Here is a 988,458-nt window from a genome sequence, read left to right as displayed (position 1 = left end):
ATGTGAAAATCGCAGGCACTTAAATCCCTTTAGTCAACACGTCCTATTCAGATATCAATGACACCACCTTTGTCTTGAAGATTGCTGAGCTATGGGGGCGTGGCCACGAGGCGAGCGATGCAGCAGTGAAGCTCGGGGGCTCTGTGGCATGCCAACTGAAATCCTGATAAAATATGCGTTTGCGGCACGAATGGGACCACGTTGCCCCCCAAATGAGTGCCAGGGCCGAGTGAGGGCAATACGGACGTGGGTTCTCCTGTGCCGAGAGGTGGCCGCACATGCCTCTGTCCGGAGCGTAGCAGTGGGCCTGTGTGCCGCCTGTGATGTACACGTGACCGTACACGTGTCACGTGACGTGACATTCTAAATAAACATAAGCACGGAGCCCGCCTGAGGCAGTTCCGGCTCTAACTCGACAGCAGTGTGTCTGTGTCTTCTTACTTGTGCGCATTAGCAGCTGTGTCACTACGTGTGGGCCTGCCCTCATTAATTCCTCACACATCACACCACCCAGCCGACTATCACAGTGAGGCCCCTGCCAGCTCCCAAAGGCGGGGAGAGGAGGAAAAGCACCCCGTGAGGAGATACACGGAGCCGGCGCACGCACTGATGGTGCGGAGATAGCGGCCTCCAGAGTAGATTGGGTGCAGATACGCGTCGGGCCCTGCAGGGGGACCAGTGGGCCGCAGCAAGCAAGCTTTGGAGGTGGCTTCCGAGCGGGGGGCCCTGCCTGGGGATCCTAGACGTGGAGGACAAAACAGGGTACGCTGCCGAAACACACCGGCATTGGCATAGTGTTCCAGTTGGTGTAATTGACTGGCAGATTAACGTCGACACAGGGGAGCTGGGGTGAGGCTCCAGGCTAACACATGTGGATTGCCGAGGTTATAGCCAGCAACTAAGACCCATCCTGTGCATTTAGGGTCTGTTGGCCTGCAGCCCTAGGGGCATTAACTCATGGCTGGTGAAGTGAGCTGGCCAGGACATAGAACAGAACGGGGGCCCATCCAGTGCATTTAGGATCGGTTACCTGGCTGCCCTCAGGACATTGCGCCAAGGTAGGTGGAGTGTGGGTGCAAGTGAGGAGCAACACGTTCGGGGAGTGGAGTGCTCTTTGGGGGACCGGCAGTGAGCCTCGGTAGACCTGGACAGGCAGAGGAGAGGCAAGGGGAGTCCCAGGCCACATCAATGGTGAAAGGGCAGAAGAAGATGGAGCAGTTTGAGGGAGCACGACCCAAGCAGGGGAAGCACCTAGGAGACGTGGCAAGCGACCAAGAGGAGATATCGGACACCTCGAAGGGGGTATTGGACACCTCGGAGGGGATTGCCATGGAAAGCATCCTGTTGGCAATAAAAGAATCAAGTGTCCCTGGAGGGAAAGATCCAAGAAGTTGGAGTAGGTGTGACCCTGATAAGAGCAGGCATGAGGCCGATGACTGAATGGGTGACACAAGGGGAGCAAAGAGAGATGATGAGGATGCTCTGACCCTATTGAAGAATAAGGTAAAGGGCCTGGTGGGGGGCGACCAGGACATTCAAGGAGAGGGCTGAAGATGCAGATGGCGGCTCTAGGAGGTATAGCATCCGCCTGACCAGGATACCACAGGGTCGGACTGGGACAAGAAATGGGGCCGGGCACCAAAAGAAAAACTGGCCCACCCCTTGCCTCAGAAAAGTGGCCCTCAGGCCATCATCTGCGAATCCTGTCAATCCACGACTACAGGAAATGCTATTTATGGAGGGTTAATGGTGTTTGTTGCATGTTATGGTTTGTGTAAACGCTTCAGAAAGTGATAACATTCCTTTTGTTCTTTTTTTGAAGAAACATCATCATCACTTAGATACTGTATTTATTTTGCAGAACCAGACTCAAGGCATGTCTACTAGTTGCCACCAGTCATGAAAAAAAGAGTTGCATTTCATAAGCACTAGCCAAATTAGGACACAGGAAAGTACCTTGCCAGTTGTATTTATGCTCAAATATTACATTGCAACACAACTCATAAAATAACATAACTGTGCACGCTTCCAGTTCTGTGACAGGGTCCACTGATCTGAGGCACAGGAGTGGCATAGACCAACCATCCCCACTGTGGCTTTGGGACCTGCAAGTCGATGCTTATACAGGGCTCCACAACCACAGCAGGGAAGGAGTGTTAGGGTAACAATGGTTGGATAGGAAGGGGGAAGAAGGAACCCCAGAATGAGGTTTAGAGAGAGGTTATGGATAGGTTGGGGATGTTAGGGTAAGGTTTTGACCACTGCGCACGCTTCCAGCATGCTGGTACACGAAAACAAACACACGTCCCTGCTTCTGACTCTACTCACACATACAATATCAATATAGCAGTATACAAAGGCACAGCAACATAATAACACACATGAGGTAGTGCAGCACTTAACTTAGGTTAGTTGTCACCCATTGTCCCTTGTTGTCTCATGCGATTTTGTTGTGCTAGGATGTGTTGTAGCAGCTGTTCAAATGCTGCAAGAATGCTACAATTAGTACACATCAAACACTGCTGCATGTTGCCATTCATGTGCATGTGGACATGCAGGGGATTTAGTGAGGCCGTACGTGGCTACTAAATATTCACAGTAGGGGCCGAATGTGGCTCTGGTAAGTGGTAACATGTTAGTTAGGGCATGCTGAAGTAAGCAGTTTCTAACGCCTTAGGAAGGCGTTCCGAATTGTGTCCGCGGCTAGCGAGCCCCCATCCAATGATTTATGGTGCTGCGCGTGGGTAGGAAGCGCCGATTACTGGAAAAACGGATGTACATTTTATAAACAGACTGGCCTGTGCTTTTGAGGGGCCAGTAGGGCTAGAGGAAGAGTACATGTAGGGTGTGACTGACTGACTGGCACAACTGTCCGGACTAGTCCACTACACACATCCTGGAGACACTGGCCTGTTTCTAAATGGCCTCCCGCTAGGCCAGTCGTCACTGCATTAGGCAAAGGACAGCTGTCTCAAACGGTGCCATTCAGGGGTCATGAACCTGCTGCGGGAGCATTTGGGGTGTTTTTCTGCCACGGGAAGGGGCGGACAGATGGCAAGTTGTGTCCATCATTTGGGGGTGCAAGGTGGCTGTGCACTCAGGATTCACACCAACTTCAGTGAATTCTCACCCACACAAACCTTTCAAACTTCAAAGGCACTTGGACACATTATCAAACATACATATTAGGACAAATATAAAAAAAAAAAATAACCACACAGAAAGAAACTACCAGACTCATGTTTCTAACCCATGTAATACATCTCCAGCTTTCTCCTTACTTATATACCCCATGGGATATGCTCTGCTGCCCTAGGTCTTCCTAAATTCTGCAGACAGCCCACGCAAGAAATAAGCACACCCTACCTCCCCCTTCTCTCTAGATCACTGGTCTTCAAACTGGGGGCCCGAAGGATTTCCAGGGGGCCCAGTAGACTCCTTGAAAAAGGATTAAGAAGACTGTTTTTAATACCAATTTAGGAAAATCTGCTTATATTTTAAAGATCCTGGGGGTGGGGGGGGGTGGACATTCTTTGGGCCCTCTAGGGGGACAAACCCATAAACCCCTAGTGGGGGGGCAAAACTATTTTCACTTATGAGTGTGGGGGGCTTCCAGGCTAGCCAGTGCGGGCTGTTAGCACCAGGAGAGTACATGTGCTTGAAACTCCCTGGCACAGTATGTAGCAGATAAAAGATGTGCCTTCATTGACTTCAGGCCCATACATGAATTGAGAAGGCAAATAGCTCCAGTTTGCAATTGGTGCTCTAGTTCCTCAAGTCAGTACTTAAGTGCCTGCAAATCGTTCTAGCCCTTTACTCCCAAATAGCCTGCAGTGAAATGCACCCCTAACCCCCACATGTTGGTGAGGGGCAGCCGATTTCCTCAAAAAGGTTGGTGCTCGGCCTGGTTCATTTGAATTGTAATTCAGTGGAGACACACAGTAACAGGCGTTTGTGTGACAGCAACATCTAGGTAACCGCCCTGAATTTAATTAATTACCATAAAAATAAGATAATAAAGATGAATTACTGTTTCTAATACTACCTCCTTTCAAGTACAAATCAATAAAACGTTATTTAAATTGCAATGATGTTGGAGAGGGGGATAGCAGTATGGGAGAGCAACGTGAGGCGGGGGCGTATTCTGGTGGTTAGCCCTGGGCAATATGGTCTAGAAACTGTCCTGGAAACAATGGCACAGCTTTTACCAGAATATTTGTTGTGGGCCTATGGGCGTGGTATGAAAAGGTTTCGCTAGCACTCCGTAGCTAATGAAATAGCTTAGGTAGTAGAGTGAGAGTGCATGCTGGCTGCAACGATCTGTGTGGAACCTGCACGTGGCCATTTCAATGCACCACTACCAAGCGCCTAAAGTGTTTATTTGGGCATTTTCTAATGTGCCACCTATGTCGGCAGGAACTTCATGGGCAGTGAGCGAGCAGTGGCTAGTAGTATCATAGCGATTAGCGAGCAGGTTAGTGTGGGCCCGTTTTCTTAAAGTGTGCCACTTCTTTGGCCAATGTGAGAAGTTACTTAGCTATCACCATCACCATGCGGCTAGTAGTTTTGACCACTTACTGAATAAATATTCTTTAAAATTCACAATTTGCATCACATTTTATTAAAAAAAAACTCCACCTTGGGTACTACTCAAATGGTCTGTCACAGAAGGAATGAATTGCAATTTGCAACTGTGGGTCACTTCTTTGGTGCGGAAACAATTTTATGCCCCAATGACAGTCCGACCCTGATCTTGCAGTGCCAAAGCTATGCAAACGTCAAGAAAACACACATGGATGACTCTCCTCCTGCAAAACGGCCAAATACCTCGGATTGTGGTGGCATCTCCAGCAGAGACTGCTGAAGTTCACGAGGGTTTAGTGCCTTAGTGGGCAACATTGTTTGTGCACGGTTGTGGTTATTCACTACCCAGTACTTACCACAGTAATTGTCCTCCATCCTGAATGACTATCTGTGTGGAACTTGTTTCATGTGGCCATTTAAATGCACCATTACCAAGTGCCTAGAGTAGTAGCCGATAGCCCATTCAGTTTTGGTGCACAAAGCATTTATTTGGCCATTTTCTAATGTGCAACCTATGTCGGCAGGTGGGCACTACATGGACAGTGAGCGAGCAGTGGCTAGTAGTAGTGAATAGCGAGCAGGCTAGTGTGGGCCCAGTTTTCTTCTCAAAGTGTGCCACTTTTTCGGCCAATGTGAAGTTACTTCACCACGCGGCTAGTAGTTATGACCACTTACTGAATAAATAAAATGCACAATTTGCATCACATTTTATGAAAAAACTACTCAAATGGTCTGTCGCAAAAGGAATGAATTGCCATTTGCAACTGTAGGCCACTTATTTGGTGCCGAAACAATTGTATGCCCCAGTGACAGTCCGACCCTGATCTCGCAGTGCTAACGCTATGCAAATGTCAAGAAAACACACATGCATGACATTGTACAACATAGTACAGCTACACTGGCACAGTGGCACCCCCCCCCCTCTCCTCCTCCAAAATGGCCAAATACCTCAGATTGTGGAATCTCCGAGCAGAGACTGCTGCACGTGCAGGGGGATAGTGTGGGCAACATTTATTGTGCACAGTCTGTTGTCACTCACTACCCAGTACTTACCACAGTTATTGTCCTCCATCCTGACGGTTGACCTCCTCTCCAACTCATCCTCTGCGGGCTGGGCTTGGGTCAGGCACAGGCTACCTGCCAGTGCCTGGGTGTTGGGGAGAATTCTCTGTTTAGGCTGAATTTCCTAACCTAGTGAGTCCCCCAGCAGCTTTGCTGGATTTTTGGGGTTTATTTTTTTCTCCTGCCAAGAGTGAGACTCGTTTACCCTCACTCTTGGGCATGATTTGAGTGTGTTTCTTTGACTCTAGATGTGTTTAATGGGCTATGGGGTCTTTTACTCCATTGGGCTTCATGTGTTTTTGTGATGTGTGTTACACAGCACACTCAGTGCAGTAACACAGGGGTGTCATAGTGACTCCCCAGTATAGACTCCATACCCTGGGACTGATTACTGTCTCCCAGGGCCTGTAAAGTCACCATTGACTTTACTAGTCTTAAATTCTGAACAGAACCAGTACAAACCATCATATTGTGGACGTACTGGCTGGGGCAATTCAATTGCCCCGGGGTCTGTTAGTCGAGGGGGCACGTCTCCATCCCCCCTGATCGAGTTTTGGCTGGTGGCAGTGGATACTACTTTTTATATTCAACCGCAAATATTTCTCTATGGGATTTTCCCATTGTTCGAGGCCACTATCTTTATTTATTTAATTACGATAGCCTCGAACATACCGCCGGTTTATTTATTTAATATTAATTCTCCGGTTGGTATTTTTTGCCAAAACACGGTTCTAAAATGGCGTTTGTGTTCTCTTCTGTGACTCCAACCCAAGTCGAGCCCTTTGTTCCACTTTTTGGCGGGCTTCTCCACAGAAGCCCTCCAAAGTGGTGCCACTCTGTCTGGGGTACTTAGGAGGGGTAGAGGGGGATTTAGGCACCCTGGACTGAGTTGCCTAGGCAACTCAAGTCGCACTCCGTCCTGATTGGCCCCAGTGGTGAGCCGGCCGGCTTTCCACTTAGCATGTTTGAGTGACAGCTAGGCTGAGTGAATGGGGGTTTTCTGCATAAAAATCAGGGCTTTGGGGACTGGAACTTCAGAAGTCGCCACAGGACCTAAGAATCCGACGAGGGAGAAGCTGAGCCGACCTGCCATGACGACACCACCGGTGGAGCCCTGCTGGATCGTCTCACCACTTTTCCCAACGACAGAAGAGATCTCCCGCCGGAGAGTCTTCTTCCTTTGACTGGTGGGGATAACCAGTTTCACAGTCTTTTCGCCTTCCCGACGTATCTCGTGGCCGCCTTGCCTGTGCCAAGCACCCCGGCAACCGGGATACCACGTTTTACCACAACCGCGAATTAAAGGGTAATACCTTTAACCGGAAAACTCCGCAGCTGGTTTCTTCCCTGGCAGTGCAATGACCTTCATCTTTCCTCCAAGTCGAGATCTTCTCTTCCCCTGGACGACGATGAGACTTGCACCCGCTGCCAGGAACAACTGCCACCGCTGGAGGATCCTTCCCACTTAAGGTACCGTGTCCCGCCTGGCTTCCCTTGCCACCGACTGTACAGGGTAGATTTAGCCCCTGGCTTTCGAACCTGGGTTAGCCTGGGACACCCTGGCTAAACTTTTCTGAGCCTCTCTAAACCCTTTTCGAACTCTCTGCAAGACTTTCTAAGCCTAGGGTAACTGTGTAATCTTGGGCGCTTTTGTGCTCTGCTCTCTCTAAGAGTGGGCCCAGCCTATGGACTTTGGCTCACGAGTGACTTTTGCTCTTCTGCCTTGCTAATAGTGTTCCTAAAGCTTAGAGTGGTGTACCTTCCCATATTCTGTCTTTTTCCCTCCCTTCTTCATGAACTTGTTGGAGTGCCATCTATAGTTAAGCACTCACCTCTGTATGAAAATAAGTGGTGTTAACTAAGACTTATCTGATAAGGAATAAGGGTTGTATATATTATAATAGTAACTGTGTTTAGAGTGTTTTACAATAAGAGTGCTGGAGTGTTTCAAATAGTGTGTTTTTAAATAAATAATTATATACTTTGATACCAAAGCTCTGGTCAGTGTTTGCTTGTATTATTGTGTCCGAGTGCCTATTGTGTATACTTTGCATACTGCCTAACTCTTCTTGAGAGAGGTCTGACTGCTCAGCCACAGCTACCAGGTAAATCTGGGTGGTACAGACTGCCACCAAGTGGGTTTACTGCTAACACCTGTAGTCCTAAATCTTTTGCAGTGTTCCCAAAGGGAACTGTACAGGTTTCTGCCTAACACTGGGTGAAGGGCACTTCTGCTTCAGCAGCCAGGCAGCTCGGCAGTCAGCCCTTCGCTCAACACAGCCAGGCAGCACCGGCAAGCACACCTGTTTTTCCTTTGGCCAGAGCAGAGAGTGGTCTGGTCCACCTCCTGCTCCAAGAGTCCTTGTGTTCTGCTGTGCTGCCTGCCTCGTGCTGGAGTGTGCGAGTAGTGGCCACAGACCCAGGCTCACACCACCATGCGCATGTCCCCCCAGGCCAGTCCATCGACACAAACTGATACGGACACAACAGGCTGTCACAACACCACAACGAGGCCCGACCTCTGCGGGCCGCACCCCTGGCCCCCAGGCTCCAGAACAATTGCACTTGCAAAGTTGCAAGTAACTTGCAAATGCAATGGATGAAACGACTCAAGTATGTTGTTAAGATTTGCGGGCCGGCTGCCTTGGTGGCCCTTCGGACTGGCGCCAGCCACGCCTCGCCGGCGGGTGGGATGCTTGGCTCAGGGGCACTGTGGGACAGCACGGCGGGACAGCACGGCCTATTGTGATGCATTAATCAAAGGCAACTGAGGCAAGCAAAGGAATTTACATTAAAGTAACGTAATTTACAAAAATATTGTTCTAACCCTAAAAAAACAGCCCATGGTGGTGGGGTGTTATGAAACCGGCCCCCAGGACCTCCAAGTCATTGGGCCTGTGGCCGAATGCCTGATAGCTCCCTGGGGTACCAGAGGGAGAACAAGGCCAAAACATGGAGCTGTTTTGGAGAGGCTTTTACTGGCGGTCATTAAGCTGAAACGGCTATCGCAACTATTTACAGTGGAAACGACGGGCTCCCGCGCCCGACGAAGGAGGGCCCCTCGGCGGGGGCCCCCCTTAGTGCCGACTGCCTCACGAGGCATCGTGGCTCGAGGATCCATGGGGGAGGGGGGGTGAGCCACGCATCGCACCCCCTGGAGGAGGGTGGAGGGGCAGGTGACGTCATCACCTCGCGCGCCCCCTGGGCTTAAATACCCTGGGAAAGGTCGCTGGGTCTCTCTTGCCGGCTCTCGCCTACGTTGCTGGCGTCCCAGCTCCGGTTCGTGTGGTTTGTTCCTGCTCCGGTTTTATGTGAAGGAGTTCGAGGTTCGCGTAAGGAAGGAGCCGCGGTTCGAGTCGGGCAGGAGAGTCGCAGTGCGGATAAGGAAACAGGAGGTACAGAATGTGGAAGGCCAGTTTTTTATAGCTCAAAGGGTTATAGGTAGAATAAATGCTTAACTGTGGGGCCCGAGGGGGTTATTAGAATAGAACACTGTCGGAGTCGGCAAGTTAGGCAGCTGGTGCTGGAGGGGTTTAAAAGGAATGCAGAGAGGGGGAACGACTGTGCGTGCGGCCGCCGCGGCGCACAGAGGCAGGTACAGGCCCAAATAGTGAGGGGGCGGGCTGGTACATTGTGTTAGCTGCCGGTTGGCAACGCAGAAGAGTACGGGGACGGGGGCCTGCAGCACGTGGGTCGAAGTGGAAACGATTTCTCGGGACCCACCATAGATTTATCGGGTCGCGTCGCCGTAGGTAGGTTAGGGGGGGGTTGGGCACCATGCATTTGTGTGTAAAAAAAAAAAAAAAAAAAAAAAAAAAAAAAACATATTTTGCATCAGGAAACAGGCAATCCGGAATTTGGCAAAGGTTCTGTTGCAGTACAGCAGTCCCCCTCTGTCGAATAAAGAAGCAGGTTTTGTGGTTTGCTTGCTGGTAAGTGCTGGGAGAGGGTTTCGCTAGGATACAATGGCAAAATGGAGGGGCACAATTTATCTGTATGCAGGGGTTTGCTACAGTTTTAGGTGGTGGGTCGTTTGTTGAATGATCGAGGGGGTGGCGGTGCCACGCTGATAAATATGAATTGTACGGTGTGTGGTTGCCCACGGTAGCCGGTGGGCCACATGGGCTAAAACGTTAGTAGGGAATATCTGTGGTTGGTGCCATTACATCTGTTTACGGAGGGAGTTTGGAAGGAAATGGTTTGGCGCCAATTTTTCGATGGGGCAGCAAGTTTATTGTCGGTTATTAAGTCACTTCCGAGGGCAGGGAGGACTGTTCGTTTGGTACAACTGACATGGGATGGAGATTGTTCTTTGGGTACAGCTGGCCTGGGATTGATAGTAATAGATTTGGTATGATCAAAAGTAAATACAGCGTGCGCCCTGGGATGGTCGCCGACCGCGTGGGCTTGTTTCTCCGTGGGACTGTGGAGTTAGAAATTGCATGCGTTAGAAATTGCATGCGTACGCAAAACAACCCACGTACTCGGGCTGGCGGCGTTTAACGTTGTTTTTTATGCTGCACATTTACTGTCCTAGCCCAGCATGTTTTGTTTTTCGCTGCGAGAAATTATGTCTGCTTGGATTAAATTAAAAGGTGTGGCTTCCACGTTTGGTGGTGTGCGCGGCTGCTGGGCTATTACTACCATGCTGGGGATGACCGCGGTTCAACCATTGTAGCATCATGTATTCACCCACAGGTGGGGACATGTTTGTGATCGTGTTTCAGGAGTACAACTTTGCATTGAGTTTGGGTCGAACCGCGCTTGGCGCAGTAATGTATGGTATAAATCGATTTACTGGGTATTAAGCGGATCGGTATGAGGCACCATGCATCCTACCGTGTCTGCTGGCCGCGGTGCTGTCCTCCGAGGTACGGACACACTGGGGGCTAGTGCAAAAAAAAAAAAAAAAAAATTCTGCGCCGGCTTTGTTTGTTTGGTAGGCATGCCCTGCTTCTTGGAAACACACGTTATGTGGTGCGTAGGTGGCCGCACGTTGCATTTGGTGAACCGTGTTTTTTCGTTGTTTTGGGGGGCAGCATGGGCAGCAGTGTTAAAATGCTATGGTGTTGTTGTCTCCTCGTGCCACGCGATTGTTTTTTGGTGGCCCAAAGCGATGTTAACTGCTTTGTGCGCAGCACGGCCTATATACCGGGTAATAAATGGGGGTGGGGGGTTCTTGTTCCAGGAGAAGGGCCGTGCGAGCTCGTGGAGGAAAGTCGAGGTCGCATAGTGGAATTTCGAATTCAGGTTCGGTTCGATTTGGGCAGCGAAGGCGTAATAGTGTTCGTAGCCGTGCGAGGTGGGCATGTGGGCGGCCTAGGCAGGAAAGGGACAAGGGGGCGTGTGGCTCGATACGATGGGTGGGCAAGGGGAGCGCCCTCGCCAACAGTCACCGTTAAGGAGACGGCGGCAGTGGCATCAGGTAGCATGCAAGGGGCTTGGCAGAGGAAAGAGGGCCACAGTTTGGGAATGGGGCAGGGAGGCAACGCAATGAATGGGCAAGGATAGGGATTCGGTATGCAACCGTGGGATCGGGGGCGCGGGAGCTGCCTGGGTACGGGAGTTAGCTAGTGGGCCTGCACTCACGAGGGGAAAGGTTTACTATGCCTACGATTGCATCTGTAGCGGTGGGGCATTGGGATGAGGTATGGGAGGCGGCACGCAGGGTTAAACGATAGGGGGCGGCCGATGTCGCGGGAAGGCAAGGAGCGGCAGGTTTGTGGGGCTTTGGAGGAACGGGGGCATGCAGGAGCGACAACATGTGCTGGAGGTTCGGCCCAACTGGGGCCCGCGGGAGCCCGTTGGCTCCTGTGGATTTTCAAGGGAAGTGTAATTTTCAAGTGCCCTGATCTGTCTGCGCCGAAGGAAGTGGGTCGTAAATAGCAGCCCCGCTGTTATCTGGGGAATGTGAGCTATTTATAAAAATCGCATGCACTTTGCACCCTGTACTTAGAAAGGAGCCATGCACGGCGCTCGCGCTTAATTTCTGGTTGGTATGTGCCCGGATGTGCCTCGGTTTTGTCACAGTGGCACGTCCTTCGGGAACGTCTTATCTCCTCACGCAACTCTGAAGCTCTCTAGACGGCGAAGCCTAAATGATATGGCTAGCAAAAAAAAAAAAAAAAAAAAAAAAAAAAAAAAACTGGGGAGAACAGAAACGGCAACATTTCCCGGCCTTAAAGTGCCTTGCCTGCCATGCACGTAAAGTGTAAGTTAAAAAACGACAGGAAGACTTTGAAGTTTGGAAACCCATTGGTTTAGAAAGTGGCATTTGCATGTGTAAATAGTGACGGCCTGGACTCAGGCAGCAGATGGTAGAATGTAAAAATGCCGCATGTTTTGAATACTTGTGAGGGGTCCCAGCTGGAAGTCATATTTTAAATAGTGGGTTACAAGTTGTCTGAACCAGCAGAGGGGCCAAACAAGGAAGGGGCAAAGGAGAGCAGTTGCATGCCACAGGTCGTGTTTAAGAAAGTTATGTAAACATGTGGGGGGGGTGCAACATTAGGACCGCTCTGGTGGGTGGGGGCGGGGTTTAACGGTGGGATCGCTCAAGGGGGAACAGGGGTGTGGGCAATACTTGAGGTGCGCCGGTTTAGAGTTTTTCTGGAAGGTAGTGGTTTTTCCTGCTTCATGGGCGGGGAAGGGGCTTCAGGCGGTCGTCAATTTACTGGTGTTTAAGTGTGGGGAAATGTTTTGTTGTTGGCATCGTTTGGTTTTGCTCCACTGGGGGTGAACTAATATGTGCAGTTGGGTGGGTTACACAAAGTCAATTGCTTTCATGATTTGCGTGGGCGGTCACTAGGAGGCAGTGAGGGTAGGGCGCGCAAGCCTGATCCCCCTCTCTCTCTGGTAGGAGAGGGGTGATCGGGCGGGCGAGGGAAGGGGGCAAAGGGAGGGGGTCGCTAGGTGGGGCAGAGTACGCGCACATTTACAGGGGGTTGCTAGGAAGGGGGTGTGGACGATGGTAGAGGGTACACGGGAGGAGTGATGGAAGAATTGGCAGGTCTTTCAGCACACGGAAGGGACAACATAAAGGCCTGGAGAACGGGGTTTGGGGAAATGTTTTGTTGTTGGCATCGTTTGGTTTTGCTCCACTGGGGGTGAACTAATATGTGCAGTTGGGTGGGCTACACGAAGTCAATTGCTTCCATGATTAGCGTGGGCGGTCACTAGGAGGCAGTGAGGGTAGGGCGCGCAAGCCTGATCCCCCTCTCTCTTTGGTAGGAGAGGGGTGATCGGGCGGGCGAGGGAAGGGGGCAAAGGGAGGGGGTCGCTAGGTGGGGCAGAGTACGCGCACATTTACAGGGGGTTGCTAGGAAGGGGGTGTGGACGATGGTAGAGGGCACACGGGAGGAGGGATGGAAGAATTGGCAGGTCTTTCAGCACACTGAAGGGACAACACATAGCCCTGGAGCACGGGGTTTGGGGGAAGCAACGACAGCTTGTCGTCTCGCTCACCGTGTTTCTTTCATCCTTCAGGGCCCACCTGACAGCTTACGTACCACGCAGGGAGAGGGAGCCGGCGGCGAGCCCCCTAGTTAGGGTTAGGAAGACAGGTCCGCCACGTTTCATCTTCTGAGGATGGACCGGGAGAAGAGGGGAGACGAGCAGTCAGCAGCAGAAGCTAGGGTCGAGATCGGTCGTTTGCCGCACCCGCTTGAGATAAGGAATGCAGAGGACTGGGCAAGATTTGAAGTGTTGGCCAAGACCGAAGGGTGGGAAACTGCGGTGGCCAGGATGGGGGGCCCACAGCCAGACGGCCGAGCAACCAGCTCCCGGGCTGCAGCCGCCTCCTCCTACTCGGGCTCGTCATTTCCTACAGGGAACAAGGTTAACGAGGTGAGTCTTACAGCCAACAAATACGAGGAGCGTGGAAACGCAAGGTCGAGCGAACGGTTTGGGGCACCAACGCCAAGGGGCGGCGGCATACCGGAGGGCGTGTTCCGAGGGCAGGACACCCTGCAGTCATGTGGGAGCAGAGGGCAGGCCGGAGAAAGGGTGAGGCCTGATGAAAACCTGCAGAACTGGTTGGCGGCGTTCAGAGTCATGGAGCAGACAATAATGGTGAAGGATCACGAACAGGGGCCAGCCCTTCAACACTACAGAGAATACGTGGTGGAGGAACACAGAAAGTGGGGGGGCATGTTTTGGCTGAGGAACGACCTAAGGTTTAGGAAAAGCATGGAGAGCGACCCCGGCTTGCGATCGGAGCACAAGCAGGTGGGGGATTAGTGGCTAGGAGAAGGGGGGTCAATCCGGACTGTCAATCGAAGGGGCAGCCTCAAGGGAGGACACGGCACGAACAATCGAAAGTATGGGGTCTACATGGACAATTCTCTTTTAAGGGGCACAAGGGCTCAGCCGGAACCCAATCTTATCAGCAATCATTTCTGACGGGAATGTAGACAACAATAATGGTCAGAAAATAAAATGATTTTACAAAAGTGCATTACTTATCGTTGTGGGCATGGTTCGTCAAACTGAAAAAATTCCTAATCAGCAGGGGCCCTGGATGGGTTTCGATTAGTTCAAAAACTACGGGTTGCTTCGGGGTGTACAGAGTTCATTTATCCGAAGTGGGGGTAAGGTTGATCGAGTACAACCTAAAAGATGCTCTGCAGGGAATGGGCTGCTATTGAACAGCGGTGGGGGGGGGCAGGGGTGAGTGTCGATTAGGGTTTTGCAAAGGAAGGAAGCCTTTAGAGGCTCGAAACGCTCCCTCCCTCCTAAATTTGGGAGGGGGGGGGTCCAGTTATGGAATGGAACGGTCAAGGGAAGACCTCTTTCGGCACGCCGCTGCCAGGTCAGTTGGCCCCCCTGCAGGGGATCCCAGGTAAGCTGCAAACAGCCAGGAGGAGCTCCAGCGGGGAAAGGCTTCAACACAAGTCATCACGCCACCGGTTCAGCCGGAGGGCCTGTGCGCCTGTTGCGGACAGAGTGAAAGAGATGGAAGGCGCATTGATAGTTTAACTGGGGATTCCTGAACTAAGGCGACCAGGTGTATGAGGGGGAACTCACTGCGGCCGGTGGCCCACTGTGAGTCGTGGCGGTGACACCGGTCGCAGCGACTGGTCTCTGGCAGACAAGCCCAGCGGATGTTACCTGGTGTTCCCGTTAGAAAGTACTGGCGGATACCACAAGGGGAACTGCACAGCCATCAGTTTATTAAGAACGGCGCCCAGGAGTATTAGACTCAGGGGAGGCCCACGTGAATGGGGAGGGTTAGGGGGCTTGGAAGACCTTTCCAACTCCAAAAGTGGGTGGGGGAAATGGGAAATGCATCGTTGGAAACTGAAAATTGGAAAGTGAAGTGCATTGTTGGAAACTGAAAATTGGAAAGGAACAATGAAGTCAGCAACGGGGGGGGGTGAAAATGAAAACCTGGCACTGGGAACGGGGCTCCGGCAAGTACGTTGGTAACTGTGGGGAAGGGGGGCCCCAGAGAAGGGGGCCCTTTGTGATTGGCAGCTTAAGGAGATCGAAAAGAAACTTGGGGGAGGGGGGGCCTTGGAGTGCGGGGGTAGGGGCCAGGAGGAGCAGGGGGGTTAGTTGGGATGGACCCCTCCTTAGCGATAGGCCGGGGAAGAGGATGGGGATAAGAAGGATGCTGGGCTCTGGGGGATAGGTAGCGCTTGACGGAGGGGGTTCTCTAGAACAGGAGGGCGCGCTGGGGGCCGGGGGGGATGGGTCTAAGGCGGCAGGGAGAGATAGGGCGGATCGGGGTCTCGTTTGAGGGGGGGAGAGGGGCTCCCTGGTAGGAGGTCCGAAAAGGAAGGAGGAAGACCTGTTTGGGGAGAGAAAGTTAACCGGGATCAATAAGCCAACCTGGGGAAACGGGAAGAGGGAATCCAGGGGAAAGGTAGCAAAAGTAAAATGAGACCGGGACGCATCCTTTTGAAGGAGCCTAAGCGGAATTGGAAATGTAATGGAAAGTAAAGCACGGACTAGCAATCGCACTGAAATAGCGTTGGGGAAAGAAAATGAAAAGAAATTGCAAAATAAAATGAAAAGAAATTGCAAAGTAAAATGAAAAGAAATTGCAAAATAAAGAAATGAAATGGCCAAAGGGTAGAGAGGGACTGCTGAGGAAGGGACTGGGCGCCCGCGTCTGGTCCCCCAGGGACCAGAAGGGGCGGGGGGGGATAGTTGCTTGCTCTCAGTGCAGAAAATCCTGAGCGTGAACGGAACACCTGTAAGATAACTCCTGACTTTATGTGTAATAAAGTTTGCTGTGGCAATTTTTCCTCCCACTCATCCTACTGGTCTTTGCCTATCCTTTGGGTGGACGGGGGTGGGTTGCTGGGGGAGGAGGGTAGATTGGTAGGAGTGAGAGACGAATGCGGTATGATAACGGGGGGGGGCCTGGGGAGCAACAATGGCTGCCACCGTGCCGCCCCACTGAGGGTGTCGGCGCTACGACGGGCTCCCGCGCCCGACGAAGGAGGGCCCCTCGGCGGGGGCCCCCCTTAGTGCCGACTGCCTCACGAGGCATCGTGGCTCGAGGATCCATGGGGGAGGGGGGGTGAGCCACGCATCGCACCCCCTGGAGGAGGGTGGAGGGGCAGGTGACGTCATCACCTCACGCGCCCCCTGGGCTTAAATACCCTGGGAAAGGTCGCTGGGTCTCTCTTGCCGGCTCTCGCCTACGTTGCCCTCCCGCCCTCCCCTTTTCAAGGTTGTACTGATGTATGATGTTTTCTCTTGCAGACAAGCCCAGCGGATGTTACCTGGTGTTCCCGTTAGAAAGTACTGGCGGATACCACAAGGGGAACTGCACAGCCATCAGTTTATTAAGAACGGCGCCCAGGAGTATTAGACTCAGGGGAGGCCCACGTGAATGGGGAGGGTTAGGGGGCTTGGAAGACCTTTCCAACTCCAAAAGTGGGTGGGGGAAATGGGAAATGCATCGTTGGAAACTGAAAATTGGAAAGTGAAGTGCATTGTTGGAAACTGAAAATTGGAAAGGAACAATGAAGTCAGCAACGGGGGGGGGGTGAAAATGAAAACTTGGCACTGGGAACGGGGCTCCGGCAAGTACGTTGGTAACTGTGGGGAAGGGGGGCCCCAGAGAAGGGGGCCCTTTGTGATTGGCAGCTTAAGGAGATCGAAAAGAAACTTGGGGGAGGGGGGGCCTTGGAGTGCGGGGGTAGGGGCCAGGAGGAGCAGGGGGGTTAGTTGGGATGGACCCCTCCTTAGCGATATGCCGGGGAAGAGGATGGGGATAAGAAGGATGCTGGGCTCTGGGGGATAGGTAGCGCTTGACGGAGGGGGTTCTCTAGAACAGGAGGGCGCGCTGGGGGCCGGGGGGGATGGGTCTAAGGCGGCAGGGAGAGATAGGGCGGATCGGGGTCTCGTTTGAGGGGGGGAGAGGGGCTCCCTGGTAGGAGGTCCGAAAAGGAAGGAGGAAGACCTGTTTGGGGAGAGAAAGTTAACCGGGATCAATAAGCCAACCTGGGGAAACGGGAAGAGGGAATCCAGGGGAAAGGTAGCAAAAGTAAAATGAGACCGGGACGCATCCTTTTGAAGGAGCCTAAGCGGAATTGGAAATGTAATGGAAAGTAAAGCACGGACTAGCAATCGCACTGAAATAGCGTTGGGGAAAGAAAATGAAAAGAAATTGCAAAATAAAATGAAAAGAAATTGCAAAGTAAAATGAAAAGAAATTGCAAAATAAAGAAATGAAATGGCCAAAGGGTAGAGAGGGACTGCTGAGGAAGGGACTGGGCGCCCGCGTCTGGTCCCCCAGGGACCAGAAGGGGCGGGGGGGGATAGTTGCTTGCTCTCAGTGCAGAAAATCCTGAGCGTGAACGGAACACCTGTAAGATAACTCCTGACTTTATGTGTAATAAAGTTTGCTGTGGCAATTTTTCCTCCCACTCATCCTACTGGTCTTTGCCTATCCTTTGGGTGGACGGGGGTGGGTTGCTGGGGGAGGAGGGTAGATTGGTAGGAGTGAGAGACGAATGCGGTATGATAACGGGGGGGGCCTGGGGAGCAACAATGGCTGCCACCGTGCCGCCCCACTGAGGGTGTCGGCGCTAAGGCGGACAGGGTGCCAGGGAGGGCTGCACCGCCGGGAGCCCCTCTGCGTGCGATTGTGGCAAAATTCCTGAATTTTAGGGACAGAGATGCCATTATACATGAGGCGAGACGCCGGGGAAATTTTTTGAGAAACAGCGCGAAAATCCTCATATTACCAGCCTTCATGCAGGAAGTCCAGAAACAAAGGAGATCCTTTAACGCTGTCAAGAAGAAACAGACTAATATGCGCTATATGATGTTCTTTCCTATGAAATTAAAAGTGCTATCAGATGGAAAATCCTTTGTTTTTCTGACGGGGAAAAGAGCATGCTGTGGTCTCTTTACATGCAATGGGGGTAGGTGAAAGGATGGCAGGGGGGTGGGCGGTAAGTTGTGTCTGTGTGGTGGGTGGGTACTGGCCGGCTGATGGATTAGCTGCAGATCTGGAGGGATGTGGTACTGTAGAGGTGGTAGGCGAGGGGTCCTGTGCAGAGAGGGACAATCTGGAAGTTGATAGCAGGGACTTCCTGTCAACCGGGCCATGGGTGGATGGTAAGGAGGACTGATGTAGGAGAGGAGAAGAGAAGCATTTTTGGTGTAGGAGGTGTGTGAGAGAGAGAGTGGGGGGTTTGAAGGGGAGAGGGGATGAGGCGATGGTTATGGAGAGAGCAAGTCGTGCCATGTTGAGAGAAGGGAAGGTGGTGGCAGGGAGATGTCTTGAGACGGAGGGTGAGTGGATATTGTGTGTTTGTGTGTGTGTGGGGGGGATGGACATAGCTGGTGAATAGCAAATGTGGTTTGGCTCAGGGGCAGTTGGGGGGGTTGTGAGCAGGTTGTGTCTGCTGAGGGCACGCCGGGTATTGGTGAGAGGTGCGGAGATATGAGGTGGGGGCAGGGTAGGTTCGGAATGGAGGGGTTGGAGGGTGTGTGTGTCGAAGGGGTGATGGGGTTAGTGGAGCAATTGAGGTTTAAGGGGTGGGTCGGCGGGGGCTCCGGCAGAGGTGTGGGGGGATGTGTGTCTAAGTTGTCAAGGTAGTTTGCAGGTTGTGTTTGGAGCACCAGAGTGCTCCTCCGGCTTGGGGATTCGACGTAGCGCAGTGGGCGGCGGCATTGGGGTGATGGTCATTCTCAGCGTATCACCTGGTGGAGGTGTTGTGCGAGGGCGGAACGGGGGTGGGAGGGTGTGAGCAGAGGATTGGTAGAGCGGGATGGTTTGTGATGGGCAAGATGGCTCCTCGGGCTTGAGGGACAGATGCAGAGTGGTGAGAGCGTGAAGGAAGTAGGGCGTCCGAGTGGGATATTTCTGGGGGTGGGGCTAGCGAGCAGTGGTGGTATGTGGTTGGAGTTTGCGAATGAAGGTGCTAGAAAGGTGGTGGTGGGAAGGGGACAGAGCTGATTTGCTTGCCAGTGTGCTTCTTGTGTTTGTTGGTTGGGAAGTGTTAGTGGAAAGGCTGTGTGCAGGATAGCTGTTTTGAGTAGCTGTGTAGTTGCTGGGTGAGCGTTGAGGGCGCAAGAGGTGGTCTTGGTTTTTGCTCTGTTTTTGTAACGTTAGAATTGGCAGTGATGTGGTGGAGCATTGTGTTAGGTGGGGTTGATTGAGCCTAGGTGGGTCGCTGCAGGTAGGGTGCACTGTGGTCAGGGGTATTGTGGTAGGGTGAGTTGCTCAAGTCAAGTAAATGTAGTAATTGCTAGATAATTAGATTTGGGACAGTGGTATCTGCATTGGTACCTAGATTTGAGACACCTGAAAAGAGGGAGGAAGTGCCTAAAGTGAGGGGATCAGAGTGAGTGCAACAGCACCTAGGTTTGAGATAGTGAAATGGGGAAAATAATGAATGTTGCAAAGCCTAGATTAGAGAGGCCTACCGTTGAGAATGTAGCAACACCTGGATATGAGACACTTAATTTGGGGTACAGTAGTGAAAGCTACACCACCTAGATAAGACACTTAGAGCAGAGGCAGAGGTGTGAATGCAACAACACCTCGATTTGAGACATCTAGAGTGGGGGCACGGTAGAAGGTGCAACACCTGAATTTTGGACAACTAAGTAGGGACACAGTAATAGATTCAAAAACAACTTGATATTAAGGTGCCTAAAATGGGGGCAAATTAGTTAATGCAGCAACACCTAGAATTCTGACACCTGGATAGTGAGAGAAACACCAAAAATGGGGGAGGAGGGGGCACAGTAGTAAATGCAATACCTAGATTTGAGATACCTAAATGGTAAATGCAACAATACCTAGATTTGAGGTGCCTAAAATCGGGGCACAGTAGTTAATGCAATACCACCTAGATTTGAGATGCCTACGATGGGGGCACAGTAGTTCATGCAACAACCCCTAGATAGGAGATGTCTGGATAGCGAGAGAAACACCCAAACCGGGGGCACAGACGTTACTGCAACGACACCTAGAAATGTGATACCTGGATAGCGAGAGAAACACCTAAAGTGGCGGCACAGTAGTTAGTGCAACAACAGCTAGATTTGAGATGCCTAAACTGGGGGCACAGTAGTAAATGCAACACCACCTAGATTTGTGATACCTGGATAGCGAGGGGAACACCTAAAATGGGGCACAGTAGTTAATGCAACACCTAGATTTAAGATACCCAAAATCAGGGTAGCATCAGTGTGTGTTCCTTCTCTCGGTGCACTTACCAGGTCAGTTGATGCTGGTTGATGGTTGCAGGTTCCCAGGCTAACAAGGGCCAATACAGTCTTGATCTGTTTCTGTTGGAGCCGTCCTTTGCCTTGTGGTACTTTGCCGCAGGGCTGCACAGGCAAGGGGCTGCCTTGTATGGTTGCTCAATTAGGGGCGGGGGGATGGGAGGCAGGTGGGTGGAACGAGGAGGCACGGAGAAGGAGAGGGGAAATGGGGCACTGACCGCGCGCTAGGCGCTGAGGGTGATAACAAGGCCAAAATGGATTTAAACAGCCCCAGGGGGATACAGATCACTTGGAGAGGTAAACACTCACCTGCTGCACCGGGTCACAAAGTGGCCTATAGGCAGAGATCGCGGTGGTAATGCCCTTGCTGTTTGCTGGTCTTTCCTGTCCAATCAGGGTGGAGGGATGGCCGGCGGGCGGGTGGGTGGAATGAGGAAGCACAGAGAAGGAGAGGGAAGATGAGGCATTGAGCACGCGCTAGGCACTGAAGGAAATTACACAGCCAAAATGGGTTTAAACAGGGTGGGGGAAGATAGGATGGGGATGTTCTTTGGGGGGGTTCATTGTTGGCTGGACCCCAGTTGGGACAGGTCAGGGACATCTCACCCGATAAGATCAAAGTCTTCTGACTCGCTTCATGGAGTAGTTCAGGACATAGAGCTGGTAGAATTATGGTGGGGATCCCATGGTGAGGAACACAGTTACTCTTGTTACTCCATGGTGCATGGTATCTACTGTAAGGATTGAATGGTATCAAGAATAGACAGACAACTGATCACAGTTCAAGGGTGATTATTAAACTGTATAGGTAGGTAGGTAATGCCTAATCTAAATTTAAGATGGGAGCAAGCTACGACCATCAAATCAAAATAAGGCAGTCCTAGTGGCGTCTTGTCAAATACAAGGGCCTATACTAAGAAAAACCTATTGCCTATCCTTATGCTAAATACAAAAGAGTGTGGAGAGGTGTGGGATAGGATTCACAGGAAAGAAAGAAGTGTTCATAAATAATGAGTCAGGATGCACTAATCGTGGTCTCCCTTCCCCACGTTTTAAGCAGGGGAAAAGTCGTTCCCAGCACGAGACGACAGTTCCGTTCTCAGCAATCAGGACCGTCGATGGCCAAGTCTCTTTCTCTTGAAAAAAGTCACTTGCCTTTGAGGACCCAATGTTTTCAAAATAACAACAAAAAGTTCCTTTCAAAGGTACATTGGGTGATGGCTTTTTCACCCTTGCATCCCCCTCTTCCGGGCTTAGGACCACAACCAGTTCTTTCTATATCAGGACCTTCAGTGGTTGACTTTCTTGCTTTCGAGAGCCTGATAGGTTCAAATATGATGAATAAAAAATACTTTTCGGATTACACTTGATGTGATGGTTCTTCACCTCTGGGTCACCCTCTTGTGTGTGCAGACCCCTCTTGAATATCAGCCTCCCTCCCATCTGGTTCACTCTGGTTTACATTCACAATGATTTCTCGCTTGCTTTCATAGGTCGTTGGGGCGATGGCTTCTCACCCCTGTATCCCCCTCTTCCGGATGCAGATCCTTCTCAACTGTTTGCCTCCCTCGGTCGGGTTTACAACGGCTTTCAACACAATTTCTCCTTTCTGATGTTCACAAATCTTAATGTCTTAAACAGTTCACTGTGGACAACCCTCTGCCGGGTTCACTTGTCAACATACTGTTCTTTTCAACTTCTTTCGTTGTACGATTCATTTCCCTTAGCTTCACGATCATCTGTCGGCCAAAGACTTTAAACTGTACAAAGGATTTTACTAGACCCCTGTAGGATCACTTTGACCCTCTTCTCGCCTGTCCGAAGGCATTCTGGTAACAGTAGTTTCAACAATCAGGTAATTGCCCAGAGTTTCTCAAGCGAGCACCCACGTGGTGCCTGGATCACCTGCAGCTGTCTTTCCTCCTTTCACATTAACAGTTCTTTATGCTTTTCGGAATCAGCCGTTTGCTACTTCTTTTCAACACAGCTCGGTTTCCTTATCAGTTCTCCCCTCGACTCACCGGCTGAGATGAACCGCTTGGCTTTCTTCATATCAGAGTCAAGGCCCGTACTCCGGTAGCAGGTGTCTCCCCTGGTCCTGCTTATCAGCGTAGGCACGCTCCATGTTCCGTTGACATCTGCTGCAACACACTTGGGCTATTGTTTACGGTCTTACGATTCTTTCTGCCTGGTAGGAAAGGGTAAGGTCGCTTCTCTCCTTGTCAACCTTTTGAGTCTTGCCGCCTTTCTCCTCCCCTTGAACTGCTGTGTCTGCATAGCGGTCTCGTCGTGCAGTCTGCCTTGCTCATATTGTGCTCTCGTTGTCCACCTTTTATCCCTGTTGGGAAGGGAAAGGGCGGTCAGGTGTGTGTTATTATCGTCAATTGGCTGACTTTGCCTGACCCTGGTGTTGGGACATATCATGTAAACGGCTCTGGTGTTTGTCCGTCGTCTTTCGCGATGTGCAAAACTGTGTGTCAGACAAGGGGGGCAGGAGGGTAAAGTGTTTGCATATCCTGTATGGTAGGGTGGGGAAAAGGTGTTGCGAGAAGGGGGATACTGTGTCTCACCCGTCAGTGTCCTACTTCCACTCCCAAAGACCCCCCCCATCTAGGGGATCCTCCCTCAGTAGTCCATCCCCAACGACTGGATCCAATAGCGATGACCATGTCCTGGCCACCTGGATGACAGATCCCCAGGGACTAGTATGTGAGACACCTTCAGGACACCTTCAGGTGTCTCACAGTACTCCCAATTAGAGTATTTGTTGGGAGGGGGCACGTGGGTAGGTTTTTTAATACGGAGTACCTGTGACGGATATTATGAGATCATGCGCCATTGGTTACAAAACACAAATGGTTGAGAAGGCACCCACCAATACCACAGTAGCGAATGAAAGTGGAGGCATTGGAGGCGGCACCCTTTAGAGAAGCAGTGTAAGAGGAAATAGTTTGGTTTTTCAAGGTCAAAGAGGGGTCTGTGGAGGATGTGGGGGTGATGTGGGATGCCTTCAAGGTAACACTGAGGGGGCATGTATATCTAGGGGGGGTGGGAATATGCAGGACCCTCACTGAATCCTTGAAGCAGGCAGAGCAGAACGTTAAACGCCTAGAAGCAGAACAAATTGGGGGAATCGAGTAGGGGAGGAACTAGCTGGGGAGTCACAGAGGGATCCATATTTGCAGGAGACGCACCTCAGATAGGACAGGGAATGTTACACTATACGAATACACAGGGAGGGTGATAAGGCGGGACGCCTACTAGCACAGTAAATTAGGAGGGAGTTGCCCAGAACCACCATTATGCAGATCTAGGATTCTGGTGACATTGCAGGAGGAGAATAGGGCGTTTCAAGAGTACTATCAGTCTCTGTACATTAGTGAGTGCTGATATGTGGAAGAGGAGGCAACTGTTGTGCTGCACGGAGTGTGGCTGCTGTTATTGTTGGGGAGCAGAACGAGGGGCTTGATGCATCCCTAGATGATGGGGAAATGTTAGCGACCATACTCTCCATGTAGAGGAATAAGTCCACAGGGATCGATGGCTTTCCCGTGGAATTTTACCACACCTACACAGAGCTGATTTCTCTCCAACTGAAAAAGGTGTTTGATGCAGCATTTGAGAAAGGGCTCTTTCCAGAATCCATGAGGGAAGCACTCATTACGGTAATATTGAAAAGGGAAAAAGATCCATGTTAATGCATTTCTTAAATACCGGTGTCCATGTTAAATGTGGACGCAAAGATACTGGGCAAGATCTTAGCGAACAGGTTGTCCCGCGCCTGATACATCCGTACCAATGTGGGTTTGTGGGGGGCAGGAATACCTCCATGAACCAGAGAAAGCTGCACTATGTAATGGAGTATGCACGCATGGAAAAGGGGGAGAGGGCTTTATTGTCTTTAGATGCAGTCAAGGCCTTTGACTCAGTGGAGTGGTCATGGTTATTCAAGCTCCTGGAGGCGTTTGATCTGGGCCCTAAAATCCGGTGATGGATCCAATGGATATATAAAGACCCCATGGCCAGGGTGAGCAAGGGAGGGTGGGTTTCCCACTGATGGGTGCTGGAGAGGGGACGAGGCAGGGTTGCTTGGTATCGCCACTCCTCTTTTCTATGGCGTTGGGGCCATTAGCCTGTTATTTCCGGAAGTGTATGTCGGATTCAGGGAATTCGACACAGCATCTCACTTTATGCAGATGATGCTCTATTGTAGATGGCCAACCCTCTGGTAAATGTACCGATCTTGTTGGAAGTGCAAGGGTAGTATCCAAAGCTATCATGATTCCTTCTAAACATGGACAAGTCTGTTCTGTTCCCTCTGGCATCCCTTAGGAGGATAGAGGGAAGGGATCTCCCAGATTGGGGCATTAAGTGGGACTAAGTCCTTTCGCTACCTGGGTGTGTAGATCTTCCATGAGAGAGAGGAAACATTTGAATACAACATGGGAAGTGTATTAACGGGCGTGGGAGATGCAATTGACTTTTGGAAGGCCTTGCGGATATCCCTGATGGCAAGGGTGGCCTTGTACAGTATCGTGATCCTTCCCAGATTATTATTTTGTTAACATTCCGTACCTAATTAAAAAAAAGTCTTTAAGATGTTGGACAGTAAAATAGGGGAGTTGCTGTGGGGTAATGGGAAACAGAAGGTGTCCTTGGGGTTGCTCCGTAGGCCCCATCGGGACAGAGGTTTGTCCCTTCCGGACTACGAGTTATATTTTATGGCAGCATAGTTGAAGGCGGTCGGATGATGGGACGATTAGGAGGAGGGGGAAGTGAGGTTGTTGCTGGGAACTCTCCCGACACATCGACAGAGAATCACGTTGCTATGGGAGCCTATAGGATCACTGGGGTGGGAAAAAATATCTGCGGTTCAGAAGCCATTATGGAACAGATACAAACCTAATTCTCAGGGTAGGATGTTATATAGTCTTGAACTCTCCATAGGGTTTGATGGCAAATTATGGGAGTTGGTGAAAAATATAGGTTTCTCCAGGCTACAGAGTGAAGGGTGCCGCACACTGGGAGATTTTTTCAAAGGGGATCGATTGCTCATGTTTGAGCAATGGAGGGAGAAATTTGTGATGCACAGGAGATCCTTCCTATTGTATGCATGGGTGATGAAGAAGATAGCGGCTATGTGGGAGGGGATCCTGGAGGAGCCAGACACACATCTGTAGTTACATGTTCTAACACTGGAAGGGAGCAGAGGGGCCATCACACATTTATATGGGGGTCTTCAAGAGGGAAAATTGAGATTGGCTCTGAAGGTCAAGGGGAAGTGGGAGAGGGATATAGGGAAGGCGATAACGGAAGGCACATGGATTAGGACTTAGGAACAAGTAAAAAATATCTAGAAATGCATGGTACCGGCTGAGCCAATATTACCTTTTACATAAGGTCTATATGACTCCATCGAGGTTGCATGCCTTTCGTCCTATATCCCTCCTACCTTTTTTATCTAAGCCTCGAGTGCCTTGTTTAATCACAAATTTCAACATTTGTGCCGGATCTTTCTCTTCTTCCCCCCACTCAGTCTGGTTTTAGTCCCCGCCATTCGACCGAAACAGCCTTGACTTGCGTACTTAAATCTCTCCTCTCAGCTCGTTATTCAAAACACTTTTCTGTTCTCATTCTTCTTGACCTATCGGCTGCCTTCGACACAGTGGATCATTCTTTGCTTCTGGACTCTCTCCTCTTTAGGTTTGTGTGGGTCTGTCCTATCCTGGTTTTCATCCTACCTATCTTTTCGTACTTTTGCTGTCTCCTGGGGCGGCAACACCTCTTCTTCCTTTTCCCTTGATCATGGTGTTCTTCAAGGGTCAGTCCTTGGTCCTTTTCTATTTTCTTTATACACTTCATTCCTTGCCCCTATTATTTCTTCCTTTGGAGTATCACACCACTTCTATGCTGATGATACTCAGCTTTTTCTTTCCTTCTCATTTTTTTACACCAGGCATCATCACACTCTTTCCTCCTGCCGATTAAATCCTGGATGACCTCCCACTTTCTTACTTTAAATGTTGGAAAGACTGAAGTCTTATTCTTTCCCGCCAACAATCTCCCTTCTCCGTCTCTACCTTGTTCTATTTCCTTTCATCCCTCTAGTCTTTCCATTTCACTCACTGCCCGTAATCTTGGTCTTCACTTTGACTTTAATCTTTCCTTCGCTCATCACATTTCCCTCACATTGCACACCTGTTGATTTCATCTTTACAAAATACGCAAATGCACCCATTTCTCCCCTTTCATGCTACAAAGCTTCTTGTTACCTTGCTAGTCTTCTCTCGACTCTTTTACTGCTTTGTCCTATTCTTTGGTCTTCCCTGCTCACGTCTTGCTCCTCTTAAATGAATCTATCACTCTTCTATTCATTCACTTTGCCTCCTCTCTTATCAGGATTCAATCTCTTCTTCTCTTGCTTCACTTGGATGGCTGTCCTTTTACTCTCAGCTCAAATATAATTTTCTTTGTCTAGTTTACAAATCTCTCTATGGTCTTGCCCCTGACTATCTTGCATCTCTCCTTTCATTCTATACTCCTTCTCGTACTCTCCGCTGGTCTTTTTAGACTTAATATTCCCCGTCCCCCTTGTGCTCAATCTCGCTTTTGCTGTTTCCAGCTTCTTGCTCCTCTCCACTGGAACCTTCTTCCTCTCTTTGTTCTATTACTTCCTATCCTCTGTTTCATTCCTCTTTAAAAACCTGTCTGCATCACTCATCTGATTGATACTGGCCGACTCTGAACACTGTTTTACATTTCTGATTTTAAAGTACCGTTGACTGTCCTATGTAAAGCACTTTGTTAAAGGCGCTATATAAAGTATAATAAAAACCAAAAAAAAATACAAATAGCGGGGCCCCTCGCACTGGTCCTAGATGTGGAGAAAACTTGGCAGGCTTTTGGCATATGGTGTGGGGTTGTGCAGTGATTGCGGCACTCTGGGATACAGTGATGGAAAAGAACCATGCGCTGGTGCGAGGGACATTTGGGTGTACGCTGAATATTTGGTTGCTAGGACTGTTACTAGGGAAGAAGAAGAGGGACATAACCTACTGGGGAAGAAGAGGAGGGACAGAACCAAGAGAAAAATGGTGCAGCTTTTATTAAAACTAGCCAAATAGCACATCACAATATCCTGGAAACGCCCCATGGAACCAGAGGTGCAAGCATGGATCAGAGATGTACAGAGGTGGGGATTTGCAGAGATGTCTGTACTGAGAACACAGATGAAGCGGAGGGGGCAGGGATGTATTGGGTACAAATGCTTAATGACCTGACATCAACACCGGACCTAAAGCTGCCTTGATCAAATCGAGACAGGATGTTGAGACTGAAGAACTTGGAGAGGTTGGAACGTGGGACTCATGGGAGCTTGGAAGAGGGAGTTCAGAGGGCAGAGGGAGGGGTGCTGGGGAATATGGTTTAGCATCCATGCTGGGATATGCATCAAAAAGTTGGAGTAGTGCCCCGTCTATTATTGATGGTACAGGCAATTTCAAGAACACGGATAAGATAGAGGGAGAGACTGGACCCGGGACTGGTGAGACTGTGAAAGCGAAACTCATGCTGGTAATGAATGTTTCTGTAACTGTTCTATTGCACCATGAAAATAATAAAACAGATCATTTTTAAAATAAAAGATTGCTGAGGTATGAGCATTTCCCATGGAACAGATGGTGGGGGTGTGTGACTTTAAAAGGATACTGGATATTAATAAAGACCGCACAAGCGAGTCTTTGCAGTCTCCTACTAAAACTGCCTGTGCTATTTTCGAATCAATGTAAAACCTAGAGTTGGTGGACGTATATTACATATTCCACACTAATTTCTGAGATTACACATTATGAGTCAGTACTAGCAACAGGTTCTGTAGAGACATCATAATTTCATCAATTGTTAAAAATAAATTATCCTGTAGGTCGCTGTTCCGATTCGCTTAATGTGCTTTGCACCCTGAAGTAAACTGCACGGATAACGGGAGTGTGTGGCTGGCTGATATACCCCACAGCAGATGTTGTGGGGAAGCGAGAGTTGTGCTGCTGCATACTGGGACATTTTGTGCTCTCTCCCCACCTGTCGCCTCCCCCTGGCGTGATGCAGTTTCTTGCAATGCAAATATCTCAGAAACTGTGCTCCATAGGGCCTCGAAACTTAGTTTTCAAGGTCCCATAGGGAACTTCGGTTTTGTTCCTCATGTCAAGACCGGTCCTTCCACAACCACATTGAGGTTTCGCCGATTTCAGGCAACCATCTCATGTGTGAAGGTGCTGAAATCCAGGGAAAGGAGTGGGGTGTCCAAATGTCATGTAGCCAGTAATGCCCGCAGGGCCCTTGCAGGTAACTATGCAAAGTTTGGTGCAGATTTGGTGAAACAGTGTGGAATTGTGTAAGGAACAACACTTCTCCAAGCCACACATTTTGACTTTTATTTATATAGATACTAGCTTAAGCACCCGGCTTTGCCCGGAAGGTCCATTCTCAATTTTTCTTTCATATTCCACCCAAAAAGATGAACAAATATTGTTTTCCATAAAGGAAAAACACAATAAATGTTAAATTAACTAATTAATTGAACACTAAATTTTCATTTATCTCAGATTTAAATTCACATGAATATCATATTTGTATGCTTACTCTGATTATTTACAGTGTTAGCAGGGGTGGACCATTTTCGTTGCTAAACACACTGCAAATAATCAGAATAAGCATATAAATATGATATACATGTGAGAATTTAAATCGGAGGTAAATAAAAATGTGGTGTTCAATTAGTAAAATTAACATGTATCGAGTTTATTGCAAAAAATATTTGTTAAAAAACACAAGACCAGTTTAGCACAGACAGCGCAATGATGAGCACTTTCTACAAATAACCTCTAGATGGTGTGCAGAACATCAGAATACATAATGTCGAAAAACAAAGAAATTAATTATCTCGGTACGGGACGACCCATCAAGCTATAAATAGTTGCATCAATTCGGCAATGAAATAAAGAATATTCCATGCAAAATTCATAATAATGATAATGATAATTTGGCATTTATATAGCGCTACAAACCCTCAGGTATCTGAGCGCTGCTTATTATTACCCACAGTGTGTGCAGCTCATTTATTGACCTCGGAAGAATGAAAGGCTGAGTTTGGCCCCGCCGGGATTCAAACCTGCGTTAGCAATCTCTGCACGGATGTCAAAGCGAGCGCTCTACTCGCTGTGCACTTGACCGGCTGACGCCATACCTCACCGTTCATGAGGAGTTGCGTTCCCAAAAATCAATGCCATATACAAATCCACAAACAATCACGACTTATATAGATTACATGTGCAGATGTGGTTAATATCTACTTCACTCCTAACTGGAATGTGTCGGAGATCCGGCCCAAAGCATACTCTGACCACTCACCTATTAACATAAGTATTAGGGAGCTTAATTAACAATGTATCCAGTGGAGGTTCAAACCAGTGGCATTACAAGACATTGTGTTTGCATCCAATATATACATATATTATAAAATCGTTTTTTGACTTGAACACCGTTTCAGTGTTCAATTCAGTGAACTCAACAAGCATTCACGACATATTAAGGGCATCACCAGGTCTAAAGAATTTGGACTCTTGTGGACTATTGGGAATGACAAATGCGAACAAAGAACAACGTAAATATGACCTCTAATACTCTGAAAACCGTAGCGAGGCATGCCTTATAGATATCAAAACTCTCGATAGATTCTGCTCAACCACCAACAGGGGACTGACATTCATTGCAGCACCTATTGGTGCTAGACGGTATAGTGAAGGAGATAGACCAGGGAGGACCTTGGCAAAAGATAGAGGAGTTGGTTACATCTTACAAGTGGTTAATAAGGCAGAAAATACTGTACACGTGTATTGAAATTAACAGTTTTTCAAGAATAATATTCAGATCTGTACAAAGTGACATACACTCCGTTCAGGAAATGCATACGTTATTTCATGAACCCTCGATCACTCAATTACCTTATACTACTGTGTGCAACTAGAACTATGAATCTCAGACAAACCGATGCAAGACATAGATCTGCCTTCTGGGAAAGCCCTGTGCTCACACGGTTTGAACGCTGACATTTAATAATACAAAACAATTCTGGGTTCTTGTCAGATTAAAGTAGAGGAGGAATCGATGGAGGGAAGATGCTTCCGTCATCAATGTGCAAGGCCATCATTACACTATTAAAACCAGCTAAACCTACAAACAACTGCAGTTCCTACAGACCTCTCTTCTTGATCAACATAGATAACCTATTGGCAAAAATATTTTCCAATATATTAATGCAGTATGTGAGGGATATTATCCATCCAGCTCAATCTTGCTTTATCCCTGGCCGTTCAACCTCCCTAAAGCTCTGAAGAGCATTCGATATGTCACAGATCTATACCAAGGTGCATGCAGTAGCTGCCACGCTTGCTGCTCAGAAAGTCTTCGATTCCATTTCTGGCACTTCCCTTTTGACGTGCAGTTTAAATGTGGCTTTTGCCATCTCTTTATTTCATCCTCAAAATCCTGTATGTGGCCCCTTTAGCTAGAATTTACATTAATGCAATCATGTCTTCATCAATAACAATTATAAAATGCACGTTGGGGGATGTCCCTTATTCCCACTCCTGTTCACCATTGTAATTGAAGCCCTGGCAGACTTAGATTAAATCGTGGACATAGGGACATTCGACTAACAGGTCCACTGGAAATAATATCAATATGACGATGACACTATATTGTTTGTGAGGAACCTGCAAGAAAATCTTGAACCTATAATGCTAGCTATAACCAGGTATGGTGATCACTTTGACTTAAGCTTCAACCGATCCAAATCAGAACTTTTTTCTCTAACAGATGTCACTGTGCCTATGTGTAAATATGATTTTATGTAAATCTCCTAAACCTATAAAGTATCCTGGCATGAAAATATCCTAATACAGGATATCGTATATAAATACCTTGGGCGACTATCATTCACAAGTATCTGGGCTACATCGTTGAACATGCCTCCCCTTAGCCATAGCTGGGTAAATATTCCTCATTAAAATGGTTATCCCACCAAAACGATTCAATTTCTTCCACAACATACCAATCTGATGAGGGCACATTAAAAAAAAAATAACTTGACTAATAGATCTAAATATCTACGACATGCCGGTGCAGCATGCTTGAAATGGGCAGATTGCACAAAACCATACAAATGTGGGGGCTTCATGGCTCCAAACTATAATAATTAGTGGCATAGGCACAGCATGCATCATTTTGGTTTATGAATGTCATCTCCCCCCACCTAAACAATTTGAAATCGTCAGCTGCCAGGCATAACCTTTGTTCTTTGGTGGTTACATCTTGATAGTCAGATGCTTGCCCCTTTGATCCTGTTAAAGCAACTCTGGAGGCATGTGGAAAATGTACTGCATTTTGATTCAGGGCAGCCGTGCAATGTGGATATTCCTCTAACTGCTCAGCATTACCGCGACCTGCAATGGGGCGGTCTGCAAAATATAGTCAAGAGTTCAATACACTAGAACATTTGTATTCCAATGGTCAACTCTACAAGTATCAGATATTGTGTCGGACACACAAAATAAGCCACAGCTACTATTGTAATACTACAGGCTACTTGCAGCATTCCAAGCCATATGGCCTTCATTCCTGATAGACCCACCTGCAGATCCATGCTTTGCATTTATAGTTCACTCTGGGGGGTGCCGTAGGATTATATCATCTCTGTCTAGGTGGTTTAAGAATCAGATACACCCCCCCCCCCCACCACCGAGACCAGCAAAGGCTTGAATAAAGTGGCCCAGAGACCTAGCTGAAGATATAATGGAGGATAGCGGGTTGAGCATGTGCAAATTAACTCGAGAAGTTTCCCTTGGCTCGAGATTTAGACTCATCTATTTTAAGATACCTATAAGATGGCACTTCAACCCTGGCCAGAATACAAATGTGTTTTCAAAATTGTTGAGGGCAGTTGACAAGAGGTGTCCAGCACAGGAAGCAAGATGATTATGTCCTTATGTTCTGGATTTGTCCTCAACGGAGTTCTAAACGGATGGTTGTTTTACCCCTAAGTCTATTACTGGCTTGCACATTCCCCTTACACCTTCCAGTTGTCTATTCAGAGAATTTGTGAAATCGCCAAAACAAACGCAGGTTTCTCAACCTGGGGCTCTGACCTGCTAAGAGATGCATACTTTGCAAGTGGTCCCAACAGAGTTATCCAAATAAAGACTCTTGGGCGAGATTAAACTTGGGCCAACAACAAGAATACGTGTTTTTAAAAAATATTGTTCTTTGGTTTCGACATATAAATTCGATAATTAAAATAAAACAATGGTTCTAAGACAATCATATCAAATCATGTTATAATAGTATTAACTGTACCAATAATAACCTTACATCATAAAAAACACATAACATGCAAACAAATTCAAATCAGCTAAATACAATATCATAGTACTTCAGCCCTTTTAAAAAATATCTCCCAAATATAAAAAGTTGCGGTAAGTACATTTTCACCAGAGAAAGTTGCTGCCGAAATTGATCAGACCCAACACTCAAGTTTATGAATAAAAGCGCTAAAACCAGGAACATAGTTAGAGAGAAGAATTAGACACCTATTTAGGACATGCCGGATGTTTTCAAGATCAGAGTTTCAAAGCCTACAGAGTCTAACAACAGGGGGAATGCCCTTCCATACTCCCAAGATTTCTTGGGTGGGTAGCCGATTTACCCAAATTCGTAAAATGAAATCTCAAATATTTGTATTCTTACATTTCATAAATTAGTGAAAAGGATGAGGGGAATGGATTCCTTGTTTCACATAATCTCCAAATTTAATTTGGATGCCAGATGGTGTATAAATCGGCTCCCATCCCAATATTGTGCTTTATGTTTTAATTTACTCATAGCAACAGCTAACATGATCAGTTAATCCCCTTTAAAATCAATTAAATTATAAAAACAAAAAATCCCAGACGTCAATTTCAAATAGTTTAACATAAGATTGCTTCCCCTGCAGCCATCTGGGCAAAATATTGTAACAAACTCACGATTAGTATCCACATCCAGCAGTTTTCAATAAAATATCCCTCTTTTTAGTTTCCAGGAAGTTCAAAGTGAAGTTAAGCCCAATTCAAAGTTAATAATTTATATAGGAAGACATTGAGGGAGTCCTACAAAAATATGTCCATATATTTCCTTCCAGCTCATACAACCGTGACAATTCTCTCTCCAAATAAGGCTCCAAACCATACAGCACCTTTGGAACAATACAACCATTATACAGTTTGATCAGCCCAGCTACAGAGTAACCTCCTCTATTGGGAGACAGAGCTCTGCCTGTTCAGAGCGTTTGCCAGCCCATTCTCCACCCCTGCCAGATGAGCTGCAGAGGCCGATATGTCATTCTCTAGCATCCAGAACCATAGCTGCAGGGCCTCCCTGCAAAGGGGTAGTGACCTCATGCCACCTGCTTGTTCAGCTAGTGCATGGTCACTGTGTTGTCCGTTAATACCTGGACATGCTTCCCCTGCAGAGCAGGTGCTAAAGCAATTGGTGCAAGTATGAAAACTCGCAGCTCCAGCAGATTGATGTGGCAATGTTTCTCCTCCTGGGACCAATGGCCGTTGATCTGCAGCGAGCCGTAATGGGCTCCTGAGGCCCATCAGCGAGGAGTCTGCGACCACCTGTTTTCCTCACCATGGCACCCAGAAGAGTTCTCCAGCCAACATGTTTGGTCTGTCGATCCACCAAATCGGGTTGTTCGCCACCGACCTTGACAGCTGGACCACATCTGACATCTGGCCATAATATTGCGACCACTGGCTCCTGAGAAGCCATTGAAGGGATCTCATGTGGAGGCATGCCTGTGGCACCAGGGAAATACAGGATGCCAGGAGGTCCAGTAGAAGTACACCCATGCCGGTAGGGTGTCCAGTTAAAGGATCGAATACAAAAGGTTTGAATGTAAAAGGTGAGATTCAATAGGATCGAAAACAAAAAGGTTCACATTTTTTTTTTAAATTATATATTTTTTGGGGGTTTCCATATAGGTAAAATAAAGTGGTTTTTACCACAAAAACGGTGGTTGGGGGGGTGGGGGGTTGGAGGCCCAAAAAAAAAAAAAAAAAAAAAAAAAAAAAACGTCGAACCTTTTGTTTTCGGTCCTTTTGATTCGAACCTTTTGATTCGAACCTTTGACCTACAACCTGCCGGTAGACTGCTCAAAGTCTGTAAAAGACGGACCATCTGTGCCACATTGGTCACTCTCTCCAAGGGAGGAAAGGCCTTCCTTTCCCGGTTGTCTAAGACTACTGCGATGAACTGGCGCTTCTGTGCTGGTGATGTCTGGGAATTCTTCAAATTCAGGGAGAAACCCAACTCATGCAGTAGTGAACAGGTGTTCCGACGACCGTGCTCGGATCAGCCAATCTTCCAAGTACAGAAAAACAAAGGTGCCGGCTCTCCTGAGGTGGGCTGCTACTACCGTCATCAGCTTGGTAAAGACCCTGGGATCGAAGGTCAAGCCGAAAGGGAGCAATTTGAATTGGTAATATGCATTCCCGATGACTAACCTCAGGAACCATCTGTGCTTCCTGTGGATTGACACGTGAAAATGGGCATCCTGAAGGTCTAGGGACACCAGCCAGTCTAGATGCTGCAGAGCATGGAGAATTTCCTTCAATGCCAACATCCTGAATTTGTCCTTCCTCAGCAACTTTTTCAATTCTCTGAGGTCCAGGATGGGGCCGAGGCCTCTCCCTTTCTTGGGAACTATGAAGTATTGGCAGTACCAACCTGAGCCTTTCTTGTTGGTTGAAACTGCCTCCACTGCTCCCTTCAACAGAGGGGCTTGCAGTACTTCCAGCATCTCCCACTCTGACAGTTGTGGAGGGGGTGGCGGTCTCTCCGGGGGTCTTCTCACAAATGGGAGGCAGTAGGCCCACTTGATCAGTTGGAGGGCCAGGCGTTGGAAGTGATCTCTCACCATTTAGCCAAGATTTGGAGATTTTCCCCTCCCAACTGGCAATATAAGTTGAGACCTCAAAGAGGCTTCTGGGGCACTTTGGAAGTCAATACTGCCAATGATGTCGACTGCCTCGCTCCTTCCCTGCCTCTACCTGCCCATGGGCCGTGTCACCCTTGCTTGGCTTGGGGCGCTTCCCCCATTCCGGGAAAGGTGGAGTATATCCTGTACCCCCTTCCTCTGGATCCGTAAGAGTAAGTTCGGCATGTGGGCGGCTGCTGCACTGCCAGTCTCAATAACTTCCCTGTGATCTCAGAGCCCTCAAATGTCTTTAGGGGCTTATTGGCCTTGAGGCCAAAAAGATGCTCCCCATCTAAAGCTATATCTAGCAATTTAGCTTGAACATTTGGGGAAAACCCTGAGCACCCCCCCCCCACCCCAAGAAATGCAGACCTGCGCAAGACCGTGGAGGTGCCCATAGCATGACTCATGCAGTCTGCGCATCCATACCTGCTTGGAGCACTCAGCCACGATGTCCAGGAAACTTTGACTTCCCCCTTCAGTGAGGTGGTCAGCTGCTTCTGAAATAGTACTCCGGAGGAAGTGGGGAAACTTGGAGAAGGCACATAAGGCATTTGCTGCCTTAAGGGCCTTACTCCCCAAGGTTAAGATCTTTTTTGCCAAGGCGTCAGCTTTCTTTGATGCCGGTCGGTGAGAAGGTCCGACGTTGAAGGGCTGGACGTGACAGTCACGGCATGCATCACTAACCCCTCTGGGTTTGGTTGGGATGTCAAAAACGGCAAGTCACCTCTCGCCGGCTTATCTTTTTTTTGAGAGTTCACGGAGGGGCTTGGTCCTAGGGTGTCATCCAACTGTTTGAGTAGGAGGCAGTTCTCTTTCAGGGTTTCCCTCGATGGCTTTGTTTGTGCCGGATGGACCAGACGCAGTTGGAGGCAGATGGGCCAGCAGCGTCAAGGCTGAAGCCATACAAGCCGAGGCCCTCTCAAAGACTTAGAGCATTTCACTCCTTCCCAGACGCACCTTTCGCAGGGCACGACTTATTCCCATCTTCCGACGTCCGGAATAGTTTCTGCTTTTCTTCTTGTGCAACTACGATGAGGGGTGCGATTCGCTACGAGAGTGCAAATGCTTCATTGATTTTTTTATGGCGATGTCCCTTAATGTTATTTGGGTGTCGAATCTTCGTTATCATGCTCCGATGAGCGAGGGAGCAATTTCAGAGAATTTAGACAGTCGTCTGCCGAGCACCAGTTTAGCGGAGCGTTTGCGCATCGCTTTCAGGTTCATCGAACGGCAGAAACCACATTGCTCCATGTCATGCCCTATTCCAAGATGCCACAAACATAGTGTGCAGGTTGGTGAGAGACATTTGGAGGTGCAGTCTTTGCAACATTTGAACTCAGATGGTTTAGGCCCTGACATACTGACGCAGTAACTAGATGAGATCAAAAACGAGCGTGTTCCAAATAGCATGCTGAGAGCATGGAAAAAAGGAACTGAGAAATGGGGGCGTAGTCCATCCTTTTATACAACACCAGACGCCACGTCCGATCAAGGAACGGCACGGCCATATACAAGAGTCGTTGATTATGATATTGCACTGCACTACGCCCTGTCGAATGAATTTCCAAGCAGCTGATGCTGGATAGCCATCTATCAAGATGAGGAATTATGTGGGATGCAATCCATTGAAAATATTTTACCTCACAGTTCCACGAGTGGCTGCATTTTGAGATCAGGATATAGTTGAGCTTTCTTAAACCATAAAAACAGGCAGCAATTTTGAAACAAATTATCAAGGATGGTTCAGGCAAGCCTTCTTTCTCTTATTTAGTGATTGTCATCGATTCTTAAGTGACTCGCAGCTTTTCCTATTGTCTTCTTGAGACTAAGTAGGTTGCAACGCAGGATCCAGCCCGCCTGTGTGAATGTTCAAAAACCAGGCTGCAGCTTCAAATGTAGAGAATTGGTGTTTCATATTGCAGCGGGAGAAGATCATTTTTTTTTAAACCATGTTTATTTTTGGTTCGAAAGCATACAAGCGATTACAACATAGCATTTGACAACATTAAACTCTTATGCTCTACATTTTACTTATGTTCATGTCTTACGGATCGTTAGAGTTTGCATTACCTCAAAACATTTCCCAATTCTCTCCCTCCCTCCTCCCCCCTCCCCTGCTCACCCACTTCTTTTTAACCTCTCAACCTCTATAAGATCCTCTCCCCCCCAACTGTAAGTATTATTTTACATTTCAGATTCTAGACTTTTAAAGTTTTCTTCTCCCTCTTAACATTACCATCTCATTGTCTTTGTTTTTGGGGGGGAGTTCAAGTTACATGTGTGTTTCGGAGCAAACAGGGTTTGAAGAAATAGGCTTCTCTGTCCCGTACATGTTCATGAAATGGATTCCATGTAGTTAATAATCTTAGGTATTTACCAGTGCTGATGGCGCATATCTTCCCCATAGCCATCATCCCCCAGATCTTAAACCACCAGCATGCTGAGATTGGGCCCTCTTTGTTTTTCAAATTTTGTGCAAGAGTCATTCTGACTGCTGACAGTAGATGGGTGATCAGTTTGGCCGTCGCTCCTGACATTGCGTATTTCCCTTCTATAGGGACTCCTAAGAGAATTGTCTTCGGAGATCTCGGCAGATCCACCCCTGAAATGTCTTATGTAGCTTAATATTTCCTTCCAGTAGGCAACTGCTTTAGGACACGTCCACCACATGTGGAACAGGTCTCCCTTCTCACCACAGTTCCTCCAACAGTTTGGTGAGTAAGACTTTGTAATTTTGTGAATGCGGTTCGGGGACATATACCATCTGAGGCACAATTTGTACGCAGATTCCTTTATTGTGGTGCATCTGGAGGTGCTGTGTGCACGTGCCCATATTTGGTACCATTCCTCCTCCGTTAGTGACTCTTGCATATCTCTTTCCCAATTCATTTTGTATGCAAGATGATCGGTTGGCTGGTCGGTAGAGAGGAGTTTGTAGAGTCTAGAGACCCCCTTCGTCGTGTTGCCTTGTTGAAGCAACAGTTCTAGGCCTGATGGCGTTCTCGTGCCTGCCTTCTTCACCATTGGGTGGGTAATCCAGTGCCCAATTTGCGCATTTCTATAGCGTTCTTTTTCCCCTATATTGAATTTCAACTGGCAATCTGTGAAGAGTAGTGGAGCGCCGTCTTTGTACATGTCTTTCAGATGCGTCGTTTCTGCCCCTGACCAGCCCACCCAATATCCTCGCTGGAGACCCGGTGTGAAATCTGGGTTGCCCATCAGTGGCGTATATGGGCCCATTGCGGACGGAATGAGTTTCTTTTTCCGGGCTTTGTCCCAACTTAGTAGAGACCATTTTGTCATTTCCAGTAAGGCTTCTCTGTTGTTTCGGTTTTCTTTTCTCAGGCTCAGGAGGGCTATTAAGGGGACCGATGAAGCTATTTGTTCGATTCTGCACCATCCTTTATGATCCTCCGGTTTCACCCAACTCAGCATTGGTGCTAATTGTGCAGCCAAAATGTATCTGTCCATTTCTTGAACTCCCAGACCGCCCAGGACAGGGGAGCGCATTAGGATTTGTTTCTGGATTCCATATGAATTTGAATACCGCGTCTTGCAGCTCTCGGATCTTGGCTGGTGGTATTGGCACTGGCAGTGAGCTTACTACATAGAGGAGGCGGGGGAGAATGGTCATTTTGACCGCTGTGAGGCAGGCGAACCATGACAGCTCCTGGGAGTCCCATCTGCGCATGTCTTCCTGTAGCTGTTTCCACAGCAGCATTATGTTTGTCTGATATAGTTTGTGTGGATCACTGGCAAGGTGAATTCCTAAATATTCCAGTTTTCTTTCAACCCAGCACATCGGGAATGATCTCGCCAATGTCTCGATATCTTCTCTCCTTGCCGTTATGTTCATAGCTTTTGATTTGGAGAAGTTTATGGAGAACCCTGAGACCTGTCTGAATTCCTCCAACTGGGCCATAGCTCTGAGCATTGTATTTTTTGGGTCTCCCATGAAGAGCATAATGTCATCCGCATATAGGGCTATTTTGTGGGTTTCCTAACCTATTGTAACTCCCTTGATACTGACGTCCTAGTGGAACGGCATTGCACATGGTTCCATTGCCATTTCAAAAATTAGAGGGGATAGAGGGCAGCCCTGTCATGTGCCCCTTCCAATCTCCACGAATTCTGTGCTCTGACCATTGATCCTGAAGCTTGTCGATGGATGCTGGTAGTTGGCGAGCACCATTTTCGTAAATTCTGGACCGCAACCAAACCGCTCCAAAATCAAACTCGGATAGCCCCAGTCCATGCTGTCGAAGGCCCGGGTGGCATCCAGAGCCGCTACAGCAAATGGTTGTTGTGTATGTCGCCCAGCATCTATGACGTCTACTGCCCTTCTGATGTTGTCTTGTGTGCGTCTATCTGCGATGAACCCTGCTTGGTCATCCCGTATTATGTTTGGTAGGATTTCCATTAGGCGAGTTGCTAAAATTTTAGTGTAGATTCTTACATCTGTGTTCAGCAGTGCTAAAGGCCTATAGTTTGCACAGTTTTTGGGATCTTTGCCTGGCTTTAGAGGTAGCATAGTTAAGGACCTTCCCCTCTTCTCGAATTGTATTGAATAGTTTTGACAATGGACCTAGCAATTGTGTACGGAATGTCTGGTAGTAGCCATTGCCAAAACCATCTGGGCATGGAGTCTTATTTGCTGGTAGTGCTGTGATAGCGTCGCTGATTTCTTGGTCCGTAATTCGTTTCCCAAGATTGGTTTTGGTCTTTCTCTGCAATTTGGGGCAGCCGGAGAGAGTTGATATAGGTGAGTTGATGTTCTGAGTCTAAATTTTCCCTCTTTAATAGTTCCACGTAAAATTGTTTCATTATTTCCTTTTTATCACGCTCTGCTGTGTGGGGTTTCCCATGGGAGTCATTTAGCTGCACTATGTAATTCTGGGTTTTTTGTTTTCTCAGTTTTGCTGTCAGGAATCGATTAGCCTTGCCCCCATGTATATAGTAGGATTGTTTTGTTTTTAGCAGTGACTGGGCCACCCGATCCGCCGTATGATTCTCCAGTTGAGAGCTGATTTTCCATAGTGCTCTTAAGGTTTTCCTTGAGCCCCGAGCCTTGTGTTGGGCTTCTGCAGCTGGCACCTCTTTTTGTAGTTGGTTTGTCACTAGTGCTCTTTCGCGGTGGTATGCCGCTGCTTGTGACATGAATTCTCCACTGATCACCGACTTTCCTGCGTCCCATATTACCGCCCCCCCCCGCCCCCAGGCCGTTTCCCCGTTATCATTTTCTTTAAAGTAGTTGTTGATGGCAGTCTCCATATGGGCTCTTAGTGCAATGTCTTTTAGGAGGATTTCGTTTAATCTCCAAGGTGGTTTAACCCTGTTCCCTTCCACCCCCCAGTCCACACCCACCATCACTGGTGCATGGTCTGAGTGATATTCCACTCCAATTTTTACTTCCGTTATTTGCGGCACTAATGATGTGGATACTAGGATCATATCTATCCTGGAGTAACCGAGGTGAACAGCTGAGTAGTGGGTGTACTCTCTCCGGTCTCCATGGAAGAATTGCCAGGTTTCAATCACTTCTAATTCCCTGTAAAACCGGCCCAGGGCTTGTCTGTTTTTCTGATCAGTGGTTGTTGGGGGAAGTGTCTTATCCAGCATCGGGTCCATAACGCAGTTGTAGTCCCCACCAACTATCAGTTGACCCTCACACCAGCTGCCAAGTCTGCCCAGCAAATCTGTTATGAACACATCTTGGCGGCTGTTTGGAGCGTAAATTGCTATGATTGTGTACAATTTCCCTTTTATCAGCCCTTTGAGCCCCAAGTATATGCCCTCTTTGTCTTTGCGAGTTTGTCGTTTTTTTTAAAGTCTAGGGCCCTCCCAATTAGTATAGCCACACCTCTTTCTCACCGCTTGAAGCAAAATATTGTTGAGGGAAGTACCGACTGGTCATGCACTTTTCGTCTTTGGGGAGGAGATGTGTCTCCTGCAGGAGCCCAATCACCGTCTGCATTGATTTCAGCCTATATAGTATCGCCCGTCGTTTTATTGGTGAGTTCAGGCCCTGTACGTTCAGAGATATGACTCTTGACTCAGCCATTTTGGTATAGGAGAGGTTGCGCTGTTACAAGCTGGGATTGAGCTGCACCCGTGCCTTCCACGTTTACATTTTGGTACCCTAGGGCTCGGAGTTTGTGCTGTTGCTGTAGTTCTTGATTCGTGTTGCTCTTCTTGCCGCCTTCCAGTTCTCCCTCTCTGCTCCCACTTTCTGGGTATGCTGTTCTTTCTCCTCCGTGTAGTTTTTGTATGTTTCGGTGTGTTGTAGGCCTCCATCATTGTTCTGTTGCTGTTCGTTCCCTGGTTAGCTGTTTCTCCGAGCACCCTTCCGCATCTTGTCATCCCTGGCTCCGTTGCTGGATTTTGGGCTTCTGTTTTTTTTGGTTTATGCTTTTTCTCAATTGACCATTCCCATGGTTTACTCGCAGTGTCTAAGTAATTAGGATGTGTTCGGGCAATCGGTCGTTCCTGGACTACTTCTAGCTGCAGGATTGCACAGCCCTCCTCACATGTAGTAATCTTCTGCTGTTTGCCCTCCCACATAAATGAGAGGCCGAAGGGGTGAGTCCATCTATATCGTATCTGTTTTGCTTGTAGTACCTTTGTAATTGGCTGCATCATTCTTCTTTTGCAGAGCTTGATGAGTGCCAGGTCTTGTTATAGTTCAATGTGGGAGCTATTGATTGTGAGGACATTGTGGAATCTTGCTGCTCTCTGTATTTCTTCTGACAATAGGACGTTACTGCTATTAGAACATCTCTGGGTCTTGCTCCAGGGTCATTCTGTTTTTGGCCTACTCTATGTATACGATCAAAGCCGATTTGGTCTGATTGAGTTTCCGGCAGAAGACTACTGAAGCACAGTTGCATTTCATCTTTAAGGTCACAGTCCTGGATCATTTCGGGGAGGCCTATGACCCTGGTGTTGGATCTTCTTGAGCGGTTGTCAAGGTCTTCTGCTTGTAGTTCTAAGTTGGTTGTGGCCCTGGCCAGCTGTTCCAGGAGGACACTGTTCTGGTTAGATTCTTCTGCCACAGTTGATAAGCCATTTTTGACTATATCTACTCTGTTTCCCAGGTCCATCATTTCTCTGCTTACTTCCTGAGGGAAGATTTCATTTCTTTTTTCATCTGTTCCAGCTGGTTGTGGAACGAGTTTGAGAATCGGGCTTCCATCCCCTTCAGACAGTTCAGGAGTTCCTCTTTATCTGATGACATTGTGGGTGGTAGTGTTTCTACTGTACGTTCAACCGGTAGAGGGGGTGACAGACTCTCCTCTCATTGGCTCTGACCCCAGCACTTTTCAATTTGGCCCACTTGAGTTTTGGCTTGGATTCTTGGTTTTGACTGTCCAGTTCTTCCTCTGACCACTGGCATCAGCGCTGTTCCGTCGGGAGCAGTCAATGCTACTCGGAAGCCGAGGGGATGACTCCTTGAATCCAAGTGTTCGCTTCCTTCACCGCTTAGAGGACATAGGACCGTAACGTGCTTCCTGGTTATTCTTGTGGTCTTTTATTGCGTTCTCTGGGTCGGAGTGCCTCAGGGTCACATTTGCTTACGGGTCTTGTAGTGTTGTAACCCGTGCTGTCTGCATGTCAGAATTCTGTGCGGGACTGCCACGTAGCAGATGCCAAGTTTATCTTATTATTAAGCCTGTGAAGGTAACAGAGGGAGTTTTCAACCCAGCTCACCCATCACATGTGTAGATAGCAATCCATGTAGGGGGGATACCCTCCAACTGTGCGTACAGACCGAGACCGCTCGCACCCAGTCGATGACAGAAGCAGAGCCCCCACACTAGGGCCCACCCCTGGGTCGGATTGCGATGTTGCCTGCAAGACGTGTGGGTAGAAGGGACCAGCCCGCACCTCAAGGCCACTGCGCCCAGTGACTACTGCTCCTTAGGAGGCAATCAGCCTGCTTGACCCTGTTCCTCACGCTGAAGGTCTGAGAATTAGAATGCCGACCCTGACTTAGAGGCACAGTTTCAGTGATTCTATGTGGATGTGTGGTTGGACCACATCAGTCGCCGGGACGCAGCTAAACCCTCGCTGAGCACGTCTTACCCATTGTCCTTGATGTTGCGTCGCTGCTGGAATTCACCTCCACGGGATCCCCGCCGACCGCTAGCGCTCGACAGGTCCGCCTGGAGCGCCAGAAGTTCAGGAGGGGGGGTTGCGGCAGGGAGAAGATCATTTTTAAAGGGCAACCCCAGATATGTATTGATGTGGCACTGCTGAAGCCAGGAGACCATCTGCTTCATCAGTAAATTAATTTGCACATTAGAACGAGGTCTCTCCTTCACCAAACATCGCTGGCACTAGGAATACCTGTGTTACACAGCTACCTCCACTATCATAGGGCAATGTTACATGAAGTTGATCGCTGTTGCAGTGGTGTGCGCCGCCAGTTTACACTCATTGTGATCTTGCATAGGTCTTGCCCCATCTTTCATAGATTCTAGTCCCCAGTGATTACAAACTCTTACTAGATGTGTGCCACTCACTGCGTGGGAAATAGGGCAAACACCACTCCAAGCAATCAATGAACATGGAACTCGAACTGGGAAACCGAGACTCTGCCACAAAGGTCAACACCTGGAAATTACAGAGCACCATGGATGAGGTGGGCGGACAGCAATCACAGCTGTACTGGGCCCAGAGTCCAATTCCAAGCAACTAGAAAGCCGCAATGCTCCTTTCAATGTCACACTCCGACCACAGGCACCATCTGACAAGTGTCCATCAACTCCCTAACCGGGATCTGGCCCTCCTCACCAAAAGGAGCTGGTAATTGGGATTCACTCTTCTTTATGCAGCTACTTTAAGTGTTAAGAGTAGCAGTTTGAAAATGTTTGCAGCGCCTTAGTCAAACATCAGCATTAAGGCACTTGTCTATTCATAACTCCCAACCATTCATTGTTGCCTGGTTTACCTTTGTAGCAGTGAACCAGATGCTGCACTCATCACTGGCACCAGTCCTTAGCGATTGTGCCCTTTCCCTGAATGCTCCAGAAGAGCTGAGTAACATCACCTGGCTCAGAGGCAATGTGACTACAGCCTCTGCTCCAAGCAATCAATGACATGAAGGGATTCCAACACAGGTAGCTGGTCCCCTTGCCAAAACTCTATGCAGGGATTAAAGAGGAATAGTTCACTAGATCTTTGGAGGGGGATCGGCAGTCACAGTCAAAATAGTCTTGCAGCATTCTAATCAGAGCACTGACTTAACTGCATGGTACCGTTTAGTGTTGCATTCAAACCACAGGCACCATCTTCGAGATGGAGCAAGAGCTCTCAAACTCTTCCCTTAATTCTTCTGCCATAAGTGTCCTCATCTCCCTGCACAGGGTCTTTAGGAGAAGAGGGATATTCGTTTGAATCCGGTTTTTTCTATATTCCAACTAGCTTTATGCATCATTTTCTGGACAGCTTCCTGTGAGCTCCAGGAGTTCAGCTCTATATTAGATCCTGGTGAGGCCACAGTTAATTGTTTTTAATTAGTTTTAACAGTTTCGGCAGTAACACTAGTCTGTTCTGCAAAGTGGGATACAAATTCACCCATAATGCAACTTTTTTGCTACACTTTCATTCCCAGTATTTTCTTTTTTTAACAAAATAAAATGTTGGTATTGATTTTATTGCATTAACAATAGTGTAAAAAACAAGGGGGTCCTGAGAGTCCCTCTGCCGGACATTAGTCCCGGTTACGAGAGCCTTACCCAGAGTCTTTAGTTCCCCATTTTTCACAGAGGAGAAATATCCAAAACATATCTGCCCAGTACCGAAATGCTACACAATTCTCCTCTGAACAAGCGTACCAACAGCAACCCCACTCACCCTACGTTACTAGGGTAATCCAGACATGGAACCCTTGCTCACTGCTCTTAGGGAAGCACAGCTCCACCTCACTGACAAGGCCCAACCAGGCCGAAACACGTGTCTGGGGTTGCTGTTACTCTTGTTCAGAAGAGAATTGCTTGGCATTTCGGTGCTGGACTGCCCTTGGGCAGGACAAAGACTGATATGTAGTGGACATTTCTGTGAAAGCATGGTGAGCTAAAGACTCTGGTTGAGACTCTAACCCGGGATATATGCTGCCAGAGAGATACTCCCAGGACCCCTCCCCCTTGTTTCTGCATTAACAATAGTGTTATATTAAATTTCACTATTATTTTTTGTATTCATTATATAAAAGTGATTAAACTATTTGAATATAAACAATTTTTTAGTCATTGAAATATGACATCTGATTTTATTGCAGTTTCGGTTTTAAAATATTCAATGCAGAACACATTTTAAATTGTTTTGGAGCATTTTATGTTTTATTATTTATTTTGCAAGTTCATTACCTCCACGTCCACTCTTCCTCGTCCCAGCACTTATCAATGAGGTGTCCCACCTCCATTCAGGAACCCTCTTTCCATTTTTTATTCCTCAGACCCTGCCGCCTCCACCTCCCGCCACTGGGAATAACAGCCCGCTTTCCCCAAGACCCAACAGTTTTGTTTTCCTCTACTTCCCTCTCCTCCCCCTCTCCCCCTCGGCATAGCCGGTAAGGGGAGCAGGGATTTGTTGGTGCTCCCACCGCATTGAGGGTACATTGCGGGGCAGGGACCTGCTCAGTTTGGCAGATGTTTTCAGGGGGTGGGGGGTGCCACATCCGGGGGTGGCGGTCGAGGTTGCCCGCCCCTGTCGGGGGGAGGGAGAGTGGGGCTTGGTCTGTGGGGATTCACAGAGCGGCTCGTCCATCTGATCTGCATAGCCCGGGGTGGTCCTCACCCCGGGCGGAAGCAGGAACGGGGGGCAGGCTCTATGCTGTGATTGTGTGCACCTGGTCTCCCGGGCTTGGTTTGGTTGCATAGAAACCAGGGTTTTTTCCCCTGCTGCAGGGTTATTGTGTGCAGGGGGCTCGAGTTGACTCTGTTGCTTCCTCCTCTGTGGCTGCTCCTCTCTGCTTGCCGGTCAACTTGTGGTTGTTGGCGCTGTGCGCCATGGGAAAGCACTCCTCCAAATCTAGTCATGTGGAGCCCCGCTCTCCTTCACCTTCCTCTTGTTCCCCTCCTAAGCAGAGGGGGTGTAGAGTGCCTGAGGACCGGCTCCTGCGTGTTTTTCAGAGAGTCCTGCAGGAGGAGGGGATTCAGCCGCATCGTGGAAGGGGGTGTCCCCTTCCTCCTCCTCGGACGGCTCTTCCTACAGCCTGGGTGATTTCCCCGAGGTCTGCTGAATTCAAGGACAAGTACCTGGACAAGGAAGCCACAGCGGATGTTCTTCAGGTGTCCCTTTATATTGGGTTTCCGGACTAAGCCCCCCGTCTTGTCTGGCTGGTGGGTTTCGGCCACCTCCACTGCAGTTTAAACGCAGTCTCAAGAAGGGTCTGCCGCTTCACTCAGAAATGATGACTGAGATTTTGAGAGAGTGGGTTGATGCAGACAAGTCAGCGGTCCCCAGGTTTCTTGCCAAGCTGTATCCCTTGCAGGGGGAGGAGGTGGCTCTGCCACAGGTGGTTCTGCTGGATGACATCAGCCCCACCCCACAGATCGAAAGTGGATGCCTCCTTGAGGAAGGCTTATGGTGGGGCTCATCTGGCTTTAAGGGCTGATACTTATGCATCATACACGGCGGAAGCTGCTCTTGGGAGTCTGCAGTCCGCCCTGATGGTGGCAGGAGAGGGTTCGGATCCCGCACCCCTTCTGCAGGTCAAGTCTCAGATGGAGTTTTTGTCGAACTTGGCGTATGATGGTGTGAAGGCAGCTGCCATTTCTATGGGTTCCATCGTGGGGGGACATTGACACGTTCTCACCAGATTGGAAGACGGACGCCCGTAAGAAGTCTGCTGCCATGAAAGTTCCCTTTGAACGACAGATGCTGTTTGGTGATTCTCTGGAGGACAAGCTCCATAAGGCCTTCTAGGCAGACCAATATGCTGGCCAGCTGCATAGAAAGTCTGCCCTTGCTGGAAGGGGTATGGCGGGGTCGGCTGCCCATCCCCAGCGGGCTTGCCCCCACCCTCGGGGTCGGGCTCGGTCTGTGCAGAAGTGGCCCTCTGGTCAGGTACCCCCCTCCCCCACCAGCAGAAGTCCTGACGATGGGCCTGCTGTCGGGGACCACCCGACATTCTTTTGGAAGCATTGGCCCGGCTCTCTGGGGATGCCTGGCCCAATCGTCTGGTGAGAAGGGGGTATAGGTTGGAATTGGTCTCCCCTCCTGTCCCGTCTGGTCCGGACGCCTCTGCCCAGGTGCCCCATCAAGGGGTTGGAAATGCAGCGGACAGTCCGGGAGATTCTTTACAAGAGGGTCCTTTGGCGGGTGTCTCACTCGGAGAGAAGACTGGGGGTTTACTCCATTGTCTTCCTAGTTCCCAAGCCTTCGGGGTCTTTCCGTCTGATTATAGACCTCAAGGTCTTGAACCGGCACATTCCGACTCGGAGGTTCAAAATGGAGTGTCTTCAGCAGGTCATTCCTCTGGTGAAGGTCTCAGATTTCATGGTTTCCCTGGATCTTCAGGATGCCTGCCTGCACATTCCTATTTGGTCTGCCCATCAGACGTTTCTCAGGTTTGCGGTGGGCAAGGATCATTTCCAGTTCCGGACCTTGCCTTTCGGTCTGAAGTCAGTTCCACGAGTCTTCATCAAGGTTGTGGGGTCAGTCGTCGCCGCTCTGCATCTCCGGGGGAGTCCGGTATTTCCGTACCTCGATGACTAGCTCCTGAAGGCTCGATCGAGGGTTCTTCTGCTGCAAAAACTGGAGGCTGCTTCTGCTCTGCTGACCTCCCTGGGGTTTCGCATAAATTGGAAGAAGTCCAATCTACAGCCCTCACAGGATCTTCAGTTCATTGGGGCCAGGTTATGGACTGCTGGGGGGACGTGTTCTTCGTCCCCTTGTCAGAGCTCATACGCTGCAGGATTGCCTGGTGCATCTTCTGGCTTGGGAGTCACCCCCGGCCAGGGACTTTCTTCTGGCTCAGGGGTACATAGCAGCATGAGTTTTCCCTGTTCCCTGGGCGAGGCTTCACCTGCATCCCCTGTTGCTCCATATCCAAAGGTTCTGGAAGGAGTCGTCTCTGTACGTTGAGGCTCCTATCCCTGTGGGTCCCTCCCTCAGAGTCCAGCTTCGTAGGTGGTTGCACCTGCCCAATCTGTTGGGGTTACGGCTTTGTCCGCCCTCTCAGATCATTGTTACCACAGACGCTAGCCTGGTGGTGTGGTGGCTCTGGGTTGGGAGCGGCAGGAGAAGTGGTCCCAGGGGGACGCGGCCAGGTCCTCCAACTGGAGGGAACTCTTGGCAGCCTTCAAGACTCTGGAGTCCTTTTGCCCGGTCTTAGTGGGGAAGGCTGTTCTCCTCTGCTCGGGCAATACTGCCACTGTGGCTTGTATCAACCGCCAGGGGAGCTCTCGGTCTTTGGGGTCTCTTGCTCTTCTCCTCTGTACTTGGGCAGAGTCTAATCGTCTGTCGCGGTCTGATTAGTCACATCAGGGGCCGGAACAATGTGGTGGCGGATCGCCTCAGCCGTGTGTTCCCCTCTGGGGAGTGGGTCCTGTGGGAGGTGGTCTTTCGGAGGGTCTGCAGGGTTTGGGGACTCCTTGGGTGGACTAGTTTGCCTCTCCCCTGTCTGCGAAGGTCTCCTGTTTTTTCTCCCGGTTCCCCTCTCTGGGGGGGTGGAGGCTGTGACCTCCCTGTGGCCGCCGGGGCTCCTATATGCCTTTTTGCCCCTCCCTCTAATTCAGAAGGTGTTGCTACGCATTTGGGACTCGCGGGTGGTGGTGATCTTTGTTGCTCCACTGTGGCCTCAGGTGCTGGTTTGCCCATCTCCTGGACTTGGCTGTGTCCCCCATGTTGCCTCTCGCTGGGAGTCTGGATCGGGTGGTGGGCCCCTTAGGGGTGGAGGGTCCCAAGAACTTGGTCTGCGGGGCTTGGAAACTGAAAGGGCATGCCTAGTTTCTGGGGGGCTCTTTGACAAGGTGGTTTCTACATTCAGAGGGACCGGTGTTCTTCTGCCTTGAGGGACAATGAGAGGCACTGGGGACACTTTGCGTCCTGGTGTCGGAGTCATGGCGGTTCCTCCTCCTTGGGTTCTGGGGCTCCAGTTTCTTCAGGATGGGTTTCACTTGGGTCTGTGTCTCCACCCTGAGGGCTAAGTGGGCTGCGATTCGCGCCTTTGTGGTCCGGATGTGGGTGGTCACTCCTTGGTGGGTCACCTTCTTCAGGGTTTTTCTCTTACTCGGCCTATCCTTGTTTCAGGGTTGCCCTCCTGGGATCTCCCACTGGTCCTTCGGGCTCTGCCGTCTCCCCTTTTTGAGCTTTTGTCTGAAGTTTCCCTTCGGGTCCTCACGTTGAAAGTGTTTTTTCTGGTGGCTATCACTTCAGCCGGGCGGTTGGAGGAGCTTGGTGCCCTCTCCTGTGAGACACCCTACCTGGTTGTTTCCCCCGATGCGTTGCTTATTAAGTGCCACCCGGCCTTTCTTCCCAAGGGGGTTTCTAAGTTTCATCTTGCCCAGGAGATTGTTCTAACTTTTTCCCCCCTCTCCCTCCTCTCCGGAGGAAGTTCGTTGGGCTACTCTTGATGTGAGGTGGGTGGTCCTGCTCTATTTGGAACGCACAAGGGCTTTTCGTACCTCCCCTAGCCCCTTTGTTACCTATGGGGGGGCCGTCCCCGGGCAGAAGGCGCCTGTGCCCACCGTCAGCCTTTGGCTCCGGGATGCTATTGCTTTGGCCTACTCTTCTGTGGAGTCTCCCCTTCCGTCTGGTGTGCAGGGCAGGTCCACGAGGCGGATGACTGCGTCCTGGGTTGAGGCTTGCAATGTCCCTATCCAGGACATTTGCCGCTCCGCCAACGGATCTGATCCACACACTTTCACTAAACATTACCGTTTGAATCTGCACCGCCGGGAGCCGGGTGATTTTGGGGCAGGTGTGTTGAGTGTGGCACTCTTGTGATATACCTTGTTACTACTGTCTGGATTTGTGCATTTCAATAAATTGGTGTTGGTCTGGTTGCATTGTCCATTTGCCTTTTGGTGTTTTTCTTTGCGCTTGGCCCATTCTCTCTGGAGTTGGCACACCTCATTGACAAGTGATGGGACGAGGAAGAGAAGGCCTAGATTACTGGTAAATAATGTGAGCATTGTCATTTCTTTATCCATTAACACATTATCACGATTGGTCACTTCATACACATTTCGTCATTGCACACACCATAGGACAAGTGAAAGGGGGCACATCATAGCCAGAAATCTGACTGAAAAGCGGGATCTGAGGGTGCCAACGAAAGGGGTGTGAAGAAAGGGGGGAAACATGGCCTAAACCCTCCCTTCAAGAATTTGGCCTAACCCAAACAGGTAGACCAGAGAGCCTCATATGTCCAAAGTAAAGATCCAGAGACCTTACGGGCACGCCCAGATATCAAGCATGTGGGAAAGGAAAGAGACCAAAGCATCTTATCCCCAGTTGGAGAGTCTGATTGGAGTTGCATAATGGAGTGCCCTCTGACTAGGCAAATCCTTGATTGAAGGGCCTTGACCAACTGAGCTTTGCAGAAAAAAACAAAGGCAAAAAATTATCACCTCTTGACACCTTAGGTAGATTCCCAAATGGACACGCACCTTTTAAAACTTTTCCCCATGGTCATACAATGAAAAATATCTGCATGACGCAGAAAATACCTGTAGACATGTGTTCTCCAGTCCCTACGATCAGGTGAAAATAACAATGACTGTTAGGAGTCGCGCAGTGAAGGTGCAGCGAGTGTGATGCACATGCATGATAGCACCTTACCTTCTTTTGTTTGATTAGTGTGCTGCTCCACATCACACTCTGGTCCCATCCCCATGGGACAAACTGCCCATAAGTAAGGAGGAAAAGGGACAGGAAGGAGGAGTAAGCTGAATATTCGAGAAGCAATTGCAGAAATACATGGAAAAAGAAAAAACATCTTTATTGAAGTGAAGAACTCACTAGAAATAACGGATACGAAATTCGTGTGGATACATTTGGTTGATGGAAACCAGCTAAGGATCTAAAGGGATAAAGGCAGAAAATTCAAGTGAGCTAGTTAAAACCTTTTCACCATGTGTCTCCCCACACCCCAGTGCCAAGGCCTTTTTTGGTGATTTTGGTATTTCGCCATTCAATGCCTTCTAACGTTTTCTGTTTCATTATCCCCTTAAGTGCCAAGGACGAGACAGCAACATTATTTTTTATTCGGTACAAAATAAGTACACGAAGAAAACACGTTTTGCTTTTATATTTATTTGGCAAAGCAGCACTGTATGCACTGTTCAACAGCAGGGACATAGCTTACACAGGCATGTTTATACAGGACACCAGCAGTGTATGAGAAGACTGAACAAAAAACATGAACAACTGTGTCAGTTATGTCTGTTTTGAACAGCAAATCTTGCAATAACATAATTACCACCCTTCATGTTTTTTAAAACTTTTATGTGCACAAATACAAGGTTGTGTAAATGTAGCAAAGCAGCCAATTGTATTCACTAGATGCTATTTAATGATACCACTTCAAAATAATGCACGCGGAAGCTCATCTCTAGTTTCTTAGTAGCATCTAGCAGACATCTGGATCTAGAGAACCTGACATTGTGCAAGGAGTGCATGAGCAAATTTAACCACACAGATTCTGAACTGTTAATTTAAAATATCCACAAATAAAAACAGAATCGGTCAGATTCCCCTTAGATGAAAGGCATGTTAACAAAACTATGTCAAATTATGCTTCGATACATTCGCTATCGAATTAGCAGGTTGAGCTTCGAGAAACTTATACAGCACAACACGGGTTTCCATGCCGATCATAACGGTACAACAATGTCCAAAAAAACTGCAATGCGGTTGGTTGTCAAAAAGCCTTGAGACAGTAGATGAGCATCCAACTTTAATACTTTGTTTGGATCAAACTGATGCAGCGTTTATAGTTCATCCCTGTAAAAGAAAATACAAAGGGCAGTTAGAAGAGCTTCCCAATCGATCAAATTTACATATTCAAAAGTGAACTACTGCAATATACAGATTTCATTCTACCAAGTAAACGCAGAAAGACCAGATATCCTGTTCAAAGATGTCACTTTAATGCTAGATTCCATTATGCCCAATTTTCACAGCAGTGCCAGATTCTGTGTTGCCCCATAAGACCGACAGTGCCAGATCCCCTCGCTCCAAGTTACAGATATAAGGTTAAATGTAACTATGCACAATAAGGCTACATGTAATTATCACAATTACCACTGTGCCCCAGGTTGGCTTCAACAGTAAACCTAAGACCATAGTGGATGGCTGCTATGGAATTAAACATGCTCTCACAGGCACCCCCCAGGCCAAGGCACATCAGCACTTTCACTGTCCCTGGGGTCCCTCAAAGCACATATATTTATTTAGCTTGCAGCCATTTCCAGGCGAGGGCTGGAGTAGCCTGTGCTCACCTGGCCCTGTCCACCTCTGTAGGAGAAGTGCAGACATGCTGGTGCATGGCTACCCTATTCCCCAGGCTCTGCCTGTTTCCTCAGTCTTGCTGCCGTAAAACTGCAGTTCCACAGAGATGGGCGAGTCAAGGGTATTATAGAGTGAGGCAGTGGGAATAAAGCATTGTGTCCCAGCTGTCCCTCTGCTCCACCCAACTCCATGGTTTTTATAGACTATGGCCTAGGATGTAGACGCAGCATGGGGACAGCTGGGATGCCTTGCTTCTCTGCTTGTGGTATGCGCCCCTGCCCAGACTTGGTGCATAAGGGGTAAGAGACAAATAAATTGCTGTACTGAAGTCACCCACTCTGGGAGGCTTCTCCTTCGCACTGCATACATCCTGTTGCGACATGGGCAGTGTAACAAAAAACTGGGTATATGGGATGTATCATGCAATGGAAATGTACACAACAGTGCATTTTCTAATTCATGTCACATCATCTCTAGCTCTGTTCTATTGTGACTGAATCAAAACCAAGAAAAAATATAGAAAGCACATTAAGTGATGTCCGTCACACCCAATAATAACACCTTCAAGCTCCAAACAATGGCACTTGAATGAAATTGTGCACTAAATCCACATAGTAGGGCTACACAGCTCATGTAAGGGCTCATTAGCAACATGGGCTGATGAGGCCCAAGTGCCCAGGTCAAGGGGAGAGATTTAGTCGGCGGAGCCAGTGGGCTCCAAGTTGGACCAGTTTTAAGCGCTGGAAGGTGCCCAATCACCTTTGCTTTAAGAAAAACAGATTGAGGTTACCAGGTAGCCTGAACAGGGCCGTATTTAGTGGAACAGGCAACGCAGATCGACACTAAAAGAATGCTTGACAAATCAAAGCAACTAAAAGAGAACGAATCCAAACGGTGATAAAACAGCCAGTGGCTAACAAAAACCAGAGCTGGTGGAATTGGCAAGCCCACCCACAAGACAATAATACTTGCCCAGCAGTCTGCAACCAAGGAATTCGGACGTGCTCAGTGGATTGACAGAAACCAGATGCCGTTTCCAATAGTTGAGCCAAAGTGTGAATGACAAGAGGAGTTAAGTATGTGATGTGCTCCTGTAAGGCTTTGAATTGGTTATGATAGAGTGCCCTTCGCAGGTGGTGGTAACATTGGCCTGATGATACACCCATCACAGCAGGCCAAATACTATCTGCATCTGTGAGTCAAGTACAGTCCAGAAGGACCCGGCTTCACCAAGAGACTGGAGGGGGCTTTGGATCCCAGGCCGGTGATTGGTAAGGGATCGTTGTCGTAGGTCTTGGGAAAGGACCCCCAGAGAAACAGAGGAGATGCTTTTAGTTTTGTTGTGTACTTGGGTCTGGGGAACAAGATGACAATGAACAGTGTGAACTTCATAGAAAGAGATCAGGAGACTCCATCGTGTCCAGGAACAACTGCAACTGTGTAATTTTTCATCCACAGTGAAACTTGCTTAAACAGGGACCAGGGTAAAAAAAAAAAAACTGTTAGGCTGACAATGTGCACTAACGAGTATTCCCTGCTCTTTATTGTTTTTTCCCTCCCTGTGTTTACAGAGACATTTCCTACCTTGGTTTTCATGTTTTGTGCCGACCGTCATGCATAGCACAATAACACGTTTTATCTTTAATATGTATTGCCTTGAGTCCTCGTCGTACCCTTCACCGTCACGCTACATCAATACACATAGGCCAGTAATCCTGGCAACATATTTAGTTCACCCTTTCGAAACAGCTCAAAAGGAGGAAACACAAGTCTACTTCATAACACATGTTCCTTTCTGGAAGCACACAGTTAAAAACCAGAGAAAACCTGAACGTCAGCCCATATATAAAATTGTGAACTACTGGTATCTTGAAAACGGGAAACTTTGATTGGGTCTTTCCTCGACGTACTAATAACAGTAGGAGAACCCTCAGTAAAGAGTACTGAAGGCCAGCACAGTGACATCCAAACGTATAAGGGATAAATACCAGTGAAAAAATAAGTGGCGTTACATTTCACAAAACACATGACAAATCTCCAAAACGTTTGAGAGCAGGTACCAGTATAAGGTTTTTTGCCCAGTCTTATGACAGCCATGCATTCTTTGTCTGTGGAAGGAAGTGTAAAAAAGATGGGCACCATCAAAAGTTCCAGTTTGAGAGGAAACCTGTAACGTTATCCACCAACATTCATATCAACCAGACTAATCTGCTGTACCTTATGGTATCGGAAGTGTTTAGCTGAACTGCAAGAAAAGCATTGATTTAATGTGTTTTTTCCGAGACTATTCGATTTGCATTCACCAGTGACATCTTCTGTATTAAGACACAGAGTAAATGCATTTCTTGATTTTACTTGTTGCAAATATATATCTTTAGTTGCAGTGCATCAAGAAAACTAATCATATCCACAATGTTACATTTGGACGAAGCTCCAATCATGATTCCCTGACCGCAGCCTGCTAAGATGCTCTGCTTTTACATTCTTTAGATCTGATAGATGTGGAGCCAAAAAGGGAAACCTTGTGGAGCAGTGTTCATTTGACAAGCCTTCCCGATTGCTTCAGGAGAATTGAAAGATCATCCAGCGGTTTCCTGATTTTATATAAACTGAAAGTTACATCCATTTGAACCAAAACAGACCCCCCCCTCTAGTCAAGGTGGTAAAGCATGGGGGCGCTCACCCATTACACCGACTCAGATAGGTTTATGCGGGAGAGAAACTCTGGGTAAATAAAGTACTCGAACAAAGACTCTCCTGTGGTCCTCTCAGTGATGCATTCATGACCACTATGTCTTAATGAGTAATGCGTCAAACACTTGACTCAGCCTTCAGTGCCTTCTCCCTCAAAGATCAACCAAGATGATATCCATTTCCACAAAGCCTGCTGGTTTGACCCAAACAAGAAGGGTGTCAAACAATCACTACAAACAAGAGGTCAGGTTATATAGTTGTGTTGTTGTGTCCAAGTCTTGAAAGTAACGTTGGGAAATCCAGGGGAGTATTTTTTTCAGGCGATCATTACTTTGCCTTCTGGTACTTGTAGATCCCCATGTAGGATTGGGAAAAACAAGGCTACAATCCAATCATTCTTCTTTGCTTAATATATTTGCCAGGTTGGTAAAATGAGATCCGTATTTTTAAAGTAATCTCTATAAAACAGAATTATTCTTGCCCTTCAAAGCCATAAAACACACATTTGTTATTACATGGAGTTAAGATCATCTGTGGTCAAGAGTTCCAGGCGAGCAAACTGGGAAAACATCCCAGCTTCCTCTTAACTAAAGAATGTGATCCTAGAAAAATCATGTCATCTCAATGCGTCTTCCAAAATTGGGATGCCAGGTATTAGTTTGGTGGAGTGGGGAGGCAAGATGGCAAGTATAGATCTTGTGGTGTGGCGAGGCAGAATGTATTTGCTGGCTCCACAACCTCTAGCGTCATGGAGGCGGCTGCCAGCAGACTACAAAGTGAAACTTGACAGAATAGGAGAGTGGTATCAACAGTGCACCAAAAGATGTTATTTTGTATATTTTGTACCGTATGTTTTGACCAGAATCATAGTGTAGATGTGCTCTACAATGGTTGGAAAACTGAAATGCTTTACATGCATGAGGATGGCAGTTCTGTGGATTTATGACTGGGGATTCCTTTATCTTCCTATACTATAAAATAAATGGGCTTTGCTCCAGAGTTAGAACAGCTTGATCCATTCCTATTCCTGCATGCTAAACTGTTTTTATTCCGAGGAGTGTCTAAGTTTTAATCTACATTTATACAGTGCTTTAAACCCAGCTCTCAGTGCCCGAGCTTCACTCTTTGCGAGTACCAACACGTCTCATCCGACAGTGACAGTACTCAGTCTGTGTAATGTGCCACAGTCCAGTATCCAAAATGGCATGTGCACTGCCAGATCATATTAGGAGACACGTCAGCCAACGTAGTCAGCTGCATTCTCTGAGCCCATCGGCCCTCCCATACCGCCACATGTTCAGAAGATGGAGGGAGAGGCTGGCATCCTATGTGCTCGCTATGTCAAACGAATGACTTGGCCTTTGCTGCTGGGAGTCCCTTTCCTGTGCCCATCATTCCAAGAGCCATGGCTTCAACCTAGTTTTTGTTGCTCCAACTTCAAAACAAAAAGAGGAAAGCAGGATGACACGTGCACTGCACCCTTCCAAGCTGTTGCAGGTTTGGGTGGGAGCATGCACAATTTCCATCAAGGTTTGTGGAGGACTGAAGCCAGTTCGGCAGTTGATCAAAATTCGATATGAACAGAATTTTACATGAATAGGAATTTGTTCCGATTGGCCTATTAAAAGGCTGCCAACTCTTGAGGGTCAGCTGTGTTTGCAGGCCCATTACACAGCTAATGTTACTTTCACATTGTACTAACTCTTTATTTAGAAGGTTCCTGTTCTGCCAAGGCCAGACAGTGGATGTTAACGTCCAACATGAAGAGTGGATTAAAAGGTTCCACTATACTAACTGTAGTGCACTTGTGTTGTGCTAAAAGACACATGCTCCACCACCTTGGTTTAAGCATGTGTTTGTTGCCATGCAGATGAAGATAAAGTTAATTTTAATAGATTTTCTCTGTATTGGCAAGTGCAGATTAATTTTAAAATGCGGATAATGCGCATCTTCCACACCCTTATCGGCGGGACTTTCAGCAGGAGGGACAGAGTATGTGGTACTGGCTTGGGGTCCTTTGGCTCAGGATGCTCGGCATAGGGTGGTACTTCCACTGGCCTTGGAGGAGGCAGCATTTCCATTGGCTTTGGAGGTTCCGGTGGCATTGGAAAAACGTCCCAAAAGAGGTCCTTAAAGTAGGTTGTCATCGGGCCTGAGTGCAACAGGTTTTGGAAAGAGCAGACAAATGCCTCTTCTGAAGACAGCCTTGGCTGTGGAGTTGGAACTGGTCTGCCAAACAGTTTTTGCCTCCACAACTCTGTGGACACTGGTTGCCATAAAGGTCTCGCCACACCCCCCAAACACAGATCAACGTACTGTAACAGTGCCAAAGTAGGGAGAAAAGATTGTTGTGGTAGGGCCATTCTCTGATTCCAATCCAAAGGATCTTTCTCTAAGGATGCAGACAGCAGTAACTTGGGCCTGGCATCCGCATCTGATCCAGCTGAAGGGACAGACAAAATGGCACAGATCGTGGACACTGGAGAGGCATCCTTTTGAGATGTGTGTGGTAATGTGCGTCACAGATTTGGCAGAAGCCATGGTGGTTTGCCTGTTATTTTAGGAGGCTTCAATGGTTTCTGAGCCCTTTTTGAGGGATCCTCAGCAGAGCCGATAGGTGTGGACCTTGGATAAGCCTCAAACTGGCTGGTACAATATTATGCCCCTTTATGGGGCACCTCAGAAAATAATCTGGTCTCATCAGCCTTGGAGTGGGGATCCCCAGCCTTGCTGATAGATTTTTTAGCCCCTATTTGGGGAACCTCAGGGTGACCTGGTAGCTTTAGCCCCCAAAGGAGGAACCTAGGAGAGAACTCCGGCATCCAGTTTAGACCAAAAGTGGGGCACCTCAGGACAAGCCGTAGTGATGCTAGAGTCAGGACGACTCCTTCATGAACTGGATGATGCCGGGAAGGAGTCACCCAGATGGGGTGCTCTGAAAAGGAAAGTACTCACCAGGCAATTTCTTTTTTCCTCGATAAATTCCCTTAAGGGAAACGGAATGCCATGGAAGACCTCCTCCCACCTGATAAGCCTTCCTTTGAGTGCCCAGACTGAGAGGGAGTCGCAGTAGAAGCAGACAACCAATGATGGTCTGGGCCTAGCCACTCAAGGCAAGGATTGTGAGGGTCTGTTGCCAGGAAATGACATCCGCAGCAGATGCACGAGGCAAAACCCTGACGCTCTGTCATAGGAAAGAAAACTACATGCTGAGTCCAGGCAGGAAGACAAATTGAAGGATAAAAAGCAGGGTAAGACTAAACAGCAGCGAAGCCAAGTGCATCCGATCCCGAACGCACAGCGAGAAGGACTGAAGGGCGATGTGCTGGGCTCAGGGAGGCAGAGCCAGAGCCATGCGTGAGCTGGCCCCATGTAAAAATAAAAAAGGACACTTTTTTGGATGCAACCAAATAGTGCTGTGGTTCTGTCCCGAAGGAGGGAATATCGGACAAGTATAGAGGAAAGGGGACGGGACATAGGAGTACAATGGGCACAATCTCACAAAGAGCATAAGTGAAAGCCCTACTAAGAGAAGAAGCAAGACAGTAAACAAAAACAAAGAAATACACCAAAAGATTAGCAAATTGAAAAGGTTAGGGGGAAAACCCTAGTAAGAGGGAAAAGATCAAACAGTTTAAATCATTTTTTATTATTTTTGTACATCCAGTTGGCCAAAATGTTCCTATGTGGCGTGGGTTTTCAAATACATTTGTGTTAGGAAATAAGTAGGGTTTGCTATTTTATTCCTGTCGATCATTTATCCAACAGGTTTTTTCCTGACACTCACATGACCTCATCAGACACATCCTGCCTGAACAAATACTCCATACACTCTCAAACGACCACCACCACCTCAGGTCCCTCCCCCATATCAGGCAATTGTCCGACTCTTCTGGCCTCCAGACTGAGCCCTACAATCCACTTTCTAAAGTTTTAAAATGTGTGCACATTAGGGTTTACATCAAAAATAGACTTGGACCGAAGTCTTTTTACTATATGTATTCTTGATATAATAGTGTACATAGGCTAACCTGCACACATCTATAAGCTTTAAAATGAAGTTGCTAGGTATATGGGGCACATTTAAGCACTCAGTAATTTTAAGCTTTTTTTTTAGAATATCTATGAATTCACAAACATTGCTCTACTCATCAGGATAACCTGCTCAAGTGAAAACACAACAGCCCAAATAAGTGTCAATAGGTGTGTGTGTGTGTGATCGGCAACAGAAGGGAGTGAGGGAAAGACACCTCAGGGCGATAGGCAAGGAAAATAGGGCAAATTAGAGACAGCCAACGCGGACATTTGGGACAATAAATTTGGCAATATTAACTGAAGGATGATGCTGTATGCGGACATGCTACTAGCAAGGCCACACCCTGACATTCCATTTCCCCTGTGCTTAAATGAGACTTCTGGATAATTCTCAGGATACAGGGTCAACTGGACCAATTTAGTGCTAGTGCCAATTTCCAGCATAGCTGATGGTGCTGCCCTTACAAGATGGAATTGCCAAATGGGGAGTGACCAGTTCAAATACTTCTGCTGCATCATCTTTTTGGTAATCTTGGCAAACATGTTGTGCATCAACATGTCCCACCTCATCAAAGATTTGGAGACAGATGTTAAAAGATTGTCTAGTCTGCAGCTTTTCTTATGGCCCAAGATCAGCACTCTACTGCCAATGTTTCTATGTGTTTGGAATAATCTGACATTCCAATGCACAGGCGAAGATGTTGAAATTCAATGACAAGGCTAGGACGTTTCTTTGGGGTGAAGGCTGAAAACCACAGATCACTGCCCAGACTGAAAGTGACAGAGAAGGGTAGGCTTTGGAATACTTAGCAAGATATCACACGGCATATATATGTTCAAGCAGTGCTGCTATTGGTGTAGGGGTGATTAGAGCTGTGAAGTGGAGATCCTCAATGGGGGAAGCTAGAAAAGGCACCAATGCCGACTCGGCACTGCAGTTGTTCCTCTGAGCTAAACTGATTCTCGACAAAGCCCCCCTTTCGGAAACAATCGGCAAAGATAAAGCTTCTTTTGGCAAAGTGGTGAATATTGGCTTGCTAGATAATGCTACAATCGGTCTGAATGAGAACCTGATAATTGACAATAAACCTCTATTGTGCAGAGACTGGATATGCAGGGGCCTTCTTTACATTGATACGCTGAGTGACATGTGTGGGGCCAGACCCTTCAGAGATTTGTGCCTAATGGGACTAGACCCTTTAGAGATTTGTGCCCAAGTTACAGTGTAGCACACTTGGAACACAAGAAATGAACAAGTTACTTACCCCAGATAACGTTCTTTCGACTGGATGTTCCTCCCATGTATTCCTCATCTTTGATATTCAATATCTCCAGCTTAGCTGCTTCGAAAAAAATATAAAAATGGCAGCACCCGTTGGCTTCAGTTCTGTTTTTCTGACAGTAGAAATACCTGCATAACCACGGGAATGACCGTACGCAGCCTTGAATGAACGAAAGCTATAATAGCATGGGAAATTCTACTGTGGGTTAGGTTAGGAGGGCGATGATTAATACGTGGGAGGAAAATCGTCGAAAGAACGTTACCAGGGGTAAGTAATGGATTGTGTCCTTCCACGTATTCCTCATCTTTGATAGACTCCCAAAGCAGTGTTGGATTTGGTGGAGGGTGTAAGAATTTCAGTTTCTTATAGGTTTTCATGAACCAAATGCAGGACTGCTTTTCCAAAGCTCGCATCCTGACCGAGGGAAGACTCTAGGCAGTAATGTTTTGTGAACAATGTTGCTGCCTCACAAATACTTTTTATCGGTACACCCCTTTGCAGGGCTGTAGAGGTAGCCATGCCTGTGGTGGAATGGGATCTTAACCTTTCAGGAGGATCCTTGCTTGCCAGTCTAACACTCAGAAATAGCCAGAATGATCCACCTGGATAAGGTCTGTTTCGTAACAGCCTGACCCAGTTTGTGGCCCATATATGCAATGAAAAGCTGATTATCAATGCAAAGTTTTGACAGCCTAGATATATAAAAGCTCAAAGCTCTGCGAGAGTCCAACCTGTGTAATCTCTTCTCCTCCTTGCCAGGATGAGGTGGGGGATAGAAAGAAGGTAAAACTATTTTCTGTCCCATATGTGAAAGTCAGAAATGATCTTGGGTAACCATGAAGGCTTAACCCTCAGAACAATCCTATCCTTATGGAAGACGGTAAAGGGTGGCTCACTCACTCTACGGGCTGAAGTTGGGGCTACCAAGGGAGGGTTTTAAAGATTAACAACCTTAAAGGACATGAGGGTAGAGGTTCAAAGGGTGCACACTGTAAGGGATTTCAATCAGGCACACACCCAGTTCTCGTCTAGCATTTAGTGCACGATGAAACCCTTATTCATTTTGGTCTACAAGTTCAATATTCTGAATGATATACCACTCATATCACACCCGTCTCAAAATACCCCCCACGGCACACTGAACCAGGAATCAGGCCAGCTTGCAAAGGTAAATATTTATTTAATATTCAAATCACACAAGTTTTATATATATATATATATATAGCAGCAATCACCCAACGGTGACAATACAATTCAAAATATAAGTGTCAAGCAATTGAATTCACTTAAAATGATGCAGCATAGAAAGCACAGGAAAAAAAAACAGTTTTGGTTTGTGAACAGATAGCGTTTAGGTTAATATTCCCCCTGCACAGTTTTGTTTAAATACAAATGAGCAATCCTACACAAAGGTGAGTAATCAACAGGTATTCAGGAATGAAAAACGATGTCTAGAGTAAGATGCAATCTTCCCTCCCCAAACAAGAGAGAGAACCGTTTTTTGGAAAATGACACTTTTAAACTGAGAGATGAAAATGGCTTTGTAAAATACTGCAAAAGGGTGAAAAAATGCTTAAATGGAGAAAAATTCTAAGGAAAGCAACACTAAACGGGTCCTAAAACACATGAGCTATAATATAACCAACAGTACACAATTAGATCAGGAGGGAATGGAAGCACTTTGAAATGGGGAAAAGACACGTGTAAACGTTTGAACTTTGCAAATTCTCAGCAAACTTTTACTATGCGGTATTGGAGAAAAACGGGTCAAATACACTGTTCCACAAAGCGTTTTAGTTGTGGATGTAGCTAAAGGTCCCAGGTATCAGTGAGTTGAAATTTCGTTTCTACCTTTAAAACTGAAGCTATGGAGGTTTTAGTGAGAGGTGTTTTTGCAAAATAGGAGCGAAAATGGAACAGGAATTTGGTGTTAAAAATGACAGATAGTCATTAATATAGTATAATAAAACCTATAAAAAAAGGAGGATGAATCAGTTATTCACGGCCACTCATAACTCTTCATGTGTGATACTCTAGATTCCGTTCTGGGATTTACTTTAGTTATTCAAAATCACTAAGGAGTTATGGTTTTGTAACACAGAATCCTTCTTGCGCTGATTTTTCTCATCTAACAATACAAGGGTTCTGAATTTAAACATGGGAAAGGTTGAGATTGGGATAATACAATGCAGATATACTATGGGTCACTGTTCTTCCTATTCATACTTACAGTCCTCTGTAATTAAATTGGACCGTAAGCTCTGGTGATTGGGTCAGACCAGGTCTACCGGCAGCAGGGCACCTCTGCAGGGATTGGATCAGCGGCGCAGTTCTGGTCAATTTTGGACTCTGCCTCAGACTGGATTTGGATGAGCCCTTCTGGTCACCGGACACGGCAGATTACAGGATGCAAGTTCAGCGGACAAGCCTTAATGGTGGCAAGCCAAGCAGAATCATTCTTTTAAGTTTTGGATGTTTTGAAATTGGATCTAGCCAGCAAGAGTTCAGCAATGCTACAGTTTAGAGTGTGCAAGGGAATCTGGATCTTCAAAGCAGTCTGGAGTCAGCTTAAAGATGAGTTCTGGAACCAGGTGCTGCGCAGAAATCTGGATGGGTTCTGGAAGCAGTGTGTGCTATGTGTTGTGAAGTTCCTATATTTATACTATCAAATGCCATCCCCAGGTTTATGGTGTGGGTGGAATTTCAAAACACGCCCCCACGGCTATCATCTTTATGATGCGATTTAGGAACTCTCACATTGATTTTGGCCACAATTAACTTTCCCATAAATACACATTTTTACAATTATGCCCTCTACTAAAATCAAACACATGCATTATATTTTTTATGGTTTATCCTGGCATCCAATTCCCATCTCGTGAGAGCTGTCTTTCTCATTTCATGGGATTTCATCAATTTTAATGATAATTGTTTGGATTAAAAATGTCTAATTCGGTACACCTCTGGGCGCTTATCAGTGGATCATGTACATACAATCTTAGGCTTGCAACATTAATAGTTCTGCTACCATAAGGAATTTTTTCGTAACTTTGGTTCCTTAAGTGGTACAGATTTCATCAATGTCTTAAAAGCAAAAGCCTAAAATTAGGTTAACATCTACCAATCTTCAGACTTATCCTTCTTGAGGTTGCACAGTTAGAGTTGCAAACTTAATCACACATACAGATTTAAACACCAAGTTGTTCAGAGTTTTTTTTCTTTTTCTCCTTTCAACAAACAGCTGTCAGATCCCTTTGATCAGGGTGGGGTGTAGAGGGAAGCATCCTGTCCATCCCCTTCATGGTGAGCCAAGCTCCCCTGTAGATATCAGTTGGGCAGCTTGCCATTGTTCTTGTCTCAGCCAGAGACGAATGTCTGAGGCTCTCTGTTTTCATTATGCGGGAACCATTAGGCTGCCATTAGCCTTCCTGCAGCAATTTAGCATCAAGCTGAAATGTGGACCTTTCCCAGGCTGGGCTGTCATATCAGAATTAAATAGTTGATTAGCTCCAGACTGGGTTCCTTTAAATGAAAGTCTTTTCATTTCACATATAAAATATAAGCACAGTTTATAAGGGATTTGGACATTTTAAAAGAATTAGCCCTTCACAAACATGCTTTAAATAGGCAGATTTTGCAATTTTAATCAGGAAAAACACTTAAACTGGGTTTGACAGCTAATTTTCTGATGCAGCTGTCAGTTAGTGAGGCCTGGATTCCTCTGACTGGACTGGAGAATCAACGATTTCAGCAACTTTTCATTTCAATAGCTGACTGGGGAAATGACTGAATTTAGCGCCAAAACAGCACTTTGAAGGTTGCCATTGATTAGGAATCTCTATTTAAGGGCATTTTCTGATTTTAGCCCACTTCTGTGGCCTTGATTCATGTATCTGGTAACAGCACTCACTGGCATTCTCCTGCAGGGAGTTCTGTTTTGACATCAGCTTTACCTGTGTGTGGCAAGGTGGTGCAGCCTCTGTGATTTCTGAACCATGCGCAGTTTTGCAGATTTGGCACGCACGGGGGTTATCGACTCAATGTTTGGCAGATTCTTTCCCCCATTGGCAAAGAGATGTAGTGTGGAGCATTGGCATGGGTTGAAATATCCCACAAGATGGGGGGACACATTGGTGAGCCCCTTTAGAAATTGTGTCCCCAGTGGAATTTTGAAATATGAACACTCCTCTGACAAGCACTTAAAGATGGACAGCGCCGCCAAATGGCTTTTAATGGTACCAATCTGAAGCCCCAGATTAGCTTAAGATAGTAGAAAGGATAAAACATCTGTTTTTTTTCGCAGAAAAGGATCTACATTCCAACGGCACAAATACTTTTTGCTTTCGGCCAGAAGATCAGGAACAATCTCCATTACGTCCTCTGGGAGGTCGCAATCCTTGTATCTCAGCCTCTCAGAAACCAAGTGTGAAGGTGGAGTGTCTTGACCTCTGGATGGAGAACCAGAGGGAGAAGGTCCCCTCTTTGTGGAAGACACATAAGTTCTGGGTACCACGTCCTCCTGGCCCAATCCGGGGCAATTAGGATCATGTGTTTCCCAAACTTTCTCAACCTCCTGATCACTTGAGGAATGACGGGGACGTGTACAGGAGTGGAAATTACCAGTCCACCACAAAGGCGTATCCTAGAGCTACGCTTGGGGGAAATTCCCTGGAGCAGTACAGTTCGCACTTCCAGTTGACACTGGTCGCAAACAGATCCACTTGAGGGGTTCCCCAAAGGGTGAAGATCTCTTGAAGGGCTTCTTGAACTAGTTCCTACTCATGGGAGACTGTTCTGCCTGCTCAGAGCATCTGCTGTTGTGTTCTCCCCTTTGGCTAGGTGAACTGCAGATAGCGAGATTCCTTCTTGACTTGCCCAGTACCAGAGCTGCATTGCCCCTCTGCACAGTAGTAGTGTCCCTACACCTCCTCTTGTTGAGGTAGTACATGGCCACTGTATTGTCCGTCATTATCAGGACATTCTTTCCACGCAGAGAGGGCAAGAAGGCCTTCAGCACTAGTTTGCTTGCCGTCGGCTCCAAAAGATTGATATGCAGTTTGGACTCTGATGGAGACCAACAGCTGACTGTCAGATCATTGGTGTGGGCTCCCCACCTCACGAGTGAGACATCCATCCCTTCGGTTATCTCCGGCCATGGTTGCCAAAAAGGTTCTCCGTTCAGAATGTTGTTATTGCAGGCCCACCACAGAAGATCCTGTACAACCCTGCTTGGAACCTGAAGTAGGTCCGAATTCTTTCCGGAGAACTGGGACCATTGAGTTCTGCAAGCCCATTCATGGGATCATAGGCGGGCCTCTGGCACCAGAAAAATGCAGGATGCCATGAGGCCGAGCAACCTAAAAAAAAAAACTAAAAAAAAAATAAAAAAACGAAGGCCGGGAGACGTTGGGCACTCTGAAATCTGTAGAAGGTCTTCAGCCCTTACCTCGGGTGGCACGTTCTTTCCCAAGGATGTATCCAGTACAGTTCCAATGAACTGGGGCTTTTGAGAAGGTGTCATATGGGACTTCTTGTAATTGAAGGAGAAGCCCAGTCTGTGAAGAGAGTGGCAGGGGACGTTGAGATGATCCAGGACTTGTTTGGGAGAAGGTGCCCTGATCACAAACCGTTCAGATAGGGGTAGACGTGAACCCCCCACCCCCTCCTCCTGAGACTCGCTGCCAACTCTGCCATCAGTTTGGTGAAAACCCTCAGGCGGTGGTTAGCCCGACTGGCATAACTCGAAATTGATAATGGGAAATCGACAACTGCGAACCTTCAGCATTTTCTGTGCTTGGGATGGATTGGCACATGAAAATAAGCATCCTGAAGGTCCAATGATACCATCCAGTCCTGGAGTAGGAGGGCATGAAGGATCTGAGAAAGAGTGACCATCTTGAACTTCTCCTTCCTGAGGAACTTGTTCTAGTATCTCAAGTCCAAGATGGTTCTCAGTCCCCCATCCTTCTTGGGTATTAGAAAATAAGGGGAATGCCATCTATTGTTCCTCTCTGCTACATGCACTGGTTCTATAGCGCCTTTCTCTAGCAGGGTTAAACTTTCCTGCACAAGGAGTGGATCTGGAATCCTCAAAGAGAGGCTCCCCCGGTGGAATGCTCTGAGGTCTCTGTATGAAAGGAAGTCAGTACCCATGAGCTAAGGTTTCCAATGCCCAAGCATCCAAAGTAATGACTCGCCATTATTTTAGATGCCGAGACAGTCTGCCCCCCACTGGTGAGTTGTGACTCAAGACCTCAGAGAGGTTTTGAGGCGGCTGATGCAGTGGCAGATGGTAAAGATGCCCCTGCTTGAGCCGACTTCACACCTCTCCCTCATCCACTGTTAGGAAAGATTTCATAATTGTATGTAATCTTCCCTCCATATGTACACCCCCAAACTTTTTGCTGCTGTTTAGACACCATTGACTGACTTTGCCAGAGAAGCAGCCTTCAGCTGCACTCCCTCTGGGCTTTCGCTCACTTTTTAAGGGGAAACTGACATGCCCTTAAGACAGTCAGTTGTGGGAGACTTTGTTTCTCTTAGTCCTTTTCCCGTGTTGCAACTTTTGTGCAACATATCAAGCGTGCAATGTATTTTACCATACAGCACACTTGGGTCTATGATCACTTCCCAAGGCCCTAGATACTCTCGCTGGACTTTTTATGAACTGTGCTGGACAGGACTGGCGGCAGCTATCTTTTCCCATTATTTTTAACCCTTTCCTGCCATGTTAACCACGTTTGGCACGGATAGGTGGCCTGGCTCCAAAATGGCCATACCACAAGGTTCTTCGTCCTGTCCTTTGGCCATCTTGCCCCTTCAACTTCCCCAGGTCGAGTCGCCCCGGGTCAGTCCTTATTTGTTCATGCACTTTCCCGCGAAACCCAATGCTTTCGCGGGCTTCTGCATGCCTTGTGTGTGCCTCTCCAGGATGTGGGCTGGAACGTCTGAGTCCAATACACATCCTGGGTGCCAGAGAGTCTGGAGTGCCATGAATGACTAGGACCACCGTGGTCCGTGATTGGTCCACGTATGGAGTGTGTGTTTGTGAGCAGATCTCCCATTGGGTCCTCTCCATTTTGGCGTGAAAGGAACTTTGGATAAGAGGAGGCCAAAAACACGCCTACCATGTCGATCTCCTGAGTTCTCACTGAACAAAGGATGGGATCCAAGTATCCTGCAACTACGAAGCTGAGGAACCGCTGGTGACCCGCTGGAAGGTTTGGCACCCTGAGCCCACTGTCGTCCCGTGGGAGCCCTCTGCATCTGGTTGTCCTAGAAGGTCTGCAAAGACGCTTCAACCCATTGGAATAGTGGGACCAACTATTCTCGGCACCTTCATCAAACCTTGCAAGTAAGCGTTCTCGGAAGTGTCCCTGGACCAACCAGTGGGCTGACCAGCTTAACCAGTTGCTTTGCTCTGTCACCGCAGCCGTTTCAAGGAGGCCCTCGAAACTTGGTGTACTGTTAGCTTTGCATCCCCGGCACCCTCACACCGAATTTGGTACACTTGGCATTCCCAGGTCTGAAGTGAGACTAGTGCGCCAGGACCGGAGTGAACGCGGTTACCGTGTTGCCCTGCCGCGGCAACGTCTTTTGCAAGTACGCTGCATTTGTGACTCTCTTGCCCCCAAAGCCTGCTGCAGTGAAACTGGGTCGATTCATCCAACCGGAGCGGAGAAATCGCCACTGTCCCGTTTGGGAATCATCGCTGTATCTCAGGAACTGAAAGCCGCAGAGACGTCCTTTTTGTTGTGTTCGAACCTGCAACCCGAGTGGACTGAACGGGCGAAGTTTGGGTGTGAGTGTGCCTGGGACCGGTGATACTTCCAACACTAACCGGTGGCCCCTGGTGCCAAGGGCCCCTTTTATGCACAAGTGGCCCCTGGGGGCCCCTCTCCTTTCCACTGCTAGTGCGAACTAGAGACTCCATCCCACTCTCTGGAACTGACTCTGCCTTCAAGTGGAGGTCCTCCCTGAATAGTGGGAACTTGTTCTGCATCGCCTCATCCACCTTCCCGAGCTGCTAGAGACCCCTGAAGAGACCCTATTTTGCCCATTGGAACAATTGCGTGCGCTTGCATTGCATGTACTATTGGGCACAAGGCTCCTCTCTTCTTAGGGCTTGGTCTGCCTCTTAGTTAGGTGCATTGTCGATGTCGAAAGGGGCCTAAAGACTATCTGCACTGCCCGTTTCCTTCCCGTCTAGGTTGTCGACATATTTCGTGCATTTAACCCTTTGGTCCCCAATGGTCTTGTATATACATTGCATTGATAGTGTTGTGTTGGTTTACTTAGTGTTACTGTGATTCTTTTGCTATGATCTATGTTACAAAGGCCTCGTAATAAATGTGTCTATATTTTTGATATAACACCTGTCTGAAGTAATTTGTAAGTGTCCTTGCTTTGCGTGCTCATTGAGGTCCTTCAGTCACCCTCACCCCTCCCGAGACTTAGTCTGGACCGCCTGCCATAGCTACCCTGATTGGTCTGGGTTGTCCAGAGGTTACCCTGTTCCAAGAAACTAGGCTGGCCTGCTGAACCTCTGCCCCTCCAGGTCAGAGTTCAGAAATCCATCTTAACATCCACCATGAGGGAACCTTTTGCCTCTTTGACCAGCCACTCCCCTCGCTCTTCCTACTGAGGAGTAGTAGCAAAAAGAACTACCCCTGCGAGGCTGTCCAATAGGGCAAAAATGCTGAGGCTTTCTAATAGCGGCACCTAAAGATTTGACTGCCGCCTTTAAGGTCTGCAACTTCTCAAGGCTCTCGTCAGCCTTGTTGCCAAAAAAGATGAGACCCGTCAAAGGGCATGTTGAGGAGTCTGGATTACACAACCGGTGCAAAGCCGGACTTCCTCAACCACGCAAATCTGCGTATAACGGTGATAGAAGCCATGGCCCTGCTGATGCAGTCAGCAGAATCCAGACCTGACTGAAGAGGCTCACATGGCTTCTTTGCCGTCTCCAATTATAGCTAAGAACCAGTCTCTTTCATCCCCCTTGGGAATGTGGTCTGCCACCATGGAAATGCAGTCCCATAGAGCGAATGTACATTTTGCAAGGGCACAAGTGGAGTTGGCAGTTTAAGCACCATACTCCCTGCAGAAAATACCTTCCTTGCCTATCAATCTACTCTTTTGTTGTCCCTATCTGGAGGGATGGTAGGGTAAGCTGCTTGCTTAGAAGTTGCTTTAGCTGCCTGTACCACCAGACTATCTGGAGTGGGGTGTTTTGACAAGTAGCATGGGTCACTACTGGCAGGGTGGTATTTTTTGGTCAAATTTGTATTCACAGCTGAATTGGTTTCTGGCGTTTCCCAATTCCCTGCCATCCTCATTTGCAAAGCAATGTGAAAAGGTAATATAGGATCTGACTGAAGACCCTTATTCAGGATGTCTGTCATATCATCCTGTTCAAATGGTAACGGAGGCCTACTCCACCCCATGTACTCTACTACCTTGGACATGAGCGGTCTATATGACCCATTAGCATGCTCCCCTGCCTCTGGTCTTCCAAACTCTAGCCTAGGTGAGGTGTCCACCCCACTGGCCGTCTGCAGGTTGTCATAAAGGTCTTTCAACCTTGATTCCTCAGCGATAAAACTTTCTGGTACATTTGGCGTACCAAACTGGTAGCCAAATGGTGCCTCCTTATCTGAGGGTCCATTCTCCTCATATATTGAGTATATTAAGGTAAGGGACTTAAAATAGTCCTTCCTTGGTAAAGACAAGTGTTTTCAGGCATCAAGGGTTTAATGAATAATGGATTTGACCCTGGAAGAGCCGTCAAAACTTTTTTCACAGGTGCCATAGGTTTTGATGGGGAACTCGGCGTCGATGGCCTCGACGTATGCTTTTGGCTCGACAGATCCTTCGATGACACGTCATTGGATCGTGGCCTCAACGTCTCCCGATGAGGATCAGGCCTTCGTCCCGGGCTCGAGGGCGTGTGAGATTTTGATCGAGCCCTTTCCTTCCAGGCTTCTTTGGAAGGCGCGGTGGCAGCATGGTTTGGAGGCTTTTGTTTTTCAAATATTTTTAGCATCTATGCTCTGAAAGTCTCCCATGCAGCCGGAGTGGCTTTCTTTGTGGGGCAAGATAGCCCCTCAGGGGAAGCATCCGACGAAGTCGAAGAAGGCAACCTACGGTGCCTCTTCTTGGACTTCTTCGAAGATGAGTGGTGGGAGCCACTTCGATGACGAGTGGTGAGAGCCACGCCTCTATCTCCACCTTTTAACTTTCTTCCTCCGAGGAGAGTCACCTCCCGACTCTTTGGTTGGGGTAGATGATTTGTGGTTTCAACATACCGTCAATTTCCCCTTTCGGTCCTTCAAGGCCTTTCCCGTCATCGACTGGCACTTGGAGTAGTCCAAGGTGTTATGCTCCACCGCGAGTCACCATAAACATACAATGTGGATCGTTCAATGACATTTTCGACCCACAATCTCAACACTTCTTGAACCCGGTCTTCGTAGTAGTCGGCGTCGACAAAGAAGACATACTCTATTTCTGCAAGTGTTCGTTATGAAGTAAAGAAGCAAGCCGTATTTCTCGAAATGATAGCATTCGCGGAAAAACAGAACTGTAGCCAACGGGCGATGTGCGTACTATATATGCCTTCAATGCCATCATCCTCGAGAAAGAAGCCTGCAAGGGACATCGAGTCGACGCACAGCGCCCTCTGCCAAAAATGTTGTCTGAAGCAGCTAAAGCTGGAGATATCGAATATCAAAGATGAGGAATATGTAGGAGGACACAATCCATTCGAAACAACCCCAGATGGCGGGTCTCTTTGGGAATGTTATCAGCAGTGAGTGTCTTGTACCCAGGGTGTCCATCACCTACAAGTCCCACAGAGGTGCTGGACAGGAGAAAGCCAAAAGAGATGCTATACTGGGAAAGAGATCTGCACAAAGTTGAAGTGCATATGTGTGCTAAAGAAAGAAAACTGTAGAATGTACTGGACTCAGATTAGGCCCAGAGTATGACACTTCCAACTGGAGATGTGATTGCACAGAAGCAGGCTATGAATATATGTGTTTGCATGCAGTCAATAAGCCGTGGAGGGAAGTGCTGACAAGGACAGAATTGGTCACGGATAAAACTTTGCAGCCTTTCAGCCTCCTAATTTTAGGAGACATTAGACGATGACCAGCAACGAGAGGTCAATGCATCAAGTGGGTTGCTGGAGCACTCTGCATAACCAAAGTCCTCATTGCTAGATTCTAGATGTGGTGGGGCTAAAGTTACAGGCTTAACATTGGGAAGTAACTTTTAATGTAAGGGGCCTGATGGCCGAATTTGAGTGGATCCCAAAGCATTTCTTTGAGCTGTGCGAGGGTTAAAGACATATGCTGAGATACTATTCCTCAACCCCTTAACATTGGGGATGCTCTTGGTCTGCGACCATGAGTGTACCCCATCTACCCATAACCCTGGTAATATAGCCTCTTGATTTGTATTATTACACTACAATATTAGAACTGGCATAATGCTTTACTGTGGGGAAATGTACTTGGTATTTGCAATATTAGATTCTACATTGTTAAAATGGTCCAGTTTGGTCGATTCATTATCGGTCCACTGTTTTAAAAACCAGTGACAACCCCCCTCCTTTTTTTTTAACTTTTAGGTGGGTCCCTCTCCAACCCCCCACTTCCCCATCCTTCAACTCAACACCTTACTACCTCCATATATGATCACCATGATCAAATAGTGGCAATAAAGAATTGACTAGACAGAGCTCTATTTAATGGTGGAATACTGCTTAATGTCCAAACTATGAATTGCATTGGTTTTAAGTTCTTGTTACCCAATTTGTCTCTTGAGAGCTATGTTGCTTTTAGATCATTGCATGTGAAACGTCCATTAATTTTGGAGTTTTAATTTCAAGGACTGCATAGTTCAAGGGGAGGAAACACAACGTTTGGCCTGGGGGCCAACTACAATGTTGTGCCTCAAGTTGCAGTGGGTGCGCCAATCTCCCAAATGTAGAAAATTGATACTGGTACATTGAAGGTCATAATGAAGAGCTGCATAAACCTTCAGGAAGGACATGAATAACTGCTCTTTAAAGAACATATTGGCAATTGCTCCACTCAAATCTACTTCTCTGCCTACACAGCACCTCATCCCCATACGCATTCCAGCTTCCTCTGCTAACTTCGCACCTTATTTGTAACACCCTAGTTTATTCTCCTATATACGGTGCTCAGTTTTATAGATAGGTTTGATGCTTTATAAATCCCATTAAGATTGTACATTGGGTAGAAAGTGACATTGCTTTCCTTTTTTATTCAGAGGACTTTTTGGAATATATCGGATTGTTTTTGTTGATTCTTGCTCCTCCTGTTGTCTAGGGGAACACATTTGGTAATATGGAAAAACTGGGATTTGAGTAGAGTTTCCCATTTTCACAATTTTCAATTTTCCACCCAAACACATCTCCAATTCCATCCTTAGGGTTTAACCCATGTACAGAAGTGGGAAAGCCAGAGGATTTGTCGGTAGAGCTGAGCCAGATGCTGGTTTTCACTCTGAGCCAAGCGGGCAAAGGACCCATATCTGGCCTCCCCACAACAAAAAACATACTCGGCAACCTGCTTCTCCATCCCCAATACGAGACCCATACCTGGTGGCTCGCCTCCCCCCCATTATGCCTCTATAAATGATTAATATAATTATTTATGGTGCAACACTACTGCTTAATAAGCAATATGAGTGATGCTTTCTCTAATGCACACAGAGCTAAATCAATGCTGGGTGATCCCACTTTTGGTAGTCACGGAAAATAGAACATCACACTTTTATAATGAGAAGCCAGGCGTTGAGCCTTAGTTTTTCCATGTTCCACAGATCTCCTTTGATCTTTACTCTGTTTCATAACAAACATAAAACACTTTCTGTAGTTGTTCCTCAAAGGCTGAACTAGTACTTTGAACAGTTTGCAAGCCAGATATATTGAACAATGAATCTGGCTTTCAAAGCGCCAATTCAAGTGATAACCTGACAACTATAATATATATTAATCTTAATAGAAACAGGCATGAAACTGCATCACTTCAGAAAAAAGAAAAGGGTCAAACCAGCCCCACTAACTGGTTGTGCACTTGCTGGTTAGGCAATAAACTCAGGTGTCATTTTCCCTGCGACTCCCTTAAAATAATATTATACATATACACACACACATATATACACACACCCCTTCTTCCCTTGCCCCAAACTCACCCCCCCTTTACTTCCCATAACCGTCATTGCACATTTCCTTGCCGCTCAGCAAGGGGAGAGCAAGCACCCTTGTTTGGTTCTCTATTACAACTCACTCGGGTCAGAGGGCCACCGGTTGGTGAGTATTCATGTGGCTGCACCTTTGTACGCTGCCTTCATGGCCTAGGTTGTCTCTCCAAAGTTAATTCTGCACAGTATGTCAAACAGGTAATGCAAATGAACATTTTCTAACCTTTGTCCATGTTAAAGCTCAGTGCAAGTTCAGTTTGCAGTGTCAGAAAATGTTCAATAAGGATCTGGAGTGGCCCAAGCGAGATCTACCTTTTATGAAGCTCTTAAGGATTCTAATCGGGCATCACACACCAGACCAGGACTCTTGCCCCTAGCCTAGGATGCAGCGCACAATTAAAACACTTAACTTCTTAGAATTCGGATTGATCTGGCACCCAACTCGTCTCACACACCCTTTTACAAATAACCCGGGTCACAATGGACCATGAACCAGGCCGGTGGGTGGTAATGACATGCATTACTTACTATAAAAGCATTTCTGATGCTTAGATTCACATGCTGTGCATATAGTCCGACATCCAGTAGTAACCGCAGATTATTGCCTCTCGTCTTTCGTCGACATGGGCGTGCCTGTAACACTATCCCTACGTGACGTGTAGTGTACCCAAAATCCCTCAGGCGTCAAGGTCCCTCCGATTGTATTTTTTCTGCCGTGAGGGAGCCTATGACTATCGTGAGTGAGTACAGAAAAAAGAGAAAGTAGTAAGACATCTTAAGTGCCTTTCATGCGAGCGGGGAGTAAGGGTGGGCGCATGTGAATCCAAGCAGATACAATCATCAGAAATGCTTTTACGGTAAGTAATGCATGTCTTCTGATGCTGCGTAGACTAGCGAGCAGTACCGGAGTTGGAGGTGGGTTGTGAGAAGGAACAGTAGTGAAAAGATGTCTTAGTACTGCTTGTCCCACCTGAGAATCAGACCTAGAATGAGTGTCTAGGCAATAGTGTTTTGTAAAGGTCTGTACAGAACTCCAGGTTGCCGCTTTGCAAATGGATTCTAGGGGAACATTTGCAATGAATGCTATGGAAGCCCCAGTGCCCCAAGTAGATTGTGCTCTAGGCTTGAAGGGGAGTTCTCTCTAAGCAAGAGTGTAACAGCGTGTGATGCATTTAACTATCCACTTAGAGAATGCTGATTAAGAGACAGGATCCCCTTCTCTACTAGCTGCCACTGAAATGAAAAATTGGTTTGTCTTTCTCATTGGTTTAGTTCTGTCCGCGTAAAACATGATTGCCCTATGCACATCTAATGTGTGTAGGCTTCTCTCGGCCATGGTAGTAGGGTTCTGGAAGAAAGTAGGCAATTCTATTGATTGGTTTACATGGAACTTGGAAATAAATGTAGGCACAAAACGAGGGCGAGTGCGCAGAATCACCTTATCTCTGTGAACTGTAACAAAAAGGTCTAGAACTGAAAGGGCATGTAGTTAACTAACCCTTCTTATAGAATTGATAGCCACTAGGAAGCCTGTATTATAGGTAAGATCTTTGAGACTTGCCTTATGCATAGGCTCAAATGGAGACCCCATAAGTCTGGTTAATACCACATCCATGTCCCATCCGGGAGCTGGGTTTAAAATGGGGGTTCGTGGGGGGGGTGTGAATCCTCTTGATCCCTTCTATGAAAGCCTTAATAACTGGTATCTTCCACCATGACACTTTCTGTTGACATAGTGTAGGCTGAGAGAGCAGCTAAGTGGACCTTAAGGGAATTAAAACCAGGCCCGAGTCAAGCAAGTGAGTCAGGTACAGTACAATGCGAGTAGGAGAGCAGTTAATGGGATTGATGCCCTTGGTATTGCACCAGATAAAGCATTTCCATTTACTGGAATAGCAATATCGGGTGTTCGGTTTTCTCGCTTCCTTAAGTATGTCCATACATCTCTGAGGGAGTTTTAGATGTCTGAACTCTATGCCCTTAGGAGCCAGGCCGCTAGGTTCAATGTTTGCAGGCATGGGTGAAGTGTCTCCTCTTTGTCCCGAGACAACATGTTGTACAGGCAAGGTGGTTTCACTGGGGGGTATAGAGACATCTCCATCAGATGAGCGAACCATGGTTGGGGGGCTCACAATATCATGGTGACTGGTTTCTGGTGTATCTTGTGCACTATCTTGTAGGGGAGTCGGGGGCGGGGGGGGGAGACAGGGGGCAGCGTAAACAAATTTCCCTGACCATGTGATCCAAAGTCTGTTCCCCTTGGAGCGGTTCTGTGGGTACCTGGAGGAGTAGTCTTGGCATTGAGCATTCTCCAGAGTTGCGAACAAGTCGATCTCTGGGAAGCCCCATTCTGCAAAAATGTTGGAGACTATGTTTTTGTGTAATCACCATTCGAACTCCATTGGTAGTGGGAAATCTCTGCCGAGTACATCTGCCAGAAGACTGAGTTCCCCTGGAACATGTTGTGATAACAGGAACATGTTCATGGAATATGGAATTTGGCCTTACAAGGACAAAACCTAAATGGAGTCCTCTCCATAGCTGAGGAAATAAATAGTGACGAAAAGACCCTCGGGAACAAAGAGGAAAGGGAAAGGCATTCTTAGAAAAGGAAATATCCACCCCGACCCCGCTCTAACTACTGTGTAGGCCGGCCACAAGGTCCGGCCATGTGGTCGGCAGCACCGACCGGAACACTGTCGAGGATCCTTGGAACCGTCTTCGGCAGAAATCTGGAAACAGCCGTCGATGGAAGGGACGGTAGGATCATATTCAATAACTTTAATAATATACGACCAAAGGTAGAGGATAATAGCAATGTCTCTGGATGAGCATCGCTTAAGGCAACCAGTATACTGGGTGGAAAAAAACAATCTGAGGGACCTAGACGCGTGAGGGATTTTGGGTACACTACACGTCATGAAGGGATAGTGTTACAGGCATGCCCATGTCGATGTCCCCTTTCGATTCTCGAAAGACAAGATGCAATACTCTGTGGTTACCACTGGATGTCGGACTATAATGCTCCCTCATACTCCTATTAATTGAATTCTGAGTGGATAGAAATGAGCAGCAAGGAGTCCGGTATACTATGCAGCAATTAAAATCCAACCTTCTGCCACGAAATGGGAGGTAAAACTGGATTTTAAAACCTTTGCAATTGCATAAAATAGCACTCGGAATTCTGGGAAAGAATTTGGATAACTACAAAAAATGTTTCATTTTACAGCACAACTCAATCTTGACCATCTAATTATTGGATCGCATGGTTACTCTGATTTAACTAATATTTCCTCTCCCAGGTTATTTCACCTGTAGGTCTTCATTGGTTTTCATCTAATATCTTCTAACTGGAATGTTTTGATGGCTTATCTTATGCTACTTGGTGGAATTATATATGCTACATTGGGTTGCGCCACTTCTCTAATTGACGTATGTAAATATAATCAAAAGTGGAGTCCACTGATCGAATATCTTAATGCCTCCTCAGCAGTGTCTTTAATTTGTTGCCTCGGTTTGTTTTGTCTGTTTTTCCTTCTCCTCTTGTGTCTTGTATTGTCCTGTCTGTTTTTTTGTTCTTTTGTGTTTTTGTAATCCTTTCAGATATATATTTCTCATATATTGCCTCATTGACTTCTGATGTTAGAGTTTTGCAAGGAATTTTTAGTGCTTCTCTACATTTATTGTAACCTTGATACACTATGTTGTGCCTATTAATTGTTAACTCAACTTAAATCTATATCTTGGACTATTGGTTAACAAGTATTATAATGGTTAATTGTTGATAATTATATCCTGTATTTTTCCATTCCAAAGCCTAATAAAAACTGCTAAACAAAAAAAGTGCAGCCAAATCGCACATAGAAATTGCATTTGCTAATTTACACCGGTTTAAATGTCAAAACGGTTTGAAAAAACGGGTGAAAGACAGAATAAAAATGCAGTTTTTATGCTGAATGACAGATACACATTGCAGGGATAATATGTAAGTGAAAGAGTGACTCTAAATGGATGACTGGATGAGATTTTCAATGGAAAAGGAAATTCGGTTTTAAAAATAAAAGCAGTCAGAGAAAAATCGGTTTAAAAAGGAAAGGACAAGTTTTACAGAAACTATATTTTAGTGGCTAGAAAAGAGACGCCGCCCGCAACACAGGTTACTTTGCAAGTGCCATCCCTTTGCGCCGTGTGGCTCTTTATGTGGGAATTAATTTGTTTAATCAAAATTGTACAAAGGACTTACACAAGACAGAAATGAGTGGAAAAATGGCGCTAACACAGGACAGTATGAACAGAGGATTCGGATAGTTTTAAGGATTTTTGCTAAGGCAGTTAAGGGATTTCTATGCGGTGGAATCTAATACAAGGTACAGAGCAAGGGAGGCAGTTTGTGGTTGCTGGTGCTTTGTGGTTGTTGGGGGGAAATACTCACAACGAGCACTTGAATGGGGTTTATTGGACAGCGCACCAGGTTTCTGACAGCAAGGCAATAGCTGCTCAATGGTCACAGCGGCAAGCTCTCCCAGAAGAAAACAGCTGAGCAAAGCTCTGGTCACGGCACCGCAGCGGGATAAGAGTGGGTGGCAGGGCAAGCAGGCAGCACTGGATATCCCAATGAGAATTCAGCCACCTTTCCCCTTTCTCCAGTTATTGGGATTTTTTAGTGGGTTTTTTTCTGGATGAATGGTCCCGCCTGGACAGGGTCAGCTATGCTCTGGCCGGGCAGTGGAATCTGGAATCTTGCAGAGTGAAGATGGAATATCCGGATGCGCAGGAGCATGACAATTCAGAAGAGTGTCTCTTGTCTCTCTGAGTCTCCCCCTTTCATAAGGCGGGTGACATCACAGGATTTACCATGGGGACAGGCCTTTGGCTTGACATGCCTCTAACAACTGGATTGGTCAGAGTTTACTGTAACCACCTTCCCGTTAACCGGTTGGGCTTGAAGGACATGACATCAATTTTATGGGTGTGAGCTTAAATTGGCCATGTCCCTCCCACAGTCATTTTTACCAAGAATCAGTTATGACATAAATTGCACATTTTTACAGTTGTGGCATTTTTGAAAATGACAAAGGCAAATGACACATTTCATACAGAGCATGGCATTCCGACTCCCAAGTCTGCACTTTGTCATTTCACCCTCCTAATAATCTTTCGCACTTTTCAGTGGGAAATATTTTGCCTAAAATTCGACAATTTTATATATGTGTACCTACTATCACAGAGCATGTTTGCATAAAATTTTAAAGTTGCACCAAGTATACTTTTACCACGATTTACATTTGTCTGCCGTTTGCGTCTCCTACATGCTGGGGAAAGCCACAATATCTTGTTTTAATGCCACAAAAATTATATTTAAAAATTGTTAAACTTTTGCATTCCTGCGTTTCCCAGTTGCAGAAATAAAAGTCTTAAAGTTTATTAATTCAGAACAGTCTTTTGCCCTAAATGGCCAGCATTGTCTTCCAAATAAGGGCATTTTTTTCTTCAACCCAGAGCCAACTGTCAGGCACTAGCCCCGTATGCCATGTATTTGTCTTTGAATCTCCTCCGTTAAAGTTGAGGGGGAAGTGCTGCTTAAAAATTCACACCTACATGTCCCAGATATCCATTGTACCGGCTGGAGCACTGCCACAGAGTCTGATGAGGGCATGAAATTCTTCACCCCTACCTATTTATAGGCCCCAGATGCTCGTACACTTGGGGGAAGGTAGATCCTGTAGTCAGTCCTTTGAAGCCATGGCCTAAAATCCTGTTCTGCCCTGAACCAGAAAGCAAGACTGATGGCATTAAACATCCTATATATGTTTTAACTCAAACCCCTATCACATTTCTATGCAAGGACAGGGCCTTCATTCAACATTTCACTTTTAAACAGATCTTTTCTTGTTAGTAAAAAAAACACCAATTTACAAAGGGTTCATTTTTCCTTTGCTGTCACTTCAAATGCAGTTGATTAAGCAGATGGCTCAGGAATACAACGGGCCAGGCTTGTGTAAGATGACCACTGTGGTTTCAAGTTTATGGAAAGCTTTCTTAAGTAAATTGATCAGTTACAGGGTTTTACATCTCTGAAGAAATGTCATAATCCGCCAAGCTCTGGCTCAAGCATTTCTTGTTTTTTAACATAGTCTTGGTAGGTAAGTGTCCCGAAGAAAGGAAAATACCTCACCTCCAACGAAGCCCTCATCAACATAAAAGGTTTCTGTAAAATTTAGAGAAAGTGAAATTGACGGCAGAATGTGTCACACTAGTTCCCGTTTAGGGTGCCTGACCACATGGATGATGTTACTCTACACACCCTTGAGGCAATAAGACAATGACTTTTGAGCCCCACCCTACATTCTGCTCTTCTTAATCCTTAACAGAGCAAATTCTGCTTTTCTACTCCAAGTAACATTTGTGTCCTTCAATCCAACCCCAGACCTCTCGCCTCAGCGTTTTGCCAGGAGTACAGATCTAAATTTAGTAATTTCAGTGATTTCTCAAGTTCCATTAGGTCTGCCTAATGCTTTTATTTTATAGTTTCAAAGGCGATATGGGAGATAAACAGGCATTTCCACACCACGTGACTATCCTCTACAGACCCCACATTCCCCTCCAGAAAGTGTTTCAAGTCTATATGGGCAGTGTTTTTTGAACTCCCGATAGTTTAGCACGAAGGCACTGAACTGCCAGGATCTTGGTGTCTTTGTTATTGTTCCATGTGCAACGCTGATCTCTACAGGTACATGATCAGAGATCATGCTTTAGCCGAGGTGTGTGGATGGGCACATGCTCGAGATTGCTCGTTTCCGCCAGGAAAATATTTGTGTGACAAAGTCTTATGGGCTGGAGACCTGAAGGTATAGCACATCACAGTGGGATTTTGCAGTTTCGAGATGTTAAAGTCTTTGATCCTCATGAACCCAAGCAGCCTTTCCCTGTGGTCCCTGACCTGGCCAAGGCTACGCCTATTTAAATAGTGCTCTGGCGCAATGTTAAAGTTCCCATCTATCAGAATTCTGTTTGAGGATCTGTGCAAATCAAGTCAGCCACTCCAATCAGAACCAAGCCCAGCTCCTGACTGGGGAGCTATACATTTTTAGCCTGCAAGATGTCCACCTTAATGTCCACTCGCCTTCCTTGTCTCTGGTCACCAGCAGTACCCTACAGTGCACCCTCTTACGGAACAGAATGCTTTATACTCTGGATCTAATGTTATAGTATCCGATATTCTTGACCCACCAAGACTGTATGCAATTTACAGGTGTCTCAGAAGTGTCCTGGAGTACCCCAATAGCCAAGTTTGCTTTTTTTCCATGGAATTTCGTATGGCAATATACTCGGAATCTAACTCACTTAGCAATTACAGCAAAAGCAAAATGTGTAAAAGCCTAAACTATCTAACAATCTACTACTATGCTGGAGCATAAAAGCTCACAAACAGAAAGTATCCAAATGAAATCCACCCCCCTCTTTCTCCACATATCTACTTTTATGGTAACATCAGTGGGGCATTTTAATAAAAGTATACAGCACAAAAGAATAAACTGCAGGACTGCTATGCATACAGTGGTTAGAAGGGTAAGATGTCTCTCCAGGGCCTACCCTGGTATTTTCAAGGCCCTTTGCAGCAAGTCATGCACCGCGTCCGCCTCCACTAATTTGCAAATCTATTGCTCTTATTAGAAAATACATCAAAGAAAATAGCAGAAGTGTCATTACCCTTTTATATACTACATCACCAGCAGTGACATTAGAAACGTATTCTATTTCTAAATAGGAAGACCAAGAACTTTGTAGTGTGCAACTCTATATTTTAGCAAAGATTGTGAGGATTTTCTTTTATTTGTACTATTAAAAGCTGACAACTTAACCACTTTTAGAGACTCCCAATTTTGACAGATCAGACCCATTCAACGAGCTTAAACATCTGCAGAGGGTCAGGCACTTTGGCTATGTGGTGAAACCAGGATTCGGGCTCAGTCTGCGATTTAAGTACTTGAAGCCTAAACCTGCAGGTAGGGACCAGTGAGTGGGGAAGGGAAAGATTTTTGGGGTCATGCACTGAAGACCTTACCCTTCCAAACCTGTAAAATACTTTTAGTTCAAGATTGTGGGGGCAAGTCACGCAATGATTCCTACAGCATGTTGATTATTCGGGCAATAGGGTCACTCTTCCATATTTTTTGGAACCCCATACATATTCAAGTTATATTGTCTCATCTTGGCCTCCAAGTAAGCAGTTTTCAAAGAAGCGTTCACTTTCAGGAAATTGTAGGTTTTGTAAAGACCGGTTTCATCCAGACAGTGGATTCTCCTCTCCGGCATATCAAGTCTTCCGTTAAGGGATAGGAGGAATATTTCACCTCTCCCATTTCTGCGATGAGCCGAGTCTGCATATCAAAGATTTAATTCAAGTTACGCTCCAGGGAAGTCATTTCACCAAAATGCCAGGGGTAGCGGAAGTGACATCACACGACCCTGGACCCCCTGATGACATCACATTAAGGGATGTCATTTGACCCCACCCCGAAGTGATATTGTGGGAAGCGATGGAATACGATCTTTCACCCGTTGACAAAACAGGAAGTGGCATCACAAAGCATTGGACACTACGAAAAATATGGTTACGATATCACTATAATGTGATGTACATTTCATACACGAATGGATCGCCATATGTATCAAGATCAGTGTGTATAGGTCCATATTACCAAATTACTGTGAATGCAAGCAGATGTCCATGACCAAATGATGTGTTATTATATAGCACTTCTGTTTAATCGGTTTATATAGAAAAAATATATACCCAATATCAGCCAACCTGAGTTGGTACTCATTTATCGACCTCAGAAGGGTGAAAGGCTGAGTTGAGGCGTTTAGGAACAGACTAAAATCAGTGACTCACCCCCTGAAGTGTGCCTGAAATAAACATTTAATGAGTCTAGCAATTATTGTATAGAAATCCAAGAAAGACACATTATTTGGTATTCCTATTTTTTCTTATTTAGGGTCAGTGCTGAAAATGTTCGACTTGTGGCACTCCTGTTATTTTTCTTTAAGGGGCCTGAACAAGAAAGCAGCCACTCCAAAAGTAAAAAGTCATGTGGTGCTGGCCACAGTCCAGGAGCTTGCACTACCATTCGTTTTTTAGAGGTCGCAAGGGGGACCCCTAAATGACATCCTTGCGACGATCAGTGGCATCCAGCCTAGAGTCTTCTTATTGGTCCTTTTTCTCTTTTTAAGGGTGGCTAGAGGGACTTCCCATTTGGAGGATGCCATGCTTAGGCCAGTTGTCCAAGTTTAAAGCAGTGACGGGCCAAGCAGGGGTGCACCCTTCAGGCAGCCATCTCAGAGCCAGGTTACAGTATCAGCAAGTTTCATTTTTAATCTTAGTGGAGTTATCTGCAAGGATGAACGCAAAGATTCAAGAACAGCTTCAAGAGAGGTAGAAGAGTTTCCTGACTCTTCACTTGGGGTAGACCTTCTCACTTACACAAGCTAACCATCTCTGGCACCGGGTTTACGTTGTCTCCCATAGACACACCGCTCTCTCATTATTAGTTTTCATCGAACACCCAACCCTAGCACTTAACTCATTCTGGCTTCTTGACTCGGCTCAAGATCTTTAGTGGTGCATTCAGTGACTGGGTGTTCCAGGTTTTTTGCCAACCGGCACACCAACCCAATCATCCATCTAAAGGGCACAAGCATTTGCCTGCGACCTCACTGCTGGCCAGTTACATGTAGACCTTTAGCATTGGCATCTGTCCTTCCGATACCAATATGAAGAGCCAGCTCTCTTTTTAAATTACCTAATCTGCCTCCTTGCCGATCTGGCTCTGGGCTGCATCACTACTCCCAATTTTATTGCCCAGTTGTCGTCAGCCTCAAGGGTGTCATCCTTTGTAAAAGGGGTGTTGGCTGGGGGAGAGGGGGTCTGGGATTTCTTTGGGCATAAGCACCCTATATGCAGAGAACATCTTCACATGCCCAGCTAAAGTATGCCATGAACATTTTCACATGCCAAGTCTCATTGTTATGTTCCAATGAACATCAATCACATAAGTAGACCAGTTTGTGTAATGCATACTGCTTGCTACCACAGTTTTGCTGCTCAACTGCATTCTAAATAAAAACTCAGCCATACACATTTTTTCAAATGAGGGAGGATTACTGCAGGAACACTTGCTGGTTGCACCCAAATGTCTGGAGAGCTGCAGGTATGTGTGCTTGGTTATATGGGATAAACTCTTTTCCTTAGCAGAAAATAATGTTTTACGTTTTGCTGTACACAAGTAATCTGCATATGAATTAACGTAATTCAGAATTATAAAATTCAAAAGGCTACAAAAGCTAGTATTTCCGACACAAAACTGCTCTTCTCAAAATCACTAGTGAGAAGGAACAGTAATGCAACAGCTCACAAAGCATGGAAGTCTTATTCTTCAGTCCTTGCGTTTTTACCACATCATTTTGTATCATTATACATTACTTGTAAGTTTTGCACATTATAAATGCAGGGATACAAGTACCAGACAAAATAAAAAGGAGCCAGGAGCACCCAAGTATTTAACTCATGATAGGGGACAACTTACAATTCCTGTAAACTGCTGTTTCAGTTATTTTACTTTTAGGATATAAAGGTTCAGCCTAGAAGAAAAATAATGCAACTATAGGCCAATTGTGCTGCTGGACATTCCTTCGAAGATTTTTGCTTCTCTGTTGTTGAAAGACTTAGTTGGCTGGGTGGCACGTTCGGGCAGATTGGACCTGTTGCAGACTGGCTTCCATAAGGGGGTAGAAACGAAAGCAAACATCTTTCTGCTGGGTTTGTTGAAAAGGGAGACATGGAGAAGTCAAGACAGGTATATGCTGCTTTCATTGATTTCTCCATGGAATTCGACAGTGCAAACTCCGGAACTGGTGATGCCCGGAAGCCATTTTGAATATGATTGTAGCCCTCCATTCAGATACGTCCATTAGGTGCACTGAATGCCCAGGGCATGTTGTCAGGTGCAACAGAGTCTACCAGAGGTTTAAAGCAGGGATGCACGCTGGCCCCACTCTTGTTCACTCTTTACTTCAGACATCAGCGAAATTTGTGAGAACATCTGCAGCTTGTCTCCTCGTCTTTTAACACTGAAACTAGACTGTTTTATGCTGACGATTTGGTATTATTTCACTATAAACCAATTGGGCTCCAGCGTAAAATGGATGCGCTGGTATTTTATGGTAGGCAAAATAACCTCACCATACATTTGAAGAAGTCAAAGATCCTGATCCTTCAACCAGGTATGAAACAAAAATATAAAACCGTTCGCTGGTATCGGAATGGAGAGGCTTTAGAGAAAATCCTGGCCTTTGTTTACCTGAGAACTAAATTGTAGGGATTGCAGAGTAGTCCAGAATTGCAGAACCATTTGGCCTTTAAGGATAGAATGTTGGCAGCGCAGGCTTCTGCGATTAATAGAAGATTGCGCCTTTTTTCACCAACACCTGTGCTAGAATTTGATAAATTAAAGGTTGTACCCTCTATAGTTGGCGGGGAAAATCAGGGGCTTCCACTCTCAACACACTGGGAAGTGATAGAGAGCCTCTTTTGGAGGAAAGTTCTGCAACTTCCAAATGGAGTGCCAATGGCAGTGATCCATTACGAATTGGGTCTACCTTCTATTAATTTCTATATCCTCTAAAAATCTTGCACTATTAAGAAGTATCTGGCGTGAAGAGGAGGGATCAATCTGATGGGAACTGAAGGTACTTCTATATTCAAAAACATGGCCCTGTTTCAACAAATCAGAGCAAGAATGTAACATTTTCCTGAAGGATAGTGGCATCTCTAAGGATACGATTCTGAATTCCCTCTAAAAACAAAAGAAAGTTGAAAGAAAGGGACTAGGTCTATAGGATAGAAAGAGTAAGATCGTATAAAAGGTTTAAAGAACTGTTGATTGACGTAAGGCCTCTGGGGGTGCTACCAACATACTTAAGCAGGTCACCTAGACCTACATGGCGTAGATTAGCTATGCGGTTGCAGCTCAATTTACTGCCTGGAAATGAAATTGTGGGCGTTAAAGCTTGGACACCTAGGGATTCAGGGACTTCTCGCCATTGTTTGGAGCGGGACAAAGGTGAGACCTTACAACACCTTTTGATATACTGTAGGGTTCTGAATGGTCACCATTACTTTGACCATTTGCTAGAAAATTATACTGTTGGCGGAGCAGGAATAGTGTGGCAACGGGTTATGAGTTTTTTATGGACAAAATCACTGGTTGACAGCAGAAATGCACTTTTTTAAAGACATTTTAAATTTAACATAATTGACTGATATATGATTCATACTTGGTGTGATTTAATTATTGATTTAATATGAAATCTATTGCGATGTTATTGTAAATGTATGTGTTTTTATGATGCATTTGTTGAAGGTAAAAAGAAATTAACCATATAACAAATTTAAAAAAAATCGAAAATCAATTAGCATTATTTTGTATGTGTAAGGTTTACTATGATAAACTAATACACAATAAAAAAATAAATTATAACATGATGAAATGTGGACCTGCCATTGTTTGACAAAGGCATGCAGTTTAGTTTCAATGGGGCAAAGATTGAAGCGCCAACTGGGGGGCTTTGAAAAGCATATGTGCCATTCAATTATCAAACAAGAACTCTTACCAGGAGCTATACACGTTTAGAGAATACAGTTTCAGTCAAATGACAGACATTACTGAATTAGCTGTTTTTAACAGCCAAGTCACAAATGCGCAGCTTGAAATAAAGAGACTGCAACCAAATAATGTTGACAGCAGGACAGATGATGTAGGAGCAGGTCTGGGACATCTTGGGCTAGGGCAAGTTTACCATGCCTTTGTCAACACATAAGCTCACCCCCCACCCCAAGCTATTTGTCCGAGCCACCCTTGGGGGTGTCTGCATCAGTGCCCAGCTCGATCTTGCCTTTACATTGTCCCCATGCATTGCCACTCTCCTATTCCTTACATGCCCGGACTCCCAAAGCCCCAATTAGCTTCTCTGCCTGCTCTCTGGTCTTGGCAATGTTGTAGATCTGAATCACATTGGTCCACTATGCTCTCACCCACACCTTCCTAGTCATTGTGCATAGCCTGCGGTTCTGGAGGCACGCTCTATGCGTTTGTGAAGTGTGACAAAAGGCTCATCCACTGAAAGTGCACGAAGCTTGCGTAACCTTTTGATATACGTTATGGCAATGAGGGAAGGCTACCTTGTATGTGATTTCTTTAGGAGTAGCCTTGTGCATTGGTTCAAATGGAGGGGGCGGCATCAGCTTATCATGGACCCTAATTAAATCCCAACTGGGTGGGGTGAGTTATGAGAAAGGTATGTAAATAACCAGGTTACTCACCGTAGTTTCAACCTTACTCCTAGTCCATAATCCCCTTTCCTCCATACTTATGGGACATCTCTCCGTCCTGTGGGACGGGACCGGAGCACTTTGTAAAAAGAATCCAATTTTCTTTTTCAAAAATGTGTCCTTCCTCTCTTTTTTTGCGTGGGGCCCGGCACGCGGCCGTAACCCCACCCACCTTGGCTCTGCCCCGCGCATCGCCCATCAGTCCTTTATCGCCAGGTCAGAGACCTATTAGTAATAACAGAGGAACCTTATTAGAGGGGACGGCGGGTGGGCAAATGGAGGAAAGGGGACTATGGACTAGGAGTAAGGTGGTCACTGTGGTGAGTAACCTGGTTATACTCCTACGTCCCGTCCCCTTTCCTCCATACTTCTGGGAGATTCCCAAGCACTCCTAACAGGAACTATGGGTGGATGGAAATACCCCTTAGTGAAAAAGGTTCTTTAGCACAGCCTGACCAAACTGAGCATCAGCTCTTGAGCTCATGTCAAGACAATAATGCTTACAAAAAGCAGGTAGGAGGCACAAGTAGCTGCCCTAGTAATGGACTCCCAGGGGACATATTTCTGAAAAGCAACCGCGGCTGCCTTGCCCAGCACCAGGTGTGCATGAATACCCTTAGGAGGTTTCAGCCCTTGGACGGTGAAAGACTCCGTAATGCAGGCGGCGATCCACCAAGAAATAGTCGCCTTAGATGCCTGCTTACCCCGAGGGTTACCAAAAGTCACAAACAGTTGAGAAGAACTCCTAAGCTCGGAAGTTCTGTCCAGATAGAACTTAAGAGCCCTTCTGTCATCGAGACAATGCAGAACCTTTTCTGCCTCTGAGGTAGGGTTCGGAAAAAAGACCGGTAGGGAGATAAACTGATTCAGATGGAATTCAGTTACCACCTTCGGCAGGAAAGCAGGATTCGTCCATAGGACTACCTTATCCTTGTGAAAGACCAAAAAGGGATGCTCCACCGACAAGGCCTGGAGCTCACTCACCTGCCTCGCTGACGTAACGGCGACTAAAAATGACACTTTCCAGGATAGGTACTTGAGGTCCACCGTGACCATTGGTTCAAAAGGCTTATGGCACAACCCCGTCAGGACTACATTTAGATCCCACGGCGGGTGCGGACTAGGAATTGGAGGGTAGAGGTGTGTCAAGCCTGCAAAATGCCTCTTAACCACTGGATTACACATAGATTAAGAACTTTGGTGTTTAGAAAAATAAGCGGAGACCGCTGAAAGGTAAGTTCTGCATGACAGAACGTGAACACCCAACTCTGCTAGGAAGGATACAAAGGACAGCACTGTGTCAATCGTAGCCTCCCTTGGGTCCAACTGTTTTTTCAAACACCAATGACAGAACCTGATCCATTTACCTCCGTATTGGGACCTAGTCAAGGGTTTCCTGGCTGCCTGGATAATACGCATGTTATCCGCAGACAAGTTGAGATGTTCTAAAGACTTGAACTCAGGCACCATGCCGCCAAGCTGAGCGATTGTGGGGAGGGGTGCCAAATTTGCTATTCCCCCTGATGAAGAAGATCGGGGTCACTGGTAACCTGATTGGCGGATACACTGACAGGTGTTGAAGTTCTGAGAACCAAAACCTGGCTGGCCACCACAGGGCTATGAGTAGAAGGGAACAGTTCACAGAGTTCTTCAGCTTCCAAATTGCTTGATGGACTAGAGGCAGAGGCGGGAAGGCGTAAGCTCTCATGTTGTGCAATGGAATCTTAAGAGCATCTCCCAGAGAGGAGGCGCCCAGCCCCCCTCTGGAGGCATACTGAGGAAGCTTCTTGTTTACCGCCGTAGCCCCAACGCAAGAAAATCCATGAGAGGACCTCCGCCTTCAACTCCCACTCGTAGCTGACCACTGTCCGCTGGCTAAGGGCATCCGCTGTGACATTCAGCTGGCCCGGGATGTGCACTGCAAGCAGCCTAACACCATGAAGCACAGCCCACTCCCAAATCTGGATCGACAGGTCCACGAGAGGGGGAGACTTGGTTCCCCTTTGCTTGTTGATGTAATACATCGACACCACATTGTCCGTGCGTATGCGGACCACCTTGTTGGCTATAATCGGTCTGAACGCCCTGAGCGCTAGGAAGATCGCCAGAAGCTCTAAATGATTTATGTGGAGGAGCTTGTCCTGAGGAGACCAGAGATCCGAGACCTGAAGAGGATCCAATGTCGCACCCCACCCCAGGAGGGAGGAGTCCGTCGTGATCGTCACCGTAGAGGCTGGGTCCTGAAACTCCACACCCACCGACAGGTTGCTGAGAGATGACCACCATTCCAGGTCCACTGTCATGGAAGCAGGAATCATTATCAGCTTGGAATCCGGGTCCACAGCCCGACGCCAAGAACTCCAAAGAGCCATCTGAGTCCGCCTCATCTTGAGACGAGCAAGAGGAAGAGCCAACACGCACGAGGCCATGAGGCCCAGAAGCCTCTGGAACCACCAGGCAGCCATGCTCTCCAAATGCGCAAACATCTGACACGTGGCTAACAGATCTGCCATCCTGTCCACGGTCAGGTACACTCTGCAGTCGATCGTGTTCCAGTGAAAACCCAGGAAAATCAACTCCTGCGAGACCGCCATGGAAGATTTCCACCAGTTCACCGACAGCCCAAGATGGAACAGGAGCTGAAGGAGAGATTGAAGATTGTCCACTGCTTTCAACAGACAAGGGCTGCGTAAGAGCCAGTCGTCCAAATACGGATACACATGGATACCCTGCAGACGAAGATAGGCCGCATTCAACGACATCTTCGTGAAGACAAGCGGTGCCGAGCTGAGGCCAAAAGGAAGCACTCGAAACTGGAAGTGCTCCTCTCCCAAAGAGAAATGGAGATATTACCTGTGTGGTGTCCAAATCAGAATATGCATGTATGCATCCTGAAGATCCACCACACTGAGCCAATAGCCCATCTGAAAGGAGGACCGTACCTGGCTGGGTGTGATAATCTTGAATTTCTCTTGGTCTAGGAAAAGATTGAACTGGGAAAGGTCTAGGATGGTGCGCAGGCCAGCCTGGTTGGGTTTGTGCACCGTAAACAGCCGGGAGTAGAAGCCTTTCCCTAGTTCCCCGAGGGAAGTTTCTGAACCTCGGCTTTGAGGGAGGGCGAGCCCAACAGCTGAAAAGGAGGGTTGAAGGGTGGGGTAAGCGGGTAGGGGTAAGCGGAAGCCCGCCCGAGCGACTGACAAGACCCATCTGTCTTCGGTGATGGTCTGCCACGCCTCCCAATGAGTCGCCGCAAGAGCAGGAACGGTGAGAAACAGCCTTCACCGATAAGGCCTCGTAGGGCCTCTCAGAAATGTTGGTAGCTTTAGCCTCTGTACGAGGGACCTCGGACCCAGGTCCGGTAATAGCCTTATCCGCGCGGGCCTCGAACATCCGTTCGGTGACAACAAGCCCAACCAAGGCCTCGGGGCGCACCCCGGTCTTATTCTTGAGGGAATAAGATAGAGATGCCTCAGAGTGAGCTCCGGTACCCCACGACTCAGAACTGGGTCTACAAACAGCCCCCACAGAAGGGGCCTCGGAGTGTGCTCAGGTATCCACAGGCCCCGTACGGAGACCCTTGTAGAAAACTCTGGTACAATTATTAAGCCCAACGGGCACCTCAGGGCAATCCCCGGTGACAGAGTGATCAACGCTCCTCGCAGCCCGGGAGGAACCTGGAAAGGTATCCTCCGGCAGGGGTGCTATGAAATGTAAAGAACTTACCGGGTGTTTCTTCTTTTCGTCAATGAACGCCTGAAAATGCGAGGGAAGAGTTAGTCGGAACACCTCCTCCCACCGCTACAACCGACGTTGAAGTGCCCGGACCGAAAGAGAGTCGCAGTAAAAACAGGAGTCCCAACAGTAATCCGGACCCAAACCCTCTAAACAAAGAAGATGGGGATCCGCCCTCGCAAAGCGTCGGTGACACAATGAACAATCTGGAAAGTCTAGTTTGAACGACAGACTAGTATACGATCGCTAGCGAGAGCCAGAGAGGAAAAAAGGGAAGAAAATCTTCTGAGGCTGCAAGTGCGTCCAGTTCCGAACGAGCAGAGAAAAGGACTGATGGGCGATGCAGAGCCAAGGTGGGCGGGGTTACGGCCGCATGCCGGGCCCCGCGCAAGAAAGAGAGGAAGGACACATTTTTTGAAAACATTTTTTTGGATGCTTTTTACAAAGTGCTCCGGTCCCGTCCCACAGGACGGAGAGATGTCCCAGAAGTATGGAGGAAAGGGAATGGGACGTAGGAGTATGTGCTTTACTCCTTGAATGAAAGCCTGGACCACTGGCATTTTCCACCATGAACCATTTTGATGCAGTGGTGTAAGGCAGCTAAGTGTAATTTTAACAGGCTCTATGCTGAGCACAATTCAGGGAGGTAAAGCAGCTAAGTCGCAATGTGTGCAGATGAACAATAGGATTGATCGGTTTCATTGTACACCAAATTATGAACTGCTTCCATTTATTTTTTACCATTTAACCTTTATTAAGCACTTTTCCCAGTGCACCAACAACCAGTACATTATACATCGATTTTATACAGAAAAGACGACATCAAGGGTGGGAATGACATGGTCCCATCTCTACTAAATTCTTCTACTTTGTTCCAGTAGTACTCGTGAATCATAACCGAAAATAAACATGAGGTAAGTGCCTAGTATTGAAGATTGAAAAATGAAACTAAAAATAAACAGAATGGTGCAAAAGAACAAGTTACTTACCAACTGGCAGCGTTCTTTCGACTGGATGTTCCTCCAACATATGAGTAATACGTTGGCGGACACAATCCATTCGAAATAATCAATTATGATACATGCAGAAACTTATACAAGTGCAACTTTTAGTGAGTTCTGGTGGCGTCTGCTCGCGGTTTAAGTCGCATTCCGTAACTTTTATCAGTGAAAATGATGCCATCTCATGGGATTTATGATGGATATTGGGGCCATCGTGCTCGCTTACATATGTGATTAATGGGGACCAGTCAGCTAGGAACTGTGGCATCTGTTCCCGCATTCCTTCATCAATTTTGCTCATGGCGGCTACATACCAAACTCATGCCCACCATTCCCTAATATTCACCAGTGTTTTTCTATCATCAATCTTGCCGCAACCAAGAAATGAGTAACCAAACAAGAGCTACTGGCTCCTAGTGTGTAGTGGCCCTGGGAGTCTTCGTTGCCCAATAGTAACACCAAGGGGTCAAGTTCAAGCTAAAATCCACAAATCACCTTGATTTGGGGGACCACTTTCTTCCAGAACCTTTCGATTTGGGGGCACACCCACCACATATGAATGAAGAACCAGGGGACGTCCCACACCGCCAGCATTGGGGGGAGTTGTGGATTCATTCTGTGCAACCGTTGTGGGGTCAAGTACCACTGACCCAGTATTTTAAAACAGTTTTCTTTGAGTTGGACCGCCTAAGATGCCTTACCCACCCATGTCCAAATATTGTACCATGTTATCTCATCTATGGGCCTACCCACTTCTTCCTCCCATCTAGACATGTACCCATGTGGGGCTTTAAATCTACTGGAGTTCAACACCTTATATAGGGATGCAAGTTTTGCTGATGTGGGGTCATCTATGAATAGGATCGTCAAAGAGGGTGGTGTCTGGCTTCCCCTTGGTTTTGCATGAGATTAGGATACCCAATATCGCAGCTGGATATATCTGTATCGATCCACGTCGTTTACCAGAAAAGCCTGTTTGCATTGGTCAAACGTGAGCGGGAGGTTATCCCGAAACAAATGCCTAAGTCTGTTCAGACCACCTAAGGAGATGCCCCTTACATACACATAATCCCGGTGGAACTCGCCATTTCCCCATATCCCTGTCATAGGCGAGGGGAAGGTAGTTGTAGCATATCGCTGTGCAGCTTTGTCGCAGTACTCCAGAGTGGTGCTTGTTGGGAGCCCTCGCCCTCCCATTCTTCTTACTCTCACGGAGAACTAGCACCAGCGATGTATGGGGGATCCCAGGGCCTCCTGTTCTATGGCGACCCAAAGCTTTGGGTCATTCTCCATGGCCTGACTCTAGGACGGGCGCGATTTGGCCATACGAATCTAAAAATGTGTCTGCAGGAGATCCAGATTGGAAATGCTTGAAATGTGTATGTAATCTTGGCAATAGTCTCATCTTAATTGCTGTTATTCTGCCCAACAAGGAGATTTCAGAGGCTCCCCATTCTCACTAATGGGAGGCCCACGAGAATGTAAAGTTGGATTTCAGACGCTCCACCATCTCGCGTTATTCCGTTATATTGAGGATTGTTGATTTCGTGTAATGAATCTTGAAGCCAGAGACCCCCCGAAATCTGTCTAGAAAGATATGAGGTAAAGATTTTAGGGAGTACCGCATGTAGAAAAGGAGGTTGTCGGCAAAGAGCGCCAGTTTAAGGTGGTTGCCTGCCACTTCCGCCCGAGAATATCCCTAGGGAAGCACACTAAACAGGCCAAGGGGTCCATTGCTAGGGCGAGGAGGAAGGGGGGACAAATGACACCCTTGCCAGGTCCCCCTTCGCAAGTTCAAGTTCGAAAGGATCCCATTTACCTTGATCCGGGTAGAGGGGAGGACAAAATTAGCCAACACAAGTTTACTGAAACGCGGACCAAACCTTCTAAGTAACTTAGATAAGTAACCCCAATCTACGCAATCAAACGCTTTCTCAGTGTCGACTGAGAGGAGAGCTAGCGACCGTTTATGCGCTCACCCAGGCCGCCACCGTCCGGCGAATGTTGTCAAACGCTTGCCACCCAGGATCAAAGCCTGTCTGGTCTGCCACCACTACTCCAGGGAGCACCACCGCTAAGCGTGTAGCTAGTACTTTTAAGATTGCTATTGTTCAGAAAGAGGAACATAATGTGGGGTTTTTCCCAGGTTTATTGAGCAGTGTTAGTGTTGATTCGACATTGATGGTGTAATAGACCCAGTCTCCATGAAGGAATTGAACACTTTTGGGGAGAGAGAACTTCTGAGAATTTCTTATAAAACGCGGCCATGAAGCCATCTGGCCCCGGAGCTATGTTTCTGGGGAGGGCGCAAAAAGCTTGTGCAACCTCCTCTACTGTTATGGGTGTTTCTAATGTCCGCCTGTGTGCTTCGGATATTTGGGGGAGGGGGAACTCAAGCAGAAATGCGTCCTGCTGTGGGCCGTTAAGAGGTTCTGCTGCAAATAATTCTGTATAGTACTGTGTGTCGGTTTTAGCCGGTTCATCGTGTAGCTGGTCTTGGGTGTTCTTCAGCCCCCCGACTGTAGGGCTGTTTCTCTGGGCTTATAAGCCAACACATGTGACGCCTTATTCGAGGTGCTGTAATAAAAAAAGTTTAGTCCTACGCAGCTTATGGGAGATGTCATCTGCCCATAACGCTTTTAGTTCCGCCCTTGCCACCTGCAACTGCCTGTACGTTCTCCTCACTCCGTCCACCTTGTATTCAGCTTCCCAATCCTGGACTGTCCCCTCTGCTCGAACCTGTTGGGCTGTAAGGATCTTTTTCAGAGCGGACGCTAAGCTGATCAGTTCTCCCCTCAGCCAGTGGGCCCGTCCTATCAACCACCCCCTCCAAAACCACGTTAAAATTATCTCCCAAAACAAGTTCTCCCCTTTTAAATTGCAAAATATGCGGGAATAGGTGAGTGTAGAACTGATCTTGGTGTTGATTAGGGCCATATACTGACACAAAGGCGAAATCTCTGCCCGCAAATCTTAAAGTGAACCCAATGTATCTGCCTAGGGGATCCTTTAGTATCTTCCCCTGTTCAAATTGAAGAGGGCCAGCTATAAGGATTGCAACCCCTCCTTTTTTCTAAGTGGAGGAAGCAACGTATTGGTGGGGAACCAACAGGATCTTAGCTGTGACCAGTCTCGCTGTGTCAGCTTTCAGATCTACTAGCTTAGCCAACATGCTTTTCCTTTCCCCTCAGTGAATTCAGCTCCTGAACATTCAGTGACACAATCTCCACATCAGCCATCTCTACCTATCAATATGTACCTATCAATATGTCTGCAGCCTCTAGCCATTGTTCAGAACCCCTCACTGCACTTGCCCTCCCCGATTAGGACCCCTTGCCTGAGCGCACTTTAGGTAGGAACACAGGGCGAGTCCGCAGGACCACCTTATTATCCCTGTGGAAAGTGGTATAGGGTTCTGAGGACACGAGCGCCTGGATCTCGCTGACTCTGAGAGTGGAGGCGAGTTCCACTAGCAAAGCTGTCTTAATGGTGACCAGCCTGATGTCCACAGACACCATTGGCTCGAATGGGTTATGTGCCAAGGCACCCAACACCATATTGAGGTCCGTCATAGGGTGTGGCTTCTTGATGGGCGGGTACAGCCTGGAAAAGACCGCCAGATGTTTCTTAACTATCGGGTTGGAAGAGGAGAAGACTTCCTCCTCTGAGTTTCTGTAGGCCCCTATGGCTGCCAGATAGGTGCGACGTGTCCAGCCGCACACCTGAGTGCGTGAGGTGTGTCGAGAAGGAGAGCACATCGTCCAGCGTGCACGCAAGGGGGTAGAGCCCATCCAGTGACACAACCTGGTCCATTTACTCTTATATTGGTTCCTGGTAGCCTTGCTCCTGGCGCCCTGAATGATCTCCAGGTTAGTCTGTGATAGGCTCAGGTGCTTGAGGGTGAGCTGCTCAGGAGCCACGCTGCGAGGGTGAACCTCTGAGGTGCGGGGTGGAGGACCCTGCTCCCCTTCTGAGACAGGAGATGTGCTGGACCCAACTGAAGGTGAAGGGTGGTCTGCCTGTGAGGCTGAGCAATTCGGAGAACCACGGTCTCGCCGGCCACCAAGGAGCTATCAAGATGATGCTGAGGTGACTAGCTTCCTTTATCTTGCGGAGTACACTAGGGATCAGGGGTGTGGGAGGACAGGCACGGGCTGCCATGCCCTCCCATTGAATCTGCAATGCGTCGCCCAGGGAGCCGGGGCCCAGCCCCTGCACAGACGCAAACTGATGGCACTTCCTGTTCTTCCAGGAGGCAAATGGATCCACCTGACCTGAGGGTGGCCCCATGTGTTGAAGACAACCTGCAGAACCTGGATGTTCAATTGCCATCTGTAATTGTCTGCTCCCAGTCTGCTGAGCCTGTCCACTTCCAAGTTGGCCTCCCCCGGGAGATGGACGGCCGTGAGGTAGATGTTTTCCAGGGCCCATTACCATAGATACTGACCGCTATGTTCAACAGCAGAGGGGAACTGGTTCCCCCCCCGCTTGTTGACATAGTACATGCTGGTGGAGTTGTCGGTCTGGATAAGGACGGTCCTGCCCCCAATGAGCGGAAGGAAGGCTCCGAGGACTAGCCAAATGGCCCTGAGCTACAGCCAGTTGATATGCGACTCCTGCTCCTGCCGGGCCCAGACTCGTGGATGTGGTTGTCCAGAGTGGCTCCCCAGCCCTCTAGGGAGGAGTCCTTAGTGATGGTTACCTGCGGGGACGGATGTCAGAAGGGCTTGCCCGTCCGAGATTGCAGTCCCTAGACCACCACCACGTGGGGTCCGAGTGGAGAGAAGGCTTGGGAGCCCTTCTCCTGATTCCATGAGGCTGCAAAGTGCAGCTGTAACCTCCTCATCCGGAGTCTCATGTGTGGCACGGCCAGGAGGACCACTGCCATGATACCCAGCAAGTGTTGGTACCACCAAGATGAGGTCACTGCTCTGGTAAGGAAGTGCGTAGTGGCCCTCTTGATGGCCAAAATCTTGTCCTTGATGGAAAGACCTTTTCAGAGCTCGAATCCCAAATGAGGCCCAGGAAGGTGAGGCTCTGTGGGGGCTGCAGCAGAGACTTCTTGAGGTTGATAGTAAACCCCAGGTCGTGGAGTGTGCTCATAAACGCGGAGGAAGTGTGGGTAACCCCCCTCCAGGGCTCTCGCCCTGAAGAGCCAGTCTTCCAGGTACAGGTAGACATGGTGGTAGACAAGTCTGGTAAATACCCTGGGGGCCGAGTTGAGGCCAAAGGGTAGCACCTTGTACTGGAAATGACAGCCTATGATCCTGAAGCGTAGGAAGGAGCGATGTGGCTGCCAAACCGGGACATGTAGGTAGGCGCCCTTCAGATCCAGGGAGCACATCCAGTCTTCCCTTGTCTAGTGTCTCTGCAATGAGTGCCGGCGTAACCATCTTGAATTTCTGAAGAGGTAGGGAGAGCCGAGGGTGGATAGGTCCAACAACTCTCAGGCCAGCCAGGTTCTTCTTTTGTATGGCGAAAATCCTGGAATAGAAGCCTGATCCTCTGTGGGAGGCTGGTACTTCCACTGCCTGGCTCTCGACGAGCGACCGGATCTCCACCAACAGAGTTGCCGTCCCAATCTGCGGAAGTAGAGGGGAGGAGGGAGGAGAGAGAGGTATCGGTAGGCGGTACCCCGTGGATACTACAGAGGATCCAGGGGTCCTAAAAGATCTGGCACCAGAAATGCACGTCAGAGGCAAGCCTGCACCCACTGGAGACACGTGGACCCGAAGGGACGCATCATGCTTTTTTTCCTTCCGAGCCTGCTGCTGAGGAGTGGGGCTGGAAGAAGCCTGTGCTCCCCCAAGCCCCCTTTTGTTGCTTGCGCCGGTGCGGACTCCGCGAGCGATCAGGTTGTCTTGACCTCCATTCCTGGAATCCCCGGAACCCGCCCAACGATCGCCCCTTGTCGGAGCATTGATCCGACTGGGTGTACGCCTTGGGCGTGACCTTCGTCAGGATAAAGACTTCGCAGTTTGCATGTTATTTTGATCTAATTCCTCATCAGTGGCAGAGTGAAAGAGGTCACTACCCTCGAACGGAAAGTCCAATATGCGATCCTGGACATCAGGGTTAAAGTAAGTAGCCCGAAGCCAGGCCGTCCTCAAGTCCGTAACGTTGCATATGGCACTGCCAGAGGTATCGATGTGGGCCACGGTGGACGCCATGATGTCCTGCGCTACCAGCCTGGCTTCTCCCAGACCCACCTTGAACCGTGCCTGGCTCTGCACCGGAAGTTCCAGAAGGAAGTCTGCTATCGCCCGCCAAAGCCTCTGGTTAGCGGCTGCCAGCATGGCATCAGAGTTGGCCTGACGCAGGCGCACAGAGGCGTTGGCGTACAGTTTCTTCCCGTATGCCTCCAAGATCATCTCCTCCTTTCGTAGCAGCGCTGAGGGCGACTGAGGCTTAGAGTAGAGTGATGCTGCAGTGATCACCGAAGAATGCAGCTGGGGGTGTGCCGACAGCAAGAGTGTATCCCCCTCCATCCGTCTATACTTGGCATTGATGCGCTGATTAACAGGTTGGGCCGAGTGTGGCTTGAGCAACCCTTTCTTGGCCAGAGTCACAACGTCCTTCTGCATCGGGATACCAGTCTTGGTAGGGGGTCTTAGGGTGAGGACTTGGGATGTTCTACCTCTGGTTGAGGAAGGCCCAAATATTCTGCCAAACCTGCAAGCCTGTCGTGGAAGGGCTTCGCTGATGATGGCCTGTCAGGGTGGTCCTCCCTGTCTGTGTCCACATGAGTGTCCAGCTGGTCCGGAGCGGGTGGAGGAGTGCTAGGCGCCGTGGGCTGCAGTGTGGGGGCCGGGGCCGTAGGCTGTTGTGGAACCACCTGAACTGTAGGGGGAGCCGGAATCAAAGGGAGTGGCAGGGGCTGCGCTGGGGCCAGTAGCCAGAGCCATGGGAGGAATGAATATGGGCGTGGGTGGGGTGACCGGAGGGAGCAAGTCCCTGACTGCATCCCGCCAGGATGGCCCCCATCTGGGGTGGTCGCATCAGCACCAGGAACCTTTTGTAATCCGGTCTTCGGATGTTGAAGAGGTAGAAGGAGATATTGACGGAGTGGCTGGAGGCCGCTGGGGCTGGAGCGCACTCTGCCTAAGTTGCAGGGGGAACCTGCCCTGCGCTGCTGATGGATAAACTGTAGGCCACGTACATGGTTGACACCAGTCCCACCTTGCAACTCTTTCACCCACCTGCTCTGTTCCTATGAGTGGCATCAGACGAGTGGCCATGTGGTCTGGCACAGTGGCCATTTTGTTGAGCTGCGTGCCACATGCCGATGTCGTGGTGCATGGCCCTCTGGGCCCGGCCTCCTCCAAGGCTCCTGGTGGTGGAGCGAGAGGCCTTCCCTGTACCCTAGGCCTAGGAGGCGTACTGCCCTCAGCGGTGTCGCTGGTAGTGCTGCGTGTCCCTCTGGTGTAGATCCGGTGAAAGAACCTTGCGGTCCCTCAGCACTGTGTCCAGAAGGATCTGAAAACCCCTCGGCCGTGAGGCCGGTAGCTAGACTAGCCTCAGTGTGTGTGCTGGTACCAGAACCCGAGAGGTTTCTCCTGCTCGGGCGATTCCTCGGGAAGGAGTTGCCCTTACGGGGTGTGATGTAACCTCTTTAGGCCTCGATCTCTGACGAAGTTCTTCAAGTCCTCTGGAGGTGACCTTTCGAAGAGCTCCCTCCACCTAGCTAGCCTGTTCTTCAGTGCGCGTGGAGTCAATGCGTTGCATGCTGTACAACGTTCCCAGTCGTGGTCGGGGGCCAAGGCAGCAGAGGCAAAGAGCATGGGGGTTGGATGTAGGAAAGAGCCCCTCGCATGCTGGACACCTGCTGAACTCGACATGCGCCGGGGAGGAGCGTGACACCACAGGACCAAGTACCTGAATGACAAAGACAAAAAGAAGAATTCGGGGAAGAGCGCATGGTATTACATGGCAGGGCCAAACCCAGGAGCACTGGTGAAATCGGCCCTTTCCCGTATAAATGGGCACTGAAGTGTGGCTCTGATGTGCGGAGTCAGGGTAGCGCATGCTCCCAGGGCCGCACCCCTGTGCGCCTCTAAATTTAAAGGGGGAGAAGATTTGTATGGGGAAAAAGGTTAGTCTCCCGTCCGTATGAAAGGACACCCATGTAGTATAGAGGAAAGGGGACGGGACGTAAGAGTATGGCGATTTATCTGCAGATGTGTCAGAAAGTTGTGAACTAGATGCAGCTTCATTGACCAGTAATAACACTCTGGTCTTACCCACATTGAAACAATGAGTATTAGTGTTCTGCTCTCCCGTCGAAGTTTTTTAATTCTGTGAAACAGAGGAGAAAAGAAGTCAAGCACGCATGCAAAAATCCCAGAACAGTTCAGTACATACACACTAGGATGGCGAGAGGCCCATTTTGTGAGTAACTGGCTGGGAATTACTTACCCATGGTAACGTTCTTTCGACTGGATGTTCCTCCCACGTATTCCTCATCTTTGATATTCCCATATCCAGCTTGCTGCTTCAGAATTTACTTTCTAGTAGACGGTGCTGCGCGTCGACGTCTGTCGAGTTGATGTCCCTCGGAGGCTTCTGTATCTATAACATCATCACGGGTAGAAGTAGTCATGCAGCAGCGTCCGTTGCCCAGTCTCGTTTGGAAGTGTTAGGCAGTGTCCAGGATGAGACGGTTACAACCCTTGAGAGAGCGCAGACAGCAATTACAAGGGAAGTTTTACTGAGGAGGAAGGATGGGAGGGGCACTAAGGAATAGGTGGGAGGAACATCCAGTCGAAAGAACGTTACCATGGGTAAGTAACTTGTTCTTCGAATGGATTGTGTGCTCCCACATATTCCTCATCTTTGATTGACTCCCAAAGCACTAATGTATATAGGAGGAGGGAGTAAAAATGTATTCTTTAAGTATGCACAGAATGCAATGCTGCCTTACCGAATTTAGTTTCTTGGCTAGTGGAGGAATCCAACCTACAGAACCTTGTAAAGATGTGTGCAGACAACCATGTGGCAGCTGCACGGATGTCTTTTACTGGAACTCCCCTTTGAAGAACTGACCAAGCTGCGATACCCCTGGTTGAATGAGCCCTCAGATGCTCCGAAGGATCTTTACATGCCAATTTGTAACATTCTGCTATAGTTTGAATAATGCATCTAGAAATGGTTTGCTTGGTGATGGCTAGGCCCAGTTTATGACCTGTGTATCTCAAACAATTGGTCAGTTTGCCTTAGTTTTGCTAGTCTGCTAATATAGAAACTCAAAGCACGCTTTGGGTCAAGTCTGTGCAGCCTTTATTCCTCTTTCCATGGCTGAAGGTAAAGCATGGTTATTTTTTGGGTGACATGAAATTCCGAAACAACCTTTGGGAGGAAATTAGGCTTCACTTGCCGAACAACTTTATCTTTACGAAAGACAGTGTGAGGAGGTTTGCAGGATAAGGTCTGCAACTCACTCACCCCCCGGGCGAAAGTTATTGCCACCAAAAAGACAGTTTTGAAGGTACGAAATCTCAACGGGCATGAATGCAGGGGTTCGAGAGGAGTACCCATTAGAAATGTTAAGACTACATTTAGGTCCCACTGAGGAACTTGAAAAGGAGTTGGGGGTAAACATTGGTCAAACCCTTCAAGAATTGAATTACAAAGGGCATTTTAAAGTTTGAGGGTTCCTCAGCTGTGCGCTTGAAGATGGACAGCGCTGCTAGGTAACCCTTAATTGTGCGGACCTGGAGCCCTAGATGTTCTAAGTGCAAAAGGAAAGACAACACCATAGGTGTATTACATGAAAAAGGGTCAATATTCTTGCCCCTACACCAGCTGCAGAACTTGTTCCAGCGGCAGCAGTATAAGGATTTGGTTGCTGGTCTTCTGGCCGAAAGCAACACCTCCATTACGTCATCCGGGAGATCCCAATCTTTGTACCTCAGCCTTTCAGAAACCATGCGTGAAGGCTGAGAGTCTGAATATCCGGATGGAGAACCTGACCTTCCCTCTCACAAGAGTAGATCCTCTCTTTGTGGGAGACGAATCGGAGGACAGTCCGGGTACCACATTCTCCTGGCCCAATCTGGCCAGTTAGGATAAGGGTTTTCCTGAACCTCCCCAACCTCCTTATTACATGAGGAATGACAGGGACTGGAGGAAACGCGTAGGAGTGGAAATTCTGAGTCCACCACAAACGCGTCCCCTCAAGCTCCTCTCTGGGGAAATTCCCTGGAGCAGTACAGCTCCCACTTCCTGTTGGCATTCGTTACGAACAGATCCACTTGTGGGGTTCCCCAAAGGGCGAACATCTCTTGAAGGACTTCCTGAGCTAGTTCCCACTCGTGGGAGACTGTACTCTGCCTGCTCAGAGCGTCCATCATGTTCTTTTCTCCGGCTAGGCGCACTGCCGATAGAGCGATTCCTTCTTGTATTGCCCAAAACCAGAGCTGCATTGCCTCTTTGCACAGTGGTAGTGAACCTACACCAGCTCTTGTTGAGGTAGTACATGGCCACCATATTCTCCGTCATTATCAGGAATTTTCTTTCCCCGTACAGATAGCAGGAAAGCCTTCAGCTCTAATCCGATTGCTCCCTGCTCTAAAAGGTTGATATGTAGTTTGGACTCCGATGGAGACCAACGGCCGCTGATGGTCAAATCGCTGGTACGAGCCCACTCTCTCATGAGTGAGGCGTCTATCACTACTGTTATCTCCGGCCATGGTTGTCAAAAAGGTTCTCCTTTCAAAATGTTTTCCCGATAAGCCCACCCCTGAAGATCCAGTGAGACTGTTCGGAATTTGAAGGAGATCTGACATTTTTCCGGAGAACTGTGACCACTGGGTCTTGAGAGCCCACTGGAGAGATCTCATTCTCAGACGGGCCTGATGCACTAAAAAGATGCAGGATACCATTAGCCCGAGCAACCTCAGAAAATAGAAGGCTGGAAGATATTGGGCATTTTGGAATTTCATCACCATTTGAAGAATGTTTTGAGCCCCCCTCATCTGGTGGCAAGGCTTTTCCCAGGGATGTGTCCAGGACTGCTCCGATAAACTGGAGTCTTTGTGATGGCATCATTTGGGACTTCTTGAAGTGGAGGGAGAAGCCCAGCCTGTGGAGGGAGTGGCAAACAGTTTAGATGATCCAGAGCTTGTTCTGGGAAACTCGCTGTGATCAATCATCTAGGTAGGGGTAGACGTGAACCCCCCCTCTCCTGAGACTCACTGCCACAACCGCCATTAGCTTGGTGAAAACCCTCCTGCGGAGGTTAGCCCATATGGCAGAACCCAAAACTGATAGTGAGAGCTGCCAATGGCGAGCCTCAGATACTTTCTGTGCTTGAGATGTATTGGCACATGAAAGTAAGCATCCTGAAGGTCCAGAGATGAAAACCAATCCTGAAGTTGGAGGGCCTGAAGGATTTGAGAAAGTGTAACCATCTTGAACTTGTCTTTCCTGAGGAATTTGTTCAATTCTCGCAAGTCCAATATGGGTCTCATTCCTCCATCCATTTTCGGAATTAGAAAATATGGGGAGTACCAACCCTTGCTCCTCTCCACTGCAGGTACCGGGTTCTATAGCACCTTTCTCTAGCAGGTCCAGAATCTCCTGCACCAGGAGCCGGTCTGGAAACATCAAAGAGTTGTTCCTGGTGGATGACTGAGGCGTACGTAGGAAAGGTAGGCCGTAACCCTGGGCAACTGTTTCCAATGCCCAAGCATCTAAAGTAATAGCTTGCCATTCTGTCAGATGTTGAGTTAACCCGCCTCCTACTGAGGTTTTGTGATGTAAGACCTCAGAGAGGTTTTGGAGCCGCTGACGCAGATGCTGAGGGTAAAGCAGCAACTGCTGTTGTGGTCTTAAAACCTTCACCCCGTCCACCACGGGGGAAACTGCTCTGGACTCATTGAGCTAGTTGTCCTCTGCCTTTTCCGAATGTGGAATACCACCAAAAGGACCTAGCCCTCCAGGGCGCACCTGTGGGGCGGTTCGGAGTTTGTTTTACCGCAGCTCCAAGGGATTTGGCCACCGCATTGGATGCTTGCAACTTTTGTGCAACAGGTGCCGCCAAAGGGCATATTCAGAAGTCTGGACTGTACGTCAGGAGCAAATCCAGACTTCCGCAACCATGCAAATCTGCAGATTGTCGTACTAGCCGCCATGGCTTTGCTGAAGCTGTCAGCAGAGCTGAGACCGGTCTGAAGGGACTAGCACATAGCGTCCTTTCCCTCCTTGATAATGTTCAAGAAACCGTCTCTCTCCTCCCCTTCAGGGAGATGGTCAGCCGCCAATGAAGCACACTCCCAAAGTGTGTGGCTAAATCTTGCCAGCGTGCATGTGGCTTTAGCAGACTTTAGGACCATGCTACATGCCGAGAAAACATTCTTGGCCATGGCATCAAACTTTATCATTACAATCCTGCAATATCGGGGCGTAGATGGAGCCAATGAAGAGGCCATCTCGAAGAATTTTACAGCAAAAAACTGATAGTTCTTCAATTTTTTCACAGAACCAATCATTACGTTCCCGAAGCTCATGAAGCGTGGAAAAACTGAACTGAGCAACAGACGCTGCGCGCGACTACTTATACCTGTGATGTCATCGAGACAGAGGTCTCCAAGTGGGACATCGACTCGACAGATGACACGCAGCGCCCTCTACTGGAAAAAGAAAATCTGAAGCAGCAAGCTGGATATGGGAATATCAAAGATAAGTGATGCATGGGAGGACATAATCCATTTGAAAAGTCTATTACTGGATGACTCCATGCTTTGAACATCTGTTGGAGGAGGTTTGTGTTGAGTTCCCATGGTGTTTCCTGAACCAATAGGCTGTCTGCAAGGCAATTGTGCACAAATGGCACGTGCTGTGCCTGTATCTAGATGTAGATTGATCTCCTTATATCTGCTGGTTAAGAAGCGACAACGCTAGAGTGCGTTCCATCCTGTTTATGTAAAACACGGCTGTCGTGTTGAGGAAACTTATGCCTGTAAAAATCAATCTTTGCTGAAATGCTAGCTGGGTTGACCATATAACTTGTGCCCAGTGCGCCTGGCGTTGTGTACCCACTGGGCTTGTGATGCATCTGTGGTAATGGTCACTTACACAAGCAAGTTCACAAAAGGCCTAACACGTTTGTGCCCGTCCACCACTTCAATGCTTTTACCACCTCTTGAGCCACTACCACTAGTTTGTCCCATTAGCCTGATGCGTGTGACCATTGGTTCTTGAGCCATTGTTGTGCATGGTCCCTATTCAAGAATCATGCAAATGGTGTGAGGAACATGCATTATGCCATCATCCCTGGTAGTCTGATTACCTTCCGTAAAGTTACTGAACGACTGGTTTTAGAACAAGGGAGTTACACCTGAAGAGCTATTACCCTTTCCTCAGAGGGATAAGACATTGCTCTCCTTGTATTCAGGATGATTTCTAAGAACTAACTGGAATGGCTTGAAACAAGACTGGATTTCCGTTAATTGATTGAGAAGCCCAGCTGGTCAATGAGATTGTGTTAGGGGAACACTCAAAAATGTCAATGTGGCGCTTGCCCCTGTTTTGAGCCATTAATCTAGGAAAGGGTAGACCGGGAAAGATTTGATGGCGCAAATGTGCTGCTACTATTGCTAGTACTTTACAATACACACGGTTCTGACCCAATCTGCTGTGTCTAATGCATTCTTGTTGAGCGTGCTTGCAGTCGGTTTTCCCTTCTGTTTTGCGCCACAAGGACAGTTGGGTCTGGAATGCAAACACTATTTGCAGCTCATGTAAGCATTTCCCTGCTCTCTTTCTTGGGCGGATGTTCTGAGGTTGCTCCTTTTTCTAGTCATCGTAACAAGGGAATATGGAGCTGGCTGACCTTAGATATAGAGTGGGACAAATGGTGATTTCTTTTTTTTTTTTTCCAAGTTAACCATTAAGGCTTTTGTAGCTGCTCTCTTAACAGGGAGGGTGGCAAGTGCTTCTGAGCGATTGCATTAAATGAATACGATACACCAGTTTGTGTTCAATTGAAGATGTCTTTGATGAACTACATCCTCATCGGAATCCAGTGCCTTCATTCCAAACCTGACTGCTTCAGTTGGGGAAGTAGTTACTGCAGGTTCAGGAGGGTTCCTGGGGCGATTCCCCATGTCCTCATTTGTGGGGATCTAATCTTGATCCTCTAGATGCTAATCAAGAGGGGTCTTCAAGAGGCTACATCTGTAGTTTTTGTGATTTACTCGACCCAGCACCTGCAATAGGTGTTTTTTTTTCATCTACAAAGCATGCACTCGCTGTCCTCTAATGTTACGTACAGCACTGTCTGTAAGAGACTGTATCCAAATAGGGCAAAGTGCCCCTTTCATGAATATTCCTGATAAACCAAAGACACACCCAGAAATCAGATTCTGTGATGGTGTTCAAGGAAAATCTTTGCAGGTACTAGAGATTGTTTGCTCAATGTCAATCGATGAATTGATTTTAAATGAAATTTTGAATGATATTGGTCTGCAAACGTGCTTGTGTGCACGTTCAAGGAAAGATATTTTGATGGCAAAGCCAGCCACATAAAGCAGAAAATGCCTAATCATTCTTCCAAATACCTTTGTGCACATGAAGTACATTTCAAACTAAAAAGGCATCCAAAAGACTGCACACTGCACCTGGCATCCTGTATATGTAAATTATACCCAAACATGAATGGTATAAAAACAAATTTTAAAAAACATTCTACATACTCCAAGCTCGTTATGGTGAGGACCTCAAACTCCATGTACTATCTGAAATGCATGCATACTGGAAAAAAGATGCTCGCACCAATGATAACAGCACAGTTCAACCTGTCCTCCATTTTGGAACAGTTGATGGTTTTCTTAAGTTAAAATTGTAAAAAAGAATTGTCAGCAAAAGCTGCGCGAATGTTGAAAATATTGCCTTCTTTTTCTTAAACAATTCATAGGCGATTTAAAATATATTTCTGCTCATGCCTACCAATTGCAACACAAGGCTTAGTAAAATGATCATTTAAAAAATCCTTACATTTTCAGAAAAAAACTGTTCGGGGAAAAGCACAAAGGTCAATTAAATAAATGTTAATCATAGATTGAGGTCAGATAATTGGCGGCCTTCACTAAGACAAGTGCCTTTGTAATTTTAAGTCTCAATCATGGGTATCATCCTAAACAATGAAAAGCTGCACCTACGGATGGATTTGAAGGACACTTACTCAAAATGAAATTGTAACGTTAAAAAACGAATTTACAAATACTTGTATTATAGTCAATTCAGTGTGACAAGCCACCACTATGGAAGTTCACAAATTAGGATAAAAGGATGGCATAGAAGCGCTGTAGATGTGCAAGTATGAGAGAACTTACGGTAAAAAATGTAATATGCCTCTTCAAGAGTTACTTAGCCTTATGAAAAACTGTGTGGCTCGTAAGAAAGGAGCCTGAATTTCGCCCGCCACACTACTGTTGTTGAAAGCGAACATGTTGACAAATCTCATTGCTCGTAGCAGCCATTTTATCAACTTTAGCCAGAGTTTGATATTTTCGCAGCCACTTTGCATTGATGGGGTAGTTTTAGACTGGTAACGTCGGAAGCGGCTGTGTGAACGTTGTGTTGTGCTACAGTGTGGCTTGACGTTGGGTGCTTTCCTCTAATTCCAGGGAAAGTAGGTTGGTGTTCGAGGTGCAGGAGTCGGCAGCTTCCTGTGTCTCGGAGAGTGGGAATGGCATATTATCTAGAAAGCATTGGGGAGTATAAAGTAGGACGACTGACGAATGATGTGTCTATTTGTACGGCTGAGTTGGTGGCGATTGCATTGGTGATTGATAGGGTGTGTGAGTTGGGGTATGAGAAAGTGGTGGTGTTCTCGGATTCATTGAGTGGGTTGCAGGCGATTGTGGCAGGGGATGGTGATAGGAAGGATGTGATTTTGGACATTAGGATGAAGATTGATCGGTGTTTGCGCGGGGGTATGGATTTGGAGTTGGCGTGGGTTCCCAGTGACAGTGGCATTTTGGTAAATGAGTTGGTGGATCTGGCGGCGGGTGAGGGTATGAGGAGGGTTGCGGTTGATGTGAGGTTGCCTTTGAGTGTGGATGAGGTGAAGGCTGTGATGGTGAGACAGGTCCTGGATGAGTGGCAGGAGAGGTGGGTGAGTGGGGTGAAGGGCAGGTGGATGTTCGGTGTTCGTGGTGAAGGTGGATGCAGGGAGTTCAGAATGGAGGAGGGGGAGGAGGTGATGCTGAATCGGTTGAGGATAGGTCATGTGGAGCTGAATGACTATTTCGAATAGGGAAGCGTGAATCAAGGGACTGTGCGGTGTGTGGGGTGCCTGAAACGGTGGGACATTTTTTGATTAGGTGTGAGAGACATGTTGCAGAGAGAATTGATGAGGGTTTGGTTGACTGCGTTGGGTGTGGCTGAGCTGAGCGGGAGGGCTTTGCTGGGAGGTGATGGGGAGAGAGGCAGGAGGAGGGGTAGTGTGATGTTGGATTTTGTGAGGCAGACGGGGAGGTGGGAGGAGTTGCGAGTTTAAATGGAGCTAAATAATAATTAGTGGTTACGGTGCACATCATCCTATAGGATGGGGAAGCGCCTGCGTGGGTCCGCCCACGCCTCTGATAATTAAGAAGAAGTCGGCAGCTTCTTTTCTGTGTGGCACCCCTGCCCGAGTGTTTGCTGCGTGAGGGTGTCCTGGGGGGCCAGAAGCAACAGAAGCCTGCTGCTGGCTGTGGAGACACAGCTCTGAAGAGTTGCTGCTTTGCTGTCCTGGAGCAGGGCGCCTAGCCGTAAGCCTTGTAGTTAAGCAGTCCAATCAGTGCATTCAGATTTAACGCGAGGGCTTACTGCCTTCCTGTCCTTGCTGGACACGCGACTCGTGTCTCGCAAGGTGGGGAGTTTTGGACCCGAGTGAAGGCTGAAAACGCTTGTGGGCCCGGTGCGTGGTGCTCCAGCCGATCGGATTCTCGGCTACCTCTGTGAGCCCTAGGGTGTACTGCCTGTGTTTCAGCAGGGCTGAGAAGAGCAGTCCGTGCACGCCTGCCACGGTTGGCAGAAAAACTTTACAGTAAAACACTCTGCCCCGTTTCCTCTGTCTCCTCTGGGATGCTAATAATATCAAAACATATAAAACCTTTAGTGCACGGTTTCCGAGGGCAGCCCATTGCACTTTCAATCATATTGTGGAGTGATTCCAGTGTGTTCCAACTCTCTTCTGTGCTGAGGAGGGGAGGAGAGTGGGGACCCCAGGGAGTGGAGCGGATATCAGCCGCACACTTCTGACTAACGTCTAGTTGGTGGCTGAATATTGTTCCTAGCTGGGGTTCTTTACACATGGAAATATCATTGCAGTTTAGTTCGGAGTTCTGTACATTGAAGTGCAGTGACTGCGGGCGCAGAGCCTTTGAGACGCACTGTCTCTCTCTGGAATTAGTTAAGCTGCATTTTGTGTTTTAGTGAACTTTTCAGTTCTGTGCTCTGCAGTGCAGCGACTGCGGGAGTAGGGCATTTGAGCGGCACTCTCTCTCTTTCTCTCGAACCAGACAAACTGCATCTTGCGTTACAGCGGATTTATTGTGTTTCAAAGTGCGGTGACTGTGGGCCTAGTGCCTATGAGCCGCACTACCTCTCTGGAAGTACTAGTTAAGCTGCATTTTGGACGCAAGTGCATTGATGGTTAAAACCTCTTTCTGTGCTGGAACGAAATAGTTTTTGTGCAAAGATTATGCCGGGTGGTGACCGCAGGAATTGCCCTCGAACCATCCAAACAATATTAACTACTTTCGATAGAGGGGACCTGCAAGTAGACACGGTTATTGTTAAGGACAATGTTTTATTAATGACAATAGGGACAGCGTTTAAGATCAATTATTATTGCCACACTTCGTTTGATTTGCATCTGTTTTCCTTTTACGCCTTGTGTTACTCGCATTGGAATTATGCCGGCCTTCAGGAGTGGCTTTGGTGTAAGTGAGAAAAATAACACGAAGGAGTGGTACCATACTTCTGATAAATTATTTAATACAAGGGTTAAAGTGGGCTTTACTCCAGAGCTATTGCTAGGTCCTTTACCTTTATTTACAAGCCAATCTGGGCTTATGAAGACCCCCATCTCTGAAGAGGGGGCACAGAAGAGGACCGAGGGTGAGCCACTGGAAACAGTGGTTACTGTAGCTAGCGGGGAGATGCCTGAAAACATACAGGGGGACGGGGGGTCTTGTACTGATACTTTGCCTACAGATAATATGGACTTCGAAATCCCTGAGAATGTTCCTATTGATAAGGGTATACTGGAGCGGATTGATGAGTGCCTACAAGAAAACCACTCTAACATTTGCACCATGAATGAGGAAAGTGGTTATATTCCACGCATCCACACCTCAGCAAGTTGTTCGATTAAGGGACAAGACGGGAGCCGGAGGTTCTATATGCTATAAAAACCTGTCTGGTGTTGGAGGCACTGGCAGTTTCTTCAATGACATAGGGGCTCCCAAGGTGGCTTCCTTATCTGGACTCTCTAATGTATTCGTTTTCGGTGTGTCCATTGAAGAATCTATGCCCAAATCTAAACCCCTGTGCTTGCTGAACCGGAGGGTGGGGTGGGGGGGGGTCTAAGGACCAATATGGCCCTTGGCCTGGGACTAAAACAAGGGATATTCACACAAAACTTCCCGGGAGCAATATCAGGCAAGCTGTTTAAGAGGAGTCATTCCATGAAGTTGCGAATGCAACAAGGGATCTACTTAGGGGTACTGTTGAGCTAGACATGCTTTCTATTTTCGATGTACCTATTTCAGTAAGGAAAAACATGTGTTCATATGAGGGGAGGGTGATTGAAGGTAGCTACAATGGTACAAGGAGAGGTGGGAGGCAGAGTGGTGACTGGGCCGAAATGAATCTGCAAAAACATCTACTCGAGGGATACAGGGAATATGGGCAAGTTATGCCCGATGTACCTGTCCACTGAGGGACCAAGGAATGTTGGACCTATGCAATGGGGGTAGTGGGATGAGGGAGGGGCGAGGTGGAGTAACGCCCCCCCCAGAAGGGACACATGATAAAGCTAGCTGCCCCTGTTGCTACCACTGTAACTATGGCTTCCAATTCTAGGGAGGGACGACATATACAGAATTTGGTTGAATGCACTAAAGACACTAATGCGATGGGGGTCTGTGAGTTAATATCTCCCCTTCTATCAAACCTGCATATTAGCCTGAATTTGGCTTTGAGGACTCTTGGAGACAGGCAGAAAAATGTGGGGGTGATTCTGGCGGGCCAACAGACAGCATTTAACAAATTACTGGTACGCATGGCGTTTTTGGAGGGTTTTGCAAAGGGGATGATTCCAGCTAATAAGCCATCTATGGAAAAGCAAATGCTAGATGATCACAATCAGACTGTTGAATTTGAATGCCAAGATCTCAATGATATTTGACGTTCTTTCTTCTAGGGATAGTGCCACTCATAATTGGGGACCCTAGAGGGGACCAGGAAAATAATTCAGAGATTACCCAGGAACAGATATTAGGGAGACAGGCTATTACTCCTGATAGTCCAGAGGCAGATTTGGCGATTGAAGAAACACCCTTACCAACTGATAATGGTATGGAATTAGATACACTGAGCAAATCACCACAGAGAGGGAAGAAGTGTAAGAAGACCAAACATGTCAAAAAAACTAAGAACATGCCTTCAGCTAAGTTTAAGGGGAGGAACTCAAACCTTAAAGCTCTTCGACAATTATCAGAGCGAGACAACTAAAGCGTACAGTCCCTGTGAATCATCATGTGATGGTAGAGGTGGTGAGGAGAGGATGGCATCTCAGGCTGTGCCACAAAAAGGGCCAGGGTTGTGCAGAGAGGTGACTGTGGAGGGTCCAAGTACCTCCTCTGGAGCATACTCGGGAGTAACAGGGGAGGGTTCTTTCGAACGCCCACAAACAAAGCAGACTAAGATGACTGCTTTTGGCAAGATTATTAGTACGACACATGCTCGGATATCAATTGGTCCACAGTCGATAAAGTAATCCCTCCACTAACGAAGAGGGACATTTACCTATTGAGATGGAGTTGAGCTGCCCCAATGATCAACCTAGGAGTCTTATTCCTCCAAAATATAGACCAGTGGTGGAAATATGTTCTATGCTACCCTGGGTTCTCAAGATCAGCACAAGGTTACTGAACTCTTGGATGGGGGATCTACCAGCACCAGTGGAAAAATTGTTGGCTGGGTGAATAAATAATAAGTTACTCGCCGTAGTGACTAACGTACTCTTAGTCCAAAGTCCCCTTTCCTCCATACTGCATGGGGCGTCCCTTCCAAGGGACGGGAGACAACCTTTTTCACGAGAAAAAAACCTTCCCCTTTAAATTTAGGGATGCGGCCCAGGGAGCATGCGCTGCCCTGGCTGCGGCACCACACCTCAGTCCCCATTGACACATCTACAATAGATTTAACATTGATTATTAACACCAGTATTATTAGGGGGGAGGCTGGTGGGACATATGTAGGAAAGGGCACTATGCACTAAGAGTATATAAGTCACTACGGTGGGTAACTTATAATTACTCTTACGTCCCGTCCCCTTTCCTCCAGACTGCATGGGCGATTACAACTGAATGTAGTACAAAAAAGAAGGTGGGCGAGGCGCGCACTCCGGTCCTGGCCAATTAAACCTGTTGCAAAAAGTAAGTAGCTGGGTCACATCCCAAAACGGACACATTCACAGGGTTAGACCCCTTCTGCTGCAAATCAGGTACTCAGTATTAACAGGGTTAGGTCCCTCGGCTGCAGTTCTGTGATCTGTAGTTGTTCTCCTCCTAGCGCTTTCTTATCTCAAATAACCATCAGGGAGGCTGTTAAGCAGGTGTGTCTTATTAGACTCAAAGGATTCTGGTAGCTGTAGTGAAAAACTTTGTTTCTGTTCAGGTGACCAGCAACCGACACCCCTCCAAAGCACAAGACCTTTCCAAATTTGGGGAGGGGAGAGAACCATCTATATGATTCTCCAAAGTAGGGCACAGTCACCCCGTGGCGCTGCCTCTGGAGCCCGGGACTCCCATAACATTCAGTACAAAAAAGAAGGTGGGTGAGGCGCGCACTCCCGGTCCTGGTCAATTAAACCTGTTGCAAAAAGTAAGTAGCTGGGTCACATCCCAAAACGGACACATATTCACAAGGTTAGATCCCTTCTGCTGCAAATCAGGTACTCAGTATTAACAGGGTTAGATCCCTCGGCTGCAGTTCTGTGATCTGTAGTTGTTCTCCTCCTAGTGCTTTCTTATCTCAGCCTCCCTGATGATTATTTGAGATAAGAAAGCGCTAGGAGAACTACAGACCACAGAACTGCAGCCGAGGGATCTAACCCTGTTAATACGGAGTACCTGATTTGCAGCAGAAGGGATCTAACCCTGTGAATATTTGTCCGTTTTGGGATGTGACCCAGTTACTTACTTTTTGCAACAGGTTTAATTGACCAAGACCGGGAGTGCGTGCCTCACCTACCTTCTTTTTTGTACAACTGAATGTAGCCCTAGGGTGGAGAGGAGATCCTCCTTATGCAAATAGGTTCCTGAGAACCGCCTGTCCGAAAGCCACGTCAGATCTAGAGCCAGCATACAAACAGTAATCGTTGCAGAAAGCCAAGGGATTGGCCCAAGTGGCCGCCCTGCTTATGACTTGCCAAGGGACATGGCGCTGGAATGCGATGGCCGTTGCCTTAAGCCCAGACTGCGTGGGCATGCATGTTGACCGGAAGCAGCTTGTGCTGGCCCTCGTATGCTTCTTTGATGGCAGAGACCATCCAGCGGGATATGGAGGCCTTGGAAGCCTGATAAACTGGTCTTGAGCCTCCGAAGGTGACAAACAGGGCATCCGATTGGCAGAAGCCCTTGGTCCTGTCCAAGTAGAACTTTAGGGCACGCCTGACATCGAGGCAGTGCAGCACTCTGTGCTTCGTCCTTAGGATTGGCAAAGAACGTAGGATGGACTATTTCTTCGTTCAAGTGGAAAGCAGACGGCACCTTGGGCAGAAATGCTGCGTGTGTACGCAGGACTGCTTTGCCCCTGTGAAAGGTCTTATATGGTTCTGAGGCGACCAGTGCCTGGATTTCGCAGACTCTACGAGCCGAGGTGAGGCCGACCAATAAGGCCGTCCTGATGGTGACCAGCCTGATGTCCGCGGATGCCATTGGTTCAAATGGTTTGTGCGCCAGGGCCCAATACTATGTTAAGGTCCCACGTGGGGTGTGGCCTCTTGATGAGCGGGTAGAGCCTTGCGAGCACTAGCAAATGTTTCTTGATGATGGGATTGGAGGGGGAGAAGATCCCCCCCTCCTCAGAGTTCCTGTAAGCCCAATGGCTGCGAGGTATGTACGACAGGTGTCCACCTGGACCCCCGAGTGGGCACGGTGCGCCGAGAAGGAGAGCACGTCGTCCAAAGTACATGCCAGGGGATCGATTTCCTTGGAGTCTGGCCAGTGGCAGAACCTGGTCCATTTGCTTTTATACTGGGCCATGGTAGCCTTGCTCCTTGCGCCCTGTATGATTTCCAGATTAGCCTGGGAGAGGCTGAGGTGCTGCAGCGTTACCTGCTCATGTACCACACTGAGGGCTAGTTTCTGAGGCGCTGGGTGGATGACCCTGCCTACCTGCTGCGCCAGAAGATGTGCTGGGCCCGTCGGTAGGTGAATCAGAGGTATCTCCGAGAAGCTGAGCAGCTCCGGAAACCATGGCCTGGCCGGCCACCATGGAGCTATTAGAATGATGTTGAGTTGGCGAGACTCCTTGATCTTGCAAATCACTCTGAATCAGCAGTGTGGGCGGGAAGGCGTAAGCCTTCATGCCGTTCCACTGAAGCCAAAAAGCATTGCTCATGGCCCCCGGGACACTGTACCTGCCAGGAGGCAAACTAAGGGAACTTCTTGTTGTGCCAGGTGGCAAAGAGATCCACCTGGGGATGACCCCATCTGTTGAAGATCTCTTGAATAACAAGGTTGTTTAACTGCCACTCGTAATTGTCTGCTCCCAACCTGCTGAGCCTGTCCGCCTCCAGGTTGGATTCCCCCGGTAGGTGGACTGCCGTGAGGTGGATGTCGTTTTCCAGGGCCCACTCCCACATGCTGATTGCCAGTCTGCACAGAGGAGGGGGATCTGGTGCCTCCCTGCTTGTTGACATAGTACATGCTGGTCGAGTTGTCTGTCTGGATGAAGACAACCTTGCCCCTGAGAAGTGACAGCAATGCTCTGAGCACTAGTCAGACGGCGTTCAGACCCAGCCAATTAATGTGGTATTCCTGCTCCTGTCGAGTCCAGGTGCTGTGGACCGAGAGATCGTCCAGTGTGGCTCCCCAGCCCTCGAGAGAAGAGTCTGTGGTGATGATGGCCTGCGGGAAGGGCAGCCGAAAGTGCTTGCCCGTCCGAAGGTTGCAGTCCCTGGACCACCATGTGAGGTCCGGGTGGAGAGATGGAGGAACGCTAATCATCTCGGATTGAGAGCCCCGCTCCTGATTCCATGAGGCTGTGAAGTGCAGCTGAATAATCCTCATCCTCAATCTCGTGTGTGGAACGGCTAATAGGACCGCCGCCACGAGACCCAAGAGATGCTGGTACCACCAAACCAAGGTCACCTCTCTGCTGATGAAGTGGGTGGTTGCCCTCTATTGTCCTCCTACGGAAATACCTTCTTGTAGCACGTGTCCCAGATGAGGCCCAAGAATGTCAGTCTGCGTGGGCTGCAGCTGCGACTTCTTGAGATTGAGCGAGAAGCCCAGATTGTGCAGTGTTTTAATAAGGGCATGGGAAGAGTGACGAACCGCTCCCGGAGATGTAGCCCTGACGAGCCCGTCGTCGAGGTATGGGTAGATGTGGAGGCTCTGCCCTCTGAGTAGGGCAGCCACTGTATTCATGAGCCTGGTAAAGACCCTCGGGGCCGAATTGAGGACAAAAGGAAGGACTTTGTACTGAAAATGGTAGCCCATGATCCTGAAACGTAGGAAGGAACGATGGAGCAGCCAAATCGGGACGTGTAGGTATGCGTCCTTCAGATCCAGGGAGCACATCCAGTCTCCCTTGCACAATGTCTCAGCTATAAAAGCTGGCGTAACCATCTTGAATTTCTGAAGGGGTAAGGAGAGGTTGAGGGTGGAAAGGTCCAGCACAACTTTCAGGCCCGCATGGTGGTTCTTCTGAATGGCGAAAATCCTGGAGTAAAAGCCCAAGCCTCACTGGGAGGCTGGGACTTCCTCCACTGCCTGCCTCTCTACGAGCGACCGGATCTCCGCCAGAAGACTTGCTGTCCCAACTTGCAGGAGGGGAGGAGGGAGGAGGGATGAGAGATGAGAGGCTGGGGTAGGGAGGCAGTACGCCGTGGAGACTACAGAGAGGATCCAGGGTTCCGTGAAGTTCTGGTGCCAAAAATGTGCGTGGAGAGCGAACCTGCCCCTCACTGGAGACACGTGGACCCTAAGGGGTGCGTCATGCCTTCTTTCCCTCGGAGGCTGTCGCAGAGGAGGGGGACTGGAACTGGAAAAAGCCCTTACCCCCTCACCCCTCCTTTTTGTTGCTTGCGCTGGTTTCGAGATGGCAAGCGGTTTGGCTGCCTGGATCTCCGTTCCTGGAAGCCACGGAACCCTCCATGTGTACGCCCCCTGTCAGAGCGCTGCTGTGACTGGGCGTACGACTTGGGCGTGGCATGGTTTTTGTCAAGATGGATACAGATTTGGCAGTTTGTGAGCTGTTTTTCTTCTTGTCCAGCTACTCGTCCGTGGTGGAGTGGAAGAGGTCCCTCCCCCCCTCGAACCGCCGGTACTATCTAATATGCGTTCCTGGACGTCAGGGTTGAATTTCGTCGCCCAAAGCCAGGTTGTCCTTCTCATGTCCGTAGCAATACAGATGGCCCCGCCATAGGTGTCAATATGGGCCACAGTGCATTCCATGAGGTCCTGCGCCACCAGCCTGGCCTCAGCGAGCCCCACCTTAAGTCTGTGATTTTCCGCCATAACCTTTGGTTAGCGGCTGCCAGCATGGCATCTGTGTTGGCCTGAGGAAGATGCAAGGACGCGTTGGAATAGAGTTTCTTGCTGTTTGCCTCCAAGATCTTGTCCTCCTTGCCTAGTAGCGCCACAGAGGAGGTGGTTGAGGCTTGGAGTATAGTGATGCTGCAGCGATCACCGAGGAGTGTGGCTGAGGATGGGCCAAGAACAAGAGTGTAACCCCCTCCATCTGCCTGTACTTGGCGTCCAGGCTTCGATTGACCGGCTGGGCCGAGTGGGGCTTAAGCAAGCCCTTCTTGGCCAGGGAGACTACATCGGTCTTCAGAGGAATCCCTGTCTTGGCAGAGGGGCGTCGCATGAGGGCTTCAGCCAGAACCCCCTGTGCCGGCTGCTCGACCTCAGGCTGGGGTAGGCCCAGGTATTCAGCCAGCCCAGCAAGACGTTCGTGGAAGGCCCTGGCTAAGGATGGCATGTCCGGATCCTCCTCCTCGTCGTCCATGTCCTGCAGATCAGGAGGATCCTGTGGAGATGGAGTAGTTGTTGGAGCCGGAGGCTGGAGCACAGGGACCGCAGTCGGGGGCTGAGGAGACGCAGAAGCTGGTACGGAACTGCCCGAGTTGGCTGGTGAGCCGGGACCAGCGGCTGCACCAGGGCCGGGGGCGCCCGTGGAGGTGCTTGTGGTGCCGCTAGAATAGTCGAGAGGACTTCCCTGATGGCGTCCTTGAGAATAACCCCCATATTAGGTGACTTCACGAGGCCGAGGAACCTCTCGAAAAAGACACCTCTTCACTGGCCGTAGAGGTGGCAGGGGATACTGACGGGAGCTGCTGGAGTCGCTGCATACCCTGCCCATACGGACGCAGTGGGAAGCTGCCCTGCGCATAAGAGGGATAGGCTGTAGGCCACGTACCTGGTTGAGGCCAGTCCCACCTTGACACCCGTTCTTTGCCGAATTCCTGGAATGGCGTTGGACGGGTGCCTACGTCTGATGCTCGGCCATTTTGTCAAGCTCCCTGCCAAGTGCCTGCAACGTGTTGCTCGGCTCCCTGGGCCCAGCCTCCTTCAAGACTCTTGCGTGGGGATCACGAGGCCTACCCTGCTCCTCGGGTCTACGCCCGGTAGGCGTGACACCCTAGACCCGGTGGTCGGTAGAACTGCATTTAGGCGCCCCCTCGGACGTACCGCGGGTACTAACGCGTAGCCCCTCAGCCATATTGCTGGTACAAGGGCGAAGCCCCTCGGATGACAATCTGGTACGAGAAACTTCCGGTCCCTCAACACTACCACCAGGAGGATCCAAGGATCCCTCGGCCCAAAGGCCGGTAGCTGCAGCAGCCTCGGTGCACATGCTGGTATAAGGACCTGACTGGTCCCTCCCGCACGGGAGTTCTTGAGAAGGAGTCTCCTTTGAGGGGTGCGATGAATAGCGGCCCTACCTTGGGCTTAGCTCAATGTTTCACAAAGTTCTTGAGATCCTCTGCAGGCGAGTTCTGTAAGAGCTTCCGCCACCTGGCTAGTCTGTTCTTCAGCGCTTTCAAGGACAGCGAGCCACACACTGTACAAGCTTCCCAACCGTGGTCTGGCCCAAGGCAAGGTAGGCAGAGGGCGTGGGGGTCTGAAGTTGGGAAGAGCCTGTTGCAGGATGGACACATGGTGAAGCCTGTGGAAATTGACATGCGCTGGGGAGGCGCGTGACGCCTGTGGACCGAGTACCTTAATGATAAAATGACAAGACAAAGAGAAGAAGTATCTGTGGGTGGAATTACATGGCCGAAGCCATATACAGGAGCGCTGGTGAATTCAGCCCGTTCCTGTCGATGCCGAAAGGGGACTGAGGTGTGGCGCCAGAGGGCAGGCCGCACCTCTGCACGCCTCTAAATTTAAAGGGGATGAAGGTTTTTTTCTGGTGAAAAAGGTTCCGTCTCCCGTCCCTTGGTAGGGATGCAGTATGGAGGAAAGGGGACGGGACGCAAGGGTACAATAATTCTGCTAAAGGGACTAGGTTGAACAGGACCAATTTACTGAAAATGTTTTTAAAAGATTCAGTTGTTGAGAACTAACTTCGGATGACATTGATGCAATTTCTTTGCCCATTGTGGACAACTGCCGAATGGTTATTTCCATTCAGAAATAGCTGCAAGTATGGTGTGCGGCTAGGGGAAAAACTTGACTTGAGCTGGTGGTATTGCAAAACACAGCTGAAGCAAAAAAAATAAAAAATCTTGCATATAAGGAACCTGTTATCATAACAGCAGATGTAGCTTAGAAGTCTACACCTATACCACCTGGAGACTCAAGAACTGCATTGTCTTTTTTTTACGAATCTCCTGGGTAAAGGTCAGGATTGGTCTTGGATTCAGTCTGGCCTTAAGACTCTAGAGAGCATTAGACAAGCTCCGGGACATGCATGACACTAGTGAGATCCAAGTGATTTCGTGGAATTTATTTGGAGGTGCTAACATGTTTAAGTTCATGGTGAATCCACCTGGAAACAGACTTGCACAAATGTATATGTTCTAAGAAACAATGCTTTTGGACAACCCTTACTGGAAGGCTTTCATACTATTTCTTGTCCTGCAGTAAGGGGTATAGGGTGCGGGAGACCTAGAGGGGCATGAACAGTAGCCATTGATCGCAACAGGAGTTTAAAATGAGAAATAATATGCAGTAACAAAAGGCTTTTGGCAATCAAGTTGGATCTGGGGCCAGGTCTTCAGCCCATCTTGTTATTGCATCTTTACTGAACCCTATCGGGGTTCTGTTTAGAAACATCAAAGAGGGCTTGGGTGATATCCTTTGTGCTTGGCATGACAGGGGCTGTGGCAAACGCATCAGTTTGTTTCTTTATTTATTTATAATGCGCACCAGACCCGAGTGTATTAGGGCGCAGGAGAAAAAGAAGAGGATTGTTCAGCTTGGGTTACATTGCTGTAGGTTGCAATACACAATAATAACAAACAGTACTCTTAAATATCATACAAATGAACAAATAGTAACAGAAGACATCAAACTACAGTTATGTACAAAAGTAATGGACAGTAGTATAAACCGTGCAGTGAAAGGTCAGATATCATGCTCCTTGATCCATTGGATGAGGTGAGATCTAAAACGTGGATAAGGCATGTCTTCTCTTAACGAAGGTGGGAGTGAGTTCCAGTTTTGGGCAGCTTTGACCGGGAAACTACTGCCACCAGTCTTCGTGTGTTTGAATCTAGGCACTTGAAGTAAGTTAGCAGTGGCTGTCCTCGAGGGGCGGTTGGTGGATTGTCTCTGGAATCTGGACGTGAGGTACTGGGGGGCGAACATATGTAAACATTTATGAGTTAGGGAGGCTGATTTGAGGAAAATGTTATCTTTAGTGGAAAGCCAGTTATTGGATCTTCTGAAGTCAGAAATGTGTGTTTTCTTGGGAATGTTAAGGGCTGCTCTCAAGGCATTATTTTGTAAGATCTGGATTTTGTTGGTAATGTATTTGTTGCAGCCTACGTATAGGGCATTGCAATAATCCAGTTTCGATAATACCAGCGCTCTTGCTAAGGTAATACAGTTATTAGGTGTAAGGAATGGCTTCGCTGCTCTGATTAACTTACATGTGTAAACAGTAGCCGAGGCTATGGAGTTCACTTGTTTTTTTAAGCTAAGAGTGGAGTCTAAGTAGAAACTAAGCGTTTTCACTTCCTTGGCTACTGGGATGTTATTATCTATGATGAGTTAGAGTATGAATGGCATAATTTGTTAATATTTGCTGTAGTGCCCAAAATCAGGAGTTCTGTTTTGTCATCATTCAGGCATAGTCCATGAGAGGCCATCCATGCCTGGATGATGAGGTAAACTCTGTTCACGAAGGCCAAATCCTTATCATCTCCCGTCAACGGGATGAGGATCTGTGTATCATCCGCATAATTGGTGTAGGTGATACCCAGGCCATCTAGATCATCAAAAAGGGGCTTCGTAAAGATATTGTACAGAGTAGGTGAAACACATGAGCCCTGAGGCACACCGCAGGTGATAGGGATAGGGTCCGCGGCTGCTGAAGGTGCAAAGACCCTCATGGTTCTATTGTCTAGAAAGGATTGAATCCAGCATATGACTTCTTGTGAAAAGTGGGTGGCCGAATCCAGGTGGTGGCATAGGGTCTTGTGGTCGACCAAGTCAAACGCCGCTGATTGGTCGAGCAGCAGTAGTTGGGAGGAGATTTGAATTCTTTTTGTGCAGAAGGAACCTTGTGGAATAATATTGGGGCTACCCCCTCTTATCTTCATTCGAACACTAAATGAGGTATCCGTTGGGATCTCTTTCTGGAGGATTGGGTTATGGCCTTGTTGGATCACTCCGCAGCTTCACTCTCTACTAGATACACCTGGTACAGAGGGGAACGAGTTGGAGGATTGATTTCTTCTACATTTCTAATGGCATTAGGAACAGCTGTAGTTATTTGAAGCACATCTCTACTGAATTGGGTGACCATATACCTTTCCCTTTCATGGACTATTCCTACCTTCCAAATTAGACCGACTCAGTAGGGTTATCTACCAGTAAAAAAAGGGACGATAGTTATTTGGAATAGACAAGCTATCCTTAAATTCAACCACTTGTCATCCTCTTATGAATCTGACTCCCCGTTCTTTTCCGAGATGCATGAGTGAAGGTATTGAGGATTCGTATTCCAACATAATTTTGGCTTTTATCTATAAAATCAGGCGCCAATGTACCCCAGCTAGTGCTAGATCTGGAGGCTATTTAGGTGATGATAGAAATCTAATAATCCAAGATTCGCAAACATAGCAAACTTGCTGCTCTGAAAAGGCAGTCTTTGACTGCATCTGATTATGTGGCTGGTAAATATAAACTTTATCAAAGACACAAGAACTTCGTCAAATCATTGAAGATGGATGCATTTCACAGGTTACACCAGACTATGCTGGAAAATCTCGGTAAGGGGAAAGATGGACAATTTTGGTCTACTGTCAATAGGACCCTTAAAGATACTAAGGGGGGGTACGGACTGTCCCATAGAATCTGACACTTGGGTGGAATATTACACAAATAAATATGCCCTACCGGCAAACTTTAGTGGCACTGGAGGAGTTGACCTGGGACACCTGTTGAAGGCAGATGTACTTTGGACAGAGATGACCTTGCTTGGGCCATAGGCTGTCTTAAGCCGTCCCGTGCCCTGGGACCGGACGCCATACCTCCCTTTGTCCTTAAAGAGGCACCTGATCTATGGGCTGAGCTCTTGAAGCCTATGTTTGACCATATTTATCGGTCCCATCCTATTCCTGCCTCCTGGGTGCAATCCACCATCGTACCCATTTACAAAAAGGGAGATATACTAGACCTCAACAACTATAGACCTATAGCGTTGATTGATGCTATGGGTAAGGTCTTCTCCATCCTTCTAAGGGACCTCAATCGAGTGGTTAAAGGCAACAATCTCCCGAGCCAGTTTCAGGTGAGGTTTAGGGAAGAAATGGGTACCTCACTCAATGCAACCATTCTGGCCCATCTTAGACACTATGTTCATCATACACAAGTGGGGGATGTCTTCCTAGCATCACTGGACATGTCTAGTGCTTTAGATGGTGTCATGTGGTCTAGGCTCTGGCAGAAATTGCTCGATATGAACATTCCTCGCAAGCTGGTTCAACTTATTGCACTATTACATATGCATACCACTATATGTCTTACAAGGTGGGGTCCCTATCACCAGATCAATACAATCACTGGGGTCAAACAGGGCTGCATTGGCCCCTACACTTTTCAACTTGTATGTGTGCGATGTGGAGACTCTGTGGCAGGGTCCTTTCATTGTGCCTGCTAAGTTGGAGAGTATTAGGTTGGAGTGGATGGCTTTGGCAGAAGATTTTATACTGTTCGACAGAACTCCACAAGGCTTGAGAAGGAAAATGCAGTTCTTTAAATATGCTCTGGACAACAATCTCTTGGCTAATGGGTCCAAATCAAAGGTCCTGGTGCTCTCCGGAGGAACCAAGATGCAGCTTTGTGTATGGACAATGGGGCCGGAAAATGTGGAACAAGTCAAGGCCGTTATTTACCTAGGCTATTATCTCACAAATAGGGCGAGCATTGATTTTTGAAAAAGCTTTCCATTTGACAAAGCAAAAAAACTAGTAGTACAACTTAAGTTGCTGAAGCACAGAGTCTGTACATTTTCATTGCTCCACTTGAGGCGTTATCTAGCAAATTGCGAACCGACCATCTTGTATGGCCTTGACCCATCTCTCCAGGACATGGGACATACGCTGAACACCATGCAAGTGAAGCTATGGAAGGAGGTGTTAGGTCTCTCGATGGCTATCCCGAACGCAATCATAAGACACAAGCTGTGCCTGGTTTCCCTAAAGGCCAGGCATGCCTGGAAGCAGCTTTCTGTCTCCAGAAAAATAATTGATCCCCAAAAAATTCTCTTTACGAGAATCTCCACTCAGCCATGCATGCATGCAGTATCTGTTCCTTCTTTTCAAGAATTTGGAGCACGGATGAGATCTGTACTGATATCTAATGGGGGCCACTGAGAAAGATCTTGTGCAGCACCCGGGGATTGTCAAGAAGATTCCGTTTAGGACTGACTGGGTGGAGACTGCAGATTGTATTGCCTCCTATTCAACCTATGGGGAGTACTCTCAATTCTTTCATGCAAGAGTGTATACCATTATATCTCCAACTATTTCCTTGTGGCGAATATGCGCACGACATACATGCGCTTCAGGCTAAACCAATTTCCTATCTAGGAGAGGATTAATAATAATAATAATAATTAGGCAATTATATAGCGCTACGAACCCCCAGGTATCTGAGCGCTGCTTATTATTACCCACGGTGGTGCTCATTTATCGACCTCGGAAGGATGAAAGGCTGAGTTTGGCCTCGCCGGGATTCGAACCTGCGTTAGTAGGCTCTGCACGGATGACAAAGCGAGCGCTCTACTCGCTGTGCCACTTGACCATAAAGTACTGGAGGGACTCCTCACTTATGCTCATCAACAACTCACTTAACTACAACAGTAGGTTTTGTGGGGTTGGGGACTCTCCCGAAACTTTGAAACACTTGGTTACCGTGTGCTCTTCCTTTGATGAAAAACGACTAACGTGCTTTAAGGATAACATTGTTAGTAATTCTGAAGTATCCAAGAATCCTCTTTAGTGCAGATGTATGTGGGGCACTAGCATTTCTTTTGCTTTAGCCTTACATTTTTTTTTACTTTCGTCACATCAGAACTGGATAAGAAAAATCTAAAATTTACATGACAATTACGCTGTACGTTGGTACTTAGAAAACTGAATTCAGAATTTTTCTTTTGTTTTTTTCTTTTATTCATTCTGAATTCTTTTTATAGCTTTTATGTGTAAATATTGTTTTTATGTTTCTTTTCATCTATGTTGTGTAAGGTTTTTGTAAACCGTGAATGCAAAAAAAAAAAAAAAAAAACCCAAACAAAAATAAACAAACCTCGTGTTTTGGCCTGTCGTGAAATGACATCTCCTGGTCCCGCTGTAGGGCTAGTACAAAGTTGTCAAGGAAGATGACCCTTCTTGAATACTAAAGTGTAGGGTGCAAGTGATTGTCTGATGGCAACATCTGTACAAAGTGCAAATGCTCAATAAACATGATCCGATAACAGCTCCAATTAAAGTTCAGTTCTAAAACACATCTAAAAAGGGTAAGATTCCCTTCTTTGCTTATGAATAAAGTGAAAGTGCTTGTCTGATAACAGCATCTATGCAAAATCCAAGTGTTGAGTGGGTATAATCAAATTGCTGCAATTTGAGCTCAATTTGAAACATCTAAAAAAGATAACATTCATAATGCTCATAAATGATAATCATTCATTATGGCTGCATAAAGTCAAGAGATTTTAGTTAGCTTAACTGCCCCTGTGCTAATACTGAACCTTATGGCTCAAAACTTTCAAGGGCTTTACATTAAAAGGTGGGGCAGGGGACAAAATACAGGACAACGGGTAGGTTCACAGGATGCCTTGGTCAGAATCTTGGTGTTACTAAAAGTATGGATAATCTAGCCATTATGCGATAAACTTCAAGATGGGGGGACAACTCCCAAGCGTCTATGCTTAAGCTTGTGGTCCTAAATCTGCAGAGAGGGCCAATATATATTTTTTTCTGATTAGCAAAGCTACATATGTGGACACAGCAAAAATCACCAGATTGTGATTTGTGGACTTGCATAGAAGGAACGACCTTGAGATGACGTACAGAGCAATTTCGTCGAACCGGCTCCAAATATTGTGCCTTCACTCATCTATACAATGGGCAGCAGAAGAGAAAATGTGTGATTTATTCTTTGCTCACTAAGCAGGGTAGGCACATATCAGACACTTCACTGCCAAGACAATTGAAGTGTGGACACATGTAGTGTGAGTGTGCCTAGGCAGAATCTGATGTAAAGTGATCATTTAATGCAATGCATAGGAAGGAGAAATTATATCCAGGTAACCTTTGTACCCAAAATTCGATTTCATGTTCTAATATGCAGCCGTTACATTCCATGTGACTAGTAAAAAGTTGACTTGGTGTGTGAGTTTATATTGTGAGGATTATACCAGAGATCTTCAAGGTTCAAGGAGTTCAACACAGACTTGACATGTCTACACAACCTTAAGTTAGGCTTGCCACTTTGCAACAAAAGATTTGACATCACATCCCTGTTTTGCCCATGTGTGGGGAGGTCCACTGCCAAAGCCAAAAGGCAGACAGGACTAAAGGCGATTCCAACTACAGTTTTCTTCTGGTTTACCTCTAAACGCATTTATATTTGGTGTGCATTGAGATAGGCACACAGACTTTTTAAGGAATGTATTCTCAAGTATTGCTGGCCTAAAGCTATTAGAATGTCACCAGATTTCTGCACTGAACATTGCACAGGCTCTAGGCTGCATTTTGTATCAGCAGCCTCACATATTTGGTGCCAAAATATCCCTGGTACACTCGTATACAGCCCAGTGAAATCTAGTTTTCCCATGTAGCATCTCCTTGTTATTCAACAGGGGGTGTAGCGCCAGTATATGCCTGCTTTATCCAGAATTCAAACAAGCTGGTCTTTCTCAGGAACAGTGTTCAGGAAGAAAAAGCCAAAGCACTGTTGGACTAAAAAGGTCAGCACATTAACTCAGGGGGAAGCAGCCAAGAGTGCTGGGTTCATGCCTCATCACAAGGTTTTATTTGAATAATTTAAAAAGTTAAAAACCAAGGGTTATTTTTTTACTCCACTTGATCTTTGAAATGAACGTTAATACAGTGGTAGCCTAAATAATTTCCCAAGAGCAAACTGCATCAGATATACACTCGTTTAAATTGTATTTGTCTGGTCAATTCACTGGTTCAGCCCACAAAGTAATGATCAATAAACAAGTATTCTACTGTAGGTATTTAAAAACTGCTGCACCTGTATGGACAGGGGGCTGTTGGCCTATGGGAACTAGAGATAGTAAGAGTTAGTCTGAATTCCAAAATTTCAAATATGTCCCCAGTTCGATCCCTTGTATAGGACCAAAGATGATAGGTGACTCATGTTTGGGATGCAATCTGCCTTCCCTAGCACAGACTTTTGAGGCAGACTGACTCTTATGGTTCACTCAAATCCTGTATGTTGCTATAATAGAATTACAACCTAAATCTGTGCCCTCCCTTAATTTGCATTTCAAGTGGGGACAAATGTTGACCAGGAGCCTTAGCAACCTCTGTAAAAGAAGGTGGAGGTAGAAGCAGTGACCACAGTAACATTATTATAATTGCAGTATTTATTGAGTGCAGACCTACCTTCGAGAAGCAATGGAGCGCTTTACAGAGATATACAACAATATAGATACATGAGTAAAACACAGAGGCATGCCTCATTGCCAGAGCATTGGTGGACCAGAGGTTAGAACACTTACTCTGGAAGCAAGCAGCACCAGAAACTATGCATTCAATCTCCACCAATTAACCATTATAATCGTTTCCTGCCGTTATTTCAATTAACATATTTTCAGGCATCGATTGGCTAAGAAATCCTGAATACATTCACACACGCAACCCCCTAAAATAAATAAATTACATGATAGAAATGAGTCTTGCACGCCACCTGAGGATTGTAAACGAGATACAATAAGTGCTACATTATTTAAGATGAAATAGAAAGTCCCCTTTAATTAATTTGTGTCACACTTCAGCATATGGACTGCAATATGGTTCATGCAACACTTGCAATTCCCCCTCGAACACCCAGGAAGACAGTGCAAGCCACTATCACTAAAATTTAGCTAGCTGCTGCTCACCTTTGCCTTCCCCGCACTGAGGCCTGCATTAGAATTTCAAGGAAATGCAATTGTTTAAAAACTATATCAGCAGCAACGTCTGTACTAGAAAAGCCGTTTTCTAAGACAGGTGATGTAAATAGGCCTTGTGCATAGACTTAAAAAGGGGCCCATTAACGTTGACAAGGCAAGAGGGATTGGGGGGAGTCTCTGAGGGTGGCTCACCAGTCAAAATGAGTTGCAGGCTAAAGCCATCAAAATACATTTTATAGATGTCATTCAAGGCCGGTGGTTTAGGGTGTGGGGGGTAGGGGTGTGTGTACATCGGCAGGGTCAAGGACTTGGGACCATAAATTGAAATTAAGGCTCTGGTGGGTGGACTCCTTGACCTTTAGGCTTTGCATATACACTGTCAGATTTAGAGGTCTGTGTGGTTAAGAGGTTTAGCAATGTCAGGTTATGAGGCTGCACGTTACCTTTCACTCTAGTCGGCAGGTCTGGCCTGCAAGGAAAGTTACTGTGTGGTGCTTGATAGAAGTACAGAAGGTGCTTTAACGACAATTTGGTGAAGTTGCTGCTATTTAAATAATTGTCCTGTATTGCTATCATCGGATTATGTTGGAACAGACACGAACTGGAGAAAAAGTGTACAGAAACGACCCTGAAGAGTTTATCAAGCGTGCTCCACTTGGATCCAGTGTCTCTGGAAGCAAGGTGGCAAAGGATTTGCATTTTCTGATGTAGTGAAAGGACCCACCTCTGTAGTTCCCGAGCAAGAAAATACATCTTCAGGAACATTCAGTACCCATTTGTCTTCCATCCGAAATGATGTGCGTGGGTTACGATCAGGATTCTCACTAGTGCCAGATTGTCAAGAGTCTGTTGGAGATTCTCACGACAGCTGTCTGGAGCTTATTCCTGCCAGTGTCAGATAATGCATTGTGAGGCGCCTAGTTTTTCTCGTTGACATGAGTAAATAGCTGTTCCCGTGAGGGAGTCCCCAATGACTTTGTTGGCCTCTGGTGGTATATTTATCTGACTTTTCTCAGATGATGAGCAATTTGACTAAGTGCATGGAGCTGAGACATGGCCAACTATTAGGTACATTAACTGAAAGTGTTGCGTTTCAAGAGGACAGTTTTGGTAATATAGTAATTTAAGGTTATTTTTCTGTGGCAAACATGCAAGCTCGTTCAGTAGATGTGGCACAATCTGAAATAATGCCAACACTTAATAGTCATGTCAGATTGCTCTAAACTAATACTTTCCTTTTTTGCATACCAAGAAGCACCAGAAGTACATTCCCGTTCAGATAGGGACATTTTTCACTACATTATGGTGCAGAAACGCATTAATCTCGTGAACGCAGGTGAATGGGTGCTTGACTCTCTCTAAGTTGAATGTTGGGTGGAGATGGCGTTGTAAACTGGATTCTACAACCATCCAGAATATTCAATACCCATTTGTTTCCTGCGATTCCAAGAAGTGATTTGAGAGACTTCCACCCACTTAGCAAGTTACCTTTTGGAGAGGTCTGAGGGCTTACGTGCCTGCACATACACATGCTTTGATGGGTGGGTAGAGCCAACCGGCAAGAAACTGCCTCAGATCAGTAGGATGATTTTCCATACTGCTCCTTTTGTTGCAAGCCCACCAATTTGAGCATTTCAGTTTTCATGAGCATCACTTTCTCCTCATCATGGGCGACAAAAATAGATGACCCTGAAACAGTGAAGACCAAGGCATTGTAAAACAAATAGATAAGAAAGGGGCAGCATTGTTGCAGTGAAAACAATACTGCTGTTAATTTAAGGCTGCTAGACGTTACTACTATCCAATCATGCAGTGTACTGACTGCCAAGCCCTCAGTTTATTTTTTCGTGATAACGGACAGAAAGAATAAGATGCATAAATACTAATTATGTCCTCAATTCTGCGTTGAGCAAAGAAAGGCAGTTTTTGAATATTACTGAACATCACTATGATGGAGAAATACGATTACAAGTAAATGATCCTCCTCCAAATGTGATTACATAACATCCACAAGCTGTTAAATGGACAAGCACGCATATCCTTACTGCAGGAAGAAGGGAAGGCAGTACTGAATGGAGGCTGTGCTCCTAAAGGTCTTATCAAATTAAGTTCCCTAGGAATGATTGTCGTACTTCGGCTTCTTCGTTCATATCAGTGTCTAGTCAGCAGGGACTGGCAATGTCTGGAGATATTTCAAAGGTGCCTGTTTGCAGATTACAGCCATAGGAAAATTTCTAAGCAGTGCAGCTCTAGCCGATTTACCACAAGTATAATGAATAGGCCTGCACAAGAGAATCCAGCTAAAGAAACTGTTGAAGCCAGTACACTTGGCGTTGAAAATAACTGCTTAGATTTCCTGGCCTTAGTCTTCTTTCCAATTGTTTTAATTTTCAATATCATTTAAACAAACCTAGAAACTAACAAAATGCAAAATAACGAATTAAGTCGTTCCTCCACTTAACATTACAACTGCAAAAATAAACAAACGGGAGAAGAAACCCAACTTACAAATAAATAAAAGGAAAGGCATGACACACAGGGAAGACAGACCAACAAAGCATACGGTCCTGATGATTGCTCTCCCCCATCAAACGTCGAACCACAGTGTGTTCAATCCATTCAGTAAGAATCCACTGCTCAGTATGCCTGCTGCCAGGTCAAATAACCCATCATTAAATAGGTGGCCATGAAAAATACCAATAACTGGCTCTAGTACCCATCCAGTACAGTTAAGCCTGAATGCACCAGAGAAGAGGCCAGACTACACTGCTTGGGGAGGAAGTTGAGATTAACACTCGAATGCTTCACCAAAAAGGGCCACCATTTTCTTGCATAGGAATACACATCTTCACGTAACATACAAGTCCATTCCCCTACCGCTCCACCCCATTTTATAGGTGTACCACATCTTTTGAATTCAGCCCTAAGCAGTGTCTCCAACATCCTTGGAATAGAAGATCCACCATCTTCCTCAGTTAGTTCAAACAAGCTGGAGCGGAAACTCTCCAATGCATGTTTGTAACTCAACAGTTCAGACCAATAAATCTGTACAATAGGACAACTCTACCACATGTGACAAATGTCAAAACCCCTCCACTTCCCCTAGTACACAACGGAGAAACTCCCCTACACATCTTGGACAAATGCTACAGATTAATTTTAAAGCTCAATGTCATGGCGTCAGTGGACATATTGCCATGACATGTTAAATGACAAATTGTGGCCCATAATTTAGCCTTGAGTTCACCCCAGATAATATCCACTGATCACCTCAAGCTTTAGCTTCTCCCCAAATCACAGTTATAACTACTCTTCAATTTTGAGATTATCCCCTTTCTGGACTGGATGGCATTTAACTCCTCCTCCAAGGGCGTGGGATCCCTGCTAACTGCCCCCCTCCATTTAGGGTGAAGCACTGTCCTCATCATACAGAGGTAGTGAACAATCCTAAACATCTCATTCCATTACATAAACACTTCCTCATATGGTTTAAACTTTCCCTGCACTAAGAGAAGACACATCCTCTCAGAGCAGCCTCTGCCCAGTTTTGATAAGACTGTATTCCCAGTTTAACTAAATCTATGAGGCTACCCCACACCAAGCTCAAGGGGGAAGGCCGCATAGGGTAGGAATCGATTGACATATCCTGCCTTGCAAAGACCCCGGATGACCACAAATGGGTGAGTCAGAAAAATACACGGCACATACCTATGTGTCAGCCAAAAGAGATTCCCAACATTTGTGGGATGGATTGCACAATTTACCCAGAAAACTTCAGTATGTACTAAAATCATCTCTCAAGATGATTTGTGCCAAAAACACCCTCAATTGGGCAGCCTTATAATATCCAAACTAGTCCTTGAGTATAAAATCAATTTTTGCCCTAATTAACTATCTCAAATTATCTCTCAGAAGAATGTCTCTGGGACTGTGACAGGGAGCATTAAACAGTAAGAGAAGCCTCGGTAGGAGATTAATTTTTTTAACTGTGTTCATTCCAGCCACGAAACGCAACCTTCCCAGCATGTTAGTTGAGATCTGTCCATAATTTGAGTTATGTAACATATTGAGATCCCTAGGAATCTCGATTCCCAAATAACTTAGATTTCCGTTCCACTTTGCATTCCATAGGTCTCAATGGCAAGATCTTCGTCCCCTTGAATCTTCCCTACTATAAAAACGAAGGATATAGTTTAATTTGTTTTAAGCCCCACAACAGTCCCATACTACCTTAGCTCCTCCATTACCGGGAAATATCAGTGTCAGCCAAATACAGAGGGATGTCATCAGCCGAATGTGTCATTTTAAACTCAATCTCCTCATATGATATTCCCCTATTACTATGTTGATGCAACATGCACGCCATAAACTCCATTACCGGAACAAACAGAAGAGGTGACAGCAGCATTCCTGCTGGGTCCCTAGAAATAGCTGAACATCCTCTGACAGGACTCTGCAACCTGGCCACATGGCGATCAAAGTGATGCCACCCAAGCCCTGAAACGGTGTTCCACCCCCAACATTTCCAATATGGTCTCTAAAAAAAATAAAAAATAAAAAATCACAACAGTGGAATGCTTTTTCGCCGTCAAAAGTAATGAGATAGGCTTCATCCCCTTTCCTTTGTCAAATTTATTAGATCAAGGGTCTTTTGGATATTGTCTTCTCCCTGCCATTCTTGATTGACAAAACCCTGCCTTTTCACTGTGATTCAGATTGGGCAACAATGTATCTAGATTATTTCCCCAGGACCTTAACCACAGTTTTATATCAATATTTAGAATATCAAACAATGAGCGCTGGAGTTAAACAGTTTATCGAGCACCAGCTCCAAATCAATCTAAAAAGGTTTTTAAAATTGAAGCATGTAGCCACAGAGTTGTTCGGGGCTGGAGATATTGGAACATGTGTTTAATATGGCTATGCTCAGGAAAAAGCATTATTTTGGAGACCTTTGTGCGTGGGATAAACAGAGGAAGGGGGGAACAAATGTGTTCATAAGTGTGGGGATGGATATGTGGCAAATGTGTTATATTCTTAATGAGGAATGGGTGCTTCTCATTGCTTGGGGTGCAAGAGGGAGCGTAGTGTAAACTGGTGGTTTGACCCTAGTAATGGAGGGCACAGAGTCAGGGTTGAATGTTGATAAGGTATTTGTGGAACATATTTGTGAGTTATATTGTTTATGGGTACGGAAGGAGAGAGGTGCTGTGGGGTTGGTGGGATGGAAAGGAGTCGGGATTTTCTTTCGTTAGTGCACTTTTTGCCTCCATTTGTTAAAGTCGGACATTGAGGTTGTCTGCCTTTTTATATATGCACGAGTTTAGATGAGATTTCTGAATCAAAATGGGATATTTTCACTGAATCTGTATACAAAAACTCACAAATGGTAGATTTGTTGGAATTTCGTACAGCTGAACACTTTGAACAAATATACCACAAAGTACCATTGTAGGGAACAAGAGGAGCAGGGGTGTCCCCCGCACAATTTTTAGTTACAATTGCATTAGCGGTTGCGGGGATGTCCCCTGCTCCATCATAAATAAAGTAATTTAAAAAAGCCCCTGCAGCACCAGTTCCCATGCACGCAGGTGAAGGGAACCGGTGTCGAAGAGGGATGGAGGACTCAATGGAACACAGTAATGTGTGCCGCCAAAGTTAAGTAAGGGGGTGCGGGTTAAAGTTCAGCGGGTGAAAAAAACAAGTAATTGTTTGTTCAAATGACTTGTTTTTCTCTCCCTCTGGCATTTCTGGTTCGGTTAAATCATGGACAACCTATTTTTGCCTTACACTGGTGGTATCTTGGGAGGCCTGTCGATAAAGGGGCCTATTTATGATTTATTTAAACTTTGGGCTGACCTTTGTTACTATGCTGGGACTGATTCTGTTATCTGTTCTGGAAATAGGGCTGTCAAGACCAGTACAGACTGCTCAAATAGCAAGATATGTATTGTCTCCCTCTAACCCTAAAGATGACCTTGCTTGCATCATCGATCGCAGGTCTTCCAGCAGGGGTTCCCTGCCAGTTTTGACCCCCCCATCAACATGGTATCTACTTCCTCTAAAAAGAGCTATACCGCATTGAATGAGCAAATGGAGAAATTAATTATTGTAATGTTTTTTTCTATGGATTCTTCTGCAGATTCCTCATCTGATAGAGATTCCCTCAAGTTCTGCAAAACCTTCGATGGGGCATAGTGGACCATGATCCGGCCGTCGATCCGCCTTGCTCAGCATCTGGTAGTCTGCTCCGGACGCGAAGTCTGACGTTGAATAAATACCCTGTCACTACGCCTCACATCTCAGTTTCCCCCCTCACCCCGAGCACACCACGCTGCACAGGAAAACAGAACAAACAGGCCAATGAACCCTTAAAATGAAATAACTATAGATCTCCGGCGGAGTAACAATTGCTACGAACACTACAAAGTCAAGAAGGAAAAATCTTTTTTTTCCTTTTTTAAAGAAACCTGTGGCAGGCAAGACAGAAAACTGACACAGAGGACCATCGCCAAGCCAACGTGAAGCAGAAGATGCGCACCAACCAATGACATTCTGAGCGGGGGTGGATGGGAGAGGAGGAATCTGCGGGAGAAGAATCCATAGAAAGAACATTACAGTAAGTAATTTCTCCTTCAATTGATTGCTTTTTTTCCTGCAGATTCCTCCTCTGATAGACTCCCAAAGCAGTAGATGAAGGAAAGTTATACTAAGAAATGTTGCAGCACTGCCCTGCCAAAACGCCCATCAGCTGTATGAGCCACATCCAGACTATAGCGTTTAGCAAAAGTATGAAGGGACGACCATGTTGCAGCACTACATCTCCCGAACAGGGAGTCCCCTCTGTAAAGCTGCTGAGGTTGAGACTCCCCATGTCAAATGGGTCCCGATGCCTGCTGGTAATGCTCAGAAGGGTGTGGAGGAGGGCAGAAGACTGGAAGGTCGATGGCTTGAGACAGGTGAAATTGAGACAACCTTGGGGAGGAAGCCAGGCCTTACCCAGAATGAAGATTTCTCCTGGAAACCCCCCCACCCCCGTCATGAAGGGTGGCTTACAGCACAAGGCCTGCAGTTCACTCACCCACCTAGCGGATGTAATAACCACCAAAAAGGCTAAAGAGAGTAAAGAGAGAAGCCTTAAGGGACAACAGTGCATAGGCTCAAAGGAAGCCACCATCAGAAATGTCAGTACCAGATTATGGTCCCAATACGGGACAACAAGGAGTTGGTGGGAACATATTTACGAAGACTTTGAGGAATGGTGCCATTACCGGGATCGTAAAAAATTAGCCTTGATCCAGGTACCTTTTTGACACAGACAAGGCTGCCAAATATCCTTTGACTGTGGTGTCCTGAAGGCCTGCTGGGCCAGTGACAGAAGGAACTCCATCACTGTAGTGATGGGGTCAATCTTGCGTTCCAAGCACCACGCCTAAAATCTTCTCCATCTGCATGCGTACAAAGATCTTGTAGACAGTCTGCGAGCAGCCAGCAACACCTCAAGTACTTCCTCAGAGAGGTCCCAGTTGTAACGCTCACCTGATTCCCACAGAGACGCTGACCCGAACTGGACTGCTACCGTTTCTTTTATCGTGAGGCGCAGGGCCCGGAAGATGCTCTGGACGGGGCCTCCGAATTTGGATTGCCTGGCTTGTAGAGTAAATTTTTCTTTTCCTGCTTACAGGTGCCGAGATGCTGCCGGCGACACAGCCGCTGTCGCGCGTGAAGAGGCACGTAAGTGGAAGAAATCTGGCCGCTTTAGAGCGGGCACCTCTAATGACTGTCTTTTTCTGTTTTTCAGGTGCCGAGATACTGCCGGCGTCGTGGCCGCGGTGGAGTTCGGCGAGGCCACGGGTGGGTAAGGCAAGGCGGCGTGGCTGCGAGCGTTTGAGAGCGCTGCTAATCTTGTGCCTTTCCTTTGCAGGATCGTCGGAGGTAGGATTGCTGAGGCCGGATTCCGGTAAGTATAATTTCTAATGCTCGCCTTCTCTTTTCTTGTCTGTTTGCAGGTGTTCCGGGTGCTGGCGGGCGTGTCTTGAGCCAGGATGCAGGAGCCGACTCGGTGAGCGTCCAGCTGCTGATGCAGAATAACGCAAAGCACGTGTATTCCATCGGGCGTGGTTTAAATAGCAGAGAAGTGCTTCAGGTGTGTGTTCTTCCACCGGCCCAACCCAGGTAAGAAAAGACTGAAGTCCTTTATGAGCCTGGCGCCAAAGGCGCCAGGACACGGTCCAAAGGGCCCCTGTAGGGGTCTGCTGGGTCCGGAGATGTGGAAGAAGGGTCTGCTTCCGGGGGCGCTGGGCCAGTCCTGGCTCCTCGGGAGTAGTGCTCATGACACCAGTCCTCATATCTCGTCCTCTCAAGAGCCACGCATGTAGGTTGAGGGTTTCCAAGGTCGGGTGGAGTATCTGACCTTCCGACTGGGTTAGGAGATCTGGCCGCTGGTGAGGTGGAAGAGGTCAGAGTACCATGCTCTCCTCACCCAGTCCGGGGCGATCAAGATCATGGTCGCTCGAAAGCTCTTAAACCTCTGGAGAGGGAAGCTCCAATCCACTAGAAACGTGTCCTCCTAGTGCACCACTCGCTGGGAATTCCAGCAAGCAAAACTGTTTGCATTTCCTGTTCTGTGGGGAACAGATCCTCTGTTGGTGTACGCCAGAGAGCGAAGACATCCTCTATGACTTCCTCGCACACTTTCCACTCGTGTTCTGCCTGCTCAGACCATCCAAGTTGTTCTCTGTGCCCACCAGAAAAACCACCAAGACTGAGATTCGGTTCTCCAACAACCAGAACCAAAGCATCATCGCCTCCGTAAAGAGGGGGCGGGAGTGCACACCACCTTGCCACTGTGTTGTCTGTCAGAGGGAGGACACGTTTCCCCTGCAGAAACGGGGCTAATGCTTTCCTAGCAAGCCCGATAGCTCGCAACACCAGCATGTTGATGTGCCACCTGGCTTCCGTTGCTGACCAGAGGCCACTCACCTGCAAATCCTCGCAGTGAGCACCCCAACCCTTCAGAGACGCATCAGTGACCACTCAGGTCTGAGGCCAAGGAGGCCAGAAGAGTTCTCCCACCAGGAGACTATTGCGGTCTGCACACCCGGACAGGTCACTGGCCACTGATGCGGATACCCTGAGGAGATCAGAGAGAGTGCTGAGGTAACGAGACCACTGATCCCTCAGGCTCCATTTCAGATATCTCATGTGCAATCTGGCCTCTGGCACTAAAAAAATGCAGGAGGCCATGAGACCTAGCAGGCAGAGGAAGGAAGCCGCTGGTGGAGTGGCATGGTTGTGTAACAAATCAACCATTTGTGTCAAGCTGACTACTCTCTCCACGCCTTCCCCACACGGGATTCTAGGACTGATCTGATGAACTGGAGCCTTTGGATTGGTGTCATGTGGGACTTCTTTAAATTTAGGGAGAAGCCCAGCTTGATCAGCAGCAAGCAGGTGTTCTCTAAAGGGGACAGGACCTGCACTGCAGACTTCCGTCAGACAGCCAGTCGTCAAGATATGGAAAAACGTGGACTCCGGATCTCCTGAGGTGAGCTGCAACTACCGCCATGAACTTGGTGAAGACCCTTGGGAAGCCTTGCGTATCCCCTATGGTGAACCTTAGGAATTTCCTGTGCTTTCGATGGTTTGGCACATGGAAATAAGCGTCCTTTAGGTCTATTGACACCAGCCAGTCCTGCAGTTCGAAAGTACAGAGAATCTCTCTCGCCATCACCATCCTGAATTTGTCTTCCCTCAAGAACTTGTTCAAGGCCCCGAGGTCCAGAATGGGACTGAGGCCTTCTTCCTTCTTGGGTCCCAGGAAATACCAGGAATACCAACCCAATCCCCTCTGCTCGGGAGGTACCTCTTCCACTGCACCCTTCAACAACAGGGCTCTCAGTTCTTCCTGGAGCTCCTGTACCGGTTGGATTGGGGGTGGGTGTGGTCTATCAGGTGGTTTTCTTACAAATGGCAGACAACCCGACTGAATGAGCTGAAGAGCCCAGGCATCGGAAGTAATTCCCTGCCACTGGACGAAATGCTCAGCCAACCGTCATCCAACCGGTGCATTGAGAGGGGAAAATCCAACCGTCCTCCAACCGGTGCATTGAGACGGGAAAATCAAAGCGGCTTCGGAGGCTGGGTCGCCGCCGCTCCCTGTTGGCCTCTAAAAGCCCTGCAGCCCCTTCCACAGCGGAAGAAATTCTTCTGCCTTTGCCTGACCAGTGGGAGCTGCACTCTCCAGCCATAAGGCGCATACCACCTGTAGCCTTGTGCCCTAGAGGTGAAGCTGAAGGCATGTTTGGCCAGCTGCACAGCTAGGCCTAAGGGCTTCAAAAAATGTAAGGAATCCAAAAATCACTGCTACGGGATCGTCAGCTAACTGGGCGAATAGAAGATCGCCCTCGAAGGGCATGTCCAGAAGTTTAACCTGGACACTAGGCGAAAAACCAGATGTTTTTAAAAAGGCCCGTCTTCTTAGTGTTATCGCTCACGCCATAGGTCGGCCAACAGAGTCAGCGATGTCCAGGCCTGTTCGCAGCGACTGTCTGGCCACCTCTTTCCCATCCTCCACTAGCTGTAGAAAGCCCTCACGCATTTCTCATTCTGGGACATACTGCGCAGCATTTTCAACTGCTGTCCATAGACCAAAGGAGTACTTGGCAAAATAGCTTGCCAGATTTGTAGCTTTTAGGGCCATATGGCCTGAAGTAAATGCTTTGCTTACTAAGGCATCAACTTATTTATCTCTCGGTCGGGAGGTAGAGTGTGCGTGGAAGATGCAGACCTGCACATGACAGAAGCAGCCTGCGTAACAAGCCCCTCCGGGAAAGGATGAGAGGAGCGACATGAAGGGTCTCCTCTAACCAGCCTCTATTAATCAGAAATGGTGGAGGTGACGGGAGGAATGGAACAAGGGTGTTGCCACATAATGGTTAAAGGATCGGCAATGGCAGGGTTTAAAGGCATATCGCGTTCTGTGGTGAGGTCGTCATCTAAAATGTCACTAAGGTCATAACCTTGTATGGGCGCCACTGATGAATGCAATCCATGGGTGTCAATAAGCCTTTCCACTAAAGCCCTGAATTTAGAAGTATTTTGAACATAAGGCTGGTATTGGTGAAATTCGAGGTTCATGGAGAGATGTCCAGACAGCTGGCGTCATGGAGGCCATGGGCTAGTTGCAAAAGCTGATTTTCATCATCAAAATAATCTACCCCTCCTGAACCTAAGTAAATAGGGTCGACATCCCCCTGATCATCCGCGTCATTACCGCCGAAGATACATGCCATAGTATCGAAAAAAATCAGACCAGGGTTGTGGGGTGTGTAGGAAAGATTTAATCAATGTGTAATTTTCCCTCCATTTGTGGACCCACCCCCCCCCCCCCCCAAACTTTTTGCTTTTATTTGGCTATCATATCCTGACTTTTGCCAGTGGAGCACAACCTTCAGCTGCACTGCCCTGGGCTTTTGCTTCAGACTGTTAGTACTGGGAAACTATGTTTCCCTTAGTATTCGACTATGTTGCCATTTCTTGGCAACTTAACAGTGCACAATGTACCTTCCATGCGCTGGGGTCCTTTTTGTTTTATGGCACTAGACACCCTCTAAGGATTTTTTGGTGACTGTACGAGTGTGCCTGGGACGAACTGGTGGCAGCAGTTACTTTTTTTTATAAGTGTTTTACTACTTTTTACTGAATCGCATCGCGTTTACCGTGTTTGGTTCAAGACTGTGGCCAGGTCCGGAAATAGCTGAGCCACAAAGTCTTTTGTTCTGTCCAATGGCCATTTTGTCCCTTGCCTTCACCCAGGTCGAGTAACCCGGTTTTCCTTATTTGGGCATGCAGTCTACTGTGACAACTGATCTTTCGCTGGCTTCTGCCAGTCACGTGTGTGTGCCCAGGAAGCTGTTTGGGACGGTCTGGTCCCAATCCACACTACTGGTGGCAGGATGGCTGGTGTGCCGGAATGACTGGGACCACCGTGGACTGCGATTGGTCCACGACTGGGATGCCTGCATGATAGCAGATCTTGCATTGGAAGACTATTTTCGCGAGAAGCTAAACTTGGATAAGAGCAGGGGCTCTGCATCCCTTCCAGGTTGATCACCCGAGCGCTCTCCTAACTACAGAAGGAGCCAAGTATCCTGCAACGAAGAAACAGACTTGTGGAACTGCCAGAGACGCTTTGGAAGGTTTGGCACCTTTCACACTGCTGTCCCGTCTAACCCCTTTTTTCTTCATTGATCAAGAAGGCCTGCTAAGGCGCTTCACCCCTTTGGAGTAGTGGTAACTACTGCTCTCAGCACCCACTGCTGACCCACCGAATGAGCCCCCATGGAAGTGTTCCTGGGCCAGCCAGTGAACTGTCCAGTGCTATCTCGGGGTATCCCTCAGAATCGCTGCCATCTCGAGTTGAAACCAGAGACTTGGGACATGGCTTCCTTGTGTTCCCCTGCCCTCTCTTGGCAAATTTTGCAGGCCTAGCTCCTCTAGGTCCCGAATTAGGAGAGTGCATAATGCTGCACGCATCTGTGATTCCCGCTTCACTACCTGGTGGTGACAGTCGCTGTATGTGCCTTGCAGTTCTGCTCTCCTGTGCCCTGAAGCCTGCTGCACTGGAATTTTCTTTGTAACTCCTTTGGAAGCTGAGAAAAGGCAACTGTACTGTCACAGACTATCGTTCTATCCAGCAGCCGCTGAGAGCCAGAGCGCCGCTAAACTGCAGGACTCGAACCTACTAGCGACCTCGACGAAACTGGCAAAATTTGGTCCGGACTGTGCTGAGGGTCAGTGAGTACTTGCATCAATTATCGGTGGTCCCCTGGCCCAATCAATCTCTTTTACGCATGAATATCCCAAAAGAGGTATTCGCTTTTGGCTGGGTTAGCCTGCACTCCCTAGCGATGCAACAAGTTACTTACCTGTAACTGTTGTTCTCCAGCATGGGTCTGGCATAGATTCACATGCTCATGAATATTCCCCGTCGTCGGGCTGGGAATCCTCGGTAAAGAAAAAATCCGTATCAGTTTCGTTTCTGATCTGTCTTTCTTAGTAGTAACCAATCACTGATCTCTGGGTCATACTGCCCCCAGCCAATATCTACCCTCTCCCTAAACCCCTCCCCTGGCAGCCACCCTCAGATTTGGTAGCACATAAAGTGGCAGTATGACCAAGTGAAGAGCCGCAGAGGGGAAGGAGGGATGGTTTGCATGCGATTCCATGGCAGACCCATGCTAGAGAAAAGTTACAGGTAAGTAACTTGTTCCTTCTCCAGCATGGGGTCTGGCATGGATTCACATGCTCATGAATATAAGAATACATAGCAGTATACACATGCACAACCACGGGAGGCGGCAACAGGCTCAACATTAAGCAATACAACAACTCAACATTAAGCATCTCTTACCTACTCACCAGGCTCACCTTAGCGAACAGGTTGCGCAGCACTGCTTGGCCGACCCTGGACTCCTCCCTGGAGTCCCGATCGACGCAGTAGAATCTTGTGAAGGTGTGCGTCGACCTCCACGTAGCAGCCCTGCAGATGTCCAGCAGGGGCACACCAGACAGGAACGCCGTGGTAGCAGCGATCGCTCTGGTCGAATGGGTTCTCGGACGGCTGGGCAGCGGTCGGTTTGCCAACCGGTGACAGTGCATGATGCAGCCGGAGAGCCATCTGGAAATGGAAACCTTCGAGAGAGCCTTCCCTTGATTCACAGGTCCAAAGTTCACAAACAGCTGTGATGTCTTCCGAAAACTTTTTGTGCGGTCCACGTAGAACTTCAGCGCTCTAGCTACGTCCAGCGAGTGCAGAGTCCTCTCGGCCTGCGACGGGAAGAAAACTGGCAACACCAAGGGCTCGTTGAGGTGGAAGTCCGACTGCACCTTGGGCATAAAAGAGGGGTGCGTCCACAGCACCACCCTCGTTTCGTGAAAAGTCATTGCAAGATAGGGCCTGGATCTCTCCCACTCGTCGTGCGGAGGTGATGGCCACAAGAAATGCTCTCTTCCACGACAGGAACTTCAACGGCGCCGAATGCATAGGCTCGAATGGGCCCCCCCCCATGAGCCTGGTCAGCACCACTTTGAGCTCCCACGCCGGGGCAGGGGCCTTCACCGGTGGGAACAATCGGAATAGTCCCTTCATAAATTCCTTCACCAGGCGATGAGACCACAAGGACGCCCGTCCTGTAGTTCTGGTGTATCGGGAGATGGCAGCCAGATGTATCTTGATGGAGGCGTGAGCCAGTCCAGCTTTGGCAAGCGACAGTAGGTACGGCAATACTTGAGGGGCCGTAATCCGCAGAGGGTTAATCTTCTGTGCACGGCAGCAGACAGAGAACCTCTTCCACTTAGGTCCATAGCATTTGAGAGTTGAGGACGCCCTTGCATTTGCAAAAACCTCTCTGCCGTCAGCCGGGATATCGTATCCTCCAAGCTCTAGTGCTGCAGGAGCCAAGCCTGCAAGTTCAGCGACTCTGGGTCGTGATGAAGAATGGCGCCTCCTTCTCTGGAGAGAAGATCCGCGTCCGTCGCCAGCTTGACTGGTGGGGACGCTGACAAGTCCAGAAGGTCCGGGAACCAGATCGGTCTCGGCCACGCCGGTGCGACAAGGATCATCCTGCACCTGGACCTCTTGAGCTGGTTGATGAGACGGAGCGGCAACGGAGGAAACGCGTACAGGAACAGGCCGTCCCAAGGGAACGAGAAAGCATCGCCCATGCTCCTTGGCTGTGTGAACCTGCTGGCGAACCTCTGGCACTTGGAGTTTGTCGCTGTCGCGAACAGGTCGATCTGGGGTTTGGCCCATCGTTGAAAGAGCCGAGCCACCTGGTCCTGGCGTAGTTCCCACTCGTGGCACGAGCGCAGCTCCCTGCTAAGTGAGTCGGCGATGGTGTTTTTTATTCCTGCCAGGTGGAAAGGAACCAGAAACATCCCCTGGGCGACAGCCAGGTGCCACAGATCCTGGGCCTCCTTGGACAGGGCTGGGGATCTGGTGCCTCCCTGCTTCCGGATGTAGAACATCGTGGTGGTGTTGTCGGTGAAGATCCTCACCACTTTGTCTTTGAGGGACGGAAGGAACGATTTGAGTGCCCAGAACACGGCTCGTAGCTCCAGGATGTTGATGTGGAGAGACCTCTCCTCCAGGAGCCAGAGGCCTCTTGCGTGGAGATCTCCAGTGTGGGCCCCCCCAACTCCTCCAGGGAGGCGTCCGTCGTCACCGTCTGATACGCCGAGGTCTGAAAGTCTGTGCCTGCCGTGAGGTGCGCACGGGTAACCCACCATAGAATCGCCCGACGGAACTCCTCGTCGAGCGGGATCCTGTCTTCGAAGCTGCCCGCCGCTTGAATCCAGCGGGCGTCGAGGAACTCTTGTAGCGGACGCATCCGAAGTCTGCAAAGGGGCACAAGGTAGATGCATGAGGACATCATCCCAAGGAGGGACTTGATGACCTTTCTTCGGACGAGATGCCAATCGCTTCACTGTATCCAGCTTTGCTCCCAGAAACAGTGCCACTTGCGACAGAACCAGGTGGGATTTGGGGTAGTTGATGGCGAATCCCAGTTTCGTAAGCAGGTGTATGGTCCTCGCTGTAGTTCGACGGCGAGTTCTCTTGACCTTGCACGGATTAGCCAGTCGTCCAGGTAGAGGTAGACGTGGATCCCTTGCAGGCGCAGCCACTGGTGCGAGGCACTTGGTGAACACCCTGGGTGCCGACTTTAATCCGAACGGCAGGGCTCTGAACTGGTAGTGACACCCCTGGACTACGAATCTGAGGAACTTTGTGTTGTGTTCTTTTAGAATGGGGATGTGGAAGTAAGCATCCTCCAGGTCCAACGACAATAGGAAGTCTCCCTCCTCCAGCTGTCCCAGCACGTGCTGGAGGGTGACCATCCTGAATTTCTGCGCCTTGATGTACTTGTTTAAGCGACGCAGGTCCAGGATGGGGTGCCAACCGCCTGTCTTGTTCTGACAATGAAGTACCTTGAGTATACTCCGGAGCCCCGGAGCCTCTTGGGGACAAGCTCGATGGCACCCTTCTTAAGCATCGCCCTTACCTCCAACAGCAGTTGAGGGACGCGATTCTCCTTCCTGGCCACGGGAGGAATGCGAGGACACTTCTTTTGAAATTCTAGCGAGTGTCCGCGGGCCAGGGCATCCAGCACCCAACGGTCGGTGGAGATGGACTCCCACATGCTGACGAACTTCGTCAGCCGGCCTCCCACCGGGGTGCTTCGGAGGGGGCCCCGACACTACGGCTGGTTCAGTCCTGCTTGGAAGAGGCCTTGCCGCCTTGGCCTCCTTGACGACGGCGGCGAGACCCTCTTTGCTTGCCGCGACCTCTGTAGGCCTCCTGGGACGAGGAGCGGGCCACCTGGCGGTACATAGAAGAGCCACCGCTGGATCCCTTGGAGGCTCCCTGTCTGCCTCCGGAGCTCCGAAAGGGCTGCCATTGCTGAAGGACTCCTAGGGCCCGGGCTGTCTCTGTGTCGGTCTTGATGGCCTGGAGGTACTCATCCACCGTCTTCCCAAACAGGCTGCTGCCGTCGAACGGCATATCCAACACTCTGGTCTGGACGTCCTGGTGAAAGTCTGCCGCCTTGAGCCATCCTCGTCGTCGAAGGCAAGCCCCGTGGCCCAGCTGGCGAAATCCGGTATCGGCAATGTCCGTTGCCACCGTTATGGCGTGATCCGACGCCACATCACCTTCCTGCAGAATCTGTAGGGCCTCCGCCCTCTTGTCGTCCGGTAGGAAGTCTAGCAGGGGAGCTATCTTGAACCAAAGCTCCCTGACGTAACGGGCCACAATCGCTAAGGCATTGGCCGCCTTAATCGTCGTTGCCGCCGACGAGATGACTCGTCGTCCCATGGTGTCCAACTTCTTGCCCTCGATGTCTGGCGGGGAAGTGGAAGTTGAAGCCTCCACACCCACCGCTTTCTTCTTGGCCACTGCCGAGACAACCGAGTCCGGCGTAGGCTGGGCCCGGAGGCACAAGGGGGCGGCGTCGGGGACCCAGTACTTTTTCTCGTACCTGTCCCTTTTGGCAGGTGTCGTGGAAGGGCAGCCAGCCCTTCGTCCCAGATTTTGTCGAGCAACGGTACCGCGAGGACCGTCTTTCTCTTGGCCTCCTGTCGTTGGTAAAGAAAGCCTTCCTTTTTCTGTTCCTCAGGGCAGAGCTGGAAGAGCTCGGATGCCCTGGCTATAATGGTGTGGAAAGAGCCAATTTCGTGGGGCGGAGAGGCCTGGGGGAGGTGGTGGAGGGGTGATGAAGGAATGTCCGTTGCATCATCGCCACCGTCGTCGTCCATCCCCATCGCTGTATCATCCCGAGGGTCCGGCGAGGGGGATGAGGGGTCCACAGGCCTTGTGGGCACAAAGGGCGGTGCTGGGTGGACTCTCCTCCGCTTGTTCGGGGGGCTTCCCGACAGTCCTGGTTCTGGATCCTCCCGTCGGGGTCCGTGGTAACCTCGTCCTTATCTCAGTACATAAGGACTGGATCACCAAAAAAATGGCCGCCGAGCTATCCTGGTGCTCGGGCAATGGCTGCGACGGGCGGGATGGCTGCTCCACTGGGCCCTCATCGTCGCCATCGTAGCTATCTTCGATCACATCAGCAGGATCCTTCCCCTGGGATCGAACCTTCTCGAACCTCTCGTTGAGGCCTTTCACGGTTTCCACCAGATCCTCCTCAGAGTCTGAATCTGAGTCCGTAATGGCCACCGCCCCCCCCCCCTCCTTTTTCCACCGGGGACTTCACGGGGGTCTTAACGATAGGCTGGAAAGAGGATTCCCTCCGCGGTGGCAGGGAAACTCTGGGCCCCGAGGCCACCTCCACTGGCATAGTCTCTGCCGGCTTCGCCAGGGCCGCTGCGACAACCTCGATAGAGGCCTTTGCCGGTTGAATCAAGGCCCTCACCACCTTAGGTGCGTCCTGGGCCTTTGCTTTGGGGGGAGGGTCATCGCCTCGCTCCCCCTCGGCTCCCTTCGAGATTGATAGGGCCTCTCCAGAAGCTTCCCCGGGTTCTCGGACTTCCTCTTCCCCGAACCAGAGTGCTGGCTCGTGGTTGATCGTGCCGGGGAAGTCACGCCCTGCTTGGCAGCCCAAGAGCCCGACCTTTCGGCGCTCCCGGTGCCTGCGGACTCGCTGTGCTTGGCCTTCTGTTGGGCCCCCGTCGCCGGGGCGCCCTCGCAGGACTTACAAGACCGCTCAGACTTTTTCTTCGCCTTCTCACCTGCTGTGCCCTTCACCAGCCAGGCGGCGAGGCAGGAACGACGATCTTGCTTGGTCCGTTCCGACAGGTTCTTGCAGAACGCACAGTCTTTCTCCATGTGCGTCTTGTCCTCATGAAGGCAGTAGAGACATCTCGAATGCTCGTCCTCCTTGAAAACATTTTGCAATCCGCATCCCGGGCAGCTCCTGAACAGCTTGGATCCGGGAGTCGAGCTTCCCTTGTCCTGGGCCATGTCCGTAGAGGTAGGCCTCAGATCTTCCGGAATCCTCCAAGAAGCGTAACTCGACGAAAACTTCACCCTTGAGGGGCGTAGAAGAATTCCGAAACGGGTCCCCGTTATCGGAAGTAGAAACGGTGGAGGCTCGATTAAACTGAAAAAATTAGAAGATCTCCTGAAAAAGCGCAAAAACGGAGTAAAAGCTCGAGAGCTAAAGCACGAGGACTCCCAACACTTGAACGTGCGGTAAAAATCTGAGGATGGCTGCCAGGGGAGGGGCTTAGGGAGAGGGCAGTCATTGGCTGGGGGCAGTATGACCCAGAGATCAGTGATTGGTTACTACTAAGAAAGACAGATCAGAAACGACACTGATACTGATTTTTTCTTTACCGAGGATTCCCAGCCTGACGACGGGGAATATATTCATGAGCATATGAATCCATGCCAGACCCCATGCTGGAGAACAGAAGACATCATTCAACTTCTCCAATAGAGGATTGATATCCTTCTCCGCACATCAGAATCATTTTCATCTATATTGTGGTCTAGTGAAACGAATGTGAGCAGTCGGAAGTACACACAAGTTCTCCTGTGAAAGGTGAAGATTACCATATACACGTAGGGACACAGCCAGTTTGCCAAAACCAGAGCCATCCTGCAAATCTTAAATCCCTTGCTGCAGTTCAGCTTGTGACCCACTTTTGGAAGAGGGAGGGTGGATGATATAAAAACTGAAGGTCCTACTCGAAAAGGTATGCATCTCCCATAGAGTCCTCCCCAGACTGTACCACAAACCGCAGAGGGGGCATTTCCTGTTGGTCTGGGTTGACAAAGAGCGCTATCAAGGGAAAACCCCAGATGGACTATTTGATCAGTCATACCCAGTGGAGGCTCCGACTCTGGTGCATACTTGAGCCTGCTGGGAGCATCTACAGTTACATTTTCTCCAGCCTGGTGAGTGGCTGCAAGATAAATATGCTGTTGCCAACTCCAGCACCACGACACCTGGGCCAGCCTACACACAGGGCTCTTGTTCTGCCTTGGTCGTCAATGTAAAAGCATTGCATAGAATGGTTTAGTATTTAGAACCCTGCTCCGAAGAGAATCCTTGATTGCCTTCAATTGCAAATAATTTTTATGCTTCTGCATACCCTCTGGACTCTGATATGTCTGTACTTGCAGATGGGCCGATAGTGGCCACATTAACAGAAGAGCTGCAGCAATGGGTATTGCGAGCCTGAGACGCTTGTGCAAACTGGACGCCCCACAAAAGGTTGGGCACATGGGTCCACTAAGAGATCTTGTTTGAGCTGTGAGGGAATGGAAATGAGCAGATGTCCTGCTTCCAGCTGCAGCCAGATGCAATTGGGTGTTCAACCTTGCATAATGGGACTACCAGGATGCAAGAAGCCCTCAAATACATCAGAGCTGTAACCCTTGTGGACTGCAAGAACATATATGCCAACTCCTAAATGGCTTGCTGTCTCCCCTAATTAGGGAAGACTGTGCTCTGAGCTATATCCCATTGAAGGCCTTTAACTAAGAGTGAAAATTTGTGTTTTCTTGAAGTTCACAGAGAATCCAAAGAAATGCACAGGATCTAGTGTCCTCTGGAGGAAGGAGGGGGTCTCTCCTGGGGAAGTTCCCCCGAATTAGCCACTCATTCAAGTAGAAGTATATAAGATGTCCCCCTCCCTGAGATGGGCAGCGACCACTGACATAACACTTGTGAAAATCGGAACAACTATGCCGAGACCAAATGGGAGAAATCTGTACTAGTAACGGGAGGTCAACATTGGAAATCAGAAGAACTACCCGTCAGGCTGCGAGATGGCAAGTGCATCAAGGCACCCTGAAGGTCAACGGCATAGAGTATGAGTTATCACATTTTTTTGGGGGAGATAAATAATTTAAATCTGACAGGTCAAGGATTGCTCGAAGCTCTGCATCTTTCCTTCTTTAGAAATGCAAAGAGACTCAAATAGAAAAACCCTTATTTCTCTGTGATGGAAGGTACAACCGCAATTGTCCTCAAACAGAGGTTTGTCTATCTCTGCTAGAAGATTTAATTAAAGTTGTTGCAGATTGAGGAGGGGCAGAAAAGAGGGGAGTTGCAGGGGAAGTGGGAGTCTGAAACTTCTTCAAAGAATGTCCACATTTCTGAAGACATTCCCTCATATTCTCGAGGGAAAAAAAGGAGACCCTGTCTAAGGTGTTCCTGGTGAACCAAACCATCCATTATGTTTGTTGGCAGAAGCCTGTGCATGGCAGATGGTCTTTCGAGTGCTGCTTTTTTCTGATCTGAAGAAGGGGGAGAGAATTGCCCTTTCGGTAACTTATGCTGATAAGACTGGAAACCTGTGAATCCGGAAAGGTCATCATGCAGTCAAAATGCCCATAGTTGTCAGAGTATTTTTCTTTTTCTTGAGATGTTATTAATCAGTGGAATGTAAGAGCTGCAGCCCATCAAAAAGAAGGGATAATCTTGTGCTGTGCCTCGAAAGAGATTCATACCCTTAAGCCATACTGAGCATTGTATATATATATTTAACCATACACACATGCCCCTGGATGCAGTGGCACTGACCAGCATGTCTATTAGCAGGTGCCTTCTCTCTCCCACACATGAAAGAAAATAATTTTGTTTTTTAGCAGAGAAGATGAGAAATCTGCATTTTTATTTCCATAGACATAGGTTACAGGCCTGTAGAGGTGTCCAGTCATTTATTCGAATACAAAAGTTTCCAAAGGCAAACTTTTGAATTTTTTTGTTTGAACTGCCATTCTTTCGAATGAGTTTGTTTGAAAAAAAATTTGAAAGTTTGCCTTTCGAAACTTGGGCTTTGGTTGGGGAGTGGGAGGGTGGTGAGGGGGTTTGGGGGAACCCCCCCCCCCAATATACACCAAAACCTTGAAACGTTAAATACAGCTGTCCAGTGCTGAAATTACAGCACTGGAAAGCTCCATCTAACGTTTCAACGTTACCAACAATAAAAAAAGCATTGAAATGCTACTTTTAACATGTAAAAGTGCATTTCAATTGAAACCAATCCATGACTATTGTCGACGGATTGGTTTCGAAAGAAATGCACTTTGCATGTTAAACATAGCATGTCGCAGCTTTTGTTTTCGAAACTTCTTTCGGAACTATGACTATAAACCCCTCTAGAATTGCATTTATATTCGCCTTTGAGATGGAGGGAACTGTTGGAATAAGATATTTTCCCCAAACGCATCCAGCAGAGTTTCCACCATACCTGCCTGGATGGAAGAAGCTGCAGGGGAAGACCCTGATTATAATGGATGTTGTAAAGCCACCAAAACCACAGAACACTCTGCTGCAAGACGAGAGGACAAGCAGTCTCATTAGGCAGAATTTTGTACGCTATTTTCTGTTGGTGGGAAGAAATAAAGGAGGGCCTCTGATAGACTGCAAGCCTCTATGAGGAAATCTGGTTGAATCGGCAGACCTGTTCTGGATTGATTTGGGAAGATCATTCAGGATTGATTTGGGAAGATCATTCAGAGGACCACAGATTCAATTGAGAGGGCAATGTAACTTGCATGGAAAGCCTTTGCTGAAGACTATACTTTATCAAAAGTCTTCAGTAATGTTGTCTGCCACAGTGGCTGGGAGGACAGTCCATACCTCCCCCCCCTCCACAAGGAAGTAGCTTGAGAAGATGCATTGTCCTCGTTGCAGCTTTGGTACTTTTTACACTGAATTTTTCGCCAATCAGATGATCCAGGTGTTGCAAGAAGGCTTGATGGGGAGGATGTTTGGTAGAGAAAAAGAACTTGATTCTTGACAATTTTGAACACCCAACTTCCCCTGGTGATGGTCTGATCTGGTAACCAGATTAAAAATAGCTTGTGCATGATTTGGTGCTGAAACGTTGGGGGGACAGAAGGGGACCCAACTGCATTTGAAGGAGGGGGGGGATCTAGGTTTTTCTGCTGCTGGTTAACATGCCTTTTTACTCATTACATTCTTGTAATTATGACAATTTTTAGCTTTCCATGTGCATTATTTACAGACCACTTAGGAGCAGAGAGAAATCAGAATAGATTTTTATCCGTCTGGATGAAATTAAAGGCCATGGAGAAGCCGCCGAAACCAGAATTTTTCTCTGAGGTGTGCGCATGGAGTCTTTCAGAAACAATTAGCACAGTGATGTATGGAATGGTTTCTTTCTGTTCAACTTCTGCAGTGTTTTGCATCTGTAGATGCTCATGGAAGAAACTGAGCCATTATGCATGGTTGCCAGACATTTGGTCGAAAACATTTGGTCGAAAAAATGGTTGAATATTTTTTTTTTTGTTGGGGGGGGTCCCCCCTCAACCCCTGTTTTTGGTGTTAAAACAACTTTTTTTTTACCTACTTTTACCTATACTAGAGCAAAAAAAATATATACTTTAAAAAAAAAAAAAAAAGACTTTTTTTTCGACCAAATTGATTCGACCAATTTGTCATTCGATCAAATATATTCGACCGTTTGACTGGACACCATTATGCATGTGTATTTTTCGGGCATTTTTCACAGTTCTTGTGCTGCATTTATCATCAAGATGCATACATGTGGTGTCTTCAGACATTGTGTAGGAGAAGGTTTTCCACAAATGTCTAATATGTCTGTTAAGTCATTTTGTTGAAACGGAGGAGCAGGTCTGCACCATCCCAAAACTTGCACTAGTTTGCCCATCATGTGCCTGTATGAGCTATTAGTGTGATCTGCAGGATCTGGCTTCGCAAATTGCAGCTCAGGAGATTGTAAAGACAGGAGGGGGGCGTCTGTACCCCTGCTCTCTATATGGTAGAGAGGCGGCACAGAGCACCCCAGCCAAGATTCCCTATTGTTGGTAGCAATGGACAAGCAATCAGGGCCTAGCTTCCCAGGAGGTGATAGTACAGTGTAGTCCCCAAGCACCCACAAAGGAATATCTGCACACTGTATTAGTAAAAACAGTCTTTATATAATTAAGTTCACGGTTATGTACAATAGCACGATAACTCGCTTTGTACTTGGTTTATCTACAATGGCAAATCTATACAGTTCTACGTGGTACCACAATTACTATTCTATCTCTTTAAAGTGCATCAATTGTACTGTTAAATGTCACACAAATCAGTTTGTAAAGGAAACCAACAAAAGATGTAAGAGGAAAGCAGTTGGTTAGAACAATTGTCAGAATACTGGCCCCTACCACTAGAGACAGTTCTGTGTGGAGATCCCCCCCACCTCGGCAACCTGTAGAATGAAGATATATCACAAGCCCAGTCCATATATTGTTCACAAGAGTCTTTTCAATAGTTCCGCAACCCCAAAGTACCTGGTGTTGTAAAGTTCCTCGTCGGGAAATCGATGGCCCTTCTTGAGTGCACTCCCTTTAAGGCAGGTGCCATGGGTCGAACGTCCGGCGATGAACAGGGGGAACTATGTCGGTGAAGTGGCAGCTTCGTGCCTAGCGGTGCTCGTCGACGACTGAGCGTAGACCTCCTGCAAGGAAGAGGCGTGCGGGGCACCTCGATATCGATAGTTCAGAACCGCAAAGAGTTTGAAGAACTGTGGCCCAGCAAGGGCGTCAAGTCGTCTGGCGTCTGTGCTGTTTAGGTGGCGGGAAACCCACCAGCGGATGCTCCTCGGCCCATCAACGGCCTCGACTTTCTCCAGCGGGACAAAGTGGTCAACGGTGCAGACCAGAACGTCCTTGGATCAAACGTTCTTAGTCAACGGGAGCACTGCAGCTCCGGTCGTCGACGGGGATGGACAACAGTCCGGGTGCTTCTCTTTGGCATTCCGCGGCAGTCCCCGTCTCCGGTCGGCAGCCTTTCGTAGGTCTGTCTACCAGGGAGCTTTGGCAAAGATCAGCTGGTGCACGATGGTCCCTCATAGCTCTGGGAGAGGTCTCCTCATCAGGTCCTCTCTTGGATCAGTTCTTGGAGACACAACCGCTTTCAGATCGGCAAAGTAGAGCAACAGCAATTCTCTTCCAGCAGAGCTTCAAGGTCAAGCTTCAGTTTCAACTCCAGTTTATCTTCAGCTTCTGAACGATTTCTAGCAGTGAGAGGCCCCCAGATATACTAATTTATCTCCCATTCATTATGCTGGGTCACACTCAGGCAACCAATCACTCAGCAGGGCATTCAGAAGTCAGTAAGCCAATCAGGCTCACAGTCCATTCAGGCCATTCTTCTCCATCCAGACACTCATAACACAGAATGTGGATTCGGACAAGTACCACGCCATTCAACACTACACACTGCATACATACCAGTTTCGGGCAGGGCTGTCTCAGTCATTGTGTCAAACACCCGAAACCAGACATCCACAACAAGAAGTGTATATTCGTCACACACATGACAAAAATAATCAGGATGAGAGATCCTACAGGCGAAAGTGGTTCTGTATGTGTATATTTATTTCAAAATGACAGAACATTTTTGGTGATTTGACAGTTACTTTACAGTACTTTCGATAAGCACGAAAGTTTGAAACAAACGTACAAGAGTGATTGTAAATAGTGGTAACACAGGTAAGTGTCGACCTCAGAGATATTGAGGTCAAAACACCACATGGAGGCACATTCCCAAGACAGGTGAGGTAGGATGGACCTACTATTGAGGGAAGGTGCGCCTGGACTGAAAGTGGTCCCAGGTGTAGTTCACACAAGGTGTACACAACAGTTTTTACAAAACATACACGGGAGGGGGATGGTACAGTTGTGACACGGGGGATCGACACAGGTGTGTTTCGGCCAAAATAGAGCTCGATTGGAGCCCGTCTATGTGCTGGCCTTCGTCAGGATGGACACCAATTGCGGTGTGGTCCGTGGAATCTGTTGATTAAAAGAAGCTGTAAGGATCTCAGGAGATGATTGATTCACGAAAGTAATTAATACTGGCTGAGTGATGCCGTAATGATACATCACGTGATGTATCAATAAACAGCTTACCTGCTGCTGAAATAGCAGTGGGATGCTGTGGACAATCCTCAAGGAGTTACTGGATTGCTAGTGCGATATGGACTTAGAGTGGGCCGAAGTTTCCTGAAGGCCGACATCTCTCACGGTCACGCAAACTGGAAAAGGCCAGGGTGGGTCCCATATCTGAGAGGAAACCAGGGTGGATCATGAGACATGATCCAGTAGGGTGATGGTGGTCTATTTTTGGTGGATTCTATGGTGGTGCGGGAATCCTGTCTGGGGTCTATAACTCCCGTTACCCGTGGTGGTAATCCACGAGTGCCCGTAGAGTGAGGAGATAGTGCTGATATATCTACGTGGAACATGGCACGTTGTTTTGGTGTGGGCTGTGGAGGTTTCCATGGAGGTAAGTTGAGTGAAGTGGCCCCACGGGTTGATGTGACTCCAGGTCAGGTAAAGCGCTATGGTGCACAAATCACAAGTGGAGAAATACTGCGGCTGTGCAGCGCGGTGCGGATTGCATGGTTGCGCAAGGTGTAAGTGGTGACGCACAGGTAGGGCAGTGCTTTCCATAGTTTATTGTTGTCCATGGTTCTCGTGGGCTAGAAGCATCCGGGATGCAATGATGCGGCCCTTTGCTTCGTGCAACGTTAACTGGTGCGGGCACATATGATGAAGTAAATGCAGGCGGCGCGTGCAAAAGCTTGTGGTGGAGGAGGGCTAGTTACCAGGCTGAAGTGGTGCCTTAAAGGCTGAGTGCAGGACTTAACAGAGCCCTTGAGTGCAGAGGTAGGCTCAGTGAAAGTGCCCGATATGGTTAGAAGTCTAATGAAAAGACACGATCGTTATGAAACATGTGTGAAAGTCTACAAAGGTGGTGGTCCCTATGTGGACAAAACTTACCGCAGTGCGTCTGATGCTTCTGTTCGCGCGGGGTCCTCAGCTCGCAATGCTTGCTATGGGAGGTAGACCTACTTCGTTCCCAGAGGCTGACACTCAGCCAATGGGGGAACGTGGTAGGTTTGAGAGGCGAGCGTTATGGCCAAATACTTCATGCTCGGTATGCCAGCCAATAGTGCGTCAGTTATTGGGCGGGGGAGACGAGAGGAGTGATCTAAAGAGTATGGACTACTCGTCCAGCCAGCATAATGGGAATGGTAGTCCCATACTAGTAGATGCCTTCTACAGAGCCATGTCGAACAATTTCACAAAGCATGGACATAATCTAAAAAGCCCTTCGGCGAGCACGAGGGTGCGCAGAAGCATGGGGTGGTAAGTAAGTAGTGAAGTGCCTGAATCTATTAAAACACATGGAACCTCCCACCAGTTGTAGGACATTTCAGCTGTGGACGTTGTGTCGCATGTCGTTACACCACCAACAGCAAAACCTTCATCCACAAGGATTTCATTTGGAAGATGAATAATCACACCAACTGCGAGAGCAGATTTGAAGTCTACGCCATTAAGTGCCCGTGTGACATGGTGTACATCGGTAAGAACATCAGACCTGTGAAACAGAGGATCAACGAACATAGGTCCTGTAGCAAAAACCAAGTGCAAGACAAACCTCTGGTCGAACACTTCAACAAGAAAGGACATACTCACAAACAATTCTCCTGGACTGTGCTACAACAGTTACAACCACAACGACGCGGAGGAGACATCAATTTGGCCCTCACTAAACTGGAACAAAAGTGGGTGCATAAACTGGACTCCGTACGCAACGGTTTAAACATAACCGTGGAATGGAAACATTTTTGAGAGGCACCTGCGTCCCAAAATTGTCATCCCCAACTCTGCAATCCTTTTTGAAAAGGGTGGTCCCTATGACCCATCGACTTGGCAAGGACACCAGGTATCCAACCACTGGCATCCCCTCGAGTGTGACCAACACCCAAGTTTCTCCCCGCAATGCTGAGTCATTTAGTCCTGGGGCTTTTAGCACTTTCAGACCTGTACAATGCCATCATGTAATAGAGGCCAGCCACAACTGTGTAAATGCATTGTTCTCCGGCTTCACCGGCCAGGTTTTATCTGTAGTGACTGACCAGATACACTCATTGGTGCTTTATGACCACTCCATCACCATGTGGCTCCAACTGTGCATTGATCAATAGGTTTGCCTCAGTATGCAAATGCTAAGTATACCTGTACAAAGCCATCTATCAACAAACATTGCGTGCGCCATGTGTGATTTTACCAATTGAAAAAGTATGTGTAAATAGAACTTGCTTCATCACCTTAGTTCTACATTGCTACCATGAGACCTATACCGCATGTGTTTTCTGCCACACCTTTTTAAAAATGTATGGGCTAATAGAACTGGCTTCATCACTAAATATTTCTGCTTTGTTAACATGTGGCTGAAACTGTGCATTGATCAGTAGTTGTGCCTCTTTTTGTACCTGTACGATGCCACCACCATTGCTGGCACCATGTGTCACGTCTGCCACACCAACCGAAAATGCTTTGGCCAAATGGACCTTGCCAGTGCCACACTGATTGTAACCTTTTTTCCAATGATGCATTTTTATACTTTTGACACACATACTCACCTTCTCTGACCACTCCACTCATGTGTTTTAATAGATTCAGGCACTTCACTACATACTTACCACCCCATGCTTCCACGCGCCGAAGGGCTATTTAGATTATGTCAATGCTTTGTGAAATTGTTCGACATGGCTCTGTAGAAGGCATCTACTAGTATGGGGCTACCATTCCCATGATGCCTGGCTGGACGAGTAGTCCATACTCTTTAGACCACTCCTCTTGTCTCCCCCGCCCAATAACTGACGCACTATTGGCTGGCATACCGACCATGAAGTGTTTGGCCCCAAGGCTCGCCTCTCAAGCCTACCACGTTCCCCCCATTGGCTGAGTGTCAGCCTCTGGGAACGCTTATAGACACGGAAGTAGGTCTACCTCCCATAGCAAGCACTGCGAGCTGAGGACCCCGCGCGAACAGAAGCACTGGACGCACTGCGGTAAGTTTAGTCCACATAGGGACCACCACATTTGTAGCTTTTAAGTATGTTGCATTGCCTGTATCTAGGAGCGACTTTCACGCACATTTCATAGCGATTGCGTCTTTCCATTAGACATCTAACCATATCAGGCACTTTCACTGAGCCTACCTCTGCACTCAAGGGCTCTGTTAAGTCCTGCACTCAGCCTTTAAGGCACCACTGCAGCCTGGTAACTAGCCCTCCTCCACCACGAGCTTTTGCACGCGCCGCCTGCATTTACTTCATCATACGTGCCCACACCAGTTAACGTTGCACGAAGCAAAGGATTGCATCCCGGATGCTTCTAGCCCACGAGAACCATGGACAACAATAAACTATGGACAGCACTGCTCTACCTGTGCGTCACCACTCTCACCTTGCGCAACCATGCAATCCGCACCGCGATGCACAGCCGCAGTATTTCTCCACTTGTGATTTGTACACCATAGCGCTTTACCAGACCTGGAGTCACATCAACCCGTGGGGCCACTTCAGTCAACTTACCTCCATGGAAACCTCCACAGCCCACACCAAAACAACGTGCCATGTTCCACGTAGACATATCAGCACTATCTCCTCACTCTACGGACACTCATGGATTACCACCATGGATAACGGGGGTTATAGACCGCAGACCGGATTCCCGCACCACCATAGAATCCACCAAAAATACATCACCATCACCCTACTGGATCATGTCTCATGATCCACCCTTGTTTCCCCTCAGATATGGGACCCACCCTGGCCTTTTCCAGTTTGCGGGACCCTGAGAGATGTCGGCCTTCAGGAAACTTCGGCCCACTCTAAGTGCATATCGCACTAGCAATCCAGTAACTCCATGAGGATTGTCCACAGCATCCCACTGCTATTTCAGCAGCAGGTAAGCTGTTTATTGATACACCACGTGATGTATCATTACGGCATCACTCAGCCAGTATTAAGTACCATCGTGAATCAATCAATTATCTCCTGAGATCCTTACAGCTTCTTTTAATCAACAGATTCCACGGACCACACTGCAAATGGTGTCCATCCAGACGAAGGCCAGCACATAGACAGGCTCCAATCAAGCCCTATTTTGGCTGAAACACACCTGTGTCGATCCCCCGTGACACAACTGTACCATCCCCCCCTCGTGTATGTTTTGTAAAAACTGTTGTGCACACCTTTTGTGAACTACACCTGGGACCACTTTCAGTCCCAGGCGCACCTTCCCTCAATAGTGGGTCCATCCTACCTCATCTGTCTTGGGAATGTGCCTCCATGTGGTGTTTTGACCTCAATATCTCGGAGGTCGACACTTAACTGTGTTACCACTATTTAGAATCACTCGTCAGTTTGTTTCAAACTTTTGTGCTTATCGAAAGTACTGTAAAGTAACTGTCAAATCACCAAAAATGTTCTGTGTCATTTTGAAATATTTGAAATAAATATACACATACAGAACCACACTGTCGCTTGTAGGATCTCTCATCCTGATTATTTTTGTCATATTTATACATGAACCCACCTGGGTAAATCAGGACTCTGCCAGGTGCCCTATTTTTATATTTTATTCGTCACACACTCCATTCACCCAGGTCCCTCCCTGAGGTGTACCCACAAAATACGGTTGTTGGGAAGGCTCCAGCCAGTTTGGTCGGCACTTCCCCCACACTACCATATATGGAACTTCCACCCAACAGCCAGTCAGGGGGCAGGGACAGTCAGGGCTTTCTGGGTCTTTGGGAAGATCAAGGTAACAGGCGAAGGAAGGCAAGAGGCCACAGGAGCCAATTTTCTCCATCAGGAAACTACAGATTCCAATGACAGGGCCTGGACATCCCAAAATGGAGGACGCTCAGGGCACCTGTCAATTCAGCACAGAGCTGCCACCAGCCCGTACCCTGCTCTGTGGGCCACCCACAGGTGCCCAAAAACATACACTAGGGGCACAGGGTTGTACCCCCACCCATGGGTGCCATAAGGGTATCCCATGGGTCTGTACACCAAACCAAAAGAGCTGCACCACCAGGAGTCCCACATGATCTCCTGCGTGGAAAACACGACAGAACACACGATAAAAAGCAGTAAAGGACAATGATACGGAGGCCCTGTCCCTCCGATGCATTTCCAGCATCACAGAGATGCATCTACACAACTGGCTGATTGTAGATTTTCATACAGGTCTTTAAGCCTAGATTCTTCTGAAATAAATAAATCTGGCACATTTGAGGTGCCACATTGAGGGCCAAAAGGCACTGGATCATTGGCAGATGGTTCATCTTCTCCATAAATTGAAGAGATTTGAAGAAATATTTTTGTGGCAGAGGCTTATAAGATTTCTCTTGTGTTGTCGTCACTGGCTCCAAAAAAAGACTTTGAGGCCAATGGCGTTGATGTCTTCGACTTCGGTGTCGATGGCTTCGATATGGGTGTTGAAGGTTCTGTTGTGGAGTGTGTTGATGGAACCGATTTTGCTGTCGTTGAAGTTGACTTTGACAAAGCCCTCGAAGGGCTGGACTCTCGACTTGTCGAGGTCCTCCACACCATTTCATTCTTTTGAGGCATCTAATGCTCTCAATGATCATCAGGCTTGCATCCCAGACTTCGAGGATGACCAGGGTTTTGCCTTAGACTTACCTTTGTCGTCTTTTTGCAGAGCGACTGGGACATGGTCTTTCTTCTGTTCCTTCGAGGGAGTAGGGGCTTCTCTCTCTCTCTCTCCCTCGCGAAGATTTTCATCATTTCCCTCCGAAACTCTCGCTGGGGAGTCGGACTTTGTTGGACATTCTCTCAGGTGAGGCATCAGGGTAGAAGGAGACCTATGACGTCTTTTCTTCGACTTCTACGAGGAAGTTGAAGAATGATGCGAACAACTTCTCGATCGAGATTTCTTTGATCTTTATGGACAAGGAGAATCTCTCAAAACATTACAAGTGTGTTTTTTTTGTTGGAAAAGGGGATTTAGGAATTCTACCCACCGCCAATGTACATCTATGTTCTCTCAGAGCCTCGTCAGTCGTCGCCTGACTGGAATTACACTCCTATGATGCTCCGCACCGAGGCACCAGAGGCAGTGATGGACATCTTCCACCCACGATCCTGACATTTCTCAAAACCCAGACATGATGATTTCTTAAAAGAACCAAAGCGCGCCGTAATTTCTCGAAGCAAAAGCTGCGTCAGAAAAACTGAACTGAAGCCAACGGGCGCGGCACGTGCTACATATACTGCAGATGTCATTGACAGTCGGACGGTGGCCCTCGAGCTACCACACACTGCCCGCTGTTGGGAATTATTTTTTTGAAGCAGCTGGAAGGATTTCATCTAAAGATGAGGAATACATGGGAGGATACAATCCATTCAAAATAGCCTTTATGCATGTGTATTTTTTTGGGCATTTTTCAGAGTTCTTGTGCTGCGTGTATTTATCATCAAGATGCATAAACGTGGTGTGTTCAGACATTGTGTAGCAGAAGGTTTTCCTCAAACGTAATGCATTGTTTGAACCCAGACATCTCTGCTATACAATTCGGTTTTGTTACTAATGGGACCTATTCATTTTCAAGTTTAGTCATGTTTTGGTTGCTTTCAACATACTTTACACTTGTGAAGGCAAATCATCTTTATTCCTACAATTTAATTTACACTCCAAGTATAAAAAACAGTATGTAAAATAATCCCACCTTAAAACCTTATCTAGGGCTTAGAGCAGTAGGCAGTGTCTAGTGTAAAATGTGTCTGCCAGCAGTGTACATAAAGGGCAAGCCTGCCCCCACTGGAGACTTGTGGATCTGGATGAGCCAGTCACAACTTCTCCTCTGAGGCTGGGCTGAAGCAGAGGAGGGTGACTTGGAAAAACCCTTGTTAGCCACCTTTTGCTGTTTGCGCCTATGCTCGCTAGGGGACCCGTCTTGTTGTCTGGACAGTCTCCTGGAAGCCCCTAAAGCCTCAGAAGGACCGACCTTTGTCCGAACGCTGGTGTGTTTGGCTGTAGGTTTTCGGTGTGGACTTACTAAGAATATGCAAAGATTTACCTTTCTGGGAGCTATTCCTTTTCTTATCAAGTTCCTCATCAGTTATTGAACGGAATAGGTCGCCCACCACTCGAAAGGCAGGTCTAATATGTGCTCCTGCACGTCTGGGTTGAATTTTGTCGCTTTGAGCCAAGCCAACCTCCTCATGTCCGTGGCAATATAAATGGCTCGGCCTGATGTGTCAATGTGGGCCACTGTGGACTCCATTATATCTTGTGCCACGATTTTGGCCTATGCCAGCCCAGCCTTGAAGCAAGCCTGTGTAGGGAGCTCAGGGAGGAAATCTGCAATTCCGCATAACAGTTTCTGGTTAACAGCCACCAACTGTCCGCGTTGGCCCGGTGCAGGTGGAGAGTGGTGTTAAAGTACATTTTCTTCCCGAATGCCCCCAAGAGCCTTTGCTGCTTGCCCAGGTGTGCAGAGGCCGAAGCCACCAAGGAGGATTGTGGCTTAGAGTAGAGTGATGCTGCCACTTTCACAGAGGAGTGCGGTTGGGGGGGTCCCCTTCCGTTTGCCTGTACTTGGCATCGGGCTGGGTAGAGTGTGGCTTGAGCCAACCTTTTTTGGCTAATGCTTCGACATCCTTTTGAAGTGGAATTCCAGTAGTGTAAGAACTTCAGCCAGTACCCCACGCCTTCGGTTGCTCCACCTGTGGCTGCGGGATTCCTAAGTACTCAGTGTTAGAGAGAATTCTCTGTTAAGGCTAATTTCACAAACCTATCGAGTCCCCCAGCAGCTTTTCTGGATTTTTGGGGTTTATTTTTTTTTCTCCTGCTAAGAGTGAGACTCTTTCTCCCACTCTTAAGCATGATTTCAGTATGTCCTTTGACTGTGAATGTGTTTTATGGGCTATGGGGTCTTTTACTCCATAGGGCTTCATGTGTTTTTGGTATGTGTGTTACACAGCATCCTCAGTGCAGTAACACAGGGGTGTCATAGTGACCCCCAAACATAGACTCCATACCCTGGGACTGACTACTGTCTCCCAGGGCATGCAAAGTCACCATTGGCTTTACTAGTCTGAAATTGTGAACAGAAGCAGTACAAACCATCATATTGTGGAAGTACTGGTAGGGGTAATTCGATTGCCCCTGGATCTGTTTTCCAAAGGGGCACTGTCCAGTCCCCCTTGTCGAGTTATTGGCTGGTGGCAGCGGATACCACGTGAAATGTTCCACTGGAATATTTCCTATGGGATTTTCCCATTCATTTTAAACGCACCACTTTTTGGTGCAATGTTAAAGATACCACCGGGTTATTTATTTAATATTTATTCCCCGGTTGGGTCTTTTTGCCAGGACTCGGTTTTAAAATGGCTTTGTGTTCGCCTCTGAAACTCTAACCCAAGTCGAGCCCTTTGTTCCACTTTTTGGCAGGCTTCTCCACAGAAGCCCTCCAAATGGTGCCACTCTGTCTGGGGTCTACAGGATGTTATGTTATAACATTTCTATAGCGCTAAAGCCCTAAGGCATCCAATCGCTCCTTCACAAGCAGAAAAAATAAAAAATAAGTTCAGTGAAGATAACCGAAGATGGATTTAAGTGAACAGTTCTGTTTTTAGGAGCTTCCGAAACGCCAGATGATTGCTTTCTGCTCTGAGCGCCTGTGGTAGGTTGTTCCAAGCCTTAGCCACGAGCACCAGGAAAGAACGTCCATTTCCACGGGCTCTCTTTCCTAGCCACCTGCAGACAGAGTGGATGTAGAGCGAAGGTTTCTTGCAGGTTGGTAAACCGAAATGTTCTCCTTTAAATAGTTTGGGGCTGTCCCATAGATGCACTTATGACACAGTGTTAGTGTTTTAAAGGAAATCCTGGCTGATATCGGAAGCCAGTGTAGCTCCCTTCTGGCAACGGAGGTGGGTTCATGCCTTTTCATGCTGTAGATTATACGCACGGAGGCATTTTGAATTTTCTGCAGTCTATGAACGTCTTCTCTACTGGCCCCCCTTTTCCCCCCCAAAAGAGCGTTACAGTAGTCAAGACGTGGTAAAATCACGGCTCTGACTAACTTTGCTCGATTGTTTTTTGAGATTAGAGGGGCGACTTGCCTCAATACTCGCAAATGATATTGAGTGTTTTTTTCAATAGCATCTACATGTGCACCTGCGTCCAGGGAGGCCTCCATGTACGCACCTAGTGTCTTCACCTTGTCAACTACTTTGATGTGGCTGTCATCAACCAAGAAACCAGAGAAAACCGGGGCTAAAGTCTCTCTCGATTTCTTGGACCCATAAATCATGAGTTCCGTCTTTCCTGCATTTAGGCATAGCCAGTTTGTGGTCATCCAATCTTTTATCACTCTGTATACTTCATTTAATTTAAATTTGTCTGCTTGGTGGTCTCCTGATAGTTCCATTGACAGCTGGAAATTGTCGGCGTAGTTTGTAAAGAAATAGCCCAGCTTCTCCAGTTCTTTACAGAGAGGGACGATATAGATATTAAAAAGCAGAGGCGACAAACATGCTCCCTGCGGGACACCACATAAGATGGTCTCTACTTCCCAGAACGCCTCTCCCCAATGTACCCTGGATCTTCTACTCTCCAAAAAGGATCTGACCCAGTTTACGGTCTCGGGAAGCCAAGCCACCTGTGTCAAGCAGTCTGTGTAGTAAGATCTTGTGATCCAAAAGACCAAAAGCTGCACTGAGATCTAGTAATATTAATAAGCCCGGTCTACATAAAGACAGCATATGGGTCTGAAGATCAACCAGAGCGCACTCTGTGCCATGGCAACGGTGAAAACCTGATTGTCTCTCATGCAACCTGCTAGTATTTTCAATGTGAGATTGAAGTTGCGTTGTGGCGACCTTATCCACCAGTTTTAAGAAAAAAAGGGTGTTTGTAATAGGTTGATAGTTAATGGCATCTTTAGGGTCTAAGCCGGCTTTCTTTAGAAGGGGGGTGACTGCCACGGTTTTGATGGCTTGTGGAACAGTGCAATGCCTAAAGGAGGCATTTACAAAAATGGTGCAAAGATGCTCTGATGGTCAAATAATTTTAGACGGAATGAGGTCCCCTGGACAACTAGTCGGATTCATGGCTCTCATGGTATTTTCAACCTCAGTGACTGTAATTTCTGGAAATTTAAAACCAGTATGGGTTGATTGAAACTCCTCCTTTTTCGATTCCATATGATTGATCATATGATTTGGTTGTACCTCCTTTACAACAGATGAATTTATATCTATGGTTTGGTTTTGTAGTTGTCTCCGAATATTATCTTGGGCTCATATCAGTTTATCAGAGAAGGCTTTCTGTGTTCTAACACAGTCCTCTTTAGTGGGTGTAATTGAATGGTTTAAAACTTCTGGTTTCTCCCAGGACCTGAAGAGCGAAAGAGTTCCTTAGTGTCATTTTTAGCTGAATCAATTTGATCGTTATAATAGGTCCGCTTGGCTTCCATGATTGTTTCTTTGTATGCTTTCGCATGTACTTTCCAAGTGGCTCTATTATTCGAGTTTTGGTCTTTAAGCCAAGCACGCTCTGCATATCGCTTGGTGGCCTTTAGTTTAGTCAGCTCTGGAGTGAACCATTTTTGTTGATGGATAGATTTCCTCGTGGTTTTAGGCTTCATAGGAGCCACATCGTCCAGTAGGATACACATTTGGGTACTATATTTCTCCACACGTAGATCCGGATGATCTGCATCACTCGTAGATTGCATAAGGGAGGTCAAGCATTCTGTTAATTTATCTGTAGTGAGTCCCTTTTAATTCCTGTGCATAATTATTCGCAGGGGTTCGTGTTTGGGTTTATTTGGAAGTGGGAGCAGTATTTGGCTTGCGACAAACAAGTGGTCAGACCATATGCATGGTGCAGTGGTAATTTTAGATAAAGCAATGTTATAGCTCGCCATCCAGCCCAGTATGTTGCCCTTAACATGTGTCGGGTCGTTACTATGCACCAGAATGTTATTTTTTATGAGCGTCTTTTCCAACTCCTTGGCTTTTTTATCTTTAATATTTCCTTTCCACAAATTCAAGTCTCCAACTAAGTGTTGAGAGCGTTGATAAGTTGTTCATTAAAGTTGTGTGTAGCTCCTGGTTGTCTGTATACAGTTATTACGTGTACACTAAAATTAGGGTTAGGGATACATTTGGTATGTAAAATATCACAATCTTCACAGTCAATTTTAGTTTCATACATTTTCAGATCCTCTTTGCATATGACTGCCACACCCCCCCCCTTGTCCATCTTTGCAGCGTTTACCAAAGAACGTATAGCCTGGTGGAGTGACCTGTTCTATAGTTGGTCCGTGTGCCTCGGACAACCAGGTTTCAGTTATACACATGATGTCAATGTTGTTATCATTGATATAATCCCGAACATCTAGGGTGTGTTTAACTAAAGACCTGGTGTTTGGAAGCGTTAGGTTCAACGTGGGTGCATTCTGAGATGAGGGAGGTGCGTTGATGGGCAGTGGGAGCTGGCTGGTTATCGTGTCTAGCTTATCACTTCCCCTGGCAGTTTATTACAATGCGAGTCTTTTCAATGACCCTATTTTGCAATTCTTGTTTATTTAATGAGTGTGGAAGCATGGCATCTATGTCTTTGCTGCCTGGGGCCGTGGCTACCTCTATGGCAAGTATAGTATTTAGTGAGGATTTGAAGTTCGTGGGTGATGAACTTTCACTAGCCTTTCTAGGACTTAGCTTCACTTCTGTATTTAGCGTTGCTGGGGATAAGTGTTAGTCCAGTCTATGTTCTAGTGCCATAGTACGGGCCAAGGACCTACCTCTGGCTTCTTCAATGGCGGCTAACGCCGCCCGAATGCCCATCTCCTGATTTGGGAAGGCAGTTGTGCACAAAACCGCCACACCCGCACTGCTCGCCACGGACCGCCACAGACAGGCTTGTCACGTGCGCGCCGGCGCGTTCGCGCCTGGGGGCGGGTTAAGTGTGGGATCGAACTACAATACTGCAGGGGATTGTTGTAACAAAGGATAAATGTGTTCCGGGAAACGAACTCCAAAATCGAACCGCACAATATTCTACTTTGCTTAAGCTCCTACGACTGGAAAACAAACGGTCCCTTCACGCAATCGCAAATTCACAATTAAGAAGGTACAATTCTAAAATGTATAAAACAAACAATTCTTAACCTGTTTTAAAATACAAATTCTAACGCTAGTGCCGTTTGGCAATTCTGTAGGTGTCTATCTCTGGATAGAGCACTTCACAGGAGTTTATATGACCGCCACAGACTGGCTTGTCATGTGCGCGCCGGCGCGTTCGCGCCTGGGGGCGGGTTAAGTGTGGGATCGAACTACAATACCGCAGGGGATTGTAGTATCAAAGGATAAATGCGTTCGGGGAAACTAACTCCGAAATCGAACCGCACAATATTCTACTTTGTTTAGGCTCCTAGGACTGGAAAACAAACTGTCCCTTCACGCAATTGCAAATTCACAATTAAGACGGTACAATTCTAAAATGTATAAAACAAACAATTCTTAACCGGTTTTAAAATACAAATTCTAGTGCTGTTTGGCAATTCTGTAGGTGTCTATCCTGTATGGGAGGGGGACTAGGCACCCTGGACTGAGTTGCCTTGGCAACTCAAGTCGCACTCTTGTGTGATTGGCCCAGTGGTGAACCGCCCGGCTCACCACTTAGCATGTTTGAGTGACTGCTAGGCTGATGAATGGGGGTATTTCTGTATAAAAGCAGGGCTTTGGGGACTGGAACTTCAGAAGTCGCCACAGGACCTAAAGTATCCGAAGAGGGGAGAAGCTGAGCCATCTACAACGACGACACCACCGGTGGAGCCCTGCTGTACGAAACTCACCACTTCCTCGACGACAGAGGAGATCTTCTTCCAGGAGAGTCTTCTTCCCTTGCAGCTGGTGGGACCAACCAGTTCGCCTTTTTCGCCTTCCTGGATTGTCTCATGGTCGAATCGCCCGTGCCAAGCACCCTGGCGGCCGGATAGCCACGCTTCACCACTACCGCGAATAAAAGGGTCGTACCTTTTAATCGGGAAACTCCGCGGCTGGTTTCTTCCCTGGAAGTGCAACGATCTCCAGCTTTCCTCCTCGTCAAGATAATCTCTTCCTCTGGTTGAAACCACGACTTGCATCCGCTGCCAGGAACAACTGCCACTGCTGGAGCTTTCTCACCATTTCAGGTACTGTGTCCCGCCTGGTCTCCCTTGCAACAGATTGTCCAAGGTGTCCCGTAAATCCTTGACTTTCTAACTGGGGTGACCTCAGACCTGCTAACTTTGCCTTTCTGAACTGAGCCAACCTCTTGACTTCTCTGCAAAGACTACGAGTGCATTTCCACTGTGTGATCTTGGGCACATTCCACCTTGCTCTCTCCAAGAGTGGGCCTGGCCTATGAACTTTTTGCTCTACAGTAGACCCTGCCTTTCTTGACTTGCTGTGGTTTCTTAAAAGTGTTGGTACTGTGTTATTTTCCTACTCTGCCCTTTCTCTCCCTTTTTAAACGAATTATTGGAGTGCCATCTACGGTTACGCGCTCACCTCTGTTTTGCTAAATAAGTGGTGTCTTAACCTAGACTTGTCGAATAATTAATTAGGGAGGTGTATATACTTATAGTGACCGTGTTTGAACTTGCTTGATATATTAGTGCCAGTGTATTTTCGTAAGTGTGTTTTTAAATAATTATATACTTTTAATACCAAAGCTCTGGTCAGTGGTTGCTTGTTCTACTGTACTTTTAGCCCTATTGTGTATACTCTATATACTGCCTAACTCTTCTTGAGAAAAGTCTGTCTGCTCAGCCACAGCTACCAGGTAAATCTGGGAGGTGCAGACTAATACCAATTAGGTTTATTGCTTACTCCTGTAGTCTTAAACTTTTTGCAGTGGTCCCAAAGGGAACTGCACAGGTTTCTGCCCAACACTCAGCCAGACCCGCCAGTCGCTCATGAAAAGCTTTGGCTGATGATGGGGTGTCCAAGTCTTCCTCCTCACCTGTGTACACTGTTGTGTCCGGGGGAGCCAGAGAGTGCTGGGCGCAGGCAGCTGTGGTGTGCTGATCATCAGCGGCAGAGGCTGCTGAGGGGGCAGAGCTTGAGCTGCCGTGATTGGTACAGGTATGACTGGTATGGGAGCCATGGGCTGAGCTGGACCCAGGTGCGGTACCGCTGTGGGTGCTTGCGGCTGTACCGGAGGGAGCATGTACCTGATTATGCCCCAGAGGAAGCTGATCTCATGAAGGTGAGGAACTTCTCGAAGAATCTGTCTTCACCATCCGGTGGTGTGCCTGATGAGATGGGCATTGGAGTAGGGCCCTGAGGCTGCTGTGTCCTGGCCGTGCCCTATCTCACTAAATTGGGCGATGTGTATCTGCCCTGCAAAAAGGAGTGATAGTATGCGTACCAGGTGATGGGATTCGTCAAATCCCACCTGGAAGCAGGCTCCTCTGCCTGATCTCCGAAGGTAAAGGGCACCTGGTGAGACGCCATTTTGTCTGGCCCAGCGGCCATTTTGTTTTGCTCTGCGCCAAGGGCCTGAGTTGTGGCACTTGCTGAGCTGGGACCGGTCTCCACCAGTACGCTGAGCGGTGGTGGTTGCGACCTTCCTTGCACCTCAAGTCGAGGCCTAGTGCTGCGTGCAGGTGCCCCCTCAGACATGGGTCCGGAATTATGGGGTAGCCCCTCCGGTTAGGACCCGGTAATAGAGCGTTGCGGCCCCTCAACGGTAGCACCGGTAGGATCTTGCAACCCCTCGTCCTGGGGGCTGTTAACTGGAGCAGCCTCGGTATTCCTGCTGATTTTAGGACCTGAGAGGTCCCTCCCGCTAGGGTGCCTCCCAGGAACGGAGGCACCATTGCGGGGTGCGGTGGAGAAAAGGGCACCTACCTTATGCCTGGTTTCCATTTCACAAATGCTTTAAGGTCCTCTGGAGGAGATCTTCTGAAGAGCTTCAGCACCCTTGCTAGTCGATTCTGAAGCACGCACGGAGTCAAGGAGTCGCACGCGGTACAGCCGTCCCATCCGTGGTCTGAGCCAAGGCACTGGAGGCAGAGGGCGTGGGACGTTGGGAAGGGACACTCACAGGCTGGACACCTGCTGAACCCAACCGTCGGCATGCGCCGGGTAGGAACGTGGCGCCAGAGGACAGGGCAGTACCTAACAATTGGAATAGAAAAAAGACATGATTATTTCTCTGGGGAAGAGTGCGTGGAATTACAATGCTGGAGGCCTAACCCAGGAGCGCTGGTGAATGCGGTCTGTTCCAGTCCACGCGGAAAAGAGGACTGGGGAGTGGTGCCGGAGGGCAGAGTCAAGGGAGCGCATGCTCCCAGGGCTGCAGCCCCACATGCATCTAAATTTAATAGGGGGAAGAGGATTCTTCTGGTGAAAAAGGTTTCGGCTTCTGTCCCTAGCGAGGGAGCGAGGGACCGCCATACAGTATGGAGGAAAGGGGAAGGGATGTAGGAGTAGGTTTTCCACAAATGTAATACATTGTTTGAACCCAGACATCTTTGCTACACAATTTGGCTTTGTTACTAATGGGTCCTATTCATTTTCAAGTTCAGTCATGTTTTGGTTGCGTGTAACATACTTCACACTTGTGGTGGCAAATCATTTTCATTCCTACCATTTAATTTACACTCCAAGTATAAAAACAGTATTTTAAAATAATCCCACCTTAAAACCTTATCTGGGTGTGAGAGCAGCAGGCAGTGTCTAGTGTAAACATCTATTCAAACCTAACTTGCAGTCAGTATGGTACTTCTAAACCGTCAGTAGCAGCATAACCCTTGCTCAAGGGCAAATTATTGTCCCAACGCCAATAACAGGGGCCACAGCCACTTTCAAATATTGAAGACTACAATTCAAATATTCAAAACCTGACTCTCCAGCCAGTGCAAGCATTGTTCCAAAACACAAGAATGAAATGGTTACATTTCTAATTGAAATAAAAAAAAACTCTGAAAAACATGTCCCTGTAATGGTAATCCAGATAGGTATTTAACTTTGTTATGCAAGGCTTCATGCATGGTTCCTCCAACTTCTAAGTCCCTGTGGTTATTACCTCAGTCGATATTCAGATTACCGACCTCTGAAGGATATAAAGCAAACTGTGCCCAGCCAACATTTGAGCATGAGACTTGATACAGAATTTAGCATTGAACCCTTACCTCTAAACACTATTGCATCATAACGTTGGCACATCATTTAGTAGAACTAGTTCTGGGAATTCTGATATCGAACCTCAAAACACACATTACAAGTCAAGTTTGATTTATTGTGCTAGTGGCTTGGAAGTGAACTAGCTATAGAGCGGCTGGGAATTGGTATTGAAATAATGTTTTGTTCTAAGATTGAACTCCTAGTTGTGGTTTACTGAATTCCTAATTTGCAGAGCTTTTCCAACTTCAATTAGCAGCTACTCCATATACGTAGGCCATAAATGTTATATTAGTTCTATTTGTGAGGTTCTTGCACTGCCGAGAGAATTAACTTTTCCTTTTCTATATGGGTGGTGCTCCCACAGCTGTGGCACTGCTGTATTGCTAAAACATATGCTGGGCATTTTCCTTGCGACAGGAATTTGGACTGCTGAGGCTTATCCAGTTTCCATTCTAGGCGAGTATAGCTTGATTTGTTTAGACCCTTCATTTACCTCTTCAGTGTGGGGATGCTTGCCCTACTTCATCCCATGCAGTTCCTCATCTATGCAAGTACAAATTATACTGCTGTGACGTGCAACTTATCTGGTCTACGTGTGGTTGCATTGTTGGGACCCACAACATTGATGTTCCATGGGAGGAAAGCATGATCCGATATCCACGACATACCTTTTCGATATTAAGTCTTCTGGAGTGCACACTCCACTCCTATTTTGTACCAGTTTTAGATGAGGGGAGCTTCTACTGCAGAGGCGCATTCTTAATCTGCTCTCTGTGGGAGTCTTCTACCCTTGCATTACCTTGCACTGATCCACTGTCCGTTTTACATGATAAATGCTTGCATTGGAGTTGCCCTGGTTCGCTTTTTTTCTGTTTGTGGTGGGAGGAGCCTACACAGCTCCTACTCAAGCTGACCTGCTCTGTGCGAACAAAGCTTTAAAAAGCTTATGCTGTTTTTTTACTATTTCTTTACATGCAAGTGAAGCACAGTGTTAATGCTCATCTGTGAGGTGGGATAGCTAAGGGGCAACGCATTTGTCTTGGAAGCAAGACAACGCAGCGCAACACAGGTTAGAATCCGATCCAGTGCTTAGAAACTAGTCTCTGGTATTAAGCGCGGTATAAAAGAACAATTATAATTCCATTTGTGAGAGGGCGTTTGTACTACTGCACCCTGTGCTTTATCTGTTAATTGCGAGAGAAACCCGCTTTTCTGTCGCGATGCAGCCAGCTGCTGCATAATGATTTTTGTACTCGTCAGCTGGATGACACATAATTTTTACTCTTTAAGGATGAATCTTTTTACTCTTGAAAGAACAAGTTACTTTCTTAGCTGGTAACTTTCTTTTGATGAGATGGTCCGACGACGGATTCCATATATATGACAGGTAATGTCCACAGCTGTGCTGCTTCGGAAAATCTTGGGCGTCTGCGTCCTGCGTCGTTGACATCGATGCGCCGTTGCCGAGGACCTCCTCCGACGGCCGACGTCACCCGATGTGATAAGTAGGACGCACGACGCCCATAGCCTCAGTTATAGTTTTTTCCCAGAACGTGTGCCACCAGTTTTTTAGCCAGTCAGACACACAAGGCTTTGCGGAACGCAAGCTGCAATCGCAAAAGAAATTCTGCAGCGGGGAAGGCAGCGAGGGAGCGATATGGAATACGTTGTCGAACCATCCCATCGAAAGAACGTTACCAGGTAAGAAAGTAACTTGTTTTTCGAGGGGACTGGGTCCTCCGACGTATTCCATATCTATGACAGACTCCCAAAGCAGTACCAAGCAAGGAGGTGGGAAAGAATTTAGAATACAAATTTAGCATGCCCAATCAAATTGCGGCCTTGCCAAAGGCCAGATCTTGCCCTCTGATGGAATCGAGGGAGTAGTGACGTACAAAAGTATGTACTGAAGCCCAGGTGGCTGCATCACAGATGTGACGAATAGGAACTCCCCTCTGCAGGGCAGTAGACGCAGCCACTCCCCTGGTAGAATGGGCCCGCAAGCCAGATGGAGTCCTTACCCGCCAAGCAGTAACACTCGGAGGTAGCTAAAATAATATGAGACAAAGTCTGTTTCGTCACAGCTTGTCCCAAACGCTTTCCAGCGTAACCAATGAAAAGTTGATCGTCCACTCTGACCCAGGACATGCGCGAAATATAAAAGCTCAACGCTCTCCTAGGATCAAGCCTATGGAGCCTCTCCTCTTCCTTACCAGGATGTGGAGGAGGATAGAAGGCCGGAAGAACAACCTTCTGGCTCAAATGAAATTCCGAAACCACCTTCGGAAGAAAAGAAGGACGAACTCTAAGGACAACCCTGTCCTTCTGAAACACAGTGAAGGGTGGCTTAACTGAAAGTGCCTGTAACTCACTCACTCTGCGAGCGGAAGTAACCGCAACCAAAAACACAGTTTTCAGAGTCAACAGCCTCAAAGGGCAAGAATGTAAAGGCTCAAATAGAGCACCCATAAGAAACTTAAGAACAAGGTTCAAATCCCAACCTGGCACCAAAAAAGGTGACGGAGGGAACACATTAGTGAGCCCTTTCAAAAACTGCGAAATTAAAGGAATCTTAAAATAGGAACACTCTTCAGACGAGCGCTTAAATATGGACAGCGCCGCCAGGTAACCTTTAATGGTCCCCACTTGCAAGCCCCTGTGGGCCAAAGAAAGCAAAAAAGACAGAACCATGGGAATGTCACATTCAAAAGGATCCACATTCTGAACTCTGCACCAGTCGCAGAACTTTCTCCAACGGCAACAGTACAGAGACTTAGTTGCCGGCTGCCTGGCCGAGAGCAACACCTCCATCACGTCAGAAGCCAAGCGTGAAGATTGAAGGATCTGACCTCTGGATAGAGAACCTGACCCCCCTCCCGTGAGAGCAGATCGTCTTGGTAGAGAAGACGACGTGGAGGGTAGATGGACAAGTCTAGAAGGTCCGGGTTCCACGTCCTCCAGGCCCACGCCGGAGCAATGAGGATCATCTGGGAACCAAACCTCCTTAACCTCACCAGCACTTGCGGGATGACGGGGACTGGAGGAAACACGTACAGCAGTGGGAATGACCACTCCACCACGAACGCGTCTCCTAAGGCTCCTTTTGGAGGAAATTCCCGTGAGCAAAACCTTTCGCACTTCCGGTTGACACTGGAGGCGAAGAGATCCACTTGAGGGGTCCCCCAAAGGGCGAAGATCTCCAGGAGAATCTCCTGAGCCAGCTCCCACTCGTGAGAGATCGAGCTCTGCCTGCTCAGAGCGTCCGCCGTCTCGTTGTCGTCTCCGGCCAGATGAACAGCCGAGATCGAAACTTCCTGCTGGATGGCCCAGAATTCGAGCTGCATCGCCTCCCTGCACAGCGGAAGTGACCCTGCCCCCCCCTTTTGTTGAGGTAGTGCATGGCCACCGTGTTGTCCGTTAGAATCAGGACACACTTTCCGCACACAGCCGGCAGAAAAGCCTTCAGGGCTAGTCTGACGGCCCTCAGCTACAACAGATTGATATGGGGCCTGAACTCCGACTGAGACCAACGACCGCTGACTGTCAACTCGAAGGCATGAGCTCCCCATCCCGTGAGGGATGCGTCCGTCACGATCGTCACCTCCGGCCAGGGCAGCCAAAATGGGGCCCCCTTCATCAGATTGCCCCCGACGGCCCACCACATAAGGTCCCGGGCCACCGAGGGCGGCACCTGAACAGGTTCCGACAGCCTGCCAGAGGACTGAGACCACTGGAGCTTGAGTGCCCACTGCAAAGATCTCATCCGCAGGCGAGCCTCTGGAACCAGAAGAATGCAGGATGCCATGAGGCCGAGCAATCTCAAGAACTCGAACGCCGGGAGCGTCTGGGCAAGTTGAAACTTGTGCACCAGCTGCTGAATGTGAAGAGCCCTCACCTGGGGAGGAAAACACAGCCCCAGTGATGTGTCGACCACTGCTCTGATGTACTGGAGCCGCTGTGTTGGCGTCAAATGGGACTTCTTTAAATTGAGGGAGAAGCCCAGCTTGTGAAGGGAGTGGCAGGTGATGGACAGATGATCCAGGACTTGCTCGGGAAACTTCCCCCTGATCAACCAATCGTCCAGGTAGAGGTAGACGTGAATCCTCCCTTTCCTGAGATGCGCTGCCACCACCACCATGAACTTGGTGAAAACCCTCGGGCGGAGGTCAATCCGAACGGCAGGACCCGAAACTGAAAGTGCGAGTCGCCAACCGCGAACCTCAGGTACTTCTTGTGCTTGGGATGGATCGGCACATGGAAGTAAGCATCCTTGAGGTCGAGAGACACCAACCAGTCCTGAAGTTGAAGGGCCTGGAGAACTTGAGAAAGAGTCACCATCTGGAACTTGTCCTTCCTGAGGAGTTTGTTCAAACCGCGCAAGTCCATGATGGGTCTCTTTGAAATCAAAAAATAAGGGGAATACCATCCCTTGTTTCTCTCCGCTACAGGCACCAGTTCTATGGTGCCTTTCTCCAGCAGGGCTTGAATTTCCTGCGCAAGGAGTGGATCCGGACACTTCAAAGAGGTTCCCTGGTGGATTGTCGTGAGGCCTCTGCCGAAAAGGAAGACAGTAGCCGAGGGTTATGATCTCCAGAACCCACACATCCAAAGTAATGGCTTGCCACTCTACAAGATGCTGCGCCAGCCTTCCCCCAACCGGCGAACCATGGGACCTGGCCTCATGACTGAGTGGTAGCGGCTGCGGCGTTGCCCGAGGGTAAAGAGGCAACTGCCCGAGCGGCCTTGGCACCTCAAGTACCTTTAGTTCCACCTCTGGCACTCTTACGATGGCCTCTTTGACTGCTAGCTCCCCTCGCTTTACTGAAGGACGAGTAATAGCGAAAGGAACCTCCCCTCCATTGCTGTCCCCTAGGACGAAAAGGCGGAGGTTGGCGAACTGCAGTGCCCAACGACTTCGCTGCAGCTTTGGAGGTCTGCAACCTCTCAAGGCTCTCGTCAGCCTTGCTGCCAAAAAGGTGTTCACCGTCAAAGGGCATGTTGAGGAGTCGGGAATGCACATCAGGAGCGAACCCAGACTTCCGCAACCACGCAAACCTGCGCATTACGGTGCTCGCTGCCATGGACCGGCAGACACAATCCGCCAAGTCCAAACCCGACTGAACGGCCTCACACATGGCATCCTTACCATCCTGAACCATAGCAAGGAAACCATCCCGTTCGTCCCCTTCGAGAACATGTTCAGCCTCTAATGCAACACAGTTCCACAGAGTGTGTATGAAACCAGACAAGGCACATATGGAGTTGGCCGCCTGAAGCGCCATACCCCCGGAAGAAAACACTTTCTTCGCCCAGCCGTCAAAACGTTTGTCGTCCCTATCCGGAGGGATGGTAGGATACGACGCCTGCTTTGCCGGGGCCGTAGCCGCCTGCACCACCAAACTCTCCGGAGTGGGGTGCCTAGACAAGTAGCAGGGGTCGCTACTGGCTGGACGGTATTTTCGCGACAAAGACTTGCCCACTGCCGGGAGACTCTCCGGAGCAGTCCAAGCCGCCGCCACCCTTCTCTGCAGAGCCATATGAAAAGGCAAAACCGGGTCAGTGGGGGGACCGAGATCAAGGATGTCCGCGAGATCATCCTGAACGAACTCCTCTGGGGGAGCTGACCAACCCAAGTACTCGGTGACCCGAGACATAAGGCGCCAATATGAAGAATCGGCATGAGTGCCAGGCGCCGGCCTACAAAACTCCACCTCCGGAGAGGTGCCCAGTCCACTGGCATCATGCAACGACTGCCGCAGATCATCAAACTGGCTATGGCCCGAGATAAGGTCATCTGGAACCGTAACCGGAACCAAGCCGACATCAGAGCCTTCATCACCCTCTGAAATGTACTCCAGGCGGGGAGAGGAAGACCTCTGGGGACCAAAGCAGTGCCTGGCCTTAGCCAGAGCCTTTCTAGGGGCAAACCCTGTGCCACAGGACCCCTCCGACACCACTGCCTTGAAAGGCGTCGAGGGCGCCGAACGAATCGGCGCCAGCGTCAACAGAAAAGGCGTTGACGTCAGCTGCAGCGTCGGCGGCGTCGACACAGTCCTCGAAGCCGGAGCTCTGAGCGTGTCTCTACAACCTAGGCGCCGACGGCGTCGACGACCCCCTCAGAGGCGGAGCCTCGAGAGAAATCCTCGACGACCTCGGCGCCACAGGCGTCGACGTCTTCTTCGAAGACAGCACAGGATCACACGGTCTCGAGCGCGTCGAGGACCGGGACCTGGCACGGGCATGGCGAGAATGGCTACCCTTGTCCGAGCAGGACCTCTCCCGCGAGCCGTGCCGACTACCCGAGCCCGAAGGCGTACGGGCGGTGTCTCTCGACCGGTGCCGACCGACCCCACTCGGAGGCGCGGGCGGACCGGTGCCCTGCGATTCAAGAATCGCTAGCATTTGCTTCCCGAAGGAAGCCCATTTCTCCGGTGTCGCTTGCATGGAGGGATAAGCGACCCGCCGACGGGCTGAGTCCTCGGAAGAGGACGGGGAAGGCGGCCTATGCCGGCGCTTCCGGGAATGCCTCGAAGAGGTGGAGGAGTGGCGAGACCGACTCCTGGAAGGAGACCCACTGGACTTCCGACGATGACGCGGAGAGTCACCCCTCGAGTCATCCGTCGAAAGCCCCGCAGACCTTGACTTCCGGGGCTTAGACACCCGGCCTACCGATAGCTTCTTCTTGCATTCCCGCAAGGCCTTTGCCGTGAGCGACTGGCAGTCGACACAGTCGTCCGCATCATGGGCCTCCCCGAGGCATCAGAGGCAGGCGTTGTGCGAGTCCGTGACCGACATCTTGGACCCACAGTCCCCGCAGTTCTTGAAGCCCGGACGCGGGGTTGAAGATGAGAAAGACATTGCCACGAACAGGTCTGCACAGCAAACCGAACAGGTTCAATGAACCGAGAATTGAAAACAGCAAACTCCAACGAGTCGAAGCGTACCGAGATTCACGAAGCGAACACGTTTGCGGAAAAAACAGAACTGAGGCTATGGCGTCATGCGTCCTACTTACCACATCGGGTGACGTCGGCCGTCGGAGGAGGTCCTCGGGGCGGCGCATCGACGTCGACGACGCAGGACGCAGACGCCAAAGATTTTCCGAAGCAGCACAGCTGTGGACATTACCTGTCATAGATATGGAATACGTCGGAGGACCCAATCCCCTCGAATCACATTTACTCTCAAAGTTTAAAAATATGAAGTTCAAAACTCCCACTTCAAATTCTTAACTGGAGCACTGTGGCTGAAGATTGGTGTCAACTGTCTTACAGGCTGATACTTTTAAGACAAACCTGACGCTCTGAGGCCGGTGCTGGTACTGAAATGGATGACTATATGGGGGATGAATGCTCATCTGATACTTGCTTTGGCCTTCGTGCCGGTAAACTCTTCAATGTGCGATTTTAATGAGGGCATTTCCTGTAAATGGAAGAACTAAAATCTTCTGTTACAAATCAATCTTCAAACCCATTAACCTGGCTCATGATGGTCTCCTCGTGGTGCATCCATAGCAGTAACCAAGACTGTTAACTCAGGGACATCCTTAGAAGTGCCGATAAGCTGGTTTGATACCAGGCACCCCCTCTTCTGATCCTGTAGTTAAGCAACACAGCTCTGAACTGATTGCCATTGTTTGCGGTCATAGCTACCCAACAAATCAGAAGAGCTGATGGCTCTCAGTGATGGAGGCAGTCATGCGCTTCTTCATACATTGGGCATGGATATTTCTCATTTCTCTTTCTGGAGGAGAAGACAAGGGATGATGAACCTTAATGGTAACGCTTCCACGTGGAAACTACCACTACAGTCAGCTGGAAGTTCCCCATCAGGAAGCGATGGACCATACTGGGTACTATGCACTACTTTGCCTGCCTTTCTCTATGCAACACTGATGCAGGTGTCCATGATTGGCTCCAACATGCCTGGCACCAAATAAATCAGATGTGGATACTTGGGGTGAATAGTTAGGAAATAATGGAATCCCCAGATCGAAAAGGATAGCTGAAATATTTTGTTTTATTGATACACTCTTGGTGAATTCTGAAAAGATAAACAGGTTCTCTGTAAGTGATATCGAGTATGGTGTTTTGAGTGAGTAGACCCCCCCCCCCCACCCCCCACTCGGAAGATCACTGATCTGCAGAAGTGCAAGGATACAGAGAAGTCTTGGGCATCAGCACAGAGATGGTGTTTGTTGGGGCTCTGTCCTTTGGACTGATAGAGGATTGTGATCTCTTTGGTGAAAAGATCTGGCTCCAAGCCTCCTTTTGGTCTCTTTTCAGTGTGATTTTCCAGCCCTCTTATGGCTCCCTATGAGGCTCTTTGGTATCACCAGGTATGCATATAAGTATTTTTCCTCGACAGTCTTCTGCGTCAAAATAGAGGCTATGCACACCACAGACTTTGACATTGGTCTTAACTTTAGAGAGCTTCCTCCACAGCACACATGACACCACAGTTACTTTTGACACTGATGATTGACGCTTGATGTAAACATTGAATGGTGATACCACTAGTGCTCCGGAACACGCTTGGGTGTATGAATGCTTTTATTAATGAATTGCTCTGCTTTTTGTGGTGGCCCCTTTGAAGGAAATCCATAACGTTAAAAGGCATGAAAAGCTGCCCGTCTGATCCCTTCTCTATTCTTAAAATGCCTACAAGGCAGATATTGTCAAATATGGCACTGCAATGATGTGGGAATCGAGCAGACACTAACAGCATGATGATTATCCTTTTCAGAGTTATTGTCACACAACACTTTTTTCAAAAGTGCAGGCATTTGACACACGAAAAAGGTGAGGGGCACCAGAAAAGTAAGAAATCCTCATGAAAACTTTAACCCCACTAGATGTTCAGTGAACGGGACAACGAGAAATTGAAATTTAGAAATGTAAAATAGTTGTGAAAAACTAGAGCTGTGTCCAGAGATAGTTGCTTATAGAATGGAATCCTGTACGATGGGATACCAAAGGATGCTGGCAGCCTTAATCTACCAATTATTTTCACCTTAACACTGCGATTGGTTTCTCATCTTTTTTTATAATGCTGCACAGTTAGATTTTGTGTGAGGTAGAAGCAGTCTAAAAAGGTCTCTTTATGGAGGTACTTTTGTTTAAAAAAACATGTACATTAAAAACCAGATAGTAAGCTGTGGTTCTAAATTAATATTATACAAGAAAATGGATATTTATGCATGCAATTCAGCACACAGGGTTTTCAATGAAAATGTATGTCGAGATCCCACACATAGGCAGAGTTATCCAACAATTCATGAATATGCATGAAGATACCCATATGGAGGAGGAGCCCAATGTTTCTGCATGAAGCTTGGAGCCGTGTCACAGAACTGAAGCATTCCAACAGATGTATAGTGGATTAATTTCTTCTAGGTGGATTTCAGCCATCGGCATTTGCAGGCACCAAATGGGCAAAAGGTTTTTCAAATGGATTCTGCATAGGATTACTGCACTGGATGGCTGTGAATGCCTAGGTGAGGTGTCCCATGGTTCCAAATTTTAGAGGCCCTAACTGTTTGTAGACTGTTTAGCAGAAATGTCAGACGTCCAAGATAGAGACCGATGATGTAATCAAGTCTGAAGAGCACTAGGCCGATGACTGTCATGGTTTATGTGGCAATAGCCGCATGGCATGATGGGCCCATCTGATACGAAAAAAGCACCTTCTAACTATGGCTTTAACTGGGGATTGAGTGGGAGTAAGAATGCAATGTGGGATAGAAATGTTATTAGAGTTTGTATCCGCAAGGGGGCGGGGGCAGGATCCCATTTCTTTAGGCCTAGAAATGTTCGATTATACAGTGGATTGTTTTGGCACTGCACTTAATATGTTCCAATTAATATGGTTTGGTTTAAATGGTTTATCGACAATCCAAGAGTCTAAGTGAGAGACAAGTACCAGGCCTGGTTCAATTGGGAGTGGAGTACGCTTATAGAGCAGCATCTTCTGCGCAATTGTAGGAGCTGCTTATTTCCAAGGGTGGGGCCATGCATAGCTTGGAAAACAGTGGTGAGAGGCTGGATTATGGAGCTTCTCCACAGGTGATGTTGGGATAGAGTGCAGAAGAATGCCATTCAGTGCAGCCTTTTAGTTTGATGTCCCCAGGTGTTGGTAGAATGATTTTATGGTTCATAGCATCAAAGCAGTAGATCTAGAAATGCATGTGCATAGTGTGTTCGAGCCTGTATTTTAAGTATGTCCCATATAGAAGAGTGATGATCCGTTTTCCAATTGGTCTAAATCAGAATTGTGACTCGCGTATGATGTTGGTTTCTATATCCACTTTCTAGGGATATTTTCAGTGAAGAGTATGTAGGATACGGGTCAGTAACTTGCAGATTCATCATAGTTAGCTGTGGTGGTCTTAAAGTAGCGGCCACATAGCATTACATGGTTTTAAAGGATCAGGGGACAACACCCTCGATTCATTATTTGGAAAGTGGCTCAAAGCCAGAGTGGCGAGCCCATGTTTGATTATGGTTTTGTAGTTATTAGGGGGCCTGGGTGGTTGGGTGATCCAGTTGAGTTGCTGGAGTTGATAACATGTAGGAAGATCTAAATGTTGATTGGTGCTGGTTCAGTTACTTGGGTGGTTATTAGTTATAGCATCTTATGCTAGGGGTGGGGGATGGACTGGAACACTACAATGGAATTTGAAAACCAAGGGAAATAAACCTTATCGTCAAAAGTTGTGTGTAATACAGCACAGGAGATGAAACCAGGTCAAATAAAGGAACGATCGGCTAGCATTACACATTTATTGTATGCTACCACGTGTCCGTTTAGCAGCTTTTTAAAATAAATTCATTTTTAAGCTTGATTAGGCTTTTGTCAATTTCCTTTTATAGGAATCCTAGCTCTTCCTCTATATTTCTCAAAACCCTTCCCAAAAAACGAAAGGGGGAAGAAACATGGGGTGTGGTGGCAGTAGAAAAAATAGTTCGAGAAAAACTAAGGGCCCATCATTTACTTACAAAATCCACCCCTCATGACATAGGTCTTCCCCTAGTGCTTCCTAAGCAACAGACGTCAAGAATGAAGTCTCAGACACAAACAGGCCACTGGCAGCTAAGCACCTCAGGCAACATTTGCCACCGTTCTGACTCTTAAAGATGTCAGACTATCCCTGTGGCAACCTCGCTGGACCACCGACCTCAGAATCATTCATAACTCCTACTACACTTGACCTCCCTATTCACCCAAGGCATCTCCCATACTCATAGTTTATGTCCGCTTCATTTGTGTGACAGAAGAGTTAAATTCATGAAGCTAGGCATTCCTAGGTAACCATACTGCACTAGAAGAGCACTAAGGGTTCCTAACTATGCATCAGGGCAGTTCCTTCTTGGGTCTACTGAAATTGCAGAATCCATCCAAGGTAAGCAGGCCACCAGTCTCACTAAGATGTCGGCTGCCCCACCAGCAGTGTGACACTTTGTTGTCTCTGCTATTTCTGCTGACTGTTGCCCAATCATTAATTGGGTCCCCTAGTGGGTTCAGAGCATCGCAGTGGGGGGGCGAGGGAGGACTGGAATGTGGGGGTGAGCGGCCTGGTTGCTATGGTAGCCTCTGCACAAACCTACCTGTTTCCTTGCCACAGGCTCCAAAACCTCCAGCGCCACCGCCCCCACCAAGTCATCCTCTGGGAGCTCAATTCCTCTCCATCCGTATTCAAAGCCTCAAGCGTTCATGCACCACCAAACACAGGCTGGTGCTTCAAATATCAGGCTTGATCAGAAACATGATTGCCCTCTTGGTGACATCCTAAAACAGCAATAGGTAAAGGAGTGGGAACTACATATCAAGTGCTGCAGACACACAGAGAAATAATCGAAATTCTGGTTACCTTTTTGCTTCACCTCCACAATTCAATGACAGTGGGACTTTCACACTCAGAAAAGTGCAGGCCCTCTTAGGTGGAGCAGTCTGGACCACCACAAAGTAGTGACTACCTGAGCCCGGTTGTATTGTTTAAAGTATAATGGTTGTCTACAAAGAGCATGAAAAGCAGCTAGTGTGTGTTCAGAGAATCTTGCACCAATGAATGAAAATAATTAACTCAGGCTCAACTGTCATATTGCACGAAAAGATTGGTGCAGCCTGGCTGCTTAAAGTGAAAAGTGTCTGTCTGGGTCTATAATTTGTGTTCTCGTATAGCACTTGATGACGGATTCTACCATTTCTAAGTGCTTTAATAACAGGAGTGACTACCCAATTTAACTGTGCAGAGCGTATTGATATCAGAAAATAACTATAGCACCCCCTTTGTCAGCTGGTTTTAAAGTTAAAGTGCAGTCATCTGCGATATCTCCGATTAGTTGACAGATGTTTCCTGATGAGATGCATTACTTACTGTAAAAACATTTCATTATGTTATCTGCTTAGACTCACATGATGTCCATATAGTCTGACATACAGTGGTCATCGCAGAGTATAGCATCTCGTCTTTCGAGAAACGAAAGGGGATGTCGACATGGGCGTGCCTGTAACACTATCCCCAGCATGACGTGTAGTGAACCCAAAATCCCTCGCGCGTCAAGGTCCCTGCGATTGTATTTTGTTTCCTGCCGTGAGGGAGCCTATGAATACTGTGAGTGAGTACAGAAAAGAGAGAAAGTAGTAAGACGTCTATGTTCCTTCCATCCGAGCGGGGAGGAAGGATGGGCGCATGTGAATCTAAGCAGATTCAATCATCAGAAATGCTTTTACGGTAAGTAATGCATGTCTTCTGATGCTTGTTAATATGCTTAGAATCACATGCTGGGCATAGATTAGCAAGTAGTACCCGGGGTTGGAGGTGGGATGCGAGAAGGAACAGTAGAGAAAAGATGTCTTAGTACTGCTTGTCCCGCCTGAGAATCAGACCTAGAATGAGTGTGTAGTGTTTTGTAAAGGTGTGTACAGAACTCCAGAACTTTGCAAATGGACTCTAGGGGAACATTTGCAATGAATGCTATGGAAGCCCCAGTGCCTCGAGTAGAATGTGCTCAAGGTTTGAAGGGCAGTTCTCTCTTAGCAAGAGTGTAACTGAGTGTGATGCATTTGACAATCCATTTAGAGATAGTAGATTTGGAGACAGCGTCTCCCTCTCTACCTGCTGCCACTGAAACGAAAAACTGATTTGTCTTTTAGTGGTCGAGTTCTTTCCATGTAAAACATGACTTCCCTGCGTACATCCAGTGTGTGCAGGCTTCTTTCTCCCATTTTTGAGGGGTTCTGAAAGAACGCTGGTAGTTCTATGGATTGGTTCACATGGAACTTCGAAATGAATTTAGGCACAAACCTAGGGTGAGTGGGCAGAACCACCTTATCGTTGTGAACTGTTACAAAAGCGGTCTGGGACAGAGCACTTGTAGTTCACTTACTCCTAATGGAAGTAATGGCTATTAAAAAGACAGTCTTGTAGGTGAGATCTTTAAGACTTGCTTTATGCATGGGATCGAAGGGATAACCCGTACGTCTTGTTAACACCATGTTTTTGTCCCATCGGGGAGCTGGGTTAGAAATGGGAGGGAGAATTCTCTTTACTCCCGCCATAAAAGCCTTAATAACTAGTATCTTCCACCACAAAACCTTTTATTGTGATGTAGTGTAGACTAAAAGAGCAGCTTAGGGAACTTTTAGCGAGTTAAAGACTATGCATGAGTCAAGTAAATGAGTCAGGTACAAAACGATATGAGTGGGAGAGCAGTCAATGGATTGATGCTCATAAAGTTGCACCGGATAACAAAACGTTTCCACTTGCTGGAATAGCAATAGTGTGTGTTAGGTTTCTTGCTTTCCCGAGTATGTCCATACACCTTTGAGGGAGTTGTAGGTGCCCAAACTCTGACCTCAGGAGCTAAGTTCAATGTTTGCGGGTATGGATGAAGTGTCTCCCCCTTGTCTTGCAACATGTTGTATGGGCAAGGTAGTTTCATCGGAGGAGATGGGGACATCTCCATCAGATGAGCGAACCCGGGTTGGTGGGGCCACCAATATCATGTGACTGGATCTTCTTGATTAGGGGAGTCGAGGGAAAGTGTAAACAAATTTCCCTGACCATGCTATCAAGAGTCCGTACCCCTTGGAACGGTTCTGGGGGTACCAGGAGGCGTAATCTTGGCAATGAGCGTTCTCCAGAGTTGCAAACAAGTCGATCTCTGGAAAAACCCATTCTGCGAAAACGTTGGAGACAATGTTTTTGTGTAATCGCCATTCGTACTCCATGGGTAGTGGGAACTCTCTGCTGAGTATGTCTGCCAGAAGATTGAGTTCCCTTGGAACTTGTTGTGACAACAGAACATGTGTTTGAAAGCGCCCTTCCAAATGTTCTGGGACAGCCTGGACAGCCCTGGAGAGTGAGTGCCCCCGTTTGTTCAGATAGTACATGGCCGTGGTGCTGTCTGTGAGGATCAGGACCGTCTTTGCCTGCAGTTGTGTCTGGAAAGCTTTCAGCGCTTTGAATACTGCTAATAGTTCCAACAGGTTTATGTGGTTGGATGCTATGTCTGACGACCAAACTCTGTGCGCTGTCTGTTGAAGCAGGTGAGCTCCCCACCCTGTGAGGGATGAGTCTGTAGATAGAATGGCCTCCACTGCAGGGTGGTGAAGGATTTCCCCATAAAGAGGTTTTCCCTCGACCACCACCATAGTGAGAGAACCAGGGCTGGCGAGAAACACTAAATCGTCCCATTGTCCGCTGGCCCGACACCACTGGCTATTGAGCCACTCCTGCATTGGACGCATGCGCAAGCACGCATGTGCAACCAAATACATGCATGACGCCATCATTCCCAACAGTCTTAAGCTTTGCGTACTGTTACCCCTCGACAGGCTACATATTGAGGAATTTGAAACAGCATATTTTAGACCCTCTCATTGGAGGGGAAGACAAGGCCGTCCTTTGTTCGAATTAGAGTCCGTAGGAACTGTTTGAACTGGCTGGGATCTAGGATGGATTTCTTCTCTGAATAGAAGATTTATAGTCTTTTGGGTATTTGACTGACAGGTTTCGTAGTAATACCCTGTTATGAGCCAGTCGTCGAGGTAAGGATAAACTGGAATGGATTGTCTGCGCAGGTGTGCTGCTGCCACTGCCAGTACCTTTTGTAAATACCCTTGGTGCAGAAGCTATGCCGAAGGGTAGTACTTTGAACTGATGGTGCTTGTCTTGAATCATAAATCTGAGGTATTTTCTGTGCACCGGCCAACATTGAAATATGAAAGTATGCATCTTTCATGTCCAATGTTGCCATGTAATCTCCCGGTGTGAGCAGGTGAATTACTCCTTCCAAAGTGACCATACAAAACTTTTGGGGCTTGACAAATTTGTTCGCTGGGCGCAGATCTAACACAGGGCGCATAGTGAGATCCTTTTTGGGTACAAGGAAGTACGCTGAATAAATAACCTTGTTTACCTGTAGAAGATGTACAGCCTCTATGGCGCCCTTTTCCTGCAGGGTTTCAACTTCTTGTAGCAGGATTCGCAGATGTTCTGGCGCCAGGCGTCTTGCTTGTGGCGGTCTGAACTGTGGCGTCCGGCAAAACTCTATACAGTACCCGTGGGAGACGGTCTTTAGCACCCACTGGTCTGTAGTTATTCCCTCCCATGCTCGAAGAAACGAGGTTAGCCTGTCCCCAACCGTGGATGCATTGGCGGGGACCCGGAACTGCACGTCATTTCTGGCTTGAGGCCGGGGAGCCTCGAGGGGTAGGGTTTTGGCCCCTTCCTTTACCGCGTCGTTGCCCCCTTGTGGGGATGGGGTATTGTAGCTGCTGGTTCCTTGGGGAGAGGACCAGTTATTCCCCGAGCTGTATTGATTTTGAGAGAATGGTTGCCCACGAAAGGAACGTCTATTCCCACCACCCTTTCTTTGTAAAGGTCTCTGGGTGATCTGATCCAGAGTTTTAAGGGGGTCATGCTCCTTTTTTGCCATTTCGAGGGCTTCAGCCACTGCCTTTCTGAATAAATTAGTATCCTCCACTGGTTTATTTATAAGTCAAGCTTGTGTTTCTGGCTTGAAACCAGAGTTTCTTAGCCATGTGTGCCTTTTCAGGAGGATACCTTGAGCCAAAGACCTTCCGGCCGTTTCTGCTGCATTCAAAGTATTTTAAGCATACTTTGGTTAACTTGCCTGCCCTCTGTCGCTGTTGAAAGCAGATGGGCTCGCAGTGGCTCAGGAACTTCATGAAGGCCTTCCTCTAGCTTGGCCCATTGCACAACAGCATAGCTTGCTAACAACGTTGCATTGTTGGCGATGCGAGTGGAGTAGGCCACTGCCTCAGTGATCCTTTCCCCAAAGCGTTAAGTCTTTTACATTCCTTGTCAGGGGTTGCCTCCCCAGTGGACAATGGAACTCCTGCTCTTTTTCTGGTAGTTGCAACAACCAATGAATCTGGAATAGGATGACCCCTGATGTAGAGGAGGTTTCCGACCCGGACGGTCGGTGGGCAAGGCCAAAGCTTTCAGCATGCCCGTTGGCGCAATGGACCGTTTCGACTGTTTAGTCGAAGACGTCCCTGGGGTTGTGTCCTTAGTGTGGGGAACCTGTGCGCCTGTGTCGCCGGGGTGTACATTTCCCATAGCAGGACCTAGGTCTTGCCTAGCGGGGCTGTGGACAGATGACGCGGAGCGAGAGTGCTTCGCCGAGGTCAATCGCCTCTGAATCGGCTAGTTTGTCACTCAACCCCTCGTCACACTAGGCCGTTGTGGCAGCGGGAGAATTAGACCCTGCCTGCGACATTCCGTAGGCCGCCCACTGCTTAACACAACGCTACTTCAAGGTTTTCGGGCGCAGGAGCTTGCAAGCCGCACAAACCGACTCGTTGTGAGTGAGGGGTAAACACTAGTTACACTTACTGTGCTGATCTTTTCAAGGGAATTTGGCCCTGCAAACAGGACAAAACCTAAATGGAGTCCTCTCCATAGCGGAGGAAATAAACTGACGAATAGAAACAGGGAACAAAGTGGAAAGGGAAAGGCATTCTCAGAAAGGGAAATGTCCACCCCGACCCCACTCTCCCTACTGTGTAGGCCAGCCAGTAGGCCCGGCAACGTGGTTGGCAGTGCCGACCGGGCTCCATCCGTCGAAGATCCGTGGACCGTCTTCGGCGGGGAACTGGAACAGCCGTCTATTGAAGGGACAGTAGGGTAATATCAATAACCTTAATATTTATTACGACCTAAGGTCGAAGAGAACAAAAGCAATTTCTCTGGACGAGCTCCGCATAAGGCGGACAGTATGCTGGGCAGAAAAAAACAATGAGGGACCTCGACGCACAAGTGATTTTGGGTACACTACACGTCACGTTAGGGATAGCGTTACAGGCACGCCCATGTCGACGTCCCCTTTCGATTCACGAAAGACAATATGCAATACTCTGCGGTGACCACTGGATGTTGGACTATATGCACAGCATGTGATTCTAAACAGATTAACGATCATCAAATTATATTTCGAGGTCTTATTGAAGTCAATCTCCTTCATGTTAGTCAGTTAGGCGGCCATCTTGAATAATGCTGCAAATCTATTCCAAAGAGATCCAATGAGACCTGAGGGCGCTGTGGCAGCACATCACAAGGTACACATTTTTTACCCTTTCCTGGCCATAATGTTATGCTTTTACAGCAATTAGTACAACAGAGTAAATGTGAATAATACACAGGTTACTTTCTGTATTAATGCAGGACAGAGACTCCATGAATCATTTACCAAGCTTCTCATCTAACGCAACAGTTGAATAGTTGTTAAAGCCAGAAGAGGTAAGCCTCTTTGCAATTTGATGCATACCAATACACTTTGTAAATTGCCAATATTTAGCACAGACTTCTTGCGCTTTATCTCATCTCTGGGGATGAGGTACGTGGTGCCATTCCTTCACATAAGAATTTGTCAGGAATATCCACTTATACCGACTGAGAAGTCAAGGTATGTTCTGAAGTGTGTGTGTCCAAAAACATTTTGGGCTATGTATAACCTACACGTGGTTGTGGTCTTAACACTGATTGAAAATTCTCTGCAGGCAAAGTACAAGGTAGTTCTTAAAATAACCAGTATGGAGGTAACAGATTTTCATACAACCGTAGTTTTAGACCCTTTTCAGCGACACTGAAAGTGGATCTCTAGGAGCGAACACTGGCCATCTCCCATGTAAGAGGTTGGAACCCAGTTGGACTAGAATACATTATAATTGAAGGAAGATACTCCATTGGATCAACTAATCCAGAGCTACACCAGGTGAATGAGTGACCGGTGGGCCATGATAGTATATCAGCAATGAAAGTAGCCTGTATGAATTAACATACTCTATACTAATAGAGCCTATCCTTTATCTTGAAGGTGTAGATTGCCATGAAGGCTCTAGAAAGGAAGACCATGAATGTTTGCTGCCAAAGAAGGGATTGAAGTCCCGAAACGCACAGATCTATATTTTGAAATTTCCAATTAAAAAAGTTTCTTTGCACTGAATTACTTTGTTCTTTTTGAATGTTTTGCATTACACAAATGTTTTGAAATTTGAAAAAAGTGTATATTCCTGTGGTTACAATCATTTTCTTAAAAAACAATCTACGAAAAACTGTTTGAATATAAAAGTGTTTAAAAACACTAAACTTGAGTTTTGTTTGTTATACAATACTTGGTGTGTAGGGGACGCAAGTGCTCCATAGCCAGTGGACACCAGTTTCTTTACTATAAACAGACTTCGTACCAGGCCTCTCAAATGAGAGGAGTACATTTAGGACGTTGTCTGACATGACCCACTCCTTGTGCCTCAGTCTCTAAGCAGCCAAACATGAAGGTTCAGGTTGCTGAGTTTCGGATGGAGGACCAGTTCCTCCCACTAGGCGAGCAGGTTCACCCTCTTTGAAGGGCACCAGGGAGTGCAGATGGCCATGTCCAGCAACTCTGAGTGCAACATTCTCCGCGCCCAGTCTGGAGTGATTACAATCAGCGTAGACCCAAACAGGGTCTCCTGAGAACTAGTGGTCTTACAGGGAACTGACAGGAATGCATAATAGACATTGAACATGCAACAGTCAAAGCGTCCCCTGGAGCTCCCTGCTGAGGACATTCTGTGGAGTGGAACAAACCACACTTCCTGTTCACACTGGTAGCAAAGGGATCCACCTGAGGAGTTCCCCCATTGGGGGTAAAGAAATCTCCAGGACTACCTGGCAGCTCTCGGAGGCCGAAGACTGTCTGCTTAAGTCATCCGTTGTGACATTCTCCTCGCCGGCAAGGTGAGCCGCCATTGGACACGTCGTTCTCTAGAGCCCAAAACCACAGCATCACTGCTTTTCTGCATAGCAACAAAGACCCCACACCACCTCACGTGTTGAAGTAGTGCATGGCCACTGTTGTCCAATAGGACCAGCAGTGTCTTGCATTTCACAGAGGGAAAGAAGGCAACCAGGGGCAGCCTGATTGCTGTCAACTCCTGCAAGTTGATGTGCTCCCGACACTCCAGACCGCACACCGTTAAGATCCAACAGATGAGCACCCAAACTTTTCAGAGATGCATCAGTGACTACTGATACCTGAGGCCAGGGTTGCTGAAGTAACGCGCCCTTTAACAATTAGTCTTACAAGGACACCCATGCAAGCTATCAAAAAACATGGCTTGACACCTGCAGAAGATCAGACATGTTTCCCTAAAAAGGAGACAAAGATTGCCCACGCTATCTAAGGAGGCGAGCAACACAGGAGCCACTGAGTAGATCACATGCGCAGCCAGACATCCAGAACCACCAGAATGCAGGGGCCCATGAGACCCAGTAAGCATATGAAGGCTGATGCGGGATTTTGTCTCTGGGATTGGTGGACTTGAACCATTCAAGAGATGTTCGCCACTCGATCCTGGGGCGCAAAAGCTCTGCCCAGGAATGCCCTGGTAACATCTGGGTGACTGGGACATGAAAACTCAGACTTTTCCAAGTTCCAAAAAAAGCCCAAGCTGTGCAAAAGGCTGCATTTGCGAACACAACTGGTCTGGAGAGAGCATGGATGAGCCAGTCATCTAGGTAGGGGAAGACATGAATGCCCCCTCTCCTGAGGCAACTCGCCAGCAGATTTGTGAAAACTGTGGTTGCCAAAAAACAAAATTAACAAAACCACAGAATGGCAGTGATGTTGGTGCACTACGAATCTACAGTACTTTTCTCTGCTTCACATTGGCATGTGGAAATAGGCATCCTGAACATCCAGTGATATGAACCAGTCCTGCAGGTCCAGGGCTTGCTTGAGCTGAGCCAGAGTGACCATCTTGTATAGGTCTATGCAAAGTTATAGCCTCAGAGTTCTCTAACCAAGCCTGCACCAGAAAATAGACCAAGTGCTAACCTCTTCCCTGATCTGCACAGAGGACCAATTTGATCGAGCCATCGTAAGGTGGTGATGGATTTCCTCCAAGGAATCCAGAGGTGAAGGGTGTTGAATTAAAATGTAGACCGTAACTCTTGAATAACCTGCAAGGCCCAAGCATCGGACATGGTGCAAAACCATTCTGAGATGAACAGGCAAATTCTCCATCCCACTAGAGAACGTTCCTTCACAGGTGGCTTTGCCCTTTGGGGTAGCAGAGGGAACTGTGAAGGAGGCCATGCCAACTCTGGGCACCTCTTCCTGTACCGCTAGGGAAACAGCAAGACTGTTCCTTACCTGGGTCAGCCGGACCTCTCCCAACAGGGGCATAGGAGGCCAAGGGTTTAAAACCCATGACCTCTACTGAGTGTTGCTGATGGTTGTTGAAGAGTCATGTATAAAGGATTGACACCTCTGTAAAGACTCATCCGCTTTCGATCCAATGAGTTTATGTCTGTGAAAGGGCATATCCCGGCGCTTCAGCTGAACATCTTGTGCAGGTCTGCATGTGCTAACCTAGGAATGGCGTCTGCCCACCATACCAGTAGCCATTGCACTCCCCACACACACAGCCGTGTCCAGTACCGATTGAAGGATTTGGCAAGAAGCCTCTCTACCATCGTGGACAATGCTCAGTCCTCACCCTCTCCATGGAACTTCTCTGCAAAGTCTTTCCTCTTCTTGGCTTTAGGGTTCCACCATTCCAACAGGGAAGGGGGTTCTCCTTCTTGGTCAAAGACCCAACCCACCTTCAACATAAATGTCGAAAGGGGAAGAGGAGCATATTTGAGGGCTGCCTTGTCGTCAAAGCAGATATTGGTGCCAACGCGCGAAGCCTGGCAGCACCAGGAAGGGTCTTTGCGCCCATAGGCACGCAGTGGTGGTGGTCTCCAAAGTAGTGCCTGCTGGCTTTTTAAGCGCTTTGGGACCCAATGTTGCCTCAGAGGCCACCAGTGCCTTGGTGAAGAGGTTCAGCATTTTCATCATAAAGGCCTCCAAGAACTCCTGGGTGGAAGGCTGGGTCCGAAACATTACCAGCTCAGGGAGTGCTCCTCTTAACAGATGAAGAATGGTGCAGAGGGGAACTGCTCGGTGAGCAGGCGCTCATGTTGCGTTTCTTATTCTTCTCTTTGCGGGCCGAAGACGCCCTGTGGACTCGATCACTTAAATTCACTGGTTCCCTGTGAAAATAGGTAGAAAAGTTTGCTGACTGCTCTGGCAGGGAGTTCGGGTGCATGGAATGGCATGACCTGCAGACCTGGGTATCATGATCCACCCAGAGGCAGTATAAACATAACCTGACTGTCGGATACTGATAAAGGTCGGCTGCAATTCACAAAGGACTTAAAACCTTAGTGAGGTTGGGCATGAGGATACTTCCTGGCAACAGAGCCTGCCCAGCCTGTGTTTGGAGCAATTGCTGGCTAATTCATCGGTGCGGTCCTTGGTGACAATCAACTCCCTCCTAAGGGCATTGGCTTCTTGCCGGGCGGAGTGCACCTCGGCCCGTAATTCTCCCAGTAACTGGGCTAGTTGGTCAGTCTCTGATGTTTCCATGACGCCCAGGTGGATGTTTTAATTGAGGCTTCGCGTTCTGTTACGCTCACCTGGTATCCACGGGGGAGCCACGATACTGGATGGAGGTCTAAGCGCTATCCCGGACCCCTCTCTGCTTGGTTATGTGTCAGACGTTGGGTAGCGCCTAGGACAGGAGAATGGAGGGTTAAGATACTGGTTCTGTGATGGGTGGACTCCCACCTCCCTCTGGTACAAATGCCCTCCCCTGGGGTTATTGCTCACCTTAGGTTTTTGTGCGTTGAACTCTGTCCTGCGTCTCTGTGCAGGGCCGCGTGGTTGGTGCGGGCGTTCCGTGGACCTAGTTGCTTCACTGGTCCGTGTGCCCTTATGTCAGGTCCAGACCGGCTGTGACTCCGACTCTGCTTGCTATCTTCCAGGTGAGTTATGTCTTTTCCGTCTTTATTCCGTCTCTTTCTTTCCTTCCGTTTTCTGTGTCTTCTCGGCGTCTTGCTCCACTACACTGTTCCCTAACAATGTCTTTTGTTTTCACAGGGATGGTTGGGATCTTGGAGTTGCCGAGCCAATGGCGAAGACCATGGGGAGTTATTGATGCATGGAGCGCCGCGCTTTTTATTGGCGTTAATTGCTAACCTGTGTTCTCTTCTCTTCTTTGTACAGGTTGCGATGATGTTCCAGAGTGATGAGCGATCGAAGCGCTGCTTGCCCACGTAAGTGCTTTGTTAATGCTGACCTTGTTCCTTCTCCCTTGCAGGTTGCGATGAAACCCGGAGATGGGCGAGGTAAGCGAAGCGCAGGATGGATTCAAGGCTGGTTACTTCACAGGTAAGTGTTCTTGCTCCCTAATGCTGTTCTTGTTCTTCCATGTTATTAATGGAATCCGGATCTAGGGCTTCAGGATCGGGCCGCCGGAGAAGCAGATTAGCAGGAGCTGGACACGGTGAGAGTTACGCTGCAGGAGTGCAGAATAACGCAAAGCGTGTTCTGCTGTTTGGGTGAGGTTTAAATAGCCCAGGCCAAGTAGTTCCAGGCCCAGCCACACCCAAAACACTAGACCGCATGGCTTGGTTCTAAAGAACTGAGTTGTGTAATAGACATCCATGTTGGATTAAGGTCCAAAACTGGTATTACTTTATTCCTGATAATGAGCGTGGCGCCAAAGGCGCCAGGACCGACTCCTTGTACGTTTCTGATGGAGTTTTAAGGCCCTAGGCGTCAGTGTGAAGGGCTTTAGCCCCACTGCTGCCAGGGGGCTGTTATACCCGAGGGGGTCAGGGGCATGGATCGTGACACAAATGTTTCGCTCTGGGAAGGGGGCAAACGTAGAATTCCCAGGCATTTGGTGTCAACTCGACACCCCCTCCCCCGAGTGAAGGAAGGGTGTTAAGAAGGAATTTGAGTACCTAATGCTGTAGACTTCCCACCCCACCACGGTTGGTAAAGTTATTAGCACCCTGGGGCAGCCTTTGTACCTTCTCTACCCCCATAAAAAAGCATCAGGTAAGGCTGTGTCATCCCCACTACACAGCACAGCCTTGGAAACATGCTGCGGTGGGGAATGCCATGTAAACTAACTGCATGTGGCGGCATGTGCAGGGCTGTCACATGCATCCAGCAGCCTAGACAGGGATGAATAGGCTGCCTGGCCTTGGTTTCTGTGGGAGAAAGCAGACAGGGGAGTGGAACCGGGGACGGGGGCAGCAGCCAATGAGACAGGAAAGGGGGTCAGAGGGTGCAGGCACCAAGGACCATCTGATCAGCCCAGGTGGTCAGGAGCTGAGGATTTCCAAGCAAATACAGGCAAATAGTGCCACCGTCAATTCGTTTTTTATAAGTGTGAACATTTTTCCTGCTGTGATAGGGATCGAGTGTGAAAGGTTAGCTTGCATAACTACCAGAGTATCAAAATATTTTAGGGGTAACGTTGGTAGCAATGATATTTTTTGGTTAACACCATATATTGAGTGCTATGGCAGCTGCGGTTGGCTCTCAGGCTGCATCCTCGCAGAAATGACTGCACAAGTTAGATCTAGTAGATGAGCATCAATCCCTTGCACCTGTAATGTAAAGTAGTATTGTATAGTGACTTTGGCAAATTTGGTGGTCTCGCTGCATGTGGCATTGTGAGAAATGTGGGAAGGGGCTTGCTAGGAGGCCAGGAATATGCGAAACCAATGGTGTTCATGGGTAACCAGAACCTGAGTATCAACATGGTTCTATGGGTTTGGAGTAACCCTTGCAAATGTGGCTGTACTCTTCTCCCTTATATCAGTGCCAGCCCACATCCCAAACGCACATAACCCTCCAGTAGCCCGCCAAATGGTTATTTCCCAGGCACTGGAAGTCCATCTAAGGATTTTCTTGGCCTCACAGGCCAAGAAGGCAGCTAAAAGACAAGATGGACAAAGGACACGCGAAAAACCTTATGGCATGGCCATGTTTGGTCACTAGCCACAGTTAGTAGCCAAACGCAGTAAGGCTAAAAGGAACAAGTTACAGGTAACTGTTGTTCTCCAGCATGGGTCTGGCATGGATTCACATGCTCATGAATATTCCCCGTCGTCAGGCTGGGAATCCTCTGTAAAGAAGAAAATCAGTATCACTTTTGTTTCTGATCCGTCTTTCTTAGTAGTAACCAATCACTGGTCTCTGGGCCATGCTGCCCCCAGCCAATGACTGCCCTCTCCCTAAGCCGCGCCTCTGGCAGTCATCTTCAGATTTGTTAGCACGTAAAGTGGCAGTATGACCAAGTGAAGAGCCGCAGAGGGTTAGGGGGGAGGGTTCGCATGTGAATCCATGCCAAACCCATGCTGGAAAACAACAGTTACAGGTAAGTAACTTGTTCCTTCTCCAGCATGGGGTCTGGCATGGATTCACATGCTCATGAATATAAGAATACATAGTAGTACACACATGCACAACCATGGGAGGTGGCAAAAGGCTCAACATTAAGCATTACATAAACTCAACATTAAGCAACTCTTACCTCCCCACCAGGCCCACCTTCAAGCGAACAGGTTGCGCAGCACTGCTTGGCCGACTCTGGACTCCTCCCTGGAATCCCGCTCGACACAGTAGAATCTCGTGAAGGTGTGCGTCGACCTCCACGTAGCAGCCCTGCAGATGTCCAGCAGGGGCATACCAGACAAGAATGCCATAGTAGCAGCGATCGCTCTGGTCGAATGGGTTTTCGGACGGCCGGGCAGCGGTTGGTTTGCCAACCAGTGACAGTGCATGATGTAGCCGGAGAGCCATCTGGAAATGGAAGCCTTCGAGAGGGCCTTCCCCTGGTTCACAGGTCCAAAGTTCACAAACAGCTGTGATGTCTTCCGAAAACTCTTCGTTCGGTCAACATAGAACTTAAGCGCTCTAGCTACATCCAGCGAGTACAAAGTCCTCTCGGCCGTCGACGAAGGCGACGGGAAGAAAACTGGTAACACCAAGGGCTCGTTAAGATGGAAATCCGACGGCACCTTGGGAATGAAGGAGGGGTGCGTCCTCAGCACCACCCTCATATCGTGAAAAGTCAAGTATGGGGGCTTGCATGATAGGGCCTGAATCTCTCCCACGCGTCGTGCGGAGGTGATGGCCACCAGGAATGCGGTCTTCCACGACAGGAACTTCAAAGGAGCCGAAAGCAACGGCTCGAATGGCGGCCCCATGAGCCTTGTCAGCACCACATTGAGCTCCCACGCTGGGGCTGGAACCTTCACCGGCGGGAACGATCGGAACAGTCCTTTCATAAATTCCTTCACCAGCCGATGAGACCACAAGGACGGCCGTCCTGTAGTTCTGGTGTATCGGGAGATCGCTGCCAGATGTATCTTGATGGAAGCGTGAGCTAGTCCAGCCTTGGCCAGCGACAGTAGGTATGGTAGCACTTGAGGTGCCGTAATCCGTAGAGGGTTGATCTTCTGTGCACGGCACCAGACAGAGAACCTCTTCCACTTATGTCCGTAGCACTTGAGAGTTGAGGACGCCCTGGCCTTTGCAAGAACCTCTCTGCAATCAGCCGGGATATCGTACCCTGCAAACTCTAGTGCTGCATGAGCAAAGCCTGCAAGTTCAGTGACTCCGGGTCGTGATGAAGGATGGCGCCTCCTTCTCTGGAAAGAAGATCTGCATCTGTCGGCAGCTTGACCGGTGTGGACGCTGACAAGTCCAGAAGGTACGGGAACCAGATCTGCCTTGGCCACGCCGGTGCGACGAGGATCTCTTGCACTGGGACCACTTGAGCTGGTTGATGAGTCGGAGCAGCAAAGGCAACGGAGGTAACGCATATAGGAACAGGCCGCCCCAGGGGAACGAGAAGGCATCGCCCATGCTACTCGGCTGGGGAAACCTGCTGGAGAACCGCTGACATTTGGAGTTAGTCACTGTTGCAAACAGGTCGATCTGGGGTTTGCCCCATCGCTGAAAGTCGATCCACTTGATCCTGGCGTAGTTCCCACTCATGGCACGAGCGCAGCGCTCTGCTGAGTGAGTCGGCAATGGTGTTTTTTATCCCTGCCAGATGAAACGGCACTAGAAACATCCCTTGGGCAATGGCCCAATGCCACAGATCCTGGGCTTCCTTGGATAGGGCAGGGGATCTGGTTCCGCCCTGCTTCTGAATGTAGAACATTGTGGTGGTGTTATCAGTGAAGATCCTCACCACCTTGCCCTTGAGGGACGGGAGAAAGGACCTGAGGACCCAGAACACTGCACGGAGCTCCAGGATGTTGAAGTGGAGCGGCTTCTCCTCCGGGAGCCAGAGGCCACTCGCGTGAAGCTCTCCGGTGTGCGCTCCCCCCACCCCTCCAGGGAGGTATCCGTCGTCACTGTTACCTGGTGGGCCGGGGTCTGAAAGGCTGGCCCTGCCGCCAGATTAGCGTGGGTGCCCCACCACCGGATCGCTCGTCGTAAGGTCTCGTTGAGGGATGCTGTCCTCAAAGCTGCCCGTCGCTTGAATCCAGCGGGCGTCGAGGAACTCCTGTAGAGGGCGCATCCAAAGCCTGCTCAGGCGCACAAGATATATGCAAGAAGACATCATCCCAAGGAGGGACTTGATGGACCTCACCCTGGCCACCTCCGTAGCCAGCAAACGCTGCACCTTGCCCAGGATGGCCTTTGTCCTTTCCTTCGACGGCGAGGCCAGACGCGCCACTGTGTCGAGCTTGGCTCCCAGAAACAGTGCGACTTGCGAGGGGACCAGGTGGGATTTTGGGAAGTTGGAGAACCCCAGGTCCGTGAGCAGCTGGACGGTCTTCGCTCTGTGTTCTACGGCGAGCTCTCTTGTCCCTGCACGGATGAGCCAATCCTCCAGGTAGGGGTAGACGTGGATCCCCTGCAGGCACAGCCGTGCACCCACTGGTGCGAGGCACTTGGTGAAAACCCTGGGTGCCGACTTCAATCCGAACGGGAGGGCCTTGAACTGGTAGTGCCTTCCTTGGACCACGAACCTGAGGAACTTCGGTGTCCTTTTAGAATGGGGATGTGGAAGTATGCATCCTCCAAACGCGACAACAGGAAATCGCCCTCCTCCAGCTGTCCCAGCATGTGCTGGAGGGTGACCATCCGGAACATCGGTGCTTTGATGTACTTGTTCAGTCGCCGCAGGTCTAGGATGGGCCGCCATCCTCCTGTCTTCTTTTTCACGAGGAAGTACCTTGAGTAAACTCCGGAGCCTCTTCGGGACAAGCTCGATGGCACCTTTGAGCATCGCCCTTACCTCGAGTAGTAGTTGAGGGATGTGGTTTTCCTTCCTGGCCACGGGAGGAATGCGGGGGCACATTTTTAGAAACTCGAGGGCGTGCCCCTGGGCCAGGGCGTCCAGCACCCAACGGTCGGTGGATATGGACTCCCACATGCGGACGAACTTCGCCAGCCGGCCTCCCACCGGGGTGCTTCGGTGGGGACCCAACACCATGGTCGGTTCAGTCTTGCTTGGAGGACGCCTTGCCACCATGGCCTCCCTGGCGATGACGGGGGAATTCATCCGACTTGCCTCGTCGCCTGTAGGCTTCTTGCGATGAGGAGCGGGCCGCCTGGCGGTAAGTAGAGGAGCCACCGCTGAATCCCTTGGAGGCAGCTTGTGTAACGCTCACCTGATTCCCGCAGAGGCGCCGGTCTTGACTGGGTGAATGCCGTATCTTCAAAGGTGATGTGTAACACACGGTTGGCTCTTTGGGCTGGACCTCTGTGCACTGTATGTCTGACTCGAAGAGTAAGATGTCTGCAGATAGAAAATATGGGATTAATGAACTGGGGTTATTGGGTGCCTCTCTCCTCTTCCCTTTCTCTTCTCCTGTAGAACCCCAAAGGTTAACGCCCTCACCTTAGGTAAGTGAACGCCAAGCTCTCCATCTGCCTCGGGGCAGGGTGCCGTAACCAGTTTCTTCACTGGATAAGGGTGCAGGCCTCTTGACCTCAGAGGACTGCTGTCCGTCGTTAACTGCACGAACGGTAAGTTCTGGGCACTTCAAATGTCTTAAAAGTCTTTTGTAATGCTATCTCTTGTTTTGCAGGGTTCCGGCGATGGCGGATGGCGGGCTGATGAGAGTTGAGGATCGAACCCGCGTGAGGAATAGAAGCGCCTGGAAGCACGTAAGTAAGCGCTTGTAGCCTGCTTCACGTTGCGCACTAACTGTCCCTTTTATCTTGCAGGTACAAGTTCGGAGCTTTAGAGAAGCTGAAGGGTGCTGGAATACCCACTGGATTCGGCGTGGGAAGGAGTAATGGCACGTGAGTAATAAAGTTGCCCAAGGTCCTTAAACGCACCTTCTTTTGTCTTTCAGATGCGGGATGCAGCGCCGAAGGCCTCCGGAGCGTACGAAGAGCTGGTAAGCTTTTGTCTTTCAGATGCCGGAATGCAGCGCGAGGCGTTGGTGACAGCCGATGGACCAGGTAAGAGATGCGCTGCCACTGAAGACCGTAGTGCTAACCTGTTCTTTCTTTGTCTTTACAGGTGCTGCTGAAGACTGGATTCAGGATGGTAAGCCTTTGTTCCCTTAGGCCCAGGATCAGAAGCAGAAGACACGATGAGCGTTCTTCTGCAGAGAATGCAGAATAACGCAAAGCAAGATTCATCCATCGGGTGTGGTTTAAATAGCCTCCTGTAGTGCTTAGGTGTCTCCTTCCACAGCCACGCCTAGGTAAGAAAAGAGTTCCTGCTTTCCAGAAGAGTTCCAGTGTTCTGAACCTAGGGAGTGGCTCCTGCCCCACCCAACAGGAAAAGTAGTCCCAAACAGAAGAGGATCAGGGGTTCAACTGGCAGGTAAGTAAGCAGCATGGTCTGCTGCAGGTAAGTCCACCCAAGCATTATGAGCCCGGCGCTTCCAGCGCTGGGACTGGGCATCTTTATGAGCCTGGTGCCACTGGCGCCAGGACAGGGTCCAAAAGGTCCCAATTGGGACTGGCTGGCACTCGGAACCGGGGTTATGGGTCTGCTTCCATGGGAGTCGGGCAAGTCCTGATCTTTTGGAAGCAGAGATCATGACAGCTTGCTTGCCTCCGGAATTCCGATAGGACGGCCGTCGTTGCTGGAGAACTCCTAGGGCCTGAGCCGTCTCCGTGCCCGCCTTGATGGCTTGGAGGGACTCATCCACTGTTTTCCCAAACAGGTTGTTCGCGTCGAAGGGCATGTCCAACACCTTGGTTTGTACGTCCTGGCGGAAATCCGTCACCTTGAGCCACCCTCGCCGTCTAAGGCAAATTCTGTTGCCTAGTTGGCGGAAACCAGTGTCGGCAATGTCCGTTGCCACCGTAATGCGTGGTCCGACACCACCTCACCTTCCTGCAAGATCTCCAGGGCCTCAGCCATCTTGTCGTCCGGTAGGAATTCCCTGTCGTAGCGGGCCACGATCACAAGGGCGTTGGCCGCCTTAATCGTTTTTGCCGCCGACGAGATAACTCGTCGTCCAATCGCATCCAGCTTCTTTCCTTTGCCGTCCAGAGGGGAAGTTGACGTTGAGGCCGATGCCCCCCGCTTTCTTCTTGGCCGCCGCTGAGACAACCGAGTCAGGGGTCGGTTGCGCCCTAAGGCAAAGGGGGGGGGGGGGGTCGCGTCGGGGAACCGGTACTACTTCTCCTACCGATCCCTCTTAGCAGGCGTCGTAGAGGGGTTCTTGAGAAGGGCGAGTCCCTAGTCCAAGATGTCATCCAGCAGAGGCACGGCGAGGACTGTCTTCCTCTTGGCCTCGCACCGTTGGTAAAGGAACCCCTTCTTCTCTTCGGGGCAGAGCTGGAAAAGCTTGGATGCCCTGGCAATCATGGCGTGAAAGGACCCAATCTCGACAGGCGGGGAGGCCCGAGTCGGAGGCAATGGGAGATCTGTCCCGTCGTCACCGCCGTCGCCATCCGTGCCCGTCGTGGCCGTGTCCTTTCCCGTGTCATCACCAGGGACGGGGGCAAAGGTTGAGCAGGCCGAGAGGGCTGAAAAGGCGGGGCTGGATGGGTCCATCTCCTCTTGCTTGGGGGACTTCCCGACGGGCCTGGTTCCGGCTCCTCTGTCGGGCCTGGCTCCGGCGTCGGTGGTAGGGGCAATCTCGTCCTTCTCAGTACATAAGGATTGTATTGCCAACAAAATGGCCGTCGAGTTGTCCTGCGGCTCCGGAAGCGACGGGCGCGACGGTTGACTTGGAACCTCGCCGGAGCTGCCGTCGCGCTCGTCGTCGGGATCCTTCCCGTGGGACCGGGCCTCCTCAACGCCCTCGTCGAGGCCCTCCAAGACTTCAACCAGCTCCTCCTCGGAGGCTGTGTCCGTATCCACGATGGCCACCGCCCCCCCCCTTCTTTTTCCACCGGGGTCTTCACAGGGGTCTTCTTGATGGGCCTGAAAGAGGCTTCCCTCGGCGGTGGCAGGGAAACTGAGCCCCCGAGGTCGCCTCCACTGATGTAGCCTCCACAGGCTGCGTCAGGGCCACCGCGACTTCCTCGATCGAGGCCTTAGCCGGGTGAGTCAAGGCCTTCACCACCTTCTGTGGGCCTGTGGCCTTCACCTTGGGGGGGTCGGGAGGGGAGGGTCACCGCCTCGCTCCCCATCGCCTAGATCCTTCGAGCCCGACCGGGGCCTCTCCAGAAGCTTCGCCGGGTTCTCGGCTTTCCTCTTCCCGAGCCAGAGCGTTGGCTCGTGGTTGATGGCGCCAGAGGGGATGCACCCTGCCTGGCAGCTGAGGAGCCCGAGCATTCGGCGCTCCCGGTGCCGCCGGTGCTTTGCCTTCTGTTGGGCCCCCTTCACCAGGGCGCCCTCACAGGACTTGGAAGACCGCTCGGACTTCTTCTCACCCGACGGGCTCTTTCCTTCCAGCCAGTTGGAGAGGCGAAGATGTCGATCCTTCATGGTCCGCTCCGACATGTTCCCGTAAAACGCACAGTCCTTCTCCACTTGTGTTTTGTCCTCATGAAGGCAGTAGAGGCATTCCGAATGCTCGTCCTCCATGAACACATTCTGTAGCTGGCATCTAGGACAAACCCTGAACAGCTTTCCGGGCGTCCAGCTTCCTTTCTCCGGGGCCATGTCCGGGTAGGCCTCAGAAACATCTAGACTCCTCCAAGAAGCCTAACTCGATGAAAACTTCACCCTTGAGGGGCATAGAAAAATCCAAAACGGGTCCCCGTTGATCAGATGGAGAAACGGTGGAGCTTGAGGCTCTGTTCAACGGAAAAATGAGAATCTCTTTGAAAAAAGCGTGAAAACGCAGCAAAGCTAGAGAGCTAAAGCATGAGGACTCCCAACACTTGAACGTGCAGTAAAAATCTGAAGATGGCTGCCAGAGGCGGGGCTTAGGGAGAGGGCAGTCATTGGCTGGGGGCAGTATGGCCCAGAGACCAGTGATTGGTTACTACTAAGAAAGAGATCAGAAACGAAACGGATACTAATTTCTTCTTTACCGAGGATTCCCAGCCTGACGATGGGGAATATTCATGAGCATGTCAATCCATGCCAGTCCCCATGCTGGAGAATTAAAAGCACAATAAAAATTGCAAAAATGTCATTGCTGCCACCAGCTTGTCCATTTAGCACACGTAGAGTAACCAAACATCCTCTGAGTGTTAGTCTAGGTCAAAAACAAAAGTGTACCCCGTAGTACTACATTTTTTAAGATGCATTGTACAATAAATCACAAGTGACTTAAAGTGGTAACAAAGTAACTAGACTAAGGGAAAGTATGTTTCCCAGTACTGACACAGCCTGAAGGACATGTCAGTTTCCCTATAACATATGAGCAAAAGACAGTGTAGTGAAGCTTAAGGGCACAAGATAAGTGGGATGCGGTTGTGAAGTCAAAGCAATCATTGGACCTAGTCAAACTGACCCACCTCTCTCATTACATATCCATGGTTGCCCACGGTAGTACGGTATTCATGTCCCGTTATGTTAGCTAGCCATCCTGAAAAACTCCTTAACTACAACATTATCCCCCCCTGCCAGCCCTCCCCGGTCAGGCTTTTAGCCTATCAGCCATGGTCAGCATTCACCTCACTTACACAAGTTTAACCAGCCTCTTCTAGATAGTATTGTGAAACCGACCTTGTGTCACTGCCTGACAGAACTGAAGATTAGCATGTACCACTTCCAGACAGCGATGCCACCAACCAACCCCAATACAATTTTCTCTCTGCATACACTTCTCGAACTCTAACCAAGCACACCATAGCTCTATGGCACACCGGGTGCCCACGCTTCACTGCACTGAAACAAAAAACCACACAGCCTCGCACAACAGCACATGACGTCTACCAACCGTGGAGTACACTTTAGCTCAGCGAGCTGTGTAGGTCGAGCTGGGGCTGCCAGCAGCACCTCGCTGCTCCCTTGTGCTTTCTTCCCTCCCAGCCCTACTGTCTCACCCTGCCCTCTTGCTTTTCGGATCCGCCGGAGCGCCGGGGACCACTACGGTGGCGATGGTGCACAGTGTGGATGTCATTTAACGTAACATCTATGAATCACCACTCTGTGATCCCAGGCCTTTCTCCCACTATCTAGGAATTCTCAATTCCAGGTGCGTTTTCTCATTGTATACCATTCTGTGAAACCTAGGCCTTTCTCCCACTACCAAGGAATTCTCAAATCTAGGTGTGTTTTTTCATTGTATACCATTCTGTGAAACCTAGGCCTTTTCTCCCACTCTCAAAGAGGTAAGGAAAACCTGCTAACCCAACTCTATAACCTCAACTTTCTGCATACATTTCCCAAACGGAACCTAACCCAACTACTTCTCTGCACACCAACCTGCACATACATCACAACATTGCAACAACAAACCAACACATAACCCGGCACAACATCACTCGAAACCCGCACTTAAGCTCAGCTAACGGTGCAAATGGAACGGAAGCTGCCAACAGGACATAACTCCCTTTCCTATTCTCACTACACCCTACTAACCCCACCAGCCCCCCCACCCCCTTTTCCGCTCCCTCCTTTTCAGATCCACCGGAGTGCCTCGGGACCACTGCAGTGATGAAGAGTGCATGGCACAAATACCTTAAACATTAAATGCGTTATCCTGAGGGGAGTGCCCAAGGTCTGATACAAACAGTATTCTGCCTCTGTATTAGTCCTAGATCTGTCGGTGTCAGGAGGCTTGTGGTAGCCCTAAAGAGGTGAGCTTTGTCATAGCTCAATTATTATTGACGTGGTAACTAATGGGCTGAGGTTGCTGTGTGTGGGATGCATGTGCTGTGTAAGGTGGTAGGAGAGTTTAGGCGAGAGCCTGGGCAAGAGGGGAGTAGACATACAAGGGCTATGTGTAGTGGGAAGAATTAATCTGTTGGGCTCCACCTGCGAGTAAAATTGGGTACCCTCTTGGGTGATGTTTAGGATGGTCTGTTGGAGGTTAGTGGCAATATTCGTTTCATAATATTAAGAAGTCCAATTTAAAAAGTCCCAATAATCAATAGTCCTTTATCCGCAATTACGTTTGTGTTATGTTCATTGAATTTAGGGTTGAGTAGGTATATGTTGGTTGAGGTTTTAGTGCTGATCGAATATAAGTGATCGCTGAATAGCTTGGTTTTCATTTGTTTTCCAATGGTCTGGTTCTCTTCTGTGCGTAGGTACTGGGCAGAATTCTAGAGCTTGGTGGAGAATATAGACCCCCTTCTCACCCACCACTCCATCCCGGTGCAGTTTTCGGATTGAAGCTTGGGTCACCGTCTGGATCAGTTTGCTGATAGATTTGCAAAAGACAAACTATGTAGAAACTGCTTCAAATGAGGATAAAAATCCCAACCATACCCTTCTTAGAAGGATAGTGGGCACTATAAATAAGGTGATGAATAGGCTTGTATTACCTGGGCTCAAACATTCAGAATTCACAACAGATGTTTTGCCTTCGTGTAGCAGGCCACAAGAAGGCAACCACTGATTGCAAACAAGATCACAGTTTATGCATAGATCACAGTTTAATGTTGGAGTTATTTGTATGGTGCACCTAACAAACCAAATCGTATCTGGGTCCAGATTGGATCTGAATACACAAGCGAAACACTGCGAGAAAAGAATATTTACCCCAGATTCCAGAGTGTAACCTAATAAGGTCTGACACTGCTGTTGCAGGTAGAAGCTGCATTTACTGAACATGTGGGCAAGGATTACACAGCGGCAGCTTCCAGACCTGCACTGTATCTAATGCATTCTGGATCCTCTCCTTTATCCCAGACACCTAGAAGCTTATGGTGTTTTGTAGAAAGAGGAGTCTTTCACTGGCTAAAGCTTCCCAAAGGGCATAGTGATTACCTATCATTTAAAAAAAAACAAATGAAGATCATCCTCAAAGCCATTACATGCATAGAGAATGCAGTGCAATACGTAGATATCCTCGTAGTCAGTACGAATAAAGCCAACATGTGGCAGACCTTCACGTATTAAGATCAACACATCCAAAATGCAGGCAGGTCAGGAGAGTCTTTCTGGGCTGAAGATGCCAGCAGAATGGAAAAACAAAAATTGCAAGAGATTGGAAAACTGCACCTTCCTGACATCACTTAGGTTACTAGTAATGTGAAGGTGCAGATCCAGCGTTCGAAAGGGGGCACAAGTACAAACTACAAAGTATTTTAGCGAGGCATTAGTCACAGCCATGTTGGCACTAGTATCAGTGTAACCAAAAAAGGGCTGGTCATCTTTCCTGCTACTCCTCATTTGAGACATAGTAGCCAAGGGCACACACAGGGTCCAGCCAATGCTTTCTAAAAGGGTGGAGGGGGAAAATAAAAAAAAGACGACACACATTAAGATGCATCTTCTGAGAGGTAAAATGAATACAACCTTGGGCAGGAAGGGCCGTCTCACGGTCAAGCCACCTTCTCCTTGGAGAATACCAAGCACTAAGGTTTAACAGATGAAGCCTTGAGCTCACTTCCTTGTCTTGCAGAAGTGATGGCCACCAGGAAAGAACAAATTAACTACCTCTAGGTAATGTTCGTTCTGATGGATGTTCCTCCCTTGGATTCCTCATCTTTGATATGTACCTTCAGCGCAGTCACTCTTCAGAAACTTTCTGCTGTGAGGGGATGTAGTGCATCTCCTAGTCTGTTCCTCCCAATGCTTCTACATGCCAGATATGACGTTGGGCCAATATATATGAGGTGTGCACCCATTGTTCTTAGTATCGCCCTTTTTCCATAGCACTCTGATGCTGAGGGACTGCAGAAGCAAGATGAACTAGCCATCTACCAAGCAGGGTAGGTTGGGAGGGAGAAGAGGAATCAGTGGGAGAACATCAATCAGAAAGAGCATTATCTAGGGACAAGTAGGGTGTTCTTCTAATGGATTCTTCCTCCACAGATTCCTCATCTTTGAAAGACTCATAGCAGTACAACGACCTGGAAGAGGGGTGAGAGCAGGTCACCAACTTCTGAACACTCTGAAGAACTGCTCTCCCAAAACGAGCACCCTGACCAGACGGAATCCAGGCAGTAATGCTAAGCAAACTTTTTCAGAGATCTCCCTAGCTGCCTGGCAAATGTACAGAAAAGGGAACTCCACGTTGCAGAAAAGAGGGGGCAAGCAGTCCTCTTGTGGAATAAGCCCCCAAGATTCTCAGGCACATTCTTACAAGCCAGATCATAGCATTCCGAGATTCAGAGGAAGATGTACCTTGACAGGTGGTGTTTGGTCACAGCCATGCCAGCACGGTAACCAGCATAACCAACAAAAAGCTATCTTTCCTGTATTCCCTTGTCCAAGAGACCTAGTAGCTGAGGGGCCCGCAGTGGCTCCAGCCAATGGAAACGTTCATTTGCCTTAGAAAGATGAGGTGGAGGAAAAATACAGGAAGATGGATCTTTTAAGAGATGGAAGCAAGGACTGCCTATCTCTTAGTCACTTTTTTTTGTAAAAAACAAATCGTTTTAATAGACGACTCGATGACTCTTTGAGCCCACTCACCTGTCCAGCAAACGTGATGGCATCCAGGAAAATCAAGTTACGGGTGAGTAATCTTAATGGATAAGACTGCAGGGAAACAAAGGGAGCATCCAGGAAGAAATTTCAACACTAAATAAAAGTTCCTATCCGGAACAAACTGGTGTGGGGGGAGGGAGGGGGACCGATTAAACAATCCCTGCAGAAATAGCAGAACTGTGGAGATCGTGCAAAACAAGCCCCGTTTCAGGGTTCGCTTGAAAACCGAAATGGCTGCAAAACAAGCCCTTCACAAGGCAGATCTGTAAGCCCATTGAGGCCAAAGAAATCAGAAAAATCTAAAACGGAAGATGCAGAATAGGTAAATGGATCCAGATCCCTCTCCAGCACCAACTGAAAACCTAGGACTCCTGCAGGCATGGATCGATTTGGTGGCAAGTTTTCGAGCCGAAATTAGCATGTCCAATACAGCCCATGATAAACCCCACTTCTAATACCTCAACCTTTTTAACAGCCAGGCATGAAGGTTCAGGCTGCCGAGATTTGGATGGAGAACTTGTCCCTCCAATTGGGAGAGGAGGTGCTCTATGTGGAAGGCGCAAGGCAGGGTATATGGACATGTCAAGCAATTCCACATACCACGTTATCCAGGCTAAGGCCGGAGCAGTCAATCGTGGACCTGAAAAGGAATAGTCTGCTGCGAACCAGTGGTATGACCAGGATCTGAGGGAATTCCCTGCAACAGATCCACCTGCACATTTTGTTCACACTGGAAGAGAAGACGCCAACCTGAGGAGTGCCCCATCAGGAGAACACTTCCAGAAATTCCTGAGAAGCGACCCCACTCGTGGAGGCGGAAGTCTGTCAGCTCAAGGTATCCACAATGACGTTCTCCCTGCTGGCTAGATGAGCCGACAAATGTTCTCCAGAGCCCAGAACCACAGTCTCATTGCTTCTCTGCATAGAGCCAAGGAGCCCACATGTCCGCCTTTCCAGAGTTAGTGCATTGCGACTGTTGTCTGTTGGGATAAGCAGTCTAACCCTTTACCAAAAAAAGGAAGGCGACCAAGGACATGGACCATCTTGGAGATGTTCGCCACTCGATCCTCAGGCGGGAAGGCTCTGCCCAGAGTGTCCAAGACTGCTCCAATGAAACAGAGAAATTGTGATGGCAAAACGTGAGACTTGTTGAAGTTCAGGGAGAATCCCAAGCTGTGCAACAAGCTGCATGTTTGGCGTAAATGTACTAGCACATTGTCTGGTGAGCACGCTCAGACAAGGCAATGGACCCTTTCGCTAGAAGCTGGCAAACCTTAAATTGGATGGCGTTTGGAAGCAAGCACTAGTTGGCCATGGGATGGCCTGGAGGGCATTCAGCAAAAGGGAGGTAGTATACCTGATGAACGGCTTCTAAGTCCCATACCTCTAAGTGGTAAGTATGCATTGCCTCCCACAGGGTTAGGAGTGGTAGTAGTCTGATTCAAAGGGGCTTTGCTCCAGGTGGTGCTAAGGGCACAGCAGAGGCCATAAATCCACTTCAAAGCACCACTGCCCTGACCCCTATTTGGACAGTACTGCACTTACTTGCCAGAGGGCGCATTGCCTCTGCCCTTGTGGGCGTAGGAAGTGAAGGGTGGAATCCTGCTACCGCTGCCTGTGTGGGTGGTGTGGTTGCAGGCGGTTTCTGGTGGACCGCTACGCCCAGAGACTTTAAAGTCACCTTAAAAGCCTGGAACCTCTAGAGGGACTAATTTGCCCGTGTCCCGAATAGATTGGTGCCATCAAGCGGTGTGTCCACAAATTTGGCTTGGCAGTCTGGGGTGAATTCCGAGGTCCTCAGCACCTCAACACTTTTCCAGTGGCCAGCGTCCTAGCCACACAGTTAGCAGTATCTAGAGCGGACTGGAGGATCTGACATTAAGCCGCCTTGCCATCCTATACTACGGCCTCAAAACCTTGGATTAAGGCGCTATATAAAACAACAAATACAAATACCTTCCCTCATGTATCTTGCAGGGATGTGTTTGGCTGCCTCAAATTGCAGAGCAAATATCAAAAGAAAATGTGGCTGAGACACAGGAGGTGTTCAAAGAACTCAGGCCTAGGTTGCCGGAGCCAAAAACCTTTCGCCAACAGGCATCCAGTCAGTTTCATGCTCTTCCAGTCTGGGGGCAAAGAGGGGAAGGATTTCGACTTCAGGTTAGCCGTGGCTGCCTATACAACTGAACTCACTGGAGAGGCATGAGAAGACAGGAATAGTGGATCAGAAGGGGACACCCTGCACTTCTTTGTCAGAACCCAATCTACAGTTGTGATCGAGTCCGGTTTCTACCATAACTCCAAAACATATGCCTCCAGCTCCTGTCAGTGGATGTGTTCCCAAGCTCCTGTTGGGGACCAGATGTGCTCACAATGAGGTGATCGCCCCAGCTTTGGAGGCATAACTAGGGTTGCCAAAGAAATGCCTCCCAACATGTCTTGCACAAGACACAGGAGTGAGACCTGAACAGGTCCGAAATGTCACACTGGAACAGACAGCATTGACTTCAAAGTAGCTACTGGAGTGACCTCATGTGTAACCAGGCCTCCATCACCACCAAGATACACAAGGCCAAGGAGACGCAAAGAGGTTGAGGTCGGAACTAGCTTCTGGGGCTGAAAGACCAGGATCTGAAGGACTGGAAGCGGAAAGCTCTGCCCAGGCGGGTGTTTAATACGGCTCAATGAACAAGAGGGACTGGAATGGCGAGAGGAGGGATTTCTTAAAGTACAGGACGCTCCTCAAACTGTTCAACAGGTTGCATGTGCGGTACTGATGTGTCGACACCATGTCCAGGGTCTATGCTCAAATGAGCCAATCTTCCAGGATGTGGACGTTGTGAATCTTTTCCCTTCCAAAATGAGACCCCCACCATCCCCAGCAGTTTGGCAAAGATCCTGCATGCAGAGAAAAGAATGGCAACATTTGGAATGAATAGTGTGCGTTTCCAAACACAAACCTCTGATATTTATTAATTTATTTCTATTTGCACAAAACAAGGAGCCCGGAGGCATGGGAGCGTTCACAGGACAGAAAAAAGGTACCCAGCAGACTATGTTTAAGATGAACTGACAGACAGAAGTAGATGTCTTGGCGGTGGAGGCACATCAATCAGTCGTGCAGTTCAAGGACATGAAGGATCTGGGCAAAAGAAGAAAAGAGGCAGTAACCCTGTGTCACATCCTGTAAGACCCACATGTCAGTAGTGCAACGGCACCACAACCAACAGGGACAGGCCCTCCCACCCACTGCAGTCAAAAGGACAAAGTCCAGTTCACAGTAGCTTGGCACTGAGGGCTGCTGCAAAGACAGTAGAGGCAACAAAAAGCCTCTTCTCTGGTACCCCTGCCTCTACCATGGCAGGGAGGACAGCTACGTGGTGCATGGTTGAGTGCACCTGATCCCTGCCACAGAGGGGAAAGGTGGGAAAAGGCCAAAAAGAATCACTCGGACCAGAGACAGTTTAAGGATTTGGCTGTGGCCTTGGAATTTCTCTAAAGATTGGTCAGCCTTAGACCAGACTAGGTTATTCACATCAAAGGGCATTTCCAAAAGCTTCGACTGGACATCAGGTGTGAAACCAAACTTCCTCATTCATGAGTATTTCTTCAGGACGCAGCTGATGCCCACAGCACATGCCAAGCAATCAGACATGTCTAGGCCAGACTAACATCAGGCACACATACCATTTCCCACTGCTCACCAGAGTTCAAACTCTCCATATCTTGCAAAGAACACACTAGTTACCAAATGTGTACTTGGCTAGGCTGAAAGTAGCATCACCAGACCACAAAGCCAGACTGCTTGACGAAAGACCTTGCAGTCCATGGTGTTCCTCTACCAGCCTATGAGCATGTAGGGAAAAGTCATGGACTTCAAACACTATAGCAGTCTGCACCACCAAACTCTTCATTGATGGATGGGTTAGAGGAAGCCTGAATGCAAAGGGGCGATGCTTCTTTGGAAGGTCCCGGTCAAACACAGGGATCAAAGCTGGCTTTTCCCAAGCAGTTAACACAAGGACTGTCACTAATGGGATAACGATAAAAAAATCTCACATGGAGCATCCTCGTCCAAGATGTCTGTAATGTTGTACTGGACCTACGGCCTACTGGGGTCTCCAACACTTCACTATTGTCTTTTGGAAAGAAACAGGATGCCTACCAAGAACTGGTATAGGAGGAATGTCCATCTCTGGGGACATAGCTAAGCCACTGGCGGCCTGCAGATCTGTGGCCATATCCACCAAATTCTCCTCTTCACCATAGAACTTCTCAGGAAAGTCCTCCACTCCACCTGAGTAATGAGGTTCCAAACCAAAAGCCGATAGGATACTCTTACTCAAAGAATAGACAACTGGGGACATACTCCTGCATAGAACGGGACAGAAAAGGGGCCCTGCACAAATGCCTCAGTGTCAGAGGGCAGGCCTGCGCTCCAAAGTGCAACCTCTGTCAGCTATGTCAAACACAGCGTTCCTTGTCCAAGAGGTTAGGCATCTGCTGCCTGAAAATCTCCCACTGTTCTGGTGTAGAAGATTGCATGGGAAATAGTACCTGAAAAGTAGGAGAGGAGTCCTCTGAGCTATCCCTAGAGTGGGCATGAGACTTGTTCCTCAAAAAAGCTAAGAAAACTGGTGCCAAGCTGAGTCGCTTAGGAATAGGGAACGCTTTTTTTTTTTTCTTGTCCATGCAGACTGGAGAAAGTTCTCCCACAGGCTCTTACACCGCAGCCTTTGACTTCGCACCTGTGGACTTGGAAGGTGCTATCTTATCACGCGTGTGGCAGTAGGTGACTAGCTTGGCACAGTACGTAACCATTCCAGAAGATTCCCGAGTTTGCAGAACGGAGGTGAAAGGGGCATAGAGATTCTATATATACGGACTCAAATGTCCTGCTTGGGCACACAGCACCAGGGCAGAGTCGCACTGCACCACCTAGTTGGTGAAAGTAATCTGTTGGAGACAGGAATCCATAATAAGAAACTGGATTCGGTAGTACAGGCCAGGAATAAAATAGTGTGAGTGGAATCCTTGACCACATTCCTTTCAGGATGAATATTATTGCTCCCAGAAAAAGAGGACACTTCTTGGAGATACTCTAGTGATGTTTAAGGTCTTGGAGGTGAGGTAGGATGGTAAGCAGGAAGCACTAGGGCAGACTATTCTGAAAATATCTAGAATCTATTGGTCTAGAGTCAGGCACTCCCATTGGTGAAGAAATGGCATGTCTTCCTGCTACGGGGCTAGGTGTCCCTTAATAACAGGAACCAATGGAGTTTGAATACCCTACAAAACTGAAGATAGATTTCTTTGGTTATTGAGTAGAAGAAACCAGTTAAAAATCAGACATTTTAAAAAAAAAGAGCTTGGGAACGTGAAAGGGTTGTCATGAAAGGCCTGGAAGGATGATACCCTGATCTGGGTTGTGAAGAAGTAGAAATTGAACTTTATGACTTTGAAGCATTACATAGTCCATAAACTGGTCAAACATGTCATCAAAAGGGAGATTGAGGGCTTTCTCCTGTATGTCTTGATGAAGAGAAGTAGTGTTAGGGTATGCATACAACCTAAAACAGACTGCATCTTCTATCGCTCTGGTTTCTGTGTCCATGATGTCTTTATTGACCAGTCTTTCCTGACATGCTGCCTCTTTTCCTCCCAAAACCCCAATAGGCAAATTCCTCAGCCACTTCTGGAGGAAAGTATTCCACAAATTTGTCAAGATTCCACCAATTACGAATATTCAAGACTGCCAGAACAGTGGAGGCATTGATTTGGCTTCACCTTAGTCCGGCTTTCAAATATGCTTTTTTACCCTAAATAAGCTTTTATTCTCAGGCTTCGGAACCTTTATCCAATGCAGAAGCCAGCGATTGGCCCTCTGTGTCTAATGCAGCAGAACTACGGAAACTAAACTAGAAGACTCCCCTTAACAAAAATGGTTCTGCCAGAGTGCTTTATATTTAATTTGTAGGGATTCAGAATGGGGGTTACACCAAAATCTATTAATCAAAAATAGGGTTTTAGCCCGATGTCAATGGAGCCATAAAACATTTTTATTTATAAACAGCTGCCTCTGGTTACTTAATTTATAAGGAGCTCCAAAGCTTACCCTTGGAAATGGTTTCATTGTATAATATAACAAGAGACACAGCAGCTTCCTAGTCTCATCAGTGTCTTCATTAGTCTTCCTGGGGGCTCTGAAAAAAGGAACTATCGACAGGAGCCTATCGGAGCATGCTGAGTATTTAGCTTGGTTCCATATTTCAACCACCAAAACTTGAAGGTAGAGTCTGACCAACATTATATTCAACACAGTGTTGATTATGTTTTTCGCCATTCCGAAGTAATGCAAATCTCCTTTAACCACACTAGTTCACAGGGCCCGCAGCTTTATTTTTTTAAAAAAAGTCTCAGAACCTGAACATTTAGGAGTACTAAATAAATAACTAGTCTGGAGGTACAGTAAATTGATTACTTGGATTAGAATCTTCTGAATCCATTAACTGATTAATAAGGACAGATTCCTTTGAACAAGCAACCTCATCTGGCACTGGTGGGCTCTTTTGCAGCTTCAAAGGGACCTTTGCTAGCAGTGCAAAGTCCACTTTGTCTTTCCTGCGTTTTCGTTCGGCCAGTACTAATTCGAGACCACTGGTACTAAGTAGGAGTATCAGGGCCTAGGGGGTGGTACTAAGCTCAACCAACCCATGTGAAGACGGCTCAATTACTGAAGCTTTCTTCAGCGAGGCAGGTGGATTTAGCAAAGGCATGATCAACCCTGCCATTACTATGTGAGCCTGTTACGTGTTTGTACGAGGCTCAAGTGCTTTTTCTCTGTACCAACATGACCTTATTGGAATTGAAAAGGTTGTCTGCACGGATTACTTTCCCAAAAGGTGGTACTTGTGTTTTTACCACTAGGAAACACTGGCACTTCACACCAAGGGTTACCACGAAGAATAAGTTCCCTGGCAGAATGCTCCGAGTGGCCATGTGTAGACCCCGAACAGTGGGTGTGCGTTCTTTACATTGGTACTGAGTGGTGATGCTGGATCACATACATAATCAGACACTGATGATCTCTTTTACCCACAACGGCTAGTGTGTTCTATTTAATGAAGTCCCCCACTGCTTACAGCAGTGGTTCCAACCCTGAGAAAGGAGGAGACGGATGCCTTGGGTGACAACACAGCAATCAGAGCGTGGTTGCCATGGTACTGGAAATGTGTGGCGATAGTCCAATGTCAATAAGTGTTTCTTACATAGGATGCATTGCTTGAATCTGTTGATGTATGTCATAGGGAGACCTGGGCTAAACGTTTATAAAAATGTAAATCGAAAAAGTGGGGTGGGAAAAACACAAATTCAAGGGCGTGCCAAAATGAGTAACACCTAAAAAAGGAGGCACCACCGAGCAACAGCTAACCCAGCCCATCTTCTGAATGGAAAATACAGGCATTTGGTTGACATACTAGGAGCACACAGCTTTGCCTAACAACCTAAACTTTCTTAAAGTGACAGCATCCTTTTCAGGCCCCTTTTCCGACTTCCTGCCTTCAGATGCAGGCTGTCCTAACCAGCTGGGAAGGAGGGAGAGCATGATGGCAGAAATATATCTGAGCGCACCCTCTGCAATTTTGCTGCTGTACTTCAGCTTCCACATGTAACAGGTGACAACATACAATGGAAAACTGCAGTGAGGTATGTCTGGCTTGTACCGCTTGCGGTCTGGCAGTTGTGCTGGTAGAGCATGGCATTGAAGGATTTCAGGTGGGTCTCAGGGTATTGCTGTTATATAGAGGCACAGTTATCTGCCAACAGAGATGCTAGTGTTGGCACCCCCTGGTTTGCAATTACATTGCTAACTGTGCCTCAACAACCCTATGCATCGCTCTCTGTACAGGAGCTATTAACATTGGGTAGAATTAAAAAGCAGAGCCTCTCCCGGAGCAGTTCTTGTGTGCCAGCACTCCTAATGGAAAGGAGCTTAGACTGCTCTCAGCTGGAAGGTATCTTCCACTATGCACGCATTAAGACTCAACATGCAGGGAGGACGAGAAGTCTCATATCTGGGAGGGATTTGGACAGGGAAGCATATGATCTTGCATCTTACTGGAAAATGCAGACAAGCCAACAGTCAATCGGAATAAAGCATTGCGGTATTGACTGCTGACAGAATTCAAAAGTTCATTCATACCTGCGGACTAGCTTATCCAACTACATCCGAGCAGGAGTTCACTACTGGAAACCTGAAAGGCATGTCGGCTGTCCAACATGCTGCATCTCTGTCCATTGGTCTAAACAATAATTGCTGGTCATCAAGTACCAGTCACAATGCCTTTTTTCAAAGTGATATACTGCATTCCTTCATTTAGGACATCGAGATTCACATAGTCATACCGGCCACCTGTCCTCTTGTGGCAGGCACAAAATATAGCAATCTGCTGACATGCTGGCCACACCAATGTCAGTCAACTAACTTATACTTGTGGTTGTACAACTGTTGAGATGACAGGGCTATGTCCAGTAAAAAGTAAAATATGTGCCCTTAATTTGACATGCTGCTCTAACCGATACTTTTTTTGGCAGCTGACCAATGGATTTGTTTCCACAGGCACTTGTGAACCATCGGTCAATCCTCTGACAAACCCATCTCCTCCACTGGAGGACAGACCCGGCAACTTTAGGTATAGTTATTTGGCAAGCTAGTGAGCTTACCTGTTTGTCCATTTAAGAATCCTCTCTTCCTCTCTTCATAGACTCACATCTGTGGAGGAGGGTCAGGTGAATAAATACCAATCGCTGTTCATTCTTAGGATCAGAATTTAGAAGTAAATGTCGATTTAAGACTACCAGATGGGATTCAAGGGGGCAGCTGACTTCACTGCTTAGACATTACTGAACATCCAAGTTGTGGTCTGAGGGTACACCTTTAATTAGTGGTGCAAAGGTCAAGGTGACAATGATTACTAGAAGATCCACCTAACCACAATGAAATTCTTCATTCTTACACGTTTACACCATCCTATTTGAACCCTTTTATAATTACTTGCCACATCCAATAAAGAAAACAACCTGCATATAGGTTTTTCTAAAGATGTTCACAAATCATTAATAAAAAATGCTAAAACTGAAGAACTGGCTCTTGTTATTGTAGTTCTTGTGAAAAAGAACACATATTGCAGATTAGTCTACCTATTGTTGAAGTATAGAGTGAAACAGTTGTAAAGTGGCTCACCAACCTGCCACAAAAACACACCGGAAAGCAATTTAAATCTTTCCATCTTATTACTGCATCGTAGGCATGTCAATTACACAGTGGTTTCTAATACAGAAGATGTATTAGAACAACTGACCAGGCTATTTAAATAACAGTATGCACCAGATGGCTCAATGTTGCCAAACTAACGTGCAAGCCTTTTGATCAGTCTACAATTCTATATTTTACAGCCTACATTTATGATCTTGTACAGTGGTTTTGTGTTGCGCTAAACAATTATATGGTAGAGGATGAAAACTGAATATACGATGCAATAAAGACACACGAAAAGGTAAGCAGCATGCAAAAGAATATTTTTAGTAATTTTAATAAAAACATGCAAGGTTAGCACAACTTCCCATGCCATGGAAGCTTAATTTAACATAATGGTATGCTGTAGAAAGATGCAGCCAAAGCAGCCCTTGCAGTCCATCTGCTAAAATCTACACCCTTTCACCTTTTCCATATTTAGAAGAAAGAGTGGAATAGAAAATCACTTCCACCTGGACCATTGTTTCTCTTTGTCGGTTAAAGGCACGTAGATCACCCCCATCAAAGGTTTCATTTTGACTCCACCATCTTCAAGCTTGTCATACTGTTCCAACATTTGGTTACCACCAGCAGGACCAACTGGTAGTATTAATCTTCCACCAGGTTTCAACTGATCGATGAGCTAGAAAAAGAGACAACATACGGACAACATTTTAAAACAATGTTGACTAGGAGGGCAAGCAGTGCTTTCTAAATACACGATTCTAGATAAGATCTGGCTTGGAAAGAATCTGTATATTCATTGTATATAGCCTGTGTACGACGAACAAATCACAGACCAGGTTTATTTTCCATGTTGGAGGAATTGATATATAATAAAGCACCTACTTTACTACTTGGAGCCAATCTGCTTTGGGGACCTTTGTTATCTGTGTCACAACACAGCTCAAGGCACCAAGAAAACCAACTAACATTGACAATTTTGGTTCCTCATTGACCCCAATAAATTAGCTATGCCACAGTCTAATTGACTAATGCATTGAATAATGAATCCTTTAAGCAAGTTGCATGTAAATCTGCTAGTGTTACTCAATTCTAACTGACAGTAAAAATGTTTCTCATTTGCCCCCCTTCAACTGTCATGAATGTCCTTTCCAGTGTGGAAAAGGCTTGATGCGCCTTCCTCAAACTTCACATGCATTGATACAGGCAAACTTTTTAAAAAATGTACTAAAATGCTTAATAAGCTACCAAGAGTCTTTGTCAAATATACAGGTACCATCAATGTTGGCAGCTATTGCCATGTCCACTGCAAGCAGAGGGGCATTAGGCTAAGTTTGGATAGTGGCATCCACAGCAGGTCTTGGACCTGGATGCTTCTTTAAATCACAAACAATGTGAGACTGGCTGACAGCAAAATATGAGAAAGGAGAAGCAGGTGAAAGAGTTCTGAAGTCTTTCCCATCATTTAAAAAATAAATAATAGGATGCTTATTATCGATGGTTCTTCATTGGACGGTTAGGGTTTGTTCCCACCCAAACTCCTGATCCTTTTGTCTTCACAACGGAAGGGAGTAGTTTCTTACCTGTAACTCCATTTCTCCAGCGTTGGTATCTTTCATGGAGTCACATGCTTAGAGTATTCCCCGTCGTCAGACTGGGAACCCCCGGTACACATATATAGTAGTTTCCTATAGGAAAAAACTTCCGGACACTTGTGTGTCCTATCCACATCTACGTCCTCTCTGGGGCCGTTCACGCATGCCCCGTAGGACGTAGCGGTATAAAAGGCCCGCCCCCGCGGGTCCCGTCAGATTTCGGCCCCTCCAAAGTAGAAAGGGGAACCTGCTTATGCACATATCTTGCACATTGCATTCCGGGGAGGCTGGTGGGCGCATGTGAATCCATGAAAGATACCAACGCTGGAGAAATGGAGTTACAGGTAAGAAACTACTCCCTTCTCCAGCATTGGATCTTTCATGGATTCACATGCTTAGAATAGATTGTATAGCAGTATCCTAAAAGAAGGAGGTGAGAATGCAATGTAACATACCCTACAAAAAACACCCCAAAACTTAATATCTATATATATATATATATAGATATATATATATATATATATATATATATAGGCACGTAGGCAGCAACATATTTTCCGATATATACATATTCATAATACATATTGCTCAAAACAGGCACACTAATGAACCAGAATAGGCAAGGCAAACGACAAAGCTTAACCGTTTTTGGCTTACCTCATTGAAACAGATGGCGCAGGACTGCCCTTCCCATCTCTACCTCATCCGCGTGCTGCCTTTCCAGGCAGTAGTGGCGTGTAAACGTGTGTGGGACAGACCATGCAGCCGCCTGGCAGATGTCTGTCAGAGGAATTCCTGCCCATAGAGCCGCGGAGGAGGCTGCCGATCTCGTGGAATGGGCTCTAGGGCGTCCTTGTAGGGGTCTCCCAGCCTTGGAGTGACTAAAAGTAATTGCCAAAGAGACCCAACGAGCCAGGCCTTGCTTGGAGATTGCCCTTCCTCTCGCCGACGGACTGTAGGCAATGAACAACTGTCTGGTAGTTCGGATATCTTGCGTCCTTTGCAGGTAAAATTTTAACGCCCTTTTGACGTCCAGAGTATGAAGGGCTTTTTCCGCCGCCGACGACGAGGACGCAAAGAAAGTAGGAAGGACCAGGGTCGAGTGCTTGTGATAGACTGTCGGTACTTTCGGGATGAAAGTAGGGTTAGTTGATAAAATTACTTTGTCCTTAAAGAATCTCATATATGGAGGATCTATGACCAATGCCTGTAATTCCGACATTCTTCTAGCCGATGTAATGGCAATTAAGAAAGCCAGTTTCCAAGATAGGAACTGCATGGATGAAGAGGACATTGGCTCAAATGGAGGCTTCATTAAGGCAGCCAACACCACATTTAAACTCCACGAAGGTGGGAACCGTTTCGTAGGGGGGAAAGTTCTAAAGAGACCCCTCATGAAATGTTTCACCAGTCTGTCACTGAATAATGGTGAAGACTGCCTCCTCATCGTAAACCTTGAAATGGCCGCCAAGTGCACTTTGATGGACGACGATGACAGCCCACTCTCAGCTAGGTGAAGAAGATACGGAAGAATTTGTTCAGGGGTTACTTCTAAAGGCTGAATTTCGTGCTGTGTTTGACACCACGTACAGAACCTTTGCCACTTGCATATGTATGATTTGTTAGTCGAAGGGGCCCTAGCCGCCTGCAGAATTCTCCGGCAATCCGAGACTTTCAAGCTGCCGAACTCTGAAAAGTCAGGAGCCATGCTGTTAAGTTGAGGCTGTCCGGATTGTGGTGCCACACCGTTCCCTTGTCCCTGGACAGAAGGTTTGGCAGTTTCTGGAGAGTTATAGGCTGTTCCAACGACAGATGTAGGAGGTCGGAAAACCATGGTTGTCTCGACCAATACGGTGCCACTAGGATGACCCGGCATTTGTACCTGCGAATCCCCTGGATTGTCCTCCGTATAAGGGGGAGTGGAGGGAAAGCGTACAGGAACTTGTCCGTCCAAGGAAACGAGAACGCTTCCCCCAGGGATCCTTTTTGAGGCCATCTGCTCGCGAACTGTTCGCATTTCTTGTTTTCTTTCGTTGCGAAGAGGTCGATTAATGGGGTCCCCCACCTTTCGAAGATTATTTGTAGCTGACCGGTGTCCAGCTCCCACTCGTGTATTTGAGCCATTGTCCTGCTCAGGGAATCCGCTTGCACATTCTTCACACCCGGGAGATGGTAAGCCACTAAGGATATGTTGTGTTTCAACGCCCAGTGCCAGATCTTTTGAGCTTCCGCCGAAAGAGTCCTGGATCTGGTGCCGTCTTGCTTTATCAAGTAGAACATGGCTGTCGTGTTGTCTGTCAGCACTCTTACTTTTGATCCTTTGATATGTGGAAGGAATGATTTCAAGGCCCATCTCACTGCTCTCAGTTCCAGTACGTTGATGTGTAGGTGCGATTCGGTCGAAGACCATCTGCCCTGGGTTTGATGATCGTTCATGTGTGCTCCCCAACGTGTCAGGGAGGCGTCCGTGAAGATGGTGTTCTGAAATGCCGGCTCTTGTAGAGGAACCCCTCTGTCCAGGTTGTGAAAGATTTTCCACCATTGGAGGGATCTGATGACACCCTCGTCGTCGACGGTTATCCTGTCTGACCACCGGCCCGTGGCCTGCTTCCATCTGTCCGACAGGAACTCCTGTAGAGGCCTCATGAACAATCGGCAGTTTGCTGCTAGGTGGATGCATGAAGCCATGGAACCCAGGATTGCCACATATTTTCTCACGGAAAACGTGCTCTGTAGGCGAAGTCGACTCGTCAGTTGTTCGATCTTCAGTATTCTGTCTAGGGACGGTTTCACTATTCCCGAGTGGGTTTCGAATTGAGCTCCCAAGAATTTCAAGCTCCTTGAGGGCTTAAGAGAAGACTTTTTGAAGTTCACTGCGAACCCCAGTCGTTGCAGAAGCTGTAAGGTGGCTTGTACGCTGTCGTTGGTCGACGCTGGGGAGGATCCCCTCACAAGCCAGTCGTCGAGGTACGGGTATACATGATGCCCTCCCTTTCGCAGCCAGGCTGCCACAGGTGCCAAACATTTTGTAAACGTTCTTGGGGAGGACTTTAGACCAAATGGGAGCACTGCAAATTGGTAGTGTGACTGACCTACCATGAACCTCAGAAACCTCCTGTGTTTTTGACACACCGGAATGTGGAAGAACACGTCCTGTAGATCCAGTGACGCCAAAAAATCGTCCCTTTGGACGGATCCGATCACCTCCTGCAGTGTAAGCATTTTGAATTTTTGACTCTGTAGGGTCTTGTTGAGGTCTCGCAGATCGAGAATAGGGCGCCATTTTCCGTTTGGTTTCTTTACCACAAAACACTGAGTATACCCTTAGGCCTTTCTGCGATGCAGGGACTAATTCGATGGCGCCTTTCTGTAACATGAGTGTTACTTCCTGCCGCAAGATGTTTAGATGTGGCTGGGATAGGTGTATTGGTGGACATTTTGGAGGTTTGCATTTGAACAGTAGGGAATGTCCGTACCTCACAGTGTCGAAAACCCACAGATCTGTAGTGATGGTCTCCCATTCCTCGATGCAGCTTGACACTCTTCCTCCCAGAACGGTACGCTTCCCGTCATTGTTGGTCTTTCTGTTTGCTCGTCGACGACGAATAAGTTGGTCGTCTCTTGGAAGACTGGAAGTTTCTGCGCCGGTTTGAGGTCTGAGAGGCGCGTCTATATCCTTGAGAAGGATACGCTGATCTACCAAAACATCTATCCCTGGTTGCTGAGAATCTTGAGTTTCCAGATGCTCCTCTAAAGGGACGAAAAGAACGAAAGGGCTTACCGCTCTGGAGAGAACCCAACGAGCGTGCTGTATCTGAGTCCTCCTTCATGCCCTTCAAGGCCTCGTCCACCTTTTCTCCGAAAAGAAGATCACCTTCGAAGGGCATGTCCAAAACTTTATACTGTACTTCGGGTCTGAAGTTGGTGCACTTAAGCCAAGCCTGGCGTCTTAGAACAACTCCGTTATTTATTTGTTTAAAACCCGAATCTACCAGGTCCACCGCTATGTTAATAGCATGATTAGATGCTTCTTCGCCTTCTCGAACCAGGGACATAGCCGTTCTTCTATGTTCTTCCGGGAGGTGGTCCAGAATAGGTGCCAGTCGGTGCCCCATCTCCCTGTCATATCTGGCCACAATCGCCAGGGAGTTAGCTGCTTTCACCGTTGAGGCCCCCACAGAAAGAACCTTCTTACCAAACACGTCTTGGCGCCTCGCCTCATTATCTGGAGGGGTAGAGCATTTATGTTGGGCCTTTGCTTTTCTCGTCGCCGCCAACGACGACACCACCGAGTCCGGTGTAGGCTGAGACGAAAGACACTTAGGTGTAGAGTCTGGTACCTTAAATTTCTTTTCAATGCGGCCTTTGACAGCAGGCTCAGAAAATGGGTGACGCATGGTTTGAACACCTTCTTTCCAGACATGGTCTAAAATGGGTATTGAGAATATTGAGCGTCTACTCTTGCCCATATGGTCAAAAAGAAAACAGTCCTTTTTCTCCTCCTGTTGGACCAGGCCAAACTCCTTGCACGCTTTTTCCATCATGGAATGAAAGGCACCTATATCGTCCGGTGGTGACGGGTGAGTGGGACTCTTCGGTGTTTCCATTTCCACATCCGACACCCAGGATGGATCCCTAGATGGTGAGAGGGATATATCTGACGCTGACCCGTGGTCAGATAGGGAGTCCGAAAGCTCACCTTCCTCCTGGACTGCTGGAATAGTTGGAACCCCAGTCGGGCGGTGTGAAGGGCCGGGCTCGTCGACGGTATAGGTGGTAGCCTTTCGTCCAGCGATTTTAGCAGCGAGTGCAAGAAGGACAGTACCTCCATGGACAGGGTCGCCTGAGAGCTTGGAGGTTGAGTAAACACCTGAGAGCAGGTTGCTCCTGATGGAAACCTGGCTCGTAGACCGAGGTCCTCCGGGCTCACAATTCTGAAGCCGTCGTCTTCTTTCGAGGCAATTGACGCTGCCTGTTCCTGTAGCAATGTGTCAGGCAGCCCCATATCGAATACTTCTGGTCTCCAGGCCCGAACTTCCGTCGACGAGGACATCGTCGCCGAGGTCGTCGCTGGGTTGATGACCGGTGAAATCGACTGCGTCAGAGGCAGTGAGGACACCGACTGGTTCGTCGTCGTCGACGTTGGGCCTGCAGGTGGTTTAGGCGATCCCGCCTTCACAGCGCTCTCCCTGCGTTTATCCAACTCTCTACTCGTGGCTGATCTGTGTTGATCGCCCGAGGAGGATTTAGGCCTTTCTTTTCCTTTCTTCGACAAAGTTGGCGACGATGTCTTTCTTGAAGAGTCTTTAGAAGAGTCCTTAGAAGAGTGACTTCGTGGAACGTCCTTTTCCACAGGTCGTGACTTCTTAGCCAGAGGTTCCGACGAAGTTGGGCGTCGAGGGGCTCCTGATGTTTTCGCAGAGGCCACGCTGCGCACAGAACCCACTTCTGACTGAGGGTACGCTCCCGCACCGTCATTTAACCAGGATACCAGCCGTCGATTTCGATCCTTCAAGGTTTTCTGGGAGAAACCTTTACATATTTCGCACTGGTCCGCCGAGTGGTGAGGGTGGAGGCAATAAATACAGTCTAAATGGCCATCCCCCTTGTAAACCTTCTTCAATCCGCACGTGGCACACGGGCAAAAGAGAGGTTTTCCCAACATTCCGAAAAAAATTAACAAACTCACAGGAGTTCGACAATTCGAAAAATCTAGCAGTAGAGACTACGCGAGGAGATCCCACTATCTTTGGAGACGGTTGAAATCTGACGGGACCCGCGGGGCGGGGCTTTTATACCGCTACGTCCTACGGGGCATGCGTGAACGGCCCCAGAGAGGACGTAGATGTGGATAGGACACACAAGTGTCGGAAGTTTTTTCCTATAGGAAACGACTATATATGTGTACCGAGGGTTCCCAGTCTGACGACGGGGAATATTCTAAGCATGTGAATCCATGAAAGTTCCAATGCTGGAGAATTACAGCAATACATTCGGGATATGAATGTTTTCATGATCAACCTGTATGTACTGATTTGATGACTATGGGGTTTACAAGACCCTCCTCTGTTTATCAACCTCCCCAGAGCTTCTCTAAAGAATCTTACTTTTTGAGAAAAAAGGTTTTAAAAGAAATGGAAAACCTAGAAAGCAGTACAAAAATATGGTACAATAAACAAGCCTGTATCACATCACAAACAGCTCTTTAGGAGAAACAGTATTGCAGATAATTCAGTGAGCAAATAACTCAGGTAAGCACAGGTGGGAAAACAATGTGCTATCTATCCCTATCGGAGGACACCCTATCCCTAAGATGGGTGCCTAACTACGTAGCACGTGGTGTAACACCTATCTAATAGGGATAAAGAGGAAACTGTCTCATCTCACCAATTGTATGGAAAAAACCTGAGTTCATGGATGTTTTAAATCATCATAAAAGAGCAATGGCGGCACACACAACTCCTAAATTGCTGAAGTTAACAAGGCTGGCTATTAGATCATTGCCAGAACAGCTAGTTCGCTTGCATGGACTTCAAATAAATGTGCGATTTTCATCCTTTGTTTATTCACCCTGGGGCATCTCATAAGCCACATGCGGGAGTTGTGGTTTCCATATCTAAAATGTACCCATCTAGCTGGGACACTATAAAAAAACTCACGTGATGTGAGTTGTGCACTAAGATCTCATTCTATTGTGGTGTATCCCTCCTGATTAGTGGGGATATCTAAATGGTCATGGGACCCCCCTCCCCCCATGTCCTGAAAGGTCGACCGGTTTCGATGGTAAAGGAAATTCAAACCATCTTCTTCAGAACCAAAGGTTTTCTTCCGTAATGAGTCTTCCAGGATTGCCTGAATAATAAAGGCAAAGAAATGACAGGCTGCTCAGTCTCCTGCATGGGAGCAAAACAAATGCAAGAGACCAGGGAGTAGGTCAACCCGATTCTCATCCAAGTGCAATGGCAAAAAGTGCCAATAATGAGTAACACATTGTTTGTATATATGAGTTTAATCATAAGTGTGTGGCATTCAAAATATGCATGGCACTAGTTAAGTGGCAGTGTGCTGGTTCTAACACCCCAGGGCAGGAAAAAGTGGAGGTGAAATGGTAATGCTTGAATCCATGTGTGTCTCAAAGAAAACACCTTGTGGATGTGACTGTCTGGCATGCATCCCAGTGACAGCTAGTGAAGCGTGCTTGGGGTATTTCAACAAAAAACCAACCTGTATGTACGGTATGTACAATCTAGGAAAGCTAAGCGCTGGTGCATAAATATCATCTCGTCTCTGGCAATGTTCTGCTGTAAAGGTAACCAGCAAAAGACAACAGTAGGTGAAAGTCTGGAAACCGCAGGTGGCGGCCCGAGGCGCGGTGTATCATGCACTCTAGTGCACACCGGTATGGCATAGACTATTGTGCAGGGCCGGGCTTACCTCGGAGATTGGCAAAGTACCAGGCGAGCCGTCTTCTGGAAGAGAAAGTATCTTCTCAACCAGCGCGGTTTCCGAGGAATGAATGCTTCCTAATTGCGTCACTGAATGAGCGGGGCAATTGGAAGTGGGCACTGTGACGTGCCGAAATGAAGTGAAAAAAGAGCAGCCATTGCGAACTGTGCAAAAGATGTAGGGAACCATGGAACTGGGGGGGCGGACGCAGAGGAGGAGGGTTGGTGAAGGGGGGGTGGGGGGAGGGACTGAAAATTGTAAATTCATAAAAATTAAATTTATAAAAATTAATAAAAAATTCTTTGACTTGCTCCCTGAACTGCGAACACTTATCGCACTGGGTGAATAAATGTTGGTATGTCGTAATATTTATGGAGGTTTCAAACGGCAATCAAATATTTTGAAGTAATAGGCATGAGAGTGCCTCATACTACTGATATTCGATTATTGTATAGTGATCTGTTGGATGGCTGCAGTTTTGAGACATGCTGCCACTGAGCCACATGAGGTGGCTTCATGCAGGGACGAAGGGACCTTGCTAGCATCGAGGTTCGCATGATGAGGTTGGGTGGTATTCGATTGTTGTATAGTGATCCGTTAGATGGCTGCAGTTTTGAAACATGCTGCCACTGAGCACATGAGGTGCCTTCATGCAGAAATGGAGGGACCTCACTAGCAGGGCGGTGCGCATGATGTGGTGAGGTGTATAGGGCCAAAAATGTACTGGTCAATGCGTCTGAGTGGTCCAATCTAGACACCAGTGAAAAGCCTATATGTAGGGTCTTGGGTACCACTACGACAGCAGCTTAATAGTGGGTGTGGTATGCATGAAAACCAAAAGGTTGGCAAATGTTTCAGCATCTCATGACTGCCAATTCTTGCCATTGGATAGATTCATTAAGTCCTTTGTGGCAAGTGTCCAACTGAAAAATCCACTTCTGTTCAAGTCTAAACAGAATGTGGTGAAAATTGCCACCTCGTATGGGCGGCTTGATATTTTCTAGAATGGTGCATTGAAAGGTTTCTGCTATTTGTCCCTCACCTAGAAAATGTGGAACAAAGAGTGCAGATATTGTCCCTGTTCTGATACAGGATCGGTGTTCAATCATGCGTGTCTTGACTGTTCATACTGTCATCCCTATATATTTCAACTCGCATGGGCATGACTGGAACTATCTCCTGCCTAACATGCACGCTTGAGCTACCCCACAACTCTATGCTTACCGATCCTTGCACCACTTTGTTGCCTTCTTGTGTGCCCAATGCTCTTCAACATCACTGCTTCCTAGAACACTTTTTAACCTTGTCCACCCTCGCCTGCTCTCTTACTGCACCAGATTTACCACGTGCCTAACAGGCCACCGTGCCAGCCCTATTGGCCTATTCCATCCACACCGAGTGCCTACGCACCCTAGTGATACTTTTGTCTCATTGCGTGTTCATTACATATTCTGTTTGTCAGTATTGAGAGGATTGCCCTTTACCGCCATTGCATATACTCTGTTTGCTAGTATTAAGAGGCTGCCCCTACCGCCATTGCTTTTTTCTGTATCCACTAATACTTAAACGACTGCATAACCACTACTACTTAATGCAACATACCCACCCCTTGCCGAATCTTACAGCCAATGTAAATGCACGAATCCTGACCCGCACCATCATGCTGCCTAAGGTCTCACCTACTCATCTGAGAATGCGCCTTACCATCCTTAATCAGCTTATCTCCTCTGCGGTGATTGCTTTGATCCACACCATCATCCTCATATCAACCACCTCTACCAACCCCTCTTGTATTCGGATAGAACATCTCCATCTTCCCTTTGAGCACTCCCCCCTCCCTCACAATGGCCGTACAAGGGCCTCTCCATGCATCCACAGAATCTGTTCCCTCACTGTCTTATCCATTCAATCAAGCTATTAGACTCACCAGACTCCGGATCCGCACCCTACCTAGGCAATTGATATGCACTCCTATACCCACCACGATTAGGAATCTCAGACTGGGCACCCGCTCATCTTTCAACCCCACCACCCACCACATTCTCCCCTCCGCACCAAAATCAATGCCACCCTCTCCACACAGCATTTCTTCCACCAAGGCCACACCCACCCTTGCTAGGCATCCTACCATCCTAACCAAAGCTACGCCTTCCATGCCACCAATAAAGAAAAACCCTCAAACACCACATTTCAAATGTGCTCTACTCAAAGTTTGCTTGCTTCCTGCTCATATTTTGGAAATAAACCATCTATCCAGCCACGACCTTGACCTACTTGCCATCACCGAAACATGGCTACATGAGGCATCTGGTCCTGCCGTAGCTCTTGCCCTACCACCGGGCTACACCATCCTCAGACAAGATAGATCATCTAGAAAAGGAGGTGGAGTAGCTCTCATCTCCAAAGATACCCTGTCCATTAGGCTCAACACCCGCCCCTGGGAAGGGAACTCGGACATCCTATCTGTTAAACTTTCGCTCTCCCCTAACAGCACCATTAACATCCACATTATGTACCGGCCCCCAGGCTTCCCTTCAAACTTCTAGGGACTCCTCATCCATCTGCTCAGCGACAATATTAAAAAGTCTTCTAAAACACTACTTGGCGACCTAAATCTAGGTTTCAACGACCCAAAAGATAAAGCTGCCGCTACACTCGCTAAAGAACTCAAGGACCTAGGATTCACACAACAAGTCACTAGCTCTACCCACTCCAAAGGCTGCACCCTAGACTGGGTTGCAGACCACAATTGTGCCTCTACCATCACCTCTAATCTTGCTGATCCATAGAGTGACCACAATTGTATCCAATTCACTATTCCTACAACCCCCACTACCAAAACTCTCACACATAACTTCTCACTTGGGCAGGAGGGGGTAACAAAAAAAAAAACTCAATACGGACAACTGCCAACCTTATCTGGACATCCCAGGCCTATCACCCCCCTTCTCCAATGACCCTAACATTCTAGCTGACATATATAAGGACACACTCACCAAAGCCGTAAACTCCATAGCACCACTTGAATGCAAGAAAGAAATGCCTCTGCCCATTAATTCGTGGTTCACGGAAGAGCTACAGGCCCTACGTACCAACAAACGAAAGGCTCTCAAAAACAGTCATACCAACCCAAGTAACTACCACGGAGAGCTTCAACCTGATCGCCCTCCAGTATAAAGATGCCATCATCAAAGCCAAATCCAACTCATTCAATGCTCGAATCTCCAACGCCAACGCCCAATCCAAGAAAATCTTCACCATCTTTAATGAACTCATCGCACCTCCTACCAGCCCAGATGAGATAATCAAAGACTAAGCCTGCTGCGCAAGTATACAATCCGCAATGCTTAATAAAATTGACCTCCCAAAAAACAAAAAAACAAAAAAACAAAATCCAAAAAAATACAGGACCACTACAAAGACTTACCTCACCAACACTTGCCCCCACATACTCTCCCTACTCCGAGGCATCCTCACCACACCCTTGATTCTCCTCCAGAGACATCACGGAACCAGAAGTCATATACCTCCTCAAGCACCTTAAACCATCCATGTGCAAAGGAGATATATGCCCACCTAAGATCATTAAGGACTGTGCCAATGACCTAGCCCATCGCCTCCATTAACTCCTCATTTAAAACTGGCGTTGTTCCCGCTAGTCTCAAAGAAGCATGGGTACGCCCCCTTCTGAAAAAACCCACACTAGACCCTAGTCAGCCCAATAACTACCGGCCCATAACCGCTGTCCTCTTCCTACTCAAAATTCTGGATAAGGCAGCACATAGCCAGATCCAACAATTCCTTGAAACAAACTATCTTGCGAAAAAGACAATCTGGCTTCCGCAAAGGGCATGGCACTGAAACTGCCTTTGTGGACTTAAAAAAAAAAATCATAGACAAAGGCAAGCCCGCCCTCCTTCTCCTGCACCTCTCTGCTGCCTTCGATCTTGTAGATCACAAGACCCTCACTTCCCACCTCACCCAAGCAGGCAAATTCTCTAAACAAGTAGCCTTGTGGATTACTACTTTCCTAGAGGGTAGAGTAATGAAGGTATTCTCCAACAAAGCCACTACCATCCACTGTTGAGTCCCCCAGGGTTCATGTACAGCTCAGGCATTGTACAACCTGTTTACGAAGCCCCTCTTCGACAAGCTTGATGCACTTGGCATAGCGTATACTAACTACGCTGATGACACTCAAGTACTCCTAGTACTATCCGGATCCTACAATCAAGATGCTGAGGCATTACACCAAATCTACACCACAATCCAAGCCTGGATGGCGCCCAATGGCCTCTGCCTCAATGAGGACAAGACAGACTGAGATCCTTATTCTTGGTCAAAAGGCCAAACTAGACTCCCTCTATTCTAATTTCAATATAGACAACTCCATCATTCCAGTCTCCTCCTCTACAAATGCTAGGGGTCTACATTGAAGCTACCTTATCAATGACTAGGCAGGTCAGTGCCATTGCTTCGACCTCAGCGCATAGCATGAAGCTCATCAACGCAATAAAACCCTACCTCTCTAAGCCCAATTGTCGCTCAATAGCTAGAGCAACTATTGGTGCCAAGCTTGACTATTGCAATGGCCTCCTAGCTGGGACCTCTATGAAAAACTTAGAGTCCAACTAACCCAAAACAATGCCCTAAGAGCAGCACTGAGTATCCACAGAAGGGACCACATTTCCCAGGCCAGACAGGCAGCTCATTTGTTTGTTTGTTTGTTTGTTTAGTATTTATTATGCGCACCGGACCCTGGGGTATAAGGGCGCAGAAAGTAAGAATATGTACAGCTTAGAGCATAAGTTACAGGTTACAGTTACAAGTTACAGAGAATACCAGTTACAGGTGCAAGTTTACAATACAAGTTTACAATCGTATGGTGCAGATGCTGTGTAGCAAACAGGCGTAAGCATTATCGTAGGTTCAATTAGCAGTTACTGTCGTTAGCCAGTTGATTACAATTTGCCTGAATTTGGAAAAAGAGCATTCTAGCCTTGCGGTAGTGGGTAATTCGTTCCACAATTGAGCAGCATTGACTGGGAAGCTAGCTCCGCCTATGGTGGTCAGTTTAAAGCGTGGTACTTGTAGGCGATTGGTGTAGGCAAGTCTGGTTTGTCTTGTGGGGTGTGATCTAGTGAACCTGTCCTTTAGGTATTGAGGGGCTTTGTTATGTAGAGATTTGTGTGTGAGAGATGCAGTTTTGAGTCTGATTTTCTCATGGGTGGAGAGCCATTTGTGTTTCCTTCTTATTGCTGTAATGTGTTCTCTCCTGGGGATGTTCAATGCCGCTCGGAGGGCCTTATTTTGCTGTATCTGGATTTTGTTGATGATGGATTTAGTGGCTCCTATGTATAGTGCGTTACAATAATCTAGTTTAGAGATGATAAGGGCTCTGGCTAGTGTTAGACAACTGTGCTGAGAAAGGAATTGTTTCCCTGCTCTAATGAGCTTACATGTGTAGGCTGTTGAGGAAGCTAGGGAGTTTACCTGTTTGGAGAAAGATAAGGTAGAATCAAGGTAGATCCCTAATGTTTTAACTTCTTTGGCAACTTGTATGCAGTTCCCATCTATGGTGAAGGAAGAGTAATTTGTACTTAGTTTATTGATGAGGGGTGCGGTGCCTAGGATAAGAAGCTCAGTTTTATCATCGTTCAGGCATAGGCCATGGGTTGCCATCCATGCCTGAACGATACTGTATATTTTGTTCACCATAGCTAGATCTTTTTCATTGGCTCCCTGTCAAAGACCGCATTACTTTTAAAATCCTCAGCATCACACACAAATGCCTCACCCACACTGCCCCTTCATACCTATCAGAAAACATATCTAGAACCAGATCTACACGCCCACAAGATCCTGCTACTCTAATCAACTCTACACCCCACACATCAATAGGGTCAAAGCAGGTGTGATCTGCTTCCCTTACTTAGCACCCAAACTCTGGAATTCACTCCCCACAGCTCCCAGAGCAGAGAACTCCCTTCCTGCATTCCCAAAATACTTAAAAACCTCCCTCTTCAACTAACACCCACCCTCCATCCTGCCTCTACTGCTCCTCTTTCACCTTCCTCCCCCTAACCAGAACCCATCTGTACTATATTTAATTTTCTGATTCACTGTACAAAAATGTAAAAATGTATTAACCCTGCAATTAAGTTTTTCGCTCTCTTTTTTTGCACGCTCTACAAATATGAATAAATAATAAATTACGCCCTTACTATTACAATTTGTAAAATGGTTTTGTACCCAGGGTATGTGCCAACCAATAGCGATGGTTGTGGTTCTTGTGGTCTGGGCACACAGAGCATTGACCGCAGGGTGAATGCCCTGTAGGTGGGTTGATGTTCCATAGTGTAGGCTGAGTCAGATGGAAGGGGCGATTGGCTGGAGGAAGAGTTTTGAACAGATTGTCTCCAACATTCTGCTGCCTTTTCAAAGAAAACTGAGGTACTGGTAAGGGACATTTTCCAGTATTGAGGATGGGCCATAGTTTTTTTATTTCTTTTTTGATTTTGTTCATTAGAGGCAAATAGCTGAAAACATCCGTAAGACCCGTAATGTCTGCAGTTTTTTTTATGCTGCTCAAGAATGGCTGCCCTGGGGATATTCCGAGCCCTTCTGTACGTTTGTTTCACAATCCTGGACGGATACCCTTGTGAGGTGAGCTGTTCTTTAAGTGGTTTGGCCTGGGACGTGTAGTCAGTGGTTTCAGTACACAGCCTCCAATATCGGAGAATCTGTCCGAATGGAAGGTTTTCCTTCAGGGTCTGCGGATAGAATAGCACAAGAGAAAATATAGGACTGTCGTTTTTTTATAAACCTTGGATATAAGACTGCCATTGGATGCCGAGATGGCCAAGTCTAAAAAGTGTGTTTTTTCTGCCCATCTCTAGTGTGAATTTGAGATAGGGGTTCTGGTTAATCCACCCATGGAAAGCAATCAGATTGTCTCTGGAACCTCTAAAAATCATGAAGTTATCGGCGATATATAGACGCCAGGTAAGCAGGTGTCCACAGAAAGGATTGATGTGTGGGTAAATGTAGGTATGTTCAAAGAAGTCAACATACAAATTGGCAGGGCTGGGTGCAAATGTCGAAACTTGTTGATAATAGGTATGATCAAACAAGAAGAAATTCTTAGTCAAAGCTATTTCAGCCAAATGGGCTATAAAGTAAGACTGTACTCCATGGAGGTCTATTCCAGAGTCTAGCAGACATTGCATCATGCTGAATGTGTCTTGTTGCAGAATTTTGGTATACAGTGACTATCTATTGTGACCAACAAGTCTTTTTCAGGGTCAAACTCTAAGTCATTCAGTAAGACGAGCATGGCGGTTGAATCCTTGACATAGGACTTCATCTTTGGAATTTCGTGCTTAATAAAAAAAAAAATCCACATATTGAGAGAGTGGTTTAAGGAAGGAATAGATTGCAGAGACAATTGGACGTCCAGGAGGAGGCGAAATGCCCGTGTGGATTTTGAGCAATGCATACATGACCAGTGTATGCAGATGTGTAGGTCTCAAACAGGAGGCTTCTCTGGGGCTGATATAGCCTTCTGCCTCTGCTTCTTCAATTATGGGTACAATGAGTGACTAAATTGGGCGTGGGGGTCGATGGGCAGGACATGGTAGCTTGTGTCACTAAGCAGTGTTTCTACCATTTTGTTGTACTCTGTGGTGTCTTGGATGAGAATGGCCACGCCTTTATCTGCAGGCTTTATGGTAATTTCAATGTTGTTGGCCAGGCCTGTGAGAGCTGCCAGCTGGCTCTTGGTGCAGTTATGAATTAATGAAATGTTTTTCTCCAGCTCAGCGATCTTTTTGAGCAGGGCTTGCTCAAATGTGGTTGATTCAGCTGATTTGGAGCAGAAAGGAGGAAGGCATTGAGAAGGAAGGCGAAGTCCTGTCACATCCTATTCTTTGTATTGTTTCCAAAAAATTGCTTCAGACGAATCTCGCGCAAGAGTTGTGTGCATTCGACTCTAGTCTGAAAGGGATTGTATCTTGCAGTAGGAATGAACGATAGGCCCTTTTGTAATATTTATTTTTCAGCTTGTGCGAGTATATGTTTTGACTGATTAACAAACAAGGAGGGGAGGGATCCAGCCTAACCCCCTGTTGCGGGTGACCACTTGTATTTGTTGCCGATTGTGCCACAGTGGTTGCCTCTGTCCTCTCCCACGCTGGCCTAAAAACAAACAAGAAACTTAAAAAGCCTTAGAACTCTAGGCAATAATTGCGACATTGTCATTAAAAGTACTAATGAAGGCAGGGCATATTAAGGAACAAGTTAATTACCTGTAACTGTTGTGCTCCAGCATGGGTCTGGCATGGATTCACATGAATAATCCCCGTCAGGCTGGGAATCCTCGGTAAAGAAAAAAATCATTTCTGAACTGTCTTTCTACTAATAACCAATCACTGGTCTCTGGGTCATACTGCCCCCAGCCAATGACTGCCCTCTACCCAAGCCCCTCCTCTGGCAGCCATCTTCAGATTTGGTAGCACGTAAAGTGGCAGTAGGACCAAGAGAAGAGCCGCAGAGGGGTAGGTGGGAGGGTTTGCATGTGAATCCATGCCAGACCCATGCTGGAGAAGAACAGTTACAGGTAAGTAACTTGTTCCTTCTCCTGCATGGGGTCTGGCATGGATTCACATGCTCATGAATAGAAGAATACATAGCAGTACACACATGCACAACCACGGGAGGTGGCAAACGGCTCAACATTAAGCATTACATAAACTCAACATTAAGCAACACTTACCTCCTCACCAGGCCCACCTTCAGGCGAACAGGTTGCACAGCACTGCTTGGCCGACTCTGGACTCCTCCCTGGAATCCCAGTCGACGCAGTAGAATCTCGTGAAGGTGTGCGTCGACCTCCACGTAGCAGCCCTGCAGATGTCCAGCAGGGGCACACCAGACAAGAACGCCGTAGTAGCAGTGATCGCTCTGGTCGAATGGGCTCTCGGACGGCCGGGCAACGGTCGGTTGGCCAACCGATGACAGTGCATGATGCAGCCAGAGAGCCATCTGGAAATGGAAGCCTTCAAGAGAGCCTTTCCTTGGTTCACAGGTCCAAAGTTCACAAAAAGCTGTGATGTCTTCCGAAAACTCTTTGTTCGGTTCACGTAGAACTTAAGCGCTCTAGCTACATCCAGCGAGTGCAAAGTCCTCCCGGCCGGTGATGAAGGCGACAGAAAGAAAACTGGCAACACCAAGGGCTCGTTAAGATGGAAGTCTGACGGCACCTTGGGCATGAAAGAGGGGTGCGTCCTGAGCACCACCCTTTTATCGTGAAAAGTCAAGTATGGAGGCTTGCAGGATAGGGCCTGAATCTCTCCCACACGTTGTGCGGGGGTGATGGCCACAAGGAACGCTGTCTTCCACGACAGGAACTTGAACAGAGCCGAATGCAAAGGCTCGAATGGCGGTCCTATGAGCCTGGTCAGCACCACGTTGAGCTCCCACGTCAGGGCTGGAGCCTTCACCGGCGGGAACGATCGGAACAGTCCTTTCATAAATTCCTTCACCAGTCGATGAGATCACAAGGACGGCCGTCCTGTAGTTCTGCTGTATCGGGAGATCGCTGCCAGATGTATCTTGATGGAAGCGTGAGCTAGTCCAGCCTTGGCCAGCGACAGTAGGTATGGTAGCACTTGAGGTGCCGTAATCTGTAGAGGGTTAATGTTCTGTGAACAGCACCAGACAGAGAACCTCTTCCACTTCTGTCCATAGCACTTGAGAGTTGAGGATGCCCTGGCCTTTGCAATAACCTCTCTGCAGTCTGCCGGGATATTGTACCCTCCAAACTCTAGTGCTGCAGGAGCCAGGCCTGCAAGTTCAGCAACTCCGGGTCATGATGAAAAATGGCGCCTCCTTCTCTGGAGAGAAGATCCGCGTCCGTCAGCAGCTTGACTGGTGGGGACGCTGACAAGTCCAGAAGGTCCGGGAACCAGATCTGTCTCGGCCACGCCGGTGCGACGAGGATCATCCTGCACCGGGACCTCTTGAGTTGTTTGATGAGACGGAGCAGCAACAGCAACGGAGGGAACGCGTACAGGATCAGGCCGTCCCAGGGGACGAGCAAGCATCTCCCATGCTCCTCGGCTGGGGAAACCTGCTGGCGAACCTCTGGCACTTGGAGTTCGTCGCTGTCGCGAACAGGTCGATCTGGGGTTTGCCCCAACGTCGGAAGAGCAGATCCACCTGATCCTGGCGTAGTTCCCACTCGTGGCACGAGCGTAGATCCCTGCTGAGTGAGTCGGCAATGGTGTTTTTTATTCCTGCCAGGTGGAAGGGAACCAAAAACATCCCCTGGGTGACGGCCCAGTGCCACAGATCCTGTGCCTCCTTGGACAGGGCTGGGGATCTGGTGCCTCCCTGCTTCCGGATGTAGAACATTGTGTTGGAGTTGTTAGTGAAAATCCTCACCACCTTGCCCTTGAGGGATGGGAGGAACGATCTGAGCGCCCAGAACACGGCCCAGAGCTCCAGGATGTTGATGTGAAGAGACTTCTTCTCTGGGAGCCAAAGGCCTCTTGCGTGGAGATCTCCAGTGTGAGAACCCCATCCCTCCAGGGAGGCGTCCGTCGTCACCGTCTCCTGATACCCTGGGGTCTGACGGAGAGTTCTCTTGTCCTTGCACGGATGAGCCAGTCGTCCAGGTAGGGGTAGACGTGGATCCCCTGCAGGCGCAGCCGCGCCACCACTGGTGCTAGACACTTGGTAAACACCCTGGGTGCCGACTTCAATCCGAATGGCAGAGCTCTGGCAGTGACATCCCTGGACTACAAATCTGAGGAACCTTCGGTGTCCTTTTCGAATGGGGATGTGGAAGGAACAAGTTACTTACCTGTAACTGTTGTTCTCCAGCATGGGTCTGGCATGGATTCACATGATCATGAATATTCCCCGTCGTCAGGCTGAGAATCCTCGGTAAAGAAAAATCAGTATCAGTTTTGTTTCTGATCTGTCTTTCGTAGTAGCAACCAATCACTGATCTCTGCGTCATACTGACCACAGCCAATGACTGCCATCTCCCTAAGCCCCGCCTCGGCAGCCATCTTCAGATTTGGTAGCACGTGAAGTGGCAGTATGACCAAGTGAAGAGCCGCAGAGGGGTAGGCGGGAGGGTTCGCATGTGAATCCATGCCAGACCCATGCTGGAGAACAACAGTTACAGGTAAGTAACTTGTTCCTTCTCCAGAATGGGGTCTGGCATGGATTCACATGCTCATGAATAAAAGAATACATAGCAGTACACACATGCACAACCACGGGAGGTGGCAAAGGCTCAACATTAAGCATTACATCCAAAACTCAACATTAAGCATTTCTTACCTCCTCACCAGGCTCACCTTAGGCGAACAGGTTGCGCAGCACTGCTTGGCCGACCCTGGACTCCTCCCTGGAATCCCGATCGACGCAGTAGAATTTAGTGAAGCTGTGCGTCGACCTTCACGTAGCAGCCCTGCAGATGTCCAGCAAGGGCACAGCAGATAGGAACGCCGTGGTAGCTGCGATCGCTCTGGTGGAATGGGCTCTCGGACGGCCTGGCAGCGGTCGGTTTGTCAACCGATGACAGTACATGATACAGCCGGAGAGCCATCTGGAAATGGAAGCCTTCGAGAGAGCCTTCCCCTGATTGACAGGTCCAAAGTTCACAAAAAGTTGTGATGTCTTCCGAAAACTTCGAGCGTTCCACGTAGAACTTCAGCGTTCTAGCCACATCCAGCGAGTGCAAAGTCCTTTCAGCCGGCGACGAAGGCGACGGGAAGAAAAAGGCAACACCAAGGGTTTGTTGAGGTGGAAGTCCGACGGCACCTTGGGCATGAAGGAGGGGTGCGTCCTGAGCACTACCCTCGTGTCGTGAAAAGTCAAGTACGGGGGCTTGCAGGAAAGGGCCTGGATCTCTCCCACCCGTCGTGCGGAGGTGATGGCCACAAGAAACGCTGTTTTCCACGACAAGAACTTCAACGGAGCTGAGTGCAGAGGCTCGAACGGAGGTCCCATGAGCTTGGTCAGCACCGCGTTGAGCTCCCACGCCGGGGCCGGTGCCTTCACCGGCGGGAACGATCTGAACAGTCCCTTCATGAATTCTTTCACCAGACGATGAGAGCACAAAAGACGTCCGTCCCGTGGTTCTGGTGTATCGGGAGATCGCAGCAAGATGAATCTTGATCGAAGCGTGAGCCAGTCCAGCCTTGGCCAGTGTCAGCAGGTAGGGCAGTACTTGAGGAGCCGTAATCCGTAGAGGGTTAATCTTCTGTGCGTGGCACCAGACGGAGAACCTCTTCCATTTGTGTCCATAGCATTTAAGAGTTGAGGACGCCCTGGCCTTTGCAAGAACCTCTCTGCAGTCGGCCGGTATGTCGTAACCTCCAAACTAACGCTGCAGGAGCCAGGCCTGCAAGTTCAGCGACTTCGGGTCGTGATGGAGGATGGCGCCTCCTTCCCTGGAGAGAAGATCCGCGTCCACTGGCAGCTTGATTGACGGGGGCGCTGACAAGTCCAGAAGGTACGTGAACCATATCTGCCTCGGCCACGCACGTGCGACGAGGATCATCCTGCACCGTGACCTCTTGAGCTGGTTGATGAGCCGGATCAGCAGCGGCAATGGAGGGAACGCATATAGGAACAGGCCCTCCCAGGGGAACAAGAAGGCATCGCCCATGCTCCTCGGCTGGGGAAACCTGCTGGCGAACCTCCGGTACTTGGAGTTCGTCGCTGTCGCGAACAGATCGTCTGGGGTGTGCCCCACTGTCGGAAGAGGCGGTCCACTAGATCCTGTCGTAGTGCCCACTCGTGGCACGAGCGCAGCTCTCTGCTGAGCGAGTCGGCGATGGTTTTTATCCCTGCCAGATGAAACGGCACCAGAAACATCCCTTGGGCAATGGCCCAATGCCACAGATCCTGAGCCTCCTTGGACAGGGCTGGGGATCTGGTACCGCCCTGCTTCCTGATGTAGAACATGGTGGTGGTGTTGTTGGTGAAGATCCTCACCACCTTGCCCTTGAGGGACAGAAGAAAGGACCTGAGGGCCCAAAACACTGCACGGAGTTCCAGGACGTTGACATGGAGGGACTTCTCCGTCGGCAGCCAAAGGCCCCTCGCGTGCAGATTTTCGGTATGCGCTCCCCACCCTTCCAGGGAGGCATCCGTGGTCACTGTCTTCTGGTGCCCGGGGTCTGGAAGTCCATGCCTGCCGTCAGATGCGCACGGGTGCCCCACCACCGGATCGCTCGTCGGAAGCTCTCGTCGAGTGTGATCCTTTCCTCGAAGCTGCCAGTTGTCTGGATCCAGCGAGCGTCCAGGAACTCCTGCAACGGGCGCATCCGAAGTCTGCACAGGCGGATGAGATAAATGCACGAAGACATCATTCCGAGGAGGGATTTGATGGACCTCACCCTGGCCGCGTCCGCAACCAGCATCCGCTGCACCTTGCCCAAGATGGCCCTCGTCCTGTCCTCCGACGGAGAGGCCAGAAGCGCCACTGTGTCGAGTTTCGCTCCCAGAAACAGCGTGTCTTGCGTAGGCACCAGGTGGGACTTGGCGTAGTTTATGGAGAATCCCAGGTCCGTGAGTAGTTGGACGGTCCTCGCCGTGTGCTCCGCGGCGAGCTCCTTTGTCTTTGCCCGGATGAGCCAGTCGTCCAGGTAGGGGTAGACGTGGATCCCCTCCAGGCGCAGCCGCGCCGCCACCGGTGCGAGGCACTTGGTGAACACCCTGGGTGCCGACCTCAATCCGAAGGGAAGGGCTCTGAACTGGTAGTGACGCCCTTGGACCACGAATCTGAGAAACTTTCGGTGTCCCTTTAGGATGGGGATATGGAAGTAGGCATCCACCAAATCCAACGACGACAGGAAATCGCCCTCCTCCAGTTGACCCAGGACGTGCTGGAGGGTGACCATCCGGAACTTCTGTGCCTTGATGAATTTGTTCAGTCGTCGTAGGTCCATGATGGGACGCCATCCTCCCGCCTTCTTCTTCACGAGGAAGTATCTTGAGTAAACTCCGGAGCCCCGAAGCCTCTTTGGGACGAGCTCGATGGTGCCTTTCTTGAGCATCGCCTTTACCTCCAAGAGAAGTTGAGGGACGTGATGTTCCTTCCTTGCCACGGTGGGGGGGGACGCACGGGCACTTCTATAGCAACTCGAGCGTGTGACCCTGGGCCAGGGCGTCCAGCACCCAACGGTCGTTGAGATGGACTCCCACACGCTGACGAAGTTCGCCAGCCGGCCTCCCACCGGGGTGCTTCGGTGGGGGCGCGACCCCACGGCCGGTTCAGTCCTGCTTCGACGAGGCTTTGCCGCCTTGTCCTCCTTGGCGACGACGGCGGGGTCCGCCCGACTTGCCTCGTCCCCTGTAGGCTTCCTGTGACGACGAACGGGCCGCTTGACAATAGGTGAAAAATCCACCGCCGGAACCTTTAGAGGCACCCTGCTTGCCTCCGCCGCTCCGAAAGGGCGGCCTTCGTTGCTGGAGAACACCAAGAGCCCGGGCCGTCTCCGTCTTGATGGCTTGTAGGGAATCGTCCACTGTTTTCCCCAAACAGGTTGCTCCCGTCGAACGGCATGTCCAAGACTCTGCACATCCTGTCAGAAGTCAGTTGCCTTGAGCCATCCACGCCATCTAAGGTACACGCCATTGCCCAACTGGCGAAATCCAGTGTCAGCGATGTCCGTCGCTATCGTAATGGCGTGGTCCGACGCCACTTCTCCTTCCTGCAAGATCTCTAGGGCCTCCGCCCTCTTGTCTTATGGTAGGAAATCCAGCAGGGGGGTGATTTTGTACCACAACTCCCTGTTATAGCAGGCTACGATAGCCAAGGCGTTAGCAGCCTTAACCGTCGTCGCTGCCGATGAGATGACTCTGCGTCCCATCGTGTCCAACTTCTTTCCCTCGCCGTCCGGCGGGGAGGTTGAGGTAGAGGCCGAGGAACCCCCCCACTTTCTTCCTGGCCGCTGCGGAGACGACCGAGTCCGGGGTCGGCTGTGCCCGAAGGCACAAGGGGGCCGCGTCCGGGACCCGGTACTTCTTCTCGTACCGATCCCTTCTCGCAGGCGTTGTGGATGGGTTCTTGAGGAGGGCGAGACCCTGATTCCAGATATCGTCCAGTAGAGGTACAGCGAGGACCGTCTTCCTCTTGGTCTCGCGCCGTTGATAAAGGAAACCTTCCTTCTCTTCCGGGCAGAGCTGGAAAAGCTCGGATGCCCTGGCGATCATGGCATGAAACGATCCAATCTCGTCGGGCGGGGAAGCTCGGGGAGGAGGTGACGACGGGAGATCCTCGTCATAAACCTCGTCGTCTGTGCTCGTCGCGGCCGTGTCAGTCCCCGTATCATCCCCACGGGTCGTGGACGGGGAGGAGGGCTGAGCAGGGCGCGATGGTTGAAAAGGTGGAGGAGGATGAATCCTTCTTCTCTTAGGAGGAGGGCTCCCAGAAGGGCCTGGCTCCGGGTCCCCCGTCGGGAGAGGTTCCTCCGTTGGTGGTAATGGCAATCCCGTCCTCATCTCCGAGCAGAAGGACTGTATAGCCAACAAAATGGCCGCCGAGTTTTCTTGCGGCACTGGTTGAGGGAGCCCCGTCGGCACCCTCGACGTTCTCGTCGTCTCCTACGTCGGGGTCCCTCCCGACGGGCTGGTCTTCTTCCACACCAACGCCGTGGCTTAAGACTTCGATCAGCTCCTCCTCAGAGGTTGAGGCCGAATCCACGACGACCTCCTGCCCCCCTTTTTCTTCTCCGTCGGAGGTTTCACGGGGGTCCTGTCGATGGGCATGAAAGAGGACTCCCTCCGCGGTGGCAGGGAGACCCTGGGCCCCGAGGTCGCCACCACTGGTGTAGCCTCCTCAGGCTGAGCCAGGGCCACCGCGACTGTCTCGATAGAGGCCTTGGCCGGATGGATTAAGGCTTTCACCACCTTAGGTGCGCTCACCGCCTTCCCCTTGGGGGGAGGGTCACCGCCTCGCACCCCCTCCGATGGGGCCTTCGAGCTCGACCGGGGTCTCTCCAGGAGCTTCGCCGGGTGCTCGGCCTTCCTCTTACCCGAGCCAGAGCGTTGGCTCGTGGTTGATGGCGCCGGGGAGGATTCGCCCTGCCTGGCGCCCGTAGAGCCCGACCGTTCGGCATTCCCGGTGCCAGCGGACTCGTGGTGCTTGGCCTTCTGTTGGACCCCCGTCTCCGGGGCGCCCTCAAAGGTCTTAGAAGACCGCTCAGACTTCTTCTCGCCTGACAGGCTCTTCCCTTCCAGCCAGTTGGCGAGATGCAGATGGCGGTCCTTCATGATCCGCTCCGACATATTGCCGCAAAACGCACAGTCCTTCTCCACCTGCGTCTTGTCCTCATGCAGGCAGTAGAGGCAAAGGGAGTGTTCGTCCTCCTTAAAGACATTCTGAAGCTGGCATCCAGGGCAGACCCTGAACAGCTTTCCGGGCGTCAACCTTCCCTTCTCCTGGGCCATGATCGAGATGGGCCTGAGAAACTTCTGGAGTCCCCCAAAAGCGTGGCTCGACGAAATCTTCACCCTTGAGGGGCGTAGAAGAATCCGACACGGGTCCCCGTTGATCGGATAAAGAAACGGTGGAGCTTGAGGCTCTTTTGACCGAAAAAGAGAACATTTTCCTAAGAAAAAGCGCGAAAAAAGCACTAAAGCTCGAGAGCAATAGCACGAGGATCCCAACACTTGAACGTGCGGTAAAAATCTAAAGATGGCTGCCAGAGGCGGGGCTTAGGGAGATGGCAGTCATTGGCTGTGGTCAGTATGACGCAGAGATCAGTGATTGGTTACTACTACGAAAGACAGATCAAAAAACGAAACTGATACTGATTTTTCTTTACCGAGGATTCCCAGCCTGACGACGGGGAATATTCATGAGAATGTGAATCCATGCCAGACCCCATGCTGGAGAAGTAAGCATCCTCCAGGTCCAACGACATTAGGAAGTCACCCTCCTCCAGCTGTCCCAGCACGTGCTGGAGGGTGACCATCCTGAACTTCTGTGCCTTGATGAACTTGTTTAGCCGACATAGGTCCAGGATGGGGCGCCAGCCGCCTGTCTTCTTTCTGAGGAGGAAGTACCTTGAGTATACTCTGGAGCCCCAGAGCCTCTTGGGGATGAGCTCAATGGCACCTTTCTTGAGCATCGCCCTTACCTCCAACAGCAGTTGAGGGACACGATTCTCCTTCCTGGCCACGGGAGGAATGCAGGGAAACTTCTTCAGGAATTCTAGCAAGTGGCCGCAGGCCAGGGTATCCAGCACCCAACGGTCGGTGGAGAGGGACTCCCACACGCTGACGAACTTAGTCAGCCGGCCTCCCACCGGGGTGCTTCGGTGGGGGCACGACGCTACAGCCGGTTCAGTCTTGTTTGGAAGTGGCCTTGCCGCCTTGGCCTCCTTGACGACGGCAGCAAGATCCTCCTTGTTTGCCGCAACCTCTGTAGGCCTCCTGGGACAAGGAGTGGGCCGCCTGGCGGTACGTAGAGCCACCACTGGATCCCTTGGAGGCCCCTTGTCTGCCTCCGGTGCTCCGAAAGGGCTGTCGTTGTAGGACTCCCAGGGCTCAGCCCGTTTCAGTGTCGGTCTTGATGGCCTGGAGCGACTCATCTACCACCTTTCCAAACAGGTTGTTGCCGTAGAACGGCATGTCCAACACCCTGGTCTGAACGTCTTGACGGAAGTCTGTCGCCTTGAGCCATCCTAGGCGTCGAAGGCAAACACTGTTGCCTAACTGGCGAAATCCGTTGTCGGCAATGTCCGTTGCCACCGTTATGGCATGGTCCGACGCCACCTCACCTTCCTGCAGAATCTCCAGGGCCTCTGCCCTCTTGTCATCTGGTAGGACGTCTAGCAGGGGAGCTATCTCGTACCAAAGCTCCCTGTCTTAACGGGCCACAATCGCTAAGGCGTTGGCCGCCTTAACTGTCATTGCTGCCGACGAGATGACCCGTCGCCCCAGGGTGTCCAATTTCTTTCCCTCGCCGTCCGGTGGGGAAGTAGAGGTTGAAGTCGCCGCACCCGCCGCTTTCTTTTTGGCCGCTGCTGAGACTACCGAATCCGGCGTAGGCTGGGCCCTGAGGCACAAGGGGCTGACGTCGGGGACCCGGTACTTCTTCTCGTACCGGTCCCTCTTGGCGGGCATCTTGGAACGGTTCTTCAGGACAAGTCCCTCGTCCCAGATATCGTCGAGTAACGGTACCGTGAGGACCGTCTTTCTCTTGGCCTCCCGCCTTTGGTAGAGGAAGCCTTCGTTCTTCTGTTCCTCCGGGCAGAGCTGGAAGAGCTCGGATGCCTTGGCGATCATGGCGTGGAAAGAGCCAATTTCGTCGGGAGGAGAAGCCTGAAGGGGTGGTGATGGAAGGTCCGTCCCGTCGTCACCACCGTCGTCGTCATCGCTGTATCTGTCGCCGTGTCATCTTGGGGGTCTGGCGAGGGGGATGAGGGCTCCACAGGCCTTGTGGGCACGAAGGGCGGGGCGGACTCTCCTCCGCTTGTTCGGAGGAGTTCACGACGGTCCCGGTTCTGGATCCTCCGCCAGGGGTCGTGGTAATCTCGTCCTTATCTCGGTGCATAAGGATTGGATTGCCAACAAAATGGCCACAGAGCTGTCCTGAGGCTCGGGCAATGGCTGCGACGGCTGGATGGCTGCTCCTCCACTGGGCCTTCGTTGTCGCCCTCGTTGCTTTCTTTGATCACATCAGCAGGATCTCTCCCATGGGATCGTACCTCCTCGAACCTCTCGTTGAGGCCCTTCACGGCTTCCACCAGCTCCTCTTCAGAGGCTGAATTGAATCCGTGTCCGTAATGGCCACTGGGCCCCCCCCTCTTTTTCCAATGGGGTCTTGTCGATGGGCTGGAAAGAGGATTCCCTCTGCGGTGGCAGGGAAACTCTGGGCTCCGAGGTCACCTCCATTGGTGTAGTCTCTGCCGGCTTCACCAGGGCCGCTGCGACTCCCTCGATAGAGGCCTTCGCCGGTAGGATCAGGGCACTCACCACCTTAGGTTTGTCCTGGGCCTTCACCTTGGGGGGGGAGGGGGGGAGGGTCACCGCCTCGCTCCCCCTCGGCTCCCTTCGAGTTCGACTGGGGCCTCTCCAGAAGCTTACCCGGGTTGTCGGATTTCCTCTTCCCCGAACCAAGAGCGGTGGCTCGTGGTTGATGGTGCCGGGGAAGGCGCGCCCTGCCTGGCAGCCGAAGAGCCCGACCATTCGGCACTCCCGGTGCCCGCAGACTCACGGTGCTTAGCCTTCTGTTGGGCCCCTGTCGCCAGGGCGCCCTCACAGGACTTCAAAGACCGTTCTGACCTTTTCTTCTTCTCACCTGCTTGGCCCTTCTCCAGCCAGCTGGCGAGGCGGGTACGACGATCTCTCATGGTCCGTTCCGATAGGTTTTTGCAGAACTCACAGTCTTTCTCCATGTGCGTCTTGTCCTCATGAAGGCAGTAGAGACATCTCGAATGCTCGTCCTCCTTGAAAACATTCTGTAAGCCGCATCCAGAGCAGTTACTGAACAGCTTGGATCCGGGCGTCGAGCTTCCCTTGTCCTGGGCCATGTCCAAGGTAGGCCTCGGATCTTCTGGAATCCTCCAAAAAGCGTAACTTGACAAACACTTCACCCTTGAGGGGCGTAGAAAATTCCGAAATGGGTCCCCGTTGATCGGAACTAGAACGGTGGAGCTTGAGGCCCGATTTAACCAAAAAATGAGAAAATCTCTTTGAAAAAAGCGCGAAAACGCAGTAAAAGCTCAAGAGCTATAGCACGAGGACTCCCAACACTTGAACGTGCAGTAAAAATCTGAAGATGGCTGCCAGAGGAGGGGCTTACGTAGAAGGCAGTCATTGGCTGGGGCAGTATGACCCAGAGACCAGTGATTGGTTATTAGTAGAAAGACAGTTCAGAAACGAAACTGAAACTGATTTTTTCTTTACCGAGGATTCCCAGCCTGACGGGGAATATTCATGAGCATGTGAATCCATGCCAGACCCAATGCTAGAGAAACAGGAATACTAGAGACTATCAAATTGCTGTTTAAAGCACATAGGAAGTTAAGAAACTTTGTGATGATCCAAGGCAACTTTCTACTTCGATTAAAGATAAAGTCACTAAGGCCTTAGAAGGATGAATTTGTCAACCGGAGCAGATGTGCTCATTCAAGTGAAACAGTCCATCCCTACTTTCTACACTGCCCAAAATTCACAAGGCACCGAAAGATCCACCAGGTTTGTTTTATGGTGGGCGGTATATCCTTGGTACTTGAACCGCTTTTCTAAACATGCTGATCATTTTCTGATACCTTTAGTCCAGAAAATTGAGTTTTATGTCAAGGACTCCACTGCTGTCATCCATGCAATAGAACATTATCCTTTCAATGTCTCCCATTGCATCTTAATCAAATAAGGCATTGGCTCCTTGTACACCAGCATCCGCCACCAATTAGCAGCTCTGGATAGTATCAGCACACAAAACCCTGAGGCATTAAGGCAGCAGTTACAGAAAGTGCATAGTACAGTTTGTCAAGTGCAAGAACCCACATATTGGTTACATACAGAATTGGTGTGTGTGTGTACAGAGTGGGAAACCTCACCCCATGTTAAGGGGGCTACTTAAGTTGTGCAAACAAGCATAAGTCAGGCATAGTTGCAGTATTAATGTCAACTAAGGTGGCAGCTGCAATGTGAGCATCAGTAAGCAGTATAGGATTTGCACGTTGAGGCAAACCGAAGCAGTGCGACATGACAAACGCTGGATTATAATAATCACAAAAAAAATCACAGTGGAGTGTGTAGCGCTTGAAGGCAATCATGGAAACTAGTAAACGGTGGTTAAGACAATAGTAACTGAAGAAATGGAAATAGCTGTAAAAGAATAGACCTGAAGACAAAGGCTTGCGAGTCCATGCCAGGAGCAGATGAGCTACTTAAATAGAACTCGAACTAGTGCCAAGGATTATACAGGAGTAGAAAAAGATAACTAGAAGTCAACTTTACAACAGTCTTGGTGAATGCTGCAATCTAGCGCAGTTTGCAGCGAGCGCCACATGACCCCGGGGCAGCAGGCTGGAGATGAATAAGGAGAAGGAACAAGTTACTTACCTGTAACTGTTGTTCTCTGGCATGGATTCACATGCTCATGAATTTTCCCAGTCAGGCCGGGAATCCTCGTTATAGAAAAAAAATCAGTATCAGTTTTGTTTCTGATCGGTCTTTCTTAGTAGTAACCAATCACTGGTCTCTGGGTCATACTGCCCCCAGCCAATGACTGCCCTCTCCCTAAGCCCCGCCTCTGGCAGCCATCTTCAGATTTGGTAGCACGTAAAGTGGCAGTATGACCAAGCGAAAAGCCGCAGAGGGGTAGGCGGGAGGGTTCGCATGTGAATCCATGCCAGACCCATGCTGGAGAACAACAGTTACAGGTAAGTAACTTGTTCCTTCTCCAGCATGGGATCTGGCATGGATTCACATGCTCATGAATAAGGGAATACATACGGGAGGTGGCAACAGGCTTAACATTAAACAATACAACAACTCAACATTAAGCATCTCTTACGCCCTCACCAGGCTCACCTAAGGCGAACAGGTTGCGCAGCATTTCTTGGCCGACCCTGGACTCCTCCCTGGAGTCCCGATCGACGCAGTAGAATCTTGTGAAGGTGTGCGTCGACCTCCACGTCGCAGCCCTGCAGATGTCCAGCAGGGGCACACCCGACAGGAACGCCGTGGTAGCAGCGATCACTCTGGTCGAACGGGCTCTCGGACGGCCTGGCAGCGGTCGGTTTGCCAACCGTTGACAGTGCATGATGCAGCCGGAGAGCCATCTGGAAATGGAAGTCTTCGAGAGAGCCTTCCCTTGATTCACAGTCCCAAAGTTCACAAACAGCTGTGACGTCTTCGAAAACTCTTTGTGCGGTCCACGTAAAACTTCAGCGCTCTAGCTACATCCAGCGAGTGCAAAGTCCTCTCGGCCGGCGACGAAGGTGACAGGAAGAAAACTGGCAACACCAAGGGCTCGTTGAGGTGGAAGTCCGACGGCACCTTGGGCATAATGGAGGAGTGCGTCCTCAGCACCACCCTCGTGTCATGAAAAGTCAAGTTGGAGGCTTGCAAGATAGGGCCTGGATCTCTCCCACTCGCCGTGCGGAGGGGATGGCCACGAGGAAAGCTGTCTTCCATGACATGAACTTCAAAGGCGCCGAATGCATAGGCTCGAATGGGGCCCCCATGAGCCTGGTCAGCACCAGATTAAGCTCCCACGCCGGGGCAGGAGCCTTCACCGGCGGGAGTGATCAGAATAGTCCCTTCATGAATTCTTTCACCAGGCTATGAGACCACAAGGACGCCCGTCACGTAGTCCTGGTATATCGGGAGATTGCAGCCAGATGTATTTTGATGGAGGCGTGAGCCAGTCCAGTTTTGGCCAGCGACAGTAGGTACGGCAGTACTTGAGGGGCCGTAATCCGCAGAGGGTTAATCTTCTGTGCACGGCACCAGACAGAGAACCTCTTCCATTTATGTCCGTAGCACTTGAGAGTTGAGGACGCCCTGGCCTTTGCAAGAACCTCTCTGCAGTCGGCCGGGATGTCGTACCCTCCAAACTCTAGCGCTGTAGGAGCCAGGCCTGCAAGTTCAGCGACTCCGGGTTGTGGTGAAGAATGACACCTCCTTCTCTGGAGAGAAGGTCTGCGTCCGTCGGCAGCTTGACTGGTGTGGACGTTGACAAGTCCAAAAGGTCCGGGAACCAGATCTGTCTCGGCCACGCCGGTGCGACGAGGATCATCCTGCACCGGGACCTCTTGAGCTGGTTGATGAGCCGGAGCAGCAACGGCAGCAGAGGGAACGCATAAAGAAATAGGCCGTCCCAGAGGACCGAGAAAGCATCGCCCATGCTCCTCGGCTGGGGGATCCTGCTGGCGAACCTCCGGCACTTGGAATTCGTCGCCGTCGCGAAGAGATCGATTTGGGGTTCGCCCCATCGTCGGAAGAGTCGATCCACTTGATCCTGGCGTAGTTCCCACTCGTGGCACGAGCGCAGTTCCCTGCTGAGTGAGTCGGCGATCGTTTTTATTCCTGCCAGATGAAGAGGCACCAGAAACATCCGTTGGGCGACGGCCCAATGCCACAGATCCTGGGCTTCCTTGGATAGGGCCGGGGACCTGGTTCCGCCCTGTTTCCGGATGTAGAACATTGTGGTGGTGTTGTCGGTGAAGATCCTCACCACCTTGCCCTTGAGGGACAGAAGAAAGGACCCGAGGGCCCAGAACACTGCGTGCTCCAAGATGTTGATGTGGAGTGACTTCTCCTCCGGGAGCCAAAGGCCTCTCGCGTGAAGATCTCCGGAGTGCGCTCTCCAACATTCCAGGGAGGCGTCCGTCGCAACCTGGTGAGCTGGGGTCTGAAAGTCCGTGCCCGCCGACAGATGGGAGCGGGTACCCCACCACCGGATCGCCTGACGGAACGTCTCGTTGAGAGGGATCCTGTCTTTGAAGCTGCCCGTCGACTAGACCCAGCGGGCATCGAGGAAGTCTTGTAAGGGGCGCATCCGAAGCCTGCAAAGGCGCACCAGATAAATGCAGGAGGGCATCATCCCGAGGAGGGACTTGATGGATCTTACCCTGGCCGTGGCCGTGGCCAGCAGACGCTGCACCTTGCCCAGAATGGTCCTGGTCCTTTCCTCCGACGGCGAGGCCAGCCGCGCCACTGTGTCGAGCTTGGCTCCCAGAAACAGGGCGACTTGCGACGGAACCAGGTGGGATTTTGGAAAGTTGATGGAGAATCCCAGGTCCGTGAGCAGCTGGACAGTCTTCGCAGTGTGCTCCACTGCGAGCTCCCTTGTCCTTGCCCGGATGAGCCAATCGTCCAGGTAGGGGTAGACGTGGATCCCCTGTAGGCGCAGCCGCGCCACCACCGGTGCGAGGCACTTGGTGAACACCCTGGGTGCCGACTTCAATCCGAACGGGAGGGCCTTGAACTGGTAGTGCCGCCCTTGGACCACGAACCTGAGGAACTTTCGGTGTCTTTTTAGAATGGGGCTGTGGAAGTACACATCCTCCAAGTCCAAGGCGACAGGAAATCACCCTCCTCCAGCTGTCCCAGCATGTGCTGGAGGGTGACCATAAGGAACTTCTGTGCCTTGATGTACTTGTTCAGTCGTCGCAGGTCCAGGATGGGGTGCCATCCTCCTGCCTTCTTTTTTACGAGGAAGTACCTTGAGTAAACTCCGGAGCCCCGAAGCCTCTTTGGGACGAGCTTGATGGCACCCTTCTTGAGCCTCGCCCTTACTTCCAACAGTAGTTGAGGGACGTGATTTTCCTTCCTGGCCACCGGTGGAACGCGAGGGCACTTCTTCTTAAACTCGAGGGCGTGCCCTTGGGCCAGGGCGTCCAGCACCCAACGGTCGGTGGAGATTGACTCCCACTCGCTGACGAACCTCGCCAGCCGGCCTCCTACCGGGGTGCTTCGGCGGGGGCCCGACCCCACGGTCGGTTCAATCCTGTTTGGAGGCCGCCTTGCCTCCTTGACCTCCCTGTCGACGACGACGGGCACCACCTGACTTGCCGCGACACATGTAGGCTTCCTGGGATGAAGATCTTGCCGCTTGGCGGTACGTGCAGGAGCCACTGCCGGATCCCTTGGAGGCACCTTGTCTGCCTCCGGAGCTCCGAAAGGACGGCCGTCGTTGTTGGAGCACTCCCAGTGCCCGGGCAGTCTCTGTGTCTGTCTTGATGGCCTGAAGGGACTCATCAACCGCCTTCCCAAAGAGGTTGTTCCCGTCGAAGGGAATGTCCAAAACCTTGGTTTGTACGTCCTGGTGGAAATCCGTGGCCTTGAGCCATCCTCGTCGTCTCAAGCAAACGCTGTTGCCCAACTGACAGGAACCGGTGTCGGCGATGTACGTTGCCACCGTGATGGTGTGGTCCAAAGCAATCTCACCTTCCTGTAGGATTTCAAGGGCCTCAGCCCTTTTGGCGTCCGGAAGGAAGTACAACAGAGGGGCGATTTTGAACCACAACTCCCTGTCGTAGCGGGCTACGATAGCCAGGGCGTTGGCCGCCTTGATAGTCGTCGCTGTGGATGAGATGATCCGTCGTCCCATCGTGTCCAGCTTCCTGCCCTCGCCGTCCGGCGGGGAAGTTGATGTCGAGGCTGATGCCCCCCTAGCTTTCTTCTTTGACGCCGCTAAGATGACCGAATCCGAGGTAGGTTGCGCCCGAAGGCACAAGGGGGCAGCGTCGGGGACCCGGTACTTCTTCTCGTACCGGTCCCTCTTTGCTGGCGCCATGGCAGGGTTCTTGAGGAGGGCGAGCCCCTCATCCCAGATGTCATCAAGAAGCGGTACGGCGAGGACCATCTTCCTTTTAACCTTGCGCCGTTGGTAAACAAACCCTTCCTTCTCTTCTGGGCAGAGCTGGAAGAGCTCGGATGCCCTGGAAATCATGGCATGAAAGAATCCAATCTCGTCGGGCGGGGACACCCGAGCAGGGGGAGACGGGGGACACGTCCCGTCGTCGCCTCTGTCGTCATCTGTACCTGTCGTAGCCGTGTCCATGCCTGAATCCTCCCCGTGGGTTGTAGACCGGGGGGAAGGCAGAGCCGGTGGGGGAGGTGGTGTAGGATGCGTCGTCCTCTTATGCGGTGGACTTTCCGAAGGTCCTGGCTCCGGTTCCCCCGTCGGGTCTGGCTCAGGTACCTCCGTCGGGGGCAGGGGCAACCTTGTCCTTATCTCCGAGCATAAGGACTGAATCGCTGACAAAATGGCCGCCGAAGTGTCCAGCGGCGCCGGAAACGACAGGCGCGAGGGCTCTTGAGGAGCCTCGTCGGCGACACCGTCGCTCTCGTCGGGATCCCTCCCAATGGGCTGGGCCTCTTCCACGACTTCGATGAGCTCTTCAGAGGTCGTGTCCCTATCCACGATGGCCACCAGCCCCTCCCCCACCTTTCCAAACGAGGATTTATTTCGTGGGGATCTTCTCAATGGGCCTGAAAGAAGACTCCCTCAGCGGTGGCAGGGAGACTCTGGGTCCCGAGGTCGCCTCCACCGGTGTAGCCTCCACAGGCTGAGCCAGGGCCGCGGCGACATCCTCAATCGAGGTCTTAGGGGGAATTAAGGCCATCGTCACCTTCTGTACGCCTGGGGCCTTCACCTTGGGGGGAGGGTCCGAGCCTCGCTCCCCCTCTGCCGGAATCTTCAAGATCGACCAGGGTCTCTCCAGAAGCTTCGGCGGGTTCTCATATTTCCTCTTACCCGAGCCAGAGCGTTGGCTCGTGGTTGATGGCGCCAGGGAGGATGCGCCCTGCCTGGCAGCCAAGGAGCCCGACCGATCGGCGCTCCCAGTGCCCGCGGACTCGGGGTGCTTGGCCTTTTGTTGGGCCCGTCACCGGGGCGCCCTCACAGGACTTAGAAGACCGCTCTGACTTCTTTTTCTTCTTCTCGCCTGACGGGCTCTTCCTTTCCAGCCAGTTGGCGAGACGGAGGTGGCGATCCTTCATGGTCCGCTCCGACATGTTCCCACAAAACGCACAGTCCTTCTCCGTGTGCGTCTTGTCCTCATGGAGACAGCAGAGGCATAACGAATGCTCGTCCTCCTTGAAAACATTCTGAAGCTGGCATCCAGGGCAGGTCCTGAACAGCTTCCCGGGTGTTGAGCTTCCTTTCTCCTGGGCCATGTCTGGGGTAGGCCTCGGAACTTCTGGAATCCTCCAAAAGCGTAACTCGATGCAATCTTCACCCTTGAGGGGCGTAGAAAACTCCGAAACAGATCCCTGTTGATCATGTAGAAAGGGTGGAGCTTGAGGCTCTATTTAACCCAAAAATGAGAAAAATCTCCTGAAAAAGCGCGAAAACGCAGCAAAAGCTCGAGAGCTACAGCACGAGGACTCCTAACACTTGAATGTGTGGCAAAAATCTGAGGATGGCTGCCAGAGGCTGGGCTTAGGGAGAGGGCAGTCATTGGCTGGGGGCAGTATCACCCAGAGCCAAGTGATTGGATAGTACTAAGAAAGACAGATCAGAAACGAAACTGATACTGATTTTTTTCTATACCGAGGATTCCCGGCCTGACGACGGGGAATATTCATGCGCATGTGAATCCATGCCAGACCACATGCTGGAGAAAGGCACATTAAAGTAAGCATCATGAAGATTGAGAGACACCATCTAGGCCTGGAGGATCTGCAAAAGAGTGACGATCCTGAATTTGTCCTTCCTCAAGAAAAGCGCCTAAGGCCAGAGATGGGTCATAGTCCTCCATCTTTCTTGGGGACCAGGAAAGAGGTGGCGTACCAGCCCTGGGTCTGTTCCATTTGAGGTACCCGCTCAATGGACCCTTTCGCCAACAGGGAAATAATCTCCTGTAGAAGGAGAGGATTTGGATCCGGAAGAGAGTTTGCTCGGGGCACCATCTAGAGGTCTTTGCAGGAATGGGATAGAGTACCCGTGGGCCACTGTCTGTAGTGCCCATGCATCTGAAGTAATGAGATGCCATTCTTGCAGATGCTGTTTCGGCCTGCCTCACACTGGGGTCCAGTGAGCAAACTGCTCAGAGGTTTTGGGGGTTGTGGCTGCTGCTGACGGTAAAGACGAGGTTGATGCCTCAACAGTTTTTCCTCCACAACCTCTAGGGGCACGTGTGAACCTTCTTTATCCTTGCTTCCAACTTGTCCGGCCTCTTCCATTTGACTCAAGGAGGGGTACTAGTGAAATGATCGCCCTCTGCAGCTTTGCGAAGGTGGGTGTTGCTGCGGCTGATGGATGGCTGCCCAAAGAATTTGCTGCAGCCTTTGAAGCCTGTAGTTTCTCCAAGCTTTCACCTGCCTTGGCACCAAATAAGTTGGATTCATCGAAGAGCAAATATAAAAGCCTTGATTGGACATCGGGGTGAAGCTAGATTTACGTATCCAGCCAAAAAGTATGATTACTGTATTAGACCCCATGCATCTAGCCCTGACTAAAGGGGTTTACAGGAAGCCTCTTTTTGATAATTATGTTATTACAACTTTCTTAAAACTCCTTCAAGAATGTTTTCTGCAGCTTGTGCAACCACATGCCATAATGTGCATGTATATTTCACTAGTGCACAAGATGCATTAATGGCTTTTAACGCCATGTTGGCTGCTAACGGAGAAATTACTTACCATAATGTTCTTTCTATGGATTCTTGACCTGCAGATTCTTCATCTGATCGATATCCCATCCAGCTTCGGGCACATTTTTGACAGTGGGTGTAGTGGACCTTGACTCGGCCGATCCTTGATCCGTCTTGCTCGGTGCTCGATCGTCAGGTCCGGACATGACATCAGACGTCCTATATAAACTCAGTCTCTATGCCCCATACCTCAGTTTCCGCCGTTTTTTCCCCCCAGAGCTCGCCATGCTGCATAGGAAAACAGATAACAGGCTAATAAGCCCACAAGAAGCTGCAATAACATGCTTCCAATGGAAGGAAGTGCCTTGTGTAAGACACCACAATCCGTAGCGCCAGAAAAGATATATTTTTCTCCCCAAAAAATAAACATGCGGCATAAAAGACGTCAAAGAACCATCACCAAGTCACAACCCAAGAGAAGAACAAGTTACTTTCTTACCTGGTAACGTTCCTTCGATGGGATGGTCCGACGACGTATTCCATATCTATGACATGTAATCACCACAGCTATGCTGCTTCGGAAACTTTTGTCTGCGTCCTGCGTCGATGCGCCGTCGTCAAGGACCTCCTCCGACGTCATCCGATGTGATAAGTAGGACGCACGACGCCCGTAGCCTCAGTTGTAGTTTTTTCCCCCAGAATGTGTGACACTAGCCAACTGCCAGTCAGACACAAAGCCTTGCTGCGGAACGTAAGCTGCAATCGCAAAGAAATTCTGCAGCGGGGAAGGCAGGGCGGGAGCGATATGGAATACGTCGTCGGACCATCCCATCGAAAGAACGTTACCAGGTAAGAAAGTAACTTGTTCTTCGAGGGGATTGGGTCCTCCGACGTATTCCATATCTATGACAAACTCCCAAAGCAGTACCAGAGCAAGGAGGAGGGAAAGAATTTAGAATCAAAATTTAGAATAGCCAATCAAATAGCAGAGCAAAGGACCGCCTTGCCAAAGGCCAGATCCTGTGCTCGGATGGAATCAAGGGAATAGTGACGTACAAATGTATGTACTGAAGCCCAGATGGCTGCATCACAGATGTTGCGAATACGAACACCCCTCTGCAGGGCAGTAGATGCAGCCATACCCCTGGTAGAATGGGCCCGCAAGCCAGCCGGTGGGTCCTTACTCGCCAAGCGGTAGCACTCCGAGATGGCCAAAATAATCCAGCGAGAAAGTCTGTTTCGTCACAGCTTGCCCTAAACGCTTTCCAGCGTAACCAATAAAGAGTTGATCGTCCACTCTGACCCGGGACATGCGTGAAACATAAAAGCTTAAAGCTCTCCTAGGATCAAGCCTATGGAGCCTCTCCTCTTCCTTACCAGGATGCGGAGGAGGATAGAATGCCGGAAGAACAGCCTTCTGGGCCAAATTAAATTCCGTCACTACCTTCGGAAGAAAAGAAGGACGAACTCTAAGGACAACCCTGTCCTTGTGAAATACAGTGAAGGGTGGCTTAACTGAAAGTGCCTGTAACTCACTCACTCTGCGAGCGGAAGTAACCGCAACCAAAAACACAGTTTTCAGAGTCAACAGCCTCAAAGGGCAAGAATGTAAAGGCTCAAATAGAGCACCCATAAGAAACTTAAGAACAAGGTTCAAATCCCAACCTGGCACCAAAAAAGGTGACGGAGGGAACACATTAGTGAGCCCTTTCAAAAACTGCGAAATTAAAGGAATCTTAAAATAGGAACACTCGTCAGACGAGCGCTTAAATATGGACAGCGCCGCCAGGTAACCTTTAATGGTACCCACTTGTAAGCCCCTGTGGGCCAAAGAAAGTAAAAAGGACAGAACCATGGGGATGTCACATGCAAAAGGATCCACATTCTGAACTCGGCACCAGTCGCAGAACTTACGCCAACGGCACAGAGACTTTGTTGCTGGCCTTCGGGCCGAAAGCAACACCTCCATCACGTCTTCAGGGAGGTCCCAATCCTTATACCTCAACCTTTCAGAAGCCAAGCTTGAAGGTTGCGGGATCTGACCTCTGGATGGAGAACCTGACCCCCCCCTCCCGTGAGAGCAGATCGTCTCGGTAGGGAAGACGACGCAGAGGGCAGATGGACAAGTCGAGAAGGTCCGGGTACCACGTCCTCCGAGCCCACGCCGGAGCAATGAGGATCATCCGGGAACCGAACTTCCGTAACCTCCGCAGCACTTGCGGGATGACGGGGACTGGAGGAAACGCGTACAGCAGCGGGAACAACCACTCCACCACGAATGCGTCTCCTAAGGCTCCTTTTGGAGGAAATTCCCTCGAGCAAAACCTTTCGCACTTCCGGTTGACACTGGAGGCGAAGAGATCCACTTGAGGGGTCCCCCAAAGGGCAAAGATCTCCAGGAGAATCCCCTCAGCCAACTCCCACTCGTGAGAGATCGTGCTCTGCCTGCTCAGAGCGTCCGCCGTCACGTTTTCGTCTCCGGCCAGATGAACTGGCGAGATCGAAACTACCTGCTGGATGGCCCAGAACTCGAGCTGCATCGTCTACCTGCACAGAGGAAGTGACCCTGCCCCCCCCTTTTTGTTGAGGTAGTGCATGGCCACTGTGTTGTCCGTCAGGATCAGGACACTCTTTCCTCGCACAGTCGGCAGAAAAGCCTTCAGGGCTAGCCTGACGGCCCTCAGCTCCAACAGATTGATATGGAGTCTGGACTCCGACGGAGACAAACGACCGCTGACTGTCAGCCCGGTGGCATGAGCTCCCCAACCCGTGAGGGATGCATCCGTCACGATCGTCACCTCCGGCCAGGGAAGCCAAAAAGGAGCCCCCTTCATCAAGTTGCCTTCGACGGCCCACCACAGAAGGTCCCGGGCGACCGAGGGCGGCACCTGAACCGGGTCCGACATCCTGCCGGAGGACTGCGACCATTGCGTCTTGAGCGCCCACTGCAAAGATCTCATCCGCAGGCGAGCCTCTGGCACCAGAAGAATGCAGGATGCCATGAGGCAGAGCAGCCTCAAGAACTCTAACGCTGGGAGCGTCTGGGCATGCTGAAACTTGTGCACCATCTGCTGAATGTGAAGAGCCCTGACCTGGGGAGGAAAACACTGCCCCAGGGAAGTGTCGAGCACTGCTCCGATGTACTGGAGCCGCTGTGTTGGCGTCAAATGGGACTTCTTTAAATTGAGGGAGAAGCCCAGCCTGTGAAGGGAGTGGCAGGTGACAGACAGATGATCCAGGACTTGCTCGGGAGAGCTCCCCCTGATCAACCAATCGTCCAGGTAGGGGTAGACATGAATCCCCCCTTGCCTGAGGTGCGCTGCCACCACCACCATGAGCTTGGTGAAAACCCTCGGGCGGAGGTCAATCCGAACGGCAGGACCCGAAACTGAAAGTGCGAGTCGCCAACCGCGAACCTCAGGTACTTCTTGTGCTTGGGATGGATCGGCACATGGAAGTAAGCATCCTTGAGGTCGAGTGACACCAACCAGTGCTGAAGCTGAAGGGCCTGGAGGACTTGAGAGAGAGTAACCATCTTGAACTTGTCCTTCCTGAACTTGTCCTTCCTGAGGAGTTTGTTCAAACCGCGCAAGTCCATGATGGGTCTCAATCCCCCGTCTTTCTTCGAAATCAAAAAATAAGGGGAATACCATCCCTTGTTCCTCTCCGCTACAGGCACCAGTTCTATGGCGCCTTTCTCCAGCAGGGCTTGAATTTCCTGCGCAAGGAGCGGATCCGGACTCTGCAAAGAGAGGTTCCCCGGTGGATTGTCGCGAGGCCTGTGCCGAAAGGGAAGACAGTAGCCGTGGGTTATGATCTCCAGAACCCACACATTTGAAGTAATGGCTTGCCACTCTACAAGATGCTGAGCCAGCCTTCCCCCAACCGGCGAACCATGGGACATGGCCTCATGACTGAGTGGGAGCGGCTGCGGCGTTACCTGAGGGCAAAGAGGCAACTGCCCAAGCGGCCTTGGCACCGCGGGTACCCTGTCGTCCACCTCTGGTACCCCTGCGTTGGCCTCTTTGACTGCCAGCTCCTCTCGCTTTACTGAAGGACGAGTAATAGCGAAAGGAACCACCCCTCCACTGCTGTCCCCTAGGACGAAAAGGCAGAGGTTGGCGAACTGCAGCACCCAAAGACTTTGCTGCAGCTTTCAAGGTCTGCAACCTCTCAAGGCTCTCGTCAGCCTTGCTGCCAAAAAGGTGTTCACCGTCAAAGGGCATGTTGAGGAGCCGAGACTGCACATCAGGAGCAAACCCCGACTTCCACAACCACGCAAACCTGTGTATCACGGTGCTCGCCGCCATGGACCTACTGATGCATTCAGCTAAGTCCAAACCCGACTGAACGGACTCACAGATGGCATCCTTACCATCCTGGACCATAGCAAGGAAACCATCCCGTTCGTCCCCTTCGGGAATATGTTCAGCCGCTAACGCAACACAGTTCCACAGAGTGTGTGTGAAACGAGACAAGGCACAAATGGAGTTGGCTGCCTGAAGCGCCATACCACCAGAAGAAAACACTTTCTTCGCCCAGCCATCAAAACGTTTGTCGTCCCTATCAGGAGGGATGGTAGGGTACGACGCCTGCTTTGCCGGGGCCGTCTGCACCACCAAACTCTCCGGAGTAGGGTGCCTGGTCAAGTAGCAGGGGTCGCTACTGGCTGGACGGTATTTTCGCGACAAGGATCTGCCCACTGCCGGGAGACTCTCCGGAGCAGTCCAAGCCGCCGCCACCATTCTCTGTAAAGCCATATGGAACAGCAGTACCGGATCAGTTGGGGGACCAACATCAAGGATGTCCGTCAGATCATCCTGCACAAACTCCCCTGGGGGAGCAGACCATCCCAAGTACTCAGAAACCCTAGCCATAAGGCGCCGGTACGAGGAATCGGCATGAGAGCCAGGCTCAGGCCTACAAAACTCCACCTCCGGAGAGGTGTCCAGTCCACTGGCATCATGCAGTGACTGTCTCAAATCGTCAAACTGACTATGGCCCGAGACAATTTCATCTGGAACCTGACTAGGAACCAGGCCATCAGAATCCTCATCCGCCTCTGAAATATAGTCCAGGTGGCGAAAAGAAGGCACCTGAGAGTGCTTGCTCTTAACCAGAGCCTTCCTAGGGGGTTCTCCCGTGCCACGGGGTACCTCCGACACGAAAGGCGTCAAGCGAATCAGCGCCGACGTCGAGAGAACCGGCATCGGTGCCGAGAGGATCGGCGTCGACGTCAGATGCAGCGCCTCCAGCATCGGCGGCGACGACGACACAGCCCTCGAAGCCGGAGCCCCGAGCATGTCCCTCGACGACCTGAGCGTCGACGGCTTCGACGACTTCCTCGGAGCCGGAGCCTCGAGAAAGCCTGTCGACGCCCTCGACGCCTCAGACGTCGATGTCTTCCTCGAAGACCTCACAGGTGCATGCGGTCTCGAACGCGCCGAGGACCGGGACCTGGAACGGGTACGTCGAGAACGAGTCTCCTTGTCCGAATGGGACCTCTCCCGTGACTCGTGCCGACCACTCTTGCGAGCGGTGTCTCTCGACCCCTCACGACCGACCCCACTCAGGGGCGCGGACGGCTTAGTACCCTGCGACTCAAGAATCGCCAGCATTTTCTTCCAGAAGGAAGCCCATTCCTCCGGCGTCGCACGGCTGGTGGGGTAAGCGACGTGCCGGGCAGAGTCCTCCGAAGAGGACCTGGAAGACGACCGGTGTCGGTGCTTCCGAGAACGCCTCGAAGAGGCTGAGGAGTGGCGAGACCGACTCCTAGAAGGAGACCCATGAGACTTCCGACGATGACGCGGAGAGTCACCCCTCGAATCATCCGTCGAAAGCCCCGCAGACTTCGACTTCCTGGGCTTGGACACCCGACCTACCGACAACTTCTTCTTACGTTCGCGTAAGGCTTTGGACGTGAGCGACTGGCAGTCGATACAGTCATCCGTGTCGTGGGCGTCCCCGAGGCACCAGAGGCAGGCGTCGTGCGAGTCCGTCACCGACATCTTGGACCCACACTCCCCGCACTTCTTGAAACCCGGACGTGGGGTCGAAGACGAAGTAGAAGACATCTTCACACAAAGGATTTTCACAAAACGAACAGGTTCGAAGAACCGAGAAGAACAGTACTCTAAAGAGTCGAGGCGTGAACCGAGAATCACGAAGCAACACGTTCGCGGAAAAAACGGAACTGAGGCTACGGGCATCGTGCGTCCTACTTATCACATCGGATGACGTCGGAGGAGGTCCTCGACGACGGCGCATCGACGTCATCGACGCAGGACGCAGACGACGAAAAAAGTTTCCGAAGCAGCACAGCTGTGGTGATTACATGTCATAGATATGGAATACGTCGGAGGACCCAATCCCCTCGAAGATGCTCTCCAACCATCGAGGGGAGACTAGTAATCTGCTGGAGAGGAATCCATAGAAAGAACATTACGGTAAGTAACTTCTCCTTCAATAGATTGCCTCTGTACCGCAGTTTCCTCATCTCAGACTCCCAAAGCAGCAGGGAAAGAAGGCGGGCAGAAAGTTAAACTAACAGATTTTGCAGCACCGCCCTGCCAAAATGTGCATCAGCAACTCGGGCAACATCTAGATTATAGTGTTTAGTAAAGGTCTGAAGAGAGGACCATATTGCTGTACGACAAATATCCTTAAGAGAGACCTCCACACATCCCCTTTGTAAGGCAGTGGACGCAGAGATTCCTCTAGTCTAATGCGCCCCGATGCCCGACGGCTGTTCCCGGCCTGCAGACTGGTAACGCTCTGCTATACAGAAGATGATCCAACAGGATAACGTCTGTTTTATCATTGTCGCCAGACCTTTACGGGCTAAAGAGAAAGCCAAGAAGAGTTGGTCAGCTTTTCTGAATTCAGCCATCCCTACGATGTAGAAGTTTAGGGCCCTCTTAGGATCTATCCGATGGAAACGCTCCTCTTCCTTAGAAGGGTGTGGTGGTGGATAGAAGACTGGAAGGTCCATGGACTGACAGATGAAATTCAGAGACCACTTTTGGGAGAAATCCAGGTCTTACCTTGAGCAAGACTTTCTCCTGAAAAAACCACAGGAAAGGCTGTTTGCAACATAAGGCTTACAATTAACTAACCTGTCTAGCTGATGTTACTGCCACTAGAAAGGCTTTTTTTAGAGAGAGGCGTCGCAAAGAGTAAGCGTGCATGGGCTCAAAATGAGCCACCATCAGAAGGATCAAAACCAGATTCAGGGCCCAATCCTGGACAACAAAGGGAGTTGGTGGAAACTTTTTTACAAGGCCCTTCAGGAATTGTGCCATCACCGGGATCGTAAAATAGGAATCTTGATCCGGGGACCTCTTAAACACAGACAAGGCAGTCAAATATCCTTTGACTCTGGTGACCTGAAGGCTTGCTAAGGCCAGTGACCGAAGGAAAGCCATCATTGCAGTGGTGGGGTAAGAGGGGATCAATTTTGTGTTCCCTGCACCACGCCTCAAATGTTATCCACCTTCATGCTTACAAAGCTGTTACATGGTCTACGTGCAGCTAGCAACACCGAGCACCTCCTCCGAGAGGTCCCAGTGATCCTCTCAAGAGCCATGCATGTAGATTGAGGGACTCCAGGCTTGGGTGACGCATCTGGCAATCCAACTGGGTGAGGAGGCAATCGAAGAGAGGGCAGATGGTTAGATCCAGAACGTCAGAGCACAACGTCCTCCTCGGTCAGTCCGGGGGCAATAAGGATCATGGTCGCTCGAAACCTCTCGAGCCTCCTGAGAACCCAATGGATGATGGGAATCGGAGGCAAGTCGTAGTGGAGAGGGAAGGACCATTCCACCAGAAACGTGTCCCCTAGCACATCCTTCGCTGGGAATTCCCTCGACCAAAACTGTCTGCACTTCCTGTTGGACTCTGTGGCAAACAGGTCCACCATTGGGGTACCCAAGTGGGAGAAGACCTCCTTTATGACTTTCTGGCACACTTCCCACTTGCGTGAGACCGTGCACTGCCTGCGCAGAGCACCCGACAAACTGTTCTGTCCCCACCAGATGAACTGCTGAGGCCAAGATCCAGCTCTCCAATAGCAGAACCCCAGTTGCATTGCGTATGTGCAGAGGGGGAGAGAAGGGCACCCCACCTTGCTTGTTTACATAGTGCATGGCCACCGTGCTGTCCGTCAGAATTAGGACATGCTTCCCCTCCAGAGCCGGAGCAAACGCCCTCAGGGCTAACCTGGTGGCTCGCAAATCCAGCCTTTTGATGTGCCACCTGGCTTCTGTTGTTACCAAAGGCCACTCACCAGCAAGTCCTGTCAGTGAGCGCCCCCAACCCTTCAGAGACGCATCTGTGACCTCTATAGCCTCAGGCCTGAGTGGCCAGAAGGGTTCACCCGCCATGATAGTGCTGCGGTTGTCCACCAGAGGAGGTCGCTGACCACACGTATTGACACCTGGAAGGGATCCCAGAGAGCTCTGAGGTGCTATGGCCACTGGCTTCTTAGGAGCCACTGCAGGGATCTCATGCGCAGCCTGGCCTCTGGTACTAGAAAAATACAGGAGGCCATGAGACCTAAGAGGCGGAGGAAAGACGACGCTGGTAGAGTGGCGTTGGGGGGGGGGGGGATTTGGGGTGGAGAGGCATTACCTATCCAGGTGTCTAGGACTGCTCTTATGAACTGGACCCTTTGGACTGGTGTCATATGGGACTTCAACTTCAGTGAGAAGCCCAGCCTGTGCAGTAGCAGACAGGTGTCCTCTGGGTGGGACAAAACCTGCCCCGCCAACTTGCATCAGAACAGCCATTCGTCCAGGTACGGGAATACGTGGACCCCAGATCTCTGGAGGTGAGCTGCAACTATCGCCATGAGCCTGAAGACCCTTGGAGCAGAGATCAGCCCAAAGGGAAGCAATTTGAACTGATAATGCTTGTCCCCTATGAGGTACCTCAGGAACTTCCTGTGCTTACGATGAACCGGCAAAATGAAATAAGTGTCCTGCAGATCTATAGACACCATCCAGTCCTGAAACTCGAGAGCATGGAGAATTTCTCTCAACATCACCATCATGAACTAGTCCTTCCTCAGGAACTTGTTCAAGGCCCAGAGGTCCAGAATGGGACAGAGAACTCTCTGCTTGGGTACCAGGAAATACCAATCTGATCCTCTCTGCTCGGGATGTACCTTTTCCACGGCACCCTTCAAAAACAGGGCTTGCAGCTCTTCCTGGAGCTCCTGTCCTGGTTGGATTGTAGGTGGTGGGTATCTGTCCGGTGGTTTTCTTAAGAAGGGGGGACAATAACCCCACTGAACGAGCTGTAGGGCCCAGGCATCTGAAGTAATTCCCGGCCACTGGGGCCAATGCTCCATCAACCGTCCGCCAACCGGTATGCTGTGGGAGGGGAAATCAAAGGTTTAGGAGGCTGGGTCGCCCGTGACGCTGCTTGTTGCCCCTTAGAAGCCCCCCCCCTGACCCTTCCGGCACGTGAGACACGCTTCTGCCCTTGCCTGGCCGGTGGGAGCTGCGTTTTCCTACCCTAAGGCGTATAGTGCCCATAGCCTCCAGTTATCTTGCAGCATTTCTTGATGCCTTAAATTTCTCTAAGGATTCATCAGTCTTTTGACCAAACAGGAAATTGCTCTCAAAGGACACGTCCAGTAATCTGCTGTGGACATTAGGCAAAAAGCCTAAAGACTTTAAACAGGCCTGCCTCCTCAGCATTATGGCGGATGCCGTTGAACAACCCATGCAGTCAGCGATGTCCAGGCACATTTTCTCTTTGAGGCCCATTCTCAGCGACTGCCTGGCCACCTCTTTCCCCATCCTCCACCAGCTGTGAGAAGCCATCATGCATTTCCCCCTCAGGGATGTACTGCGCAGTATTCTCCACTGCTGTCCAGAGACCGAAAGGAATATTTTGCAAAACCGCTAGCCACCTTTGTGGCCTTGAGAGCCATGCTGCCTGATGTGAAAATCTTCTTTGCCATGGCATCAATTTTCTTTGCTTCTCTGTCAGGCAGTAGATTCTAATTTGAAGAAGCGGACCTGGTGGAGACTGTAGCAGATTGTACAGGCCGGCTAGAGGGAGACACTTCGTTCCTCTCTGAGGAAAGGAACGAAAGGTCCCCCTCTAGCCGGCCTATACTTCCCCAGTCATGGTGGTGGTGACCGGGGGAATGGAACAGTGATGCTGCCACTAAGAGGCCACAGGATCATTAATCGCGGGTTTAGGGGCATATTGTGCTCTGTAACCGGACGTTCGTCCAGAATATCTGAGGTCGTACCCTGGCAGTGCAGGGGACTGCAAACCAAAGTGTCAATGACTCTTGCCTCCGAGGCCTGCTGTGTGAGGGGGGGGTCACCCGTGCCTGCAGCAGCATGCAAACATGTAGAGCATGGAGGTTTTGAAAACCTTCCACTCTTGCAGAGTGGTAGTCCCAGCCGACAGCTTATCTCCTTCCGTCGAGGAATCGTGAGTCCCGATAATTGCAGTGGTGCCTCTTCTTGCAGGACGAGGAACAAAGGCTCCTTGAGTGGGACCGTTTCTTTCGCGGATGTTCTTTTGGGGGGTTATGCCACTTGGTCTGATCCTCCGAGGACCGTACCATCGACCGCGCCAGAGATTTTGAGGGCGGTCGGTCTAGAGCGATCTTTGCAGCCCAATGGCGCAAACATTTCAGTTGAATTTTGGCGCATGACGAACACCCCTCCGTATCATGATCCATGCCGAGGCACTAGAGGAATAACTCATGCGGGTTGGTAATGAACATCTTGGCGTGACAGTCGGTACACTGCTTGAATCCCAAAACCCTGGCAACTGACATCTCGAGTTGAGGAAAAGAAAAATTATAGGATTTCTGACAAACAGCGCTGAATAAGTTAAAGACTCGATTGTGTTCCCAAGCAGCATGACAAGCACATGGAAAATAGTAAATGAGGTATGGGGTGTAGTAACAGTTTATGTAAGTATCTACTCCCGCCTGATCCGACGTTATCCGTCCCAAAGGACCGATTCACTGAGTTTAGCAACCTGAAATTGCACTCTCTTCAAGTTGAACGTTCCAGGAGTGTGTGGGTGCACTAACAGAGTGCGAGTGCCGCTGGAACATCCATAACGCTGCCTCATAGTCAGGACATGTGCCGGCAAGCGAATTCCAGAGATGGCGGCGGCGACCGCAGTGAGACGGTAGCTGCGAACGCAGTGCTCTGGGACCAGAGCGCTGTTCCAGTAAATACACGTGGAGGCAGTAGAGGCGAGCGGTGACAGCCTCCGGGCTTGGAAGTGCCAGAGGCACGTGACGGCAGCAGTGACCGTGATGATCTGGGACTGGAGCGCAGCTTCAGTAAAAACACAGGGAGGCAGCAGAGGTGAGAGGAGACGACCTTGGAGCTTGTGGGGGGCCTGGTGACAGTCGCCTAGTACAGGCCCCGTGCTGGGCTCGCTGTGTCCTGCTGGGTATGGGGACGGACACCAGTGCCTCCCCTTCTCCTGAGAGCTTGGCGGCCTTGACGCTGTAGCACTGTGTAAGAGTGCCTCTCGTTACCCACCCCTTTGTTATTACCAGAGCCAATGCCCAGGAGAGGGCAAGCAGGGCACAGGATGAAGCAGCAGCTGTTACGGGGTTTAAAGAATTGACTGCGACTGTTGAAATACATAAAAAAGAAGCCATTGCCCCTATGTGTGGACAATGAGCCAACTTATTAGCCATTCCTGATAAGGCACCAGTAAAACAAGACCAAGGAACAGCCTACAGACCCCCGGGCGACCTGCAGGAGAGAATTCATGGCGTAGGTTCTGCGGACCAGATACCTCCTAAAGTTGCCAAGCTGAAGGCAACTCAAACAATGTTAGACAACTATGTCAGAAACCCGCTGCTGGTTTCTGAAGGAGAGATGGCGACACCACGCACAAAGGAAGGGGATACCAGAGAGATGCATGACCAGGTGATGCAAGCCATAGCAGATCTCAAGGCAACTTAAGGCAACCAAATTGAAACAAAATAGATCTGGGGTCGCTGCGTCAAGATGTCATGCGCCTGGCAGAGCGCACCATGAGCCTGGAGGGTCAATACACAGAGAATACCAAAAAACTTTGTGAGACGCAGGCCGATGTTCATATTATGCAACAGGTTGATCTACTGGAAACCAGAGTAGAGGAAGCGGAGGGCAGAGCGCGAAGAAACAATGTTCGCATAGTGGGCCTGCCTGAAGGAGAGGAAGGAGATGACCCTACAACATACGTTGAGAATGTTTCTACACTAAATGGGGGCTGTAACCGGTCGCAAGGCTTCACAATAGAAAGGGCGCATACAGACCTTACCAGGCGTCCTCCCCTAGGCCTATAAATCGATAAGGTCCTGAACTATAAAGATAGGGAGAAGATTCTTTCTTACTCCAGACAGGGGGGAACTTTGCACAGAGCTTCAACGGAACTGGCGATCTATCCTGACTACACCTTCCAGGTGCAGAAGAACAGGGCAAAATTCTAAGCGGCAAAGGCGAGACTGCGGACAGCTGGACTAAAATATATGCTGATCTACGCTGCGCGCCTTAAGGTTCTGTACAAAAATCACGCCCTGTTCTTTAAACTCCCAGAGGAAGCACAGGCCTGGATGGATAGGAAGAATCTGTGCCTTGACGGAGCAGTGAAGAGGTCTGGCCAAAGCAGAGGAGGCCCACTGAATGGTCTGAAAACAAAGCATAGGTGGAGTCTCGTTATCAGTAGCACCTGCTCTGCTTCTGTGGTTAGTTATTGTATGCTGGCAGGATACCCCAGGACAACAGGGTCACTGACTCTGCGGTCCCTTACACTGAAACCAGATCTTTTTTCTTTTTCTCCTTTTCAAAGAGGGTGGGATGGCTTGTGCTGTGGACTACTCCGCAGACTCATGGGGCAAGTATGTGCTCAGAGTGGCTGCTACCACGCCCATGAGACCCCTTTCTAAGGGCACTTGTGTGCCCACTTGCTGTGCATGGACCTCTGGTGTGGACTCAAGAGGCGGAAACGAGAAGGGAGTAGTTTCTGATCTGCAACTCCATTTCTCCAGCGGTGGTATCTTTCATGGATTCACATGCTGTGAATATTTCCCTGTCGTCAGGCTGGGAAACCTCGGTAACTAACTTCGCGTTTTCCTATGGAAAACTTCAACAATTTAGTGTCCTATAAACGTTTATTTGGGGTGCTTTAGGCCACACCAATAGGACGTCCGATATAAATAACCCCACCCCCATGGCTTTCCTTCAGATTTTAACCTCCAAAGTAGAGGGAACCCGAACCCAGGTTTGCCTGCAGGGAGGGGCAGGCGGGCGCATGTGAATCCATGAAAGATACCAACGCTGGAGAAGATAATGCATTACTTACCGTAAAAGCATTTCATGGTTGTATCTGCTTAGATTCACATGCTGTGCATATGGTCTGACAGCCAGTGGTAACCGCAGAGTATTGAATCTTGTCTTTCGGGAATCGAAAGGGGTCGTCGACATGGGCGTGCCTGTAACACTATCCCTATGTGACGTGTAGTGTACCCAAGATCCCTCACGCGTCGAGGTCCCTCCGATTGTATTTTTTCTGCCGAGAGGGAGCCTTATGACTATCGTGAGTGAGTAAAGATAAGAGAGAAAGTGCTAAGACGTCTATGTTCCTTCCATTAGAGAGGGGAGGAAGGGTGAGTGCATGTGAATCTAGCAGATACAACCATCAGAAATGCTTTCACAGTGAATAATGCATATCTTCTGATGTTTGTTAATCTGCTTAGAATCACATGCTGTGCATAGACTAGCGAGCAGTACCCGGAGTTGGAGGTGGGTTGTGAGAAGGAACAGTAGTGAAAAGATGTCTTAGTATTGCCTGTCCCACCTGAGAATCAGACCTAAAAGGAGTATCTAGGCAATAGTGTTTTGTAAAGGTGTGTACAGAACTCCAGGTTGCTGCTTTGCAAATGGACTCAAGGGGAACATTTGCAATGAATGCTATGGACGCCCCAGAGCCTCGAGCACAATGTGCTCTAGGCTTGAGCCCTCTTTTAGCAAGACTGTAGCGGAGTGTGATGCATTTGACAATCCATCTAGAGATAGTGGATTTGGAGACCGTGTCCTCTTCCTGCCGCCACTGAAACGAAAAACTGATTTGTTTTTCTTAGTGGTCGAGTTCTTTCCATGTAGAACAGGACAGCTCTGCGTACATCCAGCGTGTGCACAGTTCTTTCTCCCAGGCTTGAAGGATTTAGGCGCAAACCTAGGGTGAGTGCACAGAACCACCTGTTACAAAGGGATCTAGGATAGAGAGCGCTTGTAGTTCACTTATTCTCCTAAAGGAGGTAATTGCTATTAAAAAAGCAATCTTATAGGTGAGGTCTTTAAGACTTGCTTTGTGCATGGGCTCGAAAGGAGTCCCCATAAGCCTAGTCAACACCACATTTAGGTCCCATCCGGGAGCCGGGTTAGAAATGGGAGGGTGAATTCTTTTCACTCCCTCCATGAAAGCTTTAATAACTGGTATCTTCCACCATGACACTTTCTGTTGTGATGTAGTATAGGCTGAAAGTGCAGCTAAGTTCACCTTTATGGAGTTAAAGACCAGGCCTGAGTCAAGTAGATGCTTTGGGTACAAAACAATGTGTGTGGGAGAGCAATTAATCGGGTTAATGCTCTTTGAGTTGCACCAGATAAACTGTTTCCATTTACTGGAATAGCAATACCCGTTTGGTTTTCTTGCCTCCCTGAGAATGTCCATACATCTCTGAGGGAGCTGCAGGTGCCCAAACTATGACCTTAGAAGCCAGGCCGCTAAGTTCAATGTCTGTGGGCATGGGTGAAGCGTCTCCCCTCTGTCGGCAAGGCAGTTTAACTGGAGGAGATGGGGACATCACCATCAGATGAGCGAACCAGGGTTGGCGGCCCACATGGGGGTCACCAGTATCATCGTGACTAGTTCCTGGTGGTGCATCTTGTGCACAATCCTGTTGAGAAGGGGAGTCGGGGAAAAAGCATAGACAAATTTCCCTGGCCATTTTATCCAGAGTTCGTTCCCCTTGAACGGTTCTGAGGGTACCTGGAGGCGTAATCTTGGCATTGAGAGTTCTCCAGAGTTGCGAACAAATCGATCCCTGGGAAGCCCCATTCTGCAAAAGCATTGGAGACGATCGCCATTCGTACTCCATGCGCAACGGGAAGTCTCTGCGGAGTACGTCTGCCAGAAGATTGAGTTCCCCTGGAAACAGGAATGTGATAACAGGAACATGTGCGTTTGAGAGCCCCCTTCTAAATGTTCTGGGACAGTTTGGACAGCCCTGGAGAGTGAGTGCCCCCTTGTTTGTTCAGATAGTACATGGCTCTGGTGCTGTCTGTGAGGATTAGGATCGTCTTCCCCTGCAATTGTGTCTGGAAAGCGTTTAGTGCTTTCAACAGTTCCAACAGGTTTATGCGGTTGGATGCCATGTCGGGCGACCAAACTCTGTGCGCTGTTTGTTGAAGCAGGTGAGCTCCCCACCCTGTAAGAGATGCGTCTGTGGTTAGAGTGGCTTCCACTGCGGGGGTGGTGAAGGATTTCCCCTTCAAGAGGTTGTCCCTCGACCACCACTGCAGCGAGAGAACGAGGTCCGACGAGACCACCGCTAGATCGTCCCATTGTCCTGACACCACTGGCTGTTGAGCCACTCTTGCATTGGGCGCATGCGCGGGCAACATCCAAGTAGATACATGATGCCATCATTCCTAGCAGTCGCATAGCCTTTCGTACCATCAACTCTCGACTGACTACATACTGAGGGATTTGAAACATGTTTTGAACCTTCGCGTTGGAGGGGAAGACGAGGCTGTCCTTTGTTCGAATTAGAACCCCTAGGAACTGTTTGACCGGACTCTGGTCTAGGCTAGATTTTTTCTCGTTGATAGAGAATCCCAGACTGAATAAAAGATCTGTCTTTTCCGTATTTGACAGACCTGTTTCGTAAGAGTCCCCTGTTATGAGCCAGTCATCGAGGTAAGGATAAACCAGGATGGATTGCCTGCGCAGATGTGCTGCTGCCACTGCTAGTACCTTTGTAAATACCTTTGGTGCAGATGCTATGCCGAAGGGTAGTACCCTGAACTGATAATGCTCGTCTTGTATCATAAATCTGAGGTATTTTCTGTGCGCTGGCAACATTGAAATATGAAAGTATGCATCTTTCATGTCCAGTGTTGCCATGTAATCCCCCTGAGATAGCAGAGTAATTACTTCCTGCATAGTGATCATGCAGAACTTGTGGCTTTACAAATTTGTTTGCTGGGCGCAGATCTAAAACAGGGCGGATGGTTAGATCCTTTTTGAATACAAGGAAGTACACTGAATAAATACCTTATTTTACCTGTGCCAGAGGTACGATTTCTATGGATCCTTTCTCCTGTAGTGTCTCAACTTCCTGAAGAAATATGCAAAGATGGTCTGGTGTCGGTAGTCTTGCTCATGGAGGTCTGAATGTTGGGGACCTGTTGAACTCTATACAGTACCCATGGGCTACGGTCTTTAGCACACACTGGTCTGTAGTTATGCCCTCCCATGCCTGAAGGAATGATGTTGGCCCGCCGCTGATCGGGGAGGCATGGGAAGGGACCCGAATCTTTGGGTAATTTTGAACCTGAGGCCGGGGAGTGTCTAGGGGTAGAGACCCAGCCCCTTACTTTGCCATAACGCTGACCCCTTTGGGGATAAGGGGTGGTGTATCCGTTGTTTCTTTGTGGATAGTTCAAATTGTTTCCCGAGGAGTATTGTTGAGGGAAGCTTTGGCCACGAAAAAGCCGTTCGGACCCAGATCCTCGTTTTATAGAGGGCCTTTGTGTAATTTAGTCTAGTGTTTTCAGGGTGTCATGCTTCTTTTTTGCGGTCTCAAGGGCCTCATCGACCGCCTTCCCAAACAGGTTGGATTCTTCCACAGGTTTATTTATAAGTGACGCTTGCGTCTATAGCTTGAATCCAGAGTTCCGTAGCCACGCATGTCTCTTCACGGGTGTACCCTGAACCAGGGACCGACCAGCCGTTTCAGCAGAATCCAAAGTGTTCTTAAGTATGCTTTGGTTCACCTGTCTGCCCTCAAGTGACAGAGGTGAGGAGACGAATATGTGGAGGTTCAGGAACCTCCTGTATGCCTTCCTGCATTGAGGCCCACTGGGCATCAGCGTAGCTGGCCAACAAGGTTGTGTTGTTGGCAGTACATGTTGAAAACGCTGCTGCGACCGTGATCCTCTTCCCAAGGGCATAGAGTAGTTTCCCCTTCCTTATCGGAGGGTGCCTCGCCAGTTGACAAAGGAACCCCTGCCCTCTTTCTTCTAGTAGTCACCACCAGAGAGTCTGGGGTGGAGTGACCTCTGATATACAGAGGGTCTGAGGGAGAAGGACGAAAGAGTTTCTATTCTTGGGTTAACAACTCTTGTGAGAGCAGGTGTTAAGGAGAGTGCCAGACGTTAATTGAATTGAGGAGAGGAATAGCCTGGCTGGCGGCTTCTCCTTGAGGATGTCCTCCACGAAGTCCGCTTCAGGGACAGCTTCATCTGTAGCAATCTTAAAGTGATCAGCTGCTTTATGCAACATTATGTTGAAAGTCAATTGATCATCCACTGGCGAGGGTTGTTTAGTGGGGGAGAACTGGGGAGAATCCAGAGACAAGGCACCAGGATCTTGCGGATCTGGAGACTGCCATGGTTGAGGGTCACCCACATTGGGGTTATCTTCTCAGCCATCTATGTGATCGTGCATGTCCTCAGGGTTGATGAATTCCTCATCCTGATTGTTTGCAGTAATGTCTTCTTCAGTTAGTTCCTAGTTGTGTATGTCCTCTTCCAAAGAGGGGTCAAAAAGCCTTGGAAATTTTGCTTTGGGGTCCACAGGGCTCTCATCCCGTGGCCTCCTAGGTGTGGGTTGTGCTGAACGGGAAACAAACCTGTCCAGTCTTTCCATGCAGTTTTGAAATTTCTCTCTAGTCCAAACCGAAGACCTATAATGGTCTAGAGGTGGAAAATGGTCCTGAATACGCTCATCTGTTGAAAAGTCGAGATTTTAGTCTCCACGTTGAAGACAGCCCTTTTTCGCTCCTCAGAGAACTCCTCCTGAGGGACCGACAGAGGTGTGACGTCTGTGTCTCTCTTTCGACTTATGGGTGGGTTCCGGTACTCCACTTAGGCCATCCTTGGATCTCAGCAGATCCTTGGCCTTCTCTGTAGGCCTTGGAGCATCCCTGGGCTGCCGTTTCTGAGAATCAGTAGAAACAATCCTGGCTAAGCTGTCGGCGACGTCCTCCGCAGTCGGGAGGCACGTAGCTTCAGCCTGCGATTACGAGGTAGTCTTTCGGCAGAGCCGGGGTGCTGTCTTCGGTGGAACCGGAATCCTATCATCGCCGGACACCTTCTTGTGATGCGTTTCGACGGTACCTGGTATATTAGGGGTAGCGCCCTTTGTTTTCGATGGTCCGGTCGCTAGGCGCATATGCGGCTGTGGGGCGGGCTGCCGATACTGACGGTCGGCGGATGCCGCCGGAACTTCCAGTGTACCCGTTGGCGCTGAAGTCTTCTTCGACCTGGCCAAAGATTGACTTTCGGTTGTGTGTTAGTGCCGTGTACATGTTAGTCTTTGTCGCCGGGGTGTGTCTTCCCCATAGCAGTGCCTAGCGGGGCCGGGGACAGATGATGCGGAACGCAAGCGTTCCGTCCAACGGTCAACAACCTCCGGTTCGGAGGTTTGAGCGTCAATCTTGCCGTCATGACATTCGGTGGCAGCGGTAGAAAACTCGGCCTTCGACATACCGTAGGCTGCCCACCGCTTGACTCTACTCTTAGGACGGAAGAGCTTACAAGCCGCGCATCCTTCCTCCTTGTGATCGAGGGGCAAGCACCGGTTACACCATCTGTGCTCATCTTTCCAAGGATATTTGCTCTTACAAATAGGGCAAAACCTAAATGGAGTCCTCTCCATAGCCGAGGACGATTAGAGTGACGAAGATCAAAGGGAAAGGCATGCTCAGATTATAAGAAAAATGTCCACCCTGACCCCACTCTCCCTACTGTATAGGCCAGCGGAAGGCCCGGTCACGTGGTCAGCAGCACCGACTGGATCACCATCCGTCGAAGTTCTTTCCCAGTTAGCCTGTAGCACTCTGAAGTAGCCAGTATGATCCAATGAAGAGTTGGTCATGGTGTTGCAACTTTGCCATCCTTGAAATATAAAAGCTTGGAGGTCGCCTGGGAGCTCCTTGCCAGGATGAGATGGAGGATAGAAGGAAATCCCACACAATTTCCGGTAGAAATTATGGTTTGACCTGAAGGACAACCTTATCCGAGTAAAAAGTGGTAAACAGAGGTTTACAGGATAATGCCTGGAACTCACTCAACCTGCAAAATGTGTTTTTAAGTAAGAAGCCTAAAAGGGCAGGAATGGAGCGGCTCGAAGGGAGCCCACGTCAAAAATGTTAAAACCAAGTTAAGGTCCCAAGTTGGTATTTGGAATGGTGTAGGAGGAAACATTTGCGAGTCCTTTTAGAAATGGAATTAGGTGTATTTTGAAGTAGGATGCCTATTTCAAGGTGCGCTTGAATATGAAAAGCACTGCTAGATAACCCTTGATTGTTCCAATCTGGAGCCCCAGATTTTCCAGATGTAGAAAAGAGAACACTGTAGGTGTATCGCATTGAAAAGGGTCCACATAATTTCCCTACACCACCTGCAGAACTTGTTCCAACGGCACCTGTATAAGGATTTTGTTGCTGGCCTTCGGGCCAAAAGCAGAATCTCCATTAAGTCATCCGGGAGTTCCCAATCCTTGTCCCACAGCTTCTCAGAAACCATGCGTAAAGGCTGAGTGTCTTGACCTCTGGATGGAGAACCTGACCCTCTCGCGAGAGAAGGTTCTCCCTTTGTAGAAGATGTATTGGAGAGCAGATGGACATGCCCAGAAGGTCCAGGTACCAGGTCCTCCTGGCCCAATCCAGGGAAATTAGGATAATGGATTTCCCGAACTTTCTCAACCCCCTGATCACATGAGGAAATATGGGGACTGGAGGAAATGTGTACAGGAGTGGAAACTCCCAGTCTACTACTAACGCTTCTCTTAGAGCTCTTCTTGGGGGGAAATTCACTGGAGCAGAACAGTTCACACTTCCGGTTGACACTGGTCGCGAACAGACCCACTAGGTGGGCTCCCGAAAAGGCTTCTATTCCTCATTGGTAGAGGAAGAGGACAGGCCGTACAAAGGGGGCAAAGAAAATTCCCTTGCGGTGTACGAGGAATGGGTGCTAAATCAGCCCCAGCAGTGGCATCTTTACCTTCAGCCGCTGCTGCAGCCACCTCTGAGCCACTCTGAGGCCTTGACCCACTAGACTCTGGTGGGAGGTAGAATCGCTCAGCATCTGAACGAATGGCAGGGCATTACTTCAAATGCTTTGGCACTGGAAACAGTAGCTCAAGGTTACTGCCTTCCTTTTCTAAAAAGGCCTCAGGATCATTCACCGGGAACCAGCTCTGTCAAAATTCCAGATCCGCTCCTTGTGCAGGAAATCTTAACCCTGCTAGAGAAAGGTGCATTAGAACAGGTACCTGTAGCGGAAAAGAACAAGGGTTGGTATTCCCCTTATTTTCTGATTCCCAAGAAGGACAGAGGATTGAGACCCATCAGGATTTAAGAAACTTGAACAAGTTCCTCAGGAAGGACAAGTTCAAGATGGTTACCCTTTCTCAGATCCTTCAGGCTCTCCAACTCCAAGATTGGTTGGTATCATTGGCCCTTCAGGATGCTTACTTTCATGTGCCAATCCATCTCAAGCACAGAAAGTACCCGAGGTTCGTGGTTCTCATTATCAGTTTCGAGTTCTGCCATTCAACTGCCCTCTGCCCGAAGGTTTTCACCAAACTGATGGCGGTAGTGGCAGCAAGTCTCAGGAGAGGGGGATTCACGTCTACCCCTACCTGGACGACTGGTTGATCAGGGCTCGTTCACCTGAGCAAGCTCAGGAACATCTCAGTATAGACTGTCACTCCCTCCACAGACTGGGCTTCTCAGTCAATTTCAAGAAGTCCCATATGATACAAATGGGAGACTCCAGTTCATCAGAGCAGTCTTGGATACTTCCCTCTGGGAAAGCCTCGCCTCCCGAGGTGAGGGCTCAACACATTCAGCAGATGGTAGTAAAATTCCAGAATGCCCAACATCTTGCCTTAGCTTTTTTGAGGTTGCTCGGTCTCATGGTGTCCTGAATTTTCCTGGTGCCAGAGGCCAGATTGAGAATGAGATCCCTTCAATAGGCTCTCAGAACTCAGTGGTCCCAATTTTTACTGTAGTGCGGACGCCTCACACAAGGGGTTGGGAAGCCCACACCAACAAACTGACAATCAGCAGTCGTTGGTCTCCATCCGAGTCCAAACTACACATCAACCCTTTAGAGCTGAGGGCAATCAGACTAGCTCTGAAGGCCTTTCTGCCCTCTATATGGGGAAGGAATGTCCTGATAATGACGGACAACACAGTGGCCATGCACTACATCAACAAGAGAGGAGGCGTAGGGTCATTACACTCTGCAGAGATGCAATGCAGATCTGGTTCTGGGCAATACAAGAAAGAATCTCTTGTGATGCTGGAAATGCATTGGAGGGACAGGGCGTCCATGTCCTTGTCCTGTAGTCCTTTAATAATCATGTGTGTCTGTTATTTTCTGTGCAGACCACCATGTGGGACTCCTGGCAGTGCAGCCCTTCCTATTTTTGGTTTGGTGGCAGACCCTTTGGATACCCTTATGGCACACATGGGTGGGGGTACAACCCTGTGTCCCTAGTGTATATTTTTGGGCACCTGTGTGTGGCCCACAGAGCGGGGTATGGGCTGGTGGCAGCTCAATGCTCAATTTGACAGGTGATAGAGTATCCTCCATCTTGGGATGCCCAGGCCCCGTCATTGGAATCAGTTGATTCCTGATAGGAAACAAGATGGCCCCTGTGGCCTCTTGATTTCTATTGCCTGTTAACTTGTTTTCCCAAAGTCCTGGGAAGCCCCGATTCTGTCCCTTCCCCTGACTGGCTGTTGGGTGTAAGTTCCATAAATGGTATTGTGGGGAAGTCCAGGTTAGCCTGGCTGGAGCCTTCCCAGTGACTGTATGTTGTGGGAACACCCTTGGGGTGGGACCTGGGTGAATGGAGTGTGTGACAAATATGCACTTCATCTTATGGGTGTCTGGTTTCAGGTATGTAACACAATGAATGAGACAGCCTTGCACGAAACTGGTTTGAATGCAGTGTGGAGTGCTGAATGGCTAGGTGCTTGTCCCAAGTGTCTGGAAGGAGAAGAATGGCCTGAATGCACAGTGAGCCGATTGGCAGCCGGCCTGGATGAATGCCCTTCTGAATGATTGGTTGCTCGAGTGTGACCCAGCAGAGTGAATGTGAGACCAAACAGTATATCTGGGGACCTCTCACTGATGGAACTTGTTCAGAAGCTGAAGACAATACTTGATGCTTACTCTCAAAGCCGCGCCGGAAGAAGGTGAAACGCTGTTCCCTTACATGCAATCTGAATGCTGCTGTGCCTTTAAATACTGATCCACGAGAAGACCTGGCTAGGAGACCTCTTCCCGAGCTATGAGGGACCATCGTGCACCAGCTGATCTTTGCCAAGGCTCCCTGGTAGTTAGACCCTCGAAAGGCTGTCAACCGGAGAAGGGGACCTCCACGGAATCGGAAGTGAAGCGCCCGGACATCGAAGTCCATCAACGTGAACGACCGCCGACGACGACCGGAGCCGCAGTGCTCCATTGCCTAATACATTTGATCAACGGACTCCCTTGCTCATCACCGTCAATTGCTCTCGTCCTGCCAGAAAAAGTCAAGGTCGTCGACGAGCAAGGAGAATCCGCCGGTGGGTTTCCCGCCACCCAAAGACCTCAGAGACATCAAAGAAGATCCGGAGGCCAGCGTGGTTGAGTCCCATTCGCTGACGCTGGCGACCCGACACCCTTGCTGGGCCAAACTTCATTGCCTCTTCTCGGCAGCAAACTATCGTTGTCAAGGTGCACTGCATGCCTCATCTTGCAGTACATTTTTGACCGATTGAGCACCGCAAGGACCGAAGCTGCTGCCCCAACATCTGTGGTCCCCCTTCTCTTCGTGGGAGCTCTACGATCCGTGGCTCCTGCCTTAAAGGGAGTCACTCAAGAAGGATACATCGACGACCCGTCATCGAACTTTGCTAAACCAAATACATTGGGGTGGTAGACCATTTATAAAAGAAGATAAGGCTCTTATAAGCAATATATGGACTGGGCTTGTGTTCTGTCTTTAATTTACAGGTTGCCCAGGTGGGATCTACGTGATCTGACCGCAACTGACTTTCCCGCGGCTGAAAAAAGCTTTGTACATTTCCCATGCGAACACACATTCAAAACCCCTACATACCCACACCCACACCACACCCACCACCCACAACAAACAAAGCCTACTTACCTTTTCTTCAGGCTGTATCCCTGCGACGCCTGTTTCTTTTCACTTCTGTGATCGGGAACCGGCGCTGCAGGTTTTTTTTTTTTTTGGGAGCTGCAGGGGTTTCCCCTGCAACCCTTGCTCATACTATGTGGTATAGTGAGCAGGGTGTTGCGGGGGACACCCCCGCAGCCCCTGTTTTTTTTAATTTTTCCCCTCAGGTGTGCTGCCCGATCACTATACCACACAGTATAGTGAGCGGGATCTTGCGGGGGACACCCCTCCAGTCTTTTTTTATACTTACCTACACTGCTACCAAAGGTTCAGTTCGAACCTTTGGTAGTAGCATTTTTTTGACTTTTTGTATGGTCTGACTTTTTTTTTTTTCTTTTCAGTCCGATAGTACAATTCCGCCCATCTGGGGGGATCCTCACACAGAATGGTCTCCAAGTAACAGGAGTCCGTATTCGGCCATTGCTTGATTTAACTTTCCTCCTAAGTCTATTGTTGGTTCACTATATTAATTGATTTGTATGCCATTTAAACCGGTCTACAGTTAATGCATTTTAATGGAATCAATAGCCTGAGCACAAAATGTGTTATTGTGATTGTATATAATTGAAACCTTACTTATATAAAGAACTGTGTTATCGCTAACAGTGTGTGGACATTTCTTTGTGGGGGCTTGGGAACTACACGGTACTTAAGAACCAGCCTGCATCACCTCCTGAGAACTAAGCCTTGATTGCTCGTCCATTGCTACCAACAATAGAGAATCTTGGCTGGGGGGCTCTGGGCTTCTACTCTGCCATATAGAGGGCAGGAGTACAGATAACTCCCCTCTAGTCTTTACATTGCTCCGTCGGCAGTTCATCTAGCCGGTGAGCAGAACACAGCGGCGGGCGCTCTGGCCAGGCAGAGCAGTCTCCCACGAGTGGAAACTAGCTCAGGAAAGTCCTTCAAGAGATCTTCACCGTTTGGGGAACCCCTCAAGTGGATCTGTTCGTGACCAGTGCCAACCGGAAGTGCAATCAGTACTGTTCAAGGGAATTTCCTCCAAGAGGAGCTCTAGGGGACGCGTTCGTAGTGGACTGGGAATTTCCACTCCTGTACACATTTCCTCCAGTCCCCGTGATTCCTCATGTAATTAGGAGGTTGACAAAGTTCAGGAAAACCATGATCATAATTGCTCCGGATTGGGCCAGGACGGCGCGGTACCCAGACCTTCTGGACATGTCCATCTGCCCTCCAATACGCCTTCCACAAAGAGAGAATCTTCTCTCGCAAGAGGAAAGTTGGGTTCTCCATCCAGAGGTCAAGACACTCAGCCTTCACGCATGTTTTCTGAGAGGCAGAGATAAGTATTGGGACCTCCGGATGACGTAATGGAGATTTTGCTTTTGGCCAGATGGCCAGCAACCAAATCTGTGTAGCTGTGTCGTTGGAATAAATTCAGTAAATGGTGCAAGGGCGAGAATGTGGACCCTTTTCAAGGAGGCACTCCTATGGTGCTTTCTTTTTTGATGCATCTGGCCAATCCGGGGCTCCAGATTGGAACAATAAAGGGATACCAGGCGGCGCTTTCCATCTTTAAGCGCTTCTCTGAGGAGGTTTCTTATTTCAAGATACCATTAATTCGCCAATTTCAGAAGGGACTCTCACTAACGTGTACCCTCCAGTACCATTTCATGTCCCTGCTTTGGATTTAAACCTTGTGTTAGTTTCTAACATGTATACCCTTTGAGCATTTACATTCCTGCCCGTTAAGGCTCCTAACACTGAAAACTTCTCTTCTTGTAGCACTAACATCAGCTCACAGGGTAAGTGAGTTGCAGGCTCTTTCATGCACACCTTAAACCATCATTCTTGCCGAAAGTAGTTTGACACATTTGTCGCAAAAAATAACACTCCCAACTTTCTACCCTCCTCGTCATTTGGGCAAAGAGGAAGAGAGGTTGCATAGACAAGACCCAAAGAGGGCTGAGAGTTTTTACATGAGTTTCGCCATGATGACCAACCTTTTGTGGGTTATATCGGTCCTAAATTTGGGCTATAAACAAACTATATCCCAGTGGATTACACTGGCTATTGGAGAGAGTTAGACTTGCTGGAAAGGACCCGCCGGAAGGGCTACAAGCTTATTCCACGAGGGGCATAGCAACTTCTGCGGCTCTTCAAAGGGGTGTTCCCGTAATTGACATTTGCTCAGCTGCAACTTGGCCGTCAATTCATAACTTTGTTAAGCATTACTGCTTAGACTCCTCTTCGTCTCAAGAAGGCCTTTTTGCCAAAGCAGTCCTTCATTCCATTGATGATAAATCTAAATAGTACTCCCTCCTCCAAATTGTCACTGCTTTGGGAGTCTATCAAAGATGAGGAATAATTGGGAGGACACAATCCATTCGAAGAACAAGTTACTTACCAACTGGTAATGTTCTTTCAAATGGATGTTCCTCCTACGTATTCCTCATCGCCCCTCCCAGCCTACCCCTCCGTACAATTTACATGAAGTACACTCTGCGTTTCCTAAGAGCTTGCAGTCTGGGGTATGCCTGGTTAGTTCCTCGAGTTATGGAAGGAAAAAACAGAACTGAAGCCAACGGGCGCGGCACAAGCTACTTATACTACGGGTGACGTCGACACGCCACAATGTAATTTGTGCGTAAAGTGCAATTTGTTACACTTTCTTGCCTGTTACCTAGCCGTGCGCAGCTGCCTTGGTGTGTCTGAAGACTGATTGTAAGCACAAGGCAGCTCTGCACAGACCGGCAACTGAAAGGCATCAGAAGCTTGCAAATTGAACCACACTCTGCGATAGGAAGTCTGCACGCACGCTCCAAACTACAATTCCCAAGGGGATTGTAGTCCGGAAGGGTTTTTCCCTTGAAACCCGGCGCGACCGCGCTGGCACGGACGAATTGGGGCCAGTCTGCAGCAGTCCGCGGCAGAACGTCTATCCCTAAGACCTTGCGCTCCCAATCAGTTTCCGTGTCTCTGGCCACCGTTGGAACATACCCAAAATAAATACTGTATAAGATAAGACCTGTAACTTGGGAAGTGTTACAGCTTCTGGTTAAACACCAGAAACAGGCAACAGGACCACACAGGGAGAGGGGTGGGGGGGTCTAGACGGGACCTATTAAGGAAAGAACACTCGAAGTCACCCATAGTAAGACTCTTGGAACAAGGGAACAGACAGGGACCCAGGAGGATATGTGCACAAAGCTAGGATCACAGCCGATAGACCACAGGGTTCTTACCACACCAGCTACCTCTGATAAGAAAGACATCACAGAAAAGACCAACCAACAACATCAAGTCCTAAGGCCCCTAAAAGTATGCAAACTGAACACTTGGTCTCTCAGTAAGCACTCAGAGAATATCCATGATTTTATCATGGAGGAAAAGCTTGATATGCTTTTCCTGACAGAAACCTGGGTCAAGGAGCCAAATTGACCTGTGTGCAACAAAGCGTTCCCAGAAGGATATACTATCTACCATCAGAACAGGGATAAAGGGACAGGAGGCGGGGTTGCCATAATAGCAAGAGAGACGGTTCACTTTTTTAAAGCCTCATTGTCTTGCACAGGCTGCAAAACTCTCCACCTCAAATATTCCCCAACCCCTAGATATATAGACCTCCCTCCTTTATTTCAGACTTCAGCTGCGAGATCACCCAGTAGCTTAATGTACTGAAATCCACTAACTCTCTTCAATCCTGGTCGGCGATCTTAATAGGTGGTGTAGAAACCCTCTTGACAAAGAACCAATAAGCCTTGAAGTCATTAAAATAATATTGACTACTTAATCCAGAACAACGAACCTACTACAATGAAAAGTAATCAGTTGGACTGGGTTGTAACACAGAATCTTACCATCCAGAATATAATAACCCAGCCATGCATCTGGTCCGACCACTTCAAAGTTAGGTTTGAAATTTATCTGCAAGATGCACCCAAACACAAACACAGTCCCCACATCAGGACTCAGAGTAGACATGTTAAAGGCATAGGCCCTCAACAATTAGAACCCTGCCTTTGCCAAATAGCAGTGTGCTTCCAAACTGGGGACTCTTGAAAGCAATTGTTGAAGCACTACTCGAATCACATAATGGAAATGTTGGAACAACATGCCACTCTTAAATCCAAAATAGTTAGAAAAACTAATAACCATCAGAGCTGGTTCAATAGTACACTGAGAAAGGACAGTTGGAAAGAATCTGTCAAAAAGATCCCTCACCAGAGACTAAAGAACAATGGAACCAGGCTAACTCCAAATACAGAAAGGGCATTAGAAACGCTAAAGCGGAAACACTACTACGAGCTGATCGAAGCTGCACCCAACTCGGCAAGTAAGCTCTTCGAGATCTTCAATTCGTATCAGAAACGTAAATCCCTGTTCCCCACCCCCCTATACTCCTACGCAGGAGGACTGTGAAAAAGGCCTTCGCAGACAAAACACAAAAAGCCAGAGAGGCCATCATCCAGTCTAGAGAAACCACTAAAGAGCTTCAGCTCCCTAACGCGGCTAAATTACAACCATATAAGTCAGACAACTTTAACTTTCAACCCATCTCGGAAGTCGAGGTGGTGAAGGTGCTAGCTAAAATGAAACCGTCCTCCTGTGCCAAAAATGTAATTCCTCCCAAAATAATTGTGGAAAACAAGGAACTGTCTGCCCCAGTGCTATCTAAGATAATTAACACCTCTTTCCATGATTGCATGATTCCCCTAGCCATAAAGACGGTGACCATCACGCCATTGCTAAAAAAAAACGGGTCTGGATCCTAAAGATCCCAGTAACATGTGCCCAATCACCAACACCAATTTTATCCGGAAAATGGACAAAATTGCTACAGAACAACTGCAGACACATGTGGAAGCCAATAACATTCTGCACGAGCAGCAGTCGGGTTTCCGCGCTGCTCACAGCACGGAAACCGCAATGTTAGCTCTTCAATCACAAATGCTCTCCATAGTGGACATGGGTAAGACAGGGATACTAATGCTTCTGGACCCAAGTGCTGCTTTTAATCTTGTCAATCACACACTGCTACAGCAGGTACTGGAGAAAACAGCAGGATGCTCTAAAGTGGCCCTGGCCTGGTTGGCATCTTTTCTCACAGATCGAGTAGCAAGAGTACACTGGGAAGAGAAGTTCTCAACCCCAAACCCTATAAGCACAGGGGTACCACAGGGAGCTAGTTTATCCCCTCTCCTTTTCCACCTCCTCATGAAATATCTATGTGTACTTCTAGAATCCATCGGCGTACATTTTACTAACTACGCCGATGATACACAGTGTTCGAACTGGAGGGTGACTACCAATCAGATAAGGAAAAGATCATGACCTTATACAACCCGAATGATAAATGGATGGAAGACAACTGGATGTGCTTGAATAGCAAAAACATCGAGCTAATGATTTTTGGCTCGAGCCAAGCGAGGATAAGCTCTGAACAGAATACGAGGAGTTTGTGGTCAAAGACTCATGTATTAAGGTAGTCTTCCACGTAAAAACACTTGGGATGATGATGGAGTCCACCTCGGGCTCAGAAGCCCAGACAAACTACTTCTACATATGGGGCTTGTCTGTGTGAGTCTACCTGTCGGCCGCAATGAAGTAGTCGTCCTCGCCCGTGGCCATGGTGTATGTGCCTGTATGCGGGTGCAGGGCTCTGGGTGAGGTCTTCTGGCGACGAGGTGGTAGAGTCATGTGATGGCTAGGATTGGCCCCCTGGGGGGGCAGTATGATCACCCATAGGTTGGTTTAGAGGAGAAATACAATTTTAAAGTGAAACTTTTCTCTTTTACCAAGGATTCTTAGCCTGACAGGGAATATTCATGAGTATGTGAATCCATGGCAGATCCCCAAGCTGGAGCAGGTAAGGATTCGGAGGCCCTGGACAATAACTGGAGGGGCGCGAACGCAGCACTCTAATAATCACACTGCTAAAAGGAAACCGTGGTGAAACCTGAATAGAAAGGTCCTTATCTGCCAACATCAAGGGCTGCCTCCACTCAGTCCAACCAAACATCATTCCGAGGTTCGGACAGATGAGCTGTGAAAGGACTAGACAAAAGGAATATGGACATGTACAACTGAGCAGACTTTTACAGCACATCTTCACTAACAGAATTCCCTCTATACTGAAGCTTGTTGTGATACATGTACAATCACCTCAGAAAATAAACTTGGTATTAATTGAACAAAGCACGTGGCAAGAGAGGCATCTAGCAATCTGTACAACATTCAACTCTCAGCCTTTCTACAACGCATGTTATAAAACGAGTAAGCAAATGTCAACCCTTCAAAATAAATCATGCTTCTCACAAATTGGTAAAGTGTGTTTAACACAATTGACCATGCAGTCTTGCTTCCCTTGGATCTACTACAACTTTTTAATTAACAAACAACCGTTTTTATTTGTGTTTATGAAACAAAAACGTGTTGGTTTTGTCAAAGTTAAAAAGTCTCGAAGACTACTCAAATAGGTTGACAATGTACTGCACAGACTAAGTGACCGATTTCCCAAATCACAGAGCCAACAACACATTAGTATTGATGTTCTAATCTTAAGTTATCAAGTGTAATTATGTGTAAGATTCTATAGAAAACATGTTCTCACAGTACTGGCAAATCATTGCAATAACTGCATGTATTTTTAACAATCACATTAAAAAAGGCTTACAAATAATTCCTCGCTAGGACATACCCACCCCTGTCTAAATGTGTTCCTTTTGAAGACATTTGCAACATTCCAGCAGAAACACCACATAGTCACAATTGAATGCTTACTGCTTGAGGGACAACTGGAGCCGCAGCACCTACATGAATAGCATCATAGGGAGCTTCTTCAGAATATCCAAGTCTTCCATCTCCCACTAAAAGTTTAAAAAAGGAATATACAAGTTAAATAACTGAAAATGTTTTTACTTGTATTTATCTAGACAAAATGTGCATACATACAGTAGCAATATGAATTGTTCACAAAAGACAACAAAATGTCCCTACAGGCACATGCTGTACCATAGAAAGCTATGGCAAGGTTTTCATTTTGTAAGGAAAGTGTGTTTTTGGCACATTTAAAACACATCATTTTCAACTCTGTGCTACCACAGTTCCATAGAAGAGATCTTCCATTGTTGCTTCTAAATTTGGCATCTGGTAACCAAACTCCAACAACCGTTCTACATTTGTTTGAACTAGGGCATGTCTTATTCGTAACTCCCTTTTCACAGTTTGTGTTGTGGAAAGAAACCTAGGGAAGCGAATTATACCCTGGAACTGAACATTATCCATTTGTAACGTTTTTGTTGGACTTAACCTTTTCCTTTGAACATTTGTGCACTTTCAATGCCAGAGACAATACACTTAGCACCTTATAGTTACTTTTAGAGTGTGAGGGCTAGGATAGGATTTCGTACATAGGACATTTTGATGTGGACATCTTGACGCAAAACAGACCCTTAGATTTGGTGTTTCCATATCATTCATGTCATTCATCGGCTGTAATTTCATCCCCAGTCATTTTAACGTGCACATTCTATCGAAAATGCTAATTTTTTTTTATTTGTGGTAGGTGCGACCCCCCCACACTTATTTTTGCTATTGCCTACCCGCCCGAACCATTATCTGCCCTTTCGCACCCCCCTAAAAAATTTGATGAGCACATTTGATGGAATGTGCATGTTAAAATGCCTGGGGATGAACATGTAGGCGATGAAAGGACGTTGTACCGTTTTGGTTGAGTTGGGAAAAACCTTTGACAGTACGGATAGTGAGCCATTTTTCAACCCTTTCAAGTTTGTAGCAATCACTATGAACCCTCTGCAAGTGTCTCATTCCTGGCTCCTCACACTGATTAGAGTGAACTTGCCAGCATTAGCAACCTTGAGTTGATCATTCCATAGAGTTAGAAAATTAGGTCTGTAACTGAAGTGGCTATTTTCCCAAGGTTTTAGAGACTTGGGGGAGAATGGCAATTGGCCTGTAGTTCAAAATATTTGCAGAGTATGATTTTATTTAAGATTAAGTATCACAATATGTTTCAAACATGAAGGAAAAATCCTTCACTGAGTGGCGTTGATAATATTTCATATCCCAGAAGAAAGCAATCTGGTAATTCCTCAATTATCAAGCTGGTGATGGGGAGGAATGGAGATTTTGGGTCTAATAATTTTGATCAATTCATCAACATCCAGAAGGGCCACCAAAGAAAAGAACAAGTTACTCTCTTACCTGGTAACTTTCTTTCGATGTGATGGTCCAACGACATATTCCATAACTATGACAGGTTATCACCACAGCTGTGCTGCTTCGGAAAATTTTCGGCGTCTGCGTTGATACGCTGTCCTCGAGGGCCTCCGTCTAGCCGACGTCACCGGATGTTATAAGTAGGACGCACAACGCCCGTAGCCTCAGTTGTAGTTTTTTCTCAGAACGTGTGGCACCAATCTTCTGCCAGTATGACCACAGAAAGCCTTGCGGAAACGTAAGCTGCAATCGCATAAGAAATTCTGTAGCGGGGTAGGTAGGGAGGGAGCGATATGGAATATGTCGTCGGGCCATCCCATCGAAAGAACGTTACCAGGTAAGAGTAACTTGTTCTTCGACGGGATTGGGACCTCCAACGTATTCCATATCTATGACAGACTCCCAAAGCAGTACCAACATATGGAGGAGGGAAAATAATTTATAATATAGAAATTTAGAATGCCCAATCAAATTGCAGAGTAAAGGACCGCCTTGCCAAAGGCCAGATCCTGCCCATGGAAAGAATCTAAGGAGTAGTGTCTTACAAACGTATGGACCGAAGCCCAAGTGGCTGCTTCACAGATGTTACAATAGGAACACCCCTCTGCAGGGCAGTAGAGGCATGTATATAGAAAAATGCCACAAAAACAGCTACCCGCCTACAGACGTGCTAGGTGTCTAGTTGCAGAAAGTGCTACCTATCATGTCGATTGATTAATAGCGACAAAACCAATAGAGATATACATCTTTCAATTTATAAATACAAAACACTCAAAAAAGATTTATATTAAAAAGGACAAAAAATGCATTGTTTATACAAAACATCACAAAAAAAATGTACAGTGAAAGTCAATATTTTCAACCAAAAACAATGTCTTTGAACTTAACACAATCATCGTGTAGTGATGGTATTGTGAGGTTAGTAAGGATGTGAGGTGAACATCTTGTTATTTCATGAAACCTCAAGTTACAAATGACTTGTCCTTGACTCTGTCATCAAAAAGTGTGTTTCTGGGTCTTAGCAATGTTTGTTAAACGGAAAAACACTCTGTAGCCAGTTTGAAAATGCTATAAGATGTGTGCTGGACCCGTCTTCAGGACTTTGTATGGAAATACCCGAAAGTGAATGTCAAAGATAGTTCATTGGTTTGTGCCCTTCACATATGGCAATCTAAAAAACAAAACGAAAAAACTGTGTTGGTAACATAATAAAAAGATCCAATCAGAGTGTGGTGTCTCTACTGGTGTGCACATGCAACAGTTTTCACTAACCTTTCAATTACTTGATTGACGTGTGTGGCCTCAAATGAAGTATAAATATGGACGAAATTCAATTGTCCAAACTGTAAATCTTCACAATTATTAAAGCTGGAACAAAAAGATTCAATAAACTTTAAAAAATGAATTGTATACAATGTAATCAATCGTCTATTGCATCTTGACAGAAAATCTCTGTTCGTTGTATACCAGAATGTTTGTTACATCTTGGCAGAGAAAATCTCCATTTGTCATATGAGAGCCTCCAAACGAGGGAGATCTCTGCTTTTTTTATTGGGACCTTGGGACATCTTGATTTTGACCAGGATGTATGTTATATAAAGTAGCACATCTACTGTTCTGAAATTGATGTAACAATTATATTCAAAAACATCTACTCCATATTATTTTGAAATAAATAGGTATCTTTCAAAGAAAGCAAAGTGTGCTTTCATTAGCTTCAGCAAGCCGCGGGTGTGTTAACGCATGCCTTGTCCACTAGTGCCAAAAGGTAGTGCTGTTCCGATCTGTCTATGTAAGTGTTAGAATTTAAAAATTAATTAATTAAGTGGCCAATGATTCTCATAAAAGCCCATCTATAAATGTTTACGGGCGCAGTGTTACATTTAATTACCTTCGTGAACTGTTGGTAATTGAAACTTTCACAATCCGATGCTGTTTTTTCATTAGGATCTCGTCCTGTGGCTGCCTGATGTTGTCACACTCGCGTGTGAGAAAACTAAACCTGCACCACGCAAGGGGTCTATTTCAATGCGTCCGCCATCTTGAAATACAAAATGGGGGGCGCAACCAAAGAGGGAAGGCCCAGTGTGCTGGGAAAACCTTGGTGTTAGCCTGACTTAGTGTGTCTGCCATATTGGAATAGGCAGGCACAGCCAATGGGGATGGCTTATTCCAGACACATGGAAGCAAAGAGAAAGATCTTGTTGTCGTCTATGGTTTATAAATATATAAAACCTGTTTGTTGCAGGGTTGAATGGACCTGCATAATAGAAAAATACTAGCATAAGGAAATGCATTTTTATCAATAAAATATTGTTCAATCACCTATTTTCAATAAAGTGGCAGAGAATTTCGCCGAGAGAATCGAAAACTTCCGTGCGAGTATCAATTGTGCATTTTTTGGGGCTGGACAAATAATGGCCAAATTTGCATCTTTTATGAATAGCCCTCCTGTCCTTTGATATTTAAACGATGTAATAAACTAAAACAGCAAGGGGCTGTAGTGTTATAGCATAAAGAGTAATTGATGGTTTACTTATGCAAAAACACACTCCATTCAATTCCACTATTGAGACCAGCTTGGACAGTGTTCAAGTTGTAAATCCATTTTTGTTCGAGCTGTCTCAACTTGCGATCTCGATCTCCTCCTCGCGGATGGATTGGAACTGTTTGAATGATGACCCATTCAATGTCTTCAGCAGTGTGTTTTGCTTTGGCAAAGTGGGCTACTAATGGTTTGTCAGGCACTAGATTTTTAACACATGAACGATGCTCACAGATTCTCTGCTTTATAGGTCTCTTTGTCTTGCCAACATATGTTAGCCCGCATGGGCATGTGATGACATAAATTGCCCATGGTGTATTGCAATTGGTGAAGCCTTTTAAATGCCAACATAAGCCTTTTAAGTTGACGGTTTTCACATTCTTTGTCAGACGGCACACTGAACTATTGTCACATTTAAATTGGCCACTCACTGGTGGCAAATGCCAAAGTGTTGTTTTTTGCGAAACAGGAGGTGTTTGACACTTTATAAGTGTGTACCAATTTGTCGCATAAGTAACCATACGCTTAAACGCAAAACGCGGTTTTGGCAAAGTGAAGTCTTCAGTTTGAATCAGAGGCCAGTTTTTCAGAATACAGCGGCGGAGGTCATTACTAATGGGGGGAAAAGTGGAAATGCATGTGATTTTGTCCTCTTGTACTCTGCACCGTTTTTCCAAACATTGGTCTCTGTTGGTATTGCGTGCCCTTTTCGATGCACGTCGGATGATATGTGGTGGGTATCCCCGTTTTTTAATCTTTGTGATAAATTATTGCTGTGAACATCAAATTCTTCCTTGGTTGAACAATTACGCCCAATGCGTAAAAATTGGCCAAACGGAAGGTTTTCACGCAATGATTGTGGATGGAAGCTTTTGAATGACAGCAAAGTATTTTTGTCCGTCGGCTTCTATATAGAGTAGTGTTTAATGTGCCTAAAGGTGTTCTGAATCTCTAGATCTAAAAAAGCTATTTTAGATTCATTGTGATCTTTATGCGTGGATCTTGTAGATTTAACCACACAAGCAATTCTGCCAAACTTGTTTCACTCCCATGCCATAAAAGAAACACATCTATATAACGATACCAGGCTTTAATTTTTGATTTGAAGGGATTGTTTTCATGGTACACAGATTTTAGTTCTAAGTTGTCCATGAATAAATTCGCTAAATCGGGAACAAAGGTCACACCCATGCTAGTTCCGTGTAGCTGTTGGTGAATTGTGTCTTCCACCATGAAGTAATTATTGACCAATGCTATTCGGATGCATTCACATGTGAACTCTGAGGGGACCGTTAGGTCTTCTCTGGTTTCAAGATACGCGTGGATAACTTGAATGCATTGCAATTGAGGGATGCTGGTGTATAGCGATTCTACATCCAATGTGACTAAAATAATCATTTGAATCAGTGACAAGATTGTTAGTGATTTTGATCATACTAGTGGTGTCTTGGACATCAACCTCATTTTTAATACAAAAGGTCTAAGAAATGAGTCGGTGTAAATTGACAATGGTTCAAGTAACGAACCAATTGCAGCTACAATAGGGCGACCCAGTGGTTTGCTAGCGTCTTTACGTATTTTCGGCAAACAGTACAGAGCTAGAATAGTGGGATGGCTTGTTGTAAGGAAGGCTTTTTCATCCTCATCTATCCAGCCTTCATGTAATGCGTGGGACAGAGGACTATTGATTTCATCCTGTATGGTATTGGTGGGATTGCCCGGGAGCTGTCTGTAAAATTTAGTGTTTGCCAATTGCTTATGGACTTCATTTTTGTATTATTGGGTGTCCCATAAAACCACACCCCCGCCTTTATCCGCAGGTTTGATAACGAACAAATCGTTATTTTCTAAATCAATGAGAGCTGATTTTTCTTCCTTCGATAGATTGTTGATACATCGATTTTTTTTGATGATGAGTGTCTTCATCTCTCGAAGTACTTCATCATCAAAACTTACAATTTCAGGTGAAATCATCAATGTCTATGGTGTGAAGGAGGATGGTGGTTTGAGGCCTGTAGCACTAGCTGTCTTATGGACTATGGAATCTTTGTCACGAAAAAAGTATTTTAGTCTTACAATGCGAAAAAAGTTACGCATCTCAATTTCAGTTTGGAAAAAATCAGCGCCGTTTGGCACAAACGACAAGCCTTTACACTTAAAAGGCTAATTTCAATCGGAGTCAAAATGTGTTGATTTAAATTGAAAATTGGAATCCAACATTGGAGTCACCAAGTTTGGGGAGGTGGTTGCCACTGGCGGGTGCGCATCCTATGATTGCCCAGTTGTCGCAACTTACCTCTTCTGCCCCGTTCTTGAAAAAACTGACCTTGTGAAGAATTGCCTCCTCCGTTACTGGGGGCATTTTTCACAGAGCCTGAATCACTGCTGTTGCTGGAGTTTGAAAATGAGACACATTTTTTGTATTGTCTTGGCCAATTCGGGCATCGTGATGGGCCTTGGTTGGCATTCATTCATTGATAAAATCCGGGAACTAGATATGGATAAGTGATCTCTTCCTTGTAATCTTTTTTTAATTTCCATTTTTTTTGTCTATGGTGAATGTTTTAAATTTCACCATTTCCTCTTGTAATTTGTCAAGCAGTGTTTTAGTCTCTGGAATAATAGATTCATCTATAATCTTTTTTTCTAGGATGGCTAAGTCTTTCTTTTGTTGTTTTGCCTCCTCTTCTGCCGTGGGTATAACTAGAATGACCCAGTCCCTTGAGAGCATTTGTTGCCCACCCCACTGAAACCAGCCACGAACTTCGGGTCATCTAAGAAACCCTGAGGAATATTTTTGACCTGGGGCACTCTCGGATAACTCCCGCCTTTAGATATTCAACCATGAGTTGACCATGGGACTCTGTTCTAATAAGATTCTTTTCCTTTTGTGTTAACAGGTCTAAATCATTGGCGGTAGAGGCAGCCATACCCCTAGTAGAATGGGCCCATAAGCCTACCGGAGGGTCCTTACCCACCAAGCGGTAAAATTCAGAAATTGCCAAGATAATCCATCTAGACAAAGTCCGCTTAGTAACAGCTTGTCCCAAACGCCTTCCAGCGTAAGCAATAAAGAGCTGATTGTCCACTCTGACCCAGGACATGCGTGAAATGTAGAAACTTAAAGCTCTCCTAGGATCCAACCTATGGAGCCTCTCCTCTTCCTTACCAGGATGCGGAACTAATGCCAGAAGAATGACCTTCTGGCTTAAATGAAATTTAGCTACAACTTTCGGAAGAAACGAAGGACGGACTCGAAGGACAACCCTGTCCTTATGAAACACTGAAGGATGGCTTAACAGAAAGTGCCTGCAACTCACTCACTCTGCGAGCGGAAGTAACCGCACTAAAAGAACAAGTTACTTCTTACCTTGTAACGTTCTTTCGACGGGATGTTCCTCCGACGTATTCCTCATCTTAGATATCTCCTTCCAGCTCTGCTGGCCTCGGGAAATTTTTTCTTTAGAGGGCGCTGCGCGTCGACGTCCTCCGAGTCGATGTCCTTCGACAGCCGCCGTATCGACGTCATCCTGCCTATAAAGGCCGCGCGCAGCGTCCGTTGCTCAGTTCCGTTTTTTAGCCCACAATAATACTTTCTGGACTAACTAATCACCCTGAAGGAGCGTAAGCTGCAACAAGGGAAATAGAACTGCGGGGATGGATGGGAGGGTCGATGAGGATGAGGAATACGTCGGAGGAACATCCCGTCGAAAGAACGTTACAAGGTAAGAAGTAACTTGTTCTTCGAAGGGATTGTGTCCTCCGACGCATTCCTCATCTTAGATAGGCTCCCATAGCAGTATTCTATTATCGGAGGAGGGAGTACTGACTTCACGCTGTCTTCTATTGATGAATAGAATGCAGTACAGCCCTTCCAAACCTAGTCTCTTGACTGGAGGAGGAATCCAGATTGTAAAAGCGTGTAAAGGTATGGACAGACGACCATGTAGCGGCCGCACATATGTCTTTAACCGGCACGCCTCTTTTGAGGGCCGATGAAGCTGCAATACCTCTGGTCGAGTGAGCCCTAAGGTTTTGAGGGGGCTCCTTCCCTGCCAGTTTATAACATTCCAGAATGGCTAGAATGATCCATCTGGAAATGGTCTGCTTAGTTATTGGTAACCCCAGCTTGTGACCTGTGTAACCTACAAACAGCTGGTCTGCCTGTCTTATCCTGGCTAGTCTACCAATGTAAAAACTTAAAGCCCTCCTAGGGTCTAGCCTGTGTAACCTCTCTTCCTCTTTCCCCGGGTGAGGAGGAGGATAGAAAGATGGTAGGGTAATCTTCTGAGTGATATGGAATTCAGAAACCACCTTTGGGAGGAAATTAGGCTTCACTTGCAGGACAACTTTGTCTTTGTGAAATATAGTATGAGGGGGTTTACAAGAAAGAGCTTGTAATTCGCTCACCCTTCTAGCAGATGTAAGTGCTATTAATAAAACAGTTTTTAAGGGTAAGGAATCTTAACGAACAAGAATGGAGAGGTTCGAAAGGTGTACCCATCAGGAAAGTTAGTACTAAGTTTAAATCCCATAGGGGAACTTGGAATGGTCTTGGGGGATAAACATTGGTTAACCCTTTTAGAAACTGTATTACCAAGGGTAATTTGAAATAGGATGGTTCTTCCGCAGTACGCTTAAAGATGGATAGCGCTGCGAGATAGCCCTTAAATGGTGCCAACTTGAAGGCCTGAATTTGCCAAATATAGTAGGAAGGACAAAACCATTGGTGTACCACATGAAAAAGGGTCGATATTCTGTTCGCTACACCAGCTGCAAAATCTGTTCCAACGGCAGCGGTATAAAGACTTTGTTGCTGGCCTCCTTGCCGAAAGCAACACCTCCATAACATCATCAGGGAGGTCCCAATCCTTGTACCTCAGCCTTTCAGAAGCCAAGCGTGAAGGTTGAGGGTTTTGATGTCTGGATGGAGAACCTGACCTTCTGTGAGAGTAGGTTCTCTCTGAGTGGAAGTCGTATTGGAGGGCAGATGGACAAGTCTAGAAGGTCCAGGTACCACGTTCTCCTGGCCCAATCCGGGGCAATTAGGATCATGGTTCGCCGGAATCTTCTCAACCTCCTGATCATTTGAGGAATGACAGGGACCGGTGGGAACGCGTACAGAAGCGGAAACTCCCAGTCCACTATGAACGCGTCTCCCAGTGCTCCTCTCGGGGGAAATTCCCTTGAGCAGAACAGGTCGCATTTCCTGTTTAGGCTGGTGGCGAACAGATCTACCTGAGGGGTTCCCCAAAGGGCGAAGATCTCTTGAAGGACTTCCTGAGCTAGCTCCCACTAGTGGGAGACTGTGTTCTGCCTGCTCAGAGCATCCGCTGTCAAGTTCTTCTCTCCGGCTAGGTGAACTGCCGATAGAGAGATTCCTTCTTGGATTGCCCAAAACCAGAGCTGCATCGCCTCTCTGCACAGGGGTAGTGATCCTACGCCTCCTCTTTTGTTGAGGTAATGCATGGCCACCGTGTTGTCCGTCATTATCAGGACGTTCTTCCCTTGTACAGCTGGCAGGAACACCTTCACCGCAAGTCTGATGGCTCTCAGCTCTAACAGGTTGATGTGTAGTCTGGATTCCGATGGAGACCAACGACCGCTGATGGTCAAGTCGTTGCCGTGGGCTCCCCACCCCGTGAGTGAGGCATCCGTGACTACTGTTATCTCCGGCCAGGGTTGCCAAAACTGTTCTCCTTTCAGAATGTTCTCCTGACAGGCCCACCACTGAAGGTCTCGAGCCACCCTGCCGGGAACCTGAAGAAGATCGGTCATTCTCCCTGAGAATTGTGACCACTGAGTCCTCAGTGCCCATTGGAGGGATCTCATTCTCAGGCGAGCCTCTGGCACTAGGAAAATGCAGGATGCCATGAGGCTGGGAGAAGTTGGGCATGCTGGAACTTGGTAACCATCTGTAGAATATCTTGAGCCCTCACCTCTGGTGGCGAGGCTTTTCCCAGAGAAGTATCCAGGATCGCTCCTATGAACTGGAGTCTCTGCGATGGTATCATTTGTGACTTCTTTAAATTGAGGGAGAAGCCCAGTCTGTGAAGGAAGTGGCACACGTGATTTAGCTGGATCTGAGCTTGTTCCGGAGAAACAGCCCTGATCAACCAATGGTCCAGGTAGGGGTAGACGTGAATCCCTTCCCTCCTTAGACTTGCAGCCACTACCGACATTAACTTGGTGAAGACCCTCGGGGCGGAGGTCAGCCCAAATGGCAGCACTCAAAATTGATATTGACAGTTGCCAATTGCGAACCTCAGGTATTTCCTGTGTTTGAGATGGATAGGCACATGGAAATAAGCGTCCTGAAGGTCCAGAGATATCAACCAGTCCTGGAACTGAAGGGCCTGGAGGATCTGAGAAAGAGTGACCATCTTGAATTTGTCTTTTCTGAGGAATTTGTTCAATTCTCGCAAGTCCAAGATGGGTCTCATTCCTCCGTCTTTCTTTGGTAATGAGAAAGTAAGGGGAGTACCAGCCCTTGTTCCTCTCCGCTACAGGTACCGGTTCTATGGCACCTTTCTCTAGCAGGTCCCAAATTTCCTGCAAGAGGAGCGGATCTGGAGCTTTTTGAGAGCTGATCCCCGGTGGATGACTCTGAGGTATACGTAGGAAAGGCAGGCAGTAACCTTGGGCAACTGTTTCCAATGCCCAAGCATCCGACATGATAGCCTGCCATACCGTCAGATGTTGAGTCAACCTGCCTCCTACAGGTGTCCTGTGATGGAAGTCCTCAGAGTGGTTTTGGGGTGGCTGATGCAGATGCCGATGGTAAAGAGGCACCTGCTGTTGCTGCGGCTTTTGAATATCTACCCCGTCTACCTCGGGTAGTCCTTCTTTGACCCCTTTGAGCCGGTCATCCTCTACCTCTTCCGAATGCGGAGTAGAAGCGAAAGGACTTGCCCCTCGCAGAGGTTCCTGTGGGACGAAAAGGAGTCTGACGGATTGCAGCTCCTAGGGATTCTGCTGCTGCTTTTGAAGTTTGCAGTTTCTCTAAACTGTCATCCGCCTTTTTCCCGAACAAAGAAGAGCCATCGAATGGCATGTTCAAGAGCCTGGCTTGCACATCTGGGGCAAAACCCAACTTTCTCAACCAAGCAAATCTCCTGGTTGATGTACTTGCCGCCATTGCTCTGCTGATACTGTCAGCCGAATCAATGCCCGTCTGGAGGGATTCGCACATAGCGTCTTTACCGTCCTGTATAATATTCAGGAGCGCATCCCTTTCTTCTCCCTCCGGGATGCAGTCAGCCGCTGTAGAAGCACACTCCCAAAGTGTATGGCTGAACCTAGCAAGGGTGCAAGTAGCATTAACAGATTTTAACGCCATGCTACATGCTGAAAAGACTTTCTTTGCCATAGCATCATATTTTTTATCGTCCCTGTCCTGTGGGACGGTAGGATAAGCCGTCTTGACATCGGTAGAGGATGCTGCCTGTACCACCAGACTTTCTGGGGATGGGTGTTTAGACAAAAACTCTGGGTCTGTAGAAGATACCCTGTACTTTGTAGACAGTTTATTTACTGCTGGTACTACATCTGGGGTTTCCCAGTTTGTCATGATCTTTCTCTGAAGAGCTTTATGAAAAGGCACCACAGGATCCTCCTGTGGGCCTTTGTCAAGAATATCCGTGAGGTCATCTTGTTGGAAAGATTGTGAAGGTGCAGACCACCCCATGAACTCTGTAATCCTGGCCATTAAGGCTCTGTAGGGGGTTTCAGCATGCTCCCCCGGGTCTGGCTTAGCAAACTCCACCTCAGGGGAAGTGTCTAACCCACTTGCCTCATGTAAAGAATCATGAAGATCCTTTAATCTGCGCTCTTCAGAGGAAAATTCCTCTCTAACTGGGGTTACAGGTCCCTGTAACTCAAATGTGTCTTCCTGTTCAGACAAATCACCCTCTTCTAAAATTGAGGATATAGTTCTCAATTGTTCTGAACTCATAAAGGGAGTAAATCCCATTTCCAAGGCAGAGGGTGCCGAACTTGTCATTATTGGCCTCGAAAACGTCGATGTCGTCGACGCCGAAGGCTTCGAGCGTGGCGTCGAAAACAGAGGCGGAGGCCTCGAAAACCTCGACAGAATTGGAATTCTACTCGACAATATCGAAGCCATCGACGTCAAGGGCCTGGGGATAGTCACTGGATGTGTGGTAACCGTGACATTTCTTGGCGTCGACGCCGGTGTCGAAGCCGGCGTCAAGTCGACAGACCCGTGTGTCGAAGGTCCCCTCGACAACGGCGTCGAAGACATCGACGGAACCTTCGAGGAAGGTTTGGAGGTCATAGTCCTGCTCGAGGGTTCGAGACGCGCTCGAGAGGTTTCTTTCACCGGGTACTGCGACTCGCGGCGTTTTTGACCTTCAGGTCTTTCGACCAGAGCATCGCTCTCGGCAGTCTTCGAGGGGGTCGAGGCCGCTTTCTCGAAGACGCTCATCATATTTTTTCGGAATTCCTCCCATTCAGCCCGGGAACTATGTTTCGTGGGGCAAGGGATTCTTTTTGGCGAAACAGAGGAAGAGGAAGACTGAGAAGGGGATCTTCGACGTCTCCTCTTCGAGTGCTTCGATCTCGAGGAGTGATGAGACCCACTCCGAGACCTGGAGCGCGAATGGTGACGAGGAGACGAATGTCTCGACTTCATCGACGAAGAAGAAGCTTTAAAAGTCTTACCTTTCTCCAGCTTCCCCCTACGCTCCTTCAGGGCCTTAGCTGTCATGGACATACAGTCCTCGCACTCCGAACAATGGTGTTCAGCTCCCAAACAGCACAGACAAATTCTGTGAGGATCGGTCAACGACATCTTTTTCCCACAATCTCGACATTTCTTGAAGCCGGATCGAGGAGTTGTCGGTTCCGACGAGGAAGCCATCGAGTACGGATCGAATAACTCTAGGTAAATAGGATTAATCTGACTAAGAACTGAGCAACGGTATTCCGAGGCACTGAGTAAGCGCGGAAAAATGGAACTGAGCAACGGACGCTGCGCGCGGCCTTTATAGGCAGGATGACGTTGATACAGCGGCTGTCGAAGGACATCGACTCGGAGGACGTCGACGCGCAGCGCCCTCTAGAGAAAAAAAATTTCCTAGGCCAGCAGAGCTGGAAGGAGATATCTAAGATGAGGAATACGTCGGAGGACACAATCCCTTCGAAATACAGTTTTAAGGGTTAACAGTCTTAAAGGACAGGAATTTAAAGGCTCAAATGGAGCACCGATTAGGAATTTTAGAACAAGGTTCAAATCCCAACCGGACACCTGGAAAGGTGACGGTGGAAACACATTAGTGAGCCCTTTCAGAAACTGAGAAATTAAAAGGAATTTTGAAATGAGAACACTCCTCGCTTAAATATGGACAGCACCGCCAGGTAACCTTTAATGGTACCCACTTGCAGGCCCTTGTGCGCTAAAGAAAGCAAAAAAGGCAGACCCACAGGAATGTCGCATGAAAAAGGATCCACATTCTTAACCCTGCACCAGTCGCAGAACTTGCTCCAAAGGCAACGGTACAGAGACTTTGTTGCAGGCCGTCTGGCTGAAAGCAACACCTCCCGATTACGTCTTCAGGGAAGTCCCAATCCTTATACCTCAACCTTTCAGAAGCCAAGCGTAAAGGTCTAGGGATCTGACCTCTGGATGGAGAACCGGACCCCCCCCCCCTCCTGTGAGAGCAGATCGTCTCGGTAGGGAAGACGACGTGGAGGGCAGATGGACCAGTCGAGAAGATCCGGGTACCATGTTCTGCGGGCCCATGCCAGAGCAATGAGGATCAAACCCGGGAACCGAACCTCCGTAGCCTACGCAGCACTTGCAGGATGACGGGGACTGGAGGAAACGCGTACAGCAGTTGGAAGGACCACTCCACCACAAACGCATCCCCTATGGCTCCTCTTGGAGGAAATTACCGCGAGCAGAACCTTTCGCACTTCCGGTTGACACTGGAGGCGAAAAGATCCACTTGTGGGGTCCCCCACAGGGCAAAGATCTCCAGGAGAATCTCCTGAGCCAGCTCCCACTCGTGAGAGATCGCGCTCTGCCTGCTCAGAGCGTCCGCCGTCTAGTTTTCGTCTCCGGCCAGATGAACTGCTTAGATTGGAATTTCCTGCTGGATGGCCCAGAACCAGAGCTGCATCGCCTCCCTGCACAGAGGAAGTGACCCAACCCCCCCTTTTTGTTAAGATAGTGCATGGCCACTGTGTTGTCTGTCAGAATCAGGACATTATTTCCTCGCACAGTCGGCAGAGAAGCCTTCAGGGCAAGCCTGATGGTCCTCAGCTCCAACAGATTGATATGGAGTCTGGACTCCGACGGAGACCAACGACCACTGACTGTCAACTCGTTGGCATGAGCTCCCCATCCCCCGAGGGATGCGTCTGTCACGATAGTCAACTCCGGCCAGGGTAGCCAAAATGGAGCCCCCCCCCTCATCAGATTGCCTTCGACGGCCCACCACAGAAGGTCCTGGGCGAATGAGGGCGGCACCTGAACGGGGTCCGACATCCTGCCGGAGGACTGACCACTGCATCTTGAGAGCCCATTGCAGAGATTTCATCCGCAACCTGGCCTCTGGCACCAGAAGAATGCAGGATGCCATGAGGCCGAGCAACCTCAAGAACTCGAACGCAGGGACACTCTGGGCATGTTGAAACTTGTGCACCATCTGCTGAATGTGATGAGCCCTCACCTGGGGAGGGAAAAACTGCCCCAGGGATGTGTCGAGCACTGCTCCGATGTGCTGGAGCCGCTGTGTTGGCGTCAAGTGGGACTTTTTAAGTTGAGGCAGAAGCCCAGCTTGTGAAGGGAGTGGCAGGTGACCGACAGATGATCCAGGACTTGCTCGGGAGAGCGCACCCTGTTCAACCAATCATCCAGGTAGGGGTAGACGTGAATCCCCCCTTTCTTGAGATACGCTACCACCACCATGAGTTTGGTGAAAATCCTCGGGGCGGAGTTCAATCCGAACAGCAGGACCCGAAACTGAAAGTGCGAGTCACCAACCGTAAAGCTAAGGTGCTTCTTGTGCTTGGGATGGATCGGCACATGAAAGTAAGCGTCCTTGAGGTCGAGAGACACCAACCAGTCCTGAAGTTGAAGGGCCTGGAGGACTTGAGACCATCTTGAACTTGTCCTTCCTGAGGAGCTGGTTCAAAGCACACAAGTCCATGATGGGTCTCAATCCTCCGTCTTTCCTCGAAATCAAAAAATAAGGGGAATACCATTCCTTGTTCCTCTCCGCTACAGGCACCAGTTCCATGGCACCTTTCTCCAGCAGGGATTGTATTTCCTGCGAAAGGAGCGGATCCGGACTCTTCAAAGAGATTCCCTGGTGGATTGTCGCGAGGCCTCTGCCGGAAAGGAAGACAGTAGCCGTGGGCTATGATCTCCAGAACCCACACATCTGAAGTAATGGCACGCCATTCTACAAGATGCTGCGCCAGCCTTCCCCCAACGGGCGAACCATGGGACCTGGCCTCATGACTGAGCTGAAGCGGCTGCGGCATTGCCTGAGGGTAAAAAGGCAACTGCCTGAGCGGCCCTGGTACCTCGAGTACCTGGTTTACCACCTCTGGTACTCCTACGGCCCCTTTGACTTGCAGCCCCTCTTGATCTACCAAAGGAACCTCCCCTCCACTGCTGTTCCCTAGGACGAAAAGGCAGAAGGTTGGCGAAATGCAGCGCTCAATGACTTTGCTGCAGCTTTGGAGGTCTGCAACCTCTCAAGGCTCTCGTCAGCCTTGCTGTCAAAAAGATGTTCCCCATCAAAGGGCATGTTGAGAAGCCGGCTTTGCACATCAGGAGCAAACCCCGACTTCCGCAACCACGCAAATCTGCGTATTACGGTACTCACCGCCATGGACTGGCTGACGTAATCTGCCATGTCCAGACCCGACCGAACCGATTCACACATGGCATCCTTGCCATCCTGAAAAACAGCAAGAAAGCGATCCCCGTTCCTCCCCTTCGGGAATACGTTCAGCCGCCAAAGAGACAATTCCACAGAGTATGAGTGAAACGTGCTAAGGCACAGACGGAGTTGGCTGCCTGTAAAGCCATACCCCCTGAAGGAAACACTTTCTTCACCCCAGCCATCAAAATGTTTGTTGTCCCCATCAGGAGGGATGGTAGGGTACGACGCCTGTTTTGCCGGTGCCGTAGCAGCCTGCACCACCATACTTTCCGGAGTAGGGTGCATAGTCAAGTAGCTTGGGTCGCTACTGGCTGGACGGTATTTCTTCAGCAAAGACTTGCTCACTGCCAGGAGACTCTCCGGAGCAGTCCAAGCCGCTGCCAACCTTCACTGCAAGGCCATATGAAATGGCAGTAACGGGTCAGTTGGTGGACCTTGGTCAAGGATATCCGTCAGGTCATCCTGCAGAAAATCCACTGGTGGTGCAGACCACCCCAAGTATTCCGTGACCCTCGTCATAAGGCGCCGGTACGAGGACTCTGCGTGGGTGCCAGGCTCAGGCCTACCGAACTCCACCTCCAGAGAGGTGTCCAGACTACTGGCGTCATGCAACGACTGACGCAGGTCTTCCATCTGGCTATGACCAGAGAGAATCTCGTCTGGTACCATATCAGGAACCAAACCACCTTACTCATACCCTTCTTCCACCTCAGAAATATAATCCATAGGCTGGAATGGGGGCATAGAAAAAGGGACAAAGACATTTTTAGACTTCGCCAGAGCCTTTTTCTAGGGGTTCCACCATGCCACGGGGTACCTCCAACAAAGCAGCCTCGATGGAATCGGCGTCGAGCATGGCGCCGACGGCTTCGACACAGTCCTCAAGGGCAGAGCCCCGAGCATGTCCTTCGACAGCCTGGGCGCCGATGGCTTCTTCAGAGGCGGAGCCTCGAGAGAGTCCCTCGATGACCTTGGTGCCGAAGGCGTTGATGTCTCCTTCGAAGACCTCACAGGCTCATATGGTCTTGAGGGTGTCGAGGACCGGGAGCGGGCATGTCTAGAGCGAACCACCTTGTCCGATCGAGACCTTGGAGGTGCTCGATGATCGCGCTGACCGCCCAAAGGTGTGCGAGTGGTGGCTCTAGCACGGTCATGCCGGCGTCTTTCGACAGCGCGGACGGAGCAGAGCCCTGTAACTGAAAAATCGCCATCATCTCCTGATGAAATGAATCCCATTCCGCAGGAGTGGAATGCTTGTTGGGACAACCAACCCGCCGACGGGCGGAGTCCTCAGACTAGGACGGGGAAGGTGACCGGTGACAGCGCTTCCGCAAGTGCCTCGAAGCAGCAGGGGAAGGGTGGGACCCACTCCGGGACCGAGACCCCCCCCGGACTTACGCCGATGATGCAGAGAGTCGTCCCTCGGATCGTCAGTCGAAAGCCCAGTGGATTTCGACTTCCAGGGCTTGGCCACCTTACCGACAGAAAGCTTCTTCTTAAGCTCCCGCAAGGCTTCCGAAGTTAACGACTGGCAAACGTCACAATCGTCCGTGGCGTGGTCCTCACCGAGGCACCAGAGGCAGGCATCCTGCAGGTCCGTCAGCGACATCTTAGAACCGCAGTCCCGACACTTCTTGAAACCCGGCCACGGGGTAGACGATGAAGACATCAGGGAAATCTTCCCAAACTAATAGGTTCGAAGAACCGAAAGAACAGAACTCAGATGAACCGAGGCGCGCCGAATCTCCGAAGCGAACACGTTCGCGGAAAAAAACAGAACTGAGGCTACGGGCGTCGTGCGTCCTACTTATAACATCCGGTGACGTCGGCTCGATGGAGGCCCTCGTGGACAGCGTATCGATGTCGACGCAGAAAATGTTCCGAAGCAGCACAGCTGTGGAGATTACCTGTCATAGATATGGAATACGTCGGAGGACCCAATCCCCTCGAAATATGAATATAGGAACCATATCCTAATGTCTAAATATAAAGCAGGGTGCTCCTGCTCAGAGGGCGAGGGGTTTATATTGGCAGTTTTAATGCAAAAGGCTGTGATCATGCTATTACACAGCTCAGACATGGGTGAAATTGTTTTGGCTAGGGCGGGGAGGGGGTTTAAAAAGTTTGTTTCAACATCTTTCTCCTCCGAAAGATTTATTTTGCATGCAGTAGTAAAACTGATAAGAGGAAATGTGATCCTTGGTCACCGATATTGGTAGCTCTTCATTGAGTGCCAAAGACAGCCCACTTCCTGGGAGGAAAAGCTCAAGATCTTGTATGACCAACCTGGCAGCAATGAAGATTGAAGATGCCACAGCATTATTTTGCACCAGTGCTCTGGAAAACCTTCCTACTTTATTGCCCATACGTCCTACAATGTCAAACTTCCACAAAGAATTGAAGACCTTACTATTCAGGAAACAGTGGTAATGCTCCCACCTCAAGATTTTATGGTTTAAGGAATGTTTAGCTATTTGTGCTTCAGTATATTGCTCATTTGATTGTTTAATTCATGTTGATTTATCAAACATGATGTTCCATTTTTATATTCATTTTAGTAAAATTTTAATTTGTTATTGTCAATTAAATGTTATTCAGATGGGGGCGTGGTCTGACTCGAGACCAAGCTTTGTGGCATGACAAGATTCCTGCAGAGCTCTGAACTTGCTGAGCCATGGGGAACATTATGAATTGTTGCTTATCAATATACAAGGGTTGGAAGCCGGGGAGGTGCCGATAATCAGATGTTTTATCCTCCGTTATTCCCAGACCTGAAGAGGTCTGCGATGCCAAGATGGCAGATGCAGTGAGCCTCGGAGGCCCGATCCACGGCAGTCAGGGACAGAACTTTCAGGGACCTTGCTGCAAGCCCATCTCAGTCCAATCTGAGCCCGGGGCTGGTGGTGTCCTGCTCTGGTGGCCCCAGAGGCTTCAGGGCTGCCAGTGATCTTCAGGAGGGTGAGAGGGTCTAGCTGCTCGGTGGAGAACTCTGAGCTCCATCGACCGGTGGGTGTGAGGGGGGTCTGGTGAGGCATTTGCGCAGCAGTGGAACAGCGCAGCCCCTCCCTCATCGCTGGCACTCTTCTCCTGCAGCGCCGGGTCTGGCGAGTGAACCCAGGTGGGCCCCACCCCACCTCCTGTGACCCTCACGCATGCCCCCCTCAAGATTCAAAAGGCATGCGCATAGCAGTTAGCCTGGGGGTCGGCGGGCTCTGTGCCGGGCCACTGGCGTGGACATCCATTGAAGGAGCACCCCGGCAAGGGGGAGCGAGTCTGCCAGGCAGCGGGGCAGTATTAGCCCCACTCCTAAACGACTGGGCAAGCCCCCCTAAACAGGCTGAAGCCTCCATTTCGCTACAGCTCCCCTACTGCACAAGGGTGCTGCGGCCAATCCTGTGGCCACAGGCCCACATAGCCTGGATGGTTCTCTGGCACACAGCATTTGACATCAAAGGTGGATAGTAATTAGGGGCTGACCGAGAAGCTGGAGGGCGAGGAGTCTTCATTGCCCGCCCTGTCCCGTGACCCATTTGCAGTCAGTTCAGCCTGTCCAGCATGTGTCACTAGAGGGGCAAGGTATAACGACCACTCACAGCTCTCAGTGGAGGTTCTTGGGCTCAAGAGCGTTCACTGGACTTCTGGCTTGCCCTCCTTGCTGGCGCACTTAACCCTTGAGGCACGCAGCGATACTCCCCATGATGAGTCCATCCAAAGCAGGGGCAGAGTGGGGCCATCCTCAATCAAGGCTCTGCCTCAAGCCTCTAGAACGACCCCCCTGATAGCCTGCCGCCCCAAACCAGAGCCAGATTGGGCCAAGAGGACAAAGCTCCAGCTAGCAAAGGGGACATTCAGCGATGAACCTCCCTTCAGCAGGATATGCAGGCATCCAAGCAGGAAATTAAAAAGTCCATTAAGGACCTTGGGCACGCCTCCCAAATGAACGAACAGTGCACTTACGGACCTCAAGTCCACCTTCTATGAACACTCGTATGCCCAGGGATAACTAGAAAAGCGTCTTCTGGACCTGAAGGCCAAGTACCACCATACGGAAGACAAGATGGAGGACACAGAATAGATCTAGGAGAAATAATATACGTGTATATATGGGATCCCCATTGCAGTCGCCAATCTGTATTTAGAGTAATATGTTAAGGCTCTTTTTGGCTCCATTCTGGATGACTGAGGCGGCGGCCATCACGTTGGCTAGTACCCATAGGGTCTTCTCCAATTTCCAATAACATAAGGGTTGGCTCCAGAAGTGCTGACAAGGGTCCATTACTTTAAATCAAAGGAGCTCATCCTACGAAATCCAAAAGCTTAGTTGCATCTCAGCTTCAGAGGATCCTCAATCCAGTTATTTCAAGATCTATCCCCCCTCTACCAGCTGGCTACAGGACAAATGGATCCAATATAGATGAGGGTTCCCCTTTCAAATCATTTTCTCTGTAGATGGGACTAAACACAAATTGTCCTCCTTGGTGACTCCAGTGACCACTCTGAAAAATTCGAATTTCTAGATCCATCTACCGGAAGCTACAGAAGTTGGACCTGCACCAAGAGTGGTCAGTAGTGAGGTCCAGACGAAACAGGCGACGGCTGGAGGGACCTCACTTGACTGCCATGATGGAAGCATCAACTCGGCGGACCCCACCTGAGATATTGGGCTCTAGCAATGCAGAGTAAAAAAGTTCTAGACAAGCTTTGGTCTCTGTCCCAATGTTTAGTACTGCTATGATGGCCCTCTGGATTGGGCAGATATTGTTTTGTCAGTAATGTTTATTAGTTTGCGAGAGCAGCAGGCACACTTAACCATTAATAGGCATGGTTTTCCTTTTTATAACTTCGATTTATCGACTTTTATTTTTGCTTTGCTTGTTTTTGGTTACCAGCTGGGCTCCATTTAGGCCAGGCATTTTCTGGGAAGACCATGCTAGCTATGACTTGGGATTTGGGGTTGGAAGATGTGGGCTTCAAAAGGGGCGGGTCTGGGGTCTCATCAGCAGCGGTCAAGCTCTTCTTCGGTCTCTCTCGAATAGTCCTTCTCCTGCACAGCATGCCCCTCCCAACTTCATCTCCCTGTACGTTCACGGTCTCAACTCTCCTATGAAAAGTAACAGCATACTGACAAAACGGACACAGCTAGGGGCAGATATAGCCTTGCTCCAGGAGACCCATCTCCTTGCAAAGGATTACCCACGTCTCCGATCCAATGTTTCCCCACCATTTTTGTTGCCTCTTCAATGGACAAAAAGGGGGGAGAAGGGTAGTGATTACAGTCAGCAAGACTGTAGTTTTCTTTAGGTTGGGGGTGCTACCGGAACCTGGGGGTAGGTCTATAGGCATTACTATGGAGTGTGATGGGAGGATCCCCACAGTGTTCTCGATATATGGCCCAAATCAGCATCAGAATCATTTTTATACAGATCTGTTCCCTAGAGTGGGCCCTTTTCAGAGAGGGGATCTTGTTTTGCGCGGACTGGAATGTAACATTGGATGATACTCTAGATAGATCGAGGGGCAGTACACGCTGGATAGATCAGGTTGGTCCTCTTCCCTTTCCTAAGCCATGGCAGATTTGCCATTAGTGGATGCATTCAGACACCTTCAACCAAAAGCAAGAGACTACACATTTCTTTTGCAAGTATACCAAAGATGAGAGGCTAAATTATTTTCTGGTGACATATTCCCTCTTGCCAAAAGTCTTAAACTCAGTGATTCAGCTGGCTGTGGTCTCAGACCATTCTCCAGTCTGGGTGCCAATTTGATCGGCTCCCAACAGCCCCACAAACCATTTAGATGGCAGTCAAATTACTCCTTTGTCAGAGATCCAATTTCTCATGCCGCAATCTCAGACATTTCCCAATATTTTGCTGAAAATTGTACAGAGGAAATGTCTGGGAGTTCTTTAAACTTACAATTATAAGAGAACTCAAATCAAGCCTCGCAGCGGAAGAGGGCATTAGCACTTCAAGAGGACATTGAGGGGAGAATTTCCACATTAGAGACTCAGTACAAGTAACAGCCTTGCAGAAGTGTGTACAGGCAGCTACAAGCTGTCAGGGCGGAACTGAAAGCACTCTGCAAATCTAAAATTTCCCACCAAATTCCCCAAACCAACCACCATTATTTCAGCACCTCTATTAGAGAGCTTTGCGTCAATTAGCATTCAAAGCCCACCGAACCCGAAACACAATTCGGTCACTCAGGGATGGTGAAGAGGTGATTCATATGTCAGAGGCTTGTAAACTCTACACTCTCAATTCAACGGGGAACCGCTCCACACTGAAGATCTGGTTTCAGATGTTCAACATGCCTTCTTATGGGAGGTAGCCCTCCCATCGATCCCCGTGCTGGAGTTAGAGGCTAGAAGCCCTGTAAGCTACAGAAGCAGTCTCATTGGTCATAAACGGCCTGTCTGTGAATAAGGCAGAGGAGCCCAGATGGCTTTTCAGCAGTGTTTAATAAGTACTTCATCTCTCCTATGGTCCCACAATTAGTCACATTGGTAAACAGCTTTCTGGGTTCGGGTGCAGTTAAGCCATCTATGGGAGAATCCAGTCGGTCTACTACTGAAGCCAGGCAAGGATGCCTCCTTGTGCACCTCATACAGACCCATTGCCGTACTCAATCATGGCACCCTGATTTATTTGAAAATACTGGCGAATAGGCTAGTCTGAGACCAGCCTTTACTTATTCATAGAGACCAGACAGGGTTTATCCCGGGAAGACTGACCCATGACAACATCTGCAGGGCCATTGACGTTATAGATTGGGCTCATAGACACTGCACTGGCCATGCAGTCGGTCAATGCAGAGAAAGCCTTTGACCGGGTCGACTAGCCGTACACTCAGAAGGTGCTGATTAGCTTTGGGCCAAGTTTCATTAAAGGGTTTTGGCCACCCCACAACGAGAATAAAAGTGAATGGTAAACTGTCTGACTTGACTCCCCTGACCCGAGGCACCCGTCAGGGCTGCCCCCTTTCTCTACTTTTATTTTCACTGGCCATCGAGCCATTGCATCGCAGATCCATTCCAATGAACTCATTAGGGGTTTAAGTATCGGCCCACTGCAACATAAATTGGCCCTGTATGAAGACTACCTCCTGATTTTATGCATAACTCATCCAGGACACTGCCACATATTGTTTCTGTATTAGAAGTGTTCCGTAGGGTCACTGGTTTTAAAATACATGCGTAATCCCATTCTCATCGCTCAAAGCTCAATTTGACTTCCAATGGAGCCATGATTCCCTTAAATACTTGGGGATGATTTTTTTCTTTATTCATTGAGCATTTGTTAGGTGCCTATACAACAAAATGGTGTTTCCAGGCACCACAAGACACAGTGGGGAGGGAACAAGGGGGGTAAGTATGAATGGGAAAATACAGTAAATATACAATCATGGTGCAACTAGGCCTTGTGACATTCGGACGTACAAGTGCAGTGCAGGGGATTGAAGGGGGGAGCAAGGTATGGGCAAGAGCCCGGAAGAGAAGTGTCAAGAGGTGCCAGGAGAGGAGGCCACTAGCTAAGTGGTAGGGTGGAGTAATGCCAAGGTGGGATGCACAGCCGCCAGGTACAGGGCCAACAAAGGCAGTGTTGAAGGGGAGACTGGGGGGAGGGTGCTGATGTAGACTAGGAAGAGGCCTGGTAACCTATGGGATTCATGAAGGACCAGGTTGCCAGTCTGCGCGGCAGTAGGATGATTAGCGGGGAAGCGAACGAGGTAAGCTCAAGTCTGAGAGGGGCGGGAGGCTACTCCAAAGAGGCACCAGCCAAGGAGAGAGACCTGCCCAAACTCTCTGCTTGATGAAGCTTTTGACAAGTAGAGAATTAGAGGAGCAGAGGGCTCTAGCGGGGGGGAGTATTTAGGGAGAGAAAGTTGGAGCTAGGGTGGTCCCAGGCCACAGAAAGCCTTGTGGATGATGCAGAGGGTCTTGAATTTGATCCTTGCGGCCACTGGGAGTCAGTGGATAGTTTTTAAGGGCTGAGTGATACCGACCCTGGGCTCAAGGCCAAGGATAAGTCGAGCAGCCCTATTCTGGATTAGCTGAAGGGGGTGTGGGGTAGAGAGGAAAGGGGGAGTTTTAGTAAGAATCTGTTGAAGTAGTCCAGTCTAGAGAGGACCAGAGCTCTGAAAACATTGAGCTTCTTGGGAAAGGTCAGGAAAGGGAGAATGCCTCCAAGGAGGTGAAGCTAGAAGTGGGCTTTCATGGGAAGGTCCAAGATATGAGGGTTGAAGCAGAGAGGGGAGTTACAGATGACCCCAAGGAGGGTGGTCAGAAGGTAGGAGGGAAACATGGCACAGTAGTCCCAATAAGAAGGATCTCTGTCTTACTTGCATTAGGACAGATTGTTAACCGCACACCATGCCTGGATAGCAGTCAGGCATGATAAAAGAGGAAGAGGACATAGTAGGAGGAAGTTTGAAGGAAAGCTGTGTGTCATCATCATAACACTGAAAATTAGGATAGGAGGAGGAGATCAGGTGAACAAGAGGGGCGAGATAGATATTGAAGAGCCACAGATAGAGAGTGAGGCAGGGGAGGAGAAAGGGCCCAGTTGCAACTGGCTAGGGAGATTAGTGAGGAAATTAAAAGTTACTCACCGGAGTGACTAACATACTCATAGTCCACAGTCCCCTTTCCTCCATTCTGTATGGGCGTCCCTCGCTAGAGACGGGAAAGGAACCTTTTTCAACAGAAAAAAATAGACTTTCCCTTTAAATGTAGCTGGGCACGGGAGCATGCAATCCCTTGACCCCCCCACCAACCAGAGCCACACGTCAGTCCCCTTTGACGAGTCGGTGTATTAAACCGCTTATGGATGCTGACATTTTGTTTTGGGGGGTGGGGAGGAGGATGGTGGGACGTATTAATGAAAGGGGACTATGGACTAGGAGAATGTTAGTCACTCATATTACTCGTACGTCCCGTCCCCTTTCCTCCATCCTGCCCTCCATTGACGATTACCACAGATTGAAGCCCTGGAGAGGAGTTTTGTTGTCAGGTTTAGGCAAAGATTTCGAAGCACAGCCAGGCCAAAGGCAGTAATGCTTGCAGAAGGCTGATGGGGTGACCCATGTGGCCGCCCTAATTGCTTGTCACAGTACAGGTCTCTGGTAAGCGACCGCATTTGCCTTGTCCCTGACAGAGTGAGCGTTTATGTTTTTTAGAAACCCCTTACGCTGCACCTTGTATGCTTCTTGAATCGCTGAGACCATCCATCTGGCTATTGAAGCCTTGGACGCCTATCCACCTGGTGTCAACCCGCCAAAGCTGACAAACAGGGTGTCCGACATGCAGAAATCCTTGGCCCTATCCAGGTAGAATTTCAATGCTCTTCTGATGTCAAGACAGTGAAGCACTTTCTCTGCCTCGTCTGTGGGATTAAGAAAGAAAGTGGGAAGCATGATCTCATCGAGGTGGAATGGCGAGACCACCTTTGGGAGAAAGGAAGGAGAGCGAAGCAATACCTTGTCTCAATAGAATGCAGTGTATGGCTCTGTAACTAGTGGAGCCGGATCTCTCTAATTCTGCGTGCCGAGGTGAGGCCCACTCGAAGGGCTGTCTTTGTGACCAATTTGAAATCTATGTCAACCATGGGCTCAAAAGGTTTGCGCGTAAGGATGCCGAGGACTATATTGAAGTCCCAGACTCTGCGCGGGTGCCCGACAGGCAGGTACATCTTTGTCAGTCCCAACAGATGTATTTTCGCCACTGGATTGGAAGGAGAGAAATCATTCCTGTCCGAGTTTCTGTAGGCGCCAATGGCTGCCAGGTAGGTCTGACATGTGTCTATCTGGTGGATCCCCAACCTTGCTAGGTGGGCTGAGAATGATAACACCTGGTCTACAGTGCATGATGGGGGATCCACTCCTGCCTCACTGGCCCAGAAACAGAATGTGGTCCATTTGCTTTTGTACTGACTGCACGTAGTAAGGCATCTGCAGGAGGTTGTGGCTCCTTGTCAGCCACTTTGGCGTGGTTATGATTAATTGCAGTTGACGAGCTGCTCTGATTTTGCAAATTATCTTGTGAAGGAGGCGGGAGAGGGGTTACCTGGGGGTGCCAGAGGAAATGCATTAGCACACATTCTGTCCCACTGCATCTGCAGTGCATCCACCATTGAGCCTTGGGCTCGCCCCCCCCCCCAGGACGCAAACTGTTGACATGTGCGATGGTACTCCGTCATGAACAGGTCTATGTGAGGGTGGCCCCACCTGTTGAAAATGTCCAGAAGGACCTTCTTGCTCAACTGCCACACATAATTGCCGGAATCCAGCCTGCTGAGTCGGTCTGCCTCTAGGTGAAATTGCCTGGGGAGATGGACTGCTGAGATCCATATGTTCTGCGTGATGGCCCACTCCCATATGTTGATGGCAAGCTTGCACAGATGGGGAGACCTGGTGCCCCTGTTTGTTGAGGTAGTACATGTAAGTGGAGTTGGGTGTATGCAGATCGAACTGCCCTTGACCATAAAAGGAAAGCCTTGAGTGCTAGCCAGATGGCCATCATCTCCAACCAGTTGATATTCTGTTGTTCCTCTTTGGACCAAAGACCATGCACCACGTGGCTGCCAGAGCGACTCCCCACCCTTGGAGGTAGTAGTCTGTTGTAATCGTATATTCTGGCTTGGGCTGTCTGAACAGTCTGCTTACATGGAGGTTAGTTTCCTGCCTCCACCATTCGAGATCCTAGCAGTGGTGTGCCGGTATCATAACTGCTGCGGTTTCAGCCCCAGTTTCTTGGCTCCATGAGGCTGAAAAATTCATCTGCAGCCTCATTTTGAGCCTAGTTTGAGGAACCGCCAGGGGAGACACGCCCATAATACGTAACAGGTGCGGATACCACATGCCGTGGTTACCGCTCTGCTGATGAAGTATCCCACTGCCACCTTGATTGCCGCTACTTTTTCCCCTTGTGGGGAATATCCTCTGCGTATCCAACAAGAGTCCTAAGAACACTAGTGTTTGAGTAAGCTGAAGTTGTGACTTCTGGAAGTTGATTGAGAACACCAGATCGTATAGTGTGTGCATGAGTTTGCCGGTTGTGTTCCTGGCCTGCACTGGTGATTGAACTCCGACTAGCCAGTCATTGAGGTATGGATATACTTGGTGGCCCTCTGCCCTGAGCAGCACAGCCACCGCATTCATGAGCCTTGTGAAGACACACAGGAACTAACGATGATGCCGCCAAATCGGGATGTGCAAGTAAGCGTCCTTCAGATCCAGGGAGCACACCCAGTCTCCTCTATCAGAGCTGGCATAACCATTTTGAACTTCTGCAAGGGCAGGTACAGGTTTAAGAAGGATAGATCTAAGACCACTTGCTGGTCTGCCTGGTTCTTCTTTTGAATAGCAAGGATGTGAGAATAAAAAAAAACAACCTTTGTTGCAGGATTGAGACCATCTAGCTCACAATAAGTGAGCGTATCTCCGCTAGGAGTGATGGTGTACCGATTTGGGACAGGGGACTTGACAGCGAGGGGGAGGGATGGAATGGGAAGACAGAAGCCCTGAGAAACTGCTGATACCACACACGAGTCCGCAAACAGTCTGCCAGGGCTAACTGTGGAGGGCTAACTGTGGAGGGCTAACCTGCCTCCCACTGGGGAGCTAGCTGTGGATCTGAAGCGACCAGTAATGGATTCTTTGCCTCAGAGGCTTGGGAGGGGTGGGGGGGCAGGAAGAACCCTTTATGGGATTTGTGTTTCCGCCGATGCCGACTGGGAGATGGGTCTGGTTGCCTGGTTCTGCGGTCCTGGAAACCCCCAAACCTTCGACCCCTATATATAGGAGCCTACCCTGCCCAAAGCTTTTGGCTGCTGGCTTCGTAAGAATGGCCAGTGATTTGGCGGTCTGGGAGCTGCTTTTGTTTTTGTCCAGCTCCTCGTCTGTGGCCGAGTGAAACAAGTTACCTCCTTCAAAAGGAAGATCCAAATTTCTTTCCGGGACATCTGGATTGAATCTGGTGGCTCTAAGCCAGGCCAGTCAGTCTCATCTATGTTGCCACATATATAGCTCTACCTGTCGAATCAATGTGTGCGACTGTGGCTTCCATAAGGTCTTGTGCCACTATCCTGGCCTCCGCCAACCCGGCCTTACATGAGGCTTGCGTGTGGGATGGCAGTTCCAGGAGCAAGTCAGCGATTTCGTGCCAGAGACTTTGATTTGCTGCGACCAATATGGCGTCGCCATTGGCCTGCCTGCGGTAAAGGCCAGCGTTGGAGCACACCTTCTTGCCATAGGCCTCTAGGACCTTGTCCTTGCTCAACAGCGCTGATGTGGATCTGTTGGCCGAGGATGCCTGGAGGTTGTCATACATAGACGCGGCTGATATGAGAGATGATGGGGGCTGAGAGTGCACGGACAAGAGTAGCACGTCACCCTCCACTTGCCTATACTTGGCATCAAGCTTTTGGTTGATTGGTTGTGCGGAGTGTGGCTTGGTCCATCCCTTTCTATCCAGGGTCTCCACGTCCTTCTGCAGTGGTATACCAGATCTAGTGTTTGTGCGGATGGTGAGGACCTCCGCCAAGACCCCTGCTTCCGGCGGCTCCTTCCTGGGCTGGGGCATGCCCAGGTACTTAGCCTTGCCGACAATCCTGATGTGACACGCTCTCGAAGGCTTGTCTGTGTACAGTTGCACCCCAGTGTCTGGAGGGCGTGCAGGGTAAACTGGCTGTGTGCTACCGGACAGAGCAGTGGCTACTGGAGGCAGAGGCAATGTAGTGCCAACCGGCGTGGTCAGTGGCGGAATCGGTTGAGGGAACGATGCGCTGACGCTTGGAGCCTGTGACTGTGCTGGCGCTGGCTACAGCGGGAACATGGGAGGGATCATGTCCTGGATGATACCTTTAAGCAATCCACACAGGCTGTTTGAGCGTGTTCCTGCACAGGCACCGGTGTAGGCGTAGTCACGTATACTTGTTGTCTGCCCGCACTGTGCCTGTCGTATGTGTAAGAAGTCTTTGTGTAACGCATTTTCCCCACTGTGGTCGGCTAGGTGGTGCACCATGTGGCCTGTGGCACGGATACTTGAGGCCATTCCACCCTGGCGGTGGTTTCCCTCCTTTGTGATTCGCTGGATTGGCGTGCTTCTACTCTGGGCACCATTTTGACCGCATGGGCCACCATTTTGTCCAGCCCTGCTCCACATGCTTCCGTGGTTGTACTGTGCCTGGTTTCGGCCTGTTGGCATGGACCCACAGGCATGGCCCCCCTCAGGCGCAGGTCTGGTAAGATGTTGGCTTACGGCAATGAAGCCGGTAGTGCAATTTGCGCTGCGTATAGGCGCCCTCTCAGGCCTAAGCATGGCAATGGAGCAATGCCCCTCAGGACATGTAACAGTGTTTACGCTGCATGGCTCCTTGGCGACGAAACCGGGAGGATCTTTAGATCCCTCAGCAGTTAGGCCAGTAGCTACCTGAGCCTTAGTACCCTTCTCGCCTGTAACAGCCTGATTGGCCCCTGCCGCTTGCGGGCTTCCCTGGGAAGGAGCCGCCATTGCCCTGTGCTTTAGAAAATACTTTACTTGCCTTCTTGGTTTTCCTTCTCACATACTCCCTTATATGGTCTGGTGGAGACCTGGCAAACCGCTCCCTCTACCGCACTAGCCGATGCTTCAGGGATCAGTGAGAAAGCACGTTGCATGTTGAGCAACCGTCCCATCCATGATCCGAGGTAGAGTGCATGCAGGTTCGATGTGGGAAACTAATCGTAGCAAGACTGACACCTGCTGAAGCTCCCCATGGCCAACATGCGCCAGGGACGGGTGGGGCACACGTGGATGGTGTCCTGTAAGAATGAGAAGCAAGACTAAAAAAGGTTTGATGCAGAAAAAAAGAGGACTGGAGTGTGGTGGTTGGGTCAAGAGAGTGCATGCTCCTGGGGAAGCGTCCATGCACGCAGCTAAATTTAAATGGAAAGACAATTGGTGAAAAAGGTTCAGTTGCCGTCCCTAGCGAGGGACGCCCATACAGGATGGAAAAAAGGGGATGGGACGTAGGAGTAAGGGGTCAGCCAATCCAGTGCCTTTTAGGAGGAAGGATAGAATGGTTGACCGCGTCAAAGGCTGAGGAGAGATTGAGGAGAATGAGATTGGCAGGAGAGTTGGAAATCAAGATTTGCGGGCATGTCTTGACAAGAGTTCAGGAGAGCAGTTTCCGTGCCTCTGGCTGCCCAGAATACAGATTGATGGTCGTGGAGACAACCAGCAAGTTCAGTATGAAGGATCAGTTGGGGAGGACCAACTTCTCCCAAGAGTTTACCTAAGAAGGGGGTGGTGGAGCAAAGTTAACCATCGTAGTGACTACCTTACACAGTCCCTTTCCTCCATACTTTTGGGAATTTCCGTCCTATGAGACGGGAGCACTTTTTGAAGCATCAAAAAAAAAATATTTGTCCTTTTATTTTTACGCGGAGCCACTCCACGTGGCTGTAGCCCTGCCTTCGTGAGCCCCGCCCAGCGCATCGTTCTTCAGTACTTTATCGGCAAAGTCGAAGTACAAATTAGCAAACAGAGTAATGTTCTTAGAGGGGAAGGCTAGCGTCGTATGGAGGAAAGGGGACTATGGACTAGGAGTAGTGTAGTCACTACAGTGAGTAATCTTTGTTTTACTCCTACGTCCCATCCCCTTTCCTCCATTCTTTTGGGAGATTCCCAAGCATTGACCTATGAAAGAACAAGGTACTTACCAACTGGTAAGGTTCTTTCGATTGGATGTTCCTCCAACGTATTCCACATCTTTGACATGTAATGTCCACAACTGTGCACTTGGGAAAACTTTCGGCAGAGGGCGACCTGCGTCGATGGCGTCGGATGGATGTCCCTCGAAGGCCTCCGTCGAGGGCGACGTCACCGGATGTTATAAATAGGACGCACGGCGGCTGTAGCCTCAGTTTATGTTTTTTCCCTCACAACGTGTGGCACCAATCCAATGCCTGAAGGACTGCACATAGCCTTTTGTAAATGTAAGCTGCAATCGCACAGGAAATTCTCCAGAGGGGCAGGCTGGGAGGGCGATGTGGATACGTTGGAGGAACATCCAATCGAAAGAACGTTACCAGTTGGGAAGTAACTTGTTCTTCGAATGGATGGTGTCCAACGTATTCCACATCTTTGACAGACTCTCAAAGCAGTACCAGAAAATGGAGGAGGGAAAAGAATTTAGAGTACCCAATCAGATGGCGGAATATAGAACCGCCTTACCAAAGGCCATATCTTGACCATGGATCGTATCCAGGGAATAATGTTGAACAAAGGTGTGGATTGAAGCCCATGTGGCTGCATCACAAATATTCCTAATAGGAACCCCCCATTGTAGGGCTGTGTAAGTAGCCACGCCCATAGTGGAATGAGCTTGCAACCCTTCAGGAGGTTCCTTATCCGCCAATCGGTAGCATTCAGTAATAGTGAGGATAATCCACCTGGACAAGGTCTGCTTGGTAATAGCCTGGCCCAAACGTTGTCCATCATATCCCACAAAGAGTTGATCTTCCACTCTGACTCTGGACATCCTAGAAATATAAAAGCTCAGGGCTCTTCTAGGATCCATCCTATGGAGTCGCTCCTGTTCATTACCAGAATGAGGAGGAGGATAGAAAGGAATAACCACCTTCTGGCTCAAATAAAATTCAGACACTATCTTAGGTAGAAAGGAAGGCCGTATTGTGAAGATACTGGTGGGGGGTGCCTGTACTTCCGCTTCTATATGGTAGAGGAGAGGCACAGAGGACTCCAGCCAAGATTCTCAAGCGGTAGCAATGGACGAGCAATCAAGGCCTAGCTTCTCAGAAGGTGATGCAGGCTGGTTCTTAAGTACAGTGTAGTCCCCGAACCCCCACAAAGGAATGTCCACAAACTATTACTGAAAACACAGTCTTTATATAATTAATATTCAAAGGTATGTACACAATCACAATAACGCACTTTTGTACTCGGAAATCAACAATGATAACTATATACAATTCTAAAGTGGTACCACCAATGTTATCAAACCTCATTAAAGTGCATCAACTGTACGGTTAAAATGTCACACAGATCAATAACGAGGAAACCAGCAATAGATGGGAAGGAACGTAAGATGGTTGAAACAATAGGCAGAATGCTGGCCTAGACCGATACACAGTTCTGTGTGGAGATCCCCCCCCCCCCACCTGGGCAACCTGTAAAATAAAGATATATAGCACAAGCCCAGTCCATATATTGTTCAATAGCCTTATTCCCTCCTATTAAGGTTTTTCCCCCTCTCCCCCAATATACCTGGTGGAGTAGAGTTCTTCGAAGACGCGTGGAAGGATCCTTCTTGAGTGACTCCATTTAAAGCAGGAGCCACGGATCGTTGAGAGGCGTCGAAGATGGTGAACTTGTCGTCGACGGCGGCGATGAGAAGTTCAAGGGTGCTGAGACCCAGATGTCGATCCAGGCGGTGCTCGTCAGCAACGTCCTGCGAGGATGAGTTGTGCGGGGCACCTCGGCGATAGTTCGTTCAGGACCGCAAAGAGTTTCAGAAGAGCTGTGGCCCAATCGAGGGCGTCAAGTCGTCGAAGTCTTTGTGGCCTTCAGGTGGCAGGAAACCCACCGGCGGATTCTCCTCGGCGCGTTGGTCGTCCTTGACTTTCCCCGGCGGGACAAAGCAGTAGACGATGCGGACAAGTGAGTCCTTGGATTCAAATGTTCTTAGGCAAAGGAGCGTGCGGCTCCGGTCGTCAGCGGCACAGAGTCAAGTGGTCCCCACGGCTGGGCAACACAACTTCGACGGGCCTCCAGCAGTTACACAAACCTGCAAACCCTGGTCGACGGCAATGGACTTCGACAGCGGCGAAGTCCGGGGGCTTTGTTTCGTTCTCCTCAGCGGTAAGGGTATCCCACGGGCCTGTTCACCAAACCAAAAGAGAGCTGCACCGCCAGGAGTCCTACACTGCGCGGAAAACATGACAGAACACACGATAAAAAGGCAGTAAAGGACAAGGATACGGAGGCCCTGTCCCTCCGATGCATTTCCAGCATCACACGTACCCTCAGTACAACCCTGTCCTTGTAGAACACAGTAAAGGGTGGCTTAGATGAAAGTGCCTGCAATTCACTCACCGTGCGAGCATAAGTAACCGCAACCAAGAACACTGTCTTGAAGGACAATAATCTCAAAGAACAAGAGTGCACAGGTTCAAACGGAGCACCCATTAGAAATTTCAAAACCAAATTCAAATCCCAAACCGGCACCTGGAAAGGGGACGGCGGGAACACATTAGTCAGTCCTTTAAGAAACTGAGAAATCAAAAGGAATTTTAAAGTAAGAACATTCTTCATACGAGTGCTTATATATAGACAGCACCGCCAGGTAACCCTTAATGGTACCAACTCGAAGGCCCCTGTGGGGCAAAGAAAGCAAGAAAGACAAAACCATAGGAATTGAGCACTGAAAAGTATCAACATCCTGTTCTCTGCACCAATCGCAAAACTTACACCAACGGCAATGGTACAGGGATTTTGTTGCTGGCATTCTGGCCTAAAGCAACACCTGCATCACATCATCCGGGAGGTTCCAATCCTTATATCTCAACCTTTCAGATGCCAAGCGTGAAGGTTGAGAGTCCTGACCTCTGGATGGAGAACCCGACTCCCCTCTCGCGAGAGCAGATCCTCTCAGTAGGGAAGACGGAGTGGAGGGCAGATGGACATTTCTAGAAGGTCCGGGTGCCACACTCTCCTGGCCCAATCCGGAGCAATGAGGATCATGTGAGATTCAAACCTCCGTAACAGATGAGGAATGACGGGGACTGGAGGAAACACAAAGCAGTGGGAATGACCAATCCGCTAGGAATGCGTCTCCTAAGGCTCTTCTCAGAGGAAATTCCCTCGAGCAGAATCGCTCGCACTTCCGGTTGGCACTGGTGGCGAAAAGATCCACTTGCAGGGTTCCCCAAAGGGCGAAGATCTCCAGAAGTACTTCCTGAGCCAACTCCCACTTGAAATTCCCTGCTGGATGGCCCAGAACCAGAGCTGCATTGTCTCGCTGCACAACAGGAGTGACCCTACAACCCCTTTTTTGTTGAAGTAATGCATGGCCACTGTGTTGTCCATCATGACACTCTTCCCCCACACAGACGGCAGAAAAGCCAACGTAGTCAACGCCGACTGTGAGCCCTTACCAGGTTTCTGCTGTCTCGCTGGAGACGAGGACCGAGACCTGGAAGCACATCTCTTACGACTATCCTCAGCCTTGTCCGAACGGGACCTCGAAGGTTCCTAATAAGTGTTGCGTTGAGGACCCGAGTCCGAAGGTGTGCGAGCCACCGTACGAGACCGTTCCTTGCTGGCTTCATCAGAAGGCGCGGATGAAACTGTGCACTGCGATTGAAAAATCACTAACATTTGCTCCCTAAAGGCAGCGCATTCCTTCAGAGTCAAGGACTTAGTCGGGCAAGCCATATTCCTCGTGGTACCATCCTCTGAGGAGGATGGGGTAGGCGACCGGTGACAGCGCTTCCTAGAATGCCGAGACGAGAAAGAATGGCGGGAACCACTCTGGTACTGAGAACCCCCCGGGACTCCTCCCAACGTGTAGAGTCACCCTTCAAATCGTCGGTGGACATCCCCATGGACTTGGAAATCCCCATAAATACTGGACCGACTGGGTTTCGAACCCCTACCTACCTGAAGCTTCCCCTTACGCTCAGGCAAGGCATTAGCAGTTAGTGACTGGCATTTGGAACAGTAGTTGGTGTCGCGACTCTCACCCAAGCACTACAAACAAATGCGATGTGGGTCGCTAATTGACATTTTCGACTTGCAATCCCGGCAAGTCTTGAAGCCAGACCGCGTAGTCGGAGGGGTGGAAGAAGAAGACATTCACAAGGAATACACGAGGCGCACCGAGTCTCTGAAGCAAACATGTTTGTGGAAAAAACGGAACTGAGGCTACGAGCGCCCAGCGTCCTATTTATAACATCCGTTAACGTCGCCCTCGACGGAGATGTTCCAGGGACATCGACCCGACGCCATCGACGTAGGACGTCCTCTGCCGAAAAAGTTTCTGAAGTGCATAGCTGTGGACATTACATGTCAAAGATGTGGAATACGTTGGTGGACACAATTCATTCGAATGGGAGGATGGAAACAGTTTTCAGAGAAATGTTTTTGAGCCAGCTGACGCTGGCCAAACTGGGCATCACCCCGGGAACTGAGATCAAGGAAATCGTGCTTACAGAAAGCCGACGGTGAAGACCAGGTAACTGCTTTGACAATCGTCTCCCATGGCACATATTTTTGAAAAGCAACAGCCGCTGCTTCCCTCGCACTAGATGTGCGGGGATGCCTTTCGGAGCTTGCAGGCCTTGTACTGTAGACGTTTGGGCGATGCACAAAGCAACCCAACGCGAGAAGGAAGCCTTGGAGGCAGGGGTTCCTTTTGGAATCCAAAAGGTAACAGTTTAGAAGTGCCACTGAAGTAGCTTGTTCTCTGTAGGTAAATCTTCAGCGCCCTCCTATTGCCCAAGTTATGGAGGACTCTTTCTGCATCTCATGCCAGGTTTGGAAAGAAGACCGGCGAGGAAATAGTTTGCTTAATATGGCTCTCTGAAACAATCTTTGGAAGGAAGGAGGTGTGTGGAGCAACACCTTGTCCTTACGAAAAACCAAGAAAGGATACTCGGAGGGCTTGCAGCTCACTTATTTTTCTGGCTGATGTAACTGCTGTCAAGAAGGCCAGTTTCCAGGTGAGGAACTGGAGTTCTACAGTGGCCAGTGGTTCAAAGGGTTTGTGACAGAGCGGTAAGGACCACATTGAGATCCCATTTAGGCTAAGGTGGCTTGACCGGAGGAAAAAGATGAAAACGCCCAGCAAAAGGTCTCTTTATGACCAGGTTTGTCGTGAAAGAGCAATTATCTGTGCTAAGGTAGGCCCCCCAAAGGCAGACAAATAAGTACTCCATGACAAAATGTGGATGGCCTTTGGCCACTAGATGTGAAATGAATAACAGGATAGTCAAAAGAAGCCGGACAAAGATCAAGCTGTCTGACAAGGCACCAGTGAAAGAAACAAAGCCATTTGCTTTTGCACTGGGCCTTGTTGAAGCCTGCCCGAATTATACGCATATTGTCTTCTGAGAGACTAATCTGGGCTAAAGATTTGAACTCAGGAACCATACTGCGAAGCTGAAGGATTGTGGGGAGGGATGCCACACTTGATTGTGCTGGTGCAGAAGATTGGTGACCTTCAGCAACCTGATCCAATTGCGTATGGACAGGTGCTGAAATTCCGAGAACCAGAACCTGGCTGGCCACCAAAGAGTTATGAGCAGCAGAGTGCAATTGTTTGTTTATTTATATAGCACACCAAACCTGGGGGTATCTGGGCGTGTTACGGGTTTACATAGTAGTTTAGAACAGGTTGTAAAATAGAACAGATACATGATATTATTTACATAGCATTATTGAGAGTATTACATTACACTGAGAATTTAAAAAGTTGCTTTACAGATATAGACAAACAGGCAGAATAATATAAATATGAACACAGATGGCAGAGTAGTACATGGTTATATACCAAGAAAAAAGAGCAACATTTGTCTTTTTTCTAAAGCTGTAGTAAGAGGGGTCCGATTTTAAGGCTACAGGCAAGGAGTTCCACAGCCGAGCATCCATAACAGGAAAGCTACTTCCCCCTACTTTAAGCTTGTACCTGGGGACCTTAAGGCAGTTTGAGTGCAATGTTCTGGTAGGATGTTTTTCCTATGTATTTTTAGAGAATGTATCCACCAGGTATTTATGGGCCGAGTTGGAGAGACATTTGTGGGCGAGGGTTAATGATTTGAAGTTGATTCTATCCTTGACTGATAGCCATTTAGTGTTACGTCTGGCATCAGATGTGCTGCATTCTAGGAATACTTAACGCAGTTCTTAGAGCATTATTTTGCAGTATTTGCAGTTTATTAACATTGTGTTTGCTTGACCCTAGATAAGACAATGCATTACTTACCGTAAAAGCATTTCTGATGGTTGTATCTGCTTAGATTCACATGCTGTGCATAGGTCCGACATCCATTGGTCACTGCGGAGTATTGCATTTTGTTTTTCGTAGTCGAAAAGGGGACGTCGACAAGGTGTGTCTGTAACACTATCCCTATAGTGACGTGCGTTGTACCCACAATCCCTCACGCATCAAGGTCCCTCTGTTTGTATTTTTTCTGCCCTGAGGGAGCCTTCTATACGCGAGTACAGAAAAGAGAGATGTAGAAAGATGTCTATGTTCCTTCCATCCCAGCGGGGAGGAAGGATGGGCGCATGTGAATCTAAGCAGATAGAACCATCAGAAATGCTTTTACGGTAAGTAATGCATTGTCTTCTGGTGTTTGTTAATCTGCTTAGAATCACATGCTGTGCATATACTAGCGAGCAGTACCCGGAGTTGGCGGTGGGTTATGAGAAGGAACAGTAGAGAAAAGATGTCTTAATACTGCCTGTCCCACCTGGGAGTCAGATCTAGAGTGTGCATCTAGACAGTGTTTTGTAAAGGTGTGCACAGAACTCAAGGTAGCCGCTTTGCAGATGGACTCAAGGGGAACATTTGCAATGAATGCTATGGATGCCCCAGTGCCTCGAGTAGAATGTGCTCTTGGCTTGAAGGGTAGTTCTCCCTTAGCAAGAGTGTAACAGAGTGATGCATTGAACAATCCATCTAGATATAGCGGACTTTGAGACTGCATCTCCTTCTCTTCCTGCTGCCACCGAGACAAAGAACTGATTAGTCTTTCGTGGCCTGGTTCTTTCCATGTAGAACATGACAGCTCTGCGTACATCCAGTGTATGCAGACTTTTTTCTCCCAAGTTGGAAGGGTTTTGAAAGAACGTTGGTAGTTCTATTGACTGGTTTACATGGAATTTCGAGATGAATTTCAGTGCAAACCTTGGATGTGTGCGCAGAACCACCTTATCCTTGTGAACTGTTACGAAGGGGTCTAGAACAGAAAGAGCCTGTAGTTCACTTACTCTCCTAATGGAGGTGATAGCTATTAGAAAAGCAGTCTTAAGAGTGAGGTCCTTAAGAGTTGCCTTGTGCATGGGTTCAAGTGGCGAGCCCATGAGTCTGGTAAGTACCACATTTAAGTCCCATCCGGGAGCTGGGTTAGCTATCGGAGGGTGTATTCTCTTTACCCCCTCCATGAAGGCCGTGATAACTGGGATCTTCCACCACAACACTAAGTTGGGAAGTGGTGTATGCAGAAAGTGCCGCCAGGTGGACTTTAATGGAATTGAACACTAGACCTGAATCCAATAAATGGGTCAGATACAGAACAATTTGTGTGGGAGCAGTCAACCGGGTTGATGCTCTTTCCTCTACACCAGATGACAAATCTTCTCCACTTGCTAGAATAGCAGTGGCGAGTATTAGGTTTTCTGGCTTCCCTGAGGATGTCCATACATCTCTGCAGGAGTTGTAAATGTCCAAATTCTATGATCTCAGGCTGCTAAGTTCATGGTCTGAGGGCATGGATGCAGTGTCCTGCCCTTGTCCTGTGATAGCATGTGTGGGCAGGGAAGTTTCACTGGGGGAGATGGAGACATCTCCATCAAGTGAGTAAACCATGGCTGCCGGGCCCACATAAGGGCCACTAGTATCATGGTGACTTGTTCCTGGTGCATCTTGTGCACAACCTTGTTGAGAAGGGGAGTTGGGGGGAAAAGCGTAAACAAATTTCCCTGACCATTGAATCGACAGACCGTTCCCCTTGGACTGGTTCTGGGGGTACCTGGAGGAGTAACTTTGGCATTGTGAGTTCTCCAGAGTTGCGAACAGGTCTATTTCGGGGAATCCCCATTGCGTGAAGACGTCTAAGACGATGTCTTTGTGCAATCGCCATTCGTACTCTTCGGGCATGGGGAAGTCTCTGCTGAGTTCGTCTGCTAGCAGATTGAGTTCCCCTGGTACGTGTTGTGACAGTAGGAACATGTTGTGTCCGAGAGCCCACTTCCATATATTCTGGGACAGCTTGGACAGTCCTGGAGAGTGGTGCCCCCCTGCTTGTTGATGTAGTACATGGCTGTGGTGCTGTCTGTAAGGACCATCACTGTCTTCCGTTGTAGGTGTTCTTGGAAGGCTTTTAGTGCTTTGAACACCGCCAGTAGCTCCAGTAAGTTCATGGGCTTGGATGCTACGCTCGGAGTCCACACTCCGTGAGCAGTCTGATGGGATAGGTGAACCCCCCATCCTGTGAGGGATGCGTCCGTGGTTAGAGTGGCCTCCACCGCGGGTGTGGCAAAAGGTTTCCCTATTATCAGGTTTTCCTTTCTCCACCACTGTAGCAAGAGAACCAAGGCTTGCAAGACCACCACTAGATCGTCCCATTGTCCGCTGGCCTGACACCACTGGCTGTTGAGCCACACTTGCATTGGGCGCATGCGCAGGCGCGAATGAGGTACCAAATAAATACACAACGTCATCAATCCTAGCAAGCGCATCGCTTTGCGCACCGTCACCTCTCGACCCGCCACATATTGGGGGATCTGAAACAGCATGTTTTGGACCCTCTCGTTGGAGGGGAAGACGAGGCCATCCTTTGTTCGAATTAGAGCCCCTAGGAATTGTTTGACTTGGCTGGGGTCTAAGCTGGACTTCTTCTCGTTGATGGACAAGCCCAGTTGGAACAAGCGGTCTACAGTCTTTTGGGTGTTTGAGAAGCATGTCTCGTAAGAATCCCCCGTTATGAGCCAGTCGTCGAGGTAAGGGTATACTGGGATGGATAACCTGCGCAGATGGGCCGCTGCCACTGCCAGTACTTTTGTGAATACCCTTGGTGCAGATGCTATGCCGAAGGGTAGCACTCTGAACTGGTAGTGTTTGCCCTCTATCATGAACCGGAGGTATTTTCTGTGCGCTGGCAACATTAAAATATGAAAGTATGCATCTTTCATGTCCAGTGTTGTCATGTAATCTCCCTGTGCTAGCAGTGGGATCACTTCCTGTAAGGTCACCATACGAAACATTTGGGGTTTGACAAACTTGTTCGCTGGGCGCAGATCTAATACAGGGCGCATGGTTAGATCCTTTTTGGGTACAAGGAAGTACACTGAATAAATACCTTCCGTTACCTGAGATAGAGCCACGACCTCTATGGCTCCTTTTTCCAGCAGTTGGTCCACTTCTTGAAGGATGGTGAGGTGTTCTGGTGTCATGCGGCGTCCCCTCGGGGGTCTGTATGTTGGGGAACTGTTGAACTCTATACAGTAGCCGCGGGCTACGGTGGAAAGTACCCAGTGGTCTGATGTTATTCCCTCCCATGCTGGAAGAAAGGATGTTAACCGGCCCCCGACCGGCGTTGGATGGGAGGGGACGCGAATATTCGCGTCACTTGGTGGTGTTGGTGGCTTGGGAGCCTCTGGGGGTGGAACCCCGGCCTCTCCCTTTGCCGCATCGTTGACCCCTCTTATTGTACTGGCCACTATTTCCTTGGTAGTTGCTGGTTTTGTTGCTGGCGTTGGCCACGAAAAAAGCACTTATTACCAAATCCCCGCCTGTTAGGGGGTTTAGAAATTTGGTTTAAGGTCTTTGTGTCAAATTCTTTCTTTTACGTTCTCCAACGCGTCATCCACTGCTTTGCCAAAGAGGTTGGACTCCTCTATGGGCTTATTAATAAGGGACGCTTGTGTTTCTGCCTTAAACCCGGAATTGCGAAGCCAGACGTGACGCTTCAGCAAAATTCCTTGTACCAAAGTGCGGCCAGCCGTCTCTGCTGCATCGAGGGTATTCTTGACGATGCTTTGGTTGATCAGAGAGCCCTGGTTAACTGTAGCCAGCAAACGAGTTCTTAGGGGTTCGGGAGCTTCTTCAATGTCCTGTTTAAGCTTTCCCCATTGAGCATCAGCGTAGCTTGCCAATAGTGTGTTATTATTGGCAATTCTGGTAGAGAATGTTGCAGAGGTGGCGATTCTCTTGGCTAGGGCATAACGCTTCTTCCCCTCTATCTGGGTGTGCCTCGCTGGTAGATAGTGGGACTCCAGCCCTTTTCCTGGTGTTGGTCACGACCAGGGAGTCCGGGATTGAGTGACCCTTAATATATAATGGGTCTGATCGAGAGGGAGAGAACAGTTTCTCAATCCTCGGATTGACCCCTCTCACCAGTGCAGGAGTGGACAGAGAAGGGGTAATACGTCTCTTAACTGAGGCGAGGATGGGGATAATTTGGCTAGTGGGGGGTTTTTCCTTGATAATCCTCTCCACAAAATCGGTATCTGGGGTGACCTCCCCAGTTTCAATTTCAAAATGTGCTGCTGCCTTCTTCAGCAGTGCATTGAAGGTGGGTTGATCATCAACAGGCGAAGGGTTCCTGACTGGTGTAGTTTCAGTAGACCTGATGACTATACTGCTACTGCCTGTGTCTGTAGACCTAGCTGGTGACTGCCAGAGATTTGGGTCGCCTTCGCCTGTGTCCTCCTGGAATCCCTCCTCATCTAGGTTAGTGTCCTCGTGAAAACCTTCCTCTTCTTGTTGGTCTTCAACATAGGTGAACTCATCTTCCTCCTGGAAGAGGGTGTCTTCCTCAGTGAGGTCGTATGTATATATCCTCCTGTATGGGGTTATAAAACTTCTGGTATTTAGCCCTTGGACTCTCCAGGGATGCCTCCCTTGGTCTCTTGGGTGCCCTGTCTTCTGGGATGGACATGAACCTGTCTAGTTTATCCATACAGGTCTGGAACCTTTCAAGGGTCCACTGAGGTCGGCCAGGACGGTCTGGGAATGAAAAAGGAGTTTCTTCCTCCTGTAGCTGTCTGGTTCTGTCCCATAACGTCGAAGAAAGTGAGCCTTCGCCTTCTGAGTAGCCTTCTCGCTGACTAGGGCCTTTCGTCGGCGTCGGGAACTGGCCTGATCTGTTTTCCGGCGCTTTCAGCGTATCTTTGGCCTTGTGCGCGGTTTTTGGCGTCTCACTCGCCGTACGTCTCTGCCCGCCCTTAGATGCTATGCACGCGAGGCTGTCGGCGATCATTCTCTCTTCCGAGGGATCGGTCGCCGTCGCGCTATGTAACGTCGAGTCCTTGCTCGTCTAGTCCTTGCTGGCAACGTGAGCGCTCTTACGATGCGCGTCGCCGGAGGTTTTGGTGTTAGCGCCCTTATCTTTAGAATGCCCAGTTGCCAGTCGCGGAGGTGGGGAGGGCTGACGACCCTTACGGTCGGCGGAAGACGCCGGTGGGCCCGGTGCCCCCGTTGGCGCTATGGCTGCCTTCGTCTTTGACGAATGCGTGCCGGGGGGTATGTGCTTTGGTGTTTTTCCGTGTGCGTCCTTGTCACCGGGGTGTTCATCCCCATAAACCGGGCGTGAGCCGGGCTCGTCAGGGCCGGGGACGGACGAGGAGCGTGAACGCTCCTTTGAGAGGTCTACAACCTCCGTTACGGAGGCCGTGTAGTCACTGTCCTCATCACATTCGGCGGCAGCGGGCGAGGAATCAGGCCTAGGCATGGCGTAGGCCGCCCACCTTTTGACCCTGCGGTCTTTTAGAGTTTTGGGCTTTAGTAATTTACAGGCCGCACAACCGTCCTCCTGGTGATCGAGGGGTAAGCAACGGTTGCACCGTTTGTGCTTATCCTTCCAGGCATATTTACCCTTGCAAAGCGGGCAAAACCTAAATGGCGTCCTCTCCATAGCTGAGGGCAAGAAGTGTGACTACGACCTCGAAAGAGAGGGAGGGGAAAGAGAAAGGCATTCTTAAAGAGAAAGAAAGAGCACACAACCCCACTCTCCCTACTGTGTATGGCCGGCGAGGCCAGGCCACGTGTTCGGCAGCGCCGAAGGATCCCCTCCGCTCGTCCTTCCATCGAAGATCTTGCTCGGCGGAGAAACAGCTCTGCGTCGAGGGAGGGATCTACGTTATTGATCTTAATAACAAACGACCAAAGGTCGAAGAAACTATTTGGCAATGTCTCTCGGGGAGCTCTGCATAAAGGCGACCAGTAGCTGGGTGGAAAAAAACAATCTGAGGGACCTCGACGCGTGAGGGATTGTGGGTACAACGCACGTCACTATAGGGATAGTGTTACAGACATGCCTTGTTGACGTCCCCTTTTCGACTACGAAAAACAAAATGCAATGCTGGCAGTGACCACTGGATGTCGGACCTATGCACAGCATGTGATTCTAAGCAGATTAACAAACATCAGAAAGTGCATTACAATAGTCTAATTTCGAGAGAAATATTGCTCTTGCCAAGGTAGTACAACTTTCTGTAGAAAGAAACGGTTTACAAGCATGGATTAATTTACAAACACGAGCTGCAGCTGAGGCGGTAGCATTGACTTGTCCGTTCAAGTTCAATGCTGAGTCAAGGTAACAACCCATGGTTTTTACCTCCTTAGATACTTTCATATGTATCCCGTCAATATTGAATTAATTAAACTGGTTGTTTAATTTATTCAGTCTTACTGACGAGCCAATGAGAAGGAGCTCTGTCTTTTCGTCGTTAAGACAGAGGCCTGAGTGGCCATGCACGCTTGCATAGTGAAATACATTTTATTCAACATGCTAGAGTCAATGTCAATCATCTGAGATGGGACGAGAATTGAGTGTCATCTGCCTATAGTGTAGGCGACACCTAGATTGTCAGGTCATCAAAAAAGAGGCTTGGTGAAAATATTGTACATCGTGGGACACACACACAAGCCCTGTGGTACTCCACAGGTTATGGGTGCAGGCTCCGATGATGCAGTGGGTGAAAACACTCATGGAGCAATTATCCAGGAAGGATTGAATCCAGGCAGTAGCATCAGAGGTAAAGTGGGCAGCCGATGTCAAATGATTACAGAGCACTTTATGATCCACTAAATCAAAAGTGGCGCACAGGTCCAGTAAGAGGAGGATGGCCAGGTTCCCTTTATCTTTTAGCTCATACATTTCAAGTTAATAAGAGCAGATTCTGTGCCGTTTTTAGGTCTAAAGCCTGACTGTTTACCAGAAGATTGTTAGCCTCAAGGTAGGCCTGAATCTGTAGGTAGGCCGCCTTGTCTAGGATTTTCAAGATAATTGGGACAGTTGTTCTAGGTCTATAATTGGTAGGAATGTTAGGGTGACTTTTTTTTTTTAAAAGAGGGAGGCCCCATGCGTCCTTTAAGGTTGGTCAGGAATGGTACACAAGTCAAATGAGGAGTTGATTAATGTAGTGATGAATGGGGCTAGGTCTCTAGCTGCCTCTTTGATTACTGTTGCTGGGCATGTGTCCCCCTGGCATCTGGATGGTTTAAGGGAGGCTATTATGTCCTCCACTTGGTGGATAGAAACCCGAGCAAATTTAAACAGATTGCATGGTTTTATGGGAGTCATCTCCGACTCCTGCAACGGTGGGTCAATAGAGAAGTTTAGTTTTTTAACTTCAATTTTTTCTTGCAGAAGAGGTATTTTATTGGAAAGCATAGTTTGAATATTTGTGCTCCAAGTCTTGTCCTTGATGCAAGTATCAGTTGGAGGAGTTGGGGATTCTAGTTGTCTTAGAATGACAGTTTTTTTTGTGCTTGAGGTAGCTTTGTTAATTCTGTCATACATGTCTTTAATATGGAGGATCTCAGATTTATATCTTGTGGCGATTTTGGGGAGATTATCCTTGTTCAATACCGTGGGATTGTTTTTCCATAGGGATTCTGCACTCATTACGTATGGCTTTAAAATTCGAGGTGAACCAGGAGTTGAGGTGAGTTCGTGGTTTACCTTTGCACATTTTTAGAGGTTCTATTTCATCAATGGCTTGATTAAGCGTTGTATAAATCGACTAGAGCTGCTTGGTCTGAACTGATGGATGTAAGATTAGGGATAGGATGGAGTAACGGTAGTACGTTTTCCACTGTTATATTGCACTTGTTTCTACTGAGTGCTGGTGGCGCCAGAAGGTTCGTCAGATTAGGTTGCAGGCTGTCTTGTAGTGTGAAGGATATAAGGTGATGATCAGTCCAGGCACATGGTTCGTTAGAAGTTTGTGTAGTCTCACAATTGAGGTCAGCCACACAGTCTAAGGTTCTTCCTTTTCTTCCTTTAGTATGTGTGGGCGTGTTAATCCTATGAGTGAAGCCTAGTTCTGAAATGGTGTTCGAGAGAGCAGAGGCATTTGCGTCATTCAAATCGTTGCAGACAGATTAAAGTCTCCTAATACTATAATTTGAGAGCTAGGCTTCGTGTTTGTGTTCAAGTAGAGAAGTGGTATCTTCCTCAAACGTTGACATGGGGCAAGGTGGTCTGTATGTAAGGTGCATAGTTATAGTTTGTGATGATGTGAGTGGAAGTTTGACTGTCAAGAGTTCTCCTGAAGGCAATGGAGGATGTGTCGAGACCCTAAGTCCCAATTTAGTCTTGGCAATGAAGGCAATGCTCCCTCCTCTAGATGTTTCTCCATCTAGCCTTAGTATGACGTAATTTTCTGGTATAGCAAGTGAGAGAGTATGTCCTGCTGCATGATGCCAAGTCTCCATTATAGATAGAAGTCTAATTGGTTTGAGATAATAAGGTCGGCAATGTCTAGTGCATGAGATACCATAGATCTGGCATTAATAAGTGCACCTTTAATGTGTGGAGAGTTATTATTGGGTAGGTTAGGAGAATGGAGTGAGGTTTTCTGACCGGTTGGGTTGTTAACATGGTTTGGTTTGTGTTTAAATCTCTTCTTAGATGAGGTTTGAGTATTTCGTTTGTCACTCTGATTAGGAGACTGTAGGTAGATCTTATTCAGTCTAGATCCAAGCCTATCATTTCTGAAGTTAATAGGAGCAGGGTTGGATGGGCGTAGGCCTAGAGGCATATCGTTGAATCCATTGGGCTGGAGTTAATGAGCAGGTTGGACTGGAGATTATACTACCAATGGGAGTTAGATTATCAGTAACTGGATGTAGTGATGCCAAGACTTTTGTTGGTAGTTCTAGGTAGTGGTACAGTCCTGGTAGCAGAAAGCATGACCATAGTGCTGTTGGGTATGTCTAAGAAAATGTGTGGAGTTGAAGGTGTGTAGAGCTAGAGAAAGTATGCTGATGGAGGGGATTAATACCAGTATGCTTATAATAGTTATAGTGAGGAAGTGCATGACTTGGAATACCGGTGTGATGCACATGTATGTAGGAGGCTCAGTTAGTAGGTGGAGATGGACAGGCATGCGTTTAGATCGGGACACTCAAATTGGATTTAGTGATTCATCATGGGCAGTGGTGGTCATTGATAAATAATTGTGGCAGGTTACAGCTTGATGTTTTCTACAGGCAGTAACCGTGACTAGCAAGCAAGGATGGCAAGAAGCGTAATTGACATACCATAAGGGCTACATTAGTAGTTTGCACATGGGATTGGTAAAGTACGAATTGCGCATAACATAGGGCAACAGTATTGGCTAGCGCACAAGGGAATGGCAGGATGCGAGTTGCCCATAGCACAGGGTCAACGTAGGCATTAGTAATCAGCCAATGGCAAAATGCGAGTGCCAGCAGTAGTAACTAGGAAAATTAGAAACTGGAAAAATGAAATAAAGACAACAGTAGTAACTGGCACATGGGATTGGCAAAATGTGGATTGAGCAAAGCATAACGGATAGAGCCGTTGTTAGCAATTGTGCATGGTAGAATGCAAATGTCATAGTGGTAACAAGGAAAATTAGTGACTGGCAAAATATCATACGTGCAACAGTAGTAATCAACATATGGAACTGTTGGCACTCCCGAGTTTCCAAAGCAATTGATCTATGGCAGAGGAGGGAAGGTATATATGCTAGCATGTTGTCCCATGGAATCTCAAGCGCATTCCTCAAGGATCACTGGAGGCACAGCACGGAAGCTTTCTGTGGGCGGGCGGCGCAAACAGGTCCGCTTTCTGAGTGCCCCACTGCGAGAAGAGCTGGACAAGAAAGTTCTCTTTGAGCTCACACTCGTGGTTCGCTAGACTGGTGGCTGAGTGAATCTTCTGCAATATTGTTCTGCTACGGAATGTGCATGGTCTGTAGACAGATATTTTTCTGCACTGCCCATTCCCAAATCTGGATGGCCAGATTGACAAGTGTTGGAGCTCTGGCACCTCCCCGTTTGTTCACATAAAACATAGCCGCCGAATTGTCTGAAGGCCGAAAAGCTTTCAACGCCAGAAACACTGCCAAGAGCTTGAGGTAAATGATACGAAACATACTGTCCTGAGGTGTCCATAGGTCGAAAACCTCCAGATGATTCAACGTAGCTCCCCAGCTCAGAAGGGATGAGTGTCGTTATTGTGACTTGCAGTGAAGCCTCCTGAAAGGAGGCTCGCACTGAAAGGTTGACAGGAGTTTACCACCAACGGAGATCCGCCAGCATAGATGAAGGGATTGCTATCATTTGCAGAAGCTAGATACCAATTGCTCTGCAACGTTAGATGTGTGCACCTCATCTTTAGCCTCCCCAGAGAAAGAGCCATAACACAGGAGGCCCAGAAGCCTTTGAAACCACCAGGCTGACCTGTGGGATGAGCTGATTACAGTTCCTAATCTTGTCCTCCGTTAGAAAGATTTTGGCTTCGATGGTATCGCAGCAAAAACCTAGGAAAATCAGGTTCTGAAACCGCCAGACGGCTTTCGCCAGTTTACGGACAGTCCACTTCGGAACAGTAGTTGAAGGGACTGAAGATTGTTTGCTGCAGTCGGTGGACAGTGACTTCAAAGCAGCCAGTCTAAATATGAATAGACGTGGATTACCTGAAGCCTGAGGAACGCTGCAATGACCGCAATCATCATCGTAAAGACCCATGGTGTTGAACCAAGACCATGTTCTATCCCTTCGGAGAAGCTAAAGAAATGCTGAGGCCATATTAGGATATGCATGCCAGCATCCTAGAGATATACCATGCTGAGCCAGTCACCTTTCCGAAGAGAGGACCTGATCTGGTTGGGCGGGATCATCTTTAATTTCTCTTGGGGAAGGGAAATGTTGAAGTTGGATAGGTCTAGGATAGTGCAGGCAGCCTGGTTGGGTTTGGACACTGAACAGATGGGGGAAAAAATCCTTCCCCTCGTTCGGATGGGACAAGTGACACCACCCTGAGGTCCAAGAGGTTCTGCACCTCCGCCCTGAGAGAAGGAGACTTTGTCTGTTGTAAAGGGGGATGAGAAGGTGGGATATCTGGAAGGGGTAGCCCAAATCCTGATCTGGCGATGGACCAAAACCCACTGGTCATCTGTTATGGACCTCCATGACTCCAGATTAGAAAATTCTTCCTCACACTGGAGACTCATGGACCGATGAGAACTTTGTAGATTTATCGGAGGCAAGGGCGCCTGTAGCTAAAGAGAAGGCCAAGAACTGGAAAAAATAAGGTCGCCTTGAGTCTGTCTGCGCCGAGGCCCACTGGAGGAACAGTCTGACTGGCGTGTTCTTCGTCGTCAGACCCTCTGAATCCCGAAAAGGATCTTGATCAGGATTCCAATTTCTGAGTATAGTTTTTAGATGGAGCAGGTTTTGCCAAAACAGACAAAGACTTGGCTGTTACCGTACTCGCTTTTGTTTTAAGTTTCTCATCAGTGGAGGAATGGAAACGCTCTTTTCTCTCAAAAGGAGGGTCAAGCACCTTTTCTTGGCACTCCCTTGAAAACTTCATAGTGTGGAGCCAAGCCTGGTGGGAAACATTAACCCTGATAATAAGGCCCCAGGCTGAAGTGTCCACGTGATGGGCTGGAGCCTCGAGCAGATCCTGATCAGACACCCTGGCATTAGACAGGCCCTCTTTAAAGTCATCCAGCTTGTCTTGAGGTATACAGTCTTGGAATTCTGAAAATTCCTTCAATAGCTTGAGGTTGGCTGCCGCAAGGATGATCTCAGGATTTACTGGACGTTGTTGAAGCCATGCATTTACAAAGATGTTTTTCCAGATACTGTCAAGGACCTTGCCCTCTTCAGACAATACCTGTGAGGCAGTGGTGGAGGAGGAAGGCTTAGATTGAAGCGTAGCTGCCTTCACTACTGTAGAGGAAGGAAGTGGACAGGAGGCTAAAGGAATGTCTTCCGATGACAGTAGCTTATAGTGAGCATCAATTTGTTTGTTAATTTGATGCCAACTATGGGGTAGCTCCAAAAAATGTTAAGCTTCAGCGAGCACGTCTTTTTGAAGATGCAGACCTGAGCGCTCTCGTGACTTTAAGGTCAGGGCTCCCGAAAGAGCACCCTCCTGCAGGGCTGAAGGATCCGCAGTGGATTATCTCTAGCAAAGCCATCCAATTCAACACCCTGCCAGGAAACACTCTGATGGAAAGGGCAGGTCGTCATTATCTTCGTCCGTCTACCCCTTGTCCCTTTTTGGAACTAACTGAAGACTGTTCCGAAGACGTGGTTTATCAGGCCCCTATAGTTCAGATGGCTGCACAACAGGAGTTGGTAGCACCAGAGAAAGTGGGGGCAACAGAGGCAGGGGAGGCACTGGAGGCGGCCCTACTGGAAGTGGAGGAGGCAATTCTGCAGCGGGCAGAGGATCGAGAGGCTTAGTGCACATATGCTTGAAGAGATCCCTAACATACGCCTTCATCGGCTCAGGGTGCAAAAGAGCCTGGTATTTGCCAGAGAATGCATCCTCTGGGGAAGGCCTAAGCTGAGGAGTGGGTAATGGCTGATCCAACGGACCGTATCCCACGACTCCATTGAGGTAGGCTGCCACCATGGTCTGCCCCTGGTTGGATCGACAAAATGCAGAGGAGCAGACGCTGGGGAAGCGGCACTTTTTGCAGAAGAGGAAATCTCGAGCGCCAGTCTATTGCCGGTCTAAAAGGATTTCAGCTATCCAGGCCATGCAATGTAAAGGGCAGCTTGGCCCCCATCCCAGGTCCTCTGGACACAGTCGTTGATTTGGAGGTACCCAACAAAATGGGCGCCTCTGACCGCGTAGGTTGGGCCACCATTTTGTCACTCTTTGTGGAAATCTGCATCACAGGCATATGTGAGGCCATTGTTACTAGAGGAATTATAGGAGCTTTTGAGTCAATTTTAGCCCTTTCTCAGGGAACCATTCCAGAGCCGGTACTGGAAGACTCTTGCCCACCTTTTCTGCCCCCTCAGCAGGAAGTTGTGGTGTTCAGCCCCTTCGAGGGGAACTTCAGACAGATGCCCAGTGTGAAGACTGCAAGAATGGGGGCCCTCAGTTCTGCTGGTTTTCTTCTTAGCTCCTATTTGGGGATCCTCAAGAGCGAGCCTGGTACTTTAAAGCCCTTTCCAAGGAACCTCGAGAAGAATTTCAGTAAGTTTAGCTGCTGACTTGGGATGCTTGAGTCACCACGGTAGAATTTGCCCTGGAACGGGGATCCTCGGGGGTGACTCCCAGTTACCCTTAGTCCCTTGATGGGGAACCTCGGAGGCTACTCAGGTATGCAGTTTAGATCACTTTCGGGATACCTCAGGGCGACCCTGGTAAGGCGTGAGCTGTTAAGGCCCCTCCCGGCACCGGACGACGCCGAGAAGGAGTCACCGTGCCAGGGTGCCCTAGGAAGTAAGGAACTTACCGGACGATTCCTCTTCTCGATGATTAACTGTTGAAGGCGAGCGACGGTAACCACTGGAACACGGCCTATCACCTGACGAGCCTACCTTTTAGTGCCTGAACGGATAGTGAGTCCCAGTAGAGACATGAATCCCACCAATATTCCGGGCCTAAACACACCAGACAAAAAATGAGGACGCGTCATCGCGAAGCGACACTGGGAAGAACAGTAGGTCACAAAGCCATGATGCTCCGGCACAGACCGATGAAGATACAGCGGAAACGGAGCAGGAAGATTCGAAGGACAAGATGGGAAAAACAAAAATTCCCATGATGCACGTGTGTTCGACTTTGACGAGAAAAGGACTGAAGGGGGATGCACCGGGCGGGACTACAGCCACACGTGGTGTCCACGCGTACAAATAAAAAGGACAACAAATGTTTTTTGATGCTTCAAAATGTGCTCCGGTCCCATAGGACGGAATGTCCCAAAATTATGGAGGAAAGGGGATGGGACGTAGGAGTAAGGGCAATAGTTAGCTGGGCAGGATGGGTCAGCAGATGGCTTGCTTTTTTTTTTTTTTTAGGAGTGGAGTGCTTGAGGGAAAGAGCCCTCATCTTAATAGTGTCCACTCGCTCTCATTTCATAATATCCCTCCTCTCTGCAAACAGCTTAAGGACGATCTGGCGAGATGGTTCCACCAGGGGATTTCATGGCTGGGGAAAATTACAGCAGTGAAAATGTCCTTTTTGCACAGAATATTCTATGTGATGCAGGCTTTTCCCCATGGTAGCCCAAGGAAGATTCTGCAGGAATTGCACGCCCATGTCTTTAAGTTCATTTGGATCAATAGACCCCCCAGGACTTACCGGAGTACTATGCTAGCGGCCAAGATCAATGGGTGGCTAAGGGTTCTGAACCTGGAAAGTTATTCCGCAGCCCAGCTCGCATCTTTCCTTAATTACGCTTCCTCGAGTGATCGCAAGCATTGGGTGGGGATTGAGGGAAGGGGACTAGGAGCACAAATGCATGAATGGTGCTGGATGCCCCATAAAGACAGGTGCTATCTGTAACGCTCACCTGATTCCCGCAGAGGCGCCGGTCTTGACTGGACGAATACCGTATCTTCAAAGGTGATGTGTAACACACGGTTGGCTCTTTGGGCTGGACCTCTGTGCACTGTATGTCTGACTCGAAGAGTAAGATGTCTGCAGATAGAAAATATGGGATTAATGAACTGGGTTATTGGGTGTCTCTTCTTCCCTTTCTCTTCTCCTGTAGAACCCCAAAGGTTAACGCTCTCACCTTAGGTAAGTGAACGCCGTGCTCTCCATCTGCCTCGGGGCAGGGTGCCGTAACCAGTTTCTTCACTGGATAAGGGTGCAGGCCTCTTGACTTCAGAGGACTGCTGTCCGTCGTTTACTGCACGAACGGTAAGTTCCGAGCATTTCAAATGTCTTTAAAAGTCTTTTGTAATGATGTCTCTTGTTTTGCAGGGTTCCGGCGATGGCGGATGACGGGCCGAAGTGAGTTGAGGATGGAACCCGTGTGAGGAATAGAAGCGCCTGGAAGCACGTAAGTAAGCGCTTGTTGCCTGCTTCACGATGCGCACTAACTGTCCTTTTATCTTGCAGGTACAAGTTCGGAGCTGCTGAAGGGTGCCGGAATACCCACTGGGTTCGGCGTGGGAAGGAGTAATGGCACGTGAGTATTAAAGTTACCCAATGTCTTTAAACGCACCTTCTTTTGTTTTTCAGATGCGGGATGCAGCGCGAGGCGTTGGTGACAGCCAATGGACCAGGTAAGAGATGCGCTGTCACTGAAGACCGTAGTGCTAACCTGTTCTTTCTTGTCTTTATAGGTGTTGCTGAAGATTGGATTCAGGATGGTAAACCTTTTTCCCTTAGGCCCAGGATCAGATGCAGAAGACACGATGAGCGTTCTGCTGCAGAGGATGCAGAATAACGCAAAGCAAGATTCATCCATCTGGTGTGGTTTAAATAGCCTCCTGTAGTGCTTAGGTGTCTCCTTCCACAGCCTCGCCTAGAAGAAAAAGAGTTCCTGCTTTCCAGAAGAGTTCCAGTGTTCTGAACCTAGGGAGTGGCTCCTGCCCCACCCAACAGGAAAAGTAGTCCCAAACAGAAGAGGATCAGAGGCTCAACTGGCAGGTAAGTAAGCAGCATGGTCTGCTGCAGGTAAGTCCACCCAAGCATTAGGAGCCCAGCGCTTCCAGCGCTGGGCCTGGGCATATTTATGAGCCTGGTGCCACTGGCGCCAGGACAGGGTCCAAAAGGTCCCAATTGGGACTGATTGGCACTCGGAACCTGGGTTATGGGTCTGCTTCCAAGGGAGTTGGGTAAGTCCTGACCTTTTGGAAGCAGAGATCATGACAGCACCCCCCCTCAAGGCCCCTCCCAAACCGGGCTTCTCCGGGGGTTTGGGCTTGTCAGGAAATGTTCGGTGAAATCTTTTGATTAGACGAGGAGCGTGGACATATTCTGCAGGTTCCCAGGATCTTTCTTGGGGGCCGTACCCTTTCCAGTCAATTAGGTAAAATAGTTTAGATTTGGAGATCTTGGAGTCCAGAATGCTTTTGACTTCAAACTCGAGTTCTCCATCGACTAGGATAGGTTTGGGAGATTTAGTTAGTCGGGTTTGAGGTTGCACGGGTTTTAATAGAGAGACGTGGAAGACCGGATGTATCTTCATGTGAGGGGGCAAGTCCAACTTGACCGCTACTGGGTTTACTATGGTAGTGATGGAATAGGGACCAAGGTACCTTGGGTTGAATGTGCGTGGTCCTTTTAGAGGTAGATATTTGGTGGATAACCAGACTTGATCTCCTACTTGATATTGGGGGGCTTCCTTCCGATGTTGATCTGCTCCTTTCTTGTATTGTTCCTTATCCCCTTGAAGGTGAGAAACGGCTTCCTTAAAGGCTTGGGTGATTGTAGAATGCAGGTAGTCTACTGCTGGTGTTCCAAGATCTTGGAGTGGATCCAACTCCGAGGTTCGAGGGTGACTGCCGTATAAAAGAATAAAACAGGGTTTTCCCAGTTCCCGAGTGGACAGAGTTATTGTAGGCATATTCGGCTATCCAAAGGATATCTTTCCAAGTTTTTTCAGTTTGTTGCAGCATGCAGCGTAAATACTGTTCCAGAGTTTGATTGGTCCTCTCGGTTTGTCCGTCGGTTTGAGGGTGGTGACTGGTCGATAGTCTCACATCAATTTGAGCCGACCGACAGCAACTTCGCCAAAAATGAGAAATAAATCGACTACCTCGATCCGAAATTAGAACTGAAGGAAAACCGTGCAGTCGGACGATGTTTGAGAAATTCTCGGGCCAGAGTTCCTGCTGTTGGCAAGCCTTTGAGTGGAATGAAATGTGCCATCTTGGAGAATAAGTCCACGATTACTAGGATCGTATTGTATCCGGAGCATGGAGGTAGATCGGTGATGAAGTCCATAGAAAGCGTATGCCAAGGACGAGGTGGGATGTCAATAGGGCGTAAGAGGCCGGCTGGTTTTTCCTTTTGACTCTTGTTTTGGGCGCATACTCCACAGGACATTATAAAGTCTCTGATATCTTTTTTCCAAGACGGCCACCAGAAGTAGCGCTTGATCTTTTCTGAGGTTTTGGCCATACCGGGATGTCCTTCCATTAAAGAATCGTGATAACAAGAGATTACCTTTTTCTGTAAATCTGTGCTGGGCAGGTATAATCGTTCTTGGAAATACAATAAGTTGTCCTTCACTGCAAAGTCCTTTCCCTGCAGATGCCAATTCTGTATGTCTGCTGGAGTTACAAGTTGCCTGGCTTTATCCTTAACTTCCTCTATGGATTGTGTGGCGATTACACCCAGAATTCTTTGTTCGGGAATGAAAGGTACAGGTTTAGGGTTGATCAAGTGTTCTTCCACTCCCATCCGAGAAAGGGCATCAGCTTTACCGTTTTTTGTACCAGGTCGATAGGCAATTATGAAGTCAAACTCGGCAAAGAATAGTGCCCAACGGAGTTGTCTAGAGGATTGGGCTTTTGCGGTTTTCAAATATTGCAGGTTTCAGTGATCCGTAATCACAGTAACGGTGTGTTGGGCCCCCAGAAGATAATGCCGCCAAGCCTTAAAGGCAGACTTGATAGCCAGAAGTTCCTTATCAGTAATTGTGTAATTGATTTCAGGAAGCAAGAATTTGCGGGACCAAAATGCCACGGGATGCAACTGATTGGTTACTGGTTCCTTTTGTGATAGAACTGCCCCCATGGCAAGGCTCGAAGCATCAGTTTCAACGATGTAGGGGAGTTCGGGGCGAGGGTGTTTTAAAATTGGTGCAGAGATAAATTTAGTCTTCAAATTCTGGAAAGCTTGTTCCGCCTCGGTAGACCATTCAAAACGTTTGTTTTTCTTTAACAAGGCGGTGATGGGCTGGACTATTCGGGAGAATTCGGGGATAAACCTGCGGTAAAAGTTAGCGAAGCCTAACATGCTTTGAACACCTTTCACGGAGGATGGTGATGGCCATTTGAGAATTGCATCGACCTTCTTTGAATCCATACGCACTCCGCTAGGTGATAATATGAATCCCAAGAATTCAACTTCAGTCACGTTGAAAACACATTTTTCCAACTTAGCGAAAAGTTGGTGTTGACGCAATCTCTCGAGGACCATTTTCACGTGCTTCCGATGTTCAGATTCCGATGAAGAATAAACGAGGATGTCGTCAATGTAAACAACAACACACACATCTATGAGCTCTCTGAGGACATCGTTCATAAAATATTGAAAGGCGGCCGGGGCATTGCAAAGTCCGAAGGGCATGACCTGATATTCAAATAGCCCATACTTGGTGCGGAAGGCCGTCTTCCATTCATCGCCCTCTTTTACTCGTACCGAGTGGTAGGCTCCTCTAAGATCCAGCTTTGTATATATGCATGCTTTTCTGACTTGGTCCAGGAGTTCAGGGATCAAAGGTAACGGATATCTATTCTTAACGGTGATCTGGTTCAGGGCGCGATAATCTATACAAGTTCTAAGGTCCCCTTCCTTTTTTGGAACGAAGAACAAAGCTGAAGAAGCAGGGGACTTGGAAGGACGAATAAACCCATTCGCTAGGTATTGATCCAGGTATTGTCGGAGGTGAAGGTTCTCAGGCTCGGTGAGGGCATAAATTCTACTACAAGGAGGAGTAGATCCAGGTATCAGGTCTATCTGGCAGTCATAAGACCTATGAGGAGGTAGAGAGTTAGCCTGATCCTTCCGGAAAACATCTTGGAATTCTAGGTATTCGGGAGGTAACCAGGGAGTCTCCGAAGAAATTGCTGCCAGTGCAACACCAGGTGGAGGGTGACAAGTAGAGACACATTCTGGAAACTGAACCGTTCTTGCTCGCCAATCGATCTGAGGATTGTGTTTCTCTAACCAAGGTATTCCTAGAATAATCTGGAACTGAGGGGCCTTGATCACATCGAACACAATCTTCTCATGGTGTCCATCTTGACTTACTAGCGTCACTTCTTGAGTGGTATGCGTTACTGGTCCGGAGGCTATCTCCGTACCATCCACCGTAGTAATGACGTCCTTTACAGCCTTGGGACAAAGAGTTAGATTCATCCTCAAAACCATTTCATGATCCACATAATTGCCGATGGCACCGCTGTCGACGTAAGCTTCAATCGCATGTAATCGATCCGGATGATCAGGGCTAATGAGGACCATAGGTATCACGAAATGTGAGGTCACGGAACTGGTTTTAACGCTCGGCAAGAGGACCTCTATTCTTGTCGGGCGAGGTCGTTTCCCTGCTCAGAGTTTGTGACCTTGGTAACTGCAGCTCCTACTGCCTTCTTGGCTGGTTTCACCGGACAGTCTCGAAAAAAGTGCCCTGAGTTTCCGCAATAGAGGCATAATTACAACCGTTTTCTCCTTTCCCGCTCCTTTTGTGTTAGTGGTCCTTTCAGGCCCCCTATTTGCATGGGTTCCCCGGAGTCTACTCCTTTGGAAGGAGTTGGTGGTTTGGAAAATACTCGAGCATCAAACTTGGAACGATCGGCCTTCTTGTTCTGCAGTCTGTGATCTATTTGAACGACTAAGTCTATATAGTGCGAACAGTCTTGCGGGGGATTCACTACTTGGGCTAACACATCTTTGAGCTCTCCACTTAGACCTCTATAAAACAGCGTAATCCTTTTGTCCTCAGGCCATTGAGTTTCCACTATCAGTCTGTTGAAAGACGCAATATAAGCCAAAAGGTCTTGATTACCCTGTCGCAACGAAAGAAGCTCATTGTCCAAGGCCTGCCCCTGTGAATGTCTTGCGAACAGTTTTTCCATACTGAGCTGAAAAGCTTGAAAATCATGGAGAACCGGATCATCTTGATTAACTAGAGGGATCGACCAGTCTGCCGCATTGCCACTAAGGTACGAAAGCACGAAAGCTACTTTAGCTTGATCAGTTGGAAAGGCTGCTGGCCGGCATAAGAAATGCAACCGGCACTGATTAATAAATACTGCAAACCTCTTTGGGTCACCAGAAAATCGTTCGGGCGGAGCCAGAGGTACATTCCCAGGTAGGTTGATCTGCACTGGATTCATAGAGGATGTTGAAGGAAGATTTGCCCCTGATGCGGGTAACGGGGTCTGTCCGGCTTGTGACTGTAGCAATTGTCTAGCGAGATCGTCTGTTCGCTCCTTGGAAATAATCAGTTCCCTTCTTAGAGCATTCGTTTCCTGACGGGCTGCATGCACTTCTGCTCTTAGTTCCCCAAGTAACTGGGCTAGCTGGTCGGTATCCGAGGTTTCCATAGCGCCTGGGCGGGAGTTTTGCGGTAGGCTTTGCGTTCTGTAACGCTCACCTGATTCCCGCAGAGGCGCCGGTCTTGACTGGGCGAATACCGTATCTTCAAAGGTGATGTGTAACACACGGTTGGCTCTTTGGGCTGGACCTCTGTGCACTGTATGTCTGACTCGAAGAGTAAGATGTCTGCAGATAGAAAATATGGGATTAATGAACTGGGTTATTGGGTGTCTCTCTCTTCTTCCCTTTCTCTTCTCCTGTAGAACCCCAAAGGTTAACCCTCTCACCTTAGGTAAGTGAACGCCGTGCTCTCCATCTGCCTCGGGGCAGGGTGCCGTAACCAGTTTCTTCACTGGATAAGGGTGCAGGCCTCTTGACTTCAGAGGACTGCTGTCCGTCGTTTACTGCACAAACGGTAAGTTCTGAGCATTTCAAATGTCTTTAAAAGTCTTTTGTAATGATGTCTCTTGTTTTGCAGGGTTCCGGCGATGGCGGATGACGGGCCGAAGTGAGTTGAGGATGGAACCCGTTTGAGGAATAGAAGCGCTGGAAGCACGTAAGTAAGCGCTTGTTGCCTGCTTCACGATGCGCACTAACTGTCCTTTTATCTTGCAGGTACAAGTTCAGAGCTGCTGAAGGGTGCCGGAATACCCACTGGGTTCGGCATGGGAAGGAGTAATGGCACGTGAGTATTAAAGTTACCCAATGTCTTTAAACGCACCTTCTTTTGTCTTTCAGATGCGGGATGCAGCGCGAGGCGTTGGTGACAGCCAATGGACCAGGTAAGAGATGCGCTGTCACTGAAGACCGTAGTGCTAACCTGTTCTTTCTTGTCTTTATAGGTGTTGCTGAAGACTGGATTCAGGATGGTAAGCCTTTTCCCTTAGGCCCAGGATCAGATGCAGAAGACACGATGAGCGTTCTGCTGCAGAGGATGCAGAATAACGCAAAGCAAGATTCATCCATCGGGTGTGGTTTAAATAGCCTCCTGTAGTGCTTAGGTGTCTCCTTCCACAGCCTCGCCTAGAAGAAAAAGAGTTCCTGCTTTCCAGAAGAGTTCCAGTGTTCTGAACGTAGGGAGTGGCTCCAGCCCCACCCAACAGGAAAAGTAGTCCCAAACAGAAGAGGATCAGAGGCTCAACTGGCAGGTAAGTAAGCAGCATGGTCTGCTGCAGGTAAGTCCACCCAAGCATTATGAGCCCGGCGCTTCCAGCGCTGGGCCTGGGCATATTTATGAGCCTGGTGCCACTGGCGCCAGGACAGGGTCCAAAAGGTCCCAATTGGGACTGATTGGCACTCGGAACCTGGGTTATGGGTCTGCTTCCAAGGGAGTTGGGTAAGTCCTGACCTTTTGGAAGCAGAGATCATGACACTATCCCAGTTCAGTACTGCCTGCTACCGAGGCCTCCTTAATAGGGCAAATAGAAGATAGGTTTCCTCATGACCCTCCCCACTTACCCTGTTAATTCAGAACCACACCTTCCTGCCAGGCCTTCACCAGTGCTCCTCTTCCACAATGGTCAGCAGTGTGTGGAGGGGTTGAAGAGGGCAGGCTAGCTATTCATAAATGGGCAGTTGCTCTCCTTCCAGGATCGCAAACAGTCCTTTTTCCTCCCAGTTAAAACTAAGTATGCTTACATACAGTTGAGGCATTGGCTCGCTAGGCCCAAAATGCTGATGGGTGGGCACAGGGAGACCACCAAATTTGAATATCTTTCGTGGTGAGACCCACCCCTATTTCCTGTCTGTATGGGATTCTCAATGAGAAACGCTTTGGACCCCAGCACAACTATGTGGATAGATGGGATGCAGATATTGCCAGGAATAGAGAGGATCTGGCATGGTTTAACATCTAAACTAGAATCATCAAGATGTGTTAAGGAACAAGTTAGTTACCTGTAACTGTTGTTCTCCAGCATGGGTCTGGCATGGATTCACATGCTCATGAATATTCCCCGTCGTCAGGCTGGGAATCCTCGGTAAAGAAAAAACCAGTATCAGTTTCGTTTCTGATCTGTCTTTCGTAGTAATAACCAATCACTGGTCTCTGCGTCATACTGACCACAGCCAATGACTGCCCTCTACCTAAGCACCGCCTCTGGCAGCCATCTTCAGATTTGGAAGCACGTGAAGTGGCAGTATGACCAAGTGAAGAGCCGCAGAGGGGTAGGCGGGAGGGTTCGCATGTGAATCCATGCCAGACCCATGCTGGAGAACAACAGTTACAGGTAAGTAACTTGTTCCTTCTCCAGCATGGGGTCTGGCATGGATTCACATGCTCATGAATAAAGAATACATAGCAGTACACACATGCACAACCACGGGAGGTGGCAAAGGCTCAACATTAAGCATCACATCAACTCAACATTAAGCATCTTACCTCCTCACCAGGCTCACCTCAGGCGAACAGGTTGCGCAGCACTGCTTGGCCGACCCTGGACTCCTCCCTGGAATCCCGGTCGACGCAGTAGAATTTCGTGAAGGTGTGCGTCGACCTCCACGTAGCAGCCCTGCATATGTCCAGCAGGGGCACACCAGATAGGAACGCCGTGGTAGCTGCGATCGCTCTGGTGGAATGGGCTCTCGGACGGCCAGGCAGCGGTCGGTTTGCCAACCGGTGACAGTACATGATACAGCCGGAGAGCCATCTGGAGATGGAAGCCTTCGACAGAGCCTTCCCCTGATTGACAGGTCCAAAGTTCACAAAGAGTTGTGACGTCTTCCGAAAAACCTTCGTGCGGTCCACGTAGAACTTCAGCGCTCTAGCTACATCCAGCGAGTGCAAAGTCCTCTCAGCCGGCGACGAAGGCGACGGGAAGAACACAGGCAACACCAAGGGTTCGTTGAGATGGAAGTCCGACGGTACCTTGGGCATGAAGGAGGGGTGCGTCCTGAGCACTACCCTCGTGTCGTGGAAAGTCAAGTACGGGGCCTTGCAGGAAAGGGCCTGGATCTCTCCCACTCGTCGTGCGGAGGTGATGGCCACAAGAAAAGCTGTTTTCCACGATAGAAACTTCAACGGGGCCGAGTGCAGAGGCTCGAACGGAGGTCCCATGAGCTTGGTCAGCACCACGTTGAGCTCCCACGCCGGGGCTGGAGCCTTCACCGGCGGGAACGATCTGAACAGTCCCTTCATGAACTCTTTCACCAGACGATGAGACCACAAGGACGTCCGCCCCGTGGTTCTGGTGTATCGGGAGATCGCAGCAAGATGAATCTTGATGGACGCGTGTGCCAAACCAGCTTTGGCCAGCGTCAGCAGGTATGGCAGTACTTGGGGAGCCGTAATCCGTAGAGGGTTAATCTTCTGTGCGTGGCACCAGACAGAGAACCTCTTCCATTTGTGTCCGTAGCATTTAAGAGTCGAGGACGCCCTGGCCTTTGCAAGAACATCTCTGCAATCGGCCGGTATGTCGTATCCTCCAAACTCTAGCGCTGCAGGAGCCAGGCCTGCAAGTTCAGCGACTTCGGGTCGTGGTGGAGGATGGCGCCTCCTTCCCTGGAGAGCAGATCCGCGTCCGCCGGCAGCTTGATCGGCGGGGACGCTGACAAGTCCAGAAGGTCCGGGAACCATATCTGCCTCGGCCACGCAGGTGCGGCGAGGATCATCCTGCACCGTGACCTCTTGAGCTGGTTGACGAGCCGGATTAGCAGAGGCAAGGGAGGGAACGCGTAGAGGAACAGGCCCTCCCAGGGGAACGAGAAAGCATCGCCCATGCTCCTCGTCTGGGGAAACCTGCTGGCGAACCTCCGGCACTTGGTGTTCGTCGCCGTCGCGAACAGGTCGATCTGGGGTGTGCCCCACCGTCAGAAGAGGCGATCCACCAGATCCTGCCGTAGTTCCCACTCGTGGCACGAGCGCAGCTCCCTGCTGAGTGAGTCGGCGATGGTGTTTTTTATCCCTGCCAGATGAAACGGCACCAGAAAAATCCCTTGGGCGACGGCCCAATGCCACAGGTCCTGCGCCTCCTTGGACAGCGCTGGGGACCTGGTTCCGCCCTGTTTCCTGATGTAAAACATGGTGGTGGTGTTGTCGGTGAAGATCCTCACCACCTTGCCCTTGAGGGACGGAAGGAAGGACCTGAGGGCCCAAAACACTGCACGGAGCTCCAGGACGTTGATATGCAGGGACTTCTCCGTCGGGAGCCAGAGTCCCCTCGCGTGCAGATTTTCGGTGTGCGCTCCCCACCCTTCCAGGGAGGCATCCGTGGTCACAGTCTCCTGGTGGGCTGGGGTCTGGAAGTCCATGCCCGCCGTCAGATGCGCGCGTGTGCCCCACCACCGTATCGCTCGTCGGAAATTCTCGTCGAGCTTGATCCTTTCCTCGAAGCTGCCCGTCGTCTGGATCCAGCGCGCATCCAGGAATTCTTGCAACGGGCGCATCCGGAGCCTGCACATGGGAATGAGGTAGATGCAGGAAGACATCATCCCGAGGAGGGACTTGATGGATCTCACTTTGGCCGCGTTGGCCACCAACATCCGTTGCACCTTGCCCAAGATGGTCCTGGTCCTCTCCTCCGACGGGGAGGCCAGAAGGGACACTGTGTCGAGCCTCGCTCCCAGAAACAGTGCGACTTGCGCGGGCACCAGGTGGGATTTGGCGTAGTTCACGGAGAATCCCAGGTCCGTGAGGAGTTGGACGGTCCTTGCCGTGTGGACCACGGCGAGCTCCTTCGTCTTGGCGCGGATGAGCCAGTCGTCCAGGTAGGGGTAGACGTGAATCCCCTCGCGGCGCAGCTGCGCCGCCACCGGTGCGAGGCACTTGGTGAATACCCTGGGTGCCGACCGTAGTCCGAAGGGAAGGGCTTTGAACTGGTAATGACGCCCTTGGACCACGAACCTGAGGAATTTTCGGTGCCCCTTTAGGATGGGAATGTGGAAGTAGGCATCCTCCAAATCCAACGACGATAGGAAGTCTCCTTCCTCCAGTTGACCCAGGACGTGCTGGAGGGTGACCATCCGGAACTTCTGCGCCTTGATGAACTTGTTCAGCCGTCGCAGGTCCAGGATGGGGCGCCATCCTCCAGTCTTCTTCTTCACGAGGAAGTATCGCGAGTAGACTCCGGAGCCCCGAAGCCTCTTTGGGACGAGTTCGATGGCGCCCTTTCTGAGCATCGCCTTTACCTCCAGGAGAAGTTGAGGGACGTGAAGTTCTTTCCTGGCCACGGGGGGGACGCGCGGGCACCTTCTTTGAAACTCGAGCGCGTGGCCCCGGGCCAGGGCGTCCAGCACCCAACGGTCGGTGGAGATGGACTCCCACACGCTGACGAAGCCCGCCAGCCGGCCTCCCACCGGGGTGCTTCGGTGGGGGCCCGACCCCACGGCCGGTTCAATCCTGCTTGGACGCGGCCTTGCCGCCTTGACCTCCTTGGCGACGACGGCGGGGTCCGCTAGACTTGCCTCGTCCTCTGTAGGCCTCTTGCGACGACGAGCGGGCCGCTTGACGGTAGGAAGCGAAACCGCCGCCGGAACCTTTGGAGGCGCCCTTGCCTCCGCCGCTCCGAAAGGGCGTCCGTCGTTGCTCCAAGGGCCCGGGCCGTCTCAGTATCCGCCTTGATGGCCTGAAGGGAATCGTCCACTGTCTTCCCAAACAGGTTGTTCCCGTCGAAGGGCATGTCCAGGACTCTGGTCTGGACGTCCTGCCGAAAGTCCGTAGCTTTGAGCCATCCACGACGTCGAAGGCAAACGCCGTTGCCCAGCTGGCGGAACCCCGTGTCGGCGATGTCCGTCGCCACGGTGATGGCGTGGTCCGAAGCCACTTCACCTTCCTGGAGGATCTCAAGGGCCTCCGCCCTCTTGTCGTCCGGCAGAAAATCCAGCAGGGGAGCTATCTTGTACCAGAGCTCCCTGTCGTAGCGGGCCACGATAGCCAAGGCGTTGGCCGCTTTAATCGTCGTCGCTGCCGACGAGATGACTCTACGTCCCATAGCATCCAATTTCTTCCCCTCGCCGTCCGGCGGGGAAGTCGATGTGGAGGCCGCACCCCCCCCCGCTTTCTTCCTGGCTGCCGCGGAGACGACGGAGTCCGGGGTAGGCTGCGCCCGGAGGCATAGGGGGGCCGTGTCCGGGACCCGGTACTTTTTCTCGTACCGGTCTCTTCTAGCTGGCGTAGTGGAAGGGTTCTTGAGGAGGGAAAGGCCCTCATCCCAAATGTCGTCCAACAGAGGCACTGCGAGGACCGTCTTCCTCTTGGCCTCGCGCCGCTGATAAAGGAAGCCTTCCTTTTTCTTCTCCTCAGGGCAGAGTTGGAAAAGCTCGGAAGCCCTGGAGATCATGGAGTGGAAAGATCCGATCTCGTCGGGCGGAGAAGCCCTGGTGGGAGGCGACGACGGAAAATCCTCGTCGTATGCCTCGTCGTCCGTACCCGTCGCTGCCGTGTCAGTCCCCGTATCATCCCCTCGGGTGGACGGGGAGGAGGGCTGGACGGGGCGCGACGGTTGAAAAGGAGGTGGAGGATGGATCCTTCTTTTCTTGGTAGGGGGAACACCAGAAGGTCCCGGTTCTGGATCCCCCGACGGGAGAGGTTCCTCCGTCGGTAACGGTAGCCTCGTCCTTATCTCGGTGCATAAGGACTGTATGGCCAACAAAATGGCCGCCGAGTTGTCTCGCGGCGCTGGCAGAGGGGAATCCGACGGGCGAGCAGGGGCCCCGTCGGTATCCTCGACGATGTCGTCGTCGTCACCCGCGTCGGGGTCCATTCCGACGGGCTGGCCTTGTTCCACGCCTAGGCCGTGGCTTAAGACCTCGATCAGCTCCTCTTCTGAGGTTGAGGCCGAATCTACGACGACGCCCTGCCCCCCCTTCTTCCCCACGGAGGGTTTCACGGGGGTCCTATCGATGGGCACAAAAGAAGACTCCCTCCGAGGAGGCAGGGAGATTCTGGGCCCTGAGGTCGCCACCACTGGCGCAGCCTCCACAGGCTGAGCCAGGGCCGCCGCGACCGTTTCGATAGAGGGCTTGGTCGGATGGATCAAGGCCTTCACCACCTTAGGTGCGCTCACCGCCTTATCCTTGAGGGAGGGGGCACTGCCACGCTCCTCCTCTGCCTTAGAGCTCGACCGGGGCCTCTCCAGGAGCTTCGCCGGGTGCTCGGCCTTCCTCTTACCCGACCCAGAGCGTTGGCTCGTGGTTGATGGTGCCGGGGAGGGTGCGCCCTGCCTGGCGCCCGTAGAGCCCGACCGTTCGGCGCTCCCGGTGCCAGCGGACTCGCGGTGCTTGGCCTTATGTTGGGCCCCCGTCGCCGGGGCGCCCTCAAAGGTCTTAGAAGACCGCTCGGATTTCTTCTTCTTCTCGCCAGACGGGCTCTTACCCTCCAGCCAGTTGGCGAGACGTTGATGACGGTCCTTCATGGTCCGTTCCGACATGTTGCCGCAAAACGCACAGTCCTTCTCCACGTGCGTTTTGTCCTCATGAAGGCAGTAAAGGCAGAAAGAGTGTTCGTCTTCCTTAAAGACGTTCTGCAGCTGGCATCCAGGGCAGACCCTGAACAGCTTTCCGGGCGTCGAGCTTCCCTTCTCCTGGGCCATCTCCGAGACCGGGCCTGAGAAGCTTCTGGAGTCCTCCAAATTGTAGCTCGACGAAATCTTCACCCTTGAGGGGCACAGACGAATCCGACACGGGTCCCCGTTGATCGGATGTAGGATCGGTGGAGCTTGAGGCTCTTTTGACCGAAAAAATTGAAGTTTTTTGTGAAAAAGCGCGAAAAAAAAGCACTAACGCTCGAGAGAAATAGCACGAGGATCCCAACACATGAACGTGCGGTAAAAATCTGAAGATGGCTGCCAGAGGCGGTGCTTAGGTAGAGGGCAGTCATTGGCTGTGGTCAGTATGACGCAGAGACCAGTGATTGGTTATTACTACGAAAGACAGATCAGAAACGAAACTGATACTGGTTTTTTCTTTACCGAGGATTCCCAGCCTGACGACGGGGAATATTCATGAGCATGTGAATCCATGCCAGACCCCATGCTGGAGAAGTTGAGAAAACAGTTACAAGCATTTGGGAAGTTTGTATCTCACTCCTGATCGTCTCCATCATATGCACCCACAACAGGTTAGTTATGTGGGCAGTCTTTGGGATCCTTCTTTCATATTTGATGGACCTTTCATCTGATCCAGCAATATTGGAAGAAAATACTATCCCACATTAAAGTTATTACAGCAGTGGATCTGCCCATGGATCCCTTACTAGTGCCGTTGGGAAATGAGGCCACTGATGGACTATATAGACTTGAGTAAGAACACCAGGCTAATCTCACACCTCCTGGTGGTGGTACAAGTGAGGTGGGCACAGAATAAAAGAGAAATGCCCAAGGACCTGGTGCCCATTTACCTAATTTGTACAGCGCAAGGACTTTCCGATGGTTCACCACAAAACCCAGAATATGGTGGCCTTTATAACGATTTGAATGTTTGCTCACTGGCACAACTACTTGCTCACATTGCTCCTATTGGACTGTATACTGATCCTCACTAGCGGATTTTGTTTAGTATATATGTCACATCAGATGCCCTTACGTCACTCTGCCACCTAAACATTGTGATATCTTTACCAAGAATGTTTGCTTTGTCATTTTCTGCACTTGCTCTAGTTATCAGTTCTGCTTGAACACAGCACCACAGCCTGTACCATTGTTAGACTTGGTTATTCATATCCTGGCTGTGGTTTCGCAGAACATGCCTTTTTTTTTCTCTCATGCAATGTGTAAAACGCTCTTGTTTTGTATTGAGTTGTATTTTAAAATCAATAAAATTTAAATGGAAAAAAATGCAATATGTTATTCAAAATGTTGCAAGGCATGATGATACACATTGTGAGTCAGGTTTATTTGTATTTGTTTTATTTGTATAGCGCAAACCAGGACCGAGGCTACCGGGCGCATATCTTCAAGCAGTGGTTACATAACAGCATGACATTACAAGTAGCATTTAAATTAAGCAGTGGTTGTATCCCGTTTTGGCATGCTCTTTAACATGGGAAGCAAAAAAACAGAAGATTTTACTCAAATGGTAAAGAAATTGCATATTCGTATCAGTCTCCTTAATGTTTTTGTTACGCTTGACATCGATTGCTAAGATCATGGATTTAAGAAGTTTTTGGAACCTGGGGATTGTCTTCTTTGTTTTAAAGACTTTCTGTGGATGAGATGTCTGATTAAGAGGTGGGAGGCATGTTCCACTGTCCTTTGTCTAGACTGTTACCCATCTTAGTGACTGATATACACTCCTTTCCCCTATACTTAAGTGTGTGCATCCCATGGAGACGGTACCAGTACATTTCCACAGCAGAAATTCCTTGGGGCGTGGTCATGGCACATGCAGACTCTGCCCACATACACCACCAACTAGTCGCTTCACCCACAGACAATCTGATTAATTGGAGGTCATACTATAGTGGGACTAAGAAGGGCGTCTGAAGGAAAGCGAACTATAGAGAGTACAGCATTTGCTACGGTGAGCAACTTCTTACTCCTATATCGAGTCGTCTTTTCTCCATACTTTATCAAAGAGTAGCAAGAATGAACTATAAGGGCGGCAGGAGCTTTACACCAAGCAAAAAGGGTCTGGAGGACAGTCTGAATCTAGCATTCTAACCCGCTGCTAGTATTCATACAGTAATACTTGCAGAAGACAACGGGGGAGGAGGGGTTAAGATTGCATAGCCACCTTTGCAATGACATCCCACTGGGTAGCCTTTGAAAAGCCACCACCGCGGCTTTGATTACATGTGAATGAAGGTTGTTTAGGATAGGCTAACATTGCAGAGCGTAAGATTCTGATATGCACACCACTATTTATCATCAACAAGATAATCTACCTTTCTGATGGATTTCGTTCTGTTGAGAAAAAAACAATGCCCTGCGAACATCCAGACAGTGCAAGACTCGATGTGCGTTGGATTGTGGATCCGCAAGTAACACCACTACTGATATTTCTTGGTTCATGTGAAACTAAGAAACTTGAATAGGAACTAAGGCTGTGTTCGCATCATGACTTTCTGCATGAAAAATAGTGTAAGGCTGCAAAGTTGCGAGCATATGAAATGTTGCCTATGTATTTGGCCAAAGTAATCGCCACCAAGAAGGCAGGGGCAAAGAAATTGATTCTCCGTGACTGGAAAGCAGCATACTCTTTGAAATGCAACAGTTGGTTAGAGGAGATTTATACCGTTTGCAATATTGAAAAGGGGGTATTCTGTCATGACCCTTGCCCCTGGCCCTCACTGGCAAGTCAGCCTTCCAGTTAGGGCCAGGCCAAAGCCCTTAAAACCTCATCCAAGAGACTCTTGGAGTCAGTCCTGGCGCCCTTGGCGCAAGGCTCATGACCACCATGAAGACCAACATCAGAATGGGACTATTTACTTGGGGCTATTTAACTTGGTGGGGTTCAGCCAACATGGAGGCACACACATGGCTCAGTTACAAGGAACTGAGCCAATCGGTCTAGTCTTTTGGGTGTGGCAGGCCTGGGACTACTTTACCTGGACTACTTTGGGTGTGGCATGCCTGAGACTTTTACCTGGACTACTTTACCTGAGACTATTTAAACCGCAACCAAACAGCAGAACATGCTTTGCGTTATTCTGCTGTGGGCAGCAGAACGCTCACTGTGTCCAGTTCTTTGATGCCAGCTTCCCTGAAAGCAAGGACCTGCAGAGAGAGAAAGAACACTACGAAACTTACCTGAACAGTATCCTGTCTTCAATCCATCTCCGACTTCAGTTCCACTCACCTGAAGGTACGAACTCCATCATCCGGCACCGCATGCATCCTGGAATACCATAACCTGGAAAGAAGAGAAAGAAAGACAGCATTAGTAAGTGTTTACTCACGTTTCCTCCCGAATGAAGAAAGCCACACAATTCTTACCTGGGTAGTCATCTCCTGGTCAGTATCATTGATGGAACATTACGGCACTCGTCGAGGAACATCGCAACCTGCAAGGAGAGAAAAGACACAGGTTAGCAATATAAAAGGCAAAACAGCGCCACGCATTACTCACCGGACAGCATCGCGCACACCGCTTTTTCGCCTACCGGCCCATGCTGTTCTTCAAACTGTATGACAACACCAAAATACCTTTCCATAACTAAAAGGAAAGAAGCAAGACATTATTCGAATTAAGAGGAACATAAGAACTGCATATAAAGACTGTAAAGCAGCAAACCTACGGAGTCGCAGCAGGCCTCGACTCCCACAGGGGGGCTTGCACCAGTGAAGTAACTTGGTTGCTGCTCGCCCTCCACATCTCCGCGCCCCTGACACGAGGAGCAGGACGGAGAATCCACCTTTTACAATATTAAGGTGAGGAGAGGGCCCAAGGGGGAGGGAGGAGTTGAAGCCAAGGGAGGTGGGAAAACAAAAAGACAATCTGGTATTGAATCCAGCTCTCCTATATTGCAGACCCATCTTTAACCAGAGGGCTTACCAAGGGGCCGGGAGAGGGTTCGAGAGTGCAAATCGTCCAACCAGGGCTGGGTGGCATCCCCGTGGATACCAGGTGAGCGTAACATTCTCTATGCAGAAGAGCCCCATTTAAAAAAATTGGGGGGCCATCCCTGATCTTGGATACGAGTTAGGCATTCGTTTGTGCGGCAACCTGCTGCTAAGATAAGTAATCTTTTGTTTTATTCCGATAATGTATGATATGGTTGATTTATTTCATTTGGATTGTGACTGTTGGACTGGTTTCTCTTGAACACTTGTTATGTTTTCCTCTCCCCTTTTTTCCCCCCTCTCTCCTTTCTCTTTCCCCGTCCCTCCATTTGTTTCCAATATATTTAATGTGTTACTATTGGTTGATGCATTTTTTCGAATTTGTTGATTATATTCAAGGGATTTGGTTCTTGCATTTGTATATTGAAATTCTTCTTAATAAATTGGTTGAAAAAAAAAAGTTCTGCTGAAGCCAGGAGTTCAAAGGGCTAATGTGATACACGTGAAAGGGTCAGGTTCAAGTTGCATGCAGGATGTTGTGCCTTAACTGGTGGTTACATCCTCAACAGGTAAGTTCTGCCTAATGACAGGACTGGAAGTTTCAAGTAGGATGTCTGAAGAACTCCTATACGCGCCTGTTAGGCAGCATCCCGTGCAGTGCCCTTAGGGACCACTACACACGATTAAGACTACAGGTGGCAATACAAGTTTTACCTTTGGTACAAGCCCGTACTACTAAGTTATAGTGGTAGCAGTAGCAGAGCAGCCAGGCTTATCTCAAGAGTATATGAGCAGTAGCAGAGATTACACAAAGGGACCACAATTAATGTGACTCAAGCGAACACTGACTCAAGGTTTCAGGTAGAAAAATATAAATACATTTATTTTTAAACCATTCGTTATAAACACAACACTTCGATTAAACTTAAATAAAAACCACACGTTAAATATATTACACCTATCAAATTCACCTTGTACATTAAGTCTCAAGGTAAGTACCCTGTGTTGAATGCACCGGTGTTGAGAACAAAACACGTTACCGCAAATATAATTGCGATCACTTTTTGACAGGTCGGTCTACTAACTAAACGCCTATCCGTGATATGAAATGCTACCGGGGTAAAAACACGCTTAGCAATTGAGATACCCAGAGGGAGTTGGAGGCAAAAATCACAGGCAATATTGTTGTTAGGCAGGTAGAATCAAGAAACACTCAAAGACAGGAGTTCGAAAAACAAAGGGCCGGAGCCAGGGTTGAGAGACACCGGGGCCTGTTGCCGATGATCACACAGTCAGATAGTTTGAGATTCAGCGTAGCCAAAAGTACTTCGATATTGTCAATGTTCGGAAGCAAAAGTTATAAGGAGGGAAGACAGGGGAAAGCCTTGGAAATGAAGAAAAGGGATTCACCCAGTTTCCTCAAGCAGAACACAGTACCTTGTTCTAACGGTGCAGCTGGTGCCCTGGCAGTTGTTCCTAGTGGTTTCCGGCAGACCCACGATTCCTGGAGCTTCGTTGTGAAGGACGACGTCTGAAGGGGGTCTGCACCACACAGGGATGAGGCCGGCAGCAGCGACACAGAATAAAAGGTGCGCTCCTTAAAAAAAGGAGAGGCTCTTCAGGTGGCTATCCGGACCACTACAGCAGTGTGCAGCTATTACGACCAAGGAAGCGGATTCTCTAGCTGTGGAAGATGAGCTGGTTATCCCCACCAAGCTCAAGGGAAGAAGACTCCGGACTGGATCTTCTGAGTCGTTGAAGGTAGATAGCTCAAGACTGCAGCAGGGCTTCACCGGGACTGGGTAGTTGCAGCAGCCGTTGTTCTCTCGGCTTCTCGTCAGTTCCTTGTAGTTCCAGTGGCGTCTCTCTCTGACTTCTAGCCAAAGAGACCTGCCTTTTATGCAAAAAAAACCCATTCACACAGCCTGGCCGTCAATCACCCAGCAGGGGGGTTTGTCCAGTCGGACAACTACCTTGACCAATCATAACAAAGTGCGACTTGGGTTTCCTAGGATACCCTGTGCAGGGGGTGACTACACCCCTCCCTCACATTCAGCCCACCTAGGCACCCAGGCGCCTTGAGGGGGGCTTCTAGGTAGAAGCCCGCCAAAAGACAGCGAAAACCTGGTTTGCCGCACAAAGCAAAACACACGAAGGAGTTTAACAAAACGAAATGGCGAATAAATCCAACCAGAGCCAAGAGAAAGATGATTTGGTCAAGCGGGTTTATGTTCGAGGCTAATATAATAGCCAAGAACAGTACCACGTTTATCTAATATAATTGCGGTAGAAAAGTTAGGGTAGATACCACTGCCACCATCCAAGTCGAAATGTTAAAAGAGAGAAACAATGCTCTAGGAGGTACAGATACAAAGGGATACGAGTTAACCCTTTCCAGTACTCCATGGAAGATGGGGTGTACTGGATCTGTGGTAGATTGACTAAGTAAAGTTAATGGTAAGTTTACCTTTTTCTGGGGGACAGTAGTCGCCTCAGAAATGGAGTCGAGGGAAGTCTCAAAGACAACCCTGTCCCACAGCACTGAAGGTGCTGTGTGACACAAAAAGAAGGAGGCTACTGAAGTGGTGTACTTCAGAGTCCACAATCATAAAAACAAGTAGAAACACATCGCAAAACACAGGTAAGAGTGGGGGGAAAGCTCTCACTCTTACCAAGTGGAAAAAAATAAACTTCAGAAGTCCAGCAAAGCTGCTGGGGGACTCACTAGGTGAGGGAAATTAGCCATAAATGAGAATTCTTCCCAACAGCACCTATAGCCACAAGTTATGTTATACAGGCGTGAACCTGCAAATTCAAACTTGCCAGGTCTGATAGGATAGAGAGCACCTGTTACAGAGATCATTTTCACAGGTTCAGAATTCTGTCTGTAGACCAATGCAAAACCTGTACTGAGACCAAGCGGATGGCTTTCTGGCTGACAGAGTAATTTTTAGATTGTCATTGAATGGCCCAAATGACCTAATGTCAATTCCTCTGGAACCAGTTGAGGCAGCTCAATGATTGAGTGGGATGGGTGACACTTTCCCTCTCTGCTGTGTTAAGATTTCTGAAAAGGCTGGGCACTAATTGGGCCAAAAATCAAAGCGAACACCATCAGGTCTGAGAACCAAGTCCTTGCTGGCCAAAGAAGTCACCAGAATCATAAAAGTTACGCGTAGTTCACCACTTGGGAATTACCTTCTGTCGGAGAGGGGTTGGGGGAAAATGCATCCATTTTCATTTGGACCACTGACTCAACCAAACCTCCAAGACACAGATAACCTATTCCTCTCATCAAAGCAAAGAGCCTGCATTTTGAATTGGTATGAGGCGAACAAGTTCAGTAGCAGAACCCAACCCATTTTACACGGATAAGTAGGAGAGTCGCAGAGTGGAGCTCCTATTCGTGGTTGAATTGAGAGCGCTTCTGCAGCCTGTCTGCTGCTTCATTCTCTACTGCCGGGAGGCGTATTGAAGACCGAGATCATCCATGGCCTGTTCCCAAATCAGCATTAACTAGTATAGCACAGGAGAACGAGTGCCCCCCCTGCGTGCGTATAAAGTACATGCGGGTCATGTCTATATGAAATAGAACAGTCTTGCGCACCAGTGAAGTGAGGAAAGTGATCAAGGCTAACTATCCTAGAGCTCCAGTACATTTGTTGTGTTCCTGCTACTCTTTTTAGCATCTCTTTCCGGTGATGACCGTTTTGTGATGTGTCGGCAAACAGCATGCCCGCAACAGGTTCTCCTCCTTGGGCCACACCAGCAAGTCTTGATGCTGTGTCATGGGAATGCGAACTGACTGAACCCCTGTCGACTCTTTCCACATCCTTCTAATTCTTGAGGCGTGTAAAGGAGAGTGCCAATACACAGAAGGCCAGATGCTGCAGAAGGCGTTCAAGTGCCCCTGCCATCTCAAAAGTCAGGAGGACCACATTCTGGATCTCCTTTTATTCAGTTCACAATGGGAAACACCCTTGCTTGTAAGGAATCTTAAGGAATGCTGATCACATTAATGAAATGAGATTCCGGATTGTCAGAGACCCAACTCCAATTAAAGGTACTACATAGTGGCTAGGGCTGTCATTTGTTTGGCTGAGGAATCCCACAGAAGACAGACAAGATCTCGGTAGAGGTGGACCCCCGCATGCAGAGGTGTGCCCCTACGACAGACAGGAGTTTCATAAAGTGTCTGTGCAGGCATTCAGTCGGAACGTGCATTGGAAGTGTGCATTTCCCAAAGACAGGCATAGACATTTTCGGTTAGGAGGCCAAATGAGGACATGCAGATAGGCATCTTTCAGGTAGACTGTGCATAACCAGTCTCCATGAGTCAGGGCAGAGCAGATGTGAGCAGGTGTCATCTTGAACCTTTCTACAGGGAAAAGTGAATTTATTGAAGAACGGTCCTCAGGGGTGCCTACAGTTTCTTGGAAACAAGTAAGAGCTAGGAATAGATCCCCTTGCCCCTCTAAGAGGGATGAAGAAAGATATTTCAGACAGCTCATATCTAGGAGTTTCTGCAACTCCTGGAGAAGTATTGCAGCACCAGTCTGTCAAATGCAACATGAAGGAGGAAGTAGGGAAATGGCTCTGTAGCAGTTGGACACCGCAGAATGAGTCCATGTATCCTGCGTGTCGATGCCCCACCCTGCCTTAAAGTCCCAAATGCTGCCCCTGACACAAGGCTTGTGGACCCAGATAAAAACATCTGTTTCTTCGCCCTGAGCAGACGTGGCACTTACAGGGCTGTAGACTCTGTTGTCTTTCTAGGAGCGCTCAAGTCTCCCCAGAAAGCCTCAATCCTTCAGGGCGCCTAAACCTAAAATCCTGCCTAGAAGATGCTATATTGGATGCTTAGTTGGCTTGGTTAACGATTTAGCCATCAAGGTTAAAGTATTTTGGGAGCGTCTGGTCGGTCGAGCAGTGACAACTCTTAACACCTCAACAAATCGCGTATCTTCTCCTGGACATCTTGAGCAAAATTATGCAAGATCATAGCCACACCAGTCTTCTCATATCTGCCCCTATTCATATTACTCTAGCCGCAGTATCAATGTGATGTGACGAGGTCAGCCAGCCGAACATGGAACGCCACATGCCCCTAAATTGCAAAGTTCTGAAACTTGGGCAACTCTTGTCAGACCAGCCAATGTAACAGCTGCCAGTAGCCATCTGCATTTGCCTGCCTCAGGTGGAGGGGATACTTCCAAGAAACATTTAAATCTTACTGAGTGAAGAGGCCTTTCCTCCTTACCAGAGGGAATAGAGGACAACTGGGTGGTCATTGAGTTGGAAAAGTTATCAATTAGCGAAGCTAAAGCAAACACTGAAGAGTAAGGTGGAGGCTGTACAGAGATGCTGACTGAACCTGAAGGCAACTGTCTGTACCGATGGCCCTGCTTCTTGTTGGTTGGGATAGCCAAATAAGGCTTACTCGAGATCTTGACTGCCACACCAACATCACTTTGCAGAGGAAACCCAGAACAATCAGTTGCTTTAAGTACTGTGACAAGACTAGACTCCAGGGTCTGAAGGGAGTTTGGTGAGTGGAAATGACAAGAAACTTGGCCACACCTCCTAGCCCTTTGTGGAAGGCTTTGACAGAGGACTATGTCCTCTTCTGTGCAATCACTTCCTGCATCCTGTAATGCTGTGTTCTGATCTACCCTGTGGGACCACGTCTTGGGGGGGGGTCGGAGCCTAAACTGTCAGTTTGGCTGAGGCAGTAAGGTTTGGAGCCAGTTTAGGGGCTGAAAGCTGGGGTATTGGAGCCAGCAGAGGGTCTAGAGGTTGTAGTACTGGAGCCAAGGCAGCAGTTTCTACCAAACGAGACAGCTGTGGAACAGGAGGCAGAGGAAGGAGTAGTTCCTTAATGGGGACCTTAAAATAAGAGGACATTGCCTGCAATCACATTAATGTCTGAAAACTGCTGAAAAAGCAGTCCTCTCAAGCTGTGTGCGTGCAGACTGAGTCCAGGTATCAAACAAGACCAGGGTGCGGTTTGGGGCCGGATTTGGGTACTAGTAGAGAGGACGTGGCTGGCAAGCCTCAACATTGGAAACAAGCACTGCAATCGAAGAAGACTTGTAATGCATTGTCCTGGAAGGTGTAGTCCTAGGGGCCAGTCAGCCTGTGGTATAAATCAGGCCCTGGGCACCGTTGGCAAGTGCCCGATTGGTCTTTGGTCTGGAGGTCTCACCATACATGGGAAGCTGAGGTGGGCCGCCCAAGGCCTGAGGAGAGGAGACAGCCGATCGGAATGTAGGTCAAAACAGCATCTAAACTCATGTCCGCTGCCATTTTGTGCATCGAGGCTTGCGCTGCAGCAGAGGACTTCTCTGCCTGTTTCAACTTTGCCTCGTCCGGTGCCCATTGTCCAGCCGAGCCCTCTGACCCAGGTTTGTTGCAGCAATGTGTTGTGTTGAAGCTCCAGTAGAAGGCTGTAGACCCTTGAGGCATGAAACCTCAGGAGTCGTCAGAGTAAGCATCTGACAAACACCCACGACAGCTGGTGAGAGACCTCGGATGACATCAGTGAGACCTCTTGAGATCCTCAGCGCGAGCAGGAGCCATCAGGGCTTTGTTTGGAGTGAAGGAGTATAGTTTCCCTCGGTAGCATGTCCAGAAGTCACTGAAGGACCTGGTTTGTACCCGCTGGAAGCAGTGCCCCAGGAAGGAGTCTATCCGGGGTGCCCTGGTAAAAAAGTGTCATTCACCAAATACCAGATGTGCTCCAGAGATCTCCTCCCAGCATTCCAACATCTTCAGTGACCCATAGGTTATACAGGCTGTGATTGGGTCTAAAGAACTCCAAAAACAATGCATTTGGGTCCGGCGCAGAAAAGGAGAAACACGACCGACAAATTGCAAACCTCACTTTTAGCTCCGACAAACAGGAGATGACCAGCATAAGCAAGCTACCTCTGCAGCGTTCTGCATGTCCGGCAATACACAAAGAATGAAATAGGTGTAGGGGTACCCCAAACTGAAGTATTTCTAAGAGAAACAGGAGTCATAGCATTTCTCCAGTGCATTAACATGGTGTTACAAGAGTACAAATCTTCATGGGAACAAGCCTGTGCATTCCTACCTGACAGAGCGTGTATTGCTCTCAATCAAGTTTAAAAAGTATATAGTTTTGTTTCCCATTATACTAATTGCAAGCCTTGGCAAAGGAGATATAGCAAAACACTAGGCATGTGCAAGTGTTCGTTGATTTATGCTACATTGGGGTGATTGATGGTACTTTACAAGAAGAAAACAAACTCTACAATATAAATTCAAGGCTACATTGAATAATAAGACAAAAATCAATGCAAAAAACAGCTTAAGCATCTGGATCCACAAGATGTCAATAAGCTATCAAGAACAGAAATTGAACAGTTTATTAATATTTTTGACTATTGATTTATGGATTTGAATATGGCAGTGGCTTGGAAGGGCCTTGTGCGATGCACCATGCCATTGCATTTCTAGCACTAGCAGCATGTAATTGTATTTTAAGGACAACTGTGATACGCAAGAATGGAAGCAAAGTACGACATCTTTGCAGCATGAAATCATTACACTAAATGGTATGTGATCAGGTAGTATGAATAGGCCCATAGCGGTGGACAGCGGTAGCATGCGGCTAATTTGGGAGGGGGGGCAATGGTGGAGGGAGTCGCGGGATGTCAGTTCAATTTTGTGAGCAAAAATGAAACAAGTTACTTGCCCCTGGTAACGTTCTTTTGAATGGATGTTCCTCCCACGCATTCCTCATCTTTGATAGTTATCTTTCCAGCTTCAGCTGGTTTGGAAAATAAAAGACAGATGGTGTTGTGTGGTAGCGTCAATGACTATGTTCCTGGAAGGCCTCCGTCCGATGGTCGACAACATCTGCAGTATATGTAGCACGCGCATCACTGGTTGGCTTCAGTTCTTTTTTTTCCATGTTTCGAGGAATTACTAGTGCCTCCTTAGACCTTAGAAGACTCGAAGCGCATAGTGTACAACATGTAAATTCTGCAGCGGGGCGATGAGGAATATGTGGGGGGTGTAAACAAAGAACAAATTACTTCTTACTTTGTAACGTTCTTTCGATGGGATGTTCCTCCGACGTATTCCTTATCTTTAATAGATCATCTCCCAGCTTGCTGGCCTCGGAAAGTTTTTTTCAGTAGAGGGCGCTGCACGTCGACGTTCCTCGAGCCGGTGTCCCTCGACGGCCTCCGTGTCGACGTCACCACGCGTATAAATAGACTCGCGCAGCGTCCGTTGCTCAGTTCCGTTTTGACGTTAACAGTTGTTTTACATGAATTGGTAATTGACCCTGAAGGAGCGCAAGCTGCAACCACAAGGGAAGTATTACTGCAGGTATGGATGGGAGGGGCGATAAGGAATACGTCGGAGGAACATCCCATCGAAAGAACGACTCCCATAGCAGTGGTATGCAATTGGAGGTGGGAGTAAAACGCCATGTTTCCTTTTAGGAATGAACCGAATGTAATACGGCTTTGCCAAACCTAGTCTCTTGACTAGAGGAGGAATCCAGGTTGTAAAACCTTGTGAAGGTATGTGCAGACGACCATGTGGCAGCCGCACATATGTCTCGAACCGGAACCCCTCTTTGGAGGGCCGAGGAGGCTGCGATACCCCTGGTTGAATGAGCCCTAAGATTTTGAGGAGGCTCTTTCCCTGCCAGTTTGTAACATTCCAGAATGGCCAAAATAATCCATCTGGAAATGGTTTTTTGTTATCGGTAGTCCCAACTTGTGCCCTGAGTAACCCACGAACAGTTGGTCTGCTTGCCTAATCCTAGCAAGTCTGCTGATGTAAAAGCTTAAAGCCTGCCTTGGGTCCAGCCTATGTAGCCTTTCTTCCTCTTTCCCCGGATGGGGAGGCCGATAGAATGAAGGTAAAGTAATTTTCTGAGTGATGTGGAATTCAGAACCACTTTTGGGAGGAAATTAAGCTTCACCTGTAGGACAACCTTGTCTTTATGAAAAATTGTATGAGGGGGTTTACAAGATAGAGCTTGTAATTCGCTCACCCTTCAAGCAGATGTTAAAGCCACTAATAAGACAGTATTAAGGGTGAGAAATCTTAGCGAACAAGAGTGGAGTGGTTCGAAAGGAGTACCCATCAGGAAATTTAAGACTAAATTTAAGTCCCATAAAGGAACCTGGAAAGGTCTTGGAGGGTAGACAGTTAATCCCTTTAGAAATTGTATTACTAAGGGTAATTTGAAATATGAAGGCTCCTCCGCAGTGCGCTTGAAGATCGATAGCGCTGCGACATAGCCCTCGATAGTGCCAACTTGAAGGCCTGAATTTGCCAAGTATAGTAGAAAGGCCAACGGCAGCGGTATAAAGACTTTGTTGCTGGCCTTCTGGCCGAAAGCAACACTTCCATGACGTCATCAGGGAGGTCCCAATCCTTGTAGCTCAACCTTTCAGAAGCCAAGCGTGAAGGTTGAGGGCTCTGATGTCTGGATGGAGAACCTGACCTCCCTTCTGTGAGAGAAGATTCTCCTTGATTGGAAGACGACTTGGAGGGCAGATGGACATGTCCAGAAGGTCCGGGTACCACATTCTCCTGGCCCAGTCTGGGGCAATTAGGATCATGGTTCCCTGGAATCTTCTCAACCTCCTGATCATTTGAGGAATGACAGGGACTGGTGGAAACGCGTACAGGAGTGGAAACTCCCAGTCCACTACGAACGCATCCCCAAGAGCTCCTCTCGGGGGAAATTCCCTTGAACAAAACAGATTGCACTTCCTGTTGGTACTGGTGGTGAACAGATCCACTTGAGGGGTTCCCCAAAGGGCAAAGATCTCCTGAAGGACTTCCTGAGCTAGTTCCCACTCGTGGGAGACTGTGCCCTGCCTGCTCAGAGCGTCCGCCATCAAGTTTTTCTCTCCGGCTAGGTGAACTGCCGATAGAGAGATTCCTTCTTGAATTGCCCAAAACCAGAGCTGCATTGCCTCTCTGCACAGTGGCAGTGATCCTGCGCTGCCTCTTTTGTTGAGGTAGTGCGTGGCCACTGTGTTGTCCGTCATTATCAGGACATTTTTTCCCTTGTATAGATGGCAGAAAAGCTTTCAGCGCTAGTCTGATTGCTCTCAGCTCTAACAGGTTGATATGTAGTCTGGACTCCGATGGAGACCAACGACCGCTGATAGGCAAGTCGTTGGTATGGGCTGCCCACCCCGTGAGTGAGGCATCTGTGACTACTGTTATCTCGGGCCATGGTTGCCAAAACAGTTCCCCCTTCAAGATGTTTTTCTGGCAGGCCCACCACTGAAGGTCTCGAGCCACCTTGTCCGGAACCTGAAGGAGGTCCGTCATTCTCCCTGAGAATTGCGACCACGGAGTTCAGTGCCCACTGAAGAGATCTCATTCTCAGGCGAGCCTCTGGCACAAGGAAGATGCAGGATGCCATGAGGCCTAGCAACCTCAAAAAGTCGAAGGCTGGGAGACGTTGGGCATTTTGAAACTTGGTGACCAACTGCAGAATATCTTGAGCCCTCACCTCTGATGGCGAGGATTTTCCCAGGGAAGTGTCCAGGACCGCTCCAATGAACTGGAGTCTCTGTGATGGTATCATCTGTGACTTCGTTAAATTGGAGGGAGAAGCCCAGTTTGTGAAGGAAGCGGCAGACATAATCTAGCTGGATCTGAGCTTGTTCCGAAGATACAGCTCTGATCAGCCAATCGTCCAGGTACGGGTAGACGTAGATCCCTTCCCTCCTTAGACTTGCAGCCACTATTGACTTTAGCTTGGTGAAGACCCTCGGGGCGGAGGTCAGCCCAAATGGCAGAACTCGAAATTGATAATGAGAGCCGCCAATTGCGAACCTCAGGTATTTCCTGTGTTTGAGATGGATTGGCACATGGAAATAAGCATCCTGGAGGTCCAGAGATACCAGCTAGTCCTGGAGGGCCTGAAGGATCTGAGAGAGAGTTACCATCTTGAACTTGTCCTTCCTGAGGAACTTGTTCAATTCTCGTAAATCCAAGATGGGTCTCAGTCATCCGTCTTTCTTTGGTATGAGAAAGTAGGGGGGAGTACCAGCCCTTGTTTCTCTCCGCTACAGGTACCTGTTCTATGGCCCCTTTCTCTAGCAGGTCTACAATTTCCTGCAAGAGGAGCGGATCTGGAACTTTCAGAGAGCTGTTCCCGGTGGATGACTGAGGGATGCTTAGAAAAGGCAGGCAGTAACCTTGGGCAACTGTCTCCAATGCCCAAGCATCTGACGTAATAGCCTGCTATTCCGTCAGATGTTGAGTTAACCTGCCCTCGACTGGTGTTTTGTGAAGAGAGTCCTCAGAGCGGTTTGGAGGCGGCTGATGCAGATGCGGAGCGTAAAGAGGCACCTGCTGCTGCGGCTTTTGTGTTTTTACCCTGTCCACCTCGGGTGAATTTCTTCTGACCCTTCTGAACCGGCTGTCCTCTGCCCTTTCCGAATGCGGAATAGAAGCGAAAGGACTTACCTCTCCAAGAGGTTCCTGAAGGGTGATATGGTGTCTGACTGATTGCAGCTCCTAAGGATTTTGCTGCTGCCTTTGAGGTTTGTAGTTTTTCTAAACTGTCATCTGCCTTCTTAACAAACAAAGAAGAGCCGTCAAAGGGCATATTCAAGAGTCTGCTTTGCACATCTGGAGCAAAACCAGACTTTCGCAACCAAGCAAATCTCCTGGTTGTTGTACTTGCCACCATGGCCCTGCCGATACTGTCAGCAGAAACGATGCCAGTCTGAAGGGATTCGCACATTGCGTCCTTACCATCCTTAATGTTGAGAAACGTTTCCCTTTCTTCTCCCTCCGGGAGGCAGTCAGCCGCTGATGAAGCACACTCCCAAAGTGTGTGGCTGAACCTTGCGAGTGTATAAGTAGCATTGATGGATTTCAATGCCATGCTACATGCGGAAAACACTTTTCTGGCCATAGTCATATCTCTTATCCCTGTCCTGTGGAACAGCAGGGTAAGCCGATTTACTACCTGCTGAAGTAGCTGCCTGAACAACCAGACTCTCCGGAGTTGGGTGTTTGGATAAATATTCAGGGTCAGCAGAAGACACAGATATTTAGCTGATAATTTTTTGTTACCTGCCGGGATTACCTCAGGTGTTTCCCAGTTTGCCAATTTTCTCGTTGGTAATGCCGCATGAAATGGCACCACAGGATCTTCCTGTAGACCTTTGACCAAGCTGTCTGAGGTCGTCTTGCTGAAAAGCAGGTGAGGGTGTGGACCAACCCATAAACTCTATTATCCTTGCCATCAAGGTTCTATAAGGGGTTTCAGCATGTTCCCCGGGTCTGGTGTGGCAAATTCCACTTCTGGGGAAGTGTCCAACCCACTTGCTTCCTGTAGGATTTCATGGAGGTCTTTCAACCTACCTTCCTCAGAGGTAAATTCCTCTGGTGCAGGAGTTGCAGATCCTTGCAACTCAAAAGGTCTTTCCTGATCCGAATCGTCCCCTTCTTCATAAATAGAAAAGACAAGACCCTGGAGTGAGCAGGTCTTGAAAATGTTATAAATCCCATTTCCAGAGCAGAAGGAACCAAATTTGTCATGATTGGCTGAGAAAACGTAGACGTCGTCAACGCGGATGTTAAAGGCTTCGAAGCCATCAAAAAAGGCGTCGAGAAAGGTGGTAGAGGCCTCGATGTATTCAAGAGTATCGGGATTCTACTCGAGGTTGTCAACGACATTCTCGTGCTCGAGGCTCTGGGTATGGCCACTGGCTGTGAGGTGGGCGTGGGTTTATCCTTTCTCGGCGTCGAAGACGGCGTCGACTCGACTGACCTGTGCGTCGAAGAACCCTTCGATCTATGAGTCGAAGGGATCTTCAACGACGGCGAAGATGCAACTCTGCCTTTACTCGAGGGTTCGTGACGCTCTTGATTGGCTTCTTTCGCCGGGTACTGCGACTCGCGGCTTTTTGATTTTTCGGGTCTTTCACCCGGGGTATCACCCTCAGCAGTCTTCGAGGGGGTTGAGGCCGCTTTCTCAAAGACGCTTAGCATCTTTTTCCTGAATTCCTCCCACTCAGCCTGAGAGCTATGTTTTGTGGGGCAGGAGACCCTTTTTGGGGAAACTTAAGATGACGAGGAAGGGGATCTTCGATGTCTTTTTTGAATGCTTAGATCTCAAAGAGTGATGGGAACTGCTTCAAGACCTAGAACGAGAATGTCTTTTGTGATGGCGAGGAGACGAATGTCTCGACTCCGCCGAGGAAACTTTCAAAGAAGTTTTAACTGCCTTACCCCTCTCGCGCTTCCCCTTACGCTCCTTCAAGGCTTTCGCCGTCATGGACATGCAGTCCCCGCACTCCGAACAATGGTGCTCGATTCCCAGGCACCACCAACAGATCCTGTGAGGATCCGTCAACGACATTTTCCTTCCACAGTCTCGTCATTTTTTGAAGCCGGACCGCGGAGTCGTCAGTTCGGGTGAGGAAGCCATCAAGTACGAGTCCGTATTCACGAGGAATATATTGATATATTTGACTGAAGAACTGAGCAACGATATTCTGAGGCCCCACGAAGCGCGGAAAAACAGACCTGAGCAACGGACGCTGCGCGAGTCTATTTATACGCGTGGTGACGTCGACGCCGATACAGAGGCCGTCGAGGGACGTCGGCTCGAGGGACGTCGATGCGCTGCACCCTCTACTGAAAAAATTTTGAGGCTATCAAGCTGGGAGATGATCTATTAAAGATGAGGAATACGTCAGAGGACACAATCCCTTCGAAATAACATTACCAGGGGAAAGCAAATCGTTCTTCGAATGGATCGTTAGCTCCCACGTATTCCACATCTTTAATAGCCTCCCAAAGCAACAAATAGTCTTGGAGGTGGGAAAATAATTTAGATCTGTCCTTTTTAGCAGTTATCATGGACAGAGTGCAGAGCAGCTTTCCCAAAAGCTACTTCTTGAGTAGAAGTGTCCAGGGAGTAATGTTTACCAAAGGTTTGTATGGTAGACCAAGTTGTTGCCGCACAAATGTCTAACTGGTACTCCTCTCTAAAGAGCGGAAGCAGCCATTCCCTTGGTTGAGTGTGCTCTTAGACCCTCTAGGGGATCTTTACCACCCAATCTATGGCATTCTTGGATAGCTAGAATAATCCATCTGGATAGTCTGTTTTGTTATGCCTAAACCCAATTTATGACCTGTATATCTGATAAATAATTGGTTGTCCTGGCCAATTTTTTACATTTGCAAGATATAAAAACTGAAAGCCCTCCTAGGGCCCAGTCTATGTAACCTCTCCTCCTCCTTTCCAGGATGAGGAGGATAGAAAGTTAGTAAAACTATTTTTTGGGACAAATGGAAGTCAGACTATTTTTGGCAGAACCAGAAGATCTTACTTTAAGAATCACCTTATCCTTATGGGAGACCGTATATGGAGGTTTACAAGACAGTGCTTGTAATGCGCTCATCCTGAGGGCAGATGCAATTGCAACTAGCAAAACAGTTTGTAGAGTTAATAATCTTAATGGACATGAATTCATGGGTTCAAAAGGGATGCATGTTAAGAATTTTAATACAAGATTTAAATCACAAACAGGGACCAGAAAGGGAGAAGGAGGAACACATCGATGAGACCTTTAAGAAACTGAATGATCAAAGGGATTTTAGAGTATGAGGTTTTCTCCGATGAGCACTTGAAAATCGAAAGCGCTGCCAGATAACCCTTTATTGTTGTAGTCTAGCGCCGCAAATTTGCTTAGTGAAGATAACGCTGTAGGTGTATCGCACAGAAATGGATCCACATTCTTATCCCTACCCCAGCTGCTGAACTTGTTCCAACAACAGCAGTATAAGGATTTTGTTGCTGGCCTTCTGGTCGAAAGCAAAATCTCCATTATGTTGACCGGGAGGTCCCAATCCTTGTGCCTCGTCTCTCAGAAACCATGCGTGAAGGCTGAGTGTTGTGACCTCTGGTTGAAGAACCCAACCTCCTCTTGCGAGAGAAGGTCTTCTCTTTGTGGAAGAAGCATTGGAGGGCAGACAGACATGGCCAGAAGGTCTGGGCAACACATCCTACTGGCCCAATCGGGTCAATTTGGATCATGGATTTCCCGAACAATTTCAACCGCCTGATCACGTGAGGAATTACAGGGACTGGAGGAAACCCATACAGGGGTGGAACCTCCCAGTCGACTATGAACACGTCGCCTAGAGCTCCTCTTGAAGTACATTCCCTGGAGCTCGCACTTCCGGTTGACACTGGTCGCAAACCGATCCACTTGAGGGGTTCCTGATAGGGGGAACATCTCTTGAAGGACTTCCTGAGCTAGTTCCCACTTGTGGGAGACTATGCTCTGTCTGCTTTGGGCGTCCACCGCCATGTCCTCTCCTCGGTGAACTGCTGATGGAGATTCCTTCTTGAATTGCCCAGAACCAGAGCTGCATTGCCTATCTGCAGTGGACGTGACCATACACCTCTTCCGTTGAGGTAGCAAATGACCACTGGGTTGTCCGTCATGATCAGGACATTATTTCCCCGTACAGAGGGCAGAAAAGCCTTCAGTGCAAGCCGGATTGCTCCCAGCTCCAAATGGTTGATGCGTAGTTTGGACTCCGATGGAGACCAACGACCTCTGATTTTCCGATCGTTGGCGTGGGCTTCCCCCACCCTGTGAGTGAGACGTCCGTCACTACGGTGAGCTCCGGCCATGACTGCCAAAGAGGTTCCCCCTTCAGAATGTTGTCCTTGCAGGTCCACCACAGGAGATCCTGCACGAATCTGCACGGAACCTTAAGGTCTGACATCCTGCCTGAGAATTGGAACCATCGAGTCCTGAGAGCCCATTGGAGAGATCTCATTCTCGGGTGAGCCTCTGGCACCAGTAAAATGCAGGATGCCATGAGGCCGAGCAACCGCAAAACAAAATTGAAGGCCGGAAGACACTGGGCACTCTGAATTTTGGTGACCATCTGCAGGATGTGATGAGCCCTCACCTCGGGTGGCGGGGCTTTTCCAGAGGAGGCATAGTTTGCTGTGCTAAGGAGAATCGCTTCATCTGCAGAAACGTTTGTTGGTGTATTCACTCGGCACTGCGAGTAACTCAGGACTCTTGCCGAGGTACGCTCGCTCGCTTCCTGGAGGAGGAGGAGCCAGCCGACGATCACGTGGGCATCCACGTGACTTTGCTCAACCATAAAGAGCAGCCCCAACCGCCCGAGCAGTGTAGTTTGCTGGGCTAAGGAGAATCGTTTCATCTGCAGAAACGTAAGTTTGTTGGTGTATTCACTCGGCACTGCGAGTCACTCAGGACTCTTGCCGAGGTACGCTTTTTCGCTTCCTGGAGGAGGCGGAGCCAGCCGACGATCACGTGGGCATCCATGTGACTTTGCTCAACCACAAAGAGCAGCCCCAACCACCCTTGCGGCGTTAAGCCCGACTGCGGAGTAAAGGGCGGTGCATTCTACTTTTATTAGAACTGTTTTGCTGCTGTTTGGCTCTGGGTGGCCCTGAAATCAGGAAATACTACCGTGACTTGGCTATTAAGGAGGTAATACGTTTGGATTTGTGTTGCTCTTAGTTGGACATTGGGGAGGAGAGACGGACTAAGGCTGCTCCTCAAGCCATCGGGCGTTCCCAAGGCAGTACAAACATATCATACATAATTTTTTTAAAACTTGATGCTAAACTGATTTTAGAAAATTGTTGAATGTCAGAAATTTTAGTTGGTTTCTTTTCCCAGCCATTTTATATATAACTTTTTCTTTCCCTTTTTTCCCCCCCTTCTTACTTGTAAGAGGTTGCGAGTCACACACTCCTCTTTTTTTTCTGTTCTATCCAAAGGGAGTGTACCTTTACAATTAAATCACTTTATTATGCCTGCACTTAGAAGCGGGTTTGAAACTGTCGAGAGAGTCAAGAGACTAAGATAGTAGAAGTCCAATTGGGCTCTTCGATACATTGTGAGGCGCCCATTAATATAGATCAAATGGAAAATATGGCTGCCTCAAATGTATCTGTTGAAAACAACAATGACATTTTTAACTATAGATCTGAAGGGAGAATGAAGGGATATCCTACTACTGATCCCGCAACCTTGGCGGTTGAAGCTCCCACTGAGGGAAATTTAGATATATATTAGACATAGAGGCTTCTGGGGTTCATAGGGACATGTTGGATTCTAGGCAGGAACTTGCAGACGAAGAATGTCTTCAACAAAGCTTAATTGGTACTAAAAGGGCGGTCCGTTATCATGCATCCACTCCTGTTCAGAAGAGGATTATAAATGGAAGAATGCAAGCTAGGGAAATTCAAGGTTCAGATTTATTAACATTGAATATGATGGGAAATAATAAGGGAAAATACCCGTTTGGAACTAAGCAGTCCACCCATATCTCGCCAGCAATATTTATTTTCGGAAAGGATAATCAGGATAAGATGCAGTGTACATTCGATTCTACCCAGTTGGGGAACACTAAGCTTGCTGGTGGGGGGAGAACAATTTAAAGGGACCCCTATTCGTTCTAAGCATAATCTTAATCAACCTATTGGGGAGAGTGATTTGGGTGACTCTTTTCTCATGGCAGATGCTATGGGTGATTTGCTAAAAGAAATTATTGATTTAGAGATACCAGTAGGTAGATTCTCATCTAAAGATAAGGGGGCGAGGAGCTTATCAGAGGGTGCGCCGAGTGGTGCACTCTCACAATTTAGAAATACTTTCACGATGGGAAAACAACAAGAGGGTAGGCAACAACTCCCTATCATTCCGGTTTTAGAGATACCCAAAATACTCACACAAAGGAAAATAGCTCATACTCAAACAGATAAGGATGGGTACTTTCGACCTAAAACAGTGGATAGAGCAACTGATCCCCATCAAATTATACCGGAAAGTCACGCTGTAGCCAAGGATAAACAGGAAATACCCGATTTAGGTAAGGAGGATAGAGGAGATCATCTCCTACCACTCCTATCTAACTTACATATTATCTTAAACTTGGCTTTGAAAACCATGAGCGAGTCCCAAGAGATTCTTTGTGGCTCCATGGTAGGGCAACAAGCTGCTTTTAACCAACTTGTGTCTCATCTGGCATTTCTGGAGGGCAAAACCATTAATGAACAGAATATTAAAGCACAGAGTCTATTTGATAAATATAGAAAGGAACAAGATACTAGGTTAACAACTATGGATGCTAAGATCACCACTTTGTTGGAAGTTATGCTTACAGGGGATCGCCCTAACTCTTCAAATAAAGGGATAGGGTATCTAGATTTCCCTCACCAAGGAGGTAATAAATCCACTAACAGAAATTATGGAAAGGAACCGAGTTGTCCAGATAGTCCTTCGAACCTTTTGGATGTTATTACTAAGGCAACAGAAGGGCTTACTCAAGAACAGGATTTGGGAAATCTTAGTGCTCAGGAGCATGGGAGAGAAATAGCAACGGAGGGGGAACGTTTGAATATTAGTAGTGCGGACACGATAATTATTCAACATACTCCACCTAAAAAAGGGGCAAAAATGTAAACAAAAGACAAAACGGAGAGAAAAAAAATCAGTAGACCAAGCCTTAGAAACAGGTGCCATGACGAATACCGATGATACAGGCCCCGTTAATAGTTCTGACTATGATATAAATGAGGTGCCCCAATCCCCAGTGTGTAGACGTAAAAAGGCAAAAAAGCAGGTTAGGATGCTTTAAAAAAACAAAAATATGCCCAACACTAAAATTAAAGGTAGAAATTTGAATCTCAAAGCAATCAGATGCATTCCGGTTCAGGAAGAGCTGGAGGATCGTGGGGTACAAAAGGGCCCAAACAGGGAAGAGAGTCAGGTTCAAGGCAAGCCCATAAATAAAGGCTCTTTAGCCAGGGGAGAAAAAAATATCGACCCTAACATGGATGAGAGTAATTTATTGAAAATTGGGCAAGAGCGCCCACAAACCAAACAAACAAAGATGGCAGCTTTTGGTAAAATAATCAGTACAAAACATGCTAGAACATCTATAGGCACACAAACTAAGCTCCCTACTTTTGCTCAAGTAATAACACCGGTAGTATGTTCTAGCATCCCCTCCCTTAATGGGCCGATTGCTATGGTTGAGAGCGGGAGTAGTTTAACCCTTAATAATATGGGGGATAACCCCCTAGACACAATCTTTTAAAATCCAGGATTCTCAAGGAAACGCATCGAGTAAATCTTTTGCTGATAACATCAAGAAGCAATCTACTCTGGCTCAGCCCCTTTCAAAGATTTATACAGGGAAAATTTTGGGTTGGATTAACAATAATAAAACAGACTCTCAGGCTAGTTTAAACTTACCACATCTCTTAAATCTGTTAAAAAAGATTCCCTTATTACGGGCAATAACAGATGATATAGACGCTATTTCTCTACCTAATCACAATAACCATAGAATGGTAAGCTGTTTTCATTCAGTGATGGTAGCAGATAAGGTTTCTTTCTTGAGCATGCACCATAACTCTTTGGGCTATGATCTATCTACATTAGCAGGTTACAAAGAGGCCGATAATTTCTTTCAATATAAGGAACTGAATAATACTCAAACACAACAAAACACACAATTGGGTAAGAATAAAGTAGAAAATTCCGGTCCGGGGTTGGCTTTAATTTCCAGCCTCCTTAATAGTGGTCAGGATTGGTCATGGTTGCAACCAGCGCTTAAAACTTTGGAGACACTTAGACAGGGTAATGGGTGCTCCTAACAGCTCTAATATTGATGTGATTTCCTGGAATTCTTGTGGGGGATTACACTTGAATACGTTTTTGAACCAAAGGGAAAACTATACCTGCCCCCGTATTTACTTTTTTCCAGGAAACTATGATGTTGTCTGAAATGTATATAGAAGGTTTCTACTCTTTTTCCTCATTAGCATCAAGGGGGCTGGCGGGCAGGCCTAGTGGCGGCTTGATTACTGCCATTGATCGTAACTTAGGGTTCCATGGGGATGTGATTTTTAGGAGTGATTGGCTTTTGGGCATTGTTCTTTCATCAGAGAATAATGTAGAGCCGAGCCTCCTGTTGAATCTATACTGGAACCCACTAAAGGTGACCATTGAAGTAATGGAAGACTCTTGATGCAATTCTGGGTGGTTGGTTTGAGAAGGGGTTAGGAAATCGTATTATTTTAGGAGGTGACTTTAACTCGGCCTGTCCTGAGGGTTCTATGTTAAACGAAAGAGGGGAGATTCCTAGATTTCTTCACCCCAATCTTAAAAGAGGTATATGGTGGGATAACTACTTGATCACTGGGATTTGGGTCTTTTAGATCATGCTTTGGATTGGAATCTACCTAGATGTACCTGGAAAAGAGGAAGTAATAGCTCCAGAATTTACTTTTTCTATGTATCGAATACTTGGAAGCAAGCCTGTGGAAAACTGACACTTATGGAGGTAGGGTTGGGTGACCACATTCCCTTATGTTTTTCTCTTTCCATTCCCAATGCTGGTAACTACATTAATCCTATGCTTTTGGGCCTAAAGGCTGAAAATAATGAAGAAGAATTGCATGGAATAAGAAAATGATTATGAAATTTAATACTTTGGTTTTGGAGAACCTGTCCCCAGTGTTGAATCAAATTAGTAGGGGAGAGGACAATGATTTGGGGGGATCCTAATATAACATGATATTGTCATGTGTTTATAAAATTAGTAGGCTAGTGATAGGGAGATGCTGAAACCAAGGGGCAGGGCGGGTGACTCCAGAATCCAAAGTTCTAAGCGTATTAAATATAGGGAAATTAAAGCCTTGAAGAAATTACCCATTATCCTAAAACATAAAAATTTGATTAAGTCCTTAAGAATGGATCAATATCTTGAAGCGCACCAATTGATGATGCATAACCTCTGCAAGGGCAGAGATGTAAAATTTTGGGCAACTATCAATACTACACTTACGCCTGTAAAAGACAGACTTGATTGCCCCATCCAAGCGGAGGTGTGGTGCTCCTTCTATAAGAAAAAGTTTGCCCTGCCTTCTCTAGGGAACAGGTTTTGGACTTAGGTCCACCAGTGGTGGGGGATTGTCTGTGGGATATTGAGGATATTATGTGGGCTATTAATAAACTCAAACCATCTAGAGCGCCGGGCCGTGATGGTATTCCTCCTTTTGTCATAAAGGCGGCCCCTGAAATGTGGGCAGAGCTGCTCAAACCCATATTTGATGATATTTTTAAATGTCATATAATCCCTAAATCCTGGGTCCAAAGCATTATTGTCCGTATAGTCAAAAAAGGGACTTTCACAACCCCCAGAATTATAGACCAATAGCGCTTTTAGATGCAGCTAGTAAGGTTTTTGGAATTCTACTTTTAAGAGACCTTAATAAAGTGATTAGAAGGAATGCTTGCTTTAGCAAATTTCAGGTTGGCTTTAAAGAAGGCTTAGGAACAGACCTGAATGGGAATATTTTGGGCCATTTAAGATATTCAGTCCATCAATCCAACATGGGTGAAGTTTTTATGGCATCCTTGTACCTTTCTAATGCTTTCGACCGGGTCATCAGAGCAAGATTGTGGACTAAAATGCTAGCTATGAATGTTCCACGTAAGATTGTACAACTCTTGGCTTTGTTACATAGGAATACCTCGGTTAGGGAGCGCTTAACCCAAGAAGGTTCTCTCTCCGATGCCATTGATACGAAGGTTGGGGTCAAGAAGGGCTGCTCACTTGCCCCCACGCACATCAACCTGTACGTTAGCGATGTAGAGGACATGTGGCAGGGTCCTTCCATTGCTCCGGTAAGGTTGGGGAGTTTGGTTATCGAGTGGATGGCCTTTGCGGATGATTTTGACCGTACCACACGTGGCCTTCGTAGAAAGATGAATATTTTCTATCAATATGCAATGATGAACAATCTTTCCCCTAATGCATCAAAATCCCGAACGATTGTAGTTTCTAAGAAGAGAATTGTCAAATCATATCTGGAAGATGGGAGATGAGCTGGTGGAACAGGTCCAGTCTATAAAATAACTAGGTTATAGGTTTTCCAATAAATCTAGCCTAAAGATGTGGAAATTGAGTCTTGTAGAAAAAGCTGCTAAATTAAAGACTCAAATGAAATTTGAGTGTTAAGGTATGTACATTTTCGCTCTTACCAATAAGACGTTTCTATCTTGCGAAATGTGAGCCGGTTCTTTTGTATGGTCTGGACATCTGTACCCATGACATGAGCTCATATTTGAATGTGGTCCAGGGGAAAATGTGGAAAGAAGTAATGGGCCCATCTATGGCAATCCCCAATGCCATTATTCGACATGAGCTATGTCTTATCTCACTCAAAGCTAGATATTTGTGGAGACAATTATCCTTATTTAGAAAAATGAATGATCCACCCATTAATACCCTATATGAGTTGTTAAATAAGGTCAGTGAAATCTATCAGGGGATTCAGTGATAGAATGAATTCTCTGTTAGATGCTCTAGGTTTTTGCTTAGATGACCTGGTCCAACAACCAGGACTAGTCAAGAGACTTATTTAGGGCAGATTGGGTGGATACAGTAAATGGTGTAGAGTCCTATGCAACTTATAAGGAATATGCTAACTTCGGGCATGCAAGGGAATGTATTCCCCTTTATTTACAAAGATTCCCTTGCCATAGGGCGAGAGTAATATTTATGCGTTTTAGACTCAATCAGATACCGACTTTAGAAAGAATATATCACTGGATACATAAAGAAAAGGTGCTTAATTCCAACCAACTTAGTCTTACATGTCGTTTCTGTGGAGAGGCTGACATGTTAGAAGCCCTTAAGCACCTTGTCTTAACATGTACCCATTTTGGGTCTAAACGAGCTCTCTACCTCAAAGACAGATTCAATGGGGATTTTGAAATATCTATCAATTTGTTTTGGAGTCGCTGTATGTGGGGTGTAACTATTTCCTTAATTCTTGCATTGAATTTACTGCTCCAAAATATAACGGAGGAATTGGAGGTAAAAAATAAAGAATTGAATGTGTAATGTCGTTAGAGTAGAATAACGGAAATGAAAACAAAAAGGTAAAAAATTAAGGCTGGGAGAGATATCTTAAAGATTTTATGATAATGCTTGTGACTTTGATGAAATCTTTTTCTTTGATCGTATGATATTTTAGCATTTTCTTCATTTTATATATTTGTATATTTGTTTCATAAAATTAAGTGTATATTTACTGTGTGTAAAATGTTGTATAAGGTTTTATTAAACTAACAATACAACAATAAAAAAATAAAAAAAGTCTTTGAAATGGCATCATGTTGGACTTCTTGTAATTGAGGGAGAAGCCCAGTTTGTGGAGGAAGTGGCAAGTGACGCTGATCAGCCAATCGTATAGGCAGGGGGTACACATGAATCCTCCCCCTTTCCTGAAACCCACTGCCACCAACTTGGTGAAAACCCTTGGGCGGAGGTCAGCTCAAAAAGCAGAACTTGAAAATGATAATGAGAACCGCCAACTGCGAACCTCAGTCACCTCCTGTGCTTGTGATGGATAGGCACACGAAAGAAAGCATCCTGAAGGTCCAATGATAGCATTCAGTCTTGGAGTTGGAGGGCCTGAAGGATCTGGGAAAGGGTAACCACCTTTAACTAGTTCTTCCTGAAGAACTTGTGCAAGTCCAAGATGGGTCTCAATCCTCTGTCCTTTTAGGGGATTAGAAAATACAGGGAGCACCAACCCTTGTTCATCTCCACCGCATGTACTGGTTCTATTCCACCTTTCTGTAGCAATATCAAAATGTCCTGCATAAGGAGCGGATCTGCAATTTTCAATGAGTTGTTCCTGGGTGGATGATCCGGAGGGCTTTTTAGTAAAGGAAGGCAGTAACCCTGGGCTACCGTTTCCAGTGCCCAAGATCTGAAGTAATGTCTCGCCACTATTTCAGATGCTGCAAGAGCCTGCCTACCACTGGGGTCTTGTGGATTAAGGCCTCAGAGAGGTTTTGAGGCGGCTGAAGCAGTCTCTGAGGGCAAAGCTGCAGCTGCTTTGGGTGATTTAACACCTTTCCCTCATCCACCACGAGGGAATCCTCTATGACTGGCTTGTCCTCTCCCAATTGAGGAGAAGAAAGTTGAGGCGGTCTACTAGCAGCAATAAGATTTAGCCGGCACTTTGAGGTCTGTAGCCTTTCCAGACTCCTCAGCCTTGCTACCAAACAGTCTTGAACGGTTAAGGCATATTGAGTAATCTAGATTGCACGTCCGGTGCAAATCCAGACTTCCTCAACCACGCAAATCCGCATAGCATGGTACTAGTCACCATCGATCTGCTAATACTATCTGCAGTATGCACAACTGACTGGAGGCAGAACTGACTGGAGGCAATCACCCATTGCCACCTTACAATCCTTGATAGCCAGGAAGCCGCCTCTCTTCTCCTTTGGGGATGTGGTCAGCCGGCATTGCTGCGCAATCCCACAGGATGAACGAATACTTAGATAAGGCCCAAGTGGCATTTGCCGATTTCAAGGCCATGCTTCAGCATTAAATACTTTCAGCGCCAAAGAATCCACCCGTTTATCATCCTGATCTGTAGGAATGGTAGGGTAAGCAGATCGTTTTGTGGACTTGGCTGCTTGGATCACCAAACGTTCCAGAGTCGGGTGCTTGGTTAAGTAATCTGGGTTACTGCTTGATGGCCTATATTAACCGCAGAAATAGAATCTGGGGTTTCACAATTTGTTGTAACCCTTTCTTGCAAAGCAATATGGAAGGGCAAAATGGGGTCCCTTTGTGGACCTTGGTCTAATATGTCTGTTAAGACCGTGTTGAAAAGGAGGAGCAGGTCTACTCCACCCCAAATATTCCACTACTTTGCTCATTAATTGTCTAGATTAGCTATCAGCATGATTTGCAGGATCTGGCTTCACAAATTCCAGCTCAGGAGATTTATCTACCCCAGTGGCTGATTGTAGTTTGTGATACAGATCTTTAAGCCTAGATTCATCTGAAATAAACTCATCTGGCACATTTGGCGTGCTATATTGAAGAGAAAAAGGTATTTGATCATCAGATGGTTCATGTTCTTCATAGATTGAAGAAAGATTTGAAGAAATCTTTTTGTGGCAGAGGCTTATAAGATTTTTCACGTGTTGCCTTCAATGGCTCTGAAAAAAAGTCTTCGGAGTAGGCCTCATGACCAATGGCATGGATTGCTTCGACATGGGTGTCGAAGTTTCCAAACGTCTATGGAACAGATTTTGTTTTCATCAAAGAGGTCTTCGACAAAGCCCCCGAGGGGCTGGACTCTTGACTTGTCCAGGTCCTCCGCACCTTTTCACTGTTTTGAGGCTTCGAAGGCTCTCAATGTAAAGTCAGGCTTGCGTCCCACACTCGAGGGTGCACAGAGTTTTTCCTTACTGCCCTTTGTCGTCCTTATGCAGAGCGACCGGGACATGGTCTTTCTTCCGTTCTTTCTAGGGAGTAGAGGCTTCTCTCCCCCTCGAAGATTTATCATTATTTCCCTCCGAAACTCTTCCCATTTAGCTGGGTAGTTGATTTAGTTGGACATGTTATTCTCTCGGGGAGGAGTCACTCGAGGAAGGAGACCTGTGATGTCTTTTCTACGACTTCCTGGAAGATGAAGAATGACGCAAACTACTTCTCGATCGAGATTGCTTCAATCTTTTTCATTGAGAGTCTCCCGACTCGTCAGAAGTACGTTTTTTTGGAACAGAAGGGGATTTAGGAATTCTCCCCTCGCCAATGTACCTTTACGCTCTCTGAGCCCTGTCAGTGATCGCCTGACAGGATTGGAACTCCTTCGTACGATGCTCCGTGCCGAGGCACCACAGTAAAACGCGGTGGGGGTCGGTGATGGACATCTTCGACCCACAATCCTGAAATTTCTTAAAACCCGTCGATTGAGTCGATGGTGAAGACGTGACGGTTTTTCTTTAACAAACCGAAATCGCGCCGTAGTTTCTCTCGAAGCGAAATCTGCGTCAGAAAAACAGAACTGAAGCCAGCGGGCGCTGCATGTACTACATATACTGCAGATTAAGTCAACCATCGGACAGAGGCCTTCGAGAGACAGAGTCAGACCCTACCACACAGTGCCCTCTGTGGAGAAAATATTTTTCCGAAGCAGCTGAAGCAGGAAAGATAATTATCAAAGATGAGGAATACGTGGGAGGACACAATCCATTTGAATAAATGCTCTTATAGAGGAGGTGAGTTTTCTTAATAGTCTGTACTCAATTTGCGGAAATCTTCAATATTGATATTCTGATGCATATCTTAAGGACAATAAAACTAGCAACATGGTATGCTTTGCACAGATAAGTCCGAATGCATACAGGGACATGGATAGAAGCATTGTTTTGGCATACAAATTGACATAAATCAAGATTACCAAGGAGAAGGCTAATAAATATTTATTTGAAACGCTAATGGAGGTTGCAGCACATTTTAAATAGATCAAGTAATATGGAGTAGAAATAATGTGAGATCTCTACCTCAGGTTACATTTACATTGCTGATCACTAGACCAATTTAATAAATGTTCGTTGCAGACTGTCCCTTTAGAAAATGAAATTTCAATTTTGAAGAAACCGATAACAAAAAGGTAATTTTAATATACCATTATTTGCACAAGATATTGTGCGAGTCCATTCGGAATTAAAAATGACATGACCCCTAGATATGAAGGTTTCATTTATGGGAGGAAAAAATATCTGACTTAAAATAAAACATTCTTTGGGGCATTCTTAAACAATTTTTATCGAAATTCCGATGAACACAACGATGATAGCATTGCATCAAATCCAAAAGAAACAGCATGACATCGAAATTTCGTTTTTTGTCAATTTATAACCATAAAGCTTAAGACAGCCATTTAACCGTCAGATGAAAATTAAGAGGAAGAAAAAAAGTGAGGGAGCAGAGAGGAAAGGAGGAGAGCAAAAAAGAAAAAAAAAGTAAGTCACACTGCCAAGTGTATTGTCCTGAGTTTGGGCTAGATGGGGGTTGCAGCCGGTGAATTCACCTTTATTAGGTCATGGCTTTGTGAGGTGTTTCCACAGTAGAGGCTGGAAGATCATCTGCTCTTTGTCTGCCACATGTTCCAAAAAAGTCCCCCATATCTGTGAGAATTTAAGCAACTTTCCCTCTGCCAACGCTGCGGGTTTCTCCATCCCCAACAATTCCCAAACATAAATCCACAAGTAAGAGACATGTGGACCCTCCACTACCTTCCAAAAGCGTGCCCGGGTGATTCGGGCTGCCATAAGCAGCTGGGAGGTCAGGTCGGCTCTGGCCCGTGACAAAGGAAAGGAAAAGTCATCGGGGGCGTCTCCCAGTAACAGGACCAGTCGGTCCATAGGAAGCAGGGTGCCCGTGATCTATTTAATTTTCGAACGGACCTCCTGCCAGAATGACTATTACGGAACAGTGCCACCACATATGAGCAAGGTCACCCCACTCCGCGCATCCGTGCCAGCATCTGTCGGCGATGGTAGAATTCATAGCATGCAAGCGTTGCAAAGACAGATACCATCGGAAGCACAACTTTATCAGCCCTTCTTTCATGATGGTGCAACGCAAGCTTTTTTGGGCTCTGGTCCATATCCTCACCCATGATTCCTCTGGCATCGCCAGGCCCAGCTCTTTTTCCCATGCCACCTTGTAGGGGAGCTTCTCCTCCGGTGTGGCGCTTTCCAAAAGCCTCTAACATGTGGCTAGTCTTTTTTTTGTCCCTCTACTATTTTAAGTTCTATCCCTGATGGGGTTGCGGGATGCTGCCTGGCTCACAATAGGATTAGTCAACCAGTGGCGCTGTTGTCCGTAGCGGAACCGCTCCGTTTCGGGCAGTTTGAATTTCTCTTTACACTCCAAAGGACAGGGGGCCCCGGTCATCGTAAAGATCCGGCAATCTCAGGAGTTCACCCGCTGTCCAGAGCTGAAAGGCTCTTGCTTGTAGGCTTGGTGTGAAAGCTGGGTTTTGAGTAATAGGCGAAAGGGGACCTAGGCCCGATTTAAATCCCTTCTGAGCAGAGGCGTTGTCCGAGTTCTGAAGTGTCGCTAGAGAGGTGGCCAGCATGGTGCCTCGCTGCTGACGCGCTTCTTTTGGAATGAACGGCAGGTGACTCAGGGGGAAGGGAGATGCAAATTGTCCGATGTCTCTCCATTTGGGAGCTTTGCCTGCTCCTGCCTAGGTCAGCATGACGGCTACTTGCGCGGCTCGGTAGTGCCATGGGCCATCCCAGACCACGCAGCATTTTCCCTCTTTTGAGGACCTTGCGAAGAATACCCGGGTTTTTGCACTGGCAAACGAATTTTCCTACAGCCTTCTGTAGAGCGAGTAGTTCCCGTTCCGTGATAAGGGCTGGCAGTGCATGAACAATGTACAGCAGCTTTGGAAGGAGCGTCATTTTGACAGCGCAAATCCATCCTAGCCATGAAATTTCCTGGGAGTCCCATCTTTGAAGCCATTCCTTGGCTTCTTTCCAAAGGCCGGGGATGTTCGCCTTCAGCAAGCCAGAATATGTGGGGGTTAGATGTACTCCCAGGTAGGAGATGGGAATAGTTTACCTGTAACTCCATTTCTCCAGCATTGGTATCTTTCATGGATTCACATGCTTAGAACATTCCCCGTCGTCAGGCTGGGAATCCTCGGTAAATTATTTAGACCTTTTCCATAGGAAAAATGTAGACATTTTTGTGTCCTATCTATGTCGTTTTGGGCCGTGTACGCCTGCGCCACTAGGACGTAGAGGTATAAGTAGCCCCGCCACCGCGGCTCCCTCAGATTTCGACCCCCAAAGTAGCATGGGGGGACATCTGGTTTGCATGCTAGGGGAGGCCGGCGGGCGCATGTGAATCCATGAAAGATACCAATGCTGGAGAAATGGAGTTACAGTTAAGAAACTACTCCCTTCTCCAGCATTGGATCTTACATGGATTCACATGCTTAGAATAGATTGTATAGCAGTATCCCCCATTGTTGGAGGTGTGTATGCAAACCAATAACACCATAACCATAAATGCATATTTGCCATGGCTAAACTTCAAATCATAGTACATTAACAGCTAAAAAAACAACACTTACATTAGCCGAAGGATATACCCCTTTTTGGGGCCTGCCTTATTGAAACAGGTGGCGTAGGACTGCACGACCCATCTGTGTATCCTCAGCATGTTGTTCGAGGCAATGCCAGGTAAACGTATGTGGTACCGACCAGGAAGCCGCCTGACATATTTCCCAGCGGAATCCCGGACCACAATGCCGCCAATGACGAAGTGGATCTCGTCGAATGGGCTCTTGGACGTTTTGCCAGCGGTTTCCCCGCTTTTGAGTGGCAAAAAGAAATGGTAGATGACACCCATCGGGACAGTCCATGTTTTGAGATTGCTTTACCTTTAGCCGAAGGGCCATAAGCCACAAATAGCTGTCTTGTGTACCTGAGATTTTGAGTGCGATGGAGGTAAAATTTCAGAGCTCTTCTCACGTCCAATGTATGGAGAGTCCTCGCCGCAACAGACGAAGGTGTTGGAAAAAATTTCGGTAGCACCATAGAAGAGTGCTTATGGAACATGGTAGGGACTTTAGGAATGAAATGAGGATTAGAAGCCAACACGACTATTTTTGAAAAACCTCAAATATGGTGGATCGATCACTAACGCTTGTATTTCTGACAAGTATGGTAGAAGCTGCTCCGGTGTGATGTTAAGTGGATGTAAACCTGGTTGATCCCCGCACAATGTGCAGAATCTCTTCCATTTGTATGTATACGAAGCGTTCGTAGATGGCTCCCTTGCAGCTTGCAAAATGCGACGACAGTCCGATGGAATTGCTAACGTACCAAACTCGGAGAAATCAGGAGCCAGGCTGTCAGACTGAGGCTGTCCGGGTCGTGATGCCAAACCGCCCCTTTGTCCTGAGACAGAAGGTTCGGGATCCTCTGGAACCTCATTGGTTCCGCTGCTGAAAGATTGAGTAGATCGAAGAACCACACTTGTCTCGCCCAGTACGGGGCCACCAGGATCACCCGACATGGATATCTGTGGATCCATTGCAGCGTCCGACGTATGAGTGGAAACGGGGGGAACGCATACAAAAACTTGTCCGTCCACAGGAAGGAGAACGCTTCCCCTATTGAGTCTTGCTGTGGCCACCTGCTCGCGTATTGTGAGCACTTCCTGTTCTCTCTCGTCGCAAAGAGATCTAGGGCCGGACGACCCCACTTTTCCAAGACATGGTGTAGTTGTTGGTCGTTCAATTCCCATTCGTGTAGTCGATTCATCTCTCTGCTGAGAGAGTCTGCTTGCACATTTTTGACTCCTGGTAAGTGGAACGCCAATAGATATATCCTTTGGCGGAGGGCCCAATGCCAGATCTCCTGGGCTTCGGTCGACAGAGTCCTGAAGCGAGTACCACCCTGTTTTCTGAGGTAAAACTTTGTTGTCGTGTTGTCTGTCATTATCCGTACAACGGATCCCTTTATGCGTGGTAGAAAGGATTTCAGGGCCCAACGCACTGCCCTTAACTCCAGCACGTTGATGTGAAGGCTGGACTCCTCCGATGACCACCGACTTTGAACTTGTAGGGAATCCAGATGAGCTCCCCATACAGTCAGAGAAGCATCTGTCACCACTGTCATCTGGAACATAGGTTCCAGTAAGGGCATTCCTTTTGTTAGATTTTTGGAGATTCTCCACCACTGAAGTGCCTGCACGAGCTTGCTGTTGATGGTCAATTTGTCCGACCAAAGCCCTCGACTCTGTGCCCATCGCTCTGTCGAGAATTCCTGAATGGGCCTCATGAAGAGACGACATTTGTTGATTAAGGGTATACAGGATGCCATGGTCCCCAGCAGGGACATGCACCTTCTTACTGACACTATGGTGTTGACTTTCCATTCCGATGCTTTGGGTCGTAGTTTCATAACTCTTTCGACGGATGATTTTACCAATCCTAACTGCCTCTGGAACTCTGCCCCCAGAAAGACCAAGGTCCTTGATGGCGTTAGACCAAGGTCCTTGATGGCGTTAAGGAGGACTTTTCGAAGTTTATTGCGAAGCCCAAACGCTGTAGGAGGGACATGGTGGCATTCAGACTCTCCCGTGCCCTTTCCGGAGATAATCCCCTTACTAATCAATCGTCCAGATATGGGAACACATGATGAGCTTCTTTCCTTAACCAAGCTGCCACTGGAGACAAACATTTTGTGAACGTCCTGGGAGACGACTTTAGTCCGAATGGGAGGACCTTGAACTGATAGTAGGTTCGTCATACGACGAACCGCAGAAACCTTTTGTGTCGTCGATGCATCGGGATATGAAATTATGCATCTTGAAGGTCTAGCGACGACAAAAAATCTCCCGGTTGCATCGATCGGATAACCTCTTGCAGTGTAAGCATTTTGAACTTTAGAATCTTTAGCAGCTTGTTGAGAGCCCGCAGATCTAGAATGGGACGCCATTTTCCATTGGGTTTCTTGACCACGAAGTAACGGAGTACACTCCCTTTCCTCCTTCCGCCACCGGGACCAGTTCTATAGACCCTTTCTGCAGCATAAGCGTCACTTCCTGCACCAGTATCTGAAGATGGGTTTGTGGCGAGAACACTGGTGGAATATGTGGCAGCTTGCCCTTTAACTGTAGGGAGTGACCCAGATGTATTGTGTCCAAAACCCATTGGTCCGTTGTTATGCGTTCCCACTCGTCGACGAGACACTCTGCCTCCCAGGATGTCTTGAAACTTGTCATTGCTGGGTTTTCGCCTGGCGATCCTTCGCCGACGATGAGTAGGAGCCTCTCCTTCTTGAGGACTGATAATTTCTGCCTCTACGAGTAGCTTGGGCTGCTCGTCTGTAGCCTTGGGAAGAGTAGGAGGGTCTACTGAAACCTCGGTCTCTAGGTGATCCAAACCGGGAGTTTCCTGATGCTCCTCTGAAAGGACGAAAGGAAGGAAAATTTCTGCCACTCTGGAGGGCTCCGAGTGACCGAGCAGTGTCAGAGTCTTCTTTCATGCCCTTCAAGGCCTGATCCACTTTCTCGCCAAACAGTTGTTCTCCTTCGCACGGCATGTCCAGCACCTTGTATTGCACCTCCGGTCTGAAAGTCGTGCACTTGAGCCAGGCTTGCCTTCTTAACACTACGCCGCTATTGATTTGTTTAAAACCAGCCTCCGCCAGGTTGACAGCGATATTTATGGAATGATTGGAAGCCTCTTCCCCTTCATGTACTAGCAGCATAGCGGACTTCCTGTCTTCCTCTGGCAGATGGTCTAAGATAGGAGCCAAACGATGCCACATCTCTCTATCATATTGCGCCATAATGGCCAGGGAGTTGGCTGCTTTTACTGTAGTCGCACCGACTGACGATACCTTCTTTCCAAACGCATCTTGTCTCCTGGCATCGTTTTCCGGCGGGGTTGTGCATTTGTGTTGTGACCTCGCTTTTCTGGCCACAGCAGTGGACACCACCGAATCCGGCGAAGGTTGAGACGTCAAGCACTTGGGAGTTGACTCCGGAGCCTTGAATTTCTTTTCTAACCGTCATTTTATCACAGGTTCTGAGAAAGGATGATGCATGGTCCTCAACCCCTCTTGCCAGACATGGTCCAAAATGGGGATAGCAAACATTAATTTTCTTCTCTTGCCCATATGATCGAAGAGAAAATAATCTCTTTTCTTCTTCCGGTGCTAGGCCAAACTCTGCACACGCTTTTCCCATCATTGCATGGAAGGCCCCGATGTCATCCGGCGGTGATGGTGGTGCCGGGCTCTTTGGAGTTTCCATTTCCGCATCCGACTCCCATGTCGGGTCCCTTGAGGGGGATAAATGAGACGTCTGTAAGAGACCCTTCACATTCTGACTCCGACTCCGGCAGTTCTCCTTCCTTCGAGTGTGAGCGAGAACGATCCTCCTCAACCGGGCAAGTTGTAGGCATTCTGGTCGTCGAGCGAGGAGCCGGGCCTGGTTCGTCGACGACCGGCGTAGCCTGCAATACTGTCGGGACACTAGTGTGAGGCAACTGCGTGTCCAAACGCTGCAACAGCTTCTGTAACGTGTTCAACACCTCCAGGGACAATACTGTCTGGGGATTCAGCAAGGAAGAGGCGGCTGGGATGGCACTCCCACTCGGGAGCTCCAACGAACTGGTCGCACGTAACCCCAGATCGATTGGCTGTGCGATCGGACCACGTTCATCCTCCATCGACAAGATGGAGAAGGCTGCTTCTGGTTGCAACAAGGCCTCGGGCAAGATTGGATCGAAACCCTCCGGTTACCAACCCACCGTTAGTAAAGGTGCCACCGTCGGCGATGACATTTTCTCCATAACCGCTGTTTGACCCGCCGACGTTATCGCGGGAAGAGCAGGCGCAGATGGCAAAGAAGGCATTGGCGATCTGGCCGTCGACGAAGTTTTTGGCGCAGAGCCTTGGGGCGTACTCGCCGGTTTTGAACTCGACTCGAGGTAGAGCCATGGCGGTCTCTAGAGGATGATTTCAATAGATCTTTTCTCTCCTTTTTTGATGAGGAGGAAGATGACGTTTTCTTTGACGAAGAGTCGCTGGCAGGATGTTTATCAGAGGGGCGTGTTTCCGATGAATGTGGTTTCTTCGTCGGAGGCTCTGCCGACGCAGAGCGACGAGGGGGCACCGGAGATTTAGATCTCGAGGCAGTAGAGCCTCCCTCCGATGCAGGGTACGCACCTGCCCAGTCATTGAGCAAAGCTACCAGACATCTGTTTCGGTCCTTCAGGGTCTTCTGGGAGAAGCCTTGACAGATCTCACACGTGTCAGCCGAATGAGGAGGGTAAAGGCAGTAAATACAGTCCATATGCCCATCACCTTCATATACTTTAAGACCGCATGTAGCACACGGACGAAACAATGCCTTTCCAGACATTTTCGAGGGAAGTCGAAGAAGAAATATGCACAACCTAGCAAAATAGTAGATACGAGGTAATCCCACTACTTTGGAAGACGGTTGAAATCTGAGGGAGCCGCGGGGGCGGGGCTACTTATACCTCTACGTCCTAGTGGCGAAGGCGTACGCGGCCCAAAACGACGTAGGTAGGACACAAAAGTGTCGAAATGTTTCCTATGGAAAAGGTCTATATAATTTACCGAGGATTCCCAGCCTGACGACGGGGAATATTCTAAGCACGTGAATCCATGAAAGATCCAATGCTGGAGAAATCTGTTCAACCATCGGAAGGGGAATCTTTCCTGTAGGGTTGCCAGGGCAGGCGAAGTTTCTGTCAGTTCCATGCCTATAGATTTCTCTAGGTTTATTGCAAACCCAGAGACTGCTGTGAATTGGGCCAACAGCTCTATTAGGGCGTGAAGTGAGGTGAGCTAGTCTTTTAGAAAGCATAGCATTTCATCAGCATATAGTGCCAATTTGTGACATTTCCCCCCCCACGCCCCATAGTTGAAGCTCTGGATGTCGGGGTGGACGCAGACTCTCTGAGCCAAGGCAAATACCAGGGGGGGAATGAAAAGGGCATCCCTGTCTAGTCCCCTTACACAGGCTATCAGGGAGGACCATCGAGAGTTAACCCCGACACGGGTAGTTGGGACCTGAAATTTTGCGAATACTAGCTTGGTGAACCGCAGGCCGAACCCGAACCCCCGTAGTACCAGTTTCAGGCAGTCCCAGAACATACTTTCGAAATTCTATGGGCATCAACGGTTAGTAGCGATAGTTTCTCTTGGAGGTCGATCACCCGGCGAATACTGTTGTGGGCTGATCGATTTTGTATGAAGCCTGTTTGCTCATTGCTGATTAATACCGCTGTGCCATAATTTTACTGAAGAGTTTCACATCAATATTAAGCAGGGCGATTGGACGGTAAGATGTACACTCCGCCGGGTCCTTACCCGGTTTCAAGATTAACATGATGGCAGACTCTGCCATAGTAGATGTCACTGTCCCAGAGTAAACTGGGATCAAATTGGGGGTGTGGGGGTGAGGGGGAGGGGGGGATTGGGGAGGTCGCTTCCGTGGTAAAAGTTTTATAGAACTTCTTAGTGAAGCCGCCAGGCCCTGGGGCTTTCCTAGCAGGGAGTCTGGGGGGGAATGGATTTAAACTAAAACCTCATCAGTGATGGGCCCTTCCAGGGAATCCCATAGGGATTGGGAGAGTTGGGGGAGGTGAGATTTGAGTATAAAGTCTGGACTTTCTTGCTGGTCAGCCCGATGTGCAGCCGAGTGCACCCAGTAAAAGTCCTCCATAATTCGGAGTGTATTCTCTTCTGAGGTCTCGCACTTCCCCATCAACATCCTGTAGAGCTTCTATGTGATTGCGCCTAGCCTGGTGTTTCAATTTTGCCGCTAACAACTTAGTGGCCTTATTCCCTCTCGTGTAAAAGTATTGTTTTGTAAGCAACAGGGAGAGCGCTGCAGGCCCAGTGTGATGTGCCTCTAGGGCATTCTGAGCTATTTGCAGGTCCCGAAGTGAGCGCTGTGACCCCATTCTCCATATGAATAATCTACTTTCTTCGAAGCCCCTCCTCTAGGTGGACCTGAAACTGTTTACTAGTTTTTCCCTCGCGCCGAGGCTTGGTCTATATGTCCCCAAATAACTGCCTTTGTGGCATCCCAGACGGTGTCGCACCCCATGTCTCCATTGTCATTTTCCATAAAGTACTGCTTTATTGCTTCAGAGACGCGGGAGTGAACCAGGGGGTCCTCCAGCAGGAATTTGTTCAGCCGCCAAGCTGGATTAAGCAAGGGGCTTGGGTAAGGCAGATTCACTGTGAGCATCAAGGGGGCATGGACTGATAGAGCTTTTGGGAGAATCTCAATGCCGATTACCTGCGAGATAAGGGTGTCGGAGAGGAGGAACATATCCAGTCTGGAGAATCCCTTCTGGACCGCTGAGAAAAAGGTATAGTCGCTCCAGGCCTCAATTAGTGAATGTTCCCGTAGCAGGGAGGTAAGGGCAGGGATTTTTCATATAGTTGGCAGTCGGGGCCAGGGATTTATCAACCAGGGGGTTAATCACTGCATTAAAATCTCTGCCCAAGATGACATCCCCTTCAGCAAATTCCCTCAACTTCTTTGACAAGGTGTAGAATGCTTCTTGTTGGGCATTGGGGGTATACATCGAGACGAGAGTCACTTTGCCAGTATAGCAGAGCCACCAGCATGATATAGCTCCCCTCCCCGTCCTGCAGGATATTCAACCTTTTCAGTGGGGTGCCCTTGCGTATTAGCATGGCGACTCCGCATTTCTTCGAGCCGCTAGATGCACAGAACCTAGTGGGGTACAGCTTATTGTTGAGACGGAATTCGTCAAGGCAAGAGGTGGGTTCTCCTGAAGGAACTGGAGCGAGGAGTTGGTAGTCATTCTATGAAAGCGTGCCTTGAGTTTCAGGGGGGAGTTTATACCATGTACATTCAGGGTAAGGCAGTTAAAATCATGAGTCGCCATCATGAGGCCGCTCAGGCGCGCCCATAAAGCAGAAGGAAGTCAATTTTTCACCAGGGGGAGGCCTGGCGATCCCCTCTCCCCCTTGTCAGCAAACCCGTATTCCCAGACAGTGTGTTATAGTACAAATAAAAGTTAATCTGATTTAAACTAAGTCAACGTTAAGCATTTACAAACTTTCCAAAACTTTTCCAACAATGACTATGTCAACAGTAATGGGCGTATTACGTTCAGGGCGCTCGATCATTGCCATGCCCTGCTTCTTCAAGTCGGAGTGGGGAAAGCGAGAAAGGGAGAGGAGTGCTTAGATTGGTAACCTTCCCCGGTTTACACAATTCCAGTGGTGAGTGGATTTTTAGTCCGTTCATTTAAGGCAGATGACTATTCCACTTCCAAAGTTATTGGTGGCAGTGATGGGTTTCCGGTGCTGAGAGTTCAGTCAGGGGGCCCAACCCTCGGTGTCCGACCCAACCCTCGGTGTCGCTGTTAGAGTATGCCAACCTCTGGGATTTCTCCCTTCATCTCTCGGAGTGGGCTCCAATTGGGGGACTTCCGACCCTCCAGCTTCTGGGTAGTAAGCATTGTTCCCCATCTCCATCAACTCTTTAGCCTCTGTGGTAGTCAAAGATCAATTTACAAGGGAACCGCCAACGATATTGGAATTTACTGGCTTGTAGCCATGAGGTGATCTTTTGCAGCTGCCTGCGGTTTGCTAGCGTATAGTGCAAAAGGTCCTGCAATAGCTTTAAGGAAGACCCCCCGGAAAGTCACTGGCGCGGACCTTCTGGTTGCAGCCATAATCTCCTCTTTTTGATGGTAGAAATGCACTTGAGAGAAAACGTCCGGCAGGAGGTTGAGTTTCTGGCCGGAGGCAGAGGAATAGACGCGATGAGTCCTGTCTAGGACAAGTTTTTCCGAGTCTGAAAGATCAAGGAATGACTTGAAGAGAGCACTCACATATGCCTTGGTCTGCCACATGGTGCAAAACCCCACAAAGGTGGGCATTGTTCCTTCTGGATCTATTTTCTAAATCGGTTTGTTTTGCACAGATATCCTCAATGTGTTCCTCTAATCCCTCCACTCTCTTCGTAGACTCTGCATAGTCATGTGCCTTTTCGCAAGCTTTATTTTCGAGGTCGTTAACTCGAGATTCTAAGCCCAGCAGATGAGTGTTCAGGCCCGCGATTGATCGGGCCAGGGACTCTTTTAGAGGTTTTTATCTCTTCCTTTATTTCATGCGTGATGTCTTGCTTAAGACCCGTCGGCAGATCCTCGGGGTCCATTCTGGAGAAAACGGTGTCAGAGGGGGGAAAAGGGGGACCCGGAGGGGGCAAGTGGAACTTAGGCCCTCACCGCCTACATCCCCGGTTTCCCAGAGTCTTGAGGGGATAAAAACACAGTGATGTCTGTTGGTTTCCCTTTCGCTGCTGCTTTGGGCATTTCTGAGAGGTCTTATGCGTATCAACAAGTGGGGGGTGGGGGGGTTGCTCCAGTGAACGAGGGCCGAGCCCCGGGGAAGCCCCCAAGAGCTCCCCAGCACGATGTAGGCCCCACCTATGCGAGGGGAGAGGGAGTGTACTCCTGGAGGGGATCCAGAAGGCCATATATGCTGTTGGGTAGGAGGCCCCACTGTTGGTCTGGAGAACCTCTGGCAGTTCAAGCTCGGAAGTGCAGTTCCCAGCATGGAGGTACTAGGGACTCAAGGAGGAGATCTCCATACACTATTGCCTTAACACATTCTCTGCTCTTAAGGTATGCCGGAATCTGAACGTGGCATTACTTGAATGGCCCAGGACCACAGAGCATGGCACTTTCTCATTAAACCAGAAGCTGTGGAACTGCTGCTCACCAACAGACAGCCATATCCTCCTCCTCCACCGCCCGTATGTGTTCCCCAGAGATCCCCCTCATCTAATTCAGCAGCCTGGATGGGCCTTTGTTCAGTAGCTTTAGGGGGGTGGGGGGGGAGGTGGTGATAACCGATTCCTGCTTGCAAGCACCGGGGCAGCGTCGCCGGTGTTGACTGAAGTGTTCGATACCGAGGCCGCACCCCCAATGCTTTCTCCTGCGCACCCCATCTGGTCACCCACACTACCTTAGTTGCGGGCTATGTCCACTTCAGAAGTGTCCCGTGTGCACACGAGGACCAGCTCCCTCCACAGGTGGCCAGAGGGAGTGAGAGGGGCCGACCGGGGTGTCACAGCTGTTGGGACCCGCCTGCATGTCAGGACGCCGCCGCCCACTCACCTCCGGGACCGGACGGTCCCCACTGTTTGTTAGTTTATTTATTTCGATAGCACACCTTAACCCAGAGGTATCTGGGCGCATTCGATAGTTACAAGTGCTACAGTTGTACAAAGGTCATAGAATACAGAAAGTGCAAAGATATACAGTAAGACAGTAATACAGACAATAATTTACAAATAATGCACAGTCCTGGGTTCAACTTGGATGTTCGCAGTTGGAGGTTTAGGGATGAAACAGATCTTCAGCAGTTAGTTAGAAGGCACATTGGCTCTATCATTTGGTCTTTAGAAGTTAATTGTTCTTTGTTAGCCATTTGATGGAATTACTTCTAAAGTTTGTGAATGATTTGGTAGTTTTCGGGGGGAGAGGGAGAGCTCCAAAGCTGTGCAGCCAAGACTGGGAAACTGGCACCCCCCGATTTTTGTAATTTGTATCAAGGGACCATCAAGCCAAGGGTGTTAAAAGACCTAGTGACTCGAGTTGAAGATTTGAGGTTAAATGTTTGTTAGATATGGAGGGGCAGCATGGTTCAAGGATTTATACGTGAGGGACATAGTTTTAAGTTGGACCTTGTCCTTGATCGACAGCCATTTGTGCCGTCTACTTGTTTCATATATGTGAGCTCTCAGATCTAAGAGCATTATTTGGCAAGATTTGTAATTTGAGAACAGATTTACTTGCTCCCAGGTACAGTCTGTTGCAATAATCCAACTTGGAAAGTATTAGTGCTCTGGCAAGGGTAATGCAACTCCCCTTTGAGAGCAAAGGTTTACAAGCCCTGATCAGTTTACCCGATTAGGCCGCAGCCGAAGCTGTGGCATTCACTTGTTATGTAGATTCAATGTGGCGTCGAGATAGACACCTAGTGTTTTTACCTCTTTAGCCACTGGGATCTTGTTGACATCGATGTTGAAGGAAGTGTATTCTGTTAAGTTTGTTCAGGTTAACTGTAGATCCTACAATCAACAGCTCAGTTTTGTCGTTATTCAGGCAAAGGCCGTGGGTGGCCATCCATGCCTGAATGATACATTTTATTCACTAGTAATACATCATAGTCGTAGATACCAGTTAGAGGAAGGAGGCTCTGGGTGTCATATAATTAGTGTAGGTGACACCCAGATGATCCAGGTCATCGAACAACGCCTTCGTGAATATGTTGTACATAGTGGGTGATACACAGGAGTCTTGGGGGACTCCACATGCGATAGGTATAGGGTCAGCTGCTGCAGTGCGAGAGAAGGCTCATTGTCCTGTTTAGTAAAGATTGTATCCAGGTAATGGCGTTAGGGGAGAAATGGGCTGCTGAGGTGAGGTGGTAACATAATACTTTATGGTCAACCAGATCGAATGCTGGTGAGAGGTCTATGACGAATAACAGGGCAATTTTCCCATTGTCCATCAGGTCGATCTGCGCTTTTAAGACAATCAGCGCTGTTTCAGTCCCATGTTGCAGTCGGAAACCGGATTGACGAGTCCCTAAGAGATGGTTAGTTTCCAGATATTCCTGGATCTGTAGATAAGGTACCCTTGTCCAGTATCTTCAATAAAAATTGGACTGTGGTAATTGGCCTATAGTTTGTAGGGATAGTCGGGTCTAAAGATTGCTTTTTAAGGAGGGGTAGAACCCATGACTCCTTAAGGTTGCTAGGTACTACACCTGATGTAAAGGAAGAGTTAATTAGTTTAGTTATGAATGATGCCAGGTCTCTCGCAGCATCTTTAATTATTTGTGCCGGGCAACTATCACCTAGACACCTTGACGGTTTAAGGGATGCAATCATTTTTTGTACCTCTAGGGCAGAGACTTCAGAATTTAAAGTCTAGGGATGGTTTAGTAGTAGGCTTTGTGTAGTGGTGGGCCTGCCTGAGTTTTGAAGGTTGCCGACATTTTGGAGGTTTTGACATTTAGTCGCAATTTTGGTTTGCAGTGAGTCTATTTTGTTAGTTAGAACATTCTGAATGCTCGTGCAACAGAGTTTTTCCTTTACGCATGGATCCGTGGGGGTGATGGCGATTCCATTTGAGTATCACAAATAACTCTTTAGTACCCGAGCTAGCATGATTAATTGTTATTGTAAGACTTGCGTTTGGTGCAAAGTATTTCTTCCTTGTATTTTGCAGATAGTTTCATTCGATTGGTTTTGTTCTCAACGGAAGGGATAAGCTTCCATGTGGATTCCAGTTTTCTTTTTTCAGCACATAGAATTTTTAATTCAGGCGTGAACCAGGAGTTCAAGTGAGCTTTTGGTTTGCCTTTGCGCAATTTAATGGGGGCTATGATATAAAGTGCTTTAGTCAGAGGAGTTGTAAATCTCTACTAGTTTGAAAGGGTCGGTGTTATCCTCGGAAGAGTTCAGCATGGGGATCACAAGTGGCAGGACAGCATCCGCTGTGATGTTACGTTTGTTCCTTGTGTGACAAGGAGGAGCTACCAAGTTTTGTTTGGTTTTTTTAATGTTTGCTTGGACTCTGAATGACAGAAGGTGATCTGTCCAAGATTGGGGAGTGATGGCTGTGATTATAGTGTCACAGTTAAGGTTAGCTACCCAATCAAAGGTCCTGCCTTTGTTATGGGTAGGTTGGGTTATTTTTAGGTTGAAGCCTTGTTCTGTAATAGTGTTGTCGACTATTAGTGCTTGGTGGTCATTTGGGTAGTTCAGTCCGAAATTGAAATCACCCAGTATTAACATTTGAGAAGTTGTTTTGACATTATCCGTCAGTAGTCGCATCAGATGTTCCTCAAAAGTACCAATGAGCCCCGGGGGTCTGTATACTATGTATACTAACTGAATGGTTATGGTCTGGGAGTTGTTAATTGGTATTTTGGCTGTCAGTAATTCTCACGATGATAATTAAGGCGACGTAGCTAGCCTAATGTCTAGTTTGGATTTAGCTATGATGGCAATTCCGCCACCTCTAGCATCTACTCTGTCAACTCTTACAATAGTATAATTATCTGGTAAAGCAAGTAAGAGTGATGGCCCTGTTGCAGAATGCGGCCAGGATTCTGTAATGGCCAGGAAGTCTAGGTTATCGGCCGTGATTAGATCCGCAATGTCTGTTGCATGCACTACCAGCGATCTGGCATCGATTAGTGCCCCCTTGATAGTCTGTGTGAAGACTTTAGTTTGGGAGGTACTACGTTTGTTCCGTTTTGGTAACTTACTATGGTTGATAGTGTTTTTGGTTGAGATTATCCTAGGTACAATAAAGTGTACAGGGGTATTTGGCAATAAATTAGCAGGAGGCATGTTTGGCAATGTCGGGAGTCTAGCTCAGAGTTTCAGATTTCTGTCCATCATCCGGCAAGGGTGAACTGGGAACATAAGCTTGGAGTGAGGTACATTAGAGTACTGGTAGGGTGAGGTTGAAGGATAAATGTCAAAGGAACTGTGTTTTGAGGGTTAGTGTCTAATTTTAAGTTGGGTAAGAAGTACGTTGGCCTAATGGTTGACCCCAGATGGTTATAATTAAGGGCAGGTAGGAAGGGTATGGGCTTAATTTTCTTTGAATCGCGAGTCATGGTTGGGCGTAAGTGGTACACGTGCCTGGCACCATATTTGGTGGTGAAGAACTGGTTGTGCGCAGTGAGTATGCTTGCCAGTACTAGAGGCAGGGCGTACATGGTATTAGAGATAGCTAAGATACTGTGGTACAAGTGGCTAAGGAGGGGGTTCTAGAGGTAGCGCACCATGGAAGGGCTGTAATTTGGCATTGCACAAGTAAAAATAGCAATAACAACCTTACTACGCCTAGACCTGCAAGTGGATCCATACATACAAGCGTGAAGGTGTTTGGCTACGTCAGTTAATATTTGATAACATAGTAGTATCCTAGAGAAACGCAACATAGCATAAGCAGAATAGGGGTAGCACCAGGTCAGATCATTAGTAGAGTGATGCTTCTTGGAAGCGCATACCAACAGTGTAAAGGTATGTGTAAAGCGTTCTAGATTACATCACAAGAGCAAACTAACATTAGCATGGTGACCTTACAGCAGTATTAGCGAGTAGTCCTAAGTAATATTGTAGAAGCAGGTAGCATTAATGTGGCAAATGTTCAACAAATGCAATGATGCCGGTTTAGAGCTGTCGAGTGACTGGTAAATGGGGCACGTTAGTGACAACAGTTGTATGCAATAGGGCGAGGCTAATATGCTTGGAATATTGTCTAATAGTTGGCACAGTGCACGGTCATAGGCATTGGTTGTACGAGATAACAGAAATCATGAACTGATAGACATTCGCTAGTAAATAGCAACAATAAGTAAAGCTAGGCATAATGGTTGGGGCATCATAGGACAAATAGCACCTAAAGCAAAGACCATCTATATTAGCGTTGGTAATATACTCATAACACTGTTATGAGACCAGGGAAGCCTGGGTTAGTGTTGAAAACACAATTTTAGACCAGAGCAAGAAAGCCCTTGAACCATCTCCGAGTTGGAGTATTCTTCGATCCATCTGTGACAATACAATGCAAGTGATCTGAGAAAAGGTACCATCTGCCTTTTTAGTTTACCGTGAAAGGCACCATCTGTTGAAAACCTACCTGTGAAACTGTAGTTTATGAGTCACAAAACAATTCAAACTCTTTTCAAACTATGTCAATGCTCACCTATTAATGTAATTCTTCCTGAAGACAGCAACGTAGGGTCATCTTTTTTCACATTATTTATAGAATCGTCTACTAACTCTTTGATATGATCAATTCCTACAACTCGGCCTCTCATACCAACCTGGAAAATAAGATGCGTGTTAATGGAAACAGTTGGTAGCTAAAGTAATTCACTTGCTTTGACAGTTTACAGAAACATGGGATTGGTTTGTAGAGAAACATGATCTCATGAAATCCTGGAAAAACAAATGCATGCGGTACAATCGTCTTTTGTTCACGTCAAAATCTCCTCATTGTTTATTTTAAAAAAAGGACTGTAAAAACAATACATCCATCCCCATGCTAGGAGGCTAAAAGCAAAAAGATTAACTACATACTGTAATATACCATTTTTTTCTGCAGTTCCCGCATTATGCTCATTGTTGCTGAGAGTTTGTTTGGTTATGAATTCTGCCAAAACCTTGCCCTTCATCACTTTGAATAGGATAGTAAATATCACGGTTATTTTTGCTTGGTTAGTTAATATTTTCAGAAAGCAGTCATAGGACGTCCATTCTTCCATGACCTGCATGTATTCCTTTTATCCAGAAGTTAAATCTATTTGTTGTATGCAACAATGTCATGTGTTTCTCTATACCTTTACTCTATTTCATTTCATTACACATCTAGAGCTGGGGGGGCAGAGGTTCAGAAGGCCAGCCTAGTTTCTTGGAACAGGCTAACCTCTGGACAAGCCAGACCAATCAAGGTAGCTTTGGCAGGCGGTCAAGACTAAGTCTTAGGAGGGGTGAGGGTGACTGAAAGACTTCAATGAGCACACAAAGCAAGGGCACTTACAAATTACCCCAGACAGGTGTTCTATCAAAAATATAGATGCATTTATTACAAGGCCTTTGTAACAGACCATAGCAAAAGAATCACAGTATCACTCAGTAAACCAATACATCACAATCAATACAATATACATACAGGACCATTGGGGTCTAAAGGGGTGACTGCATGAAATATGTCGACAACCTAGAGGGGAAGAAAACAGGCAGTGCAGGTAATCTTTAGGCCCAGTTCAACACCAATCATACACCTAACTAAGAGGCAGTCCAAGCCCTACAAAGAGGAGCCTTGTGCTCAATAGTACATGCAAGCGGTTGTGCCAATGGGCAGAATAGGGTCTGTTCAAGGGTCTCTAGCAGCTCAGGAAGGTGGATGAGGCAATGCAGAACAAGTTCCCACTATTCAAGAAGGACCTCCACTTGAAGACAGAGGTAGTTCGAGAGTGCGGGATGGAGTCGCTATTTCGCAATAGCTGTGGAAAGGATAGGGACCCCCAGGGGCCACTTGTGCGTAAAAATAAGCTCTTGCGCTAGGGGGCACCGTTTGGGGTAAGGAGTACTCACCAGTCCCCGACGCAAGCAGACCCAAACTTCACCAATTCAGTCCACTCCGCTGGCAGGTTTGAATGCAGCAAAAAGGACGTCTCGGCACCTTTCAGTTCCTGAGATACAGCGATGATTCCCAAACGGAACAGTTACCAGCACGGTGACCCCAGGTGAGCTGCAGGGACCCACTACCCCATTCCCTGCCCCATGCGGCCTTGGATCCCCCCCCCCCACCGCGACTCCCTCTACCTGCTCCGTTCCCCATGGCTTCCCCTTCCCCTCGCCCGCCTCCCTGACCTCCCTCCCCTGTGATTGGCTATTCGGGCCATGCTGTGTGCCTGGGCCTGCAGCCTCACCTGGGAGTAGGCCATTAACAGCACTGCGACCCCAGGTGTGCTGCAGGGACCCACTACCCCTTTCCCTGCACCATGCAGCATCGGAACCCCCCCCCCACAACCCCCTCGACCTGCTCCGTTCCCCCGTGGTTTCCCCTTCCCCTCCCTGGCCTGCCTCCCGGACCTCCCTCCCCTTTGATTGGCCATTCGGGCCATGCTTTGTGCCTGGGCCTGCAGCTTCACCTGGGAGTAGGCCATTAACAGCACTGTGACCCCAGGTGTGCTGCAGGGACCCACTACCCCTTTCCCTGCACCATGCGGCCTCAGAGCCCCCTCCCCCCCGACCCTCACGACCTGCTCCGATCCCGTTCCCCGTGGCTTCCCCTTCTCCCTCCCCTGTGATTGACTGATTGTCTGGTCTTAATTGACCCAACCAAGACAGCCCTCTGCCTGGCAGCCCTGCAGCTAAGCGCCCCAAGGCAAAGGGCGGCTTCTGCACTGGCGGCTCCAAGATGTCTGCCGGTGTCCGCAGGGGAAGCAAAGGAAGCCAGCAGCTAACAGACACCAACAAAAACTAAGTGTGGCATGGGTTGGGAGGGGGGGGGGGAGAGCAATCACTCTACTCCAGAAAGGCCTTGCCACTCTACCTACCCCTCCATAACTTTGACTATCATAAATGTTGCACTACACTATGCACTAACATACTGTTATGTTATGCTGCTTGCCATTTGTATAGCGCTTTGTATATCATTGATAGGTTCCGCACAGCCAATGTTAACTAGTGCCAATGTTTACTGACCTATAGAGAACGGTCAAGATCAGCCTGTCACCTTTGACAGGTGTAATAATCGTTAGCATACACCACATCTAGATCGAATTGTAAATGTCAGCATATGTTGCACTTAGTTGGAATCCTCAACGTAGCCTGCCTCGCATCTAGATAGAGATGCTATTCAATGATTGATATACGACTCTCCTGCCAAGCCTAGACCATGCGTGCAATCATGAATTAATAACCAACCCACTAACAATTTCACTCCTCTGCATACACCTCTCGAACCAAACACAACCACAAGCCTTAAACGCAGCAAACCGCACTACACTGCAACAACAAAACAAACCACACAGACTTGCACAACAGCACACGACGACTACCAACCTGAAAAACACCCCAAGCCCAGCCAACGGACCCACCGGGCGCTGAGGCTGTCAACAGCACATCACTGCTATCGTGCACTTTTCCAGCGCATTCCCACTAACTCACCCCCCCTTCCCTTTTTCAGAGCCGCCAAAGCGCCAGGGGACCACTCCGGTGGTGATAGTGTGCGGTACAAATATCCTTGAACATTAACATTCACTTCTACATCTCTTTAATTGATGAAGTGAGGTCTCCCAACGGTGTCACCTATGTTTCAAACTCCCCTATACACATAGTACTATTTACAATTTCCTAAGCAAGGTAAACTTACAATGGTAGGTATTAGTCTCTCTGCTTCCAGCCTCAGGAGATGCACTAACAGAAGATTAAGAGATGTGCATGCACAGGTTCTGCAATTTTACACAGTCCGCTGTCATCAATTGACAAGTGGCATAGACAGAGAATTAGGATAGAGAAGAATAGTTGTTGGGTTTGGCATGAGAAAGGGTGAAATGTACAGGAGCCACTGTTGCCAGTAACATGTATTTCAATGTATGTCAAAATCCCACTCCTTCAGGCTCTTGTAAATGATGAAAATGAGAGCAATTAAGAGGAAGAGAGACAGTGTATGTACTGACCAATGCTTAGAACAGCCTGTCCGAATAGAGCATCAGCCCTCGAACTAACATTCCTGGCTGAATGTTAGTAAATATTTTATGGTGAAACCCCCATGATCCCCTTCGGAGGTGTTAGGCTGAAAAGCAACAAAGGCCTCCTTGGCCATAACCACATGACTATAGATGCCTTCCAATGGAGGGCAATACACAACTTTGTAGTACTGTACATTTCCCCTGGGATTCATTTTTAGCATTGTTTAGAATGAAGTAGAATTGTAAACAACTTCATTAGTCAACAAGGTATATTCATTAGGAGTTAAGATTTGGAAAGAATGTGAGGAGATCAAATAATACAATTGTCACATTAAGTAAAGTTCAAAAGGCACTTTGAGGACAGATGGTTACATACCCAGCCTTTTTACCTGTAGTGAAAATGTGCAAAGCTCCCTACTAGACAGCCCAGAACACACTGATCTACATAGAATTGACTGCAACAAGAACTGTCAATGTAACCCGTTTCACGTCAATGGTATGCAGTGTTTAAAAAGGGTTGTGTACAACACTCCACTCAGATCTCAGAGGGCTTGAGATCATTAAAAGTTACTTGCTTGTAATCCTAGTTCCCCCATCATAGGCATACAATCGCATACACTGAATAACTTGACCCATCAGCAGTCATTCGCAATACTTTTTTTCATTTAAACACAGATGCAAGATATAAAAAAGCCATCAACTGCTGCAACAGTCGACTTGATCCCAGAGCCACAGTAATACAAGACCATTCCCCCATCACAACCAAGAGACCCCAACCCATGACTAAAGATATATTTCATTTTCAAATTCACACCAGGACTATTTTTTTTATTCCTCCAAAATGCCACCTTTTGCTGCTGTTCACTCGCGTAATAAAGGTTGCCCTCCCCCCTCCATGAAGAAACAAAAGGCTTTCAATGATAACTAGCAGGGGGAAACAAACAGACCTGTCACTTTAAGGCAGTCTGGCTGCTCCAGTATTCAATCTTGCAGAGGATTTACAGTTTATTTTTCTGTGAAAGGAATATCTGTAAGGGTCCTTTTCATGTCTGGCAATTAAGTGGTGCTTAGGCATCCAGGGATGCATCCATTCTTAATGAAGTTGGCACATGTTCCAGAAAAGTGACTCCTTTCATGACATTTCTCTCCTTTAGAACCAGTGTGGTGACTGCTTGTTGCCAAGAATAGGGTCTCCCCTCCCATGAGCTCAACTTGTGTGGTCACCGATACTTCATGTACTCCTGGAGGGTGCTTAAAAACAGGAGAGAAGTACCCACCTCTCAAATAGATGATTCGTTAATTAAAGCTTGTGGCATTTGACAACTTTGGTTGTTGGTTTCTTTGCACCAGAGTCTTTCCGCTTACCAGATTTACTTGCACAGCACATTTTTATCAAGTTCTTTAAAAAATCTTGATTGATGTACCTTTTGAAACAGGATTATGTTTTCATGAGCCAGCCAAATTGGATAAAAATATGAAATTCTACTTCAATATCAAAAGTTGGCGCTACCACTACCATACAAATCAAAAAGGCTTGCAGAAAGTACGAACTTTAAGCTAAATGGTAGTATTCTCCATTGAGGTCATTGTTTTCTCACCACAAAGCTCAAGAAATGACTTATCTTTGTGGGTTTCGCAGCGTTCTCTCTACTCAGGGTGCACAATTCCAATTTGAAGGTTTACTATTCAAACCTGCATCACTCGTCCTAGTTAATGAATGCTAATTCTCAACATGCACACAGAACACCATTTCTAACTTGGGAAGAGTTAAGTATCCTTTTCCAATTGATGGCTAGAGGAAGCACACATTATTTTACCTGCACTCTTTTTTGTCCAACAAAAAAACTGACCACCTGGACCAGATGGGTCCAGCTATGTCTTTGTTACTTACCTGTAATTTATTTCCCTGATCAGGTGGGGTTTGTAAAGGGCAGACAGGGGGCAGACAATATTTGTAAAACCGTGAACATTACAAGTGGAATCACAGAAGCAATGGAGGACTCTGTCCTGCTCTCCATCGATGTTGAGAAAGCATTCTAGAGGATTGAATGGCAGCTCATGAAGCAATACCAACACAATTATTTGACGAAGTAAAGAGGTCGACTAAGATTTTTATGGGCGGGAAAGAGACAGTGGATCGCCTACAACACCCTAATCTTACCCAAAAGGGAAGGAGGGACAGGCTTCCCAGATTTTTCAGGAGTACTATAGAGCAGCCCAGCTTCGGGTGGAGGTAGACCACTTATGAGAAAATGGGGACAAACAGTGGGTCACAATAGAGAACAGTCTCTGCATCCCTGTCACTCTAGGGGAAGGGCTTTGGGTCCCACTTAGGAGAATGCCGATAAGGATCCAATCAAATCCTGTCCCATCAACCTTCTGGCACCTCTGGCAACCCTGCAGAAAAATCAGAGGCGTCACCACCTGGCCATCCCCACTGAGCTGCATACGCCCCCCCCCCCCACCATAAGGGAAACCATTACAGCACCTTTACTATGAGGCAGGATTAACTACGGCAGGTCAGTTATGGAAAGATTTCTTCCTAACTAAGATGGAACTGAAAGACTCACTGGGAGTTCCTAGTATTGCCCCCCCACACCCCTCACAAAGGCTTTGGCATTCCTTCAGCTAAAAGGGGCACTAGTAGACCAGAACCGAGCTAAAAACCGGAGATGCCCATTGACCCCATTTGGGCAAATCCTCAACTCAGCGAAGGACTTATCACTGTCATATACGTAGCCTTGCTGACTAGAGGTCACCTGCCTGTCCCATACACAAAAACTGAGGTCTACTGACCTGTCCCTGCCAGAAGATCCAGACATATGGCCCACCATTTATAGAGCAGTTTGGTCCTCCAACATAGCAATGAAATACAAAATACACAATGGAAGGCTCCTCCACTGGTGGCACTTAACCCCACAGCCGCTTTCCAAAATGTACCGAAAGGTTAGTCCCTTATGCTGGAGAAAATGTGGTGAAATAAGTACATATTAGCATACGTGGTGGGGATGTCCGGTAGCGATGCAGTATTGGGAAGAGGTGGTAGGCTGGATCAAGGATATAGACGGCATACACAGGACTTTGACCCTCATTCTGGTCCTATTCAGGATAGAGGGAAAGTAGGGAGAACTTACACTTTTACCGCACATGCAGACATATCCATTAGCAGCTGGAGTATGTGTTACCCTTTACTGGAAGAGAAGCAGTCTCCAGACATGCCAGGAGTGGTTAGCCAGGGTGTACGAAATCTATAACATGAAGTCTCACAGCACATCTGCTTGAAACACATGTTCAAATTGACATACAATGGGCACCCTTCCTGGACTTCCACAGTACGCATAGGAGAAGTGAACCCCCCCACCCCACCCCCATGGTCCCAAACACGGATCTACAAGCCCCCACGAATAATAACTACTGCCACAACCCTTTGTAGATTAGCCTCCCCGCTTACAGGATATCATAATTGGACAGCTAACCGGGCCACCAGAGCCTCAACCAGCCCAACCCCGGGGTGGACAGAGGGGAGGTTCATAGACGTATGGTGAAAACAAGCTGTAATCGTGTTTAGACCTCCAGCGAAGGCTCATAGTTATATGCAGCTAGTTTGACGATTCTTTTAACCAATGTCTGGTTGTCTGATTATTATTTGCATGTAAAAACTCAAACTTATTAAAAAAAAAATAACTTTTCCATAGGAAAAAGCAACACAGATAGTCCCTTAGGGATTGTCTAGCAATTCACTTAAGCAGTTCCTCCTCCTCCTCCTCTGGTCCTTTTAGACTAACCAATAAGGCGACAGGGCTTAAGCTCCACCCCAGGCAGCCATCTTCAGATTTTCAACCGTTCTAGGGTGATGACTGACTGGATACAGAGCAGCCACTCCCCAGGGGAAGAGGGCGGGCACATGTGAATTTATGAAAGATACCAATGCGGGAGAAATACAGTGACAGGTAAGTAACAAAGGCATCCCCAGCATTGGATCTTTCATAGATTTACATGCCTGAATAGAATACCAAGCAGCAAGCCCAGAGGGAGGATAAGACGATGGCAGTATGACTGAGTTAAATGAAACGCGAGACCATTTTTTTAGTAAGAAAGTAGGTTTAACCTGAAGGACGACTATCCTTAAACTGTGTAAGGAGGCTTGCAGGACAAGGCTTGGAGTTCACTCACCCTACGTGCTGATGTAAGAGCAACCAAAAGGAGTTGGTAATCTTAGATGGCAGGAATGAATAGGCTCGAATGGAGCACACCTGAGAAATTTCAAAACCAAATTGAGATTCCCAAACCGGGACCTGAAATGGGATTAGAGGGAATACATTTATCAATCCCTTCAGAAATTGAATCACTAATGGTACTTTGTAGAAAAATACCTCTTCAGGAGGAGCACTTCAAAATTCATAGCGCTGCACGATACCTTTTATTGTGCCAACCTGGAGCCCAGATTAGCCAGGTGTAACAAGAACGAGAACACCATAGGTGTGCTGTATGTAAAAGGGTCCACATTCCTATCCCTGCACCAGCTGCAGAACTTGTTCCAATGACAGCGGTATAAGGATTTTGTTGCAGGCCTTCTGGATGAATGCAAAATCTCCATTAGGTTGTCTGGGAGGTCCCAATCCTTATATCTCAACTTCTCAGAAACCATGCATGAAGGTTGAGTGTCTTGACCTCTGGATGGAGAACCCTCTCCCGAGAGAAGGTCCTTTGTGGAAGAGGTACGGTAGGGCAGATGGACATGTCCAGAAGGTCCGGGTACCATGCCCTCTTGGCCCAATCCGGAGGAATTCGGATCATGGATTTCCCAAACTTTCTCAACCTCCTGATAACATGAGGAATGAAGGAAATGGGTATAGGAGTGGAAACTCCCAGACCACGAACGAGTCTCCTAGAGCTCCTCTTGGGGGAAATTCCCTGGAGCAGTACAGTTCACACTTCCGGTTGACACTGGTTGCGAACAGATTCACTTCGGGGGTTACCAAAGGGTGAAGATCTCTTAAAGGACTTCCTGAGCTAGAGTAAAGGAGAAAAGGGAACTTTTCTGCAAAATCACTCTTAGACCTCCGCGACTCGTGTGATAGGTACAAGTTCTGGTAGTGTCGCAATGGTGTGTACAGAGAACGGAGACATAGTTCCCCTACTCCGTTTGTACAAATTTGGATGAGGTTAATGCACACATCAATTACTGCGCCACAGTAATGAGTAGATTCCAAAGGACTGATTCTTGTAAAATACTGGATATTTATTGGTGGCCCTTTACGATAACACGTGTTTCAGCATTTTGGGTTCCTTTGTCAAATCAGGGCAATTACTGTTATCTAGAGCAATCGTAAAAAATAAATAGTGTATACACCATAGTGTGTTGTGTCAAAAATAAAACATTAAAACATATTGACATCATATGGTCGAATAGCAATAAAGTGGAAAGTTGAGATGAAAAAATAAATAATAACAATCAGAGCACCGATTTCACATAATGTAAATAATAAGATTCGTACACATATTGTAGTGAATCAGACATGACAATATTACAATGACGCATGTAAAAATTAGTGAAAGTGCACGCACAATGCAAAACGTTGTAGACATACCATAGACCCGTCATGTTGCATTTGAGATACATGAGAGAGGACTGAAAAGGCGGATGGGGGTAAGGGAAGTACAAGTGGGTTATGAGAGAAAGGAAGAAAAAATAAATATTTAAGTGAGTTGACTACAGGTCTATGCTGCGTTGTTGAAGACACATCAAAAAACCTTTGGCTTACCTATCTGCTTATTACAAGAAAGCATAGTGTCGTAGTGGTGGGCTAAATCCCATCAGACTCATGAAAAAAGGCGCTTGAAGAAACAAAGGTAAAAAGTGCAATATCAATAACTGGTTCCGATAGGAAACGACTAAGTGTATATTTCTCATGTTGGTAGTGCTATTCGCGCCCCTTCTAAGGTTGTTTATTATAGTGAAGGCCATACGCGCTGTAACTGAATAAATCTGCCTAATTCATAATTACAGCTGTTTGGGAACGTGATGTTCTTAACTGTGCGCACAACTCAAATACTGTTGGTGCGGTTAGAAACATATCCATGACTATTATATAACGTTAATAGTATTTATAAGCTCCCTGTGTTGAAATTCTACAAACATAAAATAGAATACTGCGTTGGGTTGAAAACCCGAGCGCGGTGTCAGAAACATTGTTCGCGTAGAAGCATGATAACATATTTATGGTTCCCGAGTGGGGTTCCGCGTGTGGTGCGGACCTTTTGTTAATTGGTAGCACCATGTGGGTGGGCTTGGAGTCCCCACTAGGGCTTACCTGGAAATATCACTGCTCGTGCATCACGCATCGGATTCAGGAAATGGGAGTCAGTCCCCTGTCCTAAGTTGTAGTCTAGCGTTGCTATGACGAACATGTGGTCCTACCTCCGTTTCCCTAGTCGGCAGGCTGTCGGCCATGTTTTTGGACAGTATACTGTTTAAATATAGTGATTACGTGTAGCTAGGTGAGAAAGTCTGGCATTTAGAGATGCCATGTAGTAAATGTGTATAAGTACTAGAGCCTGTGTGCCTGAAGGAAGCAATCATGTAATAAAATCTCCTGGTCCTGTGTCTAGGGGACATATTTGTATAAGGTTATTAGTTGTCCATCCATTGGACTCATTCTGATTGGTGTGTCCATAGACAATAATGGACCCCGTTTATTCGAGATGTATTCCCTGCCATCTGGGCGAATTATGGGAAATGCAGTCCAAGTTGCACACTCATGTTATAGCTATTATGGTGTCTATGTAAAAATGAAGGTATCGTAACTGGTAATCAGAAAAAAAAGTAGTTAAATTCACTTACAGTACGTTGTTCCCAGTGTATTATGGGAAGTGTAGTCCAAGTTAAGTGTTCATATAATATGTTTTCTGTCAGAGTGAAAATACAAATAACATGATTAAGTAATTTACATATCCTTGTAATACAAATCTCTGGGCAAGATGCCCTGTGTTCCGTGATATGCCAATTTTTCCATGGTATGCACATCTTCTCCAGGCCGTGCATTGCGAAAAGCCTAGATTTATCTGTGTGCACCCCGGGTCTTTCGTGGTCCTTGTTATTTTCTGATGGCATTGTATTGTTTCAAGGTGCTACTTCCTTATCATCCGGGTGATTCTTGAGTGTCATAAAAAAATAGGACATATCCTTGTCTATGTTTAGACCGATTTCAACCCACCTGAAATGGTTAATAAGTTTTGCCACTTCCTGGCATAGCAGCAGTTCGATTTCCTCCTCTGCGCCCCAGGGCAACTCTTTTGAGACCAATACATTTGATGTGTTCATCATCCATCTGGTGAAGGCGCTGCCCCTAGCAGTAGCTAGGGGCAGATTTTTATCTCGACTACCGATCACTGATAAATGTTCTCTAATCCTGAAACCAAGTTCTCGGATTGTGCTGCCGATGTAGACCTTCCTGCAAATGCATATGATTGCATATATAACATACTTCGATTTGCTCTCGAGAGAAGGTCCTTTGTGGAAGAGGTATGGTAGGGCAGATGGACATGTCCAGAAGGTCCGGGCACCATGCCTTCCTGGCCCAATCCGCAGCTATTCGGATCATGGATTTCCAGAAGGTTCTCAACCGCCTGATCACGTGAGGCATTACGGGGACTGGAGGAAACGCATACAGGAGTGGAACGTCCCAGTCCACTATGAACGCGTTGCCTAGAGCTCCTCCTGAAGTAAATTCCGTGTAGCAGAACAGCTCACACTTCCGGTTGACACTGGTCGCAAACAGATCCACTTGAGGGGTTCCCAATAGGGGGAACATCTCTTGAAGGACTTCCTGAGCCAGTTCCCACTCGTGGGAGACTGTGCTCTGCGTGCTTAGAGCGTTCGCCGCCGTGTTCTCCTCTCCGGCTAGGTGAACTGCTGAGAAGGAGATTCCTTCTTGAATTGCCCAGAACCAGAGCGGCTATGCCTCTTGCACAGTGATATTCACCCTGCACATCTCTTGTTGAGGTAATACATGGCCACTGTGTTGTCCGTCATTATCAGGACGTTCTTTTCCCCATAAGAGGGCAGGAAGGGCTTCAGCACTAGTATGATCGCTCTCGGCTTCAAAAGGTTGATGTGCAGTTTGGACTCTGACAAAAGACCAACGACTGCCGATTGTCAGATCGTTGGCTTCACACCCCGTGAGTGAGGTGTCCATCACTACAATCATCTACGGTCATGGTTGCCAAAAGGGTTCTCCCTTCAGAATGTTGTCCTCGCAGACCCACCACAGAAGGTCATGTGTGACTGCTTGGAACCTGAAGGTCTGACATCCAGCCTGAGAATGGGGGCCATTGAGTCCTGAGATCGATTGGAGAGATTTCATTCTCTGGAAAGCCTCTAGCACCATGAAAATGCAGGATGCCGTGAGGCTGAACAACCTCAAAAACATTTTACAAAAAAACAAAATCTTTCAAAAGGCCGGGAGACGCTGGCCATTCTGAAATTTGGTGACTATCTGCAGAATGTCTTGAGCCCTCAACTCGGGTGGCAAGGTTTTCTCCCCCCCCCCCCCTAGGATGCATCTAGGACTGCACTGATGAATTGAAGCCTTTGAGATGGTATCATTTGGGATTTGGGACTTCTTGAAGTTGAGGGAGAACCCAGTCTGTGGAGGGAGGGACAGGTGGAGCTGAGATGTAGCAGGGCCTTTACTGGAGAACGTGCCCTGCTCAGCCAATCTTTCAAGTAGGGGTAGACGTGAATCCCCCCCACCCCCCGTCTCCTGAGACTTGCTGTCGCCATCAACTTGGTGAAAAGCCTTGGGGCGGAGGTCAGCCAAAATGGCAGAACTCGAAACTGATCATGAGAACCGCCAGCAGTGAACCTCGGGTACCCTTCTGTGCGTGTGATGGATTGGCACATGAAAGTAAGCATCCTGAAGGTCCAATGATAACATCCAGTCCTTAAGTTGGAGGGCCTGAAGGATCTGAGAAAGGGTAACCATCTTGAACTTATCCTTCTTGAGGAACTTCAAGTCTCTCAAGTCCAAGATGGGTCTCAATCCTCTGTCCTTTTCGGGGGATTAGAAATTAAGGGGAATACCAACCTTTGTTCCTCTCCGCTACAGGTAGCGGTCTGTAGCACATTTCTCCAGTAGGGTCAAAATGTCCTACACAAGGAGCAGATCTGAAACTTTGAAAGAGTTTTTCCCTGGTGGATGAGTCAAAGGCCTTTTTAGAAAGGAACGCCCATAACCCTGGGATACTGTTTCCAAAGCCCATGCATCTGAAGTAATGCTGTAACGCCATTCTTTCAGATGCTTTGAGAGTGCCACCCACAGGGTTTGTGGACTAAGGCCTCAGAGAGGTTTTTAGGCGGCTGATGCAGCGGCTGAGGGTAAAGTAGCGATTGCCTGGGCGGTCTTAGCACCTCGTCCCCGTCAACCACGGGGGAAATCTTCACTGACCTCACAGATTTGACAGTCCTCTCCCTCTTCCAACTGAGGAGTAATAGCGAAAAGATCTGCCCCTCCAAGCTGTTCTAGTGGGGCGGGTTTGTGGCTGTCTGATTTCAGCATCAAGGGATTTGGCTGCTGCTTTGGAGGTCTGCAGCTTCTCCAGGCTCTACCTTGATGCCAAATAAATGTGTGCCGTCAAAGGGCAGGTTAAGTCTGGATTGCACATCCAGAGCAAAACCAGACTTTAACCAGACAAATCTGCACATTACAGTGCTAGCTGCCATAGTCCTTGTTAGGGAGAATTCTCTCTTTAGGCTGAATTTCCTAACCTAGTGTGTCCCCCAGCAGCTTTGCTGGATTTCTGGAGTTTGTTTTTTTATCCTGCCAAGAGAGACTCTTTTTCTCCCACTCTTGGACATGATTTATGGTGTTCCTTTGACTGTTAATGTGTTTTATGGGCTATGGGGTCCTTTACTCCATAGGGTCTCGTGTTTTTACTATGTGTGTTACACAGCACCCTCCGTGCAGTAACACAGGGGTGTCATAGTGACACCCCACCATAGACTCCATACCCTGAGACTGACTACTGTCTCCCAGGGCATGTAAAGTTACCATTGGCTTTACTACACCCAAATGATTAACAGAAACCAGTACAAACCATCATATTGTGGACGTACTGGTGGGGGCAATTTGATTGCCCCGAGGTCTGTTAGTCGAGGGGGCACGTCTCCGTCCCCCCTGATCGAGTTTTGGCTGGTGGCAGTGGAAACTACTTTTTATATTCGACCGCGAATATTTCCCTATGGGATTTTCCCATTGTTCGAGGCTACCAACTTTAATTATTTAATTCTCATAGCCTCGAACATACTGCCGGTTTATTTATTTAATATTAATTCATCGGTTGGTATTTTTTGCCAGGACTCTATTCTTAAATGGCGTTTGTGTTCTCTTCTGTGACTCCAACCCAAGTCGAGCCCTTTGTTCCACTTTTTGGCGGGCTTCTCCACAGAAGCCTCCAAAAGTGGTGGCATGCCGTCTGGGTTCCACAGGGGGTGTGGGAGGGGGTTTAGGCACCCTGGACTGAGTTACCTTGGTAACTCAAGTCGCACTCTTGTGTGATTGGCCCAAGTGGTGAGCCGGCCGGCTCACCACTTAGCATGTTTGATTGACAGCTAGGCTGAGTGAATGGAGGTATGCTGCATAAAAGCAGGGCTTTGGGGACTGGAACTTCAGAAGTCGCCCAGGACCCGAGAATCCGACGAGGGAGAAGCTGAGCCGACCTACCACGACGACACCACCGGTGGAGCCCTGCGGAACCGACTCACCACTTCCAGACGACAGAGAAAATCTCCCGGCTGGAGAGGCTTCTTCCCCTGACTGGTGGGCACAACCAGTTTACCTTCTTCTCTTCGCACCCCAGACCGGTCTGTGGTCGAATTGCCCGTGCCAAGCACCCCGGCAGCCGGATAGCCACTTACCAATGGACCACAAATCAACGGACCGCTCCTTGTACCTGAGAAACTCAGGTTTCTTCCCTGTCAGTGCAACAGACTCCTGTCTTTCTCCCCGACGAGATCCACACTTCCCCGGGCGAAGCACCGACTTGCATCCGCTGCCAGGAACAACTGCCCCGCTGGAGTATTCTCACCACTTTAAGGTACCGTGTCCGCCAGGCCTCCCTTTCTAAAGATTGCGACAAGGTAATAATAACCCCTTAACCTTCTGGACTGGGCTGGCCGCCTTGACCCTCTAACTAGTCCCTTTCTTTGGTCCAACTCCTTTTTGAACCGTTACAAGAGTTTGTGCACTGCAACCGTGTGACCTTGGACACATTTCGTTTTGATCCGCTTAAAGCGGATCCGGCCTACTGACTCTGAATTCACGGCGTTACTTTGCCTTCCTCTCTTGTTGTGTTCGTGAAAAAGTGTTGGGATCTGTTTCAATTTATTCTGGTTTTTTCTCTCCCTTTTTAAAACGAATTATTAGAGTGGCATCTACGTTAAGTGCTCACCAATGTCTGAAAATAAGTGGGGCTTTCCTTAAGACTGGTCTAATATTCTTTTAAGGGTGTGTAGATCTTTTAGTGACCGTGTTTTTGAATTGCTTACTCATAGTGCCTGTGTGTTTTTCTAGATGTGGTTTTAAATAAATGATTATATCTCTTTTACACCAAGCCCTGGTCACTGTCTATGGTGTTCTCTTGACCTATTGTGAATATTCTGTATACTGCCTAACTCTTCTTGAGGGAAGTCTGACTGCTCAGCCACAGCTACCAAGTGAATCTGTGTGGTACAGACTGCTACCAAGTGGGTTTACTGCCAAACACCTGTAGTCCTAAATCTTTTGCAGTGGTCCCAGAGGGAACTGCACAGGTTTCTGCCTAACAGTCCTACTGATACGGTCAGCAGAGTCCAGACCAGTTTGAAGGGATTCGCACATTGCATCCTTTCCATCTTTGACAATATTTTCAAAATCGTCTTTCTGCCCCCTTTGGGGATATGTTCAGCCGCCATCAATATACAATCCCATAGGGTGAATGTGAATTTAGCCAGTGGGAGACTGTGCTGCCTGCTCAGAGTGTTTGCCACTGTGTTCTCCTCTCCGGCTAGATGAACTGCTGAGAAGGAGATTCCTTCTTGAATTGCCCAGAACCAGAGCACATGGTATTTTCCGACTTAAGGCCCATACTCCCTGCAGAGAAGACCTTTGCCAAATCCTCATATCACTGGCAATGGGGTGAAAGTATTTTCAACTTCGTTCGAGGCCTTTGTCATGTGCGTCGACAATGGCGTTGAAGTCTTCGACGACGTAGTGGTCTTCAACCGTTAAGGTGTCGAAGGTTTCTTAGACAGTGATATCGAATCTTTTAGCGCCCATGACATCGAATACTATTTTTGAAAGAATTTTTTCTCCACTCTAAGGAACATCCGAAGGCTCCTGAGGAGTTTTTCTCCTGGACACCCAGGTCAGAACGCGCACAGGTTTTGTCCTTTGCCTTTTCTGTCGAGTTTGTCGACATGGGAATGGCTCTTACTCGAGGGGGTTGAGGCCGCATTCTCTATTACTTTGAGCATTTTCAGTCTGAATCACTGCCATTCAGCCGGTAAGGCAGATTTGGTAAGGAAAGCAACCTGTTCCGGGGAGAACTCGACGATGGAGACTGATCTGTGATGCCTTTTCTTCGAACGCTGTGAGGACGATGACGAGTGGTGACAACCACCCCAGGATGGGGACCTTTTAGCTTTCTTCCGATGGGGAGAGTCGCTTCTCCACTCGTCAGAGGCTCGGTTCTTCAAGAAAGTTGTCAAAAGGGATTTATGCGACCTACCAGCAGCTAACTTCCTTCAACTGTCTTCCAATGCTTTCGCCGTCATCGATAGGCAGGCCCCACAATCCGATGTCTTGAGTGGACCTTAGAGTTATGAGTGGATCCTAAGCACCCCAAACACTTGAACGGGGGTCCGTAAGGGACAGTTTTTCACCCGAAGTCGTGGCATTTTCTGAGCCCCAGTCTCGGAGTTGACGATGATGCCATTTTTCGAACTAAAATCGATAGGTTTCTTGAAGGAACCGAAGTGTGCCGATCTTCTGAAGCGATAGCTTTGGCATGGCAGAAAAACGGAACTGAAGCCAACGGTCACTGCGCATGCTATATAGCAGGAATGACGTAGACATTGAGATGAGGCCCTTGAGGGACATCGAGTGGACAGACATTGAAGCGCAGCGCCTCCTGCTGGAAAACATTTCCAGAGCAGCTAAAGCTGGATATGGAGATATAAGATGAGGAATACATGGGAGGACAATCCATTCAAAAGAGGATAAGGAAAGAGGAATATATAAGCTGCTCGCATCTTAAGCAACAGGTGATAGAGGACTGCCTGTCCGACTGCCATTTGCCTTCTGGTATCTTCCTCCACGCAATAATGCTTGGCAAACGTACGGAGCATGCTCTATGTGGCCACTCAAAATACATCTTTCAAAGACACTGCCGCTTGGAATGCTGCCGATGCTGCTCTTCCTTATGTGGAGTGTGCTATTGGCAGAGACGGTAGGGGATTGCCTCTTATCTAGTGACAGTGGGTGATACAGGTCAACATCCAGAGGTCTACACCTTGTTTGTAGATGCATCAACCTTTGCTACGGCCTGCAAAGACGACAAAGTCTTGCTGAAGATCTAAAGTCTTTCGTCCTCTGCATTTAGAATTTGTTCAGCCACAGTGTGACTGCTTAAAAAGGTGGGTAATACTATCCGCCCAGGCAATGTATTCTCCAAAATCACTTTAGGCATGGATCTTGGGTGTGGCCGAAGACTGGCCCGATGCTTTTGGAAGATTGTAAAGGGTGACTCAATGGATAATGCCTGCCGCTCCCCAATGCGGCTAGTTGAGGTGATGGCTACTAGAAAGGCTACTTTCCAAGACAGGAACCGAAGGACAGACCTATGAATAGGTTCATAGGGCGCACTCATCAGTCCTGTCAAGACAGTGTTGACTCCAGGAAAGGATGGGCATCTGTTCTCCAGGGAAGGTGCACATGAATCCCTTAAGGAAAACTTTAACTGATGTGTCGGAGACCAGAGATACTTGATGAGGCCTTGTGGTGTATGCGGAAATGGTAGAGAGGTGCGCCTTGATAGGCGGCTGGGCTAGTCCACTCTTTGCCAAGTGAAGGAGATGGGCAAGATGTGTTCCACAGAGGCTGAAAATGGGTCTGTGCTTCATTGTGCGCACCATACATTGAAACACTTCCACTTCTATGTTTATGTCCGACGCATGGATGGTGCCCTGCCACTTTAACAATGCCCCAGCACTCAGAGTCTAGTGCAAGGAAGGTTATGGAATCTTTGCTGTTGAGGTACCATCCCCTGGGAGACAGACCGGCGGGTTTAATGGTAGAGCAGGTTGCCCTGGTGTTGAGACAGTAGATGCAACTGTAGTCGGTGACTGGGGGTAGGGGTGGCGGCGGCCTCCCTTGACATTTGAAGCGTTGCATACCACACTGGGTCTGTGCATGGTTGCTCCTTCATCCTTCCGAGTACATGTGGTATCAGCAGGGTCGGAGGGAAGCTGTGTAAAAAACGTCCCTGTCCAAGCCACTGAGAATGCATCAGACTGATTCTCTGGGTATCTGGAAGCAAATTGGCTGCATTTCCTGTGGTCGAATGTGGCAAATCAATCTACTTTGGGCTTCCCCCCACCTGGCAAACAGCCTACCCAGCTCCCGTTTGCTCAATTCCCATTTGAGGGATTGCAAAAATTCTCTGCTGAGCATGTCCTTGTCAAGCACAGCTTGACAGTGTGCAATACCCAGGTTTCTTGATATTTCAGGAGTAGGACTCCTTCAATGTTGGTTTTCAGTATGTTTTGGATGGGTATTGCCTTTGATGTACGCCAGGATGAATAAAGGTGAATGCCAAGGGTCCAGTTCAAGCACCTCTAATGAAGTAGAACACGAGAAACAGTAGAACCAAACCCCCCCCCCCCAAGACTACATCACCTCCCATTATTAGCGTGGTGAAAAGGCAGTGCAAGCACTGATCTGGGAGGTTGGCAGGTGGCATCCAATAACGTCCAGTAAAGAAAAAGTGAAAAAGTGCTGGGTCCAGAGAGTCAAGCTGAATCCAAAAAGGACATCAAGGAGGAGGGTTTCAGAGGAATGGCATAATCTCGAAGAAAATAAAAAAATATGGCTCTCAAGACAGGTAAGCGCTAAAAGGAACAGAGAACAAAATCAGATACAGGCAAAAGCAGGTGGCAACCCAGGAGATAGTTGTTCTGGCTTATTCCTTGCCTTCCTAAGGAACTAGGGAGCTTTGAGATGCGTGTTTGTCAGGGCAGTGTTGACCTTTATTCTGAGAGCTAAACCCAAGCAAGGGTATGGCAACGTGTAGGTATGGCAACGTGTAGGTATGGCAATGTGTAACCATGGCAACAGGTAACAATAGCAGCATTGTGGACATGCAAATGTTGCAGAGTACAGGCGGGGCTAGGGAAGCGTGACCGTCTCCATGAAAACTGACAGTGGAGCGGCCACGCGAGAAACAAGGAGCCCCCGCCGCAAATTACATCCTTCAGTGCACGCCTCCAGGAGATGGAGCCGAGAGGGGAGTACCCTCCAATGTCTCTACAGGACGGTTGAGTGGGCATTGCTCACACGCATTACAGTCCTCTAGGATTTTGTCCTTTCCGAGGAGTTGCTTTGCCCTCAGGTGGAAATTGTTCTTGAGGGCCCAGTACCAGAATCTTTGCGCTTCTAGCGACAAGATGTTGGATTTTGTTCCCCCTTGCTGGTTTGTATAGTGCATTGACGTTGTGTTGTACATTTGAATCATCACCAAATGACCGGTGATGGCTGGTTGGAATTACTTCAGCGCCCAGCAAATTGCCCTCAGCTACAGCACATTTATGTGAAGGCAGAGTCTTTTTCCGACCACACTCACTCGCAGGTCTCCCAAATGAGTGGCCCCATCCTGATGGAGGCATGACTGTCTGGAGCAGTAACGTTGATGTGGGTGTTTGGAATGGCATAAGTTGGTCTCTTTAGCCCATCACTTCAATTCCCTGTTGAATGTTGGTGTGAGGTGCCCGACATCCTCCCATGATGCGCTGTACTGCACCCATTGCTTGTCCAGTTCTTCTTGAATAGGTCTCATTTTCAGTTTGCATTTCGGTAAGAGGAAGATACAGGAAGACATCATGCCAAGGAGGGACTAGTATCGTCGTACCATGGACCTTACATTCTCTTGAAACCAAGTGACCAGTCCTAGTATCACTTCCACTCTGTCTGGGGATGGACGTACCCTTGGGATAGGAGTATCCAGATCAGATCCCAAAACAATCGAGGTCTGCGCTGGCACAAGAAACAACTTCCTTGTGATGGTAAATCCTAGGTCCTGAAGCAGGGCTGTAGTCTGTGCCACTGATTCCGATGTCAAGGTACGGGAAGACCTCTACTCCTGATCGTCTTTAGATGTGCGCCCACTGAGGCCAGCCATTTTGTGAACACTCATGTTACTGATTTGAGTCCGAAGGGGCGCACCTTGAACTAGAAATGGTCTCTCCCTACCAAGAAGTGAAGAAACTGGCTGTGCGAGGTGTGGATCGGAATATGAAAGTAGGAGTCTTCTAGGTCTAGGGTGGCTAGAAAATTGCCCCTTTTCAGCCATGGAAGGACCATCTGGAGTGATGTCATCTTGACTTTGAGGCGACCTATGAACTTGAGGGCCCTTGGATCTAGTATTGGACGCCACTGTCCAATCTTCTTAATCAGGAAGTGTGAATAAAACCCTTTTACTGGTTTCTAGAGCGGGACCCGCTCTATTGCGACCTTCAGCAGTAGTTTGTTGACTTTCACCATAAGTTCTATCAGATGTGCGTTTCTTGATCGAGGAGGCCGTGGTGGAGGTCGGTGAAGGAAATCTATGGTATGGCCTCCCTGCACAACACGTAACACCCACTTGTCCAAAGTGACAATGTCCCAGTGTTGTAGGTGCAATGTGGGAGGCGCAGTGCCCTAAAGTGAATTTTTCTTCGCATGGGCCCTGCAATGGCTGGATCCCCTTTTGCCTCTTTGGGTCCAGTACCTGGAAGAGGTCTGTTGATATCAACCCATCTGACGATGAGCCTTGTGTCTGCAAGGATCTGCCATAGGATATGTATCTAGCGCTTGCGCCTCGAATAGACGAACACTGAAAACTAGCGCTACTCCTCCTTCTTGACCTCTCGGCTGCATTTGACCTGGTGGACCACAAGGTCTTATGCAGCCACTTGGACTCAGCAGCCTACTTCACCAAGGAGGCCATAGTATGGATACAGTCCTTTCTCAGTAATAGGACTACGAGAGACTCTCTCCTGCAGCAGCAGACCCCATCCCCATTACTTGCGGGGTGCCCCAGGATTCATGTGTTTCGCAGACCCTATATAATGTATTTACCAAGCCCCTTTTTGATGATCTGGACCATCTGGGTATCACCTACACTAACTATGCAGATGATACTCGGATCCTCTTACCACTTACTGGGGATTATGATAAGGATTTGGCCTTGGTGAATAGGATCTATAGCATCTATAGCATCGTTCAGGCATGGATGGCCAATCACAGTCTCTGCCTGAACAATGACAAAACGGAGCTCATCATCCTTGGCACTACCTCCCGCCTCACCAGATTAGGCCCCGATTACTACTCTTTCACCATTGATGGGAATTCCATTAGAGTGGCCAAAGAAGTAAAACAGGTAAACACCTAGGCTTCATCCACTGCAAATACCTGTAAATTAATTTGAGCAGGCAAACAATTCCAATCTCCTAACATCTGTATGATACTAGCCAGAGCGCTTATCCTGTCCAAATTGGACTACTGTAATGCTCTACATTGGATCAAACAAAAAACATCATCAAGATAATACAGATACTTCAGAACAATGCCCTCGGAGCGGCACTCAGCATAACTAAGAAAGAACATATTTCTGAGACTAGGCGACAACACAAGTGGCTATCCACTTACGATAAAATCAGACTGAAAACAACATCTCTCATCCATAAATGCCTAAACAGTAAGGCCCCATGTTACTTGACAGAAAGAATCATCAGAAAATCATCAAGTAGACCCACTAGAACAGCCAACACTGTCTACTTGTACCACGTTTCAAACTCTACAATTGGGGGCTCCAGTTTCCCTGCTAAGTCAGAACAATTGTGGAATTCCCTGCCACCACCCCTGAGAATGGCTCAAACATTTACCAAATTCAGATTACTTGTCATTCTCTTTGAACCAGTTAAACTGTTCCAGCTATACACCACATGTAAATAAACCTCAACTGCCTTGTATATTACACTTCCCCCTGTACATTTCTGCACCATCATATGTATATATCCTATGTATGTATACCCTCTTCCGATGTCTGTATATTATGACTTGTACTTATACCTCAAGTAACATGCTAAATACTTTTTTTTAATTCTATGCCTGTATATCTTTTCACTATGTCTGTATACTATAATCTGTACTTATACCACATGTAACGAAGATAAATGCCTTCTTGCATCTTCTGCGCCCCGATACCCTCGGGTCTGGCGTGCACTAAAACTAACAAAAAAAAAGTCTGGCTTTGTGTGACCTCGTAGGCACAAACAAAGGTGCAAATTTGTGGGACTTGTATTTTTTCGCAAGTCTTGCCACCAGCACAGGTGTGAAGAGCAGAGTGGCCAATATCTTCTCACTGCTTCCAAGAGTGCGTCGAAAATTGACATTGTGGTAACTGTTCAGCATCTTTTGTCTCCATGTTCATGAAGAACTGATGTCTTCTCAGTCGCAACCTGAATTTTGAAGATTTCAGCTGATTTGGCAATGGTGAATGAAACAAGACTTATCTGGCAGAGAAGCACCATCCAGAGAATTCCCGGTCTGCTTTTCAATGATATGGGTGTCCCATTCATCCGGCTCTTTGTCAGGTGTATCGCTGGGCAGCTCGCCATCCTCCGACTCCTCTCCCTGCGGCTCAGGGTCAGAAAAATCCCTGAAAGGGTCTTCCCCCATCTGGGTCTTGCCATTCATAGACTAATAGCAGATGGGGCCCTGCACCCCCCCCCCCCCCCCCAAGAGTCCTCTGTGGCAAGTAACGTGGCAGAGAAGGAGAACACCTCAGTTTCTGCGGAGTGGATGGTGATCTATTCCTAGGGGACCGTCACCCTCGGGGGTTTGTGAGAAGTAGTACTCTGACACCAAGTGCTGATTTAACGTGGTTTTTATTATTACAGCACACCTTAACTTCTGGTTATCCCGTGTTCCGTCCTCGGTCTGGTCGTTGTTGCTTCTCAATGACCGTACCCCCACCCCCTCAGTTAACTGTCAGGGTGTCCCCTTAAGAAGGAAAGACCCACCCTTTTATGCCAGAGGTTCCCTCAGGGGCGGCATTCCGCACTTACCCTAGCTCGATCATGCAGGTTTAACCTCTCCCTCGATGGCAGCATTCCACATCTGCAGTAACCAGCTCATGTGATAGTTTATTTTTATCTCGCTCATACATGTGTTAACTTCTCTCGGAGACGAATGGCAGAAGAATTGTCTCCCACAACCTTTACGCCATGTTTTCAACCCCATCTACTTCAAAGTATCTGCCTCAAGTTAGTTGGTCACCACGTACTACAAAAACTATTGAGCCAAAGAACAGTAACTCTGAAATAAACTTTGCAGTGAGTGGATGGCATCACTTATCGCACACTGCAAAACAATCGCCTCTTGGCACTGGTCACCACTACAAAGAGCTTTGCTAATCAAAGCAAGCACCATGGACGTGGAGCAAAAGCTCATTTTAAGAATCTTTTCAAATGGATTCCTGCCCAATACATGCAGGTAAAATGTCCACTGTTTAGGGCCCCAAAGCAGAGGCCACCACAGAAAGAGTGGCCTTTCAAACAGTGAGCAGGTCTATACTGGTCGATCTTCGAGCGAGTTGGTTATTGTAGCAATGGATTCATGTAGCGGAGGATCGCTCCACATAGGGAGACAGATGTAGGTGGGCACACAATATACTTATATGCCTTTACTGAACACTTGGTCTGCCTCTTGCCCGTCTCCAAGATCACCCCAGTGAGCCATGTTGTGACAAGGGGAAAGGAGGAAAAGGCAAAGATTAGGGCAGGATGCTCCCCCAAATACCCCAAAGGAAAAGAAAGACACTAGGTTAAAGCTACAGACACACAAAAGAAAAGGCGGGCAAAGGAATGATTGTGTAGGGTCCTTTTAGTAGTTGTTTGCATATTTATCCTTCTCTTGCAGTACACCAGCAGTTTTTTTTTTTGTGTTTTGTAAAAAGGGCAAAATAAAGGGACACTATATATACAGATAATCTAAACAACTGCATATTTAAACCTTGAAAAAATATAGAGTCCTTTTAAATCTTAACCAATGTAAAAGTCCTTAAAAAAAATAGGCATTGCCCCATTACATATGTGACAAATCTGAGGCTGTCGTCCCTTCTCCCCTTTTGGGGGGGAGATCTTTTCCATGGGGGCGGGCTGATGCGTACACACTGCACCGAGTAAGGATCACATGGAGAAGGAAGCTGCCAGATGAGAAATGAAAGCCAGAACCGTGTCGATGGTAGCTTCTGTGGGGTCCAGCTGCTTGCTAAACACCAGTGACAGAAACTGAGCCATTTGCTCCTATACTGAGACCTCGTCAAAGGTTTTCTAGCCGCCTGGATGATAAGCATATTATTCACGGACAAACAAACTTTCTAAAGATTTGAACTCCGGGACCAGGCCGCCAAGCTGAATGATTGTGGGGAGGTGTGCCACATCCGCTGATCGCTCTGGTGAAGCAGGTCAGGAATCAGCGGAAGCCTGATCGGTGAGCAGACTGAACAATGCTGAAGCTCCGAAAACCAGAATCTGGCAGGCTACCACGGGGCTATGAACAGGAGAGTGCAATTCGACGGGTTCCTGAGCTTGCATAGCGCCCAGTGAATCAGAGGAAGAGGCGGGAAGGTGTAGGCCCTCATGTTGTGCCACGGAATCTCGAGAGCATCCCTCAGGGAAGAAGCTCTGAGCCCGTTCCTGGAAGCATAAAGAGGAAGTTTCCTGTTTGATGACGCCACAAAGCGGTCCACTTCTGGAGTACCCCAATGGCAAAAGGTCAGAGGATCTCCTTCTTCAGCTCCTACTCGTAGCTAACCACCGCTCGCCGGCTGAGAGAGTCTGCCGTTACATTCAGCTGGCCCAGAATGTGTACAGCCAACAGCCAAACACTGTGCTGAATGGCCCATTGCCAAATCTGAATGGTTAGATCTACAAGGGGAGGTGACCGGGTACCCCCCCCCCGGCTTGTTGACGTAAAACATTGATACCGCATTGTCTGTGCAGATGCGGACCACTTTGAGCGCCAGGAAAATCGGCAGACGCTTCAGGTAATTTATGTGAAATTGTCCTGCGGCAACCACAGTTCGAAAACCTGGCGATGATCCAGGAGTTTGTCATAATGGTCACATGAGGGGAGGGCTCCTGAAAGGGAACACCCACCGACAGATTGCTGGAAGATGACCACCATAGGAGATCTGTCATCATGCAGGGTGGAACCGGAATCATTTTGGTGTCCGGGCCACTGCCTGAAGAGGGGAGCTCCGAAGAGCCAACTGCGTAAGTCGCATCTTGAGACACACAAGGGGAAGAGCAAGCACCCACAAGGCCATGAGGCCCAGAAGCCTCTGGAACCACCAGGCCGACATGCTCTGCGACTGAATGAAAACTTGACACGTGGTTAACAGATCCTCCATCCTGTCCACAGTCAAGTACACTCTGCAGTCGATCATGTTCCAACGGAAACCCAGGAATATCAGGTCCTGAGAGATCGTTATGGAGGATTTCCGCCAGTTCACCGACAGCCCAAGACTGAACAGGAGCTGAAGGAGAGACTGAAGATTGCTCGAGGCTTTCACCGGACAAGGACTGAGCAGAAGCCAGGCATCCAAATATGGATACATATGAATACCCTGTAACCTTAAAAAAGCAGCGATGACTGACATCTTTGTGAAGACACGCGGTGCTGAGCTGAGACCAAAAGGGAGCACTCAAAACTCTTAGTGCTCCTCTCCCAGGGAGAACCGCAGATATTTCCGATGCTGGCTCTAGATCACGATATGCATCCTGAAGTTCCACAATGCTGAGTCAGTCGCCCTTCTGAAGAGCACTTCATTTGGCAGGGCGTAATCATCTTGAATTTCTCTTGGGGAAGAGAAAGGTTGAACTGGGAAAGGTCTAGAATGGTGCGTAGGCCAGCCTGGTTGGGTTTGAGCACCGTAAACAGACAAGAGTAGAAGCTCTCCTATCGTTCCTCTAGAGGAACGGGTTCCACCACCCAGAGGTCTAGAAGCATCTGGACGTCAGCTCTGAGGTAGGGCGTCCCCGACTGCTGAAAGGGAGGATTGAAGGCTGGGGTAGGCGGGAGGGGCAAGCAGAAACCCGCCCGAGCTATGGACAAAACCCACCGGTCGTCTGTGATGGTTTGCCACGCCTCCAGATGAGATGAGATTCGTCCTCCCACCGGAGTCTGGTGCGAGTGGCAAAAAATATAATTTTGCTGACTTTTCAGCAGAGAGACTACTTGTCCCTGAAGAGGCTGACGACCGAACGAAAAAAACGACCACGTTGCTGCCTCCAGCAGAGTTACCTGAAGAGGATCAGCCCTACGTGACCTGCGTCTTGGAACTCTCTGAAGGCTGAAGAGGATCAAGATAGGGACCCAGATCTTTGAGCTTTGACTGGGGTCTTCACGAGCACCCTCAAGACTTGGCAGTTTGCGTGCATGCCTTAGTCTTGGTGAGCTCGTCATCCATTGCATAATGAAATAACTCTTTGCCGTCAGAAAGGCAGGTCCAGAACTTTATATTGGACATCCTTCGAAAAACTCCATTGCATGAAGCCAAGCCCAACGAGTGGTGTCAACCCCTAGCATGAGACCTTCAGCCGAGGTGTCAACATGGTGCGCAGCAGCCTCCAGCATATCCTGCGCCAACACCCTGGCATCTGATAGACCGCCTTTAAAGTCTTCAAGCCCGTCAACAGGAACGAACTCCTGGAAGTCATTCAAATCCCCCCACAATTTAATATTTGCCGCCGCCAAAATTAGCTCTGCGTTAGCCTGACGCAATTGCAGCACCGAATTGGCAGAAATCTTCTTGCCCAAGGAATCGAGCAATTTGTCTTCCTTGGCCAGAACTTGAGCCACAGCTGCGGAAGCCATAGAGGCCGGCTTGGATTGCAGAGTGGCGGCCGCTACCACCGTCGAGGACAGGAGCGGGCATGACGCCAAGGCTACTTACTCGGAGGTGTGAAGCCTGTAACGGGCTTCAAATCTTTTATTTATGTTCAGCCCGGTGTGGGGTTTATCCCAGACCTTGCGGGCCTCGGCCAGAACGTCCCTCTGACAGGCCGGTCCGCTCCTGTGGAGACAATGTTAGCACCCCCGAGAGCGCCCCTTCCTGCGGAGCGGGTGCCTCAGAACTGGAATGTCAGAGTGACATGTCCAGTACCCTGTCGCGGAATGCTCGGACAGAGCGGGGCTGGTCCTCACTGTCCTGATCTGCCAAAGGGTCGTCTAGTGCATCCGGATCCATCGTCTGCGACGCAACCAGCGACAAATTGACATCACGCTCTGCTGGAGTCTTGTCCACCGGTGACAAGGGAGGCAGAGGCGGAAAAGCCAGAGGGGGCCGGGAGGCAGAGGAGGCGCTACCGCCGGGACGACAGGTGCCGTGACCAGAACTGTGTAACGCTCACCTGGTTCCCACGGGGGCGCTGGTCTAGTCTGGATTGCTGTGGCCTCTTCTAGCGTGATGCGCAGGACCCGGAACACCGATTGGACAGGACCTCCAAATCGTGCTTGCCTGGCCCGTAGGAATATCCTTCTGCAGATGAGAAAGGGGATTAACAGTCTGCAGAATAGTGTACTAGCTCCCCCCTGTTCCTCTAACTTCCTCCAAACCCCGGTTTAAGCTCACCTTATGGTTTGGAAGGATGAACTCTCCATCCTGCTTCTGGTGCAGGGGCGCGTGTTCGTCCAGTTAGTTCACTGGTTTTCAGAATGACGCTGGAAAAATCCACTTGACTTTCCTGAGCAATGCGCCGCAAGTATGAAAGTTCAAAGTTCAAGTGAGGCCCCCTTTATGTTGTCTTTCTAACCTGTGATCTGTCCTTTATTTCAGGTGCAGAATGAAGGCAATGCGTCGAGGGGTTAAACTGCCGAGGTGAGTAGTGATGAGGTCGATCCCTCTAAATGTCCTTATCATTCCCCAGAAATGTCTCTTGTCCTTTCCCCATAGGGGCCGGGGTACGGTACCTGCCAACGGGGCGGCGCCGACCCGAAATGTGGAAGAAAAGCTGGTAAGTATTATGGCTGTTAATCAGGCTTTCCTTCTGTGTTCCTTCTGCTCACCTTTTGTTTCTTCCTCTCTCCTCTAGGTGCAGAGATATGGGGTCCGATGCTGACAGCCGCGATGGAGCCGGGAGATGTCTCGAGGACAGGCGAGTGAAGCGTGGCGCTGCAGCGAGCAACGCGATGCTTTTAAATGGAAATCTTTCTTCAGGGATGCTGGCGAGAAGATTCCGGATGCAGGTAAGAAGTTTGAAATAGTCCTTGGTTTTCACCTTTCTCTTTTCTTCCTTCCTTGCAGGTCTTCCAGGTTCGAGGCGGGCGTAGCTGGAGTCCAGGAGCAGGAGCAGACACGGTGAGCGTTAAGCTGCAGAAAGCAGAACAACGCGAAGCATGAGCTACTTTCTGGGCGTGGCTTAAATAGCCTCCAAAGAAGTCCCAGGTATGTATCCTTCCCCAACTAGGTATGTATCCTTCCCTGGCCACGCCTGAGTGAAAAAATAGTCCCTATGAAAAAATAGTCCCTTTCAGGTCTCAGGGAGGCCTGAAGCGTGCAGCATGGTCTGCATCAGGTAAGTGCACAAAACACCTCCCTTTATGAGCCTGGCGCCTATGGCGCCAGGACTGATGTCCAACATGAGCCTGGCGCCAAAGGTGCCAGGACTGAGTCCAAAGAGCCCCTAGAAGGGGCCGCTGGGCTTTTACCCGAGGGCATGATGCCTGCTTCCGGGGGTGCTGGGCCTGGCCTGGTGCTCCGGGGGTAGGCATCATGACAAACTGTCGGGGCAGGATGCGGAGCCTGAGGGCAGATTTCCCTAAAGAGGCCCTTAAAGTATTCCCTCATGAGATCAGAGATCATAAGACAGATTTCCCAAAAAAGGCATCCCTCTTCCGAGAGCTTAGGCAGTGGAGTGGGCACAGGCTTCTCATAAGGAGCATTACCCCACAAACGTAGTGAGGAGGGCTGCCAAGAGGGCTGGCCACCAACTGGGTCTACATAGACCAATGGGGCAGATGTAGGAGGAAGCAAGACCGAATGGGATAGTGGCATCCGAGCACGCCAGTCAGAAGAAGGGCAGAACGGATTCACACTGTCGCGTGGAAACGGTTGTCCACCAAAAAGACGACATTTTAGCCTTCACACAAGGATCCTCGGCAGTGCCAGTACTATGGGGCCTTGGATGTTTACTAGACATCCTGTCCCTTGAATTAGCCCCCAGAGGAGGAACCTCGGCAAAGCCGGTAACAGAGGAGTTCCGGTCGGCGACCCCTCCCTGTGCCCCCTCAACAGAAACGGTAACACTGCGAAAGTTATGGAATCCACCTCGCAGATAAGACCTTGACAGGTCTCTCAGTTCTGTTGGTACACACCTTAGCCTCGATAAGAGGAACCTCAGAACAGAGTCTGGTCTTTACAGCTCCCCCCGAGAGGGGCCTCGAACCGTGGTTCGGTACAGAAAGCCTCAGAGGCCTCAGGGCGCACCCCAGTGTCTGTGTGGGAAGCTCCAAACAAGGAGACCTCGGAGAAAACTCCAGTACCCAACGCCTCAGCACGACTATGCTGGCTATTAAACCCAATTGGTGGACTTCGGATCGTGATCTGGTATCGGCAAGCCCCTCACAGGAACCCTCAGAAAACCCGAATACGCCTGTTAGGCCTGCGAGGCACCACAGGAGAAGCCCTGGTAGGGAAGGAGTCCCCCGGCAGGGGTGCCCTGAAAAGTAAGGAACTTACCGGGTGTCTTTTCTTTCCGTCAGTGAAAAGTTGAAAATGCGATGGAGGAACTGTGGAAGATCTCTTCCCACTGACGAAGATGACGCTGAAGTGCCCGGACCGAAAGGGAGTCGCAGTAGAAACACGAGTCCCCAACAGTGATCTGGTCCCAGACACTCCATGCAGAGAGAATGGGGAACCGCCCTAACTAAACGACTTTTGCAAGAGGAACAAGCGGCAAATCCCAAACGATCCGGCATAGACTGAGGACTACGCGACAGCAGAAACGGAGCAGGAGAGGAGGACAACGGGAAGGTCTTCCCGGTGATGCAAGTGCGTCCAAGCCCTGACCACGCGGAGAAAAGGACTGAAGGGAGATGCACGGGGTGGATCTAAGGAGGGCAGGGTAAAGGCCGTGTGCAGTACCCCATGTGAAAATAGAAGGACACATTTTTCAATTTGACGCTTTTTTACAAAAAGTGATCCGGTCCCGTCCCATAGGACAGAATGTCCCAAAAGTATGGAGGAAAAGGGACGTAATGTAGGAGTAAGATGTTCCGCAGAGTTGACGGTCTTCCTCTGGGTACTCTGGGCAGGTGGGTATATTTTGATGAGTTCCACAAGCAGTTGTGCAAAGTTTGCATATCCCGCATCTGACCACCTGTAGTAGTTAAAGAATCCTAGAAAACTGACCTAGAGGATCCGAGGGCTTGGACAGGTGAGGCGGGTGTCCACCTTTGACAGATCCACAGCAATGCCATCCGAAGAGACTGTGATGTACTGGTCCAGATTCAACCGTTCCAGTGGGGGGTGTAGCCCTGATCTTCCCCGAGTGGATTCCTGCCTTGTCATTACTATGCAGGCCTACTCCTCTTTCGAATGTCTCTCTCTGTCTCTCTCGCGCTCTCTCTCTGCCATTACCTTACTGTGGCTACTATCTATCCGCCACCTGGTCAGATCTCCTTCCTCTCCGAGTGGGCGGACCTCTCCTCTTCCCCTCCTTTTCTCGAGCACTCAACTCCTTCTTGGAGACTTCAACATCCACCCGGATGCTTCCTGTCCTTCCTCTGGACACTTTCGTGACCTTTGCGACTTTCGCTCTATTCTCCCCTCTGGCCCGACTCTCTGCAGGGCACACTATGTTTTGATCTCCTCAGACCTTGCCCTTTCTATCCCTCTCACCACTCCTCTCCTGGAGGGATCACTTTCTCCTTTCCTCCCAGCTCACCCTCTCTACCCCTCAGGCCAAGCCAACTCCATCATTGCCATCCACCTTCTCCATCATCCGACCCTTGAAGAGCATGTCAGTTGAGGCTTTCGCCGCCACTTTCTCACCTCCCTCACCCTTTGGCTGACTCACACCCTGACACAGCCCTTTCCATGCGCCACTCTGCTATATCTGATACTCTCGATGTTCTTGCCCCCCTCATGAGGATCCGCCTGAAGCCCAAAGCTAAGTGCAACTCGTGGTACGACTCAGACCTTGTCACCCTTAAAAACAAGTGCAGGGTGGCTCAGAGGCAATGGCGTGCTTCATGTACATCCTCTGACAAACTGGCCTGCCACCTGCTCCAAAGGCAATACCGGATCTCTGTCCACACTAAGAAGAGCGCTCACATCAAAGCCTGCGTCTCTGCGGCATCTAACAACTCGGCTGAACTCTTTCAAATCTGCAAGGAACTGGCTAATCCTGCTGCAGTCTACCTCTCCTGTCCCTTCCCAGTCCCTCTGCACCGCACTGGCTTCTATTTCTATGCATTTGTAACGCGCCAAAAGCCTGCAGGCATCAGGGCGCGGGGAACCGAAGAATAAGATTTGCATGAAAGGGTGGAAGTATTAGAATCTGGATTAACCAAAGCCAAGTCTAGAGAGTGCCCAACAGCCTCGGAATTTACTGAAAATAGGTTTTCAATGATTTCCTAAAAGTGAAGTAATTTCCTTCCCGTCTCAGGGTAGCTGGGAGCCTATTCCAAAATGTGGCTGCCCTGACCGGGAAAGCTCTGCCTCGACTCGCTGCCAGTTTAGCATCTGGAACCATCAGGAGACTACATCTGCTGATCTGAGACTTTTCTTTGACACATAAAGCGAGAATTTTGTTTTGAAATAGGTTGGAGCCACTCCAAAAAGGTATCTATGGACAAACGTCATGGCCTTAAAATTGACTGTTTTCTATTCTAAGCCAGTGCAAATCCTTTCTTCCTGCCGATATGTGTTCTCTGCATTTAGCTTTCTTAACTATACGGACAGCATCATTCTGCAGGACCTGACTTCTTTGTAGCTCTGTCTTTGTAGCTCCCATTAACAAGGCATTGCCATAATCTAGGCGAGACAGTAAGATCACCCTTGCGATATTTGCAGTGTTTGCTTCGTTAATGAAGGGTCTGATGGCTCTTAAGAGGCGCAAATAATACGCATCTCCTTTCATTTTTAAAACTCCTTCCTTCCTTCCTTCCCCCTGTTCTCCCCAGATGAGGTTTCTAGACAAGTCCGATCTATGAGAGTCTCGTCAAAACAGGTTCATCCTTGTTCCTCCAAAACCATCAAGGACCACATTGACTCACTGGCTCCTGTCCTGGATGACTTCACCAACCACCCCTTCGCCACTTGGGTCTTCCCTTCATCCCTGAAGCACTCCCTTGTGCACCCTCTTCTTAAGAAAGCCTCTGCCAACCCGTCCTGCCCAGCTAACTATCGCCCAATCTCCATCACTCCTTTCCTGGGCAAACTCTGGCAACAGCTGCCCATCTCCCAGCTCAATTTGCACACTGAATCTGTGGGTTGTATCAATGATCATCAGTCTGGCTACAGAGCAGCCAGAAGGACGCAAACTGCTCTCCTGAGCATTCGTGAAGACCATCTCTCCAACCTTGATTCCAACACACCCTGCGTCCTCACCTTACTTGATCTCTCTTTTGCCTTCGACACAGTCAACCATGCCATCCTGCTCAACCGTCTCCCTTATGACCTGGGCATCACCAGTCAGGCCCTGGCGTGGCTGACTTCTTTCCTCTCTGATCGACCCTCCCAGGTTCAACTTGGGTCCTTCCTCTCATCTATCTCTACCTGTGGTGTTCCCCAGGGGTATAGCCTCTCTCCCTGGCTGTTCAACTTCTTGCCCACCACATTGCTGTGCTCTGTCCCAACTTCCAGTGCTATGCGGATGACACTTAGGTCTGTCATCCGTATAGCCACCTTTTCTCCCTCTCTGATCGGACTGTCCGCCATCCAGGAGTGGTGTGCTGCCAATGACCTCTGCCTTAATGCCAGTAAGACCGAGATTCTCCTCATCGGCACACTCACTCCCAGTCACCATCTGGTCCTCTTCCTGCTCCCAACTGTGAAGCTAAAAACCTCAGGTTCATCTTCTACTCCACACACTGCTTCTCTCCTCACATCTCTGACGTCTCTAAGTCGTCACACTACCAGCTGCACCTCCTCAGATGTATTCTTCCTTTCCTCTCCTTCCCCCACAAGCACACTGTCTCCAGAGCTCTGGTTCCCTCTAGGCTGGACAGCCTTTTCTAAATCTGCCTGCTTCTACTCTCCGCTCTCTGTAACTCATCCAGAACAGGACTGCAAGACGTGTCTTTGGCCTCAAGCCCAGGGATCGTATCTCTCCAGGACTGAAATCTCTACACTGGCTCCCAGTGGCTGCGAGGATCAAGTTAAAAACCCTCTGCATTGTCCACAAGGCCTTCTAGGGCCTGGGGCCTCAATACCGTCAACTCTCTTCCTATATATTTTCCTTCTCTATCTCTTCGCTCATCCGCCTCCAACTCCATCAGGGTCTTCTCCAAGCAAGGTGGTAGATCTTTCTTCGGCAGTGGCCTCACTCTGGAACAGCCTCCCTAAAACTTGAGGAGAATCATCTCTGGTTCCGGAAGCACCTCAAAACCTCTTTGCCCCTGCCTTTTCTCCACCTCTCCCCTGTGGACTTCCTGGCTGATACTGAAACTTCACTGGTTACCTGACCACCCTCTGATCACAGGCCCAGGTCCCCTCCCCATACAGTCGCATACCTGCACTGCCTCCCTGGCAACCCCTGCACTTGGAGACTGTTTTTCTGTACCCCTACAGTCCCACTACCATCACTTGACACCTGATGTCTGCACTTACCCTTGCACTTGCCACCTGCTGGCCGTACTTTTCCTTGTTTGTTTATTCTATTACCCCATGTACTGCACTGTCCCCCCCCCCTCCGCACTTCCTCCTTCCCATGCACTTGCGCGATCTGAAGGACACCTGGCCTAGTAGGATCATTGTCTGTCTTCCCTCTGTTCTCCCTCCCTTGCCTCGTCGCACCTTGAAACACTTGTGTATAGGCACGTTACAAATGCCATATACTGGATAAATTGCCCAGGAAAAATTGGCACTTGTCCACACTGACCTTTAGCCCTTGGTCCCACAGGTGATCCAGCACCTTCATGAGCATCCCTGTTGTGTCCTTCAAGGGTCCTCCCAAACACAATGTCATCCAAGTAGCACACTTACCTCCAAAGGAAAGGAGGTTCAGGTCGCCAAAGGTCTTCTCCGTGAGGTACTGTAGTGGAGGTATCCTGACGAACCTGTACATCCTAATGGACAGATGAAAGCTGTATCCTCAGGATCTGCCGTATGCCTCAGGATATGTTAACGACCCTGCAAGTCCAGGACCAATAACTACTTATCCCAGTCATGCAGTCCAGTGCCTCATCCACATCCGGACATTTACGTTCCTCCAGGCGGCGATGGGAGAAGCGCAGGGGCTCTTGGGCTCCTGGATAGTCACTGTCTGCAGAAGCTCATCTAGATGGTGGTGTACATCCTCCATGTATCCTGGGGCCAGGTGTTGCGAAGGCTCCCTGAACTGAGTGTCATCTAACATCTTGACCCGGGGTTTCACTCCGTGGGCCATTGCCGATCTCCCAGGGGCTGGTGGAGAATCCCTTGGTGCCCAGGGAAAGGTGCTCCCTCAAGTGGTCCTTCCTCCCTCTCCGAGATTGAGGAATCTTCGAAGTCCACAGTCTATGGATCAACAGAATTGGTCAGGTATAACTGTGCAAAGATGATGGTGCATCCTGGTAAGCAGATGGTCCTGCTGGTCACTATGTATGTATGTCAGCTTGTATAGCGCCTGCAGCCCGCGGGCATCAGGGCGCTTCTGACAGACAACGCATACTATGCCAAAAGAGTGCAGACACGTTTGTTGTCCCCAATATTACTGCTAGAAGACATTACAACATTCATCTAAAAAGGTGCGTCTTCAGACTCTTACTAAAAAGAAGAGGATTGTCTTCCAATCTCAGCTGAAGCGGGAGATTATTCCACTGCTGCGCAGCCAACACTGCAAATGATCTGCCCAAGCCTGTCTTTAGCTAATATTTAGGCTCTGTGACCAAACCTTTTCCTGCCGAGCGTAGCTGTCTCTGTGGGATGTGAGCTACAAATTGGTTCTCGAGATATAGGGGGGCATCTCTGGACAGGCACTTATGTATAAGTGTCATAGCTTTAAACTTCGCCCTCTCCTCTAAGCCAATGCAGGGATCTTCTTGCCATTGTTATATGGTCTCTACTCTTTAATTTCTTCACAATCCTCACTGCGTCATTCTCTATAACTTGGCACCTCGCCAGGTCTTTTTTTGTTGCTCCTATTAAAAGGGCATTACCATATTCTAATCTCGACAGTACAATTGCCCTCGCAATTGTTGCTGTGTTCGCCTCATTTAAGTAAGGTCTAATAGCCTTGACAATGACTGGTACCTATATATTCTTCGGGTCCACTCCATTGTCTCCAGGGTCCACTGTATCAGCAAACCCCCCCCCCCCCCCCCATTGGCAGCTCTTCACATTCTGGTGCTTCCTTCACCAGAAGTCTTGGTTGTTGCTCCCCGCTGAGTCAAACTCTGCCAGGCATCATCACTGTGACATGTGCCGGGATCATGATCTGCCCGAACAGGATGGTGTAAACCTCTCCAATGTGCCCATCAGGTGGAGCTTTGGAACCAATTTCTCATTGCAAGTGCACCTGTTGGCACATAATATGGTCCAGCCATCCTCTCTATATTGCTGTCAGGGCGAACATCGAGGAATTAGTTCCAATCACTACTGGTGTTTTATCGACGCTGGCTGGGTGCCAACGCCACTACATGGAGCGAAAACTGCAGTCTTAGTTAAGCCCGCGCTAGTGAAGGCCACGCACTGCGTTTGCTGAGGAGAAGCTGCTCCGTTCCTTTTTCGCACGCAAACACTGCCAGTGTTTAGACACATCACCCACTGTCTGCTGCTATTACACGGTTTTTAGGAAGTGACCTTGGAACTACATTGGCATCCTGAACATTCTCCAGTGCCTGTTGCCTTAACAGGACGTCCCCCTCAGGTGGCTCTGCCCACTCCAGAAAGCGAGCCTGAAAAAGAACTCCCAGCTGCCCTTGCGGCTTTTAAGCCTGCGCTAGTGAATGGCGCGCACTGTTTTTGCCATTTCGCTGAAGAGCTGCACGCTCCCACTCCCACTCCTGGAGACGGGAAAAGCCTCTACAGGACCGGAACGCTTCACATCTCAACACGAGACCTGCAGTGTAAGTGGCCTTCCCTCCTCGGCAACCGCCCTGCCCCCACCCACACTGCGAACCGTTCCGGACACTTACTCGCAGCTGGGCCCCCTCCAGCATGGACGCCAGGGACTGCGGGCACTTTGCCTTTGACCTGGACATCATGCATACTTAACGTTGAGCTCCCACTACAATCTCCAGGGAGCCCCTGCACATTACTCCTACACTGGAAATAATGTCTAACAACTCTCTCTATGAGTACTTTCTACTCTTAAAAAACTTGGATACTGGGGACTGCCGGCGTTGTGCCTTTGACCCACCTATCCATTTACTTACCCAACAAGCTAAAATTCTCTGACCTTTCCTAGACACCTACGAACTTTCCTGACCAGCGGACCCAGATTACTTCAAACAACAACAACAACAACAACTTGGGTAACTGGGACTGCGGGCTCTGCGCCTTTGACCTGTTTACCCTTCCCGGTGTCGCACTCATCGTACACTTATTTACCTCCACTCAACTGGCACTGGAAAGCACTCTCTCTCTGCTAACGCCGACATGGTTGCCTCAACTGGATCGCTCACTAGACACAGAGCACGCCTACAATCCACCGGAGAAAGAGAGAAAAGCCTACATGTCCATGGCAACAGCACCATCTTAAACCACTCCGATAACTACACAAATGAGAGCACCATACAGGCGCCTATCAACAAAAAGAACACCCCCCCACGATATGACTACAACCCCACCTCACCTAAATGTGCGTGATAAATAACAAAAGAATGATCTGAACACATCGGAATTGGAAAGAAGAAATAAGGAATCTCAATCTACTCACCCCTCCAAATCTGATTCCATATCTAGCGGGCCTCAAACCCTGCATACCAGAAAAACCACAAAGGAACTTGATACAAGTCCAAGCCATACCACTGCAGCCTTGGATGAACAGAAGGAAATCTCCCCGCTCAAACACCAATTCAAAATAGATGGCCAAACCAAACCAAACTTATGCAACAAACCAAAAACACCTGCCCAGGAGCACCATGATCAAAAAAACGACAGACATTCAAGACTCACGACAATTGACAAAAGATAAAGCAATGCATGCAAAAAATCTATGCAAACAATAACTACGCTCTGAGCCACTCCAAATTCCAAAACCACACTCGACAGCCACGATAATCGCAGAAAGAAAAAAAAAAAAAAAAAAAAAAATCGGCAAAACTCTTACTGGACATCGATGAAATTGAGTCTATAATCTCGAATCAGGAAAAACGCAACTCAATTTTTGGACATCTCACTCCCGACAGGCACAATTTCTACCACCCAGATGGAGCTTCAACACCGAAACAAGGGCAATCCTACATCAAACCTGTTGGGAACAATGAAATCTCGACAACTAACTTGCATCACACACAACAAGGAAATCATATTGAGATGTCAACAACACAGAATCCACCACAAATAATACTTATGTAATCACGCAGAAGAAACTAAGTGCAAATGCGACCACAACTGCGACCAACCTGAAATCCGAATACCAACAATGGCAGAAGTCCATAACTCACTAATCATATAGCTTCCAGCCAAGCACTGGTACCGTTCATCAAACTATATGAATCCCTTAAAGATATCATGCAAGACCAGGCAATCCTCATTGCCTTAAAGTACACGAAGCAAGTTCACACTGAGATGTTCATTACCAAACTCCAACTAAGCCTCGACCAGGAGGCTGAAACATCAGCCCAATGGCAAAACAGACTAATCGAATTAGCAAGAGCAGACCGTGCTGAGAAGGAGAAACTCACTGCAATACCGATTAAATTATTATCGGCCAAACAACCTGAAAAAACGACCACTTCAACACCAGAACAACTGCTCAAAGAAAAAACCCTCCACATACTCACTAATGACAAAACATGCAACCTCCAACAAGCAAAGGAAATCTCAAACAAGCTACATGACAAAAAAATAGCCGAAACAAAGAACCAGACGGGAATTAACCTTGCCTTGAATGACCGACGGCAAAGAAGAAAAAATCTCAACATCCCAGCCCCCACACCCATTCCAAACAATGATACTGGCTCCTTTGCAATCTTTGACACATCAAGAAAAAGGAATAGAACCCCCCCCAAAAAAAAAACTACCAACGAAAAAATGATCACGTTGCATTCCTAAGAAATCTTTCCTTTCCCATAAACACCTCACTCGCCCCGGCCCAGAAAGGGAACGAGAAAGCAGCAACTAACTCTGATCAAAAACCTACTGCAATCAATAACATACAAAAATCAAGATCATCTGAAGAACAAACTACTGAGGACAAACAGATAATGGAAACCCTGATGAACCTTACGACACACCTGAGACATACAGACACCAGATGCTCGCAATTCCGCAGCACCTAAAGCAAGCTCTTCCCTCTACATAGTTGACGAATATTACGAAGGCAAGATAACCTCGGATGCCAGCATTATTTTATCTTGTGATGAAATCTCGGATTCAGAAGACAGCTGGAGCTCTGACGATGCTCCCCCTAGCGACTCGATTCGAACAACACCATCAAAAAACAATGTCTCCAAAACACTAAACCGACTCACTTCCCATCTTTGTCAACTCCCGCTGTCAACACCAAGATCTCACGGTCGAATTACAAAGAACCAAAGGCCTTGACGATGACCTCATTATGAACAGAATCAACTTACTTCGCCTGCTCCATGTCATCCCCACCTGGGAAAACACTAGATCTAGCGACATAAGGCTGATTACATTTCCTAACAAAAACATAATGGACGCAATTGAGATCTGCAGCAAAAACTCATACCTATTACAACACAGAAGGAAAGGGATCCTCAAAGCCCAAAGAAATACACAAACCCGAAAAAACATTCCACAAATAAGACAAGACAAAGAATACGCTGAAAATATAAGAAGGGAAGGCAACTCGGAGCTTTTCACTGCTCATACACCCCAACTGACGAAAGAATCGGAACAAGAGAAAGGAAAGTAACAAAACAAACTCACTTATAACCATCCCCAAACAAACTCTCAAACAAAGTTAAACTATGCTCCTGGAACACCAGAGGGTTCTCGCATTTGTATAAATTGGGAAACGACGACCTAAACAAATTTGATATCATCTGCTTTCAGGAAACCTTGCTGACACAGAAACCTCACTGCGACGGATACTTGAATGCATTCAACCCAGCTCTACTGGGGCAAAAGGGAGACCACAGGCCGGCCTCTTTACAATGTGAAAAATAGAAGCCAACATCCATCTGATAGAAACTTTGAATCCCAATCATTGGATACAACTAAACATGCTCGAATTCAAAGACCACCCAGAACTTAAAAAAAAAAAAAAAAAAAAAACGAAAAGCAATCATACCCTACTTATCACGATAGTCAATATATACTGGAACCCCAAATCCATGCCAGACGTCACGTTCATCAATGAGGCAACGACAAACCGACAATATCAGAATAAAATATCCCAAAGCAAATGTAATCCTCTGCGGGGACATGAATATCCGTCTATTCAATGACTAGGGAGAAAGAACATCCCTATCCAAGATCAACCGCAAGACAAGAGCCTGGGACAAAAATGAACAAACGAAACCTGACTTTACTCAACAGCAAAATAAAAGGAGATCAACCCCCCCAACCACACATGGCGTAGAGGAACGTCAACAACCTATAACGATTAGATCTATGCTTCACCCTCAATCACAGAGGCCGCCAGGACACTTATCATAAACCCACTAAATTCAGCGACCATTACAAAATAGCTTTAACCTGGATAAACATTCATTCACTTCTACACAAAGAAAAATCGGATAAAATTGAAATCAATCAAGGAGGAAATCTACTTCGAATCCAGACTAATCGCGCATCAATAATAAAAGACAATTTCCAGAATTCTTCCAAACCAACGAAAGCAAAAATAAACTACGAATGGCTTTTAACACCCTACAAAACCACCAAGAAAGCTTGTGGCAAGACTGACCACAAACACAACCACGCATATAATGAACTAATCGCCACCAAAAAAAGAACCTTGCGCAAACCAATTTGTGACATCTGTGACATCTTAAACACTGATCCCACCCACGGCAAACAAAGAATACACGCCTTAAAGGCACAGTTTGCCTCCATCAGAGCTGTTACACCTGTCCACCCGATTGCCCCGTTGGTCGAAGGCTGGTCCGGAAACCTTGTTATTGTTGGGGCGGGTGGGGGAACAAGGAGAAGGGGGTGGGGGGAGGTTTGTTCCTTACAAAAGGGGGGGCCTGGCGGAAGAAGGCGCCGAAAAATTTTGAACAATCAACCTTTAGGGAAGACTACGAACTAAACTACCCTGGGCTTAAAGGATGGGTTCGTTAAACAAAACACTTACCATCACGACTTGGAACGTACAAGGTCTCAACGCGCCAAGAAAACGGAAGTCAGTTGAACACAGACTGGACCAATTAGCAGCTGACATTGTCTTCCTCCAGGAAACCCATCTGATAGCAGAAGACGAAAAGCAGAAACGTTTCCGACGCTACCCTAAATGCTACTTCGCCTCAGCCGCACCGAAAAAAAGAGTAGTCGCAATCCTGTTGAGTCAAGAACTACCATTAAACCGGATTACCATCAAAAGAGACCCGGAGGGGAGATTCCTGCTCCTGAAAGGCCTCCTAGTTGAACTACCGATCACCCTGGTCCAAACAAAGCAAGACCAATTTCTCTGCAACCTTCTCCCTACCATCACTGCCTTCTCCGCTGGCCACTTACCAATCGGAGGAGACTTTAACCTCCCCCCAGACCCGAGTGTGGGCAAGACACTTCCAGCCTCAAGGGAAGACTTCAGCAAATCCCTGGCCATGGCCGAATTCCTTCGGGAAACCGAGACAATAGACATCTGGAGACTGCGCAACCAGGGAGAAAGGGACTATACCTTCTTCTCGCATGTCCACAGCGGATATTCGTGGATTGACCTCTTGTTAGCCGCAAACACCATGGCCCCCTATGTAGAGGAAATCCAAATTGGGCATATAGCGATCTCAGATCACGCGCCGGTCACAATGACACTGCTTCTACACAGAGCCCCAGAACCTATCCAACGGCAATGGAAAATGCAAGACTACATCCTGGCCGATGAAAACCAGTGAAGTAACTGGAATCGACGCGCCCCTGCAAATCCACGCAGGATGGAGAGCTCATCTTTCAAGAATGTAAGGGAAGATTGCTGTGAGGGCATTTCGGAGGTGATTAGTTGGGGAGGACTGTGGGGGTGCCATCACTTGAATCCACAAGTGGCTAAATCCATCTCTCCACTTGCAGGAGAATATTTCTACGGGTTAAGCAGACAAGATTAGGAGGGCAGATCCAGTCAGTCATCGCTGCACTACGCATCACGTGGGTGGAGACCGCAGCTGTCCAGGTCCGACCAATGCCGCTGTGGGAGCCAGGTGAGCGTAACAATATCTTGGAATCCACCTAAATCAATCCACAACAGAACTGTCCGGGATGGAGCATCTGAAAACCAAATGCCTCTCGCTAGCATGCCAAGGCGCCATGATCCATAAAAAATACAGAAGCTCCTCTACGATACCCACCTCTCACGTTCTACAAACAGAAGGTTACTCCAATGCTTACCTATGGAAGCGAGAGTCTCCTAAACCTGCCACGACAGATATGGGAAATCATGGAAGGAGTCTACTGGAGGAAGGTACTTTCCCTCCCGAAATCTTTTCCGGCAACTAGAATACGATGCAAACTCGGCCTACAATCTCTTGAATCAGCCAACAGATGGAAACACATTTCACTCTACAGAAAAACCATGTCTAAAGAAAATATTCCCTTGATCTAAATTCTGAGAAACACCTCCACAACCACTGATAATCCAACCATCGCGAGATGGAAAGAATTGTCAACTCACCATGAACATTTATGAAATAACCGAGGAAATGCTGACAAACCGTCCTCAGAAATCAAAAAAACGACTCGGAGAACTTGATTGGATTCAGATTTGTGAGGACAAGGGCAAATATAAACTTTCTCACTCCACACGCTATGAGACAAGAGCCCTCAACGAACTGCCAAAATACCCAACCAAATGTACCTGCTAACAAATTCGATAAACCTTCCTGCGATTCAGATTGAACATCCTACCAACTATAGAATATCTCACTCGCACTCGACAAATCCCTAGAGAAGAGAACCAATGCATATTTTGCAAAAAGACTTCAATTGAAACACTCCTTCATCTCTTTATGGAATGCACTTCCTTAGATGAAACACGGAGAATCCTTGCAAACATGCTCCCACAAGAACAAGCCCACTTAGACAAATTAAAGATGGGAACAGATCACAAGCGGATACTCTTTCCCACTCATCTTTAGAACTATGTCATTCTGGGAAAACATAGCGAAACAGATGCCAAGCTAACCCGGAACCAGAACCAGAATATGCACTGCGCTTGCTGAACAAAACACCTCCAGACATTTGCACCATTCTCAAAGATGCTAAATGTTTGTACCCAAACTATATAGCATTAAAGAAATACATATATTTTTTTTTAAAGCAGTCTTACCTGAATGTAGCCCAGATATTTGCAAGTGTTATCTCCCACGCCGAGAAGATTCAGTCAAGCCAAGGGCTCAAATGGGATATGCACCAGGTTTTTTCAGCAGAACGGCTCAGACTATAGTCACCTGTGAGCACCTATCCAAAAGTGCTTGTGCCTGTCGTCCTGCAATGGCAATCGCCACAGTGGCTGGTGGCCCTAAGAACCATTTTGGTATTCCCCATGATGTTCAGCTGCTGCACTTGCAGGTAGCTTGACTACAGTTTATCTTCTTGGGAGAACAAGCCGCTCTGGCTGGATACTGGTTCCCAGATAACTTGCCCACCGGTGGTGTTACTGCAGCCTTGGAGCCATCTGGTGGCACAGACCTGTTTCTGGTTGCTACTCGGTCAGAGCGTTGCAGTATTGTGGATTCAGGTGCTTTGCAACCTGTTCCTCAATGGCGTTTTACACCATTGCCTGTGTTGGCATATTGAAGGCCTAGACCCTTGTTGCGACTTGGATATAAACCGGTGGGTTCATACACATATGGATAATGCGGCCCTCCTGTCCACACCTATGGCACAACTGCCAAAGCTGAAGTGCTGCAGTGTGACATTGGTGCACTTCGGGCGGCTGTGGCTGTTGAGAGCGCTGGAAGAGATGGTGTTCTTTCTCAAGCTAGCAGTGTAGAGCTTCTTCCACACGCTGGTGGCCTGGTTTTCAATACAGATGTTGGTTTGGCTGGCACCCTCTGCAGTTGCATCACCTGGATGATTTGGCTCAACTCCTCCACTTGATATCACAGGTCAAACTTCAGGGTAGTGTATGGAGACACCAGATTACATGGCAGACTACACTGCGCACTCCATCTCGCCATCTAGAGTATGGCACCTCCCGTACTAGTTCAAAGGGTGGTGGTGGTTTCTGGGTCCATTCTAAGAGTCATAGCTGCAGAAGCATCAACAGCAGTGATTTGGCTCTGCGCATGACTTGTCGCCGCCTGCCCAGGTTACAGCTCTTCGGCTCAAACCCCCGTTGTAAAGCAAGCTGTAGAATCATCCGGTCATATTCAGATATTACGAGAGTCGCTCACCCGGTTGAAAGCGTGTCGGTGTAGTATTCCAACATCAGCTCTGAGCAGGACTCAGTAGCTCCAAACACTCCATCCAATGAGCACACATGGTCCTTCATTGTGGGGTCTGGATGCATGGCACGGAGTGCGTGGATGAATCAATGCACCTCAATTGCGCAAAGCCTCTTCTCCTGGTCTAGAGCTCTAGTCGTGTATCATCTGGTTGGTCTGGTCCACACAAAGTTGTTATTCTTCACCCCTCAAGGTGGTTTTCACCCCAGAAGTGTTTTAGGCAGACATAGGGGCCATGCTCAGATGGTATGGCGATGGCTTTGTGCAACACATCCTTGAAAGCATCCACCATGGAGGAAGCAATCAGTCTGGCGCCTCCATCCTCTGGTGTAGCAGCGACATGCATGCGGCTAGGCTCTGCTTAAAAAAGGGTGCTTAACACTGGGCGCTGCAGGATGTCCGAGTAAGGCAGGATTTGAGCTCAGACTAGGTGGTGTGAGTGGTAAACTACCATGCAACACTGTCCATGTGTTAAATGACCAGAGAAGATACAAAAAGATCCTGCGTGAATGGTAAGGGGCAATGTTGCAGATCAACTCCCTTACGCTCGCAGCAGACAAGGATACTGGTCCCTGCTAGGACAGGGGCTTTACCCAGGCACTTGACCGGTTGGTAAGGCACTCTAGGGACTAACTTGTGCACCTGATGCAGAAGTGTGCTGCAAGGGACGTCACCTAGTATGAAGCAATGGTCAGGCTTAATCCCTCAGCCCAGCTGGCAACCTGACGCCGATCCATGAGGATAGTACCTGTCTGTTGAATAGGGTAGTAAAAACTCAATAACAGAATGATCAGAATGTTATTTATAATTCCCTATCCAGTTGAACAAAATAAAGATTTGACTGGAAAAATCAGAACAAGTGACTTTCTTACCTGGTAACATTCTTTCGATGGGATGTTCCGACGACGTATACCAAATCTATGACAGGTAATCACCACAGCTGTGCTGCTTCGGAAAATTGTCGGTGTCTGCGTCAATTAAGTCGATACGCTGTCCTCGGGGGCCTCCGTCGAGCCGACGTCACTGTATGTTATAAGTAGGACGGACGACGGCCGCAGCCTCAGTTGTAGTTTTTTCCAGAACGTGTGGCACCAATCTTCTGCCAGTATGACCACAGTTAGCCTTGCAGAAGCGTAAGCTGCAATCGCATAATTTCTGTAGCGGGGGAGGCTGGGAGAGTACGATATCGAATACGTCGTCGGAACATCCCATTGAAAAAACGTTACCAGGTAAGAAAGTAACTTGTTCTTCGAGGGGATTGGTTCCTCCGACGTATTCCATATCTATGACAGAGTCCCAAAGCAGTAACATATGGGGGAGGGGAGGGAAAAGAATTTAGAAATTTAGAATGCCCAATTAAATTGCAGAATAAAGGACCGCCTTGCCAAAGGCCAGATCCTGCTCATGTATAGAATCTAGGGAGTAGGGTCTTACAAAAGTATGGACCGAAGCCCATGTGGCTGCTTACAAATGTTACGAATGGGAACACCCCTCTACAGAGCAGTAGAGGAAGCCACACCCCTAGTAGAATGGGCCCGTAAGCCTACCGGAGGGTCCTTACCCACCAAGCGGCAACATTCAGAAATTGCCAAGATAATCCATCTAGATAAAGTCTGCATAGTAACAGCTTGTCCCAAATGCCTTCCAGCGTATCCTATAAAGAGCTGATCGTCCACTCTGACCCAGGACATGCTTGAAATGTAGAAACCTAAAGCTCTCCTAGGACCCAACCTATGGAGCCTCTCCTCTTCCTTACCAGGATGCGGAGGAGGATAGAACGCCGGAAGAATGACCTTCTGGCTTAAATGAAATTCTGACAACTTTCGGAAGAAAGGAAGGACCAACCCTAAAGACAACCCTGTCCTTATGAAACACTGTGAAGGGTGGCTTAACAGAAAGTGCCTGCAACTCACTCACTCTGCGAGCGGAAGTAACTGCAACTAAAAATACAGTTTTAAGCGTTAACAGTCTGAAAGGACAAGAATGTAAAGGCTCAAATGGAGCACCCATGAGATATTTTAGAACCAGGTTCAAATCCCAACCGGGCACCTGGAAAAGTGACGGTGGAAACACATTAGTGAGCCCTTTCAGAAACTGAGAAATTAAAGGAATTTTAAAATAAGAACACTCCTCAGACGAGCGCTTAAATATGGACAGCAACGCCAGGTAACCTTTAATGGTATCCACTTGCAGGCCCTTGTGGGCTAAGGAAAGTAAAAAGGACAGAACCACAGGAATGTCACATGAAAAAGGATCCACATTCTGAACCCTGCACCAGTCGCAGAACTTTCTCCAACAGCAACAGTACAGGGACTTTGTTGCAGGCCGTCTGGCCGAAAGCAACACCTCCATCACGTCTTCAGGAAGGTCCCAATCCTTATACCTCAATCTTTCAGAAGCCAAGCGTGAAGGTTGAGGGATCTGACCTCTGGATGGAGAACCTGACCCCCCCCCCTCCCGTGAGAGCAGATCGTCTCGGTAGGGAAGACGTCGTGGAGGGCAGATGGACAAGTCGAGAAGGTCCGGGTACCACATTCTCTGGGCCCATGCCGGAGCAATGAGGATCACCCGGGAACCGAACCTCCGTAACCTCCGCAGCACTTGCGGAATGACGGGGACTGGAGGAAACGCATACAGCAGTGGGAAGGACCACTCCACCACGAACGCGTCCCCTAAAGCTTCTCTTGGAGGAAATTCCCATGAGCAGAACCTTTCGCACTTCCGGTTGACACTGGTGGCGAAGAGATCCACTTGTGGGGTCCCCCAAAGGGCGAAGATCTCCAGGAGAATCTCCTGAGCCAGCACCGGATCAGACATCTTGCCAGAGGACTGTGACTACTGCATCTTGAGAGCCCACTGCGAGATCTCATCTGCAGCCGTGCCTCTGGCACCAGAAGAATGCAGGATGCCATGAGGCTGAGCAACCTCAAGAACTCGAACGCCCAGAGACTCTTTGGCAAGTTGAAATTTGTGCACCATCTGCAGAATGTAATGAGCCCTCATCTGGGGAGGGAAAACCTGCCCCAGGGATGTGTCAAGCACTGCTTCGATGTACTGGAGCCGCTGTGTTGGCGTCAAGTGGGACTTCTGTAAGTTGAGGGAGAATCCCAGCCTGTGAAGGGAGAGGCAGATGACTGACAGATGATCCAGGACTTGCTCGGGAGAGCGCGCCCTAATCAACCAATCGTCCAGGTAGGGGTAGACGTGAATCCCCCTTTCCTGAGATACGCTGCCACCACCACCACGAGCTTGGTGAAGACCCTTGGGACGGAGGTCAATCCGAACGGCAGGACCCAAAACTGAAAGTGCGAGTCGCCAACTGCGAACCTCAGGTACTTGTGCTTGGGATGAATCGGCACATGAATATAAGCGTCCTTGAGATCGAGAGACACCAACCAGTCCTGAAGTTGAAGGGCCTGGAGGACTTGAGAGAGAGTAACCACCTTGAACTTGTCCTTCCTGAGGCGCCTGTTCAAACCACACAAGTCTATGATGGGTCTCAATCCCCTGTCTTTCTTTGAAATGAAAAAATAAGGGGAATACCATACCGTGTTCCTCTCCGCTACAGGCACCAGTTCTATGACGCCTTTCTCCAACAGGGATTTGATTTCCTGCGCAAGGAGCGGATCCGGACTCTTCAAAGAGATTCCCTGGTGGATTGTCGCGAGGCCTCTGCCGGAAAGGAAGACAGTAGCCGTGGGCCATGATCTCCAGAACCCACACATCTGAAGTAATGGCACGCCATCCTACAAGATGCTGTGCCAGCCTTCCCCCCAACTGGCGAACCATGGGACATGGCTTCATGACTGAGCTGAAGCAGCTGCGGCAGTGCCTGAGGGCAAAGAGGCAACTGCCCGAGTGGCCTTGACACCTCGAGTACCTTGTTTTCCACCTCTGGTACTCCTACGTTGGCCCCTTTGACTTGCAGCTCCCCTCGATCTACCAAAGGAAGAGTAGTATCGAAAGGAACCTCCCCTCGATTGCTGTCCCCTAGGACGAAAAGGCAGAGGTTGGCGAACTGCAGCGCTCAACGACTTCGCTGCAGCTTTGGAGGGGGTCTGCAACCTCTCAAGGCTCTCGTCAGCTTTGCTGCCAAAAAGATGGTCACCTTCAAAGGGCATGTTGAGAAGCCGGGCTTGTACATCCGGAGCAAACCCCGACTTGCGCAACCACGCAAATCTGCGCATCACGGTGCTCGCCGCCATGGACCGGCTGACAGTCCGCCACGTCCAGACCCGACTGAACGGATTCACACATGCCATCCTTGCCATCTTGTACCAGGTCAAGAAAGCCATCCCGTTCCTCCCCTTCGGGAATATGTTCAGCCGCCAATGAAACACAAATCCACAGAGTGAGTGAAACGTGCTAAGGCACACAGAGTTGGCTGCTTTCAAAGCCATAACCCCTGAAGAAAAGACTTTCTTCGCCCAACCGTCAAAACATTTGTCGTCCCTATCAGGAGAGATGGTAGGGTACGACGCCCGTTTTGCTGGGGCCGTAGCCGCCTGCACCACCAAACTCTCCGGAGTAGGGTGCATGGACAAGTAGACGGGGTCGCCACTGGCTAGGTGGTACTTTTTTGGCAATGACTTACCCACTGCCAGGAGACACTCCGGAGCAGTCCAAGCCGCCGCCACACTTTGTTGCAAGGCCCTATCGAATGGCAGTACCGGGTCAGTTGGTGGACCTTGGTCCAAGATATCTGTCAGGTCATCCTGCAGAAAATCTACTGGTGGCGCAGACCACCCCAAGTACTCTGTCACCCTCGTCATCAGCCGCCTGTACGAAGAGTCAGCATGCGTACCAGGCTCAGGCCTGCCAAACTCAACCTCCGAGGAGGTATCAAGACTATTGGCGTTGTGTAAAGACTGACGAAATTCTTCAATCTAGCTATGACCAGACAATATCTCGTCAGGAACCTCATCCGGAACCAAACCTTCCTCAGACCCTACTCCACCTCAGAAATATAATCCAGAGGCTGGAATAAATCCCTGGAGGAGGGCACAGAAAAGGCTCAAAGATAGGTATCACCAACTTCTTCAGGGCTTTCCTCAGGGGTTCCACCAATGCACGGGGTACCTCCGATAAAGCAACCTGGAAAGGCGCCAAGGGCGTCGACAGAATCGGCGTCGAGCATGGCGCGGATGGCTTCGACACATGCCTCGAAGGCGGAGCCCCAAACGTGTCCTTCAACGGCCTTGGCGCCAATGGCATCGATGACTTCCTCAGAGGCAGAGCCTCGAGAGAATCCCTCGACGGACATGGCGCCGACGCCTTCTTCGAAGACCTCACAGCCTCCGACTGTCTCAAGGGCGTAGAGGACCGGGACCTGGAGCGGGCATGACTAGCGCGTTCCACCTTGTCCGATCAGGACTTCGAAGGCGCCCAATGATCGTGCCAACCACCCGAGCCCAAAGGCGTGCGAGCGGTGGCCCTAGTACGTTCCCTGACGGCTTCCTTCGAAGGTGCAGACGGAACGGAGCCCTGCGATTGAAAAATTGCCATCATCTCCTTGCGAAAGACATCCCATTCCGCAGGAGTCGAGTGCTTGTTGGGACAAGCAACCCGCCGACGGCAGAGTCCTCGGACGGGGAAGGCGACCGGTGACTGTGCTTCCGCGAGTGCCTCGAAATGGCAGAGGAATGGCGGGAACCACTCTGGGACCGAGACCCCCTGGACTTAATGCCTACGACACAGAGTCACCTCTCTCGAATCATCGGTCGAAAGCCCAGCGGATTTTGACTTTCGGGGTTTGGAAACCCTACCAACAGAAAGCTTCTTCCGCTCCCGCAAGGCCTTCAATGTTAACGACTGGAAATCGTCACAATCATCTGTGACGTGGTCCTCACCGAGGCACCAGTCGTATAGGTCCGTAAGCGACATCTTGGAACCGCAGTCCCGACACTCCTTGAAACCCGGCCGCGGGATAGAAGAAGACGATGTATCTTCACAATACGAACAAGGTCGAAGACCGATAGAATATAACTCAGAAGAACCATATAACTCAGAAGAACCGAGGCGTGCTGAGATCTCCGAAGCGAACACATTCGTGGAAAAAACAGAAATGAGGCTACGGGCGCCGTGCTTCCTACTTATAGCATTCAGTGACATCGGCTCGACCAAGGCCCTCGAGGACAGTGTATCGACACAGAAAATTTTCCAAAGCAGCACAGCTGTGGTGATTACCCGTCATAGATATGACTACGTCGGAGGAACCAATCCCCTCGAAACGTATTCTAGCAAACTGTACACTAACTCAGTAGGGTATAGGCACACCAAAGGTGATCTCAGCAGTGCCTCCAAAAAATTTAGCGGGGGATAGTACCACACACCTTACAGGGAGACCGGTGTAGGAGTGCACACAATCCAATTATATACCTTTACTGAATACTTGACCCACCTCTTAACTGTCGCTACCCCATCATACCTGGATCGATGATCACCCCGGTGATCCCTGCTGTGATGTGGGGAAGGGAGGAGAAGGCAAAGATTAGGGCAGGCTTTTCTACAAATACCCCTAAGGCAAAAAGACACTAGGTTAACAGTAACTGGCAGACAAAAGGGAAGGCGGCCAAATTAATGCTGGTGTATGGTTCTTTTAGTTGTATGCTTATTTATACTTCTCTTCCGGTACACCAGCAGGATTTATATTGAGAGTTGGAGAAAAGAAAGGGGAGTTTCCGGGGGGGAATTCCGAGACACTATATACTGATAACCTAAGCAGCAGCAGATTTAAAATGTTCAACATTGAACCTTAAAAAAATGTAAAATTCCATAAAAAAATATATAGAGTCCATATATTGCACTGTATAAGAAACTATAGATTAAAACACCCTACTTTGGAGACGACCAGTCAGCACCGTCAAGGTTCTTGCTGCTGCTCGGTTCTTGATGTTCTTCTTGGTGGTGATGGGTCTCTGGCAAGCAGTTCTGATTTATAGTAGGAAGTAGCTGTGTTTGGGAGCCCTAAACTCTACTCTTTGGCTGATCTGCATATGCTAGAACCACAGTAAACAGATGCAGCATGGGGATTGGGAGGCAACATCTTCCAGGTATATCCCAGGGAATACTGGTGGGCAACTTCACAGGGCTGTCCCTACCATTTTATGGAGCCCAGGAAAGCTGTAAATGTTGGGTGATCCTCGCTGTGGTGAGCGCCAGTAATTAAAGTGCCCGAGTCCCACAGCCAACGTTTTATTTTCTCTTTTCAGAGCAAAGGATCTCGCACGCCAGTCCTTTACCCCAACTTTCTCTTTAAGGATCCCTGGTACTGATTCTTGCGCCGGAGATGCTTTTATTTTTTCCCCCCCTTTAATCCCTGTAAGGGGATTACAATAATAACTGAAGATAAACTGGTGCTTGACCCCAAACACACTTCTGGATAAGAAGAGCAAATTACTCACCCCATGTAATGTTCTTTCTGATGGATGTCCCTCCCACTGATTCCTCATCTTAGACTCCCCCCCATAGCAGTTTTGGAGGTGGGAAAAGAGTATTTTTGTGCAATTTGGTTAGCACACAATATTGTGTAGTACTGCTCTTCCAAAGCAAGCATCCTGGCCCGACATAAGTATGGAGCCAGGACCTAGCTGCAGCATTGCATAGGACCTGCACTGGTACACCTCTTTGCAGAGCCAGAGTAATTGCCACTACTCTGGTAGAATGGGCTCTTGAGTACTCGGGGACATCCTTTCCAGCAACGGGTAACACTCTCAAATGCATTAAATAATCCATCCTGAGTATGTTTGCTTGCTCCCTGCTTAGCCTAATTTGTGACCAGTGTATCCAATAATTAGTTGGGCATAATGTGATGGTGGACGTTATTGAAATGTAAAAATTAAGCCTTTTCGGGTCAAGCCTTTGTAACCTCTCTATCCTTAGAAGGGTGAGAGAGTATCAGATGAAATTTCTGACACCGTGAAGGAAGGAGGGACGATCCCTCAAAACTACCTTCTCCTTGGAGAACACTGAATGGTGGCTTCAAGATATGGAGTGAGAATCCTGAGGAACCAGAGATGACCTCTCTACTATAGGGGGTGATAGAAGTGGGGCGGAGGGGGGCAGAGGACCCATCTCTACTTTGTACAAGGGGATTGGGGAGCAGAAACAGAAATCAGAGTCGGGAATTAAGGAAAAGTGGAAAAGGGACATGGGAGTGAGATTTCTGAGGAACAGTGAATTCTGGAAGCAGGTCAAGGTGTCGTCTAGAAATGCTAGATTTTGTTTAATCCAGTAAAATGTTTTACATAGAATGTACATAACTCCATCTAGATTTCACATAATAAACCCACATTTGCATAGCTGTCCTCGCTGAGGGGGAGAATCTGCAGGATTTTGTCATTTGACCTGGGATTGTCCAATGATTAAAAAGTTATGAGAGGAGGTGGTGGTGGCGAAAGCGATCTCCTGGACACATAGTGCATATGGATGCACCCCATAGATAGGTTACCTGGAGGAAAACGAGCCAAAACAAGAAGGGCAATGGTGAAATGTCTGTTAATATTAGCTAAATGCATGATCGCAATATCTTGGAAAAGACCAGGGTGCCCCTCAACACAATCTTGGGCAAATATGCACAATGTTGGGGGATGGCCGAGGTAGAGATTTTGAGGGGGCGGGATGAAGCGTATAGGGAAGGGGTTCAGATTGGGGACACATGCTCAATGAACTGTTGACATCACCAGACTTGTGACCAGCCTGAATAAGGACAACTTGGAACAACATGAACTGGGGGGGTGTTGAGAATGGGGAAAGAGGGGGAACAGAGGGGGGAAGTAAGAGGGGATATTGGGACAGACACCCTGCCAGAGGAATGCTCTGTTTGAACAGATTCAGTTATCGATTGTAATGTTTGTGAAGACTGACTGTACCAACCAAGTTGTTAATCATTGCGTCAAAACATATTGTAAGAAAACTGAAAAATAAATTTGTAAACAGAAAAAAAAAAACTAAGCCCTCTGCATCGCCCACACATTGCACAGACAAAGAGCCGAATTCCTCCAAACTAACTTCAACCGCTTCCAGCCAGGAAGAAACCCAAGATTGACCAATGACATCCAAATAGACGTTAAACACTACGAGAAAAGGACATTTTGAGGAACCGCAGTCTCCATTTGATAGACAAACTATGTAATTCCCTACTGAATGAAAGAATGATAAACTTTCAGAAAACGATTGAAAACCTGGTTATACATCTCACCTAGACCAGCGTGACACATGCATACCCGCAAAGCATACACAGGACTCTAAATAAACATGGGACAATACGGATTGAAGAACCAACAAAAAAGGACCACACAGCCAGAGCTGAACAGAAACCAACTAACCACCACCTTTCTGCTTTCCCCTCCACATACACCCCACGTACTACACACACCCAATGGCCAGAAAACTACACACAAACCACATACCCACCGCCAACTACACCACTAGACCAATCAACTTCAAACAACCCAGACAATGGCTGCACCCCTCTGGACACAAGCCCAGTGCACACAACAAAGCATACCCAGAAAGCGGACATGCACATACACCAGTTCCGCCTGGTTCTGCAAGTATCAAAAGAAGCGCACAACCTTTGTTCTATCCCTCTTCCCTCATTAACCAACACCCCACCCACTTTACTTATACAGCCAAGTGAGTGCCTGGAGACCATGAAAATGGCAGCGGTGCACGGTATAAATCATCTTAACAGAACACTTGAGAAGACCTCTGAGGCTTTGGCTGCCTATGCAGTCTTTTTGGTGAAACGTACGTCGTCTGCTGGGCAAGGAATCCGGAGACGAATAATGGAATAGCTTTGTCTTCTTTCATGACAAAGAGTGACAAGAATCACTCCTAAATCACGATCGCTTCGAATGTTTGAAGTGTGTTTTGGGCCTTTCTGGAGCATTGTCTCCGATTGAAATCCTACCGTCAGCTTTTCCTTTCGAAGGTGCAGATTTTGAAACCTACTGACCTTGGGCAAGCTTCCTCCCTCTCTCCAAGGCCTTAGTAGTCATTGACTGACAGGAGCCGCATTCTACTATTTGAAGATCTTCGCAGAGGCACCAGAGACAAATCCTGTGCGCATCAGTGATAGACATCTTCCAATCACAGTACGCAGGTTTCTTTAAGCCCGTTTTCAGTGTAGACATTGCGATTTCATCACAAAAAGGTATTCTGTTAGTCAAAAGGAATCGCAGAGCAGAGGTGAACCGTTGGAGCATGCTGTGCATGCAGACAAACTGAACTGAAGCAATGGAAGCAGGTGAAGCTATTTACACTATTATCGACATTGCGTATGGACGCTGGAATGATAAAAGTCAATGGATGTCGACGCCAATGATGCATGGCACCCCCTGCTGCCAAAATAATTTCGGAGATTGCAAAGCAGGATACAAATATTTCGAAGACCTAAGAATAGGAATCCGTGGGAGGACAAGCCATTAGAAAGAGGATTTTAAATAAGTGCATTTTTTCAAATGAAGCAATACCGAGTGGACTTCTCACAGTTGTTGCAATCTGATTCACTTGCAGCTTGTTGATGGAATACTCTGGGTGCCCTCCGAATATGGCATTGCAGCAATCCAGCCCTAAATTTGAATATAGCTCCCAACACCACTGCCCAATCCTACATGGGAGAAAGGAATAAAATAGGACTCATCAGGAACAAGCAGGTTTTTTTTATTGGAATATATCGGGAAATCTTAGGATACCAAAAGGATGCATAGTTCAGAATAAGTATTTCGGTTTTTGATTCATTCAACTGTAGCCAATATTTGCGCATTCAATCCTGTAAGGCAGGCATTCAGGAGGTAGAGTTGAGGCGATACATGTTCACGTTTTAAAATGAGTTGCTGGTCATCAGCAAATGACTGATAGCTCGTTGTATTTTAACTAATTATTATGAGAACCAATTAATGGCCTATTGGGTGAACCACAACAATCTCTGGAATGGGGAGAGCTGTTGAGCAGTAAATACATGAGGACATGAGTCGAGTGAGCTCCGTTGCATCCTACAGGATCATAACAAATAATATCCTGTTTACATCTCTGGATCCCAGTAATTCCCGGGTCCGGAAGAGCCGACAGACAGCGGATCTCTCGATCCTTGCTCTGGCAAGAAACCGTGCCGGGAGCCCACAGATCTACTTATCCTAACTGCCACCTTGAGTGCAGATTGTTGCGTGGAACAAAAGCAGGAGTCATCCCACATTGTGCGATTCAGTGGTGTGGGCAGCTCGGGAAGCTCATCCACCTGGTCCCCAAAGCGGTACCAGTAGGCAGCGGCGGGTGGAGTACGAGCCACTGACCGAGCACCTGTGCAGTCAACTGTGTTCTCCTTGCAGCAGTGGAAGTGGGCTCAGATTCAGAGACTGGCATCTCATTGACGGGGTGAGCCCCGGAGTCGGCAGCAGGAGGGGAACACAGTGCAGAAAGGTTGCAACAGAACGAGGCATTGCCATTTGGATGGTGTGATAGATTGTTGGTGCAATCCCCCAACAGGGAAGCAGGCTCTGGTGTCTATTGGTATACCTCCCCTACCCTGCAGTGCGGGCCAGCAGACTGGCACGCCCGAAACCTCAACAGTGCGCAGATGTGTTGGGGGCATTGAGCAGCAGCATTGGGCGAACCCAGGATAAGCCCAGGCTTCAAGGCAGACCGTGTTGAGATCCCCTTTGTGTTGCCCCTTATCTGATATAGACTGGATGAAGTAAACTGACTGTTCTACACATTGCGGTGTGCTGCTGGATTCCTGATCTCTGGCAAACAACAGATCCTTAACCACAATGAAAAAGATGAAACAAAAAGGTTTGTATCACAAAAAAAGATGGACCAATACACTGAGTAATTCGGCTATTTCTGACAGGGCCATTCCTGATGTTAATATGCGCAGCCCAGACCCCACTTCAATGTCCTTATCTCTTACAGATGTGCTAAGCGCCATAGCGGACTCCAGAACATCTATTGAGGGGAAAATAGACGGGCTCAGCTCAGAAGTGTCGCTAATTTGACATGATGTACACAAATGGGCTTCCATAGTGGGTGAAGCCAAAAAGCGCATTTCAGATAAAGACAATTAAAACAATGGAGTGCCGGATTTCTGCGAACTCTCACATCAAGGTAATTGAGCGCCAGGTGGAGCAAGGCGAGGGCCGCTCCAGACGGAACAACATCCACTTCCTGAGGCCTCCACAAGTTTGAGAGCCTTACATGGAGCTCTTCCTGGAACAGTGTTTAGCAGACCTTATGGAGCCAGAGACACTCTCCACCTGTTGCTATGGATGCCCAATGGACAGCCTATACCGGGCGCTCCGCCCCGAACAGTGATAGCCAAACTGCTGAACTACTGAGACTGAACATTGAATGGTTACAACTGGGGATACACCAGGCCTCTACGCTTCGGAACCCATCGGCTCTCCTCTCCATAGATTTTGAAAAGGCCTTTGATTCAGTTTCATTGGACTGCCTGTGGGAAATCCTGGGACACAGGCTTTGGAAATTTCCTTGGCTGGGTCTGCTTACTTTATGACTCACAGTCAGTGGAGGTTCAGGTAAATGCGATGACCTCTAGATCCTTTCCGTTGGGCAGGCAACCAGGCAGGAGTGCCCTCTTTTGCCCTTATTTTACACACTAGCCATAGAGCCTTTTTGTTGATATGACTAAGAACAGATCAGACATGGATAGGGTTCTGGTGGCCAACGGGTTGGGAGGACAGAGTCTCCCAATACGATGAGGACCTACTTACATAAATGGGTAACCCAGTACACTCACGTCAATAAGAACTGACAGGCTTTAGGAATACAAGGAATTTAGCAGACTCTAGATGAACTGGCAGAAGTCTGTTTTTTCCCCGATATAGGAAGAGAGACATATCCCTCCTGGCTGCCCTTACCATATAACGAGAGCCAGCTTTAAATGCCTAGGCATACAAGTGGGAACTGACCTTGCACAATATCTTGCACTGAATCTTCAGCCATTTTCAGACAGATTCTTGCAAGATGTGATACACTGGAAGTCTCTATTGCTAAATCTGTTCGGGAAGGCAGCCCTGTTCAAAATGTTAATGTTACCCAGATACACCTAGATCCTTCAAAACACACCTCTCCATGTTCCCAAACTGGAATTCAACAAGATCGACACTTCCATCAGAGAGTTTCAATGGGGCGGGAAGCAACCACGTATCACTCTGAGCACTTTGCCAGGTTCCTTATGGGGAAGGGCGGTGGGGGGGGGAGGGTGACTGGTTGCATGGCGATCCCCAGATACCTTGCGTTCAGGCCAAACTGGCATGGATGGGAGGCTCCACGCCACTCCAGACACTGTACAGAAGTTGCAGGGATTCAACCCTACCTACCATGATTGGACACATCATACAGGTGTAGACTGATGTACACCAACATGTGGGATAGGGAGGCAAGCGGACATTAGCACAACCTGAATGGTAGAATGCATATTTGTCCGAAAAAATAACGATAGGTATATTTAAGGCCTAAATTCACTAGAATATCCTATTAATGCAAGATGTGATCAAAGTAGGGATTCTCGTTTCCCTTAATGACCTTAAACTCTCTGGTGGGCTGCCCGAAACAGAGTGGTACTACTATATACAGTTGGTTCATGCTCTACGCAGACAAATTCAGAGAGATGACGCTGTGCTCCCATCTGGAAGCCAACGTTCGGAACTTATTGTATAGAAGCTTACCTCCACACTGTACCAGGTTACAACCTCTTTTGCAACCCAAGAACTACCAGATAATAAAAAAAAAAATGGGAAACATACGTGGGCCTAAGACGTGGAGGGAGGTGCCATCTAACTAAGCTCTGGGAAATACTACACAGGATATACTATCCCCACACTTCATTATTATCCAGATGGGGGTGCACAGAGCATTCAAGATGCCTCGGATGTGGGGCTGTGGAGGGAAAAATGTTGCACACTTTGTGGGAAATGTATACAAGTTTGCCGTTTTTGGAAGGCTTGCCTTAACAAGCTGTGCGCAGTCATTGAGGAGGAGTGGTTAGAGGACACGAGATAGTTGTTGCTGGAGATTTGGGGGTATCCTATGGTCATTAAGAAAAGTTCTTTCTCTGTTACAATTAGTCTAATAAAGCGTAATATTGCCATGATGTGGGGGGCGTCTCAGCGTCCCAGATACAGCACATCAGTGTCACATGTCAATATGTACATATCCCTTGCAAAGTCTATAGTGCACATGGATGTCTAGAGAAAGCACAGATCATTTGGGGGAAAAGGGAGGATGGCGGCTGACCACCTGTGCAATAGTTGGAATACGCTGCTCCAAGTTGTTAGACAGGGTCTGCAGAATGGTTTCTATTTTATGCTTACGGATGTAAAGTGTACGTTTGTTTTGCAAACCAATAAAATGTGTTAATACAAATAAAAAAATAAATTCACTGAAGCAAGAGTCCTTTTTCCTCTGCATTGAAGGCCATCACCAGCGTCCCTATTTGGCTGTTTCAATAACTGAGTCCAAAATGGATAGGAGAGCAGACTCAGCTCTGTGTGCAAAAGAAAATCCAGGGGTCTCAAAAGTCCTGCATCCAAGAGGTGTTCAAGGAGTCCAGGAATGTGGCTACCAATGGCCCGTTAGAAATGGGTCATTAGGCTGGCCAGTTAGTCTTGCCCATGACTAGCGTCATAGTATTGGGCCATGTCAGTAACTCTTGACTGATATGTGAAATGTTCTTGGCTGCACAAAACCTGCTTTAACCCTTTAAGTGCCAAGGACGAAGTAGCTCGTCCTTGGAAGTGCATGCACAGTGCCAAGGATGAGACCGCTCGTCCATTTTGGCAACTTGTAGAGTAATCCAACCCCCGGGCCGTGTGAGGGGAGATCCCCCCCCCCCTCACTGCCAGGGGGCTGGATTACCTTCAGTTTCACGTCAGCGTGCGTAAAGCACGTCGGCGTGAAAGTAATTTTCACAGCGCCAGCCATTTTCCGGCTGCTGCATGAAAACAGAAGGCGAGTGTTCACCTTTCTCCGCCTCGATCTCCGGCTGTATTTCAAGCCGGAGATCGAGGCGGGTATCGTTGGTAAGGGGAGATCCTCCCCTTTCCAACGATACCCATTGTGTGGCATTGCTGCCAGCGGATCTGGCGCAGCGCGTGCGATCCGTGGGCAGCAATATCACTGGATCAATACAGATCTGTTTGTGACACGGGGTGGAGGGGAGGCTGCTTACTAGGTAAGCAGGCCCCCTTCCCTTCCATTGCCCCAAAGCATGGGGCCACAGCGCCTGAGACCCCTGGGGGCAGATGATCACTGCCCCCAGGGGTGAAAATTAAAAAAAAAAAAAAAAAAATCAAACATTCGAGGGAAAGGGGAAGGTGGGAGGGGGTTTGGGGCCCTGGGGCCCACTAGGTCACAAGGGATAGAGGAAAAAGTGGTGCCCTTGGAAAGGGGAGGTTCTCCTCTTTCCAAGGACACCACCTATATGAGGCATTGCTGGTCACGGATCAGCGCAGAGCGCTCGATCCGTGACCAGCAACCCACTGGACCACCATGGATCAGTTTGTGACTTGGGGGGGGTGTGGGGGGGTGCTTCAAGTAAGCAGCCCTCTTCCCCCCCCCTAGCCTCCAAAGTATGGGGGCACATATGTGCACAACCCTGGGCTGATCTGCCCCCAGGGAAGGAGGCAACTTAAAAAACGAAAAGCACAAAAACAAAAAAGGGAATTTTGGTTGGGAGTGGGAATGGGGGGCACTAGCCACCAGGGATATATTTTACAGAAAAGGGGGGAGGCCCTCTCCCCCTCACCCCAAGGGGAAATGGGGAAACCCCTTGTAGCCCTCCCTGGGGGCAGATATCGGCTCCTACGAAGGGGCATCTGACCCCAAGGAGGGCTACATGAGATGCGCCACCCCTCCAATTGGGGTGGGGGTGGAGAGGTGCACCCCCCTTCACAAAAGAAAATTACCTGGTGGTGTATAGGGCCCCTCTGCCCCCGCTAAAGGGCAGCCTGCCATTTTTAATTATATTCTTTGTTTACTAAACTTGCCTTGGCGCAGAGGGGCACATTGGTGTCCCAATCTGACCCCGGGGTGCCCAAACCTTACTGCCCCACCCACTGGGGGGGCCTGTCCCACAATTTTTGGGGGCCCTCTCCCCCAACCCCAAATGGAAGGTGGGTGTACCTCATGCAGCCGTTTGTAGGAGGCCCAGGGAGACCTGCATGAGGTGCCCCCGCCACCCATTTGGGTGAGGGGGGAGAGGACCCCCAACAATTGTGGGACAGGCCCCCCCAGTGGGTGGGGCAGTAAGGTTTGGGCACCCCGGGGTCAGATTGGGACACCAATGTGCCCCTCTGCGCCGCCAAGGCAAGTTTTGTAAACCAAGAAAAAAATGGAAAATGGTGGAACGCTTTTTAGGGGGGCTGTCGGGCACCCCAAAGGGTCTGGGAATTTTCTAAAGGGATGGGGCGTTGACCCCTTTGCCCCCAGCCGCAATGGAGTGCCATGTCATGCAGCCCTCCCTGGGACCAGATCTCTGCTCCTAGGAACGGACGCCTGAGCCCAGGGAGGAGTGCACGAAAGCCCCCTCCCACCCCCCCCATTATCTGCCCCTGGGGAGGGCTACATGAGATGGGCTGCCCCTCCAATTTGGCCATGTGTGGATTCCCACAGGTGTCCTCTTTTGGGAAATGCATGGGGTTCCCAGTTTTCCTTGCTGGCTCCGACACCCTAGGCCCAAATCTGTAGGTTGCCCACATGAACAAAATGGGATGTGTCGAAAGGCTTGGGGTTGTTAACCTTTTCCACCCCCCGGTAGGTGCACCCACACATGCGAAGTACCGTTTTCATCGGGACATGTGTGGGGACGCAGGAAGGTAGGCCATGTGTTGTTGGCGGTGCGTTTTGGTGGGTGGCCAGAGCGAAAATGTCTGAGAATTGTCTTCATTTCCAGCCAATTTCAGAGACATTTCCCTGTGGCCACTCACCGAAACAGGTCGCCAACAACAGATATCATACCTTCTCGCGTTCCCACAGGTGTCCCGACGAAAAAGGTACCTCACATGTGTGGGTGCGCCTACCGGGGGGGGGGGGGGGGCAAAAGGAAAAGGGTAACCCGCTGGTAATCCCAAGCCTTTCACCAAAGCACAATTTGTTCATGTGGGCAACCTACAGATTTGGGCCTAGGGTATCGAAGCCAGCAAGGAAAACAGGGAACCCCATGCATTTCCCAAAAGAGGACACCCGTGGGAATCCACAGAGGTCTGCCTTGTGCAAATTGCCCCAGTTTTTATTAGCCACAATCCCCGACAAAGTGTGATATTTGGTGGGGAAAAAACACAATGTTCACTTTGTCTGGGGTTCTGGGTAATAAATCCTGAGCCGCATCGTGCAAATCATACCTCTGCGGATTCCCATGGGTGTCCTCTTTTTGGAAATGCATGGGCTTCCCTGTTTTCCTTGGTGGCTTGGACACTTGAGGCCCATATCTGTATGTTGCGCTTGTCTGGAGAAAGTGTCAAATTCAGGTGTGGAAACAGACTTCGGGTTACCTGTGTTTTAGGCTTTCCCCTTGGCACCCAGGTAGGTGCACCCACACATGTGTGGTACCGTTTTCATCGGCACACCTGTGGGAATGCGTGATGGTATAACATTTGTTGTATTTGTGTGGTTTTCATAACGTTTTGACCCATTTGCTGGTGCCCTTTGTCACACAACCCTTTCATTTCCCAAATGTGACCTACATTTAGTTGCTGCTTTAGGGACCATACACTTTTGTTACCTGCACAAGTCACCTACCCTTGAAAAGGTCTGCCTGTGCTCTTTCAAAATATTTGTGCTTGCTGTTCCTCACCACATTGGTTTTCCCGATTTACACATGCTAAATGCGTCTGTTCAGGCCTGGAGCGTAAAACTCCTGTGTGCCATGGCTCAGTGTTTGGCTTGTGGTATTGCTTGTTTTGTAAAAAACTACAAAAAATGTGTGATTTCCTAACTGCAAGAGTCGGGGGAATGTAGCGGAGCATTGCTTTTCTCAAAATTCATAGAAGTCATTGCCGTATCAAGCCAACCATGTCCAACACACCTTTTTTTCGGTCATTTTCACGCCCCTTCTACCCACCATCTATGGCATTTTCCCCTACCTAGTGTTTGCCTGACCTACGCAAATCACCCCTTCCTAAACTTGGAATTTGGTCTACTTTTCAGAAATATATGCCTTTCTGTCCTCCAATTCGGCTTTCCTACCCTTTTCTCCCATTCCGCCTGGGGCAGATGGGGGAAACAAAATGCATTGATTGTTTTGGGGGAGTGCCCCCCCTACTAGACCACCAGGGAATTGTTTTTTATGTTAAGGGGTGTCCACCCCACCCCGATCCAAAATGGACTGGGGGTCATGTTATGCAGCCCTCCCTGGGGGCAATTATCTGCTTCTAGGAAGGGGAATCTGACCCGAGGAAGGGCTGCATGAGATGCCCCCCCCTCTTGTCCACCCGCAGGAAGGGTTGATTGAGATGCCCCCCCTTGCATTTGGGGAGGGCCACCCCCATTACATTAGAACATTCCCCAGAGGTTAAGGGTGCACTCAGCCCACCTAAAGTGTAGTGTACCATTTTCAGTTTTTTTATCTGTTTACCAAACTTCCCTTGGCACAGATGGACACCTTGGTGTGCCAATCTGCCCCCAGGGTGCCCAAACCTTACTGCCCCACCCACTGGGGGGCCTGTTATAACATGTTTTGGTGGCCTTCTCCCCCAACCGCAAATGGAGGGGGGGCACATCATGCAGCCATTCAACAGAGCCCCAGGGAGGCCTGCATGAGGTGCCGCCTCCATCCATTTGGGATGGGGGTGAGAGGGCCTCCAAAAAATTTCGGGCAGGCCCCCCAATGGGTGGGCCAGTAGGTTTAGGGCACCCTGGGGGCAGAATGGCACGCTATTGTGCCCATCTGCGCCAAGGGGAGTTGGGTAAACGAAGCAAAAAAGTGAACATAGACAGCATTTTAGGGGGGCTGTGGGGAACCCCAAACCGGCGCAGAGTTTTATAATGGGAAGGGTTGGCGGCCTCCTCCCCCCACCCACAATGGAGTGGGGGCCATGTCATGCGGCCCTCCCTGGGGCAGATATCTGCTCCTAGGAAGGGACACGCGACCCCAGGGAGGAGTGCATGACAGCCCCCCCCCTCCATTTGGGGGTCAGGGGTTTGGAGAGGGGGGCCTGTCCCACATTTTCTGGTGGCCCTCTCCCCCACCACCCCGAATGGAGGGGCACCAGAAACATCCCTTGGGCAATGGGCCAATGCCACAGATCCTGGGCTTCCTTGGATAGGGCAGGGGATCTGGTTCCGACCCTGCTTCCGAATGTAAAACATCGTGGTGGTGTTGTCGGTGAAGATCCTCACCACCTTGCCCTTGAGGGACGGGAGGAAGGACCTGAGGGCCCAGAACACTGCACAGAGCTCCAGGATGTTGATGTGGAGTGGCTTCTCCTCCGGGAGCCAGAGGATTCTCGCGTGAAGCTCTCTGGTGTGCGCACCCCCACCCCTCCAGGGAGGCGTCCGTCGTCACGGTTACCTGGTGGGCTGGGGTCTGAAAGTCTGTCCCTGCCGCCAGATGAGCGTGGGTACCCCACCACCGGATCGCTCGTTGGAAGGTCTCGTTGAGAGGGATCCTGTCCTCGAAGCTGCCCGTCGCTTGGATCCAGCAGGCGTCGAGGAACTCCTGTAGAGGGCGCATCCGAAGCCTGCACAGGTGCACGAGATATATGCAAGAGGACATCATCCCAAGGAGGGACTTGATGGACCTCACCCTGGCCACGTCCGTGGCCAGCAGACGCTGCACCTTGCCCAGGATGGCCTTTGCCCTTTCCTCCGACGGCGAGGCCAGATGCGCCACTGTGTCGAGCTTGGCTCCCAGAAACACTGCGACTTGCGAGGGGACTAGGTGGGATTTCGGGAAGTTGATGTAGAACCCCAGGTCCGTGAGCAGTTGGACGGTCTTCGCTGTGTGTTCTACAGCGAGCTCCCTTGTCCCTGCACAGATGAGCCAATCGTCCAGGTAGGGGTAGACGTGGATCCCCTGCAGGCGCAGCCGCGCTGCCACTGGTATGAGGCACTTGGTGAAAACCCTGGGTGCCGACTTCCATCCGAACGGGAGGGCCTTGAACTGGTAATGCCGTCCTTGGACCACGAACCTGAGGAACTTTCGGTGTCCTTTTAGAATGGGAATGTGGAAGTATGCATCCTCCAAATCCAACGATGACAGGAAATCGCCCTCCTCCAGCTGTCCCGGCACGTGCTGGAGGGTGACCATCCGGATCTTCTGTGCCCTGATGTACTTGTTCAGTCGTCGCAGGTCAAGGATGGGCCACCATCCTCCTGTCTTCTTTTTCACAAGGAAGTACCTCGAGTAAACTCCGGGGCCTCTTTGGGACGAGCTCGATGGCACCTTTCTGGAGCATCGCCCTTACCTCCAGTAGTAGTTGAGGGATGTGATTTTCCTTCCTGGCCACGGGAGGCACGCGGGGGCACTTTTTTTAGAAACTCGAAGGCATGCCCCTGGGCCAGGGCGTCCAGCACCCAACGGTTGGTGGAGATGGACTCCCACACGCTGACGAACTTCGCCAGCCGACCTCCCACCGGGGTGCTTCGGTGGGGGCCCGATGCCACAGTCGGTTCAGTCTTGCTTGGGGGACGCCTTGCCACCTTGGCCTCCCTGGTGACGACGGCGGGATCCACCCGACTTGCCTCGTCCCCTGTAGGCTTCTTACGAGGAGCGGGCCGCCAGGTGGTACGTAGAGGAGCCACCGCCGAATCCCTTGGAGGCAGCCTTGATGGCTTGGAGGGACTCATCCACTGTTTACCCAAATAGGTTGTTTCCGTCGAAGGGCATGTCCAACACCTTGGTTTGTACGTCCTGGCGGAAATCCGTCGCCTTGTGCCACCCTCGCCGTCTAAGGCAAACGCTGTTGCCTAGCTGGTGGAAACCGGTGTCGGCAATGTCCGTTGCCACCGTTATGGCGTGGTCCGACGCCACCTCAACTTCCTGCAAGATCTCCAGGGCCTCGGCCCTCTTGTACCACAATTCCCTGTCGTAGCGGGCCACGATCGCAAGGGCGTTGGCCGCCTTAATCGTTGTTGCCGCCGAGATAACTCGTCGTCCCGTCACATCCACCTTCTTTCCTTCGCCGTCCGGAGGGGAAGTTTACGTTGAGGCCGATGCCCCCCCCCACCCCTGCTTTCTTCTTGGCCGCCGCTGAGACGACCAAGGGGGTCAGTTGCGCCCTAAGGCACAGGGGGGGCCGCATCGGGGACCCGGTACTACTTCTCGTACCGATCCCGCTTATCAGGCATCGTAGACGGGTTCTCGTCCCAGATGTCATCCAGCAGAGGCACTGCGAGGACCGTCTTCCTCTTGGCCTCGCACCGTTGGTAAAGGAACCCCTTCTTCTCTTCGGGGCAGAGCTGGAAAAGCTTGGATGCCCTGGCAATCAGAGTGGAAGGACCCAATCTCGTCGGGCGGGGAGGCCCAAGTCGGAGGCGATGGGAGATCCATCCCGTCACCGCCGTCGTCATCCATGCCCGTCGGGGCCGTGTCCGTTCTCGTGTCATCCCCAGGGACGGGGCACGGGGACAAAGGTTGAGCAGGCCGAGAGGGCTGAAAAGGCAGGGCTGGATGGGTCTGTCTCCTCTTGCTTGGGGGACTTCCCGACGGGCCTGGCTCCGGCTCCTCCATCGGTGGTAGAGGTAATCTCGTCCTTATCTCCGTACATAAGCATTGTATTGCCAACAAAATGGCCACAGAGTTGTCCTGCGGCTCCTGAAGCAACGAGCACGACGGTTGACTTGGAACCTCGCTGGCGCCGCCGTCGCTCTTGTCGTCCTCTTCGTCAGGATCCTTCCCGTGGGACTGGGCCTCCTCAACACCCTCGTTGAGGCCCTCCAAGACTTCAACCAGCTCCTCCTCGGAGCCTGTGTCCGTATACACGATGGCCACCGCCCCCCCTTCTTTTTCCGCCAGGGTCTTCACGGGGTTCTTCTCGATGGGCCTGAAAGAGGCTTCCCTCCGCGGTGGCAGCGAAACTCTGGGCCCCGAGGTCGCCTCCACAGGCTGCGTCAGGGCCGCCGCGACTTCCTCGATAGAGGCCTTAGCAGGGCGAGTCAAGGCCTTCACCACCTTATGTTGGCCTGTGGCCTTCACCTTGGGGGTGGGGGGTCACCGCCTCACTCCCCCTCGGCTGGAGCCTGATCGGGGCCTCTCCAGAAGCTTTGCCGGGTTCTCAGCTTTCCTCTTCCCCGAGCCAGAGCGTTGGCTCGTGGTTGATGGTGCCGGAGAGGATGCGCCCTGCCTGGCAGCCGAGGAGCCCGACCGTTCGGTGCTTCCGGTGCCCGTGGACTCGCAGTGCTTTGCCTTCTGTTGGGCCCCCCGTTGCCGGGGCGCCCTCACAGGGCTTAGAAGACCGCTCTGACTTCTTCTCACCTGACCGGCTCTTTCCTTCCAGCCAGTTGGAGAGGCGAAGATGTCGATCCTTCATGGTCCGCTCCGACATGTTCCCACAAAACGCACAGTCCTTCTCCACGTGAGTTTTGTCCTCATGAAGGCAGTAGAGGCATTTCGAATGCTCGTCCTCCTTGAACACATTCTGTAGCTGGCATCCAGGACCAACCCTGAACAGCTTTCCGGGCGTTGAGGTTCCCTTCTCCTGGGCCATGTCGGCGTAGGCTTCAGAAACTTCTAGACTCCTCCAAGAAGCGTAACTCGATGAAAACTTCACTCTTGAGGGGCGTAGAAAAATCCGAAACGGGACCCCGTTGATCGGATGGAGAAACGGTGGAGCTTGAGGCCCCCTTTAACCGAAAAATGAGAAAATCTTTGAAAAAAGCGTGAAAACGCAGCAAAGCTAGAGAGCTAACGCACGAGGACTCCCAACACTTGAACGTGTGGTAAAAATCTGAAGATGGCTGCCAGAGGCGGGGCTTAGGGAGAGGGCAGTCATTGGCTGGGGGCAATATGATCCAGAGACCAGTGATTGATTACTACTAAGAAAGACAAATCAGAAACAAAACGGATACTGATTTTTTCTTTACAGAGGATTCCCAGCCTGACGGGGAATATTCATGAGCATGTGAATCCATGCCACACCCCATGCTGGAGAAACCAAGGAAAAAAGTGAAAATGGTAGACAGCATTTTAGGGGGGCTGTGGGGAACCCCAAGCCGACGGGGAACTTTCTAATGGGAAGGGGTGGTGGCCCCCCCACCCACAATGGAGTAGGGCCATGTCAGGCAGCCCTACCTGGGGGCAGATATCCGCTCCAAGGAAGTGACACCTGACCCCAGTGAGGAGTGCATGACAGCCCCCCCCCCTATCTACCCCCAGGGAGGGCTACATGAGATGCCCCGCCCCTCCATTTGGGGAGGGTGGAGAGGTGCAGCCCCTTTCGCATTATAAAATTCCCCAGTGGTTTAGGGTGCCCCCTCAGCCCCCGCAAAGCGCAGCCTGCGATTTAAAAGAACAAGTTACTTCTTACCTTGTAACGTTCTTTCGACGGGATGTTCCTCCGACGCATTCCTCATCTTAGATATATCCTTCCAGCTCTGCTGGCCTCGGAAAATTTTTTCTCTAGAGGGCGCTGCGCGTCGACGTCCCTCGAGTCGATGTCCCTCGACAGCCGCCGTATCGACGCTCGACGTCATCCTGCCTATAAAGGCCGCGCGCAGCGTCCGTTGCTCAGTTCCGTTTTGTAGCCCACAGTATTACTGTCTGGACTAGACTAATCACCCTGAAGGAGCGTAAGCTGCAACAACAAGGGAAGTAGAACTGCGGGGATGGATGGGAGGGTCGATGAGGAATACGTCGGAGGAACATCCCGTCGAAAGAACGTTACAAGATAAGAAGTAACTTGTTCTTCGAAGGGATTGTGTCCTCCGACGCATTCCTCATCTTAGATAGGCTCCCATAGCAGTATTCTATATTCGGAGGAGGGAGTACTGACTTCACGCTGTCTTCTATTGATGAATAGAATGCAGTACAGCCCTTCCAAACCTAGTCTCTTGACTGGAGGAGGAATCCAGATTGTAAAAACGTGTAAAGGTATGGACAGACGACCATGTAGCGGCCGCACATATGTCTTTAACCGGCACGCCTCTTTTGAGGGCCGATGAAGCTGCAATACCTCTGGTCGAATGAGCCCTAAGGTTTTGAGGGGGCTCTTTCCCTGCCAGTTTATAACATTCCAGAATGGCTAGAATGATCCATCTGGAAATGGTCTGCTTAGTTATTGGTAACCCCAGCTTGTGACCTGCGTAACCTACAAACAGCGGGTCTGCCTGTCTTATCCTGGCTAGTCTACTAATGTAAAAACTTAAAACCCTCCTAGGGTCTAGTCTGTGTAACCTCTCTTCCTCTTTCCCCGGGTGAGGAGGAGGATAGAAAGATGGTAGGGTAATCTTCTGAGTGATATGGAATTAGGAAACCACCTTTGGGAGGAAATTAGGCTTCACTTGCAGGACAACTGTCTTTGTGAAAGATTGTATGAGGGGGTTTACAAGAAAGAGCTTGTAATTCGCTCACCCTTCTAGCAGATGTAAGTGCTATTAATAAAACAGTTTTAAGGGTAAGGAATCTTAACGAACAAGAATGGAGAGGTTCGAAAGGTGTACCCATCAGGAAAGTTAGTACTAAGTGTAAATCCCATAGGGGAACTTGGAATGGTCTTGGGGGATAAACATTGGTTAAACCCTTTAAAAACTGTATTACCAAGGGTAATTTGAAATAGGATGGTTCTTCCGCAGTATGCTTAAAGATAGATAGCGCTGCGAGATAGCCCTTAATGGTGCCAACTTGAAGGCCTGAATTTGCCAAATATAGTAGGAAGGACAAAACCATTGGTGTACCACATGAAAATGGGTCGATATTCTGTTCTCTACACCAGCTGCAAAATCTGTTCCAACGGCAGCGGTATAAAGACTTTGTTGCTGGCCTCCTTGCCGAAAGCAACACCTCCATATCATCATCAGGGAGGTCCCAATCCTTGTACCTCAGCCGTTCAGAAGCCAAGCGTGAAGGTTGAGGGTTTTGATGTCTGGATGGAGAACCTGACCTCTCTTCTGTGAGAGTAGGTTCTCTCTGAGAGGAAGTCGAATTGGAGGGCAGATGGACAAGTCTAGAAGGTCCGGGTACCACATTCTCCTGGCCCAATCCGGGGCAATTAGGATCATGGTTCGCCGGAATCTTCTCAACCTCCTGATCATTTGAGGAATGACAGGGACCGGTGGGAACGCGTACAGAAGCGGAAACTCCCAGTCCACTATGAACGCGTCTCCCAGCGCTCCTCTCGGAGGAAATTCCCTTGAGCAGAACAGGTCGCATTTCCTGTTTAGGCTGGTGGCGAACAGATCTACCTGAGGGGTTCCCCAAAGGGCGAAGATCTCTTGAAGGACTTCCTGAGCTAGCTCCCACTCGTGGGAGACTGTGTTCTGCCTGCTCAGAGCGTCCGCTGTCAAGTTCTTCTCTGGCTAGGTGAACTGCCGATAGAGAGATTCCTTCTTGGATTGCCCAAAACCAGAGCTGCATCGCCTCTCTGCACAGGGGTAGTGATCCTACGCCTCCTCTTTTGTTGAGGTAATGCATGGCCACCGTGTTGTCCGTCATTATCAGGACGTTCTTCCCTTGTACAGCTGGCAGGAAAGCCTTCAACGCAAGTCTGATGGCTCTCAGCTCTAACAGGTTGATGTGTAGTCTGGACTCCGATGGAGACCAACGACCGCTGATGGTCAAGTCGTTGGCGTGGGCTCCCCACCCCGTGAGTGAGGCATCCGTGACTACTGTTATCTCCGGCCAGGGTTGCCAAAACTGTTCTCCTTTCAGAATGTTCTCCTGACAGGCCCACCACTGAAGGTCTCGAGCCACCCTGCCGGGAACCTGAAGAAGATCTGTCATTCTCCCTGAGAATTGTGACCACTGAGTCCTCAGTGCCCACTGGAGGGATCTCATTCTCAGGCGAGCCTCTGGCACAAGGAAAATGCAGGATGCCATGAGGCTTAGCAACCTCAAAAAGTCGAAGGCTGGGAGACGTTGGGCATGCTGGAACTTGGTAACCATCTGTAGAATATCTTGAGCTCTCACCTCTGGTGGCGAGGCTTTTCCCAGGGAAGTATCCAGGATCGCTCCTATGAACTGGAGTCTCTGCGATGGTATCATTTGTGACTTCTTTAAATTGAGGGAGAAGCCCAGTCTGTGAAGGAAATGGCACACATGATTTAGCTGGATCTGAGCTTGCTCCGGAGAAACAGCCCTGATCAACCAATCGTCCAGGTAGGGGTAGACGTGAATCCCTTCCCTCCTTAGACTTGCAGCCACTACCGACATTAACTTGGTGAAGACCCTCGGGCGGCGGTCAGCCCAAATGGCAGTACTCTAAATTGATAGTGAGAGTTGCCAATTGCGAACCTCAGGTATTTCCTGTGTTTGAGATGGATAGGCACATGGAAATAAGCGTCCTGAAAGTCCAGAGATACCAACCATCCTGAAACTGAAGGGCCTGGAGGATCTGAGAAAGAGACGATCTTGAATTTGTCTTTTCTGAGGAATTTGTTCAATTCTCGCAAGTCCAAGATGGGTCTCAGTCCTCCGTCTTTCTTCGGAATGAGAAAGTAAGGGAAGTACCAGCCCTTGTCCCTCTCCGCTACAGGTACCGGTTCTATGGTACCTTTCTCTAGCAGGTCCAAAATTTCCTGCAAGAGGAGCGGATCTGGAGCTTTCTGAGAGCTGATCCCCGGTGGATGACTCTGAGGTATACGTAGGAAAGGCAGGCAGTAACCTTGGGCGACTGTTTCCAATGCCCAAGCATCTGACGTGATAGCCTGCCATACCGTCAGATGTTGAGTCAACCTGCCTCCTACAGGTGTCCTGTGAGGGGAGTCCTCAGAGTGGTTTTGGGGCGGCTGATGCAGATCCCGATGGTAAAGAGGCACCTGCTGTTGCTGCGGCTTTAGAATATCTACCCCGTCCACCTCGGGTAGTTCTTCTTTGACCCCTTTGAGCCGGTCGTCCTCTACCTCTTCCGAATGCGGAGTAGAAGCAAAAGGACTTGCCCCTCGCAGAGGTTCCTGTGGGACAAAAAGGAGTCTGACGGATTGCAGCTCCTAGGGATTTTGCTGCAGCTTTTGAAGTTTGCAGTTTCTCTAAACTGTCATCCGCCTTTTTCCCGAACAAAGAAGAGCCATCGAATGGCATGTTCAAGAGCCTGGCTTGCACATCTGGGGCAAAACCCGACTTTCTCAACCAAGCGAATCTCCTGGTTGATGTACTTGCCGCCATTGCTCTGCTGATACTGTCAGCCGAATCAATGCCCGTCTGGAGGGATTCGCACATAGCGTCTTTACCGTCCTGTATAATATTCAGGAACGCACCCCTTTCTTCTCCCTCCGGGATGCAGTCAGCCACTGTAGAAGCACACTCCCAAAGTGTATGGCTGAACCTAGCAAGGGTGCAAGTAGCATTAACAGACTTTAACGCCATGCTACATGCTGAAAAGACTTTCTTTGCCATAGCATCATATTTTTTTATCGTCCCTGTCTTGTGGGACTGTAGGATAAGCCGTCTTGACATCGGTAGAGGATGCTGCTTGTACCACCAGACTTTCTGGGGATGGATGTTTAGACAAAAACTCTGGGTCTGTGGAAGATACCCTGTACTTTGCAGACAGTTTTTTATTTACTGCTGGTATTACATCTGGGGTTTCCCAGTTTGTCATGATCTTTCTCTGAAGAGCTTTATGAAAGGGCACCACAGGATCCTCTTGTGGGCCTTTGCCGAGAATATCCGTGAGGTCATCTTGCTGGAAAGATTGTGAAGGTGCAGACCACCCCATGAACTCTGTAATCCTGGCCATTAAGGCTCTGTAGGGGGTTTCAGCATGCTCCCCCGGGTCTGGCTTAGCAAAATCCACCTCAGGGGAAGTGTCTAACCCTCTTGCCTCATGTAAAGAATCATGAAGATCCTTTAATCTGCGCTCTTCAGAGGAAAATTCCTCTCTAACTGGGGTTACAGGTCCCTGTAACTGAAATGTGTCTTGTTCAGACAAATCACCCTCTTTTAAAATTGAGGATATAGTTCTCAATTGTTCTGAACTCATAAAGGGAGTAAATCCCATTTCCAAGGCAGAGGGTGCCGAACTTGTCATTATTGGCCTCGAAAACGTCGATGTCGTCGACGCCGACGGCTTCGAGCGTGGCGTCGAAAACAGAGGTGGAGGCCTCGAGGACCTCTACAGAATTGGAATTCTACTCGACAATATCGACGCCATCGGCGTCGAGGGCCTGGGGATAGTCACTGGATGTGTGGTCACCGTGACTTTTCTTGGCGTCGACGCCGGTGTCGAGTCGACAGACCCGTGTGTCGAAGGTCCCTTCGACAACGGCGTCGAAGACATCGACCTCGACGTCACCTTCGTCGACGGAACCTTCGAGGAAGGTTTGGAGGTCATAGTCCTGCTCGAGGGTTCGAGACGCGCTCGAGAGGTTTCTTTCGCCGGGTACTGCGACTCGCGGCGTTTTTGACCTTCGGGTCTTTCGACCAGAGCATCGCTCTCGGCAGTCTTCGAGGGGGTCGAGGCTGCTTTCTCGAAGACGCTCATCATATTTTTTCGGAATTCCTCCCATTCAGCCCGGGAACTATGTTTCGTGGGGCAAGGGATTCATTTTGGCGAAACAGAGGAAGAGGAAGACGGAGAAGGGGATCTTCGACGTCTCCTCTTCGAGTGCTTCGATCTCGAGGAGTGATGAGACCCACTCCGAGACCTGGAGCGCGAATGGTGACGAGGAGACGAATGTCTCGACTTTGTCGACGAAGAAGAAGCTTTAAAAGTCTTACCTTTCTCCAGCTTCACCCTACGCTCCTTCAGGGCCTTAGCTGTCATGGACATACAGTCCTCGCATTCCGAACAATGGTGTTCAGCTCCCAAGCACCACAGACAATTTCTGTGAGGATCGGTCAACGACATCTTTTTCCCACAATCTCGACATTTTTTGAAGCCGGATCGAGGAGTTGTCGGTTCCGACGAGGAAGCCATCGAGTACGGATCGAATAACTCGAGGTAAATAGGATTAATCTGACTAAGAACTGAGCAACGGTATTCCGAGGCACCGAGTAAGCGCGGAAAAACGGAACTGAGCAACGGACGCTGCGCGCGGCCTTTATAGGCAGGATGACGTCGAGCGTCGATACGGCGGCTGTCGAGGGACATCGACTCGAGGGACGTCGACGCGCAGCGCCCTCTAGAGAAAAAATTTTCTGAGGCCAGCAGAGCTGGAAGGATATATCTAAGATGAGGAATGCGTCGGAGGACACAATCCCTTCGAATGTCTTTGTTTACCAAACTTTACTTGGCGCAGATGGGCACATTGGTGTGCCAATCTGTCCCCAGGGTGCCCAAACCTTAATGCCCAACCCACGGGGGGGCTGGCCCACATTGTGTGGTGTTCTACTAAAATCGAACCCTCACTTGACACATATTTATGGATAAGGTATATTGATATCCTTATCTGGATATGCAATGGAGAGGAAGACACTGATTTTATTCAATTGCTAAATCATAATGCTTGCCTCAAAAGTACTCATGATCAGTAACATCCAGATGAATTGCTTGGCTATCTGAAATTACTTTGAATACAGGCATAAATGACCCAGAATGGGGTAAGAAGGCATAGTAGTTGTAAACAGACATAAAATAGCACCCCCGATTGTATGGATTAAATAGAATGAGGGGCTTGGTAATCACTGCCCAGACTCACAAATGGGTACGTTTTTTCAGCAACAAACGGAGCAGTATGTTGCAGAGATACACGTCGAGGTCCACCCAGTTTTTGTTTGGCCTTAGGGAGCCCAATAGAATGCATGAGTGAGTACAGAGAAAGTAGGTGTAAAAGGTCCGTGTTCCATCAAACTCCCAAGAGGGGTGGAAGCATGTGAATATAAGCAGATGCAAAGGATTACGGTGTGTCATGTATGTCTGATGCTTGTGACTCTGCTTAGCAGCACATGCTGTGTACAGACTTAGAGAGCAGCAGTGGTCCCTCATTTTTTTGGGCTGTGTGCGGCAATACAATGCATGCAGTCTGTTTTTCAGTATATGCAAAATGAAGTGACCCCGGCGGACTGTGATCTGGACAGGCATAACAAGGGAAGCTCTACTTTAAGGCGGGTTTTGGTTGTTCGATTCTCCTTGTACTCTGCGATTGTGCCCTTTTAAATCTCAGAATGCTAGAAAGATATCTATAATTTTACTTTCTAAAAAAAATATAGGTCAGGTGGAGGATGAGTAGATCGGGACATTTTTTGTGGTGATGCAGACTATGCTTTAAAAATGAATATCAGTATCCACATCTTTCTCAACTTTTGTAAAGCATATGGAAAAAACATTATATGCTGTCCTTTAGTGACATGAGGCAAACAATGCATCATTGACTATGACGACTGCATTGTGAAGTACATAGAATAGTATAAAACCATGCACTGCATCAGATTTTCCCTCCTTGGAAGTCAAACCAACAGTCTCAGAAAATCTCCAAGAATGGTGTGTGCCAACTTTGACTGGATTGTGCAACAATTTGTAATTGATGTATTTATTCTTATAGTTCATAACAAACTTTTACAACTTTACAGTCTTACATAAAATTTCATACATAAAATATATAAACTATCAGCATTAATCACACATATATTTTATCAGAATCCAACCTCATGTCCAATTCATAATACAATAGTCACATAACAATTCAGTGTCATCAGAAGACAGCTAAAATCGTCTTTTACCTCATAAAAGACTTACTTCAATTCTTCAAAGCATACTTACCGTTGGCATAAAACACTTTTTCATTACAAATCAAGTTAATCACAGATTATGAATGTTCGGGTTATTAATCAACACCAACATTCATACTCATATCTTCAGATGACAACTAAAATAGTCTACTTTAACTCCCAGAGAACTTATGATTCCACAAGACACATGCTATTAACAATAGAAGCAATTACATTTCAAGCTAAGTCAATCCCATACCGTATGTGTGCTCAAAGTGTTGTTCTACATCAACATAACAGCAACGATGGGTAACTCAAATGAAGCTTACTGTGGAAGATGATAGTTACCCAAGTACAGTTTGTTACAGTTCCACATGGATTCTACAGCAGACCATAATTTAAACATGCCGTAAGCAATGATTCTGGCGGTGAGTTTAGGCAAAAATGCCAAAAATGTATCATAGCTATGAAAGTTAGTTGATGAACATATCGCCCGTACATAATCGAGTACAACAGTTCGAACGAAGGACATGCAGTAAGAATGTGTTTAACTGTCTCCAAATTCGACATGTTTTTAAAAACTCGACAATAGCGTTTGTCTGTGGATAATTACCTCTGTGTACCATATGTGGCTCTCACTGGCAGCTGATTGGTCTTCATCAAGAGGCGAAACCTATGTAACAATGGACTAGGACAATGTATCGGATACCTCTGAGGAACGAGGTAGGTATGAACAATTCCCTCAAGATGATGGAAATTATGCAATCCACTCATGTAATTGAAATTATCTACCCTATCTCTTTTCTGAAGGCACTTCTTAAAGGCCGTCTTGACAGCATTATATCGCCCACAACAGGAGCGATTAACTGACCATTTTAAATTGGTATACAAGTCAATGCACATTGCATCATACATATTATGGACCTTAGTTATATTCGTCCCTAGGATTTTACATCTGACTGACTGGGTGACAATCCTTTCAACAGAAGAAAGCCTCTTTGTTGCAGGATAATGGACCATATGCCACCACTGGGATAAACAGAATAATAATAATGCCTTTTAATGAGTAGCCAGCATAGTGCAAAACAAAACTGTGCACCAGCATGGTGATCTGCTTGGCACACTGAGTCTTACTGGCAATCAGGGTATGATACCCTGCACTACTATCAATAGCTACCCCCAGATATTTGTATGAGCTAGTATAGGTCGATCAAGTCCCCGTTTTAGGCCTGTTCACTTTGTTTGCCGAAAACAACATAATATTAGTTTTGGTTAAATTACCACTCCTGCTGTATTCTGTTGTGAAACGCCCCAGTTCTTCCAGTATAGCCTTCATACCCCCAAAAGTATGGTCAACGATGACAAGGTCCTCAGCATACAATATTGCTGTGACCTTAGTTAGACCAAATCTGACTGGGCAATTTGCATGATTTTCTAAATCAAGGAATCAGTAAAGACACAAAGATTGAAAAAAGGGCAGCGAGTAGGCAGCCCCGTTTGAGCCCTTCGTTGATTTTGAAAAGGTCTCTACAAGCGCCCTTCATTGCCTAAATGTAAGGAGGCAGTGCTATTAGTGTGAAGCTTTATCAAAATATCCAATAACCATGCAGTCCATTTTAAGTCAGCCAAGATGTCCCACAGCTTTTGCCGATTAACTCGATCGAATGTGGAACGAAAATCAATAAATGTTGCATAAACGGAAGAATTCAGGTGTTTGGCTCTGGTAATAATCGCATCAAGAAGACGAATGTTGAATGTCGTGCTTGACCAAGAACGAAAACCTGAAAGGGATGCAATAGGTGGTTGGCATCAGACCAACATTAAGTGGTCAAACACAATGGCAGCAAAAACTTTGCGGGTGGTGTCAAGTAGCAATAATATCCGATAATTTTAGGGCATGGTTCTTGACCCTGTTTTATGGGCAGGGATAAGGATCGAGGTGGACCAGGAAGCTGGAATTTGTTTTCCCTTGCGCACCTTTTTGCATAATACATATAGGACCTCTGGCCAACTATCAGGGTCATGTTTGATTACCATTGAGGCAAGACCATTGGGGCACAGGGCCCTGGAGTTTTTAAGTTTACTAATCATTCTTACGATGTGTCTAGTAAACAAGTGCCATTCATCGGGACTGAGGCTCAGGATGGAACGAGGGGAGTGATCATACATATTGGTGAGGTAAGCTACCCATGTATCTTCGCTAATAGCATTTAGCGGTTAAGGAAGGGCATTGCCTCGTACTTCATTCAACAAATTAAACACCAACTTGGTATCACCCCCTTTCAGCACACATCATCCTTTGCCACTTCATATTTAATTTCACAAGTTTTCTGCATTTCTACCGCCCTCTAAACATAGTATTCAATTTCTTTAATACAATATTTAGTACATGTAGGCAGTTGTTCCTTTCTTAAATCTCGGAGATCTATACGATGCAAACGTCTAATTACAAGGGGCTCACCATCCTATGTGATGTTACATTTTTTACCCATTGGCAATGAGAGGCGGACCACAGACAGGGAATTTTCTTAAGATTTTAAATGTCATCACAGTTCATGTCTACAATAGCAGTCTCCAAATGGTCAACCAATTGACAGAATCTTTTTGTCATTTTCTTTGCTTTTAAGACATTCCACTTGATTCTAGTCCCACTATTTGTTATGCCAATTCCCAGGGGGCCCTTTTCAAGTGGACGGTGAACAGGAATGGTCAAAATAGCATGCATTAGAAGGTGGTCACTATGAGGCATGTGGATAACTTCAAAATTATCTATATACTCAAGTGCAGGCATATTTCAATAGATGTAGTCAAGGGTGGCGATTTTATTACCACTAGCCCATGTACATTTACCCGGGGAATCGCCGGCAGTTCTGCCATTTACTGACCACATATCCCAATCATTCAAGAAGTTACACCATTCAACTCCAACATTTTTTTGTAGATTTGACCATATTTGTTGACCTAATATTTTCAATATTGGCTTTCATCATTAACTCCACATTTGGCATTTAAATCACCAAGGATGACCACATCATTCCCTTCGTGTATGAGCCATTCAATGAGTATTAAATCCAGACACTCATGTATCGCATGCAAACAGTCACAGGGGGCTGGGGTTGGGGGGGGGGGGAAGGGTGGTTGGTTATATACATTAATAATGAGAATGTTGGGGCAGCAGGCAGGGCTTTAACTTGAATGGCTAACACATTATCAAACGCATGTAGGGAAGGGATCTCCCTGGCATTGAAATCGTGACTGATCCCAATGCTTAGGCCACCATAAGGCCTTCCTGGTCGCCCTTTCTAGCGGGACGTTGAAATATCTGATGGGAATCGATATGGTAATCTCTTAGTAGCCATGTCTCTTGTAACAATATTATGGGAAGCTTTATAAAAATGTCCAAGGATGCTCCTAGGTTGAGAAAAGGAGCATATACTCTCGTGTTCCCGGTTACTATTGATTTTTTTTAATGGTTGCAGCATTTCCATCTGGCCCACTAATTACGTAAGCCATTACCAACCGCCTTGGTTTTCACTTGCAGATTCAACTAATTTTGGATTAATTCTTGAAGCCACAGATTTAACAGGACCGCAATGTTCACAATGCTGAATAGCAGCCTGGTGGGGAATAGGTACATCCAGGTCAAATCCAAGTCAAGTCAAGTCACTATGCCGGAGACCGTATAAGAGAGGCAATAACTGGAAGGGCACAGTGGATCAGAGTTATTGCTCCAAATGGACGCTTCAAAGGTTGGATGAACTCCATGTCCGAGGATTGTAATATCCGAAGAGCCGGAATTTTAGAACAAATGGCAATCAATGCAGATCTGTTTAGAAATTGTACCATTCTGTTATTTAATGTGACCTTACAGTCATTCTGAGGGTGATCATTTACATGTTACTTTTCATGTACCACTTTTTTCTTTTTATTTATTGCTGGTACCGATACATGTGGGGTTTCCATATTCCCAGTAACCAAAACCAATTGATCATCTAACGATACATTGGCCACTACGGAATGTTCACCGCTAGATTTACTTTCATGTAGTAACCAGCTTGTTAGTGGCCCTATTTTCTGGGACCAAACGTTTTTTTCTGCGACTTATTCACCTTCTTACACGTATAGATTTGTGTTTGTAGTCATTTATCTAAGTAGCAGTGGTGTTCAACGGTTGGCTATGGGCCTCCACTGCATCTTCAATACTAGCCAATTCAATGGGTGGTTGGTTAGTTTCAATTTTTTCATTTGCAGACGTTTTTGTTTACAAGTTAGATACGTCAAAGGTGACTGTGGTATTATAGGGCTTATGCGATATATCATTGCTCGGGATGGGCAAAGTACTCTTTATTTCATCTGATTTCATGTCAATCTGGGCTTCTTTCGGTTCATCTGTTACCTTGGGTTTAGTGCAGTCCTTATGATGGCATAAGAGAGACTACAGAATCTCGATGTGCTTTTGGGATAGTAGGTATATTTAATCAAAGTTTTATTAAAATCTTGAGTGCAAAGTGCATCAAACTAGTAGAAGGTAAAATATTTTGCTCCATCAATCCTTCTTTGGTATGAGCCATACGTGGTATATTGGTTGTTGCTCTTCGCTCACCCACAATAACAACTTCATCCTGGGGTGTGGAGGTAATTGACTGGTGATGTAATGAGGCAGTCAGAGGGAGGAGAGAGGGGGGTTACTAATAGCCGAAAAGATGGACTATTGGGGCAATTGTTGTGGTCCGAGTGTTGGCAGACCATTTCAACATGTGGGTCTTCGCTTCGAACATTAGCAGCTTCCATTGCCATTCTATTGGCCCTGCAAAGACGATAGCATAAGTCCAGGAGTGAATTATCGCTGATTGCTCCCAATGAGGCAGTCGATGGAAGACAGATTAGCATTGCCTTTAGGTGAATGGATTACAGCGGACACCTTAACCGGCAATAGAACTGGCGGGTGTCCCACAGGGACGTTGCCTTGTTTAAAAAAGCCAGTAATCCGACTAGGTAATTTAGAGGCGTTTGATTTTGTATTTTTAAATACATATGCCGTGGGTGAACTATTAGTGTTATTGTGTTTCCCTGCTGCGGAAACATCACGTTCTTCCCTGTGGTAACCGGATGATTTGCCGTAAGGTTTGGTTTTCCTAAGATTATAGTGTTTGGGTTTCCTCATCGTTTTGCCAGGCATATTTACTTTTCAGCAGCGAACGCTTACCTTCCAACTGAAAAGCGATGTATATCAGGCGCACAGGGAAAACATGGGCGATAGAAGGACCCTTAAATCTTTCTTTCTGTAGTCAGTGCCAGTATGTCCTCGCAGGGAGTAGCACAGCACAGCCGCCATCCTCCGCTGAATACCACCAAAACACACATCCTCACACTCCGCTTCACGCTCCGCGTGAGCGGCTGTGGGGATAAGGAGGCAGCGTTCTCAGGCACAGTAGACAGAGCAGAAAGACTCTCGAGCAACAAGCAGAATTCAGGTACCCGCCGCACCGCCAAACACACTCCGCTTCCTTGTAATGTTAAAGTAAAATATGCCATTTACAAAAAGGAAAAGAGGCAAGAGCACCAGATTCGATGAATCCACAGATTGAACACTAGATGTATTGCTAAAGAAATCCCTGTGGAAGTGGGTGTGGTAAAGACAGCAGAACTCTAAATGCTGAGAAAAGGTTGAAAAGTAGCTCATTCCGATCATATCCATGGTGAAATCTAGGCAATGGGACAGTGCAGTGTGTGCAGCACCCGCATTTAGCTTCGATGCTGAGGGATAGTGTGTGTGTGTTCAATGCTCATAATCATGAAACATTAAAATCCACAGTGACATGCCATGGCTAGTATTGCATTATGACATGTAGACAGTGAAGGTGTTGCATTAATAGTAATAATATTAAAGATCAAACACAACACCCTCCTTACCCGTGCATGCTGAAATGTGAAATGTGCAATTAACAGCAAGGTGTACAGTCCTTTCACTTTGGTGATTCCAAAAGCACCCAGCTGCATTTCTATTGCTGTGTAGCAATGGGCGATCATCCATTGCAATTAACATTGCAGTAGAACAAGTTACTTCTTACCTGGTAACGTTCTTTCGATTGGATGTTCCTCCAACGTATTCCTCATCTTAGATGTATTCCATCCAGCTTTGCTGCTCTTCGGAAAAAAATTTCGACAGAGGGCGCCGTGCGTCGATGTGGTCGAGTCGATGGTCCCTCGAAGGCCTCCGTCGAGGGGGACGTCATCGGGTGTATAAGTAGCACGCGCGGCGCCCGTTGGCCTCAGTTCTGTTTTTCCCCTCTTTTGTATCTGTGATCTTGTACTGTTTTTGTAGATTGTGCCGGCAGACGGATATCAGCCTTGCGAGATCTGAGATGGCAATAACCCGGAAAAAATCTACAGAGGGGTAGGTTGGGAGGGCGATGAGGAATACTTTGGAGGAACATCCAATCGAAAGAACGTTACCAGGTAAGAAGTAACTTGTTCTTCGAGTGGATTGTGTCCTCCAACGTATTCCTCATCTTAGATAGGCTCCCAAAGCAGTATTTTGCATAGTTCCTCTGGAGGAGGGTTCAGATTTATTTTTTTTTTAAATGCCTTTAGATGGCAGAATAAAGCACTGCTTTTCCAAAAGTTAATTCCCTAGACTGGGAAGCATCCAGGTTATAGAATTTTGAGAAGGTGTGAAACGAAGACCAAGTTGCTGCTTCGCAAATGGACCTAATAGGGACACATCATTGAAGGGCCGTGGAAGAGGCTATGCCTCTGGTGGAATGAGCTCTTAACCCTTCTGGTGGATCTTTTTGTGCTAGTCTGTAGCATTCTGAAATGCAAAGCACGATCCAGCGTGAAATTGTTTTGTTACTGATTGACCCAGCTTTCTTCCAGTGTAGCCTATAAACAACTGGTTGTCCACTCTAAGTCTAGAAAGCCTAGAGATGTAAAAGCTTAAAGCTCTTTTAGGGTCCAGTCTGTGTAGTCTTTCTTCCTCCTTAGAAGGATGAGGTGGAGGATAGAATGAGGGTAAAACAATTTTCTGATTTAAATGAAAATCCGATATTACCTTTGGTAAAAATGATGGTTTAACCCTCAACACAACTGTCCTTATGGAACACAGTATAGGGTGGCCCAGAAGATAGTGCCTGCAATTCGCTCACTCTTCTTCCTGATGTTAGAGCAACTAAAAAGGCTGTTTTCCATGTTAATAATCTTAATGGACACGTGTGCATAGGCTCAAAAGGGGCACACATTAAGAATTTTAATACCAAATTTAGATCCCAAATCAGTACTTGAAAAGGGTGAGGAGGAAACACATTAGTGAGACCTTTTACGAATTGTGTTATCAAAGGAATTTTGAAGTAGGAGCATTCTTCCGATGAGCGCTTGAAGATGGAAAGCACCGCAAGGTAACCTTTTATTGTCCCGATATTCAGACCTCTATGTGCTAGGGTCAAAAGGAAAGATAATGCTTCCGGAATAGAACACAGAAAAGGATCGACATTCTTTTCTCTGCACCAGTAGCAAAACTTTTTCCATCGGCAACGGTATAGAGACTTTGTTGCTGGCCTTCTTGCCGAAATCAACACCTCCATAACATCATCTGGAAGGTTCCAATCCCTGTAGCTCAGCCTTTCAGATACCAAGCATGAAGGTTGAGCGTTTTGACCTCTGGATGGAGAACCTGACCTTCCATTTGAGAGAGAAGGTTCTCTCTCTGAGGAAGACATACTGGAGGACAGATGGACATGTCTAGAAGGTCTGGGTAGCACTTTCTCCTGGCCCAATACGGGGCAATTAGAATCATGCGGCTCCGAAACCTTCTCAGCCTCATGATGACCTGAGGAATGACGGGAATCGGAGGCAACGCGTACAATAGTGGGAAATTTCACTCCACCACAAACGCGTCCCCCAGGGCTCCTCTCGGAGGGAAATTCCTTTGAGGAATACCTTTCGCATTTTCGGTTGATTCCGGTTGCCAACAGGTCTACTTGAGGGGTTCCCCAAAGGGCGAAGATCTCTTGAATGACTTCCTGAGCCAGTTCCCATTCGTGGGATACCATGCTCTGCCTGCTCAGAGCATCTGCCATCATATTCTCTTCCCCGGCTAGATGAATTGCCGTTAAAGAGATTCCCTCCTGAATCGCCCAATACCAGAGCTGCATTGCCTCTCTGCACAGGGGTAGTGACCCCCACGCCGCCTCTTTTGTTTAGGTAGTGTATGGCCACTGTGTTATCCGTCATTATCAGGACATTCTTTGCCCTGACAGATGGCAGGAAGGCCGTCAGCGCTAGTCTGATTGCCCTCAGCTCTAAAAGGTTGATATGTAGTTTGACTACGATGGAGACCAACGACAGCTGATTGTCAAATCGTTGGCATGAGCTACCCACCGCAGGAGTGAGGCGTCCGTCACTACTGTGATCTCCGGCCATGGATGCCAAAAGGGTTCTCCTTTTAGAATGTTCTCTGTACAGGTCCACCATAAAGGTCTTGTCTGACCTCGTTCGGAATCTGAAGAAAATCTGTCATTTGACCCGAGAACTGGGACCACTGAGTCTTTAGGACCCATTGAAGGGATCTCAAACTGAAGCGTGCCTCTGGCACCAGAAAAATGCAGGATGCCATGAGGCCGAGCAACCTTAAAAAGTCGTAAGCCTGGAGATTTTGGGCATTTTGGAATTTGGAAACCATCTGAAGAATGTCTTGAGCCCTCGACTTGGGAGGCAAGCTCTTTCCCCAACGACGTGTCTAATACAGCTCCTTTGCACTGAAGCTGTTGGGAAGGTGTCATCTGTGACTTCTTGAAAATTGAAGGAGAAACCCAGTTTGTGGAGGAAGTGGCAGTTGACTTTCAGATGATCCAGTGCTTGCTCGGCAGAGTGCGCTCTGATCAACCAATCGTCCAGGTAGGAGTAGACATGAATCCTGAGGTGCGCTGCCACCACTACCATCAACTTGGTGAAGACCCTCGGGCGTAGGTCAACCTGAATGGCAGGACTCGAAACTGATAGTGTGATCGCCAACTACGAACCTCAGGTATTTTCTGGGTTTGAGATGAATCGGCACATGAAAATAGGCATCCTGGAGGTCCAATGACACCAACCAGTCCTGGAGTTAAAGGGCCTGAAGGATCTGAGAAAGGGTAACCATCTTCAACTTGCCCTTCCTGAGGAACTTGTTCAAGTTTCCTCCGTCCTTTTTGGGGATCAAAAAAATACGGGGAGTACCAACCCTTGTTCCTCTCCGCTGCAGGTACTGGTTCTATAGCACCTTTCTCTAGCAGGGTTAGAACTTCCTGCTGTAGGAGCGGGTTTGAAAGTTTCAACGGGTGTCTCCCTGGTGGACTGCTTTGAGGTCCCTTTAGAAAAGGAAGGCAATAGCCTTGGGCCATTATTTCTAGAGCCCAAACATCTGAAGTAATGGCTCGCCATTCTAGCAGATGCTGCGACAGCCTGCCTTCTACAGGTGTTTTGAGGTGCAAGTCCTCAAAGTGGTTTTGTGGCGGATGTTGCAGCTGCTGATGGCAAAGAGGCTGCAGCTGGTTTAGCACGTTTTTCTCGTCCACCATGAGTGGGCTTTCTTTGGCCCCTTTGACTGGCCATTCCTCTCGTCTTCCCGTATGAGGTGTAATAACGATAGGATCGTCCCCTCCATGATTGCCCTTGCGCACGAAAAGGCTGAGGTTGCCCAATAGCAGCTCCTAAGGATTTTGCCGCTGCTTTTGAGGTCTGCAACCTCTCAAGGCTCTTGTCAGCCTTGTTGCCAAAAAGGTGAGAACCGTCAAAGGGCATGTTCAGGAGGCGGTTCTGTACGTCCGGTGCAAAACCAGACTTCCGTAACCACGCAAACCTGCGCATTACCGTGCTAGTGCCCATGGACCTGCTTACACTATCCGCAGTGTCCAATCCTGATTGAAGGGATTCCTGCACGGCCGCCTTTCCATCTCTAACGATGGCTAGGAAACCTTGCCTTTCTTCCCCTTCTGGTATGTGCTCCGCCGCCATTTCAATGCACTCCCATAGAGTACGAAAATTTTGCCAAGGCACATGCGGAGTTGGCAAATTTTAATGCCATGCTCCCGTCTGAAAATACCTTCCATGCCCAACCATCCACGCGCTTATCGTCCCTGTCTGGAGGGATAGACGGGTACGCAAGTTTGTTGGAAGCTGTGGCTGCCTGTATGACCAAACTCTCGGGAGTTGGATGTTTTGACATATAGCCGGGGTTGCTACTGGCTGGGCGGTATTTTGATGAGGGATTTATTTACCGGAGGAATAGAATCCGGAGTTTCCCCAATTCTTGGCCACCCTGTTTTGTAAGGCTACATGAAACGGTAGTACTGGGTCTTCAGTGGGACCATGGTCCAATATGTTTGTTAAATCGTCCAGGACAAATTGGGCTGGTGGTCTAGCCCATCCCAAGTCATCTACCACCTTGGTCATTAACTGACGGCAAGATGGACTGGCATGCTCTCTTGATCTGGTCTACCGAAGTCATTCTCAGGAGAGGTGTCAATGCCACTTGCATTGTGCAAAGACTCCACCAAATCCCTCATTCTGCTTTCCTCTGAGATCAAGCACTCTGGGACATTTGGGGTGCCATACTCCAATCCAAAAGGTACATTTTCCTCCTTGGATCTCTCCTGTGCCTCAAAAATTGAGAAGGATTTAAAAAACTCCTTTCTAGGGAGAGGCTTGAAAACCTTCTCTGGGAGGAGGAGGAGGTGTAGTACCAGGCTCTGAAGGAATTACATGTTTAACTTTTCCCTTCTCTTTTTCTGGCTGCCCTGGCTTGGTTGGAGCCTTTGGCGCCGAGGGTTTCGGCGTCAACGTCGATAAAGGCGTAGACGACATTGTGGTGGTCGACAGGGTCTGCTTCGAGGTGGCCTTCGACAGTTTCTCCTTCGAGGTGTGAAAGGTCTCGGACGGCGTTGGTGACCTCGAGCGTTCGACTCGACTCGAGCGTTTTTTTCGCTCTGCGTCCTGGTTTTCATGAACAGAATGGAGGACAGCTTTTCCAAAGCTTCTATCCTGACTTAAGGTAGACTCAAGGCAGTAATGCTTAGTAAAGGTGTGTACTGTAGGCCAAGTAGCAGCCTCACAAATATGTTTAATAGTATCACCTCTTTGCAGAGCAGAAGTAGCCATGCCCCTGGTGGAATGGGCTCTTAAGCATTCTGGAGGATCCTTGCCCGCTAGCCTGTAACATTCGGAAATAGCTAGAATAATCCATCTGGATAAGGTCTGCTTTGTTACAGCCTGCCCCAGACTATGACCCGTATAACCTATGAATAGTTAGTTGGTCATCTGGACAAAGTTTTAACAACCTTGAAAGGTAGACACTCAGAGCCCTTCGAGGATCGAGCTTGTTCATCTTCCCCTTGACTGGATGAGGCAGAGGGTAGAAAGTGAAAGTCTGAAATGACTTTAGGTAGAAATTAAGGATTGACCCTCAGGACGACCTTGTATTTATGAAATACTGTAAACTGTGGTTTAGAGGATAGTGCCTGCAACTCACCCCTGGCTAACGTTAGTGCTACCAACAAGATGGTCTTGCATGTTAGTAACCTTAAGAGAGATGAATGGAGTGGTTAAAAGGGTGCACGCAAGAAATGTTACACCACATTAAGATCCCAAACGGGAAAATCAAAGGGAGATGGAGGTAACACATTAGTGCAGTGTTCCCCAACGTGTAGCTCGGGAGCAACATGTTCCTCGCGGCACCCTAAATTGTTGCTCGCCAGTTCAACTGTACCATGGTGTGGAGGCCTAGAAGGAGGTGCTGAAGGGGTATGATATGATGTGTCATTTATAACCTCTTCATATCTTTCCCACCCGCTAGTCTTACTATTTCTCCCACAGCTCGGAATCTTGGTCTTTACCTTGACTCTAATCTTTCTTCTGATCACCATATCTCTTACCTCTCGTTCCTGTCATTTCCATCTATACAACATTCGCAAAGTCTGCCCTTTTCTCACTTTTCAGGCTACCAAACTCCTTATCTCCTCAATTTTCTCACAACTGTTTTACTGTTCTAACACTCTCTTCGGCCTCCCAAGGTATCATCTTGATCCCCTGAAATCAATCTATAATTCTTCTGTGAGTCTACTCTGCCTCCTTTCCTATCGTGACTCAATTTCTTCTTCACTTGCATCACATGGCTGGCAATCTTTTCCTTCGCAACTCAAATTCCATTTCCTATGCTTAGTACCAGCTTGCACCAGACTATCTTGCTTCACTTTCGTTTTATACTCCATCTCACCCCTTGCGTTCTTGCCGTCTTTTCAGGCTGAACCTTCCACGCCCACCATGTGCCCAGTCCCACTTCTGCTCTTTTCAGCTTTTTGCCCCGTTACATTGGAATGCCCTTCCTGTGGCTGTTCGTTCTATCACTGACAATTCTATTTTCCGCTCTTCTTTGAAATCTCACCTTTTACATTGTTATTGATGGTCTGCTACCAGCATTGATGTTCTGAGGTTTATTTTCCACTATCATTGTACCATACTTTGTTTTTAAATTGTACAGCGCTTTGGATAAAAGTACTATATAAAACCCAATAAAATACAAATACAATTAGAAGGCGCCTATAAGGAACAAGTTACTTACCTGCAACTGTTGTTCTCCAGCATGGGTCTGGCATGGATTCACATGCTCATGAATATTCCCTGTCGTCAGGCTGGGAATCCTCGGTAAAGAAAAAATCAGTTTCGTTTCTGAACTGTCTTTCTACTAATAACCAATCACTGGTCTCTGGGTCATACTGCCCCCAGCCAATGACTGCCCTCTACCTAAGCCCCTCCTCTGGCAGCCATCTTCAGATTTGGTAGCACGTAAAGTGGCAGTAGGACCAAGAGAAGAGTCGCAGAGGGGTTGGAGAGAGGGTTTGCATGTGAATCCATGCCAGACCCATGCTGGACAACAACAGTTACAGGTAAGTAACTTGTTCCTTCTCCAGAATGGGGTCTGGCATGGATTCACATGCTCATCAATACAAGAATACATAGCAGTACACACATGCACAACCACGGGAGGTGGCAAGGCTCAACATTAAGCATTAAAGCATCCCTTACCTCCTCCCCAGGCTCACCTTCAAGCGAACAGGTTGCGCAGCACTGCCTGGCCGACTCTGGACTCCTCCCTGGAATCCCGGTCGACTTAGTAGAATCCCGTGAAGGTGTGTGTCGACCTCCACGTAGCAGCCCTGCATATGTCCAGCAGGGGCACATCAGACAGGAACGCTGTGGTAGCAGCGATCACTCTGGTCGAATGGGCTCTCGGACGGCTAGGCAACCGTCGGTTTGCCAACCGGTGACAGTGCATGATGCAGCCGGAGAGCCATCTGGAGGCCCTTCCCTTGGTTCACAGGTCCAAAGTTCACAAACGGCTGTGATGTCTTACGAAAACTCTGTGTGGTCCACGTAGAACTTCAGCGCTCTAGTCACATCCAGCGAGTGCAGAGTCCTCTCAGCCGGCGACGAAGGCGACGGGAAGAAAATAGACAGCACCAAGGGCTTGTTGAGATGGAAGTCTGACGACACCTTGGGCATGAAGGAGGGGTGCGTCCTCAGCACTACCCTCGTCTCATGGAATGTCAGGTATGGAGATTTACACGAGAGGGCCTGGATCTCTCCCACTCGTTGTGCAGAGGTGATGGCCACAAGAAACGCTGTCTTCCACGATAAGAATTTCAACGGTGCTGAATGCAGAGGCTTGAATGGCGGACCCATGAGCCTGGTCAGCACCACGTTGAGCTCCCACCCCAGGGCCGGGGCCTTCACCGGCGGGAACAAGCAGAACAGTCCTTTCATAAACTCCTTCACTAGGCGGTGGGACCACAGTGATGACCACCCCTGAGTTCTGGTGTAGCGGGAGATAGCCGCCAGATAGAACTTGATGGAGGCATGTGCCAGCCCTGCCTTGGCCAGTGATAGCAAGTACAGCAGCACTTGAGGGGCCGTAATCCTTAGAGGGTTGATCTTCTGTGCACGGCACCAGACAGAGAACCTCTTCCATTTATGCCTGTAGCACTAGTCGATGAAGCCCTGGCCTTTGCAAGGACCTCCTTGCAGTCCGCCGGGATATCATAGCCTCCGAACTCTAGTGCTGCAGGAGCTTGGCCTGCAGGTTCAGCGATCCTGGGTCGTGATGTAGGATGGAGCCTCCTTCCCTGGCGAGAAGATCCGCGTCCGTCAGTAGTTTGACTGGGGGGTGGGGGGGGACGCTGACAAGTCCAGAAGGTCCGGGAGCCATATCTGCCTCGGCCACGCCAGTGCGACGAAGATCATACTGCACCGGGACCGTCTGAGTTGACTGATGAGTCGCAGAAGCAACAGCAAGGATGGGAACACAAAGGAACAGGCCGTCCCAGGGGAAGGATAATGCATCGCCCATGCTCCCCGGCTAGGGAAACCTACTGGCGAACCTCTGGCACTTGGTGTTCGTCGCCGTCACAAATAGATCTATCTAGGGACTGCCCCATCGTTGGAATAGCAGATCCACTTGATCCTGCCGGGGAAGGCCCCACTCATGGCACCAGCGCAGCTCCCTGCTGAGCAAGTCGGCTACGGTGTTCTTTACCCCTGCCAGGTGGAAAGGAACCAGGAACATCCCCTGGGCGACGGCCCAGTGCCACAGATCCTGTGCTCCCTTGGATAGGGCTGGGATCTGGTGCCCCCTTGCTTCCGGAAGTAGAACATCGTGGTGGTGTGGTCAGTGAAGACCCTCACCACCTTCCCCTTGAGGGACGGGAGGAACAACCTGAGGGCCCAGAACATGGCTTGGAGCTCCAGGTTGTTGATGTGTAGTGACCTCTCCTCCGGGACCCAAGGGCCTCTTGCGTGGAGATCGCCGGTGTGTGCTCCCCATCCTTCCAGGGATGCGTCCGTCGTCACCGTCTCCTGTTGTGTCGGGGTCTGGAAGTCCATACCCGCCGCTAGATGTGCACGGTTGCCCCACCACCGGATTGCTTGGTGGAACGTCTCGTTGAGGGAGATCTTGTCTTCGAAACTGCCCGCTGCTTGCATCCAACGGGCGTCGAGGAACTCCTGCAGTGGTCGCATCCGCAACCTGCAAAGGCGCATGAGGTAGATGCACGATGACATCTTGCAGAGTAGGGACTTGATGGACCTCACCCTGGCCATGTCCATGGTCAACAGCCATTGTACCTTGCCCAGGATGGCCTTCGTCCTTTCCTCCGACGGCGAAGCCAATCGCACCACTGTGTCGCATCGGGCTCCCAGGAACAGGGCGTCTTGCGACTGTACCAAGTGGGATTTCGCAAAGTTGATTGAGAATCCCAGATCCGTGAGCAGTTGCACTGTCTTTGCTGTGTGATCAACGGCGAGTTCCCTTGACTTTGCTCGCATGAGCCAATCGTCCAGGTAGGGGTAAGCGTGGATCCCTTGCAGGCGCAGCTGCGCCGCCACCGGTGCCAGGCACTTGGTGAAGACCCTGGGCGCCGACTTCAATCCGTCTTGTTTGATCAGAAACTCTTGGCTGCGCGGTTTGGTCTAACATGGCGATATTAGCCTTGTTGAGATTAAGTATTTTTCAAAAAAGCTTCATTAGATGCAATTGGTCGCGTCTCACCGGATTATGGGTTTTGCCAAGAAAAACCCCCCTTGAGCATAAGTATAAGGAATAAATAACGCGGAAAGAGACTCTGCCCAATGTTCAAAAAAGTGATTTTATTTTCAAAGTGCCCTTAAGTGATGACACGTGTTTCGGTCTCCGAGACCTTTTTCAAATCAGGGGTTGAATTCCTCTAGTGCCCCTATGACATTTGGAATTAATCCCCCTCGAGATTCTTTGCAACACGCGATCAGACGCTGTATTGGTACGAGAGGGATCTAACCCGTTTATTGTGGAGGATTAATTCCAAATGTAATAGGGGCACTAGAGGAATTCAACCCCTGATTTGAAAAAGGTCTCGGAGACCGAAACACGTGTCATCACTTAAGGGCACTTTGAAAATAAAACAACTTTTTTGAACATTGGCCGCAGTCTCTTTCCGGGTTATTTATACCTTATACTTACTTTCAATCCGTCTTGAACTGATAGTGCCGCCCTTGGACCACGAATCGTAGGAACTTTCGATGTCTTTTGAGTATGGGGATGTGAGTATGCATACTCCAAGTCCAGCAACGATAGGAAGTCACCCTGCTCTAGCTGCCCCAGGACGTGCTGAAGGGTGACCCTCCGGAATTTCTGGGACTTGATGCATTTGTTTAGACGACAAAGGTCCAGGATGGGTTGCCAACCGTCAGCCTTCTTTCGGACGAGGAAATACCACAAGTACACTCCGGAGCCCCAGAGCCTCTTCGGGACGAGTTCTATCGCGCCCTTTTTCAGCATTGCTCGTACCTCCAGAAGAAACTGTGGCACATGGTTTTCCTTCCTGGCCACAGGTGGTAGACGGGGACACTTTCTTTGGAATTCCAGAGTGTGCCTGTGGGCCAACGCGTCCAGCAGCTAACGGTCGGTGGAGATGGACTCCCAGACGCTGACAAATTTTGCCAGCCGGCCTCCCAATGGGGTGCTTGGGTGGGGGCCTGACGCCGCGGCCGGTTCAATCTTGCTTCGCCGAGGCCTCGGCAGCAACAATGACCTTTGGCCTTGCTGCGGCCTCTGTAAGCCTCCTGAGACGATGAACGGGCCGCTTGGTGGTACGACGAGGAACCGCCGCCAAATCCTTTGGAGGCACCTTGAGACTTGCCTCCGGAGGTCCGAAAGGGTGGCAGTCGTTGATGGAGGGAGCCCAAGGCTCGGGCCGTCTCAGTGTCCGCCTTGATGGCCTGCAGTGACTCGTCCACTGCCTTGCCGAACAGGTTGTTCCCAACGAAGGGCATGTCCAGTACCCTGGTCTGCACGTCCTGACGGAAATCGGTGGCCTTGAGCCAACCGCGCCGGCGAAGGCAAACGCTGTTGCCCATCGGGAGAAAGCCTGTGTCAGCGATGTCCGTGGCCACCGTGATGGCGTGGTCCAAAGCCACCTCGCCTTCCGCGATCTTGAACCACAGCTCCCTGTCGAAGCGCGCCACAATCGCGAGGGGGGCGTTGGCCGTTTTGATGGTCGTCGCCGCCGACGGGATGACTCGTCGCCTCATGGCGTCCAGCTTCTTCCCCTCGCCGTCCGGTGGGGAAGTGGAAGTTGATCCCGTCGCCCCTGCCGATTTCTTCTTGGCCGCTGTGGAGACCACCGAATCCAGGGACGACTGAAGCACATCGGGGCAGAATCTGGGACCCGGTACTACTTCTCATACCAGTCCATCTTTGCAGGAGCCCTGGACGGCTTCTTGAGTAGCGTCAGTCCTTCGTCCCAGATGTCGTCTAGTAATGGTAGTGAGAGGACGATCTTCCTCTTGGCCTCCCGTCATTGGTAGAGGAAACCCGCCTTCTGTTCTTCGGGACAAAGTTGGAAGAGCTCCGATGCCCTGGCGATCATGGCGTGAAAGGAGCCAATTTCGTCAGGAGGGGATGCCCGGGCAGGAGGTGATGCGAGATCTGTCCCGTCATCACCACCGTCGTCAGTACTTGCCGTCTCCGTTCCCGTCTCATCCCTCGGTGGAGGGGAAAGAGGTGAAGGCTGGAAAGGAGGGGGGAGGATGGATTTGCCTCAGCTTGTTCGGTGGGCTTCCCGACGGTCCAGGCGCTGCTGGATCGTCCGCTGGGGGTAAGGGCAACCTTGTCCTCATCTCCGTACACAGGGCCTGGCTAGACATCAAGATTGCTCCCGAGTTGTCCTGTGGCACAGGCATCGGTTGCGACGGGAGCGACGGCTGGGTAGTAGGGTCCTCCGTCTCCTCCACGGTCAGTGGCACCTCGTCGGCTCTGCCGTCGCTTTCTACGTCTGCCTCGTCGGGATCCCTCCCGCAGGAATGGACTTCCACAAACCTCTTGTCCAGGACCTTTGCGACGCCAGCCAGCTCATCTTCAGAGGTGGTATCTGTATCTGTATCTGTTATGGCTACCGTGCCCCCCCCTCTTTCTCCACTCGGGGTTTCACAGAGGTCCTCTCGATGGGCTGAACTCTAGGCCCGGAAGTCGTATCCACTGGGGTAGCCTCCACAGGCTTTGCTAGGGCCGCCACGACTCCTTCGATCGAGGCCTTAGCCAGGTGAATCAGGGCCTTCGCAACTTAAGGCGCGCCTGAGGCCTTCACCTTGGGGAGGGGGCTGGGGGGGTTGCTGCTTCGCTCCCCCTCGGCGGTCGCCGTCGGGATCGACATGGGCTTCTCCCGAAGCTTGCCCGGGTTCTCAGACTTCCTCTTCACCGAGCCAGAGCGTTGGCTCATGGTTGATGGCGTCTGTGACATCGAACCCTGCCTGGCGCTCCCGGTGCCCCACGGACTCGCAGTGTTTTGCCTTTTGTTGGGCCCCCGTCGCGGGAGCGCCCTCAAAGGTCTTAGGAGACCGCTCTGACTTCTTCTCACCTGCTGCTGGGCTTTTCCCCTCCAGCCAGTTGGTGAGTCGAATGCGACGATCCTTCATTGTTCGTTCGGACATATTCTTACAAAAACGCACAGTCCTTGTCCACGTGCGATTTGTTGTTGTGAAGGCAGTAGAGGCACCAAGAGTGCTCATCTTCCTTCAAGACATTCTGCAATCCGCATCAAGGTCAGCTCCTGAACAGCTTGGATCCAGGCGTTGTGTTTCCTTTGTCCTGGGCCATGTCCACGCGGGGTAGGCCTCAAAGATCTTCCGGAATCCTCCAAGAAGTGAAACTTGATGTAAATTCGCCCTGAACGGGCGTAGAAAAAAATTCCGAAACTGGTCCCCGTTGATCAGAAGTAGAATCTGTGGAGCTTGAGGCTAGAGTGACCGAAAAAATAAGAGTAAACTATTTGAAAAAAATACAACATGCAGTAAAAGCTCGAGAGCTATAGCACGAGGACTCCCAACACTTGAACGTGTGGTAAAAATCTGAAGATGGCTGCCAGAGGAGGGGCTTAGGTAGAGGGCAGTCATTGGCTGGGGCAGTATGACCCAGGGTATTAGTAGACCCAGGGTATTCGTAGACAGACAGTTCAGAAACGAAACTGATTTTTTTCTTTAGCAACGATTCCCAGCCTGCGACAGGGAATATTCATGGAGCATGTGAATCCATGCCAGACCCCATGCTGGAGAAAGAAGTGTTTCAGGGTGAGACCTCAGAAGAAGTATAACCCAAACCAAGTCCTAGACTGTGCGAGAAAGTTGGCCGAGGAGCCAGCTGAGGTTTTTACTGGTTTATTTTTATACATGCAAGATTGTGTTTGTTGCTACCATGCACATTATTTTTCAGTAAACGTCCTTGCTTATAGCAGTGTCATTGTTAAAACCCTGTCATCTTCAGATAATTTGCCCAGCTGTCAAGTGTATTAATGAGCAAAATAATTGAACCATGCTTTTGTACTGGAGAACATAGTCTTATTCTGTTCCTTTTTATAGCTAGTAGGAGCATATTGGACAAATAAGTGGCATGCATAGCCAACTTTCCTTCATTAAATAATTTGCACTCACTGCTTCTTGTACATGTGAGGTTTGTGTTTGATGCCAACATGCATTATATTTATTGGAAATATTGATTTTAGTGTCACCTATATTTAATATTAGATAGTGTCCTAGTGGGAAAATGCTCATCATTTGATTCTCTGCACATCTGGCACGTGGATAATGAGTAGATAATGTAAATGCATGCCACATTTTTCATAATGAATGTGCCCTATATTCAAATACAGTTAAGTTACTGTTAATATGTTTAAATTAACAAACCAATTAATCCAAATACTTAGTTACCATCACCACACCTCTATGAAATCGTCATCAACTGATTAAAGGTTGACCAATGGTTGCCACTGAGTCTTGTCTAAAATCATCACTTTTGGGCAGGAAACAGTGGGTACCGATCCATCAGAAAGGTATTTTTATTCCGAACCACTTTTCCATCAATTGAATAGGTCTCAGGAGTCTATAACGCTCAGTTGGCATCCACGGGGGCGTTACTTAGCCTGTTCTGACCTCTTACGACCTCGAACCCTTCCCTGGAGTCTACTCGGCTGGAGACTAGGCCTTTTTTTCTTGGAAAGTGTGCTCTCCGTCCGCGCAGGGGCACGTTGATTGATGCGGGCTCGTGCTGCCTAGTTACTTCACTGGCAAGAGTCTGACAGGTAAGTATAATGAGTCTTTTGAACAGTTCTCTAACTTCGTTCCTTTCCTTCCTAAGATGATGGCCGGCGTCCGGGGATGGCGACGTGCTGCTGAGCTGAGTAGCTCTGAAGGTGAGAGAGCGCGATGCACGATGCGACCCTTTCGTATTTGTATTGAACAGAGTTCGTTTTCTGTGTCTTTTAGGTGCCGTGACGATTTCAGCATGGATGCCGGTTATGAAGAAGATATGCAGCGAGTAAGCGCGGTATGCAGCGCCTCGAGATGTTTCAACGCTAACCTGGAGTGTCTTTTCCCTCTTGCAGATGGATGACAAGTTCCGGAGACAGTTCCCCAGAGCAGCTGGGATTCAGGTAAGCGTTTGAAGCTTGTACAGTCTTTAAAAATAAGCGAAGATTTGCTGAATGCTTACTAATGCCTTTTTTCTATTCTTTTCCCTAGGAAGCGGTGTGCCGGGATGGGAATGACACCGCCGAAGATGCCCGCAGAACAGAAGGAGCGATGAATGATGGGCAGAAGCACCACAAGGTAAGGCTGTTCCTAATGGTGTTCTTGCAGGAGCTGAGCGCAGAAGAAATATGCAGGCCTACTGGAGACCGATCGGAACATGGTGAGTGTCACGATGCAGGTGCAGGAAACACAAAGCATGTTTCTCAGCCTGGGCCAGGCTTAAATAGTCTCTGGGTATCCCAGGTGTCTCTGGGCTGAACCACACCCAAAAGACTAGACTGCACATGCAGTTGTGGGAACCGAAATATGTGGGGGCATCCATCTTGTCCCCATCAATGTACTACAGGTCCAATCCCCAATGTTATCCTATGGGAGTGAGTGAGTCTGGTGCCACAAGCGCCAAGTCAGACTCCAAGTGGGTCTTTGGAGGGATGGAGAGGCCCTTGAGGGCCATGTAGGCGATCGTGGCCTGGATCCAGCCTGACATCTTGGAGGGCTGGGGACATGAGGGGCAGGAATCATGACATAAAAATGCACCATTTGCCATTATATGCCAAAATAATTCTTAGGAGGTAGCCTCCAAAGCCTTCAGTGAAGTGATTGTTAAAGCCTACCATGTAATGACCAGTATTACTCAATCAGTATTTAATCTTATTTCTCCATTAAGTCAGAAAAATTAAAACTTCAGTGGAGTAACTTTGCTGAAAATGTTGGGGGGACATGACATCTAAAGGAAAAGGGCCCCTGCCAAATGAGGACAAAATGGTGTTCCACGAAGGTTTGGGGGGATAAACAAACTCCCTAAAACTATGCCCATGAAAAACATGAATCACATTTCATAAAATTCACAAGCCCAAGACAATAAAGCAGAATTAACATATTCAAAGAAGCTATATATAAAACCCTTATAATTACAACAAATTATATAAAACATTTCGCTTATGCATATGCAAAACAGAGAAACAACGACAAATCAACAGAAAAGGAACTAAAGCTTCACAGCCTCCTATTTTGCAGACACACTTTGCGCTTCCTCCTGCACACCTTAATTTATTGAGGGGTGGGTAGATTTAAACATACCATTAGCATCAGCCTCCTGCATTCTGGGGATCTTATTTCACAGATTTCTCCTTGCCATCTTATATGTGTACATAAGTCTTTATATAGTTATAAATGTCAGCCTATGTTTATTTGTTACATTTAGCTCTCTCCCTCATCGGACAAGCTCTTGCTTTAAGAGCCATTTTGAGTTGGCTTAATGTGTCAAATTTAGTTATATCCCATGCCCAAAACAATTGGACAGTGCCTTACAATCCCCGTACCACAAGTACTTATCTTTACCAGAGGAGGCAGCAATCACGCACACTAAAATTAATTTTATGATTAGCAGAAATTGCCAGATTTGCTTTTAAAAAATAAGTAAATAATCTTAACTAGCTCAACACCTTCAAACTGAACTCCCGCAATAGAGCTCATAAGGCGCTACCATGTGTATCTGCAGGGAGACCTGCTATTTGGCACAGTAAGTTATTTTGCAAACCCTGCAGGACATGACAGTTTGATCCACCTTAGATTTTGCTGCCATAAAATCATGGAACAGACCTTTGCCTCATATACCAATGTGTAATTGCCCAATCTTGTATATCAGACCGACGCCGAGATGTCTGCGTATCACAGTACGATAAGATTTAATAAACCATTACGCACCACAAATTACACCACACTGTCAATCAGATCAAATGCCTTCTCCAAACCTTGAAAAAAGCCAAAAATAATTAACCTTACCATATTTCTCCATGGTGGTGCTCAGAGTGAAGTAGTGGTACACTGTACTAAACCCTCTGCTGAAACAGTTGGTGAGGGCTTCAAGATATTGTTTCTTTTGAGTCCGCTCCTCCAGTCTGAGCAACTAGCATTTGGAGAATATCTCACTGGTAATGAAATTAAATTATATTTTATTTATATCGCGCTCGTACACAAGTGGTTCAGAGCGTGACCAGGCAAATGGGGGGGGAACAGGGGAGAACAAAAAAAACAATCTTACTAGGCGCAGTGACAGTGAGAACATGCAAGTGCATGGGAAAGGGAGAAGAGGGTAGGTGCATGGAAGGGGGAGGGGTGGAAAGTGCGGAACAGAGGAGAGAACAGAATAAATAAATGAAATAAATAAAGGTGGTAGTGCAAGGTTAAGCAAATAGTGTATATCTGATAAGTACAGAAGAGAAGTGGGTGGGGGACTGTATGGGTACAGATACAGACCCCAATGCAAGGGGTGGCCCGGAGGCAGTGCATGAGGGTGCCAGAGTGAGCAGGTACCTGGGCCTGCAGGACAGAGGGTGGCCAGGAGCACGGTGCCGAGAGAGAAAACAGATCAGCAGCGGAGAAGAGGGGCAAAGGCCAAAGAGGAAGGTCTTGAGGGGCTTCGGAGATGGTTCTCCTCAAGTTTCAAGGTGGCAGGGAGGCTGTTCCAAAGGGAGGCCCCAGCCAAAGACAGATCTACCCCCAGCTCGTTTCTGTGAAAAATGACTGACCCTAAGGGAGAAAGGTATTTATGGAGGGATAGTTGAAGGTATTTTGGACCCAGGCTCCAGAAAGCCTTGTGGGCAATGCAGAGAGTTTAAAATGTAATCCTTGCATCCACTGGGAGCCAATGAATGTATTTCAGAGCTGGAGAGATGCAATCCAAGGGCTTGAGGAAATTGGCCTATAACCGTGAAGGCCTGGTGATCCACGGACTACTTGTCCAAGGAGATGGCAGAACACGGTCTCGATAACTGCAATTTTAAATGCCATTTTAAAACTATAAATCTGACCACCTCTGTATACATCACTCATTAAATCATGGTTCAATTTACTCTGAGATTCTAAATTCCGCATCAAACCATGGGGCATCCCTTTCTAAAACCTGGAACTCCTGTACTTGGGGACGCCGTTTGGCAATACCTCTGTCCAGGATAGTTTCTCCCAAAGACTAAAACAAACTGACACGTTCCTTTGTGGCCTCTGAACTGTAACAGTTTTAAGAGAATATCTTAATTTCTTGCTAATAAGTCATTCCCTCCAATGCCTAAGCTCGACAAGGAGGCATTGGAAAGCCCCTCTGGCTGTCAGAAATCTTGTTCTGGCCATTGGAAAATTAACTTAAGAGGATAGTGTTGACTCTTTGTTCAATCAGAAATGCTAAATTTCATAACATTCCTGAAGAAAAAAAACAATCCACAAAGCAGTAATCGGTGACTGTGGAACAGTATTGCTGATCTTGCATGCTTAGGAATGCACCATTTGCCACTAAATATTCCAGAAAAAACGCATAAGAAACTGAAACTCAGTACTCCATTTGTGACCAATCTTACCACCCAAACAATTGCACTACATTTCTTTAAAATATTTAGCTTGATAACCTTAAACCCCTGGTAATGTTAATTTGGTCCTACTATATTTTTTGAACAACTTCCTATTTTTGACAAATCGGACTGGTCCTATGTGTATAATAATGTCCTACTGATCTGTAAACAAACACTTAATGTCAAATGAAATTAAAGGCCTTGCAAATTTCTTTTACTTCAATAAAACGTGATCTAGACAACTATGAAATACTGCAAATTAAAATGCTCTATAAGCAGTCTTAAGTCTGACATTTCTAATTTCTGTTGCAATCATTTGTCCGCCAACTGAGCGCCGATATGTTCTGTCGAAAAATTGATATTGTTCACCATTTCATTTGATGTGCTTAAAAGGTTGGGGAACCCTGCATTAGTGAGTCCCTTCAGAAATTGTATCTTAAAATATGAAGTTTCCTCAGATGAGCGCTTGAAAGTGGATAGCGCTGCCAAATAACCTTTAATGGTCCCAACCTGGAGCACCAGATTGGCCAGGTACAGCAGAAAGGAGAACGCCTCCAGTGTTTTGCAAAGGGTCCATATTCTTGTCCCTGCACCAGCTTCAGAATTTGTTGCCACAGCAGCAGTACGAAGACTTTGTTGCTGGACTTCTGGCAGAAAGCTAAATCTCCATTACGTAACCCGGGAGGTCCCAATCCTTGTACCACAGCCTCAAACCAACCCTCACACGACAGAAGGTCCTCTCTTTGTAGAAGATGTATTGGAGGGCAGATGGACATGTCCAGAAGGTCCGGGTAACACGTCCTCTGGGCCCAATCCGGGGCAATTAGGATCCCGAACTTTCTCAACCTCCTGATCAAGTGATGAATGACGGGTACTGGAGGAAAGTCATACACGAGTGGAAACTCCCAGTCCACTACGAACGCGTCCCCCTAGAGCTCCGCTTGGAGGACATTCTCTGGAGCAAGACAGTTCACAGTTCAGAATGACACTGTCCGTGAACTGATTCACTTGATGGGTTCCCCAAAGGGTGAATATCTCTTGAAGGACTTCCTGAGCTATTTCCCACTCATGGAACAATGTGCTCTGCCTGATCAGAGCGTCCGCTGCAGTGTTCGTCTGTAGGTGAACTGCATTGCCTCTCTGCACAGTGGTAGTGACCCTAAACCCCACCCCCTCTCGTTGAGGTAGTACATGGCCACTGTGCTGTCCGTCATCAGGACAGTCCCTCCCTGTACAGCGGGTTGAAAAGCCTTCAGCGCTAGTCTGATTGCTCTTAGCTCCAAACAGCGACTGCTGATTTTCAGATCGTTGGCGTGGGCTCCGCATCCCGTAGGAGACACATCCGTCACTACTGTTATCACCCACCAGGTTTGCCAAAAAGGTTATCACTTACAGTATATTTTCATTGCAGGTCCACCACAGGAGATCCTGTGCGACCCCGATTGGAACCTGAAGTAGGTCTGACATGTTGTCCGAGAACTGAGACCATTGTGTCCCGAGAACCCATTGAAGGGATCACCTTCTTAGGCAAGCCTCTGGCACTGGAAAAATGCAGGCTGCCATGAGGCCGAGCAACCTCAAATAGTCAAAGGACGGGAGAAGCAGGGCACTCTGAAACTTGGAGACCATCTGCAGAATGTCTTGAGCCCTCACCTCGGGTGGCAAGCTCTTTCCCAACAAAGTATCTGGTACAGTCCCAATTAACTGGAGCTTTTCAGCTGGTGTCATGCAATTGAGGGAGAAGCCCAGTCTGTGGAGAGAGTGGCAGGTCATGCTGAGATGATCCAGGACCTTTTCGGGAGAACGTGCCCTGATCAGCCAATCATCCAGGTAGTGGTAGACAGGGAATCAACACCCACCCCCCCTCCTGAGACTCGCTGCCACCACTGCCATCAGTTTGGTGAATACCCTCAGTGTGGAGGTCAGCCCGAACGGCAGAACTGGAAACTGATCATGAGAACCACCAACGGGGAACTTCAGGTACATTGTGCTCGAGATGGATTTGCACATGAAAATAAGCATCCTGAAGGTCCAATGACACCATCCAATCCTGGTGTGCAGGGCCTGAAGGATCTGAGAAAATATGACTATCTTTAACTAGCCCTTCCTGAGGAACTTTTTAAGTATCTCAAGTCAAAGGTGGGTCTCAGTCCTCAGTCTTGGGGAATTAGGAAATATGGAGAATAGCATCCTTTGTTCCTCACCGCTACAGGTACTGGCTCCATAGCACATTTCTCTCTCTGGGTCAAACTGTCCTGCACAAGGAACAGATCTGCAACCCTCAAAGAATGGCTCCGCTGTGATGGGTCTGAGGTTTCTGAATGGAGGGGAGGCAGTAACCTTGGGCTGCGGTTTGTAATGCCCAAGCATCCAAAGTAATGTCTTGCCATTCTTTCAGATGCTGAGACAGTCTGCCTCCCACTGGGGTGTCGTGACTCAAGACCTCAGAGGTTTTGAGGCGGCTGAAGCAGTGGCTGTTGGTAAAGATGCCCCTGTCTCAGAGTGATTGCACCTTTCCCTCGTCCACTATGAGGGAATCTTCTTTGGCCACTTTGACCAGCCATTCCTCTCGCTTTCCAACTGAGTAATAGCTGCGAAATGCTCTGCCCCTCCAAGATGTTCCACTGAGTGGAAAGACTGAGGCTGCCTAATAGCGGCACCCAAAGACTTGGCTGCGCCTTTGAGGTCTGCAGCTTCAAGGCTTTTTGTGAACCTTGCTGCCAAAGAACAGACAGACCGCTTCTCATCAGACATCAGATTTGCTTTTCCAATCGTTTCACTGTCTTTTTTGAGTATTCTGTGCCTCGTTTCTGTGCTCTGGTCAGCTACCTTTGTTGCTCGTAGCCCGTGCGAACAGATGCTAGTACCATTACTACCCATTTTTATTTTACCCCATAATGGCAACAATACAGCCCTACCAGTACGAGCCGGAGTATTCCGAGGCGGAATTACTGGAAAGAGAAAGATGCGCAAACAATGGGGCTTCGGGCGACAGTTGAGAGGACGATTAAACAGATCAAGAGCCTGAGCCTAGTCGCATGGACGGCGTTTCCACCTGGTGTATCTGCAATCAGTGTGTGCTAATGCCAATCAAGGAGGAGAACTGCTGCTGCCAAGAAAACTCTGGATGCTTGTCCTACATATCGGAAGGTGAGACACAGCCGCAATGCGTTACCGAGCTGCCAGACTTAAGGGCAGCCTGCCTCACACGGTCCATGTTGAGGATTATGATGGTGCTTATGCACGAACTTCGAGCAACAGTTTGCCCTCGCAATCCAAGTAACGAGTAAGTGTACTCTAGTTGTGATGGCACTTAGGCCACTACCATTTCATGATTGTCTCCTATATTGTCGTAACTTTAATGCCAAACAAATGTAGTCTTGCAATTCTAATCATCACTCGCAATTTGGGGAAATCATAGTGGTATCCTTATGTTCATTTCAAGTTACTTTCTTACCTGGTAACGTTCTTTCAATGTTCCGACGACATATTCCACATCTATGACAGGTAATCACCACAGCTGTGCTGCTTTGGAAAAATGTACGGCCTCTGCGTCCTGACGTAGATACGCTGTCCTCGAGGGCCTCCGTCAAGCCAACGTCACCGGATGTTATAAAGCAGGACGCACGTAGCCTCAGTTGTAGTTTTTTTCCCAGAACGTGTGGCACCAATCATCTGCCAGTAAGACAACAGAAAGCCTTGCGGAAACGTAAGCTGCAATCGCATAAGAAATTCTGTGGCGGGTCAGGTTGGGAGGGTACGATGTGGAATATGTCGTCGGAACATCCCATTGAAAGAAAGTTACCAGGTAAGAAAGTAACTTGTTCTTCGAAGGGATTGGTTCCTCCGACGTATTCCACATCTATGACAGACTCCCAAAGCAGTGCCAACGTATGGGGGTTGGAAAAGAATTTAGAATGCCCAATTAAAATTGCAGAATAAAGGACCGCCTTGCCAAAGGCCAAATCTTGCCCATGGATAGAATCCAGGGAATAAGGTTTTACAAAAGTATGGACGGAAGCCCATGTGGCTGCTTCTCAAATGTTACGAATGGGAACACCCCTCTGAAGAGCAGTAGAGTCAGCCACGCCCCTGTTAGAATGGGCCCGTACCCCTACCAGAGGGTCCTTACCCACTAAGCGTTAACATTCAGAAATTGTCAAGATAATCCATCTAGACAAAGTCTGCTTAGTAACAGCTTGTCCCAAACGCCTTCCAGCGTATCCTATAAAGAGCTGATCGTCCACTCTGACCCGGGACATACGAGAGATGTAGAAACTTAAAGCTCTCCTAGGATCCAACCTATGGAGCCTCTCCTCTTCCTTCCCTGGATGCGGAGGAGGATAGAACGCCGGAAGAATGACTTTCTGGCTTAAATGAAATTCCAACACAACTTTCGGAAGAAAAGAAGGACGAACCCTAAGGACAGGTCCTTATGGAACACCATGAAGGGTGACTTAACAGAAAGTTCCTGCAACTCACTCACTCTGCGAGCGGAAGTGACCACAACTAAAAATACAGTTTTCAAAGTTAAACAGTCTCAAAGGACAAGAATGTAAAGGCTCAAACGGAGCTCCCATTAGGAATTTAGAACTAGGTTCAAATCCCAACCGGGCACCTGGAAAGGTGACAGTGGGAACACATTAGTGAGCCCTTTCAGAAACTGAGAAATCAAAGGAATCTTGAAATGAGAACACTCGTCAGACGAGCGCTTAAATATGGACAGCACCGCTAGGTAACCTCTAATGGTACCCACTTGCAGGCCCTTGTGAGTTAACGAAAGCAAAAAAATAGACAGAACCACAGGAATGGCACATGAAAGGATCCACATTCTTAACCCTGCACCAGTCGCAGTACTTTCTCCACCGGCAACGGTACAGAGACTTTGTTGCAGGCCTTCTGGCCGAAAACAACACCTCCATCACGTCTTCAGGGAGGTCCCAATCCTTATACCTCAACCGTTCAGAAGCCAAGCATGAAGGTTGAGAGACCTGACCTCTGGATGGAGAACCTGACCCCCCCACCCCCCTCCCGTGAGAGCAGATCGTCTCGATAGGGAAGACGGCGTCGAGGGCAGATGGACAAGAAGGTCCGGGTACCACGTTCTCTGGGCCCATGCCGGAGCAATGAGGATCATTCGGGAACCGAACCTCTGTAACCTCCTCAGCACTTGCGGAATGACGGGGACTGGAGGAAACACGTACAGCAGTGGGAAGGACCACTCCACTACGAATGCGTCCCCTAAGGCTCCTCTTGGAGGAAATTCCCGCAAGCAGAATCTTTCGCACTTCCGGTTGTCACTGGTGGCGAAGAGATCCACTTGAGGGGTCCCCCAAAGGGCGAAGATCTCCAGAAAATCTCCTGAGCCAGCTCCCACTCGTGAGAGACCGTGCTCTGCCTGCTTAGAGCATCCACTGCCTAGTTTTCGTCTCCAGCCAGATGAACCGCCGAGATCGAAATTTCCTGCTGGATGGCCCAGAACCAGAGCTGCATCACCTCTCTGCACAGAGGAAGTGACCCTGCCTTCCCCCTTTTATTGACGTAGTGCATGGCCACTGTGTTGTCCGTCAGAATCAGGACATTCTTCCCTCGCACAGTCGGCAGAAAAGCCTTCAGAGCTAGCCTGATGGCTAGCAGCTCCAACAGATTGATATGCAGTCTGGACTCCGACGGAGACCAACGACCGCTGACTGTCAACTCGTTGGCATGAGCTCCCCATCCCGTGAGGGATGCATCCGTCACGATCGTCACCTCCGGCCAGGGTAGCCAAAATGGAGCCCCATTCATCTGATTGCCTTTGAGGGCCCACCACAGAAGATCCTGGCCGACTGAGGACGGCACCTGAACGGGATCCGACATCCTGCCGGACGGCTGCGACCACTGCATCTTCAGAGCCCACTGCAGAGATCTCATCCGCAGCCTGGCCTCTTGCAGCAGGAGAATGCAGGATGCCATGAGGCCGAGCAACCTCAAGAACTCGAACGCCGGGAGACTCTGGGCAGGCTGAAACTTGTGCACCATCTGCAGAATGTGATGAGCCCTCACGTGGGGAGGGAAACACTGCCCCAGGGATGTGTCGAGCACTGCTCCCATGTACTGGGTTGGCGTCAAGTGGGACTTCTTTAAGTTGAGGGAGAAGCCCAGCCTGTGAAGGGAGTGGCAGGTGACTGACAGATGATCCAGGACTTGCTCAGGAGAACGCGCCCCGATCAACCAGTTGTCCAGGTAGGGGTAGACATGAATCCCCCCCTGTCCCGAGATACGCTGCTACCACCACCATGAACTTGGTGAAGACCCTCGGGACAGAGGTCAATCCAAACGGCAGGACCCGAAGCTGAACGTGCAAGTCGCCAACCGCAAACCTCAGGTCAGGTACTTCTTGTGCTTGGGATGAATCAGCACATGAAAATAAGCGTCCTGGAGGTCGCGAGACACCAACCAGTCCTGAAGTTGAAGAGCCTGGAGGACTTGAGAGAGAGTAACCATCTTGAACTTGTCCTTCCTGAGGAGCTTGTTCAAACCACTCAAGTCCATGAGGGGTCTCAATCCCTTGTTTTTTTTTTGTTTAAATCAAAAAATAAGGGGAATACCATCCTGTGTTCCTCTCTGCTACAGGCACCAGTTTTATGACGCCTTTCTCCAGCAGGGATTTGATTTCCTGCGCAAGGAGCTGATCCGGACTCTTCAAAGAGAGATTCCCTGGTGGACTGTCGGGAGGCCTCTGCCGGAAAGGAAGACAGTAGGCGTGGGCTATGATCTCCAGAACCCACACATCTGAAGTAATGGCACGCCATTATACAAGATGCTGCACCAGCCTTCCCCCAATCGGCGAACTATGGGACATGGCCTCATGACTGAGTTGAAGCGGCTGCGGCAGTGCCTGAGGGCAAAGAGGCAACTGCCTGAGTGGACTTGGCATCTCGTGTACCTTGTTTTCCACCTCTGGTACTGCTACGTTGGCCCCTTTGACTTGCAGCTCCCCTCGATCTACCAAAGGAAGAGTACTACCGAAAGGAACCTCCCTTCCATTGCTGTCCTCTAGGACAATAAGGCGGAGGTTGGCGAACTGTAGCGCTCAACGACTTCGCTGCAGCTTTGGAGGTCTGCAACCTCTAAAGGCTCTCATCAGCCTTGCTGCCAAAAAGAAGTTCACCATCAAAGGGCATGTTGAGAAGCCGGGCTTGTACATCCGGAGCAAACCCAGACTTCCCCAACCACGTAAATCTGCGCATCACGGTGCTCGCCGCCATAGGCTGGCTGACACAGTCTGCCACGTCCAGACCAGACTGAATGGATTCACACATGGCATCCTTGCCATCCTGTACAAGGGCAAGAAAGCCATCCCGTTCCTCCCCTTCGGGAATTTGTTCAGCTGCCAATGAAACAATTCCACAGAGTGTGAGTGAAACGTGCTAAGGCACACACGGAGTTGGATGCTTTCAAAGCCATACCCCCTGAAGAAAAGACTTTCTTCGCCCAACCGCCAAAACGTTTGTGATCCCTATCAGGAGGGATGGTAGGGTACGATGCCTGTTTTGCTGGGGCCGTAGCCGCCTGCACCGAGTAGGATGCATGGACAAGTAGCTGGGGTCACCACTGGCTGGGCGGTACTTTTTCGGCAACGACTCACCCACTGCCGGGAGACTCTCTGGAGTAGTCCAAGCCGCCGCCACCCTTCTTTGCAAGGCCATATGGAATGGCAGTACCGGGTCAGTTGGTGGACCAAGGTCCACAATATCCGTCAGGTCATCCTGTAGAAAATCCACTGGTGGCGCAGACCACCCCAAGTACTCTGTCACCCTCGACATCAGCCGTCGGTACGAGGACTCGGCGTGCGTGCCAGGTTCAGGCCTACCGAACTCGACCTCCGGAGAGGTGTCCAGACTACTGGCGTTGTGTAAAGACTGACGCAGACCAGAGAATATTTCGTCAGGAACCTCATCCGGAACCAAACCTTCCTCAGACCCTTGCTCCACCTCAGAAATATAATTCAGAGGCTGGAATAAATCCCTGGAGGAGGACACAGACAAAAGCTCAAAGACCGGCCTCACCGACTTCTTCAGGGACTTCCTCAGAGTTTCCACCAATGCACGGGATACCTCCGGTAAAGCTTCCACAAAAGGCGTTGACGGAATCGGCATTGACGTTGAGCGTGGCACCGATGTCTTCGACAGGCCTCGAGGGCGGTGCCCCGAGCATGTCCTTCGACGGCCTCGGCGCCGATGACTTTCTCGGAGGCGGAGCCTCGAGAGAGTCCCTCGGCGGACATGGCGACGTTGACGTAGTCTTCGAAGACCTCGCAGGCTCCGACGGTCTCGAGGGCGTCGAGAACCGGGACCTGGAGCCGGCATGACTAGAGCGATCCACCTTGTCCGATCGGGACCTCGAAGGCGCCCGATGATCACGTCGACCACCCGAGCCCGAAGGTGTGCGAGCGGTGGCCATAGCACGTTCCCTGCTGGCTTCTTTCAAAAGGCACGGACGGAATGGAGCCCTGCGACTGAAAAATCGCCTTCTCCGTACGAAATGCATGCCATTCCGCAGGAGAAGAGTGCTTGTTGGGACAAGCAACCCGCCAACGGGCGGAGTCCTCAGACGAGGACGGCGACCAGTGACGGCGCTTCCGCGAGTGCCTCGAAGAGACAGAAGAATGGCGGGAACCACTCCGGGACGGAGACCCCCCCTGGACTTACACCGATGACGCAGAGAGTCGCCTCTCGAATCGTCGGTCGAAAGCCCAGCAGATTGACTTTCGGGGCTTGGAAACCCTACCAACAGAAAGCTTCTTCTGCTCCTGCAAGGCCTTCGATGTTAACGACTGGCAATCATCACAATCATCCATGGCGTGGTCCTCACCGAGGCACCAGAGGCAGGTGTCGTGCGGGTCTGTAAGCGACATCTAGGAATCGCACCGACACTTCTTGAAACCCGGCCGTGGGGTAGAAGAAGACTTAAAACATATCTTCACAAACGAACAAGTTCGAAGAACCGATAGAATATTACTCAGAAGAACCGAGATCTCCAAAGCGAACACGTTTGAGGAATAAAACAGAACTGAGGCTACGGGCGTCGTGCGTCCTACTTATAACATCCGGTGACATAGGCTTGACGGAGGCCCTCGAGGACAGCGTATCGACGTCATCGACGCAGGACACAGAAAATATTCCAAAGCAGCACAGCTGTGGTCATTACCGGTCATAGATGTGGAATACGTCGGAGGAACCAATCCCTTCGAAGCAATATTTCTTTGTGTCTCAAATGTGTTGGAATGCATAGTCGTTCAATATTGAACAGTGTCTAAGTAACATTTGTACTGGCAACAATGCCATTGGATACAAGATTTGTCATTATCAACTAAGGTTTAATACAATTATCTTGTTCATTTAAAAACAGTTTGCATCTTTCTCTTTCACAGGTGGTACATGCTGGTGGCCTATTGTTCATTTACATGGTGGCTTCATGGGAGGCTTGGACACCGCGTTCGACGAGTAATACCCGCCTGTGTCGTCGGTGCCATTAGAGAAACTTTCCCCAGTGACAGCAGTCAGTACAGGGGATTTTCCCACACTGTGCTGCAACCAGAAGTTTTTAATGTGTAGTACATTTGTGCCATCAAAATTGGCAACAAAATAAAAACGCAACAGAACTTTTATTAATGTTGTTTCAGTTTTTCAGTGAATCAAGTGTGTGTCTCCATTCAGCAGTGTTCCGGCCCTTTTCTGCACGCCTCATAACCATACATACCCCCTCCATTATCAAAGCCAGTTGGCACCAGTGGATGTGTGCTGCCAAGGGTGGGAACAGCCAAGGTGCCAAACACCATGTACACTTCAAAGGTATCTTACGTGCAGGGGTCATTGTTCACATGCCCTCCTCAGACACAGTGTCTCCAGGCAGGCTCCCCTTGAGGCAGGCCGCGCCCCTGCAATCCACATAAGACCACATCATTCATTCATATACACACCCACTTTTCTAATTCTTTACAAACCACTTGATAGAACATCTTTGACCACTGCAAGTCAACTAGTGAAGGTGCTACCTGAGAACTTCTGTGACCACTGCGAGTCAGATCGTCATCGTGCTACCTGTGAACATCTCCCTGTTCTCCTGCTACTAACTAACCTGCTTGCTGAATCTGTTTGTTGGTCAAGCTAAGGGCAGGTCACCTAATCACATCTCCTTGATCTTTAAAATTTCTATCTATTTTGAACGAACGTACCCAGTAGTTTAATGTTCATTCATCTCATTGCCATTGACTTGAGTTTAATATGTTATCGATATACATAGCAATTGTCATCAGTGTCAATTGGAATTGAATTGCATCCTTCGCGGACCGTTTCTATAAGCATGTTTCCTTTTGATGCACGATAGTACATTCAAGAGACGAGTAACATGTTACGATTTGCGTCACATCAATTAATTGTGTATGAAGTTAACCTATAATACAGCCAGCTACGCTACACAGGTTTTGCTTCGGTGACCAAATCATAGGTCTCATAGAAAAATGTATGATATAATTCCATCTTTCTTACGCTTTTAAATAATTTAAAGTAATTTTCTAATAATGTTGACTTTTTTTAACAGAATTTCCAACAATGCCTGCATGTACGGTTTACGGTTGCCGCTCTAAGACCCATAACAAACCTAAAATGCACTACAATGCATTTATTCCTGAGGAATATAGATCTAATAAGAGAATGGGTCAGATTTTGCGGATTTGCGCTGGAAAAGCTTGAAAGTAGAGCCCATGAAGTATTGGGGGACTCGAGGGGTGATCGATTCCGCATCTGCAGCCTGCACTTTACCACAAATATGTACGACCAATCGCAGTACAAAAAGAAGCATCGACTCAGAACGTCTCGTAAATTGCTTCCAAATGAAATTCCGACTCTATACATGCACACGCTGCCTCAGGTGAGTCACGGTTCCCGATTTAGCTGTAGGCCTTGGGGTACTGAATAGGTAACTACATGGACGGATTGGTGTTTTAGGTGTAAATGTTCCTTATAATACCTTTCATATTTACAAGCTAGTATTGCTTTATAACTAAACCTCATTTCGCTAAACATCTGTCCTTGGTTTTAGGAGCATCATAGAAAACGATTTTTGGGCACAGATAACTATGCTATAGGGACCTTGGAAATCAGCATAATCTTTTCGTAATCGGTTGCTTTACATGTCCGTTTTTTAGGTTAGCATTCTGAATCAAATCCAATTTTCCCTTTACAACTCCATGACAATGCACTGAATATGAAGGAGCAAGATTCTGCATCCATGTCTTTCCTGGAGTCGTCAACAACTTTAAGGGCGCATCAGGTAGTTTTATTTAGCTATTCAGTTCCGGAAATTTTTTATGCATGGAATTCGAGATAATATGATCAAATGTACGTATCCTGTTTGTTTACATAAGGTTTCAATTATGGGTTTTTATTGATATGTACCATCGTCTGCATCACATTGTGTGTGTTCAATTTCACTTTCTTTCATCCCTACTAAAACAAGAACTGTTTAACAGGGTGATTCTGGTACTTCGACTTCAATTACATCATCCTTCGGAGCGGATATAGAGCCATAGGTATGCGTACTAACAGTTCCCTCGAATCAAAGAAAGATGGTCCTATATGATACCATTAGACATTGACATTATTATAAACAAGCATCTTTCGCAAATTGCTTCAGTGCAACATTTCAATCACGCACAGTCAATTTTCATTGAGTAAACTAGCCATCAATGAGGTGAAATTCAAAATGTATTTTTTTAATAAGTGACGTACACGGTATCTGTGTAAACCATGTGTGCAATGGAATAATTTGATTTCAATGGATACTCTTTTCTACGGATGTATACAAGATCGGGATATACAAGCACGTGGATTCGAGTCGGTGGACCAGCTTGCTGGTGCAATCGTTGCAGTAAAGGTGGTTTCACAAAAAAAAACCAAGAAAGCTACAGTAATATACAAACAATTTCGTTTTCAAACAGTGTTTTGTACTGGTGCCTTCATAACCTGCTTTTTTTCAAATCTAAAGTGCCATAAACTGTATGTTGGATTTTCATTGAACATGTTTTTTCCAACCTGTCTTCTAGTTGCCCGATGGTGTACAAACTATGCAGACAGCTACTGAAATCAGAGATGCTGCATGCCAAAGTAATTTGACCATGGAGCAACTATTACTTGAGGCGCAGCGTGTTCAAGTCAACAAGCAGACGAGATGCTTTTGCCCAATGGCCAGAAAATGAATTGAATGTGACCAGCGAAGCCAGCAAAGTGTTGTTGGACCATTGCTACAGTGAGAGAGCTCCACCAGATGAAGATGAAACAATCTAATGAAGATGCTTTAGAATTAGACGCAGACCACTTGACACAATCATCACCCGCCAAAAAAGGGCCAACCAAAAAACAAATATTGATGTTTTCTCCGATTCGGAAGCTGAAATAGCAGAGACTGAAGCATCAACACAATTGACCGAGGAACTAGACAAAGATCTTGACTACAGTTTGTCCAGTGGGCGGATATGTCAACCAACAGTGGGGCCAGAAACAACATTCATGCAGGATGATAGTCTAATAAAGGAGCCCAAATACATTGTTTCGACAGCTGCTTGATGGAGATTATAATGATGCATGTGTGCATCCAGTGAGAGGGAAAGTATGCAGGAAGCCATTGGTGAATGGGACTCGTGTCTCAAAAGGCAATAACCACAAAATACAAGCCACCTGTGAAATGCTCCATGCAAAAATGTTCATGGTCCGTTCAACCGATGCTGGGGAAGCTGCCAGCTGGAAATCTATTGTGTGCAGCTGCTTTACTTTTCAGTGGCTCAAGTTTCAGTAAGTTGTCCAGTTTCTGTCAACGTGTGGGACTCCAGTTCCTTTCTAAAACGCAGTACTACAAATATCAATGTCAATATTTATTCCCTGCTATTAGTGAAGCTTGGAAAATTGAACAAATGTCTACTCAAAGACCGTTCTCCGAAAAACGGTTCAGGCTAGACATACCACTTTCAGGACATGGAAACAAAATTAAAATGTGAGTTTGGTGTTCGTGCAGGTGTCCAAATGTAAATCCTCAGTGGCCATTGGGGAAACTTGGTTTTATAAAATTCCTGGAAGATTTCCAGTCGAGGGGAATGCAAATCGACCTCAGCCACGGACAGACACGTTTCAATAGCCAAGACAATGAGAGAGCAGTTTCCCAATATTCACCATCAATTTGATGTATGGCACGTTGCCCAATCAATCAGTGGTCCCAGCCTTTCAGCAACGATCTTTGGTTTAGCTCCAAAACTTGTGGTGGTTCTATAGAAATTCTACTTGAAAAATGGCGCTCATTGATGGACCACTGTTCCAACGTTCACTCATGGACAGAGAACCAACTTTTCCAACTTTTGTCACCGGAGCAGGAACGGAAGAAGAAGTGGTTGATTCCATCTTCACCTCCACACAACGCTCTTGAGAAGATTGCGTTTGATAAAACTCTATCAAGAGATCTGAAGGGACTTACAGAATTCTGTTACACAGTAGATTTGGAGGTGTTCCACAATATGTGCCTAAAGTACAGGCCTAAGAGATTGCATTTCAGCATAGACGGGATGCAATATAGGACATTACTAGCAGTATTAGCGCATAACGAGAATATAGGGCATGAAACAATCGAGGACTGGAAAACTTTGGGATGCTTCGCTACACAGTGGCCTTTGCAAAAAATGGGTGGTCAAGCAATATACGAGGAAATGGAATTCGATTTTGTGAAAGATCTTATTATGACTGTCTTGGACATACATACTCACGGAATCGCATGTGATTTTGTTCCGAGGACACACACATTGACACAAAATATTGCAAACGTGCACTGTACACCTAAAGCAGAGTTTGTGGAACAGTTCACTTCCAGGTTCAAATGATTACCATCTGTTTTATTGATCAACAATGTTCATAAAGTGTCCAAAAAAAGCATCCAATTTGTCTTTTGAAATCTATCCTCTTTCAATTTTTTTTCCACAAGTACCATTTTTACGAATGCCATATAATGTAATGCTGTGCTTTCACACTTCCCAGTTTCGTCGAGCTACTGTGGGACCTTCACTGATCGTGGGAGGGCCAGATGGATAACAGCATTGAAAGCAACTTTGGGGTTCTGCAGTTGCCTTACCAAACAGTTGCCCAAATAGCTGAATTAACTAATCGTCCCACAAAGGGATGCAACCTAGGCTAGATAAGATACTCGGCAAGCAAGAACTACTGACTGTGAGTAAAACAGCGCATCAAAGTTGGTGAGAAATAGCTGCAGTCTGACCAATATATTCATGGGGGCAGGTGTTGGGGTCATTGCTAATGTAAGGATGGAGTGGGTCGGTTGATCCCCTAGCCCCCCATACATTATACGTGAAAGTGACACCCTGCTCTTCCACTCGAGGGGGATGCCTCCTTTGCCCTTCTGCAGCCATGGAGAAGAAGGCCCCGACATAAGCAGAGGTGGGGCTATTGATCCCCTCCCCCTCAGCAGCGCCGCAAACAGCGAGCACTAACAGCACCCCCCATTTTCCTCCTGCACCTCCAAAGTCCCTTTCTCATTGATGCACCGAGACATGATGTTGCGAACAAAGAATGTATTAATTTAATTCTTCCTCTGAGATCACTGTCCTGTGTGTGTCAGGGCCAAACCATGACTTGTAGTTTTTCATCCATCTCAACAAATGTTCTCCTGCACCTCTCACCCCTGCTGCTGGAAAATTACTGCTTGTTCAACCTTGTGACCCTCCAAAGGTATTCATTTCATGCACCAGAAAAGTGACCCTTCCTTGCTGACCACCACAGAGTGCCTCCCAATAAAACAAGACCCAAGTCACAGTATATTCTGTCCTAAACTAACATAAATCACTCCACCCCCTTTCTAGCTCTGATGTGCCAGACCCGTCAGCCATCAATCCTGACCCCCGCTGGTTGCCTCAGGGGAAAGACCCCCACACCCTTCACCACGCTAGTGACCAAAAGTGGGATAGTACAAACATGTGTGCAATTTATAGGCCTCTAATATACTGCGGTCATGGGTTCAGGGGACCGCAGCCTGGCAGGAAGGGGTTGCAGCAGGGCTTGCTCGGACATTCTCGTACAAGCACATTTTGTCAGGGCTTGACACTTGCTCCTTGCGAAAAATGTTTACATGATTTGCCGTGTGAACAGGAGACGGGCAGAGCTGACAGGTGGTGTGGGCTGGCTGTGGGAGTCGCTGGGAGAGCGCAAAGTTCTCCAGAGGAAACAAGTAAAACACTATAAATTTCATGCCCCATTTGGGGGATGGCAGCAAATAATTCATATGTTTTTCAAAAATATTTCTAATGCCACTGTGGTCTGAAGGGCTATTGGCTCCCAATCGGAGTGAAGGTCAGCAGCTTTGAATTTCTGTTTGCGAGCTGAGCAAGCCCACGCATTGCACATAGTATAAGGTTCAATTATTTTTCGACCTTGAGAGAAAGGGAGGATTCCGAAAGGAATGAATGAAGGAAGGGGTGTAATACCGTCTGATATGATCAGTTTTGGAATGGTGAACCTGGACAAAGGGACATGTAATTTCATTTTATGAAAAATCGTTGATCTGAACAGAGTCTCTGCGTTACACCGAGAGAATGGAAATGGCAAATATGTACATTTTACTTTCATTAATTCTATAGACCAACAAGTCAACTTATTAGCTGACCGTTAGTGCTGTCTTACATTGTACTTGGTTGTTCTTTGTGGCATATTGCAATAACACGCAAATACAACCTGTCTTTGTCACGGGCACATGGGCAGTCCGGCATCGAGATGCATGTAGTCCACCACTGGGTTCCCCCAGGTTCAACGGTAATATTTAATTAAATGCTGTCTGTGTTCTTCGAATTGTAGCGTCAGCTTTCGCATTCCATTTCGAGCTGAACATACTCGATAGCACTAACCTCTGAAGCGAATTGTAGACTACTTTCCACGTAGTTTTCTCTGTGTTCCCATTGTTTCACGTCGGTGTTCATCATTAGTTTTAACACAGGGCCAAATTAATGGGTAAAATGATCAATTGTAAAAAAAATATTGGCTACTGAGACATTTCTGTTAACCGCTACATCCTGCCTTTCTGCGATTGTCATTGATTCCAGATACCAACTGACAGTTTTATTTTAATCGGCAGCTGCAGATACACTTGAATGGCTGGATAACAATGATGCTTTTTTGGGGACTATCGCCACAGGCCGATATGCCCTTACGCGGTACCAGCGATAAGGAGCAACCTGACATCGTTTACGGTGGCCTAGCGCTGAGATGATGCCCAAGCCTTGTGATTCACAATGCGTCCAATGCACTTCTTATACCCAAAAGGAACACCGTGTGACTCACGATAAACATTTGAGGATCGAGAACAAAGAAAAAATTACCCATTTGCTTGAATATGGCAATCACCGGATGTTCTCGGGAGCGTTTATTGTGAAATAAAAGTACTTAACAAATTGTACAGTTGTGCTATTTCCTTTAAAAGTGTAGTTTTATATTCAAAATTGGGACGCGCTGTGTTGTGAGATGTGTGTTGATATTCCGGGTTCTGCGTCAACCTACGTTAACACGTAGGTGATGACTGGGCTCGTTTGGCTACGCTGCCCAGTAATGTCATGGAGATAGGCGGAGAATATCACTAGGTTTGGTGACGTCAGCCTGAGGGCCGGGGGGATATGATTTAGTGCCGCCAGGGCAGTCCACCTTGAGCAATGCAGCAACAAATAAGATTATCGCAAGATAGCCACGCCCTGCTGCCTGTTTTCACATGTGTAAAAAAGAGGAAAACTATGATAAGGTGCATAGGAAATGTCTGTACGATCGATCAACGTATGCTTAAAACACATGCCCAAACCCTCGGGACAATAATACTTTTGAGCGCACTGTTCCTTTAACATTCCTATCCGGTTGGATAGTCGGGTAAACTGCCTGTTTCAAGGTAGCAGTTGCTGCATGCACCACCAGACTTTCTGGGGTAGGGTGTTTGGACAAGTAGCTGGGGTCACTACTTGGACGGAATTTCCTTGTCAGGTTCTTATTTACTGCTGGTCTTGACTCCGAATCTTCCCAATTGGCACTTGCTCTCTTCTGAAGAGCAATATGAAAGGGTAAGATAGGATCCCTTTAAGGACCATTATCCAGGAAATCTGTAAGGTCACTCTGTTCGAAAGGGAGGGCAGGTCTGCTCCATCCCAAGTAATCCACTACCTTGGTCATCAACTGCCTGTATGAGGCATCTGCATTCTCATCCGACTCAGGCTTTCCAAATTCCAATTCTGGTGAAGTGTCCACTCCACTGGCTGTCTGCAAATTTTTATGCAGGTGTTCCAGTCTGGATTCCTATGAAATTAAACTTCAGGGACATTTGGTGTGCCATACTGCAAACCAAAGGGCGCATCATTATCAGACAGGTCATTTTTCTCATAAATAGAAGTCAGAGATTTAAAGAAATCCTTTATTGGTAAAGGAATGAAGATTTTCTGTATCCCAAGTAAAGGCGTTGAAGGCTTTGGTAATTTCGAGCCAAATGTCTTCGAAGAAAAGTTTTCCATGTCTATGGCACCGGAGCATACAATGGCACCGATGGTGTCGACGACCTTGACCCGTCTTTCGACTCATGAGTCGGAGGATCCCTCGATTTCTCATTGTGTCGAGGCCTTGATGGCTCTCAATGGGAATCTGGCCTTTGTCCCGGGCTCAAGAGTGCGCAGGATTTGGCTCGAGCCTTTTCCTTACCAACTTCAGAAGGTTACGGTAGGAGTATGGCCTGCCTGCTTTGAGAGTTTCTGTCTCTCGATCTTAAGCATTTCTTGCTTGAATGCTTCCCAATCGGCTGGAGTGGAGCCCTTAGTGGGACAGGATATAGTCCACTCAGGAAAGAAGTCGGTCGCAGACGAAGTAGGCGGTTTATGATGCCTCTTATTCGACCTCAACGATGAGTGGTGGGAGCCACTACTTGACCTGGACCTTTTTGCCTTCTTTCATCAAAGAGCTGACTTTCGCTTCGTCAGAAGGCTGTTTTTTCGACAGGGTAGTCGACAGGGATTTCTTAAGGAATCTACCCATTGCCAATTTCCCCTTGCGCTCCTGAGCTTTCCCGGTCATCGATTGACACACCGGGACACCACAAGCACACTCGACGCGGATTTGTCAGCGACATCCTGGCATCGCAGTCTTGCCACTTTTTAAACCCAGTCTTCGGGGTAGTCGGTGTCAGAGACATTTTGAGATATTTCGAGGACATTTCTGAAACGTGCTGTAGTTCTTGAAACATCAGCTTACTCGTGAAAAATGGTACTGAAGCCAACGGGCGCTGCACGTGCTATGCATGGCCCTCGAGGGACATCGAGTCAAACGCAACGACGCACAGCACCCTCTGCCGAAAAATTATCGCGAAGCAGCTTAAGCTGAATATTGGAGATATCAAAGATGAGAAAAAATAAGTGGGAAGACAATTTATCATTTTCTTTATTTTTTTTTTTTTTTAAAAACCATACACTGATCTAGTTGGATTCAATCGTATATAGTCTTTGCTAGAATTGTCCCAAGCAGTTTCCATTAAATCACGTTAATCAGGTGCTGAATTGTATGTCCAAAAGCCTTTGTGTTCATTGCAGGATAGCACACATCTTCATTGTTTCTATATTTTCAAACTTTGTTTTGACAAGTATGGAGGAAAGCGGACTACGGACTAGGAGTAAGATGGTCACTATGGTGACTGTCATACTCCTACATCCGTCCCCTTTCCCCCATACTTGTGGGAGATTCCCAAGCACTGACCATAGATATTACGGGTTGATGGAAATTTCCCTTATTGGAATACATTCTTGAGAACAGTCTGACCAAAATTTGGCATCAGCCCAGGAGCTCAAATTGAGACAGTAATATCTGCAAAAAGTCAATGGGGAGGGCCACGTAGCCGCATTGGCGATGGACTTCCAAGGGACGTACTTTTGGAGATCAACAGTGGCCACTTTGCCTCGGACCAGATGCGCATGGATGCCCTTTGGTGACTGTGGGCCGCCAAAATACACAAAGCTATCCAATGGGAGATGGATGCATTAGAGCAGGGGTGCACAACTTATTTTGACAGAGGGCCGAAAGTACCTTACATGAGGGCTATAGTGGGCCGAAAAGTAAATGTGGGCGGGGCGGTAGGCGGGGCGTGGCAGGAGGCCTTTTTCTACCCCCAATTTGTATTAAACACATGGAAAAAGAATATGTTTTTGAGGGGTAACGATTTTTATTGCATTTCAAACTTACATTTTGTACTACACATTTTCCATTGTTATAATTTATTTCGATTTAGTTATTGTATATCGTCTGTTTAAATTATATATATTTTATTGACCTTTTATTGACCTATGATTGGACATTCCGTTATTTTGGAATGCTATAGTTTGCCGTTTGGGTTGCCCAAGAGGAGTATGGCCTTCGTTGAGTCAGGTTTCCTCAAAAAAGCAAAGGATGTACATCTCCTAACTGTGCCTGTTTTAGCTTTATTATTGGGTTCACTCTTGGAGTGCAACACTATGCCCCATGTCCCCCACCCCCAACCAAACACTATGCCCCATGCCCATGGCTCCCACCCCCAACCTCTGGCGTGCCCCATTGCTAGAAGATCTCAGTGAAAACATCAGTGTTGATCTCCCAATCGTATCTCGCTGCAGATTGGCGGCTGAGGGAGTCTGCAGTCACATTGTGGACCAGAATGTGCACAGCTTTGAGTCAGACATTGTGCTGGATAGCCCAATTCCAAATTTGGATAGCAAGATCCACCAGGAGAGGGGACCTGGTGCCGCCCTTGTTTGTTGATGTAAAAGATTGCTACAGAATGGTCTGCGTATTCGAACCACACTGCTGGTGATCGAGGGCTGAAAAGCTTGGAGTACCAGAAAAACTGACAGGAGCTCCAGGTAATTAATATGGAAGCGCCCGTCTTGAGGGGTCAACTAATCTTGTACCCGAGGTGACGTAGTGTCGCGCCCCACCCCAGGAGGGAGGAGTCTGTAGTAACAGTTACTAGTGGGCAGGAATCCTGCAAGAAGGTCCCCACAGAAAGGTTGCTGGCGGATGACCACCATTGAAGGTCCGCCATCATACAGGATGGAACTGGGATCATCTTGGAATCTGGGTCCGTAGCCTGGGACCAGCATCTCCGAAGAGCAAGCTGAGTGAGTCTCATTTTCAGGCGTGCCAGAGGTAGAGCCAACACACAAGAGGTCATGAGGCCTAGAAGTCTCTGGAACCACCAGGTGGACATGTGTGAGGATTGCAGGAAGAGCTGGCACGTGGTCGACGGGTCCGCAATCCTGTCCTCCGCCAGGAACACTCAGGTACAGATAGTATCCCAACGGAAACTCATGGTCTCTCAGGACCTGATCTTTCTCAGACGTTTTCTGCCAGTTTACAGACAGCCCGAGGTCGAACAGGACCTGAAGGTGACTGAAGATTGGTCGAAGCATCTTGCAGGCAAGGACTGAACAGAAGCCAATCAGGATATGGATGTACATGAATCCCTTGTAGCCTGAGGAATTCTTCAATGACCAACAACGTCGTAAAGACCTCTAACAGAGGGGTCTAAGTGATGGGCCGGAGCCGCAAATAGATCCTGTGCCAAAACCATGACGTCAGATAAGCCATCTTTGAAGCCTTCAAGCCCATGAGGAGGGATAAATTCCTGGAACTCTGCAAACTCCTGCCACAGTTGACATTAGCAGCCGCCAGGATAAACTGCGTATTAAAACAAAGGGGGGGTCTGGGAATCTCTCTACCAGCACGAACACAGCCCAATGACCTGTTCTTGGGTGAATAACCCCTGGGAGAGACTCTCCCAAGTCTTTAGCTCAATGTCCTTTATTAGCCTGACGTAGCTGAAGGGCCGTTTCGGAAAAAAACTTTTTCCTTAATGGTGTCAAGGCCTTGGAAAGGATATGAGCCGCTGCTGTGGAGGATTTGGAGGACGGCTTCGACTGGAGCATAGCTGCTGCCACCACCGAAGAGGGGAGCGGGCATGCCAACAAGTATACGTCCTTGGACGCATAAATTTAGTAGCAAGCGTCTATTTTCCTGTTCAGGCGCTGCCCAGAATGAGGTTTTCCCCCAGACCTTACGGGCCTCGGCCAGAACACCCTTCTGAACGAATAGGCCGGTGCGCTGCTGTGTTGACAGAGTAAAGGCTCCAGATGAAACCCCCTCTTCTGGAGCTGGGGACTCAGGTATTGGTATGTCCAGCAAAGGCATCATATCCAGCACCCGCTCATGAAAGGCTTGAATAGAGCGGGACATCGCTGTCCTGGTCCGCCTGATCCTCGTCCAATGAGGCAGGAGCAGAAGTCTGGTCCACCGCACGTGGAGCCTCAGGGCCCGAAGTCGTGGTTGGCAGAGTCTTTTCCACAGGGGAAAGTGGAGGTAGAAGTGGAGGCCCCTCAGGAAGAGGTGGAGGCGGCATCACGACCAGAATATGCATAGGTGTTCCCGGAGCAAGAGCCGGCTCAGGCGGTTTAGGATACATTTCCCTAAACAAATCCTTAAAGTACTCCTTCATGGGATCAGAATGCATGAGAGTCTGAAATTTCCCCAAAATAACGCATCATCAGACGAAGGTCTAGGCACTGAAGTGGGTAGAGGCCGCTCGGAAGGGGCATATCCCGAGGATCGCAAAGAGGATGGTTGCCAGGATGGTCCCCCACCAACTGGATCTACGTAGATTAGGGGCGTGGACATAGAAGCAAGCAAGACTGTAGGCGGCAGCTGAGTCCGAGCACACCAATCCATTGGATGGTCATACGGGTTATCCACAAAGTGCAGAAAAGACTGCTCTGCCCCAAAAACAGGCCCCTCAGCAGCTACCGTGGACCGCGGTTGTACCGCCATTTTGTCAATGCCCGAGGCGAACTGTGTCACAGGGGTAAGTGAGGCCTTGGTCACTACAGGGGAATCAGGGGTCTTATGTTCCATATGAGCCTTGTGACAAGGAACCTCAGCAGAGTTGGCGCTAGCAGATTTAGAGTGTATGAGACACAATAGTGACTGCTGATGATGATGATGATTTTGCCCCACGAAGGGAAATCACAGCGGTGTCGGTACTGGAAGACCCATGGCTAGTCTTCCAGTCGAGCCCCCTAAACAGGATCGGTTCTACCACAGGTCGGAGTGTGGGAAAGCTTAGAGACACTCCCTGAAGCCAGCACCCAAAAGGGGGCACCCTCAATCCTGCTCGTTTTAGATGCAGCCCCAAGAAGGGGAAACCCGGGAGTAACCCGGGACGTTTAGCCACCTTAAGAGGGACCTCGAGCCAAGACTCGGTACACTTTGTTTCGGACGTGGAAACCTCAGTGCCTACCCCAGTGAAAATGGCACCAGAAGAACTGGGCCTAACCTTATCCACCAAAAGGGGAACCTCGGATGACGATCCGGTCTTGGCATCCCCTTTGCAGGGGTCCTCAGAGGAAACTCTGGTGCGCCGGTTAGGACCCTTTCTGGAAACAACCGGGAGATCCCCGGTAGTAGAGCCACTTGAGCTCCTCCTGAACCCAGAAGACCACAGGAAGGAGTCCTCTGGCCCGGGTACCCTGAAAAGGAATGAATTTACCGGTCGTCTCCTTTTCTCAAAGAACTGTTGTAAATGTGGCGGAGGAATGCGTTGAAACACTTCCTCCAACTGACAAGCTGACGCTGCAGTGTCCGGACGGAGAGGGAGTTGCAGTAGAAGCACATGTCCCTGTTCCGGGACTAGACACTCCAGGCAAACAGGATGGGGGATCCGCCCTAGCAAAGAAACGTTCAAAGGATGAACAGGACACTAATCTCAAACGCTCCGGCATAGACCGAAGAAGAGTTGACCGTGGAACCGGAGCAGGAATGAAGGACAAGGGAACAAAAAGAAAAAAATTCCCTGTGATGCAAGTGCGTCCGAACCTAACCGCGTGGAGAAAGTACTGAAGGGCGACGTGTGGTGCGGAGCTCAGGAAGGCAGGGCTATGGGTCACGTGCCGGGCACGCATAAAAAAACAAAAGGGTGCATTTTTTGATGCTTTAAAAAGTGCTCTGGTCCTGTCCCGACGGACAGAATATCCCCACAAGTATGGAGGAAAGGTGACGGGACGTAAGAGTAATTAATTTACAAATGCCATGCCAGGCGCACCATGTTGCTAGAGAAATGCTGCACCGACACTGCGGTTACATTTCTCAAGGGACCTAAAGCGGGCAAGGGGACCAGCTTAAAGCTCATCTAGACTTACCCAAATGTTGGAATGCTCCTTTGCCCTAAATGTTCGGGTGTTTTATTCAAATGGTTTTTCTGATTACAGATTGACAAATTATAAGAGGAAAAGCTGTGCTACATTTACTCGGGAACAATGCACTTAAAGTTAAAATACTTTTCAATGTGATATTGATTACAATACAAATATCTGTCCAAAACACTTTTCTGCACTGCCGAGTAAATATTAAAGCTAGTCAATCACTGATCTGCTGCGTTTCCACTTAGCGCACACATGGAATTTACTCACCTTTTTGCACAGTCTAAGAAAACATGATAATACGAATGGAATATGGCCACGTGCCCTAGCATTACAGCGACTGCATTATCAAAAGGTATGTGCATCGAGCACATTACAAGCCGGGTTTATCCTTCTGCAAGAGGAAGGGGCGTTGCCCCTGCCATTCATATTATCCGTTTGCATCTAACGTGATGAGTGTAAGTACTTTTAAGATAAATGGTATTACATTATTATAAACAAGTTATGCGCTTTCAAAGACAAGCCTCCTTTGTTTTCAGTACTGCAACGGCTCACATCTGCTGTTTTTTTAGCAATTGATGTCTGCTCGATGACGCGTCCCCAGAAACTTTACTTGTAATGGGCTCTGTGTCCTTACCTTTTTATAATCCTGTGTGAAGATAAGGTCTAGTTGAGCTTGAAAAAAACTGCCTGTAGTATTCCCCAACAGCCCTGATAGTTTAAGCACCACCTCCACGTGGAAATAGGTTTGGTGCCGCAGGGAGAGAGAATAATATGCGCCATCACAGAACTCTGCATTCATCAAAGTGGAGGGTTCCAATGCCACTCATTACGCACAGGGACAGGACGACGACGCTGAGTTTTATTGGCTGTAGCAGCGCTGCTGCAGCAATCATATTGAAGCCATGGTGTGCTCAGCTCCTGATTGGCTTAACACAATGATGGGAGCATGCGCAGAGATGAAAAGTTTATGCACAGAATTCGAATCAAAAGGTGGGCAGCCGTACAGACGCGCACCTTACAGGAAACACTGGCAAACAGTACCAGGAGAAGGGGACAGGATGTGTGAAAGAACAGTAGCAAAGAGATGGTTGAGAATCAGTGTGTCTCTAGGCAGTAATGTTGAGTGAAAGTGTGAACAGAACCCCAGGTAGCTACTTTGTAAATAGATATTCCGTGTGATATTCCCTCCCTCTCCCTCCTCCCAACCCCCCCCTGATTAGTTGGTTGCCTGCCGTGTGTTGTGTGTGCCTTCCGGCACTGTTGGCGTCGTCCTCACTTTCACCCGTGGCGACCCAGGTCAGTAGCATGCTCCCCTGACCCTCCTGGGCCCTGTGCTTGCACTCCATTTCTGACCCTCCTCCCCACAGGGCCGTGTTGGTTGCTGTTGTTCCCCGACCCCTTCTGTGTGAAATTCCCTCGCCCTCCCTCCTCCCAAGATTGGTTCTTTCTCAGGTCTTTACTATAGTCCCTGGGCAGCCCTCTGCCCGGCAGCCCCTGCAGAGAAAGGGCCCCCAGGCTAAGGGTGGCTACCTTTAGGCAGCTCCAGGCTGTGTCTGCAGGTGTCCGCAGGGGACGCCAGTTGCCAGTCATCACCCTGGCCAATGATGCAGGTCTCCCTGCCACCTCCCCCTCGACCTAGCAGACTCACAAACGTAAGTAGGTTTATGCATTTTCTCCTATCTATTTAAAATTGCATCACTTCAATATTTAAAATGTGCACTCAGTATTTAAAATTGCATTGTGAAACCTAGGCCTTTCTCCCTCTATTCAGGATTCTCAAATTTAGGTGGTTTTCTCTCCTGTCTTAAATGTGCATTCTGTAAGCTCCTTTAATCTTGATTGAAACTCTCACTGACATCCTCTTTGTCATTCCTTTGCCAGAAGAAAAGACCCTTCATATGGTCTCTGTGCTCGCTCCTTTCTCTTCTCCCATTAATGGTGGCACCCGTTGAGACACCCTTCTGGCCTCCTTCCATTCCTCTAAGGTCATCATTAATGTTTACTTGAATGGGACCATCTTGGTCCAAGGCCCTCAGGCCAACCTTAATCTCTTTGATGGACGCTTCCCGCGCCTCATCAATTTCCTTTCTTCTCCTGCTGTTTCCTCCCCCTCTGTGGCTACCTCGCCTCCCTCTTCTGCCTCCTCCTTGGCTACCTTGCCTTCACCTTCCTCTCTCCTGGCCTCAACCACTCAACTCCTCCTTCTTGGAGACTTCAACACCCACCTGGATGCCTCCTGTCCTCCCTCTGGACTCTTTCGCGACCTGTTCAACTCACTATTCTCCCCTCTGGCCCAACTCACTCTGCAGGGAACACTCTGGATGTCCTGATCTCCTCAGACCTTCCCCTCTCTGTCCCTCTCTCCACTCCTCTCTCCTGGAGAGAGATCACTTTCTGCTCCCACCTCACCCTCCCTACCCCCCCAGGCCAAGCCACGACCAGCACTGCCACCCACCTTCTCGGTCATCCGACCCATACACGCGTGTCAGTTGAGGCTTTCGCCGCCACCTTCTCGCCCCCTCCACCCCCTATGGCTGACTCTCACTCTGACACAGCCCTCTCCATGCTCCACTCTTCTATATCTGATACTCTTATATCCTTGCCCCCGTCATGAGAATCCGCCTGAAGCCCAAAGCCAGGTGCAACTCATGGTACGACTCAGACCATGTCACCCTAAAAAGCAAGTGCAGGGTGGCCGAGAGGAAATGGCGTGCTTCGTGTACATCCTCTGACAAACTGGCCTGCCGCCTGCTCCAAAGGCAATACCTGCGCTCTGTCCTAACCAAGAAGAGAGCCCATGGCCAAGCCCGCGTTTCTGCGGCATCAAACAACTCGGCTGAACTCTTTCACATCTGCAAGGACCTGGCCAATCCTGCCACAGTCTCTACCTCCCTTATCCCTTCCCAGGCCCTCTGCACGGCACTGGCTTCTCACTTCATTTAGAAAAAAACTCAGGACATCCTGTTCACTCTCCTCCTATCGCCTCCCTCCCTCTATTCCTTACTCTTCCTCTGGCCCTTCTGCAGCCACCGCCCCCCTCCCTCCCTCCCTCCCTCCTTCTCTGCCTTTCCCCTTTTATCTGCCTATGAGGTTTCTAGACAAGTCCGATCTATGAAAGTCTCGTAGAAACAGGTTCACCCCTGTTCCTCCAAAACTATCAAGGACCACATCAACTCCCTGGCTACTGCCCTGGCTGATTTCTGCAATCACTCTTTCGCCACTGAAGTCTTCCCACCCCCCCTGAAGCACTCCCTTGTGCACCCTCTTAAACCCTCTGCCGACCCCTCCTGCCTGGCTAACTATCGCCCAATCTCCATCACTCCCTTCCTGGGCAAGCTCCTGGAGAAAATGGCTGTCTTCATGACCATCAGTGTGGCTTCAGAGCTGCCAGAAGCACGGAAACTGCTCTCCTGAACATCTGTCAAGACTTGCTCTCCAACCTTGACTCTAACCCAGTGTGTTCTCATCTTGCTTGATCTCTCTTCTGCATTTGACACTATCAACCATGCCATCCTGCTCAACCATCTCCGTGATAACCTGGGCATCACTGGTCAGGCTCTGGTATGGCTGACTTCTTTCCTCTCCGACCGACCCTCCCAGGTCCAACTTGGGTCCTTCCTCTCAGATATCTTTTTCTCTACCTGTGGTGTCCCCCAGGGATCTAACCTCTCTCCCTGGCTGTTCAATCAATACCTGGCCCTCCTTGCCCACCGCATCGCCGCTCTCTGCCCCAACTTTCAGTGCTATCCGGATGATACCCAGCTCATTTTCAGGATATCCTCGGCCTCCTCCTCTCCTTCCCTCATCTCTGACTGCCTGCCATCCAGGAGTGGTGTGCTGCCAATGACCTCTGCCTTAATGCCACCAAGGCTGAGATTCTACTCATCGGCAAACCCACTCACTCCTTCCCAGCAGCTCTCTGACCGGCCTCTCTTGGCCCTCTTCCCGCTCCCACCTGCAAGGCTAAAAACCTTGGGGTCATCTTCGACGCCACACTCTCCTTCTCTCCTCACATCTCTGACGTCTCCAAGAAGTCACACTACCAGCTGCACCTCAGAGGTATTCTTCCTTTCCTCTCCTTTCCCCAGAGGCTCACTGTCTCCAGAGCCCAGGTTCTCTCTAGGCTGGACTATTGTAACAGCCTCTATCTAAATCTGCCTGCCTCTTCTCTCCGCCCTCTGCAACTTATCCAGAACAGGACTGCAAGACTTGTCCTTGACCTCAAGCCCAGGGATCGTATCTCTTCAGGAATGAAATCTCTGCACTGGCTCCCAGTGGCTGCGAAGATTAAGTTCAAAACCCTCTGCATTGTCCAATACCTTCAACTCTCTTCTTTCTTCTCAAGCTCTTCCCTCATCCCCCTCCAACTCCCTCAGGGTCAGTCGCTTCTCCAAGCGACGAGTTGGTGGTAGATCGCCCTCTTCGGCAGGGGCCTCCCTCTGGACAGCCTTCCTGCCTCCCTGAAACTTGAGAACCATCTCTGGTTCCGGAAGCACCTCAAAACCTTCCTCTTTGCTTCTGCTTTCTCTCCCCCGCTCCCCTGTTGAATTCCTGACAAACTGCACTGGTTACCTGGCCACCCTTTCTGATCTCGGGCCAAGGCCTGCCAGTTGCCCACCTGCACTACCTCCCTGGAAACCCCCTGCACCTGGGGACTGTTTTCTGTATCCCTACAGTCTCCCTACCAGCACTTATGTCTGCACTTACCTTACACTTGCCACCAGCTGGCCGTTTTTAGTTATCTTATTTATTCTACTATCCCGTGTACTGCACTTTCCCCTCTCTCTTCCCCCATGCACTTTCCCCTTTCCCCCTTCCCATGCACTGCGCTATCTGAATGACACCTGGCCTAGTACGATCGTTGTCTGTCCTCCCTTTGTTCCCCCTCCATTGCCTCGTCGCACCTTGAAACACTTGTGAATAGGCGTGTTATAAATGCCATATCATATCAATCAAGAAGAGCATTTGGAATAAAGGCTTTAGTAGGTCCTGTGCCTCGAGTAGAATGTGCTCTAGGCATAAAGGGTAAATCGCTTGTCAAAAGAGTAACACGGTGTGATGCATTTAACAATCCATTTATATACATCCAACTTAGAGACAGGTCACCTTCTCTACCAGTGGCAATAGAGACAAAACTGGTTTGTCTTTCTTAGTGGTTTTGTTTTTTCAGGGTAATCTACCTCTGCTCTCCTAACATCCAGGGTATGGGGGCTTCTTTCAGCTGTGTTAATGGGGTTCTGGAAGTAAGTTGAAAGTTCGATGGATTGGTTAACATGGAACTTTGAAATTAATTTAGGCACAAAGCATAGGTGTGTGCGCAGTACCACTCTTTATAAATGGTAACAAATGGGTCTTGAACTGAGAGAGCCTTCAGTTCACCAACTCTCCTGATATGGCAATGGCCACTAGGGTTGCAGTCTTATATGTGCCAGCCTTAAGACTAGCCTTATGCATGGACTCAAAAGGAGGTCCCATTAGTCTTAAGAACAACATTCAAGTCCCGTCCGAGAGTTGGGTTATAAATAGGAGGGGGAATTCTTTTTACCCCTTCCATTAATGATTTAATCACTGGGATTTTCCACCAGGAAACCTTGCTTTGAGACATGGTCTACGCAGAGAGGGCAGCAAGGTAGACCTCCAGTGAATTGAAAACAAGTCCTGAATCTAATAGGTGTGTTAGATAAAGGACAATATCTTAGGGTTGATATTTTTAGTACTGCACCAGATGACAAATTTATTGGAGTAACAATGTCCGTTAGGTTTCCGTGCTTCCCTCAGACTGACCATAAATTTATGAGGTAGTTGGAGGTGCCAAAACTCCATGATTTCAGTAGCCAAGCTGCTAAATTGAGCGTTTGGGGGCAAGTCTTCTCTTGGTCTTGTGACAGCATGTTGTATGGGTAAGTTAGTTTCCTGGGAGGGAAGACCGATAATCTCATGAGATGAGAACCATGGCTGCCGAGCCCATATTGGTGCTGCCAGGACCAGTGTGCCTTGTTCCTGGTGCATCTTGTGAACTATCCTGTTCAGTAGGGGAATTGGGGGTGAAGGCATAGGTAAATCTCCCTAACCAAGTTATCCAGAGACCGTTGCCTTTGGACCTTCCCTGTGGGTACTTGGAGGCATAATATGGGCATTGTTCGTTCGCCAGACTTGCGAACAAGCCGATGTCTGGAAAACCCCATTCTGCAAAGACGTTGTGTAGGATGTGTTCTTGCAAGTGCCACTCGTGCTCTACAGGTAGGTACAGGTCTCTGCTGAGGACCTCTGCCAGAAGATTGTATTCCCCTGGAACAAGTGACAGTAGTAACATGTCGTGTTTGAGCGCCCATTTCCAAATGTTCTGTGACAGTTTGAACAACGCTAGAGAGCGAGTGCCCCCCTTTTTTCCAGTTAATACATGGCTGTGGTACAGTCTGTATTGACCACAACAGTCTTCCCCTGTATCTGTGTTTAAAAGGCATTTAGCGCTTTGAACACAGCAAGCAATTGCAACAGATTGAAAGTCTGGTTGCTAGCGATTGAGACCACATGTCTCTTCTTCTAGGCGTGCTCCCATCCTAAAAGATGCGTCCGTGGCGAGTGTGGCTTCTACTGCACGGGTAAAGGATTTTCCCTTCAGAAGTTTTTCCTTGGACCATCGCAACAGACTGAACTTGGGCTGTTGAGACGACCACTAGAATGTCCCACTGACCACTTGCCTGGCACCACTGGCTCAAGAGCCACTTCTGCATAGGACGCATGCAAAGACGGGCGTGTGGAACTAGGAAGATGCAGGAGCCATCATCCCCAATAGCTGCATGGCTTTACATACTGTTACTTGACTGGCACTGAGGGATCTGGAACATGTTTTGGACCCTCTGGTGAGGAGTCTGTCTTCTGTCCGAATTAGTGCTCCTAGAAACGATTTCTCTTCACCAGGGCACTAGACTTGACTTTCTCGTTGGAGAATCCAAGCTTGAAAAGATGATCTGTCTTTTGGGTGCTCTTCAGACACGTCTGGTACGAGCCTCCAGTTATGAGCCAAAATAAGGATACACTGGAATGGACTACCTGTGCAGGTGAGTCACTGCTCGTAGTTTTGTAAACACCCTTCGAGCTCAGGCAATGCCGAAGGGGACTACCTTGAACTGATGGGGAGTGTATCTAAACCAGAGGTTCTACTGGCAATAATGAAATATGAAAGTATGCATCTTTCATATCTGAGGTGGCCATGTAATCCTCCTGTTGTAGTGTGGGATTATCAGCAGTAGAGTTGGCACCCCGAAGTTTTGAGGTTTGACATACTGGTTTGCAGGATGAAAATCTAAAACAGGGTGCATGGTTAAATCTGGGTATATTGAATAAATACCCTTGTTTACCTGAAGATTTGGAATGACCTTGATCGCTCCCTTCTGCAGCAGGATCTGGACTTCTCACTAGATGTGTAGGTGTTTCCAGCGACAGCTATCTTTTTCAGCAGATGCTTTTGGGATGGTTGCAGGAATTCTATGCAATAACTTCGGCTGACGGTTTTGAAGACTCACTGATCCAAGGTGATGCCCTCCCATGCGTGGGTAAAAGATGTTAATCGTCCCCCTACCGGGGAAACATGGGAGAGGTCCTACACCATTGAGTCATTTGCTTACAAGGGCGGCGAGAGTCTCTGGCTGCCGAGTTTCTCCCCCTTGCCTTGCCAAAATCCTCGCTGTTGAGGGGTTTCAAAACTGCTGCAAGTGCTTTGGCCAGAAAACCAAGGAGAACCTCCTGTCACATAGGCTCCCTGAGAGGAGTGGGAAAAGAACTGCCCATGAAAGGACTGATGGGTGTTGAAGACTCCCCATTGGACAAATGGTTTTGCTGAGATTTGGTTCTGTGACTTAAGAGTCTGTTCTTTAGTCATTTCAAGGGCCTCATCAACCCCTTTCCTGAAGAGTGCAGAGTCTTCCACAGGTTTATTAATAAGTCGCCCGTGTCAGTTTTAAATCCAGAGTTTTGAGCCATGCACAGTGTTTTAAGTGGGTCCCTTCCGCTAGTACACAACCTGCTATCTCTGCAGAATCAAGGGTATTTGATATATTCTCCATTACCCTTCATTCACCACCGACAGAAGCTGAGATTGAGCAGGCTCTGGGACATTTTTTGCGGGCCATCTTGCACCCTCTCCTGTTGTATATTGCTATACATAGCCAGAAGAGTAGTGTTATTAGCTATACAAGTGCTGAAAAGCAGCCGGGGTGGTAATATTGTAATTGGTTATTTATAAAGTGTTTAATCCCCGAGGTTTCTAAGCAAGGACACGTGGAACGAACCTATGTTGCTCCACGTCGTCTTGCTTCCAAGGTGAGCGTGTTGCCCCTGAGCTGACCTCCCGAGACTAATAGGTTTCCCAACTGCATAAACTTCTTGCCATCCTTGTCAGGGGGCAACTCGGACGATGACAGTGGGACTCCTGCATTTTCCTGGTGGTTGTCAAAACCTGGGAGTCCGGAGTGGAATGTCCATCGATATATAAATGGTATTGGCCCAAAATAACGTGAAATAAATGCTGAATCTGCGTTTTCTGCGCATTCGGGATAGTTGAAAATGACGAATCCCAAAATGTCGAACTAGGTGAGCAGGGGTTGCAGGGGTGTCCACTGCTCCCCTAGTTCGACAATATGGGCTTCGGGGGTGACCCCCCCCCCACATACATTAAAGGGAAAGCAGGGGACAAATTAACAGATTCCCAAAAGCTTGAGTTTCAAATTACGACCAAGTTGGCTTTGCAATTGAGAGCTTTTCAGAATGCAGTTTAAAGTAGAACCATATAAAGGGTTTGAGGGTGCATGACGAAAAAATTTCTGAACTCTCGGGTTAACGGCCCTAGTGAGTGAGGGCGTAAGGAGGGGACAAGGCGCTTAGGCGAGTTCAGAAGAGGAATGGCCTTGCTGACTGGGTCCTCAATGAAATCGAGTTGGGTACAGCTTCCTGTGTTACGGTTTTGAAGTTGTCAGTAGCCTTCCTGAGGAGGGTGTTGAATCACACCTGATCGTCGATAGGCGAAGCCTCGCATGGTTGAGAGGCAAAAGGAGCATCCAGGAAGAGATTGTCCGGGTCAGGCTCGTGGGCAGGGATATTGGGCAGAGTACCCTCGTCGTCAGCGGGGGTCCAGGTACCTGGATCTTGGGAAATCTGACCTTGTGAGGTCCGATTTGGATCTGTGACATAATAGACATCATCTGGGTCATCTTGGACATCCTGGAAGATCTCACAGTGTCATGAACTGTCGTCTACGTCCTTTCTGGTCTTCCTGGTCCCTGACTCGCAGAGGATTGCATGCAGTATTCCTTCCAACATGGCCGCTCGGAACGGAACGCTCCGGATCAGTCTATACGTTCCACGCTGCTCATCCTACAAGAGACAACACCCCCGCGGCTCTGCGCGTCTCAACGCTACCGCTACCTGTAGTCGGACGTGCTTTGCCGGAGTTCGATCGGGGCTCTCGCTTGATTCCTTGTTCCCAGCTCCTTGATTCCCTGTCCTATTCCTACCCTCTCCAATCTCCTGGAAAACCTTCTGCGCTCAAGTCACGGTCCTCCGTGCCTCCGAGCGTAACTTGTTTGCTTCCTGGTGTTACCCTGGACTCTCTGAACGCTCCTAGAAACTGAACCTCTATCCTCACGCTGGACGCCGGAGATCAGCTTTCGGGTCTATTCAAATCCCGGACCGTAAAAAAGAAGAAATCCCAGAAGGTCCCAAGTACTCAACAAAAACAGGTGAGACGGGGAGAGACTTGTGACACACAGGCGTTTCAGGGAGACGTCCAAGTGGAGAGGAAAACTGAGCACCAGCAAAGTGGTGTCTTGGAAGGCCTTGGGCAATCATCCATAGGTCATAGTCTTTTCAAAATGTCATCCAATTTAGCTGAAAAGTCTATAAATTCAGACTTAGTCCATGCAAGCCTCAAATTTTTCCATGGTCCAGAATGAGGAAAAAGATTCATCAATGGGAGGGAAAGAGCAGCTGGAGTAGGATCCGGATGTAGGGCATGAGATAGAGGGGGAGAGGCCGAGAATATCACTCAGGTAATATTCATAAGACTGAAGCCATGAGAACGGACCTTGAAAAGCTTCTCCCGAAGCGTTGGAAGTTTTTTATCGAGAGATGCACATTTAGGCGCATATTTTAATGCTACTGCATCGTGCGCTAAGGTTTTATGTGAGGCACCCGCCGGTAACGCCGAAGCCTTAGGACTGTGCGCTGGCCGAGATGGCGGGGCGCAGCGGGCCCTGAACCATGGGGTTCAGTAGGCCCTGCCGAACTCTGATGGGCCTACGGGCATCAATGGCTTCTTCGACAAGTCCGTCAAATGAGGCTGAGGGGTTGTTGGTTTGGTTTTATAGGAATGATGGATGGTCTTTGTCACCGGAATGTGTAATCCGGTGGCACTGCCGGCAGCATGCTTATTGGGGCTGGGGACAGACACGCAGGAGTCAATCGACTCCAGAGTTACGTCTATGGGCTCCGAACCGGAGCCATGGCTGCTTATAGACTCCTCATCCGAGGCGACAGTGGAAGAGGGACTCAACCTGTATGGCGTAGGCCACTTGGTGTGCCTGCCCTTAAGAATCTTAGGCCGAAAGAACTTACAGCTCTTGCAACGTCGTTCTACATGGTCACAAGGGAGGCGCAGATTGCAAAAGGAGTGTTCTTCCAAGGGAATTTGCTGTTACACGACAGGCAACATTTTCAATTAGTTTGCTCCATAGTGGAGGGAAAAAGCGGTCGGGCGGGTAAAGAGCGAGGGAAGGAAGAGGCATTCTCTAGACAATAGTAAGTAAAAACATGTCCCTAAGGCCAGGCCTGAGGGCCAAGGTCGAGAAGAAACTGCTGTCTAGTAGCGGGAGGTGTAGAAGTAGCAAGTGAGGGTTGACCCCTTACAACCCAACAACTACGGACCCATCACCACTGTGCCATTCCTCCTCAAGATCCTGGATAAAGCCGCCACTGCAAAATCCAATACTTCCTTGAACCCCGCTCAATTCTTGGATCTAGACAATCAGGGTTTAGCAAAGGACACGGCATGGAAACAGCGCTGGTAGACCTAAAAAACCAAATCACTCAAATCATGGATAAAGGCAAGCCTGCCCTCCTGCTACGCTTAGACCTCTCAGCTGCCTTCGACCTTTTAGATCACAAAACTCTCACATCACACCTTGCCCACTCAGCCAACTTTTCTAAAGCAGCTGCGCACTGGATTACATCCTTCCTAGAGGGCAAAGCAATGACAGTAGTTTCAGACATAGCCCATACTTCCCTTACCACCATCCACTGTGGAGTCCTGTAGGGCTCATGCACAGCACCTACTCTATACAACTTGCTCTTCGACAAGCTTGACACCCTCGGCATCGCGTATACCAACTAAACTGATGATACTGAAGTACTCAAACCACTGACTGGCTCCTACACTGCAGATGCCCATGCACTTCACTCAATATACACCACCATCCAGGACTGGATGGCAGCCAACAGCCTGTGTCTCAATGGAGATAAGACCGAAGAACAAGTTACTTCTTACCTGGTAACGTTCTTTCGATGGGATGTTCCTCCGACGTATTCCTTATCTTTGATAGATCATCTCCCAGCTTGCTGGCCTCGGAAATTATTTTCAGTAGAGGACGCTGCGCATCGACGTCCCTTGAGCCGATGTCCCTCGACAGCCTCCATATCGGCGCCAACGTCATCACGCGTATAGACTCGCGCAGCGTCCATTGCTCAGTTCCGTTTTGACGTTAACAGTTGTTTTACATGAATTGGTTATTGACCTTGAAGGAGCGTAAGCTGCAACCACAAGGAAAGTATTACTGCAGGGATGGATGGGAGGGGCGATTAGGAATACGTCGGAGGAACATCCCATCGAAAGAACGTTACCAGGTAAGAAGTAACTTGTTCTTCGAAGGGATTGTGTCCTCCGACGTATTCCTTATATTTGATAGATTCCCATAGCAGTGGTGTGTAATTGGAAGGGGGAGTAAAATGCCATGTTTCCTTTTAGCAATGAACAGAATGTAATACGGCTTTGCCAAACCTAGTCTCTTGACTAGAGGAGGAATCCAGGTTGTACAATCTTGTCAAGGTATGTGCGGACGACCATGTGGCCGCCGCACATATGTCTCAAACCGGATCCCCTCTTTGGAGGGCCAGGGAGGCTGCAATACCCCTGGTTGAATGAGATTTTGAGGAGGCTCTTTCCCTGCTAGTTTGTAACATTCCAGAATGGCCAAAATAATCCATCTGGAAATGGTTTGGTTTGTTATCGGTAGTCCCAATTTGTGTCCTGAGTAACGCACGCACAGTTGGTCTGCTTGCCTAATCCTAGCAAATCTGCTGATGTAAAAGCTTAAAGCCCGCCTTGGGTCCAGCCTATATAGCCTTTCTTACTCTTTCCCCGGATGGGGAGGCGGATAGAATGAAGGTAAGGTAATTTTCTGAGTGATGTGGAATTCAGAAACCACCTTTGGGAGGAAATTAGGCTTCACCTGTAGGACAACTTTGTCTTTATGAAAAATTGTATGAGGGGGTTTACAAGATAGAGCTTGTAATTCGCTCACCCTTCTAGCAGATGTTAAAGCCACTAATAAGACAGTTTTAAGGGTGAGAAATCTTAGCGAACAAGAGTGGAGTGGTTCAAAAGGAGTACCCATCAGGAAATTTAAGACTAAATTTAAGTCCCATAAAGGAACCTGAAACGGTCTTGGAAGGTATACATTAGTTAATCCCTTTCAAAATTGTATTACTAAGGGTAATTGGAAATACGAGGGCTCCTCTGCAGTGCGCTTGAAGATCGATAGCGCTGCGAGATAGCCCTTGATAGTGCCAACTTGAAGGCCTGAATTTGCCAAGTAGAGTAGAAAGGAGAACACCGTTGGTGTACCACATGAAAAGGGGTCGATATTCACTTCTGTAAACCAGCTGCAAAATTTGTTCAAACGGCAGCGGTATAAAGACTTTGTTGCTGGCCTTCTGGCCAAAAGCAACACCTCCATGACGTCATCAGGGAGGTCCCAATCCTTGTATCTCAAACTTTCAGAAGCCAGGCGTGAAAGTTGAGGGCTCTGATGTCTGGATGGAGAACCTGACCTCCCTTCTGTGAGAGAAGATTCTCCTTGAGTGGAAGACGAATTGGAGGGCAGATGGACATGTCCAGAAGGTCCAGGTACCACGTTCTCCTGGCCCAGTCTGGGGCAATTAGGATCATGGCCCTCGGAATCTTCTCAACCTCCTGATCATTTGAGGAATGACAGGGACTGGTGGAAACACGTACAGGAGTGGAAACTCCCAGTCCACTACGAACGCGTCCCCTAGAGCTCCTCTCGGGGGAAATTCCCTTGAACAAAACAGATTGCACTTCCTGTTGGTACTGGTGGCGAACAGATCCACTTGAGGGGTTCCCCAAAGGGCGAAGATCTCCTGAAGGACTTCCTGAGCTAGTTCCCACTCGTGGGAGACTGTGCCCTGCCTGCTCAGAGCGTCCGCCGTCAAGTTCTTCTCTCTGGCTAGGTGAACTGCCGATAGAGAGATTCCTTCTTGAATTGCCCAAAACCAGAGCTGCATTGCCTCTCTGCACAGTGGCAGTGATCCTACGCCTCTTGTTGAGGTAGTGCATGGCCACTGTTGTCCGTCATTATCAGGAAATTTTTCCCCTGTACAGATGGCAGAAAAGCTTTCCGCGCTAGTCTGATTGCTCTCAGATGAGACAGGTTGATATGTAGCCTGGACTCCAATGGAGACCAACGACCGCTGATGGTCAAGTCGTTGGTATGGGCTCCCGTGAGTGAGGCATCTGTGACTACTGTTATCTCGGGCCATGGTTGCCAAAACCGTTCTCCCTTCAAGATGTTTTTCTGGCAGGCCCACCACTGAAGGTCTCGAGCCACCTTGTCCGGAACCTGAAGGAGGTCTGTCATTCTCCCTGAGAATTGCGACCACTGAGTTCTCAGTGCCCACTGAAGAGATCTCCTTCTCAGGCGAGCCTCTGGCACAAGGAAGATGCAGGGTGCCATGAGGCCAAGCAACCTTAAAAAGTCGAAGGCTGGGAGACGTTGGGCATTTTGAAACTTGGTGACCATCTGCAGAATATCTTGAGCCCTCACCTCTGGTGGCGAGGCTTTTCCCAGGGAAGTGTCCAGGACCGTTCCAATGAACTGGAGTCGCTGTGATGGTATCATCTGTGACTTCTTTAAATTGAGGGAGAAGCCCAGTTTGTGAAGGAAGTGGCAGACATAATCTAGCTGAATCTGAGCTTGTTCCGGGGATACAGCTCTGATCAGCCAATCATCCAGGTAGGGGTAGACGTGAATCCCTTCCCTCAGACTTGCAGCCACTAACGACATTAGCTTGGTGAAGACCCTCGGGCGGAGGTCAGCCCAAATGGCAGAACTCAAAATTGATAATGAGAGCCGCCAATTGCGAACCTCAGTATTTCCTGTGTTTGAGATGGATTGGCACATGGAAATAAGCATCCTGGAGGTCCAGAGATACCAGCCAGTCCTGGAGCTGGAGGGCCTGAAGGATCTGAGAGGAACTTGTCCTTCCTGAGGAACTTGTTCAATTCTCGTAAGTCCAAGATAGGTCTCAGTCCTCCGTCTTTCTTCGGTATGAGAAAGTAGGGGGGAGTACCAGCCGTGTTCCTCTCCGCTACAGGTACCGGTTCTATGGCACCTTTCTCTAGCAGGTCTACAATTTCCTGCAAGAGGAGCGGATCTGGAACTTTGAGAGCTGTTCCCCGGTGGATGACTGAGGGATGCGTAGAAAAGGCAGGCAGTAAACTTGGGCAACTGTCTCCAATGCCCAAGCATCTGACGTAATAGCCTGCCATTCTGTCAGATGTTGAGTGATCCTGCCCCCTACTGGTGTCTTGTGATGAGAGCCCTCAGAGCGGTTTGGAGGCGGCTGATGCAGATGCCGAAGGTAAAGAGGCACCTGCTGTGGCTTTTGTATTTTTACCCCGTCCACCTCGGGTGAATTTTTTCTGGCCCCTTTGAACCGGCGGTCCTCTGCCTCTCCCAAATGCGGAATAGAAGCGAAAGGACTTACCTCTCCAAGAGGTTCCTAAGGGGCGATATGGTGTCTGACGGATTGCAGCTCCCAGGGATTTTGCTGCTGCCTTTGATGTTTGTAGTTTTTCTAAACTGTCATCCACCTTTCTTACTAAACAAAGAAGAGCCGTCAAAGGGCATATTCAAAAGTCTGCTTTGCACATCCGGAGCAAAACCAGACTTCGCAACCAAGCAAATCTCCAGGTTGTTGTACTTGCCGCCATGGCCCTGCTGATGCGGTCAGCAGAATCGATGCCAGTTTGAAGGGATTCGCACATAGCGTCTTTACCATCCTTGATAATGTTCAGGAACGCTTCCCTTTCTTCTCCCTCCGGGAGGCAGTCAGCCGCTGATGAAGCACACTCCCAAAGTGTGTGGCTGAACCTTGCGAGCGTACAAGTAGCATTGATGGATTTCAACGCCATGCTACATGCAGAAAAGACATTTTTGGCCATAGAGTCCTCTCTCTCATCATCCCTGTCCTGTGGAACAGTAGGGTAAGCCGATTTACTACCTGATGAAGTAGCTGCCTGAACAACCAGACTCTCCGGAGTTGGGTGTTTGGATAAATATTCAGGGTCAGCAGAAGACACCCTATATTTAGCTGATAATTTTTTGTTCAACGCTGGGATTACCTCAGGTGTTTCCCAGTTTGCCAATATTCTCCTTTTTAATGCCGCATGAAATGGCACCACAGGATCCTCCTGTGGACCTTTGACCAAGAGGTCTGTGGTCGTCTTGCTGAAAAGCTGGTGAGGGTGTGGACGACCCCATAAACTCTATTATCCTTGCCATCAAGGTTCTATAAGGGGTTTCAGCATGTTCCGCTGGGTCTGGTCTGGCAAATTCCACTTCTGGGGAAGTGTCCAACCCACTTGCTTCCTGTTCCTGTTAGGATTCTTGGAGGTCTTTCAACCTACCTTCCTCAGAGGTAAATTCCTCTGGTACAGGAGTTGCAGATCCCTGTAACTCAAAAGGTCTTTCCTGATCCGAATCCTCCCCTTCTTCATAAATAGATAAGACTCTGGAGTGATCAGGTATTGAAAATGGTATAAATCTCATTTCCAGAGCAGAAGGGGCCAAATTCGTCATGATTGGCTGAGAAAACGTTGACGTCGTCTATGCGGACGTTAAAGGCTTCGAAGCCATCGAAAAAGGCGTTGAGAAAGGTGGTAGAGGCCTCGAACTCGAGGTCGTCGACGACATTCTCGATATCGAGGCTCTGGCTGTGAGGTGGCCGTGGTCCTTTCTCGGCGTCGATGTTAAAGACGGCGTCGACTCGACTGACCTGTGCGTCGAAGAACCCTTCGATAAGGGGGTCAAAGACGCCGATCTATGCGTCAAAGGGATCTTTGACGACGGTGTCGAAGACGCGACTTTGCCTTTACTCGAGGGTTCGTGAGGCTCTCGAGAGGCTTCTTTCGCCGGGTGCTGCGACTCGCGGCGTTTTGATTTTTCGAGTCTCTCACCCAGGGTATTACCCTCAGCAGTCTTCGAGGGGGTCGCCGCCGCTTTCTCGAAGACGCTCAGCATCTTTTTCCTGAATTCCTCCCACTCAGCCTGAGAGCTATGTTTTGTGGGGCAGGAGACCCTTTTTGGGGAAACGGAAGACGAGGAAGGGGATCTTCAACGTCTTTTTTGAATGCTTAGATCTCGAAGAGTGATGGGAACTGATTCGACACCTGGAACGAGAATGTCTTTTGTGATGGCGAGGAGACGAATGTCTCGACTCCCCTGAGGAAACTTTTGAAGACGTTTTAACTGCCTTGCCTCTCTCGAGCTTCCCCTTACGCTCCTTCAAGGCTTTCGCCGTCATGGACAAGCAGTCCTCGCACCCCGAACAATGGTGCTCGATTCCCAGGCACCACAAACAGATCCTGTGAGGATCCGTCAATGACATTTTCTTTCCACAGTCTCAACATTTTTTGAAGCCGGACCGCAGAGTCGTCGGTTAGGGTGAGGAAGCCATCGAGTACGAGTCGGTATTCAAGAGGAATAATGAAGTATACCTGACTGAAGAACTGAGCAACGATATTCTGAGGCCCCACGAAGCGCGGAAAAACAGAACTGAGCAACGGACCCTGCGCAAGTCTATTTATATGCGTGATGACGTCGGCGGCAATACGGAGGCTGTCGAGGGACGTCGACGCGCAGCGCCCTCTACTGAAAATTTTTTCCGAGGCCAGCAAGCTGGGAGATCTATCAAAGATAAGGAATACGTCTGAGGACACAATCCCTTCGAAATCATCATTCTTGGCCTAAGAACAACACTAGCAAAGCTAGACAATCTGTATTCCAACTTCACCATTGATAACACCATCATCTCTGTCTATATATCAGTAAAGACATTAGGAGTCTAACTAGATTCCACGCTATCCATGTCCAGGCAGGTCACCTCCATCACCTCTGCCTCCGCACACACTATTAAATTCATAAACTCAGTAAAACCTTACCTATCCAAGCCCAACTGCCTCTCCATTGCTAGAGCTACCATTGGGGCCAAACTGGACTACTGCAATGCCCTCCTACCAGGTACCTCAATTCATAATATAAATAGACTCCAAATCACACAAAACAATGCGCTCAGAGCAGCATTAAGATCACCCAAAAGTGAACACATCACCCTGGCAAGACAGGCAGCCCACTGGCTCCCTGTTAAAGAACGCATCAGCTTCAAAATCCTCCCCTTCACCCGCCCATGCCTCTCCCGCAGTGCTCTGTCTTATCTTGCTCAAACCTTAGCCAAACCCACTCACTCCAGACCGACCAGAACTCACTACACCAACCTTCTACACACACCCCTCATTAACAGATCCAAAGCGGGAGGATTAGGCTTCCCTTACTAAGCCCCTAAACTCTGGAACACCCTACCTACTGACATCAGAACTGAAAACTCTCTTCACCTTCCACAAAAAATTCAAAACCTTCCTCTTCATCTGACCTTCTGTATGTCTTAGTACTTGTTTTCTATATATGACTGCAAATGTTAATCAATCCTGTAACCAATTATAAATGTCTAACTAGCGCCACGATGCTTCCGGGCTGATGAGCGCTTAACAAATGCGAATAAATAAACTAACAAGTACTGCTCCAGAACTCAAAATGGGGCCAGCCCAGAGACCCAGCGCGGTACTACCAGCCATCGCACTATGGGGCTGGCAAGTTCTTTCACAGCGCATAGTCCCAAGGTGTGGCAGGGAGAGGGGGGCGGGGGGACTCTGCCTCACGGTCCCAAGAGCTGATGCTGGGACAACTTGTGAGGGTGCTTCAGTGCCTGCACCGAAGGTCTATGCGCCGGACTGCACGTCACAGAAACTGTCACACCAACTTGGACAAATGGAATCCAGAATAATAACTGCCACTGGTGGCAGTGGCGATGCCATTGAGTGGGGGACTCTCATTTATACCAGTCTGAGACAGTGGCACAGTCTAGGGGAGGTCATGTAGCATGAGGCCATGTCAGACTGTCCCTACAGTATCAAAACAGTACTTCACCCAAATGTGTAATGGTCCGCACGTCAGGCACTGGGATGTATGGCTTACATGCAATCATCCATGCCATTGAGATTCTAGAACCTGAGAAAATTACCAGTATGTCAGTGGTTCAGAGTGCAGTCCACCTATACATGATCCCCTGTTGAAACACAGAAATCCGTCCAATAAGTAACTGTTAAGGCAGTTTTCATACAACCCTCTGGTGAGGGCTGTACAACAACTACCCCTAAGTGGGAGGACTAACCCACGTAGCCAAAAAAGTAAGCCAAGCCTCTCTTAAAGGCAAGTAGCATGGCAGAGCAACAAGGCTGAATTCAGGGCGGGTCAATTCACTGGTTGGGTCCAGGAGCTGCGTGCTGTGGTAAATACCACTGGTCCAGGGATTGAAGCACCAACTAAGGCCTTCTTCAGGACAGGACCAGATTTTCAATGGAGTCGATGCAGGCCAGCTGCAGGAGTCATCTTTGGGCCATCAGCTGGCTGCTCTTCTTCGTAGATCTGATGAACAGTTGCAGGAGCCCTCTTTATAACCAAGATTGAGGCTGGGAGCAAGTCCACCGATGGTAAGTATCTGCACCATTCAAACCGCCAGTGGATATTCAATAATGGATAGACACTGGTCAACAACATCTACCCAGCAACCGACTTTCAGGCCCCACAGATGTGGATTGGGACCATACAGTCCCAGCCCCTTCTCTGGCACAGTGGCAGGCAGGCAGGCAGACGCACACACACACACACCCCCCCCACCCCCCCCCCCCACCTTAGGGTGCTAACCCAAATTTAGTAGGCATTTTCGGTAAATGAAAAACTTAAGTAAAATAACAGACTAACAATATCCCAGCTGCAACCAGCTTGTCTTCGGCACACTGTAGAAGTAACCAAATATTCATAGTATAAAAAAGATAAGGATACACATTATTCCAACTGTACTTCGCCTTACTGTGAAGTGTGCAATTGTAAACAATACAATAATTCACAGAGAAGCAGTCTCTTGGCAACAGGCAAAAATCCCAAGTTGCAAGCTACTAGCCGTCATAAAAAAGTCACTTGCCACCTCAAATCTGTGGGTGGGGAGGAGAGGGGGGGTGTCACAGGGATGAAGAAAACAAAAACGGTCCTACTATGCCTTGTGTCATTTGGATCGTGCAGTACGTATAGTCTCAGGAGAAGAAGGAGCAAAACATGAAGTAAAGTAGAAGGTTTCACTTGCCTCTGAAAAGTCCGGACAGGTAAAAAAAAAAAAAAAAAAGAAAAAAAAAAGGAAAGGGGTGTCCCATAGAAATCTATGGATGGAAAGTTGCAACAAGGATCTTTCCTAACTATCAGAAACTTAGGTGGGAAAAGGTTATAGTACTGCTGGAATCCAGGGGCAGTGGGAACGTTCATTAGGGCCTAGCCAAAAGTTGGGAATTCCAGTGTTTTGAAAGGATCAAATAGAGGTCTGCAAGCTGCATCTCCCCAGGGGTTTTGAGTAAAACTCACAATAGACTATGCTGGCTAGGACTGATGTGAGATCCAGTACAAAAACTCTGTAGAGCCAAAAGGTTGCAGACCCTTGATCTAGTGGAACTTGAGCAGTGGGTGGAACAGAGAACACCCGGCCCTTTGACCAATTGCGCAATTACAACTGTTCGTGAGCTGCTAGGCGGTGTGCCATGAATGGATAGGATTTGACATTGAAGTTTCACAGCTAACGTGCATAAGGAGGGCAAGACTATTTGTGGTTGCTTCAGTTTCCTTTCAAAGGCAATCCGAACCAACTGTCAAACCTCTTCAGAATTACCAATGAAAGAACCACTTTGGGGCTTTCTGCCAATTAGCAGGTATGTTCCATAATTACAAATGATTAAATTAAACTGTTTGCCACAGTGCTTCGTTGCCACCATCTTCTAAAGGCTCACACAACCAACTAGGCACTGTTACTATTGGCAGAGCGCTTGGGAAATCAGTTTCTTGTGGGCAACCCCCTCCCAAGGTCTCTCAGAGGGCATATATACAGAGTTGCACCCACAGTGATAATTTGGAGGAGGCCTCACTAGTAAAAAAAAAAAAATTGGTGAACCATAAAGGACAAGAAAATAGATCAGGAGGACGGGGGGGGGCTCATGTCAGAAGATACAGCTCATGACTTTCATCCAAAAAATGCCCCCATTAGAGAGGGATGGCTCCTTAACCAAAACAGAGAATATGGTCTAGGGGTCCCAAGAACTCAAGATTGCTTTGGCATCCAATGATTTCAGACTGCTTCAGCTTTCCACAGTGGATGGAGAACACAACAATCTGATGATTCATCTGTACCAAGGAAAGTAATACGTTATTGTAATGATCTCCAGGTGCTCACATGCCTCTAAGGATAAGTGGGTTAGTTTATTGAGGGGGGTTATAGGATAAATGTGTTCATCTGTGGATAAGCGTAGAGCAAGAAGATCTGGTTTCTGGGTGTGTTTTGTGCACTGGGGTGGTTGTGTCTGGAAGGGTGGTGTCCAGTGCGAGTTTTTCAGAGATGATTGGGTTTGTGGCTTGGTTAGAGAGTTAATTGCAGTTTGCAAGTTTGGGTGGGTTGATTCACTAGCCCTCTGGGCGTGTGTTGTAGGTGGGAGGTGTGGGTTGGGTGGAAGAGAGAAGTGGTTAGTGGGTATTGGGTGATCCCTGGGTATTTATAGCCAAGTTCTTGTTCTCCTGTATTTATCGCACCGTTTACGACTTATAGTTTGTAGCAGCAGGCACTCTATGGGTTGGGTGGTCCGCTTGTGAGGGTGGTTGTTGTATAGTTGACCTAGCTTTATCTCAGCGAGTTGAATAGGCAGGTTTTTAGTAGTTTCCTGAAAGTTAGGTGGTCTTCCGTCATTCTTATTTAATTTGGGAAGGAGTTCCATAGTTTGGATATCAGATAGAAGCAAGCGTTACCCCCATATTTTGTTTTCTCTTGTTTCTATTTGGAGGTTGGTGCTAGATCTGAAGTCCCTTCTCGGTTAGAATTGGGCGATTTTTAATTGGAGGAACTTGGTTACTTGTCCGTGCAATGATTTATGGGCAGTGCAAAGGGCTGCGAAGTGAATGCATGTATTTACTGCTAGCAAGTGTAGACTTCCTAGGGACAATGTGATGTGGCCTCTTCCGTTTAGTCACAGTAGTCTTGCTTCAGTATTTTCGATGCGTTGATTTTTGGTGACGCGTTAAGGCATTCCAGGGTCGAGACTATTTGCATAGTCTATCCAAGTTAATATCAAGGAGATGATCTCTTGGGTTATGTGCGTGAAATTGAGTAGGATCCTGTTAATTGCAGGACGTACACATTTTATTTTGATATTGCGCTGAATTGTGGTTCCAAGCTGAGACCGTTGTCCAGGAGGATTCCCAGATTTTTCTTGATTACTGTTAACGTCTCCGGTTCGGTTCGCATGCTTGGGGGCCAGGTCAGGGATATCTGTGTTGGACTGTCTTCCTGGAGGAGATCATTATTTCTGTTTTAGTTGGGTTTAGTTTGATGTCGTTTGCCATCCAGGTGGTTGTGTCAGTGAAGTATTTATTGAGGTGGTTCTCAGGGTCGTATCCTGAAGAGGAGTTTGGTGTCGTCACCGTAGTTGTAGGTTGTCAGTCTATGGGTTTGAATAAGCTTCATTGGGGTGGAGGGTCATAAATATTGAAGAGGAGAGGGGAGAGGCTTGATCCTTGTGGTACACAACAGGTTATATTTGTGTTTGATGCAAATGGTGGAATGCGAGTTCAGTCGGTGAGGAAAGATTTCAGCCATAGTACTGCTGAGCTTTGAATGCCAGATTCCTCTAGTCTCTTGTTTAGAATTATGCGTTTGATCGTTTCGAAGGCAGCCGATACGTCGAGTAGCAAGAGGGCCGATTTGATGGTGTTTGGGTTAGTTTTTAGGTTGTCCCATTTGGAGAGAAGTGGCGACTCTGTTCCTCTAATTGGTCTGAAGCCAACCTGGGACAGGTATTCTGTTGCCTTCTACCTGATTGAGTAGTTATTGTACCCATGGTTCTCCAAGATTTTCACTGAGAATGGTAGGGGTGCTCTGGGTCTGTTAATAGGGTCATCTGTATTTCTCTTCACATCTTTTGGGAGAGGTTTGATGTATGATGATTTAATGACTTTGGTACTATTACAGTGTTATGGGATAGTTTCATTAGTAAATGGATGTAGAGGGCTGGTGTTTTGCGGGAGAGTAGCTTTTTGTAGATGTTTTGTAAGCATGGTCTGCTGGGGGATCGGGCAATGTTGATATCTTAACAGTTTGGGGAAGATTTACTCTCTTAACAGTTGGCATGGAGTGTGGTGTTGAATGGTGGGGGGAGCTGGTTTCTGGGAAGGTGCCTGTGGTCCTGCAGGACGCATCGACAGCCTGTTGTAGTGCTTCTATTTTGTTGTAAGGTGGGCTGTGATGCTGTCGTATAGGGTTTGCAAGGGTACGATGTTTAATTTCCTTGACGCGAGACATTTCTTTGTGGATTTGTTTCAGATTGGATTCTCGTGATATAGTATGCCTTCTTGGCTTTCAGTACTGTCAATTTGCATAGCCAAATTTGTCATTGGTAGTTGATTGTGTCCATCTGGTTGAAGTGCTTCCACCATCGCTTTTCTAATTTACTTTTATTTTGGGGGTTTCTGCCGTTCCCCAGTGAAACATCTTGCTGTGACTTTTTTTCTCATGTGGATTTGAAGAGTTTTAGGGGTGTTAGTTGGTCTAATGCATGTGTGAGCCAGGTGTGAGGGTTCTCTTCAACTGTTCGGTACCATTTTGTTTAGGTGAGAGAGGGTCTGGTTTAGTAGTTTCTAACAGTTGTGTTAAAGTCTCAAGACAAGCCTTTTTTCCAGTTTCTTTTGTTTTCGCCGAGAGGTTTGTGGGCATCATCTGGCTTGGGATTTTGATGGTGAAAGGGATCATATGATGGCCGCTCCATATGACTGGTAACGGTAGGGCGAAGTTCAATGGTTCAGCCCCGCAGAAAATTGCATCTAGTGTGCTCTGCTCTGTAAGTGGGTCTGTTCATTATTTGTTTGAGATGAAGAATTTCCAGTAGGGTGCTGAAGGAATCTGGTGGTTTCATTTTTTTTTCTCCATTTGTGGAAAGGTTAGCTATGGCTGGCATCAGAGAGTTTTGCAGCGAAGTTAGGGTTAGAGGTGGGCAGTCTGTAGATCAGAGAGAAAGTTAAATTGGTTGTTGAGCTGGAGCAGGAGTGAGTCGCAGTCTTTGTTGAAGGCACTGATGAGGCGCTAATGTGATTTCTGTGCGCTAGAACAATTCCTCCTTTTTCCTCTTGGTTTCTGCCATTTCAGTGGGGGTGGTGTTAGTCCTTCGATTCTCTGTTGGGCTGGCGTGCTTATTGCAGAGGGTACTGTTGTCTCACCTTCTCCATCCTTGAGGAGTACCATTAGGTTGCACAATGGGTTTCTCTGTTCTGAAACATTGTAGTTAGATCGTTCAATAACAGTAAAAGAAGAGCATTTCTTTAAAAAAATAAAAAGAGAACCAGTCTCTTTGTGAACATGTAGACAAAGCAGTCTCTGCAAACCCAGTGCTAGTGCAATGGCGCTAACTGAGGAATTTGTGCTGCTACACATGTAAACAGCAGGAGCAAGTGCAGCGCCCAAATGATGTCCAGGATGTACACAGCTTTGTTAGAAAGTTTTTATGAGTAGTTTCCAGTCCCACCACAAGGTCACAGTAGCCAGATGTGTGCAGTAGGAGATATGGGTGCTTGTTCTGGTGTATTAGTAGCCTGGATATGGCAGCATTTAGGCCATTTATATGGACCTACCATGCATGCGCTAAAACCTCAAAAATGACTACCACTTCAAAACAATGTAATCTTACATCAAATGAAAATACAATATGCACAAAGCCTCTGTCAAAACATAATTAACATTGTGTTTACTATAACAGGAGCGTACTGTAGGACTCACCATTCGTGCAAAGCAGGCAGAAAGGATTCCACTTCCAGATCCCACATCCAGAGCTTTGGCTCCTTCATGCAGCTGATCATGAAGTAGCTCTAATGCATAAGCATGCTGCAAACAAAGAGCAATGTGTTTTACACGTCATCCTACAGCAAATATTCAGACTTCAAAATGAATTAGAAGATTATGAAAACCCCTTGTTCTTATGCATTTACATAAGTACACAAACATAAATTTTGAAAATGCAGTGATGGATACCATTTATAAGAATTAGTTGCTTGCCTGTAACTGTAGTTCTCCAGCATTGAATTTTTCATAGATGCACTTGCTTGGATTATTCCCAGTCAGTTGTCTTTAGGATTCCTAGTCTGACGGGGAGGGACTAATTCAGGCACATGAATCTATGAAATACCCACATGCTGGAGAAAAATGTAGCGTCTACATACCAACAAGACCACCACACTACAAATTAAACCTCAACCAGCATTACACCACGTTTACCAACGATTTAGCCATTTTTGCATCTGGCTATTGTGCTGAATGTTATAATGTGTGTTTTATTCTGAGCCTATAAGTTCAAGAGTGTTGTCAGCCTTAGTATGCTCATGTTATGGGCTTGTATGCAGTGCCAATCGCATACGGCTACTGCGCTTGATTTTATTCCCATTGTAGTATTCTTGGTCATTGTGCGCTCATCGTGTGAAAAAGTATGGACATGGATTAAAAGCAAGTTTGTATTCTATATACAAAGCTCAGGCAATCATTTTTTTTGTTCTTAAAAGGTCATTCTTTCGAGTTTGGCTGATTCGATTTGAACTTTTTAAAGTGTGCAGCAGTTAAGCAGACAATCGAGATGAGCACCCCCCAACCCACAAAGTGCACTTTCCACGGGTAAACGGAAAGCACAACAAAACACTATTAGCTTGGTTTTTTTTACATGAAAAAACTAATGTAATTTCACCACATTGGCATGAGTATTGGGATCTAAACAGTTGGATGAGAAATGTGGTCAACTTTCATGCACAAGAAGTTCAATATGCATTATACAGCCCGCAAAGAAAGAAGATATTTTGGAAGGCTTTGAACTGCAGACGCACACTGCATAGTCACAAAATTCAACAAAAAATATCAACCCGCCCACGAAATTCTTTGAGAACATTTTTGGAAACTTTGGAGAAGGGAGTGGGGGTTTGTGGCGGTAAAGCAGTAGAGGGGACGAGCGAGTGATGGAAAATAAGGTTACTCACCATAGTGACCACCTTACTCCTAGTCCATAGTCCTCTTTCCTCCATACTTACGGGACATTCCTCCATCCTGTGGGACGGGACGGGAGCACTTTGTAAAAAGCAACACATTTTTCAAAACTCTGTCCTTCCTCTCTTTTTACACAGGGTACCGCACGCGGCCGTAACCCTGCCCTCCTTCGCTCTGCCCAGTGCATCGCCCATCAGTACTTTTAGATCGCCAGGTCAGAGACCTTTAAGCAATAATAGAGGAACCTCAGAGAGGATGGCGGGCAGGCGTATGGAGGAAAGGGGACTATGGACTAGGAGTAAGGTGGTCACTACGGTGAGAAACCTTATTATATACCTACGTCCCGTCCCCTTTCCTCCATACTCATGGGAGATTCCCAAGCACTCCTCACAGAAACTATGGGTGGATGGAATCCCCCTACTGAAAAAGTTTTTTTTTAGCACTGCCTGGCCAAACTGAGCATCAGATCTGGAGTTCAGATCCAAACAGTAGTGTTTACAAAAAGCCGATGGGGAGGCCCAGGTAGCCGCTTTCGCGATGGTCTCCCAGGGGACATACTTTTGAAAGGCAACAGCAGCTGCCTTGCCCCGTACCAGGTGCACATGAATCCCTTTAGGAGGTTGGAGCCCCTGAACAGTGTAAGACTCCATAATACAGGCAGCAATCCATCTGGAGATAGTCGCTTTGGAGGCCTATTTACCCTGCGGATTACCAAAGGTCACTCCCAAATTCAGATGTTCTGTCCAGATAGAACTTAAGAGCTCTTCTAACATACAGGCAATGCAAAACCCTCTCGGCTTCCGAAGCCGGGTTTGGGAAGAAGACTGGCAAGGAAATAGACTGATTTAGATTAAAATCAGAAACCACTTTTGGCAGGAAAGAAGGATTCGTCCTCAGGACAACCTTATCCTTGTGGAAAACCAAGAAGGGATGCTCCACCGACAAAGCCTGGAGCTCACTCACACGTCTTGCCGAAGTCACGGCAACCAAGAAGGACACTTTCCATGAAAGGTGCTTAAGATCTACCACAGCCATTGGCTCAAAAGGCTTATAGCACAAGGCCGTAAGGACCACGTTCAGGTCCCACGTCGGGTGCGATTTGCGAAAAGGAGGGTAAAGATGCATTAGACCAGCAAAGTACCTTTTAATCATTGGATTTGATAGTGAAAAAGAGCACTGGTCCGTAGATAAGTAGGCGGCAACAGACGAAAGATAAGTCCTGCATGAGAGGACATGGATGCCTGACTCTGCTAGATGAGAGACGAAGGACACCACTGTCACACCCTGGGGTCCAGTTGTTTGGCTAAGCACCAGTGGCAGAACCAAAGCCATTTGCTCTTGTATTGAGACCTCGTCGAGGGCTTCCTGGCTGCCCGACTACTGCGCATGTTATCAGCAGACAGGTTGAGATGCTCTAAAGATCTGAACACAGGCACCATGCCGCCAAGCAGAACCATTGTGGGGAGGGGTGCCAGAGCTGCCGATCTCTCTGGTGAAGCAGGTCGGGAACCAACAGAAGCCTGATCGGTGCGCACACCGACAGATGTTGAAGCTCTGAAAACCAGAACCTGGCCAGCCACCACCGAGCTATGAGCAGAAGAGAACAGTTCACCGTGTTCCTCAGTTTGCAAATTGTCCGATGAATCAGAGGCGGAAAAGCATAGGCCCTCATATTGTGCCAAGGAATCTCGAGAGCATCTCTCAGAGAAGAGGCTCCCAGCCCGTTTCTGGAGGCATACAGAGGAAGTTTCCTGTTGGCCGATTTTGCGAAGAGGTCCCATTCTGGAGTGCCCCAACACTGGAATATTTGTATGAGGACCTCCACTTTCAATTACCACTTGTAGCTGACCATCGTTCGTCGGCTGAGGGCATCTGCAGTAACATTCAGCTGGCCCGGGATGTGCACAGCCACCCGCCAGATGCCATGCTGAACTGCCCATTCCCAAATCTGAATGGCAAGATCCACAAGAGGAGGGGACTTGGTGCCCCCCCCACTCCCCCTGCTTGTTGATGTAAAACATGGACACCACATTGTCCGTGCGGACACGGACCACTTGGTTGATAATGACCGGCCTGAACTACTTGAGCGCCAGGAGCTCCAGATTTATATGGAGGAGCTTGTCTTGGGGCGACCAGAGATCAGAAACTTGAAGGTCCAACGGCGCCCCCCACCCCAGAAGGGAAGAGTCGGTCGTGATTGTCACCAGCAGAGCGGGGTCCTGAAAAGACGCACCCACCGATAGATTGCTGAGAGATGACCACCACAAAAGGTCCGCTCTCATGAAAGCTGGAATCAATATCATTTTGGAGACCGGATCCACAGCTTGACGCCAAGAACTCTGAAGAGCCATCTGTGTCCGCCTCGTCTTGAGCCGAGCAAGAGGAAGAGCCAATACACATGAGGCCATAAAGCCCAGAAGCCTCTGGAACCACCAGGCCGACATGCTCTCTGACTGTGCAAAGACCCGACACGTGGCCACCAGATCCGCCATTCTGTCCCCAGTCAGGTATACTCTGCAGTTGATCGTGTTCCAACGAAAACCCAAGAAATTCAGGTCCTGAGAGACCGTCATGGAGGATTTCCGATAGTTCACCGACAGCCCAAGGTGGAACAAGAGCTGGAGGAGAGACTGAAGGTTGCTCGAGGCTTCCAGAGGACAAGGACTGCGCAGCAGCCATTCGTCCAAATACGGATACACGTGGATACCCTGAAGCCGAAGATGAGCTGCGATAACCGGCATCATCTTCGTAAAGACACACAGTGCCGAGCTGAGGTCAAAAGGGAGCACTCGGAACTGGAAGTGCTCCTCCCACACGGAAAACCGTAGGTATCTCCGATGTGGGTTCCAGATCAGGATATGCACAAACGCATCCTGGGAGGTCCACTACGCTGAGCCAATCACCCTTCTGTAAAGAGGACTTTGACAGGGTGTGTTGAATTTCTCTTGAAGTAGCTGGAGATTGAACTGGGAAAGGTCTATGATGGTGCGCAGGCCAGCCAGGTTGGGTTTGGGCACTAAACAGCTGGGAATAAGAATCCCGCCTCTCGTTCCCGCAGGGGTCTGCAACCTTTGGCTCCCAGATGTGTTTGGACTACCATTCCCATCCGGCCTGTACAGCATAGTCAATGTCAGGAGATCATGGGAGTTGTAGTCCGAAACATCTGGAGAGCCACAGGTTGCAGACCCCTGCGCTAGGGCAACGGGTTCCACCGACCTGCGATCCAGTAACTTCTGAATCTTGGCTCTGAGGGAGGGAGACCCCGACTGCTGGAAGGGAGGATTGACGGGTGGTGTAGTGGGAAGGGGAAAGCAGAAGCCCGCCCGAGCGACTGACGAGACAAACCGGTCCTTGGTGATGGTCTGCCACGCATCCCAATGAGACGCAATGCAGCCTCCTACCGGGAACTTGTGCGAGCACAGAGAAACTTAATTTAGCTGGTTTTTCGGTGGCGGCATCACCAGACCCTGAAGAGGAGGCCAAGGAAAGGGAGAAAAACCGCCTCTGTTGCTGCCATCGGTGTGAATTTCCTGATGGGTTATCAACCCCTGAAACTAGAGGACTGCAGAGGCTGCGAGGATATTCTCTGTGCCCTAAAAGGCAGCTTCTTCACGAGGACAGACAAGGACTTGTCCTTAGTTTTGGTCAGTTCCATGTCTGTTGTGGAATGAAAAAGCTCCTTGCCATCAAAGGGCAGGTCCAGAACTTTATCCTGCACCTCTTTAGAGAACTTTGTGGCGTGCAGCCAAGTCGACGAGAGGTGTCCACGCCAAGCATAAGGCCCCGGGCCGAGGTGTCGAAATGATGCGCCGCGGCCTTCAGCATATCCTGCGCCAGGACCCTGGCATCTGAGAAACCCGCTTTAAAATCCTCCAGCTTATCAGCAGGAATAAATTCCTCAAACTCTGACAGACCTTTCCACATTTTCATATTCGCCCCTGCTAATACCAGTTCCGCGTTCGCTTGACGCAACTGCAGGCTTGAATTAGCGCAAATCCTCCTTCCCAAGGAGTCAAGAAGCTTGTCCTCTTTGGCCAGAACCTGTGTAGCTGTTGAAGACGATGCAGCAGGTCTGGATTGAAAAGTGGGCGCAGCCACTACCATGGAAGAGATGGGCGGACCCGGCGCTAAAGCCACCTCTTCCAAAGAATGGAGCCTATAACGCGCATCAATCTTCTTGTTTACAAACAGTCCAGAGTGCGGTTTTTCCCCAAACTTTACGGACCTCGGCCAAAACGTCCTTCTGCAAGAACAGGCCAGTACGCTCCGAAGGAGACAAGGTGAATGCCCCCGAAAGCACCCCTTCCTGCGGAGCGCGTGCCTCAGGTACTGGAACATCCAACATACATGTCCAGCACACAGTCGTGAAAGGCTCTGACAGAGGGGGCTGGTCATCGCTGTCCTGATCCCCCAGAGCGTCCGACACCTCCGGGTCGGGCTGCGTCGCATCTGGTACCACCAGAGATTTGTCCACTGGGGACAATGGAGGCAAGGGAGGAAGAGCCAGTGGAGGCACAGCCAGTAAAGGCAGTGCCGGCGGAATCACTGGTGCCACGGCAGGGACCGGCGGCGCAGCGGGCCATATCTCCCTAAACAAGCCTCGAAAAACTCCTTCATGGGGTCGGTGTGCATAAGTCTTTGAAACTTGCTGAAAAAGACATCCTCCGCCGCCGATTTAGGTGCGACTGGAGGAGGCCGCTCATGAGCGGAGTAACTCCAGGAATGCAAGGGCTCTCCCACGTGTCAGGCCAAGAGGGCCCTTCCTTCCCCAATGGTGTCCACATTAATCAAGGGCGCTGATGCCGCAGGGAGCGAGACATTGTGCGGTAAGGGCATCTAAGCGTTCCAGTCATAAACTGGACGAAAAGGATGTGCACAAGGAAAACAATGTTCACCTGAAAACCCACTCCCCACACCTACAGCCGATGGCGTAGTTAGGGAGGTATCCAAAATAGCTGCTGTAGTCTTGGTGGGAGCGGCCACCATTTTGTCAGCACCTGAAGAGAACTGCGACACGTGTGGAAGTGAGATAGGGGCCTCCACAGGTGGGTCAGGGGTCTTCATTTTAGCCTTAACACAAGGAACCTCAGCCGAGCCGGTACTGCGTGGCCTAGAATGTTTTTGAGACATGCCGTCAGCCGACAAGCCTTCAACGGAAGGACCTCGGCACCGCCGGTAACGGGGGAATTGCGGTCCAAGACCTCACTCCATGCCCCCTCAACGGGCGTGGCGCCACCGCTTGAACGGGAGCGATGAGGAACACACCTCAATGACGAGACCTTAACAGGCCTCTCAGAACGGTTGGTCACCCTAGCCTCACAACGAGGGGACTCGGATCCCAGTCTGGTATGTAAAGCCCCTACACAATGGGTCTCGAACTTTTGTTTGGTACTAACAGCCTCGACTGAGGCCTCACGGCGTACCACAGTGTTTTTATGGGAAGCTCCAGCCAAGGAGACCTCGAAGCTAGCTCCGGTACCCGCCGTCACACTACAACTGGGCTCACAAACAGCCCCCATAGGAGGGGCCTCAGATAGTAATCCGGTGTCACTAGGCCCCTTACGGAGGCCCTCGGAGAAAACTCCGGTACACTTTTTAGGCCTGGAAGGCACCTCAGGGCAAGTCCAGGTAATAGAGCTTTTGCAGCTCCTACCAGATCGCGAAGGAGTCCCCCGGCCGGGGTGCTCTAAAAAGTAAAGAACTCACCGGGCGTTTCTTCTTTTCTTCGATGAACGTCAGAAAATTCAATAGGCGAGCACTCTGAAACACTTCCTCCCACTGCTCCAAACCACGTTGAAGCGCCCAGACCGAGTCGCAGTAAAAACAAGAGTCCCACCGGTGGTCCGGACCCAAGCACTCTAAACAAAGATGATGGGGAACTGAAACGGCATAGACCGACTATTACACGACCACTAAGCCAGAGCAAGAGAGGACGACACTGGAAGGAAAATAAATCTTCCGAAGATGCAAGTGCGTCCAGTCCCGATCGAGCAGAGAAAAGGACTGATGGGCGATGCACTGGGCAGAGCTAAGGAGGGCGGGGTCACGGCCGCGTGCGGTACCCCACGTAAAAAGAGAGGAAGGACACATTTTTGAAAAATGTGATGCTTTTTACAAAGTGCTCCGGTCCCATCCCACAGGAGGGAGGAATGTCCCAAAAGTATGGAGAAAAGGGGACGGGACTTAGGAGTACATACTTTTACTGCATGGATTTCCCAAAAACTATTTGGCACTCATACAACCAAAGCCACTGGACGGATTCCCTGAAATATTAGCAACGGTCCTTGTGTCTAGTGTGGCGGGACTGAAGGACGCCGACTCATTCCATCTCACTGAAAGTTTAATTAAACCAAAAGGAACAAACACCTATCTTTCCCTATACTAACTGGTTTCCCTACATAACAAAACTAGACAAGGTGCTTGTTCGTGTGAGTAACAGAATAAAGATTTTCTAGAATAACTTTTAAGAAAGTCTTGATTCTATTAAAGACACAGAGGAGCGCATAGTGGTTCTCTTTCTTTATTCAAAATCCATAAAGAAAGCTCAGCAGCAAGATTTATGCACCAAAGTTATAGTAACATTACGTAAATTACATGAGTGGATGCAGAATCTCTGAAATAAAACCTTTAAACAGATTAAACAACCAGAGTCCAGGGAGGTAAAGTCATTGGGGAAAAAAACTTTCCCAGAAGGATTTGGTGAAGTCCATAATTGGTCACAGAACATGTGACTAAAGCAGCCAATGAGGTACAGTTAGTCTCTTCAAATAGGAGCTAGCCGTGAACCACTTCGTCTTTCAACGCTTCGAACCATAGTAGACAAAAATTAGATGTGTGTGCTACAGAGTTTTGCAGCTGCGCACATCCTGCTGAACAGTTCAGGTCAAGAGGGCTTGTATGAGATCCCTACGGAAACGAGAGAAGAAACAGGGTTACCTGGTGTGTGTAATAACCCTATTAGATGTGTGGGAGGGAAATAAATTGGTCAAGTTAATATACAACTATACTTTGTATACAATGGAGCAATAATTGTAAGCTTCAAATTAACAGATTGAATAACTGTGCACCCTCCCGTTATTGTACGGTTTAATTTCTTTAAAATCGGGTGTGATAATGCTTGCTCCGTATCTTTAATAGAATCAAGACTTTCTTTAAAGTTATTCTGGAAAATCTTTATTCTATGTCAAGACCCGAGGCTCCCATTATGCCAGTTTAAAGCTTACTTACCACTGTAGTAGCGGGTTGTTCTACTGGTTTTAGGTAGAATTGTTTGAAAATTGACTCACCTGCCCAGTCGGCCATTCTCATAATGCCCTCTAATCAGACTCCTACTTGGAAGATTTTGGAGGCCATGGCACCTCTTATTGAGTGCGTGCCAAAGTGATTGTTATCATTTCCCGCTTGCGCGAGAGTCCAGCGTCCCCAGCGAGCTAGGGTATGGGCGGAAACCGCTTTATGCAGCTTGCGGAGTGCTATGAAGAGCTGCCCTGTGCTGTTGGTCCTGAGAGGCACAGTCACTTCTTCGTAGACCTTTAGGCACCTTACTAGACATTTTGGGCTGCTCGCTAAAGGCTGGATATGATATCACTCGAGTGAAACTTAGTTCTTCTGGATATGTGGAAGACTATCCCGTCTGGAGAGAACGTCCTGCCTGCTAGCTCCAGAGCTCTGACGTCCTTCTACAGGAGACTAGGCAAAGTAAAGTAGTGCGCTTGCCGGAGAGGGCTGTACAAGATAGTTCCTCGTTCCTAGGCCAGGAAAGAAAAAGGTTAAGTACTGTGTTTACGTCCCAAAGCTTGTTGTAGCTAGCCGGAGGCGGTACTGTTCGGCGAATACCTTTAATTAGCCTGCATATGAGGTGATGTTCCCCTGCTGGGCAGCCCTCGATCAGATCGTGCCCGGCTGAGATAGCACAACGGGAGGAGTTCACTGTCCTGTAAGCTAGATCGCACTCTACTAATGAGGCTAGGAAGTTCAAAATCTTTTCTACAGGTGCTGAAACTGGATGAGCTTTCGTTCAAAGCACCAGCTTGTCCAGGCGCTCCAACAGTTAGAGTACCTCTTAGAGGTTGCAGGGGGCCCAGCTCTCCTCAATAAGACTGACTGCCTTGCTTGAAATGCCCGGCACTCTCCATCTTGCCCTTAAATCCTCCAGGCTGCTAAGGTCAACAACCTGTTCCGGAGAAGGGGGCGGTGCTGACCCGTCGGACCCGACAGCTGATCCGGAGATTGGGGTAGTAGGATTGGAGAATCTGATGAAAATTCCAGAAGAACTGGATACCAAGTCGGAGAGGTCCAGACCGGGGCTATGAGGATGAGCTCCGTTTTTTCCAAACGGACCTTCGCCAGGGTCCTCACTATCATGGTGAATGGGGGGGAAGGCATAAGCAATTCCCGCTATCATGTTGAAAGGCGTAAGCAATTCCCACGGTCCACCGCTGTAGAAAGGAGTCTGTCACCGCGGGTGCTAGATCCTGCCTCCAGCTGGAGAATTACAGAAGCTGGTTGCTGAGGCCAGAAGCAAATAGATCCCTGTAGAAGGGGACCCATATTTGCTGGAGGCACATGAAGATCTCCCTGGCCAGTCTCCAGACGCTGTAGTCGACGGAGTGGCGAGAGTACCATTCCTCCACCTCGTTCCTTAGCCCTGGGAGGTATTCCCCTGTCACGGATATCTGATGTTCTTTTCAGAAATGCCAAAAATCCTGTTAAGTCTGCTAGAGGCTTCAATCTGGTGCCACCCAGACTGATGTATCTTACGGCAGAGATGTTGTCCATCTTGAGTAAGATACAGCAACTCACTCTGCCTCTGGCAAAAGATCGCACTGTGAATGAGCCTGCCAGAGGCTCCAGGCAGTTTATGTGCATCTCTAGCTCCTGTGGCCATGGCGCCGCATCTTGCTTCCCAATCTGAACGGATTGCGTCCGACTCACCATTTCTGGAGCCGAGCCGAAGGTCGCTCTGCCATTCCAGGACTCCATATGTGAGCCACCAGTTGAACTCAGTCCTTGCTTGCGGTGAGAGTGCTAAGCGCTGGGAGTAAAAGGTTGTGCCTCAGATGCTGGCCTTTCAGTCTCTAACTAGCAGTAGTGAAGCAGGCCGGGAAATATTGCCTGAATGGAAGACGGCAGGAGACCTATTACTCTCGCCAACTCCCAGAGGGAAGAGGACGTTTCTCTGCAGGAGCCTGCGGATCTCTCTGCGAGTGGAGTGAATCCTGAGAGTCGGTGGACGAAGCTCTGAGTGTCTACTATGAAACTCAGAAATTCCAGGCTCCTGGATGGCTAGATAATTGATTTCTTCCAATTGATGAGGAACCCATGTTGTGAAATAGGTCTATGGCGAGCCCGGCCTGATGCTTTGCCAGGTCCTCTGGAGGCATGAGAATGATGTTGTCCAGGTATATGATCAGCCTGACTCCCTTCTCCCTGAGCTGTGCTACGACCGGCCTTAAGAGTTTGGTAAATGCCCAAGGTGCTGAGGAGAGCCCGAAAGGCAAGCTTGTGCACTCCCAGTCCTGATTCCTCCATGTAAACCTCAGGTAACTCACATGTGCTGGGTGAATGGGCACCGCCAGATGTGCGTCCCTTAGGTCTAGGCGAATGAGCCATTCGCCTGGTCTTAGAAAGTCTCAGAGCATGTGAATTGCCTCCATTTTGAAACGGCGGTAGACAATGAAGTCGTTTAGAGCTCTGAGGTTTATTACTGGGCGAGCCTTTTGCTTCCTGCGCACAAGAAATTTCGGGCTGATGAATCCTCCCTGGTCGGAGCATGGCCATATGGCGCATTTTAGGTGTAGACTGTGCACTTCGCTATCTAGCGCTACGGCATCTGCGTGCAACCTTACTATTTCTGCTGGACTACACGAATTAAAAGGTTGGGCAAAGAATTCTAAGCAAAACCCCCTTGCAGTGTCCCTGATCCAGGCATCTGTCTTGTTTGGTTTTGTGTGCGCCCTGCAGCCCACGGGCATGTGGCACAGTGTAAAAATTTAAATAAAATAGATAAATAAGGAGTCCCACGCTTGCGCGAAGAGAGCTATCCTCCCTCCTATGGGCTTTTGCGACGCTGGCGCTGCCATGCTTACACTGCCATGCTTACACTGACCTGAAGCTTGTTGAGCTGGGCATCTTGCCGTCCTTCTCTAGCCGCGGCCCCTTCCTCTTCCTCTGAAGAGGACAAAGGTGTCTGTCCTATCTTGCCAGTGGGAATCGATTGCTGGGGCCTTCTGTCGAAGGAGTAACGGCCAGAGGAGCGACCCCTGCCAGGTCTGGCCTGAAAAAACTCTTAATTGATGCTTGCGCCTTATCCAAGGCGGTAAAGGTGCCAACAAATTTGGATATTTCCTTCATGAAGGGGTCGCCGAACAGCAGTCCCTGTGCAGCTGTGCATGATCCCTTGTTGGCGAGTTCCCTGAGTTTTGGGTCAATTTTCATGAGGATACCTTTTCTGCGCTCTGTTGAAATGGCGCAGTTGGCGTTGCCGAGCAAACAGAGCACTCTGAGACCATCCTGAGAGACTGGATAGGTCGATCGGTTTCCCTATGTCTAAGGCCTTCTCCGTCAGGTCCATTATTTTTGCTGAGGGACCTGTGATATCTAGGACTTTTCCCTGGCAAGACCGCCAGCCTCTGTCAATGCCCTTCTTTGGGTCCTTGCTATTCTGCCCCGGGAAATGCTATCATCTTAGTATCCAGTTCGGGAGTTAGAGCTACCTTTCCATCGATCTCAGGGCAGTGATATTCAGCTTTGAGTTTGGCCCAGACCATCTCCATGGGCCGACAGACCCTTGCTTTAATGTATTCCATAGCCCTGGATGACAGAGCCCATTCAGATGACCTGGGGTGGATCAGGTCTTCAGGAACAAACATTCCATCAAGAGTAGAATGCTCACCAGTTTGCCGTTTGGGAATGGGGGCTGCCACGTTACCAGGTGTGCTGGGTCTTGACCCAATGTTCTGTTCATCCTCCTCTTCTGAGGATTGGGGAGACTTATCATTGTGATCCTCCTCCCTTGATCTCATATTCGTCATCTGATCCCCGATTATACTCCTCCAGGCTCGAGGTTCTGGCACCCGCATTGTCTTTCTCCGGATGAGAGGGTCTAGGAGGCCTAGGATCGGAAGAGGTCTCCTTCCTGGTCAAGCATGCAGCAGGTAGCAGCATGTCGGACACTGCTTTTTTGATAGTAGTCTCCACTGAGGAGCCCAGCACTCTGAAAACTGTCTGCCAAGGCCAGATCATCTTCCTCATACTTCCTCTTCTTACCATTCCTGATCAGCTTGGGGAAAAGTATTGAGCCGCTATGAATGTAGTTTTGTTAGAGATAATATCCCCTCTTTTCTTTTTTTTTATGTCCATCTGTCAGTGGGTAATAATTTGAGCCTTCTCTGGGTATTCCACTTTTTTTTTAATGAATTAGCAGCTATCTATAAAGAAATCAGCAAATCCTCTGACAGAAGTGTTTCCAGCGCTCGCTGAATGTTATAATCCTTTGAAAAGCAAAAGGAAATGTGTCAGCGAGCGCCAGAGAAGAGTAAAGGACCAAGCGTGGGCAAGGTTTCCTCTGCTGACGTGTTGCGGGCACCAGCGAGGGCTCTAACTAACTATTACTGCGTTGCGCGGCCTCCTTTCTCCCCACAAAAGGTGAGATGGTGTGGCAGGAGGGGCATGAACAAAGGTTTAGGGGGAAAAAAAATCATGAGTAAGCGTGAAGCAGCAGACCAGAGGCTTCGCGTGTGAAAAGCGAACCTCCGGTTGTTAAATGTGAGGCTTCCGACACCCGCTGAAGAGATCAGCAGGTGTCGGAAGAAAAAGGGGGGCCGTGATTATCACGCAGTGCAGAGAGGAGGAAACTAATCGAGAGGCAACAGTGCCCCAAAGCACTGTCGAATTACTAAGATTGAATGAATATTGCACTTCGAGCGCAAGAATGATATGCATTAAAACAATCATGAAATGCGTATAAAAAAATCCATTTATCTCTTGCTGTGGGCAGTAAAGAAAGGAAGTGGTTCACAGCTAGCTCCTATTTGGAGAGACAAACTATACCTCATTGGCTGATTTAGTCACATGTCCTGTGACCAGTTATGGACTTTACCTAAGCCTTCTAGGAAACAGTTTTCACACCCCCAATGACTTTACCTCAGTGGACTCTAGTTATTTAATATCTTTAAAGGTTTTATTTTAGGGGATTTCTGCACCCACTCATGTCATTTACGTAATGTTACTATAACTTTGGTGCATAAATCTTGCTGCTGAGCTTTCTCTATGGATTTTAAAGAAAGAAGCATAATGGGAGCCTCCGGTCTTGATATTGAATCTGTCCACCGTCCCAACTAACCTATTCTAAACCTACCACTATTGTAACAACCAAAACCAGGAGACTGACTCGCCGCTAATTTCTCTCTTCCTCCTGCACCTTTGGCTGACTCTCACTCAGACAGTCCTCTCTAACCTTCATCTCCATCTCCAACACTCTGGATGTCCTTGCCCTTCATGAGGATCCGCTTGAAGCCTAAATCCAAGTGCAACTCTTGAAACGTTTCGACCTCATCGCCCTTAAACGCAAGTGTAGGGTGGCGGCGAGGAAGTGGAGGGCATCAGGCGCACCCCTTGACAAACTGGCCTGCCGCCTGCTCTAGAGGCAGTACAGACTCTGTCCTCTCTAAGAAGAGAGCCAACATCCAAGCCAGCATCTCTGCAGCATCTAACAAACTTTTCGAAATCTGCAAGGAGCAGGACAATCCTGCTGCAGTCTCTATATCTCCTGTTCACTCCCAGGCTCTCTGCACAGCCTTGGCCTCATTTGACTACTAAAACTCAGGACATCCTGTCCACCCTCTCTTCCTCTACCTACTCTTCCTCCTCCTCTACCACTCCTCGTCTGTCTGAGGCCATCTCTCCTCCTCCTTTTCCCTGTTCAACCCAGACAATGTTTCTAGACAAGTCTGATCTAGGAACGTCTCGTCACAGCAGGTTCTCCCCTGATCATCCAGTACACTCAAGGACCATATCGACACCCTTGCTCCAGCCTTGGCCGATTTCTGCAATAACTCCTCTGCCACTGGAACTTTCCAGTCCCCCCCAAGCAATCTTGTGAACCCCCCCTTCTAAAGAAGCCCTCGGCCGATCCTTCCTCTCCGGCTAACTATCGCCCCCAATCGTCATCAATCCTCTCCTGGGCAAACTCTTCGAAAAGCTGGCCATCTCCCAGCTTAATCTACATACTGAATCTGTTTGCCTCCATGACCACCAATCTGGCTCTTCTGAACACCTGCGAAGACCTGCTCTCCAATCTGGACTCTAATCTCCCTTCAGTCCTCATTCTACTCAATCTATCCTCTGCTTTTGACACGGTCAACCATGCCAGCCTGCTCAATCGTCTGCACGATATCCTTGGTATTACTGATCAGGTCCGGACATGGTTGACGACCTTTTTCACTGACCAACCCTCTCAGGTCGAACTGGGGGCCTTTTCCTCTCTTACATATCTCTCTCTATTTGTGGTGTTCCCCAGGGGTCAAACCTCCCTCACTGGCTCTTCAACCACTACCTGGCACCTCTTGCCCACCACATCACTACTTTCTGCTCCAATTTTCAAAGTTATGCGGACACTGCACTCTTTCGGCTTCCCTCAGCCACCTCTGCTTCTTCTCTCATACCAGACTGTCTGGCCGCAATTCAGGAATGGTGTGTCGCCAATGTTCTCTGCCTTAATGCCAATAAGACTGAGATCCTCCTCATTGGCACACCTGCTCCCTCCTTTTCCGGTCGCTCTCTGACCGGCCTCTTGGCCCTCTCCCACCCGTGAGGCTAAAAAACTTGGGGTCATCTTCGACTCCACTCTCACCTTCTCTCCACACATCTCTGATATCACTAAGTCACACTACCAGCTGCACCTCAGGAGGTATTCTTGCTTTCCTCTCCTGGCCCCAGAAGCTCACTGCCTCTAGAGCTCTGGTTCTCTCTAGGCTTGACTACTACAACAGCCTCTTTCTAAGGCCTGCTTCTACTCTCCACCCTCCGCAAACCATCCCGAACAGGACTGCAAGACTTATCCTTGGCCTCAAGCCCAGGGATTGTATCTCTCCAGGACTGAAATATCTGCACTGGCTCACTGTGGCTGTGAGGATTAAGTTCAAAACCCTCTGCATTGTCCACAAGACCTTCTGGGGCCTCAATACCTCCAACTCTCTCTTCCTAAATATCTTCCTTCTTGAGCTCTTCGCTCATCCCCCTCCAACTCCCTCAGGGTCAGTCACTTCTCCAAGCAACGAGTTGGTGGAAGATCCCTTTCTTCAGCTAGGGCTGCCACCCGGAACAGCCTCCCTGAAACTTGAGAACCATCTCAAGACCTTCCTCTTTGCTTCTGCTTTCTCGCCTCCTCTCCCCTCCTGAACTCCTACTGAAACTGCATTGGTCACCTGGCTACCCTCTGATCTTGAGCCCAGGTCCCCTCCCCAGCAAGCTGCACAACCGCACTGTCTCCCGGGCAAGCCCTGCACTTGGGGGCTGTTTCTGTATCCCAACAGTCCCCTCCAGCTCTTGACACTTTATGTCTGCACTTACCCCTTTCACTTGCCACTAACTGGCTGCACTTTTACCTACAGTTTTTATTCCATTTATTTTTTACTGTTCATCCTATGTAATTGCACTGCCCCCTCCCCCCTACCCACGCTTTTCCTCCCTTGCACTTGCGTGATCTCAAGATCACCTGGCCTAGTAAGATAGTTGTCTCTGTCTTCCCTCTATTCCCCGTCCCTTGCCTTGTCACGCTTTGAAACACTTGTGTATAGGCGCGTTATAAATGCCATATCATTTAAATATTTTACATATAACCAGCCGAGGTGGGAATTATATGTGCAATGTAATCTATGGCATTCAATATTCTGCAATCTGGTACAAGTAAATCAAAACAACCATGAAATAACTATTGGGAAGATTGACATTGGTTCAACACTAGGAGCACCAGAAGCTCATTGATGTGAAAGAGGAGGGCCCTAAGGGCATGAAAGTAGGGTTGCCCCTAAATATAGAACATGATGGTGTTGTCCGAGGAAGGAACAACTTCAGAGCCAAGAAGACTACCCTTCGTTCCAGGGCACCGATATGCAGGTACTTCTCCATAAACTAGAGGCCTCTGGCATGATGATTTGCAGTGTGGGCTTCATACAAGTCTTGTCACTGTTACTTGGTGAGCAGGGATGACAAACTGAGCTCCCTCTGAAAGATGGGTGATGTCCGACAACCAACCCAGGGCGTTATAGAATGGACATGCCAGGAATATTTTGTCGTCCCTACAGGAGGGAGATTTGTTACCAGCAGGCAACCAAGAACTCCTAGATGGGTTGCATGCGAAGCATACCATGTTGTATGAGTGGAATCCAAGAGGACATAATTCCCAGTACTTGGTGCTGTGCCAACGCCAGGACCGTGGATAAAAATGGTCTTCACACTGTCGGGATGATGGGGTAGCAGTGGAGGAGATGGTGTCCAATCATGGTTCCAGAAATTGCATTTACTAAGAGGGCGTCATGATGAATTGGTTTTAGTTTATTGAGAAGCCCAATCAGGAAAGGCAGGATATACGGTGACCCGTGTGTTTGTGGACAGGTTTCATGGATAGGGCCCTGCCCAACTAGTCCAAATATGGGTAAACATGGATGGCCGGCTACCGGAGAAGTGCATCCAGACATTTTGTGAACACCCATGGGGCGGACTTGGCACCAAAGTGAAGGACCTTGAATTGGTAATTTTTAAAACCGTTTTTTTAAATGCATGTGGTTTATTTATAACCCTTCCCAATACATTGAAAAACATACAAATTTGAATCAAACAGATGAAAAATTAAAAATCGACATAACTATACTAGCATATCGCTACACACATCTTATGGTGAAAAAAATTAAAGTAAAATATTAAAACATTTTAAAACTGCACTATTGCACGGCGCCCAAGATGGCAGCTCGCTCCTAGAGCTCCCGCACCCGGCACCGTCCGAGGGATAATATAAGCCTCTCCAACTGTAGCTATGCTTTCTAACTACTGAGGAAATCCTTATATGCCGGACTGCTTGATGACTACCTCCCGACCCCGCTACGATAATTGGTTTCCGAGGACTGGCTGCCGAGATTTTGGCTCTGCGGGAGGGATGGCGGACGTGAGGGGATTTGCTCCACCCAGCTGCCCGCGGGGCCTGTCAGCTGATGGGGCGCGATTTCGAGATCTGGGACACATCCATCCAGAGTTCAGACTGCCAACGGACCCCCGGTCGGGACGCAGTGCCCCCGAAGCTGCCTTCTGGGAGCCACTGCGTGACCATCCCACTGAATCCGGAACGCCCGCCTCACTGCAGGAGTGGTGACTGCAATTTACTTCAGAGGTGAGGCCTTTCATGTCACGCTGCTTGGGCGGGATCGCTGTGGGAGCCACGGCATCATAACCCCTCTCCTGTGGCGCCCACGATACAAGTCTTAACCTGCACATTTACTCTCATGTTTGTAACGCTCCTCCTGCTGTCGGGATGCCCATACCTCCTTGGGCCCCTTCACCAGCGGTGAGACGTTGGGTGCCGAGTTGCAGCTCCGGCAGGTAAAATCTTGCAGTAAACACTCCTTTTCTCTAGGCCTATTGCCTGATAGCACACCCAATATCCAAGCCTGAAAGGACCCGGTGACCACTTTGGAGCAGCCTAGACTTTGCAACCATCCAACCCAAATTAAACTTTAATCTGGTGCACATTAGCAACCAGAGTTTATATAGACTCTCTGTAATTGTATCCACAGACACAGTGTCCCTTGGCGACCAGTGTAGACCATGGGCAGGCTGGGGGCAGATCCCCCCCCCCCCCCAAACACCCCTTTCGCAGGGTGAGACCTCACCACAACTTGCTGGGACTGCATTGCGATCGCCCATACTGTCACAATTTGTGATTGTCCATACTAAACAACTACCTCGCACCCTGTTCTGCTCCCGCATGGCTATCACAGCACCAGGTTTGGGATACAATGCCTTGGAACAGATTGCACAGTGGAACCAGATTGACTGTGACGCCCACTACCCTCAGTGCACCCTCTTCCTTTACCCTTCAAACGTGCCCTGCTGCACAGGATGACCAAAGGAGGTTCCATAAATCAACGCTCAATGAGCCAGTATACTAAATCTGCACCCAAGCCCTCAACTACAGACAGGATATCCGCCAATGCGGAGCCAGAGTCGGTCTTGATTGAACTCACTGAGACCCAGAGCATGATGGCATGGTTTCGCTAAGGCACACAGTAAACTCGACGATATGACCAGCAACATCCACTATATCGAGATACACATTGACAAAACTGACCAACGCCTGTCTGAGGCCGGGACGAGAGTGGGCACAGTGGAAGATATGACAACCATGAGGGCTGATCTAGCTACACTGTCTAGGTGGGTACTTCAAAAATGGAAAGATTGGACTATCTGGAATCACTGTCCTGCTGTAACAATATTCGCATCATTGGCGTCCCAGAGAGCAACTCTGAATCCTCCCTCGAACAATGGATAGAATCCACCCTACTGCCACTTCTAGGGAACTCCTCATTGTCGCCACAATTTGGTGTTGAACAAGCCCACAGATCCCTTGCTCCTTAACCCAAGCCTGGAGCCCTCCCCGCAGCCCATCATTGCTCGCATACTTAATTACCGTGACCGCAATGCAATCCTTCGGGCGGCCCGGGAGCGGGGTGACCTCATGCTGGGTTCCAACAGGATCCACATCTACCCGTCGTCCAGCAGGAGAGGAAATCCTTCCTTGCAGTGAATAAGCAGCTACGCAACAACATGAAGTATGCTATGCTTTATCCCGCCAAACTACGAGTCGAATAGAGCAACAAAACCTTCACTATAACTGGCGAGGCTATGAAGTTCTTGGACGAGACCTTGCCGATACCTTAGATCCCGATTACATAACTGAACTACTGTACCTGTCCATGTTGACTACTCATCAATCCTAGCACCCAAGGGGAGATCTCGCTATCTAGTCAACTTTGTCACGCTGAACTGCTACTACAGCACAGTTCAAATGGCTTTGAAACAGTCCTCCTACTTCACAATGATATGGTGGGCAGAGACCATGCTAGTACTTTGTAATGAATTTTACAATAGATTGTTGGTACATATCCTTATGTTTCCCTTACATTAATCCAGGGATGGCGCAGTTGAGTTTGTGCATCAGCTTCCTTCTGCGATGTTGCGTTTATAGTTGTGGGTGTTCTTTATGGGACAGCATTGCCTCATTTCAGTGGGCAGTGCGGGTGTGGGGATGGGAGGAGTTTGGGTTGTTCTACAAAAGACAAAAGCACTTTGTACACACCATACGCTCAGACAAGTAAAATATGGGCACTTAACGAAACACGGAGGGCAATGCTATTACATGATCAATACCAAGATGGGGGATTTAACCCTCCTTAGTGGGAATATACGGGGCCTGGGCAACCCAATTAAGCGTCATAAGATGCACTTTCACCACTATTATATATATTATTTTCTTGCAGGAGACTCGCACCCCTGCTGCAACCTGTAAAGAATTTGTTAAAAACTGGGGTACATATCACTTTTACACAACTTACTCCTCGCAATCTAGAGGTGTCATGTTCCTGGTGCACAAGTCCCTTCCATTCCAGTGTAAACATGCAAAAGTGGACCCTCTGGGTAGATATGTCCTGGTGTATGGATCTCTTGCGGGGAGGGAGTTGGTACTGATGAACGTATACTGCCCCAACATGGATTACCCCCAATTCTACAAAGGTGTTATTGGTGAACTCGACCGCACCCACGGATTCCTATACTATGGGTTGGTGACTTTAACACTATTCCTGACCCAGGCTTAACCAGGTCCACCCACGCTCAGAGAGCTCTTACACGTGCAGCTGCCACTATCCAGGAGGGCATGCAGTCACTGAGACTTGTAGATGCTTGGAGGACACTACACGCAGAAGATCAATTCTACTCCTTTTCATCGGTCCACGATTCCTCCTCCCGCATTGACTTGTGGCTCATTTCAGAGACACTCCTTTGGGGCTGAGGGGGGGTTCTGGAAACATATGCTACATCGCACCTACTCCGACCACGCTCCAGTCATCTACCTGCCATTGCCGTTACTTTCTACATCACGCATCTCTCAAATCTCTAGCACTACAGGGTACTGCGTTTGCATCCACTATAGATGAACACGTACAATTTTTTTAGGAAAATATGGGTTCTGTATCTTCTCCCGGTACACTATGGGAAACATTTAAGGTCTACATTAGGGGAATGGCATTGTCTTCTGAGTTTCTGTTCTTAAAAAAAAACGACATTATATAATGCAGTCAGAGGAAAAACTCAGAACTGTAGCGAGGCCTAACTGCTGATTTCCACCCCCCCCCCCCTTCAGCCACGCTAACAAATAAAAGAGGCCATTGCCACCTATAGAGTACACACCAAGCTCGATGTAAAGTTCTTTGACGTTCCAGCGGCGGTTAAAAGATATGGGGAGGGCGATAAACCAGGCAAATTACTGGCTTGCATGACGCGTCACGAAAACGGCAGCAGATGCAGCTCAGCTGTGACTGACGCTTCCGGTAACTTAGCACACACACACACACACACCTACTGCCATCAATGAGGTATTCACAAGCTTCTATACTGACCTCTACACCAACAAAGAAGCACGCACAATAGAAGAAGTAGACATGTTTCTCCTTCTCAACACTAGCGCTCATCCAACTTTCCCAAGACTCTAGAACCCTGCTAGACCTCGCGATTTTCCTTGCCGACATTACTCAAACTATTGACCACTTACCCACCGGGAAAGCCCCTGGCTCAGGCGGCTTCACGGCAGAACTATATAAACGCTTCAAGGAGATACTAGCCTTCCACCTTTTACAGGTGTGGCAAGAGTCGCTTAAGTCTGGAATACTCCCAGCCACCATGCGAGAAGCGGTCATCATGTGTAAGCACGAGGACTGCCCGCACGTTCAAGTGTTGGGAGTCCTTGTGCTTAGCTCTCAAGATTTTAAAGTGTTTTTCGCTTTTTGGAAGAGTTTTACTCTATTATTCGGTCAATCGATCACCCTTCTGATTAACGGGGACCTGTTTTTTGGATTCTTCAGAGCCCCTCAAGGCCCCTTTCAAGCTTTGTTCCGACTGTGGCCTACGGATTGTTTTTTCGGACAACAAACATTCCCAGTGCCTTTTCTGCCAGTACCCGACGCACAAGGAGGATGATTGTGCATTTTGTCGTGAATTCTCAACACGCATGTTGAAGGATCAGTGTAAGCATTGGAATGAGCGGCTGCAGAACAAGGCCTCTGCACTGGGTGGGTCCCAGGAGCATGCCGCTCCCGGATCCGGGAAAGCTGAACAGGCTTCCAAGTCCTTTGAGGGCGCCCCTCCTGCAGGGGTCCAACGAAAGGCCAAGCACCACAAGTCCACTGCCACTGGGAGCACTGTTGCGGTAGGCTCCCCGGCGGCCAGGGCGTGTCCGACGTCTCCAGCAACTTCGGCCACTAGCCAACGTTCAGGATCTTCTTCCAAGAGGAAATCGGACCATCTGGGCAAACTCAAGGTGGCCCCAGAGATGGCCAAGTGAGAAGTCAAAAGCCAGCCTGCCCTCGACAGAGAAGGCCAGGGGGACCAAGGCTCCAACCCACCCCCTAAGGAGAAGGCCAAGCAGGACAAGGCATCCGGGACAGCCTACGAAGGCCAAGCAAGACAAGGGACCAGTACTGACCGTGAAGGCCCAGGTACACCCAAAGGCTCCATCTTACATCGAGGCGGTGGTAGCTTCCTTTCGAAGGCCACGAAGTCGGACCCGCAGGGCGCACCTCAAAAGGCAACAGAGTCCCTCCCTGCCAGAGGGAGTCTTCATTCCAACTCATTGAGAAGGCCCCGGAGAAAAAGATGCAGTCATCACCCCGAGAAAGTCCGGATCAATCAGGATTTATCCCGGGCAGGTCCACTGCAATAAATCTACGATGACTCTTCAACATTCTAGCACAAATAAACACCGGGGTCCGAGCTGTGGCTTCTGCCTTGGATATCCAAAAGGCATTTTATTGTGTGTCCTGGCATTTCATGTATGCTGTATGGCCGGGATGCAGCTTTGGCCATGGATTCCTAGATGCTCTCTACCTCCTTTATGTGTCAGCGGTGGCAAGGGTCAATACAAATGGGTTGCTCTCTCCACAGTTCACGATAGGCAGAGGCACTCGCCAGGGGTGCCCCTTGTCCCCCCCGATATTTGCTATTGTCATCGAACCTCTGGCAGATCTGATAAGACACCGGCACGGTGGGGTCAGAATGGTGGAAGACCCATAAATAATTTCACTTTATACAGATGCACTACTGTACTTTCGTGACCCACAGGGGCACCGGACGCCCATTATGCAAGACAGCACAAGCTTTGGCGAGGTTTCTGGCCACTGAGTAAACTGTAGCAGGTCAGAGCTCTTCCCCCTCACAGACGCTACTAACCCACCTCAAGATCTTCAGGGCACGCAACTGCCTATGACTACAACTAGACAACATATGTGACGCAGCTGCGAGCTAAACTTGCTATCTGGACCCACCTAACCATCACAATTGGTGGCAGAATAGCACTTCTGAAATTGACAATACTCTGATCGCCTGCATTTGTTTCTAAATGTGCCACTGTGGCCTGGGAGGACATTATTCCAGAAATTAGAATGCAGAATGCAGATCTGTATGGAACACCGGCACAGTGCGGTTGAAATGGGAAACGCTAACAGCCATTTGATAGCGGAGCATTTGCTGCACCTTATTTCGGGCTATATTGGTTGGCTGCACAGGCACAGTTTGCAGTTTATTGGTTCAGGGACGACTCACTCCTCCATCATGTACAGCTCGAGAGACGCTTGGCCGGGGATAGAGATCTCCGGTCACAGATACTCCCAACGCAGTTTGCGGACAATTTCAGCTTTGACCCTGCTAGCATCACGGCACAGGCCTGGCGTAGAATGGAGGGAGATGGCCATTGCAGCTCCATTACACTAGGACTTTCCCTTTTGGAACGGTGTTCCCTCCTTGCCACGGGGTGAATTCTGGCTCCTGTGGGGTATGAATGCAACATGGTTTTAACACATTGGGGAAGTTGTTCTAGGGGGGTAACTTTATCCAGACCTCCAATATTCCTGGATTGGAATGTGGCAGGTCTTCGCAGTGGCTGAAATACGGTGGCCTATGCAAAGCTTGTAATAAACTGTGGGACTGCTTCCCAGTCGAACCCAAAAATGATTCTTTGCTGCGATATGTGGTAACTCCGGGCGACAACCGGAGGCATATGTCATCATTATACTGCCTGATCCAGGCTCAATCTGTCACAACGCACGGTCTAAATGGTCTGCATACCTCCAATTAGAAGTGAGTGATGACCTCTGGTCCGATATGTGCGCACAAACAAAGTGTCATACAACTCCCGATTCAGACTGATACAGCGAAAGGTCTTTCACCAGTATCATTACACCCCAGGTCGTCTCCATCTGTTCTCCAAGAAAGGTACCTGAGCATGCCCATGCTGTCAGTTTCCTAACGCCAGGTATTTCCACATGATATGGGATTGCCCCCGATTTACACCCTACTGGAATGATGTATGTGCAATATTGTCTGAAATGCTCTGTAAAACTATTGACCCCCTTGCCCCAACTGTGCCCGTTCCACATCTCCTACCCCCTCCTTAGCTGTTGTGTGTTATTTTGTAGGATTGTGTCTCCTCTTGGCTAAACGCTGTATCTTACTGCAATGGACTAGTCCACACTCCCCCAACAAGGACCACCGACTAATGGATTTGGTGTGGGCGAACGATATGGAAGACCAAATGGGCACATTCGAAAACATCCCAATCCCATAAACATATGGTCTCCACCCAAGTCATATCTCCTGCTCACAATGCCAACACTTGATGCACCAGCAACCACAAGGTCCATATGAACTATTTTCCCAAGGTGCCCGGTCCCCTCGACATAGATATATTCCATCCAACGGTTCACCCCTGTATCCCCAATCAATGTCTGATACCACCTTAACGTAAATGCCATCTTCTCCGAACTTCCTGCCAATAATGTTATTTCACTGTATTTGTGCCGTGTTTTACTAAGTGTGCCAATAAAGAAATTGTTGAAAAACGATTTAAAACTGACATTCCAAACTATCAGTTCCTCCTAATATTCACCAATATCTGTTAGTGCAAAGTCCAATACCCATAAATGTTTTCTAGGTAAGTGTCCAATACACAATGTATTGCATCATTGCTCATTTTAAGACCAAACTGGTTTTACAATCACAAGGAATTAATATTCACAAATTCCAGCTTCCAAACAAAATACACAGTTGCAGTGATAACTAGCGATTCCACTGAAAATATTGCTCTTCAAAATTGGTCAATTATTGGCTTTCGGGTTCATTTACTAAATGACCATAGTCGTAATGTTCTCTCAACTTAAGGCCTTCCAGTAAAACGTGCTGACAACTTTCCGCAGTCTGCCCACAAAGTGTGATTCCTTGCCATGCCCCCAGAAATTCAAAAAGGTAGGTAACATAGTCAAATGCACGTATATTACTAAGCGCATCAAGGGTATTGAGCAGGGCTTTCCCAAATAAGTATACAGCGATCCAGACGAAAGCCATGAGTAACATATTGGGAATATTTCTTTTTCATGCAAAGTTTTACAAATTCCTAGCCCCATCCCACACACTGGTTTTAGTTTTGAGGGATAAAAGAAACTGAGGAGAATACTCCTTGGGTGGTACTTATAATGTAATACTTAAGAGATGGGTTTCCACTGTGTGCTTCAGATCTACATACAGTGGATTTAGGGATATTCGGATCGCCCACTTGGAGATTTTTTTTTTTAAACTCTTGATTTTATAACATTCCAAAACGAACAAAACATATAACATAAAACATAACTGGCTGTTTGGCACTCTACGTGGGTATCGCTTCTCATCGTCCATCTCAGAATGATCCGGCAATCGTGTTGTTGTGTGCTAACTCTGTGCCCGCGGCAGTCTTACAAGTTTTCCCCCTTTAGGTCCACCTATTCTTGGGGACTTCTCCAGTGTCTTTTCGTCACTGTTCCTCTTCCCCTCTAGGGTCATCCACTTCACTTTCCTCTGTGTTCAAACACGTCCTGCATCAGGGAGTTCCATGCTGTTATTTTTTGTCCCGTTTCCCCTTCTCCTTTCTGCACCACTCATATCCACACCGTCGTTTCTGCCATTGCCCATTTCCTGAGGTCTGCCCACCATGAGTCTATTGTTGGCCCCTCCTTTGTATTCCACACCATTGCTGTTGGTCGTTTAGCTAGTATGCATATTAGATCTTTCATTTTTGCTAGATGCGTCCTGTGTCTGCCTCCTCTTGGGAATAGGCCCAGCAGGTACAGCTCAGGATTTTCTGCTTGTATTTGAAGTCCACTACTGGCCACTTTATGTTTGATTTAATCTCAGAAGACCCGTATCACTGGGTAGGTCCAGAACATGTGTATCATGTCTGCTTCTTAGTCGGAGCAGCGGGGGCATGTGCGGGTGTCTGCCAGGTTAATTCGGTTCATCCTTTTGGGCGCGAGGTATGCCCTGTGTGTGGTGTATAATTGTGCTTGTCTGAACCTTGCGTTCCTCGATACTTTTTTGGGATATTTCAGTGCTCTGGTCCATTCCTGATCGCTAAGAGGTCTCCCAAGTTCTTCTTCCCAGCATCCTCTTATATGTAGCTCTTGCAAGTTATTGGATTGTGCAATTGGTCGTATAGCCTGGAGGTTGTGTGTCCCCCTTCCGATATCATACCAGGCATCTAGTTCTCCTGTATCCTCTTGTTCTGGCCATTCCGGCCACCTCTTCTTAATTGCCAGTATTATTCTGTTATGTAGGAGGAATTTACCTTCGTGTATGTCATATTCTTCCACCAGGTCTCGGAACTCCATCCATTGTTCGTCCGCTCTCAGTTCACCTATTTGCGCTACTCTGTTGGGCTCTGTATGTTGTGAGTGTACTTGCGTCTGTGCCTAGTAATCCGCTAATGGGATCTGTAGTGAACAGGGATCTTTCGCCCTCTGGAGTCTCCACGCCCTCGCCCACAGATCCATTGCAAGATTAAGCATGTTTGGCAGGGTCCTGAGCAGGGATTTGTCAACCCATGGTAATTCTCGTAGGTAGTATGATTTTAGTGCTGGCTAGGAGAGCGTTTTGTCTATTGACTCGTCCTCGCCAGTTGCCCTGATAAATAGTATTTTTTGAAATCAGGCAGTCTGATGCCCCCTTCTTACCAAGTCCCTCTGTAGGGTTTCCACTGCGATCCTGCACCTCCCTCCTCCCCACAGGAACCCTCGTATTATTGTGTTCAGTTTCTTGAAGAAAGCTCTGGGTATGGCATGCAGGATGTTTGTAAAGTGGTATGGCAGTCGTGGGAGTACGGCCATCTTCAGAATGGCCGCTTTTCCCATCATACCCAATGGGAGTGTCCCCCAGAAGTCCGTGGTTTTTTGTGTTTTCTCTAGGGCAACCTGTGTGTTGTGCTTGTGCGAATCTGCAGTATTGTGGTGTATCTCTATCCTCAAGTATTGGAAGGAGCTCAGCGCCCACGCTAGACCCATATCTGGAAGTTTGTCCTGAGGGACCCCCTTTAAGTCCGCCGGAGGAAACAGGACAGACTTTTCTTTATTGATGGCTATTCCCGAGAGCCTTTTGTATGCGTCCGCCGCTTCTAGGAGGCAAGGTAGATTAGCTCGCAGGTTCTCCACGAAGAGGAGGATGTCTGCATACAACGAGATCTGGTGTACCACTCCATCTATTTCTATCCCTGTGCCCCCATATTCTGCCCCGAGAAAGACCGCCCATGGTTCCAGAGCAAATATGTACAACATTGCTGACAGCGGGCAGCCCTGTTCGGTTCCTCAGTATATTCTACAGGGTTTCAAGATATGTTTTCCCGTTTTCACCCTTGCTCTGGGATCTCTATATAGCAGTTTAATCCATCTAAGGAACCCTTCCCCCATACCAAAGTGGGCCAGAACACTCAGCAACCACTTGCAGCTGATGGAGTCGAAGGCTTTAACAGCGTCTAGTGACACTACTGCGCATTCGCCCCGTCTCTGATTCGTCTGATCTATGACATGATACAATCTGCAGAGGTTCCATGAAGTGTTGCGTCCTGGAACATAGCCCGTCTAGTCTAAGTGGATCAGCGTGGATATTACTATCTTCAGACGGTTAGCCAGGACCGCGGCAAGTATCTTGGCGTCTTGATTAATGAGGGAGATCGGCCTATAGGAGGCGCACTCTACTGGGGATTTCCCTGGCTTGAGGATCGGTACAATTATTGTTTCCGACATGCTGTTTGGTAGTTGTGCTGTTTCGTATGCCTCCTGGTATGTTTCTAGCAGTTTTGGGGCTATACTGCTCTTATATGTTTTATAAAACATTCCCGGAAGTCCATCCGGACCCGGAGATTTGCCCGTGGAGGGCTCTGAGATCACGGTCTCGATTTCTTCTACAGTAATGGGGGCATCCAATAGTTTGGCCTGTTCAGCTGTTAGTTTCGGTAGTCTTATCTCTGCTAGGGCGTCTACAATGTCCTCCGCCTCCACCTCTGGGTTAGGCGTGTAGAGCTGTTCATAAAAATCGGCGAATAGATTGTTAATATCTTCCTGGTTCCTGACCTCTGTCCCTGTTTTCTCTTTTAGTACGACTATGGGATCCCTCTTGTTTTCCTGTTTGGTGAGCCATGCTAAAAGTCTGCTGGCTTTATCTCCTTCTGCGTGGAGACTCTCTAAATATTTCCCATAATTCAGCTTCCCTAGTTTCTCCCAGAGTTCTATGCATCTTGTTCTCAACTCCAGCAGTTCCCTGGGTTCCTCTCCCGCCCTTTCTGCCCTCTGTTCCTCCATTTTTATCTGCCCTTCTAGTTTGTCCAGTTCTTCCATGATTGTTACTTTTAGCCCTCCCGTTTTCCCAATTGCCGCCCCTCTAATCACTACATTGAATGCATCCCAGAGCGTAGCATTACTTTCTAGGCTACCTTCATTATGTTTAAAGTAATCTTCTATCACCTCTTGCAGATGTTCTTCCAGTTCTCCCTCCCCGAGGGCCTCAGCTCGGAGGCGCCACGTTGGTATTGGGGTTTTCCTATGGGTGTGTGCCCATGTTGCCAATATCGGAGCATGGTCGGAGAGTGTGCATGCTTTTCTGTCAATTCCTGTGAATTCTGTCAGAGATTCAGTTCCCGTAAATAGGTAATCTATTTGTGTGAATGTGCCGTGGGGTGCGCTGTAATGTGTATACCCTCTCCCGGTTCCGTGTACCAGCCTCCAGATGTCCACCAGCTGCAGTCGTGCGAGGGTCCTTTGGAGTTCCTTATCAGGGGGTGCTGGCTTCCTATGTTTGTCGTCCGACCTGTCGAGAAGCAGGTCCAGGGTGCAATTAAAATCCCCTGCCCAGATGAACGTGGCCTCCCTGTATTGAGCGAGCCTGGGCGCCAAACCCCTGAAGAATTCTGACGCATCGTGGTTTAGGGCGTAGCTGTTAATCAGACATATTTCCCTGTTTTCCAGCATTCTGTGTACCAACACTAGTCTCCCTTCCGGATCGCTTTCCTGCTTTATTAGTTGGAACGGTACCCCCGCCGGTATCCAAATTAGCGCCCCCCCTTGCGTAGTTAGAGTATGTGGTGCTGTATACTTGCCCTCCCCCATTTCTTGCCCACCTTGGCCTGCTTTTCTGATGTGAGATGAGTCTCTTGCAGCATTGCTATCTTGACTTTCATCTTGTTCAACCAAGCATACACAGAGTCATTTGACGTAGGCCTTGAGTCCTCGCACATTCCAGGTTGCTACCGTTATCTCATCAGGGTCCATCTATGTATTGTTTACTCAGGCTCCGCTGTCCCATAACCTTCCTCTTGTTTATCGCCCAGCTTCCTCTCCTTTTGTCTGGCTCTTGGGGTGTGCCCCTCTCCTCTTGGTCTTCTCCACCTTTTCTTCTGGGATGATGTGTGCCCTCCCGATCTCCCCTCACTCGAGCTGTTCTGTGAGTGCTTAAGTTGTCCTTCCCACCTTTAGTGCCTTGTGCCAGCCCGCCAAACTTATTGCTAACCAACACACAAACCAAAACTTCCAAACCAACGCCCAGCCACTCTCCCCCTGCTCGGGCCTCGCCACTTCTCTTGCTCTGTCCGCCGAGGTGGAACAGGCTCGCCGCAGCGTGATGCCTCCAAACTGGCATCCAAACTTGTGAAACGTTCATTTTGGGGTTGTGGTTTTTCTTAGCCATCACAGCAAGTCGCTCCTTCATGCTCTGCACCTGGGTTAATGCCTTACGTTATGTTGACGTCTTGTTTGAGGTCGACGTTTCCACTCACCAGGGCTGGTTCTCATTGTTATTCCGGTTTCTTTGTCTCTGCTGGGGGATAGCCTGCTGGTCCATCCATGTATGAAGATCTTCAGTTGAGTCAAAGAACCATGATTTCCCTTGGAGTACCTTAGGTTTGGCGGGGTAAAGAAGCATGTATCGCATTCCTGCCGTCCTGAGGCGTTCTTTCGTGGGGCCGAATTTTGCTCTCCGTTTTTGGACCATGACTGTGTAATCTGGATAGATGGTAATTTTGGAGGTGTTCCTTGTAGTATCTTCTCCCCTTCTTGAAATTCATGATCTTGGCGATCATCGCTCTCGGAGGGGCGCCTGGCTGAGGTCTTTTGGTCAGTACTCTGTGCGCCTCTCCACCAGAGTTCCTGCTCCAATCTCTTGGAGTAGCATGTTTTCAATATATTCAGTAGGATCCCTGCCTTCTTCGTGTTCCGGAAGCCCACCTATGCGAATATTGTTCGTTCGTGCTCTGCCTTCTGCGTCTTCCGCCCTTTGTTCCAGGATCTTGACCTTTTGTATCACCTCTGACATTTGTGTTTGCGTGACCGCCACATCTGTGGTGTTTTGCTGCACTTGCTGCTCCGTTGTTGTCACTCTGTCCGTCAGATTTCTGGCGTCCTGGCGGAGGAGACCCACGTCCACCATGACCGTGTCCAGTTTATTTTCCAAGGATGCCTTGAGGGCGTCTATCGCTGCATTCATTTTGGCCTCAAGGGACTCTTTCAAGGAGGCTATTGCTTCCAGGATCGGTCCTTCATTTGTGTTTCCCGCCTGTTGAGTTGTGCCTGAGGTAGCCATTGCTGTGTCCAGCTTGACAGGTTGTTTGTTTCCGGGTGTTTTAGTGAAGGCTTCTATGCTGGTTTGTTTAGATTTTCCCTCAGCTCTATGGAACTTGCCTTTGTACTGCTAGGTGGTCAGCGGATCCGGGTCTGTCCGTGCCCCAGCCCCATCAGTCTCAGTGTCTCGAATTCCGTTCCTGGGCTTCCCCGCTATGGACCTGTAACCGGCCTGTGGGTTGTTGCATGCCCTCTTTATCTACCGGGGGAGCTTGCTGCGCTGAATGTTGTGCCTTGGCTTGTTTCGTACCGACCCTCCTTTAGTGCACTTCAGTAGTTCTTGTGCGGTTCTGGCCTCAGAGGCCTACAGGATGGGTGGTGGTCCCGTTTCACGTTTTGTTTGCGTGGATTAGCTCATAGTCAATATATGCTCTGTGTGCGCCGGTTCTCGTTCCTTGCATGCTCTGTTTCTCCCAGTCTATATCTGGTCTGCCTGCTGGACGCCGTGCGGTCTGCTCCACGTGTGCTTCCTGTTCGCCGCCAGTCTCCGGCGCTACAGGGTCCGCCTCCCCTTATATTGTCTGCCCCTCTTGCTTGCCTCTGCTTCTCCGAGCCTCTGGGTATGTTGTTTCCGCCGGCCGCGTGCGTTCTGGTTAGCTATCTTGACCTGCCTTTATGATCCTTGCTAGCGGATTGGCTCTGGGAGGAGATGGGGGCCTGTGTGGTCGAGGTCGGGCGCGCTTTCCCCACTAGGCTTCTTCCAACTCCGTACCTCGATTGTGTCCGCATCGGCTCCCGGGCTCCCTTTCCTGGACCGCTTCTGTTCGTCTTCGGTCAACCGCGGGTTTTCATGGCTGGTTAACTTAACCCGCCCTGGCTAGTTGATCTTGCAGGTGGGGTGGCTCCGGAGGGAAGTGGGGCCCACGTGCGCCCGTGTTTGAGTGGAGCTCGTGTGCGTTCTCCAGACTGGGCTTTCCGGCTCCGTACCTCTGTAGTGCCCGTATCGGCTACCCGGGCCCAGTTCTATGGACCGCCTGTGTTCATCTTCGGTCGCCTCTTCCGGAGGGCTCCTACTGTGCAGGGTGTTGTCTGTCCCCCGCCAGCTGCTCCTCGCCCGTGGTTATGAAGCGCTGACTTTCTCTCCAGCGGTTCAGCCGCTCGCGCCCGCCATTTTGTTTCCCGCAGGCGCCGTCTTCTTTTGCCGTTTACTCCTCGATTCCTGCTCCGATTTCCATCGGGAGACTCAGCCAGTGATCTGCGGGTGTTCCGACGTCTGTTTCTGTTAGTTTTAGGTGCTTTTTAGTGGTTTTGCGCCAGTTTTGGCTGGATTTGCTTCAGGATCTCAAAGGAGCTTCTCGATCGTGCCTCCTACTGCATGGCCGCCAAGCCCAAACCCCCATCCACTTGGAGTTCTTTATTGGTAACAAAGGTTTTGTAGAAAAGTATTGTTGGGCAGACTTTAATTGGGATGACCAGGTATACATATGAATCAACCACCTCAACGGGGTCCTCACCCAGTTTCCATCTAAAGCTGGGATAAGCTTTTGTATGCTTGCCCATGATCAGGATCTTAGACTTAAGATTTATTTGCATCTCGTTCCTGGTGGTATAGTCGAAGAGTGCCTCCATCTAGTGGTGGTGGCCAATCAGAGTCTGATCCAGTAAAACAGTGTCTTCAGCATATGCCAACTGCTTTTCTTTCATATTCTTCATACTGCCATCTTCTGTTTACTTGCTCATGGCGCTATTTGTGTCTCCTATTTACTCCAACTGCTTCTCTATTAACTATCCTTCCCTTCTCACCAAGTCCAGTAAGACGAAATTAAAAAAGGAGATCTTGGCTTCCAACCCTGGCCTCCCCATCGCTGACACCTATTCCAGTGCCTCTGCCAGACAAACCCTCACTGACATTCTCGATTTTTGTTCCTTTGCCTGATCTATGGACACCCCCCCCCATATGATCTCTGTGCTATGCCCTACCTCCTCCTCTCCCATCAATGGTTGCACCTGTTGGGAAGTCCTCATGGCTTTCTTCGACTCCTCCAGAGTCATAGTCTACCTGAATGGAACTTTCATGGTGCAAGGCCCTCAGGCAAATCTCTTTGATAGACGGTTCCACCACCTCATCAACTTCCTCATCTGCAGCTGTCCTCTACTCTCCTCACTTGGCTACCTTGCCCTCCCCTGCCCTCCCCTCCCCTCATCTGCTCTGCTCTCCCTCCGCTTCATCCCAAGCTCCCTCCACAGGGCGTCCCCCAATTTGTACCCCTCCCCAGAAAGTTTTTTAAGGGGGGCAACCTTCTACATCTGGCCACTCTCAACTCTCGCTCTGCTATCAAACACTCCTCCGACATCTGCCACCTTCTAGAAGAACTTGACCAGGATGTCCTCGGTCTTACTGAGACTTGGTTCACGGCCAGCTCTGTCACGAGTTTTGACACTCTCCTCCCTGACGGCTACAAGATCCTCAACGCCTCCAGATCCAACCTGCCTGGACGGGGAGTAGCCCTGATCTTCCCAGGGTGGATTCCTGCCTCTATCATTCCCACTCAGACATACTAGTCATTCGAATGCCTTGTCTGCAGGCTCTCTCTCTCCTGGACACACTCACTATTGCAACTCTCTACCGGCCCCCTGGACAAATTACTTCTTTTCTCTCCGAATGGGTAGACCTCGCCTCCTCCCTCCTGGCCTCAACCACTCAACTCCTTCTTGGTGATCCATCTGGATTCTCCCTGTTCTTCATCTGCGCTCTTTCGCGACCTCTGCAACTCACTTTCCGTCTCTATCCTCCCCGACTCATTCTGCTGGTCAAACACTTGATGCCTTGATCTCCTCTGGCCTCCCCCTCTACTCCCCTCACCACACCTCTATCCTGGAGTGGTCATTGCCTCCTGTCCTCCAATTTGTCCATCTCCTCACCCCAAGCCAAGCCTCCCTCAAGATTGCCACCCACCTTCTCGGACATCCGGCCCATGAAGCGCGTGTCAATTGAGGCTTTTGCTGCCACCTTCTCCCCTCCTCCCCCTCCGCAGGCTGACTCATACCCTGGCACAGGCCTGTCCCTGCTCTATTCTGTACTCCATCTCTTCTACTCTTGATGTTCTTGCCCCGGTGATGAGGATCTGTTTGAAGTCCAAAGCCAAGTGTAATTCCTCTTACAACTGACATATCTACACTCAAATGTAAGTTTAGGGTGGCTGAGAGGAAATTGAGGACTTCCTGCTCATCCGCTGACAAACTGGCCTGCCGTCTGCTCCAAAGGAAATACCGTCTCTGTCAGCTCCAAGAAGAGAGCTTGCATTCAAACCTGCGTCTGCGGCATCTAACAACTCGGCCGAACTCTTTAAAATCTGCAAGGAGCTGGCCAACCCTGCTGCAGTATCCATCCCCCACCCCCTCTTGCCTCCCAGGCTCTTTGCAATGTCTTTGTCTCTCACTTTCATTCCAAAACCCAAGACATCTTGTCCACCCTCTCCTCCACCTCGCCTCCTCTCCCCTATCCCTCCCTGTTTGCTGACCCTCCTTCAGCCACCCCCTCCCTCTTTCTCCTCCTCTCCTCTTTTCTTTCCGGATGAGGTTGCTAGACAAGTCCGATCTATGAAAGCCTCATCAAAACAGGTCCACCCCTGTTCCTCTGAAACCATTAAGGACCACATTGATACACTTGCACCGGCCCTTGCTGATTTCTGCACCCATTCTTTTGCCTCTGGATTCCCTCCCTCCCCCCAACACTATCTTGTGCATCCCCCTCCTCAAGAAACCCACAGCTGATCCCTCTTGTCCAGCTAACTACCGCCCAATTTCCATTACTCCCTTTTTGGGAAAGCTCCTGGAAAAACTGGCCATCTCCCAGCTTAACCTTTCCGAATCTGTTGGCTCTCTCCATGGCCACCAATCTGGATTCAGAGCTGCCAGAAACTGCTCTCCTGAACATCCGTGAAGACCTGCTCTCTAAGCTTGACTCATTCTCTCCGTCCTCATCCTTCTTGATCTCTCCTCTGCTTTTGACACGGTCAACCATACCATCCTGCTCAGTCGTCTCCGTGGCAACCTGGGTATCACCGATCAGGCTTTGGACTGATTGACCTCTTTCCTTTCTGATCGACCATCCCAGGTAACACTTGGGTCCTTCCTATCCGCCTCTCTACCTGTGGTGTTCCCAAGGGGTCTAACCTCTCGCCCTGGCTTTTCAACCAATACATGACAACTCTCGCCTACTGCATTTCCATTTTCTGCTCAAACTTCCAGTGCTGTGCTGATGACACCCAACAAATTTTCAGGCTTCCTTCAGCCACAACATAGCCTTCCCTCATCTCAGATTGCCTATCCGCCATTCAAAATTGGTGTGCTGCCAATGATCTTTGTCTAAATGCCAAAAAAACTGAGATCCTCCTCATTGGGACACCTTCACCATCCTTTCCCCTCTCTCTGGCCGGCCTCCCTTGGGCCTCCTACCCCTACTTGCGAGGCTAAGAACCTCAGGGTCATCTTTGACGCCACACTTTCCTTCTCCGCACACATCTCTGACGTCTCTAAAAAAGTCACACTTCTTACTGCACCTCCTTAGAGGTACTCTGCCTTTCCTCTCCTTCCCCCAGAAGCTCAATCTCTTAAGCTCTGGTTCTCTCCAGGTTGGACTATTGTAACAGCCTCTTTCTAAGTCGACCTGCCTCCACCCTGTGCCCTTTACAACTAAATCCAGAACAGGACTGCAAGACTTGTCCTCGGCCTCAAGCCCTGGGATCGTATCTCTCCAGCTCTGAAATCCCTTCATAAGCTCCCAGTGGATGCAAGGATTACATTTAAAACCCTCTGGATTGTCCACAAGGCTTTCTGGGGCCTGGGACCGAAATACCTTCAACTATCCATCCGTAAATCCCTCCCTTCTCGAGCCCTTCGCTCCACTATGTCTAATTCACTCAGGGTTGGGCGTTTTTCAAAGAAACGAGCTGCGGGCAGATCTCGGTCTTCGGCTGGGGCCTCCCTTTGTAACAGCCTCCTGGCCACCCTGAAACTTGAGGAGAACCATCTCCGGTTCCGGAAGCACCTCAAAACCTTCCTCTTTGCTTCTGTCTTTGCCACTCTTCTCCCCTGCTAATCGGTTTCTCTCTCTTGGCACGTGCACCTGGCCACATTCTGTCCTTTGGGCCCAGGTACCTGCGCACCCTGCCTCCCTCCTGCACTGCCTCCGGGCCACCCCTAGCACCGAGATCTGTATCTGTACCCATACAGTCCCCCACTCTTCCTCTGCACTTATCAAATATACCCTATCCGACTAATCATGCACTTGCCACGTTGTCTGGCAGCACTACCTTTTTGTCTGCATTTATTTATTTATTCCACTTAAGTATTCTATTCTCTCCTCTGTCGGCACTTTCCACTTCTCCCCCGCCACGCACTTCCCCCACCCTTTTCCCTTTTCCATGTACTTGCGCGTTCTTAATGTCACTGGGCCTAGTAAGATCGTATTTTTGTTCTCCCGTTCCCCTTCCTTTGCTTGGTTGCGCCATGAAACACTTGTGTAGGAGCGCAATATAAATTAAATATCATAGGTATCTTTCATAGATTCAAATGCTTGAATAATCCCAGTCAGACTGGGAATACTCAGCAATTATAAAATAAATATACATTTTTCCCCTAGGAAAAAGCAATACTGTTTGCCCATTATGCCTGTACAGGAACTCACTTATGTGGTCCCTCCAGCTCATTTTGGTCCCTTTTGACCCTAACCAAGGAGGTGGCGGGGCTTAAACTTTACCCAGGCAGCCATCTTCAGATGTTGAGCCCCGATAGTGACTGCTATACTGACTGCGTACCCAAGGAGCAGCCACAACGGGAAGGCCGGTGGGCACATGTGAATCTATAAAAGATACCAATGCTGGAGAAATAGAGTGAAGTAACCGACTACTCCAGCATTGGATCTTTCATAGATTCACATGCTTGAATAGAATACCAAGCAGTGGAAGTATGCCACCTACTTCATTGAACGACACACAGGTCAAACAAAGTAACTACAGAGAGTACCCTGAACCCGGTATGCATGCTTGAAACATGAAGGGAAGGAAGGGAAAGAACAATGGCTGGTTCATGCAACCAGAAGTCTTAGGACTGTGCATCATACAGCTCAGCGTTTTCTTCCATATAGCTTACTTGATGAATTTATGGAGCATTCTCTAGGTAGCTGCCCTATATATGTCCTTCATGGCCACTCCAGCCTGGAGAGCCGTTGGAGATGCCCGCCTTCTGGTAATGGGCAGTAGCTGGGTGGGTAAGCAGGTTGCCCCCAATATTGGGGCAATGGGTAAATAAATGTACCATCCATTTGGCATGGGAAGTTTCGGAAGTCCGCGGGAACTTGACAGCCCCATGAGTGAAATTAACTATATAGGTGATGCTCCAAGAACGATAGTGCACTGTAAGTAGAAGTGGAGTGCTTGCGATAGACCTAGGGAGTGAAAGGCAAGCCCCGCAATGGAGGTATGATAGCCAAAGTCCTTTGGGAGTATAAGGAGTTCAGACCTAGTCCTTTAAGAAGATTGTAAACAGAGGATATGCAGATACAGCTTGCAGTACTCCGGTTCATCTGTAGACGTGATCGCCGGTAAGAGAGCGACCTCAAAGGAAAGAGTGAATTTTGGATGGGCTCGTAAGGAGGAGCTGCTAATTTCGTGAAAACTGTGTTGAGACTCCAGCTTGGAGTCGGTGCTGGCACTGGGTGGGAAGGTAGATGGCAAATCCGAAGCGAGGCATACGCTGTTGTGCCTGATGGAAAAGAGATTGCTGTGGGGGTGACGCCACCCTTTCAAAATTCTTTGGATCTTAACCCATACAAGTTCCCATTTGTGGGATGAGGAGAAAGTCCCAGCTCTGATGTTCTGCCAGAATGTTGCTGTGTCTCTACAGACCACAATGCAGATCTGTTAGCTGCTTGCTTATTGGCGTCATGCATGGAGGTTGTGCTGTCCATTTGTACGGTGACCACCTGCCCTATGATAACTGGTTGAAAGGGTTTCAGCACCCAATCGAATGATTCAGATTTGAGGATATTGATGTGCAATTCCGGCTCTTGTGTGGCCAATGTGCCCTTGGCCTGCAATGGTACGAGATTAGCTCCCCTTCCTGGCATGGAAGCAGGGAAGAGGGGGCTTGGGCCTGTATGACTTGCTCTAGGCTGTTTTTCGATCCATTAGCAGGGTAGAGCTCGGTGGAAAGGATGCGACTGGTGCACGCAGTCTTCCCACGAGCCCGATGCTCAATTCCCTTGTCGGTTGAGTTCTCTGTATTGGTCGCATTCTCAACCAGCAAGTAGGAACCAGCAGTATACCTGATGACAACATGCCAGCAGGGACTTTTAGTGACATACCGTGCTAGCACGCATTTAAGAACCCATTGACCAGCTGGGAAAGCTTTTATTATCTTGGATGAAGGTCTGACTTGCAGAATCTGGTTCTGCCCTTAGGAAGAGCTTGTGCTAAGCATACTGACTGTGATTGATGGAGAAAAAATAGATTTGTGATGGTCTCATGTCTGGTGGACAACTTGGTTGTCCGTACCTTCGCGTTTGCTTTGATGAGCCGATTGTTAACGTATGGAAACACTTGTACCCCTGCGTAAAGCACCCGAGGGGGGGCATCTGTACTCCTGCTCTCTATATGGTAGAGGAGAGGCACAGAGGAATCCAGCCAAGATTCTCTATTGTTGATAGCAATGGACGAGCAATCAAGACCTAGCTTCTCAGGAGGTGATGCAGGCTGGTTCTTAAGTACAGTGTAGTCCCCAAGCACCCACAATGGAATGTCCGCAAACTGTATTAGTTAAAACACAGTCTTTATATAAGTTTCAAGGTTACGTACAATATTACAATAACTCACTTTGTGCTCAGTTAATCTACAATGGCAAACATATACAGTTCTAAGTGGTACCACAATTATTATCAGATTTCATTAAAGTGCATCAACTGTACTCTGGTCAAATGTCACAAATCAATTAATAAAGGTAACCAACAATACACAGGAGGAAAGCAGTTGGTTAGAACAATTGGCAGAATACTGGGCCCCTACCGCTAGGCACAGTTCTTGAGCGGGAGCCACGGAGTGCCGCGATCCTACGAAGAAAAGGGTGAAAAACGGCAGTGAGCTAACAGCTCTGGTCCTGGCTGTGCTCGTCGACGAGTCGAAGACGTCCTGCAAGGAAGAGGCATGCGGGGCACTTCGATGTCGTTAGTTCAGGACCGCAAAGAGCTTGTGAAGAACTGTCGCCCAGCAAAGGCATCGAGTCGTCCGGCATTTCTACAGTGTTTGGGTGGCAGGAAACCCACCGGCGGACGCTCCTCAGCGCGTCGACGGCCTGGCCTTCTCCGGCGGGTTAAGTCGGTCGGCGGGGCAGACGAGCGTGTCCGGGAATCCAAAGTCTTAATCAGGGGCCTTAATCAGGGGAGGGTTACGGCTCCAGTCGTTGACGGCGCGGCGTCAAGCAGTCCCTGCTTCTGGGCAACTAACTTCGACGGGCCTCCAGCAGTTATAGCAAACCTGCAAACCTTGTTCGACGACGGTGAACGGAATGTCCGGTGCTTCTCTTAATTTCTCGTCGGCGGTCTCTGTCTCCGGCTGACAGTCTTTCGTAGGCTGACTTCCAGGGGGCTTCGGAGAAGGTTAGCAGTGCACGATGGTCCCTCATAGCTCAGGAACAGTGAGCCTAACCGGGTCCTCTCTGGATCAGTTCTTGAAGACACAGCAGCTTTCAGATCGACGAAGTAGAGCAACAGCAAGACTTCTCTTCCAGCAAGGCTTCAAGGTTAAGCTTCAATTTCAATGTCAGTTTCAACTCCAGCTTCTGAACGAATTCTAGCAGTGAGAGGGCCCCAGATATACTGTTGATCTCCCATTCATTCTGCTGGGTCACACTCAGGCAACCAATCACTCAGAAGGGCATTCAGGCAGTCAGTCAGCCAGCCGGCCAATCAGGCGCACAGTGCATTCAGGCCATTCTTCTCCATCCAGACACTCACAACACAGAATGTGGATTCGGACAAGTACCACGCCATTCAACACTACACACTGCATTCATAACAGTTTCGGGCAGGGATGTCTCAGCCATTGTGTCATACACCAGATACTAGACATCCACAACACAGAATGCGTATTCGTCACACACTCCATTCACCCAGGTCCCACCCCACAGGCGTACCAACAACATACGGTCGTTGGGAAGGCTCCAGCCAGTCTGGTCGGCACTTCCCCCCCCACACTACCATATATGGAACTTCCACCCAACAGCCAGTCAGGGGGAAGGGACAGAGTCAGGGCTTCCCGGAACTTCGGGAAAACCAAGATAACAGGCGATGGAAGGCAAGAGGCCATGGGGGCCATCTTGTTTCAATCAGGAATCAACTGATTCCAATGACTGAGCCTGGGCATCCCAAAATGGAGGAAGCTCAGGGCACCTGTCAATTCGGCACAGAGCTGCCACCAGCCCGTGCCCTTCTCTGTGGGCCACACACAGGTGCCCAAAAACATACACTTAGGGCACAGGGTAGTACCATAAGGGTATCCCATGGGTCTGTTCACCGAACCAAAAGAGCTGCACCGCCAGGAGTCCCACATGAACTCCTGCGTGGAAAACACGAAAGAACACACAAAAAGCAGTAAAGGATACGGAGGCCATGTCCCTCCGATGCGTTTCCAGCATCACACCCTGCTCTTGTAGGGCGTACTGCCAACAAGGCAAGACATTTGTTGAAAAGCCTCAGGAATGACCATAGGCAAAATCACCCAGAACTGATGATGCTTGCCCCCTTCTGTAAACCCTAGGTAGGGCTAGTATGTTGGAAGAACCCTATGTGAAAAATACACCTCCTTTAGTGGATTGTAGCTAGAAGATAGCCCTTCTGGAGCCAGTTGGGGTATAAATTTTGAACCTTATGTGCTTTACCTATATGATGAAAACGCACCAGTCTGGGAGCGGGAGCCGATCTAGAAAAAAGGCGTGAATAGAATCCCTTCCCTCCTGGATTATGAAGAACAGCCTTTACAGTGGCCTTTTATAGCAATACATCTGCCTCAGCATGAGCTGGGCCACGTGGTGAGTATTGAGTTACGTGGTGGTACGGCTGGTGGCAGTGTGAGGAAATCTGCGTGTCCTACATTTAATCTTTGTAGCACTTATTTGTCTGGGGTGATCCTTTGCCATTGATGCAGGTAGTGGCTGATCCGCCCTACTAGCGGGGTGTGATGTGGCAGGAAATGGTGCTTCCCGTCCATTTTGTTTGGAGGACTCAGACTGGCCCACGCCTGCCTCTCTGCGTCGTGTATCTGGAGGATGGCTGGTATTTGCCGGGAGGCTGACCTGTTGGCCTCGTCTTTTGCGTGGAATACAGCTGGTTAACAAAATTTCCCTGATCCGTCATGAAGATACGCCTTTCTTTTTTGTGGTCTCTCAGTGAACTGATGGCTCGGTCGTCATTAGTGTCCGATTTAATAACCTTCAGGTGATAGATAATCTCTTTGCCAAGGGGGTCTTGGCCTTCGAATGACAGAGGATCTGCGCTTGCACTTCAGGTCTGAAGCTGGCTGCCTTCATGCATGATTGGACCCGCAGGGCCATAACATGAGCCATCTGCCTGACCCGGACTCAGCGGCTTCCATCGCTGAGTGAATCATGTGGTCAGATGTTGCTTCTCCGTCTAATGATGGCCCTTACTTCGTCGGAAGTTTGTGCACCACAATTTCCTTTTATATCTCGCTCATGATGAAGACACTGCCCTAATAGAGAAGGATGCGGAAGCCAACACTTTCCTACCTACAGCTTGAAGTTTCCTGCCTTCTTCGTCATGCAGGGCGTAGTGATGTAGTTGTGGACAAGGAAGTAGTCGCCTTTAGAAATAGCCATGGGCAAGGGTTTTTCCGTATACATTGTGTTAACCGTGGATGGTACTCTCCCCAGCCAATGGTCGTGGGCGAGGGATCCAATTGGGCTATCTGATGACAGAACTTTTCCTATTGGCAGTCGTGGACAAAGGGATTTTCCATAGGCAGGGAGTTAGCTGTGGACGGGGGACTCCTCCCGTCGATGCAGACGACTCCGTAGGCTAAGACCGTTGATCCCACGTAGACTCAACGCCATTCCTTTGTAGAGGACCTCAGATGATTTGTCCGTGTGGACGATGGCAGGTGAGGGTGTGTGTGGGGGGGGGGGGGGGGGGGGAAGAGGGTCCCTTCTGATGCTTTCCAAACAGAGAAGTGGGTTTTAAAAAGTCATGGACGGTTCGCTGGTGTCCCCCACTCCTTACCCCTTTTTATTCATTTTGCAGGTGATGCTGTGCCCTTTTTCCACTGATGAAGCTCTTTTCTAGAAGCTTGCTCCTCAGGGGTCTTGAGGGACTCGGCAGGACTGTATAGACAGACTGTTCACCCTCAGACGAATGGCACTTACTCCCCAGATGAAGTTGTCACCTGTGACTGCCCAGTAGAGTCTTCTGTGTGGAGGTTTGACAAATGTGTAAGGACAGTATTAGCTGGAGTCTTCATGGCCATGAGGTGTCAGATACAGGATCTTACCTCAATTTCCAGATGAAGACAAATGCTTCCTTGGCTGCAAAACACAGTGTAGGAAGAAGAAACTATGAATTACTAACAAAATGGTTTGAAAAATATTTGAAAAGACTGAATAATAAGACAGAGCTCAGGAGAGCTGTGGAGGATTCCCTAGTCACTAGGACTGGGTGAGAAATCTGAAGATGGCTGCCTGGGGTGGAGCTTAAGCCCTGCCACTTCATTGGTTAGGGTGAGAAAGGGACCAAAATGAGGTGGACGGACTACATAAGTGAGTGTCTGTACAGGTATAATTGGCAAACAGTATTGCTTTTTCCTAGTGGGAAAAATGTATATTTTATTTTAAAATTACAGAGGATTCCCAGTCTGACGACGGGGAATATTCAAGCATGTGAACCTATGAAAGATCCAATGCTGGAGAAAAGCATCTTCCAAGTCTTGGGATGACACGAAATACCCTGCGGCTAGTTTACTGAAGATGTGTTACAACATAATCAAACAAAGTACTGGGAGCAAAGAAACTGGTTTGGACAACAGAGGTCGAATATAGGTCTCCAACCACCTGACTTCTTCTCGACAAGAAAGAAGTGCGCGTAAATTCCCTGGTTCCACTGGGGGCAGGGGACCTGCTCCACTGTTCTCTTTGAAAGAAGTGCAAGTACTGCCTGCTTGAACGTGTGAAGCCGTTTTTCCGACTTGCAGGAGGTTATGGTGATAGGAAGTCAGCAGAGGAATTCCAGGGTATGACCCTGGGCTAGTGAATTCACCCATTTGTCTGTGGTAATTGCTTTCCATTGTATGTTGGAACAAAGTCTCCCTCCCACTGGGGTGCGGAAGCAGAGAGGCGGTGGTCTGTCAGTCAGGTTTGCATGCTGGGCTGGCCCTTGGGCTGACATACAGTGCCATTGGTTACCCATGTATAATTCTGCCCTCACGCTGCCTGACTGGGAACCAGCACTAATGTCTGAAGCTGCAGCGTTTCGGCTTGTTGGGGTGCCAGCGCTGTGTTCTGTATGTTGGTGCTGTACTGTGTCACTCCAACACTTGGACGTTCAGGGCCTTTGATCCAGGCGAGATACGCAATCCGGAGAGTAGTAGAGTATGTGCTGTGCAGGTACCTTATTCCTTGGGCAACAGAGTGCCATGCTCTATTAAACCAAGATATAATAAAAATAATGTTTACTGGAGTGTAACATATCTTTAACGAGTAATGCTGCTAAGAAAAAAAACCTGACTAGTCTGACAAATCTTCTTGTCCAATATCTCTAGGCCATAAACTATGGCCATAGCACTTAGCCCTGTGGCCATGTCTCCAAGTCTCGATAGGGATCGCCTGAGGTAATGGCACTCAGTTCACGTAGAAGGCAGACACTCTGTCGGGAGAACCGATATGTTCTCCGATACCAATGAGTTTCCTGAACTAATTCGCAAGGCAAATAATTGGACAAGTTCAAGGGCTGTTCCTCCTGAAAACTACCCAGAAAGGAATTATTTAAGTTCTTCTTCCGCTACATTGTACTCACCTGGAGCGAGTGGGAGTAAGGTTAACCGTGAGTAGCCGACATAACTTACATCCCAGCCTCAGTTGGATTTTGAGGGAAGCCCACAAGAGTATATTACCCATGATCAATGGATGCATGTTAAGGCCAACATTTCTAAGGAGTTAAATATGTTCAACAGCTTTTCTGATTTTGATACATGGGTAAACTGCTGGATAAATGTGTTGAGAAATATCATTTGATAAAAAAAGATAAATCCTGCCACACAGATTCTCAAATTCTACCAGTGGCACAACAGCACTCAGACAGAATTACCAAACTATACAGAAAATACCCGATTGTTTGGGTCCTGAAGTAATATCCCACCCGCAGGCAGCTACATCTTTCTCATTTCCTGTAACCAGCAACCAATCTCAGGTTTCTAATACCACACCTCCGAATGATGTATGTAAACCTAAATTAGATCCGGTTTGCCCTTCTCGAAGTATTCGAATAATTAAATCTCAAATGCCAGCGATCACGGATTGTACTACAAGAGACTTATGGATCGTAGAAATATTAACATTGAGACGCTACGAGAGAAAAAACCCAGTGAGGCCTTACTAACAGATTACTGGCACGGCTCTGCCAAATAACTAAGTTCTAATCTGGAGATCCTATGTCGGCTTGAGGTTGATGGCTGGTGTCCCCAGAAGAATAGGGACTGTGTCCTGGTGGGATGTGGGACCAGTAACTTGCCAATGTTACGAAGCATTTGTCAATACTTACCCAAGGGCTCCTCGACCTTTATAGTTGACTAGATAGTGGCCAAACTGCTTTTTTAGAATGTTTAATATGTTTTTTAGGACTATATGTGATTTTGCTGTTTTTTGATGCCTATGTGTGTTCATGGTGGTCTATGACTTGTTGGTATGTATATGTTGGTTGTTGGTTAAGCCCTACTGAGGTGGGTGTGGTACTTTATAAAAAATAAATAACTTGGTTTTGAAGCTGTCACCTGATACATAGGCTGCTACTTTGTGGGATTGAGAGCAGTATTCAGGTCGATAATCACAGCCAAATCTGTAGAAACTGCTCTGCTTGGACCAAAAGAACTGTTATGGACGACGTTGTTGCAAAGTGCCCAGTGATCAGGCAGTATCAGTGTCTATTTTAAAGCCCGCAGGGTATCATCCACTTTCTTGATGAAGCGGTCTTCCCCCATCAGAAGGCGTATCTACAACCTTCGCCTGGACATCTGGGCATACGTTCATGACCTTCAGCTACCCTTGATGTTCACAGCCACAGAGATGGCATGATCGGATTCAGATTTGCCTTCAGGCAGTAACACGAAGGCATTGTCCTTTTTATTGCCGTACAGGAGATCGGGGATGGGGCCTAATTTATGCCACAATTCCTGATCATACCTGGATCAAAAGGTCTAAGGAATTAGCGCCTGCAGAAGTCAGAACTTGGCTGGGTATGGAGACATTGTCTGGTGTCCAATAATTGTTGTCAAAACCTTTTTTAGAAGGCTCTTTAAACAGATTCTTCACAGCAAACAAGCCGTCCTCCCAGATGTGGTTTAGAACAGGAATAGATATTACAGTCTTAGGAGCGTTTCCGTTGTTGATTGAGGAAACCTTTCCTACTCGGTTCTGTCGGGAGATCAAACATTTTTGCCACCTATGGAATGTTTCAATTTTATCAGGAAGAGAGTCCCTGATTGGGAGCCCCTCCCGTTAGCCATCTGCGGGGACCAAATCATCACAGTCAACCAGAGATGAAGAGTGAGCAGAAGCAATGTCGAAAGTAGGATCCACATGGGAGTCGGAGTCTGACAGAGGCTTTGGAGGAGGAAGTTCCAAAGGAGGAAAGGGACTATGGCGGCTGGGTCGTATAAGAGGCGAGTCCAGTAGATGAGAAATAGGCGACACCTGTGTTTGCAGCTCCAACACTAGTGTTGGAAGCATTGACAAGATATCCATGGAGAGGTAATGAGCCTACAGCAGCAATGGGCCAGGCTGTGCTGCACAAGGAAGTTGTGCAGGAGGCAAAGTTTTGTCATCCTCTTCTGCCCTAAAATCCATGTCAAACATATTCCAAAAGGTCCTCAGGAGGCACATTTAATGATCCGGGTGAAGCCAGCAGAACTTGGGGCTGGTGAGTGAAGATCGACACTTGGGCCACAAAGGGGACTTGAGCAACGGAGGCATCAGCAGTTGACATGTTGGTGTTTTCGTCGATAAAGTGGTCCGTGCCAGATGCCTAGTGGTGGTCGATGAAGGAGTCGAAGATGCAGTCATCAGAGACAGGATTTCTGCAGTCAGTGCAGTAGCCATCTTCGACAGCAGGCTTGACTAGCACCAAGGTTGCCAAGCTTTGTGGACGATTGCGTCTTGGATGGGAGGTAGCTTGTTGGCGCACCAGATTGTTTCATTGACCGCGCCATGAATTTAATCGGCAAAGTTGGCAATTTATGCAATGAGGATATAGGCAGCAGGGCTACCTTATCTGGGTCTGAGAGAAAATGGGTGGCATCCCCTTTCCCACAGGAGGCATCTTCATGGGATCTCGATATATTGGGAGAATGATCTTTGGGTCGTTACTGTTGTGTAGTGAGCCATGGCTCCTCACTGATGCAAGGTCCAAGGCCACAGTCTCCTCCTCCCCTACTCCCATGAACCCTTCCATCCAGTCAGACCACCAGTCTCCTGCATCTGCCTTTCAAAGGAGTTGCATACTAGAGCAGGAGTGGAGATCATGGTCTGGATATAAATAAAGACACTCCTGATGTTGGTCTTCAATATAGATGTTCTTAAGATGGCAAGTAAAACAGACCTTAAGAGGAGTCTTTTTAGTATTTGAATCAGTCATTTTGGGGGGAAAGAAGACACCACAGGAAGTATATGACCAGTAGGGGAGCACCATGGGCTAAGCACTTCTAGAACCCTACAATACAAATCTACCTAGGTCAGGCTTTCCAATGGTGGGAAAGGAAAGTTTGCAGAAGGTAGAATTCTTCTCAAATTGTCGAGTGAAAGTAGAGAACTACAAAAGGACTCCTAACACTTTGTGCACTAAGAAATTGAAGATGGCCTCCAGGGGTGGAGCTATGGGAAGCTCTTCTATTGGCTACCAAAACAATGCTAAGAGAACACTAAAGTGACTGCAGTTGCTAGTTTTTATTTTATAGCCTACGACGGGGAATATTCAAACAGCATGTGAATCTACGAAAGATTCAATGCTGGAGAACACCTCTTCCAAACAAGCTGACTGTTTCAATTACTAGGGAATGAATGCACACTCCAAACAGATACCCTACAATATCAATGGAGTAGTTTGTAAACTAATCTGATAAATTAAGCGTTGCAAAATTATTCTGCTCAATTCTCATAAATCTTCCTTCAGCAATTACATTTTAGACCCCGTTTTGTAGGCTAGATTCCTGTAAAACACATATCCTTCATTAGACTCGGTCCTTAAGAGAATAATTGATTATGGTGGGTAAGTGGCATAGCAGAGTACCAACTTGTCCTGTTGGTAGGGCTTGAAATAGCTGGGAGCTATTTAAGCTCCTGGTTAAGGCCCAGACGAGCCTGGTTAGCTCGATACCATGAGCTACTTTCAGCTCCCAAATGCAGCTGGTGCCATAAAAATACGCCCATCTGACATGAACTATACGTCAGGGAATTTGCGTAAAAGCTGCAATTGTAAACCTCTAGAAGACATGCAAAGCATGAACGGTCATATGTTCCCGACACAAAGTAAAAGGGGCATCTCATTTGAAAGCTGGATTTGTTGCATACTATGTGAAAGCACTGCATTGTGCAGCAGAGAGAAAAAGAGTGAGCAAGGTTGCATCATAGAAAAAGGTGGCAGCATAGCAAAACGTTATGCAGTAAAGAGATAGTAACAGATATTGATGCAGTAACAGATTTAGTGGCAGAGTTAAGTAGCGGCAAAGGCAGGTAAAGCGTAAAAGCGTAAATGAAAGGTAGCAGCAAGATGAAAGAACTGACTAAATGAAATTTAAAATAAATAAAATGTTGAAGGTATTTGTACCGCGCACCGTCACCAACGGAGTAATGTAAAGAGAATGTAATATGTGAAGACGGGTAAAGCAGCAAGGTGAGAGAGGATTGAACAGAAACTGTCAGCAATAAAGTAAAGAAACAGCAACACAGCAATCGAAATAAAAAGTCCAAGGAATGTGAAATTTGCCACATTTGGGCTTCGAAGACATCACACGTTATTTGTTCATTGTGAATTGGTCCTAAAGAAGACTGTAGAGACCACACTATTGCTATGCTTTAAAGTGCCAGTTGAAACATGTCAAAAAATATTCTGACCATTTTTCAATGCGATAGGATAGTGAAGTTACCTTAACAGTGTATAACACCATATTTTATTATAGACAAAACACCCCCCCCCCACTCCCCACCCCACTACCCTCCCCCACACTCCTCCCCAAATGTTTTTTGGTCTGGAGCACCATTTAATTTGCGTCACCAATGCACTTTATTGTAAATAACTGCATGAATAATCTGGAGCAACAAATTGCATTTACATTAATTAGGTCTTCTTATAAATTTAGGAGTAATTGTCTGCATATTTTTTTAATCTAATAGCGGTGGGCAACTGCCTTACTTTTAAGGGGATTTGTGAGAACTGTCTCGAGATTCACTTTTAATGTTTAGCTGAAGCCAGAAGGCAGGCTGGGCCATGCACCCCAATCTAAACTTTAAAAAAAGGATTCCATTATAGAACATATTCCTGTCCTCCTGTCCTGCATCATATGAATTGGAATCCAACAAGTATTGAAGAAAGAGAATGAAACATAAGTAATATTGTGGAATTCTAGCTACAAACATATGAGTAGTATTGGGCCACTGTTGGCAGAATTCCTGAAATTGCCCTCTGTACCACTGTGAAACTGTTCAGTCTTTTAGGGGAGACGTGCGTGTGTAATGTGCTTTTGGCCACGTTGGTGTCAACAGAAGCCCATTTTTCTATGCAAGAAAGTTGAAATCCTCTGGCAGTGCAGGTTATTTCGAACACACAAAATGGTGTACCAATCTTAAATGCTATCAATGGCTTAGCAGCCAGGGCACTATTGCTGCTACTGCACCTTATTTTAAAACATCAATGAAGAGGACAATGCATTACTTACCGCAAAAGCATTTCTGATGGTTGTATCTGCTTAGATTCACATGCTGTGCATAGTCCGACATCCAGTGGTCACTGCGGAGTATTGCATTTTGTTTTTCGTAGTCGAAAAGAGGACGTCGACAAGGCGTGTCTGTAACACTATCCTTATAGTGACGTGCAGTGTACCTACAACCCCTCACGCGTCGAGGTCCCTTCGTTTGTATTTTTTCTGCCCTGAGGGAGCCTTCTATACGTGAGCGAGTACAGAAAAGAGAGAGATGTAAAAATATGTCTATGTTCCTTCCATCCGAGCGGGGAGGAAGGGTGGGCGCATGTGAATCTAAGCAGATACAAACATCAGAAATGCTTTTACGGTAAGTAATGTATTGTCTTCTGATGTTTGTTAATCTGCTTAGAATCACATGCTGTGCATAGACTAGCGAGCAGTACCCAGAGTTGGAGGTGGGTTGTGAGAGGTATAGTAGAGAAAAGATGTCTTAATACTGCTTGTCCCACCTGGAAATCAGATCTAGAGTGAGCATCCAGACAGTAGTGTTTTTTAAAGGTGTGTACAGAACTCCAGGTTGCCGCTTTGCAAATGGACTCAAGGGGAACGTTTGCAATGAATGCTATGGATGCCCCAGTGCCTCAAGTAGAGTGTGCTCTTGGCTTTAAGGGTAGTTCTCTCTTAGCAAGAGTGTAACAGAGAGTGATGCATTGAACAATCCATCTAGATATAGTGGACTTTGAGACTGCATCTTCTCTTCCTGCTGCCACCGAGACAAAGAACTGATTAGTGTTTCTCAGTGGCCTAGTTCTTTCCATATAAAACATGACAGCTCTGCGTACATCGAGTGTATGCAGGCTCTTTTCTCCCAAATTGGAAGGGTTTTGAAAGAACGTTGGTAGTTCTATTGACTGGTTGACATGGAATTTCGATATGAATTTCTGTGCAAACCTTGGGTGTGTGCGTAGGACCACCTTATCTTTGTGAACTGTTACAAAGGGGTCTAGAATAGAAAGAGCCTGTAGTTCACTTACTCTCCTAATGGAGGTGATAGCTATTAGGAAAGCAGTCTTAAGAGTGAGGTCCTTAAGAGTTGCCTTGTGCATGGGTTCAAAGGGTGAGCCCATGAGCCAGGTAAGTACCACATTAAGGTCCCAGCCGGGAGCTGGGTTTGCTATCGGAGGGTGTATCCTCTTTACCCCCTCCATGAAGGCTTTGATAACTGGGACTTTCCACCATGACACCTTAAGTTGAGAGGTGGTGTATGCAGAAAGTGCCGGTAGATGGACTTTAATAGAATTGAACACTAGACCTGAGTCCAGTAAATGGGTCGGGTAAAGGACAATTTGTGTGGGAGAGCAGTGGACGGGGTTGATGTTCTTACCTCTACACCAGATGACAAATCTCTTCCACTTGCTAGAACAGCAGTGGCAAGTGTTGGGTTTTCTTGCTTCTCTGAGAATGTCCATGCATCTCTGTGGGAGTTGCAAATGGCCAAATTCTATGACCTCAGGAGCCAGGCTGCTAAATTCATGTTCTGTGGGCATGGGTGTAGTGTCTTGCCCTTGTCCTGTGACAGTATGTTGTACGGGCAGGGCAGTTTCACCGGTGGGGACAGGGACATCTCCATAAGGTGCGCAAACCATGGTTGGCGGGCCCACATCGGGGCTATCAGCATCATGGTGACTGGTTCCTGGTGCATCTTGTGTACTATCTTGTTCACCAGAGGAGTCGGGGGGGCGGGGGGGGAGGGCTGGGGGAGAGCGTAAACAAATTCCCCTGACCATGGTATCCAGAGACTGTTCCCCTTTGAGCAGTTCTGTGGGTATCTGGAGGTGTAATCTAGGCATTGTGAGTTCTCCAGAGTTGCGAACAGGTCTATTTCTGGGAAGCCCCATTGTGTGAAGACGTCAAAGATGATGTCTTCGTGTAACCGCCATTCGTACTCTGAGGGCAGAGGGAAGTCTCTGCTGAGTTCGACTGCTAGCAGATTGAGTTCCCCTGGTACATGTTGTGACAATAGGAACATGTGTCCGAGAGCCCACTTCCAGATGTTCTGGGACAGCTTGGACAGTCCTGGAGAGTGTGTGCCCCCTTGCTTGTTGAGGTAGTACATGGCTGTGGTGCTGTCCGTGAGGACCATCACTGTTTTCCCTTGTAGGTGTGTCTGGGAGGCTTCTAGTGCCTTGAACACCGCAAGTAGCCAGTAAGTTTATGTGCTTGGAAGCTACGCTCGGAGTCCAAACTCTGTGAGCAGTCTGATGTGATAGGTGAGCCCCAAATCCTGTGAGGGATGAGTTTGTGGTTAGAGTGGCTTCCACTGCGGGGGGTGGCAAATGGTTTCCCTATTACCAGGTTTTCCTTCGACCACCACCGTAGCGAGAGAACCAAGGCCTGCGAGACCACCACTAGATCGTCCCATTGTCCGCTGGCCTGACACCACTGGCTGTTGAGCCACTCTTGAATTGGGCGCATGCGCAGGTGCGCGTGAGGTACCAAATAAATATGTGACGCCATTATTCCTAGCAAGCGCATTGCTTTGCGTACCATCACCTCTCGACCGGCCACATATTGAGGGATCTGAAACATCTGAAACAGCATATTTTGGACCCTCTCGTTTGAGGGGAAGACGAGGCCGTCCTTTGTTCGAATTAGAGCCCCTAGGAATTGTTTGATTTGGCTGGGGTCTAAGCTGGACTTCTTCTCGTTGATGGAGAAGCCCAGTTGGAACAAAAGGTCTACTGTATTTTGGTTGTTTGAGAAGCATGTCTCGTAAGACTCCCCTGTTATGAGCCAATCGTCGAGGTAAGGGTATACCGGTATGGACAACCTGCGCAGGTGGGCCGCTGCCACTGCCAGTACCTACGTGAATACTCTCGGTGCAGACGCTATGCCGAAGGGTAGCACTCTGAACTGGTAGTGTTTGCCCTCTATCATGAACCTGAGGTATTTTCTGTGCGCTGGCAACATCAAAATAAGAAAGTATGCATCTTTCATGTTCAGTGTTGTCATGTAGTCCCCCTGAGATAGCAGGGGAATTACCTCCTATAATGTTACCACGAAATTTTTGTGGTTTTACAAATTTGTTCGCTGGGCGCAGATCTAGTACAGGTCACATGGTTAGGTCCTTTTTGGGTACATGGAAGTACACTGAATAAATACCTTCCATTACCTGAGATAGGGGCACGACCCCTATTGCTCCTTTCTGTAGCAGCTGTTCTACTTCTTGCAGGAGGATGACGAGGTGTTCTGGTGACAGGCGTCGTCCCCTTGGAGGTCTGTAGGTGGGGGACCAATTGAACTCTATACAGTACCCGTGGGCTATGGTTGACAATACCCACCGGTCTGATGTTATTCCCTCCCATGCTGATAGGAACGATGTTATCCGGCCGCCAACCGCAGACGCATGGGAGGGGACCCGAACCTTCGGGTCATTTGGTGTTATTTGACGGGGTGCCTCTGGGGCTGGAGCCCCGGCCTCTGCCCTTGCCACGGCGTTGTCCTCTTTGGTTATACTGGTTACTGGTACACTGATTAGAGGGCCAGTTGCCTGCAGTGTAATGCTGTTGCTGCTGCTGCTGTTGGCGTTGGCCACGGAAAAAGCGCTTGTTGCCAAATCCCCGCCTGTTTGGAGGCGTTGAGATTTAGTCTAAGATCTTTATGGTGTCGAATTCTTTCTTCGCATTTTCCAGTGCGTCGTCCACTGCCCTTCCAAAGAGATTGGACTCTTCTATTGGCTTATTAATGAGTGACGCCTGCGTTTCTGCCTTGAAACCGGAATTGAGAAGACAGACGTGACGCTTCAGCAGAATTCCCTGCACCAAAGAACGGCCAGCAGTTTCTGGCGCATCAAGAGTGTTCTTAATGATGCTCTGGTTGACCAGAGCTCCTTCTGTAACTGTAGCCAATAAGCAAGTTCTTAGAGGTTCAGGGGCTTCTTCGATGTCCTGCTTAAACTTTCCCCATTGAGCATCAGCATAGCTTGCCAGCAATGTATTATTATTGGCAATCCCAATTGAAAACGCTGCTGAGGCGATAATTCTTTTACCCAAGGCATAAAGCTTTTTCCCTTCTTTATCTGGGGGTCCTTCACTGGTTGACAGTGGAACCCCAGCCCTCGTCCTTGTGTTAGTCGCCACTAAGGAGTCCGGGACTGAGTGACCCCTGATATATAATGGGTCTGACTGAGAGGGTGAGAACAATTTCTCGATTCTTGGATTGACCCCTCTTACCAACGCGGGGGTGGACAGCGATGGGGTGAGTCGTCTCTTAACCGAGGCGAGGATAGGAATAGTTTGACTAGTGGGAGGTTTTTCTTCAATAATCCTTTCAACAAAATCAGTATCTGGGGTGACCTCCCAAGTTTCAACTTCAAAATGTGCTGCTGCCTTCCTCGGTAGCGCATTGAAGGTGGGCTGACCGTCTACTGGAGATGGGTTCCTGACCGGTGTGGTCTGAGGAGAAGAAATGTCTAGAATGTCGGGGTCTGTAGACCCTGATGGCGACTGCCAGGGCTGTGAGCCACCTTCACCTGGGTCCTCCTCATAGCCCTCCTCACCTATGTTAGTGTCATCATGAAAACCTTCTTCCTCTTGTTGGTCTTCATTATTCACAAACTCATCTTCCTGGAAGTGAGAGTCCTCTTCAGTGAGGTCGTAAGAGTTCATGTCTTCCTGTAGGGGGTTAAAGAGCTTCGGGTATTTAGCCCTTGGGCCCTCCTGGAGTACCTTCCTTGGCCTCTTGGGTGTCCCATTTTCTGGGATGGCCATGAACCTGTCTAGCTTGTCCATACATGGCTGGAACCTCTACAGTCCAGTACGGTAGGCCAGAGTGGTCTGGGAGTGAAAAGGGAGTTTCCTCTCCCTGTAGTTGCTTAGTTCTGTCCCATAGCGTCGAAGATAGGGTCCCTTCGCCTTCTGAGAAACCTTCTTTCTGGCTAGGGTCTTCTGTCGATGGTGGGAGCTGTCCCAGCCTACCCTCCGGTGTCCTCTGCGTTTCTTTGGCCTTGTGAGCGGTTTTCAACGCGTCACCTGCCGTCCGTCTCTGGCCGGCTTTAGAAGCTATACGCGCGAGGCTTTCGGCGATCAGCTTCCTCGTCGAGGGATCGCTCGCCGTCGCGCTAGGCAGTGCCAAATCTTTACTGGCAATGTACGCAATATCCATAGCTGAGGGCATGAAATGTGATTACGACCTCGAAAGAGAGGGAGGGGAAAGAGAAAGGCATTCTTAGGGTGAAACAAAGAAAAGACACAACCCCACTCTCCCTACTGTATTAGGCCGGCGAGCCCAGGCCACGTGTTCGGCAGCGCCGAAGGATCTCCTCCGCTCATCCCTCTGTCGAAGATCTTGCTCGGCGGAGAACAGCTTGGCAGCTACGTCAAGGGAGGGATCTATGTGATAGTTATTAATAATAATAAACAACCGAGGGTCGAGGAAATGATTTCGCAATGTCTCTCTAGGAGCTCCGCATAAAGGCGACCAATAACTGGGTGGAAAAAAACAATCTGAGAGACCTCGAAGCGTGAGGGGTTGTGGGTTCACTGCACGTCACTATAGGGATAGTGTTACAGACACGCCTTGTCGACATCCCCTTTTCGACTACGAAAAACAAAATGCAATACTCCGCATTGACCACTGGATGTCGGACTATGCACAGCATGTGATTCTAAGCAGATTAACAAACATCAGAAATAACATTTGCAATTACGCTTTGCATACATTTAGAAGCAAATACCTTAACCTTACCATATGGGGAGCACTGATTGTTGCTTGAAAACCTGTTAAAGGAAAACAAAAACAGAAAGTGCATGTTTTAGTTGATGAAGTACCAATGTTTCATAAGATGCAACACTCAAATGTCCAAAGTTTCCCAACAGAGTAATGCCTGTTTTAGTGAAAATACTATATCATATCAACAAATGATGCTGATATTTTAGTCAGGAGATAACCAAAGACTGACATCTCTAAATATAAGGATAGGTGACGCATCAGGTAGCTCTTCTGTAAATCCTGTGTCCATTTCTCAATTACAGTTGTAATGACCGAAAAATACAATTTTAAAAACTATTGTATATGTTGCTACCAAACAGTACCAGAATGCTGCCAATAATCTGGAGTAGGTTGCCAATATCAAGAACATAAGAACGGATAACATTTATTTCAGAGTATGGACAGAAAAGCAGTCACACATTCTCACTACCATTTTTGGTATGCACAGCTTTGGAAGGGTCAGCAAAAGGTTTTCTGGGATAAGATGCTGAAGGAAAAAAGTGACTTAGATGTGACTATATTTCTCTAGCATTAGTATAGTTCATAGATTTACCTACGTTTAACAGTGGCAACAGTTCTACAGTAGCAGTTTATGGAAGCTGAAGCACTAAGAGCAATCAACCCACATTGCATGCGTTTCTGCTATGGCACAACCAAAAAAGGGGGGGGGAATAAGGATGTACTGACCCTTCAAAATATGGAATTGTACCCACCCAAAATATTCTAGCCCATCTCTTGACTTGCACTAGGATACAGGAGTGATGATCTGGTTCTGGTTTAGATTACAAACAATTACTCAACCTTTCATCTACACTTGGATTAACATCAGTAACAATTTCCATTGGGTACTAACGATTGACACGCTGCTTTTGTTTTCTACATATTACCTACACAGACCTACTGTCATTGTCAACGCTTTGGAACTGCTCACACACTTCTGTACAAATCACATCAAGTTGTGATTGAATATGGGGCAGAGTTCAAACTCTAAGGCTGTGTCTCTTGCAAAGTGTTATCTGAAATGTGTCACAATCCCAAATCACGCATCCAAAAATTCATAAGTCACTGATTAATACTACGATCACCCCATTGCGGCAGCCATGAATTCAACTTTAGAGCCACTTTTACAATACATATATCGATTGTATTGTGCAACCCTTGGTCATGAGGACACCTTCATATTTGAAGGTCACTATTGATTTCCTATGTAAACTCGATGTGTTGGAATTGGAGTATGCAGAAGTGACACTCTTTACATGCAATGCTGTTAGCCTATACACTTCGATCCCTCATGAAGAGGGGCTTTCAGCGATGGAAAGGTTCTTGCTCCTGCATGAAGGTGTTGGGGAAGACAAAACGTTTGTTGACTTCACTGAAATTGGTGTTAAATGATAACTACTTCCGATTTAGTGAGGAGTTTAAAATTTTCTTCACAAATAACAGGAACTTGTATGGGAGCCTGTATGGCTCCTTGTTTTGCCAAGGTATTCATGTACTTTGATTATCAAAATATCTTACAAGATGAGTTAGCACAGACTAAACTAATATTCTATACACAATATATAGTTCAAATATTTGGTGTTTGGGCTGGACCTATATCGGAGTTGCTCTCTTTTTAAGAGGGCTTAAAGGGATGGTCTAGTAAAAAATTTTATTTAAAAAAATAGATAGGTCACATAAAAAAAAATATACTAGCATCCTCCGTTTTAAAACTTCCTATGTAAAATTTTGAGCTATTCAAGCTCAAAATTCGAAAAAGCAAGCACAGGGGTGCCGCCATTTTGTGAAATGGAGGCCCTCCTGTGCTGGCTTTTGCTTTTGCGGCACTAATGAAGGAAAAGCCAGCCAGCTGTAGTAAACAAAGTCTACCGCAGGGTGGCTTTCCCTTCATTAGTGCCGGGACTCTGAGGACGCGGACCGGAGACCAGAGCAGGAAAGCTGCAGCTGAATCTCGGTAAGTGCTATTTATTTTTTTTACAAAAAATAAGCACTAGCTGCGGTTTTTTTTCTAAGTTTTCCGGGCTGGAGGAGCCCGGAAAACTTAGAAATAAAACCGCAGCTTTAAAAACGTTGTATTTATGTTTGCGGTCGCTTTTGAAGCGACCGCAAACATAAATAAAACGTTATTGTGTTGGAAAACGCTGCGGTTTTAAAACCGCAGCGTTTTCCAACACAACCGAAACACACGCGGTTATGTTTACATGCCGCGTAGTGTTTCTACCTGCAGCTGATTTCCCATTTGGGGCTCTCGGGCTCCCCACGGGGAGCCCGAGAGCCCCAAATGGAAAAGCAGATTCAGGCAGACACAAAATTGGTTGTTTTCCGCAATGCCGCGTTTGTGTCTGACTGAATCTGCTTTTCCATTTGGGGCTCTCGGGCTCCCGTGGGGAGCAAATGGTAAAGCAGATTCAGGCAGACAACGCGGTTGTGTTGGAAAACGCTGCGGTTTGCCTGAATTTGCCAAATATAGTAGGAAGGACAAAACCATTGGTGTACCACATGAAAAAGGGTCGATATTCTGTTCTCTAAACCAGCTGCAAAATTTGTTCAAACGGCAGCGGTATAAAGACTTTGTTGCTGGCCTTCTGGCCAAAAGCAACACCTCCATGACGTCATCAGGGAGGTCCCAATCCTTGTATCTCAGCCTTTCAGAAGCCAAGCGTGAAGGTTGAGGGTTTTGATGTCTGGATGGAGAACCTGACCTCCCTTCTGTGAGAGTAGGTTCTCTCTGAGTGGAAGTCGAATTGGAGGGCAGATGGACAAGTCTAGAAGGTCCGGGTACCACGTTCTCCTGGCCCAATCCGGGGCAATTAGGATCATGGTTCGCCGGAATCTTCTCAACTTCCTGATCATTTGAGGATTGACAGGGACCGGTGGGAACGCGTACAGAAGCGGAAACTCCCAGTCCACTATGAACGCGTCTCCCAGAGCTCCTCTCGGGGGAAATTCCCTTGAGCAGAACAGGTCGCATTTCCCGTTTAGGCTGGTGGCGAACAGATCTACCTGAGGGGTTCCCCAAAGGGCGAAGATCTCTTGAAGGACTTCCTGAGCTAGCTCCCACTCGTGGGAGACTGTGTGCTGCCTGCTCAGAGCGTCCGCTGTCAAGTTCTTCTCTCCGGCTAGGTGAACTGCCGATATAGAGATTCCTTCTTGGATTGCCCAAAACCAGAGCTGCATCGCCTCTCTGCACAGGGGTAGTGATCCTACGCCTCCTCTTTTGTTGAGGTAATGCATGGCCACCGTGTTGTCCGTCATTATCAGGACGTTCTTCCCTTGTACAGTTGGCAGGAAAGCCTTCAGCGCAAGTCTGATGGCTCTCAGCTCTAACAGGTTGATATGTAGTCTGGACTCCGATGGAGACCAACGACCGCTGATGGTCAAGTCGTTGGCGTGGGCTCCCCGCCCCGTGAGTGAGGCATCCGTGACTACTGTTATCTCCGGCCAGGGTTGCCAAAACTGTTCTCCTTTCAGAATGTTCTCTTGACAGGCCCACCACCGAAGGTCTCGAGCCACCCTGCCAGGAACCTGAAGAAGATCTGTCATTCTCCCTGAGAATTGTGACCACTGAGTCCTCAGTGCCCACTGGAGGGATCTCATTCTCAGGCGAGCCTCTGGCACTAGGAAAATGCAGGATGCCATGAGGCCTAGCAACCTCAAAAAGTCGAAGGCTGGGAGACGTTGGGCATGTTGGAACTTGGTAACCATCTGTAGAATATCTTGAGCCCTCACCTCTGGTGGCGAGGCTTTTCCCAGGGAAGTGTCCAGGATCGCTCCTATCAACTGGAGTCTCTGCGATGGTATCATTTGTGACTTCTTTAAATTGAGGGAGAAGCCCAGTCTGTGAAGGGAGTGGCACACGTAATTTAGCTGGATCTGAGCTTGTTCCGAAGAAACAGCCCTGATCAACCAATCGTCCAGGTAGGGGTAGACGTGAATCCCTTCCCTCCTTAGACTTGCAGCCACTACCGACATTAACTTGGTGAAGACCCTCGGGGCGGAGGTCAGCCCAAATGGCAGCACTCGAAATTGATAGTGAGAGTTGCCAATTGCGAACCTCAGGTATTTCCTGTGTTTGAGATGGATAGGCACATGGAAATAAGCGTCCTGAAGGTCCAGAGATACCAACCAGTCCTGGAACTGAAGGGCCTGGAGGATCTGAGAAAGAGTGACCATCTTGAATTTGTCTTTTCTGAGGAATTTGTTCAATTCTCGCAAGTCCAAGATGGGTCTCAGTCCTCCGTCTTTCTTTGGAATGAGAAAGTAAGGGGAGTACCAGCCCTTGTTCCTCTCCGCTACAGGTACCGGTTCTATGGCACCTCTCTAGCAGGTCCAAAATTTCCTGCAAGAGGAGCGGATCTGGAGCTTTCTGAGAGCTGATCCCCGGTGGATGACTCTGAGGTATACGTAGGAAAGGCAGGCAGTAACCTTGGGCAACTGTTTCCAATGCCCAAGCATCTGACGTGATAGCCTGCCATACCGCCAGATGTTGAGTCAACCTGCCTCCTACAGGTGTCCTGTGAGGGAAGTCCTCAGAGTGGTTTTGGGGCAGCTGATGCAGATGCCGATGGTAAAGAGGCACCTGCTGTTGCTGCGGCTTTTGAATATCTACCCAGTCCACCTCGGGTAGTTCTTCTTTGTCCCGGTCGTCCTCTACCTCTTCCGAATGCGGAGTAGAAGCGAAAGGACTTGTCCCTCGCAGAGATTCCTGTGGGACGAAAAGGAGTCTGACGGATTGCAGCTCCTAGGGATTTTGCTGCTGCTTTTGAAGTTTGCAGTTTTTCTAAACTGTCATCCGCCTTTTTCCCGAACAAAGAAGAGCCATCGAATGGCATGTTCAAGAGCCTGGCTTGCAGATCTGGGGCAAAACCAGACTTTCTCAACCAAGCGAATCTCCTGGTTGATGTACTTGCCGCCATTGCTCTGCTGATACGGTCAGCCGAATCAGTGCCCGTCTGGAGGGATTCGCACATAGCGTCTTTACCGTCCTGTATAATATTCAGGAACGCATCCCTTTCTTCTCCCTCCGGGATACAGTCAGCCGCTGTAGAAGCACACTCCCAAAGTATATGGCTGAACTTAGCAAGGGTGCAAGTAGCATTAACAGATTTTAACGCCATGCTACATGCTGAAAAGACTTTGCCATAGCATCATATTTTTTATCGTCCCTGTCCTGTGGGACGGTAGGATAAGCTGTCTTGACATCGGTAGAGGATGCTGCCTGTACCACCAGACTTTCTGGGGATGGGTGTTTAGACAAAAACTCCGGGTCTGTAGAAGATACCCTGTACTTTGTAGACAGTTTTTTATTTACTGCTGGTACGACATCTGGGGTTTCCCAGTTTGTCATGATCTTTCTCTGAAGAGCTTTATGAAAAGGCACCACAGGGGGGGCGTGGCCTGGAGCGCGGACTATGCAGTCGCCTCCTTGATGGCCTCCGTGGGAAGCCCGCTGCATCCCAGCTTGTGAAGGTTCCCAGGCAGCGTTTTCGGACCCAACTCGGTGAGGGGATGTGAGAAGGTCCGGAGCCCCGCCGCTGAGCTGCTGGGACCCGGATTCGCCGAGACAAAGATGATCAGGCCGCCTGCATTTCGCGGCCCCTCCGCCGCGTAATCCAAGATGGCGGACGGGACCCAGCGACAACGGCCGAGACGCGGCCTCGCCATCGGAGCTCCTCCTATGGACCCCTGAGCACTCCGGCGATCCAGCTGACATCCCAGGCGGCGGGAGACGAGGTAGGAGCTTCGGGCCCCGGGCCCCCCTTTGCTTCCCCCTCTGTCCCGGACGCCCCCAGGAGAAGAAGACCTTGCAGCCGCCCCAGATACACCGGGGGCGCGCCACACCACGCAGCTGCGGTCCCTCGGCTCTCGCCCTCCGCTACGCCCCGCCGCCACTTTGGAGGAGGGGGCCGGGGCCATAGAGTTCTCGAGGGCGAGCCTCGGACCAACTCCACCTCCATCAGACTTTGCACCCCTGCAGGAACAGACCTCCTGGCCCATAGTTCCGGATAACGGCGCCACGCTCTACTGCCCTCCTAACGGTGACATAAACCCTCTACTGCCACCATTACCACCAGGAATCCGGCGGGCACCCGTGGCGATCTGGACCCGCGCCCTCCTCTCTGAGAGCCCAGCCTGAACTGGCGTGCCCCGGCACCTGAGCTGCTCCCGCTCGTCCCCTTGTTTGCTTCCTGGGGCGCCCCAGCCCACGCCCGCCACCCCCCCCGCCCAGCTTGGTACCAGTGAGACCGGGACGACACTTTAATCCTCCTCCCCTTCGCACTAGAAGCCCCTGCGTGCAACCAGGACATCGGAACACTCATTCCAGCCCCCAGAGGGTTTCAGGCCACCCTCAAGTCATCGCCACTTTTGCGTATGAACTGCCTGTGGCCCTGACCCACGCTTGCCAGGCCACACCATGTCTAGGCAACCGAAATCCGCCAAGTCCTCAGACATAGCAACAATGCTAATGTCGTCCGACAAAGCAAAGAAACTGGACACTCTTCCCCCCGCCTCACGAGAATCTCTGGACAACAGGGGACCGTTAGCAACTAAGGAGGACATTCGTGATTTCATGGCTGACATTAAAACCGAATTTAGATCATGTATGTCGGAGCTTACGGCCAAGTTGGAGACTACCGATAAAAGGGTCTCGGAGATAGAACAGAGAGTGGGGGAGATTGAGGATCGAGCCCAGGACCACGCCTCCTCCCTGTCTGAGATTCAGCGCTCCGTGGGGCTTTTGCAGGACAAATGCGAAATCCTGGAGTATAAGCAGGAAAACTTGGAGAACAGAGCCCGGCGCAACAACCTCCGCATCCGAGGGGTTCCTATGTCAGTCCCAGACCAAGAGCTTGCCGGATACGTGGGCCTCTTCTTTCAGTCTCTCCTCCCAGACATGGAGGATTCACTGCTGCTACTGGATCGCACCCACAGACTAAACCCCCGCCGTGGAGTTGAGTCAGACGGCCCTCCTGATGTGATCACCAGGGTGCATTTCTTTACAACAAAGGAAGCCATATCAGCAATAAGTCGCTCTGAGAACGAAATCACCTTCCAAGGGATCCCTCTTCAGATCTACCAAGACCAATCTCTGTTGACCCTCCAGAAAAGGCGAGCCCTTCGCCCGCTAACCACCTTCCTTCAAGCCCAAAAGGTTCGCTATAAATGGCTCTTTCCTACAGCCTTGCAATTCTCCTATAAGGGTACCATACGCAGGATCAATCATCTAGACGACGCTGGAAGTATATTGCAGCCGGTCCCCGCTAACTCCTCGCCCTCACAGGCCACTGAAGCGGCAACTGACTCGGACCTCATAGCCTCCTAGCCTCCCCTAGGTCCAAACAAAATACATGGTCGAGGGTTCCGAGATTTAGGAGGAGAAGATAACTTGGAACGACCTTGCAAGGGACCCTTCCGACCCCCTATGACCCAACTCAGCGATACTGGGGCAGCGGAACCAACCGCCACTCTTGTAAACATGGATGGATTTCATCCCCGATGCAGCGGACCCCCCCCCACGGCTCATGCCCAGCTTCAAGGTACATTCCACCTATGAGTCCTTGGAGCAAACCACTCACATTTTCAGCCATGTTGGCTATTCTTTGGTTCACGGCCCCGTTGGCCAGGGGAGGGCCTAACCCCATAATGGGTCCTCTATCCCCAGTTAAAACTTGGACTTCCCGTTGGCGGTCCGAGCAAAAACCCCTGAAGCAGGATAACAGATGGTCACATCTCCCACGACATAATGGCTGATTCCTCAGTAGCTCCCCCCCTCCCACAAGCTTCATCAGCGACCCCAGGTCCCACTCCGGAACAGCAAACCTGGAAGTTCGTCTCTCTAAACGTCAAGGGCCTGAACTCACCGGCTAAACGCAAATCAATTCTACAAAAACTCCAGAATGAGGCCGCCGCCGTGGCCATGCTACAGGAAACTCACCTGCTACCGGCAGACTTCAGCCGCCTACACTCTCGTGACTTTCCAAAACAACTCTTCGCATCCGGCAACTCCAAGCGAGGTGGCACTGCAATCCTGTTCCGGAGGGGGCTGAATCCCCAGATTCTGGACACCATAAGCTGCCCGGAAGGACGCTACATAGCAGTGAAATGCCTACTAGCGGGACAACTGTTCTCCCTGGTCTCTGTATACGCGCCGAACCTGGGCCAAGCACCCTTCTATGATTCGCTCACCACAACTCTTTCGCCCTTTCTGGAGGGCCAGATAGTGATCGGTGGGGACTTTAATGGGGTCCCGGACCCCGTAAAAGACAAATCGCACCCACCCTCCCCTGGAGACTTCACCACGGCCTTAGCCCTCCTGCGCTTGTTCAGGACTCTGGGAGTGGTGGACTCATGGAGAGTGCTCCACCCATCTGAAAAAGACTTCTCCTTCTACTCTTATGTTCACCGGACATTCTCCAGGATAGATCTCCTTCTAATATCCCTGCAAATCTTCGCCTTCACTGAAGAGGTGACCATAGGCTCCAGAATCCTATCCGATCACGCCCCGGTCACCTTGGAACTCCGAGTTCAGGGTCCCCCTGATCCCCAGCGACGCAGATGGACACTATACGACCCCATCCTTAATGAGATGCCACTCAGAGACGCTATCGCAACCACGATCGTCAATTTCTTCAAGGAAAACCCTAGCGAAGATACCTCCCTAGCTAACACCTGGGATGCAATGAAGGCAGTGGTGCGGGGAGAACTGATTGCCAAAGGGGCAGCCTATCATAGACATAAACAACAAATTCGTCAGGGCCTTGAAGAAGAACTGGAGAAGGCAGAAAAGACCCATAAGGAGAAGGGCTGGACCCCTAAAACGCAGCGAGCTCTCCGAATAGCAAAAAAGAAAATTGAAGCCCACTATGCGGAACATACCGCCCATCAAATGACGAAAGCCAAACAGTTCTATTATGCCAAAAATAATAAAGCAAACAAACTACTGGTGGCTAAACTGGCTAAGATAAGAAGAAACAACACAATCGTGGGCCTACGGGACCAGCAGGGCAAGACGCAATACTCAGATCACGACAAGCTTCGAATTGCATCGGCCCACCTGACCCAGGTAATGGCCGCCCCGCCTCGGAAGGTCGAAGAACAGAGGGAATACCTGCAAAGCGCGGCGCTCCCCCGACTAGAGGATGCAGCCCGGGACTCATTGGAAGCCCCAATCACCGGCGAGGAAGTCGATGAGGCGATAAAATCCCTCAAGTCTCGAGCCCCTGGCCCGGATGGCTACACAACGAAATTTTATAAAATTTTCAAACCCCAACTCCTCCCACCTCTGGTACAGCTGTTTAATTCATTCAGAACCACGGGCACTATAACCCCGTCAATGCAAGAATCAATCACCGTCTTGCTGCCTAAACCTGGCGGCGACCCAAAGAATCCTGCGTCCTACAGACCGATTGCTCTGCTCAATATAGACGCCAACTTATACTCCAAAATTCTGGCAACCCGCCTGTCCCGGACCCTACCAGAGATAATTGACGCCGACCAGAGTGGCTTCATCACACACCGTTCTACAGCTGATAATATTCGCAGAGCTTTGAACCTGGCGGAACTTGCCTCCCGAGACTCGAGAGCTGGTGCTTCTGGCCCTGGACGCAGTTAAGGCCTTTGACAAAGTGGACTGGAACTTCATGAGGCTTACTCTCGAGGCCTTTGGCTTTGGTCCAGAGTTCTGCGCCATGGCTTTGGCTAACTATTCTGCGCCCAAAACCCTTCTCAGAGTCAATGGCATCCTTTCTCCCCCTATTGACCTGACCTGCGGAACCAGACAGGGCTGCCCGTTATCGCCACTGTTTTTTGCGTTAATCATGGAACCATTCGCCCAACGGATCAGGCGAAACCCGGAAATCAAGGGCTTCCAATCGGACACAACACACCATAAACTGGCCCTATATGCAGACGACGTCTTACTGACCATCACAGAACCTCGCACTTCCTTCCCTCAGGCCCTAGCTGAGATAGAGAGCTATGGAAGGGTCACCGGCTTTGCCATCAACTTCCGGAAATCAGCTGCCATGGGGGTGGCCCTTTCCCGAGAGATTCGAGAGGCTCTGGCCCCGCTATGCCCGATACAATGGTCAATTAAGAGCATCAGCTATCTGGGGGTCCAGATCCCAGCTGACCCGGGGGAAGTTTACCGAGCAAACTTTCCCCCACTGTTCACGGAACTCGTGGCGGACTTAAAACGGTGGACGGCGCAAGAAATCTCACTGATGGGCCGTATCACGGCCTGTAAAATGAACTTGCTTCCGAGATTCCTATATGCTTGCTCTTCGCTCCCAGTACCGATCCCGGCACCGGCCCTTCAAAATCTGCAAAAGGAAATGTCACGGTTCATTTGGAAAGGGAGAAAGCCCAGAATCCCTAGGACCACGATGCTGGGCAATGCTAGACTGGGTGGCCTCGGAGTTCCAGACCTACAAAAATATCAGATGGCGGCCCAACTCGCCTGTATCCGAACATGGCAGATACTTACCAACCGCCCGAGATGGGTGGACCTTGAACAGGCGCAACTGCCGCTCCCGCTACGTTTTCTCCCACATATCAATCTCTCCGAGCGCCGCCAGTGGCAGAACCTCCTGAGGTCCACCAAACACACTGTGGCTACCTGGGACAAAGCACTGAAACAAAAGAAAATCCCAGTGGGACTCAGCCCCTCCTCACCGGTGTTCCTGAACCCGGCCTTTACACCTGGCTGGGCCACCCGGAACTTCAGATCCTGGATAGCGGGAGGCCTGGTGACCCTGGGGCAACTTTTCGAAGGAGGACAGCCCTGCACCTTTAGGCGATGTAAAGAACTCTTCCAACTTCAGGAGCAGGACAGATTCACGTATATTCAGCTGCGCCACTGGTGCTCCCATCCACAGACCCGCCAAGCTGCCACCCGCCCCCCCACGGCCATTGAACTGACTCTAAATGATCTCCCAACTAGGGGAAGCATCTCCACCTTATACAAACGCCTCCAACCTGACTTCCTAATCTCTAAAACCCGGTATATGGCCCAATGGGAGGCAGACCTGGGCCGCCCAGTCGAGGACCAGCTGTGGGTTGACATTTGGTCGCGGGCTCATACTTCTTCATCTTGCATTACGAACAGGGAAGGCGCCTATAAAATCCTCCTCCGATGGTATTATTCTCCCCTAAGACTACACCACATGAACCCCACGCTCAACCCGAACTGCTGGAGGCAATGCGGCCAAGTAGGGACTCTCTTCCATATGTGGTGGTCATGCCCGAGGGCCCAGGCTTTTTGGGAACAATGCCTAGCAACAATCACAGACATCACTCAGGTGCGACTTCCCCTGGAGCCCGAGCCCATCCTCCTGGGAGCCCCAGTCACCGGAATCTACCCCAGATCTGGCCCTACGGCCAAACTGTTATCTCAATGCCTATTGGCGGGCAGAAACGTAATAGCTCGCACTTGGAAAACAGCAGAAGGACCGTTAATACCCTTTTGGTGGGTAAAAATCTGGGACATCTTAATCGCAGAGAAGGTGACGGCTGCCGGGGCAGGCCGCCTACATCGCTTCGAAAACATTTGGGGCCCAATCCTAGACTTTGATCGGAATTATCCAGCCCTGACATACAAGCCCCAACTAGCCATGAGGACTTTACGGGACGATAACTCCCAGCGGCGACAGGAAGAAGAAGAATGTTAAGACACGGGGAGGGAAAGAGAGAGTAATCTACTGTGCTTTCTTTATACCATTTGTCGTGATTGATCACTTTGTATTGCCTAATCCTGCCTGTTTAAAATAAATATTTAAAAAAAAAAAAGGCACCACAGGATCCTCCTGTGGGCCTTTGTCAAGAATATCCGTGAGGTCATCCTGTTGGAAAGATTGTGAAGGTGCAGACCACCCCATGAACTCTGTGATCCTGGCCATTAAGGCTCTATAGGGGGTTTCAGCATGCTCCCCCGGGTCTGGCCTAGCAAACTCCACCTCAGGGGAAGTGTCTAACCCACTTGCCTCATGTAAAGAATCATGAAGATCCTTTAACCTGCGTTCTTCAGAGGAAAACTCCCCTCTAATTGGGGTTACAGGTCCCTGCAACTCAAATGTGACTTCCTGTTCAGACAATTCACCCTCTTCCAAAATTGAGGACATAGTTCTCAATTGTTCTGAACTCATAAAGGGAGTAAATCCCATTTCCAAGGCAGAGGGTGCCGAACTTGTCATTATCGGCCTCGAAAACGTCGATGTCGTCGACGAAGGCTTCGAACGTGGCGTCGAAAGCAAAGGCGGAGGCCTCGAAGACCTCGACAGAATTGGAATTCTACTCGACAATCTCGAAGCCATCGACGTTGAGGACCTGGGGATAGTCACTGGGTGTGTGGTAACCGTGACTTTTCTTGGCGTCGACGCCGGTGTCGAAGCTGGCGTCGAGTCGACAGACCCGTGTGTCGAAGGTCCCTTTGACAACTGCGTCGAAGACCTTGACATCGGCGTCGATGGAACCCTCGTCGACGGCGTCGACGGCACCTTCGAGGAAGGTTTGGAGGTCTTAGTCCTACTCGAGGGTTCGAGACGCGCTCGAGAGGTTTCCTTCGCCGGGTACTGCGACTCGCGGCGTTTTTGACCTTCGGGTCTTTCGACCAGAGCATCGCTCTCGGCAGTCTTCGAGGGGGTCGAGGCCGCTTTCTCGAAGACGCTCATCATATTTTTGCGGAATTCCTCCCATTCAGCCCGGGAACTATGTTTCGTGGGGCAAGGGATTCTTTTTGGCGAAACAGAGGAAGAGGAAGACTGAGAAGGGGATCTTCGACGTCTCCTCTTCGAGTGCTTCGATCTCGAGGAGTGATGAGACCCACTCAGAGACCTGGAGCGCGAATGGTGACGAGGAGACTAGTGTCTCGACTTCGTCGACGAAGAAGCAGCTTTAAAAGTCTTACCTTTCTCCAGCTTCCCCCTACGCTCCTTCAGGGCCTTAGCTGTCATGGACATACAGTCCTCGCATTCCGAACAATGGTGTTCAGCTCCCAAACACCACAAAAACTCTGTGAGGGTCAGTCAGCGACATCTTTTTCCCACAATCTCGGCATTTTTTGAAGCCGGATCGAGGAGTTGTCAGTTCCGACGAGGAAGCCATCGAGTACGGATCGAATGACTCGAGGTAAATAGGATTAATCTGACAAGAACTGAGCAACGGTATTCCGAGGCACTGAGTAAGCGCGGAAAAACGGAACTGAGCAACGAACGCTGCGCGCGGCCTTAATAAGCAGGATGACGTCGACGTCGATACGGCGGCTGCCGAGGGACATCGACTCGGAGGACGTCGACTCGCAGCGCCCTCTAGAGAGAAAAAATGTTCTGAGGCCAGCAGAGCTGGAAGGAGATATCATAAGATGAGGAATACGTCGGAGGACACAATCCCTTCGAAGAACAAGTTACTTACCAACTGCAACGTTCTTTCGACTGGATGTTCCTCCCACGTATTCCTCATCTTGTGATAAATAGTTATCTCCAGCTTTGCTGCTTCGGAAAAAAATGTTCTCGGCAGAGGGCGCTGTGCTCGAGGACGTGGCGTCGATTGTCCCTCGACGGGCTCCGTACCGCGTCGTCACTGATGGTATAAATAGCTCGAGCCGCGCCCGTTGCTTCAGTTCTGTTTTTCCGATCGCTTTGCTATCGAGAACGGCGCGCTTCTATTTTCTGTGAAGAAAATGTCCTCATCTTCATCGCCTTCGACACCCAGGACTGGGTTCAAGAAGTGTGCAGATTGTGGGTCTAAGATGTCGATCACCAATCCCCACCGGATTTGTCTCTGGTGTCTCGGTTCCAGTCACTGAATCGACGACTGCGAGTCCTGCCAATCTATGACCGAGAAAGCTCTTCGTGAGAGGAGAGGTAAACTGTCGGTGGGGAGGGAGGCCTCAAAGAAGGCTACGTCAAAAAAACACAAAGCGACTGATTCTAAGGAATCGGATCGCCATAGGCACTCAAAGAAATCTCGATCTAGGGCCAGTATGGAGCCACTAGGATTATTTTGCAGTGACCTTTGCGCATCATCTGTATCATTTTCCTTGTGAGAGGAAATGGGGGAAACGCATATGCGAACCCACCGATCCATGGAACAATAATGCGTCCCCTTGGGAGTCGGGATGAGGGATCCTGCTCGCAAATTTCTTGCATTGCTTGTTGAGTGGCAAACAGGTATAGAGGGGGGTGATCCCACATTAAGAAAATCTAGGATATCTGGATGTTGTGCAGTTGCCATGTTGTAGTGGATGGCCCAATGCCAAATGGTCTGTGCTTCTTGGGACAACGTGCTTGACCATGTTCCACCTCGTTTCCGCGGATAAAACATTGTGATTGTGTTGTCTGTGAGGACTCGAACCACCAAGTTCTTGATTAGCAGGAGGAACGATTTTAGTGCCCAATGTACTGCCCGCAGTTCCAGCACATTTATGTAGAGGATGCCTTCTTCGGGGGTCCAAAGGCCTTTGACTTTGTGCTTGTCCAAATGAGCTCCCCATCCCGGCATGGAGGCATCGGTTACAATCGTGAGATGATCATTGGATTTGAGTGATAACTTTGTCTGACCAGTAACCCTGGATTTGGGACCATCTGGTAGCCAGAAACCTTTGCACTGGCCACATGTGCAGCCTGCAGTGGGGAATAAGAGGCCCTAGGAGAGCCATGTATGTGTGGACCATGACAAACTTGTTTGGCGTGAAAGTTCGGATTATCAATTTCTTCATCATGTCTGATGAGGGTCTGACAAGACTTTGGTCCATAAGGAATTGAACGCCCAGGAAAACTACATTATTTGAGGGAACTATGCAAAATATTGTGCAATTTATTGCAAAGCCCAATTGGTGGAGCAGAGTTTGAGTGAACACAAGGCTTGTTGATATGTTGAACCTTGAACCAACCTGTCGTCCAAGTACGGGCAGACGTGGTGGCCCTGTTTTCAGGAATTGGAACGGCGATCACCTCATCACTAGTCATCTGTGCATCCAAAATTGTTCACTTGGACTGCCCCTTGTTATACTGGCTAGTATCTGTTGTATGGCTTCTGCATTAGCCGATACCATCTCAGTTAAATGTTTTATTTCTGCTGCCGCTGGCATATCATTTTTGGTAGTATCATCAGCCTTAACTGCTGCAAAAGTAGTTGTCACCATGAATCCCAATCGTGGGTCAGCGGGTGTTTGGGAGGCTTTATTATTCAGTGAGGGGCTCACTCCGTTTCCCATTAGAGAGAGCCGCTACCATATCACACATGAACAATAACCCCTCTATTCTGTTGACCTTTGTAAGAAGGTCAGTTAGCATACTGTGTGAATATCCAAGTTGGGCATGAGTCTGATCATGTCCTTTATCTAGTAGATTAAGGATTCTGGACAATACCGGAAACTCCTCTCCGATATCAGAGGACTCAATTAAGTTACGTTCTGCCTCGCCTTCTAGGACCGACAGAGTTATTTGTGGTTCAACAGGGGAGGGTACCAACGCCGGAAGAAATTCCGACATCATAGGAGTCCCTTCAGGGGGGATTTCTACTCCTGAAGGAGAGCTAGTCTCTGACTTTTTGAATTCCTTATTCACCTCATTGTTACCAATTTGCTCGAAGAAAGTATGCACCTGGGCCTTCACACTCTGTTCTAAATCAGCATCAATACGCACATGTACATCCTCCATGCAGTGCTTATTAGCTTTAATTGGGGTGGAGGGCCCTCTAGAGAAACGCATCCTTCTGTCCAACAATGCCTCAAATTGCAGGCGCAATAATTGAAACATCGGAGAATCTAGGTTTCGTGGTAGTAATACCCATTTTTGTTAGTAAATCACCTTTCCGATAATCTCCTAAGGTTTCACCCAGAACCCCATTATCAGAGTCATGGTTCATTGCTTTGAGCTTAAAGGTCTCTAGTGTGGAATCAGACTTATTCTCGGGCATGGTTTCCACCGATATCTCAGGCGGCGTTATTTTGCCGGTCATAACCCCCAGGGTCTCTGCACATGCCGACGTTCCCACCTTATTAGATAAGTTGTTCTCCTCGCTCTCAGAGACCCCCATTACCTCATTATCTGCATGTGTTAACATGGTATCATTCATATCATTACTCATCTTGCTGTGGATTTTTTGCCCGCTACGGAGACCATTCACCAAGTTCAATCGAGTAGGAATTTGCTAAATACCCAGGGCTCAAATCAAGTCAGCGCCTTGGTTTTACTGTTATTGCACTCAGCCTACCTTACCCCCCCAGCAGCCAGCGCACGGCACACTGCACAGTGAACAGTAAACAGTACTTCCTCTGTACTTCCCACGGTGCGCGCGCGAGTGCGCGGACTGCTGGGTAAATGTAGGAGGCTTCCAAGAGGAGTGGGCGTCACAAGGGCAGAACCCAGCCAAAACAGTCCTTCCAGAGAAAGAGACAAAAAACAAAAACAGCCAATCAATGTACTAGCATTTTCATCCACCAACACACAACGTTAACGCACTTCTCACGTGCACTATGGTCCCACTAGATGGACCGTTTGGCTAAAATCACCATAAACACGAAGTACACGCTGTACTCGCGTGCACGATGGAACACTAAGCCTGCCTATTATGCGCACTGAGAGTTGAACAGTCACCTTCTTCTAGTGCCACTAGATCAGGCAGTCCAAGGTGTTCGGGAGAAAGACTTCCTCCTGCCGTAATGCCAGACGAATCACATACGTCCGTGTAACCAAAAAGTGCTTGATGTTGAGCCTAGGCAATTCCAACAGAGCACGGCACGCCAGTAAACCGTACTTCCTCTGTACTTCCCAAGGTGCAAACTTCTATTGCAGACTCAACTGACATTTTGCAGGTGGTGGCGCATTTTACCACACTCTTGAAGGGCGTAGTGAAGGGGAAGAAGCTTTTGGTTTTCTAAAGGAGAAGTTCACCAAAGGACCGTTATGCTTCATCCAAATGTGGAACAACCTTTTTTGTTGAGTCTGATGCTTCAGACGTTGCAACGGGAGCTGTGCTGTCACAAAGACATTTGGTAAAAGGACAGCTTCACCCAGTAGCATCTTACTCCAAAAAATGTTATTCTACGGAAATAAATACAGAGCTTTTTACCATAACGGCAGCGTTCGAAGAAAGGAAACATTGGGCCTCATTACAAGTCAGCCGGTCCGGAAACAATCTGCCGCCACAGTTTGTTTCCGGACCGGCTGATTCCGAGTCCTGCGGGCGGAGGGTGTCACTCCCGCCAGGTCTGACCTGGCAGGAGTAACACCACCCGCCTGCAGGCGGACATGGAAACACCGGCTTCGTCATAGACAGAACCGGTGTTTCCAAGGTCCCCATTACCATGGAGTCTTATGGGACTCCATGGGAATGGGGATTTACAGAATTCCACCTCAAGAATTTCCGGGACACGGGGGTTGTAATGCCCTGGTGATTCCAGCAATCATGGAGGCGGAATGGTATTACGGGTCCGGTGGCAGCCTGTCGTTTTTTTCCGGCATGGCTACCGCCGGACTCGTAATGAGGCCCATTATCTTCTTGGAACTAGAAACCGAGTAACGGTACCAACAGACCATACAAATGTGACTTTTTTACATGTTGCCAAGACATTAACAGCACGACAACTGCAATGATATTTATTCTTCGCGATAGATGATTTCATGATCACGTTCAAGCCAGGGTGTCAGAATAGCAAAGCAGACGCTTTGTCCAGGTGTTACCCAGGGAATTCCAAGGAAGATTCTTTAACCCTAGTTCCACTGTTGGCATAAAGAAACCTTATGATTGGAGAGGAGCAAAATCTGGTGATCAGATTGGTCAATTTAAGTGGAAGATGATCCTTCGACAAGTCAAGGAGAATCAGCCTTACATGGATTCTAGATTCTATTTACCTTCTGAAGAACTGCAGGAGGGGTTGAAGTTGGGTCATAATTTGCCTTTGGTGGGACATTCAGGTTTCAGGAAAACGCTTGGAATTGTTACAAAGAGAATTCTAGTGGAAGGGAATGTGCGAGTATGATTTAATTTATGGGAGAACTTGTGAAGTGTGTGCAAGAGTAAAGTCTGAACATCAAAAGCCAGCAGGTCTTTTAGTTCCATTCCCGATTTCTCCTCGCCCCTGGCATACGGTTTCCATTGACTGTATTGAGGGCCTTCCCCCGGACAAGGGTTGTACTACCATATTGGCTGTAGTGGATGTGCCGACTAAAGAGTAATTTTATACCCACCAAGGGTGCTGTTTAGCCTGATTAGCTTGACAGCAACAGCCAGCAGGAGCTACTTTTGGCTCCCCAGGCAAACGGATGCTGAACAAACATACCTATCAGAATTTACCTATTTGGGAAGGTGTAAAAATAAACATTAGTTCACATCTATAAACTGTTTAAATCATAAGGGGTCATACATGGACAAAACGATAAGTTTGCATTGTATGTGGAAGTTACACTTGGAGAACGCTATGTACTAGCTCCTTGTTCCCCAGTGGTAGCTCCTGGTCAGTGCTGGATAACCAAGAGCTCCTTTTAGCTCCTTATGCAATCTTAATTTCAAACCCTGTACCGTCAGGTTCGCAGTGAGTATTCAGGCCAAGAGAAGGGTCTGGTACATAAAGAATGCATGAGGCGCAGGAGAGGTGCAGGAGTCAAAGCCTGTTTAGTATGAGAGGATTGGCACAAAATGTTTCCTTAACATTAGTTATGCAGAAGGCTGTTGTAGTCCCTAGCTAAGATGGTGGGGATGACAGTCAGTGTTGATTGGCTGAGGAGTGACATTGATGTAGTTTGGAATCTTGAAAAAGATCCTGAACTGCCTTTCATTCAGGCTGTGAACAAAGGTCACAGCAGACCGAGGTCTAGAGAAGAATGCGAAAATCAGAGGACATCATCTTTGAGACAATAATTCAAGAGTAGAACTTGGCAAGACTTCAGAAGGTTACCAGCAGGACAAATCATTTTTCAACAGGTTACAGTTAACTCGTTTTTTGGTTAGTTGGCAATCACTTTTGCAAGTTATGAAGCAAGTACTTGTAGAATCTCGTTTAAGCAGTGTACTGTCAGTTTAAATTTAGTTTCTACAATTCTGTTTCTTGTGCAACGGTCTGGGGAGAACTAGGATTGGTGGTGCGAGTCTTCCCTGGAATTGTATGCATGCGTAGAAAGTGCACAACCGGGAACGGTTTTAAGAAAAGGACCCCAACCGATTTGCCCATCTGGCACGCATCCAGGAAAGAAGAAAAATCAGGTCAGCTGTTGCTGCGCAAACTCGATCGCACTGCTGTAACAGAAGAAACCCTTTCAAGCAACAATAAGTGTGCGAGAAAGGTTTCAAGTCAGCGGTCACAGCAGCAAGTTCAGGTTCACTCAGCAAAGTATTTTCAAGCTACTACAAGTGTGCCGGTCTGTGAAAAGACACTGAATGAGAATAAAAGCATGAACATTTTTTATTGATTTAGTTGAGTCTCAACTTTTCAATGAACAAAAACATTTTACATAAAAACTATGAATTATTAAAAGAAATGTTCTTAGTTCATCAATAAATACAAAATGGTCTTCTTTTCAATTCAATGTTGAGATACTAAGACAAAAGCGTGGTGATGTAGAAAGTAAATGTATAATGTACAACAAATCTACTCATTATTTACAACGGTTATTAAAAAGGAAAAAAAATATAGCAAATCGCTCACCACAAGTGTATTATGTCTCAATGCCAATATGAATAATAAATTTCGCAATCGCTACCTGGACCTTAGTGAGGCGAGTATGATACAGCTTAGTCCATAGTTCATTGGATGTCAATGATCTATATTGTTCAAAGTATGGTCTAAAGTACAATATACGTTTCAACGTTAAAGCAGAGCATTCCGTACATAGATGTTGCATAGTCTCTTTCTGATTTTGGACGCAGCAAAATCGACAATAGTTCTCAGAATTTGATAGAAGCCTTCTTCGGGCCTGTATTTGTTTGGTGTTACATAAATTCAGCCGAAATCACAAAAATGCTTGTCTCAGATTAACAGCAGGGAATTTTAGAAGATAGGACTCGGTAGTCCCAATTTTTTTGCATTCAAATGGAATCTCCTTGAATGAGGTGTACCGATTGCACTGTTCTATTGTGTGAACCCATCGTTTTCCCATAACTTAATATTTGCTTTCGTAGGGTTAGATACAAGTAGTTCCATTGTGATATTTGAAGCGTCCATTACATGTTGCACAAGTTCCCTACACATGCGTGGAAAAGTATGATGCAATGTTAGCATGTACAGAGCTATTTTGTTTAACATTTTTATTCCTCTGAAAAGGAAATCAGATGACACTCCACAGTACAACAAAAGTAGCAGGCGCCCCTCTCAGAACAACAAGGCACGATAACCTGTTCAGTGGTCGTTAACCACATTGAGAGTTCGCAGCCATCTGCTTTTTGCTCACTGTACATTTCACAGATGGGGAATATCCATTTGCATATCAGTCTTTGTCCCGCCCACATGAGCAGTCCAGCACCGAAATGCTAATGCAATTCCTCTCTGAACAAGAGTACCAACAGCAACCTCATACACGTGTTTCAGCCTTGTTGGGCATCATCAGTGAGGTGAAGCTGAGCCTCTCTAAGCACAGAGAGCAGGGAGTACACGTCTGGTTGCCTCCAGGTAACCTAGGGTGACCAACCCCAAGTTCCTTCAAAGAATTGAACAAAGGTAGCAGGCGCCCCTCTCTCGGAAGAACAAGGCATAACCTGTTCAGTGGTCGTTAACCACATTGAAAGTTTGCAGCCATCTGCTTTTTGCTCACTGTACCTTTCACAGATGGGAAATATCCATTTGCATATCAGTCTTTGTCCCGCTCAGCTTCACATCACTGATGAGGCCCAACAAGGCTGAAACACGTGTATGGGGTTTGCTGTTGGTACTCTTGTTCAGAGAGGAATTGCCATAGCATTTCGGTGCTGGACTGCCCATATGGGCGGGACAAAGACTGATATGCAAATGGTTATTTCCCATCTGTGAAAGGTACAGGGAGCAAAAAGCGTGTGCTGCAAACTCATCTCAGAACAGGATCATGCCTTGTTCTTTCTGGAGAGGAGCGCCTGCTACCTTTTTTGAAACTCCACAGTACAATACATTGAATAAGTGAGCCTCGAAGCTTTAGGTCCAGCCAATCGGACAAAGCAGGGTGGAGGTATACAAATGACAGTGAGAGCAGAAGGTTCTGAAAGGAATTCTAACCCTGAAATGTATTTAATTGCAGGTCTCCCGGTCATCAGCAAGAGTCCAAAAGATGGCGTCTACCAGCAGGGACCTGATCTTTGCTATTTTATCCACTTCCCCGTACCCCCTCTCCCCCTGGGGTGGTCAGCTCAGCAATTGCAATTTAAAGATTGTTCAGATGGCCACACTAAGGGGTCTGTGGATTCATCCTCTGCCCCCATGGGAACGCGGTGAGCTGGGACCTTGCATGTGTGGAAGACTCATGAATGAGAGATATTGGTGGAAAGTGTTGTGTATAGGGCTCTCTGCAAACTCCCGTGTGCTTTATGAAGTTCCTAAATTAGATTAGCGAGTCGCTTGCATTTTAAATGGAGGACACACCCGTGCACACCACCCAGGTCCCAGGTCCCACCTCTCCAACTAACTGGCCATGGAACCCTAGCCTGGGCATTCTGATGTTCATGCCAAACATTCTACATGTGACATACTCCACACTCGCCTACACAGCCAGAAATGCATAAGACTGATACAACACCACACTGCTTTCCCAAGCACCCTTTGCAATCATACAACACCACCCTGCCTTCCCAAGCACCCTTTGCAATCATACAACTATCACCAATTCATCCTCTGATCAGGATGCAACTATTTCACAATATCTACATTCCATAGCTAAGTTAACATCCACTGGTAACTACCCATCCGATCCATACAGCTTCACCTCGCCCCACTTCTCCTCCGTATCATCGCCTCTCAGCACACTGCACTTTCAGATCACCCAATCACCAACATTAAATACATATCATGCCCAATACCTCGGCATTACACATCAAATCATTCCCAAACAGAGCACATCCATCTAGCAAGGTATAATAAGTAGACGTGCACTCTGGCAACACACTACACATCACCTAATCAACATTAGGCATGCATAAATATCATGCCGAATATCTCAGTGTGCTCTACGACAACACACTTCACATCACCTCATCTCAAAGCAAAAACATTTGTCATGCCACATATCTCTTGCGCCATCTGCCACACGCTGTACATCACCTAATCTCCAAGTACAACCTGCACTTATCATTTCTAGTGAACACTACAGGTGCTGGCTTCCCTGTCTCCAAACATCCCTACAGTTGCTTGCTCTCAACACGCTAAAAACGAAATATTGTAGCCTGCAACCAATACTCATCGCACCTCCCCACACTAATTGCATTTCAACTTACTTAAAGCTTCACCTTGCATACAATCAGTTGTGTATACTTAGCACACTGCAATACTTCATCTCACAGACCTAGAGGTCGTACCGTCACTAGATGCTTGGCCTAATTTGCCAGCTATTTGTGACATATACCACTAGCACCACACTACCCAAGTCCTGAACATATTACATAATGGAGCTTCACAATCCTAATGCATCCTACCATGTTCATAAAATCATGTTCACTATTCCATGTTCCCATCCTACCGTGGTCATACGGTAGCCCCAACTTTAACAATATTTCCCTACAAGTCCCCCCTACTCATCCGCAGCACCAACCTAAAAACCTTAGAAATTGTTAATTCCTTAAATATTGAGCAACCCATCTCACACTTCAGGTATCCATTACATTAACATTATTTCTTGCAGTTACTCACTGCAAAAGGTTCCAACTCCATTCCCACAGTGCAGCATAGCTGGCATTCTGTTCCATGGCACAACTCACAGCAGCTCCTGTCCAGTCATGCAGGACACATCCACCTTTCCAACTTAGTCCTTAATTCCTTATGTTTTTCAGAGTCCACAACTTGGCAGCATATTAGTATAGTACTACCATGTGGTGTGATGTGCTGTGCTGTTTTGATGAACACTTGCAGTTTGTACTTATTTCCCTGTTGCACTCACCAATCCTGATCAACTATTTGCATTGTTGCGCAAAAGTGAGCTTTTCCCACTGTCATTTCTATTCAGCAATTATAAAACTTTAATCAAAAATTGAGAAGGAACAAGTTCCTTACCTCTAACTGTTGTTCTCCAGCATGGGTCTGGCATGGATTCACATGCTCACGAATATTCCCCGGTGTCCATTTATGTCCATAGCACTTAAGAGTCAAAACAGCCCTGGCCTTGGCAAGTACCTCCTTGCAGTCCGCTGGGATCTCGTACCCTCTGAACTCTAGTGCTGCAGGAGCCAGGCCGGCAGGATCAGCGACCCTGGGTCGTTTTGCAGAATAGCGCCTCCTTCCCTGGCGAGAAGATCTGCGTCCGCTGGAAGCATGTCTGGAGTGGACGCTGACATGTCCAGAAGGTCCGGGAACCATATCTGCCTTGGCCACGCAGGTACGACGAGGATCATCCTGCACCGGGACCGTCTGAGTTGACTGATGATTCGCAGCAGTAGTGGCAACGGAGGGAACGCATAGAGGAACAGGCCGTCCCAAGGGAAGGAGAAAGCATCCCCCATGCTCCTTGGATGGGGAAACCTGCTGGTGAACCTCCGGCACTTGGTGTTCCTCGTCGTCACAAAAAGGTCGATCTGGGGATTGCCCCATCGTCGAAACAGTAGATCCATTTGATCCTGCTGGAGCTCCCACTCGTGGCAAGAGCGCAGCTCCCTGCTGAGTGAGTCAGTGACAGTGCTCTTCACCCCTGCCAGATGAAAGGGTACCAGGAACATCCCCTGGCCGACGGCCCAGTGCTACAGAACCTGCGCTTCCTTGGAGAGGGCCGGGGATCTGGTGCCCCCCTGCTTCCAAATGTAGAACATTGTGGTGGTGTTGTCAGTGAAGACCCACACCACCTTGCCCTTGAGGGACGGTAGGAATGACCCGAGGGCCCAAAACACAGCCCGGAATTCCAGAATGTTGATGTGCAACTACTTCTCCTCCGGTAGCCAAAAGCCTCTTGCGTGGAGATCTCCGTTCTGAAAGTCTGTGCCTGCCGCTAGATGCTCGCTTGACTGAGTGTCTTGATGAGGGCGATCTTGTCTTCGAAGCAAACGCTGTTGCCCATCTGGCGGAACCTGGTGTCGGCGATGTACGTGGCCACCGTGATGGCATGGTTCGATGCAACCTCGCTCTCTTACAAGAGTCCAAGGACCTCCGCCCTCCTGTTGTCCGGGAGGAAATCCAGGAGAGGGACGATTTTAAACCACAGCTCCCCGTCATAGCGGGCCACGATGGCGAGAGCGTTGGCCGCCTTAAATGGTCGACGCCAAGATGACCTGTCGTCCCATGGCGTCTAGCTTCTTTCCCTCGCCGTCCGGTGGGGAAGTGGAAGTCAATGCCGCCGACCCTGCAGATTTCTTCCTGGCCGCCGCCGAGACCACCAAGTCCGGGGACGGCTGCACTCTGGGACACTTCGGTGCAGAGTGTGGAACCCAATATTTCTTCTCGTACCGGTCTCTCTTCGCCGAGGCAGAGGATGGGTTCTTCAGGAGGGACAGCCCTTCGTCCCAAATGTTGTCTAACAGCGGGATCGAGAGCACGCTCTTCCTCTTGGCGTCTCGTCGTTGATAAAGGAATCCCTCCCCCTTTTCCGGAGGGTTGAGCTGGAACAGCTCCGATGACCTAGAGATCATGGCGAGGAAGGAGCTGATCTCGTCGGGGGGGGAGAAGCCTTGGGTACCGGCGACCTGATATCTGTTCCATCGTCGCCATCGTCCGTACCCATTGTCGCCGTATCCGGCTCAGTCTCGTCCCTCGGCAGAGGGGATGGAGGGGATGGCTGGTACGGTGGAGGAGGATGACTCGTCTCCTCTTAGCTGGTGGATCCTCTGAAGGTCCAGGTGCCGGATCGCCATCGGAGGCGCGGGCAACCTTGCCCATTATTTCTGTGCACAGGGTGTGCAGAGCTAGTAAGATGTCCTCCGACCTGTCCGTCGGAGGTGGAGGTGGTTGAGACGGGAATGTTGGAAGTGGCGTGGTATCTGGTTCTCTCGTCGCTCTCCACATCTGTCTCGTCAGGGTCCTTCCCGTAGGACCTGGCCCCGACACCCTTCTTCTCAGGCACTGTTGTCAGGCCTGAACGCTACTCCTCGGAAGAGCTCTCCGAGTCCAGCTGGACCACTGCACCCCCCCACCCCTTCTCGGCCAGGGGTGACTGTCTCGGGGAGATTGTCGGCATCGCCTTCACAGGAGTCTTCACAAAGGACGATTCCCCTCTGGGCGGGCAGGGAAACTCTCGCCTTGGTGGATGTCTCCTGGGAACCCGCATCCGCAGCCTTCGCTAGGGACGCCACCGCTCCCTCAATAGACCGTTTCACCTGGTGCACCTGGGCCTTCACGACCTTGGGTGCGTCTGAGGCCTTCACCGTGGAGAGTATGTGGGGGGGGGGGGAGGGTCAGCGCCTCACTCCCCTTGGCTTTCTCCGTCTCGATCTGGCCTTCTCCCGAAGCATACCCGGGTGATCCAACTTCCTCTTTTTCGCCGAGCCGGAGCGTTGGCTCGTGGTTGACTGTCGGCGATACTACGCCCAGCCCAGCTGCCGCAGAGCCCGTACCAACGGCTCTCCCGGTGCCTGCGGACTTGCGGTGCTTTGCCTTATGTTGGACCCCCGTCGCCAGAAAGCCCTCAAAAGGTCTTAGAGGACCGCTCATATGTTCCCGGGACTCACCTGCCGCTTGGTTCTTCGTCTCCAGCCACTCTGCGAGCCGCTTGCGACAGTCCTTCATGGTGCGGGAGGACATGTCCTTGTAGAACGCACAAGCCTCCTCCACGTGCGAGCTGTCCAAATGTAGGCAATAAAGGCACATGGAGTGCCCATCCTCCAGGAAGATGTTCCGTAGCCCGCATCCTGGGCATATCTCAAACAGCGGTGTCGTGTCTCCATCTTCGGTCATGTCCACGTGACGTTGGCCTCCAAGAGTCTTCTGGAATCCTCCGAGACGTGAACTCTATGTAAAATTGTCCTTGAGGGGTGTAGAAAGATCCGAAAAACTGGTCCCAGTTAGTCGGTTGATGGATCGATGGAGCTTGAGGCTCGATTGACCGAAAAAGAGAAAAACTCTTAGAAAAATATCAAAACGCAGTAAAAGCTCGAGAGCTATAGCACGAGGACTCCTAACACTTGAACGTTCAGTAAAAATCTGAAGATGCCTGCCAGAGGATGGGATAAGGTAGAGGGCCGTCATTGGCTGGGGGCAGTATGACCCAGAAACCAGTGATTGGTTATTAGGAGAAAGACAGTTCAGAAACAAAACTGAAACTTATTTTTTCTTTACCGAGGATTCCCAGCCCGACAACGGGGAATATTCATGAGCACGTGAATCCATGCCAGACCCCATGCTGGAGAAATCCACATGCTGGAGAAATCCATCCATGTGTGATCTGGTCACCTGTCCTCATTTTGGCATACATTAACAAAGCTACTCACCGTAGTGACTACCTTACTCCTAAATCCATAGTCCCCTTTCCTCCATACTTTTGGGACATTCCGTCCTGCGGGACGGAACCAGAGCACTTTGAAGCATCAAAAAATACTTGTCCTTTTATTTTTACATTGCGCGTTGCCTGGGCCAGACTTCCTGAGCCCCATCCAGCGCATCAGCCTTCAGTCCTTTTCGCTTTGCCAAAGTCGAAGGACAAATTAGCAAATGGAGGACATTTTTTAGAGGCGATGGTGGGTGTATGGAGGCAAGGGGACTATAGATTAGGATTAAAGTAGTCACTGTGTTATACTCCTACGCCCCGTCCCCTTTCCTCAATACTTTTGGGAGATTGCCAAACATTGCCCTATAAAATGGGTGGATGGAAATAGTTTACAGAAAACGTTTTTGAGCACTACCTGGCCAAAATGGGTAGCAGCCCTGCAGCTGAGATGAAGGCAATAGTGCTTACAGAAAGCAGAAGGGAAAGACAATGTAGCTGCTTTGGCAATGGTCTCGCAGGGCACATTTTTTAAAAGCGATAGCCAACGCCTTATCTTGCACTAGATGTGCGTGGGTGCATTGCAGGCCTTGTACTGTATAAGCTTCAGAGCTACATGAAGCAACCCAACACTAGATGGAAGCTTTGGAGGCATGGGTTGCTTTTGGTTGGATTCCCAAAGGTAACAGTCTCCGAGGGTAAACGCCAGTGGCCTCCCAACGTTCAAGTTATTGAGTACTCTTTCTGCATCTGGAGCCGAGTTTGGAAGACCGGGAAGGAAATTGTTTGGTTGATATGAACTTTGAAACAATTTTTGTAAGGAAGGGTGTGTGTAGAGCACTACCTTGTCCTTCTGAAAAACCACCAAGACGTGATACTATGATGGGGCTTGCAGTTCACTTATTCTTGTGGCCGATGTAACCGCCATCAAGAAAGCCACTTACCAGGTGAGGAACTTGAGTTCTACAGTGGCTCGAAGCGTTTGTGACAGAGCAGCGAGGACTACATTATGATCCCATTTAGGAGGAGGGAAAAATGAAGAAGCCCAGAAAAATGTCTCTTCATTAGCAGATTTGTCAGGGTGAAAGAGCAATTATCCGTGCTAAGGTATGCACCAATGGCAGACAAATAAGTTCTGCATGACAAAATATGGATGCCCATGGCCACGAGATGACAGTCAATAGAAGCCTGACGAGGGTCAAGCTGTTTGGCAAGTCACTTGTGACAGAATCAAAGCCATTTGCTTCTGTAATGAGCTCTTGTTGAATGGTTGCCTGCCACCTGAATTATACACATCTTCCGAGAGACAAAACTGTGCAGAGGATTTTAACTCCAGAACCATGCTGCCAAGCTGAAGCATTGTGGGGAGGGATGCCACGCTTGTTGATTGTACTGGTGCAGAAGATTGGGGATCTATGGCAACATGACCGTACTGCGTATGGACAGGTGCTGAAGTTCTAAGAACCAGAACATGGCTGGCCACCAAGGAGATCTGAGCAGCAGAGTGCAATTGTTGGCACATCTGTGTTTCCAAAGCGATCGATTAATCAATGGTAGAGGAGGAAAGGCATACGCTAGCATGCTGTCCCACGGAATCTCGGGCGCCTGCCTAGGGAAGAAGCATTGAGTCCGTCCCTAGAGGGATAGCATGGAAGCCTCTTGTTGGATGTCGTGAACAGGTCCAAAACTGAAAGAAAAGGTGGAAAAACATTCTTGTTGATCTCCCACTCGTGATTCGCCTCCGACTGGTGGCTAAGGGAATCTGCTGCAGTATTGTTCCGCCCCGGAATGTGCACTGCCTGTAGCCAGATACTGTTCTGTACTACCCATTCCCAAATTTGGATGGCTAGATTGACAAGTGGAGGAGACCTGGTGCCTCCCAGTTTGTTCACATAGAACACAGCCACCAAATTGTCTGTGCGTATTCTCACCACATTGCTGATAATGGAAGGCGCCGAAAAGCTTTCACCTCTAGGAACACTGCCAGGAGTTTGAGGTAGTTGATATGAGACGTTCTGTCCTTGGGTGTCCATATGTGGCAGATCTCCAAGTGATTCAACGTGGCTCCCCCAGCCCAGAAGGGAGGAGTCCGTTCTTGTAACCTGCGGTAAAGGCTACTGATGTGAGGCTCCCACTGAAAGGTTGGCTGGAGTCGACCACCAATGGAGATCCGCCAGCATGGATGACAGGATTGCTATCTATTGGGAGTCTGGGTCTGAAGCTTGAGACCAATTGCTCCGTAGCATTAGTTGTGTGTGCCTCATCTTTAGCCTTGCTAGAGGGAGAGCCAGAACACATGAGGCACAGAAGTCTCTGGAACCACTAGGCTGACCTGTGGGACGAGTTGAGAAATAGGCAGCAGTTGACAGATAAATCCATAATCCTGTCCTCTGTATGATTTTGGTTTTGGTGATATCGCAGTGAAAACCTAAGATCATAAGATCATAAGATCTTGAGAACGTCAGATTATTTCTGCCAGTTAACCAACAGCCCCAGTTGGAACAGTAGCTGGAAAAGGGTCTGGGGGTTGCGTGTTGCAGTGTGCAGACAGCGATTCCAAAGGAGCCAGTCGTCAAAATACAGATCCATGTTGACTCCTTGGTGTCTGAGGAATGCTGCAATGACCGCCATCATTTTTGTAAAGACATGTGGTGCTGAACTGAGACCAAAGGGGAGGACTCGATATTGGAAATGTTCAGTTCCTACTAATTTACGGTGTTGAGTCCCTAATAGGGATATGCATGCAAGCAAAGACGTTGGGCCCTAGGCTTGAAACTACTCTTGCGCTTCACTAGATTGTTATTTGAATTTTATTTTAGCAGCGTGGTCACGGGTGGTTGGAGGCGCAGCCCATACCTCCTTGAAATGTAGAATGAACGTGATCCTGTATACCTTGTGCTATTCGTTAAAGAGATGGATATCTACAACACAGTTTTTCCAAAACCTGTAGTGGTTTTATTAGTGTGAAGAAGACACGTAGTCTTAATTCCTCAGCCGACACGCGTTTCCACCTCAAGGGTCCTTTTCAAGGCTACACGTCTACTTCACACTAATAAAACCACTACAGATATCCATCTCTTTAACGAATAGCGCAAGGTATCCTGGATCACATTCATTATGCATGTAAGAGTCCACCACGCTGAGCCAAACACCTCTCCGAAGGGAGAATCTGATTTGGTTGGACGTGATCACCTTGAATCTTTCTTGGGGAAGGGAAAGCTTCAAGTTGAACAGGTCTAGGATAGTGCGCTGGCCAGCCTGGTTGGGTTGGGCACTGAACAGGTGGGAATAAAATACCTCCCCTTGTTCTGAAGGAGGGACACGCTCTACAGCCCTCAGGTCTAGGAGCTTTTTCACCTCGTCCCTGAGACAAGGAGACCCTGTCTGCTGTAAAGGAGGGTGAGAAGATGGGGTATATGGGAGAGGAAGGTGAAAGCCTGACCGGGCAAATGATAAAACCCACTGATCATCTGTTATGATCCTCCATGCCCCAAGATCAAACAAAATCCGTCCTCCCACGGGAGACTTGTGGGACTGATGAGCAACATTTTGTTGATTTGTCTGAAACAAGGGCACCTGCAGTTGAAGAGGAGGCTGAGGATCGGGAGAAAAAAAAAACGCTCTCCTGGTTTCTGTTGCTTGCGCTGAGGCCTACTGGAGGAGCGATCTGCTTGGTGCGCTCTTTGATCCTGAAACTCTATGAAGCCCGAGAAGGCGCTTGATCAGGGTTCTGATTTTTTGAGTGCAAGATCTCTTGGACATGGCAGATTTAGCTCAAACAGACAAGGATTTGGACGTCTGCATACTTGCCTTTGTATTGTTGAGCTCCTCATCAGTGGAGCAATGGAAAAGTTCTTTGCCCATGACTGGCAGGTCGAGCACCTTTTCTGGGACCTCCCTTGAGAACTTGGTGTCATGGAGCCACGCCTGGCGGGAAACAAACGCTGATCATAAGGCCCCCGACTGAAGTGTCCAGATCTTGAGCAAACACCCAAGCATCATAGAGGCCTTTCTTGAAGTCTTCCAGACTATCCTGGGGTAAAGTCTTGAAATTCTGCCAATTCCTGACATAAAAAGGTTGGATGCCACAAGCAGGACCTCTGTGTTAGCCCGACGTAACTGAAGCACTGCATTGGCAAATACTTTTCTCCTGATACCGTTGAGGATTTTGTCTTCTTTAGACAGCACCTGCAAAGTCGTGGTGATGGAGGAAGGTGGTTTTGACTCCAGAGCCTACACCGCTAGCGTGGAAGGAAGTGGACAGGAGACTAAAGGAATTTCCTTTGATGACTGGAGCTTAGAACAAGCGTCTATCTTCTTATTCATGTGTTGCCTAGTTTGTGGTTTTTCCCCAAACTCTGCAGCCGTATGCGAGCATGTCATTTTGCAAAAACAGACCCGAGCGCTTTTGTGACTTTAAAGGTCAGGCGCCCCCCCCGCAAGCGCTCCCTCCTGCAAAGCTAGGGGGCGGATTTGGGGTAGGAATTTCCAGCAATGCCATTAAATCCAACACCCGATTGTGAAACTCTTTGATAGAATGGGGCGGGTCTTCATTGTCTTCGTCCAACTGCCCCTCGTCCTTTTTGGCGGGAACTGTAGACTGATCCACCGGACGCAGCGTTTCAGGCACTATTTGCTCAGGTGGCTGCACAACAGGAGTTGGGTGCACCAGAGAAAGTGAAGGCAGAGGAGGCACTGGAGAAGGAGGCCCTGCTCGTATCAGATGAGGTAGTTCTGGAGCCTGTTGTAGTAAAGGAGCAGGATGAAGTTTGAGAGCCTTAGGGTACATATCATTGAAGAGATCCTAAAGTACTCCTTAATGGGGTCAGAATGCATGAGGGCCTGGAACTCGCTGAATACTGCATACTCGGAGGATGGCCTAAGTAGAGGAGTGGGCAAAGGCAGATCCAAAAGGACTGTATTCAGGTCTCCATTGAAACAGGCTGCCACGATGGTCCGCTTCTGGCTGGTTCAACGTAATGCAGCAGAGCGGACGTTGGGGGAAGCGCAATTGTGTGTGGAAGAGGACATCTCGAGCGCCAATCGATTGCCAGCCGGAAAGGGTTTCGGCTATCCAAAAGGGTTTCGGCTATCCAGGTTAGGCAACGAAAAGTGCGGCTTGACCCCCATACCCAGTACCCCTTACATTGTTGTTGATTTGGCAGGACCCGACAAAATGGCTGCCTCAACCGAGTAGGTTGATACACCATTTTGTCACTTTGAGATCTGAGTCACAGGCTTATGTGAAGCCATTGTCCGCACAGGATTTTTAGGAGCTTTTGAGTCAATTTTAGCCCTCTGAGGAAACCTCGGCAGGGCCGGTGCTGTTGGATTGTGGACTTCTGCCTGTCTTCTTTGCCCCCTCAGCAAAACTGGTATGGTGTTTAGCCCGTGAGGGGAACCTCTGTCTGAAGGCTGGTGTTACGATCCCCTGAACAAGGACCCTCAGATGCGCTGGTTCTCTTTTTAGCCCCAATTTGGGGATCCTCTGGAACGGGCTGGGTCTTTTAGCCCCTTTATGTGTAACCTCTAGAAGAATCTCGGTATGTTTAACCCCCTGAGTTGGGATCCTGGGGAGTTGCCACGGTAGAACTGGCCCTGGAACAGGGACATTTGGGGGTGACTCTGGTAACCTCAGCCCCTTGATGGTGAACCCCAGAGGCTACTCCGGCATCCAGGTTAGATCCCTTTCGGGATACCTCAGGTTGTTAAGGCTCCTCCCAGCACCTAATGACCCCGGGAATGAGTCACCAAGCAGGGTGCCCTAAAAAGTAAGGTACTTACCAGATGTTTCCTCTTGTCGATGATCTGTTGAAGGTGAGCCGGAGGAAGTCATTGGAACACATCCTACCACCTGACGAGCCTACACCGTAGTTCCGGACCTAAGCAGAACACACAGAGGGAATGAGGCACCACCCTCCCGAAACACCAGCATGAAGAACAGGACACAAAACCCTGATGCTACGGCATAGACTGAGATGAAGACACTGGGAACAGAGCAGGACGAGATGAATGACAAGAGGAAAAACAAAAATCCTTAAGATGCAAGGGCGTCAGACCCCGACTTTGTGGAGAAAAGGACTGAATGGTGATGTGCTTGGCGGGGCTCAGGAAGGTGGGGCTAAAGCCACGCACAATGGCCCCACATAAAAATGAAAGTAGGACAAAACCTAAGTGGTCCAGTCTTGTTCCGTAGGATAGAACGTCCCAAAAGTATGGAGGAAAGGGGACGGGACGCAGGCGTTAATCTTATGAATAAAGGAAAACTGCATGGTCAATAGGTCAGTTACAGTTTACATTATTTCAGATTACACATTCTTACAATAAACCTTGTTGCTTAATAAAACCCAAACCTTAAAAACACAGTCAAGAATGTATTTTGTAGATAAAATTGGAGGACTTAATTATTCTACAAAGATTTCCAAAGTATGTTTTTGCACATTAAAGCTTACCTATTGATTGTGGGGAGTCCATATATGGATTGCATTTTGCATAATGGCTACGATCCGTGCTCAGCATTACTTCAAATACTTTTTCTGACTTTATTATTCCATTTTCTAGAGAATAGGAAAACATGTAATGGTTACGTAATGCAAAAGGGCTACCTTAAATTGGAAAAACAGCAATGATCATTTGTGTGCTATATTTTAAACTAAAAAAGACAATTGAGGGACAGTGCATGAGAATCACAAAGGCTACTTTACAAAGAACTACATAAGGGAATCCAAAAAACATAAAACTAATAAAGTAAGAAATCGTAGGTCTTAAAGACTACCTCAGACAAAAAAATGTAATGGCTCATTGTGAATGCAGGGAGATGCTCCAATTAGGTGGATCCCGCACACATTTTAAAAAAAACTGCTTGCACAATTATGTTGAAGCTTCAACTAGCAGATACCTTAACCTCGGCCTGTCTCCCAAAATGCAGGGGACCAGATGCATTCGACACATTCGACCCGGGAGACTCAGCCCAGAAGCCACTGGTGAATGATTTCCTTTACATGGCATAAATTGATTAGCAGAGATTGCTAATGAACTTTTTTAAATTAGCAAATATACCCATTTGATTAGCAATTTTGTACTGATATTTATTAATGTCAACAAAAGTTATTTGTACCCAAGATATGAAATAAGCAACAATACAGCAGTTTCACGAACCACTGAAATAAGACATTAGTGAGCAGGGTCAGGCCTTGAAAATTCAAAATTCAGCTAGACCTGCAGGTTGGGTAACTTAGTTTACCTATCCAACCTAAGAGAAATGCACTCGACCCATAGCAACAGAGGACAACACATTTAAAATTAGATTTCTGTAAAATGGTGCATGTCACTACAAACCCGCTTTATGTTTCCAACACTGCTTCTGCTCTGAGGCCAGCCATGCACAGTGAAACTTGAATTTGATATTTAATGCAAACAAAGTAAATGTTTGAAACATTTATCCGCCATCTCTTGCTAACGTTTCTTGCCCTTCATAAAATCTACTTGACTGTGCGAATGGGTGAAAAGACTTGGCGGGCCCCTGATGAATGTCTGTAAAATGTAAAAGGTTAGCTGCATGAATGGACACAAATAAATAGATATGATAAAAAGGCTCTGTAAACAATTTGGCCAGCTGTCTTCTGCAGGTGGTAATATATAATGCAATCAAGTAAAGCAAAGCGGGCTCTGGATGCTAACTAGTGTTTGGTATTGCCGTAGATCTGTAGATGTACAGACTGGATGGAACTATTGATCACTACTTTGCGTAACCATCTAGTTAGCTTTATGAATTCATTATGTAAGAGGAAAGAACAAGAACCAAGCAGAGTAGGTGGCGTAGCAGGCAAATAACTGGGAAAACCAGGTGGAATGTTGTCGTTTGCGGTCATCCCACGTTCAGGGTACCGGGTATAAAAGCAACGGGGTGATAATATAGAATGTCAAAGAGCATGTGATGGATCATGGGTTGAGCATCAGTTGCAAGATGTATGCAACCTGCGTGTTGCAGAACTAGGTTTGCCATCAAAAGTATTTGATCATGAACATTTTCAAAAGTGTTCACTCGTCAATATGATTCATCTTCCCCAACAAAATTAAATATACTTGACACTATGAAATGTAGACACACCAACCTAAACGTTACTGTAAAGCACAGTGTTTATACTGTAACTATGCACTATGTAATAACTTAGGAATGGAATTGCATGACTATCTTTTACAAAAATATTAAGTTAACACATACTTGTCAGAGTATAGAGAGCTTAATTAAGGGGCCAATTCATGGAAGTCTCGCAAGCACCTCGCACAGAGAGGGAGCGTGCACCAGGCGCAGCGCAAAACCGCTTTTTCGCGCAACGCGTATTCATGGCTTTCCCAATCCATTACAAGCCGTTGCGCAGTGAACATCCAGCCGCGCCTGTTACACCCAACACCGCCGCTTGCGCAGGAAAAAGCCAGTGAAATGTCGAATGCGGCACAAAGGCCCCGATTTGGCTGGCGCGTGCGTGGTACGCAAGGGCCTTTTCATTCGATTCAGCTGGCGTGAGCACGCAAGGGCCTTTTCAACCGATTTGGATGTGCAGTGGACCCTCCTCACCGCCCCCCCCCCCCATCACCCGTGACCATGCCCCACAGGTAGCCCACACCACAGGGGACCTGACACCCCCCCCAGCTCCCCCAACACCAGTGACCATGCCCCGCAGGAAGCCCAAACCACAGGGCACCCCCCCACGACCCTACGATGTCAACCCAGATCCTACTCGGTCCTTCGTTGTCGAGGCGCGATGTTGAGAAGAGGGCATCATAATGCCCCAGGACTTGCTCCAGCAGGATGCCTACTTCATTGGGACTGAAGCCGGCAGCCCTCTGCCTCTCTCCCAGGGGGTTGCCACTTGCCCCAGATGTTTCTTGGTCTGACATGGCAACCCCCGAGGCAGGTGTGGGTGGGCAACTGCGTCCTGGGGCTGGGCTGTGGAGCGATGGTACAACAGTCAGGAGTCTTCTGTGTCAGCAGAGGTGGTCTCTGCAACAGGATCCCTGGCAATGGCTTCTGTGCAGGCACCAAATTGCAGGGCACGTAGGCAGCAGGCACACTGAGTGGGCTGGCAGCAGCAGATGGCTCGTAGGCGGCAGCTCGGGGCTTTGGGGGGCAGGTAAGTGGGCAGGAGGGTGGTCTTCCATGTGTTGTCGCGTGGCCAGCTTGATGCAGTGTGACTCCGCACGTGCAAAAACAGCGTGTTAGCGTGGAATTCAAGGACAGGCCATTAGCGCGTAAGTGACGTGATGCGCGCGGGCGTTGCCTTCAGTACGGGTTTAAAGTCTGCGTAGAACACCAGTTTGCTGTACATGCTTTTTGTGGAGACTGGCGTGTGTGATTCTTCTTCTTGTGGGTTCACACGAGATATCTTCACTACGGTTACAGTTCGTACTTCTTATTTTGGCGGAGGAGTTGCCTACATGCACAAGCGTGTGTTTTTCTTTTTCATTCAAGGCAGACTGAGACGCGCATGCTTTTCCACCCACTGTGGTAGCCCCGGTGTGTTGCGTACCCCATTTGAGGTCAGAGTAGCCTGCGTGTTCCACGCGTACATTTTTTGTGTCCCTGGGTGCCATGGAATACTGCAGGACTTATTCCACGCACGTGGGCTACTGAGGGGTCACGTGCACATTTTTTGTTTCTGGGGTGCCCGAGCATTGCGTGACCTGTCATTTATCCCCAGAGGTCACAGACAGCTTTGCAGGAGCACAGGGGTACTTTTACCAGCACGTACCCTGCCCCTTCGCCCCAATTGCCCAGGACAATTGTGTGCACTTCTCATTCGCACTAGTCCATCAGTGCCATGGTTGGGAGGTCACCAATTGGTAAGGGCGGCAAAGCTGGGCAACCTCCCAGAGGTGGCTGTGGTGGGGCTAGTGGCCAGAGAGGCTGCATTGGGGGACGTGGGCAGGGTGGTCCACGAGGGCAGGATGCCCAGACACATGCTGCGGCTACCACCATCCAGGCTCAGGGTCAGCCTCCGCGGGCTGTATTGGCACAGGCACAGGAAGACTTCCAGGCAGATTTTCGTGTCGGGAAGGCCAAGGCACGTGTGGCTAAGGTTGCTGTGGCCAAGGCACGTGTATCTGGGGCAGCAGTGACATCTGCTGCCCCAAGCAGCCAGGTTGTGGCAGCTGCAAGGGAAGATGCACACACCACACTGGCTGCGAGTCAGCCAGCCAGGACTGTGTTGGTCACGGCCCTTGGCACAGAGGCAGTTGTTGCGCTGGGTCCTGGTGACAGCCCCCAGCAGCCAATGCTTCCACAGTCAGGACTTCTGTTGTCATGCCATTGCCTGCTCCCATTGGCCAGCCACTCAGGGTCCGCACCACCTACCAATAGGAGGAAACGTGTTCCTGCGCAAGAGGCTGGGACACCGGACACGGCTCAAGCCCCCGGCACGGCAAGGAAGAAGAGATTCAATGAAGTGGAACTGGACGCACTTGTGGGCTACGTGTCGGGACACGAACGCGAAATGCTGGTGATGGCAGGGTGCAATACTACGCCTGCCCAGCGTAAGGCCCACTGGCAGTGCATCGCGGAATGTGTCAGCGCAATGGGATTTGAGAAGCGCTGACACATAAGCGTTGGTTTGACGCCAAGCAAAAAACAAGCGGGCATCTAATTATGCCTCTTCTCTGGTGACTGGCAGTGGGCCGCCACCAGAGAACGATGAACTCACTACGCACGAGGAAATCGCTGCAGGGTTCATCAATGAGGGTCAGATCCAAGGAGTGGCAGACATGATGGATTATGATGCAATGTCCGGTGAGTGTTGATGCGTGTGTGTCTAGCCCATGCGGATTCCGATTGGGTGATGTGTTGTGATTGAATGCCAGTTCAGGCTATGTAGTCGTGACTGCCATGTGTGACCCATGCGATACTTGACCGATACGTGCTTGTTGTGATGCTGTCTACATACAGGCCATGTGCTACACACAAAGCCAATTCTCATCACCACACCTGCACCCTTCTTACATGCCAAACACTCGGCAGCCTCTTGTCCATATCCTTGCTCCCAGACATGTTTGCGGATAGACTGTGATGATCTTCCACTCAACACTCAGCCTATGTCGTCACATGACCGGCGCCTCTGTAAGGTCACCCTGCAAGCTGGTCACCCGCAGGGGCATGCTTCCTTGCCTCTCTGTCCCCCAGCAGCTCACTGTCTCCATGGTATTGGTGGTTCACATGTTGGACTACTGTAACAGCCTGTCCCCAAATTCTGTGTATATGCACACTTCCCTCTGCTACTCTGCCAGACCTGTACTGTGTGGTACATCCTTTGCCCTTGATGCAGGGTGTCTCACGGACTGTGCAGATGGCACATGCTCACAGTGGACATGAGTGTTCATTCATGGACGGCGTGCACTCCCAGCAGGCCCCTATGGGTCCGTGTCACGCTACAGATACTACTCCATCTCCAGTATTTCAATCGTATCATGGTATTTAGTCATCCCTTTCATGCTCACTCAGGGTCAGTTCCTCATCACGGACATTTTTTGGGTGCCCTCGTCTGTGTCGAGTGTAAGCCTCCCTGCCTCTATGCAACTGGTGTTGTAGCTTCTCCGTGTCTGGGTGAACTGCTGATGATTCCTCAGGTGTTGTGCTTTCTGTCCTCCTCGTCTGCTGTAGTCCCAGATGATGGGAGTTGACACCTGCCCACACTGTCTGCTATGACACAGTTCTCTGATCCACCAGTCTGAGCCATGCACTGCCTCCCAGCCATTACCCAAAATGTGGTGGTGGAGGTCAGGGGGGGCGGGAATGGTACTGTATCCCTACAACCCTCTGAACACTTTGCACATGATGACTGCACTCGCCCCACCGCTGTGCACTGCTAAGACTAACGGGACAAATATGACATCACAAAATGTCATTGTTGACATTACTGATGACATCACTTGTGCTTCTAGTTTTCATGCACAGCCTCCACAAGGGATTGCCATTATAATGTTGGCAGAAAAGTATCACATCATTGAAAGAACTACCATGTGCCAAATAGTTCATTAAGCAATGCATTGCTATAAACACCATTGCATTACTGAGTTATTTCCAGTACATAAACTCATGTACAAACCTAGGCATTGTCTGCACCATGCGCAATAGAGGTGCAATATTCAAAATCTTTCCATGTTGGATAGTAAAATGATAAATGCTTTCATTTCAGAGTTTTGCATACTGTGAAACAGAAGTACCTACCAATGCCTCACTTACTGCATAATTGTACTACTACACACAAAACAAAGACCACAATGCTTACAAATAAAATCATATATAGGGAAAGTAAAGTAAGCAAAAAAACTGCAGTATTAACAGAAAGTGTTCATAACCTAACCAATTAATTTCATGCACAGAAAAGATTCCTGTGTTTCAGGGTTCCTTCTTCCCCCATGTATATGTATCATATGATGTGACTGAACCCTAAGAAAAGTAATGTAAGAACATATGATATGGTTAAGCTCTACAAATATAGTACTTTTTACTTTTTTAATTCATGACTAACAGGAAAGAAAGCCACCTGGCATAGATATGTCCGAACAAAGAAAAGAGGGAGACAGACAGACATGTGATGGCATCAATGACATTTGTGATGTCATCTTTGATGTCCTTGGCGTTAGTCTTAACAATGCACGGTGGTGGCACGAGTTATGGTTGCTTAGCTTACATAACTGGCGAATTTCAGGATTTTGTTCGGTTTTACTTGTAACCAGAACGTCCCTTTAACAATGTTTTTTCACTGAATATATAGAGATAGATACAGAATACATTACTCACCATAATCATATTTCTGGTGCTTGTATCTGCTTAGATTCACATGCTATGCATAGACCGACATCTAGTGGAAGCTGCAGAGTGTTACAGTTTTCGAAACTCGAAAACGGATGTCGAATAAGGCATGCCAGTAATACTATCCCTATTGCGACGTCCCCTGTACCAATGATCCCTCACACGTGTAGGTCCCTCCGATTGTATTTTTTCTGACATGAGGTAGCATGAGGAGTAGCGCGAGTACAGAGTGTCCAAGCAGCTATATGCATATAGTAGCCCATATAACATCTATGCAACCTTCTCCAGGGGAGGAAGGGTGGGCGCATGTGAATCTAAGCAGATACAAGCACCAGAAATACGATTACGGTGAGTAATGTATTCCTTCTGATGTTTGTGAAATCTGCTTAAATCACATGCTATGCATAGATTAGCAAGCAGTGTTATGAGAAGGTGGTGGGTTCTGAGAAGGAGTAGCAGCAAATAAATGTTTTAGAACCTCTTGTCCCACCTGTGTATATCTTGGAATGCGTATCAATGCAGTAATGCTGAGTGAAGGTGTGAAATGAGCTCCATGTAGTTGCTTTGCAAATGCTGTCTAATGGGACATTTGCAATAAAGGCTAGAGTAGCCCCAGTAACCCGTGTGGAGTGGGCTCTTGGTGTAAAAGGCAGTGTCTAATCTGATAGTGAATAGCATAATTGTATACATGTGACTATCCATTTGGAGATGGCTCTCTTGGAAACACTATCTCCTTGTCGCCTGTAGCCATGAAGACGAACTGTTGATCAGTCTTCCTAAGCGGTTTGGTCTTGTCTACGTACCGCCCTCCTTACATTTAATGTGTGGTGTTTGACCTCAGCTGAGCTAGTTGGTTTCTGAAAAAAAGCCGGAAGCTCAATTGACTGGTTTACATGGAACTTGGAAACAAATTTAGGGGAGAACCTAGGGTGAGTCCGTAAAACCAACTTGTCTTTATGGATGATAAAGAAAGGGTCCTGCACAGACAAGGATTGGAGTTCGCTGACTCTTCTTATGGAGATAATATCAACTAAGAAGGCAGTTTTGTAGGTAATGTGTTTAAGGGTAGCTTGATGCAAAGGCTCGAAGGGAGGTCCCATGAGATTTGCTAGTACCACATTTAGGTCCCAACCATGCAGGGGATTAGAGTTTGGGGGTGTAGTCTTCACTCCCTCCATGAATGCTTTAATGACTGGAACTTTCCACCATGAGACTTTACTTTGAGAGGTGGTACAGGCTGATAAAGCTGCTAGATGGACCTTTAAAGAATTAAAGGCCAACCCTGAATCCAACAAGTGGAGCACATTCTATGGGGTGAATTTGCTTAGATTGGCACCAAATTACGAATCATTTCCACTTGTGGAAATAAAAGTGTCTGGTATTTGGTTTCCGTGCCTCTTAGGATCTCTATACACCTTTGTGGAAGATTAAGATGACCGAACTCTATGACTTCACGAGCCATGCTGCTAGATTCAAAGAGTGAGGATGTGGGTGTATCGTTGTTCCCCCTCCCCCCCGTGCTGAGTCAATAAGTTGACCTGGTACGGGAGCTTGATGGGATCGCACATCGCCGGCTTGCGCAGATGTGGATACCACGGTTGTCTTGCCCACATAGGAGCAACTAGGATGAGTGTCATCTGATCCTTGTGTAGCTTGTTTACTATTCTGCTGATTAATGGAGTCGGGGGGGGGGGGGGGGGAGCGTAAGCAAATTTCCCTGACCAGCTCATCCATAGGGCGTTCCCCTTGTTGGGGGAACCTGGACGCAAAGTCTGGGCATACCTCATTTTCTCTTGTAGCGAACAAGTCTAGAGAGGGGTAGCCCCAAAGAGAGCAGATGTGGTCTACCACGTCCGTGTGTAATTGCCACTCATGTTCCTCTGGCAGAGGATGTCTACTGAGAGAGTCCGCTAGAGTGTTGAGTACACCTGGAACATGTTGGGAGGACAGGGACATTCCTCGACTGAGTGCCCACTTCCATAATTATTTAGCCAGTTTGGACAGATTTGGAGAGTTTGTTTGCCTCCCGGCTTGTTGATATAGAACATTGCAGTGGTCGTGTCTGTTAGGAGGCATGTAGTGCCATGAAAACTGGCAAATATTCCAGTAGATTGATGTGTTTCTGTGCAGTCACTTGTGACCACAGGCCGTGTGCTGTGTGCTGAAGGTAGTGGGTCCCCCACCCGGAAAGTGACGCGTCTGTTGTGACGACCGCTTGTGCTTCCGGTTTGTGGAAGGGCTTCCCTTTGAGCAGATTTTTCCTTGACCACCAGCGTAACTTCTGAACTAGTGTTGGCGAAACAATCACTAGATCGTCCCACTGACCACTTGCCGGAGACCATTGTTTCGCCAACCAATCCTGCATTGGTCGCAGGCGCACGTGGGGGACCAGGTAAATGCATGATGCCATCATACCTAGCAGATACATTGCTTTGCGTACACTTAACCGGAGACTGGCTTGATACAGGGGTATTTGCCGAAGCATGTTTTGTACTCTTTCCATGGATGGGAAGGCTAAGCCTGTGTTTGTATCTAATACAGCTCCTAGGAACTGTTTTGATCCGTCTGGTACCAGACTTGACTTTCTCGTTTATTGAGAAGCCCAATTGGAAAAGAAGGTCTATTGTTCTTTGCGTGTTTAGCTTGCAAAGTTGGAGGGTTTCTCCATTGATCAGCCAGTCGTCCAGTAAGGGTACACTGGGATGGACTCCCTGCGTATGTGCGCTGCCACCACTGCCAGTACCTTGGTGAATAGCCTTGGAGCCGAGGCTATCCCGAAGGGCAGCACTTTGAACTGGTAGTGCTGGTCTGCTACTCTGAATCGCAAAAATCTTCTGTGTGCTGGGAACATTGAAATATGAAAATAAGGATTTTCATGTCCAATGTTGCCATGTAATCCCCCCGCTTTAACAGAGGGATTACTTGTGGCGTTGTCATGCAAAATTTTTGTGGCTTGACAAACTTGTTTGCAGGGCACAGGTCTAGTACCGGGCGCATGGTCAGATCTTTTTTGGAACAAGGAAGTACGTTGAATTCATACCCTTGTTCACCTCATTGTATTCACGATCTCTATGGCGTCCTTGAGGAGTAGGGCCTTGACTTCCTCCACCAGGATGAGTTCTTCTTGTGATGGTCTTTTTTGTCATGAGGGGAGGTTTGATGGTCTTCCTTGTAGTTCTACACAATAACCTGTTACCATTGACAACACCCACTTGTCTGATGTTATCCCCTCCCATACGTGGGTGAAATTAGATATTTGTCCCCCGACTGGGGATGGATGGGAGGGGACCCATAGCGGGGTGTCATTGTTTGGAGGGCGTTACTCCACCTCTGGTGGGGGAACCTCTCCCTCGGCCTCTGCACGGACCCCTGGATAGCCCTGGGACGCCTGTTGATTACTGTTCCACAGGGAACTTTGACTGTGCACATTTTGGCCACGAAAATGATCGCCACCCCTTTGGTTGGGTTGTTGGTCAGTTGGCCGAGGGATTGGAGTGTTTCGTATTCGTCCATGGCGGACCTTAGAGCGTCATCAAACGCCTTACCAAACACATTCGGCTCAACGGGCATGTTGAGTAAGGTGGCTTGTGTTTCTAGTTTAAACCCCGACTGCCTAAGCCAGGCATGGCGTTTCAGGATGGTGGCTTCAGCGAGAACGTGTCCTGCGTTATCCGCTGCATCAAAGTTTTTCTTTAGGAGGACTTCGGCTTCCAGAAGGGATAGTTTAGCCTTAAGTGGTTCTGCGCTGACTAAGAGCGAGCCGTAACCTCATCCCATTATGTGCAGTCGTAGCTAGCTAGTAAGGTTGAGTTGTTAGTTATTCGTGCCTGATACGCTGCAGAAGATGCCATCTTCCTTCACAGTGCATACAGTTTTTTTCTCTTTATCCGGAGGAGCTTCGGATGAGGCCAAAGGGGTACCTGCTCTCTTCCGTGTAGTGGTTATTACCAGAGAGTCTGGTCGAAGCTGGCCACGTATGTACAAAGGTTCGGAAGGCACTGGGCGAAAGAGCTAATCAATTCTTGGGTTTACCACCATGGTCTGATTCGGCATCTCTAAAAAGGGCTGAATCCTTCTTTGGACTGACTTGAGTAGTGGGATAAACTGGGTAGCCGGTCTCTTGTCGCACAAGATATTTTCGGCTACATAATTATCCTGCTGGATTTCCCGAGTTAAAATCCCAAAATGTTCAGCAGCCCTTAGTAGTAGGTTATTGAATAGGGGCTGGTTATCAATTGGCGAGTCGGGTGGGGGAGGGTCCTGCAGGACTGGAGAGTCCATTGCAAAGACCACTGACTCAAGTGTCGTCTTGATCAACTTCTCCATCAACGTCGTAACCCTCGACATCAAAGTAGAGGTTGTACTCGTCTATATATTGATCTTCTCCTGCATCCGGATCGTACAGATCCGAGGAGATCCGAGGCATTTTGTAGGGTGGTATATCATACAGTTCCTCTGTGGGAATGGACCTTTTCTTTGGTGGTAGAGCAGACAATTTAGAGAGAGGGCACATGTGGTGTTCTACAGCTAGTCGCCCGGGCAGTAGGCAGAGTGTTTGCCAGACTTTGCAGAGCATGTGGGTGCTCTTGGAAAAAATTTGCAAGGCATGTCATGCGTCCCATAACCCTATCTATCTCTTGTGCAGTCCATGGAGCTGAACTGGGGATAATCCCCGGGTGGGTAGGTGCAGGGGTAGAGGGAGTAGGGAGTCCACTATCTACCTCTTCTTCATCCAGATTGATAGGATCAGGCTGCTCAGGCTGCTCTGTAATGTTTTGAACGGGGATACTATCAGGTTCTGGGGTAGTAGACTGTTCCCCAAGCTTATCCCTTCTATCTCTCCTGTGTCCCTGTCTTTATCAGGGGGACTGGACCCGTCCTTCTGATCCCTGCTCTTGGAAGAGGATTTTTTTAGAGCTATGGGTCGAAGTAGGGGCGCTGGGGGTCTGTTTTTCAATAGAACGGGAAATTCCCGACTCTTTGGCCTTTCCCCCGGATGTATGTCGAATTTCGACTATGGGAACGGGGTCGGCGGCGCCTCTCAATAGCACGAGGCCTAGCGAGGGAGTTGAGGCCGACATCCTTTGTCTTTACGTGCATATCATGAGAAGGCCGCTCGGGTGCGATTTCAGACGCATCGCTGTGGGGAGTGTGTGGTGCCCTTGCCGCCGGGTGTCTTCCCCATTAACAGGACCGCCGGCCTGTCTACCAGGGTCGGGGGCTGGCACTGGAGAATGGCAAGGTTCCCCGTTTCGGACGGCGTCGCCGTCGCTGGGTGCCCCTTCATCCATGTCGGCCTCGGCCTGCATAGCGTGATGGGCCCAAAGTTTTATCCGCCTGTCCTTGAGGGTCTTGGGTCGGAGCAGCTTACAGGCCGACAATGAGCCTCGTCGTGGTCTCTATGTAAGCAACGGTTGCACACCCTATGCTTATCGACCCGCATAAATTTCTCATTACAAGAGGGGCAGAATTTAAACGGAGTACACTCCATATTGGGGGCAGGCAGCTGGGCGAACCAGGAAGGGGTTGAAAAGTACATGGTGTTATGACCACCCCCCACTCTACCTACTGTTAGGCCGAGGCCGAAAGGGTCTTCCAAGGTCAGGTGCCGCCGTAGAAATCTGTCAGACGGTCCGTCTCGTAGTCTTCCTGAAGTCTTCACCGGGTCGAGGCACGGCTTCGGTAAAGGACAGAAAGATATACTATCTTAAAATATTTATAAAATTCAATGGCGTAAGCTGAAATTGCACTCCGCTTAGTTGCGACCACTCACTATGGCGGAAAAAACAATCTGAGGGACCTACACGCGTGAGGGTTCATGGGTACAGGGGACGTCACAATAGCGATAGTATTACTGGCACTCCCTATTTGACATCCATTTTCGAGTTTCGAAAACGCTGCTTCCACTAGATGTCGGCCTATGCATAGCATGTGATATAAGCAGATTTCACAAGCATCAGAAAGAAAGATAGATTACACGACCTGCGGTAGAAGCTGTGTAGTTACTGTTAAGTTGCTCAACTAATAGGAAGAGCACTTTCTGTGGCTTATAAATTTGCTCCCCCTGGACGAATCATCACCAAACGTTGCAAAAAAGTATATGGCCTGCTCCCTCCAGTAGTTTCATTTAAAATGACCAAAAAGTAGGTCCCAAAAAATGTGTGATATCTGGGTTCCGGTCCGCGGACCCATTTCCCAGTTCGGTCCGCGGACAGGCCTTCGATTGATCCAGAGGGTGACGCGTTGTTGGTGGACATCGGACGCGCCCACGGGTTGTATGGTTAAAAGCCATGAAGTGCGTCAGATTTTTGGAAACGCCTGCCATGTTGGATTCAGACATTATAGCGGTGGTAAAAGAAAAGGAACAAGTTACTTACCTGTAACTGTTGTTCTCCAGCATGGGTCTGGCATGGATTCACATGCTCATGAACATTCCCCGACGTCAGAGTGGGAATCCTTGGTAAAGAAAAAATCAGTATCAGTTTCGTTTCTGATTTGTCTTTCTTAGTAGTAACCAATCACTGATCTCTGGCTCATACTGCCCCCAGCCAATGACTGCCCTCTCCCCAAGCCCCGCCTCTGGCAGCCATCCTCAGATTTGGTAGCACGCCAAGTGGCAGTATGACCAAGTGAAGAGCAGCAGAGGGGTAGGTGGGAGGGTTCGCATGTGAATCCATGCCAGACCCATGCTGGAGAACAACAGTTACAGGTAAGTAACTTGTTCCTTCTCCACCATGGGGTCTGGCCTGGATTCACATGCTCATGAATAAAAGAATACATAGCAGTATACACATGCACAACCACGGGAGGTGGCAAAGGCTCAACATTAAGCATTACATCCAAAACTCAACATTAAGCAATTCTTACCTCCTCACCAGGATCACCTTAGGCAAACAGGTTGCGCAGCACTGCTTGGCCGACCCTGGACTCCTCCCTGGAGTCCCGATCGACGCAGTAGAATCTTGTGAAGGTGTGCGTCGACCTCCACGTAGCAGCCCTGCAGATGAACAGCAGGGGCACACCAGACGGGAACGCTGTGGTAGCAGCGATCGCTCTGGTCGAATGGGCTCTTGGACGGCTGGGCAGCGGTCGGTTTGCCAACCGGTGACAGTGCATGATGCAGCCGGAGAGCAATCTGGAAATGGAAGTCTTTGAGAGAGCCTTCCCTTGATTCACAGACCCAAAGTTCACAAACAGTTGTGACGTCTTCCGAAAACTCTTCGTGCGGTCCACATATAACTTCAGCGCTCTAGCTACATCCAGCGAGTGCAAAGTACTCTCGGCCGGCGTCAAAGGCGACGGGAAGAAAACTGGAAACACCAAGGGCTCATTGAGGTGGAAGTCCGACGGCACCTTGGGCATGAAGGAGGGGTGCGTCCTCAGCACCACCCTCATGGCATGAAAAGTCAAGTATGGAGGCTTTCAAGATAGGGCCTGGATCTCTCCCACTCGTCGTGCGGAGGTGATGGCCACGAAGAACGCTGTCTTCCATGACAGGAACTTCAAAGGCGCCGAAAGCATAGGCTCGAATGGGGCCCCCTCCCATGTGCCTGGTCAGCACCACATTAAGCACCCACGCCGGGGCAGGAGCCTTCACCGGCGGGAATGATCGGAATAGTCCCTTCATAAATTCCTTCACCAGGCGATGAGGCCACAAGGACTCCCGTCCCGTAGTCCTGGTGTATCGGGAGATGGCAGCCAGATGTATTTTGATGGAGGTGTGAGCCAGTCCAGCAACAGTAGGTATGGCAGTACTTGAGGGGCCGTAATCCGCAGAGGGTTAATCTTCTGTGCACTGCACCAGACAGAGAACCTCTTCCATTTATGACCGTAACACTTGAGAGTTGAGGACGCCCTGGCTTTTGCAAGGACCTCTCTGCAATCAGCCGGTATATCGTACCCTCCAAACTCTAGTGCTGCAGGAGCCAGGCCTGCAAGTTCAGCGACTGTGGGTCGTGATGGAGAATAGCGCCTCCTTCTCTGGAGAGAAGATCCGCGTCCGCTGGCAGCCTGACTGGCGGGGAAGTTGACAAGTCCAGAAGGTCCGGGAACCAGATCTGCCTCGGCCAAGCTGGTGCGACGAGGATCATTCTGCACCTGGACTTTTTGAGCTGATTGATGAGGCTGAGCAGCAACGGCAACGGAGGGAACGTGTATAGAAACAGGCCGTCCCAGGGGAAAAAGAAAGCATCGCCCATGCTCCTCGGCTGTGGGAACCTGCTGGCGAACCTGGCACTTGGAGTTTGTCGCCGTCGCGAACAGGTCGATCTGGGGTTTGCCCCATCGTTGGAAGAGCCGATCCACTTGATCCTGGCGCAGTTCCCACTCGTGGCACGAGCGCAGCTCCCTGCTGAGTGAGTCGGCGATGGGGTTTTTTATTCCTGCCAAGTGGAATGGAACCAGAAACATCCCCTGGGCGACGGCCCAGTGCCACAGATCCTGGGCCTCCTTGGATAGGGCTGGGGATCTGGTGCCCCCTTGCTTCCGTATGTAGAACATCGTAGTGGTGTTGTCGGTGAAGATCCTCACCAATTTGTCCTTGAGGGACGGAAGGAACGACTTGAGAGCCCAGAACACTGCTCGGAGCTCCAGAATGTTGATGTGGAGAGACCTCTCGTCCGGGAGCCAAAGGCCTCTTGCATGGAGATCTCTGGTGTGGGCCCCTCAACCCTCCAGTGAGGCCTCCATCGTCACCGTCTCCTGAAAAGCCGAGGTTTGAAAGTCCTTGCCTGTAGTGAGGTGAGCACGGGTGCCCCACCATAGGATCTCCCGATGGAACTCCTCGTTGAGAGGGATCCTGTCCTCGAAGCAGCCCGTCGCCTGAAACCAGCGGGCGACGAGGAACTCCTGTAGCGGACGCATCCGAAGTCTGCAAAGGGGTACAAGATAGATGCATGCGGACATCATCCCGGGAAGGGACTTGATGGACCTCACCCTGGCCACGTCCGTGGCTAACAGGCGCCGCACCTTGTCCAGGATGGTCTTGGTCCTCTCCTCTGAAGGGGAGGCCAATTGCCCCACTGTATCGAGCTTCATTCCCAGAAACAGTGCTACTTGCGATGGAACCAGGTGGGATTTGGGGTAGTTGATGGCGAACCCCAGCTCCGTGAGCAATCGGACTGTCCTCGCCGTGTGTTCGACGGCGAGTTTCCTTGTCCTTGCCCGGATTAGCCAGTCGTCTAGGTAGGGGTAGACGTGGATCCCCCTGCAGGCGAAGCCACGCCGCCACTGGTGCCAGGCACTTGGTGGAAACCCTGGGTGCTGACTTTAATCCGAACGGTAGGGCTCTGAATTGGTAGTGGCGTCCCTGAACCACAAACCTGAGGAACTTCCAAATCCCCATTCTAAAAAGGCACAGGAAGTAAGCATCCTCCAGGTCCAACGACGATAGGAAGTCGCCTTCATCCAGCTGTCCCAGCACGTGCTGGAGGGTGACCATCCTGAATTTCTGCGCCTTGATGTATTTGTTTAACCAACGCAGGTCCAGGCTGGAGCGCCAACCGCCTGTCTTCTTTCTGACAAGGAAGTACCTTGAGTAGACTCCGGAGCCCCGGAGTCTCCTGGGGACGAGCTCGAGGGCACCTTTCTTGAGCATCGCCCTTACCTCCAACAGCAGTTGAGGGACGTAATTCTCCTTCCTGGCCACGGGAGGAATGCGAGGGCACTTCTTTTGGAATTCCAGTGAGTGCCCGTTGGCCAGGGTGTCCAACACCCAACGGTCGGTGGAGATGGACTCCCACACGCTGACGAACTTTGTCAGCCGGCCTCCCACCGGGGTGTTTCGGTGGGGGCCCGACAACACGGCCGGGTCAGTCTTGCTTGGAGGCGGCCTTGCCTCCTTGGCGACGATGGCGGGATCCCCCTTGCTTGCCGCGACCTCTGTAGGCCTCCTGGGAAGAGGAGCGGGCGGCCTGGCGGTAAGTGGAGGAGCCACCGCTGGATCCTTTGGAGGCACCCTGTCTGCCTCCGGAGCTCCGAAAGGGCCTTCACTGTTGAAGCACCCCTAGGGCCCGCGCCGTCTCCGATTCGGTCTTGATGGCCTGTAGAGACTCGTCCACTGCCTTACCAAAAAGGTTGTTGCCGTCGAACGCATGTCCAACACTCTGGTCTGGACGTCCTGGCGAAAGTCTGTCACCTTGAGCCATCCTCATCGTCGGAGGCAAACTGTTGCCCAGTTGGCGAAATCCGGTATCGGCAATGTCCGTTGCCACCGTTATGCTGTGATCCGATGCCACCTCTCCTTCCTGCTGAATTTCTAGGGCCTCCGCCCTCTTGTCGTCAGGTAGGAAGTCTATCAGGGGAGCTATCTTGAACCAGAGCTCCCTGTCGTAGCAGGCCACGATCGCTAAGGCATTGGCCGCCTTAATCGTCGTCGCCGCCGAGATGACTCGTCATCCCATGGAGTCCAACTTCTTGCCCTCGCTGTTCGGCGAAGTTGAAGCCGCTGCACCCGCTGCCTTCTTAGCTGCTGCCGAGACGACAGAATCCGGTGTGGGCTGGGCCCTGAGGCATAAGGGGGCGGCATCAGGGACTCGGTACTTCTTCTCGTGCCTGTCCCTCTTGGTGGGTGTTGTGGAAGGGTTCTTGAGGACAGTAAGCCCCTCGTCCCAGACGTCCTTGAGCAAGGGCACCGCGAGCGCCGTCTTCCTCTTGGCCTCTCGCCGTTGGTACAGAAACCCTTCCTTTTTGTGTTCTTCAGGGCAGAGCTGGAAGAGCTCGGATGCCCTGGTTATCATGACGTGGAAGGAGCCAATTTCGTCGGCTTGAGAAGCCCACGGGGGTGGGGGGATGATGACGGGATGTCCGCTGCGTCATCGCCGCCGTCATCGTCCATCCCCGTCGCTGTGTCCGTCGCCGTATCCTCTCTAGGGTCCGGCGAGGGGGATGAGGGGTCCACAGGTCTCGCAGGCATGAAGGGCGGAGTGGGGTGGACTCTCCTCCGCTTGTTCGGAGGGCTTCCCGACGGGCCTGGTTCTGGATCCTCCATCGGGGTCCGTGGTAATCTCGTCCTTATCTCGGTAAATAAGGATTGGATTGCCAACAAAATGGCCGAAGCTATCCTGTGGCTCGGGTAATGGCTGTGACGGATGGGATGGCCGCTCCACTGGGCCCTCTTCGTCGCCATCTTCGATCACGTCAGCAGGGACCGCCCCATGGGATCGAACCTTCTCGAGCCTCTCGTTGAGGCCCTTCTCGGTTTCCACCAGCTCCTCCTCAGAGGCCGATTCCGAGTCTGTAATGGCCACCGGCCACTCCCCTCTTTTTCCGCCGGGGACTTCACGGGGGTCTTAACAATGGGCTGGAAAGAGGATTCCCTCTGCGGTGGCAGGGATACTCTGGGCCCAGAGGCCGTTTCCACTGGCGTAGTCTCAGCCGGCTTCGCCAGGGTCGCAGCAACCACTTCGATAGAGGCCTTTGCCGGATGGATCAAAGCTCTCACCACCTCAGGTGCGTCCTGGGCCTTTGCCTTGGGGGGAGGGTCAGCGCTTCGCTCCCCCTTCGAGATCGACCGGGTCTGCCCCAGCGGCCTACCCGGGTTCTCGGACTTCCTCTTCCCCGAACCAGAGTGCTGGCTCGTGGTCGAACGTGCCGGGGAAGTAGCGCCCTGCCTGGCAGCCGAAGAACCCGACCTTTCGCCGCTCCCAGTGCCCGCGGACTCGCGGTGCTTGGCCTTCTGTTGGGCCTCTGTCGCCGGGGCGCCCTCACAGGACTTAGAAGCCCGCTCAGACTTTTTCTTCGCCTTCTCACCTGCTGTGCCCTTCTCCAGCCAGGCGGCGAGGCGAGAACAACGATCTTGTTTGGTCCGTTCCGAAAGGTTCTTGCAGAACGCAGAGTTCTTCTCCACGTGCGTCTTGTCCTCATGAAGGCAGTAGAGACATTGCAAATGTTCGTCCTCCTTGAAAACGTTTTGCAATCCGCATCCAGGGCAGCACCTGAACAGCTTGGATCCGGGCGTCAAGCTTCCATTGTCCTGGGCCATGTCCGTTGAGGTAGGCCGCAGACCTTCCAGAATCCTCCAAGAAGTGTAAACTCAACGAAAACGTCACCCTTGAGGGGCGTAGAAGAATTCCAATACGGGTCCCCGTTGTCGGAAGTAGAAACGGTGGAGCTGGAGGCTCGATTAAACCGAAAAAAATTAGAAAATCTCCTGAAAAGCGTGAAAACGCAGCAAAAAACTCGAGCTAACGCACGAGGACTCCCAACACTTGAGCGTGCGGTAAAAATCTGAGGATGGCTGCCAGAGGCGGGGCTTAGGGAGAGGGCAGTGATTGGCTGGGGGCAGTATGACCCAGAGATCAGTGATTGGTTTCTACTAAGAAAGACAGATCAGAAACGAAACGGATACTGATTTTTTCTTTACCGAGGATTCCCAGCCTGACGGGGAATATTCATGAGCATGGATTCAGACCCCATGCTGGAGAAACACAACATTGCACTTGTCAAACTTATCAAAATATTTCTGGGGAAATGAGGGGCGATTAGGATGGGATGGGACATAGCCATAAGAAGCCAAAAATACTGGTGTTTTTCAGCGTAAAAATCCGTGAACGGTCCGGATGTTCACAAACAGTCCTGTGAAGTTCGCGGACACTTATGGCTTTGGTGAAAAACAATTCTTGGATGGCTTATAACTTTGGCATTCACAATGAAACCACATGAAATTCTGGAATTCTAGACCTGGTTCTGAACGGTTTTGCGAAATTAGTGGGGGGATCCCAAAATAATGTAAAGGCGGTGAATGTGGTGCCTTTTGACGAATCTGCACAAAAGTTAAACCTGGATATAAATATTTTTGCAAAGTTTGGTGGCATTCTGTGAAGAGGGGGCAAAATTAGATGGGTCACAAAATATTGTAAAGGCTTATAAATGTGGTGCCATTTGACGAATATTCACAAATGTTTGCAAAACGATTTTAAATCTTGATATAAATGTTTGTATAAAGTTTAGTGGGATTTTCTCAATAGGGGCTAAATTAGAGGGGGGCCTCAACATTTTTAGATGGCTTAGAACTTTGTTGCCGTTTGACGAATGTGGACAAAAGTTGTCAGAAAGATTATAGACCCAACCTTGAATATTTGTGTAAAGTCTGGATGGATTTTTGTCAAGTGGGGGCTAAGTTATAGGACTATTGTATGTACATACATTTTGACACTTTGAAAACATATAACATGGGCGGATTTCAAGCAAACTCATTTAAAGGAGAATTGGCAAGGGCCTGAAAGCATGGTTTTGCAAATGTGCCTGTGTTTGTTTTTTTGACAAGTGTCATAATGTAGGTACAAATAAATAGCAGTACACCTTTGGTGAAAGAGGTATAGCATGTGGTCATGGGCAGTGGCCAGATTGTCCGGGTCATGGCATAAGGTCGTAACCCGGACAATCTGGCTACTGGTCATGACCACGAGGGACGAAAAATGGGGTTAAAGTGGCCATATCCACCTGGGACTGGGTATGTGGTAGAGTTAATTGAAAGTGGGTTAGGTTTGAAAAGGAAAAGAAAAATATGTGCTTGTGGTAATAATGGTCTTAGGATTCTGTCTTCGCCTTCTGCAGGCTACCATGGAAAGTGAAGAGGGGCTCTGTATGGAGCCCCACCTTCCCTTTCCATGGTGGCCATCTTGGAAAAGCATTTTCCGTCCTACAGCGGGACACTGCAGGCGTCCCGCTGTAGGAACAAAAATCGATTTTTTAGCACCCCGGGTTCCTGCTTTGGGAACCAGGGGTGCTAATGGCCCTTTTCCCCCCCATCATGGGGCCTGGAAGGGAGGATAATGGTCCAGAACCCTCGTTATTTATTCATTTGTAAGTGTTTCTCATGCTCCTTGATTACAGCTTCAAAAGCACTTCGAAATTGCTTCTCCCTGCAGAGTGGTGTGTTGCAGTATATATAGAGAACTGTTGTCTTTGAAAGATATGGATCAACAGCCTCTTGTTATTGCTTGCAAGGTAGCTGGTGGGATTTTGTGTCCCACAGATGAAGGCTTTGTGGTTACAGTATTGGTTGAGGAAGATGATGTGGAGGAACGCAGCCTACTACTTGCTAAGAAAGTAACAATCTTTCTGAGAGCATTGCGGTGGTTGAATTTGGTGTGGCGGCGCATATAGGTGGTCCTGTAGTAGTAATGTCCAGGTGGTCTGCGACTGAGTACAAAGCTGAACTCGGTGCATTTCACTGATTGGTGGTGGCTCTTGGGGAGGAGGGATGGCAATAGCGGATGCCATTTGTAAGATAAATAGCAGTTTTGCTACTATTCTTCCAAGTATGTGCTTTGTACTAGATTGTTAATGGATGTGTAGGAGCTGTGTAAGTGTACATTTTGAACTTGAAAGTTCCTAGATCAATAGAAAATGCAGAGTTTTAAGGTGACATTATGCAAATTGGACAAAAATGTTGCTATACTGGGTAAGTATATTATCATGCACTGGTAAAAACCTATGAAATTCTCTGAAAAAAGCTTTGTTAAAAAGGGACGTTATGGTTACAAGTAAAACCGAAAAACCTCAGACATTCGCCAGTTATGGTAAGGTAGGGAACGCATAACAGGGCTATCCTTGAGAATATGTATACGCACTCAATCGAGAAATATAAAGGAAAGACTTTTTTTTTTTAAAAAAGACAGTAATTTAGAACTCTGGAAGATGTTCAAGGATGGGAGGTAGAGCCCCATGATGACAAGAAAGGGAAAATTAAAGATAATGCCAATGCCCCCAACTCTGAAGCAGGTACAGCGAGCGAGAAAAAAATAAATAAAACAAAAAAAAGAAACGCCGGCATCTGCTCCGCCACCAATGAGCAAGGAGAAGAAACCATTGCTGTCCCTCACTTCACTTACATTGGCCTCACACTCCTACGGAACATATACCCTGCAGCAGGATATACTACCCTCGACATACACCCACGCCAGAAGGAAAAAAGGGACAAAGGTTGGCAACATCGTCCAGTAAGCAACTGACAAGTGCCCTTAGTAACATGGTATTATCTCAAATAGAGAAGAACGCACAAAGGCAACTAGAGCATGCCCTCAGAGAGGCAGAGGAGAAAGCTCAGAGCAGCACGAAAGAAAGAGGAACAGCGGGCCACAACCATACCATCCGATTAGTGGACAGGAGGACCGATATTGTTTAAGATTGACAGTAAACAAATTGATGAATCGGCACTACGACTCCTAGAGACAGTGGAGGAGGAGGAGGAGGAGGAGGAGGAGGAGGAGGAACAGGTTGCAGCCAAGGGCTCGGAATGTTATGAGGAAAGGACAGATGACTAGGACAAAAAAGGTGATGGGCGATCTCCTGTGTATACAGGTGTGAAGACATTTACGAAGAGGCTTAGAAAGCTGTACAGCAAAATAGCTGTGGCAACGAGCAAAGGTGGTAATGTGAACTGCAACCCCTGCTTCTGGGTTGCTCGGTTTTGTTACAAAAAGGTTGAGGAGCATTCCGGTATGTTCCCCAGCTAAATATGGATACGGAGAATCTAAATAATAGCTTTCCATCACTAACTGCAGGAGCTGACAAGCGGATTTATGCTTTGGAGAAAAGGACTGCAGGGACGACTACCTGGATGAAAATTAAGAGCTAGTTTGCCTCTTTATTAGGGGGAACAGGCGGCTGGCCCTTTGGGAAAAGGCAGGATATGCAGGGATAACACTAAGCAGAAATGTTCATGACAGCGCCATTTAATAACAGCCTCCATTTGTTCAAATGGCAGAAACCATGCCACAGCAACAGATGCCTCAACTTTCACTATTAAATCTCTTTAGAACACAGGCAGACACTCATCGTTCCAAGGCGGAGAGGGTGCCTGTACATAATTTGTTACTGCAGAGCATAGTATCACATTACACAGGGGCAACAGTAATAGGAGGAAGCATTTTTCCATTTCCGGGCCCAAACACATCCAAACAGGACAGCCCACAGACCGCTCTGACGTGCCCAGTCCATTCAGTAACTGCAGACTCGGAAGAGGATTGACAGGCGGCAGTGAACAAATGCTTTTCATTTTCGGTTGTTAAAGGACTACCAAATATTGTATGAAGGAAGGAAGGAAGGTGTCCTTTGTCGAACAAAGTAATGAACACTTAGGGTTTTTCTGGGGCCGTTACGACAATTCCTTTTACAAAAGACGCACCCCTTGTTAGGTCCGCAAAAATTTGTAGCATCCTTATTATTTTCAAAAGATACATCAGCATATATATTGGGCAGAGATATAATGAGCACATTGAGCAGGACCATTATAGTGTGTTACACCCCAGGCATGTACTCCATGAAGGTTTTTTTAGTTATACAAGCGTTTTGCAAGGAGCACCTCTCAACCCAGAGTTTTTATGGCATGCAGGTGCTGTTAGGATGGATACCCAGAACAAAGGATCACACGTTTTAATTATCCACAGAATGTATATTTAGACTAGCAGTGTACAAGGGGATACCACATGGCACCACCATCACCATACACTTAGAACCTGAGGACAAGATTATTTTACATGGTGTTGATGAGGACAGCATGAGTGGTGCACTGTTTGCATTGTCCCGACACTGCATTTGACAGATAAACAGCTTTTCACAGGTAATGATGACATAGGCGAAATTGTGTTTCAGATAAGCATACCTTGTCCGGTAACTATAGAACTCAGATTACCCAGAAGGTGCCCCTTTTAAAGGCAACACCTGGATATTTACAGCAAGACTTGGATAGGGTGTCCAAAGAATGATGGACCAATGGCCCCCATGATGAAGGGGGTGGCAGCGGTCCACGCTAAGCTGCAGCCAGGGGCCATATTGGCCTGGGCAAAGCAGTACCCTCTGTCAAGAGAAGCGCAACAGAGAATATAGGACACCATTTTGGCGCTATGGCAGCAGGGCATTATTCATCTAAATCCCCATGCAATACAGCTGTGTACACGGTGAAAAAGTAAAAAGGGACTCTTGGAGTATAGTGCAGGATCTGTGCCCTTTGAACAATGTTGTAGAGGCAGATCTTCCTGTTGTACCGAATCCAGACCCAATTTTGTGCAACATCTGTACAGAAGCAAAATATTTTACAGTAGTGGATCTTAAGAACAAGTTTTTCTCTATTCTTTTGCACCCAGCCTCTCAATACCTCACTGTTTACTTATCGAGGGATGAGGTTCCAACACACTCGTTTACCAAAGGGGTATTGTGAATCCCCTAGCTTTAATAAAGTGTTGAAGATGGACTTGGTACATTTACAAACACTAAGCACAGTGATACAGTAGGTGGATCTTTTGGTGTGCAGCACCACGCAAAAGCAGTGTAGGGAGTATTCAATACGCTTTTGACATGGTTAGCAGAAAAGGGGTACAAAGTAGACCAGGTGAAGTTACAGTATTGTCGGAAAGAAGTGGTGTATCTAGGTCAGACAATATCACCAGAAGGGAGAAGATTAACTCCAGAGAGGTGAGCAGCGGTGCAGAAAACACCGCAGCCAGAGTTCGGGAAACTGATGCAACAATATTTGGATTTGTGCAATTATTGCCAGCACTGGAACTTTGATTTTTCTAATTATACTAAGCTTCTTTTATTACAAGGGCTAAAAGAAGCACAAAAAGTGAAAGGACCCATAAAATGGACAGATTAAATCTATACTTTATTTAAGAAATAAAAATGAGCACTTAAGCAAAGCACGAGTTGTAACTACCCCAAATTACAAGAAGCAGTTTTTCCAACTTTCCTATTGTAATGGCCAAGTTATGTCAGCAGTACTTACACAAAAAGGACACAAGCCTCTGGTTTATTACAGCGGTCTTTTAGACCCAGTAATGAAGGGTAATTTTCCATGCAAGCAGGCACTTTCAGCAGCACGGTTTGCCATTCAGAAATCCTTGCCCGGGGGTGCTGTTGCACAATGACTAAGATGGCAGCTCCTCGTTAGAGCTCCAGTATCAGAGGCCGAATCAGGCAAAACTAGCCTTCATTGGTTTACTATTTTGCTGTCCCAGAGCGAGAAACGAACCTCCAGCAGCCCAGACAGAACATCGACCTTCCTCGGTCTCGATCGGAGGCTGCAGTGTGGAGGACGGGAGATCCGCGCTCAAACCGCGGTGAGGGACGGCGCATACTGAGGCCAGCACCGCCCACTACACTGCGGCAGTCGGCTGCATCGATCTATTGGGGCCCAAGGGGCTCTCTCCCGATCCCTGGGGTGCTGCAATTCCTTGCCTCCCTGTGGCACGCTGAATGCTGCGATAGCTCGCCACACCCGCCTACAGCAACTAGCACACACCTGCTGCGGCGAGGATCCATCTGCACTACAGCCGCATCCCACCTGGCCTGCAATTAGAGGCCTCATTGGGCAGACCTTGTTTTCTGCGCGCCACAGGACCCTGGGGACTGGGTTTGAGACCGGTGGAGCTGATTCACCACGCTCCATTAGATTGGAACACCCATCAGCCCAACACTGTGTCCTTCACTATGCTCTGTTCGATTGGAACGCTTAGCAGCTCATACTGTGGCATGGAAGTAATGCGCCACTGCGTCTGGCGGTACAGACATGATCGGCACCTCCCGAGTCCATTTTGAGTCGAAACGGCACTTGCCAAAGCTCTGGAACCCACTGGGGTAGATGCATCCTGACACTGGGAGTATGACAACTCCCCCCAACTGGACAAGGGTGAGGGTCTGGACTGTCCCTCGCTGGCTGTTCAGCGCCATCTTGCACCAGGCCTAGGCTGCCAGGCAACTTGAGTCCCGAGGCAGCCGCCCCAACCATCAACCTAACTTTATTGCAAAGCTGTGAGAGCCGGACTGGGGGTTGATCAAGCTGCTGTCCCGGGATCACGTACCATATAAAGCATTAACCCTGATACTGATCGGGCGACGGCTCTGTTGTCCTGACCACCCCCCCCCCCCCCTACGAGAGACCAGCTGAATATTGCTTAAGCCTACATTAACAGGCACAGACCAGATCCTATCCTGCGCTAGCCTGTGCCGGAGCTCGACCCAGCCTGAGGGAGACCATCGATTGTGGCACTGCATTGGCCCTCATTGACAGAGCTCAGGATGCTGTAGGAAGCCCACCTCCTGATATTATTGTGGCGCTGAGAGTGCCTACCTTGGTTATTCAACACCCCGGACATGCTACCAATCCACGATCTGTGTTCTTGGACTCACTGCAATATGACAAAAGGGAGCGATATGATAATTTATATAGCGCCTATATACAATGTGTTTCAAAGCGATTCAAGGCAAGGGGGGGGAACAAGGGAGAATACAATGACATTCTTACAGGCCATGAACAGTAAGAGGTAAAACATGAATAAGGAAGGGAGGGGGAGAGTGGGATCAAAATGGAACAAAACAAGCGACTGTCGTACTGGGCCGGATGAAATTTCAGATAGTGCAGGAGGGGTTGGGGGGGGGGGGGAGTAAGGGGAGGTGGGAGGAGACAGACGAGGTTGCTATCATACTAGGTCAAGGGACAATTCTGAGAGAGTAAGTGCATAGAAGAAAAGTAAGGGGAGGAGATAGGACAAGGGAGAAAGAGGGAGGAGGAGATAACAGAATAAGCGGTCAAAAAGAGCAGGGAAGCAAGAGGGGAGAGAATACAATTGCAGAAGTCAGTAGTAACACAATGTTGCAAGCCTGGATACAAGATGAAGATGGGAACAGCATGATTCAGGGCCACCATGAGAAATGGTGACGCACTGTGAATCAATGAAGTCCATAAAAGTCAAATCCAGCATTGGCCACAAGACGGTGATGGTGAAAGCGGAATGTATCATGACAGACTCCTGCAGAAGTAGGCTGGAGTGGGAAGGGCGCACAGGGTAGAAGAATCAAGCATAATCAGGCAACACCTGTGTGCGAGAAGGGGGGGGGACACAAGGGAATGTCAAGGGGGGGGACCAGATGGGTGGGGATGGCTTGTGGGGACAGAGGGAGTAAACACATGTTGGTGCATGCTTACCTGCATTCTGAGCAGGGGTATGGGTCCTCCAGGTCCAAACAGGAATGGCCCTTTTCTTTGTCTGTCCTTCGTTTCGGCCGTCCGGGCGAGAGACGCCCTTGATCTAAGAGTTAAGAGCATGAAGGAAGAGGCAGGGTGAGTGCCACGCTCTATGAACCAGTATGCCAAGTCTACTCCCAAGTCATCGACTACTGGTGGAGCTTCTCAAGATATAGAAACAGCGGCACAACCAATGCAGTTTACAGAAAGCCAACGCATGATGGCATGCATGCATGCAGGAGGGATTTGCCAAGGTCCACAGATATGACCAGCACCATAGACTCCATAAAGACACGCATACACAAGACTGATCAATGACTAACAGAGGCAGAGTCTAGAGTGGGCGCTGTGGAAGACGACTGGTCTGACATGCGGAATGAACTCACTACGCCATCTAGGCGAGTGCTGCAAGTGGAGAAGAATGACTACCTGGAATCACACTCTCGCCGCAACAATATTCGCATTATTGGGGTCCCCGAGAGCAACACCGAAAAATCATTCGAGAAATGGATGGAGACCACCCTAATCCTACTTCTCGGGAACCGACATCGCTGAAATTTGCGAGCGAGCTCACAGATTCCTGGCAGAGGCCCAAACCCGAAGCACATCATAGCCCGCATCCTCAAATACTATGACCGGGAAACGCTTCTCTGCGTGCCCCGTGAGCAGGGCAACCTAATGCTGTGCTTGAACAGAATACATATTTACCCAGACTTCTCGATGGCTGTTTAACAGGAGAGGAAGTCCTTCTCGACGGTCAAGAAACAACTCAGAGACAGCCACTTTAAATATGCAAGGTTATATCTGGCATAGAGTAGAACGACAAAACATTCTTCACCTTGCCGGGCGAGTTCCAGGATGAGGCCCTGCCGGCACCTTGAACACTGGCGTACGAACTTGAGTGATCCTTGTGGAGGCGTTTAAACCATGACTGTACACATGACGAATTGATAGATCTCTACCACTAAGTTGATGTCCTAGGGTTGTTGGGAGTACTTTCTCTCCTATCTGCTTGATTTCAGCTGATAATGGGTATGTTACCCCTTCCAAGGTCCATTTCATAAGCATGTGAACACTCATCCTTCTACCTGTATTTAGTCCTGAGTCGGCCCAGTTGGGTCTGAGCGTCTGCTTCCCCCATGCAATGTTGTGTTAATAAGTTGGGGAGGTATTTGGGGGTAGGGAGGGTTGCATCTCCCAGGTTTTCAGGGGGATGAGAGAGGCGGGTGGCGACAGACTGTAGGGGTTGTTAAAATTGCACTTGACACGCATGACGCTTACGAATAATGATTAGGGCGGAGGAGGAAGGTTGGAAGTAGGAGAATGGTTTGGCCTGCTGTTAGGCAGAATCCTGTGCAGTTCCCTTAGGGAACACTGCAAAAAGATGACTACAGGAGTAAGCAGTAAACCCAATTGGTAGCAGTCTGCACCACCCAGATTTACCTGGTAGCTGTGGCCGAGCAGTCAGACCTCTCTCAAGAAGAGTAGGGCAATACATAGAGTATACACAATAGGGCTAAAAACACAGTAGAGCAAACAAACACTGACCAGAGCTTCGTATAAAAAGTATATAATTATTTTTTTTAAAAACACACTTTAGGCAATATACTAGCCCTCTAAATCAAAAGCAAGTCCAAACACAGTCAGGTAAAGTATACACACCTCCCTTGATAACTATTAGACAAGTCAGAGTTAAAACACCACGATTTGTTAAACAGATGTGAGCGTGTAACCTGATGGCACTCCATTAGTTCAGTTAAAGGGAGAGAAAAAGGCAGAGCATAGAAATAAAACAGGTCCCAACACTTTTAGGAGTTCTCAGCAAGGGAATAAAGGCAGTATGTACTGTAGAGCCAAAGTTCATAGGCCAGGACCACTTTAAATGGAGCAAAGCGAAACGTGCCAAGGATCACACGGTTTAAAATGCACTAAATGTCTTTGCAGAATGTTCAAGAGAGGTTGGGGCGATTCAAGAAGGTAAAGTTAGAAGGTCTGGGGCCAACCCAGTTAGAAAGCCAAGGATTTAAGGGTCACCTTGGCCAAACCGAAGAAAGGGAGGCCAGGCAGGACAGTACCTTAAAGAGAGAGGAAGCTCCAGCGGTGGCAGTTGTTCCTGGCGTGGTTGCAGTTCGTTGTTTCGACCAGGGGAAGAGGATCTCGCCGAGGAGAAAACGTGGAGTCGTTGCACTGCACAGGGATGAAACCAGCCGCGGAGTTTCGTCGGTAAAAGATGTGTTCCTTTTATTCGCAGTCAAAGTGGTGAAGCTTGGCTATCCGGCCGCCGGGGTGCTTGGCACGGGCGATCCAACCAAGACACGTCTTTGGAAGGCGAAAGGGGTGAACTGGTTGGTCCCACCAGCTCAGAGGAAGAAGACTCGTCCAGCAGAAAATCTTCTGTCGTCGGCAAAGTGGTGAGGTAGTTGCAGCAGGGCTTCACCGGTGGTGTCGTCGTTGCAGATAGCTCAGCTTCTTCCCTCTTCGGATTCCTAGGTCCTGTGGCGACATCTGAAGTTCCAGTCGCAAAGGCCCTGCTTTTATGCAGAAAAAAAACCCATTCAACAGCCTAGCTGTCACTCAAACATGCCAAGTGGTGAGCCGGCTGGCTCACCACTGGGCCAATCAGAACAGAGTGCGACTTGAGTTGCTAAGGCAACGCAATCCAGGGTGCCAATTCCCCTCCCCACCCAATCTGTGGAACCCAGACAGAGTGTCACCATTTAGAGGGCTTCTGTGGAGAAGCCTGCCAAAAAGTGGAACAAAGGGCTCGACCTTGGTCAGAGTTACAGAGACGGACACGAACGCCATTTTAGAAAAGAGTTCTGGCAAAAAGACCCAACCGCTGATTTAATATTAAATAAATAAACCGGCAGTATCTTTAACATTGCACCAAAAAGTGGTGCGTTAAAATCAAATGGGAAAATCCCATAGAGAATATTCCGGTGGAATATTTCGCGTGGTAACCACTGCCACCAGCCAGAAACTTAACAAGGGAGGACCGGAAAGTGCCCCCTTGAAAACAGACCCAGGGGCAATATAATTAACCCCTTCCAGTACTTCCACAATATGATGGTTTGTACTGGTTCTGTTCACAATTTAGGACTAGTAAGTCAATGCTGACTTTACATGCCCTGGGAGACAGTAGTCAGTCTCAGAGTATGGAGTCTATGTTTGGGGGTCACTACGACACCCCTGTGTTACTGCACTGAGGGTGCTGTGTAACACACATAAAAAATGATACCCTATGGAGTAGAAAGAAAGCCCCATAGCCCATAAGCACACAAAGAGTCAAAGACATACCTCAAATCATGCCCAAGAGTGGGAGGAAAAGAGTCTCACTCTTAGCAGGAGAAAAAAAAAATCCAGCAAAGCTGCCGGGGGACTCACTAGGTTTGGGAAATTAGCCTTACAAGAGAATTCTCCCTAACACTTGCACACTACGAGAGTTAACATGTCAATCGCCTTGCTTCCATATGGATGAAATAACTTGCCCTCGTTGGAACATACAGTGTCTGGGTAACCCAATTAAGAGATGGAAAATACACTTGTATGTCGAAAGGCATAAAGTCCAAATCCTGTATTTACAAGACACACATGCCCTCTCAGCTGTCTGAGGGATTCAACAAGAACTGGGGTAGCAACCGTGCTTTTACACATCCTAAGCATTGCAGTCCAAGGGGGTTGGGGGGGGGGGTTATGACACTGGTGCAAAGATCTGTTTCAGTGCAGCCATACAACAGCAGACCCACTGGGTAGATATCTCTTGGTGTACAGGACTCTTGCGGGCAGGGAGATACTGTTGATGAATATTTATGGTCCCAATGTCCATGACCCTCAATTCTATACAGATGTTTTGCATGAGCTTGCTCGGTATCCAGTAGTCCCTATTTTATTGGTGGGGGCTGGGTGGAGGGAGAAATAGCAACACCATCCTGGATCTGCAATTGGACAGATAGACCCACACTCACAGATCCCCCCCCCACCCCCTCCCACCCAAGTTGCCACTACTATCGAGGAAGGCATGAGTTCCCTGGAACTCGTGGATGCTTGGCTGGCACTGCACATGGATGACCACTCTTACACTTTATTCCACCTCCACGACACTCTCTCCCGTATTGATGTGTGGATCATTTCCAACTCATTACTGGGAGGGGTTAAAGACGTTACCATGCTCCATCGCGCCCATTCTGACTATTCCTGTTCGCATATCCCTGACACTGCCAATGCCAATGCTTTCCAAGCCCAGCAGCAACTGGTATTTTAAACCTCTGGCCTTGCAGGAAGTTTCATTTGCATCCACCATGGATGACCACATACATGTTCTTTTTAAAAAAAAAGAAAAAAAAAAAAACATTGGTTCTGTGCCCTCCAATAATACACTCTGGGAAGCCTTTAAGGTTTACATCCGTGGGATCGCAATGTAGGAAAAGCTTGGTGTCCTCAAGGCAATCCAACATAGTATAGAACAATGCGAGGATAGGTTACGTGTACTAGAACAAGAACCACACTGGCGCAGATTAAGGAGGCCATTGATACACCTTTAGAACCGAAGCGGAGCCGGATGTAAAATTCTTTAACGCTCCTATGGCTGCCAGGAAATACAGGGGAAGGTGATAGACCGGGCAGACTGCTGGCTCGCATGACACGGCAGGAGTGTGGCAGCAGATGTATCCCACTCATTAGAGATGCCTCGGGCGACCTGGTTTACAAGCCTGCAGCCATCAATGGGGTATTTGCTGGGTTTTACTGAGACCTCTACACTAATAAGGACATGTGCACAAGAAGGGATCTTGATACACTCCCTCGCCCCCCCAGTAAGATACCACATGATACTAAGGACCTGTTCTATCTCCCAATCTCAATAGCCGACAATACCCAAGCAAATGACCACCTGCCAACCGGGAAGGCCGCTGGCAGAGATTGCCTAAGCACTGAATTTTATAAGCGCTATAGTGAAACACTCGCTCCACACCTTCTCCAGGTCTGGACTTGTGTCCAAGCAACTTCCAGGCACTATGCGTGAGGCAGCATCACGGTTTTGTTGAAACATGGTAAGCCCACGGATTCATACAGCCCCATGTCCTTAATATTTATGTGAAAATATTTGTGAGGATATTGGCCACACGTCTGATGCCGGTCATTCCATACATTATTCACCCTGATCAGTCTGGATTTATCCCGGGCAGGTCCACGACACTTAACCTCTGCCGTCTCTTTAATATACTGCTGCAGATAGACCCCAAAGGCCACGTGATGGCAGCCACATTAGATATCCAAAAGGCATTTCCGACTCTTGGCGGTTAATGTATGCTGTACTGTCAAAATGTGGGTTTGGATCGGGGGGCCTCCTTTATACAACTCCAGTGACCAGGGTCAACACGAATGGGCTACTCTCCTCGCAATTTGCAATAGGCCAGGGCAGGGCTGTGCCCTGTCGCCCCCAATTTTTGGCATTGTGTTAGAACCTCTGGCGGATTTAATAAGACTCTGACACCATGGGGTCCGGATTACGGGTGAACCACAGTTAATCTCCTTATACACGGATGACGCGTTAGTATACATTCAAAAACCCTAAGGATCACTTAAGGCCCATTTTGGAAGATGTCCTAAAATTCAGAGAGATATCTGGCCTCCAAGTGAATTGTAAGAAATCCAAACTCTTTCCAATTACTGACACCACTACCCCACCTGGGTTCAAGTGGGCTCCGACAATCCGACAACCATACGCTATCTGGGAGTGGCGGTGGCTAGGCATGGCCCCATCCTGCAGGACTAACTATAACTCATATGTGGCTCAACTGCGAGCTAAACTTGCGAGCTAGGCCCACTTCCCCATCACAATAGCTGGCAGGATTGCGCTCCTAAAAGGACAGTTCTTCCTAAACTTTTAGATTTTTTCTTTAATATACTGCTGTGGCCTGGGCGATCCTTTCAGGAACTACAGCGAAATCATCGGAGCGGTGCGGCTGAAGTGGGACACGCCAACACAACCATTTGACAGGGGAGGCTGCGCTGCCTCCAACTTTGAGCTTTACTGGATGGCTGCACAGGCACAATTTGTGGCCCTTTGGTTTGGTGATGACCCGCCCCCTCCTCACACATTGCTATAAAAGGCACTCAGTGGGAGAGAGACCTGTGTTCATTGGTCTACCCCGATTTATTCGCCGACGATTGCTGCTTCGACCCTGGAAGCGTCACGGCGCTTGCCTGGCGCAAAATATACACAGGTGTACATGGGCTAACAACATGGAAGAGCAAAGAGCACACATGCAGCCACACGAGTCGCGTCCAAGGGACATTGGGAACCCTCTCAGAATGTACCTCTCCTGCACTGCGGCAACAACCGACAGGCCCCCGAGTCCGCAATTGACTTGAATTGTCCCCCTCACGACTCCCGAGGCTACACCTCCCAAATGACTCATATCGAACCATCTCCCCTGTGTATGTTCTTGCTACTCACTCCTGTACTCCATTGCCTTCTCATCTGTACTGACTTTGTATAAGTTATCATACTGTACTCTGTTCTGTAACGTCAAGTGCTTTAATAAAGAAAATTAAAAAAAGACAATCCTTGTCATCACGATCGGCTGTTCAGGACACTTTACGTGGAACATGCAGTGTTCACCATACTCGAAAAATCTAAATCTACCCATCAACACCCAACGTGCGGCTTCTATAGTGCAGCGTCACCTGGTTAATCCAACATTTATTGCAGAAGCAGTGAAGGAAGGATACTATGTGCACTATTGTGCTACATACCAGGAAATGCTGGGGAATCTCAACCACATTAAGTAGCAGGAGCTGAAAGTAGCTCCTGGCTGTTAGGACCGTAGTTCTTACCAGGAGATGATTGCCGTGAAGCAGGAGCTACTTAGAAAGTCATAGTGAAGTGTAATGTAATTTTCTTAGCATGTAACATTTAAAGTGCTACATGCAAAATAGGAGCACTGCAATTGCGAGAGTAGTTGATTTTGTACGGTGAATGCCCATCTCAACAGAAGATGGAGAGCTGAATGATTATTAGCCAAAAAAATGGCCAAAACCAGCAGTGTCTCAAAGGGAAGCAAAGCTAAATTATCTGAAAAAACAAGTCCTCATTTATACGTGAATATTATTCGAAATTAAAATGCATACTTAAAATGCTGCCACTTGTGTTTAAATGCAAGAGATCATATAAGAAATAAACACTAAGCTACGCTTTCGTTTACAAAGGGAAACGACTGCAAATCCGTGGCTGTCCGCATGTTGAAACATTTTAACCATCAAGTCAGTTTCAGAAATCTAATTTGAAATTATGGTTTACAACATAAAATGCTTCAGCGCGAGTTATGGTACCCTCGTGTTTAAAGGTGTGTGAAAGGTGTGTGAAACTTCAACTTTCCATAGACCTTGATGTAGGTTTTGAATAATCAAACCAGGAAACTAACCTTTACAAAAGTAAGTTTAAAATGAGGGCTGGATGGTGTAAAGGTTTATCTGTAAAATTACACCTCTGCACACCCTCTGTCTAAACCATTCCCCGATTAAATAAATGTCATATTACAAGGCTTACGGTTATCCCAAACAACACTTTGCAATTTACCAAGGAGAGCGAAGGGGTATTCCCCATGTTATTAATAGCTTAGTGACTTTAATGGGATCCCATAAACTGAGGGGACACAAACATTTTTAAGTTTACATGCGTTAACTGGGTTATCCACTCATCCTCAAGACATCTACCTGTTTACAGGAAGAAAGGTATGTTTACAATACGTTGCAGGAGTGCTACCTAAGCATCGATGCTAGTTAACTCAGTGCAAGAGAAGCCACCCACTGGATTCAAAGCTGGAACTTTCAGTTCAGACTATGAAAGAACTGTAGTACCAGTTTAAACTACAAAAATAACTATCAATAGCCTTTTTCTTTTGTTAAATAAAAAACTAATGATTTGGACTTCACTGATGTGCATTATGCAAGAATAAAGCTTTGTTTGAATGGAAACATCTTACATGATGGACAAACTGCGCTGGACAGCTTAGACATGACCTCTAGGCATACTGCAGATGCTTTGACCATCTGTACATGTCACTCCGCCCAAACGACCAAGAAAATGCCCGCAAGGAAAGGGAAAACTGAGTCTGTTTTCCCTTTCCATGGCAGCCATCGGAAGCGGACGTGCTGGGAACAGAAGTGTTCCCAGCGCGTCCGTTACCGAAAGAAGGTAAGTGGGGTTGGGAGGGTGGAATGGAAAAAAGGTACCTGGGTCCCCGGCGGGGGAAGATGGAAGCCTCCAGCCTTGTGGAGGCGCAGAGCGGGGATGGCCCCTCTCAGTCTCCACACGGCTGTAGGCTTCCATCTTCCCCGCCGGGGACAAAGGAGCAAGAAAGTAAGTGGGGTGGGGAGGAAGGGAAGGAAAAAAATAAAAATAAAATGAAAGCCTTACCCGAGTCCCCAGGGGGGGCATGGGGAGCGCGAAGGCAGCCTCTCAGCTGTGGGGAGGCTCGGAGCGGGGATGGCCCTGCTTCGAGCCTCCTCATTGGCTGAGAGGCTGCCATGCCCCACCCCTGCTGGGGACAATGGCAGTGGAATCCCGACCAGGGGATTCCTGGCCGGGAAATGCCTCGGCGAGGGCCAATCAGAATGGCTCATTCCGATTGCGCCCTCAACGGGTACTAATATGAAATGGCAGATGTGCGATCGCGGTTAAAATTCCTGTCCTTAGCTAATGGGGGACCAAGGCCTTCTGGCTTTCCAGAGCCCCGATCCAGAGCTCACGCATTGAAACGTGCCCAGTGCAAGATAAAACACACACATTATCAAGTAAACTCAAGGAGAAATACGTTCTTCAAATTCAAAGCTTTCCATCAACAGTGTCTATTTCTGAAGCAGCAACAGCAGATTCTTAACGAAGTTGAACTTTGTCAGTAGAGGAAAGCAAGTTCTCACGAAATGTGGGACCGGACCTTTTTTTTTTAGATCATGTACCCCTTGGTCTACTTAAAATCTTCGACAATTTAGGAGTTATATAGTAGTTAGTACGTAATCTGTCAGTGTTACGTGCTAGTTTGAAAAAACATATGGTACCAGGAATGCTTTGTGCCATCTGCTCCTTAATTCATGCTGCTATGCTCCAAACAGTTGTTTTATGCCAAAAGGTATCGTTTTTGGGGTTGCGATCTTCCAAAAATATATAACAAAAAAAACTGTCATGCGTCCATACCAAAGAGTCTTCACATTCTGCCATACATAAAATATGGTCACAATTTGACATCAGGAGTCACACTAACGATTTTTCAAAGCCACAGCTGCAAACCATTGGAAAAACACCTCACAACCGCACTGTAGTGGAAAGCAGGTGCCAATTAGCAGGCACAGCCCATGAAATTCCGTCCCCGAGCAGGAGTGTAGGGGGGGAATACTTTTTGACGACGGGTCATCAACGATCAATCAGACCTCAGGGTGTAGGCAGACTGTGGCAGCAGTGGTATGCTACGATGACGGTGAGTTTTATGTGGTTTCCAAGATTAGATTGCCACTTCATTGCTCTGCGCTGGTGGCATTAACAGCTGTAGAGCTGTCGAAAGGGTGTTGTGCCACTATTTATTCAGATTCTGCATGTCACATCGACTGAGCATTCTGGATTGGCAAGCTGGAAAGGACAAGGCTTTAGGAAGTCTGTCGCACACAGATTTAATATGGAGAGAAAACATTTCGGGAAAGCCTGTTCTATCAAATGAACTACTTACAATTGCTCTTGAACAACTGCCTTACCGTGCACACATTACCAAAGAAAGCAAAGCTGCAAAGATCCAGGCTGATTGGTTTGTGCCGAATCTGCAGGAGCACATGGCAGCATTCATCACAAATTGTGTGACATGCCAATAATATACAGTCGAGACACTTTGAAAACAATGAATGCAACATTCCCTCCCCTTTCAGACATCTCCATATTGATTATGTGGACATGGCTGTAAGTTGTAATACATTTCGTTATTTCATCATTGTGGTGTGTCCGTTTTCCCGTTAGATTGAGGCTGACCCATGCACCCACCCGAGGCTAACTCTGTGGCAGAATTCCTCATCAGAGTAGAGTTCCCACGATGGGGTGTTTGCAAGGTGTTTAGGTCCAACCATGGACCGCATTTTCTCAACAGACTCGAGAAGCAACTTCCCTACTGGGCATTAAACACATTTTGCTCAGCTTATGTTCAGGGTTGAAGCTGGATATGGAATATCAAATACGAGGAATACATGGGAGGAACATCCAGTCGAAAGAACGCTACCAGGGGTAAGTAACTTTCTTGGAATGGTTTGTATCCTCCCATGTATTCCTCATCTTTGATAGACTGCCAAAGCAGTGTTTTGGTGGATGGACTAAAAGTTACTCGCCGTAGTGACTATCTTACTCCTAGTCCATAGTCCCCTTTCCTCCATACTTGTGGGACATTCCTAAAGCACCTTGGATTAAGGCGCTATATAAAACAATAAAAATACAAATACATTCCATCCTTTGGGACAGGACCGGAGCACTTTTTTCCAAAAAGCATCAAAAATTGAAAAATGTGTGTCCTTCTCTTTTTATGCGGGGTACCGCACGCGGCCGTAACTTCGCCTTCCTGAGCTCCACCCCTGCGCATCGCCCTTCAGTCTTTTTCTATCGCCAGGTCTGTGACCATTTAAGCAATAATTAAGCAATATGCCCCGAGCGGCAGGGACATTAACGACTCCGGTAATGCACCGGGGCCCATAGTTAACAAAGGCCCCGCGGCATTACCAGAGTCAGTAATGCCCCCGCCGTGAGGGGCATATAGCTATTCGTACCCCAGCCCGCAATATCTGCATGACCGGGGCACTAAAAGCATTTTTTTTCTGTCCCAATACGCTGCGAAATGCAAGAAAATGGCAGCCAGGAAAGGGAAAACGGAGTCAGTTTTCCCTTTCCATGGCGGCCATTGGGAGCGGACGCGCTGGGAACAGAAGTGTTCCCAGCGCGTTTGTTCCCAAAAGAAGACAGAAGAAGGTAAGTGGGGTTGGGAGAAAAAACATAAAGTACAGGGGTCCCCGGCAGGGGACGATGGAAGCCTCCAGCCGTGTGGAGGTGCGGAGCGGGGATGGTCCAGCTCAGAGTCTCCACACGCCTGCAACATCGTGCCCCACCAGGAACAAAGGAGCAAGAAGGTTATGTGGGGTGGACAGGAAAGAGGGTGGAAAGGGAAAAAATAAAAGCCTTACCCGAGTCCCCGCCAGGGGGGGGGGGGGGGTTTGGTTGGGCGAAAGCAGCCTCTCAGCCGTGGGGAGGCTTGGAGCTTGGATGGCCCCAATTCGAGCCTCCTCATTGGCCGAGGGGCTGCCACACCCCTCCACCCACGCTGGGGACAATGGCAGTGGAATCCCGACTGAGGGATTCCCGGCCGGGTAATGCCTCGGCGAGGGCCAATCAGAATGGTTCTTTCATTCTGATTGCGCCCTCGCCGGGTACTAATAGAGGATCCTTATTGGAGGGGACGGCGGGCAGGCGTATGGAGGAAAGGGGACTATGGACTAGAAGTAAGAGTCACTACGGTGAGTAGATTTGTTATACTCCTAAATGCCGTCCCCTTTCCTCCATACTTGTGGGAGATTCCAAAGCACTCTTCACAGGTAATACAGGAGGATGGAAAGCGGTTTTTAAGAACAACCTGACCGAAATGGAGCATCGGCCCTGGAGCCGTTCGGGAGGCCCATGCTGCCGCCTTGGCAATGGTGTCCCCCACCCTTCCCCCCTGCCCCCCTGCCTCCCCCCTGCTACCCCTTCCCCCTAGCTCCCCCCTCTCCCCCTGCCCCCCCGAAGTCACTGCAATCAAAAAGGCAACCTTCCAAGAAAGGTACTTCAAATCTGTCGTAGCCATAGGCTGAAATGGTTTATGACAGAAGGCGGTCAAAACCACATTTAAATCCCACTTTGGGCGATGATTGTGTATAGGTGGAAAAAGATGCAACAAACGTGCGAAATGCCTTTTAATGACTGGGTTCGTCTAAGAAAAGGAACAGGCATCATTGGATAAGTAGGCGGCAATAGCCGACAAGTAAGTCCTACAGGATAGGACATGGAAGCCCAAAGCAGCAAGATGAAAAATGAACTAACGGACAGTGTCAATCGTCGCATGTCTGGGGTCTAATTGCTTAGCTAAACACCAGTGACCAAACCGGAGCCTCTTGCTTCTATACTGAGATCTTGCAGAAGGCTTCCTGGTCGCTTGGATAATGTGCATATTGACTTCAGACACGTTAAACTGCGCTAGGGATTTGAACTCCGGTACCAGGCCACCAAGCTGAATGATTGTGGGGAGGGGTGCCACATCTTAGCCTTGACATGGATCCTCGGCCGAGCTGGTACTGGGGGTCTTGGATGTTTGCTTGACATCTTAGAGGTTGCCCCAACATTAGCCTATAAAAGGTAGGAACCTCAGCATGTCGTTATGTTAGTCGTAACAGGAGTTACGGTGCAGGACCTCCCACTTTGCCCCCTGGACAGAACCGGTATCACCGCGATGAGCTTGGGAAAAGTGAGGAATGATCCTTACAGCCAAGACCTTAGGAGCAGGTCTCTCGGTTTTGTCGGTAGAGACCATAGCCTCATGAAGAGGAACCTCGGGTTTCGTACTGGTGTGAATATCTCCCTCGTGAGGGGCCTCAAGCCGTGGCTTGGTACAGAAAAGGAGGCCTTGGGGCGTACCCCGGTGTCGTGTGAAAAGCTCCAGAAACTGAGACCTCGGACCGAACACCGGGGTCCAAAGGCTCAAGACGAACTGGGCCAGCACTTAGCATCCGAGAGATGAACCTCAGAACGTGTTCCAGTCTTGGCAGGTCTGTCGTGGGAACCCTTGGAGAAAACTCTGGTATGCCCATTAGGCCCGTGAGGCACCTCAGGAGAAATCCTGGTGGTAGAGCTACTGGAGCCCCTCACAGACTGAGGAGACCCTGGAAAGTGGTCCCCCACCTGGGGCGCCCTAAAAAAGTAAGGAACTTACCGGGCATCTCTTCTTTTCGTCGATGAAAAGCTAAAGATGAGGCAGAAGAACACCCTGAAAAGCGTCCTCCCACCGAAGAAGTCTGCGCTGGAGTGCCCGGACGGAGAGGTAGTCGCAGTAGAAGCACGAATCCCAGCGATGGTCCGGCCCGAGACACTGCAAGCAGAGAGAATGGGGATCCGCTCTAGCGAAGGAACGTTCGCATAAAGAACAAGACAGAAATCGTAGATGCTCCGGCACAGACGGAGGACTACGCAACCGCAGTACCGGAGCAGAAGAGAAGGACAACGGGAACAAAAAACTTCAGAAGATGCAAGTGCGTCCAGTCCCGACAGCGCACAGAAAAATACTGAAGGGCGATGTGGACCTCAGGAGGGCGGGGTTACGACCGCGTGCTGTACCCTGCGTAAAAAGAGAAAAATTACATTTTTGATGCTTTTTGGAAAAAAAGTGCTCTGGTCCCGTCCCGAAGGACAGAATGTCACAAGTATGGAGGAAGGGGGACGGGACGTAGGAATATAACCAGGTTACTCACCGTAGGGACCACCTTACTCCTAGTCCATATTCCTTTCCTCCATACTTACGTAACCCCGCCCATCTCAGCTCTGCCCCCGCTTCGCCCATCAGTCCTTTTCTATCGCCAGGTCAGAGACCTTTAAGCAATAATAGAGGAACCTTATTAGAGGTGACGGCGGGCGGGCATATGGAGGAAAGGAGACTAGAAGTAAGGTGGTCACTACGGTGAGTAACCTGGTTAAACTCCTACGTCCCGTCCCCTTTCTTCCATACTTACTGAAAAAGGTTCTTCAGCACAGCCTGGCCAAACTGAGCATCAGATCTGGAGCTCAGGTCTAGACAATGTTTACAAAAAGCCGATGGGGAGGCCCATGTAGCCGCCTTTGAGAAGGTCTCCCAGGGGACATATTTCTGAAAGGCAACCGCAGCTGCCTTGGCCCTCACGAGGTGTGCATGAATACCTTTAGGAGGTTGCAGACCCTGAACAGTATAAGCCTCCGTAATACAGGCCGCAATCCATCTGGAGATGGTCGCCTTAGAGGCCTGCCTACCTTGAGGGTTACCAAAGGTCACCAAGAGAAGAGCTCCTGAATTCAGATGTTCTGTCCAGATAGAACTTACGAGCCCTTCTAACATCCAAGCAATGTAGAACCCTTTCCGCTTCTGCAGCAGGGTTTGGAAAGAAGACTGGTAGGGAGATTGACCGATTTAGATGGAAATCAGAGACCACCTTTGGCAGGAAAGAGGGATTTGTCTGTAGGACCACCTTATCCTTGTGGAAAACCAAGAAGGGATGCTTCACCGACAGAGCCTGGAGTTCACTCTCACGCCTTGCTGAGGTAAAAGCAACCAAAAAAAAGACACCTTCCACGAAAGGTGCTTAAGGTCCACCGTAGCCATAGGTTTGAACGGTTTATGGCACAACGCGGTAAGGACCACATTCAGATCCTACGTCGGATGGGGTTTGCGAACCGGGGGATAAAGACGCGTCAAGTCTGCAAAGTACCTCCTAATCACCGGATTTGACCGTGAATAGGCGCCTACCGCTGAAAGATAAGTTCTACATGACAGAACATGAACGCCCGATTCTGGTAGGTGAGACACGAAGGACAGCACTGTGTCAATCGTAGCCACCCTGGGGTCCAGCTGTAAGGCTAAGCACCATTGACAGAACCAAAGCCACTTGCTCTTATACCGAGACCCCGTCGAGGGCTTCCTGGCTGCCTGAATTATTTGCATGTTATCAGCCGACAGGTTGAGATGCTCTAAAGACCTGAACTCAGGCACCATGCCGCCAAGCTGAATGATTGTGGGGAGGGGTGCCACAGCTGACGATCCTTCTGGTGAAGCAGATCAGGATTCACCGGTAGCCTGATCAGTGGACACATCGACAGATGATGAAGCTCTGAGAACCAGAACCTGGCCGACCACCACGGGGCTATGAGCAGGAGAGAACAGTTTGTTGTGTTCCTCAGCTTGCAAATCGTCCGATGAATCAGAGGCAAAGGCGGGAAAACATAAGCCCTCATGTTGTACCAAGGAATCTCGAGAGCATCCCCCAGAGAGGAGGCTCCCAGACCATTTCTGGAGGCATACAGAGGAAGTTGGTTTGCCGATGTTGCGAAGAGGTCCACTTCCGGAGTGCCCCAACACTGGAATATCTGTGAGAGGATCTCCGCTTTCAATTCCCACTCGCAGGTGACCATTGTCTACCGACTGAGGGCATCCGCCGTGACCTTCAGCTGGCCTGGGATATACTGCTACCAGCCATACACCATGCCTAACCGCCCACTCCCATATCTGGATGGTCAGATCCACAAGAGGAGGAGACTTGGTGCCCCCCTGCTTGTTGATGTAATACATTGACACGACATTGTCCGTGCGCATACGGACCACCTTGTTGGCAATGACCAGCCTGAAAGCCTTGAGCGCTAGGAAAATCGCCAAAAGCTCTAGATGATTTATGTGAAGGAGCTTGTCCTGGGGCGACCACAGGTCCGAGACCTGAAGAAGATCCAACGTCGCACCCCACCCTAGGAGGGAGTCCGTCGTGACCGTCACCATTGGGGCGGGTCTTGAAACCCTGCACCTACTGACAGGTTGCTGAGAGACGACCACCACAGCAGGTCCGTTCTCATGGAAGCCGGAATCAAAACCATCTTGGAGTCCGGATCCACCGCCTGACGCCATGAGCTGTGAAGAGCCATTTGAGACCGCCTCATCTTGAGTCAAGCAAGAGGAAGAGCCAGTACACACGAGGCAATGAGACCCAGAAGCCTCTGGAACCACTAGGCGGACATGCTCTCCGACTGCGTAAATATCTGACACGTGGCCAACAGATCCGCCATTCTGTTCCCGGTCAGGTAAACTCTGCTGTCCAACGTGTTCCAGCGAAAACCCAGGAAGATCAAGTCCTGAGAGACCGTCATGTAAGATTTCCACCAGTTCACCGACAGCCCAAGATGGAACAGGAGCTGGAGGAGAGACTGAAGATTGCACGCAGCTTTCAGCGGGCAAGAGCTGCGCAACAGCCAATCGTCCAAATAGGGATACACATGGATACCCTGCAGACGAAGATAAGCTGCAATTACCAACATAATCTTCGTACTGAGGCCAAAAGTAAGCACTCGGAACTGGAAATGCTCCTCTCCCACAGAGAAACCCAGGTATCCCCGGTGTGGATTCCATATCAGAATATGCATGTATGCATCCTGAAGGTCCACCATGCTGAGCCCATCGCCCATCTGTAAAGAGGACCTTATCTGACCAGGCGTGATCATCTTGAATTTCTCTTGGGGTAGGAAAAGATTGAACTGGGATAGTCTAGAATGATGTGCAGGTCAGCCTGGTTGGTTTGGGCACCGTAAACAGTCAGGAGTAGAAGCCCTCCCCTCGCTCCCTAGGGGAACGGGTTCCACCACTCTGAGATCCAGCAACTTCTGGCTCTCGGCCTTGAGGGAAGGCGACGCCGACTGCTGGAAAGGAGGATTGATGGGTGGGGTAGGGGCAAGGGGTAAGCGAAAGCCCGCGCGAGCGACTGACAAGACCCAACGGTCTTCGGTCATGGTCTGCCACACCCCCTAATGAGACACAATGCGTCCTCCAACCGGGGTCTCGTGCGAGCACAGAGAATCCTCATTTTGCTGGTTTCTCGGTGGCAGCACCACCTGAACCTGAGGAGGAGGCTGATGAGCGGGAGAAATATCGACTGTTGGTGCCTCCGGTGGGAATTCCCAGAAGGGGCATCGACTCTGCAGGGTTTTCGGTCCAGAAACCCCCTAAAGCCAGAAGAGGGCCAGGACTGTGACAACGGTCTGTGTCCTAAAAGGTGGTTTCACCAGGACAGACAAGGACTTGGCGGTCTGGGTGCTATCCTTTGCTTCGGTCAGCTCCACATCCGTTGTGGAATGAAAAAGCTCCTTGCCATCAAACGGCAGATCCAAAACCTTATCCTGCACCTCCTTAGAGAACTTGGCGGCGTGCAGCCAAGTCTTACGAAAAATATCCACACCAAGCATAAGGCCTCGGGCTGAAATGTCGACATGATGAGCCGCCGCTTCCAGCAGATCCTGAGCCAGGACCCTGGCATCCGACAAGCCCGCCTTAAAGTCCTCAAGCTTTTCAGCGGGGCAAAATTCCTCAAACTCCGACAGACCTTTCCACATTTTCATATTCACCCCCGCTAACACCAGTTCTGCATTGGCCTGCCGCAATTGCAGGGCTGAGTTAGCAAAAAACTTCCTCCCAAGGGAGTCAAGAAGTTTATCCTCTTTGCCCAGGACCTGTGTAGATGTCGAAGTGGAGGATGCCGCAGGTCTGGACTGCAAAGGGGCCGCAGCCACGACCGAGGTGGGGGGGGGGGTGGACACAACGCTAAAGCCACCTCTTCTGAAGAATGAAGCCTGTAGCGCGCGTCCATTTTCTTATTGACAAACAGTCCAGAGTGTGGTTCCTCCCATACTCTACGGACCTCGGCCAAAACGTCCAAGAACAAGCCGGTACGCTCCGAAGGAGACAAGGTGAACGTCCCCGAAAGCACGCCCTCCTGCAGAAAATCCAACAGACACATGTCCAGCACCCGGTCGTGAAAAGCTCTGATAGAGCGGGGCTGGTCTTCGCTGTCCTGATCGCCCTGTACATTATCCGATAAAGTCCGGATCAGGCTCAGTCACATCAGGCACCACCATCACCTTGTCCACTGTGGACAATAGAGGAGGTTGGAAGAGTAGGGGAGGCCCAGCCGGTAAAGGCGGTGCAGGCGGAGGCAGCGTAGCCGGGACCGTTGACGCAGTCGGGCATATCACCCTAAACAGGCCCTTAAAGTACTCTTTCATGGGGTCGCAACGCATACGTTTTTGAAACTTGCCGAAAAAGGCGTCCTTTGCCGATGTCTTAGGCGTGACAGGAGGAGGCCTCTAATGAGGAGGGTAATTCTAAGGGCAAAGGGGAGAGGTTGCCAAGAGGGCCCTTCCCCGCTATTGTCCACATAAATCAAGGGCGCCGATGCTGCCGGCAGCAAGACATTGTGCGGTAAAGGCATCCGAACGTTCCAGTCATAAACTGGACGAAAAGGATGTGCACAAGGAAACCGATGTTCACCTGAAAGAGCACCCCCCTACACCTAAGGCCGATGGCGTAGTTGTAAGGGCTGTATCCAAAATGGCCACCGTGGTCTTGGCGGGAACGGCCACCATTTTGTCAGCACCTGAGGAGAACTGCGACACATGTGGAAGCGAGGCAGGGGTCCCCACAAGTGGGTCAGGGGTTTTCATTTTAGCCTTAACACAAGGAACCTGGGCCGAGCCGGTATTGTGTGGCCTAGGATGTTTTTGTGACATGCTAATAACCAAACTAGCCTTCGCAGGAAGGACCTCGGCGCTGCCGGTAAAGGAGGAATTACAGTTTTGAAACCGCACTCCTTGCCCCCTCAACAGCTCTGGGATCTCCGCAAGAGCGGTAACGAGGAGTAACACCTTTCACCAACAAGGCCTTAACAGGCCTCTCAGAACTGTTGGTCACCTTAGCCTCTAAACGAGGGACCTCGGACCCGCGTCCGGTAGAAGCCTCTTCACGCCAGGTCTCGAACTTCTGTTCGGTACCTACCAGCCCAGCCGAGGCCTCGGGGTGCACCCTGGTACAAATGAGGGAAGCTCCAATCAAGGAGGCCTCGGAGCGAGCTCTGGTACCCCACGACTCAGTAGAGCTAGGTCTACAGAGGGGCCTCAGATTGTGATCCGGTGTCAACAGGCCCCTTACATAGACCCTCAGAGAAAACTCTGGTACACTTTTTAGGCCTAGACGGCACCTCAGGGCACGTCCCGGTAACAGAGCCTTTGACGCTCCTCCCAGACCGGGAAGTCCCCGGCAAGGAAAAGGCAAAGAACTTAACAGGCGTTTCTTCTTCTCGTCGATGAAGGATTGGAAATGCGTAGGAGGAGTGCGCTGAAACACCTCCTCCCACCGCTCTAATCGACGTTGGAGCACCCAGACCGAAAGGGAATCACAATAAAAACACGAGTCCCACCGGTGATTAGGACCCAAACACTCTAAACAAAGAGGATGGGGATCCGCCCTAGCGAAGTGTCGCTGACAGGAAGAACGATTCGGAAAGTCTAGCAGAAAAGGCATAGACAGACTATCACGCGATCGCAAGCGAGAGCCAGAGAGGAGAAAGCTGGAAGAAAAAACCTTCCGCAGATGCTAAGTGCGTCCAGTCTCGAACGAGCGGAGAAAAGGACAGACGGGAGATGCGCGGGGGGGAGAGTCGAGATGGGTGGGGATACGACCGCGTGCAGTACCCTACGTAAAAGAGGAAGGACAAAACATTTTGGCAACATTTTGATGCTTTTACAAAGTGCTCCGTTCCCATCCCATAGGACGGAGGAATGTCCCATAAGTATGGAGGAAAGGGGACAGGACGTAGTAGGCATCAATGGTTTCCATAAACAGAATGGAGGACAGCTTTTCCAAAGCTTCCATCCTGATTAAGGGAAAATAAAATCAAGGTAATAATGCTTTGTTAAAGTGTGTATTGTAGACCAGGTAGCTGCCCCACAAATATTTTTTATAGGAACACCTCTTTGCAGAGCAGAAGCCGCCATGCCCCTGGTGGAATGGGCCTTCAAGCCTTCTGGAGGATCTTTGCCCACCAGCCTGTAGCATTCTGAAATTGCTAGAATAATCCATCTGGATAAGGTCTGCTTTGTTACAGCCTGATCAAGTCTGTACCCGTATAACCAATAAATAGTGGATCATCCAGACGAAGTTTGGACAATCTTGAAATGTAGAAGCTCTACATGGATCTAATCTGTGCAACCTCTCTTCCTCCTTGCCAGAATGAGGTGGAGGATAGAACGTGGTTAACACAATCTTTTCTCCTATATGAAAATCTAAAATGATCTTAGGCAAAAATGAACCCTCAGGGCAACCATGTCCTTGTGGAATACTATAAAGGGTGGTTAAGATAAGTGCCTGCAACTCACTCTACGGGCTGAAGTTAGTGCTACCAACAAGATGGTCTTGAATGTTAGTAACCTTAAGGGACATGAATGGAGTGGTTCAAATGGAGCACACAAGACATTTTAATCCAGATTGAGGTCCCAAACGGGAACCTGAAAAGAAGATGGAGGGAACACATTAGTGAGTCCCTTCAGAAATTTTATCACCAAAGGTATCTTAAAATATAAGGTTTACTCAGACTAGCGCTTGAAGATAAATAGTGCTGCCAAATAACCTTTAATGGTCCCAACCTGGAGAACCCAGATTGGCTGGGTACAGTAGAAAGGATAACACCTTTGGTGTTTTGCATAGCAAAGGGTCTACATTCTTGTCCCTACACCAGCTGCAGCATTTGTTCCAATGGCAGAGGTACAAGGATTTTGTTGCTGGACTTCTGGCTGAAAGCAAAATCTCCATTACGACATCCAGGAGATCCCAATACTTGCATCTCAGCCTCTCAGAAACCATGTATTAAGGGCGAGTATCTTGACCTCTGGATGGAGAACCCCACCCTCTCGGTGTACGACACACTAGAGGGCAGATGGCCATGTCCAAACAGTCTGGCTACCACATCGTCCTGGCCCAATACGGGGCAATTAGGATCATGTGTTTCCCAAACTTTCTGAACCTCCTGATCACATGAGGAATGATGGGTACTGGTACAAACAAGTAGAGGAGTGGAAACTCCAAGTCCACCACAAACGCGTCCCTTAGAGCTCCTCTTGGGAGACATTACCTGGAGCAGTACAGTTCACACTTCTGTGGACATTGTCACAAACAGGTCCACTTGTGGGGTTCCCCAAAGGGTGTAGATCATTTGAAGGACTTCATGACCTAGTTCCCACTCATGGGAGAATGCTCTGCCTGCTCAGAGCGTCCACCGCTGTGTTCTCTGGCTAGGTGAACGGTCGACAGGGCGATTCCTTCTTGAATTGCCCAGTACCAAAGCTTCATTGCCTCTCTGCACAAAGGTAGTGTCCCTACACAACGTTTCTTGTTGAGGTAGTACATGGTCACTATGTTGTCTGTCGTTATCAGGATATTCTTTCCCTAAACAGAGGGCAGAAAAGCCTTCAGTGCAAGTCTGATTGCTCTCGGCTCCAAAAGATTGATGTGTAGTTTGGACTCTGATGGGGATGAAACGGCCGCCGATTGTCAGATCGTTGGTGTGGGCTCCCCACCCCGTGAGTTAGGCATCTACCACTACCGTTATCTCCGGCCATTGTTGCCAAAAGGGTTCTCCCTTCAGAATGTTGTCCTCGCAGGCCCACCACAGGCGATCCTGTGCGACTCTGCTCGGAACCTGTAGAATTGAGACCAATGTGTCCTGAGAGCACAATGAAGGGATCTCATTCTCTGGCTCAAATGTGGCCTCTGCGTTTCCTTTTCAGCTCAAATTATTTCACTTCACGTCACGAGCGGAGTATTGTTTCTAACTTGGCTTGAATCTATTGAATAGCGGATGAATTAATATCAGACTACTGTTAAGTGTTCATGCTATTCACCTATTTGAGGAACAAGCACTTTGACGATTGGCGTTTTAGATTACACAACTGGCGACTTTTGACTCATGCTTCGAGGTACTATAGGACTTCATAGAACGACACTTGCATGGGTAATTGCTCTTGTTCTTTTCTAGACTTTGCTACTATAACACTGGTCACCTTGGATCATATGAGCAGACATCTCCTCCCTTCTAGCATTATGATATATACGCCATAGGAAAACTAACGGGATGACCAGTTCTTCATTTTTAGATGTGGGAGAATAGAGATTTTGCATAATTCACCTCGACTACATAGAATAGGTAACTTTTTTACCTTAACCTATTGTGTTTGATCCCGTCTGACATGTTTAATTTGGATGGGTGTGATCCATGATGGCTCCATTTATAAACTAGTTGCCATTCAACATTTAATACAGGCTTCTCTTGTCAAATGTAACCTCTAGTTTGTGGAGAACACCAATTATACAACATTTATGTTGTTTACATAATCTGCATAGTTATCATTTTAACAATCTGAGAATATCCGACACTATTATAGATATTTGTTATTCTTTACTTTATGTATGCCATATTTTTTCGCTAAGTTTACTGTGTATAAACTTTTATTGCCAAAAGTCCGTACATGGCCTTATGAAGAAGAGGACAGACTCCTCGAAACGTGTCGCCACAGAGAACGGACTACTGTTTTGATTTGCTATTTACAACTTTTGTATTGGCTAAAATCAACAATATATAGATTTTCATACAAAAAGTTAAGATTCTCTCTATCAATGACTATCTATTGAAATCTTGATTTAACTCATTTGAATTTTCAAAAGATTACGAGTTCGGTTTTTCCAACATTAGACAGTGTGCAGGGGACAGGAGGGTCCCTACTGTGATCATCTTGTTTCAATATTTATTGTAGTGGTTTTGTGCCAGGACCACAGTTCCTCCCCCACACCTTAAATTTCTGTTTATAAGCAATTTACCACATTTATAATTCTTTATTTGTAACATTGGGAGTGCTCCTCTGCTTCTCCTTCAAGAAAGTGGCAGGTGACATTGTGAGGAGAGCGGCAGGTGACATTGAGATGATGGATGACTTGTTCAAGAGAACGCGCCCTGATCAGCCAATCGTCCAGGTAGAGGTAGACATGAATCCCCACCCCCCTCTCCTGAGACCTGCTGCCACCACCGCCATCAGTTTGGTGAACACCCTCGGGCGGAGGTCAGCCCGAATGGCAGAACTCGAAACTGATCATGAGAACCGCCAATGGTGAATCTCAGGTACTTCCTGTGCTTGAGATGGATTGGCACATGAAAATAAGCATCCTGAAGGTCCAATGACACCATCCAATCCTGGAGTTGGAAGGTGTGAAGGATCTGAGAAAGTGGGACCATCTTGAACTTGCCCTTCCTGAGGAACTTGCTGAAGTATCTCAAGTCCAAATGACTCAGTCCTCAGTCCTTCCAGATTAGGAAATATTGAGTACACCATGCTTTGTTGCTCTCAGCTACAGGTACCCGTTCTAACACCTTTCTCTAGAAGGGCCATCATTTCCTGCATGAGTGTATCTGGATCATTCAAAGAATTGCTCCCTGGAGGATGGTTCTGAGGTCTCTGAATGAAGGGAAGACAGTAACCACGGGCTATGGTTTCTAATACCCAAGCAGACAAAGTAATATCACGCCATTCTTCAGATACTGAGATAGTCTGCATCCCACTGGGGTGTCGTGACTCAAGACCTCCAAGGTTTTGTGGCGGCTGAAGCCGTGGCTGTTGGTAAAGATCGCCCTGCTTGAGCGCGCTTTGCACCACTCCCTCGTCCACCACGAGGCGTATTTGGCCTCTTTGACCAGCCCTTCCTCTCGCTCTTCCAACTGAGTAGTAGCGAAAGGATCTACCCCTACAAGAAAGTCCACTTGGGTGAAAAGGCTGAGGCTGCCTAATAGCAGCACCCAAAGATTTGGCTGCCGCCTTTGTGGTCTGCAACTTCAAGGCTTTCGTCAGCCTTGCTGCCAAAAAGGCGAGAGCCGTCAAAAGACATGTTAAGGAGTCTAGATTGCACATTCAGTGGAAATCCAGACTTCCTTAACCACGCACAACAGTGCTTAAGAGACTCGCACATGGCTTCCTTGCCATCCCTAATGATGGCTAAGAAACCGTTTCTTTCCTCCCCTTCGGGAATATGCTCAGCCGCCATAGAAATGCAGTCCCACAGAGTATGAAAACTTTTCCATGGCACATGTGGAGTTGGTCGACTTCAGAGCCATGCTCCCCGCAGAAAATACTTTTCTTGCCCAGGCATCCTTTGGTCATCCATATCCGGTGGGATGGTTGGATAAGCTTCTAGTTTTGAGGTAGCGGTTGCCGCCTGCTCCACCAGACGTTCTGGGATAGGGTGTTTTGACAAGTAGTTGGGGTCACTACTTGATAGTGAATAAGAACTTGACATGAAAATACCACCTAACGGACTGAACTCTGGCGTTTCCCTATTGGCACTTGCTCTTTTCTGAAGAGCAATGTGTAGAGGTAAAATGGGATCCTTTTGAAGACCTTTATCAAGATCATCCTACTCGAAGGGGAGGGCAGGTCTACTCCATCCCAGGTAATCTACTACCTTAGACATCAACTGCCTGTATGAGGCATCTGCATTGGACTCAGGCTTTCCAAATTCTAATTCTGGTGAAGTGTACACTACACTGGCTGTTTGCAAATTTTCATATAGGTCCTTCAGTCTGGATTCCTCAGATATAAAGCTATGAGAGACATTTGGTGTGCCATACTGTAAACCCAATTGCACATCATTATCAGATGGCTCATTGTCCTCATAAATAGAGGTTAGAGATTTAAAGTAATCCTTTCTTGGTAAAGGAGTAAAGTTTTCAGGCGTCGAATGCTTCACAAATATTGAGCTAGACGCTCGAGGAGTAGTTGATGTCTTCGACAAAGACGATTTCGACTTGGATAGCGCCACTGGTGTCGATGGGACAGCTGACGTCAATGACCGCGACCTGTCTTTCGACGTATGACTCCAAGGCTCCTTCGATTTCCCCATCATGTCGTGCTTTGTCCAGGGATGGAGGGCGCACAGGATTTGGCTCGAGCCCTTTCCTTACCAGCTGTAGAAGGCACATGGCTTGTTGAGGGTTTCTGCTTTTCAAATGTTTGTTTGCATTTCTAGCCTGAATGCTTCTCATTCGGCAGGAGCAGAGGCCTTAGTGGGACAGGCTATTTCTCTCTCAGGAAAGGAGTCAGACGAGGACGTCAAAGTAGGCGACTTATGGCGCCTCTTTGACAAGTGGTGGGAGCCACTCCTTGAACTGGACCCTTTTTGCCTTCTTTCTTCGAGGACAGTCGCCTCTTGCATTGTCAGAAGGTTTCTTCGACTGGGTAGTCAATTGGATGATTTCTTAGGGAATCTACCTACTGCTAATTTCCCCTTACACTCCTTCGGAGCTTTTCCGGTCATCGATTATTTTTGAACAGGCTGAGCTCTTATGCTCCACATTGAGACACCACAAGCATACGCATGCGGATCGGTCAGCGACATCTTGGCATCGCAGTCTTGACACTTTAAACGCGGTATTCGGCGTAGTCGATGTCTAAGACTTTGTATATTTCGATGGAAATACTGAAATGCGCCGTAGTTCTCGAAGCGCAAGCTTACTTGGAAAAACGGAAATTAAGCCAATGGGCGCTGCGCGTGCTAGATATGCCTTCGATGATTACATCCTCGAGATGGAGGCCCTCAAAGGACATTGAGTCAACTACATTGCCGCACAGCTCCCTCGGATGAAAAAAGAAATTCCGAAGCAGCTGAAGCTGGATATTAAATATCAAAGATGAGGAATACGTGGGAGGAAACAATCCATTCAAAGAGAAGCTTTGGCCACTGTGCTTGACCACTCTGCAGACCAGATATGTTCTGGACATGATCACGTCCATAGAAAGGGGAGGGAAGGTGCGAAGATAGGGATAAGTTGTTAGACTATTATCTCAGCAAACAATGCAGACAACAGCAGCCTGACTGATGCCATTACCCAAGACTAGCAGGGTAGTCGACATTGGTACAGAGCACTGTTTTCCTAGATGCCTAGATGGGTGAGCAACATTTTTACAATTTTGATTTCCATCCCTAGTGCCGATCATTGCATTTTTTGGATGTCCGATAGCAGTGGGGTGTAGCAGGGTTGGACTCTGTGGGGGAACAAGATGTCCTTAGCATTGACAATTGCAGATGTGTTGCCACTCCCATCTCGAGATACGTTTAAAGCAATATGTCAGAAAAATTGCCATATTGAAATTCGTATGGGTAGGTTGGAGCATCCGACTGGTCCCCTTGGTACACTTTTTTCTCCACCCCCAGACACCACTGGGTACATTGAAGCACAAGTAGGTTGTGATTCGGATGGAGACTAACTTTTTGTCATGTACCCCAGAGGAATATGAAGAAAGTGGGGAAAGTTTACGTGGAGTTTGTAAAGTTTGGGTCCCCAAAGATAATTATGATAGGGGTCACCACTGATCAGGGATGGGGAAAGAGTGTTAAACATGCAGATCCAGCATTCTAAGAACATGCGCAGATACAAGTTGGGAAAGCTCCCCCCCACCAGGTAGATATTAGGCCTTTAATGATGACATGGCTGTTGAGTACACACGTGTAAATTGCATCATAATAGAGCTTTAGAATGCTAGTTAAATATACACGCGGCAACATGCACTCGGCAAAGAAAATACATGCAGTAAGGTATTTTCCTGACTATCAGTGAAGAAAACCACCTGCCCTACATATGTCAGTAAACAGAAAAAGAGGGAGCCAGACATGTGACGTCATCTGTGATGTCATCAATGACATTTGTGAGGTCATCTTTGATGTCATGGGTGTTAGTCTTAGCAGTGCACAGTGGTGGTGCAAGCTATGGTTGCTTAGCTTACCATAACTGGCGAATTTCTGGTGCTTTCCGGTTTTACTTGTAACCATAGTATGGACACGTTGTTGAAATGCAAAGTCACTGTAACTCCCCTGTAACAAAAATTTGAACTGAATTTGCTAGGTTGTTCTTAGGGAAACTGATGCAGAACGTCCCTTTACCAATGTTTTCTCACTGAATTTGATCGGTTTTAGTAGGGCACTGTAACCAGAACCTTTTTATTAGTGCAACTTAACCATAACGTCCCTTTACCAACGTTTTCTCACTGAATTTCATAGGTTTTTAGTAGGGCACTGTAACCGGAATGTTGCTTTAGCACAGGGTTTTCAGTAACGGTGATAGGTTTTTGGTACCGCAACTGAACCATAACGTCCCGTTAAGGTTTTGTCACAGGTCCTTGGCTGCCCTCATGACAAACTTGTTGAAAGCCCAAAGTCCCCTGTGTATGTATCTATTTGTGGTACCCCTTCCCTTTCCCAATAGTGTCGGTGTATCTTAGAAATTAAAAAGGTGTACATGGTAAGTGATGGTGCTTGGTTTTTGTGTTAACAATGCATGGCGAGTCTGTGCTGCACATTACTGTCTGAGATGACTGCAGGTAAGCAATATGGAGGTTTCCTAGGGAGACTGCACCTGGCAGGTGTATATGCAATCACAATGCAGGTATCCGTAGGACTCTGGTACTGGCCGCATCTTCTAATGCACTTAATTAGTTCTGGTAGCGCACGTCTGTCCATTGTACAGCTATGTGAATGCGTAGTGCATCCTGTGTTTGCTGGTAACACCGCTCCTGTCTCCAGACTTACGGATACATATGGTAGGCTACTGCATTTAAAGTAGTCCTGGCGATTACATGAGTTGCTGTGCAAACCTACCAATTTATGGCTGCAGCACGCCTGGCTGTATGAGGCCCTCTGGAAAACAAGCTTGCCTTTCCATGACCCATGAAACAGACACACCGTCTCTGCACTGAGCACTGTGACGGAAAGTGTCAAGGGTTCGCCTGTGGGTCGTAGAGTTGGAGAAAACTTTTAACTGCAGGTGTGACAGTTTGTACAGAGCCTGCAAAAGGGCAAAGCAGGTGCGGCTTGGTCACTCACATACTAGTGCATGTAAAGAGAAGTAAGCAAATAGCCGATTCTTTGCACCGCAGAGAATGTAAGTGGAGGTTAAAAAGGTACTGTAGCCTCATGGGTCTCGCTGAATAATTATCTTCCTGCTCCACGTAATGAAGCCGCATTTCTCGTTAGCATTCTTGTGTTTCAGAATCTCCGTGAATGTTGGTCCTACCGCTAATGCCGTACCATGAAGTGTCCATACTGCATGTGACGAGAACTGAAATCGAAACACAAGGGACCAGTGGGCAGGCTACTGTCCTTCCAACAATGCAGTAGCGCAATTTCATGTATAGCATTCTCCACATCTGCTGCGGCTGACGGGGACACTCCTTTAGGGCAGCAGATCTTTAAAACATCCTTGCAGACCATATGCTGCGGTACAGATCCATACCGGGTATTGTGCATGTACTGTGACACGCTACTCTATAGAGGGAAGCTACTTGGACGTGCTTGGGAAGGGTCGGTCCGGGAGCATGACAATGACTGCCGCCTATTAGGGCCACCCAACATTTCCCTCTCTGTGCACGACCCCATGTTATCCCTGTAGGTGCTGCCCCATCCGTACCGGCCCATGCCTTCCGTTCCTTCTGTGTCGTGTGTTGAAAGACCAAAAGAAATAGAAATCAACTGGAGAAGGAAAAAAGTTCAATAAAAGAAAGCTCCTTTCAGAGTTCAACAATGGAATTGCCAATGAACGGATACAGGGCGCCGTGCACCGTATACGCTTCACCGAATGTGCGCTAAATGAAGGGAGGCGTGGCACTGTGGAAAACACTAGTGGAATCGGGTAGAAAGGGCTTGCTGTAAAAAACTACGTGCTGCATTGTGTTTTAAAGAGTTTAAGTGTGCAACACCTACTACAAAAATTCTTCCTGTAGGTCCAATAAGGGTAGCAAGGCATTTTAGATAGGGCATGCAGAAATCGGAATGGCAGAAATAGTAAGATGAACGCTATTTGTGGTAAAAACAGTTCGTGCTGTAAATCATCATATTCTCATTTTTGAAGTATGACATTGACACATGTGGCAAAAAGGCAAAAATACACTTCACAATGTACCGCGCTCTCTCAATTGCAGGATCAAATTAAAAATAACGCAGCCTCATCTGCGTTTGGCTAATGCGATAAAAAATTATGCAGGAGATCGGAAACAGAACCATGACCTGGGCAAGTGCCTTCTTCATCGCAAATGGCACTGAAACTTGTGTAACATGTTGTGAAATTTTCCTTCCACAATGAAGAACAATAATGTCGGCATGATCGCGCGTCACCAAAGTCTCACAAAGACAAACCCAAATCAGTCTCTTCATTGTAGGTACTCCATTAGCAGTACAAATCCACATGATATAATCCAAAATGAGCAGCCACTGCACAGTGTTTTCCATTCGCTTTCAATCAATGTATTCAGAACTCCCCCAAAAACCGTGGCGCGTGAAACACACAACCATAACCACACCTTCTGCATTTCTGTCGACAAGTACACCGTGTACCAGTCTATGCGTACAAACCACACCCAGAAACCTTACTGAGCAATTCCGTAGCCTCCACAGGCCCATTTCTATGGCCGCCATCTGCAAAAGGGGCACTTCTGTACAATACTTCATATGTACCGGTGCACATTAAGCCGCCAAGTGTTGTGTTTGGAAAGCATGTCCAGTAGAAAGTTTAGTAAAAGAATAAATGAATTGTGCATCAACATTCATCCACATGAGCACCCATAACCACAATGTGGAGGTGTATGAAAACATTTTCTGCAGTAGGTTTACAACTCTGTTATAAGTGCCTGTGCACACGATATCTGCCAGTGACCGTCCATTACATTCTTAAAAAGGTTACTGTTTGTTTCTCCAATCCACTACTGTCAAGTGGCACTTCAATTGTATATGCTTGCAACGTTTCCATTTATCCATATCGCCCAATGTAATATCGAAACGGGAACTCATTTTCTTCGGACAATACTACACATTTCCTTCCCCACTAACGCATCTCCTACATAAAAAGTAAAAATATGGCAACAAAACCAGCACTGAATTTATGTTACCAACCTAAAGCAACGTCCGAAAAGCTCACGGTCTCCACAGCTGTGGATCTCTCTAGGCTAGACTATTGGAACAGCCTCGTTCTAAATCTGCCTGCTTGTACTCTCTGCCCTCTGCAACTCATCCAGAAGACTGTGCGCCTTGTGCTTGGCCTCAAGCCCAGGGATTTTATCACCCCGGGACTGAAATGTCTGCATTGGCACCCAGTAGCTGCGAAGAATAAGTTCAAAATCCTCTGCATTATGCACAAGGGCTTCTGGACCCTGGGACTTCAATACCTGCAACTCGCATCCTAAATATCTCGGTGCTCAAGCTCTTCCCTCATCCACCTACCCCTCAGTGTCACTAGCTTCAGCAAGCAACCAGTTGGTGGTAGATTTCTTTCTTCAGCTGGGGCCTCCCTCTGCAACAGCCTCCCTGAAACTTGGAGAACAAGCACCTCAAAACCTCTTTGCGTCTGCTTTTTCTCCTCCTATCCCCTGCTGACTTCCTGGCTCAAACTGATTCTGCACTGGGTACCTGGCCACCCTCTGATCTCGGGCCCAGGTAACTTCCCCCGCCAGTCGCACCCCTGCACTGCCTTTCTGGCAAACCCTGCACTTGGGCACTGTTTTCTGTATCCCTAACAGTTCCACCACCACCTGATGTCTGCACTTATCCTTGCACTTGCCATCATCGGGCCATATTTTTACTTATTGTCATTGTTTCTTCTTCCCATGTACAGCACTTCCTACTCCCCATCCCCATGCACTTAGGCCAGGTGCCACTCAGCTTGCCCAGCAGGTTGTCTCTGTCTCCCCTCTGTTCCCCCTCCCTTGCCTCGTTAGACCTTCAGAAACGTGTGTACATGTGCAGTATAAGTGGCATATCATACAATATCACATCATATGATATTTTACACACATTGCATTCATAAGAGGATGCCTGTCACTTACCTTGTACACATCACAAAAGAAATCTGCAGCACCCCACTTACTGCAAATTTATGAAAAATTAACACAGAAAGGGAACACCAAGTGTATGTTAGCAACTTCAAACAAGTACATACAGTGCATGCATACAAACAGGATGCCTGCCCCTTAGCTTGCACACTTCCACCATAGTCTTCTGCATTTCTCTGTACAAAGACCTTCTGCCACAGTTTTTCCGTACACACAACAACCAGAAAACGTATTGCGCAATCCCTTTGCCTCCAGTGCCATTTCCATGGCTACCATCCTGAAAAGGGGCGGATGTGACAGGTTTATTCCTGAAACTACAGCGTAATCCACACAGAGTTATTGTGCTAGGAAAGGGGGGTGGGGGGAGAAGTGTTAACCAGGTTAGGGGATTGGGTCTTTATTGGTCCTTCAGTAAAGATTTTTATTTTTAACGTGCTTACAAAGAACCTTTTTTGTTTTTGCTCTTTATCCGAGTTCCTCTTTTGTTTGCCTCCTTACATTGTTACAGGACTGTCTTCAACACTTTTTGCACAGTGTAAAACAAAACAGCATTGCCAATGTTGCTCATAAAAATGTCACTTGCATGGAACCAGTGCAAATTTTGCTCATTAATGATGTCAGGTGGAGAACATCCCAGCAGTGGACCTAAATTGACACACGCTTCCGTTAATGAAACACCTTCCGACCTCTGGCTGGGGACAAATTACACCGGCATGGTCCCATGCTCCTGTTGGTGGTATGCCTGAGAAAAACACCTTGGCAGTAGGAAAAATCTGCATCACTTCTTCCATCAACTTCTTTAGGCGACAGAGCAAACGTCCACATGACATGTACCCCAAATGTAGAGCTCCATAATGCAGTACAGACAGAGGCCACGCATCTGCAAAGGTCACCCATACCTCCGAAACTGCACTCATAGGCAGTGCCCCAGAAAGGCTCCACTCCCTTGCAAAATTAGCAGCCATGCTTCTTTGCGTGGCATACCTGGATCTTGCACAAAAGGTATCACCCACTATTAGGACTCTGCATCTCTCCATCGATGCCTGCAACCCTCACTAGACTGATGGGGGAAAAAAATAGTACCGGCCCTTGCTGTGAGGCACACCCTCGACACCTGATTGGCTAATTCCCACAGTTCCATTTCCATGCTTAAAAGGGCAGGATGTGGCACATGCGCTTTCCCAGCTACAGTGAGGGTCGTGGCCCAGTAAAGCAGGGAGAGTCCTTCTTCCCTTTCCACTCCAGCCATGCATCCAAGGCGCTAGGCCCTCACCAGAGAGCACACCATACTACATCCTATGTTTAAATGCTCATGTCATGTGCAATGCACTCCCCATCTGCAATTGAGCCTGCCAGCTTTCACCCATGCCACATGTTTGCATACATGGCTGCATAACGATACGTCGGGTGAGCTGAACGGAAAGTAGGTGCCTGTGTACATTGGCCATATTTTACATGTGTGCTGCTGAGCACTTCCTTTCATGCTACAATATCTTAAAGCACTTCCTAAAGCAAGGGTTTTATAAGGGTTTTATAAGGGCATAACCATAGCAAACGCAAATGGTCACATGTGGCTCCCTATTGTGCAGCAGGTGCAATGATCTACACCATATGCTAATCTAAGCATAGAAGCTCACTTCTGCTGTTCTACTAAGTCTACAATGTCCTCCACAAGCATTGTGTAAAAGTTAACAACTTCAAATACATGCAGAGTTACAACTGCATGCATGCATTGTGTTGTGGTGGCTGTCGTGAAGGGCTAGGCTGTTGGGTGCATGGCCTACATCCTACGGCCTTTGGCCATGCACCCAACAGCCTAGGCCTTGGCCACACCCACCACAACATAACAGAGCCATGCAGGTGAACATGTAGCCACGTTCCAGAATTCACAACGGCAACATAGCACTTTTAGCCAACCGCCGCCCCATAATATAGCGACGCATGCAAACATGTTCCAGTTACCATAATCCACAAACATACCACACTGGTTGGGACCCCTACCCACTTCCATTCACAAAGCATTCCATTACTGCGAACCAAACAACAGTATCTTGACACCATTGGTCTTGCTCCCAACACTCTAGTAAGTGCATAAAACCAATACTGCATAGTGCACGACAACACTTACTAATCTGCGCAGTGCAGACTACCCAAGCACATAACCAGTTCAAACGTATCCTCTTCTATATGGACACTATTCCAACACTGCACCCAGTGGACACGCTGCAGCAATGCTCACTGCAGCATCTCCACCCATTTAGCGACAACTGTAAGAATTAACTGCATACAAGCAAGAGTGCAGTACAACACTTACTAATCTGCTCAATGCAAGCTACCCAAGCACATAGTGCATCCACTTCAATCGTTCCCTCTTCTATACGGACAGTATTCCAACACTGCACCCACTGGACACGCTGCAGCACTGCTCACTACAGCATCTCCAGCCATGCATCGACAACTGTAAGATGTTCCAACAATCATCACACCCATGGAACCAACAATGTATGCAATGCAGACAAACCACACACACAAAGCAACAAACCTACTTGCAACCAGTGGACATACTTGTCGGTGCAATGGCTCCAGCCATGCATCCAACGCAACATTTGAAGGGTCTTATAAAAGGCAAAACATAGCAAATGCAAATGATCACATGTGACTCCCTAATGTGCAACACATGGAATGACCTACACCATATGCTAATGTACGCATAGCTGCTCACTTCTGCTGTTCTACCAAGTCTACAATGTCCTCCACAACCATTGTGTAAAGGTTCCCACCGTCGAAGACATGCAGAGTTACAACTGCATTATGTTGTGGTGGCTGTTGTGCCCAACAGTCTAGTCCTTGGCCACACCCACCACAACATAACAGAGCCATGCTGGCAAACATTTAGCCATGTGCCAGAATTCACAAAGGCAACATAGGGACCACACTTCTACCCAACCGCTGCACCATAAACAGGGATGCAAGCACACATGTTCCACTTACCATAATGTACAAACATACCACAGTGTTTGGCACAGCTACCCACTTCCATTTACAAAGCATTGTATTAATGCCAACCAAACAACACAATCTTCACAACATTGGTCCTGCTCCCAACACTGTAGTGCGTGCATAGCACCAATACTGCATAGTGCACTACAACACTTACTAATCTGGGCAATGCAGAGTAGGCAAGCACATAGAAGAGGGTACGGTTAAACTGGTGCTTATATATGGACTATTCAAACGCTGCACCCAGTAAACACACTGCAGGACTGCTCACTGCAGCATCTCCAACCATACACCGACAACTGTAGGATGTTCCAACAGACAACGCGACACCTACTTGCAACCAGTGGACATACCTTTTCAACCAGCGATATGATAGGTTATTTATAATGTGCTTAAAACCCAGAGGTTTCTAAGCGCGGAACCGGGAATCGAACCTGTGGTGCTCTGTGCCTTCATGCTTCCAAGGCGAGCACGTTGCCCCTGAGCTAACCCCCCCCCCCGCAACAAAAAGTGGACATACTTTTCCGTGCAAGGGCGCCAGCCATGCATCGAAGGGGCTACACACACACGCACACACACACACACACACACAATAGTACACGCTATGCTTAAATATTCATATCATGTGGCATGCACTCCCCTTCAGCAATTTAGCCTGCCACCACTCCTCACAGAAAGAGATCACCGCTGGAGCAGTCTTGCCATAACGAAGGCGGCCTGCAATCACCACACACGGTTGTTGCCTGTTGAGGTAACCACAAATTGGCGTAGTATGCATGGACACTGCTGGCACATCACTGTCTTCTTCTAATGAGATATCAGATGAAGCACTTCTCACTCCCCCCACCCTTTCCATCCCTTCTTCCCACCACCAGATGCCGTAAAATGTTTTCCAGGCCCTTTCGCCGCTGCATTGTCCACGGATACAACATGCCGGCGCTATCGAAAACTTACGACGCACATCACTGCACACTGCAGTGGAATCAAATTTTTGCCCGCTCAGCGAACAGGGAAATGGGACGCCGGAGCGGAGCCAGATGACTAATTTTAGTGGCCACACGGTTACGTACAAGAGCCCCAGCCACGCACACAATGCCTTAAGGGCTTGCGCACACACACCACAACACTATCCTCCAATACACCATGGTGGCGTTTCCCAAAAACGTTGACGCACAGCACCCTTCCCTCCAGCCAACCACCGGCCGCGTCCAATGTTCGCCGACATCACGTCGTACTGCAAGCCAATCAGCCTTTGGTCCACGGTGCGATCAGGGAAAAGGGCCCACGCAGCGGAGCCAGAGAGCACTCATTTTTTAGACGTACATTTCAGTTCCTTGCAATAAAAGTACTGGTCGGATTTCCACCAAACACACAAAAGCCTGCTTTCTGACCTAAGACCCCGCTCCTGCCGCAAATTTGGTACAAATCCGTCCAGCCTTCGGGCTCTAGCCGTGCGCAAAGTTTTTGCCCATTCAGTCTATATAAAAAAAAAAGTTTGGGACCACCCCTATAACATTCCCCCCCCCCCCCACATGAAACCTCACCAAAATTGGTGAAAGAAATTCTGATCAGGCCATATACTTTTTTTGCAAAGTTTGGTGAGGATTCCTCCAGCCGGAGCGAAGTTATAAGCTGCAGAGAAAGTGGTATTCGTATGGGTTTAGCAACTTACTACACGCCCACTACCACTGGCCGTGTAATATATATATATATGTTACCGCAGACACCGCACGGTCAGGATGTTTTGGTAGGAAACTCCGACATCGATTAATTGTTGCAAAGGAAGCCGCCCCCATAAATTGAAATCCAATTACAGACAAGCAGGTGCTGTCCGAAGCAAAAGACAAATAAATGTGTAAAGGATGCAAGGACATCACATGGCATTAGTGCCAATTTACAAAGTGTGAACACAGCGCCCCCCAGGGCCATGAAAAGGCCCTGTTTTTGTGCAGCAACTGCCTTCTTAATTTGATGAAAATAGATCAAATTGAATACCAACCGTGGTGCTGCAGCTTAGCGGTTCATCACAAAGTTAGGACGGTCATGGTGTATGGGTTTGCAGTTTATGCCGAAAGGCGAGTCGCATGGTGTGCAGGTGCAGAACTTGGAGAACAGAAACACAATTATAATGTTCAAGGGCTTAGCAACAGATCTGTCTGCCCTATTGTTTTCCACATTCGTCAGATCTCAGTGGGACACAAAGGCTCAAAGTTATTCAAAAGGTTTTATAATCCAATTAGTACAGACATTCTGTGCTAGGAATGGCTCATCCAGGCCAGCCAATAAGAACACAGTCTGAACCTAAATGGTTTGAGGGTGTTTTTTTTTTGGGGGGGGGGGTAAGAGTCCGTCTGCCAATAAGTGGGCATGATGTATAGTGTTCTACAGTGGTTTTGCGACGCATAGCCAATGGTTTTGAATTATTGTCACACTTATCAAATATGCTAAAATGGTGGTTTGCAGCTATAAATTGTTTGCCCCCCATACCTCCAGATTGGGCGTGTGAGACAGTGTCCGCGTTCATGCGGTGTGATCTCTCCCGGATGTTCTGGAAATAAAGAGTGTTCTTCCAGCAGTCAGAGTACTCTATTTTTGAGCATTCTTGGTCTCAACTTTGGGACAACTCCACCTTAAGACTTTGATAAGTCGTGGACTCTCCTTTGTCCTTTTATTAAGCATTCCGTCTAGGTTATCCATTGGCCACTGCCTTCACCATCTGCTCTCCCAAACTAGCTACACCATTGAAGGTAACTGACTTAAACCTCCAACTTGTTCACACTAGTTTTAGGTCGTTTATTGAACAAACATTTTTGCTCCCTACATTGACAAGACATCTGAATTAGTATACCCATTTCACGACAAGCGCACATGCTCAGTCCTACTAATATTAATGGACATCCGTTCTTCCTCCGTTAAAGGGTTATTAGCAAATTCCTTTTCTTTTTGGGAACTATAACAGTACAAGAATTATTCACTCACAGCTAATACCTCTAACCTGCGATTTAATTTTAGCAGGACGCCAACTTTAAACCAAGGGTCCGGAGGAAAGCAAATCGATGATCCATCGCTGAAACATCTACAGACTTTGGCCTGATCAACACAATCCTGGGAATCCTACCATAGATGTCCACAAAATTATCTGACGCACCAAGGATTCAAGTCCACTGGACATTAACTTTGCTCGATTCCCTATATGGACGGTTTGATCTATGAAACTATTTCCTGCTTTAATTTCAACCTATTTGGAATTGGGTTGAACACTCATGATTTGGACCAACAACAGTTTGTGTATAGTTTGTCTTGATTATGCTTCCCAACTTATGGTTTACTTCTATCGTTTCATTTTATTCTACTGGTCTGGTTATAAATGTCCCTCTTTTGTTAATGTTGGCCTAAAAGTTGTGCATTAAAAGCTTAGCATGATTTTGTTGCATTATTGTATTCATTTTGTTCAATAGGCTGGGAAACTGTATTCTCAAGGACATTCCCACGTCTGCCAATGCTGCAGTTCCTTCATTAGTGCTCCAAATCGCTCAGCAACAGCATGCAGAAAACTCTGAGCTTTCTTCAGGAACCTCGTGGGAACCAATTACCTTGGCGCAGGTGGCCAAGAGCTACCTTTGTTTACATAGTGTTTTAAACTGGAGTGCTCATAGCACTTTCGAACACTATAAAACCTAAAGAATATTCAAGATATGGACAAAATTAACAAGTGCAAAGCCCATGGCTTCCAATTTCCACTACAGTGCGGTTTTACCAAAGTACTGTGAACTAACAGCAACCTGAAGCAATGCATTCCAGGGCAACATGATCAAGAACGTCACAAAAGGAGAACCACCCACTTTGGCAATTTTAAATGGGCTCAGACCAGTATTCTGTGGGCAGAGTACTCTACCTTGGCTTACATATCAATAAGGGGTTTGGGTAATAGTTACTTTATCTTCTGCATGAGACAACGTACATGAAATAGGACCAGGTTTATGGCCACAGTTGGAAACTGAACAATTAGCCAGTGTTTAACTGGACTGGGGAAATTGGATCTAGAGACTGCAGTATTTATTAAACCAACTGAATATTTAGGCAATAAATGGCACACACATATTGCCTTTGAGATGCAAGTAAAATATGCAGTTGAAATCGGAATTTGCACAGGACAATACTCAGCGAGGGGAAATGTGCATTAAAATGCTATTCCAACGTGATTATTTCTACAAGAGGTCTTGGGCCGGAAGATCAGTGTGGGTAAATTCTTATTTTCGACTAAGAACAAGCATATAATGCTGGATAGATCATCCAAATATGGTCAATTGTCAGCTAAGGGATAACAAAAATAAATGTATTTAGGGAATGGACATGCACAACAGGCATTATTATGGCTGCTATAAAGTACATCTGGGTGGTTCTTATATTGATTTATTATATGTAAAGCAAAGCTTTTACTTTGCCGGGTCATTTTGACAATTACTTAGACAAAACACATTTAAACTAATGAAACGTGATCATGCGCATCAATATAATTATGCAGGATGAGGCAGCCACGGACGACTTGTTTGTTTACAAGTGACGTCACAGGCGTACAGAAAAGTGCAATGTCATGCACACCAACGTCATGATGCACGGGACGTCCCACGTTCCGACGCTGCAAAACAACTCTATATACAGGACCACACTGACGAAGAACACGCCCAGTATGGGTGATACTGCAGGGATTTAACCCTATGGAAAGGAATTGTCGCATTTAGATAAGGCCTTTGCTAAAAACACTTACTCATGATTTCAAATATTATTGATTTTTACGAAGTTGAGTGTGCCAATGTGGCATTTACTAATCTTCATTTATCACTATAAAAATAAGTTGTGGACACATGTAGCAGACATTTTAACGTGCACTGAGATGTTTGACCAAATGAGGCACATTATATATATATACATATATATATATACATATATATTACATTACTCACCGTAATCATATTTCTGATGCTTGTATCTGCCTAGATTCACATGCTGTGCATAGGCCGACATCTAGTGGAAGCTGCAGAGTATTAGTTTGTTTTTCGAAACTCGAAAATGGGCGTCGACACAGGGCGTGCCAGTAATACCATCCCTAGTGTGTTGTCCACTGTACCCATGATCCCTCACGCGTCTAGGACCCTCACATTGTATTTTTTCTGACATGAGGTAGCATGAGGAGTAGCGCGAGTACAGATAATCCAAGCAGATAGATAAGTCTGCAAGCATCCATGCGCCTTCTCTCAGAGGGGAGGAAGGGTGGGTCGCATGTGAATCTGAGCAGATACAAGCATCAGAAATAGGATTACGCCGAGTAATGTATCCCTTCTGAGGCTTGTTGAATCTGCTTAGATCACATGCTGTGCATAGATTCGCGAGCAGTGTTAGAAGAAGAAGGTGGGATGTGAGAAGGGTCATGAGCAAATAAATGTCTTAAAACCGCTTGTCCCACTTGAATATCTGTCTTGGAATGGGTGTCAATGCAGTAGTGCTGAGTAAAAGTGTGAATAGAGCTCCTGGTAACTGCTTTGCAAATGGTGTCAAGGGGTACATTTGCAATGAAAGCCAGAGTGGCCCTAATGCCTCTAGTAGAGTGGGCTCTTGGGGTGAAAGGCAGAGTTTTTTCAGAGAGAGTAACACAGCTGGATACAGTTAACAATCCACTTAGAGATGGCACCTTTAGAGACACAATCTCCCTCTCTGTCTGTAGCTACAGAGACAAACAGCTGATCTGTTTTCCTTAGCGGTCTGGTCTTGTTTACATAGTAGAGGACCGCCCTACGCACATCTAGGGTGTGTAGTTTCACCTCAGCCAAGCTTTGTGGGTCTTGGAAGAAAGCTGGAAGCCCGATGGACTACGTGGAATTTAGAAATAAACTTAGGTGAGAACCTAGGGTGTGTACATAAAACCAGTTTATCTTTATGAACTGTAAAGAATGGATCCTGCACTGACAGAGCCTGAATTTCACTGACCCTTCTTATAGATGTTATTGGTACTAAGAAGGCTGTCTTATAAATCAGGTGTTTGAGACTGCTTTTATGCATGGGTTAGAATGGGGGGCCCTTGAGTTTAGATAGCACCACGTTAAGGTCCCATCCTGGTGGTGGGTTTGAAATAGGAGGGTGAAGTCTCTTTACTCCTTCCATGAAAGCTTTAACCACTGGTATCTTCCACCACGACACCTTGTTTTGTTGATGTGGTGTATGCTGACAGCGCTGCCAGGTGTACCTTCAGTGAGTTAAATACCAGTCCTGCATCCAGCAGGTGGAGCATGTATGTGACAATTGTGGAAGGAGTACAATCAACTGAGTTGACTTGCTTATTCTGGCATCAGATAACGAATCGTTTCCATTTGTCATAGTAGCAGTGCCTCGTGTTTGGCTTCCTAGATTCCTTTAGGATGTCCATACATCTCTGTGGTAATTTGAGATGTCCGAACTCTATGACCTCAGGAGCCATGCTGCTAGGTTCATCGAGTTGGGTTGAGGATGCACTGTTTGACCTTGGTGCTGGGACAGTAGGTTGTACCAGCCCGGGAGTTTGATGGGTTCGCACACCGCTAGTCTGCGTAGGTGTGGGAACCACGGTTGTCTCGCCCACATGGGAGCAACTAGGACGAACATCATTGACTCCGTTCATCTTGTTGACCACCGTCCTGATGAGGTGTTGGTGGAAAAGCATACGCAAACATCCCTGACCAGTTCATCCACAGGGCGTTGCCCTGGGAGTCTGGCTGGCGGAACCTGGATGCAAATCCTGGGCACGGTCTGTTTTCGCTTGTGGCAAATAGGTCTATAGTGGGGAAACCCCACTGAGAGAAGATATCTTCTACGATTTCTCTGTGTAGACACCATTCGTGTTCCTCTGGGAGGGGATCTCTGCTCAAAGCATCCGCCAGAGAATTGAGATCCCCTGGAACATGTTGAGATGACAGGAAGATCTTTCGTCTGAGTGCCCATATCCAAATTTTCTGGGCAAGCTTGGACAGATTTGGCGAACAAGTCCCTCCCTGCTTGTTTAGGTAAAACATGGCTGTAGTGCTGTCCGTCCGGATCTGCACTGACAAATTCAGCAGGTAGGGCTCGAACGCTTGAAGCGCTCTAAATACTGCCAGAAGCTCTAGCAGGTTAATGTGATTCTTGGCCACCGAGTGAGACCAGAGACCCTGAGCTGTGTGGTGGAGGTGGTGAGCTCCCCACCCTGTTGGGCATGCATCGGTTGTGACTACCGCCTGTATCTCTAGTCACACTACCAGCTGCACCTCCTCAGAGGTAGCCTTCCTTTCCTCTCCTTCCCCCAGAAGCTCACTGTCTCCAGAGTCCTGGTTCTCTCGAAGCTGGACTACTGTAACAGCCTCTATCTAAATCTGCCTGCCTCTACTCTCCGCCCGCTGCAAATCATCCAGAACAAGACTGCGAGACTTGTCCTTGGCCTCAAGCACAGGGACCGTATCTCTCCAGGACTGAAATCGCTACACTGGCTCCCTGTGGCTGCGATGATAAAGTTCAAAACCCTCTGCATTGTCCACAAGGCCTTCTGGGGCCTTGGGCCAAAATACCTTCAACTCCCTCTTCCTGAATATCTTCCTTCTCGAGCTCTTCGCTCATCCGCCTCCAACTCCCTCAGGGTCAGCCGCTTCTCCAAGCAACGAGTTGGGGGGAGATCTCTCTCCGCAGCAGGGGCCTCCCTCTGGAACAGCCTTACTGCCTCCCTGAAACTTGGGGAGAACCATCTCCAGTTCCGGAAGCACCTCAAAACCTTCCTCTTTGCTTCTGCTTTCTCTCCCCCTCTCCCCTGCTAAATCACTGAAACTGTACTGAATCAGCAACTGGGCCACTCACCAATCTCGGTCCTTGGCCCAGCCACTCTCCCCTGCACTGCCTCCTTGGCAACCCCTGCACTGCGGGACTGTCTCTGTATCCCTACAGCCCCCTTCACAGCACTTGTCTGCACTTGCCACCAGCTGGCCCTTACTATTTATCTTGTATTTTACTAATCACTTTGTACTGCACTTTCCCCTCTTCCTTTCCCCCATGCACTTTCCCCTCTTCCTTTCCCCCATGCACTTTTTCCTGTCCCCTCTACCCATGCACTTGCGCGATCTGAATGACACCTGGCATAGTAGGATTGTTTGTCTGTCTCCCCTTGTTCCCCCCTCCCTGCCTCGTCGCGCCTTGAAACACTTGTGTATAGGCGCGTTACATATGCCATATCATATCATATCATATCATGGGATCGTAAAAGGGTTTCCCCATGGAGAGATTTTCTCTTGTCCACCAGTGAAGGCTTTGTACCAGTGTTTGGCGAAACGACGACTAGATCGTCCCACTGACCACTTGCCTGAGACCACTGTTTCGCCAACCATTCCTGCATGGGACGCAGGCGCGCGTGGGGGACCAGGTAAATACATGACACCATCATGCTCAGCAAACGCATTGCTTTGCGTACTGTTAACTGGCGACCGGCCTGATATTGCGGAATTTGCAGCAGTATATTCCAAATTCTTTCCTCTGATCGAAAGGTCAACCCCTCTTGCGTGTCTAGGATAGCTCCTAGGAACTGTTTGGAGGTGCTTGGCACCAGACTTGGCTTCTTCTCGTTTATTGAGAAACCTAATTCGAAGAGGAGGTAGATTGTCCTTTGAATGTTTGTTCTGCAAATTACTGGGGTCTCCCCCGTGATGAGCCAGTCGTCCAGGTAAGGGTACACCGGGATTGCCTCCCTGCGTAGGTGTGCCGCCGCCACCGCCAGTACCTTGGTGACTACCCTTGGAGCCGAGGCTATCCCAAAGGGCTGTACCTTGAACTGGTAGTGCCGACTGTCCACCTTGAAGCGCAAGTACTTTCTGTGCGCTGGGAACATGGAAATATGAAAATAGGCATCTTTCATGTCCAATGTTGCCATGTAATCCCCTTTTTTAGGAGGGGGATTACCTCTGGGCGCATTGTCAAATCTTTTTTTGGCACAAGGAAGTAAGTTGAATAAATACCCTCGTTTACCTGTTGTCCCGGGACAAGTTCTATCGCGTCCTTTGCTAGAAGATTGACGATCTCCTCGAGGAGGATCTTCTGGTGGTCCAAAGAACGTATTCTTTGACGTGGAGGGTGGTTTTGAGGACGCGCTTACAGTTCTATGCAGTATCCTGCAGACACTGTGGACAGCACCCATCTGTCTGATGTGATCCCTTCCCAAGCTTGGGTGAAGTTGGACATGCATCCCCCTATTGGGGATGCGTGCGAAGGGACCCTGAACGTAGCATCACTGTTTTGGTGGAGGCGTGCCACCGCCTCTACTGGGGCTGCCTCTACCTTTACCATGTCCTCTCTTATTACCCCTGCCATAACCCTGGGTAGACTGTTGGCTGTTCCATTGTGTACCCTGCCCCTGGGAATAGTTAGACCCTCTCTGGGAATTCTGTCCGCGTGGGTGACGAAAATTGCCATTCCCGCTCTGGTTTGGGGGTTTATTGGTTAGTTGGCCTAGGGATTTGAGAGTCTCATACTCGTCCTTGGCATTTTTTCAGTGAGTCCTCGACCGCCTTTCCACACAATAAATCCGGCTCCACCGGTTTAACTATCAATGATGCCTGGGTTTCGGCTTTGAACCCAGACTGTCGCAACCAAGAATGCCTTTTGATAACAGTACCTTCTGCTATCAATCTGGCGGCGTTATCCGCAGCATCAAAGGTTGCTTTTAATATGCAACCGGACACGGCTCTTCCTTCCGCCGAAACTCATGCCAATTGGCTTTTTAAGGGTTCTGGTGCAGAATCTATGAGTGCCGCGACTTCTTCCCACTGGTGGCAGTTGTAACTCGCCAGCAGGGTGGTGGAGTTGGCAATCCTTGCCTGGTAGGCGTAAGTGGAGGCTAATTTCCTGCCCAAGCCATAAATCTTCTTGCTCTCCTTGTCGGGAGGAGCTTCTGACGATGACAAGGGTGTTCCCGCCTGTTTCAGATGCCCTCTTATGTACAGTGGGTCTGTTTGGGCTGCCCTGAAAAGCTTCTCAACTCTGGGGTTTACCGCCCTAGTGAGATAGGGATTAACAAGCAAAGGGTCTATCCTTCTTTGAATTGACTTAAGGATAGGGATGGCCTGGGCAACAAGTCTCCTTTCTCCCACTAACTCCTCGGCAAAGCACCCTGGGTGTCAATGTGGAAGTGTTCTGCCGCTCTGGATAGCACTTCATTCAAGAGAGGCTGGTTATCGACAGGGGAGTCGGTAACCGGGGGTTCTTTATCTACCGGGGAATCTAGCCTGTAGGTTTCTGGGTTGTCCTCCTCCTCTTGGTCCTCGTCATCCCCATAGTAGCCCGTCCCAGTTTGTTCTTCCAACATGCCCAAATCTGGATCCTCACAAAAGGATAGATCTCCCTGATATTGAGAATAGGGCTGTATACTGAAGGGGTCTGAAGTAGGAGCTGCAACCCAGGACTTCTTACTCGGGGGTATAGGATCCTTGAAACGTTGGGGGTAAAAGAGAAAGTGTTCAGGGTTTTTGGCGTAGAAATCTGCCAATGATGACATCCTTGACATGACTATGTCATCACTAGACCATACTCTTGAACTGGGAATGATTCTTTCTTGAAGGCCTTTCCCTGTATTAACTTGACTACACCTACTGGTTTGAACAGGGGTCTTTGGGATAACAGAAGACCGAGATTTGTCCATCTGTGTATTGTATATTTATTTATAGAGCGCACCTGGCGCACAGGTACATAAATATGTTACATTTCTTATGTTACAGGATCATATATCAAGCATTTCTTATGTTACAATGTCAGATGACTTACATGTAGGATATCTTGTAGTTTCAGGTATTTTACAATAAATGTACAGAGTATTTGGTACAGTTGAGGCATTTAGCAGTCGTTGGTGTGAAGCCAGAGTTTGACATTAGCTTTGAACACATGGAAGGAAGGGGTGGCTCTGAGTGCGTCTGGGATGGAGTTCCGGAGATGAGCTGCTAGAACTGGGAAGCTGGACCCACCAGTTCTTTTCAGTTTAAAGTTGGGGATTTTGATGCTGTTTGAGAGGGCCTTTCTGATGGGTCGTTCAGAAGTGTACTTTGTGAATTTTTCTGCGAGGTATGCAGGTGCTTTGTTGTTCAGGCAATTGTGTGTAATGTTCAGAGTTTTAAATTTGATACGGTCATTGATGGCCAGCCAGTTGACGGCTTTTCTATGGACAGATATGTATTGCCCTCTGGGAATACCTAGGGCTGTTCTAAGGGCATTGTTCTGCAGGGTTTGGAGTTTGTTGATGTTATGTTTACTGGTACCTAGGTACAGTGCATAGCAGTAGTCTAATTTGGATAGGATGAGGGCTCACGCTATGGTGGTACAGCTGTCTGGATAGGTATGGTTTACAGGCGTAAATAAGTTTGCAAGTGTAACTGGTTGCTGTGGCATTTACTTGCTTGTCGGGGGTGAGAGCTGAGTCTAAGTAGAATCCTAAGGTTTTAACTTCCTTGGCTACCTTGATTTTGATGCCATCAATCGTGATGGAATTGTACAGATGGGGTAATTTGTTGAGTTTGCTGGTAGACTCGATGATTAAGAGCTCAGTCTTGTCGTCATTAAGACATAGGCCATGTGTGGCCATCCAGGTTTGGATGATTTGGTAGATTTTATTTATGAGGCTGGTGTCCTTTTCATAGTCACCCTGGATTGGGATAAGAATCTGGGTATCATCAGCGTAGTTGGTATATGAGACCCCAAGTTTGTCCAATATATCAAAGAGAGGCTTTGTAAAAATATTGTACAAAGTGGGGGGAGCACATGACCCTCGAGGGACTCCACAGGTGATGGGGACTGGATCCGCTGCTGATGTAGGTGAGAAGACTCTTATGGTTCTCTGGTCCAAGAATGAGTTTATCCACGCCGTGGCTTTTGTGGAGAAGTTGGCCGGCGATTACAGAGTACCTTGTGATCTACCTGGTCGAAGGCAGCTGATAGGTCTAGGTGTAGGAGAATAGAGATGTGTCCTCCGTCTTTGCACTAGTCTAGTTGGTTTTTAAGATCAAGGAGAGCCGTTTCGGTTCCATGTCTCAGTCTAAATCCTGATGGTCTTGTCCCTAGAAGATTGTTGATCTCCAGATAAGATTGGATCTGTAGATATGCAGCTTTATCTAAGATTTTGAGGAGGAACGGGACAGTTGTTATGGGCCTATAGTTCGTTGGGACATTGGGGTCAAGGTTTGCTTTTTTTTTTAGGAAAGGTAATATCCAGGCATCTTTAAGGTTGGTTGGCACAGACCATGATTTGAATGATGAGTTGATAAATGATGTGACGAAGGGGGCTAGTTCATGTGCAGCCTCTTTAATAATTGGGGCTGGACAGGTGTCACCAAGGCATCGAGACGGTTTAAGAGACATGATTACGTTCTTAGTTTCCGCAATAGAAATGGCTCTAAAACTAAATTGGTTAGGGAGTTTAGTTTGGTTAGCAGCAAGTTCCTGAAGGATGGTTTCTTGCGTGGAGAGGGCAATGTAATGGAGGGCGGATTTTTTGGCTAATATTTTGTCTTGTAACATTGTGATTTTATTGCATAAGGCCTTTTGAATGTTTGACCACCAGGCCTTGTCTTTGGTACAAGAGTCTATGGGTGCAATTGGGGATTCTAATTCTCTTAGGATGGAGAAGATTTCCCTGGTATTCGAATTTGCTTTTTTGATTGTCATTAAAGGTCTCTTTTTTTTGCCTGAATGATTTGTTTTTTGTAGCTGTTAGTAAGGGCAGTGAGGAGGTTTTTGTTATGGGGAGAAGGGTTTTTTCTCCAGCAGGCTTCTGCGTGTCGTTTCTCTTTGCGTAGGGCTTTTAGTGTGGGAGTGAACCAGGTGTTAAGATGGGCAATAGGTTTAGATTTGGTAAGTTTCAGCGGCGCAATGGCATCAATCGCCGAGTTGATGGTGTTATTGTACAGGTCAGCTAGATCATTAGGGTTAGAGATCAGGCTAGAGTGATTAGTGATAGGTTGGATCAGGGGGAGAAGATTTGAGAGGGTTATATTTTTTTGCAGCGGATGAGGGCAGGAGGAGCATGAGGTTTAGTAGATTTAGGCTGGGGAAGGTCTGAAATGGTCAATGAAATCAGATAGTGATCAGTCCATATGCAAGGTTCAATTGCCGTTATGAGGGAAACGCAGTTGATGTCTGCGACCCAGTCCAACATGCGGCCTTTAGAGTGCGTGGGGCTGTTATTCCGTATAGTGAGGCCTGCTTCCACAATAGTGTTGGCTATGGTGGAGGCGTTGGAGTCTTTTAGGTCCTTGTAGCCCAAGTTAAAAATCGCCTAGTAGAATGAAGTGTGTTCCTGGTTTGGCATTCGTGTTTAAGAGGGTGGTAATGTCTTCTTCAAAGGTGCCTAGTGGACCAGGGGGTCTGTAAATAAGGTGTACCGTGATAGTACGTGAGGCGGAGATTTCTAGTTTTAGGAAGAGTAGTTCAGCTGACGGCATAGTAATGCGGTCTATTTCTTTGATGGTGAGGTTGGCTCTGCAGATAAAAGCTATGCCTCCTCCTTTGGAAGTTTCCCTATCTTTTCTGAAGATGGTAAAGTTTGGGGGTATGGCTATCATAAGGGCAGGGCCAGCGGCTTTGTGTAGCCATGTTTCAGTAACTGCTAGGAAGTCGAGTTGGTTACAGGTGATGTCAGCAATTTCAGACGCGTGGGCTATTAGAGATCTAGCGTTGATGAGACCTCCCTTGAGGTTTTGTGTTATTGCTAATGTGGACCTTGTTGGGCAAGGTTTCAGAAGTTTTGGTACAGGTTATTTGATTGCAGCTAGGTTTTCATTTGAGCGCGTTTCGCCTGGCGTGTATTAGCTCCTTCTTAGGGTGGCTGTGAGGTGGGTGTGCACATGGTGGTTTAGTATAGTGCCTCGTCTAAGGTTCCTTAGTCCAGTAGGACAAGCCTGATTCAAATGGGTCTGGGTAAAGGGAGCATGCTGTTGGGGTGGTAGCTGTGTACATCTTTCTGGTTGGTTCCCTTACTGTAGGCAGATTGTGGTGGGGGGCTACCATAATGGCTAGGGCAGAAAGTGTAGAGAGTATAGCTAAGTAGCCTATAGGTGTGTCAGACATGGGAGATGTCATAACGGTGTTTGTTGATAGGTTGGCCTGTAGTAGTCCGGTGGCTAGTGGTAGGATAATCTAAGTGTGCAGAGTGCAGATGGGATCACCTAGATTCAAGAATCAAAATATAAACTAAAATGCATGACTTCGAGTAGTTAGCAATGTGCAAGGCAAGCGACCAAAGGGTCTCGGATAGGTCACAGGATGCAGTGGCAAGCGACCAAAAGGGTCTCAAAAAAGGTCACAGGGTGCAGTTGTAACAATGCGGCAGTCTAGGCAGTACTGGGTGAATGAGTGGGCACATTCATAGCAGAGGTACAGAAGGCAAAGCAAATACCAGACTTGCAGCAAATGTGGGCATATCAGCATACATGGGGCACCAATCAATAGTGAGGCACAGCAGGTTAGGTTATGTAAGTACACTACGTTTACATCAAATGTGGGCAAGTCAAGTAAGGAGCAATGCAGAGTACACAAGGCACCATTCAAAAGTGTGGCACGTCAAACAGGCATTGCACATGGAGCATAATCGGGCAGAAGAAGGATGTAGCATACATGTGCAGCAGATCAGAATATGTGTGCAGCAGGTTTGGAGGCTAAATACAGGAGACTCCTGGAGTGCGGTCTGGGGATAGAGGTCGGCTTCGTCTTCTGACGATCGAACCTCCGTTACCTTGGGGAGCGAGGCACTTCTGGCAACAGTGGATGGTTGCCTGGAGTCATGCGGCAATCTAGATCGAGAACGCGCAGAGGACACAGATTCGGACCGTTCTCTTGGAGCCTCTTTCAGAGTACTCGACGTGCGCGTCGCGTCTCGGTTGGACTTTGTGTGTTTTGTGGAAGTGCTGTGGGTAGCGCTTGTGTCGCCGGGGGTCTTCCCCATAGCCGCCCTGCTGGACGGCCTTCCGAGGTCGGGGACTTGACACCACGTTGCCCTCGCCGTCCGAAAGCACGGCATCGCTGCCATCGCTGAAGGCGCCCTCCGCTGCCATGGCCTCTTGACGCCTGGCGTGGTGGGCCCAACGCTTGATCGAACGGTCCTTGAGTATTTTCGGTTTGAACCTACTACACGCTCTGCAGTTAGCCTCGGGGTGGTCCCTCGGTAAGCAGAGATTGCACGTGGCATGCCCGTCAACCCAAGGGTACTTGCAGTTGCACTTGGGTCAAAATTGGAAAGGGGTACCCTCCATACGCACCTCGTGGCAGCGGGCTAATAAGTGGAGGAATATATAAGAATGTACCTATATGCCATAAGAGTGTAGAGTATGACCACCCCCCACTCTCCCTACTTGCAGGGCCGAGGCCAGAGGCCTTCCTAGGCCCGGGCCGTGCCCAGAGGCCTTCCGAGGCCCAAATCCCTCATGCAGCTCTCGACGGTCGATTCTTTCTCTGTGCCGGCGTCGAGTGTGGATGTTCGGTGACTCGACGTTGGGGTGGAGAAATGGGGAAATAACAATATTTTAGCAAAAGTATGGCTAAGGCCAGGGAACTCCGTGGAATGCTTCTGACCAGTATGGTGGAAAAAAACAATCTGAGGGTCTTAGACGCGCGAGGGATCATGGGTACAGTGGACGTCACACTAGGGATAGTATTACTGGCACGCCCTGTGTCGACGCCCATTTTCGAGTTTCGAAAAACAAACTAATACTCCGCAGCTTCCACTAGATGTCGGCCTATGCACAGCATGTGATCTAAGCAGATTCAACAAGCCTCAGAGATAGAATATATATATATATATATATATATATATATATATATATATATATATATATATATATATATAAAAAACACACAAGCCCCTGCACGGTTGTAACACTCCAAAAAACCGCCCAGCAGGCATATGCAAAAAATATTCCAGCACACAAGACTTTAGCTAATCTGAAATGTCATTTTATTTCGGCATAATACAGCTCATTACAAAAAAACAGGGGTTAAATAATACATCCCTGTGACAGATGCAAGGTATCACAAAGCACTCACCCCACGGGTGGATGAAAAGTCACGCGTTCCGCCTGAATGCTCAGGCTTCCTCAGACCTTTTAAAATCCAAATGCGGCAAACACATCATGGAGTATAAAACCAAAAAGCAATTACAGAGCGCCTCCGTGCGTTTCACCTCACGTGCGTGTTGCGGTCATGTGACTGCTACTAATACAAGAGATAAAATCTCTCCAACACATTGACCTCCATATTGGAATGGTCAAGTGTCTATAGAATAGATATACGTGAAAGCATAATCGCAGGAACATATCTTGCTAGACACACTAGGACTATTTATAGGCCACCGCAATGAAAACTGCACGGAAGAACAACTCGAAACTGCTTATTATTTTTAAAAAATGTCATTATTATTTAATGTGTAACATCTGCGCACAAGTGTGCTCATATAACATCAAAATGACTAACAATGGCTCAAATGGGCACTATTAGGCATCCGCCCCCCCATTTGAGGTAAGTGCTCCTAAGCCAAGAGACTACGAGCTGAGCAACAGCAACCTGATAATAGAAGAGCAAGTGCCCTATTGTTCCAACTTAAATATATAAAAGATGCCAAATTGGTTCACTAAATTATATATATATATATATATATATATATATATATATATATATATATATATATATATATATATATATATATATATATATATATATATACACACATATACACACACATACACTCACAACAATTAGCTTATAGTTTTAAGCTGTAATCGCCATCATTTAGTTTTTAAATATAATGTAGAGCGGCAATGCACACAAAAGGACTTATATTTACATAAAACACTGTCAAAGACAGGTGGAGCAAATCCACTTTTTGACCCTGGGGACCCATTATGGGATAAATTGTCATGAGTAACACTATCAGAAGAAGCGCAACGTTTGTCCTTAATTAAGGTACGAGACTAATTAATAGCCGAATATCTCAACATGCCTTACCAATATGGTGGACATATGGTTCACTAGAAATTCTCTACTCTTTCACAGCTCAACTAAAAATCAGAAATAAATTGGATCTGTGATAACATCTAAGAACTGGTTACAACGTTCATTGAATACTTACTGGTATGATATATTTATTTGAACAACCAAATGTTAACTCAATCTCGAGCACTAAAATTAATTAATTGCCATCTTGTCGACCTCTGTAGTGCCAAGGACGAGATCGCTCTTCCCTCACATTATCTCCATAGTGCCAAGGACGAGCCATCTCGTCCTTGACATTACCTCTGTAGTGCCAAGGACGAGATAGCTCGCCCTTGACATCTCTGTAGTGCCAAGGACGGTAATCAGTTTTGTGCGATGCCTGCAAAGCAGGGATCGCACAAAACTTAAATCCAACCCCTGGGCTATGTGAGGGGGAGGTCCCTCCTCATGGCCAAGGGGTTGGATTTCTTTCAGTTTCACTGCGGCAGCCATTTTCGGGAAGGGCCCAAACCAATGAAAAACCATAGGTGATTTTGGGGGAGTCCCCCCACTAGACCACCAGGGGAACTTTGTATGGAAAGGGGGATGGCCCTCTCCCCCCCACCCACAATGGAGGAGGCATCATGCAAAACCCCACCAGGGGCAGATATCTGCTCCTAGAAGGGGCATCTGACCCCAGGGAGGGCTGCATGAGATTTCCCCCACCCTCAAATTTGAGGCCACCATAAAACGTGGTACAGGCCCCCTAATGGATGGGGCAGTAGGTTTAGAGTATCCTGTGGGGTAGATGGGCGAATAATCGAAAAGGCTAGGGTGTATTTTAAGGGGGGGCTGAGGGGCACCGTACATCACCAGGGAAAATTCTAATGGAAAGGGGGACGGCCCCCCCACTCAAAATGGAGGGGGGCATCTCACGCAGCCGCTCCTTGGAAGGGGCATCTGAAACCAGGGGAGATGCCCCCCCATCCATTTGGGGTGGGGGGGAGGGGAGGGCCACCACAAAACATTGGACAGGCCCCCCCAATTGATGGGGCAGTAGGTTTAGGGCACCCTGGGGGCAGATGGGCACATTAATGTGCCCATCTGCCCCATGGCAAATGGGCAAACAAAAAGAAGAAAACTCTTGTTTCTGTAGGTGATTTGGGAAATTGAGGGACGCACTAGACACCAGGGATTATGATGAATGGAAGGCGGCTGGCTGCTTTGCAAGGAAAGCAAGTGCAGTGCTGGGTGTGGCTCGCTGGACGTGCGCCTTGCAATGGCACAGCGTATTGGTGTGGTGCTTCCTTCTTGTGCACAGTATTCAGACAGGTGAAGTGAGCACCATACTAAGTGGGCATTGGGCGTTTTGACAGAATGAATGTTGCGAATATCCGCCGGTGCTTAGTAGCGGACGTTGATGGGTGCATGGCAGTGTCGGTTGGTTTTTGGCTGGGTTGACACAGATAATGTGTTTTTCCCCCTTTACAGGTCTTGTACAGTTCAAGCTTCTCCTTTGTTATGCAAGTATGGAAATTAAATTGGGTTATTTCAACATTCTATATTATGTGCGGGGCGGATTGCTAGTGGGGTGGGTGGGAATTGGGGCTGGAGTGTTGGTGGTGGGAGCCAGAGTGGGTGCTTGGGGGATGTATTGTGGTGGCCAGGGAGACATTTGCGGGTGTAAGCCACGATTTGCCCCCCCCAGACCAGCTGAACAGTGCAGTTCCCGTGGGAGGGCAATTTGCCACCAAGCCATCTGTACAAGGTTTACTTTGCGATGGGGGTTTTCATATGCCCATTGGTCTTATTCCCATTTCCTATCATTGTGCAGTTCAGCCTTCCATGTTCGTAGATGAGTGGGATGTGCCATGTATCTGGTGGAAGGAATCAAAACGATAGCTGCCAGGCAGTTTGGATGTGTTATTGGTGGGCTAAGTACAGAATGCAATTTGCAGTTGTGGCTGTTTGAAAGCTTTTGCCGACTTATGTAAGTAGTACAAAATTTGCCTTTGTAATTGTGCATTGTAATGTGGGGGTGGATGGTTACTGTGGTGTGAAGGACTGTGGCTGCAGTGTCAGTGTTCTGGGTGGGAACGGGTAGTGGGAAGGTCATGGGGCAATGATGGGTGTGGCCTGCATTCAGGAAGTTGGCTGCTTTGTATGAAAAAAAAAAAATGTGTTAAACATTCGTCTGAGCATGCAATGCGCACTTGGTCTAGTGCCCTTCCCTTTTATTAGAACGGTCACCATTTGTGTCGTCCAAGTCCAGCAATGGTCCTAGCGGGCCGCGCCATGGTCCCCATCCTTTTGCAGGGGGCAAAACTGTAACGCAGGCCAGCCAGAGGACCAGGACAGTCGGGTGGGGGTGGGGGATGAGGGATTGGGGGGGGGGTTGATGTCGTTGGCATTGGGCGGCTGTCTCCCATGTGGGCCATTTCCCTCCCCCCCCGCATCCTCCCAAGTTCAGAGAGCCCATCCCCTTCCTGGAGGGGAAAGCTGTAGCGCTGCCCAGCCAGAGTTCTAGGGTGGTTGGGGTTGATGTGTGTGACCTTGGGCATCTCTGTGCCGTGTTAGTTGACTGCCCCTGAGTTCACCAGTGGTCCTGGAGCTTTGGCCCAAGCTCTCACAATGAAACTGTCCAGAAGTGTACCCATTGGTGCACATTCTGTCAGGGTGCCTATATTCAGAGAGCAACAAAGCACACTTGCAGTGGAGTTCATTTCCTCTGTCAGAATAGTAACCATGCCAAAGTATCACGATGCAGTACATGCAAGTCCCCCTACCATCATGCAGTACAATTGGTGGTCCACAGGAATAGAAACCTTCACTGATTGCAATTGTGCCAGCACAACTGTGCCCTTGGCACAAGAGGACATAGTGTGTCATTCACCTCTTTCCCAGAAAAGTATGTGCCAATTAAGTATTTATCTACTGTTCTCTCACATGTGAAGTGCATGTGAGATTGGGGGAAGTGTGTGTGTGTCTGAGATTGTTGCAAGATACATGTGTTGAAGCAATAGTTGTGCTAATTGATCAACTTTATGTCTGGCCATATTCATGGGGTTTTCCCGTTTCCATTTCTTAGTGAGGATGAGGGTTGTGTGGATTATCGGCCACTCTTTCTTCCAAAGGGCTGCAGGACATTTCAGAGGGCCAATCACATCTGGGTCTCGAAGGGATGCTCTCTCAGTCCACTGGTTTGGTGTCAGCGGGATGCGCCTTCAGCAGCTCGGAGGAGCCATTAGCGATGCCCAGGCAGAAGATGTCACCCCCCTGACCTTACATTGGTGCACCTGGGAGGAAATGATTTGGCGTCTATGGGACGGAAAGGGGTACGGGAGCCATTGATGGTGGAACTGGAATGGATATCACAGAGCTTTCCTAACACTGTGGTGGCCTGGTCCCAGATGATTCCCAGGAGGGATTGGAGAACTCAAGGGAAGGAAAGGGCCATAAAAGCTTTGATGAGGAAACTGAATGGGGGGCTGGCAAGACTGAAAGGGCAATGATAGGATTCGGACAATCACCATGGCCTCAAAGGTGAAATGATGTTTTACTGAGACACGGTGCACCTTTCAAAAAGGATGCATGGAAATTTTCATTGCAGACATATTGATGTTTGCCCAAACGCTATGTTGCGGGAGGGAGCACAGTAACTGATGGATTTACTATATTGTGTGGCATGGTAATAAAATTGTGAGTAAATATGTTGACAGTGAGACGCTGACTTCCTAGCAATTGATTAGTGTTCATGGCATGTCAATGCATTCACTATGTCAGTCCTGCTTATTTCTTTGCAAACCATCACCACTTTCAGCAGCCTAATTCCACTTTCTGGCCCTTGCAGTAGTTCCGTCCTTGTGACCTACCCCCTTCCAACACAGAACTCTATGTGAATGAGTTGGAGGTTTGGTCAAAAGTGTGCCAGCAATTGTCTGGAAGGGCCGGCCATGTACTTTCCTCATCTTCACTGATTTCAACGCACCCAATCACTAATGCGTTACGTGGCTGCTTCTCTACTCCATTTCCTCTCCACCAGCACCCTATGGGCGAGGTGAGGGTACAACGCAAGGTGGCCGTCTCTGAATGGGTACTGTGCGTTCAATCCTCGTCCCCACACTTGCATTTGTGTAAGGTATAGCGGAAGAGGACATCTTGCTCAGATTTTTTGTTTTAGGTGCAGGTGTGTTGTAGCGGTCTACCCAGTTGTAAGAAACCAGTGAGCTGGTCCTTAGCATTTCACGTGAGTGTTTGCAACATAGTACTCAGTTTTTTGTAACGTGCTGAGAGTACATCATATTGCAGAGTCTTGACATTTTGGCGCACTTGTATAGTGTAGGTCTGTGGCATTGAATACCACTTACTCTACTAGGTGCCATACTTTGCAAAGCACACACACACTTACTGTTCCAGTCTTTATCTGCTCTTTGGGCAGTGAAGGATTCCATAGCGACAGTAGTCATGGCTTTTAGTTGAACACCGTCTGGTGCAGAGGCTTTCACTGCATTGATGAGTCCGGCTCAGAGCAAGCCAGAGAGCCGGATGTGCAATCTGAAACAGATGGTGCTTCCGAGAGTGAGCAGGAAGGTGAATGGGGAAGTGGGTTTTCGATGGATGCTAGTTCCTCCTCCTCATCATCATCATTTGATGACGAAGAGGATGAAAGAGGACATGCGTCTTTTCCCCACACGTCCCACACGCAGGGGAGCTGTAAGGGTGAGGGGACATTCAGGACGTGCAAGGAATGTGACAGATCCTGTCATGGCTGCTGAGTCGCAGTGGGTTTCAGCCTATTTACTTTTTCAACCTTTTTGTGGATGTTGGGTTCATTGCAGATGTGGTTCAGCAAACAAGTGTGTACGCTGCACAGTTCTTGAAGTCACAGAGTTCCATTCTCAAACCCCATTCCAGAGCACATTCATGGGTTCCAACAACCATTGTTGAGATGAGAAAATGCTTGGGTCTCATTACGCTCATGGGAATATCGCTGAAGCAGTCTCTCTCAATGTACTGGTCTACTGAAGCGGTATAATCAGCCCCTTTTTTTCCAGCAACAATGAGTAGAAATTGCTTTCAAGCAATGCAACATATGTTGCATTTCAATGGCAACTCGGCAGCATTACCCAGAACTCACCCAAATTTTGATAGGCTCTTCAAACTTCAGCCATTTCTGAAGCACTTTACTCAGCGATTTGCAGAGGTGTATGTTCCTAGCCTGAACAGATCCATTGATGAATCATTGGTGTTGTTCAAAGGTCGGCTGGTGTTCAAGCAATTCATTCATGGCAAGAGAGCACAATACATGATCACGTTGTACATGTTCTGTGAAGGTACCACTGGGTATGTCTACAGCATGAGAGTCTACACTGGGAAAGACTCCACCCTAAACCCTCCGGATTGCCCAGCCCATTTAGGGACAAGTGAGAAGATTGTTTGGGATCTTCCCACACCATTGCTCCACAAGGGTCACCATTTGTATTTGGACAATTTCTACACAGGAATTCTACTCTTCAAGCAATTGGGAACACTGGCATATGAGGTACAATCTGCAGCAACTGCAAAGTATTCCCAAGACAACTTGTGTGTAAGAGGTTGGAGAAGGGAGCATGTATGGCATTGCTGAGAGATGAACTGTTGGCAGTCAAATTCTGCGACAAAAGGGATGTGCACATGCTAAGTACTATTCATGATAAAGTACTTCAGCAGTCACTCCACACAGGCAGACTCAGCATGTGGAAGCCCAACTGCATTCTGGACTACATCAAGTACATGGGTGGAGTAGATAAAGCAGACCAAGTGCTTCAGCCATACCATGCTGAACGCAAGTTACGCATGTGGTAGAAAACGTTGGCCATACACATTATGCATGTAGCAACATACAATGTTTATGTGGTGTATCGTGCAGCTACTCCACAAAACAACCTCTCCTTTATGAACTTTGAAAATAAAGTTGTACAATCTCCGACTATGGTCCATGTACAAACTTCCCTCCTTTCCAGAGGTAGACTATGTGCCCAGATTGAAAGATCAACACTTTGCTGATTATGTTCCTGCCACACCCATGAAGAAAACCTTACAGGAAATGTAAGGAAGGTGTGTACAAAACAAAGAATGAGGAGGAATACTCTCGTGTACTGTCCCCAATGCCCTTCCAAGCCAGCCCTCTGCCTACAGCCTTGTTTCCTTTTGAATCATAGAAAGGAAAAGTATTGGGAGAACAACTTATTGCCGGGAATGCCCATCATTCCTTGAAAGGGACCCATAGGCTCCTAATTCGTGCACGTCTTACAAAGGATGGCAGTCCTGCTCCCTGCACTGGAGGTGTACCTTCAAATGAAAATGCAACAACGTTTCAACTCGCTTCACTTTATTTAGTGTGTCTTCACGAGCATTGCTAGTCCTGCTCCCTCCACTTGAGACCTGCCTTGGAAAGGCACACCATTCCCATAACTTTCAATTGAGGCCTGCCTTCGAAATAATCAGTCTAGCTCCCTCAGCTCAAGGTGTAACTTGCAAATGAACAGGATTCAGGCTCCGTCCATTTGAGGCGTGCCTGCGAAATAAAATGCATTACCGCACCCTCCACTCGAGGCGTGCCATGCACAAGAAAAAAACTCCATTGTGGTCAACTCCCCTTTGGCATGCTTTGGCAAGTAATGCTAGTCCTGCTCCCTCCACTTGAGTCGTGTGCCTTTCCAAGGCAGGCTTCTGGTACCTTTCACTTCCAGCCTGCCTTACAAGGAAAGGTCAGTCTAGCTCCCTCTGCGCGAGGGCGACTTGGAAAGGAACGCAATTCAGGCTCCTTCCACTTCAGGCACATCTTGAAAAGGAATGCCACACCAGCTCCCTCCGCTTGAGGCATGCCTTGGAGAAGAAGGGAACACCAATCTGGTTCACTCCCCTTGGGGGTGTCTTGGCAAGGCATGGTAGAGCCGCTTGCTCCACTTGAGGCCTGCCAAAGAAAGGAACGCCAGTGAAGCTACCTCTGCTTCAGGCGTAGATTGGAAAGGAATGCGATTATGGCTCCTTCCCTCTTGAGGCTTCCCTTACAAAAAAAACATCTGTCCCGCTCCCTGTACTGGAGGGGTGCGTTGGAGAAGACGGGAACGCCATTCCAGTTCCCTCCACTCAAGGGGTGTTTCTGAAAATCATACACTCCACTTTGGCTCCCTCCCTGGAGGTCCAAGTGTAAGCGGTACTTGGACACCATATATATGGCAGTGGAATCTTGCATACCTCATACCACCCTGCCTTCTTTGTTTTACTTCACCTAATGTTATGTGTGGTGTAACTGAAATGTCTTCTGTAGGAATGACTTGGATACAGCTGGTGTGAGTGAGGTAAAGCTATGTAGTACATGCAGATGTCTTCTGTGAACGCACTTTCCCAGCACTGCAGAAATGATTAACATGTTACAGGGTGTCTTTAGTGTGGGTAAGGTTGCACATATGAATGTTTCAACATACTTACTATGGGCGTACTCAAAGTTGGTCTGAAAGATAGCATCTGTAGGCAAGGTAGCCAAGTGAGCCAATGTGCACTTGCCATCAGTGTGCAGATAGGAATGGAGACAAATGACATTTGAATGCAGACACAGTTGATATGCAATTGCTGGAAAATTATGTGAAAGATCTTGCAAGACACAGTTGCATCATAAGCAGATGTCCACATGCTATAAGTGTGCAGATACGCTTGTTGTGGCGCAAGTGATTTGCTAGTGGTGCGACTGCTGAAACTGTGGCCTACTGACTGCAGACACAAAAGGTGTATGGCCAGTGAAACGGTGGGTGCCTTGTCGTGTCTTCACTGCTCACAAGGAGGTTCCTCCTTGTGCTACACCCCACCTTGCCTCTCGGACTGCATTGTGACCTGTATGTAGGAGAGGTGTGAACAAAAGGTGCATGTGAATGGGTTTACGGACAGCACTTTACTCTTTACTGAGAGCACTAAAGAGCACTTTCTGTATAAATGATTTAACCATTCTCACCCAGGTGACAACAACCACGCATACGAGGTCTGCCTCTCATTAGGGCACCTGTGGGAACGTAGGCCATGTTTTGTTGGAGGCATGTTTCGGTGGGTGACCAGAGTGCAATGTGCTGAAATTGAGTTTTTTTCCACCAAATTTCAGACTTTGCCGGGGGTTGTGGGTAATACATTCTGGGCCGATTCGCCCAAGTGAGACCTCTGGATTCCCAGTTGTCCTCTTTTCAGAAATGCATGGGGTTCCCCGCTTTCCTTGGTGGCTTGGAAACCATAGGACCAAATCTGTAGGTTGTCCGCATGAGCAAGATTTGTGAAAATCTGTTCTGCCCGAAAGACTTGGGGTTACCAGTTTTTAGGCTTTTCCGCTTTGCGCCCAGATGGGTGCACCCACAAATGAGGTACTGTTTTCGTCGGGACACCTGTGCAAACTCGGATAGGTAGGCCAATTGTTGCGTTTGCGTGGTTTTCATAACGTTTTAACCCACTTGCTGCTACACTTTGCCACACAACCATTTAATTTCCCAAATATTACCTATATTTAGTCGCTGCTTTAGGAACTATACACTTTTGTAACCTGCTTTTTACAAGTCACCTACCCTTCAAAAGGTCTAAACTAAATCATTTAATAAGAAATAAAAAATAAAAAGTCTGCCTGTGCTCTTTCAAATAAATGTAGGCTTGCCCTTCCTCACCACATTTGTTTTCCTTATTTACACATGCTAAGTACGTCTGTTTAGACTCCGTTTTTGGCTTGTGGTACTGCTTGTTTCGTGAAACATTATGAAAAATGTGTGATTTCCTAGCTGGAAGAGTCGGGGAAATGTAGCGGAGCATTGCTCTTCTCAAAAGTCACAAAAGCCTTTGCCTTACTGGGCCAACCATGTCCACCACATACCTTTTTTTCTGTCATTTTCCCGATTTTTCCCCAAACTATGCAATTTTTCCCTACAAAGTTGCCTGACCTGCGCAAAATCACCCCATCCAAAACTTGGAATTTTGTCGACTTTTCAGAAATGTATTCCTTACTGGCTTCCCATTCAGCTTCCTACCCTTTTCTTCCATTCCGTCCACGCATGTCTGATTGGACAAAAAAGGCCAAAAGAGCATACCTCTCACAAAACGTCTCGGAACCATATCAAAATAACTTTCGTTTCCGCTCAACGTGTTCTTGAGAGCTGGGAAAATGGGGAATTCAGCATAGCAAACCATTTGTTCTTAGCTCTTACAAGGAATAAAACACAGGGTTCTTTGTACATCATTTTATTGGCATTTTCTGAAGAAAAAAAAAAAACATTTCCCCCCTTTTTTGGTTAATTTCCCTCAACCCCCCAACAGCAAACTAGGATTACGACGGCCTACATGTGGGGACAAAAAGGGCCAAATTTGTCCGCGATATCTAATGTAACAAAAACATTACAAGGGATTGAATGGCGACAAACCGAAATCACCAAAAGGCCTTGGCACTTAGGGAAATACTCATGGCAGTTAAGGGGCTAATATTCTTATTGCAATTAAGCACAGGCAACTTTGCTAACAAAGCAATTACGTTTTTTCCATCAGGACCTTCAGCAAAATGCATATGTTATAAGTGAGTTAATGCCTACTATTAACGACACAATGCTTTGGGCTATTGGAATTTTCAACAATATAAAAGAATGTAGTTTTGCACATCAATCACAAGTGACTAATATTAAAAAGGTATAATGTATGGTCACCAATAACGTTAATTGCAGTGATTCACTAAAATAATAGGAAGTATAACAATCTTCAATACATCACAAATGGGATAAGACTTACCCAACTATAGAATCAAATTGACGATGAACATGTGAGGTGGAATTACACAAATGTATTAAGCAGGAGATGTACTTCTACTTAACCATGTTTTTAAAAATCAGTAAAGTGTCCTTTGTCTCGTTTCTCTCCGCAACCACTCAACCCGCTATTGATGAACTATTAATGCGCGTACCTAAAACCAATTAATGGTCTACTGTTCTTTTTATACTTATCCCAATATGCGCTACACCAGTAATAAATGTATATTGATATATATATGGTTAATTTCGACTACACTTAATTTGATTTATGAAATGAAGGTCAGCCTTGAAAACGATCATAGTTCGAAACACGTGTCGGTTGATCTATGCAAGAATAAACACGGATTGAACTAATTTCAAGTCTACCAATGTGATATACTGTAATACGGAACTGATGTTTAATTGAGTAAGACAGAGCGCATGTAATACCTTTCCAAATACAATCCCATTTACAAAACAGGCTTCAATTTTCACTCGCCACTGGCCATTGTCAAGTGAAATAACTCTTGGAAAATAAGAAGCTGTGTGCGTGAGTGGGGGGGGGGGGGGGGAGTTGGAAGGGCATTTATGGATGTAGAATAGCTTGTGTAGGGTATTTGTAAATAATAGAATAGGACCCCCCCCACCCACCAGTCATGATGGACAGCTTGTTGAACATCCACTTATTTTTGTATAGACTTCTAAAAGTAAGTCAATTCAGTACTTGTAGTTTCAGAATTTGTTCCCATGTTTAATTTTCAGAATAGATCTGCTTTAGAAAATGTTTTGGGTTATTTTCACTTGTTCAGCAATTCACCTTCATTCAACATGAGGCGATACTGTATTCAATGAGTAATGCTCTATGCATTTTGAGTTGTTAAACCCATCTTAAGAAGCTAGTAGTATCACTGTTGAAACTAATATATTACGTTTTAATGCTGAATAACTTTAAATAGATCTTTTCAATTACACCTGATCACAAACAAGTATTCTGTAAGATCTTACAATATAGTAAAGATGTAATGAAAAACAACCCCAATTCTTTCCTCAATAGTGAGTGTATTTACAGCAAGGCGCTTACAAGTTCTCTTGAAAGACTTTCCAATGGTAACCGCAGTAGTAGCCTGAATACATTCCACATCAAAGTGCAAAAAACAAAAATGATCTTTGTAATGTCACTGAATAACGTAGGGAAATGGGGATCTAGCCAATCGGTCTTCTGGGCATTTTCTATGGGTTCAAACTCTGGTCGCATATGCCATATTCTATCATAGTGGTTGCATGTCAATTGTCACCTCTGAAGCGATCAGCTACTGCATGGTTTGTTAGAGTTGAGGCAGCTTGAGGGTCTTAACTGGCAGTTTGATCGTAGTGAGGTCAAAGTATCAGATCAAGTGTACCTCAAGGTGTCGAGCGACTCAAAAGGTGTTTGATGATAGCAGGGATGGATTTGAATCAAGTAAGCGTAGCTGGCTTTCATGTGTGGCTCGAGGTAGTTGCTATAGTCGATCCAATTCTTGAAAGAGTCTCGCAGCTCAGTGGCTGTTAAGTGGCCCAATGACCCGGTAAAGGAGGTAATGCCCATTACCCATACCATGGAGGGAGGGGTTGGGGGGGCATGGGGGAAAGAGTATGGGAAGAATCTGTCCTTCAAGGACTTCACCCGTATGGACAGGGTGGGGGCTGGTGAGCTCCTACTCCATTTATAGTAGATTCCCAGTAGGGATACTGTTATCTTACCAGAGGGCTTTAAATTCACCAATCGGACATCTTTCTAGAGGTAGGTGCACCCTCTTGTGACAAATCCCATAGTGGAGTCATTGTAAGGCAAAACTAAGCATGCAGAGACTTACCAAGATGGTGTTAAAGGTCTCGGTGCCAGTGCTCACATTCTGCTAAAGCAAGACCCAAGGTCAGCCCGCCACAGTTGAACAAAGTATTCTCTCAAAAGTCTGACTGGGTTACTTCAGTTAGCTCTACCTACAGTGTCCCAAAATTCAGACCTTTTCTAGGACTGGAGACTGGAGTTCAGTTGGAATAATAAAGTATACCCTCTGAGAATATTTAGGGGAAAATGTATTGCATATTGATAAGTTTCTCATTTACCCTTCTTACTTTAGATTTTACAAAATTTACACATTCGGCTGAGATTTGCCTCCAGGGTACAGTCTCACCCTGGGGGTACTATGGAGTTAACACTGACGTTCTGTGCGCATGCCTCCACGAGAAAAATTAACTCTGCTTTTAATTATCTTCCCTTGCCCAGATCACGACTGATGACCAGGATCCAGGTTTTTTTGTGGGTTTAGCCTAGTCTTTCCAAGTCCCCCTAAAATACAGGAGAGATACAGAACAGTGACTTGGTATCACTAACTCCTACTGATGGGCAAAAACATCCAACATCAATTCTGATTAGTGGCTGCTTTCTCAGCAAATATCCCTTTCAGCTTTAGAACCAAGGAGTGCACAGCAGGTACATGAAGTGTTTTTCTGTTACAACTAGCAAGGACATAACTGTTGTCAATCATATTTTCTTTTGGTAAATCATTGCATTACGTTTGGTTTAGCATCTAATGTATGGGACTTGGCCACCAGGACATTAATACACATTTTTAACATGATTCCCCATAAACTTAAGCAGGACCACATTACTGGCAGGTAGTTTTGAGCACAAGCAGACTTTCCCCAATTCATAGTATACATCCCTGATCCTCAATTGTTAATACAGTTAGGGTCACAGGCGCCAAAAGATCTAATGAAGATCAGAAATAAGCTGCCATACAGTTTCACTGAAGCTGCATGTAACTTTTGCGTCCGAGATGAGGCCATGTCAACTTTCAAGTGCTGATGTGCCCGACACTGCACAAACGAAAATTTGTCAAGGGAGCAAAGTTTTAACTTGCAAGGTACTAGCCAGGCATAAAAATGCCCTCATCCCTCAGTTCTCCACATACACACAGCACACAATTTCTCAAACACCAAAGGTCAATTATCACTCACAAACAGTGAGTGCACAGTTTGAGGCCTGCGTTTATTCGTTACAGCAATTCAGTTACTTAAACAGGGAGCCCCAACATCAATTCAGGCATAACCACCAAGTGAATATACTTATCAGGGGGCAGAATTTGCACTAGTCGATGGCGAGTAAGAAATGATGCGCTGTGTGCATGCAGAGAATTGAAGTGGTAAGTGACTTTATGGCAGACTAGTAGATTGCAACTTGAATCATCTTTGCCACGTTTTCAATATTGTATACTTGATTATGTGCATGAACTGTCCTAAGTGGGGCTACTATATTGGGGAATCTAGTCAACCTCCACATAAAAACACACACACCTCCATCGTCAGTGTCAAGCAATGCACAAACAAGGGTCCAGGTGGTGAGCATTTTTCAGGAGCTAATCATATCCTTGATCTCAAAAAGACAGTACTCTGGGGTATTTTTGGGACTAAATGCCAGAAAGACCAAGAGCTTGAACAGACATTGCGGTGTCATGAGTTGCTATCCAACTAAAAGACACTTTTTCCAACCAAAGAGATACAGGGATCACAACATTCAGACGTGACACTTCATGTTTTTCTAAAGCAACACAGGCATTCAGCTGACACTGCACCAGCCTCTTCAAGTCAGTGACAGAATGGAAGAGCGGGTTCCCCGTTTCCTGTGTAGAACATGGTGGTGGCATGGTCTGTGAAGATGCAGACAACCTTGTCTTTGAGTTGGTGTTTTAATGAATTGAGAGCCCAAAGCTCTCCTTGCAGCTCCAAAATTATGTCCAACTCTTTCTCCTCTGGTTACCATAAGCGCCTGGTGTGAAGTTGACCTGTGTGTGCTCCCCACTCTTCCAAGGAAGCATCCGTGGTCACTGTGGATTGATGTGCTAGAAGGCAAAAAGGAGCACCTTGCGTGAGATGCCGACAAATGGACCATCATTGTAGGCCCCACCTGAATATTGGAATGAGGGTGATCTTGGTGTTCCAGTATCCTGCTATTTGTTGCCACCTGGCATCCAGGAACTGTTGCAGCGGCCTCATGTGCAGCTTGCAATGAGGGACTAGGGGATGCATGAAATCAGCCCAAACAGATGTTATGGAGTGGATGGTTGCTACTCTAAGAGTTGCGAGCTGTTGCACTTCGCTCAAGATGGCTTCGACCGTCTCTTCCGACGGGGAAGCCAGACATGCCAGTGTGTTGAGATGTAGACTAAAAAGAAAGTGCCCGCTGCAATGGCACCACGTATGATTTTAGAAAATTGATCGAGAATCCAAGCCAAGTTAGGCACCTGATGTCTCTTGTGTACGCTGTAAGGCCAATGGATCGAGAGCGGGTTTGGATCAGCCAGTCTAGGTAGGGATCCCTAAAAGACATAGATGGGTTGACACTGGAGCCACACACTTTGTGAATATCCTCGGAGCTGGAGGCCGAAGCCTTGAATTGGTCATGGCTGCTATGTACATCAAACCAGAGGAAGAGTCCGTGCCTGCAATGAATGTGGAAGCACGCAAGCCTCCAGATAAGGTTCATACCAAGCCTTTTTACGCATGAAAATCTTGTAAATACGACAGCTTTATTATTTTCCGGTGTACATTTACACACAAGTTTAGAGCAGAGGGCAGTGCAAAGTCAGGTTCCTTGACAAATACCAGAACTTTGATTTGTATCTACATGGATGTAATTGCAAGCCATGGAGAAAAGTCTCTGAAACCAAATGCATTTCTCTGAAGCCTTTAAAAGAAAAATTTTTTTTAAAAAGAAACTGCGCACTGATAAACGGAATGGTTTCTCTCCATTCAGCTTCTGCTGTGTGTAGATGCTCATGGAGTAAAGACTCTGCATATTTATTTTCCTAGGATTGTATAATTAAGTTGCAATTGAGAAGAATAAATTACTTATCCGCGGTAACCTTTCCTTTGGATGTTCCTCGCACGTATTCCTCATCTTTGATATTTCCATTCCAGCTTCAGCTGCTTCGGAAAAATATTTTCCTCGACAGACGGTGCTGTGCATTGGTCTCGTCGACTATGTCCCTGGACGGCTTCCGCCTGACCTCATCACCAGCATATGTCGCACGTGCAGCGCCAGTTGACTTCTGTTCCGTTTTTCCCCCGGCTCTTTAGAGAAATTACTAGCAACGGCATAGACCATAGTAAAATAGCGTAAAGTGTAAAAACAGAGATTCTACAGTGTCGGAGGCTGGGGCGGGCGATGAGTAATACGTGGAAGGAACATCCAATCGAAAGAACGTTATGGGTAACTAACTTGTTCTCCGAACGGATTAGGTCCTCCAACCTACTCCTCTTCTTTGATAGACTCCCAAAGGAGCATTAGTTTTGGCGGTCGGAGTACGAATTTAAACTTGTCCCTAAATGTTACCATGGACAGAATGAAGGACAGCCTTCCCAAATCCTCCTTCCTGAGTGGAAGGAGTACAGACAATGTTTCACAAAGTGTTGATGGTAGACCAAGTGGCTGTTGCACAGATGTTCTCAATTGGCACCACTCGCTGAAAGAGCAGACGATCTTGCCATGCCCCTAGTAGAATGGGCCCTCAGGAGGCTACTACTCTATAGCATTCCCCAATAGCCAGAATAATCCATCTGATTTATGACCTGTATAGCCAATAAATAACTGATCATCTGGACGAATTTTAGACATTCATGAGATCTAGAAACTGAGAGCCCTTCTCGCGTCCAGTCTATGCAACCTCTCTGCTCTTCTCTTCCAGGATGTGGAGGCAGGTATAAAGTTGGTAAAACCATTTTCTGAAACAAAGGGAAGTTGGAGACTATTTTTGGCAGAAAAGAAGGTTTCACTTTAAGAACAACTTTGTCCTTATAGAAAATAGTGAATGGAGGATTACAAGAAAGTGCCTGTAACTCGCACACCCTGCGGCCAGACGTTATTGCTACTAGTAAAAGGGTCTTTAATGGCAATGGTCTTAATGGATAAATGAGAGTGGTTCAAACGGAATAGATCTTAGACATTTATGTACAAGATTTAAATCCCATAAAGGGACTTGAAATGGAGTAGGTGAAAGCACATTAGTGAGTCCCTTAAGAAACTGAATGATAAGGTATTTTAAAGTATGAGGTTTCTTCTGAAGAGCGCTTTAAAATTGAAAGTGCTGTCAGATACCCCTTCATTATTCCAATTCGGAGCCCAAGACTTGCTAAGTGTGACAAAAAAAGTAAACACCATAGGTGTATCGCATTGAAACAGGTCTACATTCTTATACCTACACCAGCTGCTAAACGGCAGCGGTGCAAGGACTTTGTTGCTGGCCGAAATCAAAATTTCCATTGGCTCATCAGGGAGGTCCCAATCCTTATATCTCAACCTCTCAGAAACCATGCATGAAGGCTGAGTGTTTTGACCTCTGGATGGAGAACCCGACCCTCCTCTCTTGAGCGGTGGTCCTCTCTCTGTGGAAGATGTATTGTAGGGCAGATGTACATGTCCAGGGGCTCCGGGTACCACGTTCTCCTGGTGCAATCCAGAGCAATTAGGATCATGGGTTTCCCGAACTTTCTCAACCTCCAGATGACGTAAGGAATGACGGGGACTGGAGGAAACGCATACGAGTGGAAAGTCCCAGTCCACTACGAATGTGTCTCCTAGAGCTCTTCTTGGGGGAAATTCCCTGGAGCAGAACAATTCACATCTTCAGTGGACACTGGTCGTGAACAGATCTACTAGAGGGGTTCCCCATAGGGTGAAGGACTTCCTGAGCTAGTTCCCACTCATGGGAGACCGTGCTATGCCCCCCTCAGAGCATCCAGTGCTGTGTTCTCTTCTCCGGCTAGGTGAACTGCCGATAGGGAGATTCCTTCTTAAATTGCTCAGAACCAGAGCTGCATTGCCTCTCTGCACAGAGGTAGTGAGCCTACGTCTCCTCTCTTGAGGTAGCACATGGCCATCGTGTTGTTTATCAGGACATTCTTTCCCCGTAAAGAGGGCAGGAAGGCTTTCAGCGCCAGTCTGATAGCCCTCAGCTCCAAAGGATTGATGTGTAGTTTGGACTCTGATGAAGACCAAAGAGTGCCGATTGACAGATCGTTGCCATGGGCTCCCCACCCAGTCAATGAGGCATCTGTCACTTATGTCATCTCTGACCATAGTTGCCAAAAGGGCTCTCCCTTCAGAATGTTGTCCTTGCAAGCCCACCACAGAAGATCCTGAGCGACTCTTGATCGGAACCTGAAGGTGGTCTGACATCCTGCCTGACAATTGGGACCATTGAGTCATGAGAGCCCATTGCAGAGATCTCTGCGAGCCTCTGGCACCAGGAAAATGCAGGATGCCATGAGGCAGAACAACCTCAAAAAGTCGAATGCCGGAAGAAGCTGCGCCTTCTGGAATTGTTTGACCATCTGCAGAATGTGTTGAGCCCTCACCTCGGGTGGCAAGGTTTTTCCAGAGGATGGATCCAGGACCGCTCCAATGAATTGGAGCCTTTGAGATGGTATCATGTGGGACTTTTTGTAATTGAGTGAGAAACCCAGTCTGTAGAGAGTGGCAGGTTATGCTGAGATGTTGCAGGGTCTGTTCGAGAGAACGAGCCCTGATCAGCCAATCATCCAGGTAGGGGTAGATGTGAATCCCCCTCTCCCAAGACTCGCTGCCAGAACCGCCTTCAACTTGGTGAAAACCCTTGAGTCGGAGGTCTACCCAAATGGCAGACCTCGAAAATGAGAACTGCGAACCTCGGGTACTTTCTGTGCTTGTGATGGATAGGCACATGAAAGTAATCATCCTGAAGGTCCAATGACACCACCCAGTCTTGGAGTTGGAGGGCCTGAAGGATCTGAGAAAGGGTAACCATCTTCAAATTTTTCCTTCCCGAGGAATTTGTTCAGGTTTCTTAAGATGGGACTCAATCCTCAGTCCTCCTTGCAGGATTAGAAAGTAAGGGGAATACCAACCCTCTCCGCTACAGGTACCAGTTCTATAGCACCTTTCTCCAGCAGGGTAAGAATTTCCTGCACAGGGAGAGGATCTGGAATTTTGAAGGAGTTGTTCCCCAAGGGATGATCCAGAGGCCTTTTTTGAAAGGTAAGACAGTAACCCTGGGTTACAGTTTCCAATGCCCAAGAATCTGAAATAAGGCCCCACCATTCTTTCAGATGCTGCGAGAGTCTGCCTCCCACCAGGGTCTTGTAGGCTAAGGCTTCAGAGGTTTTGAGGCGGCTGAGGGAAAAGTAGCTGTCGCTTGGGCGGACTTAATACCTCTCCCTCGTCCTTTTCTGGCCATGTCCTCTCGCTCTTCCAACTGAGGTGTAGAAGCGAAAGGCCTTACCCCTCCAAAATGATGTACTGGGATAAGAATGTTGGGGCTGTCCGATGCAGCACTGAGCAACTTTGCTGCCGCTTTAGAGCTCTGCAGCTTTCATCAGCCTTGCTGCTAAACAGTTGGGAGCTGTCAAAGAAGCCTGGATTGCATGTCCAGTGTAAACCCGGACTTTCTCAACATGCAAACCTGCGTAGCCCGGTACTAGCCGGCATATATCTGCTAATGCTATCTGCAGTATCCAGACCTAACTGAAGGCACTCACACATTGATTCCAGACTATCATCAGAGATGGAAAAGAGCCCGTCTCTTTCCTCCCCTTCGGGAATCTGGTCAGTCGCCATTGCTACGCATCCCACGTGGTTAACGTAAACCTGGACAAGGCACAAGTGGCATTTGCGGACTTCAAGGCCATGCTTCCTGCAGTAATTATTTTCTGTGCCCAAGTGTCCACCCACTTTTCCCTTTCCGGTGAAATAGTAGGGTATGCCAACTGTTGGTGGACGTCGCCGCTTGGACCACTAAACTTTCTGGTGTAGGATGTTGAGTCAGGAGGTATTCCGAGTCACTGATGGATGGCCTATATTTCCTAGAAGGTTGTGTTAACTGGAGTTCCCAAATTTGTTTCAACCTTTTTTTGGAGAGCAACATGAAACCACAAGATGGGATCTCTCTGTGGACCTTGGTCCAGTATGTCAGTTAAATCTTCCTGCTCAAAAGAAGGAGCAGGTCTACTCCATCCTAAAATGTCCACTGCTTTGCCTATATGAGGCATCAGCATCATCAGAGGGGTCTGGCTTTCCAGAGTCTAGCTTAGGTGATGCATCCACACCACTGGGCGTTTGAAGATTTTCATACACATCTTTAATTCGGGTCTCCTCTAATAATGCATCTGGTGCATTTGGAGTGACATAGGCGGATTATCGTCATCAGAAGGTTCATGGTATTCACAGATTAATGTTAAAGACTTGAATAAATCCTTCGTTAAGGCTTAAAATCTTCAATTCGTTGGGGGCTTCCACAGCTTCAAAAAAGTAATTGCTAATGGTTTTGGAACCAATGACGTATTTGGTGTCGATGTCTGACACAGGCGTCGAAGTCTCCGACGACGAAGTCATTGATGCAATAGACCTCGTTATTGTCGACTTCTTTTTCTTTGACAAAGCCCTCAATGAGAATCTGGCTTGTGTCCCGGACTCTAGGGTTCACAGGATTTAGCGGTCAGCTTCACGTGGATGTTTGTATGCATTGTGGCACGGGCAGGGTCGAGGCCGCCTCTTCAAATATTTTAATCATATCCAAAACGCATCCCACTTGGCCAGGAAGTCTGATTTGGTTGGGCATCTAAACCTCCCAGGGAAGGAATCACTTGCAGTCAAAAAAGGAGATTTGTGACATTTTCTTTTCCTTCTTTGACAAAGGAGGACGGGATCGACTCCTTGATCAAGATCTTTTCTTGGATCTCTTCCTTTGAAGAGTCTCTCAACTAGTCAGATAGTAGTTTTTTCAAAGTATTAGTGGGGTACTTCGAAGGGATCCTACCCACCTCTAATTTACCTTTACGCCCTTTTAGATCTGTGTTGGTCATTGCCTGACAGGAGTTAGGGGGCAGAATTTGGGGTCTGATCGAAATTCTTCACGCCGCAATCTTAAAATTATTTTTAAACCGGTCTTAGGCGTCGATTGAGCTAACGGTGAAGACAAACCAGGTTACTCACCGCAGTGACCACCTTACTCCTAGTCCATAGTCCCCTTTCCTCCATACTTATGGGACATTCCTCCGTCCTGTGGGCGGGGACCGGAGCACTTTGTAAAAAAGCATCCAAAAAATGTTCCACATTTTTAGTCCTTCCTCTCTTTCTGCGCGGGGCCCGGCACGCGGCCGTAACACCGCCCATTGCCCATCAGTCCTTTTCTATCACAAGGTCAGAAAACCCCTTAGCAGTAACAGAGGACTTCTTACAGGGGACGGAGGGCGTGCGTATGGAGGAAAGGGGACTATGGGTTAGGAGTAAGGTGGTCACTACGGTGAGTGACCTGGTTATACTCCTACATCCCCGTCCCCTTTCCTCCATAGTTATGGGAGATTCCCAAGCACTCCTTACAGGAACTATGGGTGGATGGAAAAAAAACCTTACTGGAAAAGATTCTTCAGCACAGCCTGACCAACTGAGCATCAGTTCTTGAGCTCATGTCTAGACAATAATGCTTACAAAAAGCAGATGGGGAGGCCCAAGTAGCCGCCTTTGCGATGGTCTCCCAGGGCACAGGTTTCTGAAAGGCAACCGCGGCTGCCTTGCTCCGCACCAGGTGTGCATGAATACCTTTAGGAGGCTTCAGCCCTTGGATGGGGTAAGACTCTGTAATGCAGGCAGCGATCCATCGAGAGATAGTCGCCTTAGAGGCCTGCTTAGCTTGTGGATTACCAAAGGTCACAAACAGTTGAGAAGAACCCCTAAACTCGGATGTTCTGTCCAGATAGAACTTTAGAGCCCTGTTAACATCGAGGCAACGCAGAACCCTTTCTGCCTGAGGCGGGGTTCGGAAAAAAGACCGGCAGGGAGATTGACTGATTCAGATGGAACTAGGACCACCTTGGCAGGAAAGTAGGATTTGTCCGTAGGACCACCTTATCCTTGTGAAAGACCAAGAAGGGATGCTCCACCGACAAAGCCTGCAGCTCACTCACGGGCCTTGCTGAAGTAACGGCAACCAAAAAGGACACCTTCCACAACAGGTGCTTGAGGTCCACTGTGGCCATTGGTTCGAAAGGTTTATGGCACAACGCCGTCAGGACCGCATTTAGATCCCACGCCGGGTGCGGACTACGAATCGGAGGATAAAGGCGCGACAAGCCTGCAAAATGCTTCTTAACCACTGGGTTAAACAGAGTAAGAGCGTTGGTCCGTAGATAGGTAAGCGGAAACCGCCGAAAGATAAGTTCTACATGACAGAACGTGAACACCCGACTCTAAGTGGGATACAAAGGACAGTACCGTGTCAATTATAGCTCCCCTTGGGTCCAACTGCTTATTTAAACACCAATGACAGAACCTGTGCCATTTGCTTCTGTACTGGGACCTAGTCGAGGGTTTTCTGGCTGCCGGGATAATACGCATGTTATCCGCAGACAGGCTAAGATGTTCTTAAGACTTGAACTCAAGCACTATGCCGCGAAGCTGAGCGATTGTGGGGAGGGGTGCCACAGCTGCTGTTCCCCCTGGTGAAGAAGATCGGGGTCACTGGTAACCTGATCGGTGGATACACCGACAGGTGTTCAAGTTCTGAGAACTAAAATCTGGCCGGCCACCACGGGGATATGAGTAGAAGAGAACAGTTCATCGAGTTGCTCAATTTGCAAATCGTTCGATGAACTAGAGGCAGAGGCGGCAAGGCATAAGCCCTCATGTTGTGCCATGGAATCTCGAGAGCATCCCCCAGAGAGGAGGCTCCCAACCCGTTTCTGGAGGCATACAGAGGAACCTTCTTGTTTGCCGTCGTAGCAAAGAGGTCCACCTCCAGAGTGCCCCAACGCAGGACAATCCATGAGAGGACCTCCGCCTTCAACTCCCAGTCGTAGCTGACAATCGTCCGCCGGCTGAGGGCATCTACCATGACATTCAGCTGGCCCGGGATGTGAACTGCAAGTAGCCAGACACCATGAAGAAGCACCCACTCCCAAATCTGGATGGACAGGTCCACGAGGGGGTGGAGGAGTCTTTGTTCCCCCTTGCTTGATGTAATACATCGACACAACATTGTCCGTGTGGATACGGACCACTTTGTTGGCAAGGATCGGTCTGAACGCCTTGAGCGCTAGGAAAATGGCCAGAAGCTCCAGATTTATGTGAAGGAGCTTGTCCTGAGGCGACCAACGATCCGAGACCTGAAGATCCAACGTCGCACCCCACCCCAGAAGGGAGGAGTCCGTTGTGACCGTTACCATCGGGGCTGGGTCCTGAAACCCTGCCCCTACCGACATGTTGCTGAGAGACTACCACCAGTCCAGGTCTGCCCTCATGAAAGCCGGAATCGTTATCAACTTGGAGTCCAGATCCACAGCCTGAAGCCAAGAACTCCGAAGAGCCATCTGGGACTGCCTCATTTTGAGACGGGCAAGAGGAAGAGCCAACACGCACGAGGCCATGAGGCCCAGAAGCATCCGGAACCACGAGGTAGACATGCTATCCAAATTTGCAAACATCTGATACGTGGCCAACAGATCCGCCATCCTGTCCCCAGGCAGGTACACTCTGCAGTCGATTGTGTTCCAGCGAAAACCCAGGAAAATCAAGTCCTGAGAGACCGTCATGGAAGATTACCACCAGTTCACAGACAGCCCAAGGTGGAACAGGAGCTGGAGGAGAGACTGAAGATTGCAGACTGCTTTCAAAACACGGGCTGCGTAAGAGCCAATCGTCCAAATACGGATACACATGGATACCCTGCAGATGAAGATAGGCCGCGATCACAGACATCTTCGTGAAGACACGTGGCGCTGAGCTGAGGCCAAAAGGAAGCACTCGAAACTGGAAGTGCTCCTCTCCCACAGAGAAACGGAGATATCTCCTGTGTGGATTCAAATCAGAATATGCATGTACGTATCCTGAAGGTCCACCACGCTGAGCCAATCGCCCATCTGCAAGGAGGACCGTATCTGGCCTGGCATGATCATCTTGAATTTCTCTTGGGGTAGGAAAAGATTGAACTGGGAAAGGTCTAGGATGGTGCGCAGGCCAGCCTTGTTGGGTTTGGACACCGTAAACAGTCGGGAGTAGAAGCCCTCCCCTCGTTCCCCAAGGGGAACGGGTTCCACAGTTTCTGAATCTCGGCTTTTAGGAAGGACAACCCAGACTGCTAGAAAGGAGGGTTGAAGGGTGGGTTAGGGAGTAAGTGTAAGCGCAAGCCTGCCCGAGCGACTGACGAGACCCATCTGTCCTCGGTGATGGTCAGCCATGCCTCCCAATGAGACTCAATGCATCCTCCCACCGGGATCTCGTGCCAGCGCGGTGAACCCTCATTTTGCAGGCTTTTCAGTGGTGTTAACACCTGAACCTTAGGAGGATGCTGAGGAGAGGGAGAAAAACAGTCCGTTGCTGCCTCTGGCGGTTATTACCCAATGGGGTATCCACTCTACGAGATTTCCGGTCTACAAAACCTCTAAACCCAGAAGAGGGCCGCCTTTGCGACAACAGTCTCTGGGTCTTAAAGGAATTTTAACCAGGACGGACAAGGACTTCGCGGTCTGTGTGCTGTCCTTCGTTTTGGTCAGCTCCACATCCTTTGTAGAATGGAAAAGCTCCTTACCGTCAAACGGAAGGTCCAAAACCTTGTCCTGCACCTCCTTTGAGAATTTGGTGGCATGCAACCACACCTGTCGGGAGGTATCAACTCCCAGCATAAGGCCCCAAGCCGAAGTGTCTACGTGATGAGCCACGGCCTCCAGCAGATCCTGGGCCAAGACCCTGGCATCGGACAATCCTGCCTTAAAGTCTTCCAGCTTCTCAACCGGAATAAACTCCTCGAACTCCGACGGACCTTTCCACATCCTCATATTCGCTCCCGCTAACACCAGTTCTGCATTGGCCCGCCGGAGCTGCAAGGCTGAATTAGCGAAAATCTTCCTCCCAAGGGAGTCGAGGAGCTGGTCCTCCTTTCCCCAGAACCTGAGTAGCCACCGTAGAAGAGGATGCTGCAGGCCTGGACAGTAAAGTGGCCGCAACCACCATGTGGAGGAGGGGGGGGGGGGGCGGACAAGACGACAGGGCCACCTCTTCCGAAGAATACAGCCTGTATCGCGCGTCAATTTTCATATTGACGAAAAGTCCATAGTGTGGCTTTTCCCAGAACCTACGGACCTCGGCCAAAACGTCCTTCTGCAAGACCAGACCGGTACGCTCCAAAGGAGACAGGGTGAACGCCCCAGAAAGCACACCCTCCTGCGGATCCGGTGCCTCAGGCAGCGAACATCCAAAAAGCACATCATGTCCAATACCCGGTCATGAAAAGCTGTAATAGAGCAGGGCAGGTCCTTGTTGTCCTGATCGCCCTGCGCCTCATCCGACAGGTCAGGATCCTGCTGAACCGTGTGAGGCACTACCTTGTCCACAGGGAACAATGGGGGCAATGGCGGAAGGGTCGCGGGAGGCCCTGTAGGCAAAGGTGGCGCGGGTGGAGCCGGAGGCGCAGGTCGGCATATATCCCTAAAAAGACTCTTCAAATACTCCCTCATGGGGTCGGTACGCATGAGCGTCTGAAATTTGCCGAAAAAAGCGTCCTCCGGAGACTGTTTTGGAGCTACCGGAGGAGGCCTCTCATGAGGAGGATAATTCCAGGGACACAAAGGGGAGGGTTGCCACACAGGCCCATCCCGCGAAGTATCGACAAAAATCAAAAGGTGCCGACCCAACAGGCAACGAAACATTGTGCGGAAGGGGCATCCGAGCATTCCAGTCGTAAACTGGGCGAAACGGATGCGCACAAAGAATTTTATGTTTACCCATAGAACGAAGCCCTACACCTGAGGCCGATGGCATAGTTGTAGGGGAAGCGCCCAAAATGGCTGCCATGGTCGTGGCGGGAACGGCTGGCATTTTGCCATCACCTGAGGGGAACTGCAGCAAGTGAGGAAGTGAGGCAGGGGTCCCAGTCGATGGATCGGGGGTCTTTACTTTAGCCTTTACGCAAGGACCCTCGGCCGAGCCGGTACTACGAGACCTGGCATGTTTCTGCGACATACCAATAGCCAAATTAGCCTTCTCAGGAAGGACCTCGGCGCTGCCGGTAAAGGAAGAACTTTCCTTCTTTGCCCCCTCAACAGTTCTGGCGTCGCCACAAGAGCGGGAACAGTGAGAAACAACTTTCACCGATAAGGCCTTACCAGGTCTCTCAGAAATCTCGGTAACTTTAGCCTCTGTACGAGGGACCTCTGACCCAGGTCCGGTAACAGCCTTACAAGCGCGGGCCTCTAACATCCGTTTGGTAACACCAAGCCCAAACAAGGGCTCGGGGCGCACCCCAGTACTCTTGAGGGAAGCCGTTAAAGAGGCCTCAGAGCGAGCTCCGGTACCCCACAACTCAGTAGGACTGGATCTACAAGCAGCGCCCACAGGAGGGGCCTCGGAGTGTACTCCGTTATCCACAGGCCCCTTATGGAGACCCTAGGAGAAAACTCTGGTACAATTATTAGGCCCAGAAGGCACCTCGGGGCAATCCCCGGTGACAGAGCGACTAACTCTCCTCCTGGCTCGGGAAGAGCCCGGAAAGTTATCTCCCGGCCGGGGTGCTCTAAAAAGTAAAGAATTTACCAGGCGTTTCTTCTTTTCGTCGATAAAAGCTTGAAAAGGAGGAGTACGTCGAAACACCTCCTCCCAGCGCTCCAACAGACGTTGAAGTGCCCGGACCGAAAGAGAATCACAGTAAAAACAGGAGTCCCAACGGTGGTCCGGACCCAAACACTCGAGACAAAGAGGATGGGGGTCCGCCCTCGCGAAGCATCGATGACACGATGAACAATCTGGAAAGTCTAGTTTGAATGACAGACAGACTAGTACACGATCGCTAGCGAGAGCCAGAGAGGAAAAAAGGGAAGAAAATCTTCTGCGGATGCAAGTGCGTCCAGTCCCGAACGAGCGGAGAAAAGGACTGATGGGCGATGCATAGCCGAGATGGGCGGGGTTAAGGCCGCGTGCAGAAAGAGAGGACGACGCTTTTAAAAAAGTGCTCCGGTCCCGTCCCACAGGACGGAGGAATGTCCCATAAGTATGGAGGAAAGGGGACGGGACGTACGAGTAAATGATTTAAAATTCGATGAACCGAAGTTAGTGAAGAACTGAAGCGCACTGCATTTCTCTCGAAGTGAAAGCTGTGTTGGGAAAAAAGCCAACAGGTACCGTGTGTGCAACATCTATTCGTGATGACGTTGACCGTCGGACGCAGGCTCTCTACTCGACGAGACCAATTCACAGCACCCTCCGACAAGGAAAATAAAAAAAAATCCGAAGCAGCTAAAGCTGGAAAGCAATTATCAAAGATGAGGAATACGTGGGAGGACTCCATTCAAATTGTAACAAATTAGATTTTTCCCCCCCATTATAAGCAAACCATGCAGAGGCAGATCATTTTTACACTTCTAATTTAACGCACACCAATTATAAAAATAGTGTGTTAAATATATGCACGGTCTACTTCACATCCGATCAACCTTGCAGACAATGGGGTACATTACTATAAATGGCCAGTGGCAGCAGAGTCTTTGCTCAAGGTTGAGTGATTGTCCATAAACCAATCACGGGTGTTCTAGCCTCTCAAATCTTCCACACTACAACTAAAACACCCAAAACCTGACTCTCCAGGAAGTGCAAGCGCGGTTCAAAAACAGACAAATTAAAGTAACATGCGTAATTGAAATAGAAACTCATCAAAACCTGTTCCTGTAATAAGCCAGATTGGTATTAAACGTTATGCTTCATACATAGTTTGTCTAACATCTAGGCACTGTGATTATTATACCTCAGTCACTGCTCAGTTTACTGGCCTCTAAAGGAGGTTAGCCAATGAGAAAACTCAGCCAGTTGAGTGCTCGTTGCTGCGATCTATGCGTGATCTGTAGTTTGCAGGTTTGAATCCCGGCAAGGCCAACTCAGCCTTTCATGCTTTCAAGGTCTATAAAGGACTACCGACTTTGGTTTGGTGATAATTGTGATAAATATGCTGTGTCCAGCGCATATCCAAAAGAGCTATATAAATAACCATTTGGCCATGAGATTAGGCATAGAATTTAGCACAGACTTTTTGCCTCTCTGCACTGTTGCATCATAACATTAGCAGACCATTAGGTAGCAATAGCTCCAGGAAATGAGGAACATCAAAGACAATTCTGCTGTCGAACCTCAAAACGCACAATACCATTCATGTTTGCTTTACTATGAAATTGGCAAGTTTTTTGTGTTTTCAACATTTAAATATATACAGGAGAGAGCAAATGGCCAGACCTTCGAGAAATAATGAAAGGTGTATTCTGTCATAATGCAGAATGCTGCCACATGGTAATGATTTCCATAGTTTTTGACACATCGACTATGTCGCATATATTTTACTCTTGCAACGGAGAAAAGTCATTTTTACTCTTGAAATCACATTTACTCTCAAAGTTTAAAAATAGAGAGTCAACTACTCTCACCTCAAAATCTTACCTGGAGCCCTAAAAGTAGGCATCCTCTAGGTTTAGGGAGGCCATGAAGTCCCTGTGCTCCAGTTGTTAGAGCATGTGCTGCTATAACGGGACCATCTGGTACCTCTGGGACTTTATAAACTTGTTGAGTCCCCCTCATCCCAGACTTCTTTCTCACCAAGTAGTATCTGGAGTGCCAGAGGTTTTTTGGCACAGTCTCTATTACCCCTTTTTGTAATGTCCAAAACACCCCAGGGACTTCAAAGGTTATTAGATGCATTAGTGGTTTATGTCCAAGACAACTAACTATAAAACTTGGACAAAACGAAAGTGATGAAGTGCAATATGAATAAAAAACGCCGGAGTAAAAACTACAGATGGTCCCTTAAGGGGAAAGAACTAGAGTGTCTTCATTATTATACCCATTTAGGAGTTAACTTTGCGGATTACTGTGATGACGTACAGTACATTCAAACCCTAAAAACAAATTAGATACCAGTTTATCTCATGCAGTGATTATCCAAGCTAAGTATGGGAAATTCACAACACCACCTGACATTACATATTACCTACAAAAAATTACACCCATTCTCCTATATGCCACTGAAACCAAACCTATTATTTCAGAAAAAGGATTGTCAGTTATGGAGGACAAATATTGGCGACAAATTCTACACTTACTAAACTGTGTTCGATAGCTTGGATTAAACATGAACTTGGCTTAACATCACTATATGCACGTTATCTATGGCAAGTGATAGCCCTTTTTAGGAAATGCATCCTCGCATTACAGTCAACTATGGTCATAGGAGTTCTGGCCCATTACATATTCTCTTCTAAAGATGAATGCATCTCCAAATGGCGCAGATTGGTCACTCAGACCACGGCAAAAATAGGTAACATTACTGGTTTTGCTTAAAAATCCATAGAGTCAAAACCAAACTCTTTCAATGGGATTGGTGTCAAACCGTAACTAAATGCAAGACCTATCGTGATTTCTCTGAAAACCCATTCCAATGTAAAAGATTTGGTGTCTGAAGCTTATATTCTGAAGTATCCTGCGGTTAATCCCAGAGTGGAATTTTCACGGTTATGATTGAATTTGTGGCCAACGAGGGACGTTTTGGCCAAACGTAAAACCATTGCTCAATCAGAGAATATCTGTAGATTTTGTAAATTACCATCACAAAGAGACATTAAAACATTTACTGTGTGAATGTCCTGTTTTACTTGACAAGAGAATACGATATCTAAAGCATACTTGGAAGGACATGGAGAGGTAGATTCCGACTTTATGTGGTTAACGATACATCGTGGCTTCCTTATGCGAATAAGGATTGGAGCAATTGGGTTTCTTCAAGCATTGAAATTAAATGAAACTTGAATGCATTATTATAACCTGCACTCATTATTTCACTCATTTAAACAAATCAGTATAGGTTAATGTAGATAGAATATATGATGTAACTAAATAGTGCTTTTTTTATTGTTGTAGAGGTGAAATGCATTATTATATTCTTATTTTTTTCTAACTTTCTCTTCTATTCCTCTTTATTTTCTATTTTATCTTATTTTTAACTGTTTTAAATATAAAATGTATTGTAAAGTTGCTAAATGTCAGCTATAGCAAAAAAAAAAATTACCACTTTTCGTAGCAATGCACAAACCTCTTGCAAGAGTAGAGGCAGGTGGTCTTCCTTTCTCATGATGGGATGAATGTAGGGGCACTTGTCCAGGAATTCGAGGGCGGGACCCTGCTGCTGGACAATGCTGAGCACCCACTTGTCGGTGGAGATGTTGCGCCACTAACTGACAAACTGCGACAAGACTGCCCCTCACTGCAGAGCTGAAGTGGGGAGCTGGGCTCTGGACCTGGTCAGGCCCGTTTGGTCGCCTGCATTCTGGAGGATGCTCCACGTCAATGTTGAGTTCCCCCTCTGTAGGACTGTGAACATCCGCTGTACACCTCTTGTGTGCTCCAACCTAGGGGTGGAGCCTAGGACAACAAATGTCTTTTGAGGTCTCCCATCTTGACCCAAAATGATAGCAATAGACTGTATAAGGTATAAGCAGTTCTTGGCTTTAAAGCGAAACTGCCTAATATTACAAAGGATTCCCAGCATGACCACAGGAAATGAGCATGTGAATCCATACAGGATCATATGATGGAGAAAGGAGCGTTACGCACAACAATCCTTTTAAAGGACAAACTGTTACACTGTGCATCTCATGTGGAAGTTGCATTTGCAATAGGATGGGTACTTGCGTGGCATGTCCATCTGGGAAGGGTGTAGAAGCCCTGGCTTTTTTTTGTTCATTCATAAAATGTGGGAAATTCCATCTTAAAAAAAGCGAAATGCTAACCAGATCTTTCTTTCATAAGCTCCATGTCAAAAGCATCATGTACACACGTGCCCTGCTGGATCAGTAGCTTGATCTCCAGGAGGACAGAGCAGGCTTAGGGTGGGTTGCAGGTGCCCGAGGACAGAGCAGCTTTAGGGGTGGGTTGCAGGGGCCCATTTGACGCCAGCTTCGATAAGCAAGTTATTTCAGCACAGAGGCTGCATTTATGATATGCACCTCTGTTCCCAAACTACGTAACTAGGAGAGTCCTTATCCTGGTGGCAGTTGTAAACTTTCAATTTAAGCCGTACAGGAGTTAGGGTATGGTGGCTAGCATCTCTCATATTGCACTGTGAGCCCAGCTCAGCTGTGGAAGGGTTGTGTGTATTCTGGTCAGACAGCCAGACCCTGCCAAATGACAGTCGGGGGACTGGATGGCTATGCCCCTCATGATGCTTTGTGAATTTGGGCAAAACCTCTCTCCAGTGAGCACGCCTCCCCAGCATGGGCCAGCAAGGAAAACAGGAATCAAAGTCCATATCTATTCCAAAAGGACTAGTCTCGCACCAGGGTGCTGATACCAATTGGGCCTTTAATGCTTCTATTGGCAAGGGAAGGGGGTGGTGTTAGTGTAGACAGGGGAGCTCCGACCAACTGGAGGAAAATTCAACCATCTTGTTCGCTCTAGATTTCCTTCCGGTTCTCTCCCCTTCCTTAAACACAAAGAACTGTCGGTATGATGTCAGAGTGCAAAGTCCACTTCTCCAAGTTCAATCACCTGTAATTTTCCTTTACAAACAGGGGTATCCCACTACTTCACTGATTCACTCGTGGACAAACACCTGAGGAACTATTCATTTAGACCTCTTTTGGGAATGTTCAGAAATCCCAAAGTACTCAATAACTGAGGAGAAGGAGCAGTCCAAGGCATTTGGGTTGACTCTTGTGTGGACTACACCTGCCACTCTATACCAAACCTCCCCAGGCTGGGAGAGCAGACCCTGAACTGAATCATCCTATCTTAAAAGCCCTTGGAGTGGGTCTCACAGCAGCAACAAATACCACAGCAGCTATAACGACCAGATCAACCAAGGCCCCTGTTCTACCGTATCGAACCATGTTACGGTCATCAAAGCAAAAAGGGACGTGCTGGTGCTGCTTTTCGAACCAAACTTTCGAACAGTGCTAGCAACTTGGAACCAGCTCAATGCTGCATTATGTCCTTGCAGAGCCAGTCACCTTCTCGAATCAAACGCTCATCGGTGGACTCAACTTGCTGGAGTTTCACTCCGACTCAAAACAGCAGTTACCAAACAACTCGACAGGGCTCGTCTTCAGACCACACACTGGCACATCAAGATTACCACTTCAAAACATAACAGTCCTTTGACTCGAACCACTGGAGTGTCACACATCGACCCTACCCAGCGATTACTACACAGCTCTTCAATCCAGGTGAGCGCTCCAACAAACATCGCTTAAATGCAGCCTTTCGAACAGACTCAACATCAGCTCGCTACTAGGCCCAAAATATTACTTGCCACAGCCAAACTCAGTTCAATCCAATCGCACAACAAATCGAAGCCTAGTACAACAAGATTGACTGGACAAAGAAATGCTGCATCTTTCTTTCTTCACATATCCTCTGTCCTTTCCACAGGAGTGGGTTTTGTACAGCATTTTTCCATTTAGTTATTCTTGCAGACGGTAAATTTAATTAAAGTAGAACTATTTTTTAAAGAACCGTGATTAACATTCCCTTTATTTCGGACTGTTATACTTTGCAGTTTGTGTGGCTACTGAATCACAGTCACACCCCGCACTGGCATCATCCTTCTCCTCTGCCCAGGTTACCACAAAAGGAGAAATGGCTCTTAACTGTTAAAGTTTTAACTTTATGATTGGAATCACTGTTGGTTTGTAGCAGTTACGGCTGAGCAAGTCGTTTCACTACTACTCACCCTTATACTCAGATTTCATGATGCGACAGTGGTAGTTACTAGTTCCTCTGGGGTAGCTCCTGCTTACCAAGTGATGCTAAATACCTAATAGCTGAATTTAGCTCCTGCTCATCAAAACCTTCAATCCCGGCTCCGTGATCCAACTCCTAGGTGTTAAGCTCGATCTCCCAGGTTTCCCTCTGTAAATTGCTGCCTGGTATCCCATTGAGATGTTGATCCTAGTTGGGTCGCTGTTTCACCAAGTAGCTGACAGGAAGCACACACCCAGGTGTCGCACTAGGTTAAAATCGCTGTTGCCCAAGTGCTCCACCACTTTGCCTCTCCCTAGAGTCTTACTTCGGTCCTCCCTTATGGTTAGCCGGTCCTAGGCACCTCTAGATTTTTGAAAATACTAAGAGCCCCACGAGTTGAATAGTCCACTGCAATTATAGAGTTATCCTAAGAAAGACAGTCGGAATTGAACTATCAAGTGCTAAGAAAAACACTATAGTAAATGTACACTGCGAGATCAATGACCCTAGAAGGCAGAGGAAGGGGAGGAGTCTAGCTGCAACAACTTTGCTGAAGACTAGAGCAATGGCAGTGTTGATGCAGAACTGCTGACTGCTGTGCAAGGTGCGTTTCCTTATTCTTTCCAGGGCTTCTTGGTGCGGCTGGGTTCCCTTGGCACCCAAAGATTCTCCCAGACTTCCTACAGGTTTGCCCATTGTGCTCGATTTTTCCTCCATAAAGGTTGCACCTGTTGTCTAAGTTAATTGACCATCCTTCCTTGTCCTTGATTTTCAAATTGTGGGTGTGAAAAGCTTTAACTCTTTTCGGGCTGGCTGTGCCCGTTTTATTCCTACCTTGGGTCTGCGTCTGGAGGAGTCATGGTGAAGGCCGGTAGAGACACTAAGCTGATCCATCTTTTCTGTATTCCGGGCCTGGGCAGTGCCAGGGTGCTGATGATTTCTGGCCCATCATTATTTTACTGACTACATACATTTTGTAAAGTGCTATAAAAAAAATGAATAGGGTATCACTGATGACAACTGCTTAACACCAAACACTGCTCAAGGAAAACAGACAGCAGTCCTCAACCGACTGCCAAATTTGAAACACTATATTTCGCATTACCTTTCAACTTACAGACACAGCCCAAAGAGGGAAGAGTAATAAGGTCCACATGCTCCATAACGAGGTTCTACACACACGCCAGAATGGGCCAGATTTCTCACTACAACAAACCGGATCACAAGACACAACCAGAATCAATGAAACAAAAAAACATACCCTTATCACAAAGGACTTGCACGCCACACAAGCCACACAAACTATCCTGCGGCCTGGCAGGCAAACACTTGCTAGAAGAACTCAACCTAGTAAGTCACCTACCAAAACAGTTCACAGAGGAACCAGACAAAGAAGAAAAGTCTCATCATACCCCCAGGTCCAATAAGGAACAGAAACAGAGGACAAGGATGCACAGTGATGTTAAGGGAACCACCCACAGGACCATATGCCTGATTAGGGAAGGGATTCACAGCCAGAAAAAGATGTACTGCAAAACAATGTCAACCTCCTGCATACCAACTGGGAAGGTAAAAAGGAGGAATCACTTTGGTGCATACACAGATAATCAGTGGCATAGCAGCACTATAACGGCACATACTAATATCCCAGACTAATTCACTCTTCATCCACTTACCCTCAAAACTGTTTAACAAATATATCATTCCTGCCAATACAAAGGCATCTCTTTCACAAAATATTTCAACATCTGGTTTGCAGGAGAAAATTCAACCAGGTGCTCCAAAAAAAGGACTAGTCTCACCATGGACAAAAGGTGAAAGTGGCAACAGAATCAGGCAGGCATACTTTGTATACAATTTTCTGCATACGCCAGCTTAATTCCTACAACCCCATCAATCCATGTACTGTGGTGAGACCACCGCATAGTACCCGTGGTGATCAGTGCACCTGCTTGCAAGGTCCCAATTCAAATAACCATATCACAAGGAGAAATTGGAATCTCATGGGGGGGGGGGGGGGCGCGGCGGACGTAAAACAAAAAAAAAGGTATATATATATTATATATATATAGACTTATCCCCGTCTAATATTTTTAGCTGCTGTAGCACGACCAGAGCCTTTTATTGTTTTTTCCTATTATTTTCTTGTAGTCCTTTTGCCTTTCTAATCTTTGCAGTTCCACATGCTCTTCTACGCTGTTTTCCAGTTGCCCCTTTTTGATTTGTACACTTGTACTAATAGTTGCTTCCATCTTCCCTCTACATTTCTTATCCCTTGTTTCCCCCAGCCCATGTTAGAATTATGACCATGGGCATTCTTTATATCCCCTCTTTTTTTCTGGCTAACCATGGACCGTGTGATTTCATATGTGTCAATGCTGCCATTCTGGCTTTGCAAGTTTGCACACTTCGAAGTTGCTATATACTTTTTTAATAACGGAGATACTTTGCAATTTCAGATTCTGTCATTTTGGCCCGGAATATTTGCACACTATTATGCTGCTATGCGCACTTGCACTTTATTCCATCTTTAACTGGGGCCAGAATGTTGTTTCCTGCATGTTTATATCGCAACCTTGTCCTTTACATATGCGCCTTATTATGCTGCTACAATTGCTTGCACTTTATTCCATTTGTCAGAATGTTGCAGTCTGCATTTTTACATATGTTGATATCGTCACCTTGGCCTTGCATTTCTGCACATCATTTTGCTGTTACAATTGTTTGCACTTGCACTTTATTTTCATCGCATTGGTATTAGAAAGCCATACCTATGTCTAGCCATGATCTACATATTTGTGATATGTTCCTCTTCCAATATGGGGTTGTGATACGGTGCATTTATATTTCTATTCAATCTCATAGATGGGTTTCTTTCAGCTTTGCTAATTGTGGGCGGCAATACCATTCATTCTACTGTATACATATTATGATTTATGTTTTTTATCAATATTGTAAATTATATTGGTGGAACTATGGAACCATGGGTTTGCCTGGCATGGAATGTGTGGTTCAGATTACACGTCATGTACACTTTGACATGACATGCGTCCAGTGCATTAATCACTGTTGTGCCTTCTGGCTCACATTGCCGATTATCTGTGCCTTTCTATTCCATCATGGCAGCTGCTTATTCCATTTTTCCAGGCACCCATTGAGCTCCATTGAAATAGCGAAAGGACTACACTTGACAAACTACTAATGTGCTCCGGTCCTCTGTCTCTTCATGTGATCAAGCACTCAGCTGAGTGTGAAACGGGCTGTGTGTGGGTCGCGCTCACGGGCGTCCTGCCTCTGTTTTTGCTACTGCCTTCCAGCCGTATTCTTTACTTGTTTTTTTATTATGACATATTACATTTTTTCAGACCTATACTTTATTGTGAGCTGTGCCCTTTTGTCTTCATTGACTATGGCCTTTTAATCGGCCACGGAGAGTGCAGTTCACTTTTTCCTCTTTTCTGCTAATATATATATAAATATATATAATATCCTGGTTATGAAGAGCAGCACCATATCACAGGCTCCAAGAGGAACACAGACACAGCACACAGTTGGATCATGTATCCTCTAGACATCCCAACAACTATGAAACCATGTAATCAAAAGAGAAAAAATAAAAATAAAATAAAAAGAAGATTGTTCATCCCAAACCATTAAGAAAAGAAAAAAAAAACTCTTAAGTGAAACAATCATGGAGCGAACAAGACAGCATGTCAATGACAGATCCAACACGGTAAAGCCAAAGAAACTAAACTGAACACATCCAAACTGAAGCTCACCCACAGAAAGATATTCAAAACCATAAATAAGATGGGCCATTCTAACTCCTACAGCAAAAGGCTGACAGCATGCCCAAAACTATGAAATTTCACCACTGGCCGTTTTGAAAAGCAAGTCAAGATTATCTGCCAAGGAACAGAAGCAGCACTACCATTGGGAAAGCCCAAATCCCTCCCAACGCACATCAACTCCCTTGTTTAACCAAAACCAAATGAATCACCAAAGTGGAATCCTCCAGACCCGGGGAAGGAAAGCAGCGCAGGCTTGCCAACTGACCCCAGTCTATCAAACATACCATTCCCAGCAAAAATCCGGGAAACCTAGTTTTCTTGTCTAAAGACCAATAAGATGAACAGAAATAAGGGTATGACCCATCTAGGATAGCTTAAACAGGTGTAAAATGTTACAAGCTGCTAGCCAAGCATAAAATGTCACTCTTCACCTCAGTTCTACACTTCCACGCAGCATACTATTTCTGCTCACCAAGAGTCTATTCTTTGCCAATCTCTAGCCAAAGTGCACACATTGAGGCTTGGCCTAAAGATCAACACGAATGCAAAATAATCACCTCTGCTTTCATATTCCTAGACATCTTGAAAGCATTCAAAGGAAAGCATGAATCACAGAAAGACCTTTGATGGACAGGGCACAAACCCTCAAACCATGAACACAGAGGTTAAGAAATACTTCTACCACTTACCTCCTTCGGGAGGAACACCCTTCTTCACTTATCCACTTATAAGCTTAGCCATCATATTCCTGGCCTTGACAGAAGGCCAACAGCCTTTCTAGGCATTCCTAATCACTGCGCTAAGAAATAACAATGGATTCAGAACACAGCCATAAGACTACTACTCAAACTCGACAGGTGGGAACATTGCACTAGCTCTAAGATCTCAGTGAAGAAAAGAATACATTTTTAAAGAACTCTGAAATGCAGAGTGAAATTCATCCCATGCCGACAAATAAAACTCTTGAGCTCCAGCAACAGCTTTACCCTTAAGACCCTATGATACATCAAACAAACAAGAGGATCAACAGAGAAAATATGCAAGTTACAGCCAAAATGGAATTTGCACAATCCACAAACACTTTGTGTTCTGGTAAACACTAAGGACCAGCCTTTTTGACACAGCGTAAACCAACTTTGACACAGCGTAAACCTACCAGGGGGCCATGATTAAGTTCCAATTGGACTACACACCAAACGGGCACCACTACAACAGCAGAAGCTAAAGATATCAAGCCAACTTGGCAATCCACACGAGAAACACCCTCTGCTCTCAATGTTACTGGACTCGCAGGCTTGCATAGCTATGTGCCACCATTATAACAGCACACAGCCAGTGAACCGAATCATATCGAGCGAGCCTCAAAATGTGTCCTCACCACTAGCCAATGGCAAGTGAGGATTTACTCTTAGCGAGCAAGAAATGGGGTTCTGAATGTATGCGGACAATAGAGAGGGGGCAGGGCAGAGAGAGGTTTAGGCCCGGTTAGCATCTTCCAGATGACATTTTTACCCCTGCACTAATCTACACATTAAGAAACCGGTGTCCTATTTTTTTTGTCAAAGTAAATTACGTGACAATTTAATTAAAGAAAATTACTTTGGGGCTATATATATATATATATATATATATATACACACACACAAACACATATACATATATTTTTTTTTTTTAAAGTGGAAAAATGTATGTCGGGAAGGGGATATAGGTCGAGAACCCCTCCTCCGACCCCATTAATTTAAAAAAACAATAGCGTATTGTCGAAGTAAATAACCACATTGTAATTTACTTTAGCAAGAGAATATAGGGCCCAAGGAACCGCCATTATGGAATAACATTCCAAGAGCATAAATAGACACCAAACTACTTTCCATCTTTCAGCACTACAAAATGGGCAAGACAAGTATACCAAGATGCTACCTTCGGCAACACAACCCACTGGAGAAGGGTATCACACCTACCAACCAGGCAATCTCACATGGGTGGGGCTGCCTCTCAGAACTGAATTCAACCCTGCTGCAGCTCTGCTCCTAAGGGGTCCCAGTGTAGTTTTATGGTCAATTTATTTTATTTTTATAAAATCAGATCTCCCACTGCAATTTTTATGCATCATACATGGATTTCACAACAGGACTGCAGATATTGAATCTCCTAGTGCCCGAATAATGACACTACATAGGGATTTGCCTCAAGCCGTCCCTACAGCGAGCTCTCCTCTGGGACAAGTCACTACACAGTCCCAAAAGTTATCAACACTATCCGGGGTGCTACAAGACATTTAATCTCCTCACAATTACGGTAGCCCAAGGTTGTACCAGTGAGAGAAGGTAAAAGGGGAGCACGATTGAAAAGAAAGGACGTTCCAAATCACCCACCAAGACCTCCAGTAACTTCGAACCGCTACAATGCATAAAACAAGCCATGTTGCGGATCAATTTGCTATGCAATTCTGTAGGTTTGCTAATTAAATTGGCACTTGTGTAGCAAAGTTACCCATTTCAGGTACCCTGTTCAATGAAAGCACAGCTCGGCCTGCATTCCTCTCTTGCCTTCAGAGCACTCTCCACCCTCTTTTCTTTGTTCACTGCAAGTTCAAAAGGGGCTAATGGAGAGAGAGAGAGAGTGCAGCAACAATCACCCCTTTCACTCATGTGCCAAAAAGCCTGTGTGGGAGTGCTATGCATATTTTATTTTTCAAATAATTGCAAACCAGAAATAATCGGGATAATACTGTTATTAAGCTAACTGTATCCTGTCTGCCAAAGACAAGTAGGTGTTATTTTTTTTTAATGCTTTCAATTCCTTTTAAAAAAAATGTAATAGGTTACATAATGCATAATTATAGTATTGCTACGGTAAAACACTATTGTCTCCATGCTTTACAGTGAAGTGTATCTAAATCTCAGTGCCAACTAGATTTCATTTGATTGGGGACGATGTATCATATTGACGAGTGGACCCTTTTAATGTTCCTGACCACACGGCCAAATGCTTTGACAGCAAACCTAGTCCTGTGGCCTGCTGCTTACAACTGGTGCTCAACCCAGGAGCTGATACCATATTCATTGACATTCTATCTTGTCATGTTGGTTTATACCCGCTACCCAAAAGTGAGAAGGCTACAAACTACAATATTGTGCCTAGTTTGCCCAGTTCCCTGCCTGCTATGCCATCCACTCTGCTTAGTCTTTTACATAATTAATACACAAAGCTAACTTGATATTTACTTAAAGCAGCAATCAATAGTTTCAGCCAGTCTGTCCATCTACAGACCTACTGCAAAACTGTACACTGTAGTTGTCCTCCAGAGCTCACTTTGCTCTACGATTATGATTGCATTATATATTTGCACCTGCAGTAGAGAGCTGGCCAAACTGTTTTAAGAGCCGTTTTATCTTATCTCTTTATTTGTATGCATTCATGCAGCTAACCTTTTTACAGACACTCATCCAGGGCTCACAAAGTATTTTCGCCCACTCGCATAGTCGAGTAGATTTTAAGAAGGGACAGTACCATTTGCAGAAGACGTTGAAAACTTTAATTTAAACTTCACTTTGTTTCCAGTAAATGTCAGATAAAAGTTTCACTGTGCATAGCTGGCCTTTGGGTGGCAGCAGCCTGCCAAACTAAAGAGGGTCTGTGGTGACATGCACCATTTTACAGAAAATTTGCAAGGCCTGACTTATCTCACTAATGTCTTACTTTGAGGGTATACAAAACTGCGTATTGTTGCCCATTTTATATCTTGGGTACAAGTATCTTCTGGTGGCATTAAAAACATTAGTACAAAATTGCTAATCAAATGGGTTGGTTGACTAATCAAGAAAATATGAATTCGCAAACTCTGCTAATCAATTTTTGAAAACTAATTGATGCCTTGCGCTACATTCATTTTTTTTATACATACCGAGTCACTTGCACACAACAAATATACACCTTCAGACATCAGCATTTAACCTCAGTTTGCCCAATAATTAAGCCAACCTCCCACTTTTACATCAACCAGAGCACAAAGGGAACATGCATATGGCAGCAGAGCATCTCTCTCTCGCTCATATTCCTCCCCCACCCGGATATACTGCACTACCACCTCAAACCTTCCTCCTGTGCTTCTATTTCAGTTGTGCCACGTTTAGTGGCGCTAGCACCGCCATAAGGCCAAAGCAATTGCTACAGTATAGGAAGGGAGCTGCGAACATGAATATCTGGTTGACATGGCAAAGGGCAATGCTTGTGGTATGAATCCGTAGAAATACAATTTGTTGGTTTACTAAATATAATTTGTTTTTTTTATGCTTTTCACCATATCTAATATGTGGGTCAATCGTGAGTGCTGCAGTATTGCACATGTTTCCTCGGTCAACAGTGATAATAGTAAGCCTGTCCTTTCTTGCCCCAGGTGTGGTCCAATAAACTTTTGAGCTCTGCTAATGTCACAACCCTAAGCGCAAACTGTGGCTACCAGCTGAGGAGTCACCATTAGCACTGGGGGACTGCCTGCTGACTGATGCTACATATTGGGCACCGGGAAGAGGAGCAGCCCCGAGCCCTGCAATCCACAGAAAAGAACTGTGACCTGTTAACCGCTTTGCAGTAATCAAAGAGTTTGGGAAACACGCACATGCAGGGTTCGACATTGCTTGGAGCAATTTAGCTCCTGCTTCTAGCATAGGAGAGCCTGGTTAGCATAAAACCAATAGCTACCAGGGGCTACTTTTGGCTCCAGAGGCCAACCGTTGCCTTACAAATCATCCATATGTAACATTACCTTGGAGTGTTTGAGAATGCCAATAAGAATTAGGACATCTCTAATACACATTTAAACATAATAGATCATACAGAATGGCCGAAATGTAAAGTGTGCATCTCATAGGTTGTATTTGCAGTGCGGTGTGCACTTGCTTCCAGTTCCCCAGTGGCAGCTCCTGCTGACTGGCTGATACCCGACACCCTGCATTGAGTTTATGCTCTACAAACAAAATGGCAGTGTGGTAAACCATGTTTCACAAACACAGTACATTCCTCTGTCACATGACCAGTGTCGCTACCCACTCACGACCACCATCAGCAATGCATCAGGTTGGCTATCTGTATTATACTAACATCACCAGCTCAGACAAAATGGCACCAGTCACCTAAAATCCTAGGATAATTACTACTGATCTTCCATTAAAGCACTGGAACACTGAGTGGAGTTTGGAGCTTACAGCCATGCGAGCATAATGGCTAAACAAATCCACAAGGCTACCAGAATGGTCTAGACCAGGACTTACAAAAGATTTTATTTTCCGTTCAGAAATGTTACTTTTAACTAGTCTCGCTTTCCCACTTAGCACACTACCCCTCCCTTTTTTGCCATACAACCACTCGTACCATAACCCCTTTCCATCCATGACACTTCTACCACCCACTCTCCCCACCCTCACCAGTCACCCTTCCTTACCTCTACCCTACCTAAGCTCCCTCCCCCTCCATGCCCTTCATCCACCTTAAATACTAGTAACATCTAGCTTGAGAAAGAAGACAATCCCATCACAACCTCCCTTGCAGCTAATCTCAACACACTACATCTTAAGAGTGCCATAAACATAGCTAGCCACACTCAACTGAATTTTCTGTTCGATAATAAATTCACAGTTTGCTCCTGGATATATTACTTATCAATTCCATTCTCAAGCTTTGCTGAGGCACCATCAAGTGTGGAACCATCCTTAGGACACTTGACCATGTACAAGCCCTGGAAAAAAAGAACAAACATATTAGAAGAACAAGTTACTTATCAACTGAAACATTCTTTTGACTGGATGTTCCTCCCACGTATTCCTCATCTTATGATAAATCGTTATCTCCAGCTTCGCTGCTTGGGAAAAAACTTCTCGGCAGAGGGCGCTGTGCTCGAGGTCATGGCGTCGATTGTCCCTCAACAGACTCAATACTCTGTCGACGTCACCGATGGTATAAATGGCTCGAGCCGCGCCCGTTGCTTCAGTTCTGTTTTTTCGATGAACATATAGGAGGAACACCCAGGCGTGCCCCATGACAGATACATTCTTCGTGAGAGGAAAGTGTAAGAAAACGTAAACTGTACTGCGGGGTAGGATGGGAGCGTCGATGAGGAATACGTGGGAGGAACATCCAGTCGAAAGAACGTTACAGTTGGTAAGTAACTTGTTCTTCGAATGGATTGTGTCCTCCCACGTATTCCTAATCTTATGATAGACTCCCATAGCAGTGGCAATTTTGGAGGTGGGAGTACTAATTACAGTTTTCATGGACCGAATGCAGAACTGCCTTGGCAAATAACCCCTCATTGGAGGAGGCAGTAGCCAAGCAATAATGCTTGATAAAAGTATGCATTGTTTTCCAAGTTGCAGCTGAACAAATATCTGCTGCCGGGACTCCCCTCTTTAGAGCCGCAGAAGTAGCCATTCCCCTTGTAGAATGGGCTCAAAGCCCATCTGGTGGGTCTTTTCCCACCAATCTGTAGCATTCAATTATGGGCAAAATGATCCAGCGGGATATGGTTTGTTTTGTTACTGATGAGCCCAGTTTATGACCAGTATAACCCACAAACACTTGGTCATCTTGTTGTAATTTAGACATACTCGAGATGTAAAAACTAAGAGCCCTCTTGGGATCTAGTCTATGCAGTCTCTCCTCTTCCTTGCCCAAATGAGGACCACAAAATGTTGGTATTTTTTGTGACAAATGGAAGTCCGAAACTACCTTTGGTAAAAAGGAAGGTTAAAAAAAACAGTATATGGTGGTTTACATGAGGGAGCCTGAAGTTCACTAACCATGCGGGCCGATGATAGGGCCTCAAGAAGGACAGTTCGAGTTTTAGAAGCCTCAATGGACAGGAGTGCAGAGGCTCAAAAGGTATTCAAGTCAAAAATGTTAGTACTAAATTTAAATCCCAAGTTGGGACATGAAAAGGTACTGGAGGGTATACGTTAGTAAGCCCTTTTAAGAATTGAATGATTAATGGTATTTTGAAATATGAAACCTCTTCCGAGGTGCGCTTGAAAATGGACAGTGCAGCAAGGTATCCTTTGATTGTTCCTATCTGGAGCCCCAGATTGGCTAGATGTAATAGAAAAGAGAGCACTACTGGAGTGCCACATTGAAAAGGGTCCACATCCTTATCTTTGCACCAGTTACTAAACCTGTTCCAGCGACATCGGTACAAAGATTTTGTTGCTAGCCTTCTGGCCGAAAGCAAGACTTCCATTACGTCATCCGGAAGATCCCAATCCTTGTATCTCAACCTCTCAGAAACCATGCGTGAAGGTTGAGTGTCTTGACCTCTGGATGGAGAACCCGACCTTCCTCTTGCGAGAGAAGATCCTCTCTTTGTGGAAGACGTATTGGAGGGCAGATAGACATGTCTAGAAGGTCCGGGTACCACGTCGTGCTGGCCCAATCCGGGGCAATTAGGATCATGGTTTTCCTGAACTTTCTCAACCTCCTGATTACTTGAGGAATCACGGGGACTGGGGGGGAAACACGTACAGCAGTGGAAACTTCCACTCCACTACGAATGCGTCTCCCAGACCTCCTCTTTGAGGAAATTCCCTTGAGCAGTACTGATCGCGCTTCCTGTTGATCGCGGTGGCGAACATATCCACTTGAGGGGTTCCCCAAAGGGCAAAGATCTCCAGAAGGACTTCCTGAGCCAGCTCCCACTCGAGAGACCGTGCTCTGCCTGCTCAGAGCGTCTGCCGCCGTGTTCTTCTCTCCGGCTTGGTGAATTGCCGATAGAGAGATTCCTTCTCGTATTGCCCAGAACCATAGTTGCATTGCCTCTCTGCACGGTGGTAGTGACCCTACTCCTCCTCTTTTGTTGAGGTAGTACATGGCCACCGTGTTGTCCGTCATTATCAGGCCATTCTTTCCATGTACAGAGGGCAGAAAGGCCTTCAGCGCTTGTCTGATTGCCCTCAGCTCCAAAAGGTTGATGTGTAGTTTGGACTCTGACGGAGACCAACAACCGCTGATTGTCAGATCGTTGGTGTGTGCTCCCCACCCCGTGAGTGAGGTGTCCGTCACTACTGTTATCTCCGGATATGGTTGCCAAAAAGATTCTCCCTTAAGAATGTTGTCGTTGCAAGCCCACCATAGAAGATCCTGAGCAACTGCGCTCGGAACTTGCAAAAGATCCGACATATTCCCTGAGAACTGGGACCACTGAGTTCTGAGTGCCCATTGAAGGGATCTCATTCTCAGCCTGGCCTCTGGCACTAGGAAAATGCAGGATGCCATGAGGCCGAGCAACCTGAGAAAATCAAAGGCCGGTAGACGTTGGGCATTCTGGAACTTCGTTACCATCTGCTGGATGTGGAGAGCTCTCACTTCGGGAGGCGAGGCTTTTCCCGAGGAAGTATCCAAGACTACTCCGATAAACTGGAGCTTTTGGGATGGTATCATATGGGACTTCTTGAAATTGAGGAAGAGGCCCAATTTGTGGAGAAAGTGTCAAGTGATCGAAAGATGTTCCAGAGCTTGTTTTGGAGAACTTGCTCTGATCAACCGGTCGTCCAGGTAGGGGTAGATGTGAATACACCCTCTCCTGAGACTCGCTGCCACACCCGCCAACAGTTTGGTGAAAACCCTCGGGGCAGAGGTCAACCCGAATGGCAGAACCCGAAACCGATAATGAGAGTTGCCAATCGCGAACCTCAGGCACTTTCTGTGCTTTGGATGGATTGGCACATGAAAGTAAGCATCCTGAAGATCCAATGATACCAACCAATCTTGGAGTTGGAGAGCCTGAAGGATCTGAGAAAGAGTGACCATCTTGAACTTGTCCTTCCTGAGGAACTTGAACAAGTTCCTTACGTCCAAGATGGGTCTCAGTCCTCTGTCCTTTTTGGGGATGAGAAAATATGGGGAGTACCAACCCCTGTTCCTCTCCGCTACAGGTACCTGTTCTATGGCAGCTTTCTCTAGCAGGGTTAAAATTTCCTGCAATAGGAGCGGGTCTGGAGTTTTTACAGAGTTGGCTCCCGGTGGATGATTCTAAGGCCTTTTTTGGAAGGGGAGACAGTAACCTTGATCTACTGTTTCCAGTGCCCAAGCATCTGAGGTAATGCCCCGCCATTCCTTCAGATGCTGAGAGATCCTGCCTCCCACTGGTGTTTTGTGCAACAAGGTCTCAGAGGGATTTGGAGGCGGCTGCAGGAGTGGCTGAGGATAAAGATGCCGTTCCCGAGGCTAACTTTGCACCTCTTCCTTGTGCACCACGAGGGAAATTTCTTTTGCCCCTTTGAGAAGCCTGTCCTCTTCCTCTACCAAATGAGTAGTAACGAAAAGAACGACCCCTCGAGGAAGATGAGCCGGAATAGGGTTTTAGAGGCTGGCGCATGGAGGCACTAAGCGATTTAGCTGCCGCTTTCGAGGTCTGAAGTTTTTCTAGGCTTTCATTAGCCTTACTGCCAAACAGCCTCAAGCCATCAAAGGGCATGTTGAGGAGTCTGGCTTGCATGTCTGGTGCAAACCCGGACTTCCTCAACCACGCAAATCTGCGTAGCACAATGCTTGCAGCCATGGATCTGCTGATACTATCAGCAGTATCCTGTCCAGACTGGAGACATTCGCCCATTGCCTCCTTCCAGTCTTTGACTATATTCAGGAAGCCTTCCCTTTCCTCGCCTTCCGGAATATGCTCAGCCGCCGCCGAAATACAGTCCCACAGGGTATGGGTAAACCTGGCCAGGGTACAGGTGACATTTGTCGATTTAAGGGCCATACTGCCTGAAGTGAAAACTTTACGTGCCCAGGCATCAACTTTTTTATCCTCTCTATCTGGAGAATTAGTGGGATATGCTGTTTGCTTTGATGTGGATGCTGCCTGAATAACTAGACTTTCTGGAGTCGGATGCCCGTTTAAGTATTCAGGATCTGTACCAGCTGGTCTGTATTTCTTGGGGAAATTACTATCTGCAGCAGCAATGCTCTCAGGCTTTTCCCAGTTTTTCTCCACCCTCCTCTGAAGAGCCCTGTGAAAGGGGAGAACTGGATCTTTTTGAGGATCTGAGAATTATATCCGACTGTAACGCTCACCGGATTCCCGTAGAGGCGCCGGTCTTGACTGGGCGTATACCGTATCTTCAAAGGTGATGTCTAACACACGGCTGGCTCTTTGGGCTGGACCTCTGTGCACTGTATGTCTGACTCGAAGGGTAAGATGTCTGCAGATAGAAAATATGGGATTAAGGAACTGGGTTATTGAATGTCTCTCTCTTCTTCCCTTTCTCTTCTCCTGTAGAACCCCAAAGGTTAACGCTCTCACCTTAGGTAAGTGAACGCCGTGCTCTCCATCTGCCTCGGGGCAGGGTGCTGTAACCAGTTTCTTCACTGGATAAGGGGAGCAGGCCTCTTGACTTCAGAGGATTGCTGTCCGTCGTTTACTGCACGAACGGTAAGTTTCGAGTAATTCTAATGTCTTTAAAGTCTTTAGTAATGATGTTTCTTGTTTTGCAGGGTTCCGGCGATGGCGGATGACGGGCTGAAGTGAGTTGAAGATGGAGCCCGTGTGATGAATAGAAGCGCCTGGAAGCACGTAACTAAGCGCTTGTTGCCTGCTTCATGATGCGCTCTAACTGTCTTTTTATTTTGCAGGTACAAGTTCGGAGCGGCTGCAGGGTGCCGGAATACCCACTGGGTTAGATGTGGAAAGGAGTAATGGCACGTGAGTATTAAAGTTCCCCAATGTCTTTAAACGCACCTTGTTTTGTCTTTCAGATGCGGGATGCAGCGCCGAAGGCCTCCGGAGCGTGCGAAGAGTTGGTAAGCTTTTGTCTTTCAGATGCCGGAATGCAGTGTGAAGACCTCCGGAGCGCACGAGGAGTAGGTAAGCCTTTGTCTTTCAGATGCCGGAATGCAGCGCGAGGCGTTGGTGACAGCCGATGGACCAGGTAAGTGAAGAGCTGTCACCGAAGACCGTAATGCTAACCTGTTCTTTCTTATCTTTATAGGTGTTGCTGAAGGCTGGATTCAGGATGGTAAGCCTTTTTCCTTAGGCCCAGGATCAGATGCAGAAGACACGATGAGCGTTCTGCTGCAGAGGATGCAGAATAACGCAAAGCAAGATCCATTGGGTGTGGTTTAAATAGCCTCCTGTAGTCTGTAGTGCTTAGGGTGTCTCCTTCCACAGCCACGCCTAGGTAAGAAAAGAGTTCCTGCTTTCCAGAAGAGTTCCAGTGTTCTGAATCTAGGGAGTGGCTCCTGCCCCACCCAACAGGCAAAGTAGTTCCAAACAGAAGAGGATCAGAGGCTCAACTGGCAGGCAAGTAAGCAGCATGGTCTGCTGCAGGTAAGTCCACCCAAGCATTATGAGCCCGGCGCTTCCAGCGCTGGGACTGGGCATATTTATGAGCCTGGTGCCACTGGCGCCAGGACTGGGTCCAAAAGGTCCCAATTGGGACTGGTTGGCACTCGGAACCTGGGTTATGGATCTGCTTCCAAAGGCGTTGGGAAAACCCTGACCTTTTGGAAGCAGAGATCATGACACCGACATGTCATCTTGTTAAAAAACGGGTGAAGTGTTACCCCAACCCATATGCTCAATTACTCTGGTCATAAGACTCCTGTACCCAGAGTCTGCATGTTCTGCAGGATCAGGTCTGGCAAACTAATTCTGGGAAGGTATCAATTCCACTGGCAGAATGTAGAGTGTCACTCAGGTCTCTCATTTTGGACTCTTGATCAATGAGTTCCTCAGGTACTTGCTTTGTGCCATATTAAACTCCAAAGGGAGTGACTTCCTCTTCCTCCGAGCCAGATTCCTCAAATGGAGGACATGGACTTAAAAAAGTATGACCTGGGGAACGGAGTAAATCTTCTTTCTTCCTCTACCATACGCATCGAAGGAATGGAAAAATCCTTCGAAGTTGTCGAAGGAATCTTCAATGACTTCGAAGAGGACTTAGATACAGGCGTCAAGGTTATTTTTGGTTTCAATGCCGAAACGGTCGACGCCGATGAAGTCGAAAACTTCGACGACTTATGTTTTTTATATGGCACCGGAGAGGTGCTCGACTCTCGAAGAGTCCTCGACGACTTGTCGTCGACTCGAGTTTTGAGTATCCTCGACATTACCGTTTTTTTTTTACCAAGGTAGTCTTAGACTTCCCTTTGTCGTCCAATGGAGCAACCTTAGGGGTATGGCTCTTCCGAGGTTCATTCGAGGGGGTCGGGCCGCATTCTCGAATACCTCCATCACCTTTTTACGAAATTCTTCCCATTTTCTGGGAGAATCCAATTTTGTCGGACATCGAATTTCTTCGGTCGACTCGGAAGATGATGAGGGAGATCTGTCTCCTCTTCATTTTTTTGGACGAGGAAGAAGAGTGTCTCGATCTACTCCTAGATCGAGATCTCTTTGAATGCCTAGGACGATCCGATTCCTTTGAATCAGTAGCTTTATGTTTTTTGGACGTAGCCTTCTTAGAGGCTTCCCTCCCCACTGACAGTTTACCTCTCCTCTCACAAAGAGCTTTCTCAGTCATGGATTGGCAGGAACCACAGTCGTCGGTCCGGTGACTGGAACCGAGACACCAGAGACAAATCCGGTGAGTATCTGTGATCGACATTTTCGATCCACAATCTATGCACTTCTTGAACCCAGTCTTGGGTGTCGAAGGAGTCGAAGACGACATTTTCTTCACAGAAAATCTCAAGCGTGCGTTCTCGATAGCGAAGCGATCGGAAAAACAGAACTGAAGCAACGGGCGCGGCTCGAGCCATTTATACCATCAGTGACGTCGACAGAGTACGGAGTCTGTCGAGGGACAATGGACCCCACGACCTCGAGCACAGCGCCCTCTGCCAAGAAATATTTTTTCCGAAGCAGTGAAGCAGGAGATAACAATTAATCATAAAATGAGGAATACGTGGGAGAACACAATCCATTCGAAGTACTGTAATCCAACATACCAATCACCGGGGCTGCCCCACCAAGAAAAACACTGGATGAATAACTCCACAATGTTCAGAACTAGATTAACTCGGCCGAAGACTGCATCCCTCAGACAAAAACTCAAAAGCCATCAAAAGAAAAAAAAAAGGGAATGTACACTCCGAAACAGCATGAAGAAAGAAGCGTAACCTGGACAAAACAACTTGAAGCCAACCGATCAGCCTACCATCAACAACTAGGTTTCTACAGGGGAGAAGTAAAAACCAAGACGAAACACTACTGCTAACTAAGTGAATTGGCACAAAGCAGCTACAAATTAACCTTCAAAAACATTAAAGAATTCAAAGCCCCAGCTGCCTGTAACAACACCAATTCACACAAAACAACGAAGTGATCAAGCTGTGACAAATTTCTGCAAAAAGATCAGTGGCTGCTGGTGACTTTTTTAACTGGAGGGGAATACATGTATGCACGAACGACTGAGCACAGCAAGGGAGCTGGAACCAAACAAGGGTGAGGACAGCACCCCATGCCCCACCAGAAATATTTTTCAATAATGGTGCATTTTACAGCACTTTGTGAAAAAAGCCAGTTGGGAATCGGTTTTGTATGGTAGCACATGAAAAACAATAGATGCAGATAACCAACAGTGCACTGGACCATTTTCATGTTGCCCACAAAACATGCCAGTACACAACACATTTGCATGCTGGCTGTGGCCATTAATGTCCATGCAGGCTGCACCAATATATGCCAGTATTACCATATAAGGATTCACAAACAGTAAAACCAATGCCATGCCACAGAAAGAAAATACGAGACTGGCTTTACCAATATGGTCCAGTGTACCACAAGCACACCCATCGCTGCTTTTAACCTTGATGCCAAGTACAAAAATGACATGAGACAAAGAAAATATGGGCAGACTGAAGCCACAAACATAAGCCAGTCTAGGTACGTGAAAAACTCATGTTTGCGTTACCCTTGGTTAGTGCTCTTATATTTATTTGTACCACTCAATGTTTGGGAGTGGGTTAAAAAACAAGGTGCGTTACTCGTCAACCCATACACGCTCCTTTGCATGTTCGATATATCGTAGGAACTGAAAAAGCATGCACCCCTGAAGATGGGACTTGATCCTGAAACGCAAAGGGGTCATGGTTTTTCAATAGGCGATAGGGGAACTGATGAATTGGTTTGCTTTTTGACATGTTGGTGGTCTTCTTCCAAATTTAATGCATATTGTAATTGCTATGCACTTCATAACACCACAAAAGTAATCAGTATGGCATTTATGTTTCTATTTGTCTGTGCCTCTCCATGCAGGAGAACCGTTTTGTTAATATTTATATAAATGTTGTGTGAATGATAATCTATTTTCTTTGACCTTACGTGACCTTAAAGTGCGGTTGAGCTCTGAATGATTTTCATTCAGACATGTAGTGTTTGTTCTTGACTTGTGGTATTTAGCATACCCTTTTTCAACTAGGCACCTTTGCCAAAAACGGTTTATGTCTTTTTATGTAGCGCCGAACTAGCCCGGAGGCATCAAAAAGCAACAAAAACTAAATAACACAAAAAACAATAAATAACATACAGAAACTTAAGCAAGGTAGATATGGCACCAGTAAGCCTTCACTATATATCAATGCATGCTCTGAGAAAGTGAGATCACATAAAAGTGCATTCATCAACAATAAGCAGCAAAGGAACATAGTTAGGACGAAGAAAGCTACAAGCTACAGATCAATCTTCTAACTATAGACATCATGCAATGGTACTTACAAAAGATCCACTACCAGATTCAAATAAGAAGACATATTAATAAGGTTATGACAGTTTGTAAAAAAAAAAAAGTTTTTAAAGTATGCAATCTCTGTTATCCTGTGTGTACCATTGATCAATCTTAATCATCTGCAAGATCTTGAAATTCAAAGTTCTTACAATCCCTGGTCCAGTCCTCTGTCAAAGCCAGGCCATGTCCGTGTTTCTAAGTGCTTCTTATCCTACCAGTGTCATGACATTAATAAAAATGTCTTTAATCCAATGCAGTTTCTATTAGTAACTTGTCAGCAGTAGGAGGCATCTGTGTTGTGCCAATTCGTAGACTCGTAGTAGGACTAGCTTTAGTGTTGATGTCATCACAATGATCACAACATGAGGCCAGTATCGGTTGCTCGACTACAGCGGGCAGCCCCGATTACAATTATTGAACTTGTCCTCAGCTACAGCAAGCGTAGTTGGAGCCGTGAGATGGAAGTGCTGTTGCTAAACATGATCAGGCTTCAAACGTTTAGCCATATTCAAGGCATCCAGCTTGGTGTGACAGGTTTTATCCTCAACCTAAAACGTGCTTAGTCAAGTCGGCTATCTGGGATTGATTATTACCTACACATGCCAGGATTACCACACTCATGAGAAATTTGACAGCTCTTATTTGCCATATCAACGTTAAAGAACAGGACTGTTTGGCACAAATGAGCTATCTTAACAGGGAGTAATTGTAACAGTTGTATCCAGTAATTCCAGCCACATACCAAAATCATGAAAATGCTTGCATTGATGAGGTTCAGCAATTATTCTCTCTTTAAGTGCCATTGGTAGGGCTGAAATGTTCAACATTGACAGATTTCTCCCTACTTATCCCCTATGAATCTGTGGAAAATTGTCAAGGGGGCTTCAGAACATCTTTCTCCCCTTTTTCCACAGCGGACCAGAGATCGGAATTAAGACTGGATAGGCAGGAGCTAAACGCAGCTCCTGGGCATCCAGCATTAACCAGGAGCTACCACTGGGGAACGAGGAGCTAGTACATAGTGTTCCGCAATTCTAACTTCCACATAAAATTGTTTAGGACCCTGATGCTTTACAAGTCGTAAAGGATGTGTTTGCGCATTTGGAATCATCTATAAATAAGCATAGAGTTAAATTCACATAGGCTTTTTTGTTCTGCATCAGCTAGCTTGGGGAGCCAAGGTTTCAAGCTAACCAAGCTCTTCTAGGCCCCATCAGGAGTTAAATTGCTCCCATCTCCCCTCAATATCAAGCCCTGTGGAATGTAGAAGCATAGGTAGCGACAGGGTGAGATACTTAGGACTTCCAACATGAATACTAGTGTCCCCCATCCAAAGTGTAGCTATACACTCTTTGCTTAGTATGACCCTCTATTAAATTCCATGTCCTCATCAATAGAAGGACAAGTTCTCGTCTCCGAGACGTCTTCTGCAAGCACTTCCGGACAAAACCTCAGACGATTCCCTATTAGGAGTTTGGGTCATATCTAAGGTGCCCTGCTTAATAACAGACATCTCCCACATAGTCTGATGTAACTTTCTTCCAAGGCCTCTTTAAATACTCCCAATCCTGAAGGCTAGCAGATGGTCAGTAACAGATAACTCATCGGAATAAGCAGACATTAACAACAAGGACAGCCTCTGTATGCCTAACAGGGCCAACGTCCCTACAACCTCCTGCACAACAAACATAAGACAGGAGAGGGAGAATCAGCAGATTGCAAAAACAGTAAGGCCAGGGGGTCTGCGAATGGAGGTCGCAGCAGAGAGTTTGTAGCACATGCTCGGCTCACAGGCTCAACTCCATGCCTCTATGCACCTAAAAACAAAGCTCACCTCCCAAGCAGAACCGGTACACACCACCCACGGTCATAGACATCAGGCACTGCCACCTGGGCAACAGTTGCTCCGATTTACTAACACTATTGGGCTTTACTCTTAATAAACTGCATTGCTGTTTGAGCGCGGTCTCAATTTGTCCCTTTTCTATGTTTTACCCTTGATGCAACGTAAAAAGTAGCAAAACGTCATGCCACAGTAAGAATGCAAAGGCCAGCATTCACACACTCAAATACAATACTCATGCCCAGGCATTCATGCACAATTAAAACAACTCTTCCATGCATGCACACACAAAAACCAACCACCAACATGCGCACATACATACACACAAAAAAGGTTGTAGCAGGGACGCGCCCATGCTCAGAGGCCGACAGCACAGTCCCATGTGCAAATAGCACATGAGGGGGTGTGCTGGATCCACTAAGGCTAGGTGGTGGTACCCCCCCCCCACCCCCACCCATAGTGACGAGCCAGCACTGAAAAAGATGCATATCCAAGAACACAGATAATAAAAAAGGTCTACCACTGGTTTATCCTACCAAGAAGATATCTGACACTGTATTAAAAGTGCCAGAGAGGGGCTGCACCTACCAACTGCTAGAGTAAAGAAGGACAGTGGTGGGAGCAGCCACATGGGAAATGACAAGTATTCTAAGCCACAGATGCCCCGTACAAAAGACTTCACTGGGAGCGGCAGGGGGTACTTTTGCATTGGGTGTATACACAGTCCAGGATATTTTCCTATGATTAGCTAAGAAGAGGAAGGATAAAAATAGCGCTATCAAAACACACATAGTGGGAAATCCCTAGGGGCAGGCTGGACCTGGGAAATCTCGATCTGAAAGACGTGACCAACACAACAGGAATCTGCAAAAGGGGTGGGCTTAAGCTACTCATCACGTAAAAAAAAAAATTAAAAAAAAATAGAACAAGGTGATGTAATTACAGGGAGGTCAGCCAAACTAGCCACCCTACACAGCAGCAGGGAGGGTGGCTCTGTACCGTCACATGACCTCCGATGCCCATTGGCAAGCAGCTGTGGGAGGGCAATGCTGGACAGAGTGGCGTTCCTAGGAGAAGCAGTCAAAGGGTAGGTTCATGAGCTCTGGGGAGGTGGCAAGCCTCTATACAGTATCTATCACAAGGTCATCATCCAACAGGTATCGTGTGAACATCCCCTTTCCTACCAGCTGCAGGGTGTCTCGTGTTCCGTTCTCAATGGTGCTGAACAATGGCAGTGTATTAAAGTGCAGGTGGTCAGTACACATGTTACTTCAGTAATAAGTTGTTCCAGGTGGGGTGTGAATAAATGTGGTACCACATGGGGAGGCATTGTAATGCGAAACAAACTTTGCTTCATTTACGCTTCACTAATCAACGTTAACTTCGTAATAACGTATCTGAACCAATTAAATAAAAAATGGAAACATAAAAAAAGCCAATTATCCAACTTGCAAGAGTTTCGATGGATTACCAACCATTGTATTTCTTGGTATAAAACTACGGTTTGTATTCCATGCAGAAGTCAGCATTTCGATCAGAGCCTATCCGTTGATCTGTTTGATTTGTGCTCACCCACCTGTAATTGTTACGCTCACCTGGTCTCTGCGGGGGCGTCTGACGCAGCTGGGCATGGTCGTCTGCCGAGTATACTTCTGGTCGCTCTGGCGGTCAGTTTTGGACTGAAAGGAGGCAGCTCCTACGACAAGTGAAAGGAATTAGGGCGTTTGTCCTTCTGGGGTATGACCCTCGCCTCTCTCTGGAATTCACGGCCTATTCCCTCTAGAGTGACTAACTTTCAGTGCGAACTTGGTGGACTCCCCGTCCTGCTGGTCTATGCAGGGGCACAGTTGCTGGCGAAGTCTGAAGGGCCTAGTTACTTCACTGGTCCTTGAGGCGATGATAGGTTTAGTCCAGACCGGCTGTGGCTCACTTTGTGGTCCTCACTTCACTGGTTTAAACTGTCCTTACTTCTGCTTTCCTGCGTCGTAACTGTTCTTTCCTCTATTCCTTTGTATGTGTGTTTCACACCTGATCTCTTATTTCTTTTCTCTCCGTTCTTCCTTTGCGTGCTTTTTTGTATTCTTGTATTCTTTCACGCTTGTTCTCTTGCTACTTTTCTCTGTTCTTTCTATGCGTGTCCCTTTGTATTCCTTCACACTTAACCATGCGTGCCAACTTACATGTTATTTTCCTCGTTTATGCAGGTTGAATCGTCGTCGGCGGTTCAACTCTGCGGTACGGTTAATTGACGCTGATGAAGAGGACAGGCAAGTTCAGGTGCGCAAAGCGCTGGCGCTATGTTGTAGATTTCGATGTTGCTAACCTGTTTTGTGTTGTAGGGCGTGGCTCAACAAACTGTGGATGAACAAGGAATCCAGGCGATGTTCAGGACTTCCACAGGATTTTCAGGTAAGCTGAGATAACGTTGTCTTGCTTTCTTCTTCCCTGCAGGTCGGAGGTCGGATCAAGATTTGAGTTCGAGGAGCGCTGAAGCTGGACATGGTGAGAGTTATGCTGCTGGGATGCAGAGCAACGCGTAGCACGCATTTAGGTTTGGCCACGGCTTATATAGCCAGCCTCGTCCACGTGCTCAACCACACCCAATAAACTAGACAGCATGGTCCAACTGGATAATAGGACCCGGACTTCCTGTTCTTCATGTTTGGTGCAGACTTCCATTAACCACAATGATGAGCCTGGTGCCAAAGGCGCCAGGACCGAGACCAGGTGGTCCTCTTCAGTTGTGTGGGGCCCCTTTTGGCTACTTGTTGGCACAATGTTCTCACTGTGGGTCGGGGGCAGGGGTGCAAATGGGTATCATTATCATGAGTACTGACCATGACAGTAATAAACAGCGTTGCATCTTGCCAGGTGTTTGCTCTACTTTTTGAGTACATGTTTTTTATTATGCTCCAATTGGTGGCCACCTGACTACAACACCAGTCACCTAGCTGCTTCTGCCCCTTTGCTCTACAGTACTGACTTGTTACCAGCGACTCCTGCAACCCTGCAGGATCTCCAGAATATATTTGTGCGCCTAATTTATATAGAAATATCACAGAACATCCGAACTGATGACAATGTTCTTACCATTACATAACAAATCACCAAAATGGATCATCCCCTGCCTCAAAAAGATAGCTAGCCCAAACAACCCTACAAGCTACCGCCTCAACTTAAACACTGTTCACCAGAAAAAATAAATACATGTACAGTCAACTTCGATATTGCATCAAAAGAACCTTTTTCTGAATTACAGCAAAGGTTTAGACCGAGGGGCCCATAATCAACCCTATGCTGAATATGGGGCACATAAAAATATTCTAAAAGATCCTGCATGGCATGTAATAAGAGGAGCGAGCCTGCTCTGGGATCGCCTCTTTCCTCACCATCATAAGCACAGTTATGAAACCCACATCGATCCCAGCCATGCTACTTGACCTGTGGAGTACCTCAAGGATACAAGCGCCCGAGTCGCCTTTTCAACATTTACACAAGACCCTGGCTGAACCTCTTTCACTACGTCCTTACCTGCAATAACTGAAGATGGCGCGCGCACACACACACACACCTCCAATACAGAAAATGGAGAACAACCAGTCAGAAAATGTACCAGGCATAAAAGCATGCCTTGATGGCAGCAAACAACTAAAGCGCAGCCCCACATGACACCACCTCTGTCTCTTCGCTCGACTAGATGGGCCCTTGTCCAGCATCATCCACAGTAGGCAACCCCAATGGACCCCACACTACAACCCCAAGTGAGAGCCATAGTCAGAAATGTTCCCCCCGCACCCCCACAACTGTGCACTCTACGGCGCATCTTACCTTACCGATCCTTGATTTACAGGACCACTGGCCAGACTGCTCCTCAGGATGAAAACGTTAGAACACAGAACGCTAAGAATAAAATTACATTTCAAAACTCTCCATTGCCAACTGTGCTTACCATGGCAAAGGTCCCAGTTTGTTTCACAAGGGCTTTCCAGCACTACACAAAGTATACTTGGTTTGAGTAACGCCACTCTAGTCCTTGTGTCCGACTTCCATTGAAAGATAGAGAAGATCTTCACTTTCCATACTGGCTACCAAACTTAGCAATTCACTACCCAAGCATCGTCAAATGGAAGAGAACCACCTGGAATTCAGGAAACAACTCAAACCACTGCCCTTATGTCCAAGTTCACAAACAACCAGGCACTCAGACAGAAACTATTCATTGTCCACAGTCTAGTTTAAAGCCCGCTAAAATGGAAACTTGTGCCAAGATGCCCATTCTTCTCTCATACTATACTATCCAGCCAACCACAATTTCTGAAACAAAGAAAGGATACCACCACCGTATGAAGTATCAGAATACTGGCCTCACTCCCCCCCCCCCATTTTTTACCCCTCCTTCACCAATTACTCACCTTTAATATCTTGAACTGGTACACCACATTCCCTTCCCATCAAAAGACCCAAATGTTCGAGCACACACAAATTAGACAGTCTTGCTTATAAACATGCCCCTCTGCCCCACACAAAAACACACTCCAGTGCATCCACTGCTACTATATTAAACACTGGAACCACGCCTGTGGTTAACATTCTTAGTATATCAATAACCATGTCCCAAACAGTAGAACTCACATTGGCATTCAGATAAAATATTCTTCTGACCTACATGTCAACACCACAGGTTTTCCTAACACTGCCCACCGCCCTTTATTATTACAGAGCCACATGCAGCAATGCCAACATTATTGGCAGAAGTGTACAATACAACAACTCTAAAACTTACATCAACACCCTGTTAGGCAGAAACCTGTGCAGTTCCCTCTGGGACCACTGCAAACGATTTAGGACTACAGGCGTTTGGCAGTAAACCCACTTGGTAGCAGTCTGTACCACACAGATTCACTTGGTAGCTGTGGCTGAGCAGTCAGACTTCCCTCAAGAAGTGTTAGGCAGTATACAGAGTATTCACAATAGGTCAAGAGAACACAATAGAACAAGTAAACACTGACCAGGGCTTGGTGTAAAAGAGATATAATTATTTATTTAAAAGCACATCTATAAAAAATACACAGGCACTAATAGTAAGCAATTCAAAAACACGGTCACTAAAAGATATACACTCCCTTAAAAGAATATTAGACAAGTCTTAAGTAAAGCCCCACTTATTTTCAGACAGCGGTGAGCGCTTGACGTAGATGGCACTCTTAATACTTAGTTTTAAAAAGGGATAGAAAAGCAGAGAATAAATCGAAACAGATCCCAACACTTTTTCACGAACACAAGAGAGGAAGGCAAAGTAACATCGTGAATTCAGAGTCAGTAGGCCGGATCCGCCTTAAGAGGATCAAAACGAAATGTGTCCAAGGTCACACGGTTGCAGTGCACAAAAGTCTTGTAACGGTTCAAAAAGGAGTTGGACCAAAGAAAGGGACCAGTTAGAGGGTCAAGGCGGCTAGCCCAGTCCAGAAGGTTAAGGGGCTATTATTACCTTATAGCAATCTTTAGAAAGGGAGGCCTAGCGGACACGGTACCTTAAAGTGGTGAGACCACTCCAGCGGGGGCAGTGGTTCCTGGCAGCGGATGCAAGTCGGTGCTTTGTCCGGGGGGGGAGAGAGGATCTCGTCAGGGAGGAAGACAGGAGTCCGATGCACTGCCAGGGAAGAAACCAGCCGCTGAGTTTCTCAGGTACAAGCAGCTGTCCGTTCATTCGCGGTTCAGTGGCGAGTGGCTATCCGGCTGCCGGGGTGCTTGGCACGGGCGGTTCGACCACAAACCGGTCTGGGGTGCGAAGAAAAGAAGGTAAACTGTTTGTGCCCACCAGTCAGGGGAAGAAGCCTCTCCAGCCGGGAGATCTTCTCTGTCGTCGGGAAGTGGTGAGTCGGTTCCGCTGGGCTCCGCGGTGGTGTCGTCGTGGTAGGTCGGCTCAGCTTCTCCCTCGTCGGATTCTCAGGTCCTGTGGCGACTTCTGAAGTTCCAGTCCCCAAAGCCCTGCTTTTATGCAGCACACCCCCATTCACTCAGCCTAGCTGTCAATCAAACATGCTAAGTGGTGAGCCAGCCCAATCACACAAGAGTGCGAGGGTGCCTAAACCCCCTCCGACGCCCCCTGTGGTACCCAGACAGAGTGGCACCACTTTTGGAGGCTTCTGTGGAGAAGCCCGCCAAAAAGTGGAACAAATGGCTCGACTTGGGTTGGAGTTACAGAAGAGAACACAAACGCCATTTTATAATCGAGTCCTGGCAAAAAAATACCAACCGGCGAATTAATATTAATTAAATAAACCGGCGGTATGTTCGAGGCTATGAGAATTAAATAATTAAAGTTGGTAGCCTCGAACAATGGGAAAATCCCATAGGGAAATATTTGCGGTGGAATATAAAAAGTAGTTTCCACTGCCACCAGCCAAAACTCGATCAGGGGGGACAGAGACGTGCCCCCTCGACTAACGGACCCCTGGGCAATCGAATTGCCCCGACCAGTACGTCCACAATATGATGGTTTGTACTGGTTTCTGTTAATAATTTGGGAGTAGTAAAGCCAATGGCGACTTTACATGCCCTGGGAGACAGTAGTCAGTCCCAGGGTATGGAGTCTATGGTGGGGGGTCACTATGACACCCCTGTGTTACTGCACTGAGGGTGCTGTGTAACACATAGTAAAAACACACGAGACCCTACGGAGTAAAGGGCCACATAGCCCATAAAACACATCAACAGTCAAAAGAACACCATAAATCATGTCCAAGAGTGGGAGAAAAAGAGTCTCACTCTTGGCAGGAGAAAAAAAAACTCCAGAAATCCAGCAAAGCTGCTGGGGGACTCACTAGGTTAGGAAATTCAGCCTAAAGAGAGAATTCTCCCTAACACACCCACCTTCCCTCACCCCAGCATCGTCAACAGTCTCTCCTACCCCACCCACCCTTCCTCAACCCTCTATAAACCCCACCCATCCTCACTATTCAAAGAAAACCCTACCCCCCCACTACTCTAAAGCATCCATCATACACTAATCCTCTACTCCTCCCATCCTGCTCCTCCTAACCATACCCTCCCCTCCTAACCACACCCTCCTCTCCCCCCCCCAATCTTCCATCCCTCAGTCCTGCCCATGCCCAGGCCCACAGACCCAGCCACCCTCACGCATCTGACTTAATTGCCTGTGGTCGAGCTCGATTCCTGCCCCTTCCCTCCACCTCAGCTGAGGCTGCGGGAAATTAACCTGGAATCAGAAGTCATGTTTTATGGCAATACACACCCCAGGAAGTGACCTAGGGTTTAGGACAGCATTCCTGAGGGTTTGGGCTCATTAGCATAATTTAACAAACATTTGTGAAGTTCTTTGGATTCAGACACCATTTCGAAACATTACTCAAAAATATGCAATTGACAATGAGGGTAGTAGGTGCATATATTTCTTAATATCTCATCTACGTTCTACAAGCTCTAATTTGCATTGTACATGCTATAACAAAAGCAACTGCGAAATAGCACATTGCCATACACATGAAAAGAACAGCTATGTGAGCGAATAGCATGGTTTACATTTATCTAGAAAAGGACAAGTGATCATTTTAGTTTAGCAGATTGAGTGACCTGAGATTTTGTTCAGCTATGCTATGGTATGGTGTAACATACCAAACGCCTTTAGTCTCAAAACGCACACAGCAAGACTTCCACATATAACTCACGCTTTACGAAAAGATGTGCTGCACAATAACCGGCCATGGCTTCCTGTCCGGGGGGACCTGCTTATCCATCTCTCTCGTCTCTGCTCTCGGGTCTGTGACCGTTCTCTTCCCAGCACGGAAGGCCCAAGTATGCTGATTGCTTTTCTAACCTCTGCCTTTTCCCCCAGTCCGCTTGCGCTTTATATCCAAGACGGGACTTGGTCTGTCTAAAATGTGTGCGTCATTTCCGCTACCTGGAAGGTTAAGGCCTAACTAGGTGTTCCTTTGCTTGAACATACAACATTCCTATGTGCAAACTTAAGTGACAGGTGTTGTCTGTGTCCACTCGTTGTCTCCACTATAGTAACTGGGCTTCCGGTCCGTGAACGGGTAAAGCAGGTCACTCGTTTCCACACAACTTCAAACTCCATTATATTAACTGGGCTTCTGAAGGGATAACACATGTCTATTGGTGCTTCCTGTCCCTTGACTGCTCATCAGATCTAAATGGTGTACAAAGCCACTCTTGACCTTGCTACGTGCGGTTTAAGACCGGAGGTTGGCACTTGCGATTAGGTTTCTCTGCTGGAGGGGGAAGCTACGATTTCCTGGCCTCTTGCCACGTATATTTAATACAGCAACTGTCTACCTGTGCGCCTTGCCACAAATGCTTACATTATTTATAAGCATGTGCATTGTACTCAATGAACATTTGCATCCCCTTGCTATAGCTATTGAATGTTTCATCTCTAAATGTCACTCGATGTGTGACCAACTGGCTTACCAGGCTCGTTGTCCATTATCCATAACACATCCAGGTGTACCATGCAAATCATTGCCTACCCTCTTACAGTAGCTCTCCTCTTCTCTATTCACTTCCCCTTCCTTAGCTCACCCTAAAACTCATCATGCCCCTCTTAAAAGTTGCAAATGTATTCAAGGTAGTTTGCTGACACAGTAATACACATGGTAAAAAGTTACTTTAAACTGCAGTGAAGAAAGGTCTTCCACTAGGCCGATTACTAATGCCATTTATCTGCCAACAATTATTTACAGAATTGGTAAGTAGAGCTGAAGTATTTACTGCACGTTTACCTATATGTGACCAAATCACAATTACTCTGCAGGAGCAAAAGGGTGAATAATGGCCAAACCGTCCACTCAGCCCTTACACTACTACAAACCAACAGTCAGAGTGGAGAATTTTAACTTGCCACCGACTAATGATATTGTACTACTGGAGTGTAAGACATTGTGTGCTGTGTATATGTATAGCATTGAGGTTGCAAGTAATTTTCTTATGTGCTGGATACTAGCTTGCAACTTCAAATATATATATATATATATATATATATATATATATATATATATATACATATATACACACACACATATACACAAGACGAGGGATATTAATTCACCTAAATTAGCTCTTAAAGACTTGAGCTGTTTTTAAAAATGTCATATTTATAGTATACTATGATTTCATTTATGGGACTTTTTTAAAATATATTTTGTATTGTGAATTATGTACTTTAAGTGTTTTATTACACGACTGAAGTGATTACAATATACTTTTAAATAAATTACATGCATATGGTAATCTATAGCTGCATACATTTCATTAAAGATCACATCTGCAGAACCCTTCATCAATATAGCTTTATCAAAGTAAGGAGCATTCTTGCGCTTGTAAGATCCAAGTCTTCTATTTACATATAAATGTGTTGAAAATGAAAAAACATGGGGCCTCTCCCATTGCTAACAGACAGATATCACAGGATTTCAATATCCATTAATGCCCAATCATAAAGATACTCACCGTAGTGACTACCATACTCCTAGACCACTTTGTAAAAAGCATCACATTTTTCAAAAATGTGCACTTCCTCGCTTTTTTTTTTTTATGCGGGGTACCGCACGCGGCCGTAACCCCGCCCTCCTTAGCTGCGCCCACCGCATCGCCCATCAGTCCTTTTCTATCGCCAGGTCTGAGACCTTTAAGCAACAACAGAGCAAACTTATTAGAAGGGGCGGCGGGCGGGTGTATGGAGGAAAGGGGACTATGGACTAGGATAAGGTAGTCACTACAGTGATTAACTTTATAATACTCCTACGTCCTGTCCCCTTTCCTCCATACTTATGGGGGATTCCCAAGCACTCCTTACAGGAATTACGGGTGGATGGAAACGTCACTGAAACCGGTTTCTAAGCACAGCTTGACCGAACTGAGCATCCGCCCTGGAGCTCAGATCCAAACAGTAATGCTTGCAAAAAGCTGATGGGGAAGCCCACGTAGCCGATTTCACGATGGTCTCCCAGGGAACATTTTTGGAAGGCAACGGCAGCCGGCCTGCCCCTCAAGAGGAGCATGAATTCCCTTTGGGGCCCGAAGACATCGATATGCCTCAGAAATACAGGCAGCAATCCATCGTGCTTTAGAGGCCGGCTTTCCCTGCGGATTTCCGAAGGGCCCAAAAAGCTGCGAAGAGTTCCTAAGCTCGGATGTACTGTCCAGATAGCACTTTGGGCTTTTCTAACGTCCAGGCAGTGCAGAACCCTTTCGGCCTCTGAGTCCGGGTCTGGAAAGAAGACAGGCAATGAGATTGACTGATTCAAATGAAAATCAGATACCACCTTCGGAAGAAAGGAGGGATTCGTCCACAGGACAACTTTATCCTTATGAAAAGTAAGCAATGGATGCTCTACCGACAAGGCCTGAAGCTCACGTACATGCCTTGCCAAAGTCACAGCAATCAAAAAGGACACTTTCCCTGAAAGGTACTTAAAAATCGACAGTAGCCATGGGCTCAAAAGGATTATGACACAAGGCCGTAAGGACCACATTCAGATCCCACCTTGGATGCAGGTTGCTAACAGGGGGGTAACGGTGTAATAGATCCGCAAAGTGTCTTTTAATGACCGCATTAGTCAGTGAAAAAGAGCACTGGTCAGTGGACAGATAAGCAGAGACAGCTGACAAATAAGACATGCAAGACAAGACATGAATGCCAGACTGCCAGATGTTTGACAAAAGACAGGACCATGTCGATAGTAGCCTCGCTGGGGTCCAGCTGCCTAGCCAAACACTAGTGGCAGAACCGCAGCGATTTACTTCTATACTGAGATCTCGTTGAGGGTTTCCTGGCCACCTGAATAATGCGCATGTAAACCACAGACAAATTGAAATGCTCTAAGGATCGGAACTCAAGCACCAGGCCGCCAAGCTGAACGATGATTGTGGAGAAGGGTGCCACAGCTGCTGATCGCTCTGGTGAAGCAGATCCGGGACCAGCGGAAGCTTGAGTGGCGGGCAAACCGATAAATGCTGAAGCTCCGAAAACCAAAACCTAGCCGGCCACCAAGGGGCTATGAACAGGAGAGAGAAATTCATTGTGTTCCTTAGCTTGCAAAGCACCCGATGGATCAGAGGAAGGGGCGGAAAAGCGTAGGCCCTCATGTTGTGCCATGGAATTTCGACAGCATCCCCCAGTGAAGAGGCTCCAAGCCCGTTCCTGGAGGCATACAGGGGAAGTTTCCTATTTGTAGACGTTGCAAAGAGGTTCACTTCTTGAGTGCCCCAACAGTGAAAAATATCCAAGAGGATCTCCGTGTTCCGTTACCACTCGTAGTTGACAATTGCTCGTCGGCTAAGGGCATCTGCAGGGACATTCAGGTGGCCCGGGATGTGTACTGCTACCAGCCAGATACCATGCTGAATGGCCCGTTCCCAAATCTGAACGGCAAGATCCACAAGAGGAGGAGACCTGGAACCCATTCCGCTTGTTAATATAGAACATGGACACCGCATTGTCCGTGCAGACACAGATCACCTTGTTGACAATGCCTGGTTTAAACGCTTTCAGCGCCAGGAATATCGCCAGAAGCTACAGATAATTAATATGCAGCCATCTGTCCTGTGGCGACAAAAGCTTGAAAACCTGAAGATGATCTAGCATTGCACCCCAACCCAGAAGGGAGGAATCCGTCGTGACAGTCAATAGTGAGCAAGGGTACTGGAAGGGAGCGCCCACCAACAGATTGCTGAGAGACGACAACCACAAGAGGTCCGCCCTCATGAAAGGTGGAAGAACCAGTATCATTTTGGAATCTGGATCCACTGCTTGAAGCCATGAGCTCAAAAGAGCCATCTGCGTCCGCCTCATCTTGAGAAGAGGAAGAGCCAGCACACACAAAGCCATGAGGCCCAGAACCCTCTGGAACCACCAGGCCGACATGCTCTCCGACTGCATAAACACCCGAAACGTGGCCAACAGATCCACCATTCTGTCCCCAGTCAAACACTCTGCAATCAATCGTCTTCCAACGAAAAATCCAGGAAAATCAGATCCTAAGAGACCGTCATGGAGGATTTCTGCCAGTTATCCGACAGCCCAAGGTGGAACAGGAGCTGGAGGAAAGACTAAGGTTGCTCGAGGCTTTCAGTGGACAAAGACTGCGTAGCAGTCAATTGTCCAAATACGGATACACATGGATACCCAGTAGCCGAAGATAAGCTGTGATGACCGACATCTTCGTAATGACAGGTGGTGCTGAGCTGAGACCAAACAGGAACACACGAAACTGGAAATACTCCTTCCACATGGAAAACTGTAGTTATTTCTGATGCAGGCTCCAAATGAGGATATGCATATAAGCATCCTGAAGGTCCACCACGCTGAGCCAGTCGCACTTCTGTAGAGAGGACTTTATCTGACAGGGGGTGATCATCTTGCATTTCTCTTGGGCGGAAGAGACAGGTTGAACTGGGAAAGGTCTAGGATGGTGCACAGGCCAGCCTGGTTGGCTTTGGGCACCGTAAACAGACGGGAGTAGAAGCCCTCCCCTCGCTCCCCCATGGGAACGGGTTCCAGCGCCTTGAGATCCAGAAGCTTCTGGTCTTTGGCTCCGAGGGAGGGCATACCTGACTGCTGGAAGGGAGGATGTGTGGGGTAAAGGGAAAGGGCAAGCAGAAGCCTGCCCGAGCAACGGACAAGACCCACCAGTCCTCGGTGATGGTCTGCCAAGCCTCCCAGTGAGACGCAATGCGCCCTCCCACTGGGGTCTCATGCGAGTGCCGACCTCATTTAGCGGGTTTCTCTGTGGCGAGAACCCCCAGATCCTGAGGAGGCGGCAGAGGACCGAGAGAAAAACCGGCCTCGCTGCTGATGCCGACGGGAGTTTCCTGGTGGAGGATCGACTACGTGTCTTTCGATCCAGAAACCCCCAAAAACCAGGAGACGGCCCGAGGCTGCAAGGGTGGTTGCACCAGAACGGACAGGGACTTCGATGTCCGAGTGCTGTCCTTAGTCTTAGTCAACTCTACGTCCGTTGACGAATGGAACAGTTCTTTGCCATCAAAGGGCAGGTCCAGAACTTTATCCTGAACCTCCTTGGAAAACTTTGTGGCCCACCTCAGATCTCCAGCTCCATTGACTGAGAATTTCTGGCACACACAGAGAAAAACTCCACATTGAACAGGTGGATTAGAATAGGCACAGCCATATGCACCGGCACAGCCATAGCCATGGGCTAGGAGTTGGCAAATATGCTCTTCCCTCCTCTGGTGCTTCATGGGCAGCCTGCACTGGAATTGCACTTCTTGAAGTCTGCTGTGCAGCCACTTGGGGCTCTCTCATGGTTCATTAAGCACGTGAAGTTGTATTTGTTTTTATTGTGATTGAGTTCACAAATGACTTTCTATTACGAACAAGTAGCATCATAAACATCATACGCATATACATTCATTGCACATAAAGGGAATCCAGCAAAACAAAAGAGGTGATGGTTGGAAGGTTCAGAATTAATCTTAATCTCTGGGAAACCCTCCAGACCATCGCTGGGATGGGTATGCCCAGGCAAGAGTCCTGTGTCTGCTGGGACTGGAAACCCAAGCTACTCCTCGGTGATGAGGCCCAAAAAAACTGAAACATGTTTGTGGATGCCTGTGGTCTCATGCAGAAGGGATGTGACCAAGCAATTCATGCTGGACTACCCTTTTTGGGGTGGGACCAAGCCTGATTTGCATATGGTCTCTCCTTTTGTAATGGCTTGGCAGGCGAAGAACGATAGTCTGGAGGGTTGCCCAGAGAAATGCCAGAGGTTAAGATTAATTCTAAACCTTCCAGCCATCACCTCTTGTTTTGACATAAAGAGAATCCATACATTGATAAAAATACAATAGAAGAAAACCGAAAAAAAGAAACTCGATTTCACCAATATTGGTGCTATTCATTACATCTTCCATGGATAAGACTTGCCTAGACATTAAATATAAGCAAGTTTTTCTTCAATTATTATAGAAAGTATGTTCCCCTCATTTATCAAGAATTAGTCTGAGAAGATTCACAAGTGCAACTATCAGTGACGTTTGGGCTCTTAATCTTAACCAGAAGTATTTCACAGGCAAAAAAACTTGGATCATTCACAAATTTCGAAAAATACATTTTCCATTCTAGCATAACCAGACAGTGCATGGGAAGAGGTTTCAGAGACTCAAAATGGCAATCATTTGTACACAATCTACATTTGCAATGTTCCTTTTTTTCACAAATGGGTCCCCATTTATCAAGTGTGCCCAAGATATTAAATAAACAGGCATCTAAAATGAATGCTAGAGCATTTTATAAGAGAATAGGCAATTGCTGAATTGACCTATTTTTACATATTCAGAAATAAGTTAAGTAGACGTGTACATTTTTGCCACGCGTCATGGCCTTGAAGTTTGTTCGTACATAGTTAATTAGGCTCAATACCATCACATTCTTACACACAGCTTAGGTATCATTCTGATATATTATATGTAGACCAAAATACAAAAATAGTTTGTCAGATTTTCTGGAACTTTTAACTTGTTACAGTTTATTATAGATGCCCACGACTAAGCCCAGCTTGCATTGTATAAGTGCTATGGGATAGAGTTTGGAAGACCACAAATTATTTTCCACGTAAGACCTTACTATTGAAATCATTTTTGTTCTGTTGGTAATGCGGATAGCTCCAACGCAAAAAGCAATGACTAGATTACTTGCCCTACTCAGAACTTTTAGCTGGATAAGTGAAAATCTACAAAACGTGACATTTTATGCATTTCTCCTGGCAAGGGCGGGATTTACATTTTTTCTTACCATTGTAGCACGACTAGAAAAGCCCAAATATAACAGATGCCAATGAGGATTTTTTTCCCCTTCCATTTACCAAGAGAACTTTTCTCTTATTCATCATACATTTGGTGCACCGGACGACTGACTGATGCATTTATTTGAAGATTATTAACTTCATGTAGTCTTCAAGGCTAGTCAATGCTCATTGTACTCATATCAAATATCATTATGTTGTCTGCAAATAGGAGCATATGTTATGTTATTGGGTATTTGTATAACGCCTACTGCCATTCTTATGGCTTAAAAATGCCAACTTGGGTGGGAATGATTTTACAGAGTATTGTTGTTACGATATCAGATAGATACAGGTTAAACAGAGTTGGAGCTAAAACGCATCCTTGGCTTCAACCCATATAGGCAGGGATGTCTTTACTTGATGCTCCTTTTTCATCTAAATTATTTGGACTGGAGTAACCAATCATTTCAAATAAGCCTTCCGGAATACCCCCACATCCACAGATTGTTCCATAAACGATTTACGATCCACACGTGGAGTCAAAATTAAGATTTATTGCGCAAGTGCTTTAAACTAGCTCCTGGGTATTGGGCATTCCCTAGTAGGCAGGAGCTACACAGAGAATCAGGAGCAAGTACATAGTGTGCTGCAAACCATTTTTGTGAGATACAAGCCAGGATGCTTTAAATATCTTCCAGATGGCTCTTATACTTCTTTACAGATGTTCCCAAATACAGAATGTTAATGTCATATAGATCGGTTTGTATGGCACCAGATAGCCTTGTGTGCCGAAAGTCGCACCTAGTAGCTGGGGGCATCAAGCACACCAGGATCTCCAGGGCTAGAAACAAGACGCTAAATAGCTCCGAGCAATTTTGAACGATGTCCACATAATCAAAAGGCTGGGATAAAGCTATACATGCAATGTAAAGAGATGGATCGCTGCATTGTAGTGCCAGCTGTTGTAATAATCTGACTATCAATCCAGACACAGGGGTACCCATAAGCAGCCTGAAGCCTGTTTGATAAGACTTTTTTCACTTTCAGCTCCCAATCGTTTAATTCGCCCAACAATACGGTAGCAAAGCTCTTTAATAAGTTGAATCCAACAGGGCAGTAATTGGCAGACTTTTGATAATCACCCTTTTTGAGGATGGGGACAATGAGGCTTTTTCTCCAAGTAGTAGGACAAATGTCCTCCATTTGTATATTTTGAAATTTGCCCTACAAAATGTGTGCCCACAGACTGATGTTCCCTTTCATTACCAGATTAGGAAGACTATCTGGTTCCACTGATCTAGAGTTCTTACATGTGTTTATTTTATTTTCAACCAACTCTAAAGAAAAAAGGTCCCAAATCATGTTTCACTTGATTCAGGGTGGAATAACTGCATTAGTGGGCTGCTCAAACATTTTATAGAACTGTACTCAACATGAATCTTGAATAACATTTCCAATTAAATTAGTCGAATTGGTCTTCATCCCATTTATGGTTCTCCAAAAAATATAGATTATACTTGCTATTCTTGTTTGCAATATCCTCTTGTACAATTTTATATTGATGTTTAACTTTCCATGCCTTTCCCACAAGGGTTTTTCCTTAGAACTCAATAGTCGAATTGCTTGCCTATGTTTTTTTTTTCCTGGCCAATTCCTCCCAATATCTATGGCAAGTTGCCCGATCTCTTTCACGGATTTTGATACATGCAATTAATTGAAGGCTCGTTTGCAACTTTCTTCAAATGTTCTTACACAAATCACTCTCCAATAAACTGAGGACCCTTGACGATTCGGATCCACCCTAATTGTGCACCTTCCGACCTCATTTCATCTGTACATGGGGGGACACAAGAGTATGAAAATGTAAGCCTGATCTCTCAATTGCGATGTGCTGATTGCCATGGTGATTATATGTTGCCATAAAGAGACAAAAGAGAAGGCATACTCCATTATCAATAATTTTTCCCTTTTTCTTAATGTTGATCTACTGGGGAATAATTTCCATTCATTTTTCGCATGCCCCGGGTAGACATAAGATTCAGCCAATTGTTCCCATTATGGCAGAAGGAAGTATCTACTTTCCTGTTCATGCTGTCCAAAATATCAGAACTATCACAATTTAGATAACCGGTAATTAAATTATCATCAGATTGCATCATGCAATGCCATTCATCACTGTGTCCCCATTAATTCAAAGAGCACATTTCTATCTGTGCATATCAGATTCCAATATACTGTAATCAGTAACATGTTAAATGATTGCTCTTTTATCCCACTGTCATAACTTAGAGCAATAAATAGCAAGCATACTGTCTGAAGAGGACTTTTATTCCCATGAAGTATGCCCCAATTCGTTTTTCATTCCAATTAAAAGCCCCTCTGGAAGGGGACTGATACGACCCTTCTTTGTCTTGCTCACAAGTATGTGCATCCAAAATCAGTAACTAACTACCATACTACTTGTAGCAGGAAAATATCATCTCTACTGAATACCAGCAATGTCCCTGTTGTATTCAAGAGGTTTGTATGGCCTCTTGAATTCTGAGAGAGTAATGTTAAGCGTGCCATGCTAAAGATGGGTTAGCTCTGAACAAGCTTTTTGATTGGTTACTAGTGAGGAAGCAAGCCAGGACCAGTCATCATCCTCTCCTCTAGACCTCTTTGTTTGCTCTTGGAAATGTAGTCCACGCCCCTAAGTTAACTATCATACAGCAAATACTCTCCTCTCCTGTCACACATTCATCGATCTTTCTACTGGGCCCGATAGTTTAGGCCCCACTTTGAGATCCGCTCCCATCTTTATTTTTTGTTTATGCTTGTCACAAAGGAATATATCAATACCCCTTAGAAATGATTCTACTTCTTTTAGCAGTACATAATAGAAAAGTTGATTACAGATGCACAACCACCTAATCAGCTCTTTTAGAATGTATCCATTCTACTTAAGCCATGCCCGCCCAGTGAACTGCTCGGAGTGCTGGTTTATCATTGCATAAAATGAGTGATATAGAACAGTTTCCTCTGCATTTTTGAATAAAACATCTAAACCAACAAGATGTAGATTTGCCTGGGTTGGATTAAGTTTGATGACAATATTGTATGAAGTGCAGGATTTCTTTGGAGTGACTTGGGATCGCAGCTGCCCCTGTAACATTTCTGATGGCTTATTCTTTGAACGTGAGTTTTCTGTCTTCAGAAATGTTATGCAGGCGACTGAATGGTCTTCTGTCTTTTTGCATTATTTCAATGGGGCCCACTGATATCTCAAATTGCTTTTCTTGCTCCATTCGAGGGTACGCTTTGCATTTCAAGTTGATTTTACCATTAAAAGGGGAGTATAGCTTGTGGTTCCTTTCAAGCAAGTATCTGGATTTCTCATATGACTTGTTGACCCACTTTCCTTTTCTTCTTTTTTCCTTAAGACCGGAACCATTTGTACTAGTGTGATCATCACCAGTGGAATCCTCCCCAGGAGCAACCATGATCATGTTTGATTCCAAGTTCAATGAGCAGAAAGATTTCCTGCCGATCTTTCACTTGTATTGTCGATACTTTCCTTTGATGTATCAGTGGACCAATTTCTTTTTGTTCCTTCTTTTTTATTATAATGCAGCCAAATGGCTTTTTATAAATATGTACAAAATGATCAAAACCAGACAATAATAAACATATAATACAACTCAGTTCAATACAACACAATACGGTTAGAATGGATCTGGAGGTCAAAATTTCATACCATCCTATATACTCCTTCCTTAAAACGAAAGGAATTCGCATGATACTCAGGAATACGATCTAAAATGGGAGAGGAGCATTTATGCCAGATTACGCCAATTGGAACGGCTCAGCCCATTACCAAGCGATTCCAGTTTATGGTCTTCTTCATAATTCTACATACTCCTAATAAACATCTATTGGCATTAGGAGATGTGTAAATTAGAAAAATGTTTAAATGTGGTCTTGAATACAATGCTGAATTGGAATGTAGGAAGATTAAGGGCCGCAAAATTGTGGCCGGGAACTTAAATGCTAACTGTAGAATGCCAAATATTGATGGAGAGATATGGGATTTAACAGCAAACATGGTATTCTAAAACCAGAAGCTAGTTGCAGACAGGAAGTGGTACGTTACCTTACCATCAACGGGGCTCCAAATGTTGAATGGTCGGTTCAGGGGTGGAGAAGGAAGGTTAAGCAAATTAGTATAGAGGAAGGTCGGAATCAACCCTTGATTATGTTTTTGTTGATGAATTTCTATTTGAGTTGCAAATATCTACAAGTGCTTGATAATTCATGGAGTGATTGTTTGATTCCAAGAGTATCATATAATATTGCAAAACAAGACGGGGGTCCGAAGGATCCGATTATAAAGAGTGGACCAAGTTGTATCCGTTGGAAGGATGTCAACATGCAGAGGCTACATTTTATGCTTGCACGTGTATTGTATGAATCAACATTTCAATAGAAACACAAGGCATTTAACGTGGACTGCTTCAATGCTCGTGTCCACTATGATTGATAATGCCCTGTGTAGTTCGAATAAGAATATGGAAGAAATGTAGTAAAGTACATTTGCACACCTTTTATGAACTGGTAGCAAGAAAACGTAAAATGAGGCAATGTTCGAGACAGATTAACAGCTCTAAAATGTCAAGAGCAACGTGTGACCACAATACAAGGATCGTTAAAAAAAAGGTATAGGAATTATTGTACGTTTCTGCAGGCTTGTGGCAAAAAGATGCAGAACAAATGTGAGTATTGTTCTTAAAAGGGACATGGTTTAATTCTGGTCTTTGGTAACGGGCAGTATGTTCATTTAGTTATTTCACAGATAAAGGGTGTACTTGAAATCAGTTGGGTGGAGGACTGAGTTTTTGTATACCACTGTTACTTAGTCTAACCCATATACTGGTTCTAATAGACTCCTTAATGAGCAATCGAGTTGGTGATTTTCTAAAGAAATAGATATTCTTGAAATTAAATTTAGTAAGCGGTCACATGCTCTGGGCCAGAACTGCCTGTATAATACACAAAGAGCAGATCCTGTTAGTTGGGCAAATGTATTACTCATTGTATTTAGGAGCATTTTGCAGAAAGGTTCGATTCCAGAATCTTGGCACACAGCCTTTGTCGTACCCATTTATCAGAAAGGCGATATTATAGTCCGATAGTTCTGCTCGATATAGATAGTAAAAGGTTTGCTATTTTATTGCAGCATTTAGAAGAATGGGAATATGCGGTTGGCCGCATTAGTCATTCCAAACGTGCTTCTGAACGTCATATTCGACTAACATTAACGGCTATCAATTCAAGAGTCGGCTTGGCAAGATACGCTGGGATGTACGTTTGTGGCTTGTATTGACTTCTTGGCAGCCTTCGATAGTGTGGATTGAAACAGGCTTTGGAAGAAGTTAGACTCTTGGGGGATGCCGTGGGGTCCATTGAAGTGGACTGTGAATCTTCATGAAAACAACAGAGTCCAAGTTTTCTTGAATAAAACCGGGAACATTTCAAGTAGGATCCCGCCAGTCTAGGTTTAAGGCAGGGGTGCGTTTTGGCCCCCTGCATTTTCAATCTGTATGTGTCCCATGTAGGGGACTGCCTGGCTCATGTTGCTTTTGTATCTCCAACAATAGGCAAAGAGAAAACAGCATGATGGCCTATGCAGGCGATTTTCTTGTGTTTGATAACACCCAAGTTGGTTTGCAAAGATGGTCAGCATTTCAAAACTATGCTAAAGAACAGTATTCTAATTAACCCTGCTAATACACAGAGTAAAGCTGACTAAGGTAGGATGAAATCTCCAGAGGGTTGGATGTTATCCAATGCTATGATTAAGTGCTCACCACGTATAATCTATCTGGGTTTTAGGTTATAACCCTCGAGCATAAATCTTTGTTACGATCTACTCCAGAAGGCACAGTATCTTGTCAACTAGTAAAGTAACTGGCATTGTCTTTCTATGAAGGGGAAATCGTCCCAAAACTGACCTACGGTGCAGAATTATGGTTGGGAGACCATTTTCAATGTCTGGATTTAATAGCAGCAGTGTTTTGGTGGCGTATTCCAACTCTTCCCAAATCAGATCCACTCCCAGCTATCAGATATCATCTGGGTGCATTGACAATGAAAATAAAAGTCTGTTGGAGATTGTTGTCCCTCTATAGCAACATTGACTCTGAGGGTTCGTTATAGTTTGATATCAAACAAGCGAGGGCTAATTACCCGTTCTTCTGATCTTCTTTTCTCTGTCTGTTCTCCTGGGCGGATCTTCTCCCTGCTTGTTTCGCAATTCTGGTTGCCTTTCTCGCTCTCTTCTTTTCACTTGGTTCTCCATTTCTCCTTTTCTTGGACCTACGCATTTCCGCTATTCGCTGTCCACGATTCCCTACATCAAGGACTGCCAAAATATGCAGCCAGACTCCAAGGGTTTTTGCTGCTGTGGTTTTCCCCCCCAATATCTGGGCTTGGCCTGGTGACCACTCTCCTCCTAGCTTTTCTGTACAGGAGGCGAGTGTTTACCGAGGCTTTGTCCTAATACATCTTCCAGGGTGTCTACGACCAGCCAGCATTAGACCAGATCAGTCTGTATATCCTAGTCATCACAGTAAGCGACACCCAAATAAAAAACACACAATAAACCACCATGGATCAGATGCAGCAGGTCCTTGCTGCATTGAAAGACCTCAAACCAAGAGGTTCAACTGTCCACTTTATGCCAGAGTGTACTCGCTGGACCATCACATATTTAATTACCGCACTCACTAACACAGACAGGAAAGTTTGATGGCAATCCTAAAAAAACTAAAGGAATTTCTAGAATCCTGCATATTTCAGTTTACTCTAAAACCCTCATTCTTTCCAATGGATCAGGCAAAGGTTAGCTTTTTGGTTTCCAATTTGGATGGTGGTAATCTGGCCTGGGCTACTCCTTTGGTTGTAGCCAACAACCAGATAATGGATTCTTATTGAGCCTTTGTAAATTATTTACAGTCCATGTTCAGTTGCAAGGAGCCGACGATCACTTCACACGGAAATATCAAACAAGGATCTCAGGATGTTCTGACCTATATAACCACTTTCAAACAAATGGCTTCCAACACGACTTGGGCCTGAAGACGCCTTGGTGACTTTATTCTGTCGAGGGTTGTCCGACGAACTGAAGGATGAAATCTCCAGGGTCCCTCGGCCTACGGCTTTGAACGAGATTATCACTTTGGTTCTCCAAATCGAGTTTGGCATGCTGGAACGAAATGCAGAGAAACGGAAGGGACTCCATAAATCTCCCACACCCTTCCGTTCCAAGACCTACGCTAGAGGATGAGCCTATGCAGATCGGCAGTGGTAGGGGTCCATTGTCTGTAGAGGAACAGACCTGTCGAAGAACGCTTGGTCTCTGCATGCAGGGATCGAAATTAAGATTGGATAAGAATGAGCTAAAAACAACTGCTGGCTTAGCATTAACCGGTGACCAGGAGCTAGCATTAGGGAACAAAGAGCTAGTAAATGGCGCTCTGCAAATGTAACTTCCTCATAAAATGCAAACATATCCTTTTTTTTCATTATTTGGCAGCACCCCTTATGCTTTAAATGTCATATAGCGGTATCCTAACGTTTATTTATAGATTGTCCTAAACTCACAGAGTTAAATTCGCATAAGTGTGTTTGTTCAGCATCAGCTGGCCTGGGGAGCCAAAAGAAGCTCCTGTTGGCATCAAGCTAACCAGGCTTTTCAGGGCTACAAGCAGGAGTTAAATAGCTCCCAGCTCCCCTCAAACTCATACCCTGGTATGTATTGTGGATCAAACAAACATCTACCCAGAGAATGTCCAATAGCTCCACCAAGATCGGCGGGAAACACCAAACCCCGTCCCTAAAGGGAACTAAGGTACGGGGGGGGCGGGGAGTTGAGTTCCCAAGCTCTTCATCATGAGGAAACCAGCATGGGGGTCCTAAAGCAAGATTTACAATTACAAGCAAAACCATTCCCAATGTACCTGCGCTCATTGATTGTGAAGCAACCAGAAATGGCAGACGATCAATGGGCTACTCAACAACAGCTAATAAAACGGAGCCACTCCTGTCCCAATTCCCGCGGAGGGGGTGGATGGAACGCCATTAAGTTCTGGGCCCATGAAGAAACACACTATGAATCTCTCTTCCCATTCGGAACAATTAGATTTGACCTTATCAAAGCGGCACATTAGCCACTTACCTTGGGTTTGCCCAGGCCCAAAATCCTTGTATCAGTTGGGATCTGAACACTTTCTAAATCATTGCTTGGGTCAAGGAGCCGTTGGCTTTCATGTTCATCTTGACCTCACAGATTAGAAGACTGTATCCTTAATTAAGGCATTACCTAAGGAATATCAATCCTTCCAACAAACCTTCTCTGAGGAAGAATTTAAGGAACTTCCTTCTCATAGGATGGAGGATTTTTCGATTGATCTGCTACCTGAGGTTCAAGTCCCATTTGGGAGGATGTAAAGGTTTTTCGGAACCAGAAAAAAAGATGCCTTAAAAAACAAACCTACAGATTAATCTAAAGAATGTCTTAATAGCAGAGTTAAATTACCAGCTGGGGCTTCATTATTCTTTATTTCCAAGAAAGATCTCAGAACTATGACCATGCATTGATTAAATCAAGTAACCATAAAAGACAAGTACCCACTCCTGCTGATTCCAGACATTCTAGATGCTGCTGTCTGAGGAGCAACAATTTTCGCAAAATTGGATCTCGGAGGCGGGTACCATCTGCACCAGATTGGTTGTGGCGACGAGTGGAAAACAGCATTCCATACACCCTTTGGCCACTAAGATTCCCGTGTCATGCCTTTTGGCCTGCCTAATGCTCTAGCCATATTTCAAAGACTTTGCGGACCTAATGCTACTCTAGGTTGTTGTATATTTGGACAATAACTTGATTTTTTCCAGATCCCTTTCAGAACACCGAATACATGTTTCAGAAGTCTTGTCCAGACTCCAGAAGAACCACCTATATGCAAAATTGAAAGAATGCCAGTTCCATCAAGCATCTGAGAGATATCTCTGCTTTGTCTTATTTGAAACAAGAACATCTATGATCCGGAAAAGTTACAGGCGATTCTACTTTTGATATCTTTAAGTGACTTGGGTTGTTTCAAAAGGTTTCTAGGGTTCTCAAACGTTCACTGTAAATTTATTCCCAAATTTGAGGAGAATCCTTCCTTTAACAGCCCTCTTAAAAAAAAAAAAAAAAAAAAAAGAGTGTTTCCACTGGAACAATGCAGCTCGATGTGCCCTTCAGGAGCTAAAATAACACTTCACCAGAGCTCCGATTCTCACATTTCCCTACCAAACACAGCCATTCTATTCGGAGACTTATGAATGCTGCATTCAGATCCATACTGAAGAAAAGGTTTGAAGATCAGATTGAGCATCACATTGAGTTTATGTCTAAAACCTTAACCCCATCTGAAGGAAACTATAGTGTTGGAAAAATAATTCTTGGTAATCAAGAAAGCCTTTCAGAAAGGCGGCACCTTTCACTCTGTTCCAGACATCCTGTTACTGTACATACCCATCATCGTAACTTAAAAAGGTCCTACAACAACACAAGTGTCAAATCAGCAGGCAAGCACAATGGGCCCATTTCCTTTCTCTTTATGATTTACTCTTTACCTTCCAGCCCGGAGAAGAAAACCACATGGCAGCGGCATTATCCAGGATTGACTCTGATACCAACATTACTACATCCAAGGATATCTTGTTCCACCTTTCTTCAGCCAGTATGGCAAGCCACCCTTCTGAAGGACCAGCAGGTACAAGAAGTTATAAAAACAACATAACCTTCTTGAGGAGAAAGTGTCAGGAATAGGGTTTGGGGAAAGCCCAGGAGACAGTATCTGAGAAAATAAGTGTAAAGACTAATGTTCCCAGCATGCTTAGGAACAGTTTGTAGTTCATGGAGTTTTGCGCCATGAGACAGCTGGAATTCATTATGAGGGTATTTAGCCGTTGACCACCCGTGCACAGGTGCTGGTAATTGATGTTTGTGCAGCACGGGCGGCCAGGATGAGGCTCTTGACGGTGATCCAAGCAACCATGGTCGGGAGAGGGAGGAGTTTAGCCGACCCGCGCCTGGAGTTCTTTTCGGGCTCCGGCTGTGACTCTTGAACGGCTACACGAGTCTCTTGGCAGCCTTCCCCGGCTGCGGTGGTGACGGAGAACCAAGCGGTCCTGGCGGCAAGTGCTTGGCTGGCCGCACATGCAGATCTATTCGGGTCACGGCGGATCCATGAATTATGTGGCAGCGTTTCCCGGGCTGCGGCATTGAACCTTTCTAGCAGCCGCGGTGTGCAGCGCTTTCAGTCTATGCGCGGCGGGGGCTACACACAGCTCCGGCGCTCCAAAGGCAGCAGGTTCTGATGTCCGGGAGTACAGGAGAGGAGTGGCGGAGATCTCCGCCACTCCTCTCCTGTACTCTCGAGTCACCCGGACCTGAAGATAAGTACTGTGAAGTATTTCCATAACACCAGATGCATTGTGTTAAATGGCTAGTTTGGGAGAGTATCTAACGTTTTACAGGAATGAGGGCCAGTATTACACAACTGTGGTAATATGGTTGCTACATGGAGTATGAGGCAATACTTACAGGAAAGAGTGGACTCTGGAGCAGAATAGTCCAGACACGCATTCCCAAACAAGTCACGATTTATGTTTGCTTATGTTAATTGTCAGCCCAGTGGGCCATGTGTCTTCTTGAATTCATGTAGGGGAGTTTCCCCCTGTTCGTGCCATACTGTTTGTGGTAATTCATGTCCTCTATGTGGCACACGTTACACACATAAGGTCATTGGTATGGTACAATATAACCAGGATTCCTGGGTGTTAGTTAATTATGCTCAGGTGTAGGACAGGCTAGGCAGGATCGAGTATGGCAAGAATGAGTATGACCTTTCAGTATTAAGGTCATGTGTTAGATATGCATGTTTTCTCTTCCCTACCTTTCCTTTGTCATTCCACCCCCTTTCCCTAACTTCGTCTTCCCCCCATTGGCTGCCACGTGGTTCTCTGAATTCACATTCAGATGCCCGTGCCAACCACGGTGGGAGGGTCGATCTATTCGGCTTCTGTGGTTCGGGAGAGGGGATTGAGACCCTTTCATCCCTCAGTAGACTTGACAGAAAGGATTACTTTATCACAACTATGCACTTTTCGTACCCACCTCAACACTACAATTAGAAGTCGTAAAGATGTGTCAATCTCAAAACTGTAGGACACGAGTTCGCGTCACTCAAGAAAACCTCCAAAGATACTTTTGGTGGCCTTCTGTACTTGCTGATGTTGAGGAATACGTCATAGGCTGTGGGGTCAACAAAGTAAAACTCCTTGGAGACTTCGATTGGGTACGTTGATGCAAAATGCTCTGCCTACACCCAACGTGGGAACAAATTAGCAGGGACTTTATTTTGGATCAGATTCCATGACAAAGATGGCCCATTTTATAGCCTTACCTAAAAAACCCACAGCACAGGTCATGGCCAAGGTTTGCCTTCAAACCATCTTTCGGCTTCACGGTTTACGATCTACCTTTCTGACAGACAGAGGCCTGCAATACACCTCCAATTACTGGGAACACGTAACACCTATGTAAGATGTTGGGTATACAAAAGGGCTTTAACCTCAGGATTTCACAGTCACTCCAATGGTGAGACAGAACGTTTAAACAAGTCTTTTGAACAATATTTACGATGTTTTGTTTCTACTTCAAGAAAAACTGGACCTCCCTACTGCCCTACGCTGAATTTGTTATAACTCACTTCTTACAGCCATTGGGGCCAGTCCTACTTTTTTGTTCTTGCGCCTTTCATCCCGTTTCTTTTCCCTCGACTTCTCGAACCTCTGACGAGGTACCTTCCGTTAACGAACTAGTGGACAAGATACAAAAGGGTCATACTGAGGCTTTACAGGTTTTAACGGAAACTAGGATGGCAAGCAAGAGGGCTGATTTGAGAATACTTCCTGTGCTCGATCTTAAGGATGGGACTCAGGTCTGGCTTTCGACTAGATGCCTACCCAAGCATCTGGTTCCTTCAAAGCTGTCTCCCTGCTTTTTCAGACCTTTCAAAATCCCATAATCTTTAGGGCCAGTTGCCTTTGCCTCCCTCCTGGTTCAGAATTCAACTCGTCTTTCAGGTTTCTCAGTTAAAGCCATACATTGAAGATCCCTTCAAGAGAAGAAAGCAGCAAATACCTGCCCCTGTGGATACTCAGTCCGGACCTGAATTCGAAGTCCAGGCAATCTGTGATTCACTGTATCGCAGAGGCCAGTTACAGTACTTTTTGGACTGGAAAGGCTACAGGCCATCGGATCACACGTGGGAGCCTGCTACTGTGGTACACGCCTCGGATCTTCTCCGTTCTTTCCACAGATTGCTCCATCCTTTCCTCCATTCATTCAAGATGACTGCCGCCATCCATCGCCATGGCAACAGTATGCACTGCAACAGCTTACTTAGGTGGGTCGAAGGTAAGCTTGTTGTGTCGCTTCGCCCTACTAGGCTTTGATGCTTCACTTGCTACAAGTTGTTGCTGTTACTTCCTCCCGTTTGGGCACCGGCTCCTCTGCCTCCATTCCTTCTCAGATTCTCACTTGGTTTCTGGCTCCGCTGGGTCGGGCTCCTCCCTTCTCACAGCCTGTCGCACTCCTCTCTCTGCCCGGATTCATTCATTCTTTCTCACTGAGCTTTATTACCCGTTCTCCTGATATTCTTTTCTCACGGGCTGATCTTCTCCCTGCTTGTTTCGCAATTTAAGTTGCCTTTGCTTTCTCTCCTAGTTTCTCCTCTTTTCCCTGGGTTCTCCATTTCTCCTTTTCTTTGACTTATTTCTGCCATGCTCTGTCCACGATTCCCTACATCAAGGACTGCCAAAATACACAGCCGAACTCCAAAAACACATCAATAGATAAGGACTAGATGACGCAATCATCAGGGGTTTTTGCTGTAGTGGTTTTTCCCCTATATGTGGGCTTGGTGACTACACTCTTAGTTTTTGTTCACTGATGCTTTATCCAAATACATCTTTCAGGGAGTCAACGACATCATCAGACCAGGTCCGTCTATACACCCTAGAGTCCTTACAACTTGTTACTTGGAATACTTATTAAAAAAATGGCAAATATATACACTCCATTACTAAATCCAGTAATAGATGCACTAACTGCAGACAGTTTTAAATAGGCAGTTGGATTTATAGAATAGGAAAGAAAGGCAGTTTAGGTATGAACAGTGGCAGAATGCTTTCTTTATACTACACAAGTAATTCTAAGTGAGGATCCCCCCACCTGGGCAACCCGTAAGGGAAAAGTTAGGGAGTAACTTATATTGTCTTTTACAGCCCAGTCCAATAATGTTCAATAACATTGTACTTTCTTTCAAAAGATTCGAACACCCCAAAGTACCCAAGAGGCCACAGAACAGTATCCAAGACAAATCTGGGACCCCTGGACTCCTCCAGAGGCTAGAGGATGCTTTTCCTCGTCATAGTAAATTCAGTGCTTTGGCAGGTGAAGTGGCAGAGTTTCTATGCTTTACTAGACAACTCCCTCAGAGGATGGACCCCCTTTGGAAGAAGGAGCCACTGGGATGCTGAGTCCAAGAATAAAAAAGGAACCAATGTCTTTCTGAAGTGCAGCAGTGTGGCTCTTCTTTGGTTGAAGATTTCTCCGACTGTATAAATCGTGTGAAGATGAAACTTGCCGTGGGCTCCTTAAAGGCTTGGCAGGTGAAGTAAGACCCCTGGGGCCCTTTGATGACTTTTGGCGGCAACTGGTGCATAGGTCCCTTTTGCTGTTGGGTTTTGGAATATTGCGGTTTTCTGACTTTCTGTTCTTCGGTGCTGCAGCCGCAACATGGACCTCTGGACGGCTTCTGGCAACCTGGACTCTACCACTGGGTTGGATCTCGGACCCTTGCCACGTCTGGACCCTCAGGATGTTTTTATGTTCGCTTCTGGTGGTGGGAAACGCACCGGCAGACCGTACACTGCACCAGACTCGGTTCCCTTCAGTGGGGAAAAAGTGGTTAGTGGCGACAGCAAGGATGTCCTTTCAAATGTTCTTAGGCAGTTTGGAACTTTCACAGCTCTGGGTGTCAAGCAGCACTATACCAGGGTACCCCATCTTCTGGGTAGTAGACAGCAACAGCTTCAGCGATCACCAAAAGGCACCTCCAGACCCTGGGTGTCATCAATGGTCTTCTCTGGCTCGAGATCTCCGCCACTCCTCTCCTGAGCTTCGATAACCCCTTCTCTGGACGGCAGCACACAGGACTGGCTTCCAGGATACTTCAAAGAAGAGCAGCAGCTTTGCACGGTAGTCACTCGTAGCTCGGTGAGAGGTCTCCTTTGCAGGTCCGCCTTGAGAGACACGACAGCTTTCGGATTACATTGAAGAAATGCAGCAGCAGACTTCAAGGAACAGCTTCCCCAGATATACACATTTGTCCCTCACTCACCCAGGCCATTCACTCCACCCAGACACCCATAACAAAGAATATGGATTGGGGCAAGTACCCAGGCTTTCAGCACACTAGACTGCATGCATGTCAGTTTCAGTCAGGGCTGTCTCATTCATTGTGTCACACACACAGAAACCAGACACCCACACCAAAGAAGGCGAGTCAAGAATTGGTAGAACAAGGCCTGGAGGCCCTGTCCCACAATATGGCATTGCCAGCATTACAGTGCTCAAGGTATTTCTTCTTGTCTGTGTTCCACGTGTTCTTTAGAGAAATCAAACTCGAAGCTGGAGGGGAACTAAATCTTCTGCCAAACACACACTCCCACAGGAAAGAACCGGGCCCAACCAGGCCCAAAGCCACGCAGAAGGGGGATCTGCTGTGCAAAGGCCACCCAGCACTTTGTCATGAAGCGGCTTACCCAAATTTCCTACATCCGGGCCGGGGCTTCTTGCAAACACTGAGCCCTCCATCAATCCTGTTGCCCACCGGGCACCATAGGATGCTTTGCTCAAACAAACATGATACTCAATTGAGTCATTCGCCCCACAGTGGACCCAAGAGCTTCGTGGTCAAGCTCCACTGCCCAGCTGGAAGAAGCAAGGAGTTGTCACATTGCTCCCCGGGGACATGCACTGGGAATATGTTGGATTCAGTCCATAGAAAATGAAAGGTTTTAATTAAAGGATTGTGGATAAGTTATACCTTCAAAGTAGAAAGAAAAAAAAAAGGGGGTCCTGTTCTGGAGTTGGGGGCTCAAATTTAAGTACTGTGACAAGGAAGAGGAACGTTGAAGTAAGATTTGTTTGAACAACCGGATTATACCATTGTGTATGATGCTAAGCTATATTTCTTGAAGTATTTCTTGGTACTACTATATTCTGACACACAAGTCAAACAGTACGAGGAACTACTGTTAAACGAAATGATCAAGTAATTATTACCAACGGGAACGTTTCAGCACACCGCCATTGCTCTAGACGTGTTTTAATTATAAGCACGGGACGTTTGACATCCATGTAGTACATGCCACTAACCCACAAAACAAACGGCATTTCGTTTTATCATAAATGATCATATTTATTTTCCCCTTTTGCATTCCCAACTGTTTGCATGTATGTACGTTGCAGAACCAGAGTGAACTTCACACTGAAGTACTCCGGACTAGCAAATATAGGCAATTAGAGGGACGGACAGTCCAAACGAGTAGCCTTTGGGAGCTATGGTAACGGCAGGAAGTGAAGGCCAACTGCAGCTGTCAAAGCTCTCGGGGTGTGATGGGAGGTGCAGAGCAAATCCTGACGCCGCACCCACCAACCGCCGCAGCACATTTAAACAAACCCTGAGTTCCAACGGTCTCCCGTCGTCCAAAGCCCCCTCCCCCAGCCCTTCTCTTTCCGCTCCTCCCACGCCGCGGCACTCACTGCGCAGGTTGTTAACCAGTTCGGCGTGGCAGGAACCCCCGGACTTCCAGGCCATGGCGAGGCACAGTCTGCGCAGCAGGTACAGGGCCGCCCTCAGCGCCGCGGTTGCGCAGAGCAGTTTAGCTAGGAAAGTCAGCACTTCCAACGCTGAAACGTCACCAGCGGCCCCTTCTGGAGGAGGGGCCCCGGCGTCAAAGCCAGAGGGGCGAGGCATTGCCTTGCGTCACTCGAGCCCCGCCCCTCCGGTAGGGTGTAGGACGCAAGATGTGGAATCCTTTACCCGAGTCGGCCGCCCAGCGCCACATGAAAGCGCATGCGCACATCGCAAGTGGTGTGTTTTCTCATGTGTCGATTTGATGCTGCCCTTGGTAGTGGCGGCGTTTGTTGAGTGAAAGAGGTGCTTGATACAGCAGCTTCTACACTAATTGTGTTGATGGGAAGTTGCCAGCCCCCAATAGATAATGCTGAGCGAGCCGCAACTGTCTAGAAGAACTGCCGCAAGTGCTGTGTCTGCAGAGAACTTAAACACATGATCGGTCTCTTAGGGAGAGGAGGGGTTATTGCATACGGCTAGTTCTATTGGTGTTGAGATACGCAACTACTGGCTGCCTGCCCAATCTTTTGGCTCTAACGGAAGACCATACTGATGTTGCCTCCCGTTTGCCTGCCTAGGCCGTAATGAGTGAGAGAATTGGTGTGTGCATCGTAGTCCAAGGAAGATTAGCTGGGTGTTTTGTAAGAATATTCAAAATTAGTGTCCGAGCGGGAGTGACTTAAGTTGACTGAAGTCCTGATACAATATAAAGATGTTCTTTGTGTCCTGTGCAATAAACTCAGCAATCCAAATATACAATTTACTCAATTCATACATGCCAACATTCTCGAGCACCTGGAAGCGAGATTTTGCAACAAAACGCGGGAGACAGGAATTTTTTCCTATAGGACTGCATTAGGAATTTAAAATGCAGGAGTAAGTAGAAAATAGCAATATTTTTAAGGAAACTATCGGGAGTCTCCCGTCTAAATCGTTAGGGTTGGCGTGTATGCTCAATTAAACCCTGCTGGTGTGTCTGAGCCCATGGTGTTATAAGAGTGTGTCAGCAGGGATAGGGGTTACATGGTTCCACTGAAAATGTGCAGGCTGAGACCACAACGGTCCAGCAAAGCCAAGAGTCAGATGATGGCGCCCAGGGCTACAATGCCTTTGTGGCGACTAGGGGGTAATGAATCAAGAGAGTGTCCTGTGTGGGTTAAGGGGGGGGGGGTGTGCTGGTAAGAAAATGAAGGACAGTTGACAGCCGTGTGGCCAAGCTGAAAAACAACAGTAGACTATGTTCATGCAAAGGGCTAATGCTAAGGGGAAAAGGAGAGGTTGGGCGAAGTGGAGGCTTTCGAGTTAGAGACTTCATCGAGAGAATGGGTCGGACAGTGGCATACAGGGGGATATTTACTCCTCTGAAACAGAGTGCTCCGGTGGCTGACCTAAGGGCTGGTACCCATAGGTTGAGGACTTCTCAGGCACAGCCGGGACACCAGTTCATTGTAGAATCCTGGCACTGTGACGTAATTTCACAGAGTACCTCCAAGCAGTGGCGCAAAAGCCATTGTGCAAATCAGGTTTTAGCCCCCCCCCCCGAACTCACCTGAAATTTTGGGTTATGTTGACTTGACCTGGCTGACCTATAGAGCTGTGGCTGGACAGGACACAGACAATAAATGGTGCCCTCACCTTCACATTCAACAAAGACACCGCAATTACCAATGTAAACGGTTGCATTGTTAGCACCTGCATTCATATGAATACTTTTTAAAGGCATTTTTAATTTATTTTGTTTATTGGATATTCATAAGGCGTCTATACAACAAGACAGTGTTTCAAAGCGCAACAAGGCAAAAGGGAAGGGAACAAGGGAGTAAATAAACAAAGGAAATGACAATGAGTAAATAATTAAACGAACAGTGGTCCTACTAGGCCTTGTTACATTCGGAACATGCAAGTGAAGTGAAAAAGAAAAGGGGTGGGGGAGTGCAAGAAGTGCCTTTTTGGGGCAACAGGTAAGTGCATGAGCAGAGACGTCCCAAGTGAAGAGGGAAGTAAACTGCCCAACAGGTAAGTGCAGCCTGGGACAATCCACCCGAAGGGGGGGTGTGGGCCCAGAGGGCAGGGCAGGGGGTGCTGATGGCGACTGGGCAGATGGCCAGGACCTAGTTGGACTCTTGAGGGACCGGGCCTCAAATCTCAGCGATAGTGGGGAGGGTTAGCACAGGATGGAGGAGGGGAAAAGAAAAGTCTTGAGTTGTTACCAGAACTTGAGGTGGTCTGGTTCAAGATGGAGAGAGAGAGGGAGACTGTTCCAGAGGGGAGATCCAGCTGCAGAGAGAGATCTGCCCCAGCTCTCTGCTTGGAGAAAAACATGTAAAATCGTGATGGAGTCTTAGAATTTGCATGTCAGGTGAGTGATTCCAAAAGGAAGGGGGGGGCAGTGGACAGCTAATTCTCACAGCAATGCTTAGGGTTGTGGTTTCAGATGTGTTAATGTTAAAGGATATTTGTACCGCGCACTATCACCACCGGAGTGGACCCCTGGCGCTCTGGCGGATCTGAAAAGTAGAGGGGATGGGGTGAGTTAGTGAGACAGAAGGGGAAAAGTGCAAGAGAGCAGTGATGTGCTGTTGGCAGCTTCAGTTAGGTTAGCACCGTTCACTGAGCTTAGGTGTGCTTTTCGGTTGGTAGCCGTCATGTTCTATCGTGTGAAACTGTGTGATTTGTTTTGTTGTTGGGTTGTAGTGAAGTTTGTGCGGTTTGCTGTGCTTTAGGGGTCTGGTTGTGTTTGGTTAGAGCTTGAGAGGTGTATGCAGACGGGTGAGATTGTTAGTGGGTGAATTGGTTAGTGGTCTCGCTATTCAGATGCGATACATGCCAATTTCCAAATTCTTTCCAGATGTGGCGCATGAAAATACCCCAGTCTCCATTCAGATGCGATACCGGCTAATATTCACAGTCCTGTCCAGATGCGAAGCAGGCCAGTTTTCACAACTGTATCTCAATGCAGCACTGGGTAACCTTCACAGTCCTGCCTTGAAGCGACACAAGCCAACATTTGCAATCCTGTCTGGATGTGATGCCTATCAATATTCACAGTTCTATCTAAATGTGGTGCTGCAATATTCACAATCCTGTCTAGATGTGACGCAGGCTAATATTCACAATTATATTTAGGTGTGGCACTGGCCATATTCACAATCCTGTCAAGATTGACACAAGCCAATAACCACAATTCCATCCAAATGCAGGCAATGTCCCCAATTCTATTAGATGTGGCACTGGCAGTATTCCCCCTCTCTCGGTTCAAGGTGTTGTCTGTACCGTCAAGGGTTCTGTCAGCCTCTTCTTTTGCATGTCCTGTTTTATTGTTTCATTTGCTTCTGTTTAGTTCTGAGGTGTAGAAGAGCCAGGTTTTAGTAGTATTCTGAATCTTAGGTGGTCTTTGTTTTTTCTTATTCCTTTCGGGAGGTTGTTCCAGGTTTTAGGTTTTTGGCGCGAGGTGGCAGAAAGAGAAGCCTCCTAGTTTTTTCTGGCATATGGCTTTGGTTCCAGGTGGATTTCATTGCTTGATATGAGGTGTCTCTTTGGCTTGTAGATGGTTATTTTCACCTGTAGGAATTTTGCTCCCAATCTGCTGATTGCCCTGTGTGTTATGCACATTGTTTTGAACGTGATACGTTGTTTGATTGGAAGTAAATGTAGCATTTTTAGCGCTAGTGTGATGTGATCTCTTCTAGATAGTTTGAGGAGGAGTCTAGCTGCTGCATTTTGGATGCGTTGTAATTTCTTCAGGAGGTGTTCCGGCATCCCGAGGTAGAAACTGTTGGCGTAGTCGATTCTTGACATGATGAGTGCGACAATTGTCAGTGTTTTTATTTTTAAATTTGTTTATTGGCATTTAACATTGCGTAGTCACACATGTCATGTTAAGTGTGGCATCCATTGCAAGATCATCAGTATTTCATAATAAACAAAAACATTTTTAAAAGTAAACATAATAACATTAACTGTCTCCTTATCTGGTTGTTATCACTCAGAATCTGGGTTCTCAGCAGGGTGTGGCGTTGGGATGGTGGGGGATTTGTAAATTCCGGGGGCTCCATTGGGTCTTTATGGGTCTCCCTTGTGGGACGTGGTGGTCTTGCAGTGCTGTACAGCCCAGACCATATTAGCTCATGGGGGTTTATCGTCTGAGGGGTGGAATACAGTTCTAGTTATCTCCTTCCATGCGTCCAGGGTTGCGCTAGGTTCATCAGTGGACCTGGCAACGCTGTCTTCCCATGCCCTTGTTTCCGCATTGACCCATCTTTCTAGTTCGTTATACCATGTATTATATCTGGGCCCCATAGGTTTTTTCCAGGACATGGCGATATGTCTTTTGGCCATTATGCACATTAAGTCCATTAGTTTTACCCGGTGTTTAAGTTTAGCTGGTCTGGGGTATGTTGCCAAGAGGCATTCCTCAGGGGACCAGCTGTAGTTTGAAGTGCCCACTTCTTCGTACGTCTGCTTGACTTTTGCCCATAGGGATTGTACTATGTTGCATTCCCAGAACATATGTATGAGGTCTGCCTTGTCCGCTTTGCACCATGGGCAGTTGGGGCCTGCTTGTTTGTTGAATGCCGTTAGCTTGTAGGGGGTCAGGTATGTCCGGTGTAGGATGTTTAGTTGTATAAAGCGAAATTTGTGATTTCTGGATACGGTTTTGGGGAATGCTAGTGCCCTGCTCCATTCCCCTTCCGACATTTCTCGTCCTGTATCCGTCTCCCACTTGCTTTTCATTACCCCTCCTTTTGGGTTGGGGTTATCACTGAGGTGTCTGTATATCTGGGAGACCAATCTCTGACCCTCACCCAAATTGTATAGTAGAGTTGTGAGAGGATCCGACTCGGGTTCTTCTGGCCAAGTGTCCCATTTGTGTTGTGCTATTTCGCGTATCCTTCGGTACCATACATATTGACCAGCGGGTATTCCAACTTCTCTTTGCAGTGAGCTAAACTCCCTGAAGGAGCCCTCTTCGTATAGGTCTCCCCATGTGTAAACCCCTTTCTTCTCCCAAGCCCTAAGGTGTAGTAGGTCAGAGTCTGTTTTACACAGGTCCCAAATCATCAGTATTTCTGGAGAATACAGGTGTGTTAGGTGGCTTAATGACCTCACTCTTTGCCATATTTGTCTTCCCAGGGTGGCTATGAAGGGTATGGTTCTCAGTAGGTGGTGTGGCGCCCAGATAAGTTCTTTTAGTGGCATCGGAGAGATCATGGGCTGCATGAGGGAAGTCTCGGATGTGGTCTCATCCGCTAGCCATTTTGACACTGAGTTTGGCAGCTAAGTAGTATTTTTAAAATTTCGGAAGTTGTTGGGCGTATTGCAGGACTAGGGTGGAATGCGCTATTTTGGGCCTGCCATGTCCCCAGATAAATTTGGTAATTATCGACTCTAGTAGGCGGAAGAATGAGTTCTTGATGTAATATTGCACGTTTTGAAATTTATACAGGAGTCTAGGGAGGACAATCATTTTGATTATCAAAGCTCTCCCCATCACTGATAGTGGAAGCTTTGCCCAGAAGGTCATTGATCTACGGAGTGTGGGTATTAATGCATTTGTGTTGTGTTCGTGCATCAGTTGCGGAGTGTGCATGACCTGGATATCTAGGTAGCGGAACATGGTTGTCTGCCATTGTATCCCTAGTGTTGGGAGCTCCATCGCGCTTTTGTACTTAAGACCTGCTAGCGGGAATGAACAGGACTTCGCTCTGCTGAATTGTATGCCTGAGACTTTAGAGAAGTTGTCTAGAACTTCTAGCATGGTTGGGACATTAAGGTGCGGGTCCCTGACATACAGTAGGACATCGTCCGCATAAAGCGAGATAATATGATCTATCCCTCCTAGCCTCATCCCGGCATCAAAAAATTGTTTTCTGAAATAAATGATGATGGGTTCCAGTCCCAGTATGTAAAGCATGGGAGATAGTGGGCAGCCTTGCTGGGTGCCTCTGCATATATCCCAGGCTTCCGACACGTGTCTCCCAGTTTTCACTCGTGCACCTGGCTTGGTGTATAGTATTCTAATCCACCTGATAAATCCGGGGCCAAATCCAAATTCATTTAGGACCACCAGCAACTACTCCCAATAAATAGAACCGAACGCCTTCACGGCATCGAGCGATAGTAAGGCGTAGGGTTCAATGCTTGTGTCTGTTTTATAATGTGCTGAAGTCTGCGTAAATTCATGGTCGTGTTCCGGCCTGGGACAAACCCGCATTGGTCTATGTGTAGGATATCACCTATCAGCCTTGTCAGCCTCTGAGCTAGGATTGTATTTAGTAGTTTGACTTCTTGATTGAGCATAGCTAGTGGGCGATACGAGTCACAGTGCTCAGCCGATTTGTGTGGTTTAAGAACTGGGATCACTAAGGTTTCTCTCATACTATCGGGTAGGACTCCACGTTCGTACGTTTCTTGGAAGACCTCGTGTAATAATGGTATCAGGGAGGGGCCAAAGGTTTTGTAAAATTCCGATGGTAGCTCGTCGCTTCCTGGGGCCTTGCACGTAGCTTGTGCCTTAATTGCTTCAGCTATATCTTCTGTTGTGATGTCTGCCTCTACGGCTTCGGCTTGTGCAGGGGAGAGCCTGGGCAACCCTATCTCTTCCAATGTGTCTGTTATCTGGTCTGCGGGGCCCTATTTTTGTGAGAATATAAGTGTGTATAGTAGTTTTTAAAGGTGTTGTTTATGCCTTGTTGGATCTGGTGTGTATTGCCCTGTGCGTCTTGTAGTATAGTGATGTTGTGCCTGGGGTGTTCCTTTCTACAGAGCCAAGCCAACAGCCTACCGGGTCTATCCGCCTCTGTGTGCCCTGTTTGTTTTGGTGGCGTAGTCAAACTTGGCAAGTCTATTCCAGGCATCTGAACATTCGTCTCAGAGTGCTCTAAGCCTGTCTTCGTGTTGTTGTGGGTTTGTGGGGTCGGTACTGAGCTTCTCAATCTCCCCTTCCCCTTGAGTCAATTCTTCGCGTAATAGTTTTCTGATGCCTCCTGCTTTTGCCATAATCACCCCCCTAGTTACTATTTTTAGGGCTTCCCATACTGTACCCACATGGTTTACGCTTCCCTTATTCAATTCTATGTAGTCGTCAATGGAGTCCTGCAATTCATCTCTGAACGCTTGGTCTTTTAGGGCCTCTATCGGCATACGCCACATGGGGATAGGGGGCCTGGGGCCGGTGTGGTTCCATTCCATTACTAAAGGTGAATGATCAGAGGCCGTTCTCCCCAAATATTGTGCCTCTTCCATCTGGGGTAGGTGTTCTCTGCCCACAAAGACGTAATCTAGCCTCGTATGGAGGCCATGTGGGGACGAGTAATACGAGTAATTTCTGGACTGGGGGTGAAGCTCCCTCCATATATCAGCCAGGTCTAATCTGTCTATCATACTGTTTAGTGCTGTTGTGGCCGCCAATGTGGTTGTTAGTGATGACGATTGTCAGTGTTTTGTGGGTGAAGGAAAGGAATGCTAGGATTTTTTTTCGAGTGAAGGAGGAAGAAGCATTTCTTGGTCATCGCGTTTACTTGTGTTTCTGAGGTTAGTGCATTGTTCATTAGGATTCCCAGGTTTTTGACTACCTTTGATGGTGTGGGCGCGGTTCCTAGTTCTGTCGGCCATGGTATGTAGGTGTTGTTTTCTTGGTTCTTGATATAATCATGATTTATGTCTTTCCTAGGTTGATTTTTAAGTTGTTGGCATTCATCCAGCCATAGATTTCCTTTAGACATTCTCCTAGAGTTGAGTGTTCTGTTTGTACATCTTCAATTTTGTAGATGATTTCAGTGTCATGTGGGTAGTTGTAGCACATAAGATTGTATTTTTTGAAGATCTTGATTAGTGGAGTCTGGTAGATGTTGAAGTACAGTGGTGATAATGAGGATCCTTGTGGTACTTCACAGTTGTTAACTCGTGGAGTGGATTTCAAGGGCTTTATCCATACAGGTTCTGGTTTGTTTGCTAGGAATGATTAGTCCAGAGTAGTGCTAAGTCCGTTATACCTATATCTTCCAATCTCTTGATGAGGGTGTCAATGCTTACTGTGTCGAATGCTGCCGAGAGGTCCAGAAGAATCAGGGCTCAGGATTTGTTGGAATCAGCGTTTGTTTTAAGGTCGTCCCAGATGGATGGGAGTGCCGATTCTGTTCCTCTTGCAGGTCTGAAGCCAACTTGTGCTTAGTCCAGCAACTGGTATTTTTCTATGTGTTCCTGGGTTAGTTTGTGTACGTAGGTTTCTAGGAGTTTTGCCAGGTTGGGGATGTTTGAAATCGGTCTGTAGTTGGAGAGGTCTTCCACGTTGCCACTTGTGGTCTTAAGAAGTGGTTTAATATATGCTGATTTGAAGGATCGTGGTACGGTGCCTGTCGCGAACGACAGATTCAAGAGATTTCTGTAATATTCAGCTAGTGTTCCTTGTGTGAGGATTGATTTGTAAATATCTGGGAGGCAGGGATCCATGGGAGAGCCTGCTTTCTTGCTATGTTTAACCAGCTTGACAAATGTCTCCACTGATATTTGCGGGTAGTTTTTGGAGTTTGTGCTTGTAACAATGAAGCTGCACCAATGGTCCCAATAGAAGTAAAGAAGTTAGATGCACCCACACAAGTACGTTTGCCCCTGCACCATAGTCTCTGAAATTAGTCCCTCTTCCAACATTTGAAGGGTTAGCCCTCCATAATTTTAGCCTAGTCCCCCCCCAAAAATGTTAGCCTAGTTGCACTGCTGTCTGTAAGTTAACTCCTGCCTAATAAAGGATGCTGTAGGGCGCCCCATCACAGCGACACGCTGTGCCGCACACACCACAAATCCAAACCCTCCCCATGGGATTGGAGAGAGAATATAGTTGTATTGGATTGCAGAGCAAACTTTATTGCAGAGCACAACTAAGAACAACCGTACCTCTCCAACATGTTGCAAATGTCCATGCGCAAAAACAAAGTGACAACGTCAGAGAGGTGTACATGTTCATCTGCAAAGTAGCACGGGTTTCAGGTGACCATCATCAATTTCTTTTATTTATTTATTAAATTTGTATAGCGCACAGCAGCCCTTAAGCATCGTTTAAGGGGGAGGGAGAACGTCCCATAACCTGTGAGGCTTAGGCCATACCTCCCAACCTTTCCATACCTCCCACCTTTCGTTCCCCGGGGCAGGTGAAAACACAAGATTTCCTTTTAGGTGAGTGAGAGCCCATGGGATTGATTGGACAGATTAATGGCTTGGCGGGTGAGTGAACAAAAGCATATGATTTGAGAGGTATGCTACGAAGACTCTCAATTGAATCTGGGTGGTGGGGATGTCCCAATCCACCACCGCCTGAACTTTTACTTGGAGAGGTTGTTTGTTATTGCCACCCACTTGGTGTCCTAAGTAAATCACAGTACCCTGCTCTATCTGGCACTAGCAAGCCTTCATAGTCAAGTCAACTTGTTAGTAGGAATAATCATATGTTGTATCTGCTTTCGCTTGTTTATTAAGGATAAGAACCCCCAGAAGATAGGCAATCCTATTAAATGCATTGCAATTGTGACTCTCTTGTCAAGTGTATATTTCAGTGTAACAAGTCAAAATGTTATCTTTGAATGAGTCCAAGAACCCTCATTTCCTGAGCATGTATATTTAATTATGTTGTTAAGCACATGAGCCCAGGCCTGTCTTTTAGCACTGGGAGATGGGCCAGGGTGTTCGAAATATAAATGACGCATAAGTCTGGTCATAACCAGTGGTTTGTTGTGACAGCTTCGAGAGAGAGGTGGAGATAAGGGGCCAGTGGTGGAGCCTAAAATGTAATCATGACAGGTTGCGCCTCACTCAGATGGGACTTCTTAGAGATGACAGTTGCATTGCTAATAACTGTGAGAAACCTGAGGGTATTCTCACTCCTAGATCCATTGGATCCTCTGCGCAGGTGGCCAGGGAAAAGCCATCGCTCTTGGATCCTGACCCTGGGGGTAGAGAAGTGAGGGAGGATCACCTGGGGGGGGGACCTTGAGGACTGGAAGTGGGGTGCACTCGGGTTAGACATGGTATCCCCCTTTCCCTATTGGTGACCAACCCAACCCGTCCCCATCTTCATGGGCTGTTATAAGCCAGTTGCCTCATTTCTCCCCATTTGACACTTGACAGTACTGGGAGGAAGAAGAAGAGGCAACTAAGAACAATGAAGACCACGCTCTTTTACCACTCTGGTACTGGAACGAGATAAATGCCTGCTAAGAGCTGTGAAGGACAGGCATGGGAGACAGCAGGGAAACCTGTGCGTGGAGGAGCAACAGGAGCAGCAGTACGTCCGTGCAAGCGTGGCGTGGGAGCTGGGGCTCCTTCTAGCCAACCGAAAGTCAAATAGGGATCCGTGTGGAGAGGCTGTCCCTTTTTATATGTGTTCAAGATGCTTGCTCCCCTGTTTTGGGATGTCGACGCAGGTGTGCCTGAGGGGCAGAAGTGAGAACCCCGACATGAGCAGAATGCTGTACGATCCATGTTGCTGGGAAGTCTTTGGACACGACCAGTGAATTTCTAGCCATTGAAAAACCCGTTGCACAAGCAATTTTAACTTGGTGGTTCGAAGAATACGTTGTATCGGAGTGGTTACGTGTTTGAGGAAACATGTTTTCGAAGGTCTCAAATTCAATCCATTGTCCAATATTGAACAACTAGGAATATTTTGTATCGGAGTGGTCGCGTGTGAAGGAAAACACATTTTTGAAAGTCTCCGAATGATACATCTTTCATTTGAAGTGAATTAAGGAACTATTACACCGCAGGTAGAATGAAAGGTGTGTTCTGAGAACCAACCATGTTTCTTGAATACTGAACTGAATGAAAATCTTAACACGTGCATCCCGTGCCTATTGAACAACGAATTGAGTACATCCATGTTTTCTTGAGTACTGAACTGAGTGAAAACCTCAAAGAAGAGCAGAACTGTTACATAATACGTTCAGAAGTAAAACAGAACTTCAAATTCAAGTAAAACCATTAGATGCTGCTTACTAAAATTAATGATACTTTACATCCAAGTGAAATCGGTATGTGCTGTCTTCTAAAGTGAATGGAACTTTAAATAGTTAAACAAAGAAAGACATATTCAATACCAAACTACATGAAAACTACATCTAGTAGAAAATTGCATTGAGAGCAGAATTAACTAAAGCTTTGAAAATTATTCCAGCACAGTCAAAATTTGCTCATGGAAAACGCATCATAAAAAGAAGGCACAAGAGTGGACAAGAACTCTAAAAGAATAAGGAACATGTTTGCGCTGCTGAAAGTAAGTCTTGGGGAAGGGAACCCTGAGACTTGAAACATTTATTGACTTGAGACCAGAGTCTCAAGGATTCTTTGGTGCTTGGAACTGTGTTACTTGGAACGTGGGGAAGAGAACCCTGAGTATTGGTTAAAACTTCATTATCCTGAACTCAAGAGAGGTAAATTTGAGACTTTTTGCCTGGAACTATTTTATACCTGTGGAAGGGAGCTGAAAGGAAGCTGCCAGCTGGAAGAGGCTAAGAACCTTATGTTGGACACTTTCTTTTAATTGCTTACATCTGTTAGTGTTACACCTAAGTGGCTGCACGCTCTGTGCGCCGGTAGGCGTGTGTTTCCTTTGGTCCGTTGTTTGGCTGCTCCTGTTTGGGAACAGTGGAAGTTGCCTCGGAGATGTACAACAGCACCAGTTTCAATGGAAAAGACGTGTCAGCTGCTGTCACACGCAACACAGCCTCACAGACTCCGCCTTCCTTCCTCTGTTTAAAAGTTGCATCCAGCAGTACTGCAATGCTTCTATTTGTAGCATTACTCTAACTTCCTGAACTTTTAATTCATTACTTGACTTCGGCTACATTTAAACAGACTTCCTCTTGCGCATTCCCTGGTACTTCATTACAGACCGGCTATTGACTACTCGTAATGCAACACAGACTTCTGCTGCCTTACGTTCTGCTTCATATTGAACAGCCGCTACCGACCCTGGCCTGCATCTCGGATTCCTGACTTTCTTGCTCGTCCTGCAAGTATTCCGCTACTCGCAGCGACTACATCAACGCTCAGTAAGACTTGCTGGGCATTTCTGTCTGTTCAAGGGTTGCGCCTCAGTACTCTAGACAGTTTGGAAACACCTCACAATGAGTCTTACCACTCAGTTCCAGGTATTACTTGCTACGTCTGGGGTATTGTCTGTACTGTTTTGCTCCATTTTGCACTTTAACCTGTTTCCTGTATTTTCATACAGCCTTGGTTTGGCGGTGCGTGTGTTCCCCGCTCTTTTGTGTGATCAACACCTCTGTCTGTCTACCACTAAAACAGCAGAGGGGTGTATCGTAAAGAAGAGTTCCCTCAAGTTGAGGAGGCCCGGGTTCTGGCTGAATCCCGGCTCTCACAGTTCCATTCGCTTGACTCAAGGGTTTCTTACTAACGCCCTGGCCAGCTCGGTGGTGAGTAACAGTAAGACAGGCATGGTATCAAGCGAGACACAGACTCAAGGATAATCGTTTCAAAACCTGTATTTTACTAATGTTTTTGGGTTGGTGTAATGCCTAACTGGCCCTTACGCTAAAGGAATGGTTCCCTTAACTGATGTTTGTAAGGGCGGTCGAAGTCTTGAAGTCCAAAATAAAAATCTGTCTGTGTCCAAATCTATGCTTGCCCTCACTTTTTAACAGAAATATGCTAGGAAGTCTTAACAAAAGTAAAAAGTAGTGGTAAAACAAAAATAGGAAACCAGGGTTGGTTTTCAGTGGTCTTCTCACCAGTTTGTAGGTTGGCAAGCTTCGAAAGATCGAGCTTACTCAAAAAAGACTGTTCATAGAACCTTACTACTTCAAACAGTGGCAATGTTCTCATTGTCTTGGGGTTCCCTTCCCCAAGCCTCAGCTCTTACAATAGCACCAACTAATTAAGATTCCAGTTTGACATGCCTCTTAGGGTTCCCTTCCCCAAGTCTAGGCCTCTTCCAAGTTCAGCTACAAATTCAGCTTTAAAGGCATGGTCTAGTAAACATTGTTATTGTCCCTACGGGTCCGCCATGTTTTTTTAATCCTAAGTGGCTCGATTTTAGAAAACTTTCCTATGGAGCTTACCCGAGTTTTCGTCCATTAAACGCACGCGAAAACAGGCACCAGGGAGCCGCCATTTTGTGATAATCCTACCCCTTGCCGCATCGCCCTGGCTGACCTGCTTCTGCGGCACTAAATCAATTCCCCCGCCCCTGAGCCTGTCATTATCCAAACATTCATATTCCCTGTCTCTCTCCGTGACGTTACTGTGCTGCGTAGGCAAACGCGCCCAGTCGTCTTCTACGCGACTTCACACAGAACCCTGAAACCAACACAGACCATCTCACAACACAGCGCGCCACAATTCGGAATATGACACTGTACTTTAAAATCAAACAGCAACACGGTACATTTGGTAAAGTACATTTATTTGACATTAAATGTTTAGAGAATATTCAGCAATTGCCATATGAAATCCGAAAGCCATTTATTTTCTTTTATCTGTATCCGCATTGGTACACAGGGTGTTGCTTTTCGTTAAAAGAAGCACTTCGGAAGCACAGTGAACAGCAAGGCTGTTCCATCAACTAGGCACTAGTCCATCGTCAAGGTTGATATGTTGCTTCTAGCCACTAGTACAGCGTAAGGGCATCTGGGCCCTTGGCGATCGTCCCATAAAATTGTCAGTGTGCTCCAGTTGTTCACACGAAGCTGCAGGTGTCTCACGAAGAAACCGTCTGCCGGTGTCTCAAACCGATGACAGTAGCAGAAGGGGAGCAAATACCTGTTATGAAAACAAAAAAAATATAATTAGCCTCGCCAGCCGATCTTCATTAATATTACTCATTTTATTTATTACAGCCGATCAGAAACTATTTGCTTGCAAGGATAGTTCAATGCAGTATGTTCGGCTGTTAAATCAATGCAAAAAGTAACGAAATAAATCGAGGCCAACACACAATGATAAACAACAGTTAGTCTACATGCGTGTGGAATGATATGATATATGATATGGCATTTGTAACGCGCCTATACAAAGTGTTTCAAGGTGTGACGAGGCAGGTGGGGAACAAGGGCAGACAGACAACGATTCTACTAGGCCAGGTGTCTTTCTGATCGCGAAGGGGGAGGTGGGTAAAAATGCTGTAAATGGTTAGTCGAATACAAGATAAATAATGGGGCCAGCTGGTGGCAAGTGCAAGTTAAATGCTGGGAGAAGGGGCTGAAGGATACAGAGCCAGTCCCGTATTTCAGGTAGGCAGTGCAGGGAAAAGTGGTTGGGCCAAGGACCGAGATCGGTGAGACCAGTGGACCTGCATGCCCATGTGCCCACTACGAACACGTTTTCCTTGCTTTTCCTAGCTCTTCATTCATTCATTTATTCATGCATCTATTCATTAAATCTTCATTCCGGTATAAAAGCGTCTAAAGATTTACTCACATTATATTTGAAATTTCCATTGTGTCTCTTCGTAATGCAGTCTGTAAAACGGACCGTGCTCTTGACAACGATTTTTCGTATACTGAACTAAAATGAAACTCGGTCTAGTTTCTGAATTTTCTGCCTTATCGTCTCTTACGTTATTGCGCACCCCCTTCAAATGTAGTTCTTTCGGCATGGTCCCTGTCTCAAGGTCAAAAAACAATAGACCCTTATACTTCCAGTGCGACTTGTGGGCCTCTTCTGGGCGCGAGCTGAAAATCAAAGCCGCTGTCCTTTGCATTCTTTATTTGCAACATCACATAGTAAAGGCATCTGTGAGAACTTGAAGTTTAGAATCCCTCTATGTAGTGCGCCTCAATGTGCAAATGCGAACTGGCTTCTCTCCGAAATGCCACGGCCCGCTTGGCGCCCCCAATTTTGTCCCCGTTGTCTGCGAGCTTTGCAGCCCAAATGGAGTCATTTAATTTTTGGCGGAACGTCAGGGAAAGTATAAAGTACCACAGGTGTTGAGTTAAAAGTGAGATTTATTGTTTGTTTGTTTGTTTTATTATTTGCAATACGTAAGCCTCCCTTCCGTTAACAGTGCGCAGCATTTACATTTACATGAGATGAGACATGAGAAAAATATATGCATACACATATATGAGGTGAATAGAGAGAATTCAAAGATGACACCCAGCTTGTTCGCCACCCATGATGGTGAAGGTAGGGATTAGGCTTACAGGTACACTGTACAATAACATTTATTTACAAAAAGACAATCGTATTGCAATTATTTAAACCGGGATTTGTACTTCACAACCAGCTGTGCTTCGGGTGGGCATGGCACAGTTGCAATGTTCGGTGGCAATGGATCACTGCTCTGCACAGAAACGTCCAAAATTCCATATCTGTGCTTCTCTAACACAGCAACAATAAGGCCTTTCACAAAGTCGAACTGCATTTCATCATAGACTGGTTTGATCACCCATTGCTTACTTCGTTTTGAAAACACCTTAGTGTAGCGAGGCATCCTTACTTTACCCCTAGCCCTAGATTGTTCACGTCCGACATTGCTGTTATGGGCCAAGACCGCTAGTAGAGTGCGATGTTTCATGCCCCGAAAGCTAAAATGCAAGCGCTTTGGCCTGTACTTTAGGCACATATTGTGGAACACCTCCAAATCTCCTGTGTGACAGAATTCTGTCCGTCCTCTCAAATCTCTTGATAGAGTTTTGTCGAAAACGATCTTCTCAATGGCTTTGTGTGTCGGTGAAGATGGAATCAACCACTTCTTCTTCCGTGCCTCCTCTGCGGACAAAGGGCCATGTGCACATTGGTGGAAATGTTTATTTTCTGTCCAGCGGTGAACGTTGGTACAGTGGTGCATCAGTGACCACCATTTTTCAAGTAGTATTTCCACTGACCCTTCACAAGTTTTTGAGCTCCACCAAAGATTGTTGGTGATAGAATGGGACCACTGCAAAATACTTTCAAAACCTTTTTTTTTTTCCTGCAGCCGAGATTTTCTTACTGATTGATTTAGCAAGATGCCATACGTCAAATTGATGATTAATATGTGGGAACTGCTCTCTCATTGTCTTGGCAATTGAAACGTGTCTGTCCGTGGCTATGAGGTCGATGTGCATTCCCCTTGATTGTAGATATTCCACTGATTTTATAAATCCTAGTTTCTCCATGGCCACTGAGGATGTACATTGTGTTACCTGCACGACCACCGAACTCACAATTTTCTTACTATCCATGTCCTGAAAGTGGTAGGTGCAGTACTTGGCAGAAAATCCAGGGCTGTCGCACAGTCCATTGCCGGCTAGCCTGAAATGTTTCCCTTCGAATGTACTTACTAGAGACAATTGTTCAATTTTCCAAGCATCACTAATGGCCCGAAACAGATAATCACGTTGTTATATGTAGTACAGCGATTTAGAAATGAAATGGAGTCCCACAAACTGAAAGAAAGCCTCTAACTTTCTAAAACGGGAGCCACTAAAAAGTGATGCAGCTGCACACAGTAGATTGCCTGCTGGCCTTTTCCCCAGCATCGTTTGTGCAGACCATGAGAACCTATGATTTAATCTACAGGCGGCATTTATTTTGACGTTACTGCCTTTTATTTGACGAGTCACATTAATCAATGGCTTCCCACATACTTTCCCTCTAACGGAATGCACACATTTCAGCATACTTATAATTTCCATCAAACAACTGTTGAATACAATGTATTTGCTCTCTTTCATTAGACTGTCATCCTGCGTCAACGTTGTTTCGGCCTGTGACGTTGCGGAGATTTCAACACATTGGAGAGTAATATCGCTGATATCAAGTTCTGATGCGTCTATGGATGCTGCGGCTGGTTCATTCTCTGTCATTTCGACATCTATTACTTCAACATTGATGGGAGAACACAACAATGTCAGCAGGGTTTTGGGTGGCAAATTTTTGGCGGGTGTAGATTGTGTGAATTGATCTGCAACTACCTCAGAACTATCTTCAATACATTCAATAACATCTTCTTGTGGTGGTGCGGTCGCACTGTAGCAATGGTCCAATGCAACTTTGCTGTATTCTCCAAACACAGTTAATTCATGTTCTGGCCATTGGACATGAGCATCTCGAGCCTGAACACGCCTCGCCTCAATTAATAGTTCCTCCATAGTGTACATGGTCTGGCAAGCAACATCTCTCATTCGCTTCACTGTCTGTGTATGTATAGTTCTGACACCCACGGGTAACTGGAGGAGAGATTGGAAAAGGGATGTTCAGTTTAAACACAAGATAAAGTGTAGTCCAATTGACTGGAAAAAAACATAAAATTGTCCCCAGCACAAACATTTTTTTAAAGTTATGAACTGTTTGTAACTAACCTTTTTTTTTTTTTTTTTCTTTGCAACTTTTTTGACTCGACCTTCAACATCTGCACGCTGTAGCTCCGATTCGTGTCCGCATGTCCTCCCTTCCTCTTGCGCTGCAACAACTATATTTTCTGTATCCGCATAGACAGCACTGAATGAGGCTCCATCGTCTCCCTGAAACATAGTACTTTCATTACTATGTATCAAAATATTGTTAGCATAAAACACACGTGAGGACGAACGCACAGGTACATCTCAATAGCCAAACACGATTTAAACATTGTGTGAAACAATCAAGTATTCGACCAGTGATGATCTATTTCGATGGAGCTGTCAGTATCCATACCTCTGGCTCTGCATGGACTGCCATGAATGGTTGTATTGGAGAGGAGGCAACCGCATCTCCCTGAAACACAGTACTTGCATTAGTATGCTTTTCAATATTAGAAACATAAGACACATTTGGGGTCAACGGCACAGGTACATATAAAGAGATAACCACAAATGATGCATTGTCTAAAAGAATCAAGGAAAATCTAAATATGATCACATTTCATCGACTTATTTCTCCGATTTATTTACATCTGCATCATCTAAATGGGATGTTGTGATTGTAGTGGAAGCTCCGTCGTCTCCCTGAAACACAGCACTTGCGTTAATAGGGAAGAAAGTATAGCAAATGGAATCACGTTATATGATCACGCATGATGGAGCTGTCAGTATCCATACCTTGTGCTGCTGAAGAATATCTATGGATGTTGCAAATGTAGTGCGCACTTCCGAAAGCTGTTGCGCAGATTCGTATACGCATGGTCCCGCTTCCACTTCCCCTGGAATTACTTGAATGTCAGGCTCTGCATCAAGTGCAGGGGTTGACGCTCCATCAACTGCCTGAAACATAGTACTTGCATTAGTGAGGATTACAATAGTGAAAACATAACACACACCTGGGGTCGACAGCACAGGTACATATCAACGGCTAACCACGAATGAAACATTGTGTAGAACAATCAAACAACAAGAATTCCAGCTCTGATGATGAAGCTCGATGGAGCTGTCAGTATCCATACCTCCTGCTGGTGAAGAACATCTAGAAATGTTGTAGATGTGGCGGACGCTTCAGCATCTCCCTGAAAGACAGTACTTGCATTAGTATGGATAACACTAATTATAACTGAAAACAAACACCAGTGGACGATAACTAAGGTGTATATCAATTGGAAAGCACTAACCAAACATTCGGTAAAATAATTACACGATAGAATAAAACTATTACTTGACATGCATAAAACAAGTCTGTAGCGGATTAACCTAGTAAGATTACCTGATACGCGCTAGAAGTGGTTGATAACTGCGACCACGTCAAGGATGTAGAATGTTCTTGCTTCAGATCCAAGGGATAGTCAAGAAGTTGTAAAGGTAAATTAATGATTGATAATGAAATGCCAATATTAAAAATAGCCATGTAAGGCGACAGAATGCTTGAAAAATGCTCAATACAGCACAGTTCCTTGTTCCCATATATATACATTGCGTTTGTGGTTTATGAAATCGAAAAAGAATATATTGATAAATGTCGTTATTCAAAAAACTATACACTCATATCAATATCGAAATTATTACAAGGGATAGAACACCTACAATATCAATTAATCCATTCGGCTACCTACACACTACCGCAAGGCCTAAAGCTAAATCCGGACACTTGACTCACCGGTGGCGGAATGTGGACGAATAGAGTGGGAATAGCGTTTTCGAGCAATGTCCGTGTCGTTCGCCGTTTATTCTTCTTTGTTACCCAAGATGTTGTGTACATGTCCAAGGAAAAGTGCCGGCTGCAGATGCGGTATCGATCACCCCTCTTGTCCTGTAAGACTTGTTGGACTCTACTTTCCAGCTCATCCAGTGGATATCCGCAATGTCTGACCCAGTCTCTTATTCGATCAACAGTTTTCGGGAATACATGCATTGTAGTGCCTTAAGATTTCGCATGGGTCTTCGAAGTGGGAACCGCTAATCGAACAGGCAGGCATTTTTGATAAATCTGAAAAGTAAATATCGACATTATTATACAATCTTCAAGAATAAAGATTTGATACAAAAGTAAATGAATCATACAATGATCAATGCAAGGTTTGTTTTGGTCGCAGGAACTATACCAGTTCATTATGTGCGGCTTAGTATTTGCATAAGTTGCAGAAATGTATACATGATGTGACTAAAATCTGAACATGTGACTCATCCCTGGGATATTCTGTCTTGGATGTTCAAGTCAATATCAATGAGACCAATGAACATAGCACTATTGTGTACTCTACTCGCAAATAGAAATTTAAAAATCTGCGAAATATGACTAGGATACATGGCCGTACCTTGACCAACAAACAGTTGGATTCAGCAAGCAGAGCAGTATGTTGCAGGAGAATAGGTGGGTGGCCACAGGTAGCACGCTGATGGGTTTGCTCTAAGTGGTCACAGAAGTTCACGGATAGCACGACGACGAGCAGATTAGCGTAGATCTCAGTGGTTGCCAGGTAACATGTTCAGGAGTTGACTTGCAAAGCACAAAGATGTTCTCGTGAGACATATCAAGTGGTTTATAAAGTATTAGAAACAGGGGTGTGTTTGTGAATGAATGACGTATGTATGTCGTGGTATTAGGGGGGCGGCCTGCTTCAAGGGGAGGCCTGGCTGGAGACACGAGGTCTGAGGAGGCCATGTGACCGATGGCCCCTTGGCGTGGGATACCTTTTGAAGTGTACATGTAGTTTGGCACCTTGGCCTTTCGCGCCCCTGACAGCGCGCATCCACTGGCGCAAACCGCCTTTGATAGAGGGGGGTGGGCTGGATGGGCCTGGGGCGTGCAGATAAGGCACAGGAAGACTGCTGAATGGAGACACACTTATGTGGATTGCAGGGGGGCGGCCTGCCTCAGGGGAGGCCTGCCTGGAGACACGGGGTCTGAGGAGGCCATGTGACCGATGGCCCCTTGGCGTGGGATACCTTTTGAAGTGTACATGTAGTTTGGCACCTTGGCCTTTCGCGCCCCTGACAGCGCGCATCCACTGGCGCGAACCGCCTTTGATAGAGGGGGGTGGGCTGGATGGGCCTGGGGCGTGCAGATAAGGCACAGGAAGACTGCTGAATGGAGACACACTTATGTGGATTGCAGGGGGGAGGCCTGCCTGGAGACACGGGGTCTGAGGAGGCCATGTGAACAATGGCCCCTGGGAGTAAGATACCTTTTGAAGTGTACATGTTGTTTGGCACCTTAGCCGTTCGCGCCCCAGACAGCCCCACATGCCAGCGCTCATCCACGGGTGCGAACTGCCTTTGATAGGAGGGGGTGGATGGATGGGCCGGTGGGCGTGCCGATAAGTGTGTGGGAACGAGGGGCCATCAGGCCCCTCTCGATGGCCCCTCTCATGCTTTACTTCTCAGTAGAAACTCGGACCAAGTGCCTCCAGTAGTGGGTTCACCCCTTGACCTTATGTGATAACTTTGGTTGACAATCGCGTAGATGGGACCACTGAGCATGACTCTTCCTCTGAGATCACTGTCCTGCATGTGAACCAGCCTGAACTAAGCACATCGCTCGTTCATCTCCATAAACGTGTCCTTGCCCACGCGCCCTCGCCAGTGGAAACTTACTGCCATTGTGACCCTGTGTACCTGCAAGGTATTCTCTTCAAGTGCCAGACCACTGACCACGACATGATGCCCACCTAGCAGATCCCCAATTAACATTAGACCCCTACTGCAGTATATCGTTGCTTATCAATAACAAATGCCACATACCAGAGATTCTTGTGAGCACAGACCCACACTTCAACCGGTGTATTATAGTGGTCAAGACCCTTAACCTAAGGCCTGTATAATCCAATGTTAATTGTTAGTATAGATATATGTGTGACTTTTATAGAGCCATAACCTACTGAAAGACTTTGAACAAGTGTTATTTAGTGCATGCATTATCGAGAATATTTTATGTTAGCTTAGATAGTGACCACCCTGCTTCACAGCGACCAGACCTTCACCCATTCGGAGCACAGATGTCTGACGTCCATCCTTGAATGGAGACACACTTGATTAATTTAAAAAAATCGAAACAACCGTTGTTAAAATATATGTGGTGTTTTATTTTGTATCTTATTTTCATGACACAAAATATAAGACTTTAAAGATTATACAGGTCAGGTTGCAGCACAGCGAGAGAAAATCCCCTGTACTGACCGCTGTCACTCGGGAACGTTTCTCTTATGGCACGAACGGCACAGACGGATATCACTCTTCGAACGCGGTGTCCAAGCCTCCCGTGGAGCCACCATGTAAAGGAACGATGGGCCACCAGCCTGTACCACCTGTGAAAAGGAATGAAACAAACTGTTTTTAAATGACCAAGATAAGTTTAATAAACGTTTGTTGTCAATGACAATTCTTGTAACTAATAGCATTCTGCACGGACAAATGCTATCTAGACAATGCACACTATTGAACGACTTACATGCGTTACAATGATATGTAGATGCAATTTTGGATATAGTAGAAGAACATGAAATAGGAGTGGCATGACAAGCAGAGTATACTTACTCGTTACTCGGATTACGAGGACGAACAGTTGCGCGAAGTTCGTGCATAAGCACCATCATTATTCTCAACACGGCCCGTGTGAGGCAGGCTGCCCTGAAGTCTGGCAGCTCGGTGATGCATTGCGGTCGTGGCTCACCTTCCGAAATGTAGGCCAGGCATCCCGAGTTTTCTCGGCAGCAGCAGTTCTCCCCCTCGGTTGGCATTAGCTCGCACCGATTGCATGTGCACCAGGTGGAGACGCCGTTTATGCGACTAGGCCCAGGCTCTTCATCTGTTGATTCGTCCTGCCAACTGCCGTCCGAATCCCCATCGTTTTGGCGTGCTTCCCTTTCCAGTAGTTCCTCCTCGGTATACTCGGGCTTGTACATGTAGGGCATTATTGTAGCCACTGTGTGGTAAACAAAGTAAAATAATTTACCGAGATGGTACAGGTGTTCACACGGGCTACAAGCGGCGAAGGTAGCTGACCAGAGCACAGAAACGAGTCACAAAATATTCTAAGTAACACAGAGAGAGGAATGGAATCGAAAATCTGCTGCTGTGTGTTGTGAAACGGTCTATTTATACTTATTGAGGAAAGAGGCGTCCTGCCATTTCCATGGCGACACGTCATTAGCTGAAGCGCAGCGAATGTTGACAGAAGATGTGCTTTGGCGTTGGGAAATGGGCGGTACGAGTCTGCTGATGACAGGCTCAGGGGCGGGGGAATTGATTTAGTGCCGCAGAAGCAGGTCAGCCAGGGCGATGCGGCAAGTGATAGGATTATCACAAAATGGCGGCTCCCTGGTGCCTGTTTTCGCGTGCGTTTAATGGACGAAAACTCGGGTAAGCTCCATAGGAAAGTTTTCTAAAATCGAGCCACTTAGGCTTAAAAAAACATGGCCGACCCGTAGGGACAATAACATTTTTTACTAGACCATGCCTTTAAGGCCTCTCAGGGTTCTCTTCCCCAAGCTCAAGCCCCTCTTACGTTTCAATACAAGTTCAACTGTTAGGCCTCTCAGGGTTCCTTTCCCCAAGCTTAGGCCCCTCTTCCAAGTTCCAAATACAAGTTAAATTTGTCAGGATGTACCTTTCCTTCATATACAGGTTTATTACAGTTCTTTAAAAAGGGTAAAATCAGAGACTTTAGAAAACGCTAGGTTCTTTACTCCTCCCAAGCGCGACCACTCTGAGCTTTAACCCCTCTGTTTTCTTGGCTTCTTTCTTGAGCCCCGGCACCTTTCTTTTCTTCTCCTGCGCACTGGCACCTTCCTCACCTTCTTGTGCCCACTGGCACCTTCTTCATCTTTCTCTGTGCATGCTTGTACCTTCTTTGTCCTTTTTATGCCCCCTGGCACTTTCCCCAGCTTTCTCGTACACACTTGCACACTCTTTTCCCTTTTCTTGCCCACTGGCGCCTTTTCCCAGCCTCCCAGTGCACACTTGCACTCTTTGCCTTTTCCCGTGCCCACTGGCACCTTTTCCTGTGCACACCTGCACTCTCTTTCTACTCAACTGGGTCGCTTGCACTCTTCTCTTGCTTCGGGTCATTTGCACCCGCTAAAGTTCTTTCACTTCGCACCCCTTGTACTCTCTGCTTTTCTGACTTTCTTTTCCTTTCTCTTTATCTCTTCATTCTTTTTTAAGTCTGTATAGCTTCACTGGTTTCTTTACATTTCTTTCCTCTTTCCGCTCCGTGTCGCTTTATGCATTTTCTTTCGCCCACTCCGTTTCAATAAGCCTCATGTTCCCGAGTGTGTGTGTGTGTGTCTCTCTCTCTCTCTCTCTCTCTCTCTCCACACTGCAGTCCCTCAGAAACACTGGGCCAACGTCTCGCCACACCGTTCTCCTCTGGGCAGTAAATCCTGCTGCTCTCTGCTCTGTGGCTACTCTGGTCCAAACGCTGTCCCCAGCTCATTCAAAAACTGGTGCAGAACCACACCTTTCATTGCAGTTGTGAAGTCAGGTGTGAATGATGATTGGCAAGTGCCTGATTCTGCCTGACACTGTCAATGGGACAACTTAAGTTCTTTCTGTAGCCAGTTTCACTTATACTCCCTATGTTATTCCTATGGGAAATCTTCATTACTCCCAGTTGCCTCTTCCTAATCCCAGTATGTATAGGGAAGGGGGAGATGGAATGGGTTTGGAAATACCCCATGAAAGCGGAGGGAGAGGGATGTAAAGTGGCATTGGAGATTAGATTGATGTTGAGTCTATTTACTAGAATACTATTAGGAACTCTAGTACCAACTCGTTGGATCTAATAAGCTTGTGGGAACAAAAACTTTGTTTATAAAAGCTTGTTATAAAAATGCCGCAAAGAGTCAAAATTAAATTGAGACGCTGGAATTGGATCCAGAATGATGAGAAACGAAAAAAGTTGACATCTATTCAAAATCTGGGAACTTCAATGCATGTTCTAGACGAAACTCCGAAGTACCTATGTAAATTTCCCTCACGGTATCATCGCAATCAATTTATGAAACTGCACTTCAACCTCTATAAAACCAAAGCAGTTCTCATGATGAGGCATGACCCGGACACTACCAATAATCAATGCAGACACTGCAATAATGCAGTGGAATCAGCTAAACATCTGATAATCGAATGCCCAGCTATTATTGCCCAAAGGATGTTGCATCTTGCAAGCTACGCTCCAATAGATAACAACTTAGAAGATTGGTGGAGTTATCTAATCAGTGGAAAAAATACACGGTTGACGTGCGCAGTGATACACTATATGGACTCCCTACTGCCAGAAATCTGACGAGGTTTTGGCTAGACACTCTAAACAACAATATGACGTTTTGCAAGGGAAGGAAAGATTTATCTGTGTAATAAAAAGTTTGTTTTTCTGTAAAATAAACAAAAAATTACAATAAAAAAAAAAAATTAGGAGATTGACAGTGGAGATAGGAACATCCTCTAGCCTTGTTTTTTATTTAATGAGATAGCTTCTCCTTGTGGCTCAGTGCTCCATCTCTCTGATGTTTTATTATACAAGCATGGATCTTGATAGTATTCCCTATGTTCTAGATGGGTAATAGATGAATGGATATTAATATCACAGTGCTGTTTCTGTTGTGCTTGATCTTTCTTCTCACCCGATCTCATGTACTTTACTCTTTTCCTCCTCTTACTTGTACCATGAATAATGGAGTCTGAGGAAGGAGAGACTGTTATGGTCAAGAGTTGTGAAAGGGTTTTTTGGACGTCCAGGATATTTTATCTTCCCTTTGAGGGGTAGGATGGGACTTGAGTGGCAATATCCCATGAACAACAAAGGTGGGTAGGATGGACTGGGGCAAGGAATAGGGGATACCATGTCTCTCCTTCGGACGCCCTCATAGTCCCAGAGGACCCCTTACCCAGATCCAAGGGAGATGGCCATTCCCTGGCCACCTGAGCAATGGATCCACGGGAACTACTTGTGAGAACACCCTCTGGTTTCGCACACATCCCTACACATTGTATAGATTAGTTGCAAGTCATAAATTAGTTTTTAAAATTTGATTAGCAGAGTTTGATAATTAATTTTTTCTTGATTAGCCAACCAACCCACAGAAGATACTCATACCCAAGATATAAAATGGGCAACAATACGCAGTTTTGTATACCGTCGAAGTAAGACATTAGTGAGATAAGTCAGGCCTTGCAAATTCTTTCTGTAAAATGGTGCATGTCACCACAAACCCACTTTAGTTTGGCACGCTGCTGCCACCCAAAGCCAGCCATGCACAGTGAAACTTTTATCTGACATTTACTGCAAACAAAGTAAAGTTGTAATAAAAGTTTCCAACGTCTTCTGCAAATGGTACTGACCCTTCTTAAAATCTACTCGACTATGTGAGTGGGCGAAAATACTTTGCGAGCCCTGGATGAGTGTCTGTACAAAAGTTTAGCCGCATGAATGGACTCAAATAAATAGATAAGATAACAGTTTAGCCAGCTCTCTACTGCAGGTGCAAATATATAATGCAATCGAAATATTAGAGCAAAGTGAGATCTGGAGGCCAACTACAGTGTACAGTTTTGCAGTAGGTCTGTAGATGTACAGACTGGATGAAACTATTGATTGCTGCTTTAAGTAAATATCAAGTTAGCTTTGTGTATTAATTATGTAAAAGACTAAGCAGAGTGGATGGCAAAGCAGGCAGAGAACTGGGCAAACTAGGCAGAATATTGTAGTTTGTAGCCATCTCACTTTTGGGTAGCGGGTATAAACCAACATGACAAGATAGAATGTCAAGGAATATGGTATCAGCTCATGGGTTGAGCACCAGTTGCAAGCTGTATGTAAGCAGCAGGCCACAGGACTAGGTTTTCTGTCAAAGCATTTGGCTGTGTGGTCAGGAACATTAAAAGGGTCCACTTGTCAATATGATACATCTTTCCCCAACAAAATGAAATCTAGTTGGCACTGAGATTTAGATACACTTCACTGTAAAGCATGGAGACAATCCAGTGTTTTACTGTAGCAATACTGTAATTATGCATTATGTAACCTATTACATTTTTAGAAAAGGAATTGAAAGCATTTAAAAAGTAAAAATAACACATACTGGTCTTTGGCAGATAGGATAACATTATTATGCCGATTTATTTCTGGTTTGAATTATTTGAAAAATAAAATATGCGTAGCACTCTCGCACAGGCTTTTTGGCACATGTGTGAAGGGGATGATTGCTGCTGCACTCTCTCTCCATCAGCCCCTTTAAACTTGCAGTGAACAAAGAAAAGAGGGTTGAGAGAGCTCTGAAGGCAAGAGAGGAATGCAGGGTGAGCTCTGGTTTCATTGAACAGGGTAACTGAAATAGCTAACTATGCTACACAAGTGCCAATTTAATTAGCAAACCTAGAGGATTGCATAGCAAATTACTCCGCAACATGGCTTGTAGTTGTGACGGAAAGTATAGGTTTTGGACACAGACAGATTCTTCAGTTGAACTCTTTGACTCAGACTTTCCTTAGTTTTTTTTTGTCAATATCTTTTTATTGAAACATTGATCAAACCTTGAATTCATTGAATATCACTGCAAATTGCAACATTAATTAATCTCATGAGCTGCGCATCAACATTTCATTTTAACACCCTTGCAAATTCATCTATTATACATAACTTCATCAGCATGCTCAGGGAAGGCATTAAAATTCATCGCTTCTCACTGCAAATTTCAACATTAGTTAATCTCTAAACAACGCATCAACATTTCATTTTAACACCTTTGTTGTTCATCTAGTTAAATTAGGAGAGAAATAGAAAGAGAGAGAGAAAAGAAGAAAATGAAAAAAAAATAAAACCTCACCAAAGCTATCAATCATTTGCAACGTTGCACTCCGAGGAGGAGTATCCCCCCCAAGTCCAGATTTCCGTCTGAAGTGTTCATCACTCGCGCCTGAAGCGTATCAAGGTTGAAGGAGGTACTTAACCAATCTAGGCTGAAAAACATGTGTTCTTTTTCTGCTGCATATTCCAGGAAAGGACCCCAGATGCGAGAGAATTTAGATGTCTGACTTTCTATCATGGCTGTTACTTTGCCCACTCCAAGGAATTCCCAAACCTTCACCCACCAGCACGCTATATGGGGGCCCTCTATTTCTTTCCAGAATCAGGCTCGTGTAAGGCGAGCAGCCATGAGTAATTGAGTAATCAGGCTAGCTCTAGGACCAGACCTGTCTTCTGGTGCGTCACCCAGCAGCATTATCAAGGGATCCATGGGGAGTAGGGTTCCACATATATCTTTGATCTTTGACCTGATTTCTAACCAGTAGGATTGAATGACAGGGCAATGCCACAATAAGTGACCCAGGTCCCCTCTCCCCCCACAGCCATGACAGCATAAGTCAGAGTAGTCTGGATTCATCACGTGTAGTTTCTGCGGGGAGAAATACCATCAGAGGTAGATGTTAAGTGCACATTCCCTAACTGTTGTGCATCTGGATGACCTATGGGCTCGATCCCAAATTCTCTGCCAAGATTCCTGAGGTACCTCAATCCCCAACTCTCTCTCCCATGCCGACATATAAGGGAGCTTCTCGTCTTCTGGGACATTTTCCAAGAGGCGATAGCAAGTAGATACTCTGTGGGTTCGCTGCCCTTCCGAAACCGTTATTTCTAAGCCTGCCGGGGGCCTAGTGGCTGCCTTTTTGATGATTGGGTTAGTGATCCAGTGCCCGAGCTGTATATATCTGAATCTCTCCGTCTCTGGGAGGTCAAACCTCTCCTTGCATTGGGCAAAAGACAAAGGCACATTGTCTGCATAGAGCTCCTGCAGTCTCAGGGGTCACTCATTTGACCAGAGTTGGTATGAGTTGGGCCGAAGCCCAGGAGTGAAGGCTTGATTCTGCATGATCAGGGAGAGGGGACCTAAGCCCGAGGGGAATCCTCTTAGCGCACAGTACCTGTCCCAACAAGGAAGAGTGGACCCCGTGGCTGGAAGGAGGGGTGTCCGAGAAACACGTGCCTCCCGCGGAAGGAAGGGTAGGTGAGAGAGAGGAACCCCAGAAAAATACTCCTCGATGTCCTGCCATTTGGGGGGGATCAATTGGATTAGACCAGCTCAGGATAGCTGCAATTTGGGTTGCTCGATAATATCTTGAGATGGAAGGGAGCCCAAGACCTCCCAGCTGCCTACCCCGAGTGAGAAGCTTACATTGAATTCTCTGTGTTTTCCGCTGCCAGACAAAATGGCTTCTCTTTCTGTAAGTCTAGTAGGTCTCGCTCTGGGATTAGAATAGGGAGAGCTTGAAACGTATATAGAAGCCTAGGGAGCAAGGTCATTTTAATTGCGCTTATGCGCCCCAGCCATGATATTTCCTGAAGGGCCCACTTTTGTAGGGATTCCTTGGAATCTTTTAGCAAGGAAGGGATATTGGCTTTCAACAGGCCCGAATCAGTAGGAGTCAGGTGCACTCCGAGGTATGTAATCTCAGAGTTCTTCCAGTTAAAGGAGTAGGCGTTTTGCAAGACGTTTAACGCATCTGGGGCTTCAGATAGGTTCCAGCCTGTCGATTTGGCCATATTTATCGTGAATCCCGAGATCAGCGCGAACTGGGTGAGCAGGTCCATAAGCGGGGGGACCGAGGTTTGGGCCTTCCTTAGGAAACAGAGCACATCGTCTGCGTATAACGCAACTTTGTGACACTAGCCTTCCACCTCGAAGCCCTGAATTTTCGGTGGAGGCGGATATGCTGTGCTAAGGGTTCCATCGCTAGTGCAAAAACTAGTGGGGATAAGGGACACCCTTGCCTAGTGTCCATTGAGAGTTGACTCGTATTCGGGTGGAGGGGATCTGGAAATTCGACAGGACCAGTCTGGAGAATTTTGAGCCAAAACCAAAGCCCTTTAAGACTAATTGCATATAGTCCCAGGACATGCTATCGAATGCCCTATGAGCGTCCAAGGATGACAATGAGAGGGGGCCTGGGATGGAGGGGGGTGAGAGCTATTAGGTCTATTGCCATACGAATGTTGTGAGTGGATCGGCCCTGAATAAAGCCCGTCTGATCTCCATCTATGATTGTAGTTAGGACCTCTCCCAGCCGCCAGGCTATGACCATGCCAAACAGTTTTGCATCAGTATTTAGCAGAGCTATAGGCCGGTAGGACGAGCATTCTGTCGGGTCTTTTCCTGGCTTCAGGATAAGGGTTGTAGTCGATTCTGCCATGGACTGTGTGACAGTGCCTGTTTCCCATAAAAGATTAAATAGCTTTGTGAGGTGGGGTGTGAGCTCCTTGCAGAAGGTTTTATAAAACTTATTTGTAAACCCATCCGGGCCCGAGACTTTGCCAAGAGGGAGTGATTTGATAGCTGATTCGACTTCCTCTGCGGATATTGGGTCTTCTAAGGGCTCACGCAAAGTTTGCGACAGCTGTGGGAGTTTTGCCTTGGTTATAAAATCATTGGCGCTTTGTGGGTCCCCCCCTGTGCGGGGCTGCATGCTCTCTATAAAAATTCCTCAACAATGCGGCGCTTACCCTCTTCAGAGGAGGTGCACTTATCTTGCAGGGAGTCTATCCTATTTTGTTTTGCCTGTTTCCCCAACTTGGCTGCTAGTAGTTTATTGGCCTTGTTTCCCTTTGTGTAATAATATTGCTTGGTACGCATCATGCAGTAGGCCGCCTTCCCCATATGATGTGCCTCAAGCGCTTTCTTAGCCGTCCGCAGATCCCTCAATGAGCGCTGTGATGGTTTCCTCTTATGTACCTCCTCCAGTCTACGGGCTTCACTCTCTAGCTGTTCCTGTAATAATCTCCTGGCCCTCCCCCACTGTATAGCCTGCTCCATCAGGTGCCCTCTAATTACTGCCTTACTTGCATCCCAGATCGTGCCCCAGTTTATATCCTCAGTATCATTCTCCCTGTAGTATAGTTCCATGCACTCTTTTATATGAGCACAGGTCACTGGGTCATCTAGTAGGAAATCGTTTAGTCTCCAGGGGGGTCTTGGAGGAGGAACAGTTCGGAGGGTCAATTGGATATGGGAATGGTCTGAGAGCGCTTCAGGGAGTATGTCTACATCTAACACCATCTGGATTAGCGAATCTGAGATAAAGAACATATCCAACCTTGAGAATCCCCCATGGACTGCTGAGAAATATGTGTAGTTCCTCTCATCTTGATGAGAGTACCACCACACTTCAATGAAAGAGTGTTCCTTCAGCAGTGTAGTGAGAGCCTTAAAGTTGTTCCTGTCATTCAATGTTGGTGGCAGAGTCTTATCAACTAGTAGTTTAATTACAGCATTAAAATGCCCACCTAAAATCACTTCCCCCTCTGCATGATCGAGTAAGGCCTTAGACAATGTTATAAAAAACATATCTTGCTTAGTGTTTATATATATGTTTATATAGAGACCAACGTGATTTTATGTCCATCTAGCATAGCATTAACCAGCAGGAATTTTCGCTCCTCATCACGGACCACACCCAGTGCCCTTGCAAACCAGGATGGCAACCCCTCATTTCTTCAGTCCGCTAGAGGCAAAGAATTAAGTGGGATATAGCCTATATTTAAGGCAGAATTCGTCAGCCGGTCGTAAATGGGTCTCTTGAAGGAATAAGAACAATGCATCTAGGGTCCCCAGTCTATGGAACAATGCTTTACATTTCTGGGGGGAGTTCAGGCCCTGTACATTAAGGGAGATGCACTTAAAACTCGGGGTTGCCATATTAGAGTCGCTCAGGCTTTCGTCTTAAGTAGCCACAACAAGAGAGATCTGGGCCAGGACACCCCCTCAGGCAAATTATTGCAATGCGAGTCATAGATGATCTGTGGTGAGTGAGAAAATAACACCAGCCCAGTGGCTTCAGGTTAAACCTCAAGGCATAAAATAAGCAGTGTCGCATAGCAATTTGCTATGCAATTCTGTAGGTTTGCTAATCAAATGGGCACTTATGTAGCAAAGTTAGCTATTTATGTTGCCCTCTGCAATGAAAGCACGGCTCGCCCTGTATTCCTCTCTTGCCCTGGGTGCTCTTCACCCTCTGTTCACTTCAAGTGCTAATAGAGAGAAAGTGCATCCATAATCAACCCCTCCTCTCTAAAGTGCCAAAGGCAGGCGAGGGAGTGCTAGGCAAGAATTTATTTTTATTTTTTAAATAATTGCAAACCAGAAGTAATCAAGATGATACTTTTATTAAGCTTTCTATAGCATGTCTGGCAAAGACTATATGTGTCAACTTTATATATTTTTTAAAAGACGGAAATGTAATTCCATTTGTAAAATGTAAGTTATTACAGTATTGATACTGTAAAACACTGCATCATCTCCATGCTTTACAGTAAAGTTTAGGTCTGTGCATCTAAATTTCATAGTGTTAACTATATTTCATTTTGTTGGGGAAGATGCATCATATTGACGAGTGAACTCTTGAAAATGAACATGAGCACATAATCAAATTCCTTTGATGTCAAACCCAGTTATGTAACCTGCAGGTTGAATACATCTTGTAACTAGTGCTCAACCCACAAACTCATAGTCATTGACAATCTATATTTTCACCCTGTTGCTTTATACCAGGTACCCTGAAAGTGAGATGACCACCAACAACAATATTCCACCTAGTTTGGCCAGTTCTCTGCCTGCTATGCAATCTACTCTGCATAGTCTTTCCTCTTACATAATCGATACACAAAGCAAACTATATAGATGCTTATACAAAGTAGTGATCATTAGTTCCATCCAGTCTGTACATCTACAGATCTACTGCAATACCAAACGCTGCAGTTAGCCTCCAGAGCTTGCTTTACTTTGTGATTATGATTGTATTATATATTACAACGTGCAGGAGACAGCTGGCCAAACTGTTTTCAGACCCTTTTTATCATATCTATTTATTTGTGTCCATTCATGCAGCTAACTGTAACGCTCACCTGGTATCCACGGGGACGTCACTCAGCCTGTTCTGACCTCTTAAGACCTCGAACCCTTCCCTGGAGGCTACTCGACTGGAGGCTGGGCCTGAAACACAGGATTGGTAGAGTTTAACTCCCTATTGTCTCTGTGTGCTTGAACCCCCTTCTTCCCGGGGGTCCAACCCTTCCCTTTGATCCACAGCTCACCTTGTTTTCTTGGATAGTGTGCTCTCTGTCCTGCTTTCAGCGCAGGGGCGCGTTGATTGATGCGGGCTCGTTGCTGCATAGTTACGTCACTGGCAAGAGTCCGACAGGTAACTATAATGAGTCTTTTGAACAGTTCTCTAACTCAGTTCCTTTCCTTCCTTAGATGATGGCCGGCGTCCGGGGATGGCGGCGTGCTGCTGAGATGAGTAGCGCTGAAGGTGAGTGAGAGTGCGATGCGCGATGCACCCCTTTCATATTTGTACTGAACTGAGTTCTTTTTCTGTGTCTTTTAGGTGCCGTGACGTTTTCAGCGTGGATGCCGGTTATGAAGAACAAATGTGGTATGCGGCGCCTCTAGATGTTTCCACGCTAACTTAGAGTCTCTTTTCCCTCTTGCAGATGGATGAGAAGTTTCCGGAGACAGAATTTCCCCAGAGCGGCTGGATTCAGGTAAGAGTTTGAAGCTCGTACAGTCTTTAAAAATAAGCGAAGCTTTGCAAAATGCTTACTAATGCCTTTTTTCTGTTCTTTTTCCTTTTCCTTAGGGAGCGGCGTGCCGCGATGGGAATGACACCGCCGAAGAAGCGCCGCAAGGTAAGGCTGTTCCTAACGGTGTTCTTGTTCTTGCAGGAGCTGAGCGCAGAAGAAAGATGCAGGCCTACTGGAGACCGATCCAAACACAGTGAGTGTGACGCTGCAGGTGCAGAAAACGCAAAGCATGTTTCTCAGCCTGGGCGTGGCTTAAATAGATTCTGGGTATCCCAGGTGTCTCTGGGCTGAACCACACCCAAATGACTAGACTGCACATGTAGTTCTGGGAACCGAAATATGTGGGGGCATCCATCTTGTCCCCATCAATGCACTACAAGTCCAATCCCCAATGTTATCCTATGGGAGTGAGTGAGTCTGGTGCCACAAGCGCCAAGTCTGACTCCAAGTGGGTCTTTGGAGGGATGGAGAGGCCCTTGAAGGCCATGTAGGTGATCGTGGCATGGCTCCAGCCTGACATCTTGGAGGGCTGGGGACATGAAGGGCAGGAATCATGACAGCACTCCTCCCCCCCCCCCCCAAGGCCCCTCTCAAGGTGGCTCTTCTCTCTGGTCCTGGTTTGGTTGGATGGTTTTGATGAAATCGTCTAAGCAAGCGAGGTGCATGGATGTACTCACAAGGCTCCCATGTCCTGTCTTGTGGACCATACCCCTTCCAGTCTACTAAGTAGTATAATTTGGATCTGACGTACTTTGAATCTAGGATGTCCTTTACTTCAAATTATGGCTCCCCGACGACTACTACTGGCTGCGGTGGCGTTGCTACCCGGGTCCCAGGTTGAACAGGTTTAAGGAGAGACACGTGGAACACAGGATGAATCTGCATGTTTGACGGCAAAGCTAATCTGACCGCCACAGGATTTATCACGGAGGTGACGGTGAATGGACCCAGGTATCTTGGACGGAAAATTCGGGTTCCTTTAATGGACACGTGTTTAGACGCCAGCCAGACTTTGTCTCCCACTTGGTAGCTGGGGGCCTTTGCTCGGTGTTGATCAGCAAACTTCTTTTGGCGATTCTTCGCCTGAAGTAGGTGTTCAGCTGCTCTTTTAAAGGTTTGAGAAATGGTCGTGTGCAAGGTTTTGACTGCTGGCATTTCCAGGGTTGTAGGAACGTCCAACACAGAAGTACGTGGGTGCCTGCCATACATGGTATAAAAGGGTGTCTGCCCAGTGCTGGTGTGTAGGGAATTATTATAAGCATATTCAGCTATCCATAATAGGTCGACCCAGCTTCCTTCAGCTTGGTGTAACATGCAACGCAGATACTGCTTGAGCGTCTAATTTGTCCTCTCAGTTTGACCATCCATTTGGGGATGGTGACTGGTGGATAGCCGGATGTCGATCTGGGCCATAGAGCAGCATTTTCTCCAGACGTTAGATACGAATTGAGTACCTCGGTCTGAGACCAAAACTGAAGGAAACCCATGGAGCCGTACGATGCCTTCAAGAAATACCTTTGCCAGAGTGGAAGGATTTGGGAGCCCCTTAAGAGGAATGAAACGTGCCATTTTTTAAAATAGGTCCACGACCACAAGAATAGTGTTAAACCCTTGACTGGGTGGTAAGTCAGTAATAAAATTGAAGGACAACATGTGCCAGGGTGCTGGTGGGATTTCCAATGGTTGTAATAGCCCAGCCGGTTTCTGCCTGGGTGACTTGTTTTGAGCACACACTCCACAAGATAGGATGAATTGGATAAAGTCTTTATGCCACGTGGGCCACCAATAATTTTGTTTTACCTTGGCTAGGTTTTTAGCGATTCCGGGGTGGCCCTCGATCAAGGAATCATGATATCCGGACATGACTTGTTCTCGTAGTTCTTGGTTTGGTAAGAATAAACGATTCCTGAAGTAGGGCAACTGATTTTTTTATCATGTAATGTTCTCCTGTGCACTCCACGCTTGTAATTGCTTCGGACTCATCAGGTTTTGGATTTCTTCATGCAATTCTTTATGAGTTATGGTTGCCATGATTCCTAGGAGCTTGTCACTCGGGATGATTGCTATTGGGTCAGGGGTCTGATACCCTTGCTCTTCCACCCCCATACGGGAAAGGGCATCGGCCTTCCCGTTTTTCACCCCTGGTCGAAATGTAATCACGTAGTCATATTCAGCAAAAAAAAGAGCCCAACGTAGTTGTCATGAGGATTGGGCCTTTGCCGTTTTTAGGTACTGGAGGTTCCGGTGGTCAGTTATTACAGTGATTGTTTGTCTGGCGCCCAAGAGTTAGTGCCGCCATGCCTTAAAGGCTGACTTAATGGCCAGGAGTTCTTTGTCTGTGATAGCGTAATTGAGTTCAGGGGGTGTGAATTTACGCGACCAGAAGGCAACAGGGTGTAACTGGCCCGTTTCGGGGTCCTTTTGTGAGAGGACGGCTCCCATAGCCATGCTTGAGGCGTCCGTTTCCATCAATTATGGGAGATGAGGGCGAAGGTGGCGTAAGATTGGGGCAGATGTGAATCTTGCTTTGAGTTCCTGGAAAGCCTCCTCGGCTTCTGATGTCCACTGGAACTTTTTGTTGCTTTTCTTTAGTAATGACGTGATGGGATGCACGATTTACGAAAATCCTGGGATGAACCGGCGGTAGAAGTTTGCAAAACCCAGCATACTTTGAACCCCTTTGAATGAATTTGGGGATGGCCAGTTCAGGATAGCATCTACCTTGTGTACATCCATTCGGATTCCATTCGAGCTGAGAATAAAGCCCAGGAATTCCACCTCGGATACCTGGAATGAGCACTTTTCGAGCTTGGCGTAGAGCTGGTGTTGACAGAGTTTCTCCAATACGGATCGGACGTGTTTAACGTGGTCCTGCATTGATGCGGAATATACTAGGATATCGTCGATGTACACTAGAGCACAGACCTCAATCAAATCCCGTAGGACATCGTTCATGAAGTATTGAAATGCAGCAGGCGCATTGCAAAGGCCAAAGGGCATTACTTGATATTCATACAAGCCGTATTTGGTGCGAAAAGCGGTTTTCCATTCGTCCCCCTGTTTTACGCGAAAAAGGTGATATGCCCCTCTCAGGTCTAGTTTTGTGTAGATTTGGGCATCTTTGACTTGAACAAGCAATTCAGGCATCAGTGGCAGGGGGTAGCGTTTCTTTTTACGGTAATCTGGTTCAGTGCACGATAGTCGCTGCACGTTCTGAAGTCCCCCTCCTTTTTCAGTACGAAGAATGGAGGACTGGCTGCTGGAGACTTCGAGGGACAGATGAACCCGTTGGCCAGGCATTGGTCAAGATAGGGCTTCAGGTGCTGGTTTTCTGGTTCCATGAGTGTGTAAATTCACCCACAAGGGATTTGTGCACCGGGTATCAGGTCGATTTGGCAATCGTATGGTCTATGCGGTGGCAGGGTATTAGCCTGTTCTTTCTGAAAGACATCTTGAAAGTCCTGGTACTCACTTGGTAGGGTGCCGATTGCCACAGTCGCAAGCGTGGAGGTTCTGGTGTCTATTGGTTGTTTCTCTTGGTGATAACGTGTGGGCACAAGTCTCGGGAAAGGCCAATTCTTTTGCTCGCCAATCGATTCGAGGATTGTGAGCTACCAACCATGTCATTCCCAAAATCAACCAGAACTGTGGTGCCTTAATGAGGTCAAACGATAGATTCTTGGTGTCATCCTGGCACAGAAGGGTTAAACCCGCAGTGCATTGGGATACTGGACCAGAAGCTATTTCCGTGCTGTCGACAGTGGTAACAGTGTCGGTGGTTGATTTAGGGCATAACGGAAGCCCCATCTTTGCCGCAAGATCCTGGTCGATGTAATTCCCAACGGCTCCACTGTCTATGTACGCTCTTACTGCATGCATCCGAGATGGTTGTAGGTGATTGATCAAGACCAATGGGAGGTCTGTAGTTCACTTTCTTCGCTCGACAAGTGAACCCGTACACTTGCCAAGCTGGGGAGTTTTCCGATTCCTTGATGGTATCTTCCTTGCCCGCGGCCCCTACCGTCCTCCTCGGTTGCTTCACAGGGCACTCTTTAAGGAAATGACCTGACCTTCCACAGTACAGACGTAACGGCTGCTGTCTCCTTTTATCCCTTTCCGCTTTAGTCAAGGGGGATCTGACCCCCCTGATCTGCATTGGTTCTTCTGAACCTTCCGTTGTTCTGGCAGTATTGTCCTTTGAACACATACATAGGGCGAGGGTCCGGTCTGATTCAATCTGCTCTTCGGTCCTGCAACCTATGGTCAAGTTGAACAACAAGGTCAATGAATTCTGAGCAGTTTTTGGGGTGGTTCACTACTTGTGCGAGAACATCCTTGTACTCCCCCCTGCAAACCCTGATGAAATAACGTGGTTCTCTTCTCCACTGGCCATTCTGCTTCAACTACGAGTCTATTGAACATGGCTATGTATGTTAATAGGTCTTGATTCCCTTGGCGTAGGGACAGAAGTTCGTTGTCTAATGCCTGCCCATGAGTACGATGGGCAAACAGCTTTTCCATCTCCTGCTGAAAGCCCCTGAAGTCATGCAGCAAAGGATCGTCTTGGGCCACAAAGGGTACAAACCAGTCCGCGGCGCTACCACTCAGGTAGGATAGCACAAAAGTGACCCATGATTGGTCATTCGGAAAGGCCCTTGGCCTACAAAGGAAGTGCAGGCGGCACTGGTTCATGAACGTTGCAAACCTCTTGGGATCCCCCGTAAATCGCCAAGGGAACTGCCCCAGGAAGTGTTATCTGAATGGGATTTGCTGATGGTGCTGGCATCGAGGGCATGCTTCCCGGCAATGGTGCATGCCCTGCTTGTGACTGGAGAAGTTGCCGGCTTAAATCATCAATGCTTCTTTGGCTACTATCAGCTCTCTCCTCAGGGTGTTGGTCTCCTGCCTGGCTGCATGTACTTCGGAACGTAGCTGCCCCAACATGTGGGCTAACTGGGTGGTTTCTGACATTTCCATGACGCCGAGGTGGATTTTGATGTGAGGCTTTGCGTTCTGTAACGTTCACCTGGTATCCACGGGGACGTCACTCAGCCTGTTCTGACCTCTCACGACCTCGAACCCTTCCCTGGAGGCTACTCTACTGGAGACTGGGCCTGAAATGCAGGATTGGTAGAGTTTAACTCCCTATTGTCTCTGTGTGCTTGAACCCCTTCTTCCCCAGGGTCCAACCCTTCCCTTTGATCCACAGCTCACCTTGTTTTCTTGGATAGTGTGCTCTCCGTCCTTTCAGCGCAGGGGCTCATTGATTGATGCAGGCTCGTTACTAGCTAGTTACTTCACTGGCAAGAGTCCGACAGGTAAGTATAATGAGTCTTTTGAACAGTTCTCTAACTCCGTTCCTTTCCTTCCTTCGATGATGGCCGGCGTCCGGGGATGGCGGCATGCTGCTGAGATGAGTAGCGCTGAAGGTGAATGAGAGCGCAATACACCCCTTTCGTATTTGTATTGAACTGAGTTCTTTTTCTGTGTCTTTTAGGTGCTGTGACGTTTTCAGCGTGGATGCCGGTTATGAAGAACAAATGCGGTGAGTAAGCGCGTTATGCAGCGCCTCTAGATGTTTCCACACTAACCTGGAGTGTCTTTTCCCTCTTGCAGATGGATGAGAAGTTCCAGAGACAGAGTTCCTCCAGAGCGGCTGGGATTCAGGTAAGCGTTAGAAGCTCGTACAGTCTTTAAAAATAAGCAAAGCTTTGCAAAATGCTTACTGCCTTTTTTCTGTTCTTTTCCTTAGGTAGCGGCGTGCCGCGATGGGAATGACACCGCTGAAGATGCCCGCAGAACAGAAGGGGCGATGAATGATGGGCAGAAGCGCCGCAAGGTAAGGCTGTTCCTAACGGTGTTCTTGTTCTTGCAGGAGCTGAACGCAAAAGAAATATGCAGGCCTACTGGAGACCGATCCGAACACGGTGAGTGTGACGCTGCAGGTGCAGAAAACGCAAAGCATGTTTCTCAGCCTGGGCATGGCTTAAATAGTCTCTGGGTATCCCAGGTGTCTCTGGGCTGAACCACACCCAAAAGACTAGACTGCACATGCAGTTCTGGGAACTGAAATATATGGGGGCATCCATCTTGTCCCCATCAATGCACTACAAGTCCAATCCCCAATGTTATCCTATGGGAGTGAGTGAGTCTGGTGCCACAAGCGCTAAGGCTGACTCCAAGTGGGTCTTTGGAGGGATGGAGAGGCCCTTTAGGGCCATGTAGGTGATCGTGGCCTGGCTCCAGCCTGACATCTTGGAGGGCTGGGGACATGAGGGGCAGGAATCATGACACTAACCTTTTACATTTTACAGACACTCATCTGTGGCTCGCAAAGTCAAGTGGATTTTATAAAGGGCGAGGAGCATTTACAACAGATGTTTGAAACTTTTATTTAACATTTACTTTGCAGTAAGTGTCAAATAAAAGTTCACTCTGCATGGCTGGCCTCTTGGTGGCAGCAGTGTGCAGAACATAAAGTGGGTATGTAGTGACTTGCACCATTTTACAGAAACCACATTTTGTATTTGTCCTCTGTTGCTATGCGTCGAGTGCATTTCTCTTAGGTTGAATAGGTAAACTAAGTTACCCAACCTGCATGTCTAGCTGAAGTTTAAAGAATTTGCAAGGCCTTAAACCTCTCAATAATGTCTTCTTTCAGCGTACCCAAAACTGCTGCATTGTTGCTCATTTCATGTCTTGGGTACAAACAACTTCTGGTGACATTAACATTATTAGTACAAAATTGCTAATCAAATGGGTCTGGTTGCTAATCAAATAACATTTAATTAGCAAACTCTACTAATCAATTTTTGAAATCTAATTTATGCCTTGAACCTAGAATAATAATCAAAGCAAAAACAAACAGAATAAGGTGAGCGAACTACTTTCATCGAAGATTGTGCCAATCCTAATCCCAAAGCCAACTTTAACCAAATATGAGATATGTCGGCGCTATCCACTCGGGCGCCTAATTCTGCCAAACTACGAAAAGTTCTATTGCCCTCAGAGCTGAGCAAGGTATTCAGGAGCGGTGGAGTGCTGCACTACTCTAAGATTTAAGTTGAGGCGACCTGACCCCCCACCCTCCGGCTCCTCAACATCGAGGGGAAGGCAGGGCATCCCCCGAACGCAGCAGAAGATAGAGGAAGAGAGGCATGTTCAGAGGCCCAGAACCTCCAGCCCGGCCGCAAAGGGTCCACTCTCCAGAGGGGCATCAGAGGCCAGGCGGAGACCGGCGAGATGTCTATTTCCCTCCCATTGAATGTCATTAGGGTGGATAGCGATCAAGTCAGGTGGCCGCCCAACCCTCCCCCACCGACGACATTGGGGCTGTTGACTCCTCCGGGGCCTCGGATACTTCCTCTGATCCAGTTTCTTGGTGTGAGTTTGCTTCAGACTGGGGCCGGCGCCAGGTTTTCCTGTGCCTGTCTTTTGGCGGGGGGGGTCTTGGGCGGCCCCATTCAGGTCCTGGGCATGAGGGTGCGAACCGTCACCGCCAGGTGTCTCTGACATCAGACCCCTCACCTCTTCTTCAGAAGAGATTACATAATGTTGATTATGGAGGTCAAAGATCAGCTTGAATGGAAATCCCCAGCGATAGCAGATCTTTTGAGCCCTTAGCCGAGCCGTCACCCTCTGCAGCCACCGTCTGTTTGCTAGAGTGTAAGGGGCCAGGTCCTGGAAGAGCTGTATCTTCATGCCCTGGAATTGTATTGAGTCTGAATTCCTGGCTGCCGCCATGATCTCCTCCTTCTGGCAAAAAAAGTGCACCCGAGTGAGCACATCCGGTAGCAGATTCCTTTTAAACTGGGCTGAAGAATATACCCAATGGGTTCTGTCAAGCTTCAGGTCTTCAGCTGGCGAGGGGTCCAGAAGGGATCTGAACACTGTTTCAACATATTCAGCTAGGTCCTGGTCAGAGACATGCCGGGGGATACCTCGGAGGTGCACATTATTTTGTCTCGACCTATTTTCCAAGTCCGCTTGCTTTGCCCAGATGTCTTCAAGATGTTCTTCAATGACCTTCACCCTTTCTGCGAGAACCTCGCTGTCATGTGAATGTTCACAAGTTATGTTTTCCAGGTCATTAACTCTGGACTCTAAGCCCCCAAGATGAGAGGTTAGGTCTGCAAGTGTCTGAGCCAACAAGTTTTTAGAAGTCTCAATTTCCTTTTTGATCTCTTGGGTGATGTTCTGTTTGAAGGATCTAAGCATTCCCTCTAAGTCCTCCTTGGACAGGGCCACGTTTGAGTCCAGTCTTAGGGGTGGAGCTGGGTGGACCTCCGCTGTGACCATGCGTGTGGGAGGTGGATTGACAGGCTGCAGCGTCAGATAAGCCTGTATGCCGTGTGCTCTCTTCTTACCAGCTGTTTTGAGCATTACTCGGCGAGCCTGTGGGGGTCAACTAGTTAGACTCGCCGTGCAGATGGAGGAGCGTAAGTCGGCATACAAGCAGGGGCCAGACTCATGTGTGGTGGTTTAAATTCTTCAGTTAGGCCCTGCAATGATTAGGGGCTTCCTGCAATTTTATATCAAGGTCTTGTTCTTAGACTGTTGGCAAGTCCATCCAGATCGCTCCCAGTATTAGCAGTAATCCCCCGGTGGGACCAAAGGTTCCCGACCAATGCCCCAGGACCCTTCAGCACTCACCCAACACCTGCTGATCCGGATCCAGGGATTTTGCGCCTGAATGCCGATTCTCTCTTGCAGGATGCTCAGCTCTTCCAGTAGGGCTCCGCTCCAGGCGAGCGTCCACCCGACAGGTACCAGCTGAACATCGAGGCACATCCGCCTCAACTCCACAGTGTCCCATCTCTCTACCTCCGAGCTCCAGCCCGGCGAGCAGGAGGCCCAGGCATCGCAGCCCCAGACGCTGACAGTGGCAGGGGGTTCAGAGCCGCGCTCTCCGCCCCCTTCGTGAGCATCGGACGGCGGGAGGACTCATCCCGCCCGAGCCCGCTGGCCCCAGAAGACTCAGTCGGCAGGCCTCCGCGCCTCCCTGAGTGGACTCCCAGAGGCAGGCGCCGATCGGGCGGGAACCGACAGGACAGGATCCCCCCACACGCTCCGCCGCCCCAGGGCTCCTCCCGCCCCGGCGCTTCAGCTCCAGCAACAGCGACCAGGAAGTCCACCTGCCGCAGACCAGGGCAAGCCATCAGGTGGTGGGCACTCAGGCCACCGCTCTCCCTCCTCTCCATGCCCGCCAGGCAACGAGCCCCTCCAAGCCAGGTGAGCCCCGCAGATCTTACACAGCCCTGGCGCGGATCAGCCGAATGCTTCCTACTGTGCTGCAGCGCCAGGAAATTGAGATGATCAAGTCGTGGCGTTAGTGCGGTGTGGCTGGCGACAGCATATTCCAACGGCCGCTCCCGATGGCGCACACCGCCATTTTCTTCTTCGGCCCTGCTGTGCTATGCCACTCGAAAAGTTCTCAATTCGGGGCGCGATAGCCTCAAAAGCCTGCAATCACCATTGGCACACCTTCAGTCTCGCCCTGAGGGTGAAAATCGGGCACAAAGTTCCATTTTAAAGAGCAAAATTGCTTGACTTGGGCACCTTGACGCAGAGCTCAGGGGAAACACAGCCGCATGGCGTGCTGCCTAACCACGCCCCCGACTTTCCTTAGTTTTATTTAGGTTGGGAAATACCACCTTAGCATAGGGCACGTTAGGCCTTCAACCATCCTAATATTTAAGAATTAAGAATCTGTTGTCTGTGTCTTGCTTTATGATGCCTTCACATAACCTCATGCCCCAGTCACAATTAAGGACCAGGCAAAAATATTATTTATAAAAAAGGACCAAATGTAAACTTTACAGTAGCGATTGCTCAATTGGGAAGTCTGCCTGCCAAATCATTATTCACTTACTTGAAAACCTCAGCCAACAAGGAAAACAATGTATATGCCACTCTCCTGATAAGGGGAAACTTAAATGGCTCCAATATTGGCCATACCAGTTTGCTGAATTGGCTTTAACACATATAAATCATGTCAACTGGTTTGGAGGAGATCTACTTTATCCACAAGCAAATGCTAGGCATGGACCATTAGCCACATCCAACCTGTCACTAGAACTCTTAGCCCGTTTCATCCAAATCACAGAGGCCCATTTTAACACGCAGACTATCAACTCCTGGCTGCACATTTTGACACTGTACGTAGCCTTGCATTACAATATTCTGCGCAACATGGCATAGCGCCTCCCCAGTAGCCGCAAGGACAGACAGACATAGGAGGAGTGCAGCTACAGATATTGAGAATTATATTAGGGTCATGCCCTTCTGAAAATGAGGACATACCCAAGTGGTATTCAGAAAAGCTAGGACAGCTGCAAGCCACCTCTCCTCAGGTTACACCACAGCACAGGCAGAGGGCCCTAGCCATGTTTCTTACTTCTGGCTGCACACCACTGTTAGCAAGCTGTGACAGCTAGATTTCAATTTATAGCTGGCTTTATTTACAACTGTTAGGCACTCGTCTATCACATATTTAGTATCAATATTGTCAGACATTATAGGAACACATGGTGCTGCTGCAGCCATGAACCTAGGCTTGTTCATAGCATCCAATAATTATCAAATGGTTGAGCATGATTCTACCTTCATTGAAAGGAGAGCCTGCAAGATGAGAAGTTAATAGATATCACGAACCTGGGAGATTGGAGGGTATGGAGAAATGGAAGCTCCATCGCCATTAAAGTGTGCCGTCACGCTTGTCTGCAACGTTCTGCAGCGGTCTAGTCCTTTTCAACATGGCCGCCGCCGAGTTCTATTTCCTGTGCAGTACTCGGTGGCTCGGCGCGTTGCAACTTGCTGGATTTCTCCTTGTTGCCTGCGCTCCTTGTAACTTCCCTTGGTGGTGGTCTGCCCACTCTATTGCTGACAGTTTGTATTCCTCTCTGCTATCCTTTCAGGCTCTCCGCATCGCTGTTTGCCTGTCGCCCTTCTCCCTCTTGGTTTCCTTCCTCTTTTTCTGTTTCCCCTGTTCTGTCTGTATTTGACTATTTGTGTGCTTCCCTCCTGTCGGTAGATCCTCTTGTTCAGTTTTCTTACCATTCTTACCATTTCGTTTTTGGCAGTTTGTTTATTCCGGATTCCTCTCGATCTCCTGCAGGGAGATTTCCTTCCCGACCACCATTTGTCCTGGATTCTACGTTCATTTGGTACATACCATCTTGACCGGCGGCGGTACTTTACTCCTGAAGATCTGGATTTTTTTTTACGCCTGTGGCTTTTTACCTCCACCACTCCGCCTGTTGCAGAGAGGAGTCACCGGAGATTCACAGGACTGGAATTACGGTGGCTTCCTTCCGAGGCAGACCATATCTGCACAAAAAAAGAAGGCTGAAGGCCGACAACCTCGAAGGAAGAAATTGGACTATTCTTCTACCACATCAGGTGAGGAGGAAGGGGGAGAGGGAAAACCCCAGTGAAGAGGAAGATATTACCGACCTACCAGATAACATTACGACCAAACCTGACAATAGAACATTGTCCCAATTGAAGGAGCAAAAGAAAAGGGAGCAATTTCGGAACATAGTGACTGCCACTTATCAGTCACTAGGCAGAGATCACCTAGGCAGGATACTTTCAGAGGTACAGAAAAAGGTTAACAAGGATAGGAAGCCAGACAAGGAGACACAACAGCAGGAGAGACCCCCAAGAGGAAGGGTATCTTTTCAAGGTAAAATGGGTGGTATAAAATGCAGACAACAGCTTCCCCTGATAGAAGTAAAAAATACCCATAGCATGAATCAAAGAGTGTGTAAGCTACAGGAAAAAGGGACACCCCTAAGTGGCAAGGCACTCACAGGTGTAGACTTCCTTGGAGTATACCAAGGGGGCAGTCCCATTTAAGACCAACAGACTATGATTTCAGAGACAGAAAACAAATGAGAAGTCCACAGAAATATGGTGCTGAGTCCATGCACTCATCGAAACATTCCCAAGACTTACCGATGCACTGACTGGAAAGAGGTCCTTTTAGATTCTGGGTGTGATATTTCCATATTTGAATGTAGCCACAAGGCACTGCTGAAGCATACGAAGGCACAGAGAACTACACAAATAACTACCACAGGTGGTAGAGCCTCTCAGAGTCATCCCCATTAAGACTCATCCAGGGCCTAACAGAGGTTTGGGGCCTGGCTGACGCAGGGGATCTAATGGATGAGTTTGACTTGTGAACCTTTGGACACCACTGTAGGATGAATCGTGGGAAGCACTATCACTGTCGCTCTCCCCAGCTGTTTCCACGCTCACCAGGTGCATGTGCAACAGGGCTGGGAGCTCTAGCTCACTGCTGGCCCCCTGGCAAACATCCACCCCCTAGCTTCCTCAAAATCTTGGATGCTTTTAACAGTTCTGCTTTCTTAACCTGACTGCGATGTGGGAGTCCTTTCTCTTAATAGAGTTTGCCAAGACACTTGCTCTGCACAATGCTCATGCCAAGTTCCATATTTGTAAAAATACCTTGGCAGTTAAAACTAACGTTAACTGCACACTTTTATATTGGCTTCCTGAGCTGTGAGCAGTCTGTCTCAAATCCCACCGCTACCACCAACGTGACGAATTGGATTCTGCTCTGCAGGAGTACAAGAATGAGTAGTGGCGAAAATGCTCACTCAGCCTTCACACTTCTACAAACCAAGAGCCAACCCAACCATAAATCCAAAAAAAGGCACAGTTCCCCCTTTGCCTTTTGTGGTAATGTGGGCCAAGGGAACGCTTTGTTCTTAAGAGGGGTGTGAATGTGATCCAGCAGTGACTCAAACAAACCTCAAAAACTCCAGAAAGAGCATCTTTTGCTCACTAGCCTCCTGCGTACTAACAAAGACCTTAAGAGTGATGCACGCTCCCCTCTACCCAACTCTATACAATCATGTCTAAAGGTATCAGATCCTCATGCTGCTCACTGAGGGGTAAATACGACGTTATTAGAGGTTAATGAACCTCTAGGTGCCCAGATTCTGTTAGCCCAGCCAACAAACAAAGGGGAACATTCAGGAAAAGAAGCTATGCAAAGAACTGATAGATGTTCTGGGGACTCCAAGGCACCAGAGAACTGGTTGATTCTTAAAGACCTCATGCTGCGACACTTGGCGTCATGCTCAAATCCTGCAGAACTCCAGTCTTGGATGGTCTTTGTTGGCCAAAAAATACCTATGTCAGTTCTTCAGAAGACAAGTTTAAAGGAATGGAAAAGGCTTCCCAAACTCTTTTCATGCAGAAGGGGTCTCATCAAGGCTGTCAAACAGATTTCTCCCAGAAAGGTCTGTCCTTCCAGGCGAAGGTAGCTCTTCCTGCTCTTTGCCCGGTAAGTGAAACACTATTGGAGGGTACTCAGCCTCTTTCCAATTCAGTTACTTCGTCAGCTCCCCCCTCTGAGGATATTCGACAAAAAAAAGGAACTATGGCTAAGATTATGGACCCTAACCTACAGAGTTTTGCTCTGGACTCTAGAAACATTATCATTACCAACGTTGCCAAGCCAAGTCACTCTGAATCAAGGGAGTTATTGAAGAACACAGTTTTAGCTTGGCTCAACCAAATAGTGGGGCCCAATCATGTTAGAACTCAGGATCTGAAAGTCCTCCGTAGAACCCAGATTACCAACTGGTGCTCCACCGACAACACTGACTGTATTATTATAGGTTGTTGTCTCAGTAGTTTACCTATGTTTGTATTTGTTTGTTTATTATTTTTGTGTTCATGAATAGATTGCAAAACTGAATAGGATTACAAGCCTGAATAGGATTACAAAACTGCAGGATTTGTCATTGTCCACCAAGTAAAAAATGGATTTATTTTTGTTTGCATGTTTCCTCTTTTAATAGTCGTTGTTTTTATCATGTTTTTTTTATACTGTTTAATTTGCTTTTATTTTTAGATTTTGTGTTTAGCATTTGGCCTTTTGATCTCTGTATTTGTTTGTATATCGGTGCCCTTAAGCCTTAGGGTCAGTGGTGCGTGGTATAAATCAAATCAAACCAGTAAAACTGTCCAAAATAAAGGGAATATCAAATCAACGATCTATAGCAATATAAATACTCTAATCAAACATACCATCTGCAATAGAACTAGCTAGAAAACACTGTACAAATGCCACCACTGTACAAAGCCCACACCTTATATCTTGTGTATCTTCTCTGTTCTTTCCACCGATGTGGAAAGAGCAGAGAAGATGCAACAGAAGAATGTAGCACTCTGAGTATGAATATAGGAGTGATAGGCAAATTATTAACCACAAAAAAGGATACGTCTTTTGGTGAAAAATGGTGCAAAAGGAACCTAACCAGTCTCTACTGCCCAAATGGACCAAGGGGGCAGTTATTGGTCAACAGTACCTCGTTTGGGTCTTTGGCGGGTCGATGGCATCGAACCTAGCTTCAAAGCAGTGTTGCAAGCAGATCAAGATCAGTTCGGGTTCGGGGGATCATGTGGGCATAAACAGCAAGCAGGCATCGGGCAGATTCAAATGAAGTAGCTCTGTGTGGCGCCAAGGCACCTTTTGACGATGCTAGTCGCAGTGCTTACCAGGATCTCTTAGGGGTTGGGCCGGCTCGAGTTGGGTTATAACCTCTGTGAAGGGTCCATGCGTGACACTCCATTGGTTGGAGATGGCAGGTTGCAGTGGTCGAAATAGTGAGCCAGTTGTTCAGATGTGCATTTCAGCGAAGCAACCGTTATGAGGGGTGAGTCAGGTTGAGTCAGCAAGGGGTCACTGCAGTGGTTCAAGTTGGTTCCCGGTGTCGAGCAGTTGATACGAGCTTAGAAGGTGATGGGCTCAGCAAGAGCACGATGCAGCATCAAGCAGGCCCAGTGTGCAAGCAATTGTTCGAAGGTTCGGAAGAGTACCAGAAAGTAGCACCGGCAGAATCCCTCAGTGCCAATGGCATGGAGCTCGGTTTGTAGGGGGCAATGCGCTCCTCTGCCTTGGACTGCTTCTTCTTCACCTTAGTGGATGAGGTCTTTGGAAAGTGCAACTCTCCCAAAAGAGATCCAATCAATCCTTCTCAGGAGTTGTTCCAGAGTGAATCAAAGAAATGTGGGAGTCCCCTTCTTTCAATGGAAAAGGTCCACAGGTGAATGGACTAAAGCTAGCCTACCGTAGTGGTCTAATCCCTGTTCTTGAAAAAATTGACTTTCCCCTGACATCACACCCAAAGTGCTTTGTTCCAGAGGAAGTGGAGAGGACAGGAAGGGGAGGGCGAGGGGGGGGTGAGGGATATAGGCTGGGAGGTAGGGAGGGGGAGAGTGAGAGAGAGAGAGAGAGAGAGAGAGAGAGAGAGAGAGAGAGAGAGAGAGAGAGAACATGAATGAATGAATGAATGAATGAATGAATGAATGAATGAATGAATGAAAAAAGATGGTGGAAGTCATCCTCAATTGTATAGAACCCTTCTGACTACTCCAACCCACCCCTTCCTTTCTCACTAGGATGAAAGGCTTTTTGAAATGCAGCACCCTGGTGCTTTCAATGGATGTGCTTGTTTGATATCTGGGCATGGGCCCTGTTGGGCGGCTGTCTCTGGCAGAGGGCATTACCTACCCGCACAAAGGGATCAAAGAAGAGGCATGGCCATTCTGGTTTCTGTCTTGTCATTTTGCTGGCTCAGCCTGTCTGGCCAGAATACACATCACCTTCCAAAACTTGAACTGGCTCACAGGAGCTGGCACATCTGTGATATCAAATTGAAAAACGTCTAGGAGAGAAGCCTTTTCACATGAGAGTCTGATTGCCATGGTTGCCAACCTGCAGACGTGCGGGAGACTGAGGCAAGAAGTAATTGTCAAGCTGGGGATCTCAGGAGTGAAAGAAGCTCCCAAACAGTGTGTACAGAGAAGAAACACCTTTTCAGGAGAAAGGTGTGTGTCCCCAGCGAGCCAGAAGTAGTAGAAGTCGTGGCAGAAGTCAGCAAAGCAGTGCAACCCACACAGCACGTGTCTAAGAAGCCAGTGAGTTAAGCACTGCGTTCTAACAGGCGTTCTTTTGCTCAAGCCTTGCCAGTAACAGTATCCAGCTCTCTGTAAACTTGCGTAAAACATTAAGAGAGTAGAAGTTGTTTGTTGCTTCTAAAACGCTCTCCCTCTACCCTGCGCATGCTGCTGCCGGGCTCTGCTGCCTCCCTTCTTGCAGCCCATGGACAGAGGTTGCCAATCATGACAGCCTACCGGGAGGAGCAGTGTAACGAGCTGGAGGGTCTGGAATCCATATATCCAGACTCATTTACAGTGCTTTCAGATGCCCCCATAACTTTCACGATCACTGTGACCTCAGACCCAGGAGAAAATGACGAAACTGTATAAGTTACCTTTAACTTTACATACATAGAAAAATATCCAGATGAAGCGCCACTGTATGAAATTGATTTTCAGGAAAATATTGAAGATGAGGATGCTACTGATATAAAATAATGTTTTGACCAATAGGTAGCAGAAAATCTTGGAATGGTAATGATCTTCACTTTAGTATCTGCAATTCAAGAAAAACTCAATGAAATTGTTGATTTGATAAATACGCAGCGAGTGAAATAAAAAGTATAGAAGGAAAAGGAAGCAGAAGAAGCAGAGAAGGTGGTTTTCCATGGCACCCAAGTAACGATTGAAGCATTTTTAAGCTGGAAAGCAAAATTTAAAGCTGAATTGAATGAACTGAGAAGCAAAAGACAGAAGGAAGAAGAACAAGCAGGAAAGAATACACTTACTAGTAAAAAGCTATTTGAGACAGATCATAATCTTGACACATCAGGCATTAAGTTCTTGGAGGAAGTTGGAAACAACAGTGTGGAAGTTGACGAATCCTTGTTCCAGGATATGGATGACTTGGATCTAGATGACGAAGACGATCCAGACTTTAATCCTGCTGACCTAGAGAGCGACTAGAGACACGTCTAGAACTGTCACATTCTGGGAGGCTGGAAACCCATAGCATCTGTGGCTACAACTAGCATGCATTTTTTATTTAACAAAGTTTTAACTTTCAGGAGAATACTCTTCTGAATAGCGGTCACTTTCTCTTAATTAATGTGCTCAAAATGCAAATGTGGATGCAGTGAGTGGTTCGTATTTTGTAGTAGCCACATCGCTGTCTGAAAGAGCTTTGATGGCCGTGTCCCCACTGTTTTCTCTTCTCCAAACAGTTTGTAATCAACACAATTTCATGGCTGTGCAGTATTAAGTTGGCTCTTATCGGTGCCTATCATATTAGATGTGTTTTCCTTGCTTAGGATATAATGAGAACTTCATAAATCTCCTCATCTGGTGTAACTGTGAATGATGGGTGTCTTCATTTAGCTGCACATCCAGTTGGTGGCACAATATGGGTCTCTTGGCATTTACCTGTCCAGTTGTAGAAAATGCAACAGAGTTGCCTATGATATCAGAGCTTTTCGTTTCAGGACTTGTGGTGCCAGCTTGAAAGGTGAAAATTGCTAGTTATCCCAAAACCTTTGAAAAATCGATTTTCAAATCCTGCTCCGATGGCAGCATTGTTAGTTCTATTGACCCTCTACTGACATCTCTGGCTCTTGATGTGGTGGTATATCTAGGCTCCAGTGCGCAGAGCTCATGAAACAACTCTAAATTAAAAAACATCTTTTCATCTGCTCTTTTTTGGTTCATTCTTTAAAATATATCTGGCTGAAATGACCTTTGTATTATGCAATTCTTGTTATTACAAAGCTCTAAATTCACAACAAAATACATCACAAAAGGAAAAAAAAATAATAATAAAACAATGGAAATGTAGCACTCACGTATAACGGTAAACCTCTTTACGCACGTTAGAAGCTAAAGTGACTGAAACACATTGTTCTGCTATTCAAAAACTGTTATTCCTTGGAGGAGGACTCGCGTGTCCCTAATTAGGAGAGTGAACGCTGCTGGCATCATTACCAAATACGTAATGTTAACAATACAAGAGTTAGCGGCGCTGCTGAGCAGCAAGGAGAAATGGCCTGAGCTGGAGCTCCAGCCCCTGCAACATACTGAACTAGCTAATATCCTTCCATGAGCCATCAACTAGCAATTGACATGAAGGAGGCGGCAGCAGGGGGCCATGGGCACATGCTGACAGAACATATAGTTGATTTGTGGCCTGACTGCAGAGCTTGAAGTTATTGCAGAGGAGTTGGAGGGATTGACTGACTCTGTCTGATAAACGCCTCTGCTGACCCCAGGGTGCCAAATAAATTGCACCTGGTGCAGAGAAGGCCGAAGCGGGGAGGAGCCAGAGTCCCCAGCTGCCCGGGTTGAACTTCCTCTGCAGCAACAGGTCTGGTCAGGTCTGGTGGCCCTGCAGAGCGAAGGACGAGGAGAAGAACATATGCACAGCTTGCGCCGCACTGCTGAGAGCAAGTAACGGTACAAATACCAGAAGGTGATCCCATAAGTGAGGGACAGACTGCAGCAACTGATCCCGCTGCGGCTGGTCGAGGAATTGTAGCAGCGGTCAGGGGAGGCAGACAAGACCCTTGGGGGTAGGTCTCTCTCCCCCCTGCATCCTTTGTTGGCGGGCAGTGTCCCTACCAAGTGCTACAACCAAACATGCTGTTGCGGTGACAGGGGCCTAGAACCATTTCGGGTCCCGGTGACAATCTGAAATGAGAGGAAGACAAAGCACAGGGGGCAGATGAACATTTGGAGTCTGAAGGGCTGGGCCTGCTGTATACAAAAGCCTGCTGGAGGAGGTGAGGAGTGCGGGGTGCCACCGGACCTGTTGAGGCCAGTACAAGAGATTTGTTGGAGGGGCGCACACACTCCTGTGTTGGGCAATCCTGGACTGAGATCACAGGGATCATCATGAGACTGGCGCAAATGGGACTGGTGGCTGGCACCATAATTCACTACCATCGCAAGGGGCTGAGAGAAGAAGCTAGCTGGACTGGAGGCATCATCCCGCCAGTGCCATGGGAATATATGACAAGCAGGAGGGAGCCAGTGCAACAACAAAAGTGAGGAGTGGAGCACAGGGCCTTGCTACTCTGTGGGGCCTTTGGTAACGAGTGTCATGTCATGCAAATAGGGTCCAGTGGCCCTGCCATACTAATATCTCTCACCCGCTACCCAGCATTCTGTACAATGTGCTGGGCTCCGCGGTTGTGTGCGGGCCAGAATGCTGGCCTCAAAGCCCACTCCCCAAAGTGTAGGGAGACAATTACAGGCAGATTGGACATCACACAGCCTGTCTAAGAAGCTCCTTCTCAAGACACGGTATTGGAGAGCTGATAATATTGGGCTTCCCAGAGTAATGGGTTATAGCTCCAATTTACTGCTGTTTATTAAGATCAATTGAGAGGGGGCCTATTATCCTAGATACCCTAGGGCACATTGGTGTGTGAAGGTTGCTCGGGCCATACTGGGCACATCTCATGGCTGGGAAACCAGAGTCGGTATAAGGGAGATATCAACGCCGGGAGACAACATGACAAAGGTCACAGGGAAAAAGCAGGGCTTATGGATTCCTTCACTGAGAACCTGGCAAGGACCCCAAGGGCTGCAGACCCAGGGCAGAGCGAAGACTCGCTAATGGCAGCTATGCATAGTGGCTTTTATGTCGGTCAATGTTAAACTGGATGGCATAGTGACAGCCATAGGCTCGCTGAAATCCAAATTGGAAAAAGAAAGTGACCGTATCAGCAAGGCAGAAACCAGACCCGAAGAGGTGGACGACAGGGTGGGACAGCATGTCCGAGGTATAGCATCTCTGCAATCAGAATTATCAAAGGTAAGTGTGAGGACCTTGAGTCACGCTCACGACGCAATAATGTGTGCATAGTTGGAGTGCCGGAAGCAGCATGCAAAGAACTTATAGAGCCATTTGTGGAAAAACTGCTACAGCCTTTTTTTGGAGTGGAAAAACGTTCCCAACACTTTTTGGTAGAACATGCGCACAGCATTCTCACCCCGGTCCCGAAGCCAGGGGCCCCTCCACACACAATTATTGCGAGACTGCTCAGTTACAGGGACCTCGTCCTGAAGCTATCCAGAGAGCAGGGCACACTTCGATATGACATCATCGATTTGCATATTTACCCGGACTTTGCAGCCGGGTCCAGATACAGCAAAGATCATATGATCAGGTAAAGAGACTACTCGGGCCAGACATGTCCCGTACGCCCTTATGTTTCCAGCCAAACTATGGATACAACACGGAGGTAGCACACACTTCTTTGACAATGCATCAGACGCTATTGCTTTCGTGGAGGCGTCCATTCCACTACCCCACAGGAGCATAGAAATAACCATAGCCCTGGACCGGGAGATGGAGGCATACCGGGAGACTGAACTGGAAATATACACGGGCAAACTTTTCTGAACGTAGCAACAACAAAATGGCACACGGATCCAATGTTTGAGTAACTCTGAGTGGGCGCTACTTGGCCGTCATGCTTATGTTTTTGCTGTTTGCAGTGCTCCCCAGGAGATTTCCATTGGTGTTATGGGGCTGCATCATCAGGTTGGGGGTGAAGATGAGGGTGGGAGGGGTGGGTGCTATCAGGGGAGTTTCGGGGGGAGGGTCTGAAAGGGGATGGAGTGCTGCGCACCTGGTTTCAAGATGGGATTACAGGGGGAGGGAGTTATGTTCAAAAAGTTGGCAGATGTGTTAAAGGTTTAGCACAAGCGGTATGGCCCGCAGTTAATGATGGGATGACAGGTGTATATTTTAAGATCAACCGGAAAATATAGGTGAAGATATAAAATGTATGACCTGGAATGTCCAGGGCCCTAATAATCCCATTAAGGCGAGGAAGGTTCTCGCATATTTGGACTGGCACCGGCCCAGAGCAATAATGCTTGAGCAAACGTATATGCAAGTGCCGTTAAACAGGGCATTTGCAACCAGATGGGGAGGTCAACGGTATTACACGGAATACTCCACACAGGTCAGGGGAGTGCTCACCTTGACACATTGGGCACTGTGCTTCCAGGAGGAAAAAAGGTGTATAGACCCGCTGAGCCGCTATGTGATTGTGTGGGGTGGACGATTTCTGCATATGGTGGTGTTGGTTAACACATACGGCCCAAACATAGATGACCCCGGTTTCTATGGAGACCTAGCCGAGATACTTACAAAAGGGACAGCCACCCCAATAATATGGGGAGGGGACTTCAACATGGTGCTGGACATCGTCTTGGACCGATCTAGAACCATACAGCGAGGTCTGACCGTGGCAGCGCGCATGGTCACCCAGCTTATGACTCAAGTTGAGCTAGTGGATGTCTGGAGAAACCACAATCCGGAGGCTGTTGAGTACACTTGCTATTCGGCGGTCCATGACGCACAGTCCAGGATAGACTACTGGTTACTGTCCACTACATGGGTAACATATGTGCAGAATTGTGTGAGCCACCCAAGGACCCTTTCTGATCATTCACCAGTTGAGATATTGTTAATCTGGGAAGGGGCCATAGTACCTCGACCGCTGTGGAGGATGGCCCTCTCAATAATGCAGGATTCTGAATTGCATCTCTCATTACAGGACAAAACCGAGGGTTTCTTTTGGAGGAACGAGGGATCTGTATTTCACTATGCCACGGTGTGGGAAGCTTTCAAGGTATGCATGCAGGGGGCATTGATGTCCATGACTACTGGAGTACTAAGGGGGGTTTGGCGCGTAATGCAGGAGGTTGAAGCAAACTTGAGACAACTGGAGAATGAGTATTGCACCACAAAAAATAGGTCATTGCTGAGCCTAATCAATGGAAACTTATTGAAGTTCTGTGATCTGACGGACATGGAGGTATGATGTATGGCGAGACCCTCTCGGGCATGCAGATATGGGAAGAATCATTGGAGTTAGGCAAACCTCCACCTACGGTCTCCGAGGCTATCATAACAGTATTGTTGAAGCCGAACAGACCATCGCAGGACATGGCCTCTGTGCGTAAGGCATGGTATCAAATGGTAAAAAAGACACAAGCGATCATAGTTCAAGGGTTTTTATTGTACTCCAATTGGGTTTGAGAAACTCCTATCTAAACCTAAATCTAAAGATTGGAGCAAGCTAGGACCATCAAATAATAATAATGCAGCCCTAGTGGTGTATGTCAGAATAAAAGGGCCTATACTAATAAACCTATTGCCAATCCTTATTTCTGAATAAAAATAGTGTGGGAAACAATCTTATACAAAAGAAAAGTGTTCAAGAAATGATATGTCAGGATATTTAAGGCGTTGGCTTCCCTTCCCGACGTTTTCCGCATGGGACAAGGCAGCACACTCAAGCTAAGCACAGTCTCTGACTTCTCTAGCATGAGGGCGCAGTTCAAAACTTCAACATCATGGCCTTCTGTGTCAAAGTCTCTTTGCCATTCAAAGTCTCTTTTTCAGAGGGCCTGATGCAATACGACAAACAACAAAGTTCCTAAAGTTCCTTTCTCCTTAGGGTTTCATACGTACAAATTGTCGGGTGATTTTCTCTTCACCCCGAGCCCCCCGCCACGGGGCTCAGACCCACTTTCTTAGGATTTCACACGTACAAATTCTTGGGTGATTTTCTGTTCACCCCCGGTCCCCCTCTGCCGGTCTGAGACCCACTTAGACACAAAACCTTCTCAGGTGATTTTCACTTCACCCCAGATCCCCCTCTGTCAGGCTCAGACCCACGTTAACACAAAGCTTTCAATTGATTTCCCTCTGCCGGGCTCGGACCAACTTTATCAACTTTTCCACGAATGTTCTTTACTGTATCAACAACGAAGACTTTCGATTATGCGCAGGGTTTTGCTTGACCTGCTGCGTGACAACTTCGATTCAAAATTCTCTACAACTCTTTCACTTTTCAACTGGATACCTTACAGAGACCTTCGATTGAGCACCCACATGGTGCTGGACTAATCTGTCAAAGGTATCGTATCCTCGTTTCAAAGTTCAATCACTCATCAGCAGTTCAACTTTACTTGTGTCTTTTATCACAAGTATTTCAAACAATGTTCGTTCCAGCGCTGGCCATACAACGTTGCCACTTGCAACCTTGGCTTCAACACACACTGATCTTGTATCGGTCTCCCCAACTCACTCGCTTTGTTGATTTCACTGACGCTGCTTTGTTCTTGGAGCCAAGGATAGTAGCACGGTGGCTGAGAATTTTCCCCGCCTTAATTTTTGATGCGGAAGGGCCTCGGGAATCTCTGGCACACAATGCAGGATTCTTCAGCCTGATTTCCTGGTCTTACGCTTTCCAATCTCGAGGGCTCATGAAAGCAATGGTTCCTTGTCCAAAAGGTCAAGGGAACTTCCCTCCTTGTAATCCCCTTCTGTTCTGCCATTTTTCTCTTGTTAAACTGCCCTCTTGGATTTGCTCTTTCCTCATGTGCTTTGCCTCGCTCAGAGTGTGCGGATAGCTTAATAGAAGTCATGTGTGTGTGATGGCCAGTAATTGTCTGACCTTGCCTGATCATTGTTTTGGGATACTTCAGGTATACGGCTCGGATATGAGTCCATTTTCTCTCATAGCTGCTGTCCATGAGAACGTGTTCATGTTGTAAAGGGGGTGGGAGGGTTGAGTTCCTAAATCCCCTACCATCCAGTGTTACAAAGGAGACTGGAACTCTGTCCTTTACTTTCACATGGGAATACAATTAGATACCAATCTTTAAACCCTGAAAACGATATCAAGACGTGGTCCCATGTACCTAACTCTGAATTTAAAGAAAAACTGAATTCTATTCTTTATTCTAACATGGCATACCTTTCATTTTAAGAAGTTTAAAGTGTGTAACAATTGAAGAAGACAACCATTGTCGAAGCCAAGAGTCTCCCCATATTCACACTGAAACCAACCTATCCCAGAGTTAAGGAGCAATCTAACTGTACTGTGGAGTTGATAACGGTTCATTGGTCTATGATACAAGTGTGCAAGTATTATCTGAAGGTAGGAGAGTGGCACCAAGGCTTCTGGGTACTAAAAGGGGCTAATCACTGTCAGGAAGGTGCAGATAGCGTTGGGCAAGGGAGACTGGTTGCTTGTAAAGACTATTTTGAAGTTGACCCAACCTGTAGGACCAGGGACTGTGGAAGACAGAGAAAAGTGAGTCTCCAAGGCAAACCCAGGTTGTTATTGTTGTGGCAGACAGTTGAGAGAGGCAAAGAGCCTACCCCTTTTGAAGAGAGTTGTTCAGAGGAAGAGTGCCTTGCCTACTTGAAGTTGTTGAACTACTTTAAAGTATATCTTGAAAGCCTGTCTAAATGTACAAATCCCTGAAGCTGTGGTCGTAGTCCAAAGTACTGAAACAGTAGGTGTATATCTGATTGATGTATAAGAAAGGGCGCCTGGTTCAAAAGCCTTGCTCTACCCAGGTAAGTAAACATTTATAAGACAAAAATGAGCAAGGTTTCGGAACCCGAAAAGAGAAAAACACTAAATCCTGACAGTCACTAAGCACAAAATTGGTGATGATGACTGCATACATAAGAAACAAGTGAAATATACACTTAGGTGAAACATAGGATACTCAATAAAATACATATAACATGCATGGCAGCAGTACATAGATATAAAACCCAAACATGACTCTTGTGTCAAGATTTGCAGCAATTACAGTCTCTATGTTCCCTTGTGGGGGGGTACCATGAGTAGTGTTAGTGTAATTGCAGTACACAATGTGCACAATTTAATATACTTGCACATTGTGTACTGCAATTACACTAACACTACTCATGGTAACCCCCCACAAGGGAACATAGAGACTGTAATTGCTGCAAATTCTGACCCAAGAGTCATGTTTGGGTTTTTTATCTATGTACTGCTGCCATGTATGTTATTTGTATTTTACTGAGCAACCTAGGTTTCACCTAAGTGTATATTTCACTTGTTTCTCATGTATTAAATCAAATTCAAAGTAGCAGTCCTTGTGACCAATTTTGTGCTTAGTGACTGTCAGTATTTCGTGTTTTTCTCTTTTCGGGTTCAGCAACCTTGCTCATTTGTGTCTTATAAAAGTGGTATATCTGATTGTCAGTGGATGCATTATCATAGTGGTCCAAACCAAGAGGAATACTGTGAGACAACAGTGACTATTCTCATGGTAAATGGAGTACAAGTAAAGTGGTTAAAAGGAGCAGAACTATTAAGTCGTCCTGACAAAATAAGTAAAGTGATTCAAGGTTATTCAGCAGAACCATTTAGTCATCCTGACAAATATACCCGTGTGAAGCCAAATAGAAGCGAAGTTGTTAGAGTTGCACTAAGAAGTTATCCTGACAAATATACCATTGTGAAGTTAAAAACTGTAACCAAGAAAATACAAACTGTTAACAAATAACTGTATATCACTATCACTGATGTTAGTGGATATTGCATTTCCTTTTGAATTATGGCAAGTGTTCTTAAGGAAGGTGACAAAGCATCATGGCTAGGCTTACCATTGGTGCTATTTGGAGGGAGTGGAAAATGGATATTCCACCAAGAAGAAGAGATTTGCTAGTGGAGCTTTGCTTAACACATTTTTCCATTGGCTTTGAAATATCAAGAACTGATTCGAGACATTTATTTCTTTGGTTGAACACTAACAGCCCTAACTTTAAATCCTGGGGAAGGGAAAGCACCCAGGCAATTAGGTTATTCAGAGACTGTGAATGTTTTTCATAGGTTGTTATATTGCCATATATCTTCTTTGTATGCTTGTTGCTTAGTGTGACGACCAGTTGACCTGTGTTCAAGTGTGTTCCCTTAGCTTTAGTTAGGCTGGGAAATCCTCAGAACATTACGGATAGTGAGTCATTTTGTGAACATTATTTCTTTAATAGAATGGCAAAGAGTATGCTAGACTTTATCCAGGTATGTCTAACCAGAAAGGAGCTTGCACAAGGATTGCTGCCTATAGAACTGTGGGTTTACCCACCAGCAGGTTATTAAATTACCCAGAGATCAGCAGTACCAATATTAGAAATTGAGTACTCCTATAATGCCCCCTGGAATACAGCAGCTAGATACAGTGGGACCCAATCTGGTTAGTGATTATGGGACTCCAACTTCAAAGAATATTGTAGCGAGGGCCAACACCCCAATGGGGAATGGGGGGCGAGGAAGAGGGCCTATCCAGCGGAATCGAGGGGAAGTAGCATGGTGAGTTATGATGTTCTGTGCACCATAACCAACTCTCAGATATCTATGGCAACAACCAGGTGACCGGGGGGAGGTGGTTGTGCACATCCTTGTCTTGGAACATTGCTGGTTTGGCCAGGAATATGATGGCTCGTCAGTGGTTGGATTTTATCAGAGGCTACAAAATTATCTCTCTCCAAGAGACCTAGCCCACAGAGACAATTTACCTCCAGGGTTACACCACATTTGCCATTCCAGCAGTGAAGGGTAAACAGGGAAGACTTAGTGGGGGCCTGTCCTTGTGGATTGAAGCCTCCCTAGACATTGAAGCTCAGCAGGTTTTATAATTCCTGAACAGAATTACTAGAGCTCCATCTAACAATTGAGGATGGATCTGAAATATTATTAATAAACATATACAACAAACCAGGCAAAAACACAGAACGCAAACTATTCAATCTTTTAAAAACTAGAATAATTTTCTGGAGATTTAACCACCCAAGCAGACAGATGGCATCTGTGAAGAAGAGGATAGACTCTGGCATGTGAAGAGCTGTAATACTTCAAAAGAATGCGGTTGAGATCGCAGGTATCTTCATGTCTCTGAATATGCAAGCATGCAATGGGAGGTTTATGGGAGACTCACCCGATAACATACTTATGTTAGTGACCCCAGGGCTGTACTTATAGATAACATCATCGTGAACCTGGACATGTGGTCCCAAATGGTAGAGTTCGAAGTGATTGAAAGTACTGTGAGCGGCCATCATCCACTCTTCCTTAGGACGAGCCCCCAATCGTTTGGGCTGGATGGTATATGTAGACCACTGGATAATGTAGCTCTGACAATAACCGGAAATGCTATAAAGGTGGTCAAGTGGGCTAAAATTAATACAACTGAGAAAGTGGCTGAAATGTACGAATCAACTCCCCCTACTCTAGAAAACGTTCTACTAGATGAAGGGGGAAGGGTCACCCCTGCAAGTTACATGAATTATTCACAGAAAATGTGAGACCAATATTTATGGTCAATGCCAAACAGAATAGGAAAAACACAACAATAATGAATCCTTCGCTCAATAAAGACTGTAGGAGGGCAGAAGAGGACTTGATCTTTAGTGTGAAAAATGCTGCATAAGGCGTAAGGGAGTCAGGATCAACAGCTCGCTCTCTGTACAAGAGCCTTTTGAAAGAAAGGAGAAAAACTGCAGAGATACCTGGAAATCCCTTCTTGCCGCTATTGTTAACAAAGGCCCAAACTAATTTTGGAGTCTCATAGGGATGGGAACCTGCGAGGGCCAAAGACAAATCGCTAGTAACATCTCACTGATCCTCTTATTCTTTCGTTAGATGAAGTTACTCTTGCGCTTAACAGTCAAAAAGCAGAAAAAGCCCCGGACCTGATAAGGTGCTTGTGGATTTTTATAAATATGAACCTTTGATTTGGGCCCCATACATTACATAGTTCTTCAATGCTGCTCTGGTAGCAAACCTCGTCCAGCAGATATGGACTCAAGCCGAAATCGTCCCTGGGAATATCACCCAATATAATTACTGGACACGGAGGGGGAAGATATTTGCCAAAGCATTATTGACACACTTGCAGTCCTAGATGGAAAGAAACAACATTTCACACAACCTACAGGCTGGTTTCCGGGCAAACATTAGTACAATTGATCAATGCCTTAGGCTGGGCCTCATATGTGACAAACATGTAATTTGAAGAAAGATGAGACTATATGTCACATTTGCGGATTTCAAAATGGCTTTTGACAAAATGCCTAGGGTGCTATTGTGGAACACTTTGAGAGATACAGGGATCCCGGCAGCCCTTCTTAGGGCAATGCAAAGTCTGCACAGTGGTAATGACGCTGCGCTAAAATGGAGTGCCGAAGGTCAGGCTACAAAGATAATACCTATCCAAATGGAAGTACACCAAGGATGCGTACTGGCTCCAAAACTATTTTGCATCTTTATTAACGGTACAATCCCAAAATGAATGAATCTTCCCTGTGCTGCACCAACCTTAGCTGGGGAAAAATGGTATTTTAGTATCAGTGAGGAGTGCAGTGATCGCAGTGGCCTATTGAGTACAAGACCTCATTCAGATATTTTATTCAGGGAAGCAATCGGCCACCCTGTTGTGAAAGAATATCTTCAATTGCAGATATTCTTTCAGTTGGTCACTGCCATTACTGGTTGAAACCCCAATTTATCAACAATGGTGCTAAAGTAAAGATCAAGGAGGCCCTGATGCATAAGGAAGTAAGTGAACTCCTCACTGATATTGTAAGCAGTGAGAGGGAAAGAAAATATTGGGAGTGCAAGCAGACCTTTGTCTACGAAACCTACCTGGATATTGTCTCCCCGAAGTTCTCTGGGGCTTTGTATCTCACGCTTCGGTTGGGAACATTACCCCGGGCAGTCTTATTGCACAAATGGAACTGTGTTCTTTCCAACAAATGTCCCTCTTGCGAAAATGAGATTGAAAATGTAATGCACTTTTTATTATTCTGTGCATTGTATTGGAATATCAGGAAGAGCTACCTCAAGCTGCTGTTTGTATATAGATCAATAACAACTGTAAAAGGCGCTGTAGCGCTGTGTTAATTCAAGGGAGGAACTTGTGAATTATTTGACAAGTGCATGGAGGGTTAGATACTGTTTCACTCTTTAAGACTACTAGGGCTGTAAATTGAGTATCTCATTTGTGCATTAGTCTTCTCTGCATTTCAGAATTAATGATGATTACTTCTAGTATTATTCAATTCTTGTATTTTTAGGTATATCTATAATCCTGTAGTTAAGCAATGTTTAAAAACTGCTTTATAGTTTGAAGAAGAATTTAATAGCAATGTTGTTTTATCTTCGGTTCTTTTAAATAACTGGTACCCAAGCATATACAAAAAATAATTCAAAATGAAGTTTATAATTTAAGTTTTTAATACTAAGATACCGACATTTGGTGATTTTATCATGCAGTCATGTGACTGTACGAATTAAGTGATCCTCTCTATGAGTAACTATGAGTTAAAGTTTTACATTTTTGACATTTTACGATTCTATTCAATTGTTATATGTTATGAAAATTGTTATGTATCAAGGAACTTTTTGCCACTAATTGCGATTTACAATGTCTTTTTGTGTTGTTGCTTTTATGATCCAAGGATCGAAATAAACTAAAATTCACTGACTGACTGATAATTGTTAAGAGCCACATCTGTTTTATATCATACATGTGTCAACAGTTTGAGCCTAGCTAAGCAGTGGAAGAGTTATGTGTATTTTGGCCAGACAGCCTGACCCTGCAAGCCTTGCAGTAACAGAGACTGAATGTATATGCCTCTCCTTTGATCCTTTGTGAGTTCAGCTAACACCTCTCTCCAACCCAGGAAGCCCTCAGCAGGGGTTGTCTTGAGAAACAGAATCAAAGAGCCCACCCAACACAAAAAGACTAACTTGACACCAGGGGTTTGCATACAAAAGGGCCTTTGATGCTGTGGGTCTCAGTGGCGCGGGGGGGGTTTAGTATAGACAGTGGCAGCTCAGGACAAGTGGGGAAGGGTCACTCCATCTTGTTTCTCCCCGTTTCCTTCTTGTCTCCTCCACTGCCTTTAGCGCAAAGCACCTTGGGTATGATGTCAGAAGCCAAAGACCTCTTGCCCCAAGGACAGGGCTTGGACTCCTTGAAGCTGGCTTGCTTTTGTCCATTCAAATGAGGACCTTTGCCTATTAAAGAATGAGTCTTCCACGCTTTCATTGATTCATTTGGACTCTGTTTGAAGAACACTCCTTTACAAAGACCTCTAGTTGTGAGGCAAAGACAGGTGATCCAAGGCAGAGGCAAGTTTTGCTCCCACACCATCCCCAGGGCACATTGGGGGTGACCAGCTGCTGGAGCCACTGGCACCCAGCACCTCACTGTTGGTGAAGGACTCCTGCAGGTGTTTGACAGACAGAAGTCTTATTTGGGAGGACGTCCCAAATAAGGTGCACTTTATTTCAGTGAACAGGCACAAGGACCTGTCTTGTCCCTAAGCCCCTGGATTGAGACTCACACCACCCTGAGCACCAAGCCAATCAGGATCCCAGTGTTTTTGCCATCAAACTGCTTCAAGCAATGTTTCGAGCACTGTTTGGCACATTAAAAAATCCCAAGACCCTCTTGAGCTTCTATTGGCACTCTCCCGATGTTCGAGCCACTGCACTGTACTCTCAAGCCAGTTAGTCGCCACAACACGCCAGATGAGCACATTGTTGCCTTGGCTTGAACAAGAAGCTCATCACTGTACTTGCCCTGTTTGAGCTTCCTTTCGAACGGCCAGCATTTTTGTTGCTGATCAGTCCACAGTTGAACCAACCTTGGTGTTCTCATCGAACAGCATCCCTCAAACACTGCATCAAACCACCTCATCTCGAATTGCGCATCCAGTCAACAGCATCTTCAACATCGAACCATTCGTCGACTGCCAATCAAACACTGGTGACCTTCACAATCCATATTCTGCAAACGTTGCTCCAAATCGCAGCAAACTTGCTCCCTGTCTGGAACACTTCAACCACCTGTGGTGAGTCAGTAGAAGGACATGGACACTTTGTGGACATGATTCACAATGTTTTATTAAAGTAAAGAATAAAGCCTAACTTTCCCTATCTCTATGGGTGGTCCCTGCCTATGTTTCTAAATAAGGTGCTCGTCAGTAGTGAATGTCTAAAGGAAACAGTCCGTAGACCAAAACTATCCTAACTGATCCTACCACTGTGAAAACTAACCTATATCCGAAGAATGTCTCTCTTCTCCTTGAGGGTACTTTAGTACCAATATGTAGACTGAGTGCTTCTCCTTGCGGTCATCCTTTCTCAATATGGTATTCCGGTCTTCTGATGAGAGGCCAAAGACTCTGAGATTCTCTATGCATAGTGGTATCAGCAATTTTTCTGGGACCGAATGTCCACCACAGGCTTTCAGTGGTCTCGCCACCACCACAGAGTCCCTCCCAATGAGGTCACATTTGCCTCGCCACCTTCGGAGGATCTTGCGGAGCGGGCTCACCTCCCTATCCTCACAGAAAGGGGCTCCCCCTTGGCAGAGAAGATACAAATTCCCTGTATTTGTCACATATCCTTCCCCTTATCTCTTTGGCTTCCCCTTCTCCTCCTGCAGGATAGTTCTTCATTTCGGATATTGGAGCTGGTGATATTATTCCCTCTCCGTTTGGAGACGGACATCTCCCCAGTTTCATATAGGTCTGTTTGAAAGTTTTCCCAACCAAATCTTTATTGACAAAGATTAGCTCAAGGGCAAAAACAGGTGATCCTAGGCATGACCGTCATAAACTCTCCCACCTTATAAGTGTCTTATTTGTTAATTCATATCAATTTGTATATCTGCCAAGTAAACATAGTATACATTTATACATTTTTATGTTCAATCCCAATTATACCTATAATCACCCACTCCCCATTGCCCCCCAAAACATTATTATCACCTGAGCGTTCATAGGTGCAATCATACTATCTGTGCACAATTTGCTCCAAATGAGCTTACCAACAACCTATTTCCCCCAATCATAACTGCTTCATTCCCCCCCGTTTTAAACCTCCCCCCTACTAGTCTAGAGATGTCAGTCCCCCAAACCGTCCCCTCCCTGGCTCATTCCTCTCCCGCCTATAGCACCCCTAGTGCCCTCAGTCTCTTCTGAATGTATAGTCCTTAAGTGCATAAGTAAAAAAGGGCGACCAAAGTTTGCCAAACCTCCCTATTGTACCCCGTATTGTCGCCGTCATTTTTTCCACATACACAACATCCCATATTGCGTAAAACCATTGTATAATAGATGGCAGCTCCTTCTGTTTCCACTGTTTCACTATGCAGTGGTTAGCACTCATTAATAGGTTTAATGAGTGCCTTCTCAGCCAGAGATCCCCACTCGGCGGTTGTAACGCTCACCTGGTATCCACGGGGACGTCACTCAGCCTGTTCTGACCTCTTACGACCTCAAACCCTTCCCTGGAGGCTATTCAACGGGAGATTGGGCCTGAAACACAGGATTGGTAGAGTTTAACTCCCTATTGTCTCTGTCTGCTTGAACCCCTTCTTCCCCGGGGTCCAACCCTTCCCTTTGATCCACAACTCACCTTATTTTCTTGAATAGTGTGTAAGGTAAGTATAATGAGTCTTTTGAACAGTTCTCTAACTTCGTTCCTTTCCTTCCTTAGATGATGGCCGGCGTCCGGGGATGGCGGCGTGCTGCTGAGGTGAGTAGAGCTGAAGGTGAGTGAGAGCGCGATGCGCGATGCGCAATGCACCTCTTTCGTATTTGCATTGAACTGAGTTATTTTTCTGTGTCTTAAGTGCTGCGACGTTTTCAGCGTGGATGCCGGTTATGAAGAACAAATGCGGTGGGTAAGCGCGGTATGCAGCGCCTCTAGATGTTTCCATGCTAACCTGAAGTGTCTTTTCCCTCGTGCAGATGGATGAGAAGTTCCGGAGACAGAGTTCCCCCAGAGTGGCTGGGATTCAGGTAAGCGTTTGAAGCTCATACAGTATTTAAAAATAAGCGAAGATTTGCAGAATGCTTACTAATGCCTTTTTTCTGTTCTTTTCCTTAGGAAGCGGCGTGCCGGGATGGGAATGACACCGCCGAAGATGCCCGCAGAACAGAAGGAGCGATGAATGATGGGCAGAAGTGCCGCAAGGTAAGCCTGTCCCTAACGGTGTTCTTGTTCTTGCAGGAGCTGAGCGCAGAAGAAAGATGCAGGCTTACTGGAGACGATCCGAACACGGTGAGTGTCAGGCTGCAGGTGCAGAAAATGCAAAGCATGTTTCCCAGCCTGGGTGTGGCTTAAATAGTCTCTGGGTATCCCAGGTGTCTCTGGGCAGAACCTCACCCAAAAGACTAGACCGCACATGCAGTTCTGGGAACCAAAATATGTGGGGGCATCCATCTTGTCCCCATCAATGCACTACAAGTTCAATCCCCAATGTTATCCTATGGGAGTGAGTGAGTCTGGTGCCACAAGCGCTAAGGCTGACTCCAAGTGGGTCTTTGGAGTGATGGAGAGGCCCTTGAGGGCCATGTAGGTGATCGTGGCCTGGCTCCAGCCTGACATCTTGGAGGGCTGGGGACATGAGGGGCAGGAATCATGACAGCACTCCCCACCCCACACCCCCCAAGGTCCCTCTCAAGGTGGCTCTTCTGTCTGGTCCTGGTTTGCTTGGAGGGTTTGGATGAAACCGTGTAAGCAAGCGAGGTGCATGGATGTACTCACAAGGCTCCCATGTCCTCTCTTGTGGACCATACCCCTTCTAGTCTACTAAGTAGTATAATTTGGATCTGATGTACTTTGAATCTAGGATGTCCTTGACTTCGAATTCTGGCTCCCCGGTGACTACTACTGGCTGCGGTGGCGTTGCTACCCGGGTCCCAGGTTGAACAGGTTTAAGGAGAGACACGTGGAACACAGGATGAATCTGCATGTTTGACGGCAAAGCTAGTTTGACCGCCACAGGATTTATCACAGAGGTGACGGTGAATGGACCCAGGTATCTTGGATGGAAAGTTCGGGCTCCTTTTAATGTATACGTGTTTAGACGCCACACAGACTTTGTCTCCCACTTGGTAGTTGGGGGCCTTTGCTCGGTGTTGATCAGCAAACTTCTTTTGGCGATTCTTAGCTTGAAGTAGGTGTTCAGCTGCCCTTTTGAAGGTTTGAGAAATGGTTGTGTGCAAGGTTTTGACTGCTGGCATTTCCAGGGTTGTAGGAACGTCCAACACAGAAGTACGTGGGTGCCTGCCATACATGGTATAAAAGGGTGTCTGCCCAGTGCTGGTGTGTAGGGAATTATTATAAGCATATTCAGCTATCCACAATAGGTCGAACCAGCTTCCTTCAGCTTGGTGTAAACTGCAACGCAGATACTGCTCGAGCGTCTGATTTGTCCTCTCAGTTTGACCATCTGTTTGGGGATGGTGACTGGTGGATAGCCGGATGTCGATCTGGGCCATAGAGCAGCATTTTCTCCAGAAGTTAGATACAAATTGAGTACCTCGGTCTGAGACCAAAACTGAAGGAAACCCATGGAGCCATACCATGCCTTCAAGAAATACCTTTGCCAGAGTGGAAGCATTTGGGAGCCCCTTAAGAGGAATGAAATGTGCCATTTTTGAAAATAGGTCCACAACCACAAGAATAGTGTTAAACCCTTGACTGGGTGGTAAGTCAGTAATAAAATCGAGGGACAACGTGTGCCAGGGTGCTGGTAGGATTTCCAATGGTTGTAATAGCCCAGCCGGTTTCTGCGTGGATGACTTGTTTTGAGCACACACTCCACAAGATAGGATGAATTGGATAATGTCTTTACAGCACGTAGGCCACCAATAATTTCGTTTTACCTTGGCTAGGGTTTTAGCGATTCCGGGGTGGCCCTTGATCAAGGAATCATGATAACCGGACATGACTTGTTCTTGTAGTTCTTGGTTTGGTAAGAATAAACGATTCCTGAAGTAGGGCAACTGATCTTTTATCATGTAATGTTCTCCTTGTGCACTCCACGTTTGTAATTGCTCCGGACTCATCAGGTTTTGAATTTCTTCATGTAATTCTTTCTGAGTTATGGTTGCTGTGATTCCTACGAGCTTGTCACTCGGGATGATTGCTATTGGGTGAGGGGTCTGATACCCTTGCTCTTCCACCCCCATACGGGAAAGGGCATCGGCCTTCCTGTTTTTCACACCTGGTCGAAATGTAATCACGTAGTCATATTCAGCAAAATAAAGAGCCCAACGTAGTTGTCATGAGGATTGGACCTTTGCCGTTTTTAGGTACTGGAGGTTCCGGTGGTCAGTTATTACGGTGATTGTGTGTCTGGCGCCCAAGAGGTAGTGCCGCCATGCCTTAAAGGCTGACTTAATGGCCAGGAGTTCTTTGTCTGTGATAGCGTAATTGAGTTAAGGGGTTGTGAATTTACACGACCAGAAGGCAACAGGGTATAACTGGCCTGTTTCGGGGTCCTTTTGTGAGAGGACGGCTCCCATAGCCATGCTTGAGGCATCCGTTTCCACCAGGTATGGGAGATCAGGGCGAGGGTGGCGTAAGAATGGGGCAGATGTGAATCTTGCTTTGAGTTCCTGGAAAGCCTCCTCGGCTTCTGTTGTCCACTGGAACTTTTTGTTGCTTTTCCTTAGTAATGACGTGATGGGATACACGAGTTGCGAAAATCCTGGGATGAACCGGCGGTAGAAGTTTGCAAAACCCAGCATACTTTGAACCCCCTTGAATGAATTTGGGGATGGCCAGTTCAGGATAGCATCTACCTTGTGTACATCCATTCGGATTCCATTCGGACTGAGAATAAAGCCCAGGAATTCCACCTCGGAGACGTGGAATGAGCACTTTTCGAGCTTGACGTAGAGCTGGTGTTGACAGAGTTTCTCCAATACAGATCGGACGTGTTTAACGTGGACCTGCTTTGATGCGGAATATACTAGGGTATTGTCGATGTACACTAGAGCACAGACATCAATCAATTCCCGTAGGACATCGTTCATGAAGTATTGAAATGCAGCAGGTGCGTTGTAAAGGCCAAAGGGCATTACTTGATATTCGTCCAAGCCGTATTTGGTGCAAAAAGCGGTTTTCCATTCGTCCCCCTGTTTTACGCAAACAAGGTGATATGCCCCTCTCAGGTCTAGTTTTGTGCAGATTTGGGCATATTTTACTTGATCAAGCAATTCAGGGATCAGTGGCAGGGGGTAGCAATTCTTTACGGTAATCTGGTTCAGTGTGCGATAGTCGATGCACGTTCTGAAGTCCCCTTCCTTTTTCGGTACGAAGAATAGAGGACTGGCTTCTGGAGACTTCGAGGGACGGATGAACCCGTTGGCCAGGTATTGGTCAAGATAGGCCTTCAGGTGCTGGTTTTCTGGTTCCATGAGTGCGTAGTGCGTAAATTCGCCCACAAGGGATTTGTGCGCCGGGTATCAGGTCGATTTGGCAATCGTATGGTCTATGTGGTGGCAGGGTATTAGCCTGTTCTTTCTGAAAGACATCTTGAAAGTCCTGGTATTCACTTGGTAGGGTGCCGATTGCCACAGTCGCCAGCGTGGAGGTTCCGGTGTCTATTGGTTGTTTCTCTTGACGATAACATGTGTGGGCGCAAGTCTCGGGAAAGGCCAATTCTTTTGCTCGCCAATCGATTCGAGGATTGTGAGCTACCAACCATGGCATTCCCAAAATCAACCGGAACTGTGGTGCCTAAAGAGGTCGAAAATGATAGATTCTTGGTGTCCATCCTGGCACAGAAGGGTTAAAGCTGCAGTGCATTGGGATACTGGACCAGAAGCTATTTCCGTGCCGTCGACAGTGGTAACAGTGCCAGTGGTTGATTTAGGGCGTAATGGAAGCCCCATCTTTGCCGCAAGATCCTGGTTGATGTAATTCCCAACAGCTCCACTGTCTATGTACGCTCTTGCTGCATGCATCCGAGATGGTTATTGGTGATTGATCAAGACCACAGATAGTGCAAAATGGGAGGTCGTAGTTCACTTTCTTCACTCGACAAGTGGACCCCTACACTTGCCGGGCTGGGGAGTTTTCTGATTCCTTGATGGTATCTTCCTTGTCCGTGGCCCCTACCGTCCTCCTCGGTGGCTTCACAGGGCACTCTTTAAGGAAATGACCAGGTCTTCCACAGTACAGACATAACTGCTGCTGTCTCCTTTTATCCCTTTCTGCTTTAGTCAAGGGGTATCTGACCACCCCGATTTGCATTGGTTCTCCCGAACCTTCCGTTGTTTTGTGCAGTATTGTCCTTTGAACGCACATACATAGGGCGAGGGTCCGGTCTGGTTCGATCTGCTCTTCGGTCCTGCAACCTATGATCCAGTTGAACAACAAGGTCAATGAATTCTGAGCAGTTTTTCGGGGGGTTCACTACTTGTGCGAGAACATCCTTGAGCTCCCCCTGCAACCACCGATGAAATAACATGGTTCTCTTCTCCACTGGCCATTCTGCTTCAACTACGAGTCTATTGAATGTGGCTATGTATGTTAATAGGTCTTGATTCCCTTGGCGCAGGGACAGAAGTTTGTTGTCTAATGCCTGCCCATGAGTACGACGGGCGAACAGCTTTTCCATCTCCTGCTGAAAGCCCCTGAAGTCATGCAGCAAAGGATCGTCTTGGGCCACAAAGGGTACAGACCAGTCCGAGGTGCTACCACTCAGGTAGGATAGCACAAAAGCGACCCGTGATTGGTCATTCGGAAAGGCCCCTGGCCTACAACGGAAGTGCAGGCGGCACTGGTTCATGAACGTTGCAAACCTCTTGGGATCCCCCATAAATTGTTCGGGCGGGGCCAAGGGAACTGCCCCAGGAAGGGTTATCTGAACGGGATTGGCTGATGGCGCTGGCATCGAGGGCACGCTTCCCGGCAATGGTGCATGCCCTGCTTGTGACTGGAGAAGTTGCCGGCTTAAATCATCAGTGCTTTCTTTGGTTACTATCAGCTCTCTCCTCAGGGTGTTGGTCTCCTGCCTGGCTGCATGTATTTCGGAACGTAGCTGCCCCAACATGTGGGCAAACTGGTCGGTTTCTGACGTTTCCATGACGCCCAGGTGGATTTTGAGGCGAGGCTTTGCGTTCTGTAACGCTCACCTGGTATCCACGGGGACGTCACTCAGCCTGTTCTGACCTCTTACGACCTCGGACCATTCCCTGGGGGCTATTCGACTGGAGACTGGGCCTGAAACACAGGATTGGTAGAGTTTAACTCCCTATTGTCTCTGTGTGCTTGAACCCATTCTTCCTCGGGGTCCAACCCTTCCCTTTGATCCACAGTTCACCTTGTTTTCTTGGATAGTGAGCTCTCCGTCCTGCTTTCAGCGCAGGGGCGCGTTGATTGATGCAGGCTCGTTGCTGCCTACTTACTTCACTGGCAAGAGTCCGACAGGTAAGTATAATTAGTCTTTTGAACAGTTCTCTAACTTTGTTCCTTTCCTTCCTTAGATGATGGCCGGCATCCAGGGATGGCGGCGTGCTGCTGAGGTGAGTAGCGCTGAAAGTGAGTGAGAGCGCGATGCACCCCTTTCGTATTTGCATTGAACTGAGTTATTTTTCTGTGTCTTTTAGGTGCTGCAACGTTTTCAGCGTGGATGCCGGTTATGAAGAACAAATGCGGTGGGTAAGCATGCTATGTGGCGCCTCTAGATGTTTCCACGCTAACCTGGAGTGTCTTTTCCCTCTTGCAGATGGATGAGAAGTTCCGGAGACAGAGTTCCCCCAGAGCGGCTGGGATTCAGGTAAGCATTTGAAGCTCATACAGTCTTTAAAAATAAGCAAAGATTTGCAGAATGCTTAGTAATGCCTGCAGAACAGAAGGAGCGATGAATGATGGGCAGAAGCGCCGCAAGGTAAGGCTGTTCCTAAAGGTGTTCTTGTTCTTGCAGGAGCTGTGCGCAGAAGAAAGATGCAGGCCTACTGGAGATCGATCCGAACACGGTGAGTGTCACGCTGCAGGTGCAGAAAACGCAAAGCATGTTTCTTAGCATGGGTGTGGCTTAAATAGTCTCTGGGTGTCCGAGGTGCCTCTGGGCTGAACCACACCCAAAAGACTAGACCGCACATGCAGTTCTGGGAACCGAAATATGTGGGGGTATCCATCTTGTCCCCATAAATGCACTACAAGTCCAATCCACAATGTTTTCCTATGGGAGTGAGTGAGTCTGGTGCCACAAGCGCCAAGTCTGACTCCAAGTGGGTCTTTGGAGGGATGGAGAGGCCCTTGAGGGCCATGTAGGTGATTGTGGCCTGGCTCCAGCCTGGCATCTTGGAGGGCTGGGGACATGAGGGGCAGGAATCATGACAGCGGTATGTTCAGGAGCGCCATGGCCCCATCTACTTCTATCTCGAATCCCAATATCTCACCCATCCTTGACTTCACCTCCTGCCAGAAGTGTTTGAGTTGCGGACACCTCCACCAAATATGCTCCATAGTTCTCTCCCCTCCACACTCCCTCTATCACAGCGAAGAATATGAGTTGTGCATCCTGTGGAGTTTCTCAGGGGTGTGGTGCCATCTGTGTAGTAACTTGTATTGTGTAGTGTATGGGCTATACTATCCCTTTAAGGCATATCCCCATTCCTTATCCGTAAATTCCCTCCCCAATCCAGCCTCCCAATTATTCTTTACTACCCAATTCTCTTGCCCCTCCTTTTCTGACAAGATCCTGTAGATGGCTGATAATAGCCCCCTGTAAGTCTCACTGAATGACATCAGCCTTTTCCATTCTGTCAGCTCCCTCGTGGCCCCTTCCATTATCACTGGCACGCTCACCCAGTGTTTCAGCTGATGATAGGTATAACAGTCTTTTCTATCCAGGTCATACTCCCTCTAGAAACTATCAAATGTTTTGAGTTGAGTCCCCTCATAGAGGTCTCCAATCTCCTGTGTCCCTCCCGCTATCCACCGTTTTAACCTGCTGTAATCCATTCCCGGCGGGAATGACAGATTTAAAAATATTGGGGTCAGTGGTGATGGCAAAGGTGCCAACCTGAGCCTCCTGTTCAGCCTGTCCCAAATACACATGGCGTTCCTTGTGAGTGGATTCTCCAAAAGCCCTCCCGGCCTATCCACCTTTCTCATCCAGGGAATTTTCCAGAGATAGTCTCCCGCCACTGCCTGTTCCATGACCACCCAGTGCTTCTGGTTGTCCGGCCTCCCCCACTCTGGTAGGACTCTCAATTGTGCTGCCTGCAAGTATCTCAACACGCTCCGGGATCCCACTCCCCTAAGACCTCTAAATAAGATATTTTACCTTATACAGGGTTTTATCTCATTCCTTATGAAGCCCATTATGTCCTCCTGGATTACCTTAATCATCTTCCCCAGGATTGGCAAGGGGATTGCTTGAAAAAGATATAGCAAACGAGGGAAAATGTTCATTTTCACAATGGCAATCCTACCTAAGCAAGATACATTCAGCCCCCTCCATCTTGCCAGGTCTGCTTTGATTATTTGTCTTACTAGTGGGGGATAGTTTGTCCATCTATCCGGTTGGTAGTTGCCTTCAGATATACCCCCAGATATCTATCCGGGCCCGTCACCCACCTAAAAGGGGTATTACTCTCTAAGTGTTTCCGCTCCTCCTCCCCCACTGATAGATTCAATATGTCTGACTTGGAATAGTTGACTTTAATCCTGAGACTCCAGAGAAGGCCCGTATATCATCCATTAATGCTGGTAGCAATATTTCTGGTTTGTGACCATGAGGATCACATTGTCGGCAAATAAGCCGATTTTATGGTCTGCGCTCGCCCATTTCACCGCCTGTATCTCCCTGTTCTCCCTTACCTGATGCGCAAATGGCTCCATTACTAGTGCAAAGAGTAGGGGAGAAAGCAGATACCCTTGTTTGGTTCCCCGCTTTATTGAGAACAGGTTTGTCAGCCCTCCATTTACTTTGACCCTGGCATGGGAATTCTGGTATTTAGCCTGGATCATTCTCAGGAATTTTGGCCCCCCCCCCATCTTGCTCAGCTTTTGGCACATGAAACTCCAATTTACTTGATCGAACGCCTTCTCGGCATCAAGCATTAGTAAGCAAGAATAGGCAGAGCTCCCCCCCTCGTAGCCTTGTTAATTATGTGTACAACCCTCTGTAAATTGTCAAATGTGTTCCGCCCTTAGATGAATCCTGACTGATCCTGCACTACTAAGTTCGGAAGCACCTATTCCAGCCTCGCCGCCAACACCCTCGTGTATATTTTGGCATCTACGTTAATAAGCGCAATCGGTCGATATGAGCAGATTAGCTGTGGGTTCCTCCCCAGCTTCGGGATGAGAGCAATGTGCGCCATAGATAGTGATGTCTTGCTCCTTTCTCGAAAGTCATTAAATGCCTCCACCAGCCCCTTGGCCAGCAGTGGGTTAAATGTTGTGTAGAACGCTGCTGCCAGCCAGTCTTCCCCCTGACTTTTGAGTGGTTTTAGCCTCGCTATTGGCTGCTGTACCCACTCCCATGTTATAGGCTGCTCTAACTGCTCTCTTGGTTTGGAGGTCAGCCGCAGCCCCAACCACCCTTCCAGATATGTTTTTTTGTACCTCCCTGTCACATGGTTTCTCCTTATAGAGATTGGCAAAAAATTCCTGGATAACCCTGTGCTTATCCCTCTCGATACCCACCAACCTCCCCCCTTTATCCTCCAGGCTAGCTATGAATACTGGCTGTTCCCCGGCCCTTAGTTACCTCGCTAGCACTGCCCCAACCCTGTTCCCATGCTCCTAAAATATCTGCCTGCTTCTCAGGAGGGTGCTTTCAACTGATCTACTAATCAACTGTTTGAGCTGCCCCCTTGCCTGGGCCTTCTACCTAGTAACCTTGTTCATACTCTGCTCCTTGTGGGCTGTTTCCAGCTACTGTATTTCTTTTTTCAGGCCCTGCTCCACTTCCTTCCTCTTTTCCTTTAACCTCTTTGATGCTTCTATTAGTTGATTCTTGATCTTGATTTTGAATGTATCCCACCTCTCTCCCGATGCCCCCATCTTCCATCCCATGAAACTGTGAATCTCGGTCTCCACCTGCCGCCGTATCCATGGATCCTTGAGGAAGTGCTCTTCCAATCGCCACCCCCTGTTTCCCCTCGCAATCCCCCTCCCTCCCACTCCAGTGTGACCGATGCGTGGTCTGAGATTGTCATGCTGGTTATGTGGACACTTACAGCTGCCTGGATCACCCTCTGCGATGCCAAAATGTAATCTATACATGAGTATGTTTTGTAGACGTACGAGTTGAATGAGTAATCCCTATCCTGTGGGTGTTGTACATCCCATATGTCCCTGAGCCCTGTTTCCTCAATTCTTTCCCTTAGCTCTTTGGACATTGTCCCTGTTGCGTGCTGTGAGAAACCTGAAGGTGTCTCACCCTCTCGGCCCCGTAGATCTGTCATTCAGGTTGCCAGGCCATAGCTATTGCTATTGGATCCAGTTCCTGGGGGTGGACCAGTGGGGGAAGATCACCTGGATGGGGGTCTTCAGGGCATGGAAGTGGGACGCTGATGGGTGAGACATGGTACCCCCTTCCTTGTAAAACCGTTTCCCCCTCACATCCCGTAAGATATCTAGAAGCTCTACCCCCCCTTTCCAACACAAACACTTTCCAACATGATGACAAACAACAGATTTACACCAGAGCCTTTTATCTGACATGTTCCACACACACCTGACAGCCCTTTCCCTTCCCCACAGGGATAAAAGGCGGAGCACAAGAGCACACTATGAGCAAGGCCAACCGCACAATGAGAAAGCTATTCCGAACCGGCAGTTCAAACGGAGAAGAAAGGCGGCAAGACCTGAAAGGACGACAAGTAGGGAAGTGCCCATGCCAAAGTGCCCAACCCCGACCCGGAGGCCTACTTAGAAGGAATCATAAAACCGGGATATACAGCTGGTGTGCGGCATAGCGGATGTCAGTGGTGCATGGGGACCTCCCGCGCTGATAGCCCAGACGAGGAGACATGCTGGCTACCATGGTACCGTCCTTGACTCCAGAGACAAGAAATGCCAAGGTGTCAGAGTGATCCTACAAGGGTCACGTCAAATCCTTTGTACAATCGAAAGTCTCTGACCCATTGTCAAGAGACGGCAGGGGAAGAGAAACCCCCGCTTTCTGATGAGAGTGTAAACATTGTGATAGAAAAGCTATTTGAAAGCGACGGGGGGATGCCAAGGAGAAAGCTAACGAGACTGAACCCCGGACTATGATAAAGCAAGTTGAACTGTGTATCTAACAAGAGTGAACCCGGCCGAGGAATGTCCACAGTGAATGATTGTTGAACTTGTGTCAGAAAGGCTGTAGTGACAGAGGGAGGCCAACCCTGAGAAAAGGAGTGAAACCCGACAGAGGGGGATCCTAAGGCGAAAGGTAATCGCCCAACGTGAAACATAAATTGAAGGAACATTTTGTTTGTTTTTGGCACTTAAGATCCTCTGAGGCAAGAGACTCTGGGTAACAGAGACTTGGCCCAAGAAGGCCCTGATGTTTTGGAACTGAACTGTAACCTTGTGCTAGTGAGGCCCAGGAGTGTGCTGTGCTCAGAAGTCCCGCTTTGTTCTGGGTTTGAAAACATGGGGAAGGGAGACCCCAGCCATACCATCCTGACTTATCATTTTACCACCTCACTCTACTCTCACCAAAGATGCCTCGTGGTGTTCCGACATCCAGGCTGCATTGCTAGGCAAAATGAATACCCCGAATGCTAATATTATCTCTCATCAAGCTTTATTCAATGCCCACCCCCTATCTACCATTACCAGCTGCTCTCCCCTCACAACATCCTTCACACAAACCTGCACACAGTTCTTCTTCAGAGATCTTTCTAAAACCAAGGCCTCAAACTGATAAAGTCTGAAGCCCTCTAACTGCAAAGGCGACATCTGCCCTGCTACTCTCATTAAAGAGTGCACTGATATGCTAGCCCCAGTCATAACTGCCTTCATAAATGCGTCTTTTACTAAGAGTATCATCCCAGCCAGCTTTAAAGAAGCCTGGGTCCTCCCTCTCCTAAAATAAACCATGCTTGACCCCACCACTCCATCACATTATAGGCCAATTACCACTGTCCCCTTCTTACTAAAATTCATAGACCGCACAGCCTATCTGCAGGTCCAACATTTCTTGGAAGACAACCAAATTCTAGGGATGTGTCAATCAGGTTTCCGCCCAGGACATTGAATTGAATCCGCCCTTCTCGATTTAAAAAAACAACTTGACGAGATTCAAGACAAAGGTAATTCTGCACTGCTATTTCTCTTAGACCTGTCCGCGGCATTCGACTTGGTCAACCACCAAATCCTTTGTCAACACCTCACCACCCATGCCAACTTCTCCCCACCTGCCACTGCTTGGATTGCATACTTTCTGGAAGAGAGGGTCATGAGGGTTTTTTCAAATGCTGCACATTCTTCACCATCTCCAATCACCTGCAGCATACCACAAGGGTCTTGCATTGCACCAACTGTTTAAAATATCTTCCCCAGGCCACTTTTCAACATCCTTGATTCATTAGGCATAGCCTACAACAACTATGCTGATGATGCTCAAATCTTGAACCCTCTATTGGGTGACTACACAGCTGACTCCACCTCCCTCTACAATATCTACTCGACCATACATGCATGGATGGCAGCCAACCACCTTTGTCTTAACAGTGATAAGACAGAAATTCTAATTATATGCTCTCCAAATTCCCTGAAGTCCCTGGACAAACAGTACTCTGCCTTCAAGATAGATAACTGCACAATTCCCATCTCATCAACAGTGAAGACCTTAGGAGTCTACCTTGATGCCTCTCTTAACATGTTCAGGCAAGTAACCACCATTACCTCTTCAGCTGCCTATTCCACCAAGGTCTTGAACGCTGCAAGATCCTTCCTCACAAATGAAAACTGTCTCACTATTGCCTGTGCAATCATTGACTCCAAGGTTGACTACTGTAATGTCCTATTCGCAGGTACCTCAGCAAGTAATATACAAAGACTACAAGTGGTACAAAACAATGCCTTGAGAGCGGCCCTCCACATCCCAAAAAGAGATCACATTTCCCAAGCACACTGGCTCCCCATACAAGAGTGCATTAAAACCCTCTCCATCACCCACAAATGCTTATCCAACACAGCTCCCCCGTACATCACCTACAGAATCACCAAGGCGCCTACCACCAGACCTACGAAGTCCGCTTACACTGACCGCCTAGTCGTGCACTAAGTCAAGAGATGTAAAGCCAGAGGTTCCAGCTTCCCATACATTGCAGCAAAACTTTGGTACCACACCCTCCCTTAGAGCTGAGACATTTTACTGGCTATTCCGCAAAGCACTCAAAACGCAGATTAATAAGACCTGGATCTGTCCATTGAACGCCGGCAATAACATGCATGATAATACTGTTGTTCTTGGTTTTGGATCCTCCACTCTCACTTCTGATGTATCTCACGTGAACTGCATGACAAGATATACTTACATGACATGTACCTGTAACAGCGCCTCAATGCCTCTGGGTTGTCTGCGCACATTATAAATGAAATAAATAAATAAATACATTTTGTGAACACTTCTTTTTTTTCTGGTGAACATAACCCCACACTATTTTGTAACTTAGCGGTAAGGATTGGCAGTAGGTTTTTTAGAATAGGCCCTTTTTTTTTGACAAGACGCCACTAGAACTGCCTTATTATTTGATGATCGTAGCTTGCTCCCATTTTAGATTTAGGTTTAGATTAGGCGGTTTTCTCACCCCTTTATACAGTTTAATAAACATCCTTGAACTGGGTCTTTACTGTTGCCACCATGAGTTCCTTACAGTGCCCCCTCACCACTCCTGACCAATCCATATTGGGGTCTGCAGCTATATCTCCTGCCACCATCAGTTCCCCCTCCCCAAATCTGCCCTGTTCCGCCAGGCATCCCTCCAAGAACCCCTCCAGCCCCTCGCTGGGAGCATATATCGATGCCTGCATTTGGCCTCCCAATCTCCACATTGACCGACACAAATCGCTCCTCCGGATCCCGTTTCACCATGGATCTCACCTTGGCCCCCCCAGTCTTCATGGACTTGTGAAAGAGGATGGCTCCCCCTGCCATTTTACTCCCTGCCACAGCATGATATTGAAGTGGGTATTCCCTATTTTGAAGATGACCCACATCCCCCCCAACAAGTGCATCTTATGTAAACAGAATATCCCTGCTCCTCTTTTCTTAATCTCTTGTAGGACCGCCACCCTTTTGCTTGGGCTGTTTAGCCCCCTCCTGTTCCTTGCATCTAGTTTATACATTTTTCCTTGCTTACATATGGTCCTTCGCCCTCTGACACAATAACCTCCTCAACCAGGCCCTGTTTATAATGTTGTTCCTGAGTGCCCCCAAGACTAGTAGTGTGTCCCCAACTCATAACAACCCATGGATCTCTCGTCCAGGGTCTTGACATGACTCGCATATACGAACATCACAAGACGCTCGCTCCCCCCACTCTCCCCGATTCCTTCCCCATCTCCTGCCTTAATTTCCTCTTACCCCAATGACCAGAGTAATCGGCAAATATGAAACAGATCTGTCTTGAGTCCCTTTGTTCACTCGACGTCTGCCTCCCCTTTTTTGTGCTCCACCGCTGGGAGCTACTTTGTTCTGCTCCTGACACTCCTCCCAGGTGTCTCCCCACGTTGTCCTCCATAGAGCCTTGCAGGCTCATGTCCAGTGCCCTCAGTCTGTCCTCCACCCGAGAAACAGTCCTTTCCTCATTCCACATGCGGAATTGAGGCCTTGTCAGGAAGAGACATCAGTACCTCATTCTCCTCTTATTGAGTTCCCCCGTGAGTGGTTGAAACAGTCTTCTCCTTGCTAGTGTTAACTGAGACAGATCATCATACATTTTAATTTTGCTCCCCTTCAGTTGAATTCTCCCCTTCCCTCTACCCGTCCTCATGAGCCGTGTTTTATCCTTCAAGCTGTGCATCTTGACCAGAATATTCCTTGGCCTTGCCCCTATGTCCGTTCTCCGACTTCCAACCCTATGTAGTCTCTCAATCTTCATGTTCTAGCCGTGTTCCCCCTCTGCGAGGTATGCAAACATCTCCTGGATGCAGCCCTTCAGGTTTGACCCCTCTGCCCCCTCCTTAAGGTCTTTGATCCGGATATTTTCCCACTGTGATCTGTTTTCCAGATCCTGCCATTTCTCTTCCAAGTCCCTCAATCGATACTCCATGCTCTGCGTCTGTTGACAGTTCTGCCACTTGTTCGACCAGCCCTGTGATGTGCCCTTCCACACCAGTGCATTGATATCCCTCTGATTAACTGTGATTGCCTGCAAGAGCTCCTCCATGATATTGGCCCCATCTGCTTTGACCGTCTCTGTCAACTCTCCCTTGAACTTGGCCAGGGCCGCAAGAAGATCTTCCTTGGTGAGCAAGAAGATCTTCCTTGGTGAATGCCATCTCCTCTCCACTGTGCTCTGTCTGCTTTCCAAAGTGGAGCTTGGTCTGTGTGTGCCCACGCTGGTGATCCTCATTTCCCCGAGCCCCAGCTGTGGTGCTTTTCTTCTTTGCTCCCATCTACATTCTCCGGGCCCGCCCTTCTGCTGGCTTCACCTCCTCTAGTGGGGTCCTCTTCGACTCTCCCCTACAGAAGGACTCCTCCGCACACTATCTTTGGCTTCCTGGTTGCTTTGCTTTCCGTTGCCCCATTCAAGGAGCTCTTTCCTACTGCCTCTTTGGTGATCTGCACACCTGATGCTCTCTGCTGCAGTGGTGTTGCTGCTCCTAAGATATGCAGCCTCTTCGTGTGCCTAGTATCTCCCACAATGGCCTGCCAGCCTCTGCTTCCTTCCCCTGTTGCCGTTTCTTTCTTGATCCTTCTTCGTATCGGCCATCAGCCCCCAGCCCTCATGCACCGGGAGGCCCCCTACTCCTGTTGTGGCTCGCGGTCTGGTGTCTGGTTACCCCTGCCGGAGCTGCTCCGGCTATTCCCCTAGATATTTGTCCTACTGGCAGCGGGTAAGCTGCTTCTGCTGAGCCGCCACAGGAGACTTCCTCCTCCCCACTGCTCCCAACCCACGGGGTTGGTGGCTGGCACCCCCTGCCAGAGCTGCTCCTGATAATTCTCCTGCCTGCAGCAGGTCAGCTGCTGCTGCTGTGCGGCTGCGGGATGCGGGCTTCGTCCTCCTCTCGGCTTCACACCCAGATCGGTCAGACAAAGTGTGCTGACCCAGCTGTGCCGCTCTTCTTGTTATTCTGCTTGCCTCCAGCGTCTGGCTCTTCGTAATGTCTGCTGGCAGCCTTGGCCTGGAGGGCCCAGTTCTTCCCAAGCACTTGGCGTTTCAGCAGCCACCTCAGCCCCCACCATCCGCACCAGCCGCCAACTTGCTCTCGCTGCTTACCACCACACTCTGCTCCCTTCGGGCAGTTTTCTGTTGCTGTGCAGCTTCTCCGTTCTGTCGTGTCTCTGCAGCCTTTCCCCACACGCCGAGGGATCTCGTAGTTGCAGGAAATGGGGGAATAAACCTCATCAGCTACTAATGCAGAGGCGGAGCACACGCCACCCGTGTCCGCTCTGCCCGCCATCTTGGCCACTCCCCACGTCTGTCTGAAAGTTTGACTGAAGGTTCCCAAGATTCTAAAGGACTGTATGGAATACTTGGGTTTTGAGTTCCGGCAGGTATTAATAGAGTTCCATGTCATTTCAACAAAATATATTATTTAGTGGTAATTTACTTTGTGAAAATCATTTCAAATTTTTACTTCAATTTGTCTTTTTCTTTTTTACTTTGTATTTATTGAACTTATAAGAAAGGGAACAAATGCAATAACAAGGATGTTTACAAAAGCATATAGAAAAGCGATTGTTCCCAATGCGTCCACTCCTCTCCCCCCAGCCACTTTCCAACATGTCAATTCACACAACACTGGGTTACAGCCTTCACTTCATCATTTTTACAATATTTACTTCATTAGTGCAAGGGATACAAGTGCTCCAAATATAAAGCCATTTAGGCACTTTACTTTCCCTTTTTCTTTTCCCTCTCGAGAGGACTTCCTCCGTTAGGCTCAGAATGTACCTTCATGATCCTCTGCTTGACTGGTTCAGTTGGCCCCTGGAGTGGGTCTTACTACCACCTCAAGTTCTGTTATCACCCAATTTAAGCATAAACATACCCCAATCGACATAACATTTTCCATTTGATTGGTTTCCATTGCTGTGCGTTTTTCCAAAATAAAGATGTCCCAAAGTTTGTTCAACCAGTCCGTTTTTGAGGGCCTAGAGCTGCTTTTCCATCTTTGCGCTATTGCCACTCGGGCTGCTCTCAGCATTGCCTCTACTATTTCTGGTAACCCACTTTCCTCCCTGTCACTCTCGGGCACCCCTAGTAGCATTTGCAGTGGATCCAGAGATGCCCACCACTTCTTTCACCCAGCTTAGGTCTTCGGCCCAGTCCACCTGGATTTTGGGACAGGACCACAAATGTGGTATGACATGCCTGGCTTTCCACATTCCCTAGGACAGAGGGGGGAAACCCCACAAACATTTTCGACAATTTCAGAGGTGACAGATGCCGGCCGTGCAACATTTTAAAGTTGTGTTCCATTGTTGCAGTGAAGAGATTCCCATTAAACATAATCTGATGTACCTGATCCCAGGTTTCCTCTGCTATTTCCCTCCTGGTCTCTGCCTCCCAGGATTGCTTAAACCTTTGTCTCCCTTCTAAATTTGATGTGACCATGACTTTGTACATTTTAGGCAAAATGCCTTTCCTGGTGGTGGCCTCATTTATGAGACGTTCAAAGCCTGCTAATGGGGGCGGGAGAGGGAAGGTTAGGTAGGACCCTAGGGCATGTACAAATACCCTTCAGATGCAGATAGTCAAACACTGTCACCCCCTCCACCCCCAGCGCCTCCCACACCATATCATAGTTCTTTAATCTTCCCTCTTAGAAGAGTTGTCCCATCCTCTCTAGGCACTTATCAGCCCACATTTGTGCGTTTTTTAAATCCCCTTTTACCTAAATCTATGGGGGGGCCCTTAGCGAATTCATAGGCGATGGCCAGGAGGAGAGGGTGTTGTTCTGACTATTGTTCTTCCACATCGTCCATATTACCCCCAGCACTGGATGCTCCCTGAGAAACACCGGTACAGCCTTGGCCGGTGCCCACAGCAGGTCTCTTACTTTCCGCAGGGGAGAATGCATATCTTCCAAGTAGGACCAAAATGTGCCCATGTCAACCCTCGTATGTTCCAGCAGTATCCGCAATTCGGCTTCTTTTTTTAGTACAGGAAGAAATCTGGAAAGGTGAACCTTCCAAAATCTCTGGGCAGGTTCTGGGTAGTCCTTTTGATTCTGGGTGTTTTCCCTTGCCATATGAATCGGGAGAACATGGAATTGAGTTTCTGCGAGGTGTGTGGGGATCTCTGTGTACAGATATAATAGACCCAGGAGAACTAACATCTTGATTGAGGTCATCCTGCCATACCACGACAGAGTCAAGGGGGCCCAACGGGTAAGGTCAGAACCCAGCTTGGACAGGGCTGGGGGAAATTAACTTCAATAAGGCAGGTCAGGTCCCAGGGGAGATGTATCCCCAGGAAGGTAATTTCTTTGTTTTCAAGTCTCATCCCTCTCAGTGATTCCTGGGGAATCTCACCTATGGGTTCTTTCTGTAGTGACAGAACACTTGACTTAGATGTGTTAATCTTTAGGCCAGAAAAAGCCCCAAACGTGCTTATTTGGTCTAGCAATTTTGGGAGAGAGTGCTACACTTCTGATAAGTAACACAGAATGTTGTCTGCAAACAGTGATAGTTTGAACTTGACTGCGTCACACTGTATCCCTCTGATGTCGGGGTTACTCCTGATCGCTATCGCCAGGGGTTCCATAGTGAGGGCATAAAGGAGTGGGGAGAAAGGGCAGCCCTGTCTGGTTCCCCTGGTCAAGTTCAGGGATTATGATATTGTGCCATTTACTAGAACATTGACCACCAGGTCTCTATATAGGGCTGCTATCCACCTACGAAAGTTAGGACCAAACCCCATTTTCTCCAATTCCTTCTTCATATACCCCCACTCCACCCTGCCGAAAGCTTTTTCAGAGTTGATGGAGACAAGGTTCCTCTCCAGTTTCTGATCCTGAGCCAGATGCATCAAATCAATTGTTTTTTGGATATTGTCAGCACCCTGCTGTCCAGCAATGAATCCGACCTGATCTCCATGGACTAGGGAAGGCATGAGTGATTCTAGTCTTACGCTTAATGTTTTTGTGAACATTTTGTCATCTGTGTTTAACAGAGAAATCCGCCTGTATGACTAGAATTGTGTTGGATCCATACCTTCCCTTGGAAGAATGACGATCAAGGCACCCTGTAGGGAGTTAGGGAGGACCCCTGTTTCCAGTGCCTTGTTAAACAGTTTAGTCAGGAAGGGTGCTAGGGAGGAGCGATATGTTTTGAAGAATCGGACCGTGAAGCCATCTTCCCCTGGAGAAGTACCCGATTTCTTCACAATTGGCAAAATGATTTTGTCAGTAGAGAAAGGGGTATCTAATAATGCTGTTTGTTCTGGGGTGATGCTTGGTATTGGGAGCGCATTGAGAAATGTGTCTATCTGGGTTCCATCCCCCTTATATTCAGTCATGTAAAAGGCCTCGTAGTATTTGTGAAACGCCTCCCTATTTGTTGATCTTTATATACCCTCTCTGAGCCTGTTAGGCAGATAGATTCCGTTTTCTTGCCATTTCTCTGGGCATGCAGTTTCCATGCTAATATTTTGTCCGCACGCTCCCCCTTCTCCATATATTTTTGCTTGAGAAATGCCAATTTTCTCTCTGTCTGATATATGAGAAGGTCCCTCAACTGCGCATTGAGTAAATGCCCCTCTACAAAAGTCTGGAGCTTCCCTTTCACTTTATCCCAAAACTGGACCTGTCCTTCATTTGAGCAATAGAATGATGCTAGCGATACTTTCTGCCCTTTTATCTCCCCCTTAACCAAATATATAGCTGCCCTCTGTATCTCTAAGTGTGGCGAGCTTTGAGAAAGCCTATTTTATTGGCAATGACCACTGTTGCCCCTCTCTTTTTAGATTCACTCGAAGCACTGTAAATGATGTCTCTAGCCTTCGCCCTCATGGCTGGTTCCTCCCCCCTCCTCCAGTGGGTTTCTTGCAAGAACAAGACATTAAGCTTCAGGCGCTGGAATTCTCGAATCGTCAAGAGACCTTTTCGATGGGGTGTTGAGTCCTCTGACATTTAGTGAGCCTACGGCTATCTCAGTGGTTGCGTCAGACATACGGGAAACCATTTACGATCTGAGAGAATCGCTGTCCCTGTGGGTCCTCGTGTATATTCCCTTGCCTTTCCTGCTGTTTGTTTATCGCCCTATGTTGTGTCACAATATCAAAAATGATGGACCCCCCTCCCCTCATAAACTCCCCCAAAAGCTAAACTGTAATTGTAACTCTAACTCCCCCACTGTAACGCTCACCTGATTCCCGCAGAGGCGGCGGTCTTGACTGGGTGAATGCCGTATCTTCAAAGGTGATGTGTAACACACGGTTGGCTCTTTGGGCTGGACCTCTGTGCACTGTATGTCTGACTCGAAGAGTAAGATGTCTGCAGATAGAAAATATGGGATTAATGAACTGGGGTTATTGGGTGCCTCTCTCCTCTTCCCTTTCTCTTCTCCTGTAGAACCCCAAAGGTTAACACCCTCACATTAGGTAAGTGAATGCCGAGCTCTCCATCTGCCTCGGGGCAGGGTGCCGTAACCAGTTTCTTCACTGGATAAGGGTGCAGGCCTCTTGACCTCAGAGGACTGCTGTCCGTCGTTAACTGCACCAACGGTAAGTTCTGGGCACTTCAAATGTCTTAAAAGTCTTTTGTAATGATATCTCTTGTTTTGCAGGGTTCCAGCGATGGCGGATGGCGGGCTGATGAGAGTTGAGGATCGAACCCGCGTGAGGAATAGAAGCGCCTGGAAGCACGTAAGTAAGCGCTTGTAGCCTGCTTCACGATGCGCACTAACTGTCCCTTTTATCTTGCAGGTACAAGTTCGGAGCTTTAGAGAAGCTGAAGGAATACCCACTGGATTCGGCGTGGGAAGGAGTAATGGCACGTGAGTAATAAAGTTGCCCAATGTGTTTAAACGCACCTTCTTTTGTCTTTCAGATGCGGGATGCAGCGCCGAAGGCCTCCGGAGCGTGCGAAGAGCTGGTAAGCTTTTGTCTTTCAGATGACGGAATGCAGCGCGAGGCGTTGGTGACAGCCGATGGACCAGGTAAGAGATGCGCTGCCACTGAAGACCGTAGTGCTAACCTGTTCTTTCTTTGTCTTTACAGGTGCTGCTGAAGACTGGATTCCAGGATGGTAAGCCTTTGTTCCCTTAGGCCCAGGATCAGAAGCAGAAGACACAATGAGCGTTCTGCTGCAGAGAATGCAGAATAACGCAAAGCAAGATTCATCCATCGGGTGTGGTTTAAATAGCCTCCTGTAGTGCTTAGGTGTCTCCTTCCACAGCCACGCCTAGGTAAGAAAAGAGTTCCTGCTTTCCAGAAGAGTTCCAGTGTTCTGAACCTAGGGAGTGGCTCCTGCCCCACCCAACAGGAAAAGTAGTCCCAAACAGAAGAGGATCAGGGGTTCAACTGGCAGGTAAGTAAGCAGCATGGTCTGCTGCAGGTAAGTCCACCCAAGCATTATGAGCCTGGCGCTTCCAGCGCTGGGACTGGGCATCTTTATGAGCCTGGTGCCACTGGCGCCAGGACAGGGTCCAAAAGGTCCCAATTGGGACTGGCTGGCACTCGGAACCGGGGTTATGGTTCTGCTTCCAAGGGAGTCGGGCAAGTCCTGATCTTTTGGAAACAGAGATCATGACAGCACCCCCCCTCAAGGCCCCTCCCAAACCGGGCTTCTCCGGGGGTTTGGGCGTGTTAGGAAATGTTCGATGAAATCTTTTGATTAGACGAGGCGCGTGGACATATTCTGCAGGTTCCCAGGATCTTTCTTGGGGACCGTAGCCTTTCCAGTCAATCAGGTAAAATAGTTTAGATTTGGAGATCTTGGAATCCAGCATGCTTTTGACTTCAAACTCGAGTTCTCCATCAACTAGAATAGGTTTTGGAGATGTAGTTAGTCGGGTTTGAGGTTGCACGGGTTTTAATAGAGAGACGTGGAAGACCGGATGTATCTTCATGTGAGGGGGCAAGTCCAACTTGACCGCTACTGGATTTACTATGGTAGTGATGGAATAGGGACCAAGGTATCTTGGGTTGAATGTGCATGGTCCTTTTAGAGGTAGATATTTGGTGGATAACCAGACTTGATCTCCTACTTGATATTGGGGGGCTTCCTTCCGATGTTGGTCTGCTCCTTTCTTGTGTTGTTCTTTAGCCCTTTGAAGGTGAGAAACGGCTTCCTTAAAGGCTTGGGTGATTGTAGAATGCAGGTGGTCTACTGCTGGTGTTCCAAGATCTTGGAGTGGATCCAACTCCGAGGTTCGAGGGTGACTACCGTATAAAAGAAAAAACGGGGTCTTCCCAGTTCCCGAGTGGACAGAGTTATTGTAGGCATATTCGGCTATCCAAAGGATATCTTTCCAAGTTTTTTCAGTTTGTTGTAGCATGCAGCGCAAATACTGTTCCAGAGTTTGATTGGTCCTCTCGGTTTGTCCGTCGGTTTGAGGGTGGTGGCTGGTCGAAAGTCTCACATCAATTTGAGCCGACCGACCGCAACTTCGCCAAAAATGAGAAATAAATTGACTACCTCGATCCGAAATTAGAACTGAAGGAAAACCGTGCAGTCGGACGATGTTTTCGAGAAATTCTCGGGCCAGAGTTGCTGCTGTTGGTAAGCCTTTGAGTGGAATGAAATGCGCCATCTTGGAGAATAGGTCCACGATTACTAGGATCGTATTGTATCCGGAGCATGGAGGTAGATCGGTGATGAAGTCCATAGAAAGCGTATGCCAAGGGCGAGGCGGGATGTCAATAGGGCGTAAGAGGCCGGCTGGTTTTTCCTTTTGACTCTTGTTTTGGGCGCATACTCCACAGGACATTATAAAGTCTCTGATATCTTTTTTCCAAGACGGCCACCAGAAGTAGCGCTTGATCTTTTCAGAGGTCTTGGTCATACCGGGATGTCCTTCCATTAAAGAATCGTGATAACAAGAGATTACCTTTTTCTGTAAATCTGTGCTGGGCAGGTATAACCGTTCTTGGAAATATAATAGGTTGTCCTTCACCGTAAAGTCCTTTCCCTGCAGATGCCAATTCTGTATGTCTGCTGGAGTTACCAGTAGCCTGGCTTTATCCTTAACTTCCTCTATGGATTATGTGGCGATTACACCTAGAATTCTTTGTTCGGGAATGATAGGTACAGGTTTAGGATTGATCAAATGTTCTTCCACTCCCATCCGAGAAAGGGCATCAGCTTTACCGTTTTTTGTACCAGGTCGATAGGTAATTATGAAGTCAAACTCGGCAAAGAATAGTGCCCAACGGAGTTGCCTAGAGGATTGAGCTTTTGCGGTTTTCAAATATTGCAGGTTTCGGTGATCTGTAATCACAGTAACGGTGTGTCGGGCCCCCAGAAGATAATGCCGCCAAGCCTTAAAGGCGGACTTGATAGCTAGAAGTTCCTTATCAGTAATAGTGTAATTGATTTCAGGAGGCGAGAATTTGCGGGACCAAAATGCCACGGGATGCAACTGATTGGTTACTGGGTCCTTTTGTGGTAGAACTGCCCCCATGGCAAGGCTCGAAGCATCAGTTTCAACGATGTAGGGGAGTTCTGGGCGAGGATGTTTTAAGATCGGTGCAGAGATAAATCTAGTCTTCAAATTCTGGAAAGCTTGTTCCGCCTCAGTAGACCATTCAAAACGTTTGTTTTTCTTTAACAAGGCGGTCATGGGCTGGACTATTCGAGAGAATTCGGGGATAAACCTGCGGTAAAAGGTAGCGAAGCCTAACATGCTTTGAACACCTTTTACGGAGGATGCGATGGCCATTTGAGAATTGCATCGACCTTCTTTGAATCCATACGCACTCCGCTAGGTGATAATATGAATCCCAAGAATTCAACTTCAGTCATGTTGAAAACACATTTTTCCAACTTAGCGAAAAGTTTGTGTTGACGCAATCTCTCGAGGACCATTTTCACGTGTTTCCGATGTTCAGTTTCCGATGAAGAATAAACGAGGATGTCGTCAATGTAAACAACAACACACACATCTATGAGCTCTCTGAGGACATCGTTCATAAAATATTGAAAGGCGGCCGGGGCATTGCAAAGTCCGAAGGGCATGACCTGATATTCAAATAGCCCATACTTGGTGCGGAAGGCCGTCTTCCATTCATCGCCCTCTTTTACTCGTACCAAGTGGTAGGCTCCTCTAAGATCCAGCTTTGTATATATGCATGCTTTTCTGACTTGGTCCAGGAGTTCAGGGATCAAAGGTAACGGATATCTATTCTTAACAGTGATCTGGTTCAGGGCGCGATAATCTATACAAGTTCTAAGGTCCCCTTCTTTTTTTGGAACGAAGAACAGAGCTGAGGAAGCAGGGGACTTGGAAGGACGAATAAACCCATTCGCTAGGTATTGATCCAGGTATTGTCGGAGGTGAAGATTCTCAGGCTCGGTGAGGGCATAAATTCTACTACAAGGAGGAGTAGATCCAGGTATCAGGTCTATATGGCAGTCATAAGACCTATGAGGAGGTAGAGAGTTAGCCTGATCCTTCCGGAAAACATCTTGGAATTCTAGGTATTCAGGAGGTAACTGGGGAGCCTCCGAGGAAATTGCTGCCAGTGCAACACCAGGTCGAGGGTGACAAGTAGAGACACATTCTGGAAACTGAACCGTTCTTGCTCGCCAATCGATCTGAGGATTGTGCTTCTCTAACCAAGGAATTCCTAGAATAATCTGGAACTGAGGGGCCTTCCTGTTCTGCAGTCTGTGGTCAATTTGAACGACTAAGTCAATATAGTCCGAACAGTCTTGCGGGGGATTCACTACTTGGGCTAACACATCTTTGAGCTCTCCACGTAGACCTCTATAAAACAGCGTAATCCTTTTGTCCTCAGGCCATCGAGTTTCCACTATCAGTCTGTTGAAAGACGCAATATAAGCCAAAAGGTCTTGATTACCCTGTCGCAATGAAAGGAGCTCATTGTCCAAGGCCTGCCCCTGTGAATGTCTTGCAAACAGTTTTTCCATACTGAGCTGAAAAGCTTGAAAATCATGGAGAACCGGAACATCTTGATTAACTAGAGGGATCGACCAGTCTGCCGCATTGCCACTAAGGTACGAAAGCACGAAAGCTACCTTAGCTTGATCAGTTGGAAAGGCTGCTGGCCGGCATAAGAAGTGCAACCGGCACTGATTAATAAATACTGCAAACCTCTTTGGGTCACCAGAAAATCGTTCGGGCGGAGCCAGAGGTACATTCCCAGGTAGGTTGATCTGCACTGGGTTCGTAGAGGATGTTGAAGGAAGATTTGCCCCTGATGCGGGTAACGGAGTTTGTCCGGCTTGTGACTGTAGCAATTGTCTAGCGAGATCGTCTGTTCGCTCCTTGGAAATAATCAGTTCCCTTCTTAGAGCATTCGTTTCCTGGCGGGCTGCATGCACTTCTGCTCTTAGTTCCCCAAGTAACTGGGCTAGCTGGTCGGTATCCGAGGTTTCCATAGCGCCTGGGTGGGAGTTTTGCGGTAGGCTTTGCGTTCTGTAACGCTCACCTGATTCCCGCAGAGGCGCCGGTCTTGACTGGGTGAATGCCGTATCTTCAAAGGTGATGTGTAACACACGGTTGGCTCTTTGGGCTAGACCTCTGTGCACTGTATGTCTGACTCGAAGAGTAAGATGTCTGCAGATAGAAAATATGGGATTAATGAACTGGGGTTATTGGGTGCCTCTCTCCTCTTCCCTTTCTATTCTCCTGTAGAACCCCAAAGGTTAACACCCTCACATTAGGTAAGTGAATGCCGAGCTCTCCATCTGCCTCGGGGCAGGGTGCCGTAACCAGTTTCTTCACTGGATAAGGGTGCAGGCCTCTTGACCTCAGAGGACTGCTGTCCGTCGTTAACTGCACCAACGGTAAGTTCTGGGCACTTCAAATGTCTTAAAAATCTTTTGTAATGATATCTCTTGTTTTGCAGGGTTCCAGCGATGGCGGATGGCGGGCTGATGAGAGTTGAGGATCGAACCCGCGTGAGGAATAGAAGCGCCTGGAAGCACGTAAGTAAGCGTTTGTAGCCTGCTTCACGATGCGCACTAACTGTCCCTTTTATCTTGCAGGTACAAGTTCGGAGCTTTAGAGAAGCTGAAGGGTGCTGGAATACCCACTGGATTCGGCGTGGGAAGGAGTAATGGCACGTGAGTAATTAAGTTGCCCAATGTCTTTAAACGCACCTTCTTTTGTCTTTCAGATGCGGGATGCAGCGCCGAAGGCCTCCGGAGCGTGCGAAGAGCTGGTAAGCTTTTGTCTTTCAGATGCCGGAATGCAGTGCGAAGACCTCCGGAGCATGCGAAGAGTAGGTAAGCCTTTGTCTTTCAGATGCCGGAATGCAGCGCGAGGCGTTGGTGACAGCCGATGGACCAGGTAAGAGATGCGCTGCCACTGAAGACCGTAGTGCTAACCTGTTCTTTCTTTGTCTTTACAGGTGCTGCTGAAGACTGGATTCCAGGATGGTAAGCCTTTGTTCCCTTAGGCCCAGGCTCAGAAGCAGAAGACACGATGAGCGTTCTGCTGCAGAGAATGCAGAATAACGCAAAGCAAGATTCATCCATCGGGTTTGGTTTAAATAGCCTCCTGTAGTGCTTAGGTGTCTCCTTCCACAGCCACGCCTAGGTAAGAAAAGAGTTCCTGCTTTCCAGAAGAGTTCCAGTGTTCTGAACCTAGGGAGTGGCTCCTGCCCCACCCAACAGGAAAAGTAGTCCCAAACAGAAGAGGATCAGGGGTTCAACTGGCAGGTAAGTAAGCAGCATGGTCTGCTGCAGGTAAGTCCACCCAAGCATTATGAGCCCGGCGCTTCCAGCGCTGGGACTGGGCATCTTCATGAGCCTGGTGCCACTGGCGCCAGGACAGGGTCCAAAAGGTCCCAATTGGGACTGGCTGGCACTCCGAACCGGGGTTATGGTTCTGCTTCCAAGGGAGTCGGGCAAGTCCTGATCTTTTGGAAGCAGAGATCATGACACCCACCTCTGTAGATCGCGTCTGAGCCTCTGATGAGCTGTATGACGTCATTGTTCCAGGCCAACATTCTTCCCTCCTTCAGGCATAGTTTGTCCCTCATGGTAGCATTCCGTTGAGCCCCCCCATAATGCTAGCACAAAATACTTTCCAAGCTGTGTACCCCTTTTCCCCCGGTCTCGCCCCAAACCAGTATGCAGACAAACGTCACAGGCATCGCTGGATTCACCCCCGGAGTCGGCTCTCCCTCATCGGTTGTCATGTGTTCTGGATGTTAGCCCCTTTGCCCCCTGCAACTCCCAGTGGCTCTTTTCAGTCTCCGACTTTATGCGGGTGTGATCACCCTCCGGCGCAGCATTTGTGTTCCTTGCTTATCACTTCAGGATTGTGCTGGGGAGGGTGGATTCAGTTTCTTGAATTTGCGGTACCCTTTTATGCGCCGCCTGTCATTAGGTCTCTCAGCCTTAGGCTTTGGGTTCTTTCCCCGCCTCTCCCCGTCCTCGGCAGAGACACAGGTCTGCGATGCCTCTCCCAATAGATCTTGAGATAACCTGCCAATATCGTCTTCCGTTATAAAATTGTACTTGTATCCCTCGTATTCAATGTTCAAGGAGAACGGGAATCCCCATCTGTAACGGTTGCCTTTTGCATTGAGCCATTTTGCAAGGGGGGCACAGAGGTGCAATCTGGACAGTGTAAGTGAGAATAGGTCCTGATAGATGTTGACTTTGGAGTCTCCCATATCAATTGGGCCTGAAGCCCTGGCTTTCTCTAAGATTTTGTTTTCTCGGGATAGTAATGAAACCTTGCCAGTACGGAGCGGGGGCCTCGGGTACCTCCTCCCGCTCTGTGGGCTCTGTCAATGGTGGGTTCCGTTGTGTTTTCATCATTGAAAAGCTTTTTGATGACTTCGCTGACTGCCTGGATGATATCACTTTGTTTTTCTCCTTTTTCAGGGACCCCTAAGAACCAGAGATTTTTCTGGCGCTCCATGTTCTCGAAGTCATCCATTTTTTAGGGCCTTCTCTCTAATTCTGATATCCTCATGTCCAATTGGGTCTCCAGAACATCAACTGATGATTGGTTGGCCTCCAGGCCCTGGATTCTCCCATCCAGGTCGTCCACTTTTCTATCTAGTCTGTCAAGCTGGTGGCTAATATCAGACCTGAAGCCTTTCAGTTCCTCCAGAATTGCCACCATGTCTCTCCTCATTGATGCTACGTCATCCGCCATGTTTAAGTTCACAGGCACCTGCTGTTCTTGAGTAGTCCTGGATGCCGGGATGAACCAGAATTTCTGGAGCGGGGTAACCCAGCTCATAGGCATGTACGTGGGTTTGCTCCTTGAAATTTCAGTTGTTGACTGCGTTGGTGGGAGGGCTTTGGCTCTAGGCCTCTCCACTGGCTGCTCTTGCTTGGGTTCGTTCACCACTCCTCGGCTTGCTCCTATGGGCTAGAGGTCACCACTTTTTGCCCATTTGCTGCGAATATCGGTGTAGCAGACCGTCACCGTGGGGGGGGGACCAGGTACTTCTGTCTGGGTATTCCCTGCCCTTCCCAGTGGAACCAATCCAGGCGTTGCTGCTCCTCTCGGTCATCTTGGGTGTGCGCCTTCTTAATCCCTCATTGGGTGCGTCCCACACCTCACAATGAAGACAGTAAGGACCCTCTGAGTGTGGTACTGTGGTCCCCTGCTGGCACCAGTGAAAGTGCCTGAGTAGGAGGGGCTCTCTCAAACCCGGTAGCTGTCTGGATCTGCAGGCCACTGGGAGCTGCTCTTATTTACCCACCGCTCTCCTCTTGATTATCTCTCTGCCTATGCCTGGGGGGGGGAGGTTATCAAGACCTCTCCCCGTTTCCCTTCCACTTGCTGATGGTATGGGGTTGAGGCACCCGCCCTCGCTGCTGAAGTTTTTGGATCTGGTGTGCCCCCACGCTCTCCACCCTATGATGACCCCAGTGGTGATGGGTGGCTGGCAGACCATAGGCAGGGTTCCGGGGGGAAGGGGAGTGACCCTTCCAGTGTGCTTCTCCACCGATGAAGCCCTTGTTCCTCTGCAATCCCTCACTGAAATTGTCCAGGGCTTCCAGGCGGCCCAGAGCTGCTACCTCTGCCTCCTCTGCTTTCCGGTGAGTGTCCTATGACACGTGGGTAATGCGGGCGGCCTGGGCCATCACCTGGGCTTTTGGTTCCCCAGATGCGCTGTGGGTACCGGGCCAAGCCTCTGTAGGAGACTGATTGACTGGGGATTCCAAATGCTGCTCTTAGTGGAGCTGACATTTGAACGCACCTCCCTGGCATTGCTCCCTCTCTGTATGCCAATGCCTGGAGCCGCGGGGCTCAAGTACGTTCACTGCAGTCCCGAGAATTCACGATACTGCTCCTCATTCCGGCTCAGGATTTTGGCAGCTTTTCTGTGCCTCGTCGGAGGGGTACGGCCGGGCTGGACCACTACCTGGTCCTCCGGATCCTAAAAAGCACGGCGGGAAAGGGGCCAGTGGACTCACCCCTGGCATTGGCGTATTTCCATCTTGCTGTGTGCTCTCCCCCCTCACCTGACAGTTTTCCGTTTCCTCTGCAGGGGGCTGGCTGAGTGGAGAGTTGGGGGTGCGGCTCGTGGGAAGGTAGGCTGGTTGGGCGTACCTCTATACAGGTGGTGCTGTTTCCTCACCATGGTTGTATGTTGTTGCTGTCTGGAGCCGTGGGACGGCTAGGGTCCATTGCTTTCACTGCCTCTGGTTTCCAGTGATTTTGGGGGTATCCCAGTCTGTTTTTATACCCCTGTGTCAACCAAGCTCGCAACTGGTGCGGGCGGGGGGCGGTTCCGGTCTCTGTGGGCTCACTGGGGGGACTCTTCTCCCGGTTATGCCCTGCTAGAGGGAAATGATACAGAGGAGCTAACTCATCTCTGCGCCCCCTGTTGGCCGATCCCTCAAGTTGTATTTTAATGGTGAGGGTTCCCACCCAAAGCCACCCTTCACTACCAACCCTAGCCCACCCCCTCCCCACTCTCCTTTTACCCCTTAGTAATTCAAAGTCATGTCTATGCAGTAAATTACCACACAATATTTTACTGCGTGAAAACAATGGGAGACCATTAACAGTTCTCTAAAAGTTGGAAAGTCTGTGCATATTATTACCTCCTTGGGTAGACATGGTACTATGGCTGTTCTCATAGTCATAGGTTGGTTTCTAACCTTCAGGGCCAAAGGTACCTTTGAATGGGCAAACATGATGACCACACTGTCAGCAATCGCTTCATTTTATGGTTCACTGAGATTGCGCTGACAAAAAAATGTTTCCAGTTCCAAGGGCGCTATTTTCAACAAATAGAAGACACAGCCATGGGTGCAGTGATGGCCCCAACTTGGCAAACCTGTATGCAGAAAGGTTCGAGAAATCCATTGTGTATTCAGATTACAATCCCTACAAATTGAATCTCAAGCAGTGGCTGAGGTATATAGACGATGTTTTTATTGTATGGGATGGCACGAAATAATTTCCTTAGTTCACTAAAGAAATTAGTGACATAGAGATCAATATTTTGGATATCACAGTGTTCCATCAAGATGGGAAATTGAGAGTAAGACCTTTTTAGTAAGGTTACAGATAGGAATGACTTGCTACACTTCTCCAGCCACCATGCGAAACACATTAAGTCTAGTTTGCCCTTTGGACAATTCTTCAGATTAAAAGGGAACACTAGCCTGAAGGTGGACTATGAGAACAGTGTTAGTTTACTTAATGATAAACTACTGAAATTGGTGAAAGAATCATCCAAACAAGCTAACAATAATAATCCAGAAGCTCTCCTAGAAAAGTCTGTATTGATAGAAAGGAAAAAGACGCGACCTGTCTTTGTTAATACAGTCTCGAACATGTCTTGCAAAAGCAAAGCAGTGTTATGCTCAGCTGGTCTCCGCAGGGGTGTTGGGGTGCGGTTGGAGCCCTCCCTGGACCTGGCTACCGTGGATCAGCTCTCTCCCCCAGCCACTGCATTATCGAGGACCCAGGATACTGGTTCTGCTCCTGAGAGGGAAAGAGAGACGGTGAAAATGGTGTGGTGACGTCGGGATTCCCCTCAACCCTTTCGTGCCAGAAGGTTGTGAGCAAGAGTTTGCCCATGCAGGCTGACTCAGGTAAGATGCGCGCGTAGCTGGCAGAAGTGAAGCGATGGTGTGGCTGACCTGGAGGTAAGATGCTGGAGGGTTCCGGAGTTGGAGGATACACGTGCTGTAACAGGTAAGGTCTTCTGAACTGCGGTAAGCGTTACGCTGCACTAGCAGACTAACGCTAAGCGCCAGAATGCGGGAGGGACTGGCTTATATAGCCTGGCCCCAGCCACTCCCTTTAGGCCCCTCCCTGAGGCCCTACCTTGCCACTCCTCCTGCCTACTGCATGTGGCTTCCATGCATTGCTAGGGCCCCGACCTGGCTAGATGCACGTGCCTTCAACAGTCTGTGTGCCAAGCACACTTTATAATGAGCTTGGTGCCACAGGCGTCAAGGTTGGGTCCATTGGGACCCTGCAGGATGTGAAGTAACTGGCCAATGACCAGTGGCCTTGACAAGCAGTAGTTATGAAAACTTGGAAGAAAGGCCATAGTGTTATGTGCAGGTACACTAAAAAAACCAGTGAGGTTGATATTAGATTAAGCGGGAAACGGTTTTTAAAAGAGATGGCAAATTGTAACAGTGACAATGTTGTATACATGATAACGTGCCTTTGTGGACTACATTATGTGGGTAAAACAGACGATGCAAGAAAAGATTTATTGAGCATCGCAGTTGCATCAAAGGTAAAATTGTACAGACACACATGGTAAAACATTTCCTCGATAAAGGACATAATCATGAGGATTTTACATGGGTGATTCTGAAAAAAATCCATTGCCGGAACAAAGAGGATACTAATTGTAAACTTTTGAATTTCGAACAAAAGATCTTTAAAATTCAAAGTTATGTATCCAGTTTAAATGAAGAGGTGGAATGGCACAATGTGACTCCCTCTTAGGGTCCTTTTTGGTGGCTGCCTTTGCTGATATACGTGTACAATTTGTGATGCAACTGGGTTGTTGTGATGAGTCAGAGATCAGGTATTTGGTGCCCCTGTACAATATGATACTGTTATATGTTTATGTTATGTTATGTTTATTGAGTTTATATAGAGCTTTACAGAATAACAGTACATAAAGAAGCATATTTACAAACTAACTTGAAACAAACCAATTGTACAGCATATAGAACAATTTACTCAAAAGGAGGGGGGAGGGAGGGGAATGGGTGAGGGGACTTCCCAGGTGATCTTGGCGCCCTTAGGTGGTTACAGTATCCAACATGAGGTTATCGGGAGGAGGGGGAAGGAGGGAGGGAAAGGAAAGGAAAGGGGGCAGGGGTTTGGGGGAGTAACGCTCACCTGGTATCCACAGGGACATCACTCAGCCTGTTCTGACCTCTTACGACCTCGAACCCTTCCCTGGAGTCTATTCGACTGGAGACTGGGCCTGAAACACAGGATTGGTAGAGTTTAGCTCCCTATTGTCTCTGTGTGCTTGAACCCCTTCTTCCCGGGGTCCAACCCTTCCCTTTGATCCACAGCTCACCTTGTTTTCATGGAAAGTGTGCTCTCCATCCTGCTTTCAGCGCAGGGGCGCGTTGATTGATGCGGGCTCGTTGCTGCCTAGTTACTTCACTGGCAAGAGTCTGACAGGTAAGTATAATGAGTCTTTTGAACAGTTTTGCAGAAAACACAAAGCATGTTTCTCAGCCTGGGCATGGGTTAAATAGTCTCTGGGTATCCAAGGTGTCTCTGGGCTGAACCACACCCAAAAGACTAGACTGCACATGCAGTTCTGGGAACCGAAATATGTGGGGCATCCATCTTGTCCCCATCAATGCACTACAAGTCCAATCCCCAATGCTATCCTATGGGAGTGAGTGAGTCTGGTGCCACAAGCGCCAAGTCTGACTCCAAGTGGGTCTTTGGAGGGATGGAGAAGCCCTTGAGGGCCATGTAGGTGATCGTGGCCTGGCTCCAGCCTGACATCTTGGAGGGCTGGGGACATGAGGGGCAGGAATCATGACAGGGGGGTAGAAGAAGGGCTTTCAGGGAGGAGCTGAAAGATGGGGAGGTGGCGGTGGAGTGCATAGGGAGAGGTAGGGAGTTCCAGTGGAGGGGGGCCAAGAGTTGGAATGAGTGGATGCGTGAGGAGGCACAAGGGGCTGCGGGTACAGTGAGAAGGTATAGGTCAGCTGAGCAGAGAGAGCGGGAGGGAGAGCAGAATGAGAGGAGGGAGGAAAGATAGGGGGGGCAAGTTCATGGAGAGATTTGTAGACAAGGCAGAGGAATTGAAATTTCAGTTGTGAGAGGAATGGGAGCCAGCCGAGTTGAGAGAGTGAGGTAGAAATAGAGTCTTGAGGGCCGAGAAAACAAAGAGTACAGATAGAGGAGTGGTAGATGGATTTTAGGGGAGTCAGGTGAGAGATAGGGAGGCCAGAGAGAAGAAGGGAGCAGTAGAAGAGATGGGAGAAAATAAGGGAGGAGATTAGGAGTTTAGAAGCGTGAAAGGTGAGGGAGGGGCGGATCTTGCGGATGTTGAAGAGGTGATGCTGACAGGCACGAGAGGTTAGAGAGATGTGGGTGGAGAAGGAGAGAGAGGAGTCAACATGGAGGCCAAGGTTGCGGGCATGGGTCGAGACAGGCAGATTGGAAGGGGGAAGTGGATGAAAGGAGGTGGGGAAGGTGAGCGAGTGTTAGGAGGGAAGAAAAGCACTTCAGTCTTGTCAGAATTGAGGGAAAGAAAGTGGGATGACATCTAGGTTTTTTATGGCCGTGAGGCAGGAAGAGAGAGTGTTGTGGAGGTCAGAGGTGAAGGAGGAGAAGGAGAGAAAGAGTTGGGTATCAACCCCGTAGAAGTGGTGGGAGATGCCGAAAGAAGAGATGACGGGAGCGAGAAGGGAACTGTGAGTGTGTTACCGTTAATGCCTTGAAATTCAAATGAAATGTATATGTTGGTACCTGGAGGGTTAATGTACTATGTAGTGCATTTAGCATGTGCAATAGGCAGATGTCGACTCTGAAATCCAAATGTGCTAGTTTTCCATTCAGTGTTACCCTATCAATACCTATGTACATGTACTTGCACAATGGGCAAGAGCCATTGTAGTATGGTTTTTTGACTTCGAATGGATGAGGCAGCTCTGCAAATTATTCATTGGGCATCAACATACACGTTGTAACACCTCACACATGTAGGGCTAAATGGAATAGTGATGTTCTGTTCGTTATTTACGTAAGGTATACACTAGCATTTTGGTTTAAAGACATCAATGTGCACTCTGCCATTGGTGTTTATTTAACATTTTTTCAATGAGTGTTTGACAGAGTTCAGTGTGAAAGGGAGCTAGTGGTCCGAGCCTTTCCAATATGGCCACCGGAGTTGATTATGACAGTGTAGTCCCTTGTTTGTGACTATCAGTGTGAATTTGAATAGATAAAAAGGGAAAGAGGTATGGCGTGCTGGTTTAATGCATGCAGACGAGCGTTTAGTAATTGACTTTCAAGGTGAGATATAGTTAAATATTGAAGTGCACGTAGCAGTTTGAGTAAATGGTATTTTTACACGTGGTGTTTCTGAGTTGCAATGCACGCGCAGTGATAACAAAGGGTAAAGTGTTCTCTAACTGCATGGATTTGAGCTGAACTTATGGTTGCATTGTTGACTCACTGGTGGAGTGTCTGAAGAGGTTTCAAATGGGAATTGGAAGATTTTGGAAATTGGAAATTAAAGGCAAACATGTAGTTTTGCAAGTGTAGAGTGTGAATTTGAAATCAGAACTCTAGATCGGTCATTTCATCCGTGTTTGATGTGTTTTTTTGGCCCCTAGATTTTGGAGTGAAAATTGAATTTGACATGCGTAATATGCCAACTAAACACAACCTATGAAAATGTCAAGATCGGACAAGGCTTCTTGAGGGTTGGAAAGAGGTATGAGTTGGGACTTGTCAGATGTTGTGCCGATGTACGTGCCCTATACCCTTATGTAGGAGTTTGTATATTGTAGCTTGACTTTAAGGAATTGTCACGACCCTCGGCCAAAACCCCCTCTGGCAAACCCATTGGCCAGGTGGAGTCAGGACTCGGGCCTCTAGAGCCTGGCATCCTCTTCAAAAGCCCTCATGGGGCCATACACCATGAAAAACAATATGCTTCGGAACTACTTTATTGTATCATCAGCCAACATGGAGGCATCCACATAGCTTGGTTCCTAAGAACCAAGCTATGCGGTCTAGTGTTTTGGGTGTGGTAGCCTAGGGACTACTTTACCTGGACTATTTTGTTGGGGCTATTTATACCAAACCCGAGCAAGTCAACACGCTTTGCGTTACTTTGCAGCTTGCAACGTGACGCTCACCGTGTCCAGCTATTCCCTCGAACCTCGGAGAAGCAGAACCTGCAAGAAGACAAAAGGAACATAATGAGCAGCAGCATCTTACCTGCAGTCTTCATCTTTAAACACTCGCAGCTACTGAGAACAGCTTCCTCGAATCTGCACGCCTCCCGGACAGAACGACCTGAAAGAGGAAGATAGAGGCAACATTAAAGAAAGCATTAGAGACATTTACAAATTACGAACTGCTCAAAAGGCTTACCTGGCTGGTCGCCTCTCGGCTGGCACCACTCCGGACATTCCACTCGCGCTGAAGAACACCTCGACCTACAAGGAAGGAAAACACAGGTTAGCAAAGGCAAGTCTTCGCAGCGCTGTGCATAGCGCTTACTTACCGCATCATAGCGCTCTTAATGCGCCATCATTTACCGGCGGGGCTCAACCAAGCCAGTTCACCGCGCTGAAGCTCCGCATACCTAAGGGAGAAAAAAGAGACATTTTAAACAAAGAAAGGCATGCAGGATATCAACAAAACTAAAGAACAGCAATAAGACCGACTTGAAGAAAATTGGACCACAAGATAGATCCTGGGTGCCCAGTGAGAATATCCACGCACCACGTCTAATCAGGAAATTCCATCGGAACTTCCCAACCAAACCTCGGCCAGACAGAAGGAACACCATGGGAGGGGCCTTAGGGGGGAGTGCTGTCACGACCCTCGCCCAAAACCCCCTCTGGTAAACCCATTGGCCAGGTGGAGTCAGGACTCGGGCCTCTAGAGCCTGGCATCCTCTTCAAAAGCCCTCACGGGCCAGCGTCAGTGAAGTAACTGGACCGCACTCGCCCATGAAAGACAACGCGCCCCTGCAAAGAAGGTAGGACGGAGAGCACGCCTAATTCTACCACAAGGTGAGGAGAGGGCGCCAGAGGGACTGAAATCATACGGGGTTAGAGGGAGGATACTTACCCCAGTCGGTCAGTCTTGAACACAGTCCTCCTGTATTTTCAGGCAGAACGTTCCCTGCAGACCACATCAGGGCAAAGCTGAGAAGCATACTAGCGAGTAACCTGGCTGGGTGGCATCCCTGTGGATACCAGGTGAGCGTAACAGGAACACAAAATTGATTGGTGTTCCGATGTGCTTTGTTTAACAGTGTTGCTTTGATGCCAATTTGGAGGCCTGCTTGTAATAGTGATTCTAAGTCAATAGAATTCTGGATTTATGTCCACCAACACGAAGGATTGTATCATGTGTAAAGAGCAGGTACCCCTAAGAACTGTGTCTGTGTGTTTTACAGACTACCATCATGAAACTATAGTTTTTTTAGTGTCTATGTGTGTAATTATGCAGTAATAGCATTTAAGAAATAATTGGTGATAAGTGTTTTCTTTTTTCTTTGTTTCTAATTTTAGCAATTGAACAGTACAGTGAATGATGTTATTTAAAGTTCAGCCTAAACATAAAGAACTGCAAATCAATTAACAACTATAAAGAACATCCCCTGATGAATGTTGTACCGATGTGGTGTTAGGGACAGAAACATATTGGGATTGTGAAATGGGGACACAGTATTTGAAAAAAGATATCTTCGTTGTTTGATTGTGTATATGTGACCAAATGTGTAATTCTGTGTATTGGAATTGATGTGTTAACTTGCTGTTTTTCGGTTTGTGTATATGTTTGATTTGTGTTTTGGGTGTTACTTATTTTAGAGTTTTTTACCATTATTTGAGTTTTTTGTGGTATATGCCATATTGACAAAATAAATTGGATTATGATTTTTTATGTAAGTCTACTGAGTCCATTCTTTAGGAAAGATTGTAGGATAAGGAGAAAAGACTATAACCATATAATGAAATTGTCATGAATAGTGCAATTATCTATTTCTTTTTGATATTTGTATACCTTTTGGATAGGTCTCCGCTAACATAATTTATTTTGACGTGTTGACTATTTTGTAGGTCCTTGGGATATAGGAGGTCGGCTCCGACTGCTGTTTGTCTACCTCCTGTATCTATGAGTGCATTAGTCCATAATTCGTTTACTAACAGTCTATCATGGGTTTTAAAAAGTTGCGATGCGCAGTAGTATCTTTTGGAATTATCCTGTTCCAAGTCTGATTCTTATTTCTCTTCTTACTATGGCTCTTGATATCCATCATATTTCCATTGGCTCTTGTAGTTTGTTCTTGGGACAAAACCTAACAATATGTCTGTTTTCTCCAGATGAGAAACATATCAAGGTCATGGGGAAAGGAGTTTTTGTTTTTCCCATTTCTTCTCTAATAAATAGGTGAGGTTTTATCATTGGGACTACAGTAGTTCTTTTATGGGCCTCCTCTTTACTTGTATTTTCTCGGGTGGACATTTTTCAGCTGTTACCCATTTTTTTGGTGGTAGAACCTTGGTATTGAGTTTTTTCTCTTCCCTTTCCCTGGTTTTCCTATGTGCTTCTGATTTTTACCTGCTTCTGAGTGTGCTTGGGTTATTTGAATGGGCTTCTCTAATGATGATTTATGCTTTTGTAAAATACCTCTTTGTAAAGATAGGGGAAGGTATTGATAAATTGTTCTAAAGCTAAGACTTCAAGTACCTCTGCTAGTGTTTTCCTTTCCAGCCATTGAATGAGGGTGTTCTGGATATGTCCTGCTAATTCTAATGGCCTTTTGTTGTGCAACAGATGTATCTCTCTGAACTTATATTGATACAAACTCTGTCTGTCCCACCCACTGTAATAGTACTCTTTTTAGCTCAAGAAACAGAGCAATCCCCAAGGGATTAATACTCTGCTAGGAGGAGGGGTCAAGTCCTAAAAATTAAAGTGGGGGACCCATCAACAAATGCAATGGAATGTGACGTCGCCAGAATTTAACATATCAAGGTGAAATATGCACATTTCATTAAATTGGCTTTGCATAACCACCCAAATTGTATAGGACGAATGGCATTTGCCTTTCATAAAATCAACACACACACAAAACCAAGAAAGGATATTTACTTCTAACAATGTTTTTGAAAACATTAAAGGGTGTGCATGTTTTAAACTCTGAGAACCAATACAAATGTTTTCCCTGGAACATGCAGTACCGAAATGGGACATTTCACCTTTAGTTGTTTGTTAAGGGTCATCAGGTTATATAGTACAGTGGTGAAGTATCCGGCCTGCAAACCTGACGACTGTGGTTCGATCCCTGAGTTCGGCTTTAATTCATAAATTCGAGGAAGACTTTCAATGTTTCTCATTTTAGCTGGGTTGGACGAGTCCACCCGCTGAAAGAAGTGGGTGGACTCTGTCCACCCACGTGTACCCTCGACTTGAGCCCTGGCCGTAGGAGGCTTGTAGATCTCCTTTTAGCAGTGGGGCCAGATAACACGTTTCTAGTCACTCTTTCCAGTTGAATTGGGTAGCAGAGCGTGAGCAGAGGGTGAGCAGTCATCTGCAGTCTCCAGTCTGTCTACAGTGTTGCCAGTTCCCTTAAAACCGGCATTCACACCGCAGAGCGGTGAGCGGAGCGTGAGCAGTCATCTGCAGTCTGCTGCAGGAGCGGATGGAGCCCTTCGAAGAGACGGGTCTCGGTTTCCACCCAGGCTCCTACCCCCCTGCTATCTAACATCCCAGACTTGGCATCCGAAGCCTCTCTCCGAATTCTGCAGAGCACTTCTAAAGGTCTGGAGAGCAAGAAAGCTAAATCAACATCATGCGTCAAAAAACCGAAGGAGGTAAGATTACCCCCCAAGACAACTATCTTTATCCCTCCGACTGTATCGAGCTCCTTGAACTGTACTAGGAATAACGTGTCGAGCCCAAAGTCTCTCGGCATGCAAAACATGGAACTGAATACTGTGGACTGTGATACAGCTACAAAGCAGTTAATCACTGGCGTTTCATCCTGCTCGAATACTTTGATGACCTCCACATCAAACACTTCTCCGTACTCTCCTATAAACGTGCTTGACATTTCAGGCCCTGATAATGCAAAAACAATTCTTACAAAAACTACCTAGGAAACAGACTCAATCACGGTCATTTTGCCGACCTCACAGACCCTACCTTTATCCTCGGAGTCCCGGTTCCATGGCGGGGAGACTCCTGAGTTTCCCACTGTTTCAGCGGTCTCAGTGGGCTCCCACTCGGCCCCTCTGGCCGCGATGCGCCTGACCCCAGCTTGCGCCCTTTCCCCCGCCCGGCTGCCTCTGCCTTCCCGTCTCATTTCTGAGGTGAGGGGAGCCTCGGCTTTGGCCGTCGGAGGACGACAGGCCGAGGCCCCTGAGCAGTGGGCTTTGGGTGGAGGATCGGGTGTGTGTCCCCTGGGGAGCGGGCCGTTCCCGGTTCCGGGGGGTTTGGGGGTAGCGGCGATGGGCAGACAGCCTTTGGGTGCGAGCGGGGTGACTCCCCTGTGGGTTTCGGTGGGCACTCAGGCGAAGCAGGATTCCCGTGCTTCCCCAGCGTTGCTCTCTGACGCGTTGCAGCCAGGGCCGGAGGGCCCTCTGGAGGTCTCTCAAACGGCTGCAATCCTCGGATCTTTCGCAACGACAGTGGTTGTGGCAGCCCAAGTCCATGCCTATACTGTTCCTCAGAACCAAGACAAGAACTTTACAAATCCCCGGACCCTGCCTTTTAGGGTCCAGGCCAGTGAATCTGTCCAAACAAACGATGAAGGAACATTTTCAACGCCCGGCAATACCTTAAAGGGCCCCCTTTGGAAACCAGGAGTCCATAGCGCTTGTGATCTCTCAGAAAAGATGCCGGACCTGCCCATGTGCCATCCAGATCAAAGCCCTGTTCTCCAACGGGAAACCTACGATTCTCAAGAGATCTCAAAGCAAAAATATAAAAAGAAAAAGAAATCTACAACAAATGTGAAACAGAAGTCACTTAGACTAAAGAAAGTAGGGAAGCAAATACTACCTGCACCACTGCTTTCCAGCGCACTTAAAGATTTCATCAACAAGCAATATAAAAGAAAGTTGGATCAGACAAATGAATTGTCAGACGCCGAAATCCTGGAGGCTATCCAAGATCTTCCTCCTATAAGTAAAGCAAGGAAACTAACGACAGGGGCTCCAAATGAGGCCCAGATTCAATTAGCCATTCAAAATCAAATACTAGGATCAAAAGATACACACAACGAGACCGGAATGGAGACACCATCAAAAAGATCTGCAGTAAACACTAACAAAGAGGTGTTGAGAGCCAAGGAACCCAATAAAGAAGTGGTAGCCCCGGCAAGAGGTCTTAAGGAGTGTGATCCCGTGTTAACTGGTAACCACAACAAGCCAGTGCCAGTGGAAACGTCCCCGAAACTAAGTAACTCCACCAACAGCAAAGAATCGGGCCCAACTTATGGAAAACAAATGTTTTCGACACCCAACCGTGGTACGGAACCTAGAGCGACCCCACCTTTGATACTACCTGAGCCGCGGCCTCTTCCCGTTCGTCTAAATTTTGACGATGGTCAGACCCAAACGGAAGCACTCTCGGAAACACTTGACACATCTATCCAGCACTCTCCACGGCCCCGATCCCCCCCAAAAAATCGCAGACTTAGTGAAATAACTAGCGCAGGAAACAAGGAGTCGCCATCCAAAAAAACAGATCTTCCTATAATTATGTCTGCAATCACCATAGCCCTAGCACCATTTGGAAAGCTATATGAAGCGATCAACGGTACATTGAAAGACAGCACTGTATTAACTGCAATGATGCATACCAAACTAATCTTTGTGGAATGCTACATCACAGCTTTAGACCAAAGAAACAAGGTCCAAAGCGAACTGTGGGACTCAAAACTGAACAAACTAGAAGGTCTTATTCAGCAATTTAAACAACCGTCAAAAATAACTTTGGAAAAAGATACGCAGACCGAAGCCTGCTCTTGTCCACCCGATTTGGCTCCGATCTTTAAAAAACAAACGGAATGTCTTTTTCAGCACGCAGTGTGTTCTTCCCTAGACCAGAAAGGAGCAGAACTTCAGCAACAGCAAACAACAACAAGTTCAAAAAACAAGCTTTTGCTGAAAGTCACTACGGTTAGTGATCCAGACTCCAACGGGCCACAAACTGTGATGGCTTTTGATCCCTTGATGTCTACTAGAACCAAACAAAAAGACTTGACAAAAGAAAAACCTAAGATGCCATGTCAAAAGCAAAAGTTCAACAATTCAGTCATTTGCATTACTACCTCACCAAAGACGACTGAGGAGTTCATAGCACATAGCTCCCTGATGGAGATAACTCAGCATTTGGACGCAATAGATGAAAGATCATCGCAATCAACAAGATCAAATGGGCCGCTTCCCGATATTTCGAATAGCTCAAACCAGGCCACAGCCAGGCTAAGCACTAGCCCTACAATAAAGACACAAACAGAAGATAAAATGACTAAACTGAAATCCAATGTGACACAATCGAACCAGCAAAAAGATTCACCATCTTCAAATGATGGAGTAAATCGAAAAACATCACCTGTGAGACGCTTAAGGGAGGAAAAGGTTAGTGCGGGTGGCCGGCTCCTACAACGGACTTGTCTCTTTAAAATTGAGCAAAAAAGCACTAACGAGCATCACATGATTCTTAACAGAAATACGGTCCTCAGAACACTAAAAAAGGTGAAACTTCTAAAGAATCTATAATCAGAAGATTTCACCCTCATCGAGCCGTATCATAGAAAGAACCAAGCAAAAACCTTCCTTCATATCAAATCACATGTGCTTGATGAAATCCCACAAGAAATATACGTGGAGCTAGCCCATTTGGGTTTCAACCTCTATGAGATGCCAACCACCAATCAAAAAGAACTGCAAAGAGAAAATTATACAAAATCCCAGAGAAAAAACTATAGATACAAATCGCGAACAGAAGATCTGTACGGAGTAACGAAAAGAGAAAGAAGCCCCCGATTGACAACCAATAAAATTTAAAAAACCTACGGATCTACATCATATGGATCTACTCCAAGCACTCGCTCAAGGTATACCAAAAGGAGGGACGAGAAAATAGACAGTAGAGAGGACTACAGAAACAGACAAGAGTATGAACGGAAGCAATCCTACTCGACAAGCCATCAAATCCGTAATCAAGATGAGAGACTGTCGCCGCTTTCCCACAAAATCGCAGAAAAAATTATAGAACAGATCCCGATCGCTCCAGAAAAAATGACAAAGAAAGATAAATGGAACTGGTTTCGCAGTGTGCTAACCCCAGGAGACAAAAGATAGCAACCAACTGGGGGTGTACTGCCGGTACCACTTAACCCGTACCCATCACAGTCCACAGTCCCTAACAAAATCATAAGCATAGCATCTTGGAACACTAGAGGCCATGTTCATTTTACCAGGCCAGACACCTATGACCTGGCCCCCCATGACATCATATGCTTACAGGAAACGTGGCTGCGGGAAAAAACAGCTTTAGATGGCTACTGTATTGAAATCTCACCGGCATTTAAAGGACCCCTGGGCTACCCCTCCTCGGGCTTACTGACAGCGATCAAAATAGGATCAGGTATATCTATCACAGAAGTCATAACCTGTAGATACGAAATTCTGGCCGTCATGACCACATGGAACTCTCTAACCGATTCTACCAAGTCTACTACATCAGACCTGGTAGCGATCATAAACATTTACTGGAACCCGCAAAAGATTTCTACAGTGAACATGTGCGACAAAGTGACCCATACAATCGATGAGATCGCAATTAAATACAAATCCCTGAACATTCTGATCTGCGGGGATCTCAATGTGAATTGCACATCGCACAGTACTTCTGAGGTAAAAGACTCAGACAATTCTTCGGTTACAACTAGGGGTCTGGCGTGGAATTCCATTATGAAATCCAGAAACCTTCGGAACGCGGCCACTGCCATACAGCAAGTTTCGTTGATACCGACATGGGAACGTGGCGGGTCTTCAACCACTCTCGACTACATCTTTGCCTCTGAATCAGTGTTTCATAACATAATTGCCTTTGAAGTTATCAAAACAAAGTATAGTGACCACAATCTACTGAACCTTACATGCAGAGGAAAACGGACCATACCTCAATATTATGACACAGCCATTGAGACCAATTCTCAACATACCCGCTTATGCATGATCGCCTCTGATGTTCACAAACGTACAGACCAATTTTCCATCTTAATGTCTGACTCAACGTCCAGAACGGATATGGCAAGATCGAGTTACATCCCTCTTCTTCTTCCTTTTAAAAAACCTAGGAAGATTTGCAACCACTTTACCAGTCATCACACTCATGAATACAACAAAGCCTTGGCCAGCAAACGTAGATCTGTAAGAAAACTAAAAAGAGAGGCAACAAAATTGAATCAACCGATTCTTTGGGAAAAACTTTTGGTTGAAAAAAGACACTACAAACAATGGCTGAGAAACTCAAGATGTGTCCTTTACCAACCAGATGCCGAAGAGATGCTAAAGGCTCTGGCAAACAAAAAATCACAAGACTTTTGGTCACTAATCAACAATTCAAATAAACTTTCAAACTCCCAGATGATCAATCCAGTGTCAGAAGGAAAATGGACCGCTCATTTTCTGAAACTGTTTGAACCACCAAAAGGCAGTGCCAACAAAACCGAACAACAAAAGGACTCAGTCTGGGTGGACCTGACAGAGATCGCCGAGATCAAATCAACCATCATGAAATTGAAATCGTCAAGAGCCCCGGGCCCAGATGGGCTCGCGAACTGCGATCTCAAACAACATCCGGCCGAGTGGGCTAATCTTATTAGCTCTATCTTTGAAGTTTGCCGAAAAAGTCAAACCATTCCGGACTCATGGACAAAAGCTCTGATCGTCCCGATCTTCAAAAAGGGAGCCAGAGATGACCCTCTGAACTATAGGCCGATAGCCCTGCTGGATGTCATTGGAAAGGTCTTCGCCACAATTCTTTTGAACCACTTCCGTAAATGGGCTGCTACTGCACGGTGTTCAGATTCTCTCCAAACAGAATTCCAAAAAAATGCGAACACGAGTGCCAACATTTTTTGTTTGAACTTACTCAAAGACAGAGTTCTGACTGGATCACCAAGGATGTTCCTAGCGTTCGTCGATCTGTCCCAAGCGTTTGACAGAGTGGACAGACAGAAATTATGGTCCAAACTTAAGACCTGGAATTGCCCAGAGCATTTTGGACCCAATAATCAATCTACACTCCAACACCAGTATAAAAGTCCGGCTAAATAACCAAGGTTTAACCTCGAATTGCATACCGACCTTTCGCGGAGTAAAGCAGGGATGTCCTTTGGCTCCCGCTTTGTTCATATCTTTTCTTGGAGATTTTAAAGAGACCCAATCTACAATCAGAGCATTTCCACCGAAGATAGGTACTACTCAGGTCCCGAGACTTTTATACGCGGACGACCTGATATTACTTGATCAGACCCAGGTCGGGTTGCATCGACAACTGGATAATTTTAGAGCTTACACCATCGAAAACAACTTGGATATCAATAAATCATAAACCAATATAATGATTTTTCAAAAATGAAGAACCAACAAGAAAGAGTCTTTGAATTGGCTCCTCTACAATACAAAAATTTAAATAGTTGAGTCTTTCAAGTATCTCGGAGTGCAACTCAACAGCACTAAGAGGGCCCGGAACATGCAAAATGACTTATGGGCGAAGGCAAAGACTCTAGCGGCACAATTGAGAGCAGTCGATCGTAAATATGGTAAATTCTCCCTTCAACCAGCGATCAGCTTCTATAAGGCCAAGATTATTCCTTCGCTGACATATGGCATGGATGCTACCCCGTCTATTCCTCTGGGCCTTTGGCCCAAACTCGAAGGTTTCATCTGGAGATCCGTGTTGGGCCTACCAAATTCCACTGCTGTAGCTCCAATAAGACGGGAACTTGGCCTTGTTTCCCTCAAAGCTGTGGTGGATACTTCCACCTTACAACTATACAGGAAAATCATCCATCCTGACAGCCTTGAAATATATCGCATGATTGCAGAAGAGATTGAGAAGGGCAATAACCAGACGATGAATAAGTGGGTTATGGACCAAAATCTGAAACTACAGGAAATTGCATGTAGTAAAGAAGACCTAAAGAATAATACTGTTAGGATCAACACCAAACTGGAATGTATAGACGGGATTGCAACTACGGAAAAAGCAACACGCAACAAATTACTAGCCCATCTCCCAATGACTATCAACAAACTGAAAGAACCAATGGCATACTGCAAAAGATAAAGCATTGATGAGAATTTTTCTAAAAGCCCGTCTCAACGTCCTGGCGACGCAGGAAATTCTTGCGATCAGAACAGGTTGCAAGGCAAAAGCCTGTAGACTCTGCAAAAATCCTGAAGAGACAGAATCAATCAGGCATTTGCTAATGCTCTGTCCAGCCCTGCAACAATCGAGGATCGCCTTTTTCAGCCCTCTGACGGTAAATTTTTTTGCTGGCAATGAAGAAATCTGGTGGAACCGCTTAATAACTGGGGACTAGACACGATGGCACACGGCGTCTGCTAAACTCTTGAAATTAGCAATGGAAAAAACTAAACGGAACATTGTCTTCTGACTTTTGTATACCATCTACTGGCTGAGGCACTGTTCTTGTCCCCTTTGTGATGTCTTCGCAAATTGTTTTCTCTTCTCTGCTACTGAATGTTTTTTTAGTTCTTGTAAAAATCTTTCTTTTGATTATATACAAGTAATAAAAAAAAAAAATTGAGTAGCAAGCCTTTCAAAATATATAAAGAACTCTCCCAAATCTTCTCCCTCCTGATAAGGTTGTAATATACCACAGGGAACTATGCAATGCTGGGGGCTCGCCCTTACTTGCTCAAATCCTTCCTGGAGTCTTTGATCGGCCGGCATCTGATGGGCTACTAGCGCTCAAGGAGGGTCTCCAGGGTACTCATGGTAAGGTCTGAGGTAACGTCGGAACCCAGGGGTTTGGCATATTTGCTTCTGGCTTCCTCCCATTGGTGAGAGTCCTCAAGTGTCTCTGGGTTGTGTTCTATTCCTTCTTCCAGATTGGAATGATCTGGCTGTTTTGTACTTAGGGGAGCAGATGCTACTCTCTCCACTGGGATAGAGGATTTCCTTCTCCCTAAGGTAGGTTATATACCTAACAATCCTATGGGTGGAATTTTATCAATAGGTGTGGCCACATACCCTAAGGAAGGTGTGAGTCATCTCCATGTCGGGACGTCAGCATCCCATTTCTCACACCATTTGTAGCGAGTCAGAAGAAAGACACAGAAACATTGTGGACTTGATTCACAATCTTTTATTAAAGTAAAGGATAAGGCCTATCTTTCCCAATCTCTTTGGGTGGTCCCTGCCTATATTTCTAACTAAGGTGCTCATCAGTCAGTCGTGAATATCCGAAGAAAACAGTGTTTAGCCCAAAACTATCCTAACTGAATCTGCCACTATGAAAACTAACCTATATCCAGAGAATGTCCCCCTTCGACTTGAAGGTTCTTTAGTAACAGGTACTTTAGTACCAATCGGTAGACTTATTTATGGATTTGAAATTCTCTTAATAGTCTCTTGAGATTTCTTTGATTAAGTTATGTAATTCTTCAATTGCTTTCTGTACTTTTCCCTTCTTCTTGGGATACTCTTTTGGTGCTCTTTTCCAAGCTATGGGGTTTTGGTTATCAGTTCCAGCGTATCATAGGAGTATATAATTATTCGGATAGTCTTTTTCTCTGAGTGAATTACAATTCAGCTTGCTTTGCTCTACTTGATTATTTGCTTGGTTCAGTGGAATATTTCCTTTCCTCTCCTTTTTAAAAAAATGTGTTTATTCTTAAATCAGCGCACAGGAGAACATACACATCAACATATAATTTAGGGCAAGTCCACCACATGTGGAAGTATGATCCAGGGAGGCCGCAGAGGCGCCAACAATGCGGGTCCCGAGCCCGCTGGAAGTGATGGAGACGAAGAGGGGGGGAAGTACCAGCGTAGGAGCAATTTATGGGCACATTCCTGATTAATAATGCAGGGAGAAGCCGTGCACGTTCTCGTCCAGATATCCATCCAAGTGTGGTCCTCTATGGCATGGCCCAGGTCTGCCTCCCACTGGTACATGTAGGAGGGCTTAGTGCGGAAGGGATCCTCCTGCTGCAGTCTGTAGAGAGCCGAGATTTTCCCACGAGCTGGCAGGTTGTTTACAATGAGTTCTAGTGGGGCAAGGGCCCATGTCGCCGCTGCTTGTGTCTGGGGGTGGGAGCACCAGTGCTGTAGTTGGGCGTAGGTGAACCTACCGTTTCCGCAAGTTGAAAGGTTGTTTTGCAATGTTCAACTGTGCAAGGGGAGTCCCCATTGAAGCGCTGCCCCAGTGATTCGAGACCACTTGCCACCCAGTTCCTAAAGTTCGTTGGGCATAAGCCCAGGGAGAAGGCCGGATTGAGGAAAATTGAGGAGAATGTACTCAGGCCCCCCGGAATACCTTTGTGACTACGGGCCCAATCCCACGCACGCATCGATTGTTCAGTAGAGGTCAGCATTCGTGGCCAAGTTCGGCGCAGTGCGGTGGGGATGAATGGGAGAAAGCGGAGGGGGAGGGAAAGACGGGACTGTTCAATCTCCATCCATCTCGGGCGCCCCGAGGCAATGCCCCATGCCTGGAAGTGGGCTAGCTGTGCTGCTACATGGTATTTACGGAGGTCCGGGACCCCCAGTCCTCCCAATCTCGAGCTGCCCAACATGGTTCTTCAGGGGATACGTGCTTTCTTGCCCCTCCAAATGAAGTCGATCATTTTCCTTTGCAGGCGCTGGTGAGGGGGGAGTGGGATTGAAGTGGGTAGGGAAGAACAGGTGTAAAGAAACCGCGGGAGGAGGTTCATTTTGCAGGCTGTAATACGGCCCAAGAGGGAGATCTCTTGCGACAGCCAGCAGTTGAGGTCCTTCTCCATCTCCTCGAAGAGGTTGGTAGGGGGGAAGTTCGCCTGATACACTTTTCCCGGATACGCAGGGATCTGGACCCCTAGATATGGAATAGCTTTGACGCTCCACTGGAGTGGGCTTAATTTCTCTAGGGCTTCCCTCTCGCCTGGGCCCAGTCCCACTCCCAGGACCACTGACATCGCGAAGTTGATGGCGAAGCTCGCTACCCTCCCAAATCCCCAGATCTCAATCAGTGCCACCTTCATGGAAGCCTTAATGTCCGTAATGGTTAGCAACACGTTGTCAGTGTAGAGGGCGATCTTGTGTTGGGCAAGGCTGATCTGAGGGCCTATAGTCCGGGGGTTCCGGGGATTTGTTAGGCCAGGGGCTCCATGGCCAAGGCGAAGAGTAAAGGGGACAGCGGACATCCTTGTCTTGTTCGGCATGTGAGGGGAATCGGGTCTGACAAAAGGCCATTGACTCTTAGGTGGGTGTTAGGGGATTGATAGTTCGCTAAAACCATTTTCTGAAATGTCAGGCCAAAACTGAAGGCTTCGAGTGAAAGGCGTAAGTAAGACCAATCCACTTTGTCAAAAGCTTTGGTTGCATCCAGGATGAGCAGGGCAAGTTGTTGTGCTTCCTGATTGGCAACCTCTATTAGGTTTAGGGCTCTGCGAATATTGTCTCTCGTTGACCGGTGGGAAATAAACCCAGTCTGGTCCAGGTCTATAATGCTAGGGAGGATGGGCGCCAGACGGTTGGCCAGAATTTTGGAGTATATGTTGGCATCCAGGTTTAATAATGAGATGGGCCTATATGAACTATTGTCTTTGTTGTCCTTTACGCGCTTGATGATGAGGACCGTAACGGACTCCTGCATCGTGGGGGTGATGCTTCCGGTGGTGGCAAATGAATTGAAGTGCCGAGTTAAGTGGGCCACCAGTTGAGAGCGGAAAAGTTTGTAGAATCGAGTGGAGAACCCATCCGGGCCCGGGGCTCTGGATTTCAAGCTTTTTTATGGCTTCCTCGACTTCTTCGCTCGTAATGGGCGCTTCAAGGCCTTCCCTTTGCCGTGGGCGTAAGGTGTGCGAGAGCAGCCTCTCGAATATACGACTGCTGTTCATTTAGCTTCCTCGGGATTGCCGTCATTATTTCCGAGTGGTGGGCCACAGCCAGTCGTAGCTTCTCGCGTTCCGCAAATTGGATCACGCCCTGTGAGTCACGAAGACCCAAGATGGTATTTCTGTTCTTTGATTTGGCTAGTTTATTCACCAGCAGCTTATTGGCTTTGTTATTATGGATGTAATACCATTGCTTTGTTCTAGTCAATAGGTGGGCCGTGGCATCGGTGTAGTGCGCCTCTAGTTTATTTCTCGCCCTCTGTAGAGTCCTGTAGGATTTCGGAGACCAGCCCTTCCGCTTGTGAGTGGCTTCCGCCTTCCGGACTTACCATTCCAGGACAGCACAGGCCGCCTGTCTTCGCTTATGGAAGGCTGCGCCTTGGGCAATCAATTCCCCTCTGAGTATCGCCTTCATGGCATCCCAGGTATTGACTGGGGAGTTGTCCTCGTTGGGGTTTTCCGTGAAGAGGTTTTTTATTGTCCTGGCAATGGAGTCCCTCAATGCCATGTCACTCAAGAGCGGATCATACAGGCTCCATCGGCTGCGAGGGGAGGGGAGGGGTCCGGGTCGTGGGCTTGCAGCGTCAGCGAGACTGGGGCATGGTCTGAGAGGATCCAGAGGCCAATGATAATATCGTCTGTGAAGGCCAGGATCTGGGGAGGAGGCCAGCAGCAGGTCAATTTGCGAGAAGGTACGGTGTACATATGAATAGAAAGTGAAATTTGTCTTTTCAGGGAACATCACACTCCAGGCATCAACCACGTCCAGGGCCCGAAAGAGATGGAGCAATTCTTTTGCCAATTTTAGGTCCCTGGATGATGGGGGGTGGTGATGGGGGATGTGATCTGTCCCTGAGAGGGTCTGGGACCCCATTAAAGTCTCCCCCAACAACCACTTGCCCTTCTATGAATGGGAGAAGGGACTCCTCTAGGTCGCGATAGAACCTGTCCTGATGCCCATTCGGGGCGTAAACTGAGATATGGGTATAGAGTTGGTTGAAAATGATGCATTTGATTGCGATGAAGCGACCTTCTTGGCATCGAATCGAGTCTAGGATCTGCGTTTTCAACTCCTTTGCAAAGAGGATGGCGGTGCCTCCCTTCTTGGTGCCATTGGAAGCCAGGAATTGTAGAGGAAAAAGTTTGTTGCGAAGGCGGGAGAAGTCTGCTGGCATCAGGTGATTCTCTTGTAGGAAAGCCACTGAGGTTCCTTCGTCTTGCAACCTTTGCAAGATGGATTTCCTTTTCGGAGGGGAGTTCAAGCCCCTGACATTTAGGGTGGTGAACTTCAATTTTAGGTGTGAGGGCTGGGTCTCGGGGCTACTTTGCCACAGGAGGAGGGTTTGGTGGGGAATCAGGTCAGCCATGGTTGTGAGGGGGGAGCTGATTTGGGTTCTCCTGAGGCTGAGGTTTTCCAATTAGTCTCCAATGGGAGGAACAAAGTTCTAACATTGGCCTCCGACAGGGGGCCAGAACCATAACTTGGGGGACCGATTTGAACTTGTCGGTGCATCCCCCAACAACCCAGGCCAACTACGGCAAGGGGGGTTGAATTTCACTCCAGGGGTAAAGCGATGACATCCACCTTGAAGTTGGGTATGGACCTCATGGGGCTCCAAGCAGGATAAAGTAAGCAAGGTTCCGATGCAATGTGTTCCTTGCGCTTTACGTTAGCCATCATTTCTGCACTCTTGTCCAGGGAGCACGCCTTGGCTTGGGGGCAACAATGCTCGGGTCAGGAATTTTCCGGCCGGGGGTGGAGGACCCTGTAGCCCCCAGGGAGCCAGAGCGCAAGATTGACGCTGGATCTTCGAGATGACTGATGGTCCGCGGGGTGCTGTTATGTGAGAATTGAAGAGCTGTCGGGAACAACCACCGATAGCGGATCTGTTGGTCTCGGAGGAAGAGTGTGAGAGGGTGTAGAACTTTGCGCTTCTGTAGAGTCAGGGGGGAGAGATCCTGGAATATTTGGAGAGGAGAGCCCTGGAATGATAATTCATCGTGTGAGCGACCAATTGCCGAGATGGCTTCTTTGGTGGTATAAAAGTGGACTCTCGTGATCACATCCGGGGAGGGGGGAGTCCGAATCAGTGCCTCGTCGTGGGCGCAATCTGTGTGTGTGGTCCAGCAGGAGCTGAGCTTCGTCCAGCTTCAGTAGTAACGATTGAAAAAAAATGCCCACATATTCGGGCAGTGTTTTGTCGGGGATAGAGGAGGGAACACCTCGAATGCACAGGTTATTGCGCGGGCGCGGTTTTCTAAGTCTTCCTGCTTGAATTTGAGGATCTCAGTTCTGTCCATGAGGGTCTGGACGAGGAGTTTTGAGGAGTGAGTTTTGGAGGATGTGCTTTCTTCCCCTTTTCCGTTGCTAGCAGCATGGTGGAAATGTCTGCCGATTTAGAGGGTTTCAAAGATTTGGCCATGGTCCCAGGATGGAGGGGACCTTCGCCGGACCACGCCCAAGATCACAAATGTAGGCTGGCGGAAAAGTACTACTGAACTTGTGGGAAGGCCCAAACCGCCAACTAAGGGTCCACGCTAACCAAGAATAGTAGTAGCGGGAGGGGAAAATGGGCCAGGGTGCCCCAGGAAGTAAACAGACAGCATGGGGTTGTTGGGCTCCTGCAGTGATGGGGTAGTGGTCAGCACGTAGGGCGGTGGGGGGGCCCAAGCGTCCATGCGTTTGCTGGCCAATGGAGCTCTGCTCACCAGTTGCTGTAGGATCCTGGAGTGAAGGTAGAAGGGCCAGTCCGTTCTGCTCTGTTGCTGGCAGGGGCGGCCCAGGAAGCTACAAGGGAGAGTACCTCTCTGGAGGGAGCCAGTATGGCTTAAAGTTTGAATTCGGATGTATGGATAGCTGCAGGAAAGGATAATGGAAATCCATAGCTGGTATCTGGTGGCTCAGCCGATATGTCCGTATTGATTTATCCTGGCACTTCAGGCTTATAATCACTGCTCACAACACAGAACGTGGCCCATTTTCTGCGATCATCGAACATGTGTCAACAAGGTTCCTCCCTCTTAACTCACATTCCAGCTAGCAGGAAGAACCTTGAATTTCCACAGGTTTCCAGAACTGTCAACCGGGTTATAGGTGATAGGCTCTAAAACAAAAGGATTGAATGCCTTTTTTTGAGGACTGAAAAAAAGGGTTGAATTTATTTTTATTTTTTTTATGGGGGGGATCCCTCCACAGCCCCCGTTTCCTTTTAAAAAAAACTTTTTTTTGCATACCAAACTAAAAAATATATAAATAAATAAAAAAGCATTCAACCCTTTTTTTCGGTCCTTTTGGATTTGAAAAAAAAGGGCATTTGATCCTTTTTTTTCTCGATCCTTTGACTGGACACCCTGTCAACCGCTCTCCGGGCTGAACGAGGGTTGCTGTCCATGTATTATTTGTGCCACAGGAAAGTGGAGCTGGTCCCTCAGAGATGGAGAGTTACGCCTGGGCCCCCGGCAGGCCAAGGCTCCCGGTGGCTCCCAGCGCGGGAGGTGGGCTGGCTGTGTCAGGCCCCGGCGGGGTCTGCTGCATTGTAGGCAGGAAGGGGGAGCGCTCCAACAGCCAGCTCTAAAAGGCCGGAGGCCGCCTCAGCCGGAGCAGCTGGACCCTGGCGGTGATGACAGAGAGGCCGTTAAGTTTGGGGGGGTCCTTACTGGATGGATGCCGGAGTGGGGGGGGGCTCCCCCAGGGAAACGCAGTCTGCATGTGCCCAGTCCAGGCCAGATCTCCGGCAGCCTCGATCAATGCCGTATCCGCGGCTAGGGCACAACCCGCAGAGTAGGAGACGTCAGGCTCCCGAAGCGCACCTGAGAAGGCTCCCGCCATCGAGGGCAGCCCCACAGCCGGTGCGGGACGCAAGAAGGCCCCCGGGACGGGGCCAGAGCGGCACGTTGGCCATTTTGGAATCCCCTGATGATCGCTGTCGGCGGGCTTCCCTGTCGCGTTTTTCAAGATTTCGCCCGCGTTATGGGCTCAAAGTGCAGCGATTAGGGCTTCACACATTCCTCTACCCAAAGCGATCGGTTACAATGACCGGGCATAGCAGGAACACCAGGAATTCAGTAGTTGCTGCGGTCCCCATGCAGAGGCCATCAGAGGAGCTGCCACATCGCTGGAATTCCAGGCCACGCCCCCTCCTTTCCTCTCTTGTCACAATCGTACTTCTCTCTTATATCCCAACAACTTTTTTTCATCTGTCTCAAGGATATGTCTAACTCATAAATTGGACTGGGATGAGTGGTTTGTATGATATAATGATACTTTTTCGATCTCCCATTGTTCCTGTGTTCCCTGTTACCTTCTACGAGAAAGGGTTCCTCTGAGACCTCTTCTCGTGCTTCTGAGGGTGGTCGCATTGCCTTCATCAGCGTGCTTCACCTTGCAGTCTCTTTTCCTGATATGGTGTTCTGGTCTTCTGATGAGGGGCCACAGACTATCAGATTTCTATGTGTAGTGGTATCGGTGATGTTTCTGGGACTGTCTGTCCACCACAGGATTTCCGTGGTCTCGCCACCACCTTCTTCTCAGTTTCTCTCTTTCTGGTATCTCTTTCTGGGGTTGCGCTGTGGCTCTGACATCCCAGTCTCCCGTTCTGGGCACCTGCCCTTCTGCTTTCGCGTTGTAGTGTTGCGCCGCGGCTCTGGCATCCCAGTCTCATGTGTCAGGCTCCTGCTTTCTCATACTGGGGCTGCACCATTACTTTGGTGTCCCAGTTCCTTGTGATGGGATTATGCCTGATTGCTTTCTCCTCCTGGGGCTGCGTTGTGACTTTGGCATACCAGCCTGCTCTAGCGGGTGAGTTGGAAACTTGCGGATCTCCTCACTGGCACGCACACCGCCTCTCTCAACCTTACGCCGCACTGGGCCCTCTATAGGACTCGTTTGCATTTCTCTATCTCTCGTCTCAGTGCATTGCATATTTGGTTTTAAACTGACATTTTCATTTCCAATAAGATAATGGTATCTCTGAGGTGTTTCTTCTTCCCAGTTTTGGTATACAAAGGCCTCTGGTACTGTAGGGCCTGCCAAGTAAGCCATAGTGCGTGCAAATGTAGGGAGTTGCTCACAGAGTCCTTGTTCCCTAAGTGGGAGCCTCTCCCGGTAAGGTCCAACTTGCCACAACGCCGAGGGAGGGTATTGCGGCGTGGACTCACCTCCCTAGCCCCACAGGGAGGAGTTCTTGAAATGAGTGAAACACCTTCATGAAGGTAAGGAATGTACTCAAGCTTTATCGAAAAGAGTACATGTATAAGCCGACTGCACGCACCTGCTCCATTTCATCTCCTCACTCCAACTGGTCCCACATTCTGGATCACAGAACCTTCTCCTTGATTCAAACCACAACATTCCAGGATGTCAGAGCTGCTGTGTGATCTCAAATGGGTTTGGGAACTATATAACACACCTCCCTTCCTTGGGCGGTGAATGAAAACAGCGCAAACAAACTCAAAATGAGGGAAGGAAAGGGGAAGGAAGGAGGTGGTGTGGGGAATGGGAAGAGGGAGAGTGAATGGGGAAGGAAAAATTGAACAAGGGAAATTTCAAACTGGTGTGATAAACAAAGTCAGAAGATTGAGGTGCTAGGTAACCTTGACCACCCTCCTTTTATTCCTCACGCCTCTGCCACCCAATTGAAAAGCATTCCCACATTCCTTCTCAACCGTCATGAGACCAGAATATTTCGAGGCACACTTCCTAACTTTACTGGGTAGTTTGACCCTGACCTGGTCACCTGTCACCATCCCTCTGATCCCGCAACCATGTCTGACATCATACCGCACTTTGGAGGCCAACCCACACTTTCTCTCCCCAATACTACTGATATCTGTGTCCAACATCCTGGAGTGATCCAACCAACCTGGCATCATCAGGGTTTTGGGCTTGTGGCCTCTCATGATTTCAAAGGGCGAGACCCCTATGGTCAGGTGAGTTGTCATTCTGTACTGGAACACCCTCTGAAGCAAGTCCTTCTGCCAATCAATGTTATTTTGCACTGACAACCATGCTCATCCATAAGGGCACAGTTAAAGCGTTTCACACAGCCATTGCTTTGTGGATGATATAATGCTGTCCCTCTTGTGCTTCACATCCCTCTCCTGGAGCCACCCCTGAAACTCCCTGAATACAAATTGTGCACCATTGTCACTAAGTAGTTGTGAGGAAACCCTTCCCTCCAGAACCAATGTTCCAGAAACTTAATAATGTTCCTATATGTGGCATCTTTAATGATCTCCACCTCAGGCCATTTTGAGAGAGATCCATTACAACCACAACCTAGCTGTCCCTGGCACCGGTAACATTCAATGGCTGTGGAAGATCAACAGCAATGGTGCTCCATGGGAGTGGAGATACTGGAGGAACTACCGTGGGCGGTGCCCATGGCTCCGGGACCTTGTCCATTTGTGGCCACCAAACATCCAACCAAATAATAGATTTGGTCCTACAAATAATTCCCATGTGTTCTTCCTCATACCCTGCAGAACCAAAAGCCTTTGTCCCCTACAGATAAACTCCCTCTCGAGCTTCAACTCATCATTCACCCTCCTGTAGGCACCTATATTGCCATTGATCGAGAGAGTCTCTTCTCCTTGATTAGCTTTTTGACAACTTGATAGTCCTCATCCTCTAAACAAGCCGATGCCCAGTCACCTCCCTGCAAGCTGTCATCAACCACAAATATGTCTCTCGCATAATTTTCCACAAAGGTCTCATTTTCATCCTCATCATTGACAGGGTTCCTAGAGAGGGTGTCAGCAACTAGATCTTCACTTCCACGTTCATGTTCCACCGTGAGTGAAATCCAATCCTTGAAGTCTTGTGATCCATTTGTGATCTGTACGTATCACAAAATGTCTCCCAAACAAATGCACCCTGAACTGGAGAAGAGCCCAATCAACAGCAAGTGTCTCCTGTTGTCACGCCCACCTGGTCTCCACGGGGGCATAGCTTGTGGCTGAAGGCTGCTGTCTGCACTGGTGTTGCACTGCTTCTAAAATGGTGCTTGCCTGCGCCTTCCCTTCGATCTCACCTCGGAAGGCGTTTGCCTGCAACGTCGAAACAAGATATTAGCCAACTGAATGGAGCCGGATTGGCTTCACCACACACCGATTTCCTTCTCTTCTTCTGTCTCACCTTGGGTTTTTAAAAGGTGGGCTCTCCGTCCTGCACTCTCTGGCAGGGGCGCGGTATGTACAGTATTTCCCCAAGATCAAGTTACTTCACTGATGCGATGGGTGTTACTGCTGATTTGGAAGAACCTGAGTAAGCAGGTAAGTCTCTATACCAATGACTTCTTGGAATAGATTTTTAAAGTCTCTGTTGCCCAAGATTTTTTAACTAGCGTTTGTTCTTTTCTTTTAGGTGTATTGTCGAGCGATTTCCGGATGACGGCTTGACTCTCCTTGCAATGTTAAGCAGGTTTCTTGCAGGTGAGTATAGCGCTATGCGAGGCGCGCTGAATGTTCGAATAGCCTTTCTTGCTGTGCGTGACTAACCTGCTGTGTCCTTTCTATTCAGCAGGTGCAGTGCGATTCCAGAAAGATGATGGAAGGACCGCTCGATGAAGTTCCTGGAAGATGCCGGCCCAGGTGAGGATGGATGCTCGTGCAGTACCTTCTTTTCTGCTTCTTCTCTGCAGATGCGGCGGTCCGGGAATAAGCGGAAGGCAGGGCCAGAATGTTCGATTGCAGGTAAGGCCTTCGTCACTTAATAACTCCTATTCTTCTCTTTTCCATTCACAGGTGCCGATGGATAGAACACTCTGGACGGGCGTGGCTGAAGAAGAGCTGAGCAGACACAGTGAGCGTTACGCTGCAGGAGTGCAGAATAACACAAAGCGTGTTCTGTTTGCAGGGTGCGGATTAAATAGCCTTGCAAGTAGTTCCAGGCAAATAGTCCCTTAACCATATCCTGCCACTTCAGGTAAAGTAGTCCCACAGCCACACCCTGTACCGGAAGGCTCAGCCTCACTAAACTGAGAATATAGTTCCATGAGTTCAACACCTACTAAGAGCATGGCGCCAGCGGCGCCAGGAGTGAGTCCAGGAGATTCTAGGGTACTTCTTAGGGGCTGATAAGCCCTTAAGGATGCCAGTGTCAAGTGTCCCCTCACCAGATTCAAGGGTTTGGGAGCATGCACCATGACACCTGTACAATAACAAGAGTAGCGACTCTCAACAGCCTTAAGCATTTGAGAAGCAAACGCTATAGTGTGCTCGTAAATAGCCAAATCCTGTGCGAGAACCGCCCCCAAACCAAATTCAGAAGCATCAGTGTACACTATAATCCTCCAACCCTCTCTGAAACCCTGCAGCACAGGGGCAGATATATTGTCTTGTTTGACTGTCACAAACTCTTCCTCATAATCATCAGACCACTCACGTTTAACTCCTTTCCTTGTCAATCGCCTCAAAGCTACTGTCTTGTATGCTAGCCCCTTAACAAACTTGGCATAGTACTCAATAAGCCCTAAGAATGAAGACACTTCAGTTTTGGTCTTGGGAGGTCCCATTTCTTCAATAGCCTTGATGGTACTAAGCTTGGGCCGTACGCCATCAGCTGACAAATTGTAACCTAGGCAGTCGACTGAGTTCTTCTCAAATATGCACTTCTCTAGTGTCAACGTCAAACCGGAATACCCTAGTCTCTTTAACACCGTATTCAACCTCAAATCATGCTCATTCCTGTCACAGCCCCAAACTAGAATGTCACCTTGGTAAAGCTTCACTCCGCTCACATCACTGAGGAGGTTGTACATTACTCTCTGGGTGATGAAGGTCAAAATGTCATATGGTCTGGGTGCATACAAATCTGATGGTATGCCGACTTCAGATCTATCAGGGAATATACTCTGCAACCATCGAATTCTCAGATTATTTCATCAATTTTGGGCAATTGGAATCTTTCTGTCACTACATTCTTGTTGACCTCTCTAAGGTCGATACAAAGTCTGATGGTCCTATTCCCCTTTCTAACTACTGCAATGGGACTCAACCATTCGGAAGTCTCTGTATGTTCTATGACACCTTCTTTAAATAATGTGTTTAATTCCAACTCCACCTCTTTCCGGAGCGACATGGGAACAGACCTGAGCTTGGCTGTGGATGAAACTGCATCTCTCTTCAGCCTGATTCTATGGAGGAACACTTTGAGACACCCAGGAGCCCCCTTAAAAATACTGGGTGCCCACCTATCCACCTCATCATTGTCCAAAGCGGCAACAGCAGCAAAGTGATTGTTGCCACCAGTATACACCTGTCCAAAGGCGTTGCATCAAGGATAAGGCTGAGGACTGCCTGGCAAGTCCAAAAAAGTAAATTTCCACCAACATTGGTAATGAACACTCGGCTCACTGTACTCGTCCCCTTAAATATCAAAGTAGCCTGCAACTCTCCTATGATCACAATTGGGTTGTCACTGAGAGGCCATCAGCGGGCGTGTGGCTGAGCGCAGCCTGATCGTGCTTCTACGGTCTACCATAGCCTAGAAGCGGACAAGCCCCTGTTTTAACTGCCCCCCCCCCCTCCGAGAGCGAAATCATAGACCAGGCAAACCCGGAATTGAGGAGCTGCACTCCGGTCCAACAGCGGTCCAAATTGGATGCCGGGGGCGAGAGAAAGTCACGCGGTGCACCCAGCGGGAAAACAAAAGTAATCCAGTTGGCAAGATTCTCTGTGAGAACAGCCCAGGTGTGGTGCAGGATATGCTGCGGCCGATCCGGTGGAAATGAGGCCCCTGCTGTGGCCAACGAAGACCACAGCTAGGGGGTGAGGGGACCCCTGCACACCAGGGTTGACCCCCCTACGCAGAAAGGGAAAAAGGAGTCATCGGGTGCGTTGGGGGACTCAGCTCCCCAACCCACAGCTCTCCAGCCAAGCAAGAGGTGCCTGGAGAGGGTATGGGCCCCCAATCTCAGAGGGGGCCCAAGAAGGTGAATATCTGGCCCAGATTGGCCCCTGGCAGGAAGACCGCTGGGAGTCCTCAATGGGGGTATTGACTCCCCAACCCACAGAGCTCCAGCCAATTAAGAGGAGCCCTGAAATGGTGTGGGCCCCTAGGTAAGTTCCTAGGGTGTATGCCTCCTCGGAAGAGGATTCCCCTCTGCCCCCAACAACAGGCAGGGGGAGAGGGGGAGAGGAGCAAGGGAGAGGCCACCATGAGTCGGGGAGCCCACAGTAGGGACTTGGGGCCCCCATCCTAAGGCACTATAGCCCACCGGGAGGATCCTTGAGAAGGTGTGGGCCCCAGGACAAGATTCTGGGGCGTGTGCCTGTCTGGGGGAGCATCTCCTCTACCCCCTGCAAGAGATATCCCATGAAGGGCAGCGGAGCAGGAGAAAGGACACCACGCAAGGGAGATCCTATACTGTGGGGCGTGGCCCCCTGCCCTCTGGAGCCCCAATCTGCTTGCAAGGGGCAGAGTCAAGGTGAGGGCCCCCAGATCAAAGTCTGGGGCATATGCCCACCTAGAAAAGGAACCTCCCATCTTGGCACCTGAGTCCCGGGAGGGCAGGCGAGGTCGGGGAGAGAACAATACACCCCTTATAGGACTCCATGGGAATGGGGAAGTGGAAACACCGGCACCATGCTGTAATGGTGCCGATGTTTCCATGTCCGCCTGCAGGTGGGTGGTGTTAAACCCGCCAGGTCAGACCTGGTGGGAGTGATACCTCTCGTCTGCAGGACTCTTAATCAGCCGGTCCGGAAAGAACAGTGGTGGCGGATTTACGAGGCCCACTGTGTCCACCAAGAGATATTGCCTCTTTCCTGGAGGAGATCAGGGGGATAAGAGGAGACATTGGAGGAAAGGTGGACAAAACAAATGTCCGAATTTACCGGTTGGATGAGAGACTCCAGGCATTCGAGAACAACCAGACCTCCCTCAAGACATTGGAAACTCAAACAGATATGAGGTTGGCAGAGCTGGAGAGAAAGGAGGGGGAGGTGGCCCTGAAAATGAAAGAGAAACAACCTGAGATTCTTTGGCATCCCGTAGAAGGAGGGGGGATTCGGAAAGAGACCTTAGGAGGACCATCCATGAGATGGTGCAGGTATTGTACAGAGACGAGAACATGGATGATCATAAGGTCGAAAGGGTGCACAGAGGGGGGGAAGCCTGGAGGGGCCCACACTCAGTGCTAGCCTGCTTCCACAACTACCCAGACAGGCAGAAGATCGTGTCCCAAGGAAATGTGAAAATAGCGATCTATCTGGACAGCTGACAAAGAGGCACCTATGCTTCCCCCTAATGAAATGGCTTAGTGAGAAGGGGGAGAGATACCGATGGGATTTCCCTTTTCCATATCCTTTGAAGTGGACGGTTAGAACTACAAGCTAGAAACAGAGGATGACATACGAGTCACGGGAGAGCTGTGGATAGGGAGGCACCAACGATGTAAGGAAAGGAGAAAAGCTGCAAAGATAGGTGATGGTGCATAAAGGGGCCCAACAGGCGTAAAGTTCCAGGGTCAAGGAAATACATGAAACTTAATTGCCCACCCCCTCCACCCCCCCGGCTGGCCCGACATGAACCAGATGAACATGGTGGGTGGCCTGGATAAGTGTTTTGGAATGTCCGAAGAGGGGTGTGGGGGGGGAGGGGCAGTTTGGTTTGTTGTTTAAAAAGTAGTGAAATTGGGGTAAAGAAAGGGGGCTCGAGAAAAGGAGCTTTGTTAAGCTAGCCCATGGTTTAGGGGGACCTCTGGTGATTTAATCCTGTCTGCTGTGATGAATCAAGGGTTGGATGCCGTGGGGTGGTGAGGGGCCGTTGGGGTGCTCAGGGGAACAGGTGTTGGTAACATTCAGGAAGTGTCTATTCTCAAAGGTTGGCACAATGGAGGGGCCCAGTCAGCAGTGGCCCAATTATGGAACTGTCTCGGAGGAGGGGGTGGTATTGTGAAGCTTCGGAAATGGGGCGATGTCTGGCCTGGGTGAAATGAACATTGGCTCCCTCAACGTTGGGGGCCTTAACTCCGCGAGCAAATGGTCACCAGATGTGCCTCCAGGAAACACACTAATATAAACACAGGGTACTAGTACGTATGTAGGTTGGCCTATAGGAAGGTGTGAATGCATTAAGGTCCTGCCCCTGGTCCAAACCTAAGTACCCCATTTGGGGTAATAGCATCTACATATAATTGGTATCCAACATAATACAACACATCAAAAATAGTCATGCAAATTATTGTAAGTTAAAGACAAGACTTTATGTGCAAACATCCGTGCAAATACAATCAATAAAACATTTACGAGGTTACATACATATAAAAAAACATTCCTTCTTGACATAAATCAGAATGCAAAATTGCTAAACAGAAATCCTGAATATTAGTTAAAAAGGAAAGAAGAAAAAATGGAAAAAACGCATGAGGGGGAAGAAAAGGAAATAAGAACAATGCTGATATGCCAAAAAATGAATCAGGCTAATTCAATAAACAGTGATCTCCGAAAACCAACTGAGATACTGAACAAAAGTTTCTGTAGATCCTGGCTAACTGAAGGAACAACAAAACATGTATTGTTATAGACAGGAGGTCCGATGTAGATCAGATGTTTTTCTGAGGGACCTTCAATCCCCTCTAGACAATATTGCGTTTCGGCGGTACCAGCTCCGCCTTCATCAGGGCAGTAATAGCAAGACCCTTGAGCGTGATCCTATGCTGCGCTCAACGAGAAAGGTGAGCCCATTGTTGCTCGTTGGAAAGTGGCTAAATCCTGTATGGTGACAATCGAGTGGGCGGCTGCCTCCCAGAGGAGATTATATCACCAGATATATATGAGGTCTGTTGAAGAAGCCAACTTGTATATCAGAGGGTTCTGGTTGCGGTTTGCAGTTTTTCACAGTTTCACGATTCCACGCGTCTTCCGGTTTGGTGAGAGGTCACCGTCCTTCTCCCCCGACTCCAACAGACCACAAGAGACCACTTTCCTCCCCACTTGCTTCCCTCGCCACGCTCCGTACTGGAAAGGGAATTATTTAGAAAAGCACGGAAAGTAGCAGGCACGCTCCTCATCACAGCCCACAAAAGCAATGGAAAAGATACTCGAGGAGAGTGAGGGGACCACAAGAGATCACTTTCCTCCCCACTTGTGAGGAAACACACTGGCAGACGGGGAAGGAACCTAGATTATGCTCCCAGGAAGTGGGGGAAGTGATTACCGCTTCTGATGTGAAGTAGAGATGTGGGGTATCAATTCTGTTCTCATCCCGACTGGGCTTTTTGGCAGTATCGGTGCTAACTGACCCGAATGGGAGGTACGTGTTCGTAAAAAAAAGGTCAGCTGTATGGTACCAGGCTTATATTGGGTTCTGTATATGCTCCAAATGTGAGACAATGTGAATTCTGGGAGAAACTCGGGGACAAAATAATTGAATTTGTGCAACTGGTGGTTGGGGGAGACTTTAATATGGTGTTAGACCTATAAGAGACCGTAAGAGGATGGGAGAGCGACCACCGCCCAGGGCAAGTTTGGGTGACTTGGACCGCTTTAAATAGGTAAATAATGTGTTGGGCTTGTGTGACTCCCTACCACCATCGCAAGAGGGGGTTAGGCCATATACCATTTACTCACTGGTTCATTACTCCTTCTCGCGCATAGTCCTGGTAGATTCAACTTTAAAGGCACAGATATTGGAATCCCGGGTTGCCCCCGTCCCGTGGTCTGATTACAATATTGTGAGAGTCTCAATGGAAATGGAGAGGTCATATGGCCTGGGGGTGCTGGAGTTGCAATGACTTCTTGTTAAAGGATAGGGCGGTGGAGCAGGAATTACTCACTGGAATCAAGGAGTACTTAAGCTTCAACGATAATGGAGAGGTAGAGATTCAATCAGTCTGGGAGGGTTTTAAGGCACCAGTCCTGGGGACCCTGATAAGGATAGGCTCGAGGAAAAAGAAAGAAAGGGAGGAGAAGGAGAGCGAGCTCAGTCGGAAAATAGAAAAAATGCAGCCTGGGGGGCACCCAGGGTAGGTATATATCACCCACAGAGGCGAAATATTCATGGTTGTGACGCAGAAGGCAGCAGGAGACCACCACCGACAGACCGTAGCAACAACAGCAAATGCCTTCAAGAACCGGTAGTCCATGGAGGGTCAAAGGGAACACCAGGGCGTGTTGGCAACTAAATGTAACTAAATGTGAAATAAATGTAACTAGTGAAAAAAAGTAATCCAGGAAATGCCTCCCATCCAAAATGCGGGAAAAGCAAGAAAAGATCAAAAGGTCCAAAGTGTCATCATCTTACAATTGGAAGTTATTCAATTTTGCCATATTTGCTGAAACACTTGGAAGGCAGCAATAATGTCAAGTCATCACCTGAGCTGCCTAACCAGCAACCTACAGCTTCCCCTTAGAACATGGAAATGAGAGTGATGAGACCTTCTTGGCTTGTTGTTTAACCATCATTGGCGCAGCTCTGTCAGAACTCTCAGCCTCAGTAGGGAAGTTGCAGCATTCAATGATGATTATGCCCTGTATCAATGTCTAGTATCATTTGATCTGTTAATAGTTACAGTACTTAAGACTGTATGCTTATAAGTGCCTGCAACTGCAGCTGTTGGTATTACATCGTTCTATGGTACATCAGAGCATTGATGGAATATTGTGTTTGCCCTGGAGACAACCCATAGGTCAAAACACATGTTGGCTGGTCAAATCTATGTTTAAAAGCTCTCATGAAATATTCAATATTTACTTCTTCATGGGTGTTTTTTCTGAAATGTGCAGGAAGTATATTTATTGATTTACTTGGCATTGCTGCATTGAAATGTTCCAAGTTTTAACGTTGCCATGAGCGCCGGTGTTAGGAACAGAAACCCCCTCTTGTATTTATTTGTCTGACCCTTGGACCAGGGTCACTCACTGGTTTCTTGCACTGCTGATGTTGGTGAGCACAACCAGAGTTACGGTAGCTCGCACTCAGGTTGTTCTGTTTTTGTTACATTTGTTATGAGTGAAACTATTATATCTCTTAATAGTGCGATAAAGGATTTAACACCAATACCTATTAGTATGTCTAAGGACAAGACCCAAAAACAAAATAAAGTTTTGTCTGGTTCAGATCTACTCCTAGGCATTGACGCCGTTTTTTTTTGCATGTCTGATCCTTTGATGTTGACCATTAACAATATGTTCTTGTTTTTTTATGATATTCAATGTCTATGTTCAATTAAATCCAAGGACATTTCTCAAATAGAGTTTATTGGTGGCAAAAGAGTACTTAGTTGTGTTACATTTTTCCTCATGTATAGTTTACAATCTGATAATGTCTGAAGCTGAAACGTTTCTTCTTCTTGGATATGATTTATTCTCTTTTCACAAGCCGCCCCTTAAATCAGGTTTACTCTACCTGAAATTTCATAATTTGCATAAACCGTATGGTGCATTGGGTTCTAATATGTAGATTTGCTGGGAAAGTGGGTCTAAATCTCAAAGAGAACAAAATAATACAAAAAATCAGCCAGATCATTGGTCTTGGCTCCCCCAACTATTCCAGTCATCCAAACACAAGGGAGAGGTAGTCAAGTGTTGAGTTCAGTAATTCATTAACAGTCATATCCCGGAACTCTGGAGGCCACATTGCATCTTTCTCTTTTCATGTTTACAGCAGTACAACATTATTTTTCTACAATAGATATGCCTAACTGAGGCATCCTACCTAGATGGATATACTGTTAATGTTATAATAGCTAAGAATGGTCTTACAGGTAGAACCTGATGCGGTTTAATCATAGCAGTAAAGAATAATGTGGGAGCCTCAGTTGTGTGTGTGGATGAATCATGTTTTGGATTGTTGGCTGTTCGTCTAAATTGGGGTATAGACCCCAGCTTAAAAGACCTATCCCTAATAAACTTATATGGGAATCCCGTAGCCATGTTAGAGGAAGTACTCTTTGACACTTAATGAGCTACTCATACAATGGAAAATATCTTACGGTGAGGAGTGGCTAATTGTGGCAGGTGACTTGAACTGTATTTGCCCAAATTTAAGTGATACACAGTGCAGTGGCATGTATCCAGTGCCTTATAAACTAAACTCCAAAGGGTCACGTGGTCTCCATAGGGTGGAGCTGATGATGGCTTGGAATCTGATCAAAATTAATGACAATGTACAGTTGAAGAAAATAGTAACTATTTCTAATTCTTTGATTACAGGACTAAGTGTGAATGTCCCTGGGAATAGAATAAAATGGGTGCCAACAAAGATTCAGTTGTATAACAAGAATCTATTTAGAGTATTACCCTCCTTGTTACATTAGGTTGTCTAGTATCTTAATCCTTCCAGATATTTGAATGTTTGCTTAAATCATTTAGACAATGCCAATAAATGTTATAAAATGCAATATTCCTATAGATGTAATGTGTGAAGAGAGTATATCGTCGATTACACCATTCAATTAAAGAAAAGTTTATTACGAAAAGATCTGAACCACATTTCTGAAAATCATTTGTATTAGAGTCATACTATGTAAAACGAACTTTAATAATTAGCTTTAGAGACTTGTTGACTGATCATAGGAGACTCATTGCTCGAAGAATTGTGAAATATTTTTAACTATCATAGCACAAAAAAATCAAAATCTTTTTGGTCGATTATTAATGGGTATTTATTGGACCAAGCTTCCATGCAAATAAATCAATTATCTGAAGTGGTTTGGTAACATTACTATGAGAAGTTTTATGCGCCCTCAAACTTGGATGCAACAAACTTTATTGTACAAAATGCCAACACTTGGTGTTTTGACTTTGACCATTAGGAATCTCTTATATAATAAAAAAGGCTAAAACCTCAGAAGCTGTGGGTCCGGATGATATTCTGATGACAATCTCAAAGGAAATTCCAGATCTTTGGAGCACTATCTTGCTCCTATATTTTAAGCAAATTGCAGGAACCAACAAGATACTGTTGTCTTGGTAGTCCTCTGTTATCCCTATATATGAAAAGGGCTACCGTTGTGAGACAAATAATTATTGACCCATAGCCCTAATGGATTCTATAAGCACAGTCTTTGCCTCTAATGTACTTAACAATCTAAATCAGTGCTTTTTCTGTGGGTAGATTACTGAAATTCCAAACCGGGTTAAGACGCTGTATGGGCACTACTTTAAATGGACTTCAACTCAATTTCTTCAGACAAAACATGTAAGGGAGGTGCTCTACTGTGTATACACCTAACACATTTGACTATGTAAGTAGACCTCTTCTTTGGTCTAAATTAGAATCCCGGTGCATTTCTCCAGGTTTATTGTTAATTCTTGCTATTTTGCATTCTGATAACATGATACAAGTGAGAGTGAAAGGGTTGTTGTCTTAAAAATGTGCACAGCTTGTGGATTATGACATGGCTATGTAATGGCCCTAGCACTATTCAACCTTTACATTAGTGATTTTGATGATCGTCTCTCTGAAGCTATTTCCTTTCCTCCTCATTTGGGAGATGTAGATATTCAATGGTTGGCATATGCCAACAATAACATTTTTCTAGATCATTCTCCGGTAGGTCTTCAACGCGCATTAAATGCTCTTTCTGAGTAAATAATTAATAATGACCTTCCAATAAATATCTCACAATACTATGCTTTTCATTGCAAATGAATCCCACTTTGTTTCAATTGCATCTAAATGGAACAAAACTAGTAGTCTACTAGTAGAATAGTCTACTAGTAGTCCACATATAATTGTCCTAATTTGACAGAAGTAATTGAAAGATTAAGATTGAAAATCCTGGTTCTTGTAGCTCAAGTTAAATGTATTATGAAAAAACATGAACAATTTACATGAATTCCTCTTCTAAATTTCTACAAACACAGGATTATGCCAACATTGCCCTATGGCTTGGAGATATTACAGAATCCTGATTGTTTTTTTAAACACATTAGAGGCCATACTTTGGAGAAAAGTCTTAAGTCTTCCACAGAGCATTCCAATTGAGGTAAGTAGCTACACATTGGGACTTTCTTCCTTAATGAGCCAAGTACAGTGGCAGGTGCTTTCTCTCTATTTTAAAATCCTATCACCAGTTATGAACTCACAGTACAGCAATTTGAACATAATTTGAATGAATTACTCCTCAAGGGGATTATCTAAATTTTTTGTTGGTTGCAATCTGATCCTATTCGAGATTGGAGCTAACACATTTTTTCTAATATGAAACCCTCGAAGAGTTAAGAACATTTTTAGGGAATTTGATTGGCAGAATACAAGAGACCTGATACAAAATATACTTTGTTTACATATATTGCAGGTCCTGAAAAATGAAGGAGAGCCTTCCACAATATGTAATCATTACCATTACTTGTATAGGAGAACACTACTGCTCTTTTGTTTTAATCTCTGTCCTACATTTGAAATAGATGGTATAAGAAGAGGTCTGAATGGCTCGAAATGTGTATGTAGATTGTGTAATCTCTCAGACACTGTGTAAGTGCATGTGTTGATCTATTGTCCTTGTCTACACATATGCCATGTGGGGCCCCTCGGCTAATTTGTTCATACTGTAATATTTCTCGTTCTCCAAATTAATGGAATAGAATCTAGGCGTGACTCAATTTCACTGAATTTGGTTCCAGTAAGGTAAATTTAGGATTTGTTTCCATCTCAAATGTTTTGTAGATTAGCTTTTATGCAGTTTGTTTTACGGTTCTATTTCTCATTTGTTTTGTTTTTGTGTAAGGTTACTTTGTAATCAGAACACAATAACAAATTAAAAAACAAAGGGCCACCTGGATGCTGGACTAAGATCCCTGAGCTAATTTCAAATAACTACTCTTGTAAATAAATCTTTAAAATCCAGTAGGAATTAATCCACTGTGTCCTGACGTGATAAGAATTGGATATTTTCACATGACAATTTATTCTGTGAAAAGCCAGGCATGATTTTATAGGCTGAGATATACATTAAATGTCATCTTTTGATATCAGCTAAAGCAATAATATCGACCAGATGTCTAGTAATGGAAAATAGACAATAGGGCATTTGACATCTGTTTACATAACTCATGATTCTAATCCATGGGTTTCACAATTCTTAGCAATTAACCTTAAGGCTGGAACCCTGCTGCCTACATTTAAAAATAATTCATACAATTATGAATATTAATAAGTTCATGAAACATTATTGCATGGTTTAATGTTGGGTGTCCCTACGTCTGTGTGGGCCAGAGGATCCCAGGAATCCACGTTTCACCAATGTGGCATATTGCTACGATGAAATATTGAATACAAAGATTTTGCATTCAACAGTGTGAGAGTAGACAGGCCCCACCTTTCCACCTGTATAGAGAATATGATCAGCCTATGAAGACGAGGGTGTATTCTCTCGGAGTGTCTGCTTCTTATGCAAGCCAATGCAAAGATTAGACTGACCAAAAAGTATGATCTCATAACAAAGCATGGGAATATCACCCATGTTAAGGGAAACAAGCAGAGGCACAGGATTCTGGAATCAAAGGCTGTATAGAAGGATAACACCTGTTCCAAATGGATGTGTGCTGATCTGGGATAATATTTGGAGTTTGAAGGGCCTTGTGCACAGGGGAGCCTGAACCATATTAACCTGAGATAGGCCTGTTTTCCTGAAAAATGGAAGAAGGGACCAGGAGAGGCCCGCTGGCTGGACATTTCCTGGGAACACTCGAGGGTATCTGTTGACTCTGGGCCTTTAAGAATATTTCAGAAGTGAGTATGAAGACTCCCCAAATGTAATTGAATATATCCCCTAGAAATATTCCCCTGCTAAATTCCTGTAGTGTAAGAGACCTGGAAAATTGGCTTTCACTAAGGAAAACTCATTCCAAATAAAATATGTTGATATTTAAGTGTGAAATGCAACAGTGCTTTCTCACTTTATTTAAAGGTAAGTGAAATTTGACTTCTTGTAGAAAACCCAGCATTTTTTCTCTGAGTAGAGTACAGCGACTTCTAAATGTTTTCTAGCAGAATGAGAATATGATATTGTAGTTTGTTGTATTGAGTTGTATCCTGCCTTTTCTTTAATAAAAGCTGACTGTTTCTCTGTGTTTTGTGTACTGTGTAAAGAGGGAGAACTTCCCAGCAAGAGTGTGCAGCATTTTTTAAATGATAGCTAAAATGAATGGAATTCTGCTGTATTCACAGTAGTGTAAAACACTTTAGGCTGCCAATCACATCTACAATCTGCAGTGCAGCAGCTGCCAAGGAGACTTGCTCTGCAAAGGCAGAGGAGATGTGCTATGATAAGATTACCCATACCCCGGTTTAGACTTTCACCTTGGACAATGATGGATGAGCAGATAACCACACTCTACATGCTCAACAGCGACATCATGGCCCAGCTGCTCACCCTCATACTGCTAGACCTTCAGAGTGGATCAGCATTAGGACTGCAAGCCCACCCCTGTGGTAGCTGGGGGCTGACCTGCACTCCCTAGCTACAGGCACATTTCAGCACACAGTTGAGATGCCCTATGGCATGTCGCTGCCAACCTTTTTGAAAATATTGTTACAGGTGCTTGACACACTAATGTGACATGCACCTAATCACATCAGAATGCCCAGTAGCTCAAAACCGGTGCATGCCACCAAGGCACGTTTCTATGCCACAGCCCACTTCCCCAAAGTAATTGGTGCACTGGACTGTATGGATGTAGCATTGATACCACCCCAGGCACATCTACCTCAACAGGAGGCAGTACCATTCCAAATGACATGCAATGCTGATCTGACAGTGAGCCACTGATATTCCAGTTACCTGGGTTCCATCCATGATGCCATGGACCTGGGGAACAGCAGCTTGTTAGCGTACTTGGCCGAAGAATGTGAAGGGGCAAATCCACGAGGTGAGGGACACAGGAGTACTTCCACAAATATGTAAAACATGGCCAAACACTTTTCAGAACATGATGCACGTGAGTGAAATAATGCAAATCTCAATGGGGTACAAAGCTCTAAACGTCAGAGGGAACAGCTCATTGCCCACAACACAACTTCCCTCAGGCAGAGTATGACATGAGTGGCGATGATAGTAGGATACAGCGGATGCACTGAGGTACGTCCTGCGATCTCTGACAATAAACAACTCACACTAACAGAAAGGCATAAAAAATGACAAGACAGCCCAACAATGCCAAACACAAGTACCATTCAAAAGTAACAGCAGGCCAGTAATATTGAATAGATTAAGGTTCATGTTGCACTTGTGACAATTTGGAGATAAAGGTGGCAAAGGCATTCACCATGCAGCTGCATTAACAGTACTCCTTCACCATCAGCCACTGTAAGGCCCAGACACCCTAAAGCCATGCAGAGAAAGCCTCCATGTATACCTGATGACGTTCCTGATGAAAGAAAGCCATGCTGCACTGTTGAATGAGGCCTGTATACACAACAAACACTTCCATAATTAAACACTTCTCTTAACTACTGCATATGACTCAGGCTATCCACTGCTGCATTGGCTGATGACACCCATCCAAAGCCTTGCAACACCTCATTGCTGTAGAATATTGATTCCGCTAACTCCTGCACCCTTTCAGCCACTACTGTGACAGCCGCAGTGGCATCTGCCACTCTCCTGTTCTGCCACTCAACAGCAAAGGCCACCCTCCTCAATGCCCACTGAATGGTATCATGCATGGCCCGAGAGTGCTCCAAATGCTCCTGTGCCGTGGCCTCGATGCACTCCTGCCTCTGCTCCATCTGGCTGAGCCACTGCCAGATCACATCATGTGTATTTTGGGTGACTGCAGATGGTGGATCATGGGGCGATTCCCCCCCAGAATCATGAGGCCCGCCATCTGCAGTGGCATCATCATCAGGAGTGGAATCACTATACTGATCATGATGCCACTACAGAGCCTGGCCAGTGGATAAGGGCGAAGAGGTGCTGGTGAGAGGGATGGACGTGGAGGAGAGTCCAGCTAATGAGGCATACCCCTTGTGATGGCAGGAGTGTATTGGATGGTGTCCTGGAATTCCACAGACACCCTTGCACAAGAGGCCCAAGTGTGCACATTGGTAGTAGGAGCCTCAGGGACACATGCAGCTGTGGTAATGGTCACTATTGTGGTGGCACATATGGCAGAGGTGGTGGTGATGGTGGTGGTAGCCACAGTGTCACAGTTGCCGTAGATAGGGATGGCACTGGTGATTACTGTGCTGACAGCCGCTGCTGATGGAACGGTTGAGGCCTCTAGCACAGTGGTGGCTGATGCAGAGTTGCACTTGTTTTTTTCCCATTGCCTGCACTCTGGCCTACATCTGTGGAGGTGTCATGGGGGGTGGCGCTGGGGTTGATGTCAAAGTGCCAGAGGTGCAGGCTGCACTGGTGCTTTCTTGTTCTTCCTGGCTACCATGGCTACCTACAATAAGACAAGCGACATGCTATTAAATGCAATGTGCAAAAGTGGTTGGTTGGTAATTGCATTACTGCTTTTCTTTGGGGGTGGGAGGTAGTAGGAAAAAGGGCTAAAAACCCCAAAAATGTTATGACAACTAAAATCACCAAACTCCCGAAAACTGTTAAACCTCCTCCTAAAATAGTTGCTAACTTGTCCCAAAGATCCCTGGACTCCTATATGGATGCTATGGCAAATAAAATAGTAAACTGTATGAACGCAGCAGAGTCTGCCTCTAGAGAGGCTGTTCCTCGATGCGATGGATCGAGTACTGTGGCACAGAGGGGGTGGGGAACGTAGACACAGGTGTCAAGGCCTTTGCTGATTGGGGGTGCTGAGAATGTGACTAGTGTAGGAGCAGGGATTTCCCAGGCACTGCCACAACCTCCGCACTTCATGGAGGGGGTGCCCAGAACTAATGACATAATCCAGGAGGATAGGGATTCTGTTTTATTGGATTGCTCCACAGCCAGTGAGGGAGATAAAGAATGGTTGGAGGCCTTATTGGACGAAAAGCTTAAACCACTACAGATGTTGCTGAATTCTCTGAGGGGGCTAAAAGAGGGGGTTTTAACTACCTTGGCTATCATGGACGACTCCATCAGGGCAGTTTCTCTTAAACTGTGTGACCTGGTTGACACTGTTGAGGAAAGGGGTGTAGCTGACAGGCGGTGCCAGTGTCCTTTAATTAGTCCCCCAACTGGTGATATTTCTTCCAGTGGTAATAAGGATACAGATTTACAAGAGAGACACTCCGATGTTGTGGTCATAGTGGACCAGGATGTAGTAGCAGTGGCCAAAAGGGGGTTGAGCAGGTTCGAGAGGGACAGGGAGATTGGCAACCGAGATGAAATCACAAATGTATAGGGACAGGGGAGGGGGCAGTGGAATGTTTTAACTCTGAACCTACCCCCGGAAACGGTCCCCTTTGTGGGGATTATCACTGGACTGCCCGGGCTCCCAATGGGGAGCTTTGAATCCACACTCTCCCTGATCAATAAGGCATCCCACTGGATTAATTTGAATCTGATGGGGCCCAAGATAGATCCCAAAATGATCCGCATGGCTAGGTGAGTGGGCTGGGTGGGGTATAGGCCCAATAATTTGAGTGGGGACTGTGTGGTGATCACCATTTCAGACACACAGATAACATAATACCTTCTGAACACAATTGATGGGCAGTAGGATTGGAGGAGGTTATGTAGAGAAAAATACTGCCACGGGTTGGCTGTTACCAACTAATACACCATTGGGCGGCTGGAGCACAATCCTGCCCAAAAAGAGACAGCGAAATGTCACGGTAAGGAATGATTTAGCTCCCTTGCCCCTGGACAACCACTATGAGATCTTAACGTCCTGTTAGGATGTAGATTGACAAGAGGTTGTTGCAGAGGGCAGTGTAACTGTGCTAATCCCCTCTGCACCACTTGGGAGTTCTGCAAGTAAAAGCCCACAGTTGCGCCTGCTCTGTTGGAATATTGCAGGCTCAACCAGGAAGTTGAAGTTGGGGCCGTTGATGGAGCTCCTGCAAGCCAACTCAGTAGTTCTACTCCAAGAAACCTGGGCATTAGAACCACTGCACCTCGATGGCTTTATCTCTTTCGATATTCCAGCTAATAAAAAACCGAGAGGTAGATACTATGGCGGTTTGTGTATTTTGATAAAGGCCGCCTTAGAGTGCAGGATAGAGGTGATTTCGACAGGGTTGGACTTTTTGCAGGTGGTGTTATTACTAACTAGAAAGGGAGATGAAATATGTATTATTAATTTTTATAACAGTCCTTATATCTCTGATCTAGACAGATTAACTAAGGTCAAAAAGTTTATTGAGGACTTATTGTCCAAGGGTAGGAATAAAACTACATCTTACATCTGGGGCGGGGATTTCAACATCAAAATGGGGGGGTAGCTAAGGATATTCTTGACCCCCTAGAGGATCAGGTAAAGAATATCCCGCCCAGGTGTATGAGAGATGGGAGAGTGTGCCCAAAGGGCCTACAGTTAAGTCTTTGGCTGTTGGAATGGGGCTTTCGTATAGTTAACGGTCGCCTGGCACCGGAAATACCAGGTGAGGTGACCTTTAACAATCATCGAGGCTGCTCAACAATAGATTATTTCTGTATCTCAGTGAATTTATGGGAATGTGCTGTAAGTTTTGAGGTGATGGCAGATACACACAGTGACCATTTGCCCATCTGTCTATCACTTAAGGGTCTGTTGGGGGAAGGGGTTTCGCAGGTTATAGCCCCTAGCCCATGTTGGGAGTGCCCATTGGTTCAAGAAGAATTAAATGGGGAACCATCCAAGAGGAGGAGTTACACTATAACTCAATTAGTGAGAACAAATTCCTTGTGATGGACATCTTGGGCGATCATCTATCTGCGAGGGTAACTGTAGAGAAATTTGTAGAATTGTTGGTTGCCCTCACAACTAAATTCACTAAAGCCACAAAGGCCAAGGGCAACGTAACAAAGAGAGGGTGGTTTGATGAGGCCTGCAAAAGGGCGAATAAATCCTTGTTGATAACACTTAAGGAACCGACTAGTAGCAGATCTGCGATTACCCCGGGGAAATTATACCCAGAGTCAAGGTTTTTGACTATCTTGGAATACGTTTTTCAGAGGCCTTAAATGGTAGGGACCAGGTGGCCAAGCAATCTGCAAAGATGAGTCAACAGATAGGCGGCATTTTCAGATTTATGTCAAAGGGGCTCATTACACGGTAGGCAGTGGACCAAGGTGCTAATAGCACCTTGGCACCTTGGTCCATGCCGGTAAAATACCGGCACCGCCTTGGAGGAAAGGGGAATTACCGCCCTATTCCAAGGTTGGTGGGGCGGTAATTCCCCATTCACCCATTGCCCTTCCCCATTCCCATTTTTGCCCCATAGGGCTCTATGTGAATGGGAAAGGCGTTAATTACGGTGCCGCAAATTGCGGTACCGTAATTAGCACCCTGGTCCCTTTGCAGGTTGGTTTTTAACGTCTGCTAAAAAGCAGGCGCTAAAGTACCAACCCGCAAAGGGACCTCGTAGTAAGGCGGTAAGGGTTTACCGGTACCGGTGCCCTTACCGGTACCGGTAAACCCTTAAAGCCTTCCGTGTAATGAGGCCCAAAGTGCAGGGGCCAGCCTTTAGATGTGATCATAAAGATCTATGGCACTCAAACTGTGGCAACCACTATGTATGGTGCACCCATCTGGGGCTTGCAGAATGTGGCTGAAATTCAAAGCAAAGAGAGTAAATTCTTTAAAAATCTGCTGGGGCTCCCGACCAGCACCTCTGGAATAGCTATCCACAGAGGATTGGGAGTGGAGTTCTGGGAGGACCAGTGGGCGATGGCTCCTCTTTTACTCTGGGTTCGGTTGTGGGCTAACAAACATGCCTCTCTCTGTCATTTTATTATACGCACTGTGTTGGGTAAAACAGGCTGGAAATAAATCCCTTGACTTGCTTATGTCTCCTCAACTTTGGGTGAAGTTAATTTAGATGGCCTCTTTCCGCCTACCTCACTTATAACTAAGAGCGAGGGGGCAGTTTACAAAGCTACACTGGGAGAAATTGCAGTAAGGAAAAGAATCCTGTTAGAATATGGCCACAAATCTGGCCAATTTCATACTAGCATTAGCAGGCTTACTGGAATACAACCATATCTGACATGGAGCCTGTATAAAAAAGATAGGTGGCTGATTACGAGGGCATGGTTTGATTCCCTTCGGTTGCAAGGAAACACCTATAAGTGGAAAGGCGTTCCCGATTCTGCGGGTTGCCCGGTTTGTGGCCATTCCCGCGAGGACCTTCCTCATCTCCTGTTCTTTTGTATAGGGTATGTTGGTATACGTAAAATGACTTTGATTCCTGCCCTTAAGAAGACAGCGATCCGTTCACACAGGGCTGCACTCGTGTTTCTTTTGAGTGCCGATACAGTCTTAACAGCTTGGGCTCTTCTGACGTTCTTGAAAAGAGCAATGTATTTCAGAAATAGTTTATTGAAACTGCAAGGCGGTGAAAGCTAGTGTCGCGAATTATAATACCTTTGGCAATGGGTTAAATGTTTGAGTATTGTTTCCTGCTTCATCTTATTACCCAATTTTTAATGCGGCCACTATATATGAAATTATGTGATAGCCAATTTTATCTGTATGTTGTTTTCTGAACTGTCCACTGATCTTTTATCCTTTTATGAAATCGTAATTCTGATATGTGTATAACTGTATTTTTGTCGTTTAATGGATTTTTTTTATATATCCGAATAAACTTGTTTGATTGATTGATTGCTTTTCTTTGGGACACCCAATACATATCTTGTCGGGAAAGGTGTTGATATTTCACATGGGACCCCTGGTACCTGATAGCTTGGTTTCATGCAACTGGTGAATGCCTCTCGACTACCTGCATACAGTAGGTGTTATGGGGCTAAACGGATTGTGTAGTGGGCACAGGCAGTTTTCCAGAGCGGTGAGGCTTGGTGCAACTTGTCATGGTGTGAATCGTCACTGATGGCTGAAGCATCTCCACTGGACTTTATAGTAGTTGCTGGTGTGTGGCTAGCTGACATATGCCCCTGATATTTATTTATTTAATATACATATAGCCAAACCGGCTTTGTATATACATTAAAAACAACATATATGTGAACACATCTTGCAAGTTCAAAATTCCAATGCATTACCTAAAGCTAGGAATGAGTTCTAAAATATAAATAACAATTTAGAGGCCGATTCATGGAATAATTAGCGCGGCGTAAGTTGGCAAAAACGTGCGAATCGCAGTGGAATAGCGAAAATCGCAGTGCAAGTGCGAAAATCGCACGAAAAGCAGCGCACATCGATTCATGGAAGTCCGTGCGCGAGAAAACCAGCGGATGTGCGATAAAAAAGTGCGCGGCGCACGATGGCGCACAGGCCATCTAACAGCGTGCGCCAGGTCACAGCGAAAATCGCACATAGCGCGGCGCACGCAACAAAAGTAGGCGGAACACGGGCGTAACACTCGGAATGGGGAACAACTTGCCAAAACGTGGGCGTCACGGGGGAAGTACAGGGCACAAGTGCGCGGAACGCCCACACGCTCGCCTACAACACGTATTCATGGAATAGAATAGGGCAAAAAAGCGCACGCTCAAACCAGCGCACAGGCACAAACACGACCGCCACAAGAAAGCAGGCGGTAGCGTCTCTGCGGCTGTAAGAAATGTGCGCCAAAAGGTGCGCCAACAAATAGCACCCATATACTGCCATGAAGAATGTCCTATACTGTGGCCCTCCAGGACAAATGACGTGCAAAGGGGTACCCACAAACACGGACACCCGCTGACAAAAAATATGTGTGCGTGTATACCGGGGTGCGCGGGAAGTCTCACACGCTATTTGGCCAGGTACGTGTATTTCAGGGGTGCGCGGGAAGTTCCACACACGATTTCAGCAGGGTACGTGTATTTCAGGGGTGCGCGGGAAGTTCCACACGCGATTTCAGCAAGGTATGTGTATTTCAGGGGTGCGCGGGAAGTTCCACACGCGATTTCATCAGGGTACGTGTATTGCAGGGGTGCGCGGGAAGTTCCACACGCGATTGGCCCAGTGCGAGCAGGGTACGTGTATTTCAGGGGTGCGCGGGAAGTTCCACACGCGATTCCAGCAAGGTATGTGTATTTCAGGGGTGCGCGGGAAGTACCACACGCGATTTCATCAGGGTACGTGTATTTCAGGGGTGCGCGGGAAGTTCCACACGCGATTGGCCCAGTGCGAGCAGGGTACGTGTATTTCAGGGGTGCGCGGGAAGTTCCACACGCAATTTCAGCAAGGTATGTGTATTTCAGGGGTGCGCGGGAAGTTCCACACGCAATTTCATCAGGGTACGTGTATTTCAGGGGTGCGCGGGAAGTTCCACACGCGATTGGCCCAGTGCGAGCAGGGTACGTGTATTTCAGGGGTGCGCGGGAAGTTCCACACGCGATTCCAGCAAGGTATGTGTATTTCAGGGGTGCGCGGGAAGTTCCACACGCGATTTCATCATGGTACGTGTATTTCAGGGGTGCGCGGGAAGTTCCACACGCGATTGGCCCAGTGCGAGCAGGGTACATGTATTTCAGGGGTGCGCGGGAAGTTCCACACACGATTTCAGCAAGGTATGTGTATTTCAGGGGTTCTGGGGAGTACCACACGTGAATTGGCCGTGTGGGCCCTCCCAGGTGTACGCTCCACAACCTCCACGGACCCTGCAGGCAGCCCACACGATGGGGGACTACCCTGCACCCATGCTCATGTCCCGCAGGCAGCCCATCCACCATGGGCATGCCCCCCAGCCAACCCACATGTCACCTTGCACTAGTGATCAACAATGCATGTCTACCACCACCCCCACCCCCCTGCCACCATGGGCATCCTCCACCAGGCCCCCACTCATGTCTCCCACCACCCCCACCCCCCTGCCACCATGGGCAGCCTCCACCAGGCCCCCACTCATGTCTCCCACCACCCTCACACCCCCCAGCCACCAGGGGCAGCCTCCACCAGGCCCCCACTCATGTCTCCCACCACCCCCACCCCCCAGCAGTGCAGGGGCAGCCTCCAGGAGGCCCCCACTCATGTCTCCCACCACCCCCACCCCCCAGCAGTGCAGGGGCAGCCTCCACCAGGCCCCAACTCATGTCTCCCACCACCCCCACCCCCCTGCCACCATGGCCACCCTGCACCAGGCCCCCACTCATGTCCCCCTGCACCCCCACCCCCCAGCCACCAGGGGCAGCCTCCAGCAGGCCCCCACTCATGTCCCCCTGCAACCCCACCCCCCAGCAGTGCAGGGCCAGCCTCCACCAGGCCCCCACTCATGTCTCCCACCACCCCCACCCCCCTGCATCCAGGCTCACCCTCCACCAGGCCCCCACTCATGTCTCCCACCACCCCCACCCCCCAGCAGTGCAGGGGCAGCCTCCAGCAGGCCCCCACTCATGTCTCCCACCACCCCCACCCCCCAGCAGTGCAGGAGCAGCCTCCACCAGGCCCCCACTCATGTCCCCCTGCACCCCCACCCCCCAGCATCCAGGCTCACCTTCCACCAGGCCCCCACTCATGTCTCCCACCCCCCCCACCCCCCAGCAGTGCAGGGGCAGCCTCCAGCAGGCCCGCACTCATGTCTCCCACCACCCCCACCCCCCAGCAGTGCAGGGGCAGCCTCCACCAGGCCCCAACTCATGTCTCCCACCACCCCCACCCCCCTGCCACCATGGGCAGCCCCCACCAGGCCCCCACCCATGTCCCCCTGCACCCCCACCCCCCAGCATCCAGGGTCACCCTCCACCAGGCCCCCACTCATGTCTCCCACCACCCCCACCCCCCTGCCACCATGGGCAGCCCCCACCAGGCCCCCACTCATGTCTCCCACCACCCCCACCCCCCAGCAGTGCAGGGGCAGCCTCCACCAGGCCCCCACTCATGTCTCCCACCACCCCCACCCCCCAGCAGTGCAGGGGCAGCCTCCACCAGGCCCCCACTCATGTCTCCCACCACCCCCACCCCCCTGCCACCATGGGCAGCCCCCACCAGGCCCCCACCCATGTCCCCCTGCACCCCCACCCCCCAGCATCCAGGGTCACCCTCCACCAGGCACCCACTCATGTCTCCCACCACCCCACCCCCCAGCAGTGCAGGGGCAGCCTCCACCAGGCCCCCACTCATGTCTCCCACCACCCCCACCCCCCTGCCACCATGGGCAGCTCCCACCAGGCCCCCACCCATGTCTCCCACCACCCCCACCCCCCAGCAGTGCAGGGGCAGCCTCCACCAGGCCCCCACTCATGTCTCCCACCACCCCCACCCCCAGCCACCAGGGGCAGCCTCCACCAGGCCCCCACTCATGTCCCCCTGCACCCCCACCCCCCAGCATCCAGGTTCACCTTCCACCAGGCCCCCACTCATGTCTCCCACCACCCCCACCCCCCAGCAGTGCAGGGGCAGCCTCCAGCAGGCCCCCACTCATGTCTCCCACCACCCCCACCCCCCAGCAGTGCAGGGGCAGCCTCCACCAGGCCCCAACTCATGTCTCCCACCACCCCCACCCCCCTGCCACCATGGCCACCCCCCACCAGGCCCCCACTCATGTCCCCCTGCACCCCCACCCCCCAGCAGTGCAGGGGCAGCCTCCACCAGGCCCCCACTCATGTCTCCCACCACCCCCACCCCCCAGCCACCAGGGGCAGCCTCCACCAGGCCCCCACTCATGTCTCCCACCACCCCACCCCCCAGCAGTGCAGGGGCAGCCTCCACCAGGCCCCCACTCATGTCTCCCACCACCCCCACCCCCCAGCCACCAGGGGCAGCCTCCACCAGGCCCCCACTCATGTTTCCCACCACCCCCACCCCCAGCAGTGCAGGGGCAGCCTCCACCAGGCCCCAACTCATGTCTCCCACCACCCCCACCCCCCTGCCACCATGGCCACCCTCCACCAGGCCCCCACTCATGTCCCCCTGCACCCCCACCCCCCAGCAGTGCAGGGGCAGCCTCCACCAGGCCCCCACTCATGTCTCCCACCACCCCCACCCCCCAGCCACCAGGGGCAGCCTCCACCAGGCCCCCACTCATGTCTCCCGCCACCCCCACCCCCCAGCAGTGCAGGGGCAGCCTCCACCAGGACCCCACTCATGTCTCCTACCACCCCCACCCCCCAGCAGTGCAGGGGCAGCCTCCACCAGGCCCCCACTCATGTCTCCCACCACCCCCACCCCCCAGCCACCAGGGGCAGCCCCCACCAGGCCCCCACCCATGTCTCCCACCACCCCCACCCCCCAGCAGTGCAGGGGCAGCCTCCACCAGGCCCCCACTCATGTCTCCCACCACTCCCACCCCCCAGCCACCAGGGGCAGCCTCCACCAGGCCCCCACTTATGTCTCCCACCACCCCCACCCCCCTGCCACCATGGGCAGCCCCCACCAGGCCCCCACTCATGTCTCCCACCACCCCCACCCCCCAGCAGTGCAGGGGCAGCCTCCAGCAGGCCCCCACTCATGTCTCCCACCACCCCCACCCCCCAGCAGTGCAGGGGCAGCCTCCACCAGGCCCCAACTCATGTCTCCCACCACCCCCACCCTCCTGCCACCATGGCCACCCTCCACCAGGCCCCCACTCATGTCCCCCTGCACCCCCACCCCCCAGCATCCAGGCTCACCTTCCACCAGGCCCCCACTCATGTCTCCCACCACCCCCACCCCCCACCAGTGCAGGGGCAGCCTCCAGCAGGCCCCCACTCATGTCTCCCACCACCCCCACCCCCCAGCAGTGCAGGGGCAGCCTCCACCAGGCCCCAACTCATGTCTCCCACCACCCCCACCCCCTGCCACCATGGCCACCCTCCACCAGGCCCCCACTCATGTCCCCCTGCACCCCCACCCCCCAGCAGTGCAGGGGCAGCCTCCACCAGGCCCCCACTCATGTCTCCCACCACCCCCACCCCCCAGCCACCAGGGGCAGCCTCCACCAGGCCCCCACTCATGTCACCCACCACCCCCACCCCCCAGCAGTGCAGGGGCAGCCTCCACCAGGCCCCCACTCATGTCTCCCACCACCCCCACCCCCCAGCCACCAGGGGCAGCCTCCACCAGGCCCCCACTCATGTCTCCCACCACCCCCACCCACCAGCAGTGCAGGGGCAGCCTCCACCAGGCCCCAACTCATGTCTCCCACCACCCCCACCCCCCTGCCACCATGGCCACCCTCCACCAGGCCCCCACTCATGTCCCCCTGCACCCCCACCCCCCAGCATCCAGGCTCACCTTCCACCAGGCCCCCACTCATGTCTCCCACCACCCCCACCCCCCAGCAGTGCAGGGGCAGCCTCCAGCAGGCCCCCACTCATGTCTCCCACCACCCCCACCCCCAGCAGTGCAGGGGCAGCCTCCACCAGGCCCCAACTCATGTCTCCCACCACCCCCACCCCCCTGCCACCATGGGCAGCCCCCACCAGGCCCCCACCCATGTCCCCCTGCACCCCCACCCCCCAGCATCCAGGGTCACCCTCCACCAGGCCCCCACTCATGTCCCCCTGCACCCCCACCCCCCAGCATCCAGGCTCACCCTCCACCAGGCCCCCACTCATGCCTCCCACCACCCCCACCCCCCAGCCACCAGGGGCAGCCCCCACCAGGTCCTCACAATCCCCAATCATGTGCGTAATGGTCAGCCTCCACAGCCAAAAAGCCCTACCAAGTAACCCATTCACCCACATGGAAATGGAAATCACATGTTACACCCCCAATGTTCATGAAGCTAATGAACCCATGTCCGTCACACACAATGGTTGCAATTGAATGGGAAAACACACAACATGACATGCATGAAACCAATGAGATGATACCACACAGTGAAGTATGGAAAAAAATAAAGAATGCTAAAGAAAGGAAACAAACTACAATGTGAATGAGAAAAAAAAAAGCTGCATGTCCGTATAAAAACACAAAACTTGAAATCCGAATCCAAAAAAATTTTGTCCAAAGTCAAATGTAAAAAAATCTCCATGCAATAAAGAACTATGTACAAGGGTCCATGAGCCCAAATGAACAAAGGAAACCTACTAAAAAACCTACCTAAAAATCAACTATATACAAAAAGTGGAGCAGTGTCTGTCGACTCCAAATCATAATAAGAAAGAAAGGAAACCTAAAACTAAAGAACTATATACAAAGGCGGCGGGCAAGTCCAGCGGCTCACTCCGTGGTGTCCCGGGCCAGGGCATCATCGAACTCCTGTTCGATGTCCCGGAGGCGGTCCAGTTCCATGGCCCTGAGGGTCCGCAGGGACGACGCCGTGTCCTCCTCCAACCCCCTGCGGATTGCCTCGAGGCACTCGGCCCGCCTCAGTGCCCTCCGCATGGAGTTCTCCGCCCTGACCATTGTGAGCCGCGCCTCTTCCGCCCGCCGCCGCTCCGCACCTATGGCGTGGCCCAACCGCTGCCACACGGAAGACACTCTCTGTCCTGGGTCCCCCTGCCCTCCGGCCGATGCCTGCCCCTCCGATGTCGAAAGCCCCGAGCCTTCATGTCTCCCACCATGTTGCTGCTGCTGCTGCTCTGCCTCTGCCCGTGCACTGCCTCCTGCTGCCTGCACATCCTCCGCCGGCTGGGGTGCAGTTGTTGATGTGGCCACCCCTGCTGGACCTGCGACTCCCGACTGTGGCAGGGATGCCTCCTCCACCAGCCTGGCCGCACCGTCAGAGGCAGCTCCACAGGGCACCCAGGTGACTGATGGGTGGGAAGATGGCACAGAGGACGACTGGCGCGTAGGGGGTCCAGTTGAGGAGGGGGTCGGAGCAAGCCCCATCAGACGGAGGAATCCGGCCTGGGTGACCTGTCCCAGCAGGCTGACGTGGTCAACGAGCCATTCGAGATGACGTGCAGTCTCTCCATGAAAAGACTGCAGGTCACCTCGCATGGCCCATTGACGCAACGCCACACCAGCCAGGACAGGCTCAACCCGGACCTGGATGGCCACGTCCGCAGGCAGAGGAAGGCCAGTTGACATCAGCTCATCCACTGCCTGAAAACGGGTCTGGACGTAGGCATCCCTGCTGGTGCAAGATGATGCAGGGACAGGATCGGGGACATGATTGCACACAGGCACCTCCGCGGCCGCCTGTGCTGCCTCCTGTCCCTGGTCCTGCACTGCAGCACTAGCACCAGTGGGATCCCCACCTCCAGACCCCATCTCTGGTGCTTGCACGGCCCCCTCCTCCACCAAACCCTCCACCAACCTGGATGACTCCGTGCCATCTTCCCCTGTTGGGCCCTGTGGGGTCCCAGCTGGCCCTTCTGCTGCCGAGGAGTCCATCTGCAACCTCCGCCTCTTGGACCTCCTCCCGGCAGCTGCGGCCTGGGAGCGGCACCGGACTCCTCACTCCCCGACGAGATTACAACACGGGAGGGGAGCCGGGCCTTGCATCTCCGGCTGGCGGTCGGATCCCCGCCGCTGTGCTCCACAGCACCTTCTCCGCCCTCTTCATCAGTTGACGCTGCAGACAGGGAGAAACAAAACACAGGCATCAGGGCACTGTACAATGGACACATACACGCATGACAGTTGCACATGAGTGGCATTGGCAAACCTCAGACATGTCATCACAATCCCCAACACACATGTCATTGCAACTCGCACACATGAGCCATACCACAGCCATATCGCAACTGCCACCACCATCCATACACATACAACAGCATGAGCAGCCAAAGGGGAGCCAGACATCACATGCAACACAGGAAGTGCACCACACATGTACACACACCACCACACTTGCATGCATGTCTACACCTCTGCCAAGTGTCGCACTGTTCAGACGGGCATCCATGTCACATCTGCCAATCAGGCTTCCACATACCGCTGTCACATGCATCCATGTTGCATCACTGTTGCACCCTTGTCAAATACACACACATGCACATGTACACAGTGCTCATACATGCAGCCGAAAACAACATACATGCCTGACATCACGGACATGTCTACTTACATCCAAACATGTGTGCATGCACAACTGCATTTGCCATGCAAGCCCACACACACAAGCACCATCCATGTCTCACACATTACAGCCCTTGCATGTGTCAGCCCCACGGCCCTGTACACCCCCACCCATACTCGACCCCATACAAACAGATGTGCAACCTGCACAATACCGAATAATCACCACATGCACTGCTCACAATCAGGATGCATGTACACTCACCGCATGACTCCAGACGGGTCTGCTTCTCTAGGACCTGGACGTGGAGCGCTGGGGATATGCGTTCCAGGACCCCCATCTGTTCTTCCGACAAGTGGCCCCGGCGCCCCTTGGCATCCGCTGCCTTCAAGAGGCGCCGGGCCTTGTTCAGGGTCCTGGACCTGAAGTCCTCCCAGCGCTTCCTGACATGTTGTAAGTCCCGGACTGCCACCCCCTCCGCGTTGATGGCAGTCACGATGTCAGTCCAGATCCGAGTCCGTCCTTCCTTGTCGGCGCGGGAACTTCCGAAGAGGGCATCATACTGCCCCAGGACTTGCTCCACCAGGACACCAACTTCGGTGGCACTGAAGCTGGTGCCCCTCTGCCTCTCTGGCCGGGGGTTGTCAGTGGTCACAGATGGTGTTTGCCCCGAAATGACAACCCCAGAGGCAGGAGTGGGTGGGCAACTGGGTCCTGGGGCTGGGCTATGGAGCGATGGAATTCCAGTCGGGAGTCTTCGGTTCCAGCAGGGGTGGTCACAGCAACAGCACCCCTGGCTGATGTGCAGGCAGCAAATGGCAGTGCACGTGGGCAGCAGTCAGTCAGGCAGCAGCAGATGGCAGGTGGGAGCATGCTCAGGGCACTGGGGGGCAGTAGTTCGGCCTTCTGGGCAGGAGCGTGGTCTTCCGTGTGCTTACGCGTGGCCAGCTTGGTACGGAGTGATTTGGCACGTGAAAATCCTGCACGTCAGCGTGAAAACCGAGTGTCATAGCGTGTAATTGGACAGCACGTCAGAGTGTCATCGCGTGTAATTGGACAGCACGTCAGGGTGTCATCGCGTGTAATTGGCCAAAAGTGCGCGTACACGCGATTGGCCTATGTACGTGTATATCAGGTGTGCGCGGACACTTACACACGCAAGTACGTCAGCGCACCTGTATCCCGGTGTGCGCGGGAATTTCCACACGCTATTGGACTGGGTACTGGATTTCAGGGGTGCGCGGGTCACACGCTCGCCTACAACACACGCAACGCATTAATTTGCGCGCTAACAAAATAACAAGCTCAGACCCAGGATGAACATACCGTTCCTAGCAGCAGTGGGCGTGGCCTACCAAAGGAGGAGGAGGAGGATAGTCAGGGCCAGAATATTCACACCCAGAACCAGCCTTTTCGGGATGCCTGATGACCAGGTGCATGGGAGGTACAGGTTTCCACCACACATCATACTGGACCTGGTGAGTGAGTGGGAGGATGACCTCACATCACCCACCCTGTGCTCCCAAGCACTCAGCCCCCTGGAGAAGGTCCTCAATGTACTGCACTTCTTAGCCACTGGATCATTTCAGCGGACAAGTGCCATTGTGGGTGGTGTATCACAGGCCACCCAGTCACGCTGCCTACACCAGGTCTTGAAAATCATCACTGCACGCCCATCAGTCCGCAGGCACATATACCTGCCCAGATCCCCTGCAGAAAGGCATGCTGCCGCCCTGGATTTTTATGCTGTGGCACTATTCCCCAAAGTGCTAGGTGCCATCGACTGCACCCATGTGGCTCTACGTCCCCCCAGGGCATGTGAGCACATCTATAGGAACCGCAAGCACTGGCATTCCATCAACGTGCAGGTAGTATGTAATGCCAAGGGAATCATCACCTCAGTATATGCCAACTATCCCGGGTCAACCCACGACAGCTTCATTTACCGAATGCCCACCCTAAGCCGGGACCTAGAAGCTGGGCGGCATGGCGATACATGGCTGCTTGGTGAGTATGAATGCCACTGCACATGCATGCATGTCAGATACTGAGCAAGGTCACAACCCCACCAATGATACCAATCACCACCTCCACAGGGGACAGTGCCTACCCTCTCAGCCCCCACATGATGACGCCAATTCGGAACCCCACCACGCCACCCCAGGTAAGATATAACGCAGCCCACATTACAACCCGGGGCATAGTGGAGCGCACATTCGGAGTGCTGAAGTCACGCTTTCGCTCCCTTGACCGTTCTGGCGGGCAGCTGTTGTACGCTCCCCCAGTAGTGTGCAGGATCATAGTGGCAGCATGTGTCCTGCACAACATTGCAACACGCCGGGGCCTGGACGTGGACATGGTGGTGCCCCCCCATCCCCAACCACATGCACAGCCGCTGCGCATGGGAGGGGAAAGGGCACGGGGGGAGCAGCCCGTACACAGCTAGTGGCTAATTACTTCACATAGAAATCACACCCCTGTGGAGTGCACACTGCCCTGGCACATTCCATCTGACAATCACTGATGACTCAACCTGACACTGATCCTGAATGTCTGGAGAAAGTACCGTGAAAACCATATCAGCCTGAGATTGTTCACCTGGAAGTGTCACAATGTGTGCATCCCTACCCACACAGACACCACCAATGCAGTTTTGTGAAGTTACACATTCAAGCAGCTAAAATGAATACCCACTTGCAAAATGCAACAAGAGGACAGTGCCATGTCAGCCAACCCAACCCCATCACCACCACACGACACACCGTGCCATGTCATGCTATTTGCAGGTAAACAAAGTAATCCCCACAACATGACACTAGTGTCACAATGTACAGTGTCCCTATTAGAAACTTGCAACACCTGAAATGCTCACAGTAATGCCGGACCAACAACAAACTTGAGCACGTACTACCATTAACATGACATCACTAATGTTAAATATTAGTAGTCTCACCACCTGGAAATCCCTGCACTCCCACCACTACCAACTGTGCAGTGTTGGCGCCATGTAGAGTGTAGGTGCACTGCTGCCAACATGGACCACATCTCCAGACTAGAGGTCTTGTGTAGACATGAGGAAGGGACCTGCAAATTGGGAGGTAGACACAGAAGATGAGTTACACATCAATGCAACATGCAGTGTACAACACAACAGCAATATGCACTAGGAATGTATACACAGTATTGACTACAGACTGCCCACACAGCTCATGGGAGTCCAACATCACTGTGTAATTCACTGTCACTTGGGCACACCCTTTGCAAGCCCATGGAAACGGGAAGCAGGAGGGGTGTGTGTGACTCAAACCCAAGCATCTGAACCAAATACATTACAAGCCTGCATGTGCCCAGCCACAATGCAGCGTATGCCCACAGGAACCACGGAAGCCAACAAATCGTCCCAAAAAAATTGGGAATAAAAGAAATAAAGATAAAAACAAAAATAAAAATAAAAATAAAAAAAAATAAAAAATGGCCATTGAAGGGCCCGGGGGGGTTGGGGAGGCCACCCAGGAGGTCCGAGGACAGGATGCACACCAGAACCCACCTGCGTGGATCCTGGGAAAAAAAACCACCTCCATGGGCTCATGGCCCACACGGCTACCCTATTGTGGGAGTATCACTGCTGTCGCTATTATCACCCCGTGCAGCTGCATCCGGAGGTGGTTGCACTATGGGAGGCAGCCCACGCAAGGCCCTAGTCTGCTCCTCCATGGCTGCAAGCATGCGGGTGTGGTAGGTCTGGTTCTGGAGGATGAGTGTGCGGAGGTCCCCATGCAACAACTCACGGGATGCCCAGACCTCCGCCCTCGTTGCCTGCATCTCAGCTGAGAGCGTACGGGTGAGACGCTCCAGCTGCTGTTCTGTCCTTTGGTGTGTTGAAGCCTCAAGCTCAACAAGAGTCGTCCTGAGGTGAAGGAGCTCCTGCCTCAGGGCTTCCCTGTGGCCCTGGGACTCAATGGAGATGGCCTCCTGCAGAGTCGCCAGTGCCGCCCGCCTGTCCCTGTTGGACCCCAACATGTCTTCCCTGTGTGACTGGCAGAAGGAGTCGGTTGCCTGCTCTAGTCGCTCCATCAGCCTTTCAGGGGGGACAATGGAAGTGGCCACCCGATTCATGGCCTGAGCCATCATCTCGGATGATGCTGCCTGTTGGGTTGCCATACCGTAAATGGATTGCTCCCATGCGGTATTGCCAGGTGGCGTACGGCCACCACGTTGGCGGGCACCACACCTGTCTGGGGCAAGGCGAACTGCGCCTTGCTGTGCCGGCACTGCCTGAGGCTGCAGGACTGCATTCCCCCTCTGATCTGCTGGCCCAGGAACAGGATCAGATGTCGCGGAGTGTGACCCTGCAACCGTAACCACCAAAGGCGTAGCTGCCAACACTGACATCCCCATTGAGGGTTCTGACCCTGGTGCAGGTGGGTGAGACAGAACAGAATCCCTCCCTGGAACACTCACCTGCGACGGCACGTAGGTCTCATCCGAATCAACACCTGAGTACAGCTCGGGGGAGGTGCAGCCAGAGACACCCCTTGAGAGCACGACCTGCAGCACTTGTGGGTTCTCACCCACCACCACACCACGTCCCTCACTGGTGGTTGGTCGGCCCTCGGACCCCTCCTGGGTCAGCACCATCTCCACAACCCCAGCAGTATCAGGTGCGTCTTCCCCTGCAAATACATAATAACAAAGAAATGGAAACAGGCATTAGCACCATGGCACACAATGAGGGCTGAGAAGCAAGAGAACCAGTACTTGTTTGACACATGTCCCACATGACTAAAACCCTCCCATGCATGCACCCTCACTGCGTATGAAGGGCAGGCAAATGGCACACACTGATGACACCAAGATGGAAGATGAACACATTTTCTGCATGCTGCCTGGCAGTGGGATCACACATTGGCCTGTGATTGGCAGGTGAAACACACATGCCATCACACAGATGGCATGTACCATTGCTATTGAGTCAAGATGGAGAGGAGGGCAGCACCTATTCATTCAGTCCAGTTCCCGCATGTAATAGCTTTTCTAATTCAAACAGGTCAGATTCTTCACCTGGAGCTGCCAGTCCGAAATGGTGCAATTGCACAGGGACATGTTTGAACAAATGATATCCAGGTAACAAAGTCACTCCACTTTACCATAGCCATGTCAGACATGTGACTAGAGGACTGCGACATGCCTAGTAAAAGTGGTGGAATGCAAACAATCTGACTAAATGAACAGTGAAAAATTAAGCAACAATGTTGTGGCAAGGTGACACTTCAAGGGCAACTGGCGTGCAGTTGGGCTAGATGTCTACTGTTGGCAGGAGGGATATTGCTATGGCCAAATGCAGCTGCGCAGGATGTATTGCATGAAGCACATGGCTGACCCATACGACTCAGGCGCACACACTCTCACCTGGCACACAAACAGAAGCCCTCACACACACCATGAACATGGATGACACACACATGCATGTGCACTCACCGGACAATGCCTCGTAATCAGCCAAATCTCCCACGCCTTGGATCTGTTCCTCCGTGACGTAGGTCGCAGCGACTGACTCATGTGGAGTGAGTTCCATGTCTACTACTGGAGACCCACCTCCAGTCACTAGAGTTGCGGCATGACTTGAGGCCAGCTTACTCTTTGCCCTGCGCTTTAGGTCATTCCAGCGCTTATAGCAATCATTGGCTGTGCGCCTCACGATTCCAAGGGCACTTACGATGTCCGCAACGGTCTGCCAGTGTGCCTGGCGTTGTGCAGGTGTGGTCTTGGATCCTGCAACAATGACCATCTCGTTGTCATGTGCGGACACATACTCGACAAGTGCATTCAGTTCGTCATCCGTGAAGCTGGGCTTCCTGGACGGGCCGGACTGTGTAGCCGTGTCTGGGGCATCATCCTGTGCCGGACGAGCACTCTTCCTCTTCCGCTTGGAAGGTGGTGGTGATCCTGAGTGTCCTGCGCCGCTCTGGACACTAGGGGCAGGAGCCCTGGTGGACTCTGTATCAGGAGTGTGGGATTGCACACTCAGCATGGGAGTTGGTGCAGGCATTGGCTCTAGTGTGATGGTGCCAGGGGGAATGTCGCAGCATGGACTAGGACCGACACTGTCCGGGCTGGGTGTGTGAGGGCTGGGGTGGATGGAGCTGCAGCTGCCCCTGCAGCCTCTCCGCCCTGCCTACTTGGTGCAGCAGATGACCTTGCTGCCCCAGATGCACGTGGCATGGTGACATCAACGTGCACCAGCGCACGTGTCATAGGCCTGCTGACCTGGAAGTCAGCCATGGAGTCAGCCAGGTCTGGTGCCACAATGGGCTGGTCCAACAAGGGCTGAGAATGGATGGTGTCAGCCACATCAGCCTCAACGGGAGGGGGGGGGGATTATGGGTGCCCTTGACTGGTCCTCCACACATGGGGGGACAGGCTCACCCTGCAAGTAACGACCACGTCCCCTACCGGATCCACCGCGGCCACCACTTGTGGCTCTTCCACCTTTGCCACCCTTACGGAATCCTCGCCTCCCAGCCATGGCACTGATGTTAATGTGCGTATGGGAGTGGCTGTAAAATATTGTCCTGGGCAATTGGGGGTCAAAGGGGTTGGGTACCAGATGGTAATTGTACCCTAGTGCTCTTGCAAGGCTGATTGTAACCCCTGGGGAAAGATGACGGGTCACGCTACGCACAGGAGCCCCAAAAAAGGGAGATGACGTGCACGCAACCCCTCCTAGACCACGTGTGCAGAAAGAAAAACCTGCACTACGCTGTGGCACCCAGTAACACAAGAATGAACGTATGCGTGTCACACGCAGCCTAGAATGACCTCTGAAGGGGTAGGCTACACACGGGGCAAGCACAGATGTTAGATACGTGCGTGACTCACCGTCTGCCAGGTAAAAGAGCGTGAAAAAGGAGCCCGTTTGGTTGGCAACACCCCCGCCAAAAGAAGATTTGTACACTGTCTGAGGAGACAGGACAACAGTAGAAGGGAACACTGTTTGAGGGAACAGGCCCAGGTAAACCAGTAAAAGAGAAAAAAGAGAAAAAGCTGTCAGAGGTAACAGGGAATACGAACTTGAAACGCTGTGAAGTAAATCGCGTGTGAAACGACAAGAAGTACAGAATTCACCCACTCGCTCTCCACGAAAAGCACGTACAAGGAAATGGTGTTATACGCGTACCTTTTATACAGGCCCACACGTCCAGCGTCACTTACGCAGCGTGTACGCGCTAGGGCCATTTCAACCAATTACACGCTTTGTCACTTATGCGTGTAGGGCCATTTCCACCAATTACACGCTTTGTCACTTCTGCGTGTAGGGCCATTTCCACCAATCACACGCGATGACACTCTGACGTGCAGTCTTTCCACGTGTGCTCTGTCATCACGTGCTGTGTGGGAAACACCCGTGCGGGTCACGTCACAGATGCGCTTACGCGCTGAGGGCCTTTGGTCCAATAGAATCGCGTATGCGTGCTGACGCGCTTACGCGCTAAGGGCCTTTCCTCGGTTTTCACGCTGACGTGCAGGATTTTCACGTGCCAAATCACTCCGTACCAAGCTGGCCACGCGTAAGCACACGGAAGACCACGCTCCTGCCCAGAAGGCCGAACTACTGCCCCCCAGAGCCCCGAGCACGCTCCCACCTGCCATCTGCTGCTGCCTGACTGCCTGCTGCCCACGTGCACTGCCATTTGCTGCCTGCACATCAGCCAGGGGTGCTGTTGCTGTGACCACCCCTGCTGGAACCGAAGACTCCCGACTGGAATTCCATCGCTCCACAGCCCAGCCCCAGGACCCAGTTGCCCACCCACTCCTGCCTCTGGGGTTGTCATGTCGGGGCAAACACCATCTGTGACCACTGACAACCCCCGGCCAGAGAGGCAGAGGGGCACCAGCTTCAGTGCCACCGAAGTTGGTGTCCTGGTGGAGCAAGTCCTGGGGCAGTATGATGCCCTCTTCGGAAGTTCCCGCGCCGACAAGGAAGGACGGACTCGGATCTGGACTGACATCGTGACTGCCATCAACGCGGAGGGGGTGGCAGTCCGGGACATACAACATGTCAGGAAGCGCTGGGAGGACTTCAGGTCCAGGACCCTGAACAAGGCCCGGCGCCTCTTGAAGGCAGCGGATGCCAAGGGGCGCCGGGGCCACTTGTCGGAAGAACAGATGGGGTCCTGGAACGCATATCCCCAGCGCTCCACGTCCAGGTCCTAGAGAAGCAGACCCGTCTGGAGTCGAGCGGTGAGTGTACATGCATCCTGATTGTAAGCAGTGCGTGTGGTGATTATTCGGTATTGTGCAGGTTGCACATCTGTTTGTATGGGGTCGAGTATGGGTGGGGGTGTACAGGGCCGTGGGGCTGACACATGCGAGGGCTGTAATGTGTGAGACATGGATGGTGCTTGTGTGTGTGGGCTTGCATGGCAAATGCAGTTGTGCGTGCACACATGTTTGGATGAATGTGTATGTAAGTAGACATGTCCGTGATGTCAGGCATGTATGTTGTTTTCGGCTGCATGTATGAGCACTGTGTACATGTGCATGTGTGTGTATTTGACAAGGGTGCAACAGTGATGCAACATGGATGCATGTGACAGCGGTATGTGGAAGCCTGATTGGCAGATGTGACATGGATGCCCGTCTGAACAGTGCGACACTTGGCAGAGGTGTAGACATGCATGCAAGTGTGGTGGTGTGTGTACATGTGTGGTGCACTTCCTGTGTTGCATGTGATGTCTGGCTCCCCTTTGGCTGCTCATGCTGTTGTATGTGTATGGATGGTGGTGGCAGTTGCGATATGGCTGTGGTATGGCTCATGTGTGCAAGTTGCAATGACATGTGTGTTGGGGATTGTGATGACATGTCTGAGGTTTGCCAATGCCACTCATGTGCAACTGTCATGCGTGTATGTGTCCATTGTACAGTGCCCTGATGCCTGTGTTTTGTTTCTCCCTGTCTGCAGCGTCAACTGATGAAGAGGGCGGAGAAGGTGCTGTGGAGCACAGCGGCGGGGATCCGACTGCCAGCCGGAGACGCAAGGCCCGGCTCCCCTCCCGTGTTGTCATCTCGTCGGGGAGTGAGGAGTCCGGTGCATGTCCCAGGCCGCAGCTGCCGGGGGGAGGTCCAAGAGGCGGAGGTTGCAGTTGGACTCCTCGGCAGCAGAAGGGGCAGCTGGGACCCCACAGGGCCCAACAGGGGAAGATGGCACGGAGTCATCCAGGTTGGTGGGGGGTTTGGTGGAGGAGGAGGCCGTGCAAGCACCAGAGACGGGGTCTGGAGGTGGGGATCCCACTGGTGCTAGTGGTGCAGTGCAGGACCAGGGACAGGAGGCAGCACAGGCGGCCGCGGAGGTGCCTGTGTGCAATCCTGTCCCGATCCTGTCCCTGCATCATCTTGCACCAGCAGGGATGCCTACGTCCAGACCCGTTTTCAGGCAGGGGATGAGCTGACGTCAACTGGCCTTCCTCTGCCTGCGGACGTGGCCATCCAGGTCCGGGTTGAGCCTGTCCTGGCTGGTGTGGCGTTGCGTCAACGGGCCATGCGAGGTGACCTGCAGTCTTTTCATGGAGAGACTGCACGTCATCTCGAATGGCTCGTTGACCACGTCAGCCTGCTGGGACAGGTCACCCAGGCCGGATTCCGCTGTCTGATGGGACTTGCTTCGACCCCCTCCTCAACTGGACCCCCTACGCGCCAGTCGTCCTCTGTGCCATCTTCCCACCCATCAGTCACCTGGGTGCCCTGTGGAGCTGCCTCTGACGGTGCGGCCAGGCTGGTGGAGGAGGCATCCCTGCCACAGTCGGGAGTCGGAGGTCCAGCAGTGGTGGCCACATCAACAACTGCACCCCAGCCGGCGGAGGATGTGCAGGCAGCAGGAGGCAGTGCACGGGCAGAGGCAGAGCAGCAGCAGCAGCAACATGGTGGGAGACATGAAGGCTCGGGGCTTTCGACATCGGAGGGGCAGGCATCGGCCGGAGGGCAGGGGGACCCAGGACAGAGAGTGTCTTTCGTGTGGCAGCGGTTGGGCCACGCCATAGGTGCGGAGCGGCGGCGGGCGGAAGAGGCGTGGCTCACAATGGTCAGGGCGGAGAACTCCATGCGGAGGGCCCTGAGGCGGCCCGAGTGCCTCGAGGCAATCCGCAGGGGGTTGGAGGAGGACACGGCGTCGTCCCTGCGGACCCTCAGGGCCATGGAACTGGACCGCCTCCGGGACATCGAACAGGAGTTCGATGATGCCCTGGCCCGGGACACCACGGAGTGAGCCGCTGGACTTGCCCACCGCCTTTGTATATAGTTCTTTAGTTTTAGGTTTCCTTTCTTTCTTATTATGATTTGGAGTCGACGGACACTGCTCCACTTTTTGTATATAGTTGATTTTTAGGTAGATTTTTTAGTAGGTTTCCTTTGTTCAGTTGGGCTCATGGACCCTTGGTAGTTTTGTACATAGTTCTTTATTGCATGGAGATTTTTTTACATTTGACTTTGGACAAAATTTTTCTGGATTTGGATTTCAAGTTTTGTGTTTTTATACGGACATGCAGCTTTTTTTTTCTCATTCACATTGTAGTTTGTTTTCTTTCTTTAGCATTCTTTATTTTTTTCAATACAATTTTGTTTCCATACTTCACTGTGTGGTATCATCTCATTGGTTTCATGCATGTCAGGTTGTGTGTTTTCCCATTCAATTGCAACCATTGTGTGTGACGGACATGGGTTCATTAGCTTCATGAACATTGGGGGTGTAACATGTGATTTCCATTTCCATGTGGGTGAATGGGTTACTTGGTAGGGCTTTTTGGCTGTGGAGGCTGACCATTACGCACATGATTGGGGATTGTGAGGACCTGGTGGGGGCTGCCCCTGGTGGCTGGGGGGTGGGGGTGGTGGGAGACATGAGTGGGGGCCTGGTGGAGGGTGAGCCTGGATGCTGGGGGGTGGGGGTGCAGGGGGACATGAGTGGGGGCCTGGTGGAGGGTGACCCTGGATGCTGGGGGGTGGGGGTGCAGGGGGACATGGGTGGGGGCCTGGTGGGGGCTGCCCATGGTGGCAGGGGGGTAGGGGTGGTGGGAGACATGAGTTGGGGTCTGGTGGAGGCTGCCCCTGCACTGCTGGGGGGTGGGGGTGGTGGGAGACATGAGTGGGGGCCTGCTGGAGGCTGCCCCTGCACTGCTGGGGGGTGGGGGTGGTGGGAGACATGAGTGGGGGCCTGGTGGGGGCTGCCCATGGTGGCAGGGGGGGGGGGGGGTGGTGGGAGACATGAGTGGGGGCCTGGTGGAGGCTGCCCCTGGTGGCTGGGGGGTGGGGGTGGTGGGAGACATGAGTGGGGGCCTGGTGGAGGGTGACCCTGGATGCTGGGGGGTGGGGGTGGTGGGAGACATGAGTGGGGGCCTTGTGGAGGCTGCCCCTGCACTGCTGGGGTGTGGGGGTGGTGGGAGACATGGGTGGGGGCCTGGTGGAGGGTGACCCTGGATGCTGGGGGGTGGGGGTGGTGGGAGACATGAGTGGGGGCCTGGTGGAGGCTGCCCCTGCACTGCTGGGGGGTGGGGGTGGTGGGAGACATGGGTGGGGGCCTGGTGGAGGCTGCCCCTGCACTGCTGGGGGTTGGGGGTGCAGGGGGACATGAGTGGGGGCCTGGTGGAGGCTGCCCCTGGATGCTGGGGGGTGGGGGTGGTGGGAGACATGAGGGGGGGCCTGGTGGAGGCTGCCCCTGCACTGCTGGGGGGTGGGGGTGGTGGGAGACATGGGTGGGGGCCTGGTGGGGGCTGCCCATGGTGGCAGGGTGGTGGGGGTGGTGGGAGACATGAGTGGGGGCCTGGTGGAGGCTGCCCCTGCACTGCTGGGGGTTGGGGGTGCAGGGGGACATGAGTGGGGGCCTGGTGGAGGCTGCCCCTGGTGGCTGGGGAGTGGGGGTGGTGGGAGACATGAGTGGGGGCCTGGTGGAGGTTGCCCCTGCACTGCTGGGGGTTGGGGGTGCAGGGGGACATGAGTGGGGGCCTGGTGGAGGCTCTCCCTGGTGGCTGGGGGGTGGGGGTGGTGGGAGACATGAGGGGGGGCCTGGTGGAGGCTGCCCCTGCACTGCTGGGGGGTGGGGGTGGTGGGAGACATGAGTGGGGGCCTGGTGGAGGCTGCCCCTGGTGGCTGGGGGGTGGGGGTAATGGGAGACATGAGTGGGGGCCTGGTGGAGGCTGCCCCTGCACTGCTGGGGGGTGGGGGTGGTGGGAGACATGAGTGGGGGCCTGGTGGAGGCTGCCCCTGGTGGCTGGGGGGTGGGAGTGGTGGGAGACATGAGTGGGGGCCTGGTGGAGGCTGCCCCTGCACTGCTGGGGGGTGGGGGTGGTGGGAGACATGGGTGGGGGCCTGGTGGAGGATGCCCCTGGTGGCTGGGGGGTGGGGGTGGTGGGAGACATGAGTGGGGGCCTGGTGGAGGCTGCCCCTGCACTGCTGGGGGTTGGGGGTGGTGGGAGACATGGGTGGGGGCCTGGTGGGGGCTGCCCATGGTGGCAGGGGGGTGGGGGTGGTGGGAGACATGAGTGGGGGCCTGGTGGAGGCTGCCCCTGCACTGCTGGGGGGTGGGGGTGGTGGGAGACATGAGTGGGTGCCTGGTGGAGGTTGACCCTGGATGCTGGGGGGTGGGGGTGCAGGGGGACATGGGTGGGGGCCTGGTGGGGGCTGCCCATGGTGGCAGGGGGGTGGGGGTGGTGGGAGACATGAGTGGGGGCCTGGTGGAGGCAGCCCCTGGATGCTGGGGGGTGGGGGTGGTGGGAGACATGAGTGGGGGCCTGGTGGAGGCTGCCCCTGCACTGCTGGGGGGTGGGGGTGGTGGGAGACATGGGTGGGGGCCTGGTGGGGGCTGCCCCTGCACTGCTGGGGGTTGGGGGTGCAGGGGGACATGTGTGGGGGCCTGGTGGAGGCTGCCCCTGGATGCTGGGGGGTGGGGGTGGTGGGAGACATGAGTGGGGGCCTGGTGGAGGCTGCCCCTGCACTGCTGGGGGGTGGGGGTGGTGGGAGACATGGGTGGGGGCATGGTGGGGGCTGCCCATGGTGGCAGGGGGGTGGGGGTGGTGGGAGACATGAGTGGGGGCCTGGTGGAGGCTGCCCCTGCACTGCTGGGGGTTGGGGGTGCAGGGGGACATGAGTGGGGGCCTGGTGGAGGCTGCCCCTGGTGGCTGGGGGTGGGGGTGGTGGGAGACATGAGTGGAGGCCTGGTGGAGGCTGCCCCTGGTGGCTGGGGGGTGGGGGTGGTGGGAGACATGAGTGGGGGCCTGGTGGAGGCTGCCCCTGCACTGCTGGGGGGTGGGGGTGGTGGGAGACATGGTTGGGGGCCTGGTGGAGGCTGCCCCTGGTGGCTGGGGGGTGGGGGTGGTGGGAGCCATGAGTGGGGGCCTGGTGGAGGCTGCCCCTGCACTGCTGGGGGGTGGGGGTGGTGGGAGACATGGGTGGGGGCCTGGTGGAGGCTGCCCCTGGTGGCTGGGGGGTGGGGGTGGTGGGAGACATGAGTGGGGGCCTGGTGGAGGCTGCCCCTGCACTGCTGGGGGGTGGGGGTGGTGGGAGACATGCATTGTTGATCAGTAGTGCAAGGTGACATGTGGGTTGGCTGGGGGGCATGCCCATGGTGGATGGGCTGCCTGCGGGACATGAGCAGGGGTGCAGGGTAGTCCCCCGTGGTGTGGGCTGCCTGCAGGGGCCGTGGGGGTTGTGGAGCGTACACCTGGGAGGACCCACACGGCCAATTCACGTGTAGTACTCCCCAGAACCCCTGAAATACACATTCCCTGCTGGTATCGCGTGTGCAACTTCCCGCGCACCCCTGAAATACACGTACCCTGCTCGCACTGGGACAATCGCGTGTGGAACTTCCCGCGCACCCCTGAAATACACGTACCCTGCTCGCACTGGGCCAATCGCGTGTGGAACTTCCCGCGCACCCCTGAAATACACGTACCCTGCTCGCACTGGGCCAATCGCGTGTGGAACTTCCCGCGCACCCCCGAAATACACGTACCCTGATGAAATCGCGTGTGGAACTTCCCGCGCACCCCTGAAATACACGTACCCTGCTCGCACTGGGCCAATCGCGTGTGGAACTTCCCGCGCACCCCTGAAATACACGTACCATGATGAAATCGCGTGTGGAACTTCCCGCGCACCCCTGAAATACACGTACCCTGCTGAAATCGCGTGTGGAACTTCCTACGCACCCCTGAAATTCACGTACCCTGCTTGCACGGGGCCAGTCGCGTGTGGAACTTCACGCGCACCCCTGCAATACACGTTTCCCGCTTGGCGTTTGCTGTTTGCCAGCCCGGTGAACTGGTCCAGGGTTAGCGCAGCCCTTTGCGATGATTTAGCGATTTTGATGGCTTTTCCTTGCGCGAGGGCGTTCTTGGGGGCGTTACTGGCGCTGCTGCAGGGTCGCTGCGATTCTCTGCGCCACGGCTGGTTTGGAAGCCTGAAATCCATGAATACGCTGTGCGCGGAAATCGGTTTTAGCGCACGTGCCTGGCGCAGTCAATCGCACGCGGACACTCTGCGCCAGCCGCTTGCGACACTTTTCTGCGAAATTCTATGAATTACCATGTTAGTATTTTTATTTATAAAAACACATGATTACAATCTGATCAGTCTAAAATTCCCTTGGATAGGTCATGTACAATTTCACTACATTTCAGATAAAATTTCACAATAAAATATATAAAATGTATGTCATGTCCTTTCATGAATCTGGTCCATACTAATGGATTGGCATCACAGTCAATTGCATTGTTATATGCTTTCATATAATTAGATCTAATTTTGTTCAGACTTATGCAATGAACCAATATGTGCTCTAGTGTTTCCAATACATTTTCTACACACAGACGACACATGCGATCAGATCGATACCAATTTATGTACCTTTACACTCCAACACTTCACTAATATTAAATTTGAGTAGTAAATATTGTCTAATGATACCACTGTTGGGGTATGCTGCGATGTAGTTCGGTTTGGAAACACAGAGCATTCTATAGTGTACATATGGACCACTATTTACATTTGTTGATAATCGTATCAAATTATTCTCAGTGCTATATGTATTAAGTTCCTGTTTAAGCCAACATTTACGTGACCTACACTGTGTGCCACTATTTACCTGCATATGCCCTTCAAACAATTTGTTGTGTATGCTCAATATCTTTCCCAGGGTACCTTTGTTTTCACATCGATCTAATTTGCCGTGCGCCTGACAATAGCTAATCATAATGGTTGCATTTTCCAGATATAACAATCTTTTGTAACACATGGCCACTCTGAATGTGACGGCTGCCAAACTACACTTCAAGTCAAATTCCAATTGCATGTACTCAACTGTTAACTTGTAGGCCATTGTTTACGGCATATGTAGTCAAAGCATCTAACAGGTTTTGCAGGCCCTTGGGGGTGTGATCAAGGAGGAATAGGTAATCTGCATAGCCTAGCCAGCCGATCCTTTCTGTCCCCACCTTGACGGGGTAGTGATCTATACTATCAAAGACATCACCCAGATCAGCTGGGTACAAGTTAAAGGGAGTAGCTGCCACTTTACATCCCTGTTTGACCCCTCTACTTGTACAGATTTTCTTTGAGAGAGTACCTTGGCCATCTAGTCATACCTTTATGCTGGTGTCTTTAAATAATAGCATTATCATCTTTAATAGGCCTTGTGGGATGATCCATCGCACTAGTTTCCTCCACAGCCCATTCCGCATAACTGTATCGAAAGCGGCACTGAAGTCGATATAAGCGCCATAGCAGTATTACATGTTGCCCGCGCATACTCATCCGCAGAAACCAGAATCGAGTATGTGTCGTGCTTGAGTTAGCTCTAAATCCGGTCTGATAAGGGGAGAGAATGCTATTGTCCTTGATCCACTAATGAAGGTCTATCAATAATACCTTTGAAAATATCTTCCCAGGTATATCTAACATTGCCAACATTCTATAATTAGAGGGTTCCGACCATGAGCCCTTCTTGTGCACCGGGAGAATGTGGCTCTCTCTCCAGGATTCCGGTAGGGTACCACATTCACCAATATGCCAAAGAGAATACTCAAAGCTCGGGCCCACATATCAGGCGAGATCTTATGCAGACTATTGCAGCTGCCGCCTGGGCCTGCTGCCCAGGAATTGTGTAGCCTCTCTATAATCTTGGTTATTTCACTCACTGATGCTTTACATACCCATTTCACTGGCAGGAAGATTAGTTCCTCATCTATCGGCCCCCAATGTTGACTCTATGTGAGTGCACCAAACGTTTTCCAAGACACTATTAATTGGCAAATCTCTCTTGACTGTCCTCCTTAGCACTGTCTATATACCAGTGTGGTGTCGAGTAATGGCAAAGTTTGCTTTTTGCCGCCATACTTCCATCTCACATCCCCTTTCATGGTTTCTCAGCCACGTGCGGTACTCAATTTTAACCCGACTGATCTCTGCTATGATTGCCACTGCAGTAGATGCCCATCGCCGGGCAAAGAACTGCAGCAATATTGAAGCGCAGTTGTTTTTTTCAGCGGTTATTCGACTATCATAATGTGGTCCCTGTTAGTGATCCTTATTCGGCCTTTCTTGTAAGCTCTTATCATTTTACTGTTTTATGTTATCTTTGACACACGTCGTGAGCTTCAGAAAGTCTTGCATGATATCTGTTCCTCTGTTCCTACGCTTACCATTATACTGATCTAAAAATACAGGTAGAAGCTCAACTATAACCTCCTGTGCTTTGTGTAGATTAACCACATTCCACTGAATGCGGTTCTGGCCATTATTAATGTATATATCCCCATTCTGCGACACATGAATTTGACACACCATTTTCCAGTGTGGATTTTAGTAATACGCATAATGCCATGTGATCACTTTCATCTCGCATGACAACTGCCATATCCACCACTATGGCTAGAGCTGCTAAGTTTGCAAACATATAGTCGATTGTCGATGCACTGCACCCACTCAAATGCTTTATTGGTGTCTCCAGGGCAGAATCATTTAACCTATTAAATCCATGGGAATATAGCAACGTAGCCCATGCTTTACCTTGTCTATTTAGATTTGAGGGCTTAATCAGTGCCGATTCGCCCATGTAAGCTCGATCTATATTATTTGCCTCTATATTTGCATTAAAACCGCCAACTATCCATACTGGTTTAAGGCAGTTAATCTTATCAAGAATCTTCTTCACTTTTGCAACATTATGTTTTGTGGGTATACCATTGGGTGTGTCATATACATTCACCAAAAACATCTCAGTCCGATTAATAGCAATGTTTACCACCTGTACCATTGCAGATGACCCTATAACTTCACTCAAAACCAATAGGTAACGGGTCGTAACCAATAGCCCACCCTGGGATGACGAATAGGTCCCTTGGTAGATGGAACCTGTAAGGTACTCCTACCATCGATATGGCATGTCTGGGTCATCCTTGTTTCTTGTAACACTAAGATACTGAAGAGATCCATCGATTTTAAAAGACCATCCTCAGCCCTAAAATGTGAAAACCCTCTAGTGTTCCAAGAGCTTATGATTGTACTGTCATAGAGCCATTACTGAGCAGTGCGTTTTAAAGACGGCAGGCAGCCATTGCCAGTAGCCCTCACCATCTCTAACAACTTCCACACTCGGTTTTCCGTTACTATTCTGATGGTTTACTCTTGAGTCAATTTATAGCCTGACACTATTATTTCCTACTGCATCTCTGGTTCCATTATTGCTTCTCTTGGGTTGGTCACTACTTGCTACGACATCCTCTCGTTCCTTAGTTTGCAGTCTGATCTTGGAGAGTTCCAAGTTGTGTCATGTTTTCTATTGCCATCAGCAATATTCCAATCCTTTTGTGCTGTCTTTTTTTTTTACAATTTTACAAGTGTATACCCCATGCAATACAACTCTTTTTCATATTGTGTGACATATTCTAGAATTGTATCAGAGTTAAACCAAACATTAGATATGGGGATTTTTAGATGTTCTAGTTGGTCAACAATCTTGATGTCGTTAGAGGTAATCAATCACCCGCAAAGCTACTACAGTGTATAAAATGCATAAGATAGCCTCTCTGTTAAGGGGAGGTACATGTTCAACATGAGACACTGGCATAATTTGGAGGGCACTAAACCTAGTTCTACATAAGCATTTCGCTCTTTAGTTGTTTTTGGTATTTAGGGCTGGTTAATCCAACACTCCGGAAGTTTGGATGGACCAGTTGGACATGTTTGAGTGGCAGTGCTCAAAGCTGTTTTCCTGTTTATCTCTTTATTTACTTGTGGCATGGACGTCTTATCCTTAAATCTGGCTGCTTGTTTATCTTTGCTAGCAAATAGGCATTCTATATCATCCAATGCCTCTTGATTAATTTTAGAACATATGTTATGTTTTTTCTGCTTCTTTACACTTTCCATTTTACCTTTATTATTGGTTGGTTTATTATTGGCTTTCGCATTCAGGGTTGCTACATTATTTGCTTGTATATCAGGCCGGTTAACAATTTCACAATCTGCCTTACTATCACTTTCTATATGCGCTTCTTGGTTCGGTTTGGGTCGATTACCATACATAAAGGCTTGAGTTATAACTTTTTTCTTCCATCTACACGGTGTTTCTTTGCTTGCTACAGCTCCAGCATTATCTATCGGAATTAGCGTGTGGGGTCTGTTTCTCTACTGGTTTAGGTCCTGTTGGCACTTGATTAGTTGTGTCATCAGTATTCGTGCTTTGTTATCTAAGTCTCTTCCTACTCCAATTAATAGATTTGTTTAATAGTTCAGATTGCACATCTAATTTGTTTTCTAACTTGTCACCTTTTTCTACCAATGTAGTCAGTTTCAAATATTCTGAACATCGCAGTTGATGTAATACTGGTATTGCTAAGGCCGTCATTACTGCTGTCCCTAGTGAGATTATCCTGCATGAAATGTAACTCCTTCTCTGCTTCCTCAAGCCTGCTTCACTCGCTTTGTAATTGCACTTTATCCTGTATCTCCCTATTTTGTTGTACCTGAGGGTGAGTGTCAGCCCAACCTACATGTCACCCAGTCCAGCTTCAAACGGTACTGTTAGGTCAATTCTGTAATGCTAAGGTGTGGATACAGGATTAACTAGCGGTTCAACTGGTTTATCTGTTAGTGCAATACTGGTTCCAGTACTCTAGCAGGTATGATATTATTCAGGAAAGACTCCTGTCTGTCTGCAAGTGTGTCTCTACCCGCGACCACAGCATCAATCATATCTCCAATCTTAGTAACATTGTTAACATGTACATCATCCATAAGGCTTACATCTCTTTCTTCACCACTGTTATATTAATGGGTGCACGTGGGCTCCAGCCCATCTCCAATAGTGACAATGGGCCGCATTACGTCTGTGCCGGTCCGGTAACAACAGTTTTTACCGGACCGGCACCCGCCCGCAGAGTTTCACTGAAGCACCGGCACCGTTATTAAAGGTGCCGGTGATTCCGTGGTCCCCATTCCCATTGAGTGCAATGGGAATGGGGATTTACAATTACCGGTGCCTGAGTTCCGGAACACCGGGGTTGTAATCCCTCAGTGTTTCCAACAAGCCAGGTGCCGGTAAATATTGCAAGTCCGGCGGCAACCTGCCGGTTTTATCAGCACGCTTACCGTCGGACTTGTAATGAGGCCCAATGTCTACATTTGTCATAGGCCTTATAACACGTTCAATTAACTTAGTCCCCAGGCAACACAGGGATCTATTTAGATCTGTCTCAATTTCGTTGGCTGAATTGTCCTCGTCAATGGCAGTGAGGGTATTTACTTTAGAGAAGAAGGTTGTCATCGTCCTAGTTTCATTGCGGTCGGGGGCTTAACTATGATTTTTGGGGGACAAATTCTTAGATTCTTGTGTCTGGGCTGGGCTACCATGTCAGGTACTAACGTTCCAGTTGACGATATCAGGGACGAAAATACATCATCATTCATAACACTATCAGCCACTATCGCGGCTGTTGGCAGCCATTGTAAAGATGTTCCTTCCCTGCCAGATGGAGGATGGTGCTGAACATCTCCTCCCAGGGGGTTAGGGTCGGTAGCTCCATGCTGCATCCTCCTGTGGTAGCTGTCTCCATGCGATGGTGTGCCAAGAGAATGAACATCCTGTCCTTCAGGTCATACCAGCGCTTTCATTGTCCTTGGCTACTGTCCCTACAGCAACCAACTTCTCACAAACTTCTGCCCGTACTTACGCTGTACTGTCGTCTTCCAACTACTTGCCCCATACAGCTGGTCTGCATGTGTCACAACCTCTTCTGCCAGTAAGGTGAGCTCTGCTTCTGTAAATATAGGCTTCCACAGCCTAATTTCTGCCACTGGACTTGTCTCCCGGCATGCTTAGGCTCTGGTTTGGGCCTGGATGACTGCTAGAGAAGCTGATATCCAATGGATTACATTTTTCAAAATGGCTGCCCTTCAGCTTCCCGTTTTCAGGATGAGGCTATTTCTGCCTGGTGGTAATTATGCTGATTTTTGGCAGAATGACCGTTTGGTAATTCCTTCAAATCCACGTGGTGGTAATGGTCATTCTACCAAAACCTGCTGGAATTACCACTCGATACTGGATTTTGGTGGTAAATCCGTCAGGCAGAAATTACCGTTAACGCCAGTTGGATTTTTACATCACCTCGTAATATGGCGGTAATGAACCTGATCACACTGGCACTAAGGGTAATTTCGCAAGGTGATTTATCGCCATATTTACTGTCATACTCATAATGAACCTCTTAATCTGCTATTTATTAATACAAATTATTTGTATGCATATGTTGTAAGGAACCCATGGTGGCAACAGTAAAGATCACAGTCCCGGGTGTTTATTGAACTTTATAATGGGTGAGATAAACGCCTAATCTAAACCTAAATCTAAAATGGGAGCAAGCTACGACCATCAAATAATAATAATACGGTCCAAGTGGAGTCTAGTCAAATAAAAATGGCCTCTGCTAAAAAGAACTATTACCAATCCTTACCGCTATGCTACAAAATATTGTGGGATAATGTTCACAAGAAAAGAAAGAAGTGTTCACAAAATGATAAGTCAGGATGTTATGGCTGGGGTCTCCCTTCCCCAAGTTTTAACCTCGGGACAAGGCAGGACTCTTGAGCACAGCACACTCCTGGGCTTCTTCAGCATGAGCTTATAGTTCCTTTTATCAATATCAAGGGCTTGTGTGCCCAAGTCTCTTTCATGCAAAAAGTTTCTTGATTAAGAGGGCCTGGTGTATTTATACAAACAAAAAAAACTTCCTTCTGCACATTTCAGAGTTTCTTTTCAAACTAGGATCCCACTCTGCTGGGCTCCCATCCTTCTCTCAGTACCATAAATAACAAACTAAAGTTCCTTTCAATGAATCTTCATGTTGGGCAATTACTCTTCGCCTTTGGATCTCCCTCAGCCGGGCTTCGATCCTTCTCTCAGCGTTAGCCTCCGTAAGTCGGGTTCAGTACATCCTTTCATTCACCATATCAACATCTAGTAAACATTCAAGAGTCTCAATGTCTTTTTAAACAACCATTTACTGTGGACATCCCTCAGCCGGGGTCACGCTTGTCGAGACAATATCCATGGGTGTATTCCTATTCACCCTGATTTGCAGGCATCCCTCAGCCGGGTTCACGTTTGCCAAATGCACAGTTCACTTAGCTTTATTCACAATGCAGGATTCACTTCCCTCGGCTTTTCTGTTGGCCTCCCTCCTTTGTGTTCACACAGCCATTCTAACACAGTTCATGATTCTATCTTTTTCATCAGAAAAGGTGGGGTTCCCTTACTCTAGCTTTCTTTCGGCATCCCTCTGTCTGGTTCACACTTGCCTTAGTTCACAATGTTCACAGTCTCATCAGAAAGCTGGGTTTCCCTTCCCCTAGCTTTCTCTTAGCATCCCTCTGTTGGGTTCACACTTGCCACAATCTCAAGACCATCTCTTAGACCCCTGAGGTTCTTCCGTTTACCTAAGTCCGGGTCTCAGCCCCGAGTCAGGCTTTCCTTAAAGCCCCCAGCCAGGCTACTCACAGTTCTATTAACACAGTTTATTTTGCTTCTCAATGTGTCAAAGACTTTCGATTGTACGAGGGGTTTTCCTTGACCCTCGTATGACCCTCGTATGACACTCGTATGACCCATTTGACACCTCACGCCGGCCTTCCCCAAGGCTTCTTGTTCTTGTAGTTTTAATGAAACCCAAAAAGGCCCTAGTCAGAGTGTTTCGAATAAGCGCCCCTCTTTCTTTCAAGTTCAAAACACAAGTTCTTTGTTCATGTAATTTTGCCACTTGCAACCTTTGGCTGAGCACAGTTTGGTTTACCATCAGTCCCTCCGACTCACCGGCTGTGCTGAACTTGCTGAAGTCTATTGCTGCGGGAGTCAAGGATGGCGCCACGGTGGCTAGCGCTTCTCCCCGCCTTGGTTATCAGAGGGGGTGGGCCCTGGGTACCGTTGACACCTGTCATACCACACAGCAGCTGTACTTCCCGGTCTTGTGATTGCCCTCTCGGAGGCAGTGTGTCTGAGTTGAGAAGGGCAAGGGCAATTTCATCCTTGTTGTCCTTTCAGGTCTCTCAACCTTTCTCCTCCACTTGAACTGCCGGTGTGGAATAGCTGCCTCCTCATGCGTTCAGTCTTGCTCAAAGTGTGCTCTAGTGCTCCGCTTTTTATCCCTATTGGGAAGACAAAGGGCAGTCAGGTGTGTGTGGTAATCAGCAATTGTCTGTCTCTGCCTAACCCTTGTGTTGGGACATGTCAGGTAAAAGGCTTTGTTGTTAGTCCATTGTCTGTCACAATGTGAGAAAGTGTTCCTGTTGGAAAAGGGGTGAGGTAGATTTTCTAAGCATCAATGTTCAGAAAATGCTCAACAGACTTCAGCAGATGCAATACACATGTAACAAGCTAGTGACCAACATGAGCAACACATGTAACAGTTCAGTAAGTCACTGGGTGACAAGCAAGTATTACTACAGAAACATCACAGTGTAGTAGAGGAAATACAAGCTGAATTGAAAGTGTACAGAGAAGCCAAACAATGCCTGTGGAGAGAAAATCTAAATACTAATGGCATTCATAATCAGCGTCTACATACACATGATAATTCAAAGGCCAACATAACTGATCAAGCCACTTATGACAATGGCTTACTAGATGACGTGATAAATATAAAAATGCAATTGAAAGAGAGCAGATAAACAGCTGCAAAACCTGTTGTCAATGATGTAGACACAGGCTTAAATTGATCAGTTGTATCATGATGTAAACATCATTAAGAAGCGAAAGAATCAGTTATCACAGGAAAAATACACTGCAATTTAGGAAATACATCAGCTCACCTTACAATTGACAAAGGCACAAGCACAGGGTGATCACAGTAAGGTGAGCACAAGAGTTAATGCAAACAATACAAGGAAAATGTGACATTAATAGGGAGGTCAGGAATGTGAATGAAAGATCTTGATGACGCAATGTCAGAGATTGAGCATCTGATGAAAGAATTAGCTAGCTGACAGTCCATAAACAAATAGCCACTAGTTATTTATCAGAAAGGAAAATAGTAATTGCAGAAGGAGCTAAAATAAACAAAAGAAACATTGGCTTCCAAAACTAAAGCATTTAACATGAGCCAGACTAGTCTGAATGAATCTGGGAAACAATTGGTACAGAGTAAACCGAGATGATAATTGAAATGGAGCATACATCTGGATTGAGACAAGGAATTAAAGATATTCAGTTGAGTTCAGAATCACAATCTAAAACTCACAGATTATTGTGTTTTATGCAAAAAGGAAGATCATCCCCAATTTCTGAGAACACCTCTACAACGGGCAGATATTTCCAGAGTCATAGTGGGAGCCTTGTTACACCTAGCCATAGGCAGGATATAGGGGGCGCACCATACATGCAATTTCTTCTTCTCAAAATAACCCAGATACACTGGAAGATATGATTTCTGTTTCAAATACAGAGGATTATAGATAAATACATGTGTGAGAAGAGGGAATTGGCACACTTGGTATGTCAGGAGTGGACAGGAGAGGAAATTAGATCAGTATGTGTTTGCCAACCCTGTGTATCGTCCACACGTCTACCGATGGAGACAATACATAGACAACGTGATCATGGTCTGGTCAGCTACCCCAGAATCTCTGAATGCATTTGTTAAATTCCTGAACGAGAATGACTGAGGGCTTCAATTTACATCTACCATGAGTGACAACTATATGGAATTCCTTGACTTACAGATTCACCTTCACATCCAACGGGTTTGAGAACAGATCTTTTCTTCTGTTAATGCTGTTTTCCACGCCAGCAGTTGCCACAAGAAAACAGTTATATCTAACATATCCAAAGGGGAATATATACGTGCCAGAAGGAATTGCAGTTTGAATCAAGATTTTGTTGCTGAATGTAACCTCATTAGTCAAATATTTGCATCTAGGGGATACCCTAACTTGATATTGGATAAGGCGGTACAACAAGTCGGCAAAATGGAGAGAGTTGATTTGCTAACCCCTAAAACTAGCTTGAACATGAGTACATCTAATAAATTGAGATGCATAACCATATACAATGCAGACAGTCACACATTTCATGAGGTACTCAAGAGACACTGGCACTTGTTCCATCTGGACAAGGATTTGGTACAATACATTGACACTACGCCTAGCATTACATTTAGTAAAGCCAGGACACTTAGAAATATCTTGTGTCCCTCTGTTATGCGTAAAGCCAACAAGAATGAGAATTCGCTCAACATGTTAGAAAGCAAAGGGTTGCATAAATGTGGGCTTTGTTTGATGTGTCTGCATTCTTTGGAAACTTTGACTGTGAATTTTGGCAGTTTGGTCAAATACGGTGTAGAATCGTTTATCAATTGCAATTCTAAATACGTGGTGTATTGCACTATTTGTGTGTGTGGTTCTTACTATATTGGCAGCACCATTAGGCCATTGAAAAACAGCATTCGAGAACATTTGTACACCATTGGCAATCAACAAGCAAAGTACCCATTGGCCATACATTGGCAAAACATGCATCAGCTGGATGACAAAAAAGAGATCTGTTTTGTTGGTATGGCCAAGGTTCTACTGTCTGAAAAAAGGGGGCAACCGTCAATTACTTCTGAGACAACTTAAGGCCAGACTTATTTGTCAGTACCGGACAGTGTACATAGGGTTAAATACTGACCATGAATTATCTGTGTTTCTATAGCAGGGTCACACGACATTATGTCAGATGCCTTTCTTATGAGGAATGCAGCCCATAGAAGTATTTGGGCATGCACATCCAAATTAGCTGTCTAATTCTCCAAACTGTTCATACATGGATTTTGCTAGGCCCATAATGTGTAACGTGATTGTGTAGTAATGCAAGTCAGCTGATCCCAAATTCTAGATGTTTTAGTGTAGTAGAAAAGGTATTTGCTCACCCCGGGACCAGCCCTGATTGCCATATGACCCTCTACCACCCCTCACAATTTCGAAGCTATGCGAGGCACAATGTACACAGTATGGAAGACACTCACTCACAAGAAGATTTTACACTTGCATTTATTTACTAATAAGCCAACCAAATCCAAGCAGCAGTTTTCAATTAAATGGGAATTAAAATGCAAGCTAAACAATGCAGGTTATTAGTTACAGGTGAAATGCAAATATATATTTTTACGCTCCTGGAAATCGCTGATCTTGGCGCAATCTTATCACATCAAGGACCCAAGCTGCCCTCGTGCCTGGCGCCTCTCCCTCCCGGGACTGGCCTAGCCCTGGCTCTGCAGCTTGCACGTAGCCGGGATGTGATAGCCAAGCGCCTCTGCCCTTCAGTGCTGGCTGGCATCTGGGTGCTGTTCTGCGTGCACGTCTCTATCAAACAGCCCAGGAAGAGACCCCCCATCCTAGAGCAGCTAAAGGCTTATTAGGCCTCCCTGTCAATCAGTGTGACACACTGGATTTTCTAGAAGTTTCTTAACAGAACCCTCTTTGCGCAAAACATGTTTGCTATAGGAAAGCTTCCACTCTCCTTAGCGCTCGGGCCCCCTCCTTTTTTCTTATGGGAACTCTCCATGGAATGCAGCCTTATCAGTGCACCTGCCAGCGCAGTGCGCGGTGGAAGGCAGTTCTGGACCAAAGTCTGCCTACTGTAGCTTCTTGCAAGAAATAGCTGTTTATGAGCTGAAAAGCCTTTGCTGTTAACCCCTCGCAAGCACAGAAGGGCTCTTAAGCTGGCCATCTATCTATGAGGCACCATTCAGCAGCATTTTGCTACACTCTTTGAATAAGTTCTATGTAGCATTATGTATGTGTAACAAGCCTTAGGCCTAAATATTCAGCATAGATAGCTCAGTGGGTTAACGCCAGTGCTTCACACTACATTTATGTCATGATTCCTGCCCCTCATGTCCCCAGCCCTCCAAGATGTCAGGCTGGAGCCAGGCCATGATCACCTGCATGGCCCTCAAGGGCCTCTCCATCCCTCCAAAAACCCACTTGGAGTGAGACTTGGCGCTTGTGGCACAAGACTCACTCACTCCCATAGGATAACATTGGGGATTGGACTTGTAGTGCATTGATGGGGACAAGATGGATGCCCCCACATATTTCGGTTCCCAGAACTGCATGTGCGGTCTAGTCTTTTGGGTGTGGTTCAGCCCAGAGGCACCTCGGACACCCAGAGACTATTTAAGCCACACGCAGGCTGAGAAACATGCTTTGCGTTTTCTGCACCTGCAGCGTGACACTCACCGTGTTCGGATCGGTCTCCAGTAGGCCTGCATTTTTTTTCTGCGCTCAGCTCCTGCAAGAACAAGAACACCGTTAGGAACAGCCTTACCTTGCTGCGCTTCTGCCCAACAGTCATCGCTCCTTCTGTTCTGCGGGCATCTTCGGTGGTGTCATTCCCATCCCGGCACACCGCTTCCTAAGGAAAAGGGAAAAGAACAGACAAAAGGCATTAGTAAGCATTCTGCAAATCCTCGCTTATTTCTAAATACTGTATGAGCTTCAAACGCTTACCTGAATCCCAGCCGCTCTGGGGGAACTCTTTCTACGAAACTTCTCATCCATCTGCAAGAGGGAAAAGACACTCCAGGTTAGCGTGGAAACCTCTAGAGGAGCCGCATACCGCGCTTACCCACTGCATTTGTTCTTCATAACCGGCATCCACGCTGAAAACATCGCAGCACCTAAAAGACACAGAAAAAGAACTCAGTTCAATGCAAATACGAAAGGGGTGCATCGTGCTCTCACTGACCTTCAGCGCTACTCATCTCAGCAGCACTCCGCCATCCCCGGACGCCGTCCATCATCTATGGAAGAAAAGGAACAAAGTCAGAGAACTGTTCAAAAGACTCATTATACTTACCTGTCGGACTCTTGCCAGTGAAGTAACTAGGCAGCAACAAGCCCGCATCAATCAACGCGCCCCTGCGCTGAAGGCAGGACGGAGAGCACACTATCCACGAAAACAAGGTGAGCTGTGGATCAAAGGGAAGGGTTGGACCTCGGGGAAGAAGGGGTTCAAGCACACAGAGACAATAGGGAGTTAAACTCTACCAATCCTGTGTTTCAGGCCCAGTGTAACTCTCACCTGATTCCCACGGAGGCGCAGGTCTGGCTCCGAGTGCTGATGCTTCTTCAATGGTGAAGCGCAGGACTCTGAAGATGGACAGGAAGGACCCCTCTACTCTGGCTTCTCCGGCTCGCAGGAATATTCCCCTGTGCGTGAAAAGGGAGTATTATCTACTGACTGAGTTATGCTCAAGCCTCCCACTCTCTTCCAACCCTCCACGATACTCTTCCACGATTCCCCGTGAAGTCTCACCTTAGGTTCAAGAAGGATGAGCTCTCCATCCTGCTTCTGATGCAGGGGCGCGTTGAAACCCAGTTACTTCACTGGATTGAGGATTGATGGGAGTTCAGGTAAGCTTGACTATTCAGGTAAGGCTCTGTAAAAGTTCTGTTGCAAGTTCAAAAGTCCAAGCTTAATAATAATGTTCATTGTCTTTTTCCCCTTAGGGGCCGGGGTTCGGAATGCTGGAGATATGGCGCCGACCCGAAGTGGAACGTGCAGTTCCAGTAAATGACAGGTAAATTCTGGATGAGCGCTCGGGTAATGTCTTTGCATTCGCTCATTCAATGTCTTTGTCTTTTTTCCCCATAGGGGCCGGGGTCCGGATGCCTGGAAGCGGCAAGACCCGAAATGAAATGGGAATGACCCAACAGGTAAGACTTAGAAGGAAACTGAGCTTTTCCTATTCCCTTCCTTTTCTCACCTTGTTCTTGTCTTTTTCTCTCTAGGCTCTGGGAAGTGGCTGTGGATCCGGATGATCGCTGCTGAAGATGGTGGCGTCCAGGAAAGGTGAAATGCAGCACTGCCGCGATCGTAGCGAGATGCTTTTAAAATGATGTCTTCCTTTTCAGGATCGTCGGTGTGATGTCTCTGTGGTGCTGATTTAGCAGGTAAGGTCTTTTGTCTCCCTTTACAGGTGACCCAGGATACTGACAGGCGTGGCTGAGGTCCAGATGCAGGAGCTGACACGGTGAGCGTCCAGCTGCGAGGAGCAGATGAACGCGAAGCGTGAGTTGCTGATCGGGTGTGGTTTAAATAGATTTGGAAGAAGTTCCAAGTGTATCCTTCCTCCGATCAGGTATGTATCCTTACCCGACCACACCCGGGTAGAAAGTAGTCCCACAGGTAAAGTAGTTCCATTCAGGCCTCAAGAGGGCCTGGATGTGGCAGCATTGTCTGCATCAGGTAAGTGCACGTTAAAACACTTGAACACATGTCTAGCTTTATGAGCCTGGCGCCTAAGGCGCCAGGACAGAGGTCCAACATGAGCCTGGCACCTAAGGCGCCAGGACTGCGTCCAAAGGGCCCCAGCTTGGGCCCGCTGTCACTCCCCTGGGGGAAATGATGTCTGCCTCTGGGGTTGCTGGGTCGGACTGGCTCCTTGGAGATAGGCATCATGACAGTACCCCCCCTCAAGACCCCTCCCAAGGTTCTTTCCTCCGGGGGTTTTGGCTTGTTCGGAAATCTCCGGTGAAACCTTTGTACTAATCGAGGTGCGTGGACATGGTTACTAGGCTCCCACGATCTCCCCTGAGGTCCATATCCCTTCCAGTCAACAAGATAGAAGAGTTTCGACTTTACCACCTTGGAGTCTAAAATGTCTTTAACTTCGAATTCTAATTCCCCTTCAATTTGAACTGGATCTGGAGGTTTGGACAATCGGGTTCCTGGTTGTACGGGCTTCAAAAGTGATGCATGAAAAACTGGATGAATATGCATGTTGGACGGTAGATCCAGTTTAAAGGCCACTGGGTTGATTATAGCCTTGATGGAATAAGGTTCTATGAATCTGGGATTGAAGGTTCGCGGGCCCTTGAGGGATAAATGTTTAGTTGCTAGCCATACCTGGTCTCCTACTTGGTAAGGAGGAGTTTTACTTCGGTGCAAATCAGCGTTTTCTTTATACTTTTTCTTGGCTTGCTGTAAATGAGTTGCAGCTTCTTTGAAGGCTCGGGTTATTGTGGAATGCAGATGATTTACTGCGGGCATTTCCAGGGTCAGAGGTGGATCTAGGTCAGAGGTCCGAGGATGGTGACCATACAAAGTATAAAAGGGGGTTTGTCCGGTTCCAGAATGCACTGATTTGTTGTATGCATATTCTGCGATCCAAAGGATGTCTTTCCAATTTAACTCGGATTGGTGTAACATGCACCGAAGATATTGCTTGAGAGTCTGATTGGTTCACTCGGTTTGTCTGTCGGTCTGGGGGTGGTGGCTGGTGGATAACCGCACATCTATTTGTGCTAGTTGGCAACACTTCTTCCAAAAATGGGAGATGAATTGACTTCCACGATCCGAGACTAATATGGAAGGGAAACCATGTATGCAAACTATATTCTCCAGGAATTCCTTGGCCAAGGTGGAAGCAGAAGGCAAACCCTTTAAAGGGATAAAATGGGCCATTTTGGTGAATAGGTCCACAATTACAAGGATTGTGTTGTAACCAGCACAACAAGGCAGGTCGGTTATAAAGTCCATTGACAGGGTGTGCCATGGTGCCGGTGGAATATCCAAGGGTTGAAGTAGGCCGGCTGGCCTTTTCTTTTGAGCCTTGTTTTGGGCGCAAATTCCGCAAGACAGAACAAAAGACCTTATGTCTTTTCTCCAAGAAGGCCACCAGAAGTGACGTTTGATTTTTGTCCTCCGTTTTAGCGATACAGGGTGTCCTTCCATTAAAGATTCATGATGATGGGCAATAACAAGTTCTTGCAATTCTTTACTTGGCAGAAATAACCGCTCCTGGAAGTAGGGTAAGTCATCCTTAACGGTGTAATGAGGACCCTTCTGACTCCATTCCAGTAAGGTTGAAGAGTCTAGAAGTTGTTTTACTTGCATTTGGATGTCCTTGAAAGTTTGCAATGAAGTTAAGCCTAAGATTCTTTGCTCAGGTATGATGGGCACAGGTTCTAAGCTCGAATTAGGTTCTTCCATGCCAATCCGGGATAAGGCGTCCGCTTTTCCATTCTTGCAGCCAGGGCTATAGGTAATTACAAAATCAAATTCTGCAAAGAATAGAGCCCATCGGAGTTGTCGTGAAGATTGAGCTTTGGCCGTCTTTAAATACTGTAAGTTTCTGTGGTCCGTAATTACGGTAATGGTGTGTCTTGCCCCGAGAAGGTAGTGACGCCAAGCCTTGAAAGCAGATTAGATGGCCAGTAACTCTTTATCGGTAATTGCATAGTTGATTTCAGGAGGAGAACATTTTCTGGACCAAAAGGCCACTGGGTGTAGTTGGTTAGTTTTTGGGTCTCTTTGCGACAGGACAGCTCCCATGGCCGAACTCGATGCATCGGTTTCCACTATGTACGGGAGATCTGGGTGCGGGTGTTTCAATACAGGTGCAGAGGTGAATATGGTTTTCAGGTCCTGGAAGGCTTGTTCGGCCTCAAGAGTCCATTCGAAGCGTTTGTTTTTCTTTCGGAGAGCGGTGATGGGTTGGACTGTTCGGGAAAATTCCGGGATGAATCTTCGATAGAAATTGGCAAAGCCGAGCATGCTCTGAACTCCCTTCACCGAGCTAGGAGATGACCATTTGAGGATGGCGTCCACCTTTCGCGAGTCCATTCAGACTCCTTGAGGTGTCAGGCTGAATCCGAGAAACTCAACTTCTGTGGTATGAAAAACGCATTTTTCGAGTTTTGCAAATAGTCTGTGCTGGTGCAATTTCTCAAGAACTGCCCTAACATGTTTTCTGTGATCAGATTCTGAAGAAAAGTACACCAGGATGTCGTCAATGTAAAAAATGACACAGACATCGATAAGTTCCCGAAGAACATCATTCATAAAGTACTGAAAGGCGGCAGGTGCATTGCACAACCCAAAGGGCATCACCTGATATTCGAAGAGCCCAAATTTGGTGCGGAATGCAGTCTTCCATTCGTCACCTTCTTTTATGCGCACCAGGTGATAAGCTCCTCGGAGATCTAACTTGGTGTACACACAAGCGTCTTTCACCTGGTCGATAAGCTCACGGATCAAGGGCAGAGGATAACGATTCTTAATCGTTATTTGATTTAGGGCGCGATAGTCTATACACGTTCTAAGGTCGCCTTCTTTTTTCGGCACGAAGAACAGAGCTGAAGAGACAGGAGACTTGGATGGGCGAATAAAACCATTGGCTAGGTACTGATCTAAATACTGACGCAAATGCAGGTTCTCAGGTTCCGTAAGAGCATAAATCCTACTACAAGGTAGTTGAGCATTGGGTACCAGATCGATTTGGCAATCATAAGACCGATGGGGAGGTAACATGTTAGCCTGTTCTTTCTGAAAAATGTCTTGGAATTCTTGATATTCTGACGGTAGCTGTACAGGGGTGGAAGTTGCTGAGGCTAGACCCATAGCTGGATTTCTTGGATAACAAGTTGGTTCACAATCAGGAAAACTTATCTTCTTTGCTCGCCAGTCAATTCTGGGATTATGTGTTTCTAACCAAGGAATTCCAAGAATTACTTGAAATTGTGGGGCCTTGATCACATCAAACACGATTGCTTCCCGATGTCCATCCTGACCCACCAGAGTCACTTCAATAGTGGAATACGTTACAGGCCCTGAGGCTATTTCGGTTCCATCTACTGTAGTAATGACATATTGGGTTACTTTCGGGCGGAGAGGAAGCTTAATCCTGGAAGCCAATTCACAGTCTATGTAATTTCCAATAGCTCCACTGTCGATGTATGCTTTTATAGCATGCAACTGCTGAGGCTGTTTTGGGTCCACAAGCACTATTGGCATTACAAAATGCGAGGTCAAAGAGTTCGTTTTCAAGCTCGGCAAGCGGACCCTTACGCTTGTCGGGCTAGGCCGTTTCCCGAATCAGGTGTCAATAATTCGTTATCAGTAGCTCCAACCACCTTCTTAAGTGGTTTAACTGGACAATTTCGAAGAAAGTGACCGGAAGTCCCGCAATACAGACAAAGTTGCATTTGCCGCCTTCTCTCTCGTTCCTTCTGCGTTAATGGTCCTTTAACACCACTGATTTGCATAGGTTCAGATACGTCGGTACTCTTGGAGTTAGCGTGGGCTTTGATCGGTACTCGGTTTTCATACTTGAACCGATCTGCTTTTCTATTTTGAAGTCTGTGATCAAGTTGAAACACCAAGTCTATGTAGTGTGCGTAGTCCTGGGTGGGTTTACTATCTGAGCTAGAACATCCTTAAACTCTCCGTGCAGGCCTCGATGAAACAATGTGATCCTTTTGTTTTCTGGCCATCCAGTTTCCACAACCAGTCTGTTAAAGGTGGCAATGTAGGACAGAAGATCCTGATTACCTTGTCGTAAGGATAGCAGTTCGTTATCAAGGGCCTGTCCTTGAGAGTGTCGAGCAAACAATCTTTCCATGCTGGCCTGGAAGCCCTGAAAATTCTGGAGAATGGGATCAACCTGATTTACCAATGGAATAGACCAATCGGCAGCACTGCCACTGAGGTAAGATAGTATAAAGGCTACCTTGGTCTGATCGTTAGGGAAGGCTCCGGGTCTGCATAGAAAGTGTAAACGACATTGGTTCATAAAGACGGCATATTTCTTGGGATCCCCCGAAAAAAATTTAAGGCGGGGCCAAAGGCATGTGTCCAGGTAGATTAATTTGTACCGGGTTACTCAAACCCATTGATGTGGAAATGTCTCCGGAATTAGGTAAAGGAGTGTGCCCTGCCTGGGCCTGTAATAACCTTTTGGCTAGGTCATCTGTTCTTTCCTTGGATAAGATCAGTTCTCTTTTGAGAGCGTTAGTCTCCTGGCGGGCTGAGTGCACCTCCGCCCGTAATTCCCCCAAAAGCTGGGCCAGGTGGTCAGTCTCGGAAGTCTCCATAGCGCCCAGGTGGGAAATTGTGGGTAGGCTTCGCGTTCTGTAACGCTCACCTGATTCCCACGGAGGCGCAGGTCTGGCTTCGAGTGCTGATGCTTCTTCAATGGTGAAGCGCAGGACTCTGAAGATGGACAGGAAGGACCCCTCTACTCTGGCTTCTCCGGCTCGCAGGAATATTCCCCTGTGCGTGAAAAGGGAGTATTATCTACTGACTGAGTTATGCTCAAGCCTCCCACTCTCTTCCAACCCTTCACGATACCCTTCCACGATTCCCCGTGAAGTCTCACCTTAGGGTCAAGAAGGATGAGCTGTCCATCCTGCTTCTGATGCAGGGGCGCGTTGAAACCCAGTTACTTCACTGGATTGAGGATTGATGGGAGTTCAGGTAAGCTTGACTATTCAGGTAAGGCTCTGTAAAAGTTCTGTTGCAAGTTCAAAAGTCCAAGTTTAATAATAATGTTCATTGTCTTTTTCCCCTTAGGGGCCGGGGTTCGGAATGCCGGAGATATGGCGCCGACCCGAAGTGAAACGTGCAGTTCCAGTAAATGACATGTAAATTCTGGATGAGCGCTCGGGTAATGTCTTTGCATTCGCTCATTCAATGTCTTTGTCTTTTTTCCCCATAGGGGCCGGGGTCCGGATGCCTGGAAGCGGCAAGACCCGAAATGAAATGGGAATGACCCAACAGGTAAGACTTAGAAGGAAACTGAGCTTTTCCTATTCCCTTCCTTCTCTCACCTTGTTCTTGTCTTTTTCTCTCTAGGCTCTGGGAAGTGGCTGTGGATCCGGATGATCGCTGCTGAAGATGGTGGCGTCCAGGAAAGGTGAAATGCAGCGCTGCCGCGATCGTAGCGAGATGCTTTTAAAATGATGTCTTCCTTTTCAGGATCGTCGGTGTGATGTCTCTGTGGTGCTGATTTAGCAGGTAAGGTCTTTTGTCTCCCTTTGCAGGTGACCCAGGATACTGACAGGCGTGGCTGAGGTCCAGATGCAGGAGCTGACACAGTGAGCATCCAGCTGCAAGGAGCAGAACAACGCGAAGCGTGAGTTGCTGATCGGGTGTGGTTTAAATAGCTTTGGAAGAAGTTCCAAGTGCATCCTTCCTCCCATCAGGTATGTATCCTTCCCCGACCACACCCGGGTAGAAAGTAGTCCCACAGGTAAAGTAGTTCCATTCAGGCCTCAAGAGGGCCTGGATGTGGCAGCATGGTCTGCATCAGGTAAGTGCACATTAAAACACTTGAATACATGTCTAGCTTTATGAGCCTGGCGCCTTAGGCGCCAGGACAGAAGTCCAACATGAGCCTGGTGCCTATGGCGCCAGGACTGCGTCCAAAGGGCCCCAGCTTGGGCCCGCTGGCACTCCCCTGGGGGAAATGATGTCTGCCTCTGGGGTTGCTGGGTCGGACCTGGCTCCTTGGAGATAGGCATCATGACACCCAGTCTCCAGTCGAATAGCCTCCAGGGAAGGGTTCGAGGTCGTAAGAGGTCAGAACAGGCTGAGTGACATCCCCGTGGGTACCAGGTGAGCGTTACAATTTAGTAATGCTGTTGTTTATAGGAATGTGATGTTGCACACTGCCACTGTATGCTATTGAACACTCATACGTTGTTAATTATTAGCACAGCTAGAATTGTAATTGTTTATCTACATGCACTATCTAATTTCCCCTCGATTTGTATTATAGCAACATTTTACATATACATTAATTTTCACAAATTTGATCATTTGAAAAAATCTTTTGTCTAACTCATAGCGAGTAACAGGGTTCGAGATGTGTCAGAAGCTGGCCTCAATATGCACTATTCAGTATTGGTTACGGTGTGTTAACATTGCAGTTATGTGCGCACATCGCCATTATCATACTATTCACTAAGCCCTTCCCAAACAGAATAAACCACTGAGTTCATATTCTGTTGGTTAGCCAACCATTAATGTATTCATGCAATAGCCAATGACACTTTATTCTAAACCTTAGACTAATAATTGTCAACCCGCAGCTTATTTATAAGTGTGGAACATTTTGGTTTTTTGCTGATAATGCACTCCCCTACTTACACACAAAGAGCGCTTCCTCGGTCCCAATCTCATTGCCTGGTACTCATCAACCGGCAATATGTGGTCACAGCATGACTAATAGGCACAGTAGTCCTTAAGTTTTTCCCATTGCAAAAATGCAGGGTGGGACGGTAATTGCGCTAGCAGTGCGCACTCAGCATTGTGAACCAAACAAATTGGCTGGTATTTATGAATTGGTAATGTGTTGGTTTATTGTGTTATAAGCACGCACACAACATTGAATTTGAATAGGTCCTACAGGACTGGGGACCTACCAAGATGGCCGGCTATTGAGGCACAGACCATAGCTCAGCGAGACATACTAGTTAGCTCAGGGGAGGTTTTTTTAACATCACTGTGGTAACAGAGACAGCGTCTCTGAGAAACACAGATGCAGCGGCTGAAAGGCCAGCAAAGGTAACAGCGCATTGCGGGTTGCAATATGTTTTTTTGTGTGATTATATTAAACAGAATATTGTGGCAATATTTATATGCTTTGTTTAGCGGGATGATCCGCAAGGCGGCATACCAATAGTTCACCCTCGCTTATCTTTTTTGTCCTCATGTAACGTGCTGCCTGATGGATTTGAACATTTCCCAGATGGTCTTTGTTTTCAAAAGGGAATCTTTCAACAGTATTAATTAGTCAGCACAACAACCACATTTTACAGGTATGATTTTGGGCCTCACACGTATTTAAAATTGCAAATCGTTCGCTCGGGACAATAGTGATATCAGCAAGTCTGTATGAAACGCTTGTTGCCTACTGAATTCAATGGATTTATAGCCTTTTAAATGTACTCCTGCAGAATAAAGCCTTGGGTATTCACCTGCTCTTTTTACACAATCTCCTTAGATGAGTGAACCTTTAAATGACATTTTTTACCTTATGCGTCAGTCATTTCAATTAACCACAGAGTGCCACCTTGGGTATTTTCTTTGATCTTTAGGGTGGAATGCTAGCAAGCAGGAACATAAGGTACTTTTACCATATACAGGGCCCATCTGACACACTTGACCTTGTATACTCGCTATGAATGTATGACATTTAGCATTACCACTTACATGTCTTTATTTTATTTTTTGTCTTGTGTTTTTCTCTGTGCTCTACGGTTCTGTGGACTTTTGACATACAACAATGTCACATTATATCATTTGATAATTCAATGTAATTTGCCAATGTGTGCCATATGTTTGATTTTGACAATGGGTTGTCAATCCCGGATATGTCCTTTGGTTCTGTTTTGCTTGCATGCAATTGTTATTTGCATACACTGAAAATGTCACGTATTACCGTTTATTTTGACTTGCGATACCTTGTACACAAAATACCCAGCCTTGAGAAAGAGCAGCGCTCGAAACACGTGTCGACTACTGGTTCAGAAGTTGCTTTGCCATGTCAAATTGCTCAATTAAATGCAATGTTGAGGGCCCATTGGCTCAGTGTGGTTGTATCTCTGTAATTGAACAAATCCTAAAATAGTTTTACAGAAATAATAATATTACCAGCAGTTAAAATGTTGAAAGCAAGTCCCTAAACACTCACACCAGAGAGAATACAACCCGCTAGGGAAGAAAGGCCAAAGTTGATCTTGTACGAATAACAAGTTTTAGTCTCATACACAGATGAACGCAACAGCAAAGGACTTTGCTGCCAAGAATGTTCAACCGAAAAGTAGTACAAGCAGAATCTTATAAAGAAAAACATTGTCCCTTATGATGTATCATATACAGTAGAAAACCGTGTGGCTGGTTGGTGTGCGTCTATACATGATCTGCCTGCCCCATAAGAGATGGCAGGTCATTGGTTCCAGCCCAGTCTGTCCGTCTTTCATCATGTGGGTGCTGGGGTGATCCTCTTCTTGTCACATCGTAGGTCAAGGAACAAATTAACTATACTCCTATCACATTGCTACTTTGTCATTATACTGTGCACCTGACAGACTTTAGGGCTGGTTCAAAGGAGGTTCAGGGCACTCTGACCTTCACACACACATCTCACTAACTCTGTTCCACGCCATCTGGCTCCAAGGTCTCCACCCTCATTTTGAACTATAATTTATCCCTCCCAGCACCTCACAATACAAATCACATGGTTTATTTCAAAGACATATAATGTCCGTGCTCTTTGAACATCTAGGACTTGTTACTTTTAGGGTTGGTGGTCGGAGGGCACCTGGTGCCATGGAATTCTGGGGTCTCAGGTCTCAGTCAGTTATATGGACTATAACTTGTTGTGGCCTTGGGATGGGCTGGGTCATGCTTTGGCCAGTGTGAGATAACATGCACACCAGGCACTGGCCTCTAATCGCAGCTTTGTAGGGCACATTTCTTGTGGATAAAAAAACACATCTTTGCAACATTGTTAGAACAATGAATAGACGTTGTGGCAGTTGGGGGTGGGAACTGTCCTCATGGGAGCCCGGGCATGGCTTGAGATTTCCCTCGTCTCGCAATTTGGGCCTAATGCATACACTGCCTCATTTGCCATGCAGGCCTTGTCTCTTAACTATAATCACTAACATCTATGCAAAAATAGCAATGTTGCTCGCGCACTGCGCTACACTATATGGGTTGATTATATTTTCTCATATTCAGGTGTGGTCCTTCATATTAGGGGGTGGTCTTTTCACCCTCTCCCCTCGCCCTGACCCATCATAGTGTTTTGAATGCATCTTGCTTCACTCTAAAGCACTTCGGGGGTGGGACGGGGCTGTCACCTTCCCAACATTCCCCCGTTTCATTACTTTACTGTTATAAACTCTGTAATACCTCTGTAATAGTGTGGTGTCCTGCCAGTTGTTATTAACATGTTTACACCCTTTCAACATCAGATAGGGTATCTCCACACACCTGATGTATTTTGAATCACTGCTGCACTGTACAAGATCTGGACCCACCATTTGCAGTTGCACACTATGTGCCTGGAACATTCCTTTTATTCTGCATAGCGCAAGATGAACTAGGCATTGTGTCTCTATAATTGGGACTGCTTGCGGTACTAAGACCTTGGGAGCCACTGAGGCATGCAGAATGAGTGAACACACATAACAGCTTCCATTCACAGCGTTTCTTCCCACACCGCTCATGTCGTATTTCCATGAGTTGGTAAACTCAGGATGACGGATATCCTCAATCACATCCAAACCCAGCCCTTGATACGTATCATACTTTTTCCTTATTTTGCTTTTCATTATTCTATACATGCTCTCAGAGATTCTAGCTTTAACAGTGCTATTGAAAATAACATCATATTGTTTCAAATTGTTAGACAATCTCCTACTTGCTGAAAACAACCTTTTCACTGTTTCCCCCATTGTCATGTTGTACCTGTTATAATCGTCACTAACCTTGTATCAGCACTATTGCTATTCCTATGTTAATTTCCATAATTTTAAAATTCTCTGTCTCATGCTTAAATGCGTGAACCAGGTAGCACCAAGTTATTTGGTGGCTAAAATCAAGATTTATATTCGAGGCCGCCAAATATGCTTGTGCGATAAGCAGCTGCTACAAGTGCCACGGTCTAGATACCTGAATAAAGGGGACCGAAGATTCAGAGTTTATAGTCCAAAGCTTTGGAACAGCCTCCCGAGAGCCATTCGAGAACACAAAACTCTTCTCTTTTTCCGAAAGGCGATGAAGACCTATCTTTTCTGCTAATTGCAATATTCCAAACTTAAGTTCTGATATGTGAAATGTTCCTAACTGATAAGTGTCTCACAGATAGATGATTTGCAATAATGTAATACATCGTAGCCCAGATAAGATTAATTTTGTCAGGTGTGTCTGTAACATTTATATATACTGTCCCATTTGGATAATACACAATCGCTTTCCCCCCTTTATAGGATCTCACCCTATAACAGCCCTACCCTAATACAGTCCCAATAGTACCATCAATATCACCATATTTTCTCATTCATGCATCTACACCTTGGTTCCCTGCTTAACAAATTATTTACATCAGTCACGTCCATCTTCTTCTCTCCTGAAATAAAAGCACAGACACACAAGAGAGCAAAATGGAGAGATGTACAAGATGTACTTTTTACACAGAGAACGACCGAGAGAGAGAACGAGAGAGAGGAAGAGAGAGAGAAAGGGCTCCTGAAAAAAGAAAGATTTGGAGCCAGCAGCTGAGTTTTGGCCTGCCAATGGAGTGTGCCACCGGACACACATCGCACCTGGACAGGCCAGTGAGGTAGATGGGGTACAGGTATTGCTACCCTTCCTTTTAAGATCATTGATGTGCCAACGTACTATCTGGATGTGCCGTGCGGACATCATAGAGGTGCACCCAATAGCACAAGGTCTTTACTTTCACCGCAAGGGGAGTGCAAAACACCACCTCGTAGGGCCCGTGGAACAGAGGGTTGTTCCAGCTGCACAGGAAATTATGAACATATGCGAAATCACCAGACAGCAGCGTTTGTGTGGTCATGCGCTCGGGATCTGTCACCATTGTGGTTGCTACGTCTGGTGTCTCTGTCATCTCAATCCTGGGAGGTGAAATCTTTTTGGAGACACATTTAATTGCCCTGGTTAGTGTAGTCAAATAATCTTTGAATTCATCCCCTAACACCGCTGCTGCCCTATGTGTGTCTGAATCTCTTCTTACAGGGATATGGGATGTACATACGCCAACCAGTGACCACTTTGTGAAATGACAAATGGTGGTCTTTGCTGGGCTGTGTGCGTAAACTGAAGAGGGCCAGTTCTTCTTCAACGTGGTACACAGTTTGGACAATTTACTTTTGAGGAGCCCATTGATCCTTGCCACAATGCTGTTGGCCGGTGGGTGGTAAATTGAACACATCCAGTGCTTACTGCTGAGTAGTGCTGTGATGTACTGAAACAGTGCATTGAAAAAATGTGTGCCATTGTCTGACCTTAAAACCTTGCACACACCCCACCGATGGAAAACCTCATGTACCAATAATCTAGCACTACATTTGGCATCCGGGTGTGTTCATGGCCCTGCCTCCACCCACCTTGAGAAGGGACAAGCCACTACTATGAGGTACCTGGAGCCATTGCAACACTCACCCATATCAGCATAGTCTATGTGTAATTCACAGAATGGACGAGTAGGGCGGGGCACTGTACCTCGTAACATCCGTAGTGTCATGCCGTACTGAAACTCTGACATGTGGTGCAATGTACGGCCATTTCTGTAATGCTTTCCTGGATGTTTAGTATAAACCAGTCCTCCTGCATATCTGCTGCTATGCGCTGCTTCGAACTGTGAGATGGGTAGTGTATCTGTTCAAATGCCACTGCTAGTAGCTTCTGGGGCATCACTGTCTTCCCAGAGCTCTCTTGTTGCCTTAACAAATCTGTTGGGGATTGCTTGCCACCCCCTTCATAGCCATAATTATTTTTCCCTCCCTCGTGCCCTTCCTTGTAACTAGATGGGCAATGCTGTATAAGGTATCGGATGTTGTCTTGCTGGCGGCGTGGTCACAATGTATTGAGCAGGCATTTCATTTGGCAGATACGCCCCCAGTTTGGCTGCCGTGTCGACGGCTGCATTCCCCATTGATTTTTCATCTGTCCCGTGAGTGTGGGAGGCGCACTTGACAGCTGCCACAACAGATGGCTGGGATAATGCTTCTATCAGTATTTTTTGCAGTGCTGCATGCAGCACCAGGGATCCATCCGCTCTCCGAAACCCCCTCCTCTTCCAGCGGGATAGACTGGCATGTACCGTTGTTGTGACGTACGCTGAATCCGAATATATTGTGACATGGAACCCTTGGGACACTCTCAAAGCTTCAATAAGCACTAGGGTTCCGCCGCATGTGCAGTATAATGCATGGGCAGTCTTCATGACCACTATCTTGTACTCCTCTTCCTCAAGTCGTACCACAGCTGCCCATGTATGTCTTTGCCCAATTTCCTGGTCAATTGTGGACAACCCGTCAACGAAAAGTATCTCACCCTCTGTCCCTTGCTTTGGGGATGTCTTGCTCCTCCCCCCCGTATGTGCCACTGTCGTGCACCGTTAAATCCTCTGTAGTAGGCATGTCTGTTAGGATGGTGGCAGGGTTCACTATTCTGCATCTAACCACATGAATATGGAGTTCAGAAATGTTAATCTCATACGCAGAAGACCTTTGTGTAGTCAGAGTAGATATTGACCTCTCTAGAATGGCAAACAAAGAATGTTCCACATACAACGTAACTGAGCACCCATTACAATTTGTAGAATGTTTCTTTATTTCAAAAGCAGTGGCTGCTAAAGCTTGTTCGAACACGAACTGCCCTTGCATCACTGCATCCAGAGTGCCGCTGTAATAGGCCAATGCCTTATGGCCCATAGTGCGCTTCTGTGTCACTAAAGCTGGCATAAACTGGCAATCTGAATGTGAGAAGAAGTAAAATTCCTGCGTGTAGTGTGGGGTGGCCAGTACGGGTGCCAAACAAATGACTTCTTTTAAATCGTCAAACTGTTTGATCATGTCTGCTGTCTACTGTAACTTATGGTCCTTTGTTTTTGTGCTTACCTAAGTGCTTGCAAAAGTGGCCTTGTGTATGCCGTGTAATCTAAGATCTATGCCCTACAGTAATTGCACAGCCCCAAAAATGGCTGCATTTCTTTAAATGAGGCGGGTCTGGGGGTGGCGCGTACTGATGCTGCCCTATCTGGTAGTATCCTTTTAACATTCACTGTTAATTACTGTGCTAGATAGAGCACCTCCTGTTGGCAGTAATGTAACTTGGCCTTAACAAACTTGTAACCCTTGTAGGCCAGCAATTGTAGAAGCATAATGGAATCCTTGCAGCAGTGTTGCTCACTGTCGCTGCACACTAATAAATCGTCCACGTACTGGATAATCGTACTGGGCACCTGAATGTTTCACGTAAATCAGCATGCAATATCCTGTTAAAAATGCTCAGGCTCTTGCAGTACCCCTGAGGTAAACTAGTATGTTCAAACCGCATCTGGCCCTGTGTAAATGCTGTGAGATACCTTAATTCAGAGTGGAGTCGAATTGAGAAAAATGCATTTTTCAAGTCCACTAAAGTGAGGTATGTAGCTTCTTTAGGGATACTGCATAAAATTGTTGCAGGATTAGGAACGACGGAAATTCTTTTTGCACCACGCCATTGCCCTCTGTCGATTTCTTAACAGGGTATATCGCTGTGTTACATGGAGATGTGGATGGCACGATAATTCCCCGGCCCAGTAGGGCCTGTAGTGTATTTCTAATACCCTCTTCTGCCTCCCTTGATAGCAGATAGTGTTTTACCTTAGGTAGCACTACACCTGGCTTCAATGTTATACGCACAAGGGTCAGGTCTTTCAGTAATCCCACATCATGTGGATTTGTAGTCCACAAATGCAGAGGCACGTGTTGTAAGTCATCGTCAAGAAATAGAAGTGAGGTTAGTACTGCCGTCCAAGGGTACGGCACCCTCAGGTATTGTACCATTATGTCACATGGGATACAACTCTCTAATATTATTTCCCCATATTTATCATTGTTCTCAAACAGCTCGTCATCCGTAACTTCCTTTAATAGTATGGTCGGAGCTATACAGAGCACTGTGCGCCACTGTTACGCTCACCTGGTCTCTACGGAGGCGTTGGGGCACGGTTGCAGCCCTCCTTGAACTTGAATCACCCCTTTCAGGCCTCTCCCTCAGTAGAAAAGCTGTGAGCGGTGGTACGTGGTGATACTGCTCCTGCGTGGAGATAAGAGTGTGTGAGTGCGCCAATCTGTGATTGTTGTACCTCTCAAAGCCTTCACCCCAATGTACGGTTTCTGTGAGCATACACCAGCCCATAAAGCTCACCTGTGAATAATGGAAGATAAGCTCTCCGTCCTGCTACTTCGAATGGGATCTAGTTCCTTCACTGATCCCTGATAAGGATTAGTCCAGTCGCGACTATGCTTCTTACTATCCTATTCTTCTATACTATCCTTATGATTGGTAAGTCTTTCTTGAGCTCTTGTGATGTTGTTCGTTTGGTTTAATGTCTTTATATGTTGCTCCTATTTATGCCGGTAATAATGTCTCTCTTCTGTTTCTTCCCTTAGATGGAAATGTGGCTCAATGCAGCTGTGAGACGCGAGACGTGGCCGGATGGAAGATGGATGATACTGCAATGTTCGACAGCAGGTAATACTGGTTTAAGGAAAAGCGCAAAGTATGGCGAAGCGCAACCTTAAACTGACTGTTTTTTCAATATCTAACCTTGTCTTCTGCTTTTCCTTGCAGGCGCTGCTGTTGACGCTGGAGCGTGTCGTGCTGTGGTGCAAAGATGAAGATTTCGGTGTTCCGGAAAGTGTAAAGATGAATACTTGGTTCGCCATAGAGATGTACAGGTAAGAACAGCTTCTTCCAGTTGGTAAGTATGCTGGCAGGAAGCAGGATGTCCAGGAAGCAGGATCTTCAAAGGTAAGTCTGACCTCAGGCGACGGTGAGCGTTACGCTGCATGCAAGTGCAGAATAACACGAAGCATCTGTCTTGAGGATCGGGGCAGCTTATATAGCTGAGATCGTGGGCACGCCCTTTAGGGCCGGCTTACCAGCCACACCCTGAGCACGTGCGAAGGTGATCCATTAGCAGCCAGACCCAAGAATACACATGGGGCTGCTTAATGGATGGAATGTTCAAGGTTAATGCATCCTGCTTACTGGATGGAATATTCAAGGTTAATGCATCTGAAGTGCTATGTCCATAATAAAAGCTTTTTTGTGTTAAATGAATGTTCTTGTTTACATTTGTTCATGAGCCTGGTGCCAAAGGAGCCAGGACAGTGTCCACCCATGTCTCCTGTGCATGCGACCTCTGCATGCCTGTGGCCCCTGAATTCATGACCATGACAGCCACTCACACCCATCCCTGTCAATTCCTAGTAGGACAACCCTCATGTCAGAAACCAACAATCCCTGTAAATCCAGTGACACTATTGTTCCCACCACCACCTCAGGTGACACAACTGGGCAAAAAATAAAATCTGTAGGCACCCGCCAAATCTGCTTGGCAATCTGAGGCACCGCCTCCACAAGCACAGTAATACCATAAACGATCAGGTGTGTATCCACTGGAATCCTGCAAACCACCACCTGCCTTGTCATTGTGTATATTATCAGCATTGCCCTTATCGTGCACATCCCAGGTGTGAAACAAACTATACTGCGATCAGTAAATGATATTGTCATGTTTAATTTGCTGACCAGGTCCCTGCCCAGAAAATTGACAGGGGAACTTTCGGAATATAGCAAGTGAGCCGTACCACCTTCCCTCCCACGTTTACATCCAGCTCCTCAGTATATGGAGCCGTAGAAATAGCCCCAGGGAATCCCTGTGTGTCAAGATATTTGCCTGATAATGGAAAATTCCCCTCCATGATGCATGATATTGTTGCTTGGTTTCTATCTCTGCCCCCACTGACTCGATTGCCAAAGGGTTTAGGCGTTACCATGAGCCTCTTATCTCCACCTTGCTTGAGGCTGTGAAAATAGACCCCTTAATCATCAGTCACTCATATCAACATTTACCCTAGGCTGTGTCTCAGTGCTAAAAGACAGGCTTGCCTAGGTTTGTGTGCTCATCAACATGATTAAACATATACAGCCACAAATTGTAAAGTTCGTGGACTCAAAGAGATGCCACTCTGATGCATTACTCTGAATTATACACTTGACACAGGAGTTATCATGTCAATGCATTTGATATGACCCCCTATCTTCTGAGGGTTCTTATGTTCATTAAACAAGCTAAAGCAAAAATAGATATTACATAACATAACATCACACCTATGAACAAGATTGCCATGTGGGAAAAGAGCATGTTGGAATAGATAAATAATAGAACAAGTGGTGGTTTTAGTTTAACAGCATGTTTAACCTGTATGTCTCATGAAGCTATGCTACACTATACTACAAACCATCAGTCTAAATGCACTCAGCAAGTCCCTACCCTTCACTCACGTTTAGAGAAGAATGTGCTTCAAATGAAACAGCTCCTTCTGGGGTTCACAAGTTCTACTTAGCTGGGCCTGGCAGTCTCTTTCCTGCCACTGCTCTGCTCAGGACTCCTCTTCTCTGCACTCTTCCCCAACCCCACAGGCCCGAATGGCTTGTCAAGTCTGCTTATGTTCCTCCCTTCCCCTTTTGCTTGGGCCTTATATGTATGAAGGAAAATGGTTTCCCTGCCTGTGTACGTTCGTTATATCCACTATCTGGAACAGTAAAGCTTAGAGCTGACGGTGTCACTGTGTTAGCTGAGTTAGGTCCCTTATGTACAATTACATTAGGTGGGTTTTCTTACCTCTCAGTGAGAGCTCTGCCCCCATTCAGTGAATGCCTCCACTGTACTCTATAGCATTTGGTTATCGGTTGTAAAGAGACATTTCTCTCACTTATTCCTTCTTAACCTTGTGGATGTGCACAATGCTTCTGTTTGTGTCTGCCAGTTTCCTGTTCCCGAATCCTTATCAGACATAACACTTCCCATTTTAGAGTCCATTGGTTGATCTTATATAACACCTAATGGTGTGAAGTCAACGCTCACACCTACTGGTGCGCAGTTGAAACAGGCAGCTATTTGTTATTTGTGGTTTGCTCATCTACCAGAACAGGAAAGCACCACTTCCTGGACCTTGGTGAGGCCAAGAATTTTCATCCAGGAAGTGTGCATACTAGCCTCCTGTGAAAACATGTGCTGTATGTTTGACGAGCATTATGTTTGACAAACATTTTTCAGCTATCAATGGCTGCAGGCCGCATGAGATATGAAAGGCTGTCTTAAATCAGGCTTGTTTTCATGTCACCACCAAGAGTTCCTCCTCAGGGTAGATGGTCGTTGACAAGACCGAACATGCTATTGCTCTCTGTGGGCTGTCCTAATCAGGGTATATGTTAATTCCAGGGAACGATAAGGGGTTGCCCCCCATTACTGCTGCTTCTCCGAAGGAAGCAGTGGTCTCACTTGCTACCCTATTGACCGGTGTAGCACCGCCCTGCCGATGCTGTGGCGGGTGCCGCACTTGTATATCAGATACTTGAGGCTGCTGGTTATATGTCTGGGGCTGCCCCTGTCGATACCCATGATTTTGATAGCCTTGACCCTGTTGCGGATCCCCTTGTCCTTGGGGCCCTTGGCCCTGCTGCTGTAACCTGTAATTGTGGCCCATTGCAGGCCTACTCCTGCACTCCCTTGCGAAATGCCCCCACCTTAAACAATTCCACAATTGTGATGGTCCAAACCCACCTCCTCTGGTTCCAAACCCTCCTACTCTTGCTCCTCAAAGCCCCCTCTTTCTCGCTGCAGTCCTCCCTGCTGCCACTGTGAGCTGGTGTACTGTTGTCCCCGCCCCACTGTACTTGTCCCCATTCAACTTGTTGGGTTCTCTCTGTCCCCTCCATCTGTACAGGCGTCAAGATACCTGAACCTGCATTTTGTGAATAAGTCAGCACTTATTAACAATGCACATGAAAAAGTGAACAATATGTATGGTTACTTTTGCTTTTATATCATTACTTTTGAATAATGTACATCATGACAAAGTGATTATTGATCTGTCCCCACTTTGACCATTGAGTTATTCAATACATTTAAAGCGTATAGCGTCCGATTCCTGGTTCTTTGTTTTGTAAATGATTATATTGTGTCTTTTGGGTTTGATGACGCAACCAGGACATGAAATGCATGCTAGACATATACTCCTAACTATATTATCTACCTTAGGTGCCCACTTAAGCGTAAAAAACTAATTTAATTTGATTGTTTTTGCAGATTTTAATGACTCTAGAACTCTCAAGTGGATCATCACACAAGCTACAGGGATCTAAGAAGTACAGAACCCAACTTCTCTAAAAAACAAAGAAAAGACCTGTCAGAACTGGCGTTTTGTTACATAGCACGCAGACTCTCAAGGTACAGTGTACACAATACTTTAATTTATTTCTTAACTTTGATGCATAAGTAGACCAACAGTATGGTAGTAGGACACTGGTTGCCTCACCCCTGTCCGTTGTCCAAGCTCTCCTCTGGAGACCTAATGCTAAAGTTCCAGCCCAGACTGTTGTGGTTCTGAACCAATTCTGCGGTGGCGGCGTTCTGCTTAAGAGTTCACCCTTACCTCCGCCTCAACCCTGTTTCTCTTCGGCAGACTCACATCGTCCCTCATGGGCAGCGTTCCATGTGGCACTGATCCCGGAACTCCCAACGTTTGCTGCACTCTTCGGCAGGCTCACTTGCTCCCCTCGTGCACACCCTGATTAACCTCTTCCTGCTTTGCGTGCTGCAGACTGTGCTCCCTCTGTTTTCACCGCCACTTCCTCACATACCCTCCACACCAAGCCCTGACGTTCGGGCAGGGTATGCGCTCTTGATAAGAAGTCTGCTTGCATCAGCAGTTTACTCAGCAGTTGGACAGTCGTAAAGGTGAAAGGCTGCAGTGCCAGAAACCACTGCAGTATACCGTGGTTAGATTCCTTATTCCTTGACATCCAGACCAATGGTGCATGATCCGTAACCAGGGTACATTGGCGTCCCACGAGGTAATACCTCAGTGACTCAATGTCCCAAATAACCGCCAGGCACTCCTTCTTAATAGTGGCATATGCTCTCTCGTGAGGCAACAGTCTCCTGCTGATAGACAAAATGGGATGTTCATCTTCCCCTTGGATCTGAAAGAGCACCGCCCCAATCCCTATTCGGGATGCATCCGTATGCAGAAAGAAAGGCGCTGAATAATCCGGGCAATGTAACACTGCATGTTCAGCCATGGCATACTTCAGATCTCTAAACGCCTGTTCAGCTTCTTGTTGATTATCGTTGCCCTTGGCGGTCCACATCGACTGTAGGCGATCTGTCGACAGGGCTGGCAATGTTGAGAAGTGCAGAATTAACATTCTATAGTAGCCCACGAAACCCAGGAAAGGTCGGATTTGTCTGCATTGGCTGGGAATGGGAGCCGATCAATAGCCTCCAACTTGACCTGTTGAGGCCGAATGGTGCCCTGACTAACATAGTATCCTAGATATTTAGTATGGGCGAAGGCTATCAAAGTCTTCTTCGGGTGATGTTGAGACCAGCGGCCTCCAAAGACTGAAACACAGACCGCAGGTGCTGCAGATGGGAGCTCTAGGAAGTGCTATAGACAATGTTGTCATCGAGGTATGCTCCTGCATACTCTTTGGCCCTCATTACAACGTGGGCGGAGGACCATGGTGCTATTAGCACTATGGTCCATGCCGCTAAGGTTACGATTCCGCCATGGTGGATGGCGGAATTACCGCCCCATTCCAAGGTGAGTGGGGCGGTAATTCCCCATTCACCATTTGCTCTTCCCCATTCCCATTTTTGCCCCCATAGGGCATAATGGGAATGGGGAAGGTGCTAATTATGGCACCGTAAATTACGGTGCCGTAATTAGCTCCAAAGTCCCTTTGTGGGTTGGATTTTTAACGCCTGCTAAAAGCAGGCGTTAAACACCAACCCGCAAAGGGACACTTGTAATCAGGCGTTAAGGGTTAACGGCGCCGACGGCGCAGTTAAACCCTTAACGCCTGAGTTGTAATGAGGGCCTTTGTGTCCCCACAAGAGGTAGTTCATGAGCCGCAAACTGGTACAGCCCCGAAGGCATTGCAAAGGCTGTGTACCCTTACCAATACCCTTTTGATAAATCAATGGTGGTGAGATACACTGCTTTGCTGAGATTTTCCACTAGGTCATCAATTCTGGGCATCGGGTAGGCATTGAACTTGGAGACTTCGTTTAGTTTACGGAAATCCATACTGAATCGTATTATCCCATCTGGTTTAGGTACCAAAACTATGGGGGAACACCACTGGCTATGCGAGGGTTCTATGACTTTCATGTCCAACATGGACTGTATTTCTTCGTACCCGGCTTGCACCCTGGCTTCTAGAATTCTATAAGGTCATATCCAGACGGTGGTTTCTGTAGTGGAATTTATCTTGTCATAAGCCTTCGTAGTCCTCCCGGGTAAGGGCGAGAACATCTTCTGGAACTCCTGGAGGAGTTGGTCAAGTTGATCTCTTTCAAGTTTTCTAAGGTCCGGAATAATTTTCAACGCCTCCAGCCCAAATCGGTCCCATGCGAAATGCATCTTGGTATTAGCTTGCAGTTCTGTGCTGATCACTGCGACCATCGGGACGGGCTCCACCCATTTCTTCCATAAGTTGACGTGATAGGTTTGCACCAGGAATCGATCTTCTTGCCGGACCTTGTATGTCACTGGCCCTAGTACCTGCTCTATTGTATACGTGCCCCTCCAGGCCGCCACATCAACATTTTGTTCTCGGAGTATGGAATCAGCACCAATACCTCTTCTCTCACCTGAAAACTCTGCATCCTCATTCCTCGGTTATACTAGGTCTCCTGAACCTGTTGTGCTTGTTGCAACTGTGTGCGACCGCTTGCAGCTTGGATACCCTTTCTGTCAGCTTGGCGGCATATTCTGTCAAGGATACGCCCTGTTGGGGCTGTTCCTCCCATTCCTCCTTCAGGATATCCAAGAAGAACCTTACTTGTCGACCAAGAAATAGCTCAAAGGAGGCAAACCGTGTGGGTGACTGTGGCATATTCGAAGAGTCATGAGGATCCATGGCATCATTTGATCCCAGTCTTTGTCCGTGGGCGCCATTGTTTTCCTCAACATCTGTTTGTTTGTTTGATTAAACCAGTCCACCAAACCATCAGTTTGCGGATGGTAAACAGAGGTTTTCAAATGCTCTATGTGGAGGGTTTGACATATCTGCTTCAATATGGATGACATGAAGTTAGTTCCCCGGCCTTTGTTGATCTCCTTGGGGAACCCCACTCGGGCAATAAATGGCATTAATGAATCACAGACCTGTTGCGTTGTAATGCGCCATAGGGGAAAGGCTTCCAGATACCTGGTATCATAGTCCACAATTACCAATACATATTTATGGCCTCTACTGGAGGCATCAAGTGGCCCCACAATGTCCATTCCTATCCAATGGAAGGGTACAGTAATTAGTGGCATTATCTGTAGATGAGCATTCGAGACGTTAGCTCTGTTCTTTTTCTGACAGAACCTCTGCATCTGCCCGTAAACTCTGGGCCAGAAGAACCATGCCAGGATTTTCTGCAGTGTTTTCTCAGACCCCAAGTGGCCCTCTCACACTCGTACATGAGCAACTTTTAATACCATATACCGAAACTTGTTAGGTACCAATAGCTGCTTAAGGGGTTCTCTCTCCCCAGCCAACCTTACCCTAATGCCTTGAGTCAGATACACTTTCACATCTCCATGCACACAACATAGCGTTATTCGTTCTCCCTACCACCTACCAGTTGGGAGCTTACTGCCATTTCAAGCTTCCGGAGTCCAGCAGGGCTCTCTAGGGGATTCCTTCCACTTCAGCCTCAGAGACATAGGGGTACTGTGGTCTGGGTTGCGGGCCTCGTCCTTCATGGTAGGTCACATACGGCCTCTCTCCACATCTGCACCTCTACACACACCTGATAGTCCTTCACTCTCGTAACCATTGCACATACCCTGATTAACCCCTTCCTGCCCTGCGTTCTGCAGACTGTGCTCCCTCGGTTTTTACCCCCACTTCCTCACAAGACCCCAAACAAACACCTGCTCCAGCCACTGTTAACTTAACTAAGGCCATAAGTACTCCTCTGTTGGCCTTAGAGAGGGATTCCAAAGACTTTTCCCTCTGATTTTAAGGATTCTAACTCTGACAGATAACACCCTCTATTCTAAGCCGGCCGAGTAGTCCTTTACCTGGTATCCAAAATACTGATCCCACCTAACCAGAGACTTATATTTGTCCACAGTACTTAGGTTTTAGGCGTATTCTGTGCCATAAATATGTTCCTCATTTAGAGAGGAGTAATAAGAACCCAGGAGTAGGTTCTGAAGGAATTGCCAATCACAATTTCCCTAGGGAGAGGAGCCAATCCCTACCTCCTAGAACCAATTACCAAGAAAATTACACTTCTCTTCCTCCTAAATTCCAGGAGAACAGATCCCAGTTCTAGTAAGTGGAGATTGAGCAATACACACTATATCATTTATCAGAGTGACCAAAACTACTTTCCTAAGAGAGATGGTTACCATGTAGAGAAGAACAGAGATATGACCAAAGACCACCCGAAGCCCGAGGAGTGGAGGCACATTTTCACAACTTGAGAGACAGGACAGAGAGCATTGGTCAAATCATGAGATCCTAACAGGAAGATCCTGATTCTAAGGTTCAGACAAAGCTTGTCCAGAATGAGTTGACAGGTTAGAGTGGACAATGAAAAGAGGAAATTGTTCCAATTCAAAATACATAAGGAGAAGAAGAAAATGAGAATGTGACATAAAATATATGCCAAGCCTTTAGACAGATCTTCTTTTATGTCCTATAAAAATACCCCTGAATTTGCTGAAAGATTGGCAGGGGCCAATGGTGAACCCTCTTTATTCCTTGAGATATAATCAGATACAAATAATAGAGTGAGGCTTAGTGAGGAGACAAATGTGGTAATTACATTTGAAAAAGTAATTGGACACAAGTAATTGGACACAGAACCCATCTGTTCTTCTTTCCCAGATGAAGTGCCTCGTCCAAAAGAGTAGAGAATCAGATTTAAGATAACTATGTACTCTATGCAAATAGAACCCAGCCTTTCTTCTTTTCCAGATATAGTGTCAATAGAGTATAGCTTCAGATTAAAGAGAAATAGGGCAAATAACCTAACAGGAAAGAAGGAGATTAGATCAGAAACCCCTGGTTGCAACGCCCAGGGAGAAACAAAGCCGATAATTTCAACAGAGATACTAGAACCAAGCATTTTCTTTACTCTGCAGGGATTTCTATGTATCACAATCCAAACTGTAGCAGTAATCTGGAACCCACAGAAGATGGGGAAGACCTTGTACCAATGATGATCCCCAAATTAATTTCTTTCCCACAGAGCCCTTGACCAACCCACATGAATGTGATCCTCAGAAGAATAACCAAGGTCAAACCCATGAAATCCCAAACATCTTCAAAACGCAATCTGAATCATCCACTAACTCACACTTTTTCTGTAAATTGGAGATTAAATATGACAGGTTTTCTGTACCAATTCATGTTCAAGGACAGTATGACTTACTGATTATCATAGATACGGGATCTCAGGAGACCTTGATATCTCAAAGTATTTGAAACTCTGAACCAAAGGATAGGGGAACATTGCTATATTACTCTGAAACCCCTCATAAGTTAGCTGTATAATTTTGATGGAAAGGATATCCCAGTAGATGTGGTTACTGAAGTAGAAATCAAAATATGTTGACATTGACTGTCCTATACAGTGATAGTTGTGGCTCTTCAGAGCATGCCTGTTTTACTGG

At 48.1% G+C, this 988,458-nt stretch overlaps 1 protein-coding gene and 1 pseudogene across 5 annotated transcripts; one reads left to right on the top strand and one right to left on the bottom strand.

Moving 5' to 3' along the window:
- Nucleotides 1–51,665: 51,665 nt before the first annotated feature.
- On the bottom strand, nucleotides 51,666–786,943 carry LOC138467840 (protein-L-isoaspartate(D-aspartate) O-methyltransferase). 5 transcript variants are annotated; one of them, XM_069608121.1, is made up of 9 exons: nucleotides 786,681–786,808; nucleotides 745,070–745,149; nucleotides 627,234–627,338; nucleotides 594,248–594,279; nucleotides 539,899–540,003; nucleotides 393,726–393,846; nucleotides 281,919–282,004; nucleotides 215,092–215,261; nucleotides 51,666–52,375 (listed from the first exon to the last, which is right to left on the bottom strand). In XM_069608121.1, the coding sequence occupies exons 2-9, from the start codon at nucleotides 745,119–745,121 to the stop codon at nucleotides 52,363–52,365; spliced, it is 684 nt and encodes a 227-aa protein (XP_069464222.1). In that variant the 5' UTR covers nucleotides 745,122–745,149; nucleotides 786,681–786,808; the 3' UTR covers nucleotides 51,666–52,362. The 5 variants fall into 5 exon arrangements, with proteins under 5 accessions (XP_069464222.1, XP_069464219.1, XP_069464220.1 ...); XM_069608118.1 differs by lacking the exon at nucleotides 745,070–745,149 and having other exon boundaries at nucleotides 215,046–215,261; nucleotides 786,681–786,943; XM_069608119.1 differs by lacking the exon at nucleotides 745,070–745,149 and having other exon boundaries at nucleotides 281,952–282,004; nucleotides 786,681–786,931.
- Nucleotides 786,944–835,772: 48,829 nt separating this feature from the next.
- LOC138467088 (RWD domain-containing protein 1 pseudogene) lies at nucleotides 835,773–836,752 on the top strand (annotated as a pseudogene).
- The last annotated feature ends 151,706 nt before the right edge of the window (nucleotides 836,753–988,458 follow it).

The sequence above is a fragment of the Ambystoma mexicanum genome, chromosome 4q (genome assembly GCF_040938575.1).
Source record: "Ambystoma mexicanum isolate Mex_15411 chromosome 4q, UKY_AmexF1_1, whole genome shotgun sequence".
Classification (NCBI taxonomy): domain Eukaryota; kingdom Metazoa; phylum Chordata; class Amphibia; order Caudata; family Ambystomatidae; genus Ambystoma; species Ambystoma mexicanum.
The sequence above is the reverse complement of the archived record's forward strand: the minus strand, read 5'-3'. Positions and strand labels throughout refer to the sequence as shown.

Coding starts and splice junctions, on each gene's coding strand:
- LOC138467840 (XM_069608117.1), bottom strand. CDS start 786,894: ATGCCTCGCCCCTCTGGCTTTGACGCCGGGGCCCCTCCTCCAGAAGGG. Junction 594,280..627,233: donor GGACTCCCCACAATCAATAG/GTAAGCTTTAAT, acceptor TTCCTTTAACAG/GTTTTCAAGCAACAATCAGT. Junction 282,005..393,725: donor AGGAAGAATTACATTAATAG/GTGAGCATTGAC, acceptor TTAAACTTTTAG/TGGGAGATGGAAGACTTGGA.